Source organism: Cervus elaphus, chromosome 24 (genome assembly GCF_910594005.1).
Source record: "Cervus elaphus chromosome 24, mCerEla1.1, whole genome shotgun sequence".
Classification (NCBI taxonomy): domain Eukaryota; kingdom Metazoa; phylum Chordata; class Mammalia; order Artiodactyla; family Cervidae; genus Cervus; species Cervus elaphus.
In genome coordinates, this window is record NC_057838.1 from 30,884,903 (window position 1) to 32,038,335 (window position 1,153,433).

Here is a 1,153,433-nt window from a genome sequence, read left to right on the forward strand (position 1 = left end):
TACCCCAGCATGTTTGTCTCTAGTGAATTAGTTTCCTCTGAGAACAGATCTCTTGAAGGAAGCAGACTGCTCTGGTGTGTTTCAGAATTGTTCTTTTTCCTTTCTCTTTACCAGAAGCCTGAGGGGATTTTTTTCTCTGATATTTACTGTGGGATCTGGGTCCAGCCAGGGCAGGTAAATATCACGATATTGTTGAACTCAAATGACTGGCTGCCCACTAGGTATTTTCACTCTTGGAATTGTCCATACTGAGCCTTCAGCAATCTGTCAGTGACAATTCAGGTTTTCTTACCCTGGCATCATATTTTTATGAAAACCGCAGGTCATTCTACTATTGATCTGGAGCTGAAAACCAATGAAAAGGGCAGTGGAAAGCCACTGAAAAATTTTAACCAGGGACATGACTTGATCAGATTTCAGTTTTAAAACCACTCTGCCTGTAGAGGGGAACTGGACTGGATGAGGACTGAGAACACAAAAGGAAATAGGAAGCTCTTGCCGGCATCAAGGTGAGTGGTCCTAGTAGTGCCTTACCAAAGGGAAATGATGGTTGAATGAATATGCAAATTTTTAGTTTTATCGCCTGTGCCACCTTCTCACTGATTGGAATGAGTCTGCAGGAGAGGAGTTTTTGAGCCCCAGGGACCGGAGGAATGTGAAGAGAGATGATGGTCAAAATGACGCTCAATTTGACAGTGGAGCTTGACTCATCAATGAGAAAAATAGGTCCAGTAAAGTCCAGAATTAAATCAAAGGGATGAGGATGGTGCCATGAAATCTTAAGAATCTATAGCCAGAAGGCAAAACAAGTGTTTTATGGGACTTGACCCTCTAGCTTTCTCTAAATCAACAAGGAGTGGGGCATGGCCTGGCGAAAGTGCTCTATTAGCGAGGCTTGTTAAGAGGTAGGGTGCCCAGTGGATTGGAGAGAAGATAATTAGGAGAGGGAACACTGAGAGGATGAGCGGGGCAGAGGCTAATTATAACAGAGGAGGTGTGGAGTAATTATAGGCCAGAAGACGCATGACAGCAGTGGAGCCGTAAGCAAGGAGGCCGTTACAAGTCAAGTTGTCAGGGAAGAAGCAACAGGACCAGATGGCTGATTGAAAGGGGAGATCCACGGAAAAGGGGGCCAGGAGGACGTAGAACAATAACAGGGATGGGGCTGAAAGCAGGATGATAAGATGGGGAGTGAGTTTTGGCAGAAAGAGGAAGAGTGTGGTTTGCAGGCACATTTCCTTGGAAGTGGTGGTGGGTGAGAGTAAAGAAAGTGTCTGTTCAGATGGCAGCTAGAGAGAGGCATGGCGTGGGGGCCGAAGGGTGTCCTCATGGCAGCAGCCAAGGCCAGAATGTGCCGGGTTAGACCTCATGTGTTGGCTCTTTGTAGTCAGCGTCAGCCTGGTACAGGGCTCCCCGGTCTCTGAAATCAAATGCCTGATAATCTGAGGTGGGACTGATGTAATAAGAGAGATAAAATGTGCAATAAAAGTAATGTGCCTGCACCATCCTGAAACCATCCCTCTCCCACCCTTGGTCTGTGAAAAAATTGTCTTCCATAAAATTGAGCCCTTGTGCCAAAAAGGTTGGGGATGCTGGTCTGGAACATACGAACTAGAGTAGGGCAGGGTTACCAAGATAAAAAAGGATGAACCTTTGTTATCAGACTTCCAAACAGACAAAAACAGAAGCTGGCATTTGTAATGTATGGCTTTAGTGAGAGAAATGCTTAGGCATGTGCCGACAAACTCTGGGTGCTGTCTGATTAGGGATGAAGGGGTGATGCTCACCTGCTTCTGCTGTTACTAATAGTAGCAAGGTTTGCTTTTTTAGTTCAGAGGTTGGCAAGCTATAGCCAGCAGGCCAAATCCAAGCCACCCTCTCTTTTGGTAAATTGTTTTTATAAAACAGTCCAACTCATTCATTCACATACTATGTAAGGCTTCTTTTGTGCTGTAGCAGCAGTGTTGGTTAGATGAAATCAAGACCATATGAGCCAGAAACCTACAAGATTTGTTATCTGACCCTTAGCAGAAAATACTCACCAACTCTTCCTCTAGTTTATCCGGGTCTACACCACCACATGGCTCAGATAGTCTTAACTAATCCTACTGACCACCTCCAACAACCTAGTATCCATCTGTTTATTCTTGACCAGCACACTCTTTGTTCTAAACAAGCTTATTTAAAGTGCTCTGCAGGTTACATCACCTGACAGGTCACATGGAGCAAGTAGCTGTGCCCAGCATTCACCTAGCCTTTCTCTGAGTGGCCCCAATCCTTTGCCAAGAATCAACTCTTTACCCATGAAGCTCAGAGTCTGAGTAAAGTAAGGAATGTTCTCTTCTTTCCTGGCATATGCGTGTGGGAGAGTTCAACCAAGGAGTTGCTGGGGGGAATTACTGGAAGAATTTTAGGGAGATTAGGTCATGAATGTGAAACGCTCAGAAACCTGTGGTTGAACTGAACCCTGCCCAGTCTCAGGACTGCTGGTTATATGAACAAATAATTTCCTTTGTCATTTAATTCAGTTTGCAATGGGAATTCTGCTCTAGGCAACATGATGAGTCTTCAGTGACTGATGCTGATGTAGTGACTTGCCTTCTTCCCTATATGATGAGCCCGGGGGAGTTACAATCCCTAGCCAGCGACAAGCAGTGGGGGCTGTGGCAGCTTCTCCCCCTGGAGCCCCTCTCAGAGTGCTTCTCTGACTCGACTCTGATACCGTCTGTGTGGGCCTCCACCCCTTTATACTGCTGAGAGCTGCCGCTGGCTTCTGTTCCCCTGCATCATGGATGCTAGGGTTTGTTCTGGTCACTGTTAAGATGTTCTTCCTGTAGATTGATCTTATTGAATAGCTTAGCAACAGGTTTCACTATTCAGATACTTGGTCCTTTCATGCAATTAAAATATATTTGCTAATTATTCCATGGTTTGTAAGGATAAACAGCTAACCCTGGCAGATTGAGGGGTGGGGATTGACATTATTATGGAAGAAGTGTGTTAGTTGTTTAGTTGTGGCCGACTCTTTGTAACTCCGTGGTCTGTAGTCTGCCAGGCTCCTCTATCCATGGGATTCTCCAGGCAAGACTACTGGAGTGGAAGGATATGGGGTAAATCATATGATGGAGAGAAAACCTGAGTCACTGGAACTTGAAAAGTACCAGGTCTCGGCAGCCCTCTTGGGCCAGTAAGCAGAAATGGGTGGACACGCTCTTTAGTGTCAGCTGTCGAGGTAAAGCCACTGCAACCCTCTTGTGTCCTATGCCCTCACTCAAAATCAGAGTTCCCAACGGAAAAGAGACTGGCCCAGCATGGGTTCCATGTTGACCCTTTGGTTACAATAAAACAGGGGTGTTTGATGGAGAGGCTCTTCAGAAGTGTATGCAGTAGAGAATGGGTGGTTATCCAAACGGGAATCATGGTGGGACTCCCCAGGAAACGAAGACAGGGTAATGCACAGGAAAACAGAGGCCTGGTATAAAGCTTTGCTTGAATGCATCGGAGCCACCTTCAGTGACACTTTTCTCACTGGAATCAGTGGCTTTCTTAAGGATGCCTTAGTGTCCCCTGGAGGGCTTGTTACAGCACAGATTGCTGGACTCCTCGTTTCCAATGTGGTTGCCCTTGGGTGAGGACCTGAGATTCTGTATTTCTAGCAAATTCCTTAGGTTTTTCTGATGCTGCTGATATGATACCCAGACTTGGAGACCCACTGTGTTACATAAATGGTATTCTTTTTGTAGATTGTCATTTAACATTTTTTCCCCTAACAGCCATGCATGAATACTTCTGCTATGAAAAAAATAGAACTCATTACATTCCTTGTTAGAACTCAATAGTTCTAACTCTGTCTGTAATTTGTGAATGATAGTGTGTGTGAGAAAGTGGGGTGCCTTTTTAATTGTCTTTGAATAGATTTTACCTTATGGACTTGAGGGAGTGTCTATGCATTCATCCAAGTACAATGTCCATGTTAAAACTTGGGAAGACAACCAAGTCCTGTGATGTGTTAGAATCTATCCACTTTGAGAGCTTCAAATTCCAAGTAACTAGAGAGTTACCTTTTTCCTACAAATGCTTTGACAGGGTTTTAGGAGAAAAAGTGTTACTCAGTCTTTCCTCTGACAAGTTGCCCATTAACAAGATTCAATGCTATTTCTCATAGAAACAGGGAAAACAAGAGAGAGAGTTGACAGTGCTGCAAATGTTGGTAAATTTCTGATTGATTGATTGAAGAGGTTCATAGCCCAGGAAGGAATGCTGGATATACTCTGCTGGTACAATCCTTGAACATAATGTCCAGAGAGAGGACGTAGTCTGACCAAAAATCATAGAAAGTCAATGTCAGAAGTAGAACTAGAGTATATTAAATCATATATTTATATAGATGTTTGAATGTTTCAGTGTGGAAAGAGAGAAGGTATGGTAAAGGGGCCCACAGGCATATTCAGTTGGCATAACAACATTCCAGTCATGTTTATCACATGTCATCTACATGCTCATACACATTTATATACATGTGCATGTATGTGCACACAGTGAATATATTTCATGTGCTCAAGAGTAAGTGCATCCCAATATTTGCAATTGCTCTCCGTCTGACTACAGCAAGCCCTTTGTCCCCCTGACTCTTCCATCATTCAAGTCTCAACTCAAATGCTACTCCTCCAGAAAGACCTACATTGACTATTATGGTAGGCCAATAGCAAACATGTCCCTTATCTTATTCCTCTTAGTACCCCTGCTTTTTTTGCAATGAGGCTTTGCAGCTTCTTTTATTAAGAAGTGAAGTACATATCTTGCTCCCTTGAGTTTGAACCGGCATGTAGACTTTGACCAATAATATGCCACCAAGGTTCCAGAGTATTAGATACAGGCCTCAAGAGGCTTGCATGTTTCTCTTATTCTCTTGGCACCCTGTTTCCACCATATAAACAGGCCCAGATTTTATCCTGTTGGATTATGAGAACCACGGGGCCCTGTCATCTCATTATCCCAGCTGATAGGCAACATGTGAGTTGAAGCCAGCCACAAACTGATCACTCACCTGCCTGCAAATTCATTAGTGAGCCTAAGATTAGTCCTACCAGGTCTAGATCAACAGAACTGCTTAGCTTACCCCTCAACTCATGTGAAATGAAAATTGCTACTTTAAGCCACTGCGTTAAAAGAAATACTTTCTATTTTAAGTCAGCATTTTCGAGGTGCTCTGTTACACAGCAGTAGCTAACTGATACAACCATCGTTTCCAAAGGCCTCACTATGTCACCATTTTATGTATATTCTATTTCCTTTTCATGTCTGAAATTGATTTGTCTTTTATCTTTTTCCATAAGACTGTAAATGCATTTAAATTAGAGTTTATTTCTGCCATGTTTGCTGATGGATCTCCAGTGCTTAGAGCAATGTCTGGCTGATAGCAGACACTCAGTAAATATTGAATCAGTGAATATGCCTCATAGAGGCATTGCTTACAGATTTAATATCTTCCTAATCCTATTTTTCTAAGGCTTATTATCAGAGTTAAAATTTACTCTCAGGGAATCTATAACAGGAGCTAGTAGGACATGGCTTATCTTGTGTATATCTTGCTGGAAAATGCCAGCTTGAGAGATACCCTGGATGCACAAAGCCTGTCAGGGATAACTGCAGTATGCCCACATAACTAGTATTCCAAGTAGGTCATATCCAACTTTTTTTATAGTCTCAGGCTCTTTCTGCTGCGTTGGCTGCTGCTAAAACTTGGGAGGTTGGGGAGATACTGGAAAGATATTAAATATTTTAGACAGGGTTTCATATTTTCCCGGGAATGCATTGTCTGTGACACTGTCCATAGGTAATGCTATTTACTTCTTGTGTATTAAGAAGGAAATCCCATGGTGTGGCTGGTACAGACAAGAGTGTTAAATGTTGTAGACTGATGTTGCTGTTTGCTGCCAGTTGAATGTTGCTGACAATGTCTCTCTTCTTTGGGGTGCCAAAGTCTGATTTTCTCTCCCTAGTCTGTCTTCATCCAGAAGCAGTATCATGTAGTCGTTGAGAATCTTCACTTTGAAGTAGTTTTCCAAAGTTGGCGTATAAGCTCCGCTTTTAACCATTTTGGGGACCACAGGCAAATCATGTAGCATTCCTGTTTCAGAGGGATAATGATAGTACCTTCTTGCAGGTAAATCTTCTAGACTAGAGCCCAAGAATATAGTAAAAGCTGTGTAAGTATTAACTGGTGATATTATTATTATTGTTGTTGGCATCCGTTATCAAATAATTTTGGACAAAATAGGAAAATGAATATAGAATCTGAAATCAGTTGTCACATTCCTATAGTAGTGTGCGTGAATACTACGTTGCTTTAGTCATGTCTGACTCTTTGCCACCCCATGGACTGTACGCTGCCAGGTTCCCCTGTCCATGGGATTCTCCAGACAAGAATACTGGAGTGGGCTCCCATTTCCTACTCCAGGAGATCTTCACAACCCAGGGATCGAACCTGTGTTTCTTATGTCTCCTGTATTGGCAAGCGGGTTCAGTAGCACACCTGGGAATCCCTCCTATAATAGGGCCATTGATAATTATTAGTTTTAATGGTAACAATACTTACATTTGATTGCAGCTTACATTGTAGACAGGGCACTAAATTCTTTATATTCCCACCTGCTGAATTCTTTTCTTGACCCCACACATTAAGTAGTGTGTTGTCCTTTGACAGATGAGACAGTCTAGGCTCAGACAGGTTAAGAATCTTGCCCAAGGTTGCACAGACAGTAAACCAGGATTCAAACATAGGCAGGCTGACCTATACACTACCCAGTTTTACCCCTGGCTATCCATAAGAGAAACAAAATGAAATAAACTTGAAGTCACCTAAAACAAGAGACTACTCTTACAGAAAACACCATTTCTGTAGAACACTGGAAAATTACCTCTGCAGAATGTGGTCCACTGGAGAATGGAATGGCAAACCACTTGAGTATTCTTGCCTTGAGAACCCCATGAACAGTATGAGAAGGCAAAATGACAGGATACTGAAAGAGGAACTCCCCAGGTCAGTAGGTGCCCAATATGCTAACAGAGGTCAGTGGAGAAATAACTCCAGAAAGAATGAAGGGATGGAGCCAAAGCAAAAACAGTACCCAGATGTGGATGGGACTGGTGATAGAAGCAAGGTCCGATGCCGTAAAGAGCAATGTTGCGTAGCAACCTGGAATGTTAGGTCCATGAAGCAAGGCAAATTGGAAGTGGTCAAATAGGAGATGGCAAGAGCGAATGTCGACATTCTAGGAATCAGCGAACTAAAATGGACTGGAATAGGTGAATTTAACTCAGATGACCATTATATCTACTACTGTGGGTAGGAATCCCTTAGAAGAAATGGAGTAGCCATCATGGTCAACAAAAGAGTCCAAAATGCAGTACTTGGATGCAATCTCAAAAACGACAGAATGATCTCTGTTCATTTCCAAGGCAAGCCATTCAATATCATGGTAATCCAAGCCTATGCCCCAACCAGTAACGCTGAAGAAGCCGAAGTTGAATGGTTCTATGAATACCTACAAGACCTTTTAGAACTAACACCCAAAAAAGATGTCCTTTTAATTATAGGGGACTGGAATGCAAAAGTAGGAAGTCAAGAAACACCTGGAGTAACAGGCAAATTTGGCCTTGGAGTACGGAATGAAGCAGGGCAAAGGCTCATAGAGTTTTGCCAAGAGAAGGTACTGTCATAGCAAACACCCTCTTCCAACAACACAAGAGGAGACTCTACACATGGACATCACCAGATGGTCAACACTGAAATCAGATTGATTATATTCTTTGCAGCCAAAGATGGAGAAGCGCTATACAGTCAGCAAAAACAAGACCGGGAGCTGACTGTCGCTCAGATCATGAGCTCCTTATTGCCAAATTCAGACTTAAACTGAAGAGAGTAGGGATAACCACTAGTCCATTCAGGTATGACCTAAATCAAATCCCTTATGACTATACAGTGGAAGTGAGAATTAGATTTAAGGGACTAGATCTGACAGACAGAGAGCCTGATGAACTGTGGATGGAGGTTCATGACATTGTACAGGAGACAGGGATCAAGACCATCCCCATGGAAAAGAAATGCAAAAAGGCAAAATGGTTGTCTGAGGAGGCCTTACAAATAGCTGTGAACAGAAGAGAAGCAAAAAGCAAAGGAGAAAAGGAAAGATATTCCCATTTGAATGCAGAGTTCCAAAGACTAGCCAGGAGAGATGAGAAAGCTTTCCTCAGCATTCAATGCAAAGAAATAGAGGAAAACAATAGAATGGGAAAGACTAGAGATCTCTTCAAGAAAATTAGAGATACCAAGGGAACATTTCATGCAAAAATGGGCTCAATAAAGGACAGAAATGGTATGGACCTAACAGAAGCAGAAGATACTAAGAAGAGTGGCAAGAATACACAGAAGAACTGTACAAAAAAGATCTTCATGACCCATATAATCACAATGGTGTGATCACTCACCTAGAGCCAGACATCCTGGAATGTGAAGTCAAGTGGGCCTTAGAAAGCATCGCTATGAACAAAGCTAGTGGATATGATGGAATTCCAGTTGAGCTATTTCAAATCCTGAAAGATGATACTGTGAAAGTGCTGCACTCAATATGCCAGCAAATTTGGAAAACTCAGCAGTGGCCACAGGACTGGAAAATGTCCGTTTTCATTCCAGTCCCTAAGAAAGGCAATCCCAAAGAATGCTCAAACTACTGCACAATTGCACTCATCTCACACGCTAGTAAAGTAATACTCAAAATTCTCCAAGCCAAGCTTCAGCAATACGTGAACCAAGAACTTCCAGATGTTCAAGCTGGTTTTAGAAAAGGCAGAGGAACCAGAGATCAAATTGCCAACATCCGCTGGATCATTGAAAAAGCAAGAGAGTTCCAGAAAAATAGCTATTTCTGCTTTATTGACTATGCCAGTGCCTTTGACTGTGTGGATCACAATAAACTGTGAAAAATTCTGAAGGAGATGGGAATACCAGACCACCTGACCTGCCTCTTGAGAAACCTGTATGCAGGTCAGGAAGCAACAGTTAGAACTGGACATGGAACCAAATAGGAAAAGGAGTACGTCAAGGCTGTATATTGTCACCCTGCTTATTTAACTTATATGCAGAGTACATCATGAGAAACGCTGGGCTGGAAGAAGCACAGCTGGAATTAAGATTGCTGGGAGAAATATCAATAACCTCAGATATGCAGATGACACCACCCTTATGGCAGAAAGTGGAGAGGAACTAAAAAGCCTCTTGATGAAAGTGAAAGAGGAGAGTGAAAAAGTTGGCTTAAAGCTCAACATTCAGAAAACGAAAATCATGACATCTGGTCCCATCACCTCATGGGAAATAGATGGGGAGACAGTGGAAACAGTGTCAGACTTCATTTTTTTGGGCTCCAAAATCACTGCAGATGGTGACTGCAGCCATGAAATTAAAAGACACTTACTCCTTGGAAGGATAGTTATGACCAACCTAGATAGCATATTAAAAAGCAGAGACATTACTTTGCCAACAAAGGTCTGTTTAGTCAAGGCTGTGGTTTTTCCAGGGGTCATGGATGTGAGAGTTGGACTGTGAAGAAAGCTGAGTGCAGAAAAATTGATGCTTTTGAACTGTGGTGTTGGAAAAGACTCTTGAGAGTCCCTTGGACTCCAAGGAAATCCAACCAATCCATCCTGAAGGAGATCAGTCCTGGGTGTTCATTGGCAGGACTGATGCTGAAGCTGAAACTCCAATACTTTGGCCGTCTCATGCGAAGAGTTGCCTCATTGGAAAAGACCCTGATGCTGGGAAAGATTGAGGGCAGGAGGAGAAACGGACGACAGAAGATGAGATGGCTGGATGGCATCACCGACTCGATGGGCATGAGTTTGAGTAAACTCAGGGAGTTTGTGATGGACAGGGAGGCCTGGCGTGCTGCGATTCATGGGGTCGCAAATAGTTGGACACGACTGAGCGACTGAACTGAACTGAAGGCTTAGAAATTTGTGAGACATTTCCACATCTGTGCCGATGTTCACTGCAGTCTGTAACATTCTTAAGAGGGAAATGGCCCTCTCTCTCCCAGCATCCAGGAAACCGGCATTGAAAAAACTCAGTCACTTATTTTAATCCACAGCTATTAAGTGGCAACACTGTGACATAATTCAGAGGCCCCAAGTTCAAGTTCTATACTGTTTTGATGGTGCTGTACTGATCTAATAGCATTAGCTTATTTATGTGAAATCTCTAATTTTCAGTCTGGGAGATTTTAGTCATATGCTGAAATTTTGTAGTTTAGGACAATAGGTATTCTTTAAATGTGTATGAACTTAAAATATCACTATAAAGAGGAGGTTAATCAGTTATTTCAATCTGTTAATTAAAATCTTTAGGTCCTGCATCTATTTCCTGGTCACAGTCTAATTTTATATGCTATAGAACTATGTATTATGAAACACTGTTTAAAGTAGGTTTTAGGTGCAAAAGAATCAATATAACTTTGTAAATGGTGGTATTAAATACATTTTTTATTTAGGACTTTTCAGAGTTTCGGGTTTATTAATGTATATTATGAAGCTTTAAAATTACAGCACATAGCTTGACAAATTTATTTGGCCACAGAACCCCCTAGAACAGGGGTTGATGAACTATAGCCCAGGGGCCAAACCCAGACTGTGGCTTATTTTTCTTTAGCCTGTGAGCTAATGATCTTTTTTTTTATGTTTTTAATGAGTTATAAAAGGAAGAATGATACACAACAGGCTGCAGATGGCCAAAAATATTTACTACCTGGCCTTTCCTTTAAAAAGTTTGTCAGACCAAATGCTGCCTTCAAATAGCATCATCATCATTATCATCTTGGCCACCATCATGGAAGCCTATCTCCAAGATGGCCATCAACAATCCCTTCCCCTCTTAGACCTACAGACATGCCTCCCACCAAAGGTGACGGCCAGCGATGTCTGTCTCCCGCTTCTTGAGTCTGGGCTGGCCTGGGAGTTCTCTGACCAATAGACTATGGCATCAATGACATGCTGGCAGTTTTGGACCTTTATGAAAATGCAATTTCCACCACCAGTCTCCTGTCATCTTGGGACACTGCATGAAAAATCAATAGGCCCTCGGCCAGTTTGAAAGTGCTAGTGGCCTAGGCCAGCCCAGCCTTGCAGCCATTCCCATCAGGGTACAGATGTTAGTGAAAACCGACTGGAGCCTATAGGCAAGCCCAGATGCTTGGGAATATCAAGTGGCCCTAGTCGGGGCCGCATGCAGCAGTGTAATTGGCCAGTTGAGCCCTATCTGAGTAGACCCACATAAGATACAATAAAATAGTTGATATTTTAAGCTTCTGAGCTTAGGGAGAATTTTTATGACACAGCAGTAGATGATTGGAAGAAACTTCATGCTTACCCTCAACTTTCCCACCATTGTCACTTTTCCCACAATATCGAGGACTGGTGTCTCCTGACACTGCTGTTGAGAACATCTGCTGTTGAGAAACTAGCTCTCTTTTCACAGTTGTTTTCATTAATTTACACAGACCATTCCACAAGTAGTGTAAAATGAATGAGGTTTAATGTAATCATTACTTCATCAAACACCATCATCCGCAGAGGACTATGGCGGGTGTGATACACCTGCTGAGACAAGATAGCAGTCCAAGATGAAGTCCACCTGCTTCATCTCCTATCTCCAACTAGATCTTGCTGCTTGTACCAGTATCTTGGAGTGGAGGATTTCAAAAAACTAAATCTATGTTATCTAGTTGTAGCAAAATCTCTGTAGGGAGTTATAAGATCACATCAGGAGGGGGAAAAAATTAAAAAAAGTTCTGTACACGTACACCAAAGCCCAGCACATCACAGATGCTTGGTGATTGTATCTTGCAGATGTTCATTTTAGATTCAGGAGGGCATCATTTCTTCACTCTGCACGAAGTGCAGATATTTTCTCCTTGTTGATGATTCTGCTGCCTAAGTCTTGCATAAGCAATGAGGCACCTCAGTGGCTTGCTTTAACCTGTCTCTCTCCTGAATACAAGTCGTGAGCATGCCCACCATCTACAGAACCTCTCGTTTCTTTAGTTGCACACACATGCCCTTCCACAATCTAGCCCCGGCTTATCTCCCAATCTGCTGCATGGAATTGAACTTCACTGAATCTTCCTTGTTTGTGGAACCTGATACGTTCTCTCACATCTCATGACTTTGCACATGGTATTTCCTCTTTCCTGAATGCCCAGTCCTGCCTTTCCATCTCATGCATGTCTTCTTGTTATGGCATTTCTAACTTCTAATTCAGTTCCTCTGGTTGGTTTTTCAGATGTGCTCACAGGGAGTCTGTCCCAACATATATACCACTGTTACAGTCCTTAGAGATAATGTGTATATTCTAGAGGTTATTTTGCTTCTCTAGGTCCCAATTTTTAACATCTGGGAAATCGAAATATGTTGCTCAACTGTAGGTTAGCTTTGAGGTCTAAACCAGATAGAGTCGACCGGGCACCTGTCATATACTGAGGAAATGGTCTTCTGTAAATCTTGGTTGTCTTGACTTTCTGTTTATGGGGGACTGTTTGCCCCGTCACCTCCTCCTCCTTCACCCTCAGAGCTGCTCTCAGCAGGCACTGTGCCCCTGTTGTCCCAGCTACAGTGCCTGTCAGAGACCCAGGGCTTGGGAGGTGAATGTTGAATGCCAGTATTTTTTAGTCTTCTTACTCACTCTGACTAGTTACTGGCTTTTGAATAGGACAGCTAGTCACTCGTGGGAGAGAAGCATTCAAATAGAAAGATAACATAGCTGAAGAAGTCCCCCTGGGGTCCTGGCACATTATAGTGTGCAGAAAACATCATGCTAGATGTGGTTGTTTGTCTCTCTCCCTGGATGGTGACCGTGCATAAGACCTTTTCTACTGTGAGTTCTGTCTCTTGGTGGACAGAGAAAGACACATCTAGGCCCAGACCCAGTTGTTCCTTCACATGATTCCATGCCTTTCTTGCAAGGAAGGAACAGTGAAGATTGCTCACGGGTGTCAAATTTAAGAAACTTCGCTTGCTCTATCCTTACTTGCTATCTCTTTTCCACCTACCTGGTATATGTTACAATAACACATTGAAGTACAACTTCATAGAGATGCTCTTGACTTCCCTATTCATTGATTGTGGAGTGCTGTTTTTGTCTTAACATTATTTATTGTGAATTTGGCTGAAGTTTTATTTACAATTTGTTCTTTATTGTCATTTGAAGTGACTTGTCATGGACAGCAATGACAGTCACTTAATACATGTTGGATTTGTGGGCAGAAGGCTGGACCTTTTGGTTCTGCATCACCCTTCAGAGAAATGTGTCTGGGAGCCTCACATGGCTGTGGAAAAGCAGAAGGATTCTAATCCATGCTGCAGTCCCCTTTAATGGACCAAGAATGAGAGGGGTCTCACTGGGCCACAGACAACCAGATTACTTGGACCCAGGGAAATGGGGATATTTAGACAAATTCTAGAAGATACTATTGCCCAGCACCTGGAAACTTCAGCCAAAATATCATGTAGTAGGGAGACCCACTAAAGCAAAATGTTTCTCTGAGGGGGTCACAGGCCTATAGGAAGTTGAGTTTGACTGCAGCCCCACCAGATGAGGTGACAGAGTCAGCATCCTAGAGAGCTTGTTGCCAAGCAACCTAGAGAAAGTATCTGAGGTCGTTCATTGGACAGTCCTGCTTATCTCCAGGTGTATTTTTGCTGTTGTTTTTTCACTCCATCATTTGTATCCATAAATCCAAAGAAAGACTGTCAGTGACATATTTTTGATCCTCTAAGCATGTATCACAAAAATCAGCCCAAATGGCTTGTAAACAAATGAATGAAATAAGAACCTTAACATTTTATAAAAAAGGATACCGTGAAAGAGTAGATTTTATAACAAAGGGTACCATGGAAGAGTAGGTTATAATAGGGTTGGATTTGGGGGAGATGTCTCGATCTTTGAGGCCCTGTCTCCCACTTTTTTCTTTCTTTCTTCTGTCTTTGATGTCCATAACTATTGTATTGCCTTCGATTTCTATCATACTGGCTTAGTAGTTTATCAGTGTGGATTATTGAATGTCTCTGTCCAGGGCATTATTTCTAGGAGTAGAATGTACCTGGTTGTACCACATATTCACTCTCTAACCCAGCTAGTGGTTGGATTATACTGGTGGTCCCTGTATACCCCACATAAACCCAGCTGTAAAGCTAGAAATTTTGCATATCACCCCCAATGGAGTAGCTTTGCAGATAGTTTAATTCTGGGATCTGGCTCTCAGCTGTATAATGTCCTGAATTTTTCTTGGGCCCTGTATTTGGGGGATCAAGGTAATACCTCAGCATTAAAAAGGCTCAGAGCTTACAAAATGTGTACATCCTTTCCTGTCCCTCTTAATCTTTTTGTTTCTAAGGTACCTACGGTGATAGAGGGGAGGTACAACAAGAATCTTTTGGAGAGACCACATACCTGCTGTTGGAGAAAGCTGAAGAACTTTAACTTGCATGTTGATATTTGCACCTAACTCTAAGACACAGGGAATTAACGAAAGTCACTTTTAGGAGGAACCTTGAGGATCCTCTAGTCCAGTGATCCATTTCATATCTTCATCACTCTCTGATCTGCTGTAACATAGTAGGCAACCGGTAAATATTTTCTCAGTCTATTGACTTTATTGTGTCCTTCTGACAGGCTTGCATGCAGCTACTAATTGAGGTATGCCTGCCTTCCAGGGTAGTCTTCTCCATCCTCACAAATCCCAATTAGCAAGCTTTCCTTCTTCTCTCCTATGGCTTCAGTCTGTCCATCTTAGTTCTACTTCTTAAGAAACTGAAAGAGAAACTCAAAGCTGATTCAGCCCTCAGCTACGTCCCTTTTAATCTTAGTTTTTCGAGAATTACTTTACTAGTCTTTCAGTTAGTGTTTAAAGTAATCCACTCACGAGTTCTGTTATCCGCTTATGGATCATTTTAATTGTTATCTGTCTAAACAGGCTTCCCCAGGTGTAATATCCCTTAAAGTGTAGCTCCAAATAGGGACTGGAGTATAATAACTGATACAGTGGTCTGTAAATCATCCTGAAATGTGGAAGTTTGTGGAAATCTGGATGGTGCTGTACCTTTTTTGCCTGTCCAGGCATCAGTTGTACAACTGCCTTTTCCAACAAGCTTCAAATTAGGTTGAACCAGCTGATAATTTCTAAATTCATTTTTATTGAAATATAGTTGCCTTCCAAAGTTGCCTTAGTTTCCGCTGTACAGCAGAGTGAATCAGGTGTCCGTTCAGTCCAGTCCAGTTCAGTCGCTCAGTTGTGTCCAACTCTTTGTGACCCCATGGACTGCAGCACCCCAGGCCTCCCTGTCCATCACCAACTCCTGGAGTTCACCCAAACTCATGTCCCTCGAGTCGGTGATGCCATCCAACCATCTCATCCTCTGTCGTCCACTTCTCCTCCTGCCCTCAATCTTTCCCAGCATCAGGATCTTTTCAAATGAGTCAGCTCTTCGCATCAGGTGGCCAAAGTATTGGAGTTTCAGCTTCAACATCAGACCTTCCAATGAATATTCAGGACTGATCTCCCTTAGGATGGACTGGTTGGATCTTCTTGCAGACCAAGGGACTCTCAAGAGTCTTTTCCAACACCACAGTTCAAAAGCAGAATCAGCTATATGCATACATATATCCCCTCTTTTTTTGGATTCCCTTTCCACTTACGTTACTACGGAACACTGAGTAGAATTCTTTGAGCTATAAGTAGGTCCTCATTAGTTAGCAATTTTATACTTGGTATCAGTAGAGTACATGCCAATCCCAAGCTGCTAGTTATCCTTACCCATTCCTCCTCCCTCCCTTTGATGTTTATGTGTTTGTTCTCTACATTTGTGTCTCTATTTCTGTTTTACAAATAAGATCACCTATACCATGTTTCTAGATTCCACATATGTGCATTAATATATGATATTTGTTTTCCTCTTTCTGACTTACTTCACTCTGTGTGACAGTCTGTAGTTGGTAACATTGCATCCTGTGGTGGTACATCAGTTATTAGAAGCAACCAAATCATGTTCAGAACCGAGTGTAATTAGTAAGGTAGATAGTACCTTTTTGTTTTTGTCTTGTTTTGTTTTTGCTGTGAAGATGAGGCATTACTCAAGTAATTGATAGATTTTTGTTTGATGGTTCTCAAAATGGTCTCTATTCAAAAGCACAGTCCTTGTCTTAACTTCTGCCTTCAAGAGATGATTTAAGGCTGCAAGTGGCAGTCTTAACCATATGCCCCTTAAGAGTTTTTTTTTTTTTTTCATTTATTATTATTAGTTGGAGGCTAATTACTTTACAATATTGTAGTGGTTTTTGTCATACATTGACATGAATCAGCCATGGATTTACATGTATTCCCCATCCTGATCCCCCCTCCCACCTCCCTCTCTACCTGATCCTTCTGGGTTTTCCCAGTGCACCAGGCCCGAGCACTTGTCTCATGCATCCAATCTGGGCTGGTGATCTGTTTCACTATAGATAATACACGTTTCGATGCTGATCTCTCTAAACATCCCACCCTCGCCTTCTCCCACAGAGTCCAAAAGTCTGTTCTGTACATCTGCGTCTCTTTTTCTGTTTTGCATATAGGGTTATCGTTACCATCTTTCTAAATTCCATATATATGCGTTAGTATACTGTAATGGTCTTTATCTTTCTGGCTTACTTCACTCTGTATAATGGGCTCCAGTTTCATCCATCTCATTAGAACTGATTCAAATGAATTCTTTTTAATGGCTGAGTAATATTCCATGGTGTATATGTACCACAGTTTCCTTATCCATTCATCTGCTGAGGGGCATCTAGGTTGCTTCCATGTCCTGGCTATTATAAACAGTGCTGCGATGAACATTGGGGTGCACGTGTCTCTTTCAGATCTGGTTTCCTCAGTGTGTATGCCCAGAAGTGGGATTGCTGGGTCATATGGCAGTTCTATTTCCAGTTTTTTAAGAAATCTCCACACTGTTCTCTATAGCGGCTGTACTAGTTTGCATTCCCACCAACAGTGTAAGAGGATTCCCTTTTCTCCACACCCTCTCCAACATTTATTGCTTGTAGACTTTTGGATAGCAGCCATCCTGACTGGTGTAATGGTACCTCATTGTGGTTTTGATTTCCATTTCTCTGATAATGAGTGATGTTGAGCATCTTTTCATGTGTTTGTTAGCCATCTGTATGTCTTCTTTGGAGAAATGTCTGTTTACTTCTTTGGCCCATTTTTGATTGAGTCATTTATTTTTCTGGAACTGAGCTGCAGGAGTTGCTTGTATATTTTTGAGATAAGAGTTTTATTACTTTTAATTTAAAAGATATGCATGAATGAAAGTGGAATCAAAGCTTGAAGGCTGCAATGACTCTTACTGGGCTTCCTAAATTTTTGCCATCTCTAAATTCCTTTCTGGAGATTTTAAGAGTTAATCACTTCCCCAGACTCATCCAAACTGTTGTCTGAAATCATTTCCTTGTGGTTGTAGGACTGAGATTTCCATTTCCTTGCTCACTGTCAGCAGTGAACATGTCTCTGCTCCTAGAGACTGCACATGCGGCTTCTCATGCTTGCCCCTGGCCCCCTTCCAGCAATGGCAGCTTGAATCCCCCTCAAGCTTCAAGTATGTCCAACTTCCTTATCTCTTGCATTTTTAAAAGTTGAGCCAGAGAAAAATTCTCTATTTGTAGGGGATATCATGATGAGACTGGCTCTACCCAGATAATCTAAGATACTGTCTCTACTTTAAGGTCTGCACTCTTTATTAAACTTGCCGGTTCTCTTTTCCAAGAAAAGCAGCATGTCTCTAGGTTCTAAGAATGAGGGCCTGGATGTCTGGGGAGGGGACATTTTTCTGCCTTCTCAGCAGTCCTGTCTTCCTCTCTGCCCGCTGGTGTGTTCCCCCTTTAACTTCCAATTCCAGCTGAAATGTCTCTTCCACTCTGCACATAGAAATGATGTTCCTACCCCCAGGAAAAATCAGTTATAGTCTTTTTGTGTCTCCTCAAGCCTTTGACCATACTTTTAGTTTTATCACATTGTTTTATTCCTTTTGCTGTATTTGCCTCGACCATAGGGTATAGATGTTTTGAGGACAGAAATTATACTTGATTCATCCATGGATCCCCATTGCTGAGTTCAAAGCTGGTGCATGCAGCAGATTCTCAGTTCACTGGACCAAACGTGGAGCTGTCACCCATATTCTAGCAATCCCATCTCAGTGACCTGTTAACTTCTTCTTTTTCACCTTTCCCTATTTTTTTCCTTCTGCTCCTTCCCGCTACTACAAACGTCCCTGGAGTGTGAAATGTGTGTCTACTCTTCCATAAGGAGTGAATCAGAGTGTTGAGTTCTGTGCTTGCATTCATTCAGCCCAGTGTTGGGGATGGTATAACCATCCCCAAGTCCCTGCGATGCAAGCAAAAGAGAATTGGGATCTGTCAACCTGTGTTGGGCAAGCTGCACTCTCTTCTCATTTCAGGTCTTTTAACTCATCCTTCCAAGGACCTCTCATGATAGTTATGACCTTCCCCCTATTTCATTGAGGAAAAGGAAGTCTGGAGAGATCAGGAGCTTGCATGAGGTGCCAAGATGCTCAGTTGTTGAGGAAACGGATGCCATGAATGTAGGCCCTGGGGTTCTGAGTCGATGGCTGCTGCTTCTTACCTTGACTCATTATTATGTTCACATTATTTGCTCTGCCTCCACAGAGACAGGGGCCACCTGATGTCTTTGTCACTGTGTCAGGCAAGTGTGAAGTTCAAAGATGGCCTTCCCTGTTCCTCCCCACGCTGCGCCTCGTGACTCCTGGATTCAACGACCCGGGTTCAGCCGGGTCATCACGTGGAGTTTCCATTGCAGTGGAGACCCGTGGATTTGGCTGGTTTTTTGGGCTCCACATTTCAATGCATCAAATGTGGTTTTGTGAGGTGCATGAGGAATCAGATAACAGAGCAGATCCTGGCAGAAGAGAGAGGCCCACAAACAGCATAAGCACAGGTCTGGTAGGTCTCCTCAGAGAAGCCCTTTCTGTGACCCCGAGCATTTTAAATATAGAAAAAAAGTGTCCAACGGAGAGGGAAGAAAGGAAAAGAACAAAAGGAGACAAGGGAGCACATTTTGCCTTAAGATACGAAATAGCAAGCTCCTGTTGGCATTTTGAGAGAGAATTGTAGCTTGGGTTTGTCATAAAAGATTCATTCACATTTCATTTCTCAACCTTCTCTGTCATAGGTAACTTTGAGCAGGTTTTTTATTTTATTTTTAATTTTAATAACCAGTAAGAAGTCATCAGGTTTTTAAGGCTGTGTTTCTTTTAATTTAGTTCAACTGCCATTGACCGTAGGTGCAAATTGAGTCATCCTCTACACAGCTGGTTACAGGTTCATGGAACTGTAGGATCTGAAGGTTCCCCCTGGAACCCCATTTGGGAATGTGCTCATGTAATACTGGCTGCCCTGTTTTGCTCTCACAACCTATTGCTACTTCCCATAGAAATGATATACATTTTTATTGAGGTATTGTTGCGTTACAGTGTTAGTTTCTGCTGTACAGAAAAGTGAATCGGCTACACGTACACATGTGTCCCTTCCTCCTTGAATTTCCTTCCCATCCAGGTCACCACGGGGCTCTGAAGAGAGTTCCCCATATAAAGCCTGTTCTCGTTCAGTTCAGTTCAGTCGCTCAGTCGTGTCTGACTCTTCACGCATGGACTGCAGCACGCCAGGCCTCTCTGTCCATCGCCAACTCCCGGAGTTTATTCAAACTCATGTTCATTGAGTCGGTGATGCCGTTCAACCATCTCATCCTCTGTCATCCCCTTCTCCTCCTGCCCTCAATCTTTCACGGCATCAGGGTCTTTTCAAATGAGTCAGCTCTTTGCATGAGGTGGCCAAAGTATTGGAGTTTCAGCTTCAACATCAGGCCTTCCAATGAACACCCAGGATTGATCTCCTTTAGGATGGACTGGTTGGCTCTCCTTGCAGTCCAAGGGACTCTCAAGAGTCTTCTCCAACACCACAGTTCAAAAGCATCAATTCTTTGGTGCTCAACTTTCTTTATAGTACTGCCCTCACATCCGTACATGACTACTGGAAAAACCATAGCCTTGACAAGACGGACATTTGTTGGCAAAGTAATGTCTCTGCTTTTTAATATGCTGTCTATGTTGGTCATAACTTTCCTTCCAAGGAGTAAGTGTCTTTTAATGTTCTCATTAGTTACCTCTTTTATATACATCAGTGTATATATGTCAATCCCAATCTCCCAATTCATGCCTACCACTGCTCCTTCCCTCCTTGGTGACCTTATATTTGTTCTCTGGTCTTTGTCTCTATTTCTGCTTTGCAAATAAGTTCACCTATGCCATTTTTTTAGATTCCACATATGAATGTAACATTTAAATGTTTGCCCTACAAATTGCATTCACTGGTATTTACAGCTTAAAAGGGAGATATTAAACTGTTCAGTAGTTTAACAATCTGTGTGTCTAGCTTTGTAAGCAGCACAGTTAAAGGGGTGAGGTATTCATGAGAGGAAGGCCTGCTCCCAGGTAGACAGCAAATCTCATTGACTAACCTGGACAGAGACCAGGAACCTGTGAATTCCATGCTCACTGATGCAGTTTCCAATTTTTGTTCTGCATATGTTGACTTTTAGGTGCAATCCTTCGGAAAAATGGGAATGAACAGAGTGGGGAAAAGAATCAGACTGAGTCTCAGGAATGGTTTGTCACTCACTAGTTGTGTACAGCCTGGGTTCAGGGACATACCGCTTAGTAGGGGCAGAGCTGGAATTAGGTTTTGTCTGAGTCTTCCATTGCTTCTATGAAAAATGTGTATCATGTGGGAGTTGGATCAGACAGTGTGTGCATGCTAAGTTGCTTAAGTCATGCCCAACTATTTGTGACCCCATGGAATATAACCCACCAGGCTCCTCTGTCCATGGGATTCTCCAGGCAAGAATACTGAAGTGGATTACCATGCCCTCTTCCAGGGGATCTTCCCAGCCCAGAGATCAAACCTGCATCTTGTCTCCTGCATTGGCAGGCATATTCTTTACCATTAGCAGCACTTCTTCGGTATTTATTGTAACAAACTGATCTCCCTGACTTGTGTATCTTATCCTTTTAATCTCTTCTGGTTTTAAAATAATCTGTGGGATGATGTTCATGAAGCTCTGTCAGCTAGCTTTTTAAGAGTTTTAGATACTATCCAACTTTGACTGTTGCCCAAGTGTTATGGGTGCTCCTGGCTCAGGGACCAGGGCGGTGTTTGTGTGTGAAGCAAAGATGCCTGCAGACCAGGAGAGCGCGGCTGGCTTTGCAGACTCTCCTTGGCCCCGAGAGCCTGTCGCGTACTGCCTGGGTGCTGCCACAGGTGGGGACCAAGTGTGCCTGTGTGAAAGGAAATGCGCTGGATTTCCTAAGGAAGAAGAGGCCTTTGTGGAGTTGGATGGCTTCCAGGAACTCAATCACGTTGTAAGAATGAAACAGGGTTTTTAGAAAGAAAGGAATTCATTAACATGAACTGGAGGGTAGCAGTGGGGACCAGTACAAGGGGACGAGGCCGGCCAGAGCTGGGCAGACAAACTTGTGATCTTAGCATTTCTGACTGCCTGTTAGAGTTCCCCACCCGGACTTCAACCCATATACTGAATTATAAGTTCATTTCTCCTGTTGCCTCACCTCAGAGATTTTACCTCTCACTATTCAGCTCCTCAGTACATGCCTAGATTCCTGAGCAAATGTTCATGTCTCTCCTCACGGCTCTTCTGGAGTCTCACATGCTGTCTGGAGGCAGGCAGACCTCATGCTGAACTCCCGCTCTGCTTCTGGGCAGGGTTTTTGACCTGATTTTAAATTTCTTCATTCATAAAGAGGAAGAAAGGTCAATTGTGAGGATGATCCTAGAAGAGGATGCCATTTATTAAATGCTTACCTGAGGCAATAATTTAGAGTGAGCAGGACACAAAGATTTCCATTTAATTTATTTAAAAAAAAAAAAAGCTGTGTGGTAGTAGACAGCATTATCTGCCTCTTATAGATGAGGAAATTTGAGGTTTACTACACTCAAAGTAATTTACACAGGTAATTGTAGAGCTGGGATGGAGACCCCAGTTCCATAGGGCTTTAGAACCTGATTTTGGGGTGTTTTATTAGTTTCCTATGGCTGCTATAACAAAGAACCCCCAAATGGGTGGCTTATAGCAACAGAAATTTGTCTTCTTTCCCTATCTGGGGGCTGGAAGTCCAAAACCAAGATGTCAGCAGGACAAGGCTTATTCTGAAACCTAAAGGGAGAATTTTTCTCTGCCTCTTCCAGCCTCTGGTGTTTGTTGGCTGGCATCCCTTGGTGTTCCTTGTCTTAGAGATGGATGACTCCAGACTCTGATTTCCTCATCACACGTCTACCTTCTCCTTTTGTGTCTGTCTTATTGTAAGGACAACAGCAGTCCTGTTGGATGAAGGGACTGCCCATCCTACCTTAGTACAACCTTGTTTTAACTAATCACATCTGCAGTGACCCTATTTCCAAATGAAATCCCACTGAAGTGGTGAGAGTGAAGATTTCAACATAGCCTTTTGGGGGATATGATTCAACCTGTACCAGTTATTATAGTGTTGAAATAAATCCCATGTCATGGGAAAGAAATTAAAGAATGCACGTGAAGTATCTGACATGTAGTAGATGCCAGGAAATGCTATTTTCCCTAATAAGATTGTTTTAGGAGATAATACCTTAATCCCATGTGTATATATACACATTATATATACATCATATATATACACACACATTATATATACATTATACAATACACATTATTGTGTATTATATACACATTATATATATGTAATATATAAATATGTTGCTGTTAGTTGCTAAGTTGTGTCCGACTCTTTGTGATTCCAAGGTCTGTAGCCCATCAGGCTCCTCTGTCCATGGGATTTCCCAGGCAAGAATACTGAATGAGTTGCCATTTCCTTCTCCAGGGGGATCTTCCTGACCCAGGGATTGAGCCCAAGTCTCATGCATTGGCAGTCGGATTCTTTACCACTGAGGCACCATATATGGGCTTATGTATTATAGGATTTTATATATCTATTATTTTTCAAAAGATGGGAATCATAGGTTAGATGATTGGACATTGAGGAAAGATTTTGAGGGCATGGAGCTTTTTGGATAACTTTAGAATACAATTACACCAGGAAGGCAATAGCCTATTTGATCTTTACTTTTTAAAATAAACTTCAGACACTGTAACTATTGAACCACAAGTCCATTTCTCATGTTTCCTTCAGCAGTATTCTTGGCAAAGTTTAAAAAAAGAGTAAAAGCAAAGATGTGAACACTTTTCTTCCATCAGAAGATGAATTGAAATGGAGGCCTTCTATAAAGGGCAGGTATATAAAAGTTAGAGATGCATGTGATGCAGGTGGAGTTCTGCCATGGTCAAGGATGCATGGACCAAGGACTGAAGGACTACTCCAAAATAATTGAAAAATTTCACCTGAGATTCTGACTTACTAAGAATGAGAGAAATAGTCCGTTGCCCTATTTCTTAGAACTTCCTTTCATTTCCCTTTCACCCCAGAACTCTCTGTTCTTCTCTCTCGGCTCCCATCATTTCCTTTCCTGCAGCACTGGCCTGATGTCTCCTGTCCTCACCCCTCTGCCTTCCCAGTTTTGTCATGTTCTTTTGTGACTCCACATCACAAATTATAAAAGGTTCAATCTGATGATGGCAGAAACCTGAAAGTTCTGGCTGGCGAGAAACAAATTGGGTGACATTTACAAGCTTTTAGAATAAGCAGAAGAAAGGAAGCTTGGCAATAATCAGGCTTGTTTTGTTTCCTTGCATAGCACATTGAGTTACCTTGAGGTGGAGATCATGTTCAACTTGATTCATGTATCAGTTCTGCTAATTTTCCTGAAGGCAAGAAAGAGAGGACTGTGTGGAGCACCACTGTGCAGGCTGTTAAGAGTGTGTGCTCCGTGCAAGGCACTGTGCTAATCACTGGGGAATACTGTGTACTTTATACACCTTCACAGCTGCTCATCAAGTTCAAGGCTTGCACACACAGTGGGTTTCCAGAGCCTCCTGGGCATCATGTCCTCAGAGCTCAGAGCTCAGAGCAACAAGAACCGGGAGGCAAATGTTGAGGTTGAGTGGATCCTTGTACCCAAGATTCACTGTTTAACTTGCAGAGATGTTCTTTATGTGTGTGTCACAGGCTCTTGGATAGAGTTCATGAATCACAAACTGGGATAAATTTTGAGAGAATTATTTAAAAGGTACAAGAATCAGATTCTAAAATAATTTCAACTGCCTGGAATAATGGGTCTAATGCAAGACTAAGTTTAGGAGGGATGACTGTAATTTCTTGAACCCAAAGAAAACTTGGTCCAAAGAAAACTCTTAAGTGCCAAGTCCTGGAAACAGGATGGGGAGCATCTGTTAGAAGCAGCACACTTAACCATGGTGTGAGCTTTCAATTTGCTGTTGGTTCATTGGTGTCATGGCAGCGCACATGTCAATATAATCTGAGGCATCCTTGGTACTCACAGGATGGATCAGCTACTTCTGGGATGTTATGTTCTCTTTGTGCTTTATTTTTTTTTAATTAATTAATTTTAATTGGAGGATAATTACGTTAACAATATTGTGATGGTTTTCGCCATACGTCAACATGAATTGGCCATAGGTATACATGTGTCCCCTCCATCCTGAACCCCGCCTCCCACCTCTCTCCCCACTTTATCCCTCTGGGTTGTCCCAGAACACTGGCTTTGGGTACCCTGCCTTATGCACTGAACTTGCACTAGTCATCTGTTTTACATATGGTAATGTACATGTTTCAGCAATATTTTCTCAAATCATCCCATCCTCTCCTTCCACTACATCCAAAAGCCTGTTCTTTTTTTAAAAAATCAATTAATTTATTTTAACTGGAGGCTAATTACTTTACAATATTGTAGTGGTTTTTGCCATACATTGATATGAATCAGTCATGGGTGTACATGTGTCCCCCATCCTGAAGCCCCATCCCATCCCTCAGGGTCGTCCCAGTGCACCGGCCCTGAGCGCCCTGTCTCATGCATTGAACCTGGACTGGTGATCTGTTTCACATATGGTAATATACATGTTTCAATGCTGTTCTCTCAAATCATCCCACCTTCGCCTTCTCCCACAGAGTCCAAAAGTCTGTTCTTTATCTCTGTGTCTCTGGTCAACCACTTGTAAAATGCAACTAGAACACTTTCTAACACCATACACAAAAATAAACTCAAAATGGATTAAAGATCTAAATGTAAGACCAGAAACTATAAAACTCCTAGAGGAAAACATAGGCAAAGCAGTCTCTGACATAAATCACAGTAGGATCCTCTATGACCCACCTCCCAGAATATTGGAAATAAAAGCAAAAATAAACAAATGGGACTGAATTAAACTTAAAAGCTTTTGCACAACAAAGGAAACTATAAACAAGGTGAAAAGACAGACTTTACAATGGAAGAAAGTAATAGCAAATGAAGCAACTGACAAAGAATTATCTCAAAAATATACAAGCAGCTCATGCAGCTCAATACCAGAAAAATAAACAACCCAATAAGAAAATGGGCCAAAGAGCTAAACAGACATTTCTCCAAAGAAGTCATACAGATGGCTAACAAACACGTGGAAAGTCTGTTCTTTTTGTCTGTGTCTCCTTTGCTGCCCTGCATATAGGATCATAGATACCGTCTTTCTAAATTCCACATATATGCTTTGATATACAGTATTTGTCTTTCTCTTTCTGACATATTTCACTTTATGTAATAGGCTCCAGGTTCATCCATCTCATTAGAACTGACTCAAATGGGTTCCTTTTTATAGCTGAGTAATATTCCATTGTGTATATCTACCACAACTTCCTTACCCATTCATCTGCTGATGGACACCTAGATTGCTTCCACATCCTAGCTATTGTAAAGAGTGCTGCAGTGAACATTGGGGTACATGTGTCTCTTTCAATTCTGATTTCCTTGGGGTGTATGCCTAGCAGTGGGATTGCTGGGTCGTATGGCATTTTTATTCCCAGATTCCCAGTTTTTTAAGGAGTCTCCACACTGTTCTCCATAGGGACTGTACCAGTTTGCATTCCTACTAACAATGTAAGAGGGTTCCCTTTTCTCCACACCCTTTCTAGCATTTATTGTTTGTAGACTTTTTGATGATGGCCATTCTGGCCTGTGTGAGATGATACCTCATTGTGGTTTTGATTTGCATTTCTCTAATGTTGAGTGATGTTGAGTATCTTTTCATGTGTTTATTAGCCATCCTTATGTCTTCTTTGGAGAAGTGTCTGTTTAGGTCTTTTGCCAAATTTTTTATTGGACTGTTCATTGTTCTGGTATTGAGCTGCATGAGCTGCTTATATATTTTGGAGAGTAATTATTTGTCAGTTGTTTTGTTGCTATTATTTTCTCCCATTCTGAGGGCTGTCTTTTCACCTTGCTTATGGTTTCCTTTGTTGTGCAAAAGCTTCTAAGTTTAATTAGGTCCTATTTATTTTTGTTTTTATTTCCATTAAATAAATTGAAATATGTAGTTTGTCTGCTGGACAGGAAGCTCAGTGTCAGAGACAAAGGTGAGTCTCTAGTGAGAGAGGCCAGCTTTACCTGGAGAGAGAAGGCCATCTGTTGGGTGGCCACAGGTCAGAGGGCATATTCTGGCTTCCTGTGGGTCCAAAGGAAAAGACTAGGCTAAATGGTAGACAACATGATAAGATTTCATTTCAGAAGGTCACTTACCAGTGTGACTTGTATCATAACTAAGATCTTCCTGCCAGTTCAGATGTTGGGAGCTGTTCCTCTACCTGTTGGAAATGTGACGTTCTCCTTGAATTTGTGTACGTGTATTCCTATGGTTCCAGACAGTTCTCTTACAAGACTTTTATAATCATAAATGACTTAAGATTAGTAATGATGAAGAGATTTATACTGCAGCATTTAAAATATAAAGTTCAGTTTTACCTATTTCTGTTTTTAACTGTTCCTCAGTCACTTCCACTGCTGAGAGCCCAGTACTCCACGGAATTGCTCAGCATTCTTTTCTTCCCTATTCTGGCACATCCTCTTTCTCTCTCATGTAGAACTATCTAGCTGTGTCTTTTCTTATCTGGTCTCCCAACAGATCCTGTCTACAGGTTCTCTCTCCTCACGTAACAGGCTTATCAAGTGTCTGGTCCATTTGTGCTGCTATGAGTGCTGGAAGACTGAGTGGCTTGTAAATAGCAAGCATTTATTTCTCAGGGTTCTGGAGCCTGGGACGTCCAAGATCAAAGTGCTGGCAGATTTGGTGTCTGATGAGGATCAGCTTCCCAATTCATAGGAAGTCATTTTGTCTGTAAGCTCACAGGGTGGCAGAGGTGAGGGAACCCTGTCATCTTATTCCTAGGGCTTCCCTGGTGGCTCAGAAGTAGGTAAAGAATTGGCCTGCTATGCAGGAGCTGTGAGTTCTATTCCTGGCTCGGGAAGATCCCCTGGAGAAGGAAATGGCAACCCACCCCAATATTCTTGCCTGGGAAATCCCATGGACAGAGGAGCCTAAGGGCTATAGTCCGTGGGATCACAAAAGAGTCAGACACAGCTTAACAGCTAAGCAATAGTAGCAGCAATCTCATTTCTGAGGGTTCTACCCTCATGGTCTAACCCCTGGGTAGTGTCCCATATAAGCATTTGTCCCACATGACCATGAGTCATTGTCCCACGTGACTATTATTCTCTCATGAGCACTGCACTGTGAATGGTCTCATAAGAGCTCAGTGTGGACCATAGAGCCACTTGACGGGGGCCACTGTTAATGCTGATTTGCATTACTCACTTAACAAGTATGTGTTGATCCTTCTGTGTGTCTTCATGGGGATTGGGATGTGATTCAGGGCATAATAAGATAACACACATTCCTCATGGAAATATATAGACTAAATGTGTGCTATTTGTTCAGTCACTAAGATGTCTCTGACTTTTTGCGTCCCCATGGACTCGCAGCATACCAGGGCTTCCCTGTCCTTCACTGTCTTCTGAAATTTGCTCACACTCATGTCCATTGAGTCCATAATGTCATCCAACCATCTCATTCTCTGCTGCCCTCCTTCTTCTCCTGCCCTCAATCTTTCCCAGCATTGGGGTCTTTTCCAGTGAGTCGGCTCTTCACATCAGGTGGCCAAAGTATTGGAGTTTCAGCTTCAGCCTCAGTCCTTCCAATGAACACCCAGGACGGATCTCCTTTAGGATGGACTGGTTGGATCTCCTTACAGTCCAAGGGACTCTCAAGAGTCTTCTCCAACACCACAGTTCAAAAGCATCAATCCTTCAGTGCTCAGCCTTCTTTATGGTCCAACTCTCACATGTGTACATGACTACTGGCAAAAGCATCACTTTGACGATATGAGCCTTTGTTTGAAACGTGATGTTTCTGCTTTTAATAGGCTGTCTAAGTTTATCATAGCTTTTCTTCCAAGGAGCAAGTGTCTTTTAATTTCATGGCTATAGTTGCCATCCACAGTGATTTTGGACCCCAGGAAAATAAAGTCTGTCACACATTGGACTTGTGTTTCCCCCCAACAAATCCATATGTTAAATCTTCACCCCCGGTATGACCATGTTTAGAGATGGGTCCTTTGGGAGGTGATTAGGTGATGAGGGTAGAGTCCTTATGAATGGAATTAATGCTCTTATAAAAGAGACTCCAGAGTTCTCCCTTGTCTAGCACAGCAAATAGCAGCCATCTATGAATTGGGAAATGGGTCCCCACCAGATACCATATCTGCCAGCACCTTGATCTTAGGCTCAGAGCCTCCAGAACCGTGAGAAATTCCTTTTGTGGATAAGCAGCCTGGTCACTAGTATGTTTGTTCGATTGGCCCAAACAGACTCAGACAGCATATATCAAGGGACCTGTTCATTGTGTGTCTTTAAGAAAAACCTGAAAAAAAAAAAAAAAAAAGAAAGAAAGACCTGTGGTGGATGGTGGATATTTGGTGAAAAAGAAATTTAGTGTGCACTTGGCCTTACTCCATGGAAGGATCCAGACTTAGGTGATTTGAAGCATTGAAGCGTGTCTGTATTCCTTTTCTTCCCTGGTGGGCCATAGGATTAGGACCACACTGGCTAATGTATCTCAGCGGCTCGGTATCCTGCTGGTGTTCTGCTCTGTGGCTATCTGGTGATTATGCTTTCACGTTGTTTAATTACTGACAGCACTCATGCCCACAGAGCCTGCAGGAGGTCTCCAGAAAGCTTGATGACTCCAAGACCTTACTTTTCCAGGAGAAAAGGCAAGCAAAGCAGAAAGATAGCTCTCAATTTTCTTTTCCTTTTATTGTTATTCAATGCCCCCTCTATGGCAAGAGACAATAGTAGTGATTGTAACTCAAGCAAAACTAGAGTCACACTAGTTTTCTTTTGTTTGGTTTTATAAGGCATGCCATTCTCCATTTGCATTTGTTTCTTAGAGCATCTTTAAGACATTAACACAGATTTTGTGTCTTAAAATAAGTAAATTTATTGTCTCACTGCTCTGGATCCCAGGAGTCTGAAATCCCTGGCTGAATCAAGGTGTCAGCAGGGCTGACCTCCCCCCAGAGGCTCTAGGAGGAGAATCCCTTCCAGACCCTGGCGGCTGCCAGCATCCCTTGGCTCGTGACCGTATCACTCCATCTCCTGCCTCCTGATCACACAGCTTTCTCCTAGTCTGTGTATCAAACTCTCCTCAGTGTCCCTCTTACAAGTATACATGTGATGGCCTTTAGGTCTCACTTAGATAATCCAGGATAATCTCCATATCCGAAGATCGTTAATTCACCTACATCTGTAAAGACTGTTTTTCCACATAAGGTAACAGTTCAGATCCCAGAGATGGGGACCTGATGTCCTTTGAGCCACCATTCAGCCCACTCTACTAGACTTTTTTCCCCATTTCTTTCTTTCTTTTATTTTTTTTAACCATATATCTGTTGATGATTTTTATTTTTTTGATGATTTTTAAAAAATTTTTTATTTTAGCTGTGTTGGGTCTTAGTGGAGGCACACAGGGTCTTCATTGTGGTGTTCGGGGTCTTTCATTGCAGCTGTTGGGCTTCTCTCTAATTGTGTCACAGGGGCTTAGTTGCTCCGTGGCGAGTGGGATCTTAGTTCCCCCACCAGGTATTGAACCTATGTCTCCTGCATTGCAAGGCAGAATCTTAACCACTGGATGACCTGAAATTCTCTCCATTAGTCAGAAACCTTTCTGTGCCTTGAATTTAAGGAATATCTCTTGTAAGCAACTTAGTTTGTCTTTAAAAAAGAGAAGTCTGATAGACCCTGTCTATTAATTTCCATATTAACTCATTTATATTTAACAAAAATGCCCATTGAGGTATAAAGCAACCATCTGACTAGTTGTTTTCTGTTTGTCCTACCATTTTATTTTTTTCCTCTCCTTTCTTGCTGCCTTCTGGAAGAATAAAATATTTTTTATTATTCACTGCATCTCCTTGTCAAAATCCCCTGTGTGTGCCTTTGGAGAGTGAAACTAATTTAGATCCAAAGTCATAGTTGCAAGGGCATCTGGGAAATGTATCTAGCTTTTCCTTCTGTTTAGAAGTTTGGAAGGGACTTGAGAGAGGAATTCCACAGTAATCAACACACAGATTGGGCTGACAAGGATGTGAGACTCTTAATTTCCCTGCCATCATTACACAACAAGAGTCACTCTGTGTGTTCAGAGTCTTCCCAGAATGGGACAGGTTGCTTGGAGGTGATGGATGGATGACTATAAGCCTGGGAATTGAACTTGCCAATAAGTAAACATCAGCATTAGGATACTTTGTATTTTTCACAATATGCCAGTAGTGTGCTGAGTGGGCTGAACTGTAGAAATGATTGTATGGCTTCTGTTTTGATTTTGAAGGCATGTCAGGATGTCTACTCTAGTAAGGTAATTAAGTGGGAAGAGAGAACACAAGTCAGCAAAAGAAACTGAAAAATTCTTTTTTAATCAGTAGGTAAGTGCTGCACTCAATATGCCAGCAAATTTGGAAAACTCAGCAGTGGCCACAGGACTGGAAAAGGTCCGTTTTCATTCCAATCCCTAAGAAAGGCAATCCCAAAGAATGCTCAAACTACCGCACAATTGCATTCATTTCACATACTAGTAAAGTAATGCTCAAAATTCTCCAAGCCAAGCTTCAGCAATACATGAACCGAGAACTTCCAGATGTTCAAGCTGGTTTTAGAAAAGGCAGAGGAACCAGAGATCAAATTGCCAACATCCGCTGGATCATCGAAAAAGCAAGAGAGTTCCAGAAAAACATCTATTTCTGCTTTATTGACTATGCCAAAGCCTTCGACTGTGTGGATCACAATAAACTGTGGGAAATTCTGAAGGAGATGGGAATACCAGACCACCTGACCTGCCTCTTGAGAAACCTGTATGCAGGTCAGGAAGCAACAGTTAGAACTGGACATGGAACCACAGACTGGTTCCAAATAGGAAAAGGAGTACGTCAAGGCTGTATATTGTCACCCTGCTTATTTAACTTATATGCAGAGTACATCATGAGAAATGCTGGGCTGGAAGAAGCACAAGCTGGAATCAAGATTGCTGGGAGAAATATCAATAATCTCAGATATGCAGATGATACCACACTTACGGCAGAAAGTGAAGAAGAACTAAAGAGCCTCTTGATGAAAGTGAAAGAGGAGAGTGAAAAAGTTGGCTTAAAGCTTAGCATTCAGAAAACGAAAATCATGGCATCTGGTCCCATCACCTCATGGGAAGTAGATGGGGAGACAGTGGAAACAGTGTCAGACTTTATTTTTTTGGGCTCCAAAATCACTGCAGATGGTGACTGCAGCCATGAAATTAAAAGACGCTTAGTCCTTGGAAGGAAAGTTATGACCAACCTAGATAGCATATTAAAAAGCAGAGACATCACTTTGCCTACAAAGGTCTGTCTAGTCAAGGCTATGGTTTTTCCAATGGTCATGTATGGATGTGAGAGTTGGACTGTGAAGAAAGCTGAGCGCGGAAAAACTGATGCTTTTGAACTGTGGTGTTGGAGAAGACTCTTGAGAGTCCCTTGGACTGCAAGGAGATCCAACCAGTCCATCCTAAAGGACATCTGTCCTGGGTGTTCATTGGCAGGACTGATGCTGAAGCTGAAACTCCAATACTTTGGCCACCTCATGCAAAGAGTTGACTCGTTGGAAAAGACCCTGATGCTGGGAGGGATTGAGGGCAGGAGGAGAAAGGGATGACAGAGGATGAGATGGCTGGATGTCATCACCGACTTGATGGGCATGAGTTTGAGTAAACTCCGGGAGTTTGTGATGGACAGGGAGGCCTGGTGTGCTGCGATTCATGGGGTCACAAAGAGTCGGACACGACTGAGAGACTGAACTGACTGAATCTGGGCAAAGACTTTTAAAAGCTATCATTGTGATACCTGATACCTCCCATTCACTACTGATTTGATGGAGTTGAAAATACACTTTCTTTATTGTATCTGGGATGAGTTCTGCCTCCAGTTTGGATGGAAACAACATACCTCCACAAGTTGGAAACACACTTAATTTTGGTATATGGCAGATGAGAATGGACTAAAGCAGGGAGGGCAGAATTAGATCTGGGCTTGGTTCTGTTCTAAGACTGCTTGGCACTGAAATGGCAGCCTGATATGCAGCTTCTCATTGTGATTCCTCATGTGCAGGCAAAGGAGTTTGGCTGAATAGATAATTTGCCTTCAAACACAGCCCAGAATGAGAGCGAATATGCGGACAGTTGCTGCTACCCAGAGAGCAAGCAGGCTTCTGCAGCAGCCTAATGAGCTGTGCAAAATGGATCTGAGTGGTCCTCGCCAGCCCTGGTATTTCCCACGGTGAGTTTTAGTTAAACAGCTCTCAGGGTGGCATGCAGTTAAGGAGGCTTCCAAACACAGCTTTGTGGAATGCCGCCTGCCTGGAACCTCTGCTCCACGGAATTCTCACTGAGGCAATCCCCCATCCAAGTTGACACACGAGTCTCTCCTCACCCTACATTTCAACATTTGGGGTAGGTTTTTCAGAACTTGATGTTATTTGAAGATTTCCTGGGCTTCCCTGGTTGTTCAGAAGGTAAAGAATCTGCCTGCAATGCAGGAGACCTGGGTTAAATACCTGGGTCAGGAAGATCCCCTGGAGAAGGGAATGGCAACTTACTCTAGTATTCTTGCCTGGGGAATTCCTAAGTTTGTCTTATTGGTTGCAGTGATTTTGTGTCCTTAATAGTTGTTGCCACCATTTTCTGAGAAGTTGCTAGAAGTATGGAGAGTTTATATAACATTTCCCAGGACATAAGCTTGACAGATACTGTTTTCTCAGTCAAAATGCATTCCCAGTAACTTACTCCTGTTCTCTATTCTGTATGTTGGAAGAGGTCACGTTTCAGAGGGGGCTAAGTGGTACATTTCTGGCCAAGAGATTGTAAGAACCTTGGAGAAAAGTTTCACTTACTGAATAAAAGGCAAATCTCAAGAATTTTATAGCTTTTCTGTTTTTACTGCTTAGAGAGTATGTGTATTGTCCAGAGATGCAGTAGCCATTTTGTGACACTGCAGATTAAAGTTACACACATCAGGAACGCAAAGCAGGAAAAGCAAAAGAACTCTGGTTCTTAACATCATTTTTGACCAACTGCAACAGACCTCAACCTGTTTACCTAAAGAAGTTATTTGGTTTCTTACAAAATAAATCTATATATGTTGAGATTTCTGTTGGTTGCAGCCAAATGCAATCCTGTTTCATACAGTTTGTTGAGTAGTTTAAACTGTTTTTTTCTGTATTCCACCTCTTTCATGCGGAGAGTCCATCAGTGACACAGCTCCTCATCCATTTTCTCCCATACATCTCATTTGCACACAGATACACACATGGACACATGGACCCACTGACAGATCAGTTCCCGACTCTTACCACACCAGTGATTAAAATATTTTTAAATGTGTGTCAGGCGTATGTTATTTATGTAGTCCCTTAAAACATTTTGGGGAAAAGTATAATACATTTAAAACCAAAGAGTTTTGGGGTCATGCTAGATAGTACTCAAAAATTGGAAATGAAATTGGGCACCCAGGCCCGTGCTGGAGCTCTCCGACTCTAACACCATGCAGCTCAAGGAGGGCCCCTGCCTCGTCCTGATGGTAGATTCTGAGGATGACAGGGAGTTGGAGGCAGCCAAGCAGCTGATCCAGCCAATAGCTGAGATGATCATTGCCAGATACAAAGCCAAAGAGGAGCAGGTGCTGCCCCTGTTCTTTTGTGGCAGGGGGAGGATGACATGACTGACTCCCTGTGAGATTACACCAACCTGCCCGAGGCTGCCCTCTTACTCACCATTCTGGACATGTCAGCCCGGGCCAAGTACGTGATGGACATGGAGGAGATCACCCCTGCCTTTGTGGAGGCCTTTGTGAATGACTTCCTAGCAGAAAAGCTCAAACCAGAGCCCATCTAGTGGGGCCCCAGCTTCCCGGGACCTTATTTAAAACTCATTCTTCTCCTCCTGCCCCTGCCAACTTCCCAGCACCCTTGGACTTTTCCAGCATGATCCAAATCACACAACCCAAGTGTCCAAAAAAAAAAAAAAAAAGAAGTGGTGTGGGCATTTAAATTTTTAGTATGAAATTTTGAAGCATACACAACTGGAAACATTATACAGTGACCTCCCATTCACTACTTCATAAAATCATTCACTTAGATTTTGGTGTTTTTGCTTCATCATATAACTCTGTTATCACTTGAGAGCTAGGACCATGTTCTGTGTGCCATTTCCAACAAGGGAATATAGAATCCTGTGCTAGTGAGGATTAAGGAATCTTTGAGAGAGAGTGATGTGCAACTCTGCCAAGCTCCCTGCAGACATACAGACTTCTGTTGCTAAGTCCAAGCTTGCTCTGCTTATCACACTACAGGCCAGTGAATACAAGAGGCAGGTGTTGAGGCAAGGAAAACAACTTTATTCGGAAAGCCAGCTGACTGAGAAGATGGCAGAGTAATGTCTCAGAGTAACCATCTTGTTGTGGTCTGGATGCCAGTTTCTCTTGTGGAGTCAGAAAAAAGCAAGGAGGAATTAAAGTCAAAAGGCAGAACAGAGAGGAAGAGGCAGTGGGGAAGCAAAGTGAAAGGGTCTTCAATCTTGAAAAACATCACCAGCCTTTGGAAGGAGTGTGTTAATCTCTTCTATTCACAGGTGGCAGGATCAGATTATCTCTCTTTGAGCTGAGCTAAGGTACTTTAGTTTACAGTTAGGCAGAGGGGCAGGTCCTTTGAGGCAAGCCATTCTGCATGATTATAATAACAAAAGCAATAAAAAGCAACTCAAAGAAACAGTTTTCAACATGGAGTCAGATTTGGCTTCTTTGCCACACTTGGACTTGTCTGGGTATAGGACCACTGAGCTTAGAGATGGGTGTGGCTTTCCTGTTTTCCTGCCCCACCTGTTTCCATAGTCCTTCTAAAAGTGCTCTAAGTGTGGTTCTTCCAGAGCAGGATCAGCTGGACTTGCAGATTCTCAGGTTCCATTCCAGCACTTCTATATCAGAGATGCTGCAAGTGAGCTCTCCAACCTGCCTTTAGCTAGCCTTCCTGGAGGGGCTGATTCTAGTTAGACAACTAGTATTCTTGAAAAACCAAACAAACAATATCAGGTGGTAGTGGCTGAGAACTTATATTACGTATTCCTTCTTATAATTTGACTTGAGATAGACTGTGCACATTTCTCCCCCTAAAAGCAGAATCATGGGGGATAGTTTATGGCATAACACTAAAAAAGGAAAGTACAGTCCTATGGGGGCCGGTGGATCTGTTGTAGACAATGTTCAACTCAACTGTCAGGTCTTCTTGGGTGTCGATTGCCATCATTAGTGTAATTGTGCTGGTTGTTTCATAAAATGCAAAGCAGCAGGCTTGCTAAATTAATATTTACACTGCTACCTCTGCACTGCTGATGAGCTGGCAACGAGTGTGGCATTCTACTCCGTATATGACAATTGAGGGGAATTCTTGTTTACATATCATTTGTCTTTCTCACTTTTTAGTTTCTTTCCAAGGAGAATGAGGAAATGAACTGTGTGTAATTCTAGAAGCCAGTAATATCTGTATTCCAAATGTTTGAAAGTCAGACACTTTGGCCCAGAAGATTTTACTCAAGGCAGGTGTATGTATATCCCAATAAGTCATACAAGTCATTTTTAAATTGAAATGAGGGTTTTTGTATGGAGAAAATATACATGTGCGTGGTACAACAACATGAGTTGTTGTTGTTTAGTTGCTAAGTCGTATCTAACTGTTTGTGACTCCATGGACTGTAGCACTCCAGGCTTCCCTGTCCTTCACCATCTCCCAGAGCCTGCTGAAACTCATGTCCATTGAGTCAGTGACGTCATCCAACCACTCATCTTCTGTTGCCCCCTTCTCCTCCTGCCTTTAATCTTTCCTAGCATCAGGGTCTTTTCCAGTGAGTCAGCTCTTTGCATCAGGTGGCCAAAGTATTAGAGTTTCAGCTTCAGTAATCAGTCTTTCCAATTAATATCCAGGACTGATTTCCTTTAGGATTGACAGATTTGATCTCCTTGCTGTCTCAAGTGTCTTCTCTAGCATCACAGTTCAAAAGTATCCATTCTTCAGCATTCAGCATATCCAACTCTCACATCCATACATGACTAGCAGAAAAACCATAACTTGAACTATACAGACCTGTGTTAGCAAAGTGATATCTCTGCTTTTTAAAATGTTGTCTAGGTTTTTCATAGCTTTTTTTCCAAGGAGCAAGCATCTTTTAATTTCATGGCTGCAGTCACCATCTGCAGTGATTTTGGAGCTCAAGAAAATAAAACCTGTCACTGTTTCTATTTGCCCTGAAGTTATGGGACCAGATGCCATGATCTTAGTTTTTTGAATGTTGAGTTTTAAGCCAGTTTTTTTCACTCTTCTCTTTCACCCTCATCAAGAGGCTATTTAGTTCCTTTTCACTTTCTGCCATTAGGGAAGTATCCTCTGCATATATGAGGTTATTGATATTTCCCCTGGCAATCTTGATTCCAGCCTGTGTTTCATCCAGCCTGGCATTTCTTATGATGTACTTTGCATATAAACTAAATAAGTAGGATGACAATATACAACCTTGTCGTACTCCTTTCCCAATTTTGAAACAGTCAGTTGTCCCATGTCTGGTTCTAACTGTGGCTTCCTCACTGGCGTAAGTAGCATTAAGAAATCTTAATGCTAGATTTATACATAGCTTTGTCAAGTTCCCTCTGGAAATATACACATGACCTTACCTAGGTATGAAACCTGAGCCTTATTCTGACCTGTGGTCAAGATTTCTTCTATTCAAGAAGGAAGGAGCAGGAGCCCAGTAATATCAGAATTAGATGACTCGCTCAGGATTACTATTTAATAGAATCAGCCGTCTCAATTTTCCTGAGATGGGGCTTCCCGGGTGGTGCTAGTGATAAAAAAAAATCTGCCTGCCAATGCAGCAGATGTAAGAGACCTGGGTTTGATCCCTGGGTCAGGAAGATCCCCTAGAGTAGAAAATGGCACCCCCAGTGTTCTTGCTTGGGAAATCCCAGGTACAGAGGAGCCTGGCAGGCTATAGTCCATGGGGTTGCAGAGAGTCATCTGCATACACACAGCCACACATACACACACACTGTGTCTCCTACATGTGAATGAGTTTCCTTCCAGAAGTTCATTCTTAAGTCCAGTTTTGTTCATAAGTCCAATTAGCCTTGGTATCCAGCTAACACATTTGGCTATATATCACCATACTGTAATAGGTTTATAATACTTTTCACACAAATAATACATAAAAAAACAGACAAACATAAAAAATAAAGATTTTTTTTTTCCTACCATACAGTTCCTTGAAAAGTGGAGTAGTACAGGACAACAGCCAGCACATTCATATCTTTGAGAGTTCACAACTTGAAGGTTCGTGTGTAGGTTACTTACTGTAGTCGAGGGCTTCCCTGGCTTCTCAGTGGTAAAGAATCTGCCTGCCAGTGCAAGAGATGCAAGTTTGATCCCTGGGGTGGGAAGATCTCCAGGAGAAGGAAATGGCAACCCCCTCCAGTATTCTTGCCTGAGAAATCTTACGGACAGAGCAGCCTGGTAGGTCACAGTCCCTGGGGTCACAGAGAGTCAGATATGACTTCGAGACTAAACCCCCTACTCTAACTGATGGAGGGATGGTTAGGACCTATGCTTAGCCCCACCCTCTTGCTACAGTGACCGGTTCATCAACAGGCACCTTTCGCATTTAATCCAGTCACGGTGAAGGTTAGGGCCTTTATCTGATTGTTGTTGTTCAGTCGCTCACTCATGTCAACTCTTTGCAACCCCATGGACTGCAGCACACCAGGCCTCCCTGTCCTTCACTGTCTCCTGGAGTTTGCAGAAACTCATGTCCGATGAGTCGGTGATGCCATCCAACCATCTCATCCTCTGTCGTCCCCTTCTCCTTCTGCCTTCAATCTTTCTCAGCATCAGGGTCTTTTCCAATGAGTTGGCGCTGCACATCAAGTGGCCAAAGAATTGGCACTTCAGCATAAGTCTTTCCAATGAATATATTTCTCATATATACCTTGTGTGTATGCAGATGTATTCCTAATATATATTTATAATATTAATCCTTTGTTGGTGTATGTATTGTGAATACCTTCTTATAGGTGGTAGTTTGCTTGAACTTGCTTTAAAGTGTTTTTTAATGAACAGTACTCAATTTTAATATAATCAAAATGAATTGTTCCTTTCATGGTGATCCTTCTTTCTGTCTTCTGTAAAAAAATGTTTTCTATATCCAAGGACAGAAATATCCTCCTCTATATTTTTTTCTATGGGCCTTAAAAAAATTTTTTTTGACATTTTTATCCTTAATCACTCTGGAATTGATTGTGTATAATATGGGCGAGTGCACTGCTTTTGTAAAATTTTGTCTGTGAGAAAGATCCATATGCACAATTCCATTTCTGGGCTCTCACTCTGGCCCATTGGGGTGTTGGTTTTTCTGTTGAGTAATCCATGCTAGAGGACCATGGAAGGTGAGTGATGTGCTGGGTGGGGATGGTTCGTCATTCAGAATTCCTAGTATCCGTTCAAGTCCTTATCCCTCATATCCACATTTTTCTTAAAACCATGTGTGGGGAGATTTTAAAACTACATCAATGTCTAAGTCTTTCTCCAAAATTTCTGTTTTAATCAGCCTTGGGTAGAGGCTGCAAATCAGTATTTTTAAAAAGTGCCAGGAAATTCTAACATCAGTGCAGGGTCCAGAAGAGGTGCTACAGAATTTACATCCAGAGATGATTTTAAGTATGAAGCCAGGACATGCTGTGCTAGCTTGACATCTTAGCAGAAATCCACAGGATGGTTTTAAAATTAGCATTTTCCACTGATTTATAAATGTAGTGTGTGTTCATTGCAAAGGAAACAAAAGTACAGGAAAAACAAATTGAGTAAAAAATAATCATTTATATTTGCCTAGTTCATTTTGTATATTTTGTTCAGTTTACTTTGGCATATGCACGTGTATTAATATAGTTAGAATTGTATTGAAAATAACTGTATGGGCATTTTTCTATAACACTCTTAATTACTATAAATACTGTTTAAGAATCTGTCCTTATAGTAATTATTATAGTGTATATTTCATACAAATACTCATCTTGTAAAATCTTATTGTGGTTAGAAATTTATTACTTTATTTATGGTGATTGCAATTGCTATTTCAGGGATAACAGGACAGCATGTTCTGGGCATTACAATTGAACGTTTTGTCGTATTGGGTCCAGAGTCAGTGAGATCTGGCTTCTAGTCCCAGCTTTGAGTGTGTGCTAAGTCACTTCAGTCATGTTTGACTCTTTGTGACCCTCTAAGGACTGTAGCCCTCCAGGCTCCTCTGTCCATGGGATTTCCCAGGCAAGAATACTGGAGTGGGTTGTCCTTCTCCAGGGGATCTTCCCAATCCAGGGATTGAACCCGTTTCTCTTAAGTCTCCTGCTTTGACAGGCAGGTTTTTTAGCACTAGCACCACCTGGGAAGCCCTCCAGTCCCAGCTTTGCTACTTATCAACTGCATAATAGTAGGGGAATCATTCTCATTTTTACTCTTGAAAATGAGAATAATATTAATCTCTCCCACATAGAGCTGTTTTTAAGATTAAGTGGGATGAATAAGAATCAGTTAACACAGTTCTAAGCACATACCAAGTACCTGATGAATTTATGCACGAAATGTCCAGGCAGTGGCAAAGGCAGCCCACCTTCCTTGGCTCAAGGGCCAGTACGGTTTGCCTGACCAGTTTCTCTGGCAGTAAATGTTCACCGGAAGGGTAACAGTCACTGCGACGGACTCTTTCATTGTCCTGCTCAGTAGCCAGTGCAGAACTTGCCGGAAAGCCCTGCTTGTTTGAAGGAGAAGGTAAACAGTAATGTGCCAGTTACTCTCATAGTGGATGTGGCTTGCTGGCTCACTCAAAGTTAGAATAACCATTCCCTGGGATTTCCTTTTCTTGTCCTAAATAGATCTCTGCAGTCAAGAGGCAAATGCAGTTTCTCAGCTGTGGAACCAGGTGTGTACATGGCTGGGCGTTTTCCTCCTTGGCTCTCCATGTGCTCTTGGAGCCCACAGCGTAAGAAACACAAAGGAACAACAAGCAGAATAAAGAATTGGCATGGTACGACTTTCTAAGTGGAAGTGTGGGGGCTGTGGAGAAAGAGAAGAAGCTCAGTGGAGGAAGGGAAAAAGCTCACTGAGGAAAGGCCAGCTCTAAATTTGTGTATTTCTACAGTGAATCGGGTTGTCTCTCTTAACAAGATCACCTCTGGGCCAAAGTGAGTTACACTTAGATGCACAGTGGTTTCTTGAAATTCACTTTGGATTTTATGGTCTAATCCTGAGTGCTAAGGACCAGTATCACTCTCTGCAAAGGGACGTTATTTTGTTCTTCTGAAACCCAAGTTACTACAAGTTGATCTATAAGGCCATTCCCTCCTGTTGAACTTTGGTAACCCCAAATCTTAATCTTATCATCTGCATGGCCAACCTGTTTATTTGAAAATATAGACAAATGCTGTATACTAGTTATCTTTATTTACTTCTCCTTTGGTTAAGTTTTGGGGATGTGTTTATCATTTTACTACATTGACCTAGACTGCTATTTATTGAAGCTTGTGTTGCTTCTTTATTTTTCTCTTCCCTCTCGCATTCTTGCTATTTTGGATAGATAACTCTCTGAAAAAGTGTCTGAGATGGTTAGGTCTCAACTTCAATTATGAAGAAATGGAATGTATGGACTTAGAAGCAGCTTTTCTATGAGAGAATTTAGCACCTTTGGGTTAATATATGGGCTTCCCTGGTGGCACAGGGGTAAAGAATCCAACTGCCAGTACAGGAGATGTGGGTTTGATACTTGGGTAGAGAAGATCCCCTGGAGAAGGAAATGATCCATCTGCTCCAGTATTCTTTCCTGCGAAATCCCATGGACAGGGGTCCCTGGTGGGCTACAGTGCATGGGGTCGCAGAAGACTCAGACACAACTTAGGGACTTAAATGATGACAACGGGTTAATAAATGTCTGTCAGCTACATCTTCATTTGTGGGCTAAGATGTGAGCTTTTAACAGGCTTGGCTGTTCACGTGGTTCCCTAATTTAAAATAAGTATGAAAACAGCTGTCACTAAAAAGGGATAAACAACTAAAAATATTTATTGCGGGAAATAAAAAAGTTAACCAAAGTATTTTATTGATACATTCTTGGACAATATCACAGAATTGAAAGAGAATGGAAAGGGGAATTTTTCAGCAAGGGTGTTTCTCCACTAAATTGGCACATGAGCAGCAGGATTAACGAAAGTACTTCTTACAAACAGTAAAAAACATACATGCTCTTTTTTTTAAAGTCCTTATCACACTGATCAGTCATAGGGGGGCATGAACCAAACCTCAAGACATGAAAAATCCATATTCTTTCCTTCAAATAGTTTAATCATTATTAAAATTATTGCAAAATACCCATATCCTAATTAAAGTAACGAAAGGGAACACAAATACAAATATTGAACATAAATGAGTAACGTGTACTGTAAAATACATTACTGGCATGCATTCCCAAGATCAAGACCTCTATTCCGTTCAGCCAATACCTTTTTCCCTTGTGACCTATCTCATACCAAAGACAGGTAAGGTATACTTTTCTCAGCACAGTTTTTGGTCTTTAAATATCTTTTTTTTTTTGTCTTTAAAAAAAAATAACATGATTTGCAGCGGTACTATAATCATAATGATACAGTCACGTACATACATTTTTTCTTTTTAGTCTGCCGAGAACCTTTTAAAATTTTAATCATTTCAAAGTTTTCCCCAAAGATTCCGCCGTCTGAAAGAATAGGGTTCTATGAAAACAGGGCATTCGAAAACAAACAGTGAACCGAGGTACAACATTGGATGGCAAAGTGCAAAAGTCCTCACAAACTGTACAGAAAATTTCAAAACCTTGCAGCCTGGAAGTACAGACGTAGAAAGACTGGGCAGCCCCCAAAACGGTCATTGAGGTTCTCAAGGGGTTCACCCTCAAGAGCCTGGGTGGGACTTGAGTCTCAATGCTCCCTTTGGTAGGGAAAGTCCAGAGTTGCAGCCGAGTTGGCAGTGCTGATGCCAGTGACTTATTAAGCCAAGATAAAGTAAGAATATTTCATAAAGCAGCTGTGTAGGACACTTGGATCCTCTACCGTTGGTCTCCTGGCCGGGGATGCTCCTCTGGTGATGGGCAGCAGGCTGGACCAAAAGAGTCCAATGCCAGGTTGGGTGACAAAATAACTGAGGGTCGTCCTCCTCCATGGTTCCATGGAATGGAACAGGTTAGATAACCAGGTTATTATAACTGACATACTTCTTTTTTGCAGCAGGGCCTGAAAGATAAATGTGAAAGAGTCAGTTGTGACAGGGACTTTATTTACAAGGGTAGAAGCAGAATTAGATCTGTGATAACTTTGGGTGCCAAGTCAAGATGGGACTGTGCAAATGGCGCTGGATTCCTTTGCCTAATTATAGGATTTATTTGCTAGAATCTGCTGTGCCCAGCAATTCTGAAACCATCTGGGTTCTCTATTCTGACATATTTCCAAACTTTTTTATGGCACACACCATTAGTAAATTTATCAGTGGGTCTCATGCTTTCCAATTAGCTTAAAGGACCCACCCATGTTGTAGTAAATTTCCTTTTGTGATCTTCTCCCAGACCTTCTCATAATAAATGGCTCTTGCTTGGCAAAGGTCTGTCCTGGGTCACTGGAATTAATTTAGGTTGACAGTAGGCTAGACCAACCAGAATGCCTTTTCTGGTTTTGATTTACACAATCAAATTACTATAGATTGACTTTTATAGTGTTCTCATTAGTAAGTTGTAAATGGTAATTTGCAAAATTGTTTCCATCAAGGTTTGAAGCTTACTTAAACCTGCCAGGAATCTCAACATGCATAGACTACTTTGTTTTCCTTAAATGTAGACTACATTCTTTTTATATTTGGTGCAGTGAATTTAGGACTCTTGGTCACTGATTCACTCACTCACTCTTTAATTCATTTTTTCGGTAGGTGTGCGTCAGTTGCCTACCATACGGCAGACAGGAGGCAAGGCACTGGGGAGCAGCTGATGAGCAAGTCAGACCCTTCCCTGTCCTCCTGATGGAAACAAAGACACTGAGATCCCAAGGTATGTCTCTGCTCTATATTCTAGTTCCCAATATCAAGTCATACACATTACTGTCAAATGAAATGGTCTTTATTCATTAAATCTTTGTGGTTTTGCATCAGCTTCTGTTGGACACAAGATAACCATCACATAGCATTTACTGATGACTTTACTTACTGTTAGGTTGTAAATCTTTTGCTCATTTAACACAAACAGGTAGCAAGAATTCTTCAAGAACGTGGTTGTTGTTATTGTTGTAATTGCTTTACAATGCTGTGTTAGTCTCTGCTGTGCAGTGAAGTGAACCAGCCATATGTATACATATATCCCTCTACCCATCCCTCCTGTCTAGGTCATCACAGAGCACTGAGCTGAGCTTCCTGTGCTTTATAGTAAGTAGGGATTTCTGTGTGAATTCAGAGGCAAGGAGGAGCCACAGTGACATACGAAAAGAGACTTTGTACTTTGAGTAAGGCAGTCAGTGTGTTACAGAAGTATATACATTCATATACAGCCTACAACAAAGCTGATCTTAGGTTCTGGATTAAATATTGAGAGTCTCCTGAGAAATTCTGGTTTGAAGACATAGGCTTATTTCCCTATTAGATCATGTTGCATTTATTAACTAAAACTAGAGGGAAAAGTATTATCTTGCTATATATAATATAGATTTTCAATGTAATTATATGAAATAGGGGATCCCCCAGAAAATTGGGTCATGAGACTGGTCACTGTGCATCTTCAGTCAATAAATGCATGACTCCATTAATTCCTCAGTCTTCTAAAAATGTTCCCATTGTTATCACGGCCTTCATTGTCTTCAACAGTTCTTGGTTTGCAGTCATGTAGAAAAACTTTCTAAATATATGCATATATATATATATATATATATATATATATATATATATATATATATATATATATAACTTTTTTAACACTGAAGCTTATTTACAGTGTTGCATCTAGAAAACCCCAGCTTTACAGTTGCAAGAAATAGTCACAGCATGCCTTGTCAAACACCCACATTATAATCATCCTCAAGACAAAGGGAAGGAAAAGAAATAGGAAACCCAGAAGCTGATCCTGACCTAGATATCTGAGACTACTTCTTTGCCTGGTTAATTAAGATTGTTTTCTGTATAACCATAGCTGTCTAGTGGAAAAAGCCCAATGTATTTGAAATTCCTCAAACTTTTTACTATGAAACACACACACATTATTCAGGAGGAACATTCATTGTAAGAGTCTTAGTAGAAAGAGTAAGAAGGATAGAAGATATTGTCCATGAGTTTCAAATTTGAGCATTCATTTGCATTTAAAGATGAGGTCATAGTAAAAAAAAAAAAAAAAGAAAAGAAATTTAAAAACCTAGAAGTGAGAATGACAAAGGGAATTCACTGTTGCCTGGAGTGGATTGTCTGTTGTGTTCTCTAGTAACTTTGAGATGAGGGCTTCTGATGCTGCGTTGGGCTCACCTGACCCAGGGTCTGATTGAGTTCTAGCCCTTACTCGAGGTGTGACCTAGACCTGTCCCATGACACACTGCATTTCTCCGAGCCTTTGTAAAATAGGTAGAATAATTATCACCCTGCGGGTTGTTAATGGCACAAATGTATGAAATATCCCAGCTTCTTGTCCGATAACACAATAACTGTCTCTTCAAATTATAAAGTTCCATATATATGCTTAGCACCCATACATGCTTTCTCTGCAGAACAGCTTAGAAACTTGGCAGCAAAATAATAGAGTTGCATAAATCCTACCATGAGTATTTTTTTATTTTATTTGAATTTTTTGTTTTATACTGAAGTATAGTCAATTAACAATGTTGTGATAGTTTCAGGTGCATAGCAGAGCCACTCAGCCATACATATACAGGTATCCATTATCCCCCAAACTCCCCTCCTGTCCAGGCTGCCCTATAACATTTAGAAGAGTTCCCTGTGTTATACAGTAGATCCTTGTTGGTTATGCATTTTTTTCTCAGGTTGCTGTAATTCTTTACTTTTTCTTTTTTTCCCATTTATTTTTATTAGTTGGAGGCTAATTACTTTACAATATTTTAGTGGTTTTTGCCATAAATTGACATGAATCAGCCATGGATTTATATGTGTTCCCCATCCTGAACCCCCCTCCCACCTCCCTCCCCATTCCATCCCTCTGGGTCATCCCAGTGCACCAGCCCTGAGCACTTGTCTCATGCATCCAACCTGGGCTGGTGATCTGTTTCACACTTGAGAATATACATGTGTCAATGCTGTTCTCTCAGATCATCCCACCCTCGCTTCTCCCATAGAGTCCAAAAGTCTGTTTCCTACATCTGTGTCTCTTTTTCTGTCTTGCACATAGGGTTATTGTTATCATCTTTCTAAATTCCATATATATGCGTTAGTATGCTGTAAGGTTCTTTATCTTTCTGGCTTACTTCACTCTGTATAATGGGCTCCAGTTTTATCCATCTCATTAGAACTGATTCAAATGTATTCTTTTTAATGGCTGAGTAATATTCCATTGTGTATATGTACCACAGCTTTCTAATCCATTCGTCTGCTGATGGGCATCTAGGTTGCTTCCATGTCCTGGCGATTATGAACAGTGCTGCGATGAACATTGGGGTACATGTGTCTCTTTCAGATATGGTTTCCTCTACTACTATTTAACATAGTTTTGGAAGTTTTGGCCACAGCAATCAGAGCAGAAAAAGAAATAAAAGGAATCCAGATAGGAAAAGAAGAAGTGAAACTCTCACTGTTTGCAGATGACATGATCCTCTACATAGAAAACCCTAAAGACTCTACCAGAAAATTACTAGAGCTGATCAATGAATATAGTAAAGTGGCAGGATATAAAATTAACACACAGAAATCCCTTGCATTCCTATATACTAACAATGAGAAAACAGAAAGAGAAATTAAGGAAATAATACCATTCACCATTGCAACAAAAAGAATAAAATACTTAGGAGTATATCTACCTAAAGAAACAAAAGACCTATACATAGAAAACTATAAAACACTGATGAAAGAAATCAAAGAGGACACAAATAGGCAGAGAAATATACCATGTTCATGGATTGGAAGAATCAATATTGTGAAAATGAGTGTACTACCCAAAGCAGTCTATAGATTCAATGCAATCCCTATCAAGCTACCAACAGTATTCTTCATAGAACTAGAACAAATAATTTCACAATTTGTATGGTTATGCATTTTAAATATAGCAGTGTGTACATGTCCATCCCAAACTCCCTAACTATACTTTCTCCCCATCCTTCCCTTCTGATAACCATGAATTCATTCTCTAAGTCTGTGATTTTGTTTCTGTTTTGTAAGTACTTTGTTTGTAACATTATTTTAGATTCCACATCTAAGTGGTGTGATATTTGTCTTTGTCTGACATTGCTCAATATGATAAGTTCTGGGTCCTTCCATGTTGCTGCAAATGGCATTGTTTCATTGGCTTGTGCTCAGAAACCTTAAACTCCTAGAATGACAATTTCTGTACTTTTCAGAGCACTGTCCAATTATTAGAGTATTTATTTTTAAACCATTCTAGCCTTATAAGTAAATAAAATAAGAGCCTATGTTGTCTGATAACTTTATTTGAACCACAATGTGATTTATGGCCCAGGAAAGAAAATTGCTTAGTTCAAAATAGTCATGCAGTGAAATACTCAGTAAGGAAGTATGCTTTTTATTGTTAAGAATTTTTTTCTTTTATAAGATTATGAATTTGAAGGAACAATGAGTATTAGGCATGGCCCCTATGGAATTTTTAAAGCCATCTCTATCAGAAGTTCTGAAAGCAAGAGAACCTTTAGGAGCTGGTATTCACAATGAGACAGTGCTGCAGACACTGGTTTGGAAATGAATTACTAATTCACTTTTGCTAATTAAGAAAGCTCAGGCATTCCAACTTATTCTTGGTGTTCTGTCAAAATCAAGCTCAATTAACTTCAGTGAACTAGTTGTTTTCTTCTTAATTTTCTCTGAGCCTTTTTGTCCCACAAAAATTTCTTGAAGTTTTTTCTGTGAAATGTTTGTCACTCAGACCATAGGAAATAAAGGATAAGGGGAAAAAATGGAGAAGACATAATCTAATGGATATAGTAGGAACCAATGAATTATGGGAAACAGTGAGTAAGTAAAATTAAATAGGGTTGTTTTCTCTTGTCTACGTTTAATTTCTTATTTTTCTTAAATAACAAGGAATTCAATACTTTGGTAACAAAGACCACATGTTTTACTGAGCACTTAAAAAAAAATTCAAATGTGTATGTAGATATGGGTACCTGTCACTGTCAGGAAGCTAGAGACCTTCTCTTCCGAGTACCTAGGAAATGTGTCATACAACGTCATTGCTCCATATTTACTACTGTGTGCAATAATGTATGTATTACTTAATGTGTGTTACTATAGAAGGGCCTCTGCTCTCTGAAGTCCCTGTCAGCTCTGGGAGGATCTTAGGGGAAAATGGAACACAAAAAAATACATGGAAACCTCATGGACTTGGCCACCATTCTTTTTTCTCGCTGCAGTGTCCCTGTAGTGCTGTTACATACAAAACTAACCATTGTTTCAGCTCCTCAGATTTCATTTGTAAGTTAAACCACAGCACTATTTTTTGCCACTTAGGATCCAAGAAGGGCCAAAGTAGCCCAGCTAAAATTGAGAAATCAATTTTCAATTCTGACATGAAAGGAGTCAATGAACATTTTAGTGTTTCTTTGAAAAGACCTAATTGGTACTTTAAGATGTAGAATGTCAAGCACAGGTTTACACAGTTCTTAAAATGTGCATTTAAGGCAAAATATACAAACTTGTGTTTTGAAACAGGTTTTTGCTTAGCAAAGCTGATGTCTAGGTAATTTGATTAAGGTCACATTGTTTGGCCTTGGAAAAGAAAGGTGCACTGAAATACTGCATCACAGATTTCTACTTTTTCATATGCACTTTGCCCAGGCAGTGAGATCCTTTTGTATATTGGCGGTTTCAGTATATCATGGATCCCAGAATTTTGGAGCATGTTTTGAATGCAGTGCAGTGATTTGTCCAAGACTGAAGATATGCATTAAAGCCCTTCTTAAGGGTAACATTACAAATAAGGTGATAGTGATAAAATAGTAGCAGAATAGTACCTAGTGATCCTGGATGAAAAGCTGGACCTAAAATCCAGGCCTTACTCTTTGGGGGCAGGAGTTTCACAAGTCTATTTATCCATCCCTTTATTTCATCAGGTGTTACCAAAAGTTCAAGTGTGATAGTGGTTTGGCTAACAACTGGTGGCACGAAGGCAGAGAAAAGTAGTCTCTGTTCTGAAATAGTTTGTGGTTCAGTCCAATTCAGCACATATTTATGGAGCATCTGCTGTGTGTCAGACACTGTTACAGTCAGGGACAATATAGATACGTAATGTGGAGGTGCACTCTGTCCTTTGAGTGAGGCACTTACTGTCTACCGCAGGAAGGCGGATTGTTTCTTACAAAAAATAGATGCAGCCATTTCTTGTTAATGGCAGTTGTATCCTGTGAAGTTACTGCAAACATCGAGTTTGTAATCCATGCCTGAACAAAGCTTATCTAACAGGTTTCTTTTTCCCTAGAAGGCACATCTAACCTTCCCTTACTTAAGGAACCCTAGATAGCACTTCCAGCTTCCCTGGTGGCTTAGATGGGTTGGGAAGATCCCCTGGAGGAGGACAGGGCAACCCACTCCAGTATTCTTGCCTGGAGAATCCCATGGACAGAGGAGCCTGGTGGGCTACAGTCTGTGGGATTGCAACAATCAAAGGGGTCACAAAGAGTCTGAGCAACTTTCACTTTTCTCAGACAGCACTTCACTCTGCTCAGTGAAACACTAAAATAACCCAAAAAAGTACAAATGCGTGAAGCACAGGGATTCAATAGACTGCAGGAGCGCACTTTTTTTTTTTTTTTTTTGCACATAAGAGCTGAGAAAAGGTAAAAATATCGCCCTGTTGACCTACTCTGAGACTTCATATGTTCGGTGGCAAATATCCTCCTGCCCTGCATAATACCCACAAACACTTGCAAAAACACTGCAGTGTTGCTTTTGGTGTTACAATCAGTTTCAGCAAATAGTTGAGTTTGCAAATTGGGGATCTATGAATAATGAGACTCAATACCATGATGAGGTCAGGTGATCTCAAACACCAGGGAAAAGGTGGCCAAAACGAGTAGAGAGGGATTCGGGCAAAGAACCCTGTCCTCGAAAGGTGGCCCTTGAGATTCAGAGGGGGATGTCATTTGAGCAGAATTTGAAAGGAGATAAGAAAGAAGCTATGCAGATAGTTGGGCCTCAGAATGATGGCAGGGGCAAAGCCCTGAGCGAAGCTGGCAGCTGAAAGGCCAGGGTGTCTGGAACAAAGAGTGAATTGTGCGTGGAGAATTCCAACCCTGCCAGGAGGTGATATCACTAATGTGCGCACAGAAGAAGGTGGAAAATCTTGCCTGAGACACTTGGAAGAGGTTTCAAAGTAGAGGGAATACAGAATTGTGTCTTGAACAGTGAACTAGAGATATTTCCCTGCCTGGAGACATGGGTGTCAGGGCACCCTTCTACCTGGAGAGTGCCACATTAGTTTTTTTCTGTGAAAAAGCTCAGGGTTTTGAGAGAAGAGAAAAAAGTGAGGAGTTTGGCAAGGGTTCATGAAGAGAAGAAAGAATATTAGGAGAGAGATGGAAGGAAAGTTAATCTGATTGCCAAGAGTATTTTATGCTGGGTGTAAGGTTCTGGATTTTTGGATGAACTGTGAGCATCTTACCCATATTTGACAGAATGAGAGAGGTGGAAGATGGGAAGTGCAGGAAGGGAGATCAGCTTGGAGTTGACAGAGAGATGAGGATTGTGTTTGTAGTGAGTGGGATTCCAAGATGAAACCACAGTGGGGCTGTCTATGAGCAAGCAGCTCCTAGGGCCACCTGTGCCCTTAGCACCACCACGCTGTCCTGGGGATGAGAACGTAGGCGAGAGCCTGTTTGGTCACTGTGGTGGGGAAGTATGCTTGAGGCCAGAGCTGTGCTGTTTGTTTTAATTTGGGAGTGGCTGTATGTGACATGACAATCAAGTTCTGTTGTGCTTGGTTCAGCTGACTTGTTTGGCAGTGGCTTAGAGGACCAGTGTGCTCAAAGGAGGGGAAACCAGAGAAGACTGTTATTCTTGGCAAAGGAAAGAGACAAAGGAAACCTTCACTTTTCTTCCTTTCTTGGAATCTAACTCAGCTTAACCTGTGGCTAAAAAGCAGGGCTTGCCAACTGAAGCTCTGTGCAGGTGGGAACATCCCCTGGACTGTATATTTGGATCCTGGCTTTGGAAGGTGGAAGGATTAGATTCTCTTCCAGGTGACAGAAGTCAGGCAGAGCTTCAGTTTACAGCAAATGCAAAGCACATGTCTACTAGGTATTAAACACGGGCTGCTGGGGATGCAGAGGGAATAAGACATACTCCTGTCCTCAAGGAGCACTCAGTCAGGTAGACCAGGTGCCCCTCAATATGCACACACATACATTTATCACAGGATGACTAAAGATGTTAGGTCTCTGGTTGGGGTCAGTTGAAACTGATGACAAGGGGCCTACTCATGTCTGTTTGCTGCTGCTGCTAAGTCACTTCAGTCATGTCCGACTCTGTGTGACCCCATAGACGGCAGCCCACCAGGCTCCCCCATCCCTGAAAAGAACACTGGAGTGGGTTGCCATTTCCTTCTCCAGTGCATGAAAGTGAAAAGTGAAAGTGAAGTTGCTCACTTGTGTCCGACTCTCAGCGACCCCATGGACTGCAGCCCACCAGGCTCCTCCGTCCATGAGATTGTCCAGGCAAGAGTACTGGAGTGGGGTGCCATTACCTTCTCCCCTGTCTGTTTGATAGTCCTTGAAACTTCTCCTTTTGACTTTAGGCTTTCTGCCAGGCTTCTTTCTCCTTCCTTCTGAGATAATAGTGACGAGGAAGCTGGTAGCCCTGACCCAGTTTGTTCCCTGGAGCATGAAAGTCCTCTGATATTCATAGCTATTGGGTAGTTCTTCTAGTCCCCCAGTCAGAGGAAACTGAAGGGTTGTTTATTACAGAGAATGATCAAGAGTAATCACAAGTATTAGTTGAGGGAAGAGAAAAGAGACTTTGTGGTCACATAAAAGATGGATGGACCAACCATCCTATCTCTGAATACAGACAGGGGCTCCTACTGGAGAAATTGAAGGAATGCACTGGAATTTGGTCATGGTTGGGGTCTAATGATAGTGAGCCTAGTTCTCTAACTCTGTACTCCCATTACCAATCATAACCACACACACCGTGCTTACTTACAATGCTTCCAGAAATTCTACCTTCATTGCTCTGTGTAAAAGTGCTTTCTCTCCTCTCCTTTTCTTAAACACATTGCAAATCTGTTCATTTGAATAGGGTGAATTGCGACTGGCATTCAAGTTTAACTCCTTCAGGTTCAAGGTATATGAATGTATTTAACAATCCCTTGGGATTTTTCATGGAACAATAAACTGTGGAAAATTCTGAAAGAGATGGGAATACAGACCACCTGACCTGCCTCTTGAGAAACCTGTATGCAGGTCAGGAAGCAACAGTTAGAACTGGACATGGAACCACAGACTGGTTCCAAATAGGAAAACAAGTACGTCAAGGCTGTATATTATCACCCTGCTTATTTAACTTATATGCAGAGTACATCATGAGAAACACTGGGCTGGAAGAAGCACAAGCTGGAATAAAGATTGCCAGGAGAAATATCAATAGCCTCAGATATGCAGATGACACCACCCTTATGGCAGAGAGTGAAGAGGAACTAAAAAGCCTCTTGATGAAAGTGAAAGAGGAGAGTGAAAAAGTTGGCTTAAAGCTTAACATTCTGAAAACTAAGATCATGGCATCTAGTCCCATCACCTCATGGGAAGTAGATGGGGAGACAGTGGAAACAGTGTCAGACTTCATTTTTTGGGGCTCCAAAATCACTGCAGATGGTGACTGCAGCCATGAAATTAAAAGACGCTTACTCCTTGGAAGGAAAGTTATGACCAACCTAGATAGCATATTAAAAAGCAGAGACGTTACTTTGCCAACAAAGGTCTGTCTGGTCAAGGCTATGGTTTTTCCAGTGGTCATGTATGGATGTGAGAGTTGGACTGTGAAGAAAGCTGAGCGCTGAAGAATTGATACTTTTGAACTGTGGTGTTGGAAAAGACTCTTGAGAGTCCCTTGGACTGCAAGGAGATCCAACCAGTCCATCCTAAAGGACATCAGTCCTGGGTGTTCATTGGAAGGACTGATGCTGAAGCTGAAACTCCAGTACTTTGGCCACCTCATGCGAAGAGTTGACTCATTGGAAAAGATCCTGATGATGGGAGGGATTGGGGGCAGGAGGAGAAGGGGGCGACAGAGGATGAGATGGCGGGATGGCATCACCGACTCGATGGGCATGAGTTTGAGTAAACTCCGGGAGTTTGTGATGGACAGGGAGGCCTAGCATGCTGCGATTCATGGGGTCGCAAAGAGTCGGATACGACTGAGCGACTGAACTGAAACTGGGATTTTTCAAATTATCAAATTCCTAATTTTAAATGCTTGGTTTACAGTCTTTCCTTCAATGTATTCTGTTTGCCCTGAGGCTGTCTAATGGATCTTTCCACAGTACCTGTACCTCTTTGAAGTCTTGGTTAGAGCACTTGGGGTATAACTTGATTGATTCTGATAGGAGACTGAAATTCCCGTTACTAGAATTCAGCAGGGGTTTGTGGAAGTGAACACTGAGTTGGATTCAAAGCACTGGGTCTCGAGAGACTTGATGGGGAAGCTGAAAGGTTGCCTGCTATCAGAAGGGATAAAGAGACTGAAGCTAGAAGACCAGGGACTGAGTGTTAGATGCTATTAGAGAATCATGTTGAACTTGGTTAGATGTGATAATGAGGTAATAGTAGAGTTGGAGAATGTCTCCATTTTGTAATAAGGTAAAATACTTTGGAGTAATGTCTCATGATATCTGATAACCAACTTTCAAATGGTTCAAGGCAGAGATACATAGATAGATATGCATGAATCAAAAATGGTAAAATATTAACAGTGGCTATCTTGGTAGTGGATTATACCACCACCCATTCAACTTTTCTGCATGTTTGAGAAGTTTCATGTCCAAAACAAAATGTATGCTTTAGCACTTTCCTCAGAGATAGTTCTACTTTATCTTATAGTATCTGCCACTGAGAAGTAATACTCTTGACATAGTCATGTATCTCAGAGAAGAAATAAAAAGAATTGCAATAGTTTCCATGGCCTGGTGTAGAATTCTATTGGTCATAATTCAAGAGTGATTATGAAAACCCCTACCAGCATAAAAGAACAGTGGGAAAATGTAAGGACATAAGAAGTACAAGGATAGCCATTGACCAACTGTATGACCTTGGGCAAGATACTGTCATCTCTCTGTGGCTTAGTTTCTTCTGGAAAATGGACCTAACAGTAGCATCAACCTCTAGGGTCCTTAGGAAGATTGAAGGTGGTAACATATGTAAGACACTCAGAATGTGCTCACATGTAATTTTCCCATGTGTAGCTATGATTAGTCTTCTCTCTGAGTGCACGTAGAGAACTCCTCTCCCACACATAACACTGACTCGTTTGTGCATATTTTTTCTCTTGGAAGAAAGAATTCCTCCAAAGCAGGTCAAGCTGCCTGTACAATGAGACTAAACGCATTAATGACTGGATGCTTGTTAGGGTGCTGACAGCAATCCCTGAGGAGGTTTGAGGAGTGGTCAGAGCACCTGGTAGATTTCATCTGTTCATTGGAAAAGGGACCTGTCAGGTCACTGTCAACATGTTGCCACTTCCATCCATTTGCACCACTGTCATCAGCCAGCATTTCATCTCTGCAGAAGTGTGATATTGAAATCCTGAGCTATGAGAGGTTTTATCAGTTACCTGGAGGGCTTGGTGGTTTCTACTGTGGTAGAAGTGATGGCTTTTTACTGTGCCAGACAGGCTTGTACACCTAATCAATGGTTGTTGCTACTCCTACAAACCGTCTCTGTCATCTCTGTGCAGTATTGGAGATGGTAATCATTGATTCCAGAGGCACTTATGTTGGGTTGTTGGCAAAACCAATTGCTGGAATTTTTAAACTGTGCATCTGTTAATATATTGCCTTTATCCATTTTTCCATTTTGATTGAATAAATTGGATCTCTACTGATGAGTGTCCTAAGACTGTCAGATTAGTTGAGATGAGTTCTCCTTTATTTATTCACTGCTCAGATTTGCAGTTTGGAATTGAGCTGTGTCTGCATTGATAAAGTGAAGATTGGCCCAAGAATCAAGCCAATTCTATCAGAAAGACTGAGACCAAAACTATCCTCGGGTAACTGTGACATATGAGTGTTTCTGACCTCTGGGTCCATGTTACCCAGGTTAGTTATGAAACAGACTGAGCTGTTATCACTCCATCACATTTTTTCCAGGCAGATTTTATGTGTAAAACACCCCAAGTGACCTGTAATATCCCAAAGGGCATTCCAAGTGAGTTGATTAAAGATGGAGTGGGGTGAGTCCTTATGGAAACAGTCAACACTGCTGAGTTGATGGGGCATGAACATTTTTTTTTCTTGATAGTTCTTCTTTCCAAGAAGTTGAGAAACATATGATTCTTGGACAAGGTATCAACAAGTCCAAACTTGGGCTCTGAATGTAGTAGCATTTGTTAAACACGCAATATGTACAAGAAAATCTCAAGCACCTAATATTTACAAATTCTTTAATCCTTCCAGCCAGCTGTATGAGGCAGGTACCAATATTATCCCACCTTTACTAAAAGGCTGATGCTGGGAAAGACTGAAGGCAGGAGGAGAAGGGGATGACAGGATAAGATGGTTGGAAGGCATCATTGACTCGATGGACATGAGTTTGAGCAAGCTCCAGGAGTTGGTGATAGACAGGGAAGCCTGGCATGCTGCAGTCCATGGGGTCACAAAGAATTGGACATGACTGAGTGACTGAACTGAACTTAAAAAAGACATCACGAGTTAGGGAGACTAACGAACACATCCTGTCATAATAAATATCCCCACCTTTTTTGAACTTTTGTTATTGATAGGGTGAGAGAGGTGGAACTGATGTCAGGGGTCATAGATCTTTCTCACTCAAATGTTTACCAACTGTCCCCTCTCTACATGGCAGAGCTGGACAGGAAGTTGCAAGGAAACTACTCTGCAGCTCACTGCTTTCTGATCTTCAGCATCCACCATCCCTTGATTTCTTTCCTGAAATTCCACGCCCCAAACCCCATGAGTGTTCTGCCTGTTGTAGGAGGCAGTGACTCCTGTAGGAGGTCTCGGTAATGACTGAATTGGAATTCTGAATACATAGATTTCAGGAGACTGAGAAGTACTCCTTTAAGCAGTGAGGGACTCTTGACAGCAAAGCCTAGAGGGGGAGGTTGTTTAGTAGTCCCCTCCTTCTCCCCAAGGAAGCCAGTGCAGAACAAATGTTTTGAAAAAAAGAAATGGGATGTTTGTTCAGGCTTAGAGGGAGGGTTTGAAATAGACGTTGTGATCACAGATCACTCTTTAAGTTCAGAGAAAAGACGATGAGTGAGGACAAATGCTGAAGATCATGCAGACTTTGCCTTCCTCCAAAGATGAGAAAGATGCCAATTAGTGGTGTGGGAGATGATGTGAAGTTGGGATTAATGAGACGACTCTCATGTCCAAGTTCTGGGACTGAAATCCCAGCTGTGCTCTATAAGCCGTGATCTTGTGACAGGTCTCTAAGCCTCAGATTCCTTGCCTTTCAATTGTTTACAAAATCAAGATGGTGATACTAACGATGTTGGGAGGGTCTGATGTCATGTGTTCATTAGCACAGTGTTGGACCTTTAAGAAAATGCTGTTGTCACCACCACCACCACTACCATCCCCTCCACTGCTCAACTATCTTAAGATCAGCACTGAAAGCTAGTCAGCTCTACAAGATAATGGAATTCAGGAAAATGGTCCTATCTAAACTCAGCTGGTGTCCTGTATTTCACAGGATAAACTTCTTTCATAGGATGTCATTTAAACAAGAAATTCATGTGACACTTGAAATTGCCAACTGTGCTGTTATGTACTAGAGAGTTTTAAACTCTGAACTCAGTCTTCATTGCAAACCCTTAGACCCTTGGGGAGGAGCTTTCTGAGTCTGTGTTATACTGTGCAGGAGACTGTATTGTTGCAAAGAAAACATAGAAACAGCAGGTAGATTTTCACATCATTTCAGAAAACAACAGTGGGCCCTGAGAGATAGGGTTTGCTAAAGAAAAATTTTAATTTCTAAGATATTCCTTTACTTTTGGTGACAGCAACACAGGAAATTCTTAAAATCTAGGCTGCTGCATTGCCAGGGAGAATAGAACTCTTCTTTTTTTCCTGACAAGTATTTCCTGTTAACTGTTCTCTGAGATAGTGACTGTTCCCTGGGAGATGTCACCTCAAAGTACCATGACAGTCACACTATTCCACCACCACGACTACCTGTCTCTTTGGAGTAGAACAGCAATCAGTCAATAAACATTTACCAGATTCCTAATATGAGCCATCATTCATTATAGATTCTAGGACTGTGATGATGCACAGACATAGAAGGAATCCCCATAACCTTCAAAGAATGTCTGCTCTGGTAGAAAACCTAAACTATGTAGGCACATGCCAAGGCTGCCAACTTTAGCAAAATTGGTCGCCAAAGACTCCACTGCTCTGAAGGCCATCACTTACTGTTAATCTGTCCTCCGTGACTTTCTACTCATGGTGTTGTTTCCTGGAACAGATGTAAGCACCAGTCTGTCAACCAAGAGGTCCGGACCATTGACATGGTCCATAGGCCTTGCTCAAATTTCCACCCAAGGTCTTTTATGTGGGTGACTCCTGGCTTTTTCTTGTCCACCTACAGTCTTGGTATGCTGTTGGTATACTGTCTCAGTTTTCAACTCCCCAGTGTCTACATGAATTATTTCTTTCCTTTTTGACTACCTTCCATGAATGCCATGTTCTCATGTCTGAGGTCTCCTGGAGGCTTAGGATAACTGTTTCCTACTCTTTTTAGTGTTGTCTTATTCCAAGGCCTTCTCTTGTTACCTGCCTCTCCCTTACAATGATCAATCAGTTAACTATTAGTATTAAGGTTCTTTTGTCAGTTGTGAGGAAAGTGGACAGGGAGGGAAAGTGTGGGATGAAGTAAAACAAGAGTCATAAGCTGTTAGACGTTGGAGTGAGGGGATAATTTGAAATGGTTAATTAAAGATAATTTGTTTAATCAGTGGTAATGGTTAATATTTGTAGACTGCTTGTGTCCAGCTCATCACATGAGTCGTCTGAGAAGGTGCTTTCTTTCTTCCCATTTTGCATATGGGAGAAGAGAGGTAAAGTAGGACTCCACAAACATAGAGCTAGCTAAGCCAGGCCATCTGACTTGAGAGTCCATGTCTGAACCACTGTGAACCCCCTCTTGTGATAGGCTTTGTTCTTGCTCATCTCCTTTTAGAAAATTCTAAGAAATGGAAATATTATAAAGCAGGAGAGTGGAGAAAATGAATGATCGGGGTTTAATGACAGGTCAGGCCCCTCCAGCTGGCCTGCTCTAGCATCTCTATAGTTCCCCCATAAATGAGAACTGAGAAAATGTAGCAGGTTTTGAAAAGTGGAGAGCAGGATTCTGTTCATAGTGGACAGAATTTGCATTCTAAATACCCTTCTCCTTTCTCCCTGCTTCTAAAAAAGCTCATGCCTGGAAATGGAATCTCTTTTCTGTACAGCACCGAGGCTTCTCCCTTGCTGGTGGTAATGAGCCATTGTATCTGGTGAGCTACAGGTTGCCAGCAAATGTCCAGAAACAAGGACATATCAGTTTTCAACAGGACAATAGTTTGATTTGTCTCAGGCCCTTGTACTTGAGTCCAAGTTTCTAGCTTGTTATAATTTCTGCATTTGGACAATCTATCTGTTGCTACTCTAAAACCAGTTCAAAAGGTCATGGACTGAAACATCTATGATAGGAAAAGCCTTTGGCTGAATGGCTGACTCTTTTTGGTTTCTCCTGGTGCGGGGGGAATAAATATACCAGCAGTTGCTATCCGTTCTATCACTGGCTGTAAATTTTCCAGTCAACCTGATCTTTCCAAACCTGCAGTCAGCAAGAAGGCTGTGCTTTGCATTTATCTACTAGGAAAGACATTAGTCTTATTTCAATTATATTTTTAAGATCAAAGTTTTGGAAGTATTTTCTATACATTTTTCTGATGATTTCAAAATGAAAACTCAAATTGGCCCACTTCTAGTTCATCCATTTTTAGATAGGGATGAAGAAAACAGTCTTCAATCAGCATTTTGAGAAGAGTGATGGAAAAGAATGATCCATTTTCAAGAAATTAAGAATTCCAGGAAGATAATCAATGTTGTGAATTTCTACACTTTCAGTCTTTCTACAGTTAGCACCAGCAGTCTGAGAAATGAACCCAAAGCCCTTTCAGAAATCCCATCTGAGCAAAAAAAGATTAAATCATGCTCAACATGCTTCACCAAATAAACAGAGTGAAGTGATATGTTTTTGAAAATAAGAATTTCAACAGTAAGGAATGAAACAAAGAGAGGTTACCAGGTAACCCCGTCAAACTAGAAAATTCAATAAGCCTTGTGCACCCCTTCCCTTGCCCACTACTTAATCAGAGTGTTACTGGAATCAGTTTGAATGAATCCACTTACTTTTCAACTGGCTGTTTTGATGTCCTGTAAATACAACCCAAATATCCATTTCTGCAACAGAATTGACCATAAAAAATGAAATTATTCAACCCATGGGATTAGGGTATCCAAATTAACTATATTATGTATTCAGCTTGGACTGGGGCTGTTTATTTCATTGCATCTCAGTGTCCTCGGCGGCACTGCATGAGCAAACTCAGCTCTGTCCATGCCCCCTCTATTCCCTTTTCCATAAAAGCTTACAGATGCTCTCCTCTTCTTAATGTATGCCCTGGGCCTTGAGATGTTGACATATGAAGTCCTAAATATTAGTATCACTTTTGTGGGAGATGGCAGTGGATAATGGTCAATTTCCAGGTCCCCGTTCATATTCTGAAAAGCATTATTTTCTCTGTAGGCAGAAGAAATGGAAATGAAGGCAATCAGTGCATCCCAGCCCTTGGCTGGTTATGGAATGAGTGTGGGGAGTTGTTGGCCAGAGGAGCAGGCATTTTAGAATGGACCATAAAGAGGAGACAGCTTGTGCACCATAAGTGGGATGTGAATGGGTGGGGTGGGGGGTGAGGAGGTGTGTCTCCAATCCTCACATCTCTGAATTAGGAAGACGTCCCCCATAGCATGTGGGAAAGCTCTCTACTGGTCTAAGCTCCGGACTTTTGAACTCAACCTTGAGGTTTTTCTTATACCCTAGCACACAGGATAGGCTCAGTGGAAGGGGAGGGCCTAGTGGGTCAAGGGGAGATACTGGTGAAGAATTTGGTGGGAGGAATAACACTGAGGAGGAGAGCCTGGCCCAGGGGGGTGCCCTGAGGTCCTGCAGTTTGTTTGTAGGAGGAGGTAGAGATGAGCAAAGTGGAAGGGGCACACATGTGCATGCTTGCTCAGTCATGTCCATCTCTTTGTAACCCCATGGACTTTAGCCCATCAGGCTCCTCTGTCCATGGGATTCTCCAGGCAAGAATTCTGGAGTGGGTTGCCATTTCCTCCTCCAGGGGATCTTCCCCACGCAGGGATCAAACCTGTGTCTCTTACATCTCCCGCATTGGCAGGCAAGTTCTTTACCACTAGCGCTACCTGGGAGCTTCAGACGCACGCACGCACGCACGCACGCACGCACGCACGCACACACACACACACACACACACACACACACACACACACACTATGGTAAGAGATGATGAAAAAATAGGACAGAAGTATATGATTAAAAAATTAAAAGAGAGCTGAATTTGTAATGTCTCGAGTTCTCTCTTCTTTCTCTCAGCATGTATATGAGGGACAAGGTAATAACTGAGACTCTGGAATGGGACTGGAAGTCTGAATCCTTGCTCGGCCACTTCCTGCGTGATGTTGGGCGGTTCAGTTCACCCCTCTGTGCTTCAGTTTACCTAACTGTTCACTAGGAATACCAACAGACACTATTCACTGAGGACTTCTTAGGATCACGTAACACTGGCACTTAGGAATCATTTAAAAAGCATTCACTGTTAGTATTTTATCAGTTCCTGATGAACAGGCAAGCAGCCTTCCGTCTCCTTCGTTTCAGCTGGAAACATAGTATAGAAATAAATTACTTCAATCGTAAGAGAAAGGCCGCTCATTTAGTAGGAATTATGTAATGAATTCCTTTGTAAACTCATTTTGGAGCCATAAGCGATTCCTAAGTTCAGGTTTGCTTACTAAGGGACTGTGTGTAGCTTTTGGTTCTGGACGGTTCTTCACTTGTGTCCCCGACCTTTGGCATGTGTGGCGTTTCACTTGGCAAGTTAAAGCACAGTATGGTATGGGTTGTTCTGCTTGGGCAGCCGAAGTGTGTCTCCGGAGCGTCCTCCCTACAGATGCTCTGAGGGTTGTGTGTTGTTAGAGCAATGTGAATGTTTATTCAGGTTTAACAGGGAACATTTGTTGAGCACCATGCTGTTGGGTTTGACCTCTGTAAGTAGCCCTATGTTCCTCTCCATTGCCTCTCAATGCTACCAACCTCCCCAGGAAGATTGGTACCATTTCTGGGCCTTGCACAGACCCACCACCCAGGGGGTAGAGCTTCCAGAGGCTATCTCAAGATTATTCTCTGGGAAGGTGGCGGTTTCGATTTTCCTCTTCCCACAAGCCCAGAGGCAGGAACCCAGGTTCATCTTCCCTGCTCTGTGGCTTGTCTTATTCTTCCTCCATGGGGCCCAGAGAAACCAGACCAGGGGCTGCTGCCCAGGGAGTGCGGCGGAGCCAGGTCTTAGAAGACACACCTCACAGATCTGTTTTTCTAACCTCCATCTTTGACAAAAGGAATCGCCCACGTGTCTTGACCTCAGTTTGAACATAAGAGTTGGTGATGAAGACCCAGCTGAGTCAACAAGCCATCGCCCTGCTGTTCTGGTGAGCTCTAAACACATACTTCCCTTAGCGACCTCTCAGGGAGTCTAGGTGATCCTCACGTGGCCTCCATCTTTCTCACTAGCCATCACTCCTTTTTCATTCAGAGGTAACAAACATATTTTCCTTACTCTAAAAGATTTTATTGTCAGTCAGTAATCTTTAATCATTCTTATTTACTCATGGTCAGCTAAGTCATTATCCCTATAGCAAAAACAGCATTTTCTTGTCACAGTCCCTTAAGCTGAATGGCGTGCAGTGCCACCTCTGAGTACCAGGAACACCAGCATTGAATGTGTGGCGTTATCAGGCTCTTAGAACGTTAAGATGCTTCCTTAGAAATGGGTATCGACCATAGTTAGTGTGCTGTAATGATTCCACGGACATAGCCACTTCACTACTTTAGCAAATTACATAATGGCCTTCCTTAAGACTCTTCCGCCTAAGGAAGTATTTACCGCCACACAGAGCAGTTGGGTCACAAGTAACGCTTACAGCTGACACAATTTATGTATCTTCAGAATCGCGTAGACTCTCCCCGAAAGATTTCAAAGGAGAAGGGTATGCAATGTTTCTCTGATTCCCTGAGATAAAGATTTATTGTATAGCCACCCCCCACCCCGCCCCTCCTCTAAACACACAGTTTCCTTTAGCTTACAAGGAACTTTTTTTAAAAAAAGAAATAGTCTTGTAAGCATGTTTTAAATTTGAAAACTTTTTTTTTTCTTCTCAGAAAGATTATATAAATTAGTGAGGAGAATGTAGAATCACAAGAGCAGGGCTGACTACAAAAGAAATGGATAAAAAGCACAAGATGCACTGAAAGCCACAGTAACCGATGGATCCTGTGAGTTCTAGTCAGCCTGCTGGCTGTTGGGGTGTAAATACTGAAAGTCCATGTTCTACTGCTCCAGTCCTTAGGAAACTCAGAATGCTGCCATTGGGGAGGCATGATATGTGATATCTATTTATTTTACCATAAACCAGTTTGGGCTGAAAGAAGTTCTTTTCCCACTGAAGTGGAGCATGGAGTCAGCACATTGGGAATCATATTGTCTTTAATTTTTAGGTGCTCTGTGTTTCTTAGAGCTGTTTACATCAACTTCTACCAGTGAGAGTATCAGCTTAATCCATGGAAAAGCATCCATTCTCTGCAGATTAGATGTGAAACATTTTGCCCCCTGAATGTCCAGATCAAACTCAGCTTGAAATATTGTGAGTGAGGGTGACAAAATTCCTGGTTGGGATGTTCAGTGATAGTCTCTTCAAAACCCACAGCAGCAGAAGGTGAGAGGAATGGATCATTTCTCTCTGAAATGGAAAGGCATGTTTGTGGTCCTGTGAGAGCCTGGAATGCCTGTTTTTGGCAAGGAGAAGCTCGGGTTCAGCCGGTGCTTTGGCCAGAAACAGAAGCCACCAGCTGGGTAGCTGTTTGTCTGCTCTTGGCTTGGAACCAAGATCGATGTAGTATTTTTCCACCTGCGCGCCTCCATAGGTGGGAGCTAAGCCATGCAGAACCGTCGCCTCCGCTGGACAGTGCTGGCTGTAACTGGGGATGGTGTCTCTTTGGGCTTGGGAATGAATGGACTCAGTTATAGCCTTTCAGGATCCAAGCAGCTCTTCACCAGAGGGGTTTCTGCACAGAGGAGAGAATGTGGGTTGGCGGCCCTCGGTTGATGCAGTCAGGCTGCAGGATAGATAAACAAACACACACATACACGAGTGTGAGGCAGACTGGGCAAGCAGACTGGTGTCAAGAGCACTTTTCATGCTGTACTGTGCCTGTGAACCATGTGGAGATCTTGTTAGACTGCAGATTCTGACCTAGTTAACGTGGGATGCAGCCTCAGTGTATGCGTTAATAGCAAGCCTGAGGTGAGGCTGCTGTTGTTGGCCCACAAACCCGACATTTCTGGAAATGTACAGCCCTGTCAAGTTCTGTTTATCAGGCTTGACCTTGATGGCGCATGTAATTAAAAGGAGAACTTGCATTTCACACGAGACTGTGCAATTCATAAAAGTTGGTAGCTCAGACATGGACCCAGGTCGGATTTCAGTCTTTAGTTTGAGGTACCGAAATGGTTGCCACAATTCTCTAGTCTTTGCTTCATATGTTTAAAGAGAAGCTGTGCCAACATCCCATCCCCAAGTCTCCTTGGTTTAGTAAAGCATTCAGGATGAGTGCAAGCTTTCTGCAGGGCTCAGGTTCTAAGATGCTTTGTGCTGCCTTCTGACTTCATTCACATGGGGAGTTGGGAGAGATGAGACAAGCCTGACATCTTACAAGGATTTTGCCATCCCAAGCTGATGAGGCGGGACACACATATCCTCCTCAGTGAAGCAGAAACCTGAGTCAGGGGAAAGAAAGAGCCCAGCATCTTGTACTAAGCATTGCTTGTCTTGTAGGACCAACACCCCAGATTTCTTCCACCCTGTCATTTAGGGAGATGTTGTCTGCTCTGGAATATCCAGGTTTCTCCTTCAGGTTTGGGGCTCTAGCCTGAATTATTGCTTGTGGTGCCATCTGGCAAGGACCCAGGAACATGAGTGACAAGGTGAAACACAGCACCCTGAAATTACCTTTAATGGAAATGACTAGTAATCTCCAGCGATTGCTGTGTTTGTGAGTGACAGGGTTGCACTGGGTGCAAAACCTTTTGCTGCAGCAAAATGGGTCCTAGGAAGTTCTCAAGTCTGAGAGTCTTTTTTTTTTTAAATGAAAATAGCTTCAGATCTGTGCCATTAGGCATTGTTTGGCCCAGATAATGAGGCTAATTATGGTTATTTAAATGTACTTCATAAGGAGATACACTGAACCTCTTTGAAAAATGTATGCCTAAGTTAGAAATGAATGCAATAATATGATTCTTATACTTAGTGCAACGGGTCAGCATTTAGAATCCAGAGGTCCCATCCCAGGGTCTGTCTGGATTCTTAGAACAACCACAGGTGACAGAGAAAAAGGGAGCTTGGGGCAGGCAGAAGGGAGTAGCTAATGTGCATCCCAAGGCTGAAATATGGAGAGTGAGAGTAGAACCCAGAATAGTCCAATGGTCCATCTGCACTGACCTATTTACTGCCCTCTGTGGATACCAGCTCCCTCTTAGGGAGAAAAAGGGGTTCAGAAATTATAGGGTGAGTGCCTGCTCAGTCACTTCTGTCATGTCCAACTCTTTGTGACCCCATGGACTGTAGCCCACCAAGCTCCTCTGTCCATGGAATTCTCCAGGCAAGAATACTGGAGTGCTTCCCATGCCCTTATCTAGGGGATCTTCCCCACCCAGGGATCGAACCTGTGTCTCTTATGTCTCCTACATTGACAGGCAGGTTCCAGTAGCGCCACCTGGGAATCCCAGAACCCCTCAAGTAAGTGTCTCTAAACCAATGCAGGGAGTTTGAGAAACACTGCCCTGCTTATTGAAATCAGAAGCTTTCAAACTTGTTTAGAATCCTAACTCAAATGAATCCTACTTGGGAAGCCAAAAACAAACAATGACAACAAATATGTGTGTGTGTGTGTGTGTATATATATTTGTACATATACATATATATATATATATATGTACACATACCTATTCACACACACACACACACACATCAGAAGATGGAGAAGTTGCTCTGGTTGATACAGAGGAGAGGAGCCCATGCAGCAACCTCCACCCACCTTACTCTCTGGGCCACTTCCTAAAGACCCAATGCCATGTTTAAAACATGATTTGCAATGTTAAATTTAGATTTATATATATATATATATATTTATAATAGTGATATTGCTATATAAATCATATGCAATGTTTTCTTTGAGAAAGCAAGCTCAACCCGATGTACCCTGCTAGGCACACCTGGTCCCAGGTACCCTCTCAGGCCCACTGGAGGTTGCTGAATGAGCTGGGGACACTGTCCAACCCTAGGACATCAGATGTCATGCAGATGAACGTCTTCCGACCATCACTACTGACCTCAAAGTCTTCATCCCAGCTAACCCTCTCCAGGTGGATTCTCTGCTCCTGTGAATGAGACTCGGGCTAGCCATCCACACTCTCAACTTCCTGTTCCTATATTTATAAACATAAGTGGCCCATCCTGTTTCCTTTCCCTCGGTCTCACCCTATGGACTGCGCCCTTCCTCCCTGGCAGTGACCACTCAGTCTTTGAGAACCAAAGCCAGTGTCGCCTCTCCCAGGAAGCCTTCTCTGGTTTCTACGGGCAAAGCTAGGTCTTTTCTCCTCTCTGCCCCGAAGCACTGTGTGCTTCCTATACACAGTCATTCTACTGCCTTCTCGATTTGTCGCCATACTTGCTTGCTATTTGTACTATTACTTGTTCACTGCTTTCTGCATATCAGGTTTAAGTAATTCACTTTAAAAAAAGTAACTCGGCCCCATTCTAGACAACAATATGCATAAAAGCATGTTCTTAACATTGAAAAGCAAAGAAACAAAAGCATGGAAACTACAACTAGATGTGTGTTGTTGGGATTGAAGGGAAAAAAATTAATCATTAATCAGAGATCTGGTGAGGCAGGGCTCCCCTGATGTCTGAGACAGTAAAGAATCTGCCTGCAATGCAGGAGAACTCGGTTCGATCTCTGGGTTGGGAAAATCCCCTGGAGAAGGGAATGGCTACCCACTCCAATATTCTTGCCTGGAGAATTGCATGAACAGAGGAGCCTGGTGGGTCACAGTCCATGGGGTCATAAAGAGTCACCATGACTGAGTGACTAACACACTGCTGAGGCAAGTATCATGACGGAAGAAACTATAAAATTCTATAATTCTGTAAAATTCACCAAGACAAGTGCTCCCTGAGATTCCCAATATTATAAGGACCCCTGAACTTCCATGGAGGAGGAAATGGCAACCAACTCCGTTATTCTAACCTGGAGAATCCCATGGACAGAGGAGCCTGGCGGGCTACAGTCCATGGGGTCGCACAGAGTTGGACATGAGTGAAGCAACTGAACACACACACACACACACACACACACACACACACACACACACACACACACACACACACACACACACACACACACACACACACACACACACACACACACACACACACACACACACACACACACACACACACACACACACACACACACACACACACACACACACACACACACACACACACACACACACCCTGAACTTCCATTTTCTAAATGGGGAATTCAGTAACAAGCTTGCTTTACAGAGTGTGGATAATAAGGCAAATTAAAACATTCACAGTGATATTGTAGTGCTAACCAAGGCAGAGAACAAAGCTGAGTGGCAAGAGGGTCTCAGCAGGAGCATACAGCACAAGAGCCACTTATGATTCTGTTTTAGAGAGCCCATAAGGGACAGAGAGGATAAAGGGGACTTAGAATGTTTGGAGCAGAGATGCTGTTGTTCACTCGCTAAGTTTTGTCCGACTCTTTGCGACCCCATGGACTGCAGCATGCCAGGGTTCCCTGTCTTTCGCTATCTCCCAGAGTTTGCTCAAAATCATGTCCATTGAGTCAGTGATGCCATCCATCCATGTCATCCGCTGTCAACCCCTACCCCTCCTTGTGCCCTCAATCTTTACTGGTATCAGGGTCAGCTCTCTGTATCAGGTGGTCAAAGTATTGGAGCTTCAGCATCAGTCCTTCTAATGAATATTCAGGTTTGACTTCCTTTAGGATTGACTGATTTGATCTCCTTGTAGTCAAAGGGACTCTCAAGAGTCTTCTCCGACACAACAATTTGAAAACATCAATTCTTCAGTACTCAGGCTTCTTTATGGTCCAGTTCTCACATCAGTACATGAATACTGGAAAAACTGTAGCTTTGACTATATGCCCTTTTGTTGGCAAAATGATGTCTCTGCCTTTTAATACATTGTCTAGGTTTGTCATAGTATTCCTTCCAAGGAGGAAGTGTCTTTTAATCTTGTGGCAGCAGTCACCATCTGCAGTGATTTTGGAGCCCAAGAAAATAAATTCTGTCACTATTTCCACTTTTTCCCCATCTATTTGCTGTGAATTGATGGGACAGGTGCCATAATCTTAGTTTTTTGAATGTTGAGTTTTTAGCCAGCTTTTTCATTCTCCTCCCTAATCAAGAGGCTCTTTAGTTTATATTCACTTTCTGCCATTAGAATGGTATCATCTCCATATCTGAGGTTGTTGATATTTCTCCTGGCAGTCTTGATTCCAGCTTGTGATTCTTCCAGCCTGGCATTTCACATGATGTATTCTTCATAGAAGTTAAATAAGCGGGGTGACAACATACCTCCTTGACACACTCTTTTCCCAATTTGGAACCAGTCCGTTGTTCCATGTCCGGTTCTAACTGTTGTTTCATGACTTGCATATATAGGTTTCTCAGGAGACACGTAAGGTGGTCTGGTATTACCAGCTCTTTAAGAATTTTCCAGAGTTTGTTGTGATCAACACTGTCAAAGTCTTTAGCGCAGTCAACAAAGCGGAAGTAGATTTTTTTTTTCTGGAATTCCCTTGCTTTCTCTATGATCCAACAAATGTTGGTAATTTGGTCTCTGGTTCCTCTGCCTTTTCTAAATCTAGCTTGTACATCTGGAAGTTCTCTGTTCCCATACTGCTGAAGCTCAGCTTGAAGAATTTTGAGCATTACCTTGTTAGCATGTGAAATGAGTGCTTGAACATTCTTTGGCACTGCTCTTCTTTGGGATTGGAATGAACTCTGACCTTTTCCCGTCCTGTGGCCACTGCTGAGTTTTTCAAATTCGCTGACATATTGAGCATAGCACTTTCAAAGCATCATCTTTTAGGATTTGAAATAGCTCACCTGGAATTCCATCACCTCCACTAGTTTTGTTCATAGTAACGCTCCCTAAGGCTCACTTGACTTCACACTCCAGGATGTCTGGCTCTAAGTGTATATCCACACCATCGTGGCTCTCCGGGTCATTAAGATCTTTTTTTGTATAGTTCCTTTGTGTATTCTTGCCACCTCTTTTTAATCTCTTTTGCTTCTTAGTTAGGTCTTTACTGTTTCTATCCTTTATTGTGCTCATCCTTACATGAAATGTTCCCTTGATCTCTCCAATTTTCTTGGAGTTCTCTAGTCCTTCCCATTCTATTGTTTCCTCTGCTCCTTTGCATTCCTCACTTAAGAAGGCCTTCTTATCTCTCCTTGTTATTCTCTAGAACACTGCATTTAGTTGTATGCATTGTTCCCTTTCTCCCTTGCTTTTAGCTTCTCTTCTTTCCTCAACTATTTATAAGCCTCCTCAGACAACCATTTTGCCTTCTTGCATTTCTTTCTCTTGGGGATGGTTTAGGTCACCGCCTCCTGTACAATGTTATGAACCTACATCCATAGTTCTTCAGGCACTCTGTCTATTAGATCTAATCCCCTGAATCCTTTTGTCATATCCACTGTATAATCGTAAGGTCATACCTGAATGGCCTAGTGGTTTTCCTTACTTACTTCAGTTTAAACCTGAGTTTTTCAATAAGCAGCTCATGATCTGAGCCAAAGTCAACTCTAGGTCTTATTTTTGCCAACTATATAGAGCTCCTCCATCTTCCCCGGCAAAGAATATAACCAATCTGATTTTGGTATTGACCGTCTGGGGATGTCCAGTCCTCCCTTGTGTAGTTGGACAAGCGTGTTTGCTATGACTAGTTTGTTTGCTATGACCAGTTTGCTAGGACCAGTTCTTCATAGAACAGTTCAACTTCAGCTTCTTCAGCATTATTGGCTGGGGCATAGACTTGGATTACAGTGATGTTGAATGGTTGCCTTGGAAATGAACCAAGATCATTCTGTCATTTTTGAGACTGCACTCAAGTACTGCATTTCGGCTCTTTTGTTAACTATGGAGGGTTACTCCATTTCTTCTAAGGGATTCTTGCCCAAAGTTGTAGGTATAATGGCCATCTGAATTAAATTTGCCCATTTCTGTCCATTTTAGTTTACTGATTGCTAAGATATTGATGTTCACTCTTACCATCTCCTGTTTGACCACTTCCAATTTACCTTGATTTGTGGACCTCACATTCCATGTTCAGAGACAGCAAGTGTCAGAGTAGTTCCAAGGCATTCTCTGGAGGCATCTGGCCTAAATGGTTCTGGAAACTTCTGGTGACCATAATGGTTCTACCATCTGGTGGTACCTTGTAGGTAATATTTTCATCTTTCCTTAAAACTGATGAGGCCAATTAAAAAAAATAGGTCGAGTATCAGTGACTGTGCCAACTATGGAAACTGTTGGATGTTACTGAGTGGCAAGGTGTCCGCGGTGGTCGTGCTAAACAGGAAACCATCCTGTCTGTTTCCTTGTGGTTTTTCTTCAGCCAAATGAAGGAAAGACCTTAGAATCTGGCCCATTACCCGAAGCAAGGAATGACTAAATCAAGAAACTCAGAATTTGGAGAAATCAGATAAAAATGCTAAAACGGACTTTTCAGTGATTTAAAAAACTGCACTTTCCCTAGTTGGTCACAGGAAGTAGGATTTTGAGGTCAGTAAAGAAAAACAGAGAAATTCTTATCGGAAGCTTTCTAACAGATAACAAAACTAATTCTGGGTAACGTGGAATCTAACCTTGGTTTGTGTAGTCTACTTTTTATAAGAAAAAGAGCATATTTGTACAAGTTTATCCTCTCATTTCAATGCAATATTAACTTGAACTACTTTTCTACTGCTAGTGGCATAAATTGTTAGCTTTTGATGTTATTAGCATATTGTAAATAATTAAACCTTTCCAAAAAAAGAGGTCTGACCTTTTGTTATTGGATCCTGGGATGAAACCTTTGTTTGCCTGGGTGCCTCAGGCTATCCAGATAGTAACAATGTGATTTAGGGAATTTTGGGTCATATCAGTTGACCTGGAGACCGAGTTCAACCCTACGGTCAGTCAGTCAGTCATGCAGATAGAAGGGAGCCCTAATTGAAACTCTGAACAGTGAGTTTGGAGCAAGCATCCTTTGTTGTGATTGTGGTACATTTCTGCATCTTGACTCCATCACGGAGAGGACAGTGAAAGCTCCCTGTATGACTTGTCTCCTGGACTCCGTGCTATGCACTTCTTCTCTTGCCTGATTTTAATCTGTGTCCTTTTCACATAATAAACCATAACTGTGAGTATAACAGCTTTCAGCAAGGCTGTCTAGTAAATTAACAAGTCTCAGGGTGGTTTGCGGATACTCCGGGATTGCATTTTGTGTAAGAGTGGGGACAGTTTTGAGGACTGCTCCCCCTAAACATTGTAACTGACCTAAACTCTTCACAAATATAAAGTAATACATAGGGTCATGCATATAATATAAAGAGGCAAACATAAAGATATCTTCATAAAGTTCTCGAAACAATTGGCCTTATGAATTGGGGAGATTAACCTCCACTTCAAAGCACAGTTAAGTGATAACAAATCCAACCAACTGAATCCAGGCACAGCAGTCAGTGGTTAGCACTGGAGTGCAAGTTAGTGGAATTTCTTACAGGTGAAGAAGTGGAGTTGAAAGCCAACTAATCTTCAAATCTTGTTGCTTTCACCTCTGAAGCATTATCTCCTATTACTTTATCTCCATCACCATCTCTATAGTCAAAGCTAACATCATCACCTCAACCAGTGGAATATCTCCAAACCAATTCTAGATGTTTACATGTACCTATTACTCCACACACTTGCTGAAGTGATTTATATTAAAAATATAAACTGCATCATATGTTCTTTGTATTCTCACTTCCTTTGCTTAAAACTTTTCAATGATTCTGCAGCAATTTTAGACCAAAGACTGATGTTTCTAATTTGTTCTATACATTTCTGTGTGACTTGACAGTTATTCAGGGGTCTTTATCGAGAACTACATTTGCCCTTGATCTCTTCCTTCTAGTCACACTGCCCTTGGTTCAGTCTTTTGTATTTGCCATGCTTCTACCACAGGGCCTTTGCACATGTTCTTCTCTTTGCCTGGAGGTCTTTCCCATCACTTTGTGTTACTGATGCCTATACATCCTTCATGTGTGCATGTGTGCTCCGTAGGCTGACTCTTCTGTGACCCCATGGACTGTAGCCCACCAGGCTCCTTTGTCCATAGGATTTCCCAGGTAAGAATACTGGAGTGGATTGCCACTTCCTCCTCCAGGGGATCTTCCTGACCCATATCTCCCGCATCTCTTGCATTGGCAGGTTGATACTTTACTACTGAGCCAGCTGGGAAGCCCACACATCCCTTGACCAAGCCTTAAAAAAGCAACTGTAAGAAAGTTGTGGTACATATACACAATGGGATGTTACTCAGCTATTTAAAAGAACACATTTGAATCAGTTCTAATGAGGTGGATGAAACTGGAGCCTATTATACAGAGTGAAGTAAGTCAGAAAGAAAAACACCAATATAGTATATTAATGCATATATATGGAATTTGGAAAGATGGTAATGATGACCCTAAATGCAAGACAGCAAAAGAGACATAGATATAAAAAAGCCTTTTGGGTTCTATGGGAGAAGGCGAGGGTGGGATGATTTGAGAGAATAGCATTGAAACATGTATATTACCACATGTGAAATAGATCAGAAGTTGAAGTTCAATGCATGAAACAGGGTGCTCAAAGCTGGTGCACTGGGACGACCCAGAGGGATAGGGTGGGGAGGGAGGGAGGCGGGGCTTCCGTAGCAGGGGACACATGTGCACCCGTGGCTGATTCAAATCAATGGATGGCAGAAACCACAGACTTCCCTGTAGCTCAAACGGTAAAGAATCTGCCTGCGATGTAGGAGACCAGGGTTCGATCCCTGAGTTGTGAAATTCCTCTGGAGAAGGGAATAGCAATCCACTCCAGTATTCTTGCCTGGAGAATTCCATGGACAGAGAAGTCTGGTGGGCAACAGTCCATGGGGTCGCAAAGAGTTGGACATGACTGAGCAACTAACACACATAATACACACATGGCAAAAACCACCACAGTATTGTAAATTAATTAGCCTCCAATTAAAATAAATTAATTAATTTAAATGAGAAAAAAAAGCTACTGTTGATCTGTGTAGCTAGTACTCCTTGATCTTCCTAGTTCCATTTCTTGTTTGCAAAGTATTCTCATAGTTGTAGTTTCATATCTATTAGCCATAAGTTGATCATCTGCATCCCCAACTAGACTGGGTAATTTGAATTTGGGTGTATCTATGGGTACTTTTAGGAAGAGCTTCAGGTCACTTTGAGGCAGGTGGGTTTCAGACCGAGCTTTATTCAGATAGTGATGGTGAGGCAGGATGCTTGCAGCAGTCCTTTGGGGACAGAGTATTAGTTGGAAAGAGTGATGCTATAATAACATAGTCATCCAAGATCATGGTTCGCACCTAGGAGGTGCTTTCAAGTGTTTTCCTCCTAGTGGATTTTCCTGAGTCACTCTTTTCAGAAAAATGTGCTTAACATCCAAGGATAATATGGGTAGGGCAGCTGACCAGGGTGTTGCCACCTTGGGCTCCAGAAATGCAGTGTCATGACACAATAATCCCTTTTTCAGCAGCCAGCTGAGGCCTGGGATAACCAGTAAACTGTATCAAGCCAAGGACAGGAAACCTGTCTGGGAGTCAGGGATGTCCTTTAAGGCTTTCTGAACAGAGAAGGAAATGTGACTTGTCTCAGGTTCCCAAAGGTGAAGCGCAGAGTAAATGAGTACCAGTGCTCCCCATTCTCTCAGGAGGCTTGGCCAGGGTGCTCCCCCACCTGGACATAAGGTTCATTGTATCATGCGCCACTTCCTGGGGAGGGCAGGAGCCCATGGAGCTCCGAGAGGAGGTCCCTGTTGATGTGCCCAGGAAACCATGCATTGGGATCGACCGAGCACAATGGCCAGTGGGCCTCCTCACAGGTCCACATCTGTATATTCAACCCCTTTATTGGCATTCACACATGCATTGATTCTTCTGTCCGTTTGTGACTAATGCGCACGTTTGGAGGCATGCTAACGTGGTGATTGCTTTAACAGTACAAGTGCATCAAAGAATTAAAACATCACGATTACTTAAAACACTTGAGAGGAGAAATTAGTGAACTGAATTCAAAGTGTGTTCACATTATCACAAGGCATTTTAGTATTACTTTTTTTTTAAATTAAGAAGCTATTGTATTCTTTAAATATAGATTTGACTGTTACACAATTCTGAATTACTGTAAAAAAATGCTTTCAAACTTTCTATCATTGCCTCATACAAAGTTTTTCATTTATATTCTCTATTAAGAATTTGAAGAGATCATCATCAAAGTCTTAACTGGGAATTGTTCATAGCCATTTAGTTGCTAGGAACTATCTTTTCATGAAAGGAAGCCCAAATTTTCATTTAAAAAATGGAAAATGTCAGGTTTTTAAATTTGATACAAATTTAGTATTTAACCTCTTCTTTAAAGCTTTTGAATAAATAACTTATAAATAATATGGATTTTTAAATAAGTTTGACATAGATTCCCCCAAATCTTCAGTTTATCAAATATGCCTAATGAATATTATCTATTTTAACATGTGCCAAGACATGGAAAAGTATCATTCTAATGTATACATGGAATGTGTGAATAGTCTGCTAATAGTCTTGCTGGTTTGTGTGCTGATCAGTTGAACCCAGCAGGGATGAGAGGCCTAGATACTGGCTGTGAGGAGCAAAAGACCTGCCTGCAATGCAGGAGACCTGGGTTCAATTCCTGGGTTGGGAAGATCCTCTGGAGAACGAAATGGCACTCCACTCCAGTTTTCTCACCTAGAGAATCCCATGGACAGAGAAGCCTGGCAGGCTACAGTCCATGGGGTCACAAGAGTCAGACACGACTTAGCAACTAAACCACCACCAGCAAAGGATATTTATTTTGGAGACAAGAGAATGTAAAGCATTGGTTTGGTTTTCTAACAACAGCTTTTAAGTTATTGGGGCTGAGAAATGAACTGTCTATACATTCTCAAGACAAAGAATTTGGTATAAATTTTGTAGGAAACCACATGACCCTCACATATCTCAAAACCTTCCTGAGATGCATTTTGTGCAGGGGTCAAATTCAGATTACAGCATTCATCATGGGAGACCATGGCCAAGTGTAAATGAGTCATCTTTGTAAATACTTTAAGTAGAGAGTCTGTGCCTAGTGAGCATCTGAAGATGAATAGGAGTAGACCGGATGCTGGCAAGTTTCTTATCATAGAAGTATTCAAGCCTGTTATACAAGATCATATGTTGGGGGTAACATAGTAGCCATTAAATCTTTAATTAAGTGACCTTAGGTTTCCTTCCCTTGCTGAGACTCCCAGACTGGAGGTGGTGGTACCCTCTGGAATTAACACCATGCTATAAGCTATCCAGCAGGGAGGTCTCTATGTGAGATACTACAGTGGCCCCACGTAAGATTCTCTGGGTGAGAAGCACAGGGCCCTCGGAATTCTCAGGGAAAAACTTCCAGGAGCATGTACCAGACTCACCCTGAGAACGGGTCGAAGTGCAGATGGATGGGCTCCAAGCCTAGGACCTCTGCTTCAGCAGGTCCAGGGTGAGGCCCAAGAATGTGCATCCCCAGGTGATGTGGATCTTGCTGGTTTTGGGACCACAATGGAGACATTCTACATGAGAGCAAGGGTCTCTGCCCGGCTGCCAGTAGACTCACTGGGGGAGACATTTAACTCTAGCTGCCTGCACCCCATCCTAATGCAACAACCTAGAACCCGGGGTGGTGGGGTCCAGGCCTGGGTGTAGGTTAAAAGGTCTCCAGGTGCTTCCAGGGGACAGCCAGTGCTGAGAACCAAAGCGTCAGAACATCTGTATTTCAGCCAGGGATCGTCTGAGCCCCCTTTCCTAGACTTCGATATTGGACTAATATTTGCATTCACTTTGTTATTACTGTCTTTCTCTTCTGAATTTTTTTAATGTCATAGTGACATTTGAAAAAAACAAAAGTGTTTTTGTACTCTGTTCCAACGATGATAAGTCTTCCTCCTCCTAATTATTCCAGAGCTGACTTACTATTAGCAATTAGATGAAAATGTGCAGTCTGTAATTAAGATGGGTATATAAGACAGTGCAGATGGGTCTTGAGTATGTTATTATTTATATTTTTATTACTTTAGGTGCAAGTGCCATTATCCTTGTGAGAATAACCTAAAACACCTTGTAAGTGAAATTACAACTTGCCATATTTTTATCTTTTCTGCTGAGAGAGACACAAACACTTTTACATAACAATAGCCAGTTGAATGACACCAAGTTTTCACAGTCACTATTTAATTATAAGGTGACTGTGAGGCTAGATTAAATGCTGGTGTCTAGTGGACTCACATCTTTCATAAGAGCTAGGCTTTTAAAGTCAGCATGTTTAGGGAAATTTGGGCATGGTTGGCATTTTCCTTCAGCATCCCTTCAGTCCATGCAATCCCAAAAGCAGTCCAAAGACTTTCACTGAGGGCATCACCCAGGACCTTGTTAGACACATGCTGAGCTGATGCATCTCTGTAGCTGCAACTTAACAGTATCCTTGGGTGATCGCATGCACATTAGAGTTTGAGAAGCTCTTCAATTATTCCTTAACTGCTAGGACCTGGGACTGCACAAGCAGAAGTGTCCAGAATGAGTTACTTGGATTCTCTTTGCATTTTTGCTGAGGCTTCACTTTCCCCTCAGAGCGGAAGCTTGACTCTCAGTTAAATAGGAAAATCAAGAAGAAGCGATTTTCCTTTTCTTCCTCTGCTGCTACCCTCTGCTTCTACAGAATCCACGGGGTGGTGTTTATGTTAGTTGAAAGTCCTAGCGTCACCACTCCTGGTGTATTTTATGTATTAGTTCTCAAAGTGGACTGTCCAGCTACCACCCGCCAGAGACATTGCTCAGCGGTGAAGATGCAGCAGCAAGAAGGAAGAGAACAGCTCTTATCACCATAGAGCTAAGCATCTGGAGCTCGCTAACTGGAGATGGTAATTAGCAGACTGGATTTTCATGAACATACTGTGCTCTGTTCAACCTAGGGTTTGATTTCTGAACAACTCTAGTGAAACGCATTTTCTTTTAGGGATCCCTGTTCACCAACCATTCACTTTTCAGGCTAAGAGGGAGTTTGCTGAATGAAGCTCATACCACTGGTTGGATTACACTCCTCCTCCAACTGTTACTGAGGCCAGAAGGGATGATGTGAACTAGAGACGACCACATGTCATGTACCTTCTGTGTGAGCTCCTAGGCCCAGGCCTCTGATGGCCAAGGAGGAGCCTTGGCGTTGAGAAGGAAAAGTATCTTCACGGCAAAGCTGGGCAGCATGCCAACAAATGTCCCAACTGTTGTCCTGTCTAAGCCCCTCACTACTGCACAGCCCTTAGCACGCAAGTCCCACCCCACACCCAGCAACAGAGCCCCCAGATGGTCTGAGCAATTTTATGCTCCTGTTTCTCTGGAGGAGATGGGGTAGGGGAACCTCATTTTTACTGCCCTCTCGGGAGTTTATCCATTACTCTTTCTGGCTGCTTGCCTTCTGTTCTGTTAACATCTGTCTTAGAGGAGAAGAAAGTGTTTTCACTTTTGAAGCAAAGGAAGAAGTCACCTATAAAATGAGGGCTGATCCCCTAATCCTGTGATCTGAATTTCTTCCTGACATCTTAAAACTGCTTACACTCACACCAGCTGTCTGCTGCCATTAAAATGTCACAAGGCATCACGCGGTGTCGCCTTTTCCCAACAGTGCCTCGCAGATGTTTGAGTTTCGATGTCTTTACATGCCTTTCATCAGTACAGAAACTGAACTTCTTGGTAGCTGTTTTTCCGTTACAGTGGTTGCTGTGTAATAATTTATCCAGTTTAATCAGAAATTTCAATTTGGCTCCAAATAAAAGGAGCAAAGCATATATTGCAGGGTATTTATGATTAAACCTATTTAATGCTTACGAAGAATCTAAAAGCTTAGCATTTTTCTTCAAAGACAAACTGTAAAGCTTGAAATTTCAAATTTAAAATTATTAGTCTAATGCCGGAACTTGATTTCACCATTCTACTTGAGAATCTTTTTTTTTTTTTTTAAACAAAGCTGTTGAAGAGACAGTATTCTCTATTACATCTTTTTCCACTACAGTGCAAGCCAGGAGCCTGAGATTATTCCTGGGAGTACTAGTATTGAGAGAGAGGCTTGGATCTCACAATTCCAGCATGTCACTGGGACCAAAGTGAGATGTGTTGTGGGGGCAGTTGGATGCCTTAACGTACGTGTGAGAGGTCCACAAAGTGACTGGGATGTGCTCTTATAGAATGTGGGCCATTTCCTTATCTCCAAGAAACACAAGAAACATCTCCAAGAGATTGCAAGGTTGGTGTGATCTCCCAAAGTCCTGACTGATTGATTCTCTGATCTCTTAAGTTCTGGATCAGAAGGGATACCTAGGACTGAGCATCAGCTGTATTTATGATCATATCCTGGCACCTTAGTTCAGGCCAGCCACCGCATGCAGCCTTGTAAGAACCTGATTAATGCAGTTATTCACATCCCCACATTGCCAGATGAGAGAGCTGAGATGGGAAGATGTTGGCCTCAAAGTTATGCCATGTCTGATTCCAAAGCCCTGGGTCCTGACCCTCAGATGGCTTTCTGTCAGAGATGTGTTGTTGGCTTTCTCAGAGATCGGGTTACTTTTCTTTAGGCAATCAAGTTATTTTTTTCCCAAGAGAATTCCATCTTCAAAACTATGAAGTAAGCCAGAAGCTTGCAACTGCATAGGTTCAAAATGGTCATGGCAGCTTTGTAAAGAGGGCTAAGAAAATGCTTCTGTCTAATCCTTCCCAATGACATGAAAAAGAACTCACTAGAAATCAAAACAGGTAATAGAAAAGAAGGATGCTTGAGGAATGGATATAATTGTTTAATTAGGTGGGTGTTTATCATGATGTACAATTCTCAGATCATTTTAAAACCATCTTTGGCTTTACAAAAGAAGTATGTTTATTGTAGAATATTTAGAAGGTTCATACACCATTTTTTTTTTCCTGTTTATAAAATTGCTGTTCTGATCACAAACATTCTTGGCTTGAAATTGTGTGGCGCTAGCTGTCTATGGGATCACACAGAGTCAGACACGACTGAAGTGACTTAGCAGCAGCAGCAGTGGTAAAGAAACCCGCCTACCAGTGCAGGAGACATAAGAGACATGTGCTCAATCCCTAGGTCGGGAAGAGCCCCTGGAGAAGGAAATGGTAACTCACTCCAGTAGTCTTGCCTGGAGAATCCCATGGACAGAGGAGCCTGGCAGGCTACAGTCCATGGTGTCGCAGAGTCGGACATGACTGAAGCAACTTAGCATACATAGAAGCTTGGGGAGAAAATGTTGCCTTTTTTTTTTCCATGATGGCCAAGTGTCCAGTAAATATTTATGCAGACATATACTCTCTGAATCTGACAGAACCACAACTGTGTTCACACTTATACAGTGCCATGGGATCTGACATTGCATCCTCGTAGGAAAACTGAGTGGTTAGTTTTCCTTCTTCCCCTCAGATCCAGGAGCTTTCTTACCTAAAATGAAACTTGGAGTTCTGAGGTTTCGGATCAGAGATTGGCTGCTCTCCAGGGACCAGTAGGTGAAATGACTGCCTGGACTTGTCCTCTGTTCTTGTGGATTATCCTTTGCTATCTTTAGCTTTAGGATTTTTGAACATATAATTTATGAAGCCTCAGAACACATCCTGCTCCTAACCTGAGAACTCAGAAGTCTGTGTTGACTCCCACAGGACCTCCTGCCCTGATGCTTCTGCAAGTTATATCTTTCCTCCAGCTCCTCACTTACTAAACCCCAGGCGGCACCTTTCCTTCTAGTCTGCATTCTCACAGCCTTCAGCATAGGCCTGGAGGATAGTCACAGTGGAGCTCTGATAACGTTTTCCTGCCTCTCTCTGATCTCACCCATCATACGTTTGTCCAGTGATTCTTCACAGGGGCAGTTGTACCCCTGAGAACACTGGACAGTGTCTGGAGGTACCTCTGGTGTGCCCAATGGCAGGATCGAGATGCCACAGGCATCTCTGTCTAGTGGACAAAGGCCAGGGATGCTGCTAAACCTTCTATGAATTTCACCCCCGACAGACAGCCCTCCGCCGCAAAGAGCTGTCCAGTCCCAAATGTCACTGGTGCCGTGGTTGAGAAGCTCTGCAGTCTAGCTGGACTGGAAAATGGATCCTCCTCAAACACACCACATACCTATCTCTGGAAGTTACTACATTGGTCCGAATCTTGGCCGTGGGGCCCAGACGGCTGAGCTTGTAACTGAATTCTCTACTTCCTGGTGGCTTTGGGGAAGTTACTTAACATCTCTGTGCCTCACTTCCCTGATCTGTAAAATGGGCCTAATGATGCATAGCTGAGGAAGTTCTTAAGATTAAATGAGCTAATAGACGTTAAGTATTTGGAACACTGGTGGGTCCATGGAAAACACTCAAGGTCTGTTAACACAGAACTGCTGATAGTACTGCTACCATTTCATCACTTTTCTGTCATTTTCACTTCCCCTCCCTCTGTCTGGAACACCCTATCCCATGTTGCCCCATTCTTTAAGCCACAGTGAGAATGTCCTCCCATCACCCTCATGAGAGCCAAGGGCTACTTTGAACCCTTTTTCAATATTTATTTGGCTGCACCAGATCTTGGTTCCAGCACACAGGATCTTTACTTGGGGCATGCGAGATCTCGTTCGCTGACCAGGGATTGAACCCAGGTCCTGCCTCGGGAACCTGGACTGTTAGCCACTGGACCACTGGAGAAGCCCTTAGCCCTTTTCACACACTTCTATCATGCATCCGTGTATCATGTCTAATAAGGCTAGCTGTTCTCCCTTCTCCTGTGGATGATATAATCTCCTGGAGGAGTGGCAGCTTGCTGTGTCTCCACTATATGCACCCAGACCCTGACAGCAGTAAGCACTCCATAAATCACGCGGGGTGGATTCAGTCAGGCTCCATTAGAAACACGACTAGTCGATGAGAAGAAGCGGAAACTTCTCCCTTTCTTTTCAGACTTAATTTAATCTCTTTAATCAGCCTCACAAGGCTATTTGATTAAATATAAGACACTTGGATTTAAATTGGGCTTCTGTGGTGCCTTTATCACCCATGTGGTGACCGCATGGAAAGGTACCAGCTCCAATAGTGCCAGCAGAGCCCTGTTCCCTCCCATCATACACAGTACACACGTCTCCAGCTGCACCAGCCTCCTGGCCTTGGAGAGAGAAACGGCCTGCGTTTTTATCTGGTGCTAATAATTCTCTCCTCCTTCTATAGCCATCCATCTTTATTCTCCGTCCTGGCTGAGCTGTATACCTTTTCATAGATAAGGTGACCCAGTGGCTGCTCAGAGCTGGTGATTATCTACAGGAAAAACAAAATTTTTTCCAGATTGCACTATGATCTAAATCTTCTATAACGAGGGATTCTCTCTCTCTCTCTCTCTCTCTCCTTTGCTTAAAGATAAACTTGTCAGTCCTAAGATATTGCACTTCTTTAATGGAGGGATGCAGGGGTGTAATGGGGTCAGAATGGCTTCTAACGCCGCTTCCATCACTAAAACCTTGGCCAATTTTTGTAACCCCCAGAGCTGTCATCTGTGCACCTATAGATGAGGGTGAGGCCACCTGCCACATTGTGATGCCCTGATGATGAAATAAGATGCTGTCTGTGTAAGCGCATGCTAAAACCCAACTATAAAATGCTGAAATGTCATATCAGGGCAAGCTGACTGTAAGCATTAGCTGTTGATGTGATTTCAATTGTGTGAATTTAAAAAAAAATCTGTTTCTGAAACAGACTCATTGATATTCTTCTATTGAGAGTATTTAGTTACCCACAGTATCAATTTTGTTGTATTTGTAGTATTTATTTTGTTTTGTTTGATTCGGTTGGCTAAAGAGCCTATTTGGGTTTTTGTATGATGTTTCAGGAAATCTGAATGAACTTTTTGGCCAACCCAGTTTAGAAAATTCTAAAGTAGGAAGGGAAAGTTTTTGCTTTCCCTCTCCCTATGCCACCCCTTTATATCTTGAAGTTTGGAAGAGCACTGGAAATACTGGGAGAGGTTTCTCTGCAGCAGAGCTGTAGCGTATTCAACCAGTTTGATAGAATGGGCCTGAGATTGAGGACATTTCACTGGCTATTGTTCCCAACTTCCCAAGCTAGTTTTACAGTAGACGTTCTCCCAAAATATAAATCGTCAGCAAAGACTCCTCTGGGTCACGTGTAACATCACTAACTGTCCATGACGCACATAAAACTTACACTTGTTAGAAATGTTAGACATCTTTTGCTTCGCCTATGTTTTTCCTCTCACTCTCAAACATTCACAAAGCACCTGCCAGGCAATGATTTCAGGGACTAACCAGAAATAGGACAAACAAGACATGGCAATTTGACTTTAAGGAAAAGGACCAAGCATTTTCCAGCCAACATTAGAATTCACAGTTGACCATTCACCAATGAAACTTGCTTCCTGAGATGGAACGAAGGCCTGTGTCTCCATCTCTAAGTATTTAACTTGGCTTTTCTCTTTCCGAGCAGCATTGACATGACAGATAAACATTCCCATCAGCCCCCTCTGAGTGGCGGTTAAGAAAATCATCCTCTCCCATAGCCACAGGGTTCTACTGCAAGGCATGTGATAGCTATGAAGTTGCTACCTGGCCTGCTTTTTGAGACGTATGTGCAACTATAGAATTAACAGATGCAGCAATTAAAAGAGTGTATGAAAGGAATGGGGAACTGTGCCAACTGAGAGAGAAACATTTTCAGAAAACCTTTTTTTTTTTTTTTTAAACTGACAATGATGATTGCATATTTCACACTGGAAACCACTCTTGACTAGATGCTACAAAAGAAATGGGCCCCACTGCTCCCAGAGAAAGTCTGAACACTGTTTTCACAGTCAACAGAGACTGCTGAGAACAACATATCCCTCTCCTGTAAAGGAAGTTCTTATCCTCTGTTTTTCCTAAGCTATGGCTCAGCTGTCCAGTAGACTTCTGTGATGATTTCAGTGTACCGCATCTTTGCTCTCCAGTAGGCAGACACTAGGTCATAGGTACTCACTGAGCACTCAGAATGTGCCATTGCAACTGAAGAACACGTGTTCCACCTTATTTACTTCAAGTTAATTCATTAGCCACAAGTAGCTAATGGCTGCTGTATGAACCGAGCCGCTATTGTTTCACTGGTGATGCTCATAATAAGAATACCAACTAATTATTTGGCCATTATATACCAAGCATTGTGTTAAACATGGGAACTAATTTATCCTAATAACAACCCTACATGTATGAGGTAATTAGTAATATTATACCCATTTTGAAGATTAGAAAACTGATGCACAGACAGTAAGCAATCTAGAACAGGGAAAAGTAGGGTTTAGTGTCTAGGCTGCCACTTCATAAGATCACCGTGTGTTTTTAACAGCAATGGCCACTGTAACAGAGGTTATTCAGACAGTTTTCACTTCCTGATCGGGTAAGAAGGCATGAAAATAGTTTCTCTCTTTGAGGACCTCCCAGCTAAACAAAATCAGAGTTGTCCTGCTGAGCAGTTTGAAATGATTGCATAAGGATGTATCAATTCATTTTGCCCATGAAGGGCATGACCTGTGGCTCACGAAGTGCAGGAAAGATGACTATTAACCCAGCTTCTTATCTGGTGTTGTCATGGAGACTCGGCCTTAAACAAAGATGGTGCTATGTTTTCCGCTCCAATAATAGAGCTCAGCAATTAGCTTCATCTTTATTTAGTCCGTGGTACCAGTCTGGAAGAGTCTTTTGAGAGAAGACCTTGAAATAGCTTCTCACTGTGCTAGCAGACGGCTAGAGATAACTTCCTGGGAGCACGCGTGGTGCATGCTGCTGGTGTGATGAACCTGAGTGTGTGTGTATATATATATATATATGTTTTTAATTAGTGTTTTTAATATTCTGGAAAACACTCCACTCTGTAAGTGTCACCATCGCACTAATGCCACACTGTACATGTTGATTATAAGAAGAGATTAAAAAAGGAAAGTTCTCAAACCTGAATGTGTATCAGAATCCCCAGGGAGGACTTTTAAATACAGGTGACATTTGATGAGCACCAGGTTAGGGGAGAAAAGATTTAAATTAGAAGCATAAACTAAAATGCATTTCAGATATCCTAGTGGCAGATGTTCTGCTATACATTGGATATTTAAATTGGCCCCTGGTATTTTCTTAAATATCTGAGTATTAACAGGTGGTAATATCAATGTAAAATTGCCACAATGGTGACCGTGTTGAGTGCATTTATGCCAAAAGTTGGGACAGTAGGTTCTCTGTTATGAAAAGAAATGAAACTAAGTGTGTTTGAATGTCCATTCCCAGGTAGCTCCTCCGGTCTCTGATAGTGCAGTGAAATTTTGGCTTTAAGGCACAGTTGCTCCTTAAACAATCAATACTAAATATGACAAGAGAAGATGTGGATTGATAATCGTAGTCGGAAAATCTGGCAGGTTTTTCCAAATAAAAATCAGACACACGTGGATGATTTGACAGTCTTGAGTTTTATTGTGTGGGTGTACAGAGGAGAAGGGGTACAAGAGATTACAGGGGAAAGGGTCAGATTGAAATCTCCAAATTCTTTCCTAGAGGGAAGACAAACAGAAAAATTCAGTTAATTTTAGGTAATGTAATAACACTGATGGCTAACTTTCAAACAGAGTTGGCACCATAGCCAACTTTACTGTCATATGAGGACTTCCCTGGTGGTTCAGTGGTAAAGAATGCGTCTGCCAATGCTGGAGACGGCGGGTTTGATCCCCAGGTTGAGAAGAGCCCCTGGAGAAGGAGATGGCAACCCACTCCAGTATTCTTGCCTGGTTAATCCCATGGACACAGGAGCCTGGCGGGCTACAGTCCATGGGGTCGAAAAGAGTTGGACATGACTGAGCCACTAAACAAGAACGACTGTCGTATGAAGGTGTATGTTACCGATGACAAAAATGGAGACAGAGATAATCTTTTCCGAAGATCATCTTTGCCTGCTTGGAATAAACAACAGCACCTCACATGCTGCCTCCCTTTTGTCATTTATCTTGCCTCCTATGGGAGTCGGGACAATGCCCCACTGATACTACCATCCCTGCTTCTGTTCTAGGAGGCTGTTCTAGCCTCCTCCAGGAGGAGGCTGGCTTCCTCAGTAATAGATCACAGTAACTCATGGCAGGGATCTCTCCCACTTGATGGCACTGACGTCTTGCCTAAATAAAGCCCCATGATATGATCCTAGTAGGCCAAGATCTCAACTCCCATTTATGATATTTTCCCCTTATTTGGGAATATTGAGAGGACTGGTTAGTATGTAGTGAGGACCACCCAGGACCAAGATGGTTCTGGAAACTGGACAGTCTCCTCCACTCATTAAATGCATTGGCGGGCTGGGTGGCGAAGCTCCCTGGGGACCCTCAGAAGTAGGCAGCAAATACTTGCCTTGGCCAGTTGCCTGACTGAATGCCGTTGCAGATGCTCCACTGTGGCCGGACTTTTCACCTGAACAGAAACAACAGCTCAAGTCTCAGTCTGGACTTTGGCAAACCATGAGAAATTAAAACGCAAATGAAGTTTGCAAACATGACAGAATCGAGGGAAAGAAGAATTAAGCTCTGGGCATGAAAATCTAACCCTAGGAAGCCAGCTTAATCAGATTTTCAGCTAACACGGACAGTAATGACCCTAGTGGCCCGCTTCTTTGTCGAGCTTTGCAGTGGCAGAAGCAGAAGAGAGAAGGAGCAGGTGATGAAGCTGGGGAGGGAATTAGCTCTACACCTTTGTGAGCCAGGAAAGTGCCATTTTTTTAATGCTAGCAAATCCTTTTCCGAGTTTAATTTCCTTCACTTAGGTTCCCATGCCAAACTCGATCACCTGATGCGGAGGTAGAGTCTGCTTATAGTCATCAAAATACGATGACCTGTGATTTTTACTCTGAACAGGCTGCACCCTGCCCAAGTATGTTATTCTGTGGAGTTTGATGCATTCTTAAGAGTTAAACATTTCTAACTCCAGAAGGCCATGTTCTTTAAGGCAGAAACAATAGTCTTAAATTTTTTTCAGACCACCAGAAGAATTCAATAGTAGGAGACATGACATCAAGAAGCCATATCATTCAAAGTACCATTAAGTAAAAAATACAAACCAAAACAAAACACAGCTTTTTCTAAAATGGCCCTGGAAACAGATTACAATTTCTGCCCTGAAGGGCCTCTCTCATCTTCAGGAAGTTGAAGACCTCTAGAATCAACTAATGAGAACAATAAATGCTCATTTGACAGATTATGGTAGACTGAAAAATTTTGTCCTACTCCATTCAATTTTAGAAAAGTTTATGAGAAAGAACTCTGGCCAGGAAAGCCAAGTTCAGGCACATATTCATTGGTGTGTGAGTCACCTGAAATTGCTTTATGGTTCTGAGCCTCAGTTTCCTCATTTGAGGCTCCCCATGTTAAATGGGGACAGTACGACCTGTTTTACTGGATGCTGAGCACTTTGTAAGTCCATAGGCGTAATATGGTGCAGTTATAACAACCATCAGAATGGATATTATTGTTATTGCTTTGAAGCACAATTCTAGGCCCTTTGATAATGAGATGAATGAGCCTGGCCCTTTGGGTCAGTTTTGTATTTGATGTAAGCTTGATAAATACCAGAGTATCAATGGAGATCCTACAGATCTTGTTAATTGATGTTGTTGTAATATCTCGGCCTATAAAGGAAACCAGATGTGTTTCACAAGAGAAGACTGAGTGATTCTGTTCCACTCAGCCATTATTCTATCACTCAAGACATACCCAGAAGTATTATTTGTACTTAAAATGCACTTCAGCTTGCCAGTCGGCCTGAAGTGACCTGTCAGAGTTAATCACATGGAGTGGTTCTTATATCAGGTGGTATGAGCCTAGCTGTCCCACAGCAGTCTTGCTGAGTGACTGATCGCCTTCTCTGTCAATTTCACCTAGCCCAAAGACTATTAATAACCCATCAGAGACCACTGTGACCCATCTCAAAAACAGAGCTTATGGTATTTAGAGAAAAGGTTCCTGACTTCATAGCAATCGAGATGTCATTCCTTCCAACCCCGATGGTTCACAGTAGACCAAAAAAAAAAAAAAAAAAAATGTAACCATGAGGGAAGAGGGGAAAGAAAAGCCAATTACGGTGACACAGAGAGATGATCACAGACCAACAATGCCGCCTTATACATGCACAGCCCTTCATAAAGGAAGGTTTTCCTGTACATGGTTTCATGCCATCTCCACAGTGTCTCAGCAAGGAAGGCTTCCTCCTGTTTCACAGAAGAGGAGGCTGGAGGTGATACAGGATATGACTTATTCAAGGTCACAGAGGTGATGAAGCTTATGCCACTCAGAGTATCAGGGCCATGGTTAGGACCCTGGAGCAGCTTTCCTTATTCTTAGCCGGAGAAAGGAAACAGCACACACAAGGTCATAAGTGATATTAGGACCACAGCTTACAGAGAATGGGATGGCTGACTCCTGTTAGGTCCTCTAAACGCTTGGATCAGCTCAACAAGAAGAGGCTTTGGAATGATCTTCTCAATCCTCTTTGAGCAAGCTGGGGTCTCCAGAGGTTACTCTGAAAGAGGACAGAGACATAAAAGGGACTGAAAAATAATCTTATATTTGAAAAGAAAAAAAAAGACAATGAGAATATTCATGTGGATCATAAAGAGAAATAATGATTACCTTTGATTCCTAGAGAAAGTTAATTTAAAATGTATCCGAATTCCATTGTACAGCCAAAAAAAAAAAAAAAAAAAATCTGCGGAGCTGAGACATGTCTTTAGTAGCAGAAACCAGAGTCACCATCGCTTGCGTCCTGAGAAGATGCTCATTCACAGTAATTGGAAGGAAGAAAGATTGTAGAGATTAACTGACCTTGGTTTAGGACATGCTGTTTTCTTTTCAAATGCAAATTAAACTGGGGGTCTGAAACACAAACTCTGTTCTGAATGCCAGTCTCTGAGAAAATGCACTGAATATTTAGAAAAAAAATATTACATTGATCATGTTTCTGTTTTTACCAAATTAGAAGCTATTACCATTTAACTCAAGCACTTAGAATTCATTTCCAAAGATAACTTTGAAGTTGATGTTCCCTTTGAATGAAAACTGGTCTCTGCAGTCCATACAAGGAAACAAATGGGCATAAAACTTGGCTGGTTTCATCCACAGGGTAGCTCATCAATAGGAACAGTATTTATGCCACTGCGGGTATAGCGCTGACCATCAGTTTTAAGGGTTGTCAATAAAAACACTGTTTTGAGACCTGTGACAACAGGGTCAAATACTGCCTTAGTGACTTTAGAAATTTTATCTGGAAGACTACACCTCTGCTTGCTGAAGCTGTAGACTCGGCGCTTTCTTATTATTAATAACTCCTCAGTCAGGCCTGACTCTTTGCAACCCTATGGACTGTAGCCTGCCAGGCTCCTCTGTCCATGGGGATTCTCTAGGAAAGAATAAGGGTTGCCATGCCCTCCTCCAGGGGATCTTCCCAGCCCAGAGATCGAACCCAGGTCTTCTGCATTGCAGGCAGATTCTTTACCGTCTGAGCCACCAGGGAAGTCCAAGAATACCGGAGCGGATAACCTACCCCTTCTCCAGGGGATCTTCCCAACTCAGGAATTGAACCGGGGTCTCCTGCATTGCAGGTAGATTCTTTATCAGCTGAGCTACAAGGGAAGCCCCACTTGGTAGGTATTTACTGTTGCCTATAGCAACCTGGGTGAGGCTGGGAGCCTTTGGTATGTGATACATTACACTCCATTCATGCCACAGACGTTTTCTGAGGCCTCGGTGTTTGCAGGCACCGTATTCACAGTACAGTGATACACAAGTTTCAGTCCCTCTCTACACAGCCTCTGTCATCCTCAAAACCCTCTGCCTCAGTACACAGTAATATCGCAGTCTCACAGAACTGCGATCCCATCCCATGACCCAGCACGTTCTTTGTATCTCGGCTTCTTTGTGCTTCCTTGTTTCCTGCCTCCAGCCGTTTTTTTTTTTTTTATGGCTGCCTAGAGGCCTTCATCTTTTAAGAACAGCTCGAACAAACCCCCCTGGGTGATGCTCTCCACACTCCCTCCTGCTACTTCTCCTAAGAGCCCCCTGTCACCCTGAATTGAAATTGCTTACCTGCAAGTCCTCTGTTAGATCTGAGGTCCCTGAGGGTACTGTCGGCTTCTCTTCCCCATTCCTAGTCAGTTTAGGGCTGACTCAGGGGAGCGGTGCTTGACAAACACTTTTCCGACTGACCCAACTTAAAAACACTCTTCTGTTTCACAGACCCTGGCCAGACGATGTGGTGGCAGGTTTCAATGTCAAAGTTGACATAGGACTCTGGGGAATGATGTATGTGTTCCTTTGATGCCATGAACTAGTAGACATCCTAGCCATGTGGACTTTCATCCCATTCTTTAAGTCCAACCAAAGTTACAGAATGAGGAGGGCAGATAATTGGTTTTTGAGGGTGCCGAGATCAAACCCTGGTGAGAGAAATGGGGGTACTTCACAGAGCACTTAGGCAGAAAGAAATATGCTGGCAAGATTTATAGCTGCATTTATTTCTAAGGTGGTTCTATGTCAAAGGCCGGGGAACATATATTCCTTGCTAAGCTGTACTTATAAAGTGTTCTTAAATGGAATTTTAGTTGAAGGAGTCTTCAGGTAACTCAGGGTTACTGCCTTTAATGCCAAAGAGGAAGGGGGAGTCAACACATTACAAAAACTGAGATTGCACACTTCTGAAAAACTTAAAAAATGTGAAACAACCCCATTGCAGAAATGATGAACAAGAAATTATAAAAAAACATAAATAATGTACACCACCATATAATACATTAGTGAACTGTCCATAATATTATAACCAATGTACTTACTCAGAACAATATACCTGGACAAAACAGAGTTCAGTACTATTAAGCAGACTGTAAGATCAGACTTGGGACTGTCCATATTTGCAAGGCTGAATTCAACTCAAAGTTTTCCAATCAGAAAAACCATCCTGTGGTATGAAAATGTACCTCCTAACATGACAACCCGTTTCCTGATCTGGTGATGATGCCAGATTAATGGAGGACTTTTATTTATGTGTGATCAGTTTTTGTTTTTTGCTTCATTGAAGTTAAAATAAATACCACTAGATTGGTAACACTGCAGAATTTCAAAATTTAACACCATTCAGACAAGAGATGCAGATAGTGCTGAGTCAGGCGATAGCTGATCTAAACTGTATCTGTCAAAGGAGAGTGTGTTACAGGGAAAGTGTTTTCAAATCAGGTTATTCAGTTCTGTCTGAATTTGAACCTGCTTCCTCTAAATCCCCAAAAGCAGATGTTTGATTTGCTCAATATCATGTGCTTTTGGTGAGGCATGGTGGCCTAAATTGAAGTTTTACAGAATTTCACTCTAGAATTGATAGGTTTTTCTTTACTGTTTTGTGGCCCTGAAAACAGGCACATAGAGATGGATTTGAATGAACAACATGACATGCCTTCTTTCACTGTTTGCCCAAGCTGTCCAGTCTCACTGGAACTTGAACGTGGTCATACATTCCCCTCTTTGAATACCTGTGACTTAGACAAACTTCCGTTCTCAATTATTTTTAAGTAACTGTGTAAGATGTTTATCATTAATTTAGGAAGCCACTTCTACAATCTTTGAATCTTCTTTCTTTTTTATTTTTTAAATTATGAAACTATGATAAAACATTTACAGAAGATTTGGAAAATACAGAACAAAGTTACATATAGTTCTACTATGTATTACAGTTATTTTTAAGTAGATGAATATTTTTAGTTTTAGTATCAAGCTCTCAAAAATTAATAGAATGAATAGACAGAAAAGTAGAAGGATACAGTAGACCTGAAAAGCACTGTTAACCAATTCATCCTAATTAAGGTTTATACATTTTTAAATTGGCAGAAAAGGTGAGCACCTAATCAAACTCTTTGAAACAAGAAAATCCTAGAGAAAAAGTTTATTTCTAAGCAGCAGATCCTAAAAGTACTTTTTAACCGGGAGGTTGACTTCAAACATTTTCATCTTGCACCCTTTAAACCAAAAGGCATCAGCTGAGAATGGAGGTAGGGAGAATTTTTAATGGATTTGGATTCAATCTATCATTTTTACCCAGGGAAACTTCCTTCTCATTTATGCTCAGGCAGTTTCATGTAAAAGGACTATTAAAGTGATGAGCTGCAGTGTTTTGACAAGCACTTGTACTGCAAAACTTGAAATCTCACTGGAATACAGTTATAAATTCACTGGGACAAAAGAATGCCCTATTTAAAAACTAGGACAGACTGTGTCGATATGGGAAAAGGGAATAGCTATGTGAACAATACATCTGAAATTAAAGACAGAGTTGCCGGCATCCATCTAAATCAACAGGAAATGTAATTACAGTTTGAAAGTATTCTTGTCCTGTCTTACAGTTCTAAATGGATTAAAAGGAAAAAAATATTATTTGTACTCAGAATACCATTATAAAAACAAAGATGGAAAGAAGCATAGCAATGATCTGACAAAATGGTCCACGTTAGGAAAGAGGAAGACTAGCCCACATTATGATGCAATATTTCCCACTCCGGTGTCTGCTCTCTTACTTGAGATCTCTAGAGAGAAGTCCTTCTGTTGATTTTATAAGTATAGTAGGAGGTTTAGAGGAAAACAAAAGGGGGCCTTTTATTCAAAGCCACCCCATGAATTTAATGACTCTAATGTTTTCTATTGTTTGTTTTCCTTCAGTATGAATTTCCCTGACCAGTTGGACAAGGTTGCGTGCCAAAGCAAGTGTTACTTTTCATTATTCTATCATATTGCTTAGGCTGAAACAGGGAGGTACTACTATTACTACTATTATTATTTCATAGCATATATCCTTTAGTAAGGGCTCAAAGTGTATACTGGTTTGGGCAGGAAGTTTGTTCTAGTTTTTTTTTTTCATAAGATGTTATAGATAAGCCAGAATGAACTTTTTGCCCAACCCAACATAATCATCAATGGTGAGTCTGTAACAACTCTCAGAGCAGACCATTCCCATGCCTGTTCACACATAACACAATTGACCATCTGTTCTAAGGTATAAGTTTGATTACCTGAGGTATTTAATGGTATTTCTTGGGTTTGACTAATGTTGAAATTTATCTTTAGACTCTTTAGGTCTTTCACTGAACCTCTACCTGCTTTCTCAGATAAGTGAAGGTGGTTCCTTGTTTCTCTTAGGCAGAATTATGAGTCCCATATCCTCTTTAATACATCATTAAGCCCAGCCAGCAAAGCTTTTCTATTTCGTTGCTTCAAAAAAGGAACCATGACCATTTTGGGTTTGAGACAGTAGTGTCATTCATTGATGTTTCTCAGTATATATTTAATAAAAAAGTAAACCAGGACAAATATTTTTGCTAAGCTTGTAAAAACACCCTCCTTCTCACCCAAGTTTTCCATATTGCCTTCTCAAACCAGAGTATGAACAAATACATATAAAAATAAGCTCTCACCATTGAGACTTTTAAAGTAGCTTGACCAGCACCAATTCTGCCATTACTGGATCTGGTTCAGGAAAGACATATATGCACACACCCAATCACCTGTTCTCCAGAAAATAAACCAGGCACGTGACCCAGAGCAGCCATCTACACTAAACTTAGCAAACATCATCTTTGAAAATGCATTTCTTCGTATACATAGATTTTGAGGTAATCATGCACAGTTTTCATGGAAACATTTCTAATTCTCAGTGGAGACAAGAACACACAAATAAACAAAAAGTAGATCATTTCTTACCTTTTGGAAAGCAGGCAAAAGCTATACTGTTGGTGGTATAGTGTACCAAGTAACAGACTTTTGTACACTCTTTCTTACTGGTGGTATACAGTCTACAGGAAAAGTAAATATATAGGTATGTATAAAATAAATGTGCACACAATATTCCTTTTTATTCTTTTTTCTTTCCTTTTGGAGAAGAGGCTGCGATAGAGACCACAGACATTAAGCCCACTCTGTCAGTGGGGTCAGTAGCTTTTGGTAGACCAGTTGACCACAATTCAGGTACCTCTGAACATGGGAGTATGGGTGCCTTGCATTTGGGCTTTACTTGAACTGAAGCAGGTGAGGGAACCAGCTCCAAAATAATGTATCTACCTGCTCAGAAGGTTTGTTTTTTTTTTCTTTCTTCCTGTTGATATCCTATTTTTTCCTCAGCCTAGACCTTTCATGCTGACCTGCATGATTAGTCCAGAAGAATGAAACAAGTAACATAATGTGGAGAATGTCAGGGATCCAAACAAATGAACAAGCAAAACGAAACAAAAGCCATCACCAATTGACACAGCACAGGAGCATGTTCCAGAATTTTCTCAGCATTGTTACTTGGGTAGATTGTGGTGCCCTCATCCATTTTCTAGCAGTTGAGGGATTTATTGAGCAGCACAAGTTTTTATTTATATGTTTTCCTTAAGTATATGCAAATAGTAATTTTCAACAAAGGACCAGAATACAAACTTATATTTAAAATCTTATTGTTGACTTTCTGTTTTAGTGGTAAATGGCCATTCTTCTAAAATGTGCTTCATCACAATATGCTCCTTGTCTTAAACTAGTCCTTTGCATGGTGTGTGTCCAGCTTCTCTCTCCAAGTCATTTTATCGGTCATATTGCCCCATATCCAAAAAGGTGGGGTGCCCCAGCTGTCCACATTCCTGCCATCTCTAATCGCTAGGAAGCCACAGAGTAAACTATTTGTAACCATTCCGGGTACTTGAGCAGTTCCTCTGCACTAGCTGGGGCACTGGCTCAGAAAATGGATGGTTGTTTAGAACCAGGTAGCCTAGGGCTGTTCATTCTGTGTACTGCCATCCTTTACAAGGAAAGCATCTGATCAGAGGATAATTCACAGAGCATCTTCTGGTTCTGACCACTCCAGGCGAGGAAGGAAGCAGTTCCTACCCACCATCTCAATAAAGCCATGCTGCCTCAGTTAATACTATTCATCCAACTGGAAAAAGGTCTTGGTGGCCATAGATAAGCCAAGAACCAAGTCCTCCAGTTGATCTGGCATCTTCAAGTTTGCCATGAACATACACCTGCCAAATCAACAACAGAAAGTTGGGAGAAATGAGCCTAATTCAGGACACAGGTGCGAGAACCAGAGGTTGAGATGCCCTTCTTCTTAGAGAAGGAATGTGGAGAAGGCTCCATGGTGGCCAGATCTAAAGCTCCCCACATTAGGTCAGGCACTTGTGGTCCTCTAGCAGCAGAAATATGGCTTGTATAAATAAAAATACAGTAAGTGGCGGAGCTACACCCTTACACCCCCTGCTGTTTTTCATCTGAGCTCAGAAACCAACCAGCATCGACCCAATTCTGGATATTCAATATGGCAGCAGTACAGAAATGCATGACGGTTTTTGAGAAGATTTACATTTTGTTGAATCCATGCAGAAAGAACTTTTTCTTTCAAGCAATGAAGTTTGAACTGAAGAGGCAACCTAAGAGGAAAACCAAACTTCTTGGGGAAAAATCAAGCAGTGTAGGGGCAGCTTTAATTTCTGCCCATATTACGCCAACACATTTGTTTTTATATGAATGTATACTTGCTGTATGGAGTTGGATGAATAGAAGTGAGCATGCACCAGATGACAAACTGCAATGATTAAAAATGAAAACACTGAAGATTGAAATACACTGAGACTAAGTGTTTAGGGAAACAAGAAGGTCGCTCATTATAAATTCAACATCCTCCCAGACACACTCCCTCAGAGAATAGTAGGCATAACTCTCCCTTTGGAGAGAGAGTCCTTCCTCAGGCCCATGGTCTGTGCTTTTATTTGTTTCTTTTTAACCAGAAAGTTTTATTTCAGCCAATAATTTATTTGTCTCTGTTACCAAAGTTCAGGAGTTTGACATTACTTGGAGCTACATTCAGTATTAAGTAGAATAGAATAATAATATTCTCTCTCATCAAAACAGCCTTGTCTATTTTCATCAATTGAATTTACACTACTGTTCTTTCTCTATATATACTCATTTTTCTATTACTAGGGACTGGTTTTCCGGATATAATGGTGATCTATGATGTACCATTCCCATCTTAGTGGCTCCTTAGGGGTCATTTAAAATAACTATAGGTTTGCATTTTTGTCTTACCTCACATATTTCATTCTGTTAAGTTGACTTTGTCCCAGTTCAGCATCATTGCTAAAACCTTGGGAGGTATTTCCAGTATGGGCTCAAACCGAGTGTCCCAGAGTGAAATCCTTGCTTTTATGATCTCTGGCTCTGCTCTCCGATGGAGTCCTCAGAGTCATGGATGGCTATTTAAATTTATTTAAAATGAAGTAAAAATTTCAAGTGTATTTCATCAGTTAAGTAGCCATATTTTAAGTTCTAATCACCACATGTGACCAGTGGTTTCTATAGTGGACAGCACATTTCCATCATTGCAGAAAACTCTACTGGACAGATTTTGCGCAGAAAAGGTCTTCTGACTTTTCTTAAGGACCTTTGAGAGCTGGGTCATCAGAAACCCCAATGTTTGGAGGTACATGAATCTCCTCCTATAATTCAGCAAATATCTGGGCACATTATTGATGGTTACTTTCAGGGAGTGTCTACACAAAACCAAAATAACTAAAATAATTTTAAAAACATCTTTTGGATTTACTATGAGACAAAGGCTCTTTTGGATTTCATCTTTTTTTCCCCCATCCTTGAACTATTTATCTTTATTCTGTGTAGACACCAAAATATCAACAATGACAAAATCCAACAGAACTTTTTCAAGGAAAAGGCATCAGATGAATCCCAAATAAAATGACTGTCGTGACTGACACAGGTAATTAAGATACTTGGGTTTTTGAGTTGTCAGATGAGGCCTCTACCCAGGCAGCCTTCTTTGAGCTCCTGTCTTTGCAGACAACATAGCAAACAGCGATGCGTTTCACAGCACATTTCACCAAAGAGTCGGCCACCAGACATCATTATATTCTGTATATGCAAGCTGGATTACCAAACAGAGAAGCCCAAAGAGTAATTTCTGCATTAGGATTATGACATATCACTCATGTTGTGGGAAAGAGCAGCAGAGAGCAGCAAGCATGGGTTTGGGGATCAGACCTGGGTTTCAGACCAAGCTCCCCTGCTATGTAGTGTAGGACTTTGTGATAATCTCTGACCTTCCTGAGCCTAGGGTTTTTCAGTAAAAGGACAACAATGGTCACTGGCCTACAGAGTCATCGGGAAGAGTAAGAGAGATCTCCCATGCAGAGCATTCTATTTAATGCCTATCTCAAAGGATAGCAGATGTGTTTTTGTTATTATCAGGGTCATGTTAAAATGAACATTTTAACAGCCAGTAGCATACCCCACACATCCTCAACAAGGGTAGATCCTCATCATTAAAGGTTAGAAACAGTAGAAATGTTGTTTGAAAGCTAGTTATTTTTAAGTAGTGCAGTATTAGATTAATTATCCCAATTCAAAATTTCTAATTTGATCATTAATGTTCAATACATATAGACTTTTGATCATGTTTTCTTTTTATCAGTATTGGGCATATGTTGTTAAATTTGTGTGTCTGCACAACTATAAATGTAAAACTGCTATTGGAACATCTTCAGGGTAAGGGTTTTGTATAATGCAAATCTTGCAAGGGGTCCTAGAATCAAATGCTATAGAAGTATAACCATGTAGTATATTTAACAATACAGAATACATATAAATATGCATAAATATGTTCACGGAAGTATTTTTATTGGCCAGTTGCATCTACCTTGTGGTGTTTGGTGTGCCTTTAACCTTTTTACCTGTTCAGAAGTGGAAGAAAATTAACATGTAATTGACACATATGTCTCTAGATGCCCGAGACATGATGATGTGCTTATGATATAGATATCATTATCTCCATTTAATACATGAGAATGCTGAGCTTGAGGAAAGCTCAGTGATTGTCAAAGCCACACAGCTCGTGAGTGGAGTGGCTTAGCTTTGAACTGAGGTCTGTCTCAACCCGAAGTCTTTTCCTATACCGCAGTGATTGTCACAGTGATTCTCTCTCTGTTCCCCTTCCTGGAACTGACCATTTGTTCTGCACACATAAGAACAGAGCCTGTACCTCTGTGGTTTCTCCCTCCTCTTGCCTGTCCCCAAATCTCTTCTATTGAAACATGAAGATGAAGCCCATGACGTTGGTAATGGGCCTTTGTTTCCTTGTCTACAGACTCTCAAGCATTCACTGTATTTATTCAGCTAACTATTGAGAAATGGATTGGACTGAGATCATGGATCTTTGTACAGCTGTTGTCAAAAGCTATCAGGGCCAAATTCAGTTGTTTGCTGGTTTCTTAAGATCTCAGTTGTAGAGTGTCAAGGAGTACCTCAGAGTATTCAGAACAGTGGAATTGCTTTCTGCTTGGCAGTAAATCTTTGGGTACAACAAAATCAGGTCATAACTGGACAGTGTGTCTTGAATGGCTTAATGGCCGGCCCGAATCCCTCCTATAGTTAAAACAGGAAATATCATGAACACACCAATCTGCTTCATTCTATACACACTGAGTTGGTTCAATTATGTCCGGCTCTTTGCAGCCCTATGAAGTGTTGTCTTGGAAAACAGATCCTGGAAGTGGTATGTTTAATCTGCAATTCACTCTTACCACCATAGTACTAGTAAAGTTTGCAACTGGGAATTTTAAGCATCTAAATCCGGCTAAAATTGTCTTTCTTTTTCTTTTCTTTTTTTAAACAAACTAGTGTCTGCATGTCCATCTTCTTTGCGGTCATTTGCAGGGATGGCTAAAGGCCGTGCAGGGTTTGCAGACAGGCCACAAAGATATAAAATCTGGCATGTCATCCTTAATCTCACCTCTAATACTTTATTTTTCATGGGCTAAAACTCCTCTGCAGTGATCTGGTAGATGCTTTCCCAAATGGGGAGGCCATTAGCATGGTGGTGTCTGGGCCTATATACTTGGATGGAAGTTTCCCTGTTCTATTCAAATATCTGATGTGATTTTTGTTTCTAGAAGGCTTCCTTAGTAAAGAATCGTAAATTTCTCCACATTCATGTTCCAGTGGAAAGAAGTTATGCTTCCAAAGTTCTTAAATATTTCAACTTCATCCCTATTGCTACAGTTCAATGGGGTGTCTGAGGTTCCCCAGCAGGAAGTTGATCCCCTAAGAGGAAGGGAACAAGGAAGGTGACTCCATAGCTGTGTTGATGTCAATTGGAGGGCTTGGGACCAAAGGATAAGAAGCCAGGGATGGGGGAGATTTCACACATCTTAAGCAGAGCTTCTGAAAGCTGCTTCCCAACAGGGAGCAAAAAGAAAGTGGTGAGCACACTCTTAGGAGCAAACGGCAGCATTCGCCAAGGCGACCCAGCCCAGAAGACAAGAGCGCGCACAGCCTTTCTCCAAAGAAAGGCAAGCATACACCACATCTGCCAGAGCTTCCTGATGCAGGACGGGGAGACGGAAGGAAGGGAGAGGTACTTACTGTTTGGGTCTACGTTTTCACAAAGCTCTGTCTTGGCCTCACCGTTGGGTCTGTCACTGGGCTTGTGCGACAGCCGCGATGACATGGTGGCTGCCGTGACCACTGCCTTGAAACTTCGCTTCCGTTTCTGGACATTGAGCTCAGGGTGGAAAATGATGATGTACACTTTCGGCATGTATAGCATCCCCAGCGCCACTGATGCACTTAGGTTCATGGAGATTGTAAGCGTGGTGGTTTGTATGTAGAGCTAGGAGACAGAACACACAAGACACTCTTACAAATAAAGTGGCTGCAGAGGGAGGCCGGACGCCCAGCATGATGCCAAGCACGACTCTGACAGGCAGAGAAAGCACAAACCCTGGGGAGACAGAGTGGCTCTGCACATTTCTTGGAGAGTTTATACATAAATATCATTGATTTAAAGTCATAAGGTAGCTCCGAGTGCAGGTCTATCCTGGAAAAGTCTGCTTCGTAGAGGTTCAGCGTCAACCTTGCATCAGATCTGAAGTACCTTTATTCAGAATGGCAACTGGATATAAAACCATGAAGGTCATATCTGCAATCTCAAGTAAGGGGTAGTGTTTTCCTACTCCCCATACATTCACAAAACAATTAACATTACATGCACAGATACCCAGGGACCTTATTTGAAAAAGTCATGATGTCAATATATGTATCTTTCTGTATTTTTTTTTTTTCTTTTTGGAAAGGGTTCACCTTCATCATGCCTACAGAGTAGTGAGCTGAGTTTCCTTGGAAAGTAAGCCCTTCTTGCTTCATTCTGCTTTACAAAGCATTAATGGGCAAGGGATCAAGACCTAGTGATGTTGGCTTATACAGTTGCTGTGAAGTGAAGGGAAGTCACTCAGTCGTGTCTGACTCTTTGCGACCCCATGGACAGTAGCCTGCACCAGGCTTGTCCGTCCGGATTTTCTAGGCAAGAGTACTGGAGTAGGTTGCCATTTCCTTCTCCAGGGAATCTTCCTGACCCAGTGATCGAGCCGAGGTCTCCCACATTCTAGACAGATGCTTTACAGTCTGAGCCCCTAGGGAAGTTGCTAAGGGGCTACAAAACCTCGCCCTGACATGTGGTATGTGTAGTTCAGATGGTACCCGGAGCTGTGCTTATATCCTTTTGCCTCTTGAGAAATCAGTAGAGCCACCCATTCACTCATTCTTCACTGTGTTGAATCACTGTCTTGCCTAAAGTGGAAAAGATGAGGTTGAAGTGGGTGGGGAACGGTAAGATCAGTAAGAAGAAAGCTACAGACAGCTTGACTTGGTCCATTTGCATTTATGAAGTGCCTTGTCATGATTCATAGCCCACCATTCACTTAGATATGTCTGTGATTTTCATGACTTCTAAAGCCTAGGCTCACTGTGAGGTGATGGGTGTGTTCCTTAACTTGATTGTGGAAATCAGGTCACAATATCTAAATATGTATATTACATCATCGCACCGTACCTCTTAAAAAATGTTATATAACCTAAATATATGCAATTTGTATTAACCAGTGATAACCTCAGTAAAGCTGAAAATAAATGAATAAATAGGTAAAAAATAGGTAGATAAATAAATAAGTACATTTCAAGTACATTTGAAAAGTTCAAGTGACCAGTTCCCACAGCCTTCTACATCAGTGGAAAACCTAGCCTCTTCACAAGGCATTTGATCATGGTATTCCACAACGGTGTCTTCCTATGTGTCTGAGGATAAAATCCCCATCTTTAATGGGTTTTACAAGGGCCTGCGTGGCCTTTTCCCTTGCCTGGTTTCTCAGACTAATTATCCACCACTCTCCTCTCCTCCTTCCTACCTCTCTCTCTAGGATTTCCTCCACATGGGCCTCCTTCAGTTCTTGAAGATGCTATGCTTATTCAACCACAGACTTTTCTACATGCATGTGTGTGACTTTTTTTTTTATTAGTGTTTCCTTCTGTGTGGAATGTTCCTCTACATTTTAGAACATCCATTCCAGCCTGCCTCCCCCACGACCTTAACTCTCAGCCAGCTTCTTTACCAACATTTGTTGTTCAGTCACTATGTCACTTCCAACTCTTTGTGACCTCATGGACTGCAGCAAGCCAGGCTTCCCTGTCCTTCACTATCTCTTGGGGTTTACTCAAGTTCATGTCCATTGAGTTGGTGATGCTATCTAACTGTCTTGTCCTCTGCTGCCCTCTTCTACATATAGGCCCTCAAAACACTGTTGTTTTTAGGTCATTGCTGTCTGTCTGTAACTCTCTACCCACTAACCTGATCGTCTGACTGCCCGTCTCCTGGCCTGAGCCACAAGTTCAGTGCAGGCAGTGATGTTGTGCAGTGGTATCATCGTGTCTGCAGTGCTGACGAAGAGGAGGCGCTTAAGAAGCACACAGTGGATGAGCTCATGTGTTTGTATAAGGGGCACCTTTTTCCTCCTGATGACTCAGTGGTCCTACAGCCTTTCTCTAAATATACAGGAATTACCATCAGATCTATTAGCTGCCTGGCCATTTCTGATCTTAGTTCTTCAATCTGGGTCTCTGGAGAAGAAATTAAAAGAGACTTTGCTTTTCATCTGGAAGGAATACTGTTTTCCAGCAAACATTAATTTGAATGTGCATGTTTCTGAATGCCTTATAGGAGCTGGCAGCCGCTCAGTGTATAATACATGACAAATGTAAAATATAAAGACAAAACAATATTGAATTAATGACCCTTTTGGTTGTGAACTAGACCATATTTTTAAAGCTCATCTTTTCCTACTAGAATACCTTTAGACTTTCATGTCCATTCTACCCTGCTGCCCACCCTGTCCAAGAAAGTCCTACCCTGAAACAGAGGGCTATGAACTTAGGCATTGCTACTTTGTCCTCCATGGCCACTGCCGTCATCCTACGAATGAGGGCTTTACAAACTATGAACGAGCCAGTCCAAGAAAGAGAGGGAGATAAACTGACCCATGGGATCTTAAGCTTTTCTTCTATTTCTCCACTCAAAAGCAAATTCTGCAGTTGAAGAAACCATCTGTAGTTTGTTGAGTTTATGATTTATATACATAAGTTGTATACTTATATACTTATGTAAATATTTGTGCAGGTATGTGTATACATGCATGCTTTTTCTCAAGAAAGACTACTTAGTCATTTAGGACTCTAGTAGCAATGTTGCTTATTTTATGGAGTCTGTAATTTTGTTCTTTTCAAGCTAGAATCTATCAAGACTTTGATACTTGTTTTGACATTTTTGTAATTTCGGGTGACATTTCAGGAATCTGTGAAAACCAACAGGAACATCATTGACCAAATTTCTAAATCCTTTATGTTGCAGGGTGGTTAGGAATGAAGACTCCAGAGCTAATCTGAGTTCAATTCCCATTTACTTGCTTTGTGACCTGGGACAGATTACTTCACCTCTGTCTGACTTAGCTTCCACATCTATAAATGGGGATGATAACACGAGCCCCCACCACCACCTCATGATGTTGTTGTGGTGATTAAATGAGATTTGTAAAGTAGGATAGGACCTAGCATGTAGTACTATGAAAGGATTTTTAAATAAGTTACATAGCTAGAAAGACAGGAAGACCCCAGTCTGCAGAGAACCCAGAGGTACTTGTTCGTGGGGATACAACCCAGCTCAGCCCCAGGAAGAGAACTCAGTTGCTCTCTTCTTGGCCTTCGGTGGGATGCTCACTTTTTGACTCTTGAGTTTTCACCCTAGCAGCCCTTTTAGTACAGTTTTTTTTTTTTTTTTTTTTTTAGCAAATTACATTTAATTTTATTTTTAATTAGAGGATAATTGCTTTATAATGTATTGTGTTGGCTTCTGCCATACAACTATGTGGATCAGTCATAAGTACATATAGGTCCCCTCTCTCTTGAACCTCCTCCCACCCCTCACTACCCACTTGAGTGAGGTGGATGAATCTAGAGTCTCTTATACAGAGTAAAGTTAGTCAGAAAAAGAAAAACAAATATCATATGTTAATACGTATTTATGGAACCTAGAAAGATGGTACTGGTGAGCCTATTTGCAGGGCAGGAATAGAGACACAGAGAGAACAGACTTGTGGGGAGGAGAGGGTGGGATGAATTGAAAGATGAGCGGTGAAATAGAAACATTTCCATGTATAAAATAGGTAGCTCGTGGGAAGCTGCCGTATGACGCAGGGAGCTCAGCATGGTAATCTGCGGCAGATTACAGCGTATTTATTTTTTAGTCTCAAGGCTATTCCTGTTTTATCCAATGCTTATTGTCAAATGAGCAATGCAGATTGTAGAATTACCCTGTTTGATTTTGGATATTTTGTACCATTTTGCTTTATCTTCCTTATCATTTCTTGAGAGATGTAAAGGTGTTAGTGGTCGATTTTGGTCTCTCTTACCAGCACATAGGGGTTCTGGCACATAGAGCGTTACTGGGGTCAGCTCCTCCCCTCCCCCGTCCCAGACTGCCCTTGTCCCATCTGGCTGTCTGCGGCTCATCGCCTCACCATAGTCCATCCTTGATGGCCCGAGCTCATGGGAAGGATGCTCCCTGCCTTGCAGTGTTCAGATACTTAAGCGTGAATTTTATCATCAACTTTAATGCATTTCCAGAATCCAGTTTCTTTTCCTTGGTTGAATGTGGCTTTCCTCCCAACCACCATGTGTGATCCAGCTTGTAGAACTAAGGAAAATGTAGGCGAAGGGTTCCAAGTCAGGTGGTATTTTGCACATTACTCTACCAAGTAGTTTTCTGAAAGTCTGATCAACAGAACCTCTGGCTGTCAGTTTCCTCATTTGCAAACTGAAGATAACAATAGTTTAGGGTTCAAATGCTGACTCTGATGACCTAATTCATTTAATATATGAGAAGTGCTTCGTACAATGCCTGGGAAACACGTATACATGAAATGTGAGCTGCTAATATTTATATTCTAATATTTGTATCAGGATATTGGTGTGTAGACCTTAAGATAAGTCTTCCTTAGTATTCGCTGTCATATATTTTAAACTTTTAATGTACATCTTAGTAATTAACTAGAATGTAGGGTCTAAAAAGCCAGGCCTATTCATGTCCTGTCTGATTGACATGTACCAGCAAGTATACTATTAGAGACACAACTCTGCTGAATTCAGGGCTAGGCAAAGCCCAGCTAAATCTGCCCTGTGCATTTTCTCATCTTGGTCTAAAAGTTCATTGTCACATAAATGTGACTGCAGAGCACCATGAGATGTCATTGTTGCTTTATAAATAGACGTAGCACTGAGGGTTATTGGAGTTCTCCTTCTGTAAGTATTGACTGCTAAAATACTAAGAAATTCAAACAGTCTAGATTTCTCCTGAACAACTTTGAAAGTTGCCAACTCTTCTGTGAAAGTTTCAGAATCAGTTTAATTGAAGACTGCTTTGAGAGATTCCAGGGCAAGTTAATGACCACATGCTATAAATTCACAGGTAGCTGTATTTTCCAGATAGGCTATGTGACAGAGACTTTTCATTTCCAGTGTTGGTGCATCATCCACTTATCACTGGCATTTTCAGTGAGATTGGTCACCCTCAGTATCCATGAGGGATTGATACCAAGACCCCCTGAGGATACGAAAATCTGAGGATGCCCAGGTCCCTTATATAAAATGATGCAGTATTTACGTATGTGTACCCTCCTACACTGTAAATCATCTCTAGGTTAATTATAATACCTGATGCAATGTAAATGCCATGTGCCATACCACACCTGCCGCTCAGTCATGTCTGACTCTGCAACCCCATAGACTGTAGCCCACCAGGCTCCTCTGTCCATGGGGTTTTCCAGGCAAGAATACTGGAGTGGGTTGCCATTTCCTTCTCCAGGGGATCTTCCTGACCCAGAGAAAGAACCTGTGTCTCTTGCATCTCCTACATTGACAGGTGGATTCTTTACCACTGTGCCACCTGGGAAGCCCAAATGCTATGTAAATAGTCATAAATACCATGCAAATGCTATGTAAATAGTTGCCAACATGCTGAAAATTCAAGGTTTGGTTTTCAGAGCTTTCTGGAAAAATTTTTTTCCAAATATTTCTCACCTGCAGTTTGCTGAATCCATGGATGTGGAACCCATGGATACAGAGGTATCCACAGTGGTGGACAGTGGTAGGTCACTACCAAGAAGCCACACAGACCACTGTGCCAGTGACAGGGCATTCTTTCTGCAGTCAGGGAACCACATTCTAGTGGCAGAAGGAACACAGTCTAGAATCAAGTGTGTAAGGTGTCGACACTGCTCCCCAGTCCTTTTTCTCACAGTTTATACCTGGCCCTGCCTGCTTTGCCCCTGGGTATGTCCTTTGCTCACCTATTTCACCTCTGGTACCCTCTTTTGCATTTGATGTTCAGTCTAAAGTCTCCTTGTACTTAAAGCATCCCTATAACCCAATTTCCCCCATAAATCTAGTACTTTTATTGCACAATTTTGCATAGCATGGTGACTTCTAAGAATGCTTATGTCACCTTATAGCAGAGCTGATTGGATAATAAACTCACTGCCTGCACTTAACTAAATTCTGGTTGCACAATAAGTTCTACACTTGAAGCAAGTACTGGATATTAGAAATAGCCTTGGCATTCACAGAGAATAGTTCTGAGGAAAGCGATTATCTGTAGTCTGTTAGTTACCATCATCATCGTCGTCGTTGTTCTGCTATTATGTGTGGGTCTCTAGATCTTTATTTCTAGAGTTGAGGCCATAATGCTAGCTATCTTGTAAGGTTGCTGGGATTGAATTGGTGGGCCATTGTGAAATACACAGGAGGGTGCCTAGCATGTAGAAACCACTCAACCAAGGCTGTCAGTATCAGTGATTGATTTATTAGCTATAATATAAAATGACTTGTTTTCTGTGTTTTCTTTCATATCATTTTAGTACTAATACACTTTGAAATGATCATCTTTCTTATGGAATCCACTGAATAACAACCTATTTTAGGGAAAAACATCTCATTAAGTTGGCTTCTATTTTGTTTGAAAGTCTGTTCAAACCCCTATCCTGTCATTGACTATTATGAGAAATAACCAATTAAGTGAATTCCCAGATGACCACTGAAAATTGGGACAAGGAGGCTTTCATAGAGTCTTTGGTAGGATGGGAGAAGTTTCATAGTTCTCATGACATCCCAAAGTCAACAAAAATGAAAACTGTGTCTGATGTAGGTGGAATAGAGATGAAGGGTGTATTATTATCTGACAAATGTTTGGAACACCCGTGTGTCTAAATTGAAATGCAAGTTCTTAGCAGTTAAGACCAGTGTTTTTGATCCTTGCCACCTGGACCCCTTGGTTCCTAATTAGAGTCACCATATTTGTGAGAAATAATAATGACACATGTCTGGAAATGAGACAAGGTGTTTTCAGTAAGACTTCCTCAGTTGTCCAGAGGGTCAACATGCTGAAGGCTTTTGCGCAGTAATGAAATAATGCATGATGATAAAAGGATTCAGTATAGTGATGAGGAAAACTACTGTGTTTATTGGGAAGAGATACTCACATTTTCTGGAGGGATGGTGTAATGGGAAAACAAGCTCTTGTTAGAAGTCATTTCAAACTCAGCCTTGGATTGTTGGTTGGTGACTGTGGGCAAACTACTTCACCTTTGACAAGTCAGTCAAAATTCAAACCCAAGAAATTTGTTACCAGAGTGTCTGATATAAAAACTCTCATTCTACCACTACCATAGAGATGTTCTGAGCATTTGGAAGATTAAAAGACAATATACTGCCTGGTGGCATGCACAAAAAATGAAAGAGTCTTTATTAGAGTACATGGCCCCGTCTTTGGCAGATAATTTTCATGCTGTTCTATTCAAACCTGTTATTTTTAAATAGGCAATTTTAAAGAATTGACAGGTAATATCTATAAAAGAATACAGGCACACATTCCAAATATTTTGGGACACACTCTGTGGACAGGTGTATGGCATGAAATTATAAATAATAGAGGCGACTGGATGATTATTGGACAAGACCTCGTTTGACTGTTTTGTTTTTCTCATTTAGTATCTCCAGGCAGACACGATGTTAAGTCGACACACAATCGCATTATTTCTTTGGAGGGACATAAGGACACATACTCCAGGTGAATGCAAATCAGTTTCTGGAGCATGAAATAAGTGATTGTGTCATGCTTGAAATCACCTACATCTCAGTTCTTTGCTCTCCTGATCAAAAGCTGGATGCTTTGTCTATGCCTGTGTCACGTCATCAGAGAGATGCTGTTGTTCCAGTTGACCACATCCTTGGGAAGTTTGGGGTTTCACTCCCCATGTCATCCTAACAAGCCGTAGGCCGTCCTCATAGCTAATTCTTCCAGGCGGTCACTTCTGATTTTGCTGGGCTCCAATGCGCACAGCCTACACACACTGATACACAGGATTTTTTCCCCCCATCACTAGCCCTGAAATCCCTCTATTTTGATTTCAAGCTTTTTTCCTCCTCCAGCTACAAGGCAGGAGTTTCAGTCTTTTATAGAGCCAACACTGGCACTGTCTGTCCTGTTGTATTATCTAGAAAGTTATTTACCATACCTGCTGGTTCAAGAGCCCCACAAATGTTAGGTCCCAGCCTGGTTGTGATTTAACATACAAAGGTGAACCCTTTCACCCTCCCCCACCCCGCTGTCAGCCTGCAGAGACACATTTCTGCCAGATTTCCTGGCTCCCCAGGAATCCTTGGCCGTATTCTTTAAGACTGAACCTAACAGCATTTTGTAGGAGGCAGTGTCAGATCCTGTCTTATAATATGAAAATACTGACATGTACCTCACTGGGGAACACATTATGTAACATACGATGATGTTCTGTATCACTCTGCAAGTAAACCAGGGCATTAAAAAGAAACATCTGAACTTAACGTATTCCATTTCTAAAGCTGTCATTTGAAATATTCCACTTATAGAAGTGCAAAGCTGTCTCATCTTGCCAACTTTTAAAGTCATCTTTTGAGTTCTTGTGAACATAAAAAAGACAGGAATCCAATGAAAATACTGATGCTGAATTAATGGCTGAAAGAGAGAGACAGTTTTGGCATCTCTTGGGAATAGTTCACGTGTTTTAAGTTGGGCTTGTAAAGTGTTCATTGAAACTGGGCTGGAGTGTCACTGACAAGAAGACAGTGTCAGATCTTTATAAAAAGAGGGGTCTTATCTCAGTTTTCAGAGACATTGGCAATGACTTTCTGATGAACTTTGGCAGGTTTTGATCATCATCCGGCTGTCTTTCATCCTCTCAGTTCTGGCTGTTAGTTTTGTCTGTCTTCCTCTGTCCCCTCTGGACTGTACCTTCCCCATCTTACTGCTGACCTGTGGCAGCTCCCTTCCTTCCCTTCAGATTCTCCCTTCCCCTTGCATTAGCTCATACATTTCTATGTATCATTTTTGCTTCCCTGCTTTCCCACTGTCCCTGGTGCAGCACTGTGGGTGTGGACAGGGGCAGGCTCCTCAGCTTCTCTCCTGACTCAGTGGGACCCACTGTGTGCTGTGGGACCCACTCAGCCAACCGTGGCCATAGCTGATGGGCAGAGCGGCTAACAGCTAGACCTCAGGGCCAGAATTGCCCACCCAGGGGTAACTTGTGCTCTGAACTCCTCAGCGAGGACCTCAGCTGAGGTTTAGTTTAAATCCAACAGGAGAAAATAACTACAATCCAACTGCTCAGAAAACTGTAGATAAAAGGTTGTTCAGCCTGTGCCCTTTACTAGAATGCTGAAAGCTCTGAGACGGGGGCAGAGAAACAACGCTCATCCTGCAGGAAGAAACGGAACAAGACGGGGTGAGGAAGGCTGAAGAGTGGTGGCCGACTGGTTCACGGTTTGATCTTACTGTCACCAGATCCATGTTCCATTCTTGTTGTTTCTGAGGTCCTGGATCATGGGTCTCAAAAGTACAGTTTCTTACCCACTCACTCCTGAGGGCCTGGAGTCTTGCCTCCGTCTCTGCCTCCTAAATCTGCCCTCTGAACCTGCCCACACTTCTTAGCGCACCTACGAGGGATTTTTGCAGGTCTCATTCCTCTTTAAAACTCAATGCTGAAGCCTATAGTGTTGGGGGCTCCAGCTGTCTTACTGCATTAACTCAACCTCCCATGACACTTTGGATGAAGAGACAGTCCTTCATATGGCCCCAGGAACTCTGCAGGGGCCTCCTTCCACCTTCTCTCGCCTTATCTAAGTCCTTCAGATATGCAATGCACTGTCCATCCTCAAGACTGCTTCACATGCTGTTCCCTCTCATCTTTTCCTCCCTCTCTCTGCCTTTTGGGTCTCAGTCTTACTTCCTTGAGGAGGGCTTCTCTGACCCTCAAATGGAAACTATGCCCTTCCTCTTTTGCCTGCTCAGAGCACATACTATTGCCCTTCATCACATCAATCACAAATTAGGATTATTCACTTGAGTGTCTATTTAATAAATAAGTATCCCCTCAATAGACTGTCCTCATGATAGCACAGACCATATGTTTTGACCTACTTTACAGAGCTTCTGGAACATAAAAGTACTCAGTTCATAGCAGCTGGAGAGATGAGTGAATACAATCTAGGACACATGTACTGTGCAGCCAAGAGCAGTGAAACATATGACAGGTACACTCGCACTGGAGTCAAAAGTTCTGGGTCTGGAGGTAGGATCTGCCACTTCCTAACTACTGTGGGTTCTCAAGTAGCTCACTTAGCATTTCCAGGCATGGATAGTGATGCACCATGCAGTCACGATGGGCTCCCTTCCCAGAGCTGTGGCAGAGGAGATGACGTATAAGTGGTCCTGCCTCCTAAACCCTGAACCCGTGGTCTAAGCGCCACCCTGGTACAGTTTATGTGCACTGGACGGTGTAACCACATCCAGAGGCTGTTTGGTTCCAAACAGCTGCATTTCTTCCCATCTTTCTGGATAATTTTCACTCTAGCAGTCACACTGGCTTCCTGTCTTCCCCAGTCCTACAACTAGAGGCACTGCTCCGATCCAGTCAAAGCATTCAAAGCTTAGAAGATATAAGCACAGACAAGTCGTCCCCTATGCTGGGAACAAAACCAGAATACTTTGTGCGTGTCAGGCAGGGAGAGAGCATTCAGGAGTGAGCAATTCAAGGCAGGGACCATGTTTTAATCTATCTTGGCACCCTCATGCCTGGGACAGGGAGCAGGCTGCATATATGTTTGATGAATGAGATGGTCTTCACTCCTTTGACAAGCCCAAGCCTATATCAAAGCCACTCACTCATCGCCACGTCACCGTTCATCATACACCCCCAGCCACACTGGCCTCTGTCATTTCCCTGAATCTGCCCTGCTCTCTCCTGCCAGAGCGTGTGAGTGTCCGTTGCTCAGTCATGTCCAACTCTGCTACCCCATGGACTGGAGCCCGCCAGGCTCCCCTGTCCATGGGATTTCCCAGGCAAAAATGCTAGAGTGGGTTGCCATTTCCTTCTCCAGGGCATCGTCCTGACCCAGGGATTGAACCCAGGTCTCCTCCACTGAAGGAGGATTCTTCACCTTCACTGAGCTGACAGCGAGGCCCATCTCCTGCCACAGGGCCTTTGCATGCACGGTCCCCTTTCCCTGCAGTGCTTCCCACACCACCTCCCTCATCTGTTCATTCTTCAGCTCACACTCCAGCATCACTTCCTCATCCAAGACTCTTCTAGCCAAGACTAGGTCTCTCCATCCTGTTACAGGCTCCCAAAGCAATCTCAGTAATTCACATTTAAATGTGTGTGTGTGTGTGTGTGTGTGTGTGTGTGTGATTAGCATCTATTTCTGCCACCAGGAAGCATCTGCTTAGCTCACTGTCGTATCCCCAGTACCTAGCACTGTGGTGGCAAATTCAAGGGGCATCGCTGATACTGTTAGGAAGGAAATATGGGGGACACAAAGATAAGAGGTTATATTTGTGGTCTTTGGCTTTGTCTCTGGGTTATCCCAGAGAACAGACTCAGAAGGGTACCTGACAGAAAGAAGTCAATGTGCAATGTTCCTGTGGATTCCCTGTAAAAGGGGTTCTTCTCCTTTGGCCAAGGGGAAGGATGGACTGTGTTGTCCTGGGGCGCTGGTACTTAACCTCTTTACCCCCCATCATGTGTTCACTAGACAAGAAAGCATAACTATCAAGAGTGACCCTTTTAGAGCCTGAAGCAACACTAGAAATCAACAACCCTGCCCTTCTGGAAGGATGGGAGCTTTTCTTTCAAAACGCATAGGCTAACACTTAGGTCAGCACCCAATTGTCTCCTCACAATAGAAAAATGAAATGGTTGCCATGACAACTCAATGAAGTGTTCGGGCATTGTGTTTTACTTTTTTTTTTTTTTTACCAAAAAGTGCTGACTTTGACTTAACTACTAATGCATATGCATTTTGTTAATTCAATTCAGATCCCTCCTGGAGTTTTTCTGAATCATCAACAAGTATCACTTAAAAAATTCACCTTTAGAAAATGGAATGGCTCAAATTAGGATAATAGTGATGGGGGGTGGAGGGCGTGGCTGAAGGGGACAGATGAGAGCTACGCTGAGAAGAAAAAATAAAAGAACATGTGGATGGACTGGATTGGGAAGAAAGAAAAGTAAGGGAAAAACCAAGGAATCACTTTCTTAATATTCGACCTCCTTTTATGCAAAACCCAGGTTAGAATCATCCTAAGTCACACCAACACTATACAAATCCAGAGCAGCTTTGAGCTCTCTTAAAAAAACAAATGTGTTCTCCCTTTTCCAAGCAAGGGTGACCTGGCTAAAAATATTTGGTAAGACTTTCAGTTGATATCAGCACAGTTCAATCCTGTCACTCTTCTGGAATGCAAGGCCCCAGAAATTTATGCCAGCTTCATCTCCTCCAACCTTCATGAGCTCATATTCTAATCTAATCCCAATCACCCAAAGCTAATCCTTCACCATCATTTACATCTTTGGTTAAGATTCTCTTTCCAAGCTTCTACCCTGCATTTATTCCTACTTGGAATTCTCAATCGTCCCTTCTTAAGAAAATAAGCCTACTTTCTCTAGAAAGTGCTAAAGAGATCCACAAAATGGTTAAATGACAATGCAAATAGATTCTGTCTCTCAAGAGAAAATGCCCAGGCTCATGTATAGAGCCATTATAACTTATGAAAAAAAAGAGGTCTCTTGTTTCATCTGACTCTTGAAACCATGTCAAACTTTGATATAAACTAAGAAAAATGCATGAATGAGTCTTAAAAAATAATTTTAGTGGCAAATTTTCTATTCCGTCTTGACTTATGAAATCACCATACATTATTTATGGGAGAAAGATAAAGCATGAAGTCTTCATGGCGTGGGAGTACTATCTACATAGAATCCAAGTCCACAGAGCACAGTGTCCTGAAGAAGTTTCTGTAAAGGTTATTCTCAGTTATGTACAGGTACATATTTATCATCTTTAATGCAAGCCTTATCATCTTCATCAACTTCATAGGGCTGCTGCGACAATCAAATCAGCATCTCAGACCACGTTGAAAATGGAGATTTTCTTGTAAAACCTGGCTTTGTACTTAAAACTTTTTTTAAATTTACTGAAGTGTCATTGATTTACAGTGTTGTACAAATTTCTGCTATACAACAAAGTGATTCCTTATGTTCTTTTCCATTAAGGTTCATTGCAGGATTCTGAATGTAGTTCCCCCTCAACAGTAGGACCTTGCTGTTTATCCATTCTCTATAGAGTAGTTTACATCTGCTAATCCCAAACTCCCAATCCACCCCTTCCCCATTCTTCCTCTCCCTTGGTAACCACAAGTCTGCTCTCTCTGTCTGTGAGTCTGTTTCTGTTTTGCAGATAAGCTCATCTGTGTTGTATTTTAGATTCCACATGTAAGTGATACCATATGGTATTTGTCTTTTTCTGGCTTACTTCACTTAGTATGATAATCTCTAGGTTCATCCACATTGCTGAAAATGACATTATTTCATTCTCTTTTATCATAAGTTCAGTTCAGTCGCTCAGTCGTGTCTGACTCTTTGTGACCCCTTGAATCGCAGCACGCCAGGCCTCCCTGTCCATCACAAACTCCTGGAGTTTACTCAGACTCATGCCCATCGAGTCGGTGATGCCATCCCGCCATCTCATCCTCTGTCGTCCCCTTCTCCTCCTGCCCTCAATCCCTCCCAGCATCAGGGTCTTTTCCAATGAGTCAACTCTTCGCATGAGGTGGCCAAAGTACTGGAGTTTCAGCTTCAGCATCAGTCCTTCCAATGAACACCCAGGACTGATGTCCTTTAGGATGGACTGGTTGGATCTCCTTGCAGTCCAAGGGACTCTCAAGAGTCTTCTCCAACACCACAGTTCAAAAGCATCAATTTTTCGGTGCTCAGCTTTCTTCATAGTCTAACTCTCACATCCATACATGACCACTGGAAAAACCATAGCCTTGACCAGACAGACCTTTGTTGGCAAAGTAATGTCTCTGCTTTTTTAATATGCTATCTAGGTTGGTCATAACTTTCCTTCCAAGGAGTAAGTGTCTTTTAATTTCATGGCTGCAGTCACCATCTGCAGTGATTTTGGAGCCCCCAAAAATGAAGTCTGACACTGTTTCCACTGTCTCCCCATCTATTTCCCATGAGGTGATGGGACTAGATGCCATGATCTTAGTTTTCAGAATGTTGAGCTTAAAGCCAACTTTTTCACTCTCCTCTTTCACTTTCATCAAGAGGCTCTTCAGTTCTTCTTCAGTTTCTGCCATAAGGGTGGTGTCATCTGCATATCTGAGGTTATTGATATTTCTCCTGGCAATCTTGATTCCAGCTTGTGCTTCTTCCAGCCCAGTGTTTCTCATGATGTACTCTGCATATAAGTTAAATAAGCAGGGTGACAATTTACAGCCTTGATGTACTCCTTTTCCTATTTGGAACCAGTCTGTGGTTCCATGTCCAGTTCTAACTGTTGCTTCCTGACCTGCATACAGGTTTCTCAAGAGGCAGGTCAGGTGGTCTGGTATTCCCATCTCCTTCAGAAATTTTCCACAGTTTATTTTTATAGCTGAGTAGTATTCCCTTGTTGTGTATGTATGTATATAGGTAGGTAGATCGCTCAGTCATGTCCGACTCTTTGCCACCCCATGGACTATAGTCTACCAGGCTCCTCTGTCCATGGGATTTTCCAGGCAAGAGTACTGGAGTGGATTGCCATTTCCTTCTCCAAGGTAGGTAGACAGATAGATATAAATATGTACATAGATATCACTAATATTCTTTATCTCAGGACTGTGACTTCCATTTACTTGGTTGCACAAATTGGGACTTTAAAGGGTCATTCTTAAACACCTGCTTTTCCTTCACATTTTCCCTTTATATGTAGCCTATTACTCCATTAGCTAGTGTTATCTGTAAAGTACTTACGGAATCCATTCTCTTCCCACTGCCCCAGCCCTTGTCTTAAATATGATTAGCCAGTTAACACACTTACGCACAGAGAACGGAGGGTACCATCTGCAAGTTCTCAGGTGGCAGATGTTCATGGTTGATGAAGATGATGGTGATGAAGATAATGATGCACTTGGACACTGTTCCTAGGGTGCTGTTGTAGCATCCCAACTGGTTTCATTTCTTCCATTTCTTGCCTCCCTCTAAGCAGTACTCTTCAGAGTAACCAAGATGATCTCTATTAAAACTGAAAATCAGACAACCTGGTCCCCTCGAAATTGTCTTTCAAAGCCTTCCCCGCCCTATAGTCTCTGGACCAGCTACATTCTAGCCTCTTGGTTAGTCTCTTGACTAAGATTTATCTGTGCTGGCTTCTTGGGTGCTTCAAGCTTATTTCCAACAAAGGGACTTAGCACATAGCATACATACCAGTTTGTCTGCTCACAATGGTATTTTTTGCCTGAGTTGTTCATCCAAATGACTCCTAACCCATCTTTGAGGTTAACTTCATGTATTTTCCTGAACAGACTTTCTATGGCCACACCACTGCTCCACCAACTTGAATTTTCTCCTTCCATGATTCTCTCACATAGTGGTCTGTTTTATTATTATTTTATTATTCATAGTGCATGTTACAATCAGTGATCGTCAACATAATCATGGATTCATTTATCTCAACAGTTTCTCTCCTACAGGAATTTAAGGTTATGATAGCAGGAATAGACCTGTAACAAATGACCTCAAAAATATTTTTTAACTAAATAAATAAGGGTAACATTCCAGAGAATAATTTTAAAGTGAGGTACAAATAGAAGCATCCCAATGAGTAAAACTCTCTTTCTGAGCCATAAATACATTTTGAGTAGAAGTTGGTTCTTAGAGTGAGTACATTCAGAGAATGTTAAGTTAAAATCCTGAGTTAGCAGAGCGCTCGTATGACTTGTTCAGGGTTATAGTAATCAGGAACAAAGCTAAGATGTAAGTTGAATTCTTTTGATTCCACAGCTTATTTTACTACACTGATTTTCACATTCAACTAAAAAGCCTACCTAATAAAAGAGTAAATCACAGAACTGTTTAAATTTTCATTCTCCAAGGATTTAATTGCCAATGCTTAGAAAAACAAACAGCTCTAAGTATTTCTACAGGGAACTGACAGAAAATTCCCTTTCTTGACCACAGATTGCATATTTGTGTAAGTATGTTTTCTATTTAAGTCTATATTCCCTACTAAGAATAATGAGCAAACAGCCTCTGCATGCGATTGAAACTGTCCAATTTCCTTGCCAAATCCAGCTGCTTGTCAAGAGGATTCAGTGTTGCTATCTTTTCCCCAAAGGTACACAGACTTACACCTCAGCAGATGCCCCAATGATAAAAGTGTGCTTGAGCAGGCAGAAAAAAGACAAAAGTAATACATAAATGGAATGTAGATATTGTCTGAAGCATGAACAGGTTGCAGTGTCTGATGGTTCTGTCAAAGTGTTTATGAGAGAAAGCCAAGGGTAGACCAAAAACACTAGGTGTAGGGGAGGAGAGGGGGATTAAGCCTCACTGGGAAGGTACATTGAAATTCTGAGATTTGCAAGTAAACGCTGACTACCCAGTGTCCTTTGCTTTGTGTGGTGAGACAGTACTCTGTCTCCCCCCATCCACCGTCCAGCTGTTTATCTTACACAGAACATGGGATAAAGGACACTTGGCAACTCCTCTCCAGGAAGAGACTCTTGGTGCATAATACTCATAAAGAGACAGGCTGAAAGGAGATCCATCCTTGCAGTGGGAAAGGTCTAATCCTTTTATGGATGTATAGAACAGATGTAAAACACGGACTACACAGACTAGAGGATGGGACCCAGAACTAGCACCCTGTGGAAGGTGATCCAAGGAGACAAGAAAGGGGACCAAAGGGGTTCAGTCTCCAGTGACCATGAGAGAGACAGCCTTGGGTGGCTTCATATGCAAACACCTCTGCCCGTCGAGGAGCTGGGGGGACTAGTTGGCCAGGGGAGAGGAGACTCTGTTCAGACTTGGAAAATAGCTGTAAGCATAAGCAACTGAGCAGTTATACATCTTCCTGGACTCTGGGAGGCTTGGCTTACAGGGTGTTACAGGGTGGACTATTCCACTTGTTCCTCCACTAGAAAGCTTCAGTGTGGGGCTAATACCCACCAGTGATGTTTCAGGACAAGCTTCCCTTGTGGTCAGAGAAGTGATGCTGTTTGTGTCACTATTGGGACTAAGACATACATTAAGGGTGTAGAGATGAGGTCACTGGACTCAGGTATCCAGAAACCTGAATTCTCATTTTTGCTCTTCCACTTCATAGTTGTGGAATTTGGGCAAGGCCATTTGTAAAGACATTTGTGACAATGTATTGCAGTATTTACCCTTGAACCTCAGAAAGTGCCTACTTTCTCCAACTAACAACAGGTAAGGAAAATAAAACCTATATTCTCCATTTTATGGCATGAATTGAGGAAAGTTAAGACATGACTTGAATAAAATTTAAATTTTGAAATCGGTATACCACAATGTATAGAAGTGATTGCATAATTATATACCAGTCATTTGACAAGCGTTGTGAACAACTGGTCGTGTGCAACTTGTACAAGTATGAACAATGGATAGAAGAGCTGCGGGTGGGGCAGGATGTTAGGGATGTCACGCTGTCGTGTAGCGGGATCCCCTTGCAGGATCAACGGGAATCTGGATTTATTCCCCCAGATGCTGGGGATTCAGCTCTCAGCTGGTGGCCCTCTGCGGAAACTGCCTTGTCTGAGGAGACTCCTGCTGCCTCAGGCTCACCCACTTCTCCTTCAGCTGGGACCCCGTTGAGTCTGCATCACGGGCCCACCTCTCCTTTGGCCCAGTCCTCTTTCCTTCTGCTGGCTGGTGTTGGTACTGCCGAATAAACTTGCTCCTGTGCTCCTAGGGGGGCCAACCTGAGACTCGGTGTCTCACTTAGAACTGGAACACGCATCTCAGTTCTGATGCAATCAAGAGCATTTGTAATGCAACTCGCTCTGTAAACTCCTTTTGCAGCATACACCCCCAAAGACCCACTGAGAACCCTACAACATTCATAGTCCATGCTAGCTCACACAAGACCCAGCTCTCTCCCCAGAGCAGTTTTTCCAGATTCTCTATTGACTCTTTCTTTTCTTTAGTATAACCGCTTTACAACGCTGTGTTAGTTTCTGGCAAACAACCAAGTGGATCAGCTCTATGTATGCATATATCCTCTCCTGCTTTAACCGCCCCCCGCCCCCACTGTCCAACCCCTCTTGGGCATCACCTGCAAACAGGTTCATCTGTACCATTTTCCTAGATTTCACATATATGCATTAATATATGATTATGGCTTTTCTGACTTACTTTACTCTGTATGATAGACTCTAGGTCCATCCACAGCTCTACAAATGACCCAATTTCATTCTTTTTTTATGGCTGAGTAATTTTTTTTTTTTTTTTTACTATCTATTGACTGAAACTTTTCCCTCTTTCTCATCCAGATACAATGTAAGCACATACACTACATATATTTACCCCCAGTTTTAAAAACTTAAAAAATGTTCAGAAACTCGGACACAGGATGAAGAACATCTGTACAGTCCTCACTGAGATCTGACCACAATGTTTTTTTACTTCCTCTCTCTCTCTCTCCTAAACAATTTCAAAGCCATATACATTGTATTTTTTTCTTTTTTATTTCTGTTCAGTTCAGTTGCTCAGTCATGTGTGACTCTTTGTGAATCACCAAAAAATTGGGTATTTTACTGTATAACCACAATACTGTTACCACACTTAAGAAAACTGACAGTAATTCCATAGTGTCTTCAAATACACAAAGTCAAGTTCCCCAATTAAAAACAATGTTTCATATGATTTTTCTCCAGTTCAAAATTCAACCTAAGTTCATGCAGTACAGTTGGTTATATTTCTTTAGATTCTTCCAGAGTGATCCTCATCCTTTTGGTCTTTAAATAGCTTTATTGATGTAAATAATAAACTGCACATATTTAAAGAGCAAAACTTGATGTTCAGATACATATAGCCCAGTGAAATCATTGCTATAATCAAGATAATGAACACATGTTTAATCTGTCCTCTTAACCACTCCGCACCCAATCCCATCTTCAAACTACCACTGATCTGTTGTTTAGTCACTGTGAATTAATTGTATTTTCTAGAACTTCACATAAAGAGTATCATAATATGTACTCTGGTATGTTGAGCTTCTTTAATTCAGCATCATTGAGATTCAACCATACTGTTGAAAGTTCAACAGTCTAGTGCTTTTTAATCCTGAGGCGTATCCACTGTATGGAAGTACTGCATTTATTTAACAATTCATTTGTCTGTGGACACCTGGGTTGTTTTCAGTGTGGGGCTACTATAAATAAGGCCCTTATGAACATCATACAGAAGACTTCATAAGGGCATATGTTCATTTGATTTTGCATGAACACCTAGGAGAGGGGCTTCTCAGGTGGCGCTAGTGGTAAAGAATCTGTTTATCAGTGCAGGAGACGTGAGGGACTCGGGTTCAATCCCTGGCTCGGGAAGATCCCCTGGAGAAGGAAACAGCAAGCCACTCCAGTATTCTTGCCTGGAAAATCCCATGGACAGAGGAAACTGGTGGGCTATAGTCCATGGGGTTGCAAAGTCAGATATGACTGAGTGCACGTGTGTGTGCATACACATACACACACCCCCACATACACAGCCCCCCCCCACACCCCCCCCCCACACACCCATACACACACCCCTAGGAGAGAAGTGGCTGGACCATACAGTAGGTATAAAATTAACTCTTTGAGAAACTTCCAAAGTATATTCTCAAGTGGTGGTATTGTTTTAGATTCTTATCAGCAGACTACAAGACTTTCAGTTCCTCTAAACCTTCTCTGACAGTCAGTATGGTTAGTCTTCTTAAGTTTTAGCCTTTCTGATAGGTGTGTAGTAAAATCTCATATTGTTCTTTTCATTTGTAATTTACTGATAACTAGTGACACTGAGCAGATTTCATGGGTTATTTGCCATTTGTGTATCTTCCTTGGTGACATTTGTTCATATCTTTTATCCATCTTATTATTGGCTTGTCTTCCTGTTGCTAATACTTGAAAGCTTTGGATTCTAGATCTAAGACCTTTATCACACACATGCTTTGCAAAGAGTTTTCTCCTGCTCTCTGGCTTTTCATTCTCTTGATGCTGTCTTTTGAAGAGAAGTTGTTAATGTTGGTGAAGTCCAAATTGTTATTTGGTTCTTTTATAGATTGTGTTTTTATGTGGTATTTAAGAAATATGTGCGTAGCCTAAGGCCTCAGATATTTTCTCCTATGTATTTTAAAAGTTTTATAGTTTTCAATTTTATGTTTACACCTCTAATTTAGTTTGCATTATTTTTTTCTTTTTGGATATGACTGCCATGCTAGCATAGTTTGTTAAAAAGACTCTCATTTCTCTACTGCCTTACCTTCATACTTTTGTAAAAGTTAGTCATCCATACATGTGTGGGTTTATTCAAGGACTCTCTGTTTGGTTCTATTGATCTGTCTTTACACCAATATCACCCTTTAGTTTTACAACAATTTTTAAAATCAGATGGAGCTACCTCTCCGACTTCGTTCTCTTTCAGAGTTTTAGCTGTTCTAGATTCTTTGCATCTCCATATGAATTTTAGAATCAACCTGTCAATTTCTATAAGAAGTCTCTTGAAAGTTTGAGTAGAGTTAGATTGAATTTATAGCATAATTCAGGGAGAACTGACATCTTGACAATATTGGATCTTCTGTCCCATCAACAATGTACATTTCCCAATTATTTCGGTCTCCTTTAATTTCTCTCAGGGATATTTTGTAGTTTTCAATATACAGGCCTGTCATACTTTGTTGCTTTTCAAGACAATGACTTTTGGGAAAGCCCACCCTGTCATTTTATGAAACACCCCACGTTTTGGTTTATTTTCTTTAACCAAATTCAGGTCAGATGTAGCCGTGAGGAATACGTGAAGCTGGTGCTGTAGGCAAGGGAGCGCGCCTGGTCAGGAGGCCAGTGTTGCCAGGCTGTCCTGCCACTGGTGATGCTGTCTGATCCCGCAGTTCAGACACCTGGCATCACGTTATACAAGTGCAGTTGACCTCTGTAACTGGAAAACCGTCTAAGAGTGTACACAGGGACAGGTGTTTAGTTTTTTAAAAAAGCTCAACTATGAAGTTTTACACTCATCCCTCGGTATCTTCAAACCCCGGACGAGCCCAATCACTTTGGAACTTCCCTGGTGGCTCAGACGGTAAAGCGTCTGCCTGCAAGGGGGAAGACCTGGGTTCAATCCCTGGGTCAGGAAGATCCCCTGGAGAAGGAAACGGCAACCCACTCCAGTACTCTTACCTGGAAAATCCCATGGACAGAGGAGCCTGGTAGGCTACAGTCCATGGGTTCGCAAAGAGTCGGACATGACTGAGCGACTTCACTTTCACTTTCTTTTCTCGGTATCTGCAGGAATTTGTTTTCAGGACTCCCACAGATAACAAAACCTACGGATGATCAAATTTCTTATGTAAAATGGCATCGTACAGTCAACCCTCTGCATGTCGTGGCAGCACCACGAAGGACAGATTGTATTTAATACTTTGGCTCTGATGTGATGTTTTATCTGTATTGTTTCTCGGTGAACCAGAATTCCAATATTCTTTTTAGATTAGAAAGAAGATGCTAATAGTTCCCTTACCTTTATTCCCTAAGATAATACACCACTAGGATAACTATACCACTAGGGAATGTTACCCTCACTCTGGTAGCAAACACCATGTGACTGATTAGGGGTGTGGATTAGTCTGGAGGAAACCTGGGGTGAGCCCTCAGGACATCAGGATACAGGAAATGAAAACTTTCACTCTTTTTGAAACCCCCCTCAAAATGTTGACAATATATGTTCCGTTCTGATCTCAGGAAGATGGCATTGCTATGGAGTTGGCTGTTGATCAGTTCTATAGGTTTATGAGCTGTGACCTAATCTGCTTTGTTGGCCCCCAGTCCTCATTAAACACAGACAAGGGCATCACATACTTAATGCTGGGGACTGTCTGTGAGTAGATAGGGCTTCCAATAGGTGATCGCTTTCTCTCCAGGCAGGATGAAATTTATACCCTCTGAGGTCTAAGGAGGACTCAGGTCTGGTACTCTTCACCAGGTTTGGTGCTGTGGGACATTACATATGTGACTGTGTTTAAAAATGGAAAAAAAAAAACAGTCACAAACTGGCTATTACTGAAGTCACAGAGGAATTCTTTAACTGGACATTGGACCCACCTTTCCCCCTCCTAGGGCATCATGTCCCTTGGCTGAAAAGTCTGTTTCTGCAGACTAGTATGTTCTCCAAACTGCATGCTACACGGTGTTTCTTCATTTCTTTTCATCCGTGAAGACCTGAGTCAACAGCTGTACTGAAAATTGTGGGGAAACTGTAATATTTAATTTTTGCTCATGGGGAAAATTGCCAAGATTCAGCAAGTGACGGCTATTGTTCACCTCATTTGACTTGAATCAGAGCAGGTCTTGAAGGGAGACAGCTAGACAGAATTATGAACAATTCAGACAAGAGGTATTCAGTACTGGATTGATGAATAGGAATTCCTTTGACTATTTAAAAATTTCAGTTTGCAGAAATTTAAAAATCTTTGCTATCAAGTACACACCAATGTTATATTTATAGACAATGTTAGTGTGAATGTTTGTAAAAACTTTTTAAAAATGTGCATGCCTTATTTTTTCATTAATTAAAAAACAGCACCAGGAAAAAGCTAAAATGAATATAAATAGAAAATAGATGGTAGTGCTGGAAGAGTTGAAAGACTCAAATAGAATCTAGGTCACATATTTTATAGTAACAATTTGATGATTTCACTTTATTTTTTGGTGTTTGCCATTCTGTGGACTATATGATAAACAATGATATGGATTTTCCTACAATATGTTAAAACTGTTTACAGACTCCCTTTTCACCCCAAAATACTCTTAAATTGTTTAGGCAGCATGTACCACAGAAGATATCATTAACTTTCTTTACATTAGCTCTCTCTCCAAAAATTGGTGAGTCAAGTTCACCAGATTTCATACTTCCTACTGCTGGGAACTCTCACTGTGACTAGGTTTTTTATTGAATGTCACAGATATAATAAGTTGACAAGATTAGATGAAGCAAACCAAAAGTACTGCCAACTTCTGTCTGGGCAAAAGGCTACCACATAATGTCACGGAGGCAATCTTTCATTTCCTAAAAGTGAAGAGTCCTGGTGTCTCACAGTCAAGTATTTTCCTCTCCTATTCTTTAGAATATTGTCTGTTTAAAAGATGTGTGTGTGCATGCGTGCTAAGTCATGTCTGACTCTGTGACTCTCTGGACTGTAGCCGGCCAGGCTCCTCTGTCTGTGGGATCCTCAGGCAAGAACACTGGAGTGGAGTGCCATTTCCTACTCTAGGAGGCCTTCCTGACCTAGGGATCAACCTGGTCTCCTGCATTGGTAGGCAGATTCTCTACCACTGAGCTACCTGGGAAGCCCATAAAAGATATATAGTGAGCATTTATTTGGGGGTGGGGTCCTTAATACCATGCTGTCTAAATTCATTAGGAATTGACTGAACTAGTTTCATACAGTTCAATCTGAGACCAGCAAGATGTAGCACTCCAGAGATTCACTTAAAGGTTCAGTTCAGTTCAGTCGCTCAGTCGTGTCCGACTCTTTGCGACCCCATGGACTGCAGCACACCAGGCCTCCCTGTCCATCACCAACTCCTGGAGTTCACCCAAACTCATGTCCATTGAGTCAGTGATGCCATCCAACCATCTCATCCTCTGTCATCCCTTCTCCTCCTGCCCTCAATCTTTCCCAGCATCAGGGTCTTTTCCAATGAGTCAGCTCTTATATGGGTGGTGCACACATGCCCATTCTTACTTCATGCGGTGATGAGGAGTGCCTTTGATGCGCATGGACTTGAGAATGACAGAGAAACATCAGGAGTGTTACTCGTCCTGAACGTCTCTGGCTCGGTCATCATTCTGTGGTTAAAGTCCTCGGAAATCTCACAGGTGGATGAGGAGTAGAATGCTTTCCCCAAGTCTCCCTTAGCTGCTGAGCTGGAGAGATGCCTGGAGAAAGAGTCTGCGGTAACTGCCGACCTGGCCTGGGTATTGAGGCCAGTGCTTCTGCTCTTGGTGGCCAGGGTGTCCTCAGGAACCAGACAGTGTCAAGATTTTCCAGCTGCCCCACGAGTAAGGTGCTATCTGTCCTGTAGTTACTGGATGGAGCAGTTGATGTCTCGGTCTCTCATCCCCGCCACCACCACCCTGGACTTCCAGGCTTTCTGAAGCATGAAATCTTCATTTTGAAATTCTATCCTTTTACCTTACTGACTAGCAAAGTAGTGGATGCTATGTATTTATTTGAAAAAAATGGAGGAAATTCTTACCTCTTTTTCTTCGCCTTGATATTTCACAACTCCACCCTTCCTCAATGGAAATTAAATTGAGTGAAATCCTTTTTCCTCTTCCAAGAGCATGTTCCAGCTACTTGAAAAATTTCTTTTGCTGTCAACTGAGTACAGAGCACCACACGACATCACTAGTGAACCCTGCCCATGTGTTTATACCTAAGTTTATATATGATGAGAGATCTGTCATCCCTGTCGACTTCTACTCGAGGTATTCTGATATCACAAAGGCATGACCCAAATAGTCACTTTTTTTGGAATTCCACATTTTCCCCAATTCTATCTAGTTTCCTTTCTACTTTCAGAACATGTGTTTCTCATTTGTGGGAGTCTAGTGATAGTAGAATGGGCACGATTCCAGAATAACAGTACCCCTGCAAGGGTATTTGGGTTTGTAAATAACACATTCTGTTGACACAGCAGGAAGCATGGAAAATGGGTTTACTTCCCTAAACACGGACATATCTTTTGCTGGGCAGCCATTACCTGGTTAACTGCATTTGTTCCCATAAAAACACTGTAGATCTTCCTCTGTCAATTTCACAATATCCTTATACTTCACCCAAAGTAAATACTTACTGTGTTTTCACTAGCACAATTGTTCAAATGTCATTAGTCAATGCACATTCACTTATCAACTCAATCACTAGAGAATTATGCCCATTTTAGATCATCTGTTACTTCAGTTGCTATCCTGATATTTTAGGGTACAGTCTGAAGGCCCCCAATTATTTTGTGTTTCTAGAACCTCTTCTGGACCACTATTTTTTATGCTTCATTTTTTTCAAGAAAAAAATTTACTTTGCCTTCAAACATGGTATTATTCTCATACTATGGATTGTAAGTTGAGGTTCTTGATGTAACACAGGTATGGTCAGATAGTATGTATATATAACCCAGACCTGTGTTACCCATGGTTCCTTTATAAGGAAACCATACAAATGGATGCATTTAGTTTTGGACTTCTGCACATGTCCAGACATTCTGGAAAGGGCAAAGGTGAGTGTACTTCTGTTCAGGGTGAAAAGTTGTCCCTCTGGTTATAATTCATATGGTGCTTTGGAAAAGCAGAAGTTCATTCCTAGACTCTTCCCTGTTACAAACTCCTTGGTATCCGGTAGTCAGGGCAACTGGCAAACCTAAACTGAGGTGGTAACAAGGGGGGAGTCTTACCCCTAAATACTACCCTCTCTTAGTAAGGCTTAGTAAGGCTTAGTAAGGCTGAAGGCAGAAACGTGCACTCTGTAACCAACCAAAAAGTCAGTTGGAAGTGGCCAGTGCAGTGGACTGAATTGTGTCCTCCCCCCAAATAAGTATGTACTTAAAACTTTAATGTTAACCTGATTTGGAAATGATCGTTAATGATCATTTAGTGAATGTTAACCTGATTTGGAAAAATCAGGGTCTTTGCCCATGTTAACATCAAGGATCTTGAGATGAGACTATTTTAGGTTGAGTGGACCCTAAATCCAATGGGGAGTGTTCTTAGAAGAGAATACATGGGGATTCTGTTAATATGAAAGCAGAGATTGGGGTGATGTGTCTACAAGTCACAGAGTCAAGGAGGGCTAGTGGCCTTCAGAAGCTGGGGAGGGGTCAGGAACAGACCCTTCCTTGAGCTTCTAGAAGGAACCAGCCCTGCCAGCACCTTGATTTAGAACTTCAGGCCTCCCAACTATGGGAGAGTACATCACTATTTCTATTAAGCCACCGAGTTTCTGATAATTTGGTGGCAGCTCCTTCATTTCGGGCTTCCCTGGCAGCTCAGACAGTAAGGAATCTGCCTGCAATGTGGGAGACTTGGGTTCTATCCCTGGGTGGGGAAGATCCCCTGGAGGAGAGCATGGCAACCCACTCCAGTATTCTTGCCTGGAGAATCCCTTGGACAGAGGAGCCTGGTGGGCTTGGGGTCACAAAGAGTTGGACACAACTCAGTATACACACCAGCACACCAGGAAACTAACACCGCTGAGCTGGGGACTCATGCAAACCACAAGGGTCTTCATGGACACCCTTTCCCTGGGACAGATTGCTCTTCCTCCCCCTCTTCTTGGTGCCTTTCCCTTCCCTTTATTTTCTCTTCCCTCTCCTTCTTTTTTTCTTTGCCATAACAGAATACCACAAATTGGGTGGCTTAAACAAAAGAAATGCATTTATCAGAGTTTGGAGGCTGAAAAGGTGCTGGCACCCAAATCAAGGTGCTGGCATATAGGTTTCATTCTTAGGCCTTTTGTCTTGGCTCACATGGGAGATCAGGTCCCCTGTTCTCTGTGCAAGCAGGGAGCGAGAGCAAGCTGTCTCCTGTAATCCCATCGTGATGGCCCCACACTTGAGAAGTCACATACCCCAAAGGCCCTCATTTCTAAATACCATCACAGTGGGGGTCAGGGCTTCAACATGTAAATTTTGGGAGAAAGCACAGATAGTCCGAACTCATTTTCCTTCCTACTTCCTTCCTTTTTCTTCTTTAGGTCAACTCCATGGAGATATAATTATATACAGTAAAAATCACCAATTTCAAATGTATAATTGGATGGGTTTTCACGTATGCATGCAGCCATGTACTCCCACCACAACCAATATTTTCATCATCCCAGAAAGTTCCTCTGTGCCTGACTAAAGTCAGTTCTCTCTCTCTCTCTACACCCTGGGAAATGCCAATTTGCTTTTTTATCTCTGCAGTTTTGTCTATACTATGATTTCATATAAACAGGATCACATAGCCTGCTGGTTTTGGTGTCTGGCTCCTTTTGTTCAGCATAATGCCTTAGAAATTCATCCATTTGCTTGTATGGATCAATAGTTACTTTAACGGCAGATTAGTATTCCATTGTAGGGGTAGACCACCATTTGTTTATTCATTCACCAGTTGGTGAACATTTGGGATGTTTAGATTTTGGTGATTATACATAAATCTGCTATGACTGTCTATGCTATGACTATGTGTAATTTTGTATGGACATATGTTTTCATTTGTCCCTTTAGTTTGGCGGGTCTGGAATTTTAATGGTTCCTGTAATATCTAGGCTGGTGGCCCTTTGGCTGTATTTTGAAAGAAGCTTGCCTGAATCCTCTCAAGTTTATTCTAACTTTGATATTCTGTGAAGAACATTAAATAATGTTGATCTGGTATGCAGACTTTCCTCAGTTTGTCAATAATAGCTGTCTACTAAATATGGGCTGACAGATATCATTGATGAGAAATCAGTGTGAGAAAATCATTCCTTCTCTTGGATCAGGGCAGCCATCCCCAGGAAACCAGCCCCAAAGTATGCATAAAGTGCGAGGCTGCTGTGTCTTTGGAGTCCAGTTCTCTGATTTCCGTTAAGCATGACCACATGCCTTTCACTGACTTCCACCACTCTGCTGCTGTTGGGTCTTGGCCATGTGACTTAATTCCTCTGAGCCTCAGTATTTTCATAAAATGGGGGTACAGGTAACTCTGCTAGGATTGTTGTGTGTGAAATAAGACATATTTGAAGTGATACATATGATAGGAGGCTGAATACATCAGTTGGCATTTAGAAAATGGTTCACGTATAAGAGATCTTGTTATTACTTGAGGAGAGGGCAATCTCTCTCTCCCCTTAGCTATTCCAGCTTCCTTCCCCTCTTTTCCTCCTGCCCCTGCTGCACGGATTATACACAGACAAAAGAGAAGACCCAATGGAGCCTGCAAAATACCATGGCTTTGGGAGTTCAGAGGGGAGGAAGCCAAGCTTACCTGCTAATGCTGCAGGCCTGTGAAATTTACTCAACTGTAAATTTACTCAACTGGTTCAACTGTCAGCCAACAGGGTGGTGGTTCATTAGAGAAGTTGAAGAAATAGGCATGGTTTTTCCAGTTTGGAAGATGTTGATGAAAATTTCCTGCTCTTCTGCATCAAAGTTAACTGTATATCTCATTCAGGTTTTTGACAACAATGAACCTCCTACACACACACACACACACACACACACACACACACACACACGTATATTTCTTTTTGTGTATGTGTGAAATTTTAGCAGCCATCTACTGGTTTTTCTACATTGCTTTGAAAGAACCTACCCTGGATGTTCTTGGAATGGGAAGGGTCCAAACTAGGCTTAAGCTGGGTCTTTAGCCATTTCATTTTACTTAAATAGGTCCATTCACAGAAACAGAAGTAGACATGACTGAAGCAGTGGATAAGTGTCCCTATTTAAGTCCATTGACTTCCTTCTACGCTGGAAGAGGAAACGAGAGAGACAAAAGTGGGGAAAGGAAGTACATTTCTGGGCTTCTCAATCAGTAGAGATGATCACAAAGAACATAAATGAAGGTAGCCTGGTGGGATTATTTTCTACTACTGTCAGGAGTAAAGTAATGGACAATATTTCATAGGAACAACAAATAGTTTGTGGCTACAATATTTGAGCAATTATAGGTCTGTGCTCTGTGTAATGTATAATAATGTATACATTAGCTCATTTCAGCACCAGCAAATAAGCCTCAGATGAATGAGCCCCATTCCTCTGATGAGACCTATAAACTCAGATGGGGGACCAAGCCAAGCTCTCCATTTTCAAAGCCCAGTTTTCAGCCTCTTTATTTAGAGGCAAACCAAAAGGATGAAAAACAGTGTCATACCTATAACTCATCCAGAAAAAAGAACTTCTGGTTCCCTCCATTAGATACCTTATTAATTTAAGAAAAAAAAAGTTTCTGGGGCCATTCATTCATAAAGTAAAGACAGAGAAGGGAGAACTAATGATTGGAGTTGGTGATGCTTTAATTACAAAGACTGCACAAGGACTCAACATAACAGCAATGGGAGTGAGTGATGGATAGAGCTGGTTCCACCTTCCTTTGTCATTCTTGTGTCAAGGAGGCAAGTTTGTTGAAAGGACAAACCCAAGTCCGTGTCCTGTGGCATTCTTATAGTATTAATTATCTTGCAACTTATTTATGCGTTCCCTCTATTTCCACAAAGGTCTTTTGCAAAGATATTTTTAAGGGGCTTACCATATCTATGTAAGCTCAGAGGAAAAAGCCAAGAACACATCAAAATAGAGAATGGGAGGAGATAGTGAGAAGGAACCAAAGTCAAATGGAGGTAAAGTTGTGAATTGTTGAAGAAATAATGGTGACACCCCCTATCCAAAGGGTCATGGGCAGTAGGGGCTTAAAAGGTAACTATTACTTAGCTCCATTTTTGCTACATTATTTGTAATATTTTGCTACTGTTTACATTATTTTTAAAACATGTAGATTTCAGAAGCTATTGTGAAATGATCTGGTCTCATCAGCCCCCAGGTCCTTGAGCTGAGCCCAGGGCGGGTGTGTGCTGTATCAGCACTGAGGCCATAAAATGGGGGAGATGATGCATGTGATCCCCAAGAATGCCAAGCAGAGAAGACGCCACTTTCAAAAAGGATTCATCACATTGTCTCTCTTTCACTGTTTTGGGAATATAAAATGTGATAAAAAGGTGGCAGCCGTGATTTTGCAGAAGTAAATTTATTTGTGTGCACGTCAGCCACACACAGTGCTACATGTCCATATTCCCAAGGCTGGTGTGGACACACCACTGGATCTTTGGGTACCATCACTGGATACACCTAGAATCATCTCACCATCATCTTTCCCCTTGTTTTTCTCTGTTGTTTCTTTATCTTCTTTCCTTTTGCCTTTATTTGTATCTCATCCTTGAACACCTCACACCATTCTTCATAGAAAAAAAAAAAGATAGAAACGGAGCCTAAGGAAGGATAGGTACAAGTGATGAGCGTTAGAGCACAATTCTGAGTTTCTGGGCAGAGAAGAGAATGAGGGAAGCCAGGAGTGATGTCACATCAGGATGATTTAAGGCTTATTATTTTTTCCCCCAAATGTTGATCAAAGTGTGCTATTAAGATCTTGTCCAAGTCCAAAGGGACGTGAGGCAGGCAGAGGCAGACAGGCTATGCAAAATATTTCCCAGCGCAGGCCAGGGCTCACTGGTTGAGGCATATGCTGGGCAAGTGTGCTGCTCAGAGGAAGGAATCGTCTCTCAACCCCAAGTCCCACTTGTGTGGGCTTGAGATAAACTTGCCACATGATCATCTTCTCCCTCTGAGTTGCTGTTTCTTCTTTGAAGTGAAGGGTTAAGCTCTGTTATCTCAGCCCCCAACACATTCACAATGGCAGCCCATGGAATGGGCACCTCTTTGGACCAAATGTGCTTGGTTGAAATTCCCTCTGTGGAAGCAAGTAAGCATTCTTCACACAGAGTCAGAGCCAGGACTGGATATTCTTTCCTGAGGAGGTCTAATGAAATGTATGTAAATAATTCTCCCCTACCCACCCTCTCTGGCACTGGCCTCCTCAATTATGCAACGGGAGCCTTGCCAGTTCTCCCAATTTCTAGAAATTCACCTCTCCGGTCCAGTAAGACAGACAGTAAGAAGGCTATAAATAATCATCTTATTCCCACGTGTCCATAATAACAGAGAAGCTGCTGTTACAAACAGATAAATTGGCAGTTCATAGACAATGCAAATGAATATTGAAGGGTGTAACTTGCATGATGCCTTGGGAAGCAAAAGAAGTATTTAATTTCTTTCTTTTTTTTTTTGGAGGACTCAAAGGACTCCCCCCTCACTCCCCACCTTCCTTCTTGCTGTGGCTGGAATTCCTTTCCCAGCACAAGATCCATGGCCAGGTTTGTCTTTTTCATGTACGTGAAGGTAAACTCCATTAGAGAGAGAGAAACCCTTTGGGCCTCTCCGCTGTGGGATCCTGTCATTTATCCAGAGTAGACCTGAGCTGTAGGAACACCCTGTGCTATTTGAACTTCGTGTGTTGAATGAAAAAGAAGCTACTTTTTTTTCCTTCCCAGTTTTCTTTCAAAACATAGGAACTCCAGCCAGAGTTGGGGTGGGATCAGAAGACCCTGGCCTTCAATTTTTTTGGCATCCCTGCTATAATATTTTAAGGACCCCCAACTTTGTCTTTATGATGAATATTAATGTGGACTTTGCATTTTCTCAGTCTGTTCTTAGAAAATGGCTTCTGCTCAGCCTCTGTAAAGTGGAAATGAACGCCACACATCACCAGCAGTGCTACACGTTAGAAACCAGGTTAAGGCCAGAGCCTCAGCAGGTGACCAGGAGAACACCGTCTGCAGGGTGAAAGCGGTATTTTCTTTGCTGGCACAAAGAATTATGGTGACGTCGCCTGTGGCCTGATGTGAAGAATTGTCGCCTTTCTTGTATAATAACCAACTGGCTCAGTGCGGTGTGTACCATGTCACGCTTAAACTCTGCACAGCTTGGGAGGTGGGCAGATGGGTCCTGTTAGTACCACCAGAGGTCAGAGGAGAGAGGGAGGCTCAGAGAAGTTAGATCCTAATGGAAGGGCCTGTAGCCAAGGAGTGGCAGACCCAGAGCCCACACCTGGGAGTCTTCACTCCATAGCCTGTGTGCTGAGTGCAAGGGAGGTCCCGAGAAAGACTGATAGTTGCTTCGGGTCACTGGCTTCAAAATATCATGAAAACATTTTTCAAACAGCCATATTTTCCTTATGCAGGGTAAAAGGTTTCCTCTCCTTATCGAATAAACAGGATATTCAGACGTAAGCATTCAAATCAAAATGATGTAGGAGCAAACATAACAACAAATAACTCTCCCTATAATTAAGTCCCCACATTTTCCAGCTGAAGCCTGGATAATGATGTGCCGTAATTATTATAACAATCTATTAGCACCACTATGAAATCAATGGCGATAACAGAATTCATATTGGCTTGGAACATCTCTCCTTGTTAAGGTAGCACTCCCCCATCCCCACTCCCCCTTTATTTTTTTAACCAGTAGAAGAAATAAAGTTGTATGGAAAATTACATATGCCATGTTATATGATTAGGGATAGTTTGGGGCAGGAACAATGCCTACAGTCTTTTTTGTTTAATTGAAGTAAAATTGATTTACAAAGTTATGATCGTTTCTTATATACAGAAAAGTGATATTATATGTATATACATATCAGTTCAGTTCAGTCTCTCAGTCATGTCCGACTCTGCGACCCCATGGACTGCAGCGCGCCAGGCCTCCCTGTCCATCACCAACTCCTGGAGTCCACCCAAACCCATGTCTATCGAGTCGGTGATGCCATCCAGCCATCTCATCTTCTGTCGTCCCCTTATCCTCCTGCCCTCAATCTTTCCCAGCATCAGGGTCTTTTCCAGTGAGTCAGCTCTTTGTATCAGGTGGCCAAAGTACTGGAGTTTCAGCTTCAATATCAGTCCTTCCAATGAACACCCAGGACTGAGCTCCTTGAGGATGGACTGGTTGGATACCCTTGCAGTCCAAGGGACTCTCAAGAGTCTTCTCCAACACCACAGTTCAAAAGCATCAATTCTTCGGCGCTCAGCTTTCTTTATAGTCCACTCTCACATCCATACATGACTACTGGAAAAATCATAGCCTTGACCAGACGGACCTTTGTTGACAAAGTAACGTCTCTGCTTTTTAATATGCTGTCTAGGTTGGTCATAACTTTCCTTCCAAGGAGTAAGCATCATATCATGTGTGTGTATGTATGTATTATATATATATATCTCAATAGTCATTTTTACCTAAATATCCATGCTGCTTATTTCTGCATAGAAGGGCAAACTGACTCTGTGAACAATGTGATGGTGTAACATAGTCATTTCATGAAGCTAAGCAAGAGGGCCGGTGTGTGTGTGGGTAACTGCAGTGTGCACACGCTCACTGTGTTGGCATTTCTCTGCTCCTCTGAACCGCTTAACAACAAGCATCCTCCACTCTTGTGGAGGCAGACATTTTGTGTCTACTGAAAACTTTACAAGAAAGGTTTATTTTACCATGATAGTCTAATGAAATGCATAGTAAGTCGAAGAGCGTCTTGATTTCTTCAAGGTGGTTACTTTCTCTGTAGAGGGAGCCTGGCGCCATCAGACAGACACATGATACTGAGGGTTGGGGTGAGAAGAAATTAACCAGAGACCCAGGCCCCTCTGACTTCAGTTCTCAGAACCCTGGTATGAGAATGAGCAAAACCCACTGGAATGCACTTGTCTGTGGACACCATTCTCTGGCATTGGCACCTCCCAGGAGACCTGGTTTTTGTGGAGGCTCTAAGCCTGTCACCTTGGAAGAAAGCATGCTTTGTGCACAGCTTAGCTGAGCTGAATCTGAAAACCTTTTGATATCTTCACAGGAAGAAACTTCTGTGCCCCGGCTGCGAAGGGAAACAGCTTCTTCTTGATCCTTATTGTGTCCTAGATCTCTCAGCCTTTCTTTTCTCTATTAAGTGTTTTTTCCTCCTCTTTCCTATCCCTCCCCACCAAAACAACTCTCTTTTCTGGTACAGGCATCAGAAGTAAAGCTACATATAGTTAATAATTTACAGTTATAGTCACACTAAAAATAAGTTAAAGGGTTTTCTCTTTCTTTTCTTTGTCAGAACCTCCTTTGGGAGCTCTAAAAACACTTAGACTCAAAGGATAGAGAAAGATTACACATGGCTTTGGATTTCCTGCCATATAAATAAGTCGTGTCCTGTTTTATTTCTCGGCTGGCTAGTGAGCCAGCCTCATAAACTTATAAAATGGAGGTTAGGCCTAGTGAGCTTCAAAAGCCAGGGAACTCCCCTCTTGCTGAAATCCTCTATTTGCAGGGCTACAGACATAATAGCAGTACACATAATATGAATAACAGAAACGATTAAAATCCCAAATAGATTTAGAGACTTCCGATCTGTCCCCCTCCCAAACCTTATCTGCCACGTCTCCTTCAACAGCGAGATCATCTGTTAAAGCCACTGATGGTCCGTCCATCTCCCCTTCTCTTTCCTCACCCCCTTCACCACCCAGCACTTGTTCTGTGATTCCAGACCCACATCTCTGTCTCCTTAATTCTGTCTCCACTGCCACCATCATTTCTATCCTGGAAGACTCCTGAGTGGTTTCCATCTTCATTCTTGCATCCTCTATGATGCAGGGGGAGGTTGTTTATTATTATTACTACTTTAACTTATGTAACCCCTACACTTAAATTCCTTCATCACCTTTCCATTGTGATTGCATTAAATTCCAGAGACCTCAGTAGGGTCTACATCGTGCAGCCTGGCCCCCTTCTCTTCGCCTGCGTGTCTCAACACACTGTCCTCCTTGTTTGTGTCTCCAAAGAGTCCTTCTCGTCTCTGGTTGAGTCAGTTGGACAAGGAGACTCAGTGGATGAGCTGTGCCAGTGGGCAAGGTTAGCAGAAGTAGAAAACTGCTTTCTGAATAACGGGAGGGAAGCAAAGGGAGGGGTATGCACCCTTTCTCCCTAAGGTCAAGGACGGGCTTTTCCAAAACTGACCGAGCAGGAGCCAAGGTCAGGCAGGGACCCCATGATCCAGGAGCGGGAGGAAAAAGAAGAGGTTTGCCCGGCTGTTCTGAGGGGACCCAGGTCCACACCCACCTCATCACACAGATTTAGGTCCTTCTTTCTTTCTATGTAGTCATCTGTCCGTGTATGTGGCCAACTCTCATGGGGCAATGACTACGGGTGGATGAAGTGAAATAGCAAGGAAACATTGAGACAAGAGAAAGAGGCAGAGGAAGACCACCTGGGCTGGAAACCCAGCTCACCTCTAAAAGCAGCAGCTAGGAATGCAGGGCTGGACATGGGCTCTTTTCCTGCCTCACTCCTTGAAAATGAGCTCCAGGATATAGACTTCACATGGCTCCCCAAGAAAACCCCACTCTGATTAGTGAAACAGTTCGGCTGTGCAATTATATGACTATAGCCTAAGAAAGTGTCCTTTGGACCAGAAACGGGGTTTCAATCCACAGCTATTTACTATCATTAGAGATTCTGAGCCCTCCCCACCTTGTTCTGATAGATACACATACACACAGACTCATCTCCCCCACCAAAAAAAAACAAAAAACAAAAAATCATTATGAAGCAGAGAGAACTCTGTGTGCAGCTTTCTCGGGCTTGGGAAATAAGGCAAAGGAGGCTGACGAAAACTACTGCCGTGTGTTTGGCCCCAAGTGCCCTGCATGGCAGCAACAGGGCCTGTCAGGAAATTGGATATTGGATCTGACAGGACTAACTGCCCGGTGATGGCTTGAAAATGGACTGTGGCCCACCCAAGCAAACACATTTGGAGATAGGAAAAGCAACCAGTGTGACAGCTGGGACTCGGGGACCCTGCATTGCTACAGTGACTTTTCTTTTCTCATTAGATTGGAACCCGCTCATTAGATTTAAGTCCAGAAGCAAGAAAGAAAAATGAAGATGTAATATTCTGAGAGCTCTTTAACAGGGTTTATAAGGACTTGAGCAAAAAGACCCTAGGATTTAGAACAACCAACTAGATACTCCTTAGACAATGGCAAAAAGAAAAAAAGAGAAAAGCTTCCTTAGGCAGGAACTGAGGTTGTTAAAATCTGCCTCAGTGTCCTTCTAAATAGCAGGAGGCTTTGGACACTGAAAGGAAAACTGAGGTCAAATTGGGGAGGGTGCCCACCCGTGGAGCTACTGAGCTCATCAAGGAGTCCAGGAGGGTTCAAGTTCAGTCCTGTCTCCCAGCAGCACACACCCCACAGGTGCGGCTTCCAACACGGCACTCTGAGAGCCAAGTTAAGACTGAATGTCTCACAGCTCTGGGCCTTGCGGAGATCAGCTTGTCCATTGGGCTTCCAGGGTCTAGAAGACCAAGAATGTAGACTTGTCAATTTTATTTCATTTTTCTAGGGGTTGACAGCAGGGGATTTAACGTCTTTGGAATTAGCTTTGATTCCTCTTCCTCAGGTCAGGAAGGTGTGAGGCACAGGGAAGTAGTCAGTGCTTCCTGAGGCCATGCCTCAGTTATTCCTCCTGCCTAACAGGATGAAAGGGTCATTTAGGGGAAAGAGAGCTGGACTTAGTGGTAGGAGCTCAGCCTTGGGGGGATGGAATCTCCCTCCCTTTTGTACCCAAGTTCCTGGCTGAATCCACATGCAGAATGATGCTTCTGCAGAAAGGCATGCCTGATGAGAATGAGGCTGGGAGTGGGGCGGGACTGGAGTCTGGCTAGAAATCCAGGCAGGAGGTTGACGTGTATGGAATTCAGCCAAGAACAAGCAGAGCTTTCTTCCCTCTGGACCCGGCCCAGAGGGAGTAGTTCAGTTGCTCAGTTGTGTCTGACGCTTTGCAACCCCATGGACTGCAGCACACCAGGCTTCCCTGTCCTTCACTGTCTCCTGGAGTTTGCAGAAACTCATGTCCGATGAGTCGGTGATGCCATCCAACCATCTCATCCTCTCATTTCCCCTTCTCCTCCTGCCTTCTATCTTTCTCAGCGTCAGGGTCTTTTCCAATGAGTCAGCTTTTCACCTCAGGTGACCAGAGTATTGGAGCTTCAGCATCAGTTCTTCAAATGACTGTTCAAGGTTGATTTCCTTTAAGATTGACTGGTTTCATCTCCTTGATGTCCAAGGGACTCTTAAGAGTCTTCTCCAGTACCACAATTCAAAAGCATCAATTCTTCGGTGCTTAGCCTTCTATAGGGTCCAGCTGTCACATCTGTACATGACTACTGGAAAAACCATAGCTTTGATTAGATGGACCTTTGTCAGCAAAGTGATGTCTCTGCTTTTTAGTACACTATCTAGGTTTGTGACAGCTTTCCCTCCAAGCAGCAAGCATCTTTTAATTTTGTGGCTGCAGGAGAGGGGAAGCCAAGCCATTTCCTCTGGGGGAAAAAAGAAACCATTTTCTTGTAAACCAACAAAATTACATAGACTACTTGGAGACTGGCAAAGTGTTAGGGGCAATTTTCCAGATAACATGGGACTAAAGAATTACCTGGAGAAAACCAGATCATTGAGACCAAGGAACTTTCTATGGTAAATGACAATGATAAATGGTTCACACTGTCACCATCTCCTGCTGGCGTTCTAGGGACTGTGAGTGTACAGACACTTCAGAGAGTGTACACTGAAGTGTCATTTTAGATGGTTCAGCATTGGAGGGATAAAGACTTAGGAGTAAAGAATGTTCCTCAGTTTCCATGTCTGTTAATATTCTGGGAACAAGTCTGTAAGGCAACTGAATTATTTAGCTAACTTGACAAAAAGAATAAAGAAAAATCATGTTACTCTTTGACATAATATATATCAAATGGGACCAGGAGATAAGGGAGGGATTGAGTCTGTGGTATTAAGACCTTTTCTGCAGATTGTAGTATCGGTGGATCTGTAGTCATGGAAACATATTCATGCATGTCTATAGCTGTATCTTCATTCTTTCTTGTATTCTATTGCTATCTCAGTCATGACATATACTTAACTGTACTTACAGCCATGACGAGGGTCATGTATATATGTATTTATACATGTGTGTGTGTGTGTGTGTGTATGAAAAATTTCTCTCCAAGGCCAGATTCTGAATCAAGATTCAAGACCAAGGAATGGCACTGCCCATTAGATGACTATCCAGTCACTCCTTACACAGGAAGAAGCCGACAAGGGAAGGGATATACAGCTGCTGTTCTCAGTGGGTAGATGATCTTAAAAAAGAAATCGCCCTTTTTCTCTCCTCCTCAATGTGTAAAACACTTAGACATGGGGGTGCAATGATGATCATGATGATGCTGATATTAATAGCTTCTTACTTTTATGCTTTCTGCTGTATAAAGTGCTTCCCACTCACATTATCTGACCCCTGCCACACAATCCTTCATGGTGTTATTAGCCTTGTTTGACAGTTAAAAAGACAGACAAAAGAGCAAAGCTTTAAGAGAAAGTCCATAACTTGGTAGCCAGCGGACAGATCCTGACCCAGACAGCAGCAAGCAGCGTGTTGAAGAGTTGTGAATGAATTACAAACATTTAAAAGTCTCATTTTCATGTAAAGCTCTGGATTTCCAATCTCTCCTTAAAAAATTCAAGGCCAGGCCACCACTTCTCTGGAGCTAGGTAAGGGGGACTTCTTCTACACAGGGCACGTGTGTGTTAGCTTATCACAGCCCCACTGTACCCTGCTGCCCACCACCGCCCTACTCTGTTAAGCTGTGTGCCAAGTTCCTGTGACCCCTAGAGTTTGTAACCATTTCTCCAGAAGGATAACAAATTTACTTAAGATCAAATGGCTGATTAATGGTAGAAGTGAAAATTGAAATCAGAACTCTGGTACCAAGTCCATCTCTACTTCTGGCTCTATGGAGTAGGTCTCAGAATGGCCTGGAATCTTAGAATTTTAGGTATGCGGTCTGAAAATTTGCCTTTTGAACAATCACCCAGCTTGCAATGTGACTCAAACACTAGACTGTTTGAAAATATCCAGAGCCCTGTCTAAGCAGTCTGGAGACCTAGGGTCCCCTTGGTCCTTTGACTAAACTAGTCTGCCTCTCTGTCACTGAACCCTCGAGTCTCAGTCACACAGAAAGCACTCTGCTTTCTGACTCTGGGTAGGGTAACATTTTGGGGACCCTAGCTTCATTCACTGTCTGTGAAATGGGTTGATGATCATTATATTTTCTATGCCACTTGGGTACTGTGAAAAATACCCTGTCTATTTATTCATCAAACATTTATTTTTTTTAAACTTTTCATTTTGTATTGGAGTATAGTCGATTGGGCTTCCCTGATAGCTCAGTTGGTAAAGAATTTGCCTGCAACGCAGGAGACTCTGGTTCAATTCCTGGGTCAGGAAGATCTGCTGGAGAAGGGATAGGCTACCCACTCCAGTATTCCTGGCTTCCCTTGTGACTCAGCTGGTAAAGAATCTGCCCGCAATGCAGGAGACCTGGGTTCTATCCCTCGGTTGGGAAGATTCCCTGGAGAAGGGAAAGGCTACCCACTCCAGTATCCTGGCCTAGAGAATTCCATGGACTGTATAGTCCGTGGGATAACAAAGAGTCGGACATGAGTGAATGACTTTCCCTTCACTTTACATAGCCGATTAACAATGTTGTGATAGTCTCAGGTGAAGAGCAAAGGGACCCAGCCATACATAAACACGTATCCATTCTCCTCCAAACTCCCCTCCATCCAGGCTGGCATGTAACATTGAGCAGAGTTCCCTGTGCTAGATAGTAGGACTTTCTCGGTTATCCATTTTTAATATAGCAGTGTGTACACGTCGATCCCAGAGTCCCTAAATATCCCTTCCCCCATCCTTCTCCCTTGGCAACAGTTAAGTCCATTTTGTAAGTCTGTGAGTCTGTTTCTACTTTGTAACTAAGTTCATGTGTGTCATTTCTTTTTAGATTCTGCATATTAGGGACATCATACAGTATTTCTCCTCCTTTGACTGACTTCACTCAGTATGACAATGTCTAGATCCATCCATGTTGCTGCAAATGGATAAGTAATATCCCATTATATATTCTTCTTTCTAAATGGCTGAGTAGTATTCCATTATATATATATATGTACTTTCTAATGGCTGAGTAATATTCCATTATCTATATGTATCACATCTTTATCCATTCGTCTGTCAATGGACATTTAGGTTGTCTCCATGACTCAGCTGTAACAGTGCTGCTATAAACACTGAGGTGCGTGTGTCCTTTTGAACCATGTTTTCCTCTGGATATAAGCACAGGAGTGGGATTGAAGGGTCATATGGTAGCTCTATTTGTAGTTTTTTAAAAAACCCCCAAACCCTTCTTCGTAATGGCTGCATCAATTTACATTCCCTCCAACAGAGGAAGAGGGTTCCATTCTTTCATCGCCCTCCCCAGCATTTATTATTTGTATATTTTTAGATGATGGCCATTCTGACTGGTGTGAGGTGATACCAGAATGTAGTTTTGATTTGCATTTGTCTAATAATTAGCGATGTTGAACATCTTTTCATGTGCCTCTTGGCCGTCTGTATATCCTCTTTGGAGAAATGTATATTTAGGTCTTCTGCCCAGTTGTTTGTTTTGAAAATGTTAAACCACAAGAACTGTAATGCTTGCCTTAGTCTCTGAGGGTATAAAGATGCATGCACCTAAGGTTCTATGTATGTGCTCAGTTGCTCGGCCGTGTCTCTCTGAAGCCCCATGGACTGTAGCCCGCCAGGCTCCTCTGTCCATGGGATTTCCCAGGCAAAATTACTGGTTGCCTTGCCCTCCTCCAGGGCATCTTCCCGATGCAGGGATCAAACCCACATCTCTTACTTATGTCTCCTGCATTGGCAGGCAAGTTCTTTACCAGTGAGCTACCTAGGAAGCTCAAGTTAGCTTGTATGTACACTGCCCCTATTTATTTGAAATCCTTAGGGAAACAAAAGGTATACATAAACTCTGTAAAATTTTCAAAGATAACTAAATACTAGATACTCAAAATGTGGTCCCAGGACCAAGTGTATCAGTACTTTCAAGGTGTTTGCTCATAATATAATTTCTCAGGCTCAAAGCTACACTCAACAAGATCCCCAGGTTACTTCCATGCACATGGATGTCTGAAAAGCCCTGAGTAAGATTTTGTGTTAACAGTCCCAATGAACCTTCTTGTGGTCATCATTTCCATATATGTACTTAAATTAAGTTGTCACACTGTACAACTTCAGCTTACAAACTGTTATGTCTGTTACATCTCAAAATGGGGTTGGTGATAGAGGCTATGTCCCAAGATGTGTCTATTTTGGTTTATGGGTTTATATCGTAAGGATCTTCAGATGCAAATAAGCTAGGAAGTAGGGAATATAAAGTATTTGGGATATCTACACGATGGCCTGCTTGGAAAATGTTGGGAGTTTTTAATGACATTTTCCCCCATCTTGATTTAAAATAAACACAGTGGGGATGTGGTAGAGTGTGGGCACATATATAAAGTTTTTTAAAAATGCAAAAAATGTTGTCTTCTGCCAATTCTTTATGCTGTAAGGACATTAACACTTTGTCTTTTATATGTGTGATCAGTATTTCCCCAGTTTTTGTACTGTTTATAAAAATCTTCTTGCTTTTAGGTAGTCAAGTTGTTGGTTATTATTTTCTTTACTGTTCTGATAATGCTGAGAACAGTGAACAGTGATCCTCAACTTTGATTACACTTGGGAATCACCTGGAAAGCCTCGAAAACTACTGATGCTTGAGTTTCCCCCTTTTCTTTACCCACAGGTACCCTAATTTGATTAGTGTGGTGTCCTACAAAGCATCAACGTTTTCAAAAGTTCCCTGGGTGATTCTACTGTGACATCAGAGTTGAGTACTACTGCTTCAGAAAGGCCTTCACAATAGCAAGATCAGATGACATTCACCCATATGAGCTTCTAATTGTTTCATGGTTTTATTCTATATCTGTTTCTTTAGTTTATGATACAGTCTTGGGCTCAAACCAGGCTATATTTGAACTCTTTGAATAATACTCTCAGCTCACCTTTCTCTTCTATTTTTTTTCCCTTTTAATTCCAACAGATACTTTGGTCTCACAGGCAAACTTGACATGACTTTTCAGTGTAGTCATTAAGGGTCAGAAAGTAACACCAGAGAAGTAATAAATTCTGGCCTCAGAGTTTGAGGAGGAAGCAGGAAGAACTGGATTTAGAAGAACTGGATATACTGCTTCATTTGCAGATAGCCACTGTTGGAAACCTAGCTTTTCACTGACTAAACTGGTGAATAATTAACCAAGTAAATTACTCAGTTTAGAGAGATTCAATCACAGTCTTGATAATAACCAACCAAATGGCCTAGAGGTAATGTCCTTCTCTCCAGAGCCTCTAAGAATCTGTTCTTGAACATGTGCTCTATAATTGATTCCTTCCTGAGTCTAAGGTGGTTTGTGAATGGACAGAGGGGCTATCACTAGCTAAGGCATCTCCTGGTAGCCAATGTCAGGCTCCACTTGAGAGGCAGAGGTCTTGACAGTGCCTTATGGAGCCCTGACTTCAGCTTGGAGACAAGGTAATCTGCCCTTTGTCCATAAACGCAGATGGCATCACTGCAGAAGGCTTTTAAGCCTTTGCAAGAGTTCTCTTGTTTTCTTTGTCCCATTACATTGCCACTCCCTCCTAAGACTTGAGTAGCTTGAAGTCCCAGGCTCTAGCTATTCCTATAAATAATACCTCCGCCTCCCTTTAGATTCACTGTCTACATAGACTAAAAGGCCAAAAAGAATATATTTCCCTTCTAAATATTTGCTTGAGTGTCATTCAGACTTGAAATTCTTGAACTTCATCATATTCTACTGTTTGAGAGTAAGGAGAATTTTGGACATTTTAGTTTCAAATTTGTGATTGTAATATAGAACTTCCCTGTTGGCTCAGACAGTAAAGAATGTGCCTACAAGGTGGGAGTCCTGGGTTTGATCCCTGGGTTGGGAAGATCCCCTGGAAAAGGAAATGGCAACCCACTCCAGTATTCCTGCCTGGAAAATTCAATGGACAGAGGAGCCTGGTGGGCTACAGTCCATGGGGTTGCTGTGAGTCAGACACAACTGAAGCAACTTAGCAAGCAATGTCCACAGAATCCAGGGCATGGTGACTTATCTCAGGCATATGGTCATGTCAAAACGCAGAATTTTACTGCATGAGGTGTTGACGCTTTGCTCTCAGTTCTCACCGAATGTGATAAAGTGCTTCAGATATTGCTTTGCCTCCCTCTTCACATCATGCCTAATAAACCCATCATCTCTATAAAATAGCTCTCCAGTGGTTTATCGTTTCACAATAGGACATGCCATCCTGCTTAGGTGTGATCTTTTCTGCTGAAGTTATCTGGCAACCCAAGAAAGGAATTGATCATTTACTCAGTTTCATTCAAGAAATATGTACTGGGCATCCAATATACCTTAGAACCCAGTGTGGGGTATTGTGGAAGACAAAAGATAAACTGGTTAAAAACACTGCCTGTAAGGGGTAATTTGTTAGCAGTGGGACAGAAAGATGAAGGAAGGTAAGGATTTCTTAGAAGATGTGGCAGCAAGGTGCCCTAGGAGTTCAGACCCAGATACATAAACAATGACAAGACAAAATCTCAAAAAAAAAAAAAAAATTCTGGGGGTTAAAAGAGATTAGACATCAAAGAGTACACATGGCATAATTGCATTTGTATGTTCAAAATATGCAGAATGAATATGTAAGTCAGAATACTAGTTATTTAGATAGGGTGCTAACTAGAAAGAGGGCTTCCCAGGTGTTTCAGACGGTAAGAATCTGCCTTCAATGCAGGAGACATGGATTTGGTCGTTAGGTTGGGGAGATCCCCCTGGAGAAGGGAATGGCTACCCACTTGAGTATTCTTGACAGAAGAATTCCATGGATAGAGGAGTCTGGTGGCCTATGGCCTACAGTCCATGGGGTCACAAAGCATTGGACACAACTGAATAACTAACACAGTGAAACTGCAAAGAGACAAAGGGAATTTTCCTGGTTCTAAAAATCTGTATCTTGATATGAATGATTGTCCACATATGTGAAGTTCAGTTCAGTTCAGTCACTCAGTCTTGTCTGACTCTTTGTGACCCCATGGACTGCAGCACGCCAGGCCTCCCTGTCCATCACCAACTCCTGGAGTTTACTCAAGCTCATGTCCATTGAGTTGGTGATGCCATCCAACCATCTCATCCTCTGTCATCCCCTTCTTCTCCCGCCTTCAATCTTTCCCAGCATCAGGGTCTTTTCTAATGAGTCAGTGTTTTGCATCAGGCGGCCAAAGTACTGGAGTTTCAGCTTCAGCATCAGTCCTTCCAATAAATATTCAGGACTGATGTCCTTTAGGATTGACTGGTTGGATCTTAGTGCAGTCCAAGGGACTCTCGAGAGTCTTCTCCAACACCACGGTTCAAAAGCATCAATTCTTCGGTGCTCAACTTTCTTTATAGTCCAACTCTCACATCCATACATGACTACTGGGGAAACCATAGATTTGACTAGATGGATCTTTGTTGGCAAAGTAGTATCTCTGCTTTTTAATATGCTGTCTAGGTTGGACATAACTTTTCTTCTAAGGAGCAAGCGTCTTTTAATTTCATGGCTGCAGTCACCATCTGCAGTGATTTTGGAGCCCAAGAAAATAAAGTCTCTCACTGTTTCCAGTGTTTCCCCATCTATTTGCCATGAAGTGATGGGACCAGATGCCATGATTTTTGTCTTCTGAATGTTGAGCTTTAAGCCAACTTTTTTATTCTCCTCTTTCACTTTCATCAAGAGGCTCTTTAGTTCTTCTTTGCTTTCTGCCATAAGAATGGTGTAATCAGCATCTGAGGTTATTGATATTTCTCCCAGCAATCTTGATTCCAGCTTGTGCTTCTTCCAGCCCAGAGTTTCTCATAATGTACTTGCATATAAGTTAAATAAGCAGGGTGACAATATACAGCCTTGACATACTTCTTTTCCTATTTGGAGTCAGTTTTTGTTCCATGTCCAGTTCTAACTGTTGCTTCCTGACCTGCATACAGATTTCTCAAGAGGCAGGTCAGGTGGTCTGGTATTCCTGTCTTTTTAAGAATTTTCCATTTTCTCCACACCCTCTCCAGCATTTATTGCTTGTAGACTTTTGGATAGCAGCCATCCTGACTGGTGTGTAATGGTACCTCGTTGTGGTGGATGCATGAGACAAGTGCTCAGGGCTGGTGCACTGGGAAGACCCAGAGGGATTGGATGGGGAGGGAGGCAGGAGTGGGGATCGGGATGGGGAACACATGTAAATCCATGGCTGATTCATGTCAATGTATGGCAAAAACCACTACAATATTGTAAAGTAATTAGCCTCCAACTAATAAAAATAAATGAAAAAAAAATTTTCCAGTTTGTTGTGATCCACACAGTCAAAGGCTTTGACCTATGTGAAAATTCATCCCAAATACACTTAAAACTTGTGTATTTCACTTTGGTGTGTGTATGTGTGTTTGTGTGTGTATAATCATTCATTTAAAAACAGTGCTATACACTATTTATAATAGCCAGGACATGGAAGCAACCTAGATGCCCATCAGCAGATGAATGGATAAGGAAGCTGTGGTACATATACACCATGGAATATTACTCAGCTGTTAAAAAGAATTCATTTGAATCAGTTCTAATGAGATGGAAGAAACTGGAGCCCATTATACACAGTGAAGTAAGCCAGAAAGATAAAGAACATTACAGCATACTAACACATATATATGGAATTTAGAAAGATGGTAATGATAACCCTATATGCAAAACAGAAAAAGAGACACAGAAGTACAGAACAGACTTTTGGACTCTGTGGGAGAAGGCGAGGGTGGGATGTTTCGAGAGAACAGCATGTATATTATCTATGGTGAAACAGATCACCAGCCCAGGTGGGATGCATGAGATAGGTGCTCGGGCCTGGTGCACTGGGAAGACCCAGAGGAATCGGGTGGAGAGGGAGGTGGGGGGGGGGGGGGATCGGGATGGGGAATACATGTAACTCCATGGCTGATTCATGTCAATGTATGACAAAACCCACTGCAATGTTGCGAAGTAATTAGCCTCCAACTGATAAAAATAATTGAAAAAAATAAAAAATAAAAACAGTGCTATAGCAGTTTAAAGGCAGGAGAAGTGGTAAACTTGCAAAGACTTAGGAGGCAGTGATACTGAGATGGGCCAGAAAAGGAATAGCGTTTAATAAGATCACTCCCATGGGATGACACAGAGAACCACTGCAGGGAGTGTCCATGGAAGGCTCAGTAGTTCAGTGAGTCTTGTGAGCACAGGGTGGTTGTTAAAGTGATATTTGCAGTAGTAGAGTTGTGGGAGCTGTCTGTCAGGTCAGCGGAGTGCCATTACTTCTTTGGGGGCAGCACAGAGACGTGACTCCATCTGTGCTTGGGCATGATGAGTCAGGCCCGTGTGTCCCACGGCTGGGAGGAGGGTGAGGAGGTTGATAAAAATGAGTGAAGAGGCTGCTAGAGTTTCTGAATAAGCAAAGGTTGGTGCTACACCTGTTTAATGAGTGCTAACTGCACAGAGGGAAGGAACAAGTGTAATATGCTGGGAGAGGGGCTGTCTGAGTTGTCTGGTTGTGGGAGGTAAGGGAGACAGGTCAAAGGTTTTACAAGTCGCTGGAAGGAGGCATCAGCAAATGAGTAACACAGGAAGAAAAAGAGGCCAGAGAGGAACTGTTGGGCATCTTAAGTAAGAGAAAAGCCAGGGCAGGTGAATAATTACAATTAAAAAAAAAGGATGCATAATTCTCATTGAATATTGTTAGTTTCAGGTGTTCAACATAGTGACTGGATAGTTGTGGCCTGTGAAAGGCTCACCGCAGAAAGTCTAATTGACATCAGTCACTATTCACAGTGACAGGCTTTTTTTTTTTTTCTGATGAATAGAACTTCTAAGATGGACTCTCTTAGCAACTTTCCACTATGTACTTCAGTATTAGTAAGCATGTTTTGAATACATGGTCAGTAGTCAGCAAAGTCGAGCAGCTCAGACCAGAGGTTCCTGAGAGATTCTGCCACATATTTTGCTAGTTCCCTAGAAGTCTTTGGACTTAAATTCCTTGACTGAGCCCTTGGATACAACTGATCCAGGAAGGAAATATAGTTGCATCTGTTGTTTCAACACTGTCTTTTTGTGCTGTGTTCCTTCTGATATCCTGAGGACTCAGTTTTTAAACTCTTCTGGGTGATATGAATGTTCCTTCAAAGATCATCCCATGAAACAGGCCTGCACATTGATGATGAAACCAGTCCCAAATCAGTGATAATGGCATGACAATCTCAAAAACTTGAGACACCCAAACACCAGGGTCATCCTTCACCAGAAAAAAAAGCGGGGGGGGCTTCACTTCCTGGAAAGCCTCACTGTTCTGAGGGGGGTGGTGTGGGAGAAAACTCAAGAATTGAGGCCACCGATCTTTACCATCATCAAGTTGTGATCTTAGGCAAATCTTCGCATCTGGGCTTTAGCTTCCTCTTCTGACAGAGATAACAATGTCCACCTTACAGAGTTATTTTGAGTATCATCTAAATTAATCAGTGTCACAATGCATTATAAACCCCAGTCATGGGAGAAGACTGAATACTTGCTGTCTTGTCTCATCATGACCGAGTCCTATTATTTTGTGGTGCCTCTAGTTCTTCTATCACTGACTGGGTCCCCAGAACAACAAGGCAGGTTAGTCTTTTGCCAAGATGAAATTTGTGAATCTGGAACTTGACCTCATCTTCCACCGAAAGGGCCTCAGTAGAGTGAAGAAGTATGGAAATGAGTGGGAGAGAAGTGGATAACTGTTGAACTCATAAGCAGATACACTCTTGGGGTGCGGGTTTCTTTCTCTTGGCCTCTTATACTGTGGCTGAGTTCTTTGAGATTTGCCCGGGAGAAGTCATCGGGCTTTGCTCAGGGGGACATTCAGTACCTGGACACTGCAGAGCTGTCAGGAGCAAACACAGCTTTACAAGTCTGATGAAGTTGATGTCAGAATTGTCAGATCAGGTTCTGTGAATAGAGACTGCCCTGGGGAGAAGCTACTCAGAAGCCCAGCCTGTCGGTCTGGGCCTTGGGCTGTCACTGCTGGTTTTGTACTAGTTGTTTGCTGTCACTCGGACATCGGGTTCACACGCTGCAGTGACAGGGCAACACTGATGTTGCGGCTGGCCAGCCCTGTCACCTCGGCAAGTGGGCCCCTGAGGGCAGCCCCCACCCCCTTGGGTGGGTTTATGTCAACTGACCTCCAGTCATGTTCGAAAAGCCAAGACAAGACCATGCCAGGGGCAATTTCCGTGAACTGAGTTCTGTCTTTGTTGGTTTTCTTCGGAATTTCAGAGAGGCATCATGTCTAACTAATTTGCTTATTTATTGAAGTATAGTGATCTAGGGGGCTTCCCTGGTATCTCAGCTAGTAAAGAATCCACCTGCAATGCAGGAGACCCCGGTTCGATTCTTGGGTTGGGAAGATCTGCTGGAGAAGGGATAGGCCACCCACTCCAGTATTCTTGGGCTTCCCTCGGGGCTCAGCTGGTAAAGAATCTGCCTGAAATGCAGGAGATCTGGGTTGGGAAAATCCCTTGGAGAACGGAAAGGGTACCCACTCCAGTACTCTGGCCTGGAGAATTCCATGGACTGTACAGTCCACGGGGTCACAAAGAGTCAGACAGGACTGAGCAACTTTCACTTTCACTGGAATATGGCTGACTTAAAATGCTGGGGCAGCTTCAGGCACAGAGCTCCATGAATCAGTTATACAACATCCATTCTTTTACAGAGTTTCTTCCCATGTAGGTTATCACAGCGTACTGAGTAGAGTTCCCTATGCTATCCAGCGGGTGCTTATTAGTTATCTATTTTATCTAGGGTGGTGTGTATATGTTAATCCCAATCTCCTAATTTAGCCTTCCCCCCAGTTTTCCCCTTTGGTAACCATAAGTTTGATTTTGAGATCTGTGAGTCTGTTTTCTGTTTGGTAAATAAATTCATTTGTATCATTTTTATTAGATTCCACAGTAAGTGATATCATATCTCAGTTCCCTGAGTATGACCATCTTTCAGTCCATCCATGTTGCTATAAATAGCATTATTTCATTCTTTTTTTATGACAGAGTAATAATTTCATGCTATACATGTACCACATCTTCTTGATCCATTCATCCACTCATCCTTCGAATGGACATTTCAGTTATTTCCATGGCCTGGATATTGTAAATAGTGCTGCAGTGAACAGTGGGGTACATGTGTCATTTTGAATTATGGTTTTCTCTGGACATATGCCCAGGAGTGGGACTGCTGCATTATATAGTAGTTCTATTTTTAGTTTTTTAAGTAATCTCCATAGTGTTCTCCACAGTGACTGTACTAATTTACATTTCCACCAACAGTGTAGAAGGGTTCCCCTTTCTCCACACCCTCTCCAGCATTTATTGTTTGTAGACTGTTTTTTATCCTTCATATTTCATTTAATGCTCTTTCTCCTTCTGACCTTTTCTTTATACAGTCTAAATTTTAATCTCAAGTCCACTTTTTTAGATGATTTTTAAAAAATTAATTGGAGTATAATTGCTTTACAATATTGTGATGGTTTCTGTCATACATCAACATGAATCAGCTACAGGTGTTCATATGTCCCCTGCTCATGGACTTCCCACCCCCCCCATCCTACCGCTCTAGGTTGTCACAGAGCACGAGGCTGCACGCTCTGCATCAGACAGAAAATTCCTCCTGGCTATCTGTTCTGCACATGGTAATGTTTCAATATTACTCTCTCAACTCATCCCATCCTCTCCTTTCCCACTGTGTCCACAAGCCTGTTCTCTATGTCTGCATCTCTATTCCTGCCCTGCAAAAAGGTTCCTCGGAACCATTTTCCTAAATTCCATATACCTGCATTAATATGGATAGCTTATAGCTATCCTTATAGCTCAGTTGGTAAAGAATCCACCTGCAATGCAGGAGACCGCAGTTCGATCCCTGCGTTGGGAAGACCCCCCCGGAAAAGGGAAAGGCTACCCACTCCAGTACTTTGGCCTGGAGAATTCCACGGACTGTATAGTCCATGAGGTCGCAAAGTGTCGGACACGACTGAGCGACTTTCACTTCACTTCATGCATTAATATACAATATTTTTTTTTATTTACTTCACTCTGTATAACAGGCTGTAGGGTCATCCACCTCACTAGAACCAGTTCAAATTTGTTTATTTTTAGGGCTGAATAATAATTCCACTGTATATATGCACCACAAGTTCTTTAGTTATCTGTTGGCAGACATCTAGGTTGCTTCCATCCTAGCTCTATAGTAACAGTGCTGCAGTGAACACTGGGTCTTGTTGAATTATGGTTTCTCAGGGTATACGCACAGTGCTGGGACTGCTGGGTCATATGGTTTTATTTCTAGTTTTTTAAGGACCCTCCACACTGTTATCCATAGCAGCTGTGTCAGTTTACATTCTTACCAACAGTGCAAGAGGGTTCCCTCTTCTCCACATCCTCTCTAGCATTCATTGTTTGTAGACTTTTATTAAAAATTATTTTAATTGGAGGATAACTGCTGTACAATATTGTGATGGTTTTTGCCATACAACAATGAATGAGCCACAGGTATACATGTGTCCTGCTCCCCATCCTGAAGCCCCCTCCCACTTCCTTCCCCACCCTATCCCTCTGGGTTGTCTTTTTGATAATGGCCATTCTGACCAGTGTGAAATAATACCTCGTTGTAGTTTCTATTTGCCTTTCTCAAGTAATTAGTGAGGTTGTACATCTTTTCAGGTGCTTCTTGGCCATCTGTATGTCTTCTCTGGAGAAATGTCTATTTAGATCTTCTGCCCAGTTTCTGACTGGGTGGGTTGTTTGTTTTTGATATTGAGCTGCATGCGCTGTCTGTATATTCTAGAGATTAATCCTTTGTCAGCTGCATCATTTAAAAATATTTTGTCTCATTCTGTGGGTGATCTTTTCATATCATTTATGGTTTCCTTTGCTATGCAAAAGCTTTTAAGTTTAATTAGATTTTGTTTATTTTTACTTTTAATTGCTGGAGGAGGTGGATCCAAAAGCATATTGTTGCAATTTATGTCAGAGAATGTTCAGCCTGTGTTTTCCTCTAAGCATTACAGTATCCATCCCTATATTTAAGTCTTAAAGCATTGTAAGTTTATTTTTGTGTATGTATACCACATCTTATTTATCCATTCATCTGCTGATGGACATCTGGGTTGCTTCCAAGTATCAACTACCATATATATAATGCTGCTATAAATATCTGCTGGTGGTGTTCAGTCACTAAGTCATGTCCGATCCTTTGTGACCCCAAGGACTACAGCACGCCAGGCTTCCCGGCCCTTCACTATTTCCTGGAGTTTGATCAAACTTAGGTCCATTGAGTTGCTGATGCCATCCAACCATCTCATCCTCTGTTGTCCCCTTCTCCCCCTGCCCAGCATCAGAGTCTTTTCTAGTGAGTCAGCTCTTCACACCAGGTGGCCGTAACTATTGGAGCTTCAGCTTTAGCATTAGTCCTTCCAATGAAATATTCAGGGTTGATTTCCTTTAGGATTGACTGGTTTGATCTCCTTGCTTCCCAAGGGACTCTCAAGAGTCTTCTCCAACACTACAGTTTGAAAGCATCAATTCTGTGATGCTCAGCCTTCTTTAGGGTCCAACTCTCATATCTATACATGACTACTGGACAATCCATAGCTTTGACTACACAGACCTTTGTTGGCAAGGTAATGTCTCTGCTTTTAAATATGCTATTTGTGTTTGTCATAACTTTTCTTCCAAGGAGCAAGTGTCTTTTAATTTCACAGCTTCAGCCACCATCTGAAGTGATTTTGGAGCCCAAGAAAAGAAAATCTGTCACCACTTCCACTTTTCCGTTTCTGTTTGCCATGAAGGCAGGGACTGGATGCCATGATCTTAGTTTTTAGAATGTTGAGCTTTAAGCCAGCTTTTTCACTCTCCTCTTTTAACTTTGGAGAGGGCAATGGCACCCCACTCCAGTACTCTTGCCTGGAAAATCCCATGGACAGAGGAGCCTGGCAGGCTGCAGTCCATGGGGTTGCTAAGAGTCGGACACGGCTTCACTTTCACTTTCACTTTTCACTTCCATGCATTGGAGAAGGAAGTGGCAACCCACTCCAGTGTTCTTGCCTGGAGAATCCCAGGGACGGGGGAGCCTGGTGGGCTGCCGTCTATGGGATCACACAGAGTTGGACACGACTGAAGTGACTTAGCAGCAGCAGCAGCAGCTTTTACCTTCATCAAGATGCTATGAACTTTGGGGTGCATGAATCTTCTTGGATTAGTGTTTTATTTCCAGATATATACCCAGGAGTGGAGTTGCTGGAACATATGGTAGCTGTATGTTTAGTTTTTAAGGAACTCCATACTGTCTTCTATAGTGGCTGCACCAATTTACATTCCCACTAACTTTGTACAGAGGTTCCCTTTTCCCAACACACATTTTTGCTCACAGTTGTTAAAGCTTTTGATGATGGTCATTCTGACAGACGTGAGGTGATATCTCATGGCTTGTTTTGGTTTGATTGCATTTCTCCAGCAATTAGTGATGCTGAGCATCTTTTCAGGTGCCTGCTATTCCTCTGTCTACTTTTGAAAAATGTCTTTTCACATCTTCTGCCCATTTTAAACAACAAAATTTTTTAAATGATTATTTTTTAGTTTTTTTTTTAATATTAACAGAGTTATATGAGTTGTTTATATATATTTGTTTATGTATTTTGGATATTAACCTCTTGTTGGACATGTCATTTGCAAACATTTTCTCCCATTCTGTAGGCTATCTTTTCATGTTTTGAATGGTTTCCTTTGCTGTGCAAAACTTTTAAGTTTAGTTAGGTTCCATTTCTTTATTTTTGCTTTTATTTCTTTGGCCTTAGGAGACATCCAAAACATATTGGTACAATTTGTCAAAAGAGTGGTCTGCCTATGTTCTGTTCCACGAGCTTCATGGTTTTAGATCTTTTATTTAGGTCTTTAATAGATTTTGAGTTTATTTGTGTAAATGGTGTGAGGAAATGCTCGTCTGGTTGTTCTGTATGGTACTGTCCAGCTTTTTTAACACCACTTAATTACTGGGGAGACTGTTTTTTCTCCACTGTACAGTCTTGCCTCCTTTGTTGTAGATTAATTGACCATAAGTTCGTGGGCTTATTTCTAGACTATGATTTTTGTGTGTGTCAGTATGGTTGTTATGATTACTATAGTAATGTTGCATAATTTGAAATCTGGGAGGGTCATACCTCCAGCTTTGTTGCTTTTTCTCAATAATTTTTTTTGGCACTTTGGGGTATTTGGAGTTCTATATGATTTTAGGATTATTCTTGCTCTGTGGGAAATGTCTTGGGTATTTTGATAGGGATCACATTAAATATCTAGATAACTTTGCATAGTGTATCCATTGTTAACAATATTCTTCTAATCCAAGAGCATGATTTAACTTTCCATTTCTTTCTATCATTTCCAATTTCCTTTATCAGTGCTAACATACTTTTCCGAGTATAGGCCTTTCCCCCTCCTTGGTTAAGTTTATTCCTGGTATTTTATTATGATGTGATTTTAAATTGAATTTTATTTTTACTTTCTTGTTCTGATAGTTTATTATTAGTGGATAGAAAAGCAACAAAGTTCTGTATAGTCATCATGTATCTTGCCCATTTGCTAAATTCATTTATTACTTCTGATAGTTTGCTACTAGAAACTTTAGGATTTTCTATGTATAATAACATGTCACCTTCTTTTCTTGTCTGATTGCTGGGGCTAGGACTCTCAATATGATGTTAAATAGAAGTGGCAAAAGTGTACATCCTTGTCTTAATTCTGAGTTTAAAGGAAAGGCATTCAGCTTTTTCACTGTTGAATATGATGTTAGCTGTGGGTCTGTCATAAATGGCTTTTACATAGGCATGTACCCTCTATATCAATTTTAATAAGTTTTTATCATGAATGGATGTTGAATTTTGTCAAATGCTTTCACTGACTCTATTGAGATGATAATGTGGTTTTTTATGCTTCTGTTAATCTGGTGTATTGCATTGACTGCTTTGAAGCATTTGATTTTGAAATACCTTGCACCCCTGGAATACATCCCAATTGCTTCAGGTATATGACTCTTTTATGTGTTATTGAATTTAGTTTGCTAATATTTAGGACTTCTGCATATGTATTCATCAGAGATTTGGCCTGTAATTTTTTTGGTAGCATCTTTGTGTGGTTTTGATGTCAGTGTAATGGTGGCCTCACAGAATGAATTTGGAAGTATTCCAGCCTATTTAAATTTTTGGATTGGTTTGAGAAGGATAGGTGTTAATTTCTTTTTCATATGTTTAGTATAATTACCCTGTGAAACTATCCAGTCCTACACTTTTATTAGCTGGGAGGTGTGTATGTGTGTGTGTACACCAAATTTAAGTTTGTTACTAGTGATTGGTATGTTCCAGATGTCCAGTGCTACTTCCGCCTCAGCAGGTGGCATATTTCTAGAAATTTGTCCATTTCTTCTAGGTTGTCCAATTTGTTGGCTGTCTTCTAGGTTGTTTGGCATATAATTAGTATTCTTTAAAAATTTTTTGTAACTCTGTAGTATCAGTTCCTTCTCTCCTTTCATTTCTTAATTTGTTTTTGGAGCCTCTCTCTTTTCTTCTTGGTGAGCCTGGCTACAGTTTCACCATGTTTAGTTACCTTTCCACAATACCAGCTCTGGTTTCTTCGATCTGTCCTATTATTTCCTTCTGCTGACTTTGGGGTTTTTGAAGCTCTTCTTTTTCAAATTCCTTTAGGTAGTAGGTTAAATTGTTGGAGATTCTTCTTGTTTCTTGAAGAAGGGCTCTACTGCTATAAACTTTCCTCTTAGAACTGCTTTGCTGCATCCCACAGATTTCAGACTGTTGTATTTCCATTTTTCTTGAGGTATTTTCTGACTTCCTTACTGATTTCTTCATTGACCCATTGGATTTTTAGTAGCACATTGTTTAGTCTTTTCATATTTGTTCTCTTTCCATTTTTTCTTTCTGTAATTGAATTTTACTTTCATATTACTGTGGTTAGAAAAACCGCTTAATATAATCTCTGTCATCTTAAGTTGTTAAGGCTTATTTTGGCCTAGCATGTGATATATCCTAGAGAATGTTCCCTGTGTACTTGAAACCAATGAGCATTGTGCTTTTTTTGGATTGATTTTTTTTAATAGCTTGTGGTGCCTGGCACTTTAGAATTGCTATTCTCAGGGACAGCTACTCAACAAAGGAAACCAGACATTCCTTGACTAAATGGCTGGTGGTGTAGGATCATTTTTTTAAGGGATAACCTATCAAGGCACTTTCTAACACCTCTCTTTTCGGAGATTAGGTCTTCTTGGGTATTTTTTTTTTTTTTTTTTGGCGGGGGGGAGCTGCAGATACTTTATTCATAATCTCTGTAGCCACTTTACACAAGGATTTCTGCTAACCGTTCTTTTGTAGTAGCTATTTGAAAAACACGGGATCAGAAATTTGGTGTGCCTCCATTCATCTGGAATATTGTGCTGTGACCACCAACTTAAAGGCTGTTTCCATATCAAGGCAAAGGAGCATTTCAGAGTATGCTCTTTGAGGAAATTATTGTATCTTCTAGAAAACATTGATTTTAGGGAAAAAACCACTACAATATTGTAAAGTAATTAGCCTCCAATTAAAATTAATTAATTTAAAAAAGGCGTCTAGAATCTATCTTGAATGCCAAGGGTCTACTGCATATTTTTTAAAGGCATAGCTCCTGAAGACCATTTATAAAAACCTGCATGGTCTATCTTTCCAGTTGATGACTTTGATATATAGACAAGCAGATGTCTACTTATCATCTTGACTGAGACCTGACCCTTGAAATTATTCTATCATTTGTCATGGCATTTTTCTCAAGCAATTGTTTACATAACTTTTGGAGTAAATGTGCATTAATTTGCCATACATTTAGAGTGTGTTTATTGTGCCCAAGCACCATTGGGCTATAAGGAAAACAAATATAAATATGACAGAGACCTTGGCTTCATGTAGTTGAAGTACAGTGACAAAAAAAGGTAACCCCTGCATCACTGCCATCTCATCATGATTGAGAGAAAGTCTAGGAACTGGGGAGTGGGGCAAGAAAAGATGATACTAAATGAGTGAGGCTCAAGTTAAATACTGAAGGATAGATAGGAATTAGCCAAGTGGACATGATAAGGAAGTGCATTTCAAGCACAAGTTAAACATGCATGAAGATGAACAACCTATAGTTAAATTTTTCTGGTTGTGATAGTGTAGTGTATATTCAGAATGATAAAGCTGTCAGATGTACTTGTGTGGCGGAATGAATTAGCTCATACATATCTGTAGCACCACTGGCCTTGGATCAGGACACTGTTAGAGGATTCTTCTGGGCCTTAGATCAGCATGAACAACTCCAAACAAGGATCTGAGTAATTATCTTCTAAAGATGCTCTATCGAAAGGCAGCAAGGAAGTCTATAGGTTTCAGCTGAGAGATAAATCTCATCTTAAACACTAATGACAGTCTCATCTAGGAGAACTAACTGAAGATGCCATTTCATTAAAGTGTGACAGCTCCATGCCTCAAAGTTCTTGATGGAACAGACACAGTGCCTAACATGCCTCAAGTAAGTTCTGCTTGACTCCAGCCAAAGTTTTCTTTAGTAATTTCAGAGACTGAATCTATGTATATCTGCTGAAGTAATTTCTCAGGATTTCCAAGTCCCTTTACTCGTTGCCAGTTGTTTTAGGATTTACAAATTCCTGGCTTCTTCCTTTCACTTTTATTCCAAGAAACTATCTATAGCTGGGCTGCCCTGCATGGTAGCCACTACACAGATGTGCTGTTTAAGCTTAAAAGTTCAGTATTTTATTCCACCAATCACATTCTACGTGCTCAATAGGCATTTGAGTCTATGGCTACCATACTGGACAATTCATTTATAGAAAATTTCCATCCTCATGCTTGCATGCTCAGTTGCTCAGTCATGTCCACCTCTTTGCAACCCCACAGACTGTAGGCCACCAGGCTCCTCCAGGCAAGGATACTGGAGTGGGTTCCCATTTCCTTCTCCAGGGGATCTTCCCAACTCAGGCATCGAACCCAAGTCTCCTGCACTGGCAGGCAGATTCTTTACCACTGAGCCACCTAGGAATCCCACCTACCCATATCGTAAGTGAAGTATGTTATGCTCTTCAAGAGGTCATCTATATTGATTTTTGTGGCTAGTATATTCAAAAGCCTGGGCAATTTACCAGTTATCTTGCCAGATGACACATTCTGGGGCGGGGAGAGATACAACATTGGATCCCAACAATTCTCACCCTTCACGAAAATCTGACAGTATGTTTTAATAGCATATTCTTTCACTCTGCAATGGAAAAAAGACTGGACTGTCAATATTTTCTTTGCTGTTGTTGAGGACACAGGTTCCCAACTGACCTAGGGAAGAATAAGCTGATGTGGACAATTTAGTAGATTATAAGCAGTTGTTGGTGAAAGAAAAGTTTTGATAAACCACCTGGTATAGAATAAAACAGTTCTGAGCTGAAACCTAACATTTTCTTAAGATTACTATTACATTATTGACCAAGTCATCCAAATGTCACTCTACACTCAAAGAGAAATGGACCTCTGAGTATGATACCATATATGCTAAACACAATGTTGGAGTTTCCAATATATGATTTTATTCCAGATGAATTGAAGTTTACAAGGCTTTTGAACACTAAATTAACAGCGGCATCTTTGTGAATGAAAAGAAAGCATAAGATGAACTGGGATATTTTTTCTTAAGCTGTTGGCAATATCTATTATTACACATATACCCCAAGGTCAAGGAGGAGGACATATATCTATATCTATATATATCTCACCTAATTTGTGCATATATATATATTTCTAATTTTTATTTGAGTATAGTTGATTTACAATGTTGTGTTAGTTTCAGGTCTTATAGAAAAATGAATCAGATGTACATACATCTATTTATATACTCAATCTCTTTCAGATTCTCTTCTCATATATGTTACTTAGCAGAGTTCCCTGTGCTATACAGTAGGGCTTTGTTAGCTATCTAATTTTAAATTACTTTTATTGGAGCATAGTTGCTTTAGTGTTGCGTTAGTTTCTGCTGACAGCAAAGTGGATCAGCTTGTATGTATACATATAGCCCCTCTTGGGATTTCCTTGCCATTTAGGTCACCACAGAGCCCAGGACAGATTCCCCTGAGGTATATAGTAGATTCTATTTTGTACATAGTATCAGCAGTGTATACATGTCAATCCCAGCCCCCCAGTCCAGCCCACCCCCACTCTCTCCCCACTTGGTGTCCATACATTTGTTCTCTCTGTCTCTATTTCTTTTTGCAGATAAGATCATCTGTACCATTTTCTAGACTCCACATATATGCAGTAACATATGGTATTTGTTTTTCTCTTTCTGACTTTTTCGCTCTGTATGACAGACTCTAGGTCCATCCACATCTCTACAAATGACCCAATTCCATTTCTTTTTATGGCTGAGTACTATTCCACTGTATATTGTACCATATCTTCTGTATTTATTCATCTGTAGATGGGCATTTAGGTTATTTCCATGTCCTGGCTATTGTATTTAAGTAGTTATGTGATAGGCATTGGGGTGTATGTGTCTTGTTGAATTATGGTTTTCTAAGAGTATGTAACTAGCAGTCGGATTTCTGGGCATATGGTAGTTCTATTTTTAGTTTTTTTAAAGGAAACTCCTTACTGCACTCCACAGTGGCTGTATCAATTTACATTCCCACCAACAGGGTAGGAGGGTTCCCTTTTCTCCACACAGTGTCTCAACTATTTATCGTCTGTGGATTTTTAAATGATGGTCATTCTGACTGGAGTGAGGTGATGTCTCATTGTAGTTTTGATTTGCATTTCTCTAGGATTTAGTGATGTTCAGCATCTTTTCATGTGGTAGTTGGCCATCTGCACGTCTTCTTTGGAGACATGTCTATTTACGTCTTCCACCCAGTTTTCGAATGGGTTCTTTGTTTTTCGGATATTGAGCTACATGAGCTATTTGTATATTTTGGAGATTAATCCTGAGGGTTGTCTTTCCATCTTGTTTATGGTTTCCTTGGCTGTGCAGAAACTTTTAAGTTTAATTAGGTCTCTGTAGTTTTGTTTTGATTTTCATTAGGAGGTAGGTCAAGAAATATCCTGCTATGACTTATGTTAAAGTGTTCTGCCTACATTTTCCAATGAGAGTTTTATAGTGTCTGTCCTTACATTTAGGTCTTTTTTCCATTTTGAGTTTGTTTTTGTGTGTGGTGTTGGGGACTGCTCCACTTTCACTCTCTTACATGTAGCTGCCCAGTCTCCCCTGCACCACTTACTGAAGGGACTGTCTTTTCTCCATTGTGTGTTCTTGCCTGCTTTGCCATAGACTAGGTGACCAAAGGTGTGTGCGTTTATCTCTGCAGCAGTGTATTATGATGGTTATGATATTAAAATACTGACTCTGAAAGAAACTTCTTAATTTCCAGTCCTGGTTCACTGTGTAGCTTTGGGCAGGTGACTAAATCTTTCGAAGTCATCAGTGTCCTCTTCTATAAAATGACACCTACTCCACCAGGTTCTTAGGAGTGTTAAATGAATAAGAGCATAATTATGAATATTCTTAGGCACACAGTAAGTGCTGTATTTGTATATGCCGTCAGGAGCACAATGTCCTCATCAGGAAAGCCTGACAGTACTTTTATAATCCAATTCACATTGAATCCTGGTGATCATTATATATACATGTGTGACCATTCTAGACATTGATGCCACCTTACCCCAGGATCTGGCAAGTATCCCCTTCAGAGTAGCCATCAGTTCAGATTTGTGGATGGATGACTGCTTGGTTCTCCCTTCCCCGGGTGATCAGTCAGGACACTGTTTGGTTTTGACTCTGTTTCTGTCAAAGTATAATCCCCTTTTCTATGTGTGGGTGTAATTAGGTTCATTCTATAAAACTCAAGACTGGATATCAATGCTATACATGATACTAAGAAGCCAGATTGTTTTGCTGCAGGGTTTTCTTGTTCATACACACACACATATATATGTGTGTGTCTGTGTGTGGTATAAAACTTACTATGTAGTCTCTTTAAAAAAAAGTTTAAAATGTGTTATATGCAAACTTCCATGATTAAGTCCAGGTTGAGGAAGGGAATGATGGTCAATAGAGCAGATGAATTTGAGAAATATGTAGGAAATACAATATTCATATGTAATAAGTTGTTTTTAAAAAAAAAAAAAAAGTCCCATTAAGCTCCACACTTAACTGTGTTAGTTTTAGCCCTGGAACAGAATCTTATACCAGAGAAGTGGGCATCTCTGGACCAGCACTAGTTAGTTCAGCTGCCAGACAGACCCCTGCCATCCCCTAAAGGAGAGCAACCTTGCAATAGCTGTCCTACTTTTCTGCCTAGTATAACATCTTTGTTCTTGCTCCTTTCTGCCTTCAGAAGTCTTTCATTTTCTACAGCTCCTTGGAGATCCTTTTGTCTTCTAGATTAGATGCTGCCTAATTCATGAATTATTCAGTAAAGCCAATAAGATCTGTGAAGTTTACCTAGTTGAATTTTGTTTGTTTACAGTTTGATGGCCGTGGTTGAATCTGAAGGAGACTGCCAATGGCTCTGAGGACAATGGGAGACACCGACGTCTGTCCCCGTGAACCTTTCCACTTTGCTGGCTTCTCATCGTTCCCAAGTGCTGTGTGAGTCCCCTCAGGTCTGAGCGCCTCGTGTAACTGGCTGTCCAGTCCTGGGTCAGCCTGGACGGGCGGTGGCAGGGTGCTCGTCCTCAGCTACATCAGTTCCCAGTTACCCGTGGGAGCCGCTCTTGGTGCACACCTCACTGGTGACTGCTGGTAGCCACACTTGCATCTTGTTAATGTGTACGTGCAAGAAGGGAATAATAGTCCTACTGCTAATGGGAATCTTAGAAGGCAAAGCTACAAAACCAGCAGGCAAGGATTGAGTGCTAAAAAACCATTCGAGTGCTTGCCACCCAACTCTGACTCCCATCCTACAGTCAGGTGTTCACAGAATGACTTAGAGTGACGGTACGTCACCCTAACTCCAGGTACATTTTATTTATCCCAGCTGCCTTCCCCTCTTGGTGTCCACACATTCACTGTCTATGCCTGTCTCTCATTTCTCTTTTTCAAATAAGATAGTCTATAGTGTTTTCTGGCTTTCCTGCTGGCTCAGACGGTAAAGAATCCACCTGCGATGCAGGAGTGTGTTTGTGTGTATGTTAGTCGCTCAGTTGTCTGTGACTCTGCAACTCCACAGACTGTAGCCCACCAGGCTCCTCTGTCCATGGGATTCTCCAGGCAAGAGTACTGCAGTGAGTTGCCATTCCCTTCTCCAGGAAACCTTCCTAACCCAGGGATCGAACCTGAGTTTCCTACATTGCGGGCAGATTCTTTACCATCTGAGTCACTAGGGAAGCCCACACACATATCGTTTTCTACATTCCACATATATGTGTTAATATACAATATTTGTTTTAGTCTTTCTGACTTACTTCACTCTATGACAGAATCTAGGTCCATCCATATCTCTACAAGTGATCTAGTTTTGTTCTTTTTATGACTAATACTCCAGTGTATATATCTTCTTTATATATTTTCTTTATCCTTTCTCCTGTAGATGAACATTTAAAACAACATACACTTTACAATCCCCAACACAGCAGCATTAATTGGGTATTAATTTGGCTCTAGAAGAACCCAGGCTTAGGCAAAGAAGTGAGATCCACACATTTTAAATAACTGAGTGCACCACTTTTGGGCACAAAGGCTTACCATTTTACGTCTAATAACTGAGGTCCTGGAAGTTGTCAGTATCTACCAAGACGGTAAAATCTTCCTGACACAATCTAGAATCACAGTGGCCATGCTGATGAATGCTCTGGGTCAACACCACCATTCACGTAAGTGCTCTTGAAAGCAAAGACTCCCAAGTCAGGCAGGATGGGACACTTGTTTTAATTGTCTTGCAGAAGTCTCCAGAAGACTAATGAGAAATCAAAGACACAAGAGGTACCTAGAGCAAAGGACTGTAAGACTAACGTGACTCCTGTTCTCCTCTCTAGGCTCCTCACCTGAGCACTCGCAGTCTGCTCGTCTTCCACCTGAACTGACTTTCCACTCTGAAGAGGCTACAGGACTGAAACCAAAGTCCTCCAAGTAAGTAGCCACATAGACGTCCCCACATCAACCCTTGAAGGAGGATCCCTTCCCAGGGTGATGGGACTCTGAGGGATTCTCAAGTAAACGGCTACCAATTGCACCTTTAAAAAGCTAATGTAAAGCTAAAATTAGTGGACAATCTTGTAAAGTTCTGGTAGATATTGGGGCTACGCTCTCTGCTTTAAACCTCAGTCATCTGGAGCTACAGATAGGGACCTAGGAAAACTGACAGAAGCTGAGCGTCCTTCCCAAGGTCCTCTCTCCTAAATATGTGCAGTGGCCAGGTGAGGGAGGAAGGAGAAATTTCACCTGTCCCTTTCTCTCTAAATCTTGGTTATCACATCTATATACACAAACACACAGATGCAAACCAAGATCTTAGTAGATTTTGTTGTACAATTTTAGCCATGAGGTAGGTGTGATACTGTAAAATTCATTAGTTTATAAAAGAACAGTTGGATACACATCTTCCCTCTTGTTTGTCTCATTTCCTGAGAACTTGGCAACTGTCAGGTTGGAGGCCTGGAAAGTAAGATCAGACAAATATGGGTTGTGTTCCATTTTTGGTCAGGGCCTACTCATCACTGCCAGCCCTCAGGGGAACTCAGTCTTGCTTTCCTTTGGTTATCTATGGGAGTGGCTCTGTAACCTAAGTTCTGGACCCTGGTGGGCTTCCCAGGTGGCGCTAGTGGTAAAGAGCCCGCCTGGCAATGCAGGAGACGTAAGAGACATGGGTTTGATCCCTGGGTCAGGGGACTCCCCTGGAGAAGGAAATGGCAAGCCACTCCAGTATTCTTGCCTGAAGAAGCCCATGGACAGAGGAACTTGGCAGGCTACAGTCCATGGGGTCACAGAGAGTTGGACATGATTGACTGACTAAACATATACACACACCAGAGTCAGAGAAAAATGCTTTTTAGGCCCTCTCCCCTAAGCCAAAATGAACCTAAGTACCTAGAGAGAAAGAAGTCATTCCAAACACAAGCAGCTCTAAGTCTGGAATACAAGTGCTGCTTTTTTGCTTGCTTGTTTTGTTTTTCCATCTTAGTTGAAAGTCTTCTCCAGGATACTAAGAGGCGATTTGGGGATAAGGTGGGTGGGTGGGTGGGTCAGCCTAGGATGTCATTCAGGCTGCAACCCCAGTCTAAAAGTCTTTACAACAACAGAAACACAGTCCTAAAACCAATATCAAGGGCCACCTATCCTCCTTACCAATCCCCAAACCTCCCCTAGCCCTGGGGTCGCACAAAGTCAGAAGGCCTGCAGAGACTGTAAAAGATCTGGACTTAGGAAACAAGGCCTTCTTGGGGGAACTTACATCCTTTCTCTGTACCTTCTGAGATGCAGATATTTTACCTGGTCTTCTCTAGGAAGGAAGATGATTCTTATCAGAAAGGGGAAAAAAAAAAAAAAACTCGAAGAAGAAATAATGGTAAAAGAATAGCTATTTGAAACCTAGGCCTATTATAAAATCTTTGATTAGTGAAAAGTCTTTACCATCTAAGGACATAACCTTACTTTATTCCATCTGCCAAATCCAGAATTTGTATATCTAATTGTTCTTTTATAAACTAGTGAGTTTTGAATTATCATACCTGCCTCATGGCTAAAATTGTAAAACAAAATCTATTAAGATTTCTGTCTGCATCCATCTGTGTGTATGTTATGCGCTCAGTCATGAACTGACTCTGTGCGACCCCACGGGCTGTAGCCCGCCAGGCTCCTCTGTCCATGGGTTTCTCCAGGCAAGAATTCTAGAGTGGGTTGCCATCTTCCCAGCCCAGGGACTGAAGCCAGGTCGCCTGCATTGCAGGTGGATTCTTTATGCCCTTGTATGCTATAGATGTGTGATATTTTCCTACATGCAGATGATATTACCAATGTTAATATGTAAAGAGCTCTGCTGAATTGGCCTAAAGACAAACACACATTCTATTAATCAAATATACTTTCAGTAATATAAAAACTCACACAAATACTTTCCAAGATCATGTGATCTAGGATAATCTTCAAAAAACAAGCTGGTTTAAGCTTGATTTAATTAAAACAAGCATGCTTTAGAGTTAACAATATTAAATATAATACTTTTATTCTACCTAGGCTTACTGAAAGTCCAATAAGCTCATGTAATGTATTATAGAATTTTTTTTGCAAGAAAGGCAACTTAAGGTGATGGTTAGCTGTTTAATGTCTCATGAACTTTTCATCAGTATCTAAATGTAATTAAACAGAAATTTATAAGTAAACTTTTCAACAGTAACTATGCTTTATGGTCTTTTCCAAGGTCTTTTCTGGTAACTTGGAACCCGAAAGTTGTATTGAAATAAGTCAAATAATGGATATTTACTGAATATCTAAATTATTTTCAAACACCATAAAATACTGAAACTATTACTGAATGTAAGTTTATCAAACTTATTTTTAACTTCCTTTTACTGAGGAACTAAAAATATTTGGATCTAGTAGTAAACACCACATTGAAAAATGTATTATGATAAATATACTTCTGGAAATTATGAAATGTTATATACACTTAACAATCCCCAGAATGCTTGTTTGACAGTCTACAATTGCTCACTTCTTACTTTATACCAGGAAGGAAAGATTCTAAAGGATAAGACTTATAATCACTATAAGTGAATTATAATGACTTAGAAATAATAAGTATGAAAGGAAAAAACTGGTTGTTCCTAACTGAAAATAAAATGGGACACAATTTGAATAAACACAAAAAAAGTTGTAGAAGGTTTGCAGAAAAGAACTCTTGGGAAGGGACTTTTATGTGTGGTCAAGCTAGTTTGGAATGGATTAAGTTCACTGTGGAAAAATCAGAATTTGGTTTCCTCTCCATTAAAATGGCAAAGTGTACTTTTGGTCTTCTTTTCCTAAAGACTATGAAAATTTACCTTTTCAAAGTATTCTGCCTGGACTGCAAAGTTTTATATTTGACCAAATTAACTGTGCTTCATGTTAGCTCTATTTGGTCTTGAATTCCTTAAGAAAACTCAACCTTCTTAATATTAAAAGAGGTAAGTTTTGCTTATAACTACATAATTGTTTTTACCTTTACCATCTTTTATTGTCATTTCAGTTAAGCAGATAATGACTGAAGCATTATCTAGTAATGATCTGTGATCCTATTTAATCAAATGTCCAAACTTTTTTGATATTTTCCCCAAATCAAATTTTAATTAGGGTCTTTTTTGACCTCAAACTAACTTTGATATTTCCCAGAGAATTCCCGGGAAATGTCAAGGGATTTGTTTCTCCTATGGTGAGATGTTAAGATAAATTAGGGTTATTTGATATGTTAAATTATGCAGGAAGCATTATCAAATAAGAAGTGATGCTAAACCTTCTTAGGTTACATTTGTGTGGATGCATGCTGTTAATGTTCTGAAACTGAAACATCCTAGAAATTTGATATGTTCTTGTATAATAATGTTATCATATTTTCCCAGCTATTACCTTAATTAGCCATGTGCATTTAAAAATCTTCCCTGGTGGTCTAGTGGTTAGGATTTGGCACTTTCACCACCACGGCCCATGTTCATTTCCCGGTAAGAGCTTCCTTGCTAGCTCAGTGCTAAGTGACATAAGAGATGTAGGTTCAGTCCCTGGGTTGGGAAGATCCCCTGGAGGAAGGCACAGCAACCCAGCCAAGCCAGCTCAGTGTTCTTGCCTGGAAAGTCCCATGGACAGAGGAGCCTGGTGGGCTACAGACCATGGGGTCACAAAGAATCAGACACGACTGAAGTGACTTAGGATGCATGCAATGCAAACATGGACATTTTTAAGTCTGTTTTCATTTTACTCTGTGTTTGCAAAAGTCAAAGTCATGAAAAGGATCCTACCCTGTACTCTTGATCACTGACACCACTGCCAAATTATTAGCTATTGAAACTTGGGTGCATTTTCACAGGTGAAGTGGGCTCTACCTGACATCCGGTCCTGTGCCAACACGGAGACCTCAAATCACACTGAGTAGAAAGGGAATTAGCTGACACAGAGGTAAGAAGTCAAATCAAGAATGTTTAATTTCTCCTTCCTCCTCTGATCATCCTTTTCCTACATCTTATATCGTGAAGGTCTTTATGATTCTTTTGTCTACTTTTACCGCCTTGCTCGGGCCTCAAAGATAATGCCATTGGTCCCATATCTCAGCCCATTACAAGGGTGGGGAGGATAGTAATCCAGCCTTCAAACAACTGCTGGATTTGCCAGGATTCTGGTGGTTCTGTCAAAGCCTCAGGTTTCTCAAAAAAACAAACTCACCCTCTTTATCTTTCATGTTAGACTCCCAAGCCTGGGGAGCTTTGCATCTAGGCTCTGTACAAAGAAAGGGACACGAGGCAAGGAGAAGCACACTAAATCCACCTGTGGTTTCACAGACCCTTATGCTTCACTGGCCTCCATAGCTGTCATCTTTCCAGTCCAGAGCCACTGACTCAAATGCGAATTACCAGGATGCCTTCATGAATCCAACTTTACTTCCTTCAGCAGATTCCTACTAAACTGACTAGTACGCTTACCTTTACTGCAAATGAGGCTATGATCAGAAACTTTTTCTTGCTCTTGGAGAGATTATAGAATCTGCTGCTAAAGCAAGAGCTGCCTGACAGAAATTCCCAGATTCTCTGCTCAAAGTTGTTCTTGATAATGCCACAGCCTTTCATTATTTCTTAACTAACCAAGGTGTCCATGCCATGGGAAACGAACACCGCTTCCTATGGTGGATTGATACCTTGAGGAAGTTGCCACTCAGCTCCATACTATCAATGGAGTCTTTCTTTGGCTTGCTCTGATAGGCTTGGGACTTGGGGAGCACATCTCTACAGTGCAGACACTGGGTATTCTGCTGATAATCCTCGTGGTCTCCCTAATGAAAAGCTTTTAAATGCATGTTCACAGCTGATAACCACCACACAAATGATCACCCTGAGACTGGAACACGAGAAAAGGATCGAAGAGCCTGAGCAACATAAAGAATGTGGATCTGCCCTTGTGACCTCTGGATGCCACGGAGATTCGGCAAAACACTGTAAGAGGGAGCGGGGAGTGCTGATACCTTAAATTTCCATCACCTCTCTCAGACTGTGAGTGATTTCAAAGGGGGAAATAGGTAAACACAAGAAAACAGACACAGAGTGGAGTTTCTTACCCTAAGTTCCACTTAAGCAAACCAAGACCTATCCTAAGGAAGGTTTTGACTCTCCTAGAAATGAGTCTTCAACCAGTCCACCAGGAATTGCTGGATCCACTAGTTAGGTCATCTGCCTGACTGACCCCTGCCATCTTCTAAAGGAACCCCACAATAACTAGCCTGCTTTTTTGCCTAGTGTAAACTGCCACATTCCCAGCCACAGTGTAGGAGGATTCCCTTTTTCCACATCTTCTCTACCATTTGTTATAGACCTTTTAATCATGGCCACTCTGAACAGTGCGAGATGGTGCCTAGTTATAGTTTTGATATGCAGTAACTATAATTCAAAAAGATGCATGCACCCCTATGTTCACAGCAGCACTATTCACAATAGCCAAAACATAGAAACAACCTAAATGTTCATCAGTAGATAGATGGATAAAGATGATGAGATGTGTATGTATATATAGACATAAAACTATAAAAATCACAACGGCCATCATCAAAAAGTCTACAAATAATAACTGCTGCAGAGAGTGTGGAGAAGTAGGGATGTAAGTTCTTGCAGCCACTATGGAGGAGAACAGCATAAATGTTCTCTAAAAAAAACTAAACATAGAATTACCAACTGATCCTGCAGCCCCACTCCTGGGCATATATCCAGAGAAAACCATAATTCAAAAAAGATACATGTCCCCATGCATTCATAGTAGCACTATTTACAATAGCCAAGCTATGTAAATGACCTAAATGTACATTGAGAGATGAATGAATAAAGAAGAGTGGTACATATACACAATGGAATTATTACTCAGCCATAAAAGAAGAAGGAAATAATGCCATTTGTAGCAACATGGCTGGACCTAGAGATGATCATACTAAGTGAAGTAAGTTGAGACAGAAAGATAAATACCATATGCTATCACTTATATATGGAATCTAAAATATGGCGCAAATGAACCCATCTCTGAAATAGAAATGGAATCACAGACAGAGAATAGATTTGTGGTAACCAAGAGGGAGGTGGGTGGGGGAAGGATGGGCTGGGAGTTTGGGATTAGCAGATACAAACTATTACACATAGGATGGATAAGCAACAAGGTCCTACGGTATATAGCACAGGGAGCTATATTAAATATCCTATAATAAACCACAATGGAAAATAATATAAAAATAATGTATATATGTGAATAACTGAGTCACTTTGCTATACCCCTGAAACTAACCAACCCAGCATTGTACATTGACTCTATGTCACTGAAAAAGTCATCTTGTACAGGTCCTCACAGTTCCTTCCCATCTGTGAGGCTGGATGCTGCCTGATTCAAAATCACTGAATAAAACCAGTAAGATCTTAAAATTCACTGGGATAAATTTTAAACAGGATTAATGTTAAATTGTTCTCATGGGCATAATTATTTCAATTACTGTTATTAACTGCCTTTTGAGGGATTCGTTTCTGTCACTGGAATAAAGCTTGACTGACCTCAGTCTGTAATCACTGTCCCTTACTGATGAGGTTCTTCCATATTGTTCCTGGTCCTACTCCTTTACGCTCTCCACCTACAAGCCCCTAACCTAAGAGAAACTTCACGCAAGAGAATGAGAATAATGATGGTGACTTACCCTCTATTCCACGTCATCCCTGCCAGATATATATTTGACATCACAGAAGAAAACCATCGCTCTAAGTTCAGTCATATCTCTCCCTCGCTCAAACTTCTCCAAAGCCTTCCCACTACATGTACAATAAACTACAAGCTCCCGCCATGGTCCATCAGGCCGCTGTGGTTCCCTCTAGAATCGCCATGTGCACCGACCTGCTCCAGCTCCATGAACACATCCAGCTCTGTCCTCTGCAGGGCTTCCCCACTGTTCTTTCTCTGGAACACACCAATGTTATTCACTGTTACCTTCCTGAAGGCCTTCCCTTAAACACTACTTCCTTAAAGAGATGGTCCCTAACCAACTAAATAGCATTAAACCCCATTCTTTGCATTTCTCTCTCAACCAGTGTTGCTTTGTTTCCTTTGTCGTACTAATTATCATTAAAATATACATATAAAAATATGTGTATATACTTACTTATTTTTTATATTCTAGCCTAGTTATACCTACACACAACTGGATGCAGGGGTCACGGGATGGTATTTGGCCATATCCGCAGACATTTTTGGTTGTTACGACCAGGTAAAGGGGGATGCTAATGGCAAATACAGGGTAGAATCCAGGGATGTTTCTACATATCCTATAATGCACAGGACACCTCTCCCCCTCACAAACCTATAGAAGTATTATCCAACATAAAATGCCAATATTGCAAAAGCTGAGAAACCTTGGTCTAGTTCTACCACTGTATTGAAATGCTTCATGAAGGTAATGCCTTCCCTAGCTTATTTATCTGTGGACCCGGAACCTAGCAAATACCCTCTTGGATGCATGAGTGGATAATATTAAGGATAAAAAGGTAGGTGAAGTGCCTCAGAGCAGAAACTATCCAAACACAGAGACCTCACATTTTGCCTGGAATCCCATTCTGTTGGGATGGGTTCTGTCGAAATAAGCATCCTTGCTCGGGATTCTCCAGTTTTCCCCTTTGAAGTCTACTTCTACCTGAAGCATGACATTCCTCTGTTGGAATCCTTGTCATGTACAAAACTAGAGATATATAGCAAATACAGACTTACCAAAGGTGAGGGCTGTAGGGCACAGACAAAACACGATGGGTACGGCCTGCTGACCACCCCCTAGTGGTCTGATGCAGCAGTGCAGCGCTGTGGCACTGGAGGGGCCAATTGTATTCATACTGCCTGGCCCCCGTGGCTGAAAACACTAAACGTCTCTGACTTAGTGGCCAGCATTCGGCTACGAAACAGACTATGGGTCCAGAGGGGACCAAAGTGAGAGCTTCACAGTCATTTCCCCTTCTGTAATATCTCAGGGTTGCATGACGATTGTATGTGGCATTTCTGCAGAAATCACCTCATCATTAAAAAACAAAATTCCTCTAGAACAAAAGTTTTTAAACTTTTTATGAAAACACAAATGACTCTGGACAGCCAATGCAATCCCGAGAAAGAAAAATGTATCTGGAGGAGCCAGACTCCATGATTTCAGTCTATACTACAAAGCTATAGTACTGGCACAAGAACAGAAATATGGATCAATGGAACAGGATGGGAAACCCAGAGATAAACCCATGCACCTATGGGTCAGTTAATCTACCAAAATCTGTTCAATAAATGATGCTGGGAAAACTGGCTAGCTACATGTTAAAGAATGAAATTAGGACACTCCCTAACACAATACACAAAAATTAACTCAAAATGGATTAAAGACCCAAAGGGCAGAGACTATAAAGTTCTTAGAGGAAAACATCAGCAGAAAACTCTTTGACAAAAATGGCAGCAATATTTTTTTTTTGATCCAACACCCAGAGTAATACAAATAAAAGCAAAAATAAACAGGACCTAAGTAAACTTAAATGCTTTTGCACAGCAAAAGAAACCATAAACACCATGAAAATACAACCTACAGAATGGAAGAACATATTTGCAAATGAAGCTACGAACAAGGGATTCATCTCCAAAATATACAAACAACTCATGCAGCTCAATATCAAAGATAAACAACCCAACACAAACTGGGCAGAAGATCTAAACAGACATTTCTCCAAAGAAGACATACAGATGGCCAAAATGCACACAAAAAGATGCTCAACATCACTAATTACTAGGGAAATAAAAAATACACTGTAGTATCACCTCATACAGGTCAGAACGGCCAATATCAAACAGTCTAACAAAAACTACATGCTGGAGAAGGTGGAGAAAGGGGAACCCCTCTACCCTGTTGGTGGGAATATAAATTTGTGCAAGACAATAAATAGAATAGTATGGAGGTTCCTTAAAATAAAAATAGAACTACCATATGATGCCATATGAAGTAAATCAGACAAATATTGTATGATAACACTTATATATATATATATATATATATATATATATATTTAGATTACACATGTAAGAACTTATCTACAAAACAGAAACAGAATCACAGGCCTAGAAAACAAACTTATATTAACCATTACCAAAAGGGAAATGTGGGAGGAAGGGATAAACTAGGAGTTTGGGAGGACCGTGTACAGTCTAACACATATAAACTAGATCATCAGTAAGAATCCACCGCAGAGCACAGGGCACGCTACAGAACTCTGTCATAACCCACATGGGAAAAGAACATGAGATGGAATAGATGTACGTGTGTGTGTAACTAGTTCACTTTGCTGTACACTTGTAACTAATCCAATATTGTTAAGTCAACTATCCTCCAGTGAAAATTAAACTAAAAAATAAACTCAATTAGAAGCAAACACTCCTCCTTTATCTACTGGACTGTATATTTGGAGGTAACATAGATGACAGGACAGATATTAAAAATTAAATGACATACATCACATGCCCCCGGATGCCAAGTAACAATGAATGTGAAGTGCCCCCTCAGGGTCAACAGGATTCACCCAAACTTGCAAGTCTATGAAATTCAGAAATGGGACATGTGCTGAACTCTTCTTAGAAACTAGTGTCCTGCTCTCCTTTCCATAAGGAGATCAATTGGCTTTCATGATAATGTCAACAAATTCTCAAAGGAAGCAGATGTCAGCTTCCCAAACTAGAAAGTTAGGATGGGCCCACCTTCTAATATATTCTAAGGGACAAGGCATATTTGCTTTCCTAGTTCCAAGTGATTTGTAAACATCTTCAGCACAATGAGAGAGCGAACATTTTGTCATAGGAACATTTTGTCCCCTCAGTTTCTGTCCTCTGGTCAGAAGGATGTGTAGCTAGTTCTGGCAGTGTCTGGGGAGGTTCACCCGAGATGTAGGTCATCACTGAAATGTGACTGGACCATCAGCGGTCTTTGTAAACTGGTGTGGATTTGGTCAGATGCTGAAAATATTGCGGCAGACCAGCCCATTCTATCATCACACTTCCCTGTGGCTGATCAAACATCCCAGGGAAGATTCCTTAGTTTGATAGAAGAGGTGAAAATCCCTCCACCCTGTCATCTGTGTTCCTGTTCATGTGTCTCCCCTCACTCTCAAATTATTTAACCTTGAGCTTGGAAATCATCCTTGTCATCTAAAATTTGGGGGACAAAAATTAGGCAGACTATCAGGCTTATGTATGACTGCACACCTCAGGCTACACTTTCCGTGTCAGATTATACTAACAATATAACTTACTTTAAATACCACTTCATTTCTAACTCTGAAGAGAGTCTAATGATTAATTCAAATTAAACTACTCCAAAGCCAAAGTGGTATGTGTTATAAAACACGAAAGTGAGCTGGCTGAAAATTTTAATTTTCCCTACTTATTAGCTTTCTGCTCTGGGAATAAATTGAAGGTGTTAATTTCCTGGGTTTAAGATCTATTTTAAAATGCACCAGGCTGAGAGAGAGGCAGGGGGTGGGGGTGGGGTGGACAGAATGTAGAATAATTTTCTCATCTTTGAGAGAAAATTAAGAAACTTGGCTATCTTTTCAAAATTGGCTTCTGAGAGACTATTTTAGACTTTAGATGATGCGCTCTGGTTACCTGGTCCATATGGTACTTAACACAAGACAGATGCTTACAGCTCTAAGAGTTTTCTTTGGATTGAAGTGGACGCATACTCCAAAAATTCATAGGCTGAAGATCTAACCACGCCCCCCACCCCCACACTGTGACTGTATTTGGTTATAGAGCCTTTAAGGGGTTGTTAAAAATAAATGAAGTCATAAAGGTGGGTCCTAACCAGATAGGGATGGTGCCCAAAGGGAAAGAAGGAGAAGCCACACAACTCTCTCTTGATGAGTAGACGGAAGAAAGGCCACGTGAAAACACAGCAAGAAGAGAGAACCCGTTGGAAGTTATCCCCACTGGAATCCTGAGCTCAGAATCCTAGCTCCCAGAACTGTGAGAAAATACGTGTCTGTTGTTTAAGCCACTCTTCTGGTATTTTGTCCTGACAGCTTGAGCATATTATACACAACTCTTACCAACTTCTCTTATATTAAAAAGCAGAGACATTACTTTGCCAACAAAGGTCTGGCTAGTCAAAGCCACGGTTTTTCCAGTAGTCATGTATGAATGTGAGAATTGGACTATAAAGAAGGCAGAGCGCCAAAGGATCGATGCTTTTGAACTGTGTGTGGTGTTGGAGAAGACTCTTGAGGAGACTCCTTTGGACTGCAAAGAGATCAAACCTGTCAATCCTAAAGGAAATCAGTCCTGAATATTCATTGGGAGGATTGATCTGAGGCTGAAGCTGCAATACTTTGGCCACCTGATGTGAAGAGCCGACTCATTAGAAAGATGCTGGGAAAGATTAAAGGCAGGAGGAGAAGGGGACGACAGAGGACGAGATGATTGGATGGCATCACTGACTCGATGGACATGACTTTGAGCAAGCTCCAGGAGATGGTGAAGGATAGGGAGGCCTGGTGTGCTGCAGTCCATGGGGTCACAAAGAGTTGGACACAACTGAGTGACTGAACAACAACCTACTTCTCTGGTTTGATCATATGAGTACTGCACCATATAGGGCAGTAAAATCTCATTTACAAGATTAAATAATGAAAACAGTTGTCCAAAAGTCCACATATTTTAAGCTATTAAAGTCTTTTTCCTCCATAACATAGTCTTCATAAATAACATTGTCTATTAGCCTACTAGAATCATACTGTCTTTTCTAGATTATTGCTATTTCTAGATATAGGGCTGCTGGAGATGTAGACTATAAATCCTTGTGTCTACGTGAAACAGGACAGCAGTTGAGCGTAAGACACACAAAACACAAACTACTTAAAGGCTAGTGATCTAATGAATCAATGGAGATGCATAACTAAGTAGTCACTGTGTAGCTGGAATAATGCCTCTGCATCTTTCTAGAGGTGAGCATTGTTCTTTAGTTGCTCAGTCGTGTCCTACTGTTAGAGACCCCATGGACTGTAGCCCAGCAGGCTCCTCTATAATTCTCTGGCAAAATACTGAAGTGGGTTGACATTTCCTTCTTCAGGGGATCTTCCCGACCCAGGGACCGAACCCACATCTCTTGCACTGGCAGGTGGCTTCTTTACTGCTGAGCGACCATGGAAGCCCCGTGTGGTACCCTTCCCGCCCCATGAATTCTCATCTCCCTGTGGTCAGTGTGGGATGTGTGGCAGCAGCCCTGGCTCCCACCCACTAGATGGGCAGCCCTGCCCGCGTGTGACAGCTAAAGGTGTCTCCTGTGCGGGTGTGCTCGGTCGCGCCCGAACCTGCGACCCTGTGGACTGAAGCCCGCCAGGCTCCTCCACCCATGGGATTCTCCGGGCAAGACGACTGGAGTGGGTTGCCGATTCCTCCTCCGGGGAATCTTCCTGACTTGGGCTCCAATACAAACAAGGTGCGGTGGGACCTGGGTCAAGTTCTAGGGGCTCACTAGGACTACTGTCACTCCTGATCCTGCCACTGCACAAAGTGCTCCTCAGACAACCCGCGCTAATAAGTGGGGATGGATCACAAGTGCCTCCTCCTCCAAGACTTGATTCCACAGACTTGAGATAAACATAGAATTATTGAGTTGCAAGTGTGCTGAGATATTTCTGATCCAAATTACATTATTATACAGTTGAAAAATGTAAGGTGAATGAACTCACAGGACCAGGACTCCCAGTCCACACTTTACCTCTGCACATTAAAATATTTACACCCAGAATAATTTTAATATATACCTGAAAGGAGAACAGCTCCTTACCAGTTGGTAATGAGTCAAGCACCGAAGATAGGGAGAGGGAGAAGAAACAGGTGCAGTTCTTTGTAAAATCATGGCCTCGGCAAGCTGTGAAACACACCGGAGGCTACTGGAGAAAGGACTAGATCTGAAGTTGCTGGTACACAGTAGGCCTGCAGGAAAAGTGTGTTGGATACATCAGCTCATACCAATACTATAATGGATGTATGTGCTAAGTCGCTTCAGTCGTGTCTGACTCTTTGTGACCCCATGGACTGTAGCCCACCAGGCTCCTCTGTCTATAGGATTCTCCAGGCAAAAATACTGGAGTGGGTTGCCATTTCCTTCTCCAATAATGGATGTATACCCCACCTGTTTTTTTTGTTTTTGTTTTTTTGCATTTTCTTTTTTTTTTTTAAATTTTTTATTAGTTGGAGGCTAATTACTTCACAACATTTCAGTGGGTTTTGTCATACATTGATATGAATCAGCCATAGATTTACACGTATTCCCCATCCCGATTCCCCCTCCCACCTCCCTCTCCACCCGATTCCTCTGTGTCTTCCCAGTGCACCAGGCCCGAGCACTTGTCTCATGCATCCCACCTGGGCTGGGGATCTGTTTCACCATAGATAGTATACATGCTGTTCTTTCGAAACATCCCACCCTCACCTTCTCCCACAGAGTTCAAAAGTCTGTTCTGTATTTCTGTGTCTCTTTTTCTGTTTTGCATATAGGGTTATCGTTACCATCTTTCTAAATTCCATATATATGCGTTAGTATGCTGTAATGTTCTTTATCTTTCTGGCTTACTTCACTCTGTGTAAGGGGCTCCAGTTTCATCCATCTCATTAGGACTGGTTCAAATGAATTCTTTTTAATGGCTGAGTAATATTCCATGGTGTATATGTACCACAGCTTCCTTATCCATTCATCTGCTGATGGGCATCTAGGTTGCTTCCATGTCCTGGCTATTATAAACAGTGCTGCAATGAACATTGGGGTGCACGTGTCTCTTTCAGATCTGGTTTCCTCAGTGTGTATGCCCAGAAGTGGGATTGCTGGGTCATATGGCAGTTCTATTTCCAGTTTTTTAAGAAATCTCCACACTGTTTTCCATAGCGGCTGTACTAGCTCGCATTCCCACCAACAGTGTAAGAGGGTTCCCTTTTCTCCATACCCTCTCCAGCATTTATTGCTTGTAGACTTTTGGATAGCAGCCATCCTGACTGGCGTGTAATGGTACCTCATTGTGGTTTTGATTTGCATTTCTCTAATAATGAGTGATGTTGAGCATCTTTTCATGTGTTTGTTAGCCATCTGTATGTCTTCTTTGGAGAAATGTCTGTTTAGTTCTTTGGCCCATTTTTGAATTGGGTCATTTATTTTTCTGGAATTGAGCTGCAGGAGTTGCTTGTATATTTTTGAGATTAATCCTTTGTCTATTGCTTCGTTTGCTATTATTTTCTCCCAATCTGAGGGCTGTCTTTTCACCTTACTTATAGTTTCCTTTGTAGTGCAAAAGCTTTTAAGTTTCATTAGGTCCCATTTGTTTAGTTTTGCTTTTATTTCCAATATTCTGGGAGGTGGGTCATAGAGGATCTTGCTGTGATTTATGTCGGAGAGTGTTTTGCCTATGTTCTCCTCTAGGAGTTTTATAGTTTCTGGTCTTACATTTAGATCTTTAATCCATTTTGAGTTTATTTTTGTGTATGGTGTTAGAAAGTGTTCTAGTTTCATTCTTTTGCAAGTGGTTGACCAGTTTTCCCAGCACCACTTGTTAAAGAGGTTGTCTTTTTTCCATTGTATATCCTTGCCTCCTTTGTCAAAGATAAGGTGTCTCCATAGGTTCGTGGATTTATCTCTGGGCTTTCTATTCTGTTCCATTGATCTATATTTCTGTCTTTGTGCCAGTACCATACCGTCTTGATGACTGTGGCTTTGTAGTAGAGTCTGAAGTCAGGCAGGTTGATTCCTCCAGTTCCATTCTTCTTTCTCAAGACTACTTTGGCTATTCGAGGTTTTTTGTATTTCCATACAAATTGTGAAATTATTTGTTCTAGTTCTGTGAAAAATACCATTGGTAGCTTGATAGGGATTGCATTGAATCTATAGATTGCTTTGGGTAGAATAGCCATTTTGACAATATTGATTCTTCCAATCCATGAACATGGTATGTTTCTCCATCTGTTTGTGTCCTCTTTGATTTCTTTCATCAGTGTTTTATAGTTTTCTATGTATAGGTCTTTTGTTTCTTTAGGTAGATATACTCCTAAGTATTTTATTCTTTTTGTTGCAATGGTGAATGGTATTGTTTCCTTAATTTCTCTTTCTGTTTTTTCATTGTTAGTATATAGGAATGCAAGGGATTTCTGTGTGTTAATTTTATATCCTGCAACTTTACTATATTCGTTGATTAGCTCTAGTAATTTTCTGGTAGAGTCTTTAGGGTTTTCTATGTAGAGGATCATGTCATCTGCAAACAGTGAGAGTTTCACTTCTTCTTTTCCTATCTGGATTCCTTTTACTTCTTTTTCTGCTCTGATTGCTGTGGCCAAAACTTCCAACACTATGTTGAATAGTAGTGGTGAGAGTGGGCACCCTTGTCTTGTTCCTGATTTCAGGGGAAATGCTTTCAATTTTTCACCATTGAGGGTGATGCTTGCTGTGGGTTTGTCACCCCAAAACAATCAACTTCACCTTTTTCTCAAGTGCACACGGAACCTTCTCCAGAATAGATCACATCCTGGGCCATAAATCTGGTCTTGGAAAATTCAAAAAAATTGAAATCATTCCAGTCATCTTTTCTGACCACAGTGCAGTAAGATTAGATCTCAATTACAGGAAAAAAATTGTTAAAAATTCAAACATATGGAGGCTAAATAACACGCTTCTGAATAACCAACAAATCATAGAAGAAATCAAAAAAGAAATCAAAATATGTATAGAAATGAATGAAAATGAAAACACAACAACCCAAAACCTATGGGACACTGTAAAAGCAGTGCTTAGGGGAAGGTTCATAGCATTACAGGCTTATATCAAGAAACAAGAAAAAAACCAAATAAATAACCTAACTCTACACCTAAAGCAATTAGAGAAGGAAGAAATGAAGAACCCCAGGGTTAGCAGAAGGAAAGAAATCTTAAAAATCAGGGCAGAAATAAATGCAAAAGAAACTAAAGAGACCATAGCAAAAATCAACAAAGCTAAAAGCTGGTTTTTTGAAAAAATAAACAAAATTGACAAACCATTAGCAAGACTCATTAAGAAGCAAAGAGAGAAGAACCAAATTAACAAAATTAGAAATGAAAATGGAGAGATCACAACAGACAACACTGAAATACAAAGGATCATAAGAGACTACTACCAGCAGCTCTATGCCAATAAAATGGACAACTTGGATGAAATGGACAAATTCTTAGAAAAGTATAACCTTCCAAAACTGAACCAGGAAGAAATAGAAGATCTTAACAGACCCATCACAAGCAAGGAAATCGAAACTGTCATCAAAAATCTTCCAGCAAACAAAAGCCCAGGACCAGATGGCTTCACAGCTGAATTCTACCAAAAATTTAGAGAAGAGCTAACACCTATCTTACTCAAACTCTTCCAGAAAATTGCAGATGAAGGTAAGCTTCCAAACTCATTCTATGAGGCCACCATCACCCTAATTCCAAAACCAGACAAAGATGCCACAAAAAAAGAAAACTACAGACCAATATCACTGATGAACATAGATGCAAAAATCCTTAACAAAATTCTAGCAAACAGAATCCAACAACATATTAAAAAAATCATACACCACGACCAAGTGGGCTTTATCCCAGGAATGCAAGGATTCTTTAATATCCGCAAATCAATCAATGTAATACACCACATTAACAAATTGAAAGATAAAAACCATATGCTTATCTCAATAGATGCAGAGAAAGCCTTTGACAAAATTCAACACCCATTCATGATTAAAACTCTCCAAAAAGCAGGAATAGAAGGAACATACCTCAACATAATAAAAGCTATATATGACAAACCTACCCCACCTGTTTTTAAGAGGAAGGAACAGTGACCCTTGATGTTTCGAGGAAAAGTTGCCTCCATTCATTAAAAAAAAAAATCTTGGGAGCTGTGCTTTGGGGTTATAAAGTAAAATGGCAGGTGTATTCTGCCTGTGAGGAGGACATGAGTTCAGAGGGGTCAGTGGGCTGAGTGTTACTGCCTGAATTGTACTACCCCAAATTTATATGCTGAAATCCCAACCCACAATAGATCCAAAATGTGACTGTATTTGGAGAAAAGGTTATTAGAGAACTAATTAAGTTACAATGAGGTCAGTAGAGTGGCCCTCATCCATATGATGGGTCTCCTTAAGAGGAGGAAATTTGGGGACAGACATACACATGAACAGAGAGAAGACCATGTGAAGATAAAGGGAGATGACCCTCTGCCAGCCAAGGAGAGAGACCTCAGAAGGAACCAACCCCACACCTTCCTTGCCGACCTCCAGCATCCAGGTCGGTGAGATGATGCATTTCTGATGATGAAGCCCCACCCCACCTGTAACTTGAGACGCAAGTGTTTCCAGCAAGTTACTGCAACAAGCTTCTGCCTCTGACTAGTTGAGATCTTGTGGTTTTAATACTGTGTGTAGATCTGTCATGCTGACCTTCCTCACCTCAAAAGGAACATTTCTCATTGTCTTGATGACTATGAGAGGCTACTCTTTCTAGAGAACAATTATTTCCTAAAATATCTAACTTTAAGGAGCTAATGCCATTTGAAACAGAGGACATGATCCCTGATCCACATCCTCTGAAAGCCGGAGCATTCATCTGTATTCCAGGTGACGTTTTTGAGATGAACTTGCCACCTTAGGTGTGTGCTTGACTTCAAACACACTTTGATCAATGTGAGAAAAAGTTAAAATGACCAGATTTCATCTTGGTTTTGTATGCATTAACTCTAAGTGCCAAAAATAACATGGAGTATGCTTTATCGCTTTTCCAATCTGTGCACTTGATTTGATCTGAACCACGACACTCAGACTTGGAAGGATGGATTTCCAATTTATAGACAAGAAAGCTGAGGCTCAAAAGGTTACTCAAAACTGAAGAGCCTGGTAACAGCTGAGATAGAAGAGTGGTCCAGTGATTCTTCTCTGCCACTCAGCCACTAACCCTTTTAAACCAGCCAAAGGCAGGCAACAGAGTTATTACTTCACAGTCTCTAGAAAAGGCAAACTAAAAGGAACTTCTTCCCTAGGCTCTTGGACTTGGGCTACTCTAAGACAATAGTAAGGTTAGATCCTGATATGACCAACTATTTGATTCTTCCTATGGGCTGAACTGTGCCCCAATTCACACACTGAAGTCTGAACCCTCTGATGCCTCAGAATGTGATCTTATTTAGAAAGAGAGCTATTGTGGATATAATTAGTTATGATGCAGTCATCCTGGAGTGGGTGGGCCTCTAATTCAGTAGGACTAAAGTACCCTTATGAAGGCTTCCCTGATGGCTCACTGGTAAAAAAAATTTGCCTGCAATGCGAGAGACAGGGGCTCAATCCCTGGGTCGGGAAGATCCCCTGGAGAAGGAAATGGCAACCCACTCCTGTATTCTTGCCTGGAGAATTCCATGGACAGAGGAGCTTGGTGGGACAGAGTCCATGGGTCTCAAAGAATCAGACAAGACTTAGTCACGTGCACGAGTGCCCCCATGCCAAGGGGCATCTGGACACAGTCACGCATACAGACAGGATGCCGGGTGAAGAGGAGGCAGAGGTTAGAGTGTTACTTCTACGAAGAACACCAGAGACTGTCAGGAAAATCCCAGAAGCTGGGGGAGCGGCAGTGAGCAGTGCGTGCCTCGGCCCTCAGAGGACCCAGCTGCGCCCACACCGTGGACCCCGCCTCTGGGCGGTGCCACCTAGTCTGTGTTCCCTTGAGTCAGTGTCCTGGCAAATGATACCATCCTCATGCCAAGGATCCTCAGATTACGGTGTTAGGACTGATAGGGGGTCTGCCTTCTGGACATTTCATCCTGGAGCATCCAGTCTGTCCACTTACCTCACAGAGCTACTCTTTGCTACCAAACAGGATGGTTTGCTTCCACCCAGGACAATTAGGGACTCACGTGATCAGGTAAGGCCTGGAGGGGAGGGGCCCAGGGTGCCACTGGAGGAGTCCCAGAGGAGAGAGCTGACAGGGAAACTGGCCCCTGAAATGGGCCTCCTTCCCCTCCTGTGCTAAGATCTCTGGATCTCCTGCTATCCTAAAATAGCTCCCCTTCTCCCCAGAGAGCAGCTCTACGATGACCAACAACATGCACCCCTTGAAATAACCCTTCTTTAACGACAATATATAACCTGCACACCCTCTGCCTTCTTGTTCTCTTTTAACCCTGTGTCTTTGCTCACCTTTTTCCTCCTCTCCCCTTTGCTGATATTGTTAGTGAAGTGCCTTAATGCCAACAGCCCCCTCCGGCCTAGGCCTCTCATTGTGAGTCCTACCACTTGAATTGCCCACAGCCCATTTCCACTTGGACGTCCGATCATGGCTCCTGTGTGAACCTGTGAGCACAGCCCGGACAGAGGACACAGCAGAAGCAGACAGAGGGCTTCCCATCTCTTCTTTCTCCACCTCATGAGTTGTGCGGCCCTTGCTGTCCTTGCAGTCCTTTCTCACACTTACCATCTATCACAAGCCAAGCAAATGATTCTCAAGGGCTCATTCAGCTATACAATTCAGTGATAAAAATATATATATATATATATAGATAGATAGATAGATATATCTAACCCCTGTACTCATTGCCCTGTTTTATGCTAGAATTTCATCATTTTCTCTGGCCCTTCAGATGTGGAATTTGGGGTTATTCTCATTCCTACTTTCTCCAACAAATCTTGTTCTTTCTTTGAAAGGTCCCTTGCATGCATGTGACTCAGCATTCCCAAGGCGCCACCTCAGAGCTGGCCCTGAACACAATGGGTGGCTACTAGAGGATTTGAAAGAGTCCTCCTGTCCTGGCAATGTTCCCACTGCCCGCTGTCGGCACTGACGTGTCTAAGCAGGCCTTCCTAAAGCCCGACTTTCCCTTCCTGCTCCAATCTTCCCAAGGTTGTTAGCCAAGGGAAATACAGACTTTGAAAAGATGAAGAACAGTCGGGTTATAACTCAACCTATCTGCAATAAGAAAAAAAAAATTAAGATACACTCATGTTCACTGAGGCCCCCAAACTTTTCAGACCCTGAGTTAGGTACTCTCCGTAATGGTTTCATTAAAACTTCATGACAATTTGGAAATAGTAGGTTACATCACTGTTGAAGTGAAGCGAAGTGAAGTAAAAGCCACTCAGTGGTGTTCAACTCTTTGCAACCCCATGGGCTATATAGTCCATGGAATTCTCCAGGTCAGAATACTGGAGTGGGTAGCCTTTCCCTTCTCCAGGGGATCTTTTCAACCCAGGGATCAAGCCCAGGTCTCTACAGATAATTTGCTAATAGCTTAAGTGAAAAGCCTGGAAGCTACTATATAGCACTTTCTAGACATTAAAAATTTTTGGTTTTTAATAATTAAATTTATTTATTTTTAACTGAAGGATAATTGCTCTCCAATATTGTGTTGGTTTCTGCCAAACATCCACATGAGTCTGCCACAGTTGTACATTAAAAGTTTTAAGTGTGAAAGGCATTCTGTAAACTGAACTCCATGTGGTGGTTTTGCTGGTGTTCTTAGCAATTCTTACAGGACACTAGGATTACCACAACCAAGTGTAACGGCATTGTTATTCCAAAGCCAGACCTGAGTGATCTGTAGTTTTGCAGTTGCTGAGTGTGTAGGCACAATTACGATTTTCTGTGCGGGTCCTACTTCATATCCCAAGTCGCCGCCACTCACGTGGCATGATCAGAGAGGCTGTCCTCAGCCCGCGTGTGAAACAGCGACCCTCCGCTCCGATCTCTCACCCGCTTAACCCTTCTTCACGGCAATCGCCATCAGCTCACTTTTGCATTTTTGTTGAATGTGAACTCTGAGGCTGTTGAGTTTGGTGTGTTGCTGCATCTAATTCTCAAACAGTCTTGTTAATTGGACTTGATTACCTCTCCTTATAAAGGGCTGCAACTCGGAGGGGTTTGTGCCTGTCCTGGGGGCTTTGGGCTTCAGTATCAAGTTCATGTCTTGCTGACATGACTTCGCCAGCTCCCGCAGCCGCCTAGCAGTTCTGCCCGTCTTACTGAGCCTGCACTAGTTTGCTTTCGGATTTCACCCCCATCCCATCCTTGCTCAAACTGGGTCAGTTCCACCCTGCTTTGCGTCCCAGAACATCACACCCGTTGCCATAGCATTTGTCATCACTGTAATTTTCCACTTATTTGTGGGATGACAGAAAGAACCGCCGCGTCCCCTACCTGCCCACAGTTCCTGACAACAAGGGCCATGTCCATTTTGTTCACAGCTGGACCCTTCCTCAGGGTGTGCATTCAGTGGATATTTGTGGAAAGTACGAGTGAGAAAGCATGTGTTCAAAGCCAAGGTGCCCTCCGGCACTTTGAAAGAAAGGGCGGCACGGCACAGGCAGGGTGATGTGGGTGGGGACCTTTCATGCCCAGATTTTGCTAAGCTTTCTACCTGTGTACCTGCCACGGAGTAGGTGCTTAATGAATATGATCCCTGAATGACTGAACAAGCCGACACCCTAAAATCCATCCCTGAGCTATTCAGGATTCTCTGCTCTGCAGTTTTCAGGACAGGAATGATTCTGGTGTCTGATCTGGGGTTACTCCTTTCCAGGCATCAGTTCTTTTGTCTGAAAAATGGAGATTACCTGAGTGGATAAAGGAGATGTGGTACATTTTTTACAATGGAATGCTACTCAGCAATAAAAAGGAGGAAAACGGGGTTGTTTGTAGTGATGTGGATGGACCTAGAGTCTGTCATACGGAGAGAAGTCAGGAAGAGGAAAAACAAATATTGTATACTATCACATACACATGGAATCTAGAAAAACAGTATAGATGAGCCTATTTGCAGGGTAGGAATAGAAATGTATCTAGAGAACAGACAGGTGAGCACAGGCAGGAGGGGAGGGCGGGAAAAACTGGGAGGTTAGGACTGACATATATTACTACTGACATACATATTACTATCGTGTGTAAAACAGGTAGCTAGTGGGAACCTGGTGTATAGCGCAGGCTGCTCGGCCCAGGGCTCTGTGATGACCTAGAGGGCTGGAATAGTGGGGTGGAGGTAGGCTCCAGAGGGACAGGGCGTGTGTGTGTGTGTGTGTGTGTGTGTGTGTGTGTGTGTGTAGCTGATTCATCTGCAGTAGAGCAGAAACTGTACACAACATTGAAAAGCAATTATACTCCAATAAAACACATAAATGGAGGTTATCATACCTTCTTTCTAGAACTGTACATCTTAAGTGACATAATAGATCCAGACATAAACTTACAAAGCCTGATAAGGAGAGAAGGCTGCCGTTCTAGGCTCTCCCCCAGATTTATCAGCAGAATGTAACCCCTCCAGACCCCTTTATCTTGAACTCAACTATCATGTCCCGGCTTCTCTTGTTGAAAAGTCCACCGGGCTTCCCGTGACGTCAGCACATAGCCTGGCTGCCACAGTTAGGCCTCAGTCGGCTTTCTCCATTATAAACTCCTATTTTCAGGAGCTCAGTGTGCTAGCGGAGACTCTGCTTTCATCATTTTCTGTAATTGCTGTGAGCTGTCACCTTCCAACACGTGAATGAAATCTCACATATTTCCTTGGTCTGAGCAGCCACAACCAAGAAACCACATTTCATTGATGGGAGCTGTTGTCTTTCATTTGAGAAGGCATTATAAAACTAAATAATGAAGAGAGTCCTGTGATGCGATATGGGTAAGAAAGACATGTTTTGAATATCCAAGCACTTCCCCTCCCTCTCACCCTCAGCTGCCAGGACTAATGTGATACACATTTTACAGGTACATGCTGGTGGACGTTATTTTCATCCATAATTCTGGCAGAGTCCACGTTCTGTGTTTAATTAACTAAACGACTTGAGCCATCCAATCCTTGTTTCTACTCATGTATCACAATTAGAGCAAACGGTAGCCATGGAAACCATTAGCTCCATCATAATTCTTAAAATGAGGATGGCTTTATTTTGGAGCCCATCAAGCACACAGCTCTGCACAGCATGTGTTTATGGTTATTGCTAAATGGAGATTTGGTCATTTTCGAATGAAATGGGAAGCTCCTCATTTCTGACACATGTCATTATAAGGAGCCTTTCATTTCACTCAGGTTTGCCAAGTTCTAATCATTTCCAGGTCCTTCCTATTTATGTTCAATTAGAGATATATTGAAGTTCATAAAAATAGATCTGAATTCACCATGGGGGTAGGGAAATGAATCCCTATTCTATGGTCTAACAAGGAGAAGATAAAAATGCGTTAGGCTAATGCTGTGACAACCAGGACATTAATTATTCACCTGCTTCTTTGAGATGGGTTTTTCTCCTTATTCCTATGAGGAACGAATATCCATTTTGGTCATTTGACCACCAGGGTCTGCTCCACTGCTGGCAAGGAAACACAGGCACACTATCGAAATTCCGGACGAGGCTGTTGTAACGTTACTGGCAAGAGGATGGAATCTATTGCTCCCGAACAGGAATTGCTAAATGGGAGTTTTTACCTTTTGGGTCATTTTAAAGCAATTTCTGTACTCAATAACTGGATATCAGAATGAAGAGAAAAGTAACAGGCCACATGCCTCCACCAGCATATAAAAGTCATTTCAGGAACAAAGTCACATACATACAGGGATGGGGGTCATTTATAAAACTGGTGCTGGGCCCATGTGACAGTACGCTGCCTGCTCTGATACAAACATCAGTCTTGAGGAGGCCCTGCGCACGCTCAGTGCTGCCCACGCAGACACAGCATCTGCCGGGTTAGCTCAGAAGCCTCGGCCAGCACAGCAGCTGACAATGAGCCTCGCTGGGTGGGTCCCTCTGGAGTGGTGTCTGGACCCACACCTCACGCTCTCGCTCTCTTCCAAAACCGAGCTCTTTTACTCCACTGAGTCACACTGGGGAGCACGCAGACCCTTGATATCTTGCTTCTTGTCCTCATCTGACCTCCTGAAACCAGGCGGCTCTTGCCAAGCAAAGGCCAATGTTTTCTGAAGCCCACCCCTTTCTCCCTTCCGTGTAAGTGCCCACAGGCACACTCTGCCATTGTGTTGCACAGTCTAATTCAGACATTTACTGACACCTGACATTTGAGTGACATTCCGACTCCTCAATTTCATCTGTTAGGGCCAATTTAGCCTTCACATTAGGTCAATAACCTAAACTGTTAGCAGGAGCTGCATCACACCACTCAGGAAAAAAAAAAAAGTGCCTTCAAATTATGTTTAATTACCTTCATTAAGGGTAACAGTACTGCGTGACACGTGTTTCCAAAGTAGGCAGACTAAGCCTAGTGCATCTCATTTCTTCAACATCCTGGGCTTTCTTATGCCTCTGTCCTGTGACCTTGTCCTCACTAGCATTAGGGTCCAAGGAAAAATCATCCACATACTCTCCAGTCTGATACATGACCAATTTCTGAAAATACAGTCTCTGGACCCCCAGAGATGAAACTTTTACCAAGCAACATTCACTACAGGTTTGCATTCTCCAGCTGAACATGGGCAATTTCTTCTTGCAGATTGGTGCCCATGGTCAGGAAGACCGGACCGTCAAATGGCTTTTCTATGTTAATATCATGAAGGAGCTGTGGTCATGCCTGTCCCACTGTAACTGACACCTGTCAAGGTCTGTGGGTCTACAAAAGCAAGTGGATGGGGGGTTGCTGAGAGCTCCCGGGAAATGTGTGAGGACCTGTGTTGGCGAGTTATGCGAGGGATTCTAGGTTACAGTCAAAACAGACTCCGGGAAATAATGTTCATCCCGATTCAATTCAACAGTCTACTCTTACTCTATATGCAACATTTAACTGGGCTCATTAAACTCTCTTTGGAAACAGAAGAAGGGCTTAGAGATCATTGTAGTCAGTGAGCTTATCTGAAAAAGACAAGTACCATATGATATTACATGTGGAATATAAAAAATGATACAAATGAACTTATTTATAAAGCAGAAATGGACTTACAGATGTAGAAAACAAAGTATGGTCACTAAAGGGGGGATGGCGGAGGGATAAATTAGGAGTTTGGTGTTAATATATACACACTACGACGTACAAAACAGATCAGAAGGACCTACTGTGTAGCACAGGGAATTCTACTCAACATTCTGTAATGACCTGTATGGGAAAAGAATCTGAAAAAGAATGGATATTGTGATATATAGCTGAATCACTTTGTTGTATACCTGAGGCTAATACAATATTTTTCCCCCAAGTTTAAACTTTTTCTTTTGTTTTGGGGGTATAACTGATTAACAGTGTTGTGGTAGTTTCAGGTGGACAGCGAAGGGACCCAGCCATCCATATGCATGTACTCACTCTCCCCCCAAACTGCCTCCCTTCCAGGCTGGCACATAACACTGAAGAGTTCCATGTGCTATTCAGCAGGTCCTTGTTGGTTACCTATTTTAGATACAGCAGTGTGTACATGACCATCCCAAAGTCTCTATCGCCTCCCCCTCAGCAGCCAGAAGTTTGTTTTCTAAGCCTGCTAACACAATATTTTAAATCAACTATATTCCAATATAAAAATTAAAACAAGAACCTACTTGAACCCACTAACAACAATAAAATCAAAAAACAAAAGCCTTGCTCCCCTGTCCCTACTACTTTGAAAACGGTAACTGACTGTTAAATTTCCTAACTGTCCCCTTTGACATTTAAGCACACAGCCTTTGCTATAGTTATTTTTGGCTAGCTAGACCCAGCACTTTTCTTTGAACAAAAGGCAGATACACAAAATGGATATGTGGGCGCAGAGTGGGAAGGGGAGGGCAGGATGAGCTGGGAGGACAGCACGCACACATGTGCACTGCCGTGTGTAAGACGGCTGGCGGGAAGCTGACGTGTGACACGGGGCGCTCGGCTCAGCGCTGCGTGATGTCCTCCAGGCATGAGGCGGGCGGGAGCAAGGTCAAGAGGGAGGGGTGTATGTGTACTTAGAGCTGGTTCACTTCCTTGTACAACAGAAATTAATGCAACACCGTAAAGCAATTACACTCTAATAAAACAAATAAACAAAAAAAACTTAAATAGGACTTAATGAATGCTACGGCAGTTCCAAAACAAAAGTCCTTTCTAAGTATTAGTTTATTTAATGATCATGCTACCCTACTTATGCAAACAGATATCACTACTTCTCCATTTTACAGATGAAGAAACTGAGGCCAGAAAGGTAAATGATTCACTCTAAATTATCTCTACTTCTTTCAGACAGAGATGGGGTTTGATTTTTGGCTGTATATAAAATTAAAAAAAGGAAAAGTAATAACCATATCAGCCATTGTGTGCCTGTCACTGAGATAAACATCCTGTAAGTGTTCCCCTGCCCCCACCACTGTGCATCTACTGAGGCCCAGCAGGGGTTGAGGGGTCACCCAGGGTCTAACTCTGCATCCAGGGCAGCAGGGTCGGACCACCAACACTTGGACCCCCTCCCCTGTCCCGCCACCACCATGCCCCGACGTACTGGGGTATTTGTTACTGAATTGAAATGATTCTGATTTACTTTTTAAAATCCATATCCTGTAATAAAGGGTGAATATCTGACATTGTTTGTCCAGAAAATTTCCCCTCAAATCTCTCCAAGATCTCGATTTCCAGTAAGTTAGTATCTTAGGAATCTTCCTGCTTTCACTCTGTCATTTTGTTCTGACTTTATTGAGCCTGTCTGTAAAGTCTCAGAGTGTTTTATATTTCATTTTTTTCCTCTCCTTGATTTACTTTTTCTCCTTACTTGCAAGAATTACATATATATGGTTTATGTATATGTATGTATGTGTGTGTATATCTACATATAGTTTCTTGATTATTGCTTTTCTGATAAAGTTACTGCCTTCAAATATTTTTCAAACTTATTATATTTATATATATATTTTAATTTTAGCTGCCTTATTTACTAGAGTTTCTTTTTTGTATAAGACATGAAATATGGGTTGAAATATTTTTCCTTCCATAATGGATATTCCAGCTCACTTCACACTCAGCAGAATATCCTAACTTCATGATATGTAATGACACTTTTATTATAAAACAAATTTTCCCATAAACATGAGTCTCTTTCTGTGCTCTCTATTATGTTCATGTGAACTATTTATCATTCTTACAATAAGACCACAACAGTTTAATTACGTCTGCTTGTATGTATATCCTGCCATGTGATATGTAAGTCACTAACACTCCTTTTTCCAAAATTGTCTTTCTTATATTTTTTCAGATTACCTTTAAATCAGTTTGCCTAATTCCATTACAGTTATCATCAGAATTACGTTGAATCTATAGGTGAATTTGGAATTGAATAATCAGTTCTGCTTTCCCTCCAAAAGCTTCTCTCTCAATTCATAAGGCATCTTTTTAAGTTTCCTTCCTGAAGTCATTCATTATAGCAATAAACCGAACATAAATATTGTCTAAGGAAGGGTTTCTAAGCTAATCAGTGCCTTTAATTAGTAATTTTAGGCTTCCCATTGTGATGATCAAAACATTTTTGAGGTTCTCTTGTGTGTCCGATCTACTCCTTAAGAATTTTATTACACATACATAGGAGAAACCAAATATACATATTTTCTAAGAAAATAAAAACATATGAAAAGAAGCTGCAGGATGCAGGAGTTCTTGAGTGCTGGACTGAAGAACTTGCGTGAGGAGAGTTCAGTGTGGCTGGAGTCCTGATGGGACCTGGCAGAGGTGGGGAAAGGAGCCCGGTCCTCACAGACCTACTGCAGACCTGCAGCGGCCTGTGCCGTCAGCAAGGCGTTAGCTCCCACAGGCTCAGGGAGCTCTGGGTTAGCATCCCAGGCCCTCACGTTTCGGGAAGGATGCTGTATGCTGTCTGTAACAAGCGTACAATACACAGATTTATATACTTGAAAATACTCTAAAGTCATGAAGAAAACTTTTTTTTGGTGGGGTGGTCTTTAGAGTTCAAAGAGCTCTGTGCTTTTCATTTTAGAAACTTAAAAAAATGTGTGCAAATTGTTGCCAGTGGTAAAGTCTGTTAGTGCAAGACATTGCATTTTCTACATAGAAAGTAAACTTTTAAAATTTTATCACAAATTAAAATAATATCTAAATAGAATAGCATTAAAAATTGCATTTTGGGACATTTCTGCTAAGAGCTTACAACTTACTTCAGAGCAACCCTTCCACTGAGAACAACAGAAAAAACTGAACAAAATTAAATATACTTTCACCTATCTATCTCTCTAATATATGTCTAAATATATTATCTAGTCAGTTTTAAGCACTGAAGAGCTAACAAGGCAGACAAGAATCCCAGGTGGATTATTTGAAGCCAGAAAAAAAAAAAAAAATCAGAGTGAAGCAATCGTGGTATTGGGGCAGCCTTTCTCCCCTTACTATTTTGCTTTTCCTCAACAACCATATGCTTATTCTGGAAAATCCTCCTGTACATCCAGGCTTTAGTTTGAGACCTCTTAGTGTCGTTAAGGATGACCTAGGGAATCAGCTTAGCAGGGTTTAAAAGCAAGAGTCAGTCTTCTCTGGATAAAGTATTAGTATCTACTATGTCAACCTATCTGTACAAATTCTTCCATATAATGGCAGCAGGCAGGCATTGATTATTGGGTATCCAAGGTCAAGGTAACAGGATTGAAAAGGGATGACAACAATTCTAGTGCCTTTTTGGAATTTAGTGCATTAGGACAGAGCTCAAGAGAAAACAGATTTAGAAGAATTGTCAGAAGAAAATAACCAAAAGGAGAAAATTGTGAAAAAGAATGGTTGCATTAAGTCATTCTAAGTTACTTAGAATTTCAATATTAATTAAAACTGAGCATGGGGAAGACCTAATATGTAAAATTAGATAATGGGTCAGAATGTACAAAACTGATAACATATGATGGAGACAGTGATACAGATTTAAAAAGTGCTGCAGAACTCTATGGCAGGATGGTAACACATACCCACACGCATGCATGCATGCACACACAACACACAATCGATGCAAACCAAAGAGGGTATCTTAAAATAGGTAGAAAAAAAATAAATGCATATTACTTTCAAAAAGGAAAAACTATGGCTGAGTTCTCAACAAAAACAATAATTGATATATCATAAAACACTATCTTTAAAGTGGAACTAATAAATATCATAGGATGTCATTTACATGTGGAACCTAAAAAAAAAAAAATGGCACGAATGAACTTATTTACAAAACAGAAACAAACTCACAGACATAGAAAACAATCTTATGGTTACCAAAGGGGAAAAGGGGGAGGGATAAACTAGGGGTTTGGGATTAACATATACACTATTATACAGGGGCCTTGGGACCCACAGCACAGGGAATGCTACACAATACTTAGTAATAACCTATATGGGAAAAGAATCTGAAAAAGAACAGATACAGGTATAGTGTATAACACAGTGTCATGTGTATTTCCATCAAATTTTAAAAAAATAAAGTGGAATTAAATTTCTCAACAGAAACTGAACTGTCCAATAGCATGACACAGACAGAAGGAAAAATGAGTTCAGATCACAGTTCAGAGATTTAAGAAGAAAAGAAATGTCAGAAAGAATACATAAATTGGAAGGTATAAATGAATCTTAAATGTAGTATACAACAATATTGACTTCTGTGGTATAAAATGCATGACAACAGTGACCTCTAAGTAAGGAAGGGAGTTCATGTAATTACTAGTCCAAGACACTAGTACTATGAGAAAAAAAATGGTAAAGGTAATTATTTCTATTAGAATTTGATTCAAGATTGCCTGTTGTACTTTTAGGGGTCACTAAAAACCTGTGTAACAGAATGATGCAGGAAAGGGTGATGAAAAAGCATACATCTGTTTTATGTTCCTTTCTTGCTTTCCTCTGGATTAATCAAGAGTGACAAGAAGAGTAAAAGATCAAGCCTGCTAGATTAAATTATAAATAAAATCCAGCTACATACTGATACTTTAAATGCAAGAGGACAGAAAGTTCAAAGTAAAAGGGGAGAAGAGATATTCCTCTTGAACTTGGCCATTTACTCTAAACCATCTGAGAAGGGGCCAATATTGGGGATTCTGCGTTTTTACCTTCCATCAGCTTCTTCAGTTTCTGCCATCACTACATCTACCAAGGAGTGAATGACAGAACATGGGGGACAAAAGGGATTTCTAAGTGCTGGTAATTAATTTGATTACCTATTTGGGCCCGGGTTATTTGTATGTACTCATTTTATGAATATTCTTTGAGATGTCCCTTTATGATTCAGGCACTTTCTTTAAATTAATCAACTTGTTGGTTTTTTTTTTTTTAATTAAGGCTTTCTACAAGTTAAATGATCTTATCAGAACTTCTAATACTACAAAAATAAGTTTTCCCAGACTTTTCCTGTACTAGGGCCTAGGTAGGGTGTGTAGATTAATCAAAATTCCAACACATGATATTCATGTCACTAGTTAAGACTGAACATCACCGTCTTCTGCTATTCATGCTGTTTAGAAGGAGCCATAAAGAAACCCAGGCTGGGTCATCTACTTCCCTAGTTACAGATCACTTATACTGGGGAAAACACTTAAGTATGTCCTCCCTTGTTAAAGTTTCTATAAAGAAAGCTGAGCGCCGAAGAACTGATGCTTTTGAACTGTGGGGTTGGAGAAGACTCTTAAGAGTCCCTTGGACAGCAAGGAGATCCAACCAGTCCATCCTAAAGGAAATCAGACCTGAATATTCACTGGAAGGACTGATGCTAAAGCTGAAACTCCAATACTTTGGCCACCTGATGCGAAGAGCTGACCCACTAGAAAAGACCGTGATGCTGGGCAAGACTGAAGGCGGGAGAAGGGGACGACAGAGGATGAGATGGTTCGATGGCATCACCGACTCGATGGACATGAGTTTGAGCAAGCTCTGGGAGTTGGTGATGGACAGGGAAGCCTGGCGTGCTGCTGTCCCTGGGGTCACAAAGAGTCGGACATGACTGCGTGACTGAACTGAACTGTTAAATTAAAAAGCTAAAAACATTCTGCAACTCCTAGGAAAAAGCAGCAACTCTGTACATTTGGAAGAGGAGGACCTTTTTCTTCTCTGCTTCCCTGCCCTGGGAGAAATGCTGGCCTTATGTTTATTTTCTGAGTGTCAGGGATGAATAATGCCACAAATTTGGAGTGTTCATCAAATGCCCAGTCACCATCTGGGCTGAATTCTAGCTGCCTTTACAAATGTTTTGTCAGCTATAATTGAATCCTATTGAAATATGCCTGACATATGGATGCTCTCTGGTCAGGACAATGACTGCATAGGCTAAATGCTCTCCAGAAGGTGAAGGACAACAGTGAGGGCAGACCTTTCACTGGTCAAATAAACCAAACACTTTCACTGTCTAAGCAAAATCTCTCTCATCCTGTAGCCCTTGCTTTCAAATCCATATTCACTCTGATGAAGCAAAACTGGCAGAATTCAACACGGCTGATAAAGTGTATTTTCCAGGCAAACTGAAAGGGTAAATACATTGGTAGATTGTTTATAAGGTCTTTACATCACATAAATATGTGAAAAAAGACTTTGAAATAGTAATTATATATTCATATTCATACTCATATTGCTGATAATTATATGTTCATATTATCTGTTCATTAAAGCAGCTCATTAATTTACTCTGAAAGAGTAATTGGTTCGAGTTACTGTGCATATTTGAAAAGAAATGAAATTATTCTTCCTTGAAGATAAGCAATGGATCTTTTACTGAATCTCATTGGCCCTCTCCACGAACTCATTCAAATTCATGCAGTTTTACTGAAGTTGTCTTCAAGATTCCTCCTTGGTGCCCAAATAAATGGCATTCTCTCCTCTAAATCTAAGCCTTCCCAGATATTAACAAATCTGAACAACTATTTCCCGGATCTCTCATAGTCACCCCTCCGCAACCGCTTCCACCTTTTATCTTCATTCTGCCCTTTGATGCCACAGGGACAAATCTGAGCCTCTGCTCCCTGACAACCCGCTGTCTATTTTGAGAACACTATTATGTCTCTTTGGCTGAGTTAAATATATCCTATTTCCTCCCAGAGTTAGAGCTTAGTTTTTCAGGGATCCTCTTAAACTCGGTCATTCACTTTAATCCAGCCCTAACTTGAGTCCAGCCTACCCAAGGAGTTTCAGCTTGGAGTTTCCTGCTCAAAAGCAGGGGCTTCTCTTCACTTCTGATCACCTTAACTTAGCTCAGGACCTGGCACGTGGAACACATGTATTTCAGTGGTTTTAAATGCTTAGTAAACACTAATTTAATTCTGAAAACAGATTCTAGGAAGTAGCTACTGTTGTTGACACACCCAATTTATAGACGAAAATACCGAGACACAGCCGTTAAAGAAACCTGAGTAAGGGCATATAACCCAACAGTGGTGAGCGGGTATCAGGGTGTTTGAGGTCTGACTCTGGAGTCCAGGCTTTTTGCTGCTCAGCTACTCACTCTCCAAACATCTTATTATCCTATACTCTTAGTACCATGAATATAGAATTATAATCCAGGTCTTTCAGAAGGATGTTAGAAAAGCATCTAGGCAAAGCCACAAGGGTAAAGGAGTGATTCTAAGAGAAGTCAGGGGATTTTAAGGCAAAAATAAAAACATTAGGATCAAAATTCCAGGCTTTTAGTCCAAAGCTCTTTCTATAAAAGTCTTCACGAGAATTGTGAATATCTAAGAAAAATACAGTCCATTGCTTTTAAAAATTATTATGTATGATTGAGTATTCTCCAAGCCTAAAGCGCAGATGGTAAAGAATCTGCTGGCAATGTGGGAGACCTGGGTTGGAGACCTGGGTTTGATCCCTGGGTCAGGACAATCCCCTGAAGAAGGGAACGACAACCCACTCCAGTATTCTTACCTAGAGGGTCCCATGGACAGAGGAGCCTGGTGGGCTCTAGTCCATGGGGCCGCCAAGAGTCAGGCTTGACTGAGTGACTGACACTTTCAAGCCTAAATTATCAATAATTCCTTTAAAATCAGTGAGAGAAAATCAAAGTGTTACCTAGAGAGGGACAAGCATGATAGCAGATTTCTTGTTGGAAATGATGCAAGTGAGAAGATAGTGGAGAAACCAGAACGCTATATGCAGAAACTAAGGCAAAATATTTTCAAGTAAACATACACAGAAAAAAAAATTCAATCACCAAAATGTCCATACTATAGAAAAAGTATCTTTTGAGAAAATTCTCTGAGCCATATGCTAATGATTTGTGTCCTTCCATGTTCCACAGGGAAGTGTGAAGGGCAGGGAGGCCTGGCGTGCTGTAGTCCATGGGGTCGCACAGAGTCGGCCATGACTGAGCAGTTGAACAACAGTCCACATGTCTAGACCTCTCAGGGCAAGCCTGGGACCACAGAACTGTGCTTCTGCGCCTTTCAGGGGCATATGCAGATTCTGACGCAGCAGGTCTGGGGCCAAGCCTGAGATTCTGCATTTCTCCCAGGTTCTCAGGGAGGCTTTGGGTCCATGGGTCTACTTTAACAAGCAAGGACACAGCTGTCTAGTCCTGTGGACTCCATTTCCATTTCCAGCTGTTGGGAGGCTGGGCCTCAGGAATCATGAAGACCCTGTCCAGGCTTCCTAAGTCTATGACATCTTCCTTCTCTTGGGCCTCTATTTTTATTTTTATTTTTTCTTTTGGTTGACTCTCTGGTATATCAGGTGTGATTCCAATAGGTGTGTTAGGGTTGAGAAAGGCCTTACAAATGGGGATATCCCCAACCCTGCTTTGCAACTCTAAGGCACAGATGGCTTATCTATAAAACACAAGTAATCCCTAATCTACACTGGGTAGCCGAAAGGATCCTAAGGGTGGTGTTTATACTTTGACCCATTGTAGAAATCCAACAGATGCTAGTTTCAGTCCCCTCCTCACCAATACCACTCTCAAGTAAATTACAGGTTTAAGCACATAACCCACCTTTTCAAAAGTTATTTAGAGCTTACCAGCATAATTTTTAAATCCCACTCTAACCATTATTGTTACTATATGGGAGTATATAGAGTCTTCTCTCACTACTCTCCCCAAAATAAGATGCTTCTCTTCAATCTTTAAGCCCATTATAAGGGACCAGTATACGCAAAGCCACCTTAGAAAGAGAAGACCAAACCTAGAAGTCTAAGGCCAAAGATAACATGAGGCCAAAAGGCCCTCAGGGAATAAGAGAGACGGTTGTTCTGCCAGGTCAGCTTAGTGAAGGTACCATCTAAGAGCCAAATACTGAGAGGTGTGTCCAGTTCTCTCGGCAAGAGTATCTAGACTGAGGAGAGAGTTACTAGGGTAACTCAACTGAAGCTCTTAACCATTCGGCCATCTGCTCCCACATCATTTGACTACAAGAAAAAGGACTCTTTGTGTTGAACTGGACGTGCTGGCTTCCATGACAGTTCTGTTTGACATTGCAAACTAATTGTCCACTAGTTCAGTTTTTATACATCAGTCTCCTGAGCTAGGATAATTAGAGTGGACTTATTATAGAGGTGGGAATTGAATCAGATGGTCCCACAGCTGACACAAGTGAACCTAGTTACACCCACTGATGAGCCCTATGGCGATGACTAAACACAACCGTGTGACCGACAGTGACCTGGGAGGCTCTGACCGTGGGAGAAAGAGACCCACTCTCCACAGCGCAGCCACGGAGGGCTTCTCTGCGGAGGGGGCCTTCGTGTTTAGCCTGGAGGTATGAGAGCAGCTGAAGAATGCAGGTTCTGTACTTATCAGGAGGTGGTACAGAAGTAGTCAACATATAATAGGGAATGAGCATCATGTGACCCAAGAAATGGAAAGAGGAAGCTTGGGGATGAAGAAAGTGAAGGCTTTGACAACACAGTGGGTGAGCTTGGTTAGAATGGAGGCAAGAATGACACCGTGTATCTTTTTGGCCTTTGAAATTCTAGACTTTCCACAAAGAATAGCGGATGCAGTGAGAAGCCATTAGAAAATTGTACCTGGGTAAATACATAATCTCTTGTATTAAAAAAAAAAATCTCTCTCTCTTCTGTGGAGAAGCGAGGATGTTAGGGTGCAAATGGAGCTCCCAGTCCAGAGGGCGACATCAGTTGTGGGGAAGGATGGCATATTCAGGTGGCTGCAGTGGACACAGGAAGAACAGTGGGATTACAGATACAGATTTCAGAAAGGACTTTATCAGAGGCTATTTCACTGTCCTCAAAGGACTTTCTGCATCCCCATGGTTCCTTCCCAACTTCCTTGTGTCCAGGCACTGCTTCAAGGAATTTGGGTGGACTGATTCATTTAATCCCGGCAATAGTCCAAGAAGATAAGTACCATTAGCATCTCTACTTGGTAGATGAGGAATACAAGGTTCAACAAGCTTCAGTAACATGAACATTGTAGAATTAAACTGGGTGTGGCCTATGAGGAAATGTACAAGTCCTTTCTACATAGCATCTAGGATGCTTTGCATTCAAAGCTATCTAAATATGTGAGAGTTGACAGTACTCCTTTGGCTCAGCTGTGTCTAGGGAACAGAACACTCTCATTGTATATTAAAAGTCTTTTTACAATATTTTGTTTTTTTGTTTTGTTTTGTTTTCAGAGCAGGATGGTCCAAGAACTGTTTCCGCTAATGATATCCTATTGGTTATAGGATACTACACCAAACAATGTGATGCCTATAGGATAAACCAAAAAACAAAACCAAAAATCTTTCACATCTAAGAACATGCAGCCTTGGGGAGGATCTGGAGGTTGTGGGAGACTAAAGTTTAAATTTCTACAAGGACAACAGGATAGACCAGATGTAATGACCTGAATCATGAAAATAAGAAACAAAATTTAAATATGCTTCTTCTGGACTCACACCTAACCCACTTTGTCTCCTTTGCAATAGCTGGTTTGCATTTTTCTGGTGTATTTCTTTTTGGTTAGGCCAACCACCCACTGAAAACTAAAAAATCCCCCCAAATACAGAACAGATCATTTAATTCTAAGGACTGGTTTCATGGCCATTGCTGTGTATTTTAAAAGAAATTAGAACATAAAAGAAAATGCCTTATGACATTGGGGAGATTAAAAACATACTATCTGGTTGTTTCATCCGCAAGGTAATTGCTTCATTTGACTAGATTAAACCGGTATCAGCATGGCTGTTGGAAATTCCTGGTAATGAACCATCCTGTCAACTGGCATTGGGTGGGGGGTGGGGTTCAAATTACTTGGAAAAGCATCTCCATTATGGTTAATTCTTTATTCAGGAGACAATTCATGAGTGACTTTGCACATCTTTAAAGAATTATTCCTAGAGCTAACTACCACTATGAGGCATTAAAATCCTACACTATTGTAGACTTAAAATTCAAGCTCAAGGCAGTTAGCCAAGAACTTGTCAAAGTGCCTCTCATTCAGTAAGAGAAATGCCCAATCACACTTGCTGGATGATCACCTGTCTTCTCACAAAACTAAAATATATGTATCAGGCATAGGACAGCAGTACTGAGTCTATCTTGTATAAGTAAAACCAAAGTCAACTAAGAGCCAGTGTTAACAGACTATGAACCTATGTGGTGTGAACACATAGGTATAGATGGGCCACTTATATTCTGAACATGATTCCTTCCGGCATCAGTTATTTAGTATTCCTGGTTTATGGGAGTTGTTCTTCAAGTGGATTCCCCAAGTTGGTTGTTTTTACTTGAAATCCAACACTAACAACTCTAGGGTGTTCTGGACATGACCCAACCATCAGATTGTATTGCTGGCGCTATGCGTTCCAACTCCCTTGACCATTTCATATACTGCCCCCTCTCCTTAAGACCTTAACACCTCCACCCCTAGCCTTCATCCTCATTTGATAACTTTCCATTCTAGTTCACAGGATAGATGCCACCAAAAAGAAATTTCCACCATCTTCCAAATCCACATTTACTCACTGATATACATCTGTGCCCATGGACCCTGCTTCCCTCCTGGCGACAGGATGGGCCATCTATGCTCAGTTAATTGTTCCACTGGTGCCCTGGGGCTCATCTACTCTCTCCTACTCAAGGAAATGTTTCTGGCAGTTTCCACCCCACCCCCCCAGCCTGCCTCATCATCACTTTTCCTCTGTCTACTAAATCTCCCCACCCACATATATATATGCCAATTCCCTCACTGCCTAAAATGCCATTTCCCAGCCTCTCTGGAGTTTTGGATATCTAGATCATTTTCTAATAGAGAATACGGTACTGCTAACTTAACTATGTTTGCTTCCTACTCAGAGACTGTATTTTCAAGGGAAGTGGAAAATCACTTTTTTATTGTTGTTTTTGTATCCTTTAAGACTCCAAACTTTACACTCTGTACACACCTTCTCCTCTTACAATCTTAAAGCTTACTGAAGACTCAAAGGAGGTTTTATTTGTAGATTAAAAATATCAATATTTACCATGTTGGAAATTTAAAGGAAACCATTTTTAAAAGGCTTATATAATGATTCAGGTGATGATAGCACAGAGGACAACACTGTGTATTAAAAACATCTTAGTGATAATATACAATTAGTTCTGACCTCATGGACCTCTTGAGATCTGTCCTAAAATGAAGTGTCAGTTTGTCCAGAATTACAAAGAGCATGACTGACACTACTTAGAGGATAAAATGCATTTGCCCTTGTTTATGAGACCTGAATCTAAAAAGCTATAAATGTATTCAAATATTAATAAATTTCTTCAGTTATGGTGCACTTCTTTTTTTCATGCACTGATTAACTCAATAAGCTGAAATATGTTTAATCTACCTATTTAATCTACCTAGGTGACAAATATTTCATTTTGCAAGACTTTCTATGCTTTCTGATGACCTTATTATGCCTTTGAAAGAAAGTGAAGATGTCAGTCGCTCAGCCCTGTCTTGACTCTTTGTGACCCCATGGACTGTAGTCCCCGCCAGGCTCCTCTGTCCATGGGATTTTCCAGTAAGAATACTGGGGTGGGGTGTCATTCCCTTCTCCAGGGGATCTTCCTGACTCAGGGATCAAACCCAAGTCTCCTGCACTGCAGACACCTTCTTTAATGCCTGAGCTACAGGGAAACCCTATTATGCCTTTGGTTATTAAGAAAACAAAGATTTCTCACTTATAAAGAAGCTATATTTCTTTACAAATGGTATTACTTTGTATGCTTATGTTTTACTGTCACATCATCAAGAGTGCAAATCAACTCTAACAACAAAAAAAAGTTTTCTACAAATGTGATTCTTAATGTAGGAAAAAGAGTAAAGCTCTCAGGTTATCTTTTATGCCTAAAACTACCGCTGAGATTTCAGAGAGCATCTAGAATCACAAAGATTTGCTCTCTCACCTTATAAAAAGAGAGGAACTAGAAATAGGTTCATTTGCTGTGTTACTATTTATGAGTCGCATGGGGGAAAGTTAACTTAGAAAAGCTGATGAGCCTTCCCCAGATTAAATCTGTATAAGGTCAGTGTTACAAATATTAATAATCAGAAATTACATGGTTTGTGGGCAGTTCCTAGAGATTCCCCAGTATCTTCACTCTGTATGTTTCTTTTCTTCAGACTTCTGCTTATGCTTTCTCTGGTGATAGAAGGCAAAACAGCACAGTACAGACCCTGTTCAACAATGGCCCACTGCCTGTTTTTATAAATAAAGTCTTACTGGAACCCAGACAAGCTCATTTGTTGACATGCTCTCTATGGCTGCTTCTGCACTATAATAGCAAAGTTGGTCACAGCATCACTTCTTTCATTTAAATCTAGCATTTTCTAGAACAATGGATTTTAATTAGGGATAAACAGCAGCCTTACCTAAGGAGTTTTATAGAAGTGCAGACATCTACGACCTACTTCAGAGCTACTGAATCTCATTAGTTGACATCCCTGCCACATTCTTGGTACATCACTGGTATCTTACATAAATTAGGTTTCAAAATTATTATGTTATGTATCCACATTGTTTCCTTTATTTTCATTTATTGTATATAAAAGACAGGTAGCAGCCATTCTCTTCTTTGAGAGTAGCCTTAACCATGATTCTTAGAGATATCCTGTCTAAAACTTTTCCAGGATTAGCTTTTTCATCTGGCTTTACATGATACAGGAACAACCAAATTTCCTTGCCAGTTGCATTATTTTTGATTTGAACTTTCAATGGACCTTCAGGTTAACCACAGCCACTATAAGTCTTCATTTCTCTCTGACTTTTCCCTGAAGGCTTTGTAATCAGCTACAGACCTTCTCAGAACCCAGTGGGAAAGGGCTCTATCTGACCTGGACAGTATCATTAGCACAACTTTCAGACCTTATCAAGATTTCCAGAACTCATCAATTACCAAAAAAAAAAAAAAAGAGGCAGCTTCATAAAGGTCTTACTCAACAGTCCAAATGGAATAAAAATTAATTACCTAGGACTGAATGGACTAATGAGATAAACTGTATTGTTTCTTGCTTGATGTAGCCTAAAGTCCTGCTTTTTGAATAGATAAGGTGACTCTTCCTCCTTAAGCTATCTGTAACTCAGAACAGATTCAGTAGGTTCTGCTTTTGTAAACAGAAATGAAACATTTGAACTGCTCTCTGATTTGAGCCTCTTCACTGACTCTCCCATCCCCAATTCAGAAACTTACTGAATTTACTTATTTTACATAACTGTATCATTATTTGCATAGATTAAATAAGAGTCTGTCCCCCTTTTTCCCCCAAAATACATAGGAAATACTAGTTTTGCAACCAAAGCCTTGCCTAGTGTATTATTTTTGAGGATGATATTTGTCTAATCGAGTACGGCAAGCCACATTTAAGGAAGTAACACTGACTTTTCTGGAGCCCTGGGGCTGCCCTGGTAGCTCAGACAGTAAAGAATCCACCTGCAATGCAGGAGACCTGGCTTCCATCCCTGCAGAAGGAAGATCGCCTGGAGGAGGAAATGGCAACCCAGTCCAGTATTCTTGCCTGGAGAATCCCATGGACACAGGAGCCTGGCGGGGTACACTCCATGGGGTCACAAAGAGTTGGACACAACAGAGCAACTATCACTTTCACTTTTCTGGAGCCCTCACAAGAAAAAGAGTTTGTTTTCTTGCTTGAGGGGTCTCAGCACTGCAAGTGATAAGGAATGTCACTTTCTGGCAGGCCAAGAGGCCTGGAATAATTCAGGAAATTCAAGAAGAGATAAGCTTACCCAAATTTATAAATACTGAAGGAGAAATCTGGCAGGCTTCGCCTGCAGTATTGTAGCTGGCCTTCTGGCCTCAGAATGGTGAATGGTAGAGCCTTTCAAGGTCCAATCTGGGATTCCTTACAAAGACTTCCAACAGAGCAAACTTAAGCTGTTGCAGATAGTAAATTAACACTAGCCAGGCCAAGCCTCATGAGCCCAGGCTTATTTGCAGTCAAGAAAAACTGGATAAACACCAAGGTCCTCCTGTGTAGCGCAGGGAACTATATTCAGTATCTTATGATAAACCATAATGGATAAAAATATTTAAAAAGAACATATGTGTATATGTATACCTGAATCACTTTCTTATACAGCAGATATTAACACAACATTGTAATTCAACTATAATGATTTTTTTTTTAAGAATAAACTTTTTTTTGGAGATTTCTGTGCTCCAAAGGGGAGAAGACTAAGAAAACTGAGATTATGCAAAATGATGACACTAGAAATGCGTAGTGGAAAACTATGCATTTTTAGAGCAAGCCCTTCTAGTTACCTGATGTGGCCTTTCATCACCTTTCAAGTATCTTACACTCCATAACTTACAGTTAACTCACTAATATAAAATAATTCTTGTTTACAGACAAGGAGATAAGTCTGTTCAGTATTTCCAGGAGTGAAATTAACTTTTTCCAACCAACCCCCAACCCCGACCCTATAGCAAAAGCCAATTTTGGATCTATTTGTACATTCATAGCAAGTTGTCTTTATTCCATACAAATTCGTGCTTCTTTGGTTTTCTCTTTTCAGTTGCTTGTGCTATACAAGCGTGGAGCAGCTTGTATAAGCTTGTGGGTGGAGCAGCTATACAATAAAATAAGCATACACAGGAATGCTTCTTTGAAATTGCTGGCAAAGTTGGGCTTTTTTCCAAAAGTATCAAATTAACTTCCATCCCACCTCATGCCTGATTAAAACTGATGACAAATACAATAATCAGGTGGAAAATAGACAAAATCCTTTCACTATAACTTACATGCTAAAGGAGGGACAGGAACAGTGAATAAAGCAAGTATGTAAGACTGATAGTGCATTTGAATGGGACAGTACCATAGGGAAAATACAGGATGCCACTGCTATGAACTGCTATTCTGGAAACAATTCAACTGCACAGTTTTAGTCTCTGGGAGGCACCAAAACTCAGAAGGATGACTCTTTCACTCTAGTGCTATTTCTGCCCTATTAGAGGTCCTGGTCTCTGTGACATGTATCATGTTTCTTTTGTTGTTTAGCTGCTCAATCATGTCCGACTCTTTGTGACCCCATGGACTGTAGCCTGCCTGGCTCCTCCGTCCACGGGATCTCCCAGGCAAGAACACTGGATCGGGTTGCCTTTCCCTCATCCAGGGTACCTTTCTTACCCAGGGATCAAACCTGAGTCTCGTGCCTTGGCTGGCAAGTTCTTTACCACTGAGTCACCTGAGACGTCAATATGTATCATAAAATAATATAAATTTGGCAGCAGAGGGCAGCTAGAAAAACAAATAGGCAAAGATGACCACTTCCATTAAGGGACACACCACGTAACCAGCAGTGACCTGCCTTCTCCCAGGTTACAAAAGGCAGCCCCAGGCTTGTGGATTCAAGATCTGACTGGACAGATTTTTCCCCCATTAAATAAGCAAAGGTTTGCACTTGAGCTAGGTGTATGTCTGGGTCTTCAGGAAAGAGATCTAAATAAACTCTTTCGTATTAACTGAAAATAGACAAGTTTGATTAAAAGGTACACATCTCGGCATCGGGATTCCCAGGTGGCTCAGAATCCACCTGCCAGTGCAGCAGCCACAGGAGATGCAGGTTTGACCCCTGGGTCAGGAAGATCCCCTGGAGAAGGAAATGGCAACCCACTCCAGTACTCTTGCCTGGAGAACCCCAAGGACAGAGGAGCCTGGCGGGCTATATCCCCTGGGGTGGCAAAGAATCGGCCACAAGTCAGGGGCTGAACAACAACAGCAATCTGAGCATTAGTGCCGTATTCAACAGTAGTTGTACCAGACAGTTTCTTTCTGAGGTACGCATCTTTTTTTTAAGGAAATTGGATGTCTGTGATTTTACATCTCATTTCCTACTATAAAAATTTCACAAGATAACCCCTCTTTTGACAGTAGATGCTTTGCTTGTCAAAGAACCTAAAACTTACAAGCTTAACTTACTCATTCATATCCTGCTGCCAACAAGCCTCTGGAAATAGTATATAGGTGGCTGGAATAATTACTCATAGTTGGCAATGATGGCAGAATACCGATTTTCTACCAAAAAAAAAAAAAAAATCAAAGCACAACACTTGCAAGCTTCAAAGAATTTCACACTGACTACCAGCCTACCTTAGAGAATTCTAGCTTATAAAAGCATAATGTCTCCTGCAGTAACTTTCTTTATTATGAAACAGTAGCAGGCAAATTAACTACAACGGCATCTTCATAAAGATTTCTACTCCAAAAGCGGAAATTTTGGGAAATCAATGGAAGGCTAATTAGGCATGAGTCATTCCCTGATGCTGAATGCCAGGACGCAGGGGACAAGACTGTAGACATGTGAATGGTCACCTCTGTGAGACAGCATCTCCCCTTTGGTGGCAGGCCTGCAAATCTGTACATCATGATGGGGAGGAGCATGCTGCCTTTCAGACCGGCTCTCCCCTTATTGTCCTTGACAAAGATGAGTGCTGAACATACAGAGAATGGCAGCTCTTTTGGGTTTTGTTTTTGGTCTGCTAGTGTGAGTTCTCTGATGAGCCTTCCTGAAGAGTTAGGAGTCTCTGCCTGTTGCCCACCCAACAGGTCTCCTTTCCTCCTTCCTGCATGACCTATTGTTTCTTTCCTTAATCTGCCCACCTTGGCTGCCAGGCTGGATTCTATTTGGTCTTACCCACAGCTACTGTTGGTCTAGGGAATGGCATGAATTCTACATTAGCTTCACAAGACTGACAGGGAGAATGTATTTACTGTGAATGGGATGAGGGTCTCTCTTTGCTACTGGACACAAACAAAGAAGCTGTCACCCTCAGCATCTTGTGATCTAGAATGCAGACAGCAGAACACAACCATAGACAGAGGCTGCACTCCCGATGGCCTGTGGAGACACTGACCACATTCTACCCAAAGCCTGGCCAGCTCTGGACTTCATGAACACACATCTCTCTGGTTTTCTAGGCAGCTTGAGTCAGGTTTCTGTTCTTTGTGGCCTAACCATTTTAAATATACTAAAGGCTTAATATGCCTTTTCTCCAAGAATTAAACTTCAGCAGGTTATATCAGGGCTTCCCTGATAGATCAGTTGGTTAAGAATTCGCCTGCAATGCAGGAGATCCCAGTTCGATTCCTGGGTAGGGAAGATCCGCTGGAGAAGGGATGGGCTACCCACTCCAGTATTCTTGGGCTTCCCTGGTGGCTCAGACGGTAAAGAGTCTGCCTGCAATGTGGGGGAACTGGGTTCGATCCCTGGGTTGGAAAGATCCACTGGAGAAGGGAAAGGCTACCCACTCCAGTATTCTGGTCTGGAGAATCCCATGGACTGTATAGTCTATGGGATCGCAAAGAGTCAAACACGACCAAGCAACTTTCACAGGTTATATCAAATAACTAAATCTCTGAATGCTTTTTTTCTCCAACCTTCTATCTCTACATTTTTTTTTTACTCAGTATGCAATTATTTAGCACCAGTAGTCTGCCAAAAACTTTAATACATGGAGCCAGACACAACCCCTGCTCTCCCTAACTTATGGACTCATGCAGACTTTCTTCAGCTGTGAGGTACCCAAAGGCCTCTGGCAATCTGGGGAAACCTGTGGACCTTTTCTCCTAATAGTGCCTTTAGATGCATAGGATAAGATACTGGGCTTTACAAAGGAAGCAGATACGTTAACGTTAGGAAAGTGCTTCTAAAACTGTGATATTATCAGATACATGCTCCCCTATCAATGCCTTGAATAATAAGATCATGGTGGAGGGTTTAATAGCCAGTAGAATTATGAAGTAGTGATGAACATCAATGATACACTTAGGTAGCTGCAATGAGTATAATGTGATCTGAATACATCTGTGAGTTTTTAACATGTGCAAAGACCCTGTGTCACGGCAAAACATTGCGAGTACTGGGGATTAAAGGCAGAGTGACTGGGTGACAGAAAAACAGCAAATGGCTGTGAATGAAGTTGCATTAGGGAAGATGGGCGGCTCCTCTCTGTCCCGCTTATTCACACACACACACACACACTCAGGCGTGCATGCACACACAGTCACGCACACACGCACACTTAAATAACTATAATAAGGAAATAGCATAAGAATTGGCTGAAATAGGACAGGAAATGACAACGAAATAATTATAGAAAGGAAACTGCAGATGCGGCTTTAGAAATGAATGGGTCTTTTCATCAATTCAGTTAAACACCAATTCTCCCAGAGTCACTATAATCTATAGTCAATTATAGTCAAAAAACCTTGATTGAGATGATATGGGCAAATTAGAAGACATTTTCTCAGTTAACCTAAGAATCTGAGACTGAAGATGATGGTAAAATCAATTTAATGGATGGGAAACTGATGCCCCGAGAAGAGGGATCAGCTGCTGGAGGCGGCACAGGTAGACCAACGCAGAGCCGGCTGTAAGCCCTGGGCCTTTAAGGCATTGTATTCTGCTGCTTCTGAACACCCAGTTCAACAGGAAAGGAATAACTAGGTCATTTGTGTTGCTAACCAAGAGTTTTTATTGACAACTAAGAGCTCCAAGGAGAAATTCAAACAGAATTATCAAAATTTCAGCTCGTCCTCCTGTCAGTCCCATCTCCCTACCTCAGCCCCTGGGATGGAGAATGAGAGTTTCATTTGGCGTGTCTCTCATCTAGTCTACGCTTTTCTCTGTGATAAAGAAAATCCATTTCCCACTAAATTAAAATTGCTTTTTCATCCTAACCAACACTATGCCCCTGGTACACACCAGAATAAAAATAAATTGATTTTTAAGTATCCACTGGAAGAAAAAAACAATAAGAAGCATAGAAATCATGGTGCCGCTGTGTGCCTTTTGAACAATTTAACTATGAGAACGAATTCCTTTCCTGGAGACAGTCATTGTGTCTCCACAGTGGCAACATTTCTGGGCAGTTCATCAGCTTCAGTAAAAACTTGAATTGTCCAGATATGTATCTTGTACAACCAATGCTAAATGACCTGTTTGCTTGAACTGTTGCTAAGCTGACAAAACAGCTGGTGAAATATACCACTCTATTATTAAAAAAAAAAAAAAACAAAACAGGAGGGACTGGACTTTCAAAGGGTCTGAACAACCTTTAACTCCTCACTAGAAACACATATCCCCAATCACATATGTCAGGGTCTAAAAACCCAGCACCCAACTGCATGCCCCTGAAATAATAGCAGGTAGATAAGAACCTTACCTAGGGCTGCACAGGTTCAAGTTGCCAGTAAATCTACTGGAACTTCGAGACACCAAGATCCTTTGTCACTCACTCTCATGTGTCCTTCAGACAATCCCTCCCCAGCTCCCACAGTCACGTAAAGACTGCTTCTCCATGTGGGGCTCTGCTAGTCACTGAGCCTGCCTTTTCCTTCTGACACTGAAGCAAGCAGAGATGTCCCTGTGCCAGCCACTGTGTAGAGGAGAAGAGCAGGCTCCCGACTACTAGAGCTCACACGCCAGGTCTGAGTGCAAAAGCTGAATGCTAGTGTTCTAAGGACCAGATATTTCATCACTCATTCAGGATACAGGGACTGAAGTGTAAACATAGGCCCATTATACATCCTCAAGTGATGCTCTGAACCACCCTGGGCATGTACAATAGCTAGTAGGAAGTAAATGTGTTAAAATACATGTATTTGTATTAATAAGTGTATTAATTAATACATTATAATAATATAAATGTATTAAAGTACTAAAGCTTCACAGTAAAAAGAAAAAGAACAAAACACTATAAAACTTCCAGTGTTTAATTTAATGACAAACATTACTTTTATAATGAATAAAATCAAGAACGATTTCAAAAAATGATAAAAAAAAAAGGTCACTAGTAAAGATATTGAGGTGCTCTCAGTGCATTATGGGAAACATAATTTACATGAGCCCCAATTAGATGAAATCAAGGCTGCCAATGTTGATGGGACCCTTGGGCAGGTCATTTCCAATCTGAGTCTCTGTCCTCAGATCTGCAGAGAATAAAATAAGTGGACCGGATTACATCTATAATTCCTTCCAGTTCAAATACCCTGTGAGTGAGAATTCTCTTCCAAGCGGCAAATATGAAGATTTAAGAAAAAAAGAAAAAAAGCCCCTGCATTCTTGTCCTTTGCTTTTATTAACTCTAGATATCTTTATTATATTCAAACTGGTAGTTCTTTTGGAAAGTCAAATGCACATTTCAAGTCATCGCTGCTCCATTTTTAATACACCAAAGTCAATTACTGATTATTTCACTATTGATGCAAATCTGTATTTTTTTCAGCACAGACCAACTCTTCTGCCCTGTCAGGAAGTACGTGGGTCTAGACCACTTTGAAGTGTGCCTGATTAACTACAGAACTGCCAACAGAATTTGCACAAACTTGAGCAAAGGTCACAACTTCTAAAATTAATTTTACAGTTGTTCCAAGAGTTAAAAAGTTCTAGTCAGTACAAGGTCTTCTGAAGGACAACTTCTTGCTCAACTTTTTGAAAATCCTGTTAGTGGGATGGGGGGTGGGTGGGAGGGAGGTCTGAGAGGGAGGGGATATATGTTTACATATAGCTGACTCACTTCACTGTACAACAGACTTTAACACAACATTGTTAAGCAATTTTACTCCTATTCAGAAAGACCCTGTAATCAAAGTTCATAAGCAAGAGACTCCTGGGATGGTAACATTAAGATGTTTTAAAGAAAGTACCTTTCTTCTTTTGGAAGGGTTGGGGGCGCTGTGTCTTCACTGACACGTTGGATAAGTGGGTGGGGAATATGAATTGTCCTGTGTTCCCAAGGACAGGTGGGTGGTGACAGGATACCCTGGGGGCAGAGCTGCAGCTTGCCCAGGTCCCAGGTCCCCCCTTGCATCTCCCAGAATCTCCGTGACCCTCCCCTGCTACTGCAACCTCTGAAGTCACGTGTTCTAGAAAGCATCCCTAGAGGACAGAGAGTCTCTGCCCAACCTCCATCAAACCTGACGTTGACACCAGCCACCGGGATGTGCGGACTGGTCCCTAGGCTGGAATGAGTAGGTCTTTACATCTTTACATTAGATATTGATGACTGTAGAAGAGAATCTTGAGATCTAGAGAAGGTACTGATATGCATGCAAATTTTACCGTTCACAAGGCTAAAACACCTGGCATCAATGGTCAAGAGGACTCTGTCCTCTGGCCTTCCTGACAATGAAGCTCTCTCTCTCTCTCCAGCTGTTGGGCGAGTAGGAAGCAGAAAGAGAAGGGAGCTCCCTACTGGCGCGGATATAACAAGGGCTCTGCTGTCCACCCCAGAACTTCCCTTTCTCTTATCTGTGACTCGTCCTGGGCAACCAGAGCATGTGCTGCTTCCATCCTCAGCCTCCCCCATCCCCGTCATCGGCCAGCGCTATGGGATCGATTTGTTGACAGCCGCAATTTTAACTTCTAGTGCCGGACATCGTTCCAGCACATAACACACTTTAAACATCTCATCCTCATGGAAACAAACACAAAAAAATGAGCCATACCAAGAAACAAAGCGACCTGAAGCCTTACTGTGAATACCGTCTAATGCCGAGGTCCCCAACCTTTTTAGCACCAGGGACTGGTTTTGGGGAAGACAATTTTTCCATGGGTGGGGGTGAAGGTAGATGGTTTCAGGATGATTCAAGCACATTACATTTATTGTGCACTAATTTCATTGTTTAGTTGCTAAGTCGTGTAAAACTCTTTTGCAACCCCAGGGACTATAGCCCACCAGACTCCTCTGTCCATGCGATTTTCCAGGCAAGAATACCGGAGTGGGTTGCCATTTCCTTCTCCAGGGATTGTATACTAGATTTCTAATCTAACGCTGCTGCTGATCTGACAGGAGGTACTGGTCAGTAGCCTGGAGCTTGAGGATCCCTCCACATATGCAATAGAAGAAGTAATGTGCTAAAATCAGTGTATCCAATTAGAGTCAAGGAAGATAACTCACTAGTCCACTGGATAGCAGGGGTCAGCAAACTATAGCTCATGGGCCAAATGTGACCTGTACACCGAGCCTGTTTTTGTATGGCCTGAAAGCTGTAAAAACATTTTTTTACATGTTTAAAAACTTGTAAGTAACAAACAAGCAAATAACAACAATCATGTCAGTCTTATGATGGTCCCCTTGCTCTTCTGTTCTTTTCAGTTTTCTCACTCTGCAAGATCATTATCCTTACCACACAAACAATCAAAGACACCCTCCCCTTCGAGCCTACCCCATTCTCCACCTACCACTGGGTTCTTTATAGCTATCCTTGGATATTCCATGGAATCATTGCAGTAAAGCCCTTTCATAGCATTTACTATGCTCACTGATGTAACTTCCTATCTTCCCATTTTCCCTTGCATCTACTCTAATTAACTTTTCACTTCTGCTACTGCATCAGTCCACTCTCTGAGGTTCCCACTGTTGACCCCACTGCCCAATCCCATGAGTGAATCTTGGTTTCTGTTTTACTCCACTTCTCCACAGTATCCGGCCTTTTACTCCTCTTCCTGATCACTTCCTCCCCCTGGGTCTCTGGCAGATGGTTCTCACCCAGTTCTCTTCGCCTCTACCTGGACGTTCTCGTGCAGCTTCCCTGCTACCTCCTCCCCCTCCTCCTCTTCCTTAGTTCTAAATATCAGTACATCCTCAGGATCATTCCTCTGACCTTTCTGCTTAAAGACTAAATGATCTCATGGAGTTCTTAAGGTTTAATGCATCATCGGTAATTTGATAACCCCCAGCATTTCTCCTGGATTTCAGAATCATATATCCAGCCCTTCCTGACATTGTCACTATCTTTGGTGGGATCTCAAAGTTAACATGTCCAAGGGCACCCGACCCTCACCAAGTCCACCCCTCCCCGAGTCGCTTCCATTTTAGGAAGTGATGCCGCCCTTTACCCAGCTCTTCACACTGACAGCCACACAGCTATCTAGATTTCTCCCTTTTGTTCAATCCCCATACAAAACCAGGGCCTTCCCTGGTGGCTCAGATGGTAAAACATCTGTCTGCCTGCAATGTGGGAGACCTGGGTTTGATCCCTGGGTCGGGAAGATCCCCAGGAGAAGGGGATGGCTACCCACTATTTGTGCCTGGAGAATTCCATGGACAGAGGAGCCTGACAGGTTATAGCCCATGGGGTCACAAAGAGCAGGGCAGGATGAGTAACACATAAAACCAATCACCAAATTCTGTCTAGCTCATCTTCACACCCGGAGAAGGCAATGGCACCCACTCCAGTACTCTTGCCTGGAAAATCCCATGGACGGAGGAGCCTGGCGGGCTGCAGTCCATGCAGTTGCTAGGAGTCGGACACGACTGAGTGACTTCACTTTCACTTTTCACTTTCATGCATTGGAGAAGGAAATGGCAACCTACTCCAGTGTTCTTGCCTGGAGAATCCCAGGGACGGGGGAGCCTAGTGGGCTGCTGTCTATGGGGTCGCACAGAGTCGGACACGACTGAAGCGACTTAGCAGCAGCAGCAGCAGCATCTTCACATCTCCCTATCAAAATGACATTTTGTCAGCTCTTCCAGTTTTCCTCCAGAACCAGGTTCCTGTCATCTCTTATCTGAATTATAGTAACTGCTTCCTCATCTCCCCACCTCATCTCCCTGCTTCTACTTTAACCTCTAGAGTCTATTCTCTTTACAACAGTCAGACGGTCTGTGTAAAATGTAGGTCAGGTCACATCATGTTCTTGCTCAACATTTTCCAGTGACTTCCATACAATGTAGAATAAAATTGAACTTTCTCACCATGGCCCATACCATTAAACCATCTGGTTTTTGCCCTTCTTGGACCCTTCCTGCCTCTTTGCTCCTCCTTTAGGAAGTGATGCCTCTGTCTCAGCTTTTGTGCTAGCATTTGCTCATCCATCTCCCCCACCTCCATCCTCTGCCCCCCACATCCAGGAATATTCATAGCTCCTTCCCCTGCCTTGTTCTCTGCTCAAATGTAACCCCCCCACCAAAGCCTCCCCTCTCTCAATCCTGTCATATCACAACATTTAAGCAACTGGTATTATATTACACGTTCATTTGCTAAATTTAATACGTTTCTCCAGCTCTAGAACTGAAACACCATGAGAACAGGTAACATGATTCTTTAACTCTTGTATGCCATAAAGTAGATGCCCAATGCCTATTTGGTGAACAAAAGAAACAAAGGTATAGGAGAGGGAAAGGCTAAAGGGAAATATTTGGTTCCTTAGTGTGAGTGAGCTGAACAGATCATGTTTACCCTCTGGATCCTTCTCATCACTGATTCATCTCAAATATCAAGGCTCCTCTGTGAAGCCTTCCATGGCCATCAAATCTGAAGTTGCACTGTTCTCTCTAGCTACCCTCTATCCCCCCTTTACCTGTTTTACTTCTTCAGAATACCCAAGACTCTCTGAAATGGTATGTTAAGCTTTCTCTCTCACCATAATGTAAGTTTTGTGAAAACATGAGCCTTGTCAATTTTGATCACTGTTCCCACAGCCTAGACAGTGCCAGGCACAAAAGTGATGTTCCTAAATACATAGTGAAAGAAGGAATGAATAAATGAATGAATGAACCAACTGACTGAATAGATCATTTCTTTGCAATAAAAGGCACCAGAGCACATAAGATGAGAAAATGTGGACTACCTCAGAAACACACACACACACACACACACACACAGAAAGGTCCGCAAATAGATGGCGACTTTACCCCTCATCCCACAATGATGTTGAGTTGACGCTTTTAACCCCGAGAGAGATGAGGCAACTCGCCATCTGCTGGTTTCTCCTAGATCATATATCTCATCTTGCTCATGGTGGGAGGGCCCTGAGCATTGAGGAGAGACTGCAGATGCTCCAGCAGAGGCCCAGATGGTGCTCAGGGCTGTGTCTGGAATCTCCAATCAGCCAGGCTGCGGCTCGCCTCTGCTACCTGCTTTGATATGACACGCTTCTGGGTTTCCAGGCCTGTCTAGGAGACAGGTTGGGGAGTTCATTTTTTTGGAAATGCACCCTGTTGTTAGTCCAGCCACTTCTGTGTTTACACAAAAGACATTTATAGGGACTTGCCTGGTGGTCCAGTGGGGAAGAATCCACCTGCCAATGCAGGGGACATGGGTTCGATCCCTGGTCTAGGAAGATATGATTTGCAGCAGAGCAACTAGGCCCATGCACCCCAACTCCTGACGTCTGTGTGCCCTAGAGCCTGTGCTCTGCAACAAGAGAAGCCACTGCAATGAGAAGCTTGCGCACCGCAACTAGAGAATGCCCACATGCCACGACGGAGAGCCAGCACGGCGGAAAATAAATAAATAAAAAGATTTTAAATGTTGATAGGTGAACTCATTAGAAAGCCACTACAGTGTAATCCCTAGGAAGAGAAAAGACGATGTCTTGGTCCGCTCTGTTCTCTCCGCCTAGCACAGAGGCAGGACACGGGAGACTGCAGGCAGGCTGCTCTCTGTGCAGGTCCGCAGAATCCTCCTCACGGGCTGTGTGAACGGCAGCCCCTCCTCGGGGCCTGACTCATGGCAGGCAGCTGCTCTAGCAAATGTGCCGAGCGGGCTTCGGGGCAGGAAACCCTGGGAGGCGCCCCTGCTTTCTGGGAACTCTCTCAGGTGGCCACGTGCAGGCAGGAGCGCCTGCAACACCCATGTCTTTTCAGAGAAGTGAGATGGTAACAGGTAGGAAGGCCAGAGGTCTCCAAGTGGCAGGAGGAAATTAACTACAAGTGGCAGACTTTTTTTTTTTCCCTTCTCTACACAAAATTAAAAGAGGCTTCTTTTATTTCTGTGTTGACACAACTGGTTCTGCATTGAACTAACCAATGTGTTTTTCTGGTGGAAATGTTTTTCTTAAGCTATGTTAATGAAACTAGTATTTGCTTTGGAATCTGCCTTTCTTCAAAATGGATCCTCCTAAGACTAACTTGTTTTCTTTTCTCAAACCTTGGGCTGATAATGGCTCAACAAACCAGTATTCATGTCAATTGTTTAAGGCTGGGGATGACATACCTCGTGCCATCCTATCTCAAAAATGCACATTGTGGGCGAGGGGCCTGGTGAAAGGCTCTCAGCCTGGAGATGCCTCTCTTATCTGACTAACAGCTTGCTAAGAGACATAAAACACCTTGCTAAAAATGAGAAGTGGGTATTCTTTCTGCCTGCTTCTGATGTCTATGTCAGAAGCTTTCTCTCTCTTATACTTTAATAAAATTCTGTTACACCCAAAGCTCCAGTGGTCAAGCCTGGTCTCTGGCCCTAGATTGAAATCCTCTCCTCTGGAGGTCACGAATCCCAGCATAGCCCAGGACTCGCAGCGGCAACCTTTCAGAAGGCAGGACCAATTAGGGTCAGGAACCCTGGGACACTGCCCACGGGATTTATGACTTCAGGGGGGCTGTAGAACCTTGCCTACCTAATTGGGCTGATAAAAACGGGATCCCAAAGGTAGGAATGTGTGATGCTTATGTTGTAGGTAAATCACTTTTCGTTAATTTTATTCATTCCATGAACTGTGTCAAGGGTATGATTTCAAAAGTTCTACTGAATATGCAGGTGATTATGAAGCCTCTATCTGGCCTCTCTGACCCTCCTCCTTCCCCTCTACAAGCAGTAAAAGTTGTCTTTCTACAACATACACTGGACAACATACTCGGAGGCCTCCTGTTGTTAGCCGTCCTGCTCTGAATGGATTCTAAAGTCCCAGCACTCTCCCTGACTCTGTCTCCTACTTTCATCCTCTAAATGCCCCGCTTCTATTTTTCAAGTCAAGTCCCTCTCCTCTGAGGGACTCTGTCCACGCTGTCCCCTCTATTATTTCATTTCATGCAGGTTGGAGGGTACCTCCTCCAAGAAGCCCTCCCTGATCAGTCCTACCTAAAGCAGAGTTCCTGAAATGTCTACTCCAACCTCTCCTGTGTTTCTCCAATTTTCTTCTCATCATCACCTGTTTGTTTGCTTGTGGACTTTCTTACTTTTCCACCAGAATGTAGTTTCCATGAGGCCAGAGAACTGTCCCATTTCCTGTTTTATTCCCCCAACACCTGGAAAAGTTACCTGCCACATAGTAGGCATTCAGTAAACATGTGTGGGGTGAATGAATGAGTAATATTGGAAACTGGAAACTGTCAAAAGCTGCAGAGTGAATAAACAGAAAATCACAGGAAACATGGCTGTGGATTTGGAACTATTCTGTCACTGTAGCTACCTGATGAAGCTGCACTTAACAAAAGGCCAAAGGAGGAACACAGTGGGGCAGCTGCCAGAAGCAATGATTGCATCAAAACAGCATTTGAAATGCCAAATTCTTACTGTCAGATCAAAGCTGCAGAGACGCATGCATCGTAAAGACTCTCCAAGCTGTTGCACTGTATTTAAATTACTGCATGATTACATGTAGGAGTCCTAGTGCCTGGTCCTAGGAATGAAGTCACCAGTCTGCCCAGCTCCACTTGGGTTTAACTGCTTCTAGGCTGAGTTCCAGGGCAGGGTTGGTGCAAGAATTCAGTCTCTTGTGTTTCCCACCCACCCACAGTGGGAACATGGTGTGAGTATAAGTGTGTGAGTATAGGTATGTATAGGTGTGTAAGGGAATGAGGGAAGATGAAGGTTTTCTTATTAAAAAATAAAAATGTATATGTATATACACACACACATAGATATATATATATGGCTCTTGGTAAATTTTCAAAAATGTATTCAGTTAGATGATGATACTGCTGATGCTGATGATGCTAATTCTTCAGACAAAAATATCCAAATTTTATGGAGCATATTAAGAAGAGGTGGCAAGAATACATAGAAGAACTATACAAAAAAGATCTTTACGACCCAGATAAGCACGACGGTGTGATCACTCACCTAGAGCCAGACATCCTGGAATGCAAAGCCAGGATGCTTTGGAAGCATCACTACAAACAAAGCTAGTGGAGGTGATGGAATTCCAGTTGAGCTATTTCAAATTCTAAAACATGATGCTGTGAAAGTGCTGCACTCTATATGTCCACAAATTTGGAAAACTCAGCAGTGGCCACAGGACTGGAAAAAGTCAGTTTTCATTCCAATCCCAAAGAAAGGCAATGCCAAAGAATGCTCAAACTACCACACAATTGCACTCATCTCACATGCTAGCAAAGTAATGCTCAAAATTCTCCAAGCCAGGCTTCAACAGTATGCGATCCGAGAACTTCCAGATGTTCAAGCTAGATTTAGAAAAGGCAGAGGAACCAGAGATCAAATTGCCAACATCTGCTGGATCATCAAAAAAGCAAGAAAGTTCCAGAAGAACATCTACTTCTGCTTTATGGACTATGCCAAGGCCTTTGACTGTGTGGATCACAACAAACTGTGGAAAATTCTTCAAGAGATGGGAATTCCAGACCACCTTACCTGCCTCTTGAGAAATCAGGTCAAGAAGCAACTGTTAGAACTGGACATGGAACAACAGACCGGTTCCAAATCGGGAAAGGAGTACATCAAACTTGTATATTTAACTTATATGCAGAGTACATCACGAGAAATGCTGGGCTGGATGAAGCACAAGTTGGAATCTAGATTGCTGGGAGAAATATCAATAACCTCAGATATGCAGATGACACCATGCTTACAGCAGAAAGCGAATAAGAACTAAAGACCCTCTTGATGAAAGTGAAAGAGAAGAGTGAAAAAGTTGGCTTAAAACTCAACATTCAGAAAACTAAGATCATGGTATCTAGTCCCATCATTTCATGGCAAATAAATGGGGAAACAGTGGAAACAGTGAGAGACTTTATTCTTTTCGGCTCCAAAATCACTGCAGATGGTAACTGCAGCCATGAAATTAAAAAGACACTTGCTCCTTGGAAGAAAAGCTATGACCAACCTAGAAAGCACATTAAAAAGCAGAGACATTATTCTGCTGACAAATGTCCGACTAGTCAAAGCTATGGTTTTTCCAGTAGTCATGTATGGATGTGAGAGTTGGACTATAAAGAAAGCTGAGTGCCGAAGAATTGATGGTTTTGAACTGTAGTGTTGGAGAAGACTCTTGAAAGTCCCTTGGACTGCAAGGAGATCCAACCAGTCTATCCTAAAGGAAATCTGTCCGAATATTCATTGGAAGGATTGATGCTGAAGCTGAAACTCCAACACTTTGGCCACCCACCCACCATGCAAAGAACTGACTCATTGGAAAAGACCCTGATGCTGGGAAGATTGAAGGCAGGAGGAGAGGGGGATGACAGAGGATGAGATAGTTGAATGGCATCACCAACTTGATGGACACAAGTCTGAGCAAGCTCTGGGAGCTGATGATGGACAGGGAAGCATGGAGTCCATGGGGTCACAAAGAGTTGGACACAACTAGGTGACTGAAGTGAACTGATGGAGCATTTCATCTATTTAATATATACCAGGCCATGACTGTATTGAGTATTTCACATAGAATAAAATGGATGTCAGACTGATCCTTTAAAAAACTAAGTGAAATGCATTTGCTCTCAGACAAGACCCTCTAAGAGTTTCCCATTCTCATCCAACCTGAGTCCCACATGAGTCAGAGCTGTGTTCCCTGTCCTTCTGTCCGTGTCTCCTACCACGCACCTCCTTACAGGTACTGCCCTCCCTGTTCTCTCAAACATTCCTGACCTCCTTCTGCCTCAGGACTTTGCAATGTTCCCCCCTCAACCTCAATGCTCTTCTCCCAGATTGCGTAGTTTGCTTCTTTGCTCACGTTCATCTTCTCGGTGAGGCCTTCTTTGAGTTGTTGTTGTCCAGCCACCCAGTCGTGTCCAACTCTTTGCGACACCATGGACTGCAGTACACCAGGCCTCCCTGTCCCTCACCATCTCCTGGAGTTTGCCCAAGTTCATGTCCATTGCATCTGTGATGCCATCCAACCATCTCATCCCCTGATGCCCTCTTCTCCTTCTACCCTCAATCTTTCCCAGCATCAGGGACTTTTCCAATGAATTGGCTGTTCCCATCAGGTGACCAAAATACTGGAGCTTCAGCTTCAGTATCAGTCTTTCCAAAGAGTATGTGGGGTCGATTTTGAGGACCTATGCAAAATCGCAAATGCTGCCCCTTCCACGATTCTGGTGCTTCCTTTCCCCTTCACTTTGTTCCATATTATCTGCCACAGTCTGACATTCTCTACACGTTCCATATATTTATTCAAAGTCTTTCTTCCATCCATTGGAACGTAGACTGATAAATTAACCTCTTTTGCTTCCTGCTGTTTTCTCACCATATACAACCATGTGTGTGTATGTCTGTGTATTGTATACATATACACATATATATATATATATATATACACACACACATACACACACATATATATATCCCATATATATGGAATGTATATATGCACATATGCATACATATATGAAGCTCTAATACTTTGGCCACCTGATGCGAAGATCTGACTCATTGGAAAAGACCCTGATGTTGGGAAAGACTGAGGGCAGGAAGAGAAGGGGGCAATAGAAGATGAGATGGTTGGATGGCATCATCAACATGACAGACATGAATCTGAGCAAACTCCAGAAGATAGAGAAGAACAGGGAAACCTGGAGTGCTATGGTCCATGGGGCTGCAAAGAGTCAAACATGACTTAGAGACTGAACGACAACATACACATATAAAAAGAATTAACTGATTCACTCCTCCTGGTAATCTTTTAAGATAAATATTATTGACATTCTCATTTTATAAATAAAGGAGTAGATGTACAAAATGGTTAAGTAATTAAAACAGGGTAAGGATCATAAGAGACTACTATGAACAAGTACATACCAACAAATTAGACAGCCTGGAAGAAATGGAAAATTCCTACAAACACACAACCTACCAACAATAAATCATGACAAAATACAAAACCTTAAAGGATATATTACTAGTAAGGATATGACATCAATAATCAGAAACCTCACAACAAAGAAAATTTCAGGTCCATATGACTTCATTGGTGAATTCTACCTAACATTTAAAGAAGAACTAATACAAATCCTTTTCAAATTCCTCAAAAAATTGAAAGAGTAAACACTTCCAAGCTCACTTTACAAGGCCAGCATTACTCTGATGCAAAAGCCAGACAAGGACACAAGTAAAGAAATTATAGGCCAATATCCCTGACGAACTTAAGTGCAAACATTTTCAACAATATTTTAGCAACCCATATTCAATAGTATGTGAAAAGGATTACACACCATGATTAACTGGGATGCACAAATCAATCAATGTGATATATACCACAGTGACAAAGTGAAAAATAAATATTGTATTATTATCTCAATAGGTGTTAGAAAAAGTATGCAATGAAATTCAACATCCATTTATGATAAAAACTCTCACCAAACTAGGTGAGAGAAAACATCTCTCAACATAACAAAGGCCACAATGACAGGTCCACAACTAATATACAGAAAAAGCTAAAAGTTTTTCCTCTAAGATCAGAAACAAGACAAGGATGTCCACTCTCACCACACTTTTATGCAATACAGTATGGGAAAACTTGCCAAGCACTTAGGCAAATGAATAAAAGGCATTCAATTTGGAAACGAAGACGTAACTGTGTCTATATGACATTATATTATAGAAAATTCTAAAGACTTCAACATAAAAACTATTAGAATAAACTAATTTAATAAAGTCGCAAGATACAGAATAAACTAATTTAATAAAGTCGCAAGATACAAAATCAATATAGAAAAAGTTAGTTGTGTTTCTATACACCACCATCAAACTGTCAGAAATAGACATTAAGAAAACAATCCATTTATAATTGCTGGAAGGAAAAAAAAATAAAGAAATACCTTGGGATGAATGTTACCAAGTAGATAAAAATCTGTACATGGAAAATTTCTTCAGCTTCAAGAGCCTTTCTCTGTCCAACAATGTTTGGTCATCTTTGAAGATTTGCTTTGTCCTCATGCATATATTCCTTCAGTGAGGCTGATTTCTCTCATTTCTATCTATAAACCAACTTCCCTATGGTTTCATACTTTAGCACTTCTCAAAGACATTAGTTTACATGACTCTCCCTACTTCTAAACAGTTTATTGAGGGCAGGGGCTGTATCTTACTTCAAAAGAGATTCATTCCTTTGATTGGTTATTCATTCATTCAACCCACAGAGGTTCACTGAGTGCTTACTAGGGCTAGTCACCGCCTGGGGTCCCAGAGATCCAGAGAAAAACTGGAGAAACCAAGCATTTGGGTGAAAAACACATGAACAAAACAATAACTGACAGCAGGTAATGATGAGTGCTAGGAAGAAACAATATATCTGGGAGAGAACTTTAACTTGGATGGAGGAGAGTTGAAAGACCCCTCTGATATGTCTATAAACTGAGAGCTGCGTGATGAAAAAGGCAGCATGAGAAGACATCTGCTCAGGTGACAACATCTGAGACAGAGGGAACACTTGAGCTAAGGTCCTGGGAAGGAAATGGTCTCAGTGTGTTGAGGAGAAGAAATAATATCAGCAAGACCAACAGGAATGGAGACCAGTATGGAGATTCCTTTAAAAAAAAAAAAGAAGAAGAAAACAAACTAACAACTAGGAGCAAAACTATCATATGACCCAGCAATCCTACTACTGGGCATCTAACCTGAGGAAACCATAATTTTAAAAGACACATGTACCCCAGTGTACACATGTACTGCAGCACTATTTACAACAGCCAAGACATGGAAGCAGCCTAGATGTCCATCGACAGATGAATGGATAAAGAAGTTGTGGTACACATATACAATGGAGTATTACTGAGCTGTAAAAAGGAACAGATTGGAGTCAGCTGCAGTGAGGTGGATGAACCTAGAGCCCGTTATACAGTGAAGTAAGTTAGAAAGAGAAAAACAAGTGTTGTATATTAACACACATATATATGGAATCTAGAAAAATAATACTGATGAACCTATTTACAGGGAAGGAATGGAGACGCAGACATACGAAACGCAGAGGGGGAAGGAGGGGTAGAATGAATCAAGAGAGTAGCAGTGGCATATATACAGTCATGAGTGAAACAACCAGCTAGTGGAAGGCAGCTGCACCGCACAGGAGACAGTAACAACACTGTGAAGCAATTACCCTCCAATCAAAAAAAAAAGACTAAAGGGAAGTCAATGAGCATGAAATGCATAGGACACAAGGATCAGAGAAATACGAAGGCACGAGATTATCTGTGACTCTTGTGGTCAATAAATCAGATTACAAAGATTCTTGGCTTTGCAGGCCACACTAACTCTGCCACATCAACTCAAGTCTGCCCTTGTAGCACGAAAGCAGTCATAGGGAATATGTAAATTAATGAACATGGTTGTGTTCCAATAAAACTTTATTTATAAAAACAAGCAGCTGGTTGGATTTGGCTCATGGGCCACAGTCTATGGCCCTTGATTTAAGTCTCATAGGCTCTAAGGAAGTGCTTAAATACTATTCTAATTTTGATGGTGGTAGGGAGGCAGTAATAATAATTATTGTAATATTATTATTATTATTAATGAGAAGCCACTGGGAAAAAAAAATATATATATATATATATTTTTTAAAGGAGGTATATGATCCCCAGTTGTTGAGGTCTCTGGGCCTTTCATGTTACAGGCACTTAAATCGGTTGTTAAATAACAAAGAACATTGTAAAAGAAAAGGAAACCGTTTTAAAATTCTCTCTCCTACAATATCTAGCTCAGAGGTAGTAGGCATGGAGGGCAAAACAGATGGTGCCACTGTTGGGGGAAAAAAAAAAGACTTTCATATTTGCTGGTTTCAGTACATCTACTAAACTGTTTTTTTCAGACCTGTGCAGTGGGAGGCATTGGATCCAAAAACTGACTGTTGGTTATAAGCCAAGCATTCAACTGGAACATACAGCTGAATGGAATGCACACACACATTAGAGACACAATTTTCAATTTTAGGTTACCTGAGGACCCATTACAGACACCAATGCTTCTGTATCAGGCAGACCGATTACCAGCATCACCATTAAAAAATCATTTTCTTACATTTCCTTTTTTGTAACAGCTGTAGTGGGAAACTGGATTTCTATGACAAAATGATAGTCCCTTCCATTCCCCAATGCTTTTTTATTAGGATTGAAAATTTAACGAGCTTTCTTACAAATCTTCTGCACAGCTCTTAATCCTGAAATTAGATGGTGACGTCTCCTCCTCTTACATAGGTATTCCGAGTGTCCAGTTCAATTCCTGTGTCAGCAATTTGCCTTTCTTCTTCATAAGCTCTTGTGCCCTATTTTCACTAGTGAAAAATCTGAAGATTTTGAGCCCATGTCCCACTACAATATAACTGAGTAATGTCTCAATTTCAAAACATACAAAAATGCCAAAATCCTATACACTAATCCCTACTCCTAAATTTAAATTTTTAAACTTTTTCTACTCAATTTAAAACATGTGGGTGGTTCCTTGCCTCTAGTTAAATTTCTTAAAATAAAAAAAAACTGTACAACATACTTCTAGATCTCAAGATCTAGAATGCTAAACAAGGAGATAATTATCTGATTACTGGGTTAAAACTAAGTAACTCATTCATCTGGCATGAGGCTCAGCGCCGGCAGCAGCCCTCACCACGCCTACAGAGCAGCCTGGCGGGGTACTCCAACCTAGGCACTGGGCCGCGGCACTGGGAAGGTTACTGGAGAAACCCAACAGAACTGATAGAACCGGAAGGTAGATTTAGCCAGCCTACATATCCGATCTTGGAGGCGAAAACCCAATCACCACAAACTGATTTGGGGCTTTGAGTCTGTTAGCCAGAATCTCCCAGGTGTGAAAAACGGACTCCTTATATATAAATCAAGCCTCTTTGGAAACAGTTTTTAGCTTCTTGCAAGACAGAAATCAGAAAAGTTAGATCACTGTGTCAACATCCACAGTGAAGAATGAATACAGGAAAGAAAATAGGACTTTTTGTTTCATTCTTCAACTGTCCACCAAACGATTTTTACTGATGATCCTTAGTGTCTGAGGTTCTTCCTTCACATATAAAAAGGCTTTTTTAAATTGGAGTACAATTGCTTTACACTGGGTAAAGTGTAAGTCTTGTGTAGGTTGCCGCTGTACAATGAAATGAATCCGCTCTACATGTATCCCCTCCCTCACCGGCCTCCCTCCCACCTCCTCCTCCCTCCCACGAGGTCATCACCGAGAACAGGGCTCCCTGCACTATGCAGCACTTCCCACTAGCTATCTGGTTTACCACGCTAGTGTCTATATGTCAGTCCTTATCTCCCAAGTCGTCCCCCGCGCCCCTTCCCCCACAAGGACCACAGGTCTCTTCTCCATGCCTGTGTATCTAGACTTTTTGAAAACCTCAAGGAATTGCTAATTGAGTGGCACAACTTGTCCTTGCCCCCAGATTTCTCTTTGACTATTTGTGGCCCCCCTCCCTTCTCTAATACCCTTATCTGCCTGAGACTCAAATGGGCAAATGTGACTTTTGTTCAATCAGAGGTGAAAAATTCCACATGAGCCTCTTCGAAGTCTGTAAGTGGTATGTCATTTGAGACTATTTGCTTCCTAATGCACTGACTCCCCAATGGTTTTATGTCCAAACCCAGTCAGACCTAGAGAGTCAAGTGCAGTGCTGAGCTGGGGGAGGGGGCAACCAAAGGCACAGGATAATAAGCTGCACAATCAGAGGGTGTGTAACTCCACAGCAGATGATGTGCACCCTGATTCTCAAGACACTGGACCAATCAGCTGAGGACAGCTTTATTCATTAGGAACCACTGCTTATAGTTCAAAACCCCCATTATCTTTGGAAGAAAACAGAGTAGTGGCTACATGCAGACAGTATTTCTAGTATGTAGATACTCTTCAAAATAAACTCTTACTACTGTCCGAAATATGTATCAGCTACCATTGGGCTTCCCTGGTGGATCAGTTGGTAAAGAACCTGTCTGCAATGGAGGAAGCCCACGTTTGATCCCTACGTCAGGAAGAGCCCCTGGAGAAGGGAATTGCAACCCACTTCAGTATTTTTGCCTGGAAAATTCCATGCACAGGGGAGCATGGCAGGGTACAGTCCATGGGGTTGCAAAGAGTTGGACAAGGCACATGGCATAAATGGGATGAAGATCAAATATGTATTTCACTTTATAAATCAGCATATTACAACTATCATGGAGACCACCACTCACAAGTCACAAGTAATCTCTCTAAAATATAAATCCAACAAGATCACATCTCTGCCCTAAAAAATCACTGAAGCATACTTCCCTCTTCCCTAGAAAACAAGGTCAAGCATATAGGATCCTTTAAGATTTCAGCTCTACCCACTTCTCCCGAGTTAACTCTTGATTTCCCTCTAATCCACACAACAGCCTCTGCTTAACAGTTTCCCCAAATACATGACTATTTCACCAGGTTCACCCTCCTGCCTTGACTTAAACAGAAATTTTTGCTAAGGGGAGCCTAGCATGGGAGGACACAGCTGTCCTTTATTGAGTACTTACCCGAGAGTGTTGAAGTGCTCTCTATACTCTTATTTATATAATTCTAGTTTTATTTTCAATGCAATTTCTAGTGTCAGCACCGGGCAAACAGGCCAATAGGTATAAAAACAACTATTAAGTTTGGAGAAAAAGAAGGAAGAATAGAGGCAGAAAAGGGTTTCTGTGCAAAGCAATTTTTAAAGGCTTTATTGATATAAAAGGACAGCAAGAAGATCAAACCAGTCATTCCTAAAGAAAATCAGTCCTGAATATCCACTGGAAGGACTGATGCTGAAGCTGAAGCTCCAATACTTTGGCCAACTGATGTGAAGAACTGACTCACTGGAGAAGACCCTGATGCTGGGAAAGATTGCAAGTGGGAGGAGAAGGGGACGACAGAGAATGAGATGGTTGGAAGGCATCATTGACTCAATGGACATGAGTTTGAGCAAGTTTTAGGAGTTGGTGAAGAACAGGGAAGCCTGGAGTGCTGCCGTCCACGGGGTTGCAAAGAGTCAGACATGACTGAGCCACTGAACAATGAACACAGTAAACTGCACACATTGGAAGTATGCAATTTTATGAACTTTCACACACACACACACGAAACCATCACCACGATCAAGAGATGAACACAGACATCACCCTCCAAATTTCCTCGTGCTTCCTGTAATTCTTCAGTACCATCCTCAACCCCAGCCCACAACTGATCTGTTATTACTATAGATTAGTTTGTATATTTAAAAGAAGTTGATACAAATGGAATCATGAATATCCATTCTTTTTTGAGCATGCCCTCTTTCACTTGGCATAATTATTTCAAATTTGTACATGGTGCTGGATGTATCAATTGCCCATGGCTTTTTACTGAAGAGTAGTACTCTATCTTATGGATAGACTGCAATTTGCTTATCAATTCACTCCTGATGTTTACTTGGATTGTCTCCAAGTTTGTACTACAAAAAATAAATCTACAAAAGCATTCACTTGGACATCTTTGTATAGACTTATTCATTCATGTCTCATGGGTGAAGACAGAGGAGAAATGGCTAGGAGTATTGTTGGTATGTGCTTTCCATTTTAAGAACCTGCCCAACTGTTTTCCAAAGTGATTATCCTATTGTTGACACTCCCACCAGCAGAGTAGAAGAGTTCCTGCCCCAAAGCCTCGCTAGTACCTGGTGTCTTCAGTCTGTTGAATGTTGTGCTCAAGTGCTCTTAAACAAAGCTCGGAGCAGAAATAATTATACTCATTGTGCAGATGATAAACCCTAGGACCAGAGAGGTTAGATGACACACCTCCAGATGTGTGATGATTAGATTCAGAGACCCACAGGAGGATTGAATAGGGAGGAATGGTCTTTCAGGACCAGAGGGCAACAGGGACCTGAACGACACCCTAGTGGGCCCAGTATTATGATCTACGGTATGGGGACCTCAGGCCCCCAAGGCTGGATTTGGCAATCCTCTGACTGCTCATGAGTAGACCATGCTTCGTTGGGATTTCTTGTGCTTTGAGAAGAGCTGTTTGTGAAAATGATGAGTGGTCTGTGACACTTTTAGACTTGCCTGAGAAGAGAGATTTGTCTGATTCTCCTGATTCTAGTTAGAAGGGTGAGGCCTTGTTCTTTGTTACTAAGTGTTTCAGTGGCTGAGGTCTCAAAATGAAAGACTTCTAAAAAAAAAAAAAAAGAAAGACTTCTAATGGGGAAACTGGGCTCCAGGGAGCGTACTGTGGGGAGGAGCAGACTCAAGACTCTAGCTGAGTCATCTTTTTAGCAGAAATGTTTTTCTTGAGTGAAACAAGGTTTGGACACTGTGTTCAAACCTTCAACGACTGGGGCCTTTGCTTTAGTGTACTAAGTTATTACCTTACCAGTTCTAGCTCAGTTCAGTTTTGCATATGCTCTCCAGTTTTACCTGTCAAATGACCTTTTCTGGCTAAAGGAAAGGATGAAGATGGTGAAGGTGCCAACCGTCCTAGGTTTCTGCTCTTGAAATCAGCTGATGCATCATAAAGGGAGTCAAGAGGACTGTCCTATCCCATGCTGTTGGTACTACCAGATGTGCAAACAGCCGGCTTCAGAGGACTGTTAGGAGAAGCTCAGGTACCACGAAGGTCACAGTAGGAAGCAGAGAAGAGATGGTTTCACAAACTTTTGATAAAGATTTGAATGGACAAGACTAAAGGGCAGAGGTAACACCTCAACCATGAGTATCCACGCTCATCACAGTGTGGGTGGAAGAAGGGAGGGCCTCAGCATCATCTCTTCCCTGGGATGGTTCCCTCCACTGTGTTTGGATGTGAGCGGAAGGTATTAGTAAGCATTCCAGAAGGGAAAATAATTTTAAATGTGTGTGTGGGGCCAGGAGTATACTCATACATCTCGAGGTAGAGCCATCAGGCTGTTGACAATGATTGTCTCTAGAGGGTTGGATGATAAGAGCCCTTTCTTTCCTCACTTAGTTGCTATTTGAAAAGATTAAAAGTGGGCAATGTTACTTGCAAAAACCTACACACACAAAAAAAATCTGTATCTCTTATTTCAGCAATAAAGCAGAATAACACAAAAAGAAAGATAAAGTAAAGCCTATTTACATATTCTTTTAATGTTCAAACCATTCAAAACACTGTTTAGACCTGCTCTATCTTTTCTAGTCCCTCAGGCTTCCTTCAAGCCAATGCCATCTTTTTATCCATGTATGACAATAGCTACTTAACTAGTTACCTAGTCACCTCACCTCGGTTCATCGTCCAGTACTATCGCTGGGACTCACGTTCCAAGATATCCTATGCTCACATTCCTCTCACACTTGGAAACTTTCGATGGATCTCCATAGTTTTACAGACAAGGTTCAAACACAGCCCTTCACAGTTTGGATTTGTTAATCTTCCACTTCATCATTATCTCTGTTTCAGAGTTTAGGCCCCCAAAACCAGAGAAGAAGGTGGGGGTTGCATCACAGGGAACAAGGGTTAGACGCTCAGTCATTCATGTCTGACTCTTTGCGACCCAATGGACTGTAGCCCACCAGGCTCCTCTGTCCATGGACTTCTCCAGGCAAGAATACTGGAGTGGGTTGCTAGTCCCTTCTTCAGGGGATTTTCCAGACTCAGGGATTGAACTCAGGTCTCCTGTATTGCAGGCAGATTCTTTACCATCTGAGCCACCGGGGAAGTCCCACATCACAGGGAAGGCCATGCCTAACTCAAAATATGCATAAGGGAGCATTTCATCCTAAGAAAGAACACTGGGTGTTTCAGTTTACACGCTGTAGTATTTAAAATTCACTTGGCCCACCCAAAAGATGTGATTCTTGCCAAAAGTTTGATGTGAGAAGGAAACATGGGGTTCACATTGTGTCAAATTTTGCCCATATGATGAGGTTTTAATTAATTTTTATTATTACACCCTCTCAGGTTTGCAAAGTCAAAATATCCTACGTGCCGTCTTATTTCCTCACTCCACAGACCATATGTTGAAATCAGTTTCCTTTTATTTATTCACATTGGATATAATTTCTTACTGGATTGTCTTAGCATTTCCTCTGCTTGTTACCTTCCGGTTCTTTATTGCATTTTTCCCGACACTTAACTGGAGGTCCCTTTCTCTGTGTGCCCATCTTGTACTTTTTGTGTGACAACTATAGTTTATTCTAAACTAGGTGATGTTTTTTGAAGGCCTGTGTGGACCACTAGCTTCCCGTTCCCATCCTGGAAGGATGGTGTCGTCTTTACATCTGCATCAGAGACCTTCACAGAGCACTAGGGGCATACTAGGTATTTCACAATAGTTCTTTCAATTGCTGAAAAACCAGGAGAAAATTTTAATCAAGTCAAATAGCGCTGAAGCATAAAGTGATATATTACTTTCCAAGAGAACCAGGTCTTTTCCTTCCTGCATGGCACTGGGCAATTTTCAAAAAAGAGATGTATGATCAGAGACAAAAGGAAGACTAATTAAAGCACATCCCATTTCCCTGACTATTCTTTGCCTTTAATCAGATTAATCTTAATGAAAACTGTTCAGAGTCTTTAGCACAGTGACAACAAACAGCTCGATGGGAAGAGGTATCCGCAGTCATTTGTTGGAACCCAACACTAAGTCAGAAATAGCACATGGATGTCAAGCTCCTTCCAGTTCTGATGCATTGGTAGTGGTTGCCTAAACACTCTTAACAATAAGGATTTTAAGACCACTCCAGGGTTTCAGGGGAAGCATGCCATGACTGATTAGTGATGTCTGCCTTGGGCATGGATTAGGGGATGATTACCTCCCTGCCTAGTATTTCTGATCCTGGGCTGGTCTTGCTTTGCGTTCAGATTCTGGGGTGCTATCTGCTACCAATGAAAGATCAGAAGGTCTGGTGTGTAGTTCCAATCCTTCAGGAAATACTTCCGGGGAACACATCTCCCTGCCTGCTCTCTTGTTATCTCTGGTTCAGGGCCAGTGCCTTGGGCTTAGCTTTTAAGGGCTCCAGTCCAAACTATGAAGTTGATGCTTTATTCAAACCTTTTGACTCCATACTTTGTCTCTGACCATGGATAGTATCTTTCTGACCTTTTGGTTCTTTGATGGATCCCCCATTTTTTGGCATGAGAATTAATTTATTCCCAAAGCTGCTTAAATTAGAAATCAGGAGATATTTAGAGAGTGTCTTTTGTGGATTAGAACAAAAATACTTAGGCAGGCCCTCTGATCTTTTTCTTTTTATACCAAGGTCTACTTGGCCTTTGTAGAGCAGATGGGTACAAAACTTGTCTCCTTGGCCATGTGTAAGAAATGAAATACTGGCTTACCTAGAAAGTTCTCCAGACAACTGGCTAAAAACCCCAGATAAACATAGCATCTATAGGGTTTCCCAGATTTGGGCAGGGTGACCTGTGTCCTCCCTCCCTGGGTGCACACACAAGTCTTTGTAAAGATATAGCCACAAGCCAAGCCAGTTTTCCATGAAAACAACCCAGCCTCTCACAGACTATCAGAGCATTCTCTAAAGAAGCTAGCTCTTGCTGTACTATTGTTCTACCATTTACAGTGTTTCCTTGAATCATTTCAGTCACATAAATTTAATCCTTAGATAAGGAAACATTATTTTATGGCTAGAGTTTCCCTCTTCCATCCCTGGCCACATCACAAGATCCTCATTCTAGAAGTCACAAGGTTAGCAAGGATAAGAGAAGATAATGGTCATATTCTGTGCCCTCCTTAACACAAGCAAAAATAAACTTCATGAGGGTTGATGTTTTGCAAGACAATGCTTCTATTACTGTGCAAATGTACGTACTTGTACTCTATGCTGTGCTAATGAACTCAACTGATGAGAAGTTTCACAAAGATATCGTTATATAATCAAAACAAATCCAATTTCCTGAAAGAGTAAAAAGTTATTACTGAGCTCATTGCTTAATCTTTCTTTTTTTGTGTGTCTTATAACAATGGAATTCTTCCATTTGAAATACTTCAATTCTTAAATCTAAACAAAAATGGAAGGACTGTGATTTCGTATGTTTTAGGTTGGCAATAATGCCTTCAGTGTGATAGCTTTTTGCATTTTGCAATTTGCTGCCTTCCACAATTCAAATTTCATGGTTTCATTTTCAGAAAAAAAGATATTTTTAATTGATCACTCATGCTTCTCTAGCCATATGCCTACCACAGAGGCATGCACATTTTCATACAAAATTCACTGTTTCCATTTGGCAACTGAGTACCTTTAACTGTGTGAATCAAAAGTGTAAAACATCACATAATCCATTGAGAATATACTAATAGAAATATATGCCTTCTAAACCTTGGTATACAAAGCACACTGCTTAAAGACAGCTTAATTATTCCCGTAATCCTGTTCTCCCAATGCAATGTCTTCTAGAACACTTAGAATCAGTGAATTCAAATCCTGAACACTTCTATACTTCTCAAGTTTTTAAATGGGTAAATTATACCCCTGGATCTTAACTGACAAGATTCAGAGTCATGACCAGAAATAATAAATGAAATGGTAGAGACCTATATTGCCAAATATTCATTAAAACAGAGCTCATCTATAGAACAACTGCAATGCTTCCTGCCTTTCATATTTCTCAAGCATAAATTTCCAAGAAAAAGATTTCATGTTTTTAACTTGCTGATTGGGTAATAGTTACCACATCCATAGACTTTGATGCTGCACATCAGTCCCCATAAATATGTCCATGGTTATCAACTTAGTGGCATACACTGCATTTCACTACTGTAACTGGTATGTCACTATTCCTCTGGCCCATGGATAAAGCAATGAAATGATATTCAAGTTGGTTTCACAGTACGCATGCGTTATGAATTTGAAACACATTTCTGACACATACTATGCTCCTTGTGCATATATTTTAGAAGGACTTACTCTAAGAACTTCCTTTTATGACTCAAACCATAATCTGGAACCATTCACAGTCCTTGGTTTTATAATTCTATGTGGTTTCATTTTCATTTTAAAGACAGCCCAAACTTCTAGCTGCTGAATCAAACCATTTAGGGGAAAGACATATTTTCAGTTGGAAAACCAGCCAAAGTCCACTAATCCCTTCTATGATTTTTACAGAGAACAGAAGTAACAATGTAAACAGTCAGATTCAACTAATTTGAGAAGCAAGGATATGTAAATTTGTAGACATTTCGACTTCAATCCTTGTTTTCCCCATTTAGGGCACTAAGTCCTTGACTGTTTAACAGGCTTCTCCAAAGTAGCATGGAATCGGGCTCCACATCTGATGTGCTGACATCTCACCAAGCTACACGAGTATTCTCTCTCTAGAGCATGCCGGGAGGGCTCAGCCCCAGTTCTGGTTTCAGCTGTACCAACAAGTCAGGGCCATCTTCAGTGAGTAAAGGACAAGACAGCTCATGAAGATCAACCTGTGAGGACTGCCCAATTTGCATATTCCCACAACCATACCTGGGTAGGCACAGAACTCAAATGTACATAAATCACGTTTAGAATCAACACTGTATCACTGCATGATTTGCCCACATTCAAACCTCCAGATTAACACACACTGATTGCATTAAGATTCAACATATTACAACTGCTAAACTCACCAACTCATATAAAACATGTAACTATATGATGGGAGCATGTACACTGAACATGCCCTGGACCAACAGAGTAAAGCCCAATCATTTTGAAAACTTTGAATTTTCATGGCTGAATATAGCTAATCCAGCTGCATTAATTCCATCATTTGAGACAATTAATGTACATTCAGCTGTTGGGAGCCTAGAGTAGAATTATAATCAAAGTTCTCCTATATCCACCAACTTAGAAATCCATGTAGATATAGATGTTGTATAGCTCACATACGTGACCCAATTCACAGTGAGTGCCTACACAGCTGCTAGGAAGAAAGAGAGCAGGCAACGATCACCCTCATCCTTGGGAATAATGGACTATGTCCCTCCTCTCTTATCCCGAGGAAATAGGTATGAAAGAAGAGGGAGTGGGTAATGAATGAATATGAAGGCTTAGTTGAGACAGCTTATTTTATGCTGGATAATCTCTTGCTACACTGAATCACTCTAATAAGTTAACTTGAAAAGGCTTACCTTTGATTGGTTTCCAGTGGAATGTATGTAGCACAGCTCAATGCAGGTTTTAGACTTCTGCAGCATCCATCTGTACTAATTCAGGATTTGTCTAGGCTTGGGAATATCATTCTACATTCTAAAACCTCTCGCTCTATACATTCAATCTGGTTTCAATATTTACAAAAAGAAACATGCTTTTGAAATGTGCGGTGTGGTGTGCGTTTTCACTTACCTTTTCTGCTGATTGAGCAGTGCCAAAAAAAATTGGGATGAAGGCAAGCCAAACTATACATGTCGTGTACATGGTGAATCCGATGGGCTTGGCTTCATTAAAGTTCTCTGGGACACCCCGAGTCTTGATGGCATACACAGTGCATGTGACCATAAGAAGGATGCTATATCCCAAGGAGCAGATGATCTGTAGGTCCGTAATGTCACACTTGAGAACCCCCCGGGCCTGTTCGGGGTTCATCGTCTTATGTTCATCATAGTCTATGATGATGTTAGGTGGGTCAACACCAAACCAAATGAAAACGCCGAGAAGCTGAACTGATATTAAACTGGAAGTGATCGCCAGCTGTGATGTTGGGCTTATGAGTCTGGGGGCTGTCACTGACTTCTTGCCCTGTTCAAATATGCGGTAAATCCGATTGGTTTTGGTCAAGAGGGCTGCGTAACTGATGCACATACCCAAGCCCAAGAAAACTCTCCGGAAAGAACACACTGCCACATCGGGTTTGGCTATCATCAGGAAGGTGATGATATAGCAGAGAAAGATGCCCGTCAACAGAACGTAGCTCAGTTCCCGCCCAGACGCCCGAACGATGGGAGTGTCGTTGTAGCGGATGAAAGTGGCCATGACGAATATGGTGGCGATGATCCCCAACATGGCAAGAAAGACGGGGATGACAGCCCAAGGCGAGTGCCACTCCAGTTTGATGATGGGGATATCCTGGCAGCCAGTTCGGTTTTCATTGGGTCGCTGGTCATAGGGGCAATGCTGACATGTCATCTCATCAAACTGGTACTGGTAGCCGTCACAGGGCTCACAGGTCCAGCAGCAAGGGGTCCCCTTCTGTGTCTTCTTTCTTTGCCCAGGCTTGCAGGGCATGGTGCACACAGAGGCAGGGATCTCCCGGACTCCTTTACCCCACTGCATGTCCTCTATCTGCAGCGGGAAATAAGGAGGTGAAGCAGGCAGGTTAGTTAAGAGGAAAACACAAACAGTAATTACAGCAACATGTGAGACTTGACGAGGTAAACTAACCAGCCCCAGCTGGTAGAAGCTACAACCAAGATTCAGCCCACACATTCCTCACTACTGTAGAGTGTGCCAAACATGCCTGAGTATAAGAATCCCGGTGGTAACTTTCAGTAGTATAATTTCCTGTTCCCACCTAGAACCCCAAAATAAGAATGTCCTGAAAAGGAGCCTTTGGAGCTTTATTTTCAACAAACACTCAGAAGATTCTTAAAATTAAAGTCAGTGATTACTGACACGCTCTCTACTGCAGTCTCCTGGAGAATAAGTGCAAATGTCCCAAGTTAAGTTAAAAATCTTTAATATGAAATGCTACATTCATTTCCCTTATTAGATACTTTTTAAAAAAGTGTTTTTTAAGTTATTTTGGATGATATGTCAGAGCTGGCCACTTTTTCTAAAATTCTGTAAGCATCACTGCCATTTCATTGAGAAGTTTCAAACTGAATGAACCTATTCTATTTCTCATAGAGGAGTGATAAGGTTCATTATCCAAAGTTTTAATTGTAGCTCTGGAAGCATTTGATAAGAAAATAATACAGTATGGAAACCTCTCAAGATTAGCCATGTACCCATTTGAAGATGAAATTTAAACTAAAACACTATATCCTAGAGGAGGATGAAAGTATGCTTATTAATTAGAATACTGACTTTCTGGAGGGGAATTCATAATTAACAGTCTTCTGAGAAGTAACGGCATTAGATACAAATAAGAGCTTTATTGCTGGGATGAAATTTCATCTTTTCCAGCACAGCATCTATTAATTTTATTTTCCTGATATCAGTCCTCTGAATTTCACCCTCCACCATGTGCTTCTTGTGAGATATTGGGAGGTCCTTTGACAATTACTTGGAGGGGTTTTTACAACCCAGTATGCTGAGTCCCGCTCTCGGATTTTTTCTGATTCACTGGGACTAGGAGGGGACCTGAGTGTATATATTTCTAATGAAATCTCAGATGGTGTAGCTAGAGATTCTCTAGCCATCACACCTTGTGAACACTGACATATTTCAACCTCCCAGTCACAGAGACTGAATCAGGAATGGGGTCATTATGGCATGACACAGAATTTAACTTTCTGACTTTTATAGAGATTACATAGGATAAAAATCTTTGTTTTTGCTGGATTTGCAGTTTCTGGGATATAAAGATGCGGTGTGCATGGCTATATGAAGAAAGGCATTTGCCAGAGAAGAAGCCAATATAAAGGAAAGCAGAGCAGAGAGTTGATGAGAAAGATAACCCATGAGCCTGCTTAAGCTCCTGGATACAGCTGTGCCTGAAGCAGGTTTTTCCTACATTGTCTCATTATGTGAGCCAGGAAATTATGCTATGCTGAAATACTTTGAATTGCATTTCTACTACTTATCACCAAAGGTCCTGACTCTGGGAGTTGGTGATGGACAGGGAAGTCTGGTGTGCTGCAGTCAACGGGGTCACAAAGAGCTGGATGTGACTGAACTGAACTGAAGGGTCCTGAAGAATATACCAACTAAATAAAGAACTTCAGTATCTGTAATCTGCAAAGTGATTCACTTAAAAGAGAAAAATGCAGAATAAATTCCAATGAAAAAATTTGGCTGATAATCCCCATACCTAGTTAAGTAAATTCTTATGATATTTCAGCTAAAATACAGACTAGAAAGATACTGGAAAGTCTGAGACTTTTTAAAAAATGCCTACTTTTAAGAGATGGGGGGGTACTAATTTATTGCACAGTGAAATTCCATTGCTGTGTTAAAACAGGATGCAGTGTATTGCAGGGTGTGATACTTGAATGAGAACTACATTTAACATCTGAATCAAATGTAGTTAACTCTGGAAGAAAGAATGGTTCAAAGATTAAACTTTATAAAACATAAACTTCTAGTGGTTGAATTTAAACTTTAATCAGAGACCTAAGAATCTTTGGATGACTCCTATGAACTCATTTGCATGAGCACAAAGCCCAAGTCAGCACTAATAAATCTAACTAAATTTAAAACATAATCATTTCTTTCTCAGCATCATCATTTTTGAGCCAGTAAGTCACTGGCAGCTATCCCAAAGTCATAAAATTAAGGAAATAATTTGTAATAAAAGAGAAAAAGACATGCATTAACTTTACAAATGTCCAATTTCAAGAAGTGGGAGCCTAAAAAAATTGCTATTATTAATACAAATGTTTCCAAATGTCAAAGTAAAAGGCCCTACTCATGATCAGTAAGAAAGATTAACAACAACAAAAAAAACCTTACAAATAAATTTCATTAGATAAGCTTGAGATTGCCTGATTCCAACACGAGTGGAAACTGAAATGTCATATGATTAAACTTGATCTATGGAACAGATGTAGGGCTCACATATAAAAACAAATTATCATTATATGTAATATTTTAAAGCCAATTTCAAATGTTGCCAGCTTGCAACCCCCTCCTCCTTTCAAACAAAATGGTCAGCAAAGTTAAACAGATTTTCTTCCCTCAGACTTAACCAAATATATACAAAAGCTATAACCACAAACATTACATTGACTGATTACTTAATTTGTTTTTAATTTTCATTTAAAGTAGATCTCCACTCAATTTAATTGTATATACTAAAGCAATAAAGTTGCCTCTTGCTCCAAATGAACAAAAGTCTAATTTACTTGCTTTGACAACAAGAATCATTATTGAAAATATAATCTATGTTCCATAAATGGACCGACTAACCTTTAACAGCTCCAGTTAGTGAGAATTTTGTTAAAGTGATACACATGATTTGTCTATATCTCTACCTATCCACACAAATTCGGAGCCTTGTTTAATAAGAAGAAACAGTTAGCTGCAAATGCCCATGGGCACCTATTTAAAATTTAGGGCTATGGATTTGTTGTTGTTAAGTTACTCAGTCATGTCCAACTCTTTGCAACCCCATGGACTGCAGCACACCAGGCTTCCCTGTCCTTCACTATTTCCTGGAGTTTGTTCAAATTGATCTCCATTGAGCTGGTGATGCCATCCAACCATCTCATCCTCTGTCAAATACTGAACTATAATGTCAATTGACTTTGTCAAAAGGCTAGAAAGAATGCAAATTTGAAGTTTGTTCTGAACTCTGCAACAAAACTGTGTTTCAATTAGCCAGAAAGCAAAATAAAATTGCAGAAAGATGTGAAAAAAAAAAAAAGAAAATAGAAATCTCAAAGAGTGTCAGGTGACCAGAAGGAGGGATTCCAAGCCCTGTGCCCACAGATGAACTCAACAGGAGGAAGACTTCTCTTCCCTGGCAAGGACTCAGCCAATGAAAAGCCACGGACCCTTTGCCCTCCAACTTCCTTTTCCCTGCTATAAAAATATTCTCCTTCCCTTGCTGTGAGGGGTCTTGCATGTGGCTTGCCATAGTTTCAGATTCCAAATTATAATTCCCTTGTTCAAATAAACCCATCTTTTCTGGAACAATGTATGTCAGTCTGTTTATTTCAGGTTGACAAAGACTAGGAAAAAGGTTAGGATGGTCACCATCATCTTCTGTAGAAGACACAGTTCTAAATTCCCTGATAAGGATGCATCTTCTTCCTGGGCACCCACAGTTTATGGTTAGTGGAGACTGGATCAGCTCAGTAGCTGGCTCATGGAGAAGGCCTGTTGAGATCTCAGCTCTTGGCAAGAGAATAGAACTGTAGAGCTAGTACCATTAATTAACACCATGCATGGCACATAGATTTTTATAAGTAAGTGAATCAAAAGTTTAATAAAGAGAAAATTAGGCAATTCTGGCTAATGAAAGCAAAAATGAGTCTTTTGTGGTGTCCAAGCGAAGTGTTCTTTACTCTTTAAAGAAGAGACACGAAGAACTGACAGGCTGTCATCAGCCTTTGACGTATGCATTTGTGATACATGGAGCTGAAGCAGCCGTTTTGCCACCACAAAGAAACAAATGGAAAGAACAAAGCTAACATGCTGAAGATAGTAAAAGAAAACCAAAATGGAATTTGTATCTTTGATGGAGTTGAAATAACTTTCTAGCGTCAACATGGAGCCACTCCTCTAGGGGGTGTCATGTTAGTAAGCCAACACTTGTATAACTTTCACATTCCTATAAACAAGCTTCATTCAGCCAGAAATGCAGTAGGTCCACTTAGCCATTAGCCGATCTTCAAAGGCTAAGTGAATTCAAGAGATTCTCACTCCAAAAACACTATGTGGGCTGATCAGATAATTTTTATATGTCTTTTCCTTGTTCTTTATTTTTTACCCCATAGGAGCTTTCTGCTTTCCACCCCATTTTTCAGTTCTCTGAAAGAAGACTGTCCACAAAGTGTTAAGTAAAGTGTGCTGGTACCACCTAAATTATCTTTAATCGTTTTTTAACAGTGGCATCATGATGTCAACCAAATGAAACCAATACTGGTACCACCCAACCCTGAATTGTGAACATGAAATGATAAACTTCCCTTGGTTAACCTCATGGGTACCCCACTCCTTGCAGTCAAACATTCTAACGAATACACTCTTTCTTATTTCTGCATCTGGTATGTGAAGGCCTGAGACTAGTGGACAGTTAGCCAATAATTCAAGCTCTTGCATGAGTAGTAGAGAGTTCCAGAGGAAAAGCAAACTTGTGAATTACATGTAATCAGAAACACTTGGCTTTGTCTCCTGAAAGCACTCAGAAAAGAGGGTGGGGAAGACCTGGACTCAGAAAATCAGCTGTGACCACACTGCTTCTGGTTCACACAGAGACAATGAAAAAGCACCTGTCAGCTGAAGTTTCTCAGCATGTGCGCTGGCAAAGAAAAAAAGGGTCTGGCTCTATACTCCACAGGGGGTGCAGAAACCTTATAATCACTGGAATTTTAAAATAAAATCCAATGAGTTTCTGTCTTACTGCCAAACGCAGGAATCAAACTGAGTGGATTTTTATAAACATCGTTCAGTGCATCCATTTTTATCTAGAAGAGATCTGTTCCTTTCCTCGCACAGACTTTTTCTCTTTGAAAGAAAATTGTGTCACTCCAGAGATATTTTCTTCGGTGAAATTCTATTTGCATCTTTCCAGCACATACTCTGTAGAGCAGGCTAGCTGGTCCTTTTATTGCACAACTCCCTGCAATATTATTTTTGCTTATTAATACCGTAACAGAATGAGCTAATTTAAAAAGAGCTTTCTATTAAAACACCATTTGTTCATTAAAATATATTTGTCCTGGCTAATATATGGAAAAATCTTTTCAGGAAAAATACACAGGAATGTGGAACATGTAGTACTAGAAAAGAACCAGCTTTAGTTTCCAGTGCGGAGTGGGTCAGGTGGAATGGCTTCACAAGGAGTTTTGTAGCACATCTATGTCTTTTTTTTTTTTTTTTTTTTGAGACTCAGTCCTGATTGTTAAACTTTAGGCAGCATGACTGGACTATAAAACAGAATTTCAGGGCTGCTATAAACACACTTAATTCAGATACTATGTATTCAAAATGTGTAATTACTTGTACAATTCATCATTTTTAATGTACTCAAGGAAGAAAGTACCATACACTTGCTTCATAAAACTGTACATAAAAGATTAATACATAAAAGAGTATGTAAAAGACTGGCCTTTAACTATGGTAGACCCTGGGCAACCACAGAGGGACTCAGAGCTTCATCTCACTATCAAGTCCCTTGAGCTCTAAGATGTAGAAATTTCTGTATTGTTACTGAGACATTTTTTCCTGATCAGGCCGCTGTTCCCAAGCTTGCTTGTACATTTGAATCACTTGGGGGTCTTCTTGGGGCAGCACTGTGTTTAAAAGCTCCTCTGACAATATGTAGACAAGTTTGGGAACTGATGAACTATACTCTCTGAAGGGCTGGGATCTGGAAGAAAATACTTGTGTTGTTTAGAGAACCTAGTGACCGCAGGCTTCTATTCTTGACCTTACGATGCACTAGCTCTTTTAATGCACTTTTAATGAAAGTCTGAGAAGGTCACCTAAAATGTACAGTTATGCTCTTTTTATGATTTAATGGGAAAGTATGGAGCTGTAGTGGAATTACAAATTTCCACAGTTCAGCAAGGTCTCCAGACTTATGTTTCATAATGTTATTGGCCGAATAACAGAAAATGCCTACAGAGGCCCAGCACATAAACAAATGATGTGGGTGGGAGTAAGAAATAATTCTTGCTCCAAAAAACAAAGTCTAAAGGAACACAAATCAAATTATATGTCCATATAAATACATATTAAATTACACATCAAGAACAGATTTCACAACAATTCTGCCTAAATGATCTGCATTTACTGTTTCAATGCTTACATTTTCCTTAAACACAATGGAAAATGGGGTAGTTCTTGTTACATTTGCATAATTAAAAGCTCCCAGACTGACTAAACAGTTTACCCCTACAGAAACTGTAGATTTCTCTTTATCAAACCTTTCTATCCCTCTAATTACACAGGGTTGACTTTACTTGGCTTCAGAACTTCCTTTTATTTATCTTTTCCCCGGAAGAATCAGCTTTCTGTGGAACCTCCAATATTTCACAATGTTGACACTCTTCAAAAATACCACATACTCAGATGGCCACACTGAGCTAACACTAGTCAGCTAACTCTTTCGGAAACAATACTGCTAGGAGAGGAGCCATCTCCTTATAATTTACATGCTAACCACAAATCACTTCTTATTTAGTCCCACTCTGGGGACACAGTTCCCTAAATGATGCTTACCAATAAACATTAGGTATTTAATCTTGCTTTATTTATTAAAAACAACTGAAAGTAGGTTTTTTAAGCACAGACTTAAAGATAATGTATAACATAAACATATTCACATATACGCCTCAAAAATACCTCAAACAAGCTTGTTCAAAACTGAACTCGTGATCTGTACTAGGGACCGGACAACGATGGCCCCAGTGAGCCAAATCTTGCCCGCCATCTGGTTTCATGAGTAGTTTTATCGGACCCCCATCACTACACTGTTCATTTACGTATTATCTACGGCTGACTGTGGGCTACAATGGCAGAGCGGAGGAGCTGTGAATGCAAGGCCTGTAAAACCCAACTTATTTACTATCTGGTCTTTTGTAGAAAACACTGGCTGACTCAGAGGAAATGAAAAGAGAAGAACAAAGCCCTAGCACATGGCAGCTTTATCAATCCATAAACCAGGAGTGGTGTCATCCTAGACCTCTTCCCTTCCTTTACTCCCCCTCCCACATCCAAGTGATCAACAACCTGTGTTGGATTTATCTCTTGTCATCACGTACGTTAATTATTTTATCCAACAAACTGTATAGTAAGCAAGCTTCCTGGGTCAGGGGCAAAAAGGAGACAAAAACGAACACTTCCGAGAAATGAATTCTCTTTTCTCACCTTTGTTATCACACCTTCCCTGCAGAAGCATTCTGTGGGGTTTCTTGGCCTCCCTTTCCTGCTGGCATTTTCTAATCCCATCCTCTGACTACAGCTAGACGAATTAACGTGGAGATCTGACCAGGTCGTCTTTTTGTTTATTCCTCAGTGACTTCTTGCTCTTAGACCTGCTGGCGAGCGTCGTCTGTCAGGGACACACACTGGGCGGCCTCTCCCCGCTGGAGACATGAGGCCCATGAAGCTTCCTGACCCGCAGAGACTCTTCCACTGTCACGGGATTCTCAGCAGCTCCTCGACCCACCCAACTCTTGCTCAGGACACCCACCTCCACTGGGCTGTTCCTCCTTTTATAACCTCTCCTGGATCCCTCTTCAAAGACTCTAGCACCGTTTGTAATTATGCAAATATGAGACTCATTAAAGTCCGCCCCCAACTCCTCTGTAAACTCCGTGAGGTCAGAGCTCCTGTCCATTTATTCAGTAACGGATGCTCAATATCTGAGAGTGGACTCAAGAGCCCTGGCAAGTGAAAAAGGTAAGAGAAAAGACTGACCCCTCCTCTAGAAGGGATTTTTCCTCAGCCAAAACTGCAGTTTTATGCACTTTTACTGTAATTAGATTTGATGAAAGGATCCATAAGGACTTATGTGAGTCTCATCTATTTTTTGTTCATTTAATACACACACATCTATAGAGTGGAAGTTTACACTTGAAATGTCCTTGGCATTTTGAGGGAAGAAAGGGAATTAAATCTGGAGAACTGAGTTGCTAGGTAGTGGAACATAATTAACACACCATGGAGAACGAAAAAAAAAAAAAAAAAAAAACAGTCTGCACACAAGGACAAAACTGGATTTCAATAGGTCGCTGACTGTTCTCTGCACATTCTCCTCTGGTAAACTTAGCTACAGCTCAAAATAGAAAGAACAGGAGCTAGGAAATCAGCCTTTCCTGGGTTCAAAGGTGGGCTTCGTCTCTCCAGACACAGCGACCAAAGGCGAGTCAACAATTTGGAGCATCCGTTGCCCAACCTTATTTGTTATGACTGAGACATTTGTTATAAAAGAGATAACATGTGTAAGGCAAGTGCCTGAGTAGCTTTCTAAATAATTATTATTTTTACTGGAATGTTATGGCTATGATATTTTGGTTTCAATGATCAACTTAATCCAGGCAAAAACTTCAAGATGGCCACTGTCAGGCCTTTCCTCTCTGTTGAGTTCTTATTCTTAAAGTTGCATAGTATCAGCAATTAACATAATAATGGCATTTCAGACCCTGTATATCTAAAACTAGAAGTATTGCCTTCCTTCTCATTGTCTAGATCTTACCACACACATCTTGGACTCCAACAGACATGGGTTCAAATCCTAGCAGAGTGACATTGGTCAAGTCATTTGAGCTTTCTGAACCTTAATTTTTTCATCTGTGAAATACAGTTATGATTTGTTCTTGTTCTTCAGTCAAGGTTGTATATTGTCACCCTGCTTATTTAACTTATATGTAGAGTACATCATGAGAAATGATGGACTGGATGAAGCACAAACTAGAATCAAGATTGTGGGGAGAAGTATCAGTAACCTCAAATATGCAGATGACACCACCCTTATGGCAGAAAGCGAAGAACTAAAGAGCCTCTTGATGAAAGTGAAAGAGGAGACTGAAAAAAGTTGGCTTAAAGCTCAACATTCAAAAAACTAAGATCATGGCATCTGGTCCCATCACTTCATGGCAAATAGACAGGGAAACGGTGAGAAACTTTATCTTTTTGGGCTCCAAAATCACTGCAGATGCAGACATGAAATTAAAAGACACTTGCTCCCTGGAAGAAGTTATGACCAAACTAGACAGCATATTAAAAAGCAGAGACATTACTTTGCCAACAAAGGTCTGTGTAGTCAAGGCTATGGTTTTTCCAGTGGTCATGTATGGATGTGAGAGTTGAACTACAAAGAAAGCTGAGTGCCGAAGAACCGATGCTTTTGAAATGAGGTATTGGAGAAGACTCGTGAGAGTCCCTTGGACTACAAGGAGATCCACCCAGTCCATCCTAAAGGAAATCAGTTCTGAATATTCATTGGAAGGACTGATGCTGAAGCTGAAGCTCAGATACTTTGGCCACCTGATGTGAAGAACTGACTCATTTGAAAAAAACCCTGATGTTGGGAAAGATTGAAGGCAGGAGGAGAAGGGGATGACAGAAGATGAGATGGTTGGATGGCATCACCATTTCGATGGATATGAGTTTGAGTAAGTTCTGGAAGAGGGTGATGGACAGGGAGGCCTGGCGTGCTGCAGTCCATGGGGTCACGAAGAGACAGACACAAGTGAGCAACTGAACTGAACTGAACGATTCTTCAGTCACACAGTCCTGCCCGACTCTTCGCGATCCCATGGACTACCTCCTAGAGTTGAAACTGAGGATGACTCTATGGGGCTCCTGGAAAGAAAAGCCTTTCTGTGTCCCCTTCCCTGAATTCCAAAGGGCAGATTCAAACAGATGCTAAATAGGAAAGGGACAGGCTGCAGAGATACGGGAGGAAAGAATAGTGTAGCCTCAGGACAGCATCCTGGTTTCTCCTCAAGGGATACACATAACAGTCTCCTGAGCTCTTCTCAGAACTAAAACCCCACCAAATGGAAAGTGTTAACTACCTGATGAAACTCCATTCATTCCAGAGAAAGTTCTAGGTCACCCATCATCATCTGATGCCAGAAGATCTCCTGATTGAAGGTATTCAGGCCCTTTGGGCACCTTAATTTTTATCAACAATCCTGCCCTTGACTACAAAATTCCTGACACCATTCCCCTCACCCCCATTTAGGACACAGTTTTTAGGGCACTAGCCCTCTGTGCCCCTCTTCACCTGGCAAATCAATAAATCTATTCTTTTATACTTCATCCAAAACTGTCTCTTAGGATGAACTTGGTATTGGATCCGGCTTCAGAATTAATGAGAAAAGTAATGTATGTGAAAGAGTATGGGCCATAGTAAAAAGCTGAATGAGCTATGTCTATCGCAATTATTATTATTAGTGACTGCACGGTCATCTTTGACACCCTTTCCACCTTGCTCCCCTGAAAAAATAGCAAAAGTTGTTCCAATTTATTTCCATAAACCCCTTTCCTCTTTGTCCCTAAGTGCTGCTCTATTAAAGTTGCATTATTGTGTTCTCTTAATTACTTTCTTTGATGTCAACCTTCCCTGTCATTTTCTTATTCCTTTTCTCGGCTTTATTTCTCTTCACTGTAAGTCACTACCTGAAATTGCCCACCTGGGTGTTTACGTCTGTGTTCATTTCCCTCCACCCAGTGAGAGACCACATTTATGTTGTTTCTAGGCCATCCTGTGCCTAGACTATCAGCTCACTCACTGGGGCTATTTGTCAAGCTTTCTAATTCACTGGAGTCCTGAACAAATAATTCTTCCCCCTCCTGTAATATTTATTACGTCTCCTTTCTTTTCCCGCCTTTCTACTGAGACAGGAAGGGGGCAGGGTGCAACCTTTAAAAGAACGACATAGCCTGAGGATGTGACACAAACTGATTAGAAGCAAGTAGGTCCCAGATGGCAGATGAATGGATGTCTACTAGACCTTGAGCTGTGGTGTACGCTCAAATCATTAGTAACACACCAGCAAGCTAAGTGACGCACTCACAGGCGCCATGACCCTAAAGGTCAAAAAGTGGGTGATGGCTCAATTCCTGGAAATCCCCCAAATAGCAGGAATACTCCTTCTACTCACTAGCCTATGAAGTTACCCACCCCTATAAAAATGGACAACCCCATGCCCTGGGTCCTCTCTTGCTCCCTGAGATGGCTCACCTTCTGTCTATGGAGTATATTTCCTCCCTGAACAAACCCTTCTTTCACTTCATTATGCTTTGCTCTTGAATTCTTTCCTATGTGAATCCAAGAACCTATACTTACTGGCTGTCCCAGGGGTTTGGACATGATCTGGGATGTGGCCATCCTCTCACGCCCCACTCTTTTCCTTGCAGCACTGGATAAAAGTCACTGTTCATCTGCGATAGTGCGGATGCCTCATTTTAGCCTTCAAGTCACTGCAAAGCAACCCCCTAACCCTTTCCTCCGGCCTCATCAGTCTCTAGCCCTCAACGTCCATTTTTCTTCTAGTAAAGGGTTCTGCTTGTGCTTCTCTTCAAGACCCCATGGCTCCCTATTGGCATTATTTAGTTTATATGCATCGTTTTATCTGTCATATTTTTCCCCTAATTCTGCAACCATTCAAATAACCTGAATCTTCTCTGATGCCTCCAAGCTGATGTCCTCTCTGATGTCCTGATGATATCCTTCTCTGATGTCCTCACTTTATTTTGAAATCTCTTGGCGTTTTATCTATACTATTCTACCTCTTCTACTTCCACTGGGATAATAGGGCTACTATGCATTTTTTAAAATCTCCTATAGAGCCTGAAAGGTGGAATGGAACTTGGACAAATTCTATCCCGAGAAAGATATAAAGGTATAAATCCTTAGGAGAAGATGCCTCCTTTTATTGTTGTTGAATGCTCCTTATTCTTCCTTTCTGTTTGAGCCTCCTAACTCTTACTTGCTTAAATATGACAAACTATACAAGCAAGAACAATAGAAGTCCTCCTATCCCTGCTACTAAATCTTCTCTATCCAGCTCAGCCATTCATCTTGGGTTTTCACACTCCAGACAACTTGCAAATTGCTTTTCACCCACTCACCGGGGGTGAGTCATGCTCTCTGCCAGGTAAGCGGGGAAGCATGCTGATCAGTTAAGTTTACCCCTGGAGACGAGAAGAGTATTTGATTTTCTGTTTTCTTTTTCTGCTTTTCTTTTCCCCCCTTTCTAGTCCCCACCCCTACCCGCTAAGCCTCTGAATCTCTTGGTTCTATTTTCTGAACTAGAGGATAGAAACTGTTTTTATACAGATTATTTAGCACCATTATCCTGTATTTCATTCTGATGAATATGAGCACTGCAACATTATCTTCTGAATATAGAAAACCACACGGTTCAATATCACAATGTCAGGGGAGCCACAGTGCATATTAGTTTATTAAAGACCCTGAGAAGTAATGCTATTAAAGAGAGAACATGCTTTAAGACAGTGCTTTCTAATGCATTGGAGTTCAGAACAAATAATTTTGTCCCCTCTTGTAACATTTATTATCTCCACAGACTGCAGAATCTGTATCCCTGCAGTAACACTGTAGGAAACAGTGACACTGGTTAAGTAATATTTTGATTGGGATTCTAGCATTGCCTTTCAGATCTTCATTATAAGACAAAGCAGCTCTTATTTTGCGTGGCTTTCAGATTTCTCTTGCATAATGTCTCCATGCCTAGGTGCACGAAATCCTTACTCACTGGCACATCCTCTCCCCTCTCAGTTTATCAAGACTAAGCCAAATACGTCTCCAGGTGAGCACCAAGTGAAGTCAAACTAAAAAGCCAACCTGTGTGCTATAGAGACTTGGGTTCAGTTCAGTTCAGTTCAGTCGCTCAGTCGTGTCCTACTCTTCGCAACCCCGTGAATTGCAGCACGCCAGGAATCCCTGTCCATCACAAACTCCCAGAGACCTCGGTTACCACTCCCTGAAGACTGAGTATAAGCTCACAAGTTTTGTTTCAGGGCACATGCTGTCCAATGAAGAGCCGAACAGTCACCTCTTTGACACCTCCATGTTAATCTAAGGAAACAGCACGGATAGTCAGACTCTTATGCTCGGTTGCCAGCTCAGAAGATGTGGTGGATGTGACATACTTGGGTAGGTGAGTTTTTGCTACCCTTCATACGACATCTAAGTAAGCAGTCACACACTGTTCCTGAATTTGTTCCACGCCCTAAGGAGTTCTGCAGAAAGCTCTTGAGATGTATGCGTGTTGATGTCTATATCCACAAGTATACCAAAAACATTAGGCTATTTAAGAAATCGAGTTTACTGTCTCACACACATAGTTAGTCCACAAAGCTAAGAGCCAAGTGGCTTCTACCAAACAGAACGTACTGTGGACTGAATGTCTGTGTTGGGGGGTCGGGGGGAGTTAGGAGGTGATTAGGTTGTAAGAGTGGAGCCCTCAGGAATAGGATTAATACCCTTAGAAGGGGACCCCAGAGAGTTCTTGCACCAGTTAGGAAAGAGGGAGTATACAGACATCTATGAACCAAGTAGCAGGCTTCAGCAGACACCAAATCTGCTGGGGTCTTGATTTTGGACATTTGAGCCTCCAGAACTGTGTGAAATCCATTTATTTTATAGTAAGTCACAAAGCCTATGGCATTGGGTTCTAACAGCCTGAATGGTCTAAGACTTATTTTTACATTGAGAAGTTTTCTTTGGAAAGTGAGACAAATGAAGTGTTTATTTGATTCAGCTTCTATTTCCAGGACTGCTAGAAGACAAAGGAGATGAAAAGTACTTTTTCATCAAGAAAAGTACACATGAGACTACAGGGACAATTCTCTTCCTTTTATGCCAGGATTTTGAAGTTGACACAGGTGGGCTTTCTTTCTACCATCCTTCTCACATCCTCTTATATTTCTCCTGGCTCATGACTCAAAGGCCATTTACTGAGCCATCCCTGTGTCTCACGCACTACATTAAGCAATGACAATACAGATGTGACAGACAATGATTCCATTTCCCCCTAGAGGATCTTGGTGTCATAGTAGAATATGCATGCAAACTCACTAAACTTCAGTATAATTCAAAATACAATTGTGGCCCAAATGGTCCTTAAGCTGTCTTTTCTAGAATATTGGAACAGAGTCTCTGAGGATGATTAAGTGTCTTTTAGTGGGAGCAGATGGGGAAAAGCATTCAGGAAGAGTGAGCAGCTTAAGGAAATCCAAGACGGCACTTGATTCAGTGATGGGGGTGAGGATGCGGGGCTATAAGTAGTTCAAGTTGAGAGCAACTAAGAAATAAAGAAGATAATGTGAGAGATGCAGGTGGGTACCAAATCATGGACTATCAGTTTACTCATTTTGAGTCAACAACTAGTCGCTGGCCACCCAATACACAAAGTGATATTCATTAGGAGACAACTTGTAGACAGGTTGGTTAAGACTTCTGACCTCAAGGAAGGCTTAGGATTGGTGGGACAGCTGAAGCAACAATACAATAAATTAATAAAATTTATATTGTAACAAGTGTTCAGCTTCAGCATCAGTCCTTCCAATGAGTATTCAGGGTTGATTTTCCTTAGGGTTGATTGGTTTGGTCAGTGAGGCTGAAACTCCAGTAGTTTGGCCACTTGATGCAAACAGCCAGCTCACTGGAAAAGACCCTGATTCTGGGAACGACAAAAGGCAAAAGGAGAAGAGGGCGGCAGAGGATGAGATGATTGGAAGGAAACACTGATTCAGTGGAACATGAACTTGGGCAAACTCCAAGAGGTGGCGAGGGATGGGGAAGCCTGGTGTGCTGCAGTCCATGGGGTCGCAAAGAGCTGGACATGACTTAGCAACTGAACAACAACAAATGTTCAGCAGGAATGCAAGTGCTAGAATAACACTGGTGCCTTTACTTTAGAAAGAAGACGAGACAGGCACAAAAGGTGATTTTTAAGTTGTGACCTGAAAGGTGAGGACACTATGGGAAGTAACAGGGCAGGTGTAAAGGCCCTGAGGCAGGGAAGACCTGGTGTGTTAGAACTGTGCTTCTCAAACTTGAATGTGCCAACAAATCCCTTGAAAACCTTGTTAAAATGCAAATTCTGCTTTACTCAGCCTGGGGTGGGCTTGAGAGTCTGAATTTTAAACAAGCTCCCAGGTGATGGTCCAGGTCTGGGAACCACACTTTAAGGCCAAAGTGTTGGAGGAAAAAAGTCACAGGGTTTGTCTAGAGCTTCGTGGTAAGGGTAACAACAATCTCCAGGAGAGTGTCAGGATGCATAAGGTCAGCTCAAGACTGTCAAATGCCATATTTGAAAGGATATGGTTAGAAGAAGGCTTATATTTTGTCCTCCTCCTTTCTTGGGGCAGGAGTGCAGTGAATGTGGGAGGATCTTCCAGAAACATAAAAGAAAGGTCGCTTAGATCAAATTTCCTTTTGTTAACAATAGATTTCACGGAGAACAAACAACTGGTGTATTCTAACTAGAGATTTTGTATCCATGGGATGCTTTTAGGCGAATGTACTTTGTCTGGGATGGATTTTGATAAATAAATCTGGAGTCAGTCAATGTATAGGGTGTGAGTCCCTGGAAAACATCATGAAGCTGTGTACCTAAGTTTAAAATAATAATATTTCATGACTAAAACAGTTCTCACTTTTGTATACAGACCCATGTACTACTTAAAGATTTAATTTATTATCCTGGGCCAAAGTATGAACTTAGGCAAGAAAGGACCTGGGGAGTGATGCTGATACTTCTGGATCTCTCCCAAATTTGCCTGTATCTACAATTACTTTTAGTTCTGAAATTAGGAGTAACGCTGATTACCGTGAAGGACTGAACAGTGTCCTCCTCAAATTCCTATGCTGCAGCTCTAAGCCTGCAAAACAGCTGGAGACAGAGGCTTTAAGGAGATGCCTCCAGAACTGTGAGAAAACAAACGTTTGTTGTTGAAGCCACGCTGTCTATGTATTCCGTTACAGCAGTCCCAGCTGACTGGTACACTGGGTAAGATCACCAATGCAAATCACATTTGACAGTCTAATCCTTTGTGCTCACTCACCTATGCAGACGAGCTGAGAAATGATCCCAGAAGTGATGGATGGCTTAAAGCAATGGTCCTCTGCCCAGGACTTGCTGGGAGCTTTAGAAACATATCCATGCCCAGCCTCCACCCAAAGGGATTCTGATTTAATTGCTCAGGGACGGGTCCCAGCCATTACGCATATTCACAGATTGATGATGATATCAGTTTGTGACCTTCCTGGCATTATAAGAGCGAACCCCAAACTGCAATCTTTGAATTCTCACCCATGGAACGGACATGCTGCCTGGGACCCTTTCCCAATTGAGACTCCAGATGGGCTGTGACACGGGACTTCCCAGCACCATTTAAATCTGGATGTTGGTCAAAACCCGATTTGGTGATGTATTCTCCACTCTCTCTCTTTTCTTTTAATGTTAGTATATTGAAAGTAAGCTAGATACTTCTCTAATACATATTTGTACCATTTATTTGTATATAAGGAGTGGCTTATTTTGTTAACAAATCCTTTGAATCTGAGACGAAAGTGAAAACTTTCCTCAAAACACACACGCATCCACACACATGATTCTTAAATGCATTAAGAATTCTGAAACAGTGGGTTAAACGATGTTTTTAAAGATGCTTCTGGAGAACCCAGAGGGACAGTAAGTATGATGTCTATAAACAAAAGTGGGACACGAACCTTAGATTTGTCCTTCTTCAGACTTGATAGGTGATAAATAAGAAGTAAAGCTTCCCTTTCCTTCAAACTTCCCAGTGTCCACTGTCAAAGCCTCTGACTTTGCCTTGGATGAGGAGCCAAGCCTTCTGTAAGGGCCACAGGATCCTAGTAAGGCTCTGAGCACCAGGCCCCTTGGTAATTGCCCATTTGAATGACAAAAGTAACTGTTAATAAATGGGAGTTACTGAAAGGCACTCTCCAAGCTTTCTTGCCAACCTACGCATTTCTATGATAAGCCATTTGTTCACAGCTCAATTATTTTGTGATGTTTGATTAAACAAAATCAGCCCCCAAATAACTCTATTAGGGTTAACTGACATTTTCTCACAGGAAAATTAACCACTTTTCTGGTCATGCTTTTAATAACAAGCCTCCTAGATTGCAGTGGCCATATCTGAACACAATGCTTGAGGACTGCTTCGAAGATTGAAGGCAACCTTTCAGATTGCTTCTGCAAAAGAGCTACCGTGTCAGCAGATCAAACAATTATTCAGCCTTATAGACAGTGCTGCAATATTCATAAGACTTGGCAGCTAGGACTTAACTATTAAAGCGTCATAATTAGTTTCTTAATCCGGGGCTTGAAAATGATAATAGTTTAATGCTCAGACTATGTCAATAACATTGAGGCAGCACAATTCACTGAAATATACGAACCCCTAATTCTCTTACTAAATACATGAGATGGAGATGAAATTAGCTTGGGCCTGTGTCAGACAAATAAGCCTTCTGGGCATAATAACGGGCCGTTAATAACAATAACAGTAATGACTATTGTTATTATTTTGTTGTCTTCCCTCTCTGCAGGTTAACTGCACTGAAATTGTAGAATTCTCCCATCACTCAGAAGCACTACATCAACGCCAGGTGCCCTTTCTTTTCCTTTCTTTCCTTTCAGGTCAGTATTGTGCGACAGGCAAAACCTCTTGAGACCTAAAACTTAGCCAGAGAATGGTTTATTTAGCTACAAACTATCAAGAAGACTTGCATTTGTCAACAGTACAATGTTTATGATTGAATGTTCACTCTATGCCAGGTATTAAATGCACCCTATTCCTAAACCTCATTAAAAACCATGCAAGGGGGGGCTTCCTTGATGGCTCAGTGGTAAAGAATCCACCTGCCAATGCAGGAGACGTGGGTTTGTTCCCTGATCAGGGAAGGTCCACATGCCCTGGAGCAACTAAGCCTGCACACCACAACTGCCTAGGCTGTGTGCGCTAGAGCCTGGGAACCACAACTGCCAAGCTCTGCGCTGCAACTACTGAATGAAGCCCAGGTGCTCTAGAGCCCTTGCTCCACAAAAACAAAAGCCACCACAATGAGAAGCCAGTGCACTGTGACCAGAGGGAAGCCCCTGCTTGCCACAACTAGGGAAAAGCCTGCAGAGCAACGAAGACTCAGCACAGCCAAGAATAAATAAATAAATAAAATTACACACACACACACACACACACACACACAGATTAAATAACATGCAAAGTAAGAATTATCTCCTGTACTCTGTGAATAAGGAAACTCGGGCTCAGGTAGTATGAATCTGAGTCCGTAAGTTTTTAATTCACATCTTGGTGCCTTTCAAGCCACAAAAATAATGGACTTTTGAAAGTGTATTTCGCTACTCATCTTCTAAAAACTTAAGAGGTGCATAATCACAGACAATGAAAAGCTGGACCCCTTTCTATTCTTACAACCAACTTTGTGGAGGCAAATGCTCTTAGCAGTCTCCTGTATGTGTTTTAGTGGGTTTGCGAAAATATCTTCATTAATTGCATTGCTTATGTTAATGTCTGTGTGTGTGTATGTGTGTGTTTTCCAGGAGATATAAGAAGAAAAATAAAGAAGAGCTCTGAGGGGTTCAAAATGGCAATCATTAAATATTGATCCTGCTTCTTTGTAAGAACTGTTTTCTTCTTCACCCAGCTCTGTGGCCCTCTGAGGTTATGTGCAAATAGGAAGAGAGTGGCTGGGTTTGGAAATTGCTGGCTTAAGGGAACACAAAGGAGTTTTGCATATTCATGACCCTGCTCAGAATTCTTCTTAATATTACTAATTATAAATTATTTGAAGACTGTTAAGGAGCTCAAGTTTCTTACTGTTACCAAGTCTGTTTAATTTTGACTTAGTTACTGTGTTCATGGGCAAAATTAAGTTTCTTAAGAAAGCAAAGAGTTTTCACTACTCAGATATGTGTTTATACATTCCCTCCTCTCCCTGTTTCCCTTCTCTTCATCTCCACTTCATCAATCTCTCCAGCCTGTACAGGCCAGAACACATCTGCAGTTCTATATGTCCTTGACCCTGGTCAGAGCATGTATCTTGTTCAGACACAGCTCAGATCCCGTCACACGCACACTACAGTCCCAAACCTCTTCCTCCATAAACCCAGGACATCTTGTTTCATATACCACTGTGGGATTATAACCAACACCTTCCTAAGCGATCACTGCAAATTTCTCGAGAGCCAGAAATCCATGCTGTTTCTCAGAAAACCAACATCAACTAGGTACAGGTGAAATATTTTGTGCTAGAAAAGCCTATAGGAGATTGTGGTTTCACAAAAACCTGTGATCAAAACCAAATTTTTCTTATCATTAATTGTATGTTCTCAGGGCTTCCCTGGTAGCTCAGCTGGTAAATAATCCGACTACAATGGAGGAGGCCCTAGTTCGATTCCTGGACCTGAAAAGGGGACAGGCTACCCACTCCAGAATTCTTGGGCCCCCTGGTGGCTCAGTCAGTAAAGAAATCTACCTGCAATGCGGGAGACCTGGGCTGGAGACCTGGGCTGGATCCCTAGGTTGGATCGATCCCCTTGGGGAGGGCATGACAACCCACTCCAGTGTTCTTGCCTGGAGACTCCCACAGACAGAGGAGCCCAGCAGGCTAACTCCATGGAGTCACGAAGAGTCGGTAATGACTGAGCAACTAAGCATAGCACAGCACAGGCCCGTCAGCAGATTTCTCTGGACCTTTTTCTGAGCTGATAGATGAGGCTGGTGTCTGTCTTACAAGGTTACTAGAAAGACAAACCGAGATACATTAAAAGCACCCAAATGTAGGAGATGGTGAAGACACAGTAATTTATTTCCTTTTCTTTCTTTCCATTATATATATAATATATATATATATATTTTTTTTTTGTAAATTGACAATTTATGGCATATGTTCTAAACTTCAAAACTACTCCGTGCTCTCCCTCACCACATTTGGCACCATGCCTGTGGATGGCAAGGCTTTCTGTGCAAATCAGGAAGTCAGAATCCTTGGAGAGTCTCACTGGACACTCCCTCCTTCCCATCTCCCACGTGTGATCCATTGTCAAGTCCTGTGGGCTTCACCATCCAAGCGCCTGCCAGAGCTGCCTACATTTCTCATTGTCTACCTCCATCTCCCAGACACTGAGCTCTCTTCATTTCTCATGAAGCCCTGACCATAGAAGCACCTCTCCTCTGGTCCGCACACATCCACTCCACCCTCAAGACCCAGCAATCTTCTCTAGAGGCAGATCTGACTTAGTCACAGCAGCCCCGCACGTCTCTGCTCCAAGTCCTTATGTGGGCTTTCATTGATCTGTAGTGAAAGTCTGTAATTCACGTGGTGACCTCCAGCAGCACCTGCTCTTCTGGCCTCACCCATACACCATGGTCCCCTGAGCTTTCTTCAAAGGCTGACCCACGTTTGAGTCCTCTGAGCACATTCTGCTCCCTCTGATGGACGGCCTTCCTTCCCCTTGTGCCTGGATAACTCCTGCTCCATCATTCGGCCGTCAGCTCCTGGGCCACCTCATCAAGGAAGGCATTCCTCATCACCCATGTCAGTGAAATTGCCTTGTAATGGACACTTGCAGCCTCATTCATTGTTATGATGCCGTTAGATACTATATATGAATGAGCATTTGACTGTCATCTGTTCTTCCTGCCAAGTGGTAGGTTCACTGAGGCCAGGGACAGTGTTTGTTTCATCATATGTCCTCATCAGCCAGCACAGTGCTGGGCATGAAACAGCCGGCCAGTAAAGACGAGAGTCAAATACTATGCCTTTTGAACCCTACTTCATAGAGGTGAAGATAATTCCAACATACAGCCTAGTCTATGATGTCTCAAATGCTGATGCTGCTTTAAACACTTAATCTAGAAATTAATTTTATAAAGTTTAACAGTACCCCTGGCCCTAGCAGAGTGTGCCTTTCATGCGGGTAGAAGGGGCAGACTTCTGACTCCATGGAGGGTCAGTTACATGAGTAACAGGAGCCTGAGCTGGTTCTACTGAGCACAAAAGGGAAACGCTTAGCGGGCTGGTGACTTGAGGGGCATGATCAGATTTTTCAGATCAAGGTTGGGAGACTAAGGAGCGATTGCAAGTGATCAGGGACACTGGGTCACAAACTGCTTCTTCCTGCATGACATGTGACTGCGTGGAACGGAATGCAGTTCAAGAACCAAGAGTGCTAGTGTCTGCAAACACTTACTTCAATGGAAACCTTAGGTTCAAAGAGAGAGTATTCTTCTCGGAGAGGGGAATTTGTATGGAATTAGAACACAGCACCAAGGGCTGTCCCTAGATCTGGCAAAACTCTGTCTGCTGTGATTCACGATGGCTTTGAATGGAGGGCACGGTCCTAGGAAGCTGCAAGGAGGCCTGAGGTCCCTATCCCCGCCCTGTGGGGCCACCTTCCTTCAGCTGAGGTTTGGAAAAGAGATTAAGAACTAAATCCACCTTCAAGGTGGATCTGCAGTCCCCTCCTGCTATTATGGCCTCCCTGATATGATACAATATATGAATAAAAAGAAAAATCTTGTGCCTGAAAGCCTACTGTGGGCCAGACATTATGCTAATATTATTTACCTTAGTCCCCAGTCAATCCTCCGAGATGATCTTAACAGTAATAACAGGGAAAATACTAAGGCAAGCTCACATTTATTGTATAACTATTATGAGTGAGGCATAGGCATCATCCCATGTGCTTTATACATTTTTACATTGAATTATTACAACAGATCTATGAAGTATATGTCAAGAAGTATAAAGCATCTGGGATTTGACCCTACCTGCTATCAAATTAGCCTGCCACAGTCTTAGGGAGACTGGCAGAAGATATGTGACCCCTGGGTTACGTCCTTACAAAGGCCGTTTACCATTCACAGTCATAGCAAGAGCTGGCGTCACATCATTTGCGCTGGTTTCCCAAGCCCCATTCCCACAGGGCAAGGTGTAGACAGCCAGATGGATGCTGCACATGCTCTGGGTTGCATTCCAAGGACAGAACCCTAATTTCAGGAAACTCCAGTATCTTACAGGGCCAACACACAAACATGTTCAAGCTCTGCAATGGACAGAGATGTTATTTTCATTATCTGGGGCAGAAAACAAATCCATTCCATGTTCCATATAAGGAGACTCTTATCACTACCTTCTAGAGTGTTCTCTGTATAAATATCCTTGAAAAAAATAGTCTGAAACAAAAGCTGAATTTATCTGTTCACAAAACATGCCGAAATGTGAGAGATCCATGGATATCTGTTTCAACCATTTCACAAATGTGTTAACAGGACCAATGTCACTAAAGAATCCACCCAGCCAACTAACTCATAACTAGGAAGATGATAAGGGTCAGACTAGCTCTACATGTCACACTCCCAGTCACTAAGCAACACTGCCTCCAAGTTTTTCTGAGCAGGAGACTAAGAATTAGAGGGACTGAGAAGTAACTAGATGAAGGTTGTAAGTGTTTGAGTGAACTGAGACTTGATCCATAGCATCCAACTCGAGACCAGGTCACCTCACCCTCACACCACAGCTACTGACCAAACACCAGACCCCCATGAGTTTGTTGGGAGACCCAGGGCATTCAAGAGAAGCAAAGAAAGTGGAGAAAGGTGTGGAGAGAACAGGAAGCACCATTTGCTAAGGTGAGGGGAGGAGGCCCCATGGTGGAGGAAGTAGAGGAAGACCAGGAGAGGGACGGATGGATGGAGGGAGGCAGGGAGGGAGGGAAGGAGGGAGGGAGGGAGGGAGGGAGGGAAGGAGGGAGGGAGGGAGGGAGGGAGGGAGTGGCCAGCCCTGACTTTGGAGGCTGATGTTAACTTCATTGTCTTCAGGCCCTGAGCAGTCATCTGATTCAAAATGGAGAAATCCAAATGGAAAGACATTTTGGGGAGGGACCTGCCTCCTCTTTTCAGATTAGCAAACCTGCCTCCCCTCCATCCATTTGAGAGCTGAGCATGACGGAAAAGCAACAAAGATTAGATGGCACCAGCCATCAGATACAGGCTCTGTCCTAGTAGACTTGTGAGGTGATGTCTACAGACTTTCTAATAAATCAAACAGCTCCCACAATGGAGTTAAAACTCAACATTCAGGAGATCATGATGTCTGGTCCCATCACTTCACAGCAAGTAGAAGGGGAAAAAGTGGAAACAGTGATAGATTTCTTTCTTCTTGGGCTCCAAAATCGCTGTGGATGGCAACTGCAGTCATGAAATTAAAAGACACTTGCTCCTTGGAAGAAAAGCTATGACAAACCTAGACAGCGTATTAAAAAGCAGAGATATCACTTTGCCGACAAAGGTCCGTCTGGTCAAAGCTATGGTTTTCCAGTAGTCATGCACGGATGTGAGAGTTGGGCCATAAAGAAGGCTGTGCTCTGAAGAATTGATTCTTTCAAATTGTGGTGTTGGAGAAGGCTCTTGAGAGTGTCTTGGACAGCAAGGAGATCAAATCAGTCAATCCTAAAGGAAATCAACCTGAATATTCATTGGAAGGACTGATGCTGAAGGACTAATGTTGAAGCTGAAGCTCTAATACTTTGGCCACCTGATGAGAAGAACTGACTCATTCAGAACACCCTGTTGCTGGGAAAGATTGAACCCAAAAGGAGAAGGACATGGAAGAGGATGAGACAGTTAGATAGCATCACTGACTCAATGGATATGAATTTGAACAAACTGCAGGAGATAGTGACGGACAGGGACATCTGGGGTGCTGCAGTCCATGCGATCATAAAGAGTTGGGCATGACGTAGAGACTAAGCAACAGCGACAACACAAAGGAGAGTGAGCAAAGGGTAGGAACAGATAACTCATTAAGAATACAGATAAAGTGAGCCAGATAAAAAGAAATGAGAAGGGCTACTGAGCATATGGAAAGAGCTCCCTGTCACCCAGAATGAAGTGAACTAGGAGTTAAATCCCCTGGATACACCATTGTACAGCTATCAGACTGGCAAAACCCAAAACTCTGACCACTCATTCACTCTGCTGGATTGTGGGGAAACAGGCACCCCTTAGGCTGCTAACATTATAAAAAGTTATAAACATTATAAAAAGTCAGCTATCATTGTACTACACAATAGCAGAAGACTGGATACAATCCAGTCAACAACTAAGCAACTGATTAAATAAATTAGAGCTCATTTGGTTAATGGGACACTATCCAGCTATTACTTTAAAAAATGAAGAAGCTCTGTAGGCACTCATATGGGAAGGTAACCAAAAACTATTATTAATGGAAAAATAGAAAGGTAGAGAAGAGTCAGTATATTATTTGACAATTTGTGTAATAAGGGAAAGGATGACCATCATCAAAAGCCATGTTTATATTACTTATATGTGCAAAAAAAGAACCTGAAAGTATGTATAAAAAGAACAGAAACGATACTACTGGTGGGGATGTTAGAAAGATGGCAGACACATTCATAATTTTCTGTAAGTGCTGATTGTTTGCGCCATCTTAATACATTTCTTTTAAAGGTTACATTTAAAAATGCAAACACTAAAACTTTATGATCAAGGATTATCTGTTCTGTAAGATAAAGTCTTAGCATTTGAGAAAGCTGGTCTTCACTAGGCAATTGCAAAATCCTCTGGCATCATCACTCATGGAAACAGATTGATTTTGCTATTTGAAAGTAGAGTGTGGATTCCACAGCTAGTTGCTGGATTTCTTTTCTTGTCTGGCCTTTTGTAAGTAAGGGGCCAAGATTTTTTTTTCCCCTCTCTCTACTTGGTTTTCTAGACAACTTTTGGGAAAATCTTCCTCGAAGTTCTAACTTACGGTTGTGCTTCCTAAAAATAGCAAAGATGCTTCAGCTGTACCTAAGCCTTCCTTTCCTCACACACTTGCCTTTCCCTGGAGGGATGCCTGCATGATTCTGATAAGCTTTTGGAGGGAAACACCTCAGTTTGTGGTATTTGATGATTTCCATGCTATAGACAGACAGTCTCACTTTGTTAATACGATGCCATGAGGTGGCATAGCATGCCCTTATACAGTATTTCCACTATTCAAATGATATAAACAGCCCCAAGCATAGAGATAAAAGTAAATGTAGTGAAATAATTAGAAATTGTAAATTTGAGTATTTATTATTTTTATTATAATTAACTGGAGAAGGAAATGGCAACCTACTCCAGTATTCTTGCCTGGAGAATCCCATGGACTGTAGCCAGAGGTTGGGAGAGTCAAACACGACTTAGTGACTAAACCACCACCACCAATTGTAAACCACCACTAATTGTAAGTCTGTGTTGTTTCAGTTTAATAATGGTTGTTAAAAAACTAACCCACTAATTACTAGAGCAATGTGAATCAAAAATAGAATGAGGTATCACTTCACACCAGTCAGAATGGCCATCACTAAAAGGTCTACAAATAATATGTGCCTGAGAGGGTGTGGGGAAAAAGGAACCCTCCCACACTGTTGGTGGGAAAGTAAATTGATACAGCCACTATGGAGGACAGTATGGAGATTCCTGGGGAAAAAAAAAAAAAACAATCTAGGAATAAAACTACCATATGACCCAGCAATCCTAGTACTGGGCTATACCCTGAGGAAACCATAGCTGAAAAAGACACATGTACCCCAATGTTCATTGCAGCACTATTTACCACAGCCAAGATCTGGAAGAAACCTAAGTGTCCATGGAAATGAATGGATAAAGAAGTGGTAACATGCATACAATGGAATATTACTCAGCCATAAAAAGAATAAAATAATACCATTTGTAGCATATCAACCTAGAGATTATCATACTAAGTGAAGTCAGACAGAGAAAAACAAATATATGATATTACTTAAGCATGTAATCTAAAACTTGATCTAAATGAACTTATTTACGAAAGAGAAATAAACCCACAGAAATAGGAAACAAATTTGTGGTTATTGAAGGGAAAAGGGAGAAGTGGGATAAATTAGGAGTTAGAGATTAAAATATACATAGTACTATATATAAAACAAGTAACCCAGAAGGACCTACTGGATAGCACAGGGAACTACACTCAATATCTTGTAATAACCTATAATGGAAAAGAAACTGAAAAAGAACATATAAAAACAAACTCACTAATATCCTAGAAATTTAATAGGCAGCCCTCATGAGCTGGTACAAGATGGTAAGAATAAGGTCTCCCACACAACCGACCAGAGATCTCAAGGACACGTGCTCTCTCTACGCTCGGCTCACAAACTCTGGAAATACTGACTATGACACCCACGCAAGCTGAATGGATGATAACCATCATCCTAACGTACCGAGCCCCACAAAGTTCTAGACACTGTGAGAAGTGCTTTTGGTCATGATTTCATTTTACCTTCACATTAACTGTGCAAACTTTGATCTCCGGGTTCCCAACGCAAAAATGGGGGGAGGGGATGGGGGGGTCGTTCTTTGGAAGGTGAACAACTAGCATTGCAGCCCAAGCCAGAAGCAAGCCTGTTCTTAACTCTCCTGTTTTGCTTCTCTAAAAGGTCTTCAAGGTGTGATTTAGATTGAGTTGGACAAATGAGAGGTAATTCCAGGTAGTCAAGGTAGAGAGAAGGATCAAAGAAATCTCAGACTGAGCAACAGCTAGCCTTGCCTCCCACCCTCCCCAGAAAACGCATTAAAAAAAATTATGTAAAATATTTTTTGCCTCAGTTTTCCCATTTAGATAAAACCTAGATTTATTTTGGAATATTTCTCTGTCATGCTCTGGGGAGTTGGTTGGAATCATTTAGGATTCCAACTCGACACACCTTTACCTGTGCTGTTCTCCCTCATTCTTGCAACTTCCACCCATCTCCAGCACTCTGCTTTCCTGGGGTTTCCTTTTGGGATCCACAGTCTGGCCTTTTTTCCTCGTCCAAACTAGCTCTTGAAGAAAAGATCTGTGGCTATCCAAATGACTAGCCTGACTGCAAGTCACCTGCATTTTCAAAAGCCAAAGGAAGGGCGCTTCTTACAATATGTACGTGCTGAGGGGGGCATTTATGCCTGTATTTGTTTGTTTTCCTTATCATATTTTTCCTTTGGGTACATGGGGTAACAGATGAAGGAAGAGGATCAGCTCCCAGGTCAGCATTTGACAAACTCTGCTATACTTGGGAACCATCTGGGGGTCTCTAACAAACAGTGATGCCTGCCAACAGGGAAGGATCTTAAGGGCATCATGCGGAGTGAAACAGGTCAGAAAGAGAAAGATACACTTATGATCTCACTGACATGCAGACTTAAAAAATAAATAAATAAAAATGAACTTGCAGAGAACAGACTGGCAGTTGTCTAAGGTGAATGAAAGAAAGTAAAGTAGCTCAGTCGTGTCCGACTCTTTGCGACCCCATGGGCTGTAGCCTACAAGGCTCTTCTGTCCATAGAATTTTCCAGGCAAGAGTACTGGAGTGGGTTGCCATGTCTAAGGTGAGGGGTGAGCAAAATGGGTGAAGAGAGTCCAAAGAAACAAACTTGAGTTATAAAGTAAACTAGTCCCAGGCATGCAGTGTAGAACATGGGGACTATAGTAAATAATACTGTACGGCATAGATGAACGTTGCTAAGACAATAAATCTGGAGAGTTCTCCTCAAAAGAAAAAATAGTTTGTAACTCTGTGTGAAGATGGATGTTAACAAGGCTTATGTAGTGATTGTTCTGCAATATAGACAAATATCAAGGCATGTTGGACACTTGAAACTAATACAATGTCACATGTCCCTTAATATAGTAAATAAAATAACACTAATACTGGGGTTCCCACCCTTGAATTTCAGATTTAATTGGTAGGAGGTGGGGTCTGGGCACTGGGATGTTCTTAAATTCTCTTAGTGATTCTTCTGTGCAGCAAAGTTTCGCAAACACTGTTCTAGTTACTGAAACTTCAGCCTGTGGATGCCTGCGCTGGAAGGGGCCCTCTCCCAGGGGCTTTCTCATCAACTTCACACAGGACAGACTCATTAGTTAACCCTTCAATTAATCAGACGTTCATGGAGCACCCCCCCCCTTACTATCTGAGGTTTCATGGATTCACGAGGATTCAGATGTGTGAGATTCAGTCTGATTCAGTTTCCCAACGGCTCCCTGTTTTGAAACAAAATAAAATAACCTCCCCTCAAAATAGAATTGGTTTCTAAATAGCATATAACTCAGTTGGCAAAGCAGGATGTTTTTCAATGGCGTATTAAGTTACTCTAACAGAGGCATTTACATGCAAATAATTAATGGACCAATTACAAATTATTTGTTTTTGTTCATTAAGGCAGAACCACAATTTATTAAAGCAGAAACTCAAACAAAAGCTCTTATTGTACAAGTGATCCATAGTCATTAAAGAAAAATTAGAATACAGAAACTCAGCATGTCTGTGGTGAGAAAAATAAGGCTAGGTTTTTCAGTATTCATTCAGTGGAAAATATGCCTCATTCAAGGTCAGTTGTTAATTCATGAATTCAGAAGTTCCTGGGGAGAATTTACTTCTTGGGCTGCTTAGCCAAGCCAAGGTCAGCTGAAGGCTTTCTTTCTGTGGAGGACACAGTAGCCTTGATGCCACGTTACCTCCATTTCCCAAAGCAAGCTCTTTTGTTTACGTACTGCTGAGAGGTTTGGGTGGGAAGACCTGAATTATTCAACACCACCATTCGGGTAAGTTTATCTGGGACATATCCTGAACCTAGTGCTATTGTTTTCCATACTAAATCTCCCTGGCTGTCTCCACCCCAGTGCCCTGGTCAGGTCTTTGTAACAAGAGGCCCAATTATGGTCCGAGGGAAGGGCTGGTAGATGGCCACATGAAAGAGCAAATCCAGTAAAATGCGGAGTGTGAAAAGTCCATGAAAGTCCACTGTACTGTTCTTTCAATTTTTCTGTGTGTTTGAAAATGTTTGTAATGGACTGCTGAAGAGAAAGAAAAAATCTCATCTTACCCTGTTTCTGTATTTAGACTCTTATTGCACATGAATTAACAGTGATTGACACTTGTGGTGTGGTCTTAATAAATTTGTGCTAAATGAATAATGATAATGAATAAGAATTAATTAATAGTAACAAACAAGGAACCAGACACCAAACACTCTGTTGACTGATTTGTATTCTGTTTCATTCAATCCTCACATCAAAACTGTGAGGGAGGTGCTGGCATATTCTGTGTTATAAAGAAGGAAACTGAATCTTGGGGAAGAAAGTTCAGTTCAGTGCAGTCACTCAGTCGTGTCCAACTCCCTGTGACCCCATGGACTGCAGCACACCAAGCCTCCCTGTCCATCACCAACTCCCAGAGTTTACCCAAACTCATGTCCATCGAGTCGGTGATGCCATCCAACCATCTCATCCTCTGTCGTCCCCTTCTCCTCCTGCTCTCAATCTTTCCCAGCATCAGGGTCTTTTCAAATGAGTCAGTTCTTCACATCAGGTGGCCAAAGTACTGAAGTTTCAGCTTCAACATCAGTCCTTCCAAAGAACACTCAGGACTCATCTCCTTTAGGATGGACTGGTTGGATCTCCTTGCAGGCCAAGGGACTTTCAAAAATCTTCTCCAACACCACAGTTCAAAAGCATCAATTCTTTGGCACTCAGCTTTATTTATAGTCCAACTCTTACATCCATACAGGACTACTGGAAAAACCATAGCTTTGACTAGACGGACCTTTGTTGGCAAAGTAATGTCTCTGCTTTTTAATATGCTGTCTAGGTTGGTCATAATTTTCCTTCCAAGGAGTAAGCATCTTTTAATTTCTTGGCTGCAGTCACCATCTGCAGTGATTTTGGAGCTTAAAAAAATAAAGTCTCTCACTGTTTCCCCATCTATTTGCCATGAAGTGATGGGACCGGATGCTAGGATCTTTGTTTTCTGAATGTTGAGCTTTAAGCCAACTTTTTCACTTTTCTCTTCCACTTTCATCAAGAGTCTCTTTAGTTCCTCTTCACTTTCTGCCATAAGGGTGGTGTCATCTGCATATCTGAGGTTATTGATACTTCTCCTGGCAATCTTGATTCCAGCTTGTGCTTCTTCCAGTCCAGCGTTTCTCATGATGTACTCTGCATAGAAGTTAAATAAGCAGGGTGACAATATACAGCCTTGATGTACTCCTTTTCCTATTTGGAACCAGTCTGTTGTTCCATGCCCAGTTCTAACTGAAGAAAAGGGACTTGCTTAAAGAATTGACCCTCAGAAGACTCAGACCTCACTCCCTGGCTTCATCATTCTTGTTGTTGAATTATAATACACATCCAGGAAGATACACAGATTGCAAATGTACAGCTAAGAATTATCCCAAGGTGAGCATATCCATGTAATTTGCATGCAGATTAGGGCTTCCCTGGTAGTTCAGCTGGTAGAGAATCGGCCCACAATGCAGAAGACCTGGCTTCGATCCCCAGGTTGGAAAGCGCCGCTGGAGAAGGGAACAGCTACCCACTCCAGTATTCTGTTCTGGAGAATTCCAGTATAGTCCATGGGGTCACAAAGAGTCAGACAACTGAGCAACTCTCACTTTCACCACCAGGGAACGGAACCTCCCAGGAATCCTCAAAGCTCCCAGTCCTTCCTCCCAGTCACTACCTCCCTGCCCCAAACTCTTCCCTATCCTGATGTCCAAAAGCCAGAGATTCAACTTGTTTGTCCTCATTCTTTCTGTGTCTGAACTTCTGGGGCAGAGTTCTCTTTTTGCAAAGTAAGAGCATTCTCATCCCAAAGACTTTCTGGTGAAAAAGGGAGTTAAATAAACTGCTACTCCAATGTGTCAGATGCTTTCGCTTCTGCCTACAGAGGAAGCAGAAGTCAGACACTGAAATGAGACAGAAAAGGTGCCTGTGAGCAAGGGTATCATGTTCCACTCCTTGGCCAGTGCAGAGGTCACCAGACTCAGAACTGGTCCAACCAAGGATGCGATGAGCACTATTTTTCCATTCTTCCTTGCATGTATTCATTTATTAAAGAGTGAACAGATGAGGCAGGTGATACAGAGCAATAGGCAATTAATAGAGGCCCTCAATGTTATCAATAGGAGGGTTAGGCATTAACTCATAAAAATATAGATCGGATGTGATTTTGATCAGTGTTATTAGAAGGTTCAGACTGGATTTTAGCAGAAGGAGCAAATATATGCATTTCTTACTTACTATGTAGCCAATATAAGACTAAGCATTTTCTTTACATTCTTCTCAATTAATCTTTTTGTCCATTTATTGACTCACACCTCCTCCCCATCCAATAAATCTCACTGTGCATTTCTTAGGTGTCGTGTGCTGAGGAAACTTGTAAATAAGACACATATTTCTTGCTGATTTCTAGCTTACAATCTGGGGCACACACTCTCAATAGGGGGCAATATTGCCCCCAAGGTGACAAAAATAGACTTAAAGGGGTTGGATTAATAAATCTGAGAGTTTTATAACCTTTCAAAGGACCACAACGTATAAACTGATATATAGAATATCTATGGTATTAAAATATCAAGGAGAAGAGAAAGCACGATTAGGGGAAAAAAAAAGTCAAAAATACTCCATAATAGGTGGTTGTGAAAAACAAAGAGAGACACAGAGGCCTGGGGGAGAAGACAGCAATAAAACTAAATCATGCAAATTAGAACAGAAGCCATCCATGGGCCCCAAGAAGAGCCAAGTCTAAGTCCTCATAAGTGGAGGTGTGGAAGCGATCTCAGGTTGCCACCTAAAGGGATTCTTGGAGCAATTACCATCTTTTTATTTACAAATGAGATACTGTGCTCACTTAGGTTTCTAATTATTTAAGATCACTGACTCACCAGGTAGGCAAGCAGATCTGATTTCAAGCCAGTTTCTTTCTAACTGATGTAAGCCCAAGTGAGTATTTGTTCTCTGGTCTTACAAGGGACAGATCTGGAATTCTATCTCAAGTCTGTCTTCTCTGCACACCAAACATTGACTTTACTCCATGCTGCATGTAATCAACTAGGAACTTCATATCTAGGTGCCTTTTAGATGTAACTGTAGAATTTATATGATTGATTTTTTTAATAGTGAAAAGCTCTGATTTAAGCAACAGCTAAGATCCTTGCCAAAGAGTGCACGGAGACTCACCTCTTACTGGGTCACCGGGAAGGAATCTGTGCCTTTCATTTAAAGGGATCTCTAACGCAGAGCCATCCCCAGACCTGCATTTTATCTCCTGTGCCTGGGGCAAGTGCTCTCCCAAGGCTGCAGACTTTGGTGTTGTTTTATTGCCTCTTAAAGGTGTACCCAGGGCTTCCCTGGTGGCTCAGTGGTAAAGAATCTGCCTGCAATGTCGGAGCCACAGGAGATGTGAGTTGGATCCCAGGCCCAGAAGATCCCCTGGAGGAGGAAATGGCAACCTGCTTCAGTATTCTTGCCAGGAAAATTCTATGGACAGAGAGGCGAGCTACAGTTCACGGGGTCTCAAAGAGCAGGATACAACTGAAGTGACTGACCACACACCCACAAACGTGTACCCATAGAATCCCTTTCTTGTATTAAATCCTGGCTAATGTTCCCTTCATAGCCTCTTAATTTTTTTCCTTCATACTATCAGAAGTATATGTAACTTTTCTAGCTCCTGGACTCCCATCTTCCTGCTTCAAGGATGTGAACTATCATCTGTAATGGATGGACTTCCAGACCTGCAGCCTGGTGGCAAAATTGTTGAAAAACCAAACAGCCGAAATGTGCCAGCAAAAGTGAAATGCACACCCAAAGTTGCCTCAAGATAATTCTCTCCTCCAGATTTCTGGAGCAGGTGCATGACCTGAGGGAGAGAGGACTGCTCCTTTGGGAGCTTCTGGGTTGGCTATGACTTACATCTCTGCTTTCTGATAAATTCCCAAATCATCCTTCCACCATCACCTCCTCCATCACCTATGTCCCCGCTCTTCCTCCTGCTCCTTATTTGTTGAGCTGAGTAGGTACTATGACCAACCTCGCTCTCTGGACAATATAACAGAGACTTATAGAAAAGTCAGGGTCATAGAATAAGTGGTAGAAATGAAAGGTCTGTCTCATTTTAACCTCTCTGCTCTGAACCTTTTATATAAAACTGACTTCCAATAGAGCTGTGTGTTTCAGAGAAGACCGGCTATACTTGCTTGGTACAGTATGCAAGTATATACTTGCATGCTATATACAAACTACTTGGTATATTCCATACATACATATATACTATACTATACATACTATACTTGCTTGGTATAGTATGCAAGTACCATATACAAACTAAATACAAACTTATTCATTTACTTATTTCTTCATTCACTGATTCACTCAAATAGACAAACAACAAGAACAAAAATTGAAATTCTCATTGTGTGCCAAGCACAGAGCTACAATCAAGAACCAAAGACTCGGGATTTCTGCCCTTCATAGCATTTATATTTGGGAGGAGAGGGGCAAGGAGCAGAAAGTAAGCAGTGAATCATTAAATATTTATAAACTGTTCTTAGGTATAACTGAAGTAAACTGTGAGAGAATAAAGATAAATGGAATGATGAAGAGGAATAAGGGTCTGCTTATGAGACAGAGAGTAGAGCAGAAAACACATCTTAGAGGAGGTGTTATTTAAAACTAAGACCTAAAAATGGAGAAGAAGAGAGTCATAGAAAAGCTGAGGGAGTATATTCCAGGCTGAGAGTAGCAAATGCAAAGATCCTGGGGTAGAAACTAATTTGGATGGTCTAGGAACTGAAAGATCAGTGTGGTAGCATACTGGGGAGATGGGCACTGGGTCTTAGAAGACCACTGATAATAGGTTGAATTTTGTCCTCCACAACTATATATGGAACCTCAGAATGTGACCTTATTTGGAAATAAGGTCTTAATAAGATCAAATTAGGATGAGGTCACACTTGATTAGGGTGCATGCATGATGAGTTGCTTGAGTTATGTCTGACTCTTTGCGACCCTGTGGACTGTAGCCTGCCTGACTCCTCTGTTCATGGACATCCTCCAGGCAAGAATACTGGAGTGGGTTGCTGTGCCCTCCTCCAAGGGACCTTCTCGACTCAGGGATGGAACCCGTGTCTCTTATGTCTCCTGCATTGGCAAGCGAGTTCTTTACTGTGGTAGCAACCCAAGGACAAAAGAACAGGGGAAAAAAAAAAACAAGGAGGGCCTTGGAATGCAGGAACGGAAAATCCAGTCCCTTATCGTCCTCCACCCCCCCACCCCCCACCCCCCCACCCATGTTGTAACTATTAACGAATTTCAGGTCCTCTGGAGCAATATAACCTGTCTCTCCCTCCTACCCCATACAGAGAAAGTATTTGCCTTACTCTTCCCCCACCCAGTATCCGTGCCTCATCCAATCAGCAAATGACCTGCAAGACCCCTAACCGGCACCTTGTACACTGGGTATAAAAATGGACTACAGACCCGTTCAATGGCGGCTCTCCCTTGAGCCGGCCCGCTGTTCTAAGAGCATCTCCCACTCTAATAAGCTGTGTTCTCCTCTCATTCTGCCTTATATCTGGAAGTTCTTTTCCAACTCGTGCACGGACTGTGACATTTACCACTAGTGCCACCTGGGAAACCTCCAAATTGTTTATTTGGCTGTGCTGGGTCTTAGTTATGGCAAATGGGATCTACTTCCTTGACCAGGGACTGAACCCTGGCCCCTTGCATTGGGAGCTTCAAATCTTAACCACTCCACCACCAGGGAAGGCCCAAATACTGGGCTTCCCTGGTGGTTCAGTAGTAAAGACTCTGCCTGCCAATGCAGAAGACATGGATTTGATCCCTGGGTTGGGAAGATACCCTGGAGAATGAAATGGCAACCCACTCCAGTATTCTTGCCTGGGAAATCCCATGGACAGAGGAGCCTGGTTATAGTCCGTGGAGTTGCAAAAGAGTCAGATGTAACTTAGTGACTGAACAACGACAACTAATCAAATATGATCCATGTCCTGTGAAATGAAAATATCTCCTGCCATATCTATAAGCAAGAAATGCGACAGCTATCAGCAATTTCTGGCCTCTAAATGTGAATTAGGCCTCCCAAATCTGCGATCCAACGGATGCTGCCCCCGCCCACACAAATGAATTCAGTGAGCTCAGAGGCTTGCATCTTCCCATACACAGAATGCTAAATTCCTTGATACCTGATATTTGATGTTCAGACTGCCTGCTTCCTTTGTTACAAACTTGTATATAGTTGGACTCCCCCTCCTGCCTCCTTCCAGCAGTGAGTGTCTCAGAACTAACTGAGGTGCTGACTCCCAGGCTGCAGCCCTCATTTTTGCCCCAAATAAAACTTTACTCACAACTCTCAAGATGTGCATATATTTTTTAAAAAAACGATACAGGACAGACATACAAGAAGAATGTCATGAAAGAGGCAGAGACTGGAAGGATGTAGCCACAAACCAAGGGATGCTGAGAATTTCCAGCTGCTATCAGAAGTTATAAGGCAGCAAAGAAAATTCCACCCAGAGAGATAGAGAATGGCCCTGCTGACACCTTGATTTAGAACTTTTAGGTCCTGGAACAGTAAGAGATTACATTTCTGTTGTTGTTACATTAAGCCCTCCAGTGGCACTTTGTTATGGAAGCTCTAGGAAACAAACACAAACTCAGAGATGCCAGGAAGGAATTCAGATTTTATTCTATGTGACTGAAGACAGGACAAAAAGGCAGTGGGGAATACTGGAGACTTGCAGTAGCTGAGAGAAAAAAAAAAAAAATGATGGTGTCTTGTTTGTTACATTAAAAATGGAAAGGGCTAGCTCGTTTGTTTAATTGGAACCTATAGTTCTATGTTGGACTGCAGTAAAAACTTTAGGATAATTCAAGAGGACACATGCACCCTGATGTTCACTGCAGCCCTACTTACAATAGCCAGGACATGGAAACAACCTAAACATTCATCAAGAGGAATGGATAAAGAAGATGGAGTATTTACAATGGGTTACTCCTCAGACACAAAAAGGAAAGAAATTTGGTCATTTACAGAGATGTGGGTGGACCTAGAGACTGTCTTATGGAGTAAAGCAAGTAAGAAAGAGAAAAACAAGAATCCTATGTGAATGTGTATATGTGGAACCTGAAAAAGCTGGTACAGGTGACCTTATTTACAAAGCAGAAATAGAGACACACAGAGAGAGAACAAACATAGGGACCGAGGGGGAAAGGCAGGGTGGGATGAATAGGGAGTCTGGGAATGACGTATACATACTATTGGTACTATGTATAAAATAAACTAATGAGAACCCCCTGTATAGCACAGGAATGCTACTCAGTGGCTGTGGTGACTTAAATGGGAAGCAAATACATAACAGAAGGGATCTGTGTATGCGTATACCTGAATCACCTCACTCTATAGTAGAGACCAACGCAACACTGCAAAGCGACTGCACTTCAGAACAAACAAACAAAAACAGACATAGGAACTGGCACCCGAAACCGCTTTAGATAAGTTCTTAAAACTGATCCACAATTTTACCTGTAAAGTATGAACCACAGGCTTTCTATGAAGCTTTACTCAGTGCCTGGCACATAATAAGTGCCTAATAAAAGCTGACCGTTCTTGCTAACGTTAACATTATTACATCAGAACCTAACAAAGTCTGGTATAAAACTTAGCCCCCAAAGTGCATACCAAGTGAAATTTAGGATCAGAATGTTTGAGCCCAAATTACTATTCTCCTCTCTACATTTATTGTAAAAAAGCTGTATTTTATGAAATTGCTGATATTTGATCATTTTTGGATCAGTATCATTTCTTTTTATTGTCAAACAATATTCTATTGAATGGAAAGGCCACATTTATCCACTCATCAGTTGATGACAATTGTACTGTCTCCATTTTTTGGCTGTTATGAACAACAGTACTCTGAATATTCATGTACAAGTTTATTTGTGGACGTATGTTTTTAATTCTCTTGAATATGTACCTAGGAGTGGGGATGCTGGGCCATCTGGTAAACCCATTGCTAACCTTTGCAGAAAATGCCAAACTATTTTCCAAAGCAGTTGCTTCAGTTTACATTCCCACCAGCAATGTATGCGGTTTGTAATTTTTCCACATCCTTGCCAACACCTGTTACCATCCTGTCTTTTGATTACAGAGAGTTTTGTGTTTTTTAAATAGGGGTATAATAAGAAAATCCACTTTGCAAAGTTATTAAGAGGAGCAAATATGATAATAGATATGAAAATGCTTTCTAAATTGATAGTTGTCCTTATTACACCAATGGAAGCAAGGAGAGGAAAAAAAATACAGGCAGTATTTCTCGCCTGTGCTACAGAGACGCACAGGATATTTTAATAACTAAATAAGACAAGCGATCTTTGAAATTCAATTCAGTGCCAATGTTATTTACAATTCTAATGAACTCTTAAGGCTGAAAGAACCCTAACAATTTAAGCTTTTAACCTCTCCTTCTGCATTTCTTTCCCAGGCTATCAGTTACTGATGAGGGTCTGGGTTTAAAAAAAAAAAAATGTTCAGCAAGATGTTTAGAAGAACTTCCTGTAAGTTTTAAGGTGAAAGGTACATTTTCTTTTTCATGGAATTGTGCACATTATTCATTCTAGGATTTTTTTTTTTCCCCCTAGAAACTTGAATCAAACTCTGCCAGAGGCCAGGGAATAAATATCAAGATTTGGGTTGGGTGGAGAGTGGGGTGGTCTGCCCTTTTATCCTGTTGCTCATTTCTCTGCTGACCTGGACACAATGAATGACCTCAGCAGATACGTTCAACAGCCTCTGCGTATTTAGAATCCCAGACCTCATCTATAAGAATCAACCATCTGAAAGTTAATTTTAGAGGTCCATGAAGAGGAACCAAATTCTGCATCATTTGATGAAGGGATGCTTAAATTGAGGGTGGAGGCTGCTATGCATTCCTCTCCAAAAAACAAAGGCATGGCACAGTGAAAATTCAGTTTTTCCATCTACTAGCTGTAGTCATCTTTCAGTGTCATATCTTTTTGCCTTTTCATACGGTTTGTGGGGTTCTCAGGACAAGAATACTGAAGTGGTTTGTCGTTCTCTTCTCCAGTGGACCACATTTTGTCAGAACTCTCCACCATGACCCATCTGTCTGAAGTGAACCTACATGGCTTGGCTCATAGTTTCATTGAGTTAGATAAGGCTGTGGTCCACATGATCAGTTTGATTAGTTTTCTATAACTGTGCTTTTCATTCTGTCTGCCCTCTGATGGATAAGGATAAGAGGTTTCTGGAAGCTTCCTGATGGGAGAGACTGACTGTGGGGGCAACTGGGTCCTGTTCTGATGAGCAGGGTCATGCTCAGTAAATCTTTAATTTTCTGCTGATGGGTGGGACAGTGTTCCCTCCCTGTTGTTTGACCTGAGACTAAATTTTGGTAGAGGTAATGAAGATAATGGCGACCTCTTTCAAAAGGTCTTGTGTACCCACTGCCTCACTCAGTATCCCAGACCCTGCAGCAGGCCACTGCTGACCCACACCTCTGCTGGAGACTCCTTTCTCCTGGGTCCTGGTGCACACAAGGTTTTGTTTGTGCCCTCCAAGAGTCTGTTTCCCCAGTCCTATGTAAGTTCTGGTGGCTCTATGGTGGGGTCAATGGCAACCTCTTCCAAGAGGGCTTATGTCACACCCAGGTCTGCTACACCCAGGGCCCCTGCCCCTGCAGCAGGCAACTGCTGACCTGTACCTCCACAGGAGACACTCAGCCACTCAAGGGCAGGTCTGGCTCAGTACGAAAATGCAAAAAGATATGACAATGAAAGATGAACTCCCTAGGTCAGTAGGTGCCCAATATGCTACTGAAGAGGAGTGGAGAAATAACTCCAAAAAGAATGAAGAGATGGAACCAAAGCAAAAACAATGCCCAGTTCTGGATGTGACTGGTGATAGAAGTAAAGTCCGATGCTATAAAGAACAATACTGTATAGGAACCTGGCATGTTCATGAATCAAGGTCCCTGAATACAGGCAAATTGGAAGTGGTCAAACAGGAGATGGCAAGAGTAAACATTGACATTTTAGGAATCAGTGAACTAAAATGGACTGGAATGAGCAAATTTAACTCAGATCACCATTGTATCTACTACTGTGGGCAAGAATCCCTTAGAAGAAATGGAGTAGCCATCACAGTCAACAAAAGAGTCGAAAATGCACTTCTTGGATGCAGTCTCAAAAATGACACAATCATCTCTATTCATTTCCAAGGCAAACCATTCAATATCACAGTAATCCAAGTCTATGCCCCAACCAGTAATGCTGAAGAAGCTGAAGTCGAATTATTCTATGAAGATGTATAAGACCTTCTAGAACTAACACCCAAAAAAGATGTCCTTTTCATCATAGGGCACTGGAATCCAAAAGTAGCAAGTCAAGAGATACCTGGAGTAACAGGCAAATTTGGCCTTGGAGTACAAAATAAAGCAGGGCAAAGGCTAACAGAGTTTTGCCAAGAGAATGCACTCATCATAGAAAACACCCTCTTCCAATAGCGCAAGAGAAGACTCTATACTTGGACATCACCAGCTGGTCAACACCAAAATCAGATTGATTATATTCTTTGCAGCCAAAGATGGAGAAACTCTATACAGTCAGCAGAAACAAGACTGGGAGCTAACTGTGGCCCAGATCATGAACTCCTTAATGCTAAATTCAGACGTGAATTGAGAAAAGTAGGGAAAATCACTAGACCATTCAGGTATGACCTAAATCAAATCCCTTACGATTACACAGTGGAAGTGACAAATAGAGTCAAGAGATTAGATCTGACAGAGTGCCTGAAGAACTATGCACAGAGGTTTGTAACACTGTGCAGGAGGCAGGGATCAAGACCAGCCCCAAGAAAAATAAATGTAAAATGACAAAACAGCTGCCTGAGGAGGCCTCACAAATAGCTGTGAAAAGAAGAGAAACGAAAGGCAAAGGAGAGAAGCAAAGATATTCCCATTTGAATGCACAGTTCCAAAGAATAGCAAGGAGAGATAAGAAAGCCTTCCTCAGTGATCAGTGCAAAGAAATAGAGGAAAACAATAGAATGGGAAAGACCAGAGATCTCTTCAAGAAAATTAGAGATACCAAGGGAACATTTCATGCAATTATGGGCACAATAAAGGACGGAAATGTTATGGACCTAACAGAAGCAGAAGATATTAAGAAGAGGTGGCAAGAACACACAGAGGAACTATACAAAAAAGATCTTCATGACCCAGATAACCATGATGGTGTTATCACTCACCTAGAGCCAGACATTCTGGACTGTGAAGTCAACCGGGCTTTAGGAAGCATCACTACGAACAAAATTAGTGGAGGTGATGGAATTCCAGTTGAGCTATTTCAAATCCTAAAAGATGATTCTGTGAAAGTGCTACACTCAATTTGCCAGCAAATTTGGAAAAAATCAACAGTGGCCACAGGACTGGGAAAGGTCAGTTTTCATTCTAATCCCAAAGAAATGCAATGCCAAAGAATGTTCAAACTACCACACAATTGCACTTATCTCACACAGTAGCAAACTAATGCTCAAAGTTCTCCAAGTCAGGCTTCAACAGTCCATGATCCGAAAACTTCCAGATGTTCAAGCTGGATTTAGAAAAGGCAGAGGACCAGAGATCAAATTGTTAACATTCAATGGAACACTGAAAAAGCAAGAGAGTTCCAGAAAAACATCTACTTCTGCTTTATTGGCTACGCGAAAGCCTTTGATTGTGTGGATCACAAGAAACTGTGGACAATTCTTAAACAGATGGAATACCAGACCACCTGACCTGCCTCCTGAGAAATCTGTATGCAGGACAAGAAGCAACAGTTAGAACTGGACATGGAACAACAGACTGGTTCCAAATTGGGAAAGGAGTACATCATGGCTGATATTGTCACCCTGCTTATTTAATTTATAGGCAGAGTACATCATGCGAAATGCTGGGCTGGATGAAGCACAAGCTTCAGTCAAGATTGCCGGGAGAAATATCAATAACCTCAGATGATACTACCCTTATGGCAGAAAGTGAAGAAGAGCTAGAGTCCCTTGAAGAAAGTGAAAGAGGACAGTGAAAAAGATGGCTTAAAACATTTAAAAAACTAAGATCATGGCATCAAGTCCCATCACTTCATGAAAAATAGATGCAGAAACAATGGAAACAGTGACAGACTTTATTTTTTTGGGCTCCAAAATCACGCAGATCATGATTGCAGCCGTGAAACTGAAAGACACTTGCTCCTTGGAAGAAAAGCTATAACCAACCTGGACAGCATATTAAAAAGCAGAGACATCACTTTGCCAACAAAGGTCTGTCTAATCAAAGCTATGGTTTTTCCAATAGTCATGTATGGATGTGAAAGTTGGACTCTAAAGAAAGCTGAGCACGAAAGAATTGGTGCTTTTGAACTGTGGTGTTGGAGAAGACTCTTTGAGAGTCCCTTGAACTACAAGGAGATGAAACCAGTCAATCTGAAATGAAATCAGTCCTGAATATTCATTGGAAGGACTGATGTTGCTGAAGCTGAAACTCCAAAACTTTGGCCACCTGATGCGAAGAACTGACTTATTAGAAAAGACGCTGATGCTGGGAAAGATTGAAAGAAGAGGAAAAGGGAACGGCAGAGGATGAGATGGTTGGATGGCATCACTGCCTCTATGGACATGAGTTTGACTAAACTCCTGGAGTTGGTGAAGGATGGGTAAGCCTGGCATGCTGCAGTCCATGGGGTCACAAAAAGTCGGACACGACTGAGCGACTGAACCAAACTGAACTGCAGTCAAGCATAAAATCACATCTGATCTGCCAAGTCCCTGTTCTGATAACCTGCTTAGTAACATAGGTTTATCCTGCATTTATTCAGTTGATTTTGTTAGGAAAGAGGAAAAACAAAATCTGTAGGTAATGCTCCTCAGTCAATAGTCCTTCTGAATCCTTCAAAAGCTACTGAGCTGTGTTTAATTACATGTTCTTTTTATCACATTTTTTTTCCTCTTTCTAGTTGCTTCAGAGCCCTAAATCTGACATCTATCTGCCACTATGTAATGGTTTCTGATTTGAATATAATTTTACCAATACTTCAAAAACTGCCAACACACTTGTAGACTTTTACCAAGCAACAAAGCTGACTCAACTTAACCTGGATACTTCTCAGACTTGTGGAAAGAAAGGGCATTTACTGACACAGTTCCTCAGGTCTGGCCTATGCGCTCCTAGCCCAGAGGCAACAATAGCCAAACTGCGCCAGAGAAAATGCCCCTAAATCAAAATGCATCACCCACATAGGCACAAACCCCTGTCTGAGTCATGCAAACAGCAGAAACAAGGAAATGATAAGCCTAAACACAGCTCAACTTTGGATGCTGCCACTTGGCATATTCTTTTCAAATACTCATTTCATCTTGCCATGACTCTTCCAAAAAAGTTAAAATGAAACTATGCAGAAGCTTTATTTTGTCATGTTGATCCAAATTGTAGATGGTACTGCCCTAGATCAGTGGTTCTTACATTTTGGTGGGGGTCCTTAACATAATCTGTCAAAAGCAATAGACTTTCTCTCTTAAATATGGATGTTTACACCCTCAGGTGAAGCAGTTATATGAAACTGACCACCCCTGTGCCCCTTTCCCCACCAGCCTGCATTTCAGAGAGGAGGAAGCTTCTACAATCCACCTCTGGGGAGTAATCCCACTCATGCGTTGTCTGCATCTATCAGGCCTCCAGCACATTCTATGGGGCTGACCTGAGGTCTGAGCCATGAGACGACTGTTTCCTAGTGGCTCAGACAGTAAAGCGTCTGTCTACAATGTGGGAGACCTGGGTTCAATCCCTGGGTCGGGAAGATCCCCTGGAGAAGGAAATGGCAACCCACTCCAGTACTCTTGCTTGGAGAATTCCATGGATGGAGGAGCCTGACAGGCTACAGTCCACAGGATCGCAAAAAGTCAGACATGACTGAGCGACTTCACTTCACTTCACAAAAAAAAACAAGGGCCTGTGGGCATTTGCATTGAGATCAAATGCAAGCAATCCACTTGCCTTTTTCATCTATTGCTTAATTTGTTGGAGAGTCACTCCTTTTGTCCTTCCAGTTTTCCAGCATCTGCCCCAGTAAACCCGGCTGCTTGCCTCAAGCCACAGAATCACACACTCAGTTCCCAAAACAGCTTTTCATTAGAGCTGACATCCACCTTCAGTCTGCGTAGGTAGCTCTTCAGGGCTGGACTCAGCTGAGAGTCAAGAACCCTAACTTTTGTCAAGAAAGTGGATGCTATCAGAAATCAATCTGTCAAGGAATAAATAGTCAGAAGAAAGGAAAGGAGGAGGGGGGAAAGGGACATGCCAAAGAGTAGCTGGCAGAAAGTGGAGAGAAAACTGAAGCTCAGAGGTGTGAAGGTCACACTCCAGTTTGCATGGCTGACCTGCCCACGTGCTGCCCTTACAAGTCCCCCAAAAGGCAGAGGTGCTTGTCATCTCTATGGCCCTGAGCTTCCCTCTGACCTCTCATGACATTCCCACAGCCAATAACAGTCACCCCGCAAGGTCCTACAACTACCATGTGACCATCTCGGGTTTATTACTAAAAGCTATGTTGTTGCCTTCTGGTGCTCTGAAACTTTCCCCTACTTTGTTTCAAACAGAATTTTCATTTTTTTTCCCAATACCCATCCTCCTCCAGTTATCTCAGTACAGGTCCACAAGTCCTCTAAGTCAGTTACAGTTGTCCCATTTCTTGAAACACTAATAGTTGGGAGGATGCATAGTAACTACTTCCAGCTGAAGAGGCCCTGGGGTCTCAGGGAGACACCTAGGAAAGGTTTTTTCACGCTTGAAAAAGAGACGACGGGAAGAGATGGTGTGTGGTCCATTTCTGAAAGGAATGCCTGATACTCACACAATGACCCTGAAACAATGAAGGAGGTCAGTTGGAAGACAAATGACAAAACAAATGCAGAAAAGCAGCAAGGGGGGAAAAAACCTGTATCTGCATCCTAGCAATACTGAGATGCAGAATGAATTACCCCAACCGACTTGCCTATGGTCTTTACATTACACTGCAAAGAAATGCTTCTCCTATGCATTGAGTCAGCCGGAGTCATGGATTTCTGTTTCTTTCAGCCAGAGGTAGCTGATGGATTCACCGCCTGAGCCATGTCTGGGTTCCCACATACTGTGTGTTGTTTCCACTTGTCATACGGGTGTCAAGTAGACCATACATTCTGTAAGGACAAGGACCATGTCTTCAACTTTACAGTCCCCACAGGACTGAGTGTGGAGCCTGTTCACTATAGCTCCTTAACAAACAGGACAAATGGGACACTTGATATTTAACTTGTACTTCAAAGGAACAAACTTTCGAAAGTGAAGGACCAATTTAACTAGCTCTGTGTGGCCTACAAAGACATCTCTAAGCCTCAGTTTCCTCATCTGTAAAATGGGTGATAGCAAAGAATGGTGTTAAACACCCATGATGAGCAGTTAGCTGGACACAGGTTCAAATATGGGCTCTGCGATATTCAGGGCAGATTTCTTTACTCCTCTGTGCCTCAGTTTCCTCCTCTGTAGACTCAGATAATAACATGTATCTCAGAGTGTGGTAGTGAGACTTCACTGAGATGGTGATTTGAGGCATTTAGTGGTCTCTATGCTACTGCTCAATGCTCAGTCAACAAACCCCTTGTGGGAGTTTCTGTGTGGATGCAGTAAAATTGTATTCATAACGCCTGACACATAACAGGAAAGTAATAAATCACTAAGGAAGAAAGCACAGGGACAAGTCTTGGGTATGAGGTGGAGATGGACCATCTCCTATTATCCTTTGGAGCTGGGGGAAGCTGGCAGCTGAATGTAGACCGTGGAAGTATCTCTTACCTGTGGGAATTGACTATTGATTTCATTTTCACTTCGTTAAGTCTCCTATTGATTTCAACCAGGCCGAGGGGAAGATGGCAGTCGACCACTAAACAGACACTCCATACAAATCAGGAAAGTCTGCTCTTCCTTCAGGACTGGGGTCTCCTCCAGGTTGCAAGGAAGGGCTTCCCAGTGGTAAAGAATCTGCCTGCAACGCAGGAGATGGGGTTCAATCCCTGGGTTGAGCAGATCCCCTGGAAGAGGAAATGGCAGCCCACTCCGGTACTCTTGCCTAGATAATTCCATGGACAGAGGAGCCTGGTGGGCTACAGCCCGTGGGGCCACAAGGAGCTGGACACGGCTGCGTGACTGAGCATGCACACACAGGGTTGTAAGAGCCTGTTGGTGAGGCTGCACAGGCTGCCTGAGAGCCTGGCTTCCTCCCTGTGTTGGGGTCAGCTTCAGTTGACTGTGGCCTTTAGATGCATTTCATCTTAATGGACAGGTAATGGTCACTTGAATATGGGACGTAAATAGGACGGAATTTAAGAGAACTAAGCGACGTGCAAGGAAGATCAGCAGTCAGGAGGATTAGTAAAGGTAAGACCAGACGTATACCTAGTGGACCACAAAGTGGTTCTCAAGGCTGCTGATTCAGCAGGATGTGTCTGCCTCCTTGCCGTGGTCTTGCCCTTCCCTGCAGGGTTCTAGCACCGTGGGTAACTGATGACCCAGCTGTTATGGGAAGATGATGTGTCCCAAGGACAGCCCATCACACAAGTTCTTCTTACAATATGACTGACATCTCCCTCAAGTGGTGGATCTTTGTCCCCTCTTCTTGGATACTGGTCAGGGAATGGGATTGCCCAAGAAGACAGTTCAGTGCAGTTTCTCAGTTTTGTCCGACTCTTTGCAACCCCACAGACTGCAGAACGCCAGGCTTTCCTGTCCATCACCAACTCCCAGAGCCTGCTCAAACTCATGTCCATTGAGTCGGTGATGCCATTCAACCATCTCATCCTCTGTCGTCCCCTTCTCCTCCTGCCTTCAATCTTTCCCAGCATCAGTGTCTTTTCCAATGAGTCAGTTCTTCACATCAGGTGGCCAAAGTATTGGAGCTTCAGCTTCAGCATCAGTCCTTTCAACGAATATTCAGCACTGATTTCCTTTAGGATGGACTGGTTGGATCTCCATGCTGTCCAAAGGACTCTCAAGAGTCTTCAACACCACAGTTCAAAAGCATCAGTTCTTCAGTGCTCAGCTTTCTTCCAGATGACAGAGTATAGTGGAAATGATGCTATACTTTCTTTTTGTCAAGGCTGGGCCCTTGGACTATAGCTTCCACCTATCTCTCTCAATATCACTCTTAGGATGTTTTTCCTCAGCAACCAGCAACCATGATGCAAGGAAGCAAAACCTAGCCACAGACAGATTACATGGACAAGCCCATGTGGAGCAGAACTGAGGCCCCCAACCAACAGCCAGCATCAAACACCCAAGCGAGCGAATGAGGCTTCAAAAGAGTCCAGTGCTCAGGCTCTGAGCTGCCCCAGCTGGTGCAAGGTAGAGCAGAGATGAGCTACCCCCTGCAAACTCTGCCCAAACTACAGATTCATGAGCAAATTAAATGTGTCTTGCTTTGAACCATGAAGTTTCAGAGTAATTTTTTTATATGGCTTAGAGGTAACTTACTAATGAATAGGTCTCTTCCAAAACGGGGAGAAATATATCTCTGTTGTTTGAGCCATCTATTCTACAGATTCTATTATAGAAACCCAAGCCAACAAATGCAGGTGCCTAATATTACTCAGGCATAAAAAGGTACTAATAAATTGATCCTTGGCTCATCCAGAAATGATCCTATTTTTGCTTCACTGGTAACTTGGAATTATCTAAGACCTTTGACCTCTGACCCTTCTGCCCCAATTAACCATATACTGTTAATTGAATACTGTTATCTGAATTGGATATTAAAGTTAACATCAAAAGTCCCACCCAACAACGAAGGCTCTAGACCCAGACTACGTGATAGATGAATATTGATTTTCATAAAGGATATAATGGCAAAATTATAGTAAACCAGGTTTACTAATGCAAGGAAATACTCTTAAGCTCTACTCAGAAGCCACCTGATGTCATGAAGAGCAGTCCATCTACAGGGAGAAAAAGGTGGGCTGAAATGTCTACAGTGTCATTTTCTAACTGAGCAAGTACCTTAATGTATCCAGACCTCAGTTTCCTCAAATTCAAATTGGGTTGAGAATAATGTCTCATAGCAAAGTTCCTTTGAAAATTTAATTAAGTGGGTTAATAGAGAGAAAAGTGTTCAAAATTATTACATGAATGAGAATTATGAGAATCATTTTAAGAGTTTTTTTTTTTTTTTTAAGAAAAGGATTAATGTTAAAAATAGCCGGCTAAATCTTAACATTAGTCAGAGGTCTCATTTTCACTGAGGGAAATTAAGGACTTACTTCATTAACCTATGTTCAGAGGTATAACATGACACTTATTTTCCATTTACTGATAACTGTCTTGCTCATTTCTATTTAGGCGGCTATTATTTTAAATTCCCCTGGCTTCTCAGAGTTTGATGGGCTGATGTTAGGCTTTTAGTAAAAACATAAGCTACAGGAAACCACGGCTGGTGGCTGGAGTATTATAATTTCTACGTTTGACAAATCCAATTGGTTCAGAGTTATTTTAATGAGCATTTTAATGTCAGTGAGTTAAAGCCTTAGTGAAAGGAGCCAGATAAAATTAGGAAGGGCAGTCTTAGATATGGAATCTTTTCCTAGGAAGAGAGGAAAGATCAATGTGGCTAGTGTCTTTCTGTACTCTTGTTTGAAGCTGATCATACTTGAATTACACTATCTGATGGGAGCCATCTAGCTATGACAGGCAGACTATCTCCTGCGGTCATCAGTCACCTGAAGTCTGTCCTTTGGGCAGCAGTCAGACCCCACCTCTGTCACATATCCTCTGGGTACTTCACTTAAAACTTGGGGATTAAAGAAGTTCTGGGGACTTCTTTCCAGTCTAGAAGTTGACTAGAAGTCAGTCAATGTCTATGGGGACGTCTATGCAGTCTAGAAGTCAGCATTCCAGTGCAGGGGGCTTGGGTTTGATCACTGGTTAGGGAACTAAGATCCCACATGCTGCATGCTCTCCACACTCCCCCCCCCCCCAAAAAAAAAGACAAGAAGTTCTGATTCATTGGACCATTATGTACATGAATTAGAATAGTCCATGCAAAATGTGATTCCCTGGGCCTCATAAGCCCTAAAAAGAACCAGCACCTAATATCAATAAGTAATAACCAATGTTATAACAATCCTATCAAACATTCATTAATCGAGGCAGATAGCATTTATTCCTCATTTCATCAATATTTATTAATGTTTCATAACTACATGTGAAGTGAGAATGAAACAACTTCTGTGCAGTTAAAACAAAGCACAACAAAAAACAAGAATAACAAAACACTTGCAGGCTCCCACCTCAAAATTCTACCACCAGGGGAGGCGAGGGCACAGCTGGGGTCTGGGTGTGATTCTCACAGCCCTGGCTAGTCCGCTGTTTCCCTTCTCGACACGTCCTGTGACTGTGATGCAAGGGGAGTCACAGAGTGAGGAAGCTATCATGGCCCCACTTGCAACAGAAACTTTGGATGGGACTGGCATACTCTGGGGCGCTGTGGTTTTCCAGGTGGTGGGTGGAAGAGGGGATCTGGAAAGAGCTGCCTCTTAGAAACTCGGAATTAAGTTTCTCCAATTAAAACATGTTAGATTCCTATAGATATTCACAAAACTGTCGCAATGCAAATAACAAGGCACTACGTCTAATAGAATTGGATTAAACCTTAGTGGAAAAAAACGCTGAAGTGGAAGGAGCACCATGGAAGCAGAGGAAGAGTCAGATGGCTGAGGCAGGTGTCGGCTATACCCATCAAAGAACTTACAAGTGCCTCACGGGTAAACAGCACCACTGAGGGACAGATCCATCAGGTTCCCATGCCTGGGTGCCACCCAACATCCAGGGCTTCTTACAGGCAGCTTTGGCTTTCCCTCTGATCAGTTTAGGTATCAACTGTACTGGGCACACTAACTTGAATGAAGCTGTTCCTGACAGTTGCAGTTCTCTTTCCGGAGCAATGAAATAACCATCTGATTGCTATATCAGCCTCATGCCAGGGTCACTGCTCCCTACTTTTTGCAATGGGAGACACCCAGTCCGAGCTCCCTAAGATCCAAGACATGAGAAAGTCTGAGGGCATGGCCTTTCAAGGCTGAGAATCTAGTCCTTTGCTGTGGCTAAGTCACTGATTGCTTGTGAGTCCTCCGGGGGATGAACTTGGATTCCTTTGCTACATCCTAATAGCTCTACGAGTGTTCCACTGACATCCTGTGAGGAGAGGCCAGGGACGCTACTAAACCTCATACAATGCCAAGGACAGCTTCCATCATTCCCGCCCCCCGCCCCTCGCCACCCCACAACAAACACATCAACAATTATCTTGCTCACGATGTCATAGTCCTGAAGTTGGGAAACCATTAGTTAATGGAGAACATTTTTATCTTTTTTTGTCTTCTAACACTGCTCCTGTGTTTCAGAACAACAAAACTACCACCTCTGGGACTCTGCAAGGGTAGCAAGTACTTTTACATGTATTCTTAAGTCTCACAAGGTGCTTTGAGGTGTCCATCAGCACCCCCACTTTATACATGGGGTGACTGAGGGTCAGGAAGTTTGAAGAACTTGCCTGAGGTCACAGAAGACCAAAATTCAAACCCAGATTTGTTTGATACACTAGATATCCTCTTTTAATCCAGATTCCTAATTCAGAATCAGGAAAAAAATATCCAGCTAATTCTCAAATGGCAATTATGTTTTAGATGTATTAGAATCTGAGCAAAGTTTCAATGAGAAGGACTCTGGAGGATGAACTCAAGTGCTAGTGTCTTATGAAAAGTACTCCATTGGGATGCAGTGGGAGAAGGGTCACAAAGTCTCCTTCAATTGCAGTTCATACTCAGAGCAAAGCTGGGCTCCCCCTGGACTTAGATCGCACCATGCCATGATGTATGTTCATTATTACACTCTACAAATGACATGGTCGGATAGTTGTGACAGGGATGTCCTAGAAGCAGTGCCCAAAAGCTTCAGGAGACTATTTGAGAAATCAACTCCTCAGGGGAGTGGGTAGAAACCAATTAGGATGCTGACTGGCTATAGCCATCTCAACCGAGGGCCCTTTGATGAGAAAACAAATTGGCCCCTATCATAGCCAACACTCGAGTTTCACCTCTTAGTAAATTCATGGCTCGTCATTTTTGTTTGACAAAAATCTCCAAATTTAGCTTTCATCAGAATGACCTGGGGAGCTTATGAAAGATGTAAGTATTTTGGGGTCCTGTCTCAGGGATTCCTATTCAATAGGAATCTACAAGGTTAACAAGTACTTCAGGTAGTTCTGTTGCAAGAAGCCCTTATAATTATTCCTTTCAACCCATACTGAGAACCTCTTACTGTGAGCCTCTGTCTCCAACCTCTTATTTTTGTCCTTTTCTGGGATTTTTCAATAGGAAAATTATACATTTTTGTATGTAGTAGAATCCAAATATTTCTTCAAAGAAAAGGGACAAACAGATAACTGAGTTGGTCTCTACATGCTCAGTCATGGAAGGGACAGTTTTGCCCCCACATGAAATGGTAAACATTTTGTGAATCTGGGTGTGGGGTATGTGGTCATCCATTTCACCATTCTTAAGGCAGACACAGCACAAGATGTAGAAGAAGGTGGATGAGAGGAAAGATAAGCCCTGGGTACGTGCAACAATTTTAATCTAGTGACCATTGGGGGAGGCGGTGGTGGTTGCTTCCGTGGTTTTTAATCCACGTGGAGACATAACTATTTCTGGGCACTCTGTCCTTCCATAGAAACAGCAGAGCAGACCACAGGTGAGAACGTGCAAATCCATGATACCATGGACTGCAGGGTCCTAATGGAAACACCATTTTTCAGACTTTATAGGTAATCTGTTTTCTGGGCAATAACCATCTTAGGCAGAATTCTCGAACGGCTTCTCTGGAATACTCCCAGGAGCTGAAAGCAATTCCCTACTCCCCGGACTCATTTATCTTCTCCAGGTACTGCCTGGCAGCCATCTGTAACTGTAAACAATAGTTCCATTTGGGACAATTAAAATTGATTTTCTATTATGCTCAAAACACTTCATTAGTATTCCTGCCTCTGTCACATTGATGAATTTTTTAAACATGGTGACCGCAGCTACTGTCTGGGTGGGGAAGGACGGCCCCAGAGCCCAGACCGACCGGTCCCATGCTCCCCATCCTGCCTCATCTCCATCCTCCCCAAGAATGTCTATCTTAGCTTCTCCCTCTCAGAGCAACACTCGCTGGGGTTGCTCCCAAGTGGGCCCCTGGTTGGGTTAACATGTTGTCCACAGCATCAGAGGAAGGCATTTTAATAGAAACTGACATCATTTCGTATCCTGGACTTGAAGGAAGAATACCCACCAACACTTCGAAATTCTCTCCAACCCCTCAAATTCCCAAGAATCCTCAGTTCCAAAAACAATAAATAAATAAAAAAGAAAAACACTACCTCCCCTCCTGCATATCCACTTCCTCCCAAAAAAGACTCCTCAAAACAGCTCTCTTCCTCTGGATCCCAGGAAGAAAGAAAATAAAGATTGAGTCACAACACATTCATGTCAAGGCCATGGGAAAATGTCAAATATTTCACATCATTATATAAAACACACACACACACTCAGGCTCATTTTCTCTAACAACTTCACATAGGCTCTACAGGAGTTGAATTTCTTTCAGAGAAACTTTGACTCTTATACTTGAAGGTAATTATCAAACTCACATCTTTCTATCACATTTAATATTTTTAATAAAACTTAATTTTTACATTTAAATTCAAGCCTGAATTTTTCAGGCTTGGAAGTGACCTACATCTCCTATCCTGTTTAACATGAATCTCTGAGAAAGAACAAAAGTAAAATGTCTTTTGAGACCTGCTGCTTATAATAAGCCTTTCCATGGTCACTGATTGGATGCTTTTAAACTTCATGTTACTAACTCCTGAGCAGGGAGGCTGGACACACACTGAAGACAGGATGCTGAGTAGGCCTATGCTTCCCAGTCTGCCCTCCTTTCGCCTCTTGGGACAAGCACTGATGCCTCTGTGGTCTCATTTAGACATTGACAGTTTAGCTCCATTCAAAACTGATCGAAAGCAGTTTTAAAACTCAGTTGAAAATCAAAAGAAATCTTTAAAAATGAAGTCCAGTGCCTGCCATGGTGCTGGGCTATGTGGGCATGAGATGGTGCATCTCTGGGTATGATCAGCTTGAACAGAACACAGCTGAAGAGATGGAAATTGACATCATGATGAATGGGAACACACTCCATAATGAGGAGTCCACTCAATCTTAATGACAAGAGGTCACGGTGCCAGGTATGTACCCACCAGTGCTCAGCAGCCTCTGAATGTGACCAGGTAGCAAATAGCTACTGTTTATCTTTGGAAGCAGAAGGCAACGGGCTTAGCTATGATTTTATCTTGCTGTCGCTGTTCCAGTAGTGAACATCTGCTCTTTTTGCTAAGTCTCTTGAGGATGGGGATATTAACCAAGGCTCCCTCCATCCTCATCCCTATAGTCAAGGAGTGGGCATGGACCCTAAGCCACACAAGCCAGGCTCCCTTTTACAGGAATTTGAGATCTGAGTGGAATAAAGATGGGGGTGAACAGATTGCCTCTGATGGAGGCAATGCCACTGACACCATCTGTTCCTTTCTGCCACCTAGACTTCCAACAGTATTCTGGTTTCTGAATTCCCTGAGCTCTGACTGCCTGACTTGAATTCCATACGCTAACTTAGGAATCAGCAGACTTCCTCTGAAAATGACCAAGAAGAGGCTATTTTAAGCTTTGCTGGCCCTAAGGTCTCAGTCACCACTATTCCGCTCTGCCATCACAATGCAGATATAGTCCCAGAAATCCATCAACAAAAGGCATGGCTGTGTCACAACAAAACTGTAGTTAGGGACACTTGAATTTGACTTGTGCGTACTTGCACGCTGTCAGAAAATTGTGTTTTTATTTTGATTTGCTTTAACTATTTGCAAAGGCAAAACCTATCCTTAGCTTGTGGGCTATAAAAACAGGTAGAGGAACTGACTTGACCTGACCCCTAACTCCCCCTGGGCCAAGGCACTTCCCTCCACTAACTCCCTTCATTTTACCTAACCTAACTGCAGTCAGTTTCTCTTGCCTGCAAGGGAAGAAGTCTGACTCTAATGTGCACTGAATCCATCTGGATCTAAAGAACATTGGCTACAAGGTTCCCCAGTGAATACTATTCTGTTCCTTCTTTGTTCATTCATGTGTTCAGCCTGTGTTGAGAACCTTTTATGCTCCAGGGACTGTATGTAGCAGGCACTAAGAATACGGCCGTAATTTAGGGCAACACTATCCTGTCTTCCTCAGGGAGCTTTCTATACCGCAGGCATGGACCATCCTGACGGGAAACAAAGGGAGGGGTTTGAATTATCACCTGTGGCTGCACAGGACACTCTCTGGGAAGCTTGGATGTTCTAAAGGCATGTTCAGAGGGGGAAAAAAATTACAAAGTTTATGGCCAGAGAAAGCCCAGATAATTGAGCTTCTAGAAATAGAAACGACGTAAAGTCTACCAAAGGGGGACTTTGAAACATGAGTGAGAAGGTAGAGGAATAAACAATCAAAATCTCAGAAATCAGTGTAAACAAATGCATTCGATTTAAGACATTTTTAATAGTTAACCAAAGAAATAATATTAACAACTATAATAAAAATAACTATTAATAATAGTTAACTGGACAGGGAGGCCTGGCGTGCTGCAATTCATGGGGTTGCAGAGTCGGACACAACTGAGCGACTGAACTGAACTGAAATAAATATTAGTGATCACACTGGCTCACTTTCATGGTTTGCCAGGTGTGGACAGAATCACATATAATAAAGGAATCTTATCTAACGTTCTTCCAAGATGATATAAAATTAATTAAGCAGAACCGAGGTTTTGGTTTTTCAAATCCTTATTGATGGCTCCATATCTTTCTTATTTTTTAAAAAATTTTATCTCTTGATATTTAGCTTTGGGAACATCTTAATATTAAAGACAATCTCACCAGCTGAAAATATAGGCCCATGTCATGTACTCGGAGGAAATGAATTGCAGCTGCCTTTTCTATCAAGCCGTTCTGAAGTAGAACTAAAGAAAGACTGCTGCTGGGTTGACCTTAAGACTGTCATTCTCTGGGCTTAATTAACTTGGGTGAATATACTTGTTCTCAGATGGATTGTAGCTGAAGTTGGTTAGGAAGTGGCCTATGAGAGGACAGGTTGGATCTCCTTAATGTGAAGCTGAGTGGTCCAGAGCGCTTTTCTTTCATCCTGGCATGCCAGTGTGGACATACCATCAGGTGGAGATGGTGCTGGGCCCCTGGCCAGAGTTCAATAAACGCCTCGCAAGCAAGTGGAAATACTCTGAGCTGACTCTGATATGACATTATTGCTACCTTCCCAAGGACTTTGTAGATTCTCAACCTCTGATTTCATTTTTCTCTCTAATCTTTTCAGAGGAAATGCCCTATTAACCACTTTTTCCAAAACAACTACTAATGTTGTTTCTTAGTTCTACTAAGTAGTAGTTTTGTTACTACTTTTGGTCTACTAAAATGAAAACAAACCAAACACAGACGGCTAAGAATATCCTTAGAAATACATTCTCACCTCACCACAGTCCTGCTTGTTAACAAAAGTAAACAGAGTTAAGAAAATCATTTCTGAGAATTTAGTGTACCAGAAACAAACTGACCCTCTTTTATACTTAAATATATACACATGTACATATATACACATATGTTTATGTGTGTATTGGAGAAGGAAACGGCAACCCTCTCCAGTACTCTTGCCTGGGAAATCCCATGGATGAGGGAGCCTGGTGGGCTGCAGTCCATGGGATCACAGAGAGTCAGACACAACTGAGCGACTTCACTTTCACTTTCATATGTATGTATACATATATACATGCATATAAATTATACACTAATATTCTTTAGCAAATATTTGCTAAACACATTTCTTCATTCACATTTTTAAAATTTATTTTTAATTGAAGAATAATTGCTTTACAATATTGCATTGGTTTATACCAAACATCAAGGTGAGTCAGCTATAGGTTTCCCCATGTCCCCTCCCACTTGAACATCGCCCCCCGCACCTCCCTCCCCAGCCCTCCCCTCTAGGCTGTTACCTAGCCCTGGTTTGAGTCTCCTGAGTCATAAAGCAAATTCCCATTGGCCATCTAGTTTACACATGGTAATGAATGTTTCCAGGTTACTATCCTATGCCTCCCACCCCCTCCTTCCCCCTCCTCCACCAGCCATGTCCACAAGTCTGTTCTCAATGTCTGTGTCTCCACTGCTGCCCTGCAGATAGACTCATCAGTACCATCTTTCCAGACTCCCTACATATGCATTAGTATAAGATCATTGTTTTTCTCTTTCTGACTTATTTCACTCTGTATAATAGGCTCTAGGTTCATCCACCTCATTGCTGCTGCTAAGTTACTTCAGTTGTGTCCGACTCTGTGCAACCCCATAGACGGCAGCCCACCAGGCTCCCCCGTCCCTGGGATTCTCCAGGCAAGAATCCACATCATTAGGACTGACTCAAATGTGTTTCTTTTTAAGGCTGGTTAATATTCCATCATATATATGTACCACTGCTTCTTTATCCATCTGTCGATGGACATCCAGATTGCTTCCATGTCCCAGCTATTGTCAATAGAGCTGCAATCAACATTGGGTTACATGTGTCTCTTTCAATTTTGGTTTCCTTAGGGTATATGCCTAGTAGTGGGATTGCTGGGTCATATTGTGGTTTTTATTCCTAGTTTTTAAAGGAATCTCTATACTGTCTTCCATTGTGGCTCTATCAATTTGCATTTCCCACTAACAGTGCAAGAGGGTCCCTTTTCTCCACACCTTCTGCAGCATTTACTGTTTGTAGATTTTTTGATGATGGCCATTCTGACCAGTGTGAGGTGATATCTCATTGTAGTTTTGATTTGCATTTCTCTAATAATGAGCAATGTTGAGCATTTTTTTGTGTGTGTTTATTAGCCATCTGTATGTCTTCTTTGGAGAAATATCTGTTCAGTTCTTTTGCCCATTTTTTGACTAGATTGTTCATTTTTCTGGTATTTGTTTTCTGGTCATACAAGGTATTGACTTGGATGAGCTGCTTGTATATCACATTTAAATAAAAGAAAAATAAAACAAAACACCATTTGAAGTAAGATTAAAGTTATACAGCTTTGTGGAGCAGATTTGTGTTTTCTCCCCAATACCTCGACCATTATTTACCACTCCCTAGTTTAATCCTCATCCTCACTTTCTTTCTGTATTTCCAACAGGGCTCATTAAAAATGTGATTTCTACTTCTAGTGCTATTTTATCACTCACAGGCTAACAAACATATTCTGATTTTGGCAGTCTCACTACAGCTATATCCCATACCACCTCCATTCACAAGGATCAATTATTTGACTTTTTACTTAAGTATAAGAAATTAGTAATGCATTAATTAAATATCTGAAAAGGTAAAAATGCAGCCCAGTGTTTTTAGCACCCGGACATTCATAGTTTCACTTTGGTCTTTAATATACTTGATAAGCATATAATACATAAGGCATTTTTCTGCTTTCAGATAATACAAATCAACTCTTGGAAAGAGGATACGGGAAAAGGAGTGATTGCTCAAATTAAAAATCAACATACTATTACCAGAAAAATGCAAATAGGCATTGAATAAGCAAATGGTAACCAGAAATTATCTCTTTTCCAACCAAATTGAGACATAGAAATATTACAAATTATACCTTTTTTGAAATAAAACCAAATGCTACATTATATACTATGAAATCATTAAAAGAGAAATAAAGTACACAGAAGTCTGAAGATAAGCAGTGTTTCCAAGAATCAGAACACATTAGCGACTGAACATCAACAAGCCTTGTCTCTATTGTAATTAGTAATATTAGTTGCTCAGTTGTGTCTGACTCTTTGCCACCCCATGGTCTGAAGCCCACCAGGCTCCTCCATCCATGGAATTCTCCAGACAAGAATGCTGGAGTGGGTTGCCATTTCCCTCTCCATGAGATCTTCCCAACCCAGGGATCAAACCCAGGTCTCCTGCACTGCAGGCAGACTCTTTACTGTCTGAGCCACTAGGGAGATCAAATAATAGTCAGTTCAAGCTTTACTCCATCTATCCTATGTAAAGTGAGTGGAATCAGTTTTCCAATTGGACTCTACATTAAGAGAGGATGTGGCCTCAGCTTTCATCTGCTGCCAGGTTACCTGGCTTTCATTAGCATGTGCCCCTTATTAGAACCATGGTGGTCCCTTTAGCCTGACAGATCTTTGGAATATAGCCAGTGTTTTCCCAGAAGCAGCTTTCCCTAAAATACAGACACACAGCGTTGTAGCTGCTCTCTCTCAGGACGTCGTTTGACCCCTATCTCCTCATACTTCTCAATGTGGAAACACAAACCTGTGCATGCTCGAAGGTAAAAGATGCGGTTGGTGTTTACGGACTCCGACAGCTGCGCCCTGAGCAGACGCTCCCTGCCGAGCCCTCTCCACAGTTCCTGCCTCCTAGACCTTAAGACTGGGCTGTTTACTGCCTGTTTCCAAGCCTGGTTCTCCAACCTTACAAGCGAAAATGCCATTTACTTCTCTTTTGCTTCAACTAACCAGAGTATGCGTCTACTGCTTACAATAAAATGTTCCTAGCTGACAAACCATTTCTTCAACTAATGTTTTTTAATTGCCCACATCTGTCTGGCACTTTTGATTCAGTGATGGGCAAACATTAGGTCTCCGCTCACAGGAGCTCACGGCCTAGAAGAGGTGATTATGAAAACAGTGATGAGGCTGACTAATAAAAGACAAGGGGTAGAAGACAAGGAAGAACAGTGTGTCCCTTTGGATACGGTGATGGGGAGAATGCACCTGTGGGAGTAATGATAGAGTTCAGACCCAACCACAGAAAGGGAGGCAGCCACGTGAATAGCTGGGACAACAAGAGTCCATACGAAGGGTAGAATAACTATTAAATACAAAGACAGGAGGAAAGAAGTTGGCAATTTCCAGGTGAGAGGATGAATGGTTTGATCCAGTCGATGAGCCCTGATCTCTCCTATCTGCCCCTGTAATCACCCGAAGCAATAAAATCCCCGGGAACAAACCCCACTCCAAAGAAACATCTCCTTTTCTCTAAAATTATTTTAACACACCATTTTTATTTATTCTAAACTTGTTAGATACACTTGAGGTTTGCTTCTTAGTAAAAAGCCTTTTCAGAGCCTGGGAGATGTCAGACTCTTTGTTTATATCCCACACATTACGGTCTTGGTAGGTGTCCCATAAAACGGGAGCGACTGAGATGCCAAGCACCCCTCCAGACCATATTACTGTTAGTCTGTCACCACATGTGGCAAAGAGGCTGTAAAGATGCTGCAGTGTTTCTCTCTATGGGTGGCCTTATCTCTGCATTCATTAATTAAAGCAATTAGAATGGAGATTCTTTATATATTCAATCTAGCCTGGAAAGGCTGACAGTTCAATCGGATTCATCAGCTGAGTCCCTAAAGTTACAATCTCTTATAATTAGCCATTGACCTCACAGTATTTAGCTAACAATGACAAACACACAGACCCTTCCAATCCTGGCTAACACTCAGAAATAACCACATTTAATACACTGCATTAGCATCAGACACAGAGGGTGTATGTAGCATACTACCAAGTGGAGGGTATCCCTATAGGAGATGATTAAAAGATAATGTTTCCAGCACAACTGACATATATTTTTTTAAAGGAATAATCACTAGAGATATGCCAAAGGGTGTGTAAGTGACCTGTCTGGTATGCTTCAAGAAAGTAATGGAACTCAAACAGATTGCATATGATGTAATAAACAAGGATGTTTCAGGCAAATCCTGGAAAATGTCTCTCTTTTTCCTCCTGGTGGGGAGGCCACAGTAGAGGAAAATAAGAGAGATGAACATTATCTTCCCCTGTCCCCCGCCATGGGAATTCTTCATTTGTTAATGAATTTTAAGAATTCTTCAGGCTGTTTGACCTTGTTAGAAATATTGATATGGGGGATGTCTTTACCCTCGGAAAGCAATCGTGCCACTCGGGATGACTCTCAACTTCCCTGCTTTTTATGACAGCAACAGTAAGATCCTGCAGAACCAAACGGGCTTCCTTGGTGGCTGAGAGTTCTTTACAGAACCCGCCTGCCAATGGAGGAGACATAAGAAACATGGGCTCAATCCCTGGGTTGGGAAGACCCCAGGAGAAGGAAATAGCAATTCACTCCTGTATTCTTGCCTGTGAAATCCCATGGACAGAAGAGCCTGTCAGTCTATAGTCTATGGACTTAGCAACTGAGCATGCACATGCAGAATGAATTACATACATCAGTTATTACTAAGTCTACATATGGACAAAGCAGCAGCAGGAATTTAAGGATCACAAGTCATAATTTACTATAAAATTGAATGGAAACCACCTAGTTATGTGGACTCTGAGTTTCATCATCTGTGAAACAGGATTTATCACACTTCAAGAGCTGCCTCAGAATTCAAATGGATGTTGATGAATATTCAAACCACCACCACTTCAACAAACAAAAAAATCTTGTATTTTGCTTTTGATTTATGGCAACCAAGATTCTCACCCACTTGGGTAGCAGCAGCTATTTACTGAGCAGGAGAGAAGCGTTTTTCTGGGGAAATACCAACATACCATACATTTCCTCTGAACCTCCTGGGGCACAAAACATTTCATGAGACAGAGATAACAGTGAGCCTATTAAAAAAGGCCAATTAGAAGCATTCAGCCAGGCACACATATACACAAAAACATGAGAATTAATATTCACCCAGATTTCCTCTTTGAATCATACATTTTGGTTTGTTACTTGGTTTGGTTTTGTTCTACAGCCAGAAGGAACCCAAAGTTGATCTAATCTAAACATTTCATTTTAATGTCAAAGAACTGAGGTCCCAGGAGAGGAATCGACTTGATAACTGCTTGGTGTCCACACACCCACTGCTGATAATGAACTAGAAAAAGGTGTTCACTTCTGTAATGCTTTTAGGAGTAATGCCTTCAAATGAGGATATATTCCAATGAGAAAGTTCCAGATGGTGAGTGGCCTGGACAAAATTCCTTCAGAGACAATAGAGACTATTAGTATGTAATTTCTCGATGTTTACTGGGGGCAGTCTGTGACCTAGGAGCTTTAGCACATTTCCACACTTCACTCTACAGCAATATGAGATACACTCTACATTTAAACTTGCAGAGATAAAAGATGGCGAGGCTTAGCAAGGTGAGGTAATTTGCCCAAATTCTTAGGTAGAAGCAGAACCAGGGTGAGCTTTCTCAATGGCTCAGTGGATAAAGAATCCACCTGCAATGCAGGAAACACAGGTTTGATCCCCGGGTTGGGGAGATCCTCTGGAGGAGGAAATGGCAGCCCACTCTAGAAATCCTATGCAGAGAGGAGCCTGGTGGTCTATGGTGCATGGGGTCACAAAGAGTAGGACACAACTGAGCAACTAAACACACGCACAGAGCCAGTGGCAGCAGCTTTTGGCAAGAAAGGGGTCTCTGCAAGAGGTCCCCCTTTGTCATGTCACTAACCTTAAACCAGGTACCCCCATGCTCCACTTATCTATGACCCTAGAACACTTATTGAATCATTTGATCATATAATACTCTGCCTAACTTCCTGGTTCTTTCCATAGATCAAAGAGGTAGAACTGAAAAGTAAGTTAGTAACAGATGACAGATCTTTTCCTTAGCTTCCCCTTCAGTAATCTAGCAAACAAACCACGTGAACAAGATAGCATCTAGACAAAGATCACGAGGCATCAGTCAGCCTGCACACAGGGGTTGATGGCAAAGACTCCAATCCCTTATCTCAGTGATTGAGTGAGCTGACTTTCCTGCTTCCTTTAAAAAGCTTTCATGGTTGAAAAGAATCTTCAGAGGTGGCTTTTGGGGAAACACTGAGTCCACCATCTTCCTAGATCGTTAGCATTCTGCTTATTTGGCACTTTTCCATTCTACCGGCATCTGTGGGTAGTGATTTTGTAATTGGTAAGCAGAGGGACCAACTTGATAACACCAGAATTTATGTCCAATTTTGACTTCAAATACAAGTACTCTCTACCATGATGCCATACAGACAGCATCGTTCACTAGATGAGGCAACGAGTTTCACTGGATAGAAAGACCAGTGGGAGTTGTATGTGAAGCCTATTCTACTTTTCTGTTCTATGATCATACAGCAACCCTCTGTATGCTTTCCAACATTCAGAGCCAAGCACTTTCCAGTTGTTCACTTGTGCTATATTGCACAGTGCCTAGCACAAAATATATTCTCAATAATTATCTGTATAAGGAAAAATTGCAAAGTAAGTTAAAATCATTTAAATAAAACTGTAATATTTATACAGAGAAATCATTGTGAGCAAGGTGGTAAATCATACTGCAAAGAAATAGCTACTATAATAGGTTGTTTCATTGTTCAGTCACTAATTTGTGTCCAACTATTTGCAACACTGGACTGCAGCACACCAGGCTCCCCTGTCCTTCACTAGCTCCCAGCTTCACTATCTCCCAGAGTTTGGTCAAATTCATGTCCATTGAGTCAGTAATGCTATCGAACCATCTCATCCTCTGTTGCCCCCTTCTCCTTTTGTCTTTAATTGTTCCCAGAATCAGAGTCTTTTCCAATGAGCTGACTCTTCGCATCAGGTAGCCAAAGTATTATTGGAACTTCAGCATCAGTCCTTCCAATGAATATTCAGGGTTGATTTTCTTTAGGATTGACTGGCTTGATCTCCTTGCTGTCCAACAGACTCTCAAAAGTCTTCTCCAGCACCACAATTCAAAAGCATCAATTCTTTGGCACTCAGCCTTCTTTATGGTCCAACTCTCACATCTGCACACGGCTCCTGGAAAACCACAGCTGTGACTGTATGAACTTTTGTCAGCAAAATGACGTCTCTGCTTTTTAATATGCTGTCTAGGTTTGTTGGAAGTTTTCTTCCAAGGAGCAAACGTATTTTAATTTCATGGCTGCAATCACTGTTTAAGTGATTTTGGAGCCTGAGATAATAAAATCCACTATGCTTCTACTTTTTCTCCTTATATTTGCCATGAAGTGACGGGACTGGATGCCAGGATCTTGTATTTGTTAACGTTGAGTTTTAAGCCAGTTTTTTCACACTCCTCTTTCACCCTCATCAGGAGGCTCTTTAGTTCCTCTTCACTTTCTGCCATTAGAGTGGCATCATCTGTGTATCTGAGATTGTTGATATTGATTCCAGCTTGTGATTCATGCAGCCTGGCATTCTGCATGATGAATCCTGCATGTAAATTAAATAAGCAGGTTGGTCATATACAGCCTTGACATACTCCTTTCCCAATTTTGAACCAGTCCATTGTTCCACGTCCGGTTCTAACTGCTGCTTCTTGACCCACTTACAGGGTTCAGTTTCTCAGGAGACAGGTAAGGAGGTCTGAGATTCCAATCTCTTTAAGAATTTTTCACAGTTTGTTGTGATTCACACAGTCAAAGGCTTTAGCATAGTCAATGAAGCAGAAGTAGATTTTTTCCGAAATTTGCTTGCTTTCTCTATGATCCAATGACTATCATCTACTAATAGGTAGCTAGTCTATTAGATAAGAATTTGGGCCTGTATTTGAGTTCCAGGTTAGTTACTCATGGGCTTCCCTGAAAGTTCAGTTAGTGAAGAATCCGCCTGCAATGCAGGAGATTCCGGTTCAATTCCTGGGTCAGGAATATCCCCTGGAGAAGGGAAGAGCTACCCCTTCCAGTATTCTGGCCTGGAGAATTTCATGCACTGTATAGTCCATGGGGTGGAAAAGAGTCGGACACAACTAAGCAAATTTCACTTTCACTTTTCTCTTTAGTTATCTACAAGTTGTGAGACTAAGTAACCTCTCTGAACTTCAACTGTCTAGTTATAATACAGAAGGATAAATGTTAGCAACCCCAGACGGCTATTGTGGGTTCATGAATATGATCAAAGCATCCACTCAGACACAAGCAATCAATAAACGGCAGTCTTGATCACTGCTCTTTTACCAGCTATGGCTATGACAGTGGTTTGCAGCATGACTCTACCAGGATCTTTTCTTACAAGGCATATGCTGTCAATGCCCCCTAAGAATTTCAGAAGCATTTGCTTTTCTGATCTTAAGAAGGATTCCCAAAACCCACTTTGTTTCCTTGTTCAAAAGTGAAAGTTCTAATGTACAATTTTTATCATTTTTATCAAAGAAAAAGTCTCCATTAAGACTAAAACAGAGATAATGATATTATCTGCTTTATAGACTTGTTTGAGAATCAGTGAATGACATGCTTGGATGGTGCCTGACACCACATCTTGCATACTTACTAGGACTAATTTTAAAATAGCCAACACCTTATATTAAGACCCTGACATGCCAAGTCCAATGTGTGTGGGGTTTCCTCTACACTCCCAAGCAATGTTTTGACACCAGCTGGGTGTCCTACAACTCAATTCTGACACTCCCTCCCTGGAGAAATCATTGGATCCCACAGGTTAAGGACTCAGTCTTGCAAAACTCCCCTCTATCTCAGCTTCAGATGCCAACTGTAAGGTCAGGTTGTTCCCTGAGTTTCTGATCACAGAGCTATAGATCTGGGGCTCCCATGACCTTTGACTATGCTTGGGTTCAATTAATTTGCTAGAGTGGCTAACAGAACTTAGAGAAACATTTTACTCACTCATGTTATCTGTCTATTAGAAAAGGATGTAACTCAAGAACAGTCATACGGAAGAGATGCACAGAACAAGGTACAGGGAACAGGGGTGGGTTTCCATGCTCTCTAGCATCTCCAGGTGTCCCTAAGCCAGAAACTCTCATGAACTCTGTCTTTCTGGGTCTTTAAGGAGACTTCATCATATAGGTCTGACTGACTAAATCATTGGCCATTGGTGATTGAACTCAATCTCCAGCTCCTCCCTGGAGACTGGGCTTGGGAGGTTGGGTGGAGTAGGGCTGAGAATTCAAACCCTCTAATCACATGCTTGACTGCTGGGAACCAGCCCCTAACCTTTGGTGCTTTCCAAAAGTCACCTCTTTAACATAACCAAAGACACTTTTATTGGTCTCCTCACTCGGGATTCCCTAATAGCTCAGTATGTAAAGAATCTGCCTGCAATGCAGGAGATCCCTGTTCAATTCCTGGGTTGGGAAGATCTGCCAGAGAAGGGATAGGCTACCCACTCCGATATTCTTGCGCTTCCCTTGTGGCTCAGCTGGTAAAGAATCTGCCTGCAATGAGGGAGACATGGGTTTGATCCCTGGATTGGGACAATCCCCTGGAGAAGGGAAAGGCTACCTACTCCAGTATTCTGGCCTAGAGAATTCAATGGACTATAGTCCATGGGGTTGCAAAGAGTTGGACACGGCTGAGCGACTTCCACTTTCACTTTCTTCACTTCACTTAGGAAACTCTAGGGCTTTAGATTTGCTAGAAAGGAAGGGAAACCAAATATAAATATATACTTATTTTAAATCACATCACAATTATTTAGTTTCTAAAATGTTAATTGGTACATCAGTTATCTTTTGCCTCATTAATTCTATGAAAAACAAGCTAAAAGAGAAAATCTTCAGTGGTTTACAATGACCGATATTTTCTTACTCTTATGGATCCGCAGGTTGACCAATTTGGCTGAGGTTGGCTGGCCTCAGCTGGGCAGCCCCACTTCATGAAATGGGATGGCTGGACTTGGATGTAGGCTGCAGGCTGAGTCTGAGATTGATCTGTGTTTTTCTCATCCTCCTTGTACCAGTGGATCCCCAACACATGTTTATCTTATTGTGAATTTCAGGAGTGCAGCCATCAGCCAAATCATGTCTCAGTCCAGTGACCAAAGCAAGTCACGTGGCCCAAAGCAAGCAGGTGGATAAGGGAGGTATATCTGCCTGAAAGGGTGAGGGATGGGAATGAAGATCTGATAACCACTCATCAAATCCATGATGGTTGGATTCCAAGCATTCACCAGTTGGATAGACCAATGTAATCACCATCATCCAGGATCAAGTGAACTTCCCTCCAGGCCTCCAGACAGCTAAACACTTAGGATTTGGAGGACTGGATAAGGGCAGGTTCAATTCCTCTCTAAAGTTTTTGGCAGCCAGGATGCATTTGAAACTCCAATTAAGGAAAGTCAGAGCTTAGGGCACTGCACAGTGAAGCAAATGCCAATTCCCAGCTCTGATTACCATCGAAGAAATGACACTTTCAATCTACCTCAAAACAAAACCCATTTCTTTCCAGATCAGATGACAGGTGATACAGGAATGCTGTGCAATTGATTCAATAGACTGTTTAATACACAATGGACCAAAAGGAGGCCTAAACCCAAAGAGACAAGCATGCACCTGAGTTTCAGAGTGAATTTAAGGGGGCACCTTACCCTAGTTTGTCAAAATAGGTTTGCAAAAATAGCTCGTAAGGAATAATGTGAGAGTGAAAGGGTGTGAGGTATAGGGAAGTGAGGAAGCACCATGTCTAGCACCTACTCTGTAATTAAAGTGTCTCATTTCGACTGGTGGCTGATTTCTCAGGCTCAGCAGTTTTACCTTTGCAGTGGTCAAGACTTGAGCTTTAATTCCTAACTGTGATCGTGATGTATGATCCTTTTAAAGTAATGTTGAATTTCGTTTGCTAACGTTTTGTTGAGGATTTTTGCATCTCTGCTTATCAGAGATACTGCCTGTAATTTCTTTTTTTGTGGTCTTCTTTTCTGGCTTTGGTATCAGGGTGATTCTGGCCTCAGAGAGTGAGTTCAGAAGCAATTCTTCCTATTCAATGTTTTGGAAAAGTTTGAAAAGGCTCGGTGTTAACTCTTCTTTAAATATTTGGTAGCATTCACCTATGAATTCTGGTCCTGGACTGCTGTATGGTGGGAGATTTTTGAAAATGACTGATTCATTGGTCGGTTCATATTTTCCATTTCTTCCTGATGTGGTCATGGGGGAGTGCATGTTTCTAGGAATAAATCCAGATTTTTCTAGGTTTCCCACTTGATTGGCATAGAATTGTTCATAATATTTTATGATCTTTTGTATGTCTCTGTGTTTAAAGTACTACTTGCTGGAGAGTAATCTCTCATTTCAGATTAGACTTTATGGATGTCAGCAGCATGACCATCACTGCATCTATAATGAGAGTGTAAAAGAATGTATTCTATCCGGGATCTTCAAAACAGAATCTCTAGACTGCAAGGGGTGGTGTTTGATAAGGGGCTTCAAATTCATAGACCAATAAGAGGCGGTATTTGTGCCATCTCCCGTTGAATCTGGAGGGTCTGTGACTTAGAGGAACAGAACATTTTGGAAGCTCCAGGTAACTCTTGAGGCAAGATAAGATACAGCCTGCAGCTTCTGCTGGTTTCTGGTTGGGGTGCCCTCTCTGGGAGGTGCCAGGTGCAATGTAAAAAGCCCAGAGATCTTAAGGCGGCCACGCAGAAAGGCCACATTCCAAGACCTCACAGAGAGTAAGAGATGCTCTAAGTGACCAGCTTTTTCATCCATACCCAGAACCAGACTTGGAGCAAAGAAGACTTCAATGTCTGCCAGCCCCAGGCACCACCTGTCCGCAACTATATGGCGGAATCTGAGTGAGACCTGTCTCACCAGACCTAGTCAACTTTAGATTCGGGGGCAAAGTCAATGATTTTTTGTTTTAAGTCACTGCTTCCCCATGATGCGTCATGGACCAATTAACCCAGATGAGATGGCAGTGATCCTATAGCCACTACAGTGGAAGAACAGGGCCAGAGTGGCCACAGTGGGTGGGGTTCTGATTGACTCTATGTCACTTAAAATAGCTGGCTTTCCTGCACTAGAATCCTGTGTTGCTGTCGTTCAGTTGCTAAGTCGTGTCTGACTCTCTGCACCTCCATGGACAGGCCTCCCTGTCTCTCACCATCTCCCAGAGTTTGGAATTATTTATACATTTTTTTCATTTTAAGGAAACAAGGCTTCTACTGATCAAAGAAAACGTGTGAAAACTATTGAAACAGGTAATACTTCCAATATTTTCTAGATTCGCAGTTTCAAAATTAAAATTCACATTGAGTAATAGCAATGCCCGAATCTGAAGCTACACACTGAGTGCAAAGCGCTTTATGTACAATGAATCATTACATGTTCACCATCCCCACCAGCCCAGGATAAATCCACTGCAAAAGAACAGAAGCAGGATCTGAACCCAGATATCCTGATCTCAGGGCCCACACTTCCAATTAGAATAACACAATAACACTCCGAAAGTGAACTACACTGCCTACCAAGCAACAGTGTTCATACTGCTTAAGGACAACTGTGAATGAAGGCCACGTCCACTTGTAAGTTGACAGGCTACTATATGACCCATCTGGCTTCTAAAATACTTCCCAACCCATAGAGAAGGGAATCCTCATACACCATTGATGGGAATGTAAATTGGTGCAGCCACCATGGAAAACAGTAGAGTGCTTCCTCAAAAAACTAAAAATAAATTTGCCGTATGATCCAGCAACCCCACTCCTGGGACGATGTCTGGATAAAACTGTAATTCAAAAAGATACACGCACCCCTATGCTCATTGTGACACTATTTACAATAGCCAAGACAAGGAAACAACTTTAATGTCTATCAATAGATGAATGGATAAAGATGTGGTATACATATGCAACGGAGTACTACTCAACCACAAAAAAGAATAAAATAATGCCATCTGCAACAACATGGATGGATCTAGAGATTATTACACTAGGTGAAGTCTGTCAGAAGAGAAAGACAGATATACGGTATCACTTATATGTGGAATCTAAAATACAACACAAACAACTTAACTTTGAAACAGAAATAGACTCACAGAGAACAGACTTGTGGCTGCCAGAAGGGAAGAAGGATAAGGGAGGGATGGATTGGGAGTTTGGGTTTAGCAGATGCAAACTATTATATATAGAGCTGATAAACAAGATCCTACTGTATAGCACAGAGAACTATATACATATACATATGGACATGTGTGTGTGTGTATATATATGTATATACATACATAACATAAATATGTATATATACAGGTTCTGTGTCAATATCTTATAATAAACCATAATGGAAAATAGTATATATAGTCTATATAATGCATATAAAGAATGAAAAAGAATATATATAATATGCTTATACACAATTATATATAAGAATATATATATTAATATATACAAAACACTTTAGTTTTCCATTCAATATTTTAGATGCAAGAGAAAATCATTTAACAAGGAGTGTGTGGATATGCTCTGCATACTGAGTGCTACTTGTAATCTGTAAGAAAACATGATCCTGAGACCAAAAGATAAATCTAGATAAGCACTAAAATCTACAGACAATTGCTACATGGAGAGAAATCTAAGAATCAAAAGCATCTGGGGGGAGGGAAAGATTCATGAGGCCTAACAGACCTTGCCAGGTGGCTTTAGGCTCCACGAGAGGCCTGGATGTGGTTTCTGATACACGGTGAGAACGCCCTGCCACGCTTCTTACTTATGGGCTCATGTCATGGCGTGGCTGTGATTTGCTGGGTCTGGATAGCTTTGAGGCACCTGAGGGTTTACCTACTGAGGTGACATAAATTTCACACACCACTAAAAATAGTTCACACCACACTATTAAACTTACATAAAAGTTGCAAAAAACAATGCAGAAAAACTTCAGATACTTTTTCACCAACTTTTCATCTTTTGGCAAATTCTTCATCATATCCTTTCTGTGTGTGTGTGTGTATCCTTTATACTTCCTTGTTTATTTTCTGAACATTGAACATGGGGACATTCTCTTACATAACCACAGTACAGTTATCAATTCAGGAAATTCAACCAAAGCCTTGCTACTTAGGAAGTATATAAGCCATTTTTTCTTTTCTTTCATTTTTATGTTTAACAGATGTTCCTCACTTTGGTTGTTTCTGATGTTTCCTCATGAGAGGATTCCTGACTGGAATACTACAAGGATAACGATGTGTCCCTTCTCATTGTACCACCATATTCAGAGGCTCATGGTATCCACTTGCACCTGCTGATGATCACTCAATCAAGATGTTGCTGGGCTTCTCTACTTAACAGATACTCCAGAAACTGATAAGTAATCTGTGGGGAGATACTGTGGCAGTACTAATGTTTGAGTCCATGATTAAGGGTCAGACCCCCATCTGCCTGGGCTTCCTTGGTGGGTCACTTGGTAAACAATCTGCCTGCAGTGCAGAAGACCTGAGCTCAATCCCGGGGTCAGGAAGATCAACTGGAGAAGGAAATGGCAACCCATTCCAGTATTCTTGCCTGGAAAATTCCATGGACAGAGGAGCCTGGTGGGCTACAGTCCATGGGGTTGCAAGAGCTGGACACAACTTAGAGACTACAAAACCACCCCATCTGCCTATGGGTCTCTGATGCATAAGCTTCGACATTCCCCTACTGACAAGAAGGATGCAAGGTGAGCTTCATAATAAACATTTGGGCAATCCCTGTTAAAAGAAAAGGTGGCAATAAAATAAGCATTTTTACTTCCTCTTCAGACAAGTTAAGATAGATACACGTTTTCTTGTTCTTTTCCCACTAAGAAAATCTAGGAACTCTAGAAATAGTGCAAGAGACAATCAAAGGTGAAAAGAAAAAGATAATCTGGTTTGAGAAGCCAGGAATGGCAGAAGGGCATAGTGGCAGAGCATCTTCCACCCCTCTGTTCAATGGAAGGTGACCCAGACCCAATGTTACCCTATTCATGACCTTGTAATATTAACAGAAGACAGTCCAAACAAGCTTATTTCTCTGCCAGAGAAAACAGGAGTGCTTCTTACAACATCAGGGGAGTCTGATCCTACTGGCAAGGGAGGTCAATTGGGAGTCCCACCATATATAAGCCCAGGGGTAAATACTCAGCTTCCTTGCTGGATTAAGATTCCCCTTTCCCTGAAGAGATACTGAGGTGGGTAGGCATGCCAAACCAGCAAATGGGACCAGTTGTACAAGGGTTTGGTTCAGGAAGGATTTTTGTCCCTACAGGCCATGAGACTACTTCCCTCATCCAGTGGTGATGGAAGTGGAAGCAGCCTGGTGCAAGAATCTGTGTCCCTGCATACCAAGCCTCTTCTCTTTCCTCCCCTACCCAGGGAGACCTGGAGAATGGGTGATCAGTAGGAAGATATAGTCACAGTTTTCCTCCAACAAGACATCTGAGGCCAGGCCTGGCCTGGGGAAACTTCTTCTTCCTTAGCCAACACCATTAGGGACCAGTGGAAACTCAAGTAACACTTGGTAAAACAAACAGATGAAAATAACATTGCAAAAGGCAGCAAAAATGTAAACTGTCACTGGAACCACAGTTCATAGAAATAGGCCAAGAACCAACTGTTAAACCTTAATGCAGTAACTGCCAGAGTAAGAAATTCAAGCAGGACCCAGAGTCTCCTAAAACAATAAACAAAATGCCCAGGATACAAGTGAAAATAACCCACCATGCCAAGAATGAAGAAAAGAGCAGCTCAAATGGGAAAAGACAAACAAGTGAGGCCAATACTGAGTCAATCAGATGCTGAAATTATCTGACCAAGATTCTAGAGCCACCATCATCAAAATGATTCATTAATCAATGTTAGAATCTCTTTAAACAAATGATAGACTGAAATTACAACAATAAAAAAAATACTCACAGAATAAGCTCAGGGGAAGATTGGAGAAGACAAAGAAAAAATCAGTAAGCTTGAGAGCTCATCAATACAACTTACCCAGTTTTAACAACAGATACACAATAGACTGACAAAACAATCAACAGAGCCTCCGTCATTCACGGAATAATAACAAAACACGCCGTATGTGCATTTTTAGAGTCCAAGAAGGAAGGGAGAAAGGAAGTAAGGCTGAAGAGCATTAGAATAAATATTTGCTGAAAACTTTCCAATTTTGATGGAAGACACAAATTTACATATTCTCAGAGTTGAACTAACCCCATAAAGCATAAACCCAAAGAAATGCATGCCAAGACACATCATAATTAAACTTTCAAAAAATAAAGATGAAGAGACAAATTCTGAAAGGAGCATTTTCTATAGGAGAATATTGATTTTGAATGACAGTAGATTTCTCATAGATACAATGAAGGGCAGAAAGACATATTGTGCAAGTGCTAAAAGAGGAGAACTGTCAACTGTGAATTCTATACCCCGTGAAACTATGCTTATGAATGAAGGCAAAATGGAAACTTTCTCAGATGAAGAAAAATAATTTGTTGCTAACATAAATACTCTGAAAGGAAGTTCTTCAGACAAAAGCGAAATGACTAAATAAGGAAACTTGGAATGTCAGAATTAATAACAGAGTAGAAATATAGGTACACACACACACACAGTAGTCTATAATTTTCCTCATAGATTCATAAGTCAGATTTGATAATTGAAACAAAATTTATAACACTGCCTGATATACAAGTCAATGATGTTTAAAAATGAGGAAGGTAAAGAGACCTAAACAGAAGTGAGACCTGCAAAACTCACTTAAAGAGGTAAATTGTTGACTCTAGTAAACTATAAGAAGTCATGTATGTATACTGTAATACCCTAAATAACCACTATGCAAAATATACAAAAAGATACACTAAAAAGTCTGTAACTAAAGCTAGTTGGAATCCTCAAAAATGTTGAAGTAACACAAAGGAAGACAAGAAAAAAATAGGACAGAACCAGAGAAAGTAAATACAATGGCAGAATGAAGCACTAATAATATCAATAATTATCCTTAATGTAAATGGCTTAAATATGCCAATCAAAGGACAGAGATTGGCAGAATGGATAAAAATATGACCAAAACACATACTGCTTAAAAGAAACTCACTTCAAATTCTATTACATATGCAGACTGAACTTAAAAGGGGGAATAACATAACAAGCAAGGATTATTAAAATATGGTTATATTAATAGCTGATAAAGCAGGCTTCAGAACAAAAATAGTTACTACAAAGGAGAATGTTATAACAATACTAAAAGCATCAGTCCACCAAAGACACCATGATCTGAAATGTACTATCATCAAAAGAACAGAGCATCAAAATACATGAAAAAAAAATTGATATGGCAGAAAAGTGTTGCAGATAAATCCACAATTACAGCTGGGATTTCAGCACTTCTTTCTCAGCAGCTGGTTAAGTAAGTAGACCAAAAAGCAGCACTGATATTGAACAAAACAAAAATAAAGTCAATGAGAAGGATCTAGTTAACATCAATAGAATATTCAACAAGAGAAAACTAGATACTTTTTAAAAGTGTCACCAGAATATTCACCAAGATAGACCATATCCTGTGCCATAAAACAAGTGTCAATAAATTAAGAATTAAAATCAGAGGGTTCTAGAACAACAATGGAATCAGAGAAGAAAGCAATAAGAGAAGGACAAGAGGAAAATCTCTAAACATGTAAAAAATTAAACAACCCACTTCTAAATAATTCATGGGTTGAAGGGCAAATCTCAAAGAAAATTTTAAAATATCTAAGAAATGAATGGACATAAGCTTGACATATCAAAATATTTAAGACATAGCTAAAACATTGCCAAGAGAAAAATCTGTAACACAATGCTTACTAGAAATGAGAAAAGTTCCAACTGCAAGGAACTATTAAAAAAAAAAAAAAGAGCAAAATCAACACAAACCAAGCAGAAAGAAGAAGTAATACGAGTAGAAATGATTGGAAAATAGGGAATCTATAGAAATCCATGAAACAGAAATCTGACTCTTCAAAAAAAAATCAATAATCTGACTCTTCAAAAAAAAAATCACTTTCAGCAAAAGTGATGAAAATAAAGGGAAAATGCAAGTTAACAACATCAGAAATTAAATAAGATACATAACAACAGATCTTGCAGTCATTAAAACAGTAAGTGAAGACAACCAACAACTTTACATTCCTAAATTCAGCTACTTAAAAGAAATAGACCAATTCTTTGAAAACTATAAACTACCTAAATTCAATTAAGATGAAATAGACAATCTGAATAGTGCTATAACCATCAAATAAATTGAATCTGTAATTTAAAATCTCCTGAACAAAGCAATCTTCAGGCCCGGATGGCTTCACTGAACAATTCTACCAAACATATAAATAAGAATTAACACCAATTTTATCTAATCTCTTCTAGAAAAAAGAAGGAAACGCTTCCCAGCTCATCTTATAAAGTCAATATTGCTCTGATAACAAAATCCTGCAAAGGCAATACACAAAACAAAAACTACAGACCACTATCTCTCATTAATTATGAGACCATGAATTGTTGTCAATATCTTTGTATATGTCTTCAGTAGTCCCCAACTCTTGGCATCAGGGACTGGTTTCATGGAAGATAATTTCTCCTTGGACCAGAGAGGTAGGAGGATGGTTTTGGAATGATTCAAGAACGTTACTTTTGGTGTGCACTTTATTTCTATTATTATTACATCAGCTTCACCTCAGATCATCCAGGATTAGATCCTGGAGGCTGGGGTCCCCTGTACTTAAATACCATCCAAGTTCATTCTTCAGTTGGTCTATGTAGTTCTTTTCCCCCGCCTCTGGACAGGTGGAACAGTTTCTCTATTAGGTGTCTGTTTTCTGATTGCTTCCTTCTAACTCTTTCTTTTCTTTTAGATTTCTAAGGTCCTTGGTTATGTGCTTTGATGCAGGCTTCATGTGAAATGATAATCTCTAGGCCCATCCATATTGCTGCAAATGGCATTACTCCATTCTTTGTATGATTTCATAGTATTCCACTGTATATGTGTGCCACATCTTCTCTAGCCATTCATTAGTTGATGGACATTTAGGCTGCTTCCATGTCTTGCCTATTGTAAATGGTGCTGCTATGAACATTGGGAGGCATGTATATTTTGAATTAGAAAGTATTTTTCTGTGGGTGTGTTTGTGTGGTAGTAAGAGTATGTATGTGTTTGAATTGTGATGTAAAACATGTTTCTTACTGTGTACCAAGGTAAAAAAAGTCTCCAAAAATATATCTGTGGAGACACTTAGATACTGTAAGGATGCTATCAGTACCTACTTCATATAGTTGTTTCTAAATGTTAAACAGCTAAAGTACTTGAACCAACACCTGCACAAGGGGAGCAATTGTTGCAGGTTAACAATCACTAGTTATTAGTTATTGTTGGTATCAGTGTTACTGTCCTTCTGTCTCCAATTATGAGAAAGTGAAAGTCGCTCAGTCGTGTCTGACTCTTTGTGACCCCATGGACTATACAGTTCATGGAATTCTCCAGGCCAGAATAATGGAGTGGGTAACCGATCCCTTCTCCAGGGGATCTTTCCAACCTAGGGATCAAACCCAGGTCTCCGGTATTGTGGGTGGATTCTTTACCAGCTGAGCCACCAGGCAAGTCCAACAATACTAGAGTGGGTACGCTATCCCTTCTCCTGGGATCTTTTTGACCTGGGAATTGAACCAGGGTTTCCTGCATTGCAGGCGATTCTTTACTTGCTGAGTTACCAGGGAAGCCCCCCATCTATATGAGGAGTATTATCTGATGTGACTCTAACTCCCTTTGTCTACCACCAGTGCCTTGTTTTAGAATAAAAAACAAAGATCTTTCTAGATCAGTGGTTTCCAGAATGTAGAACAACAAACAGTAGGGAGAGGAGTCTGAAAAAAGACAACTAACTTTCTATTTTTCCAAGGACATAAAAACAAACAGGACAGCCTATCATCACCATCATTACCATCATCATTTCTTAAGAAACAAGAAAATGTCACAAATAAAACAGGGGGAAAAAACCCTAATAAAGTTAACCAGATACACTAAAATTAATGAAAATCTGATGTATTACTTGTATTTCATTAGAGCAGAGTGAAACATATTCTTAGATCAGGGTCAGATCAAGAAGAAACATTTAAAATCCACATTTTCACCTTGCTCTTGAACTCTCTCAAAAAGCTTAAAGCATTTGCTCAAACTATGAAACTCTGCCTCTAGAAACTTTCTGGAGGATTTGATCGCATATACCATATATCTGCTTATACACATAGGCACTTACTTATACATCTACTTACATCAACATGTTAAAGATGCCTCAAGTTATAGCTTCTATTAGCAGTTACTTGTGAATTGCTGGAGAAAAAAACAAATATTTAAGTATTTCCAATTCTCAGCTTCATTCTTACACAGTCTACGAACATGGGTTAATAATCTATGCCAATAACTTCTTACACAGAGGCACCAGAAGTTCTTTTGGTGTTGTACCAAGAGACAAGTGATATGAAATGACAAATATAATCTGAACAGATCTATCTCCCCGAAACTTAAGGACTGGTGATCTTAGAACTAAGCTCCCTCACCCTGCTGTATGGCATACTTCCCCAACGAGATGGCTCTACTTGATGTGCCCTGGGCACTCCATGTAGGTGAGCTGAGAAGCTCATTAAGGAATATTTTGTTGGTAAGTTCTAATCCTCCTGAGAGTGTATGCATTAAAAAAATGAATCTAAGGTAAAGGAGGCTTATTAGTTACACCTACTGCTGTAACAAATCACCTCAACATTTCCTAACACAACAGATATCTATTTTGTCACATATTCTGTGGGTTAGAAATCTGGACACAGCTTAATTGGGTCCTCTGGCTCAGAGTCTGTTACCCTGACTGCTACACCAGGATGATAACTGGGCCTGTCTCTTCTGGAGTCTCAGAAAGGGGGTGGTCTTCCAAGCTCATTACGTGGCTGCTGACAGTACATGGCTGCTGAACTGAGGGCCTCAGTTCTTTCCTGATTGTCAGCGGGGAGCCTCAGCTCCTTGCCATGTGTGTCTCTTCAACAGGACAACTCACAACCGAGCAGCTAACTTCTCCCGGAGTAAGTGAGGGAGGGTGTGAGGCAGAACACCCGAGGCAGATGCCAGAATCGGTATGTAACCACACCTCAGAAATGAACATCCGCACCTTTGTCTAGTTTATCTGTTAGAAGTGAGTCACTAGTTTTGGCTGATGCACACAGGGAAGCGAGTGCTCAAGAGCGTGAATCCAGGAGGTGAGGACCACTCAGAGTCACTGCAGAAGCTCTGCCACAAGAGACTGGGAGGCGCTATCTGATCCTAAATTTGTCAGCATTAGAGATCAGTGAAGTTGAGTTATAAGGAAATTGCATAAGCATATTAAACGTGGGACTATTTCTCTTCTGTTCTGATCCTACTGAATCCCAGTTCTAAGCACAGTGCCTGCAACATAACTCGAAGAAGCAATGCATGGAGGATGTTCCAAGCCATGCCTCCTATCTGGGCCTCCCTTTAATCATCTTCACATCTAGGGGTTTGGAGTGTGTAATCCTTATTCTATGATTCTTCCAGAATCTGGGCACTGGAGGAGACATATTTTCACACATTATGAGAAATGCTGTGTATTCTATGTAGTATACTGACATTATTCAATGTAGAGTAAGCCTCACAATATGGACAAATGGATTCAAATGGGACCTTGGACTGAATAAAAATATTACTACTAGACAACTGGACATTAAGATAATAGCACAACTGTCACTTTAAAAAAATTCCTTCTTCAGTGCCATTTATGCCTGCAATGCAGGAGACCTGGGGTAGATCCCTGGGTTGGGAAGAACTCCTGGAGAAGGAAAAGGCTACCCACTCCAGTATTCTGGCCTAGAGAATTCCATGGATGAGTCCCTGGGGTTGCAAAGAGTCGGACATGACCAAGCGGCTTTCACTTTCACTTTTCAGTGCCATTTAAGTGTATAAAATATTCTGATCTAATTAGATTTGAGAAAGTTCACACATAAAAATCAAACATATCAGGAAGACAATCAAAAGTAAAGACTGCTTCACTACTGTTAGTAACACACTGAAGCCTAGGTATGTCACATGTACATGCTATTCCTTTATGAAGTGCTTTCTCATAAAGGAATTATTCACTATTCAAAAACAAGTTTGGAAAGAAACTGATTTTATTTTTGTTGTTGTTGTTTTAATAAACTGATTTTAGAGCCAAGTCTCTCAATCTCTTGATCAGAAGGTGTTAAACCAAATACTGACTTTTTCAAAGGATGTAGCACATTCCATTATATTGAAAGCTGGTCAGTTGTGTCCAACTCTTTGTGACCCCATGGACTGTAGCTCACCAGGCTCCTCTGTCCATGGAATTCTCCAGGTCAGAATACTAGAGTGGGTAGCCGCTCCCTTCTCCAGGGGATCTTCCCAACACAGGGATAGAACCCAGGTCTCCCACACTGCAAGTGGATTCTTCACCATCTGAGTCACCAGTGCTTTTAATAGTAAGATTTTAGCAAGAGTGATTTTTTACTTTTAAAACAATAAATTATTTAAAATGTTTCTTTCCTCTTTAGCAGTTTCCTAATATTTATTTTGTGTGTTTTATAATTTCTAAATAATATTTTAGTACTTAATATATAATTTATTTTATATATGCATGTTATATTATATACATCTATATGCATATTAAATATGTATTATATATACACATACTGATATATTAATATGTGTGTGTAGACATAAGCATATACTGATATATCTTTGTCTACCTACCTACCTATATAGAGAAAAAGATAGGAGAAACTGCGGATGCTAAAAGATATCTCTACTCTTTGGGATTTCCAGTTTAAAGTCATTATAAATCATTCTCTCACCTGGAACAATAAAACCAAGTGGCCTAACTGCCTTTCCCACTTCTGTTCTCTACCTAGCCTCAGTCCCCAAACCAGTGATAGAATCCTAATTAAAAACCTTATGGCCTCCCACTGTACTTTGATGGAAGTAGAGACACTTCCTCCCAGGACCCGAGACACACTGGTCCTTGACAACCACCGGCCCTGCCACCTGTCTCTCCCTCCTGTTCACCTTCCACCAGCGCAGTGGCTACCTTAGCTCCCGGGACCCACCAGGGTCTGGCCTCCTTGAGAGTTCTGTTGCTTTCTCTTTCTTCCATCAAGTCTGCTCTGTACCACATCAGTGTTTTCGCTTCTTTTCACTCCCATGCCAGCTCACCTGTCATCTCCTCAAAGACGCCTGCCTTCCGCCCTGAAGTGTTCCTCTGCGTTGGATCACCCCATTTCATTGCCTCACAGCGTCTGTGGTGAACTTTTAATGCGCTTACTGCTTTACGGCCACTTCCTGCACATCGGACCTCCCAGGAGGCTTTAGTGGTCAAGAATGCACCTGCCAGTGCAGGAGATGTAAGAGACGCGAGTTCGATCTCTGGGTCGGGAATATTCCTCGGAACAGGAAGTGGCAACCCAGTCCAGTACTCTTGCCTGGAAAATTCTATGGGCAGAGGAGCCTCATGGGCTACAGTCCATGGGGTTGCAAAGAGTCAGACACGACTGGGCAACTAATTTCTCTGACAGCCCACCAATGCTGTGTTGTTCATGACCAGAAACCTACTCCCTCCTGTTTAAGGTTGAATCCTCAGTATTTAGAATCTTGCTTGAATTAACAGGTATTCAATGGATATCTAGTGGGTAAATGGATGAATCAATGAATGTGCTGGGAAGAGATTCATATCACTCATTTTCTTATTGCTCATTTCCTTATTTAAGAAATGGGAATTCAAGAAATGCATACTTCTTAACTTTGTTGGGAACACTGAGTGAGATGATTTAAGTAAATTTTCAATGGGAAGCCTAACACACAGTATGCATACAACAAATGTTAGTTCTTTCTTTTCTCTTCCTAAAGAATGCATAATTTGGTTAACGTCACTTATTTAAAAAAAACATCCTCAGATAAGAGGGAACACAGGGATCCTCAGAAACAGAGGCCCAGAGTGCTTCTGAGAGCTTGCTGGTTAAGTTCTCACTACTAAATGCTGCTCATTCTGTCATTTTTTCTCACTTAAATGTCCTCTGTCCCTAGATCAACTTTCTACCAGAGAAGAATCCAGTCACCCTAATTGCTATAAATGGTCTTCAAAGTTGGACTTTATTGTTGACCTATACAGGGCACAGTCTCCTTGGCATCCTCCGGCCTCTCTGATCACTGCCTCTCCCCCAAATCAGGGAGTACTTCATGACCACCTAAGGACATGCTGGTCCCTTCTGTCACTGTCCTTCTTTAGGCCCTAACTCACATCTGTTCAGTTCAGTCGCTCAGTCGTGTCTGACTCTGTGACCCCATGGGGACGGCAGCACGCCAGGCCACTGACTCTCAATGACCTTTCCCAGTTTTCCCAGGCAGAGTTAAACTGCTGGTACCAACTCTCATGCGAATGGGTCACCTACGTATCAATTTCTTCTCCTATTTGCAGTTCAACAAGGTGGCATGTGATGATACTTGGAAGCAGTCAGGTGGCAGATATTTTGTCTAGGGCAGTGTCTAAAGATTGAGACACATTTAATCAGACTCACTGGGTTCACAGGGCCCAACTCGCCTGCTCTGGTGTGAAATATTAATTTCTAATTAGCAAAATGCTTTGACCTTGGAAGTGCATTCACAGCTCCAGCGCTTTCTGCAGCTCAGATCAGGGCAGTCTGCATGGCAGCAGCCTATATGCTCAGCCCAGTGACACTGCAAATCATTCCTCCAGATTCTCTGAGAGCCTTGAGCAGGTAGTATGTATGCATGGTCAATATCCACTGTAATAGACATGAGTCCTTTTCTCTCTCTGACAAAGCTTTCTGCTGCTAAATAATACTGAGAGCTTAGTCACAGTGATAACAACAATCATTAATCCTTTAAACAACCCTATTAGCTGGATATTATTCCTTCTTTCTCAACTGAGGAATCTAAGGCCCAGAGAGGCCATAAAAGTTGCTTAAGGCTTTGTAGTCATTATTTGACAAATCTAGGATTCCCAGTTCATCTCACTAGCTGCTTATCATATGCACTGAATTAAAGATTGACTTTGAACTTGATTTGAGAAAGAAAAAGACTGATGCAACCTGTGGCCTTCTCTCAAGCCTACCCACCCACTCACACCCTTTGCACTACTCTAATCTAGGTAACCATTCTGGACTCTAATGGACATAGTCCCATTTTAAAATGTGTCTCCTTTTCTAAATCTGTTTTTAAATTTATATAAGTAAGTAGTTATTTGACCATTATATTAATTATGTGGGCCAGTGTTTCTCAAAGTGTGGGCCACAGCTCATCTACCTCAGAATTATCTCCATCACTAAATGATGTTGCTTTTAGTGAGTCAGAATTTTGAAGGTGGTTGTGGCCTCTGGTAATCTCGATTTCAACATCCATCTTGTCCGTTCACCCCCAGCAGCATTTAGGGCAATCTATCCGAATGTAAGGCAAAAATGGAAACTCTAGGACTCCCCTGATGGTCCAGTAGAAATGAACCACCTGCCGATGTAGGGGACATGGGTTTAATCCCTCACTGAGGGACAGCCCACATGCCGTGGAACAACTAAGGTTCTGAGCAACAACTCCTGAGCCTGTGCTTTAGAGACTGCTCGGCAGCGAGAGAAACCACAGCAACTAGAGAACAGCCCCCACTCGTCACGACTACAGAAAGCCTGTGCCCAGCAGTGAAGATCCAGCACAACCAAAATAATAATAATAATAATAACTGAAACTCTAAACTCTACGTTTAACATCTCCTAGACCCAACCAGCAATAAGTCTTCAGCTCTCACAGTGGATCACTACCTCCAGAGTGCAAGCAGGGGAAGAAAATAACATTGATGGAGCATCATTTTGCGGCGTAGTTCTTTAGATAACAATGCAACACATCGGTAAGTTGAATATTACCAGGCCAATTTCATATTTTGAAGCTCAATCTCAGAGTGGTTAAGTTGCTGTTAACACAGCTCTAAATCTAAAGCCCAGCTTAATGCCACTCACTGGGAGGCTTGTTTATGTGTAACTGAGTTCTCTACTGGGTATGAAGGGGCAGGCCCTTCCATTTTCCATACCCCACTCTCTGATTTCTTTTTCTATTATGTGGCTTGAAATCTGTATTTTCACCAGCTGCAACCTGTGGGAGACATTGCAAGGGCAGAAGAACCCAATTCTGCTACCTCGAGAGGCCTGGCTGAGCTGCATGTTTAGTTTTCAATTCTGCCACCTGCGGAGGTACCTGGGCATGTGTACTACCCCGCTGGCCTCTGTGATGGATGATCCTATCTCCCCCACCTCTTCCGTGACTCCCCACAGTCCTGGCAACCACACTCTGCACACGGAAGACCTGAAGTAAACGCTCCTGACTGATGACGGCCTCTGTGTACCACAAGCCCAGTAGCCACCGCGTCTTTCGAATGAAAGGGCCTGGTCCAAGTTCAGAAAAGTGCCAAGACCTTTATCCTAGAGGTCTGCTCCTGGGGTCATACACATTTCCTGAGCAGCAAAATCAGGGTAAGGTAAGAGTAAGTTAACATTCGTGTGAATCTAAAGCTCTTTTTCAACCAATTTTTGTTTTCCTCTTACTCACAGACCAGCCATGTGCAACAGTGGTTATGAGTGCAGACTATGAAACTAGAAGGCCTGGTGTATGTATCACCTTCATTAATCACCTAGGCAACCTTGACCGACAATGAAGTTGAAGATCTGGGGCTCCTCATCTGTAAAATGGGGATAAAAACAGTACCTATCTAATAAATTATCCCCGAGAGTTAAATGAGTTAGCACACAGCATGGCGGTCAGCATACAGTCGGTAATCAAAATGTTCCCTATATGACTAATTGTTATTAATCTAAGATTTCATGATCCTATGTGGTAGACATGGCGCTAGCTCCTTTGCACAGATTATCACAGAAACTCTATGAAGGAGGTAATTATAGAGGAGTTGTTTGTTATCCACTCATACTTGTTGGCCCAGGTCATCAGTCCCTGGTGGACAGTCCTGGTATACGCCAACTACTCTGCCAACAAGCTGACCCTGGCCTTCCTTGTCACCCTCCTTGATCGTGGTTTCTGGCCACGAGTAGGTGGAAATGCTGGGGAGACAGTGTCCATGGAGCATCCCTCAGCCTGCAAGGCATGGGAGTTTGCAGATGAAGTCCCCCAGCTTCCTTGCCGTGATTCTAAGAATGTTCTAGACACTCTCTCAGAGTCTCCAGTGAGCTTTGGCTCCAGGCACTCACAATGATAGCCTGTCTGTAAACCCACTCTGTCTGGACCCCCTTCCTGACCTATCCTCTTGCAAGTTTACTGCCATCACCTCCTCAATGCTTCACCCAAACCCTTGTCTCATAATCTGCCTCTGGGGGAAGTAGCTCGGGACAGTATTGTTGTCCCCACTTTACAGGTGTATCCACTGAGGCCCAGAGAGGTTAACTGCCTTCCAGAGGTTGTACTCTTTTCTCCTCCAAGATGGAACTGTTCTCTGGTCCTGGGCATATGCCTTCAGTCGTGGTTACAGTGCTCTGGGGATGCTAAGTAGAATAAGCTGGGAATTAGGGAAGGTTCTGCAGAGACAGTGACATTGGATCCACATCTGCAAGGACATATAGGCAACGGCATGCCTGGGGGAGGCAGGTTGAGACAGGACTCACACGCAATCATATACACAGGAATGATCTTGTGAGTTGTTAAAACACAAAAATGCCCTCCCCCAAGTTGGTGAACAGCACTGCCCTCCTCCTTCCAGGGTCCCCCTTCCTCCAGGGCTTTGCTAGGTCTGCCCACGATCCAGTGGCTTAAGGGTTAACAGAAGTAAGCAGCTCCCAGGACTCCTGTCTAGCAAGGACTGGTGATACTGATCTACTTCACTCATTACTCAATATTTGCAGTAGATGTTCCTGGAAGAAGGAGGAGCACAAGCAAAGATATTTACTGGTTAAACCCCATGTTTCTCCCCCTCCTTTCTCTTTTCAAGGCCCCATTCATCTCACAGCTGAAAAATAAATGTCTGTGTGATACGTTGGCCAACATAAATTTTTAATGCCATGAGCAATTACCCAGTCAGAGCCTTCCCCGTAGCATGAGAGCTGATGAAACAGCCCAGCGCTTAGCTGTGAAGACTTCCACCTAAGATGGCAGAAACATATGGTGTTTCAACAGGTCAGTAACTCCCCAGATTTCCCTCCAGTTGGCCTGCGAAAGACTAAGCCTGCAAATTCACGGTTACTGAAAGGCGCTATCAGTGTGAGGTTCGGTGATCTGAGCAAAGGAAAATGGCTGCAAGGGAAGTGCCAGCCGAAGAGATAAACAACAGCGGCCAAGTTCACGTTGAAACTTGGACAGCCGTATTTTTCACGTTAATGAAGTCACCTTTCCTGACACTTTCCTGAGCTTGCTCTTCTGGGGGAAGGAACGAGGGCTTGTGATTAAAAACCAACACTTCCTTTGGATGCAACAACTGGACATCAGAACCCCTTTCATATCATGCTGTAGCTTAGAAACTGATATGTACCGAAGTCTCTTGAATATATTCATATGTGATTTCACTTTTTAATTGGAAGATACAAACTTTGCAGGGAGAAAGGGAAATTAGCACTCCCATGAGAAATGGCTACAAAAAAGGAGTCAAAGACATTTAAATTAAATTTCAAGAGGCATCTTTTAGAAAGAAACCTGGGATGACTCTTCTTTGTGCTGATCACAGTAAAGAGGAGGAGAACAGAAATAATGAAGACACACATCTCAGAAAGAAACAATCAACACGCGTGGCAGGCTGACAGTAGCCCCAAAGCTATGGCCTCTGTGGAGGGTTTTTCGTTCCTAAAGAAGTTATTGAACACAGTTCAGTTTGTTATCTCTGGCCACGTATACATGTGTGTCTTTTGAAAATAACCATTTTGGATAGTAACTGGTCTCCAGTGATTCATTCTGAAAGCCAGGTGGAATCAGGGAATTAAAGAGGTAAGATGTCTAAAGTATACACCAGGGTTGGGAAGGATGGGAGAAGGGTAATTAACACTACCCGAGTCTCTGTCTATGGAAAAATTTCCTGTCCCCACTCAGCTGTCTCTTGGGGTGACATTGTGCTCTGAGGCTCTGGGAGCTTCATTTTCAGGGCAGCTGGGCACCTTACTCTGTTGGGTGCATTTTATGAATAAACTTTGGCTCAAGGCACTTCAGCCTGCTCCAATATCCTTTCTCCCTACACTGCAACTGCAAAGTTCTCTGAAATGAAGCAAGTTGCTTCCAGAGAAGAGATCCAAGGTTGGACTATTTGACCGTTGTGTAACTTAATGCGTAAGCATCAGTTCGGTGTCTGACAAATGCTAGGTGCTGGGAGGGCCAGGACCTCTGAGAACTTCACGGAGGAGGTAAAAGAAACAAAGCTGCCATGGGGAGAGGGGAAGCCCCTCTTGGGAGGAAAAGGTAGAGAAAATGTTTGATGCAGATATGTCTTTCCAGGGAAGCCAGAATGCCCTCTGGGGCCAGTGTTCAGTTCAGCAGTGGATTATGGCATTTTGACGGATGTGACAAGATAGAGAAAGGTCAGAGAGCGTGTGACAGATTCCAGACACTTTCGGGAGGGCTGTGTGACGGGAGCATGGGCGCTGGGGGAGACAAAGGCCACGGGCAGAGAAGGCAGGAGGTGGGAGGAGGACCCTCCTCCCTGACCCGGGAGGCAAGGGAGATAGGTGGGGATGTTACCACCAAGGAGAAACAAGGTCAATTCAGGTTTTAAGAAAAGCAGTAACAGATATAATAGCAGTCCACACCAACATCAAGTTGGCAAAGAGTTTGGGTTATATTATTGTATCGGTCATCATCCTAACCACTTTTCATGTACTTGAGTCTTGTGACAGTCCTTTGGGACAGGTCCCTATGAGCCCTGTTTCACAGACAGGGCAAGTGAAGCAAATTAAGTGAGGTGAAGCAAGTTGAATGGTAGCACTAGAGAGTGGGGAAGCTTGGGACTGAAAAGGAGGCGGCCTGCCCGCTCAACCCTTGTGTTTTAACACTGTCATACCGCCTCTTCAGAGATGACCTATGTCAGCAGATATCTGTTAACATTAACCTACTAAACTCCTCTCCATTTTTTAGAAAGGAAAATTAAGGCAGAGAAAGCAGATATGACTCTAGAAAGGTCACACAGAAGAATCCCTAGTATTTTCCTGTTTACAAATAACCCTCTCAGCCACTTTAGCTCTACTTACCTCTAATGACAAATTTAGAGTCGGGATCGATTTAAAAACAAAACAAAACAAAACAAAACAAACAATCCCTAAATCCTGAATAGTCCATTATCAAAATGCTCATAATATTTGTTATTCCTAGTAAGATGCTTGATGGTGAAAATTTGCGAGGCTTTCAGGGAACCTTCAATAGTTTCACTATAAGACACAAGCTGATGGCTACAAAACAGATCAGTTAGTCTTCTGCAGACAGTCACATCAAGTGGGATGACACTCATTTGTGTAACAATAACAGTGATGAGAGAGAAGAGCTATTGGTTCCACCCCTTCTTGCCAGACTCCTGTTATTATAATCTGGCACTCTTGATTGAATCCTGTAAACTGGCATTTATAGTCAAGGTGATCTATACTTTTAATAGAAAAAAAATTAACTATCAGGAAATATACACACAAATCATGCAACTATTTACCAACTTCGGTGCGAACTAGCTTCTTGTTGGAGCATAAATGATTTCAGGGCAATTTCAAAGAACCACTTACCTTTCCCATGCATATCCATCACTGTGTTAAAGCTCGCTTCCACGGCATGATTTCAAATGGCAGACATCATGTTCCCTGCTAAGATAAAGATCTCCGTGTCCCATTCAGTTACTGTGAAGGCTCTGTTACACTATTGCCACATGATAAATCGAGAATGCCTTTGTTATTTATGAGAAGTTTTGCCTACTTGGTATTTTCCCACTGCATCTTTTCTGTCTTTCTTGCTCTCTGCCTATTACCTCTTCCTCACTGTCATAGCTAAAAGGACTATTAAGTAGGGATGTGGAAACACCCCCTACATTGATGAGTGGATGAATGTTTGTTCAGGAGGTTGTAAGAAATGAACGCTTATTGACCAGAGAGCTTGTCTGGATAGCGGGTGAGACGATTCCAAAACGTGAGACAAAGGGTGTAGTGAGACGGCTACTTCTCCTAGGCTCCCCTCACCCCATTTTCCAAGAAGGACAGAGATTTCTCTTTGGGCTCCATAATCAATCAGATGAGAGAGGGTAAATGTTGGGGTCGGAAGTTCACTGAAGCCACTTTTATACTTAACAATGGGAAACTGGCTGTGCAGCTGTGTAAAGACCAGCCAGATTCTGTTTCCAGGCATGAGAAACACATTTACAAATTTGGCTGGGCGGGGGAGTGGGGGGATGCTGCTCATTTAGATTTTAGGGGATTGTTTACTACTCTCAACTGAAGAATCTTTTGGAGAAGTTGCCTGTAGACAGGATCCTATCGAATTCAGGACATTTAAAGATGGCATGAGCAAAACATCCCTGGGAATGGCAGGGCTCACCTGAGAAAACTGGGGGTGGGGGCCTCCCAGGTGCAGTAACCAGAAAAATGAATTCTCTCAGACAAAGGCCCCTTCTGAGGACAGACAATGCAATGTAAACAGGAAGGCTGTAATAGCACCGATTATGGGGCTGCCTTGCTTAAGTGACTGGAGTAGTTTAGGGTGACGTATGCTCAGTGGTTGTGCTATTTTGTTCTGAAGGGTGGGGGACAGTAGAAAAGGGAGGGAAGCTTCACTTTTCATTGTGGTCCAAGACACTGGAACAAGAATGAACCTTGATGGTGGGGAAAAATGATGACACCAAGTAGCCCACCACACCTCCATCGAGGATGGCTCTGAACGCAGATGGTTTATCAGAGACTAAAAGGATTCTAACTCTGTCTACCTCCTCAGAACAGACTGCCTGCAACTACCCACCTTAAAAGATTCAAGGAAAGTAAAACTGTCTATGCTAATATGATTTTACAATCTAAGAAATTCTTATTCAGGAAGATAAAAGTTACAAATGTGTATTTTTTAAGGTTTGTTTTAGGAACTTCCTGAAAATCCATCCATGTGCACAATATATCACTCCAAAAAAAAATAAATTTCAATCAGAGTAAATAGCTCATTTTCAGGACCAATTATCACTCAATTGGGATATATTCTCTCATCAAACAAGTTTATGCTAAAAGACTTGCTTCAAAACCCTTCTCGCTGGATCTAATACAATACTAAAATATCTTAGACTTTGCCCAATTCTGATCAAACCTCCCCCACTGAAAGAAGTGCCTTATTCTAGAACCCCAAATTTCAAAAGTATCTGCCCTTAACCTCCCTCTCCTGAGATTCTACAAAGACTCTTTGAAGATGGTGGCCCCCTTACTGAGTAAACTGCAAACTCAACTTTGCATTATCAATAGACAACTTTGGTAGCCATGTCAGGGAGTCAGCAGTCAACAGCTTCCAAATTCCAGGCTATTCACTATGATGTTCTACTGTTCCATGACCTTCAGTACAGACCAGAGAAGGTCAGAACAAGGTAACATCCAAGAGTGGAATTTCTAGTTCATACGGCAATTTTATGTTTAACTATTTCAGGAACTGCCAATCTATTCTCTTTCTCTGCATTTATGCTTTGTCATTTGGAGAAATGATGCAATGAAAGCAAAATGCTCAAGATTGTGGAGGCTACACTTGGACAGGGCTGGAGGTGAAGAGAATTCTCCTTTAGAGCTTAACTAGGCCTCCTCCGGTGTTACTTACTCTTTTGTTCGGTAATCCTGAGGCCTCACTTGAGAGAGATTATGTCTGCTTATCATTAATTTAGGGTTCTTAATTCAGGGTTCTTCTCTAGGCTTTTCTAGGTATATGATGAGAACAGTTATCAAACAGATGAGCTCAAGCAGATATTAAGTGTTAGTAGCTCAGTCGTGTCCTACTCCTTGTGACCCCATGGACTGTAGCATACTGGACTCCTCTGACCATGGAATCTTCCAGGCAAGAATTCTGGAGAGGGTTGCCATTCCCTTCTTCAGGGGATCTTCCCAAACCAGGGATAGAATACGGGTCTCCTGCATTGCAGACAGAACTTTTACCATCTGAGCCACCAACGAAGTCAAGACAGATACTAAAGATGCTTAAGAAAATCTCATACAAATCTTATCTGTTTACACAACTATGTTACCTATTTTAGATAGGCTTAATAATATATTTATAACATGGTGAATACAGGCAACATTTTGTAACAACTGTAATTGGAAAGTAACCTTTCACTGCGCCTTCCCTGGTGGCTCAGATGGTAAAGTGTGGAGTGCCTACAATGTGGGAGACCTGGGTTTGATCCCTGGATCAGGAAGATCCTCTGGAGAAGGAAATGGCAACCCACTCCAGTATTCTTGCCTGGAAAATCCCGTGGATGGAGGAGCCTGATGGTCTACAATCCATGGGGTCGCAAAGAGTCAGACACGACTGAGTGACTAAACTTTCACTGCACAAAAATATTTAATAAAAATATGACAATGATAGAGGTATATTGAAATTAAAGAACAAAAAAATAAAAAATTAAAAGAATAATGAAAATGTGTTGCAAAGAGCTGATTCATTGGAAAAGACTCCAATGCTGCAAAAGACTGAAGGCAAAAGGAGAAGGGGCCGCAGTGATGGTTGGATGGCATTACCGACTCAATGAGCATGAATATGAGCAAATTTTGGGAGAGAGTGAGGGGCAGGGAGCCTGGTGTGCTGCACTCCATGGGGGTTACAAAGAGTTGGACATGACTTAGTGACCGAACAACAGTATGAATTTTACAGATTTCATAGAAAAACAAAGTTAGGTAGTAAAGAACAGTACTTAGGGAAAATAATCTGCCCCCTTTACCTGTCTCCCCAACAAAGATTTCCATATCTTAATTTCTTCATTTATCAATATGCTACAGCAAAAGAGACTTTGCACATGGAACAAGATTACAGACTAAAAATAAGATTATTCTGGATTATCTGGATGAGCCAAGGATAATCACATTGGCCCTTCAGAGTAGAGGAGGAAGGCAGAAGAGTCAGTGGGAGATACAACCATGGGAGAGGAGGCAGGAAGCAGGGGAAGCATGAGAGGGACTCGACCCACCACTGCCAGCTTGGAAGGTGGAGAAATGGACACCAGCCAATGCATCAAGGTGGCCTCGAGAAGCTAGGATCAACCCATGGCTGACATCAAAGAAACAGAGATCTCGGTTTCACAACCAAAAGGAACTAAACACTGCCAAGGACCAGAACAAGCAGGACGCATATTCTCCCCTAGAGTCTCCAGAAACAACTCCATTGACACCTGGATATTAGCCCAGTGGGATCCCTATGGGACCTGTGACCCTCAGAACTATAAGAAAAGAAAGGTGTGGTGTTTTATGCAACCAGGTTTCTGGAAATTATTTACAGCAGCAAGAAATATGACAAGAAGTATGACCATGAATCCCATATGCTCATTTATATCAGGAAGATTATAGCAATTCATTTTCAAAGTGTCCTTGTGAAGTAGCTGTTTTGCTTGGCTTGATTAGGTTTTAAATATACAAGGGGCTGGGGTTCAAGGATAGTGTATGATTCACTTTAGCCACAAGTGGTTGAGAAGGTAGGGCTTTCTGATGCTATCCCACTTTATAAGACTATCTCACACCATGTTGAAAACACTTCTAATCTAGTCTCTACATTTCCATTTTAACATCATCATGTCACCCTTGGATTTTTGGCTTCCCAGAGCAAATGGTTAGGCAGAGGGTACATAAACTCATCTTTTCCCTTTTCTAATTTTGGATTGGCAATAGCAAGTGAGAATCCCTGTTATAACATCTGAGCTCTCTAAACTCATCCTTATTACTTCTTCTTTCAAATATATTTTGCCTGAGCTCCAAACACAGTAAGTAATGAAATTCAACAATTCCCCCACGGAACAAAGTTGTATATTAATAAACAAAAGTGATTTGCTGGAACACCTACAATGCAAACAAGAAATAATGGGGGTTCAGGCTTCTGTAATGCACATGCTTATGAAAACATATTGATAATTATAAATACCATGCATTGTCTAGACATTCATAGACAGAACACAATTATACACCACTGGTTACAAGAAGAAATGCTCACAACAAAGGGTGATCTCGGTTTCTTTCATTTTCGGTATATTTCAGAATTTGCACAAATACATGTCTCCAAACAAAAGCACTGTCTCCATTAAAGCAGTTCTCTTTAGAAGACTGTACTTATGGACCATTTTTTTAAAAAAGCTGTCACATTCTTATGGCTGTTTTGAGTCACTGACACTATTAGTATATTATTGTTGACTTTTGAAAAACAATTCTTAGAGATGATTTATAAAAAGTCAAGTATGTATGGAAACCAAATTAGTGGAAATAAGTTGAAATCTACTCTACACCTAGATTTAGTGAGTGAAATGAGATGCCTATGGGCATAAGGAAATAGATGAGGGAGCAGAGATTGGGGCGGGGATCAGGCAATGGGGGAGAGTAGGGTCTGTGGAGACACAGAGAAGTGGGAAGCCTTTACTGAGATCCAATTAACTATGACAGCATGGAATAAAGGCATACTACTGCCTGATCTGATTTCGAAAAGAAAAGCCAAAAATAAAGTTATTCTTGCAAAATTTCTTGATTCTTAAAATATTAGCAAGGAATTAAGTTTTTAAGCACTCCTGCTGTTTGTATTCAGCTTGGGATCTGTAGTCTCAGGCTGCGTTGCAACTGGAAAGCAGTACTTACTGTACTGGATTTGTATGTGTCCTGTGTAAAATACCACAGATTCAGAGATGTTGACACATGGACGTAACTCTTGGCCCTCCGGTCTCAGGGTAAATGCCATCTTGTCAGAGAGGCCATTCTTGTCCCGGTTCACAGACCTAGGATCTGGGCCCAGCCATGACAGCCACGATCCTAAATCCTTTGCTGACCAGTTGACCAACTGGTCAACCACTTGTAAAAGAATGAAACTAGAACACTTTCTAACACCATACACAAAAATAAACTCAAAATGGATTAAAGATCTAAATGTAAGACCAGAAACTATAAAACTCCTAGAGGAGAACATAGGCAAAACACTCTCTGACATAAATCACAGCAAGATCCTCTATGACCCACCTCCCAGAATATTGGAAATAAAAGCAAAACTAAACAAATGGGACCTAATGAAACTAAATCCTTTGCTGTTTTGACTCTTCCTCCAATGAGACATTAAAAACTAGATGGGTACGTAGGCAGGCGGTGGATGGAAGCAGTTTTAGTGGTCTGATTATCAATTCACTTTCACTAACACAAACGTAGACATTCATGCCCCGACACAATCCCTCAAGAACAGTTATCCCACTGTGTCCTAAAATAGCCACAGGGAGGTTTCTAAAATGAAAAGTCAATTGGAAAAATTAAAACCAATTCTTTTATTCCTTTTCATCCTTTTTTTTTCCCTCTATCATTCAGAGACTGAAAATCTATCTGTGCAACGTGAACTGGCTTATAGACCACATATACAATTCTGAAGAAACCTGTCTGGTGAACCAAGGTCTCAAGTGGATTCCTGAATCATACAGAATTGTTGACTGCAGTAGATTTCTGGGTACATCATCTCATCCATTCATGCAATAGGCACTGAGGATTCTAAATCAAAAATGACACCCTTACTCCTAAGTAATTTATAACATAACCTGTTTGTCTGCTTATCCACTCATCTATTTCATATAGAACAATCATTTTATAAGCATCACACTAGGTGCAGGGGATAAAGAAAACAAAATACAGTTGAGCACTAGAAATTGACATTTTCAACAGTTACGTGATAAACTAAAGATATTAAATTATTATTACTTTTGCTATTACAGCTAACATTTGTTGAATATTTACTATGTGCCAGGCACTGTTTTAAGTTTGTTACATATATTACTACATTTAATTCTGGCAATAACCTTATGAAATTGGTACTACTGTAATCCTCTACAGCTCGTAACTGATGGAGCGAAGACTCAGTTCCATTTAATCAGATCAGCTACAAAGCCTGTAGCCCTGGTTACTAATAACAAAACTATACATTATAAGATATGAGTCATTTATTATGATGATCAGTGGGGTAATTTCATAAAAGCAGCCTTTAAACCGAAGTTAAAGAAGTACTAGATTTTGACAACTTACATATTTTTCTCTTTGGCAACATTACTTTGATTATGGCTATCCATTACCCCATATCTCATGTAATACTTTGTAAATTATAAGCATGATTAGACTTCTAAAACATTTTTACTGCTGCAATTATGAAACAATAGAGTGATTAGGAGTTTTATAGGCAGTAGAAGTAAGTATTGATTTGGGAAGAGATAATTTGATTAAACAGTGATTGCCGCAATCAACCGTACTTTTTGTCTTTAAATGCCAGTGAAAGACAAAATTCTAACCAGGGTGAAAGATTCAAATATTTAACAAAATTACAACTTTTAAAATTAATTTTTAATCACCTCAGTTTAATGAAATTTAAAAACTTCTGCTTATTAAGTGTAGACTGACATTTTATTTACCCCAGTTTGGGTGTATTAAAACAAAAACTTTTTTTTTTAAATTTTTGATTGCTGTAGTGAAATAGTTGTAAGTAGAAAAGTAAGACACTTAAGTTTCCTTCAGTTAGTGATAAGGGAACAATCCAGAGAGCACCGTAAATGGCTTCCAGGGCTTCCTACGTGGCAGTGTGGTAAAGAACCTGCCTGCCAATGCAGGAGACCTGAGACATAACAGACGCGGGTTTGATCACTGGGTTGGAAAGATCCCTTGGAGGAGGGCATGCCAACCCACTGCAGTACTCTTGCCTGGAGAATCCCATGGACAGAGGAGCCTGGCGGGCTATAGTCCATGGGGTCACAAAGAGTTGGCATGACTGGAGCGTCTTAGCATGCACGCAAAGGGTTCCTAGGGCTCAAAGGATGTCACCTCCAACCTAGGTTCTCTACGCTTTGCCTCCCTTTCCTTGGGGCTCCTGCTCTGCGGTCTCCAAATGTCTGCCTGTGGCTTCCTGTGAGAGGTGGTGGAGTCTCAGACTGGCTGACAGGCATCTGGTGGTTCATCCTAACTGCACAGTTTATTGCCTGTCATCACTATGAACGTGGGTGATGCGTTTAGGCTAAATCCAGTCTTGCCTTTGGATTTAGGAACTGTGCAAGGCAGACCACATGACTTAAAAGGAAGCTTGGGTGCTCTTCCCAGAGGGAAGAAGTGTGACTGCTCATCGCAGAACATTTCTACCATTAGAGAGATCATATTAATCTTACCACGGTTTTATATATTAACAACAGTAACAAACACAAATGCTTGGTAAGTGTCAGGTACTATGCTAGTAATTGTACAAAAAAATAATTAAAACATGGATTCTACCTTTTAGGAGGTTTCAGTATCTGGTTAGAAAGTAAATTTAATAGGGAACAAATTTCTTAAAAAGCCCCCCACAAACCTCAGAAGATTATAAACGTGGACTACCCTGTAGAATGGCTGAAGACTAAGGTGCCAGGTAAAGGTTAAGTGATATTTACTCAATCTTCCATTTAAGAATGTGTGCTGTTCACTGTAGGAAGTTGCCTATTAAGGGTAGTTCTTAAAAAAAAAAAAAAAAAAAAACTAACATTTTTGGATTTTAAAGAATTTCAGTTAATTAGAAAAATTTACATTGCAGGCATATCTAAATATCCTACTAACTGCAAATAACCAAAAGGATGACAGAAATTTTGTTTCTAATATGCAAAATATATGTGGAGCTTATTCACATCATAAATGTATAGTTTTTAAAACTCTCTACCTTTTATATTATGCCCTTATCCCCAACATATCTCCAACCTAGTTTCTACATAGTATTGTGTTATTCATTCTAAAACACTTTTTTCTTCTCCATCTGGGGAACTATGACTTATCCTTCAAATTCCAGTTCAAATATATGCCAGTGCCTTAAACCAGCACCCATCTAAACCCTGTAAATGCTGCAGTATGACGCAGGGGGTGCAAGCCTAGTGCTCTGGGACTACCTAGAGGGGTGGGATGGAGTGGGAGATGGGATGGAGGTTTAGCATGGAGGGGACATACGTATACCTATGGCTGATTAATGCTGATGTAGGACAGAAGCCAACACAAAATTGGAAAGCAATTATCCTCCAATTAAATATATATATATATATATATATATATATATTTAGAGTGAAAATAAATAAAATAAACCCTGAAATGGAGTTTGTCTATTACAGAGCCCTGGTCCTCTCCTGGGAACCCCAAGTGCAGGGACATGTCCCCTTGTTTCTCTCAACATCTCCAGCAGCTCCATCCTTCCTGATACTCTACAGGTAAGCAATGGATATTTATTGCATTATTCCCTTGCCTGCTTCTCTGCCAGGAATAACATTTTCCAGAATCTCTGCATGGTACTACACAAACCTGAGGCAAAAAGCAGAGTTCTTTCTTGTAGGGGTGGCAAGTGGGAGAATGAATCTTCCTAATGACTTCCTTCTGATGAATTCTGGTTGGAGAAGAAACATTCAAACAGCAAACCCTGTGGTCATCTGTTAGCCCGAGAAGAGGCAGGGCCTAGAGCTCTCACTTAAGCAGTGAGGACTCAGGGTGGCATTCTGTAACAGACAGGGCACTCCCAGACACCTAAATTCCAGAGGATCAGATACAGAATGCCAGGCAGCCTGGTCTATAACCCTGGGATCATGAGACCCTAAAACTTTCACCTCCTAGCTAAGAAATGTATTTGCAATTACTGACCACAGAGACAGCTCTCCTGAAAACTTCATTTCCTCCAGATGATCTCACTTGGGGCTGAAATAGTACCCTGGAGTCTTTGTAAATGATAAACATACATGTTACTTAAAATACTTTGTTTTATCTCATTGACTAGGAGCAAGCAAACCTACCAAACTAAGTTTGCCAAAAGTCCACTCCCACAAAACTTGGAGCTGAATCAGAATAATTAGTGCAGAAGTAACATCGTGAGCAGGATGACCCTGGATGGACAGGACATGCCCACTGGACAGACCAGCAGCTGTGGCCTGGGTCTCCAGGTGAGAAGGGTGGAGCACCCTCTTTCTTTGTGATTCCAATTAGATTTTATAGTATCTTAAGGTGTCTATAAAAGACATCAACAGGGTGACCTCTTTGCAAGGCTACTTATCTCAGTGTTCACCCTCTGAATTAACCCAGCCTTTCAGGGGTCTAAAAACAGTCCTGTCCCTGGCTTAGCCATTCATAACTTTAAGGTGCATCCAATAGCAAGCATCAGCCACTGGGTTCAGCTGAGGAACTGTGGTCCTGTCCACCCTTCCTACCATAACCTCTCAGCAGGACAAGGAAGAATCAAAGCTGTTCCTATTTAGTGCTAAATCAAGCACAGATGCTTGTCTAGCTTCCGTAAACAAAAATAAAAATTCAAAGAATATAGCTTGGCCCAACTTTCCAGGCAAATGAGACAGAAACATTTAAGTTGGGTGTTACTTGGAGTAGTTGGTTTGGAATTGTGACACTTTCTATGAGGTTTTCAAGGCCTTGGGTTCTCTGCTATTACATTTTCTTTCTTTCTCTAATGCATTTCAAGGCCATTTATAGGTTAACAACTTGCTTTAAAAAACAACAACAACAACAAAAAACTATAGCCCAAAACTCTTTTCTGAGCTTCAGACTTATATCCATTTCGTTTTGGCCCTCATGGATTTGGGAAGACTCAATCAGGGTTCTCAATCTTCCCCTCCTGTTCCAAGCTGTCTCCCTACTCTCTTGTTGGAGCATTCACAGAGTTCCTCGAGCTATAAACCTGGGATTCACTCTTGATTATTTTCCTTCAATCCCAGTATTACTCTTCCTTTACCTCCAATACTAAATCCCAATTATGTTATTCTTCCTGTAAGATACACACACACACACACACACACATATATGCAATTATAGCTGTATAGGCATATACATATTATATATATATGTGCGTGTATATATATATAATGCATATATGAATGTTTCCACTCATTTCATTGTATCTCTGCTAGTACCACATTCTCTAAGCCAGTGGTTCTCCAAGTACTACCATCATAGCACAGGTACTCCTTCGAAAGACAAAAATTTGGGTCTCCTTGCACTCCCGGATGTCCTGAATCAGAATCCCTCGGAGCGGGCCCAGCAGATGTGTTTCTACAAGCCTTCCAGATGGTTTCTGTTGCACACTGAAGTGGAGAATCCCTTCACTATGCCACCCTACTTTAGCTCGACAACTGCAATGCAGTCTTCATTAGTCTTTCTACTCCCATGCTTGCCCTTTACTATTCATCACCTTCTCGGCAGACAAAGTAATATTTTATTCCTAATTCTGAGCCAGCCACTCTTTTGTTTAACATTTCCTCATGGTTTTCAAATGCACTCAGAATAAAATCTTTAAAATATTTATCGTGGTCTACCAGGAACGGCTCTGGCTCTTACCTACTGCCCTAACTTCTCTCATCCCTCCTCCGCATGCTCTCCCGTAGCGACACCATCGCTGTGTCTACTTCTGATCTGCTCCGTGGATCACTCATTCTCTCCTCATCGTCTGCTCCTCATCTGCAAGGTCTCTCTTTGCCATTCTTTCTCTCCTGCCATGCCTCTTACCACACTTCGGAATTTTCACACTCATATCTCTTGTTTACCATGTAATGCTATTCAAGATCTTCAATTATGTACAGACAAGAACTATGTTTGTCTTGATTTCCATTGTGCACCCACTGCCTTGTACAATGCTTATTGCAGGACAGGTACTTAAAAATACAAAAAACAAAACAAAGACTTGTTGAATGGCTGATAAACACAATTTGTATTAAAATACAAACCAAAGAACAACCTTCCTGTCAGCTCACTGGGATCGTGGATCTTGAGAGGCAAAGAACTGAACAGATACAAGCAGAACCAGGTGGGACAATGTGCAAAGGATGTAAATGGCCTCTCATGGCTTGACCAACACATCTCATGCACAATCCTCTCTTCTAAAAACCATAACCCAAGCTGTACCAGCCTCAAGATGTCTATTCTGTGTGTTATGCTGAAAAAAACACACACTCTCAATCATTTCCAAAGTGCCTCCTAAGGTCTACACCATTAAAGGCTAATGGCATCATTTCCAGGTTTGGAAAACATTTAGAAGGACTTCTCTGGGACAGAGCTTGTGATGGTTCATTTTATGTGTCAACCTGAATGGGCTATGGGTGCCCTGGTATGTGGTTAAACACAGTGATGGTGTTCCTGGCTGAGAGGCACATTTGAATTGTTAACTGATTCAAGCAGATTGTCCTCCCCAATGTGTGTGTGCCTTAAACAACCTGTCGAAGAGCTGGACGGAACTAAAAGCCTGAGCCTGAGAGAACCCTCTTTCTCTCTGCCTGTCTTTGAGCTGGGACATCAGTCTTCTACTGCCTTTGGACTCAGACTGGATCTTAAGCCATTGAGTCTTCTGGATCTCTGATTTGGCAACTGCACATCTTTGGACCTCTCAGTATTTATGATAAATGTGAGCCAATTTCTACAATCTATCTATTTATCTATCTATCTATCTATCTACCTACCGACCTATCCTATTGGTTGCTTCTCTGGAGAACTCATAGTAATACAGGGCTCTGATGGACACAAGACAATCATGCATTGTATATATTACTATTTCAAAGTAGATCTCTGGATCTAAGGAGCCCTACCTGATTCATAAGCCCAACCTAATGTACTTGTCCACAGCATCCCAGGTGAACATTATATGTGAGCTCAAGGCCACATCAAGGAATCTGCTGTAGAACTTCTTGAAGTACAACCCCCCAGTCGACACATCTCAGAAAAAGAGGCCCTGCAGCATCCCTGCCACAGTCCCCCGGCTCCAGGAACCCAGCCACCAGGCTTGGGCCTGGACAGTTTACATTCTGTCCCAGGAGGGGAGAAAGAGGAGCTGTACTGGGCCCAGCCAGGGTGGAAGGACCCTGGCCCAAGTGTTCTTTACTCCTCAGGAAGACAAGCATATTCATTTAGACTAAACATTAATTTCAAATAGGGCATTGTAAGTATTATTAGAAGCACATTATTGAATGTTGAACCTAAAATGGTAAGAAATTAAAACACAAATAAATAAAAAAGGGGCTGAAGAGCTGTCAGGTAACACCCAGGCAGGCACATTTCAAACTTCAGAAGAATATAAATGCTAACCAGACAAGGCCACTCCATGACTATGTGGGAACAAGACAAAGCCAGGCCACTCAGCCATCATGTGTGAAACTAAGACACTCTGCAACTACAAAAATATCCAGACATCTCCCTTTTTCAGTTCACGCGAGGTCAAACTGTTTCTCTATTCGTGACCATTCTTGCCCAGCTCTTATCCTCCCATCTCCTAGCTCAAAATCACCAAGACACCCAATCATTATATTGTCTCTACTTCCTAAGAATGGCCCGCCCCAAAACTGGTCCTTGCTTCCCAAAACCACCTTAGAATTACCCGACTCAACGAATCTCATCTGAACACCTCCACCCTGAAGAAGCTTTGCTGGCAGGAGTTTGTTTTTCATGTAGAGAGGTAAATACACCTTACTGTGTTTGACTACAGGTGAGTTCCTGATGGGTTTCCTGGTGAACTCTGACATAACCTTGCACAAAGAACTGGTCACCCACTCAAGGTCACGCTTTTGAATGAAAGAGAGGTTATGGAAATTAGCTAACACTGATATTACCCAGAGAACCTCAGTGTAAGTCAAAGTGACTCAGTAAAATGAATTAAAAGAAAAAAAAAATCTACGAGCAAATAAAGGAAAGGAGGAAGGAAGGAAGGAAAAATAATTTGAGCATGAGAAAGATCTCATGAAAGTACTGAAGTATTAGCTGGTACCTTGTTGGTTAAGCAACTCGAGCCTCAGTTTCAATGAGATGATTCACAGATTTGCCCAGTACACAGTCAGGCATGAACTCCACACACATGCCCATCACCGCCATCATCATCAGTGCTCTCACTGTTGGATTATTATGGTTACCAGTCCCTGCTGATGCTCTCAACAAGCTGCAAGCGCACTTGTGGATACTCATACACATATCTGCCTCATGGAGCATATTAAAAACCTGCTCACTCATTTCATAAGCAAAGGAAGAAGGACAAGCAAAACTCACATTGAGCTGCAGTTCATCTGTCCACTGTCCGATCAGTCGGTAGCCGGGGTTGGTGGTGTTTGTGGTCTGATACTGGAAGATGTCGTAACGCCCAGGGGCATCCCCGTTCTTGTTAAACATGACTGGGGTGCCCGCGCTACCTGGGGAAGAAAAGACAATGACAGATTTTATAGTTAAACAAGATTCCGTCGATCTCTCGTGCCCTGGTGAATAGTCTGAAGACCTGGTGATGAGCAAGGTAGGCTAGAGGTAGCCCTGCTGTTTATCAGGTTCCCCCAACATGCTCCCGGAAACTCCTCGACAATTCATCACTATGCTCTGTGAATGCTCAGTAGAGAAGGTGGGAAGACAATCTGTTTCCCTCTTTGAACAGCTCAACTCTTTATGTCTTGAAGTATTTTATTCTACTTTGTCTTCTCTTGTAAGGAATAAAAATTAAATGCATTATTTTTCAGAGAAAATCTTAAGCTTTATTGTTGGTGTTACTATTATTATTTTATTTTCTACCAAACACTAAATTGCAAAAGAATCAAGACATAATAAATATATTTTTAAAATGAAATACAAGAGAAGTGAAAAACAAGCTCAAAAGTTCACTTAAATACATAGTTGAATACTGATTACATTTAAAAGTATTTTTGGCTGATTATTTCTAATTGGCTTTAAATGGTAAGCAGGCTGAAATGCTTAGCAGTTTGCCTGGTGAATGCTTAACAAACAATGGATTCTTTCTCAATTTTCTATTTGGGTCTTATTTAAAATGCCTATCTTAAGACTGAAAACAATTTTTGGAACAATTAGATAGTGAAGCCAATTTCAAAAGACTAATGCATTGTTTTGAAAAAAATATATAACTTGAAAGTTGGATATGAGTGAAAAGTTCCTTAATATTAACCATATGGAACAAGAGACAAACTGCATACAAAGAATAAAAGATGTGAATTTTAGTTACCTTACCAACAGTTATAGAAAAATCACCAGAAGTTTATAACTGAGCGCTATTTCTCTCATGATCTCTGAGAAATAGGAAAATTATCACTGGCTTCAGGGTATGTGACTACTGTCTGCTCTGCCTATAAGTTAATACATGATCCATATTTCCAACAGAAAACAGTGCTCTATTTCCTGCCATTTACAAGGAAGTTCATAGATCAATTACAGGCTGAAACAGAATCACTGAGAATATTTTGCTATTTTTAGGAGGAGGGGCCAAGTAAATCTTAGGTAAACAGATGAAGCATTTTAAATAATTCTCATTAAAAATTTTAAGATGCTGATGGTGGCAGAGCTTTGCATCTGGCTAGTACTCATTAGCTTCTACAGAACTTGGGCCAACATGGTATTTGAGTTAATGACATGGATGAAAGAACTAAGGCATGTTAACTGAAGAGGAGAGAGAATGCTGGATACAGTAAGAAAGGATGTCTTCTTCAGGAAGGGCTTCCCAGGCGGTGCAATGGTAAAGAATCCACCTGCCAATGAAGGAGATGCAGGAGACTCGGGTGCCATCTCTGGGTTGGGAAGATCCCCTGGAGTAGGAAATGGCAACCCACTCCAGTATTCTTGCCTGGAGAATCCCACAGACAGAGGAACCTAGAAGACGATGTAGATAGAGTCCATGGGATTGCAAAGAGTCGGACATGAATGAGCACACACACACATGCACACACACTTCAGGAAGCAAGTGTGATGCTGAGAGTGATCCCACACAAACGATCAATCAACACAACAGTGAAGTTTAAAAAAAGAGTCCAGAAAGTAGGACAATATACTTGGTGACAAGAGGTATACAGAACTACAGTCTGGGACTGACAGTTACCCCTGCTAGAAGAGACAGTCCAGCTTGTAGACAGGGTACAGAGGCAACTAAAAAGAACTCTACACTATCCAACAAGCGTCAGGCATGGACTTTTATGACACTTCTGCCTATTAAAAAAAAAATCAGAGCTTGTGACAGGACGTGTAATGGTCCCCCAGGCAGGTCCAAATTCTAACCCCTAGAACCTGTCAATGTTACCATACCTGGCAATGAGATCTTGCAGGTGTGATTACATGAAGGATCAGGAAATGGGAAGGATTAACCTAGATAACCTGGGTGGGGCCCAGGGTAATCACAGGGGCCCTTATAAGTAAAACAGCAGGAGTCAAAAGAGAAAGATGTGAGGATGAGATGTGAGAACAAGAGGTTGGGAAGACACAAGAAAGGACTCCTGAGTCCAGGAGAGCAGGTGGACTCTAGAAGCTAGAAAAACCGAGGGAGCAGATACTCAGAGCCTCTAAAAGGAACCAGCTCTGTCTTCACCATAACTGAAGCTCAGTGGGACCTGCATCAGACTTCCAAACTACAGAATTGTAAGGTGATAAACACATGCCGCTTAAGCTATTAATATCAAATATATGTCTTGAGTTTGAGCACACTCCGGGAGATGGTGAAGGACAGGGAAGCCTGGCGTACTGCAGAACATGGGATCACAAAGAGTTGAACATGACTTAGAGATGGACAACTACAATCAAATATATGGTAGGTTTTTAACGGTAGCAATAGGAAACCAGTATAGACCTGGAGGGCACAGAACAATAAACTTCCTAACTTTACAGGTGACGAAGGTTACTTTAGGTTCAGAGAGGGCAAGTCACTTGCCCCAGGTCCACTCAGCTCATTAAACTAGCAGAGTACACAGCAACTGGCCTTGGAATTCACTAGAAAGGCTTTAAATCCCAGGTCTAACACTTCCTACATGTGTGACTTGAATCAAATTATTCAGACTCCCTCTATTTCTTATTGTAAGTAATAACACCTTTCTCAAGAGATTAGAGAGAATTAAATGTAATAATGTACACAAGACTAAATACACAAGGTATTTAGTCTTATGCCCTAAATGCTCAATAGATGGTCATTTTTAAAAATAACTTTCACTTTTATTATCGTTTTCTTTGCTAAAATCTCAAGACCAGATATGCATACATATGTGACTTTTGTAATCTTTTGTGTGTGTGTGTGTGTGTGTGTGTGTGTGTTTATTTGGCTGCACTGGATCTTAGCTGAGGCACGTAAGATCTTCTTTCTTTGTTGTGCTATGTGGAATCTTTTAGTTGCAGCCTGTGGGATCTAGTTCCCTGACCAGGGATTGAACCTGGGACCCAATGTATTGGGAGCGTGGAGTCTTAGCCACCGGACCACCAGGGAAGTCCTCCCAGACTGATCACTTTTCCCAATGCATCAAAGTTGTCCCTTCTAACTGATATTTAATTTAAATTTCTCCACTGGTGTAAACATTAAAAAAAACATCTTCCAAACAGCAGGCTAGAATCCATTCTGGGCATTCATCTATGAGTAACACTGATTTGATCCCAAGAACTTGAATCAGTGGCTGAATCTGTGTGTGGCCAAGGGCCCCATTTCACTGTGTTTCTTCTCTGCTTCACCTAGACACTATCCCCAGAGTCCACAGAGACACCCCCTAAGCCCTCTCTGTGTAGGAATCAATAGAAGTCTTTCTTATTATTTTTCAGAAAGACATCACTATTCAGATACAGCTCTTTTCTTTCACATTGGATACTAGGATTCATGTGTGCTTTGCTATAATTCTGCAGCTTCTACTCATTAAATAATAGGTTGGGAGCTTTTCAGAGTCTGTGAGAGGACAGAGGAAGAATATCAGAGGCCTGGGGGTGCCAAAGATCTCAGCCTACATGGTAGATATTCATGAGAAAGGTACAGACTGCCTCATCTCTCTCCCTCCTTACAATCCATTTGAGGAGAAATGATTCTTGTAGTGCCCTTTGCATGCTCATTAAAGATCATTCTTAAAAAAATATAAGGCGGAAGAGCTGAATATGTTGCCTAAGTGATGTGTAATGTATGGTGTGGCTCTGACCTTTTTGATGGATTCTACAATGCAACTGGCATTTTTTTATTTTTTACAGTCCCCCCTCACACTGCCCTCACACACACAAAACTCCTTTTTAACATCACCCCTGAACTTCTTGAAAGAGAAAAAAGGGGATTTGTGTTCAATGAAATCTGTATCAAGAAAAAAAAGATCAAACAGCTGCAGAGGAAATTTATTTGATTAATAAATTTTCAAAGGACAAGTGATGCCCCGCAGAAGTGTCAGTGTCTATAAGGTATCAAGGCCAGAAGAGAAGTGTCCTAAGGTAAAGGAAGCAGGGCCACTTGATCAGAAGGGATGCTGAAAGGATGAAAGGTGATGGAATACATGCAAGTAGGAAATCTTCCCAGATGAGAGTATCCGAATGAAACTCCTTTTTTTTTCCTGGATGGAGAATGATTTGGGATGTAGGCTGCTCCAATGACAAAAGAGCCTTTTGGCATCAAAGCACTGACCTGATAGGCTTTCTCTTCTCTTTTCGCCAACCCATACACAGGTTTCAGAAACATAGCACTGATTTGTGTTTGTTACCTTTTACTGCTCAACAAACCACCCTAAGAGGGAGTGCTCAAAAAACGGACAACACGTATTTTGCAATTTGGGCAGGGCTTGGCACAAAAAGGGCCTCTCTGGGGGCTTCCCTGGTGGGTCAGTGGCGGAGAGACCGTCAGCCAGCACAGGTGACACAGTTTTGACCCCTGATCCCAGAGGGTCATACTTGCTCTGGAGCAACTAAGCCTGCACACCCCAACTATTGAGCCTGTGTTCTAGAGCACAGGAGATGCCACAAAAGGTGCCACCGTGATGAGAAGCCCACGCACCGCAAGTGGAGGGCTGTCCCCGCTCACTGCAACTAGAGAACCACCTGCACGGCAATGGAGATCCGGCACAGCCAAAAACAAATAGATAAAATTATTTAAAAAAAGAAAGCAAAGAAAAAAGGGTCTCTCGCATCAGCTGGGGCAGCTTGCAGGTCATATGGGTAAGGGCTGATGCTGACTATCAGCTGTAACCTCAGCTGGAGCCAGGACGGGAACACCCACATGCAGCCTGTTTCTTAGATTCTTGGCTTCCTCCTAACATGCTAGCTGTGTTTGTAATACAGAAGTCCCAAAAGAACCATGCAAAGGCCCTATGACATTTTATAGCTTAAAATTCACAGACTGCAACTTCTGTATTAGACACAAGCTCACCCAGATTTAAGGAGAGGGGACGCAGATTTCACCCTTGATGAAGGAAAGGTAATTACATATTTCAAGAAGACCACAAGAGATGCATCATCTTTACAAAATTTACCACAACCCAGTTTGTTTTCCGGAAAGTAATAACTAACTCTAGGTACAGACATACTTCAGATTAAATACTTTGCTATAGAGCAATTATCTATGATTGTGTACCCATGAGAACAAATTTGGTAAATTTACAAATACTGACATCTAGTTGGATGAGCAAACATTGAGATAACTAAAATTTAGGCTCAGGTCACTGCATTCATGCAGGATGTAGGAAAAGACAGCTAGAAGTCATAAAGACAAAATTAGCCATTTTTTCTGTTGGTACACAAGAGGAGGTTAAGTGCTTGGTGAAGATGTAGCAATACTTTAGAGCATTCTATTATCACTTCCTAAATTGATGTTTCTGTAAATTTGAAGGTTGAGGTTATTAAACTGTACTGTGCTTTTTGGAACAAAACTCCCAGGGGTATGAAAAATTCTGTACTGAAGTAACAGAAGAGCACAATTAAGCTTACTGCGATCAAGAGACATCAATATTTTTCTAAAATATGCAAAAGAGAGATGACATTTTTTCACAAAAAAGAATCTTAACTTCTAGGTCTGTCTCTGTTATTTGTTAGCTGTGAAGTGTTGGACAAATATTTTCTCCTCTCTAGAATTTATTTGTCTAAAACTCAGGACACTGAATGAGTAAAAAAAAAAGTCAAGTTTCTTTTCACCCCAATAATTGCTCACTTAAAGTGACATGAAAGCCACTTAACTAACTCTAACAGTCTTTTTTTTTTTTTTTTTCCTGCTTTATAAAACTGCTGAGCCCTGCCATTAACAAATGTCACATGGCCCTGGAAGTCTCCCGCCTGTCCATGTGGCAGAAAGAATTTCCTCAGAAAAAGGAGATTATGTTGACACCAGAGCATGACTGCAATGACAACAGAGAAAGGGGACAAATTGGCCCTGCCTGTGCTCTCCCACAGAGTCTGTGTTCCAAGATGGAATAGCAGGAATAAGCCCTTTCTCTCAAACGCTTAATAAAGGTCAAGAAAGCAGGCCACAGAGTTGGGTACCCGAGGTAACAATAACAGCATCATCACGGCAAAACCACGTGGCTTTAAACACCAAGATTCTTAGTTTCTCTATGAATTAGTTTATCTGTTGAAAAAAAAAAAAGAAGGAAAATAACCATACCTAAGCCATTTGGGATTATGAATATTAAAGAGGCCAGTGTATAAAAAAGTACTTAGGACAGTTTCTGGCACATACGTTTTATTTGGGACATAGACCCTAAGTCCAGTCAGTAACTCAGCAACTCTGGCTCGTCAGCAGATAAGACCATCTTAACTAAATGAGTCTATAAGCACTCTACAGAAGAAGAATCAGATGAGAATCACCGAAAATATTCTCAAAATGACCTATTTTTTTGTTGTTGTTGTTACTGGCTTCTGAATGGTGATGCTTATCTATGGACCAGAATACAAAATCCAGCAAATGACCCCAGGATATGTGATGAAATTTATATGTACCTGGTTCTGGGAAAATTATATACTTTAGGAGATTCTGTATGATGAGCAAGAAAACTACAAAAAGAAGATGATTTGTAGTTGAACTATTTTTCTGGTTGTATTCATAGTCAATTTTGTCTCCATCTCAGCTTGGAAACTGTTGGCTCCCAAACTGGATATGATTTTTCTTCACCCTGATGCTAAGTAACTCCTGAATGATTGATCCAATATTGTGGGTTTAAATGCATTATTATTTAAAAGAAGCAAGAAGATTTTTTAAACATAATTATCTAAACCAGGAAATTAACATTGCTATCATGCTATTTAAAACTAATCCACAGATGTTATTAAAATAACTGTCCCATTCATATCTTCTTTTGGTTTAAGATCAATGGTTCCACATAGCATTTAATAGTAATGTCTCCTAAATTCCTTCCAGTTGGGAACATTTCCTCCACCTGTCTTTCTCCTGACATGGACACTTTTGAAGAGTGTGAGCCAGTTATGTTGTAAAATACCCTTCAATTTGGATGTCTGATGTTCTTTCATGATTAAATGGAGGCTATATATTTTTGGCAATAAAACCTCAGAAGTGATGCTGTAACCTTTCTGGGTATCTTTTTAAAATTAATTTATTTTTGTTAAAGTATAGTTGATTTACAATGTTGCGTTAGTTTCGGGTATACGGCAAAGTGACTCAGTTTTATATACATAACTTTTTTCCCCATATAGACAATTAAAAAATACTTAGTTCCCTGTGCTATAGTAAGTCACTGTTCATTATCTATTTTATATATAGTAATATGTGTATGTTATTTCCAAATTCCTAATTTATCCCCTCCATCACCTTTCCCCTTCAGAAATCTTAAGTTTGTTTTCAAAGTCTGTGAGTCTCTGTTTTATATATAAGTTCATTTGTATCATTATTTTTAGATTCCGAATATGAGTGATGTCATATGATATTTGTCTTTCCCTGTCTCATTTGCTTCACTTTGTAGAATAATCCGTAAGTCTATCCATGTTGCTGCAAATGGAATGGTTGCATTTTTATGGCTGAGTAATATTCCATTGTACATATCAATATATCTACCATGTCTTCTTTATCCATTCACCTGCTGATGGACATTTAGGTTGGTTCCATGTCTTGGCTACTCTAAACAGTGCTGCAGTAAACGTTGGTGTGCATGTATCTTTTCAAACTATGGTTTACTCTGGATATATGGCCAGGGGTGGGATTGATGGATCACATATTATAGTAGTACAATTTTCGTTTTTTAAGGAACTTTTATACTGTTCTGCACAGTAACTATACCAATTTACATTCCCACCAACAGTGTAGGAGGATTCTATTTTCTCCAAAAACTCTCCAGCATTTATTATTTGTAGACTATTTGATAATGATCATTCTGACTAGTGTGAAGTGGTACTCACTGAAGTTTTGATTTACATATCTCTAATGATTTGTGTGTCTAGTCAAGGCTATGTTTTTTCCAGTGGTCATGTGTGGATGTGAGAGTTGGACTGTGAAGAAAGCTGAGCGCTGAAAAATTGATGCTTTTGAACTGTGGTGTTGGAGAAGACTCTTGAGAGTCCCTTGGACAGCAAGGAGATCCAACCAGTCCATCCTAAAGGAGATCAGTCCTGGGTGTTCATTGGAAGGACTGATGCTGAAGCTGAAACTCCAGTACTTTGGCCCCCTCATGCGAAGAGTTGACTCATTGGAAAAGACCCTGATGCTGGGAGGGATTGGGGGCAGGAGGAGAAGGGGATGACAGAGGATAAGATGACTGGATGGCATCACCGACTCGATGGACATGAGTTTGAGTAAACTCCGGGAGTTGGTGATGGACAGGGAGGCCTGGTGTGCTGCGATTCATGGGGTTGCAAAGAGTCGGACACGACTGAGCGACTGAACTGAATGATTAGCAGCATGTGACGCTGTTAAGTCTCATTATTGGTGACATTAACCTAGATGACTTGGGTAAGTACTGTGTTCCAGGTTTTCCTACTTCAAAGCTGCTCTTTTCCCCTTTGTAATTAATATGTTCCATGATGAATTATACTTTGAAGCTATGAAAATATCTTATTTCTCATCTTACTGTAGCCCGAGAATTTTAGCATCCATTGATGATTCTTACCTGAAGCAAGTGTTACTGAGGTCTTTGGTGAATTTTGTATCTCCATCTTTGCATCCTCCCTTCATGTTGTCCCTTCTCCTGCATTTATGTGTTCAATTATTTATTTCTATGAGCATGAACCCATTGATATTTATTATATAAGTTCAATCCACTATTGGTCTAGAATTAGCTGGTGGGGTCTTCTTCAAGCTGGTTCCTTTGCCCCTTCGACATGGTCCCATCAATTTTTGAGCACTTTCTTACTTTGTGGCACAGCATGGTTTCAAGCTCATCTTCTACTTGCCCTGCTCTGGCCCCTGAATTAAGAGTTCCACCAGAGATCCCTAGCTCTATTTCATTGGAGAAAGGCATTTATAAATAAGATGTGAATGAAGCTGCAGTTATTTCTATCACAATGTCATCACTCCTAGGCACTCTCAGTGGACAGAACTAGACGTAGAGGTTTGTAGACATACAGACGTAACCTTATCCATTTCTGTATCTCTCCAACTGTGTGCATATACTGCATGCTGGTATAGTCAACACAGTGTTACTTTAATTTTCTCCCATCCTTACTAGTCATTTCTCTCCCTGACAATGAGAGGCCTGATTCTCATTATCTGCAATATCTTTTATTAAATTGCTCAGTTCTCTTATGGACATAAATAAGCCTCAGAATTGTGGGAAAAAACATACTAACTTCTAGCTACTGCGCACTATCTGTGTACCACTCTTCATATCTTCAGTCTGACAGTGTACAGTGAAATACTGTCTTCAAAAATTACTTGCATTCTTTTTTTTTCCTCACTCCCTGCAGTATGGTTACACTGTTCATATGCACTATATTAGGTTTATTACTGTATAAAATTTTGCGTTATCCATGTAGAGATTACTTTTTTAACCACGATATAATTGACATTCAAGACGGTTAATTTTGTGTGTCAGCTTGACTGCAGAGGCCCTGACAGCGGGCAGAACTTGACTTCTGTGTGTGTATGAGGCTGTTCCTGGAAGAATGGCTAAAGTGAGCAAACAATTGTTGAATTGCTGGACAGAATGAAGCAGGTGACGCTCCCCAATGTGGGCTGGCACCACCCAATCCCTAGAAAGTATGAAAAGAACCAAAGGCAGAAGAAGGGCAAATTCACTCTCTCTGCTTGAGCAGACACCCATCTTCTCCTGCCTTCAGACATTGGTGCTCCCAGTTCTCTGGCTTTCAGAAGCAGATCAGAACCTACACCACTGACCCTCTGACCCCAAGGCACTTGGACTAAAGCACCCCACTGGTTCTCTGGTTCTCCAGCTTATAGGTGGCAGATCGTGGGGGCATGTCAGTCTCCAAAACTGTGTTAGCCAATGCTTATAATAAATCTCCTAGTATATTCCCCACTCATCTCTACTCATTTATTTTAGGTAACCTATTAATTTGTACCAAAGGATTATACCTTGAGAAAGAAGTTTGTAATATGAGATCTTGGTGTTGCAGAAAATCATAATCATTATTTCAATTAATTTGAGTACCCAGAGCAACTGACCCTTCCTTTTCCTCTTATCCACTCCCATTCCTACTTAAGTTCACCAAGGAAAAAATTGGCCAAAAAAACTTCTATTTTAAGAAAAAGAGGGTAAACCATGAAAGTGAAAGTGAAGTCACACAATCATGTCTGACGCTCTGCAACCCCATGGACTGCAGCCTTACAGGCTCCTCTGTCCGTGGGGATTCTCCAGACAAGAATACTGGAGTGGGTTACCATTTCTTTCTCCAGGGGATCTTCCCTATTCAGGGATAGAACCTGGGTCTCCCATATCGCAGGCTGACTCTAAACCCTCTGAGTCACCAGGACAGACCCAGGTAAACTATAACCCTCCCCAATTTATTTATTCATTTGCTCACTCACTGCTAAATAATACATTTAGCACTTATACAATCATTTTAAATGATATAATCCACATACTCAAGAGTAAACCGTAATCTGACTACTTAACTGATGAAACACAGAATATCAGTATTTGGGATTCCAAAAGAGACTGGAATTGAGATGTCTAAATATGTTTAATAGGGCTTCTCTGGTGGCTCAGACGGTAAAGCGTCTGTCTGCAATGCAGGAGACCTGGGTTCGATCCCTGTGTTGGGAAGTTCCCCTGGAGAAGGAAATGGCAGCCCACTCCAGTATTCTTGCCTGGAAAATCCCATGGATGGCAGAGCCTAATGAGCTCAAGCAAAATATATCACATGACCAAGATACTGGAATTTTGAAATATTTGCTTAAAAATATGCCAGATGATTATGACAAATTTCTGTAATGCCAAAAAACTTAGATTCCACTAAGTTATGTATCACCCAGAGTTGTATTATTGGATGTTCTGGTTATCTGGTTTACCACATGTCAGCATATTAGAATACTGGTAAATATATAAGAACATTAAAATCATACTTGCCATAATGTGACTTCTTAGATTCATAAAGTACTTTGGTACCAATGCTTCACTGTCATTATGAGCAATTGTCAGTTTTACATATGATACTTCAGACATACTAGAGTTGTATGGCATTCTCTAGATGTTGCTTTTCTAAAACATAAGCTCCCCATGTCAACCTGAGGGGGATAAAAAAACACGGAGACTCACCATTGAAATTCACATTGCGGATATACTTCAACAACTTCTTGCCCCCAGCTTGCTCCATCTCTGGACAGACACCCCGGTAGTCAGCACAGAGATCCTTGTTCATGTGGTGAAGGGCGTGAGCCATGGCATACACTGCGTCAATCACAAACTGGACTTTGCCCTCCTGCTCATAGTGGGAGTCCTTCCCAATTCTTTCCTGTCCTGCACATGGAAACAGGAAACACACACACACACTGGTGTTGAGGACAGTGTTTCAATTTGCATTTACTTTCAACTCTGCTTAAGAAAGCAATGCTTTGAGGAATACAGTCCTGCAGGCCACATATCCACGTTTGGCTACCACGTTTGGTTGCTTTGATGGTTTTGGGTATTTGACTTTGGAGTTCATTACTGGATATTTGTTCATTACTGGAGTTCATTTCTGAAATATCTGACAGATCTCAGAAGCAGCACTTCTAATGATCACAATCACAACCTTTGTAATAAGCCAACATACTTTCCAAAACACAGTGGTCCCAGAGAATCAAGGGATTGATGGGATTAGAAGCTGGGCCACCACATTCAAATCTTCAAAGCTGACTTCTTCTAGAAGGGTGATGGACCAAAAAAAAAAGTAAAAGAAAACTAAATACTACCCCTGAAATCACTACCTTCTTCTATACACCTGCCCTTCTTCCTATGTTGTCTCAGGTGTTGGTATTACTGGCAACTCACATGCTCAGACTGGAAACCCTGATGTCTCTACTTTTTTTTTTTAAATTCTTTCTTGTCTCTCAATCCACCCTCCTACATACAAATATCCAACGAATAGCCAAAACCTCTTAAAAAGTGAACAGTTTTGGGCACACTACAAATGTCCCATTTATGCTTCCTCATCTCCAATCAGGACACAATGCCAGGAGTCCCTCTGCATTCACTCACTCTTCCATGTTCGTATTTCCAAACCACAGAGCTAATCACTTCACCCTCATGCTCAGAATTCTGCAATGGTTCTCCACTGCCTGCAAAATGAAATCCAAATACTTTCCCTTGACAATGGAGGATATTCATCACTTGATTCCTCTCTGCCTACTAACAGTAAGAACCAGCAGTGATTAAGTGCCCTCCACTGTGCTGAAAGCTTTATATACATGATTTTTTATTTTATCCTCACTGTGTGACTTAAGTATTATTAGTCCTCATTATACAGATGGGAAAGCTGAGCCTCACAGAAATGAAATCACCTTCCCAAGGTCATGTATGGGAGCAGCCATAAAAACAACTCATACTTACCAGAACCCAGAAGCAACATTTCTCTGACTTCATTGGCCTTACCTCACCCTTTTCCTATAATTCTCACACACACACACACACACACACACACACACACACACACACACACACACACACACACACACACACACACACACACACACACACACACACACACACACACACACACACACACACACACACACACACACACACACACACACACACACACACCCCATATATTTTGGGAAGATTCCCTGAAGGAGGGTGTGGCAACCAACCCCAGTATTCTTGCCTGGAGAATCCCAATGGACAGAGGAGCCTGGCGGGCTACAGTCCATAGGGTTGCAGAGTCGGACACTACTGAAGCAACTTAGCATGCAGGCACGCACACACACGAATCTTGCTCCACACAAGTATGGCTATTTTCCCTGTAAACATCAACTCTAATGTTATCTTTGCCCAAGCTCTTTGCTTTGCCAGAAATGTCCCTCCTTGCTTTTGCTCATCATAACTTAATTCTCACTCCATGGCATAGTACAATTGTTGCTTATACTTAGCTTCTGGATCACAAAGATCTTCATAAAATGTTTCGAATCTTTATAATAAAATTAATAGTATCACTGCATTTTAATGCGCTACCAGACTTTCCTTTCCTCTTCACACCCATTACATCCCCAGCACTGAACACAGCATTTGTATCTGACAGATTCTAAACAACACGTGTATTAAATTAGTTATTTGTTAAGTACATGATAATACCAGGAACTCTTTTTAGACCTCCTGTCCCTCTGTGACAAATAGTTAACCACAGACTGAGTTTCACTTTCACAGCAGTACTGCCCAGACTATTTTCAATGACACATTTGTGTAGGAATGAAACAATAGGGATTCTACAATCCCAGTCCATTCCCCTACAAAACAAAGTGCTCCCCTCAGCCACTGTGTTCAACATTATTCAATTTTCTTTACTGAGAGACTGTTTCAGAGTATTTAACATAAAGCATAATTTCCAAGGAGGAAGCTCAGAATTTCCCCAAATAATGCGAATTCCTATTTTTCCTTTCAGAGCACACATTAGTATCTCAAATGGCAGACACTTCTGTGTCTCATATGTACACCAGTCAAATACCACCCAATCTCATGCTCCCTGATCTTCACTGGGTCCAGACCTTTGACGTGTGTTTACAGCAGGAATCTTTTTTGGAGAAGATAAGATCTGTCATGAATCCACACTGCTACCTCCAATTCAAATTTTAGACCACAGGGTTTTTACTTATCTCGACACTCTTACACTTCTTTTTTTTTTTTTTTAATGAGGAAAATCCTGGTTCTTAATGACACCATTACAACTATTTATCTCCTCAATTCTGTAATAAACAGGTAACATTCTTAGAATAATAATCATGCTAACCAACAGTCTAAAAATGTAGTGCAATGAACAGCCTTGGAAAAAATGTGTTTCTCAGTTATCTGAATATTTTGGTGATTTAGTCTGAGAAAGGCGATTGCTGTGTTCAAGAGTTTTTTGCTAAATATTGGCAAATCCCCCTCTAATGGGGTTGCACTAATTTGCTCTCCCACTAGCAAAGAGAGTTCATTTCCCAACAACTTGACAACTGAGCATGTCCTCAAACTTGGATTTCCGTCATATAAGTGAGAAATGCTGTAACAGTATATTTTTATTTGCATTTTTCTTACTACAGGGGAAGTTGAATATATTTGCATATAGTTCAAAGCTATTGTATTTATTTTATGCCATCTGTTTTAATTAAAAGTTAGTAATCTTCTTCTCTGTTTTAAAAACAGTTTTATTAATAAAGTATATTCATTCCTTCAGATTAAGTTGCAAATATTTTTCCTAGTTTGTCATTTTTCTTTTACTCACTTTAGGTATTTTCTGCATGAAATTATATTTGATAAAAACACTTTAAAAAAATCAATTTATTTTCTGTTTACTGCCTCTGGATTTTCAATCACAGCTGGAAAAAAATGTCCCATTCCCAAAGTATAGAATGTTTTTTATCCATGCTTTCTTCTAGCACTTATATAATTTTATTTTTTAAACTTAGGTGTCTCATCCACCTGGAATATATTCTGGTGTGCAATGTGAAGAATTAAAATTTTATCTTTTTTCATATAACTATCTAGTTATTGTAACATACATCAGTTCATCTTTTGTCACTGATATGAAGAGCATCCTTTATTATATACTGTTTCCATGTATAATTAGATGTATTTCTGGATTTTTAAAATTTATTTCATTGTTGTTTATTCATGAGCCAATACTACAGTTTCAGTTCTAAAGTCTTTATGACATATTTTATATGTTATAACATATAAAGTCTTTATAACATAATTTAATATTTAACTTTCACTATAACTATTATTTCTCCCCCTCCCCAAATGTTCTGGTAGTTTTTGTTTATGTACTCAAATGAGTTTTACTAACTACTTACCTATCTTGAGAAGAGAAAAAACAATGGTATTACATTTACTGGGTTTACACTGTATCTATATATGTTTTAGCACTTCACTTAGCTAGAACAAAAGTCTCTAGAAAGGTAAGAATGCCCATTTGTGTCTTCCCAGTTGCTCCTCTATTTTTGTTTCCTTTAATAGTGTTTTAAAATTTTTCTCACAAGAGTTTTGAGTGTTTTGTGGAAAGTTAGCATTTGGTATTGTACTTAGTTTTGCAATTATAAATATGGTTTTCTTTGCTAAGTACTTCCACTGGTTTATGGTTGCATACAAAAAAATTATTCTTTGTTTTGTTGTGGCTGTTTATTATTTTCCAACTTTCTATCATGAAAAAATTTAAATGTAGAGCAAGGATGAAAGAATTTTACAGTCAACTCACTAGGTTCTCACATTAACATTTTACTATACTTACGGTTATAAGGCGATTCATTTTCTAATATTACTTTTATAACCTGCTACTTTACAAATTTCTCTTATTTTTTATAGTACTTAAAAAAGGCAATCTTGAAGGTGTTATGACCATTATAAAATATACATTATGAAACAGGTTCAGACTAGTAATTCAAGACAGCAGTTTTTCAACTACTTTTATAAAGACATTCATATCAGATGGAATGCCTTGAAAAATAAATGCAATATTTTAAATGATGAAATACTTTATTATGTGTGAAACATTATAGGCTTTATCCCCCTTTTGAACAGTCAGTCACCAGAAAGATATATTAGCTTATTAAAGGCTGTGAGAAAAAGGTGTACATTTGTCTTTGGGGCCACTAGGACTTGAAAAGTGTAGCCTCATAATGAAACTGTGTACAAGCCCCTGGGTCCTTATCTTCTTAAGTAGAAGGCTAACTGAAGAGTTAATGTTTGGGAAATGTGAAGATGTAGAAACAAAGAATTGCTGTTGTCTGGAGAACTGGTAAGAATTTAGACTATAAATTTGCCACATAACAGAATCACTGAACCCCCAGTTACTCCAAAGATATGGACACAGGCCTGACACATAGTCGTAAACTGTTTTTACAGGAAGCAGACAACCTCCAAGTGAAAACTGCAGGCCACAAGTACACAGACCCAGACGGTTGAAACCAGAAGGACGAGGATGCTTGAAACTTCACCTTGATGCCAACCAGTCCGAGAATGATCCTCCAGCTGATCACGCCCTGCTTCTTGAACACTATAAAACTCCTCACAATCCTCTCACATGGTGGGGGCATTACCCGCTGTGGCCCCCTCTGCCTGCAAAGCAATTAAAGCTACTTTTTTCTATTTCACCCAAATCTCTGTCTCTGCATTTCTGTTCAGTACCAGTGATCAGAGGCTGAGTTTCGGCAACAATATCAAGAAAATCAGAACCAGCAAGTTCATTAACAACAAAATGCTAACTTTATTTCCCCTACCGTGGTAAATGCAACTGTGCGCCAAGTTCAGAGTCTCTGGTTATTCATCTACCACCCTACCCCTCCTCCCCTAACTGAAGTCTGGTCTCTTCTGGTACCGGCGGCCACTGCAGGAGGACGGGCTTCTGGACCTTTCCTGAGCCTCACTGACTCAATGCTCATTTATCTCAGGCAACTCAATTTCCTCCTCAGCAAGCACTAATTTAGGAACAGTCCAGGGTTACAATTCTACATGATGAGGTGTAAGAAAAGAGTTTATTGGTTCCACATATAAAATAATAAAAATGAATTTATTTACAAAACCAAAAATCAACCCATAGACACAGATAACAAATTTATGGTTACCAAAGCAGAAAGTCAGGTGGGGGTAAATGAGGAGTTTGGGATTAAGTGACGTGCATTACTGTATATAAAATAGGTAAAAAACAAGGACCTACTGTAGAGTACAATTATATCTATATAACTGAATTGCCTGCTCTACATGTGAAAATAACACAAAATTGTAAATCAACTATATGTTGATAAAAATGTTAAGTGTATAGGGGAATTCCTGAGAAAGTTCATTTGCCCTCAAAGAGAGATGGAACTCAATTGTATCAAACATTTCACACACCCCAACACATACACATATACAGGCACGCACATATATGCACACACACATTCTGCAATTACTCTAGTCATTTTGCGGTCCTGAGCCAATTACCCAGCATAAAAATAACAGCAGAATAAAAATGGGGTAATGATGTGCAAATACTACTGAGCTGTGAGTTAGCCAAGCCAAGAAATACCCTACATTTTTTTCTAAGTGACACATTCAATAGCTTATCCATTTAACTAAAGCTTGATAGTCAATGTTTCCCAGGCTTATTTGAACACTGCACTTCTTATTCATGTACCATTTTACAACATCTCAAGGGACAAGCATAACTATGCTTTCTCCCCAACAAAAGTGCAAAGAAGGGTAGTTTCAAGAAATATTTTTAATAATGTAGATTAAAATAGAAAAAAAAAGAAAGCATTTTCAATCAGTTCACAGTTAACACCTCGTTCTTTCAGGCTTTCTGATGAACTGAGATGTCGTTATATTCTTTTCTTGAATGAAGTTCATCCTTTTCATCACATTTCCCAGGAAAGGGTTTGAGGTTTAGATAAAATGAGGAGAACTCTAAAGCATTAATTATTTTTTTTATTTCCCCAGCATGCAAAGAAGCTTTCCTTTTAAAATCTCCTGATTTTCTGATGTATTTTTATTTTTACCCAAACAGTCCAGTATTTATCTTTAAATGCACACTCCTGTAAGCTTTTGTTGAATAAACTGTCAGCTGCTCTACACAAACTCTCTCACAACCAGAATTTCTAATGTTTGTTCTGCTAGCAAGGTCTTCTCTCTTTAAAAGACCTGCTTATTTTGCCGATTTTAAGATACTATTTTCTCAGAATATGTGACTTAGGTAATCTGCAAGAGCAAACTATGAGGGAGAAAAAAAAAGAATAGAAAATGTAAGAAGTTATGGATCTGAAATTATTAATAGAAACAATCCTATTGCAGAATTAAACTAAAAGAAAGAGGGGTTTGGGTTTAAGCAGGAAACAAACCAAAGATACTTGCTAGTGTGAACTGGGAAACCTACCAAAAAGCAGATATGAACAACTGGCCAAGTGTTTATCCTATGTTTCTAGGGGATGCATAAATTATAATTTTTATTTTGATTTCACATATTAATTGCAGTTATTTACATCAGGAAGACCTCTTGGAAGTAGACATGCTCGTTCAGACTGTGCTTCTAAACCCTGCACTACGCAAATACATTTTATTGACTGTAAAGCCACAAACTTAAAAATTTCTTGAGGCTAAAGTCCTGAGTGGTACTGTACATAATTAACTAAAATACTAATGCTTGGGTAGTTTGCAAATGATAAATGCTTTAACAAAAAGAGGAAAAGGATATGTCAGAGAGAGAGTCGGGTCATATTCAAGGGGTGACAGAACTGCTAGATGCCGGGTAAAGAGGATGTAGGGAAAGCAGGGTGGATATCCTGGAGCACTAGAAAATGTTGCAGGTTCTCAAAATACTACAGTGACCAGGCAAGCCTTATGAAAATGCTACTGCATTCCCTCCCATAATTTAAAAATATGTAAATAACTACCTCAGAGAGATTTTCTTTTTTTCTCTCATGGGTAGAGCTTTCTCTTTATAAGATGAATGTCAATGGTAAAATAAAACTCTATTTTATGCAAATTTGTTTCGTGGTTTGTTTTTTTTTTTTAACAGTGACCGCCTCCCCCGTCCTGCCTTTTCATAGAATCTGGTAACAAATCATGCCAAGAAACACCAGTAGAAGAAAAGTCAGAAGTCCTGGATTGAGACCAAAGGCTTTCACTGCCACTGTGCCTCTGTTTGGAGCTGAGGCTAAGTAAGAACTGAATGAGTCAAGCAACCTGTGCAAAAGAACAATGGTGGTTTTTGTCATAGTGCAATAGGCAGTCTGCACTTACTATGCTCTTCCTGGGCAACAGTTCTGTGCTAAGCACTTTTCACAGTTTGATGCTAAAATGTCCCAACGCTTCCGTGGGTACCATTTCCTATCCCTCTGTTACTTCATTTAGAGACCGTTCACCAAATGGTCCTGTCCATAGCTGCACGTGGAAAAGCAATGAACCTGGAGCTTTCCCTTTGTTTCTATTTCCAACTTGAGTTTGGAGCCACAAATAATCTCAAAGTTCATGCTGGCCCTGAGTTTTACATCCTCATACTCCAATGAATGTTTCACTTGAGTTTCCTGAAAGGAGAAAATGGACAGTTTGTCAACCACCATCATAGTTTCCCCTGACCTTTTCTTGAGTGGAAAAGTTAATGCCCAGAGAAATTGCCAAAAAGCTGGCAGAGGAAAAGCAACAAAAGAACACAATAAAATAATTGATCCTCCACCTTCGATGACTAAATTGTGACTCAAACCACGAACATTATCATGCTCTGCAGTGAACTCAGAGTACCCTGCTATAGATTCAAAAACAACTCTAGCAAAAGAATAAAAGAATGACCACAAACCCTCATTTCTTACCATTTTCCATGGAGAATGCTTCCCAGAAGACCACTTAATTAGCACAGCTGGGTTTTTCTCTACACTTTCATTTTTGATTTCAAGATGGGTACAGGCAATGATGCATGCAGTGAGTCAACATATTGGGGCATGGGTAGGTTTTATACAATGCATCAGCTCAGTTCAGTTCAGTTGCTCAGTCGTGTCCGACTCTTTGCAACCCCATGAATCGCAGCATGCCAGGCCTCCCTGTCCATCACCAACTCCTGGAATTTACTCAAACTCATGCCCATTGAGTTGGTGATGCCATCCAGCCATCTCATCCTCTGTCATCCCCTTCTCCTCCTGCCCCCAATCCCTCCCAGCATCAGGGTCTTTTCCAATGAGTCAGTTCTTCGCATGAGGTGGCCAAAGTACTGGAGTTTCAGCTTCAGCATCAGTCCTTCCAATGAACACCCAGGACTGATCTCCTCTAGAATGGACTGGTTGGATCTCCTTGCTGTCCAAGGGACTCTCAAGAGTCTTCTCCAACACCATAGTTCAAAAGCATCAATTTTTCAGCGCTCAGCTTTCTTCACAGTCCAACTCTCACATCCATACAAGACTACTGGAAAAACCATAGCCTTGACTAGACGGATCTTTGTTGGCAAAGTAATGTCTCTGCTTTTTAATATGCTATCTAGGTTGGTCATAAACTTTCCTTCCAAGGAGAAAGCGTCCTTTAATTTCATGGCTGCAGTCACCATCTGCAGTGATTTTGGAGCCCCCCCAAAAATAAAGTCTGACACTGTTCCCACCGTCTCCCCACAAGGTACCAACTTGGAAGGGACTATAGTTCAGACCCAAGTTTCACACACCCTCAATGTGTTGAAGGTGTTCTGAGAGACTCAACCAAGGACTTTATTTCCAAGACAAGTCCGTTGTAGGCACCACCAGCAAAATGAGCACAGGGAAGACCAGTGCTTCTGAAACTCACACATGAAACCTTGATATACCAAACAAGAAGATGGGGCTTCTTAAAGGGCATAGATTCAGTTTCCACTTCTCACCTAGATTTCCTCTCTTCTGATTTCTTAGGCTAAATTTCTGTTTATACAGGTTAGGCTGCTTCTTGTACACAAATAGTAAATTTATCGGTGAAACAATCTTTCTGGCAATGACTACAAGAGTTAAGAAAAAGACACTTAAATAGGTGCCTTGTTTCCTAACTGACCCCTCAGCAGGAACTCCTTCATTAATGACATTCTACTTCTCTGAAATTCTGTTTATGCCATTCCAAGATTTACATTTAGGCTGATCTTTCAGAATACTAGTCAATTTATTAAAAATTTATTTAAACATCAGGTGAAATACTGGGTCTCTACCATCATCACCAATAGCTACTAAAACTCTGAGGTGGCAGGCTAATGAGAACTTTAGAGACAATAGGTCAGGGGGATGATACTGGAACCATTGCTAATCTTTCTCTTTCCTCTCCTTCTCCTCTTCCTTCTCTTCCACCATCCTCTTTCTTTATTTGCTTTAGAAATTATAAGTTATTTGCCTTAATTTAGACAATGACATTGTATTTGTGAGTTGCATGAGAGTATACAAAAAAAAAAATTTTCAGAGTAAAAATTAAACATCAATTTAGCTTCTTTGCCCCCAGTATTTGTTCCTCCCTAAATAGAAACATTTTCATTTCTGATCTTAACATCTCACAAAATTAAAGGCAGATATCTGTCTTTGGATATGAGGCAATAGTAAATGTACAGTACCAACTGGTAAATGTTCTGTCAAATCAATAAACAGATTCCCACACAAAGAAAGGGAAAAAAAAGTGGGGTGGGGGAGTAGGGAGGAAGGAAAGAAAGCAAGGAGGAGAAAAAGTATGAAAGAAAGAAAGAAGAAATAAAAAGAAAAGGAGAGGAGAGGAAAATAAAGAGAAAGAAAGAACAGCATGAACCCTGACCGAGCTTTTGGATGTATTAACTAATTTACAGGAAGTACAGAAAATAAACATGTAAGTCAACACTGCAGAGAAGAAAGCAAAACTGAAATGTAAGAAATTCTACAAAAATAGTAAATAATCTCTTTTCTTCAACAGTAAATTGCAAAAGTTAAAAAAAAGAGTGGAGAAAAACATTTTAAAAAGTTTAAGAAGACTTCAAGATAAAAGAGAGAGCCAATGGGAGGACTGTGGGGAACTACTGTGTGTATTTGTGTGTTATATTAAGAGTATCTCTTAGAAAACATACTGAAGTATTAAAAACAATATAAATGTCTGGGTTTACTTTGAAATGGCCAAAGGCAAGAGAAAAACATGTGAACATAAACTGGCTGTATATTGACTATTGTTGAGGTTCTGTGATGAATACATGGGGATTTACTGTAGCATTCCCTCTGCTTCTTGTGTTTATTTGAAAGATCACATGATATTTACAAAAATAACAAGAGGAGGAGAGAAAAACAGAGAGAGTAGGAAGAGGAGAAACAAAAGTGAAGGAGGAGGAAAGGGGGAGATGGGGGTAAGAAAAAGGAAGACAAGGAGGGAAAAGAAGAGGGTGGTTAAGGAGATGGGAAGAAGAGGAAAAGGAAGACAATTGGGTTGAAGAAAAGAGGCAATAGGGAGGAAACAGAAGAGGTGAAGTCAGCTGCCTGGAATTACGTGCCAGACACCCACTAGAGCCAAGGGACACAGACGTGAACACAAAACCCTCTCACACTCTCCCTGCTCACAGCTCCACTCCGATGCTTCTTCTGAAACGCAGAGCTTCCAGCTCGCACCTCAGGGCTTAGAGGGTGACTCTGCTCCCCAGGTATGCAGGGAGGAGCACACACAACCTGCCTGCCAGTGCAGGAGACCTAAGAGATGCGGGTGCGATCCCTGAGTCGGAAAGATCCCCTGGAGGAGGGCGCAGCAACCCTCTCCAGTATTCTTGCCTGGAGAATCCCATGGACAGAGGAGCCGGGCGGGCTACAGTCCATGGAGTCACAAGGAGTTGGACGTGACTGAAGTGACTTAGCACACACCCATGCATACACAGTACAGATACAAGCAGGGTCATCTGACTCCTAGGGTCCAAAGTCATTTCCTGAAGCAAGGTAAGCATGTTGTGGGGATGGAATGATTTCATCTCACTGGCATAATGCCTCTTTGCCTTGTGAGATGCAGAGAAAGGGCATAAGGGAATTGATCCCACTAGGGGGTTTGAAAGGACTTGCAGGGATCATCAGTCCAATGAAAGTATAAATAAAAAGAAAGAGCCATGGCTTTTGAGCCATTTGAGTTCCATATCCAGTGCTGGTGACTATAAATAAAAAGGAAAAATGTATATATGTATGTGGAACTCCCCAGAAGCAAGTCTGGTTTCTAAGCATTGTTATATACCCAGAACTCCAAAAAAGGGGATGGGGTTATTGTATAGTGGGCATCCAGAAAGGAGGAAAGGGTGAGTGAATATAGTGGAAAGGAAAGTGAAATAATAAGCAAGTAACTTTTGTAAAAAGGTAGAAAATAAAGATTATAATCATTTACCATGGATAGTCAATGACTGAGAAGGAATACCTAATTTAGGTGAGCAGATGACTGCAGACAAAGATGGTGGGAAAACAGCCGGTCACTAAACCCTGATATTTGGGATCTTTTCCTTAAACAGGGTTCTTAGTTAAAGACTCTACTTATCGCTGTTCTCACTGGTTTCAATGAAGTTATTCAAGTGGCCATGATAAAAAAAAAAAAAAATACTGAGTTAGCTCTTTTTTCAAGGCAAGATTGATTTTACACTAAGCTTTATACATATGTACACATACCTTATAATATATTCTATTGACCATTTAATCATTATCATTCAGAAATGAAATAGATAGGTTTCTTCCTACTGAACCCTAACAACATTCATAACAGAAATAAAGTCGATACAATTCTCAACTTGGCAGTTCTCAGCTTCTCAGACAAAGGCTCTGAGCTTCTAAGAATATCACATGTCATCTGTAATAAAAAACAAATATAGAACTGCTTAACTGGTAAGGAAAAAAAAATCTTAACCAAGTAATAACCAGAAACCTGAAACTGACAGTTCAACAGCCAGGCTTAGTTTAAAAACGCATGTAGTCAGTATGATTTAATGAGGAAAAAGTCCTTCAAAAGCTCAACATTCTGAAACCAATGTGACGGTACTTCCATCTCTCCTGTCTTCAGACCAACCATGGCAAGAGTGAGGAACATGGAGGCTGGTATCAGACATATCTGGGTTGAAATTCTGCCTCTGCAGGCGTTGTATCCATGACTAACGCATAGTTATATAACTCTTTATCAGACTACTTTACAAAGTTCAAGTTGTCTGGTATTCATAGAGAGTACTGCAATGGAAAACAATAGCTAACATTCATTATTTTCTATTCTCCAAAAACTATTCTAAGCACTCTACATGCATTATCTCTTTTAATTCTGACTCTCAGTTCAAACTGTGATATTTCTAATGGTGATACATTCTGAATATAGTGAAACACTGGGTCATAAATGAACTGTTTAATCAATATGGACAAATGTGAAGCCCTACACAGAATGTTTTCATCACTGAAGAAAGTTACCCTGTGTCCCTTCACAATTAACCCTTCTCCCTCCACCATAAAGAAACCATTGACCTGTAACCTAATTTTGCCTATACTAGAATTTCATATAAAGACCATACAATATGCATTTTCTCTCTGCTTTCTCTCACTTAGAATAATACTTTTGATATTTATTCAGTTTGTGGCATGTATCAAAAGCTCATTCTTTTTACTGCTAAGTACCATTATACTGAATGGATATATTAGAGTTTAATTATCCATTTTCCTTTGGATGGACATCTGGGCTATCTCTAGCTTGGGGCTTGTTAAGCCCCATGGAGGGTCTGAGAGTTTATTCTATGTGTAAGAGCTTAGCCTGCCACAGTTGTGTGGACACTGGCTGAAGACGTGAGGCCCCTGGTTCAGAGCTAGGTACAGTAAGAACATAATGTGTGCTCAGAGTTCCCTCCTTACCACTCCCCCCACCTCAAGTCCAAGGTGTGACCAAGCACAGTCCAGCTACATGCTGCGCGTACAATGAGCTTATAGTAACACTTTCAAACTCTGAGCTTAGGGAGTCTGAATCTTTTATAAAGGACTTCAAGCAAACCTACCTGACCTTTTTTCCAGAGGGAGATATTATCTTCATATACTGACTAGGAAACAAACCATCCCTATGCTTCTTGATGATCCGCTATCTGTATCTTCCAAGGCCATTTGCTATATAAAAATATCTTGGAAAGATAATCAGTTCCTCTGCCCTCAGTATAGCAAAGGACACCAACAGAGGATTGTCCCCCCAAAAGGTCAACTAAGAATAAAGCTTCTGTGAAAATTTCAGCACAAGAGTTTTGTAGCTATATGTTGTGACTGTTCTTGAGTAAATATTTAAAGATATTTAGGAATAAGTGTTGCTATATTAGAAGCTCATGAATGTTTAACATTTAAAGGCATCATCAGGTTCTAAAGAACTTATATCACTATATTTTAATAGCAATGCAGGCTGCTCAATATCTTCTCTGACATTTGATGCTATCAGTCTTTTTCATGTTATCTATGTGAATTAGAACCTCATTGTGGTTTAAAGCATTTCTAATGAGTAATGATGAACTTCAATTTCTTTATATGCCACTGACCATCTGTATTAGACATAATAGTTTCATGTTCTAAGTGTCTTAGAAGTTCAGCATCCCAGGCCATTCAGATTCTCTATCAGAGTAGTACAACAGTCCAAGAGATCACAGAGTTAATGCCTGAAATATGGTTAAATGGTATTATTTAAAGAGGAGGTGTAGCCAAAATGCTTAAGTAAGAAGACCCTGAACTCACTTCTTCCCATAAGCACACTAAAATGATAGCTATTTACAGAACAATTTTCAATAAGAACAATCTGAAGATTAGCAGAAAATATTTTCTACAACTAAAGATATAAAGAAGGAATCACAATGAGACAGGTAGCAGGGGTGGAGACAGTAAGTGGGGTCAAGACACACATCCATCAGAAGGCAGCCTACAAATGGGAGGATAATCATAACTGCCTGGCATGCTACAGTCCATGGGCTTGCAGAGTCCGACACGGCTGAGCGGCTGAGCAAGAACAAATCGTTTAACTGCAGAAAATTTTCACAAGGAGTAATAGGTCTGAGCCCCACATTGAGCGTCCCAGCCCAGGGGTCCTACTCCAGAAGGAAAAGCAAAAGCCCCCAGGGCATATGGCTCTGAAGTTCAATGGAACTGGTGTATAGGAAAGCCAGAGGGCTATTGGAAACAAAGACTCTGCTCTCAAAGGGCGTGCACACAACCTCACACACTCCACAACTCTGTACAGACACAGTAACTTGAAAGGAGCCTTGGTCAGAACCACTCACTGATTTTGGAAAGCCTCCTGGAGAGAGCAGGTAAATGCAACTCTCCCAGGGATACACATGTTAGCAGGAACCATTTTGGGCAGATCATTTTACCACGAGGACACTGCTGTTGCAAGGGCCATTTGGAATCCTATTCTCTAACCTATTAGTGCTGGGGGATTACTTGTCTAGCAGCTAGTAGATACCAGTCCTGGAATTCCTTGGACCAAGCAACCAGCAGTGTGGGGATCTGGCCCCACTAACCAGTGGGCCAACACCAGCCCTACGACCCCAGATCTCACAGCTAGCCACCTGGGACCCAGGCCACCAATGGCCTGCACCAGCCTGGGATCCCTGAGACTGCACTGGGGCCCAGTCTCATCCACCAGCAGGGCAGTAGTCTCCACATGAAGCAGTTCCTGACAGCCAACCAGGTCAGGCCAGCCCTGCCCACCAGCATACTAATGGTAGCCAGCTCTTCCACAACAGAAGGGCCACCCAGTCTATACAATGGGCACCCTGAGAGCTCTGGTGACTAGAGGGGAGAGTGAAACTGGATCCTAAAGAACATCTCCTACATGAGGCAACCTAGCCTTACATTGAAAAGATCTAGAAAAACAGCCACAAACAAAACTCAGTAGGTAGAGGGAAACTATAAAACTATTTTGCACAGTGAAGGGAACTATTAAAAAAAAGGCCACCTACCGAATGGAGGAAAAATATATTTTCAAATAATATGTCTGATAAGGGGCTAATATTTAAAAAAAAACCTCATACAATTCATCAAAAACAAATATCCTGATTAAAAAATTGGCAGAAGACCTGAATAGATATTATTCCATAAAGACATACACATGGTCAACAGAATCATGAAAAGATGTTCAACCTGGCTAATCACAAGCATAATGAAGGATCACCTCATTATGTTTATTATCAACACCTCAGAATGTTTATTATCAAAAGATAACAAATTGTAAGTGTTGACAAGGATGTATGGAAAAGGGAATCCTAGTGTAAGGTTGGAAGGAAAGTAAATTGGCACAGCTACTACTATGGATAACAATATGAAAGTTCCTTAAAAATTATTCACCTTGCAATGCAGGGGACATTGGTTCGATCCCTGGTCTGAGAGGACCCCACATGCCAAGGGGCAATGAAGCCTATGAGATGCAGCTGCTGAGTTCATATTCCAGAGCCCACGTGCCACAACTAAGCCCACATACCCTAGAGCCCAAGCTCAGCAACAAGAGAAACCACCGCAATGAGAAGCCCACACACCACAACTAGAGCGCAGCCCCTGCTTGCTGCAATTAGAGAAAGCCCATGTGCAGAAACGAAGACCTAGCCAAAAAAATACACACACATACATACACACACAGAGAGGACTACTACATGATCTAGCAATTCCACTTCTGGATACTTTTCTGAAAAAACAAAAACACTAATTTGAAAACAGATATGTACCCCTCCATGTTCATTGCAGTCCTTTTTTTTTTTTTTTTTTAACAATAGCAAAGATATAGAAGCAAAGTAAGTGTCCATCGATAGATGAATGAAGAAGATGTGATATATACACATACAAACAGGCACAGCCACACACAATGGAATACTGTTAGCCATAAATAAGAATGAAATCTTGCCATCTGCAACAACATGGATAAACCTACAAGATATTATACTGAGTGAAATTAGTCAGACAGAGAAAGAAGATTATTATATGATATCCCTTATATGTGGAATCTAAAAAACAATTAAACAAACATTACTAGACAGAAACAGACTCCTAGATACATACCACAAACATATGGCTGTGAGAGAGGTGGGGGTACTGGGTAAATAGATGAGGGAGATTAAGAGGTATGAACTTCCAATTACAAAATAAATGTGTGTTGGGGTGAAATCTCTAACATGAGGAATAGAATCAATAACACTGTAATGACTTCATATGGTGACAGATGGCAACTAGAGTTATGATGATCATTTTGTAGAGTATACAGATATCAAATCATTATAACGTGGAACTAACATAGCGCTGTAGGTCAATTATAATAATTCAATTTAGGTATATGTATATAATTTGTTTTAAAATTATAATAAACTGCAGCCATTAAATTATACTTTGCAAGACCACAATAACCTCCAAATTCTAAATGTGATCCTTTGCCACTTCATGCATCCTTCAAGGAGTCAGTTAGAATGTAAGGTCTCTGTAGTGGTTTCCAAATGAGCTACAAGAAGCAGCTTATAGGTTGTTTAAATCATATTCTCCTAAGGTCATAAACTTTTTATAGGAAAAAGTTATGTGTAGTTTTTGTTTTTGTTTTTCTACCCTGTTTTTCAATGTAATGTTAATCCTTTCATGCCAGGAGGTATCACTTCCTTTAGTCATTGTTTTCAAGAGTAAAGCAAAATGCTTTGATTCAAATCCCAATACTGCTAGACACTAGCCAAGTGACTTGGAGGAAACCACTCATCAGACCTTTATGAACTTTGTTTTTATCTTTCCTTTCACTTGACTATAAATATTAGAGCTCTGCCAACTCTGCTGAGTTGTAGGGATGATAAAATGACACAGGAGATACTAAAACAATTTAAAGACTCTGAAGTGCATCTCATAAAAAAGATAAATTAGTACCCAAACAGATGGAAAAAAAATATTTCACTTTGCAAGTTTTCCAAGAAAGGAAAACCAAAACAGAGGCAATATTTTAGTAGTTTTGCCAGTGGCTAAATAAATTAGTACAGTGTTTTTAAAAAAAAAATTTTTTTAACTACACTTCAATTGTTCAAAAATTTTTCTACTCTCAATCTGCAATGATAAAAATAGTATTTTCCTCATTTACTATCGATATTATTAAATACACATTTACTATTGCTTGTCTAATGCTTCCTATATGTTGGGCGTTGTACTAAACACTCTTCTTGGACAGGTGACCCTTGAATCATGTGGAGACTAGGGGTGCCAACCCTTCATGCAGTTGAAAATCTGCCTGTAGCTTATAGTCAACTCTCTGCATCCATGGTTCCTTGTTATCCTCCCATTCAACCAACTATGCATCGTGTAGTACCATGGTACCTACTCCTGAAAAAAATCTCCATATAAGTGGATCTGTGTAGTTCAAACATGTTTTGAGCAAGGGTTAAGCGTACAAGCTCACTTAGAACTTCTCCTTAAAACACAAAACAAAACTCTATTAAGTTCTTATTATCATTTACATTTCACAAATTAGGAAACAGAGATGCAAGCTCAGAGTGCTAGGCTTCATAGTTATTGAGCTGGCCAAAAAGTTTGCATTTTTCTGTGACGTATTACAGAAAAACCCAAATGAACTTTTGGGCCAATCCAACAGAATGGGGGCAAGAAACGCAGCTGATTTAAGGTGATTTAGTTCCAAAGTCCTCATTCTTTACTACTCCATTTAACGATTTTTGTAAATTCATCCTCAGAAAGTAATCCAAAAGAAGAAAAGAACAAGAGGTCTTAGATATTTCTGAATGTGTTTTGTATGTACTTGCCAACTTTGGAGAGCTTCCCAGGTGGCTCTGCTGGTAAAGAATTCACTGTCAATGCAGAAGATGTGAGAGATGTGGGTTCGACCCCTTGGTCGGGAAGATCCCCTGGAGGAGGGCATGGCAATCCACTCCAGTATTCTTGCCTGGAGAATCCCATGGACAGAGGAGCCTGGCAGGCTACAGTCCATGGAGTTGCAAAGAGTCAGACACAACTGAAGTACATACACACACCAATTTTGGAAGTGATGTGAGTAAAGATTCAGCAAATTGTGGCAAATAAAATCACTTGACTGTTACATGATATTTAAAATAATCAAGAAAACTAACAATAAGTACAGTATTTATAATCCACATTTTTTAAAATTCAAAGTTACCTCAATTTCTTGTCATCACCATGTTAGGAATACAAGACTGTCAGAATTTCTAGTCCTGCCCTTGCCTGCATTCCGAGTGTTCTCAAGGACTATAAAGGTCTTTTTCCTACAAATGACAAATCCAGGTCAGGAAGCCCAGCAACATCATCCCAAAGTCTTTCTTTCCATGAATGCTAATGAATAAGACAGAGCCAATGAGACAGAATTCACTATTTTAATAAGAGCTTACACACTCTGGTGTTAACATCAGAAGAAAGTTAGATATAAGTGAATAGTTAGATATGCTGTCCCCAGAGAAAGGAAGAAAGTTCTTATCAGAACACAAGCCTGGAGTTTATTTCACTGCAATCTTTCTCCATCAGACAAGTGAACCACTCTCTCAAGGACAATGGCTTTTCCTTTGTCCAAGGCCTTTCCCTTTTCTATGTGTAGAAAAGTGGCTCAATGCTTTAAAGGCAGACAGACAGAACTCTCTCACTTGGCCAAATTGACAAAAGACAAACCTATGGATCAGAGCTCCTCTCAGACACGCCAGTTTAGAACAGACACTCAAGAAACAAGCAAAAGAACCCAGAAGCCTGGAGTCACACACTTTTCTCTGGGGCCACAGTGGTAGCTACTCCTGGACTCTGAATGCTGGGACATTATAGCATATTTACTATGAAGTGTCTCTACCCTGGAGGGCAGCACAGAACGGAAGAAACAAATACTGACAAAAGCCTTTCCAGATGGCCAGACCTGGGTTTGGATTCTTTCTGGCTGAATGACCCAGAGCTGGAGGCAGAATGGAGCTCCTAAGCCTGGGCTGCCACCTCCTGCCATGTGAGCTTGGGCAAAGAGCTGCACCTCCCCCGATTCCATTTTCTCATTTATAAAACAGTGAAAAATAAAAACCCTAGCTATTTTAGAGAGTCGTTGTGAGGGTTAAAAGAGTTAATATGTGTTTCACATTCATCAACTAAAAGTTGGGGATAGGGAAAAGACAGTCTCTTCAGCAAGTGGTTTTGGAAAAGTTGGACAGCTTCATGAAAATCAATGAAGCCAGAAGATACCCTCACACCATGCACAGAAATAAGCTCAAAATGGCTTAAAGACTTAAATATAAGACATGACACCATAAAACTCCTAGAAGAGAACAGAAGCAAAACATTCTCTGAAATAAGCAGTACCAATGTTTTCTTAGGTCAGTCTCCCAAAGCAATAGAAATAAAATCAAAATATACAAATGGAAGCTACTCAAACTTAAAAGCTTCTGCACAGAAAAGAAAACCATCAACAAAATGAAAAAAAGCTACAGACCGAGAGAAAATATTTGCAAATGATGCAACCAACAAGGGCTTAATTTACAAAATTTACAAACAGCTCAAACAACTCAATAACAACAACACCACAAACAAAACAGCCCAGCAGGAAAAAGGGCAGAAGACCTAAACAGATATTTCTCCAAAGACAACATATAGATGGTCCACAGTCACATGAAAAGATGCTCAACACTGTTCATTATTATACAAATGCAAACCAAAACTACAATGAGGTATCATCCCATACCAGTCGGAATGGTCATCATTAAAAAGTCTACAAATAATAAATGTTGGAGAGGGTGTGGGGGAGAAAGGAATCTTTTTACACCGCTGGAAGTAACGTAAATTTGCACAGCTACCATGGAAAACAGCATGGAGGTTTTTCAAAAAACTAAAACTAGAGTTGCTATATGAACCTACAATCTTATTCCTGGGCATATATCCAGGGAAAACCATAATCTGAAAAGACATATGCATCCCAACAAGCACTGCGGCACTATATACAATAGCCAAGACCCAGAAGCAACCAAAATGCCCACTGACAGGTGAATGAATAAAGATGTGGGACATATGCACCATGGAAATACTCAGTCATAAAAAAGAACAAAATAATGCCATTGGCAGCAACATGCATGGGCCTAGAGATGAACATACTAGAGGAACCAAGACAGAGAAAGACAAGAAAGACAAGTATAATATGATATTACTTATAAGTGGAATCCAAAATATGACAGAAATGAACATATCTATGAAAGTGACATAAACCCACAGACAAAGAGAACAGACCTGTGGTTGCCAAGGGTGGGGATAGGGAAAAGAGGGATTGGGAGTTTGGGATCAGCAGATGCAAATTTAGGACGGATATAAACAGCAAATTCATGAACCGTTCCATATTTTTTGGCTTCCCTCATAGCTCAGTTGGTAAAGAATCCACCTGCAAAGCAGGAGACACCGGTTTAATTCCTGAGTCGGGAAGATCCTCTGGACAAGGGAAAGGCTACCCACTCCAGTATTCTGGCCTGGAGAATTCCATGGACTTGCAAAGAGTCAGACCTGAATGAGCAACTTTCACTTTCACTTTCATAAACAACAAAGTCCTCTTGTATAGCAGAGGGAACTATATTCAATATCCTGTGATAAACCACAATGCAAAATAATATGAGAAAATTATAAATATATATACACACACACACATATATATACACACACACACACAGTGTACATCTGCAACTAACACAATATTGTAAATCAATTCTACTTCAATAAAAATTTTAATTAAAAAAGTGAGGCTAAAAATGTAATTCCCATTTTGAGGATCATTATCATCTATGTCAAGTGCTTGGTCTAGTAGCTGGCATCTGGCAAGCGTTCAATAAATATTAGTTACTATATTACTTTTAAAAAGACTCAAAATTAAAACCTTAAGTGTAACACTTGCAAAAAGCTGAAGGTTTTTGTTCATTTAGATTTGTATTCATCTACCATTTTTTTTTTTTGTAGGATGAGAGACTATCATTTAAGTAAGTACCTAATAAGCATTGATTATTTTATAATTTTCACTACTAAAGTTTTAGCCCTTGCTCTAATTTCTTCCTCATAGGATGCAAAATGTAACAATTCTCCATTTATGAGAATAACAATAATTAATGGAGGGAAAGATATGGTCAAAGCTGTGAGGTTGATGCATTCCCTAGGCCTCTGTTTCTGTGATTCTTTTTTCTTTTAAGGCAGGGATGGTTTATATATCATAGTTTATTGAATTTGGGGAATTTCTCACTTTTTTTTACTTAAAATGGAGCACACGTCAACTCAAATAAATGCAGATCTTGCAGTTTTCTTTCAGTGTCTTGTAAAAACCAACATAATGGAGTTATGAAACATTTAACATGTGCAGCACAATAAATCCTACAGAGCCCCTGATTCAATCCATTTGCCCAGGTTGATTCTCCAAATGAGAGATTCTGTTTCAGTGCTTGAAAGAGGCAGCAAGCTGAGCACCTTCAGGAAAACACAGGCACGTACCACCTGCCCCTCCTCTCCTAACCTAATCAATTGAATTGATAGGGTTTGTGCAGATTTTTAAGAATGGCAGGTAAAACTAATTCCTCAACACTGACTTATTAAACTTCTACTCTATGCCTGACCTGAGCCGGGTATACAAAAAAACCCCAAAAAACAAAAAACTGAGTGTCTGGTGTCACTGAACCTGCACCAGAGTACAGGAGAGAGGTGATCACCACAAACTCACACTAAGGAGAGTGACATCATAAACTGAGGCCAGTGACCTTCAGAAGGAAAGAAAGTGGGGAGAAGAGACAGCAAAGAGACTGACTTGATCATGGAGGGGAGCATCAGTGGAGTCTTTCTGAAGGGGGTGACACTCTGAGATGTGAAGTGTGAGTAGGTATTAACTAATCAAGCCTTTTATTGAGGAAAACCAGTTCTAGGCAGATGGAACAGCATGTACAAAGGCCCTGTGGTAGCAAGAATTCAGGAGCATTTACAGAAATAAAGGAAGGTCCGAGCTGCAGCAACAGGAGATGGGGCCCTAGAGACCATGCTCAGAGCCTGTCTTCTTCCTGTGAACAGTGTATGGACACTGACATGTCTTAAATATCAGCAGGGGCAGGATTAGTTCTGCACACGCTAAAAATAGCACTGATTTAGGTTTGGGGCCCTTCTTGAGATTCAGTAACACTTCTGCAATCTCAAAACTTGTCCAAGGAAAGAGAGAATCTGTTGAAATATAGTCTATGCCTGAGGCATGATTTATGTAGTCAAGTTAACAGCGAGGCTGTCAGACATTTGAAGTCCAATAACTATTTGTCCTAATGATTTTTGTACACTTGTATCCACAGAAGGGGAACCTCTTCGACTTGGCTCTTGGCATAGTTTTCCTTTGATTCTTTGGTGGTTTAAAATTTAATTCTAAAATGTAGCCATTTGTTACAAACTTGCCTGAAACTTGCTTGTGACAGTTGCATTTTTCTCAAATGAAAAAAGCAATAGCATCTTGTAATTCGACATTTCCCTACCATAGAAAATTGCACACTCCTGCCAGAGCATCAGACTACTTTGGTAGCTCAATTTATAACTGCTACTCTGATATTGGTATGCTTTTCCTTAAAGGTATTATTTTGTACTTTATATGGTTTCTCATGATTTCAGTCTCCACCATCTGTTTTCATAAGGTGGCAGGACTGTTCGCCCAACCCTAAAAGGATAGAGAGTCCCACCAGGATGAGACATGTCCAGAGAGAACTTTATAGTTCAGGCTGCGTTCCCTGTTGTGTGATTAAGCTGCTGATGAGACAGGACATGTGTATTTGTGTCTTTTTTCTTGGTACAAGCTATAGCTTTTCATCAACATAACAAAGTTTGAGCACAAACCGGAAAGTATCGCCCTGCTTTGAGCTCAGGAGAGGAGACAGGAAACTAGGTCAACTCACTTCTTCATCACAGCCATTTCTAAGTGAGGACCTGAGGGATCCATCCAGGATCATGATCAGAGGTGTTCTACTGAAGATCCTTTACCGGCTCTGTGTCAGCAAGTGAGGAAACTGCTGCATTAACAAAACCAGAAATTGATTCCCAAAGGAGAATGTGTCTATTTATGTCCTAAGGGTCTAGAAAGGCAATTAGGCATCAGAGGAGAAAGAGCACAGGGAGATATCAGCTGCATTTATTATGTGGTTGATCCCTTTGACCCATGCCTTCCTCGTCTATATAGTGGAAATAATAACCTCTTACAGACAGTCAGGGCTGTGGCAATGGTTTCTGCCAACTATTTAGGTTGGCAGAAATTAAATGCCCTTAAACACCCTTTTAAGGTTTCTTGGAACAATTCTTAACTGCTGTTTTCTAGTTTAACCTCTTATTTCTTTCACTGCACTAATCATAACTTGCAATGATTTTATTCATCGCTTTTGGTTTTCCACCTGGCTTTTGGACTGGAATCTAAGCTCCCTGAGGGCAGAGCCTGTATCTTGCTTCCAGCTCAGCTGCTCACCCTATGCAGGCACCTGACACATATTTGTCAAATGAAAAAATGGGGGATAGAACGTGAGATAAAATGAGTGTGTGTCACCAGTTACTGGGATTATTTTTCTCATTAGCAACTATGTTTTCAGATAGGTCACACACTTGCTCCAAGGTTCAGTTCTGTTTTAATCTATAAAAGGAGGGTGACGCACATCTTGTTTATTTCACCAGGCTGATGGGGCACCACTCGGGAGGATAGAAACACATAAAGGTATACTGACCTGTGCCTAGTACTTTACAAGACCAAGGGTGTTTAACACCAAGGGAGAAATAAGACTGACTATGAACATTAAAAAGGACAGGGGTTTTCAATCATGGGGGAGATGCTTTTCATAAAAACAAAGCCAAAGGTAACTTTAGTCACCACCACCCACCACCATAATGGCATATAAACCCACTGCACATAAACTATTCCCACCAGGCACCATTCTATCGAATCCTGGCAAGTGAGACCATGTAGCAGGGATTACTGTTGTCCCCATTTATGGCTGAGGAAACATGGGGCTGAGACAGCTCAGGGACGTGTCCCTGGACACAGTATGGGAGAGCGCTGGGGCTCACACCTGGCACTTGGACTCTGCAGGTCTCAACCACTTTTCATGCATCGATTAGTGTAACTGTATCAGGCAGCTTGAATCCTGTGTTTCTACATAATAGAGCCCTGGGCACCAGGAGGGCAAACACACACTATTTGAGGGTGAGGAAATAGGAAGCCTCCCCGTGGGTTCACCAGATACCTCACCAGGTGTGACTGGAAACACTAAAACTAAGTTAGAAGTACCCCTGGACAGTTCTATCTGGATTAATACAAATGGTAGATGTTTATTTTGGGGGCACATTTTTTATTCTCTAGAAAAAATGAGTATGATGCTGCACACATTGTAAAAGCCTAAAATGCTTTTAGTACCAATATTTCTCTTTGGAAGGAGTAAAAGGAGGAAAAAAACAAGCTTGTATTACTAGAAATGCCTCCAAAGGAAAACTGTACTCCAGTCTAACTTTCTTGATGATACTTGATAAGTCATGCAACAGCCCTTTCTTAAACCTACTAGAATGAGTCTAAGCAGCCAATTAATAATACTTCTATTGCTTAGAAGAGGCACTTTGTTTATAAGGACTGTTGCTGAGATGACACCGATGCATTAATTCCCCTCATTTGGGAATTCCTTCTCATAAACTGCATAGCCTGATAGAGTTTACAAAATGTGGCAAGGCTGTAACTCCAGTTTTTAAAGCCATCGCCTATTGAAGCTAATGAGAAAGAAATGACACACAGCTCAAATAATTACCCCTTCTACCATTTATGGAAATGGTTTTTTCCTGGATCCCCCTGGGCTTTCAATATGGTATTCCACGATCCGCCTGATTTTGCACAGAATTCAACCTGGCTCCGTCCATCCCCTGGTGAGTTGTAGGCCTGAAGTACAATGGTGTGTGCTGCAGAACCCTTTTCATGCTTTGGAGGATCAGTGGCAGAAAGAAGAATCCATTTTTCTGCAGAGTGCATCTACACATGTCTATTTGAGAAGGCTGAAGGCAGCTAGCCTCTGCCTTACACATCTGGTCAAGACTTGGGAAAATGGGCTTTATGAAGTTAGTGCTATACCTGCACTGTTTAGTAAACACAAGGGCCTGGCTTGCCATCCATGACTCCTCTAACTTTGCTTGTATGGATATACTGCTCTCTGGCAATATTTTTGCTAAGGTAGGGGTTCAGCGGTAAAGAATCCGCCTATGATGCAGGATATGCAGGTTCGATCCCTGGGTCACGAAGATGCCCTGGAGGAGGGCGTGGTAACCCACTTCAGTACTCTTGCCTGGAGTGAGGAGCCTGGCAGTAATATCCTTACAAAGTTCTTATTCATTGCTTTTAAGAAGTTTATAACAGAACACAGGAGAAAAAAAAAAAAAACTGATTTGAGTTTGCATCATGTGGTCAATATAAAGCTCTGAGCTTCAGAGGTTTGAATCCTGGAGGATTCAAGACACACAGGGTTGCCACATGCTAAAGAATTACAAGGACATGGCTGGACCTAAGTTAGCATTCTCCCTCAGCCTCTACTAAAGACAGTCAGGAATAGAAGATGAAAAGGAAGAGACTGAGTGGAAGCCTCTAAGTTTAAGGGGGTTGTGCACCCCTGGAAAGAGTCCTCGGCTCCATCCCTCCCACCTTGCAGCGTCAGGAGGGCTGGACAAGCCATCATGGTCAGAGCTGAGTCCGGAGAAGCTCTGAGACGGGGCCAGGGGACCATGCTGTGCTCACCTCCACATCTCCACTCCTCAGAGAGGGTACCACGTTCCTGGGAGTGGATTCCTGGGCAGGCGGGGGTCACAGGGAAATGTCAAAGGCCCAGAGCAAAGGGACCTCACAAACAACTCCAGTGCCCCCCCCCCCCCTTCATAGAGCCCTCTGTAACTAAGTCTCAACTACACTGATGTGTAGGAAGGAGGGATTCTAAAAAGACTGGTCAAACTTTTACACATAACTGGAATGGAGATGCAAAAACAAAATGACAGAAAACATTCAAAAGTGGCGTTTTTTGCACTGCTGGTTTTGTGGCCCTGAGTTGCACTTTTGTAACTTAGCTGGAGGAGAGGGTGCAGTGATCACCGCTCTCAGAAGCAGCCTTACCACGTGCCACTTATCTTCTTTCAAATTTACCCAGTGTCACAACTGACATACTTGATGAAAGATATCCACTGAAATCAGGCTACCCTTCTGTTCTAAAATTCCTTTAGAAAGATAAACTTTCATATCTAATTGAATTAATAGTAAAGCCACAGAATCAGCATGGCCTTTCATATGATTTAATGCTCCGCTGAAGTCTTTTTGTCCGGCTAGTACATACAGGGACCCAAAACCATACGTATAATCATCTTTTATGAACGTGGGATTTTTATTCAATACTTCTATTCCAAAAAGTATTTAAAATATGTTTTCCAAGAACAATGATGACTTCAGATGTGACATTCAGGTAATTCTAATTTGGGTAATACTAGAGTGATTACCGTTTCATCTAGCTAAATTTTATTAGTAAATTCACCCAAAGAGTTGCTATAAAATGCTGTATCCACAAAGCCATTCTGAGATGATTCTGAGACATTTAACACATATTTATATTCATTTTAAAATGAATGGCAACATATAAAAATTCTAATAATCTGAAAAAAAATTCTAATAATCTGGTTCATATTTATTAAATCACAATTAATCTGCATCGAACCTTAGTTTAACAAAGCAAAAAGGAATAAAAATACATTTTACTTTACTTCTCATCAAAATGGCTTCAAAAAGTCTTACAGCAACAGAGAGTAAGACATTATTTGTCTATAGCACTTTGAAGTGGATTCCTTAATCATGCTGAATAAATGAGGAATCACAATATAACATCTATATAACTATTAAAGGTCAATTAAGAATAGAATAATAAAATGACAGGGAAAAATAATTAGTAGAGTCAAATCCTTCCTCTCCCCACGCCCCATATATTCTCAGAGAATTTAACTTACTTCAGTGTAACTCCTTTCTCCTGACAGTTAACAGATTATATAGGCTCTCCCAGGCCTGGGTCCCGGGTAAAAATAAAAGACTTGAGAAATGCATGCTTTACGCTCACTAACAGCATTTTTTTTTTTTAACACATGAGAAGGATATTTAATTTTTTTAACTTTTTATTTTATATTGGAATAGGCTTTCCTGGTGGCTCAGACAGCAAAGAATCTGCCTACAATGCAGATATCTTTCATCAAAGCCTGGGTTTGACTCCTGGGCTGGGAAGATCCCCAGGAGAAGGGAATGGTTACCCACTCCAGTATTCTTTTTTTTTTTTTAATTGGAGGCTAATTACTTTACAATATTGTAGTGGGTTTTTGCCATACACTGGCACGAATCAGCCATGGGTGCACATGTGTCCCCCATCCTGACCCCCCTCCCACCTCCCTCCCCATCCCCTCCCTCAGGGTTGTCCCAGTGCACCGGCTTTGAGTGGCCTGTCTCATGCATCAAACTTCGACTGGGAATCTATATCACATATGGTAATATGCATGATTCAATGCTATTCTCTCAAATTATCCCACCCTCACCTTCTCTCACGGGTCCAAAAGACTGTTCTTTATATCTGTGCTTCTTTTGCTGTCTTGCATATAGGGTCATTGTTAACCATCTTTCTAAATTCCATATATATGCATTAGCATACTGCATTGGTGTTATTCTTTCTGACTTACTTCACTCTGTATAATAGGCTCCAGTTTCATCCACCTTGTTAGAACTGATTTAAATGCATTCTTTTTAATAGCCGAATAATATTCCATTGTCTATATGTACCATGACTTTCTTATCTATTCGTCTGCCAATGGACATCTAGGTTGCTTCCATGTCCTAGCTATTGTAAACAGTGCTGCGATGAACACTGGGGTACACGTGTCTCTTTCAATTCTGGTTTCCTCGGTGTGTATGCCCAGGAGTGGGATTGCTGGGTCATATGGTAGTTCTATTTCCAGTTTTTTGAGGAATCCTTACACTGTTCTCCATAGTGGCTGTACTAGTTTGCATTCCCACCAACAGTGTAAGAGGGTTCCCTTTTCTCCACGCCCTCTCCAGCATTTATTGTTTGTAGACTTTTGGATAGCAGCCATTCTGACTGGCGTGAGATGGTACCTCATCGTGGTTCTGATTTGCATTTCTCTGGTAATGAGTGATGTTGAGCATCTTCTCATGTGTTTGTTAGCCATCTGTATGTCTTCTTTGGAGAAATGTCTGTTTAGTTCTTTGGCCCATTTTTTGTTTGGGTCATTTATTTTTCTGGAATTGAGCTTCATGAGCTGTTGTATATTTTTGAGATTAATTCTTTGTCAGTTGCTTTGTTTGTTATTATTGTCTCCCATTCGGAAGGCTGTCTTTTCACCTTGCTTAGAGTCTCCTTCGTTGTGCAAAAGCTGTTAAGTTTAATTAGGTCCTATTTGTTTATTTTTGCTTTTATTTCCATTACTCTGGGAAGTGGGTCATAGAGGATCCTGTGGTGATTTATGTCAGAGAGTGTTTTGCCTATGTTTTCCTCTAGGAGTTTTATAGTTTCTGATCTTACATTTAGATCTTTAATCCATTTTCACTAACAGCATTTCTTAATAGGGTTTTGCCACCTCCCACTCCCAATAGAGTGGCCTTTACTTAAACTATTAATTTGACAAACAAGGTGTAAACACAACTTAAGGGTACTGGCCTCCCAAAATGTGGATATTTACCAAAGTATATTCTTTGGCCCCTGATATATATCCATGGTAAATATTGGTTGATTAGTGACTCAGATAGAAACTGAATTTGCCTATTGTGTGATTTGAAAGCATGTGTGTGAGCTAAGTAAGTAGCTTCAGTCATGTCCAACTGAATTTCAGACATGGGATTGGAATACATTTCAATTGTATTCCAACTGAAATTGGAATACATTAGATTTTTGCCACAAAACAAAAGAAAAAATATATCACCAATTTATTCTTCCTCTGTCATCTCAAAAGAAGAACAAATCTCTGAAAGTCAAATTATCCCTTCATGGGATGATGGATTTCTAAATGCTGAGTTCCTTCTTTTCAACAAAGAGATAATTCTGATGAATCAGTATTTACAAAGTGACATTTGGCAGGACGATAATGTTAGTTAGACAAACGTCTGTGTGAGCCTTAAAATATGACACAGTGATAATTTTTATGGACTGCCACAAACAGACACATTCAGATCTTCAGGACCTTCTGACTTTAAAGAATGGGTTTAGAAGCAAAGAGCTTGGGGATGCTACTAACCACATAGGCATATGATGCATCAGGGATAAATGGAACAAAAGTTGAGGCAGGAGGTGTTCAGCAAGTCCAAAGTTCAAAAATGCTTGGGGACACTCTACAGTGAGTGTGTGTGAGTGTGAGTGAGTGAGTGTGTGTGTGTGTGTGTGTGTTACCCAGTCCTATCTGACTCTTCATGACCCAGTGGACTGTAACCCTCCAGGCTCCTCTGTCCACGGAATTCTTCAGGCAAGAATATTGGAGTGGGTCGCCATTCCCATCTCCAGGGGATCTTCCCAGCCCAGGGATTGACCCAGCCCGGGTCTGCTTCATTGAAGGTAGATTCTTTACCATCTGAATCACCAGGGAAGTCCTTCTGGTGCTAAAATTCCATAATCTTTGAGCCTCACTCCAGCATCCCATTTATAACAAAGTTGAATGCTGCCTGCCTACAAACTTGGCAACACCTCTGTACACTGCTGTCCAACGTGCACTCCAGTGAGAATCTCCTGTGTATACATACATGCTTATTCAAATCCTTGACTTTATTTTCCTGTTAGAATTTAATATACATGCTGATTTTCCATAGGACTGACATAAGGCAATAGGATCTTCATGACCCGCCATTCCCACATCCCAGGCAACTGCTTTGAGCCCAGAGCAGCAGACACTTGCCATTACTGTGTAATGATATCACTTTAGATCCCCTGTTTGAGTGATCTAATTTAATCCCCACAGTAACTTTGGATGTAAACTTTTCTGATTCCCATTTCAAAGATGAGGAAAGGCTTTGAGAGGTTAAGCAATATTTTCCAATCTCCCACAGGGATACAAAGAGAGAGCCCTAGAACACAGTCCTAGCCTCTTTCATGACAGTTTCACAGCCATTTGGTAGAGTGATTTTTCTGATATCAAGATGGCCTCAGTCTCTTCTGCAGACACATCACTTCATCTATGTTTTTTTTCCTACTTCCTTTGATCTTGGTATCTCCACAAAAATATACAATTCCCAAAGAGCTCATATGCTGGCTTGGTCTCTGTGTCAGCAACATACTGGCGAGCATTAAGCGTGAACACTTACCAGCGGGGCGGGGTGGCAGAGTGTACATTTAACCTGAAAACAATCCCATCCGATCCTTCTTTTCATAGGTGACACATAATCTATAACGGACTATCTAAAAATGATGCACTCTGTTAGGTGTGTAGCTGCCACTACGTGCATGAGGAGATAGAACTCTTCCACGGAGCAGCGTGACTGGCATTAGTACCTGTCAGCTAGCGTTTGCGTTTTCTGTGATGCTAAAAGCACCAACAAACCTCCCTAAGAGCATGGCCCCTTGGGGCAGGGCAGCCAAGACAACCAACAAGCAGGATGGGTCCCTGGCGAGTCTTAATTTATATCAGTGACAATTAGGCCACCTCCAGGGAAGGTGGCATGAAGCATGTCCAGTTCTCAAGGTTGAGAGATCTTGGAATTGGGTATCAGGGAAAGGTGGGATTTGCTTAAAATACTGAAGAATGTGGTAGCTTTCCTTGTTTGAAGGTGACTTTAAGCGCATATAGAAAATTTATAGGAATAAGAATTACATGGCTGTTCATGTAAGTTCCTATAAGAATCTACACACAAGTAACCCCACATTAAATTATAAAGCATATACAGTTTTTTTAATGACGATTTTTTGTTTAACAATTATTCTCCTTTTTGTGACTTTGTACCATCTTGGGTTTTTTAGAGCTCACTGTTTCCCCCTGATCTCAGGGACTTGCTCTCTCCAAATAGTTATGGATCCCACACCTCATCTTCAAGACTCATCTGACCAGATAACTTATGCAATGATCTTGAATGATCCAAGACTACTTGGAGCTAATAGATAATAAGTAGCTCATGATGGCTACAGAGGCTATACATTCCAGGAAAAAAAAGGCACATGCTAGTTTGTGTCTGAATACTAGGAATGAATATTTCAAGACTTTCTTCTTCAGCAGAGACCAGTCACAGAGAGATATGTGAAGGGGGCTGTTTTCTGCAGTCCTCAGATCAAGACACCTACTAACTACCCTCTCTGCACTGCCAGATGATTCAGCCTGCCTCCGCCTCTGGTTGCTTCTTCCCCCTGTGCCCATTCTCTTGGTGCTTCAAAATCTGATACCAACATAAGTTTTCCCTTGCATCACCCCATATCCTTAAGTGAACCAATGGCTTCCTTCTCCCATCCACTCTTTTCTTTCATTAAAACAATTTCTCAATACAAGAATTCTCAGTAATACAATTCATTATTTCATTTCTCTCGATGTTTTCTTTCCCTGTGATCTAGCAAATCTCAGTCTGTTCTTTCCCCCATTTTTCCACTTCCAAGTTCCAAAGTGTCAGGATTTTTGAAATAGTATTTTGGTAATACTTTCAAAGAAAATACAAGTTTCGTTGAATTTGGACAAAGAAAGTACAAGAAATAATAACGAACACAGACCACCCATGTTGTTATAGTCAATAATGGGAAGAACGAAAGATACGCTGATAGTGGTAACATCTACCTTCACACAGGATGGCACCTTCTACTGCAAGGGAAGTGGTAAGTAAGAAGAGAGAAGATATTTACATAATTTGGGGTCACAGGTAATTTAGCAGATGTGATCATAGATTCTTCACATGGAGGAAGCATGATATGAAAACACAAACACTGCTGTTTCTATTTCTGAAGGTAGTGGTTTGGATAATGAGCTTGCATGTTTTTACAAGCTTAAATTCTCGATAATCAGCACTAAAATATGACTGCAGACAAAACAGTCTGGTCAGAGTATCTACACAGACTGGAGATGGGTCTGAGAATGATCCTAAGGGCCATCAAAGCATTCAGTCCCCCTTTCAGACTCCACAAAGCATCAAATGTCAGAAAGAGCCAGAAAACTGTCATCAATCATTTAGATACTTCTAGCACATTTGGATGTCTCCTGTCACAGAGATAAATTATCCACATGTCAAACTAATTTTTCGGTTTCCACTTGAAAGCTTTGTGTCACCTAGGTCTAGTCAACATTGAATTAATATTTTTTTCTCCCCAACCCCCTGCAACGTTATAAGGATCCTATTACTGACAACACTGTTGTTATACACTATGGTATAGAGAATGTGGTTAATCTGATAGCCTAGGTAACTTAGTCACATATCCAGCTGTGTATTATACAGATTTTTCAAATCATTATTTTAACTCATGTCTCTGTTTATATCTTATCTCCCCTTTCTTCGCATGCATACACACACCAAAAAAAAAAAAAAACCCTTGAGGAAAAGGTCTAAATTTTAGCATCCTCACACCATTCATGGTATTTTAGTACTGTGCTCAATATGCATTACTCTTCATTAATAGATGTTTGCTGAATGGGTGAATCTATAATATCTGGATGGCCAATATTCAAAGACCTACATTGCAGAGAAAAACTACTCATGAGTGTATACAATATGAATGTCTCTTTCTTGATCATACTAAAGACATTTCAGGGTTTGTGCTACCTCAAGGTTATCATTGCAAATGTTGAAGTCCACTTAAGCATAAAATTGGTGAATGCTATTTAATAGAGGGCTAGGTGGTAAGATGGTAGGACACACTACACACTTGTGCAAGATCTCCTACAATTTCCAGAATCTGAAGGATAAAGACCCAAATCCACACATGTCCCATCACAGCTTATTACTTTGTCCTATCTTTATACATCCAGCCTTGACTCACAGATTCGTCCTATTCTCTTGAAAGCATGTTTTTCTGCTTTTCAAGTCCTCTGAGGTTCCATCATTTTTCCTGCTATGAGCCCTGTGCCATGCTCTCTCAGAAACTCTCCAGTCTGTTCTTCTCCATTCCTAACCAGCCAGTGTCGACTCATCTTTTGAGAGAGCTTCTACCTTTAAGATGAGTAAAATTCCTTGATTATCTGCCATACACACAAATATTTACTACAGTTTATAATTATGTATTCATAGAAAAGTCACTGGAATAATGTTGATTTTTTTCCCCCTACTTTCTCTAGCAGCATGAAAGCATGGTTTACTTCCTTGGTTTACTCCCCATCGGATCAGGAGTACGTGGCACAGTGATGAGGAGAAAGGAGCCGCTCAATACATATTTGTGAATGAATCCATGGATAAATATGTGATTCTGCTTCCTGATTATGGACTACACATAAATAAATGGTAAACACTTGTGTTTCTTATTCAGAATACTTATATAAGGTTACATATGAGGCTTAGTGTCTTAAAGCATATTTTAAATAGCAGGTAACTCAATTTGGACATTATGAAAGTCCACTGAAATCCTCATTACTCTAACCCCCATGTACACTTTGTTTCCTTCATCAAATATGTTGTTTTAGCATTTTTAGTCATGTCTCTGCTGACAGTTCATTCTGATGCTGACATGGAATTGGTGAGAGATTTAAGCCTCTGTGAAAATGACTTTATACTCCTGGCTACAACGTGAACTAATATTTTTCAGTGAGGGCATTCAAGGCAACATGACCCCTTTTGAATTCACAGAATCAATGAAAATGTCAATTATCACTAGATGGACAGGCAGAAAAGAATACATTCTTGTCTGTAGTGATTTTGTCCTGCAAGACTTATGCTCCTGTTCCATTTTCTGAACAATCTAGTAAAATTCAATTTACTTTTTCAATTTGTCTCCAGCCAAGCTTCCTTCTGTCAGCTCTACAGAAATTTCAATGCTGGCCACGTAGAGTAACAGGAGAAGGACAACGAGAATGAGATTACCTGTGCATTTGCGATCTGTGTCTTCTTTCTTTGACCCACTAATCGTCAACTTGCAGTTGAAGTTTTCCTCCCAGTATTCGGCAAACCATACATTTCTTCGGTTGTTTTCAAGTGTGCGGGATGTAAAATAGGCATCAAACCCTAAACAGAGTTAAATGAAAAGGTCATTGCTTGCAGGGCACTGCTGGAACACTTGGAAATAAAAATACCAGTAATAGTTTTTCTTTGTTTTAGTGGACTGGATGCTTGCTGTTTTGTGTCAATCAAAAAACAAACAAAAATAAGAAAAAGGTAAAAAATTCTAATGGCAACACACATGGCTAAATCTTCACTTCATTCTATCAGGCAGATGCGTGGCCAACAAATGACATTTCACAGTGAAATCTGAGTTACAGATCTTAGCAACAATATGATGACCACAGCATCCCTTCTGCCTCTTGGGAACTAGACCAGGGACAAAGCATCTTTATCATCACCAAGATAATAAGTGATCATTTCCATACTTACTATGGACCAGACTCTGCTTGACATAGGTTCTTTCTTTCATTCACTGAGAAATGAAAGGTTGTTCTTTCTTTAACAACCTGTGTGGCAGCTGCTATCACTTCCATTATGCCAGTGAAAAAACAGAGTCTTAGAAGAAATAAGGGTTTCCCTGGTGGCTCAGATGGTAAAGAATCTACCTGTAATACAGAAAACTAGGGATTTGATCCCTGGGTTGGTAAGATTTCCTGGAGGAGGGAATGGGAACCCACTCCAGTATTCTTGCCTGGAGAATCCCATGGATAGAGGAGCCTGGCAGGCTGTAGTGCATGGAGTCACAAAGAGTCAAATGTGACTTAGCAACCTAATATATTCATATGAGAAGAAATAGCAACATGCCTAAGGCCAATCATTATGTCATATTCTGCATCCCTAATCAGGTGAGTTATGACCTGTGATTATCATTCTAAGAACCTTCCTGCATTTAGTAAGGATCATTATGGAACTGACTTTCCAGTCAAAAGGTAAGTTTATGTAGAGATCATAGGTAAACTGACCCCAACATAAGTATAAAGCTGCTTATGAAGAGCTTTAGATGAACAGACTTGAGAGTGTAAGTCCCTAGGAAATCTTTAGCTACCTCTTTAGTATGGTTCACCCTTAAATGGTCCGATGGTCCTGCAAGAATCAGATTGGACTCAGGATCAGAAGAGCGGGCATTGAATCCCAACTCCACAAACCTCAGTAAGCCCTGGAAACATGAACAAATACCGGCTGCAATGGTCTTATTTCCCTTTCATTTACCTCTAAGATGAAAACCCCACTACCTATTTTCCTCACATCATCTTGTTTCCAGCCATGGTAAGAATTTGGAAACTCACTGATTTTAAGATCATGAACCACAGAAGGTGGATTTATTTTCACAGTTATTAAATCATTCAAAGTTAAACTTATTTAAAACCCTAAGCGGGGGGTGGAGCTCCCAACTAAATCTCACAAGAGGAGCACATTGATTCAATTTTATCCATCACTACCTTCCTGTCTCAATACACAGTAACCCCACTATAAGTGGAAAACCTGAAGTAAGCAAATGAGACAAAGAAACAGCAAAGAAAAAAGGAGATCACATAATATTTCTGGGAAAATAAAAATAATTGTCTACATCTCTTACTTATTTTCTAGGGTGTTGTCAGAACACGATATCCAGTCTTTCTATGCTCCTGACCTCATTGATTTGAGGTAATTGAGCTATAGCGTCTGATCTCACCCTGATCTCCGTCTTGACACACTCATGAGCCTGCTGGAAGTCCCCTCTTGCCTCACTGTTCTCCCATAACCCTGAGACCAAATGACTGTTCAGTAAAATGACAATTCCTAAATAAAAGGAATCTTTGGGGAAAAGACCAGTGAGTCCCCCAAAGTTTCCAGGAATACTACACATACACCCTTGGTCATGTAAACACATGCATCCACTCAACACAGGTGACTAAACTTTCATTTCTCTTTCCATCTTGGCCCCTCCACCCGAGGTGGGGGAGCAACAGTGGTACTGGCGGCCCCGACAGACCACACTTCCCAAGCCCCATGCCCTCTGACATCCCCTCTTATGGAGGTGGCTTCTTTGTCCGTGGGCCATTGGCATGTGTGATACCAATAGTCTGGAAAACCTTTACTCACTGCGCCTCTTCCTTGTGAGAGTCTCCTGCTTGGAATCCAGCTACCAGGCTCTAACAGGACGACAGGCTTTCCTGGGGTACAGGAAACTATGTGGAAAGAAAGGAGCCTAGCCAGACCCCAACCCTCTCAGCCAAGCCTCTGTGGACTTCGCACCCTGCTGCTGACTGCAGCAGAACCACTCGGCTGAGACCAGCCCTGGTTGCAGAAGCGGCGTGACTCATCTTCTCAATCACTGATAGCCGAGGTGGTTTATTTCTGCAGCCGCAAAGTGAAATGCGCCTGCCTTGGCACAGCACCCTGAGCCCTGCAACAACACACCCTTAAGGAAGACACAGCCTCAAAAGCACACAAATAGAAATAAACTCTCTGGCCACATGCCACAGGTCTGAGCCTCAAACCAGACTCAGAAAAGCAACTTCTAAAATGGCTCAAATTGTTGCATCCATACCTACATTCCCCAGCTCAGAAGTAAACATCTTCAGAGGAATCCTCATCACTGAAAAAGTCCATCACTTCAAAACACCTCTCTCTCCAGCCTGTTATCTGCTGGAAATGCAAAGACATGCTGGGTCAGCAAGGACCAGGGGGCAGCTAGCAAACACGCTGGCGAGCATGAGAAAGCAGCAGGTCCCTCCCTCTAAGTGAGAACCAACAACTCCCAGAAAGCCTACACTCTAACAGAAAGTGGACGAGTAGCAGGCTTTCCTAGTCACAACCGTCATCCCTTTCCTCACACATCAAGTTCACTCTCAGCTTCCTTTTCACAGCAGGGACTCACTTGTAGGCTGAACTTGGCTTTCATGCTCCCCAGGAATGAGCGACCAACTTTGCTGGGCATTTTATAAGATGCGGAGGTTCTGGGTGAAACCAAAGAGGCTGCGATTTTAACAAGCCCCAGGTGCTGTGCATGAAGCTCGGGTTTTGAGAAGCTGGGCTTCACCAATCCTGGGTTTTTAACAAGCTCCAGGTGTTGCTCTTGTTGCCCAGATTCTGAGAAGCAGGGCTCAAGAGCGACTCCGGAGTCTCCACAGCTGGGATTCAAGCGGGTTCAGCCCAATTTGTTAACTCTCAGCGTTGTTACTTTCTCAACCTTGAATGTTTGCCCTGGTTCAGATGCCAGGGTCTTCATTTTGCAGTTGAGACTTCTGCTTCGTATCATACCTTGCTCAGCATTGCAGGAGCCCTGCTTTGCCTCCCGTGGTCTGCAGATGGCTGGGGGGAGGTGGAGGGTGCTGGGTGACCTATGAATGAATTTTCCTAGTGTCTTTGCTCCGTTGCTGCCTGGAGCTCCTTTGCAGCCTCAAAGACTGTGTTCCTCACCCATGTCTCCAGTTAGTGCCCTGGACTCCCCACGTCAGGAATTTTAATCCTGGTGCAATGTTTTAGCCATTCTAAGAAGCTAACCAGAAATAGCCTTGTGCCTTTGAAATGGAGCAGGACCCTATGGTTCTTCTCACCTCATGTCCTCTGCCTGCTTGTGTCTGTAGAAGAACTTTACCCAAAGAGTAAGTTTAATCAGAGAAGTGAGAAAATGCAGAAGGAAAGGAAAACAGTCAAGCAGGACAAAATAATAATAGTTTAGTCATTAAACAAAGTCAAGAGCCTTTAGTTCCTCCTTGAGGGTTACAGATAATATTCTGAGCCAGGTCCTGTGAGCTGTCTTGTAGATACTGAAACCCCCACCATGTGGAAGAAGTTAATTACATGATGACCAGAGTGTAGCCATGACATATGCTGCCACAATTCTGAGAACTAGCCTCAACAAAATGGGATCAAACTGACCCTGGAACTAAAGATTAACTGTACTCAAAACAATTGAGATGACACCATCAGACCGTGGCGTGACCACCTTGAAGACGACGGTCAGAGCTGACTGTGTGGTTTTTACATGTAGCCCCTCCTCTGCCCGTGCACCCCTGAAACGCCCCTTTGAAAGCTTGCCCACTGATTGTCAGTGGAGGAGTTGAGCTCTGGACACAAGTCTGCCCTTGGCCCTGGTTGCTGGCCTCTGAAATAAAGCAAACTTTTCTTTTCACCAGTTGTGCCTCTTTATTGGCTTTTGAGTGGCAAGCAGCCAGACCCCAATTTTGGTCACATGTTAATTACCTCTTCTGAAGGCCCATCGCCTTCAAGGAAAACTCAGAGCCCTTAACCAGGCACCAACATAGCATAAACCGGCTTCTGGATGGTTTTCTAGAGACTGGAACTGCTAACCCGTAGGAGACCTGCGGCGGGTCTGCGGGTCTTTACAGTCCACTATTTGTAAAGTACTCAGCACTATGCTGCTCCAGTAAAATATGAACCGTTGGTTCTTCAGTAAACACACTCATCCATTAAACATATATGGAGCACCTACCCTATGACAGGCACTCTGTACTCACAGACCTTGGGATTAAAACATACATGGCCCTTCATGAGATTAAGAGCCAGTCTGATGGAGAAGATAGACTTAACAAGCACCGTTTAAATAAACATAAAATTACAACTATGATGGCTTCTATGAAAGAAGGGTACATGGTGTTTTGGGAGCACAGAGACAGAACTGTGTTAGGGGGTCAGAGAGGGCTTCCTGGAGAGAGTAGATATGTAGGTGGAAAAAAAAAAAAAGGAAAACCAGGGAGCAGATAAGAGCAGAGATAGGACATTCATTCACATGGAATAGCTATGCCTTAGGAATATCCCCTTCATGGATCACTGCCTTGTGGTGGCAAACGGCTCGTGTAACTCAATGAAGTTATGAGTCATGCTGTGTAGACCCAAGACAGACGGGTCATAGTGGAGAGTTCTGACAAAACATGATTCACTGGAGGAGGGAATGGCTAACCACTGCAGTATACTAGCCATGAGAACTCAATGAACTGTATAAAAAGGTAAAAAGATCTAACACCAAAAGATGAGCCCCCTAGATTGGAAGGTGTCCAATAAGCTACGGAAAAGAGTGGAGGAGAATTACCAATAGCCCCAAAATGAAGTGTCTGGGCTAAAGTGGAAACAATGTTCAATTGTGGATGTGTCTGGCGATGAAAGTAAAATCTGATACTGTAATGAATAATATTGCATAGGAACCTGGAATGCTAGGTCTGTGAATCAAGGTAAATTGGGTGTGGTCAAGCAGGAGATGGCAAAAGTAAATAATTGACATCTTAGGGATCAGTGAACTAAAATGGATGGAAATGAGTGAATTTAATTTATTATATCTACTACTGTGGGCAAGAATCCCACAGAAGAAATGGAGTAGCCCTCATAATCAAAAAAAGCATCTGAAATGCAGTACTTGGGTGCAACCTTAAACACGACAGAGTGATCTCAGTTATTTCCAAGGCAAACCATTCAATATCACAGTAATCCAAGTCTACGGCCCAACCACCAATGCAAAAGAAGCTGAAGGTGATGAGTTCTATGAAGACCTAGAAGACTTCGTAGAACTAGCATCAAGAAACTAAGTTCTCTTCATCATAGGAGATTGGAATGCAGAGGTAGGAAGTCAAGATACCTGGGGCAACAGGCAAGTTTGGTCCTGGAGGACAAAATGAAGGCTAACAGATTTCTGCCAAGAGAATTCCCTGGTCATAGCAAACACCCTCTCCCAACAACACAAGAGATGACTCTACACGTGGACATCACTAAACAGTCAATACCGAAGTTTGACTGATTACATTCTTTGTTGCTGATGATGCAGCAATACAGTCAGTAAAAACAAGACCTGCAGTTGACTGTGGCTCAGATCATCAGCCTCATAGCAAGATTCAGGCTTAAACTAAAGAAACTGGGGAAGACCGCTAAACCAGTCAAGTACAACTTAAATCAAATTCCCTATGAATATACAGTGGAGGCGACAAATAGATTCAAGGGGTTAGATCTCGTAAACAGAGTGCCTGAAGAAGTATAGACAGAGGTCCATAATACTGTACAGGGAGCAGCAAATAAAGCCATCCCAAAGAAAAAGAAAAGGAAGAAGACAAAGTGGCTGTCTGGGGAGGGTTTACAAATAGCTGAGGAAAGAAGAGAAGCAAAAAGCAAAGATGAAAGGGGAAGGTACACGCAACTAAATGCAGAGTTCCAGAGAATAGCAAGGAAAGACAAGGCCTTCTTCAATGAACAACGCAAAGAAATAGAGGTAAACAACAGAAAGAGTAAGACTAGAGATCTCTTCAAGAAAACTGGAAATATCAAAGGAACATTTTACCCAAAGACAGGCATAATAAAGGACAGAAATAGTAAAGACATAAATGAAGAAGAGATCAAGAAGAGATAAAAAGAATATACAGAACTGTATAAAGAAAGATCTTAATGACCTGGATAACCACGATGATGTAGTCTTTCACTTAGAGCCAGACATTCTGGAGTGTGAAGTCAAGTGGGCCTTCTTAGAAAGCACTGCTGCCAATAAAGCTAGTGGAGGTGATGGGGTCCTAAGACATGATACTATTAAAGTGCTTCACTGAATATGTCAGCATATTTGGAAAACCCAGAAGTGACCACAGGACTGGAAAAGGTCAATCCCCATCCCAGTTTCCAAGAAGGGCAATACTAAAGAATGTTCAAACCACCAGACAATTTCACTCATCTCCCATGCCAGTAAGGTTATGCTCAAAATCCAGCAAGCTAGGCTTCAGCATTACATGAACTGAGAATTTCCAGATGTTCAAGCTGGGTTTAGAAAAGACAGAGGAACCTGAGATCAAACTGCCAACATTCACTGGATCACAGAGAAAGCAAGGGAATTCCAGAAAAATATCTACCTCTGTTTCATTGACTACACTAAACCCTTTGACTGTGTGGATCATAATAAACTGGGAAAAATTCTTGGAGAGATGTGAATACCAGACCATATTACCCTTCTATTGAGAAGCCTGTATGCGGGTCAAGAAACAACAATTAGAATCTTGTATGGAAAAACTGACTGGTTCAGGGCTGAGAAAGGAGTACAACAAGGCTGTTTATCATTATCTTGTTTATTTAATTTATACACAGAACACATCCCACGAAATGCTGGGCTGAATGAATTACAAGCTAGAATCAAGATCACCAGGAGAAATATTAACAACCTCAGACTTACGTATGATACCACTCTAATGGCAGAAAGTGAAGAGGAACTATTGAGCCTCTTGATGAGGGTAAAGGAGGAGAGTAAAAGGGCCAGCTAAAAATGCAATACTAAAAAATACACACACAAACAAAAACTAAGATCATAGCATTTCGTCCATTACTTCAAGGCAAGTTGTAGGGGAAAAGATGGAAGCAGGGACATATTTCCTCTTCTTGGGCTCTAAAATCACTGCAGATGGTGACTGTAGCCATGAAATTAGAAGATCATTGCATCTTGACAGGAAAGAAGACAGTGTATTAAAAAGGAAAGACATCACTTTGCTGACAAAAGGTCCATGTAGTCAAGGCTCTGGTCTTTCCAGTAGTCATGTACAGATGTGAGAGTTGGATCATAAAGAAGGTAGAGCATTGAAGAATTTATGCTTTTGAGCTGTTGTGCTGGAGAAGCCTCTTGAGAGTCCTGTGGACAGCAAGGAGATCAAACCTTAAAATCTTAAAAAAATCAATCAAAATAAATCAACCCTGAATACTCTTTGGAAGGACTGATGCTGAAGCTCCAATACTTTGGCCACCTGATTCGAAGAAAACTTGACTCATTGAAAAAGGCCCTGATGCTGGGAAAGACTGAAGGCAGAAGAAGAAGACGGTGACAGAGGATGAGATGGTTGGATGGCATCACAGATTCAATGGATATGAACTTGGGAAAACTCCAGGAGATGGTGAGGGACAGGAAAGCCTGGCATGTTGCAGTCCATGGGGTTGCAAAGAGTTGGGCACAACTTGGTGGCTGAGCAACAACAATAGGAATATCAAAATCATTCACACATTACACAGTATCCCAGGACAGCTGGCCTCAAAATCAACACATATAAATGGACCATCTTCTATGTAAATGCTATCTAGTATTGCTACTAAATTCTAATAAACCAAGGCATAAATGTTTATCTAATGAATAAAATCCTGATGTCATACAGATTTATATTTGGTTATATAGAAAGTTGTACCAATAGTTATAATTAGAAAAACAATAAGCATTATATATATATTTTTTTTCATTAAGTGTCACATAAATCCTAGAAAGTAGGTACTAAATTTAGGTTATTTACACTTAAGAGATAGAAACTAAGGTGCAGAGAGGAATTTGGGGTCCAAGTCTGGCTAATTCCAGACCCTGGTGTTCCTTCTCATGTAAAGCAGTGAATCACTATTCTTTATATGAATGAATTATATGAATCACTATTCATATCATTGGGTGGGTCTCACAATTGCCCTGATGGTGGGAAAGATTGAAGACAAAGAAGAAAGAGGCAGCAACGGTTGAGATGGTTAGACAGCATCACCAACTCAACAGGCAAGAATACGAGCAAACTGTGGGAGACAGCCGGGTTTCCCAGGTGGCACCGTGGGAAAACATCGGCCTGCCAAAATAGGAGATGCAAGTTTGATCCCTGGGTCAGGAAGATCCCCTGGAGGACGAAATGGCAACCCACTCCAATACTCTTGACTGGGGAAGCCCAGGGACAGAAGAGCCTGGCAGGCTACAGTCCATGGGGTAGCAAGAGTCTAACTGACTTAGCAACTAAACAATAACAACAACAACTGCAGTGCTGATAACACAGAGGTCAGGCTCAATGAAAGTCAGATTTGGTCTTTATTTATTTTTTTTCCCCTCAAGTTCATCACAGTTCACTAAGTTCAGTGCAGAATTCCATGGATAGAGGAGCCTGGCAGGCTACCGTCCATGGGGTCACAAAGAGTCAGACATGACTGAGCAACTAACCACTTTCACCCTTTCATTACTACAGTCTCGCAATTTTACCTATATTTTTATTTGTTTATTTTTATCCTTTTTGCCATTGCGGAAGTATAATTGATTTAGGATGCTGTGCTGATTTCTGCTGTAGTGCAAAATGACTCAGTTCAGTCACTCAGTCATGTCCAGCTATTTGTAAAGCCATGGACTGTAGCACGCCAAGCTTCGCTGTCCATCAACTCCCGGAGTCTACTCAAACTCATGTCCATCACGTCAGTGATGCCATCCAACCATCTCATCCTCTGTCATCCCCTTCTCCTCCTGCCTTCCATCTTTCCCAGCGAGTCGGTTCTTCATATCAGGTGGCCAAAGTATTGGAGTTTCAGCTACAGCATCTGTCCTTCCAATGAACTTTCAGGACTGATGTCCTTTAGGATTGACTGGTTGGATCTCCTTGCAGTCCAAGGGACTCTCAAGAGTCTTCTCCAACACCACAGTTCAAAAGCATCAATTCTTCTGCACTCAGCTTTCTTTATAGTCCAACTCTCACATCCATACATGATTCCTGGAAAAACCATAGCTTTGACTAGATGGACCTTTGTTGGTAAAGTACTGTCTCTGCTTTTTAATAAGTTGTCTAGGTTGGTCATAGCTTTTCTTCCAAGAAGGAAGCATCTTTTAATTGCATGGCTGCAGTCACCATCTGCAGTGATTTTGGAGTCCAAGAAAATAGTCTGTCACTGTTTCCATTGTTCCCCCATCTATTTGCCATAAGGTGATGGGACTGGATGCCATGATCTTAGTGTTTTGAGTGATGAGTTTTAAGCCAGCTTTTTCACCCTACTCTTTTACTTTCATCAAGAGGCTCTTCAGTTCTTCTTTGCTTTCTGCCATAGGGTGGTGTCATCTGCATATGTGAAGTTATTGATATTTCTCCTGGCAATCTTGATTCCAGCTTGTGCTTCATTCAGCCTGGCATTCTGCATGATGTACTCTGCATATAAGTTAAACAAAGAGGGTGACAAGCCTTGGTCTACTCCTTTCCCATTTCTGAAAAATGATTCTGTGGAACTTATATACACTTTTTATATCATTTTCATATTTTTTTTTTAAAGAACAGACTACTTAAGTGTAGTCACAATAGTCACCAAGGTGCAACAGAGAGTCAGGAATTGAAGCAGAAATTAGTATAATTGTAATCTAATAATATATACATATAGATGTATATCTGTGTGAATAACAGTCAATTGATATTTTCTTCTCATTTTCTGAAAGCTCAGAAGAAAAGTGATCTGGACAGATATCCCTTTATTATTAGTTAAATTACCCGAGTTTTAAAAAGACTACAATTTCAGTTCACAGAAAACACAGTAAGAATTACACTTAGGAAGAAAGGTTATCTTTTATGTGGAGTTGATGACATGTTTAATATTAAATTCTTCTTTTGTTAGACAGACAATTTTAATTTCAGAAATTAAATCTGCAGGTGATGCCAAAGCAAATATCCCATTGGGTACATGGTGAACAATACTCCTATAAGCCTGGAAGTAAACTAAGATCAGCATAGACATAATAAACAAGGTTTTAGCTGGTATTACAAAACTACCTTTATCTGATTCTTTGTTCTTTTAACAGAGGTGCTGCCCTTAAACTCCTGAAATTTGCAGTCGAGACAAGAGTGTGCAAATCAATAGACACATAATTCATCCCAGGTAGTATGTTTGGGAGGTGACCTTTCCAGCTGAGAAGGAAGAAAGCTCTCACAAATGTGTAGATGAAAGGAAAACTATCAGAGTGTCAAGAGGGGGTCAGAGGACACAGCTGCCAGCTCAGCCAGGGTGAAGCTGAGCTTGTCAGGTACTAATGGAGCTTCACGAGGCATCAGAAAGTGACCAGTAGCCTTGATTGCTGCGTTATCCACACAGCCCATGAACTGCAGGCCAGAACATCCCTGTTAGTCTACTTGGCAGGGAGGACCCAAGGCTTCCTATGCCACGAACCTGTAAACAAGAGGTGCTTAGCTCTTCCTAGTCTGCCTCGGACTCAGGAAGGGCGTGGTCATGATTCAGAAACACCTTTCCTAGCACATCACAGGGATACAGCACTAAGAGAAGAATGAATCAGCAAATAAAAAGAAGAGGAGAAAAGACAGATGGAGACAGAAAGAGAGAGAGGAGAGGGAGGAGAGAAAGAAAGAGAAGTGAGCAAGTAGAAGCAAGGACAGGAAGCAGAGGATGGAGGGGTGGGAAGGGATGATGGAGACATCACATTCTCTCCTTCTGAGAGGATCAATCACAATGATACATTCGGAAAACAAGTATTTGCTTTATACCTTCTTGTATTTCTATAAACCATTGTGCATTGCAGATAGGTGTGCTATCACTCAGCACTGTCCTACTCTTTGCAACCCTGTGGATTGTAGCCCACCAGGCTCCTCTGCCCATGGGGTTCTCCAGACAAGAACACTGGAGTGGGTAGCCATTTCCTTCTCCAGGGGATCTTCCCAACCCAGGGATCAAACCTGCGTCTCCTTTATCTCTTGCATTGGCAGGTGGATTCTTTACCTCTGAGCCAGCAGAGGTTACATAATTCACTGTAGTATGTTAAACTGTGGACCCCAAAAGATATGTCTACTTCTTAACCTCCTGAACTTGTGAGTATAGCCTTATTGAGAAAGCATTTGGACAGTGTCTATCTAACAAGAAGTTATACTACAAATGGAGTTAAGACTTTCGAGATGAGGTCATCCTGGATTATCTCTGTTGGCCCTGAAACCAAGGACAAGTATCCTCAACAGAGACACACAGAGGGGACACCCACAGAGAAAAGAACCATGGAGAAGACTGTGTGGGGATGGAGACAGAGACTGAAGTGATGCAGAGACTGAAGTGATGTGGCCACAAGTCAAGGGATGCTTGGAGCCACCAGAAGCTGGAAAGGCAAGAAAACATCCTCTTACACAGCCTTCAGAGGAGGATTTGACCATGTCAACACCTTAATTTTGGACACCTAGCCTCCAGAACTGTAACAGAATGAATTTCTCTTATTTTAACCAACAAGTTTGTGGTCACTTGTTTTGGCAACCCCAGGAAATGAATAAACCCATTTGTTGCTTTTCAGTCACCCAGTCATGTCTGACTCTTCGCAAACCCGTGGACTGCAGCACGGAAGGCCTCCCTGTCCCTCACCATCTCCCAGAGTTTGGCCAAGTTCATGTCTTTTGCATCGGTGATGCCATCCAGCCATCCAGCCATCTCATCCTCTGACTCCCTCTTCTCCTTCTTTCCTCAATCTTTTCCAGCATCAGGGACTTTTCCAATAAGTCAGCTGTTCACGTCAGATGACCAAAATACTGAAGCTTCAACCTCAGCATCAGTCCTTCCAGCAAGCATTCAGGGTTGATTTCCCTTAAGATTGACTGGTTTGATCTCCTTGCTGTCCAAGGGACTCTCAGGAGTCTTCTCCAGCACCACAGTTTGAAGGCATCTATTCTTTGGTGCTCTGCCTTCTTTACGGTCCAGCTTTTCACAACCACATGTGACCACTAGGAAGATCATAGCCTTGACTATATGGACCTTTGCCATCAGAATACAAAGTCAAATAACAAGTCAAAAATCCCATCTGTCCTTCCTCCCAGCTTCTCTCTCATCTGAACGACATCATTTGTTTCCCCAATATGATACACTGAGGGCTTGTGGAATATACTCAACTTGTAGACATGCCCTTTCTATTTTGCCTCAGTATTTTAAAAGCCAACTAGAGAATCAGGAGAGTTATTTTTTAAGTTCAGATTTCTAGCTTTCCTTGTGAAGACAGACAGTCTGGGAACACAGTCCCCATTCCTACAGTGGCAGCTGTCAGCAAGCGCTGAAGAACATCTCTACCTTCAGGTGGCCTGAGCTCTTCAGCTCACGGTATCTGCCTCCTTGTCACTACCACCTCTGATGGTGTCTACCTGAGTCTCTTTTTATCATCAGTAGGATGGGTGTGGTTTGGTAGACACTGAGCTTTCCACCGCCAAGAAAAGAGTCTCTCTTTAACACACATTGGCTGAATCTTGAGCAATATACAAACTCCACTGAAATCAGAAACATTATCTCAAGAACACATCCTTGAAAAAGCTACTCTAAAGTAAGGTAAGCTGGAAAAGCAGCAGGATATAAAATTGAAAGATCATTTATTTTCATATACACAAAAAAAAATCACTAACAAGATGTGTCAAAGAGACAACCGCCACTAAAATAGCTACAAAAAAATCACCTATCCAGGAACAAGTATATCTTTTCATTTAATTAGGTTGACTTCTGTCTTTCATTAGAATTTTAAAATTCCCCTTACGTCTACTCCCTTGAAGGTAATTTGTAACTTTTTTGTGATCTTAATAGAAAAGATTAACATTTTCTTTTTCTAGAGCTGGATAAGCTGCTTTTAGCATTAATATGGAGAAAATAGAAAAACCAAGAGAACTCTGAAAAAGAAGAGCAAGTGTGCCTGAGTGTTTGGGGATGCTGATGAATGGAGGTGAAGTAAAGGAAGACAAAGCCTACCAAGTATGATATTGTGACAGCTGATTATAAACATCCAGGAAGAAAAATAACAAATTTGATACAAGACCAAGGAGATCAATGGACTGTTGGAATAAAACAGAAAGTCCAGAAATAGACCCAGGTGCATATGAGAATTTCCTATAATAAATAATAAAGGTAGTAATTCAAATCACCATGGGCAGAGTAACCGTTTAATAATAATCTAACAGACATCAACCTGTCGGGCATTTGTTGGTTTACAAACTTGGGAGTTCCCTGGGTGAAATCTGAAACTGGCTCCTGTACGCAGACGGCAAAGAGAGGCCAAAGAAAGAGACAGAGCACTTCTGTTTGGCAGGTGGCTGGTTTAATAAGCCAAGGAACTTACAGACGAGGCTAGTCTTGGGTGTCCACCTGCCAGAATCTTAAAAGTTGAGATACAGGCCTTTAAACCATTCAGATGGTCTCAATTATGCCTTTCCTTCTCAAGTCTACTTCCTGGAAAATGGCTCCCACTGTGGGAATGGTAGGCCCAGCCTGAGGGTCAATTGAAGGTCAAATCCTCCCAGTAACCTCCTCCAACATAAATGTATAATGATCACATTCTACCCCAGTCAGACATTTAACACTGCATTAATCCACAAGAAATATGGGAAGCAGTGTATGGATTTAACTCCATGAATGTGGAGTTTCCAGTCTTCACAAGAGGAGGACTTTTGCACAGTTGTATAAACTGGGGATCCTTCACCCTTGGTTTGAGGTCACCTGCTGCGGGATGTCTGCAGTGGGTTTCCGCACATGTGGTGTGTTCTCGGATACTCTCTGCACTGGCCCTGCCTGTATCTGGGCAGTGCTGTGGGCAGATAGTTCTTTGTCCTCTTCTCCCAGAAACTCGAAGTTCCTGGCAGACAAAAGACTGTGTCCTACTTATCTCTGCCTCCCTGATTCAAGTTTTTGTAAACATTTACTGAAGTAAATTGAAGTTGGAGACATGTAAATCAGTTTGGCAAGAAAATCATTACTGATCTATTGGGACAAATTTAGACTCAGCAGCGCCCACAAATTTGCTGGCTGTATCTACTGATGAGAGTGGTAGAAACCAGCCATTATTTTTGAGAAAACAAATAAGAATTATTGCAATGGAAATTACTCCACAAAGAACACAAATCCCGTGGGGAGCATTTATGGATGAGGTGGAGGGAATATTGTTTGCAATATTATCTCACAAAATGCCTCCAAAGGGCTGTTGCATATTGTTTAATGAGAGAATGCCTGCCATCTTTCATTCCTTTAAACTGCCTGGGAAACAGAAGGGCAATTTATATAATCTGAGTATACTTATATGAGAAAGAATATGGGTATAAACAGCACATGTTAAATTGATATTTTAATAGTTAAAATGATTAAAAGCAGATTCCAGAACTGGAATGTTAGAGTTCAGTTCCTGACTTTGTTACTTGCTAGCTAGATGACCTTGAGCAAGTAACCTAATCAGTCTAAGTTTCTCCATCTATAAAATGGATGACGATGGCGCCTACTCCACAGGATTGATGCCAGGCTTCCACGTGGGGATGTATACAGTGTTTACAACAAATTCATACTCATGGTGCAGAGTAAAAGTATAAATGTTAACTAAGTTAACAGAAAATTAACACACACATGCACATAGAAAAGGTGGTAACAAACAAGAAAAGGAAAATTAGGAAAACTAGAATTAAATACTAGGGACTATGCATGACATACTCAATTATCATGCATAGACCTGGCTTTGAAGTCACAGAGACCTGAGTTTGAATCCTGGCTCTGCCAAATAAGTTATTTTCTTTAACTTATCTTATACTATTTTAATCACTCAGGTTTCAGTTACTTGTTCTTTGTTGCTGAATTCTGTATTTGCTCACTTAGTTATTTTTTTCTTTCATTCATTCATTCCAGAAAAGACTTCAAGTGACACCTCCATTTTCTCATGCATAAAATGAGGGTGGTAGTATTTTCCTTACATATAGATGTAAAGATTGAAAAATATTAAGTCAAAAACCACTATCATCTTAAAGTTGCAGAATAAATGATGGTTCACTTTCTCTTGTTAATGCGTACAGTTGTTTTTTTTTAATTGAAGTATAATTGGTTATACTGTGTTAATTTCAGGTATACAGCAAAATGAATCAATGTTGTAATTTTTTTTTCAGATTCTTTTCCATTGTAGGTTACAAATTATTGAATACAGTCCCCTGTGCTACACAGTAGGTCATTGTTGCTTATCTATTTTATGTATAGTAGTGTTTATTTGTTATTCCCAAACTCCTAATTTATCCTCCTCTCCCTTTTCTTTCCCTTTTGGCAACTATACATTTGTTTTTTCTAGGTCTGCAGTTTTAGTATCAGTTATAGACTCTAGAAAGTAAAGTCCCTCATTGTTCTTCTACGCCATGTACAGTCATGTCAACTTCAAAACATGAGCATCTGTTGCTTTGAGGGCAGCTCAGGATGCACAAGTCAGGAGAGATGAAAGGTACAAGGCCATCCCTTTAGCAGATCCTTTAGGAAGTAAAGAGTTGAAGAGGTCAGCTCCAGGAGGCCACAAGCTGATTCTGCAGTGTGTGAAATGGGTGGTGAGTCAGGGCATGTCAGAAGACCTCCGCTCTTCTTTCTGCTACCCAACCCGTACTATGAAGCTCAACTTGAAACCCTAACTTCACTGTTTCAACATCTGCACAGAACCCTGGTGAAGAACCTGACTCAGAAGCACCCGTCACTAAGATAACAGCATTACTCTTCGGTTTGGGCATTTATTGTCATTGCTCTAAGTTCTTGCCTTCCTCCCATCCTGTCTTCCTCATCTTCCTCTTCCTACATCCACACTATTTTATTTTCAAGATGTCCCAAATTTTCATAGCTTTCTCTCCTCCCCAGTAACAATGAATTTCAGAGCTGTGACACTACATTTGAGCCATCTTGACTGCATCAATCTTGACCATGACATATACTCATACTACTTATCACAAGTCACAAAAAAAGGTGCAAACTTTTTTGCAAACTTTTGCGCTCTAGCAATTTTACTTCAAGATACATATGCTCAAAGAAGTAGAACATGCATTTTCTTTTTCAGAAAAAAACGTGTCAAGTACTAGGTGATATTAAGGAATCTTTCATTTTTTCAGATGTGATATATAGCATGGTGATTATAGTGTTCTTATCCATTAGAAATGCATTCTGAAATATTTTAGATAAGAAGACATAATGTCTGAAATTCAATCTGGTAAGAAGACATAATATCTGAAATTCAAATTCAATTGTCCCTTCACAATAAAAGTTCAGAGGGGACAGTTATACCTGATTTGCAGGATACTGATGGCATTTAAAACTGGGTTATCAAAAAAAAAAAAAACTGGGTTATCAGCTCATGGGAGGTTATTTACATAATTTTCTATACTTTTATGTATGTTTGATAAATTCTGTAACAGAATATCTTAAAATTGCTATGAAAATGAGGATTTGAGCACTCTTAATAACAATGAAAACTTAGAACCATCACAAATACTCTGAAAACATGACTAAATGGTATTTATATGATGCAAGTATATGCAGTCATTAGAATTTGATGACAGGAACATATTCGGTTGGTGCAAAAGTAATTGCAGTTTTATACTGTCGACCTTTGCCATTTTATATGGGAATACATTCTTAAATAAATGTGTTTATGTTATACATCATTTCAATGCATATTTCTCACATTATATATTTTTTTGCTCATGACTTATTACTTGCTATCTGTTAGTCACTCAGTCATATCTGACTCTCTGTGACCCCACTGGCTGCTGTAGTCCACCAGGCTCCTCTGTTCATGGAATTCTCCAGGCAGGAATACTGGAGCGGGTTGCCATTCCCTTCTCCAGGGGATCTTCCCAACCCAGGGATCAAACCTGGGTCTCCTGCATTGCAGGTGGTTTCTTTATCGACTGAGCCTCCGGGGAAGCCCATTTGCTGTTTATTTTATATTTATTTTGGACTAGGGAAATAATGTTAGATGAAAAGCAAATTTCAGCGGTTTTCATATTTGAGTTCAAAATGGGTCATAAAGCAGTGGAGACAACTCACAACGTCAACAACGCATGATGTTGGCTGAGGAACTGCTAACAAACATACAGTGTAGGGCTGGTTCAAGAATATTTGCAAAGCAGATGAGAGCCTTGAAGATAAGCAGTGCAGTGGCCGGCCATCAGAAGTTGAGAGTGACCAACTGAGAGCCATCACTGAAGCTGATCCTCTTATAAGTCCATGAGAAGTTGCCAAAGAACTCAACGTAGGCCATTCTATGGTCATCCAACATTTGAAGACAATTTGAAAAGTGAAAAAAGCTCAATAAGTGGGTGCCTCATGAGCTGACTACAAAAAAAAAAAAAGGCCATTTTTTATTGGATTGTGACGTGTGACAAAAAGTGGATTTTATATAACAACTAGTGATGACCAGCTCAGTGGCTGGACCAAAATGAAGTTCCAAAGTGCTTCCCAAAGCCAAACATGCACCAAAAAAAGATCACAGTCACTGGTGGTCTGCTGCCTGGCTGATTCAATACAGCTTTCTGAATCCCAGTGAAGCCATTATATCTGAGAAGTATGCTCAGCAAATCAGTGAGATGCACCACAAAGGGCCAAGCCTGCAGCCGGCACTGGCCAACAGGAAGTGCCCAGCTCTTCTCCATGACCATGCCCGACCTCACTTCACACAACCAATGCTACAAAAGTGAAACAAACTGGGCTACAGAATTTTGCCTCATCTACCATGTTCACCTGGCCTCTTGCCAACCAGCTGGCACTTCTTCAAGCAACTCAACAACTTTTTTTTTTGTAGAGAAAATGCTTCCATAACCAGCAGAAGGCAAACAATGCTTTCCAAAAGTTCACTGAATCCTGAAGCATGGATTTTTAACCTACAGGAATAAACAAACATTTCCTGCTAGCAAAAATGCATTGATTGCAATGGTTCCTATTTTGATGAATAAAGATGTGTTTGAGCCTAGTTATAATGATTTAAAATTCACAGTCCAAAACCACAATTACTTTTTCATCAACCTAATATAACTTTAAGAGTATACCTAGGAACCAAAAATTCAACTTAGTGTGCTATATTAAAATTTTAAAAATAATTTGATAGTATGGCCATTTTTTATATGTAATACTCATCAAATATCTATAGTTGATTATTACTGGAGGGTAGATAATGTTTATTTTACTTTAGCTCAACCATGTTTTCCATTTTTTTATATATTATGATACACTATATATATATATATAAAAACATATGTGTGTATATAAACATATATTTCATAAATATATACTACCAAAATATTAATGTACACCCATTCCCCATACTATTCAGTTTCCTGCAAGAAATAATGCTTTGCAGAAGAACAGCTTTCCTCCAAGGTAAGTTACTTTCTGCTTCCATATATATCAGATTTTCACAAATACAATTTATGAATCTGTTATTTATGACTTTATGTAAATTATGCATAGTATATATACTCATGCCATCATTTCCTGCATCTGCAACCATAGAAGACATCACCAATCAATCATGATAAGGAGCCTGGTCTCCAAATCCTACAGTCAGTGCTTCAGAAAGCTAATGTTTATCGGGCTTTTTATAAGATAAATTTATGCACCATCCTTGATGAAGTGAAGTGAAATGAAGTGAAAGTCGCTCAGTCATGTCCAACTCTCTGCGACCCCATGGAGTCGGTCCATGGAATTCTTCAGGCCAGAATACTCGAGTGGGGAGCCTTTCCCTTCTCCAGGGGATCGTCCTGACTCAGGGATCGAAGCCAGGTCTCCCACATTACAAGCAGATTCTTTACCAGCTGAGCCACAAGGGAAGCCCAAGAATACTGGAGTGGGTAGCCTATCCCTTCCTCTAGTATACCTTCTCAACCCAGGAAATGAACCAGGGTCTCCTGCATTGCAGGCGGATTCTTTACCAACTGAGCTCTCAGAGAAGCCTGCCATCCTTGATATGATTGTATATTTTCAAGCAATTGTTCCTGGAAATTTATTGTATATCAGTCTAAATATTTTTCTTATATATGGATACTTAAATAAATTAATGATAATACAATCTAATACTTAATAGTTGATGACATTGCTTGAAGTTTTGGCCTGAATACCTTGCATGGATTTCACATATTGGAGATCACATAAAAAAACATCATCCTCTGCTCTCAAAGAACTCTCAGTCCAATAATATATCTTAGAAAAGACTAAGGAAAACCATATGGTGCTTTTGCCAAATATAATATGCTAAGTACATTCACAAAATCAATGTAGCAGATTGTAGAGATTGTGGAAAAACAAGAATGGTAGGGTGTGTTGCAAACATTGTTTATTGATTAGTCAGTGTCTTTGACTTGATTTTGGACTTCCCTGGTGGCTCAGATGGTAAAACATCTGTCTACAATGCAGGAGACCTGGGTTCGATCCCTGGGTCAGGAAGATTCCCTGGAGAAGGAAATGGTAACACACTCCAGTACTCTTGCCTAGAAAATCCTATGGACAGAGGAGCCTGGTGCAGGCTACTGTCCATGGAGTCGCAAAGAGTCAGACAGGACTGAGAGACTTCACTTTCACTTTGATTTGATTTTATTGTTTGCATTATAAAGGTGTTTTTTTTTTTTTTTTTTTTCCCTTACGGCTCTTCAAAGAGTTTAGATTTCCTATGAGTTTCTACTAGGTCCCCAAGAGGCATTCTGGTAGGAGAGAAGAATTAGGTTGAACGTTTCTAAATTTCAAAGAACACACAACTAGATATTCTCTCTGTTGCCATCAACATTGAAGACCTGCCTTATGATTATTAGATCTCAGGGCAGTTCCTTCTTTACCTTTTTTAAAAGAGCAAATCTTCAAGAATCTACCAGAATTCCTTTTCTCTCTCCTAAACTCTAAGACCCTGTCTTAATTTCTATACTTTCTCAATATTCAGGAAGAAACTGGCAAGTAAGTTCTCACAGAGGTGGTTGGCCCTATTATCTAGCTAGAGAGGATCATATGAAATCAAAGACAATCATCAAGGATCTGCTAGGAAAGTTCTTGAATTAGATCCATCTTTCATAGAGGACAGCCTTTAAATTGGACGGGCAGTGTTCGCCAGGACCTGAGGCTACAGATGCATCCACCTTGGACTGACAACAACGCACAGATCCTCGTGGGTACAGAGCTCCTCTTTCCAGGAACTGTCCTCTGTTCTAAATGAGTGCTTGCAGAGTGTTTCATGTCTAGAACAGAATTCATATACCTGGCTATACACTGGACCTCTACTTGGACTCCAAGTCAGACCAACTAAATCAGAGAGTATCTGCTTGTGGGCTTAGACACTGACTTTCTAACTCCCCAAGTAACTCTTATGTGCAGTCTGGGTTGACAAAACCTGCTCTAGAATATTATCTGATTTGATCACTCAAATGTCCATTTTACACACAGCCTCAGAAGAGTGGTCCAAGGGATATCAGAAACAGAAGACAAGGTACTTTGAGTATATCTGTTTTTGCTACATGTGTCAAGATTGCATGCTTAAATGTCTTCAGAAACATTAAATAAGTATTAAAGCATGTTGCCATAATTGACTGCATCTCAGTACCAGTCTTTGAAAAGTATCCATTATATGAAAGGTTTGCAAAATTTTAGTCAACAATACCTTGATATATAAGGAGTATATGTATGTTTAATCAAGCTTCAAAACATTCTAATGAATGCAAGATCATGTTTGTTTTCATAGTAAATTTTGTGAACATTTGTCTAGCATATATGTATACATAATTATACATATAATTTAAATTATTAAACATTTTTGCACTACATATATAGTACAGAAATGTTTAAGAATTTTCTGAGTTATACTAAATTACCATGTTTACATTCATGTACATATATATGATTTTCCAACAATCATGATCTTAAATAATAATGAGTTTAACCCAGAGAAAACACTGCAGAGTTCAACAAATGGAATCTACCTATTTTTCCAACCAATGACAAAGCAAAAACCAGGCAAAGTTGTCAGAAAATTATTCTGCATCGTGGAAGCTTCACATTTTATTTTTAATAACCGTACAAGAACCACGTTGCCTGGTTACCATCTTCATTTTGTACTCTGATCTAAAAATGTCTCAGCAGCAAGAAGTTTTCAGTGAGCTCCTCACCTAAACTTATATAATCAAACATCTATAACAATCCAGAAGGAATTTTATTCAAAATGATATTCCATTTTCTTCCTAGTCATAGATTTAGCCACTGACTGAAGACTAAGTGAAAAAAAAAATAATTTTGAGGGGAAGGACTTTAGTTATGCTGATTGGTGAGACAGGGAAAAAAAAGACAAGCTAAAAACAAGGAGAAAACCTGGTAGAATAATCATTCTAGTGTCCCAAATATGTGACCATTGCTAGTTGAATTATTTGGAATATAAATCAAAAGGAGAAGAAAACATGTAGACCAAGAAAAGCTTACTACTTAAAATATTACCTAATACTTCATGACATAGGTGACTTTTATTTTGGGGTACTTTCAGGTTTTAGTAAAACTGTTCAATATCTTCATTCTTTGATTTCTCCCTTAGCAGCTCCTAATGCCTGCTATTTTGATGTATATTTTCTGTGTGTTATTTACCATACTAATAAAGACATCATCCTTTCAGAAATGTAAAAACACCCTGAGAATAGCTGTCCCATGTGAATAAATGTCTTCATGTAGAGATCAAGTTCAGGAAGCAGATTTAGGTCATTTTATCCTTTCACCACCCATTACCAAGGTATTTCTGAGGTGGAGACATTGCATGCGGTATTACAATAAGAATGGTTATTTGTTCTGAACTCTGCTCTCCTCTGCTTTTGGGTTATATCCTATTTCTAGGAATCTACTTACACATTCATATGGTTATACTACATGTCCATTAACTGAGTTATGGTTGAGTGTCTAACTCAATCAGGGTCAGTCAACTTCCCTTTCTTGGGAACTCAAAATGGGAAAAGATAAAATCTCAGTTTCAAGCCAGACTCCTTTAATAGTAGGAGGTAAACTCAGATACGTTCCTGACAGCAACCAAATAGACTGGAAGGTTGAAACGGTTCGCTTTGCGAGAACAAAATGAGTCCATCAGAGAGGCTAAGAGAGAAGAAACATGGAGATAATAATAATAATAATAAAAAGAATGTCAGGACTTCCTTGGTGGTCCAGTGGATAAGACTCCACACTTCCAACAGAGGATGCCAGGGTTCAAAACCTGGTTGGGGAACTAGATCCCACATGCTGCAACTAAGAGTGCATATGCCACAACCAAAGAACTGCATACCACAGGGAGATGGAAGATCCCACGTGCCGCAAGACCCAGCACAGCCAAGTAAAATAAATATTTTTAAAAAGAGGAGGGTCTTGCATTTTCTATAGGGCTCAAATATGTGGTTCTAATCTGTTTCTAATACCTGGGTATATTCTTTTCCCTTAGGTTCTATAAGGCATCTCTTTACGATAAATCATCCCACTTCCTTTGTGCTTGGACAAATCCCAATGGGTATCTTCCATCGATTGCCAATTACCAAGGTTGTAACTAATATTGATGTTGGGATAAGTCAGATATGGATCTTGTTCTCAAGGAGACTGCCAAGCAGGAGGATACACACAGATAATTTTAACCAAAGGGAGAGAGTTTCAGAAGTTATAGAGATGAGATGATAGATAATTTCATAAGAACAAGCAGACATTCTGGCTCTGGTAAAGGTAGATCAGCAAAGTATTTTTTACCACAGTGATATCTAATCAATGTCTAGAACATGTCTAGAATGATAACCAACACTTTTTTCTTTCAGTTTTTTTCCTAGGTAATTGGTGTTACAGGAGTACACGGTCAGTTTTCTGCCTTTTGGTTCAGGCACAGAAATCCTTTTCCTCCCACTGTGGGGCACTGCTGGGGGGAGGGCTTCATGCTCTCTAGTTTAGCACAGCAATGGGATGGACTTGGTATTCAAACCATATGGCAATATAATAAACAAGGTGTCACCTTGAAGATGATGCTTCCCACAACTAAATACGGTCAGCGCTGTTTGTACCAGAGCCCTACTGATGGCTTTCCCCTCCTCTAAGGAGCAGCCAGCATGTGAGTGCTATGGGAGAGCTTTGTGACTATTACAGGCAAAGCATGTGCCTGCTAACCCAGGTCAGTGGCATTATCCAAAGGAATACCTCTCCAGTTTAGTCGCGAGGGATTGCTCTTTTGTTATCTGAACTTCAAATGTGTCTTTGATGAAATCCAAAAATAGCATAATAGAGCAATTAATCACAGCAGACATTAATTAAAGCAAAAGGCCCCACAGCAGATAAATTATGAAAACATACAATACATAATCTTCACCCCCAAGTCACTTTCAGTCTTTGAAAGTAGATAAGAAAATACAAACAACAATACCAGTAATACTGAGGAATGTTTACTGAAAAAATATAAACCATTATCCTGAGCTTAGTGTTAAATGTGTTACTTCAATCCTCACAAACACTGTATGAGTTAGCCACCATTATTATACCCATTTTGTGAATGAATACACTAAAGCTTACATAGTGTAAATAAGTTGCCCAAAGGCTCATACCTAATGAGCAGAACCCAAACACAATCTGCCTCATTCCAAAGGGTAAACTCCCAGCCACGATGCAAGAAGAAATGAGAAAAGAAATCCATATAAAATGTTGAAAAGTGCTCCGTTAATGTTACAGGAATTCAGGGACAGAAGGGGAATGCCAGACTAGAGTTACCTGTATTTATACCATGGAGGAACTGTGATCTAAGTCCCACCTTGAAGATGCAGACTCATATACATAGGCAGAACTACAGATGGCAGAGGATAAAGGCAATAATAAAGGGGTGAGTTGGTTGTATTGTACGTGTTTCTGGGTGATGAACAGGCCAATTTGACCACAACGGATGCTTTATATAGAGAATCTTACATAAAGATGCTATGGAATCAGATGCTAGAGGGTCATAAAGCCAAGGAGATGGGATATTATCTCACAAGCATTGTGAAGTCATTGAGGGTTGGTTCTGAAAGAGTGGATACCATGATAACAGAAGGACTTGAGGAGGGCTGCACTAGCAAGAGCAGGAGAAGGGTTCTCATTGGTTGAGTGACAATGTGACAGAAGCATTCATGAGAGGTCTACTATAACTCTTGTCATACCCTGGAATATAGAAACTATCATGTCTGTACTTGGATGTAAGGGAAGATGCCTCTTTTGAGGTCATCAAATGGCAAAGGTAGACACAATATTTTAGTCCTAGCCTGTTTAGTTGAAAACCTAGACTCTTAATTAATTATTCACTGTGAAAACACTAAGCAAAGAGACATTGGAAATCTATAATAAAAATTAACACTGATGAGCATTTACTATTTATATTTCTATTACTATTTACTATTTCTAGGTTCTATATGACATACATGAAATGATGTATTTAAATCTTCACAAAGACCTGACATATGAACTGAATTAACCACGTTTTTCAGATAAAAAAAGTGAAGCAGAGATAACTTGGGTCATTTGCCCGTGGAGATGGGCAAAACATTATATCATTTCTGGAGGAAATGGGGTTTCACCTAGATTCTCTGGTTCTAGAGTTTGTGCTCATTGTTCTCCTATGAGTCTTTCAGTTACAGAGGCAATTGATCAACTAATGAGCATGTCAACTAGAGCAGAAAATCTGATGGGTATATATGGAAAACAAGAACCTGCAGGGAAGAAAAAAAAGACACTTGGTAATTCAATATAGAGTTTGGGAAAAAATGGCTGAGGTTGAGCATAGGTTCAAGAATGACTTGAGAAAATAATTCGTTGATTGATTGAGGATTTTGTTTTAGAAAGATGGTGTGATTTCCAAATCACTGTGCTTTAGGTGATGGTTGAACCATGAAGGGAAATGCACTGAAGCTTAAAGCTATAGATTCCGAAGTCAAACAAATGCACATGATGCTTGGAACTGAGAGAAAGAATATGTTTGAGAATTAAAAAAAAAAAGAAAAAGAAAAAATGTATAAAGAAAGGAGAATGGCACATGAAGGAAAGGAGCCATGAGAAAGGCCTGCGTTTAAGAACAACAAAGAGAAACACAGGAACCATCAGTGGAGATCAAATGAAATTATCAGAAACAAGCCAAGGCCCTGCAATACTTGTAGAATCTCACAGTTGGGTAAGATCTGAGATCATCTTCATGAGCCTGTGATCTGCCACTCACATAGGACTTCAAGTTTAGAAGGTCTCAGTGCTTCAGTTTAATGCACATGTCAGTTCAGTCAGTTCAGTTGTGTCTGACTCTTTGCAACTCCATGGACTGCAGCACGCCAGGCTTCCCTGTCCATCACCAACTCCCGGAGCCTACTCAAAGTCATGGCCATCATGTCGGTGATGCCATCAAACAATCTCATCTTCTGTCATCCCCTTCTACTTCTGCCTTCAATTTTTTCCCAGCATCAGGCTCTTTTCCAATGAATTGGTTGTTTGCATTAGGTGGCCAAAATATTGGAGTTTCAGCTTCAGCATTAGTCCTTCCAATGGATATTCAGGACTGATTTCCTTTAGGATGGACTGGTTGGATCTCCTTGCAGTCCAAGGGACTCTCAAGAGTCTTCTCCAACACCAGAGTTCAAAAGCATCAATTCTTCAGCACTCAGCTTTCTTTCTCACATGTCACCATCTTGAAATTCTTAATAATTTTTGAACAAGGGTCCTGTTCTTACTTCACATTTCAGCCCACAAAAATATGTAGCCAATCCTAGGAAGATCTCAGGTCTGATCTTTTCCAATTTTCAGTCAATAAATTTTTCTTTAAACTTTTCCCATCTATGGGCTATCAAATTTCTCTATTAATATATCCATTCACAAGGAACTTGCTAATCTTGGGGCTAGCTCCTTGCTGAGTGGATTCTTGGGCTTATAGGAACCTTTTTCTGTATTCCTATATGCTTATTTTGGTAATCTAAAATTTGTTTCTCTATAGTATGTATACAGTTGTCTTGGTCCTACATTTGAAGAAACAAAGTATAACTTTTAATTGTGTTGTTGTGTCAGTTCTTTCACGATTTACCTGATTTCTCACATTTTGCCCCATAAACACTCTATAATCTTTCCTGCCAACAGCCAAGAATGTGGTTAGCACATGGTAGGCACTCTGTAAATACTAATGAATGGAAGTGGTTCTGAACCACTCACCCTAGATGGTTTCTCAATATATTAATATTTATGGGTCAAGCCATCCAACTCAATGTTTCTGAATATGCATCATTTTAAATTGAAATCTATCTCCATATGGCAACCCTTAATGTTTTTAGAAGGCAATGGTCATTTTTACACAGAATCTTCTCGTTTTCTTCCACTTTCTCTAAAATGATAAGGCAGGGAGTTTTTCCATCACGCAGGTCAGTTGTAACTTGGGTATGTGCCCCATATTTGAGGCCCCATCTAACTAGGGGGGCTATCGTGTGCATCGCAGGATGGTGAGCACCATCCCAGGTTTTCTACTCATTAAATGCCATCAGCATCTTTTCCACCACAAAGTGACACACGGATGTCTCCAGACGTCGTCAGATGTGTCCTGGGGGCAGAATCACTGCTGAGTGGGAACCACTGATTAAAACAAAACAACTCTACACAATCTCTTTAATAGATGTACAGTATTTGCTTCACTGAATTATAGGTTTCTTTAAATCATCTTAAAAATGAATGTAAAAAGAATGAGTGTAGTGTATGACACTGTGTTTCTCAAGTTACATATGAATTTTATGATGCATGGAAGGATGGTAATTAAAATTTCAATATGGTAAACCTCCCTGAATAGGGTAAGCTTCAGTTTCCTATTTATATGTTTTTTGTGGGGTTTTTTGTTTTTTTTTTGGGGGGGGGAATTATTCCTTATTCACATTTTCCATGCTCTTTAAATTGTCAATAAGAAAAAATGTTTTATAATCAGAGAAAAAAATGTGTTTAAATTTTGAAATAAAAAAATGAACATGTGGATGGGAAGGGGGTAAAGCCTGACACATTCAAGGAAGATTAACAAGACAGATTCCTGTGTGACTCTGTTTCCCCTTTGTTTACATATAACTCATATCCTATAGTTTATAGGAGAGGGTCTTATGAAGACCATAGATAAAGAGGAAACATGATGTTTTGGGTTTAATCTTTTTTTTAACTAGGTGGAAAAATAAGGAGAAGAAGAGATGCTGAATTAAACTCTATACTTGACTTAGAAGAGAAAAAAAACAAGCAAGAAGTTATTTTAAATATATTTTAAGAACAAACGTGGACCATATTTGGTGAATATGATGTGATTCAAATGAATAACAGAAAAGTAAATGAGGATGTTCAATGTCTATTTTGACTTTGTTTTTTCTTTCAAAGAAAATGATACTTAGAGTGGAAAAAATATATATACATATATAAAAAATAGGAACTAAATCTCCAACCAGCTGAGGACAGACTAAGAGGGGGTCCTGTCACTTTTAATGAGTTCAAATTTAGGTCCAGACCAATGATACTATGAATATGCTGGCAGGACTGAAGGAAGACTTCCAGAAACTGAGGACAACTCTAAGAATTCGAGAGTTGCCATCTCAGACAGAAAAAAGAAACGATTTCCCCTGTTTTAAACAGGATAGGATAAAGAAAAATGAATTGTAGAAAAAAATGATGCCATTCTTTGGAAAATTTCTACACTTAAGTAACAAGTGATAGGTAAACACAATAAAATAATTTAATGGGTCTTGACAAAAACGAGGTGCGTGGAGTTACTCTTCCAGTGACCAGGCAAGATATGCAGACAAACATGTAGAGCATTTTATGTGTCCTCATTGGGCATGTTCATTTCATTGCCATCTTGTACAGATCCCACGAACAGACAAAAGAAATGCTGTACAGATGCACACTGTTACATAAGACAGATAAACAACAATGTTCTACTAACGGGGAACTCTATCCAATATTCTGTGTTAAACCATAAGGGGAAAGAACATGAAAAACAATGTGTGTGCATATGTGTGTGTTTGTGTGTAACCGATTCACTTTGCTAACACAACACTGCAATTCAACTATACTTAAATTTTAAAAGATGTAAAAAAATACTGTGTAAATCTACCATGTGGAGAGATATGAGTAGGTTTACTCACAGATGACTGAACTAAATACTACTGTTGAATAATGATTCAAAACGGTGCACTAAGGTAAAGTGCTAGAAAGGACAGAGCTCTTGGAATCAGGCAAATCTGGGTTCACTTTCAGGTTCTATTCCCTCAGAGCCCTGTGACCTTGGGAATGTCATTTAAATTTTTCTAAGCCTGGGTTTAGCTCTCAGGTAAGGGTAGCAATAATGACTTAGGTTTTAGAACAATAACACTTTCCAACATTATATAAAATGGTACTGTAAAACATGTAGTGTCGAAGCTGAGGAAAATTCACCATTTGATTATTGCTATAATTATCATTACTGATACTGAGCATTACCACCACTGCTACATCAGAGGAGAGGAAACTAAATGGTATGTCACTGCGACCTCTCCCTGGTCTTGATCTCTTCATGGTTCTAATCAACAGCTAACTGAATTAGGACTTAGTTCATACACTGAATGTATTCTTCTGCAGTTGGAAATGTAGAAGAAAGCTAAGTGTGTGCTAGGAGACACACAGAGTCAGAAATGAATGAGATGAAATTCAGCGAAACAAATGTGCATACTCAAAAAGCCATTTTAATTGTATAATGCACATGAAGAAAACTGCATAAAACTTAACTGCATGGTAGAATGAATACTCATAAACCGAGCACCTGTGCAACCAACGACCAGGTCAAGGAGGATGCACTGCTCGCCCCCGGGACTGTCCCTTTCCCACTGCATGCCATGCTTTCCTTTATCATTTCAGCCTACAGGACACACCAGGTACAATGCAGAAATGCAGTAAAATATTTTGAACTTGATATAAATGAAGCATACTTCATGCACTTAGTATCTTGCATCTTTTGATCAATGTTTTGTTACAATATGAACAGTCATTCCTATAGATGCATTCCATTATGGCTCATTTATTTTTATTATATAGTTTCCAGGATAAGCATGTATCACAGTGTTTTTATCCTTTCTGTCACTGATAGATGATTTAAGTTGCTTCCAATCTGTCTTTTGGTGACAAGAATGCTATGGATATTTTTGTTCAGGTCTTACAGTGCATTTGTGTGCATGTGAAAGAATAATCATAAAAATATATTACAGTTGTTATTTAAATTATTTTCTATTTTCCATTGCCAAGACATACAACCTAAATCATGCAAGTTAAACCTATTCTTTTGACACCTCTGTATATAAAGAGATATGTAGAAAAATGATTCAAAAACTTTAATGATAACAGCTGAACATATTTTATATGAACTCAGGTTTACCAATATATCTTGACAACAAATAAGTTCTTTTATTTTAAAATCAATATGTCTAATACATTCCTTTCAAGAAAACATAAATTATATTAAAATAAAGTCACAGTCTATATGATCAAATGGAACTGTTTAAATTCCCAGAAATATGTTTTTCCTTATTTTGATACAAGGATTTTTAGGGTATTGTCTGCATTTTTAAAAGGTGTCTTTAATTTCCTTCTTTACTCCTGAGGGGAAAAGTGAGCACTGAATATTAGTTTGAGGTTTTACAGATGAAACAGTTTCTATTTAAAGGAAGTTTACAAAGGAAGGTTAAACATTGTCTTTTAAAGTAATTATTAGTTGAATTCATTATTAAAATATATTTGTAAGATATTTGATTTCTGTAGTAAATTCCTTTCTGATGCTTACTGGAAAAAAAGAGAAGGAAAGGGAAGGGGAATCAAAGGCTTTGATCGGTTAAAGGTGATACTCTCCTAAATGATCCCTTGTATCCCAAAAGCAGTGAGAGTTTAGCTGTTTGACGGCTATACAAACACTTGCACCGTCCACCTGGGTATTCACCCAACAACTGTGGCTACTGGTGGTTGAGCAATAATAATATGGCTAGAGAAGCTTAGGTGTGCTGTAAATAGAAAATACATTCAAGATTCTGAAGACTTAGTTTGATTATATATTAAGATGATTCTATTTTGATATATATGGGTTATATAAAATGAAATGTTAGAAATAATTTATTTTTTACTTTTCTTAATGCTATAAAATATAAAATTACATATATGTTTGTATTATAATTTTATTGGACAGCATTGGTAGAGAGAAAATAAAATATTCTAAAACTTCATAGCTCTTTTTTGATTCATATATTTATTTCATTATATTCCTCAAGTGAATATAAATTTATTATTATTTTTTGGTCTGTAATGTCGTAGAAGTTCATTTTTATACTTACAGTAAGGTCTAGGTAGTTAACTTATTCCTAGTGAAAATTCTTTATATGTCTACATATAAAAAGTAAACTCCACAGAGCTAAAGAGAGGCTAGGAAAATTATAGTTCCACTTAAAAAGGTAAACATTAAGTTAATTAAAATAAATCTTGAGGTAGACTTCTCTATTCCCACTGTGGTATGGGTCTACTTATGTCTATTTCATTGGGCTAATTTTGGATGACTTAAATGCAGATCTGTTTCTGTTTGAATATCTTTGCCTTCCAATGTAGTGAAGAAAACCAAAAGATTCATTTAAATTGTCTCTGGGGAAATCTATGACATTTCACATTGAACTGATTCTTGCTGGTTATCTCAAATCTGTGTACTAAAGAGCAAACTTTGTTGGATTTCAAAACATTTTATTTCACAGGTAAATACTATTCTACAATAATTCAGTAGGAAGGAAAGTATATAAGCAGTAAGTGAATTTGTATCATTTTTGTATGGTTATGTACACAAGGTGTTATTTTTTAATAGCATGGAAGTGGCCTAAAAGCTTATTTTTTACTTTTCCCTGTTTGGATCATAAAGTTTATAGTTTTGACTCCTCCACACACGATCATGCTGTCCATTCCTATTTTTCCTATGTCCTCTCCAGTACCACAGTTCTGCAAACCAACCAAAGGAGCAGATGGAAATAGAAATATAGCCACATATTCATCAGTCTGAGCAACTCTTAGGTGTCCAGAACTGTGCCACACGTTGCAGGCATCTAGCTTTTCTTATATATCTAAATGAATCACCTTAAATTATTTTTCATGGAAAATCACAAAGAAAAAGGGGATATGATATCTCTTTTAGGATTGATGCCTTGATAACCAATAGCTTCATGCTAAAATTTGGGGCACGACAGTCCTTGACATTGTATTTGGGCTGTTCTGATATTCAAGACCAAGACAAAACACAGAACAGCACGACAGAAATCAGTGCAAACATATCACTGACTCGGCAGGGATAAAAGTCCCAGTTAAGTTCCTTTCCATGAGACACGGTCTGTGTGTAGTAAGGGCAGGGCTTCAGTGTGTGAAATGGGTAGTAAGTGAGTGCTCCAAAGCCCTAGAGTATGCATTATAGTTTGGTGACTGAGATTTAAAGAATCCTGAAAGTGAAAAAGTGACACTATTAGTTGCTCAGTCGTGTCTGACTCTTTGTGACCCCATGGACCGTAGCCTGCCCGGTTCTCCTGTCCATGGAATTCTCTAGGCAAGAATACTGGAGCGGGTAACTATTACCTTCTCCAGGGGATCTTCTCAACCCAGGCATCGAACTCGTGTCTCCTGCATTGCAGGCAGATTCTTTACCATCTTCAAAGTCTGCTTCCTTCATATAACTGAGAGGGAAGTCTTCCCAACCTTCCTATAATGTTATTTTAAGCTGCCCACTTCTAAACTAAAGAAGCAATGCTGGCTCAGATGGTGAAGAGTCTGCCTGCAATGCAGGAGACCGAATTCAATCCCTGGGTTGGGAAGATCCCCCGGAGAAGGGCAACCCACTCCAGAATTCTTGCCTGGAGAATCCCATGGACAGAGGAGCCTGGTGGGCTGCAGTTCATGGGGTCACAAAGAGTCAGACACGACTGAGCGACTAACACAACAACAATAAAACCAAAGAAATACAGACAAATATCCATTCTTAGACCAACTTATTCTTTGCTATTCTGCTCTTCCTTTTGGTTTCCCCTTTTTATTCAAGAAACTTTTGAGTGTCTTCTCTGTGACAGTTATTATTCACAGTGAACTCAAACATTAGGGAACACAACAGATGAAAATCTTTGCCTCATAGAGTTTATATTCTTCTTAAGGATCCCAAAACAGGTTTTGTTGCTTGTAATAAATTCTGAAGGTTGGATGAGGGATAAGGAAAGTTCAAGAGTAAGGCAAACGGACACACCACCACTGCCCTCCTCTGCATCACAACCAGTAGCTTCTCTAACACAACAAAAGAAGAAAAGGAAACATGAGCCAGATTAAAAGAAAGATACAAACACAAACTTATCTTACTTTGCATCCAAAATACCTTCATACGTTGAAATCCACGGCAATCTAGAGGCAATAAGAGTCCACAAGAGAGCTTGGTAAATATGAACAAGTTGAAACTAACAACTTTCATTCATATCCGTAAGAACAAGGTAGATATCTCAATAAAGATCCCATTTTAAACAACAAAAGAAACTGTGAGTAACCTGGGGAGTGGGGGGGGTGTGCTTTAAAAAAAGAGAGAGAGAAAGGAAGGATAATTATGGAGAATTTCATAAAACTATTGAAAAATTTGTCTTGGTTTTCTTATCTAAGGACTTGATGGTCAATGATTGTTATTTTGAGTTGTAGATGAAAAAAACTGATATAACCTACGGATCATCATCCTAGAAATAAATGGACATACACAAAGCTCTGTGGTATCTGATCACAGTAGTCTCTTCTGAGGTCCACTTATTCTCAACTGCATTATGTCAAATGCTCCTCTAACTCTGAAATTATTCTATTGTTTCAATATGAGTAGCATATAATGAAAATCACAGTAGTACTGAATATTTATGTTAATAAGATCCTACTCTTCTAGGCATTATACTAAACCCTTTCTCTACAATATCACATTAATCTCACAACAAACACACACTCTAGTCACTGTTACTGGTTCCAGCTCATGGATGAGAACACTGACGCCTAATGAAATCAGGTGATCCAAGTAACTAAGTATGGTCAGGCTCTTTGGAAATGTTGTTTCACAGAACCAATTGATTTATCATTTGTTTTTCTTCTATCTAGAGATTCTGTCTCAGTTTATATTCATCCTCCTTTGTATGATTAATTTATGCTTGCCTCCCCAATGGACTATAATCTCCAAGAACAGAGACCTTAGCTGATTTTGTTCACCACTGAAACCCCACTGTTTACACACTATGTAGGACTCAGCTATCAATAAATATTGGCAAAATAAGTTAATGAATAGGTAAAAGAAGAAATGAATGAGTCTGTCCAAATTTGCATAGCTTTTGAGTAGGAAAGCCTGGATTCCTATCCAGATCTACTTGATCCCAGGGCCACAGATACTGCAGACGAAATGACAAAACACATATATAAGTTTAAAAATATATACTATTTTAAGAGTAATAAGGTTGAGCATTAAAAAGAAATACACTAAATAACAGAATGAAACCAGGGAAGGAGACAGATGGAATGCAGAAACCTATGAGAGGTAAGTGAAATTGGCTCTGAGCTTTCCGCTGGCCAGAGCTGAGAAAGAAAAATGAATTCCAGTTCCAAATTTGAGTTTTTCTGTCACCTTATCCCTCCTCAATTATAACCTGCCATTTTTGAACACCTTATCTTATGACCTCAAAACACACAGCCTTCCTTTCACATTCTCTGCCTTAACACATCTCTTTTCACAGAATTTTTCAATGTTACAATGGAAAAATACCAGTTTCCCAAAGGTTACACCCTGCAAAGAGGAACAAAGCAGAAAGAGCAGAAACCTATCTGGCTGAGCAGTTCCAATGGGATGTAGTAAAATTCTGATCCCTGGGACTGAATCTTCATGGGCTAGAACAGTATTGGGGACACACTTATTTAGTTGCTTTCCCCTCTACTATCTTCAAGTTGAATTAGCATGGTCAAATTGATTGAGCAGAACTTGAAAGACTGAATGTTGCCACATGGATAGGCTAGAAGGGGCCAGGGGTCCTTTGTACTTAGCGTGGTACAACATCTCAGACCCAGACAGTTAATAATTCACTGACTTACCAAGTAGATGTTTATACTATCAGTGTGGGATGGATCCTAAGTCAGAGAAAAAGGAATACAGACATCAATAGAGAATAAATGTGCAGGGCATCAACCTGATGGTGTACTAATTCATTCTCCATCAAGGTTCATCCATCAATATTTCAACTCTAGTCAATGCCTATGTGATACAGAATATCTTCTCAATAGAATATAACATGCTCTGAACAGAATATAATATGCATGGTACAAATTCTCTCTTTTCCTCTTGTTATTGACCTCCTAGCTTCAAGAGCACAGATCTTCCACAGCAGGATGTTAAGACTTCTTAACACTGTGTCCAAAGTAGATCATTCAAAGCACTGCTTGCATTCACTTGGGACACATCTAACATGCCTCTGAACAATACCATATTTCTCTCAAAGGGTAACCCATATTCATCTTTTTAGCTGTGAATATGAACTCTCACATTTCAAGCCAAGCCAGCCTTCCTTGCTTGTTCCTCAAGTTTCTTTCACTAGTTTTGAAACCTCATTTAGAGCAGCTGTGGAACCAAAGTTAGGTGCAAGCTAACTTTGTACTGCTTTCTCTCAGTGAGCAAAAAATAAGGGGAGAAGAAGGCTTAGAAAGCTGGGGACCCAAGGAGATGACAGAAGGGGAGGCAGCAGCATGTGAGGTTGCATTGAGGAAACAGATGATGAAGACTCTGTATCAGCCTCTATGGAAACACTGCATCCCATACAACTAAGGATGCAGAGAGTCAGAAGGGGCCAACTGGGAAACGCCGAACTAAAGATCAGAGATTTTTCTGCAAATAAAAAACTGTATTATTTAGTTAGCTAAGTGGAAACTTCTGATGTCTTTGAGACTCTAAATGCAAGGTTTCTGTATTCCATGAACACAACTAGTACTCAGTATTTTTAACTCTCCTTATATAATTTCTTATTATGTAAGTATTTCTGTTTGGTCTTTTAGAGTAGCTGCTAGAATAATTGGACCATATCTTGCATCAAAAGACCTAGTTCACAACTTGCAAGGGATAGAAATACACAAGCGTGGCAGGGATTCCAACATCTGAACTCCCTTTAATGTTTTTCAATCCTAATACATTACAGTTTTAATATTTATTTCTGCTGCTCCAGGTGGTGCATGCAAGGACTAGTTTCTTCTGGCTCCCCTTCCCGCCTTCTTCTCCCTGGCTGTTCCTTCTTCCCCATACCACTCCCACCCTTCTTATCACTGCTATCCCTTGAGTGCCAGGCATCGTCTTTATGAGACAGGACTTTATGAGATGGACTTCCTCAGGGTAAAGTGATTAGCAATTCATTCCGTTTGGACTGAAACTCCAAGAATAGCAGGATGGTTAAGGGAAGAGGCTGGGCCTTGCCCAGACCACATATTTCTCATTCTCCAAGTCACAAGAGCTACCAACCACACATGCACAGAAAAGCTCCTTGGAGGTCAAAGGGGGTAGCAATGCCAAGGGATGCTTTACCCATATGCCTTTGCATTAGAATCCATCTTGGCTAAGAGCTGCGGGCACACACTTGGGAGGATCCTGAGATATACCAAATATGGACTGTGAACCAGGCAAATCAAAATGATTGGCCAAAGGATACACAGAAGAAATGCCCCATAAAAGTAAGTCAAAATGCTGCAAGGGCGTGACTCAGCGACTCTGAGTCTGCCGGTGTGTGTCTATCCATACATAGTATACATTTTTTCCTCTTAGTAAGACTTTACTTGTTTCACCATGTTCCATCTTTGTGGAAATTCTTTTCTGCAAAGGCGAAGCACCAGGGCCGTTGTCACTGAGCACCGGTCTAGTAGTGCCTAGAATCTGGTGCTTTCACCGCCATGACCCGACCTCAATCTCTGGCTGGAAACTCAAGCCCCACTTTAAGCCGTTGCAGTGCAAGGCCACCCGGGATCACAAAGTGCTTTATTAAAAACTTGATCTCATGCAATTCTAATAACATTTTACAAATGAGGAAATTCAAGTTCAGAGAAACAAAGTGGCCTGCCCCGACTTAGACAGTCGGTGTTAGGGTTAGGGTTAGGGTTAGGGTGCTGAAAAGCCTCAGGCTCAAACTCAGCTTCTGCGGGTGTCACACCTCCACACCCGGTGGCCAGGCCGCCAGTGCACACAGGCTACTTCTCTTGAACTTTCGCTTGAAGGACAGTAATAGGGACTAGATTAGAAAAATCTCAGAGTTTTTCCCTCCCGACCAGACAAATAGGAAGATATTGCCCTAGGTCAGCAGGATCTGCATAACGAGTTTGCCAAAGGAAAGAAAGAATGGGGTATACCTGACTTCTTTACATTTTTAAAGAGATGATTTGCCCTTTTCTGCTAAAATATATTTGGGTTAACTTTTTCTAGAGCAGCGTTTCTCAACTCGGAGGCATTTGTCCCACCAGGAGGCATTTGGCAAAAACTAGAGAAGGAAATTGGAGAAGGAAATGGCAACCCACTCCAGTAATTTTGCGTGAAGAATCCCATGGGCAGAGGAGCCTGGCAGGCTACAGTCCATGGGGTCGCAGGAGTCGGACAAGACTTAGCAACTAAACCGACCAATCAGAGAAGGAAATGGCAGCCCACTTCAGTATTGCCATTCCCACTTCAGTATGCTTGCCTGAAAAACCCCACGGACAGAGGAACCTGGCGGGCTACAGTCCATGGGATCCCAAAGATTCCGACATGACTGAGCACGCAAGCAAAGGAGACACTTGTAGCTGCCACACTTGGGGTGGGGTTGCCCATCTGGTGAGTCAGAAGCCAGGGATGCTACCAAACATCCATCCCACACTGCACAAGACCACCTCCACATCAAAAAATTATCTTGCCCCAAATGGCAATATTTCTGAGGTTAAGAACTACTGCTTCAGTGTCTATACATTAACCATGAATTATCTGAAAAGGAAATAAAGAAAATGATTCCATTTGCAGTGGCATCAAAAACAATAAAATACTCAGGAATAAATTTAATCACAGAAAAGACCTCTATGGATAGATCCTGGATACAGCTCAGGCGGTAAAAAAATCTGCCTGTAATGCGGGAGACTCTAGTTTGATCCCTCAGTCAGGAAGATCCCCTGGAGAAGGCAAAGCAACCCACTCCAGTATTCTTCCCTGGAGAATTCCATGGACAGAGGAGCCTGGTGGGCTACAGTCCAAAGGTCAAAAAGAGTCAGACGTGACTGAAGTGACTGAGCTCAAACACATAATCAAAACAGCATGGTATGGGCATAAAAACAAGCTCAGAGATCAATGAGATATTATCAAGATCCTTGAAATAAATCCATGCAATATTAATATATGACAAGGGAGTCAAGAATATATAATGGAGAAAAGATAGCCTCTTTAACAAATGATACCAGGAAAAATGAATTCTCACAAGTAAAAGAATTAAACTAGACCCCCATTTCACATCACTTACAAAAATTAACTTGAAATAGATTAAAGATTTAAACATGAGACCAAAAACCATAACATTACTGAAAGACAATATAGAAAAACATCTCCTTGACATGGATCTTTGATAATTATTTTCTGGATATGACACCTAAAGCATAAGTGAACAAAATAGAAAATAATTAAGACAGACTACAACAAACTAAAAAGCTTCTACATGGAAAATAAATGATAAACAAAATGACAAAAAGACAACCTGTGAAATGGGAAGATATAATTGCAAATCATACATTCAATAAGAGGTCAATATCTAAAATATATAAAGAACTCATGACTGAATAGTAAAAAACAAACCAATTAAAAATGAGCAAAGAAACTAAACACATATTTATCCAAGGAACAAGATGCTCAACATCCCTAATCATAAGGTAAATGCAAAGCAAAACCACAATGAGATAAGGTACCACTTCATTCCTATTATTATAGAATACCTATCATCAGAAAGACAAGAGATAAGAGATGCTGAAAAAGATGTAGCGATAAGGGAACTTTCATGCAGTGCTGGTGGTTTTTTGAGGTGATAGAGCCACTAGAAAGAACAGTATGGAGATTCCTCAAAATATTAAAAATACACTACCATTAGTTCGGTTCAGTTCAGTCTCTCAGTCGTGACCCACTCTTTGGGACCCCATGAACTGCAGCATGCCAGGCTTCCCTGTCCATCACCAACTCCTGGAGCTTGCTAAAACTCAAGTCCATTGAGTCAGTGATGTCATCCAACCATCTCATCTTCTGTCATCCCCTTCTCCTGCCTTCAATCTTTCCAAGCATCAGGGTCTTTTCCAATGAGTTAGTTCTTTGCATCAGGTGGCCAAAGTATTGGAGCTTCAGCTTCAGCATCAGTCCTTCCAAAGTATATTCAGGACTGATTTCCTTTAGGATTGATTGGTTGGATCTCCTTGCTGTTCAAAGGACTCTCAAAGACTCTTCTCCAACACTGCAGTCAAGAACATCAATTTTTCAGTGCTCAGCCTTCTTTATGGTCCAACTCTCACATCCACACATGACTAATAGAAAAACCATAGCTTTGACTAGACGGACCTTTGTTGGCAAAGTAATGTCTCTGCTTTTTAATATGCGGTCTAGGTTGGTCATAGCTTTTCTTCCAAGGAGCAAGCATCTTTTAATTTCATGGCTGCAGTCACCATCTGCAGTGATTTTGGAGCCCAAGAAAATAAAGTCTATGATGCAGCAGTTCCCTTCTGAGACTATATCCAAAGGAAGCAAACACAGGACTATGAAGAAATCTGCAAACCCATGTTCACAGCAGCATTGTTAACAACAGCCAAGACATGGAAACACTTAAGATAAAATGGATGACAACTGTGATATGTACATACATACATGACTATTGTTCAGTCTTTACTTAAAAACAAAAAGAAGGAAGTCCTCTTATTTGCGACAAGGTAAATGGGCCTTGAGGGCATTATGTTAAGCAACATAAGTTAGACAGAGAACTGCAAATACCAGATGATCTCATTTACATGTGGAATCTAAAAACAAAGGAACTCAAAGAGATCAAATTTGTGGTTAGGGACTTGATGGGGGTGGGAAATGGGAGTTCAGGGAGGGATAATTGGATTAAAGTGGTCAAAATTTACAAACTTCCAGTTATACGATGAATAAATATTAGAGATGTACATGATCACTATAGTTAACACTGTTGTATGGTATATATGAAGTTATGATAGTAAATCCTAAAAGTTTACATTACAGGGAAATTTTTTTTTCTTTCTCTTTTTTCTTTTTTTGTTTCTGTATGAGATGAAGTGTGCTGACTAATCTTATCATGGTGATCAAGTCACAATATGCACAAGTCGAATCATTATGTTGCATACCTTATACATACTTATCTGAATGTCAGTTATATCTCAATAAAACTGGAAAAATAAGCTTAAAAAAACAACCTGCTTTAGAACAGAAGTCAGGACATTGTGTTTTTTTTTTTTCTATGAAGAGCTACACAGTAAACATTTCAGGCCTTGCAGGTCATATAGTTTGTTAAGCTCAATTAGTTGTTAGCTCAACTAGTTAAGTCAACCACTGTGGTATGAAAGCAACCAGAGAAGATTCATAAACAAATGGATATGGCTATGTTCCAGTAAAGCTTCATCATGCATACAGGCATACAAAGAAATGGGTGAGGTTTGTGCTCAGAGCCATACGTTATCAGTCTCTAGTCAAGAGGGGTTCTGAAGCTGCCTAACCTGGACCCAAAGGTGGCTGAAGGTCTATCTATTACACATATTCTCAGGAACACTACTTTCCAGTAAGCAATCATTTCAACTCTCAGTATCTGAGAATGCTAGCTTTTTGGAAACACTTCATTATGGTCGCCTTAAGAAACTCAAGGCTGTTTTGTGCAGGAGGAAGAAATGCGTGCCTGGCATGTTTTAGGGAGACAACCTGGTTTGAGGATCCCAGCATTTCTGAGTGGACAGTAAACAGAGTACCTGCAGCAATGGGCGAGCTAGCCAATGAGACGCAGGGGGCAGAGGAAAGATTCTGTTTGAAATGGAGTTGTCTGGGCCACCGGGTGAGAAACGTTCAGACAGCTGGAACCACAAGGGGTTAGCTCCTGACTTGTGATAAAGCTGGTCAGCAGGAGGCAGACACCAAGTCAGCGGGACCGTTTAATTAAAACAGTCCCACCTTTTATCTTTGGCATGCTTTGCCATTTTGAAAATGCCTCCACCTGCATTACTCCACGGCATCCCTGAGACAATCTCATCTCCTCAATAAACCTTTCTGAGCTAGAACTAACACGCATTTTAGGTTACAAAGGCCAGTGAGCATTGAGATTTTCTTTCAAGAAGATTTTGATCTCACAGGGAAGAAAGAGAGAGAACAATGGTGTGTGTTCAGTCAAAGAGCCCTTCATCTGGAAGAGAATGAGGATGCAGCCTGGTTTTGGGGTGAGGGGTAGGGAAGATGGGGTCATAGGATTTTGGGCAGGTTGTTTTGCTTGAGTTGAGTGCTAAATTAGTGCATGAGAAGTCAATCAAAAGTGAGGGGTGCTGATGGCAGTGGAGAGAAGGAGAGTTTGCAGACACACAGAAAGCAAAACCATGGGGGTGAGAAACAACAGGACATGTGGTGTGTAACAGGAGGAGGTCAGGAAGCCCAAGATTCCCTTTGGGGAAGGAAATAAAATGAAGAGTGAATGTTTACATGAGAGTCAGTTCCCGATTAGTCTTCTGCTGCCATTAGAAAGGGTACACACTTTAGATGAATCTTTAGATAAGGGACAGCACAGAGGTCAAATCTCAAAGCTCACGTCACAGTACAAACTTGGAATCTGAGGAGAGTGGAGGCAAGGAGGCCTGGGAGGAGGCTGCTGTGTCCTCCACACAAGAGAGGAGACAGGGGTAGATGAAAGGAGGGATGGGAACAGACTCAGTGAAAACAGGAGGCAACAATTTCAGGACCTAGAGATCCTCTCAAATAGGCAGGCCAGGAATTATCATCTCACTGAATTAAATAAGAGATGGCGAACCCTGAAAATTTTAGTTATTAATTCACTATCTCAAATATAGATGCTGAGGTTGAATTCAAGTCCTCTATCTCATGCCCTCCTTTTTCTATTTTTAAGCGACTATTTCCAGAGTTTCTTCATGTGCTAGATCTTCATGTGTTGTACCCATGTTGTGAGTGACTTATTTATATCTCATGCAAGGAAGTGTTTTTATGTGGACTCTTCCCAGCAAGGAATTTGAGGTTCATAGACACATGTGACATGCCTAAAACCCCAGAGATAATAACAAGAAGAGGTTGGATACCAATCTACCATGCTGCTTCTCCTGAAGAGCATGCCACGAGATGACTACTCTTCAAAGTGCACTTGCTAGCATGACAGTCACTGGGCACATGTGGCTATTTCAATTTACATGGCCTAAAATAGATAAAATTGAAAAATGCAGCCCCTCACTCTTATAAGCAGCATTTCAGGTGCTCTGTAGCCACACATGACAAGCAGTGACCGAATAGCACAGCAGAGAGAGAAGCCACTTCATCTTGGCAGAAAGTTCTATTATTAATAAATAGTGGGGGCTCCTTTGGAGTATGAAATTCCAAAGATGTATGCCTCATTTAAAATTGTTAAAGGAGAAGATTCAAAGCAGACTTCTGACATCAAAAAACCAGATCCAAGGAGCATCGGCTGCCATTTTATTTTCTGTCTCTTCATCAGCAGCAGAGACCCATTTGTGAATACGAGTTCCACCTTAAAACAAGGGAAAGCAGAGTGTGAATAAGAGAGAGGAGTTTAGGCAAAGATGTTCTGGGATTTTCTCATAAAGGTCCCGCTTCTTGGTGCTATGTTTATTAATGCCCTTTAAGGGAAACTGGAGATTAACTAAAGAAGATGGATAAAGAAGGTCTACCTAACAGATACTATATGGGGGATTAAAGCTTAGTCTAAGTATTCACATAATCTGATTTCTTTATATTAATATACACATGTGTACATAATAAAATAAAACTGGCCAAATGTACATCATTTGAGATAATATCACAAACAAACTCAAGCTAACCAAATCAGGAAGTCTTGGAAAGAGAATTAATGACCCAGTTTCTGGATACCAAGAATAAAAGCTACTTGTGATACTGAAAGAAAAACTTGGCAAACAGGATTTAGAAAGCAAGGTATCAGTGGTAACCAAGATAACGTATCACAAATAATTAAGGTATTAAGCAGATAGTGGGAGCTTTCCTTTGAACTATGAGGCTTTATTCAAAGTGTCCTTGAGAGAAAATGAAACAGTTTGAGTGCCTTCAGATTTCTTATATGGCTGGATCATAACTCCAAATTCCAGAAAGATTTCAAATATGCTGCTCTAATTATGCTTTCCAAATGGCAATTTGAATTATGTTGGCTTAGTGGTACATTATATAAGGCTTTTCTTTTTTCAAGGAAAATACATTAAATAAAAGGAGAAAGTATCTTGCAATTGTCCTCCACTGCCAAGGACATGTTTACTTGAAAATTTAAAAAAAAAAAAAAAAGGACTTCCTGCTCTCTTCTTTTCTCTCCTATCCCCCACTCTTAACACACTCCTCTCACATGCATCATAAGTATAATTCGATGCAGATCAAAACTGCTATGGAAAGACAGGGTATAGCCTACAGTAGAGTCATGAAGTTTTCACTGTCCTTGCTGAAGATCCCCAGTATTAATAGTTACCTGTTTTGTATCAAAGTGCTGATTTCAGAAAGACCTGCTCCTTCTGGGGAGCTCTCATCCTGAGTCATTCTGATACAGGGCACAAGGGTGATTAGTTGTGGAAATGTTACAGCCTCTAAACTGGGAGCAGAGTGAATGGCCTACAATGAAGGGTGCGAAGGTGTCCAGTACAGTTACAGCCTCAAAGATAGCCTGGGGTCTGATACATGCAGACTGTTTTCTACAATTCTGGTTCTAAGACCATGAGCCTTAAAGATAAGACATCACTCCTGACTCCATACCTGGATTTCTCAACATATGTTCAATGTCAACAGCGTCTGAACAACCTGAACAACCAGGTGAATATTTCCAGCACCAGGAGTGTCTGAAATGCTTTAGGGGCTTGAGAAAATCCACGTATGCATACATCTTTACATTACTGCCTTGCTAATATTTGAAACCCAACAAATTCTGATGTGAACCCTATCTTCTGCCCCCCAATATTCTTTTTTCCTTAGTTACCCCTCACTCTCCTCAGCAGCAGCACCTCCCTCCTACAGCGCCTGTGCTTCTGCCCATCAGACCTGCCGATGTCTAAAGCTTCCACGGCATTAGGTGAGACTCCCACCTACAGCGACAGAGTCTCTGACTGGGTATTTCCTCCTCAGACTCAGACATCGCCCCACCCTCCCCACCTCTGGCAGGTCCAATGGCTTCTCTCCTCTTTCTGGGCATCTCTTACTTCTTTAGGATTATCTCCAACTGAATCTTCAGGGCCTTCCCTTCTAGGACACTGGTCGACATAAAACCAGGCCCACTAACTCACTGATTTATACCTTGGTTGATTCTGTTTGCTAAGTCTCAGTATCATCTTCCCTTTTCAAAACTCAATTCTTCCTACAAAGCATTATAGCCAAGAGGTTAAGTCCATGGGCAGCTGTTTGAGTCAAGTTGACCTGAGTGTAAATCCAAGACCTACTCATGTGTGTGTGTGTGTGTGTGTGTGTGTGTGTGTATGCACACACTGAAGGTGGGATGAGGCAGAGAGAGAAACAAGAGACAGAAACAGAGAGGGACACAGTGACAGAGGCAGAGAAATGTCTATTTCTCCCATAAAACACCGGGCTACCACTAGCTGCTACCTCCTTGTGCATTGCTGAGAATTAAATGACCCAGTACAAGTAAAAAGAGCTTAATCTAGTCCCCAGCATACCATAAGCAATTAAGAATTATTAGCTACTACCATTAATCACATCTAGCTTAACAAGCCTCTATCTTGAAACATTCTTTCATGCTCAGGTCAAGGGTTATAAGCCACTTCCTGAAATTATTCTCTCTCTTAGTTATGAATTAATTGTGGCTGTCTCTCACCAAGTTGTCAGCAACTGGAGAGGAGAAATATAATTTCTCTGTTTCCAAGATCAGTGCTTTCAAAGTGCAGTCTGTCTGTGAACTGCTTGCTACTGAGGTTCACAGTGAGAGGACTTCAAAATTTGAGAGAGCTTTCAGAAGCTACTTCAGTTCAATTCAATCACTCAGTTGAGGTCCAACTCTCTGTGACCCATGGACTGCAGCACGCCAGGCTTTCCTATCATCACCAACTCCTGGAGCCTGCTCAAACTCACATCCATCGAGTTGGTGATGCCATCCAACCATCTCATCCTCTGTTGTCCCTTCTCCTCCTGCCTTCAATCTTTCCTAGCATCAGGGTCTTTTCCAATGAGTCAGTTCTTTGCATCAGGTGGCCAAACTATTGGAGTTTCAGCTTCAGCATCAGTCCTTCCAAAGAATATTCAGGACTGATTTCCTTTAGGATTGACTGGTTGGATCTCCTTGCAGTCTAAGGGACTCTCAAGAGTTTTCTCCAATGCCACAGTTCAAAAGCATCAGTTCTTTGGAACTCAGCTTTCTTTATGGTCCAACTCTCACATCCATACAAGACTACTGGAAAAACCATAGCTTTGACTAGACAGACCTTTGTTGGCAAAGTCATGTGTCTACTTTTAATATGCTATCTAAGTTGGTCATAGCTTTTCTCTGCCATAACCCATCAGAACAAGACCCAGTTTCCCCCACAGTCAGTCTCCCATCAGGAAGCTTCCATAAGCCTCTTATCCTTATTAATCAGAGGGCAGACAGAAGCTACCTATAGTACTTTACTTCTATTTCACAGGAAATAGTAGTCTGCAATGGATTAAATTATTTAAAAAAAAAATAGAGCTTTACTGAAGATTTGAGTTGCACTGTCCTAGACTATGTAAATCCCACAGACAGATCTACAGTAGATGCTCACTGAATACTCAATAGGTTCTGAGTGAAGGAAAATTATTTAAAACAGTTCTTTACTTAGAATCTCTGTTGTTGCTTAAGTTAGCAGCATACACAGATAAACAATGAGTCAGACTTCTGAAATAAAATTCAAGACTTGAGATTTAAACTTAGATTAATTTATTGGGTCCTGAATTTCAGAATCTTTTAAAAAATTAATTTAAAAACATCTTCGACCGTGTGTAAGACACACTACCACACCACTACCTGAAGAATGAAAGAGGAATTATGAACTCTGATTTTAATGTTTATAATATCAAACACATTCCCTGAAGGGCCAATCCTAATATTAATAGACACCACTCCTTCCATGAGGGAAAGTGAATTAAGAAGGCAAAAAGGGAAAAGACAGATCATTTCTGGTCTCATTTGTAGCCATTTAGTTATTTGCCCTTCAGTTGCTGGGTTTTTCTGGAGACATCTTTAACCCTTTCCCTTCCTCCAACTTGGATTCAAATCACCCAAGCTTGAGATATATGTGGATCTAAGGAATGAGTTGAGGGAGATGTTATACTAACATATGACATAATGGACATTGGGCAATTTATTATAGAACTTTCCATTGACTAACTGGGAGGGGAAAAAAAATCTCTGATTATCAGCTATTTAAGTCTTGGCTTCAGATACCAAAATATCTTTCAGTTCTCTTAAAGAGCTAAAACAGCTTTTTTTTTTTTTAACTCAGGAAAGTAGACCTTTTCAACAGAATTCATTTAATACATTATGGAGTCATCCTGTAGACTATGCTAGGCAGAGTGGCTATAATCAAAATTTTCCTTGCTGCTATTTCTCCCAGAGAAATTTCCTATGACGGATGCTTATATATTTTCAGCTATTTCCTTTATCTACAGGATCCGATTAGTTCAGAATACAGACAAGAAAAATATGAGAAAAGAAATGGTAAAGCAGAGAACATTTGTGCTATTCCATATGTATACTCTTTACCACATATTTCTGTAAGATGTACTTTGATCCTGGGATTGAGCACCTATAGTCAGTATTAGTGATAAAATGATAGAGGAAGGAAGCATATTTCCTTTCTTCAAAAACTCCAAACTGTAGCAAGATACAATAGAACAAGATGAATTGACAACTATTTAGGAAAATGTGATGTAAGGGGGGAATTATAAAATTTCCTCCGGGAATGACTGAAAAATTTACCCTGACATCCATCCCCCACCCTTTGTTACCAGATTTCCCACGTTGTGACTATGGACATGTCTACCCAGCTACACACTCTACTTCTCGGCTTTCCCTGTAATTGACTGTGACCGTATAAAAGTTTCATCCAAGGGGATGTGAAAAGAAGTTAAGGTTGCCACTCTGGAAAGAAATGCACATGTGCCCTTCTTGTCTGGACCTCTTTCCTCTGTCCTACTCACTGAACACAAGGACGGCCCATACATGAAAACACATGTTGACTACACCTGAGTCATCCCACCAGACCTGACTCACTCACTTCTATCCAGCTATATAAAGGACTGAGAGCTTATCTTGTTTAAGTGATCTCTTTATGGGGTCTCTTTATTACAGCAGCTTAACATATACCTTAACTAATATAAAGCCTGGGTCAGTTTTCCAGGTTCTGGGTCTATTTAGTGTAATGGACAATAGAGCATGCAGAAGCTTGTGGTGAAAGAGGAGATGGAAGTATGAGATAGGAACTGGGCCATACTGGATCCTAAAGCTATGTAAGATGTTAGGACTTCATCTTAAGATAAGTGTGCAACATGATTATGCATGTCCCATAGAAAGAACTCTCCAGCTGAATTGTGGAATATGGGGGGAACTCTAGGACAGATAAATAAAAATAAGTGAGCACTAAAGATGCTTGGTACTTAGCAGAATTTTTGAAAATGGAAAAATAAGTTGGTGGGTTAAGAGAGAACATGGGAAACATTGATTACTAGGATTCTTTTTTTTTATTCAATAAATTTTTACCAGACTAAGCTATGCTAAACTGTGTTTGATGTTAGAAGTATAACTGGAATCAAGGCTAGATACAGTCCCTGAGAGCAAAGGCTATACTTTTGCTACCAGAATAGTTCGTCCATGCACAGCCCATCTGATCTTTGAAAACACCCGACTGCATGACTTATTACCATCACACATTAACAGATTAGGACAAATCTCAGAGGATTGTTAAGTACCCTGAACCAAATTTGGCTTGCTTGTTGCTAAAGCCCATACTTTCACAAACTACATCATGCAACTTCCCATGGAATACCATGATGCAAAGTAGGAACTAGGTAATTCCTATTTTCCAACAGTATATGATGAAGCAACCCAAAGTCATGTGCCTTATGAATGGAAAAGAATTAAACGATCCATTACTACCAATAAAAAAAAAAAACTATTACAGAGTACTATTTTACCTGTTTCCAACAAATAAACCCTATGAACTTAACTAACAAAATTTAAAAAAAAATACAAAAATAAACCCTATATAAAGAAAAATCATTTGATTTGTGAAGTGCTGAGGAATGCAGTCATGTGTCACTCCAGCTTTGCAAATCACTTCCATTTTTCAATTAGAAGCATGATTATAAGTTGTACCTTGACAAGCTCACTATTATATTCCAGGGAGCAGAACTCCCATAAATGTCCTCTTACTCTTCTTAAGCACATCTCCAGGAAGGTGAGAAACCCACTCAGGTAAAACATTTCCTTAAAGAGTGATGGTCTTCCATCTGATGTGAATCTCTTATGCTTGTTGTATTTTCTACAAGTAGACATTATTTCCAAGTAGACATGAAACAAGGTAAACTAGAAGTGGTTAAATAGGAGATGGCAAGAGTAAACATATACATTTTAGGAATCAGTGAACTAAATTGGACTGGATGGACACATTTAACTCAGAAGACCATTATATCTCCTACTGTGAGCAAGAATCCCTTAGGAGTAATGGAGTAGCCCTTGTAGTCAACAAAAGAGTCCAAAATGCAGTACTTGGGTGCAATCTCAAAAACGACGATATCTGTTCATTTCCAAGGCAAACCATTCTCTCTGACAGTAATCCAAGTCTACGCCCCAACCACTAGTCCTGAAGAATTGAAGTTAAACAGTGCTGTGAAGACCTCCATGACCTTCTAGAAGTAACACCAAAAAAATATATCCTTTTAATCACAGGGGACTGGAATGCCAAAGAGGAAAGTCAAGAGATACCTGGAGTAACAGGCAAGTTTGGCCTTGGAGTACAAAATGAAGCAGGGCAAAGGCTAACAGAGTTTTTCCAAGATAACACCCTGGTCATAGCAAACACCCTCTTCCAAAAACACAGGAGACGACTCTACACATGGACATCATCAAATGGTCAATACTTAAATCAGATCGATTTGTATTCTTTGCAGCCAAAGATGGAGAAGGTCTAAACAGTCAGCAAAAATAAGACCAGGAGCTGACTGTGGCTCAGTTCATGAACTCCTTATTGCCAAATTCAGACTTAAATTGAAGAAAGTAGGGAAAACCAGTAGGCCACTCAGGCATGACATAAAGCAAATCCCTTACAATTATACAGTGAAAGTGACAAATAGATTCAAGAGATTAGATCTGATAGACAGAGTGCCTGAAGAACTATGGACAGAGGTTTGTGACACTGTACAGGAGTCAGTGATCAAAACCTTCCCCGAAAAAAAGAAATACAAAAACACAAAATGGTTGTCTGAGGAGGACTTACAAATAGCTCAAAAAGAAGAGAAGTGAGGAGAGATAAGAAAGTCTTCCTAAGTGATCAATGCAAAGAAATAGAGGAAAACAATAGAATGGAAAAGACTAGAGATCTCTTCAAGAAAATCAGAAATACCAAGGGAACATTTCATGCAAAGATGGGCACAATAAAGGACAGAAACAGTATGGACCTAACAGAAGCACAAGATATTAAGAAGAGGTGGCAATAATACACAGAAGAACTATTAAAAAAAAAAAAAAGATCTTAATGACCCAGATAACCATGATGGTGTGATCACTCACCTAGGGCCAGACATCCTGGAATGTGAAGTCAAGTCGGTCTTAGGAAGCATCACTACGAACAAAGCTAGTGGAGGTGATGGAATTCTAGCTGAGCTATTTCAAATCCTAAAAGACAATGCTGTTGAAGTGCTGCACTCACTATGCCAGCAAATCTGGAAAACTCAGCAGTGGCCACAGGACTGGAAAAGGTCAGCTTTCATTCCAATCCCAAAGAAAGGCAATGCCAATGAATGTTCAGATTACTGCACAATTGCACTTATTTCACATGCTAGCAAAGTAATGCTCAAAATTCTCCAAGCTAGGCTTCAACAATACATGAACCGAGAACTTTCACACGCTCAAGCTGGATTTAGAAAAGGCAGAGGAACCAGAAATCAAATTGCCAATATCCATTTGATCACAGAAAAAGCAAGAGAATTCCATTAAAAAAATTTTACTTCTGCTTCATTGGCTATGCCAAGCCTTTGACTGTGTGGATCACAACAAATATAAACTGTGGAAAATTCTTCAAGAGATGGGAAAACCAGACCACCTTACCTGTCTCCTGAGAAACCTGTATGCAAGTCAAGAAGCAACAGAACCAGACATGAAATAAAGGACTGGTTCCATATTGGGAAAAAGGAATATGTCAAGGCTATATATTGTTACCCTGCTTATTTAACTTATATGCAGAGTACATCATGTGAAATGCCGGGCTGGATGAAATACAAATAGGAATCATAATTGCCAGGAGAAATACCAGTAACCTCAGATATGCAGATGACGCCACCCTTATGGCAGAAAGCGAAGAGGAACTAGAGTCTCTTGATGAAAGTGAAAGAGGAGAGTGAAAAAGTTGGCTTAAAACTCAACATGCAAAAAACTAAGATTATGGCATCAAGTCCCATCACTTCATAGCAAATAGATGGGGAAACAATGGAAACAGTGACAGACTTTATTTTCTTGGACTCCAAACTCACTTCAGGTAGTGACTGCAGCCATGAAATTAAAAGAGGCTTGCTCCTTGGAAGAAAAGCTATGACAAATCTAGACAGTGTATTAAAAAGCAGAGACATTACTTTGCCAACAAAGGTCCATATAGTCAAAACTATGGTTTTTCCATTGGTCATGTATGGATGTGAGAGTTGTATCATAAAGAAGGCTGAGCACTGAAGAATCGATGTTTTTGAACTGTGGTGTTTGGAGAAGACTCTGGAGAGTCCCTTGGGCAGCAAGGAGATCAAACCAGTCAATCCTAAAGGAAATCTATTCTGAATATTCTTTGGGAGAACTGATGCCAAAGCTGAAGGTCCAATACTTTGGCCACCTGATGCAAAGAGCTGGCTCATTAGAAAAGCCCCTGATGCTGCGAAAGATAGAAGGCAGGAGGAGAAGGGGAAAGAGAGGATGAGATGGCTGGATGGCATCACCGACTCAATGGACATGAGTTTGAGCAAGCTCTGGAAGATAGCGATGGACAGGGAAGCCTGGCATGTTGCATTTCATGAGTTCACAAAGAGTTGGACATGGCTAAGCGACTGAAGAATAACAAAGACATTATTTCCTTGATTCTCTTAAGCCTTTTCATAATTCTTAATCTACTTATTGTTTATTTCTCTCTGTGTTTTGAGAATTGATGCTCTTTTATCATTAAGGGGTAGGTTTAAGGAATAATTATGGAAAATAATGTAGAATATGAATTTTTGAAGAAAGGTTTGGATCAGCTACCAATAAGAACAGTTCTACATGCCTGATTATCCAAATTCTCTTTAGAATTTTTTCAACTGTGAGTCTATTTTTTTGGTTTCCTTTTCCTCTCTTTTAGAACAATCATTCCATACTGCATTGTTAAAATACACTTGCATTTTGAGAACTAAGTTGTTTTTTTTTTTTAACTCAGGTATAATATTTATTCAAGGCCATTCCCCAATCCCACGCATATTCTCCTGTAGGATTTCAACTTCTTCTAAAGAAAACACAGAATAGAAAGTTAGAGTAAAGATTAATAGCAGTCATACTTTAGTGAATACATTAAAACACTGTCCTAGTATTTTGTCAGGAATTCTCAATATATTCAGTAATGGAGTTGGCATATAAAATAAATTGATTCTTGTTGCATTCAGGTTTTAGATCAATACTACTCTTACAAATAAAAATAGCCTCCAAAAAGAGCCCAATAATATCAAAATCCATTTTCAAGATAAACTGTGAACAACAAATGTCTTTGGATATATAGCAGTGATGTTGTGCATGCTGAAAAAAAAAAGTTCAAAAAACAGAATGTCATGAAGGAGTAATAAAAGAGTAATGCTTTATAATCCTAATCCTTCTTCAATAAGATTATTCTTATCTAGAAAGCATATTAAATAACCAAGTCAACACTCTTGGAGTAAGAACAGATTCATGTAAAAAATGGATGGACAAGCCCTAGGAAACCTTAGGTAGCACAACTGTAGAGAGGACCTACATGTCACTTTGAACATAATTTTATTATATTCCTACAAGAATCCTTAGGGAGATTCATAGTAAAAGTAGGCAAATATACTTCCAAGATAATTCTGAAGTTAATTAAAATAACTCACTAAAAGTATAACATAACCAAGCACTATAATTTATCTGACCAGTTCCTATTACTATTTACTTCGATTAAATAGAAATCTTAATTTCCCATGGCTTTTGCTAACATTACTTTTAGAAGAAAGACTGAAATGATAAGACAGTCTTATGATATACAGAAGTTCTAGTCAATGTGATTCAGAACCCATGCAGCCATCTTCTCTTATAGCTTTCTCAATCTTTTCTTCCATCTTATACAGTAAGATTATGTTGCAAATGATATATCTTACATAGTACAAGGTCCTTCAACACCACAGAAAAACTTAAGTATTATTAAATGATATACGTTTATAGGAAAACAAGGAGAGCTATTTTTGATAATTTCTAATCAGGCTAACATAGAACATGATTGAGAAAATTCAATTTCCCCAATTCACCACTTAAATCTAACCTACTTAAGAATGCTCTTTACTCAAAAAGTCTTTATGACAATGTGTTTGTGATATTGAAAAGAACTACTCCTATTTCTAGCAACATGGTGAGCATGCAAAACAGCTACTGAAAAGTATTTAGTATTTTTTTTTTACAACCACTACATACTTTTCAGTGGTTGTCAAAACAAAACAAAACAAAAACACTGTGAATGATATAAAACTTTACATTGAAAAATGTAACTGAAAAGTTACACTGATGATTTTGATAGTGTAAAGACAAAGTGACCATACATCAAAAATATATAGAAAATTGAAGACACACCTATAAAGCTACAGAGGCCAGAGTAGAGAGGCAGAGAAGGTAATAGCAGCCAGATATAGGCCATGCTACTAAAGTCCTCTTGGGAATGAAGCTATGACTTTGGTCAACAGGAGGCAACAGGCTTCTGCATAGAGACAGAACTTGGAAAAGGTAGTTCCATATACTCAAGTAAAACGAAACAAAATTGGCCTCTCCAGTCCAGAGAAGTAACAAAAGAAAAATTTATCAAGCTTGTATCATATACTATATTGTAGCTTACATTCACTCTACTGATGGACTGTGAGATTCTCACACTGAGTATTTAACATTAAAACTTGTCCTAGATTGCTGATATTCCCAGACCCCTGGCAAATTACATACTAATCTGTTTTGGAGCCACACTTTCATAGAGCAAGTTATCCAGAATCTATGCACAAAGAGCAGTCCCTACCAAAGAGAAGTTCACAAGCAAAAATTATAAACCATGTAAGGGAATGAGAGTTGATGGAGAAGGCAAACAGTTAAACTAGTCCTTGATGAATCACATAATACAGTCATGTGAAACAAACTATAACATACTGAGCTTAAGCTATTAAGGAGATAAAATACAGATATAAGATTTAAAAAAAAAAAACCACAAAACAGAACACTGTGGGGAACAAGAAAGACAGAATAGAGAGTGACAAGCAGATTATCTGAGAAGACAATGAAAAAATACAGAAAATAACATTAATTTGAATACAGCAACACATAATAAACGGTTAAATAGCAGATTAGATGCAGAAAAAGAGGTAATATATTAACCAGAAAACGGTTTGAGAAAACTTCATGGAATTTAGCACAATGAAATGAACAAAAGAAAAAAATGAAAGTAATATTAGCAGGCATGGGGATGGAGACACTACAAAGGACTTCCAGAAGAAGAAAGTAGGAAGAGTACGGAGCCAATAGTCTAAGAGGAAATGACTAAAAGCTTCCTTAACTTTATGAAATATGTCAACTTCAATTTCAAAGAGCACACTCATTTAGACATGTAAACTACTTATGCATTTATCCAAGAGAAATAATTCTAGGAAAACAAAGGCACAGGGTGTGCCTTAAAAAATCAAAAAGAAAAGCAGATCATTCCAAATTGAAAAAGAATTTGACAGGCACCAAACCAATCACCACGTATAGAAGAACCAAAGAACTATAGAATTTTATCCCCAATGATGTGGAGAAGCAAACATTACCAATTATTAATTTTTTTCTATATCTAACTAAATTATCCATCAAGGCATAGGAAAAGTAGGGGGGATTTTAGACAAAAATTACCACTGAGTTACCTTTACTGAAATAAATAAAAACTATACTTAAGGAAAAAAAAATGAGAGAAGTAGGTGAGCAAGGAGGATGCAAAAGAAAAGATGAGAAAGGAATTTTCTCAGTTCAGTTGCTCAGTCATGTCCAACTCTTTGCGACCCCAAGGACTGCAGCATGCCAGGCTTCCCTGTCCATCACCAACTCCCAGAGCTTACTCAAACTCATGTCCATTGCGTCGGTGATGCCATCCAACCACCTTATCCTCTGTAGCGCCCTTTCCCTCCCAGCATCAGGGACTTTTCAAATGAGTCAGTTCTCCGCATCAGGTGGCCCAAGTATTGGAGTTTCAGCTTCAGCATCAGTCCTTCCAATGAATATTCAGGACCAATTTCCCTTAGGATGGACCGGTTGGATCTCTTTGCAGTCCAAGGGACTCTCAAGAGTCTTCTCCAACACCACAGTTCAAAAGCATCAATTCTTCAGTGCTCAGCTTTCTTTATAGTCCAACTCTCACATCCATACATGACTACTGGAAAAGTCATAGCTTTGACTAGATGGACCTTTGTTGGTAAAGTTATATCTCTGCTTTTTATTTATTTTTTTTTTATTTTTAATTTTTTTATTAGTTGGAGGCTAATTACTTCACAACATTTCAGTGGGTTTTGTCATACATTGATATGAATCACCATAGATTTACACTTATTCCCCATCCCGATCCCCCCTCCCACCTCCCTCTTCACCCGACTCCTCTGGGTCTTCCCAGTGCACCAGGCCCGAGCACTTGTCTCATGCATCCCACCTGGGCTGGTGATCTGTTTCACCATAGATAGTATACATGCTGTTCCTTTGAAACATCCCACCCTCACATTCTCCCACAGAGTTCAAAAGTCTGTTCTGTATTTCTGTGTCTCTTTTTCTGTTTTGCATATAGGGTTATCATTACCATCTTTCTAAATTCCATATATATGTGTTAGTATGCTGTAATGTTCTTTATCTTTCTGGCTTACTTCACTCTGTATAATGGGCTCCAGTTTCATCCATCTCATTAGGACTGATTCAAATGAATTCTTTTTGACAGCTGAGTAATATTCCATGGTGTATATGTACCACAGCTTCCTTATCCATTCATCTGCTGATGGGCATCTAGGTTGCTTCCATGTCCTGGCTATTATAAACAGTGCTGCAATGAACATTGGGGTGCACGTGTCTCTTTCAGATCTGGTTTCCTCAGTGTGTATGCCCAAAAGTGGGATTGCTGGGTCATATGGCAGTTCTATTTCCAGTTTTTTAAGGAATCTCCACACTGTTTTCCATAGTGGCTGTACTAGTTTGCATTCCCACCAACAGTGTAAGAGGGTTCCCTTTTCTCCACACCCTCTCCAGCATTTATTGCTTGTAGTCTTTTGGATAGCAGCCATCTTGACTGGCGTGTAATGGTACCTCATTGTGGTTTTGATTTGCATTTCTCTAATAATGAGTGATGTTGAGCACCTTTTCATGTGTTTGTTAGCCATCTGTATGTCTTCTTTGGAGAAATGTCTGTTTAGTTCTTTGGCCCATTTTTTGATTGGGTCATTTATTTTTCTGGAATTGAGCTTCAGGAGTTGCTTGTATATTTTTGAGATTAATCCTTTGTCTGTTTCTTCATTTGCTATTATTTTCTCCCAATCTGACGGCTGTCTTTTCACCTTACTTATAGTTTCCTTTGTAGTGCAAAAGCTTTTAAGTTTCATTAGATCCCATTTGTTTAGTTTTGCTTTTATTTCCAATATTCTGGGAGGTGGGTCATAGAGGATCTTGCTGTGATTTATGTCAGAGAGTGTTTTGCCTATGTTCTCCTCTAGGAGTTTTATAGTTTCTGGTCTTACATTTAGATCTTTAATCCATTTTGAGTTTATTTTTGTGTATGGTGTTAGAAAGTGTTCTAGTTTCATTCTTTTACAAGTGGTTGACCAGTTTTCCCAGCACCACTTGTTAAAGAGGTTGTCTTTTTTCCATTGTATATCCTTGCCTCCTTTGTCAAAGATAAGGTGTCCATAGGTTCGTGGATTTATCTCTGGGCTTTCTATTCTGTTCCATTGATCTATATTTCTGTCTTTGTGCCGGTACCATACTGTCTTGATGACTGTGGCTTTGTAGTAGAGTCTGAAGTCAGGCAGGTTGATTCCTCCAGTTCCATTCTTCTTTCTCAAGATTACTTTGGCTATTCGAGGTTTTTTGTATTTCCATACAAATTGTGAAATTCTTTGGTCTAGTTCTGTGAAAAATACCGTTGGTAGCTTGATAGGGATTGCATTGAATCTATAGATTGCTTTGGGTAGAATAGCCATTTTGACAATATTGATTCTTCCAATCCATGAACACGGTATGTTTCTCCATCTGTTTGTGTCCTCTTTGATTTCTTTCATCAGTGTTTTATAGTTTTCTATGTATAGGTCTTTTGTTTCTTTAGGTAGATATACTCCTAAGTATTTTATTCTTTTTGTTGCAATGGTGAATGGTATTGTTTCCTTAATTTCTCTTTCTGTTTTTTCATTGTTAGTATATAGGAATGCAAGGGATTTCTGTGTGTTAATTTTATATCCTGCAACTTTACTATATTCATTGATTAGCTCTAGTAACTTTCTGGTAGAGTCTTTAGGGTTTTCTATATAGAGGATCATGTCATCTGCAAACAGTGAGAGTTTCACTTCTTCTTTTCCTATCTGGATTCCTTTTACTTCTTTTTCTGCTCTGATTGCTGTGGCCAAAACTTCCAACACTATGTTGAATAGTAGTGGTGAGAGTGGGCACCCTTGTCTTGTTCCTGATTTCAGGGGAAATGCTTTCAATTTTTCACCATTGAGGGTGATGCTTGCTGTGGGTTTGTCATATATGGCTTTTATAATGTTGAGGTATGTTCCTTCTATTCCTGCTTTTTGGAGAGTTTTAATCATAAATGAGTGTTGAATTTTGTCAAAGGCTTTCTCTGCATCTATTGAGATAATCATATGGTTTTTATCTTTCAATTTGTTAATGTGGTGTATTACGTTGATTGATTTGCGGATATTGAAGAATCCTTGCATTCCTGGGATAAAGCCCACTTGGTCGTGGTGTATGATTTTTTTAATATGTTGTTGGATTCTGTTTGCTAGAATTTTGTTAAGGATTTTTGCATCTATGTTCATCAGTGATATTGGCCTGTAGTTTTCTTTTTTTGTGGCATCTTTGTCTGGTTTTGGAATTAGGGTGATGGTGGCCTCATAGAATGAGTTTGGAAGTTTACCTTCTTCTGCAATTTTCTGGAAGAGTTTGAGTAAGGTAGGTGTTAGCTCTTCTCTAAATTTTTGGTAGAATTCAGCTGTGAAGCCATCTGGTCCTGGGCTTTTGTTTGCTGGAAGATTTTTGATTACACTTTCGATTTCCTTGCCTGTGATGGGTCTGTTAAGATCTTCTATTTCTTCCTGGTTCAGTTTTGGAAAGTTATACTTTTCTAAGAATTTGTCCATTTCATCCAAGTTGTCCATTTTATTGGCATAGAGCTGCTGGTAGTAGTCTCTTATGATCCTTTGTATTTCAGTGTTGTCTGTTGTGATCTCTCCATTTTCATTTCTAATTTTGTTAATTTGGTTCTTCTCTCTTTGCTTCTTAATGAGTCTTGCTAATGGTTTGTCAATTTTGTTTATTTTTTCAAAAAACCAGCTTTTAGCTTTGTTGATTTTTGCTATGGTCTCTTTAGTTTCTTTTGCATTTATTTCTGCCCTGATTTTTAAGATTTCTTTCCTTCTGCTAACCCTGGGGTTCTTCATTTCTTCCTTCTCTAATTGCTTTAGGTGTAGAGTTAGGTTATTTATTTGGCTTTTTTCTTGTTTCTTGATGTAAGCCTGTAATGCTATGAACTTTCCCCTTAGCACTGCTTTTACAGTGTCCCATAGGTTTTGGGTTGTTGTGTTTTCATTTTCATTCATTTCTATACATATTTTGATTTCTTTTTTGATTTCTTCTATGATTTGTTGGTTATTCAGAAGTGTGTTATTTAGCCTCCATGTGTTTGAATTTTTAACAATTTTTTTCCTGTAATTGAGATCTAATCTTACTGCACTGTGGTCAGAAAAGATGACTGGAATGATTTCAATTTTTTTGAATTTTCCAAGACCAGATTTATGGCCCAGGATGTGATCTATTCTGGAGAAGGTTCCGTGTGCACTTGAGAAAAAGGTGAAGTTGATTGTTTTGGGGTGAAATGTCCTATAGATATCAATTAGGTCTAGCTGGTCCATTGTGTCATTTAAAGTTTGTGTTTCCTTGTTAATTTTCTGTGTAGTTGATCTATCCATAGTTGTGAGTGGGGTATTAAAGTCTCCCACTATTATTGTGTTACTATTAATTTCCTCTTTCATACTCGTTAGTGTTTGCCGTACATATTGCGGTGCTCCTATGTTGGGTGCATATATATTTATAATTGTTATATCTTCTTCTTGGATTGATCCTTTGATCATTATGTAGTGTCCTTCTTTGTCTCTTTTCACAGCTTTTATTTGAAAGTCTATTTTATCTGATATGAGTATTGCGACTCCTGCTTTCTTTTGGTCTCCGTTTGCATGAAATATTTTTTTCCAGCCCTTCACTTTCAGTCTGTATGTGTCTCTTTTTTTGAGGTGGGTCTCTTGTAGACAGCATATATAGGGGTCTTGTTTTTGTATCCATTCAGCCAATCTTTGTCTTTTGGTTGGGGCATTCAACCCATTTACATTTAAGGTAATTATTGATAGGTGTGGTCCCGTTGCCATTTACTTTGTTGTTTTGGGTTCACGTTTATACAACCTTTCTGCATTTCCTGTCTAGAGAAGATCCTTTAGCATTTGTTGAAGAGCTGGTTTGGTAGTGCTGAATTCTCTCAGCTTTTGCTTATCTGTAAAGCTTTTGAGTTCTCCTTCATATCTGAATGAGATCCTTGCTGGATACAGTAATCTAGGTTGTAGGTTATTCTCTTTCATTACTTTCAGGACGTCCTGCCATTCCCTTCTGGCCTGGAGGGTTTCTATTGATAGATCAGCTGTTATCCTTATGGGAATCCCTTTGTGTGTTATTTGTTGTTTTTCCCTTGCTGCTTTTAATATTTGTTCTTTGTGTTTGATCTTTGTTAGTTTGATTAATATGTGTCTTGGGGTGTTTCGCCTTGGGTTTATCCTGTTTGGAACTCTCTGGGTTTCTTGGACTTGGGTGGCTATTTCCTTCCCCATTTTAGGGAAGTTTTCAGCTATTATCTCCTCGAGTATTTTCTCATGGCCTTTCTTTTTGTCTTCTTCTTCTGGAACTCCTATGATTCGAATGTTGGGGCGTTTCACATTGTCCCAGAGGTCCCTGAGGTTGTCCTCATTTCTTTTGATCCTTTTTTCTTTTTTCCTCTCTGCTTCATTTATTTCCACCATTTTATCTTCTATCTCACTTATCCTATCTTCTGCCTCCGTTATTCTACTCTTGGTTCCCTCCAAAGTGTTTTTGATCTCATTCATTGCATTATTCATTTTTAATTGACTCTTTTTTATTTCTTCTAGGTCTTTATTAAACAATTCTTGTATCTTTTCAATCTTTGTTTCCAAGCTATTTATCTGTAACTCCATTTTGTTTTCAAGATTTTGGATCATTTTTATTATCATTATTCTAAATTCTTTTTCAGGTAGATTCCCTATCTCCTCCTCTTTTGTTTGACTTGGTGGGCATTTTTCTTGTTCCTTTACCTGTTGGGTATTTCTTTGCCTTTTCATCTTGTTTAGATTGCTGTGTCTGGAGTGGACTTTCTGTATTCTGGAGGTCTGTGGTTCCTTTTTATTGTGGAGGATTTACCCAGTGGGTGGGGTTGGACGTTTGGCTTGTCAAGGTTTCCTGGTTAGGGAAGCTTGCGTCAGTGTACTGGTGCGTGGAACTTGATTTCTTCTCTTTGGAGAGCAATGGAGTGCCCAGTAATGAGTTTTGAGTTGGGTCTATGTGTTAGGTGTGACCTTGGGTAGCCTGTATGTTGACATTCAGGGCTATGTTCCTGTGTTGCTGGAGAATTTGCGTGGTATGTCTTGCTCTAAAACTTATTGGCTCTTGGGTGGTGGTTGGTTTCAGTGTAGGTATGGAGGCTTTTGGACGGTCACTTATCACTTAAAGTTCCATGTAGTCAGGAGTTTTCTGGTGTTCTCAGGTTTTGGGCTTAAGTTTCCTGCCTCTGGATTTCAGTTTTATTCTTCCTGTAGTCTCAGGACTTCTCCAACTATACAGCTCTGATAATTAAACTTATAGGTTAATGGCGAAAAGATTCTCCCCCGTTAGGGACACCCAGAGAGGTTCACAGAGTTACATGAACAGGAGAAAAGGGAGGAGGGAGATAGAGATGAGTAGGAGGAGAAAAAGGGGGACTCAAGAGGAGAGAGACAGATCTACGCAGCTGTCTGTTCCCAGAGTGTTCTCGTATCTCAGACACCTACAAGGATTCACAGAATTGGATGGGGAAGAGAAGGGGAAAAGAGGAAATAGAGGTGTTCTGAGGTAGAAAACAGAGAGTCAAGATTGGGAGGGAATAATCTTCGGTTTTAAGATAGGGCTTCTCTTTTTTTTTTTTTTTTGTAAGGTTATATTGTAGTGAAGATGAAAATGAAGAGTAGTAGAGGAGTACTAGAGGACTTTAAAAGAAATAAGAGAAAAAGAAAAATAGAAAATAGAAGAGAAAAAGGAAAGAAAAAAAGAAAAAGGAGAAGAAAAAAAAAGAAAAAGAAAAAAAAAAAAAAAAAGAAAGAAAAAAAAAAATTTTTTTTTTCCCCTAATTAAAAAAATCGTAAAAATCTATGAAAATGAAAGTTAAGGAGTAATGGGGGAGTAATAGGGAATTTTAAAGGAAAATAAAAGAGAAAAAATAAAAAAGAAAAATATAAAAAGAAAAAAAAATTTTTTTTTTTTTTCCTTACTTAGAAAAAACAGAAAAATAAAAAAAAAAGTAAAAATATGTCTAGGAATTTCTCTGGAGCTGTTGCGGTCAGTGTGGGTTCGGCTCAGTTTCAGATAGCTCCTCGTTCCAGCTTGCACTTCTCGATATCTACAGGGCCCTTCCGGTGAAGTCGGTGTTTTCTTCAGGGATTTTAATCTGTTGCACCAGTCCCTTCTGAAGCGGTTCCCTTTGTTTATTTGGCTTCTGTTAGCCGGTCTCTTCAGAGGCTCATTTCCGCCCTGACACAGGCTGCCGGAGGCGGACTCTTATTCAGGTAGCTAGTTCCGTTGCGCTGCTGGGAGGGGCTGACGCTGCGGGGCGGGGCTGGCGCTGCAGGGCGGGGCTGACGCTGCGGGGAGGGGCTGGCCCTGCGGGGGCGGGGCTGACGCTGCGGGGAGGGGCTGGCCCTGCGGGGGCGGGCTGGCGCTGCCGGAAGGGGCTGACGCTGCTTTCTCCGTCTGCGCTGCTCAGGCTCCCGGCTGTTCTATATGGAGCGCGCCCCGCGCTGCGCGAGGTTCCAGCCCTCGGGTGTTACACAAAAGCGCGGAAGGAAAAGCTGCGCCTGCTCTCTGTGCCTTCCCCGTCAGAGCGGTCCAGGCAGCCAGGGGCTTGGTGGGCGCGCTATCCCCAGGTGTGGCGCACCCACTCCCTTCCGCGGACCCAGTCTCAGTTTCCGCTGGCGCCAGGCGGGTGCGCGCGCCTTCCGCCCTCCGCGTCCCCAGCCCCAGTCCCCGCCCCGCGCCGGTCGGGTGCCTGCGCCCTGTGTCTCGCCGCGACCTTCCCCTCCCCCCTGCCTCCTGCCTCCGGCGGGGCTGGGCCGGTCCGCAGCCTGCGAGCTCTTCTCGGGACTTTCCCCGTCCCTTTGTTCTGCGAACGGCCGGCAGTGTGTTCCGGCCGGTCAATTTTCTCTCTCTCCTTTGGTCTCCCACAGTTCAAGTTGGCACCTCACAGAAGCTCCCCCCGATTGTCCTCAGGGCACTCAGGCCCGGACCCTAGCCCAAGCAAGGCCGCCTAAGACTCCCTTCCCGGGACGGGTCTCCGTCCTTAGCTCTTTTGTCTCACTTTTTATCTTTTATATTTTGTCCTACCTCCTTTCGAAGACAATGGTCTGCTTTTCTGGGCGCCTGATGACCTCAGCTAGCGATCAGAAGTTGTTTTGTGAAGTTTGCTCTGCATTCGGTTATTCTTTTGATGAATTTGTAGGAGAGAAAGTGGTCTCCCCGTCCTACTCCTCCGCCATCTTGGCTCCTCCCTCATATCTCTGCTTTTTAATATGCTATCTAGGTTGGTCATAGCTTTTCTTCCAAGGAACAAGTGTCTTTTAATTTCATGGCTGCAGTTACCATCTGCAGTGATTTTGGACCCTCCTCCAAATAAAGTCTCTCACTGTTTCCATTGTTTCCCCATCTATTTGCTATGAAGTGATGGGACTGGATGCCATGATTATATAAAAGGAATTTTCTATCATATGTTAAACAAAATTTTGGCTATAAATAACACTAGTCACAACAAGGACATGCATTAAGAGATTCATAAGCACTGGAATGTAATAAAAGTGGATATCAAGCATGGAATATGGAACTAGGTGGGCAGGTTACAGTCTTCAAAATATCTAGTATTATTTGATAGGAGAAAAGATGCACCAAATGATTTAAAATTTTTAAGTCAACCATGTAGTTTCAGAGTAATCAGTAAACAAAGAGAAATATAATGTACAACTTTCTAAAAGAGGAAAAGAAAAGGAATGAAAAAAATGTTAATTCCAGTAGGAGCAGAAAAAGATAAAAAGACATATAACTGTTGACTATAGGAAACACAAATGAAATAGTAGAAATTAAATCCAATAATTACAATAGAGTGAGCCCAATTAAATTTTCTACTAAAAGGACAAAGATGCCCAAGCTAACTTTTAGAAATCTAGATAGCTGTGGCTTACAGGAGACCTACATAGTCATAATATTGAACACAAAACTGAGAGCGCCTATGTAAGGGACAAAACAGAATTTAAGGCAAAAATAGTTACCAAGACTAAAGTTATTAAAGTGGTAAGAAAGGCAAGTTTTCCAGGAAGAACAAATGTTCTGTCTCTCTTAGGTAATACTGATGTGATTACACAGAGAAATTTGAGAAAAAAAAAAAAAAAAGACACATACACACACAATCACAATGGATCATTTTACCACATCTTTCTCAGAAACACAGAGATTACATAAATGTACCTATTGGGGGAAAGAAAGTTTGAGTGGCACAATTAACAAGCTCTATCTAGAGTATACGTAGAACCCAACTTTTAATAATATTTGGATAATACCTTTCTTTTCAGTCATGAGTGGGAAAAATCGTTTAGTAGATCTCATTTGTTTGCCTAGGAGATTATTGTCCCCAAAGGACTGGAATTCCTGAAGCTGAGGTAAACAACAGAACTGAATAATAAAGATACTGATGAGCAGCAATATTAGGAAAATATTTAAATATCACTGACTCCCAAAACCACTACTCTGTAGAACTCTGGAAACAATTTACATAATTTTTATGGTAATCCCAAATATTTTTACCTGATACATTAAAGTGTACTTTAAAATGTTCATTCTTTGTCATGTTTTATTTATCTTAAGAGTATATCTGTATACTTTATGACTGTTTACTGATTTTAATTTCCCTTTTTTCAGATAACCTAAATGTATGAAGATTTTTAAAGTGTAAATTCCAGGGTTTATTTTCTGAGTATTTACTAGTATCACTCTCTTTTGTGGTACAAATGACCTGTGAAAAAACACATGTAGGTTGATCCAAAGACTTATATCAAGTCATGGATCTATACTCTCTCTCTGTCTACATTCTGTCCCCCACTCCCCCATGCCACACACACACACACAGATACTACAAAGGCATTCTCATCCTTGCCAATATTACACAATTGAAAGTTAAAGATAAAAGTGAGTTTTCCCCCATGTCAGAGTGTAACACTGATCACTGTAAAACAGATCTATATTAACAGCCAGATTTCTACTGGCAATTGACGTCTGCTAAAAATCTCAGTGACTGATAAAGACCTTATTTGCCTTGCCTACTAACTCACTTCTCATTGATTAGAGGAAACCCAGAAGGAGAATCCTGTTTGATACTGAATTCTGAAAAAGATGGAAATGGTAACTAATAGGCAAATGACAAGAATCATGGGGATAAACGCGTCACTTATCATGAAATTTATAATCTACTCTGTGAATTACACAAACGTTTTCTTCATATCTATCATGGATCACGAGCTGAACTCATTTATGAGATGAGGATGCAAAGTCAACTTTAAAAATTGGGTTACCAAAAAAAAGTAACCAGAAAAGAGATGAGTATATTCCCTGGATAGAGACATTTAGTGAGAATATGGTTCAGTTATTTTTTAGGAAGTGTCTAATGAAAAAGAAAACTTGATAACTAACTGCAATACACACACAAGCATGCAGAAGCATGCACGCGTGTGCGCGCGCACACACACACACACACACACACACACACACAGATAAAATGGTAAAAGCAAAGTCCCTAGATGCAAGGAACTGCTGTAAGTTAAAATTTATAAAACACTTGTACAATGTAGTAAAAGTCAAGCTCATAAATAAAAAGAAGTGACAAAAGGGACAGTCACCCATAAATACAATCTGTATTCAATAGAAATACATCACAAAAGGCATTATATGGAACTTAAATTCCATAGGAAGTTAAAAAAATATTTGCTTAGAAGAGTTCTATGCCAAAATAAGGTTTGAAAATAGGTTAAAGTTAAATTGTTTTTTTTTATTACAGGACCTTTCAGAGTCTTTGCAGTTTTAAAATCTACTATGAATCTTCCAGAAAAAATAAGAAGTAAATACCTATTTTCCAAATTATTTTGACTGGGAATTTTTAGAGTAGAGTTTTGAACACTAGAGCTTTATGAAAGACATTTAGGAAACTCTGGTCCACAGGATCACTGAATCCCTTCAACTTTTAATAGTTATTATTAATCAAATGATGAAGTCCTGAGACTCCACTCATGCATTCTTGTGTGTGGTCCTAACTAACTAGATTTCTGCTAATAATCTCAAGTCTGTCCTTCCTTCTTTTAACATCATAGGGACTCTAGAATCATAATCTTCCACATGTGAAAGGTCATTCCTTTTACTTCTGGAGGTCTTTATAGATTTGTCCCTTTCCCCAAATTCTCCAAAGAGCATCCCTAAAGTGCTAATTTGATGTTCAACTTCCAGCCCTCTGAGGAGTTTGTAATGTGTCATCTTGGAATGGGTTGAAGGAAGACTGGATCCGTGGAGGATGGGAAGGAAGAAAGAGGGGAGGGATGGAGCAAAACATTATATGGATCTGTATTTGAGGTCCTATTTTCATGTCTACAGGGCCCATGCAGGAAACCAACATAAGGTAAGCAGTCTGAACATTGACTTCTTGGATTGAAAGCACTTTTTTCCCCTAGCCACAAACAGATAATTTGCTTATTACTTGCAGTCCTCCAAACTTCAAACCTCCAAAGTCACAGATGGTGACAGCCGTGAAATTAAATTAAAAGACACTTGCTCCTTGGAAGAAAAGCTACGACCAACCTAGAGAGCTTATTAAAAAGCAGAGGCATTACTTTGCCGACAAAGGTCTGTCTAGTCAAGGCTATGGTTTTTCCAGTAGTCATGTATGGATGTCAGAATTGGACTATAAAGAAAGCTGAGTGCCAAAGATTTGATGCTTTTGAACTGTGGTGTTGGAGAAGAGTCTTGAGAGTCCCTTGGACTGCAAGGAGATCCAACTGGTCCATCCTAAGGGAAATTGGTCCTGAATATTCATTGGAGGGACTGATGCTGAAGCTGAAGGTCCAATACTTGGGCAACCTGATGCGAAGAACTAACTCATTGGAAAAGACTGCTGCTGGAAAAGATTGAAGGTGGGAGGAGAAGGGGCGATAGAGGATGAGATGGTTGGATGGCATCACAGACACAATGGGCATGAGTTTGAGTAGGCTCCAGTAGTTGGTGATGGACAGGGAAGCCTGGTGAGCTGCAGTTCATGGGCTCACAAAGAGGGACACGACTGAGTGATTGAACTGAACTGAAGTGCAATCTTCTTGGTCAGATCTCCAGTTTCCCATTTTTGATAAAGACATGAACACAGAAAAATGTTTCCTTATTGTAATGGAAAGTAAGAGTGCAAAATCTGGACACCCAGTGACCAGTCAGCTTGAGCATGAAAAGGACTAAAAGTGACAGAGTCTCTGATGCTCTGGTGGCACAGACCTTGACCAAAGATGCTATTCTTTGCAGCAGGAAGCTCTTGGCTCTGTCACCAGCCAGGAAAACAGGCAGTGCAGCAAGCCATTCTGATTTGATTCTCAGAGATGCCAGGCATTCAGATGCTATGAGAAATCTCTAGCTTTTAAATAGTGCCTCAATATTTTTGTAGCATCCTGGGAAAGAAAACATGTCTTCTCTAAGATTGAGATTTCAGGGTTAGGAAAAGGTGAGAGGAAAAATGTAAGTCTTATGGAGATGGGGAGGAAGGGCAATTTTGGAAAAGTCTTTGCAATTAAGAAGTTCTGAAGTGTTTCAGGGTGAAAGAAAACTGCAAGAATGGAAGCCAAGTGGTGTCACTGAACTTCGTGAACTGCCTCCCCTTTTGTATTCTTCAAGGACTCTGTAAAAAGTATAAAGTTTCTTGTTGCTTATGTTTGCCTGTTTTGACTGCATGAGTCACAGCTTCAGTGGTGGGGGGGGGTTCCAAAAATGCATACATGTTATTTTTATGATGATGGAGAGGACCTGGTTCAGTTTATAAAGGAGCTGAGGGAAAGCTGGGGAAAGGATCCGGAACATGTCACCAAAACCGCATGTAGTCCGTGGGATGGTTTGAGCTTCCTGGGACACAAGATCAATGTCTTCTATAAGCTCTGATATCCAAAGACAACCAGAGGGAACGTCACTATTCTCTGATGGAAGCAAGGAGCCTGTTCCCATTAAAACCTCCTTTCGCTGAGAAGAAGAGATAAATATCATGCTGTTTACAGTGAGACCAACCAGAGTTTGAATCCTGGCTTCATTATTTACTGACTGGGAACTGTGAAAAACACTTAAGTTTCAGCATCCTCCTAACAGAAAGATACGTGTCCATTTCATATGGCTGATAAGAATATAAGGGGTGATGTGTCTTCAATGATGAGGATTTAGTGCAATATCCTACAGATCTCAGAGATTATCCCTTAATCATTTGATCATATATATATATATGTGTGTGTGTGTGTGTGTGTGTGTGTGTGTATTTACTTTAATGCTTTAAACTAGATGAAAATTGCTTGTAATTGAATCCATATAAATCATTCATATAATTGTGCATTTTTCGGTTTATTTTGGAATATAAGAACACCATCAGGGAAAAGTCTAGCATGCAACAATATTAATGACAGTTTAGCGTATTATCAAGCTGCATGTAAAACAAAAAAGAAGGCTTCCCTGGTGGCTAGGTGGTAAAGAATCCACCTTCCAGTGCAGGACACATAGGTTTGAACCCTGGTCCAGGAAGATCCCACCTGCTGCAGAGCAACTTAGCCCATGCACCAGAAGTACTGATTCTGTGCTCAAGAGCCCGGAAGCCTCAACTACTGAGCCCATGGGCCTCAATGACTGAAGTGCTCACAACCAAGACCCTGTGCTCCACAACAGGAGAAGCCACTGCAATGAGAAGCCCGTGCACCTTAGTAGAGACTAGCCTCCTCTCTCTGCAACTACGGCAAAGCCCGCACAGCAGTAAAGACCCAGAACAGTCAACAATAAAATAAATAAATATATATTTTTTTTAAAGAAAAGAAGAGCCAAAGAAATGTAGTAGACAATTATGGATTACTCTTGGTGGGGTGAACTATAAAATGATACATATTAGCAACGTCAAAAAGAACCTTTTCAAAGTCATTATAGAAAGCAATAAAGCACATGGTTATATTGCAAAGGAACATCAGGAACACTTGTGGTAAACTCTGAACAACACAAAACCACAGAGTCCTTATGTTTTATGACTGACTATTTGTACCATGATCAACGGTCGAGCAACAGATTCATACCTTGATTTAGGATGGTATTTTTGACAACACAGTTGGAAGTAAAGATAGCATGCTGTGGAAAACTATAAGGCGTTTAAAAAAGCCGCTCTAGAGAGGACAACAAAATTGAACATAGAGATGTTCAGAAAACCTTTGAACATAATTATGAAAAGAACAAGAAGTACGTCTGAACTAATATACTATACGTAGATTAAATACATATGGAGAACAAAGTCAGTAGATTAAAGTGTATAATAGATATTTGATTAATTTCATCTACATTCTTGACATTTACATATATAATTAGCAAAAAAAATAATTTTTTGAGTTGTGTTCTAGGGAACACAGAAGGTTATGTCTTATTAGGGGATTAATTATATATCTGATATTGTGATTGGGTCATCCCCTAAACCATTAATGCTTCCTGTAGGCCATACCTAGTCACAGTAATGAACTAGACTTATTGCACAGAGCCAGAAGACACAAAAATATCGTGCTTCCTCTACTTTGATACCATGAGTTAAAAAATGCCCCCTCTCGTCAATGAATACCTTCAGGACCTGAATGGCAGTGAGTCTCCATGTAGAATATGAGTGGAAAAGACAAATTCAAAATGAGAATTGCTCCCCCTGTGCTTGAGGAACAGCTTATCACCTCGTCCCCGAGTTCTGCAAGACAAGCTCACCAGCTGGGCCACTTTATGCTGACAGAAAATAAGCTGACGTGTTCCCACAACCTGCAAGGGGAAAGTTTGCAGTGGCTGGCCCGTTGATGAATAGAGAAAGAAATTTATGTCAAGCTTTCACCAAGGAAAATGATTAAGCAAATCAAGCTACAGCAAAAAGAAATAAAATGTTCATTGTGAGGAACTAAGCTGAAGAAAACCCTGAAACAGACTTTAGGAGCCTATCAGAAGGCATTCTGAGGGGGTGCTTTATGAAAATCAAGGTATAGAAGACAGTTTTTTAATTTTTTTTTATTTTTTATTTATTTATTTATTTATTTCCTCTTTTTTTTTTTTTTTTTTATTAGTTGGAGGCTAATTGCTTCACAACATTTCAGTGGGTTTTGTCATACATTGATATGAATCAGCCATGGATTTACACGTATTCCCCATCCCGATCCCCCCTCCCACCTCCCTCTCCACCCGATTCCTCCGGGTCTTCCCAGTGCACCAGGCCCGAGCACTTGTCTCATGCATCCCACCTGGGCTGGTGATCTGTTTCACCATAGATAGTATACATGCTGTTCTTTTGAAATATCCCACCCTCACATTCTCCCACAGAGTTCAAAAGTCTGTTTTGTATTTCTGTGTCTCTCTTTCTGTTTTGCATATAGGGTTATCGTTACCATCTTTCTAAATTCCATATATATGTGTTAGTATGCTGTAATGTTCTTTATCTTTCTGGCTTACTTCACTCTGTATAAGGGGCTCCAGTTTCATCCATCTCATTAGGACTTTTTTTTTTAAAAGGACCACACTCACATTTGTCCACCTGTATATGACCAAGATGAGGACTACAGGGATCGCATTTCCCATCTCACTTGCCTTATGAAGGGCATTTAATTAGCACTCACCAGTAAGACATGATGGAAGTGATGTTTATTGCTCCTGGGACAACACTTTTAAGAAGCATGTGTATCTTGTCCCCATTTTCTGAATTTCCACAGGCTGGATACAGATGGCTATCAGGCTGGGCAGTAATGATTCTCAGACTTGACTGTGCATTAGAATCACCTGGAGGGTTGTGCAAACACAAAATGCTGGGCCTGTTCTTCACAGCTTCTGATGCAGTATATCTAAGATGCAGTGTTACAATGCGCATCTCTGTACATTTCCAGGTGATGTGGATGTTGCTGGCATGAGGACCTCTCTCGGAAGGCTGGAGGAGCCATGTGATGGTAAGGAGTCTGGGTCCTTGAGTAACTGCATCAACAAAACCACCAGCTGATCATGGACACAGGTTTCTATTATACTTGCAACTTTATACACTGATAAAGCAGTCATTGCCATTCTTAACAATATAGCAAGTGAATAAGCAATGTTCAAGCATGATGCTCATATTTAACTGGGACTTGAGGTAAATAAGCAAGAGAAGATATTTCTAGGAAGAAGAAATATAGCAAAAGAAAAAAAACAATGATGGGGGGCTAAAAAAGGAGTGACTGACAGGTGACAAGGGATTCTCTTGTGGCTCAGCTGGTAAAGAATCCGTCTGCAATGCAGGAGACCTGGGTTCGATCCCTGGGTTGGGAAGATCCCCTGGGGAAGGGAAAGGCTACCCACTCCAGTATTCTGGCCTGGAGAATTCCATGGACTGTATAGTCCATGGGGTCACAAACAGCTGGACATGACTGAGTGATTTTCACTTCACTTCAACAGGAGACAATGGAAATGGAGGTCCTGGAATGGTTGGGACATGTCAACAAAGAGTAACTCTGCTGGAGAGAACAATTTGCATTAACAAGTGATGAGGGTCTAAGTCTCCACATATAAACTAGAGTCCTTGGTAATGTAGCCTAGAAAGTCATAGATAGGAAATTTAACTCAAAAGAAGGAATTAAAATAAATTTATAAGGAAATAGTTCAACCAGGCTGTTAAAAGTTACTGCTTAGAAGAATAATATCCTGAAGTTTAGATTAAAGGGCTGAGGATGGGGAGCTCAGTGGCCCTGTAGAAGCCCATTACCATGACTCAGAGCCATTCAGATTTATTAGCAGGGTCTTTGTGACAAGATCACTTGATCAATTAGAGCCTCACTTTCCTCTTCTGTGAAATAAGAAAATGACCTTTCAGGGTTGTTACAAGGATTAAATGCAAGTGTGTATGAAAAACATTTGGCACAGATGTTTTGCTGTGAACCCACAATAACTATGAGCTGTAAGTCCAGAATTCAGATGGAAGAAATGGAAAGAATAAATTCAATATCAAAAGAGATATTTTGAGAACTCTGTAACCAACTACATATTGGAGAAGGGATGACTGGGACATAGATTAAAATTTTTAACCTTGGATGCCTACAAAGAATATGATAAATGATGGAAAAGCTGAAGATGCAAAGATAGGAGGATGCAAAACAATGACCTATTGTATTTTTGTTTGTTTCTTTCTGTTTTTTATTCTCTTAACTAATGTTCACATTTGGTCAAAAGTAGATTGGTGGACACCCCTGAACAAAATGGGCTGTTTGGATGTTTGTATTAAATATATTACACACCTCCAAACATCCATGCCAAAACAGGCCATGCTTGGCATACTTACTTGAAAGAAGAGCTCACCGCACAGTAATTGGATTGACAGATTATCACAGGCCTCCCCTGCGCTCCCCTTGTAGTTCCATCAGTAAAGAATCCGCCTGCAGTGCAGAAGACCCAGGTTCGATCCCTGGGTTGGGAAGATCCCCTGGAGAGGGAAATGGCAACCCACTCCAGTATCCTTGCCTGGAAAATCTCACGGAGAGAGGAGCCTGGTGGGCTGCAGTCGATGGGGTCGCAAAGATCTGGGCACGACTGAGCGACTAACACTTACTTACTTACCTATGGTAAAAGATTTACTCCAAATGTCACTCATGGCACTGGAGAGAATATTTTCCACATTAAGGTGACTCATCCCCAAGCATGTTTTGTTGGCACATGAGCAGATTCTCAAGTAACCCAAGAAGGGTTCAGAAAGTGGGCATATCCCCTTTGAGGTTACTGTGTGGTATACAGTAAGATCCAAATATCCATTTACACAGGAAACTGGCAGGTGGGACAAAAGTCCAGGCATGTTGTCACAAACTCAAAACTACTCTAAGGAGCAGCCGTGGAATATTTCCAAATGTGGGGTGATCACACTGTGGCAGCGACACTCCATTTAAATTTCAGAGCCATCCTTCTCTCTAAACATACTTGAGGGCTTCTTTGGAACTGTGATGACACCTTATCGATTTCACCAAGTGACCTGGATTGATTGAAAACTTGGAGAAGCTTTAAACATTAAAAGTTCTTCAAGGGCGTTTTTCCCTGGTGGATGTCCTATTTGTTGTCAATGCAGTGTTTTTCTTCCACAACCCATCTGCCTGATCATTTTATCCATCTGGTTTCTTTCTGAAAGAGTATAGGCATCGCAAGGGATCTCACTAAATCTAAAGCCGAAAGTCCCAAGGTAGGAGTTAGGAGCTGTTGTACAGGTTTAAGATTTCATGTTTTAAGACGGACAGTCTTTCTTGGTGCCAGAGCACAACTAGAATCCCGCATCTTATAAGAAAGTATCATATTAGATACAAAGGATGCAGCTTAAATGATAAAATTGCAAAAACTGGGAAATATATTTTTAAAAAGGAAATATATACTGTGTCCTTTGCTCACTGGCAATACATTTACCAGTGGGTGCATTACGGCTCACCTAATAACAGGACAAGAATAGGAAAATCAAGAAAAATATGAATCTTATAATTACCCATTTCCAGAGGAGTAATAAATGAAAAAATGAAAACACAGTACTTTTTTTTTTTTTTTCTCTCCCATACCAATCTAGACATTCCTGGGAGTCATTGTTCTTCCCGCATCACCACAGAATATGATTTTTCTCACAAGAAAATGATTCACTGGAGAAATCAAACTAGCCATCCTAGTGCAATTCATGGGATTTTTGTTGGTATTTCAACTCTTGGCTTAGTTCGAAAAATGAGAGTCAGGTCATCTACTGTCTACATAAGCTGAAACCCGAACATCCGATCACTTTTGAAATTCATGAAATCCCACACTGAGAAAACCGAGGCAGCTTCTCAGAGCTGCTACAGTGGCACGTGACACTGGATACGGTGAAGGCTAATTGCAGACAAATAAACAGCTACCATCTGAAATCAGTGCGTCCACAGTACTGACATTATCTAGGCGCAGAAACCATCAGTGATAGAAAGTGCATTATAAGAATGTTCCTCCCTCAACTACAGTCGCCGTTGTTTAATTCCAATAGAACATAATGAAGGTCTGTGCTGAATATTGCTATGTGTATAAATGGCTAGATTAGTGGCTAACCGTTAATTAGTAGCTTTTGCAAAATGTGGTCAATCTAGTTGTGGGAGAGGAATATGGCTTGATTTACAGTTTATAATTACTTCTCTATATTGATATTGCTAATTATAACGTGTTTATATTCTGCTTAAAAGCTGCAACTATACCTTGCATTAATACATCAATATTTTTAAGGTTTAAAACATCTTGCAACACTCTTTGACATAAATTGCAGCAATAATTTCTTGGCTTCATCTCCTAAAGTAAAGGAAATAAAACCAAAAATAAACAAATGGGGCCTAATTAAACTCAAAAGCTTTTGCACAGCAAAGGAAACCATCAACAAAATGAAAGATAACCTACTGAATGGGAGAAAATATTTACAAATGATATAACTGATACGGGATTAATGGTCAACATATAAGAACAGCTGATACAACTTAACATCAAAACACACACACACACACACCCAATTAAAAAATGAGCAGAAGAACTGAATAGACATTTTTCCAAAGAGAAAATGCAGATGCTCAACAGGTACAGTAAAAGATGCTCAAGATTGCTTTTCCTCATGGAAATGCAAATCAAAGCCACAATGAGATAACACCTCATACCTATCAGAATTTGTTGCTATTTAGTCGCCAAGTTGAGTGTGACTCTTTTGTGACTCCACCAGGCTCCTGTCTTCTTGAGATTTCCCAGGCAAGAATACTGGGGTGGGTTGCCACTTCCTGCTTCCTGATCTGCTTCCTATATAGCAGATTAATTTCTCCCTACAACAATCATACATTCTAGATTCTTCATCACTTTCCATTTTATGCATTTTCTTTTCTTTTCTTTTTTTTTTTTTAGTAAACATAATTTGGTAAACATACAACTAAAGTTATGTATACATATAAAACCTCACAAGTCAGAGAAAAGAAGCTTTTGCGTATTTGCACGTTCTGATTTTAGGTTGAGACAGTCACCCTTTCAGCTGCAGCCTCTGCATCAGGGCAGTAAATCCACAAGTCTCTCACTCCCTGCCTGCTGTTTGCCATTTGTAGCTCAGCAACTTAAAAGGAGTATCATGACCACTGCATCACTGTGGACACATAAGGAATGATGAAAAGAGTAAAGGATTTCAGATGACAGATTTCAATCAACATCATGAGAAATGCCAGTCATAAAACAATGTTGCTTTTTTGTGTGTGACAACACAATTATTTTCAAGCTCTCCCAGCATTTCTGAAAAGAAATATCCTGCTCTGCCTTTAACAAGAGGGCAGCATGGAAGAAGTTTCAGCAGTTTACTTTTTCTTCTTTACGACAAGTGTTTGCCTTTTTTTTTCTGAGCATCAATAACTTCCTCTCTTTGTCAATCAACTTCATAATCAAAAAACTCAAAGAATGGGTAATGTAGTCTGTGAATTAACATTTCAAGTAAAAAATAATCTCCTAAAATATCTGTAAACTATGGTAACCTCTTAAATCTTAGTGTCCCCTGTGGCTGAAAGAAGCCAGACATCAAATGCATTTTCCTTGGAAGGAATGTTAATTCCCATAAACTAAGCATGTGAGTAAATGCCAAGTGCACTAACCACCATGAATAAATAATACTAGCTAACATATTTTAATGAACCTGTTAAGTCCCAGTCTCTTTAAAGCACTTAACATATTTGAACTCACTTAATTCTTACAATAACCCTATAGGGGACGTTATTATTACCACATTTCACCTCTGAGGGATTTCAGGCACCTTGAAGCCTGATAGCTTGACCAAAGCCGCAGACCTCGTAAGTGGTGGGGCTGGCAATGAAGCAAGCAATCTGGCTCTGGAGCCCATGATCTCAACCCTGATAATCCTAATTAAATAGCAATGGTCCTCACAGTGTGATACCTGGCCAAGAAACATTAGCAAAACCTAGCAACTTGTTGGAATCAGTAATTCTTTGGCCCCAGCCCAGTCATACAGTCAGGCAGAGTCCAAGCAGGTAATCTTGAGACAGAGCAAAGACCTTGATGCTGGGAAGACTTGATGCTGGGAAGGCAAAAGGAGAAGAGGGTGGCAGAGGATGAGATAATTATTAGATAGCATCATCAATGCAATGGACATGAGTTTGAGCAAACTGGGAGATAGTGAGGGACAGGGAAGCTGGGCATGCTACAGTCCATGGGGTCTGGATGTCTGGCTGTTGGTGAATGACCACACCATCATGGTTATCTGGGTCACTAAGACCTTTTTTGCATAGTTCTTCTGTGTATTCTTGCCACCTCTTCTTACTCTCTTCTGTTCTGTGAGGTTCCTACTTAACAGGTCAGAGATTGGCAGTTACTAAATCTGTTGTTCATCATGGATGTTTACATTTCCCCTCTCCAGGATAAAACAATGTAAATGGTTGACCTAAAACTGACATAATGTCATGGTTGAAGGCAAGGGCTCTCACTTGTGAGGATGTCCTCCTTCTAACCAGGAGGAAATACAGATTCATAGTAACAGATGTTTATGGAAAATGTAGAATATTCATGATTGAACTGACTTGGGATGCTGTTAAGACATCCCAAAAAGATGAGTGTGATGCCATTCTTTCTCAGAAGAGCTTATCATTTTACAGAAGGAAGATTAAAAGTTATCCCAGTGACTATAATGTGAGACCGCTTATTCAACATGTAAGGAGTGTGTCTTGAATGTCTGAATATCAGAAGAAATATAATCATATTACTTTTGTCCTGCATATTTAAAATTATATTTAGGAAAGTTATTTCTCAGCTTCACAAAGATCCAGACTTTTGGATAACAATCTTTAAGCCAAAAATGTACTGTTTTTTGGCTTATGTCTTCCTTCTTTTGCCGTCCAAATGGATGTAAGCAGTGAGCTGTCACTGGAGGTGTTGTATACTTGATAGAATGTGTTCTTTGAGGTAGGTGAACAAACCTGACTCCCTAGTTATTTAGGGAAAACAGTGCCATACCTCATTTTTCCAAACACCTTGGAAGTTCTCAGCAAAGCTCATCAATTCACCTTTCCCATCCTTACTGAGATATGACTGATCTTGTTCCTTTCCATGAGGTAGCTCATTTTTCCTTTAACTCAATTCCTCTGAAATATGGAACTTGTAAGCTAATCTTGGAACTTGGAACTTGTAAGCTAACCTTCTAGATGCCGTTAACTATTGTTCCAGTTGATTCTAAGAACCTAAGATGATAGAACTCAGAGAGGCCACCTTAAAATTATGACAGAGCCCTCCAGAAATTAACATTACCCTAACTCCACAGCAGGCGTTATAGATTCTACGAGAGACCAGTGACCATAAGACACCATATTTATGTGAAATGCCTATATCACTGAAAGCTTATACCCTGTGGACAATTACTATAATTACTGAAAAGATAGATTCCCCATATGTCTCAAGCTTGCCTGGTAAAAGGGAAAGGGTGGCAAGTCAGAAATGGAGCATAAGTTGGCAGCTACTAACTGTCTTGATCTTTGTCCTTTTTATTGGTTTCCTATCTGTTATAAGTCTAGAGGCTACTCGAGTGACTTCTGAACAGTCACTATTACTCTAAAATTTCATAAGAGTTGAAATGGATTTTTCCAGTGTTTTTTCTCAGAGATTCCAAGTATTTAACTATATCTCTGCCTGGCACATGCTAGAGATACAGGTCTTATGATCCACTGTAGATTATCAAACTATAATTTAAACACAATTTTCTGTGCCTTAAGGATTTTTTATTTTTAAATTGTTGTTTTGTAAATTCTGAAGTTTTTTCTTACTTATAGAGATGTGATGTATGGATGTGACAGTTGGACCATAAAGAAAGCTGAGCACCGAATAACTGATGCTTTTGAACTTTGGTTTGGAAAAGACTCTTGAGAGTCCCTTGGACTGCAAGGAGATCAAACCAGTCCATCCTAAAGGAAATGAGTCCTGAATATTCACTGGGAAGACTGATGCTGCTGCAATAATTTGGTCACCTGATGCGAAGAACTAACTCACTGGAAAAGACCCTGATGCTGGGAAGGATTGAAGGCAGGAGGAGAAGAAGATGATAGAGGATGGGAGGGTTGGATGACATCACCGACTCAATGGGCATGAGTTTGAGTAGGCTCTGGGAGTTGGTGACGGACAGGGAGGCCTGGCGTGCTACAGTCCATGGGGTCACAAAGAGCTGGACACGACTGAGTGACTGAACTAAACTGATAGAGATTTGAAAAGATAATAGTATGGGGTGTTGATTATGGGGAGCTTTTCTGGCCTGGAGAAGAGTTTATGAAATGATGGCAAGAGTGGTGTTCAGCTAGTGGAAGGTCAAGCTTCTAGGCCAAATTTTATTTCTACACTGATGAAAGCCAACAGAGACAATCTGCTGGTTTTGATACTCAATTTTATAGTTGTGTTTGAGGGATGATGAACAATCATTATTCCCATGATTATGTTCTCAAATGGAGAGTTTGTTAATTTTAACACCTGTGGAACAGTGACTCCAAGCGATACTCATGCTTTTATAAAGCATCCGTGACAATGAAATTCAAAAGGTCAGTGTTCTCTGGGTAGTCATAAGATGCTGCTCAGATTTCCGAAGTACCAACTATGGCTGCTTATCACATGTGAAGATTAATGTGGGAGAAATCCTTACTTGAAGGAAAGGATCTTTCAAAACTTTGCTGTTATTGACTCTGTTACAGATTCACAGATGACCCCAAGAGGAAATAGACAAAGACATAAATCCACAATTTCAAAGGGTATGTATGTTACTTAGAAAGGCTATTTGATATAGTGAAGATAGACTATTGCTTGTCTCAAGATGGATTATCTTTGACTATAACATATCTCCTTCTGTCCTAAGTCAATATGACTGATATAAAGGGACAGATTGCAAAAGGCTAGAAGATGAGAATGGAGGTTTATCCTCACAAACCAACACAGAAACTTGGGTTTTCTTTTGAGTAAAACAGAAGTCACTGGAGGGTTTCATGCAAGCTCTCCCTTGTATTATTATAGAATCATTGAAGACATCAAGTGCATCTTGGGCATTTGTTGTGCCTCTGACAGGACTAAGACAAGGCTTAAATATAGTACAAATTCAATACATATTTGACAAACTGTAACATGAAATTTCCTGGAGTAGGAAATGGCAACCCACTCCAGTATTCTTGTGTTGGAAATCCCATGGACAGAGGAGTCTGGTGGGCTACAGTTCATGGGGTCGCAAAGAGTTGGACAGGACTGAGTGACTAAACATAACATGACACTTATGAGACATTTTGGGGTTCATTTAAGAAGGATTCCATCTATCTAAAGTGGATATTTCATGTCTTAATTTATGTGATTGGGTAATGTTAAAATTATCTTCTGTGTTGCATAATTACATTTCTTCTTCCCCAGTGGTATTCTTAGGTTTAATATTGGTTCTATCCTGTGTTTCCCAAACACTATCATTCATGGAACTAAATTCATGTATCATCTGTTCAGTTAGGTTCAGTTCAGCCACTCAGTTGTGCCCGACTCTTTGTAACCCCATGAATCGAAGCATGCCAGGCCTCCCTGTCCATCACCAACTCCCGGAGTTTACACAAACCCATGTCCATCGAGTCGGTGATACCATCCAGCCATCTCATCCTCTGCTGTGCCCTTCTCCTCCTGCCCCCAATCCTTCCCAGCATCAGGTCTTTTCCAATGAGTCAACTCTTCGCATGAGGTGGCCAAAGTATTGGAGTTTCAGCTTCAACATCAGACCTTCCAATGAACACCTAGGACTGATCTCCTTTAGGATGGATTGCATGTGTACCACTGATTAATTTATTTTTCTAAAACAAACCACCTTTTATTCAAATAAGCCTATTTTAAAGGAAATACATACATGCATGTACATGTGTACATGTACATGCACACATACTCACACACGTATAAACATGTGTTAAAGGGAAAAAAAACATGCATAGATGCAAATACACTACTGAATATCTATGAAATCAGGAATGTGATATGCTCAGTTCAGTTCAGTCACTCAGTCATGTCCAACTCTTTGCGACCTCACGGACTGCAGCCCGCCAGGCCTCCCTGTCTATTACCAGCTCCCAGAGTTTACTCAAACTCATGTCCATTGAGTTGGTGATGCCATCCAACCATCTCATCCTCTGTCGTCCCCTTCTCCTTCTGCCTTCAAATCTTTCCCAGCATCAGGGTCTTTTCAAATGAGTCAATTCTTTGCATCAGGTGGCCCAAGTATTGGAGTTTCAACTTCAGCATCAGTCCTTCCAATGAATATTCAGGACTGATTTCCTTTAGGATGGACTGGTTGGATCTCCTTGCAGTCCAAGGGACTCTCAAAAGTCTTCTCCAACACCACAGTTCAAAAGTATCAATTTTTCAGTGCTCAGCTTTCTTTATAGTCCAACTCTCACATCCATACAAGACTACTGGAAAAACCATAGTTTTGACTAGATGGACCATTGTTGGAAAATAATGTCTCTGCTTTTTAATATGCTGTCTAGGTGATATGCTAGATATATCTTAAACCACATAAAATGCATGTGTTTAAAACTTTTTAAACCTTCATTTATATACACCTAAAATAATTTTATTGAAGATATACACATCATCCTTTCAGAAGCTATGGTCTTAATTGATTCACGTGGCTTTATTCTGAAAACCTGTCTCAATTCCTCAAAGCAGGACAAAGAAAAGAGTAGCTGACCTGTAGGGGGCTGTACGTACTCAGAATAAATCAGACTGCAACTCCTTAATTACTGGCAGTATAGTTCCACACATCCTGGGTCAAGCAGCCTCTGCAAGGTCCAGTGATAGTGGGTGGCAGGTTAAAGCATGTTATGGGGAAACACGGCTGAAGGGACCCATGTGTTGAATGATGGATGGAGCAGCTTTCTGTCTTGCAGGCCTACTTGCAATGAGCATCTGGGGAATCTGTTCCTCTCCTCGCAGAAGCAGTAGCAAAGTAACGAAGTCCAAGGGAGAATTTGTCATCAGAATGTTCCTCTAGTGACTCGTGGCTTTGGTTTGGATATTTTGAAGATGTCTTTGGTGGCAGAAGGCAGGATATGATTAGTAGTAATGTCATGCAGTGAGCATCCTTAACACAGGCCAGGTTATAAATATTAGGGGGCCTGGGATCTGGTTTTAAGTTCTTTATCGATGCTAACTCCCAGTAAACTTTAATTTACGTTCAGAAGGAAGAGAATCTACAGAGAGACTAGCAGGTCCAGTGCAATACAAGGTAGACACACTGAACCATCAAACAGACATGACACATACCCATCCCCACAAAAAGATATTTGCAGTGTTCCTACCATGTGGAAACCTCAATCTGAGACATTGTAGAAATAATTCAGAAACCTGATCTATGAGGGGTTTACCATGTGGCTTTCTATATTTAATAAAATTCACATCAGAGAGAAATGCATTTAGCTAAAAGTCATAGAATAAATGGCTAAGAGGGTCATAAAAAGACAGCGGACATTTTTATTTTTTTCCCTAACAAATATTCTGAAAACTTGAGTCTTAGGCCTGTGTTAAGGGTCAATGATGTCATCAGAGATCAAGGTTTATTTAAATTTCTACTTTGCTGTCTTTACCACGTTGGCTTAAGGACTCACAGGAGAAAGATGCACTAGGCATCATGCCCATGTATAAGGCATGGAGGCAGCTCAGGGTACAAAGGGCTGTGCTGCTCACGTCTCCTGGGAAAACCCAGTTGCCTGGTACCTCTATGCAGCATGGAAGCTAAAATACTTAGAGGTGGCCTAGCTGGGAGAGACTGGCAGTGATTTGGGGCACACAAGTCAATAGTTTCTGTAAAGTTAAATCCTTCTTCAGAGATTTCTCAACTTGGCCAAATAATCAGGGTCTGACCAGTGTCAACAGTATTTTTATTTTTTTGAACTTGATCTATTTTTTTGACTTTTTAATATATTTTTTGTTGTTGTTGAAGGATAATTGCTTTACAGAATTTTGTTGTTTTCTGTCACACCTCAACATGAATCAGCCATAGATATACACATAGCCCCTCCCTTTTGAAACTCTCTCCCATCTCCTGCCCCATCCCACCCCTCTAGAATGATACAGAGCCCCTGTTTAAGAACCACAGGACACAAAATCATGAAAGGGAGTTAGTAAATTTTTCCTAATCTGTTATCTTTGGTAAGTCAACCATGTACAATACAAGTCATTCCACAGGGAAACTTCTGTTAACCCTAGAGTTTAATTCAATGATTGTGGTTTAGACTGGATTTTAGGAGGCAATGCTGGGGTGTGATAGAAAACTGGGGGTTTCAGCATTTCAGAGCTCTGGGTTCAAACTCTGTCATTGGCAGCTAATAGCCCTGACCAAAAATCACAGTCCCTCAAAGTCCTGTTTTGTGCATCTATAAGATACCACCTTCCTTTCATAGCTCTCCTGTATGACTTACACTGTTCTTATACATTATTTAGAACACTGTCCAGCTCAAAGCAGATGTTCATTAAATGACTGCTTCTGGAAATAGATGTGAGTTTAAAATCAGTTTGAATACACATGAGGATCACCTGGTAGATTTGTTTTAATCCAAATATTTATCTCATATCTATATATTTATCTGATAAATATACATATCAATAAATATTAATATAAATATACATGATAAAGAATGAAATAATGCCATTGCAGCAACATGGATGGACCTAGACACAATCACACTAAGTGAAGGAAGTCAGACAGAGAAAGACAAGTATCACATGGCATCACTTAAATGTGGAATCTAATTTTTAAAATGATACAAATGACCTTATTTACAAAACAGAAACAGACTCACAGAAACAGAAAACAAACATGATTACCGAAGGGGAAGGGTGAGGGAGGGATGGATTAGGAGTTTGCTATTAGCAGACACAAACTACTAAATATAAAATAGGTAAATAACAAGATCCTACTGTATAGCACAGAGAACTATATTCAACATTTTGTAAGAACCTATGGTGGGAAATAATCTGAAAAAGATTATTATACTTATGTATGTATATTACACTCTGAATTACTTTGCTATACACCAGAAACCAACATAATACTGTAAATCAACTATGTTTCAATAAAAAAGAAAGAATCAATTATTATTAGACCTCTTTATCTAGTCAATCAGATAGGGATCAGGCATCTTTATTTTATAATAAGCTACAGTGGAGATTAAAGCACAAAGCTTGATGTGAAAAATCAAAGAGACCCAACTGTCTTTTCATTGTAAGAGTATTTTCAATGAGGGACTAGCAAGATGAGCTTTGGGGTTAAATGTAGCAAGAGAATTCTGCACTTAGATTACATAAAGGTCAAAATTTTCAATAAAGAAATAAAAATATGAATGTTATCCTGAAGTTATAATATTTATCATGTTGATCCCAAGTGATTTTTGCATCATTGAATTATACTCAATCTGAGGGAAAAGGTCCATAATAATGTTTTCTTTCTTCCTTCTTTTCGTCCTTCCTTCCTTCCTTATTTCTCCTTTTTCCCTTTCTCTCTCCTTCTATCCCTCCTTTCCCTTCTTCTTTACTCTTTTTTTTTCTTTCTTCCCTTCTCTCTTACTTCTTTCTCTGTATCTTTTTCTGGGGGCAGAGGGGAGTTACCAGTATCATTGATTGTAAAACAGTGAGGGGGAAATGCATACCCAGGGGCTTCCCGAGTGGTGCAATGGTGAAGAATCCACCTGCCAATGGAGGAGACATACAGATGCGGGTTTGATCCCTGGGTCAGGAAGATCCCCTGGAGGAGGGCACGACAACCCACTCCAGTATTTTTTCCTGGAGAATCCCCATGGACAGAGGAGCCTAGTGGATTACAGTCCATGGGGTCACAAAGAGTTGGACACAACTGAAGAGATTTAGCAGGCAGGCACAGACACCCAAGGTCTGGCAATGAGATACTCAATGCAATAATTTTTTTCCCTCAATGATTTTTTTTTCCTTTTTGATAAAATGCAATTTAAGCAATTAACAATGAATTCACAAGTATGTTCGGGATTATTATTTTTTGGCCAAGAGGTATCAGAAAAGCACTTAATTAATTAATTTAACAGTTTCTAAGGCACTTAATACATGCCAGGCACCATGATGGGAGTGAACAAGAAAGACCAATATGTACTCTCCTGAAGCTTCAACTCTAGCGCAGAACACAGAGAGACAGTCAACAAATGTTTATACAGACAGGTCCTTAAACATAATGGAAACCACTATTGTGGTGAAGAAAAGTACAGGTTCCTTAGAGACACATCAAAGAGGGACGGGCAAATTAGCTGTTAGAAACACTGAAGGACAGGGGACACATCGACCAATGCTAAACACATTGATCAAGGCGAAATTGTAAATGTGTAAATATTAAAGATGAGCTGTCTTGGAACTAGGAAACACTTGCAACCTCGAGGGAAGGTCAGCACACCTGGAGCTCAGCAATCCCAAGGGATGGGGCCAGATGTGGCCCAGAAGGAGGCAGGTCAAGTCATCCAGGGCCCTTTGGCCTCGGGTGAGAAGGAGCCAAAATCTGACACCTCTCTTCTCAGTGACTTTCATGTCCCAATCAAATGTCATACAAATTATGGAAATGAATTAAAAAAATATTTTGCTTCTGCAGAAGGCAAAAGAAATGGTAAAGACTTGACATCATTGAAAGTGCAAAGTGCATTTTAAATACTATTTATTATGTGTGCATAGATGGATATGTGCTAGGTCTTCTAGAAGGTCAGCTAGAAAGATAAAGAGACAATTGAATATCAATCAGATATGAAGACAGGCAGAAAGATGAGGGCGGAGCAATGATGGGTGCATGCTTGGTGTGTAGATAAGTGGTTGTAGAGATAAAATGGTGAAGTAACAACTTAGATAGCCCTGGTAACTGCAACAATAAAAAATTACATTTGAATATTTAATATGTGCTAGGAACTATGGAAAACTTAGTGTATTAAAAAGCAGAGACATCACTTTGCTGACAAAGGTCTGTATAGTCAAATCTATGGTTTATCTAGTAGTCATCTATGGATGTGAGAGCTGGACAATAAAAAAGGCTGAGCACCGAAGAATTGATGCTTTTGAACTGTGGTGCTGTAGAAGACTCTTGAGAGTCCCTGGGAGTGCAAGGAGATCAAACCAGTCAATCCTAAAGGAAATCAACCCTGAATATTCATTTGAAGGACTGATGCTGAAGTTCCAGTATTTTGGCCACCTAATGGGAAGAGCTGACTCATTGGAAAAGACTCTGATTGATGCTAGAAAAGATTGAAGGCAAAAGGAGAGGAGGGTGACAGAGGATGAGATGGATGGTTGGGTGGCATCACTGACTCAGTGGACATGAGTCTGAGCAAACTCTGGGAGATAATGAAGTGCAAAGAAGCCTGGAGTGCTGCAGTCCTTGGGGTTGCGAACAGTCAGACATGACTGAGTAACTGAACAACAAGGCACTTTCTCAAGCAATTTACATGTGTGAACTGTAAGCATTTTAAAGTAAAAAGCTACAATAAACAGGCTGTTGCTGTAGGCAGGTAAGAGAAACTACTACTATTTCCGAAGTCCCCTCTGTCCCCCAAGTAGTAGGTCACAGTATTGTTTCTGCACAGCTGCCCGGAGGAGCCCCTCTCTCTGCATAAGTAGTGACTAGGCCTGTTCTCAGCTGGTGCACCGTAGTCCTGCTCTCACTGAAGACCACCACGAAGCGCAGGACCCAGTCAAATGAGGGTCCCTTGTGATAAGGCAATAAACATTGTCTTGTCACTCCAGGGGTTTGCCTTTGTTGAAAATGTTGCTCTGGGACTGGCTGTATAATGTATATTCAGCTGGAAAGTTCCTCCTCCTTTCAAAGCAGACTTATACACACAACTCGCTTCCCTCCATCCCCACTCCCCACCCCATGTAATCTTGAGCACAAGGCCGTGAATCTGGAGCTTGTCTTTACTTTTCCTCTTTTTCCATTGGTCTGTCTGCCTGTTTCTTTCTCCACATGTGTCTCTCCATTTCCTCTCTCTATATATTTGTCTCCATCTCCCCTTTGATCACCATTCAACCTCTTGTTTTCTCAACCCCTCTCGGTTACCCTGTCACCCAGACCTCAGTCCCAATGCCTCTTTCTAAATATCCTTTACTTCTCTTCAATGTCTCTCCCTTTCTCCCTTGATACACAGAACACTTAAATTAAACCTCATTAACAACACAGCCAATAACTAACAAAAATATCCTCTGGAAACACCTTTACTGTTGAGCCCTTCGAAGAAAAAAAGGCTAGAGTCACTGTGACATATCACCATTCCCAGGTAAAAAGAACGTAACAGCAGTTCACCTGCAATTACACTGAATAAGTATTCAGAACAAAATTAGCCCAACATTGAAAGAAAGGAGACTCTTATCCAATAACTATCATTTTAAATTTTAAGTAGACCTTGTATAAAACTGCATGATTAAGCTCTTATTTTCCTTTCAAAAACAGTGAAAAAAGACTGGAGGGTCTTGTTCAACAGCCTTCCCTGTGGCTCAGTGGTAAAGAAGCCGTCTGCCAATGCAGGAAACTCAGATGATGCAGACTCGATCTGCAGACTGGGAAGATCCTCTGGAGGAGGGCATGGCAACCCACTCCAGTATTCTTGCCTGGGAAATCCCATGGACAGAGGAGCCTGGTGGGCTACATTCCATGGCTTCACAAAGAGTCGGACACAACTGAAGTGACTGAACATGCACACACTTGTTCAACAGATGTTGGAACCCTTAATGACTATGGTTGTCACTGAAATCTAATTTCAAAACTCTTTTCACTTTGCTAAGAATCAAATACACTTGTGGTCTGGGGAGAATATAAGGGGTAGCTTGTTTTCCTTAGACAATGTAGATTTCATTTTACAAAAGATACAGTGAGCTGTCTGTACCCATGAGTTCTGCATCTGCAGATTCAACATGGTGTTGGATGTGAAGGGTTAACTATATTCCCCTAAACAATGATGCATTAGGATGTGACACATGCTCCAGCCTGGTTTCCGTGTGGTTTCTCACCCATGAATTGGTTGAGGGAAATATTTCTTCACGGCCAAGAGAGAAAAAAAATATATATATATATAAAACAAGTTAATGAAGTGAAAAGAAAGCCCAGAAACACCAAAGCTTTCATTGCTACATCATTTGGAAGGATAAGAGTATCCATATTAATTTTTTATGCTACAAATATTTAAATGACTCAATATGTAGTGATCCTTACAGAAATGCAGACATTGCCTTGTTTAACTTTGAGCAAGTTATGTAACCCACACATCTATTGTCTTGATCTATAAGATGCAGATAAAAGCAGTTCATACTTTCAAGATTGTATTTCACAGCACCTGGCATATTACAAGGGTTTAACAGGTGCACTGCTAATGCCATTCCTGTTATCATCATCATCACTGTCACAATAAATAGTTCCATATAATTATTTTAAAGCCCTATATATGGAGGAAACTTTTTTGCAGTCTTCTTTGTTATTACTTTCAGAGTTAATTTCAAGGGAATCTTGTTTTTGTTTCACTATTGACTATGATCTTAATATTCTTAAGTTTTTCTTGGAATCAAACATTAATTTCACATTCATATTGACATAATAAGGCCAGATATAACCTAACCATAACATACGTCACTAGCATCTTCATGAGTGATATTGATAGTCAAAACAATGAATTCAACATGTGTTTTGCAAATCTATGATCCTCAAAAGTATCACCATGCTGTGTTTCAGTTGGTGTATATATATATATATATATATATGAGAGATTTTATAAAATCTTTCTAGAAATATCAGACAAAATTTTTAATGCTCAGTTTATTCCTAAAAAGCAAATTCCCTGAGGTTAGAATAAATTAGTGCTCTAAATGTCACTGTCAGAGTAGTCGACTTTGGGCAAATTGGTATTTGATTTAACAAAAACAAAGGCCACAAACTGTAGTGTGTTACTGTTGCTGCTAAGTCGCTTCAGTCGTGTCCGACTCTGCGACCGCATAGATGGCAGCTCACCAGGCTCCCCCGTCCCTGGGATTCTCCAGGCAAGAACACTGGAGTGGGTTGCCATTTCCTTCTCCAGTGCATCAAAGTGAAAAGTGAAAGTGAAGTTGCTCAGTCGTGTCCAACTCTTAGCGACCCCATGGTCTGCAGCCCACCAGGCTCCTCCATCCATGGGATTTTCCAGGCAAGAGCACTGGAGTGGGGTGCCATTGCCTTCTCTGGGAGAGTGTTAACCTATGTGCTAAAATGGGAAAAGAAAAAAAATTGTTCTACTATGATTTGTTGTGTAAAGACAGAAAATAATATGTAACAGAGAGATCACGAGTAGAACAAAAAAATCTTTTTTTTTCTAAGAAGGAAATTATTCCACCTTAAGTACTTATCAGAGGTTAGTGTCTATAGTCATCAAATAATTGAACTCTCTACTTAATGTACATTGCTATGTATATACACAAGTCACAAGGCAAGTGAGTTTATACGTATAACTACAAACAGAAATTCATCTGAACTTAAAACCTGTTAATTTTATCATTAATATCAGAAACTTATGAACTCCATAATACTTGTGAGACAACTCAGGCTTAGGTCATAAATAATCTTTTTCTAATACAGTTTGCATTATATAGCTACCACTCTTTGCATTCTCTGACTTCCCCATGCTTTTCCATCCATCTGAATTGCTTTTCTTTGTAGCTTTTTTTATGACTGCATCAAAAGCTCATTAAGGGGGCTCAATGACAGTGAGACATAAGATGATGGAAAAAAGCAGTAGGATACTTTGTTAAAATGGTATCTTAGCTGAAAAATGTGCAAGAATATGGATTTACCCAGTAAGACATGTTCTTCGAAATTAATAAAATGGGGATATTTGCTTCTTAATACAGTCTTTCAGCTTGAAATAGGAAATATCAGGAATGACACTGGCAGAGCACCATCAAACAAATGTTTATAATGTATCAAGGCATAAACACTTTGTGGTATATTCATATACCAGAACATTCCACAGCAATAAAAAGAAGCAGCTACTATTATATGCAATAGTAAAGATGCATTTCTAAATCATTATACTGAGTGAAGGAACTCACACATGTACACAAAACACACGTACAAAGTCTGATTCCATTTGAATATATGTGATTCAGTGAAGTTCAAAATTAGGCAAAATTGATCTTCTGTACCATCAATAGGGCTTCCCTGGGGACTCAGCTGCTAAAGAATCTGCCTGCAATGTGGGAGACCTGGGTTTGATCCCTGGGTTGGGAAGATTCCCTGGAGAAGGGAACGGCTACCCACTCCAGTATTCTGGCCTGGAGAATTTCATGGGCTGTATAGTCCATGGGGTCAGAAAATGTCAGACACAACTGAGCGACTTTGACTTTCTTTCACTTTTCAAGATAATTCTATTTACATTAAGTGAAAGAGAAGACAAAGTTAATCTATTAGTCATAGGAAATGGAACCAAGAGGATTTATCTTGTGTGACAAAATATTTTTTTTAATTTATGTGGTGGTTATCTTCATATGTGTATGTACATATATATATATACATGCTGCTGCTGCTAAGTCACTCAGTTGTGTCCAACTCTGTGTGACCCCATAGACGGCAGCCCACCAGGCTCCCCCGTCCCTGGGAGTCTCCAGGCAAGAACACTGGAGTGGGTTGCCATTTCCTTTCCCAATGCAGGAAAGTGAAAAGTGAAAGTGAAGTCGCTCAGTTGTGTCAGACTCTTAGTGACCCCATGGACCTCAGCCTACCAGGCTCTTCCATCCATGGGATTTTCCAGGCAAGAGTACTGGAGTGGGGTGCCATTGCCTTCTCCAATATATATACATACACAATATTCACACACATGTAGCTGTGTGTGTGAAATCATTGAGTGCTACATTTAAGATCTACATATTTTCATCTATGCAAATTATTCTTCAATAAAAAAGTTAAAATAAGCCAACAGGATAGAAAGATAAATTAGTTTTTATAGGAAATGCACCTAGAGAACAGTGAGAACACAAGAATGTTTATTATAGGTCAACTTGGTCACTTTAACTTATCGTTAGCTGTGATAAGTTCAGGGAGCTTACTGACTTTTGTGTAGAATTTACTAGTAGTTTCAGAAAGGCTGGACCTAGATACTTCCAAGCAGCAAGTCATTCTTGGAGCCTTTTGCTCCACCATAGGCATCCTGGTTATCTTAGGATATACTCTGGTATCCATTAAAAATCAAAGGAAAGACTAGTCTCAGCTCTACCTTGATATCAAGTCCTAGAACCAAAATTCCGAAGGCTCAGGTTGGTCCCTGTGCTACCAGGAGAGCATATTCAGAGCTCTTTATGATTCAGTTCCTGCCAGTCTCTCCACCACTCACCCAAATTCCTTCACAACCTCTAGCTCTTTTTAATATGTCGACATGCCATTTGCTGCTTTGAGGCCTTTGTAAATTGTAAATTCTGCTCTGGCTAAATGCAACACCTCAACTGCTTCTTTACTAGGTCAACTACTATTAGCCCTTTAAGGATTAATTCGTGTGTCACCTATTTTTGTCAGATAATGCCCTCTAACTGTTAGTGTTCACAGAAACCCCTATTATCACAACTCATCCTCTGACATTATTGAGGTAGGAGATGGATGGGCCCCTGGGCTGGACAGCTGGTGTTTGTCAAGTGTAGTAAAACTGAAGCTTTGTTTTCCCAAGACACTCCAAGGACAAAGCTAGTGGCAAGAGCTGAGCTCTGCTGAAGTAAAGAGATAAGATGACCACTTGAAAGGTCAAGGAAAACTTTCCTGATTTCACATATGCAGGAAGGCTCCTTGGGGGTCAAAAAGGGGGAGGCAACACATCCCATAATAGGTGATGCCAAGCCCCCCATAGGCCTTTGCACTGGAATGCATCTTGGTGAAAAGATATGTTTGAAAATGAAGAAGGATCCTAATACAGGTTGGATGTAGGAAAAGAAACAAGATAATTGGCTAAAGGTAAACAAAGACCTGAAGAACTGCCCTATGTAAGATTTATCTGCCTCTTTACTGTGCTCCTTCTTATTAGAGGATGTCCACACCCTTTCTCTCCGGGCCTGTATTTCTGCCTTGTTTCAATCTTAAAACTGTTTCTCTATGTGTTCCCTGACTTGTGTCTCTAATAATAAACTGGGTACCCATTTTTTTGTTTGTTTGCTTGCTTGTTTGTGTTTTTCTCCCTTGAAACATTCTTGCTTTCAATTGAAAGCAAGAGCCAGGGCCACTCCGCTTCTCGCCTCCAGCCCCTAGATTAGCATTTAGAATTTCTGGTTTGCATTCATGCTACCCAGGTTCACTTCCTGGGCAGGGAACTAAGCTGACTTACCTCAGGATTGCTCAGTCACTCTGCAAGATTATTCTGATAATCTGATTTTTTTTTTTAAATTCTGATTTCCCAAATATACCAGGGGTACTTTTACTATGGGGGTGGCATCTTATCTCTTATCCCTAGCACTTATTAGGATTTCTGGGCTGTATTCAGCTGAAGTGTGTTGAATTTATGTTAAGTAAAAGCTTCAACATGTTGTCTTCTGCCAAAAGCTCCTCGAATCCAAAAGACAAACTGGTATTTCTGTCTAAAATGTGAATCTTAAAAGAAAAAAAAAAAAGGTAATTTTAGCAATTTTAAAAGGCACAGGGTGTTAAGAGGTTAGGGAAGCAATTTTCTAAGTCAAGTGACAAGCGTGAAAAGTCTTCTTTTACAATTGATTAGGAGAAGAAAAAAGTCTCTACTTAAATTTGGAAGGAGGTAATTTTAACTTCAAAATCTTATTTAACATAATAGTACATACCTAACATCAAGAACATGCTGAACTGGAGAGAAAAAAAAAATCTCTGCTCCTCCTCTTATCCAAGAAAGAAGAGATTATCAAACCACTAGTTTTTGTTAAAGAACATGAAAGAAGCCCCTTAAATCTTCTAATTTCTTTAAATGATTTTTCTTCCAGGCATCCTTATGGCTAAGTTAATGGCCCTTTGAATTCTCACTACAGATTTGCATTCAGAGTTCTGCCTTTAATAGTTTCAAGGGCTTCTGTCTTATTATTAACACTTAACTCAAACTAATGACATTTTTAACTACTGTAGGTACAGTTCTTCACAGACCACAGGTGAGCTTGTGGGCTCCTGGGATAACCCCTCCTCCCACCCCCACCCCCCACGCACAAAGAAGGGAAATCTTATTCTCAGTCCATGGTGATGGAAGGAGGCAACGGATCAAGTCAGTGTTCTCACAAATGGTGCTGTACACCTATGGCTAATTCACGTTCATGTATGACAGAAAGCAACCCAATACTGCAATGCAATCATCAATCAATTAAAAATAAATATAATAAAAAATAAAGTATAAAAGATCATATATACATGTAAGGATAATTTGAAAAAAATAAAAATTACTTCCTTTTCCTTGTGATAAGGGGAAAAAAAGCAGTTAAAACTAGCTCTGAAAGGAGAAGAAAATTATGTATCAGCTTCATCAATTTCAAAGATAGGCTTTTCAAACTGTTAAGGTATTTGTGATTTTCTTCCCCTCCACTAGATTTATATATATCTGGGCTTCTCTGATGGCTCAGACGGTAAAGAATCTCTCTGCAATATAGGAGACCTGGGTTTGATCCCTGGGTAGGGAAGATCCCCTGGAGAAGGAAATGGCAACCCACTCCAATATTCTTGCCTGGAGAATTCCATGGACAGGGGAACTTGGTGGGCTACAGTCCACAGGTTGTAAAGAGCTGGACATGACTGAGCTACTTAATACTTTCACTTTTCCTTTCTCTCAGCTTCTGATTTTACAGTTAACCTCTCCCTGATGATTTTTCTGTTTTTCTTCGTCGTCAACTTTTCCGCTATTCATTTCATTGTTTTCTAACTGTCCTGTACTTGAATAAAATTCAGATGTTAGTTGCTTAGTTGGTCCAAGTCTTTGCAATCCCATGGACTGTAGTTGACCAGGCTCCTGTGTTCTTGGCAAGGCAAGAATGCTACAGTGGGTTTCCTTTTCCTTCTCTAGGAGAACATTCCGATCCAGGGATCAAACCTGGGTCTCCTGCATTACAGGCAGATTCTTTGCCATCTGAGTCACCAGGAAAGCCTAGATGGGTACTTCAAATTTGTTTCCATCTATTTAACTTCTGCCTCCAGTGCTTTTCTTTACTTGTGATTTCCTCTCTTTCTTCTTTTACCTATTCCTCTCAGCAACACTCTTGCCTTCATTATCTTTAACTACCTTACACACACACATGCATACTTTTGTTCAATAGCTTATAAGAGAAAACTAGAGCTGCAACATTTCTCACCAATCATTTTAAGACTGTCAGCTCATTTTCAATGTGAGAAAACTGGACTGGCAGAAAAAAATTTCCCAGGCTACGTAGAGCCCTACCTTGATGGTGGTGTAATGTAAGAATTGATGCTGCTTAGATTCATATGTAAATTCACTATCTCTGTATCTAGCGATACAGTTGGCGATGATTAAACCACATACACACACATACCACATATTTTCTATATGCCAAAATATAATCAAGTTCCACACTACGAAACAAACGCCCAGAAGGACACTGCATCATGTTGCTAGAATAGAAAAATTACATGCCTTATGAAGTTCCCCTAAGGCTTTCACTCTATATGTCATGACATAACCTCATGTCCAAAACCAGCTTGATATTCTGGAGGACAGGATTATTACTTGTCTTATATAGTTATGCTGTTTTTTTGCCATTTACAACGAAATATCCTTTGAAGATACTCAAAAGATTTGGGTGACCATGTCTTCCTTCCTTGAGGTCAATGGAATAAAAACTGGAAGAGGGCAGTAGGAGCTTGAGGGGATGATATTTAACTATGAATACACTCCTCCATTTCTCTCTTAAACCTACTTTAACCAGGTTTTTGTTAACACCACTCAGATGAAACAGTTTGCAAAAAAAAATCACAATGAGCTCCACACCGCCAGGTTAAATGATCAAAGCTCCATACTTCTACCTGACTAAGCAGTAGTATTTTGGTGATGCTGATGAAAATCCCTATATTCTGAAATATTTTCTTAGCCTGGTTCCTAGGAAACAGGCTCACATTATTTTCATTTGATCTCACTGGTCAATCTACTTTCTCCTCTTTCCAACCTCTTAATGCTGAAATGTCAGAGAAACCATTCTTTGGTTCCCTATTATTCTGTATATCACTTCTTTAGGTGCCATCTCTATGTCAATGACTCCACGAAAATAATTCTATTTCCAAAAGCCTCTTAAAAATCTGAGACTCACATTCTCAATAGTCTACGTCATTTCTCCACTTGGTTATCTAGTAAATATTTTCAGTTCAACACATCCAAATTTTGTAGTTTGTTGACCTAAAAATGGCTCTGCTGACAGTTTTCCCATCACCTCATGACAATTCCATATTTCCAGTTGCTCATGTAAAGAATATGCAATCATTCTTGACTGATATTTTTTTATGTCCAAAATTCTGTTGACTTTATTTTCAGATTGTATTTTAAGCCCATGCACGTCTCATTATCTTCACTGCTACCTCCCTGTTTCACTCGACTATCGTCTCTCACTCAGTTTAACTGCATCAGAACCAGTCTCCTAGACTTCATCCTCATTCCCCTGTATTTGAGGGTCAACCTAAGAGCCAGTATTATCCTTTTTAACATATTGGACAAATCAAGCTATTTCTGTGCTTTAATGCTGAAAAGATCTTCTACTTTAATCCTATAAAGTGATAACATTTTTTAAAGGCCTTCAAGGTCCTATGTGACCCAACTCTCCCATTATCTCTTGTTGTAATTCAACGTTTGTTTCATACTGGACTATAGCTTATCTAGAACACTGCATTAGTTTCAGGTGTACAACAAAGTGATTCAGTTATATATACACATATACCCATTCTTTTTCAGATTCTTTTCCCCTATACGTATAATAGAGTTCCCTGTGTTATATAGTAGGTCCTTGCTGATAATCAATTTTATATATAGTAATGTGTAAATATCAACCCCAAACTTCAAATTTCTTTTGCACTTTGCTCCAGCCTCATAAGCTTCTTTATTCCTCACACACACCAGAGATTCCCCAGTTCCAGCACCCTTGCACTGCTTTCTATGCTCTGTATAATCTTTACCCAGATATTAACTTGGATGGTCCCTTCACTTCCTTAAATCATTTATCAAATGTCATCTTGTTAATAAGGCTTACCCTGACCAGTCTATTTAACACTGCAATGCTCCCACCACCACTGATGATTCCCTAAGCCTTCTCTACTTTTTCTTTCTTTCTAGCACTTTCCAGGTGTGATGTGAGCAAAGTGGCAGAGTGGGCAGCTCCAAACGCCTGTCCCTCAATTCAAAAACTGAAAACAACTGAAACTGTCAAAAGCAACTTTGCCGTAACTCTGGAAGCTGATCAAAGTTTTACAGCAAACAACGCTGAATGCTAAATTAAGAAAAAAAACAGCTCAAAATGGTAGAAAAGCTTTGTGGATTTTTTTTTTTTTTTCTTTTTCCAATCCCTATCCTGTCTCAGTGGCAGTGTTGAAGACCTGAAGACCACAGCCCACATTCTTGGGGGAGACCCTAGTACATACCAGAGGGTGCAGAGATGACTTTATTAGCAAAGTATTGTTTTTCTCTATTGTAATCTTTCTGGAGGCTACCTGAAGGATTGGTACAACATACTTCTCTCTGTTTTACCTAACCTGGGACTCATTCAGAGAGAAAAAAGGGCAGGCATTGTTTATAAACATTATAAAGTGATTGGACAACCTACAGTCACCTGGAGCAAATGATTATTATGGGAACATACAAGTGATACCTGAAGCCCTGGGAGGAAAATCTGAAAGAGTACTTCCTTGGGAAATTAGGACATTAGCAAATGCCTGTGTAAACTAGAGGGGGGTGGGTTTTAGAAAGCCACATACATACCCAGGGCAGGATGGATGCTGAGAAAACTCATGAGAAGACTTTGGTCTCTGATTAATCTTGAGGATCAGCACAAGCAGGTAGTGAAGGTTATGGCAAAATTGCAAATAACCTAGCTAAGTGTTAAAGGAATGTTTCAGAACAGAGCCACTCCACAAAGGCTGAGTGTTATGCATTAAATTAAGTCTATCTCAAAATTCATATGTTGAAGTCCAAAACCCCAGCACCTCAAATGTGACCTTGTTCGGAAATGGGGCCATTATGAATGTAATTAGTAAAGTCAAGATGAAGTTTTCAGAGTGGATCTAATCCAACATGAACAGCATCCTTATAATAAGGAAAAATCAGAACACAGAGAAAGAACATCATGTGATGATGAAGGCAACCCAAAGGATGCCAAGATCACCAGCAGATAATCAGAAGATAGGCAGCAGGCAAAGAACAGATACATTTTCATACCCTAAGAAGGAATAATCCTGTTAACACATCCATCTTGGACTTCTAGCCTTTCAAACTGTGAACAAAAACACATTTCTGTTGTCTAAGTCACCCAGTCTGTACTTCGTTATGGAAGCCCTAACTCAGGGCTGTGAAAGGCATTTTTTTCTTGTTGTTGTTATTTGTTTTGTTTTGTTTTAGCTCCTGGCATTTAAGGAAATTTTTGTCAAAATGCTAACTGAATACAAGCTAACAGAGCAGGCACTTCAGTGACTATACAAATGATAAAGAATAGTGTCTTCTTAAGTTTGGAGAAATCTCTGAACAAACCAACAACTTCAGCCTTCCACAAACAGGAGCATCAAACCTGGGAAATGGGGAATCTTTGTTCCAGAGTTATCACAGTGTAATATTCAAATGCCCAGTTAGCAACAAAAATATCAAAAAGTGTATAACAAAATAGGTAAGTCCAGTCTACTTCAAGGGAAAAAAATGATACAAACCATCCATTAGTATGCCCTAATGTATGTCCTAAAGTATGCCCTAATTAGTAAGACACTGGACTTACCAGATAAAGACCTTACATCAACTGTCTTAAACATACTCAAATATTTAAAGGAAATAATGAACAAGGAACTAAACACTAGGAAAATGATGAATATATGGAATGAGAATATTCAAAGAGATAGGATTTATACTGTTTACCAATAGTTAACACTATTATTGACTTATTTCTTATGTCTATTTTTAATAATAATAATAAATTATTATTATTACTCTCCTTTTGCTGTGCTTTAATCTCCATGAGGAAAGGAATTTTTGTTTCCTGGTTACCAGTACCTAATCAGTGCTTGACAGATAGGAGGCAGTCAACATTTGTTAACTGATTGACAATAAATGGTCTCTTCCACATTAAACAGCCCATTACCTATAGTTCTCTGATACAAAGAAACAACTTTGAAGTGACGACAGTGAATACAACTTTGGAGTTGGTAGGTAAAATAGAGAGGGAAGTATACTCATAAAGTGAAAGTTTCTGAATGTGATGAGGTACAGAGCAAGGCTGAGGTGATGAGGGAAGGAACACAGCAAAGGGAGATGAGACTGATGGTGAGACTTGAAGAACGTAGTTTTTCTTAGAAGAGGGACACATAAGAGAGGCAAAGGAGGAGACAGGCATGTCTGTGAAGTAAATGACACTGGGAAAGAATGTTAACTCAGACAAGATAAAGGGTGAAACAAGATGGCTACAAGAAAGTGAAACTGTTAGCCCCTCAGACCTGCCCAACTCTGTGTGACCCCATGGACTGTGGCCCGCCAGGCTCCTCTGTCCATGGGGTTCTCCAAGAAAGGACACTGGCGTGGGTTGCCATTTCCTTCTCCAGGGGATCTTCCTGACCCAGAGATCAAACCTGTGTCTCCTACACTGCAGGCAGATTTCTTACTGTCTGAGCTACCGGGGGTTATAAGAGGGACATCCTAATATTTAACCATATCCGTCAAGTATATATATGCTAGGTCTATTAGTAAATGTGAAAGTTGCAGGAAAAAAACAAAGGATAGATAATCCCATGGAACCCATGGGTCTCAGACACTGCCCTGAAGGATCAGATTCCAGCTGGTGTGCTGCCCGTGAGTACAATCTGTGTTGTCATAAAGGGGGTAGGTGGTACCTTTTGAACTGCAGGAGTGTTGGCTGGTTTTGCAGGGTAGACTAATTCTGAAAAAAGCAGAAATTCTTTAAAAAAAACATTAATGATTTGATCTCTCTCTCTCTCTCTCTCTCTCTCACACACACACACACACACACACACACACACACACACAAAATACCTGTATTTTCCAGATCAACAGGAAACGGTGCAATGGAAAGCCCTGGCATATTGTAGGCAGTGAAAGGATCTGCTATGAATATGTGCCAGGAATCTAGAACAGGCTAGAGAGGCTTGAGCTGCTGACCTCCCTACGCATCATTCAAATTTATATTTTTTCAACCTGCATGGTATACTGGTGCTCTGTCTCTCTTCTTCCTTTGCCACTTGTATCTCTCTGATTTACAAGTTGGTTCTTAAGGAAATGCACTTGATAGTAATTATTCTAGTATGATATTTTCTTATTTGCATTTTTCTTTATCACCTGTCACCTCCATATTAAGAGGGCAATTCCAGGAGAGCAGGGTGTGATCTGATTGTAATCTGCTATATATCTCAGTTTTTAGATCAAGGGCTGATACCTTGCTAGAGCTTATAAACATTTATGACAGATTCAATGAAAAACATTGTCATAACACTGAACATGCAATATTCTCACTTCTCTTTCATCAAACAAGGTTATAGGTCTATTATTAATTATAGTATTGCTTAGAAATACTATTGTGGTTTAAGGTGATATTTTATTTCTTGGCATTTTCTGTCATTCCCCTAACAAAACTCTGTGATGTGTGTGGAACATTTCAGGTAATCAGAAAGACTAAAGTAGGGCATATATAAATTGGAGCCAGAAATATTTTCGTTCAGCTCTTCATAGCTTTGATCTCTGGTTTTAGGAAAGATATAGAATGTATTTCTATCTTGAGTAAAAAAAAAATAAATGCATGAAATAACCAACTTTTTCAAGCCAGATCTATAGCACTTTTTGTCTTTTCTTACACACATCACTGATTTAATTCAAGAACCAAGCTGTGCTATAGACCCATTGGAAAATCCTCACCAATAGTCAGAGCCATCAGAGTTGTCTTTGAAAATTCATCCTTTATTTTGTTCACTCCCTGATGCTAATGATTATGTCAGAGATGAAAAAGCCTGGCCAATGATCCTTGCTGGCTATAATTAGAAGATGTTTAGGACAGCCTACTCTTGGAGAAGCGGAGCACCCTAGAGGGCAGAGCGCATGGCAATTTGGCCATTTTGCTTTGAGGACTTGTTGAGGGCTGGAGAGGATGACTGGGGGACCCTGCTAATGGGGCAACAGAAAATAGAAAAATGCTCACCAGACAATACAGAAAGACTAAAAATCATGGAGCTGTTTTGGCTCAGGAGCTGCAGAAGTGCTGCCAACTCTAGAGACATTCTTTTATATCCCATGTAGAGAGCAGCCAAAGGGGCCAGCGCTGACCTTTCCTGGGCACAGTTGCTATCATTGTCTCATTCAAAACAGGGGGAATGACCCCCTGGGCTGGCAAGCACTGAGTCCCTGTTTTCTATAAATGAAGAATAAATACAAATAGAAGACAAAAGTTGATGAACATGATTTTCACAGGACCCATGCCGTTGCGAGCCCTTTGGCCTAAGGCAGTTTATTGTTAATTGTTCATGCAGATATAGAGATGATGAGCCAAAAGTTTAGATGCTTGCTGAATGTGTTCCAAATATGGATCTAATGGAAAAAAACAAGTTGATTACTGATTAGCTTTTTCTTATTTCCATTTGAAGGTACAACATTATACAACACAGTCAAAGATTAAAAGGGATGTAATAGTGTTCTGAGTATTTGGATAATACTTCATCCGAGTGGAATCCATTATGAACATCCCCAAAATGAAAAAAAGAAAAAATAAGAGAAGAGGAAAACATACTTGCCCATACAGAACATGCTCTATAGTTTCATTTCATACATTTCACAGCTGTGTTTAGAAACCTCAGTGCAGCTGAAGGCATTTCTTTTTTCATCTCCTTAGGAGTGTGGCACTAGATGCACAGCCACAATCCTGTGACCCCATCCTCTGTGTTAGTGAACAAATCTCCACTCTGTATCAATGCACAAGACAACATGGGTAGGCAGAAGCCACACAAGTCCTAAAGAGCCAAACGAAAAGCCTCGTGTTCTTTCTGGGTAGCAATGCAGAGTTCTGCGTGAAGAGATGCTGTTCTGACACATTTCAAAAGTACTTTCATTGATAATAGCATTTCTTTACCATCTTGCTTTTGAGACCACATTTCTTTCTTAGCAGATTCAGGATGCTACGTGGTGTCTACTTTAACAACTTTGAGTATCCCTACACACATATGAAAATGTATTTTGTTTCAATAAATTGTATTAAGATACTTAGTCATTTCCTAAGACATGCTGAACCTGGGTCTTGAAACCATGGAGTTACTAATATGCCTATGACGTGTCTACAGCTTGGGAAGAGAGGACCTCAGTACAGACCTTGTAATGTGCTTTGCTTTGGTCCTCACCCAAATCTGACACTTCATCCCTCTAGAGAGTCATCTGAGGGAGCTTCCTCATTCCCTTTTATCACATCCCATTTTCATCCTCAGACGCTGCCCAGACTTCAGAGTAAGATACAAAATTCCTCAGTATAGTTTACAAGACCTTTCATGATCCAACCCTGGCCCACTTCTCAGCCATTTGTGCCAGGCCCTTATGTAGTATGTATTTTCTCCAGCCAGCCAGGCATCCGACCACTTAAAAACCAATTTGATCACCTGCCAGTCCAGGCCAAGATCAAGGCATCTGTGGTAAAATGGCACGTAAAGGATAAGTTTCCAGATAGAGACAAGTAAAGAGATGTTACAATGGTGGGGCTATGGGAAGGTGCCATAAGAGCAACAGATGGAGCCCCTAACCAGACCTGGCTGGAGTGCAATGGCTGTAGGTGGCTTCCAAGGAAAAATAATATCTAATCAGAGACACGCATGTTAGAAAGGAGTTAATCAGGCAAACAGTGTAGTGACCTCAACTGTAGGAGAGGGAAGAGTTTTCCCAGTGAACATAGATGGGAACATTTTTGAAGAACTGGAAGAAGTTGAGGATGGCTACAAAGAAGCCGTGGGTTGCAGAATGAATCGTTTAATGTTACGCCAGCATGCCCTGCTCCATCATTCCGCTGTTCCCACTGCTTGGGTGGAGAGTAGAGAAGCTTCTCCTGGCCCAATGAGCATGAGCACATCACTTTGTTTCATCTCCTCTCAGGCGTCTTCCACAACCAGAGCATCACCACCCAAGCTGGCACATTACTCACCCTAAACCATCTAATCTGCATTGTGTTTATAGCATTTCTATTACATGGTCAGCAACTACATTCTGATATATTTACTCAGCTGTGTACACTTTGAGGGTGGGATTTTTGTCCTTATTTTTCCAACTCAGCACAAAGCAAAGCACACAGTAAATACTTAAATTATTGAGTGAAAAGGAATAGAAATAGTTCAATGGTCTTTTCTTTTTGCAGCTCATCTGCAGATGTATTGGTCTGGTTTGGAAGATGGGCAATCTTCTTCGGACTTGTACTGCAATTAATTCAAAGCCTCTTCATGACCACATGGGTGATTTATGGGATTTTTATCTTCCTGAGATAACACAGAAAGGGGACAGTGACAAAACCACAACCTGGCTTGTTTAAAAAGCCCACACAGACCATGCAGCCTTCTAGGGAGAATTAATTAATTAGATTGCAGTAGAGACAGAATAGAAAGACAAATATTTGATCTTTTTTGAGTGAGTGGATAGATTCTTTTAACATGCAAAACATGTTTTATGAAATCTTTGGAGACCTGGCCCATCAGAAAAGGAAGACAAAGCCCAATACCAGCAGATGAGTTCCTTTTCTTTACAGTGTCTTCTTTCAGAAGTAACTTATCTTTTCAAATTAAAGGAGGACATAAATTGTAATCAGCAACTTTTGTTACATCAGAAAGAGGCCAATAAATGCCCTCTCCTCCTTCTACCTCTCAAAGAATCCTTGCAGCTACAAGGAAGGCAAAGGGAAAGAAAAGGGGCAGGAAACTACAGAGAAGACACAAGGACAAAAGAGACCCAGGAAGGCAAAATGATGGTGATGCCTGGGACAGGTGATATGCTATATGATCCTGGGAACTGGAGGAGACCCCAAGAGGTAATGGGGGAAAGAATCCAGTGACTAAGGCTCCATGCCTCCTATGCAGGGGGCCCAGGCTTGATCCCTGGTCAGGGAACTAGATCCCACAGGCCACAGCTGAGAGTTCACATGCTACAACTTAATATCCTACGTGCCACAAGTAAGAGATGCTGCATGCTGCAACTAAGATCTGGCACAATCAAATAAGTAAATACATAGATTAAAAAAAAAAGTTATCCTGCTATGGAAGCAATGACAAATTACAAAGAGAAAATATTCTTTCAGAAAATGCAGCTCACTTATGCTTACTTGGACTGTGTTATTCTTTCACCTCTTATTAAAGATAATGATCTCGCAGAAAGCTCTTGCAGCATAATAAAACAAAGATATATGCTAATGGTGATATTATTACGAGAATAACATGATCTTTTCAAGAGAAGACTATCAACTAAAATAACAGACCAGATATAGGTCTTCATTTGTATTTCATGGCTGGAAGTTTGAACAGATCCTGCATAAATTATGTAAAAACATCCAATCCTCAAAGAGACTCATGCCCCAGCCACCCTACATAGCACCAACCACTCTCTCAGCAAGTCATACTACTGACAAAACTCATACCTTCCACAGTTGCTCGTTTGGGCTGAATGGTGATGGCTCCTTCTGCAATATCTTCATGCTGGTGCAGTGGGTTGATTTTGGATCCCCAGCTGTCTGATCCCACCCAGAGAAAGTGGCCTACTTGATCAGCTCTTTTGGCTGCTGCAAGGATCTGCCTGTGGAGAGGAACATTAAAAAGATATGTTAATGATAAAGAGCAGCTATTGTACATATACATTATTTGGAATCAAGCAGAAGGAACACAAGGTACTATTTCTCAAAAAGCAAATAACTGGTAGTAAGCCAAAGGATTTACATTCTTAATATATAAAGAGATATTGTAAGCCAATAAGAAAATTCAAGGCAGCTTGAGGAAAATAGGCAGAGTATTCAAAGTCAAAAGATAAAAGGAGAAATATAAATAATAAGCTGCTTATTCACATACATTAAAAAGGAAGAAAATGTTAATGAGAACAATATGCTAAATTCACTTCTTATTTTGGCCAAAATGTTGGTTTCGTTTTATTTTGTGTCGTGAGTTTTGACATGAGACTGGAGACGTGAGCACTCTCACTCACTGCTGGTGGTACATATCATTTCTGGAAAGCAATGTATCAGTCTATATGAAGCATGTTAAAGTACTTATTAAAATAAGCAGAGTTTCACATTAAGCTTGAAAAATGTACAATCCATTTTTATAAATTAAAATAGTATACAAATAGCAAGGGCAAGAAAAAAAGAAGGAGGAATTAAAAAAAATAAAAAAAAAACAAAGGAAATTGAAGAAATGAAGAAAAATTTTACCTCTGCTTACAGAATTCTAGAAATCAGGAATGTGTTGCTCCAGGAAGAAAACAGCTTTTCCGGAAAAATCTGAACTACCCTAGGTAAAAGGTTCTAGATTCTGACATAGAGACATTTTCTATGAGAATGGATACCTAGATGCCTGACCAGTCCACTGAGAGGCCTATCAGTTGACAAGTTTTGCCCATGTATGTAGAATGTTCTTGTGTCTTACTCAAATGGGAACTGCCAAAAATGACCCATCATTGTGGAAAATACACAATATAAAACAGAAACCAAATAAATAAGAAAAAGGAAACTGGTGTGAGGTGTGGAGAAGAAAACATACCCCCCCAAAAAAAATGTTGCTAAATGAGAATCAGGATCTCTATTATCAAGAACAAGAATGATTATCAAGAATAAGAAAGAAGCAATAATAAAAAAGAGATCTTAGTTATTAAAAGTATGAAATTAAAATTATGTTAGAGGAGATAAAGTATAAAGCAAAGAAATATTTTCAGAAAGCAAAACAATAACAAAAAGGCATAGCATCTACAAGAAAAGATGAGTATCTTAAAGAAATACAGAAAGACTTACAACCAACTAACAGTATTTCAAGAACGAATGTAAAGAGAAATTAAAATAATTTTTAAAATAGTTTTTAATGAAAAAAATCCAAGGAATTGAAAGCATGACTTTCCAAATTAAAGGGACTCACTCCTGTATTCCTGCCTGGAGGATCCCATGGACAGAGGAGCCTGGTGGGCTACAGTCCATGGCGTTGGAAAGAGCTGGACACGACTGAGTGACTAAAACACACACTCATCCAGCAAATTAACAGGGAAAAACCAAACGTGTCACAGAATTAAAATTTCTGGGAAAAGTGAGAAGAAAGCTTTCAAGGGAAAATTGGGACTCTTGGAAGGTAATAAGAAGCAGAATATTACCAACATTTCCAGAGAGAGAGAAAAAAAAGGATGATGGAGTAATGCCTTCCAAATTTTGAGGAAAAAAAAATATTTGTAATCTAGAATTCTAATATTTAACACATATAGAACCTCTACACAAATAGAACTGGTATCTAGATAGATGGGTATGGATGGAGAGAGGGAGGGATGGATGGAGAGAGGGAGGGATGGATGGATCGATGGATGGATAGATATTCAGGGAATATTAAAGATTTTTCTATCTAAACACAGAATCTCAAATTCCTTGTAAGTTATGAGTTCTGTAACTTATTAGTCACCATAGATAGTTGCTATAAATCATTTATTTGCCTGGGATGATGTAGTTAAAAATATATATGTGACCACACCTTACATTTCCAACTAGTAATTAAGTGTGGAGGCAAGTGAAGAATATTTTTAGTCATGACCATAAAAAATGTTTTTCTTTAATTTATCCTTTACTAGAAAATTACTAGAGGGTACATTCTAGCAAAAGAAAAAAAAAGAAAAAAGAAACTAAATGATGAATAAAAATAAAAGAAAAGGAGAGAGAAAGAAAACAAAAAAGTTAAAATAATAAAGACCAGCCTAGTTTAAAACAGAAAGATGGAGCGGGAGGGAAGTGTACAGAAAAGCAATGGAACTCAGAGATTATTTTATACTTATATATAAGCATATGAGAAAAGCAATAGACCTAGGACATTAATAATAAAATACTAAAGATAACTATGCAAGTTAAAAATATGTCATATTAACTTGATGAACAAAAAAATCTACCCCTAAAATCATATCATGGAAGAAATACTTACTGCTGTAGTGCATAATATTTACATGATCATAATGTCAGCTCTGATTTTCACTAAATGGAAATCTGATAGTGTAATTCTGGGATGATAAAGGAGGTATGAGACAAGTTCTACATAACTTAAGAGGAATTAATAGACAATATTTTAAATTAATGATTTCAAAATAGCAATACAGGCACATTTCGAGAAGACCTAAAGAATTATTTTCAAGAATCAAAATAACTGCTCAAGAAGAACAGAACCAGAGAGTGGGATGGGATGGAAAAGGATATTAGGGCTTTGCATAAAAAGTATTTTAATTAATTTCTGTTCCTCTTAAATTATGTGCATTTATTATTTTCACACAATCATTTATACTCTTGAGTTAGATATACCATCTCTACTAACCTAACCAAATGGTATGATCACTGATGCTGTCAAAATCATGTGTCCATTAATGGAGACAACCTAAATGCAGAGCAGTAGGGAAGTGGTTAAAGAAATGATAGTGCATCTAAAGGATGCATTAGAGACCAATGAAAAACACATAGTCTGATTTCTGCAAGGTACTGTTAAGGAAAAAAAAAAATCAAATAAAAAAAAAACTGCAAATGATTATTTATTTCTTACAATAATAAAAACTGGCCTGCATATATGAATAGATGCACAGTTAAAAGTATAGGGTTGTATGAGAGCACAGAAAAATATGGATAATATGCAATTCATAGTTAATGACAATTTTCATTGAGAACCTGCTGATGAAGTATGAAAAGGATGGGGAGAATCCAACTGAAACAACATAAGAAAGACAAACTGATATAAAAACAAAAAATAAATATTCACCTTAATATGCTTACATAAAAGTGTGGGTTAATTTATTGAGAAATAAGATTAAACTGTTTAAACATATTATAGTATTGAAAGTGAGATGTGAATTGCAAAAAATAGAATTCAAACTCTATGTGAATCTGATTCTACTGGGAAAAATGATTAGAATAAAATGACTGCAAATGTTAAACAAGGATTTTATTAGTGGTTATCTCTGAGTGTGAAGATGCTAACTTTTATACGGGATTACTTAAAATCATGGTTTGTGATTGTTCTCTCTAACCTTTCATTTTTTTAGATAATCAGGGGCAAAGTAAAGCTAAGAATTCCTTTTATTAAAATGCAACAACAAAAATATTTCCATTATTTTCCAATGGATTAATATTACTTTTATAATCAGAAAAAAAGTGTCTCATGAACAGAATACACTCTTGTCTAACATTCAAATTATCAATACCCATGACTGATTGAGCACTGATCTTAGCTTCAAAATCTAGGTATTAACGTCTTTTCACTGGTATTCCCCAGTAAAGTATTTGAAGTTAATGTTCTAAGAAATCTCAAAATTTCCCATCTACAGTGTAAATCTTCTGAGAAAAGAAATAACATAACATTGTGGGTTATCAGACATCAGTGGGCTTAAGCTCATGCTTTGGAAGAAACTTATATATGCACTTGATTTTTATTACTGTAGCCAATAACTGTTATTGCTATCACTTCTATGAGTCATAGTACACAGTGGTTCCAACACACAAATTCCCATGCAAAAAATGATGAGCATAGCTATTGAGCTAATTATATACCTTTTAACATTGCCAATTAAAATCTCACACTATCTGCAAATCAAGGATATTACAACCAATTAGGCATCATAGCTATTAGTAACAAATCTTTTAAGTGCCATATACATGAAAATAAACATGGGGCCACCTTTATCATGTATGACATATTTTAAAATGTATAAAATATGTATGAAAATCATATATGAGATGATTAAGAGAAGAATGAGTTGACAAATCTGGAGCAAAGAAAAGAAAGAGTCATATCATAAAAACAAAGTGCTGCTGCTGCTTCTGCTGCTAAGTCACTTCAGTCGTGTCCGACTCTGTGCGACCCCATAGACGGCAGCCCACCAGGCTCCCCCGTCCCTGGGAGTCTCCAGGCAAGAACACTGGAGTGGGTTGCCATTTCCTCCTGCGATGCATGAAAATGAAAAGTGAAAGTGAAGTCGCTCAGTCGTGTCCGACTCTTAGTGACCCCATGGACTGCAGGCTACCAGGCTCTTCTGTCCATGGGATTTTCCAGGCAAGAGTACTGGAGTGGGGTGCCATTGCCTTCTCCAAAAACAAAGTGCCTTGAATAACTAAATCACAAAGTGTGGAAGAAAATGCCCTAAGAGCAGCAGAATCAGTATTTTCTAAGGAGAGAAATGACACATTTAAGGGGTGACAGAAATAGTTTCATGGAAAAGGGCATGTCTGAAAAACAGCCAGAATTTCAACAGGTAGAGAAGGAAAAAAGAAACATCATGAGCCAAGACTGTGATGGAGGAGCTGTTGGGGTCCACTGACGTGTCAGAGTCATGCGTCTTAGGTGGAGAACTGGGTGCATGAAGGTGGGTCTACGTGCAAAAATAGGACCATATTTTAAAGCATCATGAAGTTCAGAGAGAGAGGCTTGTACTTAAAATTACTAAATAGTGGACACTACACTGGGCATTTTATACATTCATTCAGTGATGTTTATTGAGCATCCACCACTAACTGCGCAATGTGCTAGGGGCCAAGGATGTGAAAGGGAGTCAGAAGGGGCATCACCTCCATCTTAATGATGCATGCAGACTCGCGGGGAATATAGACTCCAATTACATGATCAAAGAGAACAAAATGCCCTAAGTGACATTAACTGTGAAACCAAGCTGTTATGACAGATTTTCCAAAGCTGCATTGTTTGGAGACATCTTTCAGAAGCAACACTACTGACAGCGCTGGGATGATGAAGTGGGGAAGGGAAGCATCCCAGCAAGCTGGAGGGAATGAGCAAAGGCCGGCAAGGGAGAAGCTGGAGGGAATGAGCAAAGGCCGGTAAGGGAGAAACACAGGGCCCCTCACCTGCAGCACACACACCACGAGGGGGCAGGGAACGAAATAAGGCTAGAAAAGTAGAAGTCCAGATTATCACAGAAAGAGTGTGAATGGATTTACTGAGGTGAAAACTGAGACCTCGAAGAGCTGAGGAGGGTGTGGGATGGGGCTTGCCCAAGGTGAGACAGTGGTCATAGCAAAAAAAAAAAAAAAAGACAAACTCTCAGGTATCTTGACTTGAGGTTCAATGCTCTTCTCATTTAACATCCCTGCCACCCATGGTCAGAGCTCAGGGCTGGGAAGATGGGTGGACTCGGGGGCAGCAAGGGGGACACACAAGGATGGGAGACACAGGACTGGCCGGCTGCTGGTGGGGGGCGCGGTGGTAATGGCCTGGACCCCTCAACCATGCCCTTAATATAAGATGCTCACTTTCAAACTAAATGACTTATTATTCGAACTATAAGACAGAAAGTTAAAAAATCCAAACCGAGCTTTTACATCTGCAGAGGTGTAAAGTGGCACCACCTCTTTGGAAGACGATATTCACATTTAGGAAAGCACACATCTTTGTCCCAGAAACTCCTTTTTCAGGAATTTATGTTTCAAATAGTTATTAATATAAAAAGTAATATATTTACATATTATTATTTGCATTATGTTAATGTATCTATATATTGTAAAGGATGTGTACATTAATGTCACATAGTGGCACACGCAGATTTGTGGAAAACAAAGTTCACCACAAGGTAATTTATAATCTCACAAGTCTGTAACCAAATGTCAATCAGTAAGAGAGAGGTTAGCTAAATAACAGCAAATACATAAAATGAAATTCTGTGTGGCTACTGAAAAGTACCGATGTTCATGTTCGGAGACCTCCATGATCAAAGAGTAAGCCCAGGTGAGATCGGGGGTAGAACAAGATAATACACAGTGTTCTATCATTTGTGTAAACATGTACACACTGTCTCTAGAAAATACATAAATATAACAAAATACACAGTTACATTACAAAATACAAAAATTACAAAATACAGTTATTACTAGCATCTGGAAAGGAGAACCTGTTAGCTAGAGGACAGGATGAATCCAACTTTATTTCATTTCTAGATTTTTCAACACCTTTTGATTTTTAAAATCAGGGGTAATTACTGTTTGTTCTAAAAAAAAAAATGGTAAGATTCTGGACCAAGGTGGCAGTGGACAGGAAACAACACAGGGCACATCTGTATTCTATAAACAGTTTCGAAGGTTAGCACCCCATGGCTTGACCAAGAATGCAAGTAATGAGCTAAAAGGGGGAAGTCAAAGTTGTACTCAGATTTTTTACGTCAAAGAGCATCAAGGTAAAGAGACAGAAGAAAAAGTGGACTGGAGAATGCAGACATATGACCAACTTGGTTTTGAACATACAAAGTCCAAAGCAGAATCAATACTTCCAGAAATATAAGGCATTTTTCTTTTACATTAGCACTATTCTTTAGGTAAAAGTCTGTTACATGTGTATATATACTTTTAGTAAAAGAACCTTTGAAAGGTCCAGTGGTTTTCTCCTTTTACAAGTAATTGAAAGCATTTCTTTAGCAAATATGGGGGGAAACACGACAGCAACATGCTGCTGCTTCCACGGTTCACTCTAACTGCTTCTGTCGGGGTAGAAAGTGCGAACGGACCTTGCCACCACGTAATTATCAATTTGATTCTATGCTGTCTTTTCTCTTTCTGTGCCAGCACTCTGATCTTTCTGTCCCCTAAACTATAGCATGCATGTTATTGAATTTCACCAGGCAGCCTTACTTGATATCCTCATCGTTGGCAAAAAGGACGACGGCCCTGGAATTGGGGGTGTCCAGGAGCTGCTTGATAATTTTGTCAAAGTCAATGGTCCTGTCTTTGCGTTCCTGGGGGATTCTCACAGACTGGGCAATGCAGAGCCCACCTGTTCAAGAAAAGAAAGCAGAATGTCAATTAAGTTCCTGCAGAGATACCAAACGAACCAGGGAAAGTAGACAGGGAGAAAGGAATTATGAATTCTGAGTACACAGCTCTTCCTTGGTGATCTTGCTGAATGAGGAAGGCTTAGGCTAGTAAGCCAAGTCCTGATCTATCATTCATACTTGGCATGCCTTCCATGGTATGGCAAAGCCTCAATGCACTTGGAAACAGCCAGGGATTCCCAGGAATACCAATGATAGTGATTCTGGGGAGGTAGGTTTAGGGAGACAAACTGGATGGGAGGCATTTAAAATGAATGCAATATGCTACAAGAAAACCACAGTTAGCTACAATTAAAAAAAAAAAAAAAGTACTCAAAGAGATAAAACTCATGTCAGTTTCTATTACTTTTCCGGTGTTTGCAGTCTCATAATTTTCCTCCTTCACATCCATCTCAACTTTCCAAGCTCACAGCCAACGGAATAAATAAAAAAAATAAAACAACAATAAGAATAAGATCAACTATTATAAATCACAGTAATGAATTTTTTGACTACACGCTATATACTCAGCCTACAAATATGTACTTTATGTATGTTACCTGATCTTAAAAACCTTAAAGGTGGCTAGCATTGCCCATTTCATGTTAGAAGAGAAGGGGATTAAATAAATAAATAGATGTATTTACTGAAGACTTCTCAAGGCTGTCATGCTATTAATTGGCTTATGATAAGCAGCTGTTTACGAAGCAACTGATATCCTCCTCACTACCCCAACTCTTGCTTAGTAGTTACTCCCCGATGTGGTGTTTTATAAAACACACCTTAAGAAAGGCTGGTATAGGCAAAAGGGGTAGAGAGGATATCTGGAAGTCAAGCCCCAAAGGTCATCCAATGGGCAGAAGGCTTAGGGGCAGAGACAAGAGGAAAGCTCTGTTCTCTTTGTAACCTGGAGATACCCATAATCAACGAGCTTATATCCAAAGCACAGACAACTGTGTGGATGCTACCAGGTTTCCACAAATATAGAAAAATATAAGCTCTAATCCAGAAGTGAACCTCCATTACATTTTAATCCACTATACTTAATCAGTGTCAGCTCTCTGTAAGTGGCTCTCAACCTTCAGTGCTTGAAATCACCAACGGTCCTTCTATAAAGTACACCAACACTGTCAGCCAACTTGACCTAACTGACATTTACAGAATAATCCCCAGGATAACAGAAGAGTACACATTATTTTCAAGTGAAAATGGAACATTCATTAAGCTAGGCTATCTTCTGGGTCATAAAAGAGAAAAACACCCTCAAATTTAAAAGAACCTTATGACCTCAGACCATAAGAGAATCAAACAAGAAATGAATAACAGAGAGACAACAGGAAAATCTCCAAACACTTGGAAATTAAACAGCATACATTTAAATAACCCATGGGTTAAAGAAGTATCAAGAAATTTAAAAATATCGCTAAATGAAAACTAAACTGTGACATTTCAAAATGTATAGATTATAGCTAAACTGATGTTCACAGGAAAATAGATATAATTAAACACTTAAGTTAGGAAAGAAGAAACACCCAGAATCAGTAACCTAAGCTTCCACTTTAATAAATAAGACAAAGAAGAGCTAAATAACTCACCTCCCAAAAGGCGGAAAAGACCACAATGGTATATTACTACATAACTACTAAAATATCTTTTAAAAATAATGAAAATTTCAAATTCTGGAGAAGATGCAGAGCAACAGAAATGCTCATTCATTACTGGTAGAAACACACAATGGTGCAAACAGTGTGGAAAACAGGTTGGCATTAAATGTTAAATATAGAGTTAACATATAAAGCTGTGGTTCCAATGCTAGATGTTTTCCCAAGTGAACTGAAAAGTTATGTTCACACAAATGTGCTCAAAATGTTTGTAGAAACTTCATTCCTAATCAATAAAACTGAAAACAAGTAAGGCATCTGTTAACAGGTGAATGGATAAAGGAACCATAGTCCATGCAGGTGATAGGATATTTTTAGGCAACAAAGGGGAACTACTGACTCTCAGAAGAACATGAATGATTCAAAAACGCATTTTGCTAAGTGAAACGGTCACACCAAAAAGAGTACATATTATATAATTCTACTCATACGACATTCCAGGGGGCAGAAAGCAAAACCGTAGGGTTGGGAAACAGATTAGTGGATGTCAGGATTTAGGAGAGAGAGGAGGGGGTGACCACAGAGGGACTGCAGAAGGGCAGCTGGGGCGGTGGATGCATTCTCCATGGTGTGTGATGTAGAAATGTGGCTCTATCCACTTGTGAAAACCCTAAGAACAACGTGTCACAATAACTGGACTTTACTATGTGCAAAATCAACCACGATATTAGGAGATGCAGACTGTGACAGACGAGGTGAATGGCATGAAGAATGTACCAGGGCATTTCACTGAAGGGGATGAGCAGAAGAGAAGTTGGCCTAGGTAACTTTTTACAATAGTGTACAACCAGCAACTAAGGATCAAGACAAGAAGAACTGCACATAAAATGGTGCTTGGATTTGTAAAATTTCCACAGGAGTTAGCAATACTGGAACAGCTTTCCGTACCCAAGTTGAACACAACAGGAAATGATGAATTGTAGGTGAGGGGAGGAAGGTTTTTCAGAAAGATAAAGAATTTATATATAAACAAGAGTGTGGCAAGAATGGACCATGTGGTGTGAGGAAGAGTCAGATAGAGTGTAAACTCATTGGACACGACTGAAGTGACTTAGAAGCAGCAGCAGCATGGTTTATAAAGAAATCCTTCCATGAGTGGGTCATTTCATGCATAAATACATGTACACATGGGTTAGTATACATATATATCCTACCACGATCCACTGAGAAAGTCGAGAAATAATGACACTTCACAGCAACAAGCACATCTAGTGATACTGGTTTTGAAATACCATCTTTCAACCAAAGGTCTTTTGGAGAAATGGGTGATTCTCAAGTTGGGGAGAAGCATATAAAAGACAATAAGAAGGCAATAAGAAGTTCACAAAAGAGAAAAAAAAAAAGTAAAGGGGGAGAGGTCAAAAGGACATAGGAGCCAACTTAAGAGAAATCCCAGTGAACAAAGCTAGAATAATATTAGCAACAAAATAAATAATGATGGTAATGAATGACTATCCAAAAACTACAATACCTGCTCAGGAATCCATACTATTAAAAATGACCAAATCAAATCAATAAATCAGAAAGACAGGATGAATCTTCTTCACAGAAAAATCCAAACTAACAAATGTTGATGGCACAAGGAGGATGGAATATCACTGTTAGAACATTTAGAGGAAAAACTGCTGCATGCAAGGTCCACTGATGAGTGCTAAAATACGTATGGGAAACTATAAGAAGACACTGAACATTTATACAGCTTAAAAGAATCTTGCTCCAAATCTTTACTAGTCATTCAGGTGGTTTAAACATATGCCTACAACTTCTTCGATACTCTTCCTTTGAAAAGGTAGAGATTAATGTTTTTGCCCTTAAATGTAGTCTGACTTGGTGCCTCACTTCTTAAGAATATGGCAAAGGAGAAAGAATAACTGGATAGTGGAGAAACCCACTTTCACTGGACCACTAAATTAATATCACTAGTGCTAAGTCATGTTGTTAACGTACCCCCTGAGAGGATGTGATAAGGGCACCCCCATTTGAATTTCATCCTTCCCCAAACCCATAACTTTCATCTACCCATGAGAAAATGTCAGAAAAATCCAAATTGAGGGACGTTCTACTTTTCAAAGTTCCTGACTTGCACTTTTCAAAATTGTCAAGGTCATGAAATAAAAGACTTAGACATTGAAAACTGGATTGGATCCCTGGACAGAAAAAAGACATTCATGCAAAAGCTCATGAAATTTAAATAATGTCTGTAGTTAAGAGTATTTTTGCATTGTTGATTTCTCAATTGTGATAAACTAGTTATTTAAAGTATTAACATTTGTGAGATGGGTCTGTGGGAATTTTCTTTATAACTCTTCTATAAATCTAAAATTATTTCAAAATAAAACTTAAATTTACATGTATATATTTATATATGTGTGTATATATATGCATGTGTGTGTGTGTGCATGTCCCCTTCATGGATCACTGCCTTGTTGTGGCGAAGGGGCTTGCATAATTCAATGAAGCTATGAGTCATACCATGCAGAGACACCCAAGATGGACAGGTCATAGCAGAGAGTTCTGACAAAACGTGATCCACTGGATGAGGGAATGGCAAACCACCCTAGCATACTTGCCGTGAGAACCTCATGGACTGTATAAAAGGCCAAAAAGATATGACACCAAACAATGAGTCCCCCAGGTCTGAAGGTGTTCACTATGCTACTGGGAAAGAGCAGAGGAGAATTACCAATAGCCCCAGAATGAATGAAGCAGCTGGGCCAAAGTGGATACAACCCTCAGTCATGGATGTGTCTGGTGATAAAAGAAAAGTCTGATGCTGCAAAGAACAGCAGTGTATAGAACTGGAATGTTAGGTCCATGAATCAAGGACAACTAGACATGGTCAAGCAGGAGATGGTAAGAATAAACATCAACATCCTAGGAATCAGCAAACTAAAATGGATGGGAATGGTCAAATTTAACTCAGATGCAGATTATATCTATGACTGTGGGTAAGAATACCATAGGAGAAACAAAGTAGCCCTCATAATCAACAAGAGTCTAAAATACAGTACTGGAGTCCAACCTCAAATATGACAGAATGGTCTTGGTTTATTTCCAATGCAAGCCATTCAACATCAGAGTAACCCAGGTCTATGCCCCTACCACCGATGCCGAAGTAGCTGAATGTGTTCAGTTCTATCAAGACCTAGAAGACCTCCTAGAACTAACACCTAAAATAGATGTTCCGTTCATCATCAGGGATTGGAATGCAAAAGCAGGAAGTCAAGATATACCTGGAGTAACGGGCAAGTTTGGCCTTTGAAAACAAAATGAAGCAGGGCAAAGGTTAACTGAATTCTGCCAAAAGAATGCACTGGTCATAGCAAACACTGTTTTTCAACAACACAAGGGACAAGTTTATACATGGACATTACCAAACGGTCAATACCAAAATCAAATTGATTATATTCTTGGCAGCCAAAGATGCAGAAGCTGTATACAGTCAGCAAAAACAAGACCTGAAGGTGACTATGGCTCAGATCATCAGCTCCTCATAGCAAAACTCAGGCTTAAACCAAAGAAAACCAGGGAAAACAATAGGCCAGCCAGGTATGACTTAAAGAAAATCCTGTATGAATTTGCAGCAGAGGTAATGAATAGGTTCAAGGGACTAGATCTAGTTAACAGTTTGCCTGAAGAACTATGCACAGAGGTCCATAATATTGTACAGGAGGAGGTAAATAAAACCATAAAAAAAGCAAAGCAAGAAGGCAGAGTGGATATCTGAGGAGGCTTTACAAATAGGGGAAGAACAAAGAGAAGTGAAAAGCAAGGGAGAAAGGGAAAAATACCTCCAATTAAACACAGAGTTCCAAAAATTAGCCATAAGAGACACAAAAGCCTTCTTCAATGAACAATGCTTAATAATAGAAGAAAACAGCAAAAGGGGAAAGACTAGAGATCTCTTCAGGAAAATTGGAAACATCAAGAAAGCATTCCACACAAAGATGGGCACAATTAGGGATAAAAATTGTAGAGACCTAGTGAACGCTGAACAGATCAAGAAGAGATGGAAAAAATATACAGAAGAACTGTATAAAAAAGATCTTAATGAACTGGATTACTATGATGGTGTGGTTAGTCACCCAGAGCTAGAAATTCTGGAGTGCAAAGTCAAGTGGGCCTTAAGAAGCACTGCTGTTAATAAAGTTAGTGGATGTGATGAAATTCCAGCAGAACTATTCAGATTCCTAAAGAAGGATGCCATCAAGGTTTTGCATTCATTATGTAAGCAAATCTGGAAGACCCAGCAGTGGCTGCAGGATTGGAAAAGGTCAATCCTCATTCCAATTCCCAAGAAGGGTAGAATCAAAGAATGTGCTAACCATCAGACAACTGCACTCATCTCCCAAGCTAGTAAAGTCATACTTAAAATCTTGCATGTTAGGCTTCAGCATTTTGTGAGCCAAGAACTTCCAGATGTTCAAGCTAGGTTTAGAAAAGGAAGAGGAACAAGAGATCAAATTGCCAACATTCACTGGATTATAGAGAAAGCAAGACAATTTCAGAAAAATGTCTCTCTCTGTTTCACCAACCATGCTAAAGACTTTGTGTGGATCATGACAGACTGTGGAAAAATCTTGGAGAGATGGGAATATCAGACAATCTTATTTGTCTCCTGAGAAACTTGTATGTGGTTCAAGGAGCAACAGAACCCTGTATGGAACAACTGATTGGTTCAAGATCGAGAAAGGAATACACAACAGGGCTGTCCGCTGTTACTGGGTTTATTTAACCTATACACTGAGTACATCATGAGAAATGCCAGGCTGGATGAGTTACAAGCTGGAATCAAGATAGGCAGGAGAAACATCAACAACCTCAGATATGTGGATGATACCACTCTAACGGCAGAAAGTGAAAAGGAATTAAAGAGCCTCTTTATGAGGGTGAAGGAGGAGAGTGAAAAAGCCGGCTTAAGGCTAAATATTTATAACAAAACAAACAAAAAGAACGAACACTAAGATCATGGCATCCAGCCTCATTACCTCATGGCAAATGAAGGGGACAAGGTGGAAGTGGTGACAGATATCCTTTTCTTGGGCTCCAAACTCACTGCGGATGGTGGCTGCAGCCATGAAATCAGAAGAAGATTGCATCTTGGCGGGAAAGCAATGACAAACGCAGACAATATGTTGAAAAACAGAGACATTACTCTGCCAACAAAGGTCCATATTGTCAAGGCTATGGTCATCCCAGTGGTTATATATAGTTTTGAGAGTTGGATCATAAAGAAGGCAGACCACCAAAGAATTAATGCCTTTGAACTGTGGTGCTGGAGAAGATGCCCAAAAGTCCCTTGGACAGCAAGGAGAGATGAAACCAGTCAATTTTAAATGAGATCAAACTTGAATATTCACTGGAAGTACTGACGCTTAAGTGCCAGTATTTTTGGTCATCTGATGCGAATGGAGGACTCACTGGAAAAGTCCCTGATGCTGGGAAAGATTGACAGCAGAAGGAGAAGAGGGTGTCAGAGGATGAGATGGTTGGATGGCATCACCAATGCAATGAACATGAATTTGGGCAAACTCCAGGAGATGGTGAGGGACAGGGAGACCTGGCATGCTGCTGTCCATGGGGTCACAGAGAGTTGGACATGACTGGGCGACTGAACAACAACAAATGTGTGTGTGCGTGTATCATCTATTTATCTAATCCATCTATACCTACCTGACTGTCGAGGTCTTTATGAATACTTATTTAGTAAGTAGTGAATCAGAGGCAGGAATCTGAATTTTTAACTAGAATTTTATCATGCTGGCTCAGATATTAAAGAAACTGCCTATAATGCAGGATACATGGGTTCAATCCCTGGGTCGGGAAGATCCCCTAGAGAAGGAAACAGCAACCCACTTCAACATACTCGCCTGGAGAATCCCACAGACAGAGGAAGCTAGCAGGCTACAGTCTATGTGGTCACAAAGAATCAGACACAACTGAGCAACTAACAGACTTAGCCCAGTGATGTACCATTCACCTCCAGAGCTTCTCATTAGCAGGTGTAGGTCAGGCCTGTGAATGTGCATTTCTAACAAGTCCCAGGTGATGCTGACACTGTAGGTCAGGGGACCATATTTTGAGATCAGTGGTCTAGGTGACATTGCTGCAGGTAGCCAGGGGATCAGATTTTGAGAAATATTCTCATAGGTATCTCCAAATTGGCTGTAGCCAGTTTATACAGAAGCAGACTTTATGCATGGGTATCCTCACCAAAACTTTTCAGGGAACTCTTAGGGCTTCCCTGGTGGCTCAGTGGTAAAGAAATTTGCCTGCGATGCGGGAGACCCGGGTTTGATCCCTGAGTTGGAAAGATCCCCAGGAGAAGGGAATGCCAACCCACTCCGCTATTCTGGCCTGGGAAATCACATGGACAGAGGAGCCTGGCAGGCTACAGTCCCTGAGGTCTCAAAGAGCAGGACATGACTGAATGACTAACACTTACTTAGGATAGTGAGACAGAAAGAAAGAAGGGATGGATTGTTGTGCTTTATCATGTTTCCACTGATGCAGAGAGAGAACTAGAGAAATGTCCCTGGGTAATGGCGACTACAGTCTCAAGGCAGTAATGGCTCCAAATCTGGAAAATATCAGGCAGTAGAGATGGATGAAACCATCAGCAAACTGTTCTGGGGCTGCTGTGGAGAAGAAATGGCCACAGCATTCTCTTCTTTGGCAGGAGAAGGGGAATGATTCTGGATGGAAGCTCAGCTTCTCATCAGGATTCATTTACAGCTGAGTGATTAAGCAAATCAGAGCAAACTCCATTTCGTACCGTGATGAGTGGAGGGGCGGTCTGCAGTTGTGGGTTTTGGGCTCAGCCAATGCACACTCGGGGAATCCATGCAAGGAGTTTCATGACTGCAGAATTGAGATGCTCACCCTGTCTTATAGAGAACTGTCCACAGATGAGTAAAATCAAACAACCCAACAAAGGAGAGACACTGACTATTAACATGGTAATGGGAATGGATGTGTTCATAAAGCTAAAATGTAAAATGCAAGGAATATTGAAAAACAGAGGATGAGAGAGAAACATGCTGTTTTGATCATCTTCTCTTAGAAGACTTGAATGGTACCTGCTGGAAAAACAGTCATTTCATTTGCCTCAGACCCATAAGAGAATGTGGCAGGATGAAAAATGTATGTATATCATACATAGATGACTTAAACCAAGCATTCATTTCAGACCAACCATGCCCTGCCAGAAATGGGCCATTTTGAGAAAACAATTCAGGTCTTGTGTGTCTGCCAGCAAGAAAGGAAGTGGTCTAACACACAGGCGAGCACACACACACCCACAACCAAATGCCCTTCTACTGTTTGAATATCAGTTACTTTATTTCTCATTAATGGTGATAACCCAGCACCCTACACTCTCCTGTGACATGTAGCCACTTTTTTCATCTTAAGCTACCGCCCTATTGGATGCAAGCTTTCTATGGTTTGTGTTCTAGCGTAGTCACTCACAGTGGATTCAGATTTCTCTCTCTTACATACCTGATGGTATTTAGTCACCACAGCACATGAGCAATCTATATCTGAGAAAATATTGGTTCAGCACCTTAAGTTTAAGAATCTAGCTTTCGAGGGATATTGCATTTGTGTGTAAAGACCACTTGGAGTTTGGCAGTGCTGGGTGCCATTTCACATTTGTGGAGGGGCACAGATGTGTAGGAAAAATCGGACAGTATCATCATACATGTGGCACATGGAGAGACACGTCTCAGACAGGACAACTCCCTTCTCGACATGTCAGCTCTGACTGAATAAGCCCACTGTCAGTAGCTTGAGGACTACAGGCCACTGAGGTCATGGAAATAATTCCAGCATCCCAGAAATCAATCTGCTTCTCAATTTGGAGCTGCAAAAACTGGTCAGTTTTCTGTCTGCCTGTGGTAGCAAGCAATCTATAACTGCAAGAGAAACTTCAGGAGTCAGGCCAAAGAGTGCTTCCATTAAACATAGTTTTCTCTCCCAAATGATTATACATTCTCTTCCATCTAATAAGCAGAAGCAATAGGAAAGCATTTAAAGTTTGCAACTCAATCCTGTCAGGGCTTCCACACCATACAATCCCACTGAGGATTTGGCCTGCTATTTAGATATGCCCAAATTCAACTTAGCAAATATTTATTGAGGCTACACTCTGTCAAGGGTTCTCTAGGAATTATTTTTCTGAAGGAATATATAAAAGCAGTACACACAGACTTAGAAATGACCTTGTCCCATTCTCTATTACAAACAGGGAAGCTGAGGTCCATAGCATTTGATAGCAATGATATTGATGACAGCAGGAGGACTGTCACTCACTGAGTCCTGTGTATGTGTCAGATGCCATCCTAAGCGCTTTCTCTCATACTTGCTGGTCATATAACCCTATGAGGCAGGTGTGCTAACATTCCCATTTGGACAGGTGGAGACAGAGGCATTCTGAAGTAGCTCATCTCAAGTAATGAGCTCAACAACAGAGGAGTGCTAGGATGTTTGTCTTTCAAAATATACCTCACAACTTATGGAGAGAGGATGATAAATATCATACGAGCAGAAAAAGACATACCTGACACATTGAATTAGAGGAATCACCAAAGGTGTAATGGAGGAAATTTAGTCTCAGATGGGAGGTTTCACATCTGTGCAGGGGGTCAATGGAAGGACACTTAATGAAGGGAAGACAGAAGTCAAATTGGAAAAGTCGTTATGGATAAGATCATCCAGCCTTCCCTCGTTTCTTGGTTCACAGATTCCTGGTTTTGCTCAGGGTGGAAAGATGTCTGGTCCCAAGTAACAGTTCATCACAGATTATACACAAATGGGCAGTTCTGCTTCCAAATCTGCCAGCCTCTTCTCAAGGTAGAAATGAGCATGAAATGCAGGTAGGGGTTGCTGAGGATAGCTCTGGAAAAAACCTGCTCATTTTGAAAAGGAGAGAGAAAAAAGGAGAGGCTGATATTCCTCCTCCTCCAGGCTTTAGGTGTTAGGTCTAGAGCTCTTACTGCCTTCTTGACACCATCCAGCCACAAGAATAATGAACAACAATGCACTAAAAACAGTAAACCAGAAAGAAAGAACTAGTGTCCCTGAGCTTCTGCGTGGTTGAGCAGAAGCCACACTGCCAGCAGTCACTTACCTCCCGGTATGTGAGAAAACAGAGCATGTTCTCACTTAATTACTAGCATTCAGTTTTCTGTCACTTGCAGTTGAACACAGTCCTAGCTTATCCTTGCCTTTAAAGAACTTCCAGCCCATTAAAAAGGACAGAAAATTCCTGACGGTGAAGAAGAGTCAAATAAAGGTAAGATGCAGAATAAAGGGCAGGAACCACAGTGTGGTGGCGGGGGATGCTGGGGCAAAGGGCTGACGGGCACCTGCATGGACCTGTGGGCACGAAGCTGGCCAAGAGGAAGACAAAGTGGGAGGGAGTAAGCTGCCGCATGGAAACATGGAATGGTACCCAGGGTCAGAGGAAGAGAGGGCAAAAAGTTTGGTGACGGGGACACATTTATTGAAATAACAAGTTCAGGGTTCTTTATTTTTCATAGTCACTAACTGTCTTCATAATCTTTCACAACACATATTTCTTTCTAGATTGAGAGGGCAGAGGATGGAAAGCAGGAAGCAAGGACCTCAAATAAAATACTCAGCAGCCAGAATGTAAGGAGCATTGGGGGAGCTTGGATAGATCAGCTTGCCTGTAGCAAAGTGGAATGAAAATCAGTGGTTAGACTAACGGGGTTGGGGTGGGACTACACAAGACTTCATGAGACAAGCCAGAAGGAAGTATATGCTTGGGTGAAAAATCTTCTCCTCTGTCGCTGTCAGGGAGCACTACGTGTCTTGCTGAGAGCAGAACTCACGTGGTGTCTGCACAAGGTAATGACAGGTTAATTCATCATATCTTTCAGCCAAGAAATGTCAGACCTCAAATCTCACTTAAACATGTTCAGCAATTTCAGGGGCATCGTTGTGCCTGAGAAGAATTTGCATCTTACTTTGAGAGACACTGGGATTTAAAGTAATCTTGAACAAGTCGTGCATACTCTAGCTGGCTTGATCTGAGAACCCAGGGGATTTAATGACACTTAGTACAACCCTCTCATTTTAAAGACGGTGACAGTGGCCTGGAAAGGGCAGGTGACCGGGCAACTCGGCAACAGAGATGATGCTCTGAGATTAATGTGATTTTCTTCTTAAATTTCAGATTTGACCCTCTCTCAGCTGGTGATGTTACCCTCTGAGTTACCCTCTTTGCCATTGTATAGCCACACATTCACTCGTTAACAGAAAATTCACCAAGCACCTGCCACGTACATCTTACTTTAAGTTGCTAGGGATAAAGAAATCAACATAAAAGACAAACATCCTATTCACTCTCATGGGGATGCATACAATTAAGACCGATTTTCTTCTTAATTCTCTTTCAAAACTGATGGCCTCTGAGAATGCTCTGAGTTTCATTAACAGCCAGCATGAAACATCAAGTTATCCTCAACAGCTGGTACCTTGGCAGGTTGTGAATGGGTTAATCAAGAATGTGCTCTGGTTCAGGAAGCCTTTGGAAGGCAAGCTGTTCCTTTCAAGAGCTAAGAAATTGGCTTATTTTTTGCAGTCACTGGTTTTCCCTGTGGCTTGAAGAGCCTTGGCCATCTGAAGCAATTGTCACTTGTCTCCAAGCAGCGACTCTGTGAGGCTGGTCCAATACACATCCCTGGACAGTAAAAAGGAGGTCAGCCATAGATTTCAAACAGGACTGGTATTTCCAAACCACTGTCAGCATTTATTCAAGTTCTCACTTGGCTGTGTATAGGGGAAATGGAGCAGACCCATTTTGTGATTCATTTTAAATCTTGAAAATTAGGGGATAATCGGATATTGTATCTGTGTGGAAATTCATCCAGATAATTCAAATTCAGTGGGAATTTAGGGCAGACATATGTATATACATATATATGTATGTATATGTATATACATATATATGTATGTATATATATATACATATGTGTGTGAAAACATATATATATGTATATAAACTATTTTATTATTTCATTATATAACTAGGGCAGTGGTTCTAAAGATATGCTCTTACTTTTGTGAATTCTCTAGTAATCTGCATGTGCATTTCTTGCAGTACTCTATTGGAGTGATTTTTAAAATAATCTCCACACTACTAGTTTTCTGAATAAACTGACAATTGATTTCTGTCTTCAGAGTCTTCATCGTTTCTTTCACTAAAGTAGTATATGTCCTCATAATGACTCCCTTTATTGGTTCCAAAGCCTTTTTAATTTGTCCATTCTTTTTATTAAGATATGGTTGATTTACTATATTGAGTTAGTTTCAGGTTTATAGAAAAGTGATTTACTTGACATACAAACATATATATGTCTAAATACATTTATTCTTTTTCAGATTATTTTTCATATAGGTTATTACAGAGTGTTGAGTAGGGTTCCCTGTTCTATACAGTAGTTTGGTTCTTCTGGACTACCTATTATAGGTATATTACTGGGTATGTATTAATCCCAAACTCCTCATTTATCCTTACCCTTTTTCCCTTCACTTCACTTTTTTCCCCTTTGGAAGCCTCATTTGAACTCTTTTGTTCTTGTTGAGTCGCTAAGTCATGTCCAACTCTTGACCACTCCATGGACTGTAGCACACTAGGCTCCTCTGTCCTCAACTATCTCCCAGAGTTTGCTCAAATTCATGTCTGTTGATTCAGTGATGCCATCAACCATCTCATCCTCTGCCACCTCCTTTTTCCTTCAAGCTTTCCCAGCATCAAGGTCTTTTCCAGTGAGTCCACTTTTTGCATCAGGTGGCCAAAGTTATGGAGCTTCAGCATCAGTCCTTCCAATGAATATTCAGAGTTGATTTCCTTTAGTATTGACCGGTATGATCTCCTTGCTGTCCAAGGGATTCTCAAGAGTCTTCTCCAGCACCACAGTTTGAAAGCATCAATTCGTCAGCACTCAGCCTTCTTTATGTTCCAACTCTCACATCAGTGCATGACTACTGGAAAAACTACAGCTTTGACTATATGGATCTTTGGCAGCAAAGTGATGTCTCTGTTTTTTTAATATGATGTCTAGGTTTGTCATGGCTTTCTTTCCAAGGAGCAGGTATCCTGCACTGCAGGCAGATTCTTTGCCGTCCGAGCCTCCAGGGAAGTCCTTGCAAGGAGCAAGTGTCTTTTAATTTCATTGCTGCACTTACAGTGCACAGTGATTTTGGAGCCCAAGAAAATAAAATCTGTCACTGCTTCCACTTTTCCCCCATCTATCTGCCAAGAAGTGATGGAACTGGATGCCATGAGTTTTCTGAATGTTGAGTTTTAAGCCAGCTTCTTCACTCTCCTCTTTCACCCTCATCAAGAAGCTCTTTAGTTCCTCTTCACTTTCTGCCATCAGAGTGGTATCATCTGTGTATCTGAGGTTGCTGGTACGTCTCCCAGCAGTTTGATTCCAGCTTGTGATTCATTCAGCTCAGCATTCCACATGGTGTATTCTGCATAATAGTTAAATAAGCAGGGTGACAATATATAGCCTTGTCGTACTCCTTCCACAAGTTGGAACTAGCTCATTGTTCCATGTCTGGTTCTAACTGTTGCTTCTTAACCCTCATGAAGGTTTCTCAGGAAACAGGTAAGGTGGTCTGGTACTCTCATCTCTCTTTAATAATTTTCCACATTTTTTTGTGATCCACAAGTCAAAGGCTTTAGCATAGTCAGTGAAACATAAGTAGGTTTTTTTGTCTTTTTCTGGAATTGCCTTGCTTTCTCCATGATCCAACAATTGTTGGCTCTTTGATTTCTGGTTACTCTGCCTCTTCAAAACCAGCTTTTATATCTTGATGTTCTGGGTCCACGTACTGCTGAAGTATAGCTTGAAGGATTTTGAGCATAACCTTGCTAGCATGTGAAATGACAGCAACTGTAGTTTTCTTCTAAGGCATTACTGCCCACAGTTATAGATATAATAGTCATCTGATAAATTCACCCATTCCCATCCATTTTAGTTCACTGATTCCTAAGACGTCAATGTACAATCTTGCTATCTCCTGCTTGACCACATCTGATTTAACTTGAGTCATGGACCTAAGATTCCAGGTTCTTATGCAATAGTTTTCTTTATAGCAACAGACTTTACTTTTACCCCCAGACATCTACAACTGAGCTCCATTTCTGCTTTGGCCCAGCCACTTCATTCTTTCTGGAGCTATTAGTAATTGCCCTCTGCTCTTCCCCAGGAGTATATTAGACACGTGACCTGGGGTGCTCATTTTCTGGTATCCTATCTTTTTGCCTTTTCATACTGTTCAGGGGGTTCTCCAGGCAAGAACACTGGAGTGGGTTGCCATTTCCCCCTCCAGTGGACCATGTTTTGTCAGAATTCTTCACTCTGAACCATCTGTCTTGGGTGGGTATGCACAGCACAGCTCACAGTTTCATTGAGTTACACAAGCTCCTTCGCCACAACAAGGCTGTGATCCGTGAAGGAGATTTGAACACTACCAAGTACTAAAAGAGGGGGGAAATGTGGGGATACTCATACATTTTATAGATGAGAGGACAGAAGCTTGGAAATTGATTTGTCCAACCCCGCATAGCTAAAATCAGTGTCGGGACAAAAACCGAGGTCAGCTGATCCTCAGTCCTGCTGTGTCCCCACCAGCTCTCAGGATTCTGATGAAATGAGGGTCTCCCCACTGTTCCAACCCTTACTCTTTCCTCCATCATATTTCTCTAAGTGAATCAATAAACCAGCACAGATGGAACACTTGTAACCCCCGTGACCTAAGTCTTCAAACTTTTCTATACAGTGAACATTTCTGCTAACTATTTTATAAGAGTGTCTCTTCATTTAAGGAATCAGTGCCTGAGATTTTAACTCAATTGTTACCCACTCCCGCCAAAAAAATCACATCTCTCTTTGTATATCCTTAGAGGATAAAATTGATTGAGTGTTCATCCTGTCAATAGGAAAGGGATAATTGTACTCAGATCTCAAGGCTCATTCAGCATTGCTGATGGAATATTTAAATACATGGAGTTTATCTTTAGAAAAAATAAAGAAATCATCAGTTTTATATGATTAACTATTAATTTGGATAACAGTTTGCCATGGTGAATATCAAAATCAGACTTCTCTCATATGACCAGCTGTCATTGAAACTGTGACCTCTGAATGCTAAAAAAGAAATTAAACCGAACTTTTAGTATTCTGCTATTTCTCAGCATCTTTTTCTGTAGTTCTCTTCCCCATCCCCCTTTGGTGTCTCTGTTAAGATAGATCAGATTTGCAGCAAAATATTATTCTTTTGAGACTTGAAAGAGTACACATATCAATAAAAGACATTTTTGAAGAATTTGAGCATTTATCATTGTTAAAGGAACCTTGTTATTTATCAGTGTGTATGTCTGAAGCCAAAGAAGTGGAAACAAATGAATCCTGCATTTAATGGCTTTAGAAATATGTCACTCCCACCATTTTTCACATACTCAGAAGAAAGTCTTCCCCTCCCTCACTGAGGAGTGTACATTTAAGGCTTTATGCCAGATAATGCTTCTTTAAAAAAAGAAAAAGAAAAATTGAAGTATAGTTGATTTATAACACTGTGCTAGTTTCAGGTATATAGCAAAGTGATTCAGTTATATGTGTATGTCTTCTCTTTCAAATTCTTTCCCCTTGTAGGTTGTTACAAAATATTGAGTATATTTCCCTGTGCTGTACAGTAGGTCTCTGTTGGTTATCTAGTCCATCGGGATTAACGTGCACACAGTTAATGCTTCTTTAAGCACAAGACATAAGGAGGATGCTGGGTCACATTAGGGTTTTCATCTATGTGACTAAAGCAGGTGGCTTTGTGTAAATGTTCCTCATGTCCCAGGAGATGACTGAATTATTAACAGTAAAGTAGTAAAGTGTTCATTGAGTTTTCCAAGGGTCTTGGATAGAACAAGACATGTGAAGTGAATTCCTCCATCTTCCAATTTACTAGTCTGCCCTTGGAGAAATCTTGTTTGCACTCAGTTTTCTTTAGCGCATTCCCACAAGAAGTCAAGTCACAAACCAGGCCATCAAGTCTGGGAAATCAGTACTTCCTGAGTTCTCAGGTCACTTAAGAGTGTGAAGAATTTACTGCAATAAATCTCTCCCGACAGGTCAGTCTATCGTTTGCAAATGAAATATGGGTTTATTGATAAGATTATTTTGACATATCTAATTCAACACCTTCCACATTATCAATCACTCCAGCTTTGATGGGGTGCAAGGCTTCCATCAAGAGTCAAGAAACAGATCCTTCTACAACCATTTCATAAGTTTTAGTCAAAGTTGTACCAGATAAATCCTAGGTCCTGTTCTAAGACGGGGATGTCAGTATTAAACCAGGATGACATTTTTTTTTCCTTCAATGCCTTTGCAAACATACTTGTTTTTAGTGACATATTCATTTTTTATTGTGATTTGATAATAGAAATGAACAATTTTTCATTCTTAAAGCCAGAGTATATTCAGAAGATGAGTGAGTAAAAATCACACTGTAAGGACCCCAATCTAAGAAAGAAGAAAGGAAGAGACATGCATGCAGATATTCTCAAATTCTAGAAAGAGATATGAGTGACTAAATAAAACATGACCAGTTTTTAACATGACCAGGTTTATGTTTTGGGTCACAAAGAGGAGAAAAAATGAGTAAGAGAGGATGAAGCATCACAACCCCCTTTTATTGCATATGCAAAGGGCTAATGAAATTAAACAAATGAAATAAAAATTAATAAGAAGTCTGTATTTCAAGCATAAAAATAAAACTGAGGCTTTTGAAGCAGCTGGGCCTGCAATGTGCTTGCTTCTGGTAGGCAGAGCTACAGGTGAGTGTCAGAGCAACACCCACAAGGAAAGAATGTAAGGGAACAAATGTTTCCACCCGGAGCATAATAAGTCAGCAGTCACCCAAACCTCAAGTTTATCGATTGTGCCAACAATGCCAAATTACATCTTGAAATGTGACTGTACAAAATACAGTGCAATCAACCAGTGTTTAAATGTTTAATGCAAAATACTAAGAAAATGCACGTAATCTTGTAACAATGACTATGGGTTTTAATTTAGGCTGAACCAAGCAATCACCTTTGTGATGATGTGAGCTCCAAGCTTTGAGCTAGCTCTATTAAATTTTCTTCCTTTAAGGGGAAGGTACATGTTGTATGTCACCCATATACCTTAATTAGAGACTAGGGTCAAATCTAGATTGCTACTTTTTTAACAGTGTTGTGAATTAGAATCAAATGAATGCACAGATCATTTGTATCTAAAGAGATGTTCTATATTCACACATAATGTGGATTCAACTCATGTTACTTGTGAACGACACAGAGACTTCAGTTCTAAACCCTGTATCCACACTGAAATCAACTGCAAGCTTCAGGAATTACTCAAAGAGATAAATGGGAAGAAGAAAATTCCATGAAACAAGATGATAAATAGAAGAGTGGCAAGACATTAAAAAAAAATCAAGAATCTTCTTTCCTTTCAAACCAAAGTTTGAGTTGTCTTATCAAAAAGGGGTTAGGATTGACATATATACACTGATATATTTAAAACAGATAGCCAATAAGCACCTACTGTACGGCACAGGGAACTCTTCAGTATGCTGTAATAACCTAAATGGGAAAATAATTAGAAAAATAATAGCTATATGTATATGAATAACTGAAACATTTTTACTGTACACTTAAAACTAACACGACATTGTAAATCAACTATAGTTCAATATGAAATACAGATTAAAAAACAGAAGAGGGCTGCCATCACATTTCAACTTTAAAAAGCAGTGAACTATGTGGAAGGTATGTGTATGCTCAGCTTCTCAGTACTGTCTGACTCTTTGCGACCCAGTGGGCTGAGGAGTCCGCCAGGTTCCTCAGACCATGGGATTTTTCAGGCGAGAATACTGGAATGGGTTGCCATTTCCTCCTCCAGGGGATCTTCCTGACCCGGGGATTGAACCTGGGTCTCCTGCGTCTCCTGTAGTGGCAGGCAGATTCTTTATCACAGAGCCACCTGGGAAGCCCCAGGTGGAAGTGAGGGTCATCTAAATTTCAGTGGCCGTACAACATACACTGGGTCCTGCCTGGCCCTCAGGGAGATAAGGATTTACCTGGATGTTGTAAGCATATGTGCACTGCACCTTACAACATTATACCCGAAATTCTGCTACTATCCGTACACTTTTAGACTCTCTCTCCTTATAATTTACAGCCATGTGCTTTTGCAAGGGAAAGCATACTAATATAAACCTGGGAGGTTTGCTATGCATTAGACCCTACTTGGTGTTTAGGTGTGACCTTCATTCAAAAAAAGAACCCAAGAACACGACAGGAAGAATCAAAGGAATACTGAAATGGGGTGGTACAAATGGTCAGGCAATAAGAGATTCACTATTTGCAGGGAATCTCAACAAGAAACAACAGCAAGCTATCTGTTTGTTCGTTTGTTTGTTTTACAACCTTTGGGCTAGCAATTCTAAACAATGGCAAGAAAAACATGCTCTCCTCCAAAAACCTTTGGTCAATGTAAATCAGGATCTGTCAAACTTTTTTGTAAAAGGTCAGATAGTAAATATTTCAGACCATGCAGGTCACGTGATCTCTGTTGCAGTTACTCATTTCTACTCAACTTAGCATAAAAGCAGCCATTTTCCCTAGACAGTATGTTTTTAAAAATGGTAATTTAAAAAAGAATTATAAAAATAGACAGCTGAAAAACTTTAACACAAAGGTCAAAGTTTACTGACCACTCTTGGTCTAAGTTCTAAACACTGCAGTAACTGTTGCGTTTTGGTAATATAAACATAAGCTTCAAATGAGTGCAACTTTTATCATTTACTCTTTTTAACAAACATCGCCTACATAGAACTGAACCCAGAGAATCCCAAATTATGCATCTGCTCCTGACATACACAGACTCAAGTCACACATACACGTACACACTTCAGGAGTAAGTTCATTACAGCTAGGAATCATCCAAGTCACACTAGGCACAGTTCATACTTCCAATTCCTCTGAAATGAAGTGAAAGTTGCTCAGTCGGGTCTGACTCTTTGCAACCTCATGGACTATACAGTCCATGGAATTCTCCAGGCCAGAATACTGGAGTAGGTAGCCTTTCCCTTCTCCAGGGGATCTTCCCAACCCAGGGATTGAGCCCAGGTCTCCTGCATTGCAGGTGGATTCTTTACCAGCTGAGTCACAAGTGAAGCCCAAGAATACTGGAGTGGGTAGCCTATCCCTTCTCAAGAGGATCTTCCCAACCCAGGAATCAAACTGGGGTCTCCTCCAACTGAGCTATCAGGGAAGCCCTCCAACAATTCCTCTAGCATTGCATATTCTCAGATTTAAAAAGTACATTTGTAATAATAACAGCACGATGATTGCAGACATGAAGAACCATTACACTTAATATTTCAATCCTGTTAATTGTTGTAAAGCAATGGATTAATGTCAATGACTGCTATCAGTCACCATTTTATCTAATTTTATAGAAACAAAATTTCAGAAAGTGTTACAAAATATGAGCTACATTAATGAGCTGCTTTTGCAAACATATTTCAGGGGAAAATCTCCAAATGTGGAAACATTTGAAAAATTCATCTCAAAGAAATACAGACGCTGATGTTCTGACAACTTTTGTAATTTCATGAATTTTGCAATTTAGGGTTATCTATAAGAGTTTTACTATTTGTGTATTTATTGCTTCTTGTGGGGGAAAAATCTTTTTCAAATAAAATTAGTAAAAAGGGCTCTCTGATCAACTTTAAACAAATTCAGATTAACAAATCTGGCTAAGCTGTCTAATGAACATGAATATACAAAGAAGATCAATTTTTACAAAATAGTTAAATTCACTAAAGTTAAAGCCTGCAAACAGAAACTGGGATGCTATTTGTTACTGCAATAGGCCAACAGATATGGACATTTAGGATTTTTCCTTTGAGTAAAAAAGATGATGCATTTAAATTTTATCTTCTCTTACTGTTTTTCTATTCTATACTGTAATTTTATTTGTACATTTATTTATTACAAGCCTGTATAGACATATGAATTGCAATAAATTAAGATTTTTACTGCTAGAATTTTTTCATCATTACTATTATTCATTTCATTTCATGATTATTATTGAAAATAATTTTGTCACGTAGAGGAAAAAGTCATTAGAAATTTTATGAGAGTGTCAAATAGGCTAAGAACACCAAAGGTAAACGCGTGTTTCTTTCAAAAATGGAGGAAAAGATGAGCAACTGATTTTTCCAAGAGTAGCTGTGAGACAAATTAAGTCTGATTTCAAAAGTAAGTTTATAGGTATTTGAAAAGATACTCAGCATCGCTGATTATTAGAGCAATGCAAATCAAAATGCTACAAGGTATGGATGGCCTCACACTGGTCAGAACGGCCATCAGTAAAAAGTCCCCAGATGACAAATGCTGGAGAGAATGCGGGTTCCCTTTACTGATGGTGGGAATTTAAGTTGTTGCCATCACTTTGCAGAAGAGTATGGAGGTTGCTTAGGAAACTAAAAATAGAATTACAACATGATCCAGTGATACCACTCCTGGGCATAAATCTGGACAAAACTATACTTTTAAAATACACATACACCAAGACACAAAAATAAATGAAATGTCCATCGACAGATGAATGGGTGAAGAAGATGTGGCATAATATATACAACGGAGTATTACTCAGTCATAAAAGAGAATAAAAATATGCCATTTGCAGCTACATGGTTGGACCAAGAGATGGTCATACTAAGTCAAGTATGTCAGAAAGAGAAAGACAAATATCATATGATAACACTTATATGTGGAATCTAAACTATGACACAAATGAATTTATCTGTGAAATAGAAACAGACTTACAGATATAGAGAACAGACTTGTAGTTGCCAAGGTCAGAGGTGGTGGGGGAAGGTTGGATTGGGAGTTTGGGACTAGCAGATGCAAATTATTATTTATGGAACAGATAAACAATGAGCTCCTATTGTAAAGCAGAGATAACTATATTCAATATTTTATAATGGACCATAATGAAAAAAAAGTAGGTCTAATTATATAACATAAATATCCCACTACATCATAAGCAGACTATAAACAGAATATAACAATGGCTATGACTTGGAGCAAACCTGAGTTATAACATGGAAAGCCAGCCCTAGGTTTCCTAGCCAGTGCTCTATTGAGACTTGATTAAATATGAATTGCAGTAAAGAGACAGAAGGAGGTCACAACTTATAAATTCACCTGGTCCAACCTTTCCCAAACTATATCTCCCTATTCAAAGCAGATGACATAGCACTTCCTATTAATTACATAATACAGTACTGATTTCTCAGAAATCTGTCCACTTTGACTGTTAGCATCAGTTCTATGCACTATTGTGCCAATCTGAGTACACACACACATACACATATCACATACATGTACCACATACAATACACATCACACATATACACACACAGATATCACAAGCGCACACCTATGTGTATCTCACACACACACCACACATACTACACAAATATACATCACACACCATCACCACATACACACCACACATTCTCAGTCCTGAACCCAAATACTCTGGTATTTTGGTAATCAGTATTTCATGACTATGTGTATCTGTGATTATGAGTTTTGTGATTTCTATTTAGATAATTAAACCTAGGGAAATTAGTGTGTTTCTGTCAATTTCCTTCAAAGTGCATTTTCTATCACAAATTAATTGAGTTATTAGGATGCAATAAAGACAAATTAAGATTTCTGATTATGTTCTCCTTCCTCAGAAAGATACTAACACCATTCAGTTCAGTTCAGTCGCTCAGTCGTGTCTGACTCTCTGCGACCCCATGAATCGCAGCACGCCAGGCCTCCCTGTCCGTCATAAACTCCCGGAGTTTACTTAAACTCATGCCCATCGAGTCAGTGATGCTGACACCGTAGTTTCAGTTATATTTGAACTGTCACTTTACAAAGGTATATACAGCACTTTAATTACAAGACCTAATCTTCTGAATTGCTTTGATTAGTATGCTGCCGGAATCAGCTTTCATGTAAAATTGGTTTTATTAGAATTTGAAAATAAATATCATGTCAGGAACCCTATTTATTTCTTTTATAAAAACTGCTGAAGTGGTTTATGTATGCGAATAATTCTCTTTGTGAAATTTTTAACTTCCAGGAAAAATCCATGTGTACAACTTTGAAGAATCTCTCAATGATTTTGGCTCCAATAAGTTACATTTGTGTAGATACTCCTCTGAAATGATACTCTTGATAAAAGTATTTCTGCCAACTAATGCCCTGAAGCCTTTAAACTCAACTCTTATTTATACAATGAAATGCCTTTCCAAACTCTTCTCCCTGGTTGGTCTGCATTTAACAGTAAAGCTTAACTTCAAATTCCTTCTTTCTTTCTTTTTTTTTAAGAGTCAAAAGCGCTCTTTCATATCCATTAAATTAAGATCCCCTTGAGACATGGGGCTTGTCCTTCCTATACTATATGTTTGCATACAACTTTGGTGTCTGTCTTTATTTCCTGTTAATATTAATAACTGAAAAATAAGATCCTCATCCAAACTTGAACTGAGAACTCAGTGTGTGCTAAGCTTTGCATCTAGCATTTCATGTGCACTATCTATTTAAAATTCACATTTTTATGAGGCTTACACCATTCTTGCCTTCATTTAACAGGTGTGAAAACTGAAGCACAAAGAAGTTACAGAAAAAAACCCTTTTTCTGTGTTGTAGTTTACAGTATTAACATCTAACCCCAGCTGTCTGACCCTAGGACCCATGCTGTTGACATTTCCCACAACTCAGAACTCGGAATTAGAGAGAATAAAATCAAGGCCACAAAAAGTAAGTGGTAGGTTGAAAATGTGAATACCAAGTTTTTCAATGAACCAATCAAAACTGAACCAGAAGAGTAAACTAATTTGCCTACAATGAAAGGAATTTGAGATCAGGTCCAGTGAGGGAAACAGTCTACAGCTCCAAGCCCTCTGTCTGCTGGTTAATCCTTGGGCAAGATATAAAGGATGAAGGGAAATTCCTCGGGTCCATATTTCCCAAGTGAAGCTCCCTCTTCTGGGAGAAGGGAACAGAAGAGTAATTTGGCAAACACATTTGGGGATTATTGAACAATGTTTCTCACCCTCAGTGTTTCAGAATGTGACTTTAATATTACAAAGATTTTGAAAAGTCCTGCATAAAAGATACCTTCTTGATTATGTTTAATCAGTGTTGCTCAGATTTACTAGTTCACAGATCCTATTTGTATAGGTAGCACAATGATGCCCCAAAGATGTTCAATGCTTAAATCTCAGAAATGTTGATTAGGTTATATTTTATGGAAAGGAAAGCATAAGATTGTAGATGGAATTATGATTGTTAGGTAACTGACTTTTGAGATGAGCTTATCCAGTGGGCTCATTCTGGGTCACTCCATGAGAGAAAGAAGAAGAGTCAGAGAGAGTTTCAAACGTGCTACACTATTGGCTTTGAAGATGGACCATGAACCAAGGAACGGAGTCAACCTCTAGAATCCGGAAAATAGAAAGAATCAAGCTCTTCTCCAAACTTCAGAAGGAAGACAGACTTGCAGAGACCTTGGTTTTAGACACCTGATACCCCTTTTGGACCTTGGACCTTCAGTACTATGAGAGAATCCATCTTGTTTCCTATTGTTTTAAGCCACTGCTGTTAAGGTAATTTGTTACAGTGGTAAACAGGAAACTAATACACCATTCTCCTTGCAACACCTAATGTCAAACTTAATTTTAGAAATACAAATCTAGTCTATTATCCTGGCTTCCACATCTGAAAAGCTTGTGGAAAATGGAATTCTGATGTTTCAATGTAGTTTCTCTAAAATGTTAATGTGAACATGAATTGTGAAGGTGTATTTTAAAAATACAGATTCTGATTCAATAGGCCTGGGGTGGGACCTAAAATGTTGCATTTTTGAAAACCTCCCAGATGATACTGGTGCTGATGCTGCTGGCTGATATTCACATTTAGAGCAGCAGAGTTAAAAGTGTGCCAAAATAAAGAAAAATGAAACAAACCCAAAAAAACTCTAGCCTTCTTAGGAAAACTTTGGTAAAAGGAATCTCATGAAGTTTCAAACAGAAAATGCCAACCTGCAGAAAAACAATCAAGGAAATAGATTTGTAAGTATTGCTTCATCCATCAATGTTTATGACCCAGAAAAATTTCTACACAAAGGGGGCATAGGACAGAAGAAGCGTGAAGCACAAGAGGAGGTCTTATGAAATATTCTCAATTTGATCACAAAGCCACCTAAAATAACTGTTTAGCACTGTAAAAAGAATTAGATATACACAGAATAAAATAAAAGATAAAATAAGACTCTGGAAGTTTCTGCCTTATTCTCTTTTAAAAACTGTATTTTAAAACAAATTTTATCCCCAATGTTTCATCCTTGCTTTAGAAACACCCAAGAGGATGGAACCAGAAAGCCTCATCAATTATCTCACCTCTTACCTGCCTGGGGGAGGAAAAAGGGCTTAAGTAATATTGAGGATGCCAAAAAGAACCATTCTCTGCTACCTCGCCAGCACAAAAAGAACAGATGCTTTTTTTCTTTTTTCTTTTCAGAGTAAATTTAGCGTTCGTGAAAGGTGCCAAGTTAAAATCCCTAGAAACGAATGCATTCTTCTTACCTGCAAGTCTGGCAATGGTGATAAAAGCTTTTTCATAAAACTGCTCAGTCCCACAGGAGAGCTCATTTCTGGACCATTTCTACTTAACTGGTCTTTATATAAGGAGATAGAAATTACAAGCTCAACCATTAGCAGGCTGTCCATTGTAGGTACTTTAAACATTAACTCAAAATACATTGTTCTGTGACTCGAGACACCTTTGTTTCAACATTACCACATGTGTACAGTTTTGTAGAATTTACAAAGCGCTCTATAATAGTCAACACTTACTGTAAACAATTTTCTGAGCTCTTGCTACGTGCCAGGCATGACGAGGCTTTGTATCAGGGCTTTACATGTTTTATCATATTTACATTTCATGACAGTCTATAAATAGGTATCACCGCTATTTTAATTTTGTAGGTGCACAAGCCAAAACACAGAGTCACCACATACATCACCACATATGTTGTCTATGGTCACACAGCTAACCAGCAGAGGAGGCAGGACTTTAATCCAGGATACAGTTCCAGAGAGCACTCATTTCATAATTATATAAGATAACTGCTGTCACAATTAAAAAAGACACAAAATTGTCTAAATGATGAAACTGATACACAGGGAACATGGCATGCCAAATGTCATACACAGGAAGTAATATTTAAAGGCAGCATTCTGCCTTTCAGAGGCCAAGGACTTTCCAACTGGTCCAGATACAGTGAGTCAGCATGCTGCCTTTCACTGAGTTTTGCTGGTGTAGATAGGTTCAACTTTGCCCATAAGAATAAGAAAAGCTATGACAAACCTAGACAGTGTATTAAAAAGCAGAGACATTCCTTTGCCGACAAAGGTTCATATAGTCAAAGCTACATTTTTTCCAGCAGTCATGCATGGATATTAGAGTTGGACCATAAAGAAGGCTGAGCGCCAAAGAATCAATGCTTTCAAACTGTGGTGCTGTGCTATGGAAGACTCTTGAGAGTCCCCTGGACAGCAAGGAGATCAAACCAGTCAATTCTAAAGGAAATCAACTCTGAAGATTTATTGGAGGGACTGATGATGAAGCTGAAGCTCCAATACTTTGGCCACCTGATGCGAAAAACTGACCCACTGGAAAAAACCCTGATGCTGGGAAGGATTGAAGGCAGGAGAAGGGGATGACAGAGGGTGAGGGGGTTGGATGGCATCACCGGCTCAATGGCTATGAGGCTGAGCAAGCTCCGGGAGACTGTGAAGGACAGGGAAGCCTAGTGTGCTGCTGTCCGTGGGGTCACAAAGAGCCGGACACAACTGAGCACCTGAACAATACCACCACCAACAAGCCTTTTTACAACTAATGAGTATACAAAGCGGTAAGTGCTTCTGACTCTCCAATTAGACGATAAATTAAGTTTTATTTTAACAGAGCAAACACACCTATTTCTGATGGGACCGTCCATGCCTTGGAAGAAACTCAGGCTGGTGAAGTTCCCTTGTGGTCATGAGGTCCCCTTCCTGGCACTGGACCAAGAGAGAAGTTTATAGGAAAGAACATGGGCCATGGTTTTCAGGACCAAGATAAACAGTCCAGATGTGACCATTTATTTGATAAAACTGATTCCCTGCAGGAAAAACCATAACCACAATTCAACAGGCATTTCATAGAAGCAGTTCTTTGGGTTGAATGAATACAAACCAACCAAAGCTTGCTTTCTCACTTACATACACCGGCACAGACACACACATGAGGAAATATGAAGTCCTGGAGAAGCATTCACACCATGGATACGGTGTTTAGCTGAGTTTAACAGGAGTGGAGCTAAAAAGGCATGAAGTCAAGGGTGGCCACTCCCCACCTTCTCTTTGGGGCACACCTTACAGCTGCTTGATGTCTTACTTTTCTACCTTCTTTCAAGTTTATACTCCGATCTCCACAGAGAACTTTCTCTGCTTCCTCATGGTTTCTGGTCCCTGATAACATGAGCTTTCACACATCTGCAGAAGGCACTCAGCCTTCTTTAGGGTCCTACTCTCTCCATATAGTCATATAGCTTTGACTACACCTTAGCCTTCCCAAAAAACTAAATGAAAACTGTGTTTGATATGTCTTATTTACTTTGAAATGACTCAGTTTATATTTAACTCATTCAGCAAAGACCTGAGAATTCCCTTTTCCAATTATATCTTTTCTCCTAATATCCTTGCCAATTCTACCTTACACTTTTTCACGGCACATGCCATACATGCTTTGAGCTTGCTCGTATACTTGTCTTACCAACTGCATAGTGACAATATTATAGCAGCAATCACAACTTACTCATCGTATGTCCTTAACACCAAGTAAATGCCTATGTAAATAGGTCTTCAATAGATGCTTGTCAGATCAATAGTAAATTAATCCAAAAGTCTGTATATTAAATAATCAATAAGTAAGTTAGAAAGAAGAATTGAAAAAAGGAAATGAGATGGTCCTTTAAGAAGCTTACCAGATGAATTAAAGCAATGATATCACTCACTTTTTAAACATAAAATACTATTCAGTTAATAATTATATATATTTTTTCATTTATCTGAACACTGGTTTGCTCAAGTAAGACAAACTGTAGTTTGGGGTTTATCAAATTTTCATTTTTATCTTATATTTAGTTTAACCATGATAAAATTAAAGATAAAAACAAAATCAAACCAAGAGCATAATACTGCTTAATTAACATTTTTTATTTGGAAATTGCTTTAGGGCATCTTCTATTAAACATGACCTTATCATTTGGAGTATATCTTAAATATACCTTATATGCATCTTTTCACTGCTAACAATATTTTTGCTAAGGAAATCAAACTCCCCATAATATATAAATGCTATTGTAAACTTAATTTAGAAATAAAAATGCTATTCAATAACAACTGAAAGGCAAATATTAAAAAGACAAGATATCAAAGTGAAAAGTATTTGTCCTCACAGTAATATATTACTTAGAATTCTTAATATCTTGAAAAATCATCAATTATTACTTTGTCTTATAATAGCCTAAGGAAAAAAAAGAGATTCAAATATAACATATATGTATCACAATCATCTTTCTTAGCTAGTAACTATAAAAAATGCAAAACATGCCAATATCTTCCTGTCCATTTTCTTTCCTCTTCATCTTATTCTCTCTCAACTTATTAATTTTTAAAGTCTTATTAAAAGAAAACCATAATAACATAGACAATGCAATAAAAATATTTAAAATGTATAGGAGCAAATATTTCTTCTTAATGAATAGATATAGATCCAGACAGCTAGATTCATACCATTTGAACATTTATCCCAGGCCACTACTGACTGCTTCAGAGTATCCATTCTGACCAAATGTGGCCAATAAGAGATACTCATCTTATACAAAATAATGTGGACAGTAAATAGAAATAGATTCTGTTTTAAATGGTTGTAGCAAAATAAAGCACTGGAAATCTCCTTCTAGCTCTCACTTTTGTTCTGTTAGAAAACTGTCTGGTTCATGAAACCTAACATTCCAGAAGTCACTTATCCATATTAAGGTGGCAAGCCAAACACTTTATGTGGTAGAAAACATGAGGATAAAATTGGACTCTAGGGTTGTAACTGTTCCTTTTATACGTCAAATTGACTGGGACTTGGGGTGTCTAGATTAACTATTATAATACACACACATGTACATGTGCACTGCTTGTGTCTACATATTCATTGGAGCCCAAGCAATGAGAACTTTTTCATGTGGTAGATTAAGCTTCCTTCCTTTGACTGGACTAACTACGGATTGTAATATTGTTTTTCAATGGTTCAAGTTCAAAACAAACAACCCTTATAACAAAACCTAACTGTTAGCAAAGCTGGCAAGGCGCTGCCCTTTTGTAACGGAGCAGGACCCTAAGGCCCTTGTCCCCCATCGTGTCCTCTACCTGCCTGTCACCTGTGGAAAACTTTAGTCGAAGAACAGCTTTAATCAGAGAAGAGAAAAATGCAGGAAAAAAAAGGAAAACAGTGAAAGGAGACTCAATAATAATAATAATGCAGTCATTAAGCATAGTCAAGGACCTTTAGTCTTTCTCAGGGTTACAGATAATATTCTGAGTCACATCCTTTATAGGATGAGCCTGTCTTATAGACACTAAGACACCAGGTGGAGAAGTTGACTACGTGATGCCCCAGAGCATACCCAGGACATGAGCTGCCACAACTCTTGAGACCCGGCCTCAGCCACACGCTGACTGTGCTGTTTCTGCATGTAACACGTCCCCCTCCCCGCCCTCCCCTCGCTATAAAAGCTCTTGCCCCACTGGTCGCCAGGGCAGGGGCTTGAGTGGTGGCCTTTGGACAAATGTCTGCCCCTCCCCCGCAAGTTGCCCGAATCTGAAATAAAGCAAACTTTCCTTTCCATCAACCTAGCCTGTGTATTGGCTTTTGAGCAGTAAGCAGCCAAACCTCGCACTCCTTTTGGCAACACTTGTACAATAAACCAGTGATCCTTGAGCATAACAACAATATAACAACAACAATAATAAATAATATGCCATATTACTATACCAACAAAATATTTTTCTATACTTGATACTGTGTATGTGGTTCTCACTGTAAATAAAAAAAAAAGTCAAAAATACTTAGGCATTTATAAATCAAAAGGGCTAGGGCTATATTTCAGCAGGTCAAAAAGATGAGTAACTGATCATGTGGCCTCACTTTTGGTTTGAGCTAGTCTGAAATATAACCCATTAAAGAACATGACAATTAGAACTCTAAGGGTATATTCTAGCCTTGTGTCTTAGCAATTGATCCTGCAGCAATTTTCATCTCAGATAGTTATAGAGCATGCACTAAGTCCTTCGTCAGACCAGGAGTCAGAACTACATTACAGATTAAGTCCAGTATACAAAGAGGCTCCCACCTAGGGGAGCCTGACATAGGACACTCTTTTAGAAGTGCATCTTGGCAGGGAATCAAGGGAAAAATCAAACAAATTAGCCTTTTGTAATTAACTGTGTTGGGATGGAAGTCACACTTTTGTAAGGGAGATACTAAAATTTAGGGGTTGTTCATTTTCTCTTATATCGAGGCAATGTGTTTACAATAAAGGGACAGGCATTTTTATACCTACATTTCATTAAAGAGGTAGTGGTTAAAACGAGAAATTTAATAGTATGGTAGTGCATCATCTGCAATCACCTAAAACATGCCCTCCGATACAGTCCTACGACATAAGGTTACATTCTCAGTGGCAACTCATGGGAAGTTTAGGTCAAACTCTTTTTTTTGTTTGTTTGTTTTCTGGCTACAGGTTTATTCAACACAAAACAATCCCTTTCAAGTTTACTGAGGTGGCTGACCACGTCCACAACCAGATCCGCCTCTAAACTGGAATTCAGTTGCTGACCCAGCCCCAGCCTTGGGTTTCTTGTCGGCATCAGGGGGCATGGCGCTTTGTAGGTGCCTCTGTCGACTTCCCCTTGTGTGAATCTTGCAGGTTGCTCTCCCTCCAGACTGTTGGGCCGTGGTCGGCCAGTCTCAGGATGGCTGTGGCACGGGGTGGCAGGCATGATCTCAGCGGGCAGGTGGAGGTAATTGCGGAGATACTGGATGCCCTCGTTGGTAAGGTACCAGTAGCAGTGCCTCCAGGCAAACTGTTGCTTCACATGGCCTTGTGATTTAAAAGACTGCATGGCTTTCATGACATGAAGATTGGGCACGTTCTTGTCTGCTAGTTCGGGGTGCTTAGGCATGTGGATATCCGTCTTGGTCACCATCACCCCCTCCTTAAAAAGAAGCTCATAAATGGCAATCCGGTTCTTCTTGGGCACCGACACTGTGATGGCTGCTGTGTCCGGGGCTAGAGCTTGAAAGGACTAGGTCAAACTCATGATCTCCAGATTGTGCGTCATTCTAGCCTTAGTTACTCAAGCAGAAATAGATTATGTGTGTTCTCTGACCTATGTCATTTGGAAGTTGAGACTCCAAATGAGTTGCTTTACATTGTAAAATAATGTAAAAATGTCTGAGAATATGACAGCAAGAGGAGAAAAGGTCATGGAGGGGAGAGAGGAAAGAGGTGGGGAAGAAGGACCAAAAAGATGATAATGGAGAAATAAGATGAAGCTGGCATGTAAACATAGTGATTGTATCCTAACTATATCCTAACCACTCAGAGACGGCTTTCCTCCATAAAATGTGTATATGATTTAAAGCTCTCTATGTCTGTCTTCTCCATGAATCTGTCACAATATTTAAGAGTTCTGCTTCCTTAATTCTTTTAGATGGGGCTGAGAAAGACCTTGTTAAAACAGGAACACAGATCTCTCAGGAAGGATACATGAAGCAGTTATCAGCTGCCAAGGGTGCAGCACAAATGTGATAAGATTCAAAAGGCACTCAGCCAAGACGGCCCTGAAAACACAGGAAGCAACTAGCTCAAGTGGCTTTGTTGTTGTTGTTGTTGTTTTAACACTAATACAGGGCAGACTGAGGATGCATTTAGGTTGATAAGAGTGTTTCTTGAACTTGGAAGTCTGGTCCTCTGTACTCCTCAGCTGGGGACTTTGACATAGTGTGATTCCTGAATCGGGGAGTCTAGGGTGAGGCCTGGACTATTTCTAACAAATACCAGGTGATGAGGAAGCTGTGAAGCTGTGAGGATAAAGAACATACAACTTGGAGAGGGAACCATTTTTAAACCAAGCTGAAAAAAGAGAAAAAAAAAAAAAACCAAGCTGAGGTGTCACAGGGAAGATCTCTGAATAGATAAGAAGCCATGTAATAAACTGAGAATTGGGGAAAAGTAACTCAAAGAAAATGAGGAAGTGCTGAGAAAAACTGATGTCTTAAGATGACTGCTTCTTAAGCATTCATGCTTATCCACCAATGTCTTTTTTGTCGATGCTTCAGTACACACACTAAAGATACGATGGTCCCCAAAAGACCATCTTTGATCACAAAAGGCGCATTCTAGCTAAACACCAGTGGAGAACTAATTCAGTTTTCAAACCTTCAAGAAGAAAACACAAGATTTAACACAGCAGTTCTCAACTTATTGTCCCATATAAGCAACATCAGCATCGCACGGGAACTTGTCAGTGAAGTAAGTTTATCTGGCTTTATCCCATATCTACTAGATCTGAAAATCTTGGGGTGGGACCCAGGGGTAGGCATATTAAAAGCCTTTCAGGTGATTCCAAGGCATGCTAAAGTTTGTGAAATATTAACCTAAAGGAAGGGTAGGAGTTAATGTGCAAAAGACCGGGTGGAGGGGAGGGAAGGATAGAAAGAAAGAGGTGAGAAGATGTTCCACAGCAAGAGGACTTGGATCAGGAAACAACAGCCCAAAGGCTGATTTTGCTCTTATCTTCCTTAGGCAGCAGAAAAGTCAACTTTATTTTGAGAAGGAGGAGCAGGTCTTTTTCATGCATTTTCATCAGCCTGGTGCCTAAAAGCCTTTGGTTTTGCAACTTTGGCTAAATCATCATAGGAGAAACAGTTGAGAAATGGTACTCAACTCTTTAGGGAAGTAGTTCTCAGCCTGCCCACATATTAGAAATACCCTAGAAGCTCTAAACAGATGCAGGGGGTGAACAAAGAACAATTAAACTGGATATCTGCGTCTGGGTCCAGGCATCAAGTTTTTCTAAAGCTCCTCAGATGGTTCAAATGAGCAGCAAGGGTTGACTGAAGCACCGTTTACTTTGAAAAATCAGAGTCAGCAAAGTTATACTTCTGGTAGAATATCTTTGCTGTTGCTTAAGGCAAGAAACAAAAGAAGAGGGTGGCTGACAATGAGATAGCTAGATAGCTTCACTGACTCAATGGACATGAATTTGACCAAACTCTAGGAGACAGTGAAGGACAGAGGGCCTGGCAGTCCATGGGGTCTCAAAGAATAGGACACAACTGAACAACTGAATAACAACAAAAAGGCAAAAAAGAACACAGGAGTGTCCATTTTGGCTTTCTTGTTCAGGTCCCTTCTTTTCATACTGGGAAAAGTTTTCTGTTAAACTGTAGGTGTATCTTCATGAGCACAATGAATCATGGATCCCACCATACAACTGTAGTAGAAACCATATGCTTCCATGGAAGACAGCCTGGTTTAGAAAACATCCTTCCTTCTAGGTCATCTGCTTCTGATTATATAGGGGTTCGTTCTGTGCTTTCATTTCTTTTGAGATAGGTCACAATCCCAAATTGTAGATAACTGATAGCAATAGGAAAGTTATGACCAACCTAGATAGCATATTAAAAAGCAGAGACATTACTTTGCCAACAAAGGTCTGTCTGGTCAAGGCTATGTTTTTTCCAGTGGTCATGTATGGATGTGAGAGTTGGACTGTGAAGACAGCTGAACACCGAAAAATTGATGCTTTTGAACTGTGGTGTTGGAGAAGACTCTTGAGAGTCCCTTGGACTGCAAGGAGATCCAACCAGTCCATCCTAAAGGAGATCAGTCCTGGGTGTTTATTGGAAGGACTGATGCTGAAGCTGAAACTCCAATACTTTGTTTACCTCATGTGAAGAGTTGACTCATTGGAAAAGGCTCTGATGCTGGGAGGGGTTGGGGGCAGGAGGAGAAGGGGACAACAAAGGATGAGATGGCTGGATGGCATCACCGACTCGATGGACATGGGTTTGAATAAACTCTGGGAGTTGGTGATGGACAGGGAGGCCTGGCGTGCTGTGATTCATGGGGTCGCAAAGAGTCGGACACGACTGAGTGACTGAACTGAATTGAACTGATAACAATAGGAAATAATAATCTAGTCCAAAGACATGCGAATATATGGAAGTTTTATCTGCTGGAAGTTTTATTGACTACCCCTCCCCCTAGACAATTTTGCATCCACGTGCAAGCGTATTTCAGTATTCTTGATCTATAAATGTGTCTGTTCTTTGGTTCTCCTCTGACCTGGTTGTAACATCACCCAGGGTCCTCTGCTAATGCTTAAATAAAAACTTCAATGGGCTCATTTTAAATCTGTATGAGACTCATGATTTCACCTTTATTGAAGGATCATATTTAAACACAACTGACTCTAAATTAGGGGTGAAAACATTTGAGAGACATGGGCTCATGAGGAGTCTCTATGGGGTCCAATGGAAAGCCTCAAGCGGTATTTATAACCAATGGGCCAGTGTCTATTCCTTTCTTTCCCATACTCTGCAAAACTAAGCTCTCATAACAATACAATTCTAAACCCCTGCCTCTGGATTTCTCATTAGAATATCAATTGATACAATTTTCTCATTAACCCATTTTACACTTTAACATTTCAAGGCCTTGTGGTAACAGCATGGTTTCATTATGGGAGACAGAATTTTCTTCCTAAATTTTTTTTGCTAATAGAGAAAGAAAAACAACAAGGAAAACTTCAGCTTTCTTGTCTCCTTGCTAACCAAAGGTAGTGAGGTGGGCCTAATCAATAGTTGCCAAAATTAACATGGGACTTTTAAGTTCCTATAACCAGTATCCATCAGTGCATTTCAGTTTTCCACAAAGAAGCAATTTCCAACCTTTTTCTTTTTTTTTTGACTCAAATAAAGGAAGAAATACAATTAACAAATTCCAAAGCACAAGTGTTATGAGTTTCCCTGAAACAACAGACAAAAGCACCAGAGAACAATACCCAATTTCAGCAAATACCTCCCCTGTTTGGAAAACTACCAACTGCTATTACAAAACCAATTAAATTGCCAGTTAAGACACCAAACGGGCCTCCTACAATTCCAGAGTCAAAGGATCAGTTCAGGGGATGTAAAATAAGTTCAAGTTGCATTTGGATATTGAATAAAACTTATTTTCAAAAGAGTTAGTTACCTCTGTTGAAAAAAAAATGAATTATTCAAGTTTAAAAAGTGAATGTGGTTTTATGATTGGAGGTTCAAGTACATTCAGCAACTGGAAAGTAATACAATGCACAGTTTCTGTTTAGACTGTCGTAAAATAGGTACATTTTACTGGGTTTCACAGAGTTCATGCCAAAAATCCTAAGTTGAATATTTTCTGGATTGAAAAAATACAATAAAATAGAAATCATTTTGTTTGGTAAAAAAATAATAAGTAAGTAGGCACATTGTTTTCCTTACATAAGGTTTTCAAGGGTGAGTAATAACAATGCTCAAGCATTTCTAATTCACAGAGATTTGTTTGTTGCATGTAATTTCTGGGTACAACTCTGGTCACATGCAAACAATCCTTACTGATGTCACTTGGGCTTCCTTGCAAAAAGCAATTTCCAGCAGCCTCTGCCTCCACTGAGAAACTCCATGTTCCATGACATGATTTTATTTTTCAAGACCAGTTCTTGTAATTTCATGCAGCAATTTAGGTGATTGTCAAGCATGGTGTATTCAAACTAAATGCTTTCTTTTGAAAAGTAACACTTTGCTGTACTGAATTTTTCAATTTTTATCCAGAAAAAAAGTGAGTTTTAATAGCACTGTCTTTAACTTATATTTTAGATTTTGTTTTTCCTCTTGAACAACAGACTAGTATTTTTCTTTCTTCTAGTGTATTATTATACCTATCACACCTTCCTTTGGTCATTTCACCATGGTGAGATATATCAGAGCTTCCTTCTCTCCCCACCCCACTCTCTTTTTCTTTTCTATTTTTTTAAAACCATTTTTAACTTTTCACTTCATTGTTGTGGAAACAAAGGGCTCAGAGGGTTACCCAGTGACCCTGGCGTCAGGATGGAAACAATGCCCCATACCTGGCACTGACCACTGTCTAGCTCAGGGGTCCTAAAGCAACATCAGATGGCCAAACACCCTTCCCTGTAACCTCACCTGGCCTCCCAGAGCATTTCTTAGGCTCCAAAGTCACTGTGGACTGTGACTGTAGCCATGAAATTAAAAGATCGATAAAATGTGAATAATAATATCCATCTAACAGGATTATCATCTAACAGGAGCATGTCAAGGCTGTATATTGTCACCCTGCTTATTTAACTTATATGCAGAATACATCATGAGAAACTCTGGGCTAGATGAAGCACAAGTTGGCATCAAGACTGCCGGGAGAAATATCAATAACCTCAGATATGCAGACGACACCACCCTTATGAAGCGAAGAAGAACTAAAAAGAATCTTGATGAAAGTGAAAGAGGAGAGTGAAAAAGTTGACTTAAAGCTCAACATTCAGAAAACTAAGATTATGGCATCTGGTCCCATCAGTTCATGGCGAATAGATGGGGGAAACAGTGGAAATAGTGACAGACTTTAGTTTTTGGGCTCCAAAATCACTGCAGATGATGACTGCAGCCATGAAATTAAAAGATGTTTACTCCTTCGGAGGAAAGTTATGACCAACCAACAGCATATTAAAAAGCAGAGACATTATTTTGCTGACAAAGGTCCGTCTAGTCAAAGGTGTGTTTTTCCAGTGGTCACATGTGGATGTGAGAGAGTTGAATTATAAAGAAAGCTGAGCACCGAAGAATTGATGCTTTTGAACTGTGGTGTTGGAGAAGACTCTTGAGAGTCCCTTGGACTGCAAGGAGATCCAACCAGTCCATCCTAAAGGAGATCAGTCTTGAATATTCAATGGAAGGACTGATGTTGAAGCTGAAACTCCACTATTTTGGCCACCTGATGTGAATAACTGACTCATCTGAAAAGACCCTGATGCTGGGAAAGATTGAAGGCGGGAGGAGAAGGGGATGATAGAGGATGAGATGGTTTGATGGCATCACCGACTCAATGGACATGAGTTTGAGTAAACTCCGGGAGTTGGTGATGGACAGGGAGGCCTGGCGTGATGCAGTCCATGGGGTCACAAAGAGTCGGACACGACTGAGTGACTGAACTGAACTGAACAGGATTATTATGAGTTATGATTATAGAAGAGTCTGGCAGATTATAAACACTTTCTATTTTTAAATAAGTAAATCACAAATAGACTGTTGTTGTTTAGTCACTAAGTTATGTCTGACTCTTATGACCCCATGGAATGTAGACTGCCAGGCTCCTCTGTCCATGGGTTTTTCCAGGCAAGAATACTGGAATGGGTTACCATTTCCTTCTCCAGAATCATATAGGTACTTCCTTTAAAGGTCTGCCCTTAATTTAACCTGAAGTCAATTGAAAAATCCAGACTCAAATGGTTTCCATTCCAAATATGCTCAGGAATGGCTACGGTGTTATATCCTAGTAGAGAGGCAGCGGGGCTGTATCATTTCTGATCCCCTATCTAGCACAGGATTTATGTGAATGTGGCCTGAGTTCTTGGGAACGAATTCACAAATACCCAACTGCGCATTCACCTAGAAAAGGAAAATGTGCCTGCTGAAAAGCATACCAGTGATTCGACAATTAAATTTGAACAAGTGCCTCTTCACCAGTCACTACATGAATACTCTCAATGCATACTGGGAAAAATACATACAGATCCAACAGAACGCAAAAAAAAAAGAAATTATTAACTACTCACTAATAATCAAGTAAACATTCACTGACTCTCCATTCACTGGCAGGTTTGATGCAAGCTGCCTTAAATACATTCACCAACTTGGGCTACCTTTACTTGACAGTAAGGGAACTGAGCCCCAAAGAGTGACTCTAATATGTTTTGACACATCTAGTGCCAAGAGCTTTTCATTTATTCACACACTTAGTCATCACAGTAATCCTCAGTTTACAGAGCTGTGCACTCAACTTCAAGAAGTCACTGAGCTAGAAGCTGGCAGAGTCTGTATTTTAGTCTCAGAGACTCCACTGCTTATGGTAACCATAACCAGAGCAGAGCCTTAGCCCCAGCCTTTGGGATGCAGACAACAAGATGCAGCCTCTGTTCATGGAGAGTCAGTTCATCTCCAAGTCTCAGCTCTGCATCAGCAAAACGAGAGGAGCACAGTGGAGCATCTCAAGGGGCTTTTGTGCAGCCAACGTTCTGTGATTGCTGGAAATCAAAACCGCTGACCAGAGCCCTCCCCACGAGAAACAGTGAAGGGTCAGAGCTGTTGACTACCTCCAAGACCACTTCCCTGTAGATTTCCAGCCACAACCTTTCTCCGGGATTCCCCCTTCATTTCTAACATCCTATGAAGCACAGGGCTCCTCCATGTGGCTTGGGTGTTTCCAAGACCTCTGTTTCACAAATAAAGTAACATTCTTTAAAAATTGCAAAATGTTATCAAGCAACCAAGGTGGGCTTTGGAATTCCAATTAAGCAGCGCCTGCTGCTATCCAAATGCTCTAGCAGAAAAGAGGTAAAAAAGAGATTTCAAATGATGGATGAAAAGCTGTGACCACAAATGGATCATTTACACTGTCAGCTTTGTCTGCTCCATCTGGCTCCAGCCTAGCATAGACCAGTGCCAATACTGTTCATCTGGAACCTGCTGCAGGGCACACTCATTCATTTCCACACATACCTTAAAAGAGTCTGGTAAAGTAGTTTTACAAAACCCATGGGGATTTCAGTCTTCACCTTGGATTACCACATTTCCATATCCTTTGTTTTCTGTTCTCTCAGCAGCTGTGCGCAAGATCTGGACTCTCCTTACCCCTCAATGACCCTTTTGTCATCTTCCTTTCCTTCTGATTATTTCTAAGCTCTTAGAGTAGCAACAAAACACTCAATGTACAACACAGATTTCCTTGAAATAAAATAGGAGGATACAATGGTGATGGCCAACATCCCTAGTCTTAGAGTATATCAAGGGGTAAACTAGGAGCTCAAAGCCTAAACTTGGGCTGCAAGAATTTTTTGTTTATACTTTGTCTTCATGGATTCAAATTAGTGTTCACAACTTCAAAAACTGGAATGTTTTTGGAAAAATCTAGATTTATGGTTCTTCCTGGAGAATGAGAGGACTTCGTCAAAGGGTCGCTTTGTCCAAGGGTGAATAGGAGTTTCATTTCTAACAAGGACGTGGACCCTCCAGTTGCCCTTGTTCATACTTCTTCCCATTGCTTTCATTCTCTGTCTGCTTTTCTTGGCAATTTTATCAATTTAGATTCTAGGCCTTTAGGTTTTTGAATTTTTGCATAAAGCCTACTTTCTCAACCTGATCACCTGTTACTTGGTCCTCTACACTCTAGGTTTAAGCAGGCTTCGCTCCACCTCCAATGACCCTAGAAGACACAATACAAATGGACTGAGTAGAGAAAGCTAGCTAAGAAACAGGGAAGTGGTGCACTGGGAAGACCCAGAGGGATTGGGTGGAGAGGGAGGTGGGAGGGGGGGATGGGATGGGGAACACATGTAAATACATGGCTGGTTCAGGTCAGTGTATGACAAAAACCACTACAATATTGTAAAGTAATTAGCCTCCAACTAATAAAAATAAATGGAAAAAAAAAAAGAAAGGTAAGAAACAGGGAAGTGCAAAGACAGAGAAAGAGAATAAGCTGGCAAGGAAATACAGTGTTAAATAATGGTTTAACAAAATTAAGTAAATAAAAGTGGTTAAATAATGGGCTTTGAATCATGCCACCATGTCACTCACTGCACCTGCCTGAATACCGTATTTTCTGGGCCTGAGTAGCCTCAACTGGAAAAATATATGATGCAAATATGCACTAACTACCTCACTTTTAGAGATAGACTATAAGGATTAAATAAAAGGTTTTGCACAATGCTCAATACATGGATGGCTCAATCACCAGAAACTAAAAAATGCAGAAGAGCAAGAAGGTAGCTGGATAATAGTCCCTGTGATTTCCTATGGGAAGCCATTCAATCACAAAAAAGAAGAGGGGAAGGAATGAAATTTTGTACAGCTATAATTTTTCAACAAGGAAATCCCTTGTATGGGTCAATGAATGACACTTAAAAGTTCACAGGATTGTGATGGGCTCTATGGAAGAGGCTAAAGGTGGACATGTGAAATCCAATTAATACTAACATGAATGGTTTTGCAAAAGCATTGATTACCTTAGTTAATTATTAGTGATGAAATTGGTCTCCTACCGCTAAGTTTCTACCTAGGCTTACTGGGATTTGAATAAATAAGCTCATGAAATAGAGCTCATAACTCAATTCTTTATTTTTTTCAGTGAAATATAGTAGATTTATAATCCTTGTGTTAAGTTTCAGGTGTACCAAAAAGTGATTCAGTTATATATATGTGTGTGTGTGTGTTTGTATGTATTCTTTTTCACATTCCTTTCTGTTACAGGTTATTACAAAATACTGAATATTGTTCCCTGTGCTATACAATAGGTCCTTGCTGTTTATCTATTTTATATATAGTAGTGTATATGCTACTAACTTTTAATTTATCCCTCCCCTGCTTTCCACTTTGGTAACCAAGAGTTCGTTTCCTACATTTGTGTTCATTGCTCAATTCTTATCCTTGTGGGGGAAGGAGAAAGGAGTGGAAGCTAAATTAGAGCAAACACAGCTTTACTCTCTAGATACTAGCATCCATGTGAGGTACTGAGCTTCCTAAATTTTCTGACAAGAAGTAAGCAAATTTTAATGGCTATTCATAGGGATTTGCTCTGCTAGTTAACATACTAGGTTACTCTTGACCAGAAAGATTCTTAATCTCACATGGTCAAGATATCCTCAGAAAATGCCTTTATGGATAAGACTGAAGATAAAATAAACACTGTGCAGATGATATATTAATAACGAAATGGACATGGCCTCTTAAGAACACACTCTTGATAGCAGAGAGGCCCTCCATAAAAAAACCGTATAGGCCCCTCACCCAACTTGCCCCTACCTCAAAGGCCTCTCACATTTAGGACTTCCAAAAAAGAACCTGATAACTAATGAAGGAGTGACTTGCATTACTGGGTAGACAGATTCTTAATGTAAGACATGGGAAATGGGGGAAGTAATTTCATGTACAATCCACTTCCACACGTCCAAGCCTTCGCTTATGCAGATACTCTGAAATGACATCCTCATCTTTTCTAGCAAAATCTACTGTTGAGATCTAGCTATCTAGTTAAGGCTTCTCAAATTCCCTGAGAAATGTAATCACTCTATCTTAGATTCTCTCAGCAACTTTTAGCGTAAGTCTTCACCAGAAATTTATCAAATTACTACTTATTTATTGAACTGTCTCTAAACTAGATGATAAATTCTTCAAGGATAAGAGTCACGCTTATTCAACTTTGCATTTTCAGAGCCTAGAATATTCCTTAGGACATAGTAAGTGCTCAGCAAATGGTTCCTGGGCACCTTTCTTTTAGGAAACTGATGTCTCTTATTGAGAGTGTGTGTGTGTGCGTGCGCGCATGTGTGTGTCTGTGTGTATAGAAAGTCTACAGTCTCACAGACAAAACAACCATCACTTTACATCAAGTGGGTCACCTCACTATAAAAACTCCCCAAACTTCTAACTAGAGAAAACCACAGAGGCACTGCAGTTACCATCAAACATTTTCCTCTGATACTGAAGTGATAAAATGGTGAGCAGGTAAGCTTTTCCATTTGTTTAAAAGTATTCCTTTAAACAAACTCCAACCAGAAATAATTCTTACTCTTTCATTTATCCACTTGAAAAATATGTATTTACCGTACACCTACCATGTATCAGGCAATGATCTAGGGACTAGACTAAATAGGACAGTCCTTTTTTCATGGTGATTTCCCTCTAACAGATGAAACCATAAATTAATGAATAAAACAGAGAATTTCTTAGAGTAGTAAGTGTGATCTGATGTTTGAGCTTATCCCTTGAGGGTAACAAGGAGATAAGCATGCAAAAATCTCGGAAAATATTGTTCTAGACAGAGGAACCAGCCAGGCAGGGGTCGTGGAAGCAGATAAACATGGCACGCTGGAGGAACAGAGAAGTCGTCAGTACACAGAACAAGGGGAAGAAAGGATGAGGCAGGAACATCTGTATAAGGCCTGTGACCTGGTGTGGGATGCACATTTTTTGTGTTAATGGAGCAATTTACCCAGGGGAGCGGCATGGTTTGATCCGCAGTTTTATAAGATGACTTGTACAGCTCTGTAGAGAAACAGATGGTAGGGAAACAAGAGTGTAAACTCAGAAACCCCACAGGGGAAATCTGTGGTAAGTCATTTGGGGATGACATTTTATAGCTGGTTGGTGTGCTTTGCAGAATGCAGATAGAAGCTGGGCTAATTCTTAAAAAAAAAAAAAAAAAAAAAAAAAGCTCTCATCAACATTGTCTTTAAGGGAGAAATCAAGCTATTACTGCCAGAAATTTCACCCAACCAACTTCTCTCCATCATCTTTTGTATTTGAAGATTTATGGTTTAAATATGTTGAATGAGTACATAACTTGCTTTTAGACCATTTGTGGTTCTGTTTTTTGAAAATATTGAAACAAACAATGTTGCCAAAGCATGTAGTTTAAATGGAAACATTTCTGAGCACCCTTTTATAAAATATCAGCCTTAATTTAAAGTCATATTTGAATAGTCAAGGTAATGTGTTGATTTCTTATTTTCTACATGAAGAATCTGACAAACGAGAAAGAAGTGGGTAGACTATTTACTCCCGGAGCTGAAAAGGCAGTGGCCCCTCTGAGAGTTAAATGAATATCACAAGATAGAGACTAGTGGAGACAGAATTTAAAACCAAATGTAGCTCCCAAGTCTAAGTGCTTAATGTCTACATTATGGTACCTCTTCTGTTTCAAAAAGGGCCTTGGACATTTTTCTAGTGTGGCCCCTTCTTTAACTGGTGAGAAATTGAGATTCAAAGACAGTAGGTCTCCTGCAGAGGAAAATGGAGGTCTTTTTGCTCCTTACTGACTAATTCCTGGAAGCATGGATGCCTTATGAAGACCAAACTTATTACTTCATCACCATGAAAAATTTTGCTGAGGAAGGTGGAGACAGGCTACTTCCTTGGAATAATTAACAGAATATTTGTTCTTTCCTCAAAACTGATCCAGGAAAGGATCAGATGAAATTGAGTCTTACCTGTTTATCATCTGTAGAATGCTTAGAGGTTTGAAGGTAAACCCATTAATAGCAATAATTAGAGAAGCAACAACATTATTTCCATGTGCTGAGCTAGGCTTGGTGCCTTTTATACATGACTTCAATTTAATCCTCACAACCATCTCATGAGGAAAGTACTCTTATTATCCCAATTTTACAAAAAAACTAAAGCTCAGAGAGGTTAAACAACTAGCCCAAAGTCACACAGTCCATGGCATCATTAGAATCTGAGCAGTCTGACTCGAGCAGGGCTCAGCTGACTAAGCCTACGGACCACATCCAGCCTACTCCCTCCCTACAAACCAGCAGAAGCAGTTTGGGACACAGCTGAGCCCACCTCTTCCTTCACTCTCATGGCTGCTTTGTGAGCTACAGTGGCTTAGTTGAGGAATTGCAACAGAAATCATATTGCTGTCAAGGCCAAGATATTTACTATCTTGCCTTTCACCAAAAACATCTGCTGAACTGGAGCATACACTCCAAACATTCTTTAAGAAATGTTCATTGGCTGCTTGCAGTTTGGGGGCGCAGTTCTGGGTGCTTTGGAAGTTCAGTAAACAGATGGATACCCTTAGGGAAGTGATACCCTAAGACCTGCTGCCTCTTGATCAGATCTGCCTACAGAATTTGTGGAGTGTAGTACAAAATGAAAATGGAGACCTTAAAGAAAAAAAAAATGTATAGGTTCCAAATGGCAACAGCAGAGCCTTAAAGCAACCACGGGGCCCAGCAGGATGAAGCTGGCCCTGCTCCTTATACAGCCTTGATAATACCATCTGTGAAACCATGGTGCCCAAGAGAGCCTGGCATGGTGATCTCCATGATTAAGGAAGGGACATGATTCTTTCCCACACCTCTGGTCCTGGGTGACTACTGGAATGGGGGAGAAGGCCATCTATATGGGTCACATACCACAAGGGGTCACAATATCAAAGCCATGTTCCTTACACTCAGCAGTGCTAACTCACTGATCATCTTCCTTTTCAAAGCAATACTTACGTAGCCATCATTTGTTAGATTACATAAATGATGAACAATTTTGGTTTCACGTTCTGATCCAATCAATTATCTTATAATAGGGTAATGAAACAACTCAATTTCCAGTTTCCATAATTGTCTATTTCATGATGAACCTGAAGTGAACACTTATAAAGCATTTTCTGAGAGGCCTTTCACCCACTGCCCAAGAAATCCTTATGGGGATCCCGCAAAAGGCTGGGGGCACTTCAGTCTAGTCTGAAATGGTCAGCAAAATTTTTAGAACAGTTTTAAAGCCCTACCTCTGGAGTCTAATGCCTGCACCTGAATCCTTACTCTGCCACATCGTAACACTGTGACCTTTGGCAAGGTCCTTAATTCCTCTGTGTCTGTTTCCTCAGCTGTAAAGTGGGATTCGAAATACAACTGACTCATAGGGATGCCTTAAAGGGTTAAACAAACTTAAATGTGTAAAATCCTTACAATAACATCTGGCAAATGCTGAATACTACCTAAGTATTCATCACCACCACCATCCTCACCCTCCTCCTCCTCCTCCTCATTTCCTGCAGATGGAAATAAAAGCAAGAGATTATAAACTAAAATATCTACCTAGGTCTGCATAAATCAATAAGGTATGAATGCAAATAAATGAAGTTGGTACTTTGAAAACAGAGTGGCAGGCAATGCTTATAATGAAGAATGCATATCTTCTTCTGAAGGATCATCAACCACTCAGCTTTATAGCCAGTGAGACCAACTCTTTTTTCCTGGAAAGCCAGACATCTAGATATTTGCAAGAAATCTTCAAGTTTTCAATGTTGACAATGAATTCAATTTCATTTAAATACCCTAGGCAGGTCAAACAACATCTAACCTCATCCTCTAGTCAAACATTTTGCAAACTTTGCTGTGTAACAGCCATCAGATTCTCAAAGGGGTGTGAGCTCCAGAGAAGAGTGAGAACTCCAACTCTAGAGCACCAGTGAACCATGAACATTTCTCAGCCCAGGGAAAACTGTTCTAATTCAGAAGACCTTCTGAGATGGTGTGGAGCTCTGCATCCAGAAGGACACCAGGGCGATGGGGGAAACAGGTGAGAAGGAAAATACAACTTGTTTGCTTTAATACAGTCGTTTCTATGCAAATAATCAGAACCCTCTCAAACTAGCTTTTAGCACCAGAGAGCTTCCTTTCTACTACACATTCTGTTTTCTCTGCCTGATTTCATACCCATAATCTTTTCTTCTCTCTTTCAGTATCAAAAGTTAACTGAGGAAAGAGTTATAATTTAATCCAAATATAAGTCAGACATCTTGCATTGATTTTTACTTTGGAGGATGGAGGCAGAGAGCAGATTCCCTGTGCTTCCACCCTCAATTTAAATATTTACTTCTGATAATTGAAAAAAAAAAAAAAGCCCTCTGTCCTTTGGCTAAGGGAAATTATTCATCCATTTTGGGCCTCTCACTTCTAGCAACAGAAATGGGATAGTAATAAATCTCTTTGATAATTCATTCTTGAAGGCAGGTTATCCATATGACTTTTGATACATACAAAGGGTTTAAAGGTCTTAAATCTTAGTCCAGGGATATTGTGAGGCAGGCACTCTACTTGCAGGATCTATTATAGGATCAGGCACACAAATTGAGTTCATGGAATAAAAAGGTGAATGTCGTGGGAGTGAATCCAACTAGTGGTCAATTTGCTCTGAATATTATTGCACCGCTAACATCTAAGCCAAATAGTGGCCTACACTGGTTCTCTATTTCATAACAAGTTATCACAATTAAAATACAAGAACCATATAGCCTAACACTACTTTAATCTAAACATCTGTTTGCTCTGTTATGATTACACTCAAATGATCCAAGCATACAAGATTTTGATCCCATTTGGTATTTTTTCACATACTTGTATGCATATTGTCATTCTATCGCCACATTGTCTTTGTGAAAAGTATAACAATACCCTCACATTGACACTGAAACCCTAGGGAAAAAAAAAAAGATGATTTAAGGTCAGGCTTTGAGAGGATAATTATTCTCTTGACTCCTAGCTAAGTACACTTTTCTCAGTAAATGAACCACATTCCTTTTACCCTTTCCTTGGAAGCATTAAAATTCTCCTGGCTTCTTACATTTTTAATAGCCCCTTGTTGAACTCCATCACCTCTGCCTAACTCCCTCTCAGTGTATCATTAGTGAAGACCTAATAACATAACATTTACCTTATGTCTCCCAATTGCCTACAGAATAATATTCAGATTTCCTACTAGGCTTCGGAAGGTACTTCACAATCCAGCCTGAGTCAGCCTCTTTACCATAATAATCCCCAACATTTGCTTTCAAGTTCCTTCCAATCTTGCCATATTGATTTTCTCTCCATCTTTCTCTTTCCTAAGCTTCCCTAATTGGACTCTCTTACTTGTAATCAAGTATATCATCTAATACATTCATAAGTACTAGACTTACTGCAACTTCCAAAGTGCATACCATGAAAGGGTTTCCATTTCTTTTTCCAGTCTTCCAGATTGTTTTCTTTTCTCTTTTTCCCTTTTTTTTTTTTCTGAATATCAGCAAATATTTAGTGTTTACATAAATGCTAATTTCTACAGTTAGTTTTAGAAGATAAGTTCATTCTTTTAACTACTTTTAAGTGTTTCCTGCCAAAATACAAAAGTAAAAGTATGTCCTCTGGTTCCTAATCACAGTCATTACCAATTATAAGGAATGATATAATCCTTTGAAAGAATCAGCATAAAGGAAAAAAGAGTATTTTGATTTTTTTCTTTGTAGCTGTAATTCTTTCAGGATATCTAGTTTCAGTGTATTGTTCCATCAATATCTACTCTCTTTTTCTCTGTAGAATATTTAGCTGAGCCCTTGACAAAAAAGAATAATGTGAGTAACTTTTGGCCAAGATATAGGAGCTTGAGGATGCCCACAATCTCCAGCCATGTCATTAAAGGGAAAGAGTATTCTTTCTCCTTCTCATTTCCCCCTTCCTGGTTGGAATGCAGACCTGTGGTGTATCATCTTGATTCTTGCTAGTGAGGGTAATGCCCCTGGCATGGTAAACAAGGAAGAATTAGAATGAGTCTCTAATGACTTGCACCCAGAGCCACTCAGATAGCAGTGAGACAGAAATGTACCCCTCTCTCTTGTGTTTATTATGTTATGTTTGAACTCTCTCACACACAGTTGTATTTATAACAAATACAGAAATATCAATCCTTGAGTATTTCCACAGATTTTTCACATGGAAAATTCAGGAGGAAGCAACCACATTCTAATGTGGTGACTTGTCTATAACAATACTTTAAATTTTGGTGATTAAGAAGTGATATGTCCAGTCATGCTCTTTTCTGCCTTAAAATCTACTTATATTTCCCTTATCAGAATTGGTTTCTATTTTATTAAGCCATATTTATTTAAGTTTTAATATCATAAAACACTATGGTTTTGAAGATAAGCATTCAAAAATGTCCCCTACCCACATTTTCTAATTGTCTATATGTATGTGGCTGATAACACAGAGGATTATTCTGTCCATAATAATATTGAGATACCTTTCTCTCTCCCTGCTCATTTACCTTCACTCCAAGAAATGATGGGTAATTGTAAAAGTTAAATGGACCCCAAGAAACATATGTGAGGAGGTCTGCAGATGACAAGCTAACTGTTATTCTCCAGAGTCTTTCTGTCTTTATTTTCAAGAAGGCTGGGGGAAAGGGACAGTTGGTGAGTCTGACATCAACATGTACACACTGCTGTATTTAAAACGGATGATCAGCAAGGATCCACTGTAAGACACAGGGAACTCTGCGCAGTGTTATGTGGTGGCCTGGATGGGAGAGGGGTCTGAGGGAGAATGGATCCGTGTGTAACTGAGTCACTCTGCTCTGCACCTGAAACTGCCAACACTGTGATCGGTTATATACCAAGAGAAAATTAAGTTTTTTAAAGCTGGATAACTGCTTGGAATAAAACCTAGTGACAGGTAATCCCATGAATACATATAATTTATCTTTTAGTGGAGGACACAAAGCCTCTTTGAAAATTTCAAGAAAGCTATGGAAATTCTATCTCTGCACAACTACATATCAATACACACGTGCACTTAACATTTAATTTCTTAAAGTCACTTCACAGACTTGCAGAAGACCAGATGTGAATTCCAGAGTAAACACCTAGACTGACATTTATTTAAATATCTGTATCTCTATTTTTATCACTATCTATATATTTGTCTCCTAGATTTTTAATAACTTAGTGTTTAATAAACTATTGTGTTTTCCTTCTGATCTTCACTTATATATGATGATAAAGGTGATAAAAGCAATAAGAGGAGCAAAGCTATCTGTACTGATGACCTCCTATGCCCTAGGTACTAAATACACCTTATCTTATTTGACCTTCAAAATAAATATCTTATGTAGTTAATTTACACACAATATATGTGAAGCATAGATCATTTTTATGACTGGTCAAAGCCTTCACCCTATAAAAAGTGACATTTAAAACTAAAATCATTTAATATGGAGCCAGAACTCAAAACCCCCTTATTATGTTGGATAAAATTAACCTTACTGGTTAATTGTATATCAAAAAAACCTTTTTTTAACTGAATGACTTCCATGTTATGTAATGTACAGAATTTTAAGTTTCAACAGGTTTTGACAAACATAATCAAGACCAGGATGCATTTCTATCAATCTCCCAAATCACCTTTAAACTCACTTCCTCCTCCAAAGTCAGGTATTACTCTGAGTTTAATCACCACATTTTGGGTTTAACTGTTCAGGAATGTCATAGAAATGAAATTATTCAGTATGCCTTTTTTATGTCTGACTTCCTTTATCCCACAGGTTTTTAAGATCCATCCATCTGGATGTATGTATTGGGAGTCTGTTCCTTTCTACTGCTAAATATTATTTCCGTGTATGAGTATAGCACAATCCTTACTGTCCTTTTTTTCTTAATGAACATTTTTCTGTAGGATATCATCAAAACATCTAATTTTGATGATTATGAGTAAACCAGCTAGCAGCATCTAGGTTCAAGTCTTTAAGTGAACACAGGCTTTTGTTATTTAAAAAAAAAAAACAAAACACAAATCAGCAATGACACAGCTGGGTTACAGACCTGGCATTTAATCTTGAAAGAAAGTACCAAACATATTTCTAACACAGCTGTACCATTTTATATCCCCACCAGTTATACATGAGTGTTGAGTTTGATATTTTCAGAACTGTTTTGCTTTTAGTATTAGTTTCAGTATTTTTTTAGTAAAAACCTAGTGGCTTGGGTGGCTCAGATGGTAAAGTGTCTGCCTGCAATGCCAGAGACCCAGGTTCAAACCCTGGGTTGGGAAGATCCCTTGGAGAAGGAAATGGCAACCCACTCTAGTACTTTTGCCTGGAAAATTCCATGGACAGAGAACCCTGGTAGGCTACAGTCCATGGGGTCGCAAAGAGTCGGACACGACTGAGTGACTCCACTTTCACTTTTCACTTTTAGTATTAGCCATCCTGGTGGTAGCAAGCTGGCAGGTCACACAGTTTTACTGGCCTTCCCCTGATGATAATGGCATTGCGGGCGCTTTTCACATGCTTATTTTCCTTTTGTACATTTTCTTTTGTGAGGTTTTCATTAAGTCTTCAAACTTTTCTCTGGATTATGTCTTTTTTATTATTGATTTGCAGGCATTCTTTCTTCCTAAGACACAATATATACAAGATATTTATACACAAGGTTTCCTCCTAATTTGTGATTTGCCTTTCTGATGATCAGAACTTTTAGCTTTGACAAAGCCAAATTTATTCTTTCTTTTCTTTTATAATTAGTGTTTTTTATATCCTAAGAAATATTTGCTTACCCTAAGGTCATGCATGTATACTATTAAGTGTTTTTTTTTCTCTTGTTTCAAAGAGCTTAATAGTTTTAATGTTTTTGCTTCTGTTTAATTTTTATGTATGTTGAGAGGCTAAGAGTTGAAGATCATTTAAAAAATATAGAGAGATATATAGTTTTTCAAGCAATATAGGTTGCAAAGACTTTCCTAACCCTACTGAACCATCTTGGGGCCTTTGTAGAAAATCTGTTGACATACATGAGTAATGGCAATTTTTGGACTCTATTTCATTGATCTCTTTTTCTATCTGTATGTCAATGTGATGGTCTCTCAATTACTGTAGCTTTATAATAGGTCTTGATGTCTGGGATTGTAAATCCTCCAAGAATATTCTCCCTTCTTAAGAATGTTTTGGCTACTGACTGTTGTAGTCCACTTGCATTTTTATATAAACTGTAGAATCAGTTTTACAATCTCTGCACAAGAAAGTCCTTCTGGGAATTCAACTGGGATTGCACTGAATCTATAGATGACTAGAAAATTGACAGTGATATCTACCAGGAAACGATTTAATGTCTCATCTGTGTCTCATTCAGACTCACATGGTCCAAACTGGCCACACCTGTTACCAGTCTATGAGAAAGGATTTAGATCAGGTAAGAACTTGTCAGCAGGGTATAGTGCTGTTCAAAGTAGAACTTAATGTCTATTTAAATAGCCATCCAGGAATGACTGTCTTTGATCTACAAAGTGATGATGGCTGGGGTGAAAGGAGACACAATCCCCACTGTGGACATGAGGTTCACTTTCCTTAGAAGCTCTAAGCACACAGGAGCCAATGTCTCTTGTAATAACTTCATAGACACAGTATCTAGGGCTTCTTCCAGAGATATGCCACCTCACTAAAAGAAGTCCAAATTTAAGGCTTTCCTCCAGCAATTTATAATGCTTCTCGCGTAGAGGCAATAAGCTAATTGCTTGGGGTTACAATTATAAAAAACAGTCCCTGGTGGCTCAGATGGGAAAGAATCAGCTTGCAATGCAGGAGACCTGGATTCGAGCCCTGGGTCGGGAAGATCTCCTGAAGGTGGAAATGGCAACCCACTTCAGTATTCCTGCCTGGACAATTCCATGGACAGAGGAACTTGATAGGCTACAATTCATGGGGTCACAAAGAGTCAGACACAGCTGAGCAATGAACACTTTTATTTTCACAATTATCATATCACTGGTTCTTCAACTCTTTCACATTTCCAAGGGAGAAGAGCTAGAAAACTGCAGAAATCTCATAATTTTTTGTATTTCTAATAAAGTTTCATTGTAGTTAGATACACGCTCTGTTTTGGGAACAAATGTATGTTCTAACACAGAAGGAGAAAGGATTTTATTTAAAATGCATTCAAAGGCACATGAACAGAATTATGTCTTTCTAACAATGAGCGACTTCAATTTCTCCAGTCATTTATAGTTTCTTTCATTTCTTTCAGCAATGTTTGAAATCTTCAGGGTAAAAGTCACACACATAATGTGTTCAATTTATTACTAAGTAGTTTATTATTTTGATGTTATTTCAGAGGACACTAACAATTTAAGAAACTCACAAGTGAACAATTTACTACCACTGCAATTTGTATTTGCCCTTATATCAGAAGCCCCTAAACAACTGCTAACATTTTTGCTTTCAATAATTAATTGTAAAGAATTTAAGAATATAAGAAAATCATGATTTTTATTACTGTTTACATTTTTAGTGTTCTTCACTCCTTTCCAAAGATCAAAATTTCTATTAGGCATTATTCTCCTAGTGCTTATAGAATTTCCTTTGTCATTTCCTCTGGTGCAAGTTTGTTGAGATTAATTCTCCAAGTTCCACGTTCATTTCTGAAGTGTACTGTATTAGCCAGGGTCCTCCAGAGAAACAGATCAACAGGATATGTGTACATATATGAGACACTATGATGGACTGGCTCAAGCAGTTTGGAAGCTAAGAAATTCCATCATCTGTCATCTGTGAACTGGAGGCCCAGAAAAAGCTGGTGTTGGAATTCTAATCCCAATCTGTGGTCCTGAGAACCAGGGGAGCCCAGCTCAAGTCCAGAGGCTTGAGAACCCAGAGAGGCCAATAGTCTTAAGTCCCAGTTCAGGTTCAAAGGCCTCAGAAGCATTAGCACCAGCATTTGAGGAAAGAAGAGGGATACTTCAGACCAAGAAGCAGCATAGTGCCCTCCCCCACTTTCTCGTTCTTTCTGGGCGCTCTTGGTAATTGTGTAATGCCCACCTGCAGTTCTCAGGGCTGTCTCCATTACTCAATGGTTCAGTGCTAGTATCTTCCAGAAAACTCTCAGGGTCACACCCAGAAATCACATTTTATCAGTTTTCTGAGCATCCCTTAGCCCAGTCAAGTTGACACATGAAATTAACCATCACAGATATTTCTTCTGGATCTAGGTATCAAGGTTTATGAGTTTTCTTACATTTTTTATTTTATTTCCAATTCAACATTTTAAGGATGTTTTATTATTCCTCACAAGAAGTCAGGCATTGCTGATCATGTCTTTCCTCCCCCCCCCTTTTTTTTTCTCACATCTCTCTCTGCCTACTTTCAATATGTCCTTCTCTTTGGTTTTCAGCAAGTGACTATGATATGGTTAGATATGATTTTCTTCTTCTTATCCTGCTTGAGGGTCAGTAAGAGCCTTTGGTCTGGAATGTATTGTTTTCTTCATTTTAAAACATCTTTGGCATTATTTATTCTGATATATCTTCAACTTCTTTTTCTCTCTCCTCCCATTTTGGAAATCTAAACAGATATACATTATGTAACTGGATATTATCTCGTAGCTTTTTAAGGTTTTGCTCAGCTGTTGTTGTTTTTGTTTTTTTTTTTCAATCATTTGGGCTTCCATTAGTTGATTCCTATTTGCCTTTTTTTAAGCTCATTGAACAAACGATCTATTAAGTTCAACATTCTGCTAATCTCATCTAATAAATTTATGACTTTAAATAAAATATTCATTTTTCAGTTCTAGCTTTCCATTTAGTCATTTTAATTGTTTTGTATTTCTCCTGATTATAATATAAAGTTTAAGTGATAAAGAAATCTGAAAATGTAGGTTTCAGACTAAAGAGAATATCTGTTATTTTTGCCAACCATCCAGTTCTCTGTCTTTGGGACACTGTAGTTTTGCTTTGCACAATTACCTTTTCCCCATTTGAGTCAGGCTCACACTCTCAAAAGGCAGTCAGTCACTCTCTGAGGACACTCATTGATTTAGGGCTGGGCTCATGTTCCTTTCTGAAGCAATGAGATGTGAGATTTTCTGTAGAAATCCTGGGAAGGAGCTTCTCATTCTTGTGGAAGTTTAAGCTAAGAGCCTGAAAAGTCTGGAACTGCTGATGCCACTTTGCTGCCATCAGGACACTGTCAACCTCCTGAGAATGCAGCCAACAGATGGTCAGCACACTAGACGGGAACCAGTGCAATTAAGGACTGATGATATTCCCAGGGAAGCTGGATGCACAGCACAAGTCTCAACTTGATCTATGTTGATGAGGCAATAAATGCCATTTTAACCTAAGCCAATAGAGACTAGCCTACTGGTAGCTCTGTTACCAGGTGAATTTAGGTCAGAGCTTTGCGAAATGATACATTATGAAGTGTTAGTTGCTCAGTCATGCCCATCTCTTTGCGACCCCACTGACTCCCGCCCACCAGGCTCCTCTGTCCGTGGAATTCTCCAGGCAAGAAAACTGGGTGGGTTGTCATTCTCTTCTCCAGGGGATCTTCCTGACCAAAGGATCAAACCCAGGTCTCCTGCATTGTAAGCAGATTCTTTACCATCTGAGCCACCAGGGAAGCCCAGTGTATTATGAAATGTTTCATAAATGAGTGAAAACTATGCTTAATATTAATCTTTCCACCTTTAGGGAGGCCAGAAAATACTTTCAGTCACTGGAGGCCCTGGGCTGGTCAGTTTTAGCCACTAATAGTCTCAAAAGATTATTCAGTTTTGTCATATGCATATCATTATCTTCTATCTGTATACTGCTATGAAAATGTTTGTAAAGCACTGCCTTAAAGCAAACCATTTAGTATATCTAACTTCACTTTTATAATATGAAAAATGAGAAAGAGATCTTTCATGGATTTTTAATCTATACAATTTTATAACTCCACGTTGTCAGCCCTATCTGCAAAATTTGAAGGGCAAAGTCTGAAAACATATTGTACAAGCATGAAGGGAAAGGGGTTATGTCAACACTGAAATAAACAAATTAAAAGGCACAATTAACAAATGTAAAGACATTTAACGCACAGCCCTGGAACACTCAGGGGGACTAGAGATGAGTTTGCAGAAAAATAATTCTAAAATGTATCAGTGTCCCTCAGCTGAAACCTAGATGATCTGTGGCAGAGCCCAAATTTGAGAAAATCCTACACCCCAAAGTCTTAAACTTGCCAAAAGCAGATACTCAGTCTAAAGCCCAGTGAACACTAAGGTTTCCATCATTTGAATAATACTCACCATTTTTTAAATAATTGCATTATCATGTGTAAAACAGTTGCAAAAATAAAGGCAACAGCATTCAAATGGTCTACTGCATAGGGCAAGGAGTAGTTTGAATGTGGTCATATCAAATTTCATGGAGAAAGACCCACTATGATCTGGGAAGAGATTTTAACCCATACACTAGCTCAACTCTGTCATTTTAAAGATGAGAAGGACCATTCTCAATGTGATCATTTTCTGATGAACCACACAGGTTCTCTGGCCACTTTTCCCTCCACCACGGTTGTCATACACACCCTGTAAGAGATCCCGTATTGTGAACAGAGGGGTTCCTTGGGAAGTAAACAGCACGTCCTATTTCTCTGGACTGTTTAGCTCTAGCCAGTCACAGAATCATTATTTAAGTTGACATCTTTGTTTAATCTTCTTCTGATGCTAAGATACATCCAGCAGGGAATCAGATAAAAAGATCAAGCACAAAAAGGGGTTATAACAGCTCAGTTGGTGGTACCAGTGCCTGTTCACTTTTCTCAGAAATAAAGATGTTGTTTCCATCCCATTACACTGAAGCTATAAAAAAGTTCCATAAGTAAAAACCAGGGATTTCAGCAGGGGATTTAGGGGAAAAAACAGGCGTAGTGATTGGCGCTATAAGCCGGCACTGCTGAGAAACTTGCTCCCAAGGCATGATGACAGAGCTGGGACCCCTAAAAGCCAACAGATCTCCGGAATGCTCTAACATGCAGCACATGCATCTGTGCCTACTCAGAAATCAGGAGAGGTGCCCTGGAAAGCTGGTCAGAGAAACCATGTGACTTACTCAGCTGGCAAATCTGAAGTACCACCAGCTTCCGAAATCTCCCATTTTTCATACTGACAGAAGATTGGAACAACTTTGGAAATTCAAGATCTGCTTACACCTTCAATAACCAGCTCACCAAACTGCGTTGTCTGGTATTTATCCCAGCATCCAACTCACAGTAGGTAAATAATCTATCTTGACTGAGTATATTTAACACAAAAGTAAATAGTGTTGCCTTTTGGTTTTCCTTTTCCTTGCTTTATCTCAGGCTTGTGGGATGGTCTTATTCAATAATTTCACAGTTTTTAAAAATTCCTAAATTAAACTTAAAAAAGCAACTTCCTATATAGGTAGTTATTGTATAGGTAACCTTATTGTATAGGTTATCAATAATGCCAATTATGAGTATTACATTAATTGATATATGTAAATCATTCAAATAGTGCATGCCACATATAAGCATAAATAATTATTATAATCACAATTATTGACAGTACTGTTATCATTATTCATGTCTGTAATTCATATAGATGCCTTCATTCACAACCCACACAGAAATCAAAGCAAACCTTTCTGATCAAATGAAGTCATGTGCTATGTCATTCATTGATTAAGGTCCTCTCAAATTTGAAATCAAATAAGGAAAGTCAACATTAAGCAGACCTTGGCTGAATTACATTTTAATGAATTCGATAACCATATACTGATTACTTATGTGCCAGGCACTGTGCTAAGAACCAATTGAGAGAGAATGAGTGAAGGAATAAGCAGTATGAGATGAGACTGAAATTTTGCAGAAAGGTACTGGGAAAAGGTAAAACATTTTTAATTTTTTTAACATCCTGTATCAATACTAGAAGTGGGAGACTTAGGCTGCTAATGGATATTTCAGGTTTGAGAGCTGAGGGAGATATATTGTCCTTCTTACAAGCTAGACCTTCAGTATATGTCAACATTTAACCATATATTAATAGTTACATATAATTAATTATGATATGTAATCCCCTCATCCATATTTCAAACTACTGCAATGTCTTCTTGCAAATAAAAAAATATTTTTGAGGTTAGAGACTATAAGTCAGTAGGTTAAATTTATTCCCAACAGACATATTTATTTGGTGCATCTTAAAATTGGGAGCTTTAAGATTTAAAAATAATAACCTAAATGTCCATCAACAGAGGAATTTATAAAGAAGATATGGAACATATAGACAATGGAATATTACTCATCCACACAAAGCAACAAATCTGTGTCACTTGCAGAGATGTGGATGAACACAGAGACTATCATACAGAGTGAAGTAAGTCAGAAAAACAGATATTGTACAATATGGTTTATATGTGGAATTTATAAAAATGTTCCAGATGAACTTATTTGCAAAGCAGAAACAGAGACACAGATGTAGAGAAAAAACTTAATGGATACGAAGTGGGGAAGAAGGGGTGGGATGAACGGGGAGCTTGGGATCGACACATATACACTACTGATGCTACGTATGAAATAGACAACTAACGAGAACCTACCCCAGGGCACAGGGGACTCAGGGTGCTACAGTGACCTAAGCGGAAAGGAAATCTAAAAATGAGTGGATATATGTATATGTATAGTTGATTCTGCCTTCAATCATTTTTCAGTTTTCAAGACTGAAAGCAGGAGGAGAAGGGGACAACAGAGGATGAGACTGTTGGATGGCATCACTGACTCGATGGACATGAGTCTGAGCAAATTCCGGGAGTTGGTGATGGACAGGGAAGCCTGGCGTTCTGCAGTCCACGGGGTCTCAAAGATTCGGACACGACTGAGCGACTGAACTGAACTGATAGATTAACTTTGCTATATAGCAGAAACTAACAACATCATAAAGCAGCTGTACTTTGATTAAAAAAATCAATAGAAAATATGTCTAGATGCTTTAAAAAATTCCAGGATGGGGCAGTAGAGGGCTTGCATGGCCACAGTCAGCTGAAGAGGAACTTTTGTCTTTGTTTAGTTGCTAAGTTGTGTCCAACTCTTCTGTGATACCACAGACTGACTGTAGCCCGCAGGCTCCTCGGTCCATGGGATTTCCCAGGCAAGAATACTGGAGTGGGTTGGCATTTCCTCCTCCAGGGGAATCCTCCCAACCCAGGGACTGAACCTGCATCTCCTGTGTCTCCTGCATTGGCAGGTGCATTCCTTACCACTGAGCCACTAGGAAGCCCTGAAGAGGAATAGCAGCCCCCTTATTTACAAAAGGTTTGTCCTCTGCAGGGTGTCAGAGCCCTACCTCACCCCATGAATGTGCATGCGCTGAGCTCACTTCATTTTCTTGTATTACTTGCTCAGTCCATCCAAACATCAGAGACTGTGACCTCTGCCCTATATCCACAGATTTCTAATACCCCCTCGATGACCATGATGCAATGCAAAGTTAATGAACCTTTAGTGCAGGGCTTCTCACTAACACAGCTCCTTGCAAGGTCCTACACCTCATTTAAATATGTGTCTATATCACTATCAGTATTTATTTTATGAGGCCTCCCACCACCAGAACTAAGTTTCAATTCCATACCACCAAGATCTGCCTCTGCTGGCTCTAAGAGATTATCAAACTAGAATGAAAAACTCACCACCACCACCAACAACAACAAAAAAACCATGCTAAAAGATTGCTGCCCCTCCTTGCTGCCTACAGATGTTTGATGGAAATCTACTGGGAAGAGTGGATATCTGCTCTTATTAGGCACTATCTCTAGTAGGGTATGGAGAATTAATTGATAAAATGATAGAGTGTCTTTACTCAGGATGCTTGTTAAAATCTGGATGATTGCTTGCAGCAAAAAGTAATTGAAAATGTGATCAAAAGTTACAGTCAGGCTACTTGGTACAGTGTGTGATGCTCTGATTTCAGAAGAAAGGCAGAACTAACTTATGAATTGAAGCCTTGAGAGAAGCCTTCAGCCTTTCAGCCTTATGCTGAAAGAAGTAGCACAAAGTGTTAACCCATGTGCTTTCTGCTCTCAGACCTTGGCTTTTGAAAACCAGTTAAATGAACAGTATCTCTTAAGAGTCCTCAGGAAAATTCTCTAGATTAAAAAAAAAAAAAATGTCCTTCTCTACCTATAGTGCCCAGGGTCAGAAATTATATTCTTAAGAGATGGTGGTGTGAGTTATGGATATTTAGGAGGATGTTCGTAGAAAATTCAAGGGCTAGGGAGGGAGACTCCTAGAGTAGAAATTAACCTAGGGGTTAAGTCTCAGGAAGGTTCTGCCTCTGTTGAGCTCCACAAAACCTAGAATCAACCCAAAGCAGAAAAAGCCAAAATAAAGGCAAAATTGATAAAAGACAGTAACACAGATTTCAGATCAGGGGTTCAGCAAACCATGGCCCATAGAGTAATGTCCGGATTCTGTAAATAAAGTTTTCTTGGCACAGCAACATCCATTCATTTAGATATTGACCATGACTATGTTTGCACTGCAACAATACACTCCAGTAGCTGTTACAGAAGCTATGTGACCCTTTGAGATAAAGTCTGCCCACACAAACTCCTATTCAGATCGTTGAATCACTTAAATTTGGACAGGTATGAGAAGAATAGCAAGGAGAGATAAGAAAGCCTTCCTAAGTGATCAATGCAAAGAAAGAGGAAAACAACAGACTGGGTAAGACTAGAGATCTCTTCAAGAAAATTAGAGATACCAAGGGAACATTTCATGCAAAGATGGGCACAATAAAGGACAGAAATGGTATGGACCTAACAGAAGCAGAAGATATTAAGAAGAGGTGGCAAGAATACACAGAAGAACTATATAAAAAAAAAAGATCTTAATGACCCAGATACCACGATGGTGTGATCACTCACCAGACATCCTGGAGTGTGAAGTCAAGTTAGCCTTAGGAAGCATCACCATGAACAAAGCGAGTGGAGGTGATGGAATTCCAGCTGAGCTATTTCAAATCCTAAAAGATGATGCTGTTAAAGTGCTGCACTCTATATGCCAGCAAATTTGGAGCACTCAGCAGTGGCCACAGGACTGGAAAAGGTCAGCTTTCATTCCAATCCCAAAGAAAGACAATGTCAAAGAATGTTCAAACTGCTGCACAATTGCACTCACCTCACATGCTAGCAAATTAATGCTCAAAATTCTCCAAGAGAAGCTTCAACAGTACGTGGTCTGAGAACTTCTAGATGTTCAAGCTGGATTTAGAGAAGGCAGAGGAACCAGAGATCAAATTGAAAACATCCACTGGATCATAGAAAAATCAAGAGAGTTCCAGAAAGACATATACTTCGGCTTTATTGACTACACCAAAGCCTTTGACAGTGTGGATCACAACAAAGTGTGGAAAATTCTTAAAGAGATGGGAATACTAGACACCTTACCTGCCTCTTGAGAAATCTATATGCAGGTCAAGAGCAACAGTTAGAATGGGACATGGAACAACAGACTGGTTCCAAATTGGGAAAAGAGTACATCAAGCTGTATATTGTCACCCTGCTTATTTAATTTATATGCAGAGTACATCATGCAAAATGCCAGGATGGTGGAAGCAAAAGCTGGAATCAAGATTGCCAGGAGAGATATCAATAACCTCAGATATGCAGATGACACCACCCTTATGGCAAAAAGCGAAGAAGAACTAAACAGACTCTTGATGAAAGTAGAAGAGGACAGTGAAAAAGTTGGCTTAAAAGTCAACATTCCAAAAACTAAGATCATGGCATCTGGTTCCATCACTTCATGGCAAATAGATGGGACAACAGTGGAAACAGTGAGAGACTTTATTTTCTTGGGCTCCAAAATCACTTCAATAGTGACTGCAGCCATGAAATTAAAAGGCACTTGCTCCTTGGAAGAAAAGCTATGACCAACCTAGACAGCATATTAAAAAGCAGAGACATTATTTTGCCAACAAAGGTCCATCCAGTCAAAGTTATGGTTTTTTCAGTAGCCATGTATGGATATGAGAGTTGGACCATCAAGAAAGCTGAGCATCAAAAAAAAAAAAAAAGAAAGAAAGAAAGCTGAGCATCGAAGAACTGATGCTTTTGAAGTTTGGTGTTGGATTAGACTCTTGAAAGGCTCTTGGATTTCAAGGAGATCAAACCAGTCAATCCTAAAGGAAATCAGTTCTGAATATTCATTGGAAGGAATGATGCTAAAGCTGAAGCTCCAATACTTTGGCTACCTGATGAGAAGAAATGACTCACTGGAAAAGACTCTGATGTTGGGAAAGATAGAAGGCAGCAGGCAAAGGGGACAAAAGAGGATGAAATTGTTGGATGGCATCACCAACTTGATGGACACGAGTTTGAGCAAGCTCTGGGAGTTGGTAATAGACAGGAAAGCCTGGCGTATTACAGTACACTGGACTGCAACGAGCCAGACGTGACTGAACAACTGAACTAAACTGAGAAGGAACAGTCGTGGGAGAAATTTCCCTTATTCAGAACCTATTATATTCTGGATACTGGCCTACATGCCAGATGAAAGCTATTTCATTTCATACTTAAAATCAGTCTATAAGGTAGGATTAGTCATATTGATATTTTACATAGGAGCAAACTACCACACCCAGAAAAAGAAACTTTCCACACAATTTGAAGAATGCTGTGTTGGACATCATTTTGATCCACTTCTGTAGTGTGAGCAATATATCCTTTAATACTGTGGGGGTGGATTTTGAAGAGAAGAAATGGGGTTTTATGTTTTGGGTTTTTTTTTCCTACCACCTGGGGTGGCCCCAAATTGCAAAGGACAGAAAAAAGAGTAATTGTCTACCAGACATTCTGTGGGATCCCCAGCAAAAACTACTTAAAGTTGAAGATTTCTTAAGACAACTGCTAAACATCAACATCAGAAAGGGACTGGGGACAAGAGAAGTGTCAAAAGGGAAAGGACAGGGGCCTCAGGATTCTGCTTAAATTCAAGCGCTGCCCCTAATGACCCAGTGACTGGGGCAAGGGGCCTCCTCTGAGCGTGAATGGAGATAAGATACTATCCTCTGAAATTCACGGAGGACCAAATGAGTGAACTTTGGTCCTCACAGGCTTGTACATGAAGAAGCACTTAATTATTCCTTTTTAAAAATTAACAGCATCGGTGCCTTGTGTGGCTGAGAAGGAAGAATAAAAGGAAGAGAGCTCCCTGTATCAGACAGCTGATGCTGTGTAACAAGCCGCCCCAAAGCAGAGCGGTTTGAAACAACAGGCATTTATTGCTGCTCAGGAATCTGTGAGTGGTTTTGCCAACCTGGACCAGGCATGGCTGCCCTTTTAGGGCTGGAACATGGGTCTGTAGTCAGCTGAGTTAGAGGCTGGGACTGGATGTTTTAGGAAAGGTATGGCTCATCTGCCTGGTGGGTGGCTGGCTCTTATTCTGACAAGTGTAGTAAGTGAGCATTGGATCTCTCATCATCTAAAAGGCCCATCTAAGCTTGCTGCTAAGGCATCTGGGCAGAGTTCAAAGATAGAAAGTAAAAGAAGGCAATGACTTTTGCTAGCACTGGAAACGAGCATTTTGTCTATTTCCAACATACTCTAATGGTCAGAGCAGGTCACCAGGGCAGCCCATATTCAAGCAGTGGGAAAAATTCGCTCTCTTGCTAAGAGTTACTATCAATTCACATTGCCTGAGGCGTGGCAACAATCATGCTCCCCACCTCCTCCTTTTCCTTCTTTTGAAAAAGGAAAATGCTAATATCCATCCACATCTGTAGTAAAGGTAAAATGAGACAAGATATTTAAAAGATCTAAGTGCTGTGTGGCACATTCTAGGCACCCAGTAAGTGAATCTTGCTGCCTTTGCTGTGTTGCTCTAATCTATGCACTATGATTCATTCAAACGTTTTCTAAGTAGGTTCTATTTTCCTTTCAAAGAACTTCTGAGCTCCAGATATAGTTAATTCTGGGTGAGGAACAAATTATATGTATATTCTTCTCACCTAGTTGAGAAATGATGACTATTATCTGTGTAGGCAGCTCAAAAACAGGCTGTTTCCATTGAGAGTTGAATGCGTTTGCACCTTTCCTGTGACAGGGGTACGCAGAGAAGCAAGATGGAAATGCAAGATCAGGAATGCGCTGGGCCTTGCCGTGACTGAGGTCAGATGTCTGGAGCTGCGGGTATAAACTATATCACAGTCCTTGAGGACTGGAGACGAAGCCCAGTCACTACTTGAGCAGCATGGGCAGCCTGGGAGTGCTGACCAGCACCGCCATCCGTGTAGGCGGTGGCCAAATTACTAGCATAAACATTTCTTCAGAGAAGCTTAAGAAGCAAAAGAGTCTGTACCCACCCATGTACAGAGAATGCTGTCTCAAATACACTGAGTGACTTGGCTTACATATTAGGAGCTGAACAACACTATCTACAGGAGCAGAAAATTACAGAAGCACAATGCATGAAGGACTATTACAAAGACCCAGGACATCCACATCTAAGTAGAAAGGAAGGACAGAACTGGCTGTTCCTGCTGTTTACGGCCTGGTTGATTGGTAGCAACAAGAAAGGTAACATCAGTTTAAAGCGAAAGGCTTTAAAACCTGGTTATCTAACTTAAAGACTGAAAAGTGTATTCTAATAAGGGAGGTGCTTAGATACTAATTAGGTATCAACATGGATCTAGAGTAGGGTCACATAAATGAATATTATGAAGAATTCAGTCTCATTATAGGCAGTACAAAGAAAGATGAATGTCATATTGCAGGGGCTGGGCCTAAGATGAGTTTAAAAAAAACAAAAAACACTTCTATGAGTTTAACGAAAGAATCTTTGATCTGACTCCTTTCAAGAGTAATAAAGAGGAAAGCAAAACATCATTTCTAATGAGGAGTATATACTGGAAAAATGTCACAAACCTTTTTCTTATCTGTTAGGTTAACAATTATCCCTCAATAATTATTTTAGGAATTTTTGCAAATCCCAAAAGGTTGCACTATTTTGCAACCAAAGAGTGTCTGTAACCTAATGATCATTTCCTCAAAACATAAAAGAAAATATCATCTTTTGGTGTTGCCAGGAAAAAAAAATGTGGAAAAAAGTATTTTCCCCCAAGAAAGGTTATTATACTATGTCATATAAAGAATCAATCTTAGATACTTGATACATGTGTCATTAAAGGACATTTGTTAAAGGATGATTTTATTGAGTGTGTTCTAATAGACTAGGCCCAATGTTAAGTACTTTATGAGCATTATCTTATCACATACAAAGATGATATGGGTACTGTTGTTAATGGTTAAGAACCTGATGCCCAGAGACATAAGTAACTCATCAGAAGAGGTGCTAATGGTAAATGGTAGAGAGGGGAACCCAAACCAGGCAGTAGGAATCCACTTTAACCACTAAAAGTGTTGTTTTGGTTTTTTTTTTTTTTACATTTTAATTTTATACTGGAGTATAGTTGATTATGGGCTTTACAGGTGGCACAGTGGTAAAGAATCTGCCTGTCAATGCAGGAGATGCAAGAGACCTGTGTAGGTTAGATTCCTGGGTCAGGAAGATCCCCTGGAGTATGAAATGTCAACCCACTCCAGTATTCTGGCCTGGGAAATACCATGGCCAAAGGAGCTGGTGGGCTACGGTCCATGAGGTCGCAAGAGCTGGACATGACGGAGTATCACATGCACACACTCAGCTGATTGTAGGTCATTATTAATACTAATGAAGCAGGGATATATTTTCTGATGAATCTCAGAATGCATGCTAAAAGGTCAAATTTGGTTTCCATTTCTAAAACTTACCTTATTTTTCAGAACTTTACTAAAGCATTACTTCTGCTTAAATATGACATAATTTCATTTTCCTAAATCCCATTGTAATTTGCATCAGGATTCCTTTTCTTTGGCTATTATAAAGGTTTCTATTTTAAACATTTAAAAGTGTTATGGTAATGCTTGGGTTTCCCTGATGGCTCAGATGGTAAAGAATCTGCCTGCAATGTGGGAGACTGGGTTCGAAACCTGGGTTGGGAAGATCCCCTGGAGAAGGGAATTGCAACCCACTCTAGTATTCTTGCCTGGAGAATTCCATGGACAGAGGAGCCTGGTGGGTTACATACAGTCTATGGGGTCACAAAGAGTCAGACATTACTGAGTAACTAATACACACACACACACACACACACACAGTACATTTACAGGATAAATTTCTGGAAGTGGAATTAGTGGGTCACTGGGTGTGTGCAGTTGTAATTTTAATAGATATTGCTGAACTGCCTTGCAGAGAGCTTGTGTGATTTACTCTCCCCCTTCACAGTGTTCGATGATGCTTGTTTTTCTAAATCTTGCCAACACTGTGACATTAATCTTTTTGATCTTTGCTAACTTACAACAAGTACAAAATGGTAACTTAATATGCATTTTTGAATTATGGATCACATAAGCATCTAACTCACATGCCTGTGTGCTCAGTTGTGTCCGACTCTTTGCGATCCCATGGACTGTAGCCCACCAGGCTCCTCCATCCTTGGGATTTCCCAGCAAGAATGCTGGAGTGGGTTACCATTTCCTACTCCAGGGGGTCTTCCTGACCCAGGGATCAAACATGTCTCCTGCATCTCCTGCACTGGCAGGCAGATTCTTTAACATTTGAGCCACCTGGGAAGCCCATGAATATCTAAACCAATAATTGAAAGGCACTTGAAAAAAAAATGTGTTACAAATATTAAACTATGGTGAAACTAAAATTAAGACCCTCAGGGAGAAATTGCAGGAAGAAAATTTAACATGTTCCAAAATCCTTAAAAATATCACGAACCACTTTAGGATATGATACATTGCTCATGGTGTGAAGTATTCAAGAAAAGATGAGGTAGCCTCTCAAAAGGAATGTTGAAGCTAAGAAGATAGTGGGAAGGGGGTGGGTTTGATGGCCTCCCTTCAGCCAAGGAATTCCATGGAAATCCCATTATTGGGTTTACTCACTGCAGTTTGGAGTCATTTTGTAAAAGGAAGGTTCTGACTTGATCAAAAGTCATGATACTTGCGAAAACTTAATAGAGCAGTTCTAGCCATTTCACACTTTTCTTTCCTCCAGGACAATGACTCCCACATAATGGATATTCATTAAGTACCCATTACTCTATTGCTTATAGTTTGTACAATTATAAAAAGATCATAGAGTCTTTCAAAACTCCTATTACAAATTTTTATTCTCCTCGCACAGATTAAATAAGGTGGAAGACTTTAAGAAACTTTAATTACAATAGCTGGTACAATCTGATATCATAATCATAACTATATTTTTCTCCAAGTTCTATCCACACATTTTCCAGCAATTATAGCAGTGCTTCCTTCCCCCTGTATTAGAGAATTAGTCATTGATGTTTAATCAGGGGAAGGATCATAATTAATCAAAGTGCCCATTCAGAAGAACTTGCCAGTGGTCAGGAAGACATTTTAGCCTTCCGACAAATCTTATCTTGGAAAGCTGAAATAAGCAGATTAAATAAATTGTGCTTTCTCAATACAAAATGTAATTCTCTAACTTCAATTACAAAGTTTTCCAGAATTCTAAACTAGGACATATATATTCGAGTCTCTATTTCAAGACACATAATCAGATTCTGAAGCAAAAAAAAAAAAGTCAGAACCAAAACTCGGTAACAGCTTTAAATTTGTTCAACACAGAATTATTTTAACATTACCCTCCCTATAGTTTTGAAAATAAGAATCTGTATTCAGACAAGCTCTTAATTTACTGAGAAATCCCACTAGGGTGCTCATATGCCTCCATAAATATCCAGATTTCACTATCATCTGAAGATTCACAGAAAGGAGTCACCTAGAAAGGAGTGTGATAATGCTAAGTCAGGAGGCCGAAAGTCCATCCTAAGCAACCAAAATTGAGTCCATCAGGCCTAAGTTAGAATCTTAACTTGGCTTCTTAGTGGTTATAGAGTCTTCATCTGCAAACTGGCACTAATAAAAGTAGCTACTGCAGTCAGGTAGGTGAGCAGGTAGATTGAATTATAAGAATTACAGCTGACAAACCACTCAACATGGTGTTTGGCACATGGCAAATGCCTCCACATATTAGTTTTTCATCATGTCACTGCAACAGAGTCCCACATACATCTCTCAGGAATTACAAGAACTTCAAAATGACATTGACTGACTCATACCCCTTCCAAACAAACTGACGCTGAGAAACCCTTCCCTTTTTACTTCTCCTCTTACCCTCTGATACTTCAGTCCATTTTCTTCCACTTCCATCTAGATTATTCTCACCTGGTCTGGTCTAGAAAAAGTCTATAGTGGGCGAAGGGAAGGTAAATGCTCAGACTTTATCTCCCTACTTTTTATCTTATCTCTGCTCCAACTTCTATGATAAAAAGCTTACTCCATTATGATGAATATATGTCAGTATGCATTTGTTCACACTCATACAGTATTAGAATGAACGAATCATCATGTAAACCATGGACTTCGGGTGATTATAATGTGTCATTGTAAGTTCATCAATTGTAAAAAACATACCACTTGGGTTAGGGATGTTGATAATTGAAGAGGCTACTCATGTGTGAGAGCAGGGGGTAGATGGGAAATTACATCTTCTCAGTTGTGCTGTGAACCTAAAACTTGTCTTTATAAAGTCTAAAATAATTTAAAGCATTAATCAAATAAGAAAAAAAGCTCAGTCTGACTTGGAAAAGTTGCCCTATGTTTTGTGAAAAATTGATGTATATTTTGGTTCAATCCAGAGCCAACATTGTGAATTTGGCTTTTTTTTTTTTTTTAAACAAGATCTGAGTGAGAAAAGATGTTGGAAGAGTGAGAAAAGATGTTGGAAGAGACTCTCTCCATATTCAGGAGACAGCTTTTTCATGTCTCTGCACTGTGCACATATGCTTGTATCTCCCTTCTGGATCGTCACTTCTTGAACCTCTTACTTGTGCATCAAAAGCATCTCAAATGTAATCACATCCATAAAGTCTTCCCTTTCCTGCTTCCTTACAGTCAGTCACTTACTCCTCTGTCTGACTTGATTATCTATGATACACTTCCGTCAGTGTAGTGTTGTAGTTATTTGTTCACATCTTTCTCACCCAGCAGCTCACAGGGGCTTGAGATTCCTTTCTGTCATGGGCCCGGGCGGAGCATGACTGCTACAGACTGGGTCCAGATAAACGGTGAACTGAGGCCCTGCCCCACTAGAGGGCAGTATTAAGGGGGCAGATTTAGAGCCTGGTTGTTGGTTAAATCCAAATCTGCCTCTGGCTAATTGTGGAATCTTGGGTAGCTACTCAAACACCAAATGCCTTAGTTTTCCCATCTGTAAACAGATGATCGTATCTACCCCTCAGACAGGTTGTAGGATTAAATAAATGAGCGCAGGGAGAGTCCCTAGCTCGGTGCCTCCCACATAGTAAGTGTTCAGTAAACGCCACCTGCTACGGTGACTGCTGTCGCAGCAGTTGCTATGGCGATTTGCCTCTTCAGATCCTCACGTCACTGCCCAGGAAGATCCCAGCAAAGATGCTTCCATTGGTTAGCCCTGGAACTTGGCCAATACACAAGGTGTTCCAGAAGGGAAAAAACACACTCCCAATTAAAAAATGACTTCAGATAAAAATATTTTAGAATGCCATCTGTTCATATGCTCATATGGCCAATTTCATTAAATTCTAAGGAAATATTTAAGTGCTGACATTGTATTATGAGACACCTTTCAATTGGTTGCTGAGCTTATCTGAACAATTTTTGTAGGGCACATGTTCTTTGGATGGGTTATGTATGGAACAAGAAAACTGACTGGAAGCCAAGAATCACGAACTCACTTGTCAAATGCTTAATTCAGGCCTCACTCCTAGGACCTTCCAAAAGGAGGGGTGACATCCAGACATTTTTTTTTTCCTTGCAGTACTACCTACCACAGTCCCCCTCTTTTCCTCTGTCTTCCCACTCCCCTCCCCATAATACATACACAATTTGTGACAGCTCCATGTTTAAGCCTATCGCTCGGAAGGTTTCCAGTTCTGATGCACATAAGGAATGAATGGGTGAGTATAAGTACTGTTGTGTGTGGTCCAGTTGAGGTGGTAATGACCCATATCACCATCTCTCCACTAGGAGATTCATAAATGGACCACAAAGCATCTTGAGCAATAGCCACTTCCCAGAATTACTCCTACATTCACACTGCTTCACTCCATTATTTTTCTCCCGTGAGGCATGCTTAATGCTGTCTGTAAATTTTTTTTAATACATATTTTAAGTTTTTTCAGACTACTGTCTATTCACAAATGCTGTTCAGAAAAAAATATATAAATATAAATATATATAAAAATATATCTATATACTGTGTGTGTGTGTGTGTGTGTGTGTGTATGTTCTTACACAAACGAAATCTCTTTGAAAGTTCTTTCAAGCGCTGGCCCATATCCAACTTCTATTGTATGGCTGAGTTTCTCCTTACCTTCCACTGCTCTCATTAACTTCAGAAGAATCTTGAACATTTACAAGAGAAGCACCAAAACTATATCAAATGCCTCCTAATGAAAAATGAACCTTAACTCAGAGCTGAACCCTAAAGAGCAGTTCTGGCACATACTTAATCAGATGACAATGATTCACACAACTTCTACAGAAGAGCAACCTGGTGACCTCTGATAGAGGATGCAAGAAAAAAACAAAACAAAAACAAAAACCTGCATTATATGATCTTGGCTGTTGTTAAGATGTGTATTACTTTAAAGTGATAAACATCTCCATGGTGCCTTTTCTATATTAATTTTTAATTCAAGTGCTGGGTATAACATTGTGCTTGTTTCTGTTCTAAAATGTGTGAACCTGTATTTATATCATTATTAATTTAATCAGTTTGAGTAGGTAATTTCTTTGCTACATAAGGGTTCAAGTAGAAGGTGGGAAACTGCTGATACATGGAGTCTAGAAACATAAAGAAGCATTAAACATCTGTCAACCAGAGAAAAAGTGTGTCTAGGGGAAGCTGAGTGGGGAATGGGAAGAAGTTCATTTGTTTTTCTCTCTTGTTTAAATGAATATCTCTTAGTCAATGCTCAAAAGGTTATCTATGGTAAAAATATTGATAGTTCTATACAGTAACCTGCCTCTCATTTGTCTGCTTCACTGTCATAAATTTTAAGGCTAGAAGGTAAATACAAGACCATGCATTCTCCCACACCACCCCTCAGATTAACAATTGAGCTCAGGAATATTATGAGACCTCTTCTAAGGGGTCATACGAAGTGAAGGGTTAGTTGCTCAGTCGTGTCCGATTCTTTGTGACCCCATGGACCATAGCCCTCCAGGCTCCTCTCTCCATGGAATTCTCTAGGCAAGAACATTGGAGTAGGTTGCCATTCCCTTCTCCAGGGAATCTTTCTGACCCAAGGATGGAACCTGGGTCTCCTGCATTGCAGGCAGATTCTTTACCATCTGAACCGCCAAGGGTCACAATCGCCATCAGGGAAATTATTCAATCTACTTATTCTCACCCCATGAATCCTTCCAGTGAATGATGCTATGAAGCTAAAAGAAGACTGATTTCTATTCCTTTGGGGTAAAAATACACATTTACTCTTATGTCAACATTTGTCAGATTTTTAGATAAATGTATTATCTGTGTGCTGTGTGCTTTATCACTCAGTTGTGTCCAACTCTTTGTAACCCCAAGGACCGCAGCCCACCACACACCTCTGTCCATGGGGATTCTCCAGGTAGGAACACTGGAGTGGTTGCCATGCCCTCCTCAAAAGTATTAATATATCACCCTAGTCAACAGGGGGTTGACTACATCTTCATCTTATCATTATCACAGCTACTAGCATTTCCTGTTCTAGATATTCAAATCATAGATATCAATACCATCCACACCAAGAAAGCCAAAATATGGAGATATTAAGTCATACAACATACTTTGTAGCAGAGCCATGATTAAAAGCCAGAATATATGATTCTAAATTCCTTGAGCCTCTTGTGGAAATGACTCCACCATGAGAGTGAAGAGCATGGTTATGGAGTTCTCTGTTATTCTTGCCTGTCAGTGTCCATTTCCACTTTTTTTGGGAAAAGCCCATTAGATTACGATTTGGGAAACTCCCCCTCTCCTTGTGGAAACATTCTTAATGCAGCCAGAGCTGGGCATGGTGGCCTCACAAAGGCCTCCACTGCTGTGCAAAGGATGGGAACACGATCCAAGCTAGCTGAATCATTCACCCTTGCCCAAGAATTTAATGTTTTATTTCAACAATGCAAGATTTAGAGGAAATTCTCCTTAAACAAGGGCTCAAGACTGGATTCCTGAAGATGCTGTATGCTGAAATTCCTAAATCCTGTTTCCCCACTAATGAATTACATTTTTGCTAGTGTTAATTAGAGTCAGTATCTTACTGCCAAAACCCCTGTAACTTATATATACCTGGGCATTTATAATGAGTGTCTGCTGTCTTATTTATTGATATAATACCCAGCATTAACCCTTTTCCCCACAGGTTATCAGCACTTCTTCTTATCTACTCTTGGTCCATGTGCTGCAGCTATAAGGTCAGTGATGAAAATAGGACATAAATTTGTAACATCAGAGCTAAAGACAGGTATTTTTTAAGAAACATATTAGGAAGAAATACCTTTCTGCTTACTGAGGTAAATGGAGTGACTGTGACTAAGTGAAGACTATTCATTGTAAAGTATATGCAAGACAATGGAAGAGACCTAAATCTGACAAAGTATTTGAGCCCAGGGGTCCAACAATCCCTAAAACAAGGAACCACCTTGGATTTTTGTATTTTCTAAGAAATTATATTTCCTGCCTCTCTTTTTTTGTGAGTTGTATTTATGTCACTTACAACCAAAAGAGTCTTATCTGATATGATAGCCAGTGAAAATTTCACGATCTGGTTCCGATGCTAACACATGGCGGTGATGCTGCCCTTTTATGCTTTTTAGGAATAACTGTGACTTAAAAAAAAAAGAAAAAAAAAACAGCTCCCATTTGTTGAGTTCTTTGTATTTTTTCAGTGATAGGCACTTTATTTTGACATTTCATTTTAAGAGCAGTCACATCTGCAGGCTGGAAGAAGGTAGTATAACTATTCCCATGATATATGTATTACTATTCCCATGAGAATTTCAAGGGAAACAATAGTATTTCATTTAAAGTTGTGCTGAAAAAGGTGGGCACAATCCTAGGTCTCTGTGATCGCAATGACTACTTTCTGAGGGACAACATAGTGAATTAAATGAGAAAACAAAAAAGATGTCAGACACACTAGGGGAGGCACTCGAGAGGCAACAGCTATATCACTGTCTGCTAGAACACCAGCAACGATGTTGTACAGAGTTGCCCAATTATTCTAGAATGAATGATTGTCCTTTGTTTCAAATGCCTGAATTATAAACATTCATTCACATGAACTGAATTTTCATGATTTTTCATGGATTAGTATAAGTGGTAAAATTACAAATGGCAAAATGTAACTCAAAAAGAAATCATTATATCTAATACAGAAAATGATTAGTACATGACTAAATAAGACTTCTATAGTTAAACAGACTATTGCAGGAGACACCTTAATAAATATTGAAATAATTTAAATAAAAGTTATAACCAAATACTACAGATGGGATCTATTTTCTTCTAATAATGGACAGATAATTCGTTAACTTCCAGCAAGTCTTAGTTAAATCAAAATGACCTTGAGAGTGCCCTTTGAATATGCTTAATGATAAGTGAAATTTATTTATGGGAACAAATTAGAGCAATGACACTCTTAGGCTTTGTATGGTTTGATCCTGAAACAAATGTTTGTGATGAAATAATAAAAACCCTTAAAATAGAGTTTTATTATCATGCAAATTCCCCAAGTACAGACTCAAGAGTGTAACACAGCATGAGGACTTTCACAAAAGCAAAGTAGATAAATGAGGGAATCAACTGAACATAAAGAAGAAGAGCGCAGGAGGCTCCGTGTTATATAATTTCAAAGAGAAAAATTCAAACTCTTTTGATGACCTTCTGTTTTGGATACACACTAAGGTGACGTCATGATATGAAACCTTGTATAATCTCTTCCCCTTGAGTGCAGACAGATAATTTAAATCAATAGAATAGGGCGCAGTTACTGGGCATATCACGCCTATGTTTACATATCACGGGACTCCTTCTTAGCACACTGGAGTGAGAGACCCTTCAGCTGGCCTTGAAGAAGGAACATCCACGGAGAGATCAACATGGGAGGGAGCTGTCATGAGTCTCAGACCATGGTGGCCTCTGTCTGACAGCCAGTAACAAGCCAGGGCACTTAGTCACAAAGCAACAAGGAAATGAATTCTGTCATCAACTTCAGTGAGCTTGGACTTGCATTCTTCCCCAGTCAAGTCTCGGACGACACTCCGGCCTCGGCTGACACCTTGAATGCAGACATGTAACTTTGCCCTGACCTGTAACTTAGAGTATCTGTGAGGTAATAAACATGTGCTGCTAAATTTATGGTAACTTGTGACACAGTGACAGAAAACTGATCTACATTCTGTTCTGAAATTCGTGTTGTTTTATATGTTGGATGAGTCTGAAGACCTGACATATAATAGGTAAAGAGCAAATATTTAACAAGTGAATGTCATTGTTTTTGAAGCCATATTTGAGAATACAACCTTACCAAGAGAAGGCACCTGTACTCTTCATTTCAAAAAAGACCATGAAGATCTTAGGGCATGATATAAACTTTCTAAACTGCTGACCAGTGATTTTGCTATTCTCATAGAGAGCCATATAAATAGTCATTACAAGAGGATTATCAGATGAAGCTGATGTTCTAGGTACCATTTGTAAACTATTGTTTGAGCTATAGAAATTCAGAATCTCCCTTCAAAGAGTTTATGGAACATCACTATCACATAAATGAGATAGTTAAATATATGTATTAATTTTTAAATCTATTCTACATATGTTTAATTTACCAGCAAACTTATAATAAGCTAAGAAAATAATTACCTTGCCAATTTGGTCATTTCCATTTCTAGCTAATTGATTCAGTTAACATATAGAAGAAATTACACCAGATGCTGCTAAATTTGAGTAGAAAGCATGGTTACATATTGCTAAAGATGTTGTATAAATAAACTGATATAAATATCTTAAAAAGCAATTTGAAAAGTATGAGTGAAGAATCTGATGGTAAAATTACAGTGTAATATATTAATCCTACTCTTTCTTAAAATATATGTGAATAAAAAAGCCAAAAGTAACATTAAAATGAAAATATTAATTTTAGTATTTCCTATTAATGCAAAGAGAAAACTACAGTGAGTCATCAGGGAAGCAATTTATATATTATGGTACACAAACTACCGGGATATTATATAAAATAGCTATAAAATTATAACTATCAAAACTAAAGAAAAACATTAATATTTTAGTACACAATTTGTAATATACAAAGCATAGCAAAAGGACACATAAGGCTGAACAAAACTATTGCGTATGGGATACATGAAATTCTTGATATTCAGAAATAAATGGTGACTTAGGTGTATGTGCCCACCCCTCTGTATGACTTTTCTCCTACTTCCCACACTATACACACTGCATCAAATACACATCTACCACACTGTCAAAACTCTATAAACATGCTTTCCAGGTGGCACTAGTGGTAAATAATTTGACTGCCAATGTAGGAGACGTAAGAGACGTGGGTTCGATCCTGGGTTGGGAAGATCCCCTGGAGGATGAAATGGCAACCCACTTTAGTATTCTTCCCTGGAGAATCTCATGGGCAGAGGAAGGAGCCTAGCGAGTTGGACACAACTGAAGTGACTTAGCACACAGGCATGCACAAAGAAAAATGTTCCTCCATAATTGCTGGCACTGAAAACACATCCACAGAGTTTGAGGTACTTTGCTTGGATCAGTGGTTTAGAGAACTAAAGAAGTATAATTTGCTTAACGATCACACTCAGTAGTTTCTCTTCTTTTCTTCCATTTCTTAAATAGACACTGGTCAACAGGATTAGCTGTGGAATCCACAAGGACCACTACCTTGCGGTTATCTCCTATTCTCAAACAGCAACTTTTGATGTAGTCGCTCTAGGATGATCCAAGCCAAGAAAGACATCAAAGAGAAAGCCGAGAAATAATCCCTGAGACAAAAATAAAAGCAACAGGAAAGAGATAATGACTAGCCATTCTCTATAAAATAATGAAGACCCGGTTAAAAATAAAGGTATAAAAAATAGATAACAGAGTAACTTTACCAACTTGAAGAAGAAACCATGAAGAGATCAAATTCCTTTGCACAGTAGCTTGCAGCTGACTCCTCAGTCTCCCAGCTAGAAAACTCCTACAATGGCCATATGTATTTCTATTATTGGGCTCTCCATATTAAGTTGCAACAATAACAACAAAAATTCAAGAGTGTTCTTGTGGGAAATGATATGGAAAAAGGGAGTTTTCTTGCTATGTTTGTAGGGAAGATCAGACCAGAATAGACTTCTCCATGTACAGAAGAATAAACCAAAAATATCCAAACCATGAAAAGCTTCTGTAAAAAGGGATGACTATACATAACTCAAGAATGAGAATTTTATTTTTGAAAAAACAATTCCTTATGGGGAAAAAGGATATTACAGAGACTATACCCTGTGATTACAATAAAATTAGAAGATAGAGCATGAAATGAGAGATGAACCATGGGACAAAATCTGCTGATACTTTGCAGAACTAAAAGTAGTAGCCCCGGAAGCAGTGAAGAAAATAAGCAATATGATAGTGGACATGGAAGCTTAAGCATTCATCCAGTTCCATCCAGAAGGAAAAAAAACAAGGACCCATAAAATAAGAGTTATGAAACTGAAGTATGAATATCAGAAGAAAACAAAAATTGAGATGTTGGCAGTCCTCAAAGACTAAATAGAAGAAGTCAGATAATGATTAATGAATAATACACAAACATTTTCTGAGTATAGATGCAAATTGGAAATATTAATAGCAAAAAGTCACACATATAATTATATCAGCATTTATTTTCAAGAACAAGTATCTACATAGAAAAATACGATAAATGATAGGGAAAAATAAGTTGTTTCCCCTCCAACATTAGTTTAATAATATGAATTAAATTATGAGAAAGAAACTGACTCCAAAATTCACTGTCCAGATATGCTGTCATTTATGTTGATGGCAAGAAATAAATATTCGTACACACACATATCCAAGTGCTAAGAAAACAAACTGGATAAAATTACTGAAGGACTGGCAATGAACCCAGAAATAATTTTAAAATAAAATGAACTCTAATTAACACTTGTGAAATGTAATGCAAATTGCAAGATCACACCAACAAATCTAGGATGGAGCAGTGTGTAAAAGGAAACTGAGATCAAGCTAATTTCACTGCCTGCTGTATTAATTTCCTATTGCTGCCACAATAAACAACCACAAATTTAGCGTTGTGAAATGGTATCCCTCTATTATCGCCTAGTTCTGTAGGTCAGGAGGCTGGTGGCCTTCACTAGTTTGTTTTGAGTTACACAGGCTGAAATTCAGGTGTCAGCAAGGCCGGCATTCCTTTACAGAGAGTCTGGGGATGACTCTGCTTCATGGCTGTTGGCAGAATTCAGTTCTTAATGGTTCTGACTGTGGTCCTGCTTTCATGTTGGTGTCTACTGGGGGGCCAATCTTAGCTCCTGGAACTGCCACATTTCTTAGGTTATGGACCCTCTCTCCATCTTCAAAACCTGGAGTTGAATTGTGTCCTTCTCATTCTTCCCTCATAGCTCAGATGGTAAGAATCTGCCTGCAGTGCAGGAGACCCAGGTTCGATCCCTGGGTCAGGAAGATACCCTGGGGAAGGAAATGGCAACCCACTCCAGCATTCTTGCCTGGAAAATCCCATGGATGGAGGAGCCTGGTGGGCTGCAGTCCGTGGGGTCGCAAAGAGTTGGGCACAACTGAGCGAATAACACGCACATGTCCTTCAGATCCTTTCCGATCTATTTTAAAGATATCAATGTATGACAAAACCCACTGGAAAAAAAAATAATAATAAAAAAAAAATAAATAAAGATTTCCCTTCTGCCTCATCTCTTCTCCTCTCCTTCCAGACATGTGTCCCTGACTAACTCTTCTGCCTTCCTCTTCTGTATGTAAGGGCTCACATAGTTACATGGGACCTCTTCAGAAAATCTTTGACCATCTACCTAGTTTAGTATCAACTCATGTCGTTTGCAAAATCTCTTTACAGCACCAGTTAGTGTTTGAATGGTCAGAGGACAAGAATCGTGGGTGGGGGAGGTGGGGGCAGCTTGAAATCCTGCCGATCACATCTAGTAAAGGAAGTATTCAGATGTATCATCATATTGTTGGTGATGATTCATAAATATAACTTCAAGATTTTTTTAACTTAAAGGTAATTATTATGAAATTTAAAAATAGGATGTCTCCTTCAAATCATTCAAGAGATATGAGAAAGCAAACCAGATAGCAACATAGTTAAAGGAGAACAGAAGGAAGTAAATATGTAACAAAAACATTAGAAAGAAATAAAATTTATTATTAGAGACAATGTGTGAAAGTAAGTGCAAAATATAAATATAAAAATACTAGATGAAAATGTGTAAGGCTATTTAAATAACCACAGAGAAGCACTTATGATGTAAAATACAGAAGCCATGTAAAAGGAGATTGGCTATGCCAACTAAATAAAGAGAAAACATCTACATATCAAGAAACAAAAATAAAAGACACAGTGGAAAACTATTTGTTGCACGATTCCTACAAATCCAAAGGAGGGGAAAAAAGCTCAGTGGAAAAATCAGCAAAGGAAATGGATGGAGTGTTGACAGAAAAACATACAAAATTTTTTTTTAAACATTTAAACAGCTGTTCAGCTTTACTCATTAGAAGAAAAATAAAGATTGAAACAGAGATTCTATCTTTAGCCTGTCAGAGCAGTGAAATGAAAAATGCCTGATGTGTATTTTGTAAAGGAAACATCTCTTGCATTGCTGCTCAGAGTTAAAATGCATATAACCTCAGAGCAGGGTGACTGAGCAATCTCTCTCTCTCTCTCTTTTTTCTCTTTTTAAAAGAAACTATTTCAGAGCAGTTCTGAACTTTAGAAAAGTTGTGAAAACATCTGCAGACACCTCACACCTGATTTCCCCTGTTATTAGTATCTTATATAACTATGGTGAATGTATCACAACTAATGAACCAGTATTGATGCATTGATAAAAGTCCACACCACACGTTATTAAGATTTCCTTATTTTGTCTAATGTCCTTTTTTCTGTTCTAGATGTATCAGCTAACAATTTTAGTTAGTCAGCATGCCTCCTTAGGCTTCTCTTGGCTATGGTGTTTTTTAAAAACTTTCCTGGTTTTTGATGACTTCGGCAATGTTGAAGAGTACTGAACAGGTATTTTGCAGAATGCCCCTCAGTTGGGATTTGCATTTTTTTTTTAATTATTAGTCTGGGTATGTATTTTTGGAAAGATGATTGTGAAGGCAAGAAGTGTCATTCTCATGATCTCATATTAAGGGAATGTACTATCAACACAACTTACTGCTTTTCATCTCAGTCACCTTAATGAAATAGTTGGTCAGGTTTCTGCACTATGAGTTACTCTTTCCCCTCCTTGTCACACTGTGTTTTTTAAAAGAAAGTCACTTTATGCTGCCCATATTAAGGAATGGAGACTGATGCTCTTAACTCCTTAAAGATGGAGTAGTTAGAGAAATTACCACATTTGGAATTCTTTAGTGTGGAAGATTTTTCTATTCTTTTCCATTTACTTATTTAGTAAGCCATTTATTTACATCAGTACAGACTGATGGATACTTACTGTACACTTCAGGTTATAATCTGATACTACTTTACTCATTGTATTGCTAAGATGTTTACAAATTTGGCCATCGAGAACTCTCTTCATTGGTTCCTGTGTCCCATTTATATACTCCTATTGTTGTGGCTTTTTAAATTTTTGAGCACTTTAAAAAAAATTATTTTCTTAAACTATAAAATGATTCAGACTCATTTCATATATTTTCTGCTCCAATCATAAAATCAGCCATTTTCCCAAGGAGGCTTGGCTCTATTTATTGGAGAGTCGTATGGGGACCAAGACTTGGGTGACAGGTACATTGATGTTACTGAGGTGTAGCTGTTTCCAGGTCCTCTCAGCTGACACGAACAGAGCAAGAAAAGTGTGTGTGTACACTAATTCAAATGTATAAAATTAGCTGTAAATACTTCTACATGTAACCATCTGTGAATACAATAAACTAAACATGAATTTATACTGATGCCTCCAACTGTACTCAATTACCATGTTATTTACCATAACATCCTATTTTATCAGTGAAAACAATGCCATTTAAATATAAATACATATCCAACAATTTCAATCATACAGACCGATTCATACATGTACAAAATGACATGCAAAAACACACTGATAAGAGTCAAGATGTGAAAATAAGAAATATTTTTAATTTCAGTAGAAATCAAAATAATGCTAATTGAGGCAGTATCTTGTGTTACCTAACACATTTTTGAGGCTGAAAAACACTGATAATACTCAGTAAACTGATGTTATCTGTGCTGGTCAGACTGTAAGTCCATAAGAGACTTCTGCAGGGGTGTGAAAATGTACATCAAATATTTAAACATACATATGCTTTTCACCTTACTTATAGTTTCCTTTGTAGTGCAAAAGCTTTTAAGTTTCATTAGGTCCCATTTGTTTAGTTTTGCTTTTATTTCCAATATTCTGGGAGGTGGGTCATAGAGGATCTTGCTGTGATTTATGTCGGAGAGTGTTTTGCCTATGTTCTCCTCTAGGAGTTTTATAGTTTCTGGTCTTACATTTAGATCTTTAATCCATTTTGAGTTTATTTTTGTGTATGGTGTTAGAAAGTGTTCTAGTTTCATTCTTTTACAAGTGGTTGACCAGCTTTCCCAGCACCACTTGTTAAAGAGGTTGTCTTTTTTCCGTTGTATATCCTTGCCTCCTTTGTCAAAGATAAGGTGTCCATAGGTTCGTGGATTTATCTCTGGGCTTTCTATTCTGTTCCATTGATCTATATTTCTGTCTTTGTGCCGGTACCATACTGTCTTGATGACTGTGGCTTTGTAGTAGAGTCTGAAGTCAGGCAGGTTGATTCCTCCAGTTCCATTCTTCTTTCTCAAGATTACTTTGGCTATTCGAGGTTTTTTGTATTTCCATACAAATTGTGAAATTCTTTGGTCTAGTTCTGTGAAAAATACCGTTGGTAACTTGATAGGGATTGCATTGAATCTATAGATTGCTTTAGGTAGAATAGCCATTTTGACAATATTGATTCTTCCAATCCATGAACATGGTATGTTTCTCCATCTGTTTGTGTCCTAAGGTGAAAAGACAGCCCTCAGATTGGGAGAAAATAATATCAAATGAAGAAACAGACAAAGGATTAATCTCAAAAATATACAAGCAACTCCTGAAGCTCAATTCCAGAAAAATAAATGACCCAATCAAAAAATGGGCCAAAGAACTAAACAGACATTTCTCCAAAGAAGACATACAGATGGCTAACAAACACATGAAAAGATGCTCAACATCACTCATTATTAGAGAAATGCAAATCAAAACCACAATGAGGTACCATTACACGCCAGTCAGGATGGCTGCTATCCAAAAGTCTACAAGCAATAAATGCTGGAGAGGGTGTGGAGAAAAGGGAACCCTCTTACACTGTTGGTGGGAATGCAAACTAGTACAGCTGCTATGGAAAACAGTGTGGAGATTTCTTAAAAAAATGGAAATAGAACTGCCATATGACCCAGCAATCCCACTTCTGGGCATACACACTGAGGAAACCAGATCTGAAAGAGACACGTGCACCCCAATGTTCATCGCAGCACTGTTTATAATAGCCAGGACATGGAAGCAACCTAGATGCCCATCAGCAGATGAGTGGATAAGGAAGCTGTGGTACATATACACCATGGAATATTACTCAGCCATTAAAAAGAATTCATTTGAATCAGTCCTAATGAGATGGATGAAACTGGAGCCCCTTATACAGAGTGAAGTAAGCCAGAAAGATAAAGAACATTACAGCATACTAACACATATATATGGAATTTAGAAAGATGGTAATGATAACCCTATATGCAAAACGGAAAAAGAGACACAGAAATACAGAACAGACTTTTGAACTCTGTGGGAGAATGTGAGGGTGGGATATTTCAAAAGAACAGCATGTATACTATTTATGGTGAAACAGATCACCAGCCCAGGTGGGATGCATGAGACAAGTGCTCAGGCCTGGTACACTGGGAAGACCCAGAGGAATCGGGTGGAGAGGGAGGTGGGAGGGGGGATCGGGATGGGGAATACATGTAAATCTACAGCTGATTCATATCAAGGTATGACAAAAAAATAAATAAATAAATAAATTAAAAAAAAAATACGTATGCTTTTCAATCAACAACTGAATTTCTAGGAATTTATGTTAAGGAATAATCTGAGATTTTTGAAGGCTTATCCATAAAACTAACTGTTACAAAGTCAGTCACATCTCAGTCACACATGGTCACAATAAGATATAAACTTGAGTTATACAATAGGATTTGGCTATATATTCTGGTAAAGCCATATAATAAGCATAATACTATAGCGTACTTAAATCACAATTTTAAAAGAAATACAAATCTTGGATAAGAAGGCTATCAGAGGATGACTGCAGTATTGTAAGTTCTAAGAGAAACACCACAAAAATTACATAATGTAGGGTTTATTTTATCTGTAAAAAAAAGTACATTTTATATGTATACATACATACATACATACACACACACACACATACATATATATCTTTATGTACATATGAACAACCATTACCTTTAAGTTTAGGAGTTATAAGTCATTTTAAATATTAAATATAACTTTGTTATAAAGTATTTTTTCATTTTATAGAAACTTATAAAAATTTTAAAGATTTCATAATGTGCACATATTACTTTTGCAATTAGCATATACATATGTGTAAAGAAGAAAATCCTCAAAAAAACATAAATAACAGACTATGAGTGATTATGGTTTTCACAATTCTATTTTTATTTCAATGTCTTTTAAAGGAAATAAAAAAGTATAACAGCCTTTGTGATTTATAATTTTTTCCTTCAAATTTTAGGTTTGAATAATCATTTCCATTTTAAAAAGTCTATAGTAAGAACCTGAACCTGAATGGAAAAATCAGTTGCAGATAATAAGGCTGAAGAGGACAGCCAGGAAGCCAAAGGGAAACAATCATAACTCCATACTCTGCCGGCTGAGTGGGAATTAGGTCAGTCAGCACACACTCAAGTCAATACTCCACTGGAACAAAAATATAACTTGCCAGAATCCCGTCAGCAGGCTCACTGATGGCCCCTTTGTAATGCTGTAGAACCTCTAAGCTTCCTATCTCAGTCTGGCATCTTAGTCCCTCATTTCTCTTTCAAATGAGCTCTCTTCTGTTAAGAAAGGCATTTTGACTTTTTCTTTTTTCTTTTTTTTTTTTTCCTCAATTTCAGCAACAGTTAAGCAGACAAATGACCTTAGATATACCACCTTGCCTAAAGACAGGAAACCATTCCGTCAGGATGCAAAAAGTAAATGACGTGATTATATAAATTACTAAAAAACATTCCATCTAGCGGGGTATAGGGATGCCTGAATCATGTATCCAAGACTGATGTCTGCAATGACATGAATATCCTAACGTGGTGATGGAGCAGAATTTAGTACTGGCATATCTGATACCATCTCTAAAGCTGTCAGTTGGGTCACACAGACACACACACACCCCCTTAAAGTTGGAAGATGCAGACTTTCAACTTTAGCAGAAACATTTGTTATCAAATTTCTGCAAGAATAGAGAGCATTTTGTTTTGGGTATTATTGACATTAGTACTGCATATAAAAGAATGTGGCCACAAAAAGATGTACTATTTTTTAATTCTCATCGAGACTTTAAAGCAATCTCAAATTCTATGTATCATTCAGAACTGAGGCAATCTCATCTCTTCACAGTGTTGGCAAGAACAGCATTAAAATACTCTGTCACACTCTGTCTTCAGTTGTGGTGTGTACTTATTTTAGAGAAATAATATTTTTAAAATTCTACACTCAAAAGTCTATCAGACACACACACACACATGCACACACACACACACATATTGGCTTCCTATTAACTAAGAGTACCCTCATTATTGCCAGGAGAAATGTCAATAACCTTAGACATGCAGACAATAACAACCTAATGGCAGAAAGTGAAGAGGAACTACAGGGCCTCTTGATGAAGTTGAGAGAGGAGAGTGAAAAAGCTGGCTTAAAATTCAACATTAAAAAACTAAGATCAAGACCTCTGGTCCCATCACTTCATTACAGACTTTATTTTCTTGGGCTCCAAAATCACTGCAGATGGTGACTGCAGCCATGAAATTAAATGATGCTTGCTCCTTGGAAGAAAAACTATGACAAACCTAGATAGCATATTAAAAAGCAGAGACATCACTTTTCTGACATGGGTCTGTATAGTCAAAGCTATGGCTTTTCCAGTGGTCATGTATGGATGTGAGTTAATACATCAAGAAGGCTGAGCACCAAAAAACTGATGTTTTCATACTGTGGTGTTGGAGAAGACTCTTGAGAGTCCTTTGGACAGCAAAGAGATCAACAGGTCAACCCTAACGGAAATCAACCCTGAATATTCATTGGAAGGACTGATACTTCCAATGAAAGCTCCAATACTTTGGCCACCTGATGTGAAGAGTCAACTCACTGGCAAAGACTGATGCACGGAAAGACTGAGGTTTCGAGGAGAAGGGGACAACAGAATATGAGACAACTGGATGGCACCACTGACTCAATGGACATGAGTCTGAACAAGCTCCAGGACATAGTGAAGCACAGATAGGCCTGGAGTGCTGAGGTCCATGGGGTCATAGAGCTGGACAGCACTGAGCGACTGATGCTAACATATGATAATGTTAGGGGAAGCACACTGATTGAAACTGCCCACCCTGGCCAGGCACCATAGTAACCATTTGCATGAGTTGTTTTATGACAGGAGATCCTGATAAGGAATACGGAACTAATAAGCCACCACCAACCGGAAGAGTTCGGGAAAGGTCAAAAGGAAACACCGCGTGTCTATCCACTTCCCAGAATCCCTCTTGCTAGCATCCATCTTGGCTGAGCGATGCGTGTGCCACCAGGAAAGACTCTGAATCAGAATGATTGGCCAAAGACTACCCGGAAATGAATCCCATCACCATAAAACCCAAGACTGAGAGCCACGCGGCAGAGCAGTTCTCCTGGGTTCCCTTACCTACTGCTCTCCACCTGGGTGCCCTTTCCCAATAAAATCTCTTGCTTTGTCAGCATGTGTCTCCTCGGACAATTCATTTCCGAGTGTTAGACAAGAGCCCCAGTTTCGGGCCCTGGAAGGGGTCCCCCTTCCTGCAACAATAATAGTGCAAAAACAGAAAATTCACACCTTGTGCTTTCCCCAGCTTCTAAATGACAACACTGGCACTCAACCACCCATTAAATAAGTTGTGTTTCTACAAAGTGAATAGATTAGCAGAAAGAGATAAGTTTCCAAGGCCTTCCTAAAACCTTTCGGAAATAAAAACAGAATCAGAGCAGATCAGGGAAAACACTCACTTTGTTATTTTAAAGAGATCAGAAAAGTTTAAAACCTTTAGACATACATAGGGCTAAACTTGTTTTTTTTTAATGGTGACTATTTGACAATTCTTATTCTTGTCCTGTGATATGGGATATCTTTGCAAGGTTTTCCAAAAAAAAACACCTGGATGGGAATCTCCCAGTTGATATCAGACATTCACTTGGTGGGAAAGTTGAGCTTCGGCAAATTTTGCAACGGCTGTGTTGAGGGTAGTGAGTTAGAAGCATGATGTCTAGTTCTTTAGCATTTTATTCACAAGGTCATATGCGTAGTTTTTAAGGTTTATGAAACACTTATATGCATACTCACATCTTAAATATATGCTAACAAACTTCTGAGAGTAGAAAAGACATTTAACATTAATATCACTTCAAACACACTGAGGAAATGATGGCACAGGTAAGCTCCTGGCTGGGGCTTGCCTGGAACCAGGAAGTAATAAGCATCAGAGTCAGGACACAGGCTTCACTTTTGACATTAAAGTCTCTGTTCTTTCCAACATATTAAACAATTCTGAATGCTCAGCAATGCGTGATTACAAGGTTTTGCCCAACTTTTTAAAATCAGAGCTTTAGGGTACAAATCTTAGGGAAATACGTATTTAATCAATTTACAAGGGGGCTTGTATAAGACTAAGCATGTTACCATGTGAGAAAAAATTTTTTTTTGGCAGAGGTCAATTTTAAAACACATAAAACATGATTTTATGAAATAGCAAATATGTTTTCTCACTTCAAAAGAAGTTCCAATGGGGGCATATGATCATTGACAAATGAGGCTTCGAGGTCTTTCTGAACACTAATGTCAGACAAATCCTGGGATGTTTAAGAAATTTAATGTTACAAACTCTGAAACCTTCTCAGGTAAAGTCTGTAGGTGTTTGAATAACTATGTCAAGAAAATGAGAACAAACAACAACAACAAAAAATCAAAGCCAAGATTTCTTTTTTCAATGACTAGCAAATCATACTCTTTTCTTCTGCATGGATTTTTCAAACCTGGCAGCATTTCCTTTCCTTCTAGTCCACCTCAGGATGATTTATGAGATCTCTGAAATCTGGCTCAAGATGAAATACTTGTTGGCAATTAAATATTTAGAGGTGTGAAGTCTGAAGCTCAGGTACTTGTCCACATGTGTAGAAGAGCTTGTGACTCGTTTCATTTAACTTGTTTCATTCAACAAACATTTACATGCCAGGCACAAACTCAGGCACTTGAGATATAAAGAAAAATGGAACATAGCTCCGTCCTTCAGAAATTCACAACATAGGGGGCAAGACATGTAAAAACACATAGAATGACCTATAAGAGCGGAGGTTCTAAGGGCAGGGACTTTGACTTTGTTTGCTGCTGAATCTTGGAACCTAGAGTAGCACCAGGAACAGAGAGGGGCTCAACAAAGATTTGTGGAGTTAAGACTTTGAGAAACAGTAATTTCTTGTCCAATTATCAGACTGTCACTAGACATGATAAGCTTTTCTCACTTTCCTGTATCGTATATACTTTTGACCTCTACATTCATTGTAGAGCCTTGTAGGTGACTTTCCAAAACAACAGTATTTGACTCTTTTGACTGTGGGCTCCTATCCCCAATAACCACCACTAAGTGTTTTTTCCTCCTCTTTCATACGATCTTTATGAACATAGCAAACTATTACTGAATGAGGTTTTCAGGCAAAAGTATCTTCTTTGAATAGTACTCTTTGTTTAAAAGACAAGAATGGAGATATTGCCCAGTAATGAGACACTTACTAAAGAATTACTTATAGGCTCTTTGCTTCTCTTTACTGGAAGATAAAGTGATGAAATTATGCTTATCCTGTATGATGGATGCTGTAGTGAGCCACCTAGATTCCTTTCAGGACCAAGACTCTCATTCCTCCAGTGGCCAGAACTGTTGGCAACTGATGGCCCCCCCAGAATTGTCCTTGTCCAAAGTCATGCCTGCTCCCCAGAGACAGCCCACACTTAGTTGCTTGTACATGTATTAGGTTGGTGCAAAAGTAATTTCAGTTTTGCATTGCTGAACTTTTCCATTTGATATTTGAATACATTCTTAAATAAATGTGGTTATGCTATATATAATTTTAATGCATATTTCTTGCTTTATGTTTTTTGCTAATAAATTATTACTTGCTGTTTATTTTATATGTATTTTAGACTATGGAAATGATACTAGACAAAAAGCAAATTTTGATATTAAGTGATATGAAAAACAATTTTCTTTTTCAAGTTCAAAATGGGTCCTAAAGGAGCAGAGACAACTTGGAACATTAACAGTGCATTTGGCCCAGCAATTGCTAATGAACTTACAGTGCAGTACTGGTTCAAGAAATTGTCCAAAGGAGACACGAGCCTTGAATATGAGGAACACAGTGGCTGGCCACTGGAAGTTGACAACAATCAACTGACAGTAATCACTGAAGCAAATCCTCTTACAACTACATGAGAAACAGTCCAAGAATTCAGTGTCGACCATTTTATGGTCATTAGCATTTGAAGCAAACTGGAAAGGTGAAAACTTTCCATACATGGTCGCCTCATGAGCTGACTGCAAAACAAAAAATCTTGTCATTTTGAAGTGTCATCTTCTCTTTTTCTGTGTAACAGCAACAAACCATTTCTTGATCAGATAGTGACATGAGACAAAAACTGGATTTTATAAGACAGCCAGAGACAGCCAGCTCAGTGGCTTCAGAAGCTTCAAAGCACTTCCTAAAGTCAAACTTGCACCAAAAGGTCACAGTCACTATTTGGTGATTTGCTGCCACTCTGATCCACTACAGCATTCTGAATCCTGGCAAAATCATTACAACTGGGAAGTATGGTCAGTAAATCAGTGAGACGCTGAAAGCTGCAATGCCTGTGGCTAGCATTGGTCAACAGAAAGGGCCCAATTCTTCTCCAAGACAAAGCCTGACCACATGTCGCGTGCACATCCAATTCTTCAAAAGTTGAATGAATTGGGCTACAGAGTGTTGTCTCCTCTTCCACATTCACCTGTCCTCTCACCATCACTTCTTCAAACATATCGACAACTTTTTGCAGAGAAAATGCTTCCACAACCAGCAGGATGCAGAAAATGCTTTCCAAGAGTTTGTCCAATTCTGAAGCATGGATTTTTATGCTACCGGAATAAACTTATTTCTCGTTGCCAAAAATGCTTATTGTATTGGTCCCTATTTTGATTAATAAAGATGTGCCTGAGTCTAGTTAGAATAATTTAAAATCCAGGATCTGAAACCCTAATTATTTTTGCACCAATCTAATACCTCAAGGCAGGACATCTTTGAAGGGCCATCCTCGCCCAGAGCCCACTATGGGATCATATGAGGCTTTCACTGGGACTGCATGGACGCTCAACCTCTTCCTCTGCCCTCCTGTTCCCTTCACTTCCTAACAAGTGTCCCAAAGAGTTCTTCCCAATAAACCTCCTGCACACACATCTCTATCCCATAACCTACATCCCAGACAATCCAACCTTGTATTAAGGTTGTATATGGTTTTTGCATAACTATAAAGTCACTTCACATCCCTGGGCTTGGATTTTATTCTAAGTTTAACAAGAAAAGATTGAAGTGGGTGAACTATAAGGGCCTCCCTACCCATACAGTTTTATGAGTCTACCATTCAATAATGTTATTATGAGACAAATGAGTGATAAATTCCGTAGACTTTTTGGAAGAAAGAAATCATGATTATTATCAATCTTGTAGGGGAGTATTTGGCTGCTGCTGCTGCTGCTGCTAAGTCGCGTCAGTCGTGTCCGACTCTGTGCGACCCCACAGACAGCAGCCCCCCAGGCTCCCCCGTCCCTGGGATTCTCCAGGCAAGAACACTGGAGTGGGTTGCCATTTCCTTCTCCAATGCATGAAAGTGAAAAGTGAAACTGAAGTCAGTCAGTAGTGTCCGACTCTTAGAGACCCCATGGACTGCAGCCCACCAGGCTCCTCCATCCAGGGGATTTTCCAGGCAAGAATACTGGAGTGGGGTGCCATTGCCTTCTCCAATATTTGGCTAATATTGTTCAAATCCAATTTTAATATCAAGATGACACAAAAATACCTCAAAAAGACAATCCTCTAACAATTTCATTTCTGATTTGTTGAGCTGATATATAAAGGAGATTTCCTTGAAATGAGCAAGAAGTGATGGAACCGGCTAGTAATCTCTCACTTGGAGCTTAGCGAAAGCATGGGGAAACAAACATGTAAAACTGGAACAGAATCAAGATGGTGAAAATCCAAAAAGGCCTCTAAACAGTTAAATGCTTTGGACCAAACTGTGCAATGCAACAGCAATCATCACTGCTATAATGCTACCAACGGTCTCCTCAGCTATCATTCACTGGACAAGCAGTATGTGCCAGGCATTGTACTGAGTGCTACTTAGTCATGAAAAATAACTTGGCAAGCTTGTTTCCTTCTCCATTTTCGAAGACGATAAAAATGGAGTCAGAGAGACTCAGTCACTGGCCCAAGGGTCCATGACAAGTGACTGCTTGAGCTAGGATTTAAGTTGAATCTGTCTCCGTGACTTGTTCTCTTTCTTCTTAGCTGTACCACTTCCTGGAGGGCAGCGTTCAAGCCAAGGAAATATACTGAGAGACAAGTATGTACCAAAGTAAAAACACCACGCCACAGAGGATCCTAATGTGATTCGTTTAACCAAAAATACTGGAATCTCAGTGATCAAATACTATAGTCTGACTGGGATAAGCTATGACAGCTCTTTTAGGTGGTTTAGGTTGGATACACTATAGACTTCATAAGATCTTCATCAGAGAAAGGGTGGTGTGTCCTTGCAGGGATACACATGTGTGCATGAGGAATGGAAATCAAACTGTAGTATCTTCTCAGTGCCTGGCACATAATAGATACATGATAAATATTGATTTAATTACTTAAGATACAGCTTACCACTGAATCTCCAGGTATTAGCACCATAAAGATATTCACTCAAATAATGGTTACTACTTGACTGATGAAGGAATGGATAAATAAAAGAACAAAACTGTAGAATGTTCTTTAATCATTCATACTCAACTCGAGCCAGGTAATTTCTCCTTATCTTTTAGTTAGAAAGTATCTTTCTCAGAAATATCCTCCTTCATCCCTTCCTGAACTCTCAAGAGATAAGGTTGTTCACTCATGGATTCCGTAGCATTCTGGACATTTGTCAGTGCTCAAAGTTTGCAATTATATATTTGAGTCAATATTTCATTAAACTTTTAATCTTTAAAGTTCCTTCAAATGCTACACACACTTGTTCTCTTTTACCCATTGTATCTCTGGAAATGAGCACAATTTATATCACATAGATTGCACTTAAAGATTTATTGAATAGTTTATGAACGGGTGTAAAGAGTGGATAAATGGAGAAAGACAGAAAGAGACAGAAAGGAGGAGGAAATGAAGAAAGAGGGGAAAAAAAGAAGAAGAAGAAGGGAGAAGAATCAGGGAAACCAAGTAGGCATATTGCTTTTCTTACCACTGGGTAAAAATGAAAAAGTTGGAAAGGATCTAAATCTCAGTATAAAAAATAAATAAATAAAATAAAACTCAGAAAGAAGATTCGAGACAATGAAAGAGGACAAGAGGAATTTGGAAAATGATGCTTCATTGAGAAAGGGGGGATTAATTTCATTGTTTGATATACAAGAATGCTTCTTCAGTTAGGAACCTACATAATTTGGGAAGTCAAGATTATGGGCTTCCCAGGTGGCACAGTGATGAAGAATCCACCTGCCAATGCAGGAGATGCAAGAGACATGGGTTCAATCCCTGGGTCTGGAAGATCCCGTGGAGAAGAAAATGGTAACCCATTCCAATACTCTTGCCTGGGAATTCCCATGGACAGAGGGCCCTGGAGGGCTACAGTCCATAGGGTCAGACTTTTTTCCCTAAGGGAAAAAAGTCAGACATGACTGAGCCGCTGAGCATGCATGCACAAAGTCAATTCTGGGGAGGTAGTTTAGAAGGGGATGTGCCTGCCTATATGCTGAGGGAATGACATTTGTTAATTTGGAAAGAACAGTTGCTAGCCCCCCAAAAGAAGTTAGTCAAAAAATGATCAGAGATCCAGGGAGCCTGAAGAACAGTCAGGGAAGTCAAGAGTGGGAGAGTTTTAATGAAAGCAGCCATGCTTAGTGATGTCAAAGGCAAGAGCTGGGTCAGGAAGAAGAGCTGGCTCCCTCACATTCCTCATTAATCATGTCTGCTATTAAATTCAGTGCGAAGCCTAAAATGCAAAATGAGTTTTTGTCCATACTTATTTTGTATAGCTATTCCCAGATGGTATGCAAAATCATATCATATTTTCTCCTGGGTGCCTTTTTTTTTTTCTTCCAGAAATTCAGAAGGCTAATTTGGAATACTGGGAATTTATTGGCCCTTTTAATAGGTTTACATAAAATTCAGTCTTCAAAATAGATCCTACTCTGACACTCACAGGTGATTGATTTACCTTACTCATAAAGTTCTTACCTACCTGGTAAGAACTACAGCCAGGCTTTACCAGTTATGGGTTCAAGGCTCTAGAAGCTCTACTCAGAAACATGCAATGACTGTCACCAAGTTCAGATTCTCTCAGTGTCTGTTCCTCTTCCAACCTGCATCAGAATTCCAGAGGGACTGGGCCTTCCCTATAAACAATCTGAATGGGAAGTCCAGTAGGAGCTTCTGCAAACACAATAAGCACCCCAGCAGCTCTGCATGTGCATTGCAGTTTACAAAAGATTTACGCAGAACTCACATTTATGCATTTGCCTTTTAGAAAGCTTCGTCAAATCATACATACATTTTATCAAAGGTGAGGTGCTTTCATCAAATGTGGAAAAGTCTACTTTTTTCCTTATTCATGCTAAATATCATACAGTGTAAAAGCCTGAACACCTCAATAATGAGCACAAATAAGCACCTAGTGGATTATGTATTTATTTGTGGAGCTGCCTTTTCACTTGGGAGTAAAACTGTTGAATAATATTTCTCTCCTGATTCAGCACCACCAGGGGTAAGAAACCTCTCCATTTGATACTGGAATGGTTTCCATTTTTAATATTGCATAGCCTCAGTTTTATTTACTATTTATTCAATTATTCATCACACCAGCCTTCCACCAAAGTAACAATGGTTTAAACTTTATAAGGTGCAAAACAGAACTGAACACTGTAATTCCTTAAAAACAACAATACACAACATGTGCATAGCTGTTCATACCACTGTATCATTGTGTCTCATCACATCACACTCCTGGAATGTGTGAGCCGAAAGCAGAGTGGTCATGGAAGGCTTTTGTGGTGAATATGGTCCTCAAGTTTCACTCTGATGCTGAGATATTCAGATACTTCATTTTATACTATATTTCTTGAATACTCCTTCTATTTTTGGAGAGTAGGATTTTAAATTAGAAGGAAAGTTCCATTAAAATCCCATCTGGGATGCTTTCAGCATTTTTGTTCTTGCTTCTTAAAAACATATTCCTTCTGTAACACCTGGCCTATGCTTCTACATCCCTGCACTTCCTAAAGCTTATCAGTTAAAGAACATGTGTATAAATATGTGTGTGTGTGTATAAGGGCTCTACATTCTTGATATAAAATCCTCTGAAGATAACCCAAGCCTCGTTTGCATGCTGAATGGCACACGAAGGTTTATAAGACAGTGGTGGGAGTACTTTGGGTACATTTCTAATGGCTGTGAAGCTACCACAGCTAAGAGATGAGAAGGAGCAAATCCTCCATTTGTTTAAGCTGATAATACTTGTGCTGGCTCGGTGCAGCCAAAGCTCTTTGAGGAGTTTCTTAGCTAGGATTCCTTGACTCAGCACCCAAGCCACTTCCAATTATCTCGAAGAATGTGGCAACAGTTAAATGCAAAGAGGTGTTGGATGTGATCGGACTGCGAATGGCCTGATGAAGAACAGGCTCCGGAGTAACCTGAAAGGAAACACTTCATTAGCATGCCTAAAGGATCCTCTCTACAAAGATAAGAGTGAGTTAGTACATGTGAGGCCATCTTGCTGAGGTTTACTCTCTGGGTCTTTTCACTTCAGTCCTCTTGTCCCTTGTTCCTTAAAGTGAGATGACACACCTCTCCTACCAAGTTTCAACTACTGCTTCTCTGTCTTCCTGCAAAGCACTAAAATGAGAATTATCCTTTGAGTCTCATGCCAACCAATTATACCTTCCTCTGTTGCCCCAACTCATCTCCTGCCCTGTATTATGGTTCTTGGCTAATTTCCTTTGCATTCCATGTTCACCAAACACGTTACATCTGGTTCATACTCTGCCTCTTCAATCTTGAACACTCACTCCCAGATGACTTCTATCTACCTTTAAACTACCCAGTCAAGAGGCAGCTCCTTAGTACCATAGGTTTTTGGTTTTTTTTTTTCCTTGTACATGCAACATTGGCTATACACGCCACAGTGCAGTCTCTAATTGGCTTTTGATATTTTTCCAACTTCAAATTAAAACACCTAGACCTCTGACAACCAGCCTCATGTTCTCCAGCTTTCGAACTCTCTTGCTTACAGCACAATGACTCTGGAGGTTGAACCCCTTCCCTCATGTCCTACTCCTTTATCTACCCTACGTAGGTCTTTTATTTGATTCATTTCCTCATTCAACAAATCCTTTCCATCCTAGTGTTTGCCAGACATCACTCACCGCTGGGAACCCAGTAGTAAGTAGTATAGATAAGATGCCTCAACTTGTAGAAGGTACATTCCACCATGATAATGTAGAATCCTGGAATCACTCGATTTCTATCTATCACATCCTCTTGGAAAAAAAAGTTATCCAAGACTATGCTGAACGTTTGTTCTTTGTTTCCGACCCTGATGCCTGAGCGCTGTTAGAGAAGGCACACTTCAGAGCAGTCTGGAGTGAGGTCACCATTCGGTTAAACAAAATCAAAGAAAATAATTTGTCTAGTAGGACTGTCAAAGGATATAACAGTAATCACCCTTGATGTCCTGAATTCCCCACAGAGCCCAGAAGAGCCCTGTGATGATAAAATGATGGTGGTCTGTATTCATTACAGTGAGGATTGTGTGACAGACGCCCTGTGGGCAAGGCTCCCTGGTGCCTATGCCCTTCTGCACCTCCCTCACCTAGCACCATGCCCGGCACACAGAAGGTGCTAATGGAAACTTGAAAACTACATCTGTACCTCACAGATGAGAAAACTGAACCAGAGAGAAGCTCGGTAACTCTCCCAAGATCACACACTAGCAAGGACAAGCCAGCAACCTGAGGACTGGAATTCCAGACCACCTTGGTCTTCAGGCCACTGCCCTGAATTCATGTTTCTGCGTCACCTCATCACAGTCACCACTAAGGACGGGAAGCCCAGGGAAGGTCAGGGCCAAGTGCACTTTGCTCTTTTCTAGTATCACTGCCATTTGAAAGGAAAGAATAAAAGAGTAAAGGAGTGAACCAATAAATAACATGAACAACTGAATCTCTGGAGATACATAAAATGGGGAAGGAGTACTAATTCTCTCCGAATCTGAGGAGTAATGGTGGCTAAATAATCTGCCCTCCAAGACCGATGCCTTGTCCTAAGTGTTTTCTCTGTCTTGTCACATCTTAAGGCAGTTGTACTAAGCATAGGACTTCCCTGGTGGCTCAGACAGTAAAGCGTCTGCCTTCAATGCGGGAGACTCAGGTTCAATCCCTGGGTTGGGAAGATCTCCTAGAGAAGGAAATGCCAACCCACTCCAGTACTCTTGCCTGGAAAATCCCAAGGACAGAAGATCCTGGTAGGCTACAGTCCATGGGGTTGCAAAGAGTCGGACACAACTGGGCAACTTCACTTTCACTTTCTTTCACTAAGCATAGAAGGTCCAGCATATCTAAATGACCCACTAAGAACACTTGTCCTTTGTGCTTCAGATATTTCTTCAAGAAAGAAACAGGTTTTGAGTAAATAAATCCCATTTTCATGGTTATAATTGCAGAGACATCTGAAAGATAAAATGTGCCATTTTCCTCATGTTTTTGAAGAGACACAGCAAAGCTGGTATGATCTGGAAAGAGAGCAGCATAAGCTGCAATGTATGCTGTGAATGTCTTAAAAATGTTAAATATCCACTATAATTCTACTGCTTCCTATTACAGAGTTTAACATCCTACACATTTACTGTTCAAAGCTGAAGCCAAGGAGACAGAAGTCTAAGCCTGAGGCAGAAGCCTCGATTTATGGAGGCGCTGTTATAAAGAATTTGCTTCTTGAATTTGGGTGTTAGAATATTTTCTCAGTTTATGCAGGTCCGTGATGTGGTTGAGGTGATGTGCACAAATGGGATAATGGACAGGATATAAAAAGGGAGCCTGTGGATGGAAAGGAAAGTGCGGTAAGAGAAGATGGAGTGAGATGAAACCTTCATTTTCCAGAGCAATAGTTGGCCAGCTCAGCTATATATTATATCCACCTGGGCCACTGCAAAAACTCCAGATAAACAAGCCCTGCCCTAGACTGCTGAACTCAGACTCTCTAGGAGTGGGGCCCAGTCATCAGTATATTATCAAACTCCCCAGGAAAATGTCAGAGTTAAGCCAAGGTTGAGACCCACTGTTCCCGCACCTCTAATGGAGACAGCTGCTAGAGAGTGGGGTTACAGAAGCTCATTTATGCAGTGATGAATGTGTCCTTTCATCTTCTGCATGCTCCCTAGACAACCTTTCGTTCTCTCTTACTTTCTTCTATTTCTCTTTCAGGTTACATTTAATTTGTTCACGCTCACTTTCTTCATCGATTTTACTCTCTCTTCATGCAAACAGTCCATATGGAAATGATTTCTAAGCCGAAATTTCTACTTCACTTTACACAGGTATCTTGTCCAGATTTTCAACCAAAAAAACTTCTCTGGCACTTCCTCTACTGAAGCCTTTCCTGGCACCTGGGGCTTCTGATTCTATTACAAAGCCAGATGTTTGGAAGCAAGCATCCATTAGAGCACATCAAATGATAAAAGAAGGCTGAAATAGCTTCAAATTTCCTTTACATCACCTTGTTCTTGAAACCAATTACAGTCACACTATCACAAACTGGGCCCTGAAATCTACCAACACTTATGAATTTTCTCTGATGCTATCTCTCCCTTTTCTTTTCTTTTCTTGCAAAGGTTTAGCAGATATATAGACTCTCCTGTCTCGCACCTCAGAATCTACAGGGTTATTTTTTTTCTGGTCCAAGATGATTCAGCATCACCATTATTAGCACTTGTTATACATGCCAGGGAATAAAAGAGGTTGGCTTTTCAGGTCATGAACCTTGTTTCATGAAATCTGTGGCTTATTAACTATATAAAACTTGATTTCTTTTCCAGGAAAAATTTTTAACCATGGGCAGAGAGAAAGTACACATGATGTAATTTAGTTGTGCAATAAATTAGGTTGGCTTAATTTAATGATCAATTATTAATGAATTAGTAACAGACAAATATATTCCACAGATTATCCCTAAACTTTCTTTTAGCTAATAATGATAGCGTCTTTCCCACTGAACATTTTATACGAGCTGCTAACAAGTTGCCAAATTAGCAGATTTAAGTTTCGTTACCTTTTGATTTCCCTATCTGCCTTGTAATGAGAGATCTAACGAGCAAAGACAAGGCCAGGAAGAGGCAGTGAGAAAGAGAAGGAAAAAATAGAAGCAAAAAAGACTAAGGAACATAGAAGCAAGTACATTCCAAATCGCACTCACCAAGTTACATCAATGAGGACTATGTCACAGCCTCCTCTCTTTATTAAAAGATTTCAGTGTATATTCGCCTCATGAACCAAGACTCTGATACCCTGAGGTACCTGGAGGAAATTTAAGAAGGATTTAAAGACACATAACATAACTCTATCCATTCTTACTTTCACCAGGATGTTTAAATAAACAAAACAAAAAATGTAGGCCCATCAAATGAGTCTTCAATGTGGTGAAAATGAGCAGATTATCATTTACTTTCCTTTGCAGAAATCATCCTTATGGCTGATTTATTAGCCCTACATGAAAATCATGATCATTCCTCTGCTCACACCTTGGTTTGACCTTCTCTGCCTCTCTGCAAAGGGTCACCATACTCGCGTAATTAACCATGCACCATCCTGGTTGGCTTTGTTGTATTTTCAAACACTGAAGTCATCCTCAAAGAGCTACCATTTCAGAGAATATTAAAGTCAATGAGTCTTGTTATTGAAAAGCAACTTAAGAAAAAACAAAGAGAAACATGATGTAAAAATATGGCATAAAAATAGCACAGCTTACCAGTCCCACTTAGCATCTGGCACCTGATGAATTATGTGTCCCTGCACTAGGAAGCACCCCTCAGGGCTGACTCTCCATTCCCTAATGCCACTAGGAGGGTATGTTGACTGGTTAACCTAGCTATGAAGTTGAAGTGAACCATTTTATGGCCCTATTTAAAGATCTTTCCTAAATTATTAATTCAAAATTATAAACTGCACTGTAAAATGCTGACACTAAACTGAGTGTACCATTTGCAACCCAAGAGTCCCAGATCAGTACCTTTGAAATAATTACACTATTATTTTTAATATGCTTCTGAAAACCACAACCAATTTACCCATTTTGTATTAGCATTGATGTTAACTCAAAAAGATAGAGCATGGTATTTGGGGACAGTTATTTTACACAGTTGGGCATCCCAGGTAGCACAGTGGTAAAGAAACCAATGCAGGAGATGCAAGAAATGTAGTTTGATCCTTGGGTTGAGGAGATCCCATGGACTAGAAAATGGAAACCCACTCCAGTACTCTTGCCTGGAAAATTCCATGGACAGAGCAGTCTGATGGGCTACAGTCCATGGGGTTGCAAAGAGTTAGACATAAGTGAACACATGCGCGCACACGCACACACCTTACACAGGTAACACAATAACAACAAAAAAGAGAAATTAACACTGTTGGGAGTCTAAAACCCAGTTTCATATTCTTGTGATTCAATCTGAATATACAGAACATACATCAACACCCTTCCACACTACTTTCTTCTTCCGATACTTAATTTTAAAGATAATATTTAAATAAATCACCCAGAAAGCAAGCTGATTATTAATTATTTACTTATCAAGAGCCAAGCCTTTTTGATTTTCAATGAATTAGTTATTCAGATGAAAAACGCCTCAGAAATCCCCAACATATTGACCCAGAACATACATTTCATATATTTTCCCTCTTACAAACTTATTTTTAATATAAGTAATTATTAATGAATTCATTTATAAACAGCATAAGAAAACACTGCTCTATAATTAATGCAGCACTAGATCTAGTATTTTTCTATTTCTATTAAAAAGCAAGGGAGTTTCCAGCAATGGAGAAGTCAGTTTATGATGTATGACACAACCAAGAACACTTCTGACTTGGCCAAGTCCTCCTTCCAGTCTCGATACTGGTTACGTCTTCCCAGAGCTCATTTCTCCATGCTTTCATGTATGTGTCCATCCTTCCCTGGGAGGTAGTCTGTGCACATTAGGGAGACCTGCCCTGATCTTCAGACCTGATGCGGCTAAGTGCATCCTTCTCCCTTGGCAGCGATGGGCTCAGGAACGCAGGGCTAAGCCAATGAATTTCATGAAATTTTCCTGGCTAAAGGGACTGGTTAAATAATTGGCAGGTAGCCCAATATTGGTCAATGTAACTTACTGGACTATTGTTCCAGGCACTGAAGAACACATCTCCTTGTTCCTAAGAGAGAACTGTTGGAAGTGACCATCTCCTCTTAACTTTGTCTCCTGGCATGAGGCCCAGATCCTTGAACTTCTTCCTTTAACTGAAACTATATATTCCCTATATTAGGTGAGTTTGAACTTTCTTCTTTCCCACCATTCATAACCCAAACACTTATGCCCTGACTTCCTCTAAAATTAAAAAGTCTGGCCCTTAACAACTGCATATTTCTTTCAGCACAGTTCAATTTCATCCTTCCCAGCAAGTCCCCCCGCTTGTCCTGGAATCAATATAACATCCAGTATAAAAATGTACAGTGGTAAGAATAAGAGCACACAGGAGCACCCATTTCCTGTGTATGACTACACAATATTTGGTATATTACATGATGCCTAATATATTAGGAAGTATTACTATATTAATTTTTTTTAAGTCTGGACTCAAAAAGAAATGCATTTTAAAAAAATCAGTAAGAATCACTTCTAAAATGGCACTAGCCTTCTAAGCAATTATAGCTTAAATCCAGATTGTGGAAACAGAGATTCATGTACAAGCTCAAAGTTCCATAAAGCTTCAAAACAATTTTCTAAATCATTTTTATGAAGATTTTTGATTCAAAAGGTCTGGAATATGTTTAAGATGGTGATTATATTTTTAATATCACTGAAAATCAGAAGTTGTAATTTTTATAAAAGCAGCAAAAGAAACTTTACATGTGTGTTTTTGTTGTATTTCGACTTGGGAGTATGGAACTGACAAATGACAACAGCAAAAGTCTGTCTGAAACTTCACCTGTATGGAGGTGTTAAGTGGAAGAAGATAGCATATGACCAGGAAAACATTTACCTCCTACATAATCAGAGAGTGGAGAGCAAGATAACCCTGAAAACTATATGTGACTTGGCACAAAATGACTATGAACTTTCCTAACTGTGCCAACAAACTAAAAAGCACTACTGAAAAACACACATCCTCAAAAGTCTCGCTCCTAATATCAGGGTAGGAAGAATATATGAAAGTTTTAGGAAAGGTTAGTACAACAAGAAAAACAGATGCTTGTACCTTATCTCTTATCCATCTATCCTTTAGCCTATTAGTTATGCATTAGACCAGGTGAAAAACTCTGATATTATTAGATTAATATTATTACTGATATTGATATTATTAGTAACTAGTTATAGATTCCTAGGCAAGTATCTTAAACTTGGTATGCCTTCATTTCCCCACCTAATCAATGGGAATGATAAGTGCATATGAAGGGATTATCCAGTGTGTCATCTTAGCACTGGCAAGAGACTGACATAATGTCTTCACAGCAAAAATTCAAGAAAGTTGAACTGCAGTCATTATTCTTAACGCCTATCTCTAGACTGGCAGCAGCCCACTTGTAGCTCCTACAGAGAATCCAGGTACAAAGAACTGAGTGACTGCCCCAGGGAGAAAACATCCTTCCTAAGACAGTACTTCTGGTTCTAGTATATAAGCCATGGACACCTTTGATAAGCATAAAAATGTCCTCTACTGTTTTAATAGTTTCTGATATTTCAAAATAAGTTCAGAATGGGAATTAGATGCAAATTAAACCAATTATAAAATCATGTGCATTTTTTCAAAATACCATGCTCCTCCTTCAAACTCAAGATATTCTAACATTCCTCTAAAGTGTGGTCCTCTATTACAAATATGAGGCAATTTATTAAAGTGCGAATTACTTCATTTCTTCTGAAGGAAGATATAGTATGACATGGGGAGAGTTCTGAGAAACTTCAGTGTTTGTAGTCACTTAGGTAAAACTTTATACACATTTAGATGTGCTAAATAATAATCTGGGGCACTGGTTCTCAAAGTTTCATTCCTGGACCAGTGGTATTAGCATCACATAGAAACTTACTGAAATTACAAATTCTTGGACCCCATCTCAAACCTGCAGAATCGAATTCTAGGGGCAAATCCAGCAGTCCCTGCTTTCCAGGTGATCGTAAACTTGAGGAATGCTAAAATTTTGAGAACTACTCCTCCAGGGTCTTGTTATGCAACATGTGGTCCAAAAATAATGCTTGGGCATCACCTGGGCGCTTTTTAGATATCAGAAATTTGGGCTTCATCTCAGTCCAAGGAAATCATATTCTACAATTCAACAAGATGCCCAGATTTTTTCTACACACATTGAAATCTGAGAAATCAGGGACTAAGGAAATGTTTTTTTAAACTTCCATTAAAGTAAAAATATATATAACTTCCCAAGTCCCTTTCCTAGAGATTCTGTTTCTGAAAGTCTGGGATGATTTTAAGATTTTATATTATATACAACATTAATACCAGATAATTATATCAGAAATATTAAAAAAAAATAAAGCTTCAGAGAAAAATTCCTGGGCACCACCTAAGTGATGAATCATTGCTCTTTATCAAGACTTCTCAAACTCCACACTGTAATGACTTTGAGCTAGGAAATTCTTTGTTGTGGGGATATTCTGAGCTCTGTAGGAAGTTTACTGATATTCTTGGCCTCCTCCCACTAGGTGTTGGTAGCAGCCTCTCCACTTATAACAATTAAAAAGGTTTCCAGACATTGACAGGTGTCCCCTTGAGGACAAAATCCCCTCATCCTCCACTGAGAGCCACCATTCTAGAAGAAAATGGTTGCATTTATCTATTACTGTGTGATATTCTACTCCAAAGCTTAGGAACTTAAAAGAACAACCATGCAGCTGCTCCTGTGGGTCAAGAATTCAGTAAAGGGATGGCTGAGTGGCTCTTCTATTCCATGTGGCATCAGCCCCCAACACTCCCTCAGTTGCCTTCTGGTAACAGCTGAACTGGAAGATGCATTCACACATCGGGTCTCTCGGACCTCTCTCTGTCCACGTGATGCCTCAGCATTTGTCAGTGTGAACTGGATTGCGTTCTAGCACCATGGACAGATCCCCCAAGAGAGTAGAAGGTTCCAGCTCTCTTAATGGTTAGGCATGGAATTCTCACAGTGTCATTTTCTCTATGTTGCAAGGATCAAAGCAAGTCACAATGGCAGCCCAGATTCACAGAGAGGCTCACAGACCTTAACTATTCACAGTTTTGGAGGAAATGACAGCAGTCACCTTTGGAGACCACTTGCCTCAGTGAAACTCACACAGACAATCTACTTTAACCACAGGAATGGCCATACCCTATTTATACATTTATTACAACTTTTTATAGATGATGCATTATGGAAATACTTTTTTATGGCTTTTCCATTTCACTGCCTCCATTCTAACCCCATTCCTCTTTTGACAAGTAAACTTTTAGAGTTATAATACATAGACTATAAAGAATATACAACTAAATTGTAGAACTAGGTGAGTTTTACATCTTGGATCAAGATATAGAAGGTTATCAGTACCCCCAGAGGCCTACCAGTCATTTATTCCCTCCAAAAGAAACCAATGAATTACATCAACATAAATTAGATTTTTCTACCTTTTCAATTTCATATAAATGGAATCATAAACCATTATCCCTTTATGTGTGATTTCTTTTGCTTAGCACCTTATCTAGAAGATTCATCCATGCTGTTGTGTGGTAAACTTGTCCTTCATCTCTTTTCTTCACTTATCTTTTATTTCTCAGCTATATTAACAGTCTTTAAAAGCTAATTCTACAACACCTCAGATGAAAACTCATCATCAGCTCTACAGATTCTCTACTACTTTCAAAATAAATCCATGGCTAGCCTCCACAATCTCATACCAATCTTTTTTTAAAATCTTGCGTTACTCAACAAACAGAATACTCAACTGGGTCTCCCATAATCTTCAACTTCCACCAAATTTTCATTTTCATTCAGCCTCCCTGGGTCTTAGAATGGAAAAACTGATTTCCATGGTCCTGAGTTGGCTGGGCTTTTGATTTTGAATTTTTAAATACTGCAGTGACTATATATTCTGTTAGCTGATCAGTAAAGAAATCATAACACAAGAAAGTCTGTGTTGTTTCTTGCTAACCTGGAAGAAACACTGAGGTATAAAGTATTTTCTCTTGAGGTAGAGGTATCACCTCGATTTCAAGCAGGGATTTTGAAAATACAAAATTTGACTGAGATTTCAAAGATATAAACTGATTAGGAACAAGTCAAAGAGCAGAACTCAGAGGAAAAAAAATACTAAACAGAGGTCACTATGAATGGGACGGCATCATCTTGAAGAAACTCTCATTCTTCTATACTAGGAATACATCAAGAAAAAGAGTACTGCTTGAATCTCATAATCACAGCTTTGGAGGAACCATGTATTAAAGAACTGAAGAAATAAGAGAAGGTTAAGGGTCCAGAAAGGAGCAATAAACATTGAGGGAAGTGTAAATTTTTATTTTGAACATGAAGAAATAGTGGCAATGAGAGAGGTTTTTGATTATTTGAAAGTACGTTCTTCACGTGCTCCCATCACCAGTGGTGGGAGGTGGCCTGACTTAAAGTTTGCTCTTAAGTATGCTTAAGTATGCTTAAAGTATGCTCTAACAACATATCTTCTCAGACAGGTAGCGCTAGTGGTAAAGAACCTGCCTGCCAATGCAGGAGACATGAGAGACCTGAGTTCGATCTCTGGGTCAGGAAGATCCTCTGGAAAAGCATATGGCAATCCACTCCAGTATTCTTGCTTCTTGGAGAATCCCATGGACAAAGGAGACTTGTGGACTACAGTCCATAGGGTTGCACACAGTTGGACACGACTGAAGGGACTTAGCAGGCAGGGACACTAATAACACATTCCCAGAGGCTGGTCACCATTACCCCTACCATAGTTTGGCCTCAAGCTAAACTCCAGGGAGGGAACACAGCCCCACCCATCAGCAGAAAGTTGGATGAAAGACTTACTGAGCATGGCCCTGCCCACCAGAGCAAGAGACAGTTTTATCCACAGTCAGTTACTTCCACCAGGAAGCTTCCACAGGCCTCTTGTCCTTCAGAGGGCATACATAATGAAAATCACAATCACAGAAAACTAAGCACACTGATCACATGGATCACAATCTTGTCTAACTCAATGAAACTAAGAGCCATGCCATGTAGGGCCACCCAAGATGGATGGGTCATGGTGGAGAGTTCCGACAAACCATGGTCCACTAGAGAATGGAATGGCAAACCACTTCAGTACTTTTGTCTTGAAAAACCCATGAACAGTATGAAAAGGAAAAAAGATAGGACACTGAGAGATGAACTCCCCAGGTTGGCAGGTGTCCAATATGCTACTGAGGAAGAGCACAGAAATAGCTCCAGAAGGAATGAAATGGCTAAGCCAAAGTGGAAACAACGCCCAGTTGTGAACGTGTCTGGTGGTGAAAGTTAAGTCTGACGATGTAAAGAACAACACTGCACAGGAACCTGAATGTTAGGTCCATGAATCAAGAAAATTGGAAGTGGTCAAAAGGAGATGGCAAGAGTCAACACTGACATTTTAGCAATCAGTGAACTAAAATGGACTGGAATGGGTGAATTCAATTCAGATGACCATTATATCTACTACTGTGGGCAAAAATCCCTTAGAAGAAATGGAGTAGCCCTCACAGTCAACAGGAGTCCAAAAAGTGGTACTTGGGTACATTCTCAAAAACAACAGAATGATTGATCTCTGTTTGTTTCCAAAGCAAGCCATACAATATCACAGTAATCCAAGTCTATGTCACAACCAGTAATGCCAGAGAAGCTGAAGTTGAATGGTTCTATGAAGACCTATAAGACCTTCCAGAACTAACAGCAAAAAAATAGATCCTTTTCAAGATAGGAGATTGGAATGCAAAAGTAGGAAGTCAAGAGATACCTGGAGTAACACAGAAGTTTGGCCTTAGAGTACAAAATGAAGGAGGGCAAAGGCTAAAAGAGTTTCACCAAGAGAACACACCGGTCATAGCAAACACCCTCTTCCAACAACACAAGAGAAGACTCTACACATGGACATCACCAGATGGTCAATACTGAAATCAGATTGATTATATTATTTGTGGTCAAAGATGGAGAAGCTCTAAACAGTCAGCAAAAACAAGACCAGGATGTGACTGTGGCTCAGACCATGAACACCCTATTACACAATTCAGATTTAAATTGAAGTAGGAAAAATCACTAGGCCAATCAGGTATGACCTCCATCAAATCTCCTGTAATTGTACAATGGAAGTGACAAATAGATTCAAGGGATTAGGTATAATAGACAGAGGGCCTGAAGATCTATGGATAGAGGTTCGTAATATAGTAACAGAAGGCATTGATAAAAACATCCCCAAGGGAGAAAAAAATGCAAAAAGGGGAAAATGGCTGTCTGAGGAGGCCTTACAAATACCTGAGAAAAGAAGAGAAGTGAAAGGCAAAGGAAAAAAGGAAAGATATACCCATCTAAGAGCAGAGCTCTACAGAACAGCAAGGAGAGATAAAAAAAAGCCTTCCTCAGTGATCAATGCAAAGAAATAGAGGAAAACAATAGAATGGGAAAGACTAATCTCTTCCAAAAAAATTAGAGATATCAAGGGAACATTTCATGCAAAGATTAGCACAATAAAAGACAGAAATGATATAGACCAAACAGAAGCAGACGATATTAAGAAGAGGTGGCAAGAATACAAGGAAGAACTATACAAAAAAGATCTTCATGACCCAGATAACCATGATGGTGTGATCACTCACCTAGAGCCAGACATCCTGGAATGTGAAGTCAAGTGGGCCTTAGAAAGCATCACTACAAACAAAGCTAGTGGAGGTGATCGAATCCCAGTTGATCTATTTCAAATCCTAAAAGATGATGCTGTTGAAGTGCTGCACTCAACACACCAGCAAATTTGGAAAACAGCAGTAGCCATAGGACTGGAAAAGGTCAGTTTTCATTGCAATTGCAAATAAGGGCAATGCCAAGAATGTTCAAACTACTGCACAACTGCAATCATTTCATGTGCTAGCAAAGTAATACTCAAAATTTCCCACGCCAGGCTTCAGCAGTATGTGAACCGAGAACTTCCAGATGTTCAAGCTGGATTTAGAAAAGGCAGAGGAACTAGGGATCAAATTGCCAGTATCCACTGGATCATAGAAAAGGCAAGAGAATTCCAGAAAAAACTGACTATGCCCAAACCTTTGACTGTGTGGATCACATAAACTGTGGATAATTCTTCAAGAGATGGGAATACCAGACCACCTTACCTGTCTCCTGAGAAATCTGTATGTAGGCCAAGAAGCAACAGTTAGGCCCAGACATGGAACAATGGACTGGTTCAAAATTGAGAAAGGAGTACATCAAGGCTGTATATTGTCACCCTGCTTGTTTAACTTCTACACAGAGTACAACATGCAAAGTGCTGGGCTGGATGAAGCATGAGCTGGAATCAAGATTTCCAGGAGAAATATCAAATAACTTTACATATGCAGATGATACCACCCTTATGGCATAAAGTGAAAACTACAGAGCTTCTTAATGAAAGTGAAAGAGGAGAGTGGAAAAAGTGGTTCAAAATTCAACATTCAAAAAACTATGATCATGGCATCCAGTCCCCTCCCTTCATGGCAAACAGATGGGATAACAATGGAAATAGTGACAGAGTTTATTTTCTTGGGCTCCAAAATCACTGCAGATGGTGACTGCAGCCACGAAATTAAAAGATGCTTGCTCCATGGAAGAAAAGCTATGACAAACAAGGACAGCATATTTAAAAGCAGAGACATTACTTTGCCAAAAAAGGTCTGTCTAGTCGAAGCTATGGTTTTTTCAGTAGTCATATATGGATATGAGAGTTGGACCATCAAGAAGGCTGAACACCTAAGAATTGATGCTTTTGAACTATGGTGTTGGGGAAGACTCCTGAGAGTCCCTTGAACTACAAGCAGATCAAATCAGTCAATCCTAAAGGAAATCAGTCCTGAATGTTCATCAGAAGGACTGATGCTGAAGCTGAAGCTCCAACACTTTGGCCACCTGATGCAAAAAGCCGACTCATTAGAAAAGATCCTGATGCTGGGAAAGATTGAAGGTGGGAGGAGAAGGGGATTAAAAAGGACAAGGTGATCAGATGGCATCACTGACTCAATGGACATCAGTCTGAGCAAGCTCCAGGAGATGGAGATGGCCAGGGAAGCCTGGCATGCTGCAGTCCACAGGGTCGCAAAGAGTCAGACACAACTGAGAGACTGAACAATAGATGCTGGTATATTAACTAGAAACATCAGCTACTTGGGCCCCTTTTACAAAGCAAGATTCTCTAGTTCTACCTCGTAATCTACCGACACACATGGGACATGGTTCTAAAGAGTACGCTGTGTTTTGTCTTTTAAGCAAGGGCCTAGGCAAGCTCTGAGACCTCTTTCATTTCAAGAAATACCTACGTCTTATGGTATGGTATGGAAAAGCTACATGAAAATGCTTGTAATTATAAATGTGACTATGACAAGTGTAATGAGAAAAGAATGAAGCTTAAAGTGAAGATCTTAATAAGATCAAGAACATCTTCACTAAAGAAATGGCATTTATGCTGAGACTGAAAGATAGGGAAGGGCTTTCCAGGCTGCAAGTAGGATGAAGAGCATCTTCAGCAAAACGAAGAGCATGTAAGGAGGCCCCAGAGTGGGGAGAAGACATGTGTTTTTGAGGAACTGAAAGAAGGCCTGTGTGTCTGAAGCAGATGCCTGGTCCAAGAGGAGAGTCAGGGAGGGGCCACATCATGCTCTGGGTGATGGCTGACTTCACGCATCATTTTTCCCAGGGATGTGGTTAAACATTATTCTGGTGCTTCGGTGAGAATGTTCTGGTTGAGATTGACATTTAAATAAGTGGACCTGAAGCAAAAGAGACTGTTCTCCATAATGTGGGTCAGCCTTGTTCAATAGGTTGAAGACCTAAATAGAGAAAAAGCCTGATTCCATTTGGCAAGGGAGAGCTCAGTCAGAAGGCCTTTGGCTTGAACTGCAAGGCTGGCCCTTCCCTGGATCTCCACTTCACTGACTTACCCTTTAGGTCTCAGACCTACCAGACTTTTATATTGTAGATACACATATCCTATCAGTCCTGCTTCTCTAGAGAACTCTGACTAATACAGTAAGACTTAAGATTCAAATTGGGAGCCGTTGTAGATAAATGCTGTTAGCAAATACTGACCATCACATATTTAGTCTGCACACATTTTTTATCCTAGTAGATCAGAACAGACTTCTAGAAAGGACTACCATATTCGCAGCCTTCCCAAAGTCCCTTTATCCTTTTAATATTCTCTGCTATGCCCTTTATAGCTTTGCACCCTCCTATTATTTAATAAAGTCCAAACTCAAAGTTTCTGCAGCTGCCTGCTTTAAAGCTTTTACTGGACAAATCACAAAAATACAGCTGCTTTGAAGCCAATTTAACTCCATGGCCCCCAGCATACCAACTACACAGCTTCCGAATTCCAAATTTCTTTTTCTCCAGAGTTTGTATGTGGAGTATAGTGGAATGGCAAGAAAAATTCAGTCCAGGTCCTTGAGTTAAGACAAACATCAATTTATTTTCCTACTAGAAATAAATCTGTAAAGAACTTTCTTTGAATTAGGGTCCACAGTGGGGGGTTTTCTTGTAATTTCTTTTCCTGGCTTCCATCCAAGGGAAGCCACACAAACTAAATCAAGTGTGATAGAGGTAGACCCTCTGGCTCATTGGAGCATGGAGGGAAGTCAGGATTCTTCTCAAAGAATTTACACAACTCAAATAGTAATAATGGCTCTCAACTTTCTTACTACACAATGTCTGCATGACTTCTACTAAAGAAAAAAAAAAAAGACAGCATTTAAATGTTATCATCATCAAGTGTATTTTGATAACCTACTCTTCACAATGTGCCAGGCCAGATATTAGGGACTGAGTGACTGACTATGTACACCATTCCTTCATTCATTTCACAAAGACATGATGGATGCAAAGTCCCTTGCAAGACTCTGGGGACAGAGCAGTGAAGAAGGAGAGATGAAACATGGATCTTTCCCTCTTTCACTGGCTCCTCTTTTTTTTTTCTGGAGGGGTGAAGGAGACTATAATATGATAACTGAGCAAGGTAATTTCAGAAAGCAATGAGTGCTGTGATTGTGATCATAAAAAGAATAAACACTTAACATACAATTTGTGCCAGAAACTGTACTAAGCAATTTGCTCACATGAACTCATTTTACTCTCACCAAACTCCATGAGACAGGTACTATTAGCACCTTTGTTCAACAGATTAGGGCACTAAGTCAATATGACGTGAGTAAATTTGGCTGAAACGAGGTAGAGCCAGGATCTGCTTTCTGACTCCAGAGTCTGTGAGCCTCACTTTCACGATCCATTGGGTGCTGTGAGAGGAGGACACCGGGGTACCACATTAGATAGAATAACCAGAAAAGTCCCCCTAAGGACTGACGTTCCTTCTGAGACATGACTAGTATGGAGGATCCAAGGACTGAAAATGCCCGAGATGTTAAATAGACATCTGCCACCAATAACGCCAGCTCTCATTTTTGTAATGCTCCTCATAAGTCGAACTCCGTGGTAAGCTCACCCATAGGCTCCAGCCTATCCAGTTCTCACACCATTCCTACCAGGCAGTTCCGCCTCTCCTCTCCCCATTCTCAGGAGGAGAAAAGAGAGACTCACAGAAACACGGAGAGCTTGTTTTGAATCAGCAGAAGACAAGAATTGATTTTACTTATAGACTCTGGAAAAGTCTGAAGACTATATAAGGGAGTGAACTGAAGATTACAGATTGGAAAAGGCAAAGTCATGTAAATGAACAGAAAACATATTTAATACACAGAATTAATTTCTCCATTAAATAAAAGAGATGAAATAGTTGGCCTACATGAGGATGTTTAAAGCAGAGAGAACATCTCTTTTTGAAAAGGAATAAAAGAGAACAGAACCAAACATTTTTTGAGTATCTATTCTATATTAGGTACTGTGTTCCATGCTTTCTGGAGCCAGTGGATTGTAATTTTTAAACTTCAAATAGTCAAGATAGTCACTAGCCGATCAAGGTCCTGAGGTTAAATTCACATTCATGGTTGTCATCGCACCCACCCCTGGTTCTATGAAGTTTCTTCTAATTGTCACAAGACTAGTCTCTGGTTTCACATGCATTTGTGTGTCAAAATTCCTATACTTTTGTCATAGCTTATATTTTAAGTCCTCCTGAAAATATTGCTCCTTACTTTAATAAATTACCCCAACATATCCTGGTAAGTGTATGTGAATGAATGAGAGAGAGAGAACAAGAAAAAGAGTACAAGAGCAAGAGACAGGGAGTAAGAGACAGAAGGGAGGGGATCTCACACACACACGCACACACACACGCACACACACACGCGCACATACATGTGCATGCACACATGCGTGCACACACACACACGCACACGCACACACACACGCACGCACACACATGCACACACGCGCGCACACACACGCATGCACGCACACACACACGCACACACACGCGCACATACATGTGCATGCACACATGCACGTGCACACACAGACACACACACACACGCACGCACACACACACACGCACACACACAGAATGGATATGAATGGGTATGTCACAAAGTATCTGAAACGTCAGGGATGTTTCGAAGATGCAATACCCATATATTACCATTTGCTTGCCCCATTAATTCACAGCTTTATTGTAATTGTTAATTTGTAATGACAATCGGGTCCTTGGAAGAAAATAGAAGGAATGAGAGGTCCACTGAATTCTTGACCTTCCCAAAGTGGTCCAATGGTCAACAAGGTTTTAGGTTCCATCACGGAGCTTCCAAAATAAAAATAATTTAATGTCTTAATTATTCCTAAGTGCTGATAAGAGAATTAATGAAAACAAATAAGCAACTTAAAGTCTGTCTCTGCCTATAAATAAACCCACACAGTCAGATATCAGTAACCTATTTCATTGGAAAAGACCCTGATTCTGAGAAAGATTGAAGGCAGAAGGAGAAGGGGATAACAAAGGATGAGATGGGGATGGCACCACTGACTCAATGGACATGAATCTGAGCAAACTCTGGGAGACAGTGAAGGACAGGGAAGCCTGGCGTGCTGCAGTCCATGGCGTCCCAAAGAGTCAGACATGATTGAGCGACTGAACGACAAATTTCCTTTTTCTGTGATGTTTCTTTTTTTTTTTCTGTGATGTTTCTTTAGTTCATTATATTCATTCCATTATCAGCCCATCCAGGAAGCTATCCATTTATTCTCTAAACCAACACTCACTAAGCACCTATTCATTCCAGGCCTATAATCTTAACCAGAAGTACTGTTATAGGAATCATAAGCTTGTAGGTGGTGGCTGAGGTCATGGGCCCAGAAGCAATTTCCCAAAGAAAAACAATCCAGTTTAAAAAAAAAATGATGAGGGTCTAAGACAGAGCCCTGAATAATGCAGACACTGAAGCATAAAGAATTATGATATAGGGAAGAAAACCCAGAATAAATGGACAGAAAATTAGAAGAACAGAAAAGGCATAACATTTTTTAATAAGAAAGGAGGACTAGGTAAGATGCAGTTAGATGAAAACTGGATTGGTCCAGAGGATTAGGTACCCAGGAGGTTATTGGAAGGTTTTATCTGTGACATCTCAGTGCAAGGCTGGAGATAAAAGCTTGATTACGATGGGTTGAAAAGTGAAGGGCAAACACTCAATAGAAACTGTAATCAGAGATTATCTACTTGAAGAGTCTGGCTGTGAAGAAAAACAGAAAGGGCGAGCATTAAAGGATATTTCAAGTCAAAGGAGAGTAGACAGTGTAAGACATAAGTGACCTGAACGCATGCACAGACGGTGGAGGGGGAGAGATTTGGAGATGCAGGAAGGCGAGCAGGGGAGCAGGAGGCACTCCGATCAAGAGCACAGAGGCAGAGATATGTATGCTCTGAAGGCGAGACACACTCTACCTTGCGTCCTGGAAACAGGATGGAATTACATGTAATCCCCTACATTTTTTTTTTTTAAGTATAAGAACAGAAAGGTGAAGAAGAGCTGATCTCAAAATGCTGTTTTTCCAGGTGGCAAAGGCGAGGTTTAAGCAATTACTCAGGAGAGTGAGGTACAGACTTCGCTGGTGGCTCAAATGGTAAAGAATCTGCCCACAATGCAGAAGTTCTGGTTGCGATTCCTGCGTCGGGAAGATCCCCTGGAGAAGGGAATGGCAATGCGCTCCAGTATTCTTGCCTGGGATACCCCATGGACAGAGGATCCTGGCAGGCTGCAGTCCATGGGGTGGCAAAGAGTCAGACACGACTGAACGACTAGCCCACAGGAGAGCGGGGCAGAGGATTTGAAGAGGCTGGGGCACGTGTGGCATGCCTATGCTGGAGAATGGGGGAGAGGGCCAAACAAGGACACTGAGAATTACTGAGAAGACACAGGAGAAACACTGGCCTGGAGCAATTTTCAAACCTTCTCACTCCCCAGAATCACCCAGGCTCTGGTTACAGTACAGATTCTTAACCTTCAGCCAGATCTACAAGTCAACATCCTCAGCAGAGTTCTGGGGTCTGTACTGTTAGCGAGAGGTCCAGATATTTCTGATGATCAGTCAAGTGTGAGAACACTGTGGAAAGTTTAAATGTGATGGAGCCTGGTTAGGAGTATTAACTGTGCCACATGAGTTCACAAAAGGTATTTTTATAGTATTGCTTTAATTGATACATAGAAAAATTGGCACGTATGAATTTTAGCTCATTCATAAATTTTTATAGTCACAACTACAACAGTTCTATCAGCCTCCATCCCCCATAAAAAGCTAAATTTTGCTTTGTAGTCAAATTCTCTCCTAATCACGAACTTCTGATAATTGATCTGTTTTTCATTTCTATAGTCTCACCCTTTTAAAAATGTCATATAAATGAATCCTTAAGTATAAGCTTTTGAGACTTTGTTTCACTCAGTATAATGCCTTTGAGATTCAGGTAAGTTTTTGCTTCTGTCAATATATTTCCTTTGTATGGCTGTGTGTGTTAGCCCCTCAGTCATGTCTGACTCCTTGGGACCCTATGGACTATACGCTGCCAGGCTCCTCTGTCCATGGGATTCTCCAGGCAAGAATACTGGAATGGGTAGTCATTCCTTTCTCCAGCGCATCTTTCCAGCCCAGGGATCAAACCAGGGTCTCCTGCATTGAGGAAGATTATTTGCCATCTGAGCCACCATGTTTGATCTGACTAGTATACTATCCAGACAAGTAATTGTCAGATGACTGACTAGTATTCACATATATATAGGTACATCACAATTTGTTTATTCATTTACCAATTGATGGACATTGCCAGTGTTATCAGCTTTTATGACTATGAACAATGCTACAGTGAACACCTGTGAAGATTTTTGTATAAACATGTGCTTTTATTCCTTTAGCATAAATATCCAGGAGTGAGATTTCTGCAAGGATGATGTCTTTTTTCATTAGCAATGATTACTGAATCGCTGTTGTGTATAAAATGAGGTTTTAACTGTCTAGACATAGAGGACTTATCACAAAGTTGAAAAAGATGCAGAATGTCCTTCAAAACAAAGTGGGAGATACAGACATACACACAGTTATTACAAAATATTGAAGGAAGGGTTGAGAGGCAGTGGCTCCAGATGGAAGTTATACCTATGGGCTGAATACCAAGTTATTCAACTTCAAGGCCAGTGTGATCATATGGAAGGACCATCTTCTGTTTTCATGGTCATAGTTGACACTGTAGGACCATGTAGGCTCTAAAGCAATAACCAATCTGAATCAAGTAAAAATAAAAATAAAAACTTCATAGAGATATTTTTGTTCACAACTGTATCAAAAGGTTATCATATAATATGCAGTCAGTGAAGGCTTGGTAAAGAATAAAGAAGATTATATATAAAATAAATACATATCTTGGACATCAGAGGGCATGACTATTTCAAAAGAGGTGGGAAGGTACCAATGGAAGCTGTTTGTCATTAGTGCTGTAGGAAATGAGACCAGGTGCACTTTCATCATTTTTATAATGTGAAATCATGGTTTGGGGGTGATGGGAAATAGATTCCCACACACGGGCCCAGCTTTTGTCAGATGTCTGTCTGATCTCTGGCGAGGGTGAACCAGGAGCTGCACCTGTCCTTCCCCAAGTCTAGCAGAATGCGTCACTCAACAGCACGTGTTACTTGAGGATTCCACCCTGACTTTGTGTGCGGCATGGGGACTCCCATGGGGAAAAAAGAACCATAAGTAATCTTCTTGCAGAAGAGGCAGCCACCAATCAGTAACAAGCTTGCAAAATGGTGATTCCTAGAAACTTGCCCCACACCAGAAATCAAAAGAACTGGCACAGAAAAAGCATTGTGTTAGTATGAATGGAGCTCTCCATAAACAAATCAACAGGATAAAGCAAATGTATTTAGGAAGTAAGAGGGAAGGAACCATGGTCTGTCAGATCTTGCTCCCACAAGGGGGAAAACAAGAGAGTTCAGAATTTCCCTTGGCTTTAAAAATAGGCCCAGGAACCCATGTGTCTAAAAACAGCAGGTGTCTGTTTTGAAATCTGCTTCTGAGTGTTTATTCTTGATAATAAAACATCCGTTTGGGGTTGTTACCAGAAGATACATTGTATGTGGAGAATAACTACTGGAAAGACTTAAGTTGGTCAAGGAATAAACTGGCTTACATGAAATGAGGCTGAACACCTGCTTTCCCCTGATCAACGTGCTTCTAAAAATTGGACACGCTGGAGAAAACCACGAAGGACGCACAAAGGATATTTGCAAAAAGCACTCACGGATTTGTTACTTGACTAGAGCATAATCACAATCGTGGCCACAGCTTCTGCTTTAGGACAGAAGACAGGACCAATACAGACAGGAGGACTCTATCAACATTCAACAACCTCTAAGAAAAAAAACAAAAACCAAGTTGCTCACCATGAAAACTGTGAAACATATGTGTGTGTGTGTATCAAATACTCAGTGTGACAGCCTCAGCAAAAGAGGCACTATTTAGTCATTCTAATATGATTCTGGAGCAATCACTATTTATTCCTTATTCTTCAATGTGACATTTCTGTGATGCTTTATGTTTGATTCATGACCATTAAATTCCAGAGTCCCTGAGAAGCACATAGGTGCACAAATTATTTTCATTACCGTTTCTGCCTGACTGATAGACACATATTTCATATTCACCCAGAATACCAGCTCTTCCCATCTTCCCTGCTATTTATCCCATCATATAAGACAAAAGATTGAGGCCATTGTGCTTCTTGTCTCTCTTCCATCCATCCATAGCCAGCTGTTGATAAGCCCCATAAATGTTCCTTAGGCTATTTTAAGGCAATCACAATATAAATAGTGGTAACTATAGCAGTAGCAGACAGCTTTTACTGAGCATTTACTACTTGGCCAGGCAATGATCTTAAAGCTTCATAGCAGTAACCTTCACTACAAGCCAAGAGCTACATAATCCTCATTTGGGGGAAAAGCACATGAGACAGGATAACACACTGCTCAGTATCGTAACTGGAATTTAGGGAAGTCAGAGGTTCTAGGAGAAATGAGAGAAATACAGGAAAATGGACAGCAGAACATAGGTGAGATCCAGGCTTTTGGTTTCCAACCCACCCTCAATCGTCACCTCCCCATTTATACATGTGTATGTGTGTGCACTTAACATACATGTGTATAATTACATACATACATGTGTATACACACACACACAGACATGATCTATGTGAACTATATGGCTCTGGTTTTACTGTTATGGGAAACAATCACCTCCCACCCTGAGAGAAAGGGCGCGCACAGAGCTAAAGATCAGACCAAACACAGATCAGTGGCTGACCCCCCATCTTACTCAACCAACAAGTCAGAGTTCCGAGGCTTTTATTTCTCGGTGAGGCTACACAACCCATTGTTGTTAATGAAAAGTAAATAAAAGGGATATGGGTCACCTCACAACAAGGTTTTTAATAAGCAGGTTGCTTTATTTTTCTTTTCACTACTTGGACACAATAATGATGAGATCCTACAGAACCTAAGAGCCACAGGAAGAAAGGAGGCTGGGCATCGCAATCACCATGAGGGAGGGGACCAGCTACCAGAAAGCATGCGTAGGAGAGAAGCTACTGTATTGAGCTGCTGAAACAGACTGCTCCATTTGTTACTGCTATCTTCCCTGCCCTTACACATTCAAGTAAACCTTTTAGTCCAGTATCTTTACTCATCACTCCCTATCTCTTTCACCTGCAGAGACCAGGAAACCCTTTTCTGGTCAGATAATAAATATTTTAGGACTTGAGAGCCACAAAAGTTCAGTGTTTCATATTCTATTTTTAATTACCCTTTAACAATGTGAAAAAAAATCTTCCCTTGAGGGCCCCACAAAAAGAGGTTGTGCATTGGATGTGGCCACAGCTTGCCAACCCCTGACTTAGAATATTCTGTCACACTAAAAGTTAAATTACAAATTATACTGCATACCCACTTGCAAAGTTCTTTGGACATATGCTTCCTGTTTCTTAGCTGTAAAGTTTTCTCCCACATTTTTGGCTCTTTCTCAGGCTGGTAATGCAGACTCCCCATTTTACTTCCAGTTACCCCCCAAAACAAGTCATCTCTTCATTCCCCACTACAAACAAATCTCTTTTCCGCTACAAACAAGTCTCTTGTTCCGAGGTTAGACCTCCCCTGGACAGCACATATCTAAGCTTCTGCCCGTGTTCAATGCCAAATACAAGAGCTGCTCAGCCAATCCAGGGCATGTCTTTCTGCCGCTATAAACCTTCACCAGGAAACTTTGAGCCTTCTATTTTTGTTTTTCTTCTAAGTTAATGAGAAAGAAGCCCTGCATCACACTATTTAGCACCTAATTTTATTCTTGGGAATCTACTCTGTACATTATCGATTGAGACTGCGGCAATGCATGTGTCACAGCCCCTGCCTTTGAGAAATGAATGAAGAACCAGAAAAACCAAACAAGTTGTTTCTGTTGTTTAGTTGCCAAGTCATGTCCAACTCTTTCATGACCTCCTGGACTGTAGTCAGCAGGGCTCCTCTGTCCATGGAATTTTCCAGAAAGAAAACTAGAGTGGGTTGCCACTTCTTTCTCTAGGAGATCTTCCTGCCCCAGGGACCAAACCGACGTCCCTGCATTGGCAGGTGGATTTTTACCACTGAGCCCCAGGGAAACCCATAGAAAGACCAAGAGGCAATGATCATACAAGATTGTAAGCGATGACAATGGGAATCAGAGAGTAGCCTGGGAAGTATACAGATAATAGTTCTCTCTCCTGCTGTGTCTGTCTGATTTCAAAGATACACCTTGGTCCTAGCTAGAAAAAGATGGTTTGTGCATGCATGTATGCGTGTGTGTTTTCCTCTCTTGCTGAGGGAATGAGAAGCATTCAGTTGATGGAGATACAAGAATTCAGACCAAATCAGTGGTTAATTGTGGCTTACATATATGAAGGCTGTCTTACACACATTGGTACCCTGGAATAAAATAAAACATTATTTATAATTATACTAGTTCCAGGAAAAGTTTGAGATTACTAACAACAGAAGACTAATTAACATCAGGATCATTAAAATAAAAATGGAAACATAATATAGTCCAAGGGAAAATGTGATTGTCTCAGACAGAGGAGCTAAAGAAGGTTATTACAATGGTGTATTAAATATTTCCCTAAGCTAGACAGTAACCAACACAAAACACATGAAAATACACAATAGACAGCAAGAGACAGATAACACTGTCTGACAAAAGAAAGAGAATCAGCCAACTACAACAGCTGAAATACTTGGTGAGGTTTTTTTTAAATAACTATGCCATGGACTTTCAGATTTTAATCAATCTCACTAAAATGTATTTAATGAACAATTAGGATTGACACCAAGGTGTTCAGTTCACACTTTTCTTGGCAGTAAACTTTCAACAGAACTTATTATCTAGATTTGATTCTCATACCAAGACAAATAAAATGTTCATATATAATATTTAAAAGGACAATTCTAGAATAAAACATAATTTTGAAGTACCTATCCATACTTGAATTTCCTAAGGGAAAAACAAACAAACAAACAAAGGATATGTCTCAAGCCCTTAACTTTCTCTTGACTTTAAATGACAGAGTGTTAGAGCAAAAAGACAAACACAAAATCTGAACTGTGGATGATCTCTGAACCCGTTACTCTGCTTCAGCATTACTCTGAATGCCGACAGATCTAGGAAGGCCTCTGGCAGATGCCACATGGCTGTTCTCTAAAAAGTCCATTCTCCACAGAATGACTGGGAAACAGGCTTTTGTCTCCTGTGTACAGAAGACATATTCTGCTCCAGCAGAAATGAGCAAAATTTTCTTAGGAAAATTACAGATCTTCACTTGTAGTTTTAGTTAGACCGTATAACTTCCACTGGAAAAAGTGAGAAAGGACAGGCCAAAATATCCTCAGAGACACATTTGCTCAATTTCCTGGAAAGGCATCTGGTCTGGCCCCACAGATATGAGTTTTGGCACGATTTGGGAACTCTGAAGAACGGTAAACAGGTACCCCCAGTTGGTGACATCGGGATCTCATGTGTTGGCGGTATCAGAATTTCCTAGAGAGTTTGGTAAAGCAGATCACTGAGTCCTGTTCCCAGAGTTCCTACGCTAGTGGGTGAGATGTGAACCCCAAGAATGTTGCATGTCTCACAGGACATCAGTGAGGTAGATGCTCAGGGACCATACCCAAGAGCTATCTCAATAGTGCAGTCCTAGGATGCCTGGACAGCATCTCTTATGAAACAACACTGCTTTTTAATGAGCTCACTCTTAGTGGGTAGCAGCAAAACAGCTACAGAAGTCTAATTAAAATGCTCAAATAGCATTGCATAGTAGGATCTACTGAACACTGAGGAAACCTGGCCAGGATGATTATTTACTATGGGGCATAAATTGTCTTCAGTTCTTCTCTGAGGTTTTTAATTAGCTAGCAGGCTCAGACAAACTTCTGGGCATAATAACAACCACGGCCAAAAAAAAATCATTTCTCAACTCCCTGTGTGCCCTGTGACACATAACCAGCCCTTCCAAACTCCCTGAGAAAGTGTGAGGTCTATTTTGGGCGAGGTGAATATCAAAGGATAAAAGTAGAAGCTATTTTCCTCACCCTGATTATAATACGGTCTAATAATTAAGGCCACTGTACCTGCATTCACAGAGACTAGAGTTCAAATATTTCCTTCAGCATTTACTGAATTTGTCAACTTGGTGAAGTCTTTTTAAATTTCCTAAGCCTCTGTTTTCTTATCTGTAAGATATTGGTAATAACCACTTAACTCATAAAAATAATACAAAATTGCATGTCTTTTAAAGAGAACTGTAAGAAAGCCAGAGACGGAGAGAAAATATTTGTAAAAGACACATCTCAGGAACGACTGGTATCCAAATATCAAAAGAACTCTTAAAACTGAAAAATAAGAAAATAAGCCAGCTGATTTCAAATGGGCCAGAGACCTTAACAAACATCTTAGCAAAGATAATAAACAGATGGCAAATAAACATAGGAACAGATGCTCCACATCATATGCCAAATGCAAACTGAAACAATGATGAGATGAGATACCGCTGTACTCCTATTAGAAGGGTCAAAATCCAAAACATCGACAATACCAAGTGTTGTTAAGGATGCCGAGTAACAGGAACTCCCGTTTATTGCTGGTGGGAATGAAAAATGGTATATCCACTGTGGAAGGCAGTTTGACAATTTCTAATAACACTCAAAAAATCTTTACAGTGATTCAGCAGTTGCATTCCTTGGTATTTACCTGAAGGAATTGAAAGCTTAAGTACTCACAAAATCCTGCACAGTAATGTTCATGGGAGATTTATTCATAATCGGCCCACACTTGGAAGCAAGATGCCCCTCAGCAGGTGAATGGGTAAACTGCAGCACATCCAGACAATGAGTTATTAAGCCACAAAAAGACATGGAGGAGATGCACATGTGTATTACAAGAGAGAGAAGCCAAAGTAAAAGGCTAGGTACAGTATGTTTCCAACTATATGACATACTGAAAATAATAAAACTATGGAGACAGCAACAAAGATCAGTGGTTGTCAAGAGTTGAGGTGGGAGGAGAGATGAATTTGCAGAACACAGGATTTTTAGGGTACTGACCGTACTCTGTATGATACCATGATAGATACATGCCATTTATATATTTGTCCAACCCCATAGAATATACAAAACACCAAGAGCAAACTTTGGATGACTATGATGTATCAATGTAAGTAAAGCAATTATAACAAAGGTACAGCTCTGTTGGAGAATGCTAATGAGAGGGGAGGCTGTGTATGTGGGGGTGAGGGACTTACACCTTCCCTTCAGTTTTGCTGTGAAACTAAAACTACTCTACGTTTAATTAAAAACATAGATAATGTGTTAAAGCACTCAGTATAGTGACTGAGACACTAAATACTCAACGTTTTCCTGTTTATTACTACTCTTGTTGACAATCAGGTGAGCACAAAATATCAGTTAAGTAGAAACACAAAATGAAATAAAAATGGATCAACAATAAGACCTAAGAAGGCAGAATAGAACTGGAAAAGAATAATGTAATGGGTATCTATCACAACATAGTTTGTAAAAACAAATATATTTGAATATATAAATATTCATCATGAGCAGATTGTTTAAATATATCAGCATTCATGAGGTGAAATAGCATATGGTCATTAAAAATGATAATGTAGTTTTAATTTATTTATGTGGAAAAATACTATGATGCATTGAGTGGGAAAAAAAAAAGAGTGTACAAAAGAGAGGAAGAGATGCACACAGAAAGTCAAACAGAGAAGAATTATATCAGAATGTAGTTATATTCCACAATGGTAACAGTATTTATCACTGAGCAACAGGATAATTAACATATTTTACATTATTATGTGAATATTTTTCCTTTATAATATAAATGTAAAAGTATATATAGTATATTCCATCATATATATACATATGTGCATATATTTTATGGCTGTAATTCACTGTTTTTTTTTTTTAATTCACTGTTTTTATTAGGATAAAACAATAAAACTACTTCTATTTTGGAAATTGATACATAAAACCAATTAATTCAGCTAATACAAGGAGCTCTATAAAAAGACAGAGATCACAGTAGGGGAACAGTTCTTTAGAGCAGGATATATGTAGACAGCCACAAGTTTTTCTTTTCTTTTTATTTCTTCAAAAAGGGGACAAGACTGTTTTCCATATGAAGCTGCATCTTCTACTATAAAACTGTGCTACCGAGTACGCTGTGCCCCTAATACAACGGCCCTGCCCCTGGTCTCTCTCATTCTGCTTATATTCCTTCCTCTCATCTTCTCTCCCCAATTATCTCTCCCCACTGCCATAAGATCAATCACCTAAAAACACAAATCTAATGTCACTCTTTTTACCATATATGCTTATTAGTTTTATTTCTTTTGCATGTGTGTAAAGTTAATTTTTATTGATATGTATTTAATATATAACACTGTAACTTTAAGGTAAAGAACATGCTGATTTTCTACATTTATAAATTGTAAATATTGCTACTGTAGAGATAGTTGGCACCTCTCTCATGTCACATTACTCTCATTTCTTGTCTGTAATACAGTAATTAGGATCTAGTCTAATAGAAAGTTTGATGATTATAATATTGTCTCTATTCACCGTGCTGTGCATTAGATCTCTAGGACTTCTTTACTACTAGTTGAAAGTTTATACCCTTAAGAAACATTCTTCCCTGTCCCCAGTCCTTGATAACCACCATTCAACTCTGTTTTTTACAAGTTTGGCTTTTTTATATTCCAGATGAAAGTGATGCTATACAGTTTTTCTCTTTCTCTGTTTTATTTGTCTTCCGTAGCATAACATCCTCAAGGTCCCTCCATGTTGTCAAAAATGGCAAGGTTTCCTTTTCATTGCTAAATGATACCCCACTGGGAAAAAAAATACACACACACACACATCTTTATCCATTCATTTGTTGACAGATGTTAATTGTTCTAAGTGGTATCTTCCAGCAGGGCCATGTTTCTAAACATGACATTCAGGACAACCCATTCTCTGTCTTCTAAGTATTATTTTTCCCATCAGTTCAACTCAATGCATTATCTGAAATTCCATATTAAATTTCTCTTCCTCCCTAAAGACTTTCTCAATTTCTCCACCTTGAACTGTTTTGTTTGAGTTTTTATCACACTGCATATGTGTGTACTCACATCGTCTTTGTTAATGGTACCCACAATAACCACGTTGAAAACAATGGTACAAATGAAAATTAACATTAAATGAGCACTTACTTATTTCCAGGGCTTCCTTTATAGCTCAGTTGGTAAAGAATCCACCTGGAAAGCAGGAGACCCCGGTTCTATCAGGAAGATCCCCTGGAAAAGGGAACAGCCACCCATTCCAGTATTCTGGCTTGGAGAATTCCATGGACCATGGGGTCGCAAAGAGCTGGACACGACTGAGTGACTTTCACTTTCACTTTACGTAGGTCCAGCCCTAAGACGAGACGTTTTTCTGCATCACGACTTCTCCAATTTCCATTAAAATATAAAATTTCAGGTATTAAAGGCATGAAGTATTTTTCTCCCTGGTACACAATTAGGAAGTACTTAGCTATGGATTTTTCATCAACCAGTGTCTTGGTCTCTGACATCGAGACACTTGATTTGACATCATTGACACTTATCCTTGAATGCTCACTGGATTTACATGCGGAACTTTACAAACTATGGATGCTCAGGTACAGCTTACAATTAGAGAACCAGACTCTCTTGGAATAAGGCAGATAGACAGACAGATAGATAGATAGATAGATAGATAGATAGATAAGATAGATTAGATAGATAGATAGATAGATAGATAGATCGATCGATCTGTCTACCCATCTATAGACAGTTAATGAAACCCCTTAATAGCTTCATTTGGTTGATGAGAAATTTTAATCAGATGATTCATATCACCCATACTTCCCCTTTTGAGCTAACTCTATCATTTTATTCATCTATTTTTTTTTACTATTATTATTATTAAGGCTTTATTTTTTAGAGTGGTTTTACATTCACCACAAAGTTAATGGTAAGACACAGAGATTTACCATATATACCTGAAGATTACACATGCACAACCTCCTTCCTAATCAGCATTCCCCTCTAGAGGGGTACATTTTTTACAACTGATGAATTTACATGGACACATCACAATTATCCAAAGTCTATAGGTTACATTAGAGTTCACTCTTGGTATCATATATTCTACGGGTTTGGAAAAATGGTAAGATATATACCATATATACCATTACAACATATGAAATACGTCCACTGTCCTATAAAGGCTCTGTTTCACCTAGCCATCCCTTTCTTACCCCCAAAAACATGTATTTTAAAATTCCCTTTGACCCAGCTTGTTTGAGAGTCACCTCACCATGCTATTCTGCTATACTTACCAAGATGTGATGTGATAGGTTGAATTATACCCTCCTTGAAAACAACTTAGAGTTCAAAACCACTGTTTTCTTATCTTTTTAACATATTTCCCACCCCTGTACCTAATACCTAGCACAAAGTAGGGCCACAGAAAAACCTACTACATAAAATCATACATGATTTCATAAAATAGTCTATTTCCCTGTGAATATCCGCAACGGAAGACATTATCAATGAAAGAATTCCATTGACTTTAGAGGGAATTTTACCTTGAACACGATTTCTTACTATTGGTGAGACTATAGAACAGTTTTTCTTCAGGAAAAAAAAAATTGTTACAATTAAGTGAACCTTTCCTACTTGAGGAATTGGAAATACAAAGCGACTTTGAAGAAGTTGGTGCCATTTCTGAACCTGATGTTTAACAAGAGCTAAAAGTAGAACACAAACTGCTAGATTTATTGGGTGGCAACTTCATCCATTTTTTTCCCTGAGATCTTTCTTTCTTTATTATTGGGAAACTAAAGGTAAAAATAAATAAATAAAACACACTAAAACAAAAGCAATCTTGTCCAAAAGATTTTTATTGAAGCAATAATGTTTAAAATGCATCCAAAAAGATACCAAAGGGAGGGAAATCTGCAAACTACAACAAAATAGCTAATTGCGGGGTAGCTAGTTTTACAATGCTTGGATAATGGCACATTAAGGGGTGAAAAGCTTTAGGCTATCTAAAGGGTAAAATATATTAAAATGTTCTTTTATTTAAATAGGGTGATTTTTGCATTATCGGTACATTCTGAGAAGTTTTTTTATTACCTACATAATTCTCTAACTTGAAAACTGAAGGTATATAAAAACAAGGACAATGAAGTAAGTGGGAAAAAGATGTAAACATTGAGAATAGTCATAAGCAGAATAAAACCACACCACTTTGGACCTGTGCCATTCTCTAGCTGTGAACTCAGATAAGAAAATAATAGATTGATATCATATCACATTAGTCCATTAGACTAAATTCTTATAGTTTTTCTTAACTTTTGTGTAATTTAATATTGCTTTAAAAGCTGGGGCCAAAGACATTTTCCGTATAAGAAATGTCAAACACAGCTTATAAAAGAAAGGTTTTTGCTGTTGTTGCTACTTTCAGCATTTTTTAAGAAACACAAGAAAAAAGGAAATTAACAACTGTCCAGGTAGTTAGGACCAAAAATCTGGAATCTGGATTTTGAAACCTTGGCTAAGGCTCCAAAATGATGGGCATTCAGGGAAAGAAAACATTTAAAGCCTGGGAAAAAATGGATCTATGCTAAAGAGAAACAAATCTAACTGAGGGGGTCTCTAAACTAAAAGGAAAAGTGTAGGGTGAACACAGCATGACAAATGTAAGAAAGCAGTGCATCCAATCATTATGGAGGCCACCAGGTATGGTAAGAAGAGAAAGGAGCACCAGCTTAAGATGTCTATGGTAATTTATGATGGAGGAATGGAAATAAATTTGAAACTATATTTAATACCTTCTATGGTCCATGGGGTCGTTAAGAGTCGGACACGACTGAGCGACTTCACTTTCACCTTTCACTTTCACACATTGGAGAAGGAAATGGCAACCCACTCCAGTGTTTTTGCCTGGAGAATCCCAGGGATGGGGGAGCCTGGTGGGCTGCCGTCTATGGGATCACACAGAGTTGGACACGACTGAAGTGACTTAGCAGCAGCAGCATGATTGAAGAGCCGGGAGAAATAGCAATAACCTCAGACGTGCAGATGACACCACCCTTATGGCAGAAAGTGAAGAGGAACTAAAAAGCCTCTTGAGGAAAGTGAAAGAGGAGAGTGAAAAACTTGGCTTAAAGCTCAACATTCAGAAAACTAAGATCATGGCATCTGGTCCCATCACTTCATGGGAAATAGATGGGGAAACAGTGGAAACAGTGTCAGACTTAATTTTTTGGGACTCCAAAATCACTGCAGATGATGATTGCAGCCATGAAATTAAAAGACACTTACTCCTTGGAAGGAAAGTTATGACCAACCTAGATAGCATATTAAAAAGCAGAGACGTTACTTTGCCAACAAAGCTCTGTCTGGTCAAGGCTATGGTTTTTCCAGTGGTCATGTATGGATGTGAGAGTTGGACTGTGAAGAAAGCTGAGCACCAAAAAATTGATGCTTTTGAACTATGGTTCAGACCATATGGTTGGAGAAGACTCTTGAGAGTCCCTTGGACTGCAAGGAGATCCAACCAGTCCATCCTAAAGGAGATCAGTCCTGGGTGTTCATTGGAAGGACTGATGCTGAAGCTGAAACTCCAATACTTTGGCCACCTCATGCAAAGAGTTGACTCACTGGAAAAGACCCTGATGCTGGGAGGGATTGGTGGCAGAAGGAGAAGTGGATGACAGAGGATGAGATGGTTGGATGGCATCACCGACTTGATGGACATGGGTTTGAGTAAACTCTGGGAGTTGGTGATGGACAGGGAGGCCTGGCGTGCTGTGATTCATGGAGTCACAAAGAGTTGGACACGACTGAGTGACTGAACTGAACTGAACTGATGACTGAATATTCCTGTCAAAATATAGATAATAAGTAGGGACTAAGACTGGAGCAGGGGGGAAATAATTCAGCAATTACAGAAGCTTTGCTTAATTGGATTCATTTATTAAAAAATTATCCTGGGGGACTTCCCTGGTGGTTCAGTGGCTATGATTCTGTGCTCTCAATGCAAAGGGCCCAGGTTTCATCCCTGGTTGGGGAACTAGATCTCACATGCTCTAAGACCCAGCAAAGTCAAATAATAAATAAATTTTAAAAAATGATCATGGGATGTTTTGCTCAGTTAAAAACAAAATGACTTGTTAGAAACAGAACTTAAGTAGCAGGTGCATTAAGGATAAAATAGATTGGCTTAAAATAAAAAATTCAAAGGTAACAAATAGGAAAGGAAAGTTAAATTAACTAGAAGCAAAAAGGTATCAGATGCAGACTCCTAGTCAGATGGGATACTTCTTAACTTGATGACAGGTACAGAAAACATATTCAAGAGTAATGGGAGACATAAGTTTGACAGCCATCTGCTAGAGGGTTTCTTTGTTAAAAAGAAGCATCTGTAAATCCCTGGCTTGACTCGTGGTCTATTGGAAAAAAGGAATCTGAAATTTGTGGTCAGATTTTAGGGTTCTGGATTTGAACAGCTCTTCAAATTAGAAGCTGTGATGGGAATGAATTACATCTCTGAGAGGTAATTGTGTCATGGGTCTGATTTGCATGCATGCTCAGTCTTGTCTGACTCTTTGTAATCCCACAGACTATAGCCCACCAGGCTCCTCTGTTCATGGGATTTCCCAGGCAAGAATACTAGAGTGGGTTGCCATTTCCTTCTGTAGGGGATCTGCCTGACCCAGGGATCAAACCCACATCTCCTGCACAATCAGATGATTCTTACCACTGAGCCATCCGGGAAGACCCTAATCATTAGGGAAATGCAACTCAAAACCAAAGTGAGATATCAATGTAAAAGTTTTCTACTCGAGCCTTCTTAAAGCTGCTAATAAGGAAACGTACAGTGAATCTCTGAGTTGTGAATAAGGTATTGAAGACTCCTCAAGGTTGTTTCTCAGGTAAAGCAAGGAAAAGAATACAGAAGTAAAACTGTTTTTTTCCTCTATGATTTGGTTGTGTCTGCATGAACTGAACTAAATCCCTAGCTACATCTGTTCTCCCTTTAATGTGACAGAGCTTGTGTTATGTATAAAGTTTAAGATGAGCCTTACACATCTTACTCAGCACTAGATATATTACAACTCCCAAGTCACCAAGAGGAGACAAGGAGAAGGCAAGTTACATGGTGTCTACAGGGAAGAAGAGTTCAACCAACTCTTGTTAAATTCAAACAGGTCACTTCAGTTTAACAAGTTAGTAGATAAAATTGATCATCTTTCTTGGGGGACATGAGGTTTCTTCAACTCCAGTGACTGTTTTGAATTTAAAATACAGAGTAGAAAAGAGAACCAGTAGTTAATCTCTGTAATCTACAAAAGGCAATTATGAAGAAAACCAATACATAGGCAAGCTGGGATTGTCCACTAGAAAACCCAGATTCAGTCTCATACTATATTTCAGATATAGTAGAGTCACTTCCATGAATTAAGTTTGTTTGTTGAAACAAACAAAGATAATTAGGAGGAGGGAAATTAAACATGGCAGATGCTTCCACTGGCTTACGCCCTGTGGGGAATGTTCCCTGTGAGTGAGTATCCACGGGGCGAGGGGTGAGGAAGCCATGAGTCTGGCATTCCCTCCCCAGACTTCAGATACTGAGTTTCTCTGACCACAGTGAGCTGTCTTAAGTTAGATTCTAGTGTATCAAGGTATTTTTTAGCTATCATCCCTGAAACAAACCAAACACGGTTAATTGGTATTCCACTGGATAATAGGTATCTGCTTTAACATTAAGAAAAAATAAAAAAATTGTGTTAGACCAACTGAAAGATGGGTCCATCTGAAACTTTCATCCTTCTGTATGGGATTCTCAAGGATAATTTTGGCAGTATACAATTCCTGCCTCATGGGCTGATTCCCGACCTAACCATTTTACTCGGCTTATCTGCCTGTACAAACCCAAAGGCTTAGAGGAGAGGAATCAGAGCTGGGGCTGTGGTGTGCTCATGGGCTAAGCACTGAGATATTATTACACAGCTAATGACTAGCTAGTGATCTACATGGATGGGATTATTTAAGGCAGAGCAGGACCACTTGGCCATTTAAATTCAAAGTGCAGAAAAGAAGGAAAAGTTTGGTAATACAATGTAAAATAAATGATGTATAATAAGTCAGGAAGACAATGGCAGGAATGAGGTCCTGATGAAGACTAAAAAGGTTTCTAAATCAATTTTTATCTTGGTCTTTGCCCAATACATCAGAGGTGTTGCCTTGGGTAATTTCAATTAACTAGTAAATGTTCTTAGACATTCTGTCTAGACTTTCTGATGCCGCAGTATGACTTTGGTTTCAATAAAATGCAGAGAAATTATGCTCAAAGAAATCCTGCTTTCACATTAGCTGAAAGATACACTTACAAAAAAATGTTAAATTCATTAAAGAGACATCTGCTAATAAGGAAGGCAATTAATCAACAAACCTGAGCAAAAGCAAGAAAGAAATTAAGCTAAAAAGCAAACTAACATTTAACACAAGGCTGTATATTTTGAACAAGATGTAAAAGGAATTATTTCTGAGAGGAAAGGACATAACTATTAAAATGAAAGTTTTTATTTTAAAGCTATTTTAAAAGTTAGTTTCTTCATTTGTGACAGAATTTAATCAAACTTGGGATCTTAACTAATAATGAATTATAGGTAATGATAAGAAAGTGTCACTTTTGAGTCCTAAGAGCATACACGAACACAAGTGGTTTAATAAGCAGTAGGATTAAAAACACATTATATGACCACATTCTCAAAATGTAAAAACAAAAATATTATTTCTCTTTTTTTCTTTCCTTCTTTCTCTCCTTCCCTCATTTTCTCTTTTCCTTCTCCTTCCTTCAACTACTAATCACACACTGTTAATGGGATACCTGGAGAAATCAGACATTGGCCTTTGTCATTATAAATGTAGGGGCTAAATAAATACCAAGATGACAAACATAATTACTATATTTTCAAACAGCTCATATTCAGGTCATAGAATAAGACTAGTACCTAAGATAAATAGAAAAGGTACCCATCATTTTAGAACAACAGAAAACATGCCCTGATTGTTCAGAAGAATGGATGTTATTTCCACTTTGATATTTCAACTTCCAAGAGCCCTAAATGCTATGCAGTTGGGGGGCCTATGTAAACATTGAGAAAGCCAAAGCTGCAGAAGTTAAATGGCCTGCTCGATGGTCTTCAAACAAGCAAACGAAAAGCAGCACTGAGACCAGAATTAGGGAATTCTAGCTTAAGAATTCCTAGTCTTTCCAACATTGACTCCTCAGGACTTGAACAACTGGCTGACTCCTCACGTGTAGAGATTAGAAGTTAAGAAGGAAGCGAACCAAATAAGCACAGAGAAGGCTTTGGAAAATGTTGGGGTCTGTGTTGGGAAGAATGACAAGTTCACACTCACTTTAACTTTGATTTCATTGAATAACGCTAGGTAAGAAGTTAGGGACAAGAATACACAAAGCTTGATCACAAGATTAGCTTCTATGTTTCTTTAGGCAATACTGAGTCACAGAACTTTGAGTGACATGAATAAAGATGATTCACTAAGTCACGAGGGCAAAATGGAAGACTGGTTGAGCTAAATGGCTATTAGTTGAGGTAAGGACATGAGTAAACATAGCCAGTGTGAAGACAGAAGGATGGAGTGTGACCAAGATATAATTAACTCAAAGTTTTGGCTAGTAAAACAGCTCAAAGAAACAAGAAGTGACATAGGTGGAAAAATAACTGCAAGATTTTCAGTTTGAGTACTTGGGAAGGTTATTTTTAACTATCTTATTTTTCTAGGAGTCATTAAAATCACTTAATATTTAATAACTCTTTAAAAGAAGAGTTTGGTTTTGCAGATAAATTTAGCTTGGTTTTGCAGATAAATTTAGCAGGTCAATTCCATTTGTTATCTTCTTTGAAAGATAAAGATGGAAGAATGAGCTTGTAAAATTGCAACATGAAGTATCACATTTTGTAGATTTGATTTTTTTAAATCTAATCTATAAATGTAAATCCATTTTTTCTAAGCTTTCCATGTCACAGGATATCATCTTAGTCAAGCCAAAGTCAAAATCTGAAAACACATAGAAATGATTATAACTAAGAATGCAAATATAAAATGTATCAAATGCATGTATTAATATATAAATGATTAAATGATAGAGTAGGTAGATTAGATAGATGGATAGATGGATGGACAGACAGATAGATAAAAAGAGATATCAACAAAGACTGGCCAACAATGAAGATACCACTTCCTTTTAACGATTTTGTGCTGACTCCTCAGGCGGGAATTTGCTGTATGGCTCAGGAAACTCAAACAGGGGCTCTGTATCAACCTAGAGGAATTTTGCTTTACTTTTGATGATTTTTACTGATAAAATTTCAAGTTGATTTACATAGTTATCCATTATTAAATTGTTTTCATATTTTTTCCTGAACACTGAATGAAGCGCTAAACTAAGAAGTGATATGGTCTTCCCTGGTAACTGAGTGGTAAAGAAGCTGCCTGCCAATGCAGGAGATGTGGATTCGATTCCTGGGTCAGGAAGATCCCCTGGAGAAGGAAATGGCAACCCACTCTAGTATTCTTGCCTGGGAAATTCATGGACAGAGGAGCCTGGTTGGCTATAGTCCACGAGGTCTCAGAAGAGTCAGATACAACTTAGCCACTAAACAGCAACAGCAAGAAAAGATATAATCATCTCTTTCACATTACAAGCAAAGTCCAATAATGTTTGTTTCACTGAGACACTAAACAGTATCAATGAATCTTAAAAAATAAATTTAAAAATTGCTAATGATTATAGAATCCTGGCAATCTTTGAACACTGGGCTAACGATAGATGTAGGACTATGATATTTGCATAGAATAGGACTGCTGAGAGCAGCTGCTGGCGGCACTGCAGAGCGGTCTCTAGCTGAATACAGGAAAGTTATCATTTTCATTCAAGTTCTCAAGAGTTTAAATATATGTTCCAAAAGCAAAACCGAAAACATCAATTAAGAACCAAGTTTGACACACACTTTTCCTGGTTTCTTCCCAGGCTTTTCCTTTTCCAATCTCTTCAGTGGAATTTAGTCCCTGATCTTTCCCCTTAATCAAAGGAGTGGATCATTTATATTCTTAACACTATGCTGGGACATTTCATATGTAATATACCACTGTTTTTCTTTATGAATCTATATATTAGATATTATTCACATCCTCATTTTACTGAAAAAGAAGTTGTGGCTTAGACTACACAGCCAAAATTGGCTGACTGCCTGCCAAAATTTCAAATTCCTCTTTACACAGGCTAGAGTTGTCCAGATGACATCTAGCCAGTCAACAATTATATTTGCATCCAGGTATGACCATGTAACAAGTTTTCACCCACTGAAGGTAAAGATAAAACTTTTAAGAAGCAAGCAGATCTCCTCCTCGACCCCACTGTGCCAGCTGAACACAGAAATCTCTGAGAAGATTGCACAACTACAGATAAAAGGAATGAAGACTAAGGAGTAGTCACCGAGGACTCCCATATTGGACAACAGCTAGAAATTAACTTACACTATACTCTTATATACAGAGACTTCAATGTTTGTTTGATATAAAAGCCAATGCCCTAACTAATACAGGGCTTCAGTATAATTTCCAAGGTCAAAGAGCAAGTAAAGATGAGAGCTAGGACTGAAACATATGTGATTTTAAGACATTAATTTTTTTTTAAATTTTTTAATTTATTTTTTATTTTTTTCATTTATTTTCATTAGTTGGAGGCTAATTACTTTACAATATTGTAGTGGTTTTTGTCATACATTGACATGAATCAGCCATGGATTTACATGTATTCCCCATCCCAATTCCCCCTCCCACCTCCCTCTCTACCCGATCCCTCTGGGTCTTCCCAGTGCACCAGGCCCGAGCACTTGTCTCATGCATCCAACCTGGGCTGGTGATCTGTTTCACCCTAGATAATATACATGTTTCGATGCTGTTCTCTCGAAACATCCCACCCTCGCCTTCTCCCACAGAGTCCAAAATTCTGTTCTGTACATCTGTGTCTCTTTTTCTGTTTTGCATATAGGGCTATCATTACCATCTTTCTAAATTCAAACTGGAGCCCATTATACAGAGTGAAGTAAGCCAGAAAGATAAAGACCAATACAGTATACTAAGACATTAAATTTTAAGCACATTCCTGGCAAATAGTTCTCCCTAAATCACTGTTATCAGTACCATCCTTAATATTTGTAGTGGTTTCTCATTATTTATAGAATAAATGTATGACTCAACTCTGATTTGACCTGAGCCAACTTTTCAAAATCATTTGCTACTTGCCATTTCTCATCCTGCATTCAAATAAATCTACACTATTCAACATCTTTAAACACTGTGTTTTTTTTTATCACTAAGATTTTCAAGTGATTTCTCTTGCCTGGAAAGACTTCCTCCCCACTCCTAACCTTAGCCTTATTTCGATCCTAGTCACCCTTCAAAATGGAGATTAAATGTGACTTTCTCAATGCTGCTTTCTACCTGCCTCAACAGAAATAGTTTTCTTACTCTGGTCATTCAATAGAAATTCAACAGTTCAACCATGAAAGACTGTATATTATTTACAATGGTTGCAGCAGGCATGAGTTTCCATTTTACAGGAGAGCAACATCAAAGACAAAATAAACCAGGACTTGGTATCAATTGGCACAAAGGGGAGTGTAGGTTTCTAAGTCAACTGATTGAAAGGAGGCCTGTCTCAGTCTAGAGTAAGAAATCAGACTTCCATGGGGTCATGAAATTTGAGCCCAGCTGTGAAGCATGGGTAGAATTTACTTGGCAAATGCCTAATCGATGATGCTGGGGGAACTGGGGAAAAAATTCTAGGCAGAGAGAATAAGATACGTTTAATCCTAAAGTCTAAAACAGCATGGCACATCTGAGGAATGAAAAAGGCCAGTGTGAGAAGGACACAACTAAGCAACACAGGAACAAATGACACTATGCTAAGCCAGGTGGCAGTCAGATCACTAAAGGGCCTTGCAAACATGAAGATTTTGATTTTTATCCAGTGAGGATTGGTAAATCACCGGACAAGTTTAGGAAAGAATAATGTATGCAACATGTTGTATAAGGTTCTTACGGGTGTCATATGGATCAGTGAGACTAAGTAAGGAGGTGGAGAAAGTAGCTGGTAAGCTTTTGCTGTAGTCCCCTATACTGATCTCAGACATTCCATTGATCTGGACCAGGATAGTGGCAGCAAAAATGGAAAGAAGTGGTTGAATCTAAGAAGACTGTAAGTAGTAAAGGCAAGATAGATGACTTGATTAATTTGAATGTAGTTAGTTATATTCACCAGTGACTTAGTAACATTTCTGGGTGAAACAGCAATTTAAGACAGGAGCTCAGAAGCCAAACTAACAGCCTGTGTTCAAATACTGGCTCTGTCACTTGCTAGCTCTGTGATCTTGGACAAGTGATGATACCCCAGTAGCTTCACCTGGAAGATAGGGAAAATAGTACACACCTTAAAGACTGTTTAGGATACATATCTTCTATATGAACTATATATACATATAGTTCATATTTATTTTTACTATGATACTGTAGATGTGTATATATTTATCCTCCCCTGGTAAAATGCTTATTTTCTTAAGGATGGGATTGCCATAGAAACATTATCTGAGTCTAACAGAGAATCAATAGAGATACATTAAAAAGCTACAGTTTATTATATACATAATTTTTCTAAAATTTAGTCTAATGGTACCACTGGGTTTAGTTCTTCAAAGGAAGTTTCTATTTTCCCAGAGAATTCAAAATTCTTACTACCATGCCACCAAATACCCAGAATGTGTTGTTTCCAAAACTATAACACTAGAAATTAAGTTTATTGCCATATATACAATGCCCAATGATGTTATATTGTGATAAATATGTAATATTGTACTATATAATGGGGTGTAGAAGACTATGCTATGATTATCATGGTGATCTGGCGACTGTGAGCTGCAGAACATGTGAGCATTGTTTTGAAAGCTTCTAACGAGAAGAAATAGACTGGTTCAGTTCTGAAAAAAATAAGCAAACATTATTGAAATTACTGTTCCATGAATTAAAGTCACAGTGTCACATAAACATGACTGGAAAATCACCAAATTCATTTCCTTATCTCTAGAAGAACTACAGGTGATGTATAAATGACAGAGGACTGTGAATCCAGTGATTTCATTTAAGAATTTTAAGTGCCCACCTCATCACTTTGCTAATCCTATTCCCTTCCAGATTTAGCTCTCAATTTGTTACTTAAAAAAAAAAAAAAAAAGTGGAGTTTTACCATTTCAAATCCCAGAGGGAATCTTTTGGGTATTTAACAGCTTATGCCCTACTGACACTGTATTATTTTGAAAACTGTGCTAAAACAATGTGTGTGGAAATGGAACACACTGACAATTTCAAGTACCAGCATGGAAGTCCTTTCCCACATAAGTGCTGAAAGATACATATTTCTAGCAAGAATATACTCTAAACCTACTGCTGCAGCGGGAGGGCGTGCACAGGGACACTGACTACTGCTTCCACTTCACTGCTGATGGACTGTTTCTGGGGGAAGCTGCATAGAAGCTTTGAACTGTGAAGCTTTCCTGACTGCACACGACCCTCACTCGGCAACATTTGATGCACTTGGCACTGACTTGACGCTGGTTTCTAAAGAGGAGGTGCTGTTTCCACTTCCTAAATCAGAGTTGTCAACAAGTCAGGCCGCTGTAGCTCAGGGAGCACATGACAAGGACCGAACAGCTGAGCCTGCAGGCAGCTCTCTTCCCTTCTGTTTATTCACCACACACCCTCCAGCACCTCTGAGGTGAGGACCTTGTGCTCTTAGGGAGGACGATCCAGCGGGGGATAGACAAACACATCACTGCATAGGTAACAACATTATAAGCATAATGTGTTCTAGAATTAGAACTCCGTGGTGTATGACACCTATTGGAAAGGGGTGAATAGTGCCCTGCAGATAAGGATCTGTTGGAGTTCCAACCCACAGTCCCCCAAAATGTGACCTTATTTAGAGACAGGCTCTTTAAAGAGGTGTTGCTACTGCTGTTCTTCAGAAACTAAGTCATGTCTGACTCTTTGTGACTCCCGTGGGCTGCAGCACACCAGGCCTCCCTGTCCTTCACTATCTCCCAGAGTTTGCTCAGGTTCATGTCTATTGAGTTGGTGATGTCATCCAACCATCTCATCCTCTGCCGCCCCCTTCTTCTTTTGCCTTCAATCTTTCCCAACACCAGGGTATTTTCTAATGAGTCAGCTCTTATAGAGGTAATCGAGTTAAAATGAGGTCATAAAGGTGGGCTCTAGTCTAATAAGACCAGTGTCCTTATGAAAAAGAGAAACTGGGTCACAGGCGCATGTGCACACATCACAGGGGAGACAATGCGAAGAGATTCAGGAAGAAGACAAGTATCTCTGAGTCAAAGAGAGGGGCCTGAATCAGACTCCTCCCTCACAGCCCTCAGAAGGACTCAATCCTGCCAACACCTTGAATTTGGACTTCCAGTCTTCAGAACACTGAGACGATACACATCTGCTGTTTAAGCCTCCCAGTCCGTGGTACTGCATTATGGCATAACACAGGTCCGGCCCCCAAGGATAGGAAACAGATAGAAAGTAATTATTCCAGGGGTGGGGAACAGAATTAAACTAAATTGGCTGAGCTCTGGAAAAATAAGCAAAGATTATTGAAATTACTATTCTATGAATTAAAGTCATAGTGTCACAGAAATATGACTGGAAAACCACCAAGTTCATTTCCATATCTCTAGAAGAACTATAGGTAATGTATAAATGACAGAGGACTGTAAATCCAGTGATCTCATTTAAGAATTTTAAATGCCTACTTCATCACTTTGCTAATCCTACCCCCTCCCAGAAGGCTGGGAATGGGAGTATTTCAGCACATATAAGACTCTGAAGGACAGTCAGCCCTTCTGGAGTTTAAGGACCAGGAGAAAATGAAAGGAAAAAAGATGTGGGAAATGGGTGCTGAACCCAGATCATGAAAGGCTATGTAGGACTCATTAAGGATTCTCTTTGGAGCGCTATCTTTTTCTTGCATTTTCTCTGAGTCTATAAAACAGACCATCCTTAACCTTCTCAACTAAGCCAAAGCAGTCAAACTTCCATAACACTTCCCTGAAGTGGGCATATTTTCTGTATGCTGCTAACTTGCTTCAGTTGTGCATGACTCTTTGTGACCCCATGGACTGTAGGCTGCCAGGCTCCTGCTGGAGTCCATGGGGTTCTCCAGGCAAGAATACTAGGGTGGACTGCCATTTGCTCCTCCAGGGGCTCTTCCTCACCTAGGGATCGAACCTGAGTCTCCTGCAGCTCCTGCATTGCAGGTGGATTCCTCACCATTTTCCATATGCTCAGTCCCATTTGTATAATCCTGCTATGTGTGAAGCTGGTCTAGGCTGGTTACAGTGTCACTTCCCCAGCTTCCTTCACATCTAATGTCTATGTGTGTGACAAGGATCCATCAATTAGGTTCAACTCTGTGACAATTTGTCTCAGATAAAGCAAGGTCAGGGGAAGAAACCTCCACCCAGAATCCAAGAGTGAGGAAAACGATCTGGCATCTGGCACTCAGGGATGCTAGCACTTTTAAGAAGCGATCTCCACATTGGTAAAACCACAACTGCCGGGAAGTGATGCCCCTGGCAGTTCTGAAACTGCAGCCGTAACCTTTACTCAGGTCTCGTTGGCCAGTTAGTCATCAGACCGCCTGCCTGGTGTGGTTTGGTGCATCACTCTCCTAGAAAGCTGTCCTCCAAGGTGATGCCCCATGAATCACCTGGTATCTATCTAATGTTCCTTCTACCAAAAACAGCTATAATCTGCTTTTTATAACCAAGAACCTTAATAACTGACTTGCTTTCCTAGTTGCCCCAGGGTGGGGAGGACAGACCTTCATCATGCTGACACAGGTTCTCATGTCATTGGTTCTCAGAGCTTGGTCCTCAGACCAGAAACATCCAGGAAGGAATTAGACACAGAAATTCTCAGGCACTACTCTGAACCAACTGAATCAGAAACTCTAGGGATGGGGCCCTGAAATATTTGCTTTAACAAGTTGTTTAGGTGATTCTGACACAAACTAAAAGTCACAAAACATTGTCCTTTTTATCCTCCCATTTTAAATACTTTTTTTAGGTATTAAAAATGTCTTCCTTCCTATCAGATTCCAAGCTTCCTGGGGGAACCCCTGTCTTATATGTATATCCTCAGTGTTTAGATTCAACTGGCACAATTGTTTAATGATTGGCAAAGAAACATTTCTCTTATTGTGTCAAAATGAGCAAATCACTGCCTCAGGAATCCTGTCTACCATGTTTGTATCATAAATGGATGCATGAGAATAGACCCTTTTCCTAAGAACAATGTACAAGACAATAGTACATGGATCAAATACATTATGCAAGACAAAACTAATGTATATTTTTACCTGAGGTTCTACTTATGTTCATTGCTATCTGCTACTGCCTCATTTACCTTTCAAAGCTCAGATAACATAACTCTTTACATCTCACTCAAGGATATAATTTTAGAGTTCTTCACACTACCTCACACCCAATTTTCTTTTTCTTTTTTTTTTAAATTTAGTTTGTCTTGAAGTTTAAGGACTCAATTTAAGTAAGTACTGTTTCCACCAAGCAACCCCAAGATGGAACCGCCTAGTTGAAGCTGGGAGCTCCTCATAACAAGAAGGTATTAGGTGGGCAAAGAGTTGGAGTCAGTGTTGACTGGAATGAGGAACCTTTATTAACAAAGAGACAAAAGGGTACTTCTGCAAAATGGATGCCCTGTGGTATTGGACAGAATCCCCAGGAAAACCTATAGCTGCTGTGTACTTCCACTTCCAGCGAGAAAGGCTTCCAGCAAATAATCCCACCCCTATACAGACAAGACTCTCTACAAAAGGGAAGCTCTGATGGGGATAAACTCTAGGCAAAGAAAGAGAAAGGGGATCAGTTTAAAGGGAAAGCAGGAGAGGTCCTGGCAGGGATGTGGCAGGGAGCTCAAGTCCTGAATACAAGATGTGGCTTTACAAGTGGTTTATAAAGCCTCTGAATATATACAGATCTAGACAAAAATGAAGGTATGTAAGAATATTCATACACATGAAGAATGCAAATACTGTTTCTTTTCTGTTCTCATTCTTTCTCTCTAGGTAACACAAAGGTGATTATATTAGACCTCAGTCCACTCTATGCTAAATACCAAAACAAGATGAAATCCTACCATGAAGCAGTTGCTCATTAACCTGAGGAAGTTATTCCATAACATCACTTCTGAATGTAGTCACTCAGTACCACTGTGCATTTTCTCCCATTGGAAAAAGACAAATAAATGTTTAATGTTGTATGCATATTGAAATTATGTTAACAGGAATGCATTTAAATGGGGTCAATAAGCCACAAAAATGAAGATCATATAACAATCACCAAAATAACAATGGAAACCTAATTGCACATTTATTAAGTGCTAAGTGTTGTAATAAATGTTTTATATAAAGAGGAGGTGCTTATATATTCTCAGAATCTGCTGGGGTGGAACACAGGAGGCACTCTTGGGTAGATCACACTAACCTCCTTTTCTCTGAGAACTACCACCATGATCCTGATCTGAAAAGGAGTATCAGATTTTAATTGGTCCAGCCTCTTAGGGATTTGGACTTTTTTTTTTCCCCTTGAGTATGACAGACTCAGTCATTGTTCCTGATATGATAAGATTCTAAAAAGAAGACTCCTGAGCACCTACTGCTAGAGGTCCTGATGCGTTTTGATCTTATCCTTCCAAGAGCTACTTATTCTAATCTGCCTTGATTACTATGACATAGGCAAGTATTCTTTCAATAAATTCAACATTTTCTTTAAGTTGGTAAAAATCAACCTCTGTTATTTGCAACCAAAGAACTCTTTCTTTCTCTGTTTTTTTATTTTTTTTGACTGCACCACATGTGACATGTGGGATCTTACTTCCCAGACCCGGGATCAAACCTGCACCTCATGCATTAGAAGTGCAGAATCTTAACCACTGGACCTCCAGGGAAGTCCCAAAGGACTCTTCACTAAGCACAAAATGGCACTTTGCAAAGACACAGTAGGGATATTCGAAAATCTGCAGACTTCAATGTCAGTAGGGCTTAGAAAAAGTACTGCTATGATCACCGTATTCTGATTAGGGATGGTATGTCAGCAGCAGCATAAGAAACTAACAAGTTTCAAACTTGAACGCTTACTGTGTGGCTGATGCAAACCACACTTATTACGGATGGTGTTTCTGACTTAGACAATATTTGTTTAAAGAAGAGAGACTACTATAGCATTTTTGCTTAGAGTGGTGACTGGACATATTTGACTGAAAACAAAATCACATTCTTAAGATTCCATTAACAACAGAATAGTGACTACTACAATACAAAGAGTCATGCTGTCTGCGTTATTAAAAAACTGTTCTTTTATCAGTCTGTTTGAGGTATAATGAGCTTCCATCCCATTCAGCTGGCCAGAGCTTACTTTACTCCGTAATAAATGAAATAGAGTAAAATGCAGAGGTCGCCATGATTTACAAGGCATTTCATTTAAACACAAAGAGTCAAATTTTATTCCCTTCCTCAAGTCAGATAAATGCCAAGGCAACATGGGCACTCATTATTAATAAAGCAAAATGCAGGAATCCTGGGATGATGCACATAATGGTGACTTCTGCACTGCCCAGGGACTGATTCAAGCAGAATCGTTTTCTCTGATGGATGTCAATGCCATCGAATGACATCTGTTCGTTAATACGCAGCTGCCCTGGAGTTGGCTTAGAAAATGCACGGATTTGGTGTCCATGCTCTCGTGGTTAGAACAGCAGGCTGAGTCAACATTTCTGGGCGAGAGTCCCAGGTCTGTTACTGTCACTTCAGTCTGCCTTGGAGTGAAAGTCTTTATGACACTAAAACTGCCTCCTAATTTGCACAGAGGCAGTGGCTAGGGAAGGGCAAGGGAGGGGTCACACCCCTTTGTCATCCCAGAGAAAATGTCTCCTGTTAACTATTGGATTACTCATTCATCAGCTAATGTGAGGGGTGGGCAACAAAAATACATCAATGGCTCTTATTCAAAATGCTTGTTAAAGCTACTGGCTCAACTGGGAACATAATTCCTTGGTCCTCAAAAATATTACAATGATAAAGGCATATGGACAGGGACAAAGAACTCACTAATGCCAGTATCAGACATTTAGGAAAAATGTTTTCCTATTTATACATAAGGATAAATCATTAGAGGAAAAATGTTGTAATATTTTACAAATTCAAATACCAGGTCCAGCACCTTGTCCCTCAGTGTGGAAAGACCGCTAAGTATAAAATTATACAAAATTTCTCTGCCTCAGTTTCTCTTACTCTTAAAATGGGTGATAACCTTTAGCCAAATCAATGAGCTTCCCAAATAACATATTAAGAATAATAACAAGATAAAGGAAAGTTAACTTTTATATATAGGACAAAAACCAAGTTTTCCTCCTTTCTTGACATCTTCAAACACTTCAAAATATAAAACTACTTTAAAAGCAAAATTGAATTTGCAATTACTGTGAAAATTCATGAAAATGAAAAATTAATTGGCAATGCCAAATAAACAATACAAATGTTGGCATCAGAATATAAATTTGGAAAGCTAGATGGCTCAAATGAAATTTTAAACATTTCAATTAGAGCTTTAAAGGAGTTTATCATTAATATATGTTTTTAAGTAAGAATTCCTAAAGAAACTGTTGTAACCAATACTTTTCCCCTAATGTTATGATCATAAGTACCTAAGTTCTTATATTGTGTTAAGTATAGATACTGAATTTAATAAGTGTCAGTTCAGTTCAGTGGCTCAGTCGTGACCGACTCTTTGCGACCCCATGAACCACAGCACGCCAGGCCTCCCTGTCCATCACCAACTCCCGGAGATTATCCAAACTCACGTCCATTGAGTCAGTGATGCCATCCAGCCATCTCACCCTCTGTCGTCCCCTTCTCCTCCTGCCCTCAATCTTTCCCAACATCAGGGTCTTTTCAAATGAGTCAGCTCTTCGCATCAGGTGGCCAAAATACTGGCGTTTCAGTTTCAACATCAGTCCTTCCAATGAATACCCAAGACTGATTTCCTTTAGGATGGACTGGTTGGATCTCCTTGCAGTCCAAGGGACTCTCAAGAGTCTTCTCCAACACCACAGCTCAAAAGCATCAATTCTTTGGCACTCAGCTTTTGTGTCACAAAGAGTCGGACACAATTGAGTGAACTGAACTGAACTGAACTGAAGACATTCCTACCTCAAGCTCTTTAAACACTGTTGTTCCTTCCACCTGGAATAATCTCTCCCTAATTTTAAAATGGCTCGGTTCTTCACTTTATTCATCTATTGTTCAAACATCTCCTCTTTAGAGAGGATTTTCCAACCATTCTATGTAAAATAACATCTTACATGGACTCCTTTTCCTCTCTCCCTTGACTCTCTTTTATCTGCTTATTGTTATCTTCACCTAGTAAAATAAAATCCATGAGGATAATGACTATTTAACACTGATAACTCAAGAACTCTAACAGTGATGAGCACAGAGCAGATGCAGACATTCACTAATCATTTGATGAATAAATATAATGGAAAGCTACACTTTCAGTTCTATACTTGTTCAAGAGAAAGGAGGGGCTGCTGGTTACACCTCCTGAACAAGACTCTTACGTTTCCATTTAACTATGATCAGGAAGAAAACATTCCTTAATACTACTGGAGACAAATACCCAGGCTGCAACTTTTATCGAGCTTATCTGGCCACCCCTGAAAGCCCGCCCTAGAGCAGTCCCCCTGTGACACCATTCACATGGACTGGACCTGGGCAATGGGTAACTGAGAGACAGGCCCGGTCATTTCATATGCGTACCCTCAGTCCACCATAATTCAGAGCAGCAGAATTTTGGAAGAGGGAGAAGATAAGGAAAAAAGGAAGGATGAAAGGAGTGTTTTTGTGTGTGTTGGGGGGAGATTAGAAGAATGGGAAGAATGAACATGGGAGTAATAGAACTGGAAGTAAATGTAAAAAACAAATAAACACTCCAAAAACGTCTTCTTAGGCCCCTCACAACTCAGAGAGCTCTTTGTCTCATCTCTATTATGACACTCCTCTGTTAAATTCTCTCTTCAGTTTGTCCAATGTAATCTCCTCTCATTCTTTACTGAACTTTTCACCTTCTAACCAGTGCCTCTCTTTCAAAGCCAATGATGACCTCTGTGTTCATAAATCCAATCATCAATTCTCAGGTCTGGTCTTGTCTGATTTTCAGTTCCTCAATCCCTGCTTCTTGGAAACACTTTAAACTTGGTATCTGGGGCACCAAACTTCCTGGCGTTCTTTCTACCTCTTCAGGCACTTCTGAGTCCATCGTGCTGGATCCACTCCAATTCTAGACTTGTAACTATTATACTGGCTCAGTCCTTCAGTGTCTTCTATTTCTAAAGTGATTATATCCCATCTTGTAGCATTAAATACCATTTATACCCTCATGAATTCTCAAAATGAGATCTCTATCGTGAGCCTCTCCTCTTAGTTCTAGATTTGTACATTCAAATTCTCACTCAGCTTTCCCACATGGATATATAGAAGGCATTTGAAATTTTACAAGACCAAATTGGGCTCTAATTTTCATTCTTTTCCCCAAACCTCCTTCCAACACCTCAGTAAAAAGGCACCAATTAGTGCCAACATCCAATTAGTTGCATACAACAAACACCACTGATTCATACTGAATGTCATTCAAACACCATATCCCAGTAATTAATGAATACTATTAGCTCTACCTTGAACCAAGTATTTGTCACCATCTCAAACCATGTACGTTTACCCTCTCTAAAGCCATCTGGGTCCCCCATTATAATGCAAGCATCAAAAGTGAAAAGACAATACCAAATTCATTGTTGTAGCAAATAACTTTCATGATTGACAAGGAATGATCCTATTTGAATATTCTACAGTATTTGCAACAACTGCACTGTGTTATGAATGGATCTGTGATTATTAACGGTTACAAAGTCACAAGAAGTTCTACTTCTACAGTCAGTTGTCCAAATTTAAAATCAAATGAAACCCCAAATTTCTGTTAGGGGTTCACTGAAATAAAGAGGCATGAAAAAAAATGAACTCTGTCTCTGTTTCTCACTGATCTATCCCCAACAAATAATTACATGTTTACTTTTATCTCATCTCTCTAGAATGTACAGGAAAGGTCTAGTTCTTTCTCAGCTCTGACATCCAGAAGCATTCTTGACAATCAATAGACACCCAACAAAATATTTATTAAATATATGAAAAATAGAAATAAAAGACAAGGATTATCATTATTATTTTTCTCTTTATGCTTAGGATTGTCATTATAGCAGCTAATGTTTATAGGACATCTACTCTATGACGGGTACTACCTGCAAACAATTTTATGCATTGGATTAGCTCACTTATTTTGCATAAAAGCCTTTGAAAGAAGGAACTAGTATTATTTCTGCTTTATAAACAAGGAAATGGATCCTTTATGAGGATAAGTGACTCACACATTTCACTAATGGGCAAAGTTAGATTTTCAATATAGGTATATCTGACTTTTAACCACTCTCTTAACCGCTATGAAACAAGAATATATGAGTGCTGTACCAATGTTTGGGGACATGATGGAAAATGTGGGGGGGAAGGGAGAGGAGGAGGTAAAAATGGATGCCAAGTATTGAGTATTTCCCCATATCCTTGTAGCAGTCTCTTCATTCCTCCAAAGAATGAGACCAAAGAACTAGAATAAAATTTGATTTTTCTCCCTAACTAAGCCCCCTTCTCTTTGGAAAAAAAATAAATAAAAGAGAAATTAGTATCACCCCCTTCCCTTTTCTGATGAGTCTACTTAGAATCTGAATGCTGCAAAAGCTAAAGCAAGTTGATCTTGAATCAGGTACTAGTTCTGCCCTATGAGATAGAGATTTCACCTGAAGCTTAGTGGTTTATTGTTTCTCATGATAAATTTTTTCTTCTTAATTTAGAGAAAAAGTATTTATTTTTGATCTCCTAACTTAATAGAATCAATGTGCTATTGGAACTATCCTGGTTCCAAACATGTATCATTTGTCTATTTTACTCTTAATCTTTCTGTGACACACACACACACACACACACACACACACACACAAATCTACAAAAATCTACTTCATGTACTGAATATATTTTAAAAAACTCTTTAGTCTATGGGCAGAATTAGTTTAAATTTCAATCTAAAATATAATTAAATTAGGTCTTGCTTAAAAAAAAAACTCAACAATACTGATAAAAAGAAAATTCACTAATTTTACAATCTTTAAATTATAGTAAAATTCTGGCATCTAAAATCCATAAATATCCTTGCCCTTTTCATTCAAATCTTCTGTAAATCTCACCTCTCCAGAGAGCCTTTCATCCCACCTGGTGTAATACTAGGGACAAGCTGCCATGGCAATCTGGTAGAGAAACATGTATTCCCTCATTTCTTTCTTTTTTTTTTTTTTTTTTTTGTATTCTATTTATTTTTATTAGTTGGAGGCTAATTACTTTACACTATTGTAGTGGCTTTTGCCATACATTGACATGAATCAGCCACGGATTTACATGTGTTCCCCATCCCGATCCCCCTCCCACCTCCCTCCCCATCCCATCCCTCTGGGTCTTCCCAGTGCACCAGCCCCGAGCACTTGTCTCATGCATCCAACCTGGACTGGTGACCTGCTTCACCCTTGATAGTATACTTGTTTCAATGCTGTTCTCTCAGATCATTCCACCCTCGCCTTCTCCCATAGAGTCCAAAAGTCTGTTCTGTACATCTGTGTCTCTTTTTCTGTTTTGCATATAGGGTTATCGTTACTATCTCTTTAAATTCCATATATATGTGTTAGTATACTGTTAAGGCTGGTTTAAGTGAGAGTTTATGATGAATTAGAAAACATATAAAACGTTAACACTAGGTTTAAACAAGTGTTTATTTAGTATTTAACATTTTTCATGGCACGGTGTTAGAAGCTCTGGTCAGCATATGGATTGAGGGAAACACCCAAGAATTTTCATTTCTTCTTTATTATTTTTAGTATCTGTAGCTTCCCTTGAGTAGTTCATAATCTTTTGTATCCTAATAGTGACAACATGAAATAAGTACTGCTACACGTATTTGTCTAAGCACCAGAAACCAGACACAGGAGTGGAGATGAGCAGAAAAGAACATACTGAAGAAACGTCACTGAGGGATTCTGCCAGTCACCTACGCTTGGTGGGGGTGGGTATTCTGGGCAGAAGAAACTAGCTGAGTCAAAGCCCAGAGGGATGCAATATTTGGTGTTTGGGGACAGGCTTGTCCAGGGAAAATAAAGGACAAAGGAAAAACTAAGCCAGTGGCCAAAAGAAGCTGAGAGAAGGGGAAATAAATTTAAACCGGAAGAAAAGGGTGTCAGTCTTCTTTCTCTGCATCATCCTATGCAATGAACTTTGTTTTGTAACAGAATAACTCACACCTAAGTGTTTGCATTTCAATTCTATACATGCTTACTCAGATCTTGGAAAAGTGGTTATGTGTTTTAAATACTCCTCTTTCACACAGCATTTTCTCAACTGAGCAATTAAAGGTAGATTCTATAAAGCTAGTTTTACTAGAAACTTTTCTGTCTGTAATTGTCTTTCACAATTTTTGAAAAGTGATTTATTAGGTTTCATACCAAACACAACCAGAAGTTTCTCATCCCTATACCAGCATGCAGTGGGTCCTGTCATTTCCTTCTCAACAAGTCTCATTTCTCCTGGGCTTCAATGTTCAGAATGTCCAGTCACCTTATTAAATTCATACCCCTACAGGGAAGAACTTAGGAATGAACCCTGTCTACTGGTACTTCTACATTTCAAAGAAAGTTTATTTATTCCTATTATCAAAAACCTGCAGCCACAAAGATTGGCTTGGAGGAGACCTGCGATTGTAAAAAAAAAAAAAAAATGAAATAGCATTTCTTTTTCCAAGCTGCTCAGCATAAATGAGAAAAACCCATTCTTATCATGTAAAAATGCTCTTCTTGACCTTTACCATCAGAATCAGTGCTCAGATACTGTGGGATTTTCCAGCAGTGGTGATAAATTGCCCCCTACTCGCATTTCTTATACCTCAAGTCATGGGGTAAAGTACAGCTAATTGGATCACCGGATGATTGGAATCTGACTCTTAATGAATGCTGTCACAGATGTAAAGCTTGGAAAATTGCATTCTCTCTCTCTTTAGAAAGCTAGTAGTTTGGGGAATTCTCTACAAATATTTAAGTACTTAATGATTTCTCTTGAGGATCTGTTTAAAGGAAAAGGAAAATACTTTTATTTCAGAAATTTAACAGAATTGCTTCAACTAGAACTTTTTACAATACGCGTGGTAAGACATTACCATATCATATACAGCAATGTGCTTTTGTCACAAACGCCCTACTAGTTACTGTTTGGGTATTAAGATCTGATGTTTACCTTAGATATCTATAATAACTCAAAAAAACTGTCTAGCAGAACTGTCAATCAACTGCAATGGAATGGGCACATTATCAATGGCAGAGCACTGGTTTGTCGTCTTCTTGGAATCTGAGTTTGGAGAACAGGACTGAAGGCTTCGATGGAGCTGGAGCTGATTCACCCTGTTGGTGATGCCCCAAAGAGATCATCACCTCCTTCTTTTTGGGTTTTTAGAGTCGCTTTTTACTTGTCTGTTTTAAGCTTAATTCCTCGTTCTTTCCTCTAATTCCTTGGGTTGCTGCATAACCTTCCAGGTAGAGCCATCTTTTTCTTTTGCATCTATCACTGGTTTATGTTGCTTATACTTAGCTTTTTTTTTTTTTAATAATTCTCAAAAAAATTTGATCAAATTATTTAAATAATACTAAACAAATAAAAACAGCAACAATAAAACCACAATGATTAAAAACAACTTTCAAAATAACCAGAAGTCCTACTGTTATGACTCATGGCATCAGCTCTGTCTCTGCAGAGCATAATACAAGGTCATGACATAAAAATTGAAACAGTATTTCACTGTGAAGTAATGCATGCATTTTACACTTAGGAGGATGACTTCAAGGCTAAAGTTGTTCTCTGTACACACTCAAATGTAAATAAGGTTTTATGTTTTCACATAATAGATGTGAATAGAGGATGAATTTCCACTTTTAAAGGAGTGGATACAAGCCAGGTAGCAAATAATAATTATCAGCCAAAAGCTGGTCAAACTGGAAATCAGACAGCTCAGTAGAAATGTCTTATGTTATTCATCCAGGTTGCCACCCAAAACCATTACTCTAATATAAATGCAGTGTTCTCAGGCTGAGAGAATTTCTTTAGAGAAAGCAAGCTACTGCTAAACCTTAGTTTACAATGTATAGGAAAACAGAAACTTTGTTTTGTTCAATAATATTAAGGGAGCACCTAGGAAAACCACTGTACTCCAAGGAGAACATTAGAAGAAGAGAAGGGGTTTATTACCAGGGTCCTTTATCTCTTGATTATTCTATACTCCATACCCTCCCTCCTCATTTTCAGTATTTTACTCTAGTAATTTTCATCACTGATGTTTAACCTCCAACCAGCATCTTCTGTCTGCCTTTCTGTCTGTCTAATCAATAAGAAAATCTATTTAGAAATTTTAAGATGTTTGGGATAGAGTACTACAACTTGGTTAAGTGATCTATACTGATTTAGCAAAACATACAAAATAATGGTGAAACATGTGAAAGTTGATCCAGTAAAATTTCTTCAAAAAAACAGTCACTTGCATTGACATACATATTTTTATTACAAAATATGCTCGTTCTAGCTTTTCCTTTCAATTTAGACTAAGGATACCCGAGTAAAACTCATATTCAATTCTTTCAAAATATAGAAGGAGTGATGTTAGCAACATGGCTAAGTAAGACATCCCACATCATATCCCTCCCTCAGTGAAAACAGTTCATCATCTATCCACAGACAAAAGTGTCTTTGTCAGTGGGATCCAGCACAATACATCAAGGGACTCAAGGACCACTCATGCAATGAGTAATAAGGGTACAGACCTTGGACATGAACCCTACAGTGGCCCATTAACTGAATACAGCTCCCCTTGGCCGTGGCCCATGAGCCCCTGGAGGACACTGTCTTAGACAAGCTACCACAGACGATTAAGCCCTTGCTGGAAGTTCAGGTTTTCAGTGGAGAAGTTCCCACATAGCCGTGGAGTGACAAAGTATGTTTAGATGCACTGGAGAAGGCAAGAGAAACAGTTCTACTTTACTCACATCAACTGTCCTTCATGGAGGCACAACTCAGAGCCAGAGGAAAGCTCCTCGGCCCGTGGTTTCTCCCAGAGGGTAAGGGAGAGCATAGGAGCGAGCACCCAGCTCACTACGTAGGACATTTCTAAAGAGGCCCACTGCTATCTCACTCTATCCAAGTACTGAGTTTCAAGACTCGGAGGATAAAAATATGCTGGGAAAGAGGTATATGGGACTCTTAAAAGGCATAAAAGGGATACAGGTCCTGCTCAGTGCATCACAGACACCATCAAGAAGTCAACCCATGAATCGCTGGGGACAACTTGCCTACAGATCCCCTTTATTGGCTCATGGGCACTCCCCAGTGCTTCTTGCACCTCATCCCACAAACCCTCAAACAAAGAATGGCTCTCTATCTGTGCTCCTGATGATAGCAAGTGTGATCTTTGGCAGATTATCTAGTAAATTTGCATATAAAACTCATAAAAATATGTGACCAGGGAGAGACCACAAACTTGAGCTTAAGCTCCACCCTTAGGAAAGCAAAAGGGAGGTTGCCAGCACCCAGCAACCTGTGTTGAAGGAAGGGAAAAGACATATAAGCTTAAGAATTCTGCCACAAGAGGGAGCAAGAAGCATGAAGCAGGCATATCCATAGAGGGACTGAAAAGGTTCAGACTTCCTATCAGGAGTGATGGAAGGTATTTCTTCCCTGAAGTCAGTCAGCAATGACTAGAGGGGCTACTGCTACAACAAATGCAAATACAGCACTGTAAGACTTAAAGAAACGTATAAAAAAAACGGAAAGATGACACTATTAAAGGATCACAATAATCTTTCAATAACCAATCCCAAAGACGTGGAGATCTACAACTCATCCACTAAAGAATCCACAATAGCTGTTTTGATAAAGATCAGGGAGCTACAGGAAAACACAGCTTGATGAACAAACCAACAAACAAAACACAGAAACAAAATGAGAGGCCTAATAAAGAGAAATCCTAAGAGAGAACCAAATAAAATCCAAAGTTAAATAATACAATGAATGAAATAAAAAATGCAACTGAAAACATCAATAGCAGAATAAATCAATGAGAAATAAACATCTCTAGACTAGAAGACAGGGACTTCGAAATTATTCTGTTTATAATTGAATAACGAATAAAGAGTGAGAAATAAACAGAATAAAGAATGAGGAAAGCCTATGTGATCGATCTATCAAATACCATCAAAAGAAGCAATATATGAATCACTGGAGTGTCAGAAGATAAAAAGTGGAGAAGAGGGTAAAAAGCTTATTTTAAAAATAATGACTCAGAACCTCCCAAATCTGGAAAGAGATTTGGGTATCCATGTTTGTGAAGTTCATAGGTTGCCAAACAATTCAACTTGAAGAGATATTTTCCAAGACACATTATAATAAAACTGTCAAAATCAAAGAATTTTGACAAGGAAAGAATCTTAGAGAAAATAAAGTTTGTAACTTACAAGGGAACCTCCAGAAGATTATTGTCATATTTTTCAGCAGAAGAGATTAAAAGGACAGGTTCAAAGAGATGAGAGGGAAAAAAAAGTAAACCAAGAATGTTCTATCCAGCAAAACAATCCTTCAGAAATGAAGAAGTGATAAAACCTTTCCTATGTAATCAAAATCTGAGGAACTACATAACCACCAGATATGCCTTATAAGAAATGCTGAAAAAGAGTTCTCAAACCTAAAATTAAAGGAAGCTAATATTAAAATGTATAAAAATATACAAGATACTAGTAAAGGTAAGTAATTAAATTGAAGTATGTAGTCAAATTTAGGATACTTAATACTGTAATGTGGTGGTGGTTAACTGTCTAACTCTAGTATAAAGGTCAAAAATTTTTAAAAATTTAAAAACTATTGCTGTAATAATAGGTTAATAAATACATGATACAAAATAGGTAAATTATGTCATTGAAAATATAAAAGAGTGAGGAAGTAAAAGGTAGAATTTTCTATGCAATTAAAGTTGTGTTGCTATCAGTCTAAAAAGACTGTTATAAGATGCTTTGTATAAACCTCATGGTAGCCACAAAACAAAAACCTACTGTAGAAAGACAGTAGATAAACTAAACAATCAAAGCTACTATGGAAAATCAACAAATCAGGAAGGCAGTGAGGGAAAAAGGAATGAGGGAACTATAAAACATCCGGAAAACACTCAATAAAATGAAATCAGTAGTCTTTACCTGTCAATAATTACTGTTAATGTAAATAATAAATTAAATTATCTATTCAAAAGGCATAATAAACAAAATGAAATGGCAACCTACAAAAGTTGAAGTCATTATCAGGGTTAAAATCCAAAATATATATGAAAGTCATGTAACTCAATAACATACAAACCAAGAAAAAAAAACAGTCTGATTAAAATATGGATGGAAGAGCTGAATTTGCATTTTTCCAAAAAAGATAAACAAATGGCCAACAGGTACATGAAATGATGTTCAACATCACTAATCATCAGGGAAATGAAAATTAAAACCACAATGAGATAGCATCTCACATCTGTTAGAATAGCTATCATCAAAAAGAGTTAGAAATAACAAATGTTGACAGGAACGTGGTAAAAAAAGGAACTCCTATGCACTGCTGGTGGGAATATAATTGGTACAACTGCTATGGGAAACAGTATGAATGCTCCCCAAGAAATTAAAAATAGAACTACTACATGATCCAGCAATTACATTTCTGGGTATCTGTTCAAAGCAAATAAAATCAGGATCTCAAAGAGATACTGCACTCTCACATTTCCTGAGCCAGGATAAACAACCTGAATGTCCACATGGGGACAGATGAATAAAGGAAATGCGGTATACACACACATACAAACAGTGGGCTATCACTCCGTCATCAGAAAGAAGGAGATCCTGACATGTGCAACAATTGCTGATGGAACCTGGAAGCATTATGACAAATGGAGTAGGCTAGAGAAATATGATTACTACCTGATATCACTTGTATGTGGAAGCTTAAAAGGCTGAACCCAAAGAAACAGAAAGTAGAATGGTAGTTTCCAGGGGATAGGGAGGTGGTAACCAGGAGATGTCTGTCAAACGGTACAAACTTTTGGTTATTACGTAAATAAGTTTTAGGGATCTGAAGTACAGCAAGATGTTTATAGTCAATAATACTTTACTACACACCTGAAAGCTGCTGAGAGAGTAAGATCTGCTGTTTTCACCACAAAAAGAAACGGTCACCGTGTGAGGCGACAGATGCTGACTAGCCCCACTGTGGCAACCATTTTGAAATATTAAGTGCCGAATCATCAGGTTGTCCACCTTAAACTTGAACAACATTAAATGTCAATCATATTTCAAGAAAGCTGGGGGAAAATAGAGTGGGATCCCAAGAGATGAACGATGTAACCCCTAAAGCAGGATGCCATCTGTGAGTCTACTGTAAGCCATTCCAATCTCTACTTCCGATCTTAATTATCAGTAACTGTTGAACAAAGCACCCATAAGAATAGACTGACAAAAAAATAAAGAAAGAAAGAAAAAAAGAGAACAGACTGACAACACAGTTTACACCAGTTAATCAAAAGTGTGCAGTAGAATTTGTACTAAGTGCAACACCATATATCAGGTTTTTAGAAAATAACACATGTGATCCTTTTATAGAACTAAGTATTAAGTACTTTCTGCCAAAAACAAACAAACAAAAAAAATTAGATCAGAAGAATCTATGATTTCTGTAGCCTCTAGAATTAAGACATTGGTAAAAACATATTTCTATATAATTAGTCACCATATACCAAAAGTTCTATAGTTTTAATTCTGACAACTTCAACAGAATTAAAATCAAGGGAATTTATCTTCATTAAGAAATATACCAGATATGTCACTGTGATGTTGATTTTTTAAACTTTCATATTTAAATTCAAAAGATCACCAACACTCTAGGAAAATTAACCTTTTTTTTTTTCTTTTTACATGTTGAGATGTGTAGTAGGCATCATTTATTTGTAAGTCCTTTTAATAAATACCTTGAATTTTTCTTGAGACCTTTATCATTATTATGATGACTTCACTTTTAATATTCCCCCCTTTATGGAAATACTATGCTTTAATCTGTGTACTAGTTTTTTTTTTTTCCCTTTATTTATTTATTTATTTTTTCAGTGGGTTTTGTCATACATTGACATGAATCAGCCGGGGGATGACGTATTCCCCATCCCGATCCCCCCTCCCACCTCCCTCTTCACCTGATCCCTCCGGGTCTTCCCAGTGCACCAGACCCGAGCACTTGTCTCATGCATCCCACCTGGGCTGGTGATCTGTTTCACCATAGATAATATACATGCTGTTCTTTCAAAACATCCCACCCTCACCTTCTCCCACAGAGTTCAAAAGTCTGTTCTGTACTTCTGTGTCTCTTTTTCTGATTTGCATATAGGGTTGTCATTACCATCTTTCTAAATTCCATATATATGTGTTAGTATGCTGTAATGTTCTTTATCTTTCTGGCTTACTTCACTCTCTATAATGGGCTCCAGTTTCATCCATCTCATTAGGACTGATTCAAATGAATTCTTTTTAACGGCTGAGTAATATTCCATGGTGTATATGTACCACAGCTTCCTTATCCATTCATCTGCTGATGGGCATCTAGGTTGCTTCCATGTCCTGGCTATTATAAACAGTGCTGCAATGAACACTGGGGTACATGTGTCTCTTTCAGATCTGGTTTCCTCAGTGTGTATGCCCAGAAGTGGGATTGCTGGGTCATATGGCAGTTCTATTTCCAGTTTTTTAAGAAATCTCCACACTGTTTTCCATAGCGGCTGTACTAGTTTGCATTCCCAATCTGTGTACTAGTTTTTCAAAGGATCATCCTAGTACTGTGGCCTGTACACTGTGGTGACATCCCAGTAATACCAACCTAGAAAGGAGCCTGCTTGATAATTAATGCTGACTCTAACATATTAATGCATTCAATGGAATAATATCATCTAATGATTGTTGGCATTATGTTTTAAGTGCTTGTTATTCATGAGTAACAAGAAATGTGAAGAATTGGGAATAGGCAAATTTGGAGCTACTAGTGGTCCAGGACCTCAGTCAGTCAGTGCAGTACCTCTTTAGGATGGCTACTATTACTGCCGAGGTATTGATCATCTAGCTGTCTTCAGTTTGCCTGGGGAGCACTAATGCAACTGATAAGGGGCTTTGTAGAATTTCCTATAATCTCTTGAACAATTTAACAGCAGGGGTCTGTTTGCCAAATAAAAGGTAAACAGATCTCTCTGTGCAGGTCCCGAAGAAGATACACTTACAGGCATCAAGTTGTTCAAAACACAGAATAATTTAGGAAGATTAAGCTCCAGTAAATAGATATTTTCCAAGGAGCCATTCATCAATTTAATATTTCCTGGGCTGGAGTACCCATCTATTATTCAGAACTATCCATTTGACTAATTCCAGTACCTACCTCCTTGCCTCTGCTTTGATAAGCATTGCCATTTTTCTACATGGGTGCCTGAACTTGCCTATTCCAACATAGAGGAACACTCTGGCAAAGGCAACCAGAAAGACAGCCTTGTTTCGACTCTGACCACCCCAAGTTTCAGTTAGAGCACTGAAATTACATTGGAAATAACTGTTCCTCACTGTGTATAGTCTTGTGTGTTAGTTGCTCAGCCGTGTCTGACTCTTTGCCACCCCATAGACTCTAGCTTGCCAGGCTCCTCTGTCCATGGAATTCTTCAGGCAAGAATATGAGTGGGTTGCTATATACTGTTAGTGGGACTCAAAATCAAAATGTCCTACTTTCACACAAGCAAAACATAGATATGCCCCATAAGCACTTAGGTTTCATATAGTTTCCTCCAATTCTATAAGCTCACTAATATTCTTCCAATATTTTCTCTCTTTTGCTGACATTTATCAAAACCTATGGGATTCAAAACTGGGAGTCTCTTCAAATGAGTATTTTTGTAAAGACTGGGAAAAGAAAAGTTCGTTTGAACGCTAAATGCAGTGTCACTCAACAGGGATAGTAGGTCAGATGTTCTGCCTCTGAAGTTCAGTGGTATAATGATAACCACTGCAGAAGCATGATTCTCTTTCCTTCTACTCAACTGACCAAAAAATTCTATTATTAAAAAGAATTTTCTATATTTGAGTCTCCATTCCTATATAAAAAGATGACCTATGTGCCTTTTCACTACATCTTTAACTTTGATGCCAGAATCCCATGTTCTTTTTCCCCTCAGCACATGCAACATATGGTAACCATATTTAAGTCAACGAATAAAGGAGGGCTTCATTTTGTATTCAGATGTTTTCACATTCCTCCATATTGCTCAACTGCAATGAAGGTAGGTGGAAGAGATGAGGAGGACTTGCTGAGAAACACTTTTTCATTGCATTTCTACATGCAGTGAAAACAATCTGTTATCATCCACCTTAGTCCCACATCAACAACGATGGTCTATTGCCCAGGAAACCTATCTTTTTCAATCAAGGTGGATTAGGATCCTAGAATTCTCTGAACTGAGAGAGGCTAATTTTCACAATGAATAGGTGATGACTTTGCAAACCAAAGCAGCAAGATGCTGGCTCTCAGTTACCAAAACAGTTAGGGCTGGAAGCACAAGTTCTTAACCCCAAAGCCAAACCATTTTCTGCAGTACTTTTTATGTTGAGTGAAAGAGCACTCTCCATTTAGAAATCTGAGTCAAAATTCTTTCAAACTGATTCTGTTTCATTTGAAACATTTAAAATGTTAAATGCTATTAAACAATTTTCTCTTTGGGTTTTTTTTACATGACAACCTCTTCCTAAAATGTCACTCACTACCCCATTTAGGGCAGAGTTCAGTTCAGTTGCTCAATCACGTTCGACTCTTTGTGACCCCATGAACCGCAGCACTCCAGGCCTTCCTGTCCATCAACTCCCAGAGTCCACCCAAACCCATGTCCATCGAGTCAGTGATGCCATCCAACCATCTCATCCTCTGTCGTCCCCTTCTCCTCCGGCCCTCAATCTTTCCCAGCATCAGGGTCTTTTCCAATGAGTCAGCTCTTCGCATCAGGTGGCCAAAGTATTGGAGTTTCAGCTTCAACATCAGTCTTTCCAATGAACACCCAGGACTGATCTCCTTTAGAATGGACTGGTTGGATCTCCTTGCAGTCCAAGGGACTCTCAAGAGTCTTCTTCAACACCTTAGGGCAGTCTTACCTGCTAACTTCTATTTACTCATAGCATACATTACTCAAAGAAAGTATTCAGACATGCACTGTTTGAGTGTAAGACATACCACCAGATGCTTTACCCCATTTTTCTCTTCTCATAAATTTATTATAGCATATTAATGATAACTTTGAAAGCTAAAATTGGAAGAAATTTCCAACTATAACCTTGGAGTTATACTATTATATACTATTATACTATTTTACTATACTCTTAAACTCTTATAATAGTATACTCTTATACTATTATAGAGTATTTTAAAATTCAGGGTACATATATTGAGCCTAATCTCTGTTGGACATTATCCTAGATACAGAGTGCCGAAAGTCAAACACAACATAATTCCTACCTTCAATAAACTTACTAAATAAATGAGTTCTAAAATAAATGAGTCATGGGTATGAAATGTACATACCCAGTCTGGGGAAGACAGTCGGTAACTATGTAATATCTTTGTATGGTGACATGCTGTATGTAACTAGACTTGTCATGATGACTATTTTGAAATGTACAGAAATACTGAATCACCACAGCATATGATAGGAACTAACACAGTGTTGTAGGCCAACTACACCTCAAAAATAAACTCATAGAAAAACAGGTCAAACTTCTAGTTACCAGAGGTAAGGGATAGAAGGAGGGGGAACTGGAGGTGGTCAAAAGGTACAAACTTCCAGTTATAAGATAAGTAAGTATCAGAGTTGTAATATACAACATGAGAAACACAATTAACACTGGTATATGCTATATACGAGACTCAATAAGAGATTAAATTCTAAGAGTTCTCATCACAATTAAATTTTTTCTATATCTTCAATTCTGAATCTATATCAGATAATGGATGCTCACTAAACTTATCATGGTAATCATTTTGTGATATATAAAAGTCAAATCTTCATGCTAAGAAAAAATAAAAATAAACTCACATTCAAATGGGAGAGGATTAGATAGATTACAATGATTACAATGACATGCAACAAATACCATGATAGTTATGCACAAAGTGTTATAGAACTCTTAGAAGCAACACTCGATTACATTTATGAAGGTAGAAGCCAAATAACATAAGCAAGTCTTTCTAGATTAAGTAGTAAAATACTGATTGAAATTGTTCTAGATGATCTATAGAATCACTGGGGAGACCAAGAAACCGAAGTCAAAAGATGAAACAAAGGGTGACTAGGCTGTTAGAATCAAAGGTAAAAAAAAAAAAGTACCACAGGGCCAAGTTCGCTGGGGCCCTGCTGCTGCTGCTCTTGGAAATGGGAAGTAGGAGGTTGTGCTCCCACTGCCATTTCATGCTAGATACCACGATTTTACTGCCCCTGGATCTACCCCTGGATCCTGGATACTTCTGCTGCAGCTGCCTATCAATAAAATAGAATACCATGGTCCCTCCTTTGTGTCTCTAGCTCTTGATCTACCTATGGCAAGAATGCCTGGGTATGTTTGATAAGCCAAGGCTAGGTGATATGACTGTGTCCTAACTCCAGAGGAGCCTAGAACATGAAATTCTGGCCTTTTGGCTCTACCATGATATGCAGCCTCATTCTCTCATTGTGACTTGACAATTGGTCAATCCCACGACTTTATTCATGGAGAGGGACTTTACAGTGCTGTGCTATTAAAAAATAAAAAAGACACATGTACACACTGTGATCCAAAACAGGACCATGAAGGGAGACTATGCCAGGGATAACTTTTTTCAAGGTGTTAGGCTTTGGAAAAAGAGTTAGCTCATAGTCCAGGCAGAAAGCAAAGGATTAGCAAAGGCACAGAATAACCTGACACCCACAGAAGGCTGACTGTGGTAGGACAAGAAATGTATACATGGGGGCTTGAAGTAGAATCAAAGGTGACAGGCATAGTATGGAGTAAGACTGGTGACCACATCAGGTACCAGGTCAGAAATAACCTATTCTCCAGGCTACCCATCTTTTGCTTAATCCTATGGAGTAAGGGAAGCCAGGGACAGATAACAGAATTTCTGCATTTATTTTTTGAAAAGATGATCATCTTAGTTAAACAGATCCTATATTGGAGGAGCTGACCTGGAGGCATGGATAGCTGAAGCTATGTACCATTAAGAAAAAAGTGGGGCTCAGAACTAAAGGAACTATAATGGTAGTTGGGGATAAGGGACATATACTCAAGACATGCTAACAAACTGGGTGTGGGTTAAAATCTGAAGTACTGTGTTAACCACTGAAGGTCCAAAAATTAAAATAATAAAGCTTTGTCTTGAGGAACTTAGTTTCATTTTAATCACAATGGGAAATGAATGATATCATGAGAGTGCTTGGGATTTTGCGTTTTGAAATTAAGTCCTTATTCAACACTTGTAATTTAAACTGGGATCACTGAACAATTCATTAAGGAAACACTCCAAGCAGATATTAGAATGTCTCAGAGTTTTCTATATTGACCATGATATAGATAGAGGCAAAACAAAATTGGAAAATCCTCAAAGTTAGTGTAGAAATATAGATGGGAATACTGTGAATTACAGCCCTGATGCATCATGCTGCTGTAAGTTTTGTGTGGGGGTGGTAACAGGGAAGAATGCAGTAGAGTTAGGGTGGGGGTAACTGCGACAAATCTAAGCAAACAGATCTAGGATATAATTTTTGTGACTCACAAATCAAATATTTATACATTCTAAAAATTATATATCATAAGGGTTTCCTCTACATGCCATTTTACCCCCAATAAAGGCAAATGGAAAATACAACTGTTCATCCTTTTCTCTTTCCTTAGCAAATATTTACTGAATGATTTTTATATGCCCCAAATTAGGCTAGATGATAGGGTTCCAAGGCAAAGCCCTGACCTCACAGAGGTTAGTCAGGTGGGGAAGATCGACAACACAGCCAATGAAAGAAAGCATTGCATCTGTGAGGGAGGGCGGAGCAAAGGATCCTCTAATGAGAACCAAATCCTATAATGAACAAATCCAACCTGTTCCTGAGGTTAAAAAAAAAAAACTGAAGGCTGAATAATAGTTACCATAGGCAGTTAAATCTTCATCTAGTTACTCTAGGTAAAACCATTCTAGGTCAAGCTGCTGCTAAGTCACTTCAGTCATGTCCAACTCTGGGCAACCCCATGGACAGCAGCCCACCAGGTTCTTCTGTCCATGGGATTCTCCAGGCAACAATACTGGAGTGGGTTGCCATTTCCTTCTCCAATTCTAGGTCAAGAGAAAGTACTAAATTAATTAAAAAGTCTAGAGTTTACCTAATAATTATAAGACCAGCTGAAATAAGTGATTAAGTGATCAGCATGAAATACCAAAGGATAGTTCAAACATTCTTTCTGGTTTTGAAAAGTTGATATATCTCATGACACCATGGCAGTAATGAAGCATGACTATTTGTGTCACATTACAAAGCAGTGGTCATGAGATTCTCCTGAAAATTGTGACAAACTAGAGTAGTTATATGTGATGTCCTTGCTCTCATAATCCTTGACCCAAATTTGGTTCAAAAGCTCTAGACTATATTACTGGACTATATTACATGATCATAAGCACTTCTTTTGACCCTAACTTAGAAAAGAAGTCTTTATGTCTAATTTATGCTACTTATTTTATCATGCTGACCTGAATTCTAAAGCACACTGGGAGTGAATAGGCTCTCATTCTGTGTGATATTATTGCTTTTGTTGATATTGCATGTGCAACCATTCAAATAAACAGGGCAATTTATGCAAATATAACTGTTTTACAAAAATCTCATCATCTGAGAAAATCATGTTACAGTCCTCTCTGAAAGTTCAACAAGGAGCAGCATCCATGCATATTTAAATATCCCATGACTATACATGAGAGGAGAATTATTAAGGTCTTCTGGCAGCATAGAGAAACTGTATATAAACTTTCATGTCCCAGACAAATTAGATGGCCCTGAAGGGCAGCTTTCTTTTCTGACATCATTGTCTTGATTGGTTCTCTCAGAATCTAACAAAGGAGCATGCATCCCATGTTCTATGCCTACATGCATGGTGAAGATCCTTTAGGATCCAGTTTTATAAGTAGCCTTTGCTTAAAGACTTAAGCCTAAAGTTTGGAACTGAAACACTTTGAAAGAGTGCAACTTTTACAGACATTTATAAAGAAGAACCACAATACTCAAACTGTTTGAAAGAATGGAAGTAACTCCTTGGAACCTTCCAGCAGAACACAGAAACATTATCCTTGAGCTTGCTGTCTCCACTTACCCTCACATACACACACATACCATATGAAAAGGTCAACACTTCCTTTTCTTGGTATGCTTCTTATACAATGAAAGCATGTTAGTAAGAATAGCAACTCAGCTGTATTTTATATATATATATATATATACACACACACACATACATACATAACCTTTCAGTTACGACTAAAGGCAAGTGTTATCTATCACTCCAGTTATTTTCAATCTTTTCAAACTCAAGCAATAACTTCAATAACGTCACTGATTTATAAGAAACTAGTGTGGAACACTAATAATTAGGCATCATTGGGTGTTGTGTTTCCCATACAGGATTTAATTTATCTTACTCTCATTAACCTCATTCTCTATAAAAGGAATCTGAGACTTGGAAAGTTCAATTACGTGTCAAACATTACACAGAATACAAGTGATGGAAACCATTATCCAAATCCAGGTCTTTCTGATAGCTTTGCACTAGCTTATCTATATGCCACTCTACCTCTCCTACGTGCACCTTGACTTGTGTCTTTCTAGAGGATCAAGTTCTAGAACTAGCAAAGAAAAAAAGTAAACTCTGAAAATTACCCTTGAAAGTTACCTAAAATTCCCTAAGAATGTATACTTTACTGAAATTTCAATAGGGCAAATTTTTATAATCCTTTTTACTTCGAATTAGCATATATTGTTGTTCCTCTGAATGCCAGAGAAGATACACTGGAATCACCTTTGGGCTGGCAACATGCTCACAATATGAGCAGCCTGCAGAAGTGACACCCACCTGAGAAATGATGGAATCATGCTTCCCATCTTAAGTTTTTTCCTAAGAAATACACATACTGAGTGAGCAGACTTGTCACATACCACTTCAATTATAAGTTCCCCTCCTCTTATTTCCTCCTTTCTTGGGGAGAGAGGAGGGAGTTTAATGCTGAGGGCTCTGTTAAACACACAAATGAATTTACTTAAATTCATTGTACATATGGTGTGGTTCCAATGAAATTTAATATAAATGCATGTCAACTATCATAATGAAGAAGAACTTATTGCAAGACATTACCTGAACTCACAGTGTTTTCTGGCATTTCTGCAGCTGGCTTTTTAGTTACCCTCATACCCAAATTGAAAGGCTTTCAGATTGAAGGGTTTTATCCCAAATGGCTGCCAATAATTTTATTTTGGGCTGGGTCATTTCAATGTATGATTAGCTAAAATTATAAGTTGGGGAGTTCAGATTATATTACAAGGTCCTTTCCTTTTTGAAGAGTCATATACAACAGACTTTGTATATGTAAAGTTTTCGCCAAGTGACACCAGGAATAAACAACCATTGGAAACTCAGCACTGACCTGTTATAGAATACAGACTTTTATAAAGGCCAACATTTGTCTTGATCCTCTCCTTTACTAAACAATCAACATGATTTTGGCCTTTTGAACACTGCACATTTTATAACTAAGTGGGTAATACCCTTTGCTTTGTCCAGTATCTTTAGATTCACCTGTGGAAATTCTGTAGAACAAGATGGCATCTGAACTTTATTTCTGAGCCTTATCTTACTATTTTACCCATATTTTCTCTTCATTTTATCCTACATATTGGTTATTATGACCATATTTTAGATATGTCTTTAAGTCAGCCTCTAACATTATTTTCACTAAAGCAGAAGTCAAAGAAACAAAGAAAGAAATAAATGCATGGTTATCAAAAGTGGTTAGGCTGTTCTCTCAAGATTCATGAATTCAGCTGTTAATGAGTCTTATAAATCACAGCATGGAAGACACAGGCCAGAGTTAAGACTTATTTCTTAATCAGAAAGTTTCTCACTGAATCACTCCAGAAATGCTTCCCTTAGAAACAGAGTAGCTGGGAGTACAACGGTGACTCAGAAAGACAGATTCTCTTTTAAAGTCTATGGGGCAAGACTGAAAAGGACAGCAACAACAAACTAGGCTAACCGGTGATAACTGGTGTGGGAGCGGTCCCTAGAAACACAAGACCACGCTGACAGAGCCCAGAAGGTTTTGTATACATGTTTGTATGAACCTAGAAATGGCATTAAGGATGAATCCTGTAAACCATTAGGAGCTATGCAGTCAAAGGTGCTAAGAGTGACATATTTCAGCCAGAAGGAAGAGTATAAGAATAACCGAGCCCTCCAGTGACATTTTCAAATTAGACATAATGATAAAACACTGAGAAAGAAGCACAAGATTCATAAGGAAATCATGGCTCCCTTCTTTCAGCAGCCATGTACAGACGTACCATCCACATGCGGGAGCATCACATGCCTGAGACTGTGATAGTCTGTGATAGACCATCTATAGTCTACAGCCTATAGATAGTCTATATATAGAGACTGTAGATAGACTATTGATAGTGTATAGACTTTCACCTACAGACTGAAGGTCAAACGCTCCAAGCCATGTCTTCAGGATTTATGGCATCTATCCTCATGAGAAGGACCTCTGCTTCTATCACTCTGTTTGTTGGCCTTACAGTTAGTTAACTATTCTGATCAATGACAGTTTGGATAATATCCTTACCGCCAAAACCAAGGACCAGACTTTAGCCTAAAAACTTTTTAGGAATATCAAAGCATGAAATTTTTCAAAAAAATCTGTATTTACTAGATTCAGCATTTCCGTACGGGGAAGCCAGCATATACATTGTCACGATTCTTAAGTTTGAAGATTATGTCTCATCTGCCAAACATTTGAACCCATTACCTTCCATTTTGAGTTTAATAAGCAAACATAAAAGAAACTTCTCCAAATGCTATCTAATAGAACTGCCTCAAAAGAATCTACAGTTTCAAAGGATATCTAAGTACACTCTACTGCTTGGATAATTCACTTAATTTGTTTTGGCCAAGTCATTCAGAGCCCTCACCATTACTCACCTTCAAAGCACAGTGTAACTGTAATTGGGTTTTCATAATTTAAACAATTCTCTTCATTTTGGAGAGGGGCAAAGAGGAAGGATGCATGAAGAGGCATATTTAGCCACATTTGCTTATTTTCCTTAGACATAATGTAATCCACACTACCAGCTATTGCACAGAAGTCAGATGGCAATTTTAGTACCTATTATTTTCCTCTACTTCTTCCACTTTTAAGGGATTTCAGTTTCACAGCTTTGAAAATATTATCTTCCAAACCACAACGTGCTATAAATGAGGACTCTGTAGATTCACTTCACAGGCAATGGGGAATGTGAAGGTAGGAATAGGGTTATTGTCGATAGTGTTCACTAATGATTGAAAGAAGCCTAAAGCCACAGACATTTAAAGAGGGTCATCTTGATCACTGTGATCTCATCCTACCTGCCTCTTTGGATATCTGGGTGAAGGATTCCACACCTTTCTCTCCGTAACTTCCTTCCGATGCGAGAGTAGACACGTAATTCCAACCCAGGGCCTTTACAATGTCTACCATGGCCTGGGCTTGAAAGGAATCGGGAGGGACCACACGCGAGAAGAAGTCATAGCGCCGGTCATCACTTAACTCGGGTGCCGTTGATGCATAACTAATCTGGGGGATCTGAAAAGACAAGAAAGCACTACATGAGGGCACACCATCAAGATGGGGGAGATTCATTTGTATTTATGACAATTTACTTAAAATACAGGTCTTGAGCTCCAAAGAGGATGTGTGTTTGCCGAACACCGCACGAAAGTGTAAACCACCTAAATGCAACCAAATGCTATTTTTGTGTTGTGACCTTTTATTTTTCTCCTCTTGGAGAAAGGAATGGGAATGGAGTGGGAATTACTTACATCACAGTTGTTAGGAGAAAAACATATATAACCATTCTAACATTGTGAATCACGCTTTAGTTACTATACACTAATACAAACAAAAGACAGGACAGCCTAACTGTTATATAAAGGTTGATTTATTTGACATATCTTGAGAATGTTTGTGGATGTAATCAGCTATCTAACATTAGACTCAGTGCTGATCACCTGTGAGGAAATAGCTAAGCAAGCTTCATGCATTCTTTATTTTTCATAAGAGCCTTATGAAGTAGATCACTAACCCCCTAAGACCAAGGCAAGGGGGTTCCCTGCCCCACCATCGCTTCAATGGCTTATGCACTTTGGAAGGTCTTTCTCAAAATTTTCTTAGCTTCCATTTGGATGCTGAGAGAGACTGACAGTCTTGATTGAGTGACAGTGACCTCTGATTCCCATTTTTTTCCCTTTGCAGAATTATCTGACTCTCAGCTTCATATGTGATTAACCAAATGCCTCAAGAATTCTAGAACTTGTGTTTATATGGGTCATCCTATACCAAGTCCCTGGTTCCAAGAGTGCAGTCTAATGAACAGAATACTCCTCTTGGCTGGCAAAGTATTCATGTCCCAGGATCATGTGAGATTACAATACCTGATATACTGATCTTAGTTAAAGTCAATTATGCATATAGAAAGAAGCCTCGAAAAAAAAAATGTTTACCTGGGATCACAAATATACTAGGGAAAAACCTGAAGCAGCCATAGATGAGGAACATACCTTAAGGTCTAGCTCCAGGATCTCTAGAGTAGTTGTTTTTACAATGCAATACACTGCAGTTCTTTCTCTTAACAATAGCATGCAGTAGACCATGATAGGTACAATTTACCTATTTGTAAGAATGACCCACTTCTACAAAAGTCTAGTTGTAACTCTCCCAGGATTTATCCCTGCTGTAGTGTAAGGTTATCTCATGTATCTAAAAACTAGTTTTGATCTTTGCCCAGACAAAGACCAACAGTCCAACTCTTTGCCCCAAAGATATCAAAACTATACTCAAGTTAATTCTTTGAGCCCTGAAAAATTCTACCCAGTACTAACATATTTTTCTTTTTTGAGGGCATTTGGCCTAAAGCTTACCCAGTTGCCATTGTTTAAAGCTGGCTACCACTTCTATAAAGCAAATTTCTCCACCAGCCTCTTGAGGTTAGCATTATAGTCAGGTCTTGTGGCCCCAACAGTATTGCATGCCTGCTCAGTCACTAAGTCATGTCTGACTCGTTGCGACCCTATGCACTGTAGCCCTTCAGGCCCCTCTGTCCATGGGATTTTCCAGGCAAGAATACTGGAGTGGGGTGCCATTTCCTACTCCAGGGGATCTTCCCTACTCAGGGATTAAACCTGTGTCTCCTGCATAGGCAGGTAGATTTTTTACCACTGAGCCACCTGGGATGGTGACTACAGTCATGAAATTAGAAGACGCTTACTCCTTGGAAGGAAAGTTATGACCAACCTAGACAGCATATTAAAAAACAGAGACATTACTTGGCTAACAAAGGTCCGTCTAGTCAAAGCTATGGTTTTTCCAGTAGTCACATATGGATACGAGAGTTGGACCATAAAGAAAGCTGACTGCCAAAGAATTGATGCTTTTGAACTGTGGTGCTGGAAAGTCCCTTGGACTGCAAGGAGATCCAACAAGTCCATCCTAAAGGAGATCAGTCCTGAGTGTTCATTGGAAGGACTGATATTGAAGCTGAAACTCCAATACCTTGGTCACCTGGTGCAAAGAACTGTTTCATTGGAAAAGACCCTGGTGCTGGGAAACACTGAAGTTGGGAGGAGAAGGGGACGACAGAGGATGAGATGGTTGGAATGGCATCACCAACTCAATGGACATGAGTTTGGATAAACTCCAGGAATCGGTGATGGACAGGGAGGCCTGGTGTGCTGCAGTCCATGGGGTCGCAAAGAGTCGGACACGACTAAGCAACTGAACTGAACTGAGCCACCTGGGTATAGCTGACCCACCATTTCCCATGCAGCCTGTCCCCGATGCAGCGATCTATGACCACTAGGGGCAGGCTCTCCATTTCTGACTCAAAATCCAAAGCCAGTTTTGAGAAAGTCTCCAAGTATCCTGATGGTCTTCATCTTAGTAATTTCTCAATTACAGCGGGAATGAAGGGCAGTGAAAGAAAATGGGATTTTGTATTTAGAATATATGGATTAGGAGCCTGATGTTTCTGTTCACTTGTGTTTACTAGGTGAGTATTTCACTTCATTGAGTTGGTTACATTATTAGTTAGTATAAGATTGCATTGGAATAACAAATGGGCATTGCTTGTGTGATGCCTGGAACAGTGTGGGCACTTAATACATGGGGTATCAACCATCAAAATAGAGAAAATCATGTGTTTTCTTAATATATTTACCCATTCTCTACATTTGACTTCCCATTTTCTCTGTGACACACTAGCAAAAACATTTCACTTACTGTCCTAAATAATGTTTACATGTTCCTAGTATTATTGCTTTAGAAATAATATTTACTATTTATTTAACTCTTCATCATGTAGCAAGAATATTCTAAAAGTTTAGGGAGGGATTTTGTTTTATTCATTTATTTTTGTTGAAATATAGCTTATTTACAATATCATGTTAGTTGAAGTGAAAGTCGCTCAGTTGTGTCCAACTCTTTGCAATCCCATGGACTATACCATCCACGGAATTCTCTGGGCCAGAATACTGGAGTGGGTAGCCTTTCCCCTCTCCAGGGGATCTTCCCAACCCAGGGATCAAACCCAGGTCTCCCACGTTGCAGGTGGATTCTTTACAGCACAGTAATTCAGATACACACACATACACACACATCTATGTGTGCATATATAGGGTTTCCCCCTTGGCTCAGACAGTACAGAATCCACCTGCAATGAAGGAGCTGCTGCTGCTGGTGCTAAGTCGTTCAGTTGTGTCCAACTCTGTGCGATCCCATAGATGGCTGCCCCCCAGGCTCCGCCACCCCTGGGATTCTCCAGGCAAGAACACTGGAGTGGGTTGCCATTTCTTTCTCCAATGCATGAAAGTGAAAAGTGAAAGTGAAGTCGCTCAGTCGTGTCTGACTCTTCATGACCCCATGGACTGCAACCTACTAGGCTCCTCCGTCCATGGGATTTTCCAGGCAAGAGTACTGGAGTGGGTTGCCAGTGCCTTCTCTGCAATGAAGGAGACCATGGTTCAATTCCTGGGTCAAGAAGATGCCCTGGAGAAGGTGAAGGCAACCCATTCCATTATTCTTGCCTGGAGAAATCCATGGACAGAGGATCCTGGCAGGCTATAGTCCATGGGATATACACACATAAATATATTCCTTTTCAGACTCTTTTTTCTTATAGATTAACACAAAATATTGAGTATAGCTCCCTGTGCTATACAATAGGTCTTCGTTAGTTATCACTGAAAGTTCTAAATGCATCCCCTTATCTAACCATCAGTAAACATCCTTCATTATACTTCATTATACTACACTAGGGCTTCCCTGGTGGCTCAGATGGTAAAGAATCTGCCTGCAATGCAGAAGATCTGGGTTTGATCCCTGGGTCAGGAAGATCCCTTGCAGAAGGAAATGGCTACCCATTCTAGTATTCTTGCCTGGAGAATCCTTTAGGACAGAGCGGACAGTCTATGGTGTTGCAAAGAGTCCAATATGACTGAGTGACTAACACTTTCACTTCATGTCATACAATTATTAAATCATTTTATGAAAGAGGAAATTGAGTCTTAAAAGTAGAATATAAGCTCGCTTCAGGTCACAAAGTTGTAAGATAGAACCATATTCAAACTTAACATAACCCAATGCAAACTTATGAACTCTTAACTATGATACTTTGCTAAATTACTGCTAAAACTTTTTAATAATAAGCATAACAAAAGAAAGAGTAGTATATTACTGGAGTGTAAGTCAAGTTTCGTGCACAGCACGTACTATAGAGCCACTGAAAATAATCTTACAGGTCACTCTTAGACTGTTGTTCAAACATTTTATTTAGGTGCCTTATTAAAGTTTATACAGATATGTGAGTAGATTGAGTATCCTATGTTTCATTCACAGGTCATAAATTTTAAGTGAAAAAAAAAGTCAACTGGATAAAGGCTTTGGGCAAAAATTAAAGGGAAGGAACAAGAAAAATACCTTTCTTACAAGAAATAAAAAGAGAAGAAGCCAAGCATGGCAGTAGAATTCCATCAATTTCAACTTGGGGAAATGCAAAATCTTTGTGTGGTTGCACAGATGCCTTCCTTGCCAAAATCCTTTTCTACCTTTGAAGGAGGGCTAATAAAGATACATCCACCCTCTACTTAAATTAGCATTCATGTAACTGCTGTAAAACATTGCAGCTGTGAGATGCCTCCAACACAAATGCATTTTCTAAACTGCACCCCAAATTTTAGTAATGAAAATCCTAGTGTAGCAGATTTATTTCCTCACTACCCTTTGAAAATGGTTGCTGTCTGTGGTTTATCCCTTCCATTAAAAATAAGAAACACCTACTGGCTTAAGACTCACAGGGTTCCTTCACGATCACACACACACATCCTATATTCAGTTATACTTATCTGCATATTATACATATAATGATGTTAGAATAAGGAATGAATGAATAAATAGATTTCATTTCTGAGATAAAAATATGGCCATATAAAGAAATTCCCAGCAGCAATAAGAGATGAAGAACAGTGAGAATGTATGTAACCTATAAAATATGCTATTAGTTATCACCTGTTATCCTGTATATGTAATTACCTGTTTTCAAACAAATGTTTAAGCCAACAGAATGTTTGAAGTGCTTATTATACCTGGTAGCTGAAACTGACCAAATTCTTACTGGTCATCTTTAGTGACTAACTGACACACTCCCCTTGGTAAGATACACCTTCTTTTTCTGCTATAGAAACTCTACCCTGTCGCCAGTATCCTTCAGAAATGCAGAACTAATCTTTTGATGAGGACAATTTAGTATAATCACACTTCTGCTATATAAAAATAATCCCAGCTCCCTTTGAGCTTTCCTTTCTCTAATTTAAAAACCAAAAACACTTTTCATCTTCATCATAGGACTACATTTTCATCTCATTGCTATTCTTTACTTTTAATAAAAATTTGCCCATCACACAAAAATGGTTTTATTAATGGTGAGTGGCAAATCAGGTTAACAACATCTCACACCTCAAAGTTATCATTCAAAAATCTATGTAGAAGTTAACTTTCCTGACCCTTTTTAAACACTGAAAACCAAACAGAAAAAGAAATAAAAACCACTATCCTTCAAGTCATCACATGTAAAATTTCTCCAGTTTGTGTATTATTCTTAAAGGAAGAGAAGAAAGGCCCAATTCACTCTATTTAACTTTTGAAATATTTATGCACATTTAAGGATTCTATGACAGCTTCCCTCATGGCTCACATGGTAGATAATCCGTCTGCAATGCAGGAGACCAGGGTTTGTTCTGTGGGTTGGGAAAATCCCATGGAGAAGGGACTGGCAACCCACTCCAATATTCTTCCTTGGAGAATCCCCATGGACAGAGGAGCCTGGCAGGCTACAGTCCATGGGGTTGCAAAAAGTTGGACATGACTGAATGACTAACACACACCAAGAATTTCTATAAATCTAAGAAAAACACGTTAAGGGAAAAATACTTTCAAGATAGTTAAAATGGATATGTAGATAACTTACATCTTCTCCACACTGTAAAAAACTTTCAATTCATCAATATTTGTATCTCACCAACCCAAGTGATTAGACTGCAAGGAGATCCAACCAGTCCATCCTAAAGGAAATCAGTCCTGAATATTCATTGGAAGGACTGATGCTGAAGCTGAAACTCCAACACTTTGGTGACCTGACGCAAAGAACTGACTCATTGGAAAAGACCCTGATGCTGGGCAAGATTGAAGGCAGGAGGAGAAAGGGACGATAGAGGATGAAATGGTTGGATGGCATCACTGACTTGATGGACATGAGTTTGGGTAAACTCCGGGAGCTGGTGATGGACAGGGAGGCATGGTGTGCTGCAGTCCATGGGGTGGCAGAGTCAGACATGACTGGGCAACTTAATTGAACTGACTGAATACAAGTGATTACATTGACTGAATTATGTAGGTATACTGTAGCTGGAATCAAGTTTGCCAGGAGAAATATCAATAACCTCCAATATACAGATGATACCATCATTATGGGAGAAGTGAAGAGGAACTAAAGAGCCTCTTGATAAAAGTGAACAAGGAGGGTGACAAAGTTGGCTTAAAACTCAACATTCAAAAAACTAAGATCATGGCATCTGGTCCCATCACTTCATGGCAAATAGATGGGGAAACAATGGAAATAGTGACAGACTTTATTTTCTTGGGCTCCAAAATCACTGCAGTCATGAAATTAGAAGATGCTTGTTCCTTAAAAGAAAAACTATGACCAACCTAGACAGCATATTAAAAAGCAGAGACATTACTTTGTCAACAAAGCTCTGTCTAGTCGAAGCTTTGATATTTTCAGTCGTCCTCTATGGATGTGAGAGTTGGACTATAAAGAAAGGTGAGTGCCAAAGAATCGATGCTTTTGAACTGTGGTGTTGGAGAAGACTCTTGAGAGTCCCTTGGACTGCAAGGAGATCCAACCAGTCCATCCTAAAGGAAATCAGTCCTGGGTGTTCACTGGAAGGACTGATGCTGAAACTGAAGCTCCAATACTTTGGCCACCTGATTCAAAGAACTGTCTCATTGGAAAAGACCCTGATTCCAGGAAAGACTGAAGGAAGGAGGAGAAGTGGGTGACAGAGGATGAGATGGTTGGATGGCATCAGTGCCTCAAAGAACACGAGTTTGAGCAAGGTCCGGGAGCTGGTGATGGGCAGGGAGGCCTGGTGTGCTGCAGTCCATGGGGTCACAAAGAGTGGGACACGACTGAGCGACTGAACTGAACTGAACTGAAGGAATCTTCGAAAGTTAAATTCTACCCAATCAGTGGCACACATCAGTCACGAAGAGGCACTCAAGGCTCCCTTCTAATCTCTACCATATTTGCCCTAGAAAGCAGGAGTGAACTGATGGGTTATTTTGGAGCACTAGTTTTCTTTGCTAACAAGTGTCACAACTTATTAAAATTATCTGTTTGTTGTTCACATCTTTCCTGAGTGTACTGGCCCCCGTGGAGGGTAAAGACCTTATTAATCATTTTATCACTACTAGACACACTGCACCGTGTATAGAATATGAACCTTATCATCATTTACTGAATGAAAGAGAAAGCCAGTAATGAATGGAATAATCCGGAGGGAACAGAGTCCTTCATGCACAGGGTTGGTCTGACCTTAGGGACCCACAATACTTGTGAGTGGTCCTTGCCTGCAAGCAGTGGCTTTGAGGGGCAATGACAGTCACAGCAGCAAGCACTGTTCTTACTCTTTCTTCTTCCTGGCACATTTTTCCCTTGGATTCCCTTCTTCATCACTGGAAGGTAGGACATGCTGACACAGATGGGGTTCAAAGATAAAGAGACCTAGGGAGTCACTTAGGGACTGTTCATTCTGTTTTTTTTTTTTTCCTCTTATGGCTGAGACTGGACAACTCCAAGTAACATACACCACAGTACCCAGAGTTCAGGCTAACTCTGCAAGACAACCTTGCTATGAAGCACTTTCACTTTCCAAGTGTTGACAAGATAGACTCCTTCTAAATTTAGTTTTATTCCATAATCACTCTAAAGGCAAAGGGATCCCATGGGCTTGGAAATACAATCCTGCAGTGATCATCTTAGTCTCAACATCTGTCAAAAACCCAAATCCAGATGCGGACCAGATTACAATAATATAAATACTTTACAAACCCAAATTTTTCCTGCCACTATTCTGACACAAACTTGATTGCCATCAAAAAAGTAAATGCCTAAGTATTTATAAAAATGAAAAAAAAAATTTCATTTACATAGAAATCAAAGATCAAAAATTGCTTCACACATTTTGAGCTTCTTCTTGTTTATGCTATAAGGGCAGTGCTTATAACAAAGTCAGTCACCTGGGAACTTCTTACTCTTGAAAAGGTAAATGAGGTTTATGGTTCCACGTTCCTGGGGAATTTGCACAGTTAAGAAAGGCAATCCAAAATGTACTAACACTTGTTCCAGAGGGCAGTTTCCACAAAACTTGTAAAAGGCAATTTTTTGAAATATCGTGAGCAATTAAGATAATGCTTCAGTGTACCTATTGAGATATTAATGAACTCCCAGTGGGGCACTATTAAATTCACAGTCGGCAGTAATTCTACTCTTAGTTCTTATTAAGCTTTATTGATACGGATTCCCCCTAAAAGGAATAAATGGTCAAATAATCCTTGCAGGTTCATTCTTTGAAGCATCACTCTCCATGATTTATATGTATATCTTCCCTAGATAACACCTCTCGTCACATTAGGATGGGTGAGTTTCAATTCTGATTTTTGATAGTGTTTCTTTATTTCAAAGTACTGAGGAATGACTAATACTTTTGAATGCATTTAAACTCTGGAATTTCACTCAACTTTAAATTACTCATGACAGAGATTATCATCAAATATTACAGCACTTATTCCTTTGCCTTTTATTTCTTTAATTGCATGACACCAAATACCTTCAATATTCTGTAAGTGGTAGTAACCTTATTCTTGAAACCAAGTAATTTTATGCATAGATTCCAAGGCCAAAATGTCTAATGCATATTTCAAAGAATGTTATTTTTATTATAGATTGATTAAACATCTCTGTTTACCAGGCTTTTGGATGTGCAATACTTTACATATAGAATACCATGGAATTCTGAAACTCTCTGTAACAGACATGTGCTTCCTAGGTGGCATGGTAAAGTATCCACCAGCCAAGCAAGAGATGGGAGTTTGATCCCTGGGTTGGGAAGATCTCCTGGAGAAGAAAATGGCAATGCACTCCAGTATTCTTGCCTAGAGAATCCCATGAACAGAGGAGCCTGGCAGGCTATAGTCCAGGTCATCCAGTTCAGGTCTTCTGGTTAGGGTCATAAAAGAGTCAGACATGACTTAGTGACTAAACAACAATATAACAAATATACACATTACCATAAATAGTGAGTATTTTGCCTTCCACATCACTGAATTCCTGTAGTTTACATAGAGATGATGGTACAGAAGGGTCCAAATGCTTTGTGTGACAAAAGCTGACCAAGAAAAACATAGGATTCCTTTAGCTACGTGGTTAACAGAGGGAATCACACGACATGATCCAGACCAAGGTGAACGAGTGAGAGATGCAGTATTGAGGCAAGGTCAGAAATAACAGACAAAAGAAACATTCTTACTGAAATGTCTGAGAGAAAATAATATAAGCCTATGGTTAGTGATGACAATGAAGATGATTTTGCTGGGAGAAAGGAGGAAAACCTTCACATCCCACAGGTGGCAAATGTTAGAAACAAGGCTGGAGATAAAACTCTCTCCCCATTTCTTTTAAAACACAGAAGATCAAGAGAAAAGTGTCATTCTGGGGTGGTTTATAGTAGCCAAAACAGAAACACCTGTACCTGCCATCAGGTCAGACAAACTCTTCAGGATTATTTCCCTATCCATAAAAGGAAGCTAATCATACGAACCCAAGATGTACCTCAGGGAAAACATGAATTATTTCCAAATGAAAACGGTACATAGCATAGTCACATATAGGGCTGTTCTGTCTGGTGCTATCTACTTAGATAGGCATTCTGGTTACAAGTGTGTGAGTGGTTGAGTGTGCGTGTGTGTGTGGCATTAGGGAGCAGGGACGCAGCTTGAAATTGCTGTGGTTGAGAACCCCTGGGCATGAGGTTTGCCAGGGCCAAGAGACCACCACAGTCATAGCAACGTGGTCACAAAGTGCAAATAAAAGATCTTGTTTATTGTCTTGTGGTCTCTCTCTCTATCTCACCTGTTTTTCTTTTCTACCTGCTAATTTCCCCAAATTGTCAAAGCCCAGTGTGTTCCCAGCCACCTCAGTCATCTGGTCTCTCAGAAGAGAGCACAATGACAACGCTCCCAAAAGGCTCAGTCCTTTACAGGGATGCAGCCAGGAAACTCTTAAAGTGAAGAAAGTGCTTTTCAGGAGAGAATGAAATTAAATCTAAACTTATTTTCTGTTTGAGAACCACTGCCACTTTCCTGAGTACATTATAGTTAAAAAAAAAAAACAACTTGATTATTATGGATGGTTGAAAATGAAGCATTATAGTTAACTGAATATTTTAGCAAACTATGAGCTAGCCTTTATGTGAATTCCAGTTGTGAAGAAGCAAGAGCATAATAAAGAGCACTAAGAAATGCTACTGAACATAAAGCAATCTTCTCTCAACGTTTCTGAAACCACTTTGAGGGTTAGGCTCTGGCAAGCTGCAGGCGCAGACTCCCATTGTATAAGACTACAGATAGAGACATTCCAGAAGGTGAAGTCAAATCTGTGCTGATCCTTTGATTCCCTGAAAGAGGCTTACTTGACAAACATTTCTTATTTACTTTTTCCCCTCAAAAAAAAGAGGAAAGCCATGCTGCCTATTTTAGCTTTCATATGGCTCAAATTCCAAGTAAAAAAGAATTTGATGACTATGTGTTAATGCAAAAAAGATAATTCACAAGAGTTTTTGCACAGCAAATAATTCCTATTATTTAATTCAGATAATGCAAACTACAGAAGAAGCATATGACCATTTTTAAGCTGTAAAATTAAGAATCTATAGACATAATAATTAAGGATATAAACCAGTAATAGATGTCTGACAACCTAATACATAAACATATAAGTACCTTGCACACACATATATATATGTATATGTGTGTGTGTATGTGTGTATACATACAAATATATATGCAACTATAAAAGTACCCAGACATACACATGCTTATAATACACACACAGAGACATACATGAGCATATAATACACACACACACAGAGATACAGACTATGAAGAAAACAAAATGGTTAAATAAGAGAATGACTTGGAGTGGTACCACAGAGAGGTAGAAGGTAAAATCTGAGCTAAGTAGCATTGTAAAGCCTCCAAAGTGTCCTAAAGCATAGACAGACAGAGACACACTCATAGAAAACATCCAAGTTATTCCAAAATATATATATGCAATTAAGTTTATCAGACCAGATACATTTTCCAGGCCACTTTACAGACCATTTACAGTAAATACATTTATTTACCACTTTACAGACTACTGCATTTACTTCTCTGTGGCCTTCTCTTATTTATATATAAGCTTATGTACATGTCTGAAATAACTGCCTTCTATTTTTGCTTATTTAAATCCTAATACTGCTTCAAGATGCAGATTTATTATATGCAAACTGCTTTGTGGAATTTCCCCTGATCCTCTCCAGCGAAGCAAAGAGTTCTCTCTTGGGTCCTCCATCACTCTTTGCTGTTATTCAACTCTCATCCCATTTTTATTATTACCATTGTTGCATGCTACCAGATTCCATGAGGAAAGCAACTATGTTTTCTTTTATGTATCTTATCAGACACATCATGTACGATACAGATTTGCAGAAATATTGAGGTGACATTGGTATATGAAAGTCACTAGTGACTACACTTTGGGCTACAAGTAACATTATAGTGATATACATTGCTCAATTATTAGTGAGTTGGAACCAACAAGGACTTACTGTAGAGCATAGAGAACTATACTCAATATTTTGTAATTACCTATAAGGAGAAAGAATCTGAAAAGAAAAAACAGATACATGTAAATGTGTAACTGAATCACTTTGTGTATACCTGAAACTAAAACAACACTGTAAGTCAACTATACTTCAATAAATAAATAAACAAACAGTGACTTAGAAAATAAAATCACAAAATAAATCTGGATGTACCTGGTTTTCAGATTGGTTTAGTGACTCAGCCATGTCAGGGAGTTAGATTTTTTCACTGAAGTTCTCTTAACCTTTGTGTCAGATTCATAAGGTGATTCCTGGTGCTTTAGGCATCACACTTCACAGGACATTAAGATAAGGAAGGGAGGTAGGACGTCTCTGGTGGCCCGGTGGTTAGAAGGCCACCTAACAACGCACAGGACGTGGGTTCGATCCCTGGTCTGGGAAGATTCCACATGCCAAGGAGCAACTGAGCCCATGGACCACAACTGCTGAGCCCCCTGCTGCAACTGCCGAAGCCCACACGTCCTAGAGCCTATGCTCTGCATAAGAGGAGTGGCCACAGTGAGAAGCCTGTGCAGGACAGTGAAGAGCAGTCCTGCTCACCACAACAAGAGAAAGCCAAGAGGCAGCAACAAAGACCCACTGCAGCCCCCAAATGAGCAATAACAACAACAACAGAGAAGGAAGAGAGAGGTCTGGCAGACAAAGCCCTTCTCTTTTATCTATTGCATTGTTGACCAAGGAGATTTTATTTTGAAATGTTCCTCTCCTCACCATCTTTGCCTCATGCCTGAAACTTCATCACACTTTCATCCCTACTCTAAGCGATGATAGCCATGACTGACTTACGATTCATCCCCTGAGGATGGGTTTCCTCTTCCTATGGGGAAAATCTGGATTCTCTTCACAGGAAAGAAGATAGATAAATGAATATTTGGCAAATAAATAATTGTGTCTCATGGCAAGAGACACAAAAATTAACTTGAATTTGACATACTTGCATCATGCAAGAATTTTTTTTAAAAGAATGCAAAAAAATTCCCTGAATGCATTCACACATTGTTACTCACATATGACAGAATATAATGTGTGACTTTTTACATTTGGTCTACCATCCTTTTGTTCCACAGAATCATTAGATTATAGTCTTGTTCCCCAGAAACCACTTTGGTGGGGGAAACTGGTCTAAATCAAATACTGAAGGGTCACTAAGGTGAGAACAACTCTGAGAAACTGGAATTTTGGAGAAGACATGACCAAGAGATGTTTAAACTAACTGGAGGACAGAAGGCAGTTTTCCCCAACAACGAAGCAAAGAAAAGCCTACTCTGGAGAAGAGGAGGATAAAGACAAAAGTACAGCGTGATGAAGAAGTAGGCTTCTTCTGAAGAAAACAGAGAAACTTGTATGGCTTGATGGTAGAATCCATAATTCCACTTAATTTCTAGAAAAGGATAAGATAAGATGATGAAGTAAACTTAATGTCTACTTAAATTTCTTTTGCATCTTCTTTTATTATAGTAATTATTCTTATAGGCTAATAAAACATGAAACATCTTTGTAACATCAGTGATGGCACTCTTGAGAGAACAGTTAGGTGACAAATAAACAGAAATTCCAGGAGTTATTATTAAGTCCCAAATACCTCCAGGGTAATAAATAAGAGGCGCCTTCACTCAAATACCTGCATCTCTTAACATGGATGCAATCAGGGAAAATGTCAATGATTCTTCAACGAGGTCTCTGGGATGAAAGGTTCACATGGTTCATTTGGTATTGGAAGCAGGATATTCCCTGCCTTGGGGCAATAAGGAATCTGTTGATTTTGTTCATAAGGAACTCCAGTGCCTGCAGATCACAGGGAATGGTGAAAGAAGCAAAGTTGAACATTTGTCTATTTTCTCTCAGCCCATTTTCCTAGTCCCTGGATGGACACAGCAGAAGAGAAAAGGGAAAACAAACAGTAAAGGTTTGGAATGGTTATGCTTTAACCAGACACCCAAAACACTGGTGAAGTTCATCGAGGATTACTAGAACTTGATATAACTGCTGTTAAATATTTGAATTTATATTAAACAGAAATGCAAACAGCAAGCCAGTGGGCTTGTAATGGTTTCTGTTCCCATGTCCTTCATTGGCCCAAACACCTCCCTCTAGAAAAAAACTATTTCTCCCACCTCTATTTTAGCTGCAGCTTTTAGAACCTAGAATTAGGAGACTCAGTTAAGTATGTACGTGACAAAATACTTACTGTAAAATTCTCAAGATACTGTTCTGGGTGTAGTAGCCTGATAGGTTCTCTTCACAGTACATGGTCAGAAATATGTATTTGTTCCAGAATTTACCATTTTTAAGATTCCTTCCCTATATCCTGCAGCTTCTGCTATCACATTACCTGCTACCATATCATCTTCTAATTACCATGATTGCATATTTTTACATGTAATTACATTTGAGGTTGACTGCTGCCTGTGGAGACTGAGGATGAGAAAGAGAATGTCATCAATGGAGCACTACTAGCTGGGTGTTAATGCCGCTGCTTCCGGAAAGTGAGATGGAAGTGTCAATCCCCTCCACACTGCATGGATTCCCAGTAGAGGCAAGCTTCGGCGAGACTTCAGCATTTTGTCCTCTTCCTGATCTTTTCTTTAGAAGTCACATTGCAAGGACAATGTTTCTCAAGTGGTCAAGTTTAGGATGTTAGTGCTAATGGATTCAGATCTCTACTTTTACAGAAGGAAATGATACTCAGAGAGGGACAGTAATTTATCAAAACACACACTGTCATACAGTGACTGGGAAAGGACTAAAATCTTTGTTTGACAAGGTCCTACAGTGATGCTTCTAAGATTTTCTACTGTTCCAAGTGTTCGGTCCCTCTCTCTATTATATTTCAGAGTTAGTGTGACATTTTGATTTTTAAGCAGTAAGAATTAAGAACCAATGTGAGTTCAAAAACAGAAAATCCAAAATAACAGTTGTTCAACATGTATTTCTCTCACATGAAGCAAGGTGATAGGTAGAGGTCCAGAGCTGCCATGACAGTCCCATGGACTCCAGGGGCTCAAGCTCTTCATACTTCTCTGTTTCAGCATCCTACCAAGTTATTCCCATACCCAAGGCCACTTAGGGTCCTGAACACTGTCAAAGCTCCAACAGCCGTAGACTCATCCCAGACAGAAAGATAGAAAAAGACAAAAGGGCACCTTTTGCAATAGGAAAAGGAGTACGTCAAGGCTGTATATTGTCACCCTGCTTATATAACTTATATGCAGAGTACATCATGAGAAACGCTGGGCTGGAAGAAGCACAAGCTGGAATCAAGATTGCCGGGAGAAATATCAATAACCTCAGATATGCAGATGACACCACCCTTAGGGCAGAAAGTGAAGAGGAACTAAAAAGCCTCTTGAGGAAAGTGAAAGAGGAGAGTGAAAAAGTTGGCTTAAAGCTTAACATTCAGAAAACTAAGATCATGGCATCTGGTCCCATTACCTCATGGGAAACAGATGGGGAGACAGTGGAAACAGTGTCAGACTTTTAAATTTTTGGGTGCCAAAATCACTGCAGATGGTGACTGCAGCCATGAAATTAAAAGACGCTTACTCCTTGGAAGGAAAGTTATGACCAACCTAGATAGCATATTAAAAAGCAGAGACATTACTTTGCCAACAAAAGTCCATCTGGTCAAGGCTATGGTTTTTCCAGGGGTCATGTATGGATGTGAGAGTTGGACTGTGACGAAAGCTGAGCACCAAAAAATTGATGCTTTTGAACTGTGGTGTTGGAGAAGACTCTTGAGAATCCCTTGGACTGCAAGGAGATCCAACCAGTCATCCTAAAGGAGATCAGTCCTGGGTGTTCATTGGAAGGACTGATGCTGAAGCTGAAACTCCAGTACTTTGGCCACCTCATGCAAAGAGTTGATTCATTGGAAAAGACCCTGATGCTGTGGCGGATTGGGGGCAGGAGGAGAAGGGGACAACAGAGGATGAGATGGTTGGATGGCATCACTGACTCAATGGACATGGGTTTGGGTAGACTCCGGGAGTTGGTGATGGACAGGGAGGCCTGGCATGCTGCGATTCATAGGGTTGCAAAAAGTCAGACACGACTGAGTGACTGAACTGAACTGAACTGAAAGTCCTTGTATGGCGCCTTTCAAGCTTTGCACACAACACTTCCATCTGTATACCAGTGTTCAAAATAGTTTCATGGTAAACCTAATTGCTTGAAAATATTTTTGAAAAAAAATGTAGTCATTTATTGGTGTACTTATGTCTTCCCAAATAAAACTGAGGTTTATCCCTAAGGAAGTAGAAATAATAGGGAGAGAGTGACCACCACCTGCCACAATCTTGAAGGATGGATGAGTTGGCCATGTGTGGCTCTAGGGCAGGAACTATTAAGTAGATACAGTTGACAATTTAGGTATGATTAAATCAATCTTTAAACAATTATTTACAAGGCAAAGAAAACAATCAACAGTCAATAATACCCTAATAGGGTACTCACCATATATTGACCACAGGTAATAAATAATGATGGCAGCCCTTCCATTAGGATTAGCTTAGAAATAACCCCCCACACAGTACTCCTATTTACATGAAAACTTTCCAGGCACTAAATTTGTGTGCTTCTAATGGCATGACTGACTCGATGGGCATGAGTTTGAGCAGGTTCCGGGAGTTTGTGATGGACAGGGAAGCCCGGCGTGCCACAGTCCATGACTGTACAGTCAGACATGACTGTGTGACTGAACTGAACTGAATGGCATGACCTTTATTCATAACTCCCCAATTCTTCTGTTATGAACATCCATGATATTAATAAAAAGTGTTCAAGCTTCTACCACCTGAGACTGTTTTAAAAAAATGTTATGATATGGGAAGTTTAATTACATATATATATATATTTGTTTTTTCAAACTTCAACTTAAAGACAACTTGGTGCTAATTCAGTCAAGTTTCTGGTTCTTTCCAGTGATAATGTCCCTCTATGGATTGGAGAAGGAAATGGCAACCCACTCCAATATCCTTGCCTGGAAAATCCCATGGACAGAGGAGCCTGGTAGGTTACAGTCCTAAGGGTCTTTAAGAGTAGGGGTAGGGGTCGCAAAGAGTTGGACACGGCTGAGCGACTTTTCACATGGATTGAAAAGATAGCTCCTTTAACCTTCACCACTTTGAGCAATTAAGATGCAATTCTTGATTTCTTCACTACCAGTGGCAGGAAAACACTTAAAGCTATAAAACATAGTTTCAAATGAAAGATCCATGATATCTGGTTATCATTATGATCATGCCATGCACCCTGTAGCAATGAGCTATGGGTGTTAGGTATCTGGTTTCCAGCAGTCAGACTCATGTTTACATTAATGCACAGAAAATAAAACAGAAATAAAATGTAATTTTCCTGCTAAAATATCAAAGCTATAAAGACATATCTCATTTCTTACAGGGAATGGATGCACTTTTTTAAAGTCACAAATCTTAAATGGTCTCAAGATCAATAACTGTAAGTAATTTTTTCAAAGTTAAAGAACTATGATGGCAGGTAGAGAATTTCTTCTAATTTCTATTTAATACTTGCCATCTTGTTTTATATCTGCCAGATTTTTTAAGCAAAGGATCACATACATTTATTTTTCAACTTTTCTAGTCTTCCCTTAGCCATCTTTTAACTCTGTCTGTCTAATATTGCATTGTATGTGCTTCCTACTTAAAAGAATCCTATTCACCCAGGCTGGCTCTATTATACCTCAGAGAAAAGGGTTCACTTTTCATTCTGATCTTAATCTACTGCCACAGTAAAATCAATAAGCATATTAAGGAATGCTGACTTCTCTGCTTCAGACAGAGAATTCACCTAAAACTTTCCAAATCTGAAAACTGACCACTGGAGTTTGGCAAATAATATTGTAAATAAAACAAATGTGAGAAAATTCCACACTAGTCACTCTTAGGTTTTGAAATATTTGTACATATCCCATGTGTATGTGTGTGTGTGCTTGTGTCTGTAATGTAATACTTACTACCTTACTATTTACTATTACATAATTCAGAGTTTATGTCTTCCTAGTTAGTATAAGAAAATAAAGCTAAAAACCCACTTATACTCTAAGAAATATTTTAACTAAAAGCTTTTCTAAAGAACATTAATAGTGGAAGGAAGCCATGAACAAAATGAAAAGACAACCCATAGAATGGGAGAAAATATTTAAAAACAATATGACTGACAAGGGATTAATCTCCAAAATATACAAACAGCTCATGTAGCTCAGTATCAAAAAAAGAAACAAGCCAATCAAAAATGGGCACAAGATCTAATTAGACATTTCTCCAAAGAAGACATACAGATGGCCAAAAATCATATGCAAAGAAGCTCAACATCACCAAGTATTAGAGAAATGAAAGTCAAACTACAATAAGGTATCATCTCACATTGATCAGAATGATCATCTCAGAATGATTGTCATTAAAAAGGCTATAAACAATGTATGCTGAAGAGGATGTGGAGAGAAGGGAACACTCCTACACTGTTGGTGGGAATGTAAATTGTTATAGTCACTGTGGAGAACAGTGTAGAGTTGGTTAAAAAACTAAAAACAGAGCTATCACATGATTCAATAACCCCACTCATGGGGATATATCCAGATAAAACCATATTTTGAAACATGCACCCCAATGTTCACTGCAGCACTATTAACAATAGCCAAGACATGGAGGCAACCTAAATATCCATCAACAGATGAATGGGGTAAAGAATATATGATGTATGTATACACACACACACAAATAAATACATAAAATGTGGAATATTACTCAGCCGTTAAAAAGAATTCATTTCAATCAGTCCTAATGAGATGGATGAAACTGGAGCCCCTTATACAGAGTGAAGTAAGCCAGAAAGATAAAGAACATTACAGCATACTAACACATATATATGGAATTTAGAAAGATGGTAACGATAACCCTATATGCAAAACAGAAAAAGAGACACAGAAATACAGAACAGACTTTTGAACTCTGTGGGAGAAGGTGAGGGTGGGATATTTCAAAAGAACAGCATGTATACTATCTATGGTGAAACAGATCACCAGCCCAGGTGGGATGCATGAGACAAGTGCTCGGGCCTGGTACACTGGGAAGACCCAGAGGAATCGGGTGGAGAGGGATGTGGGAGGGGGGATCGGGATGGGGAATACGTGTAAATCTATGGCTGATTCATATCAATGTATGACCCAAAAATAAATAAATAAATAAATAAAAAATAAAATTTAAAAAAAATACATAAAATGGAATATTACTCAGCCATAGAAAAAAACGAAATAATAATGCCTTTTCCAGCAACATGGTTGGACCTAGAGATTATCATACTGAGTGGTCAGACAGAAAGACAAATATTATATTATACCCCTTATATCAATATGTGAAATGTAAAAAAATAAGATACAAATGAACTTATACACAAAACAGAGGCAGACTCCCAGATACAGAGAGCAAGCTTATGGTTACAAAAGGGGGAAGGCAAGGTGGTAAATTAGGAGTTTGAAATTAAATATACACTATTCCATATAAAACAGACAATCAACACGCGCCTATTGTAAAGCACAGGGAACTCTACTCAATATCCTGTAATAACACACATGGGGAAAGAATCTGATAATGAATGAATATATGTATATGAACAGAGCTTGCCGTATACCTGAAACTAACCCAACACTGTAAATCTACCTATTCCAGTATAAAATAAAAATTTTAAAAAGTGAAACAGGAAGCAACCACCTTGAATTTAGCAGTTGGCAGTACCAAAAATATGGAAACATTAGGTCTGATTTGTGTGAGATGATACGGTATTGTTGTTTGACCTGGATGCTCTAATCCGTTTTCTCTGTCGTGAGGGTGAATCCAGCCACAGTGACTGGTTTGATCCTTTCTCTGATCAGCTCTCATCACTGAACCCTTCACTGGGGCCATTGTGTGGACAACATTAGGGACACCAAGAGATGTGATCTCTCTTTAGGGGTGAGAGAGCTGTGACAATGCAAAAATATACAAAAGATGTCTCTAAATACAAAAAGGAGAGTCCTCTCCAAATATCTTCTTCGACCTTCTCAGTAGAACACCAGAATTCCAGGTAATTCCACAAGTGGCAGCATTTTTCAGTGAAGTGATGAACATGATGACAAGCACCATGTCAGTCTAGAGCAGTCTGCAGTTTCGGCCCACTGCCTACCTTTGCATGACTCTTCTGAAGCAGAAGGTTTAGATAACTGAGATTTACTCAACCTGTTAGAAGACGCCTATGTGCATCTTGCTTCCAATATCTCAGAGACAAGGTGTCCAAACACATTAAAAAAACAAACAAACTACAAATTCTGTGACCATGAGAAAAAATAGGGGAAAGTCATAGAGGGGAGAGAGAGAGTGGAAAATGGAGAGCTTAATAATGGATAAAGAAACAGAAAGACAGAGAAAAAGAGAAATAGAAGAGGGAGAAAAAGAGACAGGAGGAGATTAACTCAAACACTTTCTTAAAAAGACAACAACTTCTATCTTGGGAGGTTTAATATTTTGTAAAGTAAGGATCCTTTCAAGTTCCCCATGCTGTAAACAGAAATTAACTCACTTACCCTCCAAACCTCACATGGTCCTGGAAACACTGAAAAGTTATAAATGAAACAAGAACTGGAAATCAAGATACTCAGGCATTTACAAGCCTGATCATTCTGTCAACCACCAAATCATGACTCCATCAAAGCTGACAAACTGTCATGCTTCCTATGTGACTGGTGGGTTCTCACAGCCATTTAAAAAACAACCTGTGCTGTCTAGAGCCTGGCAGTGGACACATCCAGGGTTATTTTGAATTCACTGCTCTCTGAGTGTTGCACATTTGACCTTTACTGACTATTTAAAAGTGGGAGTTTGAGTGCAAAGTTATAGTAATAGATGGCACTTTCAAAAAGGCAATTTCAAATCTTAACAAACTACCAGAGCACCAGCCTATTCTGAGACAGAAATCGCCGAGCCCATCATTAGTCAAGTCCAGGGAAGGGTAGAGGCAGTCTGAGGCCCCTGAGTAACCTTCCCAAACAGCACGTCTTCACAACCGGCCAGCATCTTGGAGCTGTTTCCAGGCTGACTTTCCTCGGCTCCCAGGCTGTCCTGATCTTGTGCACTTTGCAACAAAGAGATTCTGTTTTTCTATTCTTCGGTTCCCTGACACTGCACAGAACAAATTATAATTAGGAAACCACCTGAAGGGAAGGTGACAGTTCAGTTGTCAGTTGTCATGGATAAACCCACTTCTATCCATACAAGCAAGGCAAGCCTCTCACCTTCAAAACAGATACAGTGCGGACGCTGTCGTTAGAGGTTCCCTGCCCTGAGAAGGAAGCAGTCACAGAGATGACAGCAAGTACAACAAGGGAAATGTGAACAAAGGGAGGACCCCCTCACTGTAGGTATTTTTACTGCCAGTCTGACTCTAACCTGGTATGGAGTGACGCGAAAACCACCGCACCAAGTGTCCCTTATAAGGCCAACTCAGAGCTGGCATGTCAGCGTGCTGGACGCAGAAATAAATGAGAGCTACTGTTCAGAATACAGACAACAAGCAAACAGGTAGCTTGTGGTGGGAACACTTCACAGCTCAGCTGCAGTATGAGGTTTTAGCTCAGAATGGATTAAGGAGATGTTACAGCTTTCTTACCTTTAGTCATTTGGGTACAAGCTTTAAAAATCTGTTAGCCTAAGAGATTTTTTTAAATCTCAGATTATTTTTGCCCACAACGGGCAATCTTTGTTCTACGCATGCTCTATGAAAAGCCCAGAGAGTGAAGTACATATGATTGGGATGAGGCAAAAATAAAGGAAATACTCTAAGTAAAACAAACAATATTCATTTTAGGCCAGCATAGTCCATGTCATATACAAAAGGCAGCACTAGGTTAGCCTGTGTGGCTGTATCATGGGTGTATTTAATTATTATGTTAAATAGTCTCTTTCTTGGATCTGTTCTCTTTCTAAAAGTTGTTCCTTTTGAGGAGAAACAGCCCTGGATTGAAGTCAGTCTATGAACAAATGTCTGAACCACCTCTCTATTATTAAACAAAAGCTTAGTTGGTATAATCCAAGAAACTGAAAACAAGCTAAATTTTGCTCCTAGTAATACCTACCCTGAAAAATAAATGAGCTTTTTTATTATTAGATAATTTAATCAAAATTATTCTGGGCTAGCCAGGTTCCAGATCTTGTCTCTAATGTACCTCCCATTCCAAGTCTTAATTTTTCCTCATTTCCGGATTCTCTAGAGCTCTCCTTTAAAAATATCAATAAAAGGGCCTGCATTACCACATTTCTTCAAATCTAAGTATTCTATACTTGTAACTTTCCTGAAGTGAGGGTGATTCTTCAATCACAATGTTGTCAAAATCAAGGTGTACGCTTACAGGTCAGAGGTATAACTTCTGATTTAATAATACCTTTTATTTCAACTATACTGTTAAACGCCATAAAAAACAACCATATTATTTGCAGCCCCATTACAGGTAATCACATATTACACTACAGGGTAAACAGTAGCAGATTAGGGGGTGAGGAGAAAGGGGAGAAATACACTCAGAAGTGTTAAGATTAGAACAGATGATAGGTCAAGATAAGGGTGGGACATGAAGGCATAGGAATGGGTCCAGGCAGGAATATACTAAAAAGAGAAGTATAGTGAAACACAGACACCCAAACTCACAGACAGTAGGGCAGGACAGGGAACTGATCTACAGGAACTGATGGCTGGACCAAAGTTCCAGCAGACAAGACCTAAGCGGCCAAGATTGTTTTTTTCCCCCCATGAGGCAGAGGCATTGACATTGTTCTTTTAAAGACAAAGACAGGCCCAGGAAACACTGAGACCCAAGGGTGATGGCTGCATTATTAAGGAGCCTCCACTAGAGTGGCCAGTGAGGAAGTCACAAGGATAATCCCTGAGGTAGTGTATTTCAGAACAACGAGGCATTCCACTTGCTTAACAAGGGTGCACAGTGGACACTCAGGTATGGTGACTGACTGTCGCTGTTTAAACACATCAATTTCCCCAACTCCATTTCCCCCCAAGTCATTGATCATCCTCATCTAAGCAGGCAAAAGAACAGAAGAATGCATTCACAAATGTTTGGCAAACCTTCCTTTGCCGATAAAGAGAAGTGAATCTGAATAGAGGAAGAGAAAGAAGGAGGGAAAAAGAATACATGATGGGCAAATTATGTGTGTGAATCATGTATTCACCACTGACACATTCAAAGATGAGCTGTTTCTTATTACAGTGATTCCAATTTACCAATTTCACTTTGAGCAAGGGTGCATAATTTCCATATGTTTCTCAACAGGGAAAATGGAACCCTTTCAAAAATTCCCAGGGCTGCTTTTTTATAGCTACTGGGTTGTTCCTACTGCTGACATTCAAGGTTAAACAGGTGCCCCTCCTCACAATAACATCCTTGCTAAGAGCTTATTAGTTGCTTTCACTCTTTGATTTACCTGAGACTTAAAAGCTAACTATTAATTTTGAAAAGTAATTTGTATCTAATGGCAGGAATCTATCCTGACAGATGTTTGCTAAATAACATGTGCTAGATGCAGAAAACATCCTCTTACTATAAGCTTCAATAATTTAAAATGTTAGCACTGAAAATATCTTTTGGTTGTATTTTCAAAGTAGAATAAAAGTTAGATAATTACTGTATAGGTAAGTCAGCCACAGTTTTCAAAGCATTTTTACCACCATTTTCTGCAAAAGTCATTTTGGTGAAATATGTAGTTTTACCAAATTATTTTGCACAGTTTAAAGAACTAATCATACTAATCACATATAACAATATTTTGATTAATTCTTAATACGTGTCTTAGTCATTTTGTCCTTTGGAGTAAGGGTTTCTAATCTGTTTTGACAGCTTACCAGTTTATGATATGCAGTATTCAGTGAATTTTAAATAATTACTTTGTACAATGCACACATTTTGTTCTTTATGGTTTATTACTTCTTTAGACAGGCTTCCCTTGTGTGAGACAGTAAAGAATCTTCCTGCAATGCAGGCAACACAGTCTTTAGGATAAAGAACTTTATATTTTGGGACAATGTAGTAAATGTAAGATTGTACTGCCTACCAACATGTCTGCAGATGGACTGCTAAACCGCACCTTCCCAAGCAGGGACACCCACGGCTATGCGTGCTACATTTCTGCCCAAGCTTGGGTTTGGTCACCACGGGTTGCTATCATTTTCAGCATTATCCATAAATTCCATCTCTGCTCCCTCATTGGTCTTTAAATTCTAGTAGTTTCATGTGCCCTTATATCTGCAGATGTTCAGTGTATGTTCAGTTGCTCTATGAGGATCTTTTCACTGGGACTGAGTGGGAGACAGAAAAGAATCAAAAGTAGGGGGAAGTGGGGGCTCAAATCAGAGCCTGGTTATAAGGGTATCTGTGAAAAAGAATCCACACCTGAATATTTTCAACAGACTGATTTTTTTTTAAATTCCCCTCTCCCCATATGCTGAAATCCTAACCATCAGAGTTTGAGGAGTTTGGGCCTTGGAGAGTAACTAGGTCATGAGAGAAGAGCCCTCATGAGTGGGATTAGTAATTTGAGAGAGAGACCCAGGAAGACCCCTTCTCCCATCAGCCATGTGGTCACACCGAGAAGACGGCCCTCTGTGAACCAGGAGGTGAGCGCTCCCCACACTCCAAACCTGCCAGCACCTCCATCTTGAACTCAGCCTCCAAAACTGTGAGAAATAAATTTGTTTTTTGTAGGTTACCTAGTCTATGGTCTGCAGAAGGAAATGGCAACCCGCTCCAGCATTCTTGCTCATGGACAGAGGGGCCTGGCTATCTACGGTCCATGGGGTTGCAAACAGTCAGTCACAACTGAGCAACAGACACACACCGAGTCTATGGTTTTCTGTTACAGCAGCCTGAACTAAGACGATACTTACATACACCAGAATGGGGCACAGATTTCACAGAGAGTGCATCATAAAACTTCAAGAAGGCATTCACACATTCATCAACAAATCTAGACTATAACAGGCAAAGTAACATAGACATCATTCTTTAAAATGGATGAATGGGTAGATGGGAAATGACAGAAACCACACAAGCAAACTAAAACTAGAGCAAAATTCAAATGGTCTGCCTTTCTATACATGGCAGCTGCAGCTAATAGCCATGTAGTCACTCCCTTTTAATGTAATCTGTCATAAGATACCTTGAGTTTGGGGGCCAAGTCCAAAAGAATATCACTGGCAGTAGTGGAAGGACCTTATGATGCTATTTTCACCTAGGCTTCACTCAGTAACTACTGGCCAAGCTCTGTATGAGTCGGGAACCCTGCTAGGACTGGGAGCATGTAACAGCAAAGGAGAGTGATATGTGGGTTTGGAGAGAGAATGGGAAGAAAAAGTCATAATAATGGAACATGATGAGTGCTGAGATATAGTAAAGTACAGGATGTTAATGAGGGCAAGACGGAGGGCAAATAAGCTTTGATGGAGCTCAGTGACAATTTAAGATTCTCTGCTGCTTGAGTTTTATCATCCCAACTGTCCTAAGAAGAGTTATTTTTCTAGGAAGTTATAAAGGTAACCTTATTGAGGTCTAAGTATAAAACTGGTTCCAGGCATGTAGAATATTACATGGGTTTTAAAGATTATTGGTCAAATGAATACTTTTGATCCAAGAAGCTAATGGATTTGAGGTTTTGGCTGGTATTAGAAATGGCAAAAAGTCTTTGATCCACACATGTGGTTGGAAATGTTGGCATATTTAATGTGAAATAAATAAATAAATATATATATATATATATATATACACACATTTGTTGATATGGATATATGGGACAACACATATATATATATATATACACACACACACTATAAATATACAAATATATGCATATTTCATGTACAATATTTGCAGTACATCTAAATATATGCAGTAGAATCAAGGCATAATCTTATAAAATTATCTACTAAAGTCAACTGCTACACAATCTTATTATGTTCCCACAAAACTATAACTGTCTGATAGAAAATGTTTAGTATCTGGGTATTAGGCACTTCTATAACAAGAGCAGTATGCTGTGTAATCCTTTGAGAAACATTAAATTAATATTGATGATGATAGAGCATGAGCATTAAAAATCTTCCCAGCTTTTCACTACTTAAACATGTTAGCTATACTAAGGTAAACTTTGAAAACTACCGTTCAAGTGTGAATTTGGGAGGTTGAGATCTTAGACATGCATAGTTCTAGTCTCCCATACAAAAACTTCAATTTTTCCACACGTGACCCAGAGTTTTTTTTGTTTTTTGTTTTCCTTGTGATACGCTTTCTGGTATATGAATGTCATGATACAATGTGTATATCAGGATTTTCCAGCTTTTTTGGTTTGGTTACCCCTTTCTTCTTAGCTCTGTCCACCAGAGACAAAAATCTCAAAGGTCTTCAGTACTGTTAAATATTACTGGAGACTTTTTGTGCTTGCTTATGTTATTTCTCAGTCTCTTGGGATTTATTTGTAAGAAAGACTGTGGAGAAAAAAAAGTCATCATTTGCCACCTTAATGAGAGATTGTCCTCTCTAGAACTCTTACAAGGAAAAACCACATTAAATCAAAACAAAACAAATGTCATGTAAACACATTTTACAATGGGAGGAAATGAGCTATGTAAATCAGAGCTCCCATCATAGTGAAAGGGGAGCTGAAGTCATCTTCTAATATAGGAACCCAATTTTTGCTCTACTTGGAATAAATCTAATCTGAATTCATCTACAAAATAATGAAAATTTTCCTGATTAAAGGTAGAACAGTGGAAAAGCTGACAGGAACAATTAGACTAATCATTTAATACCCAGGATTTGGTGTAATGTGAGTGACCACATGGAAATATCCATTCTCAGATTATACATGTTAAAGCCTGTTTCAAATGATCCACCTAGAGAATTCATTGTGTATCCCAAATATCTAATACTGGTTAAAACAGCAAAGTAAATTTGAGAGTCACCTGCTTTTCTTCTGTCCAAGCACCGTCCCAGATTTCTAAGCTGCATGCACTGCAAGCCTAACGGTGTCTGTGACATCTCAGGAAGGCACAAAGGGCTGCAAGAATAGCTTCCTCTTACCTAGCAGGTGTACAAGTTCATAGAAGAGGTTCAGTAAAATCATCATACAATGTTTCTCAAGGGTCCAGTTTTGAAAAGTTCTAGGGAGGCAAAAATAAATGATGGACCAAATCCATCCCTAAAAATGTGAATGTATCATATGGGAAAATGATAATAGAGAATTTTAAAGAAAATGGGGGAGAATGTTCTGCAGAAATCTATATGGCATTGGGACACTAGAATGATATAACTGGTCATAAATATACAACAGCACACACATACATACAATTTCTAATAAGGGAATAAACAACAGAGAATGGCTGGGAAATTCAACTCTTTTTTTTTTTTTTAATTTAACAAAACTCTGTAGGAAAGATGTTGCTAGGTCTTAAACCCAAGAAATTGGAAAACTCCCAGTGATTTAAAACAGGAGAAAAGAGAGATTAATTATTGCTTTAAGGCAAGCCAAGATATTTATAAATGTTACACTTCTAAGAAGTAAGTGTAACCTCCCATGTAGTATGCAACACAGATGTATAAAGATTTGGGAAGGTGAGCATGTTGATATTCTTATGATTAAAAAAAAAACAAAGAAAGAAAGAAAAAGCTTTCTGGTTCTCAGTGCTTTAGGATCTAAAAAGCCAAAGAGTATCTTTAGCAAGTTTCCAAAAGTTCTAGTTCATCATCTGCAGGTACAGTGTCACAAAAACCACACAGAAAGATGGCATTTTTATCTCATCATTAGAAAGGAGGAATCTGTTTTTTTTTTTTTTCTTCATCCTCTTGTTAATTTTTTCTTTTTTATGGGATTTGGAAGGAATGAGCTGGTCCAACACCCAAATCAACCACATATAATGCCATTTGATAATAAATCAAAAGAAAACAAGTGTTTCCTACAATTTTTTAATGTGGCACAGCAAAAGGAAATACTAGATTAAATCATATTCCTTATCTCAAAAAGGTTTACTATATGATAAAAGTTCTGAGATTTTACAGAAAATTCTATCTTTGGAAAGTATTTTTCCTTTGATGGAAATTTCTATTTTTGGTAATGTGCGATTATTAAGTTTCTTTCCTATACATACAAGGCTCTGGGCCTTCTGCAATCCAGCAGAAGATAAATCAAAATGGTCCTACAGGTATGTCGATGGCAAGAAACAGGGTTTTAGCTTTAGTAAGTAAAAGAAGAAGGAGAAAAGAACTTAATCCTGGGTGATTTCTATGAGCCAAGCGTTCGGAGAAACCTTATTTACTCTTGAGTTCAAACATGTGAATGGTCACTGATGTTCCAGTTTATAGTGACATCACTGAGGCCTATAGTGACCAAGGATTTGCCCAACTTCACACAGTGGTAAAGGTGGAATTGGGGATTTTAAACTAGATTTTCCTAAATGAACTATCACATTCTTTCTTCCTTGAACTATGGAGTGACTGAGGAACTGAGTGGGGAAAATAAAGGCAGTGGAGGGGCAATGCACTCAACTCCAAGTCTTCTGACACCTGGGAGGATACAGCTTCAGGAAATGACTTAAGGCACCCTCATGAAGAAATCAGATGCCACCCTCCACTGAGAGCAAGTTCTACAAAGGAAAGGTTGTCCACACAAGATCATACATACAAGTGGTCCCTGTGTGCTTCCAAAGAAAAGAACAGAAGGTGAAACGCTAGGTTAGGTTCAGAATCTTACTGAAACCAAAGACCTTTCGGAGCAAGAACTGCATTGTTATTTCCTCTTTTCAGACATTGTTAGAAAAGGAGGAGAAGATAAAAAGATCAGGCATTTTGATCTGGACTTGTTTTTTCCACCCTGAATCCCATGATGATGGAGATCCCAGGGGAAACGACATAGCACCAAGTTGAACACTGTGATTCTTTTCCCTGCAATGCTCTCCTGGTGATGCTCCTCTACCTCCTCAAGTGGACTGAAAGCTCCTTCAAGACAGGGACTGATTTTTCTCTGTATCCCCAAAGGTGATCAGGTTGCCTGTGCTGAAAGGTGTTGTCATCTCCACTGCTCTCCCATCTCCTTCTAATTCCTTCTTATAGTTTCACCTTAACATGCAAAATCACACTGCCAAAGCCAAAGCTTTATTATCCAACTTGGGTTCAAGCCCTAAACTTAATATATTAACTGATAAAATAATGAGAACTTCCCTGGTGGCTCAGCGGTAAAGTATCCACCTGCAAATGCAGGAGATGTGGGTTCAATTCCCAGGTAGGGAAGATCCCCTGGAGAAGGAAATAGCAACTCACTCCAGTATTCTTGCCTGGGAAATCCCTATGGACAGAGAATTCTGGTTGGCAATAGTTCATGGGGTCGCAAACACTCAGACATGACTCAGCGACTAAACAACAATTGCTGGGTACAGCAAATAATCCATTTCCACAATCACAAGTCATTGAAATATTGAATACTTAGGAAGGGCCCATTTACTTTCCAATTGCTTTTTCAAAAGGCATCCAAATTATAAGTACTGTGTTGTGTTGATGAAACCGTTTTACAGCAAAATGAAAATTAGTGAATTACCAAGTGAAAGTCACTCAGTTGTGGGTGACTCTTTGCGACCCCGTGGACTACGGACTACCGCTGTCCATGGAATTCCCCAGGCCAGAATACTGGATTGGGTAGCTGTTCCCTTCTCCAGGGGATCTTCCCAACCCAAAGATAGAACCCAGGTCTCCCGCATTTGCAATTCTTTCCCAACATTGGCATTATATAAAAAGAAGCAGCAAACTAGAAGATCATGTGAAGGAAGGAGGTTTAGATTTTCCTCCCAAAGACCAACATCTGTACAGTAACTGGTGTAGAACCATTTTTTCTTGGCACCACTTCAAGTCATCGCTTTTCTATTCTATCCAGAAGCTACTGCCTTCTTGTAAGGGCAAAGCAGTCACATGAGTTCAGTTTAGTCTCATCCCCTGTTGTCCGCTTCTCCTCCTGCCCTCAATCCTTCCCAGCATCAGGGTCTTTTCCAATGAGTCAGTTCTTCGCATCAGGTGGACAAAGTATTGGAGTTTCAGCTTCAGCATCAGCCCTTCCAATGACTATCCAGGATTGATTTTCTTTAGGACTGACTGATTGGATCTCCTTGCAGTCCAAGGGACTCTCAAGAGTCCTCCAACACCACAATTCAAAAGCATCAATCCTTTGGCACTCAGCTTTCTTTATAGTCCAACTCTCACATCCATACACAACTACTGGAAAAATCATGGCTTTGACTATACAGATCTTTGTCAGCAAAGTAATGTCTCTGCTTTTTAATAGGCTGTCTAGGTTGGTCATACCTTTTCTTTCAAGGAGCAAGCATCTTCTAATTTCATGACTGCTGTCACCATCTGCAGTGATTTTAAAGCCCAAGAAAATAAAGTCTCTCACTGTTTCCATTGTTTCCCCATCTATTTGCCATGAAGTAATGGGACCTGATGCAATGATCTTAGTTTTCTGAATGTTGAGTTTTAAGCCAACTTTTTCACTCTCCTCTTTCATTTTCATTTTCATCTTTAGTTCTTCTTTACTTTCAGCCATCATGGTGGTGTCATCTGTGTAGCTGAGGTATTGATATTTCTCCCAGCATTCTTGATTCCAGTTTGTGCTTTATCCAGCCACATTTCACATGATTTACTCTGCATATAAGTTAAATAAGCAGCGTGACAACATACAGCCTTTATGTACTCCTTTCCCGATTTGGATCCAGTCTGTTGTTCCATGTCTAGTTCTAACTATTGCTTCTTGACCTGCATACAGATTTCTCAGGAGGCAGGTAAGGTGGTCTGCTATTCCCATCTCTTGAAGAATTTTCCATAGTTTGTTGTGATCCACATAGTCAGAGGCTTTGGCATAGTCACTAAAGCAGAAGTAGATGTATTTCTGGAACTTTCTTGCTTTTTTGATGATCCAACAGATATTGGCAATTTGATCTCTGGTTCCTCTGCCTTTTCTAAATCTAGCTTGAACATGTGGAAGTTCACGGTTCACATACTGTTGAAGCCTGGCTTGGGAGAATTTTGAGCATTATTTTACCAGTGTGTGAGGGGAGTGCAATTGTGTGGTAGTTTGACCATTCTTTGGCATTGCTCTTCTTTGGGATTGGAATGAAAACTGACCTTTTTCAGTCCTGTGGCCACTGCTGAGTTTTCCAAATTTGCTGGCACATTGAGTGCAGCACTTTCACAGCATCATCTTTTAGGATTTGAAATGCCACTTATTTGCAAATACAAGGCAGTTCACTCTTAAAGGTATGAATAGAGATAGACAGTAAGAGATGGTGAGGGGCAGGGCTAAGTTTCAGAGTCAGATCACTCTATGCAAATTAGTGGTTTTCTACATATTAGCTGTGTTTTCTGCACCCCAGTTTCCTCATCTGCTTAAGGGCCATGATGACAGTCTGTATATATTCAAGGAAGTAAATATAAGTTGAGTATGCAATGGTGCCTAAAAAACAATAAAGCCTTGGATCAATGCAAGCTGCACCTCAGTTATCACTACAGTTTGTGATTTTAAGCTTAAGGTGAAACTGACTGCCCCTCAAGTAAACTATCCATTCTAAATGGGAGGAATTCTTTTTCCCGTCACTTTGTTCAGACTGTCCAAGTATCTGCATCAAACACAAAAAGCATGCACCTGTGGAATATACTGATAAGAAGTCTAGGAAAGAATGCTCACAACTCTTAAGAACTTAAAATCCCCTACTTCCACAGTTGCAGTTGTATTGCCAGGAGCCCTGTATAATAGCCCTCTGAAGTGGCTGTGATCAGACACTTAAAAGACAATGTATAAACAAGACAATTTCTTGGTCCTTTTTGTGCTCGAAGGAAGTCATGCCAGGTTATTAATTTACAAGAGTGAGGTGTTTCGAGGAGGTTGAAAGACTCATTTCAACTCTGGCAATTTACATTACTGATTCAAGTTTTCTCTTACCAAACTTTCCATTTGTTTAGAATTATCAGGACTGTTTCTAGAATAGGGTAGATGCATTGCATTCCATTCTGGGCACTCTCTTGAGTAGTCAGAGCCCAGACATCATTTCACTAGGTGATCTAAATGACACTGTTACAGTGACCTGTTCTGAGCAACTTTCCAGAACAGTCTCCAGGAAAGACCAACATTTGTAATAGATTAGCCCTTCTGAAGATCTGATGCTTTCGAACTGTGGTGCTGGAAAAGACTCTTTTGAGTTCCTTGGTAACAAGGAAATCAAACCAGTCAATCCTAAAGGAAATCAACTCTGAATATTCACTGGAAGCACTGATACTGAAGCTGAAGCTCCAATACTTTGGCCACCTGATGCAAAGAGCCAACTCATTAGAAAAGACTCTGATGCGGGCAAAGACAAAAAGCAGGAGGAGAAGGCAACTACAGAGGAGGAAATGGTCGGATGGCATCACTGATTGTTAGGGAAATTAAATAAATATTCTTTTTTTTTTTTAATTTTTTTATTAGTTGGAGGCTAATTACTTCACAACATTTCAGTGGGTTTTGTCATACATTGATATGAATCAGCCATAGATTTACACTTATTCCCCATCCCGATCCCCCCTCCCACCTCCCTCTCCACCCGATTCCTCTGGGTCTTCCCAGTGTACCAGGCCCGAGCACTTGTCTCATGCATCCCACCTGGGCTGGTGATCTGTTTCACCATAGATAGTATACATGCTGTTCTTTTGAAATATCCCACCCTCACCTTCTCCCACAGAGTTCAAAAGTCTGTTCTGTATTTCTGTGTCTCTTTTTCTGTTTTGCATATAGGGTTATCGTTACCATCTTTCTAAATTCCATATATATGTGTTAGTATGCTGTAATGTTCTTTATCTTTCTGGCTTACTTCACTCTGTATAAGGGGCTCCAGTTTCATCCATCTCATTAGGACTGGTTCAAATGAATTCTTTTTGACGGCTGAGTAATATTCCATGGTGTATATGTACCACAGCTTCCTTATCCATTCATCTGCTGATGGGCATCTAGGTTGCTTCCATGTCCTGGCTATTATAAACAGTGCTGCGATGAACATTGGGGTGCACGTGTCTCTTTCAGATCTGGTTTCCTCAGTGTGTATGCCCAGAAGTGGTATTCTTGTTTAGGCTTCAGAGACAATGCGGAGCAGGCCTCTGACCTTGCTTCTAACCTGCCTGGACACTGTCCTGACAGAGAGTGATTGTGACTGTCTGCTGTGAGCGCAAGACTTGCAGCACCACAGAGATAATGGGGGAGGAATCTGGTGATTGTTTGGCTCCTGGAGGGGACCTGGGCAACCCAGCCCCAGGCTTAGCAACATTCCAAGTTTTACAACCCTTATGGCAGAAAGCTAAGAACTAAGGAGCCTCTTGATGAAAGTGAAAGAGGAGAGTGGAAAAGCTCGCTTAAAACTCAACATTCAGAAAACTAAGATCTTGACATCCTGTCGCATCACTTCATGGCAAACAGATGGGGAAACAATGGAAAGAGTGGGAGACTTTATTTTCTTGGGCTGTAAAATCACTGCAGATTTTTGACTGCAGCCATGAAATTAGAAGACACTTGCTCCTTGGAAGAAAAGCTATCACCAACCTAGACAGCATATTAAAAAAACAGACATTACTTTCCCGACTAAGGTCCCTATTGTCAAAGGTATTGTTTTTTCAGTGGTCATGTATGGATGTGAGAGTTGGATCATAATGAAGGCTGAGTGCCAAACAATTGATGCTTTTGAACTGTGGTGTTGGAGAAGACTCTTGAGAGTCCCTTGGACTGCAACGAGATCCAACCAGTGAATTCTAAAGGAGATCAATCCTGAATATTCACTGGAAGGACTGATGCTGAAGCTGAAACTCCAATACTTTGGCCACCTCATGAGAAGAGTTGACTCATTGGAAAAGACCCTGATGCTGGGAGGGATTGGGGGCAGGAGGAGAAGGGGACGACAGAGGATGAGATGGCTGGATGGCATCACCGACTCGATGGACATGAGTTTGTACAAGCTCCAGGAGTTGGTGGTGGACAGGGAAGCCTGGTGTGCTGCAGTCCATGGAGTCACACAGAGTCAGACACATCTGAATGACTGAGCTGAACTGGAGTTTTACAAGACAAAACAAACAGCATTAACAGGAAACCAGGCTTGCAATTTGGTCACAGATTGATGATTGCATCCGTTTGTGTCTGTCCTGGGATTATAGGTGGGAACCCTGAAATGCAATCCTTGAAGTCTTACTCACGTAACTAGCGTGCTGACTGGGACCGTTTACCAACTGGGACTCTAGATGTGCTGTGAACAGGACTTGCCAGTGCTGATTAAGTCTCGATGTTGGTCAAAACCCAATTTGGTGATGTATTCTCTCTTCCATTTCTCTTTTTGCTTTAAATTAATTATCTGATAAATATTTGTATTATTTATTTGTATATAATGAGTGGCTTATTTTGTTAACATATCCTTTGAGCCTGAGACAAAAGTGAAAACTTTCAGCAAAACATTGATTCAATGAACATGAGTCTGAGTAAACCCCTGGAGGATTGTGAAGGACAGGGAAGCCTGGCGTGCTGCAATACATGGGGTTGCAAAGAGCTGGACACGACTAAACGAATGAACATAAACAGGCTGGAAAACAGATATAAGCTTATCATCCACGGGCCTTTTAGAGATCCTAATCTGAGAAAAGGGCTCTAAGAAATATTCCTTAGCATCCACTTATCTGCTCACAGTTGGCACAAGGCACAAAAATGCCTAAAATTTGAAGATGGTAAGTTTCTGCTCAGAATTACACCGGAGCAAAGGGCCTTGAGAGAGACGCTGACATGTACTGAGCAACTAGAATATTTCGGGCACTGACTCAGTTATTTGGCATACGCTGTCATAAACATTCTTTACGAAACTTCAGCAAGTCTGTCAATGTGAGTTTCATGGATATGAAAATCACAAAGCAGAAAAATTAAGCAATTTGCACAGGGATATGGAGCAAGAAGCTGAAGTAGACTATGAAGAAAGACTGTCCAATCCTCCTCAAGTCCATGAATCCTAAAATCTAACACATGCTTTGTCATCTGAAAGAAGTTCAAGAAATTCTGGGCCACATCCTAGTGATGTGACTTTGGATCAGTAACACAGACCCTCTGTGACTTGGGATCACCTTTGTGGGAGGTAAGATAACAAAGATTCATGCTACGTGCTGCCTCTCAGCACTTGGCACACAGCCAGTGCTTATCAAGTGGTGGTTTTCACCACCTCATCCATCCTCCTCCTCATGAACAGCCAATTACAGGGAGACATGGGGAGATGGGCATGCCATGACCAGGAGAGGGTGAAACATGAGCTGGGGGCAATGATGCTCAACAGCTGGGCCTGAGACCGGAAATGGTCAGATCACCCTGAGACAGGCTGGAAACTGGAAAGTGATGATACTTAGTTCAGGTCCGATTCTGACTGTTTTTCCCAGACTCTCAGTCTTGTACTCACAACTGATTAATTAGTGATATACTCACAGCTTCCCCAAAGTGCAGAGTTTTTAGGCATGCCAAAGACACAAGTTCTGGGGTGATTCCAGCAGAACCAGGTAAATCTGGGGGGTGCGGTTATCAATTAGCCCTTTTTGTTTATACCAAGACAGATTAATTAGCCTGGTTGATACTATTTCTGGCTTTATTAGAAAAGACATCCTTGTCTCTTGCAGAAGGAGACTGCGTTTTCTAGATGTGCACCTTTATTTTATTCATATGAATTAATTTCTACAAAATAAATCTGTTAGTTTTATTTATACACAAGTATGTAAACTTTACTTTATATATATAAACTTTATTCTTCTGAGTTTTAGAACAAAGTTCCTGAGTTTATCAGGGAGTCATCAAATGTGAGCATATAAACTCAGACCTTAAGAATTCTGGCCACATATTGGAGAAGAGGTTTTAATAGAATACAGACTTTCTGTCATCGTTGTTGTTATTATTATCGGCAAAAAAGACTCTGAAGTGAGGTATGTGAATGAACTCAACATCTTCAAAACGAGCTGTGTTCATGTGATGACCTTGTTGCTCACTGAACTCTTAAAGTGTAACAGCAAAACAAAGATTTCCACTTCTAGTAGTTATGTGCTACTGTTCACATATGAACTTCAGTAACCAAACCACTACAAAAAAACAAAAAAAAAAGAAAAATCCTTGTACTCCTAAATGGTTTTCCCAGATTTGAAGTTTTATTTCTAGTAAGTTGGGTTCTTACAGTATTTTCTATGACATATCTGGTGAGAAAAGATTCTGGTCTCTACTTGTCTAAGAGACAATATGCATAGTTACTAAATTCAAGGCTTTTGAAATAAGACAGATATGGGCTGAAAATCCAAACCCGAAGATCTAGTATATTTTGGGAGAGTACTTAATCTATAAAAGGAGGATAATAAGATATTTTACAGAGATGCTATCATTAAAATTAATACATGCAAACCACTTATTAGAATGTCTAATGAATATTAAGTACTCAAATGCCAACTGCTATCTTCCTTTTGTGCTTCCCAGGTGGCACAGTGGTAAAGAACCTGCCTGCCAATGCAGGAGACTCAAGAGACATGGGTTTGATCCCTGAGCTGGGAAGATCCCCTGGAGGAGGACATGGCAAACCACTCCAGTATTCTTGTTTGGAGAATTCCACAGACAGAGGAGCCTAGTGGGCTACAGTCCATGGGGTCACAGAGTCAGATATGACTGAGTACACACACACACACACACACATCTTCCCTTTAGCCATCATCATGGGATGGTCAACTATTAATAGCTTGCACAGGATCCTGGTGATAGCTTATGAGCTTGACGGGTGGGAGCCTTACTGTAACTCCTCACATGTAATTCCATCCACTGTAAGATGCACCATTGTCCTTTAATACACCACTAAGAACAGAAGGAAAGTTATGACCAACCTAGATAGCATATTAAAAAGCAGAGACATTACTTTGCCAACAAAGGTCCGTCTGGTCAAGGCTATGGTTTTTCCAGGGGCCATATATGGATGTGAGAGTTGGACTGTGAGGAAAGCTGAGCACCGAAAAATTGATGCTTTTGAACTGTGGTGCTGGAGAAGACTCTTGAGAGTCCCTTGGATAGCAAGGAGATCCAACCAGTCCATCCTAAAGGAGATCAGTCCTGGGTGTTCATTGGAAGGACTGATGCTGAAGCTGAAACTCCAATACTTTGTCCACCTCATGTGAAGAGTTGACTCATTGGAAAAGACCCTGATGCTAGGAGGGATTGGGGGCAGGAGGAGAAGGGGACGACAGAGAATGAGATGGCTGGATGGCATCACCGACTCGATGGATGTGAGTTTGAGTAAACTCTGGGAGATGGTGATGGACAGGGAGGCCTGGCATGCTGCAATTCATGGGGTCGCAAAAAGTCGGACACGACTGAGTGACTGAACTGACTGAAAAACAGAATCTCCCTCAATGCAGGAGACCTGGGTTCGATCCCTTGGTTGGGAAGATCCTCTGGAGAAGGGAAAGGCTACCCACTCCAGTATTCTGGCCTGGACAGTCCATGGGGTCGCAAAGAGTCGGACACAACTGAGAGACTTTCACATGAACAACAATAATATAAAATGCTACAAACAGGCTATGACACATGTTCTTATCACTTAGAATTGTTTTACATTTATATGCAGTCTTATTTCACACTTACTGAAACATATTTTAATCACATACTTTTTTTGGTGTATGCCTTCAAGTGTAAAAAATGAAGTGGTTAAGGTATTTCTAAATGGATAAAAAAGATGTACATATGTAAAATGGAATACTATTCAGTCATAAAAAGAATGAAATAATGCCATTTGCAGTGACACAGATGGGTATAGAGATCGTGATACTAAGTGAACTCAGAGAAAGACAAATATTATAAGATATTGCTTACATGTGGAATCTAAAAAAATAAAAAAAGTACAAATTAACTTACTTACCAAAAAAAAAAAAAATAGGGTAACAGATGTAAAAAGTTACCAAGGGGGGAGAGGGATAAATTGGGAGATTGGAATTGACATATATATCACTATTTATAAAATAGGTCACTAGTAAGAACCTGCTGTGTAACACAGGGAACTCAACTCAGTTCTCTATAATGACCTGTATGGGAAAAGAATCTAAAGAGGAGTGGATATATGTGTATGCATAATTGATTGAGCGTGCTGTACAACAGAAGCTAACACAACATTGTAAATCAACTATACGTCACTAAAAATTCATTTAAAACATTCCATCACATGCAAGATCCAAAGTTCTCTATCACTTTTACCCTGGGAACCACCAATGTCTGTGCTCTATTATATTCTACAGAATTTTCATCTAAGCTCATTTCGTTTAAGTGTTGCTGCTAGGACTCTCCAATGTGACCAAATTCAGTTTTGTCTCTTTCTCTAGTGAATCAGGGCAGGGTATTCCCAGGAGATGCAGGTTCGATCTCGAGGTCAGGAAGAGCCCCTAGAGAAGGGAATGGCTTCCTGCCCCAGTATTCTTGCCTGGAAAATTTGATGAACAGAGAAGCCTGGTGGGCGCAGTACATAGGGGCAAAAAGACTTGGATCAGAAAGTGACTGAGGCCAAGCACACACAACCTAGTGAATCAGAGGCCGCTGCGAGTGAGGGAGCTTCTGCTCAAAGTCGGTACTATTGTTCCACGTGTTACCAGCAGTCCTGCTGAGACGGTCACACCAGTCAGTGGTGCCTCTGACACTTCTTTCCTCTATGTGGGGGTGGAACCACTTCTCCTGCTTTGGCGGCACTGTTCATTACCTTGCACCAACATATGTGGAACCAGTCGTGCACACAACTCAGCTGAGCTGCTGACAGTGAGAGCTCAACCTGGCTGCAAACACAGGAAGGTAGGCAGCTGAGTGACAGTTCCTACCTACCAGGCCGATGACCAGAACCTAGTGAGCAGCTGTTGGATGCATTTCATTGTCAAAGATTTTAAAAAATCAAAAATCTATTTCAAAAAATGATAAAATATGAAAACTCAATTGGCAAATTATTAACAGGGAGTATATCCCCCTCCGTAAAAATGACCTCCTGTTATTAATTCATGTACAAACTGCATAACCCTCACTTCCTCTGAGATCTGCACTTTGCCCCATACAGTATTAACAGCTTCCACAAACCCCCTGCCTTTTGCCCTCCTGCCAACTTAAATTTCAACCTCATCAATGTTAGCCCCTTGCCAAAAATACTGGGCAAACTGAGCAACATGCTTTTTACAGAAAGTCAGTCTCAGGCTTAACCTTAAAAAGCCCTGAAATGGGGCTTTCTGGAGGACAGATAATCTGTTCTGCTTCTTAATCCAAGGTGCTATTTACATACCTGTGCTCACTTTGAAAAAAATAATGGAGTTGTGTTCCAATCTTAAGTTTTCAGCTGAATGAGTTTTTCACACAGTGAAAACCACTATGTAGTTATGATACATGTACTTTTATGAATACACATTATAATTTAATTAAAATCTAAAAATAAAAAGGTCTTGAAATATTCTGAAGAAAAATACAGGGAAAATATGGCAATAATCAAATATATATTTATTTTTCCTATTTAATAACAACAGATCTAGTTATAACTATAGTGATTCTTTAAACTGAACCTCTCGCTCATTCAAATCTAAAGTGAGGGGTAAGCCCACCTCTCAGCCACTCCTATTAGAAATGGGTTACTGATATTTTCTTCCATTCTCTCCCTTCTCCCTGTCTTGAATCAATTACCAAGTCTCACTGATTTGATTTCACAAATGCATTTTGACTTGGTCCTTTGACTTTTATCCCTAGTATCAGGCCCTCATACTTTCCTCCCTGGACCTCTGTAACAAAATAACTTTAAAGCATTCTGGTCTCTAGTCTTGACTACTTTCAAGCCACTGAGTTGCCAAGTACCCTGAAGGAATCAATTCAAGTGCATGCCAGGCCCTGCTTAACAACCTACTTTGGGGACCCATCCATGGGGCAGGATCAGCACTGCGCTTGAGAGACAAGAACCTTTATCAGGTCCTGGTCAACCTCTGCAACCTTCTCAACGTCACTCCCTGCCTTGCAGTTTAACCTCAAATAGATGAAGCTCCCCTTATACCAGGCCATTTCTCTATCCCATGGCTCCACTCCAGCTGCTGCACTGACTTGAAACAGAATTCTTTACCTCACCCCAACTCCTCTCCCCATCCCCTACCCACATCCCTTCTTCTTAGGCTCACTACTGGTACTTCAGCTAGTATCTCAGACATCATCTTCTGGAAGAATCTTTCAAGGACTTTTCACTACCCATGCTGTGCTGAATGTGCCTCATCTATGCTCACTTTCAGAGTGTATACACTTTTGTGGATCTTCTCACTACTTGCTGTTGTTTATTTATACTTCCTCCCCTGCTCCACCCCCAAGATAGTCAACAAATGTTTCTATACATCTTGTTCACTCTGTCACTCTCAGACTAGCATCTGGTACTTAGTAGGTGATCTATTAATGCTTTATGAACTGAAATGAACAAGAGAAGATTCACTGAAATGGGAGGCTGCCTCTAGCAAGAATTAACTTGCAATAATTAACCTAAGGCTAAGCAAGTTAATTTAATTAGCTCATTCTTTGTGTTTGTGAGATTTTTTGGCATGTTTCTTATTCATTTCTACAAATTAGTGCTATATTTTACATCAGAGTTTCCTATAAGGTATACGATATAATCAATATGCCTATAGTATGAATTGGTTGAACATCATGCACTGAAGTCTTTAAAAAGTTTTTGCCATAAGCAAAACCTGTTGGGAATTTAGGTACAGTATTAAATTACTTGGCCACTAAATGATTTTCCACAATCAATGGATTGAAGTTTTACAGCTTCAACGTTTCAAAATAAATAATGAGATTTAGTCTCCAGGGTGAAAAACCCTCATGTCCCACAGATTTTTTTTTTTTTTTAAATACTGCTGTTTACAGCTAGAGGAGCAATGAAATGCATTTGTAGATAGAACAGTTTGGCTTTGATTTTTGTTCATCTAATTTAAGGGAAGCTAAACTGATTTAATTTAAAAGTGGGAGATAAAAACATGAAAAAAGAAAAATCCATTCTAGATGAGAAGATTGCATTTATAATGGGATCATGGACATGCTCTTCACGATGGTGGGTAGAATGGGGAAATTGTCATAATTGCATGCAATGGTGTTGTCTTTCTCTAAATTAGTATTACCTGCACCCATTTCCAAAAAGATTAAATAAATACACAGATGGAAGTTTCCTTTTACTGGCAAGTGAATTGATTCATTTGTGTAGCAAGCCTTTATTTTTAGCATGTAAAACTGAATATAGCAGACGAGATGAAAGAGAGTCCAACCTCCCCCGTGCTGAAATGAAATGGCAGAGGAGAATGGTAGAGAATGTGCTGAGGAGCATCATATGTGGGCCACTGTTTGTCTATTTCTGAACAGTAGGCTTATGGCAGTGATTATTTTTCCTATAGATAATCACATGTCTCAGCAAAATACAACCAACAAAACAGCTAGACTTAAAAACTTCTGGGACTGACTTTAAATTCATGTTGTGGACAGTAATTTGGCAGGGTGGAGGGAGGCAGTAAAACATTCAGAGATGGCACAGAATTTGGTTAAATTAATAGCCTTATATCAACAATATAACAACATAAAGTGCACAAATTTAACACAGAGAATAGCTTCCTTGGTATCTCAGTGGTAAAGAATCTACCTGAAAATGCAGGAGACGTGGGTTCGATCCCTGAGTCAGAAAGATTCCCTGGAGAAGGAAATGGCAACCCACTTCAGTATTCTTGCCTGGGAAATCCCATGAATACAGGAGCCTGGTGGACTGCACTCCACATGGTGGCAAGACAAGACATGACTTAGCAACTAAACAACAACAAAACAGAGAATAATCGTTGGCTTCTGATTTTTGTAAGCATCTCTCTCTCCTCATAGCTTTTCTTGATGATCAAACTTCAAAGTAACCACTTTCTTGAACTCATTTGGAAAAATGAATTTAAGAATGTAGCCTCCTCCCCATTCTGTATCAGCCCATCTTGTCCTCAGGGCATGGTCACAGACGTTTACTTGGGTGTCTGTCTACTCAGACCTTCATCACCTCTCAGTCCCTGAGATACTTTTCTAAATTAAAAAAAAAATAAGACTTAACATTACTCTTGCGGAAAGATACTGCATGAAATCTCCAATAGTGTGCTACCTTTGAGAAAAATTTACTCATGAATTCTGCTACTATGTATGTTGAGTCAAATCATGGTATAGAAATCTGGGGAGATTTATCTACATTGAATCCAAGTACCTGACATGACTGGCAAGTTCCTTCCGAGAGCAATAAACTAGGATATTCATTCCACTGAAGCAGTCCGCTTTAGGAGCATGTGCTTCTATCACCTCAGCCATAATGAACTGGACCAGGACACTGCCTGCTGGCCCAAGGCAGATGGCAGAGCCCAGTATCCTCTGTCTACTGGGCATCAGAAATCCAGTGGGGACAGTCTGTAATGGACGGGGCGCGGCAGCACCCAACTTTCCTCTGCCATCACCAGGAACACAGATGTAGAGAAAGCATAGCACAGTGATAGAGATGCAGAGATCTTGAGAGGACAAGAAAGAAAGAAAAGTCGGAAAATGAGAACCGTGGAGTCTGAGGTGCAGAAAAGTCACAACACTGTTTCTAATGGAAGACAAGATCACTTTTTCCTCAGAATCAGAGGAGCAGGTCTAGAGTCTATCACAAATCAGCAACGTTCCAGGATTCCTCAGAACCTAGCTGTACCGGCTCTAAGACTCCTTTGTAACCCCCATCACTTAAGGCCACCAGGCCATATCACTCCGTTTCTGCAGTCAGAGAGCCTAACATAGTTCCCTTATATGCTTGCTGACAATCAATTTTTACTCAATGGTTTGCTGAACACTATATCAACCAGCACCTACTTATAAAGTTAAACCAGCTCCAATCATTGTACAAAACCATTTCCACTAAAAATGGTACTGCCCGAGCAAACAACCATATTGCTTGTAACAGTGAATAACAAGAGGAAAGTAACTATCCCCCAAAGGCTCACAAGTACCTCTTCTCTACCTGCACACAAATTGTTGTTCTCTCTGCCTACCTCAATTTCACTGTCAAGCATCCCATAATATTCAAAAACATGTCCTGTTTTGGTTTTATTTAAGTTCTTTGAAATTGAGTCTTTGGCACTATCCTGCCACTTAAACCAGCATAGTAACAGGCCAAGTAACTCCTAGCTTGCCAAGTCTAGTGTTTGGGGTTTTTTAAATAATTTTTTATTGAAATAGAGTTGATTAAAAATGTTGTGTGAGTTTCAACTATACAGCAAAGTGATTCAGTGATACACATATATAAATATAAATATCATTTTTATATTATCTTTCAATATAGGTTATTGGATACTGGAGTTATTGATAGGTTATTGAATACTAGAGTGGGTAGCGTGTTCCTTCTCTAACAGATCTTTCCTGACCCAGGAATTGTACCAGGGTCTCCTGCATTTCAGGCAGATCCTTTACCAACTGCGATATGAGGGAAGCCCATATAGGTTATCACAAGATATTAAGTATATTTCCCTGTGCTATGCAGCAGGTCCTTATTGGTTATCTCTTTTACATATAGCAGTGTATATATTTTAATCCCAAGCCTAGTTTTTATCTTTTAGATACTATCTAGCCTGTCCTTCTGGTAGTACGGTAAAAATGACCACCTTTTCCTTTCTGAAATGCTTCAAAAACTGTTAACTTCTTGTAAACACATCTTGCCAACCTATCTGCAATTAACCGCATTATGAACAACATTTCACTGACAACTAGTTTATCAGTGTACCTTCTGAAAATATAAAATGTCAAAGCTACTGGCTCTACTAAAACTTTGAGCCCAGCATCTGTTACATAATATTCATGGGTGATTAGAGCTATTTCACAGGATATTTTTCCAGGGTTGAACTCTACTGTGGCAAATGTCTACTATGTCTCTTTGGTATCTCACTTAGCACAAGGTACACTGATATGTATGTTGATGTGATAATTGACATCTTTGTTGTCCTCAGGAAATGCCTCCTTAAAAATACATCCATTCAAATAATAGATTTGTGGCACAGGACCACTTGGGAAAACTGGGGTAGACTTTACTACAAAGTCTATTACAGTTAGAATACTGTAATATTTGCTGAATATTCACTCAACAAACATTTACTAAGCTTCTACTAGGCAGCAGGCACCTATCTAACTACTGAACAAAATAGACTGTATCATCCAAGAGTGAACAGGAACAAGGAATGTCTGTTTATCTCTAAACCATTTCCTCAGTGCCTAAGAGAGGACCTCCATTCCAAAGGGCACTCAGTAACGCTTAGTTAAATGAAAGAAAATAAATACAACATGATCTAAGTCTGTCTTGTCTCATCAACACTGTCAGGCTAGCATGTCCTCACTCTGTATATCACAGTTCCCTGTGCCTAACATCAATTTAAAAAGGTAACTCCTTCCTAGCTCAGTGCCTTAACGACAGTGGGTTTTGGTCACCCTTACCTCCCTAACAAACCACCAGACTTTGCACTAAACACTGAATCATTCGTTCAGTGAACAGAGTGATTTTCTCTAGACATTTGCTGAGTGTTGTCTCAGGCAGACAATACTGCTAGAGACTTGCTTATTACCTGCGAGTTACACACAATCTGTCTCCTCGTAGCCATTCAGTAAACGGGTGAATAGAAAACACAATATGTGTTTGCTTTAGTCCAGATTACCATTCCAATTTCATTCCACAAATAGTTTGTCAAGTGTCTAAAAGTAGCAATGACAAATGCAGGTGGAACTAGGTCACTAGCAGAAATCAAATGTGGTCCAAATAACAGAACTGAAATGGACCTAGTGCCAAATTAATCCAATTGTAGCCTTTGCTTCAGCTGGATCATCCTGTGTGTGTTCCAACTCAGCTGTTGCCATTATTCATTTGTTGATTACTGGCCCATTCTTGGAAATGCATAGGCATCCCATTCATTTGGAGCTTTGTTTTCCTGAAAATTATCATCTGCATTTGGATTTTTTTTTTTTTTTTCTTGATAGTTGCCTAACATAGAGATGTCCAAGCAGTTTGAAAACTCAGGCATTTGGCGAAAAAATAAATGCACCAAAAGTGTGGCTAGTAAGGAAACTGAATGGCTTCAAAAAAGAACAAAATGACACTGTTGGTGGGAACGCAAACTAGCACAGCCGCTATGGAGAGCAGTGTGGAGATTCCTCAAAAAACCGGAAATAGAACTGCCATACGACTCTTTATATTAAAGAAATTTATACTGACCTTCTCCAATTTCTTTTAATTTCTCAAAGATTTAAATTTTGCACAAAATACCTGACATTTCTATTTTAGATTTAAGTCACTAGTTTTAGTTTAAAAGCATGTTATTTGGTAAATATTAACTGAGTGAATGAATGCACACAAAAGTAGAAATGAGTTGAATGGGGAACATAAAACCTATGTACATTTTCCAAATAAAGTTTTTGAGAAATTAATGACTTTCCAGGCAGAATTGTACTATGTAGTTTGAATTAAAGAGAAAATGTCAATAAAGACCACTATTAATTCCAAACAAGGGACATTTGAAATCAAATTCAAGCTATTCCAATATTTTTGCTAAGTAGAAGAAAGTTGTAACATTGATTTTTAACATATTATCATGAACACTGAATAGTAATCAAAATTCTCTATTTTAAAAAATCTCAAATATTATATCTAAAAAATCATTTAAGCTATTCCCCCACTCCATTCTAAATGTTTGCCCTAACTTTACTATTCCACTTTTCTCAAATTCTTGAAATAATTTAGAGCAAACAAAGGAAATGACGGTATAGTAGATGTGACAGCTGACAAAATCAATGAATGAGATTTTATCAACATTTCCAAGATCTAAAAAAAATTTGTTTTTGTTTTTTTTAGTAAGTGAAGAAAGAATAGTTTACACAACATAAATCTCTGAAAGATTTAAGACAGAGCTTGTTGGTCTCTAACACTGCAGGTGTCAAGTCAATTTAGTCAATTGAATGAGGCTGGAAAGACCAACAAAACACATGGAGAATGGTCCAACAGTTCTAAAAGTAACTCCGACAGGAGGGACCTGGGAAACTTGCTATAATATGACTTGGGTCATGGCGCCACTGCCTGTGCTCTAAAATGAGAGAGAGAGTTCAGAGACGGGAGGATGACCTCAAAGGAGGCAAAACTGACACAGGTCAACTTTGCAGCTGGATCCCTGGGTAGATAGGTGGTTACAGACACAGGACATCAGCGATTTTCATTCACTCTAGATAAGCAACTAGTTCTAGGCCAACAACCCATACCTGGCCATCCTAAACTATGGAAAATACTGTTTCTATACATGTTAAGATTCTTATTTTTATTACATCACTGTGAAGAATACTAAACAATATGTCAGGATTTAAAGTCTGAATATCTCAGAAATATGGAAAATGAAACATATAAGCACCTATTGATAACCCTTATGCCTACTTCGCAAGAGTAAAATAATAACTTCATGCATATGGAACAAACTATGAAACCATAAGCTATTAAATGACAATATGTTAGGTACTTACAGTAGTATCCAAAACATAGAAATATATGTTTTTAAAACAATCTTTATTTGTGATAAAATATTCCTAACAAAATTTATCATCCTAAAAAATTTTTAAGTGTTACTTCAGTGGTGTTAAGTTGCATACTGTTGTGCAACCAATCTCAAGAACTCTTTTGATCTTGAAACAAATATTCTATACTTATTAAATAATAACTCCTCCTTCCTTGCTCCCTCCAACCCCTGGTAACCACCATTCTACTCCCTATCTTCATGAAATTGACTATTCTAGGCACTTAATTTAACTGGAACCAAGGATTATTTTTTTTTATTTTTATGTCTAGATTATTTTGCTTAGCATAATGTTCTCAAATTCAAGCCACAGTGTAGCATGTGTCAGAATCTCTCTTTTAAGGAAGCAAGGTAGGCATAATCAATCATAGGGAAAACCACCAATTCCTGGTAACTGGCAACTAACCTTTTTAAAATTCAAAGGATGGTGAAAATAGTCTGACTCGACTCTTCTCTTCTAGTAGCCTTTCAATCCAACTCATATTCATTGGATGCACAAGAAACAAATTGTATAGCTTTGAGATGTGAAGTCACCCAAGATTTGAGAATTGTTTTTGCAGCGGTAGTCAATGGAACATGATTCATACAGTAACTTTTATAAACAGGAAAAAAATAAAGGCAAACAGATTATGAAAGTGCAGTGCATTGCTCAGTGCCAACTGCCAAAACAAAATACCTCACTCTGGGTGGCTAAAACAACAGAAATTTATTTCCTCACAGTTCTAGAGGCTTGAAGTCTGGGATCAGAGTGCCAGTGTGTTCAAGCTCTGATGAGAGCTCTCTTCCTGCCTTGCAACAGATACAACCTCACTGTATCCTCACATAGCAGAGAGGAACAGCAAGCTCTCTGGTGTCTCTTCTTATGAGAGCATTTATCTCACCATAAAGCCTCCACCCTCTTGACCTTATCTAAATCTAACTACCTTCCAAAGCCTCCATCTCCAAATATTAACACAATAGGTATTAGGATCTCAACATATTAATTCTAGAGACACAATTCAACCCATAGTACACTACAGGAGAATTTATGAAGCTACTGAAAGATAAGAAACCAATGCTGAAACTTTAAACATCTGTACCAATAAACCATAATGGTCATTGACTAGGTATATTGAAAACACTGGCACAAACAATTTTAATTTGGTGGGCTCTATATTTCAGGAAGTATTCATGAGAATTACATCACAGAAGTGAAGAACAGGAAAAAAAGAAAAAGAGATCAAAGGCTAAGGAGCAGCACATAGGCATGGTGTGCAAAAGATATGCAATGAAATATAAAAACACGTTTGATTGAGGAGGCATGGCATAGAAGGCTGAATACAGAGAGAAAGTTTGGCCTATTGTATCCCTGTTCCCTAAAGGAATGCACTGTTTTAGGCCTGCTCATCATGGACTTGAGACATAAGCTCCAGGCCACTTAACGCTTACGGGCAATCATGAGCTTGCCTCTGTTTAAAACTCTGCCTCTCGAATCTTTTTTTTTTTTTTTCAATTTCCTTCATTTTTTCATGATCCCACTTTGATATATTATCAGTAGTATTTTTTTTTCCCTGACTAGAGATCTTTTCATTCTCAAAGCATAGTTTGGTTTGCTTTAAAAAAATAAGGGATTATGGAATTATTTTACTTGTTAACATTCAATGCTGAATGAAGTTTGAGCTGGCAGGCAGCAACTACAGGATAGTGCTCTTTGTTTACCCATTGTCCCCACAAGAAGATAAGGAATGTTAAGAAGATAAAGAAATGAGATCCCAGGCTAACTGCACGGTACATATCAGCAACCAATTTCCAGAAGGACTAAGGTATTAGGACCCTCATAAGGCTAGTTCAATTGTAACTGTAGGTCCACAAATCCATTCCTTGAAAGAGCTATGCATACAATGTCTGAAGCATCCACGATAATAGCAAAGACTTGAAAAGAAAAATCCCTAGGAGATCTCAAAAAACTGAAATTAGAGTGAGGTTCAAGAGGGAGACACTGCATATTGAAAAGTTCAATCTCTAGGTTAGGGCTTCAGAAAAACAATTGCACAATAACATTAATCACAACAAATTTGCATAGTTTAATCTTAAAGGGTTGTTAAGGACTTTTCAGATGACAAAGCTAAGGCTTAAAAATTTTCACTTTCAAAAATATTATTTCAATAGTGGAAGACTTCTCACATGTACTGGACTAAAACTCCACAGGTAACAATTATCACATGTGGTCAAAACATTAAGGACAAAATGCTCGACTATGCTGGAAATTTAAATAGTATGTGGATTTCCAGATGTTCAAGCAGGATTTTGAAAAAGGCAGAAGAACAAAAGATCAAATTGTCAACATCCATTGGCTCATCGAAAAAGCAAGAAAGTTCCAAAGAAACACCTACTTCTGCTTTATTGACTATGCCAAAGCCTTTGACTGTGTGGACCACAACAAACTCTGGAAAACTCTTAGAGACTGGAATACCAGACCACTTGACCTGCCTCTTGAGAAATCTGTATGTAGGTCAGGAAGCAACTGTTAGAACTGGACATGGAACAACAGACTGGTTCCAAATAGGAAAAGGAGTACGTCAAGGCTGTATATTGTTACTGTGCTTACTTAACTTATATGCAGAGTACATCATGAAAAATGCTGGGCTGGATGAAGCACAAGCTGGAATCAAGATTGCCAGGAGAAATATCAATAACCTTAGATATGCAGAAGACACCACCCTTATGGCAGAAAGCAAAGAACTAAAGAGCTTCTTGATGAAAGTGAAAGAGGAGAGTGAAAAAGCTGGCTTAAAACTCAACATTCAGAAAACTAAGATCATGGCATCTGGTCCCATAACTTCATAGCAAAGAGATGCGGAAACAGTGGAAACAGTGACAAACTTTATTTTAGGGGGCTCAAAAAGCACTGCAGATGGTGACTACAGTCATGAAATTAGAAGACACTTGTTCCTTGGAAGAAAAGTTATGACCAACCTAGACAGCATATTAAAAAGCAGAGACGTTACTTTGCCACCAAAGGTCTGTCTAGTCAAAGCTATGGTTTTTCCAGTAGTTAAGTATGGATGTGAGAGCTGAACTATAAAGAAAGCTGAGCGCTGAAGAATTGATGCTTTTGAACTGTGGTGTTAGAGAAGACTCTTGAGAGTCCCTTGGACTGCAAGGAGATCCAACCAGTCCATCCTAAAGGAAATCAGTCCTGAATATTTATTGGAAGGATTGACGCTGAAGCTGAAACTTTGGCTACCTGATACTTTGGCTACCTGATACGAAGAGCTGACTCACTGGAAAAGACCCTGATGCTGGGAAAGATTGAAGGCAGGAGGAGAAGGGGACGACAGAGGATGAGATGGTTGGTGGCACCACTGACTCAATGGACATGAGTCTGAGTAAACTCCAGGAGTTGGCGATAGACAGGGATGCCTGGCGTGCTGCAGTCCATGGGGTCGCAAGGAGTCCGACACGACTGAGCAACTGAACTAAACTTAACTGATATTGGAGAGTGACTGACACCAGGTAGGAACTGGGGTTTCTGGAAGAAAAGAACTACTCTGGTTGAGGTCAGTGGTCCATATGTTTTCTCACATGGGGACCCTGCCCAGTTTATACAAGGAATATCTACAGGTGTCAGAACGCCTGGAAAATGAGGAGGAAGGAAGTTTCCTGAAAAGGGTCCCCGCTTTTCATTCATGCATTACAGCTAAAAGAGCCTCCCATTCTGTATAGTTTTATAACATAAGGAAAGAAGAAAGAAATCAGATTATGGATGTAAATTTAAGAAAAGATAAGAAGTCAGACAAATAGAACTCAGTGTTGGAACCCAAATATATGCAGTATCCAGGCCAGAAAGGTGCAATATCCAAGTATATTGAAAACACCAGCCAAAAAAATCTTATTTTGGTAAACTCAAATCCCTGCTGACCCCTAAACTGGACTTTGTGACTTACAAGACAAACTAAAATCATCAGATAACCAGACATATGCGAAATTGGAGTCTCAAAAAGAAAGGAGTGAGAAGAAGGCATAGAAAGCATATTTAAGGAAACACTAGCCATGTATTTCCCAAGTATTTAAGAATGACACCTTAACCATAGATTCAGGAAGTTCGACAAATTCCAAGCATGATAAAAAAAAAAAAAGAAAGAAAATCACACTTAGCTACATCATAGTCAAAGTGCTACAAACCAAAAATGAAAAAGAAAATATCAAATGCACTCAGAGAAAAACAGCACATTATATAGGAATGAATACTGAGTTTTGAAGAAACATTGCCTTCTCTTCAGACAATGTCAGCCAGAGTATACTGAATAGACTTGTTAAAGTCTTGAAAAAAGAACATTTAACTAAAATCTCATATTCAGAAATTAAAAAAAAAAAACCATCCATATGAAGGCAAAACAAGCACAAGCAACAACCACCAAAATAAAACATTATCAGACAAACAAAAGCTAAGACGGTTGGTTGGCAGCAGAACTGTATAAAAGAAATTCAAGTTTTTTTTCCAGGCTGAATGCAACAAGGAAAGAACATAAACAGAAATTGTAAATATGTGAGAAAACAAAGACTCTTTTTATTTAGTTGCTGCAAAAGATAACCGCTTAATGCAAAAATTTTAACATTGTATTATGGAATATATAATACATGTGGATGTGAAATAGTTTGCAGAAATTTCACAAAGGATAGGTGTAAGTTAAGTGAATGTATAATTTTGCAAGTCTTTTCTATTTTATATGAAGTCATACAATACCATCTCTACATGGACTGATAATTAAGGATGTAGACAGCCAGTTCAGTTGTTCAGTCGTGTCCGAATCTTTGAGACCCCATGGACTGCAGCATGCCAGGCTTCCCTGTCCATCACCATCTCCTGCAGCTTGCTCAAATTCATGTCCAACAGGTTGGTGATGCCATCCATTTCATCCTCTGTTGGCCCTTCCTTCTCCCACCTTCAATCTTTCCCAGCATCAGGGTCATTTCCAATGAGTCAGTTCTTCGATTCAGGTGGGTAAACTATTGCAGTTTCAGCCTCAGCATCAGTCCTTCCAATGAACACCCAGGACTGATCTCCTTTAGGATGGACTGGTTGGATCTCCTTGCAGTCCAAGGGACTCTCAAGAGTCTTCTCCAATACCACAGTTCAAAAGCATCAACTCTTTGGTGCTCAGCTTTCTTTATAGTCCAACTCTCACATCCATACATGACTACTGGAAAAACCATAGCTTTGACTTTGCAGACCTTTCCTGGTAGCTCAGAGGTTAAAGAGTCTGCCTACAATGCAGGAGACCTGGGTTCAATCCCTGGGTTGGGAAGATCCCCTGGAGAAGGAAATGGCAACCCACTCCAGTATTCTTGCCTGAAGAATCCCATGGATGGAGGAGCCTGGTGGGCTATAGTCCACAGGGTCGCAAAGAGTCGGACACGACTAAGCAACTTCAGTTCAGTTCAGTTCAGCTGGTAAAGTAACGCCTCTGCTTTTTAATATGCTGTCTAGGTTGGTCATAACTTTTCTTTAAGGAGTAAGCATCTTCTAATTTCATGGCTGTAGTCACCATCTGCAGTGCTTTTTGAGCCTCCCTAAAATAAAATCTCTCACTGTTTCCAATGTTTCCTCATCTATTTGCCATGAAGTGATGGGACCAGATGCCATGATCTTAGTTTTCTGAATGTTGAGCTTTCAGCCAACTTTCTCACTCTCCTCTTTCACTTTCAAGAGACTCTTTAGTTCTTCGCTTTCTGCCATAAGGGTGGTGTCATATTTCTCCCAGCAATCTTGATTCCAGCTTGTGTTTCATCTAACCTGGCATTTCACATTCTACTCTGATTCTAAGTTAAACAAGCAGGATGACAATATACAGCCTTGACATACTCTTTCCCAATTTGGAACCAGTCTGTTCCATGTCCAGTTCTAACTGCTGCCTCTTGACCTGCATACAGATTTTTCAGGAGGCAGGTGAGGTGTTCTGCTATTCCCATCTCTTTAAGAATTTTCCACAGTTTGTTATGATCCACACAGTCAGAGGCTTTTGCATAGTCAATAAAGCAGAAGTAGATGCTTTTCTGGAACTCTCTTTTTCTATGATCCAATGGATGTTTTCAATTTGATCTCTGCTTACTCTGCCTTTTCTAAATCCAGGTTGAACACCTGGAAGTTCACAGTTCATGTACTGCTGAAGCCTGGCTTGGAGAATTTGGAGCATTACTTTGCTAGCATGTGAGATGAGTGCAATTGTGCAGTAGTTCAAACATTCTTTGGCATTGCTTTTCTTTGTGACTGGAATGAAAACTGACCTTTTCCATTTGCTAGTCATAAAAAAAAATCAGTAAAAAACAACAAAAATTTAAAGCCAAAAGCCATGAAAACAAACCATTAGATATTTTATTAATCCAAGAACAGGTGTGAAAGGAGGAAAAGTTCAATTTGAAAAAGAAATATGATAAAAATACTACAAAAATGGTAGATTCAACAATATTGATGATTATATCACATGTAACTGTACTTAATATTCAACTGAACTAAGTACAAAATACAGCCACAATTATATACTGTCTAACAGGGGTCCCCAACCTTTTTGGCAACAAGCACTAGTTCTGTGGAGTATAGTTTTTCCATGGACTGGGGTTGGTGGTGATGGTTTGGGGATGATTGAAGCACATTACATTTATTGGGCACTTTGTTTCTATTATCATTACGTCAGTTTCACTTCAGAGAATCAGACAAAAGATCTTTAAGGTTGGAGACCCCTGGATAAGACCTGCACTTTAACTAGAAGGACAATAAGAAGTGGGAAAGATAAATCATGCGAATAGTGAGCACAAGAAAACTGATAGTCTATGGTCACATCTGACAAGTCTACAAACAGAGAAATGCAAATTAAAACCAAAATAAGATACAAATACACATCAATCAGAAAGGCTAAAATTTAAAGGACTAGCAATATCAAAAGTTGAAGTAGCTATGAAACAATTGGAACTCTCACCCACTATTTATTGGAATCAAAAAAATATGACAACTACTTTGGGTGATAGTTTGGCAGTTTTTTTTTTCCTTTAAATAATGCCACCATATAGCCTAGTAATTTCACTCCTGATTATTTATCCAAAAGGATGAAAACACTGTCCACAAAAAAGACTTGTACACAGAATGGCTTTTTCACAATAACCCAAAACTAAAATCAACATAAATGTCCATCAACTGCAGAATGACTAGATAAATTGTGGGCTATTTGTAAGATGGCATATGACTCAGCAATGGAAATAAACTCCTAAAGCACACAACAATACAGATGAATCTCAAAAACCTATACTAAGAGAAAAAAGAAAAAAACTACATGAAGCAAAATAGCCTAGACCCAAAAGAGTGCATAGTATATTATTACCTTTATGCAACTTTAAAGAATAGGCAAAACAAATCTACTTCAATAAAAATCAAAATATGACTTGCTTTTAGGGGTAGGGATTGGTCTGAAGACACAAAGATGCTTTTTGTGTTGAAGAGGATGTTCTAAATCTTAGAAGGTGTAGTGGTTCTCCGTCTTGGTAAGACAAATGGTCAAATGCTTATGTGGGAACAGACATTTATGAAAACACATATTATTTTACTCTTAGGACCTGAGAACTAAAAAAAAAAAAAAAAAGACCTGAGAATTTCACTGTATGTAAATTTTTCTAAAATGAGAAAAATCATGTTTCTGAATCATGATAGAACTGAAATTTTAAAGCTCATCTAAATTCAAGTTTCATACTTTTTTTGCTATTCCACACTGCACTTGCTAACATTACACTGAGCTAGGGATTTGATACTACAATTTAGGCTGGCATTTTTGGCTTATCAAAGAATTTCCTAGTTTTTGTTTAACAGCAACATCTTCCCTTCATGTATTTTGTTTTCCCATGGAGGTGGGGGTGTGGGGGAAGAACTGATCCCTTGGGAAACTGCATCAAGTTTTTTTTAAAACTGCAGGGGTGCCAATTAACACAGTTTCAAGAAATGCCTGAATTTTAATTCCAGAGAGATGTTCAGTCCCCATATTACCAAGGATGCAGTCCATGAAACACCAAGTAATTTTCTAAAGCTGGTATTTCAACAATCATCTAAAAGAAATGAAAAGTACACAAAAATATAAAAGTTCATGAAGTCAGCATGTTATAAAATTTTAGGGTCTTTAACTCTGTTCCATTTTCCTATTACACCTACACTGAAAATTTAAGTGGGTTAGTGCCTATGACATTCTGTGGAGAAATTAAAGACTGCATATGTTTCTTTTTGTAATTAAACCTGTGAACTTTTCTGCTGTCAATGCCTTTCTTCATTCCTTGTGTATGTATTTATTCATTCATTCAATCACAACAGTTGCCAAACTATTACAATAAAAGAATATGAGGGCTAAAACAAGTTTAAGAAGAAAGAAGATACAGATCCTGGCCTTAACAAACTCAGAGTCCAATAACAGTTAACTGTAATCAGATAAAGATGTTAAAACTTTTTAATAAGTGCTAGAAGAAAGAAAGCTTCCTGAGTATCACAGAACATATTTCACAGCTACTTAAGCATGCCTGTGTTTGTACACTATTTCTCAAGGGAAGAAATAAAGCACTGTTCATCTAACATGTATACATGTCAAGTCTCATCTCTTCCTCAAATGAAAAGTACACCATATACATAGCCAATCACTATAACGAGCTCAAACAGACTGTGACACCTTCTTGCAGTACTAAGTCCACCCTATGGTTATTACCCATCTTTGTTGTTGTTATTGCTCAGAGACTAAGTCATCTCTGAGTGTTTGAGACCCCTTAGACTGTAGCACACCAGTCTTCTCTGTCTATCACTATATCCCTAAGTTCGCTCAAACTCATGTCTATTGTGGAGAAGGCAATGGCACCCCACTCCAGTACTCTTGCCTGGAAAATCCCACAGACAGAGGAGCCTGGTAGGCTGCAGACCATGGGGTCGCTACGAGTCAGACACGACTGAGCGACTTCACTTTCATGCACTGGAGAAGGAACTGGCAACCCACTCCAGTGTTCTTGCCTGGAGAATCCCAGGGATGGAGGAGCCCAGTAGGCTGCCATCTATGGGGTCACACAGAGTTGGACATGACTGAAGCGACTCAGCAGCAGCAGCAGCAGCAGCATGTCTATTGAATCAGTGATGCCACCCAACCATCTCATCCTCTGTCACCTCCTTCTCCTCTTGCCCTCACTTTTTCCCAGCATCAGCGTCTTTTCCAATGAGTCAGCTCTTCCCATCAGTCTATTACCCACCTTAGATGTTTGCTTTTGTTCAATTTCACCTAAAAACATTTAACAGCTTTCTCCACCAGAGCTACAATTATAGGCTCATTGAAGAGTAAAACCAAAAATGAAGGACATAATTTCACCCTGAATTTCTTCTTCAGTTGTCTTCCCTGCTTTTTAAGAAAGTGAAAGTGAAGTCGTTCAGTTCTGTCCGACTCTCTGTGACCCTGTGGACTGTAGCCTACCAGGCTCCTCCGTCCATGGGATTCTCCAGGCAAGAATACTGGAGTGCATTACCATTTCCTTCTCCAGGGGATCTTCCCAACCCAGGGATTGAACCTGGGTCTCCCGAATTGGAGGCAGACGTTTTAACCTCTGAGCCACCAGGAAAGCCCTGCTTTTTAGTGGACCATATAAATATGTGGAACACAATATATGAAATTAACTCACAGGTAAGAATAAAATATCTGATTCTAAATTTTAGGATTGGTGGACATTTCTTAATAACATCATTATTTGTTTAACAGGTTAGAAGTGAACCTAGATGGTACTAGTTTATCTACAGAATTACGTAATACAAAACAGTGAATTAGATTTTCAAGGTAGTCTAATCCATCTTTCTACAGATTTAGGTTTTACTGTTATTATTTTAACATGAGAAGGACTCAACAAATATCTACTAGATTTGAAATTCATTCATTCACCCAATCATTCTAAGTGCTATGGATTACACTACCTGGCATACCATTTCAACATTCATGACACATGAAGTTGAATCACTAGAAGACGGAAACAGCTGTTACTAGGGAAATAAGGGAATTCTGTAAAGAATTTAAAAATCATTCTGGGGATTCAGTTTCAATTTTGAAAATTAACAGCTACTTTGAAAACACAAAATGCATACATTTCAGTCTTTATTTTGACTTTGTCCCTTTACCACTTTAATGTTTGTCATCAGGTGTAATAGCAGGGATTATATAATACATTGGACTTTCATCAGTAACCCATCTCCTCAAAGAGATTCAGTGGTTTCCTATGAACTTCTACATGCCAGAGGAACAGCAAATTCAAAGAATGCTAGGTAATGCCTAAAACAGAAAAATGTTCTAAGAAGAAAAGGGTGATTACAAGTGTTAAATGAAGCAGAGGAGTCATGAATTTTTACATGTAGACTAAGCCATGGCATTTGCCAATTGAGAAGTTCCAGTGACTTGTCTTTCTGGAGTTATTTCTCCACTGATCTCCAGTAGCATATTGGGTGCCTACTGACCTGGGGAGTTCATCTTTTACTGTCCTATCTTCTTGACTTTTCAGGCTGTTCATGCGGTTCTCAAGGCAGGAACACTGAAGTGGTTTGCCATTCCCTTCTCCAGTGGACCACATTTTGTTAGAAGTCTCCACCATGACCTGTCCATCTTGGGTGGCCCTACACAACATGGCTAATACTTTCATTGAGTTAGACACGGCTGCAGTCCATGTGATTAGATAGGTTAGTTTTCTGTGATGGTGGTTTTCAGTCTGTTTGCCCTCTGATGGAGAAGGATAAGAGGCTTATGAAAGCTTCCTGATGGGACAGACTGACTGAGGGAGATACTGGGTCTTGTTCTCATGGGCGGGGCCATGCTCAGTAAATCTTTACTGGATGTGACTGGTGATGGAAGCAAGGTCTGATGCTATGAAGAGTAATATTGCATAGGAACCTAGAATGTTAGGTCCATGAATCAAGGCAAATTGGAAGTGATCAAACAGGAGATGGCAAGAGTGAACATCTACATTTTAGGAATCAGCAAACTAAAATGGACTGGAAAGGGTGAATTTAACTCAGATGACCATTATATATACTATTGTGGGCACGAATCCCTTAGAAGAAATGGAGTAGCCATCATAGTCAACAAAAGAGTCTGAAATGCAGTACTTGGAGGCAGTCTCAAAAAAGACAGAATGATCTCTGTTCATTTCCAGGGCAAACCATTCAATATCATGGTAATCCAAGTATATGCCCTGACCAGTAATGCTGAAGAAGCTGAAATTGAACACTTCTATGAAGACATACAAGACCTTCTAGAACTAACAAACAAAAAAAGATGTCCTTTTCATTATAGGGGACTGGAATGTAAAAGTAGGAAGTCAAGAAACACCTGGAGTAACAGGCAAATTTGGCCTTGGAGTACAGAATGAAGCAGGGCAAAGGCTCAGAGAGTTTTGCCAAGAGAACACACTGGTCATAGAAAACACCCTCTTCCAACAACACAAGAGAAGACTCTACACATGGGCATCACCAATGGTCAACACCAAAATCAGATTGATTATATTCTTTGCAGCCAAAGATGGAGAAGCTCTATACAGTCAGCAAAAACAAGACCGGGAGCTGACTGTGGCTCCGATCATGAACTCCTTATTGCCAAATTCAGACTTAAACTGAAGAAAGTAGGGAAAACCACTAGACCATCTAGGTATCACCTAAATCAAATCCTTAACGATTATACACTGGAAATGAGAAATAGATTTAAGGGACTAGATCTGATAGAGTGCCTGATGAACTATGACTTGAAGTTCGTGACATTGTACAACAGATAGGGAGTAAGATCATCCCCAAGAAAAAGAAATGCATAAAAGCAAAATGGCTGTCTGAGGAGGCCTTACAAATAGCTGTGAAATGAAGAGAAGCAAAAAGCAAAGGAGAAAAGGAAAGATATACCCATTTGAATGCAGAATTCCAAAAAATAGCCAGGAGAGATAAGAAAGCCTTCCTTAGTGATCAGTGCAAAGAAATGGAGGAAAACAATAGAATGGGAAAGGCTAGAGATCTCTTTAAGAAAATTAGAGATACCAAGGGAACATTTCATGCAAAGATGGACTCAACAAAGGACAGAAATGGTGTGGACCTAACAGGAGCAGAAGATATTAAGAAGAGGTGGCAATAATACACAGAAGAACTGTACAAAAAAGATCTTCACAACCCAGATAATTATGATGGTGTGATCACTCCCCTAGAGCCAGACATCCTGGAATGTGAAGTCAAGTGGGCCTTAGAAAGCATCACTATGAACAAAGCTAGTGGAGGTGATGGAATTCCAGTTGAGCTATTTCACATCCTAATAGATGATGCTGTGAAAGTGTTGCACTCAATATGCCAGCAAATCTGGAAAACTCAGCAGTGGCCACAGGACTGGAAAATGTCAGTTTTCATTTCAATCCCAAAGAAAGGCAATGCTGAAGAATGTTCGAACTCCCACACAATTGCACTCATCTCACATGCCAGCATAGTAATGCTCAAAATTCTCCAAACCAGGCTTGAACAATATGTGAACTGTGAACTTCCAGATGTTCAAGCTGGCTTGAGAAAAGGCAGAGGAACCAGAGATCAAATTGACAACATCTGCTGGATCATCGAAAAAGCAAGAAAGTTCCAGAAAAACATCTACTTCTGCTTTATTGACTATATCAAAGCCTTTGACTGTGTGGACCACAACAAACTCTGGAAAATGCTTAGAGATTGGAATACCAGACCACCTGACCTGCCTCTTGAGAAATCTGTATGCAGGTCAGGAAGCAACTGTTAGAACTGGACATGGAACAACAGACTGGTTCCAAATAGGGAAAGAAGTACGTCAAGGCTGTATATTGTCACCCTGCTTATTTAACTTATATGCAGAGTACATCATGAGAAATGCTGGGCTGGAGGAAGCACAAGGTGGAATCAAGATTTCTGGGAGAAATATCAATAACCTCAGATACACAGATGACATCACCCTTATGGCAGAAGCGAAGAAGAGCTAAAGAGCTTCTTGATGAAAGCGAAAGAGGAAAGTGAAAAAGCTGGCTTAAAGCTCAACATTCAGAAAACTAAGATCAGGGCATCCTGTCCCATCACTTCATGACAAATAGATGGAGAAACAGTGGAAATAGTCACAGACTTTATTTTCTTGGACTCTAAAAATCACTGCAGATGGTGACTGCAGCCATGAAATTAGAAGACGCTTACTTCTTGAAAGAAAAGTTATGGTCAACCTAGACAGCATATTAAAAAGCAGAGACATTACTTTGCCACCAATAGTCCATGAATGTGAGAGTTTAACTATAAAGATAGCAGAGCACTGAAGAATTGATGCTTTCAAACTGTGGTGTTGGAGAAGACTCTTGAGAGTTCCTTGGACTGCAAGGAGATCCAACCAGTCCATCCTAAAGGAAATCAGTCCTGAATGTTCACTGGAAGGACTGATGCTGAAGCTGACACTCCAATACTCTGGCCACCTAATGCGAAGAACTGACTCACTGGAAAAGACCCTGATGTTGAGAAAGATTGAAGGTAGAATGAGAAAGGGATGGCAGAGGATTAGATGGTTGGATGACATCACCAACTCAGTGAACGTAAGTTTGAGTAAACTCCGGGAGTTGGTGATGGACAGGGAAGCCTGGCGTGCTGCGGTCCATGGGGTCTAAAAGAGCTGGACACAACTGAGCGACTGAGCTGAGCTAAGTGACTTATCAGAAGAAGTTCTAAGTAGTGTCAAGAGTATGGAGACCAAACTAGCAAGCATGACAATGGAAGGGAAGTAGTGGAGAGTATTCTATTTGTTCACAGTATTTCATAAAGTGAACAGGAGATTCTTTATTTCAGTTATCCTAATTCTTTCATATCCCATACCACTCTACTGACACTTATTGTTAGTGGTGAGTTCAATGCTGTCCTCAAGGTTTGACTGAGTGCGGGACACTGAGACGCCACTCCCTAGGCAAAAGAAATGTTTCAGAGACTGTTTACAGTTTTCCATAAAACACTCCTTTCAGGCCAATGTTGTGGGAAGAGTTAATCTGACTGGAAAAAGGGACTAGTATCTGAAGGTTCATATTTTTCACCAGAGTAGATTGTTACCTCACTGGAAAACACAGGTGTATCCACTTTTGCTTCACTAGCTGCTTCACATGCTCTTAGACAGGACAGTGTGTAGGCACAATTTTCACTTTGATTATCAGTCTGTCTAAAAGGTGAGGGGATCAGGTTCTCAACATCTTGGCGGGATCTATCTGCCATTCTTCTTTATTCATAAGTGGGTAAAAGAAAAGGTTTCCTTTCTTCTGCAAGCATGGTGGCTTCAATGTAAGACTGAAGTTGTGAGAACATTTCAATAGGTCCTAGGCTCAGACTGCATTGTCATTTGCTCCACACTCAAATCTTTTGTATTTATTATTGATTAATTATATAATTCATATGGAAGGAAAGGTCATAGAAGAATGCTCCACAATTCTGTTAATTCTCACTTGTTTTTGCCTTCATATCACAACTACTGGAAATTTTGATTACAATTATCTTTAGTATAATAAATAATGTACCTGGTCTTTGTCCACAGTTTCTAGCAAAAGTATTAAAAACCATTGGCACTTCCTGAATGATGGAAGCATATTTGTTGTGCAAATGAATGACTAACAGTAGACCCCTAGCCAGTTTCAGGATGGAGGTTCATTAGCTGAAACATAGGAGTCGAGCACCGGAATTTTGGACCATCTCAGCCTCCCGGAAAAGAGATGGAATTTGGAGATTTAGTTTAATCCTGTGGCCAATAATTTATTCAGTTATTCTTATGAAACAAAACTCCAATAAAATCTGAACATCAGGACTCAGTGGAGGTTCCTCGTTGGTGAACACGCTGTTATTCCTGTGGGGTGATGTACCTCAGCCCCCAAGGCAGCGAGCACAGAAACCCTGTGCTCACTCCAGCCTTCACCCTGCATGAAATTCTTCAAAACAACTTTGACCATTGAGTATAACACTGTCCTGAGTTCTGTGAGTGACCCTAGAAATCTGAACCTGATGGGAGGATGGGATTTACTTATTTACTGGGGTATCTCAGAATTGTGGAAGACCTGGAGGCCCTCCACATGCTGCTAGCATCTGAAGGAAGAGCAGTCTTGTGGAAGACTGAGCCCTTAACTGAAGAGGTCTGTGCTGACTTCTGGTGTTAGCATCAGAGTCATACTGCTGTACACCTAGGTGATGTTAGCCAACAGGGCTAGAACAGAATAGAACCTGAAGAAACCAGCCGGCTTAGATATCTTTAGGATGGAGGAGACCAGACTATTTTTGAAGGCATGATAAAAGAAGTTTATACAGAAGATATTTGAAATATATTCATAAAATAACTGATTCACATAACTACAAAGTTAATACATTATTTTCAAGAGCCCTGGTTTCAAGTAATGGAAAGCATATGTGTGTTATATGTGCATATAAACACACAAATACTTTATATATAGTGTAGGTATATTTTACTATGTATATCATATGTAAATGTGTGTGTGTGTGTAAAATATATGTGTGTGTGTATATACTTATATATACATTTACATGTTTATGCATACTTACATGCATGTGCATGCATGCTAAGTCACTTCAGTTGTTTCTGACTCTCTGCAACCCCATGGACTATAGCCTGCCAGACTCCTCTGTCCATGGGATTCTCCAGGCAAGAATACTAGAGTGGGTTGCCATGCCCTTCTCAGGGGATCTTCCCAACCCAGGGAATGAACTTATGTCTTATTTTATCTCCTGCATTGGCAGGAGGGTTCTTTACCACTAGCACTGCCCGGGAAGCCACATATATACACACAAGAGCTCAAACCCCTACGTGTGTGTGTGTATATATATATATATATATATTTTTTATATAAATGTATATGTGTATATATGCATATAAATATATATGTATATGCAACTACATGTATAGACACACATACATACACCCATACATATACATACATAAAATAGGCAGATACACACACACACATATTCTCAAAGGGTAGAAGATATTAAGTAGTTTTTTCCAGAAATGACAGGAAAGCCAGAAAGCAGGTGTAAAAATTGGCCAGAACCTTGTCAAAATAGGGGTAAATTAATGTCATTAGGAAGTAACGTCTATTGCTTGAATTACCACCAGCATAGGATATGGATGCCTGTCACTATAACCACAGCACTCCTTGGAAATTGGCTGTTGCAGCTAAAAATGAGTTCAACACTGAGGTTTTTGATTCATGAACTTCTAATTCAAAGCTTGGGACTAAATGAGCCTCATGGACTCATGGGCTTTGAACTCATGTTCATAAATTGCAAAGGTCTTTAACCAAACTACAAGCGAAGCAATTTTGGCTTCTTTGGTGGAAGTCAGACTTTGCCTTCTAGCAATACTCATGTGGTTTAGAATTTCCTAAACATAAATGAAAGCTTATCTGCCAAACAGCCAAATATCACAAATCATTTTCTTTACAGCTCAATGCATTCTGTGTGCTAAGTCGCTTCAGTTGTGTCTGACTCTGTGTGACACTATGGACCACAGACCTGCCAGGCTCCTCTGTCCATGAGATTCTCCAGACAAGAATACTGGGGTGAATTGCCATTCCCTCCTCCAGGGGATCTTCCTGACCCAGAGATCGAACCTGCATCTCTTATGTCTCCTGCATTGACAGGTGTGTTCTTTACCACTAGCACCACCTGAGATCTGGAATAGATAGCTTCAAAATCCAAAGTTCACCTGAAATGCAACCCCTTGAAAGTCCTCAGCTCTTCAGCTTTGTTCCAAATACTTTCAGTATTTTTATAAACATTTTCAAACAAGTATCAAAGTTTAAAAATATTTACTGAGAACACCCATGTTATTTATTATCTGTTTCTACCATTGGCATTTTATCATATTCCCTGTCACAAACTTGTTCCTTTATCCATCCATCAATCAAAGTTACTTTTCATGTTTTCAGAGTAACCTGTAAATGTCAGTATACTTTCCTCTAAATACTTCAAAATGCACATAATTACCTAGTTTCAATATTTTTAAAAATTTATGTAACATTCACATATACTGTAAAGCACAAATTCTGAATGATGTTTGTCAAATTCTGACAAATTCATACACCTAATGTGATTCAAGAGATATATAACATTACAATCACACCAACATTATAATCCTCTTCCCAAAGCTCCAGAGATAATTATTATTCGATTTTTCCACTATACTTTAATTTTGACTATTTTAGAATTTGATGCAAAAAGGAATTATCCACTAATTATTTTTAGGTAAGACCTTTGTTTTTACTAGTATTTTTGGTTTTTAATAAGTCTGCTACTTTCCTTTGGGGCTTCCCTGGTGACTCAGAGGTTTTCCTTGAGAAAATGAGCATCTTAGAGGATCCAAAGAGAAGTTGGTTAAGAAATTAAACCAGCAGCCAGAAAGAAATATGGCTAAGTAGACACAAAAAAGAACATTTCCTCTGAAACCAAAATGTTGACCCCATTCATTAGGACATTCTGTACTTTTATTTCATCTCTGTATTCCATGAAGATAATATAGAATATATTCTATATGAAATATGAAAAGTCTTTATTGCCAATAAAACAGAAAACATTGACTTACGTTCCAAGCAATCAGTAGAAAAGGATGCTGTTTTGCCTCTCCCCAAATCTGAGGCTCCCCAGAATAGGTACAAGCAATGTGAATAAATTCTTATTGTACAAATGAAACATTCAAAGCAAAGGAAAAAAAGCAAAATGACAGACATTATACTTGGTCATTTCTTTAAAAGGGGCATCAATTTTGTGATAAATTCCCCACTGAGGGCTGCTATGAAAAAGAAAGTGCCAAGTATCAAGTTAATGAGTTTATAGATGAAGTAAAGCCACTTAGTAATCTAAGCAAAAGAGTAGAATCTAGGGACTCATTGCTTCTATTTCTCCATGTGTCACATAATTAAAGTTATTTACCTTTTTTGAGAGATTTAGAGATGATTAATTAATTTCTTGAAATATGCTGAAGGTGAATCCTTTTCCTTTCAGCAATTCTCTTCTTTCTGCTTACAAGATAGGACATTTCCTTAAATTAACACTAGAGACTGGAGAGATTCCACTAAGGCAACCCAAGAGCATATTACAGGGGACAAGTAACTAAAACAAAAGGGATGGAAAAGACTCTCCAGATTAAAAAAAAAAGTGTTCAGTCTCAATTGAAGTAGCACTTTTCTATCTTATTCATCAAACATTAATAAATGTTCTTCCTGCACTAAACACTGCAATGCATTAATTAATTAGGAGACTTGTGATTAAATACAGTTCTAATATTTTTTAACATTTTATTCTAGACTATGTGCAAAGTGAGTTACATGTATGATTTAATTTCCAAATTTTATAGTGCTTCTAATACATTTTATTATTCCCCTTTTACAAATTATAAAATGGAGCCTCAACAAGTTTAATTATTTTGCCCCAATTTATATAGCTAAGTAGCAGAGCCAAAATATAAACTCCATAGCCTATAATTTTAATTATACTTCCTACAAAAGCTATTTAAAGTTTTTCCATGTGATAATTAAGTTTAGGCAAAAGTGTAGCCCAGATGGGAGTCCATCTGGTACAAGGAACATAGTATTATATCTGGGAGAAAGGCGACATATTTTAAGCCCAGTTCTGCCATTACCTACCTCTTCAGTTTTGGTCAGTTAATTCTTAGTTATCTATCTGTGAACTAAGAAAATGGCCTAGGAGATTTCCTCAGTCTTATTCTGAGTCATCCTTGAGATAAAAGCCATTTCCTGTATAAAATGGTTTTGTGTCATAATTTGGCCTAAACCTGGTATGCATAAAGTGGTTTTTGTGGTCAGTTATGTAGGCTGGATGTAGACAACTGAATAACATAATGTGTCACACTTGCTCTTTGCTTTAAGGAATCGTGCATTTCTTAGCCTGTTTCACTTGTCTACAGAGCCATCTCTACTACCTGACATTAAATTGGTCATCTATTTATTTACTGGCTATCTCTTTCACTAAAATGAAAGCTCTCTGAGGGCAGTGGGCTTATTTATATTAGCTCCTGCTGTATCTCTCACATCTAAAATAGTGTTGGTTGACATTTACCAAGCAGTTGCTGAATGAATAAGTTAATGAGAGAGAATGATTAAAGAATTCAATATCAAGCTAAACTAGCAGTATAGAGCAAGAAAAAAATATATATATATATATTTTAAACTCCTATACTTGGGCTAGTTTGCTCTCTGGTTGTTAGTCTCTAACCACATTGATATAAGCGGGATGGCACAGAAGACAATAACTGTAATAGTTCATGGTACACAGTAGGTACTCAATAGAGGTTCCCTGCAGCTTAGCATAAAACTCTACCCGGTTCCAATATCTCAAATTTTAAAAAGCAAAACAGCTACTTAAGCAAACAGTATAAGAATCCCCTCTTTTCTCCCAAAACACACACTCTCTCTCTCTCTCTCTCTCTCTCTCTTCCCCAGGCCATAGACCCAGTATTATTTAACTTCTCTATCTTTGTCTGACTATATGACCTTGGAAAGTCAATCAAGCAAACTGGGCCTTAGTTGCCTCACTGAAAAACTAAAATTATTTTAATCACCTCAAGTTTCTAAGTGAAAGAGAGTAAACGGCAATGTTCTATACAGCCATCCTAAATCAGAGTTTAAAGAGTCAGTAATTTCTTTAAGTTTAATACTGGGAGAAAGTATGGAGGGCCCACCTTTCTGCTTAGCCCCAATTAGTCCAATGGTACTTTTATAAACTTGATTGCCATCTTTCTTACAAGCACTACCCTAATATTCATTCTTGGGCACAGTAATTATCAGATCCCTGGGATTCCTTCAGAATCTCAAGTGATTTATGAAGGTATTGAATGCCCACATGCAAAGAAGAGTATAACAGCTGAAAACATCTACACAGATAATAATGGAAAGGAACTTATTTGAGTTTGCATGCTAAGTGTCAGTCAGCATTCAGCCATTAATGCAGATGATCTTACTGGACCACTTCCAATAAACTATTTTATAGAAAAATAAACAGAAGTACAAAATGGTAATCAGTTGTCTAAAAACACAGAACTAGCAAGTAGTGAATTCCAGAATGAATCATGAAGTTGCAGCGAAAACTTCTGCTCTTAGGACTATGAGCACAAGAACAAATATGCCTAATTTAAGATCAACTAAAACTATATCTATTAAGCATTCTGTCTTGAAGGTGACTGATTTAGGCTCAGAAAGAGTTGATATGGGCACTTGTAACTAGATGCTGAACTGTTCCATCATTGTCTCATTGATTCCTTTACTCTATGGCTTCAAAGAAGTTTTACTTTTCAATGTATGCTTCCATTTTACAAATGAGAAAATCGAAGTTCCACGTAGCAAAGTGACACCATGTGACTGGTCAGGGGTTGATAATTGCAAAATTCATCAGGAAAGTGCTTGCCTACATTGTGCTAAGGCAAAAAAAAGAAAAAAAAAAAAAAAAAAACCTTTACCGAAAGTATAAAGTAGCATAAGTAGCTATTGGATCATTCAGAGCTTCTAAAATTATTCTGAGTTGTTAAACTCAGCCTGTACCACACTGTCAAAAACACTCACTCTTGACATTAAAGGCCTGACTTTAATTAAGTTATTTATATAGGTTTTATTCCAAATGTGTTTGTCAAAAAGGCAGAACATATCAAAAACAAATTGTGAGATTTTGCTATTCACTACTGCATCTCTCCTCCTGCACATAAATGATTTAATGAGATAATGGGACTCTAGATGAGAGTGCAAATCCAAAAGGGAGCAGATGCTGCCAAAAAGGTCATTTCTTGATGCCTGTAGCAAAGGGAAATGCTCAAAATGGACTAGCATCAACTCACAGGAGGTACTTCATAATGTGCGGTGCAGCCATTTATAAGGTGTTTTATGTGTTATGTTTGACGAAGATAATAAACATCTTCTATCAAATGGCAGAAATAACGCCTTGTGCTTCTGCTACCTGCTGTGGTATCTCTTTATGTTCCTACAGGGACCTTGAGGATGTTTAAGTCCCAAGAGTTACCTTTAGTTATCAGCGTTGAACAAATTCATCGGCTACTCCATCACAGCTACCTTCTGGCAGGTCCCCACTGGACCCATAGATGGAGACTTTTGATACTTACGAAACTGCACACATCCTCTATCTTTCAGAACAGCTGAATAAATTACTTTTTTAGGTCAGTCAGTTCAGTCGCTCAGTCGTGTCTGACTCTTTGTGACTCCATGAATCGCAGCACACCAGGCCTCCCTGTCCATCACCAACTCCTGGAGTTTACTCAAACTCATGTCCATAGAGTTGGTGATGCCATCCAGCCATCTTATCTTCTGTTGTCCCCTTCTCCTCCTGCCCCCAATCCCTCCCAGCATCAGAGTCTTTTCCAATGAGTCAACTCTTCGCATGAGATGGCCAAAGTATTGGAGTATCAGCTTCAGCATCAGTCCTTCCAATGAACACCCAGGACTGATCTCCTTTAGAATGGACTGGTTGGATCTCCTTGCAGTCCAAGGGACTCTCAAGAGTCTTCTCAAAATACCACAGTTCAAAAGCATCAATTCCTTGGCGCTCAGCTTCCTTCACAGTCCAACTCTCACATCCATACATGACCCCTGGAAAAACCATAGCCTTGACTAGACGGACCTTTGTTGGCAATGTAATGTCTCTGCTTTTTAATATGCTATCTAGGTTGCTCATAACTTTCCTTCTAAGGAGTAAGCGTCTTTTAATTTCATGGCTGCGGTCACCATCTGCAGTGATTTTGGAGCCCCCAAAAATAAAGTCTGACACTGTTTCCACTGTCTCCCCATCTATTTCCCATGAAGTGATGGGACCAGATGCCATGATCTTAGTTTTCTGAATGTCGAGTTTTAAGCCAGCTTTTTCACTCTCCTCTTTCACTTTCATCAAGAGGCTTTTTAGTTCCTCTTCACTTTCTGCCATAAGGGTGGTGTCATCTACTTTTTACATAATACAAATTCCACAGGATGTTCCAAAATAGGAAACATACAATGTCAGTATCTTGGGATAAATAATTACAGGTATATTTAGTATTTTAATCACTTATAAGAGTTAAATTTTCATGTTCATCTCAACATGTCCATATTATTCTATTTCTTAACCTCCATGCTATTTTCTTAATTTATTGCTTGAAAAAGCTCTGTACTACCCCATAATAGTTTCTTTTTCTTTTTTTTTTCAAGAAGCTAAATTCATTTTCCTTAGAACTTTAAAGGCTTATTGCTGACCTTGAGTTAGAAGCTACCATATGCTAAAGGATCATTTTCTCAATCTAAGAATTTATTGTCTTTTCTTTTTTTACCTTATTACCTATTACTAGTTACTAGACTGAGTTCCTTAAAGACAACAGATGGCAAAACTAAGAGTTCTGTCTATAGAATAATGAAATATTTTTTTTTAATCTTTGATTTGGAATACTATCAATTCCCTATGGCCATATTGGAATGAAAGAGAATGCAAAAAAAGAAAAAAGGAATATATATGGGCTTCCCACATGGCACAGTGGTAAAGAATCCACCTGCCAATGCAGGAGATCCAAGAGATGTGTGTACACACACACACAAACATACATCTACACAGACAACCGAATCACTTTGGTGTACCTCTGAAATTACATTTTAAATCAACTGTATTTCAATAAAAAATTTAAGAAGTTAAAAAATAAATCAATATTAAGAAAAAAGTATACCTGCCTATAGACATGATAAGAATAATCATACAGTATCAATGAATTAATCAGTTATCAGAGCTGAGTGGCAGTGGGTCAAAGTCTTCAGTTTAGAAAGAGGTGGGTGGAGTCTTTCTAGCAGCGTCACAGTTGAGAACAGTCTTGTTCCCAACTGAATGAACACCACGTTCTGGAAACTTTCTTGTTTCCTACATCCATCCCCTGTTCCATTTCCAACACCACTTCACTAAAGCCATGATTACACCCATATAGCCTCCTAACAATGCTCTGTGTCCACTAAGCTGTCCATGGTTTACCAGTAAACCCTTCAGACCATCCTCCTCACTGGCTGCCCATTGTTCACACACAAAAACAACCCAAGTCCTCATGATAGCATTGCCATACATCAATTCCACTCAACATGTACCTACTCACTTAACAAAAAAAAACAAACCACTTACTCCTTATAATTCATTTAATTTCAATATTAATAGAAGATTTGGCTTTGTCTTCCATAATTGCTCTAGTCAGGCCTATCTCAGCACTCCCTGAAATACAGTTATTTTCCAACTTTTTGATGTGGTATCTTCCTCTTTCTCTGACAATTCCAACACAAGATCTTTGAAGATATAGTACAGGTTCCAAATTTTCAAACAAAATTTAGAAGTCAATTCATAATGCCATGCTCATTCCTGACTGTCTATGTCATTCAATTTTGAGATCATTTATTTTGCTGCTCACTTACTGCCTTCAATTTTAATTTTCCAAACTATAAATCCGCCCCCCCCCCAAACTCTGCTTCAAGAACTGAAACAATATATACAATCCTTTTGGTTTTCTCACAGCTCACAGTCAGCATTAGCTGAGCCAATACTATTAAGTAAGAATGAATATGTTTGGAGAACTGTGAAAGCAACACAAACAGCCTTCAAAAGAAGTAGATACACAAAACAGCTTATTATGTGGAACCCACAACTGATTCAAGAAAATTATATAGTAAGTCTGTATTTTTACCTTTCTCACTGATTTTATGACTTGATGTTTTCCTTATAATATTTCTTTATCCTATTTTCTCTTCTATAGATTCCATGCTATGCCTGGTGCTACTGAATTCTGTGAGGCATTAGGTGAATACTCTGAAATAACTCTAGCAAATGAAATTAGAATTTCCCAAAAGATATACATTTTATCAAAATCACTAGGAAACTGAGAGTTTATACCAAAAGTAATGAAAAGTTCACACAATTTCTGTAATTGACATTTTCTTTTGGTTGTGGAAAACTGACCTTTTATTTCTGAGCAAGAGCAGTAACAAGTTGGCAAATGTGTAAGTTCTTACTTTTATCAGTGGTATGTGCACACAAATACATCATCTCAAGATGTTATCTTCACCAAATAATAAGTTTAGAGCATTCAGAAAAGTCTTAACTAAGTTCTTAAAAAAAATTGTTTAAAACAAAAAAACCTTTTTCCATGCTCTACATGTAGCTCTAAGAAGTAGCTTCGCATTCTCTAATCTTTCGATCAGAAGGATGCCAGGATGGAGGGGATCATCATAGGAACCACCTATGTAGGGTATTTCTACTGGGATGAGAAGTCAGTAAAACTGTGGGATCCACCATGGCTTTGGGTGACTTTTAGAGGTGGAAAAAAGGAATAAAGGGGTTCTCTCAACAGCTCACACTCAGAGTTTAAGTGTGGAAACTATAACCATGAGCTTTCCGAGCCACATACTTAGATAACTGTGACTCATATTACCACTGCCACAATGGAAGCCATTAAACAAAACCCCCAAACCCATTTAAGTAAACATCATTTATAATGCACCCACTTCTGCCACTTTCAATTCCATGTAAATTTCAAATTCTTGACTTCATAATCCATTTTAGATCCCTACTGAAAGAGGTCTTAAAGATTCTCTTAGTTTTTCCTTCAAGATATATTTCAGCAGTATCCTCCCCAAAATCAGATTTTGGCAAGAAGAAAGGATGGACAGCCATAAAGAAAGGATGAACTGACTTTTTCTTCCATCCTGAGGCCCCTCTGTAGGGAAGCTCAGGCCTATGTGCCAGGAGTGGGATAATGGTGTGGAACCCTTATCAAATGGACTGAGTAATGGAAATTAATGGTTATCTTCTGTGGACCACTTACAGGTTTACTACTAGTTACTATACATTGGGCTTCCCTGGTGGCTCAGAGGTTAAAGCGTCTGCCTGCAACCCCTGGGTCGGGAAGATACCCTGGAGAAGGAAATGGCAACCCACTCCAGTATTCTTGCCTGGAGAATCCCATGGATGGGGGAGCCTGGTAGGCTACAGTACAGAGTCCACGGGGTCACAAAGAGTCAGACACGACTGAGCAACTTCACTCACTCATTCACTCACTCACTATACATTAGTCTTCTCAGTATGACTATTACCTAAGGTTTGTCATTATTACTTTAACAGATCATGAAAGAAAAGTGAGGTTCAAAGATGTCAACTGCTTTGCCCAAGGACACATAGTTATGAAGCAGTAAAGAAATCAGGCCTATCTGACTACAAAACTTATGGCTTATTCAGCTGTTGTGTCCAGGAAACCATGCTGTATCTCTGATAAGTCTTAACTGATGTGGCCAAACAGTAGAGTGTTTTTAGAGCAATATTAACCAGGTCATGTACAACCTTTCCCATAGGTAGGCAAGATATCATTCCTTTGCTACAGATAATGTGAGAAACCCCAGTGCTACAGAGTCCTTGTACTGCCTCTGTAATACATCTTCCCTAGGCAGCTCGTAGCTCTGAGATCATTCATTCCTCATTTAACCTCTTTCATCAACAGAGTATTGACTTAAAATAATATTTAAAATTTTGGTGTTTTGGGTCAAATTACCAGAGAATAAAAAATATTGAAAAAATTCCTATCTTTCTTTATCCTCAGCTGTCTCTCTCAGGTTCCTACATAATGAAAGTTTTCTTCTCTCAGCTATAAATGAGCTTGTCTTTGTACTAACTATCAATTGGAAAAAGGTCATGCTGGCTATAAATAATCTTTTATTTAGGTTGAAAAAAACTGAGTCTCTTCCAACATAGAAGATATACAATCACTTAGCAGAGAGCTTGGCCCTCATCAGATAGAACCATCAGTCACATCCAAAAACTTAATGAAATTAAGAGAACTGTTTACTCAGAAGACAGAAGGGATACATTCCACAAAATTTAACCTCTCAGGAAGGTTATTTTCTCTAGAAAACTTGGAAAAACTCTCTTGCTTAACAAAATCTCTTAATAATTAAAAAGATCTCTTAGGTTTAAAAAGAAAAGGAATGCCTATCAATCAGATATTTGGGAGTGATTTTTTATAGCCCCTAAATTTACAAAGCAGGGTTTTCCACTTCTATTTACTTTCATTCTGGCCTTCTGTAATGCCTTCCTTTATTTAGCATTCATTGCCTCATCCAGGAAATGTGCCTGTTTCATGTCCTTATTTATTTTCGGAAAGAAGGCCCAGGATAGCAACTACACCAACTGGAATCGTGATTAGCTGCAATTTTGAAACAGGAGCCCGACTCCCCCATTTGACCACAGCCAGAGGGGGTTTCCCCAGGAAGCAAAGTTTCCTGTTCTGAGTTCTTGAACCTGGATTTCCTCTTTCTATTATTTTGTGTTTTAATTACACAAGCCTAACAATAAAGGACACATATGAGGCTAACCCCTTATTCCCTTCAGTTCTCAGAAACAGGCTAGGCCCTTTGCAGCCTTCCGTTGTAAGCAGCTCCTAGATCTCCTGGGAGTGTCTCATTTTGAAAAATGAGCGAAGTGCTGAGTAGATGAGTTAATATCCAGTTGTGAGCAAGGTAATACTTAAAATCCTTCAAGTCAGTGTTCAATAGTACAAGAATCAAGAACTTCCAGGTATACAAGCTGGATTTAGAAAAGGGAGAGGAACCAGAGATCAAGCTGCCAACATTCTTAGGACAATAGAAAAAGCAAGGGAATTTCAGAGAAAACACCTCCTTCTGCTTTAAAATCTTTGACTGTGTGAATCACAACAAACTGTGGAAATTCTTAAAGAGATGGGAATAACACAACACATTACCTGCTCTTGAGAAATCTGTATGCAGGCCAAGAAGCAACAGTTAGAACTGGATATGAATAATAGACTGGTTCAAAATTGGGAAAGGAGTACATCAAGGCTGTATATTGTCACCCTGCTTATTTAACTTATATGCAGAGTACATCATGTGAAATGCCAGACTGGATGACGCACAAGCTGGAATCAAGATTGCCAGGAGAAATATCAACAAGCTCAGATATGCAGATGATACCACTCTACTGGGTAAGCAAAGAGAAACTAAAGAGCCTCTTGATGAAAGTGAAAGAGGAGAGTGAAAAAGCTGGTTTAAAACTCAACATTCAAAAAACTAAGATCATGACATCTGGCCCCACCACTTCATGGCAAATAGGTGGGGAAAAAGTGGAAACAATGACAGATTTATTTTCTTGGATTCCAAAGTCACTGGACAGTGACTGCAGCCATGAAATTAAAAGATGCTTGCTTCTTGGAAGAAAAGCTGTAACAAATATAGACAGCAGCATATTTAAAGCAGAGCCATCACTTTGCCAACAAAGGTCCATATAATCTAAGACATGGTGTTTCCAGTAGTCAAGTACAGATGTTAGAGTTGGACCATGAAGAAGGGTGAGCACTGAAGAATTGATGCTTTCAAATTGTGGTGTTGGAGAAGATTCTTGAGAGTCCCTTGGACAGCAAGGAGATCAGACCAGTCAATCCTAAAGGAAATCAGTCCTGAATATTCATTGGAAGGACTGGTGCTAAAGTTGAAGCTTCAGTACTTTGACCACCTGATGAGAAGAGCTGACTCACTGGAAAAGAACCTGATGCTGAGAAAGACTGATGGCAGGAGGAGAAGAGGGTGACAGAGGATGAGATGGTTGGATGGCATCACCGACTCGATGGGCGTGAGTTTGAACAAACTCTCGGAGATAGTGAAGGGCACAGGAGCCTGGTATGCTGCAGTTCAAGGGGGTACAAAGACTTGGGCATGACTTAGCAACTGAGCAGCAATCCAATTGTGCCCAAGTCCTTCCAATCAAGAGTTATCTGCACTGGAGTCACCAGGGTACCAGGCAACTATCACAAATATTTCTTTGTAAATACTTCCTTTCCTTTATATATCCCTCACTTTTACCTTCTAGAAACCCAATGTTCTCATGTAGTTCTTCACTTTAACAAAAGTTTTGAATGCTGAAATTCAATTGAGCATGACTGATTCATGTTTAAGAAGAACATGAACTTGTGCTCCTAAAAGGCTTTGTAAGTCTTAACATTTATAGACACAAATAGATTTACACACATACACCCTCACATGCATATTTATTGATCCTTATAAAGCACCACTTTGGAAGGCCATCCTAAATAAATTCAAAACCCAGCCAGTCACAAAATGCAAGATATCTATAGACACAGTATGGTTCCAGGGAGCAGAACTAGGAGTGAAGTTAAAAAGGCTGCATTGGTTCAGTATAATAGTCTGGAAGGTTGTCTTACATTTTTAAGAGTCTACGGTCTTTCTGGATTTTCCTAATAACTAACATAATTAGAGCGGAGATTTTTCAGTACATTTGAAGAAAGAGTTAAATAACAATAGCAACAGACCCGAATTTTACAATGGTGAAATTAAAACTCAGTTCCAATTCCTCATGTTTCTCCAAAAATACCACACAGCCCTTTACTGCTTTGCCCAGTAAAAACTAACATATTCATTGTTCAACTGAATGTTAAAAACACAATGCCTGTAAAGATAACTGATTCTATGTTTGTCCTCCCAGGGGACATTTGTATTTTTAAAAAGGATTATAACAATGTAAACTACACATACTGAGAGAGAAAATGTGAAGAGCAATAAGGAAACACCATCTGCACCAGAAAAGAAATCACTCAAATTTAAACAGATCCTCTTTTCATTATGATCTCAAATTTAATGAAATGTTTTTAGCCAACTCAACTATATACAGTCAGCACACACACACATGTACATTATATATATATATATATATATATATATATATATATGTGATAGAATATACATATCATTAATTTCTATCTATAATATTTGTTCAGTTAAGGTTGTGCTTTAAAAGATATACAAATATATGGTGGCTTAGAGGGTAAAGAATCTGTCTATAATGCAGGAGACTTGGATTCGATCCCTGGGTAGGGAAAATCCCTTGGAGAAGGGAATGGCAGTCCACTCTAGTATTTTACCTGGAGAATTCCATAGATAGAGGAGCCTGGCTGGCTACAATCCATGAGGTCACAAAGAGTCAGACACAACTGAGTAACTAATATACATATGTGTGTGTGTGTGTATATATATATATGTATATTATAGTTTTATAATATGTATATAAATAGATTTATACATTTATTACTTCCACTAAAGATTCATGAAACAGTTTTATTTTAAACATCTACTTGTGCCTTCAACATTTCCACCTTTGTTTTCACTAGAGCATGTGTTGTAATATATTTTCTAAAGTAAATTATCTTTCTTTTTTGTTAAGATGATTTTTATTCAATTTGAGTATACTATTCCTAAAAATGTTATCCCAAGATAAAACATGAAGTTCTGTAATATGAGAGAACACCATTTTTTTTGAACCGACCCATGAGCATATAATCATTATTGCTACAAGGTAACTACTTACTACTTTGAAAAGTGAATTTGAAGACATGTTTGTAATGACACCAAATACCTATGGCTGTGAGGTAATATTTTCACAAGTATATATCAAATCTATCTAAATTTTCTTTTTAACATTTCTCTGTGGTTGTTACATAACCTGTGTAAGTATCCAAAATGAGCATTGATTTGGGTTATTTTGGGCTCCCTTGTGTTCTGTAAGCAGTGTAATATTCCTCTAAATAAATAAATCAAGAGGGAGCCTTACATTGTGGGAGCGCTTGTAAGGAATTCAACATGAGCTAGCACCTTTATTTCAGGGCTTATTATTAGAAGTATTATTATTTTGAAACCTCATCAGACAAATTGGCATTGTAACAGCCGTAAAACAGCAGAAAATGACCACAGTCTCTTATCTGGGCTAGACACTTTCCAGCCAAACTGCAGAGGGCAATATCCTGTCATCTCACTTTGAAAACAAAACAACCCTGCCACAACCCCTGTCCGTATTTCCAACTAAACCTGAAAGAGAACTTTGCACGTCCAGAGAGGAGACCAAGCTAGAGGTGTACAAAACATACCCATCAGGGAAAGCATGTTCACAACGTCATTTCTGAGTCTCTCCACACACTGAACAACAGAACAGAGTCACCTAGCCGGAGCAGCAGCATGCAAGTGCAAGTCAGGGCACGGCCTGAACCCGATGCCCGCTGCATGTACAAACAGCTGATGTCAAGGTGAAGCAGCTAAGAGCTAAGCCAGGCGTGAATGGAAAAGTTACAGGGCACAGAGAAACGCGGTTGCAGAATACATGGGGACAAACAGGAACACCCAGGAGCAACAGAGCTAGCAGTTATTAGATACATAAGGATTAATGGATCTCTCATCAAGGAATCACTTTCAGCAAACTTTTCACCCAGGAAGGAACTTTATCCTTACCAACTTAAAGCCAAGTCATTACAGCTCAAAGTTTGCCATAACAATTTTTATCACGTACTTTATCTTCTTAATTATGCACACCACATATTGTTTTATATCTGACTCATAAATTTGCATCTTTAAAGTATGCTGACATTTCTATTGGGTCTGAATAGCCTTTAATGACTTTTAAAAACTGAACAAGATTCATGTTTCCAGACTGGGTCATTTCCACCTCTAGATGAGAAGGTAGATATTTCCGTCATTGACACAGTTCCTCAGTAAGATACTGAAAGGACCACTGAAGACCACCGCCCCCCGCCCAGAGATTTTTAACTTAATAGTTACCACCTAGTATGACAACCACTTAGCTCATACTTAGGAACTCAGCAAAAAAGCTAGTTGACAAACAAGGGCCTATTGATAGCACAAGGAACTATACTCAATATCTTATAACAATCTATAATGGAAGCAAATCTGAAAAGGAATATGTGTGTGAAAGTTTATGTATGTAACTGAACCACTTCACAGTACACTTGAAACTAACACATCACTGCAAATTAACTATACTTCAATTAAAAATATAAAAATTTTTAAAAAGCTAGTTGCACTGAATACATCTTTGTTAAATTTCCAAGAAACCAAATATATTTCGCTTGAGAGTTTACTCTATTTTCCAACACTTCCTTCTAAATTTGCCACTTTTGAAATTCCGGAGCATCAAAATTTGTCAGAACCATAATTCAGGATATTGCGTAAGTCAGAATTATGCAAGTACTCCTGCTTACACTTAGGTAGATAATAATGCCATGAGTTTAGATTCTCAATTCTGCAACAAGTTTTAATACAATCATTCTATTACAAATTTAGGCATATGGTGAATTAAGAAATAAAAATTCAATGATTTCAAGATAAAGAAAATCGACTGTATTTTAAACAAAGAGGAAATTGGATAACATGATACATGATTTGGGTATGTGAATTTTGTAAAAGAAGAAATTACGTATTACTATCCAATATAACTTTGAATCTGGGCTCTTCAAAATTAAACTGATTGGTGCAAATTAGGCCTAGAAGATTTTGAAAAGGTCTGATGTGAAACAGACTTCACAGACGATTAAGATCCTTGGTAGGATCTACATAAAAATGCCACACTATGGACTTCTAAAGCAACCCAGCCCCTCAGCAAGCTATTAAATCAGATACATAGTGCTACCCAAGGATATGAAATGTTCATGACACCTTTGTCTTTCAAAGTAATCATGGAATGATTTTCACTTCTGGGCTCATTAAAACATACTTACACATTTAAGGGATTCTATTAGGTGATTCACAGCATATGACAAGTTGAAGGAAGTCGTCTCAGGAGAAATTTCAGAATTCACTTTTCCTTTTGAGCTAATTTTAAAAATGCTGCCCTAGATAGTTCTTTAATCTCTGTAGGCCCTTTTCTAGTCTCACTTCTTGAATGAAAAAATTCCAGAATAGCAATATATCAGTCTCCACATAACATCTTACACAGATTTATTAAGAGAAACAGAACTCCACACTTCAATATCCATCTGCCTACTCAAAAACCACACTTGAATGTCTAACGGATACATTGAAATGAATACAGCCATAACTAAAGTGATCCCATTCCAAATGTTCCTCGAGATTCTCCTCTCATCATGTGGTGACTCAGTTATACCAGTTACTTCGTTCAAAAACCACATGATCACCCATTTCTCACACACACTTTACAGAAAGTCAGTCAATTCAATCAGCTCTACATTCAACATATCAGGAATCTGACCACTTTTTAACTGCTTTTAAAGACATTAATGTCCAGGAGCAGGGGTTCCCCACTGTTGCTGAGCACCAGTATCTCCAGGAAGGCTTGTTGTTACAACACAGATTTCTGGGCCTCACCAACCTCTAGAATCTCTGAAGTTCGGAAAGTTGGGCCCAGATGATGTTGATGTTGCTCTAGGATACACCCTTGAGAAAGACCATCAGAGACTAAATTGCCAGTATCTTTTACCTAGATTGATGACGCCTCTCTGCTTTCACTTTTCAGCCCCTGTTCTGCCAACTTTTCCCTCCAGAAAGTAGTCCAGATGATCTGCTTTAAATCCAAGTCAAATTATGTGACTTCTCTTCTTAAAAATCCACCCATGACTCCTATCTCAGAGGGAAATCTGGAGTTTCTATAATGACCTAGATTATAGCTCACTATACAGCACCGTGGCCCCTCCTGCCTCTCACCACTGAATCCTCTCCAGCTGTACTGGAAGATGCTCTGGGAATACCCAAACGCGTTCCCATCTCAATGCTGCTCAGCTTGCCGGTAGTTCTGCCTGCAATACTCACCCTCTGCATTTTGGCAGGCTGCTTTCCCTGAGAATGTGCAAATGGCACCCTACCAGAATGGTTTTCCGATTTCCTCTTAGCATTCCCAGAGAATGTATTTAAAACTTAGTAAATGTATTTAATTATTTCCTGTCTCCCCACATGAAAATTTAAGTAAACACAAGAGTAGAGACATGGCCCATTTTGTTTATTGCTGGATCCTCAGTATCTAGAACAGTATCTTCTTACACACAGTGGACGCTCATATGCTATGGGAAAAACAGTGAAAAAATAAATAGATATAGCCCTAGAAAAGGAGTGATGGATTAATGTAAGATTATTTACTGTGCATTGTATCAGGCACCATGATGGATACTTCCCTTATGGCATCATTTATAGCCTTACAAGAACCATGGACTGTAGGTGTTTTTATGAATAATACTAAGAGTATAAGAGGAAAAGAGATTTTTCCAGTGTATGGATGTGAGAGTTGTACCATAAAGTTGAGTGCCAAAGAATTGACACTTTTGAACTGTGGTGTTGGAGAAGACTCTTGAGGCTTCCTTGGACTGCAAGGAGATCAAACCAGTCTATCCTAAAGGAAATCAGTCCTGAATATTCATTGGAAGGACTGATGTTCAAGCTCCAATCTTTTGGCCACCTGATGTGAAGAACTGACTCTTTAGAAAAGACCCTGATTCTCTGGGAAAGATTGAACACAGAAGGAGGAAGGGATGACAGAGGATGAGATGGTTGGATGGCATCACCAACTCGATGGACTCATGTCCATCATGTTTGAGACAGCTCCAGGAGTTGGTGATGAACAGGGAAGCCTGGCGTGCTGCAGTCTTGGGGTTGCAAAGAGTCAGACACGACTAAGTGACTGAAATAAACTGAACTGCAGAGGATAAGAGGAGGACTCAGAAAAGACACATAATTACTTTGAAAAAAACAAAGGCGGGGCCTAGGATCCTGAGTCAAATCTGTGTGCCTCTGTAGCTTAGACTATGCTTTTTTCATTGAACGAGATTAATTCATTCGGTGAATATTTTGAGTGTCAAATGTCAATACTTATCTAGGTATAGGGCAGGTAAGGATAATAGAAAAGGAGGAGGAGGAGGAGGAAGAGAGTAGGAAAGGAAGAGGAGGAGGAGTGTGGGGAAGAGAAGGAGGAGGAAAGGTTGTTTCCATTTTCAGTCTGGTAGAGGGGAAAGACCATATAGCCACCATGTATTTTGAGGTCTAATTACAGGATGAGATGAAGCTAATGGAATACTATAGTCTAGGAGAGTACATCATCTAACCAAGATGACTATGCCATATTCAGGGATGTAGACTGGACTTGTTACAGTCCAGTTGCCTAGGAAACAGCTAACAAGAGATGCCAAATAAGCAGGATTATCTATTAGTGTGAAGTCAGAATGAAAACCCAAATGACAACCTCCATGTTGAACTTGTCATAGGTTAGTTAATAACTTCATGGTTACAAATGCCATTTCCAAAGCAAAGAGTACAGTGAGCAGGGGACCAAGTGTGACAAAGGGAATGTCGAGGACTACAAAGCGCACAGGAAAAGTGCTTCATGAGCAGAAAAATACTTAAGAGTGTTGAAAACACTGAGTGACTTAATGTGACCAATCTTTGACCTTAAAAACACCAAAGTGGTTGGTGACTACGTTTTCTGATGGAGTTTTGTGAAGGAAAGAGCAGTTTAGAGAAGTTTGTGGAGTGAACGGGAGGGTAAGAAATGGAGACACTATAAATACTAGAAAACAGGTGACAAAGACTCTGCATAGGGATGTCGCTGAGTAGTTGTTTTTAGAACCTTGCCTGTAAGGGATAGAAAGAGTAAAGGTGGTTACATTAAGGAAATCCACAACTCCTTCTTTCACATAAATACCATTTGTCAAATAAACTGGCATCAGGCTTTCTACATATAATAACAAACAAGCTTTTTATTTTTGTTTTCGAGATCTTACTCTGTATCATCTATTAACTCAAGTTACCACAAGCAAGCAATGAAAAAAAAAAAATCTCAGGATTCCAAGAGGGTTTAAAAAATGCCAACAGGGAGTAGGCCTAGATTTTCCCACTCACAGAAACCATTTACTAACTCACTGTTCAAAGTGCAGCTGTGTTTGTTTAAACCTGTGCATATGTACAGTGACCCTACTAAGCTGTAGCCCTCATCACTGCAGGACTAAATACTACTCATCATGTGTATGTGTGGTCAGTCACTGCAGCTGTGTCCGGCTCTTTGCGACCCTGTCAACCATAGCCCATCAGGCTCCTCTGTCCATGTGATTTTCCAGGCAAGAATACTGGAGAGGGTTGCCAAGCCCTCCTCCACGGGATCTTTCCAACCCAGAGATTGAACCTGTGTCTCCTGCATTGCAAGTGGATTCTTTACCCCTGAACCACTGGGGAAACCCAAATCCTACTCATCATTCAAGGGCAGTTTGATAAAACACCTTTCTATATTCCACTAGACTCTAGGCTCTCTGAGAAGTCCTAACACAGTCACCATGAGCAACCATCGTGGAGGAGATTATCTCAGCCCTAGCCTTGTTGGAAGTCCTTTAGAGTATCATCTCAACTAACCACAGCTAAGCAGTCCTGGTCAGCAGGTATTCTCACCATCACCATTACTGACCCGAGGGTTTCTCCGACTAGAATGTGCAAACTAATATCCTGAGGAGCGTGTTCAAACGCAGATTCTTAATCTATAGACCTTGGGCAAGGCCTGTGATTCTGCACTTCTATTTCCTAGGTGACACCCGCGGGGTTCTCACTGAGGCATTAAACCAAGGCTCAGGGTGTTTACATAACTGGCGTGTTCCCACACACCTGCATTGATTCCAGAGTTCATCACCCAGTATGATTCCAAAGCCTGCACTCTTCAGCGGGATTCAGTACACTGCAGTCCACAGGCAGGCCTGGAACACAGCCAGACCCTGCTACCGAAGCATTACCTGCGTCTGTGTTCACTGATGCTGCAGATGGCAGAGTTGAGTTGGCTGAGACCAGACAACACAGCCTGCAAAACCTAAAATGTTTACTATCAGGTGCTTTTTTGAAAGAGTTTTCCAACTTCTGCTCTTAAGCATCGCCCTCTGTCATGTTAATTTTTAGTTTCATAAATTCTCAGAACCAGATATATAGAGAGTGTTTTATTTATTTTTTTTTTTAGAGAGTGTTTTAAAACAAATGATTACGATCCATTCAGTTTAATCTAATAGCTCCCAATCGATCACTTCATATCATTTTATTGGCAACTCTTATGAAACATAGTTTTCTACTTTGTGATAAATGTATCTAGCATTTGTATGATCATCTCTGAGTCATCTTTACAGTGGGGTAGACTTGCCTAAGCAGTGGTCCAGATGGTTGACTGGGGTACAAGAAGAAAACAATGGACTTTCTTCATTTTGTCTTATTCTATTTAAATTGGTGTGTTCATATACAGTTTAGGATTATCCCTACTGTGTATTACAGTGGCCTCCTCAATAAGTACTGAATGAGTAACTGATCTATATTTGCATTCTCCTCCTGCCCAGCAGAGGGCCTTGTACATAGAAGAAACAGTAAATTTTCACAAAGTACTCATTCATTTAGCAAAAGTTTTTCTTTCTTTTTTACTTTAAAATCCAAGATGTAATTACTTTCATTAAGGTTTCAGAATCTGGGATGGAAGGATACAGCCAGAATATAAAGTCACTTTGAAGCATAGGAGGGAAAATTCTCTCTTCCAGGCATGTGGCACAGAGAACTGCTAAAATAGGTTTGCGGTGGGACCAGAATATTCAATGAAAGACTCTAGAATATTCTGTGAAAAGTTATGTAGCAATTCAGGCCTTTGAAGCAGGATGACTGGTAGTGAGAAAAGAGGTCAAGGGAAAACCATCCATGTGGAGTGAAGGAGGGTAGAGAATGGGCCTCACAGGCACGGAAGTCAGAGGGAAGATGACCCTGGCAAAATGGCACCTGAGGCTGACATCCCTGAAAGCAACAGCTGAGGCTGCCGCCTTACTTTACTGTTAAAATCTTCCCCTGACTGCCTCGGGTGGGGGGTGGGAGGGTCGCATTCTGGGCACGGATCATGAGGGCAGTCCCTCGGACAGCTGTCACTCTGAATGCTCCAGTCCTCATCCTAAAGCATCAATTTTCACTGCAAACTACCGCAGAAGATGCATCTGAGTCCTTCTTGACTCCAGATTCTTTGCAAATTCTTTTTGCATAAATCTCTGACTGGTGCCTTTTTCATCTCATTTGCCTCTTTCCCCTGGGATCAAATTACAGAAACAGCCTGGCTGAAGGAGGATCTGCCAGAGGGGGGTTTCTGCTTCAGTTCTCCTCCTCCAGCCACGGTGCTCTCTCCACTGAGCCGCAGTGAAAATGCTGATGAGCAACTCGTGGTTTTCATTCTTATGGTGACATGTTTAGTGAGCATTGACTGAAATAATCTACCTTCTGCAAAACAGGGTGTTAAAAGCTGCTAACTTGCTCATGCTCTTAAATTTTGTAACAATATTGCTAGGTAGACATTAAATCCACTGAAAGAATAATATAGATTAATTGAAACCAGGATGGTCTTTATTCTACATTGGTGGTATTCAGATGCTATAACATAAAACACCAGTTTTTAAAAAGAATTTCTCCTAAATGTTATTGATCATTATTTGTATAAACATTAAAAAATAAAGTCCTAGAAATACAAAATGAAAAAATATATAAATTTTAGATTTTTTAAAAATTATTATTAGATTCAACACACATAAAATTACTGTCAAATTGTCATTACAATTTTGAAATATTTATTCTTTTTTTAATTGTAGTAAAGTTGATTTACAATATTGCATTAGTTTAGGTGTACAGTAAAGTGATTTGGTTATACATAATCATATTATGTATCTATATTCTTTTTTATTTCTAGTCCATTATATGTTAATATAATATATTGAATATATTTCCCTGAAGTATACAGTAGGACACTGTTTATCTGTTTTATACACAGTAGTGTGTATCTATTAATCCAGTACTGCTAATTCACCCCAGCTCTTCTTTCTCTTTTGGTAACCATAAGTTTGTTTTCTATGTCTGTGAGTCTATTTATGTTTTGTAAATAAGTTCATTTGCACTATTTTTTAGATTCCACATACAAATTATATATATACATATATATGTATCGTGTAACACTTTTCTCTGATTTACTTCACTTAGTATGATGATCTCTCGGTCCAACAGTGCAATAACATAATAGTAACAAACATAACCGGCACAAGTCCATGTGGTTCACCACACTCTGAGTGGTGCTCCCTACATCACACAGATCTGAAAGCAATGTTTCACCCACTACGTCTGACAAAGGACAAAGAATGCTTCCACTCTTAGCTCCTACTGGTCACCTCTCTGTGCCTTGTGATTCAAACAGAATTATTTAACTTCATGTTGACGGTTATAAGACTAATTGGATCTGAATGTGAGCTCTAATACTCACCACTAATGCAACTTTAGGCAAGTACATCAAATTCTAAGACCCATTTCCTTTTGGCTACAAAACTGCGAAGGTAAAATGAAGGTAAAATGCTTAGAATACACTTTAGTACACTGGAAACACTCAGAATGTGTTTTTTGCTACAACATTAACCGGAACAACAAAAACCTCTTTTCCTCATCCCTCTCCTCTTGTCACATGTATTGCTTTCTCAGTGGGGCTTTACTTGTCAACACTATCCAGTGATCTTTCTCTTTAAATTGCCACAATGTGTATTTTTATTTTATCTTCATGATTTAGAAAAAATCCAACAGTAAGGGAACATTTATGAAATGCTTAATCTCAATAACATTTCCCTTGTACCTCTTTCAGGGCACTGAGACAGCTCTTGTCTAAGGCAGGACACAGTCTCTATTTAGATGGTCTATTTCTTACAGATGAGAGCAAGAAACCATGACGACATCTTCCTCATCTTAATCAGGAGTGCCTCATCTACCCTAAACCTAGTCAGAGCTCAGTAAATACTTACTAAGGTTAAGTCCCAATAACCTGTCAAACTTGGAAATTTTCTCCTTTAGGATGGACTGGTTGGATCTCCTTGTAACCAGTCCATCCTAAAGGAGATCAGTCCTGGGTGTTCATTGGAAGGACTGATGCTGAAGCTGAAGCTCCAGTACTTTGGACACCTCATGCGAAGAGGTGACTCATTGGAAAAGACCCTGATGCTGGGAGGGATTGGGGGCAGGAGGAGAAGAGGACGACAGAGGATGAGATGGCTGGATGGCATCACCGACTCGATGGACATGGGTTTGAATAAACTCCGGGAGTTGGTGATGGACAGGGAGGCCTGGAGTGCTGCGATTCATGGGGTTGCAAAGAGTCGGACACGACTGAGCGACTGAACTGAACTAAACTGATCTACAAGGGACTAACATGTAAGTCTGACAGAACTCAAGTGTCTTTTGCATTAAATGAACAGGGGGACTTTGTTTCTTTTTCTATAATGAACCTTTAAAGTATCCCATAGTCATTTGGGTATCAAAGATTTCTTGAAATCTAGCCAGCAGTCATGAAGGGAGGATTATAATTGTTTTGTTGTTCAAATAAACAAGAAGATGGTCTACTTGTTTGTAGAACTAAGGTCTAGAGCTGCCTTGGAACAAGGGGCTTAACCCACTCACTTGTCATGAATACTTTCCAGCTATGGGGATTTAATGGGATATGAACCATTATTTTCAAACTGTATTGCCATTAGCTAATCAGCACCCATTTTGACAAGATAACAAGTGTAGCACAGAGATGCATCACTTTGAGATATAAGAGGCAAAGTATTCAAAGCACTTTCTTCATATCACAGATCCATTTAACTATTTTATCATCTTATCAATCTGAAAGGATCCTTACCACATTGCTTATGCATTTTGTGTATTTGTTATTAAAATAGTGGTTCTTGACTATTTGTTACATGGAATAAAAAGAAATATAAAAGATAAAAAAATATTTTTGTAGTCCTTGCTACCATATAAAAATATATCTCATTAGCTATCTTGAGGTTTACTTAGTAGAGGAACCATCAATCTCCCCATTTGACCCCTCATGTCCTTCTTAAAGGCCCCTACAAAAATCAGAGGAAAGCACTCACATTGAGGGGTGCTCAGTATCATGATCTAAATTTAATCAGACTTCAGCCAGGGTGATATGATTCAAAAACCCAGAAGGCCCTCAAACAAAGATACACATTTTGAAATCCTAAGAGTGTCAGCATCTTTCACAGTTTTTTGGTACAGAGTATTAAAGGACATTTTCAACTTTAGTAACTTGAGGTGAGACCTTTAGGTACAACACAATCCACCAGATACATGAACTCATAGACGATAACTTACCAGAAATACTAAAGGGTTGATGGACTTAGAGACTCGCCCCTATGACAGATGCTTAAGTTTAGGATCACAAACAAAGCAGGGGGTGGTGGGGGGGGGAGGGATTATACCGACATCAGACCCACATACAAGAGATGCTACAGGTTATTTCCAAACAGAAATCTCACTTCACAGGAACTGAGCATCTTACTGTCACCTAGAGTGATCCAGGACTACTAGCAGGAAGAAATCTTAAGATATAATAGGAATTTATCCATGGAAGGGGAAGACAGATTTCTTCTTTTCCTCACAGTTGTCATGGTAACAATGGGGCTGAATTTAACATTTCACTCAATTACTTTTTTCTTAGTTCTCTGGATTAAGCGACATTAAGTAAATATTAAGCATTATTATAAATCAGTAGTGATGCTTCTGTAGGTTTAACATGACCAAATGGAATTCATTCCCATAGGAATTTGATAATAACTTCACGCATCAGCTTACTGCAGAGGCAGTTTCTTTAGTCACTGATTGATACCAAAAATAATCCAATTGTTGTCAAGACAGTAAATCTTGACATGACTGGTATGATTCCAAATCGATAAAAATTGTACATACTTAAAGCAAAGGACCTGGTCTTTCTTTTATGGTTCCTTTTGTGACAGATCTTTCTATCCACAGGGGGAGGAACAAAAGGTTTTCATCTATTTCTTAGACACAGCTCATTCTAATGCAAAGGCAGTGAGTCATGAAACCATCCCAACACTTGAGGAGAAAACACTGAGAAAACTAACAATGTTTAGAAGGTAGAGGAAAATGTTCCCTCGCCTCTGGAAGGGTTAGAATACCTTTCCTCCCTGATAAGGAGGACAGAAGTAGGAAGTTTTGTCCAGACGAAACTTGTTGTATCTCTCAAGTCCTAGATGTTCCTTTGAGACATGTGAAAATGTTATTTTAACAGTGACAGAAAAACACCACCTATTTGATTCACATCAACTTTTTCCCCTAAGATAGAAATACTCTACTGGAAAATGGGAAGCATCTTTAAAAAACACTCAGAGAGATAAACGGGTCTAGGGAAGAATCTAACAGAATGGGACCCACTAACTGTTTAGCTCACTGCAGAATATGAAGCTGAGTTTTTTAAATGAACACTCTATTTTTGTGAAGAATGAACATTTTGTCTCACCAGAAGATCTAAAATGGAAAACTCTCAGCACTCTTGAAATGGTTAAGTCATGGACAATAATTTCAAAGGCAAATTAAAGAAAACAAATGGTCATTTGAGTGATGGTAACCCAGTTGACCATTCATAAGCCCAGTGTCATACTGGTACTGGTAGGGGTGGGGGGAATATATATATATATATATTTTTTTTAAATCAATAGTCTTCTATTTGATGTGCAAAATTTTCATTAGTGCTATCTATATCTCTCTCAGTTCTTCTACCCCTCAATCATTTAAACTTGCATCCTCATAATATTAAAAAGGAATTATGAGCAACTGTCTGTATTAAGTCATTCAGAAGCTCTCTCAAGGTACAAATTACCATGGGAAAAGGGAGAAAAATCATCTTAATGTTGATTATATTCCCACAGTTTTTTTAAATTAATTTTTGTTATGTGTCTGATTATTTCCATCAAACCAAAGAACAGATTTTACTTGAAAAACAATTATGTACTTCCATTGGGATTTACATACTATTGTATTTTTCTGTAGCATTGACTATTAAAATATAGTAATAGCAAATTAATTTAACTTCTAGCATTCATTTGGAATTTAAACAAATCTCTATTCCATAAGGACAAAGTGCTAAGCATTTGGAGTATGGATTTAGACACTACATAGTCTAAAACAGGTGAGTTCCCCTTTTCCTCAGCTATCCAGGGAATTTTAAACAATACAGTTTAGAAATGATTACTCTTATTATATATATATATATATATATATATAGAGAGAGAGAGAGAGAGAGAGAGAGTTGACCATTTTCTAAAACATTTATTAACAAGATATTATCTTCCAATGTTGTGTTAGACTTTCAGGATATTAAATATTTATTGAGTTATGAGAAAGTCTGCTCTTCCTCCATCTCCATACATTTTCCCAAAGGAGACTTAACTCATCTTCCCAAAGGAAAATATTGTGATTAATCTATAACCCTCACCCTCAGTATCCACTCCTCTTCCTTGTCTGTGGAAAAGTGAATCATCAGACTGTTATGAATGCAAAACACTTGCAACTCCACTGAGGTAAGTCACCTGTAGGAGAAAGTTGGTGTCTCAAGGCCTAACACAGGGTCTACCATGTTGCTCCCCTACATTATCAGCTTCTTGACTCCATAGAAGTGTTTTATTTGAAAGTTTCTCCACCATCTATGAGCTTTCGGCCAGTTTGTTAATCACTCTATCCAGACACCCACACTGACAGAGGTATGGGACCAGAGCACCAGATCTCCATTGCCACATGTGTGGATGTGTGGTCCACACAGCCAATGAGAAGTATTCCTAAAAATCACACATACCCACTGGAAGAAAAACTACCTTTTTACTCCAGTGTCTAACCTGGGCATGTGAGGCAGTCTCTTTTTCCCCTTTAATACTTAATCCTCACCCTGCTCTATACCCTTGGAAGCTGACCTCTACAGCCTTCACCAACTGGATTCTCTTACATTCAGGTGGGTTTGGCACATAGGAAGCACTAGAAGATGAGAGGGATTGAAGGAAGAGGCTGGACTCGCCACTCTCAGTTCTCTCTCCCTGAACTGCAGGTTGGTGGTGGCCGTGTTTCTACTGAAGTCTGCTGCAGCTAGTTTGGCGACCCCCTCTTGTAACTGCAGCACTGGATGGTTCTGGTAACCAATTCTGCCACTTGTTCCTTCAGTCTGTGACTGCAAAATTCTCACCCACACCGCCCCACACTGCCCCACCACCCCTAGTAGCCATCTCTGAACCTGCCTGAAACTTGCAAAGCAGCTTCCTCATTTAAGTCTCTTTAACTGTCACTTTGACCATGCCATTTCTTTCCTGTAGCTTTCCTGTATTCTAGACTGATATGTATGTGTGTATGTGTGTGTGTGTGTGTGTGTGTGTGTATACATACACATATATATGCATGTATGTATGACAGACATTATGAAAAAAGGCCTTAGTCTGAAAATGCAAACTTTATCCACCTTACATAAAAAGCCTGCATTCACGCTAAAATCCAGCTGAGAGAAGTCCAGTTAAGGGATGGGAAAAAGTGATAAATACCTAAAAGCAGTTTAAGCATGGCTACAGGTATGTCTGAAGTCAGGTAAACCCCTGAGCATTCCAGTCATGTGATTTTGTACATTTCCACTTTCTCTGAGGTTAATTTTTGATTGGGTTTGTGGCACTGGCACCTGAAAAGAATATAATGGAATGCATGCAGTGCTGAGAACTTCATACTCTGCAACATCAATAAAAATTACACGGTTTATGAGAAAAAGGAGGTCTGAGGGCAAAGCATTCAAAGCTTATACAATTATAACTCTGTGTCTCACTCACAAGCAAAAATAATCCTAATAAAATACCACCTCATTTTTTTTAAAACACACTGTAATTTCAACATAAATAAACTGAGATAAGCGATGTTGCACAAAATATTATCAAGATAGATACATGGGTAGCTTCCCTGGTGGGTCAGTTGCTAAGACTGTGCTCTAATTCAAGGAGCTCTAGGTTTGATCCCTGCTCAGGGAACTAGACCCTGCATGCCAAAACAAGACCTGGTGCAGCCAAATAAATAAACCTTGCTTTAAAACAAGAGTATATAATCAAAACTGGTCCTCGGAAAAGTCTATAATATGCTTTGGGTATACAGGAGAGTAGAATAAATGCCCCACTGTTTACTGTGACCAGCTCTGCTAGTATACTTCTGTTTAACTACTGCTACTCGATGGCAAGAGTCTTCAACAAGCTGGGGGGAAAACTGTAAATCAAGGTGACTTCCATATTGTGCTGTCATCTTTATCCTGTTCACAAATAACTTATGGGTTAATTCACATCTCAGAAGCACGTGCTGTACCAGAATAGACTGTAACTCTACAGAGCCATCATTTTTTCCATTTGCTCAGTTGTTCTGCTGATGATTTAGCACATACATTTATTTTATCAGTAATTACATTTAAGTATTTTAAAAGCACACCTGAATTTGTTTTTCATTTCCATGCAATCTCCCAGTCTTCAATGATTTGTCATAAAGACTTCTTTCAGCATCATAAATGCAATATTCTGATGCATCATGAATGAAAGTGAAAAGTGAAAAGTGAAGTCACCAAGTCATGTCCAACTCTCTGTGACCCCATGGACTGTAGCCTATCACGCTCCTCTGTCCATGGGATTTTCCAGGCAAGAGTACTGCAGTGGGTTGCCATTTCCTTCTCCAGATGATCTTCCCGACCCAGGGATCGAACCCAGGTCTACCACACTGTAGACAGACGCTCTACCATCTGAGCCACCAGGGAAGTCCTCATGAATGAAAAGATATCTATAATGTTTTATTCCCTGTAACAACCACATCACCAAGTAACAGTTGCTAAAAATAGGTTGAGGTGTGGGTCAAACTGTTCCTTTGCTTTAAATGAAAGATGATATATTTATATCATAATTATTATATTTCATTGTAACCAAGATGGATAACAGAAACAGAAGTTGAGATATCATGGCACAAACCCATTTTTTCCTTTCTTTCTAGGCACAGAACTAGACTATGGTCCCCAGGCTTACATGCAATGAGGTATGACCCCATGATTAAATTCTGGCCCATGGAATTTGGACATAAACAGCATGTCATCCTTCCAGACTTGAACCACGGATGCCTCTTTCTGGCCCCCATGCTCTTTTCCCCTTCTCTCTTTGCTGTCTGCTGGCAATCAGAGTATTCTAGGGAGTCATACATTAAATATGGCAGACCCTCTGTCAGCTTAGTCCCCTGAATGATTGGGTGGGTAAGAGGCTCTGAACCTATGGACCCACCATTTTTTATTCTACATGAGTTAGAAACCAGTTCTCATTGCTTTAAATCATAGAGACTTCCAGATTCATATGCTATAACACCTTTTGGTGCCTTAACTAATATGCACAGCTTCTGCTGGACCTCATTAGGTTCGTATTCAAAAACTGAAAACTCAAATGGAGACCCAAAAGGTAACTTTAAAAAAAATTTTGTATTAATTTGCATGTAATCCAGCACTTAAGTGCATGAGGAACAATCTGGGGGCTGATCCAGCAGGGAGTTTCAGCTACTTGTCAACAGGTTTCTTTCTTCAATTGATGTGTTTTAATCAAGACACTTTTGCTTATAAGGGTCATAAACCTTTCCAAATTATCTCACAAAGAAGGAATCATTTTAAGGTATATAGAGTCTTACTAAATTTATGGAGAATGAACTTTATGCAAAGAAATCAGGATATGTCAGGAACTGAAAAATCTATTGCTTATTAGGTGCAGCTATTATTTTTTTTCCTGCTTTTTCCACATGTCCACCACATCATTTCTCCAACCACTACCTTCCCCTACTTACTCACCAGGCTTATGGTTCAATATGGTGTAGGGGAACATTTTACCACCCTAAAATGCATTTCTTTGGCATGATTATTTTAGGCTGATTATTTTTAAGAAACAGAAGACCATGAAGATTTTATTTGTACCTTCCCCTTAACTGCCTAAAGGAATTTAGAAAAAGGGCCTTTTTTCCAGGAAGCAAACTATAGACAGAGGTAACTATCGGCATATATCCAGAGATTAATTGCCCTACTGGTGTGTTACTTTATAGACCAGCTGGTCTTGGCAGGAGAGGGTCAGGCCACAAGATTAGGGGGTGTGTGCAGGATAAGAAACAGTAGACTAACCTAGGACAAAATGGCAGCCTTATGAATTAAATTGTGTTTGTGCTGCTTTGTGAAGGGGAGACAGGAAGCAAATGCTTCACAGTGCTCTTTTCTTGGTATGGCCCTGGTATTCATGGCTCCCCAGAACACCAATAGAAATCAGACGGCCCCTCAGACAACCATTACTTATCTCAATTACAGCTTTACTACAGTTTTTCAAGGGACACTGCTAACCATAAGTTAGCCCTCTTATAGAACTATTCCTCTATGAAGAGGCACAGAAAAAATAAGTATTTTGCCAATCCCTCTTATGTACTATGCTTGGCATATTACCTAAATTTAAGTTTGTTGAAGATATCTAATATTGATAGAGATTCTGGTTTTGAACAGATTGACAATTTCATAGAATTGAGATGTGAGAATACAGGTTTAGACACATATGCTAAAAGTATACTTTGTACTTGAAATTTTCTGTTGCTTATTACCATTATCAAATTATGCCCTGCTGTGCCATTATCTGGGTCACATTCTTCAAAATGGAAAACACTCTGGATTGATTGGAACAACTAAAGGTAATGAATTACAGAAACCACATTTTATATTTCTATTTTTTCTAAAACTTAGTGTAATATTGTACATATAGTAGATACTGTAATGAAACTCTGTGGCCCTACTCTGACTAAAATGGTACACTATTTCCTTCATATTCATTGGATATATATATATACACACACACACACATATATAGTGTGTGTCCAGTGATATACACATGTTCAAAATATATTCAATATGAAGCTTTCTCCTGTCCATTAAGTACCCATCTCCAGATTCCCATACTTTTTCTCCCTCATTGTCTAAAATCCTTCTAAGCTGCTTGATTCTTACCAAGTTAATTTATGTAAGAGTTCCCATACCATTCTCCTTCCTGAAAGACCCATTTAATACACTATATACATAACAATGTGGGAAATTTGCTATTACCATTTTAAAAGACTGAGTTCAAATCTCACCTCTTACATTTACTCTTAGATGGATAAGAAATTTACTTAACTTCCTTGAGCTTCAGCTACCTTGCTTCAAAACTCAATAGCAGAAACAATGCTGTTTTTTTTTTGTTTTTTGTTTTTTTTTTGGTAGGTGGGCACGTGGGATTAGTAAATGAGATTTGGACATGTAAAGAATCCCATATAATAGTTCCTATTCCTCTCTTTTTCTGTCAAATAGCATTTATACCAGCCAGCATTAGGATCAAACACACAGCTTCTCATTAAATCTATGCTTTATCATTTTCTTTGCTGAGGAATCTAATTCATGTGCAGTCCTGGCTGTTTCCATAAAGGGAGATCGAGATATAAACTTTTATTCTTTCCTATCACAATTTCCAGGTCTTAACTGGGAGGTAGAGTAATGTGATGACTAACAATGACCAATCTCAAGTTTGAGCATCAGCTTACTATCTGCAGAGACTTACTACACAAGTTACTTCAAGTCTCGGTCCCTACTTCATTTATCTGTAAATGTGCAAAATGTTAGTGACATTTTCTATGAAAAATTAAATGTTAATTATATGTTATAAACTTTGAACAGTATCTGACACATAGCTAAAGCTCTAAGAAGGCTAGCTATTATTACTATAACTGTTAGTAAAATTATTATTGTGATGTTTTATAGCCAACAGCAGTCACTTTATAAGTACTAAAGAACAATTCAACCAATATAAAAGGGATGTAGCCATATCATGTTGATTTTTCATGTAAAGCCTTATGAGATTTATCTCACATACCCCAAATGCTCATATGAGGGATGTGATTTTTCAGGAGTCTGGCCTGCATATAAATCTGAGTATTTTTATGAAAGCACATTACAAAATGCCTGTAGTAACACGACAGTGAATTCCAAATAAAGCTTAAAGGGCATTATAAAACATTCACAGAAATAGCTTTGGAGAAGGCCTATGGATTCCATAGCAAAGTGTTGTATAAATTAGTCACCCAGTATGACAGCAGGCACTGTGAAAGGGGATGATGCATCTCATGTGATATGGGAAAATTGCTTGAGAGATAAACAACGATACACCTTGTAAATATAAACATATGCTTCAAAGACATAGCCTTTATGATTCCCCATTTTTTTCTTCCCTACTTTTCACAATAAAAATAAGACTATTTTTTTTTCATTTATAGACACAGGGAAACATATCTAGGCAGTAAAGAAATAAGCATATTATTTTCCTTTGACATGATTAACCCAAAAAGGCACATCTGAATCATTGTAATGTCAGTGGCTGTATCAAACACACTCCTAAACTGGAACAAAGGGATCGCTTCTACTGTGTAGACTGGTGACTCCCACAACCACTGCCTCGTCTGGGCTCAGCCAACAAAGGAAGCGAAGAGAGAAAACACACAGTTGTTTCTCACATCTTGTCCCTACAACGCTATATCCTTCTACCCTTACTCAGGTAGCAGAAATTAGTTATACAGCTTCCCTGAAAAGCACAGAAGCTGTGATGTGAGAGCGCTGGCAGCTGTAGCGTCGGTCCCTCCGGACAGCCCTTCTCCATGGTTTGACACCAAACCGCAGCACAGGAGCCACGGTCTCGGAACCGTGCTATCTTGGTCTCCTTCTGCCACCAGTAGATCAGCTAAATGCTCTAAAAGAGACGCGTGTACTTTTGAGCCCAAGGGTGTTGCCAATAGTTTAAAGGCAATAAAAGGAAAGAAATCAAGTCCAAGTGGAAGAGACCTCCTAAGAAACTTAGTTCCATCTTCTTAGATGCTGTCCTTCTTTCCCTCAAATAACTGTAGAATACAGGGAAAGAACTGAGGCTGGATTTTTCCAAGTGTATGTACACTGTCCACTTTTAAGAAAACTATTTTGAGTTAGGTTACATTTTGAGAACTCTAGCAATCTTCTGGCGAATATTCAATACTAGTCATGATCAATGACGAGTGATCAGAACTAATATAGGCAAACCTCTTAATCTCTGGATATATCTTTTTTCTTATATCACAGTGAAAAAATCGAATAAGTTTTCTAACGACCTTTTCCAATTATAATCACCTGTAAGTTGAACAGTAGTAGGAAATGAAGGAGGAGAGTATATAAAAAGAGGCAACCTATATTCACTCTTTAGGCTCAGCTCAGAGATATGAAACACTTTGCTGTGGAACATTCAAAAATTAAATGCAGTCTCAATCTTGTTTGGATTCACTCTGTCTTTCTTAAATTATATAATATTAAAATACTAGTGAATGTAAAACTGAATAAATGACAACATTGGCAACAATCAAAACTGCAGAATCATAAGCACCTAAAAGCATAAAGGCATGATGAAAAACAAAAAACCTCAGTGGAACCAAACAGAGCCAAGCCTTTCCAAACCTTACATTCGGTATTGATCAATGTAAGATCCTAAATTACGCAATTCACATGGAACCAAAAGCTTTAATGTCTCTGTTGACCGCTTCCAAATGTAAAATGCACAGAATATAAATCTATAAATAAAAAAATATTTAGTTGACATTTTCTAGAGTTAGTTTGTAGACATTTTTATAGATGGTTACCTAGAAATATAGGTAGCTCAAAGAGTAATTGATATAATCAATCATCTCACAAAGGCCAAGCTTCTGGATTTCAATAAAAGGGGATCTGAATTTACAAAATACAGAATGCTCAGTGTGGTTATACTCATAAAAGTTAAGATCCAAACGACTCACTCTACTTCAAAGGAGGCTATCACAGTATGCCTGAACATCTTGTTGAGACTCAATTTCTCCAACTGGAAAATTCAAATTGGAAAAAGATTATCCATCAGTTCCTCTAACTGAATCATCCCAGTCTTCTAAAGCATACATGCTGTAGATCATATACTCTCTAGAAATACCACAGTATATTTTTCTTTGCAAAAAGCAATGACTTGCCAAAATTCAATTATTAAAAGTAAAACAATTTGTTAGAGACAAAGTTTTTGAGCATTTTATCTACAATGTGGATGAGAATTAATTATTGAGGGAAAAGGTGACAAAATGTATCAAAAACCAGTCAAACAACATCTAAAAAAGAAAGTTAACCATCCATATTTACACAGATAGAGATAACCACTGCATTACATTTGCACTATACTAACTTCAAATGAAAAGTGAAAGTGAAAGCTGCTAAATTGTCTCTGACTCTTTGGGACCCCATGGACTATACACAGTTCATGGAATTCTCCAGGCCAGAATACTGGAGTGGGTAGCCTTTCCCTTCTTCAGGGGATCTCCCCAACCTGTGGATCGAACCCTGGTCTCCCAGATTCAAGGCAGACTCTTTCTCAGCTGAGCCACAAGGGAAGCCCAAGAATACTGAATTGGGTAGCCTATCACTTCTCCAGTGAATCTTCCCAGCTCAGGAATCAAACTGGAGTCTCCTGCATTGCAGGCAGATTCTTTACCAATTGAGCTATCAGGGAATCCCAGCTTCAAATAGGTTATTTGAAATGAAGGATAAAACAAAAGATATGTATAAATACAGGGGTAAACAGATTTCAGAGGTAATACTCAAAACTATGGCAATTAAATGAACTTCTCAAACATTCCCTTAAGTGCTTGAGAAACCTTTATTTGCATAGAAACAACCCATATGTTAATTGAAAATCATTCCAATCTACTAATTCAAACAAGTTTCCTAGGGAATCTATCAAGACAAAGCTTACTTCATCAGTATAGCTTTTCATACAAACTGGTCTTGAGAATTGAACTTCTTTAATATTTTCATTAATTCACATAATTATACAGACTTCTGAAAGTCAAATTAGTATATTTAATTTAGTGCAGAAAATTAAATCAGATTAAAAAAAAAGAAAATGACATTTTCAAAACCTTGTAACAAATAAGGACATCTACGAGGGCTACAGTAAAATCAAGCACTAAAATAGACTAATATAACAACTCAAATTCAAGTCAGTGATGTAACAAAATATTATACTAATTTTAGGGAAAAATAATTAAGATTTGTGTCTGTTACCTCACTATTTGAAAAGGGATACAATATTTTTAAAAAATATCTTGAAGTCATATCTAATAAAAACAGATAACATGGCACACAGAAAGTTTTCTTTAGAGATCCCATAATGATTGAGTTGGGGCAGAAAACAGAACCCAAAGAAAAAAACAGTCATTTTCCAGATTTGCTTCAAAGTCTATCTACTTATGGGCTGCTTCTCTCTTGAACAACTGGGCATAGTTATTCCAAGGTGAGTAACAATGGGGACTTTTTTTTTTTCCCCCACACTTTAAACATTTTATTTTGTATTGGGGCATAGCCAATTAACAATGTTGGGGTAGTTTTAGGTAAACAGCGAAGGGCCCTTATTTAACAAAGCCTACACGACTGAAGCGACTTAGCAGCAGCAGCGACGACTCTCCCGGTCAACAATGAGAGGACCATGAGTGTGTGTAAATGCAGAATACATATATTTAATTTCCTGATTTTAATGTGTAAAGATGATAGTCATTAAGCATGAATTGAAGATAATGGTACCACCTATAAAATAAATGATTTAAATAAGGATGCAACCAGCTTGTTTGGCAACCCAAGAGTAGAATAGACATTTTTCCAAAGATGACACCTCAATGGCCAACAGGTACATGAAAAGGTGCACGATATTATTATTAATGAGATAAATACAAATACAAATCAAATGAGATAAATACAAATCAAAACCACAATGAGACAAAATTTCACAACTGTTAAAATAGTTATCATCAAAAGACAAGTGTTTTTGAAAAGGGAACCTTTGAGAACTTTTTGGTGGGCACCTAAATTGGTGTGACCATCATGGAGAATAGTATGACAGTTCCTGAAACAAATTAAAACTACCATATGATACAGCAGTCCCACTTCCTAGTAGGATATCGATGGAAATGACAACAGGATATTAAAAGAGACTGGCACTTCTATGTTCATTACAGCATTATTCACAGTAGTAAAGATAAGGAAAGCATCTAACTGTCCATTAATAAACAGATGGATAAAGAACATGTAAGATATATTTTACAGCCATTAAGAAAGAAGAAAATCTTGCCATTTGCAACAACACAGATTGATTTTTAGGTTATCAGGTTAAGTGAAATAAGCTACACAGAGAAAGGTAAATACTGAGTGGTACCATCCATAGTATTCTTCATATGCAGGATCTATAAACAAAAGAAAAAGTCAAACTCATCAAAACATAAAGTAGAGAACTGGTTGTCAGCAGTTGGAGATAGGGGAAAATAGGTAAAAGTTGGTAACAGAATATAAACCCACATCTATAAGATGAAAAAGTTCTTAGGGTCTTATGTAAACATGGTGACTACAGTTAATAACACTGTTTTCTAACTGAAATTTGCTAAAAGAGTGTACTAAAATGTTCCCAGCAAAACCAAACAAATAAAACATAAATATGAGATAATAAATGTTAATTAACTTCATGGGGAAATTTTTTCACTATATATATAAATATATATACATATAAATAACAACAATGCACACTTTAAATATCTTATACTTTTACTCACCAATTATACCTCTATAAAGTTGAAATTTTGAAAACTGTCACTGCTTGCAGATGACATATCACACACAGAAAATCCTAAAGATGCTACCAGAAAACTACTAGAGTTCATCAATATATTAGGTAAAGCTGCATGATACAAAAAATCTCTTGCACTCCAATATGAAAATGAAAGACCAGAAAGAGAAATTAAGAAAACAATCCCATTTACCACTGCATCAAAAATAATAAAATATCTAGGAACAAACCTACCTAAAGAGCTAGAAGACCTGAAAGCCACATGACGCTGATGAAAGAAGACAGAGACAGATGGAAAGACACACCATGTTCTTGGATTGGGAGAAACAATGCTATCAAAATGACTATACTACCCAAGGCAATACAGATTGAAGGCAATCTATAGATTGAAGACTGCTGCTGCTACGTCACTTCAGTTGTGTCTGACTCTGTGCAACCCCATAGATGTCAGCCCACCAGGCTCCCCTGTTCCTGGGATTCTCCAGGCAAGAACACTGGAGTGGGTTGCCATTTCCTTCTCCAATGCATGAAAGTAAAAAGTGAAAGTAAAGTAGCTTAGTCGTGTCCAACTCTTAGTGACCCCATGGACCGCAGCCTACCAGGCTCTTCCATCCATGGGATTTTCCAGGCAAGAGTACTGGAGTGGGGTGCCACTGCCTTCTCCAAGATTGAAGGCAATCCCTACCAAATAACCAATGGCATTTTTCACAGAACTCGAACAAAAAATATTTTAAATGTGTATGGAGACACAAAAGACCCTGAATAGTGAAAGCAATTTTGAGAAAGAAATACAGAGCTGGAGGAACCAGGCTTCCCAACTTCAGACTATACTACAAAGCTACTGTTATCAAAACAATATGAACTGACACAAAAATAGCAATATAGATCAATGGAATAGGATAGAAAGCCCAGAAATAAACCCATGCACCTATGGTCAACTAGTCTATGGCAAAGGGATCAAGAATACACAATGTTGGAAAGACAGTCTCTTCAACAAATGGTGCTGGGAAAACTGGAAAGCTGTACGTAAAAAAATGAAATTAGATCATTCTTTAACACAACCCATAAACACAAGCTCAAAAATGGATTAAAGAACTAAGTGTGAGACTGGACACTATAAAACTCCTAGAGGAAAATATAGGTAGGACGCTCTCTGACATAAACTGCAGCAATATCTTTTTTAATCCATCTTCCAGAATAATGGAAATAAAAACAAAAATAAATAAATGGGACCTACTTAAACTCAAAAACTTTTGCACAGCAAAGGAAAATAAACAAAACAGATAACCCACAGACTGGGAAAAAATAGTTTCAAATGATGTGACTGACAAGGGATTAGTGTCCAAAATCTACAAACAGCTCATGAAGCTCAACGTCATCAAAACAAACAGTACAATTGAAAAATGGGCAGAAGACCTAAATAGAAATTTCTCCAAAGAAGACATACAGATGGCCAAGAGGCACATGAAAATATGTTAAACACTGCTAATTATTAGAGAAATGCAGATCAAACTACAATGAGATATCATCTCACACCAGTCAAAATAGTTATCATTAAAAAAACAACAAATGCTGGAGAGGGTTTGGAGAAAAGGGAACCCTCCTACACTGTTGGTGGGAGTTTACAGCCACTATGGAGTGCTGTATGGAGGTTCCTTATAAAACTGAAAATAGAACTACCAAATGACTCTGCAAGCCCACACCTGGGCATATATTCAGAGAAAAACATGGTTCAAAAGAATGCATGCAGTCCAATGTTCACTGCAGCCCTGTCTGCAATAGCGAAGACATGGAAGCAATCTAAATGTGCATCAACAGATGAATGGATAAAGAATATGTGGTACATATATACAATGGACTATCACCCAGAGCCACCAAAAAGAATGAAATAATGTCATTTGCAGCAACATGGATGGACCTAGAGATTTTCATACGGAGTGAAGTCAGACAGAGAAGCAGAAACATCATATGACATGCCTTACATGTGGAATCTAAGAAGACATGATACAAATGATCTTATTTACAAAACAGAAACACACTCACAGATTTAGAGATCCAAATTATGGTCACCGGGGGAAGGATGGGGAAAGGAACAGTTAAGGAGTTTGGGATGGATAGGTACATACTGCTATATTTAAAACAGGTAACCAACAAGGGCCTACTATATAGCACAGGGAATTCTGCCTAACATTATGTGACAGAAATGCTAGAAGACATATGCCTAAGTGATAGAAGCCAATCTGAAAGGCAGCCTGGATGTAAGGGGAGTTTGGGAGAATGGATACATATATGTATGGCTGAGTCCCTTTTCTGTCCACCAGAACCAATCACAACATTGATAACTGGCCATATTCCAATAAAAAATTAAAAAGTTTAATAAAAGATAAAGAAAAGAAAAAAAAATGTGATTTAAAAATTGGCCAAAGACCTTAATAGATACCCCAGCAGAGAAAATGGCAAATAAGCATATGAATAGGTGGTCCGTGCAGGAAATGTAAATTAAAACAACAGTGAGATATTACTACACCCCTATTAGTATGAGGCCAAAATCTAGAACACTGACAGCACCAAATGGTGGTGAGGATCTGGAGCAGCGGCAGGCTCTCTCATTCATTCTCAATGGGAATGCAAAATGGTGGGCACACTCTGGAAGGTTGCTGGGTGGTTTCTGAGAAAACTAAACATACTCTTATTATATGATCCAGGAATTCTGCTCCTTGGTGTTCACCCAAAGAAGATACATAAGTATGTTCACACAAAAACCTGCACAAGGGCATTTATAGCAGCATTACTCGTAATTGCCCAAACTTAGAAGCAACCAAGATGTCTTTTAGTAGGTAAGCAGATAAATAAACTGTGGGACATCTAGACAATAGAATATTTGACACTATAAAGAAATGAGCTATAAAGGCCATGATAAATATGGAAGAACCTTAAATGCATATGCCTAAGTGATAGAAGCCAATCTGAAATGCATGCCATTCTGAGAAAGGTAAAACTGTGAAGACAGTAGAAAGATTTATGAATGGCAAATAAGAACATGAAAAGATTCTTAACATAATTAAGCCTTATGAAAATGCAAATGAAAACTCAGTGTAATACCACAACATACCAACTAGAATGACTAAAATTAAAAAAAGAAAATTCAAGTGTCATTGAGGATACAGAAAAATGGTTACACATAAGATACTGGTTGGAATGCAAAATGGCATAGCCAATTTGGAAAACAGTTTAGTTTAACACTCTTGTAAAAGTACATGCACATTGAACATAAAACCTTGCAATATAAAGCTAGGTATTTAGCCAAGAGAAAGTTAAGACATATGTCCACTCAAAGACTTGTTAAAATGCATTTACAACAGCTTTATTCTTAATATTCAACTGGAAAGAATCCAAATATCCATCAAGTAGTGAACACGAGTACCCACAAACCATGGTGTCTCTAAACAATGCAATACTGCTCAGAAAAAGAGAAAGCTTCATGGTTACCTAATTCCTTTGGATAGTTCAAGGCTGCAAAGCCACGGGGAGGTCTGTGCTGACTGACCTGTGCAATAGGATGTCTCTTCACACTCCACACTTTTCTAACTATGGAATCTTCCATGAACCAACTTTCTCAAAATACTGTTTTATTTCATTTATGGAGAAGGATCAACTATAGGAATAGAAAGAAGACCAGTGTTTGCTAGGCTCGAGGGATGGGAGAAGGGAATTGAATTTAGAGAGATGTCAACACAAAAATTTGGAGGATGATGGTAAAGTTCTATATTTTGAATGGGGTGGGGATTTAGATTTTCAAAACTTACAGAATTATACACTAAAGCTGATGATTTTATATGTAAATTATGCTATGATTAAACTAATGAAAATAGAAGAAAAAAGTCAATGAAAGTTAAATTTCAAATACTTAGATTTGGATAGTTCTCAAAGAGTCCAACAACTAAAGTATAATATGGAACTTTTTTGGTACTCTTCTTAAGCAGAGAACTAAGCAACATGGATAAATAGTTTTGACCAGCATGGTATCTCAGGTAATGAAGATGTCAGATTAAAAACCAAGACAATCAAACTCCAAGGTAATCAATCATTTGCAACAATCATTAATTTAAAAAAAATACATTTTTGGTCAAAATATTTTGTGACTTCATAACTGGGAAGCTCCAAAATTAGCCACTAGGAGCAAAGTATAAGAAGAAAGAGAATTTCTAAAGCAGTGAGATCACTCTTTCCTAACATGATTAACTAATTTATTAGGTTAAGACTCTGCTTCTGTGAAGGAGGTGGGGAGCAACATCATACCTTCTGGCACAAAGAATTAAAAATTAATTCACATAAATATCTTTTACAGCTGAGCAAGTTAATTAGATTAGATTTATTTAGTTCCTAAACTATTAAATAAAGTTGCACGTTGATGTTGAGATTATACGTTGATCTAGCAGGTCAGCATCTCTTCCTGTTTTCATTATCTACTCTGAATCCTTCTAGAAATATTGTTCTGGCTGAAATCAATAGGAACCACTGCAGAACACAAGACATGCTCTTGCATTAAAAAGGTATTTTAAGTTGCTGACTTCATCTGAATCTCTAAAAAACTGAAATCAATCTGTTAAACTATGGGCACAAGGAGGTGGGAGAAAAAGAGAAAGCATCACGGTTACCTAATTCCTTTGGACAGTTCAAGGCTGCAAGGCCACAGGGAGGTCTGTGCTGACTGACCTGTGCAATGGGAGTCTCTTCACACGCCACACCTTTCTAACTATGGAATTTTCCATGAACCAACTTTCTCAAAGAATTTTCTTCAGCAGTAGCTTCAGTTAAAAGGCAAAACTCATTTAAGACTCAAATGCTTATGTGTTCCACAGCTAAACTCTTCAAAACATTCAGATTTTCACATCTGGAGATGTGTGGTCTGAGGGCCTGGAAGATAGAAGGGAAAGTACTCATAGACCACCATCTTGGCTCCAGCTTCACCTTTATCTTCCCTTACAATTCACTGGAAACTTTACACTCACGTTGAGCTTGAGCAGGAATTTATGCACTTCTGCTCACTAGACATGAACCACCCTGAAATTCAGGCCAACCACTATTTTCAATGAACAAATCAATCTCACAGGGCTGTAGTAAACATCAAATGAGAAAAGTGTCTGAGCATTTCTGGAAAGTTTAAAGGATTTTTGATAAGGAATTTTCCTCTCCAAGATGATGCTTTTGATTCTGCATACTTTGTAAACTCCAATGTTTCCTCAAAGGCAAACACCATCAGATTTTTACCTTAAATTAAATTAGCCATCTTCAAACTCTAAGAAAATGTGTGTACATACATGTATACATGTGTAAAGGTATGTAGTTTCTACATATATAGGACATTTTATAAAAGGGGAAAATTAAATTCTAATACTTTTTTATCCACACTTTCCTGAGGACCTTTCCACATGTAGACACATTTAACCCAATGTAAAACAAAAAGAGTCCTGACTTCAAAACAACTGAAAGTTTCTTCCAACTGGCATCTAATTGATGAAGAATCAAACACTGTGGAGAAAGAAGGAACATCATTAAATTCTACTATAACAACAAGACATTCTGGGTGCTTTTCTATCCTAAATTCTGGCAGAAGAATACATTACATAAGCAATATTCAATATGAAAACACTTTTGTACAAATTACTGGAGAGTACACTGAAGTAAAGTTACAGATTTCCTCCCTGCATTTTTTAGTTATGATTTAATTTGCCCCTGAGGTTCTTTGTGTACCTCTGGGGGAAAAAAAATGTGGATTAACTTTCCAGAACTTCATTAGATCCTTCTAAAGAATCTACTAGGTCACTGATCCCTATTCAAATATTTACATTAAGGGAGGAATCTGAGGTGACTATATTGGGGAAAAAAAACTGGGTTTAGAGATAAAACTATCATGGATTTAAATTTCAATCCCAAGCTAAGCAGCTATGTGACTTTGAGAGTCCCTAAAGATTTTTAAACCTTGATTTCTTCTTAAGAAGAATGGGATTCCCTTATGAAATGTTAGTGAAGCTGGCATTGAACAGTTTGATGCATGGAGGCTTTTGGTTCAGAGCCGACCTTCACATCAGTTTTCTTCTTTCTTCATTAGCAGAAGTCTTCTGTCTCACAAAAAAACCACCTGCATGAGGTCCACAGAAAACCCTAATAGTCTTGAAGGAGTGGAGCATGAAGAGACATCCCGTTGCATGCATCACTCAGCACAGACCTCCCATAACCGGCCACCCTCACCCCTGTTCTAATTCAGCACCAACCTCGCAGCAGGAGAGCCATTTACACTCAAACCTCACCATGGGACTTGTCTGAGCAAACCCTCCAATGGTTGTGATCCTGAAGAGACAAAACTCTGCAGTAGGGGGGTATCTCTACTTCCTGTGTCCACAGCTTCTCACACTGAGCTAGGCTGGTGTCCATTTTCTGGACAAGTCAGGGATCTGCCTCCTCTGTAAGAGAATCTCTATACAAGGAGCTTACTCTGCATGGGACACTAGTCGACCCCTCAGTCATCCTCCCCTTAATTAACACCTTACTCAGCAGTTAGTTTTCAGCTCAGTAAAATCTGAAACAGGAAGGGGCCCTGAACACCTAGCCCGCCAAGTTCCCTTCGCATACTCCTTCCTCTGCACGTTTCTCAGGTTATAACCCCATGGTTATTTCTGTGGGATAGCTTTAGTAACAGCCGCCTCCCTCACGGGCGCGTTACACGCTGTGTGAGAAAGCAGTGTCTGGCTGGGTCACCGTTCACGTCAGGTGCCTACCAGAGGCTGGGAGCAGAGCGAACCCTAAATCAACACTTGTTTAATGAGTGAGTGTGAAAAGAATCTGTGGATGTGGATGAGGGAGATGCTTCATTTCTTCAGTATGTATTTAATCCCTGAATTATCACACTATGATAATTCACTTATACAACTTCCAGAAACACACTTTGCTTTATCTGAGGAACAGAATTCTTAAGAGAAAGAAATTGTATAGGAGAATTAAAGCTTGTCTTTTTAAACCTACAAATCTTATTTAATTCTAATTAAGTTAACACACCCCAAAGCTGCTGCTGCCGCCTTTTTTTTTTTCCCTTTGAACTGATGACCTGGATCTATTTTGGTCAGCAAAACAAAAATACAAGCATCAATTCAGCATAAATTTCAATGAACTCTCATTTAATGAGAGAACATCAGACACTGATTTTAATGACAAGATATTGAATTTTGTGTGCATCTCAGTATAGACAATATCACAATGAACAGGGAAGAAAAAACTATGCCATTCTCCCCTGGCAGATACTAACCCAACTCTGAGTTATAGGCTTTGACATATAAAAAGACAATGGCTCAGTTATGCTTGGATCAGGAGCGAGAAAATTTGGAATGTAATCTGTTACTTTGCTTATCTCTTCTGCTTGACAATGTAAGTCGGAGATAATTAAAAATATAGGAAATCAAACATTTGTGGAGGACTTTAATATTCCAAGAACTTGATGCACACATTCAGCTGTGTTCCATTTCATTGAATGTTGAACTCAAAATAAAGATCATTAATTATGTCCGTGTCAGAGGAAGTTATTTAGCATCCAAATCTTCACATTGCCAATACTTAGCATCAAGAAAGTGCAACTGAAAAGAAATATAATTAAGCAGCAAAGGTCTGAATTACATTGAGACCTTTGAGAATTTGAAGAAAAGATACTGAAATCTTCAAATGGAAGAAATTGAATATATATAATATATATACTATTCTGTATATAGAATAGAGAATTTGAAGTCTCACAGAAATTTTCAAAACAAAGAGAGATTTTTAAGAGTAAAATCATCTTTGGAAGCAATACAGATACTCTGTGAAACATCACTCAAGGTTTATGATAATGGTGACCCAAAAGTTCTTTCCAGAATCTTCACTAAACAATGACTCTACATTACAGTGAGGTCTTTCTATTATTTCTAAAGATTAAATCATTTTTAGGTAGAATCCAGAACATAGTATTCCACTAAGCATCAGCTCCCTAATCGGTGAGATTTTCACTAAATAAGAGAGACCAGTTATTCATTTACAATGTGACTGCAGCCATGAAATTAAAAGAGGCTTGCTCCTTGGATGAAAAGCTATGATCACCCTAGACAGCATATTAAAAAGTAGAGACATTATTACTTTGCCAACAAAGGCATGTCTGGTCAAAGGTATGGTTTTTCCAGTAGTCATGTATGGTTGTGATAGTTGGGCTATATAGAAAGCTAAGTGCAGAAGAATCGATGCTTTTGAATTATGATATTGGAGAAGACTCTTGAGAATCTCTTAGAATTCAAAAAGATCAAACCAGTCAATCCTAAAGGAAATCAGTCCTGAATATTCATTGGAAGGACTGGCTGAAGCTGAAACTCCAATACTTTGGCCACCTGATGTGAAGAATTGACTCATTTGAAAAGACCCTGATGCAGGAAAAGACTGAAGGCAGGAGTAGAAGGGGATGACAGAGAATGAAATTGTTGGATAACATCACCGACTCAAAGGACATAAGTTTGAGCAAGCTCCAGGAGTTGGTGATGGACAGGGAGGCCTGGAGTGCTGAAGTCCATGCGGTCACAAAGAGTCGGACACAACTGAGCTACTGAACTGAACTGAATGTATGCCTTCTTTATCAAGATCTGAAAAAAGTTCTGGCTGAAAATGTAGAGGCCTGGAGGTTTATCCTGACTTTGTCACTTACTATCTGCGACCTTGGGCAAGTCACTTCATCTTTCTTGCTCTTGGTTTTATACTGGCAGGAGAGATGGAGGTTGGATTGAACACTTCAACAAACCGCCAAGCTCTTTTTAAAGTCAGACACCTATTTCCCAGTCACATGGAAGCTCTAACCATTCACACTGGATTTGAGCAACAATTCTCTAGTACTTATATGTTTATTGTGTATTACAGTGTTGACAAACTATTCCTGTAAAATACCAGATAATAAACACTTTCAATTTTTTAGGCTACAGAGTCTCTGCGTAATAATTACTCAATTCTACCATTGTAGAGTAAAAGCAGCCATTAAAATACATTAGTGAGTTGTTTTCCAATAAAACTTTATTTACAAAAACAGGTGGTGGAACAGATATGACCCGTATACTAGATTTTTCCAGTCTCTGATATGTACCATAGCAACTACAATGATGGATTTGCAGATAAGAAACCTCAATTCCATCCTTGGACCTGCCCAAATGGTTCAGACATATGTAATAAATATTTCTATATCTCTTTTCAGAGTTCATTCTCTTATCCTTCCTTCTTTGTTTATATACTATTCTATCTTTCTCTTTCTTTATAAAAACCACTTCACTGCCCCTACAGATTTACTTCCCAGAATTTATTAGAACACAGTTTGTAACAAAAATGCAATACTTTCTGGCAATGATGGATCCAAAGGCTTCCATGTCAGATTATTCTTTCCGGAATCTAAATTTCATCAATCAGATAAGGTTTTGCCTCTGAACTCTTGCAAAAGAATCCATTCCTTCTCTCTTCAATCATCTGCATCTAGATTTGCTCACTTACCTGACTTTATCTCTCAGAATAAATCTTTAGGACAGGACAGCTAGTTACCCACATAAACTCCACCTCTTCAAGAGGAGTGCGATGTGCAAAATATCCTGGAAAAGACAAAACTGCAGACCAGAATATGCAACATACCTGGCTGTTGCTAAAGTCTGAAAATGACACCAAGCAAAGGCAAAATCTGAAAAAAAAAAAAAATCCACCTTCCCATATCAACCTCCAACTGCAAGCAAAATGCTAATAACTTTATGTAGTTTCTCACGTTGAAGAAACACTGATATTTGACAGAAGTGATAAATAATGTGACATGTTAATTATTTGGAATGAGTCTAGCTGCAGCTCTACACACTCTAACTCTGCTAGCTACTCACAATCATGACCTCAAACTCACCTTCAGGTCAGTCCAGTTCAGTCGCTCAGTTGTGTCTGACTGCGACCCCATGAATCGCAGCACACCAGGCCTCCCTGTTCATCACCAACTCCCGGAGTTTACTCAAACCCATGTCCATAGAGTTGGTGATGCCATCCAGCCATCTCATCCTCTGTCCTCCCCTTCTCCTCCTGCCCCCAATCCCTCCCAGAGGACCTTAGGGCCTTGTTTAAGAAAGTCTACAAACAGTGCAAATAGCAACAGTTTCAAATCCTAATGGGATGCTCAAAAGCAAGGTCTCCTGCAACACCCTTCTTAGTGAGGGACAGCAGAAAGGAAAAAGAAAAAGAGGGAATCTACCCAGTTTTTTCAGAGCATTGTATGTCTGTGTCTGTGTGTGTGTGCACACACACACACACATTCAGCCACTCAGTTGTATCCAACTCTTTTCAACCCTATGGGCTACAGCTCGCCAGGTTCCTCTGCTCATGAAAGTTCCCAGGCCATAATATGGAAGTGAATTGCCATTTCCTCCTTCAGGGGATCTTCCCTGACCCAGGGATTGGACCTGCATCTCCTGCATTGGCAGGCGGACTCTTCACCACTGTGCCAGAGAGGATTACTCATCAAACACTTGAGTGAGTTTCTTTGAGTTGTTAAGGCCTGCTCTATCCTAAGAAACACACAACAGGCTCAGGAGTCAGACAAATCTGATAGAGAGGAAAATGCAATGCTTTGTTCAGTCACCAAACTGAGAAGGGACATTAATAGACAAGTGAGGGAAAACCCCATGAGACCAGTGCCCAACCACATCAGAGTAATGTTGACTTTTACTATGCAGTGCAAGAATGGAGTAGCAAATATAACCAAAAAAAATGAACACGTTAGAAACTCTTAGCAGTGTGGTAAATAGTGAGAGCAGTCTAAAACGCCTCCTCTTCTGTGGCTGCATCTGGCTAGTTCACTGATTCCTCTTTCCTCCTCATGGTCTTAAAGAGCCTCAAGTTCTCCTCCATGTAAGGTAAATCCTTGAAGTGTGAGGTTTCTTGCATTCTTTCTTTGTTGCCCATGCAGATGCAGAAGATTCAGGAAGAGGTCCTATAAGATGTCAGTATCACAACATGGAAGGCACCTTACATTGCAGGTTGTCTATTGATACATCTGATTAGAATGTGTATGCTTTGATGTTACATCATGGAGATTTTGTGTAATTTATTACAGCTGAGGTTAGCAGTTGTAACATAAAATTTAGGAAATTCAACCTTGCAACATTTCTCAGTAACGGACAAGGACAGATTACACGTCAAAAGCACACCACCTTTTACCATATTAACTAGTGGTCACAAATGCACTTGAGAATTGTTCTTATACAACTTCATTTATTTGTATGCTTGATAGTTGAACTTCCATACTAAAACCTAAAACTAGAAAGAAAAATCGGCTATTGATTCAATGATAAGTATCAATGGAATGGAAATTAAATGCTTCAACTTATTTCATGGCAAACTTTGTCAAGACATAAGAATAATAAATGACCTGCAAATTGGGTCATATTTATAAATTAATTGATATTTATAAAATAAATATCAATTCAAGTTCACTGAAGAGATGGGAAGAAATCTTTATGAGCGAGAGTGATCTTTACCAGATAAAGTTCATTCTGGTACTTTCTGAGAACTTACAGTTGAAATTGCTCATTCTTGTTTAGCATAACTTAAGGAATTTAGTTCTCTGTTAGCCAAAATGAAAAACCTCACAACTCATGATCACTGGACAGAATACTCAGAAGAATGTTTTTTCTCATCAGTGGAGGAGCAAGTATCTCTTTACTTAACATTGATCCGGTTTCACCTGTCAAAGCTTAAAAGAAAGATGAAAAAAGAATCAAACGGACTCCAGGCAACTTAAGTACATCCTAGAACAAAACTCAATAATATTTATAAAAACATAAAAAGATCCAAAACTCAGTAAGATAAATTCACAAGTTTGGATAGCCAATCAAAAATTACCAGATAAAGGACATATATATACTAAGCCTCAAACTAGCATCACACTCAATGTTGAAAAATTGAAAACTTTCCTTCAAGATAAGGAAAAAGACAAGGATACCCACTCTTTCATTTTACTCAATATAGTACTGGAGTCCAAACCAGAGCAGTGAGAAAAGAAAAAGAAATCAAAGGTATCCAAATAAACTATCTCTAATGGCAGATGACATGATTAGGTATGTATATATATAAGACTGTCAAAAAAGTAAATTCAATAAAGTTGCAAAGTACAAAATCAATATACAAAAATCAGCAGCATTTCTATACACTAATAATGAACTATCAGAAAGAGAAATTAAGGAAACAGTCATGTTAAAATTGCATCAAAAATAATAAAGCACTTAGGAATAAATTTAACTAAGAAAATGAAAGACCTGTATACTGAAAAGACCTGTAAACTGAAAAAAAGACATGAATGAAAGAAATTGAAGACACAAATAAGTGCAAAGCTGTTCTGTGCCCATAGACTGGAAGAATTAATTTTGTTAAAATGTCCATATTACTAAAAGCAATTCATAGATTCAAGGCAATTTACAATTGCCTTGTAAATAATTTGAACGCCATTTTTTTTTTTGCAGAAAAAGACCAAAAAAAAAAAAAAAAGCCCTGACATCTGTGTGGGTCCACAAAAATCTCAATTAGCCAAAGCAATCTTGAGGATTGCAGGAGTCTTCACATTCCCTGATTTCAAACTATGTTACAAAGCTATGATACTCAAAACAGCAAAATAACTGTCATAAACAGAGACACAGTGATCAATGAAACAGAACAGAAAGCCTGAAATAAACCCACATATATGGTTAAATAACTTACAAGCAAGGAGCAAAGAATATACAATGGGAAAAGGATAGTCTTTTCAATAAATGGTGTTGGGAAAACTGGACAATCTCATGCAAAAAAACAAAAACAAAAAAATGAAGACAGTCCACTATCTTACACCAAACCCAAAAATCAACTCAAAATGAATTAAAGACTTGAACATAAGACATAAAATTCTCAGAAGAAAATATAGGAGGGTAAGTTCTTTGACAAAGACTTGGTAAAGATTCCAAAAGCAAAGTAAACAAAATAAAAAATAAACAAGTGGGTCAAAAATGATTATTTATACCTAAAGAAAATTATATATATATATATAATTTTGATCTACAAAGAGGAGGAAAACCAATCAATTGGAATCAACCCAGGGATGATACAAATGACAGAATTAGCAGACAAGGTCATTAAAACAATTACTATAACTATATTCTATATGTTCAAGAAGCTAGAAGAAAGACTATTCATCTGAAGCAGAGACTTGGGAGACTGGAGAAAAAGATGCACACAATACTTCTAAAAATGAAAACTGTAGTGTCCAACATGAAAAATGCACTGGATAAAATTTAAAGTAGACTAGAGACCTCTGAAGAGAATGTTTGAAGATTTCTTAAAATGACAATTCTGAGTCAGGGGTTTGGAATGAGACTCCTATGCATCTCTTAACATGTGCCTGATGCAAACCACGTTGCTGGTCTCAGAACAATCCTTGAAGTAGCAAGGGACCAGAGTCATATTTGGTACCCTAGACAACAGAACTAGGCAACGAGGTTAGGATTATACGGTGGCAGAAAGAAGGTAGTATCATGAAACACACTCCTCAATGGAGCAGTGAGGTTTTTGTTAGAGGTGTTGAAAAAGTCATCAGTATTCAGTCATGTTGTAGAGATGATGGAACTACAATATTTCTGAGATTCCTCGTAATGCTAAAATTAGATGATTCATTAAACTGAAACATCAAAAAACATGTTTTATAAACTCTCAGTATTGGAAGGTGGCCATAGAAAGGCTACATTGGCCTAGTGAAAACAACACAAGGGCCGGCCATAGGCTAGGGAATAACTTCACAGATGAAGGCAGCAGCATCCATCTACCCAACAGATATTTATTAAACCATCACTGCGTGCCTGGTATTGGAGATAAAGTAACAAATATGACTGGCACTCCAGAACTTGGCAAATCCATCATTTTTAAAATGCCATGGATAGGACCAGGAAAACTGGACGTGCTTTCCTACCCATAAATACTGCAAAACATTAAATATCAAAGGAAATACCAGTCTTCATATTCACAAGAGCCATTGAGCTACAAAAGACAGATGAGCTACAACAGATCAAATCCACAATTGGGGGAACAGATTGTAGTTTCTCTAGGAATTCTCAAAGAGGTTTTTGGTTTGTTGTTTTTTTTTTTTTTTCCCCTAGTTACTCTGTCAGAATAACAGAAGAATGACATTTCTCCTGAACTAAATGTCAACTTTGAATTGACTGACACTTCCTAGGTGTAAATTATCTTTTTTGCTTTCTCCTATCACAGAACATCCAATGTTATACATGTAACATGCATTTGCTATAGTGTCATCTTTGCAAGTAAAACGATACCACTATAGATTTATTAGCATATGTATTGCTCTAATTCCCTGAAAGGAAATAAGCTGTCACAAATGCTCAGGATAAGGAAGGTTACTTTTTCACTTCAGTGCACTTCATTAGAGAAATAAAGACATAAGTGGAATTTCTTGATCCATATAATACCTGTCACAAAACATAAAAAAATACTTTCTCATTTGAGATTAAGTCAATTTTCCCCATGTCATCTGCCTTCTTTTATGGTTAGGGTCATAAGTTGCATGTCACCACATGACAGGAATTTGGGAAATGTGGAAGTCTTGGATTTACCCCAAGTATTTCTTAACAACTTGTTCCTTCTTCAAAGGAATCATGCAAATTCCATAATTACAAGCTTATAAGAAACCCAACAAGCTCAGCTGTCATTTTCTGATACTTTGAATCGAGAGATTTTTTTTAAACAGTGAGCCAGTGGAGCATAAAGCAGTAGTCTGTACTCGTCGCATGTATCATAACCACCTGGAAAACATGTTGAGTCACAGATGGCTGGGCTTTCACACCCAGAGATTCTAATTCAGAAGGTCCGGGATGAAGCCTGGGAGTCTGCATTTCTAATTCCCTGGTCATGCTGCTGATGCCTTCTGGAGACCCTACTTTGAGAACAACTGGCATAAAACTTAGGAACATGGGTGTTGGACTAAAATAAAACAGTTTGGGTATTTATTAATTGTATGATCTGCCTCCAACCCCCCTGTACAAGTACTGGCTAAGCCTCAGCTTCCTCATCAATAAAATAAACATAATAATTGCATTAATGCCTTTTTTTAAGCTAATGAGAGAATTATAAAGAAAAATGCTTGTAACAAATTTATCCTTGCATGGCAGGATGTAGGCGTGAATGAATGTTAGCCAACCCACCATCATTCACAGCAGTTGATCACACAGATACTAGCTACACAGCCTCTGGGGAAGGAGAGCCTAGGCCTCTGGGCCAGGTGAGTCATTTACCAGCTCCTTACTGAAAGAAGTTCTTCCCTTCCTACCCATGAGCTCTGACTCTCAAAGCTAAGCATTTTCTTGGGTAGCAGCGAGTCAATGAGCTTTGCCTTTCTTTCATCTGTTGATAAAAATCTTTTTGAGTTCAAGGACATAAGAAAGGGAGAGGAGAATTGGGCACATCTGTCCATAGTTGGCAGGATAGTAAGGCTGAGTGCAGAAGGAGAATCCATATTCTTAAGAAGACTGATCTCTTAGGCTGTGTGCTAATGAATGCCTTGGAGCCTCCCTTCCAGGCTGGCTATAGAGTGGAAGTTGGTTGGGATAGCTTTTTCAAATATTACTCAAGAGAGTTTAAGTTTATATAGGGGCACTAGGAATTGGATAGGGCTTCCCAGGCGGCTCTGTGGTAAGGAATCTGCCTGCAATGCAGGAAATGCAATTTCTATTACTGGGTCAGGAAGATTCCCTGGAGGTGGAAATGGCAACCAACTCCAGAATTCTTACCTGGAGAATTCCATGGACAGAGGTACCTGGCAGGCTATAGTCCATGGGATAGCAAAGAGTGGGACACGATGGAGCATGCACACACTCAGGCATTGGACAGCCTGGTCCCTGAGGACAGAGCTATCAAAAAGCTGCAGTGGATCAACACATCTTCAGTCAACATATGGGTTTTGAAATGTGAGGAGAAAACTTTTATTAGTTTGAAAGAATTTTCTTATTAACTGAAATAATATTTATTGTATTTCATCAGCATAAGAGTAGCAGGCTAAAAAAAAAAGGCTGTCTCTTTAATGTGGAAAACAAGAGTTTAGTTAAATTAATGTAAGAAAGCTTGAGTACTTTACATTTAGAATACATTTCCATGTTTATGAGGTCTGAGTTTATTATTTAATAACTAGAGACTTGAAACTCTGCTTAGAATATAATGTCCCCTCTGTGGTTTCTATGACTACTCTCTTCTATCTTATGAACTCATTGCAGTCAGATGGGTGACTGTTGCTGCAGTAACAGCATCGATTTCTTGAGGAAATTAGAATATTTGCATCAAGTAAAACTTTCCTGTTCCTATAGGCATTTAGCACAGTATCAAATAAACTGCATGCTTTTTGGTTCCTTCTTTCAATCAGATATGGTGTGTTTCAATTTCTTTTCAGTTCTTTAAGAGGTGTGGTAAAATATTGTATGTCTCTGTCGAAGGGCACCCTGGTTCCAATTGAGGTGAGAAAAGTAAAGAGCTCATGCTGATCCAGCACTTCCTGTGTGCCAGGGGCTATTCTGAACACTTCACGTGCATGAACCCTCTTAAAACAAGATCAGGATACAGTTTCATTATTTTTGTTTTCAAGATGAGGAAACTGAGACAGGATGAGGTTAAATAATGTACCCGAAGGTTTACTGGTAGTAAGCGACAAAGCTGCTAAAACCTATGCAGTTCCTCACAACTTAGTAATGTACAGAGCATGTGTCTTCTAACGTGATAAGCACAACTTTGTTTTTAATATAGGTAACATAAAGCCCACCAGAGACTCATCAATTGAGTCAGCCAGTAAACGCCAAGTAAAATATTGATGTCTTTTCATCTGGTTGGGGAAAAAACTCATATGGCTATTAAAATCTTCCTAGGTGTTTATCCAAGGCCAAAGTATCCCTAGATACTTGATGAAGCATCATTGTAACTATTAATAAACACTGCAACACCCTAAGCCATCCATCTACTGATTACTCACAGTGCCGGGCCATCTTTATTTCAGGTAATTCAGGGGGCTTACAGGTTAGACTGTTTCACATTTGGAGAAAATTGACGCTCAAGATAGACCACTCATGCATGGCTCCCTCATTCTCTCACCCTCCCTCATTTCATAAATTTCCAGACACTTTTTGGCCAGAGCATTGTAGATGGAGGGATTTGAAACATGGGACAGTTCAAGATTTATCTGAATCTTATTCAAAATTGGTAATAGCTTGTTAACTGCTATTCACTCTGCTAAAAAAAGCAATAAAGATGTTTCTATGTCTTAGAAAAACGATGGTTTAAACTGCAAAATTATGACACTAATGAAGAAAATAAAGTTTGATGTCATTTCTGTATTAAATGGAAATTCTAGTCATTTAGTAAAATGAAAGTATAGAAGATTTTAACAAAAAAGCTATCCAAATAGAATGTCTGTTTTATACATCAATTAACTATTCGTTAAACTCTAATTGTGTTTTGCTTTACCTCTCCCCCGTTCCCAGAGGAAATTCTTTACGAATCAGATACACAAGGTAGAGATTCCATAATCACCTCCTAGCATGGTTATCTAGATGCTGTCCTGAAGACTATGACCTCCGGAGCTCTTCTCATTTTCAAAATTATCATTCAGACAGTGTTCAAGCAATATGAGGCATGTTCTAACCCCAAAAGACAAGCAAATTCACTTTCATAAATAAAATTAGCCATGGAAATTACATCTGAATGACCTTATGCTTTAACGTTCTTACCTTCTGCTTTTCTTTTCATTTCTACTCTAAACCAATGGCCACAACTCAGTTATCAGCCTCTTCTTTATCACCCCATTTCAGAGATATTTATTGTACAAACTACAAATCATAATACAATAGCCTCTACAGTGCGGGCTACACCAACATTTGGCTTGGAGTTTGGTCAGCCTAGATTTATGTCTTTCTCTGGCTTTCTGACCTCAGAGAAGTTAATTCAGCTCTCTCATTCTTAGTCTCATTTTTAAAATGGGGGTACTAAAAACACTATCATTTGTGGTTAAGAATAAACAAAATGATGCAAGTTAAAGGGAGCAAAACATGCCACCCCAGCATGGGGCTGTAGTCATAACTTTAGCAACAGAGTCTAGTACGTAGTACACGTTCAGTGAAATGCTAACACAGAGAAAAGATCAATGCAAGCCTAAGTCACATATGTCTTCTTCCTGGAATTAAAGAAACCATGAAGATTTCAAGACAAGGACGCTGAAAAGGTGGCTCTGGAACTAGTCTCTGAAACTGTCTCATACCTCTGACACTTCCTCACTTCCACATGTCTATAGGCTCATGAGAAGGCAGATCATAGTCATGATAACTCCTCTTAAATTAGGTCTAAAGAAAACATGATATTTGGGTTGTTCCTTGCAGACAGTACTTTTCTTATGCAGCTCTTTGTACAGACCTTGAAACAACATTTTCTATTCTTGTCCTCTTCTGAAGGTGACTGCGTTTTATTCCTATGGGATTCTAAGTTACTGGATAAAGATGCTGCTCTGTCATCTTCCCTAACTGAGCAGCCAGAAACTCTAACTAGACTCTTCTGATTTCATTTTTTTTCTGCATCTATTTCAGTGGTCCAGAGTTCTGGTGTTTCAGGTACTGTGCATCCATTATGTCAGAGAGGAATTTTCCAGCGACAAGTAATGCTATCCTCCCTGCTGTAGGGTAAGCCCACAGTCCCTCAGAGGGTGCCACTGCTCAGTCCCAGAAAGGTGGCCAGTGCTAGGACTCACACCTCCACATGTTCTTCCAGCTGCGTACCCTGGGGCCGCCCCATGAAACAAGGGAAGATCACCATCCATGAAGCTGTGATCTCCGTACAAGTCTGATTCAGGTCTGTATCCTCTGGCTCCTTCCTTTCTCTGGATGCCTTGTACTTCCTGAACATCGGAGAGGCCTCCCTCCATCCTGCCATGCTGTCTCTCAGCCACATTAGCTCAGGAGAGGGCAGGAGATCAACACAGACATCAACTGTCCACCTGAAATGGACTTGGCCAGTCCTGCCATAGCTGCACTGGATACTGCTTACTGCACACCGATGATCGGACTTTTTATTGTCCTTCATTGCAGACATACGTTCCTGGGCTCTGAGATTACAATTTTTAAAACTGAGAAGAGATTACCACTAGTGATGAACCTAGGGTTCTCAAATTACACGGCTACTAAACTCTGGAAGAAGCCATAATATTCAAGTTTTATTATTATTTTTATGTTTTATTCTAAAATAGCTATAAATCAAGTAGGAATACTTCTATTTGTGAGAGTTATCTGTTCAGTCAATGCTTTAGGGTTCTTTTTTGATAATTCAAATGTAAGTCAAATATTTCAGTGTTTTAATTGTTCTTCTCAAATTTCTTTGATTATCAGAAGTACCTGTGGCAGCTTCTGATACACAGATTTCTAATCCCTACCAGAGGCTTATTAAACTTCTGGAGATGGGATCAGAAAAAAAATTCCCCCCCCAAAGATGTTCCCCCGAGTGACATGGGTAATGAGTCCAATTTAGGAACAAATGAGCAGTGATGAATGAGATAATTCAAGGCACTTGGCAAAATCTTACCCAGAGGAAAATCACCCCCTTGGCCTACCCTTGGCAGTGGGAGATGTCTTTCAGAAGCATTTATAAATGGCTGAGCTGTGAACAAAGTACCTTTAGGATAAACCTGAGAATATATATGTTAAGCATGAGAGAAACTTTAGATTTGCAGTTATATGTTGAAAGTGTTTACATAAATAGTATTGCTTTTGATATTTATGACTAAGTAATAGCACGAAACAGTGAAAACTGGACTTTAAACTCTTTTTTTTTCTTTAACAGGTCATGATAAGTTTCTGTATTTTGTGAGTTGAATAGCATATCCCCAGATTCATATCCATTCTGAAACCTCAGGAAGTGACCTTATTTGGAGTTAGGGTCTTCCCAGATACAATTAGTTAAGATGAAGTGTTACTAGATTAAAGTGGGCCCTAAACTCCATGACTGGTGACCCTGTAAGAGGAGAGACACAGAGACATGGATGCACAGACAGGAGAAGTCCATGTGGAGAGAGAGGCAGAGACTGGAGGGATGTGTCTTCAAGCCAAGGAATGTGGAGGCTTGTTAGCAACTGCCTGAAGCAGGCAGAGAGGAACGGGATGGACCTCCCCGGTACCCTCCAGAAGGGACCAGTCTGCTAACACCTTCACTTCAGGCTCCCAGCCTCTGAAACCATGAGAGAATAAATCCACACCCAGTTGTGATAATTCCTTATGTCAGCCCTTGCAAAGTAATTGGCTGTAGAAGTGGATACGTTGAAGGGCACTGGAAAGACCACTGCAGTGAGGAAACGGAGTCTAAATTCTAATCCCAGTATAGTCCAGTATTGTCCTTGGCTCACTTTTTTTTATTTTTTAATACTTTGAACATGTTACTTACTGGATTCTAATTGCCTCACTTGCAAAATGAGAAAATGGAGTAGAACGAGATGATTTTCAAAGAATTTCCTCCAACTCCTTGTGATTCACGATCTGAGAGCATCTTTTAATTATTTTTGTATTACCATTCTTTCACTAGCTTTACCAGTCACTTTCTACTCACAACACAAACAGTTTCTCAGAACAAATAACTTGAAACTCCAATGTCTATCTGCTCCTGCTTTTAAAATCACTCTAGGAAATCTGACTGAAAACACACTTGGGAAGATTTTCACCTGCTGGCAAGGAGACAGGGTCTGTCTCCAAGTGTACCTCTGGTCAACTTTCTCCTAAGCAAGGGAGCAATAATAATAATGAACATCTATTGAGTACTTACTAGGTTTTAATCTCTTAAGTGCTTTGTTCATATTATCTCCTTTAATTGTCCAGTCTTATGGAACTAAAATGAAATATTATAAAGGTGGGGCTTCCCCGGTGACTCAGTGGTTAAAAAAAAGAAAATCCACCTGCAGTGCAGGAACTGGAGGAGATATGGGTTCTATCCCAGGTGGTCAGGACGATCCCCTAGAGGAGGGCACGGCAACCCACTCCAGTATTACTGCTTGAAGAATCCCATGGACAGAGGTGTCTGGCGGGCTAGAGTCCATAGAGGTGCAAGGAATCGGACATGACTCATGACTAAGCATGCACAAATTATGGCCTACTCATATGTAACCAATTAAATTGCAGGATAAATTCCAGGGCATATAAGCATAGTTCAGGCTTAAAGTCACATGTGTCCACAGTTATTTAATCAGTTATGTTTGGGGATGAAGTACAGATTCTACATTCCTCTCCAGCAGAAGGCCTACATACATTTTAGACAGCAAAACCATAATTTAAAGCATAAGAACGTATTGTTCCACAAGCTGGTTTACTCAACTGACTCCCAGCTGACATCTATGTGAGATGTCTTTTACATATTTTAGGAGATCAGATACTTCCAATGCAATATTCATCTGCAAACCTTTCCCTGAGAAAGAGAAGCACTGTTACCAGTTCCCTGAATGCATGTTAAGAGTCCAGGGGGATTGACAGAGAAGGCATAAGTCAGAAGGTCCTTGGCCAAGTCATTAAATTTCCCCATGCCTCTGTTTGACTGATTGACTTTCATCGTATATTTACCAGATGCTTATTTGTGCTAGGCTTGGTGCTACATACTAGGGATAAATTAGTGAGCAAAATGAAAACAAAACATCTGGTATACTGGAGAAACAAAAAATTAAATAAAGTTATCTACTAATATATTAACACATCAACACAAAATTAGCACATGATATTAACAATATCAAGGACTATCAAGAAAAAGTGTATGTGGTAACATTCTAAAAGAGACCCCAGATTTCAATGGAATTCAAGGAAGGTCACTCTGAGGACATGAAAGTACCATGCAAGTTAAGTGAAAGGGAGGAAACGTTTGGAGGAGTCTTATGTGGGAAGGGACTTGGTGTTTTGAAGGAAGCTAAAGCAAGCAAACATAGCAAAGTTAAAAGCAACGAAGAGGGAGACATGGGATGAAGTGACTGCATTTTTATCCTGAGTTTAATTTACACATATTGAAATTTTTACAACTATAAAATGAGCAGAGTGGTATTTATTTTATTGTTTATTTCCTATTTAAGGAATAAAGCAATAGTGTTTATGAATATGCCATATATATACATGTCATACAAAATAAGGTATTTCTTGCTATAAGTGTATTTTTCTGCTAAGTACAACATAGTCTCCTCTTTCTTCTGTATCAAGAACTTCCGAAGAGAGCCAAGAGAGAAAGATGCTTTAACACTACACTTCAAGAGAGCTAGAATTCTTGGTAAACCTGATTCTGAATCATTTGCTTCTAAATAATAGATGCTAGACAATTTTATGACAGGCATATTAATTATTCATTTGGATAATTTAAATTGATTTCAAATTATACTATATCATTTTCTATTAAATTTCAATAAGACTGCAAGAGATCCATTAAATTCGAAGTCATTATCATTAATTTTCATTAAGATGAATGGACACCAAATATATTCCATCTCTTAAAGTCAATGATTTCCAGTATTGGTTTGATCAAATTACTGTGACTATGAGCCAGGTCTTGGCTGTGCCCTTCACAAATAACAATGGCTTTTGGATCAGAAGGCAAGCCTTCTGAAATATCCAACACATGCATCCAACAGGATGGCTACTATTTTAACACCCTTTATTAGGTACAACAGAAAAATAACACATATTTAAAGTGTTCAATTTGGTGTTTTATGACATAGTATGTAAGTATCAGAAAACCACCACAATGAGCACTATTCATAATGGCCAAATGTGGCAACAACCCAAATATCCTCTGATATGAATAGCAAAACATAATGTGGAGTCTGAAATTCATACACCTGCTACAGTGGGGATAAACTTTGAAGCATGATGTTATGTGAAATAAGCCAGATACAGAAGGACAATATCCATCACTTCTCATAATTTCCTAGTTGCCCTTTGGGAACCCATCTTGCCTTGCTACCCCTCCTGCTCCGTCCTCCCTATCACTCACAAACCCACAGGCCATCGCTCATCTTCTTTCTGTCACTAGAGACTCAACTGCATTTTCCAAAGATTTATACAAATAACATCACAGATTGTATGCCTGACTTCTTTCACTCAACAATTATTTTAATATTCCTTATCACTGTGTGCTTAAGAGTTCATTCATTTTTTTTTTGAGAGTTCATTCATTTTTAATAGCTTAGCATTATTTTATTGTGTATATAACACAATTTTTTTAATCCATTTACCTGTGGATGTATACTTGGATTGTCCCCAGTGTTGCGGCTTGAAGTAAAACACTAATAACATCTAAGTACAAGTCTTCGTAGAGATGTATGCTTTCTTTTCTCTTGAGTGAAAACCCAGGAGTGGAATGTCTGGGTCATGTTTTAAGTCAATGCCTAACTTTATTACTGCAGTAAAGCATACAAAACAAAAAAAATTTTCATTTTAAGTATTTTAGGTGTACAATTCAATGGCATTAAGTAAATTCACATTGCTTTGTAACCACCATTACCACCATTTATCTTCAGAACTTCATCATCTCAAACTGAAATTCTGTACCCACTAAAAATATCTCTGGGTTCTCCCTTCTCCCACCCCCTAGAAATCACCATCATACTCACCCCATAAATGTCACTATTCCAGGTACCTTATGTAACTGGAATCAGGCAATATCTGTCCTTGTGTGACGGGCTTATTTCATTTAACCTAATGCTTCACAGTTCATTACCAGTGGCAGGTGTCAGAATTTCATACACATTTTGTTCATACTTCAAAAGACATTTGGGCTGTTTCCACTTCTGGTTATTGTGAATAGTGCTGCAATCAACGCTGGTGTAAAATATCTGTTTGAGTTTTAGCCTTCAATTCCAGAAGTGGAATTTATGGACCATAGGGCAATTCTATGTTCAGTTTTTCAAGGAACTGCCATCCTGTTTTCCACGGAGGCAGTACCATTTCATATTCCTCCAGCAATGTGAAAGAGTTCCAATTTCTTTCTGAACGTCTGACTTTTTAACAAACCACCAAGCTGTTTTCTAAAGAGGTTGCATTATTACACATCTCATCTAGCACTTCCTACTTCTCTATATCACTGCAAACACTTCATTTGATCAGTCTTTTTCATTTTAAAGATTCTCATAGGTGTGCAGCGCTATTTCATGGTGTTTTTATTTTAATTTGCATTTCCCTAATGACTCACTGTGTTGAGCATCATTTTCTGCATCTACTTGTGCATTTAGCTGACACGACCACAGGGATCACACCTTGTTTCCCATCCCTCAGGAAGATCTGTTCTTACCTGCCTGATTTTCAGGGTCTTAAAAAGCATTACTTTATTATATATAGTTTCTTTTTCTTAACCATTGTTTCAGACAAGGGCATAAATCTGGTACCTGGTACTCCATCTTGGCCATAAGTAGAAGTCTGGATTGACTATTTTTGAGCCAAAGCTGTTACTATATGAACATTTTTAAACTAACATAACAAGTACATTTCCTCACCCTGGCCTTTTAAATTAACTCTTGAATCAACCTGTAAACATATTGTCAAATGTATCATAAATACTATACAGAGCTAATTCCTTTTTACTTTTAGTGCTTTCAAAACTATTAGCAAAGACAGGTGTCCACTTACAAGAGGCTTAGAAACTCGGCAGAAAAACGAGAAAGTTTTTATATGACATTGTAAGTTAGAAGTCAGGTAGATACAAAATATTTAGTAAGCTGACTTTTTAACTTACTGTTCACCGAGGTTTGCTCTGCGCTGTGCTAAGCAGAGGGAGAACCAAAATGAAAAAAGACAAGTTCCCCGCCCTCCAGGAGCTTACATTCCAGTGGAAGGAAACAGGAAATACTTATACATAATCATGTTAGATAAGCAATAGAAGAAAATAAGGTAGAATAACGGGGGAAATAAGATTTCGGAGGAATAAGAGTGACTCTTTAGTCAAATAATTCCTAAGACCTAAATGGTGAGAAGGAGCCAGGAAGTCAAGATTTGGAAGTCAAAGTGTCAGTCACCCCAATCGCCTCTGACTCTTTGCGACCCATGCACTGTAGCCCACCAGGCTCCTCTGTCCATGGAATTCTCCAGGCAAGAATACTGGATTAGGTAGCCTTTCCCTTCTCCAGGGGATCTTGACCAGAGACTCAAACGCAGGTCTCCTGCATTGTAGGCAGAATGTTTACCATCTGCGTGACCAGGGAAGTCCATGAGCCGCCAGGAAAGAAAAGCCTCAAATCACTAATCATTAGGGAAATGGAAAAAAAAAAAAAGAAAACCACAATGAAATATTACCTCGATATCTGTCAGAATGGCTATCACCAAGAAGATAAGAAATAACAAGCGTTTGTGAGATTATGGAGGAAAGACATTCCTGTGCACTGTTGGGAATGTAAACTGGTGCGGCCACAATGAAAACCTACCCTAATATGATGGCTCTTACAAAGTTAAAGGCGGAACTAGCTTATGATCCAGCAATTCTACTTTTGGATATTTAACCAATGAAAATGAAAACACTAACTGGAAAAGATATATACATTCCCGTGTTCACTGAAGCACTGTTTTACAATAGCCAAGACATGAAAACAGCCTATCAACAGATGAACACACACACACACACCCAATGGAGTATGATTCAGTCCATTTTTGACAACAAGATGTACCTTGAGGGCATTATGCTATGTGAAATAAATCAGAGGAAGACAGACACTGTATAATCTCACTTATATATGGAATCTGAAAATAAACTTATTGAAAACAGATCAGATGTGTGGTTACTAGAGCAGAAGGCAAAGGTGAGGTGTAAGGGGAGGGATGGAAGAATTAGATGAAGGTGGTCAAAACACACAAAATAAATAAGTACTGGGGGCATACTGTCTAATATGATGACTATAGTTAACACTTCTGGATGGTATATATAAAAGTTGCTAAAGAGTAAACCCTAAAAGTTCTTCTCACAAGAGAAAAAAAAAATTTGAGCATATCTATGTGAGATGATGGATTTTAATTTATCTTTTTGTGTTGATATATGTTGATTCTTTTGCAATATATGTAAGTTAAGTTATTCTCCTGTATACCTTAAACTTACACAGTGCTAAATGTCAATTATAACTCAGTAAAATTGAAAAAAAAAAAGATTTGGAGGAAAAGCAAATATGTTAGGAGGAACAATTTGGTATATTCAAGGAAGAGAAAGAAAGACAATACTGTTGAAGTAACTGGGAGAGGAGTCTCCAGTGAGACCCTCATATTCCTCTCCAAGGCTATCAGAGGAATATGAAATTTCTCTAAGCCAACAGAAAACCACTGGGGTTTGGGAGAGGCTAGCCAATTAGGTGATGACAATCTTTTAGGTACTTTTTGTCCCCTTGCCCTTTTAAAAAGATGATCCCACCTTCCACATGAATGGCCAACAGTAGGGAAAAACAATAATAAATAAAAGAAAAACAGAAATAAGGGTAAAGGCCAGTTTGTGTGTTAATGCAGAGTGCTAGGAAGGATGATGAAAGAACGTAAATGAGTGAAGATGGCTGGATAAAACCAAAAGGTAATGGTGTGATCCTTAGCAAACTGAAGAATACATTCCTAGTCACAAAGAATGATTGCCACTTCATTCTGGTTAATTACTGACACTTGAAATATAGACCAAATATTGCCAACTACTCTAATGCTTCAAGGGTCCAGACACCCAGATTTTTAAGACATTCTAATTCTGTAATACCTTATGGAATGCCTCAAAATGTCTGTATGAGAGGATAGTACTATGGACCAACAGCTTGTGGTCCCTGGTATCAGCTGATAATACAAAAGAATTTAAAGGCTGGATGTAGGTATCTGGGAAAAGAGAGACTGAAATCTGTGTTGTGAATTTTGCAGATTAAAAGGTGACTGTGAGATAGATGATGGGGCTAAGGAATGGCTCCATGGAAGAGGTGGAATTTGTGGTGACCCTTGTAGGCTATGTGTTCTGAAGTGGCAGAATGTCACTTTAGACAGAAGCCACAGTTAGTGCCAAATCAATGAGTTTCAAAAACCCAAGAGCTGTTGGGATTAAGATGAGTCAACCGGTCAGAATGAGGAGTTTGATAATAGAGTACAAGTAAATCAAACTGGAAAGGTAGGTCAAATACATGAATTTGGGTAGCTATGGAACTCAATGTAGACATGCTATAAACTGATCCTATATTTTCCAATGAGATGCAGTCAGGGAATAGTGACTTAACAATTATGCTCTCTTAGCAACTGCTGCATTAGATGTTTAAATCAACTGAATGAAGGGCAAGAGAGAACTTGCTGGAGAAAAACTGAGTTGATATGATCAATGATTATTTTTACATGGGTGTAAGTTCTGAGCATGCATTTTCATAAATGAGAGATTTTTCTTCCCTCTTCTAAGTGCCAGGAGGAAGTTTCTCTTTTAGATAGGCATCATGGTGATAAATACTCCAAATTGTGTGATTAAAGGCACACTTAATCTCTTTTTCAAAAACAGCAAACTCCCAGGGCTAGAAAAGGCCTTGAACCTTCAATGCCATGAATCCTCTGGCCCTACAGTATTTATAAGCAGGAGAGACTACGGGAACATCAAAGAGGCCTTTTATTTAGGATCCAGCCATCCTCCTTTGAAAGAGAAGCCTAACCCTATCCATGGTGTGGTTATTTCTTCCAAACGGACTTGATCTGCCAAGTGCTGAGTCATCACTCCTGATCCTACTGCACAAGGTGCCTGGCCCTGAGAGGTAACAATCTCAGCTGTTGCCTAGAGTGCACCCCAGCTTGCCTCAGACAGCAAGGCTGCAAGAGTCATGTTCCCCAAATCACCAGGCTGCGTCAGGTCTCATCATGCTCTCCAATATGACGGCTGTGACGCTGCCATAATCCAGTTCTGCCTCCACCTGCTTTGTGCTTGGAGTATGAAGTAGGTAATCACCTCTGAGAAAATGCAGGTTAGTCACTGTCAGAGGGTAGGGGGATGATAAAGAATCACAAGGATCATCTAGCTGTATCTTCTTAGTCATACAAGGCTTTGCAAGCTAAGTATTGTGAGCTATATAAGGGGTTTAAATACATTAGTGCATTAATCCTGGCACTAGAGACTCCTACTGCTTGTAACTAAATGGTAGATCCCCATGCAGAGTAGGATTTGCCAAATGAAGATGCTACAAATGCCATTCTCCCAGTCATGGTCACCTGCTAATTCCCTCTAGATCTCTGGGTAATGAGGCTTCTAGAAAAGCATAGGAGGCTAATGTTAGAATAAGATGGAAGCAGAGCAAGCACCCCTGTAGGAAGGCCAGAAACAGAAAAACCAGGGAGGATCCAGAAGCGAGAAAGAGGGCAGTGGGTGCACCTCTAATCCTGTTCTGAAAACACACTCACAGGAACAAAGGCATGACTTGGGGAGATGATGGCCCAGCCTTTAAAGAGATGACTGGAGGAGTTCAGGGGATGCTGCAACGTCATTTAAAGATTTGTACCAGCTCTGTGTACACGGGGAACTTTATGGTGAACAGAATATACTCCTCTTCCAGAGGGGGCCATGCCCTAAATCCCTGGACACATCTGTCAATAGCAAGGGGAATTAAGATTGCAAATGCAATTGAGGATGTTACTCAGCTGACCTTAAACAGGGAAGATATTCTGGAAGATCCTGGTGGGTTTACCGTATTCACAAGGGCCGCGTAAGTGGAATAGCGAGGCAGAAGAGAGTGACCTAGCGATACAATGTGAGACAGACCAGGGCAGCCATTGGCGGCTTTGAAGACAAAACAGGGGCCATGAATAGAGGTAGTCTCCAGAAGCTGGAAAGGTAAGAAAACAGATTCCTCCCTAGAGCCTCTTGATAGGAGCACAGCCCTGCCAATACCTTAACCCAATGCAATTCACTTCCATTTGTGGTGTTCAGATGATAAAATAATTTACGTGGTTGTAAGCCTATAAGTTCATGGTTATTACTTAGAGCAGCCATGGAAAATGGCCCATGAGCAACTGTATTACAATAGCACTTTTATGTAGTGAGATTCCCGGAACGGAGATAGTTCTACAGAGAAATGCTCAATTGCCCCCCAAATAGAGTAATGGTAAAATGATGCCTAATGGACAGTCCTTTCTGGGCTCAGCTCTTGCTCTGTGCCCCCACACACTCTAGTCCTGTGGCCACACTGGACTGTCTTTGGGAATATGTCATCTGCTGTAACCCTGGGATCTCTATTCATACTGTGGGCTCTGCCTGGGATCCTCTCCCCACTAGCTTGTCCCCGAAGTTCTCTCTTTGTGCCCGGCAGCCCTCAATTTCTCACCATCTCCTCTACAAGGCCTTTGTACCCCCTGTCTTCCCCCTCAGGAAAAAGGAACTCTCTCTCTTCTGTAGCATGATGGTGATATCAGGGTATAACGGATTAGTTTGCTTTACTTGGGGACCAAAATGACTCCATTTGGTTTGGTGGGTTTGGGTTGGTTGCTGTTTCTTTGCCAACTAGCAAGAAGGTTTCTACTACCCCTCCCTCCTGGAGAAGGTTTAAACATTAAGACTGCTCTGACCTACGTAAGAAGAAACTAGCTTTTCCATGACTAAACTTTCAGTTAAATAGGTCTCTTGTTAATAACACAGGAGGAAGATGTGAGGAAAGATCACCTCTGAAAGAAATAAGAAGAGGTGGTAAGATATTCTGAGAGCTAAAAAGAGCCTGGAGAAGAGACATGATCTGAGCTATCTGAACAGACTGTGCAGCAAGGAGGTGGGCCTGCTGCTCTGAGATAAAGGCCTGTATGGTCCAGTTACTAGAGGATCACAGAGCTGGCGGGAGACAAGAGGCTGGGCTTCTGTCACCAACACATCCAATGAAGACTTTTACCAGCATCTCACTGCTCTGCCCTCAGGAGGGTACCACCCATTCTTTTGGTGCCATTCTGATTACCCCATGGAGACAATTTTAGGGCCAGCCCTAATCCAATATGATCAGTCCTTATAAGAAGAGGAAAATGGATAAAACCATACAGGGAGAATATCATGTGATGACAAGCAAATACTGAGATGCTGCAGCTGCAAACCAAGGAAATCAAGTACTACCATTTGTCACCAGAAGCTAGAAGACAGACATGAAATGGACTGTCACTCAGAAGGTTATAAACACCTGGATTTGGACTTCTAGGCTCCAAAACCATGGAACAACTTTCTATTGTTTTCAGTTCAGTTCAGTGGCTCAGTCGTGCCCGACTCTTTGTGACCCCAAGGACCACAGCACGTCAGGCCTCCCTGTCCATCACCAACTCCCGGAGTTCACCCAAACCCATGTCCATCGAGTTGGTGATGCCATCCAGCCATCTCATCCTCTGTCGTCCTCTTCTCCTCCTGCCCTCAATCTTTCCCAGCATCAGGGTCTTTTCCAATGTGTCAGCTCTTCGAATCAGGTGGCCAAAGGATTGGAGTTTCAGCTTCAGCATCAGTCCTTCCAATGAACACCCAGGACTGATCTCCTTTAGGATGGACTGGTTGGATCTCTTTGCAGTTCAAGGGACTCTCAACAGTCTTCGCCTACACCACAGTTCAAAAGCATCAATTCTTCGGTGCTCAGTTTTTTTTATAGTCCAACTCTCACATCCATACATGATCACTGGAAAAACCATAGCCTTGACTAGATGGACCTTTGTTGGCAAAGTAAAGTCTCTGCTTTTTAATATGCTATCTAGGTTGGTCATAACTTTCCTTCCAAGGAGTAAGCGTCTTTTAATTTCATGGCTGCAATCACCATCTGCAGTGATTTTGGAGCCTAGAAAAATAAAGTCAGCCACTGTTTCCAGTTTCCCCATCTATTTGCCATGAAGTGATGGGACCGGATGCCATGATCTTAGTTTTCTGAATGCTGAGCTTTAAGCCAACTTTTTCACTCTCCTGTTTCACTTTCATCAAGAGCTCTTTAGTTCTTCTTCACTTTCTGTCACAAGGGTGGTGTCATCTGCATATCTGAGGTTATTGATATTTCTCCCGGCAATCTTGATTCCAGCTTGTACTTCTTCCAGCCCAGTGTTTCTCATGATGTATTCTGCATATAAGTTAAATAAGTAGGGTGACAATATACAGCCTTGACGTACTCCTTTTCCTATTTGGAACCAGTCTGTTGTTCTATGTCCATTTCTAACTGTTGCTTCCTGACCTGCATACAGATTTCTCAAGAGGCAGGTCAAGTGGCCTGCTATGTCCATCTCTTTCAGAATTTTCCACAGTTTGTGTGATCCACATAGTCAAAGGCTTTGGCATAGTCAATAAAGCAGAAATAGATGTTTTTCTGGAACTCTCTTGCTTTTTCTATTGTTTGGAGCCACCCAGTTTGTGGTACTTTTTATAGTAGACCCAGGGAACTAACAGTCTTCAGAAGGAGGCCTGTAAGTCAAAAAAAGAAGAGATCCCCAGACACCGAGTGAGCCCCTGTTTTTGCTGCTATGGCTGCACAATGTCCTTCTTGGGGTCAAGTTACTTTCGCTTTCCTGGGTTTCTTCCTTAACAACAACAACAACAAAACTTGTAGTTTACAACTGCATCACTATGACGATTAATGCGTTAAGATCATATATTCAACCATTCTCTTTAACCTAAAAGTTAAATTTCTTCTTGTGGATCTTCTTAAAAATACTATTTTCTTGGGCTCCTAGATGTATGCAGCCTCTGCCCCAGCACTGACTGAAGTGAAATGTTAGTCATTCAGTCAACTCCAACTCTTTGCGACCCCATGAGCTGTAGTGCAACAGTCCCCTCTGTCCCTGGAATCCTAGTGGGTCACCATACCTTTCCCCGGGGCATCTTCCCAGCCCAGGGTTTGAACCCAGATCTCCTGCACCGCAGGCAGATTCGTCACTGCTGAGCCACCAGGGAAGCCTGCTGAATGATTCAGTCCTGACTGCTTGCTGTACAACCTGACAGAACTGGAACTCTCTGAGCTGGGACAGCGGTTCATGACGTCACCACACATTCCGCAGTGTTCCTGTGGCTTTTTTAGAGTTTTCTTTCAGACAGGATTGCATTTGGCTAACTACACAGTTGGCACTGTGTGAAATGTATTTCTATGTGAAAGGCTCTCAGTGCTATGATGCAGTGGGCAATGCTGAGGTCACACCAAGTTTCCAGCAGCGTGGTGTGCTACAGAAATAACATACAGCAGATGGCAAGTATTCCACAGATTATCTTTAATAAGCAGAAAGATAAGAACACTTAAACAAAACTTGTCCTAAAACCTTTTAAACCAAGGTTCCCTCTAAGAGTTCCTAGACAAAGTTCACCTCTGGTTCATTCGTCAGAACTGTTCTTCCTCCCCAGAGGCCTGTATAGAACTGCGACAGTGTTTCTGGAGGTTCAGCCTGCAATCCACTGACAATTTCCACACAAGTGACTATTTCTAGGTAAGAGGGCACTGCTGTAACTCAAAGCCTAGTAAGTTGTTCATTTGCTTAAGGTTCCTTTTGATATACTAAGTGGATAATTGTGAGCTGGCTATACCTATCCCCACCCTGAGAAAGAAAAAAGGCATCAGTTAAAATCGTGGCTTTTTCTCCATTACACAAAATTGCTTCTCAGTGTGTTATAAGAAGGTATTTATGAATTAATTGGACAATCTGTGCATTTATATACTTTGCCTAAATGCCACAGGGAACATACAAGGGAAATAGAGAATTCATCACCTTAAGGACTATATAGTTGTTTGAGAAGACAGAGAACATGCAAATATTTAATAGCTTGAAAATAATGACTTGGTCATTATTATCACATTTATATTCACATGATCAGTGAATCAATAAAAATTTGTATCTGAGAAACACAAAATTTGACAGAGTTTATTACGGTGATCTGACCTAACCACTTTGCATGTATCATTTTAAAAGGAACTCTGGTCCACTTTCCCACTAAACAACTTTATCCAGAGTCATAGCTGGGGAAGTTCTCTCCCTGACTCTCAGAAACTTTCCATTATATAACTTGGCCATGAGCAAGCTAATGAAAAGCTATGTTCTGTCAACCAGACTGAGCATTTTTAGACAAGAGATAATATTTTATCATGAGTTTCCCAACATCTGAGGAGAGTTTTGCATGTAGTAGACACTCAGAAAAGAATACATCAAAAAGCATTAATAAACTAAAATTCCATATTTACATACAAGGTAATCAGGATGATATTTATGATGTATTTAGCCTAAAAGGGGGCGTTAGGCAATAGATTTCATAATTGCATTCCTTGGGATTGTAGTTCTCAAATTTTAATGGATGCATCATTTGTATAGGTAGCTTGTTTTAAATTCAGGCTTCATGAGAAATTATGATTTCATAGGTATAAGGTATGAGGCAGGAATCTTTGAACACAGAAGTCCACTCTCTGATAAACTTGAGAAACATTATTGTAAACAGTGAGGTCTTCTTTGGTGCATCTGATTGTACATCCAGGTTATGATTTACTCTTTAGAAACATACCTACTTTCTACACTGAAATAATGATTAGAATAGCATCATAAAACTTAATTCAGCAAATCATGCAGCAGTACAGTGCTTCTGAAGCTTTAGTGTGCACATAATTACCAGGTATCTTGTTAAAATGCAGATTGTCACTGAGTCTGAGGTGAACTTGGAATTCCACATTCTGAAAAGCTTCCAGTTATATCCCTCAAGGTGATGAATTCTCTATTTCCCTTGTATGTTCCCAATAGCATTTAGGCAATGTACATAAACACATGCGGAGGATGCTGGTTCCAGGGAACTCACACCTTGAGTAGTAAAGTTGTATAGGATCTCTCTCAAATGTGATACACGAAACACCAGGCTTATAGGACAGATCTCACCAAAAGTGCTCCTTGGATGAATAAACACTTTCAGGGCTGTATGCTACAACTCACTCTTGGAGATACGCTACTGTAATATACATTAAAAGTGGTAAAGTTATGCAATGCACTGCCACAATTTTAACTTCACAAAATGTATTTTAACCATTAACTTCCAAGAAATTGGCATTGTCTAGTACAGGGGACATCTCTTGTGCCCCTCAGAGCTGCTCAGTACCACCGCTACTCCAACCATAGCTGCAACAACTATTTCCTCTCGGCTCCCAATCTGTCACAGCTCGCCGATAGCACACAGCGTCATTCCTGCCACATATCTGCTCACTTCCTGCCCAGGGTGTGAGCTGCCCAAATGCTCCAGCAAAGGACCACAGTGGAGCCAGCTTGTCCCATGGGCCTAGGCAACCCAGACATGCAGGCCATCCTTTCCCAGGGGATGATGGATAAGACCTTTCTCTGTTCATCCCAAGGTAAATACTTTTCAGGCATATTTAGCAAGATTCCTCAGAAGGTGCCATGAGGTAAACACCACAGAGCCTGTAGGTGCTGACAATTTGATAATGCATTTTTCCCCCTTCTCTTCTACCCTTTCCTCACTCCAACTCTATGCAATCATTTCCCAAATAAACTGGCATGAAATACATCTAGTCCAAATTCAGTTAAGCTCTAAGTATAAAATACACACCTGATTTCAAAGATTTGGGTATAAAAAAGGACAGAAATGCCTTCTTAATAACATTATATTGATTACATGTTGAAATGCTATTTGGAATATATTCAATTGTGATCTTGTGATTTACAGTAAGAAATGTGTATTTGGTCTTTATCCTCATTCTTGTCACAGAGCTCTTAAAACCCTCGGAATTCCCTAAGTGCTAAGGGTGATAAAGGTCAAAAATGTGACTTTTGTTACTGAAGCCCCCCTTCGACCCCATCTGGAGTTTACGTTAATGAGGTAACTCAGAACAGTCTCCTAAGGGGGCTGGTTATCAGGGCAACCAACCAGGTAACTAGAGGTTTTGAAATTTCAACTTCCCTGGTGTCCACCACATCCCCTCAAAGTGGAGGGTTTTAGATACTAAGTTCCCTTACCAATGCCAAAAGATTTAATCAATCATGCCTATATAATGAAGCCTCCATGAAAATCCCTGAAGTAGAGGGTTAGGGAGCTTCTGGGATGCGGAACACACGGAGGTATTGGGAGGGTGGCACAGCGGAAGGAGAGATGGAAAGCCAACCCCCCCCCCCCCAATACCCTGTCCTGCGCACCTCTCCCATCTGGCTATTCCTGAGTTCTATCACTTCATAATAAACTGAAAATCTGGTAAGTAAACTCTTTTTGTGAGTTCTGTAAGCCATTCTAGCAAATTATTAAACCTGAGCAGAGTGTTTGGGAACCTCCCCCCTGCAGCCTGTCAGCAGAAGCACAGATGACAACCTGGACTTTTGAGGCAGTTCAGTGAATAGGTGGAGACCAGTCTTCTGGGACTGAAACCTTCACCTGTGGAGTCTGTGCTAAGCCCACGCAGTGAACATGTTGGAGAACTGCTTAATGTTGGAAAAGTTCACACACATCTGGTATCAGAAGTACTAAGAGGAGAGTAGAAAATGGAAATAGAGGCCTTTTAAAACTATAATTTCATCAGCTAAATAAAATACATGGCTAGAGTCTTACCTGGTTGTTTTTACTCTTTTTTTTTTTTCTTAAAGAGCATGGCTCCTAGAAACTTAACATTAGATATGTGGTTCTCATTTATGTTGGCTAGCACTATTGTCAGCTTTGTGGACCATCCCACACCCTTCCAGAAAACTGCCTCTTTATTAACTCACAGGTAGTTAGGGTGCTTGAAACCAAAGGACCCAGCCAATAAATCTACCAGGACAATAGATAAGAGATGATTATGTAACTTTTCATTGTATCTCCATTTCTGCCCATTCAACCAGCATTAACCCAGTCATCAGGAAGAACAAAGACAAATCATCCTTCTCAGTCATTCTCTAGGTCAAAAATTCTGGTTGCAAATTAGACTATGTGAGCAGCTTTTGGAAATATTCTGATAAGGGGAACTCACTGAAGACCAAGTAACTCAGGATCTCTGGGGGATGAGCTCAGGCATCAGTATTTTTAGAAACTTTCCATGTGGTTATAATGTGCAGCCGCTGAAGAATCAGTGGCAAAGCCTGTCTAGACAGCTTGTCTTATCCACATTGGATGTGGGGAGATATGACTATGAATGACAGACTCCAGGAACACCATTACCTTTCTTGCAGTTACTTATGAACATCAAATGCTCTGAAACTTTTTTCAATTCCTATAAGATTCTGTTCAACATTAATTAGCAAAATTGACTTGAATGAACATTGTTTAAACCATTACTGTGAAATGCTAAACACTGTGTTTATTTATTGACTTAGAAGAAAGGGGCCTCGGATCCTCCTCATTAGAATACTTTTGTCTGAGGGACATCTAAATGCTTTCTGGCATCAATTAACCCATCTCCAGCTAGCAGACTAGACAACTAACAGTTTCCAGTAGTCTGTAGGTGTTTGTACTTAGGCAACTTAAACAAAAGTTTTCATTCTCTTCTGGCTGTGAAGAGAAAATTTTCCCAAACCCTTGTCTTATGTATTGTATAATTATTAAAGTATAATATCAAGTTATCTCTTTATAAAGGCTAAAAGTTGCTCCCTAATTTTGTTAATTGTCTGGAAAGATGTGAAAACATCACTAATCTTACAAAAGTAACAAATCTAAAGTTTCATTTTTTTAATGTATTTATCTTTCACAATGTACAGAATCTAGAATTATATTTATGACTGGAAGTTTCCATACCCTGGACCAGTCACTCAATCTCTATGTGTTTCATCTCCTCCCCTCAAAAACAAAACAGAAGTAACTACCAAGAAGATAGAAAGATACTTCACTTAGAGTGCTATTGTTGATATGTAACCAGTAATATTATTATTACTTTTATGTGCATGTGCTCAGTCATTTAGTCATGTTTGACTCTGTGTGACCCCTCTGGACTAGCCTACCAAGCTCCTCTATCCATGGGATTTCCCAGGCAGGAACATTGGACGGGGTTGCCATTTACTTCTCCATATTACTATTACAGTCAAGTTCAATTCTGTAGTTTTTCAGTGGTCAGAATTATGACAAAAAGAAGGAAAATAATTTGCCTAAGGTCACACATTTAGCTTCTAATGAGCTAGTCTGTATTTCAACACAGATTTCAAACCCTAAATCCACTCCTCTCTCCTCTTCAGTGATATCATTCACTTCCATGGAAACTATGAGATGATAATTTTTATGGTTTTAAGCTGCTAAGTATTTTTGTTAATTTGTTGAGCAGCAAGAAATAACTGATACATTATTATTCATCTTTGTTCTCTAAAGACTGAAAGCACAGGATCTAAAAGAGGATGTATTAATATATTCATTCAATGACTTAGTCATTCTCACATCCATCCATTTCCCAAATATTTATTGAGAACCTACATTTCAGGTGGTTTCCAGATGCTGGGGATACGATAGTGGAATATAATGCAGACCTTCTCCTTATGGAACTTACAGTCAAGGTAAGTAAAGCAGTTCAGTTCAGCTCAGTCGCTCAGTCGTGTCCGACTCTTTGCGACCCCATGAATCGCAGCACGCCAGACCTCCCTGTCCATCACCAACTCCCAGAGTTTATTCAAACCCATGTCCATCGAGTCGGTGATGCCATCCAGCCATCTCATCCTCTATCGTCCTCTTCTCCTCCTGCCCCCAATCCCTCCCAGCATCAGGGTCTTTTCCAATGAGTCAACTCTTCGCATGAGGTGGCCAAAGTATTGGGGAGTTTCAGCTTCAACATCAGTCCTTCCAATGAACACCCAGGGCTGACCTCCTTTAGGATGGACTGGTTGGATCTCCTTGCAGTCCAAGGGACTCTCAAGGTCTTCTCCAACACCACAGTTCAAAAGCATCAATTTTTCAGCGCTCAGCTTTCTTCACAGTCCAACTCTCACATCCATACATGACCACTGGAAAAACCACAGCCTTGACTAGACAGACCTTTGTTGGCAAAGTAATGTCTCTGCTTTTTAATATGCTATCTAGGTTGGTCATAACTTTCCTTCCAAGGAGTAAGCATCTTTTAATTTCATGGCTGCAGTCACGATCTGCAGTCATTTTGGAGCCCAAAAAAATAAAGTCTGACGCTGTTTCCCCATCTATTTCCCATGAAGTGATGGGACCGGATGCCATGATCTTAGTTTTCTGAATGTTGAGCTTTAAGCCAACTTTTTCACTCTCCTCTTTCACTTTCACCAAGAGGCTCTTTAGTTCCTCTTCACTTTCTGCCATAAGGGTGGTGTCATCTGCATATCTGAGGTTATTGATATTTCTCCCGGCAATCTTGATTTCAGCTTGTGCTTTTCCAGCCCAACGTTTCTCATGATGTACTCTGCATATAAGTTAAATAAGCAAGGTGAAAATATACAGCCTTGATGTACTCCTTTTCCTATTTGGAACCAGTCTGTTGTTCCATGTCCAGTTCTAACTGTTGCTTCCTGACCTGCATATAGGTTTCTCAAGAGGTAGGTCAGGTGGTCCAGTATTCCCGTCTCTTTCAGAATTTTAGATTCTGATTGATTCTGATTTAGATTCACATTCCATCCAAGTACTGCATTTCGGACTCTTGTTGACTATGATGGCTACTCCATTTCTTCTAAGGGATTCCTGCCCACAGTAGTAGATGTAATGGTGGTCTGAGTTAAATTCACCCATTCCAGTCTATTTTAGCTCAGTGATTACTAAAATGTCAACGTTCACTCTTGCCATCTCCTGTCTGACCACTTCCAATTTGCCTTGATTCATGGACCTAACATTCCAGGTTCCTAGGCAATATTGCTCTTTATAGCATTGGACCTTGCTTCTATCTCCAGTCACATCCACAACTGGGTATTGCTTTTGTTTTGGCTCCATCCCTTCATTCTTTCTGGAGCTATTTCTCCAATGATCTCCAGTAGCATATTGGGCACCTACCAACCTGGGGAGTTCCTCTTTCAGTAGCCTATCATTTTGCCTTTTCATACTATTCATGGGGTTCTCAAGGCAAGAATACTGAAGTGGTTTGCCGTTCCCTTCTCCAGTGGACCACATTCTGTCAGACCTCTCCACCATGACCCGTCCGTCTTGGGTGGCTCCACACGGCATGGCTTAGATTCATTGAGTTAGACAAGACTGTGGTCCTGTGATCAGATTGGCTAGTTTTCTGTGATTATGGTTTTAGTGTGTCTGCCCTCTGATGCCCTCTCGCAACACCTGCCATCTTACTTGGGTTTCTCTTACCTTGGACGTGGGGTATAAAGTAAAGCAGTAACTACACAATAAATGTCTGATAAATGAGTTGAGGTAGAACATGGTAAAGTAAATTTTAGCTGATATTAAGTTTTTTACAAATATGCTAATGTAATGATTCAATCACACTGCTACAGACTGAACCGATTTTCTTCCCAGGTTCAAAAGAAGCAAGAAAACCTAGAGCAGAGTCAGAAGCTGGTGGTGACAGTACCCAGGCCTTTGGTTTGTTTTAATACCCTTGTATACTAATACTTAGGCAATGGTGATCAAGAGACGTAACATTACTAAAACACAGGCATTCAGACCCCACATGTATGCAAATACAAGTACATAAAAGACCACTATGGCTGTACACATATTCTTTAAAAAAACAGAATGTGATAAAAATTTTATATATAATCATCAATATTCTAAACTACAAGGAGGATCAAACATGTAAACATTACAAGGAGAAAAATCCAAACTGTGGGAAAATAATGCAGTTTCTTCCACTAATTAATATCAAGAAAAGTAAGAAAATATTGATAGGTTAAATTTGTTTAACTTATAATATATACCAACCAATTACAACTCATTGCTTTTATTTAGCTCTCAAAAAAAAAGAAGGAAAAACTCTTAAAAGAGAAGGCAAAAAAAGATACACATTTCAAACTTTAAGGAAAATTAAGAAACCATTATGAAAATTTGAACACTGAGTATATATTTGATGATGTTTAGGGATCATGATGTTTTGACCAAGATTTTTAAAAGTCCCTGACATTTAGAGACATCTACTGAAATTATTATGGATGAAGTAATATGATAGCTGAACTTTGCCTCAAAACAATCAGGTAAAATGAAGAACAGGGACAAGAAAGAACAGGGACTGATAAATTTGGACTTTCAGTGATGAGTAAATGGAGTTTCATTAAATATTGTTTCCTGATTTTTTAGTTCATGAGGCTTAATATCATGAAAACAATCCAATTAAAAAAAAATGGGCAGAAGACCTAAGCCAAGAGGCACATGAAAAGATGTTCAACATCCCTAATTATTAAAAAAATGCAAATCAAAACTACAGTGAGGTATTAGTAAGATCACCTCACAATGGTCAAAAGGGTTATCATCAAAAAGTCTACAAATGGTAAATGCTGAGAGGGGGTGTGGAGAAAAGGGAATCTTCCAACACTGATGGTGGGAATGTAAATTGATATAGCCACTGTGGAGACGAGAACGGAGGCTCCTTATAAAACTGAAAGCATGCAGCGGTCATACTAAGTGAAGTAAATCAGAGAAATATCATATGTTATTCCTTATATGGAGTATCTAAAAAGAAGTGATACAAATGAACTTATTCACAAAACAGAAATTACAGACTTACAGAAAGAACTTACGCTTGGTGGGGTGGGGAAGGATGGGGGAAAGGGATAGCTAGGGATTAACATGTACACGCTGCTATGTTTAAAATGGAAAACCAACAGGGACCTACTGTATAGCACAGGGAACCCTGCTCAATGTTATGTGGCAGCCTGGATGGGAGGCGAATCCAGGGGAGAATCGATACACATATATGTATGGCTGAGCCCTTTTGTTAAGGGAAGCACACTGACTGAAATCACCCACCTTCACCAGACACCACAGTCCATTTGCATGAGTTGTTTTCGACAGAAGGTCCCACTAAGGAACATGAAACTAATAAGCCACCACCAACCGCAAGAGTTTGGGAAAGGTCGAAAGGAGATACCACATGTCCGACCACCTCCCAGAATCCTTCTTGCAGGCATCCACCTTGGCTGAACCACCAGAAAGGACTCTGCATCAGAATGATTGGCTAAAGACAACCTGGAAACTAATCCCATCACCATAAAATCCAAGATTGCCAGCCACGTGGCAGAGCAGGTCTCCTGGGGTTCCTTACCCTACTGCTCACTGCACGGGTGCCCTTTCCCAATAAAATCTCTTGCTTTGTCAGCACATGTGTCTCCTCAGACAATTCATTTCTGAGTGTTAGACTAGAGCCCAGTTTCGGGCCCTGGAAAGGGTCCCCCTTCCTGCAACACCTTTGCAGTTTACCTGAAACTATCATAGCATTATTAACCAGCTACACAGCAATACAAAATTTAAAAAAAAAAATTAAAAGACTAAATACTGCTTTCTGTTTTTATATGTTTTTGGAATAATAATGAATTTTTTTTTAATAGGATATTTCCATTAAAACTCTGGTTTTCAAATCCTCTTAAAAGATACCCAAGGATCAGACAATGAGCAACTGGACCTGAGAGCTGAGAGAACCGTCTCAAGTTGACCATGACCTCATTGCTTCCTGTGCCTTTGCTGCACCAGCTTCACTCCTGTATGTTATACTTCTGGGCACTAAGTGTATTTGATCTCTAGGGAAACTAGACATTCCTGCAGCACCACCTTGGAAACCAAAGCTGTAATTTGGTGCTCTAGCGGCCAGGAAGGAGAATGCAGCCCAAGACACAGCTCACAGGCAGGGTTAATCTGGTTTCAACATTTTAACCTCTTTTTGAGGTTAATTCAAAAGCTTTATTTTAGAGGAAAGCTCTATTCGAGTAACTTTCATTTGCAAGACAAAGGACAGAATAAAAATGAACCACCAGACACTCAAATGGCTGATTTGCTATTTCCTAAGGCTTTTGTAGGAGCTAAAATATAAAATGATACCTTTCCTACTGTTTCTATTACAGATTCACTTAACATTTTAAAATCTCTTTTTAAACCTTCAGGACTGAAGAAAAGAGACTCCAATTATAATACCAGGCCTCTTAGTACAGGAAACTCTGCCTTCTTCTGTTTCTAGGTTTGCTTTCAATTGTTAGTCAATTATAGGAATAAGTTTTTGATGTTTTTAAATGGATGTCATTTTAGATAAAACACATTTTTCTCTGTAAAAATCACTGGCATTGAGTAAGTGGAAAAATAGGAAATAATTACCCTGTCTATTCTCTTCATTAAACTGGGGGAAAATGGATGCAAAGGCTAAAACTGGTCCCAAAAAAGCATCTCATGGTGGTCATATACCACTGTATAAAAAGCTCATTTAAAAATTAAGATAGTTAGTGGAACAATGTATAAACGCTTTTAAAGAGAAAACTCGACACTAAGAACATCAGAGACCAATTAACTAAAGATAACAAAGTTTTTATTTTCTTGTATTTGCAGAAAGTTCTTCTATGCATTGTTCTCCAGGGGATCATCTCAACCCAAGATCGAACTTGTGTCTCCTGCTTGGCTCTTTACCACTGAGCCACCAGGGAAGCCTCCTCATATGTAAAAGAGGAAGGGGTATGGGGGTTTCAATTATGTCCATGCTAATACTGTTATTTATAATTATTAATAATAGTAATAACATTAATACATATGCCAGGTACCATTCTAGCTGCATGTATGAACCATTTATTTCACATAACAATTTTATAGATTAATTATGGTTATTAATCTCTCTATCTGAACATTTATGTCAGATAAGAGAACCAAGGTTTTGGGTATAAGATATTCATAAACTGTAGAATTAATCAGGAAGAAAAACAGGATACGACCTAAGAATCTGACTTGACATTCTAACCATTCTGACAGTTTTGGCCTATGTGCACTGCTCTGTTTTTCTTAAACTAAGTTATCAACCATGTGATTCAAAGAATGTGGAAAACCCTTCACCCCTGACTCTGCTTCTGCAGTCCTTCTCCTGATGGGGCAGTGCTGCAGGAAAATTTTGTGTTTGTATTTCCTGATCATTCTATGGTCTCAGATATCCATAATTTTGCCCAACAAATTCTCTGCGAAGAGACTGAACTTTGAAAGAGGTTTGCTGCCCCTCCCCACTGACTCCCCATCTCCTGCTGCAGGTGCAGCTTTGCAGGTGTAGCTGGAAAGCCCATTGTTTTTAATGCTGAATTTAGAGAAAGGGTTCCTTTGATAAAGATCCAAGCAGGTAGATGTAATTTAGAGTATCACTCTGGGTCCTAGTCTTTTGGAACAGAGTCTAAGAACCCATAAGCTGCTCAAATACCAAAAGAACTGCATCCAATTCCATAGATTTATCAGACTCTCAAAGCCCATCTGAGGGCCCTCCTAGAGGTCCTCAGACTCTTGGGTAAGAACTCTCGCTCTTGTGACTACCCCACATGCAGTGTCAAAAACACATCCACCAAGTCTAACCACTGAAAGCAGGCAGTACACACAGGGTCAGGCACACAGAACGCGTATGCACCTGGCTCTGCCACCTACCAGCTCTGTGACCGTGAACAAGCTCTCTACAAACTCCAATCCCCTCATCTCCGAAGTTGTCTTAATTCTAGTTACCATATCACAGTTGTTGGAGGTTTAATTACATAATGTGGTTTAATGCTTAACACAGTAAATACTCATGAAATACTTATGAAAATGGTAAAGACAGGATGATACAGATGTTTTTATCACTATGACATGATGAATCTTACCAAGGAAAGGCTAAGGAGGCACCAGTTGTTTCATTTCTGGGGACAGAAAAGTAGAAACTGGCTTAAATGAATAAAGCAGCAACTATTTGCTTTGGACTAAACAAAGGCCTTCATGACAGCAATGATGAATTCATACTGATACTATTCCTTTAAAGAAGTCACTAGATACTAATAATAAAGACTCATAGTTTTGGAGATGGTCCTTTCATATTCTTTTTTTTTTTTTCATTTCTTTTTTTATTATTTGGAGGCTAATTACTTTACAATATTGTAGTGGTTTTTGTCATACATTGACATGAATCAGCCATAGATTTACATGTATTCCCCATCCCAATTCCCCCTCCCACCTCCCTCTCCACCCAATTCCTCTGGGTCTTCCCAGTGCACCAGGCCCGAGCACTTGTCTCATGCATCCAGCCTGGGCTGGTGATCTGTTTCACCCTAGATAATATACATGTTTCGATGCTATTCTCTTGAAACATCCCACCCTCGCCTTCTCCCACAGAGTCCAAAATTCTGTTCTGTACATCTGTGTCTCATATTCTTTTTTTAATCCAATCCTAACATAAATTTTCTGATAGTTATTATCATAACTGGCATTCTACAGATAAGAAAACTTGAGTTTGAGAGAAGTCAGGTGTTTTATTGACATTCATACTACTGATACATAGCACAGACAGAATTGGGATCTTATCCCTTAGTTCTGAGCTCATTCTGAGAGAGGAAGAGAGAACAGGACCACAGAGGAGATCAGAGGGTAAGGTGACCTGGGCTGGGATAAAAACTCAACACTTCATTTTAAATTGGAGGTACACACTAGTATTTGAGGGGAACAACATCATCATCCAGTAGGGATTTTTTCTCTCTGCAAATCATTTTTCTTTAACAAAATGGCATTTTAATTTTGTTTCCTTTTGTTTGTCTGTTGGAGGTGATGCAAATTTCCCAACAATTACGTTTCTCATTCATCAGCTTTCTCCTGGTTAAGAAGAGTTCTTCTAATTAAATGTAAACACATTTGGCAAATCTGTGTAGTAGTGTCCAAAGGTCTCCCATGATGATGTGAGCTGTCATCAGAGTCCACCTAAGTGTTTGCTTTGAATACCAAGTGATTTCCATAAAGCCCAGACCCTATACAAGGATGAGCATGAATATAATCAACTAACTAGTCCCTTCTTGACAAAGACAACAGACAGTTGCAAATTTTGGCTTCCACTGAGGTGTCAGGATATTGTGTAAACGTTTCAAAGCCAATTAGTCCTACAATGACTTCTGGATTAGAGATACCTTGTCAAAAGGAGACAATCCATCTACTGTAAAAGAGGATAAAGAGGCCAAACGATAACTGTATTTATTTTTTCCTTTTTAACTGAAGTATAACCAATCTCTTTTGCACAGCAAAATGACACAGTTATATACATATACACATTGTTTTTAATATTATTTTCCATTATGGTTTATCCCAGGAGACTGAATGTAGTTCCCTGTGCTATACAGGAGGATTTTACTCTATCCATTCTATTGCATTTATCAACTCCAAACTCCCAATCATTCCTTCTCTATCCCCACTCGCCCTTGACAACCTCAAGTCTGATCTCTATGTCTGTGAGTCTGTTTTCTAGATAAGTTCATTGGTGCCATATTGTGGATTCCATATATAAGTACAGTACTTGCCTTTCTCTTTCTGACTGACTTCACTTAGTATGAGGATTTCCAGTTGTATCCATGCTGCTGCAAATGACATTATTTCATTCTTTTTATGGCTGAGTAGTATTCCATTGTGGGACTTACTCAAACAGAAGCTTTTGTACAGCAAAAGAAACCACAAAAAAATGAACCGACAACCTATGGAATGGGAGAGATTATCTGCAAATGATGCAGTCAACAAGTACTTAATCTCCACAATATATATAAACAACTCATACAACTCAACAAAAATAACAAAACCAACCCAATCGAAAATGGGCAGAAGACCTTAATAGGCATTTCTCTCAAGAAGACATAGAGATAGTCACAGCAGGCAAATGAAAAGATGCTCAATATCACTAATTATTAGAGAAATGCAAATCAAAACTACAATGAGTACTTCCTCACACTGGTCAGAATAGCCATCTTTTAAAAGTCTATGAATAACAAATTCTGGGGAGGGTGTGGAGAACCCTCCTACACTGTTTGTGGGACTGCAAATGGGTGCAGCCACTATGGAAAACACTATGAAGGTTTCTCAGAAAACTAAACACAGAGTTACCATATTACCCAGCAATCCCACTCCTAGGCATAGACCCAGATAAAACTGTAATCAAAAAGACGCATGCACTCCTATGTTCACAGCAGCACTATTCACAACAGCCAAGACACAGAAACGACTTAAACGTCCATGAACATTTAGGTTAAATGTCAGATGGATAAAGAAGAGTTTACTTATTTTTTCAGCTGCATTCTTTAAAAAAAAACTAATTTATTTTAATTGGAGGCTAATTACTTTACAATATTACAGTGGTTTTGCCATACATTGACATGAATCAGCCATGGGGGTACATGTGTCTCCCATCCTGAACTGCCCTCCCACCTCCCTCCCCATCCCATCCCTCACGGTTGTCCCAGTTCACCGAGTCTGAGCGCCCTGTCTCATGCATCGAACCTGGACTGGAGATCTATTTCACATATAGTAATATGTATCTTTCAATGCTGTTGTCTCAAATCATCCCACCCTCGCCCTCTTCCACAGAGTTCAAAATCTGTTCTTTATCTCTGTGTCTCTTTTGCTGCCTCGCATATACAGTCATTGTTACCATCTTTCTAAATTCCATATACATGAGTTAATAAACTCTATTGGTGTTTTTCTCTCTGACTTATTTCATTCTGTATAATAGGCTCCAGTTTCATCCACATCATTAGAACTGATTCAAGTGCATTCTTTTTAATAGCTGAGTAATATTCCATTGCATATATGTACCACAACTTTCTTATCCATTTGTCTGCCGATGGACAATTAGGTTGCTTCCATGTCCTAGCTATTGTAAACAGTGCTGCAATGAGCATTGGGGTAAATGTGTCTCTTTCAATTCTGTTTTCCTCAGTGTGTATGCTCAGGAGTGGGACTGCGGGGTCATATGAAAGTTCTATTTCCAGTTTTTGTTAAGGAATCTCAACACTGTTCTCCATAGTGGCTGTACTAGTTTGCATTCCCACCAACAGTAAAAGAGAATTCCCTTTGTTCCGCACCCTCTCCAGCATTTATTGTTTGAAGACATTTTGATAGCAGCCATTCTGACCAGTGTGAGATAGTACCCCATGGTTTTGATTTACATTTCTCTGATAATGAGAGATGTTGAGCATCTTTTCAAGTGTTTGTTAGCTATCTGTATGTCTTCTTTGGAGAAATGTCTGCTTAGTTCTTTGGTGCATTTTTTGATTGGGTCGTTTATTTTTCTGGTATTGAGCTACATGAGCTGTGGTATATTTTTGAGATTCTTTGCCAGTTGTTTCATTTGCTATTATTTTCTCCCATTCTGTCTTTTCACCTTGCTTATAGTTTCCTTCATTGTGCAAAAGCTTTTAAGTTTAATTAGGTCCCATTTGTTTATTTTTGCTTTTCTTTCTATTACTCTGGGAGGTGGGTCATAGAGGATCCTACTGTGATTTATGTCAGAGAGTGTTTGCCTATGTTTTCCTCTAGGAGTTTTATCATTTCTGGTCTAACATTTAGATCTTTAATCCATTTTGAGTTTATTTTTGTGTATGGTGTTAGAAAGTGTTCTAGTTTCATTCTTTTACGAGTGGTTGACCAGTTTTCCCAGCACCACTTGTTAAAGAGATCGTCTTTTCTCCATTGTATATTCCTGCCTCCTTTGTCAAAGATAAGGTGTCCATAGGTGCGTGGATTTTTCTCTGGGCTTTCTATTTTGCTCCATTGATCTATATTTCTGTCTTTGTGCCAGTACTATATTGTCTTGATGACTGTAGCTTTGTAGTATAGTCTGAAGTCAGGCAGGTTGATTCCTCCAGTTCCATTCTTCTTTCTCAAGATTGCTTTGGCTATTCAAGGTTTTTTGTACTTCCATACAAATTGTGAAATTATTTGTTCTAGCTCTGTGAAAAATACTATTGGTAGCTTGATAGGGATTACACTGAATCTATAGAGTGCTTTGGGTAGTATACTCATTTTCACTATATTGATTCTTCCAATCCATGAACATGGTGTATTTCTCCGCCTATTTGCATCATCTTTGATTTCTTTCAGTTGCATTCTTATTGTAATTTGCAGACATCATTCAAGCAAACATTGTTGCATCTAGCTATGATACATGGTAAGGCTGTGACATCTTTCATTTCCTTGTTACATCATGAGTGCTTGGCCTCAAAAAAATGATAATTTACCTTAATTTGAATGCAGGACAGGAAGAGAGGGAGTGTTTTGAACATTTCTTATATTCCTAGTTCTGAAGGGATAATTGGGTCAAGGATGAAATGTCCTCAGTGTGAACTATCAGTTAATGAGTAAATGGATTCCTCCCCAATATTGAAACTTGTTAAACCTGCAGTTTCAGTTTGGATTTAATTTGAAGCCAGTGTCAACTACTGTATGTAACTTAGTATTTTCTGTCTCAAGAAAGGAACAACCAATGCATGAACTCGAACTTCTGTGGGTCACCAGAAAATTTAAAACCTTTTTCACATGCTGGGAAAGATTGAAGGTAGGAGGAGAAGGGGATGACAGAGATGAGATGGCTGGATGGCATCACTGACTCAATGAGTTTGACTAAACTCCAGGAGTTGGCGATGGCCAGGGAGGCCTGGCTTGCTGCAGTCTATTGGGTTGCAAAGAGTTGGACACAACTGAGAGACTGAACTGAATGAGTAATATCAAAATTTCTAGTAAGAGGAAAATGCACACCAAATTTTTCAGAGCAAACTCAGACAGGAGTTGGTAATTGCAAACTTTTTATTTTAAGCCATGAGGCTACCTAAAGCCATGACGTGCAGTGGTGGGAACTGGGAAAGTAAAGATAACGTGAGATAACTAGTGCTTAGGGACTTTGAATTATTTCAAATATTGAGAGGGATTTGCTATTAGACTTGAGTCTCTGAGTTCGTAAGATAACAGATACTAGCTTTTTGGGGGGTGTATGATATCTACTACAGAAGAGTTAAAATTACAGGGTGGATCTCAAAGACAAATAATATCAATAATCAATATTTCTATTAATGCTTATGCTATTTTATGTAAACTATGCCATTAAATCTTTGCAGTCACCCTACAGAGTAGGTGCAGATATGGTTTGATTGATGGGAAACAGAAGCTTAAAGAGCCAAAGAAACTTGATGAGGGACACACGGCAGCTTTAAATGGCAGAGCCAAGAGTCAAGGGAAGGTCACCTGCCCCAGATATGAGCCCTCTCCTCACTAGCCACACTGTCACTAAATCATTTAAGAAATCTCATTTAAGCTGCAGAGCCAAGTTGAAATAGCTCGGTGCAGTATATTCAATCTACCCAGAAATAATTATCACGTTAGCTCTATCAAGTTGTCTGTCAAGATTTATTGCTATTCTTAATAAATGGACCCTCATATACACCTTGAGATAGTCTGCATGGTTTGCAGTTATTTACACAGGTCTTTAGTGGTCAGTATTATTTGTCCACTCTTTTGAACAAGTTACCTCTTTTTTATCCTTATATTTTTTCTAAGATCCTAACACACAGTAGGTGCTAAGCAAGAGCTTGTTTAACTAAATTCATTAGAAATACTTTAAGTTAATGAAGTAAAATCAATGTCCCTTTTGCCTTTTTGGTGTAAATATATATATATATATATATATATATATATTCACATGAGTACAGGCATTTTTTTATAAATTATTTTTCTAGTTATGAAACTTAATGAGTATTTTCAAATTTCTCCTCTGAATATGATTTACGGTGTCTTCTATTATTATTATGAGACACTGAATAACAAACTTATGATGAAAGGCAGAAAAGATATAACAGCCACAGAGACTATAGCTACTAGTGTGGCAAGACAATAACTTTCCCTTTGACCTTCCTTGCATCTAGAATAAAAAGGCTAAGACAATTAGATAAGCAATCTCTTTGATCTGAAGGAAAGATGCACATCAAGTCATCAAGAAATGATATTAGCAGGAATTTATCCAGTGGACATTCATGCTGAGTGACACAGTCTCTGAGATAATGGTTCACAGGAGATAGAGCCGTGCTCTTCACACACTTTTTGCTGATCTAATTGGTGTGACTTTGAAGCTCAGGGTATTGATTCAGCTTCAGTAAAAATTAATGATCCACTTAGTTTTCTATCTGTTATCCTATCTATCTAGAAATTATAAAAGCTACAATATACAGTAGACCAGTGGTTTCTAAATTCCTGGGGAACTCTTTCAAAATAAAGACCCAAACCCTACTCTTCTGAAATTCAGATTAGCTGATATAATGGATTTGGAGGGCACGGCAGGGGGAGAGTGGGAGGGTCGCCAAGTATCTATTTTTTCCTGATTATAGCATTTCATGTTTCCTTTGAGGAATCCTGCCTCTGCTATGGGGCTTACTGGATGGTTTAGCAGGTAAAGAATCCACCTGAAATGCAGGAGACATCAGTTTGATCCCTGGGTCAGGAAGATCCCCTAGAGGAGGAAATGGCAACCCACTCCAGTATTTGTGCCTGGAAAATCCCATGGACAGAGGAGCCTGGCAGGCTATATTCCATGGAGTCACAGTCAGATACAACTTAGCAACTAAGCACTCCTCCTGCATCTCAGTGATGTAGTTTGGACGGAACTGACTCTACTTTTCATTACATGAGTGGGCACATGGCACTGCTCTGGCGAGTTAGAGCAGTGCTCTCTAATGACCACATTGCACGGCTCAGCAGTAAGAAAGTGAGACTCGGTAGTGAGCTCCTCGTGGGAGCTGTTAGGAAACAGACGCCCTCTAGTCAAAGTACAGTGCAAACATAGGAAATAAGCCTGCTGCTACCTATGAGATGAGCCAGCAGAGTGCCAGCAAATATTCTGGTGTCATTTTTGATCCTTCTGGACTGTCCTACATCTGAAGTAATCCTGGATTTTTACATTTAAATTCAATTTTGGATACTTACTAGTGCAACAGTCATAACTAACAGTGCCTAAAATCATCAGTTTTTAAAAACCATACAAACCTTTCCAGCTGAGTTTTATGATCAGCCAAATTAGAAAACCACTATATGAAATATTTTAAAGAAGCATATCTTAATGTATCTTCATTCAAATTAGCATATTAAAAATGAATATAAGTTTACTCATAAAATGCAGTATTACTGAAAGATTTGAGACACTTTCAGAACTTTAAAGATGTCAGAACTGGATTACAGAAAAAAATTAATTTATCAGACTCTTAACATGACAACAGAGGATGAGATGGTTGGATGGCATCACCGACTTGATGGACATGAGTTTGAGTAAGCTCTTGGAGTTGGTGATGGACAGGGAAGCCTGGCGTGCTGCAGTCCATGGGGTTGCAAAGAGTCGGACATGACTGAGCGACTCAACTAACATGTTGCCTGAGCATCATAAATGACTCTGCCAAAGGATGTGGATTCCCTTCTCTTGGCTGGAAGTAAAATCAACCAATGTCTAGTTGGTTAGATCTCCCGGGACGGCCGCCTCCACCTATGAGAGATTCTTCAGGTTTACAAAGAAGGAAATACAGAGTAAGACTGTAAAGCCCTTGGTCCTTACTGGCAGTGGGAATGATGAACCACATCTAGTCTTCACTGCTTCACTGTGATGTGGAAATCTGGCAAACATCATGAACTACCACCTGGATGTCAATCTCAACAGCCTACTGACTGTAAAATGTGGGCCTCCCCATGTGTATAAGGTGTACAATCATAGTGTCGAGCATGCAGTCTTGTTTAAGCCATAGAGGACTATACCTGGGTATGGCAAACAAGGGCCTCTGCTATTCACAACTCCAGTCAGCCGACTGAAATCAAAGTATAGTGATTTGTATATTATATATTTGTATATTGTATAACTGTATATTGATTTGTCTGTCCACTTTCTGATGTATTTTTTAGAGGCATTTTTCTGATTAAAAAAAAAAAAAAAAAAGGCATCCAAACCTGTTGTTATGTCCCTAATCCAACAACACAGTGCATTTTGTAAATTAGACCCTCATCATTATTTTGAAACACTAGACATGGAAAAAATGTGATTGGATTTTAAATCCATCCACATTATCAAAACAAATTGCAAAGAAAAAGCTGTTATAAACTTTAAACCTAATTTGATATAATTCTTAAATGGGTATAAGATGAATTTGATTCTTTTATTATCTACTCTTGTGAATGAAGTTTCTTGTTAAAGATGCTTATCAAGAATTTGAAGAGATCATCATAAAAAATGTCTTGATAAGAAATTTCATGTAACCATTTCAAGCATTAATCTAGTTCTTAAAAATAGTTTTGTCCTCAAAGGACAGTTCAAGTTTTTCATTACTAATAAGTTAAACAGATTTTATTTAAAAATTTTACCCTTTCAGTATTATATATCTGTCCTATTACTTTTTATTCTAAAAGTTATACTTAAAAAAGGATATTTTCACCAACCTCACTTGTACTTTCAGACCCTTGCAGTTAACCTCGGTACACTGGAAACGCACACTTTGGGTTTTCATTTTTACTGTTACAGCCAGTCTCTTACTATGTGTCCCAGTTATCCTCAAGTCTTATTATTCACTTACTCATTCTTTCATTCTGTCACCTCCTTTATCACCTATGGCTACATGTATCACTATGGGATAGTGCATAAATGACAAACTGGACTTCTACAGCTGGATCATAAAACTCTATGTGGCTTCTGCCATGAGCCCTTTGGAATCACTTATTCTGGGGGAATCCAGCTGCCATGATGTTAAGACGTTCAAACATCCCTTTGATGTGGTCCAGGTAGCAAGGAATTGAAGCTTCTCTCCTACAACCAGCACTAACCTGCCAGGCATGTGAATGTAGCATCTAGTAAGTGACCCTTCCAATTCCAACCAGATCTTCAACCTCAGTTGACAACTTGACTAAAGCCTCTTAAGAGACCCTAAATCAGTTAAGCAACTTTAACAATTCCTAACTCACAGAAACTAGATGAAATAATAATATGTAGTTATTGGTGCTTTAAGCTACTACTTTCAAGGGGGAGATTGTTACATAGGAACAGATACATACACCAGTGCCTTGGATCATTATTATAGTACTACATTACATTGATTACTGCCATGATAGCAATCAGTCTGCACTTATATAAAATTGCAAAAGAAAACAGAATTGAAGCATTTGCTTGACAGAGACCTAGAGACAATCACTAGTTCAGTCATTCATTTCTACATATTGGTCTTACAATGAGAAAATTCATAGTGGTTTCCCAGCAACATCTCAGACTTTTGTATATTACAATTTTCTGAGGCCTATCCAGAAATGTTAGATCATTGTAGAGAGTTTTATGCAAATAAATGTCTATCTACTGTATATGTTTAATGCAGAGCATTGTAACTTTTAATGCCCCTTCTGTTAGGCTAGGGATCACTGGTGATTTTTCACATCTCTGTTATCTTCAAGCAGCTAATAGAGTTCTCTTGATAAAGTCGGTATTTAATAATATCCTTTCATTTATATACTCAAAATATATTTAAGCATTTTACATGTGTATATTAGTGATTCTTTGTTAGTAATCTGTATGTTCAAACATCATGCATTATGTTAGATGGTGGATAGTATAAAGGTTATGATTTAATGACTGACACGCCTGCTTTTTGTTGAAGGACGGGAAAGCCTGGTGTGTTGCAGTTCATGGGGTCGCAAAGAGTCAGCAATGACTGAGTGACTGAACAGCAAACAACCTGCTAGGCACATGAGTCCTAATTTAACTATCAGAGCAAACCTGTCCTTATACTGCTTTTCACATGAGGAAACTGAGTTTAATAAAGACTATGCAAACTTTCCCAAACACAAATCTGGAGAGTAGTAGAGTGAGATTAGAAATGAGGCAGGTCTGTCTGATTACAGGTCCATGCTTCTAACCACTAAACTGTCAAGGTATGAGCCTTTCTTCAGAATGCTTTTCCCACTTGTAATCTTTAAAACTAAAACAAAAGATATGTAAGCAAGGCTCTCAAACTATCCAAAATGTTTCCCATTAATTAAAATGGGATATTGAGGGTATAATTTAAGAGTATTCCCATCATTAATCAAAAACACATAAAATTAAAATGAATTATCTCAAATAATTACTGGTTTGGAGGACTCAGTGCATACTGTAATAACTGTCCATGCACTTTGAGTCCACATGCCAGTGGAGCTTTTACCTGCCAGGAGACTATAATTCGTGTTTGTTACAGAGAAAAATTTGAGGCAGGGCTATAAATGTGAAAACTTAAGTTTTAAAATAATTGTTTTTTTATTCAAAAGAGTTAGTCAAAAGACAAGTTAATACATGACAGTTTCATTAAGCATAACTTGTTTAAAAATAAATTAATTTCAAAGGCCTTAATTCAGTTTTTAAAAGTGAAACCATTCTAGTAACTCAATTTATCTGCAACTTATACTTTTTTAAACTCAATTTAAAAGTTAATCTTATTGTATTTTAAACTCTGAAACAAGCTATTCTTTATATATGGGAAAAGCCTGTTTGCTGATTTTTATATATATATATATATACTTATATATATATATATATATTTTTATATATATATATAAATTTGGTCTTAAAAGATCCACAGATAAATTCATAATTAACTAGCTTATTTATAAGTTATACATAGATAAAAGTAACATATATGGTCCCCTTCAAACTACATCATAGTTATAGATACACAAATATAGCTTTTATAAACCTTTACATGACTGAAAATTCTCCCATAGTTTCTTTTTTTGTTGTTTTATTATTTATTTCTTCATTTTGAGTTATATTGGCTGGGATATCAGTTACCATCACCAATTGGTTAGAACTGTCTGAAAAAGGCCATTACTGCATTACTCATTACTGTATTGAATATTGCCTAATTGATAATACCATGGTGTGTATTATATTATTTCCCATTATTGACTCACTTTTTCCTCTTTATTAACATATCCTCTTCATTAACCCACACTGGCCAATGGAATGTGAGCAGAGGTGTCATAGGTCATGTTCAAGCAAAAGTTTGGCTCTGTCCCTTGCTTTCCCTACTCCATGGAAAAATGCCACCCCAAACAGTGAACACTACATGAGCCTAAATTCCAAGAAAAAGATCTGGAAATGCCTAAGTCAGTACAAAGCTGCTGGCCTATTCTGGGTGTAAGGCCAGAAGGCCTCTGGGTGTAAGCTACTAGGATTTCAGGACTGTTATTTAAAGCAGTTGATTGAAACATCATTTTCCAATAGGGCTATTGTGCAACTTAAAGGAGATACAATCTTTGAAAGGCAAGAGACAGGACCATGTATTGAATGTGCACCATCCCATTTGTTTCAGGCAATACTACATGAGGTAGGAATCTGTATTTGTTATACACACAACAGAACTGAGGTTCAGAGAAACTAAGTTGTTCCAAACCACAGAGTAAACAAGTAGTACATATGGAAATTAAACTTAGTTCTAGTTACTTCAACTTTTTGTTCATGCTTTTCCTGTTACAGTTAGAAACTACAAAATGTGCTTTGTAAAATGTCAGACTCTGCATCATTATTTTTGAAAATATTCATATTGATGAAAAATTGTTATAAAAACTTCAACATGAGAAAATAGATCTTGAAAAATACTCTGTAAGCCACTCTGCTATGTTCATATAGTGCTTAATGAATTCAATGTAGTTTATTACTGAAAATGTATGCTATGTTCCAAAGATTAATTTAAAAACAAAATTAATACATTTTTTATTTCAAATAATGTAATCATATTAACTTATGCTATCAAGATATTAAGCCAAAGTTTCTAGTAAAAGGAGATAAAATAAACTATCCCTGTAGAAAAACAACCTCATTCATAGCACGGGACTAAGAAAACATTAGTTGTCCAATATGGCTAATAAAACCAGGTTTAAAACAAAAAAAGACAGAATATGAATAACTATGGACATATTAAAATTTTTACTGTTAATAGAGTGAGCAAAAAATAATTAAAAACAGGATTTTAAAATTACTGGCATATGTTTTTAGCACTGTTTATAATTGCCAGGACATGGAAGCAACCTAGATGCCCATCAGCAGACGAATGGATAAGGAAGCTGTGGTACATATACACCATGGAATATTACTCAGCCATTAAAAAGAATTCATTTGAATCAGTTCTAATGAGATGGATGAAACTGGAGCCCATTATACAGAGTGAAGTAAGCCAGAAAGATAAAGATCAATACAGTATACTAACACATATATATGGAATTTTAAAAGATGGTAACGATAACCCTGTATGCAAAACAGAAAAAGAGACACAGATGTACAGAACAGACTTTTGGACTCTGTGGGAGAAGGCGAGGGTGGGATGTTCTGAGAGAATAGCACTGAAACAAATATACTATCAAGCGTGAAACAGATCACCAGCCCAGGTTGGATGCGTGAGACAAGTGCTCAGGGCTGGTGCACTGGGAAGACCCAGAGGGATGGGATCAGGAGGGGGGATCGGGATGGGGAACACATGTAAATCCGTGGCTGATTCATGTCAATGTATGGCAAAAACCACTACAATATTATAAAGTAATTAGCTTTCAACTAATAAATGAAAAAACAAAAAAATAAATAAAAAAATAAAATTACTGGCATAAGTTTTTGTTTTTAATCAGAATTTCCTACTTACTATGTTCCAGATATATGATACATATATACATATTTTATTGTGAAGCCATTTTATCTGGATTCAGACTGTTTGTAGGCCAGACAATTAAGTGCATAATTTTCTTCCCTCATTGCCTGTGCTTGCCTCTTTCCCTGGATCTATTTGCCATGGATTTTGATTCTGCTGAATAAGACCCTTCTAGCTTCCATTAGGAATCCTTGGCTCAACTTCAGTTTGCAAGAAGCAGGAAATCAGTCACATAAATGACAGGAGATAAGACATAATGGCTGAAGGGAAGAAGATACCCTTGGCCTTTATATCAGAAAATGTGAGGAATGGAACAAATTTGGCTGACATGACTCTCACTGTTAATGTAAGGAGAAAATCCAATGCATTTTTCTCACCAAAAAGATATCCAATAGTTGAAAGGTTGACTAAGGGAAGCATTTTTTTTTTTAAATAAGGCAGTTTGGGAGCCAATTCACAAATGCAGCATCACCCAGAGGACCACTGATTAGTTCACAGAAAGCTGAAGTTTACTGACATGACAATCACACTATACAAATCACTCAAAACCAGATTGTGCATTTATTATGCAATCCCTCAGAAATAATTTCTCTTACTTTAGTTCGTTAAATAATTCATTATAAATTTTATTGAAGTATACTTAAGCGCAGAAAAGGACATATGTTGCAAATATGCAGCTATATGCATTTTTACAAAGAGAGCACAACGGTACAACTGGCAATGAACTCAACAAACAGAAAGTTACTAGTGTCCCTGAAGCTTATTGGGGGCTCTTTCTGGACCTCAAAAATTATCACGTGAACTCAAAGTTCATTTTTAATAGGGTTTAAGTGAAATGGAAGAAGTGAGAAAACCTCCTTCTGACCCCTGGTTGGACACAATTTTTTTCCCTAGGTGCTATTCTCTCACCTTCACCATATCTGCTCAGAGAGGCTTTCTTTTGGTGTTCTTGTCTGTATTTTATTTTGATGAAAATTTCTAAGTGTTTGTACCACTTAAAAATTAGCTCTTCCATGCAATTTTTATGTCACTATTTCTTTGATTCCAGATATGACTCAGTCAGATTAAGCAAAGATCTAAACCCAAATCAATTATGCATGGTGCCTTTTAAAAAAAAGTCTCATAGAGAAACACAAATTACCACTGTATTTCTTCAGATCTCAAAAAGAATTCCTTTGATATAGCAGTATCGTATCAGACAGTATAGCCTATGTTATATGCTGCTATAACAAACCCAAGAACTCAGTGGCTTACAGCACATGTTATTAAAATATGGTCTACAGGATGGATTTGGCTGCTGCCCACTTTTACAAATAAAGTTTTATTGAAACAGAACCATGTTTTTTTTTTTTTTGACTTATTGTCCCTGACTACCTTTTTCCCTGACTACTTTTTTGCTACAATGGCAGAGTTGCATAGTTGTGGCAGAGACTGTATGACCTAAAAAGAGTCAAAAACATTTTCTTTCCTGTCTTCTTCAAAAACATTTGGTAACCCATGCTTATAGCAACAAAGTTTTTCACATAGGTTTCATGAAGAACACAGGCTGAAGGTCATTCAGGGTGCTAGGATAAGTGAGTCTCCATCCTTCTGATGCCAACATGGATCAGCCAAAGGAGAACAGAGCATGGGTAGGTGTACCAACTCTTAAACGCATCTCTTTCACTTACTTTTCATTAGCCAAAGCGAGTCATGTGACCCTGACAGACTTCAAGACAGTAGGAAGTGTAACCTGAGTGCTCTGGGTAGAGACAACCGAAAGAATAACTGCACATCTTTAAAAATCTACTTCTAAACATACAAATACAAAACTCAGCAATCCAGACACACAATTTCACTATGAAAGAGCTCAGAAAAATACTAAAAGGTATTTTTTAAGCATCTACCATATGATCATTAAAAAGGTGGCAAAAAAATACTTTACGTCACTATCACTGGTCAAAATACACAAAAATAAAAATCATACTCTGCAAGAAGTTGACTTCTCAAAAAAACTGTGATGTTTCAGATTAAAGAAAAAGACTGTATGTCCAGGATAAACATCCTACTGGTGTCTTTTAAAAAATTTCTTTAAAAATTTTCAACAACAACAAAAACGAACTTTAGCTTTCCACTTTAAAAACTGGGATATTATGACAATTTAATTACTCATTGAAAGTCGCTCAGTCGTGTCCAACTCTTTGCACCCCCATGGACTGCAGCATGCCGGGCTCCTTTGTCCATGGAATTCTCCAAGCAAGTATACTGGAGTGGGCTCCCTTCTCCAGAGGATCCTCCTCACCCAGGAATCGAACCAGGGTCTCCTTCACTGCAGGCGGTTTCTTTACCAGTAGAGCTACTAGGGAAGCCCCAATTACCCATTGGGTCATTTTAAAAAACTGGTGTCTCCATTTTATGGACTCTTAGCATATTGTTAATAAATTCTATTAAAGAAAACAAACACTGTTCCATTTACACAAAAGCAGGCAGAGAGCATGAGAATAGCAGAATCACCTCCCCTCTCCCTGTGAACAGGCTCACATCTCCTTTACCAGAAAAAATAAAAACACATTCCTCCTGTCACCTCCCCACATTTGCGCCCCACTAATACTACTTCTTGACCATCAAAGTCTCTGGAAGAGTAATTTACAGAACAACCCAACCCAACAGTCTCTTGCCTGTCACAGAAAATAACCCTCAGAAATATTTTACCTTGAAAAATACCTCTTTTCATGGACTCCAAAGGCCCAATATGTATCCCCCATTCTTCTTTTATCTCAAAATAATTCTGTCTGTATCCTGTATTAAACTTTTTTATAATTACATTTACTAAGATGTTACTCACTAAATTTCCACTAATAAACTTAATGTTATTGTCTATTCTTGACAACCCTTTTCATTTTAGGCAATTGCCATCTCTATGCGACTGACTTCCAAATCTGCAACTTCATGCTGCAACCCATTTCCAAATTATCATCCCCCAGCAAGTGACAGAATTTTCCACAGTTTATTGTGATCCACACAGTCAAAGGCTTTGGCATAGTCAATAAAGCAGAAATAGATATTTTTCTGGAACTCCCTTGCTTTTTTGATGATCCAGCGGATGCTGGCAATTTGATCTCTGGTTCCTCTGCCTTTTCTAAAACCAGCTTGAAGATCTGGAAGTTCATGGTTCATGTATTGCTGAGGCCTGGCTTGGAAAATTTTGAGCATTACTTTACTAGCGTGTGAGACAAGTGCAATTGTGCAGTAGCTTGAGCATTCTTTGGCATTGCTTTCTTTGGGATTGGAATGAAAGCTGACCTTTTCCAGTCCTGTGGCCCCTGCTGAGTTTTCCAAATTTGCTGGCATATTGAGTGCAACACTTTCGCAGCATCATCTTTCAGGATTTGAAATAGCTCAACTGGAATTCCATCACCTCCACTAGCTTTGTTCATAGTGATGCTTTCTAAGGCCCACTTGACTTCACATTCAAGATGTCTGGCTCTAGGTGAATGATCACACCGTCGTGATTATCTGGGTCATGAAGATATTTTCTGTACAGTTGTTCCTGTATATTCTCTTCTTAATATCTTCTGCTTCTGTTAGGTCCATACCATTTCTGTCCTTCATTGTGCCCATCTTTGCATGAAATGTTCCCTTGGTATCTCTAGTTTTCTTGAAGAGACCTCTAGTCTTTCCCATTCTGTTGTTTTCCTCTATTTCTTTGCATTGATCATTGAGGAAGGCTTTCTTATCTCTCCTTGCTATTCTTTGGAACTCTGCATTCAAATGGGAATATCTTTCCTTTTCTCCTGTGGAAGAGATGGGAATACCAGAACACCTGACCTGCCTCTTGAGAAACCTATATGCAGGTCAGGAAGCAACAGTTAGAACTAGACATGGAACAACAGCCTGGTTCCAAATAGGAAAAGGAGTACGTCAAGGTGGCATATTGTCACCCTGCTTATTTAACTTATATGCAGAGTACAACATGAGAAATGCTGGGCTAAAAGAAGCACAAGCTGGAATCAAGATTTCTGGGAGAAATATCAATAACCTCATATATGCAGATGACACCATCCTTATGGCAGAAAGTGAAGAGGAACTAAAAAGCCTCTTGATGAAAGTGAAAGAGGAGAGTGAAAAAGTTGGCTTAAAGCTCAACATTCAGAAAACTAAGATCATGGCATCTGGTCCCATAACTTCATGGCAAATAGATGGGGAAATAGTGTCAGACTTTATTTTGGGGGGCTCCAAAATCACTGCAGATGGTGATTGTGGCCACGAAATTAAAAGACGCTTACTTCTTGGAAGGAAAGTTATGACCAACCTAGATAGCATATTAAAAAGCAGATACATTACTTTGCCAACAAAGGTTCATCTAGTCAAGGCTGTGGTTTTTCCAGTGGTCATGTATGGATGTGAGAGTTGGACTGTGAAGAAAGCTGCGTGCTCAAGAATTAATGCTTTTGAACTGTGGTGTTGGCGAAGACTCTTGCGAGTCTCTTGGACTGCAAGGAGATCCAACCAGTCTATCCTAAAGGAGACCAGTCCTGGGTGTTCACTGGAAGGACTGATGCTGAGGCTGAAACTCCAATACTTTGGCCACCTCCTGCGAAGAGTTGACTCATTGGAAAAGACCCTGATGCTGGGAGGGATTGGGAGCAGGAGGAGAAGGGGACGACAGAGGATGAGATGGCTGGATGGCATCACCAACTCGTTGGACATGAGTTTGGGTGAACTCCGGGATTTGGTGATGGACAGGGAGGCCTGAGGTGCTGTGGTCCTTGGGGTTGCAAAGAGTTGGACACGACTGAGCGACTGCACTGAACTCAACTGAGCAGGTAACAGAAAATGAGTTCATTTCTGCCTCCCTCAGTCTGACTTCTTACTGACTTCCTTCCTTGTGTTAGGGTATAACGCAGATCACCCAGGTTCAAAACCTTTATTCCTGTATCTCCTTCCATGTCTAATCCATTGCTAAGCCCCGTCGGTTCCAGAACCATGATTTCCTGTTTTATTCCCCTTGCCAATACCTTTTTCGGACCAACATAATTGAAAATTTTGAACACTGCAATATACTCCTGCCTGGTTTTTCCGTGTAGAGTCTCTACAGCACCAAGTTATCCTTTGTGACACGAGATTACTTCTTCCAACATGCTATTATATTAGGTCAAAACTATTCGACTACTAACCACAATACAAACCATCTGGTTAGACATCTAAGGCTTCCTCCCTCCATCTCTTCTCCAGACCACTTACCCAACACATACCATATATCTTATGGCATATATTAGCCAATCTGAATTATTGTCTCTTGATTTTCCACTCCCTTGCCTCTCCTCAATCTGTTCATGGCCCTGGGAATGCCCTTCCCTGATACCAACCATGTCATTAAGTGCCAAGGCTTGTATCATTATGAGACCTGCTCCTTATTGACACCTCTGCCTGCTTCCTCATCCTTAGTTCACTTTTCTGTCTTTCCCCGCTCTGCTCTGTGTCCCAGGAAGCTGACCTCACTCTGCATTATCCAACCTCCCACATCAGCCAAGTGTGAGTTGGCCTTGGCCAGTGGGATGTGGCAGCAAGAAATGAGAGGGTGGGAGGAGAGACATCTGGAGGTACTTCTCCCTCTCTCCTTGTTTGAGGCCATGTTTTCAGGCAGTGGCTGCTTTTCCTGATGACGCCAGCTCCTGTGGAGCAGGTCTCCTCCATCCTCCCTCCTCACCTGGCTTCAGGAAACCATTTCCTCTCCTGGCCGCTTTAGGGCTAATAGCTTCTCGTGATTGCTGCTTCTGCAACCTCAACATTCATTTTTAGCTCCCTTGAACCCACCCAGACCTCTAAAAATAGTTTCTTCATTAAAGTTTTTTGAATCATCTGAGTTGGATTCTGTTCCCTGTTGGCAGCCTTATTGATATGAAGCGGTGACATAACCCACTTATGAGCCACCAAAGGCAATTTCTTCCCATTTTGTTGACCTATGGCCAGTTCTGCATTGCATTTCTATTATATGTATGTGCAAAGCATCTCTTCCATTTGACTGTAAGTGGTTTCTAGTTAAATATTTATCTTTGAGACTCCAAATAATTGACGGACTATCCGGCACATACAGAGACTCAATAAATACTTGTTGAATTGAGTTTACTGAGCAGTAGTAAATTATGTCACAGAACACACAGCACAATAGACAAGGCCTGGAAAGAATATTAAGAGCAATTTTTTGACAAATGCCCATTTTCAAAACTAACATACATCTGTTTGTGGCGACACTCGTAATCTCCCAGTATCCCGTCTTTCCACTTCTGCCTTTGTTTCAGGGACAATACCTCCTCCATCTTCCTGTTTCCATCTCTCCAAATCCTCTTTCAGTTTCCCCTTAAATGCCAAAATTAAGGAAACAAAATGTTTATTAACATGTCTATATTAACTTTGAAAGCTGGGATAATAGTAATAACTTTTACACGTCTTGGATGTCTGGTATTTGGAAGAAAAAAGAACAAATATATATGTATTTTTTCTATGTAATTCTTAACTATAGTCTCCTAATCCAGAATTAATGGACCTTAACAAGTAAAATTTACTCATTTTTGGATCCCCCCTCCCCGAAAGAATATGTGAAATTGCACCATTAGATTTGTTTGCTTGCTTTGAATTTATTTTCTCCTCATGAAACTTTTAAATATCAAAGAAGCAAAGGACTAAAGTATATGGCTAGATGACCTCCATCATTCACAGATTTTGGCAAAATAAAGACCAAATCCTGAATCCCGCCACCTGCCTTCAGTTTTCAAGGAATTCAAGATAAAAGGGGAAGCTGGGAAGGGCTTGCCTGTATCTAGCTCTCAAGAAATCCAAGGGATGCCCCCCCACTGGCATAAACAATTAACTGCTCTGTTAAGACACAGCCTGTTAGGAATGAGGGAATATAGGTAATCAAAGAGGAAGAGGGAGAGTCAGCTGGCATCTTGTGCTCCAGGAAGTCACAGAAAAAGAGCAACTTAGGGATGAGAATCTCTTAAGATAATGGAAGCAACTGCTATTAACATTTCTGAATGTTTAGCCAGTGTTCCAGGAGAAGACAACATTAGCACATCTGAGTCTTCCTCTTTTATCCTGGAAGTTGGATTTCTGGTCATGCATCCCAAGAGAACAGTAGCTTTTCCCACAGGTCTGTTACACTGATGACTCTATTGGGTGAGTGATCAATAGGACCCCAGCATCCCTCGAACCAATAACACTCCTGAAGTCATGAGTTATTGACTTTTTTAACTCAAATTTTGGAACTTCTACCTATCCACATTCACTCCTGGCTTCTTTGGTTTGGACAATTCCCCTTACAGTACTTTGTGGTTTTAGATATCTTATGTATTTGCCATCATAATTGTTAACAGGTGTATGATCCAGAGTAATGATTTGGAAAAAGGGAGGGAGGTCCTGACAGGAAGAAGGAAGTCTGAGATAAGCTTAAGTCTTCCACTCATTTATGGTGGACAGCAACATAGCAGAATAAGCAATAAAATACTGGGTCCTTCCCCTAACGAGCTGTCACCACAGGCAATTCACCTCATCTAATGACTCTGGGTTTTCTCATTTATAAACGTAATACAGTAGGCTTTAAAAATTTTCATATGTTGTGGAGTTACTATGCTATGTTGATCTAAGTAGTATTAATAGCATGAGTAAATCCGGTCAAGTATATGAAGTGTACTAAAACATTAAAATGATATTCTTCAGGTCTAAAGAATAATCTTTCAAACTGCCTTTGGAACATACAAACACCTTCAAAATGATGTTTCCTATGTGTATTCCACAGACTACTACCTCTAGAAGCTTTGTGTAGAAGGGTTATTTTGTTGATTTACTTTGAGAAATATGGTATATCCTCCCCATTTCATGACCACTTTGAGAGCTTCACAGCATATCTCATTTAAGAAATCCCTTCCTGAAGAAGTGTATTTCAATTAAAATATCATTTTAAAAAATGACAGGAAATCAGGAGCTTTATTTGGCAATAATATCTATTAATATCTCAAGAATCAACTTGAGTCTTTGGGAAATGCTGCCTTAGGAACATTTATTTACATGGTCTAACAACAATCCTATCTTTCGTGTACATGGAGTGAAAACACTGCCAACTTTCTTGATAATTTGCAATTCAAAAGACAGAAAATATAAATGATTTGGAACTCACAGTCCAAATGAAAAACTTGGCACAGTATGAGAATTTCCTGTTTGGAAGATCTGCAAATGAAAATTATAATACCTCAATCTCTAACACTGTTGTATGAAATAGTAAAAAAAAAATGATATGAAACAGTATAAACCTCTGTATGGAAAAAATACAGTAAGTACATGTTGTTCTGTATACTAAGCTAGAGTTGAGAAGTGCTGATTCTTTAAACTTACAGTTGATAATTATAAGAATAACTTGTAGACCTGTCATTAGGAGACTCAGTCAGTAAGAAAAGAAACATAGTGCTTTAAGAAAGATAATCCCTTCAGTGACTGGACAGAATTCTCAGAGAGCACTGGGTTCATCTGGTGCTTGCTGGAACTTCTGATGATCACTCAAAAAGGTCCAACTGCTAATTCCTAAAAGAGTGGTCCAAAATGACCATGACGACTGATGAAAGCTTGAATTCCTGTAGCTCCCCTAAGTGCCAGACTGATTCTTAGGGCAAATTCAAGAAGGAAAGCAGTCTAACTCTATGGGCCTTTAAGGTTACAATGTTCTTCTGAAAAGAAGCAAAGGTACCAAAAAGATGATCTCTGTTTCCACAGTTACCAACCTGGCCCAGACCACTGTCAGGTCTTCCCTGGACCACGTCCACAGCCTTCTTCAGCCTTTCTTCTTCCAGAAATCTTCCCACATTGGGCCCTAATACTCTCCTCTTTATACAGCACTCACTGCTATATTTTAAACATGGTAATCTGATCATGCCACTTTCCTGTGAAAATCTCCCTACCAGCCTCCCACTGCACCTGGGAAATAGTGGTACAAGTCAGTAGCGTGAGTTAGCCTGGAACAGCTCTCAAACGCTCCCTCAGAGTCCTTCCACTCCTCTCCTCCTGTTCCTCAAACACCTCTAGCTCACTCAAGTTTCAACTCAGCTGGCTCCATCTTAGAGAAGTCTTCCCTGCCCACCTGTTACAGGGAGGAAGCCAACTCTGACCTGTGTTGGAACTGTTTCTTTGACTTACTTTGTGTTGATTTTGTTACTATAATCATACAGAATGGCCTGCCTCAGAGAATTCTGCCCCTCTGCCTGTTAAGCTAGAGTGCCTTTGTTCAGAACCCTGTCCACTTGTGGATGGCAGGAAGGAAGAAATTAAATACATCCCCTGCCTGAGGCTTGCCATTCTAAGATATGTTTGAAGATTAATGGCCTTTTTACTTTGCTTCCTAACCTCCCCTCATCTCTGATCTATAACAGAACCTGGCATCCAGACCCCATATGATGGTTATTTTGAGGCGCTAGCCTGCCATCTTCTTGGTCTTCCAGCTCCCTGATTAAAATCTCTTCCTTGCCTCAAACCTCATCTCTCGGAACCATTGGCCTATTGTGCAGTGAGCAGAGCGAGGTTGGACTCTGTAACACACTTTGTTTAAGGTAATATCAGCTATCTTCAATAAATTTATCAAATTTGAATTTCTTTGCAGCAGTGACAAATTTTAAAACTATTTTCTTCTTACTATTTGCCTGTTGTCTGTCTCCCCCACCACTAGAATGTTAATGCCCTAAATGTAGGGAAATTGTCTGCATTTTTCATCATTTTGCCTTGGGAACTCTTGTGTGTCCTTACCACATAGCAAGTATCCAGAAGCGATTGTCAGGTAGAAAGGAAGGCTAGAAGGAAGGAGGGGAAAAGGCAAATAGGGAGGGAGGTGAAAGGAAAGGAAGGGAAGTGACAGATGGGAAAAATAAACTGGAAAAAAAAGGTTTAAGAGGGATGGGGAGGAGACAAAACTGTATCTGAATGGGTGAAGAACTAAGTAACACAGGTCAGGATTAAATTTGGAAAAATACATCATGCATTAATTAATTTAGCATTTATTAAGTGCTTACATAGTAACAGGACTTATGCTAAGTATGAGATGAAAGGTATGAGATTAAAGTATGAGATGAAAGGCCTAATACTCCTGGGCTAGGAGCTCACTCACTCACTAGAGAGAGAAAAAAGAGGTAAATGACAGAGGGGTGAAGAGTGCTAAGATGGAAACACAAAAAGAATGGCTGTGACACTCAGAAGAGGATCTCTGACCCTCACACAGAGTTCACGAAGCCAGTGCAGGTTTCCTGGAAAAATGGCATTCTAATGAGCACACAGATGTTAGTCATGCGAAAACCTGCAAGGGTCTATTCCAGACAGAGGATTCAGAGGAGAGGCAGCAAAGAGTGCTTAGAAAACCATCATGGTTAATCCCATGATCATGAAATAACTAGTCAGGTGGGAGGCCAGAAGCCAGGTGTGAACCTCAACAAGAAGACCCCATAGCAAGTGAGGAAAACAAGTAATGAGTTTTGGGAATTAAATAAATGCTTGTGGTGGGATTACTGGGAGTTTTGAAAGGCCCTAACTAGGTGAACGTGAGTCTTGATGACATCTCTGGAGAGGCTCTTCTCACACATTATTTTAGAAAAATACTGAGATACCACATGTATCTTTATAAATTTACCCCTTTGGTGTCAAGCCCCTTCCCAGAGTTGACACTTGCCCTTGGTACATACAGACCAAAGGACTTGTGCCAGGACCTGCATCCCTTTCCTTCCATGTCAGCTGTGGAAGAGTGGAAAGGGACATGGAGCTCAGTGGGCAAGCAGGGATCCATGGTCTACCTTTCATGAGCCCTGTGACACCGAGCAAGGCATGTAACCCTTCAGTTTCTCCGTGTATACCACAGAACCCATCAGGTACACCTACAAGCATGTGATAGGGATTAAACACCATGATGTTGTGGGAATGGTTTGGAAATGTACCCTGACAATGTGATGAATGAAAAACACAGGGAGGTGTGAACCTTGCTTCCAGCAGTGGCCCCAGCCTCTCTGGTCTATCTGAAGCTGAAGAAAAAGATGAGGAACTGAAAAGGGCTGCTTTTCTTCCATAAACACATACACAAACTGTTTGGCACACGCAGACCCATCATCATGAAATGCATTAAGTCAGCAGCCTACTTTCTAGGTCTCAATGGGGAAAGACTTAATTCCAGTCCAGAAACAGCTTCTCAACAGTCTATGGCCTCACTTTTCTTGCACTTTATTTTCTGGCCTCAGAACCATCATCAGAATGTACAGCGTACCAGAAGGGCTGTCTGACAATTTCCCTCCATAAAGGTTAAAGAAAACATTCAGGGTGACTGCAGTATGCAGAAGAATGTCTGTTCTACCACAAAATAGATGAAGATGTGTTCTCAGTGGGTATGGGATGTGTGTGGGGGAATGAAAGGAGCTTTGGGAAGAAAAAAATTAATTTCTGTATCACAGATACAGCACTTTTTACTATGATTACTATGAAATGCCTGGCAATCAATCATTAATGAAAATAGATTATGGATGAATTCAATAAATGTTGATGGAATGAAATCTATCTATTCCTTAATAAGGACTGTCATTTTAACACATCGACTTTTAAAAGAATTAGGGAATACATATGAGACAGAAGGATTATCAATGGAAGAGATTTTAATTGTACTGATGAAATAGTATTCCTTTTCTCCACTCTGCTTTTTGTCATAAAAGAGGTCCTTGGACAGCAATTAGATCAAACCAGCCAATTCTAAAGGAAGGACTGATGCTGAAGCTGAAGCTCCAAAACTCTGGCCACCTGATGCGAAGAACTGACTAACTGAAAAGACCCCGATGCTGGGAAAGATTGAAGGCAGGAGGAGAAGGGGACAACAGAGGATGAGATGGGTGGATGACATCACCAACTCAATGGGCATGAGTTTGAGCAAGCTTTGGGAGCTGGTGATGGACAGGGAAGCCTGGCGTGCTGCAGTCCATGGAGTTTCCGAGTCAGACACAACTGAGGGACTGAACTGAAACTGGTGAAACAGTAATAATAATACAGGTATATTCATTGAGTGATTGGATTTATAAATCACTTTCTTAACCATAAGGTTATACTGTCCCCAATACAAGGTACCAATTTTAGCCAGGTTCACTGGAGATAATTGTTTAAAGAATATCTATCTCATTAGGACTGGTTCAAATGAATTCTTTTTAATGGCTGAGTAATATTCCATGGTGTGTATGTACCACAGCTTCCTTATCCATTCATCTGCTGATGGGCATCTAGGTTGCTTCCATGTCCTGGCTATTATAAACAGTGCTGCGATGAACATTGGGGTGCACGTGTCTCTTTCAGATCTGGTTTCCTCAGTGTGTATGCCCAGAAGTGGGATTGCTGGGTCATATATGGATGAAGCTGGAGCCCATTATACAGAGTGAAGTAAGCCAGAAAGATAAAGAACATTACAGCATACTAACACATATATATGGAATTTAGAAAGGTGATAACGATAACCCTATATGCAAAATGGAAAAAGAGACACAGAAATACAGAACAGACTTTTGAACTCTGTGGGAGAATGTGAGGGTGGGATATTTCAAAAGAACAGCATGTATACTATCTATGGTGAAACAGATCACCAGCCCAGGTGGGATGCATGAGACAAGTGCTCCAGCCTGGTGCACTGGGAAGACCCAGAGGAATCGGGTGGAGAGGGAGGTGGGAGGGGGGATCGGGATTGGGAATACATGTAAATCCATGGCTGATTCATATCAATGTATGACAAAACCCACTGGAAAAAAAAAATAATAAAAAAATAAAAAATTAAAAAAAAAAAAAAAAGAATATCTAAAGGTCCTTAAATACCAAATGTGGCAGAGAAGCAAGAGAAATATTTTTGAACAGGTGAGCTTTGATTTGTCCTTCAAGTTATGCCATGAAAGTGTCCACCTGTCATTGTCCTATGCTGGTAGAAGGTCTTTGTTCTATGATAAGAAAAGAAACCATGCAAGGGTGATTTTGGTAGTTTTATGGATTAAATGAGGCAGTCTTTTTTGTAAAATCATTTTTTGGCACTGAGAAAACAAAACGAAAAAAGTCACTTGAGAGTAGACCTGTAGATAGAGGTTAATGTATTTAAATCTCCAAACAGGAATTTTTTAAAAGTGGGGTTCTTCCACAATGTTTAACTTGTAGATGAAATGCACTCTTCACAATGTCAAGCCAGAAAACAGAAATACTCCACAATGATTTACAGGTTTATAACGCTCCACTAAATCATGAAACAGTTGTTTTTTTTTTTTAAAAAACCTCAAGCTCATTTTACATATGACAATTATGCTAAACAATGAGATTCTCAGTAAACACCTAATTCACAAAGTGTCACTGTTGTGTCCCATTAGTACTCTTGACAAATCAACTTTCTGAAACCATTAAGCAGGGTAAACCCTTCCTTCTACCAACCCACAAAGATTCCTAATCACAGAAATCCTGAAAGTTATCCTTGGTGGGTTTATGTCAGTTTGTGTTCTACTTCAGTATGCAAATGCCAGATTTAATTTTTCTTGAAAATGAAACTATTATCCTGAAAATTAACTATTCATAACTTATCATTTCCCTTTTTATTAATTAACTTGGCAACTTCTCTTCCCAAATATTCTTGAATAGTCAGAGACATGTATCACTTTTTAGTGGTTTGTGCTTGGGCCTAAATTTTCTAGCCTATTACTTCTGCAATCCTTCATTTTTGCCTATTCAGGACAAGGATAAAAATCAATAAAAGTAGAATTTCTAAAAGAAGATTAGAGATGACTTGATAATCAAAAATAATTAAAGAATAACTTTTCCCACCAATTTGTTTTCAAAAGCCAATGTGAACAATTCCATTTTTGAGTATTTACTCTAGGAAAATGAAGAAGTATATGTGTGCAAAATCCTGTATATAAATATCCCTAATAGTTTTATGTATAACATCCTGAAATTGGAAACGACCCAAATGTTCTTTATGGATGAATGAATAAACCAACTGTGGTATATCCTTAAATGGAATACTACTCAGCAATAATAAATAAGCTAGAAATGCACACAACTTGGATGAATCTCAAAGGCATTATGCTGAATGAAAAATGCCATTTTCATACTGTAAGCTTCCATTGATATGAAATTTTTTATAGTGATGAATAACAGATGGGTGGTTTGCTCAAGGTCAGCAGTTGGAGGAGACTGATCATACAGGGCTGGCATGAGGGAGGATTTTTCTGGACGGCAATAGGACTGTTTTGTTTCCTGACTGATGTTTCCACTGATCTATACATGTATTAAGTTCAAAGGACTATATACACCAAAATCAGTTTCACTGTGCCATAATTTAAGAAGGAAAGTTAGAGGAAAAAAATGTCTTATAGCTGGTTTTAACATGCTATGTTCTATTTTCTCGCCACTGACTTCCTTGTACCATGTATCCTGACAGATCAAAATATAATTTCAATAAAAAATACACAGTTCTGTCCTATAGTCTAGAAAACCTGAGGCTATCAATTGGAGGGAGATCAAGTGACCAGAGAATCACATGTGAGGGATACAACTTCCCTCCACAAAGGAGAACAACAATGTACCACGTAATTATCCTGCAATGCAATTTTCACACCCAAGACAGACCAACACCAGCCTTTGGAAACAGACAATTATTTATAAGAGGAACGAAGGACACTTCTGGAGCCTCATTTAAATAATTTTGGGCAGGGATGGGAAGATGCCACTGTCTTCTTCCAAGGCCCTTATTCACCTTCAACAAAGAAAGTGCTGGAGGAAAACACCCACAGTGGGGAAAAAAAGCCCAGAAATTGTGGTGAATTACATAATATGCTTAAATTTAGCCTGTGCATGTAACTATATTAGATTTTTAAAGCCAAGATATTTTCCCCTAAAAGAACACATCTGAATTATAAATGAATCACACATTTATTATTTAAATATCAGAAATATGTAATCCAGAAGTCAGCTGGGTCCTAACATCCTTCAGAGTTTTGGTGAAACTTTAACTGAGCTCCATTCCATGACTTTCACAGATTCCTGCCAAGACTCCCTGTCTGTATTCACCTCTGTATCCATTGCTTCTAACTTAGTTTTGTTCTAAGGCAGGTTAAAGTTTAGCTCAAGCAAGGCTTTGCATCAGGGAAAAATCCCTTCCTAAGATAGCGTTTTGTTATGTCAGTAATTTCACCAGCTTATACTGCACGTCATGAAGAGGATCCATCTCCCCTAGTCTATAGCCTTTTTCTACCTCTCCAGCTTCAAGTTTTCTCTCCATGTTCTCTTGCTTCTTTTCTGGGGTAACAACCAACTCCTCTTTTCTCTTCCCAGTAGGGAAACTCACTCAGGACCTATATTCTTGGTGGGAATTACATGGGGACAGCCACCATGGAGAAAAGTATGAAGATTCCTTAAAAAACCAAAAACAGAACTATCATATGATCCTGCAATTCCATTCTTGGGCATATATCTGGAGAAAACCATTAATTTGAAAAGATATCTGCACCCCAATGTTCATTTTAGCACTATTTATAACAGTCCAGACATTAAAGCAACCTAAATGCCCTTAGAAACAAGAATGGATGAAGAAGATGTGATACATATACACAATGGAATTATTACCCAGCCATAAAAAAGAATAAAATAATGCCATTTGCAGTGACATGGATGGACCTAGGGGCTATCATACTGAGGATGTCAGACCTAGAGACTGTCAGACTAAGTATGTCAGACAGAGAAAGACAAGTATGATATCACTTATATGGGAAATCTAAAAAATAGTAAAAAGAACCTGTTTACACAATGGAAATTGAGTCAAAGATGTAGAAAACAAACGAACAGTTATGGGGGGGGTGATAAATTGGGAGACTGGGGTTGACATATACACACTACTGTATATAAAACAGGTAACTAATAAGAACCTACTGCCAAGCACAGGCAACTCTACTGAATACTCTAGTGACCTATATGGGAAGAGAATCCCAAAGAGAGGGGTATGCATGTACATATGCATGTGTGTGTGTATACACATCATATATGATTCACTTTGTTGTTCACTAGAAACTAACACAATATTGTAAATCAACTACACTTCAGTAAAAGATAACTTTAAAGAAAGTGAAGTGGATACATAAATTGGGGTGTATTCATAAAAGTTATTCACTTTATGAATGAATGCTATTCGAGAATAACAATAATAACGCACCCACCACAATAAAACGCAAAGCATTTGTATGTACTACAATAGTCTCTGCAAAGCCTTATTTCTGCCTTTCCACCACTCTCAATGGTTGATCTACGTTATGCTCCATTTTGTAAAGGAGGAAAGTAAGACTCCAGGTGTCAGGACCAGGACATAGAGAAACCAAAACTGGGAAAGCCATCCTCTGGCTCTGTGTCCAGTCCCAGCTCCCCATGAAATGTTCCACCAGTACATCCCCCTGTTGCAGATGCAGACTTGCCACTGAGTTGCCCTTTCAAGAAGTAATTTGCCGTCCAAATGCAAGGGCTGTGATTTGCTAACAGTCTCTTTGTTGGCTTCATCAGGATTCCCCTCAGCTTTTGAGCTGAGTTCAAGCTATTCTAGATGCAAACGACTGTACAAGGGGGTGGCACAAGGACACCCCCATTTCTGCTGGGCATAAGATACTTCTAGACACCTGCCTCTGCATCAGGGCTGCCCACTGGGCTGGCACAGATGCCTCTGATCTAAGACCCGGTCTGATGGCTCCCCCTGCCCATTCTTGACTCCTTTCTTTTAGTCCCACAGGTTCCTTTATAATAGACCTTTTGCACTACTATCTTCATCTCAGATTCACCTTTTAGAAAATCCAAACCAGCACATGCCAACAGATGATACCCAATGGACCCGAGGGGTGGCACTGTGTGGATAGCAAGTGTAAGCAGGGGACCTCACCAGGTATGCTGTATCACATATTTCTGACCAACTCCTCAAAAATGAGGCTTTTTTTTTCTTCTTCACCTCATCTTCTGCCTTCTTTCAGAAGACTTAGGGACAAAGAAAATCAGAACTCTCTCATTGTGGAAAAAGAGTTTTCCACAGGGCTGAAAAAGTTTGAGGAAGAGGCTACACAATGAAAATCTAATTCAGAGAAAAGTCATAGGAGTATTTTAATAATTGAGTGCCTTTCTGCTTTGGGATTCCAAAAACACTTCAAAAGGGAATGGTACTGTATGTTCTGACATCAGTGAGGTGAGAAAACATAATTTAATGCAACCCACATAACTCTTGAGTTTGTGCTGATAGTAAAAATCTCCTTTACAAATTTAGCTGGAAAAGATGACAGGCATATTCAGATACCTCAAATACAAAACAGAGACAATAACAATGATACTTGCTTAGTGATGTGAGGATTAAATGAGAAAATATATTGTAAGAAGTTTGGTACAATGTTCGATAAGCATTAGTTGCTATTATCATTTTTACACTAAAGAAGTACAATAAAAACTGTCCTTTAAAAATTTCATTTCTAGGTTTTACTTTTGGTTTCAGTAAAATGTCTGTGATGACATCTTTAGAAGTTGATACTTCAGTTTTATTCAATGGGACCTTTCACTTCATTTCTTAAAGGGGTTTCTTGCACATCCTGTCTCCATTAAGTGAGTGAACGAATGAATTAATTAAAATACATAGTAAAAAAAAAAAAGCAGAATATGGAGCTAAATATACATAAATGCAAACATACATGGAAGATAGTATTCATATGTCTAAAATGTATTGAAGTTAAACATTTTGCAATGCATAATCTTGAACTAATGTTCTCCCCTTGTAAGAGACACCTTTGGAATAATGAGTTTGGCCTAAGGATTAAACACCAGTAATGTGGCAAATGCCAATATCTTTATTTTGATGATGATACTGAGCTTTTGTAAGAGTTCTTGTTTGTGAGATCTAAAAATATTCATGTCTCAGCTGGACAATAAAAAAAGGCTGAGCACCAAAGAGTCGACGCCTTCAAACTGTGATGCTGGAATAGACTCTTGAGAGTCCCTTGGACAGCAAGGAGATCAAACCAGTCAATCCTAAAGGAAATCAAACCTGAATATCCACTAGAATGCTGAAGTTGAAGCTCCAATACTTTGGTCACCTGATACATTGGAAAAGACCCTGATGCTGGGAAAGACTGAAAGCAGGAGAAGGGGACGACAAAGGATGAGATGATTAGATGGCATCACCGACCCCATGGACATGAATTTGAACAAAATCCAGGAGTGGTGATGGACAGGGAAGTCTGGCATGCTGCAGGCAATGGGTTCACAAACAATCAGGCATTACTGAGCTACTGAACAACAGCAACATGGGCATTAGGAGGCAAACTCATTTTCAAATGGTTCTCAATAAAAATTAGTTCTTTAAACCTTTTAAGTTTACAACTGTTTCAAAATAATAAAAGGCTAAAATATCCACTACATTTTTACTTCTTTTATGTTGACTCATATGGCTTGAAGCCAATGCTTTTAAAATATGCATACTGATTAGGATCTATTAAAAAAGCCTATCACTGTTGTTATTGATGTTTATTTGTTTTAAACACAAGAAATTACCTTTGAAGACAAAATAAGAAGTTTGAACCCAGTGATTTACCTGGGAGGCCTGGCTAACTCTGGTTTGACAGATAAACAGCCCCTAATTATACTGCAGTGATTTAGACATTAGATCCTGTCTGTATATCGAAAGCAAAGTCTTGGGACTGGCTTCAAGGGGCAAGGCTGTCTTTCTGAAGCTGAAAGATGCCTTGATTCCTTGCTTGCTTGGGACCAGGTAGAATACAGGAAATTTCTCTTTTGGATGATGTACCTAGAATTGTCATTTTACAAAAAGACGTACCTTCTAGCCTAGTTCTCTTCTCAGGGTGGAGCGAGTCGGGGGCTTGTCCACTGTGCTTCTTACTTTCCTCAGGAGGAAGCTGCTCCCACTTCTTAGGAAAGGATACTTGTGTTTCTGCTTTACACCATCTGAAGGTGGCTTGAAGAAAGTGAGAGCTGACATTCCAGTCATAGCCAGTATTTGCTCTTGCTGGTAACTCCCTAGTGCTCTAGGAAATGCCATGTGCAAAATCTGTTTGAGGATGGGGACCTACTATGCCCTCAACTAATTATCACTATCTTGCTCTGAAGTCTCAGTATGGGTTGGAATTGTCAACTTCCCAAGAAAAGGAATGGTCAGGGTAAAATCATGGTAGTGTTTCATAGATTCCCCAGGAACTCTCAAGAACTGATGAATTTCCTTTTATCCAACTCATTCATTAATTCACACATGACTTACTTTACTAGGTCAGAAAAACAGGTCTTCCACAATCTACGATATCCTCATTACTCCTTCTAAGGTCCTAAATGAGACATGAGCCACAGAGGGTAGATTTAGAAGTCCTGAGTTTGAGTCCATGTTCATGAATTCACTAACCATTCACTAACCTTGTGACCTCAGGAAATTTAATAAACCTCCTTGAACAGTTAGTGTCTTCATCTATATAATGGAGTTAATAGTGACCATCTCCCATGGCTATTTTGAAGATGAAAAGACATTATGTGTGCAAATATTTCTCCAAACTGCCAAGGGCCATACTTACTTATAACATGACCTACTTTATTTAGGCAGATACATATAATTCTTATGACATTATTATGATATACTACCTTACCCTGCCCTGATGGGGCCAACTTTTAAAATTACAAATTTCAGAAATTAAAAAAAAAAAAAAAGCCACCACAACAAAAGGACTGTTTAAACGTTTAATTATCAGGTCACCTAGAAACCAAAACCCTCTGGTTTGTAATGTTTACTGATTTCAATGGTTTAAGTATACCCATCACAATCAATTTCAAGCAACCAACATGACATCATTGACACTGGAGTTGAGAAGAAATGGAAGTAATTGCTAACATTCCATCTTTGGCAGCTTTCACATACAAACTGGACTTTTTGGTGTACTCAAGAAAATTGACAGCATGGGCCCGTATCTCACCTAACAGCAATCATTTCCTGGTAAATGTGTGGCATGTGTAGCAGGATTAGGCTTTCTGCTCTGGGACACGTTTCATCATGACTCAAAAGACAGAAGAACCTTTTCAGTCAGCTGGCACCTCTTGACTGCAATTAAAAACCTCCCCTGAGCCAAAGGAACTCAAAAGTCTTGGCTATTTCTTTAAAAAGAGAAGAGGACTGAGTAAATAATGAGAACAAAGTATCACAATAAATGATCCTGACAATGTAGCTAACATTAGAATAGGTTATTTTTAGCTAGATATTGTGGCCAGCATACTAATGATCCAATTTCATTCTGTTAACAAGACAGTGAAAGAGGTATGGTTATTATCTCCATGTTCCAGATATATACCCTATGTTATGGGTTGAACACCAAATCCATAACATTAAGTCCTCACCAAACAGTAAGCCCTAACCCCAATACCAGAGAATGTGACTGTGCTTAGCAATATGGTCTTTAAAAAGGAAATAGATGAAGAAAAAAGGTCATTAGGGTTGGTCCTGATTCACTATGACTGGTAACCCTATACAATGAGGAAATTTGGACATGGGGATAGACAGGTACATGAGGAACATAACTGAAGAGACACAGGAGGAGGTGATGGCCAAGGAATACCTAAGGCTACCAGAAGATAGGAGAAAAGCATGAAAGAGATATATTTTTTAGGACCTTCAAAGGAAGTCCTTTGCCTGCCTGCCAGCACTTTGATTTTATTTAGATTTCTGGGTTTCAGAACATGAGACAATATGTTTCTGGTATTCTAACCCCCACAGTTTGCACTGCTTTGTTAGGACAGCCCCAGGAAACCATACATTAAGTTTCAGAGAGGATACACAGATGGCCTTAACGCATATAGCTATCAAATTCTTAACCTGACATGAATTTGTTTTTTTAACAAGTATCAATGCTCAGATCTTCTTACCATCCCCCCTTCTCACCCAGACACTGATTTAATCACCTGGGGGGCACACTAACAGGGGATTCTGGGCTACAGCCAGGACTGAGAACCACGGTAAGAAGTGAAAAAACGGGGATCCCAACCCAGGTCTGTCTGGCCTCCACACCTGCCATCAAGATAATGCACCGACATCACACATTTTACAAGTTTTTTCTTTTAAATTTGTTCCACATCAGTATCAAACACCATCCATTCTAATTGATTACACAGCTAAAATACCCACCCCCAAAACAGTATCCCTTTCCATGAATAGCCAAAATACAACAATTTCTGTGCTATAGCTATATAAACTCATTTCAACTTCTATACACAAGTGAGAAGACACATATCTAACAATAGAATCATCCAACTACAGGAAGTCAAAGAGAGCTTACTATGGTTTAGCATATAAACAATCCCTATAGTGATTACTAGTATGGGTTGAAAGCAAGTAAAATGCTCTAGTCACTATGCTACAACACACTCACATACCTGATAGTACTTAATCAATTTTAATTTTCATCATAATTTTGCAAGCTATTATCATTCCTCCTTAGGGGTGAGACTCCGGAAGTTGAAAATGGTTAAGCCTCATCGCCAAGGGTCAGATAAGTTATAAATGACAAAGCCAACACTGATGCCCCAATGAAACTCCTGCTCTGGCTACAACATCTGGGTTCTGCGTATTTTATTTATTAACAATTACAGAAACTTCTGCTTCACTGATCAGTTACTGCCACCATTTCCATTATCTGACTTTAAAAATTTCACCTTCCTCTCTGACAAAGTTTGGAACTTTCCAACAGACACACTGATTTATCACATATCTTGAAGTTAAAAACAGATTTCAATCTTAAAAGGTGTCTTTGCATAGTGAGGATAGGAAGATAGGGAAATGGTTGTACAAACCCATTTTTTAAAATTCAAGTATAGTCGAATTACAATAATGTGGTACGTTCAGGTGTACAAACTCTTGACTGAACCCAATCTAATGAGCAATCTCTGGAAAGTGCACCAGTCAGTAGAATCTGGCTCTGCCCTCCTTGGACAAGAAATGTAAACTCCAAAAATACAGGACTGTCCATGCATAGCTGGAGCCCCCAGAAAACACCCTAGCTTAGAAAGTCTCTATGTTGCTAGTCCGACCTTACATTATTACATTTTTCTCCCACTATTTAAGGTTATTCTATTTTGCCTTGCAAAACAGTATAGCCAGTTGAGAAGGAGGATTACATTGTCACAACTCTTTCACCTTCTGCCTACTCTTAATTATGTGGCATGATCAGTTCAGCTCAGTCGCTCAGTCGTCTCCAACTCTTTGTGACCTCATGCTGTAGCACGCCAGGCCTCCCTGTCCATCACCAACTCTCGGAGTTCACTCAAACTCACGTCCATTGAGTCGGTGATGCCGTCCAACCATCTCATCCTCTGATGTCCCCTTCTCGTCTGGCCTTCAATCTTTCCCAGCATCAGGGTCTTTTCACATGAGTCAGTACTTTGCATTAGGAGGCCAAAGTACTGGAGTTTCAGCTTCAGCATCAGTCCTTCCAATGAATATACAGGAGTGATTTCCTTTAGGATGGACTGGTTGGATCTCCCTGCAGTCCAAGGGACTCTCAAGAGTTTCCTCCAACACCACAGTTCAAAAGCATCAATTCTCAACACTCAGCTCTCTTTATAGTCGAACTCTCACATCCATACATGACTACTGGAAAAACCACAGCCTTGACTAGTCAGACCTTCGTTGGCAAAGTAATGTCTCTGCTTTTTAATATGCTATCTAGGTTGGTCATAACTTTCTTCCAAGGAGTAAGTGTCTTTTAATTTCATGGCTGCAGTCACCATCTGCAGTGATTTTTAGAGCCCAAAACAATAAAGTCTGTCACTGTTTCCACTGTTTCCCCATCTATTTCCCATGAAGTGATGGGACCAGATGCCATGATCTTAGTTTGCTGAATGTTGAGCTTTAGGCCAACTTTTTCACTCTCCTCTTTCACTTTCATCAAGAGGCTTTTTAGTTCTTCTTCACTTTCTGCCATATGGGTGTTGTCATCTGCATATCTGAGGTTATTGATATTTCTCCCGGTAATCTTGATTCTAGCTTGTGCTTCTTCCAGCCCAGCATTTCTCATGATGTACTCTGCATATAAGTTAAATAAGCAGGGTGACAATATACAGCCTTGATGTAGTCCTTTCCCTATTTGGGATCAGTCTATTGTTCCATGTTCAGTTCTGTTGCTTCCTGACCTGCATACAGATTTCTCAAGAGGCAGGTCAGATGGTCTGGTATTCCCATCTCTTTAAGAATTTTCCACAGTTTGTGGTGATCCACATAGTAAAAGGCTTTGGCATACTTAATAAAGCAGAAATAGATATTTCTCTGGAACTCTCTTGCTTTTACAATAATCCAGTAGATGTTGGCAATTTGATCTCTGGTTCTTCTGCCTGTTCTAAAACCAGTTTAAACATCTGGAAGTTCACGGTTCACGTACTGAAGCCTGGCTTGGAGAATTTCCAGCATTACTATACTAGCATGTGAGATGAGTGCAATTGTGCGGTAGTTTGAGCATTCTTTGGGATTGCCTTTCTTAGGGACTGGAATGAAAACGGACCTTTTCCAGTCCTGTGGCCACTGCTGAGTTTTCCAAATTTGCTGGCATATTGAGTGCAGCACTTTCACAGCATCATCTTTTAGGATTTGAAATAGCTCAACTGGAATTCCATCACATCCACTAGCTTTGTTCATAGTGATGCTTTCTAAGGCCCACTTGACTTCACATTCCAGGATGTCTGGCTCTAGGTGAGTTATCACACCATCATGATTATCTCTGTCGTGAAGATCTTTTTTGTATCATTCTGTGCATTCTTGCCACCCCTTCTTAATATCTTCTGCTTCTGTTAGGACCATACCATTTCTGTCCTTTACTGTGCCCATCTCTGCATGAAATGTTCCCTTAGTATCCCTAATTTTCTTGAAGAGATCTCTAGACTTTCCCATTCTTTTGTTTTCCTCTATTTCTTTGCACTGATCACTGAGGAAGGTTTTCTTACCTCTCCTTGCTATTCTTTGGAACTCTGCATTCAAATGGGTATATCTTTCCTTTTCGCCTTTGCTTTTGGCTTCTCTTTTTTTCACAGCTATTTGTAAGACCTCCTCAGACAGCCATTTTGCTTTTTTGCATTTCTTTTTTGTGGTCTGATGGTGGAGATTAAAATGATGCCATTGAAATACACAAGTTCTAGGAGCACAATGCCTTGAATCTGGCTAGTACTGGTAGAACCACAGTAAATTTGTATTACCATCACAAACACCTGGGCTGGGAAAAGCCTAAAGGGCACTTAATACAATCACCAAACGTAGCAGTACTCACTCTAGGAAGTTCCTGAAAAATAATTCTCCTCCCAAGTTTGAAAATCTTTCAGATCACCTTGGCGCAAACGATAGGGTTTGGTGACACAGATGATCAAAGCACTTTCTGCTCAGTGTGGGCAGTGTTTACCATCTCTAGTGTGACCTGTTAGTGGAAATGCTGAAAGGGGCTCAGCTTCCTTCCTTCCCCTGTCTGTTACCAGCAGAGCCTTCCACTGATGTAAGCAGGACCGTGCTCACTTATTCTCTCCAGAGAGCAAAGAGCATGGTTGTTCAAGCAGACAGAAATCGGGTTGGGAAGGATGCGCGGCAGCCCACGATCTCACGTTTAAGGGTCTCCTTACAGCGCCTACTTGAGCTGTCCGGTGCAGACCAGAGGTGTGAGTGCAAGGTGCAGGACAAAGCGGTTGAGTCAGAGAGAACCAGAAGCATGCTCAAGCAGCTTCCCCCCGTCCCCTCTGCTTCACCCTCACTGGCTTCCAATCAGCTCCTCTCCGTGGCAGGTGGCAGGCTCCCCCACCCCAGGTCTTAGACACGGAGTTCCCACCGTGGGGACCTTTCTTCAGCTACCTCGCCACCAGACACCACCTACTTGTATCCCTCTGATCTCAGCCAACACCCCACTTTGTCAATGAAGCCTTTTTAAAAGATACGCATCCCACCCATGTGTTTCAGAAACTTACTTAACATTTCCCTTATAGCTCTTACCTTTTGTGCTTGTACATATGTGTGATAATTTTATTTATATTGGTTTCCTTCATTAAATGATGGGGTACACACAAGTACGGTCTGTTAATATATCATTCACCTCCCAAGTTCCTATCATATAGCAGATGCTCAGTAAATATCAGCTAAATAAATAAATCATTGGGCCATGTTAAAATAGGTAACATCAGTTCAGTCGCTCAGTCGTGTCTGACTCTTTGCAACCCCATGGACTGCAGCACGCCAGGCCTCCCTGTCCATCACCAACTCCCAGAGTCCACCCAAAGTCATGTCCATTAAGTCTGTGATGCCATCCAACCATCTCATCCTCAGTCGTCCCCTTCTCCTCCCACCTTCAATCTTTCCCAGCATCAGGGTCTTTTCAAATGCATTTAACTTAATTTTAATATGACTTAAATTGACTATTACATGAAATATCTGAAAATCCAGAGAAGAAAAATATTAAAAATAATTTGTTCACTGTGAATATTATATATAAATGCACATATTTTTAGACAGACACAAATACAAATGCATACACAATACAAATATATTATAGAGAATTTTATAATATGTTTATGAAATTAATAACTTTAATAAAATCTTCCCAAATCAATATAGATGTACATCATGATTTCCAATGACTCAGTGGTATTTCATTATAGGAATTAAGTTAACCAACCTCCCTTCTAAGACTCTCGGGCTTTATAAAATGGAATTAACATCATAAAATGGAATAGAATACTATGCAGCAACTAGAAATGTTCCCTTTTTTGGACTAGGTTTTAGAAAATAAAATTATAAAATTAATTCGATATAATGGAACATTAAACAACAATTAGAAACACAACTGACATTCAGATTGCATACAATTTATCACAGCATTTAAAATATTGCCTTTAAACAAAAAGGAATGTTTAAGGGTATAGAGCTCTTGAAGGATTATTATGGTAGTCATCCAAATAGCCACATTTAATGTGAATTAATTTATCAGTCACTTCACTTAATGCCACTTAGATAAGAGTTAGTTCATAATCGAATTAGAGTACATATGAGGCCAAGGGTAAGGGGAGATTTAAAGTATTTCTGAAGGAGAGAGGAGGGATGAAGTTTACATTCACTGGTGGTGCAGTTGATGAAAAAATATGTCAACAAAGAGTGCTTTCATGGGGTCTTGAACAGGTAAAAAATGAATAATAAAGTTTCTCTGTTTCACAATTCTCAAAGGACAAGGTTCTAAATTAGCAACAGCAAAATTAGAAGTCGGATTAATGTCTTTTACATATATTAACTGAGAAGATCTTTACAGCACCTTTACAATGTAGGTATGGCAGGCTTTATCATCTCCATTTTTAAGATAAATGAGACTGAAAAACGGTGATACACACACACACACACACACACACACAGAATATATACTGGAATATCATTCCGCCTTAAAAATAAGGAAACCTTGCCATTTGCAACAAGAATGAACCTGGACAACATTATGCTAAATGAAACAGACAAAACACACAAAGGCCAATATTGCATGATCTCATTTATTTTTGGAACTTAAAACAGTCAAACTAATAAAAACAGGACAGAATAGTGGTTACCAAGGGCTGAGGTAGATGGAGGAAATGGGGAGATGTTGATCAAAGGGTAAAAAATTTTAGTTACAAGACAAGTAAGTTCTGGAGACATAAAATACACAGCATGGTAACTACAGCTAATAATGTATTGTATACCTGAAATCTGCTGAGAGTAGATCTTAAGTATTCTCATCATAAAAACAGAAAGGTAACCCTATGAAGTGATGGATCAATTGTATCAATATTGTATTAATTAAGTTGATTTTAGTCATTACTTCACAATGTATGTCAAAATACCATGCTGTACAGATATCTTAAATGTATCAATTCTAACTTATAAATTATATCTCAATAAAGCTTGATAAAAATTAAGTGAGGTGCAGCTGAAATAATATTAGAATTCTAGTTTGCATCTGACATTGAACCTCATGTCTATGACTACAGAGTTCTTTTCACAAATTTGTCTCAAAACTTTTTTAAGGTTGTCTGAAATCCTGAAAGGGCTTGAAACAGAAAAGACATTGAGGTTTTAAACATTCATGTTGGCATCTAGAAAATTAAAAAAGAAGTGGCTTTAGCAGGATTGAGAAAGCAAGAGAAGTGGTGAAATCCTTGCAGTGTTTAGGGTTCAATCCTCCTCTGACTCAGGACTGAAGTCTGATAACCATTTGCACATGTATTTTTCTGCTTTCATCCGTACATGGAACGAAACTCATCATGGTTCTTTCTCACCAGCTCATCCTCCAGCCTTCTTGGTATATTAAAACAATTTCATCATCTCTCTCCCTGTCTCCAAGGTATCCTTACTCTTTGTGGGTTATCATGGAACAATTCAATCCAATTCATTTTGACAAATGGTGCTCAGTGACTCCTGTATGCCAAATACGGAGCTTGGCTCCGACCTCTACAGGCATCCAGTCTAACTAGGTGAAGGTCAAGGTAGAGAGGGCCATGGTACTTCTCTGGTATTCAGATTTCCCTCAATGATGAACTGATCAGAAGCATGAATTTGGGGTCAGAGTGGTGGCAACTGAAGTAAACGAAGGCCAGATAAAACAGACATTTGGAAGAAGGCATCCGTGGCACCCAGTGAATAATCCAACATAAGATCAAAGAATAGCAGTCAAAATTGACACTGAGCTAGGGAGAATGATATGCTGCTGTCAGATCCCAAGAGGTCTGGATGGGAAGCCTACGTAAAAGAACCATAATGAGTTCAATTTTCAGCTGATGCAAAAGCATAAAAAAAAAAAAACTGAAAATGGTCATCAGACAGACACCATGACTCAAGACAGGGAATGACAGAAACAAATCTTTTAGGATTATTAATATAGAAAATACAGATGAAGATGGAAAATTTGCTGATTTTGGAAGGATGAGCAGAGTTGAAGACTGAATCTTTTATATATGTATATATACATATATACACACACATATATAAAATGTGTATAATATATATTATATACAAATATACATATAATCTACACAATATATAAAGATTACATATAATATACATTATATATAAAAAGTATATACATAATATACACTATAAAGATTATACATATACTATGCATTGTATAAAATTATACATAAAATATACATTATATATAAAGATATACAAAGATTAGATATAATCTGCATTATATATAAAGATATATGAAAATTATTAGCTATATATTTTTAAGAGAAGTTTTTGTTGACTAAAAGAGAGGTACTGATTTGGATTAAACACTGAATTTTAGGACACATCTTTTGTTATGTGTTAGAAGTAGTCAGCAAAGAATGGATCTGACATGTTGGAGAAGTAGGGCAAGTAACCATGGGAGGCAAGAGGAAGTTTGAAGAGAAGGAGATGCTTAGCAGTGTCAAAAGCTATCAAGAGGCTTTTAAATTTGATGTTTAAGAGGCTATTGCTGGCCTTGAAAAGAGCAGTTTCATTTGAGCCTTGAGTAAGGAAGTGGGGGTAGGGCTGGTAAGTCAGTGATGACAATTGGGAAGCAGCAATTATCGAAGGTCTTCATAGAAATCAAATGATGAAATGAAGGTAGTTGCTTGAAGGAATTGAAGTGTCACAAACAAATGAGTATAAAGTAGAAAAAAATGCTAACAGAACTACAGCTTGGCAAAATCTGATGTACATACACATTGTAAATTTTAAAAAAGTAAACTTTCTAATTCATCTGAGTGTATTCTTGATATTAGTGTTTATTTCACCAAAATTAGGACACTACCCATGTAAATCATATCATTCTCTTACAAAAGGAACAAAAATTCTACCAATTAAATTATGGTCCTTATCAATTGTGAGCTATGCCCTTACTTCAGAAATGCCTGAGTGCGTGTGTGTGTGTGAATTTTAGGACTATCACTTTTATTTTCCAGTTTATGACTCATTAGCAGGGACATATATTTTTTGTGCAATAGTCTACCTATACATTCTTGTATTTCTACCCATCCAGAAACATCTGGATTCTGACAACACTATTACACAGATGTTTTTAATTATAAAGTAGGTACTTGGGGTTGCTGAGCTCAAAAAAGCTGAATATCTGTCAGTAAAAGTTCTTAAGAACCTTCAACTTTTGAGTTTTCTACATGGCCCTCTTTTGGAAAATCATTTACTTCTCTCCTGGCAAAACTGCAATGCTGAGACAGCAGTTATACCCACTTTGCAGAACACTGGCTATCTGAAAACATCCCCAAAGAAAATAAGGGCTCCCAAAGTCTTAATAGCCTCTTTTTAATCTTATTTATAAAAGCTTCAATTACACACTGCAGAAGAAGGAACTGAACATGGGTCCTTTGGCAATTTTTCAGAGATGAAGGCAGTTTTCCCCCTGCATTTAACCTTGAAGTACACTTCCTCACAATCACTTCATGATTGATAATAGCGGGAGACAAGTAAGCAGCTTATATTTTAAAAAGTAAAATTATTACCGTATTCATTTTTTTTAAGGAATAAATTCTCTCTACTTGATCCAGCTGTTAGTCATCTTAACGAAACCTGAAACTACCTCCTTCACTACTTCGGGGATGTAACTCACTCTGCATTATGACACAAGGATCAAGAGCAAGAACTCCAGTCAGTTCTGGGTTTGAATCCCAGTCTTGGCACCACTGGTCTTGTGAATCTAGTCAAATCACTTGTGCTAATTGAACCTTTTCAAGCTAAACCTCTTTTCACTTATACATTAAGTGGGTCAATTGGATGAGAATAAATATATGTCACCATTACTAATCATTATGAGTTCTGTCTTCACAGACTGTTGAAAGGTGTTTTAATATAAGCATGCTTCTCAAGTTTTAGAGAGGGGAGAAAGGAAGAGGGCAGAAAAAGTGGGGAAGGGAAGGATGGATGGTATAGATGGGATGGACATATAAGCAGAGAGGAGAAGCTGTGACTGACAGAGGGTAAGAGGCAGGAATTCCAGTCAGTGGGGAGGCCCACTGAGATACCAGTGTGAGCAGTCTGAACACTTGTGCATTTTTCTCAAGACATATTCTACTATTTAGGTTCAGGTGTCTAACAGATGAAGAGTTAGAACAGAGTTGCCAGGAAAGTGGAATAGATGGAAAAGAAGTCAAGGAATGAAAGGTATGATCAAGGCAGTGACTATGAGGAGGGTTGTAGCTACTGAACTGGGGAAGGAGGAACTGATATGAATGGGTTATTAGGGATCTGAAGCAAATTGGAAGAGTGAGCTTATTTGTGTGATATGGAAAGACAGGGAGCTGTGAGAACAAGAGATGCTAGCAGCAGGAGATTTGAGAAAGGCACTCCTGCCCATGATGGCAGGTACATCCAAAAAAAAAGGCTCAAAGCTGGTGCAAGAGAGGGTCATCAGATGTGCAGAGGCCAAGAAACTGAAAGAATGGGGTTTAGGAGCAGATGAGCCAGGCATGTTGTGAAATATCCAAAAACAATGTCAAGAATAGGGACAGAAAGATAGGAGGCTGCAGGCAAAAATATTCAGAAATTGAGGAGAAAAGAATGAGATTTAATAGCTGATTATGACAGTCAGGATAGTACAGTTTGTTGGCACATAGTTCACATAAGCTCAGTTTTTCTTTTTCTTTTTTATAATTAGAAAGATGTCTTAGAAGATTAGTGGAGGAGAAAGAGAAGGACAATCCAGTCTCTAAGCTCTACAACAGTTATCCTTCTCTTAGGAGACCGTAAGGAAAGCTGTGTCATCTGAGGAAGCTGGTTTTTTATTCAAGCCAGAAGATGAAGAAAATATTGAAGATTAGGAATTTTGGTAATGACAAAGTATATATTCCAAAGGATACATAAGAAACTATTTTGAGAGTGAGGATTTGGAAAGACATGGGAAGTTAGATCAGATCAAGATGTTTAAGGGGCTATGGAGATAAAATTCAGTATTTAAATATCTTGAATGCTTGGACTCTTCGTAGTTACAAAGTAAAATGGAAATAAAAGAATGGTGAGAGTAATCCTGTTGGTCTTCTGGGGGAAGATGAATGAGTGGTGAAAACAGAGACAGGGAGAGAAGCTGATGTGTACTGGTGGGAAGTGCTGTCTGTACACCACACCGGTTGGCTTTCGAAATGCTTAATAAAGCTGAGGTCGTGGCCGGGAAAGAAAGAGTTTATATCTATTTGGACCATAGAATTGAGGTGGGGGGTACTTTATTAAATCCAAGAGCATAAATGTATCAAAAAGAGTGGAGGACAGCAATCAGACAGTGTGAAGAGGCTGGGGAGAGAGGAGGAATGGATTGGGTGTGGGTTGTCCTTGAGTCATTGCCTGGAGGTGAACTACTTTACAAGACAGAGCAGGAGGGGAAAAAAAAAAGAAGACAATGCTGGGGAGTATAGATTTACCTAATGCAAGGCTGGAATTAATTACTTCAGGCAAAATCTGTTTAGGAGCATAGGAGTCTATCACTCAGGAGTGTGAAAAAAATTAATTTCCCAGTAGAGACACTGCATTTTAAGCTTGCCATAAGGGAGATGAGTGTTGATGGGGTCTGTATGATTGTGGGCTGATGATCCATAACATATATAGTCATAAAGATAAATGGGTTCTAAACAGATCTGGTGATAGATTCTATTTACACTTCTGGTGCTTCTGATCAAAATGGTTACAAACTAATTTGAGGGATATATGTTCTTTGCAATTAAAGATGAAAACCAGGCCCTTTAATGAGCCCTTATGGAGTAATACATCGTCTTGTAGTAGCATCATGCTATTGCCACTTTTCAAGAAGCACTGTTTGCTAGAATCTTTTCGTAATTTTACAGATAGTCATAAGTGTAAAGTAATCATGAGAAAGCATTTAGAGAAAAACTTCATTTATTTGGCATGATTGGGGAGTAAATGTTCCTACCTTATTAGTTAAGTCAAACATCCCCCTGGAGAATCCAAATTTTAAGGAAAATAATCTGTTTTCAATAGACTTCTTTTATACTGTGCTGTTTCTTTAAATAAGGCAAAAGAACATAATTTAATCCTTTCCTGATTGCTTAGACTAAGCAGGCTAGAATCATGTCTGAAAGCTAGGAAATGAAGGCCAAGATACTTAAATTCCCTAGACTTTTTCTATAAAATCAATATGAATTGTATAGGGTCCTTATGAGAATTTGACGAGATAATGTAAAGAAAGCTTAACTACAATTCTGTCACACAGAACACAATCAAGGGTACCTATGATTAGTAGCTTGTCAGATCAGTATTTTAATTACTAACATCAAAATCTGTCTCCACTCCAATCAAATGATGGCATCAATTCATATGAACCTGGACAAAATGACCCTAGACTGAAGTTTTAAATTGCAGCTTCATGTTTTTTCAGAATCTTCACTCTCTGCTGTGGCATCTGTGCCTATACACATCTACATTAATTTCTTTTCTCTTCAACCACTGGATCTTCTGCTTCTAACATATTCAAGTATAAGAAACTTGATACCTGAATTTACGAGGACAGTGTGAACTAAGGAGAAAATAAATTCTGAATGAGAGCCCCAGGGACTCTCTCATGAGCAGAGTCATGGCTACTAGTATATGAAACTGGTGACATTCATGGTGGTTATTGTGAAACATTTCTTGAACTTCCTTAATCTCAACTTTTCAAATGGTTGTCAGGTTATCAGTTATATAAAGCCTAGATCACTGTCATAACCACTTATTTAATGATCAAATGTGTTAGAGCACTTAATTTGTTCAAGACATGCTGCTGTGCTAAGCATAGGAATGCAGTATTAATGAGTTAGGTCCTGTTTTTAATTAGGGAGGCTGACCAGAATCTCCACCATTGTAGTAGTCTAGGACTGGCAAAGAGAATCAAGCTTAAGTTATTTTACTTAGATGTGAGCTTTCCAGAGGAAATGATATTCTAAGTTGCTTAAGTAAGAGTTAGACAAATAAGTGAAGAGAAAGAAAGGGGCATAGAGAGTGCCAAGGTCCAGAGGTAATAAAGAACTTTGGAAAAATTGATGACTGTAGGTGAAACAGAAAATGGAACAGGAGGAAAATACTGAGTCATAACACTGAGTGTATACATTAAGCAGGGACATGGGTATGCAGGCTGTGTAAACCATAATGAAGATTCTGGGTTTTTTCCCTAAGGATTATGGAGGGCTATTTAAAAGTTTAATCTGTGAAGTGATATACCCAGGCTTATACTGAGTATATCATGTTTGGAAGGTCATTTTTATCCTAACCACAGGAAATGGATGGAGAGTATAAGTCCAGGGAGGCAGTGGGGCGGGGTGGGGGGGGGGGGGGGGCCGTGAGCCCACTGCACACTGGCCAAGGGACCAGATCACAGTGAGCCATACTTGATCATGGGCAGGACCAATGGTAGGGATTTTCAGGAGGGAAAAATGGTAGGACTTGACCAACAGAAGAACAGGAGTGAAAGAGAGGCAGGTGCCAAGGCTGACTTTGTGTTGCCCAACTTCCCAAATAAGGGACCACATTAGAAAGAGAAAGTTGAGAAGTGAGACTCAAAATGTGCCAAATTTGAAGTACATTAGAACTATATAGTTATCGGTGAAGAGACCTAATGGTGAGCCAACTCTCCTTCTCCAAACACCCAATATTGTATGTGCCCCAACCTCTTAACGCTGTTGCATCAGTCCAAAGTCCTGAAAGTATGTCCCAGCAATCCCACTCCTAAATTCTTCACCGAGGTGAAAGTATACCATCCAAAGACTTGTAGAGAAATACTTACATAGATTTATAAATAAATGGAATCAACTACTGATATTAAAATATGGGTAAACCTCACCATCACGCTGAGTAAAAGAACCCAGAATAGAAAAAAAAGAGCATGATGTCATTTTTATAAAATTCCAGATGTGACCTAACATAGAGTGAGCAAAGCAGAGAGAGAAGGAGGAATTGCAAAGCTGCACAAGAAAGCATTTGGAATGATATTATTTGTATTTTGGTTGCAATGATGAGTTTGTGGGTCTATACAATTATTAAACCTCACACTGTTTAGTATGAAAGGAATGATGCATTATATATAAATTAAACCTCAATAAAGGTATTAAAAAGTCAAACTGTTTGACTGTTAATCAGTCAAACTGATCACCTACTTACATTCAGGTTGGCTCTCAGTTCCTGTTCTATGTTCATCATAAACTTGTTTAATCATTAGCAGCATACCTGCTTGCTTAATGTCCTTCTATCCATATGGATCGCCAGCTACATGCCAAAAGAGATTAGGCCCCTTTTGCTCCCCGTGTTTCGTACAAACCCAACTCATTGAATGAAAAGATGAAGCATGATGGTCTAAGTTAAATATCTGGGAGAGTCCCCTCCTGTCAAATCAGGTTCTCTAAGGATAGGGCAACAGAGGGTAGATGTGGGGAAAGGTGTCTGCTACTGTGCTCCAGTGTGGAAGAGAGGGATGGGAGTAAACAGGAGAGGGCGAGAGATAGGTAGGAAATAATGCTTTAACTTGAGACACTTGCAGAAACCAGTTTAAAAAACAAAACGAATCTACATGGTGGTGGAATACAATCTAAAAATAACTGTGCAAGTTGTGCTACCTATGGGACAGCAAAGAACAAAGTTCACATTTTAGGAATGGTATTGAAGTGCAAGTTCAGAGGGAGGTTCTGTGCATGTGTTAGATATGGTCCTCAGGGAACACCCATTCTGGAATGAAGTGACATCGCATTGCTTTGGGATTTCACGGGCATCCAGTTATGCTCTGGGCTCCCTGCTCTCAGGAAGCTAGCAGGTTAGACATTTTAATCAAGAAGGGAGAGCTCTGAGTCCTGGGAGACATTCTTGTAGCTCAGAGATTAATTTTAACTAAATGGAAATGGCTCATGAAATAAAAGCAAGATTGAGCCTTTATGGAAAATTTTAGGACTGTACATGGCAGCAGTCCCAAGATAAAACACCAGGGTCCAAAGGTAATCTTAAAGAGATGCTTGTAGGGTCACTCAAGGCAGTTGCAATGACCTACCATGAAAAATAAAGTCCTAATGTGCAAATCTTTATGCTATATCTAAATATACAAATGGAAGGTTAAATACTTACCTAGCTATTTTTAGATGTTCAATTTGATGAAAAGGATGTTATTCTTAACATTTTTGTAAAGCCATCAAAATTTTGTAAATGCATAGCATTTTAATTGAATTGATGTTTATTTGGCCATTGTGTTCCATACCACAGAGAGTTGCAAACTGTAATTTAAGAAATCAATTCCTGCCTTCAGGGATTGGCCTCTCCCTTCAAAGAAAGTAGCCCCTGTGTTACCTGAATAAAACATAGTAACACACTTAAATGACTGGAATTCTGTAATTTAATACTCAACTAAAAGATATGAATAGTGCTTCAAGGGGATAAGAATACAGACCTATGTAAACAGTGCAGAACAAGTAACTCTGCATAGAAGCAATGGGCTTTGAGGTTATTCTTGAAGGGTTCTTAAACCGGGAAAGTGAGGTAAGACAGAGAAGGGCATCCATGCAGGAGAACACGAGAAGGAGCACAAGAGAGACACCAAAGAAAGCTCTCAGGTTTCTCTACTTGTTAAAAAAAAAAAATCATATGGTGCCTGAATTTATCCTAAGTCTGAGAAAAATATCTGGACATAGTACAGCTTCTCTATAATGTTGCAATGATCTAACCTGAATTAGAAACCACCTGAGGACAGAGGGAGGGTAAAAAGGCATCAACTCCTCACCGTCTGCCACCAATACCCACTGCAGACATTGTTCATGGATTAAAATCCCTTTGGATTGTGGACCTCAGACTGGGGCTCCCCAGGAACATGGTGTTCCATAACACAGGCTAGTGTTATTCTGGATTTATTTTTATGCTAATTTTAAACTTCAGTAGCAAGAGATTCTCTTGCAGGGTACTAAACATGAAAATGGAATGAGTCTTTACTAATGACTTTAAAATAAACTTGTGTTAAGGATTATAAAATTATAGATATTAGTATTTCCCTATTGTGTGATGAAAGCAATCCATACCACACCATGTGTTAACAAAATATCACCACACACATTTCAAGATGGTTTTCTTCCATAATTCCAATGGCCAAATCCTTCAGGAAAAGAATGCCATCCTCTTAAATAATAATGTTATATGTAGTACTATTCTTCACATTTGCTTAAGGATTTATTTCCTTGTTTCATCTTTTAAGGTTAAATATAACAGATCGAGTAGGAGGCATAATCAATATGAGAGGAAGATCAACTTGCCTAGGACCACAGATACTACAAAAAAAAGAATTTTAACCCATATTTACTATTTTACAGGTTGTAGGCAGGATTCCATGTACTTTCACATACCTTACAATCACTATATCAACTGTGTGAAGGGATTATAAGCCCCATTTTATGGATGAGGAGACTGAGGTTCAGTAAGATTAAAAACAGAACATGGATGTAAACTCAAGTTATCTGACCCTAATCTCAATATTCTGTTTCTTCTTTACAATCATTGTGATTAAAGTAATCTTTACTAGGTACATGCTGTATGCCATCTTCCCTGCAAAGCGTTTTTTTTATATACATGTCATTTCACTCCCACCATAATGTCCCTTCAAAGGAAAAATCACTGGCTAACACCCACAGATTCAGAAACAAGTTTATCAAGGTCACACAGCTGGTAAGTAAGCAGAAAGAACTTAAATTACAAGTTTAGAACCAATACTCTACTAATATACTCTGGTACCTCTTAAAGGCAGCATCTTTCATCACTTTCATCCAATAGCGAAATCCTAAAAGTGAATTCAGTTACAAGTATTCAGACCTTAATCTATGTGATAAGAGAGAAAACCCATTTTCTTGGGGTATCGGACAGCAAGCACACATTTAAATCTAATTACAAATTAGTTACAAAAAAATAATACAGGTTTAAATTTTTCAATATATCATCCCCCTCCACAAGCAGGACACTTCCATTTCAGCTTAATATCCTAACCTTAATTAGCAATGACAAAAGCCTCAGTTATGGATTGCTCTCTATATATGCCTGAGGTCATGCTTAGCACTTGATATAAAATATCTCATTTAACCCTCACAACCAGACACTATGAAGCCTATGATGTCTTCATGCAAGTCAACCCCAACAGGTACTAACCAATCTATTAAGGGGAGCAGAGAAAATTCTGGCCCACAAACATGTTGGAAGCAAATCATCTCTTCCTTTCACACAGAAGCCACATTTCTGAGATTATTCTGCAGTCACCTGGAGAGATGTAATGTGTGGCTTTGATACGAATGTGGGAAATAGGCTATGAAAATAAACCCAATGTGCGTTGCTTGCTGTGCCAGAGAGACCTCCCTTGACAGCACAAGTGGATAAAATATTGAAGACGTAGTTAGACTGCTGCCCATGATTAGAGTTGGGGGGCTGGAAAAAAATAATTTTATGAATCATGTATGTCAGAAGGGGGTAAAAGGCCAGAGATCCTTACTTTTGTCAAGAGATGTTGAGCAATTCAGCACAGAGCTCGCTTGCCTCCCTTTATTTAAAACTGTTTCCAGACATTAGCTTGTTAGAGCTGCATGTCCCAGCACTTCCTACACCTAGCCCTTGTGAAAGGCATATGAGCGAAGGCCATGAATGCCACTTCTGGATTGAGGTGATGAAGATCAGAGCCTCTAGAGCCTTTTCGCTTCTGACTTCCAACGAACTATATTCCAAAAGCTTGGAGGCCCTAGGAAATAGCAGAATCAAGACAGAGAAGAAGACTGGATTCTTGCTTCACTTCATAGAGAAAAGTTCTCAGCAAATCCAAAACACCATGTTGGATTGTTATGCAAACAAGAAGTAAGCCTTTTTAATGTTAGGTTACTAACAGATAGAGATTTGTTATTATATAACCCTAATTTAATGCAGAAATGTGAAAAGTCTTTATTTCATTAGGAACAGATGTTGTATTGTGCAGTCAATTATCCCCTGTTATCAGAACTTTGCATCATGACTACACTGGGAAAAATCAAAGGGAACTGTGAAACTTCATTTTAGCCATGAATGTGTTGGTAAAGAGAGTAACACAGGACAGACAGGCATATGTTCCGGTTAACTCAATTGTGTATGCTCTCATATGCCTGATCCTAGCTAAGATGGAATATAGGAACGGCTTTTGCACTTCCTATCTGAAACAAAGCAAAGAAAGCCAAACATATAAAGCAAATTTTTCAGGAGACTGGGTATCTATCAGCCTGTAGGTCCGTGATCCCTAAGGAGGAGACAAATGTGGCGAGCCCAGGGACTGCACCAGCTTGCTGACTGACAGATGACCTCAGAGCAGGGAATGGGAGACAGGGAGAGCCTGGCAGGCTTTTCGAATTGAGAAGATAAGGCTGAGAGTATGGAGAGATCAAAGGCATTACAGCTGATAGAATAGAAAATCAGAGAGGAGAAAACTCCAGAGATAGGCCAACATTTCTCTCCAAACATCTAGAAGAATACTGATTAGAACATGCCTGTGAAGCATGCATCAGAAAGCACAGAAAGAACAGTGCAAAAGAATTAGTGGTAACAGAGCCAGGTGTACACAGGGCCTGAAACAGTGCCAGTTCTTACTACCCAGGGAAAGATTCAGCAGGGCCTTGCCTCATTTGTCTGTGAAAATTAGCCCTAAATCAAATTTAGGGCTAGACCTTTCCCAGAACTTTTAAAAGCAACACCAGAAAGAATGAAACTATTCTGTGTAACATAAATTCATTCCAGGAAAAGTTTCAAAAATATTCAAAACCAAAGATAAAGAACAGACTGGAGCAATAGAAAACACATCATAGACTTAAATTTAATCATATTAATAACAGACTTAAACCTATATTCATAATAATTCATAAAGGAAGCTGAGGGGTTATTGTGAGATCAGTCCAAGTGGATTTCCGAGCTCAGAATATTATCAGGGATAATAAAAATCATTTCATAATAACAAAGGAATCAATTTATCAACAGGACATAATAGTCCTAAATATCAACAACATACACAAAGAAAAACCCACAGAGCTACAAAATACATGAAGCAAAATAATCAAAAGAAGATAGAAAAATCAATAAGGACATATTAGACTTTTACAACACTTTCAACTAGTTGACCTAATTGACATTTATAGAAATATTCACCCAACAATAGTAGAATGCACATATATAAACTTGAAACATTTATCAATATAGACAATATTCTGGGCCACAAAACAAGCCTCAGGAAATTTAAAAAGGATTCAAGTTCTACAAATTAGAAATCAGTAACAGAATGGCCTCTGAAATAAATCTCTAAATATTTGTAAATTTTAGCGCACTTTTAAATGAACCATTGATGAAAGAAGAAATCAAAACAGAAATTGAAAACTATTTTGAGCTAAATATCAATAAAGACAGAATCCATCCACGTTTGTGGAATGCCACTAGAGCAGTACTTAAGAGGAAACGTACAGCAGTGAATGCCCTTATTGGAAAAAGAAAAATCTCAAACCAAAGACCTCAGCTTTCACATGAAGGGACCAGAAAAAGAAGGGAAAATTACACTCAAAGTCAGCTTAAGAAAGAGGATGATAAAGGTCAGAGTGAAATCAATAATACAGAGAACAAAACAAACAAAAAAAACATGTTAATATCCATGTGACCACAAATCGAATTCTGGGGGGAAAAATCAATACAATTGGTAAGCTTCTAATCAGACTGAACGTAGAAAAAAGAGGGAAGATGTAAATAACCAATATCAGAAATGAGAGGTAATGTAGATTCTACAGATTTTAAAAGGATAATAATGGCATATTATGAATATACTTTGCCAATAAATTGATACCTCAGATAAAAGTTACATGTTACCAAAGCTCCCTCAAGAAACAGAAAGTCTGAACAGGTGTGTATCTGCTACATTCATCAAAACTGTGGAGGAAAAAATCTCACAATAAAAACTCCAGGTCAGATAAATTGATAAATTCTTCATTGATTTAGCTCATTCAGCTAAACTGATAATTCATTCAGCTTCATTGATAAATTCTACCAAGTAAATATTTAAAACAGAATCAGTACCAATTATACACAATGTCCAGAAAATTGAACAGGAGGAATGCTTTTCAACTCATTCTGTGAAACCAGTGTTACCCTGATATCAAAATCAGGAAGGAAAGAAAGTACAACACACTTTCATTACAAGAAAGTAAAACTGCACATCAACCTCTCTATACATACAGTAAAATTCTATACCAAATTTTAGAAAATAAAATCTAACAATATTTAAAAAAACACCAGTTATCATGAAAAAAATTCATGCATTTTTATTCTGAAAACATAGGGTTGGCTTAGCAATCAAAAAAAAAAAAAACACTGTATTTAATATATCAACAAACAAAAAGAAGAGCCATAAAATTATCTCTATAGATGTAAAAATCAATTAACAAAACTAACATACACTCCTAATAAAAGTTTTTAGAAAATTAAGAGTAGGTAGGCCCTATGGAAAACTTACAGCAAACATCATACTTAATAATTTAAGACTGAAAGTTTTGTCTCCTAAGTTCAGAGAAAAGACAAGGATATGATCCTTTACTACTTGTTTTCAACACTCTTCTAGAGATTCTAGTCACTAATAAGGCTAAAAAATAAATAAGAGGCATCCACTGTAAAAATAAAACATAAATTAAAAAGTTTAAAAGTTACTCCCATATGATGCTATAAGAATAAATAAGAGGCATCCACCATAAAAATAAAACATAAAGTAAAAAGTTTAAAAGTTACTTTCATAAGATGTTACTTCCATAGGATGTAAAAAGTTATTTCCATAGTATGTAGCGGTTAAAAGGAATAAACTATTGATATATGCAATAGCATAGATGAGTCTCAATTATTCTGAGTAAAAGAAGCTGGACAAATAACTGTGTCAGTCCTTTTAACATTTTAGAAAATCTACAGTAATAAAAAATGTATAAGCAAGCTTTTGTGGGTGTCTAGAGGATAACAAAATGAATCTACAGTAACACACAAAAATAAAGGAACTTTGTGGGTGTTGGATATTGCAGTGACAGGTTTCACAGATTCAGTCACAAGTCCAAACTTACCACAGTGTTTATTTAAATTATGTGCAATTTATTCTATGCTACTTATATTTCAAAAAGCTGTTAAAAACCAGGCATCATTTTCTTAAAACCTCATAACCTTACTGTTAGTAACTGCGGTAGTTTTGCCTCTTTACAAAAACAAAACCCACACTTCTGGGGAAGGGGAAAGTAGGGAGGAATCCTAAGAAAGAGCTAAACATATTCAGTAGAATAGAATTACGAGCATCAGCAGTACCTGATGCAACACGGGTAAATGAAGTGATAAAAACATGGATTGTATCCTTAAAAGCACAACCTCTATTATGCAAATATCCACACTGGGCAGGTAAACACTCAAATATATAATAAGAAAGGATAAAACATTTTTCTCCTGATTATTCCGCTCACAAGACTACAATGATACTTGCTCAACTGTATAATAAATGTGTTAACCTCTGACTCCCCTCAAGACTGGGAGAGCCTCTAACATAGCAATAATGGCTTCACCTTTTCAGCTCAACACCCAGATCGATACCAAGTATAGAATCCACAGCAATATTTTCTGAATATATGAAACAGTATGTAAATAGATGAATACGTGAACACAAGTATGAATAAATCAGTGGAGAAACTAGAGTATACAGAGAATAAAAATGATTGTTTTCATATCAAGACCACACAGACTACTCTCCATTTGACTTGAGAATACATTTTTGAACTTAAATTTAAATGTAGGCATGCCTAAATCAATTCAAAATTATTCAAGTAAGAGAATTAAGTCAAACCATTAAGGTTAAAGAAAAAAGCTTCTCAATTTTGTTCATCCTCCAATTCTCTCCATAAACCTGCCTTGCTTAGACAAAGCACCAACCTAATTTGAATTGTCCTTTTTCACTCAAAATTGTGTTCCCTTTCTGTCGTCTCAAGTAAAAGATAAAGAATAAATACTTTTTCCACTCCTGAGAAGTTGCAGGTTTAATCTCGATGAAGAAAGGGTAAAATAGAGAAGTTTGCCATATTGGGTATTACTTTCAGTGTTCTTCAAGGCTGTTTTAAGTCACATAACTAAACCAGAAGGTCTCAAGCAGTCTGATTAGGTATACAGTCTTGAGTCTGATATCTGTAATTGGGACATGAAATGATGACTCACTCAACCCTTGGGGCTCCCCAGTGAAGCCTGGGCTACCTGGAACCCTTGAACTATTCACATCAGCCACAAGTTTCCCAGGAAGGTTACCCAATAGAGACAAAGTCAGATCAAAAGTGGTCTCGAATGAAAGACACAGTGACTCCACACCCATGGGTCCAAAGTTCGCTCCTCATCCAATCAGTGGGTGTCAATTTCCACAGCAGCAGTAGTGAGGATGCCAGTCTCACCGAGAACACAAGATTTCTAGAACTGCTAATGTTCCACAGCACGGATACTGCAGCTCAGAGGTGGGAGTTCAGGGAGACCTTATCAGCATGGGTTTAGGTAGTTACCCTCTGTCCCTGTCTTGAGGTAAAGATATGACTTCCTAGTGGATGTGGAATCTCTACCATAGCCTGTGCCTTCTACCATCCTTATTGGGAAATACTACTAAGAGCAACCACAAACTTGGATAGAATTCAATCTCATACACATTATCTGATGATTCTGCAATAAGTCTTTGTGTGGCAAGGAAATAAGAGAGAAACTAGATTCTTTTAAAAACATGATCATGTTTGAATGATTGTAAAATTAAAATTTTCTTATCTAATGTGACCATCAAAAATTGAAAGATAATGTTACTAAAACATTTGGATTAGAATTGTAGTCACCACTTGAAGAGTAAGAGCTGGTAGAAAAGCTTATGTTCGTGGAAGCAAGCATAAGTTTCTCACTAAAAATCCTGACACTACAGGATTTGAAAATTTTATGTAAATTATTTGATATCTTCCCCAACAGCTTATACTTTATTTTAGCTGATTATTTTATATTTTTATTTATATTAGACTTTTTTTTAATATAAAGGATATACAATTTTTACAAACCTCCATTAGATCCCCTCCAGTTTATCCTACTACAGCATACAAGTATCATTTTATAGGAGTTCCGTGAACCGAAAATAGTAAGTAATAGTACCCAACTATATAAGCATCACATTAATATTCACAATTAGATAATGTGTTCTAGATTTGAAGGGGCCAGAACTCAGAAGATACTCCTAACCTACTGATTAGGTAAATATTCAATTTAAGATTATATATTTCCTAGATGACACAAATAAAAAATAAATACCAGTCTAATGGTAAGATCTGAAATCTATAATTTCATCTGGCAATGCAGTCCTTAAGGCAGCAGTCGCTGGTGTTTCATGCATTAGTTACCTACCACAGAGCTTTTCAACAGAGAATAGAAATTAATCTCATACTGCTCACTACTGTAAAACTTACATTTTTCATGACACATGCAGAATCTGAAGATTTATAAATATGGAGTAGATATGCTTTCCATTTAAATGTGGCATCAATCTATTGCTCTGAGTCAAAAATAATGCAAACAACTCTGGTTAAAAAAGAAAAATCCCATATATATTTAATTTTTGCTGCTTGCTCCTTTTTCTAAGGTTTTTTTTTTTTTTTTAATCTTGCTATATAAAGCCAAGTCAAAGTGTTCTTTATTCAAAGAATTAGATTTTTTGATTGATGGTGAGGTAGAGAGATAAGAATATTAGGAAGCTGGACAACTGGATATTTCTGATTACAACTCTTTTTCATTTTTTATTTTTTTGGTTGAGTGTGGAACAAGTCACTTCTTATTTGAGCTGGAGTTTCCTTATCACTAGAATGAAGGTTTGCACTATTTCTTGAGTGTTCCTTAGAGCATCATGTGACTGTGATTCTCACTTGTACAAAAACAGATATTTAAATGTAAGAGTACAAGATTTAAGTATTCATGTAAGTATAAATCCTGTAAGTATTTATGCTAGTCATAAATTCAAACACAAGGAAGGGATTTTATACACTGAATTATCCTGAGTTTATGCCATGCTGCCACTAATAAACAGCAAGTTTCCTGACAGGGATTCTATATTACTGCATAGCAATGCAGTAATCTTGGGATTGGGAGGCAGGTTTGACCTGCCCTTGTGTAAGGACCCAACTTTCTGATGAGGCACCTACTCTGTCTCCTATTCATCTTTCCATCAGGCTTTTTAAATATTAAGTAAAAACCTCATGGTACACAGTTTCCCAGAAGTGGCCCGCATTTGAATGGTAAAATTTCAATTAAGAAACTTGAAAATGGACCATACGCAGCATACCCTGCGGACCTGTTCCTCTCCCCACGTCTCTCCTTTTCTCACCGCCTAGTGATCAAAGTGATTTTTATCAATGGTGTTGAAGCCTGACTCCTGGGCTGTCTTATTATTTTTAATCCCTGACAAGCCCACCATAGTTATCCAACTCTTGTCTAGATTTGCAAGTCCTTAACTGCAGACCCCAGGATGAGTGGGAGACACAGCAGCTAGCCTGGAAGAAACTGTACAGAAACCAAAGACTTTTTATTTATGCAGCTCTGTGCATTAATTCTGGATAAGCACATGACAGAATGCCATACATATGAATTTTATTTGTCAGGTGTGGTGGTGGTTGGGGAGAGGCTGGTAATAGTTATGCTAGGCCACACTGCATTATAAAAATCCGGTTAATCAATGCAATTCAGTTCAAACTGGTCAATTAAGGGGGAAAATGCAGTCACTCAACTTGATAATTCTACATGGTACAGTAAGTCAGACACTTCACTAAAATGAAAGCAAAAGCAGTTGAAGGGTGTAGAAGAAGGTTTTCTTTAAGGCCCACTATGTTTTCCTTTAGTTCCTAAATGTGGGAAGCAGTAATGCATGGTACTCAGGCCACCGTACTCACCTGATCTTGGAGTCAGGCAGCTAATTTGCGTTCTGGCTGAACAGATGGATAGCTTATCATAGACAAACTCTTAACTTTCCTTCTCCTCAGTGTCCTTCCTTTTCCTCAGTGTCTTCATCTGTAAAACGGGGATATTTTTGGTACTTACTTCTCGAGAGCTTTGTGAGGATTAACCAAACTAATCCATGAACAAGAGACATGTTGTCTACACAGTAGGCACCCAATAAGTGACAGGGACTGTGTTTTTGATTATGAACATGTGATGACATGTTCATAATAGACATGATGCCATGTGTCTCTTCTTTATCATTATATTGTGATTACACATCACATATAATGTATCTCCTTGTTCTGAGATTAACATAGCCTCTTTGAGAAACTGCCAAGTGGCTCTACGAGTATTGGTGAGAAACATGTGAGGAACTCAGAAACAAACATGGAATTAAGATGACCACTTCCAGGAGCAGTCTCTGAAGTGTGTCTGACTCATAGAAGGGATGCCCCCATGCACTTCCCACTGGGAGAGAACTTTCCACAGTTGCCAATCGGGATCATTGTCTATTGGTTCAAGTTAACCTGAAAGATCCTCAGCAGTTTAGATCTTCTTAGCTCAATATTTCAGATTGTTTATACCTGTGATGTAGTTATGTCATCAAAAAAAAAAAAAAAAAACTAGCCAGTGACCAGGGACTTCAGGCTTCCGGTTGAAGCTACAGGAAATCAGTCAAGCTCAATGTGCTTAAGACATTTAGGTTAAAGAGTCTGCTCTGTAAGAGCATTCTCACCCAAGAGCAACCTGCTGTTGCTGCTAAGTCGCTTCAGTCGTGTCCAAATCTGCGCAACTCCATAGACGGCAGCCCACCAGGCTCCCCCGTCCCTGGGATTCTCCAGGCAAGAACACTGGAGTGGCTTGCCATTTCTTTCTCCAATGCATGAAAGTGAAAAATGAAAGTGAAGTCGCTCAGTCCTGTCCGACTCTTCGAAACCCCATGGACTGCAGCCTACCAGGCTCCTCCGTCCACGGGATTTTCCAGGCAAGAGTACTGGAGTGGGGTGCCATTGCCTTCTCCCCCAAGAGCAACCTAGATATTCCCATTTACTTCTTTTCCATTTATCATTCTTTTCAACAGGTGGATTCCCCAATTGTAAACACAAAGAAAGCATTTGATCAGAGGCAGCTAGAAGTGATTGGTGATAATTGGCATTTAATGGCTCAATCTCAAATTTAGTTTCAGTTGTGTTACTAGAGAGATTTTTTTTTTTTTTTTTTTCAGATTCCTGCTTTTAGAGTTTGGCAGAAGACAATAAAAGACAATAAAAACCATGACTTTCTCACTTTTTTTTCTGATGTTTTATTATGTAATTATTATGTATTAAGTAACATGTTCAGTATTTTCCCAGAAACTTATAAGGCCCTTTAAGAGGTATATTTGTCATTTGCCACTGACTAAAATGACCAAGTGACTGATAGTTAATAGTAAGAAATCCACTGTTGATAGGAGCAAAGGATGTGTATCGAGATGTTCACTTAAGCATTGTCTACAATTGTGAAAATGAAAACTGCATACATGATAAACTGTATAACAATACACACAAAGTATTTACTACTACCTGGACTACTATTAAACCATTAAAGTAATGATGTAGAAACAAAAATTGTGGGAAAAGGGGTTTATGATACTTTTAAAACAGTACATTTGCTATTATTAGATTAGGGGATTTAGTTATTATTCTGGGCCCAACCAGAAGTTAAAAAAAAGAAAAAAAACACACATAGTAATTTGAGCATGGAAAGTGGGAAAGTGTAATGATAAAACTAATTATTAAAGAGGCTTAGAGTAAGAAAGAAATGATTAGCAACAAAAGCATTCCAAAACATACAGACTTTGAAGTAATAAAGAGCGGGCTTCCCTGACGGTCCAGTGGTTAAGAATCTGCCTGTCAATGCAGATGGTTCTATCCCTGGTCTGGGAAGTACATGCCGCGGGCCAACTAAATCCTTGCGCCACAGCAGTACAGAGCCTGCACACTAGGGCCTCTGCTCCGCAACAACCCCCGCTTGCTAAACTAGAGAAACCCCATGTGCAGCAAGGAAGACCCAAAGCTGCCAAAAGTAAATAACTAAAACTCGCAAATAAATAACTTTTAAAAAGAAAGAAAAGAGAAAAGCCACTAACCCCCAAGCTGAGAAAGAAGACCTCCTCCCTGCCCGGACTGAGATCCAGACATGGTTGAAGAGAGCAGGCCTGTGGCTCATTGGACGGTAAAGAAGTTGCGGTGGTGGAACTTTCTGGAAATACACCCTCCGTAACTTGCTGGAAATCCAGCATCTGGGGTTCCACAAAAAGCTATTCATGACGAGATTTCTCACCTGAGACACACTCCAAAGGAGAGGCGGAGGGAAGCTGTTGTGCGGGGCTGGCCGCTGAAGCCGCCTTCCGGAGAAGTCTTGAGCCGGGAGCAGAAGGCCCCGAGTCTGGGGAGTGGGCGCCGCAGACCACCGGGCGCCTTCCCGGCAAGCACCGGGGCGGCCCGCGGCGCCCGTTCTCTGCGAAGCTCCTCAGGTGCAGGCTCTGAGGAGAGCCAACATCACGCCAGCTGCGGCAGGGAAAGCTATTTAAAGGGCCCTATCAATTTTCACACAGCAAGTAAAAAAAAGAAAAAAGGAAAAACTGAATTTCAAACTGAGGCTGAATAAATAAAAAGAGTTGAAACAGAATAATGTACACATGAAACTTATATACTGTTTATACAAAGACTACTTCAATAAAATTAAATTGTGAAAGTGTTTATCACATACTTAACTAGTGAAATGCAAATCCAAGCAATAAAATGCCATTTTTGACACAAAAAAGACACAAAGTGTATATAGTATTAAAATGTTGACAATGTCTCTCTCTGGGTGGGAGATTACCAGTTCATTTCTCATTTTTCTTGGAGCATTGCCGTAACCAGCAATGCACATGTAAATAGATTTCCTATGCACAAAAATAAAATACAGTCATCAACTGAGCTCCCCGATAAACTCAATATTCACTCAATAACTTTTACTCTACATTTACTTACAACGCAAAGTTTAAGTACAAATGCAATGTGGATGCTGCCTATTAAAGGGATTAGATCAGTCTTACTCATTTTGTGAAATCAAGAAAAAGGATGATGCAAGCGTCTCAATCAATTTCTCTTTCATTCTACCCAAAGTTCTCTCTCACTGGAGGAATAATGTTGATCAAATTCTAGTCAACCAACTCAACACATTCAATGTATCTTACAGGGGTAGTAATTAGTGCATTGTTCTGTGTGGAGGGGTGGCGGGTACAGGTGAAATAAGTTTAGTAAATGAGGAACCAAAGAGGAACAGGGTTACACATTTCTGCTTCTGCCTGTAGGTATCACACACGTTTGTACAGACGTGCAATCATGTTGGGATCCAGCTAGAGCCTGGATACAGTTCTGCTTTACCAACCCAACAAGGAAATTGCTCTGTGTAACATGACTGAATCAAGGCAAATGAACATATCTGGGGGAAGTGTTAAAGTCCTACACAAAGCACTACAGTTCTCTCAAGTACTATAATATAATTACAAAAGCTTTTTTTTCTTTTTTAATTTTACTGTTGCATTTCAGTCTACCTTCTTGTATTTTAGTACACTCTACCTTATTTTACATGTGATTTAAGGAAGTGTTTTGCTCCATACTTCCTTGATCTATCCCTCCCATTCTTCCCCTTTACCTTATAAAAGAATAAACAAATATTTCTGCCAAAAACTTCTCCAGCTTATTTGTAAATAGCTTTAACCTTAAAGGGACATGTTACCTCCTACTACCATCAATATATTACCTAACAATATCACTGATGCTATAAGAAAGTTAGTGCTTTATCTAAAACCATCTTTTATTTTAAAAATCCCTTGTTGTACTATAATAATTTTCTTTTATTATCCCCAAGTCCTATATTTAAACCTAAAAAGACAAACCCAATTTTACTTCTCTGAATTAGTCTACTGTAACCACATGTACTCTAACTGTAGGAGATGCTTGAGCAATTTTCTACTTAAAATTCTGAAAGACTCCCGTTCATAATCCCCAATGACCCTTTTGCAAATGACAAGAACTTTATCAAGGCCACTAAATCAGAACAATCAGCGGACATGTCAAATAAAAAGCAATACAAAGGGTTAACACTGAGATCCTCCTTGAGAGAAAAGCTCAATTGAGTGCCTCTGTAGGTAAGATATCCAGTGTATTTCCTTTAAAACGTTTTTAGGGCTAAACTACAAATACATGTTAATATACCTTGCTTGATTAAAAAACAAAACTTTAATGGTGCTAATGCTAAGTCACTTCAGTCGTGTCCGACTCTTTGTGATCCCATGGACCGTAGTCAGGCTCCTCTGTCCATGGGATTCTCCAGGCAAGAATACTGGAGGGGGTTGCCGTGCCCTCCTCCAGAACTTCAATGATGGAAAATATCAAATTCAAACAGCACAATTTTCAGTGTTTGATTCTCCTTAAAAGTCTGTGTTTACATCTTCTTACTTTTCAACCTTGACATCTTTTCTGGAATGCTTCCCCAACAGCTGTCCCCTGATCCAGGCAGTAAAATTTCCTTATATCTGTATTTCTTTTTTTTTTTTTTCACATTGCATCATAATCATTTATTTAATCAACTTTCTCCTTCACTAGGATATGAGTTCTGTGAAGCCAGGATACATGTTTTATTAAGTTTGAATCTCCAAAGTTTAGTGGATTTGCTGTTTCAACAAAGTGAAAGTGAACGTCGCTCAGTTGTGTCCGACTCTTTGCGATCCCATGGACTATATGGTCCATGGAATTCTCCAGGCCAGAATACTGGAGTGGGTAGCCTTTCCCTTCTCCAGGGGATCTTACCAACCCAGGGATCAAACCCAGGTCTCCCACATCGTGGGCAGATTCTTTACTAGCTGAGCCACAAGGGAAGTCCAAGAATACTGGAGTGGATAGCCTATCCCTCCTCCAGTGGATATTCCCGGCCTAGGAATTGAACTGTGGTCTCCTGCATTGCAGGCAGATTCTTTACCAACTGAGCTATCAGCGAAGCCCTGCTGTTTGAACAAACATATATTAAACGTCTACTCCCTCCTAGATGTGTGTGCTGGGTATAAGATGGCTTGTCAGAAACAGAGAGATGATTCTTGAGCTCACAAAATTTAGAGTTCAGTGAGGGAAACAGTAAACTCACAAGTAAACATTCTAACAAATAATTACAAATTCATACAAGTTCTATAGCATAAAGGAGAACAATTCTGCAACATATACTAATCTAGGGCAATTTCTTAGGATAAACAGGACAAGGCCTCCCTGCAGAAATTTTTTGGAGTATATGAGGCTCAGCATAAGGGAACAGAGTATGTAAAGTTTCTGAGTCAAGGAGGACTCAGCAGGAATAAGTGGATGAGTGAAGAAATAAATAAATGATTTGGAAATGAACACTGCAGCAACATGATGGAAAGTTGAAACATTATTTGTGTCTCTAATTAGCTTATAAAAAACAAGGAAACTGAGCTTGAGGATCGCCTTCCCTTAAGTTCTGCATGTAACTCATCCTATTTCTATTCTGTCGTCTTTCACCCAAGGCAGACACTGTGAATCATTCGTGGCATTTTTTTCCTACAAAGCCTGGACAGAGTGGACAGAGCCTTAAAATGTTTTCTTAATTCAGTGCTCTGGCAGTCACTACTAATCATTCAAAACGGACACTCAGTATGATATCCTTTTGCCCTTCCTCATTTAAACGGTTAATACCATTTTCGCCTAATGAATAAGCAGTCTGATACCAGCTTGAGGGAAACAAGAGCCAGCAAACTGAGCCAATATATGTATGCGTGTATATAAAAGCAGTGATGGTTGTAAATGGATATGAAGACTGGCTCATTATAGGTGCTAAATTGATAGGGGTGATTATAATGAATGTGATCATGTGATGAATGAAGGTGATGATGGTGGGAAAAGACAGGGCATCCTAGTAACCAGTGGGGGCAAGCATTCGAGGCTATTCCTGCGGGTGAGAGAAATGACTGAGCGTAGAGATACTGCTTTCCCTTTGTTTCTGAGAACATGTTGGCTGTGATGTCCCAAATAAAAACTGTAATATGTGAAAGTGATTTCTTATACACGAAAGTGATTTATTTCACGACCTCATAGTTTTTACTTGGGACAACACAACTAACATCTCCTCAAAAACAAAGTGAAAGCATTATCTTCATGCTACAATGATAAAAGATCATGAGAAAAAAGTACATGTGATTGGAAACTAGTATCTTGACCTAATTCTAGTTCATTTAGAAGTGAATACTCATTAGCTCTACTGACTTCACCACTGAGTCCATGTACAGAACTCCAGCAAGTCAGAGTCAATCAGTCTAAAACACATTGCTTTCTTTCCCCCTACCTGCGCTGACAGAACCATGCATCTCAGGTATAAAATGAAAGCATTTATAATTTAGTAAGAGCTAAACTCAGAAGTACTCTAATGCATTATTAAGGGTGAAAAATCAAACACTTAGAAACCAAAGAGATACAAAGGTTTGGTTCCTATGATGACATTAAGTGGAAATGCATTGCTTCTACTACATGTTGAGAATCTCCGCGGATATGAATTGATACAGTGAGACCTAGCCACAGGATATAGCCACCAATTCACTGAACCCTTGCCTGCTTACAAGTTCTTCTGAATAAGATTTTATTATATATTGTTTCAGTTTAGGACTGTCTACATTGGCCAGAGTAGTATTCCTGAGTTATAGTAATAATTACCACTTTGTCTGCTTTTTGTCAGTTCTGTGCTAGGCCTTTTACATATGTTATTCATAATACATACAACAACCCAGTAAGGACTGACCTGATTTCTACCTCGCAAACGAGGCAACTGCAGTTCAGAGAATTTAAGGAACTTGTTCCATTTACATAACTCAGAAAATGATAGGGTTGGGATTTGAATGCAGTTCCGTCTTCCTCCAGAGAGAGCATTCCAGAGCTGATGTCATTTTCACTACCCTTCATTTGCCTGCACATTAGTTTTATTTCATTCCACAGCCCCATGTGGATTAGGGAAAACTAGAGGATCACCCCAGACACCACATTTGTAGGGGCCTGCCTTTCAGAAGGGAGAGCGTGGGTTGTCTGTAGGGGGGAGACTTGCTGCCATTGGATGCTACTAAGGCCTAGGGCTTGTTGAGCCTCCACCAGCCCCGAAATCTCTCTGACAGCACCTGAGCGGTGTGTGTGATCAACACTTCCCATCCTCCCTGTGGCTACATATGCTGATTAATTTTACTTCGTATATAGATGCACATTTTAACAAGCCACTTGTAAACAGGACCAGATGTAGGGTCCATTTCCTGCCCCAGCCACCGTATTGAAGCCAAATACCCCCATCTATATCCTCAGTGAGTTTTATCTCACAATTATAGACAGTATGCACTGTGAGTCTCAAGCATGAATAGATTGATAAATGCATTATCTCTTCTCCGGGTGAAAAAGAGAACACTTACTGGGTGATAATATGGCAGGAAGTGGGCTGTATCATCTTTAGAAACAGGGTACCGAGGTATAATTATTCAATTTTAGCTACATCCCCTTTCACTGGTTTCCTGATTCTCATTTCTGTCCTGCGTGGTTCATGAAAGACTGATTCATTTTTACAGAGATCAGGCACTGCGTCTTACTGCCATCCTTGGTAGACACTCCAGAGTAACTACAGAGATGAGCAGCTGGGAATGGGGGGAGGCAGGCAGGGAGGCAGGGAGACTGAAGCAGATGAATAACGGGGCCAAGGAAGGAGAACAGAAACTCGGTGCCTGATTAAAGACAAAATGGGCCCTTGTGCCAACCAGATGCACCATCTTCATGTAACTGGAATGACCCCTGTCCCCACACCTCCCTCGACTACACAGAATGCTCTGACTCTCTTTACTGACAGCTCAGCATGTGTGGAAACAGCAGTATCACACCGAACAGAGTAGGCTGACTGCCGCGGACACCGCCGTCCCTCTCCAGTGTTTCTTGGCGTTCCAAGCCGGCCGTGGGTGTCCTATGTGTACTCTCCTTTTCCGGCAGAGCCTAGGTGTTGCAGATATTAACCACACACCTAAACGAGGCTCCTAATGAAAAGGAGCAGGACCCTATAACCCTTCCCACCCCCCAAGTCCTCCGCTTGCCTTTTGTCTGGAAAAACGTTAGCCAAAGAATAAGTTTAACCAGAGAAGTGAGAAAATGAGAAAAATGCAGAAGCAAGGGAAAAAAAAGAAACTAGACAAAATAGTAATAGTTTAGGCAGTAAGCAAAATCAAGGATCTTTAGTTCCTCCTCAGTGGCTACAGGTAATATTCTGAGCCATATTATACTGTGAGCTGTTGGAAACTCCCCAGGCTGAGAAATTAACTACAGAATGACCAGACTGTAGCCGCGAGGTAAGCTGCCACAGTTCCAAGAACTGGCCTCAGAGAAACAGGAACAAACCGACCCTGGGCTGAAGCCTTACTGTACAACAATCAAGATGATGCTGATCAGAGCGATGATGACCAATTTCAAGACGACTGTCAGAACTGACTGTGCTATTTCTGATGTAGCCCCTCCCTCAACCTATAGCAGCTCTTGCTCTCAACTGCTGTGGGTGGGAGTTGACCATTGTATAGGCAGATACCTTCCGCACAGGTTGCTGGCATCTAAAATAAAGCAAACTTTCCATTGCATGAAACTTGTCTTTTCATTGGTTTTTGAGTGAGGAGCAGCTGGACCTCACTTTCAGTTACACTAACAGGAAAAACAGATAGAAAAAAAAAAGATTTAAAAATACAATAACTAGCATTTTATATACCCATTCAAATAAGAGGAACCTAAAAAGCAGACATTACTTTGCCAACAAAGGTCCATCTAGGCAAGGCTATGGTTTTTCCAGTGGTCATGTATGAGAGTTGGACTGTGAAGAAAGCTGAGCACCGAAGAATTGATGCTTTTGAACTGTGGTGTTGGAGAAGACTCTTGAGAGTCCCTTGGACTGCAAGGAGATCCAACCAGTCCATCCTAAAGGAGATCAGTCCTGGGTGTTCATTGGAAGGACTGATGCTGAAGCTGAAACTCCAATACTTTGGCCACCTCATGCGAAGAGCTGACACATTGGAAAAGATTCTGATGCTGGGAAGGATTGGGGGCAGGAGGAGAAGAGGATGACAGAGGATGAGATGGTTGGATGGCATCACTGATTCGATGGACATGAGTTTGAGTAAACTCCGGGAGTTGGTGATGGACAGGGAGGCCCGGCGTGCTGCAGTTCATGCAGAGTCGGACACGACTGAGCGACTGAACTGAACTGAAAGACTGTGAATCATAAACAAGTTTGTGACAAACCCACCACTTATTAGCACAGCATGCTCCATTTAAAAGGGAATTTTCTAATGGTAAATATAGCAGAATGCTACAATTAAAAACTTTCAATGACTGCAATCTAGGGAAAAGCCAGATAGTGATAAATTGGAGGGTAAGAGAAGATTATCACCTGTTTAACTAAGCTTCCATTGATTCTATCAAGTTGTTTGCCTGGCAGTATCTGGGTTATGATGCAAAACTTGAGAAGAATTCATTTTTCCCCTGTCTAAATGCTTTTAATTGCAAGCATTCATTTTTAAAGGTATGTGGCACTTTGACTGGCAGAAAAGGATCTGCTTGACAACTACTAATTAAATTAATAATAAATAATATTTATCATTTACATAATCATTTTCATATTTAAATCATTTCACAGATTTTGTTTACTCATGTGCTGTGATGCATATATGGAATATCAATGCAACTTGACTGCAAATAGTGTTATGATATTTCTGTGAAACAAGCCCCAAATAGTAAGTTTTCATTAGAAAACTGTGGGCCTTAATCTTATCTATATTGACAAATGTTAACAAATCATCAGAACTTCATTTTTCAGTACCTGAGGAGGGGGGCAGTATTGAGCAACTATCAGAGGAAAATTGAACTGACATTTTGGCGAAGCACCCAGTTAACATCAAAACTGCAAAAATATTCAAAAGAGACAGAGGTGTGAGGCAACAATATTAATGAAAGCTGTATTAAAGTAAACGTCTATCTGCCTACCCATCAACAGGGTGAAAACAGGAGAGCAAAACAAATGAAATAGAAACAATCGATATAGTTGTGAATGTAAAGGTCTGAGGGCAGACTTTTTCTTAATTTATTTTTTTATTGAAGGATAATTGCTTTACAGAATTTTGTTGTTTTCTGTCAAACCTCAACATGAATCAGCCATAGGTATACATATATCCCCTCCCTTTTAAACTTCCCTCTAATCTCCCTCCCAGTCCCACTCCTCTAGGTTGATACAGAGCCCCTGTTTGAATTTCTTAGCCCTACAGCAAATTCCCATTGGTTATCTATTTTACACATCATAATGTAAGTTTCCATGTTATTCTTCCCATACATCTTACCCTCTCCTCCCCTCTCTGCATGTCCACAAGTCTATTCTCTATGTCTGTTTCTCCACTGCTGCTCTGTAAGTAAATTCTTCAGTACCATTTTTCTAGATCATATATATGTGTTAGAATATGATATGATATTTATCTTTCTCTTTCTGACTTACTTCACTCTGTATAATAGGTTCTAGGTTCATCCATCTCATTAGAAGTGACTCAAAGGTATTTCTTTTTAGGGCTGAGTAATATTCCATTGTGTATAGGTACCACAACTTCTCTATCCATTCATCTATATGTGTATTTCTGCATTGTCTGTTGTAATCTCTAATTTTGTTGATGTGATTCTTTCTTTTTTTCTTATGAGTCTGGCTAAAGTCTTGTCAATTTTGTTTATCTTCTCAAAGAACCAGCTTTTAGTTTTATTAATCTTTACTATTATTTATTTCATTTCTTTTTCATTTATTTCTTCTCGGATTTTTATGGTTTCTTTCCTTCTACTAATTTTGGTTTTTGTTGTTGTTGTTGTTCTTCTTCTTCTTTCCCAGGTGTTTTAGGTGTAAAGTTAGGTTGTCTCTTCAATGTTTTTCTTGTTTCTTGAGGTAGGATTGTATTGCTATAAACTTCCCTCTTAGAACTGCTTTTGCTGCATCACATAGGTTTTGAGTTGTCGTATTTTCATTGTCATTTGTTTCTAGAAATTTTTTGATTTCCCTTTTGATTTCTTCAATAACCTGTTGGTTATTTAGAAACATTGTTTAATCTCCATGTGTTTGTGTTTCTTACAGTATTTTTCTCATAATTGATATCTAGTCTCATAGCATTGTGGTTGGAGAAGATGCTTGATACAATTTCAATTTTCTTAAATTTACTGAGGTTTGACTTGTGACCCAAGATGTGGTCTATCCTGGATAATATTTTATGTGCACTTGAGAAGAAGGTGTATTCTGCATTTGGATGGAATGTCCTGAAGATATCAATGAGATACAACTCATCTAAAGTATCATTTAAGACTTGTGTTTCCCTACTAATTTTCTGTTTTGATGATCTGTCCATTGGTGTGAGTGGGGTGAAGTCTCCTACTATAATTGTGTTACTGTCAACTTCTTCTTTTATGTATATTAGAGTTTGTCTTATGTACTGAGGTGCTCCTATGTTGGGTGCATAGATCTTTACAATTGTTATGTCTTCCTCTTGGATTGAGCCCTTGATCATTATGTAGTGTCCTTCCTGATCACTTCTAATCTTTATTTTCAGGTCTATATTGTCTGATATGAGGATTGCTACTCCAGCTTTCTTTTGCTTCCCATTTTCATGGAAAATATATTTTTCCATCCTCTCACTTTCAGTCTATATGTGCCTTTAGGTCTGAAATAGGTGTCTTGTAGACAGATTATATATGGGTCTTGTTTTTGTATCCATTCAGCCAGTCTGTGTCTTTTGATGGGAGCATTTGATCCATTTACATTTAAAGTAATTACTGATATATATGTTCCTATTGATATTTTCTTAATTGTTTGGGGTTGATTTTGTATTTCTTGACTATGTAAGTCTGTTTAACATTTGTTGTAAAGCTGGTTTGGTGGTACTGAATTCTCCTAACTTTCGCTTGTCAGAAAAGTTTTTTATTTCTCCAGCAATTTTGAATGAAGTCCTTGCCGGGTACAGTAATCTTGGTTGTAGATTTTTCCCTTTTGGTACTTTAAATATATCCTGCCATTCCCTTCTGGCCTGCAGAGTTTCTGCTGAAAGAGCACCTGTTAAACGTATGGGATGTCCCTTGTATGTTACTTGTTGCTTCTCCCTTGCTGTTTTAATATTCTTTCTTTGTGTTTAGTCTTTGTTAGAGTAATATGTGTCTTGGCGTGTTTCTCCTTGGGTTTATCCTGTATGGGACTCTTTGTGCCTCTTGGACTTGATTGATTACTTCCTTTTCCATTTTGGGGAAATTTTCAACTATAATCTCTTCAAAAATTGCCTCATACCCTTTCTTTTTCTCTTCTTTTTCTGGGACCCCTATAAATCGAATGTTGGTATGTTTGATATTGTCCCAGAGGTCTCTGAGACTACCCTCAGCTCTTTTCATTCTTTTTACTTTATTCTGCTCTTCAGAAGTTATTTCCACCATCTTATCTTCCAGCTCACTGATTTGTTCTTCTGCTTCAGATATTCTGCTATTGATTACTTCCAGAGTATTTTTAATTTTAGTATTGTATTGTTTGTCTATGTTTATTCTTTAATTCTTCTAGGTCTTTGTTAATTGATTCGTGCATTTTGTTTTCAAGGTTTTTGATCATCTTGACTATACTTTTTCAGGTAGTTTCCCTATTTCCTTTTCATTTATTTGGACTTCTGTGTTTCTAATTTGTTCCTTCATTTGTGAAGTATATCTCTGCCTTTCATTATTTTTTTTTAAACTTTATTGTGTTTGAGGTCTCTTTTCCCAGGCTTCAAGGTTTAATTCTTTCTTCCTTTTGGTTTCTGCCCTCTTAAGGTTGGTTCATTTAGGGTGAGATTTGTGCGGGGCTTTTTGTTTGTTTCTTTGTTTTTCCTCTGATGGGCAAGGCTGAGTGAGGTGGTAGTCCTGTCTATTGATGATTTGGTTTGTATTTTCGTTTTGTTTGTTGTTTAGATGAGGCAATTTCCCTAGTTGCTCAGATGGTAAAGCGTCTGCCTACAATGTGGGAGACCTGGGTTTGATCCCTGAGTTGGAAAGATCCTCTGGGGAAGGAAATGGCAACCCACTTGAGTACTCTTGCCTGGAAAATCCCATGGATGGAGGAGTGTGGTAGCTTACAGTCCATGGGGTCACTAAGAGCGACAGGACTGAGTGACCTCACTTTCTTTCCTACCCAGGGTGCTACTGGTGGTTGGGTGATGCTGGGTCTTGTATTCAAGTGGTTTCTTTAGTGTGAATTCTCACTATTTTATACTCCCAAAAGTTAGTTCCCTGGTAGTCTAGGGTGTTGGAGTCTGTGCTCCAACTCCAAAGGCTCAGGGCTTGATCTCTGCAAATGAGTCAGAGGTCTCAGCTCCAAGTCACTGCTGCCTCTTACTTGCTTTGGGATTTGGATAAATTAAGGTCTTAGTTTCTTCATCTGTGAAATGGGTTATTCATGTCTTGTCTTTCAGGGCCTCCAACCTCACTGCTCCCTCAGGGGATGGGGGTGGGGAATGAAAGTTGTCACAGCATCTCCCTGCAAGGGCCCTCTCACAGTGGAGATGGGAGGGCTGCTGCATTCCTGTCCGCATCCATCCTGTCATGCTCTCCTCCACCTCTTCTTTTCACTATATTATCTTCTGCTCAGAGGGGTGGGTGGGAGTGGGAGGCTTAGGAAGTGAGGAGACATTTGCAACTTTTCTTCACTCTTTCTCTGCCTCCCCAACCCCCATCAACCTTGAAAAAACACTGTTGAAGGGGGTGAGGTGGGGAGGTGGGGGGAGGGGAACACAGAGGGAATCTGGAGAGGTGATGATAGTCCTTTGGAAAAATGATCAGAGCACACACACACACACACCCCTCCGCCCCAAACAAAGCTATCCTGAAAGAGGTGAAAAGGCATGGGGTGGGGTGGGGGGTTGGGGAGAAAGAGAAGAAAAAGTCGCTGGTCAGGAAACTTCAAGTGCAGATCTGAATGTAGATTTTTAAAAACATTTTCCATATGAGTACAAGTTGGATGTTTGACCTAGTGAGTACATATGTAGCAATGTATTCTGATTTCACAGAAATCTAGGTACCATGGCATTTATTGGAACATTATTTATTAAAAAAGAAAAAAAACTTGGACATAATTTGTTTCTAACAATATCACATTATTTACACTGACATCAAACATTGAAATATTAAATAAAATTTAAATCATGTAGATGAGGAATGTTAGATCATGTGGGAAACTGTTAGATAGCATTAGGAGAAAATGTAATAGAAATAAAAATTATATAAATAGTGCATCTTAGTATTATTAATTAATGGGCATAAAATATAAGTATATGTAAATACATTTATATAAATATATATGCATATATACATGGGCAAATGCAAACATGGAAAAGATAATAGTTATCTCTGTGATGACTTAGAGGGGAGGGATGCAGGCTGGAAGGGAAGTTCAAAGAAGAGAGGAGATATATATATATACACTTATGGCTTATTCAAGATTATAAAGAAATTATCCTCCAATTTAAAATAAATTAAAAAAATAGTTATCTCAAAGTTCTGCAGGTGAATAAATTTTTACATTGGATGAAGTGTTAGAAGACGACATCAACTTCTAAACTTGAGATCATATTTCCCTTTTAGACCTAACTCAAGTGGGTCTTAGGAAGCATCATTATGAACAAAGCTAGTGGAGGTGATGGAATTCCAGTTGAGCTATTTCAAATCCTAAAAGATGATGCTGTGAAAGTGCTGCACTCAATATGCCAGTAAATTTGGAAAACTCAGCAGTGGCCACAGGACTGGGAAATGTCAGTTTTCATTCCAATCCCAAAGAAAGGCAATCCCAAAGAATGCTCAAACTCCCACACAATTGCACTCATCTCACATGCTAGTAAATTAATGCTCAAAATTCTCCAAGCCAGGCTTCAGCAATATGTGAAGCTTGAACTTCCAGATGTTCAAGCTGGTTGTAGAAAAGGCAGAGGAACGAGAGATCAAATTGTCAACATTTGCTGGATCATCAAAAAAGCAAGAGTTCCAGAAAAACATCTATTTCTGCTTTATTGACTACACCGAAGCCTTTGACTGTGTGGATCACAATGAAAAATTCTGAAAGAGACTGGAATACCGACCACATGACCTACCTCTTGAGAAATCTGTATGCAGGTCAGGAAGAATCAGTTAGAACTGAACATGGAACAACAGACTGATCCCACATAGGGAAAGGATTACATCAAGACTGTATATTGTCACCCTGCTTACTTAACTTATATGCAGAGTACATCATGAGAAATGCTGGGCTGGAAAAAGCACAAGCTAGAATCAATATTGCTGGGAGAAATATCAGTAACCTCAGATATGCAGATAACATCACCCTTATGGAAGAAAGTGAAGAAGAACTAAAGAACCTCTTGATGAAAGTGAAAGAGGAGAGTGAAAAAGGTGGCTTAAATCTCAACATTCAGAAAGCTAAGATCATGGCTTCTGGTCCTGTCACTTCATGGCAAATAGATGGGGAAACAGTGGAAACAGTGGCTGACTTTATTTTGGGGGGCTCCAAAATAACTACAGATGGTGATTGCAGCCATGAAATTAAAAGATGCTTACTCCTTGGAAGAAAAGTTATGACCAACCTAGACAGCATATTAAAAAGCAAAGACATTGCTTTGTCAACAAAGGTCCATCTAGTCAAGGCTATGGTTTTTCCAGTAGTCTTGTATGGATGTGAGAGTTGGACTATAAAGAAAGCTGAGCGTCAAAGAATTGTTGGTTTTGAACTGTGGTGTTGGAGAAGACTCTTGAGAGTCTCTTGGACTGCAAGGAGATCCAACCAGTCCATCCTAAAGGAGATCAGTCCTGGGTGTTCTTTGGAAGGAATGATGTTGAAGCTGAAACTCCAATACTTTGGCCACCTTATGCGAAGAGCTGACTCATCTGAAAAGACTGATGCTGGGAGAGATTGAGGGCAGGAGGAGAAGGGGACGATAGAGGATGAGATGGTTGGATGGCATCACCGACTCAGTGGACATGAGTTTGGGAGGACTCCGGGAGTTGGTGATGGACAGGGAGGCCTAGTGTGCTGCAGCTCATGGGATCGCAAACATTAGGGCAGAACTGAGGGACTGAACTGAACTGAACTATAATAATATAATCTTCTTCAGTTCAGTTCAGTCGCTCAGTCGTGTCCAACTCTTTGCGACCCCATGAATCGCAGCACACCAGGCCTCCCTGTCCATCACCAACTCCCAGAGTTTACTCAAACCCATGCCCATCGAGTCGTTGATGCCATCCAGCCATCTCATCCTCTGTCGTCCCCTTCTCCTCCTGCCCCCAATCCCTCCCAGCATCAGGGTCTTTTCCAATGAGTCAACTCTTTGCATGAAGTGGCCAAAGTATTGGAGTTTCAGCTTTAGCATCAGTCCGTCCAATGAACATCCAGGACTGATCTCCTTCAGGATGGACTGGTTGGATCTCCTTGCAGTCTAAGGGACTCGCAAGAGTCTTCTCCGACACCACAGTTCAAAAGCATCAATTCTTCAGCGCTCAGCTTTCTTCACAGTCCAACTCTCACATCCGTACATGACCACTGGAAAAACCATAGCCTTGACCAGACGGACCTTTAATAATCTTCTTAGTTATACTATAAAGCAGGTAACTGATTTGAGAAGGTCACTGAGTTTGAGGACATATTAAATGATAGATTCATTTGACAAATACTTACTAGGGATTGTGCTAAGGGCCTGGGATCCCATGGAACAAAATGCCAGCCGAAGTGATTCTCTTTAATGAAACAAAGTATGTAGAAGAGAGCATTGACCCAGGGACCAGGGAATCCTGATATCATGACCCCCAGAAGGGTCACAAAGGAAAATTTCAATAGTCTTGGAGTCTTTCCTAAATCTTTGCCAATGATCCAGGTCTAAAGGTTTTGGGCTTAGAATTCTTTTTACTGAATGGTGAGCTGATGTGGTTTTACTGCTTATATTCTATAAGTTCATTTAATCAGTGTCTTATAGCCTCCCAAAGTATTTTCATATATATGACTGGCCAGAATTTAAAATGAAAAAATAATTTATGTTGCTACTTTTCCTCATTAAGTTGCCATTTTAAGAAGCAGAACTACGGTCAGAAAATCCACTTCTCTAATACCTTAGCCATAGTATTTTAACATATGTAGGAGTTCTCAATATTTACTGTGTATTTGAAACACCTTATTCAGATATCTCCAGAGAAACAGAATCAATTGGAAATATATTATAAATACAATATAATATATATACACATATATGTAGATGTATATAATTGCTTTAACATATGTAATTGATATTAAACATGCTATGTATTAAATATACTTGTATATTAAATATAAGCTGGAGAATTAGGAAAGCCAGTGGTATAGTTTTGAGAACTGGAGGGCCAATGTGTGAGTCACAGTCAAATGGCAGGAGATAGGAACAAGCACTCAGGCGGAGAGAGCCAGCTCTCCTTTCTTCTGACATTTTATTATTTTTCAGGCTCCCAATAGATCAGATGAGGCTCACCTACGCTGTGGAGGGAAATCTGCTTTACTCCAGCTACCTTTGAAAGGCTAATCTCCTCTGGGAACACCCTCAGGGACCCACCCAGAAATAGTTTACCAAAATACCTGTGTATGCCATGATCCAGTCAAGCTGACACATGAATTAACCATCACATTCTCCAAATCTTAAAATTTACCAGTACCTCAATCCAACTCCAAGAAACTCACATTTAATTGGTGCAAATTACAGACTGGGCCTTAAGATGATCAAAAGCTCCCCAGGATATTCTGATGAATCACCAAAAGGTAAGAACCATTCACATCACAGAACATGTCTCTCCTACGGAGAAATAAAAATGCTTCTCACTTTATTTTCGTTGTTGATGCTCTAGGAGGTATTGGTGTACCTCTTTAAAGTGACTTCACAGTGTCCCACACTACCCCATGTAGTCATTTGATTTATTTTCAAACAAGTCATTGTAAACATGTGCCTTCAAATGTGATGAAACTCAATCCAATTAATTTTCCTCCAATATGGTAGCAGATGGGTAGAATTTGTTTTATGTTCACCATGTTGTATGGTAGGCATAATAATTCCCATGTAGAAGGTGAATTGAGACTCAGAGGAAAATAGATGTGCACGCTGCCACAAAGTGAGCAAATCTAAAAAGCAGGGGAAGGTCAAGTGTTCTAATCCAGTTTAAATAAGTGGTTTTTCTTGTTATTTTATTTACTCCACAGTGATACTATTGGGGGTGAGCAGGAAAAAAGTAAATGACTCAAAATGCAGTAGGCCTATGAACAGGAAGGTTAGCTAGCATCCTTCACACAAAAGACCTGATATATATTCAGCCATTGGAGAGGTTTAGTCAGCTGTGTTTACAGTCCCACAAATGGAAAGAAACATCATGACAAAAGGAAATTCTATGAATCCAGGGAAAAACACATCAAATTAAATAAATAATTCATAGGAAGAGCAAAGATCACGGAGTTGGCTCTGATAACAAAATATCTAAAATCGCTGTTGATGTGTTTCTCCAACCACTCAGGCTGCCAGTCCAGGTGCAAAGGAAAATAAATAAGACTATTATAGATCTAGTAAAAGTTAAACAGACAATAAAAACCAACAGTGGAGTTGAATTTTAAGTTGGTGATTCTTTGAACAATCCTCAAATGATTTCATTTGCTCTGTTAATGCAATATCAAAGCCATTTTAGAAGTAAAAGAACATTTTTCTACTCGCTAGAGTTTAAGCATAAATCCTTGAACTGTATTAAATATATGCTTCTAGAATTATAGAACTATAATCAAAGAAAGAATTACAATCATTTCTTCATTTTACAGGTGAGAAAACCAAGGTGGTAAATGATCATGTCATGGGTTTAAAGTCCACATGTCATTGGCCAAGACAAGATTAGAATACAAATCTCCCTTCTCATCTTCACTTTATTATTCAACAGTCTACCCATTTGAGCACAACTAATGAATGACTGAAACTTGACCATTCCAGTGGCGGTCAAATGCCATATTTCAGTAGCACTGCCGTTGTTTTGAAACCAGAATATTAAATAACTGGCAGTCATGTTCTGAACTTCTTTCCAGATGAATTGTACGTTAAGCTCTCTTTCAATATTGATTTGTAATATACTTTCAAGCATGTTAATCTTCCTGTGGTGTCATCTTAAAGTTCTGAGCTACAAGCATGCTATGTGCTGTGTGCATGTGTGTGCAGAGTCGTGTCTGAGTTTTTGCGACCGCATGGACTGTAGCCTGCCAGGCTCCTCTGTCCATGGGATTTCCCAGACAAGAATACTGGAGTGGGGTGCCATTTCCTTCTCCAGGGGATCTTCCCAACCCAGGAATTGAATGAGGGTCCCTTGTGCCTCTTGCACTGGCAGGCGGATTCCTTACCACAAAGCCACCTGGGAAGCCCCATAGTTCCTAAAATCTGTGATTTTCTGAAGGATACGGCTGTCTCTACCACATCCGCCAGCTAAACTACTGCCTCTGCTTGTTGCTAGAAAGAGAAAAAATAGTGGATAAACTTACAAGTGAAATCCTGTGTTCATTTTTTACCGAAAAACAGAAACCTATTTGATTTAGAATCCAAACTCTAGAAACATACATAGGGCTTAAAGAAATATATGATTCCTCACTGGAATATCATGGCTGGAGAAATCTTGTCTAACCAATGGAAGCCACAACCTTAGTCACTCAGTACCCTAAAAAGGTGGAGGACCTCACTTAAAAGAAACAAGTGACTATCCTAGCTAATGGAAACAGAAATTTCCAGCTTACTTGCTTTCGTTTATCTCTGTCCTATATACTGATCTGTTTGTCAGGACGTCGGTGTAAAAGGCAAATGGGTAGGTGAGAAGGATAAGTGGGATGATAAAGAGGTTAAAAGTATGAGCTACATGACATGGACAAGTTACTCAGCCTTTTCAAACTACCATGGGCACCTCTGAAAAATGGAGAATAAAACAGAGACAGATTTTCTTCTCCTTCCACCGTGCTTTGGTCTTCACATGTTTGAGGGGGAACAGGAGATTCAGTGACTTCCCCCTCCATCCTATTCTTAGAAGAGGAGCTGCTAACATTATTGATCAATAACCAGAACACGTATGGAGCAATGAGAATTGTCACATTTGAAAGTGACAAACCTGTCACACAGTTCTGTCCCAGCAGCTCAGCCTATGATTCAAATCATAAGGCATATTAGCTTAGGCTTGTCCCAAGACCTACTCATCCATGATTTGGGGGTAAGGAAAAGAGAGAAGGAAACCCTCATTTAGAATTCCAAAATGAGGTCCAGAGGTGAGCTCATTAATAATAAATAATACTTCAATCTTTTCTGACTGTTTTTTTCTTGCGCATGGAGCTCTTGGCTGGAATCTTAAACATCCACTTCAGAGGTCTGTTATGAAATAAGATACGGCATATAAAGTGCACAGTGCAGTCTCATGTGCAATAAGTCATCAAAGGATATTATCTAGATAACCTTGGATTTGCATTTAAACATTTGTTATTAAATCAGTTTGTATGGGACTACCATCCTGAGCCTCAGGATAAAGTAGATCCATGTGGGTTAATAAAGGAAAGCTCTTTGAATTTCTAGATGGCAGGTCATGCTAACTCAGGTAAGTAGAAGCTGGTGGCTGGGCATTCCCTCAGGACACAAGTATTGACAGAAGGAGGACTCAGGGTATAGAAACCAGCGCGGCAGTGGATAGTAAACCATCACCCAGCACAGGCTGCCTCTTGTTAAGCAGAAAGCTTTCATGCAAATTGTTTTCTGAATCATTAGCTGTCATCTACCCACATCTCTCCTCCTGCAGCTGTTCTTTCTGATTTTGCCTGCAAACTTTTCACATCAGGCGGGCTCCCAAGCCAAACAAGTTGCCTCTCGGCAGCCTTTGTTCCTAGGGGCTAGAACTGAACCACAGATAAGTCAAAGTAAGGATGCAGCATGGACTAATACATGCTGAAGGAATAGAATCCTTCAAGCTAAAGTGATGAATGCTTTTGAAAGTAATTTTCATGGTGGTTCCTATGAGAATGTCAGCCAGTATCCAGAAGTTATATGCTGCAATTTTAAAATTATCTGCCTCCATAGACTTTTCTAAAGCTTCTATCAGGTAAGAAGTATCTTTTTAAAAAAATAAGAAAATATTTTAATGCAATTTTTAAAGGCTACTTTCCATTTACAGTTATTACAAAATATTGCTTATATTCCCTGTGTTACAGAACACTTCCTTGAGCCTCTGTTATACCCATAGTGTGTACCTCCCACTCCCCCACTATGACTTCTATATTGCCCTTCTCCCCCAACCCCACTGGTAATCACTAGTTCCTTCTCTATATCTGAGTGTGCTTCTTTATGTTGTATTCACTAATTTTATTTTTTACATTTCACATATAAGTGGTATTACACAGCATTATCTCTCTCTGTCTGACTTCACTTAGCAAAATGCCCTCCAGGTCCATCTGTGTTGTTAAAAATGACAAAATTAATTTCATTAATTTTTGTGACTAACATTCCATTATATATGTGTGTATATTCATATATGTTATATGTATTATATATATTAAACATGTTTTATATATTATGTGCTTGATATACACATATTATATACATACAATAGATGGCTTCCCTGCTGGCTCAGATGGTAAAGAATCTGCCTGCAAGGCAGGAGCCCTGGGTTTGACCCCTGGGCTGGGAAGATCCCCTGGAGGAAGATGGAAACCCACCCCAGTATTCTTGCCTGGAGAATCCCATGGACAGAGGAGCCTGTTGGGCTACAGTCCACGGGGTCACAAAGAGTGGGACACAACTGAGCGACTAAGCGCACCGCAAACACACACACACATATCTGTTGATGGGCATTCAGGTTGGCTCCATTTCTTGGCAATTGTAGATATTATTGCTGTCAACATTGGGATGCACATATCTTTTCAAATTAGTGTTCTTGGGTTTTTTTGTTTTGTTTTGTGTTTTTACATATAACCAGGAGTGAAATTGCTGTGTCATATGGTAGTTCTATTTTTGGTTTATCAAGAAACTTCCACATTGTTTTCTACAGTGACTGCATCAGTTTACATTCCCACCAGGGGAGTGAAAGTGAAGTGAAGTCGCTCAGGCATGTCTGACTCTTTGAGATCCCATGGAGCCTACTAGGCTCCTCCGTCTATGGGATTTTCCAGGCAAGAATACTGGAGTGGGTTTCCATTTCCTTCTCCAGGATATCTTCCCAACCCAGGGATTGAACCCGGGTCTCCCCACCAGAGTAGCATATGGGTAATCTCTGTACCTTCTGCTCAATTTTATTGTAAACCTGAAACCTAATGAATTATTTCCCAGGAACATCAGCAAATAAGACCATGTATTTAAAAAAATATTTTTAAGGCATAGTAAATATTTGCTAAAAAAATTCAGAAACTCACAATCTCATTTGGGGAGATTAAATCAGCAGAAACTAAGCTTCACCTTAGTGAGATTAGATTTTAGCAATTTAACTGGTTGAGAAATTAAAGGCAGAATAGTCAAAAGCCCTCTCTGAACAAGATAAGGTACAAGGAAAGGAAGGATGGATATTTTAGGCAAATCCCAATTCTCTATCCTGGCTGAATATAGTTCAGGAATTAAATAACTTGAAATTGTATAAAAAGTGCCTCAATTCGTAGTCCCCCTCTAAAGCTGAAGGTGAGCTAAATCCAAATCAAGCAGGCAGAGGCTCTCACTACCTTATATCTGAAATCAAAATGTTAATGTGTTTTTTTTTTTTTTTTTTCAGAATCCCTCTTGCCTGGGTGCAGAAGAAGTAGCTGATCAGTGCACCTAAAGGTAAAACAGAAAATATGAAAAGAATGTTTTCATATAATTTTGAATTTAAAATCTGAATTGTATTTCTTTAAAATTCTCATTTATACCCACAAGCCTTCAAAACAAAATTAAAATTAAACTATATTAGAGCAGAGGGGCCAAAATTTCTAACCAATCAAAAGGTTAAGGGGTGCCTCATATGCTGGTTGAATAAAGTTACAAATCCATATCCAGACTCAGCCAGAAGATTAAAGAGTGCTGTGGTCACTTGGTATAGAGAGGGGTCATGGCAGTTGATTTGATTTATATACACTTTCCTATATAATAATTTACCAAATTTGCCCTGTGCCAGTTTCCATGCTTATTTAATCTCTATCGAATGACTACTGTGAGACATGTTTAAACATCATTCCCAATTCTAAGATGTGGAAACTGAGGAAGGAATTACGGGTACATCCCAAGTCACAAATTTTGTCAGCCCAAATGTCTCCAGGTCTATCTCTCTAAGCTGTATAAGAGTATTTTTTTTTCCAATTTCCCTCGTCATGTGAGCCTTTCATCTTCAACCTCAGTTGACCTCTGCTATGCACTGAACGATGCCTTCTGACATTCTAGAAAAGCTTCACCAGTCTTAGCAGAGTACCTGGCATCTAACAGGTGCTTTGTTAAGTGAATAAGTTAATAAACATATAAGAGAGCATTAAAATTGCCATTTAATAGATGGAGAAACAGGCTCTAAAAGGTTAAGAAATGTCCTTCATGTAAGGGATGAAGCTGGAATTCAATTCTAAAAGCGAATGAGACCAGCCTCAGGACGATCTAAGTTATCTCCATCAGGATACAATCTGCTAAGACTGAATCTCTCACTAGACTCTAAGAAACATAAAGGAGGTACGAGGTACCTAATGCACTTCATTTTGGGTAAATTTTTCATTTATGAAAAAATGCTGGTGTGAAGATGGACTAAAGGCTTCAGCTTTCTTTGCTGGATTCCCCGCTGAACTGCGAGTATTTCTGTGATGAAAACTTGCCTAACTCACTGAATGACCTTGAGGAAGCAGCTTTGCTTTACAGCCTCCGTTTTCTCTTCCGCAAAGTACCACTGACAGGAGGTGTTCCACCTGCCTCACAGAAATGCATTTATAAAGCACTTTGGAAAGTATGAATCTTTCTTCAAAAGCAAGCAAATGTTATTACTATTGGTCTCCTTAAAAGAAGCCTTTCTATGCTGAAGAGAAACCTTAGCTTATTGACTGTACAATTCAATCATAGAAAATTTAAGGCAGAACATATATGGTACAATAATTCCAAGTAAATCCTTCTAATAATTAAGTAACGTAGTCAAAATTCTTTTCTGGACTATTTTGATTTACTGTGAAAGGAATCCCTTTAGAAGGTGTAGGAAGTTCAGATATGGAGCCTCAAACTCTAGATTGTGAAGTGACATTTTTTTCTTGAACTTCTGCTGCTGGTCTTGCTATCAGTTCAGTGGCAATGTAATATATTACTGCATTTCATTTCTAGGCAAGAACATTATTTACTCACAGGAGAAATAGTTTCCTGAGGAAAGATTGTCTTTGGGAACTTTCAAGGACATTTGAGAAATGCTTCAGCCCAAGCCACAAAATTATGAGCATTTGTTTGTGCCTCTCTGTTCCCAGGGAACCATTTTTAAAAATCTTTCATTTAAGTTTATTGCAAGCATCCATCTTCCCTTTCAAAAAAAAAAAAATAGCAATTAAGACAACTTCATTGACTTTCAGTTTCCCTAGGTGTCATTTTATAATGCATATATTTTAAACAGTTCATATCATCATTTCCCCCTCTTTCAACATTTTCTTTGTTGTCTCTCTACCTGAAATTTGGACTTGTATGGAAAGTTTTATTTGTCACTTGCATCTTACTTTGAATAAATCTGGTATCAATATTCAATATTATTGAATTATTTTTATTTTTGTCAGTCTGTTTCTAATGTAGCAAACTATGGGTAAAAATGCCATGTAATTATATACAATATCTAATATCTATATAGAGACCATGTAGTGAACATAAAAATCTTATCAAATCCTTACCAGACCCTAGAAAGTAGGTACAGTCAACCTTACCATTTGATAGCTGAGAAAACTGAAACATTAAGTGGGTAAGTAACCTGTCTGAGGTAATACAGCTAGGGATTAGCATAGCTGGGATCCTTCTGGATAGAGTCACTAGGAATACATGAAACTCCTCAGTCAAAAGGAGACAACTAGGTCTAAACTGGGGCAAACCCTAAGAGTTCCTTACACTGGTTACCTAAAATCAGCCCTATCTTGCAACATTCCCTTTCTCCACCCAGCTACCACTTTTTTTTTAATCATTCCTTTTTTCCCCCGCCTTACATTTCAAGGCTGAAAATAGTATAGACACATAGTATAGGTTATAAATGAGTGAATATGTGAATTAATAAAGTTTCATCTTCCTGTACTTCCCCCATTACCACCATCATTTAGTAATGCAACCCTTCTATCTCAGTTCGAATTGTACGGACACAGAAGTCTTTTTTTGACCTCCCAAAAGCAAAGGAGTTGCTTTTATAGCATCATATGTTTATTATTCATTTCATACATTTGTGTGATTCTCGAACTATATATTTGAAACTATTCTCTCTAAAGGTAACTCTAGTCCTAGTTGTGCTTTCTGAATGATAAAATTCATGACTCCATGGCCTATGTCTCTTTTGCTCATCACTGTAGTTTCAGTATTTGATGCATGATAAGTATGCAGGAAGTGAAATGAATGAATGAATACAGGATTTTGTAAGAATAAACAAATGACTGGATCAATAAATTTGGTTCATCATAACATGAACAACAGTGCCATGTTAAACTTTTTCTCTGTGTCTATAACAGAAACTCTTCTCACACAAATTTCCTGTTTCCTGACTACACCCCAGCTGGAAGAGAGAAAAACCAATCAAGGTCTGACTTTGTCATTATGTACAGGCAGGCTGAAGCTGATGGGTTAGGTTGAAAATCAGGATTATTTAGGAAGAATTTTGCTTCTGGATGAACTACATATAGAACCAAGTCTTAGGAAAAAACAATCTACTTTTAATACATTTGGGAGAAGAAAATGGGATGATCAAGCCCATTATTTATGATAGTTAACCCATTGTCCCATTTCTGAATCCGTTTTCCATAAATTTGGATGTCTTTATGCCAAGTTCACCCAAACATTTACACCACCAAGAAGAATAGTGAAATATCAATGGATATTTGAAATTTCCCAAATTTAATATAGAACACATTAGCATGAACTTGTAAATTTAACATTCAAGTTCATTGGCATGCACAGAACCCAGTGACTTTTGTTAAGGTTGGAAATTTTATGACTGCATGAGGAGATGAACACTGAGAAAGTGCTTCCTATTTTAAAATCAGGACATTAGAAATATTTTAATGAATCACATTTTTTGCACATACTTTTGCATCTAGGTGACAGTAAAATTCAACATTTACACATGAGATTTTTAAAATATTGTGCATGTATACTGTATAGTGCTATAGAATATAAGTTGCCTCTATATCTCCAAGATACAATATGGGATTAAACAAACAAATAGAACAACAAGAAAAAATCAACTGTAATATTTTGACTCCTCTTAACTGTAAAACAATTATGTTCAGAAAAATTTAAAAATTGTATTCTGAAAGGTATTTAAAATATTAATGGCTATTTTACATACAATTCATCACAAAATCAGAAAAGTGTAAATCCATTGTATATGTTTAAGGAAATATTCATGATGGACCTCATATGAGGTCCATAGTGCTTACTGGCTTCCATCCTGAAACATGCAGAATTTTTTTTTTTTAATTTCTATCAAACACAACGACCCAGCTGCTATAAACAAGTAATGTGAAAAGAAAGAGGGGGCCAACACTCATAGGATTAGGTAGGACTAGGAAAAATTTTCTTCATTCTGTACAATGTCAAAGTCATATTTATTGAATACTCACTAAGTGTAAAACACTAAGAGGTTGAAAAAAATGTATAACATATACTTTAAGGCTTCAAAGAGGTTTTACTGTCACAGGGACATTAAAACATGAAAGTTAACTAGCCCAGTGATGAACACTATATTATCATTTTTGATAACAGTATGTCAAATCTGTGAATTAAAATATATTTCTTTGGAATCAATATAAGTTGCTATTATTAAAGATTGACAATCATTTTGTATTGAGAATTTTGTTGAAGCAACCTATGAGCTTATTAATGGTTATTGATTGATTGACTTATCTTGGAAAGCAAACATTTTCTTAAAGTCCAGTAGTAAAGGTAGAAAAGTAAAGACCACATAGAATTTAGGATTGTGAAGAATTTGAAGGGACTTCTAGGCAGAGAAAACCAGGATACATTAGAATATAAGAGAAGTAAGAGAATGTATACTCCAGATAACTGACTGCAGTTGGGTAAGTGGATATTTTCTGTATGAAAGAAAGAAGTGGGGGAGAACTACCAGAAGTAGATTTGGAGGGATTAGCATATAAGTATCTTCAATGCCAAGCTAGGGGATTGAGATTTTATTTGGCAGGATGATTTGGAAGGATGGCATGCCTGGGGAAACCAGGGTTGAGAAGTTAATTGGTAGTTATAGTCGGGGACTCAATCATTCAGTCTGGATGTGTAATTTTTCTATTGCAGGAAACTGATCAGAAGAAAGGTTGGATGGAAGACTGTGACTGGCTAAAGACAACTTACCCTTACACCAAAATGACTAAAACCCTAAACTGTTAATGGCACAATCTTCTGGCTTAACCAGAATACCACTTAACAAATAAAGGATGAAACCGAAAGGTTCATCAAACCTGAACCTAGAAGTGGGGAGAAGGGTGGGAAGGCTGCAAATAGTCAACAATTTAATACTGAAAGGAGGACTAAGGACTCCAGAACTAAGATTTGAAGAAAAGATAAGAATAGAAAGGATAAGACCAGAAACAATTAGTGTACCTATGTTTTCATATAACGGGGCTTTTTGTCACCCAACTATTCATTATCTACATGCTAATTTCAAGACATCCATAGATTCCAGCCCTTCTGAGTTAGCAACCTGTTCATTTTGTTTCAGCAAATTAGCCACTGAAGGATTCACACCATAAACATTAACACCATATAACAGAAATAAAATTCAAATCAACTGTAAAGTGAAATTCTAAATTTTAAAGATGTAATATTATGAAGCCATTATAAATAATACCAGAGCTCTGCTGGAATAAATAGACAAAACCATTGATAAATGAGGATGTATAGTTAACAATTTAAAAAAGAAAGAGATACAATAAAAGTAAAAGAAAAAAATGAGTATTAAGTACTTAAGAAATGACCTTGGAAAATTGATGAATTTTTACCAAAATTAGCCTGTTTGACTGTATTGCTAACATTAAGCATGCAGTGAAGGGCAAGGCAGTGTTCCACAACTCAATTTTGTTGAAATAATCACTTAAAATTAAAAAAAATATTTTTTAAAAATTCTAGCAATTACAATTTAACTTAAATTTTATTGACTATAAAGAGAAAATGTACTGTATTTATTTATATAATATATTGACATAAATTTCAAATTAAAATTATTTTAAAATGTATTTTCAATAATTCTGTGGTCACAATTTATAGATGATTTTAATTATCTGGCTTTTTTTCTTTCTTGTACCAATCATCCATGAAAAATAAGGATTTGTTTACTTATGTAGGATTTATTCTTAATCCAGATATCAGATCTAGGTCTAGTAGACAAAATTTTAAAACATTTTCTAATGTAAAAGGCACTTAAAAATTTAAAAATTCCTAACAGACTAGCAGTCCAATTATAAAATCAGCTGATTTATGGGTAGTGAGCATTTTCTTATCAAAATACTCATATACAGCAGAGTGAGCCTGTAGCGTGGATACAGTGTAGATTTCCATACGGGAAATTGGATGAGCTTGCTTGTGGGCCTGATTCCAAATGCTGAGATTTCAACGGCTTAACTGAGACTAGGACAGCATTTTCCAAAGTTGCTAGAAACAAGAGTATTTAAAATGTTCCAGTGACAAAGGGCTGTAGAGTCAAATAAAGTTTAAAAACACTTCACTTAACAAGGAAATTTACAGTGCATATTATGGCTCATTCCACGTCTCAAAAGTCCTCCAATCATGAAACATGCTTAAATTTACAGAACCAGCATTTCTCAAATTTATTCTACTCCAAAACCTTTTTCTTTCCTTTCCCTCCTCCCTTTTTCCCCTTTTTTGTTCACATCACATTCACTAATGTCCCACAGAAGCCTTGGTGATGTTCAAGATATTTTAAAACCTTTAAATGAAGGCACTAAACAATCAGAAGGCTACTGACTTCCCTGGTGACTCAGACAGTAAAGCGTCTGCCTACAATGTGGGAGACCCGGGTTCAATCCCTAGGTCTGGAAGATCTCCTGGAGAAGGAAATGGCAACCCAATACAGTATTCTTGCCTATAAAATCCCATGGATGGAGGAGCCTGGTAGGCTACAGTCCATGGTGTCAGAAAGAGTCGGACAGGACTAAGCAACTTCACTTATTCATAAAACTAGAGTTATTTAGATTGCTATTTAGAGGAAAAATCTGGTTTAAAACTGAGATCTTAATCATCTAATGTCATCAATTTTAAAATTTTCCTTAATTATCAGTTTTGTTTTTCTTTATTGATTACCATTGCTGTATAGCTGATATGATGCAAATCAATTCAAAAAGGTCTTATGCATGATGTCACATGTTCTCTTTCATCATAACCATTTCACTAAGTCTAAAAGAATCTTTTAAGAAAGGCAATAATTTTAACCTTGGAAGGTTCAGTTCTAACCTCAAAAAAAACTTAAAGAGAATTTTCAAAACTAAACTAAAAACTGAAAAAATAAATAAGTAGAAATAGGCCAAGAGCTAAACTAGGAGAAAGGCTTTCCTAGTGGCTCAGATGGTAAACAATGCAGGAGACCCAGGTTCAATCCCTGGGTTGGAAAGATCTATGGAGAATGGAATGGCAACCCACTCCAGTATTATTGCCTGGAGAATTCCATGGACAGAGGAGCCTGGTGGGCTACAGTCCATGGGATCACAAAGAGTTGGATACAACTGAGCTACTAACACACACAATAACCACGGACTAGTGATGAGTCTCCTTAATTCCAATCCTCTCTATTTCTCATTGTTGATTTATTCTACTTTTCAGAAATTATTTTTCATAAGAATTCTTGATGACCATGAGAACCTAGAATTACCTGTTTTACTTCTATCTCTTCCTCCAATCTACCTTCCCAGTAAGGAAGCTGCCATTATCCCTCTTTATAGATATGATCATGGTGGATCAGGTCCCAAAGAGACCAGAACCAGAAAGACTCTGTTCTGCAAGGTGTATGGTTTGTTTTGCTACATCTTGGTTCCATAAGTTGGTTTAAAATAAAGATTGACATGCCTTTTCAAGGATGAAGCTGAGTGGTTGAACCAAATTTCTTATAATCAAGGTGACAAATATTTCCCCCTGAGTCTTTAATAGATCATTTCTTAAAAATTATTTTTTTATATCCTGTAAGTCTATATATTTATATAAACACTAGCTATTATTCCCAATGTCTATGTTATGGATGGAAAATAGGATTCTTCTTGTGTCCCAACTCAAATCAAACAGCAATGCAGCATTTGTATTGTACAAGGTTTATATTGCACAGTCCTATTTATATTCTACAAGGATCCTGAGGTCATGTCTAGATCCAATGGGGAAAAATGTCATGATAAATTAGTAAAGACTTAAATGAAGATGGAAGGGAAAAGTGGTGGCATATGTGCTAGGCATTTATTTTCCTGCCTGAAGTCATTTCCTCATATGTACAGTAAAAAAAAAAATCACAATGTTAGCTAGTTCTTATGTGCTACAATCCACTGACCATCCACGCACTCATCTAACATTTTTGAGGACTTAATCTGTGCCAAGGATTCTGCTATTTTCCTGTTAAGCAAGTGAAAAATACAATCCCAGGTCTTTCCTGTAGGACCATGAAAAAGATCCTTGAATAGTAAGTGACACAAGATAATAGCCAAATAGGTGGTTTCCTTTATTGGGCATATGAGGGGTGGAAAGCAAAGAGAAAAATAGAGTTGGATAGTAATATTATCATTGATTTTTTATTTGAAAGCGAAAGTCACTCAGTCGTGTCCAGTTCTTTGTGAACCACGGACTATACAGTCCATGGGATTCTCCAGACCAGAATACCGGAGTGAGTAGCCTTTCCCTTCTACGGGGGCTCTTCCCAACCCAGGGATTGAACCCAGGTCTCCCGCATTGCAGGCGGATTCTTAACCAGCTGAACCACAAATTAAAGGACAGGCTTAGCAGCTAGAAATAAGGATCTCATTAGATGGCTACAAGAGCCAGACACTTCAAAAACTTTCCCCTAAACTCTCAGTTCCACTTTCATTTCAGGGAGAGACAGGTTGGTAAGTCGGAGGTCACGCTCTTGTATGTCCACAACAGGGATGATTTAAGGTACTGGGAAGCTCCCTCTGGGCTGCCACCTAATGTCATAAGATTGTGAATCATGGGAGGATATAATGACTTGGGCAACTTTCTTTCTTGCAAACATGTACAAGATGGATGATGAATAGTATTGAAGCATAATATATGGTGCCGATCATGAATTTAAATTCTCTCAGAAATGGAGGAGAAACAATTAGCAAAGGGCATTCTTGACTTAGTTGAGCAGCAGTGCATCTCTGACTCCCGAGACACTCATTTTTAGCAGTCAGGCCACAAGATGTATCTTTAATTTCTGCAAAATCGAGTTCTAGCTAGAACTAATGGGAACATGATCTTAATGGATGTCTTGTGTTTCTCATGAAGTGTGGCTGCAGAATTTTATGGAACAGAGTCAACAAAAAAGATGGGTCCTCTTTTATAGCATTTTTGTATCTGGTCAGTCTTCTCATTATCATAGTGCCCTAGTAAAAGGACACTTAAGGGATTGTGTGAGGCCTGGTACAGTGCATTTTTACAGTCAGAGTGGATCAGCAAATGGAGAATCACGTGAGAGAAAATAAGAGGCTAGGGGTGCTGTTTCTGGCTCTGGCATCACCTTAGAGAATGACCTTGGCAGAATCACTTTAACCTCTTTGAACATCAGTTTTCTCATCTGTGAAGTGGGGGAAGAACATCTACCCCTTTACTTCCTCTCAGGATTGTTGGAAATTAAACAGATCAGGGCTGTAAACTGAAGTATATTGAGCTAATGAGGAAAAAAAAGAAGACATCACTTAAGTATATAATATTCTTTTTAATCATTACTAATTTCCAAATGTGAAGATAACCTTGTTACAAAAACAAAACAAAACAAAAAACTATGAAAGCTGATTGTTTTTTTTTTTTTTAAACAAAAGCTCAATTAGCAACCCTGCATTAAAAAAGAGAACTTAAAATTCATATTCCAAACTCCTTCCAGAAAGAAAGACTCCCAAATTCCTTCCAGTTTCCTAAGATTTTTCACTGGAATATTTTCTAGTTATTATTATAGTTATATTCTTTATAAAATATTAGTTACATTTGAGACTTTCTATTGTACAATTTGGCAAATACAAGGAAACCTTCTTTCCAATTCACTAACAGAAAGTAAGGAAGAGAAGGAGAAAGAGAAGGAAAGAGGGAGGAGTAAATAGAGAACAAACCCACATGACTAAAAGAAACTGATCTAAGAAGACAAAACAATTTCCTAATTTAAAATACTATATAATACAAATGAAGTTAAAGATGTGTTTGCCCTGGATACTGATGGGATTTCCTGGATACTGTCCTATATTTCCCTATTTTAATGAGACAACCAGTCATAGAAGGGCTCTATCTACCAGCAAACTATGAAGTAAATAATCTTCATTTCTCCATCATTTTTTAAAACTAAATTGACTTTATCCCTTCTTATTTCTCTCAAACTCCATTCTTCAACATAGAAAATAGCATCTGGAATGACAGAATTAGAGATCATTCATTAATTCATGATTTTCAGGTTCTTCATATGAAAGATATGAACTTGGATCCAATAACCTTAAATTTTTCTATAGTTCTATTAGACCATGGTGTTAGAGCACTATTTATACTCCTTGCCAACAATTTTTAAATTAGAGATCAAACTGAAGAAAAATATCATACCAAATAGAGATAACAGAGAAAAGATTATGATAAAAATTTCCTTGTTTAAAATAGAAGTAAAAAAAAACACTAAATACAATATTATTCAACAGAGTTTTAAGGTATATTAAAATATTATGATAGGATGTTTCAAAAATGATAGTACAATCCCCTTTCGAAATCCTCACCCCTAGGTCATCACTTCGGCATGACTGGGGTTTTGGCATACTTGCAGATGATGAAATAATGGTAAATGAGCATGACTGCTTAGTTGCCATGGACTAACCTATTTGGTTTTTTTTTCTTTCTTTCTTTCTTTATTTATTTTTTCAGTGGGTTTTGTCATACATTGATATGAATCAGCCATAGATTTACACGTATTCCCCATCCCAATCCCCCCTCCCACCTCCCTCTCCACCCAAGAGAACCAGGTGCTCCATTGCTCAAGCCAACCACCAAACACACATGAGCGAGGCTTTCTATGGCCGGCACTCACTCAGCTGATTGATCAGCTGGCTAAAGCTGTATGAATGAGCCCAGATAAAACCAAAAGTAAACACTACCTATTTGGGACAGGATGGATCCAGTCCCAAATTGCCAAGTAATTGTGATTTTAAGCCACCAAGTTTTGAGGTAGTTTGTAATACAGCAAAAGTTAACCTATACAGTAATATGATATAGTCAAGTGGGTGTATCCTTGAGAATGCAAGGTTAGTTCAGTATCAGCAAATCAGTTAAAGTGATCATGTATTAGTTAAATAAAGGGAGAAATCATATGAACATTTTTTAGATGGAGGGGATAAAAAGCATCCCATGAAGTTCAAAGTCTATTGGATAAGGTAAATTTTATAAAACTAGATCCAGATAATAACTATCTTTCTTTGATAAAGGTTATACCAAAAGTACATGGCACATGCACACATTAACAAAAATTATTATACTCCTAGGTTTTTTTTTAATATTAGAAATTATTTCAATGGGAGAATTTAGATAAATATTTCTAATGTTACTGATCTATTGGAACTGACCTTTTGGAACTTTGCAAAATAATGAGATATGTATTGAGAATAAAACAGAAAGAGAAAGTCTAGGCGAGTATAAATTAGAATGCCATATTTGTAGATTGTTTTGATCATGTATTTAATTGGGAACACAGTAAAATCAGTAAGCTATTAAAGCTAAGAAGAGAGTTCAACATAGGGGCTGCAAAAAATTAACACACCAAAATCAACTGTGTTCCTCATTAGCATCAATAACTAGATATAACACAAGGTGCATTTACCATAGAGTATGGGGCTTCACCTAAAAAATTATGCAGAAATCTTTAACTATCTTAATATTTAACTTAAATCTTTAACTATTTAACTATTAATCTAAACTAAATATTTAACATAGGGAAAACTTTAACTCATGAGTACAAGAAATATATACCATAGGTATGAAAGAGATGATTTACTATAATAATATAAATTTTCTTATATTAACCTATAAATATAACTGTAATAAATGACTAACCTCTTTTTTTTCTTGATGGACAGCATAAAAAAGTGATTCTAAAATGTATCTGAAAGAATTAAGTTATTCATAGACTAAGGTAGTTTTGGAAAGTAAACTCAGAATGGAGAACATGCCCTACACGTTAAGATATATGGGGAAGTCATGATGGATAAAAACAGTGTGATAACCTTTGTAAGAAATGGCAAACAAGAAAACACAACCAAACTGGTAGCCTAGAAATAGAGCTGAACACAGATGAGAAATTGGCACATGAAAGAAATGACAACATAGTCCTGTGGAGAAAGTTGAATTATAACTTTTGGAGAAATAATGTCATTATATAAAGAGATATGAGATTGGATCCTAACCTAATGATATCACTTATGTTGTGCCCAGTCTTACAGAGCTCACTTAATTTTCATAAAAAAAAATCTTTTAATAAACTATTATTCTCAAGGTGAGAAAACTGCCTAAGAAGTTCATGATGAAGCTGAAACTTAAACTCCCGAGTGTGTCCTCAGAAATCATACTTTAACCATTATGTTATACAATTCTACCTTATATACAAAACTAAAATACAAAAGTTTTAATATCTAAATGTGAAAGATAAAATCTAGAGAGAATAAAACAAATTGCAAGGTAACATATTTGTGATCTTGGGATAAGAAGTGAAATAGATATTTGAACAAGCAGAAGCACATACAGTATAAAGCAAAAGTAATGAACTTAACCAAATTAAAATTAGATATTTATAAATATTAAAAAATCAGATTAAAAATGGGTAGATGATCTGAATAGACTTTTCCAAGAAAACACATTGATGGCCAATAATAGAGCTCAATATCACCAATTATCAGGGAAATGCAAATAAAAACAACGAAATAGCACCTGTCAGAATAGATATCATAGAAAAGAACACAAATAATAAACCCTGGTGAGGATGTGGAGAAAAGGGAACCTGGGAGCACTGTTGTGGGAATGTAAACTGATGCAGCCACTTTGGGAAACAGTATAGTGGCTCCTCCAAAATTAAGAATTAAACAAGCAATTCCACTCCTGGGTATATATTTGAAGAAAACAAAAACACTAATTCAAAAAGATGTAAGCACCCACCCAGTGTTCACAGCGGCATTGTTTACAGGAGCCGAGATATGGAAGCAACCTCGGTGTCCATCAAAAGTGGAATGAATAAAGAATACGCGGTATATATGCAGGGCTTCCCAGGTGGCGCTAGTCGTAAAGAACCTGCCTGCCAATACAGGAACCATAAGAGATGAAGGTTCGATCCCTGGGTCAGGAAGATCCCCTGGAAGAGGGCATGGCAATTCACTCCAGTATTCATGCCTGAAGAATCCCATGGACAGAGGAGCCTGTGGGCTCTGGTTCATAGGGTGGCAAAGAGTCAGACATGACTAACGTCACTTAGCACACACACGATATATATACACAACACACAACACCAATACACCATGGAATACTGCTCAGCCATAGAAAATGATTAAATTTTGCCATTTGCAACAACATAAATGGCCCCAGAGGGTACTATGCTTGGTGAAACAAGTCAGACAGAGAAAGATACTGAATGATATCACTTACAGGTAGACTCTAAAAAAATAAAACAAATGAATGAAAACAACAAAACACAAACACATTCACAGATACAGAAAATAAACTAGTGGTTCCTAGTGAAGAGAGGAAAGTGGGAAGGGCAAGATACGGGCTGGGGATTAGGAAGTACACACTAATAGTATAAAATGAATGAGATACACAGATACGTTGTTGAGTACAGGGAATATAGTGAATATTTTTAATAACTTTAAATGGAATACTATCTATAAAAATATTAAATCACTACTTGTACACCTGAAATTAACACAAGTGTAAATAAATTATACTTTAATAAAGAATTAGAAATTTATGTACAGTAAAAGATACCAAGCAGATTTAAAAACAACTGCTGCATAGAAGACATATACATTATAATAAAAACAAATAACTGAATATCTGAATACAAAAACTTCTACATCTTTAAATAAAGACACAGGACATTCAACAGAAAAATGAACAAAGGTCTTGAATAAGCAATTCATAGAATTCAGAGGCAATTCATAGGAAAACATGAATAGCAAGAAAGTATATATGAAGACAACTTTTCTAGAATCAGAGAAATGCAGAATTAAAACACCTTATTTCATATCAATCCACACATGCCAAATTTCCAAAACTTAAAATGCAAATTAACATCATGTGGTAATGAAGGATATGGAGAGAGAAACTGCAAGTATTGCTGGTGAGACAAAAATTGCACAGCTATTCTGGGGAGGAATCTGTGAAATAAGGCATGTATAATACACTCATGTCTAAGTGTAATCCCTAGAGAAACTCTGCACGGTTGCTCAGGGAGACATGTGGAAAGACTGTGTTAATACTTTAAGATTGACATAAAGTGTTGAAAACAATCTAAGTATGTATCACCAGGGAAGGATAACCAAAACTTGGTATTGACATATGGTGAAATATTAGACAGTGGCCAGAGCAATAACTTACATGGAGTGCCACAGGTAACTTTTAAAATGATAATTTTGTGTAGAAAGAAATGAACAGTAGGATGTGATTTGTAGTCAATACTACTTTTGCAAAAATTAGAAAATACAAAACAATTAAGTTTTTCAAATATATACATATGTTTAAAATAACTATGAAAGATGAATTGGGAAACTATATATTAAATGGCCCAAATGGTGTTATAAAGGGAGGGAGAAAGGAAATAAATCTGGCAGAAGAATGTCAGGACCAAAACAAATGTTAAAATTCTGGAAAATAGAGTGATTATACACATTGATGATAAAGTAACATGTACTTAAGCAATGGTATGTTTTGTACAAATGCCTTAAAAACAACTAAAAATAATATTGTAAGATTTATAAGTACTGCAAAAATACTTAGCATTATTGCAGTAGGTAGTAGAAACATATAACCTTTCAACCTAAATATAAGGCTGATAAAATATCATCATTGTTCCCATGTCAACCATGCTAAGGAAGCAGTGAGAAATCAACTTTTAAGATAGATTTTTTCCCATTTATTTTTATTAGTTGGAGGCTAATTACTTTACAATATTGTAGCGGTTTTTGCCATACATTGACATGAATCAGCCATGGATTTACATGTATTCCCCATCCCGATCCCCCCTCTCACATCCCTCCCCACCTGGGAAGATAGATTTTTTTTTAACAGTGAAATAAATATAAACAAAGAAACAAAAAAACCCAACTGCTTATACCATGAAAGGAAAAAAATCACTTGGAAAAGTGACAGGAGAACTCTCTGGGGACAATACTTAACATCAATTTCCTCAAAAACATAAATTTAAGAAGCCGCTTTTGATTTGTTTATACAATTCCTAATCAGCATGTTGAGGAAATACTGGGTCCATCTTAACCCAGAAGCAAACAAAAAGTTCTGACTCTTAAAATTCTAAGCTCTAAAATTTAAGTGTGTGCTGGTGTATATGTGTGTGTATGTGGATGATTGCATGTGTTTTCAATAAACTCGAGAGTACAGAAGATGCATGTTACTACATCATAATAATTCTTGAACAATCTAACTGAAGGTCAGTAACAATAGATGCCACTTGGATGGGCCTCCAAACTCTTAAGTAATGTGCAGATCTGGTTTGACAATCATGTTCTGCTTTTAGTCATAATACAATTTTATATTCTTGTTCGTAGCACTGAAATACTAACAAATATTTTGCAGCTGCTAAAATGGACAATGGATCAGTAACCTATAATTTGAAAAAGACTGCCCAAGTATTCAGGGGAATAAAATCTAGTTCTGGGTTTAACCTGGATTTTAGTTCTAATTGAACTTGGGTTTTCAGCAACTCTGTTTTTTCCCCCTGTAAACTGCAGGTATATACCAGTATAATCCTAAAAACTTGTGACTTTGGGCTTCAGGGGTCTAACCTTTCTCTCTACGTGACTGAAAGTTACAACTAGATACTAGACCTTTTCTGTCTTCAGATAGAAGACATCAGCTTGCTTTTTGGATGGTTGTTATTAAAAAAAAAATGTGCAAAAAGCTAATTCCTTTTGCTAGAAGATAAAACAATTTCCCCGGACATGCAATAATAGGAGGCAATACCATGTATTGGAAGTATGTTATGAGATATCTGGAGGTTAGCAGCTAGGTGCTCTGGTTGAAGTATATAGGTTATTTCATACATACATGTATAATGTTAACTCACTTTGTAACAAAGCCTTAAACATGTCATATGCAAATTCATTTTTCTGTCAAGTTTAAGCCCAAAGAAATCCCCATTAATCTTGTCTCCAAAGAGAAAATATAAAAAATTATAAGATGAAGAAGTTCTTATCAAGCATGTAAAAACTAGAAATGTACTAACTAGACAAAAAGGTAGATATCTAAGAGAATGTCCAACAGGTAGAAACTTAAGAGGACTACAGTGAGATTGCAAGGCTGAGAAAAAATAAATTATTTCTAAATGAAAAATATAAATGGAGATAGTATAGATTAAAGCCAGAGGAAAAAAAATTAAGGCAAAAATACGAGTCAATACAAAGTTAAAAATCCATTAATTTTACATTATTACCAAAGGCTTCACAAAAGATCTCATAAATATCACAAGTTAAAACAAAACAAAAGCCCGAATCATTGTTTTCCCCAAATTGTACTACTAACTGCTTACTACTTCAGTGGTAAGAAGAAAAATTATCTTCAAAGAGTTAAACTGTATGCCTATCTATAATTTAACTCTTTGGTGGATCTAGTTATATAATATATATGATATTTTTTAAAAGAAAATGTTTTTTGATTGTTTATTTTGGCATCTGTCATGCAATTCTTATTTAATCAAATAAACTACCTTAGTTTATTTCCAAATAAAAATAGATGCAAATATACTACATTTCAGGTCATTCATTTTAGACTTCTAAGCTAGAAAATCTCAACCTGGAGAATAAACTTTACTTTAATTGAGTGAACAAAACTACTTTCCAGTTTAGGAGAGAAGGAATTATCCCATTTTAGTAGAGGAAACTATTAGGAAGATACAAACAGAATTATCTTTGCCTAGTGCTAAGGCCAGAACTACTGTGAATGTTCCACCAGATCATGTAAAAATTGTCACCGTGCTGGCATTCACAAGCCTGGGCCATGGTGTGTTAAATAATAATGTATACCTTGCCGTGATGCAATGCCTTTGGGTCAAAAAGCTTTCACTTGCATTATTCCATTAACCTCACTGCATTGTTATGGGAAATGTGTTTATTTTTCAAAATGACATTGAAATATATCCTTAAAAGAACACTTTAGATCCCAACAAGATTCTCTTCTCTTTCAGCTAACACATTACCTTTTAGAAATCAATAGACTACTTTTCATCATCACATTACCAAACTGTACCAGCTAATAAATGTTGATGTAATTTTTCCTAAACTGCTGTCTCCTTAAATTTCTATGCTGTCTTCTTCATCCTGCCTTCTCAAGGTAAAGGTTATCTTTCCAGTCTTTTTAGGGGTGTCAGGATTATGGATTTTGTTCATTGTTAAAGTGATATTTATGATCATAAACTAATGTAAATGCAAAAATATCCCATATTACTCACCAGCTGGTTGATTTAAATCACTTGCTTTTAAAACACCTTTAGTGTCTCCAAATAGTTCAAATACACAGAAATATAAATTTAGGATGATGTGGCTTTTCAGCAATGCTTTCTTTTCAGGCTGTAGCCTACATGAAACTTTATATTGCATCCTTGCTGCTGTTGTTGTTCAATCTATAAAATCTCTCTTAAAGGCCCCCCGAACTGCGTGTAATTTAAACTTTTACTTTTGGTGACTCACTGCTTTTAAATTGCTATCTTTGACCATATCTCCCTTCCAGGGGAATTTATGCAGACTCTTAACCAATAACTGCGCTACTCTTTACCTCTGTTTATGGATTCTTATATGAACTGTTACTTCAGTATTCTTCATTGCTCAAAATATTTTGTTCTCAGGAACTTTCCCTGAAAGTAAGTCCATGCTATTTCTGACAGGCAAACATTTGACTTCTGAAAGAAGACTTATGAAAGTGCATAAGAGTTAAACTGTATGCCTATCTATAATTTAAATGCAGCACTAAAAATCTTAGTGACCTTGAATAAAAGACCTTTACCATTACAGGTAATCTCTTTCCTTAACTCCAAAGTGAACTTTTGATTAAAACTATGAGCATCTAGGTGTTACGTACTTTTGTACCAGTTTGGTTAATGAAACTCTCAAAAATCCATCAGATTTTCATTATTTTTATCATTAGCTTGTTTGTGTAAAATAAATTATCATTTATAAAGGTAGCATGCTAAGTCTAAAGTGCGAGTGTTGCTAAATAGCTCAGTCATGTCCAACTCTTTGAAAGCCCACGGACTATAGCCCACCTTGCTTCTCTGTCCATGGGATTCTCCAGGCAAGAATACTGGAGTGGGTTGCCGTGCCCTCCTCCAGGGGATCTTCCCAACTGAGGGGTTGAAACTGGGTCTCCTGCATTGCAGGCAGATTCTTTACCACTGAGCCACCAGGGAAGCCTTATGAAGCCAGAGTTCTCCTTTATTCCGGCATCTAATCCTTATAAATGTTACTCACGGACTCATTCTTTGAAGGCCTATGAGTGGCCTGGGCTCTTACTGATTCTCCCTTTTGGAGTCTTCCTAGCTAGGCTTCCCCAGTAGCTTTCAGAGAGAGTTTTGCCCCTTTCCTGGTCTTTTTAGCTTCTAGAGACCATAGAACTTTCAAAAGATATCATACCAATACTAATGTTACCACATACCCTCCAAAAAGCTCCAAGTTCTCCATGCCTATTCATTAATACTTTATCAAAATGTGTTCAGTGGGATACTTTCAGACATCTTACACATTTTAATAGAGACATGCCCTGTTTAAGACTGGCATGTTCTTTAAGGATTAAGTTCCTGGCACATTTTCCTTCTGACATTTCCCTCACAACTAAGCCATTGGCTATTTTTTCCCCATAGAAAGATAGAAAAGAGAAAAGAAAGTTAAGTGAGAAGAGGTAGTAAATGGACCAGCACAGTATTGGACCCGTAATAAGTATTCAATAAATGGTAGCAAGTATTTGTCTCCTTATCATCATCACTTTAGTTTATATGTATTACAAACTGATTACTGGACTCAACTCTTATTTGCATTTCTCATTAGATCCTCAGAGCCACCTCAGAAGAAACCACACTTTACCTCATTTCACAGGTTGGGAGATTGCTGGCTACAAAGTTTAAGTACTTTAAACTGAAATCACGTAGTCAAGAAATGGGGAGAAGGAAATGGCAACCCACTCCAGTGTTCTTGCCTAGAGAATCCTGTGGACAGAGGAGCCTGGTGGGCTGCCGTCTACGGGGTCGCACAGAGTCGGACACGACTGAATCGACTTAGCAGCAGCAGCAGCAGCAAGAAATGAGCCTGTATTTGTCACAATTGCTTGCCCATGCTTTGATGTGATAACACAACCCATTGTTTACCCAGCTTCACCAAGATATTTTAATTTTTTTTTACTCTTATTCTTCTCTCTCTTTTTATACTGTCAGTGTCACCAACCCAGTCAAATTTACTTTTAATTTTTCAGTCTTAACAAAGGGAGTAGAAGGTAGGAATTGAGGTTAAAGGAGGAAAGTTTAATGTTATTCAAGGACTAACTTCATCTTACCTTCCAACTGTCGTCTACCCATTATCTAGAGTATCTGATACTTCTTCCATTTACCTGACTTTTTGTGTCTTTTTGCCATTTGTGATGAATTTCTCCATTTTCCTTGGCTCTTCACCAATGCTTACTTCATACTCTCCATGAGAATTCAAATCTACCTTTGAAGCCCAACTCAAATACCAGTTTTGCCCTAAAGTCTCCTGGATCTACCAAGTCAGAACTAACCACTTGTTCCTCCATGTTCCTGCAATAGCAATGAGGTTAGAATGGTCAGTGATTTTACAGCTCACTAACCACGTGAGGAATATTCCATGTAGGGAATATAGCCTGTTTGCCCTTCCAGATCCTTTCTTCACCCACCTCCATGCTCTGGATGGCATGCATGGCCTGTCTTATCACATGTCCTTGTTCTGGCTCTGTTGAGGCTCACCTATGAATAGTTCCAATAAGAGACTGTAGAGAATGACGGAGGGGAATTAAGTCAGGGTATGAATTCTTGCCAAATTGCTGGGAGTTGGCTGCACTCCATCAACTAACATACAGAGCTTCTCTGTGAGGCATCGCGGCACCTTTGGGGAGGCAAGTCTTCCTTTCCCTTTCCCCTCCTATAAAATAGCCACAGTTTTACTGAACCCAGGGCACTATACTAACTCTTGATTCTCTACATTCAGCTCAATTTATTCTTACTGATGTACCTCTTATTTCCTGCTGAGAGCCTGTCTGATGAATTTCATAATATACACTTCTAAATTGTTAATTTTACAAACCATATTATTACAGTTATTAGAAGAATGTCTTCAAGGTTGTGTCAGTAAGATCTCATTGATGCTCATGGTAACAGCTAGAGTTTACGGAACATATGGTATGTTTTGCTCACTCCCCTGAGTGTATTGTGTGCATTATTCTACTTAATTAAATTGCTATTAGCTAAGCAAGCAGCACAGATGATAAAAAGTCACAGAAGTAACTTGTTTATGGTCACGCCAGTGTCTTAGTGGAGTTTAGGACTCAGATCTGTCCTAAGTCTAAACCTTCAGTTCTAGGTCTGAGCAGTGGTTCTCAAACGTGAGCATGCATCAGCTTCACTGGGAGAGCTGGCTGAAACAGCCTCTGGGCCGCACCCCAGAAGCTCCAACTCTGTAGGTCTGGAGCAGGGCACAAGACTTGCAATTTCTCACAAATTCTTAGATGCTGCTGATATGCTGGACAAACATCTTTCTCTTTGGAGGGAGGTAATAAATTCAGTCTTAAAGAGTCAATCATGGGACTAAGTATTTAAGAAAGAAGAGTTGTTCTCCAGGAAGACAGGAGGAAATGAACATTCTAAGTATAGGAAATGCTCTTTCATGAAACTTGCAAAGGGAACTTAAAATTAACAGTAAGATTTGATTATCCAATGCATACAGAATAAATATGGGGTAGTGTGCGTGCTCAGTGGGGTCTGAATCTTTGAGACCCCATGGACAATTGACTGCCAGGCTCCTCTGTTCATGGAATTTCTCAGGGAAGAATACTGGAGTGGTTTCCTATTTCCTCCTCCAATGTATCTTCCCAATCCAGGGATCAAAACCGCGTCTCCTGCATCTCCTGCACTGGCAGGCGGATTCTTTGCCATTGAGCCACCTGGGATGAACTCTAAAATGGGAAGCCAACATTTGCTGACCACAGACACACCTTATTCAGTACACATGTTTATTGGGCATCTCCTAAAAGCTAGACAGTAAGCATCAGAGCTACACTGATACAGGTGTAGATAAAGAGCCTGGTCTCATGCTTCAGATAGTGGACCTCAGCTAGACAGACTGAATTATGGATAATATTTTGGTTTTACAGTGTCTCGAGAAAAAATATATTCACAAAAGTGAACCAGAGGTCAAATGGCAAAAGACCTAACCTCAAACTCAGTGTTAATTTCATTAAATGTTAGGTAAAAAATATTTTACATGCCGAGATAGCCTCTGCTTAAAAGATATAATAGTCCTCCAAATGTATTATATGAGCCAGCTTATAAACCTGTGACTTTTTCTAGAAGAAATGTTGCTGTCTTTCCCAAGAAGGCAGAAGTCGGGGTCAGGGGTGGAAGTCATTTCATCATCAAAGGCAAAATCTCGTTCCTACTGCTCAGCTCCAATTCACAACCTTCTAAATGGTTTCCAAACTAAGTAATTTAGCAAAGTGATGATGAAAAAATGGCCCATTAATCTTATGCTGAGTGTTATAATTTAACTCTGGGGTTAGCATAAGAAAAAATATTATTTGCATTGATTAGAAATATGCTTTATGGCTGCATACATTATATACTCAGAACATTTTAAAAGTATTGGCTGGGCTGACATGAGGAACTGCACAGGAGTACTCCTAGATGGCATCTCAATGCCATCTGTTACTCACCTCTTATAGGTCTAGGAATAAATATGCATTTTACTCAGTGTGAGATCTTATTCCACACACCAAAACATTTTTGTTTTTATTCAGTGTTTATAAGCACAAAACTATCAGCTAAGCATCATTTAGAAAGTTCAATGGAAGTAAAAATGTATTAACTATCCAAATATTATGCCATTCCTTCACTTAACTGAACCTATTATAATGATCTGGCCACCCTATGAGAATTTATTCATTAATTCACTCAACTGTTCTGAGGTTTATTTTGAAGGACTTAAATGATGGCCTGGTTTGTAGGATCCAACACAAAGGGTGCGAATTTTTCTCCTACAAGCTGTGTGACCTTGCCTGAGTGATTTAGTATCTCTGAGCCTCACTATACTAATCTGTAACATGGAAACAATAATAGACCCCACGCTGTAAAGCTGAAGCAAAATAATAATAATAATAATAATATGGTAATGTATTTTGGCACAAGAGAACGGTTAAACTGATGGTCATTATTTGTGAATATGATGGCTAAGATTATTGAAAACCTGTTGTGTGTGAGGTGCTGTTCCAGGACTAGAATTTTAAGACTGTTCTCCACCTTTATCCCAGCTTTACCTCTATCCTGCCATGCACTGGAAAAACATACTGTAATTTATAGGAAAAGGGACCACTCCAGTGACATTTTTGTTGTACCAAGTGTACAAAGTATACAACAGTTACAGGGTATCTTTTGGACTTCTAGTTATAAGGAGTCTTTTGGACCTCTAGTCTTTTGGACCTACTAGAATGACTCTAGTAGATATTAATATCTGATAGATATCTGAAACAAGGTCAGGTCAGTGATGTTGGTACTCTCTCTGGCTCACGAGCCTAGGGTGGAAACACATTAAGAGAGGTGTTCCTTCCCCACTCCTGTTAAGAAGAACCCTCTAGAATAATGACAGTCTTAAACAGATTACTATGCTGCTGCATGTTACAGAATCAAAGCAGTGTACAAAGCAAAGAACACTGGCCTCTGTTATACTTGCGAGAATATACTCACAAATGGTAAGCACAAATATGAATAGACCATATTATACAAATCTTTTAATATGTATATATTTGATAATAATTTTTTCCACATAAATCTACACAACTGCACACACATAATCTACACAACTGCATATTTAGTAGTGAGAATAAGTGAACTATGTTTGTTTCTGAAAAATTGCTAAGAAGGATGGCTATAAATCACTACTATTTGAACCTAAAACAATGTAGTTCACTCATTGGTCCCCACTCCTGAGCAGTTTTAAGACAGAAAAAAAAAAATAGATGTAAATATTTCTTCTCTGCCATAATACGACATCACTTAAGAAATGTTATTTTATTACCTAGAAATGAAATTTGCTTTCTAGATTTTTTTTTCCTCCTGTGACTTTGATAGCATCCTCATCTTTGGAGATTCAGATCAAAAGTCATATTAATGTCCTAGGCTGCTTATTATGTGAATTTACTGTACATTGTAATGTCAATAGCAAAAGGAAAGGCAAAAAAGCAGAGGGAAATGAAACAGGTGTTCTCAACACCTCTCTTTACTAATGACATTTCCCAGAATTCAGTGGGAAGTTATATCTGTAAGTGGAAAGATTTTCATGGTGAAATTTTCATAATTTTTTTTTCATTATTGAGGAAAAAAATAAGTTTGATCTTACCATTACCGAAAAGAAGTTGTGGTAGAAATTTCTGCTTCTTAGATGTGCCCTAAGACTACTATTTACCTAATGGAAGTCGCATGGAGGGGGAAAAAAATGCACTATTTAAAGGAAAAGCTAAAAGAGTAATATTAAGATAGCTCCTTATTCCACCAATGAAAAGATACACACAGATTTTCCACTTTACACCTTTCCTTCTGCCTCATTTTCTTGACCCTGAAAGGCATATGTAGGGTCTGATGAGTTTGTCAGTAGTCTATAATTACTAGTGTTCTTAAAATAGAGTATAAATAATAGGTCATACGCAAAAATTCTGTGTGAATATACTGCCATACCTCAGAAATCACAAACAAGTAAATATTAGGAAATACTAAGAGGAATTAACAACACAATGGATATATAAAAATAATGACAAGTATTTCATATTTCTGTGTCTTTTTTTTCACTCTCTTACTGAGTTCCTAAATAATTAAGGTAATATACTCACAAATGGTAAGCATGTTTTGATGTTTAACTTGTATTTGTGGGAAACAGCAAAGAAAACAGTCCATTAGGTCAGATATTATACAAGAGATGAATGAGATTAGAGAAGGGATTGGAATTTGTGTTAGTTACTCAATAGCTACACACTCCAGTACTCTTGCCTGGAAAATCCCATGGACAGAGGAGCCTGGTAGGCTACAGTCCATGTGGTTGCAAAGAGTCATACACGACTGAGTGACTTCACTTTCACTCAATAGCTAACCTATCACAGGTAGGACAGCATAGTGCAATGTGAAAATACACTTTTAAAGAACTTCTCTTAAGTTACACTACTGTCTATAAGGATAATCACACTCAACTACTCTGCACTTAACTCCAGAGCTTCTGAATTAGAACTGGTCAGAAGTAGATACATGTTTCATTGCTTTGGCAATATTTACCTGGCTCTGCAGCTTCCCAGGTGATCCAGCAGTAAAGAATCTGCCTGTCAAGCAGGACACACGGGTTCTATCCTTGGGTTGGGAAGATCCCCTGGAAAAGGAAATGGCAACCCACTCCAGTATTCTTGCCTGGGAAATCCCAAGGACAGAGGAGCCTGGCGGACTACAGGTCATGGGATCACAAGAGTCAGACATGCCTTAGTGACTGAGCACACATGTAAATAGCTCTGCATCAGGCAATACAACTCCTAAGATCACAGCCTGGGAATCTCAGGAAGAGCCGAATTGTCCAGGTCTCTCTGTTCTACCACCCAACTGTGGGTAAATTCTGCACCTCACCTTTTTTTTTTAAACTGGAAGATACTGGAATAGTATTTCCTACTTCATGAGGCTATCATGGGGATAAAACGTTATTAGCATAATGGGCCTTTCACCCAGAAGACACTACTGATGTTGCCACCACCACCACCACCATCATGACTGATCAGGAACACACTGCCACACGGGAGTTCAGCATGCCCTGGGCCATACACAACTTTCCTAAGGACTCATATTCTATGTCGGGTCTTAACATCATCAAATAACAGGAAATATATGTCCTTATGCCTTTTATTCTGTAGCTAATTTTGGCATCTTTCACCTCTTTCCACTTATAGCTTTGTTTAGCATATTCTTGTCACCCAAAAGAAAAGCTGCTTTGCAAAGAGAGGAACAACGTGTCAAGTAACAAAGACAATGAGTGAAGTCTTTCACATCCTGGACTGTCCACTGTAGAGATCTGCAGGCCTCTGGGTTGGAAGGCCCTGGTCTACTTTACTTATCTACAATAGGTGAAGGGATGTGGTCCTTAGCATGTGGTCTGTGAAACAGAGGCAGCTGCAGGTAAAATTATAACAGAAGCAGAACTGGCTTTAATTCTTCCTTCTTAGGTCTTCTGCTTCTTGTTCAGATGTACAAAGAACTTTCCTGCCCTCTGTCCCTGCCAAGGCGATGTTATATATCTGCCCTGATAAGTAGGTCACCACTATATATCAAGAAAGGTCTTATAGTAAGCATCAGGAACCAGATCTGACTAACAAGATCAGAAAAGGAAACTTTTGGAAAGTCACCAGTTAAGTCTTAGTAACTAGCAGCAGACGAAATAACAGGAAGCCAAGGCTGCTGCTGCTGCAATTATAGAATCAGGCCAGAGTGATGTCCTAACTCCCAACTGGTCTTGCTTACCCAAGAGGAACATGATACAAAAGGTTGACCCAGCACTGCCATCCTTGATTCTTCACACCATGTATTTCTAATTCAAAATCCAGGACATGGATACAACTGGTCAACCTGAGGTCACCTGACTATTTTCCATCTTTAAGTGAGTCTGAGAATAAACAGTGCCTCTGACGTTTTCAGCTTGTATAACAGGAAGAAAGCTCTGTTTCTCACCAAGAGTCACAAAGTGGAAAATTCCCCAAATAGAGGAAGGAATTTTAGATCAGATGCTTGGAAAGTTAAAAACAACAACCACAAACAAATGCAGATGTGGCATTAAAGACATGGACTTGTTAAGAACCTATATTTGGAATAACTCAGACCTGAGTTCACGTCTTGAGAAAACTACTTAATCTTGCTGAGCTTCAATTTTCTCTAAAGGAAAAAATGCGGAAGATGATATCCACATGTAACTTGTAGATGTATCCACATGTAACTTGTAGTACAAAAGAAGGAGTGCAGTCCATGAAAAATACCTGGCACATCTTAAGCATTTTCTAAAGCTATTAATAGTATGTGCTATTACTGTTACTTATTACATAATTTATTATAAAAATTAACACTAAGTATTAATTAATGTTAATGTCATGCTAAGTGTAACACTTGTGATCTCAACCAATTATTTGCTGATTCAACACAACATGTGTCAGAAAATAACCTGCCAGTATATATATTTTTTTTAACAGGAAAAAATATCTGAGACTTAGAAAGTATAAACAATGTGCTAAAAGTCACTCAGTTAAGAGGTAATGGAATATTATTAAGCCTTAAAAAATAAAGGAGTTCCAGTCATTTGTGACAATATAGATGAAACTAGAGTGCTTTTGGCTCCAAAATCACTGCAGATGGTGATTGCAGCCATGAAATTAAAAGACGCTTAGTCCTTGGAAGGAAACTTATGACCAACCTAGACAGCATATTTAAAAGCAGAGACATTACTTTGCCAACAAAGGTCCGTCTAGTCAAGGCTATGGTTTTTCCAGTAGTCTTATATGGATGTGAGAGTTGGACTGTAAAGAAAGCTGAGCACCGAAGAATTGATGCTCTTGAACTGTGGTGTTGGAGAAGACTCTTGAGAGTCCCTTGGACTGCAAGGAGATCCAACCAGTCCATCCTAAAGGAAATCAGACCTGAATATTCATTGGAAGGACTGATGCTGAAGCTGAAACCCCAATACTTTGGCCATCTGATGTGAAGAACTGACTCATTTGAAAAGTCCCTGATGCTGGGAAGGATTGAAGGTAGGAGGAGAAGGGGACAACAGAGGATGATATAGTTGGATGGCATCACTGGCTCAATGGATATGAGTTTGGGTAGGCTCTGGGAGTTGGTGATGGACAAGGAGGCCTGGCGTGCTGCAGTCCATGGGGTCTCAAAGAGTCGGACGTGACTGAGCGCCTGAACTGAGATGAAACTGGAGGCCATTATGCTAATGAAATAAGCCAGGCAAAGATAAATCCTGAATGATAATTATATGTGGAATCTAAAAGGAAAAGCATAAAACTCATAGAAACAGAGAGTAGAAAAGTGTTTGCCAGGGGCTGGGAGGTGGGTAAAAAAGGGAGAGATTGGTAAAAGGATACCAACTTTGAGCTGTGGGATGAATACAGTCTGAGGATCTACTGTAAAATGTAGTGACTGCAGTCAGTACTACTGCATTGTATAAATGAAATTTGCTTAGAAAGTGGAAACTGAGTTCTCACCAAAAAAAAAAAAAAAAAAGAAAAGATGAGGTGCTAAATGTAGTAACTTGATAAATACTTTGAATCTCTTACAATTTTGTCAATTATACCACAATAAAACAGAAAAAAAAGAGGTAATAAAGGTGAAATACCAACCCAGAATTATCTAGCTCAAAATATTATACTCTTAATCACTACAATATTGTATCCCTCAATATGCTGTAACTATAAGATGCTTAACACAAACAAAACAAAAAAATTGTATTTATTCTAACTCCAGCCCTTAGATACTAATTATGTGGTAAGTACAATGGTATAAGGTGTATAATTCTTGCTAGAGAACATAAAAGTCCCTGTGGGCATCTGTAGGATAAACACAGCAGGAAATGAAATCTCTTACCTCCCAGCCCAGAGTTGGATTCTCCTTTACTTTCGAGTTGGCTGTCCTTTATTTCCTCAATAATTCAGGAATAACACCTTTCCCACATTTGCACTGGTCATGGAAATCTATATTTCCCTGTGTCTACTGAATCTCCACCTAGCTTCTCATCACCCTGGAATCACCATGCCAAAGATCATTTATTCCATTAATATAAATGATACAGGGATAGAAGTAAGGGATATATGGAGAATATTGGAGGAGTCCAGACAACTTTCTGAGATGCCTAAGGACTGCACTCTCAGAATAAATTTTAGAGTTCCAAAAATAAAGAGCAATGTTTGGAAATAAAATTAAAAATGAAGCCAACAACACCTTCAATTAACCAAATAGTTATTATGGGCCAGGCTATATACTAGGCACGTGATGAACATTGGTGATCAACTTTCTGCAGTCCTTCAAAGCATGTAATATTATTTTCTATTTCATATAAAGGTTACTGACTTGCCCACGATCACATAGCTAGTCTACGAGAAAATGAGGCCAAGTTTCAATGGTTAAAATGGTAAGGGATATTATAATTAGAAGATTATGGCTAATCAAATAAAAATATTCAAAACTGTCCTAATATAATGTTAGGATTTCTTTAGAATAACTTGGATTCCCTATGAATACAATAATTGTAGACCTTATAATCTCTTTAGCTGTTAATAATACAAATCTACTTTACTATTCTTGGTGACAAGGAGCTAACCACTGATGACGCAGCTTCTTCAGTTTTTTAACAGCTCCGGGGTGAAATGCAGCAACACCTTACAGCCTGCAACGTCATCTAGTTCCACCTGGGTGTATAAAGCAGCACAAGTAGCCACTGCTCTTGACAAATGGATACAATTTCAGTTTTTCAAAATATGAGTGTCAGGCTCATTCATTGTATCAGATAGATCTGTCAAGTGGCTTTGCCCATTTACTAATGGATGGCACAGTGCAGACACATGCTGGGTCATTTAAAGGACTCAATGTCACTTCATTGATACTGTCATCAGGATCATTGGTATTGGCATTTTGTCACACCATGACTTTGAGGACTCTGTGGGGATGTCCAAGTCTCCAGAGCATGGACCAATCACCTCTGCTCATTCCCAGAGGGGACCAAGGATGAATTCCTGGACTTCTGAGTCTACTCATCCTCCCTGGAAACACATACTAGACAGGCTGACTGGGTCAAGTAGGAGCCCCAGAGTTTAAATTTCTAGTTGTTTTTGAGGAAACAGAGGCTGTGCCCACTTCCATAAACCCTCACTTCTTGCTGTCAGCCTATCTTGGCCTTTTCTTGCTGATATTAGTATTTCATGCTAAAAATTAATTTTGTTTATCTGATGATGGTCATACAACCTCAAATGCCATTTTTTTAATAAATAAGGCAACCCCCAGAGGAGTGTAATTTAGGGCCTTCTCTTCTGCAGACCCCACCTACCCTATAAAATCTTCCATTACTGCATCATGGAGACTATCGTCCCTTTCCAAGGGGATAGATTCTTTCCAAACATAAGGTGAAATAAGGACTGACATTTCCATACTGCCCAGAAGGAAATAAATTGATTACAAAATGCAAGAGAATGACTGATTTTGCACATTTGATGTTTTCATTAAAGGGTTTTTGAACAGACTTGAAAATGTTAAAGTTCAACACACACAAAATAAAAGTAAATTAAAGGAAAAAAAACTGCATTTATAACAAACAAAATAAACACACTGATATGTAAAAGATTGTTATAAATCAATGATGAAAAATGGATAAAATTCTTAACAGCCAATAAAGATATAAAAATATGTTCAACCTTGCTATTATTAGTTAAAGAAATAATAAAATAATTCAGGTATCATATTTTACTCACTAGAATGACAAATATTTTTTAAAAATTGATACTGTTATTGATATTGGTATTGCTATTGATACTGCTGGTACTGATGAGTGTAAGAAATCTTACCAGATGTTAAATTGCTAGTGGAAACAAAAGGCAAGGTAACCATTCTGGAAGACAATACTTCTGTATGCACCAGAACTGACAAGCAGCCATTCAAGTTCTAGAAGTCCATTCTAAGGGAACAAACAAACAAATGCTCAGAGACAAATGAACAAAGATGCTTCTCTCATTATTTAGCAAAGCAAAACATGAATAATCTAAATTTTGAGAAGAAAGGACTGGTAGAACAAATAATAGAATGCTGCTCAACCATTAAAAATATGATGCAGATTTATACTAGGTGATATGGAATCATGAGTATATTACTAAATAAAAATATGTTATTTAGAGCCAATTTGTAGTTTGACATAATAATTAAAGGTGGTTTATGCTTGAATTGTATTTATATGCACACTTGTCACAAAAATTCTGAAAAGATACCTTCAAAAATGTTACAGAGGTGATTTATCAGAAATGGGATTGAGTTTACTTTTCTTATCTTTAAATCTTTCAATTTTGGGGTTTATGCAATGAGTTATTATTTTTACAATTAAAAATATTTAAATTTATACCAAGAAGATTTAAATTCCTCCAATATTCAATTTATTTTGCACCTTGGCTCAGGGCATTTGTGCAAAAAAAAAAAATGTATATATATATATATATATGCTCATTTTTTCTTTGTATCAATCTAAATTACTTTTCATAAATTAACCATTTTAGGTTGGCAAAAGTTTCACATTGTAAAACTGTCAGGGTTTGAGTATTCTATTATTAAAAGCATTGGAAACTTTGAAATAACTTCTTTCACAATTTTCATGTGATACTGAAAGGTGAGGATGAACTAGCAGGATGAAAGGAAATAGTAGAAGTCATTATGAACTAGGAAAGAGAGGCAGTTTGTATTCCTTTTACAAGGCAGAAGCCTCAAGTGTCAGCTCATACTAATGCAGTTGTGTATATCTCTCTGTATATATATGTACATATACACATGAATACATATATGTTTGCATGTATTATATGTATATATACCACATGCATACTTAATCTAGTCTTGGACTAATTACTCATTGTGGTAGAAACAATCAGCTGTTGACTACATTTTATTTAGGTCCTCTAGATTGGCGAGGCATCACTAGGACCAAACCAGGAACAATATTCTCCATGTTCACTTGCATCTGGGTATGGTTTTGTTCTAAAGAATGTGACCAGAGGTGACATGCAGAGTTTATGTCTGAACGGTAATGAGTTGATAAGTGTAGCGTGAAACTTCCTGTCTCCTTTCCCTTTTAGGACAAATGTAGAGCTACATGATGAAGGTGGTGGGTCCCACTGAGCAGAAAACTGACCCTCAGACTGCCGAAGTCCATATTGAACTTCTGAGTGAGTAAGAAATGAACTTCTGATGTGTTGCTCCACTGAGGTTTAAGGTTTATTACTTAGTTTAACTAATGCATTTTTTCTTTAAACCTCATTTGCCTGTAAAATATCTGTAAAATAAAATAAGTTTCTTCCAGTGTTTATATATTTCTCTTAGTTGTTTAAAAGATTGCGTGTATTTTACCTTTTTAGTTAGTAAATTTTTTTTTCCCACAAAGACTGGTTCTTCAGGAAATGGATAAGTCAAAGCAGACCAGTTACTTTAGTTTCAGATGGCTGAGTCCAAATATGAGATGAGAAGAAGGGTGAGGACCCAGAGAACACTCCTGACAAAAGACAGAGTGAGAGACAACATGCTGAGGAATGTTTAGTAATAACAAATTCAGATGGGAGAAATGGATGGCACTGGAAAGAAAATTTTGTGAAAACATATAGCAAAGACATGAAATGCCTTTTCGTCCCTAAATGGATTTTGTTTCAAAGAGATGCATATCGCTTGTACGTGCACCATTAAACTTCTCTGTCCACTTCTAGAGTTTTCTAAATCCTGGACAGGACATCTGCAGAAAGAGGCTGTTAATCCAAGATAATCAACTCCGAGTTACTAAATTAAGATAGAAATGTCCTTTACCTTGAACAGTTTTCGAAGAGATTTTAGAAGAAATGAGCTCTCCAGGGGGTTGTGCAATTATATAACTGTACCCTTTCTAAGAGGCTATTTACAGATAAGTGATGTTTCCTCTCCATTCTTTAAAGTAAAATATATGACAAAATAGTTGGGGGATAATATTTATTTGAGGGAGGAAATCTGTGCAGACACTGCTAATCAATGCCACTCTTTTCTTATTCCTCAGTATCAGAGTCCTGGTTTAGGAGACCCCATTGCCCTTAAGGCTACGGTGGCCAGTTAAAGCCCTAGCTGAGATATCTCTAAGAGGAAGTCTGCTGATCATTTGTGGCAAATAATTTGCTCCCTGATTTAGAAACTGCCTTTTTAAAAAAATTATTATTACTTAATTTCTTTTTCACTTTTCTTTCTTCCTGCTCGAATGGTTGGAACACTCTTAGAGATTCTGGAGTCACTTTGAAACTATGTGGACCACAGGGACGTGCTAGAGATGTGCGAGCTGGAATATCTAAGCAACCCAGTCCCCTGGTGACATTCCTCAGCAGCTGGACAAACACTGTAAGGACTGTATCCAAACTTCCAGCTACACGTAGAAAGTAAGACAAGTCATTCATCCACTTTCTGTTAGTTACTAACTGATAGGGAATTCTAACCTCGGGTTTCTAGAACCCTTCTCAGAACCCCACAGTCATACTCCTGTTCCAGACTCCTGATAAGCAGACTTGCTTAGAGATGTGTGGGGAGGGCCCATTCTTCTGGAAGGCCTGATACTTCCTCCCCCAACTGCTGCCACACACACACATACACACACACTCACACACACAAATAATAGTATTTATGTCCGCTCATCCTTCTATCTACACTCAGAGACCAGTGTCCCAGGAAGCCTTCAGTGACAACATTTTACCCCTCTCTACATGCAGAACAGTTAAGGGTGTGGGCTCTGGAATCAGACTTCCTAGACTTGAATTCTTAACCTGTTACTTACCAGTTTAGGACTCAGGCCAAGTAATTGCCTCCTCTGGGTTCTCTTATAAACAGGAACACTAAGTAGCACCTATGTGCCTTAGTGAAAGGATTAAATGAGCAAATGCAGGTAAAATTCTGGTAACTTTTCTTGGGTCTACCAATTCCAGCTACTGATTTTACCTTTGGCTAATTTGGAACAAAGCCCATCTGCTCCCCTGTGGTTCTCTGTGCCTGTCCCATTCACAACACATACCATCCCATACTGCGGAGTTCTGAAAGGTGGTTCTCAACATGTGCCCCCTGGGCCAATAATATCAGCCCCATCTGGAAACTGGTTAGTGCTCTGGCACTGGATCTCAGCAATCTGTGTTGTGATAACACTCTCAGGTGAATTTGATACACACTGAAGGTGGATGACAACTGAGAACATCTGTCTGAGACTCTCCTAATGCATTCACCAAAAGGAGAGTTATGGGACTTTACACCCGATCAGTTGGAGAAGGGGTCTTGTAATTGCCCTTGTTAGCATGCCTGTTATGATTCTTCAGCACATTAATGTTTAAGAATTGCTGCCATTTTGAACTTGTGATTCACTTGTTTTCCCCCCTGCCCCTTGTGAAAGAGAATGCAAGAAAGGTTTGTGAATGCTTTTTGCTGTTACCTGCATTATTGTTTTTATTATGCTAATTCTAGAATCTCTAGTGTATAGAGCAATTTCAGGCACAGAGTAGTGGCTCATTAAACAGATATCCCAAAAGTCTTAGTAGAACATCAAGATGAATTTCTTCAGGAAGAGGGAAAATTGTCATTATATGCAGATGATATGGTACAATATGTAGAAAACCCTAAAGATACCACACAAAAAGTACTAGAACTGATGATTGATTTCAGCAAGGTAAAAGGATACAAGATTAACATACAGAAATGGGTTGCATTTTTTTGCACCAACAATGAAATATCAGAAAAGGGATGTAAATGTAAAGAAACGATACCTTTTAAAATCACAACCCCAGAAATAAAATACCAAGGAGGTGAAAGATTTATATGCTGAAAACTATAAAACATTAATGAAGGAAATTGAAAATGATTCAAAGAAATGAAAAGACACCCCATGCTCTTGAATTGGAAGAATTAATATTGTTAAAATAGCCATACTACCCAAAGTAATCTACAGATTTAATGTAATCCCTATCAAATCACCCAAGACATTTTCACAGAACTAAAATAAATAATCTTAAGAGTAATATGGAATCATAAAAGGCCTATAATTGCCAAAGTAATCCTGAAGAAAAAGAACAAGGCAGAAGTCATTACCATCCCAGACTTCAGACAATGCTACAAAGCTACCGTAACCAAAACAGTATAGCATTAGCACAAAAACAGACATAAATAAACCAGAAATGAACTCACATACCCACAGCCAATTAATCTTTGACAAAGGAGGTAAGAATATACAATGGGGAAAAGATGGTCTCTTCAGCAAGTGATGTTGAAAAGGTTGGAAAACTATATGTAAATCAATGAAGTTAGAACACACACTTTCACCATGAATGAAAACAAACTCAAAATGGCTCAAAGACTTAAACATAAGACATGAAATCACAAAATTCATTAAAGAGAACATAGGCAAAACATTCTCTGACGTGAATTGTACCAGTGTTTTCTTGGGTCAGTCTCCCAGGGCAATAGAAATAAAAACAAAAATAAACAAATAAAAAAAAAAAAAGGAGACATAATCAAGCTTCCAAGTTTTTGCACAGCAAAGAAAACTTCAAACAAAACTAAAAGACAACCTACACAATGGGAGAAAATATTTGCAAACAATGCAACTGACAAGGCTTAGTTTTCAAAATACACTAATTATCAGAGAAATGCAAATCAAAACTACAATGAGGTACCACTTTACAGCAGTCAGAAAGGCCATCATTAAAAAGTCTACAAATAACAAATGCTGGAGAGGGTGTGGAGAAACGGACACCCTCCTACACTGTTGGTGGAATGGTAAGCTGGTGCAGCCACTGTGGAAAATAGTATGGAGATTCTTCATAAAACTAAAAATAGAGTTGCCATATGAATCAGCAAACTCACCCCTGGGCATGTACCCAGAAAAAAGTCTATCTGAAAAGATAACATGCACCTTTGCTCACAGCAGCACTACTCACAGTAGCCAAGATATGGAAACAACCTAAATGTCTACTGGCAGATGAATGGATAAAGACCATATGGTACATATATACAGCGGAATGCTACTCAGCCATGAAAAAGAGCAAAATAATCCCATGTGTAGGAACAAAGATGCAATGATAGAGTATCATACTAAGTGAAGTAAATCAGAAAGAGAAAGACAAATACCATATGATATTACTTACATGTGGAATCTAAACTATAACACAAATTACCAGAACTAGGAAACAGAATCAGGGATATAGAGAGCAGACTGCTGGTTGCCAAGCGGGAGGGTCATGGGGGAAGGATGTGTTGGGATTTTGGGATTAGCTTATGCAAACTATTATATATAGGATGGATAAACAACAAGGTCCTACTGTACAGCACAGGGAACTAACTCTATTCAATATCCTATGATAAAACATAATAGAAAATAATATGAAAAAGAATGTATATATATATATATGTATGTATAACTGAGTCACTTTATATCAGTAATTAACACATTATACATCAATAAAAATAAATTAAATTTTAAAAAGATTAATTCCTTCAGAAGAAGTACCATAGATTCATAAAAAAGCACCATTGCCAAGTTTAAAATTTTGAATTTCTTTACCACTTCCTTAGTTTTGATCATCTTGAATAACATATTTTAATATTGACTTTTTAAAAAGAAAATTGTTTTCCTACTTTCCTATCTATCCTTAGATAGAAATAGATAACACAATTAAATATTTATTTTTCAGAAGTCTCAAAAGTATAAGGGAAATGAAGGCAATTACACCTTTTTCATGGTTTGGGAGGCATGTTTCTAATTCTATTACTTCTGATGATATTAAAGATCAAAACTGAACTAAGACATTTGAGACATACTGTATCCATATTAAATGATTTTAATTTTTTGTAAAAGAAGTAGAAATATTTTCTTCAGCAAACATATTATATATATAATAACCACAAACATAAATTTACCAAAAAAAGCAAGCTATTGAATTAAATCTGATTGGTTATTTCCCTGCTGTATGAATCTGCTAATAATTTCATTTACTGCTTGCTAACAGAAGCACATATAAATATATCCTCAAATTTTAAATTTAAATATATCTTCAATTTTAAATCATTCATATATATGAACAAGTATATACACACATATAACAATTGCTTATATATATATATATGGACAATCATAAATTAAGAAATGTATACCTGGTGGCATTTTTCCCCATGATTTCTAAAGAATACCATTGTCTACTATAGGCAGTGGTATGTCAGTCTACTTTAAAGGTTTTTTAATTAGCATATTTGAGAAACCATTGGTTAGCCAATGATAAGTTTATTGGGGGAGGCTCTAGTAACAATATATATAACTCTCTCTCTCTCTCTCTCTCTCTATATATATATATATATATATATATACATACATATACTGTTAAATATATTGTCAAGAGTTTATCTATAGAAGAGATAAGAATGTATTTGTTTGGTTTGTGGAAAGTAGTGGTGGCTGGCAGGTAGCTGCAGGCTGATGACATATGAGACCCATATACACGTAGAACCAACAAGCCCACAATTGCATCCATTCTCTATATCCAAATCCAAAGCCTCTATATCATTAATTGCAGGCAAAATGATAAGGTTCATTTGTACTGTTATACCATGGGATCAAGAGGCCTGTGAACCAATGTGAGTATGTCTCAGTTTTATCAGAGGGGGACAAACCAGGCTTCCATCACCAAGCCCCCTTCCATACATGGCAAAAGAGTCCAAGGCTTCCCTGAAGCTGTGGGAGAGTCGATAGAAGGGGTGCTCACTCCACTGTGATGCCTAAAATGGCTTTGCACAGAGAGAATTCCAATATACACTGAGGGAATGAATGAGTGAATTGGTGTCATAAAACAGGCTAATTTAAGGAAAATTCCATTCAACAGGCTGGCAGTCCTCCCTACCCATCTCAACTGTTAAGACTGTAAATCAGATGAAAATTTAATTCTAAAAACTTAGAGGTGAGGAAATTTTAGAAGCTATCTACTCTCACAGAGTTTTACAACTTTAATTTAGTGATAAAAATCACTAGAAGTGCTTTAGAAGTCAGAGACCCAAGTCCAAATTCTATATTTTAATGAGCAAATAAGTATTTCTGAGTCTAGGTTCCATGCACATGCTCTATAAGATACCATAACAATACATACTTTCATTGAATGACTACCAGGGGATTAAATGACACAACCCATTAGCAATGGTCAACTAGGTAATTTTCACCTAGTAACCATTCAAGACCTTAGATCGCATGCATAGGGGAGAGATGAAAATAATACTCAGGGACTGACTCATTTCCCTGTGGCCTCAGTGGTCATAATGACTTTCTTCCATTCAGTTTACTCCTCTTCTCACTAAGACTAAGAAGGAGGAGGTGAACAAATTAGGATAAACATTTTGAAATTGGTTTTATACTCCTTGAAATAATGGAATTATAGAATTAAAAAAAAAAACTCATGAGTTCTGCAGAATATGATAAAACATTAGTTCTTTATGTTAGTTCTCTACAAAACCAATTCATGGCCTTAAGATGTGCTTTCCCACTCAACCCCATCAATACCAGGCTCAAATATCATTGTAAGTAGAAAAGTCAACAAGATGTAACCAAAAAGCTAAGTTATAAGCCAGTGAAGCCACATAGGTTTGATAAAGAAAACTCGGATGTATCATTCTATGTAAAACTAAGGTGATATGAAGAACTTAATCTAAAAGATATTACCTGAAGATCCATAACCTCTATAATAATCCTATAAAAAGTAACCATCTAGAAATTTATTTAGATGGTTTTCCTGACAGGAAAGTACTTTTTATATAACTTTTAATGTAGTATTGATGAGAACAATTCAACAAAATTCAAACAAATATCTGCAGATGCCCTATAAGAAGAAAAGCACAGAGTGAGATGTTACAGGGGTATAATTGGACTTCAGGATGAGTAAGACCCTATACTTGACCTCGATAAACCAGCATTAAGGAGAGTGGATGAGTCATGTACAGAATGTCAGAATTCAAAAAGGCCAAGGCAAATACCAAAAGGAACACGTGGGGATTCTTAAGAAGGAAAGAAAACATTTAGCTCATTCTGGAAAGGCAGAAGAGACTAGGTTGCCTTTGTCTTTGAAGAGGTCACTTCCCCCTACTAGTCCTGAGGTCACGGTGGCATGGGCAATAGAGGAATATGGCGATTGAGAATTGTTTCTACACTAACTTGAGTGGAGCGAAGCAGATTTTCTTAACAAGATGTAGTATTGATAGTATACTAATATTTAAGGGTTCTTGAAGTCTGAGAGAAAGAGATTTGGATTCCCTGCCTCCATCTCTTGCTGTGGGTCAAGTTTCTTACATTTCTAACACCTCAGTGTCTTTATCTGAGAATTGGGGATGGTGATAATGTCTCCTGAGGTGAAAACGACACCATATAGTGAATACGGAGGGCTGAACGTGGCGCCCAGCACACAGGAAACACTCAGTAAGCGAGTACCGTGACAGTAATGGCGGTGATGATGGAGGCAGTGCTGTGTTGATTCCACGACCAAAACACACTCTGACTGGGAGAGTGTTAAAAGCACCTTTGGATTCATGAGGGTTTCTATAAAAGCAACACTTGATATATGTTAGCTGGTTGTCCAAATGTTTATGTGCAGTTTAAGAAAAGAATGGGCCTAGGATTTGCTCAGCTACTTAACAAAATTAGAAGTGGTAGTAGTCAATGAAGTTACCACTTACTAAGTTCTTACTAAATGCCAAACAGTGTGCTGAACACTTTCAAAAGGATTTTTCACTTACTACAACAAGGCTATATGAGAGGTCTTGATAATGTCACTGCTCTCTTTCAGATTTCAGCTCAGGCTTACAGGACTTACAAAAGCACCTAAGGTCCCATCACCAGCCTAACGGAAGTGAGTTTAAACCCACTTGTCTGACTTGTTCTTAATCACTACAGTAGGAAATTAAGCATGCTGCCCTTTGCCTGATTCTCCATCTGAGTCCTGAATATTTCCCTTAGCCCCTGAGTGAAGATGTCCTGAATATTTCTCTTTTGACCTCACTTGGCTTCAACATCCAACTTCTCAAAACAGGGATTGTTTTAATGAACGTCAATGAATGCAGGGTCGAGGTTCAGTCACCTTGACGACTAGGGGTCAGAATCAGTGAAAGAAAATGCTCTGTGATGGAATGGTATTATCATCATTTTATAAATGTGGATACCGAGGTTCAGGCAATCAGGTAAATTTCCCAAGCTCATACAGTTACTAAGTGGAAAGTCAGGATCTGAACTAACATCTACATTCCTAACCATCATGCTATAACCATTATGCATAACCAAAAATTCCAATAATACTCCCCCATAACCTACTGCTACACTCCAGACTTACATAGTCCAAGATCAAGAAAGAGGAAAGTTGGACTTACTGTTCTTAAGTGAATTTCAATCTTTTCAAAACAATGTACTTGCTCACAAGATGCAGTCCCCATGATAATCTTCTCAACCAATCATCAAGAAACAGGAAGCAAAGATTCGAGTAACAGTATGTTCCTACTTATGAGGAAGATGGGACAGTATGGTTGACGCTGGGCTTAACTGTTCCAGAAAATGTGATCAAAGTAGGCACAAATGCTGATACATCTTCCCCACTCACCGAAGCCAACAGCGAAATTTCATTTCCATATTGCTCTTCATAGTTCAACCCTACTTGTGCCTGTCATTCATCCTCTGGCCTCTTCCTGTCTCCATTTCTGTACAAAAAGCTGCTACATTGCTGCTCTCTGATATGAAAAGGGTATGTGAGGAGAGGGAGCCATGGTACCTCAACGTCTATTTTTTTTCATCTTAATTCTATTATGCCAACTCCACTGAACTTAATTATAGTGAATATAGAATTAGACAATTACCCTCTGTTCTATTCTTCAGATGGTATATTTTGATAAAATTTACTACATGCTGCTCTCTCCTTGAACACTAGATGAACACTAGAAATGGATGTGTTGATGTAAAACTTGTTATAATTACAATTAAAATATAGCTTACATAATGATAGTGTTAACATAAAATTATAGATGTGTGGAGACAACGTGGTCATGCATTTTTTAGTATAAATACATGCCTAGACCAATAGCTGCTAGTGAAATGAATATGGAAGGGAATTTTGGTTAAGCCACAAAGTCTGTTTAAGGACTTGCAGATAGCTAAGGGGAACTCAGAGAGGCCTGGCGTGCTGCAGTCCATGAGGTCGCAAAGAGTCAGACGTGACTGGGCGACTCAACAACAATTAAGGGGAACTCAAAACCAGTAAGATAATATTTCCCCCTGTCAAGTTTTCAATTGCACAGTGAAGGGAAAATGTGAAATGTCTGGCAAAATTGTTCAAAGTAGGTACCCAAATGGAAATGACAAGTACAATTTTCCCTTGAATATATAAGTAAATGCTTAAGTTCTCATTTATCAGTGATACAAATTTTCAAGTGAATTTGATGAATCATAAAATAATAATTATATATAAAGGTATGTAAGACTGCATTGATCTAGATAGTTCAGAATTACTTCTATTTAAAGAGGTACTCTATCATAACTAACTTAAATGTTACAAGACACAGTTTCAAGTACACTAGCAGTGAAAATTTGGAGACTGAAAGGTTTATTCTAAACGTTTGTAGTCATGGTGTCTTAACTAAAACAACTGTGTCACAAACATTATTCCTAATAAAATAACTGTGACAACATTTTATTCAGTTTTACTGCAAAAACAAAAAAACTATAGGTATTTCATTTCATTTCAGATTGTTATTTTAGCTAAGAGTTGTTAAAAGTGTTGAGAAGACAGTGTTAACTACATTATTTTATCTTTAAAATAGCGCTTCCATGTAACTGTTCTTAATATCTCCATTTTAGTAAAATGTATTTCTAGCTTAGACCTTTCACCAGAACTGTAGACTGCGTATTCGACTCTGTATTCAGCATCTCTACTTGGATGTCAAGAAAAATACTGTCTTATACCTCCCAAACCTTTAATCCCTTAACATATGCTCTACCTTAAACTTCTTCCACTTTATGTGATAGTGACCACACCTTTCCAGTTGTGCAGGCACTAAATCTTGATTTCACCCTTGACCCCTTTTCTACATTCTCACATTTAATCTACCAGGAAAAGCTGTCACAGTCTTCCCGATGCACCACTTCTGAGAACACTGGCCGTCAACGTCCTGGCACATGGACCTCACGGAGGCTATAATCGCCTCCTGAGAGGCTCCCTGATTCCGCTCTCTCCCTCATCCTCAAGACCACAGACAGAGTTATGCTTGTCAAACAAGAGACAGATCATGTCACACCTTTGCTAAAACCCTGCCTCTGGCTGCCTACATTTAGAGTAAAAGACAAAACGCATGTGACGGTCTCCCAGGACTTACCCAGTCCATTGGCCTGACCTCAAGTCCTCCTGCCGTGCCTTCCTCCCCACTGACTAAGTTAGCCGGGGCAGCCTCCTTGATATTCCTCCAACCTGCCAGGCATACTTATGCCTCAGAGTTTGGGCACCGGCTGTTCCCGCTTCCAGGGAGTGGTCCCCCCCTAATCCATTCTGACAACTCCCTCACTTCAAGTCTTGGCTCAAATGTCAACTTATGAAATCCAGCCTGACTACCCTATTTAAAAATAGAACCCACCTGTACACCCCTCTAGCACTCACAACCAAGCCTTTTCAGTGGCTTCAAATTCTTTTCTTCACCCCATAGAACCCATCAACTTGTGACAAAGCATAGAATTTATTTATAACATCCATCTGTTATCAACAAGAGCACAAGAAAAGAAAGGTGGGGAGAGAGAGAGAACGCATAAAGGCTCTTGTCTAATTTATTCATTGATACGTCCAAGAACGTGAACAGTGCACAAGGGGGGTGCTTAGCATTTCTGAAAAATATATAGATGAGGAAACTAGTAAGTAGTAAAGTTCAAAAAGTTTAAATGATTTCCTCAAGGTTCTACAGCTAGAAAAGGGTCACCATGGAATTCACACTTGGGGATGCCTGACTTCAGATCTGTTAGTCTCTCTGCTAAGTACACCAAGTCCATGCAATGAATGATACTTTTTAACCAGCACCATGGAAATTCTCAGTCCACTGAATAGTACTGATAAAATGTTCTCTCTCTCTCTCTCTCTCTATATATATATATATATATATATATACACAGATAGATAGATAGATATCAATTTAAGCAAAGGAAACAGAAGAGTAGAATTCATGGATTATTATGGTAATTTTACAGTAGACTTAGCAATAATGACATTTAAGTAGCAATGATATTTAATGGCAGCATAATAATAATAATAAAACAATAGCACTTACATGTATTAAACACTAATCACACGCTCAACTCGATGCTAAACTATTTCCATGTGTATCTTGTGCAATCTGTGTGATTATTCTTTCAGACGTGCTTTATGTGTAACTCCATCAGGCACACTTCTCTTGTTCCCATTTCAAAGATAAGGAAATTAAAGAGAGATGTGATATCTGTTTGATTAAGATGAGGCTGGTAATAAGTCATGAGTATGAATTTAAATTCAGGTCTGTCTAACTCTAGAATCTGATTCTTAATCTCTACATGAAAATTCTGATACTTCCTTTGATAAAAGCATGTTTTCTCCTGGAAAACATCCCCCATTATATCTGCCTGTGCTAATACCTTCAGAACACAGTCAAGTTTAAAACATGGTAAAAACGTTTAAACAGCACTGTAACAAATAGAAATATTTTCAACCGAACAATAACACAAAGAGATAGGCTGAGCCCTTGGCAGTGGCTCCATTGCTATCTTCCATCCAGGATGAGAAAAGGAATCAGCAGCCTCAGAGTAAAGAAAGCACAAAACCCAGAGACGGAAGACTCTGCAAATGACCAATTATAAGACTATTAAGGCGCAGCACTTTCATGTAAGAGACAAAATAATCCATTAAACTGAAAATTCTCCTACCCTTCATTCCACGGCCCACACAAACATTAATGTTGCATTTATTAGGATATACTTCCTGTGCGCTATCAACCTGACTTCCAGAAATTATATTAATACAGTCCCCTTGCATTGCACATATATCTGAATGATGGATTCTCTCACTTGAGGTTTATAGAAAGAGTAGAGTGAATGAAATAAAGTTTAGGAAGAACTATCATAATCCATAATGAATGGGCACTGAATCAGGACAAAAAGAAACATCTTTTCTCATTTATTTGAATGAAAAGTCTACTATGTATTTATTGCCTCTGCACAGGGCTAGCTACCTGTTGAATAATGGAAAACAAGCATATTTTCTTTGGAGATAAGGATTTGTGTGCTCAAGTTTCTATTGGCATACAGAATTAATCTTGCTATAGAAATGAGATAAAACATTATTTCTTTCTGGAAGTAGATTTGGTTAAGCAATTAGCAACTCTGATATCTTTAAATCACTATAGTTTCAGGGTTGGCAAATCTATGATTATTTCAAGCACTTCTTTATTGGTGCAACAGTTGAGCAGTGCTCATAGTGACTATCAACCCAATGCACTGTCAGACAAATCTGAGATGAATCTAGACTTTGCCACTTACTAGCTATGTGACTTTGGACTATGAGAATCACTTTCTTCAGACTTATAGTGTGATTACATGTCCTTTGCAGAACTACTGTCAGAACTAAATGTACATGACACAGTGGCTCACAGTAAGAACTCCAATGAGTACTGTGGTCATTGCTAGTAATATTGAAAAGAAATTAGAACTTCTCATAAAGTAAGATATGTTTCCTTTATCATTGAAATTTTGTATCATTTTACTTTTGACTTTATAACTTAATAAGTTGATCCAAGAAACATTTGGCAGTAAATATAACTGAAAGAAAATTACTTGTCAAGCATGAAATACTATAATATTAAGTGTGCAGGCACAATACTCTTCTCAGGTAATTATTTAACCTGCAAAAATAGGTTATTGTCTTCTTCTTAATTAAGTACATTGAACATATATATTTGCTGTGCCAATTGGCAAAAGGTTCATTAATTTATTAGTCTAACTACATGTTGCATAAATGTCTTCTAAACATAATCACATGTGTATTTTAGTTGGGAAAATGTGTTTGAGCCTGTTCTTTTTTGCCTATTTAAGTTAAAAGAGGGTGAGAAGTAGAGCAGGCTTAATGTACTTTGTACTCCATTATGCCATGAAAATGCTTCCATGCTCTGAAGACACCAACAAAAGATCTGCTTAAATGATAAGAATCAACTATTGTCCTAAAGCTTCCAAATAGGAGGGCTGTAGGCTGCAGTTTACATCAGAAGTATTTGCTCTCTTTCTCAACTGCATCAAGATGGGAAATACATGATCACAAATGCTTAAAAGTGAAGTCGCTCAGTCATGTCTGACTCTTTGCAACACCATGGACTGTAGCCTACCAGGCTCCTCCGTCCAAGGGATTTTCCAGGCAAGGGTACTGGAGTGGGTTGTCATTTCCTTCTCCATAAATGCTTAAAGGTAAAACAATAAATGTTGGAGAGAGTGGGGGAGGATGTAAAGTTTCATATATCTCAAACCTGGGCTATAAGGATTTTCCTGAAACAAAGTATCAGTTATTATTTTTTACCTAAGGAATGTCAGTGAGCAAACCTGATATTAATGAAGGAAATTAGCTCTTTTAGCTATGATGCTTTCAGTTGAACATGGCTGAAAACAAACTCAAAATCATCAAAGGCAATTTGAAAACAGAAACAAACAAGAACAACCTCAAGGGATAAGTACTGGAAATTCAGGGGTGCTGCCAAATATTCAGACAAAGTTGGATTTGGGCGTTCCGGAGTATCAACAGAATTCCAGCTTTCTCTCCATCACTCAGCCCTGCTTACCTCTGCAAGACTTTATGTTACAGAAAGTCTCTTCTTGTGTTGGATGATCACTGGGAGTCCCAGAGACATTTCTCCTTAGCTTAGAAATTCCACAGAGAAAAGACTTTTTTTCCCCATCCTTCTTTGAGAAAAGTCTCAAGGAGTCCGAGAGACTTAGATGCCCACACATGAACCGATCACCTGCTGTGACTCATCCTGGGGCCAGCGAGGAGGCAGGATGTCATTATCTGGCAGTTCTCCAAGAAAACCCTGCTGTTTTTGCAAGATGAAAGGGGAGAAGACGTGGATAATGAAAACTGTATCTGCTTCTGTAAAATCCACAGTCCCCACTCCCTGCCCTGTGTCATATGACCACGTAGGAAGCTGACCCAGGGGGCAATTTTTCCCACAATAGCCTTGATACATATGACTAAGGCACACAGTGGTAGAAGAACACAAGAAAAAGTTTGAGAGGTGAAATCAGTTAGACCAATATTAACTAAAATAGCTGTGTGAAAAGATCATTAAAAAGTTGCCCCAAATTCACTCAAAGTTCAAAGTTAGAGCTGGAAATACAACATCATGGAGCATGATTTTCTCCAAGCTAAACTGTGACACAGAGATTAGAAACTTCAGTACATCTTTAAAAAATAAGAAATATCAGATGAGAAAAATGAGGCCTGGAAAAACTGAATGACCTAAGGTAACACAGCCAATTAATGGCAGGATTGAGACTAGAACACACTTTGTGTAATTGACTATGGTCTTTTAAATCCATGATACAACTTGTATATGTAACAAAGAGAACATTTATAATTTGCTAAATCCTAAATGTTTGTGAAATTGAAGTAATCCATTATCTCAGTAATTCTTGAAGAAAAAAAAATCCAAAGACATTTTTAGTTGTATAAGTGTATATATATACATATATATGTGTGTGTGTTTATATATATGTGTATATGTGTGTATATATATATATGTATATGTATACACATAAAATACTTGTAGAGGTATCTTCAGTTATAGTATGTGCCTGTCTCTATTCCTTCCCTTTCTGCTCTTTTAAAAAATGCCCCTTTAAAAATTGCCCACTCACCATCTGTTAGGTAAATTTGCTGAAACACAGTAAATGTGGAGACAGAAATTGTTATAGAGACTCTTCCAAATGGCACTGACACCTATATCTGTGAATTTTTTTAAAGAGTAAGTTAGAGTTGTTTTTTTTTTTATTCCCACTATAGTAACACCACATTATCCTAGGTGCCCAGTTCTATCAATTACATAAGCTGCAGAAAGAGAGAGAGAAAGAAGCAAGAGAACCTTGTACTTATGTATAATATGCTGCCCCCAAAGATTGAGATTATACTCAAGCATCAATGAGCAGAAGGAAAACACAAATTTACAAATGCGTTTCATTTATGGTACCAGGGCCACAGGTTTAGATTTTCAATATGCTTCCACAAGGGTCAAGTTGACCACTTTGTTCTATCTAGTTGCTCCTGAGAGAACAAAACAACTGAAACAGATGCCATTCAATTCCAAGTCTATATCTTAGACCATGTCACTGAACATGAAATATTGTTCATCAGAGTCAGGACGTAGCAAGAGTAATTTATACTCTCCGAGTGTTTGCTCTCAAGTCAATAGCAGAGAAGCCTTGAATAAAAACGTTCCCATTACTTTCCACTATAATATATCTTACTTATAGCCCATGAAACAGTGGTCAGGGGAGATTTATTCTTTGGACACCACATTATGTAAGCGCTTCACTTTTAAGCCATCCCCCACTCTGTGATCATTGTTTTAAAATATGTTACTCATAGTCAATATTAATTTACATTTAATCTTTCTTAGCATTAGGAGAGTATTATTTTGTACAGGCTCAGAAACAAATCTCTAGAAATGCCTCCCTGATGCTTCTTTCAGGCTGAAAATGCATTGCAGGGCTGTTGCAGTGACTTAATTCTAGTTGGCAGAGCCCAGGCCACACACTAATTTCATTAGCCTCAAATTCCTGGATTTGAAAGATCCACTGGGTATGATTCCTGCGCTCTGACATGTCACTGACTAACCAGCACAGTCCGCACACAGAGGAGAGAGAGCACTCGCTCAGCTCCGGCCCACCAGCAGGCAGATGAGGATTCCAAGTCAGAGACACTATTTACATCTGAGTACTCAGTCTTGCCCTGGTCCATATTTTCATGAAAGAACTTCATTCCAGGCTTTGCTGGCAGCTGCAGCATTTGTTACATCTATTACTATCTTCTCCTTCCCTCAACCCTCAGTGCTTAGCACCCCCCACCCCCACCCCCCCGTTTAAGTCACTAAGTATTCCTTCTCCCAGCCTAGAAGTTTATCTCACCATAAATTTTTATCTCAAATGATTGGTGTGGCATATTCCCCACAGCAACCCATGGTGACCAGGCAAAAGAAAACTTGAATCTCTGGAGAACTAAGAATTCAATCATTGAGAGGAGTTTCTTTTATATAGGACAATCTTAATTGAGCTGAACTCTGCAATCTCAGAGAAGACTCACCTACCATTCTTTTCCTCTCTCCCCAAAGTGACTGCACCTTTGAACAATGGGTCTGTGTTCCACTATTTTCTCTATTCATTTTGCAGTTTTACAGAGGCTGGGAAACTGGGGATTGGACTTGCACACCAGGAGTTTCTAAGATCACATGCAAGAGGGGAGAAAAAAGGCTACTGGAAGAGACTGTCGGAATCTATGTCTATATATTTAAACGTGGGCAACAGTTAATTGGGATGGCCACACCAACGCTCATACCCAGCTCACAGCACAAGCTACAAGTTGGTGCATCCCTCCTACTATCGGCCTCTTCTTAATAAATACAGGTGAAAACTGGGGGTTCTTTTCCCTCAGCTGTTTAGTCCAACGTGAATAGCTGCAATTTGCCAATTAGAGGAGAATGACAGTGTTTTCTCTGAATGGTTTTGGTCCCAGCCCACACTGCTAACGCTGGCGTTCAGTTCCTTTCCTTCCCAGCCCAGGGAATGCGGGGACTAAACACAAGGCAAGCCTTTGCTTTTCGTGCAGCTGCCTCAGGTCCACACACCAGAGAAGGAATCAGCTCCCCCTGGAATCTTTTTCAGCAAACACAATCCGTCAGCCTAGTCTGCAAGCTCTCTCTTGACTTGAAGATTCACTCTGTTTTAGACAGGCAGGCCCATCTGCAGTACTGCCCAAGCTCTGAGGGAAGAGAGAAACAGGCAGTAACATAATTAATAAAAGAAAAAAAAAAAAAGTCAAAGAGCAAATGGGCCTTCAACTCCCAGAGCTCCAGTTAAAATTCTGTGAGTCACCTCTGTGGTTTTCAGGTGACCTCTGGCCTCATCCTCCTTACAGGACTGCCTCCTCAGGGTCTCTGGCTTAACCTCAGAGGTAAAGAAATTGCTTCTGGGTGTTGCTTACAACAAGCCAGGCTCTTCTTGAACGCACCAACTCAAAGTGAAGGCTTCCTCCCCAAGCACTTTAGGGTTTGCAAACATCTAAAGATCTTTGTGACGGCATCCTGGCATCCCGGGGAGGCACTAGGGATGCTCACAGGATCAGAGGGCCCATCCCAGGCTGCAGCCATGGACAGGCACCCCTCTTACTGGCACAGACACAAACTTCATACTCCTGGGAGCAGATGGCGGTGATGGCTGGACTCTCACCTGGAGTCCCCTCCAGAAACCCAACACCCTTAGGGAAAGGCACTTGAGAGGGAGCCAACTCTCTAGACAGGGTGAGCATAGGGGTCAGACAGAAGATCTTGAGAAGATTGAGGGAGTTCTCTCCCTACTACCAGGCAGGCAGAGAACAGTGCATTTAAAAAAAGATCACTTCCAGATAGAGATCAGCAGCAGCAACAACAACAAACCTTGGAGATAAAGGCAGAGAAGGCAGGAATTGAAAGGGGGAATTAAAAATAGAGGAGGGGGGAAAAAAGCACGGAGAAAGAGACACGAGGAGAGAAAGAGAGACGGTGAGAAAGACAGAGAAACAAGGAAAAGGGAACCTATAGTCACGCGGACCCTGAAATTCAATTTCTTAATTCACAGCCATCCATTTATACCCAGTGCAGCGCACGAGCCCTGGGGCTGAGGCTCCGAGAGCAGGCGGCGAGAGAGAGCACTGCAGTAGACTAACCAACCCATCGCTCAGCTGCCCCATCCGCCTTCTCCCATTTTCGCCGTCGCCCTCTTGCACCCCAGCAGGAGGACCGCCCAGCCTTGCTCAGCGCACCCTACTGCCTCCCTCCAGGTGCTTTCTCGCCTGACTCTGAGAATCGTCCTCAAAGCCCAGGACTGGGTTGGGGGGTTGCGTTAGGGAGGTCGTGGGAAAGGATGGGCGGAGGGAGGAGGCAGAGAAAGCTATTTTGTTTCGCAGTTAGCATGAGCTCATCTCTGGGCTCCGAAAGGCAAGAGTAGAAAGCTGATCGCCCAGCTCCTGCCAGTGGCTGGATTGCAAATGCAATTTAGACGGTGCAAACAACTGCCCAGAGCAAATCACCTTGGGGGTCACGTCTGTGTGTGGCCTCTCCCCACTTGGGGGCCGTCCCCCTCGTCTTCTGCCCCATGCCTTCTCAAAGACAGGCTACAGGTCGGGAAATCCGACCTGGGAGAAACGGCAATGAACATTCAGATGTAGGTGAAGACCTAGCCCTCGGTCTAAGAAGTGCCTCCCTAATCTTTTCTCGACATTTTCCTGGGGAGCTGCGTCTTGCCGGGTGGCGTGGGGCTGGGAAGCTGGGAGTTGAGAAATGCCCAGTTTCGAGGCGTCTTCTCATCTTTCAAATTCCTTGCGCTTAACCGGCTCTCACAGGAGCCTGGCACTTTTACGAGCCAGTTTTTGGACCATATTTCACTCTAATGCAAACCCATTTAAATCATCGCCTTGTTTTTCGCAGATTGCTTCTTGTAAATGGGGCCATAAATCCAGGATGTCAAGCCGGATGGAGTGGAGCGCGGACAGGGGAGAGATGGAAGGGAAATGAACCCAGCGGGGGAAAGTACCTCCTCGCGTGGGGTGGGAGGGATTCGGCAGGATCTCCAGGGTGGCAATGAGCGAAGGCTGACCTGACCCCGCGCCCCTCAGGTCCAAGCCAGTGTTTTTTTAGGATTAAGAGCTCGGGGAGCTATGGCGCGCTCTGCCCCAGAGGGAGCACCCCCCTACCTGGAAAAGCCTCAGGATGTTGGCTACCATGATGGAGACCGAACTCCCCGAAGCCCCAATCACTCCAACTACTTTCTCCGGCTTGACGAAAACTGGAGGCTCGCCGTTGGTGCAGCGCACGTCGGAGGTGTCCTTCTGGATGAGCGCCTGGACGAAAGTGAGCGACTGTTCGAGCGCGTAAGTGTCCCTGGAACAAGTGTCCAGGATCCGCGCGCCCAGCGTCACGTTGGGCAGCAGGTTGGGATCGCTGTTGATCTGGTCCAGGGCGTAGAGCATCGCTTCCAGCCTGTGGATCCCGTTCTCCCTCTTGATGTCGCCGCAGGGCACTCCGCTGGGACCCTTCGCGTGCACCGGGAACAGCCCCCCGAGGGTGACGTCCCCCTCGATCCGGATGGAGTGCGGGGCGTACATCTCCTGGCCGCGCGCCGCCGCCGCCAGCGCGCACAGGAGCACCTCCAGCACGCAGCAGGGGAACTTCATCAAAGTCAGGACGCGGAGCAGCTTCCCCAGCTGGACCATGCTGCTCCAGCGGCTGCGGCGGCGCTGGAGGGGACGGTGGCGGGCTCGCCGGGGTTCGGGCTCCTTGGGGTGAGCTCCTCGTGGGAAGCCCAGGAGCTCCTGCTGGCGAGCACGGTGGGGGCGCCCGGGGAGGGGCAGCCGGCGAGGGTAGGGGGTCCCGCGGCGCCTGCCAGCTTGGGGTGCCGTGCGCTCTGGGGTTCCCCAGCCGGCGCGCCGCGCTCGCGCTCCGCGGCTTGCAGCTCGAGCTCTCCAACAGCCCAGCACTAGGGAGAGGGCACGGATTGCTATCGCTTTAAATGGTCGTTCGGCTCCCTCTCCTCCTCCTCCCACTCCCTCCCACCCTCGCTCTCTCTCCGGCTCTCCCCACCCTTCTCAGAGCCCGCCCTCCCCACTGGTTTGCATCATCACGCAGGGAGGGGCTGCGTGAGGAGGTAGGGGGGGGAACTGGTGGGCGGCTTGGAGCGGGGGGACTGCCTCCGATTGGGAGTTTCGCGGTCCCCAGGGAAGCTGGGGATTGCAGGTCGCAGGCGAAAGCTGAGTTCCTGCTCCTGTCTCAGTGGAGAAGCCTCTGGCTCGCCCGCCTGCACTGACACGCACATTCGAGGCACGGGTGGCATCGGCCCCGGGACAGGGCGGTGCTGTCTGGGCTGACTGCTCCCAACCCTGAGGTCGGGGCCGGAGCTGTGAGCTCCGGGAGGATGCAAGGTAGTTGCAAGACGCTGTGGTCGAGGCTGAAGAGGAGTAGGGATACCCTAGTCTCCACTGCTAATCCCTCTGTACCAGTTTTGCGTAAGAAAAACACACATACACACAGGAACCTGATTTATGACGTAAAGAACCTTTAACCAGAGACTTCTCTGGAGCCAGGCACTGGGCTAGCCTGTAAGGAAAGACGACAAGGAGGAGAAACGTTAGGAATGAAAGTGCAGCCTTGGTCTACAGGGGTTACTGTGACCGGAGCTGGACGAACTAACCCTGATCTCCAGCAAATCCGTGGCGGATTCACTCCTTTTCTTCCTCTCATTGCAAGAGATGGAACAACGGAGAACTCTGAGGAGCGCATCTTCTTCTCTAGCGCTGACAGGTAGAAGGCTCCCTCCTACCCACGTCCAGCGATGCTCTTGGGCTGGTGTCAGGTTTTCACGGACAGAAAATAGCAAGGAAGAAGTGACAGAAGGAGGGAGAAACAGGGTTAGACAGAAATCTCCCCATCAATCCAGTATGCTATTCTTTTTTTTTTTCTGACTGAAGATGTAGGGGGAGGAGGGAGAAACAGGATGCCAGAGCAGTTTTTAGTGCATTTAGAAAGCTGTTTTTCAAAGGTGTTCCCTCCTTCAGGTCCAGCCCAAACTTGGCCCGTTAAAGCAACAAGTGGCCCTAGTTCCTGCTTAAGGAAAGGCAATGTCTCTGTCCGTGGTACCAAAGTGTACTCCATATGGTAAACTCAACTCTTGCTGTGGCTTACTGTTGGAGGGCAGCAAAACCATCTTACATTAAATCGAGGGTGGAGAGAAAACCAAAAACAAGACTATCTTTTTATTTTAATGTTAATGTTCTAAAGAAAACTGTCCTTGTACAAAACACACACATACACAACACATAAACCTAAAAAGTCAGATGAGTAGCTGTATCTTCCACCAGTCACCTGTGTTACTTTGGCATGACTGTTCCTGTGTCTGGGTTTTAGTTTCTCCATTAGTAATATAGGGAAACGGAACTGAATGTTCTACAAGTTATCTTTTAACTCTCAAATCCTCTGTTAAAAATAGGCCACGCCCCTTTGGCTATGGTAGTGTTTTTAGACCAATATCCTCTGTTCCTTTATGTGTCGGAACACCTGTTTTCTGATGCCCAAATGACATCAAACATTTCCTGATACAGAGGACTTATTTTTTCCTTTTAATCACCTATTTATCTTCCTTCTAGGGACAGTCCAGTCCATTAATTTCTTTTTAGGTATTGCCCCTCCTGCAGGTTTCAGTATTTAAAGTTTGAGGAGGAAAAACAAAAAATCTTCTGGTTACAGTGATGAGTTCAAGGATGTGAACAGAGGGCAGCCATAGTCATGCATAGCTAATCCTTGGACTCCTCGTGGATCAGCTAGGATAGCCACACAGAGCTACCACTGCCCAACAGACACTATGCCAGAGTTAGAAGAAAAAGGGACCCCTTTCCTGAAAATGCTTTATGTATATCTTTTGTACAATGTTACACTATTTGATTTTGTATATTTTACTGCCATTTTCAAGGGGAAAGTACCATAATAAATATAAGAATCTACCCCTGTATACGGTGTGATTATCCATCACTCATAGATGTGATGCATCATAAAGTGTACGTAAGTGCCACCTTCTGTTGTGATGGTCCTGCCTCCTTCCAGCCATCCTGGAGCTGTGAGGGTATAGCCCTGTAGCTGTGCTAGAAGCTGCTACATAGGCAGGGAGATATTTGAATCCTCTAATGAGAGATGCCAGAGAGGCGAAAAGGAAGAGAGAAGAAGGGCTGAGGAAGAGAGAGATAGGGGCCTGATTAAAACACATGAACTCTTGGATCCACACGTGCCTTTTTTCCCCAGTTATGTAATATTTTCTTTCAGCTGTTTGAAGTCAAAAATCCTCTTGTAATTCACCTATTCTACTATATAGGAACAAGAAGGGTGGAACAGGTAGACTCGGTATCCTCTTAAGGTAGAATTAGCTAATTTGGGAAGGGGGGAATAAGCAAAGCAACAGAAAGGCATACTTGGGAACATAAAAATGGTGATCCTAGTATTTAGGTATCAGTACCTCAGGCTATATTTGACAGAGGCTATATTCTTATTGAGTTTTAAATTTAAGGATATTTATTGGGAACTTGGTGCCAAAAATATATTTGAAGAGCTGTGTTGCAAGTAATATCACTTGATTTTTTCAGTTGCCCATGTAAAGATCTATATTCTCCTCTTCCATTTCCAGCTCACATCTTGCTGCTGTTCAACAAACAGTTCTTGGCTGACTATTGAATGTTACCTTATTCTGCACTCAGTCTCCCCAAACATCTGGCAGCAATCATTATCTTCTTTTTATTGCAGTCATCTATGTGCATGTTTTATTTCCCTTGCCAAGTTGTAAGATCCTTGAGGGTAAGGGCTGGGTATTATTTATCTTTTTATCCAGGACAATGTTCAGAATGGTGTTTTATACCTAAGAAGCACTCATGTGTTGAATGAATCAGAACTGGTTTTGCCATTTCCCACTGCTTTTCTATCACAGTGACAGAAACATAAAGTGGGCAGAGCAGAAATGATGGCAGATAAATTGTTGTCCTCTTAGTCACAGAATGTACTTCCTAGAACGTAAAGGATAATTAGTAGATTTTGAAATAATTTTGCTTTACAAAAATTGCATAAGATTGAAATACTATAACTTTGTGATCAACTCTATAGGCAGGCTTAATTGGTTCTTCCTGAATCAAGTGTTTATAGCTGGCCCAATAACGGGGGCCATCGTCATTGTCATAAGCTGGTTGAGGATGGCCAGGACCTGAGCAGAAGAGTAAGAGTGACTGCTCCAGAGAAAACAGGAAAGTGATGCTGAACTTGCAAAATCTTTGTATCTTAAGCCACAATGAGTGCATAGGGTCTGGAACTTAACAGGTGATATAGAATTTGTTTTGTTTTGTTTGAGATTACATAAATGGAAAATCTTTGTGTAAGAGTGATTAAAACTTGGCCATTCATTGTTTTAGTGTCTTATTCAATTAAAGAAGAATCTGGTTTTAAGCACAATGATCATAATTATAAAGTGTGTCCACAGGCTTGGATTTGTGTAGTCATTTATCTATCTTCACTGAGAGATTAATAAAAATGAAAGTTAAGGACTCAATCCTAACTTACATTCTTACCATTGTATTTTGTTAATCATCTCACTTTTATTAATTTTCTTTGTTGTTCTCCATGCCCATCATTTTCTGTAGAAAATAATGCCTCCATTTTCAATTCCTCCTCTGTTTAAATCTAATTTGTAGTTTACAAAGTCTTCCTTCTTAAGTGTGCTACTCCTGCTAAAGTACTCTGGCTATTCTTCTATTCTTCCATCCTTCATGTAGGTCTCCATTCACAGCTTTTTGTTTTCATAGCTTTTTATAAAAATACAATCTTACATTATTATTGCATTACTAGGTCAAGGTCACCTTTTCTTCGAGAGAGAGAGAAAGAGAGAGAGAGAAATAGAAAAAAAATTTGATTTTAACTGTTTTACTTTCCTATCATATTTACTTGTGGTAGACATCTGTATCACTGACTCCATCTATTTCCCGATTCCATCTTGTTAAGGAGCTTTAGTTTTGTACATTCCCTCAGTTGATAGGGGCTGGAATATTCCTTATGTTCCTTTAGTAACCTCATGAGCTATTTCTCTGCTAAAGAACTCCTCCAGATCTCTATGAGCTGAGGTGGAGCTGTCAACCTTAATACCTCACGTATCCAAACTCAGGTGTGGGCACACGTCTAGTGTTGGCAAAAGTGAGTCCTCTCTCCCATTGCTGAAGAGTTTGAGGATAGGTAAAGGACCTGAGATTTCCCAATACTTAGATAAGGCAGATCTGTTCCTTTTGATTTCTTACTTATGAATATAGAAATGGGGGCTTCCAGAAGCTGTCTTTTCCATCACATGGATAAAGCTCATCTAATATTAAAATCCACCCATAAAAAGAAGAACATCAAAGATACAGAGAAAAAAGGGGAGCCCTGATGAGTCATCTGAGACTCTGGATCCGGCAATGCCTGAAGCTGTAATTGTCTTTGAACAGTCCATTTGTTCACCAGTATATTCCATCCCTCACTTAAGCTAGTGATTCACTCCAGTTGAGTCTCTCAAAATTGAGAATGCTAATTTAGGTTGCCATTGATTAAAAATAAGCAGATAATTAATAAATTGCTACTGATTCTTATAATCCTGTCAGAATGAACTACAGAAAGTTTAAATCTCTACAATATGGAGTGTGTAGTGGTCTTAGAGTCACCACTTAACATGAATCCAGGCCTTAAGCATATGATAGAAAAATCGATATGGCAGTGACTTCAAATGACCAGTTGAGTGGGAAGTAAGATTAAAACTTAAGAAGACTTCAGTATAATGGGTGAGTTTTTAAATTATCTTAAAATGACAATTTATGTTCATCTCATAATCAAATGAAAACAGTAAAACAATGAAGCAAAGTCTATGGGATTCAACAAAAGCAGTAATAAGAGAGAAGTTTATAGCAATACAGTCTATTGTAGAAACATGAAAGATCTCAAATGAACACCCTAACCTTACAATTAAAGGAAAAAGATAAAAAAGAATAAAACCCACAGTTCATAGAAGGAAAGAAATACTGAAAAACAGAGCAGAAATAAAATAAATGAAATAAAGACTAAAAACAGAAAGATCAATAGAACTAAGACTTGGTTCTCTGAAAATATAAAATGGACAAATCTTTAGCCAAAATCATTAAGAAAAAAAGAATATAGAAAGAAGACCAAAATAAATAACAAATGAAAGAGAAGTTACAACTAACACTACAGAAATACAAAAGAATCATGAGATTACTACAAATAATTATACCCCAATACACTGGACACTCTATAAGTGGACAAATTTTTAGAAATGTTACAATCTCTTAAGATTGGACTAGGAATAGAAAATATGTACAGACCAATCACCAGTAATGACACAAAATAAGTAATAAAACACTCCCAGCTAACATAAGTCCAGGACCAGAGAGCTTCCCAAGTGAACTATTTTAAACATTTAGAGAAGAGTTAATGCCTACCCTTCTCAAACTCTTCCAAAAAACTGCAGAAGAAGAAACACTTTGAAATAATTTTCTAAAGCTAGTTTCACCCTGCTACCAGACCAGGCAAAGAAACCACAAAGAAAGAAAATTACAAGCCAATAACGCCAGTGAACATAGATGTAAAGTTCCTCAACAAAATATTAGCAAATCGAATTCAGAAATACATTAAAGGCATCAGAAACATTAATCAAAGGAGATTTATCCTGAGGATACAAGGATGGTTCAATATCAGTAAATCAATCAACGAGACATACCACATAAACAAAGTAAAGAATAAAAATCATATTACCATCTCTACTATGAGATACTGAGATTCCTTGGTAACTCAGCTGGTAAAGAATCTGCCTGCCACGCGGGAGACCTGGGTTCGATTCCTGGATTGGGAAGGTCCCCGGGAGGAGGGCATGGCAACCCACTCCAGTATTCTTGCCTGGAGAATCCCCATGGACAGAGGAGCCTGGTGGGTTACAGTCCATGGGGTTGCAAAGAGTCAGATATGACTGAGTGACTAAGCATAGCACAGCACAGCACTGTGAGATAAATAAGTATTGTTTTTAAGCCACTAAATGTGTGGTGGTTTGTGACACAGCAACAGGAAATAAATATAAACAGCTAGTGTAAAGATCTTCAAACATTTTAGGGAAATATGAATGCAATGAGGGGAGAAGTGAAAAATATAAAGATAAGTGGAATGTCTAGAGCTGAAAAATACATTATTTGTAATTCACTGCATGCGTGTAACAGCAGCTATGCACTGCAAAAGACAAGAAAGATGAACTTGAACACTGTTCAAGATAGACCATATATTGTTCTATAAACAAATCTCAATACACTTAAAATGATTGAACTCATTCTCATAACAATGGCATTAACTTGAAAATCAGTAACAAAATTATATCTAGAAAATCCTTTAATATTTTATATTTAAACAACACATATTTAAAATGAAATTTAACTCACATTTTTAAAAATCCAGATAAATTAGAATATATTTTTAAATAATTGATAATAAAAAAGCCTGTCAAAATCTGTTTACCATAGCTAAGGCAGTTCTTAGGGAAAGATTTACAGCTTAAACCCTGATAGTAGAAAAGAAAACATACATTTAATTCAATCTTCTAAACTACATTAGATAACAGAAAAGTAAAATAAATTATATATAATTAAAAAGAAAGAATAGAGTATAAATCAGTGAAACAGAAAAGAGCAAAAAGAGAAAAACCAGTAATACCAAAAGTCGCTCTTTGTAAAGACCAGTAAACTGACTATTTCTAAGCTGGCTAGATTAAGAAAAAAGAAAGAAGAGAGAGTCGACCAATGTAAATAGAAAAGGCATCAATGTAGATCCCAGACTCATGAAAAAAAAAAAGGAAATTTCATGAAAATTTTTATATAAAAAAAATGATGTGAAATAGGCAATTCAAAGATGCAACTCACCAAAATTGACTCAAAAAGAAAGAAAAAATCTAAAAGCTTTATGTTTGTTAAATTTCTTTTACAGTGGAAAACCTTCCCATGCCTGAGACTGGTGGTCTAAATGGGGATTAACCGGAAACAGGCTTGATAGATGTTATTTCTGCTGCTGCTGCTGCTGCTAAGTCGCTTCAGTCGTGTCCGACTCTGTGCGACCCCATAAATGGCAACCTACCAGGTTCCCCCATCCCTGGGATTCTCCAGGCAAGAAGACTGGAATGGGTTGCCATTTCCTTCTCCAGATGTTATTAGGGAAATAAAAATATTCTAAAACTGATAGAATAATATGTTGATGTTGTATAATTTAGTAGTTACTAGCAATGACTAACTTTTACCCTTGAAATCAGTAGATTTTATAAGTAAAATGTACCTCAACAAAGCTGTTTGAATAAGATAAAATAAAGTAACATATAAAAAACACTTCTTGCAAAAATTCTAGGTTCAGATGGCTTCCCTTGATGAATTTGATCAACAATTTAAGGAAAAATGTCAATCTTACATAGACTTTCAAAAAATAGAGAAGAAGGAATTAGAAATGAAGAAAATTGCACAAAACATATATTTCATAAGGAACTTGTGGACAAGAAGATTATATGCACATACAGATAAAGGATATAGAAGTTCACTAAAGAAAATACACAGACGGCAGTAGGCACATAAAAGATGTTCAGCTCTATTAGTTTTAAGGATAAGCAAATTAAAACCATAATGACATCCCACTACCTATCAGAAAGGTTAAAATTAAAAAGACTGATCATTTTGAGTATCGGAAAGGATACAGCAGAACTAGTACTTACATACACTGTCAGAATGCAACACGGCATGACAACTTTACATAAGTTGTTCTCAGTCTCTTATAAAGGTAAACATGTGCTTATCATTCAGCCCCACATTTCCACTTCTACCCAAGGAAATGACAATGTATGTCTACACTATTTCTGTATACATGTTTATAGTCATATTATTCAAAATAACTCTAAAATGTTAAAAAACCCAAATACCCATCAAAACGTTAACTACATGTGGTATGTCCATAGAATGGAATGCTACTCAGCCATAAAAAGGAGCAAACTAATATTTATAACAGATGTATCTCAAAAATGTTAAAGCAAGTAAGAGAAGAAAGACAAAAGGGAGTGTCTGTAACATGAAACATTTTATATGAAATTCTAGAAAAGTCAAAATTAATACTCAGTGATAGCAGACCAGCCTGGGTCTGAGAAAAGGGGGTGGACTGAGTCAATAGGAGTATAAAATACCTTTGCAGGGTGATGGAAATGTTATACATATTTATTTGTGGTGGTTTTTCTTATATAAAGTTTTATACTTAGTTTATATATTTATAAACTCACCAATCTACATATTTAATAAGTATATAGTTTTTTTATCTAAATTATACCTCAATAAAGTTTATATAAAATGTTAAAATCCCATTATCTAGGCAAACTTTTCAACTCATCCATTTTTGTCATCTATAAACTGAAGAATTGTGTTTTGTTTCTTTTGCTCACTGACTTTTAACATTTCTCTTAGTATGAACTATGTGCCATGATTTTTATAATTATTGATAAAATATAAACTTTCATAATGTTTCCTCATGAACTTTTATACTTATATTTACGTTGCTTCTTGCAAAACATTTCCCTATAAATCTAACAGTGGTTAATATTATAACTAACACTTTAAAGAAGGGATTCATAAAAGCCTTTAGAAATCTCTTTCAAATACTTATAACATCTTATTTAGGATGATAAGACCATACCTGTCTTGTTCCTACTTCAGGTCTGCTCTTAGAAATCTTTGAATATAAAATGGCATTTGATTCTCTTGCTTTGCATTCTTGCTCTTTGGAAGATGGTATCCCATGATTTTATCCACAATAGTATTCTCTAAGTCAACTTCGTCACATTGTGTCAGTCTTGTTCACATCTTGTCACACTCTTAGCTGTCATAAAGGCAGCTGTTGATTTCTTGTGATTTTTTGGCAAATCTTCCTTTCTTAGATTTGCTCAACCTTGTCTTCTTATTTATGGGTCAAAGTTTCAAGTCCATGGGATGGTAAAGTCTGCATTACCTAGTTACTCCAGTCAGGAAAGATATATGGAGAGAAAGCCAATCAATAAAAAGTAACCTCTTAGAGTCAAGCATAGTTAACAATCTGGTTATTTATTTCCAGAGCAGGTCAAAATTGTGTATGACTGCTAGAGTCGGGGCACTTTTGACTCAGTGGTAACTGAAACGATTCTTTAGGGACTCTGAGAAATCAAAAGATTAAATTAAGACAAAACAACTTTAGAGGGCTGATGGAAATGTTCTATATCTTGATAGGGATAGTGGTTACATGGCTAAATATATCTGTCAAGAGTCATGAATTCACACACAAAATGTGTGCATGTTCTCCATGAAAAGGTTAGTAACTACTTTACAAAGAGTAACTTTACAATGGAGAAACAGGTCAAACACTACCTCAGCCAGGTGATCAAGGTTAATATCAACACTGATAGGCCACATTGATAGTATATATTTTTGATATTATGTGATAAATTTGGGACTTTACTTCTGTGATCTCTTCCCCCAAACCCATAACCCCATTCTAATTGTGAGGAAAATATCAGAGAAATGCCAATTGAGAGACATTCTACAAAACACCTGGCCAGTACTTCTCAAAGGAGTCCATGTCATCAAAAACAAGGAAAGCCTGAGAAACTGTCACAGCTAAGAGGAAACTAAGGAGACATGATAAATAAATACAATGTGATACCCAACTTGACACCCTGGATGGGATCATGTAACAGAAAAAAATGAATGCACTAAGCAAAAACTAAAGAAACATGAATAAAGCATGAACTACAGTTAATAATAATGTATTAATGTCATTTATTGTGACAGATTAATATGAAATGCTAATAATAAGAGAAAATGAATTCGGGGATTTCATAACTCTCACTATCTTTGCAACTTCTCTGTAAACCTGAAGCTCTTCTCTTAAAATAAAAAGGTATTAAAATCATTTTGAATGAAAGATGAGTATATAAAAATACATAGGAATTAAAACATATCCGTGAAGGAGGCAGTGTTGTTGTGATAATATAATATATTGTCAAAATCTGAACATGTTTTGAAGTAGAAGAGGATGCTATTAATAATTGTATCAGTACAAGAGGCATAAACTGAGATGTATGGTCCCCCTAAGTATACAAAGTTGTATTAAACATCCAAGTTCTTGTTTCACACTTTCTGCATTTCAATCCAATCTGCCACTTGCTAGTTGAGTAAATTATTTCACCTCACTGAGCATTATTTGCAATTTGAGAAAGAGAGTAATATTTACCTTATAAAATTTGGGAGAATTAAAAGAGATGATCAAATTAAAGAGCTTACTTAGCACATGCCTGGCACATAATCAGTACTCAATAAATGGTAGATGACATTTGAGTATATTTGGACATCAGTGAATTTTGCTGAGGCATGCCTGCATAATTACACCAAATCCTCTCTGCTAATGTATCCTCTTTTTTTTTTTCATCATAACTGAATAGTGGTCACACAAATATTTACTCTGTAATAGTTAGCTCAGATGTGCTTTGACAACTTTAGGGTCCCACCCAGGATGTGTTAGGAGACTGAATGACATTTACAGTCATAATGATGAAGATTACCATCATCACCATCATCATTATCTTTTCTTTTAGGAAACTCTCACTTCTCCTTATCTTGGTGGGTCTGTCAGTATCATGGCTCCGGCACCCAGCTGCTCAAGTAGTACATGGACAAAGCTGAGGCACATCCTCTAATATACAGAGATTGCTCCAAAAATGAGTCTAAGACCAAAGCAGAGTCAATCAATGTCATGTGGGGGGAAGAGGTAAATTTACCTTTGGAATCATGACTTCTAATGACATTAATGTAGATCTGCTAATGGTCTTCTTTGCAACAACGTGAAAAGACATTCCCTGAGAGTGTCAGAAACCAACACAGAAGCAACTCAGAAGCAAACCCAATTTAGAGGTAAAGAGGAAGACAGAGTTCAGGTGCCATGGTTTGCACTCCTGAGTCCCGCTGTGCCTGAATGCCTCCCTCATGCAGTTTTTTTCCTACTTAAGCTAGTTTGACGGAGAAGGCACTGGCACCCCACGCCAGGACTCTTGCCTGGAAAACCCCATGGATGGAGGAGCCTGGTGGGCTGCAGTCCATGGGGTCGCTAAGAGTCGGACACCACTGAGCAGCTTCACTTTCACTTTTCACTTTCACGTATTGGAGAAGGAAAGGAAATGGCAACCCACTCCAGTGTTCTTGCCTGGAGAATCCCAGGGACGGGGGAGCCTGGTGGGCTGCCGTCTATGGGGTCGCACAGAGTCGGACACGACTGAAGCAACTTAGCAGCAGCAGCAAGTTCTGTTATTTAGAGTGAAGAAGCCATAAGTAATAGAGCAAATTTTCAGTTACATTCTACACTTGCCTACAATATAATAGTTTTCATACTACTCACAGTTTCTGGAATTGTTTATCATTTTCCCCAGTAGAATGACATCTTAGATAAAGACTGAGGTTCAGAGACTTGGTGTTTAGCAGGTTAGAATCCTTCCTTCTTGGTTGATAATTTGCCAGTGTTGGCTGAATAAATAAATTATACAGTTTTTACACAGGTGAGCTGAATTATTGGCCCTTCATCATTAGAATTTGCAAACAGTAGGTGACGAGAAGGACACAGTCTCTAGCTTGATTCCGGACATTTTCCTCCTCCATTATCATCTCTGTTTCAATCTGTTATGAGGTCATTTTTCTCTGATGCTTTACTTGTCCTTGAGGAACAGGTCTTGCAAGATAGCACACACCTACTCTTTATTTGTTTATTATTCTTGCATTAAAGTTCAGGGGGCTTTCCTTGTTGTTTTGTGTTAGACTTTCATCTGTATAGCTGTCAATTTATCTCCCTGAATTTATGATTCCTTGCCCAAATTTCCCCAGTGGGAATATTCTCCATACTTAGCAGATCTCTTTCAGTTGTAAGTGATGTCAACCTAACACAAACTAGATTAAGCAAAAGCAAAAAAAAAAAAAAGTGACTTTGTTGACTTATGTTGCTGGATGTTAACAGGCAACCTGAGGTTTAGATATAGCTGGATCCAGGTGTTTAAAGACATCTTGAGGCTCTTTATCTTTCAGGGTCTGTTTGTCTTTGTATCTTTTCTCTTGGTGACTTAATTCTCTCCTATTGTAGTCAGGCTTTTGCATTGGAAGGCAAGAAAATCAGTGTCCCAGCTACTTTACAACATCATTACAGGTCAAAACCCTAAGGAAACAGATATCTCTATGCCAATGACCAAAGAACAAATATAAAAACTAAAAGAGTAATCTTGTTGGGCAAAACTGAGTCATGCTTTATACCAGGAAGTAATCAGTCACTATGGTTGAGAGACTCAACAGAACCACGTGGGTCATAAAGGAACAGTTCTACACTGGGATTAATAGTTGTTCACTAAATACAAAGTAAAAGAAAACAACCAAAAAATGATTCCCTTTTATTGTAACTAAGGGAAGCTGATTTACAGCTGTCCTTGGTTTTTGGTGGGGCTTCCCTGGTGGCTCAGATGGTGAAGAATTTGCCTGAAATGTGGAAGATCTGGTTCAATCCTGGGTCAGGAAGATCCCCAGGAGAAGGAAATGGCAACACACTCCAGTATCCTTGCCTGGAGAATTCCATGGAAAGAGGGGTCTGGTGGTCTAGAGTCCATACAGTTGCAAAAAGTTGGATAAAACTGAATGACCAACACTTTGACACTTGGTTTTTGGTAGTAAAGGAGTAGGTTAAGAACAGAAGCTATATAGAATGCTATAGAGCACTTCTCAAGATAGCCCTTTCTTCATGACTTTTTCCATCTTCCATTCTAAGACACATTCAGGCACCACAGTGGCAAGCTTAAAAACACCATCACTGGTGGTCCAGTGGTTAAGACTTCAGGCTCCCAATGCAGGAGGCCTGGGTTTAATCCCTGGTCAGGGAATTAGATCTCATATGCCACAACTAAGAGTTTGCATGCCTCAACTAAAAGATCTCACATGCCGCGACTAACACCCTGCACAGCCACATAAAATACATAAATGTTGAAAAAAGTCACCATTACCATGCTTTCCTTTAGAGTTTGACTACCTTGTCCAGATGTCAAAAAAAAATATGTAACTCTTCTGCCTATTACTTATAGGGTCACATAAATTAAAAAAAAAAGTTAACAAGAACTGTGTTCTATTAATTAGAATATTAAATATTTTTTGACACATCATACTCACCAAGCATACAGTCAACTCTCTTGCAGCCCACTTCATCTCCTTGCATTAAGGTTTGTTTCCCACACCTGCCTCACTTCTTAACAGCCATGATTGTTTTCCTTAAAATTTCTAAAATATCTCAATGTACTGCTTAAAACCTTGGAACAAATGTCTACACACAATAACTAACATATGGTAAGATTATCTTCAGCTTGGTGTCTCAGCTCTGATCTGGACTGTACACTCTCTAGAGCAAGGGTTCTCAACCAGGGGTAATATTGCTCCCTGGTGGAGATTTGGCATTGTCTGAGGCATTTCTGATTATCATGACAGAGTAAGAGACTGTCATGTCTTCTTGAATCTGAAGGATTGAGGCCAAAGATGTTGCTAAACATTCTACAATACGTGGAACAGCAAACAACAAAACAAATGTGTCAGTCCAAAATTTTAGTGCTGAGGTTGAGAAACCCTGATCTAGATGAACAGATTTTGGAGAAAATTTTATTTCCTTACTTAATTTTTTTATCATGTCCAACATGCAGAATATAAACAGGTAAAGAAATACTTACTTGAGGGAAAAATACAGTAGCAAGAGTAATTATTGATGATTGTAATTTTCTTTATAGCTCTTTTCTTTCATCCTTTCTCTTTTTTCAAGCCATCATGTCCTATTATGGAATTTCAGTTGGGTTCTTAGATCTGTAATAGAACAGAAAAGTGAAATAAAAATCAGAAAGCATTAAAATACAAGAAACCATAATCCTAGTTCTTATTATATCTTTTAGTAGAGTCATGACTTGGGAGAATCACTTAATCCCTTAGAAACAATTCTTCTGACTTCAATATGAAATATTTATGTTAAATTATTATTTTAAAATAAAATGTTCATCTACTAAAGAAGAACACAATGTAAAAAGAAACCCAAAGAAATGCTATGAGGGGAAAAACCCGAGAACCCAGCAACTCTACTATTTTAGCTTAACTTCTTGTTCCACAATGATCCTGAAAGTGGAATTCTTCTAGATTTACTTTACTAATCACAGAACTCAATGAATTATATTTTCCTTTCCAGATCTAATGTTTAATTACTAAATAGATCAAGCTTTATCTGTCCTATAATATTTTATAATATTTTGTTCTCTATCAAGAATTAAAGTTTGACCTAATAAAATAACCAAATATATCCTCTTAGAAACCATCAAGTAGTAAGATTTCTGAGATAAACAGAGAGGAATCTTGGCTGCTGCTGCTGCTAAGTCGCTTCAGTCATGTCCGACTCTGTGCGACCCCATAGATGGCAGCCCACCAGGCTCCTCTATCCCTGGGATTCTCCAGGCAAGAATACCAGAGTGGGTTGCCATTTTCTTCTCCAATGCATGCATGCATGCCAAGTCACTTCAGTCGTGGCCAACTCTGTGCAATCCTATGGGCAGCAGCCCACCAGGCTCCTCTGACCACAGGATTCTTTAGGCAAGAATACTGGAGTGGTTTGCCATTTCCTTCTCCAAGGAATCTTGGAGTGTTATCTAATACTTAAAATCTCAAGAAAAATGCCCATCTAGTGCAGGTGACATTTTACATGAGGGTGCCATTTTGTTTCTGCCAAATTATGTGAAAAGGTGGCTTATTCAAGACTTGCCTAAAAGGGACAGTGCCAAAATGCCAAGTCACAGAGCAAACCATGTTCCAGAAACAGGGACAAGTGATAGAAGATCACTCCCTAGAGCATTCGCTTGATATAAGAAAAAAATGTCTCACAGCAAAATACTTCTGAATTGAAAAGAAAATTTAAATTATGAAACAAAATTTTCTTTGTTAACCAGTGGATTCCCCTAAGTATGTTTATGCCAAAACTTTCAAATAAGATTTTAGAGTACCAGAAAATGAGCAGGAATATAGGACCTGTAGAAGTTCCTACTATGAATTTGTTCATCTCTTCTGGTTTGTTGGATATAATTGTTCATAGTTGTTTCTTATATTCCTTTCCATTTGTGTGGCATCAGTTGTAATGTGCCCTCTTTCATTTATAATTTTATTTATTTGAATCCTTTTTTTTTTCTTGATCAGTCTAGCTAAAGATCTGTGTACTTTGTTTATCTTTTCAAAAAATTCAACTTTCAGAGATCTTGTGTATTTTCCTGTTAGCCTCTCATTAATTCATTTTTGCTCTGATCTTTATTTCTTTCCTCCCAGTAACTTTAGTTATAGTCTGTTCTTCTTTTCCTAGTTTCTTTAGGTATAAAATTAGTTGTTTATTTCAGATCTTTCTTTTTTCTTCATGTATGTATTTATTACTAAAAACTTCCCTCTTAGAACTGCTTTAGATGCATTCCATAAATTTTAGTATATTGTATTTTCATTTTTGTCTCAGGAAATATTTTCAATTTCTTTTTGACCCACTGGTTGTTCATTAGCATGCTATTTAATCTACACATATTTGTTAATTTTTTTTTGTCAGTTTTCTCCTTGGTAAACTAGGAGAAGCTATGGAACTGGGAAAATGTCTATTTTTATGCAATTGTGGGTACAAAAAGGCATTTGATATGATTTCAATCTTAACTTTTTTCAAAGAAGAAAGTCAAACAGGTACATGAAAAGGTCCTCAACATCTCTAATCACTGGAAAAAATGCAAAACCACAATGAGACACCATCTCCTATCTGTCAGAATCGCTACTATCAAAAAGGAAACAAGTGTTGGCAAGCATGTAGACTAAAGGAACTCTACTGCACCATTGTGGGAATGTAAATTGGTGCAGACACTATTGAAAATTAAGTGGGTTCCTCAAAACATTAAAAACAGAACTACTATATGATCCAGCACTATCGTTTCTGGGTATACTACAAAAGGAATGAAAACAGGATCTTGGAGAGGTGTCTGCAGTCTCATGTTCATTGAAGCATTATTCACAACAGTCAAGATATGGAAACAGCCTAAGTATCCCTCAACAGATGAATGGATACAGATGATGTGAGGTGTGCGTATATATGTGTACAGTACGGTGATTTTAGCTAATAACACTGGTTAATATACTTGAAATTTCTTAGACCTTAAATGTTCTCACCACAAAAAGTAAACGCATTATATGACATGACGGAGGTGTCAGCTAGTACTATGGTAGTAAACATTTTGTAATATATAAATCTATCAAATCAACACACTTAAACTTTATGTCAATTATACCTTAATAAAGCTGGGGAATTGTTTTAATTCCTGATCTTTCCTTCCCTTCTTTATTTTTCTATTAGTGTTAAATAGAACACTATTGGTTGTTTCTTTTTATTCCAAAAGAAAACCTCCCAAGTGATTAATATAGAATATTAATACAAAAACTTTTATTTTTTTTCTGTTTTAAAAGAAAATAGATGACCAAGTATACCCCCTTGTGAATATTTTCCATTCACATTTAACAAATAAATTTTATTAAATCCTGCAGCAAAATTAACTTTTTAAATGTTCTCATGATATTTCACAGCTGAGCTCTCCCCCAGACTTCTCCTTTATATTTTTCAAGTAATAGCAATTAAAACCTGTGAAGCTAGCAGAATGCATTCTGGAACATTGTGGACTTCTATTTATTTATTTATCTCCTTTCCTCCTCTTCCCTTCTTTACAAAATTTTTTGCAGTCTTCACTGTGGCTCATAATATGTTACTCCCTTTGCGGCAAGGCACTTTTGCAAGAATCCCCAGTGATTCTGAATGTCTGATTTTACTGGCATCTTTTAAGTCATCTTTTAAGTTTTCTGCAGTATATGTGAAACTTCCCATCACTTACTGCCTGGTTCTTTGTGTCCCTCAGTTTTCAAGGACCCATTTATCATCTGATTCTCATTTCTTTTTTATGTGTTCTTTTCCCCTTAATACTCTTTGTTTCATCTTATAAAATACATCTTCATGAGGACTCTATCATTAGTTCTATTATTTCTTTTGTTTTATCTTCTTGTGTGATCTCAATTCACTGCATGCCTTCAGTTATAACTACTGTATACTAAATGCCTCTCGAATCAGTATCTCCAGCCCAGACTCCAGTCCTGAGCCTAAGAATCAAATTTTCAGTGGTTCCCAAATACTAGTATGGCTCTTACAGACATTGGGGAGGAATTTTATATTTCATTTTTTTAAGCTCAACACTCATTAATGTGCCTTTATCACTACACACACTTAATATATGTTAGTTAAATAAAAACTTTCAGCCAAATTAACTACATGTCTTAATAATATATCTGAAATCTTGAAGTTGATTTAGCTTGCCATTGGTTAAATAACTTAATTTCTTTGGCTGTCAGCTTCATCTGAAAATTGTAGAAGATAGATGAGATAATTGCTATGGTGCCTATTAGCATTACCTTTCTGTTTCTGTCTCTATTATCTCTTTTAAAATGAAAAAAAAAAAAATCTTGTTAAAAAAACACCTACAAGAAAAGCCTTAACTAAGCAGTTATGTTGTTTCAGTTTGAATGCTTTCATTTAATAAACTTCTCTGAGTGCCAAATATTAATATGTGTCAGGTACCTGGCTTGCAATTTTATTAAGATGAATAAGTAATATTAGGTATAAGCAGAAAGATAATTCTAAAGAATGTGAGCTACATTTCCATTTTCAGCCTTATATTTTCTCGCAAATGAGTTAAAAAAGTATTCCCCAAAACTTAATTGCAACTAAAAGTAGTTTGGAAAGTGAACTAAAAAACTCATAAACTCATTGTTAACGGTACCACTAAAGAAATATTTATACTAAAATATGTTCACAATTTTGAAATGTAATAAAATTGACCCTAGTTACAAGCCTTAAAAGACAGTCTTTTTAAAATTTTGTACTATGTTAAACATTAGATATTTCATTTTGTGTTTGCTATAAATTTCAAAAAGATAGAGGGAAATCACAGAAAATATTTGCCTAAAATTGATCAGATGTGCCAGAAGGCAAGATAATGACATCTATTCATTATCAGAGTTACGAGATGTTATGAACGGGCCATTTGGCACACAACGGTTCATAAGTGAAAAAAAAAAAAAAAAAGAATCCATAAAAGCATTGGATGCCATCCTGCTCACAGTATTTCAGAGCTACATATATAAATCAGAACTCTCAGAAGACTGAGAAATATTTAAATTTAACCCTCCAAACACCGTAGTGAAGGACATTAAAAAAACAAAAAATAGTAGCTGATGTAGACTGACAATTAGTGATAAGGACACATACTTTTATCCAGATATTTTTACATCTTTAAACCTGCTCTAAACTATGCAGTAAAATTTTACATAAAATACTGAAGAAAACCTGGCATAAAAATGATTGACACATGGGAGGAAGTTTGGGGGAGAATGGATACGTGTATATGTATGTGTATATATGTATGGCTGAGTCCTTTGTTGTCCACCTGAAACCATCATAACACTGTTAATGGGCTATACTCCAATAAAAAATAAAAAGTTTAATTCAAAAATAAATAAATTAAGAAGATTATTGAGTAGGGAATTCCTTAGAAAAGCAAAATAAAGACATGGGGGCCGATTTTTAATAGGTGAAACCCAGGGCTTTTTTCACTGGCCCAGTGACCTGGGGGGCCAGTCCCAAAGGACTCTTGTTTGGGCGACCGTGGTCGCTCAGACAGTAAAGAAAGCCTCAGTCCTAGGGACCTGGGTACGATCCCTGGATTGGGAGGGTCCCCTGGAGAAGGAATTGGCAACCCATTCCAGTAGTCTTGCCTGAGGAATTCCATGGACAGAGGAGTCTGGAGGGCTACAATTCACGGGGTCGCAAGAGTCTAAACCACTACCTGGTGCTTTTACTTTCTGCGCGTGGTGGGATTTACCACATAAAATATGGATGCTTGTTTGCTGTCCTCTTTTAGGCCCTTGTTGCATTGACGTTCCAGTCATTATTCACCTTGATCTTCCCAACACGTAGCTGAGTAGGTGTCCAGGAGAAGGGGCTTCAGAAAGCTACTGAATTCAGTCAAGCTAAAAGAAAACAGAAAAGAAATATAAATATATGCATGATTGATATTACAATGCAAAGATGTGTTTAAATATGGGAGAAGCCCTTTTAACTGGCCTCAATTTAACTAAACACTTGGATTAACTAAGAATCCCAGTTTTCTTCACAAAATTTATAATTTACATTCATCAACCAAGGACTGCTCTAGGATACTAACTGATGCTCTAATACTCTCCCCTTCCTGCTACCACCAGATAAGCTGCATGCTTATCAATAATAATTTGTGTTTCTTCTTAAATGTTCCCCAGGTGTCTTTTTTTTTTTTTATTGCTTCTGTTATTTATATAATATCATGGAAAATGACCATGGAAAGAGCAGTTCTTTTGAAATCTATGCTTAAAGGTTTCAGAATACTTAAGCAAGTTACAAACAAAGTCTTGAATTATGTATAGAAAAACATAAATTAAAAAAATCAGGCAGTGGAATATAAAATCTATGAGGATTAGTGTTTTGGGTCATTTCACAAATATGTTTGCATTCTCATTTCACTAAAAAAAGACAAACAACCTAGAAATTAAAGATAATGTATTATAAATACAGTTTATACAAGATAAGTGAATTCATGTTTTTAAAAAACCAAAAACAGCAGTAAAAAACAGTAAAAAACAAACAAACAACAGTAAATGTAGCCCACTTCAAATTATTGAACAATAAAATGAACAATAGGTAACTTTATGCATCTATACTGAACATTTTAAAATGACTCCATCTTTAAATTATTTCTACCATTAATTGACCAATGAGGCCAATCAGAGTAAACAGGAGACTTCTATTCTGTTCAAACTAGGCATAATACATGATATGAGATATCTATTTTTAAAACACCTTCCTAGTACTTCTTCTTACTGGTAAGCTGATTTCTTTCTTTATATCCATTCTACCATGAAGGCTTGGCCATGAAGTATATTACCTGAGGTAAAAATAGAGCAAGCTCAGCCCAGAATATCACAGTCAGTGTTCAGCTTCAAGTATCAAGGTTGACTTTTTTTTCCCTATTGGGAAAAATATTCATACCCTAATTATGCTAACAATAATTTCAGAATCTCAAAATGCCAAGGGATCTTGTACCTAGCAAGGTAGAAGTTAGTATTGGATTAAAAAATATTAATTAGGTATGTATTTTAGTTAGTGGTCTCACAGTCATTTATATACAACCTTTTAAAAAAAACTGTTCTTGCAAGAAAGGTATCTAGAAAATTATTTTGCTTTGGAGGTCTACTTTTTAAATTGTATGGTGATGCCTCTTCACTTGCCAACTACCCTGAAAGTTCTTCCCCCTGAAAAGGATTTGCTGCCTGTCATTTTCACCTAAGGAGAGAGTGGCTTGATATGTTTAAGATGGGATTAAAGATGAGAAGCTGTCAGGTCTGCACAGAATGGCAGAGAGATCTAGAAGGCCTGGTACAACCCAGTGGAACTGCTGAGGACTGAGAGAGAAGATTGCTGGGAGGTTAAGACCAGCATGCTGAGGGAACAGGTAGTGTTGGGATGAATGCTTGACGTGAACAGTCTATGCCAGGATCTGGAAGGCAAGCATTTCTGAAACTCAGAAGATCTGAAGCAAAGGAAAATCAAGATGGAGCCAGTTTACTGGGGAAAGGGAAACACTGTGTTATGAACAGACTATGAGTTATACCAGCTTTAAGACACTTCTGCAGCAGGTGGAGCAAGATGTGAAACCATGGCTTAGAGTCTAGTTAAGATCACTTATGGGTCATCTAGAATATATTATGTCAGGAAAAGAAGAACATGCAGACAATAGGCGCCTTCACCAAATATATGGGCACAAACAGGTATGTCTGCTCACCTAGAGTGGGTCTACATGGGGAAGGAAATGATGGAACACCTATGAGATGAGATCAACAAGCTTGATAGTAAGTGTGAACTATGACTCACCGAGTATCCACCTCATAATGAGTTACATTCTCTTAGAAAGTTTAAGGTTTCCTGAAGTACATTTAAGGAAAATAGGGATGTTATATTTTGTTCTTTCCACATTTGAGTGGAAGCAAATACACATATACACATACATATATATGTATACATATATATAAATATATATACATATATACACACATATATTTATGTATATATAAAATATATGTATTTATATAAATACATAATATATAAATTTATATATACATTATATACAATATATATACAAATATATATACTATATTTATATAATACACATATACACACACTCTTAAAGATATATACATACACACTCAAAGATATAAACATACAATTCTAAGAATAGAACATAAAAGTATCTGGGAGGAAAACCATTTTGACTTCTTTTCAGAGAAAATAAATATTTACTGCATTGATTCTATGGAAATGTGCATGAATGAAAATGTGGAGCTCTTGTTTTTGTTTTACTTATTAAAATGATTCATGAGCCAGTTTTGAAAAATAGAAACTCTTTAGTATATACCCTCAAAATGTTTTTAAACAGTAATAAGAATTTACATCCCAGAATTAATTATTCTGATATATGTAAATATCAATAGCCTAAAAACATATGGCAGTACTAGAGTTGTGGAGAATTATTTTATGTTTGAGATTAATTCTGGTCTCATTTTCTCATATTTCAAAGCTCATGGCTTATGAATCAGGCTGATGAATTCAATAAGAATTACACCATGTTATAGCAAGGCATATTATTGAAAAATTCTATTTTTGATAAAATAGGTAGCATGCTCCAAATAAATTGGACTATCTTCATGAGAGCATAAAAGAATATTTTAAAGAATCAAATGTTTAGCAAATCAATATATTCATCAAGTTACCAAAAAAATTTTGACTTTTCACCCACAAAAATGATTACTTGAAAGAAAAAATTAAAAAAAAATATTCTAATCTCAGTGGAATAGAATCATCTATGTGCAAGGTCCCAACTTTGCTAACTTTTTTCTTAATTACCCATTGTTTAAAAAAAATTTCCATATGATGCTGTCACATAGAGAAATGTAGCAGTGAACTTGAAATAAATTAAAAAAATGTAAATATGCTCTTCTTTAAAAAGAATATTTTGGCTGTGATCACTTTCTCCTCAAAGTCTTCATTTTAATGGTGCTTGTCTATTTTTTTTTTTTTAGAATATATGTAATGCTAAGTCAGTTATATCCTATTTGGCATAAGTAAGAATTCCAGGGGCTTCCCAGGTGGCCCTTGGGTAAAAGATCTGCCTGCAATGAGGGAGATGCAGGTTTGATCCCTGGGCTGGGAAGATCCTCTGGAGAAAGGCATGCAACCCATTCCAGTATTCTTGCCTGGAGAATCACATGGACAGAGCCCTGACAGACTATAGTCCATAGGGTCTCATAGTCCAAAGAATAAGACATGACTGAAGTGACCATGCATGCATGCATGCAAGAATTCCAGGCTAATTCCAAAACAATCAAAAAGGAATACAGTAATTTTAAGAAAGTTAAATTTGCCAGAATGATTTTTTTTTAACTTTTTTACATTCTCATCAATCTTTCTAGACAACAGATACAACATTCTCTAGTTGAAATTTTACTTTCTTCTGAAATACATTTTATTCCCTGACTTAAAGTGGAAATAAAGGCTTATTTTTTCACTAATACTACATGGGGACTTCCCTTATAGTTCAGTTGGGAAAGAATCTACCTGCAATGCAGCAGACCTGGGTTCAATCCCTGGGTCAGGAAGATCTCCTAGAGAAGGAAATGGCAACCCACTCCAGTGTTCTTGCCTGGAGAATCTCATGGACAGAGAAGCCTGGTGGGCTACAGTCCATGGAGTCACAAGAGGGACATGATTGAGTGACTAGACCACCACCACCACATTTTCCAAGTAGTCATGGTCTCCTATGAGGTCAGTAGAATAGTTCAGAAGTATAGCATGTTGTACTGACTAGGGTCTCATTATAGCTATTAAAGTCAATCATCCTCCACCCCCACCTCAGACGTTATGTATTCAAATTTTACTAGGTATTAGCAATTAGACCTTGAGTAAAATGGAAACCATTCCAGTTCTCATGGAGCAGAGCGACAAAAAGAAGAGCACAATTAAAAAAAAAAACCAAACAAACCTTATTTTAATAGTTCTTAGATGAAAATGGGATATCGAGGCTGTTAATATCTGAAGGTAAGATGGGGGGGACCCATTTGAGATGAGGTGCACAGGGAAGCATCTCCAAGTAAGAGACACGTCAGGTAGGATGTAAACATAAAAAGGGACTGATTACAAAAGAGGCTATGAAGGTGGAATAAACAAAAAGAAAAGAGAAAGGAAGACAAAGAAAGACTGATAGGAAGGCATGCAGGTAAAGGAAGAAAATAAAAAAAGAAGGAAGGAAGGGAAGAAAGAAAGAGAAAGAAAGAAAATGATGGTCCATCTGAGGGAAAGCGTGATGCTAGGTGTTGGAAAAGAGATCGGAGCACAAAACTAAAATAAAAAGAGAGTTGCTGCAGTGATGAGCAAGGGGGAAGTGATACCAGATGATGCTGGAACACCAGTCAGCAACAAGGACATGGTAGTCATGAGAAGGCCTTGCTGCAAAAATGTAAGAGCTGCTCATTTTTGAAATATCAAATGCCTGAGAGGGCAAAAAGAAATGAGTTCTTGGTCATGATTTAAGACTTCTGTGGTCACAACCTTCCAATGTATTAGAATCCTTTCTAGCACAAACACTTCTCTGCTCTGTCTAGCTTTGATCCTCTCCCTACCATGAATTCCTAATAACAAAGCCCGCTCTACAAGCACGGTAGAGTGTGTATGTGTGTGTGTGGGGGGGGGGGGGGGGGGGGGGAGTTTAGAAAATAACAGTATGTTTGCTTTTTTCCCAATAGGAACAAGAATGTTCTGAGGTTCAAGGGTCCAGGCATGTACAGTAAAACAGATTTTCTTTGGCTCACAGGGCAGGCCTACCACCTACATCTACTTCATGCTTCTCCTAATTGTGGTCCAGAATAGCCACAGGCCATGAATTTTAACAGCTGTGTTTTGGTCCTATAGTTATATAATGACTGCCTCCACAATTCTTCCTCTACTCTGAAAAACTGAATCCACAGTCTAATCTCCTACCTTCCTTGGGTCAACTAGCAAACATAGTTTATACTTCATTAATAATTTTTACTTTTTTTTTCATTTCTCCAAATGTCACTTTTCTAAAGAAGAAAAGCTGAAGGCAAAGGAGAAAATGAAAGATATACCCATTTGAATGCAGAGTTACAAAGAATAGCGAGGAGAGATAAGAAAACCTTCCTCAGTGATCAATGCAAAGTAATAGAGGACAACAACAGAATGGGAAAGACTAGAGATCTCTTCAAGAAAATTAGAGATACCAAGGGGACATTTCATGCAAAGATGGGCACAATAAAGAACAGAAACAGTATGGATCTAACAGAAGCAGAAGATACTAAGAAGAGGTGGCAAAAATACACAGAACTATACAAAAAAGATCTTCATGACCCAGATAGTCAAGATGGTGTGATCACTCACCTAGAGCCAGACATCCTGGAGTCCGAAGTCAAATGGACTTCAGGAAGCATCACTACCAACAAAGCTGGTGGAGGTGAAGGAATTCCAGTTGAGCTATTTCAAATCCTAAAAGACGAAACTGTTGAAGTGTTTCACTCAATATGCCAGCAAATTTGGAAAACTCAGCAGTGGCCACAGGACTGGAAATGGTCAGTTTTTATTCCAACTCCAAAGAAAGGCAATGCCAAAAAATATTCAAAATACCACACAATTGCACTCATCTCACACACTAGCAAAGTAATGCTCAAAATTCTCCAAGTCAGGCTTCAAAAGTATGTGAATCAAGAGCTTCCAGATGTTCAAGCTGGTTTTAGAAAAGACAGAGGAATCTGAGGTCAAATTGCCGACATCTGTTTGATCATCGAAAAAGCAAGAGAGTTCCAGGAAAACATCTACTTCTGCTTTATTGACTACACCAATGCCTTTGACTGTGTAGATCACAACAAACTGTGGAAAATTTAAAGAAAGGAATACCAGACCACCTTGCCTGCCTCCTGAGAAATCTGTATGCAGATCAAGAAGCTACAGTTAAAACCAGACATGGAATAATGGACTGGTTCCAAATTGGTAAAGGAGTACGTCAAGGTTGTATATTGTCACCCTGTTTATTTATTTAACTTATATGCAGAGTATAACATACAAAATGCCAGGCTGGATGGAGTACAAGCTGGAATCAAGATTGCTGGGAGAAATACAAATAACCTCAAATACGCAGATGACCCACTCTTATGGCAGAAAGCAAAGACAAACTAAAGAGCCTCTTGATGAAAGTGAAAAAGGAGAGTGAAAAAGCTGGCTTAAAACTCGACATTCAAAAAACAAAGATCATGTCATCTGGTCCCATCACTCCACGGCAAATAGATGGAGAAACAGTGGAAACAGTGACAGACTTTATCTTCTTGGGCTCCAAAATCACTGCAGATGGTGACTTCAGCCATGAAATTAAAAGACACTTGCTCCTTGGAAGAACAGCTATGACCAACCTAGGCAGCATATTAAAAAGCAGAAACATTATTTTCCTGACAAAGGTCTGTCTAGTCAAAGCTATGGTTTTTCCAGTAGTCAACATGGATGTGAGATTTGGACTATAAAGAAAGCCAACCGCTGAAGAATTCATGGTTTTGAACTGTGAAGTTGAAGACTCTTGAGAGTCCCTTGGGCTGCAAGGAGATCCAAACAGTCCATCCTAAAGGAAATTAGTCCTGAATATTCTTTGGAAGGACTGATGCTGAAGCTGAAACTCCAATACTTCGGCCACCTGAAGCAAAGAACTGACTCACTGGCAAAGACCCCGATGCCGGGAAAGATTGAAGGCAGGAGGAGAAGGGGATGACAGAGGATGAGATGGTTGGATGGCATCACTGACTCGATGGACTTTAGTTTCAGACAGCTCTGGGAGTTGGTAATGGACAGGGAGGCCTAGTGTGCTGCAGTCCATGGGGTTGCAAAAGGTTGGACACCACTGAGCGACTGAACTGAACTGAACTGAAAGCAGAGATTATTAAATAAATTATTTCCAAGAACACTCAGAAATGATTGTATTATCAGAAAGTTTTAGGTGGAATTCAATTCTGAGAAATGTATGAATTTCTGGAAGGGGTCAAATCAGGATGAGTTCCTAATTATGGCGTTTTAAAAATTTGGCATTTAATAAAATAAATTAGAGGTTCAACTCGTTTTTGGAGAAAAAGAAAACAAAACAAAACACAGTTACTGGAAGCACTATAAACTGGTACAATTAATAAAAGTTCAATCATTCAAGGTTTTTTTTTTAATCTTTATAAATAATAAAAATTATTATAAATAATTATAAAATATAACATGTTATGAAGTTCCTTTGTATTCATTAATTGTATTTACACTTAATAACCACTGGAGTTCAGCAATATTTCATTAGATTATTTTTCATTTTGTTAGGTCAGATTTCAGTATCTAAAAGATGAGTACCGTAACTGTAATTTCTACTAATGAAGACATTTAATTTTTGGAGACCTGTTGTCTCCCCCATTTTCCTCCTAGTGCTTTGTTTAAGTTATTTCCCATATAAGAGGATTTCCCACATAAGCTATTTCCCACAAAGTCTGAATTAGGGTAAATTTTAGACAAAAATTTCATTTCAGATACGCAATGAAGAATATGTTCTTAAAATTGTCAGCAGCAATAAATAAAATACAATCAGAGCTAACAGCACGCTGAGTTTGCCTGTCCTTTATGTGCACTGTTTTCATCTTTCCCACAGTCTATAGGTGTCTCTACGGAGGCTCCAAATAAATCATTATGTAGTCTTAGTATTCCAGAAATTACAAGGAGCAAGGAATCCTCAGTGTCAAGATTTTTTTTTTTTTTTTAACTACATAAGAACTGAAGTCTGATACAGTCTTTCTCTCTCTCTCTGAATGTGGTTCCCAACAGGAAGTCAATGTGCACTTCATGCCTAGGCTTGATCTAAGCAATTACCTCTTGGCTGGAGTTGGGATGAGCAGATATTCAGGTGACATGGCTACAGGACGCTGAGAATAGAGTGGCATTTGGTGATTAAATTAAGCAAAACACTTATCTTCGATTCAAGGTTCTGTCATGTATTCTGGGATGAGTTAAGAAATTAGTGTGTTCCCTTTCATTTGTTGAAAGGGTGGGTGAAATCTCCATGGGTGATGTTTCTTTAGGAACTGGAAAATTCACTACACCATAGGATGGCAGCCATCCTAAATTGTTTTTAAGATCAATTAACTTGGACAATATCATTGAAATTTCTGCCTCAGTTGATCCAAAAGTAATGACAGTTTGGATCACAAAAGTATAAATTCAAATGTATTTGAGTTAAGAGGCCTCATAATCACTAATAGAAACTTCAAAAATATTTTATTAATGCAAGAAAGGTGCCTAAAAGATTTTATGCTTCTTTCTAATCAAGTTGTAATGCCCCTTCTCCTGTTAAATACTCTGAAAATGATATGCTAGCAGTCATTCACACCTTATAGTGAATTAGAGTCATCATGTCTTTCCAGTCAAGGGAATACAGGATTCTACTGAGAATGCATTAAGAATTTGTCTCCTAATGAAGAAACCATAGAAAATGGAAAACAAAAAGTAGAATGGGAAAAAAAAAATGAAAAAAAAAAAAAAGAAGGAACAAGGAGGTGGGAGGGTAAAAGTACTTCAGGGTAATGAAAACAATTTTTTTTTGAGCATGCAAACAGTGGCAAGAGTGGTGCTATTAACCCGCATGCCCTAATGCCCTTTCATTCCTGAGTCTCAGTCAGGGTCGCAGGTCAACTCTAAGATGTGTCCTGAAACATCTACTCTGAATTTTCTTGTTACTTTGGGCTCCTTCATCATTTGCATCAGCAAAAGATATAGAATTAGAGATTCAACTGATAATATCAAGGTAGCTAGACCATCAACACATAGTTTTGAATTTCCCAGTACGTTTGTGATTCCATTGCACAAACAGTAACTTTCAGAGAAAAGACTTTGTGAATCAAGTATTAAATTCCTGGTACAAACAGGAGACTTAGAATGTTAACCTAATTTGCTTTAAACACTAGAACAATAGAACAAGAAGCGTTTTTAGTTCTAGCTATCATCAGAATCGTTCCTGGGTTGGACTTTATGCTGATGAATGAACTGTCCCCTAGTCCCGTGCCAAACCTCAAGCAGGAAGGGGGTGGAATAATGTGAAAATAAGATTTATCATTTAACCAGCACAATCTATTATTAATTATAACAACATTTTAGGTTGTCCTTGATTTCAGTCTGCATAAAAACTGCATTTCCATTAACAAGCAATTACACCAAAAATGTCATTTATTTGTACTATGATGTGTTTAGAAACTATGGATATAAATATAAGGGAAACATAAGGATATTTAAAATATTTTTTCATCTGAGAATTCTGAACTACATTATAAATTATTGCTATTGTCCAGTGTAAAACAATACAAACTAAAAGGATTATAACTAATTCATCTAAGTCATATTCTCAAGTTGGAAATTAAAATCTTCTCAAGTTAGAAACACCTAACTTGAAAAAATGCAAAACATTTTCTAAATAATCTTATTTGCCTTCATATCACACTGTGATATTTTATCTTCTATTTTACAAGAAAAAAAATGGTCTCATTTCTATTGTAAATTTTACTCACTTCTATTATCTAATTTTATCTTCCTAACATCCACATGCTAGACTGAACAGGCATTAATATTTCCATTGTATATGGATAAAAAAGAGGCTAACTGTGTGCTTTTCTCAAAGGCACATGAGAAACTGGAAGATTCACATTTAGATTGTGGATCTCCATCTCTAAGGCCAAAGTTTTGGGTTTTTTTGTTTTTTTAATCAAATCATAAAACACAGAAGGCTATATGACTTGCTTAGGACATTGTCAGAGCAAGAACAAGGAAACAACATTTCAGGATTTCAACTTAAGTGTGTATAACAATCACTGAGTTCTGATCAAAAATGCAACTTACCAGGGTTTATTCCCAGGGATTCCAATTTGCCAGGTTTGCTTGAGGCCTAGGGATCTGCTTATTTAACAAGATTCAACATTTTCTGATAATGATGGACTATAGACTGCAAGCTGAGAAACAAACAGCCCTGCCACCCAAGTCACAGTTTATAGTTTATGAATCAGAGAAGCAAATTTGTTGTGAAGCCTAGAAAGTTTCTATGGTTGCCCTATAGAATTTCCTCCACAGAGGATTATCTTCCTGTAAGATATCTACATTTGTATAATTTCTGTATATCAATGACAACTATCTGACTGTTAAATAAATCTTACCTATTGTAACATATATATGCAATAAATATATCAAACATGCATTATACATTATATTTTAGATATAAATGTGTTAATATATTTATAAATATATTTCATTAATAAATGTATATTTCTATATATATTTATTTTATTACTTTTAATATATTTACCTCCTGGAGAAGGAAATGCCAACCCACTCCAGTATTCTTGCCTGGGAGATCCCTAGGCAGGCTATAGTCCATGGGGTCACAAAGAGTCGGACATGACTGAGCCACTAAATAACAGTATATTTATAATATTTTCATATTATATATTTATTTAAAGCAGATAATGCTTTCTTTTAAGAGATACAAGTTAATATGGTCTGAACACTCTGTGCTTTATAAACATTTTGCACTATATACAAATGTTTGCAGTATTTAATTCCTACAACAGCCCTCTAAGGTCTGTGCTGACACTATCCTGATTTTTCAGATGAGGATACCAATGCAGAGAAAGTTTAAATGACTTGCCCAGGATTCCACAGCTTGATACTGGGGGAGTTGAGATTTAAGCCAAACAGCTTAGTGGTTAAGAGTAAAATGGTATTTATACAGACCTAATAAAGTGTTAATAAAATGCAAGAAGTTACAGTAAAAGAAGAAAACTCCACGTATCAGAAATATTTCTACTTAAGGTTCACTTCATATTGAAATGAATAGGGACTATTCCTTGCCTTTTGGCTTATATTGAGTTTACTGCCCTACTGCTGCTGCTGCTAAGTCGCTTCAGTCGGGTCTGACTCTGTGTGACCCAATAGACGGCAGCCCACCAGGCTCCCCCGTCCCTGGGATTCTCCAGGCAAGAACACTGGAGTGGGATGCCATTTCCTTCTCCAGTGCATGAAAGTGAAAAGTGAAAATGAAGCTGCTCAGTCGTGTCCAACTCTTCGAGACCCCATGGACTGCAGTCCACCAGGCTCCTCTGTCCATGGGACCCTCCAGACAAGAGTACTGGAGTGGGTTGCCACTGGCCTCTCTGAATTACTGCACTACTACATAGGAGCAAAAAAAAAGAAAAGAAAAACTGATAAATGTACACTGCATTTCAAGAGTAAAACAGCGCCATTTTTTGTTTGTTTGTTTGTTTTTAAAAACTTAGAAATTCGACAAGGCTGAAGTTTTCACCTCTTACACAGGGGAAAGAGGTGAGAGTGAAATACCTATTTCATTATCATAAAGAGGTAGAAAGTGCTCTGGACTTGAAATCAAAGCTGTGGTTCCCCATACCCTTGTTTGTCAGATTTATGCACTACAGTAAGACACATTTATTTCTTTGAGTCTCATAAATGTGAGTTTTAAGCACACTTATACTAGATTTGGGTACTGGTTGAAGTAACACATATAAAATTTCTGGACAGAGCTTATTTTCCACAAATGCTTCATAATTCTGATTTCTACCCTAGGATTCCATTGATTAAGAAGTTAGCTTTCAGGGATATAGAAAATTTTTTTGGAGATAGAAGATAATGTTCCAAGGTAGACCTTTTTCCCAGAGCAGATTCTGTCTGAAATAAAAATTTGTAATCCATTGCTTACAAAACAAAGTTGGTGTTTACTTTTAATTTTCTCTTAAATTTGTAAGACTTGATTTCTTTTAAGAATTCCTTAGGTTGTAGGCATTGTATGCAGCTCTATTTCTGCTACCAGATATAGCACTTCCAACCTGACAATCATCAGATCACCTCACTCTCACTATAACTTTGTGAGATAATTACTACTATTCCAAATTTCATAGTTTAAAAAACTGAGATTCAGGAAAGAAAAGTGACGTTCTGCCATCAAATTCTGTTCTTCCCACTATCTGATAACCCAGGGTTCTGAAGTCCATGCCGCAGAAATCTTTTCTGGTTAAATAAGTGGAACATGATTTCTTAAGAGGCCCTTGGGTATCTTCCAGGACTTCTAGGATATTGGCAATTCAGGCCAGTGACCATCATACCAGGAGTGATATCTGAAGTCAGGCAGCCCTTCCCATAGCTGACAAAAAGGCCGGGAAAGCTAGAGTCTGGGTATTTTAGCTGCAGTAGCGAAGGGCAGGCTTCCCTGGTGGCTAAGTGTGAAGAAAACACCTGTAATGCAGGAGACCCAGATTTCCTCCCTTGGTTGGGAAGATCCCCTGGAGGAGGGCATGGCAACTCACTCCAGTATTCTTGCCTGGAGAATCCCATGGACAGGGGAACCTGGTGGGCTACAGTCCATAGGGTTGCACAGAATCAGACACGACTGAAGTGACTTAACACGCATGCATGCATGCAGGGCAGGCTCTGCCTCATAAGATAGGCGGTATACCTAACTCCAGAAAGGAGGTTTAGATGCTGGGTATCCAAAAACTGACAAGATGCACCATATATTATATTTGAAACTATGCTTATGTGCAAACATGAAAGAAATTAATGCAAGATGTTTACATTAATGATTTTTCCTTCTACATTTAAATATTGTTGTGGTTCAGCGGCTCAGTTGTGTCCAACTCTTTGTGACCTCATAAACTGTAGCATGCCAGGCTTCCCTGTCCTTCACTATCTCCCAGAGTTTGCTCAAACTCATGTCCATTGAATCGATAAGGCCATCCAACCATCTCATCCTCTGTTGCCCCCTTCACCTCTTGCCTTCTATCTTTCCCAGCATCCGGGTCATTTCCAGTGAGTCAGCTCTTTGCATCAGGTGGCCAAAGTACAGGAGCTTCAACTTCAGCACCAGTCTTTCCAACGAATATTTAGGGTTGATTTCCTTTAGGATTGACTGGTTTATCTCCCTGTTGTCCAAGGGACTCTTGAGAGTCTTCTTCAATACCAGAGTTCAAAAGCATCAATTCTTCAGCATTCAGTCTTCTTTATAGTCCAGCTCTCACATCTATACAAGACTACTGGAAAAACCATAGCTTTGACTATACAGACCTTTGCTGGGAAAGTGATGTCTCTGCTTTTTAATACACTGTCTAGGTTTGTCATAGCTATTCTTCCAAGTAGCAAGTGTCTTTTAATTTTGTGGCTGCAGTCATCATCTGCAGTGATTTTGGAGCCCAAGTAAATGAAATCTGACACTGTCTCCACATTTTCCCCATCTATTTGCCATGAAGTGATAGGACCAGATGCCTATAAATATTAAAGTCATTTATATACAATGACTAAATGTATTTGTGTGCTTATGTGTACATATGTGTGTGTAGTGTGTGTGTGTGTATATATATATATACACACACACACAATATCAGTGTCCAGCCATTTCCAAGTTATTGGTTAAATACATAAAGATTATGACAAAGCAAACATAGTTTGGCATTTAAAGAGCTGAGGTTTAAGTACTGATACCTCCACTTGCTCTGTGATCTTGTTCAGGTTACCAGATCTCTCTAAGATTCGGTTTCCACATATAAAATGGAGATGTAAATGCATTCATCAAAGAGAGTAATAAGGATAAAACTACAGTACTTCAATGCATAGTACATAAGGTGTTCAATATTTGGAAGCTTAAAAGAATAAAGCGAACAGGACAATGTATTATTTTCAGCAGACAAATGTATATAAATATAATCATTGGAGCACTATCACATTCAAAATGCTTTGTGAGAAGAGGAAAAGATCAGGAAGACTCCACTAAAATGGAAAACTAATATTTGGGCTCAATCTGGAAAGGCAATTGATACAATTGTTAATAGATATTGAAACACCTGCCACATGCGGGGAAGACTTAGGAAGACTTGGAATACTGCCCACTTTCTGTGTGCTTTTTAGCTCTCAAACAGGAAGTAAAACTTGAGACGTTGTAACTTCTAGGCCTATTCCAACTCTGACCTCCTGTTATTACTATTTAGTCTTAGGCTTTAAATCATCTACCGTTGACACCTTAAATCTGCAAAATTTTACTTTCAGGCCAGAAATAAGTATCCAATGGCTAATGTGGCCATTTGGGTCTTATTTTTATAATGTTGAAGTTCCTTTCATCAACTGTACAGCACCAAGAGACATGGCTGCTTTTTCTTAGCATCATAAACATCCTTTCTCCTCCCAGTATGACTTTTGGTAATGTTGCATGGTCACGATGCAGTAAATGTTTACTGAGAATGACATGAATGCTTTTTTTTTTTTTCCCCAAACAAAGCATGATTTTGAGAGACATTATTAAATATGTAGTTCATCCTGTGGAAAATGCATGACACTCATGGTCACTCAACAAGGAACAGTCACTCAACAAGTGACAGCTGATTAAATGAATTAATATGCTAATTTAAGTGTGGGACAAAGTTGGACACAGATCAGTGTACCAAGTCCTGGATGAGTGACAGGGAAAAAATCATTCTTTGCTATAAACAGTCTCTCTTGCTTCCTAAAAGAACATGTATTTTATATTTCTGAATGGAGTGAGGATGAGAATCCTGACTGAAGAAGCCAAGAGAGATGATCTGTTTAAGGATAGGCAGTGTGTGTGTGTGACTGTGTGTGTGTGTATGTGTGTGTGTGTGTTTTGGGGGAGGAGAGAGGTGGGAGGGCAAAGAAAGCTGCAACCAGCTACAGTGACTGCAAAGGCTGCAGAGAAAGGAAATAGAAAAGAACTGTTTGTGAAAAGGTGAGGTAAACAGAGGAAACTTGAAGAAAACTAGGATAATTGCATACAGTCTGGCCATATGGTGTCTGACATAGATTGCTTTTCATGGGTCTTCATGGAATAGTCAGTAAAAATATCAGTCCTATTTAATGTAGCATTGGCTGTTCCTAGGACATGTGGAAATGCTCGGGTTTGCTTCTCAGAAGGCAAGGAGAGCACAGGTTGCCACGCTCAGGATGTGGATGCTAACAGCGCTATTTGCTCCAGGCAATCCCACAGACGCTAAGCTCGTGTGCCTTTCATATCAGCTTTTTTGATTTTTAATGTTATTCAACTGCAAAATAAAAAGTACTAAATTACTCTGCCCCCCACACCTGCCTCTCTCCTTCCACAAAGACACACAAATCTCACCACACCGTAACACTTAACCAGTGCATCCCTAGAGGGGCCGTGCTGGTCAGAGACAACAGAGCTTTCACCTAAAGCCTCCTGAATGTCAAAGAAGCTTTAAATAAAATGAGATGGAAGTGGGAAAGAACCGTATGAAGGGAGTGTTTACTTTGAGATTTGCACTCATATTTTAAGCTTTTTGCATGTGTCAACAAATATTACAGCTATCTGACTTGGAATCAGAATGTTTTACTGAAGAAAGGATGAGTAGTTTACACATTTTTAAAACAAAATATGTACTGGAAAGAGAGTTGCAATAAATATTTTAAAATACTAGATTTAAGCATGTGTGAATCAGCAGCTTAAAGACAGAATGCTAATATAGCTACAATAAATTCAAATTAAGTCCACCTGTATATTTGCTAACTGATGGGCAAAGTGGCTAAACATCCCAAATTGTTTTTAAAAAAATCTAAAATGGAATGGATGTCAGTTATTTAAGATCCAAGAGAAGAATGAAAATTTTTTAAAAGCACATTTATTGGATAATCTATGAGAATCTCACTCCATTGAACAAATGTACAAGCACATTTCTGCATGCAAGCTATACATTTTGAGAAAGAGAATCTTTTGGGTGATAGTGTTAGCTTTGCTGCATTTATACAAACTTAAAAATAAAATGATTTATTTGAAAAATATATTTTAGCTCAACCTTTCCAGTTATTAAGATTCACCCTGTCTTCCTAAATAGCTCAAATTAGTGATATCCTACTATTCCTTTTATTTATTTGTTCATCAAATATTTATCTACATGGTACTGCTGAAGCATTTTGCATAGCACCGATACAACACAAACAAATAGATCAAAACTCTCTTACCTCTTAAACTCACTAGATGCTAGGACAGATAGAAAGGAAAATAAAACACACACAAATGAATATTTATTTAATAACTTTCTATGTGCCTGATATTATTATATATACTAAAGGTAAGGAAACACAAATGCCCCATTCTTCATGACCTTTTATTAAAGAGGGTTTATTAAGTCCTAGAATGTAAACTCATGGAATGCATTATGAAAAACAAAAATAAAAAATGCTTTACTTTCTATGTAAAATATTACTGAATCCCAACTGAAATTCTTCAACAACTTATGCTATTGCTATAGTATCCCAAAAGATATTGTACAGTGCGCCAGAAAAGAAGTCAATCAAGAGTCAGAGGTCACCTCTGACATGAGGTTAGGCTGTGCCATTAAGGTGAAAGTGTGAGTCACTTAGTTGTGTCCAACTCTTTGCGACACCATGAGTAGGCTATCAGGTTACTCTGTTAATGGAATTCTCTGGGCAAAAATGTTGGACGCAGGTTGTTATTTCCTACTCCAGGGGATCTTCCTGACCCAGGGATCCGATCCCGGTCTCTCACTTTGTGAGCAGATTCTTTACCATCTGAGCCACCAGGGAAGTCTTTATGCAATGAGGTCAGTGATTTAAAATACTAGGTCCCACTTTCTTCATCAGTTTTATCTGTAACGTGAGAGGATGGGTCAAATATTATCTAAGATCTCTCTAATACCAAAGTCAGTGTTTCTGAAACGATAGCCTTCATCCAATTCAAACTTGTCAGTTGGGATAACTTCAAACACTAAGGGAGCCACTGAGATCTGAGGAATTTTCTTAACACAACATAACTGAACCATCCTAAATGACATGGGGACTGTATTGGCAAAGTAACTGTCTTGCCAATAGGTCTGTTTTTGTCTTCATTCTTTCCACGTAAAGCTCAAAAGGTTTACTCTTCTTAATTTATGGCTATTACCAAAAAAAGAGAGATTTGATCTTTTTCTATACATAATTTGTTGGCACTTATTAAGATTTTCAAACTGAAAAGTGAATGTGCTTTTATCTTTCACTGATTTGGGTAAGTTTTCTGAACAGTATCATTTAAACATATTTACTCAAAGGGTGGGCTTACTTGGTGTCTTAGCAGTAAAGAATCCATCAGCCAAGTAGGAGACGTGGGTTTGATCCCTGGGTCAGGAAGATACCCTAGAGTAGGAAAATGCAAGCAGATCCAGTATTCTTGTCTGGGAAATCCCATGACAGAGGATCCTGGTGGGCCACAGATATTGGGGTTGTGGAGTTGGACACAACTTAGCAAATAAACAACAATAGCAACTCAAAGGGTGCAGTAGCAAGGATTGTAAATACTCAGCAGAGATTAACAATAGATGGCTGGACCTAGCATTCCTGTTTTGATTCCCCTTTCTTGCCATGAAGACTATGTCACCTCTTTGTAACACTTCTCAGACCAATTACAGATCCTTCTAGATGTAATAATTCCAAAGTCCTTGAGTGTTAGAGTTGTCAAGTCATTATTATCTTCCAGAAGTATCCTCAACCACGTGAAAATGCCAAGCCTGGATCAGGCTGACTCATTCAGAACCTGTCTGTTCATAAACCACCCACCCCTAACATGTGGAACTCCAAGACCAAGCTGGAGGCTCCCACACATCAGACTCTGGTTAACAAAATCCAACCCACAATGTAACACTTGCCAGTGACAATATTATGACTGTAACTCACGCTTTTTAAGTGCTGACCACAGCACAATGAGATTTTCTTTGTGATATTTTTATGACTTATTCTGATGCCAAGGTGAGGGAAGCAACAGAGAACCACGGATGGTCACGGATGGTCACGAATCACTGGTAACTGGCCTTTTCTGATCTGCTTCCAGTGTTCAGACCTGAGACACAATTCCCTAACCTGTATGGAAAGAAATAATGATCCCATTCATTAGTTCTATGTAATAATTCATAAAGTCTGAACTATGTTACTGATCATGTGTATTTTTTATGCCAGCTTTGTTTCTGCTGGTAAGTAACAATCCACTTAATTACAGAAATAAATCTGCTATGCCATCACCATGAACTTGAAAGTGATAAAAAAGTTTAATAAAATAAAATAAACCCCAGAAATAGACACTCAATTAGATGCCATTCTTTGGCTCCACCACTGCTTTATTTTAGTTCTTAAAAGACCTTCTGACCCCCTGAACATGGCTGCCCAGTGGAGATAATTGCTAGTCCTTCATATTAGCAATTACCTTTCTGAGATGTCTTTGTTATAACTAATTTCTTATTAGTTCCGGGCTCTTTGTCAGGCAGCCTGAACTCTTGTCTTTATTGTATATTCTTTTCTCTTTCTCCTGCCACTTTCCCCCTCTCTTTTCTGCTATGATCTTCCTGTCCTAGAAAAGGTAATTTCACACATACTGAATTACTGCAATTTAGGTCAGAGAGACCAGGCACCATGAAAATAAGATCTTTATTTAGAAAAAAAAAGTTTCTGATCTATTTCTCCTGTTAAGCTTGTGAGAGTCTCACCTTCTCTTCTGTTATATTGTGAAAAAGACACTTTAAAAAACTCCTGAGAGGCACAAATATGCTAGCATCTTTCCATAAATTGTTTAGGGTAAGAACATATCTTAGGAAACAAAAGTTTCTGATTTGGAGCCTTCTTTTCATGTCATTAGAGCTTCCTGGGTGGCTCAGTGGTAAAGAATCTGCCTGTCAACACAGGAGATGCGGGAGGCATGAATTTGATCCCTGGGTCAGGATGATTCCCTGGATGAGGAAATGGCAACCCACTCCAGCATTCTTTCCTGGAAAATTCCATGGACAGAGGAGCCTGGTGGGCTACAGTCCATGGGGTCACAAAAAGTCAGACTTAGTAACTGAGCTGTGACTTGGTTCAAACCATATCTGATCATTTACCTTTATATGCTAAAGTCAATGGGAGGGGGGCAGTTAGTGTGCTATAATTATTCTGGTTTTCCAGGTTTGTCAAGGGAATTATTTTCAATGGTTAAGTTTTATTTTGCTTTTGTTCATGAATATCCATTTATTATCTGTGGGAAGGGATGCATATATCCTCATACACTGTGCTGACATTCTTCCAAGAGCTTTGCAAAGATTATATCATTTTGTCAAACACAACAATCTTATTTCGTAAATGAATAAACTGAGATTTCGAAAGCTCAAGCAACTTGCTGAAGATTACACAGCTCAAAAGTGCTGCCGTCAGCACTAAATCCTCAGGGTGGACAGTAGAAGGTTCTACGTCACTGCTTGTTTCGTCCAGCTCTACCACTAACCGCCACCAAATGACTAAATAGTGTGACTGAGTCCAAGTCCACAAACACTGCTGAAGGCCTTTAATGGACAGACTGCAAGACCAGAAGCTGTAGCGCATGCAGAAGGGGATGAAAAGAAACTCGCCAGAGGCAAAATTCTCTAAAGAGAGGAAAAAGAAGTGAACAGAGAAGGCCATTTCCTGCTTTCTGACTGACACCCTGGTGCAGGCAGCATTTACTCTTTACCCTGGAGGGACAGCCACTGACTGAGAGATGAGGCGGTTCTCTCCATTTTATTTTTTGCAAGACTTTAGTCATATCTTTCCAGCAGATGCCTCAAGACTCCATCAAGGGCTTTACAGTATGCAAGCCACCTTACGATATTAAGGTTAAGATAGCTAGACGAGCAACATCTCTACAGGACATGTGAAAATAAGATGTAAAGAAGGAAACAGATCTTGAATTAAACACATATGACTCTGTTGCCTGCGAGGAGGCAGTGCTGATGATTTCACATATATCTGAATGTAAACTGGGACTCTGAAACTTATGCCTGGTGGTGATCCAGATGCTGCTCTGACTTAGGTTAAATGAGAAACCTCTTTCCCAAAATGGCATATTTTACCCCTTAATACAAATTAACTGAAGTGCCTAGTCTAATGTGATGTCCTATCCTGAGTACCAGGGGTTCAGAGGGAAACACAAATTATCCATGGTCTTTCCATCAAGGGGCTTTCATGCATGAGGGAGATAGATAATAAGTATATTAATGCACGAATGCAAATTTAACTATAGGTGATGCTTAGGACTATACTGAAAGGTGTTAGTGGGAAGTGAGGAGGTAGTGAGAATAAAGAAGTGAAACTACTTTAGGTTGGTGAGTCAGTGTCTCATTTGCAGTCACAGCCTGAATTTTTTGTCCATTTTATATGACTATCTTAACATACACTGTGCAGTGATGTTTGGTGTGTTCTGAAGGCACACCTGGTATATTTATTTGTGACCTTTTTGATCTGCTATAAGTGTTTGCCCTATCTGGAAACTCTGTTACTAGGTCAAAGGTTCAGGACCAGCCTGCTTCAGATACCTTAATCTGAGTAACTAAGAAGCCAATGAAACAATTTACTTTTGAATTCTGATATATCTACATACAGCAAAACCAAATTAATGTTCAGCTTAGCAAGAAACATCAACTCAAGCATACTTTAAAGTTTATGAGAACTTTTAAATAATGTCTTTGACTACTCAGCATAGAATTTAGCACAGATTATATTTTAAAATTGTCATAGCAAAAAAAAAAAAAAAATTGTCATAGCAAATCTGAACTTGTATCAAGAATATTCTAAGTATTTTTTGAAGCCAGTGATAACATTATGATGTCCAAATCCTATACAATTCATATGTAAATCAATATAAATGTAATTACATGAAGTACATTTTCTGTCAAACCCATTCAGTTACAATGCATATTTATTGTAGTACAGTGAAATAAGAAAAAAATAAAAGGAATTATTGGTCATTCCCACTCTGAGAGTGGGCAGGTCGGAAGTTCAGTCAGAAGATATGGGATACTGCTTTCCAGTTAATTCATGACACTTAGAAGCTAAATCCCTGTGTGTGTGACTCTTTTCCTATAATACAATTTTAGAAAAGGTTGGTAATAAGGGAATAAAGAAATATTTTTAAAAGATTAAAGTTGGGTTAATGTCAACATTCTAGAAGAACCCAAGAAACATTTGACAATGATAAAATAATCAAGTGACATAATCAACACTATTTTTTTTTGTTCTGAAGTTTAAGGGGTTTCACTTATTAATCAAATTACACAAACTCTTTTCTATCTTTTCATTAAAAATAAATATAACCATAGATGATACAGAGGAGAAATTTACAGTCTCTAACATCCTAAGTTACACAGTTCAAGTTGCAATTGTCAGCCCTGAACATATTTTACAATAAGGGCATAGAGTTAAAATCTTAATAGATGATAATATATCAGATTGTTATGGACCAAGCACAAGACATTTCCACTAGACTTCTGAAAATAGCCATTATATTGGTGGTCTTCTCCATACCCCACTATTAATCAGAAATTACTGCTTGATGTTTCCTACAGCTTTAGATAGGGAGACAGAATCTTTTAAATTCATGATTCAATGTTCAACATTCTTGTTGATTATTTTAATCACATCACACACAGAAGCGCTTCAGTCATCCAATATTTCCCAGGAGACACAGCCTCAATTGCTATCTCTAATCTTTTTAGAGCACCCTCTTTGCTACTGTTCATTAATTAAACATAGTTTTGCTGATGCTTCTTTTGGCTGCTGTTCCTCCAGAAATGCCCAATCTCTTGTCATCACATCTTTTTCTTCATTGTAACCATACTGGTTCATCATCAATTATTTTTCTCTTTCAGAACTATTTTCTTCTCTTGTAATATTCTTTGATGACTTAATAAATCTTTACAATCAAGTTCCACCTCATTTATTCAAATTGCCATCCTTCAAAGGCACTACTGATCTTTCTTTGTAGTCATTTCCTTATTCCCCGAAGGAGTTTAAGGCTCCGACACCAACTACAGACATATAAAAGTAAGTGCCCAGATTCAAGAGCAAAATTTCAAGCCAAGAGACGTGTTCAATATCAATATCAGTGTCATCCAGAAAGTGTCAGGAGCTACGGTAATAATACTAATTTATTCATTTATTTTCATTCACAGAGAGATGAGGGTGTATGTTCTTTCCCCCTGAATCTTCATTTGCTGGCCACTGTGGCATAAGTAACATTATTTGACTCTTGAAGCTAGATTTACAAAGCCACACAGTCTCTGCCTGGTACTTCTGTGACACTCACCAGTGAAACTAACCTACTATGTACGTAGTCTGAATGCTCTGAGGTGATGTCCATGCTGTGAAAAAGCCCAAACAAGCACCCTGCAAGAAATGAGCACACCAGTTTGGGTTGAGTTCACTACCAGCCATCTGAGCTGGCCATCTTAAAGTGGATCCCCAGTCTCAACTGGAGATGACCTGGCTATGCTGTAGGGAGCAGAACCAATCATCCCAACCGAGACCTGCCCAAAATGCAGATTCAATAACTATTGCTGTTTTAGTCACTAAATCTTGGAGTAGCTTGTTACTCAGCAGTAGATAACCGATACATTCTAGACTTCAGAATATTTGCAGCTTATACTGGAAGACAGAAAATACTACCAACTTACAACATCTGTATAACATATTTTGATATACACAATGTTTTCATGTAGTTCATTGTGTTTGGGTCAGTGGGGTAAGAACAAACACCCTGGGAAATCACGTTTCCAACTGAAACTCCCTCTATGTGTGAAACAGAAAGAGCTGTTTGTTCTTCACAAACTTCACTATCATTTTCTGGAACACATGACGTATAAACCTAGGATCACCGTGAGCATGAGAGTTATATTTGCAATTCAGTTATGGCTCTGACCAAAACTTTGGCATTCAGAAAGCTCCACAGAGTCAGAGAAACCAGCAAATAATTTAATCCTTTTGCCGGAACACTCCTCCTAAGCCTAAACCTAGTCATAGTTCATCAATCCTACTGCTGGGAAGCTTTCTTTTTAACTTCCACACCTGAACTCTAATAATAATGATGATTATATTACTATTGTACTGCAACTGCTACTAACAATGATACATTTATTGATCAGTTGTTGTTGCTCTTGTTCAGTCACCCAGTCGTGTCCGACTCTTTGTGACCCCATGAACTGCAGCACCCCAGGCCTCTCTGTCCCTCACCATTTCCCGAAGTTTGCCCAAGTTCATATCCATTGCATCAGTGACGCCATCCAGCCATCTCATTCCCTGATGCTCTTCTCCTGCCCTCCATCTTTTGCAGCATCAGGGACTTTTCCAATGATTTGACTGCTCCCATCAGGTGACCAAAATACTGGAGCTTCAGCTTCAGCATCAGTCCTTCCAACGAGTACTCAGGGTTGATTTCCCTTAAGATTGACTGGTTTGATCTCCTCGCTGTCCAAGGGACTTTCAGGATTCTTCTCCAGCACCACAGTTTGAAGGCATCAATTCTTTGGCGCTCTGCCTTCTTTACCGTCCAGCTCTCATAATTGTACGTGAGCACTGGGAAGACTGTAGCCTTGATTACATTGATCAGTTACTAACTACTAAATATTTTACTAAGCATTGTTTATATATTTTCTCACTTCATCATTAAGAATGTCTATATAAGATAAATGCTAGTGTTACCAACATTTCATGGAAAAGGAAATTGAAACACAGTAAAGTGAACTCAGTTGCCCAAGGCGATCCAATCTGGGAGCAGTGGCACTATGTTAAAACTCAGATAGCTTCAACCTGCAACCTGTACTCTGAACCACTGTGTGCCTTGTCCTCTTTTGTATTATGGCAAAGCCATTCTAAGTTCACTCATCTTAACTGCCCAATTGATGGCTAGTTCCTGAGGGCAAGAATCAAGACTTGGTCACTATTTTATCTGTATAACCAATAGTGAAGTGCATGGCACAAGAATGGTTGGTATTGTGTGAAAAGATATTACATAAATGCACGGTAGGATGAATTGTATATGTTTTTTCTCCTTCTTGGACTTAATATCCTCATCAGGAAGATGAGGATGTTACATTAGGTGGTCAGGAATATCCTTTTCAGCCCTGAAATTTGATTATTCTTTGACTCATACTACCTTTATGTGAAACAGGAACTGAGTATTTTCATTGCCTTATCCCTAGAGCAGAAAATAATATGTTTCATAGGATTGTACTGGCCTCTCCTCTTAGCACTGGGGTTTCCTACTTTAATGAAAGGAATCATTCCTTGAAGATCCTTGAGAGGTAGCCAGTTGAAAGAGACATACCTTTGTTCCTGGAGACTGGGGAGAAATAGAAAAATCCTCAAGGCCCATAGGGCTTGGCAGTTCCCCGGGCAGACAGAGGTCAGGGTTGGGGTACCATTATCATTGCCACTTTGGGTCTCTGTGGTCCTCAGGAACAACTCATCTAGGCCTCCTCATCACAAGGTGAGAGAAATGAGAAGCTGAAGCTCCTTTTGCAAGGTGGCAAAATGAAGTACACATTTTATAGCCTAGCTCTTGGAATTTGATATATAAAGGCTATGGAATGCTGAGTTGGCTTTAGGAGGGAGATGATCTAGTTCTGTTACCTAGTCTAATTTTGCTTTTTTTTTTTTTTAATGGAGGGAAGAGGAGGCAGGTATTAAGTTCATTGCCAAGCAAAATTGCTCAGCACAACCTTCCCTGTTCGAGTTCTCACAAATGAGAGGCGTGGATCTCTGCCCCAGATTCTCTGCTCCATTTAGGTGTTGTAGTCATCACATCAAAGTCTTTATTTTTTCCTCTCAGAAATGCTCATGTTTTTCCCCTCGGCCATCAGTGGACTACTCTCCCATATAATTTACCTGGGACTTCCTGGGTTGTCAGGCTTTACTATTTCCCTAGCAATGACTTCAGAAAATGATTTTGTATCTACAAGATACAGTTCATGCCCTCCTTTTCTTATTTTATGTTTGTGCCAAGTTGTCTGTAAAATGAGTCATTTCCCTTACTCACTAACATGGTAAAATGAAAATTGTCATCTTTGAGGGAAAGGAAAATAGCCTAAATGAGGAGAAACTGTGTATGACTAAAGGGTTAATATCAATATATGACACTTTGACACTATAGATATTTAAGCATTTTCCCGGTGTGTAACCACAACTATTATATAGTATCACACTCCTATTGGATCTGCCTACTGTACTATTTGACTCTTTTCTTTTCATGTGTCAAATATACATTCATTTTATTGCTAACAGTTTGGTCAACTCCTGGAATGTGTACGTCTGCTATGATCCTCACTGCTCTGTGATTTCCTGGGGACCTTTCCTAGATTTATCTTACTACACATCCTAGCGGACCCTTGTAAATACTGATCCTTGGTATCTGTCATTACAGTGATGACAGACAGAAGGGTTTTTGCAGAGCCTGCCAAGACAACTCATTCTCCCAGGGTTACCCAACTTCCTGGCTCACATTAAACTTTGGATGTTGGCCAATTTCCTCCAAATGAATGTGAGAGAGTATCAAACTTCTTTTTTTGTCCCCCCTTTGTTCTTTGACAAAATCATCTAATGATCACATTGTCCCTCCTCTGTTTCCATGTCTAGTAACCCTGAGGTCACCTTGATTCAGATTCTTTCTTTGAGACGAACATTAGTTAGACTGTTAGGAATTCACATATGTGTAACTTGGCACAGAGATTTATAGAAAATCTGAATGACAGTCACACACTGTCATGAGACTTTGGTTTCCCTCACTGCTTTAGTGCCTTCAGTCTGTCTCACTGTGTGGAAACACTGAGCTTCCTGCTTCTTTCTAACCTTCAGTGGTTTGGTATCTTCGATTGCTTAGCCTCATTATAAGATCTGAATACACAAATCTCATTTACACCTGTCATGCAGAATTACAGAATTTTTGAAACATGTGAACAGTCTCTTTACTGCTTGGCCTCCTTCCAAACTGCTATCTTCCTTTCTTCCATTTATTCATTAGACATTTATTGAGCACTTATTATGAACTGGTATTGTTACAGATACTATGGCTAATTTGTTCAACAAAAGAAATGAGATTCCTGGTATTTGTATTTCTGGAAGGCAGGGAGAGGAAGAGATGGAAATAAAAGAATAAACTATAAACAAGATAACCACTGAAGGAATGAATTATCTAACAGCAATTGTAAAGGATAAATGTAACAGAAAGTGATTGGGGGTAGTAGAACGATTGGAAAAGACTTCAGAACTGAGTTGAAATGAGCATGAGGAGGAAGGGAGTTTCATATTTTAAAGGTGCTAAGACAGTAAATCTTAAAAGTTTTCATCACAAGGGAAAAAAATGTGTAACTTTGCATGGTGACAGATAATAACTAGACTTACTGTAGTAATCACTTAGCAGCATATACAAATACTGAATTATTATGTTACATACTTGAAACTAACATTATATGTCAGCTTTATCTCAATAAAAAAAATGAGTTAGTCATGCAACCAATACTTTATAATAAGAACATATTCCAGGCAAAAGGAACAGCATATGCTGTGATGGGAAAAACCTGGCTAGAGAAAAGAAGAAAACAATACAATGAAAATGAGAAAACCAAACTTAAGAGCAGAAAGGCATTGCATCTCTTCCATGTTACCAGAGGTTAAATAATTAGTAATCATACACTAAAGAGGACAATGCTGATCTATTTTTCCTATACATTTGTTTCATCATGACACATGGTGGAACTCAACTTAACCCATTAAATACTGAACCAAAAATCTGTGAGATTGCAATCAGGTAACAAGTTTTGTATATATAGTTCTATTATTTTTCCTCAGCATTTCCTTCTTTTTGAACTTTCTTTCATAAGAATATATCTTTGATTTCTGCAGAAGCATGAGCATGTGATACAGCATAACTAACAGCAGAGTTTAAGAATCAGGAGATAGATCAGTCAAATGACCAAATGTCATTTATTCTAAAGTGGAGTTATAGAGTAGAAAACACTGTGATGTATTTATACAATAGAATGAAAATGGCCAAAGTAATGCTATAAAAAAGAATATGAATGACTATCACAAATGGTGAATTGTTAAAAGAAGACAGATATAAAACCATACACACTATTACCATTCAGTTTATTTGACGTTAAAAGTAGACTGAACACATAATTTTCGAACGCATGTGAATGTGGTAAAACTATATTGTTGTGCTCAGTCGCTAATCCACATCCAACTCTTTGCAACCCCATGGACTGTGGCCCTCCAAGCTCTGTCCATGGGATTCTCCAGGCAGGACTAACACAGTAGGTTGCCCTTCCCTTCTCCAGGGGATCTTCCCAACCCAGGGACTTGAATCCAGGCCTCCTGCATCTCCTGCACTTGCAGGTGGATTCTTTACCACTGCACCACCGGGGAAGCCCTGGAAAAACTATAAAGAAAAGCAAAGAAATAATCAAGACGCTTAGAGGAAGCATAGGAGGGAGGGGAAAAGGAATGGAGTCACAAGTGGGCTGGGTTAGTCAGCGTTTCTGGGAAGCAGGCAATTATCCATCCACTGCCCTGAGTGGCAGGTTCATGGCTGTTTTTTTAATTTTTTTTATTTTTATAAATCACTGACCTGCATATCTTTTATGGCAGATTCATCTTTAATAATTCCAATTTTCAGAATAAAAATTGGTTAAAAACAGAGAATAACACAGTTCTTATCACACAATAAAGATTTCATTCATTAGAACAGATGGTATTACTAGTTTAGAAATACATTTCTCCTCACTTGTGAAGGGAAGGATTAAGTGAAATGTTTAACCTACTGAGTCTACATGTCTACTCTGGACACGGTTTTCTGAGTATAACAAGAAATCCAGACTTATTTTTGTCCAAATTAACATTTGGAAATAATCATACATTTAAAAAAAAATTGTCAATGCTAGAGTAGTTTAAATCTTAGTGTGTGTTCCATAGCCACCAAATTTAATTTATATTTTGCATTTCTTTACATGTGCATAACTAACAGACTCACCAAAATAGTTTGGGCTGTGTCTGTTCTCTCTGCTTGTCTAACGCTGGAATGGAAGTAGGGCCCTTTCTTGTCCTGAAGACTGTGGAATCCTTGGAATCTGCAATACTACATGGCACACAGCAGGCAGTCAAGAACGTTTGTGGTTCTACTGACTGAAGTCAGCCTATTACAGGGCTCTTGGTACTTTTATATTAATGAGTTAAAAGCAAGAACAACTGTTGGAATAGACACATTCAAATTCTCGGTGATGACTAATAGTTTTACTGGCAGGGTCTGTAACAGTGGTGCTCCTATAAGGTCAATAAAGATGGGGGCACAGTTAGATGTCACGACAGAGCCTCCCTCATCTGTAACCACGCAGAGCACCACTGTTTCAGACCCTACCAACAAAATCATTTTTAATAGCTTGGGTGAGCCTGCAAAGACTTATTCACTTTTTTTCATCCAGCCTATACACCCTTCCCCACTAGAAAGTAGGTGAAAGAAAGAGACTGAACTGGCATTTGAAAGAGTTTTACTCTTCTTCTTTCTAAGTCATCCTTTAGCGTGACCAGTATCAGTGAATACTTTGTGTTATGAAACCAGAGAGTTACAAACATGTAACTTATGTTTTTGCTTAGTTGTGAGGGCCTAGAAGCATGCACACACACACACAGAATGAGAGAGAGAGAGAGAGAGAACTTATTAGAGTTTTTAGAGAATTTCTTAAAACAGTCAACATTTCAAACAGATAATAATTTTGCTGGAAGACTAATATTTATTGTCCCATAGTGCTGGGTAAATTTGAAATTACAACCTCAACCCCTTGATTTGCATCAATAAAGATATACTTCCAAGAACCTTTCTTTCGTATCAAAACCTTAATTTGTCAAAGCAAACAATATCTATCTTTTTTCAAATGCTTATTACATTTTGGACTATTCCTAAACCGTATGTTCTGTCTTACTAAAAGCCAGCTATAGACCATTCAAGACAGGAGATTTTTAAAATTTTAGTATTGTCAGAAGAGTGTGTAATTTCCTTGGTTCTGTCTCACCACAGCAGAGATTTGAAACAGCGGACCAGTGTCACAGCTCAGTTACAGCTCAGAGTTTTATTTGGCATTGGATAGTACACCCTCAAGGCGTGAAGGTGGGCAGATCCCAAAGGAGAGGCCTCAATACACCTTGGCTTCCTCTTTTTATAGGTTCTGTCTCCTGCCCCCTGAGCATGCCCTATGCAAATTGGGCTATCCAGGAAGAGGGCTTGCTTGTTTCACCTGAGGTTCTCACTCTTGTCCATGGATTCTCTTTTGTTCGTTTCCTTTCTTTTTTTTTTTTGGGTGGGCTTTTCCTTTTCTTTGTCTTTTAGCCACCACCATTTTGACTGATTTTTCCTATTCTAACTACCTAGCAGTATCCTATAAGGTTACCTCAAAGTGGTTAATGATCACCAAGAACTGGAAATGGTGGATATTCTGCCTCTGTGATTCAAACTAGAGCTCAAGTAACCTTTGGCATAATCAATAGATAAAATAACACTGGGGTGGTTTAAACATGGAAAAACTGGTTCAGGTAATGCGGTTTAGCAGAGAAGGCAATGGCAACCCACTCTAGTACTCTTGCCTGGAAAATCTCATGGACAGAGGAGCCTGGTAGGCTGCAGTCCATGGGGTCGCACAGAGTCGGACACGACTGAGCGACTTAGCAGCAGCTGCAACGTGGTTTAGAGTCAAATCACGGAAGTACTGAAGATTCAACGGAGTTAATGAATACCATGCTGCAGTCTCCGTAAAGGAGCCAACAAATATGCAGCGAAATCCTGAACTGCAGCTTTGAAATAAAGAGCTTAATGTAATTCAATGCTTATTGGTTGCCTAGAAACTAACTTGGAAGCAGGTTGGGAAGGGAGGACTACAAAACATGAAGGGTTCATAGGTTTAATAAGGAAATTATTAACTCTGAACTGTGGGGCGATGTGAGATATATGTTCTCCAGTGTTCTCTCCCACGAGCCCCTTAATATATTAAAGGGCAAAGTCAAAGGGTGTGCAGAAGAGGCTGCTACAGAGTGACAGAATGGTGGTTAGGGCTCCAGGCGGTCTTTGATAGCAAATATCATCATATTCAAACCTGCTGTCACTGCAACCAGAGATTATCTCCCCTTCTTTTGACAAACTGCATCTGAGGCTAAAGCTTGCTTATTTAATTTTCCTAAAATATCTTTCTAGAAATATATCACTTAGGACTTGGTTATTACATGAAAAATGTCACCATTTAACTAGATTACTAAGGATGTTAAGCATTTAGAAAAGGACAGGAAGGGGTGAGAGGAGTGAGCTGGAAGACAGTTGAATAGCTTTTACATTAAGGAAATTGAACAAGCTGTGAAATGGGGCTAGTTTTTAATTTTTAATTGCAAACCACAACATGTTAAGGAGTCATTGATATCACTCATATCGTTGTTCACTCATGTTGCTAGTTCAGCTTCCTGTTTTTATTTACATATAGAAACTGAGGAGCTGATGCCCAGGTGGCAATTGAAGAGGTGTAATTTTAGCATTTCCTCTAAAATCATTAATAAATAGCCCTCTCCCTTTAGCATAGTGCATACACAGGAGATACCATGCTTCAGCATCTTGGCTTAAAAGAGTTGCTCAGGGAGGACATATTTTACCCTAATTATTTTTGACAGGAATTAGGTCAGATTAATTAGTTTAAAATTCAGCTGAACAACAGTGTCTTTGCTAACTACTTTAGGGCGTATACATAATTCACTTACAACAGGATGAAAAGGAAAATACTAGGGGGAAATGCAAACTCTGACCCCTTTTGTGGACAACTCATTAAAAAAGGTCTCTTTATGACCTAAAAGGTCACAAAGGGAGCAGAGAGTATCTAGAACATTTAATTCAGTATGAGAACAAAAGTTTCTTTATAGAAATAACCATATTTACATATTTTAAAGATCAAACCAGTCAATCCTAAAGGAAATCAGCCCTGAATATTTACTGGAAGGACTGATTCTGAAGCTCTAATACTTTGGCCACCTGATGTGAAGAGCAGACTCACTGGAAAAAACCCTGATGCTGGGAAAGACTGAAGGTAAAAGGAGAAGGGGGCGTGGCAGAGGATGAGATGGTTTTATAGAGTCACTGACTCCATAGACATGAATTTGAGATAATGGAGAGAGAAATGGCAACCCACTCCAGTATTCCTGCCTGGAGAATCCCGTGGACAGGAGCCTGGTGGGCTGCTGTCCATGGGGTCGCACAGAGGCGGACATGACTAAAGTGACTTAGCAGCAGCAGCAGCAGCTGGGAGATGATGGGGACGGGAAGCCAGGTGTGCTGCAGTCCGTGGGGTTGCAAAATGTCAGAACAGCATGTTTTAAGAAGCAATATTTAATACATTTTAACATATTTAATATATTTTAAAGTATACACTTAAAATAGTTTAGAATATATGTGCCAGAGTAAGACACTGAGTGGTTAAGAACTTGGATTTTAAAGAAAAGATTTTCCAAGCTCAGCCCCTTGCAAGCTCAGACTCTGGGCAATGTACATACCTCCTGAAGGCTCACGCTGCCCTTGTTAAACTAATAATAGCATTTAGCACCTACTTTATGGCTTATTGTCAGACTTAAAATATGAGCTATGTAAACCACAGCAACTGACAAAGAGTAAGTAATATTTATTAGGTTTTATAATTTCTATAGTAACATGGGAAATTAAATAAATGTTTTCCTACACACTTTGAAGCTAGTCCTAAAAATACCTTTAAAATGAATTATATCATTTGGCTTGGACTGCATTAGAAAAACCCCTTTAAATTTAGGTTCAAATTTCTACAGGGAAAGATGTAGATTAAATATACATTGATATTAAGCAAAAGTCAAAATTGTCCAGGGGCACTCAGGCTGATAGGAGAGCAGTGTGTATCACTTGTCCAGAGTCCTATTCAGGTCACAGGAAGCGTTTCTAAACCTTTGATTTGTGAGAGAAACCCAAATGAAGATTTTTTTTTATATGAAACCGCCTGAAATTTAAACACTTTCTCACAGACAATTTATTTTTTTAATAATCATATGAGACAAACTTGTTCTCACATCAGTTTTTATTAACTGAAGTATTCTAGAATAAATTAGGGATCTGGGGACTCATAATCCAGCACTTAGAAACATGTAAACTGAAGACTAATTTTGTTGACGAAACAAACTAGTTTCAGCCTCTGTTACAGAGGATCACTTTGACTTTCTTTTTAAGAGCTTAAAAATTAGATGGAGTAGAAGCCATTAAGATTGATGACATCAAAGGAAATAGAAATATTTTCAAAATGTTGATCCAACCTGAAAAAATACAACTTGTAACACCATCTGCATCAGCACCATCTATTTTGTTGCCTAACACATATGTTGACATGATTGTCACTAATTTAATTTACGTGTCCTTCTTGAAAAACAACTGAATACTGAAGAGAATCCATGCCTTGCCAGACACGTGAGGCGTAAGTCTAGATGGTACTGATCATATTTGGCCAAGAAGATGCTTTCTCATCTTCCATGAAGGAACTGTGTGTCTGAATTCTATCATTTATCTACATGGACAAAATGTCAATAGAATCCTTTGACTATTGTAGGACAAAACTCAGCTATTAAAGTGAAAAAAAAGGAAATAAGTGTGGTTAGCGTGGAGCAGTAAAAAGAATGCAACTATCTTAAATCACCAAGTGGCTGATTGTAATAATCATCAGATACTGGCCATTCCCAGTCTTATCTCTTCTTTTTACTAGAGGAACAAAAGCTTATGAGGTACTGAGTCTGAGAAAATCATAGATTCTCATAGATCTTCGTAGATTCTCACAGATGCTCTCATTTCTCCTCATTGAAGAGCTACCTAAGTTGGTTGGATGTGAATGAAATGCACAGAAACATGATAATTAAAATAACAACAGGAGCACTAGTATCTTTGGGGAAATAAAGGAGGCAAATAGATGTTTGCTCATTTTGCTTTTGTTTCTCAGGGGGTAAATAAGTGGTAGCTTGCTTTTGGTAAGAGCTAGCTTTCTCAAGCAAACAGGCTCACCCACAGGAAAGCTTATCTTTTCAGTAAAAAGAAGATGTAAACTTCTATTCCTTCATAATCTAATGCTTTTGTTAAACTATGTTACAGTACATAGGTCCCAAAATAATTATGGGTTGAGCCAAAGGAGCAGAAGGGATAATAGTTCAAGGTTATCAGAGTGTTTTCTCCTGTTAATGATGGATTAATATCATTGTTATGACATGTATATTTACCTTGTGTTATGATTAATACATAGGGTGTAATGACCCTATATGACAATAATGGTGATACTGACCAGGAGAAAGGTGATATTACTACAAATAGTTCTCTGATTAAGCAGATTGTTGGGGCAGGGATAGGTTTGTAAAATTCACTTGTAGTCATCATGCTGTCATTAGTGGAAGAAGTGTTTGTAGGCCATGGACTAAAATTATATTTTGGCTATGAATATTGGTCATTTGAATTAGCCAGGCAAAATCATATATTAATAGATGATATGAAGCTGTGGGCAATTATTAGGACAGTAGTTCCCATGTAACTTCAAGGTGTTTGGGTAAGGATAGCTACTATGACAGGTGCCATCTGGTTAACGGAGGAGCATGTGATAAATTATTTTAACTTAGTTTGGTGCACAAGAGATTGAGCTCGCAATAATTATTCCTCATAAAGTCAATGTAAGGAATGGTTACTTTGTTACGGGGCTCACAACATTCTGTGAGTATACCACATCACCACAGTATACCACAGCCACCAAATTCGAGTAGCAGGGCTGCAAGAATCACGGGTCAGGTAATAAGGGCTTCTACATGCAATTTTGGCATCATAGGTGCAACACACAAAGGGACATTTTACCCATAATTGCTTTCAATATACTACTCGCCAATCTTGTGAAAATATTAGATCAAGAGTTAGGTATTTTTAGGGCTCAGTATTATATTGTGAAAATGTTTAGTGAGCCTAGAGTGTTTTGGATAACACTAGTGTGACTAGAAGTGGGAGGGATGCTGCTTGTGTATAAAATAAAATAGAAGTCTTGTCTTAAGTCATTCTGTCTGGTACCCTCAAGAAGCAATAATAACTAATGTTGGGACTAGTGTTACTTCAAAAAAGATGTAGAATAGAATCAGTTTCATAGCCTTGATTGTTAAGATTAGAATTATACGTAGGGCAATTAACATAGTGGGGCTTCCCAGGTGGCTCAGATAGTAAAGAATCCTCCTGCAATGCAGGGGACCTGGGTTCGATCCCTAGGTTGGGAAGATCCCCTGGAAAGGGGAATGGCTACGCACTCCAGTATTCTGGTCTGGACAGAGGAGCCTGGCAGGCTACAGTCTGTGGGGTCGCAAAGAATGGGACACGACTGAGCAACTTTCACTTTGCTTTATACAGTGTCTTGTTCTGCTTTTTCTCTGAGCCAGTGATTCTTTACACAGGTGTAATTGGCTAGCTCTGAGTGTAAGTGGTAAGTTGCTACAGTTAGTAAAGTTGATGACAGAGAGTCAGAGATGATTCAAGAAAAGTCAAGGCTGTTGTCATTAAATTGGTTAGCAAGGTGAAAGTGAAAGTGTTAATTGCTCAGTCACGTCCAACTCTTTGTGACCCCACAGACTGTAGCCTGCCAGCATCCTCTGTCCATGGAATTCTTCAGGCAAGAATACTGGAGTGGGTTGCCATTCTCTTTTCCAGTGTATCTTCCTGACCCAGGTAGCGAACCTGGGTCTCCTGCATTTCAGGCAGAAGATTTTACCATCAGAGCCACCAGGGAAGGTTAGAAGGGAAAGACTAACAAAATTAATTAGTAAGCTGTAAGTTGTGATGTTAATTCAAATTATATTGTGTTTTGATAAACATGTTAGCGGCATCAGTATAATAGTTGGGATAATAATTTTTAACATCGGGGAAGGTTGGGATTTTTGTAAGCAACGCTGCAGGTGCTTGATGATATTTCTAGCAGGAAAGGTCAGTTTTCATTCCAGTACCAAAGAATGGTCAAGCTGCTATAAACTGCGCTCACTTCACATGTTAGCAAAGTAACGCTCAATATCCTTCAAGCTAGGCTTCAGAAGTATGCAAACCGAGAACATCTAGGTGTACCAGCTGGATTTAGAAAAGGCAGAGAAAGCAAGGATGAAATTACCAACATTTGTAAGAGCATAGCAAAAGAAAGGGAATGCCAGAAAAACATCTACTTCTGCTATACTGACTACACTAAAGCCTTTGACTGTGTGGATCTCAACAAGCTGTGGAAAAACTTAGAGATAGGAACACCAGACTACTTTGCCTGTCTCCTGAGAAACCTGTAAGCAGTCAAGAAACATCAGTTAGAAGCAGACATGGAACAACAGACTGGTTCTAAATTGGGAAAGGAGTAAGACAAAACTGCTTATTTAACTTCTATGCAGAGTATATCACGTGAAATTATAAGCCGAATGAAGCATAAGCCGGAATCAAGAATGCTGGGAGAAATATCAATAACCTCAGCTATGCAGATGATACCACTCTAATGGCAGAAGTAAAGAAGAACTATAGAGCCTCTTGATGAGTGTGAAAGAGAAGAGTGAAAAACTTGCTTAAGACTCAACATTCAAAAAAGATCATGGCATCTGGTCCCATCACTTAATGGCAAATAGATGGGGAATGGAATTTGTGAGGGAATGGAATGGAAAGAGTGAGAGACTTTATTTTCTTAGGCTCCAAAGTCACTGCAGATGGTGACGGCAGCCATGAATTTAAAAGACACTTGCTCCTTGGAAGAAAAGCTATGAGAAACCTAGACAGCATATTAAAAAGGCAGAGACATCACTTTGCTGACAAAGGTCTGTATAGTCAAATCTATGGTTTTTCCAGTAGTTGTGTACAGATGTGAGAGTTGGACCACAAAGAAAGCTGAGAGCCGAACAATTGCTGCTTTCAAATTGTGGTGCTGGAGAAGACTCTTGAGAGTCCCTTGGACAGTAAGGAGATCAAACCAGTCAACCCTGAAGGAAATCAACCCTGAATAAATCTTGAAAGGGCTGATGCTGATACTTTGGTCACCTGATGTGAAGAACCAAAAAGATCTGGAAAAGACCTGGATGCTGGGAAAGATTTAGGGCAGAAGGAGAAGGAGGAGACAGAGGATGAGATGGTTGGATGGCATCACTGACTCAATGGACATGTGTTTGGGCAAACTCTGGGAGATAGTGAAGGATAGGGAAGCCTGGCATGCTTCAGTCCATGGGGTTGCAAGGAATTGGACATGACTTAGTGACTGAACAACAACAGGCCTTCCCCGGTGCCTCAGTGGTAAAGAATCCACCTGCAATGCAGGAGATACATGTTCCATCCCTGGGTCAGAAAGATCCCCTGAAGGAGGGCATGACAACCCATTCCAGTATACTTCCCTGGAGAATCCAATGGACAGAGGACCCTGGCAGGCTGCAGTCCATAGGGTTGCAAAGAGTTGGACATGATTGAAGAGACTGAGCACGTATGCACACATGCAGACATAGTAGAGAAGATATTAAGTGGGACTGATATATTTATAGCCCTATAAGAAAAACTGTGAATGCTGGAATAACATTTATATAGACAACAGATACTCAGTCATTATGAATTTGATCATAATGAGTCAAAATCATTTGTTTTAATTTAAACTAGTATCCTATTTGGTTCGTTCTGATCCATTTTGAGTTCACTCACGAGCTACACTTACTGCTAGTAGTGAGATTAGACTTAGTGGTATGATGAGTATTGTTTTTAGGTTAATAGTTTGGGCTGCTCAGGGCAGGGGCAGAAGCAGGACAATTTCAAGGAGAGAAATGTAATGGCTACCAGGACAATACTTATGGAAAATCCTTTTGGGGTCAAATCCACATTTATAAAGACTTGATTTTTTTGTATGTCTTTAGTTGGGGAAGTCAGAATTTGCTAAGTACAAGTATTAAAGCTACTTAATACTTTAATACATTAAAGCATGTTTCTGGTTAATGCTAATATAAGGCTTATTATTCTTTTCAGATTATACCAAAACTGATTGGAAGTCAACTGTACTAATTGATACTAAAAGAATAGGACCCTCATCAATAAATGGAGATATATAGAACTAGCCATACTACGTCTACAAACTATCAGTATCAGGCAGAGGCTTCAAATCTGAAATGATTTGAAATTTTAGTTGTCACAGGCAGCAGACAATTAGGGAAAGTAGAGTCAATGATCACTTCTAGGCCTTGGAGGACTTTGATCATGAAAACGGTTGACCCATATATTCTGTCTGAGATTTTAAAGTTGTTTGATAATACTCTGAGGCTTGCAGTAGCCAGAGAAACATGCATAATTTCCTTCTATCCAGCTGTCCTGCGATCAGGTAATAGATGCTCCAGAGGCAGTAAGACAGGTGTTGAGAAGTGGTACATCTAATGGGTTTAGGGAGCAAATGCCTGCCAGAGGTCAGCAACTTCCTAGTTCAAGCAGAGGGGCAAGACTTGAGCAATGAAAACCTTAGAAGAAGCCAGTAAAAAAAGAGAGACTCTGAAATAATAGAATTATGCCATGTCAACATCCTTTTTTGAATGAAAGTTGTAACAGCCTTGAAAAGTGCATTCCCTGGTGATGTCTCATCATCATTGATATACTGTTTAGATACTAGTTTATCAGCCCAAACATAATTTAAAAATTGAGTTAAAATGGACTCATCTGATTAGATTGAACCTTAGGAGAAGGGCTAAGAGCACTCCTGTAAGAGATCTGGGACAAGGATTTACTATTAATACATGATATTCACGGATTTTGTGAGTCATTATGTGTTTTTCGTGTAGGTAGAGGCTTACTGTCAGGGTAAGCATGTAAGCTAGAATAAGGCCTACTGCATGTTCAAGAACAGTGAGAAGAACAAGACTAACAAATGTAACGAGGGTTGTGGGAGGGTTAACACTTACTAGAGTCAAGAATGCTCCTCTGATTAGGTGAACTGACAGGTGACTGGCTGTGATACTGTCCAATTAGTTGTAGGGTTAAGGCTATTGATTGGATAAATAAGCTACTAGTTTCAATAACTACTAGCATAGGGATAAGAGGGATTGGTGTCCCATGTGCTAGAAATGGGGATAGAGATGTTCTTGATTTATGGCAGAAGCCAGTGATTATAGTGCCTGCTCAAAAGGAATCTCTGGGCCTAAGGTAATTGAAAACTGCATAGTGGGTATAGATGGGTTTGGTAAGAGACCGAGTAAGTTTGTTGAGCCAATTAATAAGTGATATAAGTACTAATATTCTAGTTTGTTCTTTATAGCTCTGGATGATCTTTATTTGTTCTGATATAAGCTGAACTAGTCATTGCTGAAGAGAAATTATGTGGTTGTTAGTCAATTGGTTGCGTGTGGGGAAAAATGCCCAGAAACATAATAATTCAAATAAAAACAGTCAGAGCTAGTATTGTTGGGGTAATGAAAGAAGCTAATAGATTTTTGTTCATTTTGTTTTTGCTTCTCAAGGGGTAAATACAAGGTAGCTTTTTTTTTTTTCATCCAGCGAGCTCTCTAGAGAGGAAAAGCTCAAAGAGGAGAAAGCTAGTTTTATCACTATCAGTATCAGCGTCAATACTTTGTACACAGGCTTTGTACTTCTCAGTATCAACCAATTGTAACTGATATTATAGTTGCCACTGGCAGGGCCAGCATAGACCAGAGTCTGAGATGTAGAGTCTGAGTGAGAAAGATACAGATGAAAATCTCTTCTCCTACAATATGCCTTGATACAACGTTACTCTAAAATAATGGAGAATGTTATCGTTGATATGAGTGTGGCTTTTATCTGTATCAAATAAAACGATCTGATTCTAAATTTGAAGAGCTTCCAATTGAAGTAGAGAACATTAACATAGAATATGAGCAAGTAAAACCAGAAGAAACAACTATTGTTAATAAACTTTGCATTGTAATATTTGACTATATTCCTGATTGCTTTTATAGTTAAGAAATACGAACACCTGCTGTTTCTTGAATGTGAAATCTGAGTTGAACTACGTTAGGTGCTTTACATACACAATCTCATTTAATCATCATAACATCCCCCTAAGGTAGGTATTACTATAATCTTCATGGTAAATATGAGGAAAGTGAGCTTAAAGGAGTTCAGTATTATTCTCAAAGTCCCCCGGATGGTGATGCTTAAGCAGTGATAGCAGATACTGATCTCAAGCAGATTCCAGGATGTAGCGCCTTATATCCTTCTGCCCCACTGGAACCCACACTACACCATCTAAATTTGTTTGGGCATGTTTAAACCAGCTGGCTACTGTTATGTACTGGCAAGAAAGGACAGAGGGGGTATAGCAGCTCGTGTGATGGGAAGTGTAGGAAAAGCTCATTTGTAAGTGTGGCCCCATGGATCTGGGCCACCACTAGAGGGCAGGCTAACATTCAGGCATATTTCAGTATTTTTAGCATAACCAAAATGCACAGAACAGAAAGCAGTACCTTAATTTGCCCCCTTCCTCATATCCAAATGTAAAACAGAATAGCTCTTTGGAAGAGTATTTGGTAGTTTCTTAGAAATTTCTTAATAAACATAAACTTAAAACACAATCCATTCTTTTTATTGCTGAATTGTACTGTATCTTCATTCAAAAGTTGATAGATGAAACACTTCAACAAAGCTTCAAAAAATTAGAGATTGGAGCATGTCAAGGGTGATATAAGACATTTACTCAAGCTGCTTCCTTCCTAAAACATTCACCCCTACCCACATTCTGCTGTAGCCACCTCCACCCCTTCCAACTTCTTTTAAAAGATTTGTCTCTGCTTCATGTCTCTTCATCCTCATCTCATATTCAACTCTCAACCCACTGCAATCTGGCTTCAGCCCACATTATTCTACTGAAACTATTCTTGACAATTTGTTATGACCTCCTTTTTTGTTACATGTACTAGGTGTATTCCAGCCTTCATCTTTACTTTCTTTCTCAACACTTTTGACCCTGTCGACCATTCCTTCTCTTATGTCCATTCTCTTTACATATAACTTGTGACATTTTATGCTTTAATTTTCCTTCCACACATGTGGTTACATTTTCATAGTCTTCTTTCTGGGTTCTCTCGCCTCTGTCCATCTTTGATGTGCTGATACTACTTAGGCTTCTATGTAACATTCTCTTTTCCTTTTACTTGAAGGTGGGGCCGGCCAGAGAACTATCTACATAAAAATCATCAGATGGGATTCTACTTGTCAAATATGCAGATTTGTGAGCTACATCCTATACCCACTCAATAAGACTCTGAAATTGGTACCCAGGATTCTGAATTTTATCATGTCTCCTGGGTAATTCATCTGACCCCAAAGTCTGAGAATCTTTTCAGAATCTTCCTTGGGTAATATCACCTATTTTCATATGTTCAATTACCATCTACCTGACGAAAATTATAAAATTTTCATCTCTAGGTCATTCCTGAGCCTCAAGGTTCATAGATTCAAACTTCTAATAGTCATTTCAGTGGGAAGCATAAAACCTTTTATGCCCCCAGATGATTTTCTTCTTCACTTGCAAACTTCTCCTCTGGTTTCTATCTTTGGAAGCAGAACCAGCCACCACTGCTAAAGATTCTAGAAATCTAATTAGCTTTCCTGACCTCATACTCTCACTCTTCTCTATTTATAAATAATTATGAAGCTCTCTCAATTTAATCTTCTGAAAAACTGATGATTCCATCTCCCCTTAGTGGTATCCAAGTTGAGGCTGAGAGTGTCTCTCACCTGGAACCATGACAGCAGATTCCAAAAATGTCCCTCAGCCTCTAGACTTAGGCTCACCTGTCTGTGATTTTTTCTTCACATTGAAATAACTTTTCCAGAATGTGAACCTGGCCAGACAACTTCCATATTTAAAACCTTATTACAGAATCCCAAAGCTCTTAGAAGGATGGTCATGCCTCCATGATACAACCTCAGCTTACTGCTTCAGTCTTCTTTATTATCTCCACTTTCTGCTTTATCTTTTTAAAAATTGTGACTTTTAAGTTAAATTGAACTTCTCTCACTGCGTCAAACACCAAATCCTCTTTTTGCCTCCACACTTTCACATATTATGCTCACTGTGACTGAAAGTTTCTTCTCCATCTTTTTGCCTTGTCTGACTTCTACTAAGGCTTCAGGTATCACCTTCCACGTCACTTTCCCATGGAACTCTCTCTAACCACACTTTCCTTAATTCAAATACGAGGATGCTGAAATGTGGGAATTTAATATGCTGCACTGCCCCCATTATAGGACTTAAAATGCTGTATTTAAGTTTCAACTTACTTAACCTTTCCTCCGCTAGACTCTAAGTCTACTGGAGGCTGGAATCACATGACCATAACTTAGACCATGCCACTATGTCTCTACTGAATAATTCAACAGGTGAACTGCTTTTTAAAAAGTAACCACAATCTAAAAATAGTGTTATCATCTTATATTTTTAACTTTGATATAATTGGAATTAAAAATCAAGGCTGGGAAATTACATTCTAGATTTTCAAATGATAGTATGGACATTATTTTAATATAATATTTAGATTTTTAAGACTGAATAAATATAAATTTATTAATATTTTAGGGAAAAGTATTAGGCAGTATTCGCAGCTTCAGAGTCACCTCAGTATGAGCCATAAAAATTATATAAAATTCTTTTCACACATTTGGATGTAAGAAATATCACTATAAATTTAAGCTATTTAATATTGTATTCCTATTTAATAGTACAACAAATTGGAAAAAGTTATTTAAATAGACATGAAAAAGAGTCTTGTTCAAGGTTTTTTGTCTCTGTTGATTCACCTTCTCTAAATGAATGGCATTTAAAAAGCTATAATATTCATTCCCTTATTTGAAAACACATTTTCCTCCTCTAAAACCAATGTTTTCTTTGTGTTTGTATGTGTGTGTTTAACCTCTGTAGATTTCAGGATGACCTCTTCACTGGCAATTTCAAGGTACTTCACTTATTTTTGCATGTGAGCTTTTCAAATATAACTAGACTTCTTTGAACTTTTGTATTTGAAATCCAGAAAGCAAATTCTCCTAGGGTTGCACATTAGGATTCTTCAGCTAGAAGCTTAGACTGGATATGCATAAAATCAAATATTCAAACCCTAAAAGTCTGTTTTCATGCTTCCTCCCTCAGTGGCCCCTCTGTGGCAAGCTTAGTTCTGGACAGCTCCTTCAGAAAATGGCCAAGGTGGGGGGATTCATCATAAATCCAAACAAGGTGTTGTTACATTGTCACATCTTGACAAGTCAGAGCTACACAACTTCAGAGGACATTAGTATATCCACTGGGATATAGAAATTGATGACATAACTGCAAAGTTAATTTCTGCCTTTGTATAAGTGCTGAACAATTGAAAATGCAAATAATGGAGTTTGGAAGACTAGTCCCTTCACTTACTAGCTGTGTGACCCTAAATCAAGGAAGATAATGTATATTTTTAATGAATGTATATCAAACTAAAAATCAAGTGTGACTTAAATATAGTACAAATGACATCACCCAGGCCTGAAATTGAGTCATTTTGAAGAGCTGGTGTGTGAATCATGTAAGAACGTGAGATACAGTTCAATATATTAGCATTCTCCCCAGTATTGCACACTGTTCTGGTTAGCACCAATGGCTCCCAATGACAGGAACCTGCACTGCCTAGAAGAAAGTGTCATAATATCAAACAACAGGGCAGAATTCCACCAAGTAATACTGAATGTTTTTATTGAGGAAACAGAAGAAGAAAATATGAAATAGTAGCAGTTTCTTTGCACAAAAGCTGAGTAAAAATTGTTACCCTCAGGGTAAAAAAAGTTTGCTGAATTGGGAAATCATACCCCGAGCTGAGAGTTTGGGACATTTGTTCACAAACCTATTAACTTTTCTATAGCTTTACATTAAACATCACAAGTAGTTTATTCCCTTACCGTCTGGGCCAGTAGGCCAAATTCTGCCCTGAATTTTTCATTCCTATATTCCCTTTGGCTGTTTTCATTGATCTGTATGCCCTTTCTCAACTAAGAGTGGCTTTATTCCCCCCTTTCTAATTTTCGGAAACATCTCTGTGATCCTTGTGACCTTTCAGTGAGGGATGTTCAGCCCAAAGGGGGAGAAATAATTCTGTACAAGGACCTTTGTGGTGGTTGGCAGAGGATATGAGAGCTCATGTCTGTGCCCTTGGGTGATGATGTGCCCATGGGGCACCAGGTTTCTCATCTGCTCGTCTGTGAAATCAGGATGGTGGTAATAATGAAGCAACCTTCATTTACAATATCTCATTTAATCCTTTGCACATCCTTATATCCCTATGAGGAAGATAACACACCCTGCAACATTTCATAATGGTATTATAGAAATCTGCAGAGGTGAACATGAATCACTGAACCAGTCAAAAACTTATTTAAGACTGGAGGGAAAAAAAATTGTTAACATGCAACAAATATTTCCTGGGCAATAACCATATGTTTACCACTGTATCTACACGGTAAGGATGAAGTAATGAACAAGCTATCATAGCACACACTCATCTCCTCAGCAAGTTGACATATGAATGAGACTGGAGAAAGATTTACAAAGTAGGAAACCAAATAATGAACCAGATGATGTAGAGAAGGACATGGCACTGTGGAGATGATAAAACAGGGCAGTGGGATACACATGCGTGGGGGTCTTAGAGACACCATAATGATTAGGGAAAGCCTTTCTTAGGCAACATTTTTTCTCTATCCTGAATGATCAGAGGTTGGAGGTATGTGCAGTTCTAAGATAGGTGACTTGTAGAGAGAGGAAAAAGACAGACTATAGAAAGATCTGATCTTTCTGATGGAGAGAATGGAGAGAATGACATTTGAAGAAGGAGTTAGACAAGAGCCAGTTCATATAGGATCTCACAAGATCCTATTAGGAATTAACCAAGTTAAATTCAGATTTTTATTCTAACTACTTGTAATCAATAATTGGAAAGATACATAGGAGTAACAGGATCTAAGTTGTTTTCTAAAACATGTCACTCTGTGGGCTATGTATGTCAATATGGACTCCCTGGGGGCAAATGTAACAATGCAGAGAAGCCACTTAGGTAAATTACTAGAGTTCAGGTCAAAATTATGGTGTTGTAGTCTAAGATGGCTGCCATGGAGGCAGATATTCAGTTCCAGCATACAAGTAAGATGTGGCTTATGGAACAGCTGTGGAGGATGGAGAAAAGAAGACATATTAGAAAGTGCCTAGTATACATATATTTATGGAATCTTGTCACCTTAGGATGGAAAGAGAGCTTAAAATTTAGGTAGTCCTACCTCTTTACATTGCATGAAGAAGCTGAAGTTCAGAAGCCAAAAGTGATGAATTATTTTGCAATACACAATTAGATAAGGCCATAACTAGTGACTAGATATATTTATTACATACCAACCTGAGGTATCCGCTTTTTAAAAAAAAAATAAAGTTTAGTTAACTAACAATATTGTGTAAATTTCAGATATATAGTAAAGTGATTCAGTTATATATATATGTGTATATATATATTATTTTTCAGATTTTTTTCCACTATCGGTTATTACAAGACTCTGTCCCTATAGAGTAAATTCCTGTTGCTTGTCTCTTTTACATGTAATGGTGTGTATGTGTTAATCCCATACTCGAGATTTATCCTCTCTTTTCTCCCTTTGGTAACCATAAGTGTGTTTTCTATGTTGTAAATAAGTCAATTTGCATTAATTTTTAGGTTCTACCTATAAGTGATATCATATAATATTTGTCTATATCTGACTTACTTCACTTAGTATAATAATCTCTAGGGCCATCAGTGTTGTTGCAAATGGCAATATTTCATTCTTTGTATGGTTGAAAAATATTCTACTGTATATACATAGCACATTTCTTTTATCCATTCAACTACTGATGGACATTTAGGCTGTTTCCATGGCTTAGTTATTATAATTTATGTTGCTATGAACACTGGGATGCATGTATCCTGAATTAGAGTTTTCATCTTTTCTGAATTTATGTCTGGGAGTGGGATTGTTTTATCATATGGTAGCTCTATTTTTAGTTTTTAAGGGAACCTCCATTTGTTCTCCATCGTAGCTGCACTAATTCGTATTCCCACAGCAGTGTAGGAGGATTACTTTTTCTCCACACACTCTCCAGCATTTATTATTTGTAGACTTTTTGATTATGACCATACTGACTGGTGTGAGGTGATAACTCATTGGAGCTTTGACTTGAATCTCTCTAATAACTAGCAATGTTGATCTTTTCATGTGCCTCTTTGTCATCTGTATGTCCTCCTATCCATTGCTCATTTTTTTAATCACAATTAATTAAAAAGCCTTAATTGCAACATACACAAAAGACAGGTTTTAACTTTGTAGTATGTATTTATATAAAAGTATACAGACATTTACACATATATTCCTTTACTCAGATATAAATAAACATTGCTTGAAAGTATTAAAATGATCTTAGTCATTCACGTGGGCCCAAAACTCAGTCTCGCTATTTACCATGTGGTGTTTAGATTACAACATAGACTGTTTGTGCTGTATGCGGTGCTTAGTCGCTCAGTCATGCTGACTCCTTGCAGCCCCATGGACTGCAGCCCACCAGGCTCCGCTGTCCATGGGAAGAACACTGGATTAGGTTGCCATGCCCTCCAGGAGACTGTCTATTCTCCCACAAATATAGAATATATAAAAATAATTTTCTTATATTATATAATAATTTTCATTCTTATTATAAACATTCAAATGACTTTCACTTTTGTACACATCCCACTGGATTATTTTAAACATTCTTCATCATTTGTAAGAGCTCTGTATATGTTAAACTCATTAGCCTTTGTCACATACATTGCCCTACGTATTACAACCAAGATAATTTTTAACAAAATCTCAAAACAAAATTTAATTATGTGCTATCTTCTCATATCCTTCACATTTGTCCCAGATATTCTATATGATTTAAACTTCTTGGATTTTCATCAATCTGGATCAAATATTTGAATTTGGTAGAGTAACATGGAGGCCACAGTAGTGAGTACTAGACATGGCTTTCAAAAACTTCAGAAGAAACTCCTAGTCTTAGGCAAATACCACACCAGGGTTCACCTTGCTTTCCTGAAAATGGTGATTATGGCCTCAGACAGTTATACCCACTGGTAGGAAGATACTCATTGCATAAATCTTCTTCCTTCAATTGGGCCTGCGTCATCTTTGCAAACAGGAGATGACATATTATTAATGAAAGCTAGTGAGGAAAACATTCTTAACACTACAAGGTTACTAACTTCAGAGCCTAAACTAAAATTCATGAGAGGTTGTCAAAGGCATGTTATTTACATGATTATATAACTCTTTATGAACAGCAAAACTAATTGTGTTGAATAATTATCAGACCAAAATATAAAGTTTTCAACTTAATAAGACTCTGGACTTAAAATGAAGAAGCCCTTCTTCAAAAGAAATCTGCATGTTGAATTGTTATTCTCTATATTTAAGAAGTATTAAAGTGTGTATATACATACATATTTTAAGAAACTCTGATAATGAGGAATGGTTCTGTCATTTCCTAACAGTTTTTGTGTAAATTTCATATACTAGCAAATCTCAATACATCTGCTATTAAAAGCACAAGTGTGCCCCCTTCTGAATAAATGAAATATTGTGTCCTATATTTGCTCTTAAAATAACAACCACCCTCCTTTCTGGACCAGAGTAAATGAACTTGGGCAAAGACCAGAGGCAAGTTTTAAGACTATGTTTTTCTAGAAATATTTATGATTGGAGGCATTCTAAATAATATTTCCATGATGTCTGCTTTGTCTATTTATATTTGTTTGTCCTTTTCCATGGCTGAAATCTAAAATAAAACACCCTGCTAAAATTAAACAAATTTCATCTTGTTCTGGACAGAGAATGAAAGGCTAGATTGTTATAACTCAGAATGGAGTTGAAAGAGTTGGATAGAGTCGGCATCTCTTTTAGAAACTGAAATACTGATAAAGATGTCAGTAGAAATGCATTCTACTGTAACAATTCCATTTTGGTTTGAAAGAGAGAGGCTACATAAGCTAAGTATTCATGTTGACTTTAGGTTCTACTTTGTTCTCTCAGTTTGCAACTGGGGAAATAAAGACTCAGAATGACTACGTGGTTTTTGGAAAATCATTTAATGAACAAGTCATTCTTTCCTATCCTCAATCTAATGTTCTACCTATGGTAAAACACTGACCCAAATTAACTATTCTTTTAGTTAAACATACGTGATGGATTCCATCTTTAAATTCCTTCATCTCAATTTAGATTCTCCTTTTTATCTCTCATCCAACAGATTCAGAGCCAAACACAATTTTTGATAAAAATATGGCAACATGTTTGATTGTTGATATGAGTAGTGTGCTACTTGACTATTATAAAATGCTATGGAAATAAAATGATGATGACAATGACAACAGCAATAGTTATAATAAAATGATAATAAAATGAAATGTTATGATCAAGTCCTAACACTATTAGAAGATGACAGTTAAATGATATCTTAAATTATATTTATACCAAGTCTTAAATCACTTAAATGATTGCATAAACTTCAAAATAAGTTTTTCAATTCTTAGTCAGGAAATATGGTCCTCTGTCTTATTTATCCCATTATAGCAGCAAAAATAGCTTGCCTCCTTTTAAATACAGAGGTGGGCTGATTAAGCCTATAGCTACTGTGAACAGGTTTCAGTGGAATGGGTAGGTAAATCAGTTATCTTCCTTTGAATATCCTATAATCTCAATACATTATAAAACAGACAGATATTGATGAAATTTACATAAATAGATAAGATTTTCTCTCTTCAGCAAACTTTTAATTTCTTGGCTATTTGACATAGGTTGAATATAGTTTTTCACATAGCATGCGAAAATCTATATCCTCTATGTCAATATATTCTTATTTTTTCCAATGCATTTCAGAAATAAGCAACTGCAGATGGTATCAGAACTTTGGATGAAATAAACATAGATCCTTGAGTGGAACAAACGCGATCTATCATCAACTCAAATTCTTTTCTCTTCCATGATACTACAAAGATCCTACATGGTAGAATCTTTCCACCAATATATTTGTTACTAAGTGAAGTCTTTAGAATACTGCATTATAAACATTTATAGAATACTGAATCTTTAAATTGTTGTCCTCAGTGAATAAAACTGACTGATAAAAGCATATTTGTAAATGTCTAATGCCATATGGCTTACATTTTTGCTAATGATCAATCTCAAGATTAAATCAATTGTTGGACAACTATCGTTATAAAACCATGAAATGTTTACACTGACTCCCTTATTTTCTCCCAAACTCACATCACTAACTTGTGCCAATATTTATGCACATTTAACCCATGCTCACTCCTTAGTGCAAGATTTAAACTCATCAATTTAGATTCAGAGTGACAACCTATTACTTGGCCAATGTATTAATTTTCAAAGAACACATATCAAATCAACATATATAAAAAGCTCTTTGATTGAATTAATAGGCATTGTATCTTCATTTCCAAAATTATGTTCTCAACTAAAACATACACTATGATGATCATCAACTCATAGTCATTACTGATTATTCATAATTGTGCAATGAACCGTCTTGTAAACAGCAAACATAGTTCTTATTTAGAGAAACTTTAAATGTTCAGACTAGTAATTACATTGAATAATAGCTTAATTTAAATCATAAAAGACCTCTAGTGGATTATTCCTTCTCCACTATGTGATGTTTCACACAGAAAGGAGCTATACATTCTCATGAATAAATATGTGCATCAAATAATTAATACTGAAAATAAATGTATTGAAGAGAACAGTGAAAATAAGCTGAAAATATATTGCAGAAATTGAGTCCAATATTTCCATTGCCACTTATCCCCACTTTCACCCCATACGGACACCACTTATTTCCTCGACCTTTGAAATACACCATATGTTTTTCATCTAAGAATTGCTGAAATATGAATACTTTGAATACTTGTAATACCACTATATTTTTGTCAGGATGTTTCATTGATTGTTTGACTGAGGGTATATACTGCATTGATCAGTGTGGCACCTTTCTCTTTTTAGGTAACTGCAAATCGTTTTTCTTTTTTGAATTTGGTAACTACAAATCATTACATATCCTTGTGGTCTCTGCCTGAGTGATCAGGCCTGAGACAAAGACCTGAATAATCAACTTATTCCATTCCTTTGACTATAGAGATTGGTTCAAGGATGCACACCAATTAAACTAGTCAAATCTCATTAGGGCATTCCAAATTAAAACAGCAGTACATCTCTACACATTTTTTAAAATAGCTAAAATCGCAAACAATGAAACAACAGCTAATGGCCAGGATGTGGAAAACAGGAACTCTCATTCATTGATAGAAATACAAACTTATATAGCCACTCAGAAAACAGTCTAGCAGCTCTTTCAAAGTTAACCATGGTCTTACAATACCATGGAAACGATATGCCCCTTAGTGTTTATCCATATAATTTGAAGTTTACATCCATGCAGAGTCTCACACAAATGTTTATAGCAACCTTATTCAAGACTGCCAAAACTTGTTGTTTAGTCACTAAGTCATATCAGGCTCTTTTGCGACCCCTTGACTGTAGCCCCCCAGGCTCCACTGTCGAGGCGATTCTCCAAGTAAGATGACTGGAGTGGGTTGTCACTTCTTTCTCCAGGGGATCTTCCCAACCCAGGGATACAGCCTGGTCATCTGCATTGGCAGGCAGATTCTTTACCACTGAACCACCAGGGAAGCCACAACTTGGAAGCATTCAAGGTGCTCTTCCAAAGGTAAATGGATAAATTGTGGTATTTCCATACAATGGAATATTATTCAGCAATAAAAATAAATGGACAAAAAGATATGGAGCAAACTTAAAAATATATGGCTAAATGAAAGAAATCAGCCTGAAAAAATAAATAATTTTCAATTACAATTACATGATATTCTGTAAAAAGCAAAGCTATCACTGGTTGCCAGAGACTTAGTAGGAGGGCGGGAAGGACAATGAACAGGAAGCGCTTTTAGGGCAGTGAAACTATTCCTCATGACACTGTAATGGTGAATACATGACATGGTGCATTTGTCACAATCCATACAACTGTAAAACACGAAGAGCGGACACTTGTAAACTATGCACTTTAGTTAATAATAATATATCAATACTGCATCATCAATTATAATAAATGTACCACATTAACACAAAATGTTAATAAGAGAAACTGTGTAGGGACAATATATGAGAACTCTGTATTCTCTACTCAATTTATCTGTAAATCTAAAAACTGCTCGAAGAGAAGGCTTGTTAATTAAAAATAGCAAATGGTCCAATGAGTCACCATCTCAAAAACTGTTATGATTATTGGAAAAAGTCCATTAAGGACTACTTAGGAGGATTTCCCTGGTGGTCCAGTGGTTAAGAATCTGCCTGCCAATGCAGGGGATACAAGTTCAATCCCTGATCTGGGAGGGTTTCACATGCCTCAGGGCAACTAAGCCTATGTGCCACAACTACTGAGTGCTCTGCAACAAGAGAGGTCGCTGTAATGAGAAGCCTGTACACAGCACCATAGACCCAGGTCAGTTCAGTTCAGTTCAGTCGCTCAGTCGTGTCCAACTCTTTGTGACCCCATGGACTGCAGCACACCAGGCCTCCCTGCCCATCACCAACTCCCGGAGTTTACTTGAACTCATGTCCATTGAGTTGGTGATGCCATCCAACCATCTCATCCTCTGTTGTCCCCTTCTCCTCCCACTTTCAATCTTTCCCAGCATCAGGGTCTTTTCAAATGAGTCAGTTCTTCACACCAGGTGGCCAAAGTATTGGCATTTCAACTTCAACATCAGTCCTTCAAATAAATATTCAAGATTGATTTCCTTTAGGATGGACTGGTTGAATCTCCTTGCAGTCCAAGGGACTCTCAAGAGTCTTCTCCAACACCATGGTTCAAAAGCATCAATTCTGTGGTCAGCTTTCTTTATAGTCCAACTCTCACATCCATATACATGACTACTGGAAAAACCATAGCCTTGACTAGACGGACCTTTGTTGGCAAAGTAATGTCTCTGCTTTTTAATATGCTGTCTAGGTTGGCCATAACTTTTCTTTCAAGGAGCAAGTGTCTTTTAATTTCATGGCTGCAGTCACCATCTGCAGTGATTTTGGAGCCCAAAAAAATAAAGTCTGTAACTGTTTCCCCATCTATTTCCCATGAAGTGATGGGACCAGATGCCATGATCTTAGTTTTCTGAATGTTGAGCTTTAAGTCAACTTTTTCACTCTCTTCTTTCACGTTCATCAAGAGGCTCTTTAGTTCCTCTTCACTTTCTGCCATAAGGGTGGTTTCATCTGCATATCTGAGGTTATTGATATTTCTCCCGGCAATCTTGATTCCAGCTTGTGCTTCATCCAGTCCAGAATTTCTCATGATGTACTCTGCATATAAGTTAAATAAGCAGGAGCTTTTCAAATACTAAAAGATGATGCTATGAAAGTCCTGCACTCAATATGCCAGCAAATTTGGAAAACTCAGCAGTGGCCACAGGACTAGAAAATGTCAGTTTTCATTCCAATCCCTAAGAAAGGCAATACCAAAGAATGCTCAAACTACCACACAATTGCACTCATCTCACATGCCAGTAAAGTAATGCTCAAAATTCTCCAAGCCAGACTTCAATAGTACATGAACTATGAACTTCCAGAAGTTCAAGCTAGATTTAGAAAAGGCAGAAGGACCAGAGATCAAATTGCTAACATTCACTGGATTATTGAAAAAGCAAGAGTTCCAGAAAAACATCTATTTCTGCTTTATTGACTATGCCAAAGCCTTTGACTGTGTGGATCACAACAAACTGGGAAATTCTTAAAGAGATGGGAATACCAGACCACCTGACTTGCCTCTTGAGATATCTGTATGCAGGTCAGGAAGCAACAATTAGAACTGGACATGGAACAACAGACTGGTTCCAATTCGGGAATGTAGTACATCAAGGCTGTATATGGTCACCCTGCTTATTTAACTTATATGCAGAGACCCAGTACAGCCATTGATGAATGAATAAATACATAAAAAGACTACCTGAGAGCTATCACATGAAGTAGGGCCTGCTCATAAATAAAGCCAATATGGGCAAAGTAATATGAATGGTAGGAGAAGAGAAAAGGAGAGAGAGAGAAAGCCTCCTGGAGGCCACCTGTGCTTGAATCCAGTGCTACCCCTAAAGTTAAAGTGTTAGTAGCTCACTCGTGTCCGACTCTTTGCAACCCCACGGACTGTAGCTGCAAGGTTCCTTTTATGACCCTGCTGCTGTCACACTGACATCATAGTTACAGTCTACACATCATCGGTCTACACAGTACCATCGCAGGCGGGTACTGCAGTCTCAATGCTCTGCGGGTAAAATGACCTCCTAGCAAAATAACACTCACAGTCATCTTAGAAATCCTCAGAATAGCAGGACATCATTTTCCAATCTCCCTTCATCATTTCCTGCACTCCAAATCTCTGAAAACCTTCTGAAATATTTATTTATTTTTTAAATTTGGAGGTTCGTTACTGTTCAACAAAATTCTTGTTTTCTGAGAAACTATTTTTGTGTTTATTGAAAGAAGCATATGGCTATAAGAATATAATAACAATAATCTTCATTATCACCATAACTCACTGCGGTGCTCCAGTGTACTTCCTAAATATATAATCCCTTTTCATAGGAGTTTCTAATTTCTGAATAAAACATTGATTGATTTATCTAAGGTATCCTGAGGATCTGTCTCCCAAATATCTGTCTACTTATCAGGTACAACTGGCAATTCTGCCAACTGGGATTCCTGCTGCTAAGTGGTTCCCCATATTGTTGTGTAGGAAGCAATCGTGACACCAACTTCTGAGCTAACCATGGAAATAGCAGATCTCACACACACCTACTCTCCACAAATCATCACGGACAGTTTCCCTCTTTCATTTATATATATAAAAAAAGGGAACAGATGATTTGCGTTACTTGAGGAGGTGGAGATAAAAATTCTCCAGTTATTTCTCATACATCACAGCCTTGGAAAAGGTTTCAAGAAAGACTGGAAGCAGAAATGAATAATTCTGGACTTAGATCTTGCCTCTACTGCTTTCTCAAGAAGGGCACATAATAAGAATGTTTTTCCTTTCATCTCAGAGTTCTGGCAAATGCTTCAGAAAATGAGGATTAATCCAATTGCTAAGAAACAGTTTTTAGTTATAAGAAACACAGAAAGCAAATTTTATGAGCATTCTGAATGATTTTTTTTGATGTTGATAATATTGAAGTTGGAAAAAATGGCAAGCTAAATCTCTACTTTCTTAGTAATTGCTGCTGCTACTGCTGCTAAGTCGCTGCAGTCATGTCCGACTCTGTGTGACCCCATAGAAGGCAGCCCACCAGGCTCCCCGTCCCTGGGATTACCCAGGCAAGAACACTGGAGTGGGTTGCCATTTCCTTCTCCAATGCATGAAAGTGAAAAGTGAAAGTGAAGTCGTTCAGTCATGTCCAACTCTTAGCAATCCCATGGTCTGCAGCCTACCAGGCTCCTTCGTGCATGGGATTTTCCAGCCAAGAGTACTGGAGTGGGGTGCCATTGCCTTCAGCTACATTTAAAGGCCAATGCACTTTTTATAGAAGGATGCATACTTTGATAACTGCACATCCTTCAAAGAATAGTTTCTGATAGATTGACCTGTATGATAATTCTGCCACAGAAGTCCTTTCTCACTAAACATATTTATGAACATGCTTATTCATCATTATACCTAAATCGAACCCACGCTGTAGCTCAGTTTTCATGCATAAGATTTCAGCTTTTAAGATAATCATTTGCAAGTTTAAATAAGGTCTTGTGCAAACCTTAAATAAGGTCTCGTACAAACGCAAGTAGTCAGTTTGGGCTGTGCCACGTTTTGGATTTAAATTCTATACGCTTATAACCTTCACGCTCACACACATGATTGAAATGCACTCCTTTACAGATGGACACTGGTAGTTTAACTGTTAGATGGGAACATTTACATATTATAGGAGATGCCTAGACATGAAGTCAGGGGCTCAAGTCGTGACTGAATGAGATACAAGACTCTAACCTTAAAGAGAGGGGTATGGTGGTCCGGATGATGTCAAATAAACCAAGGCTAATTGTGAAGCAGAAATGGGTGTTTCTTTTTACTAACTAAACTAGCTCCAGCATCTGGAGGGTACAGCCAGTTCCCAGTGGAGTTCAAACACCAGTTTTTGAATGATAAGATTCTTTGGGGGAATTTTCCTTGTTCAAATGTTATACATAAAGTAAGACTATTTCAATATCCATAAGCAGCTCACTGTTTTAAATTTGCTTGGCTAAATTTATAAAAGTGAGGTTGTACCATAAGACAGATCGAGGTGTCCAGCACTTGGAAGATTCTCTCATACAATAAATGACCTTTCTATAGCCATCCCCTCCATGTTCTGGGACACTGATTCCCCTGTACACATCATTATGGAGAAGCAGAAATAGTTTGTACTAGAAAATTTTATAGTTTTTGGCCTTGCCCCTACTAACTCATATGTAATCCTTTTGGTATAAGGTCAACTAAGTGAAATCCACACAGAGCAGATAACTAATATTATTCCTGTGCTTCTAAATGGATGGAATGGAAGAACATCCATTTATGAGAGAAGCTCTTCAGATTCCATATTTCACACTTCAGTTTTAAAGAATGTCTCTAGTTTTACACATTCAGAATTTTCCTAAAAGAGGCATGAAGAATGACTGAACCCTATGACATTTCCTTTGGAGTATTCTTGGGCTGTGTGGAAAGATCTCAGAGATTACATTCAGTTTTACATTCAGTTTTACAACTGAAGTTTCTTTGGCCCAAAGAGGTGGACTTAATCATCCTCCAAAATTTCTGATCCTGTAGGCTAGAGCCCAGTATACTGAATCCTTAACTCTAAACAGTGAATGATAGTATGTGCCATTCTGCACAGTTATTTATTAACTGGAGGTCACTGTATGAGGCTCAAAACAAGAAATAGTAGACAAAGGGCAAATTTGTTTATAGTTTTTTTGGTTAAGATATTCCCATTCATAGTCAGAACACCCCAGTTTATAACCTAGCTCTGCCACTTACTCACTGAAGAAGTTTACTTAACCTAATTGTGCATCTATTTCCTCATCTATAAAATGGAGAATTTAGAACCAACTTCCTAGAGTGTGTGGTGTGAGGGATCAGTAAGGGTAAACATGAAAGATTTAGCATTGAAAATACACAATGTTTACCCATTGTGACTAGTATTATCATTATTAGTTCAGTCTATTAGTAAATAAATATACTATAGCAGAACTTTCTTAAAAATCTTTGTGCCCTTTATGTAACTTCCTATCTTCATTCCATTCCCTTTCTATTCCACAATAAAAAATGTAATCTGAAAATATATTATCTGTCTAAATTGCATGGGCCTAAACAGTATAAAAATTTCTAAGAAATGTGCATGAGGATTTAATTGTACAACATTCTATAAAACCCCCAAATGAGAATAAAGCAGCAATGTAATGGGGGGAAGTGTACTCAAAAAGAGATGACCAAAATATCTCTTTCGAGCCTGATACTGATTTTTTTTTTTAATCAAATGGCTCCTGAGTCTAGAAAAGTCACAGCAAATGCCTCTATTGATGACTATTTAAATTACCTCTACAATAGAAATACTAAATGATAAAGCTATTGAGACCCTCTAGGGAAACTATTTCCTGCAGAAAATGATGACTTCATGAAAATCTTAAGCATGAATTCAATCAACAAAATGCATACCTCTACAAAGTAATAATTACGAAGCTGCTAATGAACTTATGTTTGCAAATAAAACTAGAATAGCTGTCAATCTGGGGGACTTCCCTGGTGGTCCAGTGGTTAAAAATCTATCTTCCAATGCAGGAGACATGGGTTTGACCCCTAGTCGGGGAACTAAGATCCCACATACCATGGGGCAACAAAGCCTGCATGCTGCAACTAGAGAAAAACGCATGTGCCACAACAAAGACTCAGCACAGTCACAAAAAAAAACAAACAAAAAAATTGAAATAATGCCAATCTGCATAACATGTGATACAAAATCTTTTCAGGTCACAAAAATTAAATGTAACCAATATAATGTGCTTTATGCCACAGTTTAGTACCATACCTCAACCCATGCTGTCTGTTCCAGGTGGCATGGTGGTAAAGAATCCACCTGTCAATGCAGAAGACACATGGGTTCGATCCCTGAGTCAGAAAGATCCCCTGGAGAAGGGAAAATGGCAACCCACTCCAGTATTCTGGCCTGGAGATTTCCCATTGCAGGCAGATTCTTTAACAGCTGAACCACAAGGGAAGCCCACAACACATATTTGCATGCCAAAATAAAGAAAATTGCTGGGGTTGTCTCTTGTTGCCTGTTTCCATTTTTGTTTTTAATAAAAACCCTGGGTTCAAGCAGAAGGTCTATTGAGGATTGCGCATGATAAAGTTGAAGAAAATAGTGGCATTAAGAAAAATCAAAGCAATGGATAGTTATAAACATTTAAACATTTTTTGTGTGTAAATTACCAACATCCATTGTCTTAAAATTTGAAAAATGTTCTTACTGAGTCACTTATTTCCACCTCTCACAGCCATTCTAGAATAAAGTTTTAGAGCACAAGACTCCAGGTTCAGACTTTAGGTTCTACTCTAGTTCAACTATTTTTGAGATTAAAATCTCAGTTTTCTCATGTTTAAAGTGAGGTCAGTGTTAGTATATATCTTGTAAAATGATGAGCGTAATGCCTGGCACGTAACTAAGCATGCAAATACACATATAAACTGATTGTTTTTCCAGGCAATGTTCAAATGGTATTTGCTCAGCAAAAGTCAACTGGCTTTATAGTTAATTCAAACCAATTAGTTTTTCTGGCTCCCACTCTCCCTGACTATTCAGACCTTGAGATTTCCCACATAGTAGATGTTTAAGATTTAATTCATAAAAATTATTTTCACTACTTCTTCCTTATTTAGACACTGAGAGTGAATTTATTTATATACATGTATGTGTGTATTTACTTATTTGCACTGTTTCACACACTGTCCTGCCCCTTCTATCACTCACATAAATCTTGGGGATCTGCCTCCTTTGCTAGCTCTGTAGAATTCTATTGGTGTCATGTAGGACATTTCAACCTTGATATTATTGCTACTTGATGCTGGATAATTCTTTGTTGATGAGGCTATCTTGTGCATTGTAGCATGGTTAGCAACATCCTTGGCCTCTAACCCAAAATATCTCCACCCCCTTGTGACAATCATCAGTGTCTCCAGATGGTGTTAAATATCCCATGGGAAAGTGAAGTGAAGTGAAGTCGCTCAGTCGTGTCCAACTGTTTGCGACTCCGTGGACTGTAGCCTACTAGGCTCCTCCGACCATGGGATTCTCCAGGCAAGAATACTGGAGTGGGTTGCCATTTCCTTCTCCAGGGGATCTTCCCGACCCAGGGATCGAACCCTGGTCTCCCGCATTGGAGGCAGATGCTTTAACCTCTGAGCCACCAGGGAAGCCCATGGGAAAAACACCCTTAACTGAGAATCACTACTGTCATATACTAGTTAATCCTATGTTTTAGAATTAGAAAGTCAGTTCTACCCAGTTTTTGAGCACGGCAGACATTCAATAATAAGTTGTGAAAATTATGGTTGAAATATATAAAAACCATTTCACCTCTTCAGTCCTTATTTTCCTGGTCTCTAATGTGAGAAAAATGAAGTACTTATTTTTAAGAGTTGTTTGTATGGTCTTTAATGGGATTTAACAGATAATAATGTTAGCTATTGGATTTAGTTTGGGTATCTGCAGTAGAAATTAGATAGGCTTGAACTTCCCAGATGTGAGAGAGATAAAACGTCAGGACCTGGGAAACTGAAGCTATTGGCCATGGTGCAAGTCTGGCTCCAGAAGGATGGCTGGGTAAACGTGCCCTTGGTTGCCATACAGTCTAGAAGGTCTCAGCAAGACTGAGGGGGTGTCCGAAGCCACAGTCAGCCCTCATAGCAGTCCCGCCTGCCTTCGAATCCCTCCTGTGCTTAGTCTTCACGAGAGTCATCCATTTTGGTGGTTGGTGCGACCACCATGATGGATACAAAAGCTCAGAAGCTGGGGTCCTTGGTGAGTTACGCTCCTTGTAACTGGAGGTTTGGCAGGTGCATGGTCAGGGATGTCATGTACTTTGCACAATTCTTCAAGTAGTGTTAAGATCTTATTATTACTGTTCTTAATTACTATTTTCATTACTATTACCAGTCTTACTCATTTGCCAATGACACTATGAGGCAGCCCCAATGTCCCAAGCCCTCTTTTGAAATTCTGTAGCACATATTGTTCAGATCACTTTCTTGGCATTCATTAGATATCTCTATAATGATGTCTAGTATTAACATATCCAAGATTAATTAATTAATTAATCCAAAATCAACATTCCCCAAACAGCACACTCTCAATCCCCCTACCCTGGCCCAACTGCTCCTTTCCCAGCCATTACCAGTTCATAATGGGCCCCATCACACATCCAGTTGTTCAACCCAGAACTTAAAGATTCATTTTTGGCTCCTTTCACAGGACACACCCTATTCATAAGTAAATCTAGTCACTCGGCTTTTAAAATAGAGCCTAAATCCAACTGCTTCTCTATTCCCCATGTTCAATCTTTCATTCCTTCTGCCAATGATCATTTCTCTCCCTCTCCTTTCCAAAGTAAAAACTTGCATGGAGAAATAAATGATTAAACTGCTTGGGTGGAAGGCCTAACACTGTTACCTAAGCCAGAAGCTGGCAGACTTTTTCTTAAAGGGCTACAGAGTAAATATGTTCTTCTTAGGTCAACAGGCAAAATCAAATAAACTATGTAGATACTTCTATAAACATTGAAAACGTAACCATTTAAAATTGTGAAAATAAGATTTGGTTGGGGCCACCATTCGCCAGCCACTCACCTAAACCATCATCTCTCGATAAATAGGTCATCTCACTTCCTCCTTGAGCTCCGGCAGTATAATCCAGCGAAGAGCCGAAGAGCCGGATGATTCTTTTGTAATGTAAGTAAAATAATTTCACTGCATTTCTCTCAACTTCTATAACTTCCTGTGACAACTGTTAGAGAATCTGAAACCCTCACCTTGGCCTGTGAGGTTCTGTGGGTTTGTCTCCACTTCACTCCGGCAGTCTGCTTTCATTGCCCACTGCACTGCCTCCTGATTTTCATCCTGCAGGCGTGCTGGGTCTGGGGGTTCCCAGTGCTGCTCACGTGCGCTGCCTCAGGGCTTTTGTTCTGGAGCTTTCCTCTGCTCTTCTCTGACAGGGCCACCTCACACACATCTCTACTAAAAGAGAAGCTTCTCCTTAATGCGCTATCCAAAATGTCCCTCCTCTTTCACCTTCTCTCCTCTTACTCTGCACTGTATTTCTTCGTAACACTTATTATTGGCAGGTAATATGTTCATTTATTAGTAGTCTGCCTCTTCCACAAGATGTTAGCTGCAAAACTAGGGGAATTTGATGGTTCAGAGGACATATCCATGTTGACAATGACCAGAGAGTACTCCAATATTTTTTGAATAACCTAATAATGAGGGTTTTATGACTTTTTAATAATTCACTACATTGTCTAGGATAATTCCAAGTACCTTAGGGGTTTGAGTCCCAACTTTCATTTCTCTCTATTCTTTTACTAAATGTTTATCACCATTGATCCCATAGAATATACCTCACAGTTCTTTTCTTTCTTTCAGTAAAATAGATACATTTCTCTCTTTTTTTTTTGTCAATAGAAAAACAAGCCTTTACTATTTCCTTCTGATAATAAAACCAGTGATTACTGAGGAGAAAATGTATAAAAATAAAATATAGAATAATTAAAAATTCCCTAAAATCCCATCCAAAGATACAATCAGTGAATTGGTTGATCTAGTCCTATAGTGTTTTTCTATGCACAAATTATATCATTTTATTTGAATAAGAATGAGATCATACTCTCCATAATTCCTTAATACATTCTGGACTTTCTTTTTAGTTAACACCAGGTCTTTAATATTTTTCTTTGCTAACAGCTTAGAATTTGAGATTTTGCCTTCAAAAATAAACAAGGAAATATAGAAGTCATTGATTAGGATACCTTTGGATTAAGAGTGCAGAGGTGACAAGCATGGCGTTTTTAGTGAGCAAGAGCAGATGACATTTGGGAGCATGCATGGGTAGATAGTGAAGTCTAGATGAAGTTGAGAGAAAAATGTCATCTGTAGTTTAATAGACCACCTAAAAGATGCAGATTAACACTCTGAATTTCACATGAGAAGCAATGAGATCAAGCAGTATAATAAAAAGAAGCAGCAAAATTACAACGGAACAGTCAAATGGATATGCTTTTTGGCAATAATTGTGAAAGGTCTGGAAATGAGAAAATGGAAACAGCTAGTGGCTGCTCTATAAAGAGAAAATAAACAAGATTAAACAGCTCAAGTTAGAGCATGATGACTTCTTTAACAATCTGGAAAGGGTTTTGAGGAACATTTAACCAAAGACAGATACTTTATGTGCAAAATTAAGGTTAGAAAACGTATTCTCTGGTTAATGTGAAGTTACACATTTCAAATGCAATGTTATTGCACTGTACAACCTAAATTATTATTGCTAATATCATCTTTTCTGGGATCCTTAATTTTTAGTTAGAGATGTCAAACATTTTCACAGAACAGAAGTGATGCACTAACAAAGTAGAATAATATAAAAAGATTTTCACTATTTTTTTAAACGGGGTTGTTCAATTGGAATCATTTCTTGCTTGTATGGAGTTATTAGGGTTTATACTGACCAATCTTCTTGCTGTGCATTTTCTTTAAAATTTCATTTGCTTTCTGCTAAGATGTTTAGTCTTTAACTAGATTTTATCTCTGTTCAGTTGTGATTCTGAGTGATTCTACTGTAATCCTTTGAGCCAAAAGCTACTGCTGCTAAGGCAGTACTTATGATATGCTCATAATCCCCATTTCAGATGTGGCTTCTCTTTATTTATTCCCTCCTTATCGGTTGGAGCTGTGCTGAAACATTCTGAGTCTCTTTAAGTGAAGGTATACGCATCATGTGTGGAACCATACATCAATCTCTTCGGCATAGATGTATCCAAGGGAGGCTTTACAATTTATGACATGACATCTTATGTGTGTGTGTATATGTGTGCTCAGTCACTCAATTGTGTCAAACTCTTTGTGACTTCATGGGCTATAGCCCACCAGGTTCCTCTAACCATGGGATGGATTCTCCAGGCAAGAATACTGGAGTGGGTTGCCATCTCCTACTCCAGGGCATCTTCCTGACCCAGGGAACCAAACCCACGTCTCCTGCAACTTGTGCATTGGCAAGCAGATTCTTTACTACTGGGCCACGCCACCTGGGAAGCACTATGATGTCTTACAAAGCTATTGATTTCCCTAAATTCATTCTGGTTACTTTGAAATTCAAATATGTTCTCAGTGTATAATCAAAATGAGTTTGAGGGTAAAGTCAAAATATACTAACTAGTTTAGCATTTATATGTGTAAGACATCCTCACCCTGCATCCCTTATATTTCTCAATGGCAGTGACTGCTTTTTTGGGAGGATTATCCCCTGAATTTCAGTAACCTGAGTTACATGGAATTTGATTTTGTGTGGAATTTTCACCTTTGGTTATATATGGTAACTATAACTTACACTGCAGTAAGTGTAGATGAGACACTATTTAAGCACAATTATTAATTTATTAGGTCCTTAGAACAGGAATAGATACTATGAGGAAGCTGAGACTCGGAGTAGTTAAGTAACAGGCTCAAAGTCATATAGGCAGCAAATGGCAGAACCCACAAAAGAATAAGACAGTCTGGCTCTACTGTCCATTCTTTTAGTCATTATGCTCTATTGTTTCTTATTAAATTATAATAATTGATCTTACTGGTCATTAGCACCTCAGCTGCTTCAAGATTAAAGGTGTAGCAAGGGGAAATAGAAATTGACCCCACTTAGAAAGTGCTCTCAAGGCATCAAAGGTTAGTTTCCTTGAGGCAACAACTGTGTTGAATATTATTGGTGCCTGGCCCATGGCAGGAACTCATTTAAAGGAGAATGAATCCATTGTTTACAAATATGCAATAAGTGCCTGGTATGATTAAGCATAGTGCCAAGATGTTGTCTAGATAAGCCAAAGGATGTTCCTATCCTTGAGGAGTTTATACCCCAGTGAGAGACCAACAATAAATATAGGAAAAAAAAAAAGTTCACAAACCAATATTGGATTGTTATTATCTCTATGAATAAAATAAATAAGAGTGATTATCTGAGAGGGTTGGATCTGATTTAAAAGAGAATACTCAGAAATGGCTTCTTGGAAGAGAAGCTTTTGAGAAACCTTGCTCAGATCTTGAGCAAAGATCTGAATAGCAAAGAAGCAGTCTTACTGAAGGAAGGGAAGAGGATCTCAGGCTTTAAAGAGGGGATCCTCTGTACATCTGTGTCTCTTTTTCTGTTTTGCATATAGGGTTACCATCTTTCTAAATTCCATATCTATGCGTTAGTATACTGTATTGGTCTTTATCTTTCTGGCTTACTTCACTCTGTATTAAAAAATATAAATAAATAAAGAGGGGATCCTTTTCCTTTCCTAAGGAAAGGAAAGAAGGAACAACTGAAAGAGGCAAGATTTAATAGAAAAAAATGAAGATGCAGTCAATGTTCACAGTATGGTTTTTATGAATCATGATAATTATTTTCTCATCTTCTATTTCTAAATAGCTGTGCTTCATTTAAAAGTTTACTGTTACTCTTAAAGACTCTATGTCTCAGTTTCTCTTTTTCACCTAAAACATGGGAAAACAACATAGGTTTTCTGTGTTATATGGGTTGTATGGGGATTGCAGAAATTATTAGAAAACATAAATGTGGCTATAGAAGGCATAGCAGCAAAACTGATCATGAATAAGGACTACTCTCAATTGTCATAGTCCTAAAATGGTCTCTTACCACTTTTCATCCCGATATCTGGGAAGATATGGTCCAGAAGAACAAGATCTTTTTGAGTTAATGCATCTCCTACAAAGGTTAGTGATCCTGATAACTGACAATGATGAGAATAGATGATTTCCCAACGTCATTCAAAAGAAGTCTCTTAGAGACCGCTGATTTCATTTCATATTGTCACTTAGAGTCTCATTAGTATGTCCCTTTATCCATCAACTTCCTTGATATGCCATGACAACAGAATAATTTACAGCAACCCTTTGTCTGACTCACAATGAATTCAAATTCACTGGAGGCATTCAATTTGTGCTCTTGTCAAAATGCTTCTGGAAACAGAACTGTCTCCACCTGACCCCCAAATCTTTCATGTGCCATTACCTTACAAACAACACTTTAATTCTCTTAACCTTTGCAAAGCATTTTCAGATTCTTCGATTTATTTGTTCAACTCAAGAAAGGCTTACTATGTGCAAAGCACAGAGCTGAGGGTGGGGAAAACAAGGAAGAAAGTATGGTCCTGCTTAACAGGCATCTAACCAGAAAAGGCTGAGGCAGAAGTGCTGAGCAGTGGTATTGACAATAATTCTTAAAGTGCAATCCTCACATTTTGTGGATCATAGGCAACTTAAAGTTATATTGTTTAATTAAAGAAATGGATGTTGGGAAATCAAGCTGGAGAGTAGACATCATTCTCTCTAAGGCAATGACAAAAAGATAGCAGGGAAAAGCTGCTTAGGCAAAGCAGATATGCTGGGAAAAGCTGTTTGCACAAAGTCCTTTTACCAACGAAGAAGGAATTCATAGGGCCAGGACTCCATCTCAGGCCTGTCCATGCTGATCGTGCTCAGCTGCCTCTCCAGTGGACTCTGAACTCTCTGCTTAGTGCCTGTGGGGACGACAATGGAAGGATAAGACCCCCTCCAGACAGGGGAATCTTGAAGATCACATCCAGGTTACTCATTGCCTAAGAGGAAGCATACCGTAATCACCCCTGTCTCTGGACAGGTCATAAACTTTTTCCATATCTATCAGGATGTAATCACAGGCTTATCGATTATTAACTGGTTGGAATGTAATTGTGGGCTTATTGATTATTGACTGTTTGAACACATAACACGTGAATGATGGGGTAGGTGGTGGGTTTGGACACGTACACATGGGGTATAAAAGATTTTCACAAATGCTGGACGGGGTCCTTGGCTAAGAGGAGACTCTGCCTTGGGCCCACCGATGTAATAAACTGCACTCCACTATCAGCATTGTCCTTCTGAGTGAGTCTGTTTCCCGGAAAGCGTGGCTATAACACCAATACTACCAGAAACTCACCTTGTGTCAGGAGATATAGTGGATACTGGGGGTACTGATAGTCTAATTCAATGCAGTTCATCAGATTTAGACACAGAATACTATGGGAATGATCTAAGTTGCCTGAAAATGTTGGTCTGGTCAGAAAAAGTGTCCCAGGAGAGTGAAAATTGAAGGAGTGGTATGTGCTGGATAAAGATTGTGTTTAGCACTGCCTCATATTCAGTACTTTTCTGTCCACTTCTCAAAGATGTATAGGAGACTATGGTTACAAATTCTCACAGTTTGGAAATGTCCCTTCAAATTCATACTTGTTAAAATCTTCTTAATTAAAGAGCAGACAAGCAACTCTAGTGTATGCATTGTTTTAAACACCTAATATGTGTCAAAGTCAGTGTAAGCAGCTTTAATATATTTTCTGACTTGGCATCCATTGGTACAAAGGTTTGTAAAATGAAAGTTGAATACATTTCTGCCTTAGCAAATAAATATTCACAGTGAACATGTTTTGTTAATGACTAACCAACATACATAGCCTGCTGTTTGTTATTGCCACATTCAATTTTTGTTTTACATATAGAAGTAGCAAAATGCCCAAAAGGAAAGGAAGTGGAGAAACTAAATTTTAGTCTAAGACCTACACAGAACTGTGTGACCTTGTGCAAGTACTTCTGCTCTGGGTTCCAGAGTTCTCTTTCATAAAAGGGAGAACCTATGATTTCAAAGTATTCTTTCAGCAGTATGTCATTATACATGACAAGACATGAAACAGATGTAACATTTAATGATTTATAAACAGAGAGTTAATGTTTCTTCTTTCCTTCCCTCTTAGTCTTAATTCTTCCTTCCCTACCAAAAAAAAAAAAAAAAAAAAATCATCTAAACTTACAGATTTTGGATAGTGCTTTAGAAAAAAATACCAGATAGTTGTAAGTTATGACCACCTAGGATTTTTCCACATTCATTTTTAAAAAAAATAGTGATCATAAAATATTTATTTCAGGAGCTTTTCTCTTAAACACAGAAGATTGTAAGAGGTGGTATAACAGAAAAGCAAGTGGATGTTGTAGTAACATAACAAACACACACACATAAAGTGCATGAACACACACATTCCTAGGCACAAATGCAACAGCTATCTGCTAAACAGGGACAAAAGAACAGGGGCCTTTTCCACAAGTGTAATTGTCATGTAATAATGGTCACACTACTACAAAGACAATGCACAATGTCTTGTGCCTGAGAGGTGACTCAGCTCCTACCTACATAGTTTTATATTCATAGAAAAAGCAACAACACAAAAAAGCAAATGAAAATCAAGAGGAAATGTTTCAGCAAAACATATTGCTTTCTAAAATCCTTCAAACAATAGTTTAATCTTATTGTCTGTTTCAACTCTTTCAAAATCATTTAGTCTTCCTTCTGGGCTTGTCTACGAGACTGCACAATGAAGGCAAGAAGTCTTTGGAAGGGAGAGATAACTAATTTCTGACTTCTAAATAATGAGCACCGACACATTTTAAAACTATTTCCCATATCTTCTTACATTTTCGCCTTTATATCTTCTCCAAAATAATGTCTTTGAAGAGAATGACAGTCAGTAAAGGGATTAAATAGCACATTTCTTTCAGACTACTGATGCCCGTGTCAGAAAGAGACTATAGAGTGCAATATAAATCAGCTGATGCTACGAGTTATGAGAAAGAGTTGGTCTTGTTTATATATCTGAGATATCAATAAAATGATCAAAAGGAGGCAAACAAAGTCAATATTACAGTGATGATATATTTGCCAAAGTCTAGTCTCAAATCTCCATGCTATCTTCTTGCCTTTTCATGCTAACAAATCGGTAAACAGAACACAAATAAAGCCTCTGAAGCTACAAAGTATCTCACATGTCTCCCCTCCCCAGCCATCAATTCTATTCCAGCTCTCACAACATGAGCCCTGGGAAGACACCCAGAATCTAACAAAGAGAACCAAGAGAAAAGGAGATTTATGTTTAAGGTAGACAACCACAAAATAACTGCAGACACCAAAACAGAACTATTCAAAAGACACAGCAAATGAGAAATCCCCCACTTCAGGTTTCACAGAAACACACTGGGTGAAAGGAAAGATAAAGAAGAGGGGAAAGTAAGCTTATTTCTTTGATAAGCTAGCCTTACTCCTTCTGGCTAGTTTAACAGGATAGAAATTACTTCTGGGAACTAAGGCCCCTCATTGACTATACAGTGAGAAATACTGGAAAACTGTTTCAAATTTTGATTGAGCAGTTTACACAGCATCATTAATTTTACCAAGTCTTTTTTAAACCACTCTCATGCATTATAGAACTGACTTAAATAAAATTAAAGACACTTCAAATTTTTGTACACTTGATTACTATAAAGCAAAACCTGTATGACAAGTCATAAGTGAAAGACATTCATAAAATTAAAGGCCATGAAGGGAAAATAGTCTTCGGTCTACTACCCACAGTAGGCTCAGGCCCTGGTCATTGAAGAGAGGTTGGCCCTCCTTCCCCTTTCACCAGAGACCTACTGGTTGAAGCTTAGCAACTGCCTGACTCCTACCATAGCCAAGTTGGAGCTCCCAAGGTGATGTCACTGAACATAAATGAGAGGCGATGCAAGCAGTCAGCTCTTGTGATATCTAGAAGGCAGCTTCAATACACTGCTGCCTTGAAGTAATCAGAAGTGTAGAAAGATAACTGAACCAGGAACATTTCCCTTATTATCTGTTTCTATGTAATTTAATCCCATTTATGATACTACTTGGGACATAGGATCATGCCCCCAATTCTATTATTCTATCACCAGTGGTCTGAATGCACTTTGAAAAAAATCTTAGGTCACCTCTTATTTCAAGGCCTGATTTCTCAAGTACAGTTGCATATGATGCTTGGTCTACTTTCTCTGTTATACTAAATTTGATCTATCTATAGAGAGTACAGCCATGAAATTAAAAGATGCTTACTCCTTGGAAGGAAAGTTATGACCAACCTAGATAGCATATTAAAAAGCAGAGACATTACTTTGCCAACAAAGGTCCATCTAGTCAAGGCTATGGTTTTTCCAGTAGTCATGTATGGATGTGAGAGTTGGACTATAAAGAAAGCTGAGCGCTGAAAAATTAATGCTTTTGAGCTGTGGTGTTGGAGAAGACTCTTGAGAGTCCCTTGGACTGCAAGGAGATCCAACCAGTCCATCCTAAAGGAGATCAGTCCTGGGTGTTCATTGGAAGGACTGATGTTCAAGCTGAAACTCCAATCCTTTGGCCACCTGATGAGAAGAGCTGACTCATTTGAAAAGACCCTGATGCTGAGAAAGATTGAGGGCAGGAGAAAAAGGGGATGACAGAGGATGAGATGGTTGGATGGCATCACCAACTCGATGGACATGGGTTTGAATAAACTCTGGGAGTTGTTGATGGACAGGGAAGGCTTGGCATGCTGCAGTCCGTGGGGTCGCAAAGAGTCGGACACGACTGAGCGACGAACTGGTATAGAGTACCACAAACAAAGATACCAGTGTTGCAGGAATAAACATCCATTTTAACTTGGTGAATACAACATAAACACAAACTGAAAGAAAAAACTACACTAACATCTTTAATCTGAACTCTTCCTCTATGGAAAGGAAATGGGGCTTTGTTCTCTGAATTGATCAGAAATTTTCAAAAATGTTGGCATGAGACAAAGCTTGCAGATAAAAACATATATATATTTTATGCTTGTTCGGTTCCCCCACTTACATTGTGCATCTTCTTTAGACTTCTTTGTACACTTCCAGCCACTTTTCCTATTGTGTTTAGACCAAAAGTAAATTTTAAGAGAGTTTTGTTTATTTTGATGAATCCTGATTGCATTTTCAGGCAGCAGAGATACAGGCCCCAAACGACACAGCTGAGAATAATGAAGCTCTTACATTAAATCAAAAGGCTCATGATTTCATCTCAACAATGCAGATTCAGCAACTAAGACCTTGAAAGCATCTCTATAGAATTCAAATGAGCAAAAGCAGAGATGGAAAACGTCCTGAATTTCTTCAGAATGCCACATCAAATCAAATAAGATGAAAATTACCAAAATTTTAAGATCCTGATGTTCTTTTAAAGGATAAAGATTCAACTGCATCCAAAAATGAGATGTGAACATTCAGAATATAGTAGGGTAAAACTTTGTCCTGTCATTTCCATTTTATGAATTTATGTAGAGATTAAATTATTATAGCCTGCTTCAGCTCCCAACCAGTTCCTCAGGAATAGGGGAGAACTGTAAGGGTGATTTAAGGAAGCATTTACATCGACAGAGAGAAGGCATAATTCGTCAGGGGAGACTCTTATACTTTCTTATTCTACGTAACGCTCAACTGAGCTGACATTTTAGCAAGTTGAAAGGCTTAGCTGTTTAAAGAAAGCCTTTGAATTTCAAAAAATGGGGAAAGGGATGGTGAATAATGCCTTTTAGCTCTTCTCCCTCATCCTCATCTTCCCTGACCACAGATGTCATCTGCTGCTGATAACCATAAAAACCTCCCCTCAGGCTGAGGTCCATGGGACCCACGCTTCTTCCTCTCTGTCCACAATAGAAAACAGGTCGTCCACTCCCACTTGATAATATTACCCTTTAAATATTTCTTCTATTTCTTGTGTCCTCTCAATTTTCTAGTAGCATACCTTTAGTCAGACCTTTATCATTTCTTGCCTAAGCTAGTTAGTTCACTCCAGTTGCAGCGACCACAGACTCCCACAGTGAGTACCTCTGAACGCCGAGCTGAGCCTGACTGTAGCATTCTCCTGCCGAGAGGACCTCCACAGCAGCGTGATTCTCAAGTGCTTAAAGATGACACGCAAGACCACGGTGAACTGGTCCCTGCCTACCTCTCCAGCTTCATGTCTTACCATTCCCCCCTTGAACTCCATCCTACAAGAAGGCTCTTTTCTGGCCCCTGTGCTTAAACTCCCTTTTTTTGTGAGGCTTTCCCCCTCCCCCTCTACCCTAATTAGTAATAAAAATAAGAAAATAGTTTATATCAATATTGTTCTTACTATGCTCCACAATACTGTTCTAAACATTTAATACCTAATCAACACTGACACGCGAGCTATTTTAAACACACCATTAAAACTGCATATTTTAAAATGACAATTTTAAACAAAGAGGTAAAGTAACTTGCCCATGGCCCTGTGTCTATGTAAGTTTTAGATTCTGAGCTTCAATACAAGTGCTCCAGCATTCTGCAACATTGTGTCTTTACTCTAGATAAGTTCAGTCCAGCTCTTCTGACTCAGAGTCACCATCTCCACCCAGCAAGGTTTCCCCTTTTCCACTCTCCAGAGGGAGGTATATGTTCTTCCTCTTTGTTCATGTAAGTCTTTCTACAAGTTCATTTGCCACACTGTGTTATCATTAATCATTCATGCTCCTCTATACCCTTCAAGATCATCAGTGACCATGGCTCATTTATTTTTTATATCCCAATGTCTGTCATTCAATAAATGAAAGTTTAATGTAAATGTAAATAAATATTTTACATTAAATAAAGATATCTGAGGATTACAAGGCACTTCAGAACATGACATTTACATGTAATTCTCTCTTCCACTATTTTCTATACAAATACTCCCTGTATTGGCATAGATCCAAATCTTAAGCCAATATCTGTTGAGTGAATAAAAAGGTCCATGATGGGGTTTTAATGAAAACTACAGTCTTTGCAGTAAATATTTAGACCATTCTAAAATAAATAAAATATCAAATTAAATCCGGATAGACCAGAGCCTCTGGGTTAGATACAGCTTGTGTACAATTAAATATTTGGAGGATTTATTAGCTGACCTATATAAATGGGCAAATTTAAAAGTCCTGCTTCAAATATAGACAGGTAAGCCTTCAGGAAATCGTTATTTAATAACCGCAGTTTAGAAAAAAAAAAAAAGATTCTATTATAAATGAAATATTCTCTGCCACTTTCAAATACAGTTGTATGAATAAGCTACAGATTTTTGTATATTAATTTTGCTCCCAGTCATCATTCTGAGTCCTTTATTTGGTGTAATAAGTTCCAAACCGAATTTCTTTCATTTTTCTATTATGCTAGATCTTTTGCAAATAATGATAACATTATCTGGTTCTTTACAATTTTTAATGCCACATTTATATTTTTGACAATGGACACAAAAGTGTCCATTGCTTCAATGGAAAGTTATAATATCTTCCCACTAGGTCAAATATAGGCATTGAAGGAATGCATACTTACATGTGCATATATTAATTTTCTATCTTTTGTGTCCAAAGCAGTGACTTTCATTTCATCTGTTTATAATACAATCATTTAAGGTTATGTATATTTTCTCTGGGCACTCTTTTAATTGTATCTCATAAGTTCCCTCATATAATTTTTATTTGTCACTTTTTAATATATCCTGAATTCTTTTTTTTTATTTCTCTGCTGACCTAAATTAAGAAAACACACTCTCCTGATCTCTCTCTCTCCATCCATCAAGCCCTGTCTACCTATGCTATTTTCTCTCTCTCTTTCTTGTTCTCTCTCATTTATTTTACCAGGTGGTCACCCATTATTTCTAATTTTGATCTTCATTTCTAGCTTCATTGTACTGCGGTTAAACATAGTTGCCTATAATAGGTCTATTCTTAGAATTTCTTCTTTTAATGAATATTTAATAGGCACAGGCAAATTAGGTACACTTTCCTTCAGAGTCTAGTTAGTTATATTTAAATCATATCAAATTTACCAATTTGTCATTTAGTCTTTCGTGTACTTAGCTTTTGTACACTTGATCTTTCATGGCCAGAGATAGTTAAATGATTGCCTCCTATAAGCAAATTTGTTTAATTTTCATTCCTTTACTGTGCGTTTTTGTTCATGAACTACGCTAACTGGAGTTTTGCGTCCCTTGTGTATTATTACGCTTCTTAGGGCTGCCCTAACAAAAATAGCACAAACTCATTTATTTAGAACAACATTAACTTTCTGACTTTCAGTTTGGAAGGCTGGAAGTCCAAAATCAAGGTGTCCACAAAGCTACATTCTCTCTGAAGACTCTAGGGGAGGAGCCGTCACTGCTTCTTCCTAATTTCTGGCAGGTGCTAGCAGACTCTAGTGTTCCTTGGTGTGTGGTAGTTTAACAATCTCTTCCTCCATCTTCATACATCCATCTCCTTCCATCTGTGTCTTTGTCCAATGGTCTCCCTTATAAGAACAACAGTCACTGGTCCATATAGTCAAAGCTACATTTTTTCCAGTAGTGATGTATGGATGTGAGAGTTGGATTATAAAGAAGGCTGAGTGCTTAAGAATTGATGCTTTCAAACTGTGGTGTTGGAGAAGACTCTTGAGAGTCCCCTGGACAAGAAGGAAATCAAACCAGTCAATCCTAAGGGAAATCAACCCTAAATATTCCTTGGAAGGACTGATGCTAAAGCTGAAGCTCCAATACTTTGCCACCTGACACAAAGAGCTGTCTCACTGGAAAAGACCCCGATGCTGGGAAAGATTGAGCGCAAGGGTAGAAGGAGGCGACAGACGATGAGATGGTTGGATGGCATCACTGATTCAATGGACATGAGTTTGAGCAAACTTCAGGAGATACTGAAGGACAGGGAAGCCTGGTGTGCTGCAGTTCATGGGCTTGCAGAATCAGATACGACTTAGCAATTGAACAACAACACTGGATCAGAGCCCACCTTAAACCAGTATGACCTTACCTTAACTTGATTACATCTGCTAGACCCTATTCCCAAATAAGATCACATTCACAGGGAGAGGATTAGGACTTGAATATGTCTTCTCGGTGGGCACAATACAATTTACAAGACTTTCTCTATCACAATCAATGCTTTCTGCTCTGAGTTATCTTTGTCAATATTAAATCTTGCTTTTCACATGTGTATGCTTAGTATGGTGTTAAAATCCTTTTAATCTTTCTGATTTAGATTTAGCACACATATACAATACTACTTGACTTTTGCTTTGTAGTTGACTGAGGTTCTTTTCTTTTAATAAGTATAAGCCATTTAGATTAAAATATATAATTTATATTCATTCCAGCATCACATGTTATGTTTCCTCCTTTATTGCTTAATTTTTTTTTCTAAGTTTTGTAGAGCTCTTTGCTTTGTTGTGCGTTGGGTAGCTCACTATGCTTCAAAAAGTTTCTATCTTGTTTTGGGACATACTAGTGTTTTATTTCACAACTGTAACATTATTTTTTATGTGTAAACCTTCTATTTTGTAGACACTAGGGCAATGATGGTCTAATAAATCTCCAATTCTCCAACATCAGCTTAGTGGTATTACTTTAAGTCTTATTTCTTCTAATTCTTATTACACCATAAAAGATACTCAATCCCAATTGTTTGAATTATCAGATATAAATGAGACTTTAAGACTTCTGATTATAAAAGATGAAATAACCAATATTCTTTCACCACCATCTAATTCCCCTCCCAACTTTCATTAGTTATATTATTTATTTATTGCCATTTATTCATGTTATAGACCAGAAATGTGATTCCAGAAGTTGTTTCTTCTTTAGTTTTCAAGTTACACAAATTTTAGGTTCACTTCTCTCCTTCCGTTATGGTGTCTCTATTCAGCTTATGTTCAACTGAGCTTTATCTTTTAACTGTTTCTTTAAGGTGTGTGTATATAGGAAATACATTCTCATAATGCTTGCACGATCAAAAGTACCCGATGTTGTCTTTCTAGTTCAGCTGTCTGTCTGGCTATTGCTCACACTTTGTTTCCCGCAGGGTTGTAAGTTTATCTCTCCACCGCTTTCTAATGATATATATTGTTGTGAACACCAAGGCCAGCCTGATATTTCTCCCTTATAAGTTATTTGACCTTTTTGCTGGAACGCCCAACAAGTTATACCCTTATCTTTACAACTGATAACTTTGCTAGGTTGTATTTCAGTTTTAACCATATGTTATTGGTTTTTGTTGAGGCATGATATGGTTTCAAATCTTTTGTTTATAAAATATATTCTTGAATGATATTCTCGAAGATGCTTTCAGTTCCAATCTTGGTGGAAGGGTATTTTTTACTCAAGGATACAAAACGTATACTGGCACTCCTTTGTTTTCAGTATCTATCCTTTTTCCCCTGTAAGTTGGTCAGTCGGGCCCGACTCTTTGCTGCCCCATGGACTGCAGCCCACCAGGCTCCTCTGTCCATGAGATTTTCCAGGCAAGGATACTGGCGTGGGCTGCCATTTCTCTCTCCAGGGGATCTTCCCAACTCAGGGATCGAACTCGGGTCTCCCGCATTGCAGGCAGATTCTTTACCGAGTGAGCTACAAGCTAAGGTTTTCCCTATAACACTATTTAATATATTATCAGTTTCCAGTCTGTGTGTTCACTGTCTTGCTTCCATAATTTTCACTGTCCTTTTAAACTGTGCCCACTGTACCTGAGATTTTTGTTTGCTTGATTTTGTTTTGCTTCTTCAATTAGGTCTCCATTTATGTGATGGTTTTGTTTTTCTCTTCCCATTCCTTCCCAAACTCTACCAACTCAGTTTTCACCTGTTTCTACCGGAACATGATAATTTCTTACCTGAAATCAAATCTTTGTATCAAAAATTTTAAACAGCTTTTCAGACATTGGAGATATCACAGGTTTGGTTCTAGACCAAAGTAATAAAGTGAATATCTCAACAAAGCCAGCCACACAAATATTTTTGGTTCCCCAGTGCATATAAAGGTTATGCTGCTTATACTACTATACTGTGATCTATTAAGTAAGCAATAGCATTATGCTTTTAAAAAATGATGTGTGTACCTTAATTAAAAAACACCTTATTGGTAACCTTCCTCAGAGTTTTCAGTGAGTTGCCATCTTTATGCTGGTGCAAGGTCTTGCCTTGATGTTGATAGTTGCTGACTGACCAGGGTAGTCATTGCTGAAGAGTGGGGGAGCTCTGGCAATTTCCTAAAATAAGGTAACAATGAAGTATGCCATATCAATCACTCTTCCTTTCATAAGTGATTTCTCTGTAGTTTGCAATGCTACTTGATAGCGTGTTCCCCATATAGAGCTTCTTACAAAACTGGAGTCCATCATTTTAAACCCTGTCACTGCTTTATCACTAAGTTGATATAATACTCTAAATCTTTTATTTTTTCAACAATCTTCATGGCCTCTTTACCAGGAGTATATCCATCTCAATTTTCTTTGCTCATTCATAAGAAAAACTTTATATCCGTTAAATTTTATCATGAGATGGTAGCAATTCAGTCACATCTGCAGGCTCCACCTCTAATTTTCATTTCCCTGTTATTTCCACCACATCTGTAGTGTCTTCCTCCATAAAGTCATGAACCCCTCAAAGTCATCCATAGGTTCAAATCATCTTGATGATTTTTTTTTGACCTCTTCCTATGAATCACAAATATTCTTAATGGCACCTATGAAGGTGAATCCTTTCCAGAATTTTTTCAACTGATTTTTTTCCAAGTTCATCAGATGAATCCACTATCCATAGCAGTTATAGTCTTACAACAGTATTTCTTGAATAATAAGACTTGAAAATCAAAATTACTCCTTGACATGGGCTACAGAATAGATGTCATGTTAGAAGAATGAAAACAACGTGGATCTTGTACATCTCCTTCAGAGCTTTCAGGTGCACTCTTAATGAGCAGCAGTATTTTGAAATTTTCAGTAAACCATGTTGTCGACAGATATCCAGTCATCTACACTTTGTTGTTCCATTTACAGAGCACAGGCAGCGTTTATTTAGCATAATTCTTAACAGTCCTAAGATGTTCAAAGTGGCAAATGAGAACTGACTTCAGCTTTAAGTCAGCAGCTGCATTAGCCCCTAACAAGAGAGTCAGGCAGTCCTTTGAAGCTTTGAAGCGAAGCACTGACTTCTTTTCTCTAACTATGAAAGCTCTCAATAGCATCTTCCTCCAGTATAAGGCTGTTTTGTCTTCACTGAAAATTTGCTGTTTAATGAAGACATCTTAATTAATTACCTTAGCCAGATCTTTTGGATAACTTGCTACAGTTTCTACACCATCACTTGCTGTTTCACCTTGTACTTCTACATTATGGAGATGGTTTTACTTCCTTCAGTCTCATGAAATACCATCAGACAGCCTCAAACTCTTCTGTGGCTTCCTCACCTCTTTCATCTTTCATGGAATTAAAGAGAGTTAAGGTCTTTGGTGGCTCAGATGGTAAAGAATCTTCCTTCAATGCAGGAGACCCAGGTTTGATCCCAAGGTCAGGAAGATCCCCTGGAGAAGGGAATGGCTACCCACTCCAGTATTCTTACATGGAGAATCCCATGGACAGAGCCTGGCGGGCTACAGTCCAGGGAATCTCAGAGAGTTAGGCATGACTGAGCGCGCGCGCACACACACACACACACACACACACACACAGGTCTTTTTCTGGATTAGGCTTTAGTTTAAGGGAATGTTGTGGCTGGTTTGATCTTCTATTCAGACTACTAAAATTTTCTACAAATCAGCAATAAGGCTGTTTCACTTTCTCATCTTTTGTGTCACTAGAGTAAGCACTTTTAATATCCTTCAGGAACTTTTCTCTTCTATTTAAACTTGACTGCTTGAAGAAACTTAGCTTCTAACCTGTCTCAACTTTTGGCATTCTTTCCTCACTAAGGTTAATCATTTCTTGCTTTTGACTTAAAGGGACAGACATGTCAATCTTCTTTTCATTTCAACACTTACTAGTCATTGTAGGATTATTAAGTGGCCTAATTTCTATATAGTGTCTCAGGGACTGGAAAAGCCTAGGAGAAGGAGAAGATGGGTAATGGCTGGTCAGTGGAACAGTCAGAACATACACATTTATCAATTAAGTTTGCCTTCTTATCCAGATATGGTTAGTGATGCCTCAAAATAATACTAACATCAAAGTTCACTGATCATACATCACCATAACAAATTCAATAATAGCGAAGAAGTTTGAAATATTGTGAGAATTACTAAAATGTTCAGAGAAACACAAAGTAAGCAAATGCTATCAGAAAAAAAAAATGGCAACAATAAACTTGCTCAATGCAGGGTTGCCACAAAACTTCACTTTGTAAAAAAAGTGGTACCTGCAAAGTGCAATAAAGTGAAGTGAAATCAAACTGCTCTGCCTGTATTCGAGTCCATAGCCATATATTTGGTCACAGGACTCACTGTGCCCATTACATTTTTCTGACGTGTGTTCTCTGTTTGCCTTTTTCTTTCCGCCCTCTTCAACCAAAATATCTTTACATAGATATGCTGGTTCTTCTGAATTATTATTTACTCTGAATTAGGTCAGTCCTTCCTAGATCAGCTATTTTCTGGATTTTATATTACAGAGAGGCCAGGGCTGCAATGTCTCTGGTTCAGAGTGGAGTTTATTATGGCAAGAGAGAGAAAGAGAGTGAGCCCCAGAGTGAGAGCAAGACAGACAGAAAGAGGTAGTTTAGCCTTTACTTCCCCCATCTTTCTTCTATAACTTAGCTCACATACAGACCACTCCCAGTAAAAATGACATGGGCTACCTGATTCAACACCCCCTACTCTGCAGTCCCTGACGTTCTGTGGTGTCAAGTTTATAAACCAGGAAGCTCTGCAGCAAATTGTACATCCTGATCTTTTTCTACAAAATATTGCTGTTTTGGCCCCTTGGTACCCACTGGATTTGGGAGCTGCTGCCGAAACACTGCTTCCCTTTAGTGCCTTCCTGCCCCTATCAGATCCTTTCTTCACATTGCACTTCTTAATAATCATTCTGGGATTTTTGTGATATGAGGTGTTCGGGTACCTGCTACTTTGTGGTTTTGTCTCTTTCGTATTCTGAGTTTTGTTTGTTTGTTTTTCTGTATTAAAAGGATGGAGGTATCTTCATTTTGCCGTTGTCTGCATTACCTTATTGATATGTTCTGTGTCCAATTTTCAACACATTTACTTAGAGCTTATTTGAAGCCAGGCATTGCTTTAACCGCTGGTAGCAAAGTAGTAGGAAAAAACAAACCAAAAAACAAATATGCCTCGTCCATTTCCCTAACCACATGAACTAAGAATGACTAATACAAATAACAAAATAATTTAAATACATGACACTCTCTGTCCGTCATGTATTTGACTTGACCTAAATAAAATATAACTTCAGTAGAGAAAAATTCACAAGCACACTCATACCAAGACTAGGGTACCCAAATACCCTAACAGCCTCCAAATGAATATCCCTGACACCTTGGTCAACCACAATTCATTCTTGAAACAGGCAGAGACATATTATCAGATGACTCATTTCTCTGCCTAAAAATAAACTTCAAATAATTTTGAAAACTATGCTATTTCTTCCTGAGGGGAAAGTTATGAAATAGAAGGTAAATAAAAAAATAAATACTGCTTTTAGAAAAAGAAGTATTCAGTCATCTTGTTTCTAAATAGTTACAAGATGCACCTTCTAGATTGTTCGTGGCAGATAATATGCACTTTATTGATTTGTCATCTATAAAAGCCCCAGGATACAAAGACTCATTGTAGATTTCCCCTATGATAATTTCACAAGGGTTTGGCTCTTACTGTTTTTTTTTTTTTTTCCTGCCAGTTAAAAAATGCTGGCTGCATCTCAGATTGTTGAGCCTTCTGGCATCTCTAGAAATTTTCTTGTAGTTCCCTGTACCCCTGGATCCTTATTGGGGGTCAAGCCAGACCCAGGCATCTGAGAAGAGGGTAAATATAATCAGGTGATTAATCTTTCTAATCTACTCCTGCCATTTTCCCTTTAAAGAACTCTCAAGGTGATTTCTGTTTGTTTGCTTTTGTTTCTGAGAGCAGTGTAGCAGCAGTGACTCTTGAAATGCAATCCCTTTATAATTGAAATTAAACAAAAAGGTGGGGGGGGGGGAGTGATTTCTGACAGGAAATGATGTCATTTGAAAGTCTGCCCTGGACAGTAGATGATGATGGAGGATTTTTCTCCCATCAGTGATGTGACCTTAAAATTGTACTATATAAATTGACAGGGCACTTCAATTATTTTTTTTCTGTTTATTTTCATTATCATCATACAAGGCTAATAGTAATGGGGATAATATTTATTATTATTTTTATATTAGCTTTTATTATTTATCTGTATTTTTTAATCTTTAAATAATCTATTATTATGTGAAAGGCAGTCAGTCGTGTCCGACTCTTTGAGACTCCATGGACTATATAGTCCATCGAATTCTCCAGGCCAGAATACTGGAGTGGGTAGCCATTCCCTTCTCCAGGGGATCTTCCCAACCCAGGGATTGAACCCAGGTCTCCTGCATTGCAGGCGGACTCTTTACCAGCTGAGCCACGATTATTATACTTGAGTGCTTACACTGTGCCTATGTATGGTGCTGCATGCTACACAAGCATCGTTTCACTCAGCTTCACAACTGAAATAATTAGCCTCATTTTAGAGATAAAAAGCCAAAGCTGACAGGGAACACATGAATTCTTCAAAGTTGAACTGTTACAGTTTCTCATGGCAAAAGTGTATTCACATCCATGTCTGTCAAATACTCAGCCAGACTTTCTCAGCTGTTACTATGTACCTCTGTTTTAGTTCCAGAGGTTCTCACTCTGGACACTTGGAATAGTTGGGCCCATTTTCAGGATTTCTACACAGTAGGCTGGGATAAAGCCAGGAATCTGTACTCTCCAGACTCTGTTCTGACAACTTTCAGAATCACTGTTTAAGAAATCTCTTCAGTAAAATAAAAATTATCATTAAAGTTTTGGATCATCTCTACTAAACTTATTTTTAACATAAAATATTTTCTTTAAAATATAAAATAAGGCAGAAAAATTTCAGAAAATGAACTGTTTCTCATCTCACCAACCAATGTTAGCTATTTTTTTCATATGTTGATATTTCCTTCTGTTTTACATACAAGTATATGCTTTTCTGGTTGCTGTCTCTCTTTGGCCATCTGTAACAATGGTCCATATAAGATGCTACAGAATAATTTTAACATTTACTGTTCTATGATAAGTAGTTTTAATTTTATCATATAGGTCATTATAAAGCTTGCATCAGTCAGAATACTCCAGTTGCAAGAAAACAAAAACTCAAACTGGCTCTTATGAAAATGAGGATCTATTGGTTAATATATTAACCAATAAATATTTAAGAGTCAATAAATTAAATGAGGATTTATTGGTTAATAACTGAGAACAGAGTGAAACTGGATTCAGAGACTCCATCAGGCCTCTCTCTCTCTGTCTTGCCTCTTCGCCCCTCCATCTCCCTGCTTCTGACTGGCCTCCCGTAGTACTTGCTTCTTGCAATCTTTTGGATTTTCTCAGGTTCTCAGGCTGCTTGTTCTCATGATTTCCTTGTGGCAAGAACCATAGCCTCCTACCTTAAGAATGCAAGGCATGGAGAAGAACTAGATATCATGCTTATTCCAGTGTGAAAAACCTTTTAGACTTTGTCTTGGGTGGTGTGCCCACACCCTGGGCCAACCCTGGTGGCACAGCCACCAAAGGTAAAGTTTTGTGATTCACACAACCTGGACTCACATCTGCTCTTGAGGCCAGGAGATAATATGCTATCATTGTGATCCTCCAAAACCACAAAACTTGAGGAAAATTCACGGCCTAACCTTTTCCACATGTAAATAAAATGAAAATATATGTATGTTGACAGAAGTAAAACAGCTAAAACCAAAGAGTTAAGAAATTTTAAGGATTTCATATATCTCTTAATTGTTTACAAAAAATAGTCTACCAATATATACTCTTACAAGCACAGTTTGAAGGTACTGTTTTTACCACTCTCCTGTCATTTTTCACTATTTTCTTTTAATACCTTATAGTAAATCATCTGGTTATACATAAACTGTAAAAAGAGTGCACAGTCATTATAGCAGTCAAAATGTTTAAAAGACCATGTAGTTTAGTAATTAGATAATTCCTATGTATATTCTACTTGTGATTTTTATATTCATATTTATTTTCTTCTAACTCTAAAATGCTATATATACTGTATATTTATTAGTGACATTATATCTGGCATAAATAAAATTCAATTGTGTAAATAACTGTTTCTAAAATTATAAATAACACTGTATTTATTTATTCCATAGGATGCATTATTTAACAGTATGACTTCCTATGATATATATGATTATATATAACATATGCAAATAGATTATACATAACAGAAAAGAGAAATCTGACCTGAAAAAGAGATAAAAAGGATTAAAAGACCTGGTAAAGTTTAGATAGGGCTTCCCTGGTGGCTCAGACGGTAAAGAATCTGCCTGGAATGCAGGAGACCAGGGTTTGATCCCTGGAATGGGAAGATCTCCTGGAGGTTGTGGCAACCCACTCCAGTATACTTGCCTGGAGACTTCCATGGACAGAGGAGCCTGGCGGGCTATACAGTCCATGGGATCGCAAAGAGTTGGACACACCCGAGTGAATATGCACAAGGTTTGGATAAATTAAAAATATCAATACGTACTCAGGCTGTGAAATATAAACAACACAAATATAATTTTCCTTTTGTCATAAATTTGTTAGAAGTCTCTATGTTATCTTCCTCAATGCCCAGTGGAAATGATATAATGTGCATATGTAAGCAGAGATCAAAATCTACATACTAATAACCAATTAAAAAAATGAAGACTCTGAGAAAACTGAAGGATTTAGGAAAATTCAAGGACTCAGTACAAGTTATGAATATTAAACAAAAGTGACTTAAAAACATATATGGCAATAGTGATTTTTTTTAAAAAAGGAAGGAATCAACTTCAAAACAGGCTTTCATTCTCCAAATATTAGCAATAAAAATATAAATAATAATAATTATAATCAACTGACATGAGTCAGATTTATAAAAACCTTTCTATGATAATATACAAAAGGAGAACATAGTATTAAATGTAAATCATGCACAAGTTACCAATAATATTCACACACACCTAAACTGCAAAAAATTAAATAACTTCTACTCCAGTTTTTTGGTCAAAACATAAACTGGCAGTCACAGATGGTTTATATTAAAAATTAAATAATTTTAAAAAATAAAGAGAAACTATGATAATATAAAGGTTCTATTGAAATATAGTCTTTGATATTTTAATACTTTTATTAAATTTTATTTTATTTTAATAATCTTATTTATGTCTATTATACATTTACAAATGGAGTCATCTTAAAACTAAGATTAAAAATTGCTGGATGATCATCAGTACAAAAGATAAAGAACAAAACATCAAACTCAGTAGGGAAATAAGTTACTGATGTGAACACACAGACATGCAGACACGGACAGACACAGAGACATACACACAGCCACTGCTTCAGGATATTGCTTCATAACTGCGAATTCCTAAAACCTTTTTAAGTAGAGAGGTCAAGTTTGGACGATGACCATACTGGACCACATCACCCAGTTGGAACAGTCAAGCTGTCTAAATCTAGTTGGTTCTCTGATTCTGGCTATTCCCCCCTCCAAAAAAGCCTGAGTGAAAACCACTTAAGTAGCAAATTATATACCAGTACTCACCAAAATATTAAAATTATATTCAGAGTATACAGAAAAAAATTTTAAAACTAAAAAAAAGAGTAAATCAAAAGACTGCATATGGCAATCATTTCCTGATCAATTGCATAATCCATTAATCAGAATAAAGTTAAAATATAAAGTTAAAATATCTTATTTGGCAATATATAACTTCTATGAAACAGAATATCACAAAAATTAAAATTTGAGCAATTCAAACAATAAGGAAATAAATTGCATAAATTACTAATAAAACTGAAACAGAAGTTCCTGCCTACAAGATGTCAATGTGATAGAAAACTTTAAATTCTAGTAATTTTTATACTGTATACCACGGTACTCTCTGGACTGCCATCACCGAATTTGAAGTGTGAAGTGAATGACCAATCACCAGCCACCCACTTTTTTGCCTTTAACAGATGAAGCAAAATATTAACATTATAATTGTTTGATTCTATCTTCCTAATGATGGAAAAAAGGAAACAATTGTTCCTAAGATAACTTTTTTAAAAGTTCTTTTAAAAAGACTTCCTTTTTAAAAACGTCAGTTTCCATGTCTCATTTTTTTTTCTAGTCTCTTAAAAAAAATAAAAATCCCTAATTTGTTAGTCTTGCTATAATTGGTCCTAGTAGACTGGGGAAGGCCAAAACTTGTATGAGGGGTCCTGAGAAACAAAGAAGGGGTGAGGTGAGTAGAAACAGTAGGCACAGACATTTTCAAGGATTTTTATCATAAAGCAAAACAGAGAAATGGGAGAGTAGTCAGAAAAGACTGTGGGGGCTTAGAATGGAATTTATTTTTAAATAGGTGAGCTAGTTTATGTTTGATTGTTAGGAGTAGAAAAAGGAGTCAAGAATGAGAGGCCACAGCATTCCTTGAATAAGCGCAATGAAACAGATACAATGTATTAAACACTGGCTTTACCTAACAGGAAATGCAAGAGGTGCACTGGTAAGTTAGGTCAAGGGATGAGGAATACACGGAGGAAGTGACACAGAAGATGGGATGACTATCTCTCTATCAACGTGAGAACAGAAGGGGGAGAGAGGACTTAAATGTGTCCTCTCATACAGCAGGTAATTATCAGAAAAATGTGGTAAGGACCAAGCTAAGATCCATTGGTAGAAATTTAAACGGCATCAGTCAGTCAAGCTGTTCAGCCATGTTCACTGATCAGATGTAGGCATGAAATGAGTTGAAATTTAGACGGAAGGAGAGTTGGGACTTTGCTAGGATAGCACACTAGAGAATGAGGTATAAGGGAACAGCGGGTATATGCCAAACAAACACTGTGATGGGCCATAAATCTACACCAGAAAAGGAGAGAAGAAAAACATGAGGACCAAGTGCTAAAACTTTCACTGAAATGCTGGGGAGATGGAGTGGATGCTATTAACAGATTCAGTTCAGTTCAGTCACTCAGTCATGTCCGACTCTTTGCAACCCCATGGACGTCAGGCATCCCTGTCCATCACCAACTCCCAGAGATTACTCAAATTCACGTCTATTGAGTTGGTGGTGCCATCCAACCATCTCATCCTCTGTTGTCCCCTTCTCCTCCCGCCCTCAATCTTTCCCAGCATCAGGGTCTTTTGAAATGAGTCAGTTTTTCGCATCAGGTGGCCAAAGTATTAGAGTTTCAGCTTCAGCATCAGTCTTTCCAGTGAATATTCAGGACTGATTTCCTTTAGGATGGACTGGTTGGATCTCCTTGCTGTTAAGGGACTCTCAAGAGTCTTCTCCAACACCACAAGTTCAAAAGCATCAATTCTTCTGTGCTCAGCTTTCTTTATAGTCAAACTTTCACATCCATACATGACTACTGGAAAAACCATACCTTTGACTACACAGACCTTTGTTGGCAAAGTAATGTCTCTGCCTTTTAATATGCTGTCTGGATTGGTCATAGCTTTTATTTCAAGGAGCAGGTGTCTTAATTTCAAGGCTGCAGTCACCATCTGCAGTGATTTTGGAGCCCCCCCAAAATAAAGTCTGTCACTATGCTCTTAACAGATTCAGTTCAGTTCAGTTGCTCAGCCGTTTCCGACTCTTTGTGATGGTTATATTCCCTTAATTTAAAAAAAAAAAAAAAAAGGAGAAGCTGGAGTTCTGAGAAGGAGACATGGCCCAGCTGCAATGAGAAACAAGGAGGATATTGATCCATTCCGCTTCTGATTCTGGGCAGTGAAAGATATGAGAAGAAAATTATTACCTCAAAGGACTGATGAAACTTCAATACTTTGGCCACCTGATGCGAAAAACTGACTCATTTCAAAAGACCCTGATGGTGGGAAAGATTGAAGGCGGGAGGAGAAGGGGACAACAGAGGATGAGGTGGTTGGATGGCACCACCAACTCAAAAAGAAAAATAGACACCAGTGCATAGGTCTACAGAGGAAGCAGAGAGACCTAGGAGAAAGCTGGTTTCAGGTAGAATAGGTATGACTGACAAAAAAGGCAAGTTTGCTGATGATGAACATTGGGTCCCAGGGTGCAGAGTGGGAGACTGGGGGTTTCCAGATTGGATCTGAAAAATGATCTTAACAGTTTAAAACATTTTTCAGAGAAGTTGCAAAAAGAATTGTGCACATATCCTTAAATTTCATTTTAAGCAACAGATGCAATTAGGAATAATTCTTTCAAGGTTTTTATGAGAACTCTGGGTTCACAAACAATGCCATTTTACTGTTGAATGCTTCTAAGGGTCAGAGAAGGACCTGTCTATTGGAGCTGTCTTAAGTGAACTAATGAATGAACATTTGTTTAAAAGTCCCAAATTCCTCCCCTTTTGTACACTGGGCACAACATGATTCTTAGTGAAAAAGAAATTTAGATCTGATAGAATGTGTGTGGTGGGAATTTCACAGAAGCGTATAAGAGAAGTATTATTTTTAAAGAAAAAAGGCATAATATACTGACCACCAGTTGGCGTTTTCTTAGCCTTTTGTTTTCTGAACTTTTCTTTTTTTAAACAAAGCATTAAACCTTAAGAAGAAGTTACTTATGATTTTTGGAAAGTGCCTGCGTGCTAAGTCACTTCAGTTGTGTCTGACTGTTTGGGACCCTATGCATTGTAGCCCTCCAGGCTCCTCTGTCCATGGGATTCTCCCGGCAAGAATATTGGAGTGGGTTGTCATGCCCTTCTCCAGGGGACCTTCTCAACACAGGGATTGAACCTGCATCTCTTAACGTTTCCTGCATTGGCAGGTGGGTTCCTTACTACTAGTGCAACCTTGTAAAGGGCCTAGTATAAGTCTTATAGTTTAAAAATATTAGAAACTTTTTCTTCCCAAATTTTATAAACAGTAAGTAAAATTCACCCTTAAATCTACCAGCCTTTTCATATCACTACTATCATTTTGGAATGAATTTTTATTATTTTTTTCCTCTGCATAAAGATAATGTTTTTCAAATTGGCATTATAACTGTAGAGAGTTTCATTTTTCATATTTTACTTTGTTGTTTTATGTTATAGTTTATAACTTGACTTTGTACACCTTTCCCCATGTCATTTCTTAACATCAAACTCATCGTTATTTTGTAAGGACTGTGGAGCTTATTATGGAAAATCATTTTCCTGTTATTTGATAGTTTGACTGTTTCCCATGTTTTTTCTATTATAAAAAAGGCCACAAGGATTTCTTAATATTCTGTTAAGTGTCCCTGATTATTTTTTTAGATTTTAAATTCCTAGAATTGGAATTCTGAGGTCATAGGAGAAAAGATTTCTTGTAAATATGACTATTTCCCCCTCCAAGCTTTATCTATTTTTAAAGTCAGCCATTGTTTTAAAGCAGGTCACTGTTATTTATGGCTCTTTATTCTAGCTAAAAAGCAGCGCCTTAACTGGAAATTATTTCCATAAGGGCCTTACAATTAGGCCTACAAATATATCTATTAAATTTATAAATAGTCTCATTTCAGCAGCTCCTAAACATCAGAAGAATCATGCTCTGTCTCCAAAGAGTTCAGAGGCCAATGAGAAACTTGTCCTACCCCTCGCCCCCCCCAGAAAACTAGGAATTAATTCAAATAAAAATGGAAGCTTTATTGCATTTATGCAACCTGACAGCTAACCTCAAAATGTTATTTCCTTTGGTATCCGCAATTTTATTTTTTACAACAAAGCTTTTGGTTTTAGGACACAAATAAGACATTGCAATTTATTGCAGAAGTAACCATTTACCTGGTGTCAGTAGGCTGGGCCCATTTTCAAAAGGAAATTAATGATAAACTTCAATTTGAGGCAAGTCAAAGCTACATATATATTATGGAGCTCATTTCAAAAAATGACACAAAATTAAAATGAAATAGCCTGTAAAATTTGAGAACCCTTGGGCACAGTAAATCTTAGTTATAGGAGAAAATGAAACATCCTATGATAAGATCAGGTCTGATAAGATGTAATAAAAACATGAGGCATGATACATAAGGTCAGAAGGATCAATATAAAATGTGAAATGAACGCACAAATTGCCTAGTCCTAGACACCCAAAGTGTTTGGAAGTGACAGGGGAATTAAATCGCAAGTAAAGATGAATATTAAATGAGGTTGAACGTGCAATACATCATTCCTAAATCTACCTAGGTATTCTTAAAATGTGTGTCACTTTTTTTCCCCTGGAAATAACTAAGATCTAAGTCAAGGTTAAATAAAAAATAAAGTGAGAACATGGTCATCATGAAATTTAAACAGTGATACTGTATATATGTGAAGGGAAGGAGATGAAAAAATATGGTGTATGGTAGCTGTAAAATACAGTTAAGAGAACCACAGATATTTATTCTTGTAAAACACAGTCTAACTTACTGACTTACTCTTAATACCTAACCTTGAAAGTGTTATGGAAAAATCTGCAGGAACTGGAACTGCCAAAAACCTACTGAAATAAAACCATAGAGCAACCTGACATTTATCCCACCCAGACCTCTGACTTACATGACTCTTTAATGAGCAAGAAGTTACATTTAAAATTTTTCTGAAACACATTTTCTTTGTAGTACAAAGTGCCATGGAAAGAGAAATAGCCTCAAAGCTTGTCCTGGGTGGCATTCAACTCTGTCTTTGCTGCTTGCTAGCATATAAGCTGAAATAATTTCCAGATTCCTTTGAGCTTCAGTTTCCTCATTTGTGAAATGGAGATGAGTCTCATAAATGCTGACCAAGTGAAAACATGAAATGTTATTACTGGATAGCTTTCAAAACCCATCCATTTCTTTTCCCCCCTGCCACTCCCTAACCTCTAGTGACTGCAGAAATATGAACTGATCTTAATTGAGCTGTTCCTACCTCTAATTTGTGGTTAAAATCAGTCTTTGAGATGAAATACAAAAGGGAAATGGAGGTGACTAAAGATGATTAATGGTATGAACTTTTAAATGCTGCTTTTCAGGTTCTCTGAAGAGATAGAAGAGGTGTTATTATACACTTTTCTTTATACAAAACCTGAGGCTCTGGGTGACAATGACTTTGAGATCCATGTTCTCCTTCTCATGCTAATATTGTATCTTATATGGTCTATATGAATAATGAGGTGATGTTTAAAAGTTCATTAATATTTCTTTCACTTTTTATAGCACCTGGCATTCACCTTATTTCCAGCCTTTTCTAGGTATTTGTCTGGTTAATAGAATTTACTATAGAAGAAATGCCAAAAGGAAAGTACTTCTACTGACATTCACAATTCAGTAGGACAATAGCCTTGAAAACTAAGCTATTGTCCCCATAAAAGATTTGCTAAACTACTTTCTCTCTTCTTTCCACTTCCTGTGACTGACCTAGTTAGATGCATTGCAAGAATCCCTCACTGTATAGAGATAGAGGCCTCCAAGTTGCACAACTCCGGGAGGGACTATCCTCATGATATTCATTGGTTTTCTCCAGAAGATGCCATCATATGAAATAAAATCTGAATAATGTGCAAGGACATACTTCTGTACCCCATTAGGGTTAGCTGGAGTCAAGAAGATGAGAAGGAAATAAAAGGAAAACAATTTTTGCTGCTCACTTAGGTGGGGCAATGGGGAGTGGAGGGGAGAGGAAGGCATGAATGGACCAGATGTGGGTGTCCCAGCAGGGGAAGTGCTCTCCACAATTTAGGAAGCTGTGGAGGCCAGGGACTCTTGCCTTCACCTACTGGCAGGATTAATAGGCTGCTCTCACATCCATGTGGAAAGCAGAAACACGAAAGCCGAGGGCTGCAGATAGTTTCCTAGGTTCTCTGTCCTTGGGTCTGTTGTGGAGAAGGCGTAGCCAAAGCAGCTGAACATGAAGCAGGGACGCTGAGCAGAGGAGGCCACCTTGGTTCTTGCTCCTAGAGCTGCAGGCTACATGAGATCACAGTCAGACAGTCAGATGTGGGCAGCACCAGTAAGAGCTTGAGTGATGCTGAGGTAGTCAGAAAGCCTCGCATGGCCCTGTCTACATCCAGAGAAAAGGTGCTGACTGCAGCCCTGAACGCCAACAGGGCTGGCCGCTCCAAGAGGACAAGGGGCACTGCTCTGGAGGCCAGACAAAGGGAAGAATAGCAAGAGGAGGCAGAAGCACACCCTCCCCTCATACCTAGACACCATCTTTAGGAAACAGGGATGTTTAGGGTAGTACAGTCTTTGAGAAAGAGTAGGGAATAAAATTCAAATACTCTAGGGAGGTGGGAGTGGGGATCGGGATGGGGAATACATGTAAATTCATGGCTGATTCATGTCAATGTATGACAAAAACCACTACAATATTGTAAAGTAATTAGCCTCCAACTAATAAAAATAAATGAAAAATAAAAAATAAAAAAAGAATTAAAAAAAAATCACAGCTCTTTGTGTCATTGTAAAAAAAGAAAACAAATACTCTAGCAACTTGAAAATATCTTAGATTGCATATTGGATACATTTTTTATTAATAACCAGAAGATCAAGTTGTAGGAGACAAATACAAATAGTTACAATATAGGAACACTCCATTTTCCCTTCATATACCTAAACTGAGTAAGAACTGTATGAGAAATGCTACTCCGTATAAGGTGTTCACAGTTTACATTTACACAACTCCTAGAGTTTATAAAACATCTGCAAGTAAGTTTCAATTTTAGAATCAGATTATCAAGCTAGAAAATATGTGGATTTCGCCAAGTGATCTGAGATTTCGTAAGGTGAGAAAAGTGGGAAGGAAAGATAAAATTTTGAGGTTAGTTAAAAAAATCTTGACATGGCAGCATAATGGCCGAGATCTTGCCTTGCTGCACATGGAAGCTCGTCATGAAGCTGCTGCAACTGTGTCTGTACAGCTCTGAGGTGGAAATGCAAGAGCAGGGAACCAAAGTCAGACTCTGGAATGAATATACTCACATATATACATATACGTATATACGTGTATATGTAGGTGTGTGTACATACACACACAGTACACATACATAAATATATATGTGCGTATATATACATATAACTATGATTATATATACATTTTTTCACATACACAAACATTCTTGAGTAAAATTATATAATTCAAAATCAGAAGGCAGATAGACCTATTCAATAGGATGGACATCGACAATACACTTACCATTTTGTGTGGGAAAACCGTTAGATGCCTAACATGTCCCTCTTTCCCTCATGCACACATTCCAAATGAATTCAGTATAAGAAAACAAAATGTAAAATGCTAAAACAAATACATATATGATTAGAAGGAAGTGTTCCTCTTTAAGAATGAAACAAAAATGAGACGTGATGAACAAATTAAATAAAATTAAATGTAGTAAATTTTAATGTAATCAAAAAACAGAATTTTTAAGTAAAAAAAAACCAAAAACTCCTATATGGCAAATAAACACCATAAACGACTTAAAATAAAGTACAGATTGGCAAATGTTTTATAAATACAAAAGCTAGAATTTGTTGGAATATATATTAGTGCAATCTGTTGCAAGGCAATTTGCTTATAACAATCAACATTTTGATTGAGGATACACAAGTTGTCTCCATGCACTTACACCAAGACAATATTTTGAGAAAGAAACAGGGATTTTAGTGAGGGAGGTACGAAACTAGGGATCTGCATTCCAGAGAGGCCAATTTTTCCTAAATGCACTGGTTTATTGATTTAAATATTTCTTACTAATAAGCAAGTTCATTATTAGCTTATCACCTGGATGAAATATCCCTATAAATGCATAAGGAGATGCACAATGACAAGGAGTGGACTGTTTAATAGGAAAAATAGTTTTCACCTGTTAGTTACAAAAATTGAGGTAGATCTCCATCCTCAAATGTTGACAGAGTTCAGTAACATGTTCCTGCATCAAAGGAAGCACGTTGTAGAAATGCATAGGTGGTATAAACAAGTTTCATTAAAAAGGAGAATACAAAAGCCATTATATACAAATACCCTGGTGGCTCAGATGGTAAAAAATCTGCCTACAATGCAGGAGACCCAGGTTCAATCGCTGGGTGGGGAAGAGCCACTGGAGAAGGAATGGCAACCTAATCTAGTATTCTTGCCTGGAGAATTCGATGGACAGAGGAACCTGGTGTGCTACAGTCCATGGGATCACAAAGAGTTAGACAAAACTGAGCAAGCATGTAACACTTTCACTTTCATGTACACACACACACCTATGTGTGTTGCATATGCGTATAAAATTTAGAATAATCTTCACCAAGCTTTTAACATTGATTACATGTGGGAAGTTAAAAATGGAAGGAAGAAATTTCTATTTTAATCCTGACTTCTTTCCTTTCATTGTTCTCCTTACTCTCTATTTTTTTCTTCCTTCCTTTCTTCATTTTTTGTTTGTAATTTAAAATATGAAAGGGGTTGCTATTTATTTTAAAATGTAGTAAACAATCAAACATATTTGTACAACAAAGCATGGTATATTCTGTACGTTGATTAGAATCACAATTTAATTTCAGAAAAATTAGTAAACACACTCAAAGATTTAGTCTAGGTTGAAGGTAGAAGTGGGGGAAGTTTGGGGAGAAAAGTTGTCAAGATGTGAATAGCAGCTAAAATGAAGCATTAAATTTACTTCATTTGATTTGTAACTCAACAACCAATGTGACTTCTTTTATTATCCAAAATAAATTGATTAAAATGAACAAAAATATAACTCATCTACCTATTTTTAAATCTCTCTCTTTGTACCTATTACCTAGGCAATTCTGAATTGAAAACCAAGTTTATGTTTCAGCAAGCAGAAACAAATTTGTCTGTCTTAGATTGGGTTCCCTAGAAGCAGACTCCAAGACTAGGATGTGATTCTGGTGAATGTGATTTACTTATTGAAGAAGTGCTCCCAAGGGAGATTAGTAAGGGATTGTGCAAGGCCAGCAGAACAGGAAAGAGAGGGAAGTGCAACAAAGATGAAACTGTAGGCAAAGTCTCTCAGAGTTTGCATGTCCACTCCTGCAAGGGCTGCAGGGCATTAAATTAAACTCAGTTATCCAACTCCGGGCAAAAGTGCCTGGGCTTTCGGTTATTCATTGACTAAGGGCCCCTGCTTGAGGAAGGGTGTGGAAAGGAGGGGAGATAGTTTCCAGTGACTCTGTAGCATGTGGGTAAAGGAATTTCAGGAACCTGAGGGAAGCAGTCCTAACAGAAGTGCAGGTACAACCTACAAGCAAAGCAAAGTCAAGACAGGAGAAGGACGCATCCAAAAAGAAACAAGTATCCAAGAAGATCTGGACAGAACACCCATAGTGCTCACTCCAAAAGGGATTTTATTTTATTTACAAATACTTATCCATTTGTTCAAAATATTGAGTTGAACAAAAGTCATCTCCTTTCTCACACTATAGGGCAAAAAAAAAAAAAAAATCAACTGAAGAAAGCTGCAGAAGCAGTGATTGTAGTTCAGACAGGTTTCTAAGAATTCCCAGGAATGCATAATAATTTAACAGCTCCAATTTAGTCAGACCAACGTTTAAAGTTCTTAATATTTAATGGATTTAGACTTTTCAGTTCTAAGATAAAAAGAGCAATTCAGCTTCCTGTTATTACTTTCCTTCAAGATATTTTATTTTTCAAATTTTAGCATTCTTTTCAAAACTCTTGGAAACTTAGTGGAGAAAGAGTACACTTTTTTAAAAAAAAAGAAAACTCTAAATATTTCACAGAGGTAATTCCAGTTATTTACTCTTTAATTATTCTAACGCATCTCTGGACACTAGGGGAAATGAATCCTTTCACGTTGATCTTAGATAAAATCAACGTTGTGTTCCCTTAGCACAACTTAAAGGAAACAACTTAAAACAAGCTACACCTAAAGAAGGAGATTAAGTACTCAGAGTCCCCATGAACTAGCTGTGGTATCATTTAAACTTGGCCTCATTTTCTCCATAGAATCCTGGTATTCTTATACATTTCTCCTTTGTAGCCTTCGGCAAGTTTCCTAAGCTCTCTTGGCCTCAGTTTCCCTATTGGTTTTCTGGTAGGGCTCCAGCACACAGTAGGTGTTCAGGAAATACATGCTCAATGAGTAGATGGAGAATTTATCAACCTTATTTTGAACTCTGTACCTTAGTGTCTATGGCTCTATATATCTAAAATGTATTCATATTTTTTTTTCCTATCCATGTGTTACTAGTTTTCTATTGCAAATATAGTGGCTTAAAGCAACACATATCTATTACCTCACAGTTTCTATGGGTCAGTGGTGTGCACAAGGTTTCTAGCTGAATCCTCTATCAGGATTTCACAAGGCTACAATCGAAGGCCCGGCTGGGCTGCACCCGTTTCTGTTACTCAGGCTCCTTTTCCAAGTTCACGTGGTTCTTGGCAGAATTCAGTTCCAGGCAACAGTGGCACTTAGGTCTCTGTTTTCTTGTTGTTTATTGGATGATGCTCTCAGCTCCTAGAAACCACTCACAGTTCCCTACCATGCGGCTGCTTTAACAGGTCCTCCCTCAACACGGCAGCTCGCTTCTTCAGAGTCAGCAAGACACAGACTCATCCCAAAATCTCATATCTCATTCCAAGCTACTCTGCTCAAAATTGCATACACACACACACACACACACACAAGTCTATATGGTGAGAATGACTTCCTATTGCTTTTCCTATATTCAGTGGGTTAGAAGCAAGAAGACCACAGGTTCTGCCCACCCTCAAGGGAAAGGATCACACAAGAGGGGTTCACCTTCATTCATTGGGGGTCATCTTGAGGAGCATTTGCCAAACCATGCACATTGCGTTGACTTCAAAGTCAAATTCAAGTCACAACATTCTTCTTTGATCACCAAGCACTGGAGTCTAAATAAGACAGAACTAAGCATTTATAGAACTAAAGAGCCTCTTGATGAAAGTGAAAGAGGAGAGTGAAGAAGTTGGCTTAAAGCTTAACATTCAGAAAACTAAGATCATGGCATCTGGTCCCATCACTTCATGGCAAATAGATGGGGAGACAGTGGAAACAGTGTCAGGCTTTATTTTTTTGGGCTCCAAAATCACTGCAGACAGTGACTGCAGCCATGAAATTAAAAGATATTTACTCCTTGGAAGGAAAGTTATAACCAACCTAGATAGCATATTAAAAAGCAGAGACATTACTTTGCCAACAAAGGTCTGTCCGGTCAAGGCTATGGTTTTTCCAGTGGTCGTGTATGGATGTGAGAGTTGGACTGTGAAGAAAGCTGAGCACCAAGGAATTGATGCTTTTGAACTGTGGCTTTGGAGAAGACTCTCAAGAGTCCCTTGGACTACAAGGAGATCCAACCAGTCCCTCCTAAAGGAGATCAGTCCTGGGTGTTCATTGGAAGGGCTGATGCTGAAGTTGAAACTCCAGTACTTTGGCCACCTCATGTGAAGAGTTGGCTCATTGGAAAAGACCCTGATGCTGGGAGGGATTGGGGGCAGGAGGAGAAGGGGATGACAGAGGATGAGATGGTTGGATGGCATCACCGACTCGATGGACATGGGTTTGGGTAGACTCCGAGTTGGTGATGGACAGGGAGGCCTGGCGTGCTGCGATTCATGGTGTTGCAAAGAGTCAGACACGACTGAGCGACTGAACTGAACTGAACTGAAGCATTTATGTATGGTGATATTCTTCACCATTTGTCATGTTCTCTCTCTTTCACACACACATCACATCATATGTGTGCACGCATGCTAAGTTGCCTCAGTCGTGTCCAACCCTTTGTGACCCAGTGGACTGTAACCTGACAGGCTCCTCTGTCCATGGGATTTTCCAGGCAAGAATCTTAGAGTGGCTTGTCATTCCCTTCTCCAGGGGATCTTCCCAACTAAGGGACCCAGGAATAGAACCCCAAGTCTCATGTCTCCTGCACTGGCAGGGGGATTCTTCACCACTAGTGCCACCTGGGAAGCCTGTCACATCTTACATTTAGGAGTAAATGCTTAATGGGAATTGCTTGAGATTCCTTTAACCTGGAATCTTGGAGATATTTGTAATCTTTATATGCCCTTTGGTCATACTATCCAAACATCAGCAAATGATGCTAAATTTTTTGAACACATAGAATCCTTACTTTTCCCCCATTCATAGTCTTCACTCTATTTCAAACCTCAGACATACCATGTCTGAGAAATGCTTCAAGGTTTTGCTTTACGCTTTTAGTCTCTGCCAAGCACAGGAAAGCCAGCCCACATTGTGTGTTAGTCACTCAGCCGTGTCGAGTTCTTTGAGACCCTGTGGACTGTAGCCCACCAGGCCCCTCTGTTCATGGGATTCTCCAGGCATGAATACTGGAGTGGGTTGCCGTTTCCTTCTCCAGGGGATCTTCCTGACCCAGGAATCAAACCCTGGTTTCCTGCTTGCAGGCAGATTCTTTACCATCTGAGCCGTGAGGGGAGCCCTCCCTGGCAATATTACCACACAGTGATCTCAAGTAATCTACATATGGCACACGACAGATGTTTTCTTCACAGAAGACATTTTAAAGCACTTAAACATCTCATACTTTGACCAGCAGATGTATAAAGACTAAAAATAATTTATATAATATGTTTTGTTTAGGTAACAGATAAACTAAAATAACATTTATAAAAAGTCAAACAAAACATAAAGTGCCCCCCCCAAAAAAAACCATAGAGTGCAAGTACACATTAGAAAAGGCAAATTTTATGATGAACTAAAAGAAGTACATAAAACTTGTTTTTTAAGACATAAATACAAGATTAATTGGAAATTGCTTTTTAAATTTTATTAAAATTAATATGTGTAAGAAAACCCATATTTTTACAGATTAGAGTGTAGAACATGAAAATTGCTAAAAAACTGTATGTTGTCTATAATCCGCTGTGGTCTAAATGGATAAATGGTTCTACTTGGTGTGCTGGTTTCTAAGGCTGTCTGTTGAGTCTGACACAACTCAAGTCAGTCCTTCACATTAAAGAAGCTCAACCTAGATACTGCTGTTACAAAGTTCTATAGTTAGAATGTTAGAATTAAATTTAGAAAGGGGAAAAAAATACCACAGCACCTATACACCACCTATGGCTAAGACCTATACAACTGGACACAGTGAACAGAGCCTGTTGTTTTCTTTCATCTGTGTCACAAGCGTTATGCTTAAACTGAGGTTTTTAAACATGCAAGAAATCTACTTGTTGCCAACTTCACAGATTTGAAACATATGGAGCTGTTTATTCTCCTCTTTACTTAACAATATTGGGCCATCCTGGTGCCTTGCTGAATTTTGGGAAATCAAGCAATTGGGAAGTTTACTGTTCTGATGATTCCCAAACATCCACTTGGTGACTAAATTTTTATTTAAAGTTAAAATGATAAAAAGGTAGATTTGTTAACAAATTAGTATGTCTTGCCCAAGGAACAATACAGAAATAGAATAATCGATTCTCACACTTCCATAGTTTAAACAATATCTCCTTTATAAACATTCATTATTAAGAACTTCAAACTCCTGATGTTTGAATGGTGTTTTAACATATGACTGTAGTAGCATTTCTTTCCTATGATTAAAGAAAAATAATCTTCCAGACATGCTATAAAACTGCAGCTAAATCATTCTGTACAGTTGAAAGTGTTCTTTAATAATTAGGAAATATCTATGTGCAGGTCAAAACTGAGGCATCTAATGACATATCCTAATAACTCTTCATGTGTTCATTCTATTTTGTTTTGTTTACTACATCATGAGCAATGCTGACTATACTTAGTATATCAAAAGCAATACTTTTGTGACTTACAAGCCCCATTTTTAGAACAATGTTTGCTTTAGTTAAATATAACAATGTTTTAAAGGAAGTTCCCAATATTCTCTTTAGATGTTTCCTCTGACTGGATTATTAACTCAGTGCCTGATTCAATTTACTTCTAGGTTCCAATATCCAAGCCTCAACAAGATTCAGCAATTATTCTCTTCAGTAGAACTGCTGCCATAAATAAACTACTAAAATGCCAGACAAACAGAAATCATGGCATCCAGGAGTACCATCACCAACCTACAGGTGTCAGCGTGCTTGCTCTTGCCACACAGATTTTTCTGGGAAACGGCTCTGCCCATCCCCTCACACTTCACAGCCATATTGTGTACCTTGTGATGCAACCTGCTCCTTGGCCTCCACCACAGAGCTGAGGGGAACAGTCATCAAAAGCTGAGCTCTCTGTCGAGTGGCTGGCATCTGAAAGACATGAGATAGGGTGATCCGATCACCTCCTCGGAATTTGAACTAAGAAACAGAAAGAAATGGGAACCAGAGGCCAGGGCATAAAGGAAGAGGACAAAACAGAATAATTGCTGCAAAAGAAAAAAAAAGAAAAGAAAAACTCCAAGGAAGCCATGATATGTAGGTAGTATGTCAAGAAAATAGAGAAACAACACTGAAAGAGTCCACGTGTGTTCCAGGAAAAAAAGGAAGAGAGGAGCCAGTTCATGGATTTGCCAGTTCCTGAAGGTTCCTGAAGCTTCTCACCTATGGGTAACTTCATAATAATTATTTCTCCTGCTTTGAAATTTTTTGACTGTCTCTGTTTTACATAACAAAAACAATAACAAGAATTTATTTTAATACTAAAGTGTTGGAGCTATATGTAATCAGTACAACAGGGGTAGTAACCAACCTGAATGATTGCTGAATGTAAAATCCACTGCTAGCACATCCTGGCTTAGTCACTCTGATAATACCACGTAATTTGTGCATCTCTAAGTCAGAGTAGGTGAAAGTGAAAGTCGTTCAGTTATGTCCGACTCTTTGTAACCCCACGGACTATATATAGTCCGTGGAATTAGCCAGCAAGAATACTGGAGTGGGTAGCCTTTCCCTTCTCCAGGGGATCTTCCCAACCCAGAGATCGAACCCAGGTCTCCCACATTGCAGGTGGATTCTTTACCAGCTGAGCCACCAGGGAAGCCCATGAATACTGGAGTGGGTAGCCTATCCCTTCTCCAGTGGATCTTCCCAACCCAGGAAGCAAACTGTGGTCTCCTGCATTGCAGACAGCTTATCTACCAACAGAGCTATCAGGGAAGTCCAATAGGTAACATTACACAAACCAACCCATGTTCACCTTTGCCTTTGCAATTACTGCAAAAATGATCATGAGTTCAAAAGTACCAGCAGGATTCCAACCTAGACCACTTTGATTTTAATGCGATATTAATTCTAATTGGAGATTAGATTATAAAACAACTAGCTGACATTTATGGAGTGCTTAACAAATGCCAAATACATCATTTAGTCTTTACAGCAATTACTTATTTTTAAAAAAAATTCTATTATGGGTTCCCTGTAGAGTTGAAGAAACTGCCAGTCTGAACAGCTGGTTCATGGTCATTCTGATGATATATTTTGAAGTCAAGTTTTAGTGACAGTCTAACTCTTCAGTTACCATTTTCAGCTATGACACTACACGACCCACCACTATGAGATAACACTCACAATATCACCTCCAAAAAGTCTGACACAATGCAGGCAGTTGGACAATTACGTATCATCACAGTAGCCACACAGAATTCTCAGGGAAGGGAGACCCTGTTCACTTCAGTCGACTGCTCTTCTGAGATCAAGAATAAATAGTAAGTGCCAAGTTCATTGTGAACCTAACCTGGAGTTGCTACTTATAGGCTAATGTCTGTGGTTTGTGGGACATAATGTTAAGACATAATGTGACAAGAGGGCTCAGCTGCCCCTGCAGTCTCAGAAACTTAGAATTGTTAGCAACCATAAATCACCTGGAATATCTGAATCATGAGTCTAGGGCGGGCAGTGAGTGCAGATTAGTTCAGTTCACTTCAGTCCAGTCGCTCAGTCATGTCTGACTCTTTGCAACCCCATGGACTGCAGCATGCCAGGCCTCCCTATCCATCACCAACTCCCGGAGTTACTCAAACTCATGTCCATTGAGTCAGTGATGCCATCCAACCATCTCATTCTCTGCCATCCCCTTCTCCTCCTACCTTCAATCTTTCCCAGCATCAGGGTCTTTTGATATGAGTCAGTTCTTCATATTAGGTGACCAAAGTATTGGAGTTTCAGCTTCAGAATCAGTACTTTCAGTGATTTGCTTTAGATTGGACTCGTTGGATCTCTTTCCACTCCAGGGACTCTCAAGAGTCTTCTCCATCACCACAGTTCGAAAGCATCAGTTATTTGGTGCTCAACTTTCTTTATAGTCCAACTCTCACATCCATACATGACTACTGGAAAAACCATAGCTTTGACTAGATGGACCTTTGTTGGCAAAGTGATGTCTCTGCTTTATAATATGCTGTCTAGCTTAGTCACAACTTTTCTTCCTAGGAGCAAGTGTCTTTTAATTTCATGGCTACTGTCATCATCTTCAGTGATTTTGGAGGCCCAAAAATAAAGTCTCTCACTGTTTCCGTGTTTCCCCATTTATTTGCCACCAAGTGATGGGACCAGATGCCATGATCTTAGTTTTCTGAATGTAGAGTATTAAGCCAACTTTTTCACTGTCCTCTTTCACTTTCATCAAGAGGCTCTTTAGTTTTTCTTCACTTTCTGACATAAGGGTGATGCCATCTGCATACCTGAGGTTTTTGATATTTCTCCTGGCAATCTTGATTCCAATCTTGTGCTTTGTCCAGTCCAGCACTTCTCATGATGTACTCTGCATTTAAGTTAAATAGGCAGGGTGACAATATACAGTCTTGACATACTCTTTTCCTGATTTGGAACCAGTCTGTTGTTCCATGCCCAGCTCTAACTGTTGCCTCTTGACCTGCACACAGATTTCTCAAGAGGCAAGTCAGGTGGTTTGGCATTCCCATCTCATTAATAATTTTCCACAGTTTATTGTGATCTACACAGTAAAAGGCTTTGGCATAGTCAATAAAGCAGAAATAGATATTTTTCTGGAACTCTCTTGCTTTTTTGATGATCCAGTGGATGTTGGCAATTTGATCTCTGGTTCCTCTGCCTTTTCTAAATCCAGCTTGAACTTCTGGAAGTTCATGGTTCATGTACTGTTGAAGCCTGGCTTGGAGAATTTTGAGCATTATTTTGCTAGCGTGTGAGATGAGTACAATTGTGTAGTAGTTTGAACATTCTTTGGCATTACCTTTCTTAGGGATTGGAATGAAAACTGACCTTTCCAATCCTGTGGCCAGTGCAGAGCTTTCCAAATTTGCTGGCATATTGAGTGCAGCACTTTCACAGCATCATCTTTCAGGATTTGAAATAGCTCAACTGGAATTCCATCAACACTAGCTTTGTTCATAGTGATGCTTCCTAAGGCCCACTTGACCTCACATTCCAGGATATGTGGCTCTAGGTGAGTGATCACATCATCGTGATCATCTGGGTTGAAAGATCTTTTTTGTATATAATAGCTCTTCTGTGTATTCTTGCCACCTCTATCATAATATTTTTTGCTTCTGTTAGGTCCACAATGTTTCTGTCCTTTATTGTGCCCATCTTTGCCTGAAAATTCCCTTGGTATCTCTAATTTTCTTGAAGAGATCTATAGTCTTTCCCATTCTATTTTTTCCCTCTGTTTCTTTGCACTGATCACCGAGGAAGGCTTTCTTATCTCTCCTTGCTATTCTTTGGATCTCTGCATTCAAATGAGTATATCTTTCCTTTTCCCCTTTGCCTTTCACTCCTCTTCTTTTCATAGCAGTTTTAAGGCCTACTCCAACAACCATTTTGCCTTTGTGCATTTCTTTTCCTTCGGGACAGTCTTAATCACTGCCTCCTGTACAATGTCACAAACCTCCATTCATGGTTCTTCAGGCACTCTGTCAGAACTAATCCCTTGAATCTATTTGTCTCTTCCACTGTATAATTGTAAGTGATTTGATTTAGGTCATACCTGAATGATCTAGTGGATTTCCCTACTTTCCTCAATTTAAGACTGAATTTGGCAATAAGGAGTTCATGAGCTAAGACACAGTCAGCTCCCGGCTTTGTGTTTGCTGACTGTATGGAGTTTCTCCATCTTTGGCTGCAAAGAATACAATCAATCTGATTTCAGTATTGACCATCTAATGATGTCCGTGTGTAGAGCCCTCTCTTGTGTTTGCTATGACCAGTGCATTCGCTTGGCAAAACTTTATTAGCCTTTGCTCTACTTCATTCTCTACTCCAAGGCCAAATATGCCTGTTACTCCAGGTATTTCTTAATTTCCTACTTTTGCATTCCAGTCCCCTCTAATGAAAAGGACATCTTTTTGGTTGTTACTTCTAGAAGGTCTTGTAGGTCTTCATAGAACCATTTAACTTCAGCTTCTTCAGCATTACTGGTCGGGACATAGACTTGGATTTCTGTGATATTGAATGGTTTGCCTTGTAAACGAGTGGAAGTCATTATGTCATTTTTGAGATTGCATCCAAGTACTGCATTTTGGACTCTTTTGTTGACTATGATGGCTACTCCATTTCTTCTCAGGGAATCTTGCCTACAGTAGTAGATATAATGGTCATCTGAGTTAATTTCACCCATTCCAGTCCATTTTAGTTCGCTGATTCCTAAAATGTCCATGTTCACTCTTGCCATCTCTTATTTGACCAATTTCAATTTGCCTTGATTCATGAACCTAACATTACAGCTTCCTGTGCAATATTCTTCTTTACAGCATTGAACTTTACTTCCATCACCAGTCACATCCACAACTGGGTGTTGGTTTTGCTTTGGCTCAATCTCTTCATTCTTTCTGGAGTTAGTTCTCCACTGATCTCCAGTAGCATATTGGGCACCTACCGACCTGGGGAGTTCATCTTTCAGTGTCCTATCTTTTATCCTTTTCATACTGCTCATGGGGTTCTCAAGGCAAGAATACTGAAATGGTTTGTCATTCCCCTCTCCAGTGGACCATGTTTTATCAGAACTCTCCACCATGACCCATCGATTTTTGCTGGCCCTCCATGGCATGGCTCATAGCTTCATTGAATTAGACAAGACTGTGGTCCATGTGATCAGATTGCTTAGTTTTCTGTGATTGTGGTTTTCAGTCTGTCTGCCCTCTGATGGAGAAGGATAAGAGGCTTATGGAAGCTTCCTGATGGGAGAGAATGACTGAGGGGGAAACTGGGTCTTGTTCTGATGGGCAAGGCCAGGCTCAGTAAATCTTTTATCCAGTTTTCTGTTGAAGTGCAGGGCTGTGTTCCCTCCCTCTTATTTGACCTGAGGGTTATGGTGGAGCTAGTGAAGATAACGGGGACCTCCTCCAAAAGGCCCCAGGCAGGCACTGCTGCACTCAGTGCCCCCAACCCTGCGGCAGGCCACCGCCGACCCCCGCCTCTGCCAGAGGCTCCTGGACACTCCCGGGCAGGTCTGGGTCGTCTCTTGTGGGGTTGCTGCTCCTTTCTTCTGGGTCCTGGTGCACACAAGATTCTGTTTATGCTCTCCAAGAGTCTGTTTCTCCAGTCATGTGTAAGTTTTGGAGGCTCTATGGTAGGTTAATGGCGACCTCCTCCAAGACGGCTTATGCCATACCCAGGTCCACTGCACCCAGAGCCTCTGCCCCCACAGCAGTCCACTGCTGACCCATTCCTCCTCAGGAGGCAGCTAAACACAGTTACGTCTCGGTCTCTGTTGGGTCTCTGTGTCCTGGTGCCAACAAGGTATGTTTGAGCCCTCTGAGCATCTCTGGAGGGTATGGGGTTTGAGTCTAAATGCGATTCTGCCCCTCCTACCTTCTTGCTGGGGCTTCTCCTTACTCTTGGACGTGGGGTAGCTCCTGAAAGTCGCTCCAGTGCCTTGCAGCCGCTGCTCCAGCGCCAGTGAGTGCAGACCACAGAGTAAAGAAGCTATTACAGAAACTGCATTTTTTTCAGTAAGTTGTTTCCACAGTTTTATGAATAAATACACTGACCTTCACAGAATTGAAACAAAGATGGTCAGAAGATAAATATCCATGATGTACTAGATACATTCTACAGTGCTTAACTAATAATAGGAATTTGCTCAGATAACTTAAATACATAATGATGCTCCTGTATCTAATATTATTCTTAAAACTCATTAAGGAAAAAGAGTGTTATTTTCCTTCCAATTTAACATCCTATGGTCCCTGAACCTATTATCTTGGACAAGAATCAGATAAGCTCCTACTCTCTATGCAGCGATATGCTAAGTACCCAGGAAAATGCAGAAATAGTAACAAGTAGCATGAAAGGCCTTTCGAAGCTTACATTGACCCACTGTTAGTGATAGCTTATGGTGAACAGTGTCGGATTCTTGATCCCCGAAGAAGATTTAACTTCAGGACCAGGGACCAGGCTTGATCACACAAGAGATTTTTAATAAAGAGCTTTATTAAAGTATAAAAAGGAACAGAGAAAGCTTCTGACATAGACATCAGAAGGGGGACAGAGAGTGCCCCACTCACTAGTCTTATCAAGGGAGCTATATACTTTTTAAAAATTAGTTATTACAATAAATCAAAAGAATGTCTCAATGTTGTAAAGATTTTACCAGACCCATTCCCACGATTTACATTTTAAGATAACAGGATTAGAACTTAACAATCACTTTACCAGACCCACTACAAACCATCACTATGAACTAACATCACTATGACCAAAGCTAGGGGAGGTGATGGAATTCCAATTGAGCTATTTCAAATCCTAAAAGATGATCCTGTGAAAGTGCTGCACTCAATATGCCAGCAAATTTGGAAAACCCAGCAGTGGCCACAGGACTGGAAAAGGTCAGTTTTCATTCCAATCCCAAAGAAAGGCAATGCCAAAGAATGTTCAAACTACTACACAATTGCATTCATTTCACACGCTAGAAAAGTAATGCTCAAAATTCTCCAGGCCAGGCTTCAATGGTACGTGAACTGTGAACTTCCAGATGTTCAAGCTGGATTTAGAAAAGGCAGAGGAACCAGAGATCAAATTGCCAACATCCACTGGATCATCAAAAAAGCAAGAGAGTTCCAGAAAAACATCTACTTCTGCTTTATTGACTATGCCAAAGCCTTTTACTGTGCAGATCACAATAAACTGTGGGAAATTTTTTTAATTAATTAATTTATTTATTTATTATTTTGGAAAATTATTAATGAGATGGAAATACCAGACCACCTGACTTGCCTCCTGAGATATCTGTATGCAGGTCAAGAAGCAACAGTTAGAACTGGACATGGAACAACAGACTGGTTCCAAATCGGGAAAGGAGTACATCAAGGCTATATATTGTCACCCTACTTATTTAACTTAAATGTAGAGGACATCATGGGAAATGCTGGGCCGGATGAAACACAAGATTGGAATCAAGATTGCCAGGAGAAATATCAATAACCTCAGATATGCAGATGGCACTACTCTTATGTCAGAAAGTGAAGAAGGACTAAAGAGGCTCTTGATGAAAGTGAAAGAGGACAGTGAAAAAGTTGGCTTAAAACTCTACATTCAAAACAACAACAACAACAACAACAAAAAAACTCTACATTCAGAAAACTAAGATCATGGCATCTGGTCCCATCACTTCATGGGAAATAGATGGGGAAACTACGGAAACAGTGGCAGACTTTATTTTTGGGCCTCCAAAATCACTGAAGATAATGACAGCAGCCATGAAATTAAAAGGTGCTTCCTCCTTGGAAGAAAAGCTCTCACCAACATAGACAGCATATTAAAAAGTAGAGACATTACTTTGCCAACAAAGATCCATCAAAAGGTCCATCAAAAACCAAAGTCAAAGCTATGGTTTTTCCAGTAGTCATGTATGGATGTGAGAGTTGGACTATAAAGAAAGCTGAGTGCCGACAAATTAATGCTTTTGAACTGTGGTGTTGGAGAAGACTCTTGAGAGTCTCTTGGACTGCAAGGAAATCCAACCAGTCCATCCTAAAGGAAATCAGTCCTGAGTATTCATTTGCAGGACTAATGCTGAAGCTGAAACTCCAAAACTTTGGCCACCTCATGCAAAGAACTGACTCATTTGAAAAGACCCTGATGCTGGGAAAGATTGAAGGCGGGAAGAGAAGGGGATGACAAAGGATAAGATGGTTGTATGATGTCAGCGACTCAATGGACATGAGTTTGAGTAAACTCAGGGAGTTGGTGATGGACAGGGAAGCCTGGCATGGTACAGTCCGTGGGGTCTCCGTGGGGTAGCAAAGAGTCAGACAGGACTGAGGGCTGAACTGAACTGAACTGAACCAGACCCACTCCCATAATATACATTTCAAGACAACAGGATTAATCAGATTTTCAAGAAGGAGAAACTGCCCTCAAGGAGGAAACATTGTTGTTATATAAAATCCTTAGTACAGAGTTTAAACTGAGTTGTTTTGTTGTGTAATCATCAGCTCTGGGCATAAAAGAAAAAAAATGTTTTATGTCACTAAGACTAAGAAATGTAGGAAAAAAAAAAAGTTTTTCCTTTCCTCCTCCTTGAGAATTCCAGACCCTCATCTCCTCCTTGAGAGCCCCAGATCCCTTTCTCCTCCTCAGGGACCCCAGACTTCTTATCAGCTTGCCTAGGAACAGACTCTCATTACTACACACAGCTGCTCTTAGGAAAGTATTGCCAACAGAGTTCACTCATTTATTCACTCTTTCAACAGTGTGTGAGTGTCTCCTTTGTACCACAAGCAATGCTAGAATTTAAAGCAAAACTCAAATTAAAAAAATAAAAAAAAAAAGAATTGAGAAGTCAGTGAAATGTATAGAAGTGCCAGTGAAATATCTAGAAAGTCTAAAATGAGATATCTGCTTTCCTAGGCTGACAAAAATGAGAGCTTATCCAAATTAAGGGGATTCCATCAGGGAGCCTTTATAATAGGGGGATTCTCTCTTTCACATGAGTATCTGGTCTATTGTGGGAGACGATGTGGTTAGTCTATATGCTAGTTATTTTTGAAGCAATGACCTCCTATTGGGGTAGTAAATTTAAACTGGTTAGGTTCAATGAGGATACATACTAAAAACAACTGCTACCATCTTCCATAATTCAGCTCAGTTCAGTTCAGTTCAGTCACTCAGTCGTGTCTGACTATCTGCGACCCCATGAACCACAGCACGTCAGGCCTCCCTGTCCATCACCAACTCCTGGAGTCAACCCAAACCCATGTCCATCGAGTCGGTGATGCCATCCAAACATCTCATCCTCTGTCGTCCCCTTCTCCTCCTGCCCTCAATCTTTCCCAGCATCAGGGTCTTTTCCAATGAGTCAACTCTTCGCATCAGGTGGCCAAAGTATTGGAGTTTCAGCTTCAACATCAGTCCTTCCAATGAACACCCAGGACTGATCTCCTTTAGGATGAACTGGTTGGATCTCCTTGAAAGCCAAGGGACTCTCAAGAGTCTTCTCCACCACCACAGTTCAAAATCATCAATTCTTCTGCGCTCAGCTTTCTTTGACAAAAATATCATTGAAACTTGGCGTATGTGGTGAGAAACTACTAGTCTGCCAATGGTTGTATTAATTGGTTTACAGTGTCTATTTGGTCAGATTATCTTTACTTATAAAATAATATTCTAGTTCTTCACAGTGACATAGAAATAGCCCCATTAATTTTGTTCAGTCTAGTTAATTTGACTGTGTCTCTCCTTCTCCTGTTCTAATCAAGTAGATCTTGCTATTATCCCTATTTTCCTAAGGAATTATCAGCAATGAGAAACTAAACTTTTCCTTTTTCCTGGAACTGAATGCTCATTCCTGTTCCTTAATTATAGCTCCTCTCCATCCTTCTTTCAAGTTCAAAACCTACTTTTTAAAAAAAGGATTTCCCCAAGTCACTCTAGGTTATATCAATCTCATGGTGTCTTACTGGGTTGATTGTCAGTATAAAACATTTTTAGATTGGCCATCTAAAGATAAACATAATAGCTGTTTTGAACTGAATGCTTACATTTCCTTCAAAATTCATACGTTGAAATCCTAATCCAAATTTGCCTTCATGATTAGGAGGTGGAGCTTTGGAGGGCTAATTAGGTCTTGAGAGTGGAGCCCCCATGAATGGGATCAGCGTCCTTAAAAGAAAGGATATGACTGCTTGCTTTCTCTCTCTGCTCTACTTCATGTGGGGGTACAAGAAGAAGACAGCCATCTGCAAACCCAGAAACAGGCCTTCACCAGACACCAGATCTGCTGGTATTTTGATCTTGGACATCCAAACTTACAGAACAGTGAGAAGCAATTTTATTTTTTTGTAGGTTTAAGCCACCCTATCTATGGTATTTTTGTTTCAGAAGCTTGGACTTCTTAAGACAGTAGCATACTTTTTTTTATGTGTTTATATCTTCGTGCCACAACTAACTGACTTAAAAGTTACCAGAAAGCATTAAGGCTCATATTTATTTTCTTAGACTCTTTGTGCTCATGTACACATACAAAAAGTATCACAAAATTTGGTCACCTGTGCTACTGTATAAACTCTTAATCATCTGGAGGACCGTTATTAAATTACTCAGTTAGCCTTCTCTTTAGTTTGAAAATACAAATTGTGATGACATTTCTACCTAGTTCTTTCTTTCCAAACATGATCTAAGTTATAGATTTCTTAACAATTAGTAGGAAGTAGATTCTGAGGCTCTCAAAAATAATTTAGGGGAAAAATGTCTTAGCAATAGAATATGCCATTGGAATAGTAATAACAACAGTGCCTAAGGAAGAATGGAAAGAACTTTCAAGGTAGATCATTTTTGTAAAATTAAACTCACACCTGTTTTTACTTTGGCCTGAAGATAAATATTCTCTACTAATTTAACTTTTGAAAGAACTCATTAGATTACAAAGGCAAGCACCAGATGAGGAGAAATGAATGTACGTTACAGTAACTTCTGCCATTTACTCTTTATAGGATCTAATCAGGAACCTTTTTAATAATTACAGAATGTCAGAACTGCAGTACACAATCTCTGTGATTCTTTTCTCTTATGAAATTTAATGACAAAGTAGTTCCAACTGTTGGATCTCATATATCTATGGTTACAAGGGAAAAAAAAAAACAACTGAAAAATAATATTATTGATTTTTCATATTGATCTCCATTCACAAATTTTTTTAATGTGGTAAGAACATTTAACACACAAACTACCATCCTGATAATTTTTTAAGTGCACTAGTAGTGTTAACTATAGGCATAATGTGCTACAGTTGATTTCTAGAATCCATTTTGTATAACTGAAACTATATTTCCACTGAAGAGCACCTCCCTATACCTCTCTTTCCCCAACCCCTGATAACCACCAACCCACTCCCCGTTTCTTTGAATTTGCCTATTTTAGATACCTAATATAAGTGGTTCCAAATAGGAAAAAGAGTATGTCAAGGCTGTATATTGTCACCCTGCTTATTTAACTTATATGCAGAGTACATCATGAGAAACGCTGGGCTGGAAGCACAGGCTGGAATCAAGATTGCTGGGAGAAATAGCAATAACCTCAGACATGCAGATGACACCACCCTTATGGCAGAAAGTGAAGAGGAACTAAAAAGCCTCTTGATGAAAGTGAAAAAGGAGAGTGAAAAAGTTGGCTTTAAGCTCAACATTCAGAAAACTAAGATCATGGCACCTGGTCCCATCACTTCATGGGAAATAGATGGGGAAACAGTGGGAGCAGTGTCAGACTTTATTTTTTGGGATCCAAAATCACTGCAGATGGTGACTGCAGCCTTGAAATTAAAAGATGCTTACTCCTTGGAAGGAAAGTTATAACCAACCTAGATAGCATATTAAAAAGCAGAGACATTACTTTGCCAACAAAGGTCAGTCTATTCAAGGCTACGATTTTTCCAGTGCTCATGTATGGATGTGAGAGTTGGACTGTGAAGAAAGCTGAGCACCAAGGAATTGATGCTTTTGAACTGTGGTGTTGGAGAAGACTCTTGCGAGTCCCTTGGACTGCAAGGAGATCCAACCAGTCCATCCTAAAGGAGATCAGTCCTGGGTGTTCATTGGAAGGGCTGATGCTGAAGCTGAAACTCCAATACTTTGGCCACCTCATGCGAAGAGTTGACTCATTGGAAAAGACCCTGATGCTGGGAGGGATCGGGGGCAGGAGAAGAAGGGGACAGCAGAGGATGACATGTTTGGATGGCATCACCGACTCGATGGACATGAGTTTGAGTAAACTCCAGGTGTTGGTGATGGACAGGGAGCCCTGGCGTGCTGCGATTCATGGGTTGCAAAGAGTTGGACATGACTGAGTGACTAAACTGAACTGAATTGAATATAAGTGGAATTATGCTCTATTTTTCCTTCTGTGACTGGCTTATTTTACTTAACATAATGTCCTCCTGGTTCATCCATGTTGTTGCATATGGCAGAATTTACTTCTTTTCAAGGCTCAGTAATATTTCACTACATGCATATATCACATTTCCTTTATATGATCATTGGTCAATGAACATGGAAGTTTATTTATATCCTTTGGCTACTGTGAATAATGCCACAAGAAACACGGGAATACCAATATCACTCTAAGATCCTGATATCAGTTCTTTTGGATCTATAACCTGAAGTGGGATTACTGAATCATATGATAGTTCTATTTTTAACTTTTTGAGGAATCCCCATATTGCTTTCCATAGCAGTTGAGTGATTTTACATTCCTGAGAACAATGTACAAGCATTCTAATTTCTCCATAATCCTGCCAATACTATTGTTTGTTTTATAGAATCTCTGATTAGCTAAATCCTTAACTAGCATTTAAAATCTTAAAGGACAGCTTTCAACCATTTAACTACTTTTGGGCCAGCTTTCCTTTTAATACATAGGTTTAATGAATGAAAGGAGTTTAGCTGACTTGTTTTTTCAAAATACTTCTTTCAGTAACAATCTGTATGATTTCTCCCACATTGTAGAGTCCTGACCTGTGGCTCTTAAGCTCATTCTAAACCCAGAACAAAATCCATTCTCTGGGGGAAGGGAAAAAAAGAAAAAACACTGAATTAATATCTTGGACATTCAATATTAAAATGATTGAATGGATCCTGCTTTCTAACATGGAATCCAAACTCTGTACAAACCTTTTTTCATTAAAGGAGTTGTGAGATTGACTTCTGGGAAGCTGAGGCCCACCTGGTTAAGGACAGCTTCAGCAGGCAAAGGGTCCCTTTCTCCACGTGATCTCTTGCCCTGCAGCAAGCTGTGCTGGACTTTTTCACCTGGTAGCTTGCAGGGATCCAAGACAGCAAGAGAAAGATGGCAAAGTCTTCTAAAGCTGTGGCTTAGAACCGGTCCCCTGCCACGTCAGCCATATTCAATTGGCCAAAGCAGGTCTCAAGCCACAACACCAGCCCAATTTATGAGATGGGGAAATAGATTCCTTGATGGAAGAAATGAAGATTTACACTGAAGATAGCATAGATAGAAGGAAACAGTTGACCATTTTTATAATCAGTCTCCTACATGGCACTTTTTCTCATTCTATTTCACACATAAAATCCTATCTTGATACTATATTCTGAGAGACTAGTACTCTTGCAAAGTTGTCCTGACTCAATCTAAATATAAAAGTCTAACCTCCGAACTCAATCTCCATGGTTTGTTCCTTATCTCTTAAGCCAGACCTTGCTGATTATTATTTGGTTTTCACCTGATCTTTTCTCATTGCTGTGTTCTCCACTAACTGTGCTCCACATGCCTATTTGGTCTGTGAGAACTAGGTCCAGTGATATCCTCTAACACAGTAACTTCAGCTATTTTCTTGGTTTCAGTCATGTCTTGTGATGAGCCTCTATTATGGTAGTAGCAAAACCATCGGCACAGTAAACAATTTTAAAATGGCACTGACACAAAAAATACAGGGCAGTGATAGGTAAAGGAGTTAAACTGAAGACAAAAGCAACAAAGCGTGATGACAGGGTACATTCCAGTACAATCTGCACTAGTAAGTCCCTGAGATGGAAAGAAAGCACGAGATAGTTATGCTCATGTCACTACTGCCAACCACTATTTCTACAATGACATGTGAGGAGGGAAAGAACGTGATCAGATTCCTTTAGAAACCCTCAAGTCAAGACTGAGGTAAGATAAAACAGATAGACCTGGAAGAAAGAATCAAATTAGCCTTTGTAAGTGCCAAGCCAATGATGATGCTTAGTGGAGTCTTTCTTTGGTTCTAGCACCAAAGAATAACTGTTATTGGAAACTGGAGATTTCATTTTTAAATTATAGAGCAGCTGTCAATTCCAATATGGAAAGGTAGACAACTGGGAGCAGCAAAAAGCAACTATTTATTTATTTATTTATTTATTCATTTATTTTTATTGTTCAGGAGTCTGAACAATTTGGGTCTAGTTATGTTTTCATCATGGACTCATTTTATCAGAAACTTCTGACCTGAAATATGCCTGCCTAATGGTTTTATCATGGTGAAACAGAAAGTCATTTTCAGCTGGACTAGAGGATCACTGATCTGAACTTCAAGGATGCAAGTGGATATAATGACATTTATTATTCAAAGAAGAAAATATTTATAGATAATATATTAAAGAAGGAATTTGCTAAAGGGAAGAGCTTCAGTGTTTCTTTTTGGGCAATGATGACTGGGTGACTTGGTAACAATTCAAGGTTGAAAACAGAAAAATGAAACTACTAAATGAAGACCCAGTCAGGATCAAGTTAGTCAAGATGATGTAGCCAGGCTACAGTAAAGAACATAGAGGTCAAGTGGGAAAATGGGGAAGACAGAAACCAGAAGGAGAGGTCAGAGAAAATGCATGCTTCACAGACCTCCAGCACAGAAACAAGCATTGACCAGTCTCAAATACTTCATGGTCAGTAAGAGTCAGGGCCAACACTTTGCCTGCCCTGAACTCTTGAACACTTACAGTAGGGACATTGGCAACTTGTGAAATCTGTCAAGTCAACTAAACACCGACTATCAAAGACACAAATATTTTTAAACCAAGAACAAATGAGCTTCTAAATAAAGATATGATATATAAAAATGTTTAGAGCTTATTAATTCATATTTTTTAAACACACCTGATTTAAAATGATGCAACTTTTGGTTAACAGCTCTTCTAAATCATTCATAGTTTTTCATACAAACTATTTTGCTTTTCACTTAATAACAAATTATGTAAGAAAGCCCCAAGATTTGAAGAGAAACGAGACTTCCTGTGTTGCCTATTCTTTAAAAAGTACCTCTTTACTAGTATGACAACAGTATGCCTTATTCTCTTTCCATTTTATAACATATGAGAATTTCTACCTCAGGGTTTTTTTCTGTCTAGAACATTTGTTATTTCAGAAAGAACATTATAGAGCAAAATTACTCAAGCCAAACCCATTCCCAACTCAGTAACAATAAACTATGACTCTTGGGGAAAAGATGTTTTCAGCAGTCCATGGAATAATACAATGACATTTTAAAAAGTCTTAACACAATTTAAATTTCTAACAGTACAATCCATTTGTGTATGTGTACTAAATGACTATAATCATTTTCCAGAATCTTAATTTATTTCACTGTTTGATTAAACACTGTGTGATGCTGATAACCTTCAAAAAGGGATTTTCTGGTCTTTAATGGAATAATTGGTATCAGTGTGTGATTAAAATATGCATAAGTAGAGAGGACTATGATTGGGAAAAGGTTCTGAATATGCTTTCATTTGAAATATTTCTCATCATCATCTGTAAATTAATATATGTCTTTCTTATTCTTGGTTCTTGGTCTGAAACTGAGAAACATATCCACTACAAAGAGTACATTTTGATTTCTTTATTGGCTCAGTATTGAGTTCATGATTAGAAAGAAGAATTTATTTTCAGATCTATAATGTTCAGGTTACAGCTTTTTCAGACACATTAAGAAAAGCATGATATTCCTAGTCTTTATATATTTTTTTTATTAAAATGACTTAAGAGTTTATGTGTTTATGCCTAAGAACTACAAAGGAATGCATAAAACTAGAAATAATCCATGTGTCAGAACAGTGAAATTAGTGACAGGCCTTTCCTTTCTTTCATCAAATCATTTTAAGAGTTGTTGGAATACTGATTTCATATGAAAAATAAACTTTATTTGCAATAGGACCCCCAAATCTAAAAATGTTCATTCTGTATGAATTGTTTTAAAACTGCAAGCAACTATTACACAGTTAAAGGAAATGAGGAGTTCAGTTTTATATTGCTAAAATAAAATGTGTAGGCTATGTGTAATGAGGAAGTAGGCAGAATTAAGTTGTTTATATATAATTTAAGCCTATTTTACAGCAAATTAGGTTTCCAGAAACTTCCATACAGCAAATTCCCAAACACTGAAATAAAAATTAGAAAAATGGTATAGATGATCTTACTTGCAAAGCAGAAATAGAGACACAGATGTAGGAAACTAAAGAGGAAAGTGGAGGGGAGAGGGTGATGAATTGGGAGATTGGGATTGACACATATACACTACTGATAGTGAGTATAAAATAGATAGCTGATGAGAACCTATTGTATAAAGGAGGGGATTCTACTCAGTGTTCTCTGGTGACCTAAATGGGAAGGAAATCCAAAAAAGAGGGCGCATATGGCTGATCCACCTGGCTGTGCACCAGAAACTAATATGGCACTGGAAGTCAACTACACTCCAGTAAATAAAATGAAAAAAAAAAGACAAAACCACAAAACTCAGAGCCAAAAATCTTTCTCTGAACTGTTATGTTACATCTGTATTCTTTCAGAGTCTACTAACTTCCCAGTAGCTTATTATTCTCAGTAAAATTTCTTATCTAGTTGTCAAATTTATGGCAGATTAGAAACAAAGAATGGAAAAATTTGGGGAAAAGACATAAGGTGGAGGGGATGGTGAAAAATGCAAGGGAAACAATAGCTGACACAGGGGTCAGGATATAATGGGCTATATATTAAATCATCACCATAAAAATAGCAATTGCAATAATAACAAATTTTACCATGTGATTGTCACATTTCTTTTATTCTGTATTATTTTATACTATAAATTAGACATAAGTGACTTGCATAGGTTTTTTATTCCATTCCTCACAATAAACCTGTGTGAATATGACCCAGCAATCCCACTTCTGGGCATACATACCGAGGAAACCAGATCTGAAAGAGACACATGCACCCCAACGTTCATCGCAGCACTGTTTATAATAGCCAGGACATGGAAGCAACCTAGATGCCCATCAGTAGACGAATGGATAAGGAAGCTATGATACATATACACCATGGAATATTACTCAGCCACTAAAAAGAATTCATTTGAATCAGTTCTAATGAGATGGATGAAACTGGAGCCCATTATACAGAGTGAAGTAAGCCAGAAAGATAAAGACCAATACAGTATACTAACGCATATATATGGAATTTAGAAAGATGGTAACGATAACCCTATATGCAAAACAGAAAAAGAGACACAGATGTACAGAACAGACTTTTGAACTCTGTGGGAGAAGGTGAGGATGGGATGTTTTGAGAGAACAGCATCGAAACATGTATATTATCAAGGGTGAAACAGATCACCAGTCCAGGTTGGATGCATGAGACAAGTGCTCCGGGCTGGTGCACTGGGAAGGCCCAGAGGGATCAGGTGGAGAGGGAGGCGGGAGGGGGGATCGGGATGGGGAACACATGTAAATCCATGGATGATTCATGTCAATGTATGGCAAAAACCACTACAATGTTGTAAAGTAATTAGCCTTCAACTAATAAAAATAAATGAAAAAAAAAAGACAACCTACAGAATGAAAAAAAAAGTTTGTATATCATTTTTTCTGATGAGGCGTTAATATCCAGAAATACTGAAAGAACTACAGCTCAACAATAAAACAATCCAATTAAAAAATGAATAAAAGATTTGATAAAATATTTCTGCAAAGAAGATATACAAATGTCCTACAAGTGCATAATAGGATGTTCAAAATTAGGCAAATGCAAATCAAAACCACCAGGAGATACCACCTCAAACCCATTAGGATGTCTATTTCCACTTTATATATGAGGACTCAGACTCAGAGAAGGTAAGTAATATGCCGAAGGTAGCAGGATTAGCAAGCTATAGAGCTAGAATATGAATCCAGATATTCTGACCTAAGAACCTGCCCTCAACATATTAATGGTATAATTGTGATTAACACCTTCTGTGCAAGAAAGGTCGTGGATATCTTTACAAAATTATTTGGATTAAAAAAGGCAGTGTGAAGGGCATAACGTTCACTTATTTAGAAAACCTACACATATAAGTGCACATATTCTCATCAGTGGAGCATTGCTGTTTCTCTTCACTAGCTCACTAATTTTTACTTCGAAGTTAAAACTGAACTCATGTTGAAGAAAATTAAATGAGATTTTCAACAAAATGTACTTACAGTACCCAGTATTTTTCTTTCCAGACATTTTAAATTCTTCAAAAAAATTTCAGAAATGGGATTACAGTTCTCTCAAGGGGTTTTAATAAAGTCTAAGTAGATGTTCTGGTATTAGCTTGTAAAATGCTGAGTCAAAGACTAAGGGTAATTTAGTCTTGAGAACTTTTAAAAGAGTTATACAGTGAAGTCACCTCAGGGCCATATCCTATCTGCTAGTTCTATCTTATTATAAGCTTTTAAAAGAAAATACAGTGGGGTTTTCTCTCCTTAGCCATATTCAGAAACTGGTAATAATAAAAGTATGGTTGGCTGTGTTTGCACAGTTGAAAGTTTCTCAAATATTAAAGCTTTTTGAAGTGTACCCACCAGATAGGCCAAAGTTCTTTGCGCATTGCTCTGTTCAACTTTTAAATCCTTGCATGTAAGGAAGTGAACTATATCATTGGAGTGGATTAGCTTCAAAATTCACTGTGTTGAATAGGTAATATTTCTAAGATGCCATTTGCCTGGAGTTTCCTGCAATATATTCTGAAATCTTTGCAACCAATTACCTTATGTCTGGTCTGAGCATCTTTAGAAGAGCGTTTGTTAAAAAAAAAAAAAAAAAAAGACAAATAAACTAACAAAAATAACTTTCTCTTACAGGTAAGAACATAACCTTAGCTCATTGCTCTCTCAATTCATTGGCACTGCTCGGATGACATCAGGGCACGTTTTACTGATAGAATCAGTACGGTCAGAGACAGAGGAGTCACTGACACACCGGTGCGTCTTATTTCAGTTGCGTCCAATATGTAATTAAAGCAGGTATCCACAGCCAAAGAGATATAGTAGAGCCTGCCCTGAAAAGGAACGTAAACATACATGACCTGATTCCTGAGAAGGAAAATATATGGACATAAATAACAAAATTTAGTGTGAGCAACTGAACATTTTTGAGCTCCAGCTGAGTTCATCTAGTTCATCTGGTTATCAGAAAGACACAGAGACAAGATCTTACAAAGTCTGAATTTGCTGCCGTCACTGACACTCATGTTGAGATCGAGGTTATACATCGTTCCATGCATACAGTAGACAGAACTGGGCATCGGAACCATGAGTGTGTCCTTGACTCTTTGGTGCCTCAAATAACTCTTTCTGCAAACTGAGGGAATTGGACTATTTTGGTGGCTGAACTTTTTTCCTTAGAATCAGAAGCTTTTGTGTGTGTGCTTCATTCATTTGTTAGTTTTTAAGGAGGTTTTTATATGGAAACATCAGAAAAATATAATTGGTTACACAGAAATGACACTGACTGAATTAGAGTGGAACTCAGGGGCTCATGCCATCTAAACACCAAGGAAGCCTCTAGAGAAATATGTGGCAAAGAGGAAAACTATGAGACTGAATAATCTAAAAGGCTTATGATTCTGAAATTAAAAGATATTTTCCTTGGAAGAAAAACAATGACAAACCTAGACAGTGTATTAAAAAGCAGAGACATCACTTTGCCTAAAAAGGTCTGTATAGTAAAAGCTATGGTTTTTCTAGTAGTCATGTATGGATATGAGTTGGACCATAAAGAAGGTTGAGTGCTGAAGAACTGATGCCTTCAAACTGTGGTGCTGGAGAAGACTCTTGAGAGTCCCTTGGACAGCAAGGACATCAAACCAGTCAACCCTAATGGAAATCAACTCTGAATATTCATTGGAAAGGCTGATGCTGAAGCTGAAGCTCCAATACTTTGGCCATCTGATGCGAAGAGTCAACTCGTTGGAAAAGACCCTGATGCTGGGAAAGATTGAAGGCAAAAGGAGAAGGGGACAACAGAGGATGAGATGGCCGGATGGCATCACTGACTCATTGGACATAAGTTTGAGCAAACTCCAGGAGATAGTGAAGGACAGGGAAGCCTGGTGTGCTGCAGTCCATGGGGTTGCAAAGAGTCAGACACAACTGAGTGACTGAAAGACAAATGAGCTTTAATTGCTGGCTATTATATCCATCTGCTCTGATTTCAAAACCAAACCTGTACAAAGAAACAATAAAGTTTGCCACTTGCAGCCTGGATACTAAAAGAGTGATCATTTCAAGTGCCACTTTTGAGGTGCCATCATTCTGGGATTGAACTATCCATCTAAGCTATAATCTCAATTAAAATATTTATATCTTTAAAAAAATTAATTTGTTTATTATAATTGGAGGCTAATTACTTTACAATCTTGTGGTGGTTTTTGCCATACATTGACATGAATCAGTCCTCGGTATACATGTGTCCCCCTGTCCTGAAACCCTGCCCACCTCCCTCCCCACCCCATCCCTCTGGGTTGTCCCAGTGCACCAGCTTTGAGTGCCCTGCTTCATGCATCGAAGATGGACTGTTCATCTATTCCACATATGGTAATATACATGCTTCAATGCTATTCTCTCAAATCATCCCACCCTCACCTTCTCCCCCAGAGTTCAAAAGTCTGTCCTTCATATCTGTGTCTCTTTTGCTGTCTCACAGATGGTCGTCGTTACCGTCTTTCTAAATTCCGTATATATGTGTTAATATACTGTATTGGTGTTTTTCTTTCTGACTTACTTCACTCTGCATAATAGGCTCCAGTTTCACCCACCTCATTAGAACTGATTCAAATGTATTCTTTTTAATAGCTGGGTAATATTCCATTGTGTATATGTACCACAACTTTCTTATCCATTCATCTGCTGATGGACATCTTAGTTCCTTCCATGCCCTAGCTATTGTAAACAGTGCTGTGATGAACTTTGGGGTACATGTGTCTCTTTCAGTTCTGTTTTCCTCAGTGTGTGTGCCCAGCAGTGGGATTGCTGGGTTGTATGGCAGTTCTATTTCCAGTTTTTTAAGGAATCTCCACACTGTTCTCCATAGTGGCTGTACTAGTTTGCATTCCCACCAACAGTGTAAGAGGGTTCCCTTTTCTCCACACCCTCTCCAGCATTTATTGTTTGTAGACTTTTGGATAGCAGCCATTCTGACTGGCGTGAGATGGTACCTCACTGTGGTTTTGATTTGCATTTCTCTGATAATGAGTGATGTTGAGCATCTTTTCATGTGTTTGTTAGCCATCTGTATGTCTTCTTTGGAGAAATGTCTGCTTAGGTCTTTGGCCCATTTTTTGATTGGGTTGTTTATTTTTATGGTTTTGAGCTACATGAGCCGCTTGTATACTTTTGAGATTAATTCTTTGTCAGTTGCTTCATTTGCTATTATTTTCTCCTATTCTGAAGTCTGTCTTTTCACCTTGCTTATAGTTTCCTTCATTGTGCAAAAGCTTTTAAGTTAATTAGGTCCCATTTGTTTATTTTTATTTATATCTTTTTTAAGAGACCAATGACTTTTGTTAATTGACATCAGGACATACTAGTAAATTGAGAAACATTATCTGAGTTTTATAAAATAACTCAGGTTTAGATTCTCAGAAACTTGGGATTCCAAAGAAGAGATGCTTTAGCTGATGTGGGAAGAACCTCTAGGGAAGTCTTCAGAACTCTAGAATGAACAGGCAAATTTAAGGACATGTTGGAAAGGAAGAGTCTTGCCATGGGACTAACTCTCACCTAAAGCTCCTTAGAATCACATGAGGCTTTTTTAAAACAGTATTGTGCTCAAACTCCATCCCAGACAAGTTAAATCTGAGTTTCTAGTGGTGTCCCAAGACAGAGGTGTTTTACTTTGTTGTCTTTCCCATAAGGTCTAATTTGAGAATAGCTGCATATTTACAAAAGGTTTTAAAGATAATTCTGAGAATGTTATGTATATTCTATTGTTGATTTTATTGACAAAAGTTTATATTCTAATGTCAATCTTCCCTGTTTATCACCTATTATTAATATGGTACATGTGTTATAATTAGTGTGTAAGAATGATACATGATTATTAACTAAAGCCCATGCCTAACTTAGATGTTCCTAGTTTTTACCTGACGTCCTGTCTCTGGCCCAGGAACCCAACCAGGACACCACACTACGTTTAGCTGTCCTGCCTCCTTAGGCTCCTCTTGGTTGTGACAGTCTCTCGGACTTTGCTTTTTACAGATGACTTGGACAGTTTTGAAGAGTACTGGTCAGATATTTTGGAGAATGTTCCTAAATTGAGATTTGTATGTTTTTGTTTTTGTTTTGTTTTCCCCCACATTTGGATGGAAGTTATGGGCTTTGGGAAGGAAAACCACAGAGGTAAACTGTAATTCTCATCACATCACATCAAAAGGATATGCCATCAACATGAGCCTACAATTGATACTGACCTTATCATTTGACTGAGGTTTATCAGGTTTCTCCACATAAAGTTACAATTCCTTTGTTCGTTGATACCACCTTACTTTGAAGGAAGTCGCTACGTGCAGCCCCACTTATGTGGAAGATAGTTAAGTTCCACATCCTTGAGGGGGGAATAGCTTCATAAATTATTGAGAATTCTTCTTCACAGGAGATTTGCCTGTTTTCTCCCATATATTTATTTATGTATTCCATTTTTTATTTCTATTAGTATGGATTCATGGATATTTAATTTATACTTTGGGCTATGCTCCGGTACTATGTTTTTTATTTTGCTGCTCAAATTATTACAAGGTTGGCTACTGAGAGCTCTTTTATTTGGTTCCTGTGTCCCTTGTACATACTCTATCACTTTGTCTTTTTGAGCTCCAGACTTATCTTGCATATTCCTTGCCCTAGGCTTGCTGCTGCTGCTGCTGCTAAGTCGCTTCAGTCGTGTCCGACTCTGTGCGACCCCATAGATGGCAGCCCACCAGGCTCCTCCGTCCCTGGGATTCTCCAGGCAAGAATACTGGAGTGGGTTGCCATTTCCTCCTCCAAGGCATGCAGGCTTAGGATCAACCATTTCTCTAAGAAGCCTTGTTCCCCTGCACTGGGGAACGCCATTGGAAACCATCAGTGAACATAGTGTTCTGAGGTTTCCAAGACATTGTTGCTTCCAGGTCATCTCAGAGGACAGAGCTAGAAAATAAACATGTATATTATTATCCTGTAAAAATACATGTATCTATATTGAAATAAACATGAGTTCATACTGATGTCTCCAACTCTAATTTTATTATTCCATGGACCATTCTAGCCTTCTCACCTCTTTCCTATCTGCAAGCCTGCCACCCCTACTAGCTGTGAGAAACTTGGCTGCAACCACTCACCATTTACTCACTTCACTGTTCACTTCTGGTATGCATGCATAGAGCGTTAGCAGCTGTTAACCTGTGCCTCTCTATAAAATCACCTACTAGAGTGCAGTGCTTATTATGTTCAGTTCCCATTGCCTTTAAGTCTTTTATCTCTGTTTAAATCTAAAGTTACTGTTTCCTCCACCTCCTTCTGTGTGGTTATACATTCATAATACAGTTAGATTCTTTGTTTACAGTCTGCATTCCATCTTGGGAGTCTCTGATTTAATTGATTTTTTAAGTCTGCATACATTATATTTCAGTGTTTGAGCTGTAAACTTATGTGGGTTTTGACAAATGCATAGTGTCAAGTATCCACCATGAAAATACCATACAGAAAATTTTCACAAACCTAAAAACATAACGTGTGTGTGTGTGTGTGTGTGTGTGTGTTTAAAAAGCTCATCAGCGTGCACGCAGAATTAAGAAGCACTAGATCTTTTCTGTCAAGATCAGGTTCTGTATATCCAAGGTCTTAGTTTCAGTGTTTTTGCATTTAGAATCTGGAAGACCAGTGTGCTTCTTTCTGAGTGACCTTGCCAAGTTAGCTTATCTCTCTGTTTATGTAATGGATCCCACATGGAGCATTATAACACGTTCCTTGGAGCTGTTGAAGGACTTAAATGGGTTACTGACAGTAAAGCACATTTACAAAATTGGAAAGGAGTAGATATGTAGTAAATGTTGGCTATTATTATATTGTTCTCATTATTGCTACTTTTATTCAAGATTTACTCCAATCTAGTTTGTCAGTGATGCCCCACAAATTATTAACACGCCTATCAGAGAGAGAGATAGACAGAGAGAGAAACAGAAACAAAGAGAGGCAGAGAGATAGACGAGAGAGTCTTCTCTCTTAACTCTTTTAATTCATAGGCATTCTAGGTCATGCATTAACTAGGTTGCTGTCCCAGAGAATCACTTGGGGTGACAGAAAACTTATGAGCTCCAGTTGGCCCCACAGTTATTAAATTAAAATATCTGATGGTGGTAGTGGGACAGAAAAACTGGTTTCAGGGTTGTTTAATGATCTGATGACTTCAACATGTCACCAAGTTGGAGAACTACTAGACAGAGTGGGAGAGTTCCTCTTACACCAACGCCTTCATTTTTCTGACTCAAGTTTGAGGGGAAAAAAAAAACAAACAAACAACAACTTCAGAACATGACCAGGAAAACAGGAAAAGCAGCTTGGCTGAAAGTGCACATGAGTCATAAAAAAAGTGATATTATAGCTGTGATGAGTAACTTTCCCTGATTTCCAGCTTGTTCCCAAATCCAATTCTCAGTACTGTGTTTCATTCAATTTGGTCAATATAGCTGATGTGAGGGCAACTTAAGTACCTGTCACCATCAGGCTTTCTGGAGCAGGCTTTCCGTTTTCTACCTTTTCCCTGTTTCTGATTCCAGATGGTAACTATCCACCCTCTTGAGGGCATGTATTGATGCCTCAACAGTTACTGTTAAAGCATTCCATTTGTTTCTGACCATTTCACCTGCCTGGGGACAAACATATATTTTCTCTCTTTCTTCTCTTCTCTCTCTTCCCCTTCCCTCCCTTCTTCCTTCCTTTCCTTTCTTCGTTTACTTCAGCACTTCCCAAACTACTTTGAAATAACTTATTTTAATGTAAGACATTGAGAGATTTTGAAAATCAGCACTGCCTTGGTCAAATAGCTTTCAGAAAATATCAGATCTTCTCTCTAACACTTGCAGAACATGTTAGCTTATTAAAAGCAATGTGATGTTCTCCAGTATTAATCTATTTATATTAAAATTTCCATACATAATTTTTAAGGAACATTTGGGGCAAGGATGAGAGAGGATGCACACTACTTATTAAAAGGCTCTGGTCCATGATACATAGTAGCAAATAACACAAAAACAATATAAATTAAATATTGCATACACTTCTCCCCCAGTGGTGCAGTTCAGTGTCTCTTATAATTTGAAACCCACTTTTTTATACTCAAAACCCTATTCCAACCTACTTCATACGTTTCAGAATCAATTTGTAATTAGGCAAACAACTTTAAATCTTCATATTCAAATTTTAGTTTACAACTACCACGTTTAGGCATTTGCATATATGCAATCTCATCAATTTCTTTACATTAACTCTGTAAAAATAATCCTAATATAAAATGAGGGGGAAACAGGCTCAAAAAATTAAAATATGAGCCTGAACCAGAATTCTTAGCCTATAGAATTCGGCAGCCAACACAGGAGACGTAGAGATGGGGTTTTGATCCTTGGATCAGGAAGATCCCTTGGAGAAGGAAACGGCAACCCACTCCATATTCTTGTTTGGGAAATCCCATGGACAGAAGAGCCTGGCCGGATACAGTCCATGGGGTTACAAAGAGTAGGACACGACTTAGGGACTAAACAACAAGTCTATGCTGAGGGCTGACCTTTTTGTTGAAATATGTTCAGCAGTACCCCAAATTCTACACTCTACGTGCTGGTAGTACCTCCATTCCCCAAACTGTGGAAACCAAAATGTCTCCAAATATTGCCATATATCCCCTGGAGGACAAAATTGCCCCAATAATTGAGAACCAGTGGTTTAATGACACACAGCAAATAAAACGCCAAAGTCAGCATCTCTAGTCTTCTGTCTAGACATTTAGCTGCTTCTCAAAGATAGTGCCTTTTTAGTCTAAGACCTATGATGCTAACTGTCACTGTCATTAAATGTGCTCAATAAAGGACAGAAATGGTAGGGACCTAACAGAAGCAGAAGATATTAAGAAGAGGTGGCAAGAATACACAGAAGAACTGCACAAAAAAGATCTTCACAACCCAGATAATCATGATGGTGTGATCACTCACCTAGAGCCAGACATCCTGGAATGTGAAGTCAAGTGGGCCTTAGAAAGCATCACTACGAACAAAGCTAGTGGAGGTGATGGAATTCCAGTTGAGCTATTTCAAATCCTAACAGATGATGCTGTGAAAGTGCTGCACTCAATATGTCAGCAAATTTGGAAAACTTAGCAGTGGCCACAAGACTGGAAAAGGTCAGTTTTCATTCCAATCCCAAAGAAAAGCAATCCCAAAGAATGCTCAAACTACCACACAATTGCACTCATCTCACACGCTAGTAAAGTAATGCTCAAAATTCTCCAAGCCAGGCTTCAGCAATACGTGAACCACGAAGTTCCAGATATTCAAGCTGGTTTTAGAAAAGGCAGAGGAAAAAAAAAAAAAGAAAAAGAAAAGGCAGAGGAACCAGAGATCAAATTGCCAGTATCTGCTGGATCATCAAAAAAGCAACAGAGTTCCAGAAAAACATCTATTTCTGCTTTATTGACTATGCCAAAGCCTTTGACTGTGTGGATCACAATAAACTGTGGAAAATTCTGAAAGAGATGGGAATGCCAGACCACCTGACTTGACTCCTGAGAAACCTGTATGCAGGTCAGGAAGCAACAGTTAGAACTGGACATGGAACCACAGACTGGTTCCAAATAGGAAAAGGAGTACGTCAAGGCTGTATATTGTCACCCTGCTTATTTAACTTATATGCAGAGTACATCATGAGAAATGCTGGGCTGGAAGAAACACAAGCTGGAATCAACATTGCTGGGAGAAATATCAGTTCCCTCAGATACGCAGCTGACACCACCCATATGGCAGAAAGTGAAGAGGAACTAAAAAGCCTCTTGAGGAAAGTGAAAGAGGAGAGTGAAAAAGTTGGCTTTAAGCTCAACATTCAGAAAACTAAGATCATGGCATCTGGTCCCATCACTTCATGGGAAATAGATAGGGAAACAGTGTCAGACTTTATTTTTTTGGGCTCCAAAATCACTGCAGATGGTAAGTACAGCCTTGAAATTAAAAGATGCTTACTCCTTGGAAGGAAAGTTATGACCAACCTAGATAGCATATTAAAAGGCAGAGACTTTACCTTGCCAACAAAGGTCTGGCTAGTCAAGACTATGGTTTTTCCAGTGGTCATGTATGGATGTGAGAGTTGGACTGGGAAGAAAGCTGAGCGCCGAAAAATTGATGTTTTTGAACTGTGGTGTTGGAGAAGACTCTTGCGAGTCCCTTGGACTGCAAGGAGATCCAACCAGTCCATCCGAAAGGAGATCAGTCCTGGGTGTTCATTGGAAGGGCTGATGCTGAAGCTGAAATGCCAATACTTTGGCCACTTCATGCGAAGAGCTGACTCATTGGAAAAGACCCTGATGCTGGGAGGGATCGGGGGCAGGAGGAGAAGGGGTCGACAGAGGATGAGATGGCTAGATGGCATCACTGACTCGATGGACATGAGTTTGAATAAACTCAGGGAGTTGGTGATGGACAGGGAGGCCTGGCGTCCTGAGATTCATGGGGTCGCAAAGAGTCGGACACGACTGAGTGACTGAACTGAACTGAATTGCTAAACCATCTCTTAAAAGCCATCATCTTTATTATATGATGCATCATCTCTTTTTGGTGAAGTACTGCACTCAAGCACAACTTGCTTTGGGCCATGGGAACACACAAGAGCCGCCAGTTCTTGCCTTGCAAATATGTGATGCTGATACAAACTGAAATATCCAAATGAATCAATGATACAAGTAAAACAGATGGTAGGTCTGTAATTTCATTTCTGGATATACAGCCCAGCATTATTATTAGAGCTCTACAGGGTAATGATCTCCCAGTGTATGTGCCAAGTTCCAAATTGGCTTCAAGCTTCTTTATCATTATTAAATCCTTCGAAACAATGATGATGATTAGATTTTCTTTATCTTTCTGGCACTTTGTTTTTGTCTTCTAAATGTTAGCCAGATGTCTGTTTCATAGATGCTTCTTTCTCTCAATCATGGGATTTCTTGTCGTTCTGCAATCTCAGTACAAGTCAGTTTCCCTAATTTCCTCATTACCTCTATCATCTTCATTCTTCTTTTTTTTTTTTTCTTTTTTTTTTTCATTCTTCTTTTTAAAGTTGCCAGTTTGTCGTTGTTGTTGAAAGAAAATCCCCATATTCATTTTTTCTTTTTATTCATAGGTATTTGTCCCATCAATAAATCACCTCCTCCTTGCCTCTGAGGAAGCTGAATGCCCAACTACTACCTTATCATCAAGTGATAACACATGATAGATAGATAGACAGGTAGATAGATAATTTCTTCTTAATGTAATCATTTAAAAATTCTGGGCTAATACTTTCTACCAGGTAGTTTTCTTGGGTAAAATTCTTAAACGGGTAGAAATATCCTGTTAAATCTCATTCAATCAAGGGGGGAAAAAAAAAGAAAACAAAACCCTCAACATTGAAAAAGGCATCTATACCAATCCCAGTAGAAAGAAGGCTATCTTTTATGAAATACTATCCGAGGCATTTAGAAAGTGGGCTGTTCCTCTCTTCCCCCTACTCCATAACTTCTTTAAAAACCTCCCTCTGTTGTCACTATTTATCTTCTTAAAGATTGATCCTTGCTTTTAATAAGCATCGAGATCTCAGAAGTCCATGGCAAGAGTGAAAATACATCTTTTGGGGACCGCTTTTCTTTTTCCATTTTAATTTATTTTACTGAAATATAGCTGATTTACAATATTATATTAGTTTCAAGTGTACAACATTGTGATTCAATATTTTTTGAGATCATGCTCTCTTTAAAATTATTACAAAATAATGGTCATATTCTCTGTGCTATACAATATATCCTTTTTGCTCATCTATTTTATACATACTAGTTTGTATCTATGAATCCCATACCCCTGTTTTGACCTTCCTCCTTCCCTTTCCCCACTATTATCCACTAGTGTGTTTTCACTGGGCATCCCTGATAGCTCAGCTGGTAAAGAATCCGCCTGCAATGCAGGAGAACCTGGTTCGATTCCTGGGTCAGGAAGATCTGCCAGAGAAGGGAATAGATGACCCACTCCAGTATTCTTGGGCTTCCCTGGTGGCCCGATGGTAAAGAATCTGCCTGCAATATGAGAGGCCTGGGTTCAATCCCTGGGGTAGAAAGATCCCCTGAAGAAGGGAATGGCTACCCAGTTCTATATTCTGGGTAATTTCTGGTAATATTCCAGAGAATGCCATGGACAGAGGGGCCTGGCTGGCTACAGTCCATGGGGTTGCAAAGAGTTGGACGTGACTGAGTGACTTTCACACTCCTTTTCTATATCTGTGAATCTGCTTCAGTTCTGTTACATACATTCATTTGTTTTATGTTTTAAAATCCACATAATGTTCTTTATCTTTCTGGCTTACTTCACTCTGTATAAGGGGCTCCAGTTTCATCCATCTCATTAGGACTGATTCAAATGAATTCTTTTTAACGGCTGAGTAATATTCCATGGTGTATATGTACCACAGCTTCCTTATCCATTCATCTGCTGATGGGCATCTAGGTTGCTTCCATGTCCTGGCTATTATAAACAGTGCTGCAACGAACATTGGGGTGCACGTGTCTCTTTCAGCATACTGACACATATATATGGAGTTTAGAAAGATGGTAATGATAACCCTATGTGCAAAACAGAAAAAGAGACACAGAAATACAGAACAGACTTTTGAACTCTGTGGGAGAAGGTGAGGGTGGAATGTTTCGAAAGAACAGCATGTATATTATCTATGGTGAAACAGATCCCCAGCCCAGGTGGGATGCATGAGACAAGTGCTCGGGCCTGGTGCACTGGGAAGACCCAGAGGAATCGGGTGGAGAGGGAGGTGGGAGGGGGGATCGGGATGGGGAATACGTGTAACTCTATGGCTGATTCATATCAATGTATGACAAAACCCACTGAAATGTGAAGTAATTAGCCTCCAACTAATAAAAAAATAAAATAAAATAAAATAAAATCCACATACAAGCAATAACATAGATTTTTTGTTTCTCTGACTTACTTCACTAAGCTTAACACTCTCTAGGCCCATCCACACTGTTGCAAATGGTAGAATTCACTCTTTTATGGCTGAGTAATATTCCTTTGTGTATGTGAACATACCACATTTTCTTTATGCTTTCATCTGTTGGTGAACACTTGGCTATGGTATCTTGGCTACTGTAAACAATGCTGCTATGAACATCAGGGTGCATAAATCTTTTTAAACTAGTGTTTTCATTTTCTTCATGTACATAACCAGCAGTAATCATATGGTAGAACTATTTTTAGTATTTTGAGAAACTTCATACTTTTATTCATAATAGTTGCATCAATTTAAATTCCCACCAACAGTGTACAAGGTTAAATGCCCATAACAAGGGAGATTATGTCCTAGAATTATAGAATCATACAACTGAGCCAAACATAAATCTGAAAACTTATCTCAATTAGCTTTAGCTTATTAACCAATTTATCTGTTTAGCATCTAACCCAAGGCCAAAATCTATTCCATATCCCCCTCCTTATCCCCCTCTTCTTCTTCTGCTTCATTTTTCTGAACAGCTCTCACACCATTTGTTATACCATCTATTTCACTGGGACTTCCCAGGTAGCTCTGCTGGTAAAGAATCTGCCTGTCAATGCAAGAGACACAGGAGGTTCCATCCCTGGATATTGAAGATCCCTGGAGTAGGAAATGGCAACCTGCTCCAGTATTCTTGCCGGGAAAATTCCATGGACAGAGGAGTCTGGTGGGCTACAGTCCATGGGGTCACAAAGAGTTGAACGTGAATGAGCACAAACTATTTTACTTATTTGCTTACTTCCCTTCTATGCCATTATACATAAATACTATGAGGGCAAAATTTCTGTCCAATTTGTTCATACATATCTCTAGTTACCCAGAAGATTCCATGATATATAATAGACTCTTAATAAATATTACTGAGCAAATGAGTCCCATACAAGAGAGCTGACAGGTTCAGATGCTAGTTGATTGAGCATCTGTGAGAGTGAGCTTACTGTCTCAGAAACATGGCATTCAACTGATGATCCGTCTTTGTTGTTGTTGTCTTAAGGCTCTTTTGTACTACTTCAAGGTGCAGATGAGAAGTAATATGTCCGAGTCAAGAGGAAATGTAACTACAGCTCTTGGTCTGCATATGATTTCTAACTAATCAGTGAATGATTTCTTTCATCATGGCTTACATTTCTCACTGTCCCCATTTTACTGAGCAGAAGCTTCACTTAGTCACTCAGGAATCTAAACACCTGCAATATTAAGAATCAAAGCATCGATTCTCTATAAGCAAGGGCCAGAAAGTATGTTCACCACAAGTATGTGGCTCAATGACTGAAACTCATAGTAAACATTGAAAATATACCTAAATGGGCAAACTCTGCCTTTCCCCAGTGTTAGAGAAAAATATTGGCATCTCACTAGCTTACTGAAATTAACATTTATTGCTAGCCACACAAATTTAGTTGTGGAATAGATGGTCTCTTTCCATCTTGTAGCTCAGAGATGTCCCTATAAAATAATGGGGTTGATATAAAAGATATCATTTGGCTTCTTACCCAGCATTCATATTTCCTACTTAATCTAGCATGATGAATTTCCATTTGTAGAGCAGCCATGCAGTTTGGTTGCTATTGGGTGTACTGCCAAATGAAGGAGTGGACTCTGACTAAAGTATATAAGTGCATTCCATTTTCTTGTGATAAAAAAATGCAAAGAAACTCAGAAGGAAGGAAATATTGCAAATAAAGAGTGGAGTAATGGAAAGTGATGTAATCCTTCAAGAGTTTTTTGAACCACCAGATCAAGCCTTACCTGAAATCTGACTTATATTTGAACTATTGATTCATAGAGAGTATTAATTCCCTCTTTGCTTAAGTGAGTTTGAATCATGTTTCCTGTTGCTTGCAGCAGAAAGAATTCTGACACAGATGATCTAACTGACAAAACTTCTAAAATCCCTTTCAACTCTAAAGTTCTGAGCCTCTGTTTATTTGTCTTCTGATTGAGGATTACTCAGAATTAAAAGCAAAATAAATTCAGAAGTGCTGCCAAAGACAGAGCAAGAGTACTCCAGAGAGATATGGCTGGGGTGAGGAAACCTTGGCATAAAGCCTCTCTGAAGGCACATTCTTCTGAAGGGAACTGATTTATGTTAGGCTGATGTCTGCAGTATTTTACAACTGCAATGGCCAATAAATAAAAATAAATTGTTTCTGTCAACTTACCACCTCTCTTATCATGAATGGAAGAAGTGGAAGTGCCTGATCGTCTAAAAATTACATATAGGTCAACTGGGGCTCCCCTCCCACCTTCTCCAAGGAGGAAAGTCATTCTGTATTTAAAGTATGATACATCATGTTAACATTACTGAGATTCAGTGATGACCAAAACTTTTAACAAGCTTAAAAATGCATTTCAATTGTACAATATGATGATGTTTACATTTTAGGCATGCAACTGGGAGACAGGAGGCACTTGTCTTTCTGTGTGCTTAAGTGCTAATGACACAATAGCACACAACTTCCTACAACACTATTATAGGCAAAACTATATAATAACTGAATAAATCTCTTTTCCTCATTTTATATGCAGATTTTAAAAGTTTTTCTTTTTTAATTGAGCCAATATGTCTTCAAACCTCATCACTAGCTCATTGCTGCATTCAATTTGTAATTTTTAAATTAAATAAAATTGGATCCTGCTTGCTAAATTATTTACCTTAGTTCCAAAAGAATGAGAACCTTAAAGGAGGAACACATTGGGATAGTGTACTGTTAGACTTCCTAATGCTGTGCTTAAAAATAACAAATTTTGGAGCTTGTTTTCAAATAATGATTCTACTGCTTATGAGCTGTATGACCAATGACAAGTTGTTTTATCCCCTCAGTGCCATATTTCCTTTACTCATAAAACAGAGATGATAACCATAATGTCCCAAAGAGGATGAAATGTGTTAACACAAACACTTAGAACATTGCCTCATACAGTTATTGCTCTTTTAGCTCTTGATACCACATTTCCATTTGTGGTAGACTTTTATAAATTTACTTCACTTAGATAAAATACAATTATTGTTGGAAAAATGTAAAGTGGACAATCATACAGTGGTAGGTAGAAATGAAAAAATGTCAAGTGCTGTCTTGTTCAAAAATAAAATAACAGAAAGAATACAGGGAAAGCAGAAACTGAAGAGCAAATATTAAAGAATGACATGAAATTGATGAAAAATACATATTTTATGATTCAGGATGTAAAACAATCCAAGCATGAAAAATAAGAAGTAATTCAAATCCAGGTTCATGACAGAGAAACTTCAGAATATTTCATGAATCTGAAAAAAAAAAAATCAGAAAAAGTGGAGTTGAACTTTAAAGGCAAGGAAAACTAAACTCACCTCAGACTGTATCATGCCTCTATCCCAGGCACTGTGCAAATCCACAATAACCACTTCACTGTACCAGCAGCAATGAAAGCCAAGACACCAATTCAGGAAACAGTTAGAGGTAAAGTATCAGGGTTTGGTGGTTGATTATCTGGGGAGAATGAAGGAAGAAGAAGGGACGAAAGATGATTGTGAAATGTTGATCCAGCAAACTCAGGAAGCTGTTCTTCAAGACAAGAGGAGAGACAGTATGTGGCTAAAAGGATCATGAGTTCTCATACAAACTCATGAGTTTGAGGAAATCTATGAGAACCCCAAGCTAAAATGTTTTATGAGAAGTAGAAAATTGAATCGGAAGCAAAGTTGAGAAGCCAAAACTTTTTAGAAAAGACTTAGTACTTATCAAAATAGACTTGCTAAGTAAAGCTGTGAGATGAAATAAAGTCACCAAGAACACCCACTGGAAATGAAACACACCAAGGGGAAAAAAAAAAAACAAACCCTGGGAAAAGCCTATAAATAAATCATGAAACACACAGAGAAAGCAGCAACTCAAGAATTAGAAAACGAGGCAAACTCAACGTCATATAGATTTAAAGAATAAAGAGCTTAGAAAAGTGTATGGTTATATGCCAGTTAGACTATAGGAAAAGGGAAATTCAACTTTAATCATAAGAAACTATAGAATTTGCAGATAGCTCAGTTCTGCAATTGCTTATTTAAATAGCTTAGGACTTCCCTGGTGGCACAGTGGTTAAGAATCTGCCTGCCAATACAGGGGACACGGGCTTGATCCTTGGTCCAGGAAGATCACGCATGCTGTGGAACAACTAAGCCTGTGCATCAGAGCTACAGAAGACCATGCATCTAGAGCCTGTGCTCTGCAACAAGAGAAGCCACTTCAATGAAATAAAATGTGCACCACAACTAGAGAGGAGCCCCTGCTCCTGCTCGCTGATAACAGAGAAAGCCTGCGAGCAGCCACGAAGACCCAGCACAGTGACAAATACATAAACCAGTTCAGTTCAGTTCAGCTCAGTTGCTCAGTCATGTCTGACTCCTTGCGACCCCATGAACCACAGCACACCAGGCCTCCCTGTCTATCACCAACTCCTGGAGTCCACCCAAACCCATGTCCATTGAGTCGGTGATGCCATCCAATCATCTCATCCTCTGTTGTCCCCTTCTCCTCCTGCCCTCAATCTTCCCCAGCATCAGGATCTTTTCCAATGAGTCAGCTCTTTGCATGAGGTGGCCAAAGTATTGGAGTTTCAGCTTCTCATCAGTCCTTCCCAGGACTGATCTCCTTTAGGATGGACTGGTTGGATCTCCTTGCAGTCCAAGGGACTCTCAAGAGTCTTCTCCAACACCGCAGTTCAAAAGCATCAATAAATAAATAAATAAATAAATAAAAATAGCTTAAGATGGCAAAGATGCAAGTTTTGCAAATTTTCTTCTCTGCCATGTATAGCATGTAAGAGTGACTTTCAGATGACCCGCTTCCAGATGTAACGTGCATACACAATGATTCCCAGTAGAAAAAGAGGCATGTTTCATTTATGTCTTTTCTGATTCACGGGAAATCCTCCCTAGAAACAGCCCTCCCAGCTGCCCACACTCAGTCTGCTTCATAGCTCACTGGTCACAACATGGTAAAATGATTTTCCCCAAACTAGTCAATGATAAGGAGGACAGATTTCACCTAAGGCTAACTTAAACTGATAAAGATTCATCATCTTTCCTGGTCACATGGTCTTGCGGGACTGAACCAAATTGGGATTCTGCCAAAAAATTAAGTTGGGATCAAGGGGTAGTTTTAGATAAGAACCAAGAATGTCCCCTAAAATGGTAAGTGGTATTAAATAATACACAGCAGTTAACAAGTTAGAAATAACAAGAAGTCATTCGTCTAATTCTTTAGACAGATGCTAATTAGATTTCTTTTTATACTCTGGGCACCTGGGAATGTATGAAACACGAAGATGAGTGCAGCATAGCCCCCACCATTCAGGTGTCTGTGATTCTGAAAGACAGGTATGTAGGAAAATGATGGGATGGAAGGCTAGGTGGTAGAAATACAATCTGGTTATTTTATCAAGAGAATTACAACACAAATATCTATAGAACAGATATCTACAGAAATGATTTTACTCAAAAATAGTATAAAAATCTATTTGTGTACATTATATCATGCAGAAAGCCAAATTTCTATGTAACTATTTTTCTGGGCCTAAAATATTTAGTGTTTGGATTACACACATTTGATTTGGAAGAAAGGAAAATCAGATGGAAATTTCTCCTTGATTAAATGACTTGCTTGGTATAGTACCTGCAGACAGTGGAATTCAATTTGAGAATATACACCTGCCATCTCTGCAAAGTTTATTTTAGTTAAAAAATAGCTTGTCTTAATGATAGTTAGCCTAATGTTATAGTAAATCAGGGTAAGCAAACATTTTCTGGTAGTGGGCTTATAGGAGAGGAAAAGGAAAGAATGTTACCAGTCATGTGTTATGCAAAGTTTCTCAAGACCTCATACATCTATGTCTGAATTGGTAAGTATAGATCAGAAATAACCTCTTATTTCTGACTTACTAATTGCTGTGTATTATTTAATACCACTTACCATTTTAGGGGACACTCTTGGTTCTTATCTAAAATTGAAAAAAGAATCAAAATTCACAACTTTGGATATTCTGTTGTTGATGTTATGTTCAGCCTCACAGGGTTCTCATTATTTTAATCATTAGTAACAAACACTTTATTGAGAAAAGTTAATTTTTAATCACCTATTAATTAAAAAAAATTATCCCTGTCATCTTAAACCATCCAGAAATGGTTTGAGAGTAAATTTTCTGTTTTCTCCTTAAAGTTTAACATTCAATTTACTTCTTTGCTACATTTAAACAATTCCCAATACATTAGCACAGTCACTCAAATTTGTTAACATTTATAAGTGTGCCAAAGGTAAACTATTAGGCAAATGACAATGTGGAGTTCTTTAGGAAAAAAATCAAATAAGAAAATCCTGACCTCAGCATCCAATAATATTTGTCCTTGTTTTGTTGGACGAGTACACAGAATTCTAGTGGAAGTCTCTGAGTGGAGAATCCATTAAGGAAATTATAAATTACTGTGGACATGGAACCGCAACTAACATACCAAAGGGGAAAGAGAGCTAAAAGTCAGGTGTATGCAAATGGAAAAAGTCATTTCACTTTTGTAAGTCAGACTGATAAGTGTTAATTAAGTCCGAAGTATGGTCATGAGCTAGTTTCTTTAAATGAGGTATGTTGGCAGCTGTCTAGCCATTCACCAATCACCAAAATTCATGAATATATAACTGGGCTAAAATTTACTTAAAGGTGGATACTATTCAATCTAAATTTTCAAAAAGGAATTCCCAAGCCCTGTGCTGGAAATTCATTAATTCAGACAATAAATATTTATTATGGGACTTGCTTACATTCATTGTGATACTGCTGAATTCTAAACAGTGATTCCTGGTAGTGAATGGAGATTTAGAGCAACACTGTGTAAACAATGGTCAACCTCCATTACCACCTTTGTGGAAAGAACTGGTCATATGAGCTTATGTGTAATGAGCAATGTGCAGAAGGAATGAAGTCAGTAGACTTGTATATTCCTTCATTACTGAGAACCTTCTATGTGAAAAGCATTATGAAAACAAAATATCAGTGCAAAAGGCAGTAACAGAGCAGAGCAAAGTAGGCATCCAAATAAACTTCATAAGGTAAACAATAAGATTGCATAAGAGAGGTAGGCAGTACATTACATCATTGGCTCCAAACTTCATGTATTTCTGAATTCACAACCTTTCCATAGCCTCATCCTGGGGCCATATGACTTTGGGCTCTTGATTTTGCACTGACCTGTGGCCAACCGGTCTAAGGTATATGAGCAGTAATGATCACATGACCATACTGAGCATAGACTTCAGGAAGTCTTTTATGGTTCTGTCTTCTTGTGCCTCATTTAGAAACACATTTAGATAGCAACCTAGTCATTATCATGAGAAATACATGCAATAGTTAAACTGATAGTGTTGGAAGCAGGAAGACCAGAGTCACATGTTGTGAGCTGCAGACTTGCAGTATGAAGGATTGCAAGGCTGTCTGAAACCCAGCCAACCCACAGACGTATAAGCAATAATAAACAATTATTCTAATTAGCTGAGTGTTGGGGAAATCTATTACATAGTATTATTTTCACAAAAGCTAACCAATACAGTGCACCAAAAACAAACAAACAAACAAAAAACTACACAGAAATTTAAAAACCAGTTACTTGACCTAGGGAGGGGAATGTAGGTGGTTTTGCTTTTCAGGATGAGCAAATAAGAACTTAGCCTTTTGAAATAGGTGAAGATGGATATTTCATGTTTGAAGAGAAGTGTGTGAGAAAACACATGGGAAACAGACTAGGCCTTTGCAGACTCAGAAAGCAATCTGGGAATAACATGTCTCAGCATAATTCTCTGTTTAAGTTCAGGAAAGGAAGCTGGAAGAGGAGACAACTGAGAAGGATTTGGGATATTTTCCCCCTCTTTCCTCCTGCCAAGTGACCTAGAACATAACTTTCTCTTTCCAGCATTTCAGTGGGATCTGTCTTGCATCCTGGCTGGAACAGAAGTGAGTAGTTCCCAGATTAAACTGTAGATTCATAATACTAAGAAAAAGGCTCTCAGACATTTAATGTGGAGATATGCTTCCCTGGTGGCTCAGACGGTAAAGCATCTGTCTGCAATGCAGGAGACCTGGGTTCGATCCCTGGGTCGGGAAGATCCCCTGAAGAAGGAAACAGCAGCCCACTCCAATACTTCTGCCTGGAAAATCCCATGGAGGAAGGAGCCTGGTAGGCTACAGTTCATGGGGTCGCAAAGAGTCGGATGCAACTGAGAGACTTCACTATGGTATTAAGGATAATTATATCATATTAAAATGGTACTAAGATGGTGACAAAAGTAAATTTATAAAATATTTTGCAGCGAGTATGAAGTTAGATATGATTCACCACCCCACTGGTCAGAAAGGACGAATAATCTTTAACTGTTTCATAATACCTGCCTCTAAGTGCTCACAAGAAACTCCAAACAATTTATGTATAATTATGCCATCAAGGTGAATATGATGATAGTGGTAACACTAAATTTGGGAAAACTAAAATTAACTTTTTATAAATAATCTTCAATTAACTTACATTGGATTTGTTTTCATTTTTATCAGTCTAATTTTATTGATGCCTGCATAGTTTTAAAATGCCTGTAAGAAGTTACCTGGTTTTAAGTTCTATGAATGTGATTAACACACTATTTTGCGAGTGTGTGATGTAGCACCTTTAATGAGAATGCTGTTCAAACAAGGCCTCAGATACTCCTGTGCAGATACTATGCACTGAAAGTAAATTAGGCAGTTTAGAAAGTGTTTCTACCCTTTTAGGTTGCTGTTGAATTTGGAAGTTTGAGGAAGCAGTCTTGTTTATTTGTGACAAGATGTAAAAAAAATTGGCAGATAATTTCAAATGTGTTTTTGGCCACTATTGTCAATTTTCTTCTTCTTTCTCTATAGCTCCCACATGTAGGCAATAAATACTTGATACAATTGTAGTATAAATATTTCAGATTCCCATCAACCCAACCATCAAATACAGTGGAAAAGTGCATTTTAGCTTTTCTTCTAACACACTCATTGTTCAGATTGCCCTCTCTCTCTCTGTAAACTACTTTGGACAATATTATAGGGCAGAAAAGATAGTATGTCAGTTTCAAACCTTGGCTACAGGAAGTATTTTACAGAGGTCTTTCATTACTAAATTTACTTAGTAATCTCTTAATTTACATTTTCATGCTATATGTATATAACTTCTTTGGATAGTTGTACATATGCTAAGGAACACCGTGTCTCTCCTTAGACACACTTTTCTTTCTTCCACAAAATTTCAGGATGATATTCAGTGACATAAAGTTACACATATGCGTTATACCAAGCATGGGAGATATCAGAGGCTGGGTACTTTCCTGGATCATAGAGAAGCACTGAGAAAAGATGAAGCACAAGGATCCAACCCAATGGCTGTCTTTGACTGCTTGCGTATTTCGTGCCATTGGCACAACTATATGGCAACTCAAATTACAACTAGCATTTGAATGGTCCTTAAAATCAGGCAAGGGTGGGATGATTTGAGAGAATAGCATTGAAACATGTATATTACCATATGTGAAACCAGTCCAAGCTCGATTCATGAAACAAGGCACTCAAAGCCGGTGCACTGGGACAACCCAAAGGAATGGGATGGGGAGGGCAGTGGGAGGGGGGATCGGGACAGGGGGACACATGTACACACGTGGCTGATTCATGTCAACGTATGGCAAAAACCACTATAATATTGCAAAGCAATTGGCCTCCAAATAAAATAAATAAATTAACTAAAAAAAAAAAAAACACTCCATCTCTGTATTTACAGTCAGTGGCTGTGCTGCACTGGAAAAAATTATCATTTTCAAAGGAGACTCAGAGCTAAAGCAACAATAGCAGAGAAAAAAGGTTCTTTGATGGAATAACCTTACTTTCCTCTTTGTAAAAACGTTTAGGAAGGGAATTAGATACTAATATGAACTCCACTGAATGGAGTGAGCCCCTGTGCAGCTCTCAGACTTAAGTCTTTGGCATCCCCAGGGAGGAAAGAATGGCCCATCAGTACATAGAGTCACAGTAATTTAGACATAAAATAATGTCACCTTATTTGTAACCAAAGATGATGAAGGAGAACATAACTATAGCAAATGCCAGCAGGTATTTCAGTGGCAATCCTTGCTGTACAGAAAAGGAGGTGAATGCAGTTTCATCTCGCTAACATGTAATTTCAGCATGCATTTTACAAACATGGCAGTGATTTTTCCTGCTTCAGGAACATCCCACACCCTACACCTGAAACAGATACCACCACCACACACAAGGAAAAATAATTTATCCTCTTGAAAAATCTGTTGTTTCAGAAGTTAAAAAAAAAAACAGCAGGAGAAAGTGTGAACAAAGCTGGCTTCATGGGGCGTGTCCTAGACAGATCTGTGAATACACAGCAACCTTCCTACTTATTCACTAAATACCTCCCAATCATCAACATTCCATAAAATAATTCATCTTGTTTTGTTACTCTGAATGAAATTCCACCAAAAATAGATCATTCTGGGTTAATAAAGTGTTTCCTTAAAAAACACTTCTGAAAGTTTTGTCAAGCATTACTTTCATATTCATGCCACTCACCGTAAATGCTTATTTAGAATTTTGACACTTTCAGCTGCTACATAGGACAAGAGGTGACTCATTCAGATTGTTTTTCTTCTCTCTACTGCATGAAGAAGATAAACTGTTTGGTCTTGCCATCGTTTGCTTCTTGAATGACCATGGATAATATAAAGACAGAGATTGCATTAATTATCTAAGGTAATTATCAAAATTACCCCTATGATGTAGTAACTTAGAATGATAATATGTATTATCTTATAGTTTTGGTTGGTCAAAGGTGTGGGTTAGCTGAATATTTTAGCTCATGATCTCTTGCAAGGGAACTCCCTAAAATCAAGGAGTTGGCTATGGCTACTCTTTCATCCTAAGGCTCCTCTGGGAAAGGATCTCCTTTCAAGGTCCCTTACATGTCTCTGGGCAGGATTCAGTTGCCTGTGGATTTTTGGACTGACAGCTTAGGGTGCTCACTAAGCTTCTGGCTGGAGCTGCTCTCAGTTCCATGCCTCGTGGCTTCTTCACAGGACAGCTCATATCACACCATGGCAGGTTTACTTATCAGAGCAAGCAGGTGAGAAAATTCAGAGAGAGGATACCCAAGATTTAAGCCATTAGGTTTTCGTAACCTAATAGTTGAAGGGACATCCCACTGTTTCCCAATATTTTATTTGATAAAAGCAAGTCACTAACTCTGGCATACATTCTAGGGTGGGTGGGGGGCAGGATCATTGACAATCATTTAAAAGCCCTTCTACTACAGAGAGAGTCTAATGTATCTGGTTTCCTTCAATGATAACTTTCACAAAACTATGGTACATTATGATAATTAGGTTAGTGACATTGACAGTATTCACCAATCTTACTCAGAATTTCCCAGTCTTACTCATACTAATGTGTGTATTTAACTCTATATAATTTTATCACTTACGTAGGTCTGTGTATCCAACACCATAGTCAAGATGTAGAGGACATGGCATAGTTCCTTCTACAGGGGGATCCGTAGGGCTGCTCATTTATAACCACAACTCTCTCCTTTCTAACCGGCCCCCATGTCATTTCTAACCCCTGGAAATAACTAATATATTTTACCCAGTTAAAAAAATGCTGTCATTTAAAAAAATGTTATATAATCATAGAGTATATGTTCTTGTAACCTTGTGGGACTGGCCTTTTTCTATTCATCATAATTCCCTAGTGAACCATCTAAGCTATTTGCATCAATACCTCTTTCCTTTTTATTGCTAAGTAGTTATTTATGGAATATATGCACCATAGATTTCCATAACCACTCACTTGTTGAAGGACAGCTGGACAGCTTTCAGTTTAAGAGTTATTATAAATTAAGCTGCTATGAATATTTGTGTACAGACCTTTTGTGAACATAAATTTTTACTTCTCTGGGATAAATGCCAGGCATAACTGTCATTAACTATAAAATTCAATTAATGGATTTTATAGTAAAATGTTTAGTTTTATAAAAAACTGACAAACTATTTCTCCAAATCGCTATACCATTTCTCATTTCCACCAGCAATATATGAAAGATCCAGGTTTTCTGCATTCTTGTCAACATTTATTGTTGTTTATTCTTATATCAGCCATTTTGTTAGGTGTATAGTGACATTTCACTGCAGTTTTAATTTGAATTTAATTTGATGGCTAATGATGTTAAATACCTTTTCATGTTTTTATTTGCCATCTGCATACCCTCTTCAGTGAGTGGAATGTCTCTTGATGTCTTTTTTTTTTTAATTTGAACTGTTTTGTTGTGTTTTAATGTTGAGTTTTTGAGAGTTCTTTATATATTCCAGATATTAGTCTAGTGTTAGATATATGTTTTGCAAATATTTTTTCCTGGTCTTTTCATGTAACATGTCTTTTCATCCTCTTCATAGAAACATTCATAGAGTAAATGTTTTTAATTTTAATAAAACCCAATTTATAAAATTTTTCTTTTATTGGCTGTGATTTTGTTGTCAAGCCTATGAACTCTCTGAAGTGAAGTGAAAGTTCCTCTGTCAGGTTCGACTCTTTGTGACCCCACGGAATATTCAGTCCATGGAATTCTCCAGGCCAGAATACTGGAGTGGGTGACCTTTCCCTTCTCCAGGGGGTCTTCCCAATCCAGGGATTGAACCTAGGTCTCCTGCATTGTAGGCTGATTCTTTACCAGCTAAGCCACAAAGGAAGCCCCTAGAACTCTCTGCTTAGATCTAAATCCTAAGTATTTTCTCCAATATTTTTTTTCTAAATGATTTTATGCTGTTAGTTTTACCTGTAGGTGCACCACCCATTTTTTGCTAACTTTTGTTTAAGGGGTAACATTCAGGTTGAGGTTTATTATTTTGTCTATGAATGTCCAATTATGCAGATACTATTTGTTTTAAAGCCTGCCCATTCTCCATTGATCTGTCAAAAGTCACTTGGGCATATTTATGTGGCACTATTTTTGGATTCTCTATTCCGTTCTGTTGATCTATCCATTATTCCCTCTGCCAATACCACAGTGTTCTGAATACTGTAATAATATAATAGCAATAAATATAGAGTGAGTCCTGGCACTAAGATTGTCTTAGCTGTTCTACGACTTGTACCTTTCCATTTACATTGCAAAACAAGCCTGTCTATTCCCATTTAAAAAAATGCTGAAATTGCATTAAGTCTACAGATAAACTTTAGGATAATTGACATTTTTACTATATTGAATTCCCATTCTTGAACAGAGAATGTTTCTCCATTTATTTAGGTCTTCTTTGATTTCTTTTACCAATGCTTTTAGTAATCAGCATACAGAATCTATACATGTTTTGAGGTAAACCTAACATTTCCTTATGCTTTGGATGAACGTAGATAGTATTGCATTTTTAAATTTGGTTTCTTCATGTTTATTGATAGAAATATGATTGACTTTTATGTATTGATCCAGTGTCCTAAAACCTTACTGAGCTTACTTATTAATTCTGAGAATTTTTTTTTCTTTGTAGGTTATATTTCTACATGGGCCGTCCCAGGTGGTGTTCGTGGTAAAGAACCCAAGTGCCCGTGCAGGAGACATAAGAGACCTGGTTCGATCCCTGGGTCAGGAAGATCCCCTGGAGGAGGGCATGGCAACGCACTCCAGTACTCTTGCCTGGAGAACTCCATGGACAGAGAAGCCTGGTGGGCTACAGTCCATAGGGTTGCAGAGTCTGGAAATGGATATGTTTATATTTCCTTTTTTGATCTGTATGCTTCTCTGCTGTCTAGAACCTCCAGCACTATACTGAACATGAGGAGTAAGAAAGGACATCACTGCCTTGTTCCCCGTCTTAGGGAAAGCACAGTCTTTTACCATTAAGTAAAACATTAGTGTTTTACGGCTGCTCTTAATCAAATTGAAATAATTCCTTTCTATTCCTAACTTTCTAGGAGTCTTTTACATGCATGGGTGTTGAATTTTGTCAAATAATTTTTCTGTGTCAACTAATAAGATTGTATGATTTTTCTTCTTCAGTGTACTGACATGGTGAATTATATTGATTGTTCTCCTTTTCCATATTTTCTTCTTCTTCCTCTTCCTCTGTTTCTGCTTATTTATATTTATTTAATGTTTTTTCTTTTAAAAAATATTGAAGTATAGTTAATGTATAATATATTACAGGTGTATAGTATAGTGATTCATAATTTTTAAAGGTCATATTCCATCTATAGCTATTATAAAACACTAGTTATATTCCCCATGTTGTACAATATATCCTTGTAGGTTATTTCATATAATAGTTTGCACTTCTTAATTCCTTACTATTATATTGCCCCGGAGAAGGCAATGGCAACCCACTCCAGTACTCTTGCCTGGAAAATCCCATGGAGGGAGGAGCCTGGTGGGCTGCTGTCCATGGGGTCGCGAAGAGTCAGACAGCACTGAGCGACTTCACTTTCATTTGTCACTTTCATGCATTGGAGAAGGAAATGGCAACCCACTCCAGTGTTCTTGCCTGGAGAATCCCAGGGACGGGGCAGCCTGGTGGGCTGCCGTCTATGGGGTCGCACAGAGTCGGACACGACTGAAGTGACTCAGCAGCAGCAGCAGCATATTGCCCCTCCCTCTCCCTGCTAGTAACCACTAGTTTGTTCCATCTCTAAGTCTGCTTTCTTTTTGTTATATTCACTAGTTTATTGTAGTTTTTAGATTCCACATATAAGTCATATTATACAGTATTTGTTTTTCACTAACATTTCATTTATTATAATACCGCCCAAGGTCACCCAAGTTGCTGTGAATGGCAAAATTTCATTCTTTTTTTTTTATGGTTGAGTAGTCTTCCATTGTATTTATATATTGTCTGTGTATATATTGTGTATATATGCACACACCACATCTTTTTATCCATTCATCTGTGATGGACATTTATGATGATTCCATATCTTGGCAATTGTAAATAATGATGCTGTAAATATTGGAATGCATGTATCTTTTCAAATTATTGGTTTTTTTTTTTTTTTCCAGATATATGTCCAGTAGTAGAATTGCTGGGTCATATGGCAGTTCTACTTGTAGTTTTTTTGAGAAACCTCCATACTGTTTTCCACAGTGGCTACATCAATTTACATTCTCACCAACCAGTGTTTGAGGGTATTCTTTTCTTCACATCCCTGGCAACATTTGTTATTTGTGGTCTTTTTTATGATAGCCAATTTGACAGGTAGTGGGGTAATAGCTCATTGTGGTTTTAATTTGCATTTCCCTGATGACTAAAGAGATTGAGCATTTTTCCTGTTCCTGTTAGCCATCTACATTTCCTCTTTGTAAAAATGTGTATCAGTTCTGCCCATTTTTAAAAATGGGTTGTTTGTTTGCTTTTTATTTGGTGAATAACATTGATTTGTCTTCAGGTTAACCGATTCCTCTGTTTTATTCAGTCCACTACTGCGTCTACTTACTGAGTTATTTATTTCTGATACAATATTTTCCTTTCTATAATCTACTTTTGTTTCTTTTAAAATAACTTTTATGTTTTTGGTGAAATGTTGTATTCTTTCATCAGTTTCCAGAGAATTTGTAACTGATTGTTGAGTATTTTTATGACTGCTGCTTTAAAATCCTCATCAGATAATTTGAACATCTGATTCATTTCAGTTTGATGCCTGTTGGTTGATTGCCTTTTCTCATTCAAATTGCCCTTTTCTTGGTTCCTGAGATGATGGATGATATTCAGCTGAATCCTGTGGCAAAGTCAGGACTCTACTCAAATCCTTCACTTGAGCAGGTAGCCCCCTTGCTTACATGTAATGTGCTGCTCCTCCTGTGTTTTGTTGGGTGGGTTCCTTATTATTCTAATTTTCAGATCCTTTGTGGTATTAGCTTAGTCTTACACCCCTGGGACTTCTACTGGCTCTTGCGAGTGTTTCCTAAGGAGGAAGCTAAGAGATTTATTCAGGTGGGGCAACTAGGTGTCCCTTGAGAGAGGAAAAGTTAGCAAAGAGAAGAAATTCCCTAGCCAGATGCCCATTTGAGGTTGGGTCCCTCTATAAATGCTGTTCTCTCTACAGCTGCCCCAGTATCTTTGCTATGGGTGGAAGAGGAGAGTTTCAGTCCCAATGTGAAAAAAAAGACCTTGTGAGTTTGACACTCTGTACGGCTAAGTCCCTCCTGCCAGTTCTGTATGTCTGCACTGGCATTACCCAGGGCATGCAGGAAGTCTTGGGCTTATAGGGGGCATCTCTGTTGAGAGTTCACTATATTAGGATCCCCATGCTACAGGGGAACTGGAAAGCACTCCCTGGATCAAGTGACGGCATGTGCCCCACACTTCCTCAGGTGTCACTAGAAGAGAGCGACAAGGAGACGTCTCCAATCAGTCTGCTCTTGTAGTCTCTCTTACAGATGCTATCAACAGCTTTAGTATCTCTGGGGAGGACAGAGCTTCGGGTCTGGTGGGAAGGGGAATGTTTTATGGGTTGCTTGTTGTTAATGGATCTCCAAATAGATCCATTAGCCAGTTTTGCCAGTTCTGTTTTCCATGGTACTCTAGTCCAGTTTGCAAGAGGAATGAGCCTACTTGTGCTGCCTTGTTAGGTTGGGGGGGTCAGAAAATGCTGAGTTCATTTTTTTTTTCCTGTTGAATAGGGGTCATAAGACACTCTGTGCTATGTTTATCCTTTAATCCTGAGATTCCTAATCAGTTTTCCCCTCTTACCACCTTTCAGAAATCTCATTTAGTTGCCTCTTAGACTACTTATAGCATTTATACTTGTATTTGTGCATGCTCAGTCACTTCAGTCATGTCCAACTCTTTGTGACCCTATGGACTACAGTCTACCGGGTTCCTCTGTCCATGGCATTCTCCAGACAAGACTAGTGGAGTGAGTTGCCACGCTCTCCTCCAGGGGATCTTCCCGACCCAGGGAATGAACCTGGGTTTCCTGTATCGCAGGTGGATTCTTACCACTGAGCCACTTCCTTTACTAGGGAAGCCCGTAATTGTATTTAGTTGTACTTAGACTCTTTAGCTGGGGAAGGAAATGGCAATCCACTCCAGTGTTCTTGCCTGGAGAATCCCAGGAACGGGGGAGCCTGGTGGGCTGCCGTCTGTGGGGTCTCACAGAGTCGGACACGACTGAAGTGACTTAGCAGCAGCAGCAGCAGACTCTTTAGAGTCCCTTGGACTGCAAGGGGATCAAACTGGTCAATCATAAAGGAAATCAGCCCTGAATATTCATTGCAAAGACTGATGCTGAAGCTGAAGCTCCAGTACTTTGACCAGCTGATGTGAAGAGCTGACTCATTGGAAAAGATCCTGTTGCTGGGAAAGATTGAAAGCATGAGGACAAGGGGACAGCAAGGGATGACAGAGGATGAAATGGTTGGATGGTATCATTGACAACATGATCATGAGTTTGAGCAAACTCAGGCAGACAGTTGATGGACAGGGAATCCTGGCATGTTGCAGTCCACAGGGTCACAAAGAGTAGGACATGAATGAGTGACTAAACAACAACAAAAAATTTAAACAAAGGAGAGAAGCAGGAAGAAGCAGGTCTATTCCATCTTCCCCTGACCTTAATAAATTCATAATATGTTTTATAAACATATTGCCACTCTGAAGATTGTTCTTAATATTTAAAATTGTCTCAGTAAACATGACATATAAGCTGGGTATTGAAAAGATGTAGAATCAGCTTTTCTCCCTCACCTCTATCAAATTTTAGGGTTGTCAAGACAAAGAGAATTCATATAACTAAATCCACAATGAAGAATCTTAAAATTCTTCACAAAATGGAGCTAACTTTGTTACTATGTAATTAGATGGCAACCCACTCCAGAGTTCTTGCCTGGAGAATCCCAGGGACAGAGGAGCCTGGTGGGCTGCCGTCTATGGGGTCGCACAGAGTCGGACACGACTGAAGCGACTTAGCAGCAGGAGCAGCAGCAGCGGCGTGTAATTCTGTAGACATTTTATTTCCCTATATGTGCGAGGCAAAAAATTCTGACAAAAGAATAAGAGATTGAATAAATTTAACTGTTGTCAGGTTAGAGGATCAGAAAATGCTGAGTCCAGATTCTCTTCTTCTGTTGAATAGGGGTCATAAGACACTCCACGGCTGTGTTTATCCTTTAGTCCTGAGATTCCTAATCAGTTTCCCTGTGTAACAAGTTAATGTGTCAAATAAAATATACTACACTTAATTTGTATTATACTGGCAATCCTAATTAACTCTAAAAGGTGGCCACATGTAAGCAACTCTAGCAAATTTCATCTAAGAGAACTACTGAAAGAGCCACATAGAAAAGATTTTTAAGAAAAATACGCAAACATTTGTGTTTCCAAATAGAGGTATGACATCTAATGGCAAATGTAAAGGAGCTAATGTATCTGTTGATTTAAATTGATGGACGGTTTCGACTTTCCTGCTCAAGATGAAACAAAGATTTTCTCCCTGACTGCAAAGTTGCAGTAATGCAGCAGTGCAAGTGAAGGGTGGCTCAAAGGAAGTTGTTATAGCACCCACGGAGTCTCAGGCTTTGGAAGTGGCATTCATGATGACCCTTACATACTTGTATCATATAAACATGCAAACAGTCAGGTCAGAAGCTGAACATTTCATGGAAAGCATCAGATTAGGTTGTTAAGTTGAATAGTGGGGCCCCCAAAATGTCTATATCCTAATCCGAAAAGCTTTGAATATATTGCTTTACATGACACAAGGGATTTTGCAGGGCTCATGTTAAAACTCTTGAGATGGAGAGATTATCCCAGATACTTGGATGGGCCCAGCATAATCATGAGTCATTATGATGGAGATAGGACAGTTAGAGTCACAGGAGATGGGACATCAGAAGCGTGGTCGGTGTGATAAAATGAAGGGACAACAAAGCAAAGAAAGCAGGTGGCTTCTAGAAGCCAAAAAGGCAAGGAAATAAATTCTTCATCAGAGTCTCCAGAAGGAACACAGCCTTGCCAATGCTTTGATTTCAGAAGTGTAAGAGAGTAGATGTCTCTTGCTTCACATCACTAAAATTGTGGCAATTTGTAACAGCGGCAACAAAGAAAACTAACAAAGCACCCCAGTGAGTTTGTCTCAAATGATGTTCAGTTGGAGTTTCATCATATCTTCCTTTCCATTCCCTTCCCCACAACCCTAATGCTCTTTTGGCTCACTGTCAAATGAGAAGGAAAAAAAAATTATAGAATTAGTTTTGGAAACTGAGTTTTGCTGCTAAGAATTTTTCAAAGCTCCTCTGAAGAGACAAATGAGATTTTTAGATGAAGGAATTTGTATCTTTGAATGTATCTGTGAGTGCTAAATTTTCTCTACTGATTATATATATTATGTATGCATGTGTGGTGTGTGTGCTAAGTCACTTCAATCATGTCTGACTCTTTGTGACCCCATGGATTGTAACCCGCTAGGTTCCTCTATCTGTGAAATTCTCTAGGCAAGAATACTGGAGTGGATTGCCATGTTCTTCTCCAGGGGATCTTTCCAACCCAGGGACTGAACCCATGTCTCCTATGCCTCTTGCATTGGCAGCTGTGTTCTATACTACTAGCACCACCTGGGATGCCCATATACACACAATACACATAATACATACATATGCACTATACTTATAAGTATATAAGTACATATATAATTGTGTCATACTTATATGCATACATAAGTATATAAAATTATTTAAATATATAAGTAAATATGCTTAAAGTACATATATTGTTATGTTTATATAGTATATACTATCAACATGAGCTCCATGTAGGCAGGGTTTTCTTTTGTGTTCACTGCTGGGTTCTCAGCATGCGAAACAATGAAATTTGCTGAACAGTGAAAAGTTAAGTTGAACTGAAATGCAAACTCTTGCACTCTGTCCGGAGTTAGCAGGCATCTTCTAATCTCAAACTCATCAGTTAAATCTAGTGCTTCATTTTTTATTATAAATTATCCTGACTTTGTATATGACTTGTAACTCAAAACTGTAATCTAATACATATACTTTGGGGAGGTCTTTTTAAACATTTAGTTATATGGTAATTGTTGACAACTTTCACTTGGTTGGGGATCAAAACAGAGGTGAGATCCATACTAATGAAAACATGATGTATACTATCCTCTACAAACATAACAAAACAGTGGCCCAGAAGGATGCCAGAGAGGGTGGGGTACATCCCAATGTTTTTAGGAGGGAGGGATTAACATTCAATATTCAATACATTATGAAAAATTGATATAGATCAAATTCCATTATATCTAAACCTTTAGGGCAAGTGAAATGTTTGCTCTGATGAAAGTCTGTCATGAAAACACAGCTGGATATCACATTCCCAGATGGAGAGAAGCTAAAATATTATCACCCTCTTTGGTGAATTTACCAACATAAAAGATTACATTTTAGCAGTGTGAGGAAGAGAAGGTTTTTATACATAAGTGTTCATTCTTTATCCCTTTCTGTTCTCCAAGTTCTTGGATCATTTTAGCAAGCCCACTGCTCTTTGTTTTGGGTGATGGAAAACCTACTACTTCTTTCCTAGATAGGTTCTTGGAATTTCAGAGATGAGGGGAAATAGGAACAGAAAAGTGAGAAGTAATTACAACTTACTGAAATACAACATGCACAGTTAAATACTATATTTAGTATATTTACCTCATCATCTTTTACATTGACACTAGAAGCATTTACCAAAAAACAAAAAAAAAAAAAAAAGAGAGAGAGAAAGAGAGTGAGAGAACCAAGTAAAAATAAAAGGCTTTTGTAGAAGTTACTGAGTCAAATGATAAAAGTATTTTAATGTCATATGTATAAACTACTTTTATGGTAGCTTTCTTTAGTTCTCATTCTAATTATATATTTAAAAGAAGGAGTGCAACTACTGAGGATATAAATTCATTTATATACTCTAAAAAATCAGTTAATCAAAATACCTAGATATATAACTTAATACACACATAAAATGTTCTGAAATATCCTCCCAATTAAGATGACAAATTTCAAATAAACGTTTTATTGAATGTTATTTTACATTAAACATAATGGTGCAAAAGGTTGTGCCTAGAGTACTATCAGATTAGTTTGGATTTTTCTTAAACATTATCATTATCACTTCCTTTTCTCCCCTCCCTTTAGTGGCTTCCTGAGATATTTAGATGAAAAAAACAAAGACAAAGTAAAAAACAAACAAAATACAATTTAACTTGCCCTTCATCGATTCACCTGCTGTCTTATTTCCTTCCCTGCTCTTTCCTTCACTTTATCTTTCCTCCTCCTCTCTTTTTCTTTCTCTCTTTCCCTCTTTTTCCAAATAGACAATAAGTCCTTCCCATGTGGGAGGCACCATTCTAAGTCCTGATGGCACTACAGGGGATCGGACAGTCAGGGCCTCTGCACTCAGGGAGCAGTTGTAATGAATGTTTATCATGGCATTCATTATGCCAATGAATAAATGTTTAACAGAATGAACAACGCTAAGCTTAAGCCAACAGACCCCAAATACGGAAGTTAAGAGCATGATTTCCAGAGCTGATTTCAATCTGGGCTTCACACCAAATCAAGCACCAACTTTTGATAAGTTACTTTATCTTCCTGAGTCTATATATTTTTCAACAATAGACAAAAATTAATAATATGATGAAGAAGAATGATAATAGCTGATTTATAGTTTCACCTGGAAGACTAACTGACATTATAATTTTAACTTTACAACTGGATGTTGTAAGAACTCAACAAATGTTAGCTAGTATCATTACCCTTTGTTGTTACTATTGTTGTTAAAGGTTGGCTGCAGTAATATATCAATACATTGAGAACTACCAACCATCTTCCTGTGACTTGTGATAATTAATGGTTTTAATGACCAAAAATTATTCCCTTGGAATCAAACTGGCTTGGAATCGGTAACCAGGATACCTGGAAATGGCCAATAGAATGATTTTTCCTCCCAGTGCTCTCCTAAATTAAGGGTAGGAGAGTGGTGTTATTATAAGTCAGTGTATGACCTCATGTGTGTGTACAATCTGCTGAGAGGAGGGAGGAAGCAATGCCCAGGCTGGCAGCCCTCCAGAGCCACGTGGCATTCACACAGCACATGCTTCCCAGCTCCTGGCTGGCTTCTTGTCTTGCCTGCTTCTTTTCAACCTGACAGGAGTCGATAAAGCATTGCAGAGAACAAACAGGATGTGCAGAATAAGAATGGTGATGAAGAAATTGAGAATCCTGAATCATACTTCAGTCTGGTGAATAAAGGGCAGACCATTCATTCTAGGATATGTACTTATTTTAAGCTCTAATTAGTATTACTGAGTCTCATGCAAGAGGGAACATATGAAGCAAGGATTGTAACTTGGTTAATTGTGACAGCGTCAATGACCCAGGGAGCAAGAACAGGGGAAATAAAGATGGCTCGTGAAATGAGTCACTGCTCAATCTTATGCTGCTATTTCCACACAAATACTTGTCCGGATCCTTTCATGCTCATTACTGAAATTATAATGAAAGATAAATGAAGGATGCCCACACAAAGAGTTCAGAATCACCATGGTTATTACTTAAAGGAAAATGATTTGCATTTCATTGTAGCAGTATAATATTCTATTAAAGCAAAAAGAAAAGGGAAAAAATTGTAGGTCATAGAGGAAATGACTTAGTTTGAGGAACATATGATGTAACACAAACAGTCCTCTACCAGGAATTAGAGATCTGGTGGAAGTTTCAATACATTTCTCACTGGCAATGCGGCCCGAGGCCATTTATGAAAGAAAACCTCTGACGCACAGTGCCTTCTTGTGTCCAGTGTGGGAAGCCTTTAAAATCTATCTCTTATTTCTCAAATGGAGTTGTGCTGATTAAAGGAGAACCATATATGGTTCTCCTCATAAGCAGCCATGAAGACATTCATAATTCACTTAACTAAATTCCATTTATTTGGAAGTACACCTTTATCAAAATATAGTTTGTTTTATTTTTAATCTGTAGGTCCTGACTCTTAATGGACTTGTTACTGCTATGATTCTGTGTTGATAGAGTCACCACTTCTATCCCCTTCCTCGTCCTCTGTTTTCTTCTTTGAATGAATTTCCCTGGAAATATACTGAACTCTAAGCCCCTTCTACTCTTAGAGTGCGAAGTATGAACTAAGAATGAGCAGCACTGTTATCAAAGGGGAGTTTGTTAGGTATTCAGACTCCAAGGATCCTATCCAACCGCGCGGAATCCGACAATGAATCTTTCCTCTTCACGAGATTAAGTATGAGGAGCTCTACTCTCATGCCATTTGATGCTCCCTTGACTTTGAGCTCATCGGCTCCAGAGCTCGGTTGCTGATAGAGTAGTAGAGATCCCAAACAAAGAACACAAGCTATTAAAGCTGAAAAGGGCCTCTCCAGTGGTCCAATCCAGACACCACATTTTATGGGGAAGGGAAAAACCCAAGGTCATAGTCTTTCTGAACCAGTGCAGAACTCAGATCTGCTGGCATGAGTCATGGGCGCTTTTCAACAACATCATGTCAGTAAAAATTTACATTGCTACTGAGCTTTTTCATTTTCTTTTTCCAGCCCTAGAAAAGTTAATCACAGGTTCCCTGGGTCACCTTTGGTCTATGGAGTCTCAAGCTTTTGTGCATGTACTTATTTATAGTAGAAAGCAACCATGACCCACTCATTAGAGACCAAGGCCATCTGGGTAGTTCGAGGGGTGGCTTGACTAATTCTGAACCCTCTGCCTTTGGCTCCTCAGTTATCAAGTAGGAGATGATTCATCTCTACAGAGACCTTTGACAGTCTTAGCTGAAAATAACTTCTGAGAAGTGCAAAGCATTACTGTGCCCTGCAAGTGAAACTACACCATTCTCTCAGCTCTCTCTGTATCTGAACTGAAACTAAAATTAGCAGCTGCCATTGGTCTATGCCACACATCACCCCTTGGCTTATTCCCAGGGACACAGCCAAAACTGCTCTGCAAATTCTCCACTCTAAGCACATGGCTCTCTGTGGAAGTAACAGTACCAAGTAGAGAGAGCAACACATTTGGGGTTAGAATTTCTAGGCTTCAGCCCCAGTTTCTCCACTTACTAGTTGTGTGTACTTGGGTGCTAATCCACTACTGTGGGCTTCGTTTTCCCATTTTAAATGGCCTTACTACTACTTATGTCCCTAGATTTTTTTCCCCTATGTCCTTGCTATTGACATTCTGTCTTTTCCATGTGCCTTTGGCCTCAGTGCAGTGATCACTTTCCTACTTCCCCAGTTTCCATACATTCCTCCCCTTCTCAGACCACCAGTTCTCCATACTAGTGCCCATGAAAGTGAAAAGTGAAAGTGAAGTCACTCAGTCATGTCCGACTCTTTGCGACCCCAGGGACTGTAGCCCTCTGTCCATGGGATTCTCCAGGCAAGAATACTGGAGTGGGTTGCCATTTCCTTCTCCACATGCCCACGAGGCCCCTGGAAATTGACTCTACTCTTAGCTCCTCCAGAAAAATGTGTAGCCAAGTCAAGTACAAGAGCACACACGTGTTACACAAGGAATTTACCTGATGTCTAATCACTGTCTACACCTTTATCCTTGCCCTCACTCCACAGTCTATTCTCAAAATCCTTCCCCTTTCTTACATCTCCCCATCATGCCCAAATGTGTGAGTGTATTCTTCCCTAACAGACTCTGACTGTAACACTCTGCCCCAAACAAACACAGGGCTTGTTCCCACACCTTCCTCAAGTGCCTGCTCACATCTCACATTTTCACTGAGGTCTCCTCTAACCGTCATAGTTAATACTGCAACCTGGTCCCACCTCACTCCCTTAGTTACGCTGCTCTAAGTTTTCCTTTTCTTTTCTTAGCATATATCACCTTCACACACTACAAGAAATTAATATCATGTGAATATCATGTTTATTGTACCTCTCCCCACGATACTATAAACTCTACAGAATTAAAAGAGCTTCCTCTGTTTAGTTCTCTGGTGTATCCCCATCAACCAAAAGAAAAAATGGCACATCATAGAAACTCAATAAACATTTGTTTTATATAATCAAACAAATTAATCTTTGTGAATATTTTTTTAGACCTGGAAATTATAAAGAAAAATATATCCTCACAAAAGTTTTCTATACATTAAAATACTATTTTATTTGCCTAACAATATTTACCAAATAGTCGGTTAGTAAATGTTATTTTCCTCTCTACTCTTTATAAGCATCTTATAGGAAATTTGGCAGGTTGATATCAATTATGTTTGGGAGGCTAGTTTATTCGTTGCTGCCATCTTTGATATTCGGGCAACCAAAACTCCACATGATCAGGTGAATAGTATATGTTAGATCTTGCATAAAATGTCAGTATATGATTATTTCAAGAAACACTCATTCTAGAATATGAATATAAATGCAGAAATAATATGGGGAGATCAATTGAAAAATGAAAAAATTACAATGAAATGTATACAAGTGCTATTTAACCAGTGTTTAAGCTGAATCCCTAATGTATGTTACCCCATGAAGCAGGAAGATGACAGATGAGCAACCAAGATCAAGGAAGCAGTTGTTAGGACCCAGCATGGGAGTTACTTGGATCTAAGTTTTCATTTGAGGAAATTCCATCTCATGGATTCTCAGGGCTTCCAGAAGAAGTAGTGAAGGTTTGTCTCCCTTTTCCTACAACTATTTTCTCTTTCTATGCAGGAATGGGTCAGAACCAGAGGAAAGAAACACCATCACTGATAATTAGGAGATCTAACATAGACTGTCCGAACTTCTGGAAATTTTTTGAGTCAAGGGCAAAGGGTATATTACTTATAAAGCACCTACCAGCTTAACTTATTCACGGGGAAGGGATTATCCAGGTGAGATTTATGGGTGAGAAAAGAGTAGACACAAGTTGCTTTAAGAAAAAGAAGCTTATAATGTCTAGGACTGTTCTGGGCACACAGAAGAGGGAAGAGAGAAGCATGTAGGTGGTAGGAAGAAGCATAGGGTAAAAGGAAGTGATGCACGTGGCTAGAGGAAGTCCTTGGTAACAGTCATTTTTTATAGTTTGTGTTTTGCTATTTCCTCATTTGTTTTAACTTTATTTCTGCTAATTTTTGTCAACTAAAGGCTCTTTTTAACAGTGTAATGTAATCTTTTTTTCTCATTGTTTTTAGTTTTCAGTGAAAAATAGACAGTTTTTCCTTCTCCAAGATTAAAGCAGAATTTAATCATTTCTATTAATACTAGTATTAGTTTACATTTTATAATTAAATCAATACTAATAAGTATTTATTTCAAAATAATAAAACTTTGCCATGTACTAAGAGTAGTACATGAACAAACCCACGTAGTCCTTATTACAATACAGAGTTGCAGATTTTATCTATGTATGTATAAAAGGGGGAATTGAGAGCCAAAGAAAGCTGCAATGTGGCATAGCCAGGATTTCAGCCTACCTCTGATTCTGGAATATTTAAATACTATTGGTAGTTTGGTTTCCTGAAAGACACACATTTGGAAGAATAAATTTATGGGGGTGAGCTGGTGATGCATGAGAAAAGCAATAGGTAGTGTTATTTTATGAAAGAGAGAGATACAATATGACAAATTAAGTTCTACAGAATATTATATTGCTTTGATTTGTATATTTTCTCCCACTCTTGCAATAATTTATAAACGTGATTTTTCTTTTTATTTCAGTGAACCTAAAATTTGCCTAAGAATTAGGATTTGTCTTTTCCACTATTATCTTCCACTAATATCATTTCCATTTGTATATTCTGATAAGTATTACCTACATTTACTTTCAAGAGGAAAACGATCTTACTCATAGCAAAACCTCAAAGTAGATTAAAGAGTGTCTGAAGGCATATCTCAAAATCCAGGCTTATCCACTATGCTCAGAGTTTTAGTGGGATAAATCATACATAATGCAAGAGCAAAAGAGTTAGGAGAAAGTTCAGCAAAAATTATTTGAACTTCCATTAAGAGAGTGTTTCAGCTGTCTCTCTCCTCCATCACACCATTAAGCACACCATTATCATTAGGTCTCTTTGTCAGTTTTAACAATTTTCTTTTCATCTAAACACCACTTCATACTCTGACCCAACAAATGCAATTCTGACCTCATTAACTTGGTTGGTGTTAACCTTGGAATAATAAGTTAAAACTACCCTTCAAATGCACTGTGAATTTGACTCTTATTTAAATCAGGGAGCTGAGTTTCTTTGCCATGGTCATAGGCTGTCCTTTCCCAACAGGTCAGTGAGCATGTCTTGGGAACCCAGAATCTCAGTGAAGTCACAGCAGGGAATAAGTGGGTATTCAGTTTTACTCAGTACTAGAACAGACAAAGAAGTAAATGATCTTTTCTGTAATGGAAACAGCTCCTGCTTAGAAAGTAGAAGATCTACATTCTAATTACAGATATTAATTTACAATTGGATATGGACAAGTCATTACATTATTTGTTATTCTGCAGAAAAACAAAGGTATTAACTTGAAGGGCCGTAAGTCTTCTCCAGTTAAAAGACACCAGCAGACATCTGAGGCTTGTGCTGATCCTCTTTCCAACACAAGTGCACTCATCCTCCAGATGACCTGCAAGTTATGGTTAAGTTTGTAACCCTCTTGGGAAAACTGTCCTTGATCAAGTAGGGGAGATGCCTTCTGGCAGGTAAAGCAGGCTTCCTGCTTTACCTTCAGATGGTACAACAGCAGTGCAAACTATGTTTCAGACTATCCTTCACCCCCAGACCAAAGAAAGACTCCAGGTAAGACCATGTCAGTTCTCATCAATTTCCTCTCTACCCTGCTTTCCTCATCCTTATGAGGTTGCAAAAAAGCACTCTCTGAATAATCACAGTGCATCCAAATCCCTGAATTCAGGTGCTGCCTCTAAAGGACTCAAATGACAAAGGATCTTCTGCTTTGCTGATGATTTGCTGAAATAAAGTACTTTCAGAGGAAGTACTTAAAAAATTAGTTATCTCACATATAAGTTTAGAGGTTAACAAGACATTTCAGGCAATGTCACTTTAGACAGGAACTAATATTCATGGAAAGTCAAGGGCAGATTTCATAGAGAAAATATATTTGAGCTGCCTAGAAAAGTGAATTCTAGGGAAAAGACATGCCAAGCAGAAAAAACAGCATTTGCAAAGGATGAGAGGCATAACAGAAGGACACTTCTCCAGAAATGAAGACATAAGAATATAGAGAAACTTTTAACGTACAGTCACATGGTAGGAGAGGACAAAGGGGCCAGGTCATTATGGAAATGACATTATATTATATTATTAAAATTTGAAACATATTACAGCTAATATTTCTTAAGACTTTACTCTGTGCCAAGTTCTTGCTCACTATTTTCAACCTACCAATATATCCATTCGATCACCACAAGAAACAAATATGTTGGTAGTATTGTGTTTCATTTTACAGATGAGGAAACTAAGGCACAAAAAGTTTAATGCAGATGGCACAGTTATGAACACAGGCAGACCCTGGATAAAAATGCTTACACTTCAAAGACTACCTTGTAAACCTCTGAAACATGATGGTTTCCCATAACCATTTACAACATTTATGCCACAGTAATGAATTTGGAAGAAGAGGAGAAAGGATTAAAGGATATTAAGCACCTTAGTTGTATGATTTTATACAGGTTAGATAAAATTCATCCTGATAGTATTTTTATTTGAAAGTTCCATCAAATCAAGTGGAATCAATGAAACTAAGGAGATTAGGAAACAATTGAGCATTTTAACACTAGAAATAATACAAGGAACCTTGGTGTTGCTGTTACAAAATATTGTAACTGGAAGGCTGAAACAATAGACATTTATTCCTTACAGTAGTGAAGGCTGGACATTTAGAGGATTTGGTCCCTGGGGAGAACCTTTTTCCTGTCTAGAGAGGGCTGCCTTTTCACTGTACCTTCAGATAAAGGAGAGAGAATCTCTTTTTATAAGGACATTAATCTCTCGTGAAGAATCCAAATCATGACCTCAACTAAACCGATTACCTCCCACAGGCACCACGTTCAAATATTATCACACTGTATGCTACGGCACTTAGTCCACAGCAGACCCTTAGCCAAGTCGCTGTGGGGATAGACTGGAGAGGAAGGATCTGAGGATAATTATGAATTTTCTCCTCCTGGGAGAAGTTTAAAATAATAGCTATGTGCATTTTGCTGTTATAAGTTCATCTGATTTGGCAAATAAAGATAAAATTCCCAGTTACATCTGAATTTCAGATAAGTGAAGAATAATTTTTAGTGTATGTCCCAAGCAATATTTGGAAATTATTTATACTGAAAATCACTTGTTTATCTGAAATTCAAATTTACCTGAGTGTACTACTGAATTTTGTCTGGCAGTCCTAGTCGGGGGCCATATGTGGTTTTAGGGTTTGGGCAGCAACACCTAAACAAATATCTGAGCAAGGGCAGCACAAGATCCCCCTCTACTACCACACAGGGAATGTAATGGAAATTGCTTTCTCTATGGTCTCAAAACTCCAACATCTGCCAGGTTTTCAAAGAGAAGGAAAAAAAAAAACCTACCTACAAAATAATATTTTGATTTCTCCAGTTTAGTAATGTATTTAACCCTGTTCACAAAATGGCATTAATGAGAAAAGAGGTCACAGGATTGCATCCCTTGAGGTCTAGTTAGCAATGAAAAGAAAATGACATTTTTGCAGCTGAAAAGGATCAAACCCTAATTCTGTGCAATGACCTTCTTTTCAGATGAAGAACTGGAGGCCCCAAGAAGTTAGGAAACTTATCAAAGGTCACACAGTGAGTGGCACTGATCTATGACACCCACTGTGCCCCATCAAATATAAGCACTTTATCACTTAATCCTCATCACAATGCTGAGAGGTAGTGATATTAACACAACTGTATATGTGTGAAAAGAGTCTGAGCAAAGTTAACTCATTTTGCTTGAGGAAGCAGGACTGAAAATAGCAGAGCTGAGATTTGAAATGAAAACTGAATTCTGAGTCTATTCTCTCTAAGTCTTCACAAAATCAATCTCTCTCCCTCTCTCCCTAGCTCCCCCTCTTCCTCCTCTCCAAGCCCATCCCCACTTACACACACACACACACACACACACACACCATTCACCAGGCCACCTTGTCCACAATCATAACATATTTCTGCTGTAAAGTGCACCCCCAAAGAGGTCAGAACAATTATGGGTTTCTTAACACAAACTGAGTGCTGAGACAAAAACAAATGTCATGAGTTGGACTAGGAGAGTATCATACTACACAGCTGTTCAGACTTCAGTACCAGAGCATAATGATAAGGTTAGCCTGTGACTTTTCCATTAGAACACTTGTATTCTGTAATGTTTTTTCCTCAATGGTATTTCTACTTCATTAGCATAGTTTTCCATAGAGTATTTGAATTGGAGAAGACTTGAGAGTCCCTTGGACTACAAGGAGATCCAACCAGTCCATCCTAAAGGAGATCAGTCCTGGGTGTTCATCGGCAGGACTGATGTTGAAGCTGAAACTCCAATACTTTGGCCACCTGATGTGAAGAGCTGACTCATCAGAAAATACCCTGATGCTGGGAAAGATTGAGGGCAGGAGAAGGGGATGGCAGAGGATGAGATGGTTGGATGGCATCACCAACTCAATGGACATGGGTTTGGGTGGACTCTGGGAGTTGGTGATGGACAGGGAGGCCTGGCATGCTGCAGTTCATGGTGTCACAAAGAGTTGGACACGACTGAGCAACTGAACTGAACTGAACTGATTTGAATTATAATATTGCCTGCATTTTTAACAGACTTTTGTTTATAAAGCACTTTTAATTTCACAAAACCTAAAGTTAGGAAAGGCACAGAAATTTCCCATATACCTCTTGGTCACTTCCCACAATCTTGCTCACCAACACCCACCAGAGTAATGCATTTGTTTCCACTGATGAGTCTGCATTAAACCTGCATTGTCACTCAAAGTCCATAGCTTACATTAGGGTTCACTGTTGATGTTATATATTCTACAGGTTTTGACATATATGTATAATGACATATCCATCTTTATAGTTATTGCCTGAATTTCAATTCCATTTCTGAATTAGCAATTGCAAATCTGATTAAAATTGGTCTCAGAAAAGAGAGCGTCTTTACACACTGTCAGAAATCTTGGACCACAATGGAGTTAATGAAATGTTTGAGTAGGAATTCATACAAGTTTGTAAAGTAACTGATACAAGCCAGCAGTTGTAGCTTTGACCATCTCTGCTAGATTTCAAAGATTATTTTAAAGTTTGCTTCAGGAAATGTATATGATGTTACAGTATTAAGTAAAGAAACCTAAACATATAAATAATAAATTTCTTGGAAGTCCAGAGTGAATCTAAATTGTTTCTATGTTAAATATTAATCTGTTATACTAAATATTATCTTGTTCACTCCATCCATAGCTCTTCAGGCACTCTATCAGAGGTAATCCCTTGAATCTATTAGTCACTTTCACTGTATAGTCGAAAGGGATTTGATTTAGGTCATACCTGAATGATCTAGTGGTTTTACCCATTTTCTTCAATTTAAGTCTCAACTTGGCAATAAAGAGTTTATGATCTGAGCCACAGTCACCTCCTGGTCTTGTTTTTGCTGACTGTATAGAGCTTCTCCATCTTTGGCTGCAAAGAATATAATCAATCTGATTTCGGTATTGACCATCTGGTGATGTCCATGTGTAGATTCTTCTCTTGTGTTGTTGGAAGAGGGTGTTTGCTATGACTAGTGGGTTCTCTTGGCAAAACTCTGTTGACCTTTGCCCTGCTTCATTCTGTACTCCAAGGCCAAATTTGCCCGTTACTCCAGGTATTTCTTGACTTCCTACTTTTGCATTCCAGTCCCCTATAATGAACAGGACATCTTTCTTGTTTGTTAGTTCTAGAAGGTCTTGTAAGTCTTCATAGAACCGTTAAACTTCAGCTTCTTCAGCATTATTGGTTGGGGCACAGACTTGGATAACTGTGATATTGAATGGTTTGCTTTGGAAACAAACAGAGATCATTCCGTCATTTTTGAGATTGCATCCAAGTACTGCATTTTGCACTCTCATTGACTATGATGGCTACTCCATTTCTTCTAAGGAATTCTTGCACACAGTAATAGATATAATGGTCATCTGAGTTAAATTCACCCATTCCAGTCCATTTTACTTCACTGATTCCTAAAATGTCGATGTTCACACTTGCCATCTCTTATTTGACCACTTTCAATCTGCCTTGGTTCATGGACCTAACAATCCAGGTTCCTATGCAATATTGCTCTTTACAGCATCAGATTTTACTTCCATCACCAGTTACACCCACAACTGGGTTTTGATTTTGCTTTGGCTCTGTCTCTTCATTCTTTCTGGAGTTATTTCTCCACTGATCTCCAATAGCATATTGGGCACCTACCGACCTGGGGAGTTCATCTTTCAGTGTCCTATCTTTTATCCTTTTCATACTGCTCATGGGGTTCTCAAGGCAAGAATACTGAAATGGTTTGTCATTCCCCTCTCCAGTGGACCACGTTTCATCAGAACTCTCCACCATGACCCATCGATTTTTGCTGGCCCTACATGGCATGGCTCATAGCTTCATTGAATTAGACAAGACTGTGGTTCATTCATTTTTTGGGTCTCCAAAATCACTGCAGATGGTGACTACAGCCATGAACCTTTGCCAACAAAGGTCCATCTAGTCAAAGCTATGGTTTTTCCAATAGTCATGTATGGATATGAGAGTTGGACTATAAAGAAAGCTGAGTGCCTAAGAAATGATGCTTTTGAAATAGATGTTGGAGAAGACCCTTGACAGTCCCTTGGACTGCAAGAAGATCCAACCAGTCCATCCTAAAGGAAATGAGTCCTGAATATTCATTGGAAGGACTGATGCTGAAGTTGAAACTCTAATACTTTGGCCACCTGATGCAAAGAACTGACTCATTGAAAAGACCCTGTTGCTAGGAAAGATTGAAAGTGGTAGGAGAAGGGGACGACAGAGAATGAGAGGGTTGTATGGCATCACTGACACAATGGACATGAGTTTGAGCAAGCTCCAGGAGTTGGTGATGGACAGAGAGGCCTGGCGTGCTGCAATCCTTGGTGTTGCAAAGAGTCGGACATGACTGAGCGACTGACCTGAACTGAACTAAACTGATCTTGTTCACTACAGATGTGTGAACAAGATAACCTATCAGGGAAAATACTGAATCTTATATTCACTACAAATGGAAGGATGACCTTTATATTATACTTTCTTCTAAAAAACAAAATTTCAACTTAGGAGGTTGACTTGTAATAAATATGACTTTTATTAATCTAAAATTTCTTAAGGCTAGATTACTTAGGTAGAGCATTCTAGCAAGCTCACATCAGTCAGCTCACTTTCAATATATGAATGGAACAAAAGACACAACTTTCTTGATATTGGCTTTAAAAAAATTAGTTTTGAACCGTGTAACTTTATCAAATGTTCATAAAGAGTTAAAGTTTCTCAACCTCCCTTTTCCTCCTAAAACATAAAAAAAAAAAACTTGCATGGACTTAATGTCCCAGTGTCTGAATATTTGGAGTGCTAGTGAAATTTAAATGAACCCAGGTCATGCATTAATGTGTGTGACTCAAGATTCTGTGAATAAACTAAAGTGATGTAATTATAAAACATGAGTGCTGATAGAATTAGTGGTTATTCACCCTTAGTCCAATTATTAACAGATGGCTATATCCTAGCCATTGAAAAGCCCCACTGAGTGTATCACCAAAGTGTATCTCCAACCCTTCCATTTTCCCCCATCACCACTTCAGCTTCTCCTGTCCAAACCTATCATTCTCTGGCTTTCAGCAGTCTCCATTCCTCCTACTTTGCAGAGTCCTAGTCTGTCCCAGACTGATTCTGTCTATGTCTACTCCTAGTGGAAGCTTCATAAAATACATTTTGGATCAGTTTCTCCCTTAAATCAAAAACCATTCACTGCCCTACAAGCCCCAAGAGAGTTAGCCCCTGCTTAGTTAACAATGGTCGTTATACCACAGCCAGGTTTTCATTCACTGGACTCCAACCACCTGGCCTTCTCTCTGATCATTTCACTTATCACAATCTTTTCTGTCTCAAGGCATGCTGTTCCTTCTTCTGTTCCTTTGCCACTTGGTTACTTTCTACTCATCCTTCAAGTCTCACCCTAAATGTCTTTTTCCCAGGGTATCCTCCTTTGACTCTTTAGCAGGAAATTTAGGTATTCACTCTACAAGCTCTCATCATACCCTGAACGCTTCCATTAAAGCACCTGATGTTAATTTTACCCAAACAGTGATTACCCTGAGTATTTGTATAGTTTCTTCCACCACTAAGCTCTCTGTATCATTATTGATTCTTCTATCACATGGTATTCAAGCTTGGCTGAAAAGTAAAAGAGAGATTTAAAAAACCCTGACGCCTGACCACATCGCAGATCAATTAAATCAGAAATCCTGGGGGCTGGCATGGTTAATGTTAATTTAAAAACTTAACATTTTATTTTTTATTTTATTTTTAAAAGTCTCAGGGTGATTCAGATGGAATTTGAGCTTTGTTGTTGCTCAGTCGCTCACCTGTGTCTGACTCTTTGTGACCCCATGAACTGCAGCATACAGGAATTAAAGTTTAAGAACGTGTGAATTCACATAATATTTGGTGTAGAGTAGATGCACAAGAAACATTTGTTCTTCCAAAGGAAGGCTAGATTGGGACTATAAGGTTACCAGAGGATCAAAGGGAAGCAAAGCAAGTAAGCAAATTTAAATGTAATAGAAATTGTTGAAGAATCTTCTATGAATAATGTTAAGCTTTGGTCTAAAGGGTGGAGATAAAAATAAAAATTAAACATGATCCCTGTCATCTAAGAAGACACATCTTAGTGTAGTTATATTTGACAAGTAATTAAAGTAAGTAAAACCAGGAAGAGAAAAGAAATTTGTTACAAAGGAAAGAGTAATCTCCAAATAGAAAAAAAAAAAAAACAAAAAACCCACAAAAATGTTTTGTTGGATTGGGGAGCAGGAAAATTGAAGAGGTATAAGAATTGGGGCCACCTGCACCTACATAGTTGAACTCACACAATTGTGAACTGAGGGCACCTCTGTCAACAGACTTCACCACTTGTTCAGGGCATGATACCTACAATGTAAGATTGCAAAACAATAGATATCTTCCCTGTTTTCAGGAGTAAATTCCTACAGACGTACATATCTGAACAAAAGGTTTGCCCATCCTGGCAAAAAGGGTCTCCTACTGGGACTTTAGAGTGTTCACCTGGGCAAACAGTTCTTTTGTCAAACTCACTTGAAGTCTCTCATCTTGCTGTGACCACCAGTGGTAAACTATTGCATTATGAACTTTACTGTTGTTCAGTCCCTAACCCCTGTCTGATTCTTTGCAACCCCATGAACTGCCGCATGCCAGGCTTCTCTGTCCGTCACTCTCTCCTGGAGTTTGCTCAATTTCAAGAACTTTTCCCTGTCCTAATTAGTTCCCCATCTTGAAAGCCTGACTTAAGCTAAGTAAGCCCAGATATCAAAACTCTCTAAATCTTCTGCTGAACTCCCCACTTTGAATCTACTAAGATTCTTTCAATTAATCCTAAGAATAAGAAATCCTTTCGAAAAATCCATTAACATGGATCAGATTCAAAAATTTGTATCCTTAGAAGAAACCATCCTTAATAAGGACACTGTTTCTCTGTGTGACTGCAACACAGACAAATAAGAGAATGATTATGATTGGGGTTTAAATTTTACTTCCAAGCCAGGGCTACAGGGCATGTACATAAAAATTCAACAAGGTGGGTATAGTGACACATGAAAGAAGAGATCTCATCCCCAACTGCAAGAGCCCTCTGCTCTATAGAAAGCAGAGAGGTCCATTTTAGAGTGTCTCAAAGCACACCTATCCTTTCTACTGGGAATGCTTAGGCCATACACAATGCTGCTGTCTGTAGTTTTTGGAGAGCACTTTTTTGGGTAAAATTGTCAAAATAAAAAAATAATCATAACAATAAAACTACGAAAAAGTGGAAAAAACAAAATCCCTCTACTAAAAAAATTACTAATATTTCTATGTCATTTCAGATCTCGCTTACACAAATGAAATAGTTTATTTACATTTTGTATGTATTTATGGATAAAGGGGTGATGAATGAATAATGCTGGTGAACAGATAGAGAGACAAAGAGATAGTTAAACTGATAAAATGGAGTCACTCCACAACCACTTGAAAAGTTTGCAAATAAATGTTGTTTTGCTTGATTTGATATTATGAAGAAGATACTGAAGAGAGAGGATCAAGGAATTACTGAGTTATAAGTACTCTTCACCATAAGAAATAACCTTTCTTAAAGTATCCCTCTAACTTAACAAAAATGTGATTTAAAATAGCAAGATTACATCTGCATATGTTTACTAACACTACATGATTTATGACAGGAACATAGCTGTTCAGCCAGTGATTTGGGCAAGAATGGTGAGTGCTGAAGATCAAACATGGTATCTCTCCCCGTGTCTCACATGCATGCTTTGTTTCCTGGCACACAGTAGGGGCTGACAAAATTCTTAGAATGGATCAATGAGCATCTGGAAAGAGAGAGACTATTGCAAGCTGTATGTAGTTTTGTTGAATTAATTTTTACATTTATTTTGACCTTTGGGAGTGGATTACTTCAGGGGTCCAATTTCTAAGTCCTTACCAACATGACATGGTAGCAATAAAAAATTTGGAATTTAGAATTTTTATTTTCTTTCTTCTATTTTTTACACATGTGATCTTGGGCCAATCAACTTAACTCATTAAGTGATAATTCCCTCAGCTTCAAAACTGAGGACTATTGGGAAGACTAAGTTATATTATAGACCCTAGAAGAAGTTCTGAAATATAAAATAATCTCAATAACTACTGTTATAAGAGTGCTATGGATAATCTGAACAAGTATCTATCATTATACTGTAATTGATGAAATACCTTAAGATAATACTTCCAGACAAAATGGATTCATTTCTCTCTCCACATTGGGGATGAAGAAATGTGTATTAAAACAGGCAACATTTTGAGATTCTAAAACTAGAAAGTAACTATGTTTCAGAGTTGCTTAATACAAGAAATTCAGGATTTGAACACTGTATGGAACATTCATAGACACATTCCCTCTGACTGCACTGGTATTTTGCAAATACATCAGCGATGTCAGCAACTTGTACATCAGAAATGTCTTCGTTATTTTTTATAATATCAAATAGTCTGTTATAAAATTATACCCCCATCATTCTCTAAAATGATGTAAAACTTGGTATATTTAGTTTAAATATGAGTTACACTTTGAAAAGAACCTTAAAGATCTAGGCAAAGCTTCCATTTTCTGTTCTTAGAAGCTAAAGATGTGAAAACATTGCCAGGTATATGCTCTCTGGGTTGGTAAGATCTCCTGGAGTAGGAAATGTCAATCTGCTCTAGTATTCTTGCCTGGAAAATTCCATAGATAGAGGAGTCTGGTGGGCCACAGTTCATGGGACTGCAAAGAGACGGACACGACTGAGCAATTGAGCAGACATTCACATATATGAATTCAAGGAGAGGATGTCATGAGATTTCCCTCTGGAAGAACAGTTCTATTTTCTCCTCAGTGATAACTCATATAAAACAATCTGTAAGCATTGCATGTCTACGCTCTACCCTGTCTCTTGAAAAGGCCAGAGTCCAATGCAAGCTGTAGCAAGATTGGAGCTGACTAAAGAGTGCACTGGGCGGAAGGAGAACGGCATTCACTGCAGAACTGGACGAACCACAGTTTGTTTCTTTACCTTTGCTGTCTCCTATAACCTTCCCCACAGTACTGAGAATTTCTCCAAAATGCTGACCAGAAAGAGAGCTTCAGAAAAATTAATAATCTTCACAGAGGCAAAAATCAAGTTGTTTTTATACCTGAATTAGCACTCAAATTTTATTACTAATCCAGGTCACTTCCTACTATTCCACTCTGACTCTATAAAAGGAAACAATACTCATAAAATGTCCACAGCTACCTATCATGATAATTAATAAGGAAAATAGCCAGCCAAATATAGTTTACTCCGGTTAATAATTTATGTAACCAGAATTTAATTTCTGGCCTGGCTGATTATAAAGCTCATTCTATATTACTTATGTATCCTTCCTTTTAAATTGTAAATATATAAGCCCCATAAAACTAGGGAATGTATTCCTGAGTTCACTCTTGAAATTCTGGCACCTGGCACAGTGCCTGTCATGGAATTTTATTTTCAGGTAAATGCATATTAAATAAATATAAACATTTGAGGACTTGGCATCATTGAGTCCCAGTTGAAAATGAGTTGATGTAGTTGATGTAATGTTCCTTGAAGTGATTTTTACCTCAACTCCTTAAACTCTCTCTCTCTCTCTCTGTGTTTCTTTCTCTCCCATTGGTGACCTGACCACAGACCCAAATTAGTTCATAATCTAGAGGAAAGAAGTGATACTTAGGCTCCCTTGAGATCCCAACCCAAGTGAAAGAACAAGTAACAGGAAGGGTTTTTTCCATTTTCAAAATAGAACATCTGTTACTTGTAGAGTTGGATTTAAAATGTACCTTGGATGGAGAAGGAAATGGCAATCCACTCCAGTATTCTTGCCTGGAAAAGTCCATGGACAGAGGAGCCTGGCGAGTCCATGGGGTCACATGACTGAGCATGCATGCATGAAGGTGGAGGGAGATGGGTTGGTAGCAATAAACTGGTAGAACTAAAAAATAAAATAAAATAAAATGTACCTTGGAGGGTGAGCAAATTTGGGCTTGTTACTCTTTTTTATGTTCAAATCCAGAATCCTGGGATTCTCTTCTGGAAGAGCAAATCTATAGGCCTGGAAAACTTTGGCCTGCCTCTGTTGGCAGGAAAAGGATATGAAGCTTAATCAAGTCTATCTTTAGGTACTTTGCTACCGTGAAGAGTGGGAAAAAGAAGAGAATGAGGGACCAGCTTTAACTTTAGAGAGACAACTGAATGATTCTCACCAGTATTACGCATACCTTTTCCATGTGAGTGGTGAAAGGGTACAAGGGGGTTGTAGATCTCCTCTCCATGGGAAAGAGTAAAAACCCTGTCCCTTCCATGAACATAAACAGAAGGAGGTCGTATGCTAACCACTGTCCGTACGATGTGAGGAGAAACACTGGAAATGAATAAATGGAGAAGTAGAATAACAGAGAAGACATGTGACTTATTTTGAGTGCCTTTTAAAGCTGGCTGATCTACACATGTTGCTCAAGTTTTCAGCTATTTCTGCCTCTTTTGTCATGTGAGCTGACAGAAGACAGCAGGTCAAAGCAGTCCCAGCGGTGCTTGGGAAATGTAACTAGGTGTCCTCAAACCCTGCTGTTAACTAAGACTTTTATGATGCAGTAGGCTTTAAAGTCAAATAAAGCAATCCCTTTAATTTACACCAAGTAGGGTAAACAGATTTTCAAGTGTAGCAATTTGGGCTTGTGGGCAGGCAGGTACCACTAGAGAATGATAGAGATAAAACAACGACAGCTGGATAAGACAGCCTAGAAAGTATCTCCCAAAATAGCTAAAACCTTGGAAATAGCAGTCTCAGGGGAGTGTAAGCTTAAGACAGGATTCAAGGTGGTCAGAAGAGGGTATTCAAATAGCAATCTACTTAGAAGATTAGCACAGAATTAGTTAAAAAAAGAAAAAATGTATGGCTTAAATAGATATTATTTAGAAGCTATTCCCATAATGAGTTATCTACTTTATTGTTCAATTATATTTATGTCCTGCTACTTTAACAGGTTTATGCTATGCCTAATAAAAACTCAATTCATGGTTGATGAGTAAATCTCTAATTAAAAATCATTTTTCTCTTACCTCTATGCCTAAGGAACAGAATCTGAATCTGTTATAACAATATGCCCTGGGTAGAAATCTGGAGATAAAGTAGATAGATTTTTGACAAGGACAGTGACTGAAGAAAGAAACAGATTTGAAAGATTCCAGAGTAAGAAACAAGGGCCATGATGACTTAGGGAGAAGGGAAATTTTGTAGGATTTTGGGTGGGTGCAGTGAGGAAGAAGGAAAGCTCCAGAATGATGGCCAAGTTTGGCCTGAATAAATGGCTAAACTATCAGTTCTGTCAAAAGAGGGTTACCTAATTTATAATGTTTGACACATCCCTTGTCACACAAAGGTGCTCAACTGCTTGAACTGATTTGAATTTATATACTAGTGCCAATAATGACGGAGAAGGAAATGGCAACCCACTCCAGTACCCTTGCCTGGATAATCCCATGGCAGAGGAGCCTGGTATGAAAACATAATTAATAGCAGTTTGTGGTGAGAGGCAATAAGTTCATTTTTGTACATGACAAATATAAAGTTCTTATGGGACCTCTGAGAGGAGCAACCCCACATCCAAGGAGCGCTGGCTGCGCGGGGGCAGGAGGGCCGAGAGGAGCTACTCCACGTTCAAGGTCAGGAGGGATGGCCATGAGGAGATACCCCTCGTCCAAGGTAAGAGAAACCCAAGTAAGATGGCAGGTGTTGCCAGAGGGCATCAGAGGGCAGACACAGTGAAACCATGATCACAGAAAACTAGCCAATCTGATCACAGGAACACAGCCTTGTCTAACTCAGTGAAACTAAGCCATGCCGTGTGGGGCCACCCAAGATGGACAGGTCATGGTGGAGAGGTCTGACAGAATGTGGTCCACTGGAGAAGGGAATGGCAAACCACTTCAGTATTCTTGCCTTGAGAACCCCATGAACAGTATGTAAAGGTAAAATGACAGGATACTGAAAGAGGAACTCCCCAGGTCGGTAGATGCCCAACATGCTACTGCAGATCAATGGAGAAATAACTTCAGAAAGAATGAGGGGATGGAGCCAAAGCAAAAACAATACTCAGTTCTGGATGTGACTGGTTATAGAAGCAAGGTCTGATGCTATAAAGAGCAATATTGCATGGGAACCTGGAATGTTTGGTCCTTGAATCAAGGCAAATTGGAAGAGATCAAACAGGAGATGGCAAGAATGAATGTCAACACCCTAGAAATCAGTGAACTAAAATGGATGGGAATGGGTGAATTTAACTCAGATGACCATTATATCTTCTACAGTGGGCAGGAATCCCTTAGAAGAAATGGAGTAGCCATCATGGTCAACAAAAGAGTCCAAAATGCAGTACTTGGATGCATTCTCAAAAATGACAGAATGATCTCTCTTCGTTTCCAAGGCAAACAATTCAATACCATGGTAATCCAAGTCTATGCCCCAACCATTAACACTGAAGAAGCTGAAGTTTAATGATTCTATGAAGACCTACAAGACCTTTTAGAACTAACACCCCAAAAAGATGTCCTATTCATTATGGGGGACTGGAATGCAAAAGTAGGAAGTCAAGAAACACCTGGCATAACAGGCAAATTTGGCCTTGGAATATGGAAGGAAGCAGGACAAAGGCTCATAGAGTTTTGCCAAGAGAACACACTGGTCATAGCAAACACCCTCTTCCAACAACACAAGAGAAGACTGTACGCATGGACATCAGCAGGTGGTCAACACCAATATCAGATTGATTATATTCTTTGCAGCCAAAGATGGAGAAACTCTATACAGTCAGCAAAAACAAGACCAGGAGGTGACTGTGGCTCAGATCATGAACTCCTTATTGCCAAATTCAGACATAAATTGAAGAAAGTATGGAAAACCATTAGACCATTCAGGTATGACCTAAGTCAAATCCCTTATGACTATACAGTGGAAGTGAGAAATAGATTTAAGGGACTAGATATGATAGACAGAGTGCCTGATGAACAATGGATGGAGGTTCATGACATTGTACAGGAGACAGAAATCAACACCATCCCCATGGAAAAGAAATGCAAAAAGGCAAAATGGTTGTCTGAGGAGGACTTACAAATAGCTGTGCAAAGAATAGAAGTGAAAAGCAAAGAAGAAAAGGAAAGATATTCCCATTTGAATGCAGAGTTCCAAAGAATAGCCAGGAGAGATAAGAAAGCCTTCCTCAGCGATCAATGCAAAGAAATAGAGGAAAACAACAAAATGGGAAAGACTAGAGATCTCTTCAAGAAAATTAGAGATACCAAGGGAACATTTCATGCAAAAATGGGCTCAATAAAGGACAGAAATGGTATAGACCTAACAGAAGCAGAAGATATTAAGAAGAGGTGGCAAGAATACACAGAACTGTACAAAAAAGATCTTCATGACCCAGATAATCACGATGGTGAGATCACTCACTTAGAGCCAGACATCTTGGAATGTGAAGTCAAGTGGTCCTTAGAAAGCATCACTATGAACAAAGCTAGTGGATGTGATGGAATTCCAGTTGAGCTATTTCAAATCCTGAAATATGATGCTGTAGAAGTGCTGCACTCAATATGCCAGGAAATTTGGAAAACTCAGCAGTGGCCATAGGACTGGAAAAGGTCAGCTTTCATTCCAATCCCTAAGAAAGGCAATCCCGAAGAATGCTCAAACTACCACACAATTGCACTCATCTCACATGCTAGTAAAATAATGCTCAAAATTCTCCCAGCTTCAGCAATATGTAAACCGTGAACTTCCAGATGTTCAAGCTGGTTTTAGAAAAGGCAGAGGAACCAGAGATCAAATAGCCAACATCTGCTGGATCATTGAAAAAGCAATAGAGTTCCAGAAAAACATATATTTCTGCTTTATTGACTATGCCAAAGCCTTTGACTGTGTGGATCACAATAAACTATGGAAAATTCTGAAAGAGATGGGAATACCAGACCACCTGACCTGCCTCTTGAGAAACCTGTATGCAGGTCAGGAAGCAACAGTTAGAACTGGACATGGAACCACAGACAGGTTCCATACAGGAAAAGGAGTGCATCAAGGCTGTATATTGTCACCCTGCTTATTTAACTTATATGCAGAGAACATCATGAGAAACACTGGGCTGGAAGAAGCACAAGCTGGAATCAAGATTGCTGGGAGAAATATCAATAACTTCAGATACGCAGATGACACCACCCATATGGCAGAAAGTGAAGAGGAATTAAAAAGCCTCTTGATGAAAGTAAAAGAGGAGAGTGAAAATGTTGGCTTAAAGCTCAACATTCAGAAAACTAAGATCATGGCATCTGGTCCCAACACTTCATGGGAAATAGATGGGGAAACAGTGGAAACAGTGTCAGACTTTATTTTTTTGGGCTCCAAAATCACTGCAGATGGTGACTGCAGCCATGAAATTAAAAGACACTTACTCCTTGGAAGGAAAGTGATGACCAACCTAGATAGCATATTAAAAAGCAGAGACATTACTTTGCCAACAAAGGTCAGTCTATTCAAGGCTATGGTTTTTCCAGTGGTCATGTATGGATGTGAGAGTTGGACTGTGAAGAAAGCGGAGCGCCGAAAAATTGATGCTTTTGAACTGTGGTGTTGGAGAAGACTCTTGAGAGTCCCTTGGACTGCAAGGAGATCCAACCAGTCCATCCTAAAGAAGATCGGTCCTGGGTGTTCATTGGAAGGGCTGATGCTGAAGCTGAAACTCCAATACTTTGGCCACCTCATGCCAAGAGTTGACTCATTGGAAAAGACCCTGATGCTGGGAGGGATCGGGGGCAGGAGGAGAAGGGGATGACAGAGGATGAGATGGCTGGATGGCATCACCGACTCGATGGACATAAATTTGAATAAACTCAGGGAGTTGGTGATGGACAGGGAGGCCTGGCGTCCTGAGATTCATGGGGTTGCAAAGAGTCAGACACGACTGAGCAACTGAACTGAACTGAACTGAACTGAAGCAAAGAGGTCCCACTGCCCGTTGCATGTGTACAAATAGGGCAAATGAGGGAGACAGTCTAGATTTGTAGACATGGTGCTGTGAGATTGCTGAAAGCAACACAGTAAAATGAGAATATGTAAACTGAGAAGAGAAGAAGCAGACATTGGAATATCAACATTTAATGAAGTTAAAGCTACCTGTGATGGAGAGAAGGGTAGGTTAGCCAACAGGAGAAACACCAGGGCAATCTGGTTTCACAGAAATCAAGGTGGAAAAAATCATGGAGAAGAGAGTACTCAACTGTGTATTTTGCTGGATATAAATTTTATATTAGTTTAAAAAGCTTAGTCTCAGGCATCCTTTACTAGTTTGTTTTGGCTTAGATCGTCTGTCTTGTAAAGTGTCATTGCCTCTGCGGGTGTGTTGAAAGGTCCGCAGCCTCCAGTGGTTATGATCATGAAGAACTGTAGGATTTATGGACTAGAGACTGTTTTGTTTTGTTTTTTCACATAGTACATGCTCAACAAAACTGAACTGAACTAAATTAACTGCTCTTCAGTCACAAACAACTGTTTTTTGTAATGCTCTCTTAAGGCAAAGAACATTGGCTTAAAGTGAAGATCCTGTGATTACGCTGGTAAAACAGTCAAGATAGTTTGCTTGAAATACTGATCCATGTTCCGATCATTTGCTGACTGCTAGCTATGGCATTTTGAAGCTCACAAGATCAGCATCTCTGCCCTCCCTTCCATTCAGTGCTTGGCTGTTCTGGTAGGGATACAGGCCAATAGTTGTGCTTAGATCTGAGTTTATGATCAATTGTTTCTTTCTTCATAGTACGTTTTCTTTAAAAAGTCAAAACATGCATTCTTACTGTAACAAGCCTTTAAAAAGTTGCCCGTAGTGTGCCTTGACAATAACAGTTCTAGATTTCTATTTCTACTCTACCTCTTGGACTTGCATTATCTTTTGTAGATTTTCTTTTCTCCTTATGACAAGAAAATGTTTTTTTCAGACCTCCAGAATCTTGAGAACGCCACAACATCAAGCACTGGATCTTGCAGAGATGCATGTTTAATACATGATTGCTGACCCTTCCTTGCAGCTCTCTATCACTTTCTTGTTTCCACTCACCCGACTTTGGAGCCCACCTCCCTCAAGCTACATTCAGCCCTTCCCAGTTCCACCCATAGTGAGGGACAGGGAGGCCTGGCATACTGCAGTTTATGCAGTCACAGAGAGTCAGACACAACTTAGCAACTGAGCAAACCCCACCCAACATTTTCCAGTGGCTCCCTGTCTCCTTAATCTCTACTGCCCATTTATTCTCCTCGTAAAATTAAGCTTCTCTAAATTCTTTACTTATGTTTTACATTGATATGCCTTATCATTTCAGCGAAAGTAAAAATCCTAAAAGGGAAGGATTCACCAAGAAGAAAGAATGAGAACCATTGATGGATTATATTTTTCTGTCTTTGAAATTCCAAATTCATTTTCATTTTCAGCATATGGTTCTATCATATGAAGTGAAATATTAATATGTTTAAATATATTATTTTGTATTATATTTGTGACTAAATCTATTGAAGCTTTATTTACACGCACACACACACACACACAAATGCTTATGTTCACAGTTCCCTAAATATACCGTATTTTAGAAATGCAAACATTTGTATATTGGTAGTTACATTATTCCACTGTTTCACTTATTTGACTGAAAAAAAAAAGAAAATATTTGCCTTCTTGTTAAAAGGAAGCTAAATAAGAAACAAAAGTTATTTTTAAACTATAAAAATTTACATCAAAAGGAAAAAAATACATATGAGAGTGATCTAGGAATTCCAGATTTTTCTCATGGGCATGGCAAAGAGAACACTAGAATCTAATTGGAGTTCTGCCACCTACCATTCCTACCTTTTTGGAGAAGTCATGGAGTCTATATTCATGATACTTAAGGATGCTGTCAGAACCAAACAAGATACTGTACCTAAAACTGCTTTGTTTACTTTTGTGTTCATCCAGAATTGTAGTGAGTGGAAATTACTTGGATTATGTAGAAACAAGTATATAAAGAAAGCTCCAGGAGAATTTTCTTTTATTTGTTTTTCTGATGAGGTTCTAGACTATGATCCAATACATTATACAACCTCAAAATGCACTAGTTCACTGTAGAATATACTGAGTGCTTTTATTCAAAACCAAATCATGTTACTCATCTGACTATAATAATTCAAATATTTTTGAATTAAAAAAACTTCAGATTAGAATACTTAAACACCTGTAACTCTAGCCATTGGTGCCAACATGTCAAATGAAGTTAAATGCATCTATCTTTCTTACACTTTTCACCATTGCTCACCAAATGTCCAACACAGTAGTGTAAGAAGTATACTAAACTTGATTGTCATTGTTGCTGTTAGGTCACTAAGTCATGTCCAACTCTTTGGGCCCCATGAACTATAGCCTGCCAGGCTTCTCTGTCCATGGGATTCTCCAGGCAAGAATACTGGACTGGGTTTCCATTTCCTTCTCCAGGGGATCTTCCTGACCCAGGTACTGAACCTGAGTTTCTTGCATTGCAGGCAGATTCTTTACCACTGAGCTTTCTGGGAAGCCCACTAAATTTGATGGCATAGTGAAAGTCACTCACTAGTGTCAGACTCTTTGCAGCCCCATGGACTATAGAGTCCATTGAATTTTCTAGGCCAGAATACTGGAGTGGGTAGCCTTTCCCTTCTCCAGGGGATCTCCCCAACCTAGGGATCAAACCCAGGTCTCCCACATTGCAGGCAGGTTCTTTACCAGCTGAGCCACAAGGATAAATGAATGACCAGATGAATGACATACAGAAGTTATCTCACAGTGAGGCAATGAATGCCCTAAATGATTGACATGAATCACTAGGCTGTTAAGTGGCTTGGAATGATCACCTCACAGGTCGCTAATTGGCCCACCTCTACTCATTTTTAAAGCCCCAACAGCAAAAAATAACTTCCAACTAGAAAGCTTCTGAACCTCAGTCAGGACCTCTTACTTGGAACCATTATATACCTCTAAGAGCACCTGTCATCCTGCATGGTTAGACCACAGAACCCTTGGAGGAGGATCTGTGCATTTTAAGCACCCAAGAGCCTGGGGCCATGCCTGACACACACAAAAGGTCTTAAAAAAACAAACAAACTAAAGAGTTAATTGAATAAAAGTGTACCTTAAATTTCACTTAAATTTCGTATTGAATAAAGACATTAATAATTTACTCTTCCAGTAAATAAAGAAAAACAAAAACCCATCAATCAAGTAATAAGCTCAGTAGAATTGGCAAGGAAAAAGAATAAAAGAGCCAGTCTTAGTAGAGTTGAAAAGCAGATTCAATCATTTATTTTTCTTCTGTATTTAAAACGTTTGAGAATGCCATTCTCAGAAAATCACTATGAACGTTTTCATTTATATAATATGAAAAGCCAGTGTGTGTTTTCTTTCTGTAATTTTTAACATATTACAATCACCCAAGGAACTCCATTCAGTGGACCCCACCACATCTTTTCTTTCTAAAACCACAACTCGCAAGCTGAGAAAGTAAGTTCCTCCCCTTCCTCCTTCGAGCGCAAATAATATGAGGGCAGGGCTTTCTCATTTACTAAGTCCACTGCTCCTTCCTCAGCACTTTGAACTCTATCTGGCACAGAACAGGTACTCATTAACTAACTGTTGCTAGAATGACTGCCTTCATATTTGAAAATAAAGTCATAAGTTCTCTCATTGGAAAAAAAAAATCTTTGTTTTCTAAGTATTTGCTCTTTTTCTTGCATGACATCTAAATGTAACCAAAGACAGTTAATAAAAAAAAATTAAGATAGCTGTTAAATTTTATATATAATCCTTCATTCTCTTTGCTCCAATTTAAATCTGAAAATACATATTAAGCATAAGCATCCTAACTAAACTCAAGAAGACAGAGGCAATGTCTTCAGATTTATTGATTTTAAAATCAATGTATGACTTGATTAAGTTTGTTTATAGCTTTTTTGTTGTTGACCAGGAAGTTTTAAGCATATTTAATGCTTTCATTTGTAGCTTAACTTTTTCTTCACTGTAAACATATTAAAAGGTAAGTTATATGCAGTGAATCCATAAATAATCTGAGTCCTCTCAGTTCACTTAGCCTTCCCATAGATATGTATCCTTCTAGCACTAATCTTTGAATTATATTCAGAACAATGTTGATTAATATAGAAGTCCTAAAATTAACTACTTGGCTAGTGCAGGGTTTATAGAGGTGAATTCTGGGTGAAATTTCTAAATTATGTGTTGTTATCATTGAAAATATTAAGTATAAGGCAATTTGCCCTCTGTTGCCATACATTTCACAGAGCTGCTAAGTTATTAACACATTGCAAAAATAACTGCAATGACATTTTTTAAAAAATTTCTAAACATCTGGAATATTTCAAATACACTAACAGGTACCTAGGGAAAAATTCATATATGTACCACACCATATCTTCACTTTGCCAAATTTGTTTCAAAACTGTTTTTAATGGACTAGACCTTCACAGGTGTAGCTGAAGTTTTCTGTGACCTGCTCCTCGATCTCCCACTTCCTCCAGCACAGCACTCACTATACTGAATGATGTGATTATCATTACAGTCTATATTATTTATTTACAAAAACATTGCTCCCTAATGTTTTCACAAAAACGTTACAATATATTGCAATATTTTTCTTGTTAACTTTACATAAACTACATTTATAATAGGCTCTACATAGAACAAAACCAATAAATGTTGCTAGTTTTTTTTGCCCTTTTGCCTTGGGACATGCTTTTGTTCTCTCTTGACACTGCATTTGAGATTTAATATGTTGAGACATGTAGTTAGGATTAATTTCCTTTAGCTGTGTCATCTGTTCTATGAAGAGACGATCAGACCTTTCCTATCTGAGAACATCTTTTTTCTTTCTTTCTGACAGCAACTCCTGGGCTCCAGACACCAGCTTAAGAATGTCCCTCCCCCAAGAATACAATCTCTTTGACAAGCTTACTGGTTTTTTAAAACACTGGGTTTGCAGAGAGCAATTTTTTTTCTTGTAATTTAAGTAATTTCTAGATGTAGAATTATTGGTTCCATTTAATAAACACGAGATAATTTAGGGCTTTTAAAGTGATTATTAAAAAAAAGGTGATTATTGTATATTGACAATGTAAACTAAATAAATACATGAAAGAACAAGTAATAAAAAGACTTTCTAATAAACATATGCATTGTATTTAATTTTTTAATGCAAATAATTCCATAATTAAGTCCAGGGGACTTCCCTGACTTAGCGCTAGTGGTCCAGTGGCTAAGAATCTTCACTTTCAATGAAGGTCATCCCTGGTCCGGAAACTAAGAGCTTGAATGTCACAACCACAGTTTCTGTATGACACAGCAAAGATTGGAGATCCCACATGCCACAGCTAAGAACTGGCACAGCCAAAAAAAATAAGTAAGTATATATGTAAATATATGTAGTTATTTATTTAAATCTGTATATGTTTCCCTGCTCATTTACTAGGGAGTTTTTCTTAACTCATGCTATTAACAGAACTACTAGGGTAAAAATGGTTACAATTTTACTTATCAGATACTACACAATTGCTGTTCAAGTTGGGTTTATCAAGTTACATAATAGACAATAGGGTCTAAAATTCCCCTTTCTAGACACACTTATCAACTCCTGGTACAGCAAACATTTAAAATATTTTACTAATTTCCTAGATGTGATACATTATCTCACTATTTCTCATATATTTCACCAATTTCTTGTGAAGCTGATATCTTATCAATTATTTATTTGTTAGTCCAGTATGGTCTCTTCTAGAAACTGCCACTTCAATTCTTGCTTGTCCATTTTCCTATTAATTATTGTCCTGCTAATTTATGGAATTTCTTTGTAAATATTAAATATTGATCCTATATTGCTTATATGTGTTATAAACATCTACTTCTAGTTTGTAACTTGGCTATATATAGGGATTCTTTACTGAACGGGATATTTTTACATGGATCAATATGTCAACTCTTATACTGAAGGTTTGACTTTTATATTTTCTTAAAGAAACTCATCCCTATTTTAAGCTTATAAAGATTATCTTACATTTTATTTTTAAAATTTTAACATTTTATTTACATAATTAGGTATTTGGGTGCATGCATGCTAAGTTGCTTCAGTCATGTCCAACTCTTTGCAACCCTATGGACTATAACCCATCAGGCTCCTCTGTCCCTGGGATTCTCCAGGCAAGAATACTGAACTAGATGACCATGCCCTCTTCCAGGGGATCTTCTTGAGCCAGGGACTGAACCCATGTCTCTTATGTCTCTTGCACTAGCAGACAGGCTCTTTACCACTAATGCCACCTGGGAAGTCCCAATTAGGTATTTACCTACATGCAACTTTTTGCATGTAGATTTTGTTTTGTTTGAAAGATACGGATTTATTTATTTATTTTCTACATGGATAGCAGAGTGCTTCCATCCAGATGATTTATTTACTAGTCCATTTTTCCTTCAGTAACCTATAATGCCATCTCTATTATGTATCACATTTACATTCACATGCAGGCAACAGCATTATTTCCTTGGTTTAAAAAATCTAGACCAAGAAGATAGTAAGTTGTTTTAGTCAGCTCAAACTACTATAACAAAATGCCAGGTGTCTTAAAAAACATTTATTTCTCATAGTTCGGAAGGTTAGAAAGTTGAAGATCAAAGTGCCAGATTCAATGTCTGGTGAGAGCTGATTAAAGGAGGCAGCTGGCTTCCTCCCAGCTTGGGCTTACATAGCCTTTCCTCCATGTGTGCCGGTGGGGAAGGAGGTAAGTCTCCTGTCTCTTCTTCAGTTCAGTTCAGTTCAGTTCAGTCGTTCAGCTGTGTCTAACTCTTTGCGACCCCATGGACTGCCGCACACCAGGCTTCCCTGTCCATCACCAACTCCCGGAGCTTGTTCAAATTCATGTCCATTGAGTCGGTGATGCCATCCAACCATCTCATCCTCAGTCATCCCCTTCTCCTCCTGCCTTCAATCCTTCCCAGCATCAAGGTCTTTCCAATCAGTCAGTTCTTCGCATCAGGTGGTCAAAGTTGTTGGTCAAAGGTGTTGGAACTTCAGCTTCAGCATCAGTCCTTCCAATGGATATTCAGGTCTGATTTCCTTTAAGATTGACTGGTTTGATTTCCTTGCAGTCCAAGAGACTCTCAAGAGTCTTCTCCAACATCACAGTTCAAAAGCATCCATTCTTTGGTGCTCAGCTTTCTTTATGGTCCAACTCTCACATCCATACATGACTACTGGAAAAACCATAGCTTTGACTAGCTTTCTCTTCTTCTTATAAGGCTTTCTCTTCTTTCATAGCTTTCTCTTCTTCTTAAAAGGACACTAATCTCATCATGAAAGACCACCCTCACGACCTCAACTAAACCTAACTACCTCCCAGCAGTCCAGCAGAGGCCCTCCAACCATCACGCTGGGGGCTAGGGTTTCAATACACGCATTTGGAGTTCATAACATGATGCTCAATAAATGTTTTCTGATGTAGCAAATAGTAATTTAAACTGATTCTCTGCAGGAGCCTATTACTGAAACATCTTTTAAAATATTGTTTCCCTCTATGAATATAGAGCTAACCCTAGTTATAGAGAAGCTGCACCATTTGGGCATTTAGTTTACAATGTTCTAAGTATACACATCTGGGGCGAGAAAGAAAGAAGGCAAGAAACAAGGATTTAAGTAGTCTGAGTAAGGCTGCCTGCCCTTCTGTGCTCTAAATATAACCAGGAGAGAAGTGAACAGGGAGACACAAAGTGACTGTGTCTAAACGGGGTGTCATTTCTAGGAACCTCTCTCAAGGTAATCATCTTGTAGTGTGTGCAGAAAGTGAGTCTAGTTTAAAGATAAGCATTTTTCATATATGTAACACGTATTTTACTTCATAGAACTGTACACAAGTCTATTTAGACTGCACTTTATGTTCAACTTAATGGATTTCTAAGGGCACTGTTTACTAGACACAGTTTTCGCCCTAAGTGCTGAGTAAATCCTCGTTGCTGAGGCAGATACTACTCCACTCTAATCAGCGTGTCAACAGAACATCAAAATAGCCTTCTTTAAACACGAGATCGAATAAAAAGCAGCTTTTGGTCTTCACTCGTAGATGAACCAAGAGGTGCAGGGATAAGAATGCCTTCCGAAATAAAACCAGCATGTCTTAGTTTCCAAGGTCAAACACAGGTAAACCAGGACACTGACAACCTGGAAACAGAGCTTCTGTCCACCAGCAACAATTGGGCAACAATCTGGCCCTTTCCTCCTGGATGGAGAAATGAGTTTGCTGACATTGTGTTTGTTTCAAGACCCAGAAAGTGCCAAATACTATAAAGTCACAGAAATGAACATGAGAGGTTATGTTGTAAGGTCTTCTTGAAAGGTGGCAGACACATTGAATATGAAAGTGTCTGCTACCAAGAAGTGAGTTTCTCAAAGCAACAGAGAGAAAGACTCCAGGGACAATGGTACTGCTGAGTAGTGATTCCTTTAGGAAAACTGTGTACAAACAGAGCTTTGCTGATAGTGGCTGCACCTGCCAATTCCCTGTGTGGCTAACTCACTTCTGATCACATCTTGTATTATTAGCTTGTTACATCAGGAACTTAATCCGGTCCAGCAGTGGTTCTGTGGTGTTATCCAGATAATCTAATTTCATCTGAAATGCTTCAGTGGCTTATCTCTCCAGTGGTGAGTCAAATTGGAAAAATGTTTTTCCTGGCTATTTATAATACCATAATAATTGCTTACCTGAGGAACTGGGAACAGAATTCATCCCCCATTCTTTAAAGCATTATTCTTTCCTGAATCAATCACAGGACAATAGGGCTCTCAGAGATCATCAAACCCCATAATTTGGACAAGAATCTGAAAAGCAGAGGCACTGAGTAGCTGACAGTTACCATGCTAAGAGGCAGAGCTTGTCTAAATGCAGCTTTCCTAAATCTGAGCTCAGCATTTGTATCCACAAAGCCAAATGCCAATAAGTTAATCAGGATCCGATCAATGCAGCTATTTTCTTGCTTAAACAATTTACTACTTTAAGAGACTAGATATCTAAAACTTTGTGCTCCTAAGAGCTTAAACAGAAAGACAAAATAAAAAAGAAAAAGTGTAACTCAGATTATCTGTAATATTCTGTTTTAAAATGGTTTTAAAAAAGGAAACGACCATAAATGGTTAGCAGAATTCTGCACTAACTGGGTTTCCCCAGGTTGGTTATTATTTCAGAGAGTATCAGGTTCTACAGGGACAGTCAGGTCTCAGCGGCATGGAAGACAGGTGTACAAATTTTCTGATTAATAATGACAATAATAGAAGACCAATAACATGATAGCTAACTTTTATTGAGTTTTTTTTTTTTTTTTTTTTTGCCACACCACGTGGCATGTGGGACCTTAGTCCTCAGACCAGGGATTGTACCTGTGCCTGCTACAGTAGAAGCACAGAGTCCTAACTATTTGACCACCAGGAAACTCCCTATTGAGTTCTTATTTGTATCTAAGTTCTATCTATCATTTAATCCTTACAATAAACCTATTTATCTGTGAGAAAACTAAGGTAAGAGGAATTTTAAACCATATGGTGGAAAGAAGTGAATCTAGAAATCCCTCCTTACAAATTACAACTTTAACCACTCCGCACTGAGATTATCCTTTACAAAAACAGGAAGATGGAATTCAGAACTCTCATCTTTTCTGACTTTAGAAGTTTAGTTCACAAAAGGTGAATTTGCTATCTGGCTTGCTGGTGCCCTCAAGGAGTTAAAAAATTCTTCCAAGGTAGAAATTCCCCTGAAGGGAGTAATTCAGACTGGGAAACGCAGACCAATATGTGTAACATGAAGGGAGATGAGTTCTTTCTGTTGCAGTGTCGAGGGTGACACATTACACAGCATCCTCTCTGCATCCTGTGGATAGCGGCATCGACATGATATACTCAAAATACATAAGGCTTTGAGTATATGGGACAGATGATCACATAGCAATTTACACAGAGACATAAACTTGTCTATTGTATATGACAGGGGCTGCTCAAGTTCTCAAAGAAAACATTCATTCTTCTTCATTTCTGAAGAGCTCCTTTCTCATCTACTAACTTCATAGTTTCAAATACAGCTGTGTCCTTCTCAAATGTCATCAATGCCACCCCAGGTCACTGGATCTACTTGAGGGCTCAAGAGACCTTCAAAGGTGTCTCATGAGTACAAGAAGAAGGTCCAACTAGTATTTGAAAGGGGATGAGACAGTTTTCATTCTCTTTAAAGATGACTACTCTAAAATATTGTTAGAGAGTTGCTAGCGATCAATACACTGTTGATGTCAAGGCAAATAGGTGCAGAGTTTAGAGGTGTCTATGAGAAGCCTTCTATCCCTCGGAGTCAAAAGTAAGGAAATGATACCAAATATACAGGCAAAGTGCCAACCTCAAAGCCATATTACATGTGGTTGGGTAAAAATGAAAATGTGGACTGTCCAGAAATGGGAACACTGTGAAACATATATGGTACATTCATGTTAAGGAATACTATGTTGTCAGTAAATAACACACTTAAAAAGGGAAAACAGTAACAGATAACAATAAATATTATCTTCTACTATTTTTGTAAGTTTTATACTTTTAATTCTAATTTTCTCCTTTTTCTTCCTCTTGATTTCCTTTCCTTTCTATCCCATTAATTAAAAAGAAAAAAAAATACATAGGAGGAATTCTGGTAGAAAATATACCAAGATAGTGAAAGGAGTTCTCTGCGAACTTGTCATTATTATTTCACTTTAAAGAGGTGAAAAGTAAGGATCAAAAAGATCCAATGACTTTGCCCCAGGTATGTTGTTTGCTATTGTTCAGTGGCTAAGTTCTATCTGACTCTTTGTGATCCCATGGATTACAGCCTGCCAGGATCCTCTGTGCATGGGATTCTCCAGGCAAGAATACCGGAGTGGGTAATCATTACCTTTTCCAGAGGACCTTCCCAACCCAGATATTGAACCCAGGTCTCCTGTACTGCAGGCAGATTCTTGACCATCTGAGCCACCAGGGAAGCCCACTTTAAATTAAACTCATTTTAAATTAATGAGTAGACCTGAAAATCCATTCAGGTATTCATTCACTCATTTGCCATATATTTATTGAGCACCTTTGGTATCCCAGGTCTTGTGCCCGACTCCAGAATACAAAAATCAATAACACAGATCCCACTTTTAAGAAGATCACTGTCAAGTGAAACATGATGTATACTAGAGTTGCACACATATGCTATGATAATTATAATGATAGTGCTATGTCCGGGTATGAATGAAAGAGGCATGAAGAAAAGTAAATCCTAAGAAGGATTCCTGAAGAAGAGAAGGGAATCCCTTAGCCAAACTGTACAGTATTAACAGATGTGTAAGGGGACAGGGACAAGAAAGAACATTCCAAAGATCAGGAAAACATCAAGTTCAGAGTGAAGAGCATCATGTGAATCTTCCCAGCTGGAGCAGATGATAAGAAAACTTGTTCACCTGTTACACATCAGATGTGAACCACTAGAAGGAACTGACAAATTAATGCTTATATTCATCTTCACCATGTATTTTCCATAGCTGCTAGAGCTCTCAAATGGTTATATGAAAGATGACTTTAGTGACACAGCCATGGTAAAACAAACCGATTTGGGCAAGATATCCTGAGGACTTGAATTAGGGCATATAGTGGCAGGGATAGAGCAGGGGAAACAAATTTAAAAATTAATCAGATTAACCCTCATGATCAAAGGTATCAGTTCAGTTGTTCAGCCGTGTCCATCTCTTTGCGACACCATGGACTGCAGCATACCAGGCCTCCCTGTCCATCACCAATTCCTGGAGTATACTCAAACTCATGTCCATCATGTCGGTGATGCCATACAACCATCTCAGCCTCTGTCATCCCTTTCTCCTCCTGCCTTCCATCTTTCCAAGCATCAGAGTGTTTACAGTGAGTCAGTTCTTCGCATCAGGTGGCCAAAGTGTTGGAACTTCAGCTTCACCATCAGTCCTTCCAATGAATATTCAGGACTGATTTCCTTTAGGATTGACTGGTTTGATATCCTTACAGTCCAAGGGACTCTCAAGAGTCTTCTCCAACACTACATTTCAAAAGCAACAATTTTTGAGCACTCAGCTGTCTTCATAGTCCAACTCTCACATCCATACATGACTACTGGAAAAACCATAGCTTTGACTACATGGACCTTTGTTGGCAAAGTAATGTCTCTGTTTTTTAATATGCTGTCTAGGTAGGTCATGGCTTTTCTTCCAAGGAACAGGTGTCTTTTAATTTCATGGCTGCAGTCACCATCTGCAGTGATTTTGGAGCCCCCCAAAATGAAGTCTCTCAGTTTCTATTGTTTCCCCATCTATTTGCCATGAAGTGATGGGACTGGATGCCATGAATTAGATTTTTGAATTTTGAGTTTTTAGCCAACTTTTTCACTCTCCTCTTTCACTTTCATCAAGAGGTCCTTTCCTCACTTTCTTCCATAAATGTAGTGTCATCTGCATATCTGAGGTTATTGATATTTCTCCTGGCAATCTTGATTCCTGCTTGTGCTTCATCTAGTCCAGCATTTAACATAATATAATCTGCATACAAGTTAAACAAGCAGGGTGACAATATGCAACCCTGGTGTACTCTTCTCCCTATTTGTAAGCAGTCTGTTCCATGTTCAATTATAACTGTTCCTTCTTGACCTACATACATATTTCCCATAAGGCAGGTAAGGTGGTCTGGTATTCCCATCTCTTTAAAAATTTTCCACGGTTTATTGTGATCCACACAGTCGAAGGCTTTGGTATAGTCAATAAAGCAGAAATAGATGTTTTTTGGGACTCTCTTGCTTTTTCAGTGATCCAGCAAATGCTGGCAATTTGATCTCTGGTTCCTCTGCCTTTTCTAAAACTAGCTTAAACATCTGGAAGTTCATGGTTCATGTACTGTTGAAGCCTGGCTTGGAGAATTTTGAGCATTACTTTTTCAGTATGTGAGATAATTGCAATTGTACAGTCATTTGAACATTCTTTGGCATTGCCTTTCTTTGGGATTGGAATGAAAACTGACCTTTTTCAGTCCTGTGGCCACTGCTGAGTTTTCCAAATTTGCTGGCATATTGAGTGCAGCACTTTCACAGCATCATCTTTCAGGATTTGAAATAGCTCAACTGGAATTCCATCACCTCCACTAGTTTTGTTTGTAGTGATGTTTCCTAACTAAGGCCCACTTGATTTTGCATTCTAGGATGTCTGGCTCTAGGTGAGTGATCACAACATCATGGTTATCTAGGTCTTTTTTGTATAGTTTGTATGATCTTTTTTGTATAGTCCTTCTGTGTGTTCTTGCCACCTCTTTTTAATACCTTCTCAGTCCATACTATTTGTGTCCTTCATTGTGCCCATCTTTGCATGAAATGTTCCCTTGGTATCTCTAATTTTCTTCAAGAGATCTCTGGTCTTTCCCATTTTAGTGTTTTCCTTTATTTCTTTGCATTGATCACAGGGGAAAGCCCTGCTTCATTTTGTACTCCAAGGCCAAATTTGCCTATTACTCCAGGTATCTCTTGGCTTCCTACTTTTGCATTCCAATCCCCTATAATGAACTGGACATCTTTTTTGCTTGTTACTTCTAGAAGGTCTTGTAAGTCTTCATAGACCATTCAGCTTCTTCAGCATTATTGGTTGGGGCATAGACTTGGATTACTGTGATACTGAATGGTTTGCCTTGGAAATGAACAGAGATCATTCTGTCATTTTTGAGATTGCACCCAAGTACTGCCTTTCAGACTCTTTCGTTAACTATGATGGCTACTCCATTTCTTCTAAGGGATTCTTGCCCACAGTAGTAGATATAATGATCATCTGAGTTAAATTCGCCCATTCCAGTCCATTTTAGTTTGCTGATTCCTAAAATATCGATGTTTACTCTTGTCATCTCCTGTTTGACCACTTCCAATTTACCTTGATTCATGGACTTAAGATTCCAGGTTCCTCTGCAATACTGCTCTTTACAGCATTGGAGTTTACTACATCACCAGTCACACTCACAACTGGGTGTTTTTTGTTTTTTATTTTTTGCTTTAGCCCCATCTTTTTATTCTTTCTGATGTTATTTCTCCATTCTTCTCCAGCAGCATATTGGGCACCTATCAACCTGGGGAGTTCATCTTTCAGTGTCCTGTGTTTTTGCCTTTTCATACTGTTCAAGGGGTTCTCAAGGCAAGAATACTGAAGTGCTTTGCCATTCCCTTCTCCAGGGGACCATGTTTTGTCAGAACTCACCATCACCTGACCCTAAGGCTCCACAGTAACCAGAGTGGGGGATGAGAACATGCTGCCCCCTTGTAGATTCTCCCTGAAACTACAAGCTTCCCACCAGGGTTAATCAGTCCTTCAGTGCTAAGCTTCCCTGGTGGCTCAGATGGTAAAGAATCTGGCTGCAATGCGGGAGGCCTGGGTTCAATCCCTGGGTTGAGAAGATCCCCTGGAAGAGGGCAGGGCAACACAGGCCAGTATGCTTGTCTGGAGAATCCCCAACTAAGGAGTCCATGGTGTTGCAAAGAGTTGGACTCGACAGAGCGACTAAGCACAGCTCTCTCAGCCCCTGACATTCAGAAGGCCTGCGGAGCTCTAAACAATACCTACCCTCAAGAAATGTCCTGGGCTGGGCATTGGAAAAAGAGTTCAAAACAGGGCCCACTCTCCAGAAGGTAAGTTCATCAGGTACATGGTACCCACACAGTTTAAGAGAAAAAGGACGTGATACAATGCCTCAAATCGCTACTTTTTATTGAAATGCAAATCAAAACTACAACAAGGTATCACCCCACACCAGAGTGGCCATCATCGAAAAGATTACAGAGAATAAATTTTGGGGAGGCCGTGGAAGAAAGAGAATTCTCCTGCAGTGTTGGTGGGAACGTAAATTGGTATAGCCACCATGGAGAGCAGTATAGAGGTTCCTTAATAACTAAAAAGATAGCTACCACATGATCTGTTAATTCCACTCTGGGTGTATATCCACAGAAAATGCTAATTTGTGATAATAACTGCCCCTCAACATTCACTGTAGCACTGTTTGCAACATCCAAGACATGGAAGAAACCAAAATGTGCACTGACAGATGAATGATTAAAAACTTGTGGTATATATATATAATAGAAGATCACCCAGCCACAATAAAGAATGAAACAATGCTATTTGCAGCAACGTGGATGGACTTAGAGATTATCATAGTAATGAAATAAGTCAGACAAAGACAAGTATCATATGACATGCAAAGTCTAAAATAAAAATATGATACAAATGAACTTACTTATCGAACAGAAAGAGACTCACAGACTTAGAAAACAAGCTTATGGTTATCAAAAGTAAAGGGTATAGGGGTAAATTAGGAGTTTGGGATTAATATGTACATACTTTCTATGTATAAAATAGGTAATCAAGAAGAACCTACTATCTAGCACAGGGAGCTCTACTCAATATTCTCTGATAGCCTATATGGAAAAGAATCTGAAAAAGAAATGAATATATGTATATGTATAACTGAATCAGTTAGCTGTAAACCTAAGACTAACACAATATAAATCGAACATAATATAAAATAAAAATTAAATTAAAAAAGATTCCATTGATTATTTCCTTCTCACAAGATATACAATAGCTTGTTATTTCTAAGATACAGAACAAAACACATAACTGATATGTGAAAAAGCTAAATAAATTTGAACTAGGTCATCTATTTAGTGGTTTACCTTCAATACCTAGTTAATTGGGGACTTCCTATATAACACTTATGTATCTGATTTTGTAATCAGAGATATTTTAAATTTTGAAACTTGTGTATTTTTCAATTCTACGAAATACCTTTCTTTTTAATATCATATAAAATACAATATCTATAAATTTATTGCAACAAATTTGCAAAATATCTTCAAAGCCATACTGACCAAATCTTGTTTTCATAAATAAGTAGGCCATACAATTCAAAGAAGTAAAAAATAATGATATGGGTGAAGATTTGGAGAGAAGAGAACTCTGGTAAATTGTTAGTAGGAATATGAATTGGTGTAGCCACTATGGAAAACAGTATGTAGGTTTCTCAAAAAATTAAAAATAGAACCACCATATTTCTGTGTGTTTACGTGAAGAAATGAAATCACTATATTGAAGAAGCACTCCCGTGTTTGCTATCACATCATTTACAATAGCCAAGACATAGGAACAGCCCAAGTGACCGTTGAAAGATGAACGGATAAAAGAAAATGTGATACACATATACAACAGAACATTAACCAGTCATAAAAATTTAGAAAGTACTGTCATTTGCCACAACATGGATGGAACTTAAGGGAATTACCCTAAGTGAAATAAGTGAGACAAATAAATTCAAATACTGTATGATTTCACTTACAGGTGGAATCTTTTTAAAAAATTGAACCCATATATACAGATATCAGATAGTCATCAGATGCCACATCTGGGAAGGGTGTGTGTAAATGGGCGAAGAGGGTCAAAACGTACAGAATTCAAATTATTAGTAAGTCCATGGATGTAATGTACAGCATGATATCTATAGTTAACAATACTGTATTGTATACTAGAAAGTTGCTAAGAGAGTAAAGCTTAAGAGCTCTCATCAGAAGAAAAAAAAAAACTTTGTAACTATGTGTGGTGCTGGGTGTTAACTAAACTTACTGTAGCAATTATTTTGCAATCTATACATACGTCAAACCATTATGTATACACCTAAAAATAATGCAATGTTATATGTCATTTAAATCTCTGTTAGAAAAAAAAAATCAGACAAACCCTAACTGAGGGATGCCTGACCAATATTCCTTAAATTGTCAAGGTCACGAAAGACAAGAAAATCGAGAACCTGTCACAGCCATGAGAAGCCTAAGGAGTCTTGACAACTAAATGCAATGTAGTATACTTGGAATCCTGGGACAGAAAAAGGACATGAGGTAAAAAGAGATTTGAATAAACTATGGACTTTAGTTAATAAAAATAATGCCTCAAAATTGGTTCATTTATTGTGACAAATGTGTACTACTAATGAGAAGTTAATAATAAGGGAAACTAGGTATATGGTATACAGGAACTATTTATACTACCTCTGAAATTTTTCTATACACCTAAAACTATTCTAATTTTTTAAAATTTATTTTTAAAAGTTCACATGCATTTTGACTCGTAAACTCTGCCTCTAGGAGTTTTACTCTAAGAAAATACTGGAAATAGGCATAAACATGTTAAATACACATAAATTCATCTTTGCAGCATTGTGGAAAGCAGGGTGAGAAGACTAGGAAGGAAGCCAGAAATTTCCAACAGGAGTCAGTAAACTAAATCATGGTACATCATGGGATGGAATACCTTACAGCTTTTTTAAATTGTGGAAGAATATTTTTAATGACAAGAAAATTCACCGATTTACGATTACATTTCTGCATGACTATTACACTTCAAAGAAAACACATTGAATAACTCTAAAAAGCAATAATCTTACCATTCTCTTAGTGTATGGTTTTATCATTCAGATGTGTGGTTCAGATTTTCAGACTGGAATGCTAGTAAAAACTGACAGTCAAGCATTAAACTGTAGAATATAGTTACTTCAGCTTTTCATGTTCAGCCCTTGGCTACTCTCCCTTCAGTCACATCTCTAAACTATGGCTTAAGAAAGCGAGAATTAATATAATTAACAAAAGAGGCCAATATTATGAGCATCATGAAGGAAGAAAATGAAAGAGACAAATTGATAATTAAAAAATTGTCTAAACATTCCTTGAATAAACCAAAACTTACTCAATGAAATTTTAAATTTAATCACATAACATAGAAAGAACCTAAAAATCTACTCATTCAAAAACATTAATTACTGAATAAATAAGATTTTAACAAAGAATATTCTTTTTCTTGACTTTAGTTAGGGTCCTTGTGTGTATTTACTCTGAGAAGATTTACTGATCTACAAGCACTTTTCTGTATTTATGTTAACTTCAGGGAACACATTTAAAAGCAAAGTATTGAAAAGTAAATATGGTTGCAATTTCTTTGCATGGTGTGGATCCCAGGTGAAGAAGAAAACATGGAAGGAATTCATATCAAGTTAAGACACAAAAGAACTCACAGGTTTATTCCCTAAAGTGCAATTATGAAAGAAAAAGTCGTGTGAACAGGGATATGACAAATAACATCTATTTAGAGAACTTAAAAGAAATTACTTTACTGTGATTAATGCAACTGCAAGTCTTTACCAAGATAACTTTCTATGATGATGGAAATGTCCAAATCTCCATTGTCCAATGCAGTAGCCACTAGCCACATATAGCTGCTGAGCATCTGAAGGGTGGCTGGTGTGATTAAGAAACTAACCACTTTAATTTAATTTAATTTAATTTTAACAGTCATACTTGGCTAGTGGCTACTGAATGCACAGCACAGCTAAAGTAAGCAAAGTGAAACCAAATTTTAGTCTTTATTTTCAAGTTAATAAAGCCATAAATACTGGAAAAAATAAAATAAAATCCCACCCTTCAGTCTCCATGTCCTCTAGTCTGAATTACCTTGTTACTGCTGATAAGAACTGCATGGCTGACCATTTACTCCCTGAGAGAAGGGAACTGACATCGCTTATAAGTTCAAAATGACATTGCCAGTGAGCTTTACTTTCTAATGGAACAAGTGCTTTCTAGTTAAAGGGGTTTCTCAAAAGGTCTAACGATTTACTGTCATGAAAATATGTTTTGTCATCATTTTTCTCTTTCTTTTTTTTAAATCAGTAATATGCTACAACTACTAGAAAGTTATTTACTTGTTTGTAAAAATATTGGGACAATAATCACAGTGTCCCTATCTCAGGCCCGACGAAGCTAGAAATTTGGTTATAAATGTCCAGTGTTCCAATCGCGCACTAAATAATTTACCATTTGACTTTGTCTCTCTACTATGACCTACTCTTATGTTATGTAGCAGTACTGAATATTATGATATGGTATTGTGATACCTATTTAATTTTCTGTCTTCTTCACAAATCATAAGTATCTGAAGTCAGGGGTTAGTTGCATTTTATTTGCTGTACACATATGCAGTTTAGTAGTATTTGCTGGCTAAGATGAATGAAATAAATCATGAATATTACTAAGTTAACGACATCACTTTTTGTTATCATTTAGTCACTAGGTCATGATCGACTCTTTTGTAACCCAATGGACTGTAACCCACCAGGATCCTCTGTCCTCAGGATTTCCCAGGCAAGAATAATGGAGTGGGTTTCCATTTCCTTCTCCAGGGGATCTTTTCAACCGAGGGATAAAACTGGAGTCACTGCATTGCAGGCTGGTTACCACTGAGCCACCAGGAAAGCCACCTAAGTATATCACTAGAGGGGTGAAAAACCATGGACATATGTAATTCTAATTGCATTTAAATTCACTTGGTTGCACGTGTAAGAAACAACACACTCCTCTCTAACGCCCCTGTCATATGAAACAAGAGAGGGAAAATAGGGTACAAGCCTAAGGCAAAATGTAAGAGCTGAAAATTAGAAATTTCCCCAAAAGAGATATTTTATATGTTTGTATATATAAACCCTTCAGATAGAATAGGGGTCTGACAATTTTGTTTAATGGCCAGATTGTAAATAGTAAATATTTTAGGTTTTGCAGACATAAGATCTCCATCCTTGTGGATCTCTCCCTCAACTTGCCTTTAAAAACCTTACCCTGAAATTCGTGGGGGAGTTTATGTCTTTCTGGGATTAGCCCATACTCTTGGTTTGTAGTAAAGGCTGCGCTCTCCTTCACCACAGCTCACTGTCGATAGATTGACTTTACTAGTGTGGACCAGTGGACCCCAAAGTTTAATTGGGTAACTCTTTCTGGCTTACTGAGTGAATTCCCCATTTACATCTTCTTTGTAGCTGCATCTTACAGGCTTAAGAACATCAGCTCACTACAGAGCACTTAGACAGAATGTATGCATTATCTCAATACCTTCAGGCATTGTCAGTACTTACATATTCAAGCACAGAATAGTTAGTCTCCTAGAGAACTTCAGTTCTTCAAGAAGCACTGTAAGATGGTTCTAAGATAACCCTTTAATTTTGAGAGAAGGAAATGTCTAGAAAAAAATATAGTGCTACCCACAGAACAATAATAATATATAAAAAAGTGGCTAAACAGAAATCAATCTTTTTTTCTTTTTAGATTGCTAAAATTGCTAAAGTGGTTAAGGTAGCATACAGTTTTTCTTTTTGAAGAATTTTGTCCAGTCTGACAAGTAAATAAACGTTTAAGTCTCTCTCTGCTTTTATTGTTGCCTAAACAAGAAATGGAAAGTAACTGCAGTGGGTTTAAAACATATTAGTTTCTTTCTCTATAGGAAACACACTGTGAGAACACTTTACAGATGAATTATACCTCCGACTGAACAGAAAATGGTGGACTAGCTTCAGTTTTGTGGAAATGGATAATCTGTCACAGTTCCTGCCCATGGGAAAAATGAGAGCCCAAAGGAAAACTAATGGAAATCCTTATGTTTCTAACAGGGATAAAATATGAAATCAACATTTTTGCTGTACATAAAATATTTAAAATATTTTTTAAAAAATTCCTAAGTTATAAGAAGAATGCTATCATCATCAAAGAATGCTTACAGAATTTCTTGATTCAAAATGTACCACTTCTCAGACTTCAAACCATATTATTTACCAAAAAAAAAAATTCTTTTTAAGAGGGCTTCATTGTTGCCACATACCTTTGTGATTATCTATTCTTTATTATTACTTACTGTTGCCATTAGTTATTATTTTTTTTGAAATAAATATATAACATTCATGGAAATCTGCTTTATATATTGCATAGATATAGATATATATAATTTTCCTTTCATATCTTATAATCTGTAAAATGCCAGGTCAATTTAAAGACCATGTAAATGTTAAATGCTCCTATGACAGGAGTATAAAGTACAAGAGGTAAATATCCCCAAACTTCAGAATAAAAACATAATCAACTGGTGTCCATTTATGGATTCTAGCAACAAATCTCAGCCAAAAAGTTTTAAATTGGTTATTTAAAACATATTTTTCAAAAAATACAGAGAAAAAGTTCAAAAACATTGCTAGTTACCTAATTCCAAATTTGAAAATGATAACAAAGCTCATATGACTTTTTTCTTTAGACAAGAGCTAAGCTCTACTATACCTCTTTTTTAAAGATTAATAAAAAAACACTTTTTTCTTTTATAGTGTTTAAGTTACAAATGTATGACAACATATTTACAGGAGATTTGGAAAATACAGAACAAAGTTACATATAGTACCACTACATGTTATAGTTACTTATATTACAGTTATTTTTAAGTAGATAAATTAGGATTTTTAGTTGGAGTTTCAATATCAAACTCTCAAAAATTAATCAAATGAATAGACAGAAAAGTAGAAGGATACAGTAGATCTGAAAAGCACCAATTCAACATAATTAAGATTTATACAATTTTCACTCAACTGCAGGATACAAATCCTATTCAAGTTCCCATAGACTGTAAATCAGAAGACACTGGAACATATCCAGGGTCATAAAACAAGGTGCAAAAAATTCATGGTCTAAAGGTATTGAAATCATACAGAGTCTTTTCTCTAATCACTGTTGAATTATGTTAGAAAAATCAATATCAAAAGATATTTGAAAATACTCCACATATTTTCAAGTGCATTGTGACATTTACCAAGAGATCTTTGATTTCGCCATTGAAAGCCTCAATAAAGTTAAAAGTGAAAAAACACAGAGGGTGGGTGCAGAAAAGAAAGCATTTAAATGAGAAATTAATATCAAAATGAGAAATTAATATCAAAGAGACTTTAAACACCTCATGTATTTTGAATTAAATGTCCATTTTTAAATTATGGCTATATCTAAGGAAGCCGTAACTAGGAAAATTAGAAAATGTTTGTAACAGAATATAAATGAAAAGAGAATTCATCAGAATTTGTTACATGCAATTGAAGCTGCTCAAATGCAAATAAATACATGTGGAATCTTGAACAAGGTATGAGAACAAGTAATGGACTCTAGTCTAAAATTTCATGAAATTTGAAAAAATCTGTATTTTAGTCAATAATACTTTATCACATGTTAATTTTCTGTTTTATTTTTTTAATATTTTTCAATATGTATGATTTTGTCAAGTTTAGCTGGACAGGAATTTCCAGTGAATCCTGATATAAGAATTTCCCTACTTCTCCCACTCCAAAAAAATCATAAAATATTAGGTTACAAGAACTGAAAAGTCTGGGCTTAATAAGCAAAAGTTTCTAGATTTAATTTATTCTGAAAAATAATTGTGCCTATAATACACTAGGTTTTTCCTGTAACTCCTGTAGTTGCCATTTGGGAAGTTATTAGAGGAACATAATTTTTCTCAATCTATTTGAAATTTAAAGACTAAGTACATATACTTTTGATAATTATCCTTTGCATTATTTTGGTCTCTGTCTCATATGCTAATATAAGCTGATTAAAAGTACTCCAATCTTAAAGGAAAACTGATATTCAACACTTTCTTCAATACTCTTTGTATATAACTCATTGTCTAAATTTCTCTTTGCTAAAATTAACCCTGGGCACTTCACTGCTGTGAAGGTTAAAATTATTTTGAATATATTCATTATGCATTTTCTATATTTAGGATATACACTCAAAATCATTATTTTTTCATATTTATAATTCATATTTAAATATATTTTTGTTCTAATTATCAATCTAACCACTTATGCATTAAATAATGCCAAGGGGAAAAAATTGTTTAAAATTGTACATTTAGAGCAGCAGTATCAGCTCGGTACCAGACAGGCTGATATTTAGTCTTTCTGAGAACATAATAGATACATAACATGACAAGTCAGACTTTTATTCTATTCTGACGGAAGCATTATTCTTCAGATATATCTTGGGCAGGTTCCCTCCAAGTTTTCAGTGTCAAAATTTTAGGCTTTATAAGCTCTCTCTCTCCCACAGAATTCACGGGCTCTGAGACCACCCCAGAAACAAAGCGCACGTCTCTCTACTTGCCTCTTTGCCATCTATAGACGGTCCTGAAACTGGACATCAGTGCTGGTAACAAGTGAGAAAAGAGAGAAAAACACTTCTTATTCCTTCCTCTTCCCAAATCTATCAAACCTAAGTCTTTGTTATGCTGCTTTAGTCAACTTATGTCACTCTTATTTGTGGGACAGGTTAAAAATAAATACGGTAGTGATTACTGAAATAGAACGACAAACTAAACATCAATCTTTAATCTTCAATTATGAAAAAATGTCCATAAAATACTCATTAAGAGATCAAGACTCCCCAGATACTCTAAGAAATGAGCTCATTTGTTCCTTACGGGAAGTAAAGAGGATTGCCCAAGCATAACTTTTTTTCTTTTAAGGAATAATTGTATGATTTGCTATGTGTGTACATTTCCAGATCTTATATACTGGCCCAAAGGAAAAGAACACACATTTTGAAGAATTTCTTTGGAAAACATGTCTTTGTTTAGAAATGATGTTTGCTTTCTTTAAAAATATTTCTTATACCCGAATAAAGAGAAATCTGCCTCTCAGGGTACCAAATGTGGTAAGAGACTTGTGATTCTTTATCACCATAAATCTTTGAAAAATGTTAGGAATAGGGCCAAACACTTTCCTTTTGACCTTTGAATTGTACCTGATAAGCTGTAAAGAGACCCCCCTGTAAGGCAAAGACACCTCTATGTGATCTACCCTCAATCATCAACAATGAAGGTTTTAGAGCTAAAATGGTTAATACTACAGGGGATCTCCCCTTAAAGGAGAGAGCTTATATAAGTATGAAAATACCCACTTATTGCTTGTTGCTTTATTTGGAGGGAATATAAGTTCAATTCAAAGTGTAGTCTAACATAAGGAGGAGGAGGCAGCCCCAAGTTTCCAGAAATGAAATACCTTCCCTTTCACAAATGAAGAAACATAAACGAGAAGTTTCTTCAGGACAGCCCTTAGCCCAAACGTTTACCCCAAGTCTAAAGTTTCTCAAAGACAAATGAAATATTTTGTCTTAGAACTGTTAGAAATATACCAGAAATGCCAATCCAGTATGGGAAAAGCAAAGTTCAACTGAGATTTAAAGTAAGCATTTTATAGACGGTAACCTAAGAAAGATGAATAATTTTCCATGCAATGCATTTTTTTTTTTACATATAACTGCTAAGCAAACAACTGAAGCAGATCCTGATATAAGAGAAATAAAGGCTCAAGTCCCAGGAAGACTATAGTCAGCCTCTACCGCATTCAACTAAAGACACACTCACAGCAAAATGTGAATTCTAGATGTAACTTAGAAACAGAACTATCCCTTCTTTCCCCAGCTCCAAGACCTTCCCTCTCACCATAAGTCTTTCCTATTTCAGGTCAGGACAATGATGTCCACCTAGATACTCAAATTCCCAAACTAGAAAGCATCTAATTATTCTCTTCCAATAACCATCTACCAGAACTCAAAGAAGATGTTTTGGGTAGCATTTAAATTTTTATTATCATAACATCAGAAAAAAATTGGTGATGATCAACTTATTTCATACTCTACTTATAAAGTAGTTCTCATAGATGCCATAAACGCATTAAGTTTATCAATAAGTAAATGATTTTTTGTGAAGTTGTCAATTTTTCAACTAAAATTCTGTTTCCATCCATGTTTCCTCTAAAATAGTCACATTTAAAAGTGGATTTGTATGAAATTAAAACATCTGTTAAAGTTTGCCAGGCTTGGAATAATATTTTTAAATGTATTATAATATAAATGTTAGATTAATTTATTTTTTATAAATTAATTATGTTTTATTTAATCTTCATGATTTACATTTTAAAGGTTAATAATGACTAACACAAATGATACCCTAAAGTCAATTAATGTTGTATGAGTAGGAAAAGTACTTGTCCAGATACAGTTTTGAAAATGATATTATATCATTATCTTTTTTGAGTTATGAATCATATTTTTCTAAATATTTATACATTTGCAAAAAAGCAGTGTTTATTTTTCCTTGTCAGTGAGGTACATTTTCTTCTTCTTTGACAAGACATAAAATGAACCACTCCAATTCACGAGTCATGAGCTAATCATTTTTAAAAGATAGCTTTAGAATACAGCTTCAAGTAAGTTTCCTCTAAAAAATAATGAGTTACAATCTCTTAGAAACTTAGTCACTAAAGTATACACTTCTGAGAATAGAGACAAGGTATGAATTTGCCTGAAAACACTCAATGATATCTTTCACTATTGACAAACTAATTATGTTGTACGTGAAGTGTCTAAAATTTTACTAAATGGCTTGTGGAAGCTCTAAGACTGATCATTATAAATTCTCCTTTCCACCGGGAAAATGTAATGTTCTATGTGCTGAGGTATAAAATGAATCATTTGACATTTGAATTTGTAATTGTATCGGCAAAATTGATTCCAGCTATTTCACATAAGAATCCAGAACTTTTACAAAAACCTGGAGACATATGAAATGAAATGTGTTAATGTCACATTATTACATACAGAACTGGGGAGAACAACTTTAAAGCAATTTATGTGGGGAAAAAAACCCAAAAAAACATAGGTGTTCATTTGACCAGAAAAGCAACATGAACCACTGGTGAGAAGTACGTTAAAAGATAATTTCCGAGAAAGAGTAAACCTATGGCTCTCACACAGATATAAAAAGGAATGCACGTTAAAAATTTTATTTTACTTATGTGAGATGAGGGAGTCAGGAAGATGTTCTAACTGAAGGAAGGGAAAAATCAAGGAACAAAAATCCATATGGAGTGAAAGAATGTTGAAATGTGGACAAAACCAGCTTTTTCACAGGAGAAAAGTATTCAGTTAAAATCACTACTGGACAGAGAACAATTTATATATCTACTGGTTACCTACAACTTACAAAGAGCCACAACATAGGTCAGAGACAACAAACAGAGCTAGAATTTGATAATCAAGAAGGGAAATATAAGAAGAATGCAAAGTTTTACACTGAATACATTTTTTTCTACATACAAACTTAGATTAATATAAATAAAGGCCCAAATTCAAGCAAAACTACTGTTACCCTGTACTTCACGGGAGAACACATCTAAAACAAAATATAAATTATAGACATATTAAAAAAAAAACAGAACTATTTTCCTCATCTCCAAGACCTTTTTTCTCACCCCAAGTCTTTTCTACTTCAAGTGAGGGTGGCATTGTCCACACAGCTCCTCAGATCCCCAACTAGGAAGCATTCAAGTCTTCCCTTTCAGTCACCATCTACCCCAAATCTAAGACAAGACCATTTGCATCATCAAGTCCTGAGAGCTGAATAACTTATCCTGAATTGATCTTTTTTTTTTTTTAATTTCCACTATCCCAAACCCAGTTTGAACATGATACTCTCTCTTCTGGTTTATTGGAAGCCTCTTACTAGCTGCTAGCCTCTGTTCTTACTTCCCCACAATCCATTCTTCTTAAATCAGTCAATGTGTTTCTTTTAAAAACTCAGTCTGCTTGGGCCTGGTGCACTGGGAAGACCCAGAGGAATTGGGTGGAGAGGGAGGTGGGAGGGGGGATCGGGATGGGGAATACATGTAAATCCATAGCTGATTCATGTCAATGTATGACAAAAACCACTACAATATTGTAAAGTAATTAGCCTCTAACTAATAAAAATAAATGACAAAAAAAAAAAAAAACCCTCAATCATATCAAGTCCCTCCAAGCTTAAACCAGTAGATAGCATTAGGATATAGAATAACATCCAAATTCCTTTTATGAGGCATCTTAAGGCCCCAGAATATCTGTCCCCACCGATGCTTCTAAATTCAGTTCTTTCCATTTGCCCTCTCATTCAACTGTGTCCATATTTATTGAAATTATCTTTATCCTTTGACCATACCAGCCTGACTCCCATCTTTACATGAACTTTTCCCTTTATTTGGCTCACTCTTGTCCCACATTTTTGAATGCCTGGCTCCTATTTTGTCTTTCAAAGGCAATTTCCTCAGAGATAATTTCTTCATACATTCCATGTAATATAATGTTCAAGAACATGGTTTTATTTTTTTTTATTTTATAGAAACTTACTGCTGAGTAAAACTAAATTATTTAATTCTCTGAATATTACTTATTCTCCTGCCCTACCCAGCAGATTGCCTAATTTCAAGGATTGTATCTTGTTCATGAGTGTAGAAAAATACACAGTAAGATTCTAATACTGTTTGCCATCAGTCAATATTAGTTGAGTGAATTATACATTTTCTCTTTCTTCATGGTAGTAGATAAACTAGATTTTTCTAAAGGATGATGAGTTGAAAGTTCTAAAATTTGTGTGATAGATAAGTTCAGACTATTGAGGGGAGTCTGGTTTAGAGAAAAGAGAAACTTAGATCTGCAGGTATGTTGGCTTTAGGGCTAATGGGGAAGAGGAATTAGATTCGTTTTCTATCAGCATCTAATTCAAGATTTTAGCTGGAGTTCATTTTTTAAGAAATCAGAATAAAGTCAATGCCGGGGAAATGCTGATAGTAAGAGAAGGCCTGCTACACAGCAGTGAGAGCTGGAATAACTGACTTCACTTTAGGCTGTGTATACATCTAATGAAGAAACACCAACCTTCCTATTTGTTATAGGGAGATAACAGTCTTATATTCTTGCTTTTACTGTGTTTAGCTGTATAGGTTCAAAGAGATTATTTATGATGATATACTTTGATAAATGAACTCCTGTGCTAACATGAAGCACCACTGTCATTAAACTCATCACTTAACCCTGCAATGGGATCCACAGATGCACAGAGTGAAAATATATGCCTCCAAATAACAGTCATAAGGTAAACTTATTTTAAAAATGATATCTGGGGAGTTTTCAATTACTGTGAAGTTATGCCCCCAGCCAAACATCATCCAATTCCCTAGAATCATCCAGATGTCTTCTGAAAAGGCTTCCTCATTTGCCTCATTCTTCCAGCTTAACTGATGGCTCCCACCCAGTGTAATCACTATCAAAAGCCATATGTTGGTTTAGGCAACAACAGACCTTCATAGATCATTTGCTAGATTCTCCCTTTCCATAAATATTTGTTTTCTTTTGTTTCTAGCAATAATACTACCCAGCACTGTATAAAAACTAGTTACCATTGATTGAATAATTGCCAGGTGTCAAGCACTGTGCTAAAAGCTCAACATGCTTTAATAATGATAAGAACATTTGATACAGACACTGTTACAAGTGTTTTGCAGGCATTATTAACTCATTTATTTCTCAAAAAACCCTGTAAGACAGATATAGTCTTCCCAAATTTACAAGTGAGAAAACTGAAGCATGTTAATATTTCAGAATATAAGAGCATTCACAGAACTAATAAGTGGTGAAGCTGTGATGGAAGCTCTTAAAAGTCTGGTCATAATGCTGGAAAGCAGCTATTGCCTTTCATAGAAATATATTGAGATTAATTCTCAAAATTCTGAAGTGACTGACCCTATTGCATAGGCAAAGACTATGGGAGAGACCAAGGACTCTGTTAAAGTAACCAGATTAGGTCCAAGGTGGAATCACTCACGGGCTAAGCTCATGTCAACGAATCCAAGTTTACTTAACTTTTCTACTGGGCTCTCCAAGTAAAGGAAGGTCCAGGTCAACCAATCAGAGCTTTCCTGCTTGCCTGCTTACATAACACTAATCCAGCTCCAAGACTTACCCCTTGTTCCATATAAGGAAAGGAACTCCGCTTTAATTCATTTGTAGTACACCTTCCTTACCCTGTTCATTCTGGTCTATAAAAATCTCTCACCTTGTACTGCTCTTCAGAGCTCCCTTCCACCTGCTAGATCAAACAGAACCCAAGTCATGAATCACTGAATAAAAGTCTACTAGGTAAGTAAATTGTCTGTGGAGAATTTTCTTTTAACAGCTCTGCAGCGGTCCTTTCCACTTCCATTATCTCAGCTCTTTTACATGCCTCACGTGCTTTATATTCTAAGAGAACACTGTGACCTCAGTTTCCCCAGGAAAGTGGCTCTTCTCTGCCTAATCGCAAGGGAAAGCGGGGCTAGAATCAGTAATGCTTCCCAACAAATAGTATTAACAGTAAAGCGTTTTAATTTCAGCTGATCATTCATTCTAATCTCAATATTTTCAGGGGCAAATATTAAGCAAGCTGTGTGGGAATGACACACATTGTTTCCATTCAAGTCCTAACGGGATCCGTGTGCAACACTTCTCCCTCGAAAACAGCTCCCCTCCTCCTCTTCTAGTGAATGTTAGCATCTATGATGTGTCCTGTTTCACCTCTGCATTCCTGGTTTGAGACTGTTTTCTGGAAAAAAGCTTACTACGAGTTCCTGGAAGTAAGAATTATGAACTCCCCGGGGTACAAATGGAATAGGAAACTCACAAATTAATCCAATATGTAGTTTGTTTTTTCCTTTTTCTCAGAGATAATAGAAATTAACTGTTCTCACAAATATAATAACTGAATACCCAAGACAATATTATCAAATAATACTGCCTTAAAATATACCTAATAGAAGCATCTCTTGATTTTTTTTTGCTGTCAATGAAAAGTTATTAAGTATTAAAGAAATATTATTTCATTTTTATTCTAACATGTTTTATGATTCCTGCTTAATCACATCTCCTTCTAAAAATGTATCTGCCTTTTTTAGAGACAAAGGCTACCATGTCCATGTTTTATTTTATACATCACAGTTGATACTTTGCTGGGTCATACTTCTTTGGGCTGGACTAAGGAACTTGAACCAATAGACCGGCAGAAGTCTATGCTTTGTGGAGCCTAGTTCAAAAATAGGCTTCACCAGTCATATCTTTCCCTGGGAATCTGGAAGGGTATAATTAAGAGATGAGATAAGTAGAAAAGGTAACAAAGGAGCTCTTGAGTATAAAGGCAATAATTACTCTCAAACCCTGTACTTCTCCTATGGCAAGATTTTTCAACTTTGGCACCATTGATATTTGGGGCTAGAAAATTTTTATTTTATACTGGAGTATAATTGATTAACAATGTGTTAATTTCAGGTGTGCAGCCAAGTGTTATATATATGCACACACACACACACATATCTATTCTTTTTCAATTTCCCCCCATTTAGGTTATTACAGAGTCTTGAACCAAGTCCCCTGTGCCATACAGTAGTTCCTTAGTGGTTATCTATTTTAAATATAGCAACATTATTATTATTTTATCAAGGACTCTTACTTGGTACTTTGTACCATGTTTAGCAGCATCCTTGGACTCTACTGACTGGAAGCCAGTAGATATCCTTCGGTCCTGACAATCACAAATGTTTTCTGACACCGTCAAATGTCCCCTATCAAGATTGCTTTCAGCTGAGAATCACTGCCCTGTGGATCTTGAACCAGTAGATCAATATACTTTAGAAATCAAAAGGAAATTTTTAGTAGCTGTCATTATGGTAAAGACTTCCCTGGTGACTCAGACAGTAGAGAATCTGCCTACAATGCAGGAGACTGGGGTTCGATCTCTGGGTCGGGAAGATCCTCTGGAGAAGGGCATGGTGACCCACTTCAGTGTTCTTGTCTGCAGAATTCCACGGACAGAGGAGCCTGGCAGGCTGCAGTCCATGGGGTCGCAAAGAGTCGGACACCACTGAGCCACTAACACTTTCACCTTCTTTTCATGGTAAAGCCAGAATACAGCTTGGAATTAAAAACTGGGATTTCTTTCAGGACTTCCCTGGTGGTCTAGTGGGTTAAAACTGCAGGCTGGAGTCTGAAAATTGCGGGGGGCACAGGTCCAATCCTTGGTCAGGGAACTAAGATCCCACATGCCCTATATGCAGCCAAAACAAACAAACAAAAGGATTTTCTTTCTTCCCTTCTGAGCTGAAACGACTGAGAGACAGAAAGAACAACAGAATGAGAATATGAATGAATGGTAAATTCTTGGCAGTCCAGGTTCCAATTTCCTCAATCATATTAGTCATTTATTCCCAAATGAAGGAGTTGCTCTGAGAAGAAAAGAGGAAAATGCTTTCCTTTCCCCAACAGAGGCAAGGCTTCCTATTTTATACATGAGATTAAATTACAGGTTAGAGAAAAAGATGTGTGCTGTAGAAAGGGAACAAAAGAAAATCTACAAGAAGTAAACAATGCAAATGGGCAAGCTGGACAATGAAGAAAATCAGAGTGAGCAGGTGCATTCCAGAGGTTGGAATGGGGAATAGAGTGGATGGACAAAGAGTATCAAACACTCAGAGAGGCAGCAAAATACCTCTCCCAATGATTAAGCTTTCAGTTCCAGTCAAAGTCCATATGTCATTTTAACCACCATTTGTCCCCTGAATTAAGCTGACTAAACTCTTCCTCATTGCAACCAAGAGGACCAGATTTAAACACTGATGCTGCTATCATTAGTGAGAAGACAAAAGTAACTAGTCCATAATGCTGATCAGAATCTGATCCCATGTAATTTTTTAAAATTCAATTTTAATAGCTAAAAGGCAGCCTTGGGTTTTTTGGTGGATTTTTAAAGCAGCTTTGAGAGAAAAAGAATACATGGCATTTTGCATCATTCTTTACATCCACCAAGATCATAAGCAGCTTAAGGCCATGAGATAACTTCCTTTCCTCTACTGATTTTTCCCTTTTAGCTGGGTGCATTTCTAGTAACTTCAGTTATTTATATTTCTCTATTACATTTTTGTGAAAACTGCTTTTCTCTGCCAGGTTTGTATCTACTTCCTACACCTTTAAAGTAGTTTATTTTCTTCTACAGTTTTCAGTCCCTCAGAATACCTTTTCTAAACTTTCTGAATTGTAAAAAACAAAAACAAAAAAAAAAATTCTGAATTGCAGTGCTATTATCATGGTTTCTAACTGGAAGGAAAAAAAAAAAAAAACAACCAAAACTACAAAGACAAACAGGCTTCAAGATTCATATTTTTAAAACAATGACCAGGTATCACCATGAGAACCACAGTGATATGGCAAACTAAACAAAGAGGACTTTTCCTTACCCACTCTCCTCAATGCATTAAATGTACTATCCTTACCTCTTTTTTCTTCCTTGTATTATTAATTCACCTTTATGATGGCAAGCATTAAAAAAAAACAACTTCTTTGTTTGCCATTATACACCTTAAGCAATGAGTTAACTAAAGAAGTGAACACCCCTATTATTTAAAATCACTACTGAAACTTATAAGTAAATGAAGTTGGAATATGAGTATAAGAATTTTAAAAGCATGGGAAACATTAAAAATAACCCAGTTCATCTCCACTGTAGATGGAACAAATACATCTCAGAAAACCTTGCTCAACGCCAAACAGTAAGTAGTTCTGTTGGCTGAACCCTGGGTCATTTTACTCTAAATATTATTAACTACTCTCTGGCTCTATCGTTATAATTCACTGTCTCTACATCTTTACTCAGTCATACATGCCACCAGGTTACTAAAACATACACTGAAGTCATTTAAGTTCTCTAGCAGGCAGGTTCACATTGAACCATCCTAGACATCATGAGGAGAAAAATAGAAACTAAAGCTAATATTTATTATATATTTATTATCTACACTGTGTCAGGTATCTGGCTAAGAAATCTACATGCAAATATCCCATTTAATAACCAAAAGATTTGCAATCTATGAAGGAGGCACTGAAAGTTTCTTATTCAGGGTTCGGCTGTAAAGAATAGAATCTTCCTTTGACACCTGAAGAAGAAAAAGCTTGTAATCAGAGAGAGAGGAAACAATAGATCCCAGACTGAGGTTCTGGCCACACCAGGCTGCCACAATAGCTCTTGCCCCTGCAATGGTGAGAAAGTAGATTCTCAAATCAGGAAATGCCACTGTAGCTAGTGACTCCAGCCACTGAACCACTTCTGCTGCCGTCTGCACCAGAAAATTCCAAAGCCAGGTCCCAGCTCGAATGTGTGACTTGCAGAAATAAAATCATCCAGAACCATAGCTCTAAGGGAGCTGCGGAACGCCCTGAAGCGACTGGAGAGGTAAGAAGTCCAGGCAGCACACAGGAAAGCAGCTGGAATAAACTGTGCAAAATGAAATATAAACAAATCTCCAGCAAACTCCAAATGCTTTTGAAACAATGTTTTATCCTTGGGATCAAAATTCCAAAAGGTATAATACTATCACTTTTATAATAAAATAATAAAAATTAATTTGAACACAATAGCACATTGAAGTAGAGAAAGGGTTCTCTAGGAGAAAATTGCAATCTGGAAAAAAGAAAAGAAGTATTTTAGTTTCTGAGTTAATGTCACGTTAATATAAGTCTAACTTTTGGAAGTAACTTGTAATTACAATCATTTGTTTTATTTATTATTTTGCAATTTTACCAAAATGAATTTAGTACGAAGTTAGGTCTTGGATAGCTGCCATCCATACTAAAATGAACAATAATTAAACTTGTTATTAGTGTTTTTAAGAGCATGCTAATGTTTCTCATTAAATACTGGATGGGCTGTTTCTCAGTCCATGTTCCATGGTGGATACATTTTATTATGTGTATGTTGGCCGGGATGCTGGCAAATGACATGGACCGTCCTCTCAGAATACTCATGGAAATGAAATGTGTGCATCCCGAGGAGAACTTGGTGAGCACTTAATGAAATCAACAAAGACCCTCCTTGTCAAGGGTGACTTTAAGTGTGTGTAAACAATCCCCACCTCCATAAGCAGGATCAGGTGATTTTACCAGCAGTGATTTTAGGTGGAAAAACACCGCTGGTCTGCTGTTCCCATTGAGGGAGATTGTTCTTAGTTTCATCCTTGCAACAAAGCTAAGGATTATGCTTCATTAGGGAGTCTCTAGTGAAGAGATGATGTTTCATTTGCTCTCTTGCCATCCATCACTGGGTTCAGAATTTTTAGTTCAAAATGATCACTATTCACTCTTTCAGATTACTTCTAGTTTACTAAATGTGTGTCTGTTCTGTACTATTCTCGATGGAGCTCATTCTGTGTATGTTTTCAGAACTTTTAAACACTCATCATTGAATGAAGATTAGGAAAAAGTCATTTGCATTTCCTCCAAAGAACAGCAACTAGATGAGTGATAGATCCCAGAGCTCAAATTATTAAATATTCAACCGTCCTTCTGGATCATTAAGGGGGCAAATCCCAGCTTGACAGGGACAAAGGTAGCGTACAAAGGGACCCGGTTTCTCTGGTTAAGCCCTGTGAATTTCATTTTACAGTGTATGCAAGAATTACCAAAGATTTTATTTTCATTCCATCAAATTATATTCAGCCTCACAAGCTTATTGGGCTGGTAGGAAATTCTGATCTCTGTCATGACTGGGTGTATCACCTTCAGGGTTCACCCATAATTTAGGACATTTTAGAGAAAGAACTTCATCTTGTAGTCTTCTATGGCCACAGCTGAAATCCTCTTTATACAAATCCATAATCTAACAGCTATTTGATTTTATGCCATGTATGCACCCAGGGATGTATGCTAAGATTAGGAACCTTTGGAAATCTACCTTCAAACTGCTTCTCATTCCTTTCAAAATCCTGTCACCTTCATGGTGCATCCCCCAAAATTCCAGTTCTAAATTTAGGCACTTACTACCATCTCCTCAGGAAGCTGGACCTTTAAAGACCAAAACCCAGGAGAAGAACATTATCTTCCAGGAAATTTCTGCAAGTTAACATTGAAATACAAGCCTCTCTGAGACAAAAGAGAATAAAACTTGCTAAGAGAGTTTTGCAAAACGTGACTGGGGAGGATCCAGACAAGGAGAAAAAAATTAGGAAGAATTATTTCCATACATTATTCTGAATACTTTCCATGTGGCAGGCACTGTTTCAAGTGCTATATTTGAATGATTTTTGCTAAGCTCTCAAGATAACTCCCCAGTGAGGATTAAATGAAAATCAGTAATATGTGCCAAGCACTATTCTAGGCACATCTTAAATATCATTATTTCATATAATCTCATAACAACTCTATCAGGTAGGAACTACTGTTATGACCAAATGAAGAACTATGGCATAGAAAGATTAAGTAAGGTGTTGAAAAGCAGTCAGTATATCTTTATGGAAGTTTTTGTTTGTTTTTTTTTTTTAATGGGACTTTGGGCCTTAAGCACTTAGAAAATAGAAAAAAGATAAAGGCATTTTATTTTTATCTATAAGACAAGTATTTCAAAGTTATTCCATCCAGGGCTACATGAATGGCAGAGTGGACAGTGTCTCTGTGCCAAAAGATATGCTGTCATAGATCAGAAAACAAGGATCACTCTCAGGTGTGAGGTAGTTTAACAGCCATTTTGTCCCAACAGCCATTAAAGTGAATACAAAACTGACTCATCATAGCAGTGATTTCACTATTCATACTTAATTACATAACCACCCTTATAAAACACTAAAGGAAACATGAGGCAATCTAAATAAGCGATAGAAAATTACAGGTTCCACATAGATTTAGGAAAAACAATGGCAGTGGTATCCAACTCCTGAAGTTCAGATAATTCTGCTCTTGGTGTTGGTAGGCAGGGGTGTTAGATATATGAAAATATGCTGGAGGATGAAGGACACGTGTCAGCATCTAAAGGAGGCTGGGATCACCCTGTCAGTGGAGGTATCCAGAGACATCACCATACATTCACTTGGGAAAAGGGGAAAGCACTTTGGCCAAAACAGAGTTAGTGAACTACAACAAATTGCAGATGACCCTAACAAAGTAAACAGTAATGGTGGAAATACCAGCAGAGGCCAAATTATCAGAAACCTGAGTATTTATTACCTTTAGACTTGCTTATATAGTTTACAAGGCTCACTGTAAACATCATCTTTTTTTTTCAATTTTGCATATAAAAGTGATACATGTTCCTAATGAAAATTTTTAATCAGTAATTAAATGTATGAAAAATGAAAGTGTTGGTAGCTCAGTCATGTCCAACTCTTTGCGAACCCATGGACTGTAGCCTGCCAGGCTCCTCTGTCCATGAGATTCTCCAGACAAGAATACTAGAGTGGGTTGCCATGCCCTTCTCCAACTGATCAAATAAATTAAAAAAAAATCATTTGCATTTACTTTTAAGAGCTAACTGCTTTAATAAAATAGGGTATAGTCTCCTAAACTTTGTACGTACATGTGTACACAAGCAAACATATATTTAAATTCTCAAAATAAACTTATGTTTAATCTAAAACACCTCATAACTTGCTCTCTTATTTAACAATCCATCTTGGGCATTTTTCTATGTTAAGCCAAGCAGATTTATCTGCTGTAATAGTTACATAGTATTCCACTTTGCAGAATAGCATTATTGGTTCAACCAAGTCTTGGTTGATTGAAATTTGAGTTCACTGGCAATTTTGGATAGTCGTAAACATTTTAAAGAAAATAAATCATTTAAATACAACTATTAAAATATTTTGCAGATGAGCTGTCCACTCAGGGCATTCATACAGACTTGTATGGAAAACTAAAAACTTAAGGCATTGTGACAGAAGATGATTTACCAAAGGAATCTTTAACGTTTTTTCTAATTACAGATTCCCTCTGAAAATCAGATCAAAATCTGCATACAGTAATCCCCCAATTTATACAAATTCCTTTCTAAGAGCATGTTCATTAAGTTCAATTTTATTGTTAAGTCCAATAAAGTTAGCTTCTGTGTGTGTGTGTGTGTGTGTGTGTGTGTGTGTACATGCTTGGGCACACACTCAGACGGTAGTCTGCCAGGGTGGAGTAGGTTGTCATGTCCTACTCCAGGGGATCCTCCTGAGCCAAGGATAGAACTCGTGTATCTTGCATGCCCTGCATTAGCGGGCAGATTCTCTACCACTGCACCACATGGAAGCCCCTAAAGTTAGTCTAGATATGCAATTAACACAGTTGTCTATTAGTACTGTGCTGTAATAGGCTTAAAATGCGTTTCACACAAATACATATAAAACAAACATGGAAAAGAAACATGTTAAGATGAAAAAACATATTTAACTTTACAGTATGGTACTTGTACAGAGCCACAGCTGGCTCATGGGGGCTGGCACTGGGTGAACGGGCAGGAAGACTTACTGAGCGGAGGAGAGAGAGGAGTGAGAGAGCTAAAGAAGCATCAGCACTGAAATGGAGGGGAAGCTGCAGTTTCACTCATGCCTGATATGATGGCACAAGTTCAGGTTCCTAGCTGGATTCAATTCTGTCTACCCTTTAGAAAAAAATGATGCAGTGATGTCTGGGTAGTAGCTCCTTTATTTTTCTCATCATAGATAACACAGTAGCACTGGACTGCATTCTGTAAAGTTGCAGCAACCTTCATGTACACTGGTGCATTCTGGCCCTGTGTCTCAAAATCTAACAGTGCCTCCTCAAATAAGGAAAATCCCCTTGCCTTTCCTGCATTGTGAACCTCTTAGGTTCTCTAGTTACTTCTTACTCTTGTTTCTCTTTGTCCTTTCTCTGGTGCCGGGAGCCGGCACACGAGATCCCACCCATGACAAGGTCGTGAGGGGAAGACCTGACAAGCAAGGCAGATCAGGACCTCAGGGATTTCGAAAAGCTGCCCCGGTGCTCAACTTAAAGATGATCTCTGTCTTTCTGATCCTTGCTATATTAGACTACTCCCTAATTTCTTTTTTTCTTTTTTTATTAGTTGGAGGCTAATTACTTCACAACATTTCAGTGGGTTTTGTCATACATTGATATGAATCAGCCATAGAGTTACACGTATTCCCCATCCCGATCCCCCCTCCCACCTCCCTCTCCACCCGATTCCTCTGGGTCTTCCCAGTGCACCAGGCCTGAGCACTTGTCTCATGCATCCAACCTGGGCTGGTGATCTGTTTCACCATAGATAGTATACATGCTGTTCCTTTGAAACATCCCACCCTCACCTTCTCCCACAGAGTTCAAAAGTCTGTTCTGTATTTCTGTGTCTCTTTTTCTGTTTTGCATATAGGGTTATCATTACCATCTTTCTAAATTCCATATATATGTGTTAGTATGCTGTAATGTTCTTTATCTTTCTGGCTTACTTCACTCTGTATAATGGCCTCCAGTTTCATCCATCTCATTAGGACTGGTTCAAATGAATCCTTTTTGACGGCTGAGTAAAATTCCATGGTGTATATGTACCAGCTTCCTTATCCATTCATCTGCTGATGGGCATCTAGGTTGCTTCCATGTCCTGGCTATTATAAACAGTGCTGCGATGAACATTGGGGTGCATGTGTCTCTTTCAGATCTGGTTTCCTCAGTGTATATGCCCAGAAGTGGGATTGCTGGGTTGTATGGCAGTTCTATTTCCAGTTTTTTAAGGAATCTCCACACTGTTCTCCATAGCGGCTGTACTAGTTTGCATTCCCACCAACAGTGTAAGAGGGTTCCCTTTTCTCCACACCCTCTCCAGCATTTATTGCTTGTAGACTTTTGGATAGCAGCCATCCTGACTGGCGTGTAATGGTACCTCATTGTGGTTTTGATTTGCATTTCTCTAATAATGAGTGATGTTGAGCATCTTTTCATGTGTTTGTTAGCCATCTGTATGTCTTCTTTGGAGAAATGTCTGTTTAGTTCTTTGGCCCATTTTTTGATTGGGTCATTTATTTTTCTGGAATTGAGCTGCAGGAGTTGCTTGTATATTTTTTAGATTAATCCTTTGTCTGTTTCTTCATTTGCTGTTATTTTCTCCCAATCTGAGGGCTGTCTTTTCACCTTATTTATAGTTTCCTTTGTAGTGCAAAAGCTTTTAAGTTTCATTAGGCCCCATTTGTTTATTTTTGCTTTTATTTCCAATATTCTGGGAGGTGGGTCATAGAGGATCTTGCTGTGATTTATTTCGGAGAGTGTTTTGCCTATGTTCTCCTCTAGGAGTTTTATAGTTTCTGGTCTTACATTTAGATCTTTAATCCATTTTGAGTTTATTTTTGTGTATGGTGTTAGAAAGTGTTCTAGTTTCATTCTTTTACAAGTGGTTGACCAGTGTTCCCAGCACCACTTGTTAAAGAGGTTGTCTTTTTTCCATTGTATATCCTTGCCTCCTTTGTCAAAGATAAGGTGTCCAGAGGTTTGTGGATTTATCTCTGGGCTTTCTATTCTGTTCCATTGATCTATATTTCTGTCTTTGTGCCAGTACCATACTGTCTTGATGACTGTGGCTTTGTAGTAGAGTCTGAAGTCAGGCAGGTTGATTCCTCCAGTTCCATTCTTCTTCCTCAAGATTACTTTGGCTGTTCGAGGTTTTTTGTATTTCCATACAAATTGTGAAATTCTTTGGTCTAGTTCTGTGAAAAATACCGTTGGTAGCTTGATAGGGATTGCATTGAATCTATAGATTGCTTTGGGTAGAATAGCCATTTTGACAATATTGATTCTTCCAATCCATGAACATGGTATGTTTCTCCATCTGTTTGTGTCCTCTTTGATTTCTTTCATCAGTGTTTTATAGTTTTCTATGTATAGGTCTTTTGTTTCTTTAGGTAGATATACTCCTAAGTATTTTATTCTTTTTGTTGCAATGGTGAATGGTATTGTTTCCTTAATTTCTCTTTCTGTTTTCTCATTGTTAGTGTATAGGAATGCAAGGGATTTCTGTGTGTTAATTTTATATCCTGCAACTTTACTATATTCATTGATTAGCTCTAGTAATTTTCTGGTAGAGTCTTTAGGGTTTTCTATGTAGAGGATCATGTCATCTGCAAACAGTGAGAGTTTCACTTCTTCTTTTCCTATCTGTATTCCTTTTACTTCTTTTTCTGCTCTGATTGCTGTGGCCAAAACTTCCAACACTATGTTGAATAGTAGTGGTGAGAGTGGGCACCCTTGTCTTGTTCCTGATTTCAGGGGAAATGCTTTCAATTTTTCACCATTGAGGGTGATGCTTGCTGTGGGTTTGTCATATATAGCTTTTATTATGTTGAGGTATGTTCCTTCTATTCCTGCTTTTTGGAGAGTTTTAATCATAAATGAGTGTTGAATTTTGTCAAAGGCTTTCTCTGCATCTATTGAGATAATCATATGGTTTTTATCTTTCAATTTGTTAATGTGGTGTATTACATTGATTGATTTGCGGATATTAAAGAATCCTTGCATTCCTGGGATAAAGCCCGCTTGGTCATGGTGTATGATTTTTTTAATATGTTGTTGGATTCTGTTTGCTAGAATTTTGTTAAGGATTTTTACATAGATGCAAAAATCCTACTCCCTAATTTCTGTGACACAGGTAGAAGGCCTTCCCCGATCTCTCTCCAAACAGAGTCAACTTAGAACTTTAATCAATATGTCCCCCAGATGGTGGTATCCTATAAGATTATCCAGGATGAAAGGAGTGTTTCAATTTAGACCCCTTTGCTGGCATTCTAGCCTGCTTGGCAAATGCGTACTAATGCACAGGACTGCTCACAACACCTTAATCATAAACGGCATAAAGAACCTGATCACATAAAGGCCCTAATAGGCACAGGGCCCTTCAGGGGTGAGGAAGCCCTATTAGAGAACAAAAATTTATTCTAAAAGTGGTTGTAGTTAAAGATTTAGAAAAATAAGAGTTTAGAATTGTTAATTTTAACCAGGAATGCTAAACAG

At 39.3% G+C, this 1,153,433-nt stretch overlaps 1 protein-coding gene and 1 pseudogene across 1 annotated transcript; both read right to left on the reverse strand.

The window, feature by feature from the left end:
* Positions 1 to 41,836: 41,836 nt before the first annotated feature.
* On the reverse strand, positions 41,837 to 922,957 carry GRM7 (glutamate metabotropic receptor 7). The gene is made up of 10 exons (XM_043886644.1): positions 922,136 to 922,957; positions 648,517 to 648,733; positions 486,353 to 486,494; positions 479,147 to 479,301; positions 377,205 to 377,345; positions 342,894 to 343,094; positions 331,522 to 331,661; positions 231,530 to 232,465; positions 98,438 to 98,684; positions 41,837 to 43,026 (listed from the first exon to the last, which is right to left on the reverse strand). The coding sequence occupies exons 1-10, from the start codon at positions 922,652 to 922,654 to the stop codon at positions 42,977 to 42,979; spliced, it is 2,748 nt and encodes a 915-aa protein (XP_043742579.1). The 5' UTR covers positions 922,655 to 922,957; the 3' UTR covers positions 41,837 to 42,976.
* On the reverse strand, positions 517,219 to 518,569 carry LOC122683180 (annotated as a pseudogene).
* Positions 922,958 to 1,153,433: the final 230,476 nt, after the last annotated feature.

Excerpts from the sequence above, each read along its gene's own strand:
- GRM7 (XM_043886644.1), bottom strand. The coding sequence starts at position 922,654 with ATGGTCCAGCTGGGGAAGCTGCTCCGCGTCCTGACTTTGATGAAGTTC. Across the intron at positions 343,095-377,204 it reads CACAGATCGCAAATGCACAG|GACAGGAAAGAATTGGGAAG; the intron begins GTAATCTCATTC and ends TTCCATGTGCAG. Across the intron at positions 232,466-331,521 it reads CAGATGAACTGCAGCTCAAT|ATAGAGGACATGCAGTGGGG; the intron begins GTGAGTTTTGCT and ends TTCCCGCTGCAG.